At 37.4% G+C, this 1,055,987-nt stretch overlaps 1 protein-coding gene and 5 long non-coding RNA genes across 38 annotated transcripts; 3 read left to right on the top strand and 3 right to left on the bottom strand.

The window, feature by feature from the left end:
- Nucleotides 1-110,101: 110,101 nt before the first annotated feature.
- Nucleotides 110,102-128,220, bottom strand: LOC310894600. 3 transcript variants are annotated; one of them, XR_014580038.1, is made up of 4 exons: nucleotides 128,085-128,220; nucleotides 121,926-122,019; nucleotides 111,665-111,696; nucleotides 110,102-111,138 (listed from the first exon to the last, which is right to left on the bottom strand). It is a non-coding gene; the product is annotated as an uncharacterized lncRNA (long non-coding RNA). The 3 variants fall into 3 exon arrangements; XR_014580039.1 differs by having other exon boundaries at nucleotides 111,665-111,699; XR_014580040.1 differs by lacking the exons at nucleotides 110,102-111,138; nucleotides 111,665-111,696 and adding an exon at nucleotides 120,179-121,161.
- Nucleotides 128,221-128,327: 107 nt separating this feature from the next.
- LOC310894599 lies at nucleotides 128,328-132,698 on the top strand. 2 transcript variants are annotated; one of them, XR_014580036.1, is made up of 5 exons: nucleotides 128,328-128,409; nucleotides 131,002-131,047; nucleotides 131,129-131,429; nucleotides 131,620-131,711; nucleotides 132,572-132,698. It is a non-coding gene; the product is annotated as an uncharacterized lncRNA (long non-coding RNA). The 2 variants fall into 2 exon arrangements; XR_014580037.1 differs by lacking the exon at nucleotides 131,002-131,047 and having other exon boundaries at nucleotides 128,335-128,409.
- An 85,718-nt stretch (nucleotides 132,699-218,416) lies between these two features.
- LOC310894598 lies at nucleotides 218,417-222,477 on the top strand. The gene is made up of 3 exons (XR_014580035.1): nucleotides 218,417-219,837; nucleotides 220,340-220,407; nucleotides 222,353-222,477. It is a non-coding gene; the product is annotated as an uncharacterized lncRNA (long non-coding RNA).
- Nucleotides 222,478-235,175: 12,698 nt separating this feature from the next.
- Nucleotides 235,176-803,273, top strand: CDH12 (cadherin 12). Of its 25 annotated transcripts, XM_083824874.1 has the most exons (19): nucleotides 409,412-409,557; nucleotides 411,132-411,233; nucleotides 413,718-413,869; nucleotides 417,531-417,656; nucleotides 420,391-420,488; nucleotides 420,807-420,919; nucleotides 424,185-424,250; nucleotides 575,656-575,799; nucleotides 642,238-642,653; nucleotides 676,367-676,661; nucleotides 727,661-727,780; nucleotides 734,965-735,132; nucleotides 755,080-755,267; nucleotides 765,651-765,904; nucleotides 782,937-783,073; nucleotides 790,580-790,701; nucleotides 792,319-792,436; nucleotides 796,251-796,502; nucleotides 798,476-803,273. In XM_083824874.1, the coding sequence occupies exons 9-19, from the start codon at nucleotides 642,423-642,425 to the stop codon at nucleotides 798,973-798,975; spliced, it is 2,385 nt and encodes a 794-aa protein (XP_083681000.1). In that variant the 5' UTR covers nucleotides 409,412-409,557; nucleotides 411,132-411,233; nucleotides 413,718-413,869; nucleotides 417,531-417,656; nucleotides 420,391-420,488; nucleotides 420,807-420,919; nucleotides 424,185-424,250; nucleotides 575,656-575,799; nucleotides 642,238-642,422; the 3' UTR covers nucleotides 798,976-803,273. The 25 variants fall into 25 exon arrangements, with proteins under 25 accessions (XP_083680982.1, XP_083680978.1, XP_083680988.1 ...); XM_083824856.1 differs by lacking the exons at nucleotides 409,412-409,557; nucleotides 413,718-413,869; nucleotides 417,531-417,656; nucleotides 420,391-420,488; nucleotides 420,807-420,919 and adding an exon at nucleotides 235,176-235,769; XM_083824853.1 differs by lacking the exons at nucleotides 409,412-409,557; nucleotides 413,718-413,869; nucleotides 417,531-417,656; ... (1 more) ...; nucleotides 420,807-420,919; nucleotides 424,185-424,250 and adding exons at nucleotides 391,123-391,204; nucleotides 391,611-391,684.
- LOC310894594 lies at nucleotides 735,141-967,603 on the bottom strand. 6 transcript variants are annotated; one of them, XR_014580027.1, is made up of 11 exons: nucleotides 967,381-967,603; nucleotides 928,442-928,547; nucleotides 826,901-827,009; nucleotides 822,550-822,693; nucleotides 821,671-821,796; nucleotides 815,924-816,056; nucleotides 811,742-811,939; nucleotides 793,907-793,952; nucleotides 758,756-758,859; nucleotides 755,729-755,842; nucleotides 735,141-739,299 (listed from the first exon to the last, which is right to left on the bottom strand). It is a non-coding gene; the product is annotated as an uncharacterized lncRNA (long non-coding RNA). The 6 variants fall into 6 exon arrangements; XR_014580028.1 differs by having other exon boundaries at nucleotides 821,671-822,693; XR_014580026.1 differs by lacking the exons at nucleotides 821,671-821,796; nucleotides 822,550-822,693.
- LOC310894596 lies at nucleotides 916,280-921,512 on the bottom strand. The gene is made up of 5 exons (XR_014580033.1): nucleotides 921,426-921,512; nucleotides 921,117-921,258; nucleotides 920,656-920,774; nucleotides 919,108-919,197; nucleotides 916,280-917,794 (listed from the first exon to the last, which is right to left on the bottom strand). It is a non-coding gene; the product is annotated as an uncharacterized lncRNA (long non-coding RNA).
- Nucleotides 967,604-1,055,987: the final 88,384 nt, after the last annotated feature.

Below are 1,055,987 nucleotides of genomic sequence, written 5' to 3' on the forward strand. Positions count from 1 at the left end.
ACACTGATGTATTTCACAAGTAAACATTGTGGAATTTGGAATATTAACCCTTCTAAAAACCTAAGAATTGACGGGAAAAGCTAATAAGTGATTATCGATAAATTTTCTTAAAAGTGGTATTTTGGGGGCTTAGAAGTTTGCAGGTTTGAGCAGACAAAGATGCGCAGTCAGAAGCTGGTGCATCACACCGGAGTCTGAAAGTGTTTTATAGGGCAACTGTGGAAGCTTCTGATAAACCTGGTAAAGTCACTGGCCCATGTTTCTTCATCTGGAGGGATTTTATGGAGAAGCGGTGACCTGACAGGTGAAGTATTCCAGCTTATCTCTTCTAGATCATATGCTTGAATTCTCCATTGATTTGTTTTATTATTCCTTTTTGAATGCACTTTAAGTTATCACATAAAAATGACAGGCTTCATTCAGCATATTCTCTCTTCATAAGTGGTCACAGAAGTTAACATTTTCCTATTAAATATTATACCAAAAGCATTTAATTTTGTCAGATCCTACTGTACAGCTAATACTAGGTATTTTAAACTTTTCATATCAATCTTTCCCATCCCCCAACTCTCTTATTCTTGTATCAGAGAAATTGTAAAATACTGTGGACAGCTATGTGAAAACACAAGTATATGACAGTAGACGTGAAGAACTGCAGCCACTGTTAAAAGTGTCAGTGCTGTGATGTGCAGTTCTGTTGTGTCTTCCAGTCTGTTTGGGCTTGTGATATGCTCATACCAAGAGTAAACACTTCCTCCCTAAAATGTTTCTGTCACTCTTGAAACCCCTGGTGGCATAACTCATACTGATTAAGAGCTCCCTTCTAATCTGAGAAATACTTAGTAGGGGATATTTTTAAAGAAACTTAGAATATGTGAATGATATGGAAGAAGGGTCATCCTAGCATCTGGCCTCGGCTGGTCAGACAGCTAGGTCTATGCCACAGGAGGGGGGCAGTTGCTTTTTTTTCTGTTGATGGGAAGGAGAATGAAGGCAGAAAGCTGGCTTACTCCCCCACTCCTTTCCAAGCTTCTCAAGGTGCTGCAGGGGTGACCAAGGTGCTGCCATTGCCCCTCTTGAAAAACCTTTCCACAGATCAGTGAATCTTATGGTCTTTCCATTTTGTGGGCCAGAAAGCTATTTTTTTCTGTTGAAACTGAACTCGTAGTTGCAGGAATGTTCATATTTTGTAGCAAAGAAATGTTCTTCCTGTTGATTTCAGTGCTCTGTTCCCTTCAAGGAGATGATAAATAGGCCAGTCCCAGAGGTACTGGAGACCAAGCTGCAAAACTGTTTGCCAGGGGAAAAGAGGGAGACTTGGGAGTTTTTTTTTCCACATGGTACTTTCTTTACAAAAAAAGGTTGAACTGATCTGAGCCCTGTGGAGTAAGCCAGAGAAAGCCTGCCCCACAGCATTGATTATATTACAAGAGCTCTATAGTGCTTTTCTGAGTTCAGTAAAATGCCTGGTATCTGATAAGTCAAAAAGTGTGTGGCCAGTACTTCTCCCATTGCTGAGTTAAGAAAACTGGCCTGCTGCCTAAATCCGTCCATCCCTATGTTCACTTTTTCCTTCTGGGTATCTGATCAATAGAAGCAGGACTGTGACATGAGAAAATCCATTTCTCATGGGTTTTCTCCAGAGCTGCATGTGAACTAGTACTGATTTTGTAATAGCTGTCTGTCGTGCTACATATGCAGCCCCAGCCATTATCAAGTCAACAGCTTTCAAAGCACCCCATGACCGTCACAGGAAGAACAGAATCTGGTTTTGTAATCTTCAGCTCATTTAAAAAACACCATGCCTTTTTTGTTGAAACTGAGACCCTTAGTACATAAAATTGTTAAAGATCCCCTGTTATTTAATGTTGGATAAGAGATTGGTTATAGGATCTAGCCGAACTCCGGATCGATATAAACAACCAAAAAGTCTAAAACTGATCTGTAATATTGCGGCACTAAGTTAAACAGTGCATATTCATATGATTTTTTTTAGTGGAAAATAACACGACAGTTTAAGTATACCTGATTTTAAAAAGCTTCAAGGAGTTTCAAGGCAAAAGTGACCATATGTGCCCAAAATGCGATATAAAGGAAGGCAAGTACAAATTAAAAAAAAAAAAAAAAAGTTTGACACAATCATGAGTCTAACTAAAACCATTTCCTGTTTCTGATATACTACTGTGTTAGAATATCTTAAGTTGCTTTTCATTTTTTGTTTGTTCTGACTTTTAGTATAAATTGCAAAATCAGTCTCTCTGATTTGTAAATTTCCTCTTAACTCTCATTTTAAACATCGATATTTGCATTTCTAAGAGTATTCATTATTATAAAGAAAACTATACTGCTTAAAGTAATGATTTATTCCTGTTTTCCAAATTGTTTTTCCTACGACAAAATCATCATTTCTCTTTTCACTGTTGAATTGGTAATGTTGCGTTCTGTATAGCAACAAATCTTACTCGTGTGTCAGGAATATACATCAGTGGCTTTTTCTCTTTGTATACAAAATGAGTAGTTTTCTCATTTTCTATTTATCATCTCTAAAAGCAAAACTACTTTCATGTTAGTGCCTTGATGCAGCCAGATAACCAGCAGTGAACCTTACAAACAGGATTTTCTAAGTACCTTCCTGACTCAGGGCCTTTAGGCCTGCAAAAAATTTTCCAAGCAGAGATAAAAGTAATCCTGTGGTTTCTACTGTCTTGCTGATGCTAAGGTTTAATGTTTTTGTTTAGTCCCTACTCTGAGAAAAAGAAATTGAAATTAAGTAGTAAAACCACAATGTAAATCAATGTTAGATACCTGACTTTTATTTATACCTTTCAGAAATTGTACCCCAGTCCTGCTCCTCCCGAATTAGAATTTGCATTTGTCACGTTCCATAGAAACTTCATCTGAACTTTGATTTGACATAGTTACACAATTCATGTTTTCAGTGATTTTTGGTGTGAAACTAAAGGCGACCTTAAAATCTGAGTAATAGTTCAGAGGAGCTGAATTATTTAAATCATATTTCCATATTTCCTTTGAAAACTGGAGTAAATAAATTTCCACATAGACCACAGGAATAGCTTAAGCCATGGTCAGCAATAATTGTCTGACCTGTATTTCTTCAAGGGTGATGATAACGTAACTGATTTCAGTAAATGTCAAGTTTTTGATGGCTGCTTGGTAGCTTCCCAGTGAAGCAGGCTGGGAGATCTGAGTGGCAAACAGTTTGCGAAGATCAGTGATGTTTGGGGTGGCTCCTGGTGGAGGTTAAGGGTCTTTCTGTCTAAAGAAATTTAAACTTGATAGGCCCTGAGATGTCTGCTGGGAGTTCCTGACTGGCTTATCTTGACATGGAGATCAAGAAATAGTTGTTCGCTCAGAGCTTCATCCTTCACTTGAGGCAGATATGAGAATTCCCTATGCTTACTAGAATCTACAAAGCAGGACCATATTAGGGTGCAGAAGTCAGGATCACTGTTGCACTTGTGAACCACGCTGTCAGGAGGAGCTGGAGGAAGGGAGGTTGAGGAAAAGGGTGGCTTAAGGAGTAAGTTGAGGGGAAGCTGAGACATGACACCACACTGTGCTACTCTCATCTCTGTGAGGGCTCTCAAGAGGGTGAACCCACTGAGCAGCCTTCTTTCTTTCTTGCCTATGCTGAACACCAGCTCTGACGAGGCCTTTATTAGAGGGTGGTATTTTCTGTGTTACTGAAATTCTTGACTAAAAGTCAGATATTCATACCTGAACCTCCACTGTAGTCACACAGTGAAAAGTTGGGACAGTATGTTAACCACATATTTTCAGCCATGCTTTCTTTGAAATCCTGTGGTGTTAAACTGCAAATTTATTATCTAGCTGCTATGCATGAAGTATACAATTACTTTTGATATGGGAACAGTAATAGAAGATAAGATTTATTGCTACTCTGAGAGACTGATTGCATAGCTGTGAAGTGACTTCTGATCCTGGGAAGTAAAGGTTAAATGCAAAGCTACTGGACCAAACGTTGTCAGAAAGTTGGAGAGAAAGATATTGCTGCTGGGTTTAGTGGAAAGAAAATCATTATTTTTTTAATTTGCTATAAGTAATGAACAATAAATTTTACTTCTGAAATACTAGCTGTGTTTCGTGAATGAGGAAAAGAGAGGCTATAAAAATAAGAGCAGCTGAATGGAAAAAAAAAAAGATTAGAAGCAGTATTTTTTCCCATTATGATGTCAGGATCTCACTTCATGCAGAAAGCATCGTCCAGTTGTGACCTCATGGCCTGTAAGACTTAACTTGAAAGTACTGACCAAGCAGTCAGTGTTGTCACCTGAAGCGGCAGTACGACACTACTCTTATCTGCTAAGGTATCGCTGCTATCTGAAATGAATGCATCTAGCTTATTTCCACACTACTCTGCGCTGGTGTGGCCATACCTTGAGAATGGTGTGCAGCACAGGCACCACAGTATAAGGACAGAAAAATATTAGCATCCAAAGAAGGACTACAAAGACGGCTAAAGGTCTGGAGGGGAAGGTGTATGAGGAGCTGCTGAGGTCCAGCCCAGAGCAGGCTGAGGGGAGGCCTCATGGCGGCCTGCAGCTCCCTCACGAGGGGAGCGGAGGGGCAGGCGCTGAGCTCTGCTCTCTGGGGACAGCGACAGGACCCGAGGGAACGGCATGGAGCTGGGACAGGGGAGGGTCAGGCTGGGTGTTAGGAAAGGGTTCTTCACCCAGAGGGTGGTTGGGCACTGGGACAGGCTCCACAGGGAAGTGGTTGTGGCACTGAGCCTGACACAGTTCAAGAAGCGTTTGGACAGTGCTCTCAGATGCATGGTCTGATTTTTGTGTGGTCTTGTGTGGAGCCAGGAGTTGGACCAGATGATCCTTGTGGGTCCTTTCCAACTCAGTATATACCATGGTTCTATTCAGTGCTGTATTGTAAAGTTTAAAAACCTCACAGTAGAGGGCTTTCTGGTTATGTGATGCCTTGTCACAATTTAAATACCAAAACCATTTTTTCAAATTCAGTTTTCCTCAAAGAGTAATTTTGTACAAACTCGTTGCTTTCTGGTTTAAAAAAAAAAAAAAGTTACTTCTGCCGGAAAAAAATCCGAGCCTGAAAACAGATTTTTTTTCTTTTACATCTACAAATCTATAAATACCTGTGGCAGAAAGACTTTGCAGCTTAGTAATGCCAACATGTGATGCTATTTCATTCCTTGTTTTCCATAATCCAGCTTCCCTAGTCACTGTGAAACCTACATCTCCTTGCATTGCAACAGTCAGAACACTGTTGGAATGTCTGTCTGCATGCACAAACACAGAAACCCATCATCTGTTATCGCCTTGGAAGCACTACTACTGGGAAGGGGGGGGGGGAGAAGGTCCAATAATCCCCGTTTAAAAATTTTTTTTAGCCTTATTGATAAGGAAAATGTGAGAGGATATGGAAGAAGAAACTTTGTACAAATGTTCAGTGAACATGAAGTCTCTTGAAATTTAAAGAAATGGTTGGGTTTATTTTCCTGGTGAAGGGTATCTTTTTGCTTTTGGAATTACTTACATCTCATTGGTAAACCTGAGAGCGAATGAGTTTGACTTGGTTTGCTGTCAGTTCAGTGACTTCAGTCATACTTTCAAGGCTTTACTATCACTGCACTGAACTGTACAGACTTTAATAGCAGCTTTCAAAAGTTGCGATAGGTTTGGGCTCAAGCTGTCACTTAGGACTGGAGTTCTTGTAAACAAGTTCAGCAGATGTCTGTGTCATCACTTCATTTATGTAATCCATTCTGCAGAAGCATTTGTTTCTGTTCAGGAAGGCTGAAAACATGGACCATTTTATTTATGTGTAGGCATGCAATTATGTAGTTCTTGCCCATGGAAGACCACTACATTTGACACAGCATTTGGAACAAAACAGTATAGCCTTGACAATAACATGAAGTTTAATATATAAATCATTTTACTGAAGTTAGTGATGTACTGACTTCCACATGCTTCAGTAAGGACACTTGTCAATTCATGGTATAAGTATTCATTTAATTACTTACATATAACTTCACTAGCCATGTTTTGATCAGCTGAAATCAGAGTGAAGTAAGGTTTTATAACAAGTATCTTCTGATTAGTTTTGTATTTCTAGCAAAAGTACTTTTAACTGTGACAAAGTCAGTGAACCGGAGAAAAGAGAAGGGAAATAATTAAAAGATATAAGAACTTAATGCTGCTGTGATTTTAGGGTTACAGTGTGCCAGACATTCATATTCCTTGGTACTACCAGTCCCTCTGAAGGAGAAAGTATTAGAGTAATATAATAAACCACGACATTAGAGAATTTAGCTTTTCTGCTTGACACTGGTGTATTAGTGTAGCCGCCTTTTTGCTTCTCTCTGCCTGCTTTTGAAATGCATGCGCAGTGGGCTCATACACTGTTATGCCCAAGTGCACATGTTGGAACTGTTTCTGGCTATGAAATGGGAATTGTCTAAGAAAGAAGCTCCTTGAATTTTCATTGTCCATCCAAAATCTACAATGAAGACATAATTCACTATTTAACATTTTGCCTCTCTCTCTCTCTATTTTTTTTTTTTTAATCCATGCATGCTGCCCCACCAAGGTAGCAGGCTCTGGCCCAATAAGGGTAATTGGCATCAGATACAGTCCAGAGATCCCTAAGCAAGTCCTTAGTGGTGGGGCAGGGCTGAGGCTGGGCTAGGATGTCAGCATGGCATAATTGTTGCCATTGTTCTGTTCTTCGGAATGATGAAAGCCCATCATCTGAGTTTATCACTTTCTTCTATTCGTTGTGAACATTAGCACAAGGGAACAGACTGATAGCACTGATATAAAGTACATATGAACAAAAATTATCAGTATTAGGAGAATTCCTCCCAGCAACAGTTAATTATTCAGACACTGTTCAGCCTCTGAATACGTGGTTCTAAGAGGGATTTATCCATGATAGTTTGAGACCTTATCCTCAGTCTGCATCTGTAAGTCTAGTTCTGACTTCAGCAAAACTGTAATGAAGTAGAGTGAAATTATTCAGAGTTACTGCAGGAGGTGGTCTGCTGAATTTAAATTGCATCTTGCCCTGCACCAAGTAAGGCTTTGTGGTATTCTGCTCAGCTATGGCTTTCCAAACAGTGGTAAGTCTAACTGCGCAAGTCCCTTTATGATGTAGGGACAACTCTTCTGTCTGTGCTCAGTGCTTGGGCAGACTGCTGTGGTGCTCTGTGAGACAATAAAAGGAAAAAAAAGTTGCTGGGATTATGAAAACTGTATAGAGAAACGGGATTTGGGCATTCAAGCATCCAGAGACCAGGCAATGTGTTTGAAGAGAGAATGAGTAGAAGCAAGAGGTAGTACAGCAGCAGGCTGAATGCTGCCGACTGGGAACAGCAGTGTGGATCATGGTTCTTTGAAAAGGTTGCATCTTTTGATAATTAAATAGATTAAAAGTAAAAAACAATAAATATTAGATAGAATCAGCTTAAGTCTGTGGAAGTTGTGACGTAGTGAAATGGGAAGTACATTGATAAAAATGTGTTCTATCAGCAGTCTTTCACTCAAGGCATCAGAGCCTCCCATTATTTTTCCACTGGAAACAAAGATGATAAAGGCTCTGATTCTGCTGTTACAATGCTAATTAAATATCAAAGAAATCAACAGACTTGAAGAGGTGTGATCAGCCAAACCTAGAATCTGACAAATAACTTAGACAAACTGCTCAGTTCAAAATAACTTGGACAAACTGCTCAGTTCATTGGTAGTTCTAATTTTCATTGACTGTTGCTTATAAATATAAAGTGTGGATTTTTAATACTTCTTATTTTCTAAGGAAGGTTATTTATGTGCTAGCCTAAACTGTCAGCTTGCTTTGCATAAAAATAGCCTAGGTCTTTGTAAAACTGTCTTGAAAAATTTGTCTTCATGCCACTTTCCAGCATTGTGAATGCCAGGTTTTGACACTCTTCCTGCCTGTTTTCTAACCGCCTTACTTCTCTTTGATTCCTACATGCACTGGCCTGTTACCAGCACCAGGGCTGAAGTTCACGCAGCAGGAGGCGGTTACCCCAAGGTGCACAGGAGAAAGAATCATCCCAGCAGTTACCTTGGTTGCGCGGTATTTGGGAACAAACTGTGCCCTTGTGAGGAGGTAGGCAGCTAACAAAAGCCTCTAGAAATGATCTAGTTCTGCTGCCTTGACTGCAGGAGGTGGCTATTTCCCCTTCAGGAATAGCACCAGCTTGATTCAGAGATGGTATCGAAAGGATATTGCTTCTGTGGCTGGACTGACTGGAATCAAAGTGTACTTTTGCCAAGGAAGCAGGAGGAGACCCACGTGCGGGACCAGTGCATTGGCTGTGTTTGTGGCATGCTGTTACTCAGGCAGGTCACCTCTAAATGAAAATCACAAATTTGCTGTTTTGCTAAAGGAGAGTGAGGATAGCCAGTGAATGTTGTTAACATGCCTCTGCTTCAGGTTGTATGCAATCTTAGCTGCCTGATTACAGCTGTTGTTGTCGTGTTGTTGTGCTTGGGGCAATGGTATCATAATTGTTTGGAGGTGAGCTGGAAAGGCAGCCGTTTAGTATGATGATAGGTGAGATGAAGTTCTGTGATAAAGACTTTTTCACCTGATAAAGGGCTTCCAAGAGATCTGAAATGACAGACATGTTCTGCCAATGAAATGCCCCATGTATCACTGGAGATTCACTCTGGCTGATCCCATCCTATCCCAGGTGTCTGACACCATTTACAATTCCTTCTGGAGCTCTCCTCCTCACTTCACAGAAGTTATGCATTTAACAGTGGCTAAGGAAGAACTCATCAATAGATTATGGCTTGGAAATAAGGTGGAATGTTTGGTGATGGGGCAGGGGGAGGACTGTATGAAAACAATCTATGTTGTTAAAATGCAGCTATGGATCCTGCTAATACGTGGTTGTGAATTGTGTATGTGAATCTGCTTCAACAAGATTTTAGGGATTTCATACTGTTTTGGCAGCCTGATAGCTGTTTAACAGTGGATGTTGAAGCAGATTCAGATGCTCAGCAATGTATTAGCAGGGCCCATAGCTGACACCATATGTTGTCATGGTATGAAAATTAGTTTTAGAGGGGAAAAAAAAAAGACTGAGAAAACAGTAAGGAAAACCATCCTCACTTGCTAGATAGGAACAACAATGATGGGTTCCTTCAGATGAGTGTCTTCTGTGTGGGTAGGGTGGTCTCCAGTGCAGCTGCTGTTGGTGATGAAGACAAGGATGATGATTTCTCAATGCTTTTTCCCTAGTACTTTATACTTTTCATTGGGACCTACTTATATTCCCTGTTGTTTGTTTGTGTTTGTGATGCTCTTAGCATTGTTTGGAGCATGTTAATCAGGTATAAGTGTTGCATATTAATTGACTTTTTAATTCCTATGCATGTCTAATATCGGGTAATGTTTATTAAGTATTTAAGAGACTTATCTCTGTTGTTGTGCACTACATTTAGTTTTCTCTAGCAAAAGCTAAAATCTTTGAAATGATGCAAAGGAAAGAGAGGGGATAAAGAGGGGCAAGTCGCATGCCAGTGGTAGTTGCTTCCCTGGGAAGGTGCTGCAGCAGCACCGCTGGCTTTGCAGATGTCAGGCACGAGACCCACAGTCCTGCAACAGCTGTGGTAAAGGGGAACTCTGCCATGGAGGCTCTGGGGGCACTGCCAGTGTGGTGTGGGCTGAAGGGCGAAGTGGTCCAAACAGCAGGCCCCCAAGGCGCTGCCCAACACAGCCCTGTAATGTCTTTTCAGACATACAGACCTTACTGGATTGTAGAGTTTGGGGCAGGATGGTATGTGGCCACAATGCTATTTGACCTCTCCTGACACTTATGGCCAGGGGCCTTAAATAAATGGAATATAGGAGGAGATGATTCCTCGGAAAAGCTTTGAGATATAGGTGGTTTCATGCTGCTTCCTTCAGTACTTTATAAGGGTCATGTGGTATCTGATTTTGAGATGGCATTGTTATCTTGCCAACATCAAGATAAACAATGAACTATTTTTTGTGAAAAACAGTTACTTAAGAAGAACATGATAATTGGTTGGATAAATCAGCTAGTCTCCCTCTGACTTTTGCTAAATTCTGGAAGCAACAGGATACAAACTGACTGGCATGCCTCTGCAATAGTTTCTTGTTTGTCCTATTACCATATGCACTGCAGTTGAATCAGTCTGATCTGTGCCCCACAGAAGTACTTGATGACAGGGCTCTGGGAAAGAGGGTCTTCTCTGAGGTACAGAACAAGAAAAAAGAAACTTATTCACAAATATCAGTGATGAGATGGTATTATTGCCTCTGCTGTGACTTGGAAAAGTGAGGTTTTCACTGAAGGTGGTTGTATGCTTCAGGTAGTGTCAGTGATACAAATGTAGATAAGAAATTAGTATCTGTAATAGTTGGAATAGACAATCCTGTTTATTTCCCATGTTTATAGCCAAATTTTTCACTCTTTTAGACTACAGTTAAACTTACTGAAGAAAAGCGAATCATATACACACAAAGCACAATTCAAGTACTGTTGCTCTTTTTTTTCAAGTTGGGTGTTTGGGGGGATTTTTATCTTCTGTAGTTTCACACTCATAACAGTCAACTAAACTAAAAATGAAAAAAGACTTCTACAAGGAAAACAAGCACTCTAAAATTGGTGTTTTTTGTTGCTGTTCTCAGAATATCTTCCCACAATGTTTTTTTTGGGTATTTTTATTCTTATGCCTAGAAGAAAAAGTTTCTTGACAGCACTCTTTTGGGGCTTAACTCCTTTCTTCTGCTGCTTCCTGTCACTTGCTCTTGTGAACTAGTCTTGAATTTTTCCTTAAAGCAAAGGAGAAATTTTCATTACAGAAAGTATAAAAGGGATACAGTGATTTGATTATGAAGGTTTTGTCACTTTTTACTCTTACTGCAATGTTTTTATTATTACTTTTAATTCAGTCAAGTCTAGTGCTTTGAGTCAGATTTTTCAAGGTATGTTGTGACTGGGAGACTGAAAGTTTTTGACTGGTGCTGAGGTTACTCTGCTCTTAAGAAGACAAGGACTCATTAATTCCCTGTGAAGAGCACAACTTTTTCAGCTCTTGGAAAATGTCATCGTTTTCACCTTTTAATGAGAACAGTGTGGCAGTGGCAGAGAAGCTAGTGCACCTGTGTTTCTCTCTGACCAGCAGGAACTACTGCAGTATTCAGGAGTCTGTGTATCTCATCTTCTCAGTCTTGCTTAATTCTTTTGCGTGATCACCTGCCCTTCTTCCATGAACTATAAAGATTACTAGCTGATACCAGCTTTTACTCACTGAATCCAGTCCCCATACATACTGTCAATGTGAAGGTGAAAACTGTTTCCTACAATCAGTGGTCTTGAGCCTTAGAGTCCCTTGAGCTTCTCTTAGTGTTGACTGGTATGGGAAGAGTATCATAATTAAAACTGTGGGAATGATCTATCATGAATGATTTATCAAACAAATTCCTCAATTTTGTCTCCTAGGAATACGTCTAAGTAAATTGACTTGTGTTTGTTTTTTGAAAGTAGCTCATTGTCCAAGGAAGTGTTTATCTTCCATGATTAATAGTCAATGCTGCCTTTCATCTGCTACTGTTCTGGCTGTTGCTTAGCCTTGATTGGTCTAAGTCACCCTGGGGTTTACCTTTCTGTTAGAATAAACAAACAATTCTTTTTTTACGTAATTGTTTTACAATGCTGTTACAAAATCTGTTTAAAAAAAAAAAACACAAAGAACTTGCTGTTAGTGACTGAAGCAAACCTCAATCTCATCTTTTTCATAAAAAAAACAAAAACAAAAACAAAAAAAAAAAAAAAACTTAAACCACTAATGGGAAATGATGTAGTTGGTAGGATGGCTTCATTTACCAGAATGCATCTAAATCCCTAGATTGTGATTTTAGCTATCCTGCTTGTTTAAAGGGTCTCTCACGCAACATGCACAAATATCAATGAAAATTTTAAATTTACAGTTAGTGCAATAAGAAATGGGTAGAAGTACTGCAATTTTCATTTTTGGTTAAGCTTAAAGTAATATTTCAGTTTTTAAAGAAGCATTATTACAATATTTCAATATTTTATTACTATTTTTAAAAGATTATTCTATAGTTTGGATCATATTAACTTTTTGTGGTCACTTTGAGATAAAAATGGTCACTTGGTAGTTAGTCTAGCTCTACATTAGTTACCTGGTAAATTTGTTTCCCATGCAACGATCTTATCCTGCTTCTGTTTGAAATGAGATTCTCAGATGATAAAACTGGTATGCGTCTACTCTCTACAGTGAAAGTATATGAGTTAATACAGTGTGCTGACAGAGGCAGGCAGTTTATATGACCAACCTTGTTACATTAGAAAATTATTACCCTTGGGAGGATTCATGGTGAACAAGTGTAGTAATGTTGGCTTTTTGACTCAAAAACCACCATCAAATCTGTTATCTGAGTAATATCACAGTACATATAGTATTAGGGCTACCTGTCTCTTACCATGCCTAGAATAATATAGCTGTCCGAAATTCCTGATTCTCCATTGTACATTAGGGCATAATTAGATCCACAGCTTTAACAACACTTTTATAAAATAGCATAGTTCAGTTGCAATCAAAGCATTTTCCAAGCTCGCTATTCTGTTCATAGCACTGCCTGTAATTGGTGGGATGCCTTTATTTTGTCACATTTTCTGCTTTGGATTATAGTGTATAAAGTAGCTCAAGTATCATCATATCATCACAGTTGAAGAATCCGATCATCTACCTATCAGACAAAACAATTATCTATTGTTTATTACTGTCTATTGATTATTATTATCTATTAATTTTCTACCAAGAAATAATCCCCAAATAAGCAAATAAATATTTTACAAATTCCGTTAAAGAACAGATGTCTTCCTTGCCCCTATCAGAGCTGGAGAGTCTTATGTTATTATATCAGTTTAATATATTCTGTGATGGAAAAACTGCTTCAAAAACACAATGGCAACATTTGAGCATCTGAACGTGTGCTTTTTGTTTTACTTTTTTTTTCCCTATTCCTGTTATTTAAGTCTTAAATACTCTATTAAATACTCTACTTAGAGGGAGCAGAAAGTCAGAGATGGTTTTGAGTTGAGAGCAGAGACAGTATAAAGAAACCAATTAAGTGGTAAACACTGTTACCTGTAGCATGCTTTAATTTCTAGGGATGGATGCAGAGATATGCATGCATTTATCCCCTCCTTCCTATTGCCTTAAATTTAGAAAACCTGTTTTTATATTGTTTTGAATCATATGTGATAAGATGCAAGGAAATGATGAGAACACAGGAGAACTATAAATGCAGACTGGAACAGATGTTTCAAGTATGGCAAATGTTATTTTAGGATCATTATATCTTCCTTTTGTGCTTTTTCAGATGACTAGATGTGAAATGTCAAAGAAGTCTTTTCCTGACCCTTATGCAGGATCTTTATTGCTACAATTAAATTGATGAATTTTATCATCTTCCATATCTGTCTTATATTTCCAAACATTACAAAGATGTTTAAAATCATACTTCAGAAAAAGGTTCTATGGCATGCTTTCTATATTTTAAAGAAGATGTATCACTTGTGACCTCTTGCTGTTCCTTATACATCAATCAGTTCATTTTCCACATACAAAGAACTTGATTTTCATGGAGCATTATGTATATGGACCAGTCACTTGCTCAAAGCCAACATTGCTAGATCCAAGGCAGTGGTGAAGGATGTTTGCTAGGAGCATCCTGAAAATCATGAAGACCATATGTAAATTGTTCCTGGAGGTTGTTCCCACAGTCATCGCGGGGAATTTCTTATGATCAGGATTAGTGAATTATCCTGTCCCTATGCTAGTGTACAGGTAATATAGATTTGTAGTTTATATGTAAGTTCTCAGAAAAGTGTATGTTATACAGACCATGCTGATTAATATTATTTCAAGTACATATGGATGCAAACTTAACATAGTATTTATGTCAGTCAGCAGTTGGATTTTATTATTTTACAGTAATGTGCCACCAGTCTGTGTGATACAGTTTGACTACATCAATATATGCCATAGTGAGGGGAAAAAATTGCTATATTACTGAAAACGAGGAGAAAAAGATTGTGGAAGGAACATTGATACATGTTTTAGCAAGTCAGTACAGTAGACGAACAAGAAGACAAGTAGACAAACTAGAAGATTTTGACTGAGAGAACACTACAGGAAATGGATTATGGATTGCCCATAAGCTAAAGTAATTATGGGTAATCACTTAGATGATATTAGCTATACACACAAAATACATACAAAATGCTGTACCTGTTTTTTCATCACTAACCTCTTACTGAGTACAGATTCAAACTTCCAAGTCAAGATGGAGAGAGAATAAACTGTGCGGGCTTCGGTGGGTATAATCAGACACCTACTCTCCGACAGGGACACAGAGTCATTCTAAAGCAAGTTTGGGAGCTTTCCCCTGTTGGGTGCATTTGAACATCACCCCAGTCAGTCATCTATAAGCTATTTGAATGCAGTTTAGTGAATAGAGAAAGGAGCCAAGAACATTTCTTAAGACAGAAAACCTTCCTGCTACCTTGAATTGCGTATTTGGAAAACACAAGTTAGTGATGCGTAGACAGAAGTGTGTCTGTCAGTGTTCCCTGTAAACAGTTGTCCCAGTGTAACATGTTGAATCTGAGATGGGTTGTTGAGAATCTTGAAAAGCATTCTGAGATGGGGAGTTTGAGGTAGTGGTTCAGAAACAGTGACTTTAACTTTTTAGGGATCTGAGCTTCCTTGCATTGTGAAAGCCAAAACAGTACCAGAATTTGCCCTAGAGATGTCAGATTTGTTTGTAGTACGCACTCTGGGAGACAAGCACCCTACTATTATCCTTATACAGAAAAACTTTCCCTTCTGGAAAGGACACAGATGTAGAATTGTCTGCAGTATTTCACCAACCTCAGAAGGGGAGGCTGCTTTGTAGAAGCAGGCAATCCATGCAGTGATATAAGCAGTGTTTACCAATCACTATGTGGGATTCAGCAAAGCATTTTTACTTCAACCATGTACTGCAGAATGGATGGAGTTTCAGAGGCAAATGTTGGAAGGTAAGGCTTACCAACTGTATACGGTGTAGCTGGTGCTAAGATCTCTGCTCTTCTGGAGCAACAGTGCCATCCCATAACCTGCTAGAATGAAAATCCAGAAACATTCTTGTTTAATTGAGTCTTCTAGCCCAGCGTCTTCTCACCAAGATTAGCCAAAAACAGGTACCAATGGATAAATAAAAAAGTAAAATATGTTACTATTTCCTCTGCTCGCTTTCTCAATTTCCCAACTTTCTACATCTGAGGGTGTCTTAAGGAAGGAAAAAAAAAAAAGCCTTATCTTTTTCTTTTTAATTTTCAAAGTCCTTCTCTTTCAAACACTTGTCTGGTTTCCCTTTGAAATTGTATCTTCAACATTATTTGACAAAGAGTTTACAGGTCCACTATTGGGGTTGAAAAAATTTGTTTTCGTGTTGGAAGAACTGATGAATTGTTGAACTCTGTCTTTATAAGATCTTTCCCTTAATCATGATTTTGTAGACCTCTTAGACTCTTTTCATGTTAGAGTCCTAACCCATACCATCAGTCTTTCAAGCAGAGCCTTTTGAGGTAATTATTTGTTCCCCTTCTCCAAATATTTTTCCTGTTTTCCTTTTTTTTTTAATAAAGGGATCAGAGTTCAGTTAGTATTGATATGTATGTAAACCAAGGATTTATATGGTAGTATAGTTCCCAGTAATCTCTGGCACTGGATTGATTATTTTTTTTAACCTATGTTGAGCATTGAGCTCCTGTTTTCACAGAGTAAGCTGCCATAACCTAAAGTCTCGTTCATGAATGGTTTCGGTCACCTCAAAACCGACTGTATTGGGCCAAGAGCACTGATGGTACACGTTGGTAAGGCCTGCACCAGGTGCCTCAGGCTCTGGGCTGCCTTTCCCTTTGGAGAAGGGAGGTGAAGATCAGACTGTGGATGCACGGGGAATGCTGTGCACAGTTAACCAGGCACATTCATTCAGCTTTTCTTTTAGACTGCCTAGGAGTTTTTGTGTTGCTGCCTGATGAAAACCGCCCTGCTACCTGGACAGGCAGTGAGGGAACACAGGAAGGCCCTGGCTCTGCCCAGGCATGGTGACTGTAAAATGGCCGCCGGTGCCGCCATGCTCCATCTTAGCAGCTGTGGTGGGGTGCTGCCAGGGCAGGCTTGGCTGTGACTGGTTTCTTGGCAGATATGGGCCTCCGAGCCCAGGTGCAGACGTGCAGGAGCGGGCACTGGGTAGGCAAGAACTCATGTGGAGGCAAATAGGGCACCCGTGTGCTGTGGGCAGACATCCTGCTGCTGTTTCAGGTTGCGGACCTGCGGATTTTGCTGTGAAGACAAACAGTGAGTGAGATGCAGACAGTGGTTTAGCTTCAAAACATGAGCTGTGTTTACAAGGAGTTTCACTTGCTTGTGTCAGCTAATACATGGCCTAGTATAGACACGTAGGAAGCAGATGAAGAACTCAAGGATACCTACGGCCCTGAAAACTTTTTTTTTTTTTCTTTTGAAAGGCAGGCCTGGCTGAGTTTTTCTGCTTTTTCCAAAGCCAATTTATTTCTGTTCTCTCATGGCAGTGGAAGGGAGGTTGGGCCCCATCTGCAGGAGGTAGCACAGCCCCCATAGTGACTCTGGCACGAAGGAGCCAGCATGCTTCTAATGCCCCTCATGCCCTTTTGGGTTTGTAAGGAGCACCTGGGCAGTAAAGTGATGCCACAGTCTTGTGTCATAAAGAGCTGACTGGAGCCAGTGGTGTAAATATGTTTCCCATAGTAAAGCCATGGCAGCACGGCATTGCCCCTTGAAGCATTTGCCATTCCCAAATTCCAGTAGAGAATCTGGAAAACTTCCGGGAGGTTCAGTGGCAGTTTTGCAGGTGGGTTGTGGCTCATTGCTGTGTTGCTGCTGGCCAGCTCAAAGCACCAGCAGGGCACACACACTTCCACCTGGAATGTGCCATTTAAATGAGTGCTGTACTATGCTTCACTTAGTGTTTTTTGTTTTGTTTTTTTGCCAGTCTGGTTTACATCATCTCAGTTATATATTCTCTGGACTGCTGATTATACACAAGATGCATTGGATAATTCTTTAGGAAGACCATTTTGTTAATTTATTTTATTATGCTTTTTATCTAGAAATTCAGTCTTTAGTAACTGCAGACTTGTATCAGTTCGAAGCAGGCTTACTTTCACTATTTTTAAGGGAACAAGTTCATTTTTTATAGAGGTTTTATTTTTCTTGGGGGTATTATTGGTATTACTGTTAGCTTGGTGCAGGAAGATAGATTTCTCCTTGCATGTGCTTTGCTGAATCCAGATGGAGAAAGTGATAGAGCAGACTAGAGATGCTTTACCTTGATGCTTCAGCTGTGTGCTCAGCTTACCTGTGTACCTGTATCCTTCAGGCTTGGTGTAAAGGGGTGTTAACAGCTACGACTGTGCTGCACAGCTCCTTTGTACTTGTTAGTACTGTGCTGTTTCATTGGGGTGTTATCTTCAAATGGGAAATAACATCCATAGCTAGCAAAATGAGGGAAATCTGGGAGACTAGCAGAACTATAAGAAATACAGATGCATCCAGAGGAATAGGGGAGAGGTATTGGCAACCTTTACCCAATCTAGGTTGGGAAGTGAGCCTGCACTACTATATGGGGCGCTCTATTCCATTTATTTCTTTAAAACCTTTATGAATGTTTTGTTTTCAGTTCACTAGAAACAGACTAGTAAAAACAGTCTGTAAAACAATATATTCTGCAATGGAGAGATGTTTGAATCTGGAAACAGGAAAAAATAGCATTTCATTTTGCTTTACATGTATCAACTGTAGAAAAATGTGATGAAATGTTTCCAGGTCTCTGATATTGGAGGGAAAAAAAAAAAAAGGAAAAGAAACATGGATTTTACTTTACCTGATACAGGCCATCAACTAGCTTGCCTTCAATACTTCGGAAAATATCCTCAAGACTTTCAAATTGTCTGGTTTTCCCTTAAAGACATAGAACTAGGTATTTCTGAAGAGTTATGTCACTGTGGCTGTTTCTTTTTGTTATACACAGACACACACACACCCCTACCCTCCTCTCAGATGTCCCTTCTAAAAGGAACACAATATAGAGCCAAAGGCTTTATATTTGCTAGTTTCCCCTGATACTGGAAGAATAGTTAGGTAGCTGGAAGAAGTTACTGCTTTTTCTTTTTGTTGTCATTCTCATCACAAGAAAACCTTTGCAGTTTATTGAACAGTTTTTGAGGTAGGTAAATAACAGTAGCTAGCTAATGATATACACAACTACTTTGAAATTTTTTCTTATAACATTCAGGTCTTTTAACATTTATTCAACCTAGTATATGCACAGAATAGAAGAAAAACAACAGGTAACTCGAGATCAAAAATTTGCTGAGGTTAAATTTTTAACCCTCCCCCTTTTAAATTTTTTTTAGATCTTTTGTTGTTTGTTTTGCTTTTTTTTTTCCTTTGACATTATTGCAGAAATTATGTATACAAATGATTTTGGAATGTATGAGTTTTATATTGCTCCAGCAATTATGCCATATTGTAGAGCAGTTATGCTAATGCTGTGTTACTTTTGCATGCAAATGGTTGAAACGAGAACACAGAAATGCAAGCTGCTTTAAAACATAGATTTCCACTACTAGTTTTCCACTGTTCAATGGATATGCATCTTCCCATGTAAATGATTTAGCTTCTCTTGTGTGTAACCACCTCTGTTTCACTTGTATGTTTTGCTGTAATTACGGTGTGAGCTGGCTAGTGTGTATATATTTGCTTTTCTGGGCTTCTGGTTTTTTTTGTTGTTTGTTTTTTCCTCTACAAGATTGTAAGGATTAAAAGAAGCAGAAGAAACCAAAATGTCCTATAGGCATAGTTTTTCTTCTGTGTGCGTGTAAATTCCACAAACTCTGAAAAATCTAGCATTCACGTTAAATGTACAAAGCTGAAGGAATTACTTGATATATGCTCAATATTAAAAAAAAAAAGTAACCAAATACACAGAACCTTCCTTGAAAATACATTGTAGCTATGGCGTAAAAGTAAATAAATTCTAAAAATAACTCATTTCAGCTTCTACAAAGTCCTAGTAGAAGTCCTATCAAAAAGTCATATTAATATTTTTATGTTACTGATTAAATATGTTATTACCTTATCACACTCTTATGCATTATATTAGCAATTATAATATTGTAGTATCCTTACATTATATAATGTATCTACTAATGCCTTTACCACTGGCTTAACACCTGCTATTGGAGAGGGTGCATGACCTTTCTGATGACAATTAAGTATTATTTGGCCACAAAAAGGAATGGTGGTGATTTTTTTTTTTTTTTTTTTGCTGACTAGGACACTTGCCTGGCATGGGAAGTCATACGCGTTAGATTATGATATGACAAGTTCTTAAGGCAGGTAAAACGGTGTTTCAGATCTTCTCTGGTAAACCGCATACAGGGTGATGACAAGCGTGCCGTTAGATGAAACTGCCAGCATCGCCTCCTATGGCTGTTCTCTGATAGGAGAGAAGCATCTGTTCATGTTTCTTAAAACGTGCCTTTCTCTGGGTGATGATTATTGAGAGATGGGGCTCACAGGTGAAGAGCAAACAGCACCATGTGCCTGATCCTTCCTGAAAGGCAGAAGGCTTAAAAGCCCTGTTAGGGATGCTCTGAGTTACTTGGGGTATCTCTTTTTCTGCACCGCAGCTTTTGAAGATTGTATTCCTGCTTCTCTACATTTTGTAAAAGGAGATAATGGAGAAGTTGTAAATTGTCTCTGAAACCATATCAACTGCGGATATAAACTGAGATTTTGTAAAATTTATTTCTACAAATTTTACCATCTATAAATGTGGGTGATTCCAATACTGGTAGGAAGAATACATTAAAGTTGTTGTATGCTTCACTGCTAGGTTTAAGATGTATCATAGATTGAATTCATGGCAAGTGAATTTATAAATTTTGAAATTTAATTTTTCTTCTGGCTATGGCAGTCTTTGCTGACTCTCATCCTAAGTCATAATCTTACAAATGTTTTTGTGATAATGTAAGGAGATAATGGTAGTGTTTCAAAGAATAGAAAATATTGCTATAACAGAAATGTCAATTTGTAATAACCTGACGCAGTGATATCTGACTATTCCACAGTGATCTTGGATCACTGTGCATGTAGATACAATAAGTAATGAAAACTACTTTATTTGTAAATGCAGCTTTACTGCTATTATGTAGCCACAGTCTATCTTTTTTCTCTTTTCCTCATAGTATTGTTTTTCAGATGTTAAAGCAGTTAAAGCATTGGATTTAGCATTTAAGCCTGAGCAGTACAACCCCCTAGTTTTCTTCATTGACTTGCACTGGAGATGAGAGGTCTCGTGTCAAACATAAATATAAAAGGAAACTATGTAATTAGTAATTGGAGTAAGGCACAGTTCATGAGTAAAAAGCATCCTAGGGAACACATGTTTGCAATGCCAGCTATTACTGGAGCCAGACTGCTGATTTCGCTGTATTTTCACTGCTAGATTCATGGACGTGATTTGTCTATGTTAAGATTTGTTTAGGAGGCTGAATTTACAAGTACAGACTGTAATAGAATACTGTAAAAGAAAAACATAAGTGTGGTCATCGGTAGGAATTGGAGGCTGTTCAAAGAAATGCTCAGCCTTGTGAGAAACTTGAAATCAGAAGGGTAGATGTAAGAGAATTATCCAGCCCATTGACTGCTGACAACCTGAAAGCAGTTCGAGCTCAGTTCCCCTGCCACAGCTATTCATTTGATCCAAGCAGTGGATGTGCATCTGCAAAGGCTGCCGAGGGTTCTTAATCCATGTTCGTAGGAGGAGACAAGACTGTAGATGCTGCCAAGTCTGACCTTGATGGGAGGCCTGGATGCACAACCAGCCTCAGTGTCTAATAGAGCAGTGAGATTTGTAATTTATGGGGAGGAAATGAGCAGTTTGAGTTCTGCCTGGACCTGGTATTCAGTCCTCTATACATTACAAATAGGGGATTTTGAGGGTGTCCCCAGTACGAAGGTCTGACTGTACAGCTCCGTGCAGGAATGACTGACTGTAGCTATCTTTGTGTTCTAGCCATGCATTTAACTGTCCACGTTTGTGTTTACGCACTGATAATGATTTACTTTCAATCCATAGAAATTCTTCCTAACTACTCCTCAGGATGTAAACATCTATCATATGCTTCAAAACAGTAGAAAGTCAGTTTTAATGTGTAAATTGAGTAGGAATAGGTACTTTCATCACTAAACTTTTGATCGATAGTTGTATGAAATCCATGGACTGTTTGTGGAGAACTGGCAAGAAAATGCCTACAGTCACAATTAAATTTTGTTACTTTGCATGCAGCAAAGTACTTTGAATGAAGTGCGTTTGGGATGGTGGTATTAAAGTGCTGTCAGATAAATCCTCTGTATAATCCTTCTTTTTAGTAAGCTAAGTTCTGCTGAGCCTTCCTGTAATACTAAAACTAAAGTATTTCTCACGACTATCAGTTTAGTATCAGACATAGTAGAAGGTCTGCCTTGTGACAACTACTACCTCTTATATATAGCAAAGGTAATTTACTAAATGGGTCTTTGGTGAAGTTTGCATTTAGCCACTGTTTTTTTCCTGTAGGGGAGTCCCTGGGCTTAGCTTCCGTCATCTCACGATTGTAATTTCCTTGGTTGGGAAAGAATTATCAAGGGTTATCTTTCAGAAGTCAGGTTCCAACTAGTAGTATCAGCTCCTCACTGCGCCTCTTTTCATCCTGCCAAGAGGAGACCGTTTCCCTGCTGTAAGCCAGCAGCAGCTAGTTCTGAGGCAGATCTGTTCAACACCTTCCCCCATGTGTTCTTTTCTTCTTTACTGCACCCTGTCTCCTTTGGTCAGAACCTGTCTTAAACTCAAGTGGTTCAGCTTTGAGAGTTACAAGCTGCTTGTGTTCTGTAAATAGATGCGTCACCTAGACAGGTAGCTGTCTTTCCTCTTGCCTTAAGCTCCCTGCACGGAAGTAGTTTTCTGTTGATACTCAGTCTACATAGGGAATTAATGTTTTTATACTTTGAATTCTTATATGCAACATTTTTTAGAAGAAGCTTCTTTTTAAAAAATGTTGTATTTTTCCTCCCTTCTTAATAACTTTATTTTCCATTTAATTCAAGATTTCTGGTATACTTTCTTCATTTCCCAGTAACGTCAAATTTCATGGCTTACAAGCCTGTTCCTTCCCGCCTTCTCCCTCCCCACAAGTTTTAGAAAGACTTATCTTTGGATCCTGCTATATACACAGAACTGAAAATATAGTGAATTGTGGAGAGGGGTATTTGTATCTGAAAAGCATTCACTCTGATTCACCAAAGCCTATTTTAACCCTGTATATTGCTTCCTAACCTGTTGGAGTAAGAGGAATCATTGAGTTAACCCACTGATACGTATATTGCTAAGATTGTAAATTGGACTTTACATTAGACTTGATTTCATTCTTATATCTCAGATAGAGCCCCCCTAAGTTAGAAGCCCAGATTCATGCTCTTCACTGTTTGAATTTCCATGTTTCCTGCAACTGAGAGACTGGGTTTGAGTAATAATCCAAATGTTTCGTGAACTCTGAACATGATGGTACAAGCAAACTTGGGGATTTTTGGTTGTCTGAACACTGTCACAGGCAGATCTGACAAACACTATGCACAGAAAGGTCACAAGGCACAAAATAATACTTGTACCATTTTCTTTCATGAACACAGGGCAGTTAGATTTGCAGTGTCACAGGAGGACAACATACTTGACCTAATCATCCAAGATTGACAGAAGTACACATACAAAGTGTGTTTTGGATACAATCCTCCCCTTATTACACTTTCACTGAGCCTTGCAAGTACATAGATGTTCCCTTCAGCCATTCTCTCTTGTATTTCTAGCTAACAGAAGCAGAAGGTCTTGCTTACAGCGTGGTCCTGCTCACGGTCTGGGCTCTGCATTTCCTGCAGGCAGTGGTAGGCACTAGTAAATCTTGCCCATGCTCAGAGCAAATACCAGCTGTCCTTGCTTGCTCTCTGGACCAGCTGGATGCAAGCCAGCTCCAAAGTGGAAGCCATGTAGCTGTGTTAGCACGGCACTGAGCCTGAGTGCCATATGAGCCTAAAAGCCTTGTCTCTCAGCAAGGATTATTAGCTCAAACTCAGTGCCATGTTAATTGTACCTCAGCATCTTCTGGTCTGCTGCTGGCTTACATCCAGGGGGGCTGGAGAGCAGACAAAGCCAGTTGGAGCTGCATGTAAAATACCGTGAAGATGCATACCATGTTTCTTTTTACAGTAGTCAGCCTTCCTGTGCTTAAACCTTCTTTAAAATTGCAGTATATGGTAGTAGCCTTTTGCTTAGAGGCTTAACCCTCTAAGGAATAGGAAGGTGGCTCTTAAAATGTCTGGAGACAGCTAGGGGAATATTCTTCTATATTTTTAATAAATAACCCCAATCGTTTCTTGAGAAATTCATATTTGTCATTGTCTTTCTTGTTTGGTGCTGAAACTTCCTCCAGTCATTTAAATTTGGGTGAAAAAACATAGCCTTAGTGTATGTAACTTGAAAAATGCATAGTACAAACTCAAAACTCCACTCCGTATTTAAGCTTCTTTCCCTTCCACAGGTATATTTTAAACTGACTGCTGAGGTGCTTCAAAACATACTATGTCTTTCTACATTTTACTGGTTTAACATTTCTTAATTAATTGCTGTGTTGAAGAAGATCTCATAACAGCAATTTTCAGGTATTGTGTATTTTATTGTAGCTATAATATTTATTACTGGTGTATTAAAAGAAGGCAGGAGGCTTAACTAATAGCTGCTTTAAGGGGATCTTTTAACTGTGATATTACAAAAATTGTTCAAATAAAAAGTCTGTTCTGAACTTGAACTTCAATTTGCTTTGAAAACTCCTCTGCATGCTGAGTGAATTCATAATTCTAAATGTTTGCTTCTGCATTTCAAACAGCATATCTTACTATACTGATGAAGTAGCCACAAGGTAATTTTTACATTTCAGCAATGGATATCTTATCATAATATCCAAAAGGCACATACTGTGTTGCCATCTGCTTATTTTTTTCATGTTAAACTGAGTGAGAAACCAAACTTTTAAAACCATATTATTAAAAAATATTTGTCAACACTGAGTGTGTGTGCATGGTAAATACGTATTTATTTTTAGCTTAAAAACATTTTTGTGAAAAACATTTTTATGATAATTACTTTGTACCCATACTCTTAACCCTTAAACAAGACATGCTTTGCTTTTTGATTTAAACTGATCTATTTACTGGAAATGAGGAGTGCATATTTGAAAGTGGGGAAAAAACAAACAAACCTTATAACCAAAATCAAATGTCAAGCTGAAAATAAATTAAGGCTCATAAGACAGGAAGAGAAAAAGATAAAAGTTGTACAACCTAGGATAGAGTAACACCTTCATTCATCATGAGACTAGTAGAAAAGGAAGGGTTGAATATTTATAAATATGACTATAGAGCAAGACAAACCTGTCTGGTTTCAAATCATGTCTGTGGAGATCAGTGCTTCAGAACTTAAAACTAGCATTTTATCTTCCAAACCTTCCAGCAATATCACTGGATTTTCTTGAGGCTGTGTTATTTTTATTTGTTATTTAATGAATACCTCCAAAACTATATCTTCTCCCTCACCCTCCAAATGGATATTTTCTACTTCACCTCCCTTTCTCTTACAAGGTTATTTTAATCCTTATGAAAAAGCAAACTTTTGATTTAGTGTCTTGTCAACTCCTTGAACAAGAAACAGATCTCTTTTATTGGATAGCTAGTGACTCAGTACAGAAGTGTAGCTGTTCCCAAGAGTTGATTTTGTGACTTACTACTGGGAACTATAGTTTGGACTCATTACAGCTTTGACGTTTGTTCTGCCTTTGGTACAGATCCCCCACATTAAAAAAAAAAAAAAGTTACTTGAACATTGATAAGCCAAGCATCTGGCTGCACTTTGAAGTGAGACCAAGACTATCCATTTCTCAAAGAAGTCTAGTTATGATGTGTATCCAAAAAAAAAAATCCATAATGGCATGGTGCAATATGGGCACTTCATAAGACATACAAAGCATTCATAGATACACTTGATATTGTCTCTTTTGTTCATGTAAACCAATAGAATTCTATTCCTAAACCTATAACATAGAGGCATAGAGAATAAAGGACACTTCTGTTAAAAACAAAGAAACAAAAGAACAATACAAACAACACTTAGGGGTTTTCAAAAGCATCCAGTTCTGGCCAATCCCCCCCCCCCCCCCATAACTTTTGATAAGCGTTTAAGGGGTGTTTTTTTTTCCAAGGTAGCTGTGTCTGTTTATTTCCAATGTCAGTAGTAAAGCTTTCCTGTAGTTTCTTATTATATGTATCTTGAAATGAAAAAGCAAACAAGTTCAGGGTGACACTTTGAAGTACTAGCCAATTGAGTAGTCTACTTATGCACAGTGGAAACCAGGAGTGTAGTAAGTGCATACTTCTATGTTCCATTCTTCTGTGGTGGCTCTTCAGACAGCTAAAATGGTCTGTCTTCTGCTCTTTCCAGGTCTTCAATTTCCAAGTCTGAGCTTGGAGCCACAAACTGTCATTACAAATTGTGGTAGCTCAAATGGATGCACCTGTTTTAAAACTACTCTCTCGATGAGTTAAAATACTGAAAAACTGATGTGATGTCCTTCATCACTGTCCTAATAAAGCAGCTGGATTTTTTGTGCAGAAACATGTTTCTGCATTACATACCCCCCCCCCCCCGAAAAAAAGGTCTACTACTAATTTTAGTAGATATCAGACAATTTTAAAGCCAGGAAAAAGACCATTCCTCCTAGTTTCTTCCCTTGCTCAATGATACAACTCTGTTTCTTCCCTCTCAGTTCATCTCTTTTACTACTTCTACTCTTAGCAAGTCTGGACTTGTTTTTCTTCTGTAGTTTGATCTGCTTCCAATTAACAGTGACTATGATAGTTGCTCTGCACCTTACACTTGCAGAATTTTTATCACTACTTGTTTCTTTTTTTTTTTTTTTGTGACAAGCTAATACAGCATATGCTGGGGGGAATTACTAAGGTTCTTCACTCATTCCAGCCTCCCCATCGTGGAGACTGGATGATTTCTTGTTTATGAGCCAGCTCTTTGACAATCTGTGCTAGGGATCTTCAGCCACAGAAGATCACCGATGTGGCTACTCAGACGGAGGGCTCGGGGAAACACACCGCTGTCCAGGTCTTGGGCTGCAGGGTGTGCCCGAGTCTTCTGTCGGTATCCAACAGCAGCAGCGAGGGGTATGCCTGTGGGAGGTGTGTGCCCAGATTGAAGAGCTGCTCAGCCAGGTAGCAGAGCTTTGGGAGGAGGTCAGCAGGCTCAGGAGCATCAGGGAGTCAGAGAGGGAAACTGACTGGTGGAGGTGTACTCTACCCTCTCTGAGACAGACTCACGAGCCTGCCACAGCACAAGTGTCTCCTGCTATGCAGGAGACAAAAGCTCCCTCGTCCCGCCAGGCAGTAGGAGGAGACCTAGGCCAAGGGGGGGGGTATGGAGGCAGGTTCCTGTTGGGGGTGGTAGGCGAGCCCTCTCCCCGCCCACCTCACCTTCCCAGCTACCCTTATATAGCAGATATAAGGCTCTAGAACACGACAGTCAAAACAACAATGTAGACAAAAGCCCATTCCAGTTGGAAGGGGTGCCTAAGGCAAGGCAACCTACCCCCCACATCACTACATCTTCTGTCAAGAAAGAAAGAAGGGTTATCGTCATGGGGGACTCCCTTCTGAAAGGGACAGAGGGACCAATATGCCATCCAGACCCAACCCACAGGGAAGTCTGCTGCCTCCCTGGGGCTCGGGTGAGAGACATTGCCAAGAAAGGCACTCGCCTGGTACAGCCCACCAACTACTACCCACTACTGGTTTTTCAGGCTGGTAATGACGAAGTAGCAAGGAGAAGTCTGAGAGCGATCAAAAGGGACTTTAGGGCTTTGGGGTGGATGGTTAAAGGATCAGGGACACAGGTTGTGTTCGCCTGTGCCCTTCTGATAGGGGGGATCGATGGTGACAAGCAGACTTGTCTTATCAATACGTGGCTTTGAGACTGGTGCAACTGGCTGGACTTTGGGTTTGTTGATCATGGGAAGGTCTACACGACATGGGGGCTGCTGGCACCAGATGGGATGCGCCTCTCTCAGAGAGGGGTAAGGATTTTTGCTCAGGAGTTGATAGGGCTTTAAACTACAGTCGAAGGGGGAAGGATAAAACCAGGCATGCCAGTGATCAGCTAAGGGATGGTGCACTAGAATCAGAGGGACTGTGGGCTAGTGAGGTCCTTTGGTCGGCTCCACAAGGTGCTGCGTGTAGGGAGGCGCATTTGAAGTGTTTCTACACAAATGCACACAGTATGAGGAATAAAATGGATGAGCTAGAAGTCTTGGCCCAGTCCCACAGCTACGACATCATTGGCATAAGCGAAACCTGGTGGGGTGAGTCCTGTGGCTGATGTGTTGCAATAGATGGTTACAGGCTCCTCAGGAGGGACAGGCAGGGCAGGCGAGGTGGGGGGGTGATGATGTACGTGAAGGAGAGGCTGAACTGTGTGGAACTTCAAGTTGGTGATGGCAAAGTTGAGAGCCTCTGGGTAAGGATTAAGGGACAAACAAATGAAGGGGATGTCGTTGTGGGAGTCTATTACAGACCACCTGGCCAGGACGACGATACTGATGAATTATTCTTTGCGGAACTAAGAGATGCCTCGAGATCAACTCCCCTTGTCCTAATGGGGGACTTCAACTTGCCAGACATCAACTGGGATTACCACATGGACGACACGAGCAGGTCCGGGAGGTTCCTAAAGCACCTCGATGATAACTTCTTGGTGAAGGTGCTAAGAGAGCCAACTAGGGAAGGTGCCCTCCTAGATCTGTTGCTGGAGAACAGAGAGGATCTTGTGGGGGACATGGCAATTGGCGGCCATCTTGGCCATAGTGACTATGAAGTGGTTGAGTTTAAAATTTATGGCGACAGGAGGAAAACTGCCACCAAAACTTCATCCCTGGATATGGGGAAAGCAGACTTCAGGCTGCTCAGGGAACTAGTCAGCAAGGTCCCCTGGGAAACTGCTTTTGAAGGCATTGGCGTCCATCAGTCAGTGCTGGTCAATCTTTAAGCACTGCCTCCTAAAAGCACAAGATCAGGTGATTCCAAAATATCAGAAATCAGGCAGGCGGGGCAGAAGGCCAGCCTGGCTGACCAGGGATCTTCTACTGGAGCTTAGGCGAAAAAAGAAAACGTATGGCTGCTGGAAGGAGGGTCAGGCAACGTGGAAGGAATACGGGGATGCTGTTTGTGTTTGTAGGGAGAAAGTTCGTGTGGCCAAAGCCCAACTAGAGTTGAAGCTGGCCAAGTCTGTGGGAGACAATAAAAAAGGTTTTTTTTAGATATGTCACCGGAAAAAGGAGGACCAAAGAAAACATAGGTCTGCTACTTGATGGGGAAGGTCTCCTCACAGACAAAGACGTAAGCAAAGCAGAGATGTTTAATGCCTTCTTCGCCTCCGTCTTTAACACTGATGATGGGCTTCAGGACCCAGGGTACCCTGAGCTGGAGGATCATGATGGTGGGAAGGACAAAATCCCAACCGACCCTGAACGTGTGCGGGATTTGCTGCTCCATCTGGATCCATACAAGTCCATGGGTCCAGATGGGATTCATCCCAGGGTGCTTAGAGAACTGGCTGACGTCATCGTGGGACCTCTCTCAATTATTTTTCAACGATCTTGGGAATCTGGAGAGGTCCCAATAGACTGGAAGCTGGCAAATGTTGTACCGATTTTCAAGAAGGGTAAGAAAGAAGACTCTAGCAATTACAGGCCTGTCAGTCTCACGTCAGAGCCTGGTAAAATTATGGAGAGGATGATCCTTGAAGTTATTGAAGCGCACCTGGGGGACAATGCAGTCATTGGTCCCAGCCAACATGGGTTCATGAGGGGTAGGTCCTGCCTAACAACTTTGATTTCCTTTTATGATAAGATCACCCATCTAGTTGATCAAGGGAAACCAGCTGATGTGATCTTTTTGGACTTCAGCAAAGCTTTTGACACGGTTTCCCATAGGATCCTACTGGACAAAATGTCCAGCATACAGCTAAACAAAAACATCATACGATGGGTGAGCAATTGGCTGACGGGCAGGGCTCAAAGGTTGTGGTAAATGGGGCCATGTTAGGCTGGCAGATGGTCACTAGTGGGGTCCCCTAAGGCTCCATTTAGGGCCAGTCCTCTTCAATGTTTTTATAAACGATTTGGATGTAGGACTAGAAGGTGTTTTGAGCAAATTTGCCAGCGACACCAAACTTGGAGGAGTTGTGGATTCTGCTGAGGGTGGACAGGCCTTGCAGGGAGATCTGGACAGATTGGAGAGCTGGGCGATCACCAACTGCGTGAAGTTTAACAAGAGCAAGTGCCGGGTCCTGCACCTGGGACGGGGCAGCCCTGGCTATATGTACAGATTGGGCAATGAGATGCTGGAGAGCAGTCCTGCAGAGAGGGATCTGGGGGTTGTGGTTGACAGCAAGTTGAATATGAGCCAGCAGTGTGCCCTGGCAGCCAGGAGGACCTACCGTATCTTGGGATGCATCAAGCACGGCATCGCTAGTCGGTCAAGGGAAGTGATTGTCCCGCTCTGCTCTGCGCTGGTGCAGCCTCACCTCGAGTACTGTGTGCAGTTCTGGGCACCACAGTACAAAAAGGATGTAAAACTGTTGGAGAGTGTCCAGAGGAGAGCGACAAAGATGGTGAAGGGCCTAGAGGGGAACTCGTATGAGGACTGGCTGAGGTCACTTGGCCTGTTCAGCCTGGAGAAGAGGAGGCTGAGAGGAGACCTCATCGCAGTCTACAACCTCCTCGCTAGGGGGAGTGGAGGGGCAGGTGACCTATTCTCCTTAATCACCAGTGATAGGACCCTTGGGAATGGTGTCAAGCTGAGGCAGAGGAGGTTTAGGGTGGACATCAGGAAGAGGTTCTTCACCAAGAGGGTTGTCGCACACTGGAACAGGCTCCCCAGTGAAGTAGTCACTGCACCAAGCCTGTCTGAATTTAAGAAGCGATTGGACTGTGCACGTAGTCACATGGTCTAAAATTTTGGGCAGACCTGTGTGGTGCCAGGAGTTGGACTTGATGATCCTTATGGGTCCCTTCTAACTCGGGATATTCTATGATTCTGTCTCATGAGTTCTTCAGACCCCATTACATTCCCTTGGACAGATATTTGAGAGGAAATAATATCCTAATTCTGTGGGAGATAAAGTGATAGACTAATCTTTTAGGGACCTAATACTTGCAAAACTATTAAAAAGGCAAGAAATGTGGCTTCCTTAGGCAGCCTTGAAGGTGTCAACCTTAATACCTTCTTCTCCAGTTAGCAGTCATTTCATCCTAATTGTTTCTAATCAGTTCTTCCTCTGAATTCCCAAACTGACTCCACGGTTCTAAATCTACACCAGTAATGAAGCGCTCGGTAGCACCCAGTAAGTAACAAAGCACTTAGTAAAAGCTCACAAAACATTTAACTTCCTTCCTTCTTTGGTTTTAACATTTTTCTTTTTAAAGTGTGATGACGATAAAAATGTTTCTTAAGACTTCATGCTCAGCTCTTTAACTCCCATCTTGGGCTTAGGTGTCTGAAATAATAAAGCTACCAAGTGTTGCTTCCATTCTTATTTCTTGAGTACTCTACAATTATGGCACAGTAGAAACAATATCCTTGACTTCTTAGTAAGTCGGTCAGCACCGGGGGAAGGTTGTATGGTATGTGAGTGAATTGTTGATAATATATTTTTACATTTATTGTAGAACGATTTGGGCTGGAAGAGACCTTAAAGATCACCTAGTTCCAACCTCCCTGCCCTGGTCAGGGATGCCTTCCACTGGTCTGGGTGTGGTGGTTTTACCTTGCTGGGCAGCTGAGCTCCACCATGGTCCTCTCCACACTGGAGCAGGGGCACAGAGTGACCGTGACGGAGTGGCAGAGATGAAGTGTTGGGGACTGACCGCAGCCCCCATTCTCCTGCACTACTTTGGGCGGGGGGGGAGGAGGTGGAAGTAAGTGGATGCCAGGAAGGTGTTTTTGCTTTCTTTCCTTCGTTAAGGGTGGATTTCAGTTTGCTGTGATGTGTTCTTGATAAATCTAATGGTGCTTCATAAAATTTGGAGGGAGTCTAAAGCTGTATCAAACGCTTCAAAGTGGGAAGTAAAATGCAAGAAAATGGTGCTGTAAGAGAAAGATATTAAATGTAGCATTAGGTAGGTTGAGAGAAAAAAATGGAATGCTGCTGTGATGAAATGTTCAGCATAATGATTGCTGTGTAGCTAATTAGCAGTCACCAGACAGCTGGGAGCTCTGGAGATTGCCTTGTCTACCCCCCTCATACTACAAGGTTAAAGTTATCTGAGACCTGAAAATGAAAAATTGTCATCTTGTTGGTTTGTATCATTTAGAACATGAAAAGTTACTGTTTATTACAGTTTATTTTATTTTGCTTTTTATTCTGAGCGTTATGAATTTAGTTAATGTTACCAGATATCTCATGCCCTTCAAGTATATCAACTTCAGCAAAACCCAAGCCTCTGAAACAAGTGCGGAATTAAAGCACAGGGCAATACAATCTGCTGTTGTTGGCAAAAAGATAGAAACTGATCTCTGTAATTACCTGCATGCAGTTTGGTAACAGTTTTTATGTTAGACATAGCTATATTGATCTGGGGGGATTAGCAAGAAAGATTTAGCTGAGGGGAGACTGAAAATAGGTGATCCAGGCATTAACTGAATGAATGTTGGCTGATTTTTTGTGGCATGAAGAATACTAAGAGTCTTTTGCCCCTTTCGGAATATCAAAACATCCCCATTTTTGTTTTGATAAAAGCGAAGAAAAGTATTTGTTGTGAAGCTGTACCGAATTTCAGTTGCTGTGTACAGGACGAAGGGAAAGGGGAAGTTCTTTCTGCAGAGATGAGGAAGGGGGACGTGAGCTGGTTTACTAGGTAAATGAACATACCGTGCTTAACAGCATTGTGCAAATAGGAGGAAATGAGTTGGGGAAATGATGCAGGGAATTATAAAATGAGGCAACTCGTTTTAGGAGTTCTCCAACTTCTCTGCCAAACTCTTCCCACCATATTTTATTTAACCATTACTTGTTTAGAAGCCGCTAGCACGCTAATAGTCTTTCTGAAGTAATAGGGATTTTGGATAAGTCGGTTTGGATTGGTGGTGTTCCATTATTTTGGGGGTAGGGATGGGGCTGGGAACAGGCTGTATAGATGCATCATATTTCACTTGGTTTTGTGCTCTTCCTTGGTTATGTAATCTAAGCTGTGGTTTTAGCTAGAAGCGGTGCTCTTATTTGTGCCTTCATCTTAACTTCAGCAACCTCCTTTCCTCACACAAGCTTTCAGGGGCTAACAACATAGACGTTAATTTGTTGTTTTTCTTGGTTCTCAGGATTTTTTAAAAATCCCGATTCAACTCATTTTGGAGTTCATATCTTTGAAGGGCCAAAAAATGGCAGGGAGAAGTAGTTCAAATCTGCTGTTAGACTCTCCCTCCAAGAAGTCTGTTTTGTGTCCCTCCAGATCCCATTAGTTTGGATCAACAGTCCCACATGCAGTCTTCTCCTTGCTACTACAACTGGTTCCTGTTTTCTTGCATTATCTGCCTGCTTTTATTCTTGAATGTTAGCCTTCAATATGAAACCATTTTTAAAAAGTCTAATCATTGTGTCAAATCATGATGCATCCTCTTCTGCTGTACTTCTAAAATAAAGAAGGCAAACACTTCAGTCATTTGTGGTATTGTAGTGTGCTTATCATTCATAAGGACACTAAGACAACAGGCTGAATATCAGCCATACCCATACCAGCAAGTCAGATCATACGGAAATTGAATGTTCTTAGTGTGGGTTTGCACTTTAGAAACTGAGCAAGTTTTAGCATGAGTTAGTTTACTGAAACTAATGGTTCTGGGAAGTATGATGAAACACCCAGCTATATCTACATATGAGGGAAGCATATTTACATTTTATAATGTGATTTTAAGTGGAGGTTCTATTATAGGAATCCTTTGTTCAAAAGATTCATATTTACATCTCCAACCCACACAGCTAACTTCAGAACTACTAATTCCAAATTTCTAACTACTTGAAGTTATCAATGGAATGTAGATATCAGCAGTTTGGCCCAGGAGTGCTGGGCTTCTGCTGTTCTTTTAGTTTTATTAACTGCAAGTGGTTTACCCTGGTCAGATTAATGGAAGAATGACCTGTGAAGGCCTGTGAGTTCTGAAATCGCCATCTCTGATTCAGAACTTTCCTGAGTCAGATCTTTAGAACTGGGGAAGCTTTAGTAGGAAGGTATCACTATATGACTTTTTAACTTTTCTTATACCATTTCCTAGACATTCACTTTTGTTCCATCTTAAAGATGGGACACGAGGCTAAATGGGCATTTTTTTCTATCTAGTACAGCAGGTTTTCCTAAACATGTGGACTTTTAAGACTAACTGACCTTTAAATACTAAGGACTTCTCAATCTTAATTCTGCCCCAATGGGCATTTTGTCATAACATTGTTTTCATTCTGCTGAAATCCATGGGAAAGAAATTGCTTCACTGCTGTATACCACTTGGAATCCTCATAAATAAATGATAAGTTTGGTAGTGAGCGCTTCCTTAATCTGTCACTGGCACTAAAATAAGAGTTGGCCTGCAATCATGAAGATATTTTTAGTTAAAAGAATTGCTGCATGAATTGTGGTGTTCAGCACTATAGTGTCAGAAGCAAGTCCTTATTGATTCTGACCTCTTCCCATTATACATCTTGCTGATTAACTCTCCTCTACAGTGCTGCTCTGTCAGGCTGTGAAGCATGCCAGAGCAGGTTTCCACCATGACTGGATCAAAGGCCTGGGAGTCATTCTAAATTTTTTTTCACTAAAAAGAATCCTCTTAGTGTCTGTTCAGTTTTGCAAAAGTAAGTTAAACATCCTGTTGTGCAGCAGTATTTCACTTTTACTTTTTGCATAATGTTTTCACTGATGCATCCTTGATGCATCCTTCATCATTCTCTGGAAACATCCATTTTAGTCCTTTAAAACATCTGTTAAATTGACATACTACTTTAGAAAAAAATGCTTTCTATGTTAGTTTTATAGTGTCCGTAGTGACCAATCTGAGAGCCCTATCAATTAAAATTTGTGAATTTTGAATAACTGGGTTCTTATGATTCTGTAGACATAAAATAATGATTCTGTTCTTAAAACAAATGTGGCCTCACGTTTTCTTTTACCTCTGAAGAGAGATTTGGGATTCAAGCCTCTTCAGGACCATCTTGCATTTAAGACGTGTGGAAGTTATTCATAATGTCATCCCTTTTCAGAACAGTCTGGATTAATTCATTTGGTGTCTGAGACAATAGGGCTTTCTTAAGCCAAGCACGGCTTTTAATTAATGTCATCTATGTCTCTGCAGGCTGCGTTGCTGGTTTGTAGTCTTTAGTGTCTGATCTAGCTGAAAAATGTTGTGCTCTAAACAAAGGAAAGACATATGCATAGTGTGAAAGTAAGTGAAGAGATGAAAATGAGAATAATTATAGAATTAAAACAAAAGTGGTGACAGTTTTCTTTTGTTTTCTTCATACTCCCATTGATAAAGTGGAAACTGGTCCTTTGCACGCATGTCTATCATTTGCTGTTCTTCTGTGTAGTGCTGAGAGAGACGATTATGCTTTGTCTTTTAAGAGTTTTCCTTAAGGTTTTGAGGGTCCCTCTGTTCCCTTGCTTAACTTGTTCTGAAAGAGATTGTGTCAGCATCTGGTGTGCATACCCAGAATATTTCCATTTTTTGCTTCATTGTGTGCAGCAGGCAAATTGGATTTTTTTTTCTTTGATTGCCTTGTCAGTCTTCATAGAGAGTGCCTAGAGGGTTGTTTCTGTGGTTCTTAATTTATATTTAGCATGTTTTGATCATGCAAAAATTTCCTTTAAATGTATTGATTTCCCATCTTATCAAGATGGGCAAAGAAGTGCGATGGTCACTTTTACCTGATTTTTTTTTTTTTATTTTCGCTATCAGTAGTTATTCTGTATGCTGTAGTTTGGTTCACTGTAGAAAAAGTTATTTTCTCTGGTATGACATTATGATATGATGTCTTGGGATGGTGAAGGCATTCAAGAAGTAGATAGTTTAGTGGAGTGTGCTAAGGGGGGCATGCAGCACTACTCCAGTTTACAGCCTTAAGGACTGTTAGTCACTCTAGGTCATAGCAGTCTAAATTGAGAGTACTGTTTCGATCTCCCCTGAGTTATGTTTTCTGTGCTGTGCTTCCCAGCACCACTATTGTAAAGACACATTTAGAGTACTCTGGAAGATAGATATTAATCAGGCCCCAAATGCTCAGCTTATTTTGAAAACTTATCTCTGAATGGAGTAGGGGAGAAACTGCCCATGGATGTCAGCAGCTCTGGTCTTGGAGTAGAGGAAGGAATCTGAGCTATTTCTAAATAAAGCGAATAATCCCTCCCTAAACATAAAATTTGAAGAGTACTTCCAAGCATAGTGATAATCATGATCCTGGATGCCACAAAATCCATGGCGGTTGGGGAGATGAAAGATGTAGTGTAGCTTGGAATATGATGGTAATGTGGCACAGCTGAGGGCCTCCTAAGCCACAGGGAGGGGTGTAAGCTTTTGCTTTTACTCACTTATCTAGTAGAATACAGTAAACAGGCAGCTGAGAATAATACCCAGTACAGCACATACTAAATATGTCTTTACTCCTGTGTTCCTGTGAATTTATATGAGCACAGCATTCTGTTTAATTAAAAAAAAAAAAAAAAAAAAAGAAAATCCTAGGGAGAATTTCTGTCTTTGATAGGTCCCTGTTCTGTCTGTGCTTGCTTACTTTCTTTCTTTGGAAAAAATAGCGGATTCTATTAGTTGAAGCTTTTAACTGCACTCCACTCACCCTGCTCCAGTGAAGCCATGCATTTCCATACAGGAGGGGCTTTCCCTCTTTATTACTTGCTCAGATGTGGGCAGCAGCCCAAGGAAAGGACTAGCATGAACCATATAACATCATTACTATTAATGGGCTCAGAAAGCACAGTCCATGAAAATACACTAGTTGAGCTTAAAAAAAAAAAGTAGAAGTTTTACCACACCTCATTCAAATGATGAATGAAAATGCTGAACCATTTCTACAAGACAGATGAACACTCTGAGCTGAAGAAGGTTGTTCAAGCACACTGCAGCTGTGAAACCTCTGGTTATGAAAGATGACTGCGGTATCTTTCTGTATCAGTATTAATGATGCTTAAAATGCATTCCTGAATATACACATCTGCTTACAGATATAGATAGATTTGCAGGCATGTCATGCATTGTGGCTTTTTTCTTTAACTAATAGATTAGTGCAAGTGGCTGCCATAGTTCAGCTTCATAACTTCGCTAATGTAAATTGAAAAAGTTTGGTTATAGTTTGACAAATGTTCCTGTCTACATCAAATCCTCTGAACCGTAATAATTTTTATCCAGAGATGTGCCTAAGTACTTGAGAATAATTTGGGCAGCTGGCGAACTGTTACCCACTAGTTTACAGACAGAACTTTCACCTCTTCCCTTCTTTCCAATTCGGTGAACTTGCCTAGGAAATTGTGAGTATATTGATGGCGACTTTGCTTCCCTAAAAGATTTTATTTACCTTTTAACGTGGTGTTTTATTGTAGCCGTGTGTGTGCTGCCTTATCATACAGTATGCTGTTGAACTGCTGAGATGATGAATACCGCAAAATAAACAAGATTACTTCTGATTAAACTGGTGATGAAGTGATCTATGTGAACTTTTTGTTAGTAGATCACTTGGAATCAGATAATCATTTAAGGTGAAAGAAACTTTCAAGATCACCAAGTCCAGCCATCAGCCTGACCTGCTGGCTTCTGGGTGACTTTTTGAATGGTAGAGATTATTGACTAATAAGTAGCAGAAATACTATGAAAAACTGACAGCTTGGGAAGCAAACGAGATGCAATAAAACATTTCCCATTCCATGTCCTACTGGTGCTCCCAAACTGACACAAAATAATTACTGCTGTTACTAATTCACGGTAATTCAGTCTCAATTTAAAGTATCTTTCTAGTTTCTGAAATTGTCTTCTAGTGACTTGCTGCTTATTGCAGTTTGTAGAAAATGTGTTGCAGCACCTATTCAGTTTTATAAGAGTAATAAGGCATTATTAACCTGTGCAGGAAATACTTTAGCTTGTCAGAATAGTTTAAAGAAGAGTTGGGTATGGGTACCTATATTAAAGTGTTGAGAGCATATATAATTTTGTCATACATGAAAGAACACTTCCGCTTTGCTTTAAAAACAGACAAATTGTAAGGACTATTATTAATGCAATTAAGAAATTTAGCATTTATGTAGAAATGAGTCTAGTACAAGAATGCTTGGCTGTACTGTGCCCTATGCAATGTGTAGGCTAAAGAACACTTCATATTTGAGTCTAATCAGTGCCTCACCAGCCTAATCATGGTACTGCAAACAATTATCACTATTATGAATAAAATGATACTAACATGTAATACTACAGCTAATTCCCAATAATGATTCAGTTTAAACTGCTCTAAACAGGATTTCCTGTATCTACTACATTGAGTGCTATGCTCACCCTTCTGTGGTGTTCTTGAGGCAAGTTGTGAGCATTCCAGTTCTGTTTTTTGGGGAGGAGAATATTGATGGTGGGGAGTTTTCTTCCTCCTCAAACCTGCTCCACTGGAGGTAGCTTTTGTATGATTACTGTTCATTGCTAACACTTTTTTTCTTACCTGTCCACAGGTTTAATTATGCAATGGTTGCTTAGTTTTATTATACCTTTATCATATGCAGTTTAATTTCTTTTAGAGGTAAATCCATGTGATTTCAGAAAGCTAAGCTAAAGCAAGTTATGTTTGCTGCAGCATCGGGCAATGTGCTGTTACAGCTAAAACGGGCTCAGATGAAGACAATTCTGAATATATGGGAATGTAATACTCGGTAAGTCATTCTGTGGCTCTTTTATCCAAAAATAACTTCTGGTTTGCACTGCTGTAGTGGGTCGACTGTTCTAAAACAGCAGAATGTCCTCTTCTTAAAGCTTCTCGTTCCCCATCTACTCTCTCTTCCAGGCTGGGGTGAAAGAAATTAGGAGGTTCTGGGTATTTCCTCCCATCCTTCTGCTGTAAAAAGCTGCAGTTATCAATCCAAAAATTTTAAGTAACAACAAAAGTTCGTGTGGTTCTCTGTGACTTGAGAAGATGTTATTTGGAAGGAAAGTGAGGGCTCTTTCTTCCTTGCTTTACTACAATGAAAGAGTGCCATTCATATCCTTTCTGATGGCGTTGGGGCCTCCGAACAGCAAGATTTGCATAGCAAACCATAAATTCTTACTGTTCTCAGCTGGGAGTCTTAATCTCTTTACTTCATAGTGCTGTAACTTCCAGCATAGCTTGTGGTGGAGTACTGTGTTTATTAGGTACAGCTATGCATGCAAGTTCATATATGCACCCTCCATGCATGTTTCCTCACCACATGTAATCTCCTAATAGTACCTATTATCAGGTTGCTTTTAATACAGAAAGAAAAAAATAGCTACATGTTAAAGAAAAATATGAAATAGTAAGTTCTATGAACAAAAATCCAAAGAACTTCTTAACTTCATGAGTGCAAAAATGCTAAGTAAAGAATATATTCCTTTTTCAGTTGGCATGAGATATAATGGCAAGCATTTTCCTTCACTCTGTAAGAGTTTGACATCTGGAAAAGTCAGAAGAAGGACATCCCAGCACAATTCAAGAGTGGTGGTTCCTGCTGCTTTGGAAGTAGCTTTCCAGGCTTGAAAGACCAAAACTGTGTATATATATATATTTTTTTTGTGTCCTCGTATAGAGAAAACAGACACAGACATTGACCTGAAAACATAATTGTGATAGCATAGAATGACTTCTATATGGGTATGTGTGAAGAAGGATCTTAGCTGAATTTACTCTTTCAGTTGAAATGTGGTTATTGCAGTTAACTAGAGATATTTATATTGTCAATATGAAATAAGTAAGTTTATCTTCAGCTACCTTAATGCTAAGCTTTATTTTAAATAGTTTTTTTAAGTCTGACTCTTTGATTTCACTGTAATAGAACAAGAGTTTGAATATGGTAAGGGATCACCCAAGATCTAGTAACTTAGTACATTAGTAGAAGGCAAAAAGAATAAACAAATAAATAAATGGAAAGCTTGGGGAGTAAAATTTAATTGACATGACCTGAGAAATGTATAGGGCTCCCAAAAGCCTTGAAAGTTGAAGTTGCTTGACAATATTTTAATGATATATTACTTTGATTAAATATTTCCTTGATTAAATTAGTGTATTAAGTCCTCCCATGAAAGGGGATGGGAGGAGAGAGTTGGCCACAGAACCTGACAAACTGAGTTAAAAACAAAGAAAAAATCTGGAAGGGTAAAATCTCAAGCTTTGGGGGACTTCTAATGAAAACTGTAGCCTCCTAGTAAACTGTGAGATGGTAGCTGCCTTCCAGAGAAGCATTTCCTGGTGAGCTTTGTTGAACATGTTCAACAAGACTCACTCAACATTGAACACTTGTAGGGCTCTGATATCCTAGCATGGTTAGGAAAGAGAAGCTACCCTAATGATAGAAAAAGTATTCAAAAGTTATGTGGAGGGTACTATAAAATTACACTGCATTGGATACCATCTGGTGATATCTTAGTTAAAAATATTAATAGTCAATGGATCAATGAAAATTCTTCTCCTGTCCTGTATTATCAGGCTAGAGTAGTTGTGTTGTGATTGAGATTTCCAGCTGAGTAACAATACATTTAAATGTAGAAAATAGCAAGAAAGTATGTTCTAGTTGTCAGTGATTTCACAAACCATTTGGGGTTGAAATCTTTTGAGGTAAATTCTGATAGACTTATGTTGTGGAAACAATTGTTGAAATGTCCTATCAGCTTTGCAAAATCATCATAATTTTGAAGAATATTTATTAAATGAAGTTTGTTTCTGAAGTAACCAAAAAATTAGCCAAGGAGTTGCATGAAGAAGTCTGTAGAGTAAATGATGCTGGTACTGTCCACCCCTTGAGCAAAATATGTCAGGCTCAAGCAGATAAAATGATCTAACCTTAGAACAGATTGAGAGTAATTCTTCATGGATGGTGAACAGAACCAGCACAGATTCTTCCAAGTATAAAATTTTATTGTGACTACACAGATGAAATTGCAGCATATGATGGGATTCTTTACAAGGACACTACTTCAAAGTATCATACAACACAAATTGCTTTGCTGAAAAACGCTAAGTGCAAGCAGCAGTGACTATAAATTGAGAGCAATTTGAAATTTTTTATGATGTCCAGGCACAATGTTAGATCTCAAAGTAGAATCTGTTGTACCCAGGAAGTAAAATGCAAACCCAGAGAAGACCATGAGATTTCCTATTGAACTGGGACCAAATCCGCCACAGAGTTTGTTAAACAGGAAATGTTACACAGACAATTGAAACAGCTGCAATTTTTAAATATGTAAGACTTAATAGTTGTCACTAAAAGGGAGCAATACTAAACACAGTGTAAAAAATTTGTATACTATGAAATTCCAGATGAATTATATAGCACATAACAGCTCACTGTTTAGCAAGGATTCATTTCAAAAGGTATCTTTGGTATGTCATTCAGGTATTCCTGGTTAGCCACTTACTCTGTATGGACAAATGAACTAAAAACAGACTAAATACAACACTTGAAAATAACTTAAATTAGTGAAGTCAACTGGCAGCTTTTATGCAGTAGAATTTCTTAGATGGTTTTATCTAATTTGGCAGGCTTCACTGCAGTTGCCCATTCATAAGAGCATGCATTTTAGAGCTACAGTGAACAAATACCAGTCTAGTCCAAATTCTATACTCGGAACATTTTATTTCATCCAGCCATTTGTAGTGATAATATGTCTCAGTTGAAAAATGTAAAATGGTGGTGAAGCCACGACATTCCATGATTTTTTTTCATTAGTCAACTAATCTTAAAAATGTGTTTTTATCTATTTTTGCAATTATGTTCTGGCTAAACAGATGGTGTCACTTTAAAATAGGTGATTATCTTCTTTTATCAGTGTGACCGACCAGTACTTCTGTTAACTTTACATGTCTTTGAAAATAGATAGATGGATCTCCTTGTATCCCGTGTTCTATGATAACCAAGTTAGACAATAAAACATAATTGGTAGTTAAACTATTGTTGATGAGTCTCTGTCTCAACACTTCTCTGCCTGAAATTTCCCAGAGCTTTATTCCTGTAGGAAATGAGAACAAGCTCATTGAACCCTTTATTCTTTGACTGAAGAAGTCTTAATGCCATATTTTCTGTGGTGCATATATACTTCCTTCACTGTTTGTCTTCAGTAAAAACAGAATAAATTGCTTATAGTTCGTATGTATCGTGTGTAAATTCATCCTATTATAAGGGATTTCTTCGTGTTTTATTTTTCAACTAGAAAAAATGGTTTCCCATTATAAAGAGACATATTTTTCCAGGATTACACCCTCCAGCCACTTCATGATTAACATCAACATGAGATCTGTGTGTGGAACAGCTTCAGGCCACAGCCTGAATTATATCTTAATTTTTCTTCCCAGATCTCTTGTGTACAGAATGCTTATATTATTTCTGTGTGTTAAGTTATCCTATCCCTGTCACTGCTACACAGATTCACAAAAAGAATCAAAGCTCATTTTTAGGTTGTGTAATAAGTTTACTGGACTATTGGAGTACTATGCATTGTTTTTTTTGAAGTATTCGAAGACTGTGGTGGGTTGACCTGGGCCCAGAGGCCCACCCAGCTGCTCTACCACAGCTCCTCCTCAGCAGGAACAAGGGGAGAAAATAAGATGGAATAGCTCATGGGCTGAGATAAGGACAGGGACAGTATTTGTCAATTACTGTAAGAAACAAAACAGACTTTAATTGGAGCAAGTTAATTTATTGCCAATTAAAAAGTGGTACAAACTAAAACCCCTTATTACAAACTAAAACCTGTCCTTTTTCTCATGCCCAGCCTCACCCTTCCGTCCCCCACCCTTCCACTTCTTGCCCCTGAGTGGGCACAGGGCTGGGGTCGGTCCCTGAGAGCCCCTCTCTGCTGCCCCTTCCTCCTCACACCGTGCCCTGCTCCAGTGTGGGGCCTGCCCAGGGGCTGAGGGAGGGAAATCCCTGCTCCAGCGCTGCTTCCTGCCGCAGGGGGATCTCTGCTCCGGTGCCTGGAGCCCCTCCTGCCCTCCTCGTCCTCTCCCACAGGTGCCAGCAGGGCTGTTTCTCCCCTTTTCTTCCTTTCTTTCTGCCAGGTGCCGGGCAGCGCTGTGCCCTCCTTTCTTCCCCAGGCTGTCTCTGAGGTGAGGCGCCGCCAGCTTGGCTGCTGGGCCCAGCCGTGCCCTGCCGTGGGGCTTTTGGGGCCAGCATGGGGCCAGCACGGGGCAGCCCTGGCATTGCCACATGCAGCAACAATGCAGACACACGCCTGCACCCGCGGGTGCCCACACCCCCTACAGAGGCATGAAATCAGGAAAGAATCATAGAATCATTAAGGTTGGAAAAGACCTCCAAGGTCATTTGGTCCAACCATTCCCCTACCACCAATGTCACCCACTAAACCATGTCCCTAAGCACCACGTCCAACCTTTCCTTAAACACCTCCATGGACGGTGAGTCCACCACCTCCCTGGGCAACCCATTCCAATGCCTGACTACTCTTTTTGAGAAGAAATGTCTTCTAATTTCCAACTGAAACCTCACCTTCCACCAACTATTCCCTTTTCTTCAAGTTTGTGTTGTGTTACCTCTCCATTGTAGTGCATGTGTAGATACAGATTGGAAAGTAGAATGGATGTGCCTTAGATAAATTTATTTTTTTATGGCAAGAAAAGGAGGAACTATTAATACATTTAAGTTTGCTCTAAAGGAGTCTAATATGAACTGGAATAAAAATAAGATTGAGGTATAATGAGCTGTATATTGAACTGTTGAGAAGTGTATCGGCTGAGGATTTTTTTGTGTGAATTTATGCTTCTATTTCACCTTGATTGCAGGCTATTAATTTCATGGATTCAAATGTTAAGGAGTCGACAGCTGAAGAAACAGAATTGTACTATTTGGCATTGTTGTTGTTTATGCTGATTAAATATTTAAGTTGCCTAAAGACAAAATAAAAAAAAGAACTGGAGGTGGAAAGCAAAGCAAAAACAAAGAATATTAGTTCCTGGAAAGCCCGAGTTATAATTCATTTCACGAAGAGACTACATATTGCTCTTAGAAACTTCAAGTGGACAATCTCACCTGCTATCATGCCCAAGCGTGACAGAGTGCTGGCAAGTTCAGTATTAAATTACTTGTGCTTGCCTTTGCTAATTAATGGTCCAAGGGAAGTTTTGCAAATAAAAGCACATACCTATAAAATGCTGTTATGATACCGAAGGCTGAAGCATGGATAAGAGCGTATGATTTCTCAAATATTATTTGGGTAGTAGTATGTAACCCTTGAATAAAAAGTAAGAGATACACAAATAAGTACTTTGATCTGTAAGATGATTTCTCCTGTTCTAAACATAAGTCACCATTTTGGAAATGCTGCTGTGCAACTAAGACTGTAGTCAGGTTACCTAGATGCTTACCTCTCTGCCTCTCTGTATCAGGCTTTTGCATGTATGTGATGATATCTATTAAAAAGCTGTTAAGATGGGCATCACTTATAGCTGAAAATGTCTGTGGTTTGCTCTGGAAATGTCTCCATTTATTTTAAAAAGTACACTTGCTGTATTTCATTATGCTTTCTTTATTGTTTTTTGGGGGTAATTTTTTAAATTTTTTTTTGTTTATTGAATGGTACCTCTCCAGTGGACTGTCTCCAGAACCATGCCCAGAAACTGTGTGGGTGAGGTTCAGAACACAGCTAAGGAGCAAGCTGTCAGTTAAGCAATGGGTGATCAGGAGTCCTGTGTGTGGTCTGAAGTCTTTGGACTTCTTTTATTCGGAGGTACAGATGTATACAGTGGATCTCTGAACTGCTTTACTTCATCATGAATATCTCTGAAGTCTTTTGTGGATTAAATTCCATATCGTTTGGCACGCATTTTCCACTGATTAGCTCAGCTTTTTCATTTTTCTCAATTTTGAGTTTGGGCCCATTATTCTGATTCTTTTTCTTCATAATAAGCTGAAGAGTGAAGGCTTGCCACTTTGGTATCAGGTCATAACATCCTTAGAGAAAATACCTATCTTGGGTATCTATTTTGTGGTTATATGTGCTTTACAGTTAACATTGCATCACAGAATATTCCAAGTTGGACCATCAAGAATCATGGAATCCAACTCCTGGCTCCCCACAGGACCATGCAAAAGCCAGACCCTATGTCTGAGAGCATTGTCCAAATGATTCTTGGACTCTGGCAGCTTGGGGCCATGACCACTGCCCTGGGAAGCCTGTCCAAGTGCCTGACCGCTCTCTTGGTGAAGAACCTTTTCCAAAAACCCAGCCTGAATGTCCCATCGCAGCTCCATGCCATTCCCTCAGGTCCTGTGGCTGTCCCCAGAGAGCAGAGCTCAGTGCCTGCCCTTCTACTGCCCTTGAGAGGAAGCTGCAGGCTGCTATGAGGCCTCCCCTCAGCCTGCTCTGCTCTGGGCTGAACAAACCACATGACTTCAGCCACTTCTCATTCCTCTTGTCCTCTAGACCTTTCACCATCTTTGTTACCTCTTTTGGACATTTGCTAATAGTTTTCATAGAATCACAGAACGCTTTGTGTTGGAAAGGATCTTAATGATCATCTAGTTCCACCCTTCTGCCATGGGCTTGGGTGCCACCCCCTAGATCAGATTGCCCAGGGTCCCATCCAACCTGAACTTGAACGCTTACAGGGATGGAGCATCCACAACTTCTCCTGGCGACCTGCTTCAGTGCCTCACTACCCTTATAGTAAAGAATTTCTTCCTAATATCTAATCTAAATCTCCCCTCTTTGAGTTGAGAACCATTCCCCATGTCCTATCACTATCTGCCCATGTAAAAAGTCACATTCCATCTTTTTATACGTCTCCTTTAGGTACTGAAAGGCCACAACAAGGTCTCCACAGAGCCTTCTCTTCTGTAGGCTGAACATCCCCAGCTCTCGCATGTGCTCCAGTCTTCTTGCCATCTTCATGGCCCTCCTCTGGATCTGCTCTAACAGGTCCATGTCTTTCATGTGCTGGGGCCCCAGAGCTGAATGCAGTGCTCCAGGTGGGGTCTCACAAGGGCAGAGCAGAGGGGGACAATCAGCTCTCTCAGTCAGCTGGCCTCACCTCTGTTGATGCAGCCCAGGATGCAGTTGGCCATCTGGGCTGCAAGTGCATACTGCTGGTTCATGTTGAGCTTTTTGTTCACCAGAAACCCCAAGTCATCCTCTGCAGGGCTGCTCTCAAGTTCTTCTTCTCCCAGTCTCTCCTCATGTCTGGGATTGTGCCCAGGTGCAGCACCTTGCACTTGGATTTGTTGAACCTCATTATGTTCACATGGGGCCACTTTTCTAGCTTGTCCCAGGTCTCTTTGGATGTCATCCCTTCCTTCTGTTGTATTGACCGCACCACTCAACTTGGTGTCATCTGAAGACTTGCTGAGAGTGCCCTTTGATTTCCCTGTCTATGTCATTAATAATGATATTAAACAGCACCAGTGGCAAGACAGACCCTGGTCTCCACTTCTCCATTCACCACAGCTCTCTGGCTGTGGCCATCCAGCCAATTCCTTATCTACAAAATAGTCCACCCTTCAAATCCATGTCTATACCATTTAGAGATCAGGATATCATGTGGGACCATGTCAAAGGTCTTACAGGAGTCCTGGTAGATGACCTCAGTCATCACCGCCGTGCTTCCTTCCCTGCCTCTCTCTTCTGAAAAGTTTATAGCCCTTGATTCCGGTGTTTCAGCTGTGTGATTTGTCCCACCACGATTCTATGATGGCAATTAATCATATTTTTCTGATTGCTCTGTGGTTTCCAGCTCTCTTGATATTTTGACCCTTGTTGAACTTCATGCAGTTGGTGGTTGCCCAGCCCTCTGAATTGTCAATATCTTGGCAAGATCATCTCTAACCTCAAGGGAGTCGACAGCTATGCGTTCAAGTCTTCTGTCCAGATCATTTCTAAAAACATCAAAGAGAACTGGTGTAGTGGGTTTACGTGGCAAGGTTTTGGTAGCAGGGGGCCATAGGGGTGGCTTCTGCGAGAAGAATCTAGAAGCTGCCCCATGTTACGTAAGGGCCCTGCTGCTGGCCAGAGTCGAGCCAATAAGCGATGTTGTTTGCATCTCTGTCAGAGCATATTTAAGAAAAGGAGGAAAAAACAAAACAACAACAACAACAAAAAAATGCTGCCACACAGCAGCTGGGAGAGTGAGAGGAGTGAGAAACAGCCTTGCAGGTGCCAAGGTCAGTGAAGAAGGAAGAGGAGAGGTGCTCCAGGCACTGGAGCAGAAGCCCCCTGCGGCCTGTGGTGAGGACCATGGTGAAGCAGGCTGTCCCCCTGCAGCCCATGGAGTACCACGGTGGAGCAGGGTTCCACGCTGCAGCCCGTGGAGGAGACCACAGTGGAGCAGGTGGGCCTGCACTGGCGGAGGCTGCAGCCTGTGGAGGACCCCTGCCGGAGCAGATTCCGGGCCGGAGCTGTAGCCCGTGGAGAGGAGCCACACAGGAGTAGGTGACCTGGCAGGAGCTGCTGCCCGTGGGGGACCTGTGCCGGAGCAGTTTGCTCCTGAGGGATAGACCCCGTGGTACGGACCCATATCTGGAGCAGTTCTTGAAGAGCTGCTGCCTGTGGGAAGCCCACGCCGGATCAGTTCAGCAAGGACTGCATCCTGTGGGATGGACCCCACAGCACAGGGGACGAGAGTGACCGAGAAGTGGTGGAGATGAAGCGCTATAGACTGACCATAACCCCCATTCCCCTGCGCCGCTCGGGGGGAGGAGGTGGAAGAGGGTGGACGGAGGGAAGGCATTTTTGTTTTTTTTTCCTTTGTTTCTCACTTCTCTAGCTTGTTAGTAATAAGCAATAAATCTTACTATCTCCCTATGCTGAGTCTGTTTTCCCTGTCACAATAATTGTTGAGCGATCTCCCCATCCTTATCTCAACCCTTGAGCTCCTTGTGTGATATTTTCTCCCCATTTCCCTTTGAGGAGAGGGAGTGAGAGAGTGGTTGCGGTGGAACTCAGCCGCCCACCTGAGTAAAACCACCATAACTGGCCCTAAAATGGAGCCCTGTGAAACCCCACCAGTGACTGGCTGCTAGACTGATGTAACCCCATTTGCTATAACACTTTGAGTCTGACCCATCAGACAATAGTTTGCTCATCACATTATGTACTTGTCTAGTTGTACGTTGGACGCTTTGTCTGGAAGGATACTGTGAGGATGGTGAGGGATATTGTCTTATGTCTACAAATGCTTTGTCTTTTGAAAATCATGGTTTATTTTTATTGGTATATAAAAGGGATTTACAGTAGCCCTGTTTTACATGTTGCTTTTACTTAATCAAGTACAGTCATTCCTGTATGCCTACAGAACTATGTAGCAGAAAGTAACATCTTATTAAGAAAACTGACCTGAAATTTTATTGTGACAACAAAGCAAGGAAATATGTTTTCAGGTTTTGAATGAATACTCAGAATAGTGTTTTTCTGAGGTAATTGGCACAGGGTGGATTCACAGTTGTGTTTAAAATCATACTTTTTGCAAAACATTTTGGGTTATGATCTAATTATGATCCACTGTCTCTCAGTACTGCAGCTCCTGTACTCTTGCAGTTCTATTTCTGGATAGCAGGTGTAGTAATTATAGGAAAATATACATTAGTTCTTAACCAGTTGATCCAGGGATCCAAAGTTGCTGCAAATACTAGAGCAAGCTGTATCTCAATTTTGATACTTTATGTTTCCTGGTCTTCTTCCTATTGTAAGCTTCTATGTAAAGTAACTATAATGCACTTGTTGGCATAATAAGTGCTCTAATGTATCTGATTCACTATCCCTTGTTTTAAAGTTTTAGGAAGGGCCAGTTGGAATGCCTTGAATCACAGAATCCTATAGTGGTTTGAGTTGGAAGGGACCTCAAAGATCACCTAGTTCCATTGTCCTTCCCCACCCCACATAACATATCCTCCCAGTCTACCTCGGCTGCGTCTGGTGGGTATGCAAAAGTGTTTTCATATATATTTTTTAGCATACCAGGAACTGTATGAGACATTCCTCTTCTGAAATTACTGCAGTCATATCATTTCTGCAGTTTCTTCCATCTTTTAAATCAATTTGTCTTTGAGGCTTTCCATTGCCAGCATTTTCTAGATGCCTCTGTGACAGGACAATAGAATTCTGTCAACTTTATATTCTGTTGATGGCTTCCTTGTACTAATAAAGACATCTCAGAATCAATCTTTAACGTATCACTGTCTTTCTACATGAATGCTCCCTGAATCACAATTAGTATTTGACATGTTTTTGATTCACTCTAAGCAGTCCATTTCCTGCAAAAATTACGCACTTCAGCATGTTAAGCTTTGACTTCACCTTTGCATCACTCACATACCCTGTAGTAGTACCCATAGTGTGAGCTAAAGCTTTTCCTGTGTACTTTGGGGCACATACTGTAATGGAACTTCATCTGTCATATTGATTTGTAGTGCCTGGTTTTGTAATCTTCAGTTACCCAGAGTTCAATTCTGTTGAATGTATTAAGAATGTACTTTTCTCTGAAAGATTTCTTGTGATGTTTTTCTGATTCTCCACTGTGTGCTGTTTCTATGCTATGTTTTTTTTAAGCTCTTTTAGTGCTTTTCTGTGTGCTTAGTCAAAATTGTTTTAACCCTTGAAAAACATCGTCCTATCTCCAAGGCCAAACACCACTCATCTGTTAAATTTCATATGTGCATTGTTTCCTGAAAATGTAGTCTGTCTGCATTTTGAAGAACCTATGGAAGCGATCACCTGTTTCCTTTGCCCCTGTGTATCACTGTGGACCTTTGTATTTCTATCCAATTCCAGTTTGTTTGCTTGTCTTCCAAATGTGTAGTACAATGCAGTAGTGCTCTGTAGCTTGTAAAATTGTAACTTGTTCAAATTACGTAAGATCTTCCAGCAGTTGTTGTCTCAGTCTCTGATCCCATTTATGATCTGATCATAAGTTAGGGATTTCAGAAACTCTGTACATAAATCTTTGATTAGATGATCCAGATGCTGATATGAATAGCTGTGAAGTTTGTTGTCCCTTTCAAAATGACATACAAAATGGTATATACCAAAAGTTTGATTTGTTCTTCAAATCTCAGCCTGGGACAGCCTGAAAGTTGTAGTCTTTTTAACTGGGCTTTGAATTTCTTATTCAGGAAGAAGTGAGGAGGAGACAATAAGGTACTGTGTTTCCAGACAAGGCAGCCTGACAGTTGCCTTAGATAATCTCAATTCCTTGTGTTTGAGACATTTAACTGTAGCATGCTAAAGCTATGCCAGAAAACCAGTAATGTGCTTTTCCCCTGGTAACGGCTTTTTGCTGAGTTTAGTTTTTACTGGCTCCAAACATCTGCAGGAGAAGATTCAATTCTTAAATCTTTTCTAGTCATTTCCAGTGGCAACTAAGTTTTGCTCTTCTGTTTGGTTGCCTGCAGTTTTGTTTCTTTTATTTCATGAAAAACTGTTCTTTTTCCACATGAACTTAACGTGACTTGCAGATACATCCTGAGACGGATTTAATAGGGAGTTTGTGTTGGACCTCATAACTACTGTGAGTACTTTATCTCAAAACCAGCAGTTTGAGAAACAGAAAGGGATCAAGAACTACATGTTTCTCTTTAGGTGCTGACAGAATTTTCTTAAGTGAAATGACTATATCCAAAGTTTTCCGTGACTTGCATTTTACCTTAATGCATGCAGGACTCAGCCTTGCTGACTCAGGAGTAACTGCCACTGTGATTCAGTGCAGACACAATGAAGTCTAAGAATGTATAATTGCAGTCTGTTGTTGTAGGTATTTCAGTGAAAAGTAGTGTTTAGCTCTTGCTAAAAGCTGATGTGATTATACAAAAACCAGTAACAGCAAGGCGTGTTTTCATGAATCAGCCATTTATGTTAAAAAGGTGTTCTGGTAGAATGGTGTTGACAAGATCCTTTCAGCTGGGTGAAGATAAAAGGTTGCTTTTACTGGCTGAACAATGGCATATCATGATACAATAAATCCACGAGCAGCAGGATGCTAGCAACTAACCCTACTTTGGCTTTTTCTCAGTCATTAAGTGGTTTTGCATAAGCTTTATTTTCAACACTTTGACTTTGATTTGGAAAGAGCATAAGACATGATGCCAGCTGGGTCAGAAGTCTCAGCATTTGTCTGAAAGTATAACTGGCTGGAGTTGCTTGTGATAGGAGAGAGCAGGGAATAGCGATGCATGAATTTCAGGAAACAGGATCATAAGCTGTCAGCAAATGATATCAGCGTGCAATATTAATATATGCATCTCACATGGGAAGGTGATAAATCGGACAGCCCTGTGACAGATTGCATAGGCATGTAATAAATAAGTTCACCACATAACTTTGCAATTTATCCGGATGCCTTTTGCCATTACCTGCCCACTAATCCATCTCTCAGGGCTGTATTTTTGCAATCCAAATCCTCAGCAGCTTGAAACATCCTGCTTCCTTTAAAGTTCAGTGTGCCAAAAAAAAATACTTCACCTGTTCTCTCTACAGTCAGTCTGCTAGGAACACCTAATGAGCGAACCTGGACTGTTGAGCATCATCAGCTCTGTTGTATGTGAAGATGGCCTCGTGCTTATAACATACATTAATTCTCAGCACAAGAAATGGGTGACTGCAAACCATAGTTCCCCTGCTTTATAATGGACCATATAATGCTTTCTTCTGTTAAAATCTGTTATGTGTATTATTTGAAACTGTTTTGCTTTTCTGTTTTTTCTTTCCTAGTGCAGTTAGCCATGTGCTGCTTCAGGTGTCACTTTGTAGTTGTAAGAATAAGCACAATAATCCACTTGTTGAGAAATGGGACCAATTAGTTTTGCCTGTTATATCAATCTCCCTAAGTTTATTAACACACCCACCCCAATAAGTCTGAAACAGCAACTGTTTCTAAAAATAAAGCATGCTCTCATCTTTCACTGTGCTTCTTCTTCACTGAAGAATTGCTTCTGGAAAATTGCAAGTGCCGTCGGCCAAAAGTCACAGGTCTGAATGGATTACTGATTTCAGATGTCTTACCTCACAATTATTACAAGTGAACATTGTTTCACGAGGAGGGAAGCATTTGAACAAGAGCTGATTTAAAAACACTTAGGCAAATTATCCTTTTTTTTCCTAAGTGATGTGATTTTGTGGATATAGCCTCTATCACAAAATTGTAGGTCTTTTTAAAACATTTTTTTCAATCATTTATGAGATCTCTCAAAATCTGGATGTATTTTGTTTTCCATTTTGAATCTCTCTATTACTGGGACAGGAGGTTACTCTAGCTCTTGTTTGGCAGTGTTTACAATACATAGGCATTTAGCAGCACAGTATTAAAAGGTCATGAAGTGCATGAAGTTAGTATGGGATAGGGAGGGAATTAATAACTTTTATCTGAGGATGGATTATTCCTGATTTCTTTGCTATATGCAGGCTAAAGTTTGGAATGATCACCCATACTGTTCTTGTCTGCCATTCAGCTATGGTACTGTGCTGTAGGCATTTTTTTTTTTTTTTTTTTTGCTCATACTGGTAGCAAAATAGCTTCTTCTGGCAAGATACAAAATAAATAGAACCAGGTGTGATCTAAAGTAACTCTTCCAGAGGTTTTCTTGGGATGCTTGCACATTTCCATTTGATTTGTAACATCTAGAATTGGTATGCTCATTCCAGTTCACTTGAATGAGTAATGGGCTCCAACTAGCAGTTGAGGTTTAGGCTAAATGGGGTTCCAGGTGTGTAGAATTCATAATCCATGAGATTAAGCTGTTGTAATAGCACTCTTCATAAAGATTTGTGAACATTCATATAGGTGTGTGCTGTGTATGATCTGCAGGCCTACCCCCTTTGTGAACTCTGGGACTCCTGGCTTCTCTCCTACCTCACACATGGACTTCCTCCTTTGAAATCAATGTGTGGGAGGGAGGAGATGGATTTTGTTCATATGTAATATAGGAAACAGGTGAGTCGTGCTCAGGGAACACAGAAGCGCTGTTGTGTCCTTGATTCAGTTTAGCCAAAAGACCAAGTGAGTTGCCTAACAGTTTGTTAGAGGGAGGAGTAGTATGGGGAGGATCAGAAAACCAAATGTAATCTCCTTGTGTCCTAGGCTGTAATAACTGGTATACCATCCTCTGTCTGTGTATCGTCAGTTGTGGATTCTGAAAGCTTTGTGACCCTGGGTACAGCTTGGGTTTCTCTCTGTTTCTTAAGTTTTGTACATACCAGGGTAGGTTTATATGTTGAGGGAAAATTTAAATAATAACAAACATGATCTTGAAAGCAGCTTATAGATTTCCTTTAGAGCAACTTGTGAGAGAGGAAAGTAATGTCTTTTTCTTAGTGTGCCATTTATCAGCAAGCACAGTGGCTCAGAGCAATTTTGTTCTCTTCCCATGTCCCAGGTGTCCTCATATAGATTTTCACTTCTGCCAGCAGGATAGAACCCTGAAATGCAACCTGATGCTTTCTCCTGATGAGCGCTATTTATTGACTGCATAGTTATTTTTTTTACACTACAGGGCTGAAGAGACAGCCATGTCCTACACAGAAATCCTTAATTTTTCTCATTTCTTTCAATATCCCATAAGCAGAAGTTAAAACTTTGTGTTTAAGAGCATTTTATTGTTTGTTGAGAGTCAACTTCAACAGTCCAGGCCTTAGCAGTTTAGAGTGTGCTGAGCCCTTTTGATTCCTGAGGACCCTCAACGGTAGCAGAGAGAAGTTTCTTGCACACTCTGAAAGCATTAGCCAAATTAGAAAGAGGTGAGCTTCAGCAGATAGCTTCTAGATTAAATAAAATAATTTGTATGGAGAAGAATAGTTTGTGGCCAGCAGAGGAAAATATGAAGGACATTTATATTCAGACCCATCAGGACCCATCAGGTTGTAATATCTGTGGTATTCTGTAAAATCTTATTAGTGGTATTTCAAAACATGTCAGATGTCAGAGGCATCAGAACCTATTGCTTTGTATTTATCAAGGATGGCACCAGTATACTCTGTTTGTTTGCCTTTTTTTTTTTTTTTTGTGAGATTTCAGAAGTCAGTAATTTATCATGCACTTATATTAGTTTATCTGTTATTTGGAGATATTGGAAGGGGCACGAACTGGGTGGGATTGAAATATGTTTAGTTCATTTAGCTGCTGTAAGCATGAGAGATCAGTAGACCAACAAAGCAATGACCTCTTATATTTTGATCTTCACTTTAAGCTACCATTATATGGAGTAGAACACAAAAAGTTCTAAATACTAGATATGTAATTCTTATTTTCTTGTTATTCCTGTTGAGTTGTCCAAGATTCACTAATAGCAATATACTTATAATAAGGGAAAAACTCAAAATTATTTTAAATGAGATTTTCCACTTTGCACTAAAATGTTAAAATACTTTGTATATAACATATAATAGCAGAAAATGTTTTACAGTTATACAAGCTCAAACTTTGAGCATTTTCATTCAAATTTTGTCACTATCTTTGTAACAGATCTTGTTCTTGCAGTTTTCTCTGAAAAAGTAGTGCACCTGATTCACCGAATAATATATGAACATCTGCAGTCTACGACTCATCATTTTTTCTGATTTGGATTTTGGAGCATAAATTATTTATTTCCAAGCTTCTGAATTAATTTAGATTCACAGAGGATTTGGATTTTTATGAGAAAATATTTGAATCCTATTTTTTTTCCTGTCGCCATATTTACATTTGTTCAAACATAAAACTGTTAACAACATATTTCACGTTTTCTTGTTTTGTTAGTAGTATTGTAATAACGATACAAAGAGAATAATTTTGATGTCTTCTGAAAGTAACTAAAAGGTAACGAAGAGTTCTGGAAAATGGAAATCAGTGTCTGAGTCTTTACCCATTTAAGTGCTGTTTGTATGCTTTACATGTTACTAATACTGCATTTGTAATATAAAAAATCTTATTTTGCTGCCAGGTAGCATGGAATCAGATGCAGGATTTATTTAAGCTACACTTCACTCTTATGACTTTGGGGAAAAATAATGCTTATGGGCATGAAAACTTTTTTTTCTTTTGAGGGGTGAGACTGCAGATTGTTCAGCTCGCTTATGAACATGAATCATCTCTTTAGCTCTATAAAATTATTATTTTTCCTATCCAGCAGAAAAGAAGATTCTGAGGATAACTTATAGCGGTCTTACAGTAACTAAAGGGGGCCTTACAAGAAACCAGGGGAGGGATTTTTATCAGGGAGTATAGTGATAAGATAAGGGGGAATGGCTTTAAAATGAAAGAGCGGAGATTTAGATTAGCTATTCAGAAGAAATTCTTTACTCAGAGGGTGATGAGGCACTGGAAAAGGTTGCCCAGAGAAGCTGTGGATGCCCCATGCCTGGAAGTGTTAAAGATCAGGTTGGATGGGGCTTTGGGCAACCTGGTGTGATGGGAGGTGTCCCTGCCCATGGCTGGGGGTTGGAACTAGGTCACCTTTAAGGTCCCTTCCAAGTCAACCCAATCTGTTCTGTGATTCTGTGTGTAGAAGTTTCATTTGTAGTGGAGAACAGAAAAAGATGATAGCTTGTGAAGGAACGCAGTGACTCACCGACATGTCCTTTCTTCTCCTACTAGTAAAATGGCTTTTTGTAGTTGAGATTAGTGTGGTGTTGAAGGCCTTCTTTGGGTGATAACAGGAGATACAACCACTGTAGTATCCCTATTTAACTGTTCATGGGGTAAAGTAATGGTTCAGTCACTGTCACTCTACATACATAACTAGAAAGAATTATTTTCACAAAAGAAGAGATTGATGGCAGCATGTGCTGCTGTAAAGTTGTGAAGATGATGTTGGCAGTGAGTTAAAATGATTGTACTGCTTTGAAACTGATCTGTATAGGTATTGGCACATCCATTTCAATCTGGAAAGCAGGAACTACAAACTATTCACATGTTTCCCTGTGAAGGATTTGCAGCTGATTGCCGCATTCTCCCACAAGGAAAAAAAAAAAAATCCAAAGAGGCATTATGGTGGCTCTGTAGTAAAATGACATTAAGAATCATGTAGGTAAGAAGGTAAGTGAATTTAAAGCAAGATATTTGTGAAAATGAGTTAACTGGAAGAAGAAAGTACATGACAAGGTTTGTGTAAATCTTCATCTTGCTAATTGGTGATGGAGAAAATACCTCAGCACACTATAGCAATCTTTTTTATATTTTTGTCTATAAAAGCAAAGTACAATCTCTTCTCCTATAGGAGTACATCTTTCACTTTTGACTGAGACATCATTTAAATTCTATAGCTTTAATTATTACAGGAACTTGGCATATGATCTCTTCGGCAGCTATTCAGGAGATCATATGGCTATATAGTTCAGAATATCCCTTTGGTGAGTTCAGGTCATCTGCCTGGCTGTGTCCCTTCCCAACTTCTTGCAGATTCTCAGTCTGTTCACTGTAGGGCCCAGAGTGACAAACAGAGGTGGCCTTGACACTGTGCAAGGACTTTTCAACCACAGCTAACAAGTTTGTGTGTTGTCAGCATTGTTGTGCTCACAAACCTAAGATGCAGCACCATGCAAGCTGATATGAAGAAAATTATTTCCATCTCAGCCAAAAACAGCACAAGGACTTGCATAGTATTTTCCTTATGCAGCATTGTCATATTGCCAGGAAATACGTCTTCAAAAATATCTTTGATTTACAAAATTTGTTTTTCTGTTGAAATGTTGACAAGCTAAATAAATTAATCCTTGACTATAGAGATCATAGTCTGAAAAAAATTGAGCATGATGAGTGAGTGGATTGTGGTGTTAATTCTGAGAGCAAGCTTCAGTACATACTGTAACAAAACATCCAAAGTTCCTCATAATTAGTACAGAGAGGTCATTCCAGATGTGTCCAAAAAATCTGCCACTTGGTCCTTTTCGTTAGTCTATTCCTTAAGGTTGCTATGTTGATGGTGGGGAGGGAGGAAGAGAAAACATGGAAAACATAAAGAATCCCTGCATGGCAAATAAGAGAGACATTATCATCTTTATTTCACTGAAGGACTGCTTTTCTTTTTTTACTCCAAAAAGTGAGAAGAGAATTTTTAAGTTGCCCTAGTTTCCAGTTATCTTCCACTTGCAAAGAAATGCAGTTGTATTTATAGACACTCAGATCTGTTCAAGAAATGCACAATTTTCACATAAGGGTTTACTCATAGTTTGCATTATTTACTTAAGACATGCAAATATTTTACAGGTATCTGATCTCCAGAATTAAAGGCTTTGAACACAACTAGCTCCTTTAAGCATTATTATATTATATGCTAGTTTTCCATAATATGAAATGTGAATTAATATCTTTGCCAATCTCATATATTGACTTATTGTTCTATCTACCTTATAATATTTAGTTCATCATATAATTACTGACTTAGTGGATTTTAAAAACTTGGTAGTCTCATGATCAGCAGTCACAACAAGTAGCTGATTTTGTGAGGCCTTTGCTTAATATTTCTCTGTACAGTTGTCAATGTGTAAAACATTTTAGATGTTGCATCTACTAATTTTTGCAAGTTTGAATTTTATAAGCAGACCCTTGTGGTAAGATTCATAAACTTTTATGAATAGGGAATAGGGATAAAAGTAGCTGGTATTTGAAATCAGGAGAGGTAAAAAGGTGGCATAAATTGTAGGGTAGAATCAAAGACTTCTGGGTGTTCATTGTATGGGCTGTATTTGGTTACTAAAGCAGAAGAGTGTGCAACATCCTAATGCGACGTTTTACATATGATAAGTTGTTCTCCCTTGTTAGGGTACAAAGAATATTATGCTGGGAAATGTGCTGGCTCCTGGTTCTAAAGCTGTAGAGAAATGTCAGCATGGTATGCAGTCCTGGCTAATTAGAAATGGATGATAACAGTACAGCTTTCTTCAGAAGGAACAGAGAAAATAGTTTGGAATGTACTTCATTAGGTGATAACAAAGGGTTATTGAATTTGTATGCTTATACTTTCTCAAACTTTAGATTTGGTTAAAATAGCTCAAGCTGGTACTTCTGTTGTTTTTGGAAGGTCTCCCCTTCTCTCAATTATTTCTGAAAGATGTTTTTATATTCCTTAATATTTATTTTTCTTCATTTTTGTTCTTGTTGTTAGTGGATTGTCATGAATATTATTTGTATCATTTACTTAGTAAACTGCAGATGTGTTTTATTTTGGTTACAGACATTTGGATGATGCTTTGAACTGAGGGCTTTGGATAATAATGAGCAGGAACTCCAGCCATGTCTTAAGGAACAGTGCAATGAGGATACAGCCTTCTGTATCGTTAACATGAATGATGTTTTATTTTGGTACTTTTAGACTAGTCATAATACTGCTGCAAACCTAGTCAGGCATGGAAAGAAAACATAACTGTACTAAGTTGCATTTCCACTCTGGGCAGAGTGGCCCTTCATAGGACCATTTTCCATTGCTTCAGAATATTGTTTTGTTGCATAGAGATTGAGTTTGGAACTGAATAAAGAAAAGCTCAGATTTAGACTTCTGCCTCCATTTCTTGAAGTCTTTGGTGTGATTTCCTTGTTGAATTTCTCCTTAGGTTGTGTCCTAAGCAAATCACAGCTCTCCAGCTTCCTACAGAATTTGGCTGTTAGGATTATTCTTTGTAGAGACTGCTTTGTCCATATATTTTGTTAGCTTTTCTTTGGCCCCAGTTTGACAAATATCCCATGCCTTAAAAGTTTAAAAATCAGATTAGATTCCTGCAGCATATTGTAATGCTGTGCTCTTTTTAACATCGTGAAAACAACTTAAACTGACCTAAATACTCATGTAAGGTATGTGTTTGTTATGACCTGAAAAGAACCATATTCTAACCATTAGAGAGGTCGTTTAGTCCATTTCCCTTCCCCAGAGTTTGAACAGCTGTACATAAGCTGTTTGACAGGCGGTGGTTTAATCTATTTCAAAGGTTCTTCATTTAATTGCTTTACACTATGTGTGGGTTTCTTCAGAGCAGTTTTCATTTCTGACAGCACATCTGGAAGGGTATGTTTTCCTTTTTCATTTGATTACTTCTTTTTTTATTGTTAAAGGCAAATTTGAATGTCCCTTAAAAAAAACAGCCAGTAGAGGAAGTATTAATTGTTTAATTTCTTTAGAAAACATCCACTGAACAAAATCATAGTTCAGTCACGTAGTTCAAATTCTCTGAGTAAGAAGAAATGGTATATAAACGTGAGGGAACCTTTCCTTGGACCACTATCAATATACTATTACCTGTATTTCAAAATGATTCATGTAATTCTTAGCTTTAAACTTAGACCATTCAGTCAACCATGCTTTTCTTTGAAAAGTTGTTTCAGATGTTATAGTTCTTTGTGTTTAAACCAAGGGAACTCATGCTTTTTTCCACTTTGTGTCTTACTAGCTTGGCAAAAACAGTTTAAATCTTTTCTCTATTTAAGCACATCCTTCTGTCTTAGTCTTTTCCTTTTCAGTGTGGGGGCGAAAAAAGGAGGAAAAGTCCTTTATGCTGTGCCATCTCTCTCAGCTTTGAAGCACTGCCAAGCTTCTTCTACTTCAAAGATGATTCAAGACTTCATCTTTGACACAAAACCACCATGTACAAAGCTTTTAGCAACCCACAGAACAGTTTGATTTTTAAAGTATGCCTTTGTTACTGAAAAAGGTTAACTTTGATGATTCCATAAATTATCTCTGCAAGTATAAACTTCTCTCCAATATATGGGAAAATAACTTCAGACAATACTGTTGATTGGAAAATGTTTTATCATTAAATTACAAGAAAGTCATGACAGCATATCCTGAAAACACTTTTTGTTTTCAGTTTAGTTGTTCACTTGATTAGAATTCTGTTTCTAAGAATCTGAAAGTGATTTTGAAGAAAAAGTTCTAAACAGATACCATAAAAGTTTTATGATCCAAATGTTGTTGATCCAAAATCCTAAGAAAATTCAGTGGGATTTTTGAAGTCCTAACTATTCTTTTATATTTAGGTGCCTGCATAATGAAAGAGATCAAATGTATCAGTTTTTAAAATTTCAAATTAAATGTAATAAGCATATTAATCAGGTTAATACAAAGAACAAAGAATATATTGCTTCTACTGCAGGTATTTGTATGTCGATAACACAGAATGTGATCAGTTTCTCCTTATTGCCATGAGTAGTCACATTGGAGTTGGAATACTTCACGAAGAAAAATTTTATGTTTACATAACTAAACTCTACGTGCAACAATAAGCTGAACAGGGTCTCACTTAGTGGTCTTGAATGATGTATGCTGTATACCCTGGTGTCGTAATCCCTAGTGTGATTCCTGCTTGGTTTTGTGAAGCCTTTCCCATTAAAGAAGCCCAACATGGTTTTAAACACGGATGTATCCTCAACACTTAAAACAAATGTTGTGATATGATATGTAAGATAGTTTGTGGTCTGAATTGATCAGAAAAAGAGCTGAGAATTGAGAAGATATTCTTGATCATGAGCTTTATGCTTTTTTATTGTGTTGCTTTGTTATCTTTTAGAAGTAGATTTTATTATATTTTTATTTCTATTTTCTAAAATGAAAGTGATCTGTCTTGTGGCTTTTTAAGGGACACAATGAAAACCAGAAAATAAAGAATTGATGAAAACTCCATCTTCTAGAATAATATAGCATCAGATGCAAAAGTTTTACTCTTGGTTGTGATACCTGGAATAAACTGTTGTGGATAGGTCCATAAAGGTGTCTTCTCTACCACTGACTTAAGATTATTTCTGTGGGTCTGCTAACACCAACTGAATGAATGCTACACCAAAGCTGACAAACTCTAGCTCTGTCTGTTTACTGCTGAGTAACCTTCTGTGGCTGATTAATTGGACGGATTATTTGGAAGTTAAACGGATATTTTTCACTTTGTGATTGCACCTAAGTGAGCTTTAGTATGTGAGAGATATGCGCAGGTTAAAATACACATTAACAAGTCATTGTTCATTTCATGGCAGGGGTTGGAAATAGATGATCTTTAAGGTCCATTCCAACTCAAACCATTCTATGATTCTGTGATCATGCTTAGCTACTTTGATCCACTAAGTGAAGTGAACTTAAGGATCAAGTGAAATCTTTCATAAAATGGAAAACCAATGCATAGTGTCACTTTTCAATCTTCTTTTTTTTTTTTTTTCCTCTTGTGCATTAGGGGTCTAAAATATTACTTATTTTCATGTGCTTTAGAAGTTTATTAGGGCAAAAACTTTAACCTAGTTTCTGAATTTTTACTTGTAAATGCAAGTGTAAAAGCAAGCACTGTAGGAAGCTTTGTGACCAAATAAACTTAGTACAAACTCTGCCAAAGGAACATTAAATACTGTTGCAGATTCAGTGGAGATTAGTAACTATCTCAATTGGATGGTAAAGAAAATAGCAAGGAATGCTTTTAGTTCTACTAGCAGCTAATGGAAAAAAAATCACAAAACAGCTTCAGTCTATGTGCCTGATGTCATGGGAATCAGTAAAATATGCTGACTACTTGATCAGCACAAAATAGAAAGGACTGCCTAGTGGAATGCAGTAATATCTGGGAAATACTCTAAATCAGTTGCCAACTGTTCCCATGCAACAGGGTTAACCGAACACTCAGGACAGAGACATGCTGAATTGTTATCCAGAGAAATGCCTGCCTTCCACAAGTCAGTCAGTATTTCCAAAAGTAGAGCGATTCTACCTGATTGAGAGCCTCAGGAATACTGTCTAGATCTAATATCCATTTATCCAGACTATTGTTAAATTGGAAGAGGACAAATTACATTCAAAGGTCACTTTTGAATGGAGGCTGAATGCAGTGAAGTACTAGCTGTTATGGTCCTTTGAGATAATGGAAATAATGGTCAATGGTAATAGCAAATCATTAAATGTAGGTTGAAATAATTTCTGCCTTTTCATTTTCATTTTTAACTTTTTATTTGCTGCAATTATCTTTAAAACATTTCTATTAAAAAATAAAAAAGTTGGTGTGAGCCAAAAAGAAAAGAGAACTGCCTGTATTTTCAGATTTATTTCTGAACTGATAAATTTGTCGAGTAGATCATATGTATGAAACAATCCATTTCAATTGTCATATTTTTAATTAAAAAAGTCAAAAGCAACTATCACCATTTATAGCTCGTTCCAAGGAAACAATGAATTCAAAGTACAGTTCAAGATGTAAACACAACCATAAACCTGTGAAACTACTTTGACTTTTCACCCTAAGTAGAGAACAACAAATTTTGAAATACTGTCATTTCCTTCAAGACGTAAATTTTTGTTCGACTGTAATAAAACATGGGATGGAGTCATCCTCACTTGTCTGATTGTGGAGGTTGTTTGAATGGGTTGTTCGTAGTTCAGCCCTATGCTGTTTTCGTGGACCAGGTCTTAGAATAATCGTGTTCTGATAGTGAACAGGACATCTATCTATATAAACCCCACCCTGGTGCATCTGTGGATCCAGCTATCTTCCTTTCTCTTCCTTTTGCTTTTTTTTTTTTTTTTGTTGTTGTTGTTAATGTGAAGCTCTGAGAAGTGTAACACTTCATATATGATTCATGACAACTTTAAAGTTAATGCTGACACTTAAGTCCTTGTTGCCCAAGAGCTACTAACTTAATTAGAGAGTGCTGTGCTGGAATTAGTATAGAAATAAAATACCTCTTCAGAGAAATTTCAGTGACTAAAATTACAGAACAAGAGGAAAATGGAAAATAACATCTACAGGCCTGTTTCTCTCCACCGACTCCAAAGGAGTGTAGGATGACTAGTAGGGTCGTACATGTCCAATTGAAGACATCTAAAGTTATCTGATATGATCTCCCCTTTGTAATTTGAAAATTAACCTTTGGTATCCCTAGTGAATAGTCATTGAATTTCAAAACAGATGATTTCAAATTTTCTTTTGTTTGAGCTTGTTTGCTTGTTGGTTTTTGTTTCTTTTTCTTTTTTCTCTTCTCTTCTCTTCTCTTCTCTTCTCTTCTCTTCTCTTCTCTTCTCTTCTCTTCTCTTTCTCTTCTCTTCTCTTCTCTTCTCTTCTCTTCTCTTCTCTTCTCTTCTCTTCTCTTCTCTTCTCTTCTCTTCTCTTCTCTTCTCTTCTCTTCTCTTCTCTTTTTTTCCTGCGAAACATTAAAAAGTGCAAGGAATGTGGGAAATACTTGAGTTCATTGGAGCACCTATTTTATTTTTAGGTGATGATTCTTTTTAATCAATTCAGTTTTATGGTTAGCAGCTCTTGTATTTAATTAACTTTTCATGAGATTCTGTTGTCATGAATTCTATCTCAATTTTCATAACTCCAAAAGATTGCAACTATTAAAAAGCATCACTGGACCTTCTTGAAAAATGCAGTCATATATTTTCAGTGATCTTTACCCTTCAGTTTCAGGTCAGTGAAGAATAAAATGGAAGAAAAAAAAAACACACCACAAACAACAAAACCATAACCAAATAGTGGCTTTGTATTTTAAATATATACATTTCATCCATCTGTACCTGCTTTTTTGTGTCAGCAGTAAAATTTACCTGCATGATATTTAATTGAAAATGACTTTCAAAATCAAATATACAGGAGTTAGCAGAACTCTGGCTTTATGCTTTAAAGTCAAGAAATTCACACAAACTGCCATGCCCTTATGCAGTTTTAGAACTAAATACCATATACTGCAGGTAACCATTAGTTCCTGTTCTTTATTCTGGATGTCAGTAATTTATATTTAAGTTACAAAAATAAAAATATTACCCTGCTGTAAGGAACCTGCTTTGGCAGGGGGGTTGGACCTGATGATCTCTCAAGGTCCCTTCCAACCCCTACAATTCTGTGATTCTGTAATGGTGAATAATACTGCATGATTAGCATGAACAAATTTTATTATGTTGCTTGTTAATTCTTAATCAAGAGCTAGGTTACTTACTAAAAATAAAGAGCATCTCTCTGGTACATCTGATAACCTGATTTTGCTCTCATTTTCATTTTATTTAAAATACTGTGAATTTGGAGTATTGTACCACTGGAGTGTTGTACTAGGGTAGAAGGACAAGGATGAGTACCGTAGTTTTCATATTCCATCAGAACTGTTTCAGATGGGGTGAGACTTAGGCCACTTCTTTTGAAAGATAATCTGAACTCTGAAATAGTACTATCTTTCCTGTTTACGAAGAAGAAATTTCTTCAACCTGAAAACCAGATTTAGATAACCTGGTTTATGTTATCAGCTTTTTTCATAGGAAGTAAATATCTACAATCTCTCTATCAAAGATGAAAGCAAAACCACTTTATATAGCTGAAGCAGGTAACTCCATGCTTCTCTGGCCCTCACCAGGTCCTTTATAATTATCTTGATGAAATTAGGATACCATAATTAAACCTATCATGTATCAAAGAATAAAACATAGGTAGGCTACGCAGTAGCTAAATACTTGTAAATACATTTAATGCACTAACCTTTTATTTCTCTAAATCTGCAAATAAGATGTGATAGCTGGATGGTCACAGCCTCGGTTCTCTATCTGCAGATGGTTTAATGTTGTCAGAGCAGTAGGTCAGGAGCTGCACCCCACCAGTGATTTACAACCGACCTGCACTCAGCTCTAGATAAACCTGAACTTGGCTGCAGATTCACTGGAGGTCCCTATCCTTAGGCAACACCTTTGCACAGTGTAGATGGGCTCTGGGTCCCTCTTCCTTCTTGTCTCTGAAGTGGCTGTAGGAGGTTATGAGTTGGCTGAAGTGAAGCCTGTCTGCGCCCCCTTCAAACTGCTAACATCTTGGGCATGGTAGCACGAAGGTCCAGGTGGTGTTGCTAGTTAAGTGCTGCAGTCCTTGCTGAACCCTCTGTTGCTGCAGCCACACTGGCAGCAGCATCTTCTCTAGGTTTAGCTGAGATACACGTGCATGAGCTGCACGCAGAGCACCACCTGCACTGTAGCTGTGCGTGAGGCGAGACAGGCCAACTGGTGGCAGCCCACCTGCGGGACAAGGGTGTACGTCCTGTGCCAGAGCTTTGGAAGAAATGATGCTGGCAACACTGATGCGGTGCTTAAAGGTGAAGGTGGAGGCGCAGTGCCCACTGTGTCCTCACAGAGCGTGGTGTCTGAGGCAGCAGCTGTCCGGCTGGTGGCAGAGGTCAGGGGAGAGTTGGCCTTTGGCACCTGCCAAAAAATAAGAAAACTAGAAGTTTTGTCCTTGGTCGGTCCCTGAAATAATCTGTGGACGCACACACAAAAAAAACGTCTTTACTTGTTCCCTGTAATTCTTACTTTAATCTATTTTTTTTTCCAGCTTAGTTTTAGGGCTGTCCATTGTCTCTTGGGTAGAATAACTTTACGTTATCAAATACGGCTTCATCAGCACCATGCAGCTCTGTGGTCGTATACTGAGACTGGAAGTTTGGATGTTGTGATTATTCTGCCGAGACACCTTTGCAGATGGAGGGGAATGGCAGTGGTATCTTCACGTATGCCGTGATGAGTCGCTACTGTGTTTGACTGTGAACACACCAATGCCCATGTATGTGGGCCCCCTTGGGCATGAAACTGTAAACCAACAGTAGTATATCATTCCTTGTGCTAGAGGGAAGGCAGGTTGTCAGCAGGATGGGACGAAGTGATGTTATTAAGCTTTGACATTAAATACAGATGCTTGTTTCTTGTAGGCTGTAAATGGTCGCAGGTCACCACGCATTCACCAGGCCCTGATCTGGGTGGGTGTCACTTTCCAAAGAGAGGCACCCCATAGTGAAGCTAGGGACTCACTTACCAACAGTTATCACTAGTTTGGTTGCATTGTAACGCTTGGTAGATACTAGCATTCACAGTCTAAATCATCTAGTTAATACAAAACAGACCTCATTAGCAATATTAAAGCCAGGGTGTCCATACAAAAACACCCCTTCTGGTGTAGCCTCCCTTTCCTCTGGTGTCACGCTCGCCGCTTCACTGCTCCTCTTGCCTCAGTGTGGGGGTGGGATGCAGTGCTAATGTGAGCACTGAGCATCTGCAGATACTCATTCAGGATGGGAGAGTTCATCTTCCTCTGCTGGGAAATGCATGTTCCCCATCGCGAAGTTTGCAATACTGTCAGTGACCAGATTCTGCTGGGGCCTCCCTCTGGTATCACTCCCTCCTCTCACCTGCAAGGTCCTTGCTATCCATCAGCCTCGTGCCTGTACCACCTTATGCTGCGTCATTACTCTGTGGTTGTAGATGGTTCATTGTACACTGTGTATCTACTTGTTGCTCATGTCTATGTCAAAATTAACATCATAATTATTAAAACTCAGACAGTCTAGGTAATAGCTACTTGGTCATTAGGTGGTTGTTGCTACAGCTGCACATGTTCAAGTTCCAGGCAAGCCAAAACAAGACATTTTGCTAGCAATCACAGTACTATATTTACTGGTTTGCAGGATTCACATGGCAGTGTGTCTGAGCTGATGTCCCCTGGCTTCTTTAGGGAAGTTCATTCACAGTTGGCCAGTATTGAATATTGACAGTATAAAAGCTTGACCATGCATATGTCTGTTTTGCTATGTGTAGCTCTGAGTCCAGCAGTGATTTATGCCCTATACAGAACTAGTTCGTGATATATTAGCTTGGATGTATAGAAGTAACAGGCTGGTGTATGCTAATGGATAATTCTGAAAGTTACCAAAACTTATATCTTTTAAAGAACTAGTTTATGATACTTTAACCTGTGTGTGTATCAGTAAGAAGGTGGTGTACTAAAATATCATCAGAGATATGTACTTTGCCTCTGATTTTTCCAGTTTCCTTAAATTTATAGGTTTTGACTTCCCTCCCTAGTTCTGCAGAGAGCAGGACTTTACCTGCATCAGACTGTTTGCTGGATTAGAGCTTGTATTTGGTTAGCACTTTTAGAATCAATTTAAAGATTATATTTAGTCAGGATTAAGAATTGACAATAATATTGGCATTAGTAGAGTCAGAGGCCACCTCTACAGTTGCAGGTAGTTTTATCATGCTAGCATGGAGGTTTATACAGATTTATGGATTTCTTCAAGAGATGTACATCAAACATGGGGAGGTTGACACAAAAAGCAATTGTGAGCTTGATGGGTCCAGAGCAAGGTATGGCTCAGATACAGGTGTGGTGATTTGTATTTTACTTTAGGACAGTCTGCTTTACAGAGGATTGAAGGTCCTAGCACTCCCTGAAGCTTTTAGGTAGATATGTAGATTGGGAGAAGGTCCAAGCTCTCTCTGAACTTCTTACACTGCTCTGCATATGTGTATAGACTGGTTCCAACAAGGACCAAAGTGTAAAAATATCTTTAAAATAGTTGACTGTGTTGTCTTGGTAGACCGCACAAAGTAGTACTGTGTAAAAAATTGCCTTTTCCTGGCAAATTTAAGGCCACTGCATAAAAAATTGAAGAAGTGGAACACGTGGCACCTGAAGGGCACAGCTATTTGTTTTACTTGTAACAAAAACGTTAGCTAATTAATCATAACAAATTGTTCTTTTATCAGCAAACAATTTCAATATTGAATTCAGAGAGGATAATTTTCTCCTGTTTGAAGCTATACAGTATATATTGTAAGATTGAAATGGAATAAATCAGATCACGGTGCAGCAGAGGAAAAAGGAGGAAAGGTGGTATGCCTACAAAAGGTGTCGAGGAGTGAGAAAACAGAGAAGCAATTTATTGAGGAATAAGACAAGGGTTTTGCAATGGTGAAATGTAGTCCATGAAGATTTAGGACTTTTATACTTCTGTCTCCTGTCTGCATGCTGAATTTTCATAATTCTGAGGCTGAACTGTAGCGAGGAGCCTGAACGAAAACCTTTTTTTCCCTAAAATGTTTCTAAGAAGACTGGCTAGGGTTGTATACTGACTGTTTCCCTCCACTGTAAATTTGACATGGACTATGCTGGTAACTAAGAAATCTCTGGGGATTCAAACAGAAAATCTCTTTGGTGAACTGCAATTCAATTTATGTGGAATAGATTGGTTGGCAACAGCTACTAAAAACTGAGTTTAAGCACATTGTGAGAGACAAATTCTCTTCCAAAATTTTGTCTTTTGAAGCAAGGCCAGCACTTATTATTGGAACTGTTATCATTCATGAAATGATCTCAAGCAGTTTTTTCTACATGGGAGAGATTTCAGAAAGACGTCTGAGAATTGATGTTCTTTCCAAGTCACTGGTGAGAAAAGCAGAATTAAATCCAAAGACCACTGCCACCAGTGGGACTCCCTATTATCTTCACTGGACGCTATAACAAGCTCTCAGTCTTGTGTAGTCTCTTGCAAAGAAATGAAAAATAGGTTGCTGAATTACTGATGCTGTGTAGTGATGGTAGTCTTCTTAAGTATATAAGAAATAGAGAATTCATCTTAAAAAAAAAGTTTGTGTTTTGTGTTGAGAAAATACCATGAGAAACTATCTGAACTATCTTGTATAAACTACCGTTAACATATAGCATTAACCTAATTCAAGATTTAAAAAAAAAAAAAAAAAGTTTTGAAAAGAAACTAGGATGTTGCCATACTATTTTTTTAAAATTTGATTTAAAATCACAAAGTTGCAATATTTTGACATTTTATTCCCATTTAAGATGAAAAGAAAACCATGAATATTTCACATTCCAAAGGAATATAAATCTCAAAATTATTGTTCTTCTCTACCCTCAATAAATACAGTCAGTTTAACTAAAAATTATGTACGTGGAAAAAACATCATATATAAACTGTTAAAATTGTTGAAGATATAATCTAAGTAGAATAATAATAATTAACATATGTTAACTGCATTTTCATCAAGAGCAATTTGTTCCATGTACAGAAGAATTTAATATGATACAGATTTTCTTGTAAATTTGTTTTTTCTTTTTTCCTTGAAGTCCATTGATGCCAATGGAAAGCTCCTTTTGCTATAAAAAGCTATTGGATTGAGCACTTCCCCTTAAATTACTGTATATAAAATGAGTTGTGAAAAATAGCAAGGTGTTCAAGTTGCAGAATATCTCAAAATACACGTTTCCTGCTGAAATCCATGCTGATTGCTTGATGCAATACTTGTGCCCTTCTGTTCTATCCTCAAGTGTGTAAATGTACTCAGCTGTCAAACCTTTCTTGGCTGCAAAGCTTTACTAGGCTTTTAGCTGAGTTCTATTCACTTATGAAAAATCTCATCTAAATTTATTATTGCCTTCATACAGGGCTAGTAGGCTTATCTTGGACTAAAGGCAAACATACAAGTTCAGCTTATTCTCTGCCTGATAAAGACGTGCTTTGCAGGGAAATTGCAGTTTAAACTGTTGTGATGCCAGTGGCAGTCCTTTAGTCCACCCCTACAAAGTTCCTCAAGCAAATCCTCTACAAATCCAATAGAAAGGAATTGAGGAGTGACTCAACAGTCCAAATAATCATAGGGCACGTTCCTGTGAGGCTTGAGAAAAAGAGCAAGTGCAACGTAAGAAAGGATGTAGAATGGGATTTGCCCTTTTCTGCATTTGACATAAGAATGTGTGTTGCTGACATAGTTTGTAGGATCATTTTATCCGTATCGTGCCATGTAGGCTGATTATCATTGGAAGTCACTCACACCATGGTCTGCAAACTAAAAGTCAGTCCTTTAAATATCTGGAGTGGTACATGACAATGAAAATAGAAAGAGCATGAAAAGATTGTGCAAAATGTGATTTCCCTCTCATGTTGTTTATCAATAGTGTAAATGCATGGTAGACCAGAGGGTGTTCATCCCATAGAAAGAGAGAGTGAAAACTAGTAAGTTCTCCTTCATCTTTAGTGACAGTGAAGAGAAGCAGCAGTAATGTGTCTGGAACATTTCCTCATATATCCACTCAGTTTAGGCCATCTAATCCTTATGTAAGTCCAGGATGAAAAAGTATAAAACAAGATTGGGTCTCAGTAAAGAATGCAACTTCCTGATCAGGTCTGGCTATGATCTGATAAAATGTAGTCCTGGAGGATACTGGGTTAATGTGAAACTCATAGTTATTCTGTCTGACTTTACAGTCTGATGAAAAATCTGATGAAGGGTATGACAGTAAGGAACTGATGTGGAAATACTCTTCAGTAAGAACAAAAGTCTGTATATTGATACTGTATTTTCTGTGTTTGCTTTTGTTTCATTTTTGTTTCTCTGTTTAAAAAAAAAAAAAAAAAGAGTCAAGAGTAAGAAAAAAGCTATTTATATATCCGAAACAGTTCTTGAATGTTGCTGGTATACTCCTGCTTTCTTCTGAGAACATGCACTTTACATGCCCTTGGCATGGAACTGAGTAGTGCTATTGAAGATGGTTGTTTTGATATTTCTGAAGATGGATTTTGATACACCATAACAATCAGATTACTAAGAGAGGGCAAAGTTGGATACCCTTGTATTACAGTGCTGTTTGAAGAGATGTGTACAGGGTACAAATTTGAAAGCAGCTAAGTGCTGCATTAGTTTGAACAGTCCAACACCTGAGCTGATGCATGCGTTGTGCCTACCAATGACCCTAATCCATAATCAGTTTTGGTTGTGCATAAGTTCAGATGCTGCTTATTTCAGTTATTGGTTTTTGGATAAGCTTTTTAGCCTGCATGGCTAATTATTCAGAAATCTATTGTGCCCTCTCAGATTGTGAAGGAGTTAGTAGGCATTTGCTAATTCTACGTCCAGAAATAGATTTAAGAGATCATCAAAGCATAAAGCACGCAATATTCTGATTTTCAGAAGAGGGCAGGCAACTAGAACTAATGAGTCTCATCTTGAAACAGCAAGAGAACTTCTTCAAAGCAGAAAACGTGCAGAAATACCACTTCTTGGATGGTCTATAAAGGACATGATTTGTTTAATACAAGGATAACAAAATTATTGCTAGACCTGGGAATGGTGAGGGGACTCAGCAGGGAGAAACGAGGAGCACACAAAAGGAGTCTGAGAGGGCCTTGTTCTGTGAAGTCTGACTCTTTCCTCTCTGCCTGCTCCTCACAACCAGTACAGGCTCTTTCTAAATAATCCTTTACTTAGCTCACACAGCTCTGCATTATAAATGTCAGGAACCACTGCCACTTTGCACTGACATGGTTGACTTTGGAGCTTTGTGTTTAGATGGGAGGAAATTTTTTTTTTTTTTAATTTTATTTTATTTATTTTTTTAAACAAGAGAAGCTTGTGCTATAAGTTTCTCTCTTGCAGAATACTCAGATTTGTTTATTTTGTTTAACTTGAGTGTTGACTTTTCCTTCTTTTAATTTGTTTTACACTTCCTGAACTAGGTGTCCCATGGCACGCTGGGATCTTGATCACGTGTATGTCTCCATGCCTTCAGCACATGCCATTCTTATAGATCTTACCTGTTTGCTCCTACTGTTTTTTCCACATGCAGACATTCTTATTTGCTTTCCACTGATACTAATTTGAACCCTTCTATTGCAGTTCTCTGCAATAGTCCTTCAGAATATTTTGTTGTTGGGTGCTGTTAGGATATTGCACTTCTAAGTCAAATGACTGTCATATGCATTTGACATTATGACCCCCAGGAAGTGGAAAATGAGATAAGAGGATCAGCTTTAGGGATTATGATTATCCCACATCTGAATACATGTGCTCTAGCACAAGCCAGTTACTATGCTGGCCAAAATCTGCACAGCTAAAAATTTAGAAAATTTGAAATTTCCTATCCTTGTTACACTACATATCATCTAACTCTCAAAAACATTTTACCACAGATTATTTCTCTGTTAGCCTCTCAGAGGCTAAACCAGAGATAGCATATGAGGAATAAAGTAACATTCAGCATGAATAAAGATACCAGAATTGAGACCTCACTGAAAAAATATAATTAATTTTAAAAGTTTAGGTAATATCTTTGATTCTCAAATGTAGTAGGATTGTAAATGTAAGAAGGTATGACTTTGTCATTATAAAAGACAGCAGTGGCTGAGGCCACATCTGAAATACAGTGAGCAGTTCTAATCAGCTCGTTTTAATAAAGGTATGAAGGGAATGAAGCAGCAATGGAAAGGGTAGGAAAGGGCACTCAGAATTGAGACTCAATGATTTGAGTTATTCAGAAGGTTCAAAATCAAGGTTCAAATTCTTTAGAAAAAGAAGATTAGGAAGTGACCTTAACCAGCTATGCTGTGCAGAGACTGGGGAGAACAATTGATAGAAGATTATTCAAGCTGGTGTCAAAATGAAAACCAAGGGGCAAAAGCTTAAGTCAAGCAATGCAAATTCCTTGAAGAATCTAAAATGAGCTCTTTTTTAGCTTGAGGAATCCAAAATGAGCTCTCTTTCAGCTGGAATAATACATAAACCTGCAGTAGGAGTCACTTCTAAACAATGTATATAGGCAGATACTCAGCTTAGCAGATTCACTGACATCACTTTGTTAAAAAAAAAATAGAATCCAAACAAACAAAATGCTTTCCAGAAAAAGGATAGGAGTTCTTAGGAAACAGAGAGAGGAGGAGAATATAAAAGATAATGTTACTTCTTAAAGTTACAGCATCACATACACGAGTATCACTGGACTCTGTTTTCTCACTCCGACACTTGTGCTGCTCACAGGTTATTAACCAGGAAAAATATTTTTATCTTTCAGTTTTATCATAGAACTTGTTATATATAACTTTAAAAGTCATTCCAGCACCAAGGTATCTGGCAAAGGCTTGCCTGCTTTGGTTCTGGGTTCCTACCGGATGAACGAGTAAAGCTTCTGAACTTGAAGATCTTGCACTGAGCTATCAGACACAAATGTTTACACGTGCAGATGATTCTCTTAACTAGCTATAGGTGCAGATGATAGAACTAATAAGGTGAAAAAACATTTCCTTCTCTGTTATCTATGTAAGTTTTCCTTCTTGTCTAGTGTATGTGCAAAAGGGCCCCAAAAGGGCCTTCTGCTTACATAGTATACGATATTTCTGTCAGGACTTTCATGTGAACTACATGGGCAGTGAGTTTGTGGCATCTGGAACAATGCTTTGGAAATCTTATTCATAGATGTACTTCAAGGATGTGTTTGAGTTCAGCCTAATTCCAGAAGCTGTTTTCCACCAAGCTCTGTGTCACCTATGCACTTAACATATCTGAAGTCCCTTTTTTTCTCACTTCCAAACAAGATAGGGTCCTGTGGTACTTCTAGCTGAGTGTACTTCTTTCAAAGTTCTGATAGATGGAACGATGATTTTGTAAATGGTTACAGATTTTTTAATCTGCTTTCAGATGAAGAATTGAATATCTTCAGTAATTGAAAACAAATACCTAGCAGGAAATCTGCCAGAGAGATACATTAGCAGGATTCCTTGATTCAAGCACTGATACTGATTCCTGAAAATAGATTTTGTCTTTTTTAGTATCATAATTCTGTATGTTAGTCACTTATTAATATTAGATTTTACTACTGACAGTTTTTGAGCATTGGATAATGTTTTTGTATGTACGGTATTGTTAATCTATTTAAAATACTTAGTACTTAATGCTTGGAATTGATGAATCAAATAATCAGGCAGAATGACGAATCATAACATGAACTCTGTACAATGTACACAGAAGCAGCTATTCTAAGAACAAATGTAGTGTTACTGTGATTGTGGATGTGAGAGAGAGCCTATTGGTCCTTGCAAAGCAAATCTTTCCCAGAACATCTCTGCCAGTGGGGACCTTCAAAAGTATTGGATCACCACATCTGCCAGCAAAGGCAACATGAGCTCTAAGCATGTGTGTATTGGGATGGAGTTAATTTTTTTCATAGTAGCTTGTATGGTCCTGTGTCAGTGTGTTACTGACACATGTAAGAGTGTGTTACTTGCTTAAATTAAGACCTAAATGTTGTTTCCATGGATTTCTGAATTTTTCTGATTTCTTAAAATGATTCTTTTGACTTCATTGCAAAAATACCAGTTAAAATACTGGAACATCTTTCTCCTATAAATGCAGTCCTTTTGGGCCAGTGGTACTTCATTAAGCAGACTGAGACAAAACCTGCTTAATTTCTTAGTGTTCTTCTCATTCAAATTTCAGTCCTGAGGAAAAACTGTCCCAGTAACGTAATACAGAACCAGAGCAGTCATTTATAAAATTCTGTATATTTCATACAGTCATAGAACCACAGAGTGGTTTGTATTGGAAGGGATTTTAAAGACCATCTCGTCCCAACCCCCTGCCATGGGCAGGGAACACCTTCCAAAATTTTTCGTGCAGGCTCTAACTTCGCTTTGATTAGTTAGAGCCTCAAATTTAGGTGGCTTGGTCCAGCTGCCAAATGGTATCTTGAAAAGGAGAAAGAAATCTATTTTCTGTGGTCAGAAAAAAAAAAAAAATGGCCAAAGGTAGACTGTTGAAATATTTGAAAACTCAGTAAGAAAATAAATGATAGTTAAACTACAGATCATGTAAGATCAGAAAACCAGCATTATCTGTTTACATGTCTGATTTCTTGTTATTTACACTTGTTATGAAGTGCTGATTCATAAGAATCATTGACTAAAATTCATGATAGGAAAAAAAAAGTTGGCCAAGTATCCCAGCCAATGTGGCTATCCCAGCCACTGAGAATGTCATTAAATGTTTTAAGAATCATCTCTGTTTCTGACTGAATAAAGTGATGTAAAACTCCAGCTGAAAGCTTTCAAGGAGAATCTGTTCCCTCATGAATCATTTTCCTCCATTGCCATATTGCAAGGATTTTTACTATAGAACTATTTCTGAGGACTAGGCTTCTGTCGTTAGAGTTGATCACCTACCATATTTTTAACAGGAATGCCAACATAAAGAAGAATGTTCTGAAGAAAAAAAAAAAGTAGAAGAGGACAATTCTGGGAGTTGTCCTTGACTGCACACTGTGTTTATGAATATAGATGTTGTTCTGGTGGATGAAAAGCTCAACATGAGTTAGCAGTGTGTGCTTGCAGCTGTGAAGGCCAGCTGCATTCAAGGCTGCATCAAAAGCAGTGTGGCCATCAGGGTGAGGGAGGTGATTCTTCCCCTCTGCTCTGTTCTTGTGAGACCTCACCAGGAGCCCTGCGTTCAACTCTGCAGCCCCCAGCACAGGAAGGACATGGATGTATTAGAATGAGTCTAGAGAAGTTGATGAGAGGACTGGAGGACCTCTCCTATGAAGAAGACAGCTGGGGATGTTCAGCCTGGAGAAGAAAAGGCTCTGAGGAGACCCTATTGCAGCTTTTCAATATTAAAATGAAGGGGGCTTATAAAAAAGATGGAGAGTGACTTTTTACTTGGGCGGACAAGTGGAATGGTTTTAAACTAAAAAGGGTAGATTTAGATTAGGTGTTAGAAGGAAATTCTTTACTCAGAGTGTTGAGGCAACTGCCCAGAGAATCTGTGGACTCCCCATTCCTTGCTGTTAAAGACCAGGCTGGATGAGGCCCTTGGCAACCTGATCTAGTGGGCGGCATCCCTGCACATGGTAGGGGGTTGGAACTGGGTGATCTTTAAGGTCCCTTCCAACCCAAAGGGTTTTATGATGAGAGCTCATCTTAGTGGCCAAGTCATACCTAATGTGTATGTCAGACCAAGGTACTCATAAAGTAAGCTCTCAGAGGCAGAAACTGGAATGATTGAAAACTGTGTAGCAATAGACACCTAGGTCCCTCTTTGTTTCCTATGTACATGTGTGTATACGTATGTTAGGAGCCCAGTGATATGTGTCTTGGAACTGCAGTTATATCTTGTTCTAAGGCATACCACAGGTCTCCTAGAAAGCTAACAACGTGCAATGAAGTATCAGGGTTATTGCTGGAATCCTCTGAAGGTATTTCTGAACTTGTTACAGCAGAATAGATAAGTACCCACTGTAGTGCTGTCTGATCTTTTCTTTAATAAAAAAGAGGAATGTGATTTTTTTAGTGTGCAGTGAACAGACAATAGACATTCTGTATTCAGGGCTAACCTTGTAACCAAGTAAAAGGAATCTTCTCTTTTGCAGGGACTAAGTTTCCTCACCTTAAAATAAAATTCAGATACATTTCACCTGTTAGGTTGGATGTATTCTAGACCAAACACAAGGATGTCCAATTTGTCCAAATAATTGTTAAAGCAAAAGAGTCAAAATAATCCCTCTACGAGTGTGATTACCTGGCTGCTGGCATTCATTAGCAAGAACACTCATTTTAGCTTTGTGTATCTAGTATACGCTCTGAGCTGTTCTCTTTTTTCACCAAGCAGTTCAAAACTGAACATGACAAAATGAAGAATGACCACAGATCTCTACAGGGAAACCTCTGCCCACTTACAATATTGCAGCTACTCCACCCAGATAGAACGAGATAGAATATCCTTATCTCTTTTCCTGTGGTGCAGATCTGTAGAACAATTTCTCCTGCTGTTTCTTTTGATTCCAAGAGACATTAAACAACCCATTCAGTTTCTCTGTGAAATCTTATAGTAAACATAGTAACTACAAACACACTGCAACTCTTTTCACCCAGTTGCATTTTCGTATGTTAGGAGAAAGAACAGCCTGATAATATCTGGTTATTTTTCTAAGTTCTTAAAAGGCAGCTGGATGAAAAGCAGTTCAGTGAAGCGGTAGAAAAGTTTTGAAAGAAAGAGACTTCAGTGTTTCCTGGAAAATAAGATAATCTTGCTATCTTTTAAATATAATTAGTATTATTTTTTTTACCGACTATGATGCTCAAAACTGATGAGTATCATACTATAGCTGCTGTGACATAGGAGTGCCTAAACAAAAATGTGAATTCCCAAACTGAAAATCAGCTGTGAGTGACAATGGTAGGTGGTTGCATTCAGATCAAGCATGAGATTAAAATTCTATCTGTTTGGTTCTAGAGGTTGCAAAGGATGGTAAAACACTCACAGAAATGTTCAAAAAGTGTAGGACTGTATGGGTGGTGCTCTGAGTGACATTTCTTTTTTTTCTGTCTTAGAACTGGAATTACAGATTAATAGGCACTTAACACAAATGCTTGCTTCAGAACGCAAAATATTGCTGAGTTCACAAAGGCATTTGCAATTGCCTTTCAGAAACATAATGCATTCCTGCAGAAAATGCTGTTTTAATGTAGCATAAAAATACAATTTAATCTCTAAGCAGGTGTGACTGTAAATGAGGAGAAAGTGTAGTTACTGTTCTTTCTTATCATCAACAATTCCTCTAATTATTTTTCTTCATTGTAAGAATTATAGTCTGTATAGCAGCAGAGCTATTTTATATGCCTAAAATGGATGATGATATTTATCTTTTTATGCAGGAGTAATAATTACACATTTTACATTAACGAGAAACGTTGCATCTCTACCAGTTAGAATTTTCATTTCTGAAGTTAAATAGCTAAAATGTTAGATGTAGAATAGGACAGATGGTTAAGTGAGTAGAGCATTAAGTTGCTGGGCCGTGACGGTGATGCAATGCTTAAACAGGAAATGTTCCCCAATCTGGTCACCTATTAGTATACATAATCCTGCTTTTGCCTTTTTTTTTTTTTTTTTTTTAAACAAAGACTAGTATTTGCAATGATATTCTTACAAACCATTTAACTTTTCTATGTCTGCAATACCATTAAATAAATTAAGGTTGGAAAATCAAATCCTGAAACTTGGGAGATATGAAAATTGAAATTTAATTATTAACCTTTATTTACCTTTTGTAAGTTTCTGAATTAAATTAATGCATAGTGCGTTGTTTTCTTATGGATTAGATATCCATTGTATTTCCTCATCTTTTCCTTACATGTTGTTGTTATTATTATTACTTTTATTATTGTTAAGGCTTGTTTCAGTTGATCACCGCCAGCCTTACAGTGATAACAAAATTACTGTGGTGGTGAATATACAATACAAAACATCAACAAAGACTTTTCTTTCCTTTGCACCTGATAATTTGTGGATTTTCCTGGGCATTTGAGAAATCATTTATTAGTAGTAGTATTCCAGGTAACTGTTGGAGAACAAACCAATATGATTTAAAAAAAAAAAAAAAAGTCAGAAATATTTACAAGCTTGAGATAACAATTTGATAAATCAGTATCTAATTTTTCAAAATTCTATCTATCATTTTATAACATTTATATGTTAGATCAGATTGATAGCACTCTTTATATTGCCCACAGTTGCAGTTACAGTATTCTCCATGATAGGCAAATTAAGGACTTCCTGAAAATGTCTGGTTCACTAGTTAGATCCTTGTAGTTTAGATGTTTAATTACCACTGATGAGAAAGCAATGAGAATTGGGTTTCCTGACTAAACTCATCTTTTTTAATACTTCTGAGTACCTAGTTTAAGTACAAAATCTTGTATTACTCTGTACATTTTGAAAGGGAGAAAACTAAAATCTGTTTATCAAGAATCATATTCAACCTAACGTGCTTTGTCTGAAATGTTCTGCATCATTAATTATAAATTTTCCAGTATATATGGTGTACCAAGTACAAATCTGACTGTAAACAGCCACTTTTCATGAAGTTTTTTTGAATAAAACCAGTTAAATGAAGTAGCAGATAGCACAGGAAAACAGACACAGTGAAATCTGGAAATATAATACAACATATTACAGTCAAAAAGTGATGGAAGCACCTGGCACAAACCTACGGACACCACTGGGACCTGGCCACCGCCAGGAAAGGGGCCCTCAGCCCCTCTGGCCCTCCTCCTCCTTCCACACGAGGGCCTCTTTCAGGCCGCACAAGCCCCTTCCCAACACGGCCACATTGGGCCTGGTGCGTGGTGCGCCATCACAGGGGCATCACAGAGGCTTCCTGATGTCACTGTGACATCTGCCCCCCGCTGTGTCCTGGGGCCTATAAAAGCCCCTGTGCCTGGCCCACCACTTGCTGATCTCCCAGGCCCTCTACCGTCATCGCAGAACCGCCCGGTCTGCTCCATATGCCTGGCCCTGCCTCTGCCTCCACAACTAGGGGGGAGAGGCCATCCATTTACCATCTGGCAGGACTGCCTGCACAATGGCCTCTTCCCCCACTCCCCATCCCCCATCCCCTCCTCTCGTGTGGAGGTGTCATCTCTTCTGCATGGAGTCCCAAGCAGTGGACAAGAGCGCACTTGGCTTCCTTTGGGCTGCTGCACCAGGGCGACAGGAGAAGCCCTCCGAAGGCCATGCTGAGCACAGGGTGTCTCGGTCTGAGGACGAGAAGGCTGCTTAAGAGGTGCTTGAAGACGAAGCTGCACCCTGCATGGCAGTGCACAGAAAAGAGCAGCAGATCCCTCAAAACGGTGACGCAGACAGCTGTTCCTCTGCAGAAGAACAAGTCTTCAGCTCTGCCAGGAAGAAGCACAAGAGTGCAGCGTAAAGCCCATTCAAGATGCTTGGTTACCAGTTATTCCCAAGACTGGGCAACAAACTGGTAGAATGATCCTAATAAAAATAAGAAAGAAAGACATTGCAACAACAATAATAAAAAACAACTAGCGAAAGCACTTTCCTCTCTTCTTTGGTGTCATTTTTGCAACTGCACCTCAACTCCAGCATCCTGTTCTGGTCTCCCCAGTACAGTAAAGATCCTGATGGGTGTGGAGTGGGCCCAGCTGATGGCACTGGAGGGAGTGAGGGGCCAGGGCACGCAGCATACAAGGGCAGGCTGAGGGAACTCCTGTGGTCAGCATGAAGGAGAGAAGGCTCAGGGGTGGAGCTGACAGCTGCCTCCAGCTGCCTGCTGGGTGGAGGGAGTAGAGAAGATGATGCCTGTGCCTTCTCTGAGGGACTCTGTGGCAGAAAGGTGAGCGGCACCAGGCCCACGCTTGCAGGTGGAGACAGCCCAGCTAGCAAAAAGGCAAGGATTGTCCCCACAAGGGTGCTCAGACAGAACCGGTGTCCAGAAAGGCTACGGAGTCTCTGTCCTGGTGTTGTCCATACGTTCATGCCCAGTGCACCACGCCAATAAGCACACAGCATCGGAATCCACACCAATGTTTTTAATTAAATTATTAATTGTATAACTCTGCAGAGTCAGGTGCTTGGCAATCTTTCACAAAGCAAGCACACCTCTGACTCAAATCACCATCATTTATGCACAGCAAACTTGTGAAAACTATCTCTTTGGCTACTTTTGATTGGCTATTACAGCTCTCCTAACTTATCTCTACTGAGTTTGCGCATTACAGAGTGACAGCCGGGGAGGGAGAGGGCAGGGGGGAGGGGGATTGTGTGGGATTGTGCTAATCCTACATTATCATACATTAGCATTTTGATGGTTGTGGTTCTTAATATGTTAATGAACCTTAATGAGAAAAAAGTTACTATAGGTCAGTCGGGAGCTGTTTTTCTCCTTGTTTTTTGCCTTTTATCCTTTATCTTCTTTGCTTCTGCTAGCTCAAGGCTACCTGTCTCTTTCTTTCCTTATTTTCTTATCTAAAAGACTACACAACTCCAGGCCTCTTTATTTTCTTCAAGGTTTTCTTGTGTTTTTTTTTTTTTTTTGTTGTTGTTTGTTTGTTTTTCCCAGTTTTGGGACTACAGTAGGTTATTCAGAGAATTTTGTGTTCAACAGGGGATGAACCACAGAACAGGAATAAGAGCAACTGACTCACTGTGGAAATTATTCAGAATGCACTTCTTTGGTCACTTGATCATATGAACAACCCAGTTAACTTTAATAACTTTAATATCTTTAATAATACTATCAGTTGAAATAAAATACCTGTGTGCTTAAGTATTTGTATGTTTTTGTTCTGGAATAATAATCTCATATGAAAAGACAGAGAAAAGGGCTGCAATGGTTGAAGTTATTTATGCGTGATTATGCAAAATGTGAGAAATAGTGGGATTAGTAAATTTTTTGACGTATAAGCTCTTTGTATGTAGCAGTAAGATAAATCTTTCTTAACACGTACCTGTGGAGTTGCCCCACTGAAGTGAATGAATTTGCACTGCAGTGAAATTACTGAAGGCATAAAGAGAATAAAGCCCTATCCATGTCATTGATATACCTGATAAGTATGCTATTCAGCATACTTGTTGTTTGATTTGCCCAACCCTAATAAAAAGTCCCATCTGTTTTGTAAGGCCTATGAGTCATAATGTCTCCTGCATAAGTCATCTTTCTGAATGTCTGATGATTTTTATTTTTAACTATAAAAGAAGCTGCAGCAGTAAAATATAATAAATGTGTTTTGTGCTTCTTGTTTATTATAATTGCCTAAAAATACTCTTTATATCCTAACAGTGCAATAATTTCTCATACTATTTTATAATACTGCAAGAGTAATCAGATAAAGTGCACAAATTACCACTACATTTCCAGAGTTCCCCATCCCTTTCTTTTCTATATAAACCAGACCAGATGAATATCTCCTTAGCCTCTGCCATTTTTCAGTCACCAATACAACCAAGAAACAAAATCTGTGTTGCAGTCCTGCTGCTTCTCCGGGACGATTGGAGTGTATTTTCCAGCCATATCCTCATTTCCAGGCAGGTTATTATTTATCAGAGGTTTGGTTTTCTGTGGGAACAAAAGAGGGTGGCTCACCCAATATAGAAACTTTCAAGTTGTTCCCAAACTCTTTGGCTGAAATGGAAAAGCCAGTTAATTTAACGCATTTAAAATCCCCGTATGGGATCCTGGTACTTGCTTACCCCTGCCATTGCCCTTGAAATGATAGCAGTACACCTATCTAAAGGCCGTTGACAGCAGCATAACAAGGAGAGACAGAAAGAGGCTGATGATGTACATTAAAGCCACTTAGAATAGGGACAATTTCAACCCTAATGTCAGTAGAGTAGAGAGAGAAAGTTTGCACTCAGAAACAGCAAGACAGCTTGCCAAAGCACCAAAAGAAGTGACATGATCGGGGGTGGGAGGTGGTGCTGGCAATGCACAAGAATTTTCCAAGTGCATCTTGTAACTGGATTTTTTCACTACAGTGATTTTTTACTTGTGGACAGATTATTACGTAGCTTAGGGAAGACAATGCATGTTTGCAGTATTAATGTGAGCTTGTACGTATGGTTTATATTTGCTCTTGTATTTCCTACTGTACACAGCTATAGTATGCAGAATACATGTAAAAAAAAAATCCTATTTATATGAATACTAGGATGAATTTACATTTTTCATCAAGAATTCTGTTTTCAATAATTTCTGTTAAGGGCAAAATTTGTATTTTCCATGTGCGTGCTTTGGAAGAAACTGCATTAGGAGATCCTATAGGTAAGGTTTTCTGAGTGCTTTCTTGCAGCCTCCAAAGCCTTTCATCTTTTGAAGTAAAATTCCTGAAGTTTGAATTCTGCCAAAATTCAGGGCTTGCTTTGCTTTTTGGCTATTTAAGACCAAAAAAAAAATATATATATATATATACGTATTTACTTATCTTCTCATCACTCTATAGAGAGTTAAATATGGAAAATTATGCCGAAGCCAATTTTATTGTCCAGAGCTGAAAAGCACATTGAAGTCTTTGGTTCTGAACAAACAGAAACTTTTCCAGTCTCGTCAATTGAATGTGTAACTGTGCTATGTCTCTGGCCAAAAATAAAAAGGGAAGGACAAAATAACTTTCCTGGACACTTTCACACTATGTTTACTATTCTCTGAATGCTGGCTGATAGAGGTCCCATTATATAGCCATTGCAAAATTTATGGTTTTAAATAATCAGAGGAATAAATTCTTCCGATTTAGTACGCACTCATGTCTGTTGATGAAATATATTTTCTTGTCTCTTTAGCTTCAAAATTACTCGTCATTTTGAGATAGGAGTAATCCAGTGAAGTTTTTAAGTGAAACAAACAAGGCCATTTTTCATTAACTAGTGATTTACAGTATTTGTTTAGATTCCTGCAATAATTACTAAGTGATGAAACTGTCAAGCAGAGGCAAATCAAATGCATTGTTTACAATAAAAAACTTTTGAAAATGTATTTGTACACTGTGACATTGAATGCAACAAATAACAAAGATCATTAGAGACAAAATTAACATCTATTTGAGATTAATTATGTTTTGCTGACATTCAGTTTGCCAGTGCCCCCTCTACTTGAGTTTTGTTATACACTAACATTTCATACATTTTAAGGAAAGTAAATATAGCTTGAGACAATTTTTGTTATTGCTTATTGCAGAGCATGGAAATGATTTAAGCCAAAAGATTTGCATTTTAGATTTGCCTTTCAAACATTCCTAATAGTCTGAATGCGATTAGTTGGAGAACCATTACTTTGAATTCATTTCTGCTTACCTTCAGTGCCAAAGTATGGCTATATATTCAATAATAAAAATAATAGCTACAGACATTGAGGTATACGTGACTCCCATTTTTGCACTCCCTGCCTGCCCAGTCAACCAAGTTTCCCTAAAAACAGACTCTTTGTTCCCTGTATCTTGTATCTTCTTCTGCCAGCCTTCAAGGCTGGACCAGAAGGTCTGCATTTATATTGTTCCTGGCTTTGAAGAAAAAGCCAGCTTAAGCAGCTCCTGCTCCTCCTCTGGCCACTTGTCTCTGTCATGACAAGTGGCACATTACTGTTTATAATGCTGCATTACCATATTACAGAAATGGTTCATCTTAAATACAACCCTGGAGGAGGGTTATTTTAATTGTTACAAGTTCAATTTTTATTTTTACAGTGTGGCCTCGATAATGACTGTACGGGCACAAAGGAGGGTGCAGCTGAGGTGTAGAAATGATGGATTAGGTACAGGAAACTTTTAACTGGCTTTGAAGAAATCATCACAAGACTGAGCTGTTCAGTCCATTATCATGTTATGTAAAGCTGTGTAGAGACTGTACCAACACAAGGCACACTACTCCTTAAAATGCACATTTCTACCTTCATTCAGATTTTTGGTATTCAGTTTTTTGGATAAGAGTAAGGAATGGTACTGGAAAACATGGTATTAGAAGTGGCAAGTTTTTGTCTTTTCTTTTTGTTTTTACCTTTTTCTCCTTTGAATACTTGCATAGTTATTAGTCAGAGGTTGTGTTTCGGTGTTCATCTGTGAAAGTCCAAGTCCAAACAACTTTCTGGCAGCACTTGGTAAAGGATCAGATCATGGTAGGTTAGGTTTTGTTTTCAGGTAGAGGAGGGAAAAGAGAAAGAAAGGTGTTGGATCACTAGAGATAGTACTGGACTGTCCTTTCCACTCAGGTTCACTAATGCAAACCTAAAACCTAAAACTCTGAAACTCAATATAAACCAGTAAAAAAACTCTAAAAGTATTTTAAAGATTCACAATAAAGATCATTTCCAAGGCAATGTGGTAAGTATAGATTTATTAATTGGGAAGAATGCAGTTTAAACAGTAATCCTTGACAGAACAGTGCTGTGACATTTCAGGGCATCGAGGTATTTTCTGGGTAGTTACAATTTAAAAACAGATTGGTTTCCTATGAGTAATTCCCTCTTTGTTGGCAACCGTGCATTCAGTGGGTAGCGCTTTTGATCTGCCTGTTGGCTGACCAGCAGTGTGTTACAGCAGAGGTTTTTCAAGCAGGGTAAAAATCACTAACCACTGAATTGTAACAGCTGACTGCTGAGAAAAAAAGAGCATTGAAAACTGCCACTACTGAGATTCAAGAGGCATAAAAAGTCTAAGGGACAGGAAGACTTCCATATAAAACCCAGAAATATGATCATTTTTAGGGATAAAAAGGATCATAGTAAGTGCAGTAAATATTAATTACTTTTATGAATATATTGTCACTTCATACATTCAGTCCAGCCAAGTATTTGTAATTTTAGATTTGTAGTTGTGGAAATATGCATTTAGACACAGCTCAGATGGTAACTATGTTTCCTGAGTACATGCTCACATCTTATATGACTCTTAATACTAAAACTAATAAATTTAAAAAGAAACTCAGAAATGAATACATGTAAACATAAGAAGTTTGGAAGAATTGAATACTTTTATAAGAAACCCAACAAACAGAAATTCCACCTGTTGGAAAAAATTAACAAAGTCACTCTCTGAAAACATGATCTAGTACCCTGTTTTAAATCATCTCCACGAAAGTAGACCCAAGTATCCTTTCAATGCATATGTCAGGAAAAAAAAAAATATATATATATGTATATATATTCAGTTTAAACAGTTATATTTTTCCTTTGACAAATGACCTCTGAAGTAAGGAGTTTAGGCACAGGGAGAGGTCCTATCCCAAGTAATTTTACCTTAATGAGAAAATTTAAGATGTTGCCAACTATGTTCTTGTGTCACTCATCGACTGCTGTTTAACATAGCTTCTGTGGTACATGTGCCTACACAACCACGTGATCCATTCCTGTGAAGGTTAGTTTTTGAACAAGTCAGATAGGTTGCACACAAGTTTGAATTTACTTTGCTATTCCACACGACAATATTAGCCTTATGGTATATTTTTCTTACTTGCGTAACTAGGTTTAGTAGAGAGCTGTGGTGGGTCACTGAACAATTTTACTAGGCCCCTCTCCCAGACAATACAAGTTTTCATTTCTTTTCAAGCTGTTGATACACTGCTCTGTTTCCTTAAAATCTGGGAACATGAAAATTTATAACTTGAACATGCTTTTTGCAACAGTGTGGTGTCTTCCAGCTGCCTCCGCTTGTTTGGCTCAATTTGTGAACAATGCTTCTGAATACCTGCTCCTATTTAGCAGGTGTTGTATATAGTATATAGATATATGAGAGGGTGGGATTGGCCCCTTAATGCACTCTTCATTTCTTTTCTTTCTTTGAAAAATAAACGATAAACAGTTGTGATTTGGGCTCAAATCATCCGCAAACATGTAGTCAGTTCTAGCAATGGATGAATTTAAGGAAGGTGGCACAGCTATGTCATTGACATCTGGAGGTTTTGTTTGCTTATATCATGTATTTATCCATGTTAGAAGAGCTTTTTGAAATGTGCTGCCTACTGCTTTGCTGTCAGCGTGCTCATGAGTAGCAAGCACTAGGATTTGTGGATCTCTGTAGCTCAGAAATCAGCAATGGAAATATCCCAATGACTTTTTTGATTCTGTCAATCAGAATGAAAAGATCTGCTTTCTACTGTGTAGTGTAACCTCTGTGACTGAATAGTATCGATTGATAAGGGTTGTCACTTGAAGCCATCAGGACAGATTTTTTTTTTGGTGTGATTTATTTTGATTCTAAGCCTTGCAACTTGCAGAGTAGATGTACCCTGTGGTTCCTGAGAATACTGTCATTGTTGTCCTCATCTGTTCTGCTGCTTTATGTTCACTGAAACTGTTCACTTGAAACAAAGAAAAACAGTCTGATGTAGCTGTAATCATTATGGTTATTAAGGAATATATTGATTAAAGAGACAGTGCGAGTTAAATAACATCACAGGTTTGACCTATCTGTTTCCTGCCCCGAAGTACAATGTAGCAATAATAAGATCTTTATTACAAACCACCTCATTCCATGATCCAGTTCAGCAACCATTTTATTATATAGGTAGTTATTCAGTAAAGGTCACATACTGTAGTTAATAAATGTTACACACATTAATCATTGTTAGATTCAATTAAGTTTCTAGATGTGTACTTATTAGTTAATAAGAACCAATATTTCTGTCAGTTTTAGATCTCCGGGATTTATCAAACCATCTGCAACAGCCACAATTTTAATGTATTTTTTGCCCATGTAAACCTCAAGATGGTTTATCTCAGTTACAATACTGTGGAAGTGACAAAAGTTTTGCTGCTATTCTTGTCAGAGGAAAAGACGTTACAAATGCCTTGGTCTTCTCTTCAGCCTGTACCTTGTAAACCTTACTTTAAGTTTGTGGACGTATCTCCTTAATATCTGTACTCCAGAGGAGATTTAAAAATACCATTTAAGGAAAAGGCAACATTTAGACTGAGCAGATTTGTGTTATGGATATTAGGTTATCTGAAAATTTTGTGATAATGGTGTTAACCTGAATATTTCTGTTTGCAGCTATGTCTATATAGAGGAAGAGCTGCTGGTTAAAATAATTGGGATCTAAGAAACCATAATTTGGTTCCCTGCTGTATGACTTTGAGCAAGTACTTTAAACAGTTTTGTGAAAGTATTCAAGGAAGCTAGGGGAGTATTCACAAATGCAAAGGTATCCAAATTTTAATACTTTAAGATAGTGCACTGTAACACTGGCTGCTTTATTAGCACATAGCACTTCAGTAAGAGTGCCTCTTTAAAATATTAATATAGGTATTCTTACATTGTACCTTGGTGTATTAGCTGCTTCAAGGGTTCAAAGGATTCTAATATATACGCACACAATATTGAAAAATCACAGAATCATAAAATGTCCCAAGTTGGAAGGGACCCACAAGCATCATTGAGTCCACTCCTGACCCCACGTAGGACCACCCAAAAATCAGACCATGTGTCTGGGAATGTTGTCCAAAAGCTTCTTGAACTCTGTCAGCCTCAGTGCCGAGACCGCTGCCCCAGGGAGCCTGTCCCAGTGCCCAGCCATGGTTGGCAGCTATTGCTCTCAGCAGATGGACTGATGGACTCTCCTCAGACCTTTTCTGTTTAGAATTTCTTTACTGATTCTGAAGTCAATAGGTGCTTATTTTGGGCTCTTCACAAAATGTATATTAAAGCTATGAAAATAATAAATGATCACTTTGGTTCGAAAGTGATCAAATAACCCACTGACTCCCAATGAGGGCCATCAAAAACTGAGACACCACCTTTGTAGCAAAGTCTTTGACTTATAAGTTGCTGCAGGCCAAAAATCTATTGGGAAACCAACAACTAAGCCTTTCCTTAGTCTCTTCCCAAGGCAACCAGCCTGCATGTTAGGCAGAGCTAGCTCCAGGCCATGCAGTAGTGACATGTGTGAATAGTATGTTCAGCTCCTCATTATTTCAAGCAGCCAACTGCAAGTTCTGCAGGTTACCCCAATCGTGTTATTTGCTGTGGATGGCAGACATGATTGCTGGTCAGCTCGGGGATTTCAGTCATCAGGTCCATCCCTGCAGCCAGATAGACTGGACTCCAACTCCAGCTCATCCAGTCTAATTCCTTTGCAGACCATGGGGCTGCATGAAATTTCATCCCTGTGTGGGTTGACTGAAAGTTTCCTTTTCTGTGGACTGTGGCTCCTTTCTTTCTACAATGAAGCATAACACATTTTTTTTTCCAAATGTTACCTATATGGATTAAAACCAAAAAAAAAAAACAAAAACAAACAAACAAAAAAAAAGGGAGATGGTCTAGATGGCCCTCTGGTTTGTCTCAGTATTCTTGCTTTTATGTTCTTACATTCAGCCCGACTACATCTAGGACAGTATTGAAATGTTGGCAGCCATTTAAGCATGGTTGTAGTATTGATATCTGTGGCTGTCCACAGTCCTGGATTGCCTCCTCTTTGATATTTTTTTTCTATTACAGGATAAGATCATCAGCTGTAATCTTGACTGGCTGAGATCCTTGTGATTTCTTAGAATAACTTTGCAGGTGGATTCACATCCTGTGGTACATGCTACAAAGACATGACAAAAACTGGCACACTGTGCCAGAAAACATTGTCAGAAAACATTTTGCATCACAAGCAGCGTGAATGTTTTTGCCACAGATAAATCAGGAAGTATATCTCAGGGTAGATCCTCAGTTTACTTAAAGGTCAACTTGCTGTTACAAGTCTGCTGATGGGTTCTGTGCTAGTCTCAAGGGATGTAACATGCTTTTTCCTTACAGGCTTACTCACTTTTCTTCACTGGCTTTATCTTTGAATTTTGAGGATCTGCATGATGCAGCTTGCCCTCTGTGTGAATTTACTGAGAGAATATATTCTCTCTGTATTCTGTTGAAAGCTGAACAGAAATTACCAGTGATATTCTCTCTCTTCCAGCACCTATGTGTGCCAACTGTTACAAACTCTATGCAGTAGCATGTCTTGTTCTGTGAGTTTTTTACTGACAGCCTGAAATTGTCCACCTCAGAAAGATTTTACTGTACGTTATTGTACATCCCTAACCTTTGGTCAAAATCTTCCGGGCTGTTATGGCTTTGTGTTGCTTGAATTACATTGCTGCTGGCTTTACAATGCGGCTGAAGAGAAATGGGTCATTGATCCAAAGCGTGACTGTAAATATGGCAGCTGGATGGTTGGCAGCTTTCTTATTGCAGAGTCTGCATATTGTAGATCTCTGTATCTGCTGTAGTCCAGTTGCAGATGGTCTCATCTGCTGCAGGTCTGTAGTCTATATTTACTGTATATGTTGCTGTTTTTCCATCTTCAGTATCTTTTGCTGTCTTGCTCAGTTGCTGGGGATTCTTCCTTTTATGCTTTGTATTTCTTTCTAAGTTCTTGACTGGGCTATCCATCCTGCCTCCCCTATTCTTTATCTTTGACCGTAACTTTATACTAGTAGGTACAAGTACTTATGCAGCAATGTAGTGCAGATATATTTGAACTATCTATAAACTTGCCAGCAATGAAGCTGAATAGAATAGAGGTCATACAGGCCCGAGCAGTTGCCCAGATTTTCATGTCATTTTTCAGGAGTACACTGAGCTTTGTGTGGTGTTGTCTTTACTGCTATGTCTTTCACTTAAAAGTAACTTTGTCTATTATTTTGATGTTGGACAATTCAGTTGCACTTGGCTTTTGGGAGAGTTTGCTTGTTGTGTCTAACTGCTCTGTTAGATCTCTTTGTCTGAGCTGTCACTCATGTTTGGTCATATTACGATTCTGTCTCTAATTAAGGCAGTTGTACCATTGTGGAAGTTCTCTATGAAGGTCAGCTTTAACTAGTCTATTTCATCTTTTCCTTCTTAATTTCAAATGAAAAACAAAACTGTGCATCTCATTCTCTCAAGGGTTATAGCACTGATTAAACATCTTTACCAGCTGTAAGCATGTTTTTCGGGCTTATTTCTGGCATCAGTCTCACTCAATTCGCCTTGCTTCTTCAGAGAAAGAGAAAAGACTCTACTTTTATTAGCTTATCTTTAACTTTCATGCTTAAATCTGTATGCAGGCTTATTTCTTGGTCTCTATTACAATGTTTCCTTTTTCTTTTTTATTTTTTTTATTTTTTTTTTTACTGCTTGAAATCTGGTTTATACACTAAGTTCTGTTCTCTAGTCAGAGTTTCTAGATGCCGTGTAGTTTATTTTTACTTTTAGTCGGTCTCATTATTCATGGATGTCAGTACCATGTTCAATGCATTGTGTACTGGTTAATAACTAAATCAACTTTTTTTCTTTCTTTTTTAGTCTTTCCTTCCCCTTCCTTTCCCTTTCTTCCCCCCCTCCTCCCCTCCCCTTTCTCTTTTCACCAAACTGTAGCTGTTAGGAGCAGAACTGCATGTTCATTCAGTCTAATTCTCTATCAGTCCCTGCTCTTCCTTGCAAATTCTGTGTCATTAGCCAACATTGATAAGAAAGGAATGATTCTGTGGAGTAAGGGTGTATGGATCTTTACCTATTCTTTTGAAATCCTGGTTTCAAAGTTTCAGGAAATGGGAAAATGGGAATAGCAAACATCCTTTTGCCTTAAGGAAATGAGTGAAGTACTTATACAGGTTGCAATGCTTTATATAAGCCACCAAAGCTGGACAAACTAAGAATTTAATTCATTAGAATCTATTTAGTTTACATTTACACATTAAGACAACATTCAGAAATGTGGTATTTTTTCATAAGTTTCTAGCTCAGAATGTTTCTGTTTAAAGCTACTAGAAGTAGCCACTGTCTATACTTTTTTTTTTTTTTTTCTTAAGTTTAAATCAGAGAAATGTTAAACAGAAATTTGGGAGAGATAAAGGGAGAAACAAATGAAGTTAATGTACCTCAGAGCCATACCGGTTTAGGCTTTAATTCAGGACTAAGCCTCAGTATCTATATTTGGGTTTCATTCTACTTTATCCCACTTTATCTTTCTGTTGGCAGGGGCATTGATCTACTTTGCTGCAGAGACAAGATGTCTCTAGCACCCCACTTAAAAAAATATTCTATTATATAAAGAGAGAAAAATAATTTTGAACAAAAACTGAAACTGAAAGACAGGCAACATGTCTGGTCCCATAGTTTACTGAATGAAGAGTATGATGTATATCTATCTTATTCTTTTTTTTTTTTCCTTTTTTTTTCCATGTCATTGCTTTTGATTCTTTCAGGTTCAGTGCAGACATGGGTTCTGTAAATCTCCCCAAAGACTTGTTTTATCCAGTGTAAAAAGAAGTAAATAGTTTAATTTTTTTCTCTCTAAACAGGAACTCAATGCAATTTATCCAACATTCATATTGAATCTTCTACATATTGAATTCTTTTCACTTAGAATTTATATTGAATTGATTCTTTTTGTACTCAAAGGTATCTGCAAAGTATTAAATTCAAGGGAAAACTTATCACCATCTGCAGTGGACCCTGTTGTGCAAGGTATTGCAGTGCATGTTTCTTTTCACCAGGTTTTTCTGATGGCACCAGCTGTATTTGGCACAACAGACAACAAAGAGGAAAGAGAATATGCATTTTGATTGTCTTTCCTTTTGCAGGTATAATAACTGTCTTTAAACAGCATTTATAAGGTGCTGTTTTGCTTTCATTTCATTTTGTAAGATTTTTGGGTGAATCAGTCCACAAAGAATGTAAGAATAGACCTTTAAAATTGTGTTCATGTTTAGAGTCCAACTTTGTTAACCTCTTTTTAGGCTCTGAAAGTGTTTCATTCCTAATTTAACATTCAGCAGTTCCAGTTGGAAATGCTGAAATACCATAAAATAGGTTTGGACAAATTTGATAGGATCTAATCCAGACTTAGAGCTTCAGTATGCTCTTGGCTGTAAACATGCCTCTCACTCTCCCAGATTGCTTACTGCCCTTCTGTTTATGTCCTGAAGAGAAGGAGAATTCCTATTCTACATCTCATAAAGGACTTCATGCTTCACACTTACCCATGTTCCCTTTATTTTGCATTTTCATATTGTTTGATATCTGTCTTGGACTACCATACTGCTGTTCCAGCACTGATAGATTCAACGCTGTCTTACTAGGTCTCCTTTGAATCCTTGCAAACACAGCGGTTGCTCTGTCATGACATGACACAGCGTGCTCTGGCCAGGTGTCTCTTATAAGAAAAGCTCTCTCAGCACATCATACACTGCTGCATGAAAGGGATTGTATTTTTTTTAATATATATATTGTATACACTACAAAATATTATAATGATGGAATGGTATTGAGAGTGCCAGAGTTACCAGTGCCAGATTTTTAATTGAAATAAAGTTGGTAATGTTAAATGTAGAGTAAAAAGTTTAATGCAAATAGATCTATAATTTGTGTTTTCCTTCGTAGTATGAATTATTTTTTTCCCTTATTCTGAATTCCTTAGGTTACCTGTTCAGAGCTTTGTCAGAATTAGTATATTACTATCAAACGTGTCATTTTAAATGAAATGACATTTTTGATAAATTTTCACTAAATAAATAAAACTTCCTCTAATTGTGACTGAATAGAAAACCCTCGTAAGTCTAGTTTATGTGCTAGCATTAATACCAATGGGTCAAGAGCATAGGCTCAGCAACAAGCAAAAACATCAGGGTGTTATCACCACTATTTTCATAAAAAAAATCGAAAACACAGCATTGTGTGAGCCCCTGTGAAGATAATAAATTCTGTTCCAGCCAAACTATGACAGATGAAGTTTACTTTGTCCAAATGAAGAACTTCCTATACTATCTTTGTATAGTCCTTTGGGGATCACATAAACACTGGATACTATCCTAAATAATTATTGATGTCTAATCAAACTGTGAGTTGTTGAAATTGAAAGTTCTAAAGAGATTTTGTTGTTGTTGTTGTTTGACCTGGACCATTTCTAAACATTCAGGAAAAGTGATTAAGAAAAAAAAAAAAAGCATATTTAGTTATACATCAATTCACTCATATAACTTTTAAAAACTCTTTTGAGAAATGCTTAGAAAGCTATAAACAGGAAAAGATGAAAGACTGCACTCTAGACTTCTGTATTAGTACCATACCTGTGGCTCTTGCTTGTTGAGCTCACTACTATGTAGTTAAATTTTAGTTAGTATAAATTTTAAACTAAATATTATTTAGTTAGTATAAATTTTGAGAACCTGAAGATTGCCTCTGAGAATATCACAGATCTGTACAACGTCTTAAAATTCCCTCCTCATGTGTACACACTGTGGAGAGTTAGCCTAGATTTTAGTATGAGAATCCAGAAAAAAATAATAATTTCACGCCCGACATTATGATGCAGGGGACTGTGAAAACAGTTGGATTGATGATAGATGATGAAGCAGAGGTAAGCAATAGCCAGAAGATGTTGAGAGGTTTCACGTATGACCCAGACATCTAATTATTGTACTTTGCCAACTCTAAGTTGCTGGTAGCACAGCTGGGAGAACCCCAAAAAATGTTGCTGTTTGCCCATGTTGTAAAGGATAATTGGTTCTAGAAAAGTTTACAGCTAGTGTTCTTAAAATTTGTCTCTTTATTCTCTACCTGTCAGTCTTATAACACATGCTTAAAACGGTCACCACTGCCATAAAGTACCAATATCTGTACTTTTGGCTATGGTAAAATGCTATTAAATTGCTGTATATTGAACACTGTGCTTACTCAAGTATTTACCCTGCCTCTTTGCCTTCTTATCTTCCCTTCTTGTGATATGCTCAGCCCCTAACCATGTGGAGGAAGAGGGAGAAAAGGAGAGGAATGGTGTCTTAGAAGATAAATTTATTCGTTGTAAACTGAAAATTCAGTAGTCACACTCCAAAGGGCACATTGTGGCTTACTAATATGAAGAATTAATATGTGAAGTCAGTGAATTGTTCTTTTTACAACCACATCAATAAAATAACATTATGGTCTTTCTTTGCAGTAAAATATTTGTAAAGCTTTTTATATAAACACATTCCGGAAAGGCTTTTATGTCAATATTAATCATAGAAAGGTTTTAATATCAGCATAATTTTAAAGGCTGCTAAAACCTGTATATCCACTATCAATGTAGTTTCTAAATTTACTGTGAGCTGTAGAGCAGTGCTATAAAAGCAAAATTAGACTGCACATCAGAACGGGCAAATTGCAAAACAGAAAAGAAGTTACCATTCAAAATGTCTGATAGTTGACCTGATCAGCAATAAATGACACATTAAAAACAGGTAGTGTGCTAGTGCAACTCACCCATTTCAAGTTGGTCTGATTTCAGTTTGGTTCCCAAATTGGTAGTTTTACTCTTCCACTGAAGCTCATCCTAAGGAAACACCGCTGGCTCAGCAGCAGTGTGTATCTTTCATGATCCCCCTCTATTTTTGCAGTAATGTTCTTTCCTTTTCTCTTTTGTTTCCCTTTTTCTTTTTCCCCTCCTTCCCTCCCACTGTAGAATGTTTTATACATTCTTCCAGTAAAGGGTGCTTGCAAAAGCACAAATGCTTTGCAAGCTTGTACTAAGTGATATTCCTTCTCCTTCATTGCCACATCCCCAACTCCTGTTACACATGAAGTGATACACGGAATGCATCTCTTACTCACTTCTCTCCAGTGTTTCCAGTGACAAAATTAACACAGTAATAAACCGAAACAGTGTGACATCTATAATGACCAATTATTGCTTGTTGTTTTCCTGCCTTATGGGATCTGGGAATATGAATGCCTAGATTTTCACTCTCCTACTCTGAAGTCAGCTCAGCATCTGGTGTACCTGAAGGGTAGATAAAGTGCCAGATCAGGAGGAGACGGTGAGACTGCTTAAGTATAGAAAAAAGGCTCAGACACTAGTACAAGAAGAGGAGAAGCAGTAAGAAAGGATGGAGAGACTATGAAGGTGCCACGCAGTAAAAGGGTGGAAAAAAGTTTTTTGTGATGACTGAGCAGAATGCAATTCGTGGATATAAGAACAGGCAAGTTTTATTGTTAGATGGCAAGTTTCAAAGCTGATGTTCACCTTACACCTCTCATACATCCTAAAACCCTTCTGCAAATACAGTTGCCACAAGGTTTTGTCAATCTCAGTGCTACAGATGTTTAACAAATACCTTTCAGATAATTATTCATAGAGTGCCTTTTGGAGGCTCAGTGTGTATTGGACCTCCTGTGGCAGCATGGCTCCTTTGAACTCAAGCACAGTGTTGCCATGACATCCTCATTCCAAAGAGAAAAGGTTGTTCAATAAAGCTTCATCTAAATTGTCAAGCTAAATTTGAATAATACCTTTCAGTAGTAAAATGAAGTGTTTATTGATAAACTTTATAAGTGTTTGATAAAGCTAGAAAAGAGCTTAATGTAGCCAGAGAGCATATTAGAGCTAAACTAGAAAAGCACTGTTCATTTCAGCACATCCAGAGGCAAAGAATTCATATTTCCAGCAATGTCCTTCAGTCACCATCTGTTGAAAATACTCGTGTCATTTAAAAACTAGTTGAATTTCAGACTTCAGGTACAAGTAGAACAGTGTGTACTCATCCCTAGCTTTGATTTGAATTGCATTTGATGATGTTTTGTTTTGCCTTTGGCTAATAAACTCCAGAGGCTTACAGTGTCCAGCATGTCTATCTCTGTGAGGATAGTAGGAATTTTGTGTCTAGTAATTTTTTGTTTAATAATAAGCCAGGTGTACAGTTTTCCCAATTTTTTTCCCAATATTTTTCCCCATTTTTTTCCCAATTTTTTTTTTTTGCTAACCCTTAAAATGTTTTAAACTTTTATCTGCTGCCTTCCTAGTTTGCTGACCTTTCAGTTGAAAACGTAAGCAGTAAAACATAGTCAGAATTATGTTTACTGGTATTGCATAAGGTAAAAATGCCTCCTTAATGTCTAATTTGGCTTTCATGTGTCGAATTGTGGCTTTCAGTGATAGACTTGGACATTTAATTGGGATGTCTATCTTCATCCCTTTGGTTGTCTTAACTGGGTGAGCTGGTACTAGTTTAGCAAACAAGTTGGAAACATTCCCTTCTCCTTTTAATTCACTTGACCACAAGCTTTTGCAAATTTTATCTGTGATGTTTGGTATTTATCCACTAATTACTGAAAAATTTGTATAGCATGAGATTCAATACTGATCTGTATAGAGGAGGAAGGGGCGACAGAGAGGGGCTCTCAGGTACTGGCCCCAGCCCCTGCGCCACTTGCTCGGGAGCAGGAGGTGGAGGGGTCGGGGAGGGACGCTTGGGGCTGGGCATAGGAAGAAGGGCAGGTGGCGAGAAAGGGGGTTAGTTTGTACCACTCTATTTTTAATTGACAATAAATTAATTTTACCCAAGTCAAGTCTGCTTTACCAATGGTGATAGTTGGTAAGAGATCTTCCTGTCTCTGTCTGGACCCGTGCATTTATTTTCTCCTGTACTGCTGAGGAGGGGCAGTGAGAGAGTGCCTGGGTGGGCCTCTGGCAGCCAGTCAAGGTCAACCTACCACACCTGTGCACACAAATAAGTTGCATGTCCAAACTTTTAAAGGGATCATTTTTTCCTTACGTTTTTTCTTTCCCCTGATCAACCTACTTGCCCATATTTTTTTCTCTTTGGATAGAACATGCATCTGAAAATTGTGTTCCTTTAAATATAACTCCGTAGTCTAGTTTGCTGTTGTTCAATTTGATTTCTTTTTAGGGACAGACATTTGGTTGCTTTCATATATATATTGTAAACATAGATGAAAGAAATATTGTTAGGAAATTTAAAATTAATAATTTCCATCTATACTACAATAATGATATTTACAGAAGGAATGCAGTACAGATGTGAATATCATGGAACATCAGGTTTATTTAAGCATAATTTATGTTCATAGTATTTTAAAAAATAACATATTTGATATTCTGCTCAGTGCTTATGTAAACACACCAGAGATGGGTCCTTATAATACTTAAAATGCTTTTAATTTTTTTACCAAACCCAAAATGAATTTGAAAAAAAAAATTGAGCAATATTTACCCGTCCCTTAAGCATTACCTAACCACTTAAGTTCCTACCAATAAACTTCCAGGATGAAAAGCTTTTTTTTTTTTTTTTCTTTTTTTCTTTTTTTCTTTTTTCTCTCAGCCTTTTACAGCATACCAAATGTTTGCCCAGACATGGATAACATACAGATACACTTCAGCACATTTTGTGGGAGTGTCCCCCCTGGGAGTCCTGCTGATGTTACAAAGACACTTACAATTGCAAGGATCTTGCAGAATTACTTCTGCAAGTATGGGGCTAAGCTTGTAGGTTTTATAGATAATATCTTGGTAAAATATATCTTAGTTATTTCATTGTTATTTCTTGTAAGCAAATGGTAAAATCGGGAGTTATAAAATAATGAAACATTTGTATTTAAGTTAATATTAAAGATCACAAAGAAGAGGTGCTTGAAAACCCCTATCAGTTATCGTAATTTCCTGTTGTGCCTTAAAGCAGCATACTTGCTGATGAGAAGGACTTTTGCTTCATATGATTTTGGGTAATGCAAACATGTAAACAGTATGAACATGTTACTATCTTTCCAGAGTTTCTCTTAAAACAAAACAAAACAAAATAAATGCAATTATTTGCTTTTTAGTCAAGGCTCATAGCCATTTCCAAAATTCAGTATGATTTCGAGGTTAGCTGTCATTAATGCTGCCACATCCCTGACATTTAGTGAGTATATGCTTACTACTTATTACTTATATTACTTATATACTTATATACTTATATTACTTATTGTATACTTATGAGACTAAATGAAGAAAGCAAGTGTAATGACATGACAAAGCTTTCCATTAATAATCTAAGCATGAATAATGACTTCACTGGCTGTTTCCTTTGAATTTGAATTTAGTACTGTTCCTGTGAAGAGTCGGTGGGCAGCAGCTGTTAGGAATGCTGGGAACTGCAAAGATTTGACACTGGAGATAAAGAAAGGTTTTTTCCTGGTGTGACTGCAAGGGAGCTGTGCAAACCTTCTTAGAGGTAAGCTGTATTATTTTTGCTCAGCACAGCACTCTGGAAGTTTATAAGATGCAAGGCATCTCACACCATATATAAACTGAGAATTGCATTTGAAAATAGCTTCATTTTCCTCTGCAAAATACAGTATTTTTAAACATTTTCTTGGTAGCTACCACTGTAGCATTTTATTGAGCTGAGATTTTTGACAGCTTTCCTGTGAGTGAGTGTCTAAATAGTGGCACATGCAAAGGAGGAAAGAGAACATGCAGGCTGGAAAATGCCACAGTAGTGCAGGTTGAAATCTACTGCCTCAAAGAGCGTAAGAGCTATCGTATTATTTACAGTGACCAACATTCACACTAACGGAGACTTGGAGACTACTATCCCAATTTTGCAATTTGTAATTCCTCCTGTGTCTTTAGCAGATCTCTCCAGCCTTTTGCTGACCAATCTAAATGGAGTAATATAACTGGTATTTTATCTCTACCTCTCCCCGTCACCACAAGTCCTGAGTTACGGTCTATGAAGTCTTCCCTCTTCAAATAAGAAGATGTCTTATAGAAGTAATGCCTATGGATAAATCAGAAAAAAAAAAATCAGAGATGAAGAGTTACAGACTAGGAATTTTATGAGACCCAGCATTTTATTTTATGGATTTCATAATTAGAATAATAGAATCATGGAATCATTTAGGTTGGAAAAGACGTCTAAGATCATCTCATCCAACCATTAACCTAGCACTGCCAAGTCCACCACTAAACTGTGTCCCTAAGCACCACATCTACATGTCTTTTGAATGCCTCTGGGGATGGTGACTCAACTAATTCCCTGGGCAGCCTGTTGCAATACTTCACAACCCTTTCGGTGAAGAAGTTTTTCCTAATAGCTGACCTAAATCTCCCCTGGCACAAATTAAGGTCGTTTCCTCTTGTTTTATCACTTACTGCTTGGGAGAAGATGCCATTAGGTCTTATTAGGTCTGAGAATGGGAGGGAAAACCTTAGAGGAGAAATTAGTTCAAGACAGGGAGAAAGTTAAGAACATTCAAGGTAAATATTCAGGTCTGGGAAGGGATCCAAGAGTGTTTTGCTCAGCATAAGATCAAAGGAGTAAGGCAGGGTTAGCGTTCTGGGGAGGGACAGGAATCTGACCTATGAATGTGAATTTCACCACAGATAAGTTACGGGCCTGTGATGAGATGTTTGTGCTGAGTTGCAGAGGCATGGTGTTCAGTGTGTTTTAAAAAGTAATGAGGTGGGAATGATGTTCTAAGAAATTCTGTAGGATTTCAGTATTGTCTAGTAAATAGCATTCACTTAATGGATAGCAGACTTATTTGTCCTAAAGAAAGGATGTGACAGATAAGTACAGGTAAATATATTTTCTATAGAAAAAGTAGAATGTCCAGCAGGCAGAGGGTCTGCAATAAAGGCTGCCTGTTATTCAAAAAAAGTGTGATGTCCTATGACCAGGATAGAATATCCAGAATATGAATCTCTCTCTCTCTCTCTGGATTCACAGTATATTTACTGAAAATATAAAGCTGTGGAAAACACATTTAGAAAGAAAGATGTTGGGGAAGAAGAGAGAATAGTTAAACAAGTGAACAAGCGGAAGAAATAATGCTAATGGTCTTTATAATGAAGGTAGTATTTTAATGGTACAGAGAAAATAAGCAGACTGAAACAATGAGATCTGAATAGAAAGCCATGGGAAGGAGGCACTGCATCAAAGCTACAGTCTCCAGAAGAAACTCTTTCTATTTTGAGATATGAACTTTACCTTTTTCTACCCGAATATTCTCAGCTGACAGTCTGGTACATTTCTTCAAGATTCATTTCTTCATGAGTGGAGTCACTAATGGCTCAGAATGCCCAGAAAGGTAAGATGGCCTAGTTCCTTTAGCATGAAAGGGCTTGTGATAGTACTTTTTTGTCTGTGCATATGTTGTGGTTTAACCCCAGTAGGCAGCTAGGCACTTAACATGCACTCGCTCTTCCCCCAGCAGGACAGGGAAGAGAATTGGAAAGGTAAACGTGAGAAGACTTGGGGGTTGAGATAAAGACAGTGTACTAGGTAAAGGAAAAGCTGCACATGCAAGAAAAGCAAAATAAGGAATTAAATCACTAATTCCTGTTGCCAGGCATATGTTCAGCCATTTCTGGGAAAGCAGTGCTTCATTACGTTTAACAGTTATTTGGGAAGTCAAACAACATCACTCTGAACTCTCACCCCTCCTCCTTTCCCCAGCATCTATTGCTGAGCATGGTGTCATATGGTATGGGATAATCCTTTGTTCAGTTGGGGTCAGCTGTCCCCAGCTGTGTCCCCTCCCAGTTTCCCGTGCATCCCCATCCTACTTAATGGCAAGGCAGCATGAGAAGCAGAAAAGATCTTGACTCTTTGTAAGCCTTATTCATCAATAACTAAAACATTCATGTGTTATCAACATAGTTTTCATCACAATTCCAAAACATACCCATGTAAAAGGTACCATGAAGAAAATAACTCTATCACAGTCAAAATCAGCATGATGTATCTTACTGGGGAATAAATTCCTTATAGGACCATCATCTGCACAGTGTTCTAGATATCCATGAACTCTTGAGACGCTTTGGGATGTTAGCAAGATAGTATCCCTGGCAGCACCTCATTTACCAGCAGCATGTCCCCAACAATACATCATCTAAATACTGAAACACATCTCTGGGTTGGAAATCTGCAAAGCTCCAGTGAACCTCCTTACAGTCTTCCTCTGTGATGATAATATAATTTACATGATAATATGTGAAAGGCTTGACTGCACTCACCAGAAGGATAGTCACAGATGAGATACGCTGGGTTGATTTGTGATCATGATGCATGAACATGTGTCAATGCCTGATTTAATGACGTTCTAGAAACCTAAGCGAAGTTATAACTAAGATAGTTTCAAGAATGCACTTAGTAAAGTTCTAGGTAATTCTTGATTGAAAAGATAGCAAAGGGCCCCATACAGATTAATATCTCATAGAGATGACAGCCTGACACACCCAAATAATGATGATCAAGAAGGATAGTGTGTACAATCCACCTGCATGTTCCTAACTCTGTAACCTTAAACCATACTACTTTAATTTCTTTAATTTCTTGCTGGAATTCACTCCTTGTTATAGTCACTCGACTCCCTTTTAAACTTTTTTTTTTTTTTTTTAGGACTTGGTTTAAGTTTGATTTAATTCTACTGAAGCAATCTTTTTTTTTGTTTTCTTTTTCTTATTTTTTCCCTCATGCCATTTGGCCTACCACGCTTGAACTTCTTTCTAGAGTCATTGCTTTTTAACCTATTGCATTTGTCTGCCAGATTACTTGGAAGGATAGGATGCCTCTTCATTACACCACAGGAAAAAAACATTAATTTTATAGAATACTATTCATACCAGAGACTTACAGATAAAGGATCTCTAAACCTGTAGCCCCAAAGCTGGGAAAAAACAAGGAAACCTTCAAGAAAATAGGGAGGCCTGTAGCTTGTGTAGTCTTTCTATAGCTTGTGTAGTCTTTTAGCTGAGAAAATAAGGAAAGAGGAGACAGGTAGCCTTGAGCTAGCAGAAGCAAGGAAGATAAAGGATAAAAGGCAAAAACAAAAAGGAGAAAAACAGCTCCCGACTGACCTATAGTAACTTTTTTCTCATTAAGGGTCATTAACATATTAAGAACCACACCCATCAAAATGCTAATGTATGATAATGTAGGATTTGGTACACCACCACCACCCCATCCCCATTCTTCTGTAATGCGCAAACTCAGTAAGTTAGGTGAACTGTAATAGCCAATCAAAAGTAGCCAAAGAGATAGTTTTCACAAGTTTGCTGTGCATAAATGATGGTGATTTGAGTCAGAGGTGTGCTTGCTTTGTGAAAGATTGCCAAGCACCTGACTCTGCAGAGTTATACAATTAATAATTTAATTAAAAACATTGGTGTAGATTCCAATGCTGTGTGCTTATTGGCGTGGTGCACCAGGCATAAATCTACAGACAAGAAACCTTACTGAAGAGTTCACCATGCAACATATGTTAATGTCAGTAGAAATAAAGTAACAAATACTTCATCGGCTTTGAAATTTGCAAGCTTTCTTATGGGTTCATTCAAGCTTATTTTACTGGATTTTTGAGAAGCCAAATTCTGTACAGAAAAATAACAGTTAAGGGTCTTTACTGGAGCCTACTCAGGAAAACTTTGTTTATCCCCAAAGTTCTAGAGCCACTCATTGAATGATAATGATTAAATAATGCCCAGGACTTTAGCAGAAGGAAGTCATTTATTTTTTTATCAACTATAACATGACTGTGATTATGTGAAGAGTTAAAGATTTTCAGCCTTTACTGGAAGTTTTGTTTACTCACTGGGCATTTTGAGTTGTTCAACTCCAGATTATTTCTTAAGTCACCGATTTGGAATTTGTTCCACATGCTTGTAAACATTTTTGATGCTTCTGATTTCCCTTTGTGTAAGCCTTCTTAAGTTGCATTTATTCTTATGTTCTTCCAGCTTAATGAATGATTTTGAAGGTCTCTAGGTGCTGTGCAAATATATATAACATTTCCATTGGATAAATAAATATCCCTAGGGACTTCTCAAAAAGGACAAATAAAGATTTCTACTTAAACTAGGTCTGTATCTACAAACCATGTCTGTTTGATGCATATATTAACCATTTCAAGTCATAAATAGCCTCTTCCTGTATAAGTCTTAGAAAGTGTAACAACCTTTTCAGAGACACCTATTACATAAAACTTCTGCTTACTGTTTATTGTTTACATTGTAACTATTCTATGATAATACCAAAGAATTTAATACCTATGGTATTGATGCAAATATGAACAGGAGTATAGTAATTTCTACTGTATAATTTGGTTCTTGCCATAAAGAGTGGCATCAGTGAGAACAATGTTTTTTGTTTTTTTTTTTTTGTGGCACCTATTACTTTTCATAAACATAAAACACTGCACATGCTGCAAGATGTGCATGATAACCCAAAATGGCGTTCAGATAAACTTGCTTATCTAAATATTTTGCTCTATCGTGAAAACAAAATGGAGGGAAGGATCCAGTTATTTAATATTCATATATACATATATATTGTTTATAATTATTTCATTTTTAATGTGTACATATATATATATATATACACCTCTTAATTTTATTTTACTCTACTGGTTCCATTGCATGTTACAAAGCATAGGATTATAGCACAAATACTTCAAAAATTTGGGTCAACAACTGTGTTAGAGTTCAAAGAAGATACGCTTAAAACTTAGTCCAAGTTTTCCAGATGCTCAGTAGAACATTTCCAAGTAGCAACTGTTTCTCTACAGATCTTTTAAATGATTTTGGAGAAAACAAAACAAAACAAAACAAAAAAGACCACCACTACCACCACAAAAGCCTTTCTGAAAGTTAAGAAGCAAACACCTGCTTATCTAAAGAGAATGCAAATTTCAGGGTTCTTTGCAACTACTTTTTTTGTGTTATCACTGAGGTCAGCATGTTAGTTCTGCAGTGCTCTCAATGTGCAAGGCAATTTACAAGAAATTGTAAGAAAAGAGCATGGTTATGGTCTCCAGTGTTCTTCAAGGCAATGAGAAAAGAGAGAGCACAGTTTTGTCCTTTTTTTGTGGAGGTTGCCCAGATGTTGTCATGCTTAGTAATCTCTCAAACAAACAAACAAAAAAAAAACCCACCACCCAACCTGGGGATGACGGCATATCATTTCCATGATTCAGTTGCATGTTGGCATTTGTAAATATTTCATAATTCATTTAGACTTACCTTTACTCCTGAGGACCAGCATGAGGCCTGTGCACAATTAATACTGTATTTGGAAATCAAAATAAAATTTAAGTGGAAAATCCACCAGTACTGGAGTCACTGTACTATCTCCGACTTTATTTACAGTTTGTCCTAAATGATAATACTAAATGGGGGTGATGATAGTTAGAGTGACTGTAGGTTTGCTGCAAGTTAAACTGGCTGGTAAGCCTGTCTGGCAACATAACAGGAAAGAGGGAGTTAGGAAATTTTACACCAGGCAAAGTAATATTCGTTTTTTAAAAATGACTAAACTTGCTGCTAGCTATTGTGTTGTAGCCGTCAAACATGCAGAAATAAACCTGTATATTGCTATTCTGTATTCCTTAATAATTTTTAGTGAATCTGTCCTTGGTGATGAATAATATTGGCCATTACATTGTACATTTCCATTTGTTAATGTCTGTTGTCAGTTGTCTTTATGCTTGAATATAAAATATGCTTTAACATAAAGATACCTTTGAACTATGTAACAGTTTAGTTTATAGATAGGCCTTAGGTGGTAATTCTAAAATGCTAACAGTTGTAATCATTTTAAGGAAAGGAAAGCACCTGAAATCTGGCCCCTGCCACTATTCAAATACTCTTATTTGGCATATACTGTGTTGCCAAACTTGCTTTGTCTCTTGGGAGCTCATCTTTCTGTCTTACTGAAATAATTGCAGCACATAAATTAGCCTAGGTTAAATTAAATTCAAAACCCTGCGCTGTGATAATTTGTTGACTGTCCTTTTTTTCATTTCTCAGGTACATCATTTATAATTTTTTTTTTAAATAATACCCAGTTTAGAAAATATTCATTATGGCATACATATATAAAGAAAAATATTAATGTAGAAATTCAGTATTTTTTTTCTCCATACTTGAAATTTCTGAGCAGAAGGATCATTAAATGATGAATTAGAAACACCAAATTAACTTGTTCACACACATATGCACACACGCGTACACACAAAAGGAGAGCTGAAGTAGTAGACATGGATAAGTTGCTTTTATCTTTTGTCATGCTGGAATTATTAAATCATTGCAGAACAAAAAGACTTAATTTGAAGAGGTAAGGAGTGAGCTAACAATTGATTTTATACTTGTCAGTACAATTGTTCTTTCAGCAGCACAGTTTTTATTTGAGTATTTTTACTGTATTAGGCTCATAATATCTATAAAAGACTTTTTTGGAACAAACAATAAGTTTTTGTTTCTGCTATTTTTATTGAGTATTAGGCCTTCTAAGTCTTTTTTTCTTTCTCCCATATGTACCTGAGTGTCACTAGTCTGACTCTCTAATTCTCAAACCTCCCTTCTTGCTATGTATCTGATACATGACAAACCTTTGAAGTCTTCTATAATTTCAAACTTTCAATAGAGTTTCTTTTCTTCCCTGCATGCATAAACACTGGAAAAGTTTTATTAAGTGAAAACAGCTATGAAAAATGGCTAGAAAGATTAGTTCTTCTTCCTTCAAAGTAGATGGAGTTGCACTATAAAAACAGCTTCCAAGTCTAGAAAATCCTGGGCTTTGTGTAGGGGGGGATTCACTGATAACAATGAATTATTTTGTCTTCTATTTCTTAGTTTCAAGTGGTAGGGAAAGAACAATGTTAGTGAATGAAGTAAATAAAACATTCAGATTAGAAAAACAAAGTTAGTGATTCACATTCAGACCTAGCTCACAGCATTAGTGCTTCAAAAAGATGCCCTCCATAGTAAGTTCTTTACATATTCAAAGTAGTGTAAATACAAACATTTCCTGAAGTACAGTTATATTCTTTGGATTAATTCCTTCTAGCAGCAGTTGAGGATGCTTGCAGGCCCTGAGATGTAGCTGATTCTGGATATGGAGTGCCTTCCTGGAAGCTACATACCTGTGGCTTCAAAATGAAAATCTATTTCTGTGAATAAATTCTGCTTCCTCTCCCTTTATTTACCCATAGTTAATAGACATTTCAGTATTTTTTACTAAGCATCTATTTATCAGTGAAATGAATGGGTCAGCTAATACAAACTTTATTCAAAACATTTTGAACCATTTGCAGAGGCATTTCTCCATCAGTTTTGTTCAGAACCCTAGTTAATATGAAGTAATTTAACAAAAATAAAATCTTAGATTCTCAAGAAAGGATAGCAGTCCCTGGAAGACGCAGATATATTGTATTGTTGTATGTGCTAATATAAATCTTAAATCTTACCATTTATGCCAAATGGTCTCTAAGACTGGAGAAGGAATCCCGTATTTAACATTAACTATATATTATTGAGGTCCTTCCCTATTTTTACCCTTAGAACAGAACACTAAAATAGAGAAATTATGTGGATTATTTTACAACAAAATGTCAGCAGTTTGCAACTGAAAGTATGTTGGATTTAACCTCATGTTAAACTTTGATGTGGCAAACCAGCTCAAGAATTTGAAGAAAATTCTGAAATAGACTGAAGGCTGTCAGTGGTTGAAATCTTTGCGTATGGACACAGAGAAAACACACTATATTAATCCAATAATCTACTGTTAATAGAATAGAAACTTTGACATTCTAATTTAATACTCATTATTAGTCCAGGTCTAATTATTTCAGACAAATACTTGTATGTAGAAAAATATTTGATAATAATTCAGAAGAAATTGTTATACTTCCTTGTTTGTATCCCATTCAATGGTTGTATGCTCACCCTTCTGTGACACTTCAGGGTTGTAAGTTTGATGGCTTCATTCTGGTGCTGGTGGTGGACCGTTACAGCAAGTCATTACCATCTCCGGGCCTCATGGGGAGGAATCTAAAGTTGATAGTTTCTTATACTTCTTCTTTTTCCTTTCTTTCTTTCTTCCAAACCTTAGATCCACTAAGTGATGGGTCAGGAAATCCTAATGCAGACTGCTGTGTTCACCTGGTTTTCAGGGTTGGCAACTCTAAGAGCTGGTTTGATTTCCATTCCTGTTCCTAAGTTTTCTTTAGCAGCTTGGTTAAGGGCTTACAGATTTATGATGACACTTACATAAAATCTCCTGAAAGCCTAAACAGTTCCAAAAGAAATCTTAACCCATGTACATTTGTAGGGACAGGAAATTTTCCTGTTTGTTTTGTTTGCTGCTGGTTGGGAGGCTGCTCATCCTATCCTAAGTCTGTTCCTTGTTCTTTTTTTTTTTTTTTTTTCTTTGTTCTGTACCCCTTGTACTTTTTCCTGATTTATTTTGAGTTTTTGTTTTTGAACTTACAACTAGAACTCAACAAGTCGTTTACCTCTATTTGAGAGGCCATGGATAAAGGCATCATCTAAAATATGAAATTAGATGGACTTGGTCAGCTTCTGAAAATTTTTCCTACATTCAAATAACATGAACATGACTTAGAGTTGGAGCATTGTGAAATCCCTAGGGAAGTAAAGCAGCACTTCTGTTCTTTGAACGTAAAGGCATACTTACACCTGCAGTTCTCTGCTGGTGGCATGAGAAATAGTGTATTCGCTAAATCTGTTACACGCTGGACCATTTTGCCCTGGCTGCTGTGGCTGTTTTTCTGGCATTTTTGCTGCAACAGATGCTGTTTGTAACAGTATTTAATGCTCAAAAATCCACTGTTACCTGGTATTTTTTGCCATTTTAATTCTGGCCAGGACAGACTGGAGAGTGACAGAAATTTTGGCCTTTGTATAATTTCTCTTTGCTCATATAAGCTTTGGATGGTTGTCTTTAGGATTTTGTTTTGTTTTTCTGAAGCCTGAGACTGTAAGTACTGTTTTGTGGTGGATGATCAGGATTGACTCTTCAGTCCAATATGCACATATTGTAACTTATTTTGGTACCATAACAGGTTGAAAGTTTCTATCCCTTTGTCATCTTTGGATAGTTTAAGAACTTCAGGGACCTTTTAAGACTGCACAGTCATGTACTGCTGGGATAGTTTCGGTGTGCCGTCCTGCTAACCTTCCCCAGTTCCACAGGTATGGGTTTGCTAAATCCACAGATACGGATGTGCTAAACCCAATGTTAATACATTTTCCCGTAAAAAGAGTACAACCAGAATTCCTTGCTCTTTCTCATTATGTAGACTATTAGCTTTAGGCTCGACACAAAATGTTCCATTTCCTCTTGATGAACCACTATACGCTTCACTTGGGTTAATTTCTTTTGCATTTATGGTGTGTCCACTAAAAGACTCTAGCATAACAATTCTTCTTGTATCCCCATTAACGATTTTGGCAGCCAGGGATGCTGGATTATGGTAATGGCTGTGTCAGTATTCAACTGTATCCTAGGACTGTGTTATTTTGTCACTTTGTAAATTTATTTCATCAGTAGGCCTTCTCCCCTGATTCAGTTCCAATTTGACCACAAGCCCTGGGATGACGGGTGTTGGGCCTTCCTGCTCCATAACTGATAGGATGGGGGCACTCAGTAGTTAATTAGTGATGGTCTCTAGTTAATTAATGTTAATTAATCAACTAATTAACTAACCAATTAATGATGGTCTATTTCAAATGATCCACTAGGACACATGCTGGAGTTTTGTCTCACTGTCTCCTCTCCTCCTCAGGTTTCCATAGGTGTAGCTGTTTTTGATGTCGGTTCATCTGCCTTGCTGCAGCATTTTTCTTGCTGTTAGAGGGGTTCTGTTATTTCTGCCTCTCCTTTTCACCCTGTAGCCCCAGTTCCTTCTCCTTTTCCCCAGAAAGGTACTAGGGAATTACAGTAGCAAAAGTAACAGTTTGTAGAGGCTCAAAGTAATTTCTTCTCCAACGGCTTCCTTCTTTTTACTTTTGTTCATTCTCCTCGAAACCTCCCTTGCTTCCCTTTTTGGCTCTCTCCCTTGCATCACCTGTTCTTCCCATTTCTGCAGGCCCTACAGCTAGACACATGCCTGGGCTCAGGCCATCTGCTACAGATGTTTGGGATATAGCCTGGATATAAGGTGCTTGTCCACCTCTGCTATTTACAATATCACAAACGGAAGGAAATAACCTTCTACACTCCAAATATATTTCTACACATCTACATTTCTATATTCCATTTCTATATTCCTCCAGGTGACATCATTTGCCACTTTCTGATTGTCCTGCTAAAGCCCATGTAACCTGCTCAGATGGGTCTCCTGCTGGAGCTGGAGCATCTCCATGCTGCTGCTGGCCAGCCCATGCAGGCATTGCCCTTCCTGATGCTCACAGCTCAGCTGGGCTTCTTGCCTTATTTAAGCAGCCATTCAATAAATATATTTTGAATGATTCTGAGATCAGTTCAGCAGGAACCGCTGTGGTAGTAAGAAGTGTCAGTTGCACCAGCCCCTTTGTCCTTTCCCCTTCTTGTTTTTACAGAGGAATAGGTAATAATTGATGCTACAAAATTTGTTTTTTACCTTTCCAGTTCCTCAGCCCCAGGAGCCCAAGGGCTCTTAGCCTCATATTCTACTAGGACAGTGTTAGTTCCTTTACTGAGCCAGCTAGTTGTGGAAAGGGGTCTCGATGAGCAGCAGGGCTGGACTTTGCCTCTGGCTCTGCCACTTCTAGCTTCTCCAGCCTAATTTTGTGGGCTCAGATCTGTACCCTGCTCTTTCAGGATCGTGGGGTACCCCATGATTGCCCAGACTGCTACACAGGTTTCCTCAACAACCCCAGTATTAGCAGTTAGTTTGTTTTTTAATTCTTGATTTTGTCATAAATGCCCCATTTCATTCATGTGCTTCTTGATATTGTATAACCCTTCTAACTTGGTGTAGAGCTTACAGGTCTTCCTGGAATTATTCACTCCCCTCTCCTGCTCTCCTAGTCTAGTTTGATTAGCATCATTTCAGTTTCTAGTTTTTCATTTTCTGCCTGTGGATTCTGATTCCTCTCCTCGTCTATTTGTTGCTAACCACCCTGCCTACATTCCCCACATGGTTTAGGGCATTTTGGAAACAAACAAACAAACGAACGAACAAAAAACCTTGGTGGTTTTCTTAAATCTTGCAAGCTTTTACTCAGCCTGCTTAATATTTATGAAAGAATCCAGATCTCTAGGGTTTGGTCCCCATTGAAAAAATCCGTTTTGTCATTTTTTCTGAAAAGGTGTGTGTGTGTTTTTAGAGAAAGTTTATTCTGGGGTTAGTATGATACAATTTTACTCTTAATTGCAGTGTTTTTTGCTTTCTGTATAGTTTTTTGGCTGGCTTATAAGCGTGTCTGGATTTTTGTTCTTTATAAAAAAAAAATAAATAAAAATCCCCAAATCAGGATACAAGTAACACCGGGAAAAAAAAAAAAGGCAGAAAGAATTTTCCAGAGGTCTTATAAAAGTTTGGCCACAGAGATGGATCTATTTGGATTTTATCTCCTTTTATAAAAAGAGAAAGTTTTTTTTTTAGCCCCTCTGAGCCACACTGGCCCTTCTATAAATTCATCTCTGGCAGGGATTTCCTCCCTTCTCTAAAAGTGAAATGCTTCTTTTCCTAGGACAAAGGCAGAGAACACAATACCTCTGGGTTACTCTGTCCCAAAGCTTTTTCTTTATTTTTTTCCTCACATTTTTAGCAAGTCCTTAGAAAGGTTGGCTTAGAATCCATATAAATCAATTGTTTAATTAACATACTTCCAAGGACCATAGGAGCACATATTAATTACATTTCTGGTCTTCTGTGATTATTGTACACTTTCATCCACTGAGGTCTGTATACAGGGAATGTCCCCAGAATAGCATAAGGGATTACAGAAGGGCTTTCTCTATTCTCCACTAAGTAGTTACAGTGAAAATCTTGTTTATGGCCAAAGAGATGACATGCTTTCACATAAAGCCAATAATTCCTTATAAATGTAGTTGAACTCTCAACAGTCTAATCCAAGACTCATTATTAGTAAATCATCTATTTACTATTTATTTTATTTTTAAATTTAAAAATCTATTTTATAATCTAATAATAATATTATAATTATTATAAATATATATATTTATTATATATAATATAAATATTTATAATTATATTATAAAATTATAATATTTATTTATATAATATTAAATGATATTTAATATATTTTTAAAATATTTTTTTAAATAGACTATTTTATTTTATAAAACTCATCTATTACAGTAAATATATATAGATATATATATATAGTGGGTGGAAGAATTGTCACCAAGAATTCAGTAAAAATAGTAATATGCATAGTTCTTAGTTTATACCCTTTCCTCTGTTGCTATGCTTACCTTTCTACTGCCCTTCTTGATCCTAATTATAGGTGGTTTCATTATAATGGTGGTGGTGGGATGTTACAGTGAGCCATCAGCATCTGGAGTCCTTTGCAGGGAAAAATCTGAATGTAGAATGTATGGCTCCTTTATGGATGTTAGATACTATTTCTGTTTTCTCTTTGTTACTCCTAAAGACAGCTTTGTCTTGCTGTGGTCTGGACTTATTTAACTGACCACTGGAGAGTTGTTCATAGCTGTGTGATCACCTGTGTCCAGCCTGTGTCCCATCTCTTCTAATCCTATACTGGTACTCGACTGCACCCCATCCTGTGTTTCCTGTTACGAGGACACTCCTGGTATGAGCTTTCATACCAGGCCTCCATTTCTCTGCATGGTGGCATTATGCTGCAGATTTCACCCTAGAAAAACTGCTTGTTAGTGTCATCTGTATGAAACTATGATCACACCATACAAAGATAAACCGAAATTGTCTGTAGCTGCTTGGTCAATTAGAAAGACACTGGTTACAGCTGAACCAAGGAAACTGTCACCTGTTATTACCCATGCCAATACTGCCTGCTATGAGGGCTATGGAGTAACAAAACTCAAGTGGAAAATACTCTAGAAATTCTGTTTTTTTTTAATAGATTATAATTGTGTTATAGAATATAATAAGTTTATGGAATTGTCATCTGGTAGAGCATACTTTAAACTATACTGGCCTTGGTTTTTAGGAATCAATGACAATGCCTATAGGATTATACTTTAAAATAGAAAAAAAATACATCTGTTTATGTTTTATTCCTCTCTGAAGATACTCATGTGACTTGCTTCATGACGAGGTATCTGTGGTCTGATGAATTCCACACTGAAAAGAAGACAAGCGATATATGGTATTTTTAAAATTTTTTGAAACTCTAACTTCAATACTTGTACTAGTGTGTTTTTCATCCTGGTATATTCTGTGGAAATATTCTGAAGGAGGATGCTTCTTGAAATTTATATTACATTTATTGAACAGCTGTACAACATACTAATGACACCTTTTCAGGATCTTTTTTGTTCTTCTTTGTCTTCTGATAGCAAAGACAAGGGAACCCTTCCAACCCACCCCATCCTATGGCTCTGTAACAAATAGTCTCAGCATGCTGTAGTACCCAGTGGGTCACAGTCCCGGGGCCGATGGCCCCCTGCGGGGCTTCCTCAGGCTCTTGCAGTGAGGGCGTTGGGGGTGTGGGCCAGGTCTGGGTGGGCATCCTGCCTTTCTGGGTAAACCAAGAGGCCACACGCCTATGGGACACAGGTGGGTTTGCGAGGTGCACCCACATCTCCTGGGGAGGTCCCCAGGGGATGCCAAAGCATGGTCCCCAGTCCCCCATGGGCGCTGAGCTTACCTGGCTCCATGGTGCTGTGAGGGCTCTGGCATCTGCTGGGAGAAGATAAACAACGAGCAGTTGGTAGACCAGAATTGCTTACAGTCAATTCACATAACAGAAGTGTTTGTAGAGATCCTGATTTTGATGTAAGATGTTTACCTTGGCGGCAGGCAATTCTGAACTTGACGCTGTGCAAATTTTCTGTCTCCCAACAATAATTAACTTTTTCATTTTTTTTTTCATAGCACTCCCTTTTCCATGTTCATTTCAAACCTGAAAAATGTTTGCTTCCAGAACAACTCTATTGAGTATGTTGTGTGAGCCTTATGATATTCGAAATGATACAGTACTATAGTGACTGTATTTCTTTTAGTGTCGTTATTAAAAAGCAAACCATCTTCCAGTGTTAGTCTTACATTTCTAAACCAAGAGCACAAGCAACTTCTGCCATTAACCTAAAGGACTTTGAATAGATAGATGGGTGTCTGGAGTGACTGCTGTAATGAAACAGAGGAGTTCAAAAAGTGATCATGTCTTATGTCTTCAGCTGGACATTTTCACCAGTTTCATTTCCTGCTTTTCACATTTTATTTCCCCTTGAGTGACATCTGAATCCAAGACAACTTACCATGTTAAAACAGACTCTGAATTGAGAAAAATGAATTCAAGTTATAGGCTTTATTCAAGCTTTTTAATTTTTTAAAGGATTTAGATATATCCTTTCATATTATGTATTTTGTGAAGCCTTCACATTGCAAGTCCTCAATCAAACCATTTAAGAATGTACTTAATGTTTAGACCCCATTAAATTCTATGTATTTCTTTAAGTACTTAAGGAATAATAGCTAAACGTGCTGAATGTTTTCAATGAAGCAAGATTTTGAAGTTTTCTAATGATCAATTTCTAACTGAAGACACAAAAGCTGTAAACTGAAGTATTTTTAACCATCTTCCAAAGCTTTTGTGAAAAGTGTGGCATGTTGTATTATTTAAATTTTGGTGTCATTTTTGTGGGTTATTAGTAGGGAAAAAAATTGCACCTAAATATTACTTGAAAAAAGTACGATCTTTTTACTTTTTTTTTTTTTTATCACTACTAGTACATTTTTCTCCCTTTGGTCGTAATACTGCAATATTGCATTATATATTTTAAATATGTTCCTTTCCTAGTTTACTGAACATTGACAATTTTATTTCCAATTTTTAAGGCTGCACATACATTTTTCATTATTGGAATCAGGAAATAGGATCTCACAGGGTTTGTATCTCACATGAGACACAATGTCAGATCCTGTGCACTGATGTACGGTCTCAGAGTGTTTTGTTGTTTCAGGGAAACATATATGTCCTATCCATCTGTACCCATCACCTTGCAATTTTTCTACTGCTAATAAAACTAGTTCAGATAAAACTAGTTCATATTACTCAATAATCTCAGTGGATTTACCAGTAAAATTCCTGATGTTAACTGTTCAGTGATCTAATGGTTTAAAGGGCTTTCAGCATCAACTCTGGCTCCAACTAGAAAATGCATTTTGTTTCATCTTCACTGTTACGTGGAATGCAAGCTAATATAAAGCATTTACATTTTTTTCTCCATGACCCTTCCTTGTATAGAAGAAACTGGGAGAAAATATCACCCATATAATTAGTTTTTGCAGCAGTTTATCTGGCTGTTATTTGGCTTCCACAGTAGGGTTGTTCCTCCCCCCTTCCCACGTCTCCCCCCCCCCCCCCAGCCTTGCATATTCATTCTTGTTCTCCATGAAATGGCATTGCTCTTAATTTGCATTGGCAAATCAGAAGATTTTTGCAGTTTTGACTACCATGCATAATACAGCAGGCAAGATACTTGCCATATCTCTACTAAAAAGCCTGTACCATGAGTTTAATCATGCTATATAATTGCTAGGCTTAATTTGAAAATAATTGTTCACAGCAATTAAGTAAATGCCCAATTTCATTAACAGACTTTGTAATTAGAAAGTACAACATAAAAGTGCTAATGTTGCTTCATTAGGCTTGAATTACTGTTTCTAATACTACTTTTTTACTATCTATACAATTTCTTCCTGCAGCAGAATATCAATGTAATGACTGGTACTAGATTAGTAACAAATTTCCTGGTGTAACGCATTCATGTCCCAGTCAACTGTGCAATGATTTAGTAGAAGAGGCATATCAATGTTGTTTTTTTTTTAATTATTATTATTTTATTTTAAATATAGTCTGCATCTTAAAGAAATATGAAATATAGCAGTTTTTAAACAGGGATGTAGGAGTTCATGGCTTTGAATAATAATAAAATCGTTTTCCAAAATTTAATGTGTCTTAAGATGTGTTGGCTAATTCCTATATAAGAATCTTGAATGAGAAGTAAAACGATAGTAGACACAGCTATGAATAAGATACAGTGATGACAAATGTAATTATGTCAGTGTCATGAGCTAATGAGATGTCATTAATAGTCTATAACTGTCAGAGCTATTGTTTCCGTTGGGACATTGAGGGATCATTTCACTTTTTTACCACATAAATATGATTGTATTCTAGAAGAAAGAAGTATGTCTGCATTTCAGTCAAGATGTTCCAGACTTTGGTGTTAACAAAATTGATGAAAAGCTGGTGATAAATAGTGGTCACATTAAGATGATTATGAATAATAATAATAATGCAATAAGATTCAAGATAATGTATAAGATTTAAGTGATGTATGAACCCTTATGCTTTTTTTTTTTTTGTAGAAATTATTAAACACTGCCTTCCTGCCCAGACTATCATCCCTCACTAGAGGTCATTGCATTCCTTTCTGCTTATAAAATTTTTGGTATTCAGCAGCTTCATCATGCCCTGTAGTGGATAAAGGAAAATATAGGAGATAAAGCTGCACATAAAAACAATAAGGAGAAAATTAAAAGGATGTAGCAGTACATAAAAACAAGAAATAAAATAGTCCTTGCTTGTCTCTGCGTTAGCTGCAAGCTTTTTCTCAATTTCATTTATTTTTTTTCTCATGCTGTCTCTTGCTTTAAATACAAGTGATAAAAATAGATTAGCAAGAAAAACAGGTCAGTTTCTTTCTTGTGAAAAACCAGCCAGTCATCTCATGTTCTGATCATTAGTAGCTATTTGTAGGTCTAGCAACTTTTATGTAATTATAGATTTTAATGTCAGTAAAAATATGCATATTAGGATTTATTTATTTATTTATTTATTAAAATTTCACAGCATATTGTCTTATTCATGCATACATATGTATGTAGAAATAGTCAAAGCTCATAAGTGATCAAAGAATAATTTTGATGTACTATTCTCTATCCAAAGATACTAAATCCAGACTGTATGTATGGACTATGGCCCACTGTAGAGAAAAAGATAAAAGTAGAATCCATCAAGAGGAGTTGGAGACAATTTTCAATACTGAATGACAGAGCCAGACTCTCCTTGGTACTGAATGGTTATACATCAGAAAATAAATGTTTCAAATTGCAACTTGGCTGGCTTGTCTGGACATTAGAATAATTATTTTCAGTAACAGTGTAGGGCAAGTTACCCATGGAGGGTAAGGCTCATCCTTGATGAGCTGGATGAGCTTCAGTGCTCATCTAGACAAAAGTATAACTGTCTCTGTCTAATGTTGGCAGTAGTTCTTCTAAGAAGTTAGACTAGATTGCCTCAAGAGATCCTCCCAACCTCCATTTCTAGATCCTGTGATATGGTAATGTACACAGTGCTTCAGAAGGGATTTCACTGACCCTTCATGCAGATACAATATCATCTTTAACATCCGACTTGTTATGCTTCTTAAAAATGACAAGATACCACAACAGCAGGACATGTTTATCTGATTGTATAACAGGACCCTGAAGTTCTCTACAACCCTACTGTATTTCAGCATGCAGCTTTAGAAGGCCAGTGCTACATTTTTGGGTGTTCCTATCCACATGACTTTGAATTTAACTCTATTAAAACAGTAGATTGCCCAAATAAGCCCAACTTGGTAAGATGTGTACTAATCTGCAGACTGCATTCTCCCCATCAGTTCACACAGCTATACCGATTTGGGGGAATAATAAAAACTAATCATAATGGCATTAAACTGTTTTCTCAAGCACAGATTATTATTATTATTATTATTATTATTATTATTATTAATTAATTAATACTATTATATAATAATAATAATCACAGGATCACAGAATCGTCTAGGTTGGAAGAGACCTCCAAGATCACCTAGTCCAATCTCTGACCTAACACTAACAAGTCCTCCACTAAACCAAATCACTAAGGGCTACATCTAAACGTCTTTTAAAGACCTCCAGGGATGGCAACTCAACCACTTCCCTGGGCAGCCCATTCCAATGCCTAACAACCCTTTCAGTAAAGAAGTTCTTCCTAATATCCAACCTAAAGCTCCCCTGGCGCAACTTTAGCCCATTCCCCCTTGTCCTGTCACCAGGCACGTAGGAGAACAGACCAACCCCCACCTCTCTACAGCCTCCTTTAATGTACCTGTAGAGAGCGATGAGGTCTCCCCTGAGCCTCCTCTTCTCCAGGCTAAACAAGCCCAGCTCCCTCAGCCGCTCCTCGTAAGACTTGTTCTCCAGACCCCTCACCAGCTTCGTTGCCCTTCTCTGGACTCTCTCAAGCACGTCCATGTCCTTCTTGTAGCGAGGGGCCCAAAACTGAACACAGTACTCAAGGTGCGGCCTCACCAGAGCCGAGTACAGGGGGACAATCGCTTCCCTAGACCTGCTGGCCACACTGCTTCTTATACAAGCCAGGACGCTGTTGGCCTTCTTGGCCACCTGAGCACACTGCTGGCTCATATTCAGCTGCCTATCAACCAATACTCCCAGGTCCTTCTCTGCCAGGCAGGAGAGATATGAGGCAGGAGAATAATGTGATTGAATAGAAAGCTCTCCTGAAAGGCCTCAGTAAACTGGATAATGATTCTCCACTTAAAGTAAGTTTTTGAGAGCTATCAGTTAAACACCTTTTAAACTGTAAGTTACAGTTATTTTTGTAGTGCTGTTTGTTGTTGTTGTTGTTGCTCTTTTCCTTTCACCCTCAGAAGTCTTACAATTTATTTTTACATGTCTAGGTTTATTGTTTTAACATAATTGTCTTTATCCATGGTTTGACATTTTCATGTGAACATGCTGATCCCTCTTATTCACATCAGGTTATGTGATACTCATATACCCACCTCAGGAGACATAACAATCTCTAAATGCAGGACTCTGGAAACATTCCTTATCTTCGACTCTGCTGCAGCAGACCTACAACTTTTTTTTTTCTTTTTTTTTTTTTTTTCCTGAATCTGTGTAAGTGGATGGGACCTTCCGAGATGCTAGAAGGGAGTTATGGCACTGCTGTGGGAATATATGAACTCCCAGTTGCGTGATGCAGGTTATGTGTGTGTAGGGAGATCCTGAAATGGGATCAAAGTTTCACTAAACACAAATCCGTTGCTTTTTCAATTAAACCTCTAGGTACAGTTTATAACACCTATTTTGTTCTAAAAGGCTTATTTTCCATAAAACTGTAAAGTTTGTTGTTGCTATTTTGCACTTATTTCCTGAAAATATCCTGTACCAGTCTTTCTGTGTTTTTGCCTAGAATTTGTGTAAGACTTAACACAATTATGAGAGCAATGAAGTCTGTATTCATTTTTAAAAATACTAACACAGTTGGTTCTGTATGTGCATACACGTAACTCAGCAAAGTACTTTACAACTCAGCACTTTACAACCCACATAAGTAATTCAGAATTTACTCTCATATTCTATCGGTCCAATATATTTAGCCTTTTTTAAAATCATTGCAAGAAAACGTGTACCACTCTGAACAATGCCCTGCCTATACAGGAGCTAAATTTATACATTAACTGTTTATAGCCGTAGTTCAGTCAAATGTGGTTGCACTTCCAGAAAGATCTGGATTTGAATTAATTACCAGAACGTAAAAAGATTCCTTTCTTCACTGCATTTGTGCAGTTGGTCCTTCCTCCGTCATGAAATATAAATGTTCTTCTGCTACCTCATCTACATTTGTCACTGTCTTCCTTAAGATGCTTCATACTCCCTGTTGTTCAGTACCTGGGGCTTTTGCAGTTTTTTTTTTTTTTTTTTTTTTTTTTTAGATTCATTCTTTATTTATAGGCTTGTACAATGAAGAAAAATTAAAAGCTGTTGCTGTACAGAACTTATAGCTTAGGTCTGCAGTGGGACCTGTAGACGAGTTCCTTTGCCTCTGGCTTTGAATTTCTAAGAACCATGTAATAACTTAGGGATGTGTCAAAAAAAAAAAAAAAAAAAAGAAAAAAGAGAGAGAGAAATAATTGTCTGTCCATTTTTATAGTAGTTCTTCTAGTCATGCTACTTCAACTCTAGGTATAATCAATGCTAAACAGTAGGTATATCACCTTTTTGACAAGAAGAATTATCATTTTGAGAGATGTGGAAATGGGAAGCATTTTGAGGTTCACACTGACTAATATGAAGCATGCTGAGAATTCAGCTAAGAGAAACGTATTCTGAATTTCATTAGGATACTGTCTCTGCTTCATAATACTTTAAGACTGTCTGAATTAGGATTGACCAAATTTATCTCAAACTTCCTAATGAGTTTGACAGTTTTTTCCTTGGTTATTATTTCAGGTGATTGTCTTGACTGAGTTGTCTCCTGATCATACATTATTTTATTCTGAAATTTGTATGCCATTTTAGTAACTAAGAGGTTAGTAACTTATAAACCATAGAGTTTGTTCACGGTATGTTCTATGAAGCAAAATAAAGTCAGGATTTGCACCGCTGTTGCTATTTTACAACTCATCCTTTCATCCTCAGAGAATCTTAGCTTTTTGGTAGGTCTGATATTGTAGATATGAATCCTACACGTATTTTCAGAGGTGTCATCCTGTCTGGTGCACATCTGGTCCACCTAAATTAAGAAAGATCTAAGAAGCTGTAACGTTAGTTGCTGAGTTTAAAGGCCCATTTACCACTGGGCTTCTAACGGGCAGCTGCAACTGGCTTGAGAGGTATGATGAATCGTGTCTGGTTTGTGTGTTTGTTCTCACCTTGTATATCAGTTTTTCTTTTTAATATTATTATTATTATTAAAAAAAAAAAGACCAGGTCAACAAGAGAGAGAAGATTTTGTCTTTCCTTGCATGTACTTGACATGTTCAGGAGACAAAAGATTAGGTGATTGAGACAGAAGAAAAGAGCATGCAGGATAACAGGAAAGCAAGAAATTGCAGAGAAGAGTAGGCAGCAACTGCGTGTTCAGGACTGTGTAATAATGTAAAGAGAAAATGTCTAATGACCAGTGGGAACTTCATAACGAGTTTTTCGCAAAACAAAACCATTATCTTCAGTCAACCCCGGAAGCAAAAAACTAAGGAGGGGAAATTTGTTCATAAGCACCCCCCCCCACTCCCCCCCCCCCATTTCCATTCATCCTATCTATGGCTATTCTGTGCTACCCAGTCATTTTTTTAATAAATCATTTGAGTTTACATTCAAGTAAAAGAAGGTTTCTGCATTTGAAAATCCTTTTGGTGTTCTTGAGGAGGTCAGAACAGAAGCACTCAAACTTCTGGCTAGGGTAGCTCCAACAACAAGAGATGTATCTTGCTCTGTGTCATAGCATACACAATTTTTGTAGGCTTCCCTGAGCAATAGGTGAACACCATACACTCTGAAAAATTAGGCCTCGAGAATCTTCATTTTACACATATGCTCTCTGATGGTCTTCCAGAGAAAGAAAAAGAACATCATTCTGGCTCAGATTTTGTTCAGTTCCTGTGACATCCCCCTTTGGAAGTTCCTGTTTGAAATGAGCTGATGTTTCACTGGCCTTAAGCCTATAAACTTTACTTATTAGCTAAATGTGTCATTTATATATTACATTATTCTAGCCTCTATTGAGCTTTAGAGGAATGAGTAATACAAATTATTTTTAATTCCCTTTAACTACTTTTAATTAATACTGTACTATGCATGACCAAATATCAGCCAGGGTACACACACCATTGTGCGCATGTGAGAAAGGAAATTTATTTTTATCTTTTATTTCCAGTGAAAAGCTGCCTGCTCATCAGCAACTTGTTTTGATAGGTTTTGTAGCTACACATTGACACTAATGAAAACATAAAACACGAAGAGTTATTCAACTCTTCCTAGCTAGGCTAAGAAAACGTTTATATGATAAAGTTTTCGATGCTACAGTTCATCTTTTGTAATGTCTTGTAAGAGGAAAACAGAAAGCTGCACAACTTATTCTTTATGTTACTGAGTTTAAACAGCCTTCAGGGTCTGATCTTTCTAGAGCTCTTAGACTGTTGCTATTCTTTTGTCTCTGCTGTTTTTCATAACAGGCAAGGCTTTTCTTTTAGAAGTCCATCAGCCTCTTGCAGAGCTTATTTTTATCCATATATTTGTTGAAATCTTTATGTCCTGACACAAAACTTAGGATAATTATCATATCCTAAAGTGTTTATCTTTCAATCTCCCTTTTTGTGCATTTTCATTTACTTATTCATTATTTTCTCATTTTGAAACTTTAAAATATAGGTCTTACTGTGTCTCTGTAGTCGGTCTGTGATTGCAGCTGAGATTCAATGTCAATGTCAGTGACCCTACAGAACTAAAATTGCAGCTTTTATCTTTCCTTTAGACAGTTTGCAGTGGTTTTTTTTCTTTTTTTTTTTTTCCTTTCTTCTCTTAGGCCTCAGCCTATAGATTCTGTCTTACATGATTAACAATTAGTTGAGTAAAAGGGGAGTTGCAGATTCAGGCAGTGGGTATGTATAAATGCTCTCACACATCGAGTTTAAATTGCTTTGTTCTCTGTATTTTTTGACAATTCAGTCAAGGTGAACAGCATTACAAGAAAAAGAAAGGGAAAAAACCAGAAATAGTCCAGATGTTGCTTCAATGTTGAATGAAAAATGTAGAGTTTAATGTTTTCTTCTGTTCATGAATAAAAATAGAAAGAAAAGGAAAGAACCGTTCTTAGAAAAAAGATGCAAGAAGAATATTGCTTAGTATTTAAACATACATTCATAGAAGATGGATCTGAACGTAATTTACTTCTCTTATTTGCATGAAATTTCAGTTTGGGCGCCAGGAAGATATTTTATGATTCCTTTTTTTTTTTTGGATGTGTCATTCGTCATCTATGTTACAGAGAGCTATTTATTTATTTATTTGTTTTCCTGAAATCCAGTACTGTTAAATGATAAATTTTAGAGGGGGAGGAGAATGTTCTAATTTTGGCAGTTAACAAAGTTTTTCATTTTAAGGTTTATTTTGGAACAGGAAGGAAAACTGAATTAAAAATAATTTCTCTTCTCAGGGCATCAGTGTAAAGCCATTGAACATGAATGTTTTGTCCGGCAGAGAGGACTTTCTGAAGTTGCATGTGGTTATATATGAAATTGGTCAAGTTGTGATACATAAATCTGTCATCCGCTAGTTCGCCCAGTTTCCTTGAGGACATAGTGCCTGTTGAAACAGAGTATTTATTTTGTGCAGGGTTCTGACACATTTTTTTTTATCACTTCATTCACATTGTTTTTTATGATTATTGTAGAAAGGATTAATTCTACATCCTGAGAACTTTTTCTATATGTTTCTGGTGGGTATGGGCCCCCAGAATTGTTTAGATTTAAAGGGATCTCTGGATATTATTCAAACAAAAATATAAGTGCATCTTAAAAGGAAAAATGACAATGGCTTGAAATACTGTATTTTTAAAATAACTTGGTGACAAACAGGTTACAGCATAAACTAAACAAATTTGCCTTGAAACTTGTCCTTCCTATAAAAGTTTTGTTTTTATGCTTACATAAATATGTAAATGTGGCTTTCTGCCTGGTTATTTTTGTAGTGTGTAGATTGAAATGGTAGTTTAGAAAGACACCATTTGGGAGTTTGATGATGGACTTCTAGAAGTAGTTGTTGTCACAGATTATTGTCCTGGTTTGTGGGGAGAATAACATTGTCTGTTCTGGGATATGGTGTTATGTCACTTCCTGTATGCTTTCTTATCTGCAGGTAATTCTACATGAGTTGGCTGTATTGGCTTTTTTTTTGTGCAGTAAAGTCTCACTGAGTTGGGTTTTTAAACCGTTTTCCTACCAAGTCATATCAAGATTCTGTTCTGTCATAAGCTGCAGATCGTGTCATTTCTCTGTCCTTCACATTTTCAGATGGAAGAAACCCCTTCCAAACCTAACTACCCTCAATTTTAATTCTCCAGACATCACCTCTTTTGTCTTTTCCATTTCCTCTTCAGATGTGGCAGGTGTTGGAAGACCGATAATGATTCTATTCTTAATCACCCTGCCAAATATGCTGGGCCTGTGAGAAATACAGGGGAAAAAAAAAAAAAAAGAGAAAGTTATTGTTTTTTTCTTTGGTTTCCATGGTAGCAAAGAGAAAAGTTCTCAGCTTCCAGTTCCCTTCCCTCTGGCTTCTTCCCACTACCAGGGAAACTGTATGTGGGTTACTCCTTTTCCAACTTAGCACTTCTGAATTTTGGTGCCCTATTTGTTTGTATAATGGCTGAGTTAACTTGGCTTCGTTAAGACAGCCTGGCTGCAGAGAGACTTTGAATGGTACAGAAGTGCACTTAGGGAGCTTAGATGACTCAGGACAGGGACAGCACTTCTATAGGAATGTCTTTTCTCAGACCACTTAAATCTGACCTGTGAACATAGAAAACAGAAAATATACCCTAAAAGAATGAGAATACATTAGCAGGATATACAGCAATACTGTTATATGCAAGTACAACTGGACTGGAAAGGCACCTGTAAAAGGGCAGCTCTACTATGTCAGAACCAAAGCAGAAGACCTCTGTGCCTGAAATCCCATGTTAGAGTTCTATGAATGAAAAATTTGCTGAGCAGTAAGTTGAATTTTATAATTATTTTCTTCAGAATAATAAGGGTTAACATTGTTCGTCATCTCTTGTATCTGTTTCTGTGCATTTATATTTGTATGCCATGAAATGCCCCCTAAAAGTTTACTGCTAAATTGCTATTCAGGCCATCTGGTAAAGTGGCTGCATCAAGTGCTATCAAACATCTCTTACAAAATGCTATGACAAAAAGCTGTGGAATATACCTCATACAGTGCTGACACAATACTATGAAATGTACCTCATAAAATGATATGAAACCTGTACCTTCTAGGGCACTGATCAAACTGTGAAGCAAATTAATTTAAATTGTACCTGGTTTTACAGTACTCTAATATATTTACTTAGAAAGTAGTGTAGAGCTCCCAGGTGGAAGGAAAAGAGGAAGGACAGCTCAAAGTCATCATTTTGATCACATTAATAAAAGAAGAGGCATGACAGGGTGGTTGTCTATGAGTAAGGTGGACCAGGAGTTAGGCTGAGTAAGAGAACATTGTAAAAAATATTGTTCCTGTGAGAATATAAACCAGTTCCTCAGGCTGACCTAAATGCTATTTATCCTCTTCAAGGTAGAGAAGAATAACCTTAAAAATACTTGTGTCTATCAGGATGCTTCATTTGACAAAAGTTAGCCAATTTGACTTTTATTTTTAATATTACACATAGAAAAATTATGGGTAACAGCACAAAAGATACTAGTTCAGAGTTTCTTCACAAAGCACAGTGCCTATGTAGCCTCCTTAGAGTCTGTTTTTAGATTCAAGAGTTGGGAAAAATGACTTTTAAGAGGGATCTCATTAGTGGAATGGTAATGGTATTAAGCATCTTTGGATTTGATTGTTCCCATGTGCACTGCTCACAATAAAATACAGCTTGATGGTTACATTCCAGGTCAAAATGCTCCTTTACTTCTCTTTATATGAGCATGTGGAATAAGCATTTCCATGAGGTTTAGACTTTATTATCGGCTTCTGAGGAGCTTTCTCTCCCTTATTCTTGGCTAGGTGTCCTAGGTGCCACTCCTCTGAACTATTCAATTGTAAATGGCATCATTATTCCTGCAGTTACTGTTAAAGGCTTCCTGGATATTTTTCTCTCTCCGGAAAGAAAAGTGACCCAGGACCTCTGCTGATCTCCAGGCAGTTGCGTGACATGTCATAAACATGAATATTATCTCTGTCACAGGAAAAAAGTATTGCTCAGTTCACATGATTTATACTAAATCAGGATTGAAGCATTTACTAAAAACACATAATTAATCAGCTGTGAGTGAACTGCGCCTTCAGGATGAGTGTCAGTCATACACCACATAGACCACAATATTAAACACTGAGGAGTTGTTTAAGAACACCTACAGATCTGTAAGCACACTTCTATACCTAATCCCCCAAAGCAGTCCTGCACATGCAGCGTTACAGGCCTGCCCCTGTGTGCTGTGGGTAATTAGCACCAATTGGCCTCCATGTTAGCTCACCCCATGAGCCTCTGTGCTCCCACAGGAGCGCCAAACACCAGTTGAGGCAGTGTTCATGTCAGTAGAGATCCCCACGTTAGTGTTTTATTATATGTTTGCTATGATCCCTGAAGGTTACGTGAGTTGTAGTAGGCCGTAAGCCTGTTAGCGTAGGTAATCAAATACCACTTAACTGTCTGTCTTTCTATATTAACCCACCAATATGGCCAAAAAAAAAAAAAAAAAAAAAAATTGCCTGAAAGCCTGTCCTGTGTAACTTAGTCAGATTCCCTGAGCTTTAAAGACGTGGGAGGAAGTATGCCTTTGCAGTGCTTTATACCGGGGACAAAAAGATTATATGATGTAGAGGCCCGGAAAGCTTGTAGGTGATATCATGGAATACATCAAGTCAAATACCCCAAATGCACTTGCATAATACTTAGATTTAATTTGATGATTGTCTGGGTTATCTTAGAAGGTCTTACATGTTTTTTTTTCTATTCATTTAATTTACTATTTCAAAAGGAGAAGCTTTGAGAAAGATGAAGAATGAAATCCCTTTATCTGTCCTCTGACTTAGTTCAACTCTGACAGCAGCTGTACTCATCTGTTGGGCTTTAACCAAGAGGAAAGAGCTATTGAAGGGAGAAGGTGGTTCTGTCTGCTGAGAGCGCTGACAAGAATGCCAACTGGGATGCAGCTTTCTGAGCCAGTAACTTCAAAGAGAACTGTGCTTTCATTTCAGTGCAAGTTAGGAATGCGTAGCTAGCAGTTCTGCAAAGGTCTGTGCCTTGGCAGTGCCCTAAGTTAGGTTGTGCCAAGTGTTGTCAGCATCAAAAAGGTTCAAATGTGTAAGGTGTTCTTTAAGTAATTAACAGACATTTCTGTCTCAAATTCCCTCCCAGAAATCTGGAAAGGCTATATACATCCCTTGAGGCCCTTATTAGGGTAGGGCTCTAGACTTGCATGTTCCGAATCCATACAGAACACAAAAAAAAAATCAAGTTGCTGTCAGAAAGGATACAGAGTAGATGTGTATAAGCTCATAAGATATTCTTCTTGAAATTGCCATCTGAAGATAGAAGAGGGAGCATATGAGCAAAGAAATCTACACTTGGTTTGTGGGAAAATGAAGTGGAATTACAGTCCTTCTTAAAGAAAAGACTACTTAGATTTAAGGCTGTCCAGCCTGAATGAAAGAGAGGATGATGCCAGGCAATAAAATAGATGTCTGTAGTTAATTTCCTTATAATGGATGAGGCTCTTTAAAATTCTGTTGACCCCAAACTCTTCCTGGTACTTATTTGTTGATGTGCTGAGGAGGGAATGCAGAAAGCCTTTTGTACTTCGAATCTTGTGGGGCTGTTTTCAACTCTGTCATTGTGTCTATCTAGAAGATACTTGTCTCCCAGACAGACTTGTCCTTTTTATCACAGTAATACTTAAAGAATCAATCAGGGATCAAGCGCCATTGTGTCAGACAAAGACAATCCATGCCCTGAGGAGCAATTGTCTGGATATCACAGTGGTCTTATTCTCTGTAAGGACACGAAGAACCATTATTCAGTATTGTAATTATTACAGAGAGCAGTAACTGAAAAATCTGCTTTAGCCATGGCAGAGCTTTTCAGCTTGTTGTCCTCTCTCTCCAAAGGACATGAGATTTAGATCAGACAATCTATACAGGCTCTTTGCCTGTGGCCTCAGGAGATGATCTATGGATGTGGAAAATTCAAGAGAAGAGATTCATAAGCAGGGGAGAAAAAATTTTGGTATATGTATAAATGACATGTTTTAAAAGTGCCGAATGAATGTCAGAAGATATGACAAATACTTGGGCTTTAAAACATTTTAAAGTTCTAAAAGTAGTGCTTCATATGAAAAATATATTTTGGAATATTATACTTGAAAAAAAATGATAGTGTGTTGAAAAAGAGGTCTAGTCACGCTATTAGTTCTTATGTGTTTCTACATGAGAATAGCTAGTTATACACCATAAATGTTAATGACTAACAAAATTATTGTATTGGTAAGTGGCAGAATGTATTTAACACAATGAAGGATAAGAACAAAAAAGAATATGACAATTAGCATTCCTTAATGTGTTACTAATCTTCCTCATTTATGCTTTTATTGTTAATAACCGCAGCTTCACAAATTGAATATCAAACAACTTTATATTAATTAAATGAAAAAAGAAACATTGTTAGATTAATTAGTCAATTCTTGTATAAATAGGGACTGGAAAAGTATAATTTTGTGGTATATTGTCTTAAGAAATTCTTTGAAGTCTGAAGGGCCTTCTCCTGAGGTGCTGTATCAAGAGTATATAAGTTTGTAGCTCTGACACATAAATTCATAAGTGTAATGGAAGCAAATTCAACAGTTGTAATATTGGCCAAAAATCTGTACTGTGGCAGACTAAATGTACAAGCATAAGTACACTGTCAATGTTTTCTATCACAGAAGTTGAAAATTATTAAAGAGATCATGAAATATGATATAATTTAAAGTTGCATGATGTGATGAAAGCAAATTTTGTCACTGTCAAAGACAGCATTCAGGTTCCTGTATTCTACTTATTACTTAGATTAATTGATTCCTATACAATCTAGTATTGAAGTGGAACATAACTGGTCCTCCCTGATTGTGGAGCATGTCCGGGCAGTGTTTGGTCTTAAGTCCTCAGAAGGCTACAAGGTAAATGCACAGTGTATGCACTTTGCGTTGACTCATTTCAGTGACCTTTACCAAAAGAGTTGTTAGGCATTGGAATGGGCTGCCCAGGGAAGTGGTTGAGTCACCATCCCTGCAGGTCTTTAAAAGACACTTATATGTAGAGCTTAGCAATGTGGTTTAGTGGAGGACTTGTTAGTGTTAGGTCATAGTTTGGACTAGGTGATCTTGGAGGTCTCTTCCAAACTAAATGATTCCGTGATTCTGTGAAAGTGCTTTAACACTTCAGTTTAACAGGACAAGTAAATGACTTTTTCAAGTTGCTGTGGGTCTCAAGGCTGTAATAAGTAATAAAAGGAATGGATGTAAAAAAATAAGCTTGTTGATTTCAAGAGAAATCCTGAAGTGTCATTTAGGAAACGTGGATCTTGTCTAAGGAGTTGTGGCAAATGGATTTTACTCAAATAGGGTTGCAGAATACAAACGTAAAAAGAACAGAAAAGCTATTGTGAGTGCTACACTGTTTAAAATTATACAGCACAAAACCTTTGTTATTACTAGAACAAATTCTCTTTCTGCTCCACGTGCCTTGGTAAATGGGATTCCCATGTTCTTCTTAAATGGATGTTGAAAACATAAGAGTGCTGACTTGATAAGAACTCTCCCCCACTTACCCGCGCTCATACCCACCCACCCACACAAGCTGGGAAGTGTCACATAGTGTGAGGCATTAGTTAACTGTGTGGCTACTCTGTTACACGTCTTGAGCTTCATAATCATGGACACTGATGCTTTTATGGCCTTGTATGCTCCTGATTAGTCTGGAGTGAAGCAAAAGGATAGCATCTGACCCATCATGAAGGGAAAGCTGATGGGTAGATCAAACCAGAACCAAGGCATTAACAAACTGCAGCAGCTTATGAGACAGTATATGTTGAAATAAGTATGAATGGTGTCACGTTAAGGGGTGTAGCCGATTAACCATTACGGGTCTGGTTGGATTCAGGATACTGAACTATCACAATCACAGATTCACCAATAACTCATTAACTGATATGGGTCTGGTCAGATTCAGAGCACTGAACTACCATGGTCACGGATTCACCAGTAATGTATAACCGCCCTTACTCTAGTCACATTCAATGGGAACTATCACGGCTAGGAACAATGCAGTTAGGTGCAATTTATTACAGCAACAGGTACACAGGTTCTTTGGATTGCTGGTGATAGTTACTGTCTGCAAAAGCAAGCTAGCATGCATGAAATACACAGGTGCACAGCCTGGACATTAACACGTTAAAAGGCACAAAGACTGTAAAGAGATTTCTAAGTTTCCGCGGAGACACACAATATAACCAAGTGTTCAAATCTCACCCAAAGGCGTCCCAATGGGGGGGAAGAGAGGCTCAGCCCGTCAACTGATCCCAGGAGTCAGGAGGTCCTTGGGATGGTATATTCCCTCGGGATGGTATCTCCCCTGACAGTGGTATCTTCCTGGACATCCCCTCTCTCTTAGGCCAATTTATACTATTTTCTATCTTTTAGGTGGAGCTTGAGTGACTCTAGTCAAGCATATCTTAGTTATGATTGGTGAAAAGTCTTCCCGTCTCTGTTTAAAGGTGTAGACTCCGAGAAATTCAGAGCGCATGCTCAGTGAGGGGTGGTCGCACCTTGGAGGTGGGTAGCTTTTGGGATGGAGGTGTGTTTTGGTATTATAATGATATTATAATGAGCAAAAGTACACTAGAGTACAGCATTTGTCAAAACATGACAGGTCATTGGCTCAGGGTAGCAAAAAGTGCGGCTTATCGGTCTCGGTGTGCACAAGAACAATCGAGTCCCCGCCTGGTCACAGAGCCTAGCCATGACGTCTCCACTCCACTCTACGCTCCGTACTGTTCCTTAGAGCCAGCACAACAGGTTCCCCCAGTGCGATAGCATCTAAGTTTGGAAGCCTAGGGAACGCTCAGGTAATGCAGCTACGCCCTACCCTGAAAGCCTCTTCAATGCTGTACATTTTCTTTAAAATGTGAATGGTAGTTTTATTTTCCTAGTTACTTTAGGCAATTGCACCACAAATGGTGGCTGGCATTGTCAGTAGTTATTAAGGAAATCAAAGCTGTCCTCAGTCCATTCCATTTAGTCACCCTTACATTAAATACACAGCCACCAGTATATTGTCAAAGCAATGGTCTGTGAATCCTAATTTTAAATGGTAGAGACCAACAACATTACTTTTGGTCAAGTAGCTGTGACGTGGTCCACCCCTAGCCCCCTGAGAGCAATTCATCCTGGAACCAATGAAAAGAGAATTAGGGCATGTCAGAGCCAGTCTACATGGTGCAGATCCACCTTGTATTTTTGCACCCACATTCCAAACATTATAGTCACCCAGAACTTCATCATTCTCTTCTCCCTAAAGCCATGACGAGAAATAGAAGGAAACATTCAGTCTCAGCTCCAAGAATGAAGAGATGTAATTGGAAAGGGAAAGTAAGTACACAAGGCACTGTCAGACAGAAAGATATCTCTGAATTGCAAAGGAAAGGAAATTTGAGACAAAAAAAAGACCATATACCTGAGATGTACTGGAAGCTGAATGTTTCTAAAGCCATATAGTTTTGCTTGAGGTAAATATAGCTCTCTCATTTCAAGCAAATGAAATCTGGTCATCTAATATTTGAGTAAGGACTCCTGTTTAAGGATCCAAACTTCCTTAAAAGTCCCTATAATTTAAAATTGGAGTCCCGAGTCAAAGAAACACAGAACATAAATATTTAGATACACCTTTTCTATATTAAAAGTAATAAAATTTATATAAGTTTTCATCAAAAAGGAACAGAGAGCTAGGTCAAAACATGCCATGGCCTCTGGGAAAGCTGAACATGCTCAGAGATGCACTAAAAGTGTTAGCATAGGCTACAAAGTTACAGGAAACAGTCCCTGCATAGAGTTGTTAACGGTATTATAATGATCCTGAATGATTTTTTACCTTAATACTGTTCACTCAAATAAATAACAAACTCATGGGCATGCTTCTAGAAACAGATGAATCTTGATCACAGAGTGGATCAGTACTTGCACATGTCAAAATTTGAGGCTACAGATACACCTAGAAGCCTAGATCTTCGTTGCACACTGTTTTTAAAGGCACACTTGTTTGCATAGGCAGTACAGGCAGGAAGCAGCATACCCAGAAGGACTATCTTGTTCCAACCCCCTGCAATGGGCAGGGACACCTCGTATGAAACCAGGTTGCCCAAAGGCCCATCAAACCTGGCCTCGAACACTTCCAGGGATGGGGCATCCACAGCTTCTCCGGGAAACCTGTGCCAGTGCCTTACCACCCTCATAGTAAAGAATTTCTTCCTAATGTCTAATCTAAATCTACCCTCCTTAAGTTTAAAATTGTTACCCTTGTCCTGTCCTTATACCCCCTGACACAGAGTCCCTCCCCAGCTTTTCTGTAGGCCCCCTTTAGATACTGGAAGGCCGCTCTAACGTCTCCCCAGAGCTTTCTCTTCTCCAGGCTGAACAACCCCAACTCCCTCAGCCTGTCTTCATCAGAGAGGTTCTCCAGCCCTCTGATCATCTTTGTGGCCCTCCTCTGAACTCGCTGCAAAAGGTCCATGTCCTTCCTGGGCTGGGGGCCCCAGAGCTGAACGCAGTGCTCCAGGTGGGGTTTCACAAGAGCAGAGCAGAAAGGAAGAATCACCTCCCTCCCCCTGCTGGCCATGTTTCTTTTGGTGCAGCCCTGGGTACAGCTGGCTTTCTGGGCTGCAAGTGCACATTGCCAGCTCATATTCAGCTTCTCATCAACCAACACCTCCAGGTCCTTCTCCTCAGGGCTGCTCTCAATACATTCTCTACCCAGCCTGTATTTGTGCTTGGGATTGCCCTGACCCGGGTGCAGGACCTTGCACTTGGCCTTGTTGAACCTCATCAAGTTCACACAGGCCCACCTCTCAAGCTTGTCCAGATCTCTCTGGATGGCATCTCTTCCCTCCAGCATTCACCACTACCCTTCTAAGTGTCACCATCCATCCAGTTCCTTACCTACTGAGTGGTCCATCCATCAAATCCATGTATCTCCAATTTAGAGACAAGCATATCACACAGGAGTGTCAAATCCTTTGCCCAAGTTCAGGTAGATGATGTCAGTTGCTCTTCCCCTATCCACCAGTGCTGTAACCCTGTTGTAGAAGTCCACCAGATCTGTGAGGCACAATATGCCCTTAGTGAAGCCATGCTGGCTGTCACCAGTCACCTCTTTATTTTCTATGTGCCTTAGCATACTTTCGAAGAGGACCTGCTCCAGGACGTTGCTGGGCACCGAGGTGAGACTGGCTGGCCCGTAGTTCCCCAGGTCTTCCTTTTTCCCTGTTTTTAAAATTGGGGTTATGTTTCCCCTCTCCTAGTCAGTGGGAACTTCACCAGACTGCCGGGACTTCTCAGATTTAATGGACAGCGGCTTAGCAACTTCATCCACCAGTTCGCACAGGACCTGCAGACGCAACTCATCCAGTCGCATGGGCTTGTGCACCTTCAGGTTGCTTAGATGGTCTCACCTCTGATCATCTTCTACAGCGGGCAGTTCTTCATTCTCCCAGTCCCTGCCATTGCCTTTAGGGACTTGAGCAGTATGGCTAGAGCTCTTGCTGGTTGGTGAAGACTGAGACAAAGAAGTCTTTGAATACCTCGGTCTTCTCCATATCCCAGGTAATGAGGTCTGCCCTCTCCTTCCAGAGAGGGCCCACAGTGTCCCTACTCTTCCTTTTACCATTGATCTACCTAGAGAGGCCCTTTTTGTTGCCCTCGCTGTCCCTGGCCAAATGTAACTCTAATAGGGCTCTACACTTTCCTAACCTGCTCCCTGGCAGCTCAGACAATTTCTCTGTATTCCTTCCAGATTTTCAAAGATGACTTTGAACACGTGCTCAGAGGCAGGTGTACTCTATCATTAGACTGCTGTGTGGATTTGCAGGACAACTGTGGCTCTAGGTGTGTACATGTTTTAATGTGCTGTGCCCTATCGGGTTGGGGTTGTTTTTCTGTCTTTTTGGTAAGCTGATGACTATTTTCTTTTCCTTCCTTCCTTCCTTCCTTCCTTCCTTCCTTCCTTCCTTCCTTCCTTCCTTCCTTCCTTCCTTTCTTGGAGGGCTTTAAATTCTTGTTTGGCAGTTGCATTGTGAGTTGTTTTTGTCTCATGATACTTACTGCCTGGCTGTCTCAATAAAGCAGTCTGTTTTTTTTTTTTTTTTTTCCCTATATTTGGCTCTATTGCAGAAAGCAATGGAGGACAATAACATTTGTAGTTCTTGTATTAAAGTTATACTTTCAATAAAGTGATCTTATATTGAATATTTAACTATAGGGGCCTCAACTTGTTTGCACTCTCTGTGAGTAGCTGAGTGTTATTATGTGGCCCAAATGGCTATCCTGATAAAGAAAGTATATCTCTTAATAAGAAGGCAATCTCTTTTTCTAGAGAGCTGTGTAAATTAAGGCTGTTGCTAGAAAATGAATGAAAAGAAGCTATCTATTTATATATATGTTTATAGCTAAAAGTACAGAAGATCTTGATTACATAATCTGGTGAAGTATAGAAGGCAGCTATATTTCTAAATGAAGTTGAATATCTGTGTTGGGTGTATCTGGTATCCTGAAAGACAAATAAGACCATGGATCTATGAATTTGCTTTTAAGATGTATCGACATAAACTTTTTGTGAAGTATAATATTGCCAGAAATTGTGTGAAATAGTGCTTTGTTTCTACTATCTTTAGTTACCATGTCTAAGAGTTGAAGTCCTTTTGACTGAAACTTGACTATATGACATCTATGAAAACTCATTTTGACAGCTATGAAAACACAATATTACTATGGATAATGAGACTGAAATACTGAACATGCAAGAGATGTCTTATGACCTATATAACCAAATTCATGAAGATTTAGATGAAATGAAGGTAGATTGGAGAAGTACTGTAGTAGGTGAGTTGTTTTCTTTCACTACTCTTCTCAGCAGTTTTTCAGATTAACTGATGTTCTCAGACCTGTATCGAATCTGACAAAAAGTATGTTAAGAGTTGGGCTTGATTATCCTTGTGGTCCTTTCCAACTCGGGATATTCTATGATTAGCCTTTCTAAGGAAAAGGATGATGGCTATTACACATGGGTCATACTGACCAGCATACTTATCTTTTTTTTTTTTTTTAAAGGTGATTAGATGCCTAAAAGCTAGCTTTATTGATATATCTGAGTATATACATTGAAATAAGATTTTTCGATGCTTTTTAGCACTTACAGAGGCTTTCATTGTATGTATAAGTGCTAAAATCTTTTCTTGTCTCTTCTTGTATAATGAGGAGATAACTTTGGTCAAGGAAGAAAATAAAGCGAGGCCTGAACAGTGGGATAGCTGATATGTAGCTGTAGCCATTTTCTTTAGTGAATACTTTTGCAATTAAGCCTTAGCTCTGTAGCATAATGTAAGAGCCATGTCTTTGTTTCATATTTGATCGTGTTCTGGAGATGCTCTGTTGTGCTCTGTTCTCATGCTGGTGTGGGCTTCTTGACTTGTGAGGCACTAACTAGCACCAGAGTTTCCTGGAAACCCAATTATATTCAGGTAACATTAGAAACCCTGGAGGATATCTGACACTAGTGCAATCATGTCTGTCCTATGCATAGTAGTGAACACTGAAAGATGATAGAGTTTTAAGTATGTAATGTATGTTGTGTTCATACTTTCAGCGTATGGTTGCTTGTGTGAGTTGATGTTAATCCGTGTATGCTGGAACTATTCTATTTACAGGGGTTTTGTATGAACACTTTTGCCCGTGATTTATATTATCTGTAACTGTAGTTTTCTTCCATTACACTTCCTAAAGAAAAAGCTTAATTGCTCACTTTCTTCCTACACTTCAAGATGCTCATGCTTTGTGCTTTTTTCTCATTAAGGCAGAAAAGGCATTAAGATGCAATAGTAGTTGTCTGGGGCAGAGGAAGGGCACGGAGGAAAATGCTGAGCCAGGAAGAATCCTTGCACTGCCAGTCATCAGTGGTGTAGCTTTTCTTTTTAAAGAAATAAACACTGTGTAGGCTGTTTGAAGTCTTACAACTGTTATGCTTCTATATGGAGGAAAAGGATTTTGGTCTTCCAGTTGACTTGAGTGATTTCTACTGAAGAGTGTTACTCTTCTATAACACCACCTAAAGACTTCATTGTAGCATGACAAGATTATTTTTTTAATGCTGTCAGCTTTTCTTTTTTGAACTGATGGCATTTTACTGCTTCACAGGGCCATGATGAAAAATATTTTGTATGTAATGCCTTATGTGCTCTTTAAACTGACTAGCATGCTCATTAAAATAAGCTATCGAAAATCTTTCTGCTTGTTAGTCAAGTTTCACTTTTGCATATTTATTTAGCACTTGCAGTAGCTTAACAAGTTGATAATATTGGTCAGCTTACTGTTTTCTGGGGCAGGCAACTGGTCATGTTAATGTCATGATGTTTCTTCACATTTAAGTGGCTGTCTGATATCATCAAGGAGGACTTTGCAGTGACTGTGCTGGCTGGTTGTTTCTGTATATAAGCAAGAACATTAATAAGTGTAGTAACTAGACACTTAGAAAACATTTGTCACTGAAAATTCATTTTGGAAGTGAACCCAAGTATTTTGTTGTAAGCATGGCCAGATTGAACAGCTTTAAGCATTATTTTTTTTGAAATACAGCCTTTATGATATTTTAGCAACTCCAAAATTATTACTGTCAAATCTGGAACACAGTCTGGACTAACTGGATTGCATTCCCTCTTGGTAGGTAAACACAAGGTTTGTTTTCTGAAAGCGTTGAAGCGGCTGCATTATGTGCTTCCTTCAGTTTTTTTTTTTTTTTTTTTTTTTTTCTATGCTCTGGGACTATTCAGAGTATAATTGGCTCTTGGGAAGACAGGCTTACAAAATAGCAGCCTACAAACTAAAGGCAAGGTCTTGAAACTTTGTTTTTAGCATTTGGCACTCTACAGCTGCTAGGACTTGGACTACAGTGTATTAGCATTTGGCATCCTATAACTGAAGTTCCACTCTTACCTCACTCATGACTGCTTACTGAAGGTGATTAGACATGCCATAGAATCTGACTGAAGTAATACACTGCAAGTGGAATTGAGTTAACATCAGTTTCTAGAGTAGTGTCTCTAGTATTTCTGAGTTAGTCTTAAATACATAGTCTTAAATCGTGAACATCCTTTAGATGCTGTTGTGTGAAACAGCTGTTGCAGAAGCTCTAATAAACCTTTTGTGTGGTAAATGCTAGAAAAGCTGAGATACTGTATTTCTTCTGAAAAATTTTGACTTACCTGTTAAAATTCCTTATGCAGACACTCTTTCAAGACAAGCTTTCATATGCTTTTTTAAGTAAATGCCAGTTTGTGTAAAGTGTTGTGATACTACTGGTTCTATTACTTTGCAGACTAATTATTAAGCTACAGAAACTGGTTATTTTTTAGTGTGAACTCTGAAAACATGCCTTGACAGTAACACTGAGCCTTTCACAAAATGTTGGCTTTAGCAATTTTATCAGTGACTTTGGCTGCCTTCATCACTACTTTAATTTGGTCTGGGTCAGAATCTTCTTTTCCTTCTAAAATACTGCATTAGTTTTTTTTTCTTGAGGTTTTTATCTATTTAAAATGGTTCTTGAAAGGGAAAAAATCACTCAAGGCAGTTGTATCAACACAAAATAGCAAGAAAAGGACTTCTAAGTTATTCCTTTATAAAAGTCCATATGGCTATTGGGATGTATTCAAAGATGATGTAATTTCTAAAAAGTGGTGTATGTGCTATCCTGTGGAAATTTTTTCTTGCTTAACTTTGACAATGCTTTAGAGCTGGGTTACATGCAAGAGCATGACTGTTCTCACACAGTTGTTAATAAACGACATGCTTTTTATTCAGGGGGAAGGAGGGGAAATAACTTCTTATTCCACACCCCTCCCCCCCCAAAAAAAAAAAAATGCTGCACATAGCAGTCTTAGCAGTACTACAGGGCGTATCTGCAGCACTGTAACATTTAACCGAAGCTGAAGTAGTGTTTCCCAGAGCCTCTGTGGCAGTATCTTTCTTTCATTTTTCTCATGTTGTTTTTCCTGGCCTGCTGGTCTCATTCTCTGCACCTGCAAGCCTTGATAGTACTTCTGTGGCAGCTTCATAAGGCAATTGGCTGCCACTGGCATGACAATTGCCTCTTTCTCACCTCTAGTCCTTTCTTGTTTTGTAGTTTTGCTTTTGTACTTCAGGAAGCTAAACCTTGTGTGCAATAAAATAGGTATTACACAATGATTGCTTATTGAAAGGACTATTTAAGTCCCTGTATGCACAGGTTAATATGTGTACTTGCACCTGAACAGCATGCTCCCATCAGGGCTGATGGCGTCACTAAACAGGATCAACTAATAGAAATTTTGCACAGTTCCTAATAAAAAAATATAAAAAATACACACAAAAATATATATTTACTTGGTTAAAATTTATGGGGATTTCTTTGGGAGGGTGACAGTGTGGGGGGATGGGGATGTAGCTGTTTCTTGTCTGAGCTTGCAATTTTCCACATGCATTTTTAAGTCAGATGCCTGAATTTGTCATAGAGTCTACTTCTCACTTTCTACTTGAAATACAAGTATGATGTTCAATCTGCTAGACTTAATCCGTCTCAAAGTGCACGCAGGGGTTTAACAACTAAGGTCTCTCTCTGCCACTGTGTACAAATGTTCTGAATATTTAATGGATGAGCAAAATTTTCTGTTCCAGGAAGGGGATGGGAGGGAAAAATTCACAAATGAAGTCTTTTATTGATACAGTAAGCCAACCAACTACTAGGATTGTTTGACTTGAAGATAAATGGAGGGGAGATGGAAGAAGGAAAAATTGATGTTGCTCTGCTTTCTGCAGGCCAACTCTCACAGGTTCTCAAGTGACTTTTTATTGAATTGACACTGCTACACTACTGTGCTGTTGCAATGAGACACCAAAAGTCATGTCCCCGCTGAATGCAGGGCTTGTTATTGCACAGATGTGGAGGAAACATTGTCTTGGCTGTGGTGCCTTACTTATCCTGCACAGCAGCTGCCTGAAATTCATGTTGTGGATCTCATGAGTGTGCTACAGGCTGCCTGTGGAGTTAGGCCATCTCATCAAGTGAAAGTCATGCTTCAAGTGACTGGATGAAACACTGTAGTCCAATCAGTGTTACAACTGAAGTGGAATATGATAAAGTATAACATAATCAGGTTTGAGACCTTGTCAACAAATAAATGTCAGTAAGTACTACTCTACTTCCTTAAAACATTACCGAAGTAAAAAACATCTTGGAAAAATTCAATACTAATCTAGTGATACTGCATGCTTATTAGTAACAGAAACTTCAGCGTAAATTCCTGTTACTTAGAACAAGACTTTTTTTTTTTTCCACTGAAGTTCATAATGATGTATCTAACAAATGACTCCTTTTCAATTGCACTTATTACTTATACAACCTGTGTCGTCATCACTGGTAGAGTCTTGACATTTTTCAAAGCTAGGCCTCTGGTCAAAATCAGTGATTACTGACCTATATATGGAAGACTTCAAGCACTCGGTTGCTGTATTAAAAGGCTTGTCTTCACACACACAGGCACAGTGTCAGGCAGGATAACCCCACTGGAGAAAAGGAGCCCACACCTGAATCCTCCAAGGACTGCCACAGGAGGGCTGTAAGGTACCTGGTGTGAGGGGTGAAATTCATCAAGATTAGTCAGTGGACTGGTTGTCCCCATCACCTTTCAGAGTGCGGGCTTCCGTTGTAGAGAAGTATGGGACTTACAATGGCCTGTGGAGATTTCGGGTTGCACAGAGCTTATATATGGAATACAGGACTCTTTACAGTCCTATAGGCCTCTTATTCCTCTATGTGCTGACCAGACAAGCAATGTGTCATGTATTCTTAAACTTTATTTCAACTGTTTCCCTGTGTGAAGGGACCCAGCATATGTTTCTGTCTGCAGGTCTGAATGCCAGCAACTGGAGTGAGTGAGAGTGTGTGCACCTGTGATTGCTCCTGAGCATTGTGCTGAGTGAGGCTGGGGGATCTGGGTGTCAATTGTCCAAACGGCTGCAAGACTGAGCTGGAAGTGTGTGTCCCTGAGACCTCTGTATGAGTTGCCTGCCAGAGGGACCAAGAGATGTGGGCCAACTGCTGAAGAGGTAGTAAGGCCTGGGCATGGATGTACCTTTGCACCCCTGCATGGGACAAAAGGAGATGAAAAATCCCCTCAGGGGAGGTAGTCAGCATCCCAGGCCAGCTACTGGAGAAGTCCACAGTGTGTGTTGGTGCATGTATATGGGGCAGGCTCTGTTCCAGCAGCTGGAGGGGTGCTAGGGCATCAGGGGCCTGAGTGTCTGGGCACCAGAGGGCAGGGTCCTGGGATTCAGAGACAGCTGCTGGATGGACTTCATGTCTACAGATAGCTGCTGGGAGGGGTCGGCACATCTGTGTCCATCCAGTGGTGAACCTTTATCCTGATCCTCTAGAGAAGGGAATAGGATGAGGCCATTGGTGTGGTATGTATTTCTGTGGCCAGCCATGTGTGTATGTTTGTGTGTGTGTGTGTTGTGCATGTGCCTTCACTACTGGTTGGACTGGGGGGCAGGGAGCTGCAGCAGCCTGTCCTCGACTGTGCTGCTGGATTGGGCAACCCCTAACATCAAAGCCAAGTGATTGTTGTACTGCTTGAAGGTCTAGGCCTTTGTCTCGTGTTTAGAAATGAGGCACAGATGAAGGCAGAAGTGCATCATTGTTTCAGTGGAAGAAAATTTAATGTGAATGCTGAAAGGCTCAAACCTGGAAGATGCATTCAAATTGAACTTGGTGCACAATATGGTTAAGTCCTGTAATTCCAGAGTCAATGTAAACTTTTTAAACTGCTTTCTTTCTATTCTGGCATTATATTTTTGAAAGCATGCAGTCTTCACTTGAGAAATCCAGCAGTTCTCATGTGTTTTGGGCAGCAGCTTTTTCTCTTAAGTGTGATTCTGCAGTGCAGTGGTCTTCTGGAAGCAATAGGGGTGGTAAGGCACGAGTAATAGGACTTAACTAGTATCCAGACAGGGAAAGGTAGTCAAATCCCAACCAAGTCTACAGCTGTTCTGGACTTTCACTAAGGATATGTTTTTTTATAAAACTTAATTTGATTTTTGGGCTTTCTGGCATTGTATTTACGTGCATTTCCTCAGGTTTATTTTAAATGTATGGTTTTCTTACAGTTAATTATGTTCCTTTAACATAGGCATGTTTGTACTATTATTTTTGATTAGTTCACAGCATTCTGTAGAGCACAAAGCTAATTATAATACTTATTATAACTGTATGAAAAAATTAACTATTGTGACCAAAAATGCTGGTGAGTTGTACAAATAAAAATGAAGCAGTAAAAAATCTTTATAAAGGCATCCTAGACATTACCCAATTTCACTGCAGTGTGTCTTCAGAGAAAGGAAGGTTCGGGGGAGTGTATTAGTAGAAAACGTTAACAGAAGAATGAAGCATAGAAGCTTCAATTATTAATTGGGCTCTTCAGCTGAACAAACAGCTGGCAAATCTATTGTTTAGATGCATCTGTAACTTTAGGTTTGAGCTTTAGAAAAAACATTACTCTTTAAAAATGAACACTGGAAAAAAGCCTCCACGATATGTAGTGTCATGTGTGTAATAGCTTAGTATGTAAGGTATCAAGGTTTGTTCCAAAGTACTAGTCCTTTCATGGAAAAAATTCTTAAGCTTTTAAAGCTGTTCAGAAACTAGTGCTACATGTAGAAGTTTGCATCTATATAGAGAAAAAAACCTACAGCAGAGGGAATGAAAACATCAGTGAAACAAATGAGTTTAACACTTATTTTGTATGTTTTCCATTAAATAAGGGGATTCGGTAACATTTTTTTCCCACAAGACACATCCAAATAACATATTTCAGTAACACCGAACTACAGGTACATATTAAATATGTAGTGTTTTCCTATTTCTACTGGAGGAAATAGGAAAACACTTTACTTTTCTACTTTGTAGATTACCTCTACTTACAGAGATTTTACTCCAAACTCTTAGTAAATACTAACCTGATGCTGTGGAGCAAAAAATGTCTGAAGAAAGGAGACCTTATGCTTTAAGCCATAATTTGTTACTCAGGGTTAGATGGAGGTCCTAAAACTAATTCTTCTAATGACTGTTGTGGCATTAAAATATTTTTTCTCTTTCCATCAGTCAGTGAGAAGAAAGGTTTCTTTAAAGGCTATTAACTGAAGTGTTAAAAACAAACAAACAAAAAAACAACAAAAAAAGCCTAAGCAAACATGGATGTGAATCTTTTTTTCTTTTTTAAGCTGGGTCATAAAGCACTGAAGTCTAGGAACAGTCATTTCCTAGCTCAACTTTCAGATGGCTTTTTTTCCAGAACTTCTCACCTATATAGTTACTCCAAAAAGGACAGTGACTTTCTTATTCAGCCTACCGTCACTTTTTTTAGGACTAATCGATATGTATCTTATACAGCTATGAGGGGACACGTCTTTGCTAGGTAGGATGAAATATGAATTTCCAAGGTATTTATAGATTCTTCCTGCGCTGCAGATGGAAAAATAAGAACAAATCTGAAATTCTCTTTATGCAGTAGAGCAGGTCTAAAATCCTGGCCTCTGCCCCTCGTTGCTTAATCTTTTCATGAATAACCTTACCAAACCTGCCAGAGTTCTGAAACGTGACTTAGATAAAGGATTTAGTCATCTGAGTGATTCCAAACTCTGCTGGCATCTGGGTTTGGTGGTGTTTGTGCTTTGAGGTGTGTGGCTTTGGCTGCGCCTTGGAAAGTTGTGCTTTATGATGGTAAATTAAATGTGTCAAAGATTACATCATGAACACAACCATACTCTGTCAGCTGGCCTTTGTGCCAGAATCTTAGCCTTTAAATATAAAATTGCTCTGTCAAAATTACCTTTCTGGACCTTGCCAACTCCTGAATCAGGCCCAAGAGCTGTTTGGAAGAGTAATAGTTGTTCTAGGCCAGTTTAGGCCAAAAATATGCCAGACAGGGCTGTTTGAACAATTAGAAGGACAAGTAATTGAATTCCAGTGCTGTGGAACATTTCCTAGCACTTTTTAATTAAATAGTATAGAGCTAGCCAATTTAATAACAAAACAAAAATACTTCCTAGCTTAACACTGTATTTCAACTTGTCAGTTAACTTAAAAATTGGCACCCAGGGCCACTCAAACTTTTTTTTTTTTTTAAAAAGGAAAGTGTAATGAACTTAAGCTGCAGAAAGCATAATTAATTGGCACAGCCTTGAACAGGTCAGCAAGTATTTTCTGTTTCAGATTAACTAATGATTTTATAAAATAGCACACTTCCTTATTTGTTTTAAGTTAACATTCTCTTTTACTGCCTTGATTGCTGGATAAGAAAAACAGACTTCAGAACTGGAAAAATAAATAAAAAATAAAGCAGCCATAGGCTTGAGATTAATTGATAGAGATGGTGTGTCAGATACAAGTAATTTCTATTCTTTTGTACAGAATACAGGTCTTTTGAGCATCTTTGTAGTTCCTGCTCCTACCAATCAAAACTTCTGGTTTTCAACTGCCTACATGCACATCCTTTGTAAACAGGTGATCAAATATGGTTTCCCTACTTCTCTACTAATATCAAGCTTGAATTCATGTTCTGTTTTTAATGTTCATCATTGTTTCTTGATGCATCAATTAATGTAAAAATTGTATAGCGAATAGTGTAGAATGAGTTGTAGTAAATAACTTCACTGTTCTATGAGATTATAGTCAAGGAGACCTGTGTGTAACTGATACTAACAGAATATATACTTCTGGGAAACCCAGAAAATATTCCGATTGTGGAACTTCACTGCCATCACAAATTTGCAACACAGAAGTTTGTTTTCTCATCTGCATATTATATAGGCAATCATATTTCTCTTTTAAAGGGGATAATGTGAAAATATTTTGTTGCAGTTTTCGGAACGCTCAGTAAACTCTTCATTTAAATTGATATTAAGGTATATAAGCAAGAAAGAATGGTCTAAAAACAATTTTGGCTGATAAGTATGTGATTTTTTTCATTTAGCTCTCCAGGTATCGTTAACTAAGAGAGCACGGTATTTTGAGGGAGGATAGGCTTACAATGTAAGGAGAATTTTAGCTACCAATATTGTTTTTAGTGAAGGTTTTCTGAAGTGATAAAGAACTGTGTTGGGAGAGCTATTAAAAACAAACAAACAAGCAAAAGGCAGGAGAGAAATACTTGGGTATGGTTTTATGAATGACTTAAATATGCTGTTATAAGAAGTGGTTAATTGCATCTCTTGTGATAGCACCAGCACCCCCTGATCAGATTGAAAGCCAGCCATATAAAATAACAAAAGAAGTCTTGGTCTGTTTCTCTTGACCAATAGCATCTGTACAAGGGGTAGTATTATAAACCCCCTTTGTACAAGCAAGGATATAAGAAAAATGAGGCCACCAGTGAACTCGAGGGGAAAGGTGGGGCCTCTGTGTCTGACAGAGGTCTTAACTGGTTTGTGAAACTACTTTTTTGACATTGCTTTGAAAAATATGGAATCTGCCAAAAACAGGCTGTTGCTGCAGATCTGTTTTCATAAAGCAAAGAAAACAAACAACCACCAAAACCCTCAGGCACTTTGGGGTGGGCGGGTGGAGAATTGCTATTTTGCATGTACAGATCCATCTGTACATCTGCAATAACTCTCTGTAATACTCATGTATGCACTTGTCATGTATCAGCACTTTCTGGTGCTGTTAAAATCTATTTAAACTTACCCTGGGTATCTTGACCCAAGATTTCTTGGCTTCTGTATGCAAAGTGTGCACAGGCAATGTGTAGAAATAGCCAAACTATAGCTGATCACCTCCCCAGAGGCTGATAGAAAGGTGAGGGAGGGGAGGGCATTCACAGATAACAAGCAGATCTGCCTGACACTAGGGATCTATAGCTTACTACTACATGAAATCTACATCAGGAACTGTCTGGACAGAGCATTCAATGAGGTATTGCTCCAGACCCCTTCTGTGAATAACTTTTTTAACCAGTCCCCTCAAAGGAATTTTAGTGCTAGCATTAACATCCTATGAAAAGGTATAGAAACTGCCAATAGATGGTACTTCAGGATTTCTGCATTTAAAGTAGCTTACATACAACTGCTACAACTGCAGGAGATAGATATCTGCTTATCTTACAAGCAGTTTTTTTGTTTGTTTGTTTGTTTTTTATTCAGCAGAATGTGACTGTCATTAGGGTGCTTCAAATTCAAAAAGTATGAAAGGGAAGACAGGAAATAGTAGTTTGCAGAATTGTATTGAAACTCTCAAATTCATTCAGTACTAAAATATAAAGTTGTTGCATATCGGCAAGTGTTATTGCGGTTTATTATTGTATATCACGTTTAAAACATGTTGGCAGTTCCCTAGTCAGACTTGTCAGCAAGAAATTAAACACTTTGTGTGAGGCCTTCATTTTATCAGAGTATAACATAATGATTTAAGCAGTAGTGACATTCAGCATCACTGATCTTAAGATCGCTTTAATAATTCTCTTTATGTCAGGCTAGGAAATCTGTTAACTTTTAATGCATTATCTTGCAGGTCCTTCCTGGGGATCTGATGTTTTGTGCAAAGTAATTCATTAGAACTGCCCTTTTTTCTACACTTCTAGATATAATAGGTATAAACTATAAATCATATTTTTAATGACAGAGGTTGGTTAAAGGAGAATTGTCTTTAAGACTCGGATCATTAGTGTCTTATTAGCATATTGTTTTTACAGTTATTGCTATTTCATATTCCAGCAGCTGGTGGATGGGAATAAATAGACTGAAAACCCAACAGAATAAAAGATGCTCAAATGATATAATCCTGTGTAAGAGGAATGAAGGATCACATCTTGAATTATAATGAGAACTCTTTCAGTGTATGAGTGTGACTTAATGGAAATGTGATATTTGATAAACCAAACTGTCTTTGTGATTTGTAATGGCTAGCTTTAGGGTGACTCAGCCTTATCCTCTGTATAGAAAGGTGTGATGCTTTTTTTGCCCTAGGGATGCATCATCTAATTGTGCCTATGTGGAATAAATCATAGGTTATATAGACTATTTTCTTGTCAATTGGAAATAATTGAGAAGTCTTTCACACTTACTTTTTGAGTAATGAAATGTAGTTTGGGCATTACTTCAATAAGCTACAAATTTGTAGGTGCCAACTTGTTTCTTTTACAGTCTGGGGCTATTTCAAGGAATGAAGAACAGTCTTCTGTATACATAGCCTTCTGTGTACAGCCAGCCTGTTAAAATGCATCAGCTCTCCTTTGGCCTCTTGCTCTGGACAATGCAAACGTGGGACATAAGGGTGAGTGGGGGAGCTGGAGGTGCTTTCATACAGGCTGGTGCTTGCCTGAAGCCAAACAACACAACACTTGATCCCAATTTAAGAGCCTTATCTGCTTGGCTTGCTGTGTGCTGTGCTGCCACACCTGCAGCAGTTGCTAGTTCTGCTGAGAGCAGAGGTCCTGTGCTCTTTTCTTGGGGATGGTACACAGAGAATGAGTCTCCCCAGCTGCAACAACGCATGGGGCGAGAAGTGTCTCATTGCTGAAGGCCCTGGTAGTAAAAATTTTTCTTGCATCTCAGTCTTGTCATTTTTTCCCTCTGTAGTAAGAAATGATCTTGCAGGAAATTGTTCTTTGGGTCTAAAGAATAGGGACATATACGGGTAGGGGTGAAGGAAGTGTAAGAGAAGAACAGGTTTCTCAGAATGTCTTGACCTTTCCCCCATGTTAAATAACTGCAAGTGCTACAAGTGGTGCTACCAGCATGGCAAGTAGTGTCACCCCACAGCTGATAAACATATCAATAATGAAGACACCTACAGTTGAAGGAATATGTGTTCTTAAAGAATGGAGATTATTCACAGTATTCATAAAATGTACAAAAATGATTCAAAGTCATGCTGGTTTCTCTTTCCTTTTTCATGTGTTTTCCCATGACAGATGCATATAGCTCTTGAATTTCCCCTTGCAGCAGGGAAGCTGTGTACTTTTAGTTCCTGTAACACGTCACTGCAATATTAGGAGAGCCAATTGCATTTTTCAATGTAATTAGTCCTATATTCTATACAGCCCTGTGGGAGTAAAATTCCTATTAGTATTAGTGAATGTCTCTAACTTGAGGGGGGATGTGGAGGATTTAAAAAACACAAACAATGAACTACATCCCCTACCAGGGGCTCGAGAGTGTACAGGCAGACTGCCTTTGAGAAGCCTTCACTACTTATTAGTTACCAGCCCATACATTTAATTGCCAACTCAACAGCAGGAGGAGGGGGCTGCAAAGCCAAAAATTGGCTTTTTCAAGCAGTATGCCTTGCTATAACAGCTGGTCGCTTTCTGCTTTGATATGGATGAAGGAGACAGTCTACAGCCCTAACAGCTTTGTAGCATAGTTGCATCATTTTCATTGTTTAAAACAATCATCAGGTTTGTCATGGTTTCATCTGGGATAGAGTTAATTTTCTTCCTAGTAGCTGGTATGGTGCTGTGTTTTGGATTTAGGCTGAGAATAATGCTGATAACATGCCAATGTTTTAGTTGTTGCAGAGCAGAGCTCACACAGAACCAAGACCTTTTCAGCTCCTTGCTCTGCCCTGCCAGGAGGAGACTGGGGGTGCACCAGGAGCTGGGAGGGGACACGGTCAGGACAGCTGGCCCACGCTGGCCAAAGGGGTGTCCCATACCCTATAGGCTCATGATGAACAATAAAACTGTGAGAGTTGGCTGGGGCTGGGGGGCTGCTGCCCAGGGTTTGGCTGGGTGTTGGTCAGTAGGTGGTGAGAAATTGCATTGTGCATCACCTACTTTGTATTTTCTTGTATTATTACTATTATTTTCCCTTCCTTTTCTGACCTGTTAAGCTGTCTTTATCTCAGCCCACAAGTTTTTACCCTTTTTTTTTTTTTTTTATTTTTCCAATTCTCTCCCCTATCCCCCCAATCCTACTTGGGGTAGTGGCGAGTGAATGAATGGTGCTTGGCTGCCTGTTGGGTTAAACCACAACAAGGGTTGAAGATTTGTCATGTATGTCAGTCTGACTACTGTTCAGACCACCCCTGTGGAACAGAAGTCACCTGTGTACAAGTGGTATGAAATGTAAAGCTGAGAAGCCAGCAGAAATAGAATTGGCTCAGTACTACTGAAGTTACATAGCACAGAATCATGTCCTTAGCCAGACTTGCTTCTCTGGTAATGTCTGTCAGGGGTCAGCTTAGCTCTTAAATGGTTGGAAAATTTCCTGAGGACATCATAAAGTTTGCACGTAAATACGTATGTTCTGTTGGGTCTTGTACACGTGCAATCTATCTCCGTAAAATTCTATATTTTAAGTAATCTGAAAGCTGTATCTGCGTATGAGGTTATGATATTTATATTGCCATTCCATGTGAGTAATAGCAGTACTGAGCATTATTCTTCTATGTTATTTGTATGTTCAGTGGTAGGTAGGTCATATGTGAAAGCAGGAAGACCCCTAGCAAATAGAGCTCCCACAACCTGTAATTCTCTAGTAGTTTTTTCTTTGGTCTTCTTGCATCTTCCATTTCTTTTATTTACTGTGAATAACAGATTTTGGTAATTAAGTCAGGAATGCAGTCTTTAAATTGAATAATGTTTAGGAGGCATTTATAAATAGCTTAATGTAAAATTAATCTTTTTACGGTAGGTTTTCAGTGGCATACAGTGAAAACATAGCTGAACTTCCTGTGCAAGTAGTCCATCTGGAAGTTATAACTGCTGAGCCAAGAGAATAAAAATTCCAGGTGTGTACTTCCCAGACACTCAAATTCCTGACTTGTTCAGTGCGTGTTCAGATCATGTTGAATGCTTAACCAAAATCATGGTGTTACATTGATGTTCTGGACTGTTTCTGGACTTGAACATTTTCTGTTATTCTTACTGAATTATGCTTTGAAGTAAACTAATCTTGTTTCTATCAAGTCTTGCATGCTTTTCCTGTCCACATAAAGCTGCTGTACAACAACAAGAAGAAACAGTCAACGTCAAAGCATTTGGTGGCACCAGTCTGATGAGGTGACACAAATAGATCTAGACAGGTTGAACAAATTAATAGAAAATAAAACATGCTTGCTGGCACTTGGGTCAAGCACTCAGGGCTCTGGGATACAAAGGCAATCATACATTTGATTTAAAATCATCATGGGAAGATGTGCAGTCATCTCTGTCTACTGGGATCAACTTGTAAAAGTTCTGAAATGGTTACAAAGCTGCTATTGTTTTTCTTCAGGTAGCTAAATTTGTGTATAATAAACACCATGTCTTTAAATGCTGGGAAGCTGTACTGTTGGCCAATTTTATGGGGCAGTTTCTGCCCCTCTAAACTGAACATAGATACAAATTTACCACAAAAAAAAAAAAAAAAAGGTAGTAGGAGAAACTGGAAGGAGTGAATTACCAACTTGAGTAAACTACTAAACCACCTCAATACTTTGTCAGCTTTTCCTGGTATGATGTCCTGTCCTGTTGCATGTGCATTTTGCACATCCCTCCCCCTACTCCCATTCATAGTGTATGGTTGAATTTCACTCTAGAATTGATGCTGGTTCTTCATGTTTTGTTTAAATGTAACCTTTGCAAGAAGGTACTGTTTCTAAATTGAAATTGCCTGATACTGACCTGTCTTTTAGATCTTCCTTTGGTAACTGTCTTATTTCATAGTAGGTAATGTAACTGAAACTCATGGGGAATTGAGGAAAATCAGACCTGTTCAAGAGATCTTTTGCAAAACATACCAAAGAGTCACTTATCTAGATATAATTTCTCAAGCAGATCTGACTGTTTCTGGCATCACAAAAGGGAGAAAGGAAAAAAGTCAAGGGTCAAGGCTATTAATTGGAACAAAAACAAACAACGAGGAAGAGTTATGCCGTTACACTTCAGCCACTTCAGCATTTTTTTTTTTTTCAGTGAGTGGTCTCCCTATCTAGCCATTCTTCTGCATATAAAATTTCTTCGTTCAAGTTGAATTTCTTGAAGGCCTTTGTAACAAGCTGTTCTTGTTTGAAAAATTAAGTGATGATATGGAAGGTATGTATCTGCCATCCATTTGGTCTTCCAAAGTATCTGCAAGGAACTTTTCTTGTACATGCTGGAAGAGGTGTTTGGTGAAGGTAGCTAAATTATGCCATGCTTCTGTTAACTAACTTCCTTGGTAATGTGAAGATCGATATGGTGCAGGTCAGCATCTTCCTACTTTTATTTCCTTGGGTGCTTGTCATAAGATCTTTGATTTTACATAGCTGGTCCAGCCTGTGATCTATGCCTTGTTGTACCTCACTGCTGGGGGAGTCCATGTTATAAAACTGTCACCTTGCTTTCTAGGACCTCAGGAATCCTAGAGAAGTCTTTTCCAGGCATTGTGAAATTTCTGTATCAGAGGACTAAACAGCTATTTAAGACAGAAATGATGCTTTCATGAAGCACGGCCACACTCAGCCAATGTGGACACAAGCAGGTCTGAGAGGTTATAGGGTGTTAATGTATTTGACTTTGGAAAAGAAGAGTGTTCAGATGCTCTTCTCACTAGTGAAGGTGATGCCTTTTATACCTCTTGCCGTTTCAGTCACTAAGGCAAAGAAACCCACAAAGATCATAGAATGGCCTGGGTTGAAAAGGACCTTAAAGATCATCTAGTTTCAACCCCCCTGCTCTGGGCAGCGTTGCCAAAAGAAAGAAATGTTCTGAATATTGCTTGCCTCATTTTGATACTGGAGCTTTAAGTCACAGAAGTTTAAGATCTTTCTTGAAAATAAGTTGTTACTGGTATCAATCAGAAAAGACTCCTTCAGTCATTTAAGTTAAAAATTGACTGTGTGGTGTAACATTCTGAATATGCTAACTCAAATTCCTTTGAACATAGGTGTGTCTAACACACGATATAACTTATCGTGCATTTGAACTTCTAGTTGTGTTGCCAAAAAGAAGAAACAAGACACATCCTTTGTAAGATGGACATTTGTGTGATCAAATATCTTTAAATGCAGAACACATACAAACAGATTAAAAAAAAATAAAAATCAAGATAGCAAAATGGGATAAGTATAAAAATTTTACTGGTGCTCGTCACTTCACAGTAAAACATCCTGTATTTATCTTGGGGATAAAGTGAAAAGAGGTTTTAATTTTAGTGTTTTACTCCAGGATTTATTTAATTTAGTTTGTATCTTCTAGTTTTAGCTTTCTTTTTTAGGACAGGTTTTATTTGGATGACTCTTAATACTAATGTAAAATGTTACTCAAAATACTGGAGGCATAATCTTTATACAACTGTGGAAGCTATATATTCTTATTAAGCATAGAGCTTGTTTAAGATACTGAACTTGTGTTCAAGTTCAACAGCATCTTTGCCACAAAATATGCAAAAAGGATTATCTCTGGTTGTGTTGTGTATACATATTAATATATGTATCCCACGTATGTTTATAAGGCATGGCTTGATAATGATCAAATGAATTATGGACAGTGTCTTCAGATTTGAATATGAAAGAAAAGCTTTGATTTTAGTCTATTCCTCAATTACTGAGCTCTTGAGCTATAGTGGTTAAAAAAAAAAAAAAAGTTCACAAGTGTTTTAATCTATAATACTCACCAAGAGTAAATTTTAAAGTAAGAGTGACAACTTTAAGTTATGACACAGGTACTTATTGCTTGTTCTGGATGGATCATTAACATAACTAGCAACATACGAATAAGTATTAAAAACTCTGCAACTAAATCCACAGGTTTTTTGATATTTATCCAATCAAAGAATATTCTTATGTCTTTTTAAGTAAAAATAAGCACAATAGACTAATCTTTCAATCTATGTAGTCATAATTAATTGGTCTTAAAAGTGATTACGTTTTAAATGTAAGCTCATGATTCCTATGATAATCTTATTTCCTGGGGTGACTAGTGGACTTGTCATTTTTTGACCTGTATAACTTCACTCCATTTTCTCCATAGTAATTCATGTTAATTTGCTAAAAGGTAAAAAGGAAGACTGGATGCTAGTGCTGTTGCTGAGACTGGAAGTGCAACTGGAGAGTACAGTGTCATGAGGCTGTGAACTGTCTCTCAAAAATAGTAACTGGATGTTATCAGCATGTAATGTCTTAGTCTGCCAGTCATCTCTGAAAGACCAAACATTTTCATGCATGGCAGGTTAATGCTTCCAAAAAAAAAAAAAAAGTGTTTGGGGAGATTTTTTGGTAACTGAAAAGTTTCATTGAACCTATTCAGAACTGTAGTCTGCAATAGTTGAGCATTAAGGCAAAACCACTTTTGCAATCTTTGATACTTTGCATCTAACTTGTGTTTTGCTGGTGATCTGGGTGTGAAAAACAAGAAAAAATTAATGTCATGGAAATTAGACTATGCATTTGAGAATTGGAAATGTTCTTGCTAGATTGTGGTTACAAAAAAAAAAAAAAAGGTGGGATGATAACTTTTTTGAGGGGAAATAGAATAAAGGAGGAATTAAAAAACAAAATTTCCCAAGTACAGTATGTGGAACAAATTTTTAGGTGGCAGCTATTCCAAAAAAAAAAAAACACAACTCAGTAGTGGATCCTTAGCTGAACCATAACCCAGTCAAATCCTGCTGTTTAGGGGGAGAAAAGGAAATATTATATTCTGCAAGTTTACAAGTCTTTAAGGCCTTTTGAAGTAATCCTTTTCTACTCAGTACTAGCAAGGTCTTGGCTTCTGTCCAGTTCTGAGCTTTGCACTGCACACTTGGAGAAAGCTCAGAGGGGATAATAAGAATGATCATAAGTCTACAGAATGTAGCTTACAAGAAAAATATGATTTTAATTCATGTTATCGTGTCTAAGAAGAATCTTAAATATGTAAAACTGTTGCAAAGAAGGCCAGAATAATCCTTTTCATCCATGATAAGCTGAAAGATAATGAATTCATGAAAAAGTAAGGAAGATTGAGGTTAAATGCTTTTGAAAATTTTCAAAATGCATAGATAGGGAAGCACTGGAATAAATTGCTAGGGGATGTAGCTTCCAACTGTGGAGAAACAAGGGGATAAGCAGGTCTAAGATGCTGCAGGTGGAATTATGCCTTAAGGCAGGGGAATAGCTAATTGATCATGCAAAGTATCTTTAAACTCTAATTCCCTGGTAAATGAGGAATAAGTATGTCAGACCTTAGCTTTAGATAGAAAAGAGTCTTCATTTGTTGTCTTCCTGTACTTCTGCCAAGGGTATCAAATGCTGCATCTTTCCTTCCTTTTCCCTAGTTAGTTATCTTCTCTGGCTGTTGCTTCAGCCTCAAGCTCCTATACTTGACTGGAAAGTAAAAAGGAAAAATATATAGGCCAAAGGCTTTTGGCAGAAATACCAAAAACTATACTAAAGCAGTATATGAAATACCTTTCTTTCCCTTTGTCTCTTAGCTAGCTATTGTAGCTTGTAGTTTCTCTTCAAGCAACGAGTTGTTCTGATGGGAAGGTAGGTGTAATTGTATCTGTATGGCACAGTATAGGGAACAATACACATGATGCTGTTGTGCCAAGCCAAGGGCCTGCCTTTATTTTGTGATGCATGAGAAAGCCAGGGCTAGTAGGTCTGCAGGTTTTTTAAAAAGGCCTGCAATTAATCTTGTGATTTTCTTGACTTACTCTATGAACACTACTGTGGTTCAACTGAGCAATGCAGCCACTTGTCAGAATGCCTTCCTGGATGAGATGGGCATGATCTCGATCCACATGTGGCAATATCAGCTGAGACATACAACTTGTCCATTGGACACAGTGGAAAGTATGTTGAGGTGCTAGGGTTCTTAGCAGTGTGCTTCGTGTGTCACAGCCTTGATTAGGGAAAGCTTTACAGATGGTGTCGCTACTCTAAGGTCACTTTTGGTCTGTAACAAGGTAGCATTCACAATTCTTCAGTCTTGCACGTGCTTTTTATCTTGGGATGCGTGCATTAGAAAGGCTTTCCTTTAGTAGCATGTTAGAAAATTTCCCTTTGAAATTAAATGCAAGTAAATTGAAGGTTTTTGTTTGCTTTCTTTCTTCCCTTTACTTTTATTTCCTCCTTGACCATGAAATTAGCATGAACATTCATACTGAATAGTAATTCATTTGGTTAACCCTGGTTTGACACACTAGCATCTCTCTACTTTACACAGTTAAATGTTTGTCAGTTCAGGAATTTTTATTCTGCCTTTAACTCAGGCCTTCAGTTTTCTTGTCTGGAAACTGTTCACTGTCAGCAATAGCCTCAGTCCTGCTGATTTGAGGAAAGTGACCTGGAATGTGCACAACATGAATAAGTTTCTGTAGCAGATGATGATTTGTCACAAGGTGTATTCTGTTACCAGCCCTTATTTATAAGTGGTAATCAGATTATCCAGTTCATTTCTTGCTCTTCGAGGAAACTGTTGCTCAGGATAATGTAAAGTCTTTTTGAGGAAAACCTTTTCACTTGAAATGGGTGTTGCTTCATTTGTTCTTTCTTTCTGAATTCAGCTTGCAGACAGTTTAGCGGAAAACGTATTTTCTTGTACTGAGTTTGTCCCAGGATAGGTTATATTTCTAGAGCTAACTATAAAGAGAAATTACTGTGTGCTTCATTAGCTTAAAAAACAAACAACTAACAACAGATTTATATTCCCATTTACCTGCTTTACTTGTGGGGAATAATGCTACTACAAGTTGAGTTCAGCTTGCAAGCCAACATTCTTATTTACACTGGTAAAATTTATATTCCAGGCAGTGTGTGGAACCTGTCATTATTTGGAAAAAGTTCTAATTAACTTATTCTCCAGCTCCAGGATCATACTAAGTAAACAGAAAATAATTATAAGCTTGTTGCAATAGAATTAATCTCCTTCATTTCATTGAGTCCTTCATTTTGAAGGAAGAGCACTTGTGCTTTGCAGGCAACAAAGATATTCCAGTAGAGATCAGTCCCGGTGATTTTTCTTAAGTAAAATATGATAAAACATGTTGGTAATTACATAATCCTTTGGAATAAGTCCTAAGCATTTCATAGAAGTGGGCTTGATTTGCTTCATCTTCCTTTATTCTAAGATTTGTGTAACATATCTAAATGTATGCAAAATGTACGTCATGTTAACACAATTGAGTTTTGATAGCTAGATTATTTATACTAACATTAATGACTCTGTGCATGTATGGTATTCTTTGTGGGCTCTTACTGACTTCTGTGTGTAACATGCCTACTCACAAAGGCTAAGCTTCAAAGACAAATGTACTGACTTTGCTCAAGAAAAAAGTAGAATGCTTCCTGCCTTTCCACAGACTCTGTGGATGGCCAAAAACCAACGTACGCAATCATAAGTGTATTTTTTTCTAGTATGCATTCTACTCCCCTTCTTAATTGATGAGTTTGGTTCTTGAAGACATGGTTTCAAAACATCAGGAATTCCAGAAACACAACCAGCGCTGAACAGGATAAATGATAAGCATGATTCAAAGTGCTGTCAGCTTCATTTATAAAATTGCCCATCCATAGTCAGTGTTTTCCAACACTTTGGGGATTACAAAGGAAGCTGCTCAGTTGTACCATTACTGTCACTATGAACCCCTTCCCTGTCACCCTTGTTGTGGTTGAAATGTCAAATTGTAAAAGCAGAACCACTATTTTGAAGCCCTACATAAGTAAGAAGAATATGAGTGTTAAACTATGATTTAATACATTCCCCTGAGAAGCTCTAGTTGTTAAATGCTCTTCAAGCACAGCTTTGAAGCTTGGTCCGAGAAAGGAGTTGCTTCATGTCAGTGATACCTACTGTCTAAGTTGATAAAACAACTTGAGTTCCTGAGAACTACTATTTTCCAATGTTCAGCTACAGTGTGTAAGGCTTGTGACTGAAAGTAATAAATCCAGAAAAGAAAGTATCCCTTCTATAAAGATGTACAAAACAACTGTCAGATGAGTATTTTCAACAAAGTTTGAAAAACTTGTGCAGCCTGAAAAAGAAACCAGAGATGGAAATATTTAAGTGGCAGTACTAAAATTTTTGATGCATGTTGCTTCATGAGCTGGCAAGATGCGCTTGCAGCTCAGAAAGCCAACAGTACCCCAGGCTGCATCAAGAGAAGCATGGCCAGCAGGGTGAGGGGGGTGATTCTCCCCCTCTGCTCTGCTCTCGTGAGACCCCACGTGGAGTCCTGTATTCAGCTTTGGAGTCCCAAGCACAAGGACATGGACCTGCTAGAGCAGGTCTAGAGGAGGGCCACAAAGGTGATCAGAGGGCTGTAGCATCTCTCCTATGAAAACAGGCTGAGGGAGTTGGGGTTGTTCAGCCTGGAGGAGAGAAGGCTCTGGGGAGACCTTATAGTGGCCTTCCAGTACCTAAAGGGGGCCTACAGGAAAGCTGGGGAGGGACTCTCCGTCAGGGAATGTACTGATAGCACAGGGAGTAATGACTTTAAACTAAAAGAGGGTGGATCCAGATTAGATATTCAGAAGAAGCTCTTCACTCAGAGGGTGGTGAGGCACTGGAATAGGTTGTCCAGAGAAGCCACATCCCTGGAAGTGTTCAGTGCCAGGTTGGATGGGGCTTTAAGCAACCTGATCTGGTGGGAGGTGTCCCTGTTTATGGCAAGGAGTTGTAAATGGTCTTTCAGGTCCCTTCCAGCCCAATCCATTCTATGATGATTTACCAGTTCAGCTCCCTGCTTGAGATTCATTGCCTGTGACAAAATTATCTGTCTGTGTTTACTGGAAGAAAATAACTTCCAGATATTTGTTGTCTTACTCACAAGTTGCATATCAATTACCTTAAATTAATTTGTGTACCACTTCCATCTTACTCATAATGAACTAAGATTTATCTAATAGGATAAATATTATTATGTCATATGTGTTTTTAATGCCCCGATTTATATGGAATGTAAGTTCCAATGGAACATATATCCCCCTAAAGTGTTCTGAGCAACCACCAAAAGAGGGAGGTTTTTACCCTTCTTTAAAGCTGTGTTAGTTTCCCTCAGGAAGGGTTACCACACCTACAAAATCTCAGAGTGAGTAAATATAAGTAAAAGACTTGAAGTGTACACTGTATTTGAAAATGATCAGTGCAATTCTGTCTCTTTTTGTAAGTGGAGCACTTTCCTTTTTGACAGTCATTTTCCCCCTGTTCTAGTGAAGTCTAGTAAAATCCTATCTAAAATGCATGAAAACATAAGAATTGCGTTTCTCAGTTCAGTATGGGGTTCACCTGTGGATGATTTCAACTCCAGCAGTGTTCAACAAAGGATTAAACAGCTTGTAATTGCAATTAACTAGAATGTGGCCAATGCTTTCTGGATCATCAGATATAACAGTTCTTCTAATATTCTTTGAATTAACAGAAGCATTTCGTTCCTTTTGATATTTATTCATTTTTGTTGGAGTTCTGTGAAAATGGTGACTTATTCTGGCATCCTGTGACAATGTGCCATAAGCTGGTGGTATGTTTTGCAGAGAAAGAAAATGTGTAAAGAGAAATGTAGTCACTGATTTTGAATTTGTCAGCTTTAGTCTAGAAGTTCAGAGGATACGGAAGTTCTTGTTTTAACAAAACTTCTATTATTACTATACTATTGAAGCATCCATCCTATTCTGTTTTTTAAATATAAAATCTTTGGGAAATATATCCTGTGGAAAAACTTATAATTCAAGATAGTCCACTAGTCATTTTTCTTATATATTTCTGAACTTTGTTAAAAGATAGCTTTTCTAAGTTGCTGGACAGTTGAACCATTTTTTCTTTCAGTTATCCTCTGTCACAGACTTATTAGCTTGTTTACTCTCCTCTCTAATGCCAGATTCACCTTTGTTTAGAACTACTTAAATGTAGAATTGTGATTCAGATGAGGGTAGGATAGTGTTCATAGAAATATGTTCATGTTGATGCAGACAGAAAGCAAGAGTATTCTTAGCAATCTTTTTTTTTTTTTTTTTCCCCTGAGAAACTGGGTCCTCACTGTGTGATTTAAGTAGTAAAATCTAGGTTTAAGAGGCTTCTATCTCTCTTTGGTTGGGCCAGGGAAGCTTCAGGAGCGTGTCACAGTTGCTGTTTGATGAGGTTTTGCTGATAATAGGGGCATAGGGGCTGACACTGTGAATACGCTGAAATCAATGAAAATGTTGCTGACTGCAGATGCTCTGCAGCTTGCATAGTGCAGGTAGTACGATACAGAATTATATGCTCCCGTGGAGGTTTATTTGCCTCCTGACATTAGAGAATGCTGTTATTATCGAACTGTAGCAAGGTGTGACTTTTGTAATGAGGCTGAAAGCTGAATCTCTATTGCTTAATTAATTGGAAGATTAATATAGGCTAAGGTCCAGATCATTTCTTGGGAGATTATTTAAGAAATGGTAGATGCTGATGCCTCCTGATTAACCTCAGATGGTTAATAATCCTTAGGCTAGATCTACTTTGAGATTTCATTTCTGCTGTTAATTACTTTTTAAAATTATTAACCACCTCATGTGAGTTTTTAAACACCTTCATTCATCCCATGCCGCATATCAGGCTATGCCTTTTAAAGGAAGTTGCTGCTTCCTGACTTATAAGGCAAATCTAAAAAATAATTTCATTGCTTTTTTTTTTTTTTTTTTTTTGAGGACAACACATTGCCAAACCTAGTAGCTAATGGCAGCTGGTATCTACCCAGATGCATGCTTTTTGAACACATTTGGCACACAATTTAATATCCCGCTTAGGCTTCACACAGGTGATATTGTGTTAAACTTTGTTTCTCCCCATTACTGAAGAACTTGGCAAGATCCACGTAAACACCATGCACCTATGGAATATGAGTGCCAGAAGCAGGGACTGAACTTGTTTCTTGATTTCTGTTGTGAGTTTTTTAATTGCTGCTTTGCATGGGGATTGTAAAGAGTATGCTCTCAAATTTGGTTTTGTTAAAAACTTCAATTATTTTCAGATGTATGTAATGACAGGACTGATTTCCAGTAAATATCCAACCCTTGCCAGGCCTTGGTGAGTTAAAACAATTTTAGGCATATGTAAAATGTGTGTGGTGACTGGGGGGACAGAGTGTTATTGGTGGGAAACTCTAAAACGCATTTTGGTATAGAGTATGGTGAGTATGGTACATCACACCAGTTTTCTGTTAGGTAAATAGTTACTGATAATAGCCTACCTATAATTTTAGACTTATACAGTAACAATGGAGGAACTTAATACTATTTTTCTAGCCCTTCTGATCTGAGCATGAATAAAAATTCAGGGAGTTCAGTTTCTACAATTGTGGTGGGGGTGGGAAAGGTAAGAAATAGTAATTATGTATGTAATTCTTCAAGACTTTTGGGTCTTCCCTCCAGGAATTTCCTCAAAGAACCTGAGGGAGAAATAGTTTAGATCTAACTTCTTGTATTCTCAGTTACAGCAGTCAAACAGCTGTCAGCAGTGAAGTGGCAAATGCGGAGCATTTAAATGTGGTACGAGGCTAAGCTGGTTAGTATTGTAGATCTCTGCATTTCTTTTTTAGTTTTCTTTTTCTTTTTTTTAGTCCTGAAAAAGGGCTGGTGGTATGGATAGGGATAAACACAATCTTTTACCCCATTTCTAGAAGCTGGAGAAACAACAAATGTGTTCTTGTAATAAGTAATTTCAATAATATTGTACTCCTTAGCAGTCAATTGTAGTTGCAAGTCATGACAGATTCTTTGAAACAGTTGCATAACCAGATTTCACTGAGGTACCATTTGAGTGATTTGATATTTCAAGAGCCTTTAAAAATCGTATGCTTAGAATTTGACAGCATTATGACTTTGTAGGGACAGGCAGTTCTGTCATCAATGCCGAGTGTTTGCTTGAGTGCAGATACCAGATACTTCAATAGTCAAACTTAGCTAACTGTAACAGCATTAGGAAATGATGAAACTAGTACATGACTTAATCTCATATTAATAAAAAAATAAAAATTCCCCAGTGTGTCAGCCTGATCATAATTTTTAAACTATTGCAATATTAATTACTTTTTCGATGTTCAGAAATGACTTGGCTGAATAAATGGCTTTCTTAACTGGCTAATTAAAGAGGTATGCATGAATCAAGTTCAAATATTGGAATTTACAGCTTTATTAGGCATAAGAGAAAAATATTATTTTTTAATACTATGTTTAATATTCCTTGCTAAAATACAACTGTTAAGTTTAGTTTCTGAAGTAAACAAGATCTCATCAAGAAACAACAAATGATACTGGAAACCTGGTGCAGCTAACAAGTTATTCCCTGTTGAATTAGAGTTAATGAACTATGGAAATGATGACATTTAATCTTAAATGAAAGCTGCTTCAGGGAATGCTTCTGCACTTTAAACTGTTATCTCATAATTTGATCTCATCTGGCTAAGCCAACATTACAGTAAAGATAACTTCTCAAACATTTCAAATAAGAAGGGTTTCTGGTACTGCTATTGGATTCGGAGGGAAAAAGATGATAGAATCTGTAACAACCTCTGTATAACAACTACAGACATTTCTAATCAGGCCATTTTTAAGAGCTGTAATACTTCTGTAGCTTAAAGCCGTTAATTTAAGTATATAGTAACGTAAATAATTTTTCAGTTAGAGAAATGAACCTAGTTATGCAGCTTTTCATTTTTCTAACATTCAAGACATACATGAGGGTGAAACCCTCAGGCTTTTGTAACTAGGTAGACTGTCTTTCCAATGGAAATTACATGGTGGAGATTGATAATTATTGGGGGGATGGGGGTGTCACTAAAACAATGAGAAAAAAATAAAGCAATGCTAAAATAATAAGAACAATAAAAAACTCCTATAATGTATCTCTAAAAGAAATAAATTTGTTGTGGAAAATGTCCAGTTAGTACCTGTTAGAATAAGAGTAATCTGCTCTCCAAACAATCATGTACAGATTCTTTTTGTTAACTTTTACAGTGACATATTACTTACTGAAAAATTCTTTGGTTCAGGTTTGTTTGGTATTTATGCATGGGCATAGTGTTACGAATATTTATGAATTAAAAATACTATTGCTTGGAAGCCTTTTTATGCTCACAGATGTGGACGGGGTAAGCAGGTGATCATGAGATCATAGAACTTGGATATTTTTGTATTTAAACTAACATGTTTTTGTAGTTTCCTTGAGAGTGGCAGGGTAACAGCATCAAATTTCACTGTAAAATGTGTAAGCTTTATCTTAAAATTAAAATAAAATAGTAAATGCATTTAAAAATACTTGTCTGATTGTTTGTCAATGCTAGGATGTCAAATGCTTCAAGAATGGATAGAAAGAGCTCTGACATATCAGTAAGAGAATAAGAGATGGTAACTTCATCTCTCAATCTGAATTTTCATAAGTGTACTCAGGGTACAGTTTAAGCTTAATTTGCACAAGTCTTAATACTGTGAACTAATGGACTTTATTTTTCTCAAGGAGCTAAGAGGTATAGGCCTGGCAATGGAGCATAGAAGTAAGCTTACATGGTGTTTGATTTTTCTCTTAATATTTACAGTATATCCTACTTCATTTTTGTGAACTGATATTTTACACTTCAGCTTTTTTTTGTTCCGTGTATCTAAGGCTTAATGCTGCTTTGCCACAAAAAATACCTAATCACATGACTCAAGTCTAGAAAAAAAAATTTAAACTTGGGTGACAAGAGTTGATATACCTAAAATCTATGCATTGTTGTAATAATCCGTAGATTTGGCACAAAGCAAGGTAGCTATTGGAGGTAACTCTGCCAAATCAACCTTTTTTTACCTCAATATATAATTTCAGACAGCAGTCCAATTCAGAACTTCCCAGGATTTGCTTCCTAAACAGGCTTTTACTGGCACTTCAAACATTCTTTTTCTGATACAAATAAGATTAACACACTTAACATCCATAAGTAAAACAAAGCCACGATGTACTGTAAGTGAGGCAGGTATAATGTGACTCAGATATGTTGACTATGTCCTGTCTGAGTGTGATCATGCTTTAAAGCTTTGAGTTTCTTTGCCTATTTCCTTAATGCGACATAGTTTGGATTAGCTTTAGATGATTTGTACAGTAATCGAAATTAGCTAAGCCTAGTATAAACGCTGTAGTTTTAAAAGCCTACTTATACCTAATTTACAGGCATAGAAATAGTGTAGGTGAGATCTGAAGCAGGGGGAGCATGGGCAGAAAGCATCTTGTATGCTCAGTTAAGTATCAGTGTAAAGCTGAGAGCTGGCGTGTGGCTGATCTGCCAATCAAGTTCTTGAGCTGGAATAAAGAGGGAAAAGGCAGTAGATTTAAAAATATTTGTTATGACACTGGCAATTAGTATGAACTCATTGATGCTTCAAGTGACAGTTTTGTTCTATACAAAGCTGCCTTTTTCAAATAAGTTTTACTGGAAATTTATTTCTGTCTAGCAGACTGTTATAGTGACCTTCTCATGTTAATGAATTGCATCTGCTTTGCCTTGAAAATGGGTTATTTCCAACAGTTAATATTCACTGTGTTGGTTTTACAGTTTTAGATCATATTGTTAATACAATTCTAAGAAGATTCAGAAGGATATATTAAAAAAAAAAAAAGTAACTATAAACTACCTTAAATAAGGAGAAACCATGATAAAGTACTAATTCCAGGATAGTTGAAGTAAGACTAGAAGTATTGACTTGCGGAAAACAGATTCCACAATCAGTAAGATTGTAAAGTAGGTATGTTTATTCAGCGCTGGGCAGCACGGGGGGTAGTCCCGCCAAAGTCGTGCGCACCTGACGCGGCAACTTGCCTTGGTTATATGCAGTAAAGAGTTACATATGCATGAAGTTTCACAATACGCCTATACATATTCATAACCTGTCCCCGCTTCGTATTAAAATTAGTTCCAAGGAGTCATTTCCATAAACTCCTCCCATCTGCACTTGCGCAGTGTATTCTGGTGGTGGTCGTCGGGGGTCTTGGGGATGAAGATTGATGACTCTTCCTCATCACCGCTAGTTGACCTCTTGTCTCTGCGCAGACTCAGTTGCTTCTTGGATCTTGTCCATCCACAGGACCAGTTTCTACCAGTTTCTTAAGATAGGCTCACACTCTTATTAAGAGACTGACCTTGGTAAAAGGGCCCAAGGCTTCTTGCTTTAATTAATTTGCACAAGCACCATAGTTAGTCCTAGTTTCATGCCGTCAGCACTCTATCTCTACTTGATAAGATTCCCCTAACTCCCTCTCTCAGTCCCCCCTTTTCTAAAAAGTTAGTAAATTCTCTAAAAGTTAGTAAATTATTATATTCTCCTAACTCCCTTTCTCAGTATGTTCCTTTGGTTTTCATGTAGGCAGAAACTAATACTCTCTGTGTTTCTTCTCCTCAACTGCTTGTTTGTTGGATATTGGTTAACTGGGACAAAAATTAGTGTGCATCCAAATCACAACAAACGGTAAGGAAAGATTTTGCTGTTTACTCTTGTAAGGAAATATTTTCAAATTTCTATTCCTACTTTATCTGAAGATTCAGGCAAAGGATTCACTGCTTTTTCCTTAGTTATAATCCAGAATTGCTGTAACGAAGCTAAATACAGTCAACTTCACAATTAATTTGTAGACATCTCTTGAAGGCTTATCACTTCATGAAAATTCCTGCAGTTTTTCTCTATTTGGTAGTGTTCAGAATTGACGTAGACTAATATGTGCTGACTGTGAAGCATAAGGAAACTAAAAGTTACATCCTGCTTCAAATATCTTACTGTTCAAATGGGTTAGACAGTTTTTGGAAGGAAAAAAGTATTTTGCAAGTAGGAAGTTCACCGACAGATAGCTTGACAGAGTGCTGAACAAGAGCTGAGAACAGGTTCCAGATGTGGACTTGCATTCCAGGCCTTCCTTAGAATGTACTTACTCAATTTATTGTCATAGTGATAGTCTTTAAAAACAATGCTTGCCTTACCTTGACAATCCATGCGATCAGGGGAGTAGAATTTGACAACACTTCATCACACTTCTTTGCTTTGTCAACTACATACCTATCTCTGAAATGTTACTATAAGTATATTAAGAAAGACCTTGTTTTAATTAACATCTAATAGGTGGGAAGTGCACACAAAGTACGTGCACAATTCAAGAGACACCTGACATCCCATGATAGCACAGCTAGTCAGTGTAAAAGCGGCTGAGAGAACACTGCTCTGGCACTGTAATAAACTGTCCTTTAAGTGTACAGATCCCCTCGCAAACAGTTGGATGCAAAATTTCTAGTTCTAATTAAAAATAAACACTGTGGCCCAATCATCTGCATCTCAAATATTGGCACTTCTCTCTTCAAGAAATTGTCTGTTTTGACACTCTTCTGAGTGATTCTTCTTGCAAGATTGGAAAAATCAATGTGTAACAGTAAAAACATAAAACATCCATTCTATTTTGAGATCTCTATATAAATAAACTTCTAAATGAAACAGTTTGCTCTTGCAATTATAAATTGGTATGCAGGTATAGATTTGTTTCCATCTAAGAAAACAGGACATAATAATTGGGCTTAATAATTCAGCTCAGCTTTTCTATATCAGTATTAAATTGATTTGTCAAGACAAACAATTTAAATTAAAAATATTCAGAATCCTTTGGGAGGAGGAGAACATGAATAAAGGCAAAAAAAAGCATAATATTATCAGTCTACTAGAAAAGCAAACTGTTTATGCCATGAGTAGATGTGTTTAACTTCTGCTATATTTCTGCTTTCAAGAACGTCATGTTTTCTTCAAACGCTTTTTGTGAAACTGAGCATACATTTAGTGTTGGTTCGATTCTTGTAGTCATAGCACTTTGTGTTTAACCAGGATCTGAACCAATGGAGATGTTTTGACAGAGGGTGAAATCTAAAGCAGCGTAAAATTTGGTTTTGAATATTCATGACCAGGCGGGAATTGCTTCTAAAATGAAAAAAAGGGGGTAGGGAGGAATACTCGAAAGATAGATTTTATGAGAAATTTATTACTTGTTCTTAGCTTTCAGCCTGCCCTCACATTCTCATAGTATTTATTCTAGCTGCATATATTTTCCTGGTCTAACTGATTTTGATTTTAAGTGGAGCTTTTAGATATCTTTTGGTTGCTGTATTTCTCAGTTATAAGTGCTTCATAGTGGGTTTAGGAGATCTAGATGAGACTTTCATATACTTCCTAATTGTATTGCAATTTTGTAGCAATGTTTGTTTTCAATAACTTATTCTGGGATAAAGACTTATTGTAAACTTTCTTTGTGTGAGCATTTACTGCTCCTCCTATAAATGACTACTCAAATCGGTCTATGTGCAGTTATGTCTGACAGGATTTGGATGCATCAGAGTAAACCTGGCCTGTGTGTTTAGATAGATAACGTAGACTTAGATTTGATCTAGGTAGATCCAGAGGTCAGTCAGCTAGGCAGCTCAATTACTTCATATGCTCCTTAGCAGAGCAAATGCAGAAACATAATATTACCACTTCAGAAGCAGCATGAACAAAGCCTGATTTATATGCTGGAGTGCTTCTCAATGTTTAGGCTGAATTATGGAGGTAAACCTAGGGCACCGTAACATTAGTTTACAAATACTCGGGAACAGAGATTATTAAGAAGTCAAATGTAATTTCCATTAAATTTCAGTAGTGCTTGGGTTCCAGAGGGCCATAATGTCTGGGGATTCCTAAAATCACTTACATCTGGAATTGTATTTTACAGGTGGCCATGCGTTCCTCTAATGTACAGAATTAACTGTTTAGATAAAATTCTAAACATTGCAGGACTGAACCAAAGCATGTCATCTTTATTCAGAAGAAAGTGGTGAGAGAGGAAAGTAAGCCACAGAACGTTCTTCCACTTGAATAGAGTTAATGGTGCTGAGTGAAGTTAATAAGGATTAATATCCTTAAACTTGAAAAGTTGACTTGGATATCAGAAACTGTGGGAGTGTTCGCTCATCAAATTCTAATGATCTAACTTCAGGAACCTAAAGCTAGCAGCCTGTGTCCGTTCTAAAATGGATGGTTAGCAAAAAGCCCTTCAAATAGGTAATTGAAAAAAGGAATCTCACACAGGCAGGACACCTGTGTAATGCTCTGCAGAAGCTTAACTTTCTCTCCCTTACTTCAAGGGTTTGAAGCTGACTATGCATATCCTTTCTTCCTAATGTATGCTAAATTATGAACTCATGTTCTATATGATGATCATATAACTTGAGCTGTGACTGTAATGAAATGATACCTCCCCTAGGGAAAACACAGAACTTCCATTCCTCCATAGACATTAATCTTCACTGCATTATGCATGACTGCACTTTCTTAAAAGTGTAGTCTGTTAATGTACTTCAATCAAAGCACTGTAAGGGAATAATGGTCCTCTTAATCAAAGTACATAAGTTCATGCATTTCATCTTGCAGTTGGAGTAGTCCACAAGAACATATATATTCAATTATAGCACTTATACCTGCTTGTATCTAGGGTACTAGGTACCTTGGGTACCTGGAATTCACTTTGCAGTTTAAAAATGTTTGCTGATGTTAAAGATCGTTGAAAAAAGATTAAATGTAGAATTCTAAGTCTGCTGAGTGCTTCAAGCATTAAATTAACTTTAACATGAGATTTTTTATGACAAAAGTAAAAAGCATTTCACAATTTTCGTCACATCTAAATATTGCATGGATCTGATACAATGAATGGTAACAAAGGTAATTAATAATAGTAGTTATTTTAATAGCACACACGATGGCTATTGTGGACAAGTCCAAGTACTCTAGAAAAATAGTATGAGAAGAAGTAAGATGCCTTAACATGAACAACAGGATGTGGAAATGGTTGTGTTGGTCATAGTCTCCATTAGGAAGCTTGATTTGCAAAACTGAACTCCTTTAAAACCTCATTTGGTACACACAAACTTCTTCATGTTATAGAATAGAATAGGTTAATTGTATTGAAAATATAAGGTAACTTTCCCCTTCCACATCTTATATACATTTGATTAGATGTATATCTCATCTCTTTCAGGTAGATACTTCTGGTTTTTTTGGTGTTGTCTTGGGTTTCTGAAAGTTACTGTTGTGTTTTCATACTACTACATAAAAAAAATCTCATATTGCTGAATTGATCTGCAATTGCACATGTATTTAGATGTGTTCAGTTAGCACAGCAATATTTTAAGAAATGCCTCAAAACACTTGAATAAGCATGTATATGAAAGTAAACAGGAAATGACTATGTAGCATAACAAACTAATATAAGCTCTGCTTGTATATGTTGCTATAAAACTTTTCCCCTTGCAAAGATGAAAAGCTCTTATGGACCTCTTTGCATTGTAGAATATCTAGAGAAAGGGAATTTTTGAAATAACAATTTGGAACTTACAAATGCTCTTTTGTGATAGTTTGTGTAGATAAAAATCTATGAAATGTTCCCGGTAGATGCATAAATAGAATGTGGTTTTTTTTTTTTTAGTGTTATGGTCTGTCTCTAATTTGCTTTTCCCAGACCTAATTGTCTAGCAAGTAAAAACTCTGTAGTTCATAAAATGCAGATAACAGAAGGTGTTCTTTTTTTTTTTTTTTTTTTTTTTTGGTACGTGTCGCAGGAAGACAGTAGTGGCGTATAAGGATTCTGGCTCAGGGATGAGTTTCAACAGATGTAGCCCACCTTTCATTATCTAATCCTACATGTCCTGCATGTGGTCTGACCTATGAGCTCATTCACAGAAAGGTGGAAGGTCTAGGCTGACTACTGCATTGTTGTGACTCTTTGTCTCTTAGCTTTATGGAGCTATGCTGCCATTCATGAAAATTACTTGCCTTTAGTAGAGTATTTTCCTTTCCAGAGTCCTGGTTTTTGATGACTTTTGTCACTTAAATACCAACCACTAATTAAAATATTGGTATGGTGCTTTTTGTTAGTCTGTCCCCAAGGCTTGTGCTTTCTACTACAATTGTCCATAGCCTTTCAGTGAGGTGGTTCTGCACTGTGCCACTTAAGAGTACTCTGGTAGTCCTTGAGGACAGTAAGGTGGTTGATTCCCTACAGACAGGCAGAGCCCAGCACAAGTGGTAGGAAGGGTTTATATGCCCGCCTTCTCTCTCTGTTAGCGGAGAAACAACTGTTGTTAGCTTCTGAATTCCAGTCAGACTAGCTTCTGTTCCAGCCTGTAGATAGGCTGTCCATACAGCCTACTGAGGACAGGCGTAGGCATCCCGTGTACTTTTGCAGCCAGGTAGAGGGGCACAACTGTTGGCTCAGATCAGCCACAGTAGGCGTTGCTCCCACTGCATTTTCCAGGACCTTGTGTTCAATCTCCTTTTCCTTTTGGTTTATAGAAGCTTTTGGAACAGGATACTCTGCTTGCTTATTTCTAATGTCATAAACTTCTCATGTTATGGGATGGGCTAGGTAGAAACTGGATGAGAGGATCAAAAATTACTCAAGTCAGTAGAAACAAGAAATGGTCTTTGGTGTCCATACTGTTTTGAAGTAGTCTTTAGTATAGGTGAGCTTTAGTCTTTGAATCCCTCAGGAAAGATAAGTGTATAGAATATGGATTTGCACTTTCACTTATTAGAATAAATGAGGTCTCGTGCAATTGTTTTTTTAAATGAAGAAACTCATGTCTGTTTGCTTATGATGATTATTCTTCAGGCATCAGATTAATTGTTGGAATCAATGCTGAGGAGGGTGAGGCTATCACCAACAGAAAATGTTTAATTAACACATCAGTCTACAGAATAATGTGAATCTTAAACATAAGTAAAAGTGAATGATTAATGTATAACACATTAACTGTATAATACAAAAGTAAACAGGTGAAGAAAGTATGCAATGGACAAAATGTTATCTTGTGTGGGAAGTATACTTGCTCCTACACTCACCTGAACAGTTGCTTCACCACCACCCCACCCCCCAAAAAATAAAAAAAAAAGCTAACTAACCAAAAATAAACCCACAAACAATCAAAAAAATACCTGGAAATATGGGATGTTTGCCCTTAAGTAAAGTTTTTCATCATTATGTGGGATCACTTTCCTTTTTAATGGAATCTCTTCCACTGAACTAAAACTTTGGATTGAATGTCTGACTAGGGAGTAACTTGGTATCCTTAGGAGGGGACTAAAGGTATTTTTCAGAAGCTACTCTTGTTGAAGAGCCAATGGGAATGAAAGCTACTGTTGCCTTTGCAATGTGGCCATGTAAAAAATGCTAATGCCATGAAATCTGACACACAGGTATATTATTAAGCAATCTGTTGACGCTTTTTAATTATTTTTTGATAATTTGAATGCATATTTTGCAGCTATTTATGGTGAGAGCTTATACCAGCATTGAGAGGTGTAAGATAAATGTTATCCACAGTTTTCCATGTTGTTGAAAATATTCTGATTCTAAAAATTCCAGTAAACACAAATTAACCTCTTTGTTAAAAGCAAACTAGAGCATGGTACGTTTAAAGACTTCAGCGTCTTTAAAATATAAAAAGTGATCTGATTATCATGCCTGTCATGTCATTCTTTTTCATGTTCTGCTAAGTAAGTTCCTTAAAACACTGAATAAAAAAATGCAAACAGTCTGGCCGTATTGCAAGCTGTTATATTGTTTGTTTCTATGGAAAGCTGCTGCTTCCCTTTAATATGGGTTGGTGGCTGTAATGTACAGAATGACTGCAGGAACAGATATGTCTTTGTATAAAAGGCAATGAAGACCAAATGCTGCTCCTTTACTCAGTTCTGGAACTATCCTACAAATTGCTTTAAAAATTTGGATGGCTTTGTCAACGGTTAATGAATTTTGGCCATCATAAATCTCAGATGCCCTCACTGAGTAAAAACAAAAATGATCACAGTTTCATAGCCTAAGCTGCCCTCGCCATATGGTGAGTGCAAATGTTTCTAAAGCAGCAAATGTTCTGTCAAGGGTTCTCAGTGATGTTTTGATTGGATTGCTCTATTATCTGAACAAGTCTGCCAAAAGAAAGCACCTGCACAATGAAAAGTGTGCCGAAGCTGCCAACCTGTAACAAGGGAAGGAAAGTGAAGCATGTAGTGACAAGTCAGCTGTCACCAGAAGATATGCTGAATAGGTTACAGTTGATTCTGCTGCATACCTGATACTGCACAATATCTTTAAAAAAAAAACAACAAAACAAAACAAACAAACAAAAAAAACGGGGTGGTGGTGGTGAAAGAACTAGCCTAACTCCAGTCATCTGCTCTTGAGGATGCCAAGCCATAGCATAATGTGCTGTAGCACAGCTTACAAAACAATGAGCTCTTCTGTGACTTCTTAGCTAGACAGATTCTGAGGTTATCAGAAACTAACTGGCCAAGAAGGTAGATGTGCTCCTTTTCCACATTTGGTCTTTGTTTTGCTTCAGTTTTAAGATGTCAGTGCTGTATGCAGATCTTCATGCTTTTGGATGATCTGGCCTGGAGCATATCATTCACTTACTATAATTGATAGCTGAATAGGCAAATGCATTAAAGGGCTGTCAGAAATAAAAATGATTTTTTTTTTCCTCTTCTGAGGAGGAATGCTTAATGAAATCCCCTTGCAACAATCCACTTTACTGGACTGTATATCATCTCTAAGTAGCTTAAAATTGTGATTTGCTTGGAGGGAGGGAACCTTGCATAAAATCAGGACCAAGTCTCAATTATCATCAGTTATGTATATATGTTTATGGATCGTTATCATATTTATCACTGAAAAGAACAGAGTTACACTTGTTCTTGGGAAGTGATGAAATTCAACCTTACTAGCAGTTAGAAGGGTGGGAAGTGTTACCAGGACATCTTCTCTGTGCACTCTCCTGAGGAGCCTGTGCCTGAAACGCTGGTGTCTTTTGACCCTGATATGAGGGATGGGAAGCAAGGGGTCCAGAAACGTCACTCTGTGCCATCTCAGGGCATCAATGGCACCCAGCAGGAGGGGGAAAGGATGGTGGGGTGGGAGGAGCCCCCTTCCTAATAAAGTGAAATAGACCTGAGTTGGGAATAAAAAAAATTAAATATATGGATCAAGGTATGGGCATTGGCATTAAGTTTCACAAGAGCTTTTTGGGATAGATACAAAAACTTTCTGCATTTGCCTTTATTCCTATTCTAGAGAAGAAGGATAAAATCTGTAATGGATTTTAAAAGCACTGATTAAGTTCAGTAAAATTTAACTGTTCTTCCAGACATACTTTTGCATAACTCAGCTCTGAATTTTTCCCATAGCCAATTGTCATTGACGGTAAAAGAGCTTGAATATAATTTAGTGTCTTAACTCAAACATTATCATAGTGTGTTGAACCTCCTACCTGTCACAGAGTACCTGTAGCTGTTACACACGTGCCGTATAAAAACATAGTGGCACAGTGTCCTAGTGTTAACTGCCTTTAGTGGTTCTAAAGACTGATATTGACCATGCTGATAGAAAACTTGTCATTGTGCAAAGGCTTCACCTGTCTCAGGATCTGGGCTGTTCTAACACTGTTAAATAAGCTAATACAAAATTCTTAAAGGATGTGCCCTATTCTTGAAAATGCTGATAGTAATAGTTCAATTCAGAACAAAACTGAAAGGGAGGAAATTGGGTTCTCTTCTTAGATATGTTCGATAGAGGTAGGGTGGTTTGTCCTACCAGAGTTTCTGCGGTTCATAAAGTGTAGAAGTAATATTATTTTCCCCTGCCCAAGGTATGCTTTAGGTGTTTAGAAATGATCCATTTTGTCTTCAGTCAGCTCTGTGCAGCCTTTTGTAATTTGCATGAGTCTAAAGTTGGCGATATAAGGGAGAAGGCATGATAGTGCTATTTGCAAAGCTCTGCTCTTGGACTCTCTGAACTCAGCCCCAGACCATGTGGCAGATATCTTCTTTTTGTCTGCTTTTCTCTCCTTCTGTTAGTGTCCAAACACAGTCATAGCCTAGTGTGGCACTAATATGGTTTTTCATTATTCTATAAATTATGTAGTATAGCGTACATTATATCATTTTTTTCTATTAACCTTTTCTGCACCTTTACAACTATAAGTTCATCTTCATGGATGATAAGTACTGTTTTGAGATTTATACACTGCTTAATGCAGTAGAATTGGATCTTGCTTGGGTCTTAACCCTGTTAAGCACTTAAATCGTTTCGTTTTTTGTTGCCTTAAAGATGTTGCATAAAAAGGAAGATCTTAAATGGTGGAAAAATGTTTTGAGACTACAGTGTCCCAAATGCTATGGATATGAAAGCAGCACACAAAAGACCACGCTATACATAGAGTGCATCTTGGTTATTGCTGCAAATTTTTTCACTAAGGAAATTAAAGATAAAGATAAAGATAAAGATAAAAATGAGTGATTGGAATTATGAAAAATGATTGATTGAAATATTGATCCAAACAAGCACTGACATTATCCTTTCTCCCAAAAGATCAATTTGAAAAGCAAGGTTTAAGCTGATTGAAGGAAATGCTTAGCTTCTGAAAATCCAGCTATTTAACCATTTTGCAAATTATCCAGAAGCCTGTCTTCTAGCTATATGTGGTTAGGAGGTGTGGGTATTGTCTGTGTACCATGATCTGGTGGGTGACCCGTTTACCTGCATAGCAAGTAAAAGGAAAGCACCTCTCTGGCAGGGTGAATTGTTTTCTTTAATGGATGCTCTTGACGCTTTCTGAAGCAATGGAAGTTAGCCACTGGATTGATGAAACATGGATTGTTTTTGTATGCATCCAGAGATGAAAATGTCTTATTTTGTTTACAGATGGATATTAATTTTAAGGATGCTGAGTTAATGCTGAAACCAGTTTATCTGTGTAAGACTGTAGCTCTTAGAGGGCACTGCAGCGTAGGCATATTCTGGTGTATGTTTTGAAGAGGAGCTTCTAGAGCTCCTATAATAAGAAGCAGAAGAAATATCTCTCAACAGTTGCTGGATGGCACAACTGGTATATCTGCGTGACAAGCATCATATTTTGGTGATGCCTGAATAATGAAGCAGTCTAGACACCTGGTGGCTGCCCATGTTGCTTCTATACATAGACACATTCATCAACCAACAGGTTTATGTTAAATCCATTAAGTAAAAAATTTAAAGATTGATTTTTTTTTTTTCCCCTAAAAATCTCAAACAACTTGCTATGGTTATTTTCATGAGAACAATATGCAGAACAAGAAAGTTTTTCATCCTCTGACTCTTTAATTCAATTATATCATAAAACTCATTGTGTACTTCAAAAATAAATTAACTCAAGATGTTATTCTGCTCTCCATCTGCTACATTTCTTTAAATATATTCCTTCTACTCCCAGATAAGTTTAAGTGATTTTTCCCCATCAGAAGCCATAGGCATTTTTCCTTTTTTATTTCTTTAATGCCCTCTTTCAGAAATTGCCTCGTAAACCATGTGACTCTTTTGCTTTCTCTCTTTTTCTTTTCTATGAAAAAACAGCCAGTAGAATGCAGTTAATGGCTGTCTCAAGTCTGTGTTGCTGTAGCCTGGGTTTCAGTGTGCTTTTCATTTTCTATTTGCAGTCTGCGTCTATCTTTCAGAAGACAGACGTGATTGTAGAGCAAATGATCAAAGTACAGTTGCATTGTTGTCCCTTGATATTGAGAGGCAGAAATGGCAGAAGAGGTTACTTGAAATCACCAAATCTTTGGTCTGAATTCCTGTTTCCCTCAGAGGTAGGCATTCCCTTCCAAAGTATTCCTCTTCTCAGTTAGATCAGCTGCTAGTGCTACCCAATATGTTGGCTATAATATTAGCCGTGCTAAATGCAAGATTTGTTTTTATTAGCACAATGCTTCCTATATGCTCTTCCTGATGTAAGTACAGCTTTAAGGTTGGAGAAGTGAGTAGAGTAATGGTGTGCAGTTTTTCCCAAAACTTAAGCAAATCCTGAATTAGTAGCATAGCTGAATATTTATGGTAAACAAATAAATCACAATTACACTTGGTTGATGGACCACACACACACAAAAAAATCTTAATTAATGTTACTAGTTATGAAATGTGAACTTGCTTAGCTGTTTAGAGAAACTGAAGCACTTTTGCTAAAGAATTTAAATACCCTAAGATATAATCACAGTGTCCAATTCTGAAATTATAAATAGACTTTTATATCCAAAGTAGGTATATGGAAGTCACCCATGCTTTCACCAAGTAAGGGCTGCTTGTTCAAGACTTTGTCTTTGACCCTGATGGTCCAAGAAGTGTGTGCAGTTTCTCTAAATACTGTAAACACTATTTTTATTTTGCCAGGCTTAGGTGATTCTTTCTAAGCAAGTCTAAGTTATGATTTGTGACCTGAATCTTTGTTAGGATCAAAATAATTCGAGAGCAGCAGTGATGAAAAATATTGCTAATGCCAATTCTAATTATTTTTAAGAAGCATATGCCTCATTTTGTAAGTAACAAGCTTAAATAAATTCCAACAGCTGGGGCAGTCTCCTACTTTACATCCAAAAATGCATGAAAAATATGGGCTTCTTATACCTGTGTTACCATTGATTTACTATCAGTCATTTAATTTTTTACATGTGCTGTGTAATATTCATTATTTCTCAAAAAATGACCATCTGGTCTGAAAACCAGGAGGCCCTGATTACAATGTCTATTTTTAATTACAGTGGTAAAGGTTAAGCTTATTGTTTAGTCAGCTGTTTTATTTCACTACACTGTGTGACTGGTATTTGTCATGAACAACTTATTCAGAGATTAATTGGTGATTATTTTTAGTGTAAAATTTGTATTAAAATCTGCATCTTTTTTTTTTTTTTAAGTGTGTTGTGGTTTAACCCGGCCGGCAGCTAAACACCACACAGCCGTTCGCTCACCCTCCCCCCTCCCTCTCTGGGATGGGGGAGAGAAACGGGAAAGTGAAGCCGGTGAGTTGAGATAAAGACAGTTTATTAAGACAGGAATATAATAATAACAATAATAATAATAATAGTGATAATGATAATAGTATTAATAATAATAATGTGTACGAAACAAGTGATGCACAATGCAATTGCTCACCACCCGCTGACCGATGCCCAGACTATCCCCCAGCAGCCGGCCCCCCACCCCGGCCAGCCACCCCTATATATTGTTCAGCATGACATCAGATGGTATGGAATACCCCTTTGGCCAGTTTGGGTCAGCTGTCCTGGGTCTGTCCCCTCCCAGCTCCTGCTGCACCCCCAGCCTGCTCGCTGGCAGGACAGAGCGAGAAGCCGAAAAGTCCTTGGCCTGGTGTAAACACTGCTCTGCAACAGTTAAAACATCAGCATGTTATCAGCGCTCTTCTCATCCTAATCCAATACATAGCACCCTACCAGCTACTAGGAGGAAAAATTAACTCTGTCCTAACTGGAACCAGGACAAAGTGTTTGTTATAAGGGAAACTATCTGCAAATCTCTACCTGTCTTGTTTGCATAATTCCACTTTTGAACTGATACTTTGTGTAATTTCTGTGCCAGCTACCCTAGTTTATCATGTTAGTGTCCAAAAAAGTGATGGATGATGGAATGTTTTTCCCCAAAGCCCCATTTTCCCTCAAAACTATATTGATGTATTTATATGAGTATATTAATATAAATTAGATAAATGTTATGCATTTCTAAAATGAAGGGTTTTAAGGAAGATTAGTTAACTTAGTGTCTTTCTGTTTACTTTCTTATAACGTGTTCTTCTATAGCAGCTGTACTTCAGTTACAGAAGAAGTTAGTTACAAAACAACATTAAGCTGTAGAGTGAGCAGGTGAAGGCACTGAGTTCTCTCATGGTTGGGAAAATTGTTTCTGAGTGAAGGTCATGGACTTGTCTGGGGCATCTTGGCTCAAGCAGGAGAATTATAAACCATTGATCTGGGCAGCAGCTCCTTGAGCCTGGGCTAATTCGTGTCTCTGATTTTCTCTGTGGAATTCATATAGTCCTTGTATACCTTGTAGAGGCTTTTGTTCAGTTTGCATTTGAAAAAGCATTTTGTCATCCTTAAATGAAGATTTATTTAGAAACAAAAATTAGCAAGTCTCCCAGATAAGTATATGTACAGCTGAACAGATGTCTGTCTTGATACCTTCACACTGCTTTAATACTGCCTTCATAGAGACAAAAATTGAACAGCTGTTTAGAATTCAAATGAATATGGTAATATCAAGTATTGATGTCAATCTGATAATCAGTCTAACAACAAAAAAGGGCCAGTTTCATGCCTTTTCTGTGATATTTAATACAATCAGTCTTAAGTACTACAGAATCTTTTGCTTATGTCTGATCTATGCTGGCTGATGTTTTGAGCTTTGACTGTAGTGTGTAATTGAACAAAATATTTCTTGCTCCTTTTTCTCAGAAGACTCTTGCTTATAAGTCTGATTCATACACTTAATTGCTAGCCAGTTTTTTATGTTGTATGGTTTGGCGAGACTCAAAGGCTTCTTAGTTGCAGCTGAGAAAAAAAAATAAAATACAAAAAGCCCTCATTTCTAAGTAAGTTTGCATACAAACATGCTTAATTCTAATTTTCTTCCTTGATGTAGGAAGGAAACTTTCATACTGATGAGAGAATGTAGAGCATTTATAGTTAAGTATTACTGCTGGCTTCTTAACATCAGTTAAGGTATCTGTTAATAGGTAAAAATCTTCAGTTATCTTACTTTGATAGCAGGCTAGTAAAAAGTCTTACTAGCACAGGCTGTATATCTTTAAAATTTTCAAGACAAAATTTCTCCACCTAGAGAGCTTTAGGATACAGTGATTCTATTCGGAACACAAACTGTCTAATTTTTGTTGAACCTCAGTCTGTTTTCCAAACAGTGAGACACATTCAATGAATGTGAAGGTCAAGAACCTATTCTGAAGCATTTTTCTTCCTGCACAGACCGTACAACCTGATGTGATTCACTATTTTTGCATCAACCAGACTAGTTTTCTGAGAGAGCCTGTTGCTACTGTAAGCCCCTACTCTGTTCTCACTTGAGATGCTCTATCTCACTGATGATAATTTAATGCATCCCAAGGTATCGTCTCAAAAAGATGAAGTATTGTGAATTTTTAACTTGGTCTCTTGAGGAAAGAAGGCTCCTTGTTCAAACAGCATGTGAACTTTTAGGTAGCAGGGGCATTTCTGAATTTATGCTACCAGCCCTTACCTCAAAAGGAATGCCTTTCAACAGAAGACGAATGCTGTAGGTAGTAATAAGCAGTGGAAGTATTAGAAAACTATTTTCTATCTCATTTCCAAGGAGCTGGATGTTTAGGTGTTTCTGTTAAATCTTTGTAAGCACTGTGCTATTGTGTTTAAGGTGAGATGTAAAAAAAACACTAAATCTTTAGTGATTAAATGATTCAGTCCACTGACCTATTAATTTTATAGTAATGGTAATCAATTTAATCATTCTAGAGTTTTATTTCATTTTAATCCATTTTAATTAAACTAGTTTTAGTGTACACTTGATGATAGTTTTCAAAGAAGCAGTAAAGTACATAGTAAATTAAGAAATGTTTTCTGTGTGGGCCAGTGACTCCAATAATTAATGCTACTTCACTCCATTTAGGTTAAAATCTTTCTTCCTCAAAGACTCTGTTTTTTCAAATAAAATCTAATGTAAGTTTTGTTGCAGGTAGTAACTGTAGGTATGTCCTCCTACCCATCTCTACCTAATAATTGTTTCTTAACTTGTCTAAAATGCAACCACAAAAAAGCAGAAAGTTTACTTTCTACACCTCTACTACCAACAACCTAATAATTCCCAGAACATGTAAGAGTAGATGTCTTTCTCAGATGGAAAGACATGAAAATTTCCTGCCCATCAAGCTGTTCTCTCCCCCTCCACAGCAAGGTGGGGGGAGAGGATGCAATGGAGTAACTCATGAAGAAAAAAGTTAAGAAAAGGAAGATTGCTCAACCAATTATCACAGGGAAAACAGACTTGACTTGGAAATTTATCACCAATTAAAAATAGAATAGCCACCTCTTCCTCCTCAGTGGCCCAGGAGAAGATGGGGAATAAAGGCTGGGGTCAGTCCCCAAGAGCTCCTCCCTGTCACTCCTTCCTCCTCACTCTGCCCTGCTCCAGTGTGGGCTGCACACAGGCAGCAGCTCTTCAAGAACTGCTCCCACATGGCTCCATACCACGGGGTCTGTTCGTCAGGAGCAAACTGCTCCAGCACAGGTCCTCCGCGGGCGGCAGCTCCCCCCAGACCCCCTGCTCCTGCGTGGGCTCCTCTCCACGGGCTGCAGCTCCGGCCCGGGGCCTGCTCCTGCGGGGGCTCTCCATGGGCCGCAGCCTCCTCCAGGCCACATCCACCTGCTCCACCGGGGGCTCCTCCACGGGCTGCAGTGTGGAGATCTGCTCCGTGTGGGACCCATGGGCTGCAGGGGGACAGCTACAGGGGAACTTCTGCTCTGGTACCTGGAGCACCTCCTGACACACGTCCTTCACTAGCCTTGTTGTCTACAGGTTTGTTTCTCATATTTTTCTCACTACTATTTCACAGCTGCTGTGCAGTGTATTTTTGCCCTTTTAAAAATGTTATCTGAGAGGCACCACCAGCTTCACTGATGGGCTCAGCTTTGGCCAGCAGTGGGTCTATTTTGGAGCCAGCTGGAACTGGCTTTATCTGACATGGGGCAGTGTTTTTTCTCTTCTCACAGAAGCCACCCCTGTAGTACTGCCCCACCCTTACCCTCCCAAAACCTAGCTGGGTAAACATGATATGCTAATTTGTTAATGCGCATAGAAAATATGATTTTATGCATTTACACTACTTAAAGCTTTTCATAGATTGCAACACTCATGATTAATTAAGAATAGTTATAGAGAAATACAAGTAATAAAACATTTTTGTATTGCTAGAAACAGAACTGAGGCCTGAAATACAATAAATGCATTTACTATAATTATTGACAAAACTCTGCAAGTCTACAGCTGAAATGGATGCTGTGGTATCACCAATGTGGATGAGAATTTTGAAACTACAACTTGATCGTGATTTTATCCATTCTGTTGGTTCTTTCTAGACAGTAGACATAGTATTTTGCCAAGAATTCAAAAGGATTTCTGTTTTACATGTTGGCAAACTGAGGCACAGAGGAGAAACTGGATGTGCTTGGTACCTTGTCAGGTCAGTAGTAGTGTGGAAATAGAATCTCCATCACCCAAGTACTCCCTCAATCCCATTAAAGGAAATAGTTCCAGTCCTACAGTTTAAGAAGTAGATTTGTGCTGTTAATTGAATTTAATGCTTGCTTTTACTACTATCCAGAAATACTTTGCAGTAGCTAAGGTTATGTTTTATGCAGTAAGCCATATTTTAGACACGAGTTACATTCTTTTCTCCAGTTATCCATGATTTTCACTGATCTGTTTATACATTTACAAAAAACAGTATGAGAGATTAACATTAGGTCATTAAGGCAAATATTTTCCATTTCCAGTTCAACTTGTGAAATCCAAGTTTAGGAATTTAATGACTCAATATAATATATTTTGATACTTATGAAAAGCTCTGGTATCTGTAATGAAAAATCATGCAGGACCTTATCAGCAGTTTTGTAAATGCTCTCCTGAACCTAGATATTTTGATATGAAAATAATTAGGAAACAGATGGAAAGCCAATTTTCGCTGCTTATGTCTTCAGACCAGGCAGAAAAACAATGAATCAAATCCTAATATAATATAATGGGGAAAAGTAAAATTCTGTGTAGTGGGGCTGATTCAGACTTTTCAAACTATTAAAGAATATTTTTTTTCTTTTCAATTTGCCTATCTCTAGTTGAGTAAAACAACAAATTGTTTGGTAACAAAGTACAAATAGTGGAGTCTTAAGTACTCAGCCAATTTCAAGTGTCCAGTTCTAAGTTTTCCCAAGAAAAACAACCTGAGAGGAAGAATGAAAAATATCTCATGTCCATATCATGATCTCCAAGATGTCGTGGGATGAAATCCAGATGTTGGAAGTAGACACCATCCCCCTGCAGTCAGACAACCCTGAAGGAAGCTGCAAAGATGGCAGAAAGGAAGGAAAAGGCGAATCTTTCCTAACTATTGAGATGCCTTCTAGCTGTCATCTTTTCTCATAGGCAGTTCCACTGGCTCAGTGGGGAAAAAATGCAGCATTTGAGGAGCAATGAAATGGCGATGGAGGCACTACCTCTACCATTAGTCACAGCAGTAAAATAGGAAGAATACAGAGTGGTAAGTTCCATCAACATGCCATCCATAGGTAGTTGGGATGGTCCACTTCATTCTCCATTTTTTCCTAAGACAAGATCTAGTACATCTTGTACACCTTTCTCCTATGTAAGCAAAACAATGTACCTTCTTTTATGTCCTGTGGGCAATCTTCGCCATTCCCCAGACAAGAGATATACAACCAGGACTGTAAAACAGGGCTACCTTTCTCTCAACTGCAAAGAGATGTGCAGTAGTAATGCAAAAGAGAATCTGTCATCCCGTGAATCAAATTCTTAATAGCAAAGTTAATCAGAAAATCCCATGTTTAAGAAACATTAAGCAGCTGAAGCTGATGGGATTAAAGCTTGATTTAACAGAAGGATGAGAAGACAGAGCATAAGCAAAGCACTTCTCAAATCCTGGCAAACAAAATAAGAACCAGCCACTAATTTAAAATTCCAAAGAGCATTTACTGAAAATAGTAATCAAAGGAAAGAAAATAGGTTCCTGTTCTATCCATGTTTAATGTGAAAGATTTTAACCTCTGGAAGATGTCAGCTAGGAAATACACAAACACTTTGTGCATCCTTGAGCATAACTGTTATACTTAAATCCATAACTACACTTGCATCATCTAAGTTTATTAACAAATCATGAAGGAGCTTTGCTTATGGTAACAAAACATAACAGCTGTTATGAAGGTGGTAAAGTTAGTGAAAACTGGAAAAAAAAAAAAAAAGCAAATAAGTAAAAACAAATACAAGTAAATAACAAAGGTTGTAGAAGAGGAAAAACTGTTTCCAGATATATATTGTAGTAGATGAAAGGGCTTGTGCTTGGTTTTGAAACATCTCACATAATAAACCTGGGCACTTCACATTTGCTGATGTAGCTTTCCTTTAAGTCTGACGTAGTCAGGACAGCTTTCTAATAAATCCACAGGTTGAGGAACTTCTACTGGGAAAAAGTAATTTAAAAAGTCATAAAAATGGTTGATCTCTGCTACAAAGTGTATCCCCTCCCCTTTCTACCAGTCTGTAAAGTGTTTAAATAGACTGTTTTTCATGAGTAGGACTTATGGTTGATTTAGCAGTGAAATAAACAGTAATTGTTGGGTGATACAGAACATGTAACAGTTAACACTCACCATCTATGATGTGAATTCCTTTTAGCACTTTCCCTAGATAGATATTTTCCCTTCTTTCCCTGAATAAAGGAAGTGAGAGCAAGTGATATCTATGCATCAACAATAATTTGGGGTTTCATTTGTATTCAGTGTCTCCATTTGAAGCTTTATTCTTCTATTAATCTCTTCTTTCATTGGCAAATGAATTTCTTTTGGTGTTCTATCAAAGAGTAAAACTCTAGTTGCCTTCTTTGTCATTTTGCATTTTATTGCAGCACTATAAATGAAATACAAAGATCATGCAATAATTCTGCATGAATTATTACCCTACGTCAGGCAATCATACCAATCATTATGACTGGAATCCCCATTTCATTAACAAAGGAAATTAAAGCAGATAACACCGCGCAACAGATTGACATTAAAGGAAAACCCCTTTAGTGTAGGAGCTACCAAAATATCTGACATACTTTCTAATGATCATGCTTGCAGGGGGTTGACCAAACAAAAAGGAAAAGCAGTGAAAATTCTGTTTAGATTCCTCAGTAAAATTATAATAAAAAGTTCATTTTTAACAAAAGGAAAACTCTTACCCAATAATATTTTAAAACAGATTTTCCTGTCAACGTATGTGGAGAGTAATGGGCAGCATTAGTGTTGTTTGTTTTCTTTTCAAAGGAAAAAGAAAACAATGCTTATTGCCTGTAGAAATGAACTTGTGATAAAGTAACCAGAGTTTGTGAAAAAGCAATGAATGGAGGAAATCCATTGTCTATTAGTAATTTTTTTTTTTTCCAGCTAGAAAAAAATATTATTGTAAGACCTTTTCCTGGAAGAGAATGACCACAAAGCAGAAAGATCTATATATGACAGTCTTGAGAAACAACTAGGGAGTAGTGCTGGACAGATAAATATAGCTCAGCTTCTATCACTAGAAACTTGTATTAAAATTATAATTTAATTTATTTCATATTCATTCTTATTTCAAACATCTGTTCTAATTTCAAGAGAACCTATGAATAAATAATGGGTAATATAAAATATTCCTATACATTTTCCAATATTATGCATTTTATGTGATTATATTTGCATTTGTTAAAATTAATGAAAGTTAATCATTATGGAAACAGGATGTTAAAGGGCATAAGCAGTGAAAAAGTATTTGTAATACATGAAATAATTTGATTTGTATTTTTTATATTTTATGCAATAAAGGTATAGCCTTGGGGACTCATTTCTTTTATATAATGAAACCAAAAATCCATTTCTGAGGGGAGCAATCTTATTTTTTGGTTAAGGCAGTATACTGGGAATCAGAAGATTTTGATTTCTATTTTACCTCTGTTTCCTGCTGTCACAGACTACTGTGTTAACTGGGAAAACCAGGCGTTTGGTGTCTGCTGGTGTCAACCAGTACTTGGTGTCTTTGCTCACTTTGCAAAATGGGAATAATACCACTTTTCTTCATTTTTTCTTGTTAGTTTAAATTAATAAATTTTCATTTTACTGGTTGCGTCTTGTTGTATGGTTATACATTGCTTAAAATTTAACTCCAGTCTAGGTAGGATCTTTTAGATGGCATAGGAATACATAAAATAGTTTTTTGTTGTTGTTGTTGTTGTTTTTTTGTTTGTTTGTTTGTTTTTCTCTTGAGATGTATTCCAACATTCTTAAGAAATTCATATGGAAGTAACTTTGGATTTTGAAAAAGTCTCTCACTAAAAAAGTAACTGTGGAGGTTTCTGCAGAAAGACAGAAGTGATACTATAGATGAATCTTGCTAATAGAAATAACCTGAATTGTTCAAGTGTTCGGTAATTCCATATCTCCCGTCCTCAGCAAACCTACTGAGCTACAGTGTAGCTTATTTGCAGTCAGCGGAAACCTAGTCCACTGATCCTAAATGATTAACTTATGTGTCAACTTTATGGACAGATCCACCATTAACTGTTTTTCTGTTTTACAACATGAAATAGCAGAGGTTGGACAGATTATAGTCATCACAGCTAACCTATTATTCACAGTTGTTTTGTTTTGCCACAGTAGCACTAGAGTAGCTGCAGTGTGTCCTCTACTATCTCTTTTCCTCTTTCATGCCAGTACCTCATTTTTCTTCTACATCCACATCATCTCTCATAAACACACTGCATATTCCTTTTCCTTATTGACATCATATATGTTAAACAAGTTATATGCATGCATACTTGGCTCTATTTCTAAGCGTTAGACTGTTCAGGGGGATAAAAGTATTCAGAAGAGTTGGGTCCAAAGGAGAATTACTGAAAACAACTATTCTGAATTATATTGTATTGGGCTGCTAGATGTTTGCAACCTTAAATTTATCTGTCTTTAGAGGAATAATCTGAATCTTTTATTTCAAGAAATGTGCAACAGTTCCTGTCCAAAATGGTTGCTGCATCTCATTGTTCTCAATGGCAATGAAATAAACTGACAGCTACTAAAAAAATCTCTGCCTCTTATTTCCACTGAGGGGAAAAAAAAAAAGATAGAAAAGACTCAGGTTTCTTATACTGCCAGCAGTCCAAATTAGAGTCATGTTGAGAAGATGTGAGGTAGCAGCCATTTTGAAACTGGATAATCCCTTGTGGAGTTCCCTCTTGGAAAACATTGGCTGTCAGTCTCAGCTGTTGAACCTTCAAAACACAGAGGACAAGACGTTGCTTGAAGAAGAATTAAGAAAAAACATTAATTAAAGTTGCCAAAAACAATTGAACAAAGCCTTGAAATATTTCAGAGTTTACATTACAGAGAATTTTGAAATGTATGAGATGCTTGTTTTTCACTTCAGTCTTTGGGGAGAAGAGTAAAGGGAATTGCACATAGCACTGATTTTCCTGTAGGCTGCGTGTTAAATTGAAATGATTTATTTGTAAATGGATCCACTTTCCTATCAGCACTATTTTGAATGAAAATAGGTGTATGATAAAATCTCCCAAGATTTCACCAAAAAGGGGGGAGAGATACAGCAATCCTTTCTCTTATTGCCTAATGAGTATATCTATGTATTCGTTATGTGGGATATATTCTGACTGCTTGGCAACAGGCACACACTGCAGAAACCTCCCCAAACAACTTGTGTTTTTTTGTTTACCTCCCAACACCTGTTTTGATAGGAAACTATGTTCACAGGCCTTGAGTTTGGACAGAGGTGGGAGTGTTCAAGAGAGGCTATGTGGTTAGATTGGCCAAGGCCTGTGGGGTTATTACAGACTCATGCATCTTCCCTCAGGGAAGCGTGCTGATTTCTTCAGTGTGCTTCTTCAAATGTTGCTTTTAGAGATCCTTCTGTTTTGCTGTTTTGTGTTGGAAAATTATGAAGAACCTAAGGACCTTTTTATTTATTTATTTATTTATTTATTTATTTATTTTAAGACTGAACAGCTTTCCAGCTTTCCATTTCCAAAATGGGAAAATGATTTCTTTTCCAATTCATCTGAGTATTGTCATTTATTTCAAATAACATTTTGCCCTGTGGGGTGACAAATGGCTTCTCATAACTCAGGAAACTGCAGTGTATTGGCAGCTGACTGAGTGGATGAAAAATAATAAAATATTCTTTCAATAGACAATACTGAAAGCTAACATTAGAGATAGTGGTAGTTGGTGAAAAAACAATGTTGATGTGTTGGTTTGTCATTTTGCATTATATGATCACTTTTGTATAGTTTCTATTTATTTCATGATCAGGATGAGGTATTCTGTAGATAAGTGTTCTGCTGTACTATGGCTGAATACTTCATAGAATTTTTTTGCTAGAAACTCTACATTTCTTTTTTAATTAAAAAAAATCTGGAGATATAAGTGAAAAATCTCATGATCAGTAATATATAAGGTATGTAATGTATGTAATATGAAGTTAAAGCATGACTTACTCCATACACATTCACAAATTCTGTGACTTCACTGTTTTCTTGTGCCCTTACTATTCTTGGCATTGCTGTCTATAACTTGACTATTTTCAGATGAAATGAAGCACCAGGGAAGTGTAATGTTGATATGAAAGTGCTATATCTAAATATGATATTGTAGCATTATGTCACTTCTGACTCAGATTTTTGTCAGAAAAACCAGTAGTTGCATCAGACTTGATTTGGCACTGAAGACCAGAAGAACAAAGCTAAGAACTCAGTACCTTAGACTGCTCTTGCTTCTTGTGCCAGAAGATCTGTGTACATTATGCAGCCCTAATGGGCCACTGCTTGTGAACTGCCCAGGGTGAGAGTGCTGTACTGAACAAAAAAAGCCTTTGTAAGCTAGAGGCCACCTTGGATTATGGCAGCTCTTTCAAAACTGCTTACATGATAAACACAGTGTTTCTGTTCTTTATCAGAGGGAACAACACAAAGCATTTTGTATTGCCAGTAGAAAGGAACAGCAGAGGAAAATTTTCCTGTAGATGGCCAAGGCACATGAAAGGCTTTTCCATTATGGAATTAGAGGTGGGAATAGCCTTGATGTGTGAGGACTCTTTTGTTATTTAACTTCATTTTGAATGTATGGCATCAGATATAAAACTATATATGTCAAAGCAAATTGTTTCTAATTTACTACTGTTAGCAGTCAAATTATGTAGTTTCCTTCTAAAAATTCTTTTTTTTTGGAAAGACTTTGTCTTTTCCAAATGTTATAAAAGGCAGTTAGACTATGCTGTTGCTCTGGCGGTCCTGTCTAATGAAGTGTTATGTTCCCCTGGCCTCTGCAGCTAGCATCCAGAGCTGGCTGTTCCTAAAGCAGACTGCCTGAATCCATGCTGAATAGCACTGTAGTGGGGCAATGCTGTCAGAGGAACGCATCTCAGACACTTCTGTACTTAGTCTCCCATAAACCTTTCTAGCATGTGCAAAATATAAACATTTCTCTAGTTTGTGAACACACCATGCATCAAAACAAAGCTGAGCCCTAGGCACACCAGTAATCTTTTTATCACTCATATGATAGTTGTGACAACATATTACCCTTTGCTGTTCTTGCTCCTGCTGTGACCTGTGCTGCAGCTGCTGTCATTACTCATGTTCCAGATGAAGACACATTCTCACTGTTTCAGGTTGAGGAACCTAATTTTTCAGGCTGATGCTTGACAAGCTGCTGTAAGTTGAATATAACCTGTAGGAACTGCTACCCCTGGGCCTACCACACATAGAGAGGACAAATGATAGATGCGTAGTGCCACATCGCTCACTGTATGTTAGCAGTGAAGCACTCTGAGGCCATCTCCAGCAGACATCTTTCTGCTGTTTGGAGATTGTTGGCCAGGGACACAATACACCCCACTGGTGACACTAAGGTGGTACCCTGCACCAGAAATGACATTTAACATTTAGAAGTTAAAAAGACATGCATGTTATAGAGGTCTCTCTAAAGGTGCCTTGCTCATGCTACAGAACACAGGCTTGTTTACTTGCAGCTGGTATGTCACAGAATGGTTTAGGCTGGAAAGGACCTTAAAGACCATCTCATTCCAACCCCCCTACCATGGGCAGGGACACCTTCCACCAGACCAGGTTCCCCAAAGCCCCATCCAGACTGGCCTTGAACACCTCCAGGGATGGGGCATCTACCGCTTCTCTGGGCAATGTGTTCTAGTGCCTCACCATCCTTATAGTGAAGAATTTCTTCTTTATATCTAATGTAAACCTACCCTCTTTTAGTTTAAAGCCATTCTCCTTTGTCCTGTCACTCCACTCCCTAACAAAGAGTCCCTCCCCAGCTTTCCTGTAGGCCCCCTTTAGATACTGTAAGGCTGCTATAAGGTCTCCCTGGAGCCTTTTCTTCTTCATGCTGATGAACACTCCCAACTCCCTCAGCCTGTCTTCATCAGAGAGGTTCTCCAGCCCTCTGATTATTTTTGTGGCCCTCCTCTGGACTCGCTCAAAAAGGTCCGTGTCCTTCTTGGGCTGGGGAGAGCTGAGCGCAGGTCTCCAGGTGGGGTCTCACAAGAGCAGAGCAGAGGTGGAGAATCACCTCCCTCACCCTGCTGGCCATGCTGCTTTTGGTGCAGCCCTGGGTACAGTTGGCTTTCTGGGCTGCAAGTGCACAGTGCTGGCTCATGTTGAGCTTCTCATCAACCACTACCCCAGGTCCTTCTCCTCAGGGCTGCTCTCAATCCATTCTCCACCCAGCCTGTGTGTGTGCTTGGAATTGCCCTGAGCCGGGTGCAGGACCTTGCACTTGGTCTTGTTGAACCTCATCAGGTTCACACAGACCCACCTCTCAAGCCTGTCCAAGTCTCTGCAGATGGCATCCCTTCCCTCCAGTGTGTTGACTGCACCACACAGCTCGGTGTCATCCACAGAATTGCTGAGGATGTCATCAGTTTCACTGTTCATGTTACCAACAAAGATGTTAAACAGCACTGGTCACAACAGCACCTTATTTTCCACGTGTCTTAGCATAGCTTCCAAGAGAACCTGCTCTAGGACATTGCTGGGCACAGAGGTGAGACTGGTTGGCCCGTAGTTCCCCAGGTCTTCCATTTTTCCCGTTTTAAAAAATGGGGTTGTATTTCCCCTCTCCCAGTCAGTGGGAACTTTACCAGACTGACGTGACTTCTCAGATTTAATGGACAGCGGCTTTGCAACTTCATCCACCAGTTCACTCAGGAATTGCAGATGCAACTCATCCAGTCGCATGGGCTTGTGCACCTTCAGGTTCCTTAGATGGTCTCACCTCTGATCATCTTCTACAGCGGGCAGTTCTTCATTCTCCCAGTCCTTGTCATTGCCTTTAGAGACTGGGCTGTGTGGCTAGAGCTCTTGCTGGTGAAGACTAAGGTAAAAAAGTCGATGAGCACCTCAGTCTTCTCCATATTGTGGGTAATGAGGTCTGCTGTTTTCTGCTAGAGAGGGCTCACAGTTTCCCTACTTTTCCTTTTATCATGGATCTACCTAGAGAAGCCTTTTTTGTTGCCCTTGCTGTCCCTGGACAAATGCAATTCTACCAGGGCTTTAGCTTTCCTAACCTGATCCCTGGCTTCTCAGATGGTTTCTCTCTCTGTCTCCCAGTCTACCTGTCCTTGTTTCCACCCTCTGTAGACTTCCTTTTTTCTGCTTGAATTTGTCCAGGAGCTCCTTATTCTTCCATGGAGGCCTCCTAATGTTATTGCCCAACTTCATCTTTGTTGGGATGCATCGCCCCGAGCTTGGAGAAGGTGATCCTTGAATATTAGCCATCTTTCTTGGGCCCCTCTTCCTCCCAGGGCTTTGTCCCATGATACTCTACAAGGCAGATCCCTGAAGAGGCCAAGGTCTGCTCTCCCAAATTTCAGGATAGCGAGCTTGCTGTGTGCCCTCCTCGCTGCCCTCAGGATCCTGAACTTCACCATTTCACGGTCACTGCAGCCAAGGCTGCCCTTGAGCTTTGCATTCCCCACCAGCCCCTCCTTGTTGTTGAGAATGAGGTCCAGCACAGCACCTCTCCTCATTGGCTCCTCTATCACTTGGAGAAGGAAGTTATCATCACTGCATTTCAGGGATCTCCTGGATTGCCTATGCCCTGCTGTGTTGTCCCTCCAGGTGATATTGGGGCGGTTAAAATTCCTCATGAGGACCAGGGTTTGTGAACATGAGGCTACTTCTGTGTTTCTCTACAGCGTCTCATCTGCTTGGTCTTTCTGGTCAGGTAGCCAGGAGCAGAGCTTCACTACAGCATCACCTGTCCCTCTCCTTCCTTTTCAGTGAAGCTGACTTACTGTCTGGAGTGCCTGTAATTCCTTTGTGTTGCTCTTCAGTTGCTTTCCCTCTGACTAATGACCTTTCTCTGGGCATCTGTTGCTGACACCAGCATCAAACTGGGAGGAGGGGGATGGATTAAAGTTCCACCCTTGCAGCAACTTTAGTTTAAAGAGGATGTTACCATCAGAAGCCTCTCAATATTTGTGCTCTTTTTTTTTTTCTTTTTTTTTTTTTAATAAAAAAGCCAAGCAATAGAACTGTCATAATTCTTATTTTCATATCACAGATGGCATCCACTTCCAATGTGAGCATTTCTCTAAACTATCTTTAATGCTGATATATCTGCTGCACACCAGAGGAGCACAGTCTTAGAACCCTCAGCATCTGATACAACAGGGTGGTTTGTTTAACCTCCGGAACTCATGGTTATCTCATTAAGGTTTGACTCAGCACAAGTCACATATATGCACATAAGGAAAGTTGTTTTTTGTTGTTGTTTTTCTTTTTTTTTTTTTTAAAGGAAAACAGCAAGGATTTACTGGACATCATTAGCAGGGGCTACCATATTAACGCGTGGTCTAATAGTTCATTAGTCCTAGCTGTGGTATCATGTGAATTAGCCAACAAATAATGTGTGAAAATCTGCTCAAGCAAAAGTGACCTCCTAAAGGGGATTACAGTGACATGTCTGCGCTATCGTTGGTACTCATAGGAAGCAACACATCTTGTGCACGCCTGTAGACATAGCTTAGGGATCTGTTTTTACATGTGTGATTTGTTCAGAACCCTTTTCTGGTTGTTTTCTTATTTATTTATTGCATATATTGTAGTTACTGTATCATTTTGTTCTGTGTTTGTACTAGAAGGAATATTACTCTGATTTTGTATGTCTGATCTAGAAAAGCTAGACCACCAGTTAATTTTGTATAGGCCAGAAACTGATCCTTTTTGGTAGCCATATTCATTTTTGGTAGCCATATTTGGTAGCCATATTGGCTTTATGCTCCCACTGATTTAAGAAGCCTTAGAGTCAAAATTTCTTTCTCTATTTTTCTACTTTCTCAGTCGTAAATTCTAACACATTTTGGTAGGATTCACCCTAACTATAAAATCTAATCTTTAAAACTTTCCTTTAGAAGCTGCCCTTTAAAGTATTTGGGGAAATCTTATAAAATCTAATTAATAAGTTAGCTGAATTGTAAAACAGTGTATTGAATAGACTGTTGCCAAAAAAAAAAAAGAAAAGAAAAAGAAACCTGCTGCCAAATTATACAAGACCAGCTTTTCAGTTCATCCTCTAAATCTACCAACAAAATATAAATATCCATTAAAAATGCAGCCTTCTGTAAATTATTATTATTATTTTTTTTAATAAGGGAAATGGTGTTGCTTAGAGGATAGCAGAGGATAAAGGGCAATGAAAGGAGCCAATATTTCACATTCAGTTTATGTCCATTATGGTAAATAAGCTATTACCTATAAACAGGTTGTAAGACTTCGGAGTTTACTTTTGAGAACTCATGTGAGAAGAGGTGTAATCAGAGACCATTCATTTCTTTATAAACAAACAAACAAAAAACTGTAGCTCTTCTTTCAGCAATTGATAGTAAAGGCACACAAACTCCAAATTCCTTTCTCCCAAGTATAGGGCTAGGTAATTCATTTTTCAAAAACTGCATAACAGTTATTGTACTATGAAGCATGTGTGTGGACATGTGTAAAACCTCTGAACTGTTTATACTGGAGATTAATTGATGATGATGTGCAGAGGTATTTTAATACTTTAGAGTAAATAGAAAAGTTCAAACAGAAATGGCTTACTGGAATATTAAAAATGATGTGTTTCAGATTCATTCCTTGTCTTTTGCTTAAAAATAGTCTTCAAGGTTTCTGAGAGCAGAATAGGCAAACATGAGCGGCACACAGAATGAATAAAGGAGTGTAACCTTCCATATAATGCAATGGTTTTATGGCAATGCAACTCTACTGAAGAGAAAAACTCACCCTGAAAAGAATATAAGTGAGTTGGTCATTAACTCTGCAGCACAAGTTAGCTTCCTTACTGCTACACATTCATCAGCTACAAAAATCTACTGTAATAGGAATTAGAGGATATTACGCAGGGGTTCTGTCTTCCTCAGAAGAAATAGTTGGCATTTCCAGGAGAAGATCAATCTCGGAGATTCAGGCACAAATTTTGTTTAGTGAATTACATGTAGTTAAATGATGGGAAAATAAGGTTAAGAAGATTTTTGGTGATTCAGATGTGTTTCTAAATAACTATTTATTTGTTCAGAGGGCTGGAACACCTCTCTTATGAAGAAAGGCTGAGAGAGCTGGGGCTGTTCAACCTACAGAAGAGAAGGCTCCAGTGTGACCTTATTGCAGCTTTTCAGTACTTAAAGTGGGCTTATGTAAAAGATGGAGAGCGACTTTTTGCTCAGTCAGATAGTGGCAGGACAATGGGGAATGGTTTTAAACTAAAAGATGGAAGATTTAGGTTAGAGATTAGGAGGAAATTCTTCACTCAGAGGGTGGTGAGGCACTGGCACAGGTTGCCCAGAGAAGCTGTGGATGCCCCATCCCTGGAGGTGTTCGAGGCCAGTCTGGATGGGGCTTAGGGCAACCTGGTCTGGTGGGAGGTGTCCCTGCCCATGGCAGGGGGTTGGGACTAGGTGGTCTTTAAGGTCCCTTCGAACCATTCTATGATTTATTGTTCCAGACAAACATATCCTTCATCTTTCAGCCTTTTTTTTTCTTTTTTCATGTCTCTGGTTTTAATTCCAGATCTTTGCTGAAGTTGACTGACTGAGCCATCTAACTAATTGCCTTCTCCCACTCAAAACGTGCTTTCTCCTTTTATACTCCTCACACAAACAGTCTTTAGTGTTAATACCTTTTTGTTGGTGTGGATTTTAAGCAGGCAGGTGCTCTTTGTTTAGAGACTGACCAAAATCATAGTGTTCAGAGTTGAGAAGAGAGAGCATTTTCAAAGGCTGGATCCATAACACTGGCAGCCCGCCCACTGGGCCTTCCCGTGACATGGTTCCCTCAAAAGCCCAGCTCTGTGTTTACTGGAACTTCATTTCAGTGCTACGTTACATAAATCAAAATAAATGCTTTTAATGGGTGAAAACTCTGTCACAGACCTGTTTTTCCCTGCCATTTGGACCCGCAGGGTGTGGAAGGGGTGGGATGGTTGCAGGACCCGAACGGCTGCCAGTGGCTCCACGGCTGCGTCCCAATGCTGGAGTGCATGGGAGGTACCGGGAGGGAGGCTCACCAAGTGTGGGATTGCAGCTGGGGATGACTGGCGGCATGAATTGCTTCCTAAATCCTCTCTCGTTCAGAACTGACTTGCTGCCTTCTTGTGCCTTCTGCTGTTGTTTACACCTGAGCTGGTATTGTGAGCATGCCCTGATGCACTGACATTTGATGCTCTTTCTGGACAGCCTCACATGATGATGCTACAAAGGAAGTGGTAAAGCCAGCTCTGAGTCTGCAAGCCTGACATGCTTCTTCCAGCCTGATTTTCTTCTAATCCTGTTGCAATTCAAGTGAGAGGGTTACAAAATAAAAAATAAGAAAAAAAAAATAGACTTTCTTGGTTTTTCCTTCAAAACCTTCCTTCAGAAGTTCTCCCTTTTTCACCAGATTATCACGTCAATCGCTGTGTTTGGCTTGCTTATTGTGCCAAGAACAACATTCTTACTAGACAATTCAATGCAGTAATCTTATAGAAGGAGCAAATTACATACTACACTTGAAATTTAAAACCCAAACCATTTTAGAATGGTTCTCAGTGTTCAGGGAGGGAAGATGAAGAGGCACTGTTCCATAGGAAGGGAAAGGAATAACCTTACTAAAGTATTTGGCTTTAAGCTTTAAAATATTGTTTCAGGAATGAAAAATACTGCATTTCACTGCATAAGTGTATATTTGGGGAAAATAAAAGTAGACCAAGACAAGGAACTTAAAAATGAAACCTTTTTGAAGGTCTGTTGCAGTTGTTGGTAGCATAAACACTTTTGCTTACACATGCATATTTATTTGTTTCTTTCTCCTGAAGCCCAGCATGAAACAAACAATTTTCTTTTCATCTGATATCAGTGAAAATGATAACACTTCCTGGTTTCACTGTGTTTTCTAAATGCAATATTTCCTCCCTGCCCTTGTCTTAGAAAACCGTAACTAATAGATGAACATAAAGTAAACATAGGAAATGCAAAAGAAAGTTAATTTTTAAAGCTTTTTTGACATTTGCAAATCACATAGCTATGTTAACTCTGCTAATGATCTCAGCAGATTCCCTGAAGAAATTCACACAATTTAAGTGATGTTTTGCATGCAAGAACTCTGTCAAATTATGTAAGCGTCTGTTCATGCAGATGCTTTTGGAGACATGTGTTCAGCACTCAGATTGAATGCAGTAGCAGTATGCGCATGCTAAAAGTTATGGATGTGTTAAATCTTTTCTGGATAAGAGCTAGAGATTGATGTTTTATTTGTTTTCTAAGACTAATAAATGTAGAGAACATAGAATCTATTAGAGACTGTCTAGTGACTGCTGGTGTTGATACTATAAACTGACATGATCCTTTCCATTGCTGTTACTAAGTATTGAGCTGTTGACTTTTCCTTCTTGCCTGAATGAAAATAGAATGTGCAAAGAAGTGCTCCAGAATTAAAACATCTGCTCCTGTGGCCAGCTGCAGGTAGCATCCAATACTAAGTATTTTTTAAGCAGCAGAGAACACACAATTCTGCTGCTTATTCAATTCCCACTCACATCAGGGTTTGTGTTCAGTCAGACGGGACAGACAAGATTTAACTCTCCTTTTTTTCAAACTCATGAATCTGGTTGACAATGCAATGAGAATTTTAAACTATTAATGAAACTACAATGGTTTTGGAGCATTTTAAGATATATGATTTGTAACATAACCCACCTGTAAAATCACAAGCCACTTCTGGACCAGATTAAAAACATGAAAAGTAAATCAGGAATTTAAAATATAGGCTTTGAATTAACATATGGAAATGTTCTGCAGCTGATAAAATAAATAAAAATAAAAAAGTCTGTAGGGTGAGAAGAAATGTAGAAAGAAATAATATCAAACCATAGGCCAGAGAGTTGAAAACAGGTAACATGTTGATAAGGGATTTTAATGATGCGCATGGAAAAAAAAAAACATCTGTAAATTACCTGATTTCGGTAATGCTGTGGCATAGATATGCAATACAGCTTTTTTAACCTCAAAAAGTCTTTTGCAACCAGGTTGTTACCTTTATTTTTGAGAGCATCCTACCAGAATATTATTGATAAAAATGGATTCAGGCTCCAAAAAAAACAATAAAACTTTTTGGGACAGGGAACAAATCATTTGGAAAGAAGGAAGGAAGGAAGGAAGGAAGGAAGGAAGGAAGGAAGGAAGGAAGGAAGGAAGGAAGGAAGGAAGGAAGGAAAGAAGGAAAGTCCAACACAAAGGTGTATCATTTACATAATGTAACAAGCTCATACATGCATAGGTTATCAAGTATTAGCATACATAATTCAAATATTCAGAAGTTTTAGTGTATCAGAAATTGTTTCAGGTAATGTGGTTTCTGTCATAGGAATACATGTGCAGAAGAATCTACAGTACTGTTTTTTCTACTGGAATCATGACTGACTCAGCAGAAAGAACAGAGCACGTTCTAAGAAGTATTTGGAACTCAATTTAGTTTTATGCCATCATTCATTCTCTACTGCCACGCCATATTTTACCTTATATCATCTCTATATTTAACTGCCTACGGAATTACAGGTTGGGCTTTTCTTCACAAACCTTTATTCATCTTGAAAATTCCTCTCCAGGAGAGGGAAGAGTTATTATCTTGATTTGACAGACGGTGAAATGAGGCACAAGACAAGGTGAAAATCATTCAAAACATCCTGTGATTTTGAGCTTTAATCTAAAATGCCAAAAGCATATCTCTCTCTCTCTCTCTTTTTTTTTTTTTTCAGGTAATTTATCATTTTGAATACCATTTAATAGCTTTGAGTCACCTCAGTGATAGCCATGGATACTTGGCAAGCTCTGTCAATAAATTCTTATTTTGGTTATTTAAAGAAATGCAAAATTTAAATGATGACCTACTACATAAAATATTGGCAGGGGAAAAAAAGGTTGCATACTGTCATGCAGAAATTTTGAAAGAACAGACAGCACCTATTTTTCCAGTACAAAGTGCAGTTGCCCATAGCTGTAGGGCATTTTCTGTTTTGTGTTTCATTCAGAGTCTTCTGACTGTTCATAAATACCTGTGTGTGCTGTTCCTTGTTGCTTTGTTCCTTGAAGGAAGCCCATTCTATGTATGGAGAGAGACATGAAAATGTCTGCTGAGAAATGACTGCTAAATCCTAAGAAAAGTAGCAAATCAACAGTTGACAAGGAATTTTAATTCCAGTCTTCTAAAATCTTATAATCCTTAATTTTGTGATTTTTTTTCTTATTATTCTAGAAATAGTCATTTTTGCTGTTCTATAGATAATTACGCATCTGAAAACTTAGTGTCAGAACTGAGGGGTTCTTAGGGGTTGACAGATACTGGTATAGAAGTGTGGTGAATGGTGATGCTCACAGATGTTTACTTTTAGTTTACAGTCTGGTCTTTTTGTGTTTAGTACTAATAATTACAGTCTGAGTTCATTAACTCTTAGGTCCTACCCTATTCATTTTTGCTTCCCTCTTCATCCTGCTCAGATTGGTTTTCAAATGGAGGAAACACAATAAACATGGGAAGAGAGAGTGTAATCCCGTGGCAGCTCTAAGTCAGAGACCCTCTTTTGGGCTCCCACTCTGTCTGAATAGGTTCGTACAGTTTTTGCTTATACAGACATTCCTGCATTTACTGTAAATACACACAGCTAAAAAAGCTTGTGTCTGGCTGAGTTGCCTCAGCCTGTGCAGCACCTGTGCTGGTATTAGAAAGGCAGGAACACACTGCAGAGAGAGGGAGGGATGGGGGAGGCTCGCGGCACGTGCCTCTGCTGCCTTACCTGCCTGCTGGCTGCTGCAGCAACAGCTTCTCAGAGGCATCTCTAACTTGTGTGCTGAGAAGGAAGGTGAAGCGAATCCTGCTCTACACAGGCAGGCTGCAGAGACAGAGCCTTGGCAAGGCTGTAATGCAGAAGTGCTCCGCTTGGGTGCTGTTTTCCAGAGGAATGGCAAAGGGTGCATCCCCGACAGACTGACAACTGTGCACTACATTTCAGGCTACTTGAGCTTCAGTGAATCACTTGAGAAAAGCAAAACAAAAACAACAAAAGAGTGTAAGCTGCATTTCATTCTTGTAATTAGGGCAATAGTTCCTTTAGTTGCTACTTTATTAATACTTCAGTATTTTACTAAGATGAGGTAAATATCTAGCATGGGAAGTTTCATCCTTTATGTATGAAGCTTAAAAAAATCGTAAGCAGCAGAAAATGGATTGAAATATTGGAGAAAGGCAGGGTCAAGTATAGGAGAGCTGATACAGTGTAAGTTGAACAGTGAGCTGGAGGATATGTGTATAAAAAAAAAGAAACTACAAATAAAGGTGCAATATGAGAGAATAAATTCATGTGTCCACTTTCATTCAAGTATTAGGATGATGTTTTTAATATCAAGGCATATGACACATTTTTACCTCACATGTGAATCTGTGATGCAATCCTTGTGCCTCTGGGACTTTTGAAGTAAAACTGTAATGTATAAGGCCTTACAAAGAGTACATAGAGAGGTTTAGCATTGTTCAGAGTTTTGCCTTTTGTGCACTTCTAATGCCACCCAGTATACTGTTATTGTAGGTGACATTGTGGTGTGATTTTATTGCTGCTTTTGGCACATGGTCTGTGTACTATGGTACCACTCTAGCACTGCATGCGCCTGGAACTAATTGGGTTGGGTATAGTTGTGTTATAATTGTATTCATGGCACATCAGAAAAGGTATTTAAAAGACAGATCTTGACATTAGCCAGAATTTCTCCCTAGGAGACCCTGAATGATTAAATAATTAGTTATCTGAAGCATTCACAACTCTCTTGGCTTCTGACTTCTAGAGCAGAAATGTGTTATTGTTGACAGAAGGCTCTAATGTTAGCCCACATTTATGGAAGTTGGACGAGAAGGCATTCAGGAAAGAATACGCAGAACTCTCTTCTGAGTTCCGTAAACACGAACATAAATTTCAGAAGTTCTAGCTAGGGTAGTTTAAAATTTTAAAAACTTTTTTAAAACAATGTCTTAGAATCTGTCACAGAAACGTTCAGCTGTGTATTTTGTATGCCCACATCTGAAATTATCTCAGTTCAATAGCATGAAGTTTTCTTAATGTAGAGTATCTCACACTGTCATGCACTGAACATCACTCAGTGAGACTGAGTTCCTGGAGAGGAACCTGAAGCCCTGAAGTTTGGTTGGCAATTTGGCAATTATTCACCCAAATATATGGTTCTGTTCATAGTGTGATGATTGACTATCAAGAGGATTTCTGTAAAAGCAAACTTTGCCTTCTTCAGGATGTTTTTTGAGCTAAAGAAAGGTCAACCCTGGCATATTCATAGCTCTAACTAAAAACCTCTTCAGCCATCACTGTCAAGATGTGTGTGGCCTGCCTAGAACGGTGTGAAAAAAGTGTAAAGAAAAAGAAGAAACGGGCCTACTGTAGACACAGTGACTGACATCAGCTGTTATTAACAAGAGGCCTCAGTGTACAGAGCCATGAGGTAATCTTCATTGTGCCTCTACTAAAAAATATTGACGTTGAACTGTGATGGCCCTCCTATTTAGGTATTAGTACTCAATTTATGGCTATCCTTTTGGCAAACAATGAAGAAAATTGTTGAAATTTTGCATCTGTAAGCATTCAGAGATTATTATTTGAAAAGGCTTACATTTTGAATTGGTAGGAATTTCAGACAGTTCATAAAAATATGTCATCTCTGCCCTACAGTCCACATGAGATATTGCATATCCACATCTGCCAGAGAGAATCTCACATTTTGCATGAAATGGGCAGTGATCACAAATTCTAAGACATGATTCTACAGCATGCCTATAGCATACAAAAGTAGTTGTGCAACGATACAATATTCACTGGTCTCTCAATGTTCTCCTGTTCTCAGTAGTGTCAATCCCTCTACTTTATCTGCAAATCATAATATTTGTCTTCCGAAATGTGGTGCAATTTGACAACGGTTAAAATCATGTGATGTTTTCCTTCCTCAGACTAGGTGAGTATGCTAGGTAAAGTGACTGATGAATTTTCTTTGCCAATTTAGCAGAGTGGAGGACATAATTTCTGAGTGACTTCAAGATGTATCTTTGGTTTTCAGCTGTTAATTTTCCACACAATTGAATTAAGACATTTCCAACAATTAGCAAAGCTGCACTCACGTTACTTAGGCTTTATATTGCTTAGAGGCAATATATGTAACAACAAACCCACTTTTTTATCACGTAAGTATCTTTTTGTGAAAGTTGTGTAAAAATCATCCCAAGGTCATAACCTACAAACTATGAAAATTACTGGTGTACTGGCCAGTGGCTGGCAGGATCAGGCCATGCACAAGTTAGGAATTTTTGCATTTCTTTAGGTTTGTTTTCCTTTTTACTGTCAAAGTGCAAGAAGATTCGGTTTCTGCAGAACCTGCTCTTCTAAAAACATGAATTGCCTTCTTGATCACAATAAAGACTATTTGTCAGGCATAATAGAGATGCAACTTGCAGTGTAATTTGTGATCATTTCAACAAGACAATTTAAAATTTAAATATACTGTGAATGCTTGTGAATATTCAGAGAAACAAAAATAACTAGCAGTGGTCATTCCGGAAACTTCAATAATAGCATATTCCTTTTAAATACCCTTTCTATTTTAAGCTTTGTAAGATTATTTAAAAAATTCTTCTTGATGTAGGATCTCTAAATAATCATGCAGATGTGCATGGAAAATCTTTCCTAACTACTCTCAGTCTCAGTGACTAGATTGTCAGGTGTCTTTTATGACATATGAATACTGCAAAATCCTAGAATAAGATTTTTTAAGGAATCAGTGGGGAATACTTAAATAGGTGTTCTGTAATCTTCGCAGATAGTGAATATGTCACTTCAGAATGGAAACCGTATTTCAGAGCAAGGGTGTATGGATCAAAGGATGCTGAGCTGTCACTTTAAGGCATACAAATTGACAAAAATAATATTTTATTTTTAAAGCTATAAACATAACAACTGATTTGTGCTTTCTGCTTACTTGGAAATACATACTTTCAAAACTACTGAGAAAAAAGCTATTAAAACAAAAGAATTTACTTTTTCTGGTTGAATTATAAGTACATAAACTATAGTAATTAATCAAATTCATCCCATAAACCATATATCATATAGCCAATTTTGCAAACAAAACATGCTTTTGTCCAGTGAATTAAAAAAAAAAAAATTAATCTACATGTAAGAATTAATCTACATGTAAGCATATCCATTTTCCAAAATAAAATTAAAATTCTAAAAGTATTCAACAAAAGATTTTTTTTTTTTTGCTAGATGGGGTCCCTTCCCTTCTAAAAGAAAAAAATAAACTTTAAATAGGTAAGGCAGATGTAAAGTGAGATAGCAGAGTGATAGCAGATACTGCAATTATTATATCACCATAGGTTTTTGTTTGTTTGTTTTTACATTTGTTTATCTTAGAAGCTAATAAGCAAATTGGGAGAAGTGAAGATGAAGGTGATTATGAAGGGAACGTGATAGAAGAGCAGGCAGGTGAAGCAGCACTGGAGAGTGTGAAGCAGATTTTGTGAGCAAACATCTACAGAATGGTGTTTTTGTAGTTCAGGTGCTATGAAAAAATTCTCCCTACATCTTAGAAAATCAAAGTTCCTTGCTTCGGTAGAGCTTTGTTTTTAGAGTATGGATCTTCTCTTCCGTTTTCCCTCAATAACATTTGGTAAAACAGTTATATACATCAGCTAGGTCCTTCCTTTAGCAACTCCCGGTGCAGCAGACTCTTTTCTGATTCTTTTTCAATACCATTAGCTTTTCTCTACCTGATCTTTCTCTGTAGACTGTTCTGTGATGTCCTGAGAGAAGCCCTTGGGTCATACTTTCTCATTCCTACTCCTGTGAATATGTCAATCATCACATGATCGCAACTTACCAGATGCTTTCCTATAGCAACCCAGACTAGTGACACAAGTACAGCCCAAAAATGTCTGTGTCATTCGCAACTCTCTCAGTTGATGGCTGTTGCAGTGGCTTTATGAGCCAAACCTATGCTTTCATTTGGATAAGTCATCAATGCCGATTGTGCACAGGCCATTTTACTAAGTGGATACCGTATGTATGTTCTGGGAGAAGTGCGTTACAGTGATGAGTAGCAGGGCAGAATCTCAGAGAACTTCATTTTTGCTGTTTTGTTGTAAATACCCCATGAAATTTGTGCACCATTTATTGTTGACCTCGTTCTGGTGCTTTCATAGCAAGTGTTACAAATGGTCTGAAACTAGACAGCATCAGAGTTTGAGCAGCATAGAACGGAAACGCTAACACTCCTGTGTGTTGGAGCAGGAGCTGCTCTGGGAGAGGAAGGTAGTTCTGCAGGAATTATACTACCGTAAGCATTATCATGTTTCATCTAAACAGATCACAGATTAGAGGTGATGCAGCTGTTTAGTTGGGCTTTCTCTACCACAAGCACACAACGTAGTTTAAGGGAAAAAAAAAAAAAGAAAAAAAAAGGCAGCGTGCCTTTGCAATGAAGAAATGCAGGTGCATCTTGGGCTATCTTACCATGAGAGTATTCAGAAAGTCAACAGAAGCAGCTCGTCCCTTCTGGCATTTATAAGACCAGAGCTGGAGTATTGTGCTCATCTTTAGGCTCCACGGTACGAGACGGTCAGTGACATCTCATGTCATAATTTGGTTATAATTACAAACATGATTGAATAATATTTGGATTACAAGGAGAAATATAAAGCTATTAAAATAAAAATATAATAGTAATTATGTTTACCGATATTTTTTGTTATTACAGAAGTAGCCAAGGAAATAATATATCATTACTTTTTGGTGCATTCTAGATGTTTTCATTGTAATTGTGCTTATCATTTCAGTGGATTTACATTGCAATTGATGTCCTCAGGTTAAGATGCTCTATGGCTGCTGTGCTGGCATAATGTTTTATCTTATTTGTCAGACATGGCATGTGATATGTCATGACAAGGCATAAAGCAGTGTAACATAAGAAAGTCAGCCACTCTGTCATAAGTAGTGCAAAACAATTGTTTACTTGTAATCCAAGCTTCAAAATCAAATACAATGTTATCTATCAGTTCTCAACCCTTACCTTCATATTTATGCAAACACATTATTTCCTTAAAAAAAAAAAAAGGAAAGGGTGGTGGTGGTGGTGGTGGTGGTGGTGTCTGTAAGTACTATTTACTTCATTATAAACACTTGTTACATTGCTTTTTTATGATGTAAAGATATTATGCTTCCTGTGTCAAATATATTAAAAGTACATTTCTGAAACTGTCTTCGTTTTCACAGAATAATTTTTGAATACTATCTGTGTGTTTTTTTTCTAACATGATGGTTGCTATGACACTAGTAGATAATGCTGTACATTAAATTCTAAAGCTAGCAGATCAAGTCAGGCTAATTTGAAACAAAGCAGAGCCTGAAAGAAACAATGGTAATGGAAGTAGCCTCTGTGAAAACAAATCACTTTTGAAGAAGCAATTTCAGTATGTTTCTTCTCATATAATTCCCATGATCTCAGACTACAAACATCTTGCTTGTCTGTCCTCACACAAATATTTTCAGAAAGAATATTAATGGATGCTGTGTGTTTACTTACTTCTAGACTGATTATCCCTAACCTACTGTACTTTTTAAGTTTGTAGTTACAATAGTTACCATTCTTGATTTTTTTTTGAAAGGTTCCAGGTTTATATTCACACACAAAGGTTATATACCACTTCTAGTTATTCCTTGAATGTGAATATACAATATCTGAAAGAATTTATTGACATAAAAACTTGACTGGCATAGTGAGTGCTGTGCTGAATGACTTCTAAAGCTTTCATAGAAATTAACTCTTACTTATGTTTAGAAGATAATACTGATGGTAATATAAATTTACAAAGAATTTTCCAAGGTCAGTAATTCATACTGAATAATATTCTTCATGTGAAAATATACATAGTGTCATGGAAGAGAAGTGATTGGCTCTGTAACTTTTCATCCAATTGAAGTTTTGTGAACAGTAGCCTGGCTTTCCACTTTCTGAAAGCTTGAAATGTGGGAACCTATGCAGATTTTTCTGTGAATAAGGTTATCAAGAATTATCAATATTATAAATTATTGCTATTGCCCTAAATACATATTGTGTACTATTAATTGTTGTTTTTCATACCTAACTTTACGTGTTTACATTTCTGTCCTTGGACATAACTGCAGCTGTAGCCTCCAGGAGAGACAAATACTGGTACATAGGCACAAATAATCTCCAACTAGAATGACCAGGTGTATCAGAGATAGGAAGAAGCTGTCAAATATCTTCTCTGGGTAACTAAATGCATGTAACCTAGGTTTAGATGTATGAAGGTTTAAATATTTGTTCTATACAAAAATCAGATGTGGCAATAGCAAAGGACTGGCATCATTGTATATAGGATTTTAAAAGTAAGATTTTTTTTTTTCTGAAATCAAAACACAAAACTAATTCTATCATATAAATCAGGTAGTTTACTAAGCACCAACAGATTATTATGCTGTGTTATTTTAAGATCTCACTTGGATAGATTTAAAGAATGATATTTTTGTATACAGTTCTACATACTGTCTCAGAGATCTTAGTCTCTGTAAAACTTTCATATATAGTTTTATAAGGAGTCAATGAGAAAACGCATCCTTTATGATGATTCACTGGTGTAATCTAATCTTTGCCAGTCATATGTTCCACAGCCAAATTATGTACTTTGCTTTTAAGTGTAGCTTCAACAAGATAATTTCTGGCATTATGACATGACAATTCATTGAGTGGCTCTGATATATTTGTAGTATGTATTCTACTCCTATTTAACATCCACCATATAAGATAAGCCAGGTTGTAAAAAGCCAGGTGTAACCAGCTGCTATTTTTATATTTTTTAAATTAATTAGAAGTCTTTTATAAAACAGGCTGGAAAATCTACCTTGTGTCTATATTCTAATGTGAATTAACTTTTCTATGGTGAATATATTTAATTACTATATGGCAAAATGACACCTAAAGAAAAGGCAGGAAAATCTGCCTCTCAGTTTTCAACTTCCAATATGTCTGTTAGCTAGCAGTCTTTCTCTCTCTTTTGAATGGTTCATAATGATAAAGTTTAAAAGACAATGAAGGACAGTTATGTATAAAATTTTACTCATGGAGGGTTTTCTCTTCTAATTTGTTCTGTTTACCACTTGAAGTTTTACTGCTTTTATTGATTAAGCTACTTCAGTTTAGTGAATCCTGTTTCCTGCAATCCTGCATCCCCTTACCTTGTGGAGCTTAGGAGATCTGGCTGATCCCTAGTTGTGTTGAGGTCTTCCCTAGTACCTGTTCACTGAGCAAATATTCCATTTTCCTAATTTTAGAATGTCTAGGCAGGTAAACCAGCCACTTACTTGGATAGGTTTTGGGGGAAGATCTCTGTGTTTTTCTGTTCACCTGCTACAGATCTTTCTAAGATCTGTTGCAGTGTCACAGCTACTGTAGCAGTTCCTCTTCTTCTAAAATCTAATCTTCAGGGAATGACCATTCTGGAATCATACTGTTGAGTGATCCAAGGAAGAGACTGCTGAAAAGCTTGTCAAGATATTAGAGCAGAAAACTGAGACATCTCTACAAAAAATGTCAGAGATGGCAGGAATTTAGAGGACTGATCCTTAAAGCTATTATTGTTTGAGACAGTTTTTTTTTTTTTTCTCCAAAAATGATAATTACAAAAGAAAACAGAAAAATGAAAACTTTGAGAACCTGACTGTAATTCATGTTTACGGAGAAAATAGGCTAAGCCTAACACACTAGGACATAAGTTTATACATCAGTCACTTCTATAAGTTTATCTTTAGCCTAGACAAAATGTTGCTTCATGTCTATCTATTGACAGTGCTGACACCATAGAATTTTATAAGCATTTAAAAGTCATAACGTTATTCTTCCCTGTTCATCCATTCACTGGCTCCCTTCTTTCATAAAGAAGAGCAAGCCTCTCACCTTCACCCTGAGGTCCATCATCCACCCTTCCTGTCATCTGTAATTCAGTATCAAGAAGCATATTGCTACAGACCACCAGCATATGCTGACAGCTTCTATGATGCTCCTCAAATAAGTGCAATCAGGCTTTTTTCTACTGCTGCCCATCAACCTCCATACAAAAATATGAGCAGGTTTTTTTTAATTGTTCCCAAACATCTTCTTAAGCTTTTCTGGTTGTGTGATGCCCACATAAAGTTGTTTACTTTATGTCTACAGATTTTTTTTAGAAGTTTATAAAATAATGTAAACTGATCTAAGTTAAAGCCATTGAATGTAATTCATCTGGGAGCCTCTTTTTTTCTTAACACTACTTAGTGTTTTTGTATGGGAAATCAGCAGACAGTTTTCAGTGGAAATCAGAAGTAAGGAAAACTTAAATATAAGGTCGTTCTGTCTGCAGTTCATTCCTCCTTAGTTGGTTAAGCTTGATTCTTCTGTCCTTCTGGGATGCTTATCAGCACCATATATTATTTCACAGTGTGGTGTCAGAGGAACTAAGAAAAGAAGTTTGAAGTAATTGTTCTTTGAAATGTCTGTTTTTGTTAGCCAAGTCCTGTAAATTGGCTTTGTGTCAGCATTCAAAAACTGCTATTACCAACTGTGTTGTTTTCATTGCTCATGTACTGAGGGAATGTATTTAGTTTGCATATTTTATAAACTGAAGAAAATCAAATAATGAAAAAAGGGAAATAGAATCAGGAAGCAGTCCGTGGTTCTAAGGCATTGCCAAAGGCTTTCCAGCCTGAAGACTTAAAAACTTTTGAGACATTTTAATCTCAGTATAACATGGCCATTATCAGCCTGAGGAATGCTGAGAGAGAGATTAAGTATGTTTATTAACTTGGGATCTAATTAAAAAGCTGTATGACGAAAGAGATGAAGGAGAACTGTTTCTTGTAGTACAAATTTCTAAACTAAATCTTATATGTTGACAGAACTTGGACTAAGAATAAAGCTGAGAATTTTCTCTGAATGCAACATTCCAGTTAAAGAAAAATCACTGTGGCAGACGCTTGAAAAAACATGATTTTATATGAAGGTATATATAGACATAGGTACCCCTGGTCAGGGTATCATACTGGGTCATGAGTAAGGCTGGCAAGGTCTAGTGTGACTATTTTCTGAAATGCTTACTTCAGTTTTGTTTTAATGCTCTCTATTGAGTTAACTTTTTAAACAACCCTCCCCCAACTCCTCCTCAGCAGTCTTTGAAAAATTAGCAAACATTTGTGTAAAGATCTTTGTAATCTGTTTCATGAACTATCCAATATTTGGAGTACTTTTCTTTTTCCATGAACATCTCTTTTATAAAAGTTCCTCTTTCTTTGTGATTTCTGCCTTCCCTTATTTCAAGTAGATGTACCCATGTATTTTTTTTCCCTCAGGTATGTTAGTTTTGATTTTCGTCAAATTGTGTCATCTCAGTCTTACTGAGACAAAGTTAACAATGTAACTCTATAATTGCTATATGAAAGAACTTTTTTTTCTTTGTTTAAAAGAAAAAGAAATTTTAAATGTTTGGCTCTTGATGTTTTCATGATATAGTTTTGTTAAATCAATATGTAGATACGATGTAAATATGTTCTGCTGAAAACAGTAGATTGATGGCAAAACTTAATATCAGTGTTGTTAGCTGAGGCACATGTTAGAACAACAATTTATGCTAAAATAGATTAAAATAAAACTGTGTTTAGGTTAATTTCAGAGCATAACAAAGAGGTGTTTGTGTTTCTCTTAAATATGTTTTGAAACAGCAGTAGTTGAGATTTTATACTCTGTACCTAGATGGTACTGGAATATGGCTGAAATACTAGTGAGAATATTGATTAACAAATGAGTTTGCCAGCATTATTGATTTCAAAGTGCAGTTGTAAATATTGCAGTATTAAATGATTTGAAGTTTATGTTTCACTTCATAACAGAGTTGGGGAAGAACCTGTGCACCTTGTATCTGGATGACAGCAATTTTAGCCTAATTATATAGAGCAATATCTCTTTATTATGCATGCAAAGCACCTATAGGTCTTGGAATATTTACCAGTGGAAAATAGAGTTGCAGTATACAAATTCCAGTGATTTAATATTCTGGAAAGAAATAAAAAGATGATAGCAAGAAGAAAAACAAGGCAGGTGTCTATAACATTTTTCAGAACTTCAGCCTATGGAATCATAGAATCATAGAATGGTTTGGGTTGGAAGAGACCTTAAAGACCATATCTTTCCAACCCCCTTCCATGGGCAGGAACACCTCCCACCAGACCAGATTGCTCAAAGCCCCATCCAGACTGGCCTTGAACACTTCAAGGAATGGGGCATCCACAGTTTCTCTGGGCAATGTGTTCTAGTGCCTTACCATCCTCATAGTGAAGAATTTCTTCCTTATATCTAATGCAAACCTACCCTCTTTTAGTTTAAAGCCATTCTCCCTTGTCCTGTCACTCCACTCCATAACAAAGAGTCCCTCCCCAGCTTTCCTGTAGGCCGGAAGGCTGCTATAAGGTCTCCCTGGAGCTTTCTCTTCTCCAGGCTGATCAACCCCAACTCCCTCAGCCTGTCTTCATCAGAGAGGTTCTCCAGCCCTCTGATTATCTTTGTGGCCCTCCTCTGGACACATTCTAATAGGTCCATGTCCTTGCACTGGGGACCCCTGAGCTGAGCGCAGGGCTCCAGGTGGGGCCTCACAAGAGCAGAGCAGAGGGGGGGAGAATCACCTCCCTCGACCTGTTGGCTATGCTTCTTTTGATTCAGCCCAGGATACAGTTGTCCAAAAAGAAAGTGGACTAATTAAATTATTAATGATATAACAGTTTATGTTAGTCAGAGAGAGTGTTCACTATTCTGGAGACTGGAAAGGTTGGTGTTGGATAGATTTTCTTAGTATTCATTGTGTCTTCCTCTACGAGCCTTACTTTGAGGTATGCAAACATTCTGATTGTATATACAGGTTCCTTCAATATTTTGTAAGAGAGGACAAAGCCCATCTAGAGTTATTTCATCCATCATATACTAAAGCTTAGGGAGGATTTTTAGTGGCTACCAGGAGTGTCAAGATTTTTTTTTTTAACTATATTTGTTTGACAAGTAGGTTCAATGGAAGTATTTCCTTACGGCTTACACTTTATTGGACATTATCTACTTTCAAAAACACCTCAACCCTCTATTGCTTTCTAAGAATCATTCAGTCTAAACAGATTGCATCATTTTATAGCTAGTTTTGAGGCTGACCTGATAAGAATAAACGGGTCTTTAATGCATAGGATAGTTTACAGATATACAAACCGGATCAGTGACACAGTGCTTCTAAATTTTCCACTGTCTTGGCATTCAGGTTTTTGAAAAGTAAGTTTAGTTTAGAAACCCTTCCATATGTAAAAAAAAAAAAAAAAAAGAAAGTGTTTATATACCATGGCAGAAATAAAACTTATTTTTGTTTCCTACTTATGTATTGGCGCTTAACATTTCATGAAATGTAATGGCCTACATGGCCCAGGTGGCTTTCTCCCTTGGTATCTCGATTAAATATTTAGTTTGTTTAAAAGTCAACAGAGGACAGAAAAACCTTTGAAAATACATCTTTAAACATTCTCTAAAGGTTCATATTAAAAAGGAATTTTAAACAGAACTCACTGAAATGCAATTTATTTGCATGAAAAAAATATTTCATGTTTCTTGAAAGTTATGATTTAGATGGTTGCACAACTTTAGGTTTTGAATTATTTATGTATAGATATTTGCTATGTAAAAATATGAAAAAAAAAAGACAAAAGACCCTGCTTCAAATAGCCTAAATTCCAAATAGAAATTGCAAACAAGTTACATAGAATATGGCTACTTGGGTTCACCAGCAATTTGTTAAACTAAAAAAAAAATATATATATATATATTTTTTTGAAAGAATTTGTGTGTGGGGTAGTCTACAAAACAAGAATATTGTTGCAACATTACAGCAGCATCTAGATTAATCTACAATAATTTAGGCTTCTTTTTGCTGAACTATACACAGAGATGATGTCTGAAAATTTTAAAGAATTTCAAAGAATAGAAAAAAAGTAAAAAAGAAAAAAAAAGGAAAGAAAAAGAAACAAGAGAATGAAAGTTAATTGTTGTATAGGAATGTTTGTTTCATGTATATTCCCCTTTCTCAGAATTTGAGTTGGATGGAACCAATAAGCAACCACCAAGAATGATTATTTTCAGAAGTTTGCTTGTCTAGCAAAAAGTGATTGATAAAGTGCAGTTGTTCTGAGCAGTTGTTAATGTTCAAAGACTGGTAGAATTGCTGAGTTAAACAGCAAAAACAAAAAAAGTAATATTGACAAGTTTACAAGAACTCTTGCAATCTAGTTGTATGTTTTGAAATTTGTTTGCCAAGAAGTCACCGTCACTTGTTCCTCTTGATGTTATGAAGGTCCTCTTTTTGAAGCTTCATTTGTAGTACAATTTATATTTATTCGTGGTGGGTGTATACATGCTCTGAATGATGAGGAAAGAATGTGTCTTTTGAAAAAGACCAGGAATCACATTTCCCAGAACACCAACAAAGATATGATTAGAGATAACAAATCTATCCAAAAATGTATGCAAGACTTTTAGCTATACCCCTGACATAATCAGGTTTCTGCTGCTTTTATTTCTTTCTAGATAATAACTCACAGACATTTGTTCCATGCTGTTGTCTCTTACAGTTATGGTGATAATGCTTCAGAAATTTGTACAATGAGATTCCTGACTACTGTGAATTGCTTGGGTATTTTAAAAAAATGTTTGCTTAAAAATTATCTTGCAATTTAGTTTTTCATTATTGTGTATGTTTCAGAAGATAGGCTTTCTTTTGCTTTTCAGTAATACTTGGATCTGAAGGATTTCTTGAGGAATACTTAGTATTTATTAAAATGTACAGTTTTCATAGGTTTCACAGTTCTGGAAGCATCTATTTTAATCCTCTGGCACTATTTCTCGTACATACTTCATAAACCAGTGCTTCAGATAATTTTCATGGAAGACTTGCCTTAGTTCTGGAGTGGCTTATACTTCTCAGAACCACAGAATCAATTACGTAAGAAGGAACCTCTTCAGAATATCTAGTCTAGCTGCCCTGCTCAAGCATGGTTGGATAGAGCAGGTTGCCCAGAATCTGGTCCAGTCGTGTTTTGAATATCTCCACAGAAGACTCTACAACTCTCTGGGCAACCTGTTCCAGTGTCTGACCACCTCCAAAATAATAAAAAATAAATAATAATAATAACAATAAAGTATTTTCTTGTGTTCAGATGGAATTTTGTGCTTTTTAGTTTGTACCCATCACTCCTTGTCCTGTCCCACAGCCTCACTGAGAAGAGCCTGGTTCCCTCTTACTCATTCCTTCCAGTCAGGTATTTATATGCATTGATAAGTTCTCCCCTGAGCCTTTTCTTCTCCAGAGTGAACAGTCCTCTCTCCCTCATCCTTTCCTGAGATGAAAGATGCTCCATTTCCTTTATCATCTTGTGCATGCTGGCTGGACTATCTCCCGTATTTTCATGTCCCTGTTCTGGGGCCCCCAGAACTGGACCCAGCACTCCAGGTCTGGTCTTACCAGTGCTGAGCAGAGAGGAAGCGTCACTTCCATCTCCCTTGGCAAGCTGGCAACACTTTTCCATATACAGCCTTACAATCCCAGATGCTGTTGGCTGGTAAAAAGCTGATGGTGACACATCTCTATATTCTGCTGCATTATCTTTATGACAGTTGTCTTTCTGTAGATGCAAATTTGTAGAAATCTAAAAAGGAGAAGAAATGATGGCAGACTGGCTGGAAGCCAGTCACTAGGGGGGATTCCCCAGGGATCCATTTTAGGGCCAGTTCTCTTCAGTGTTTTCATAAATGACTTGGATGTAGGGTTTGAAGGTGTACTAAGTCACTTTGCTGATGGCACTCAATTAGGAGGAGCTGTTGACTCCCCTGAGGGTACAGAGGCCTTGCAGAGAGCTCTTAACAAGTTAGAGGGCTGGGCAATCACCAACCATATGAAGGTTAACAAGAGCAAGTGCCAGATTCTGCACCCGGGGAGGGGCAACCCTGGCTATACATAGTACAGACTGGGGGATGAGAGGCTGAAGAGCAGCCCCGTATAAAGGGATCTGGGGGTTGTGGTTAACGGCAAGTTGGATGTGAGCCAGCAGTGTGCCCTGGCAGCCCAAAGGGCCAGCTGTGTCCTGGGGTGCATCAGGCACAGCACTGCCAGCCAGAAGAAGGAAGGGATTTTCCCAGTCTGCTCTGCACTGGTGAGGCCTCACCTTGAGCACTGTGTGCAGTTTGGGGCACCAATCTAAGAAGGTCATAAAACTGTTAGAGAGTGTCCAGAGGAGGGCTACAAAGATGGTGAAGAGTCTGGATGGGAAGATGTACAAGGAGTGGCTGAGGTCCCTTGGTTTGTTCAGCCCAGAGCAGAGCAGGCTGAGGGGAGGCCTCATGGCGGCCTGCAGCTCCCTCACGAGGGGAGCGGAGGGGCAGGCGCTGAGCTCTGCTCTCTGGGGACAGCGACAGGACCCGAGGGAACGGCATGGAGCTGGGACAGGGGAGGGTCAGGCTGGGTGTGAGGGAAAGGCTCTTCACCAAGAGGGTGGCTGGGCACTAGAACAGGTTCCCCAGGGTGGTGATCATAGCACTGAGCCTGCCGGAGTTCAAGAAGCATTTGGACAGTGTTCTCAGACAGAGAGTCTGATTTTGTGTGGTCCTGTGTGGAGCCAGGAGTGGGACTCTGTGATCCTCTTGGGTCCCTTCCAACTCAGGATATGTTATGATTCTATGAGATGTTTTAAGATCTTATAATCTAAAAGAAGTTCTATTGCTGTTGCCCTAGAGCACAAGCCTTTTCTTATAATCATTTTCCTTCATTGGGATGTAGATACTGAAATTGTCTCTAGCATGAAGGTGGCTACAGGGTTAATCTTCTGTGCTAAATAGAGTGTGTTTTTATATGAGGCAGAGCTGGTTATAAGAATCTGCAGTATTAAGTATAGAATGTGCAGATATTTTTTCTCTCTTCTATCAGATAGTAAAAGAAACAAAAGATCAAAACTGGGGAAACCTCCAGAGTTGGAACTGACAAATAAGCACAAAAAGAATCTGGTAAATGAAACCAGGTACACTAAGAATCCATGCTGAGGAGTTTGTTACTACTGAGATTTAATTAGCAACACAGTAGTGGGAGAAGAACCAATTATACAAGTAGAGGGAGTTAACCAGGGAGGCTGAATCCTGACCTATGTCTTTTAAAAAGGTTCTTGTTTATACAAAGAAAGTGGTTTGTTTTTCTTGTTTGTTTTCAAGTGAAAGTGAAAATTATTCCCGGAAAGTTTGGAGTTTCCTTTTGGATTGCCATCCAAGTTTTAGAGGGGCTTCCAAATCTTTTTAAATATAATTTTCACTGGAAAATAAGCCAAAAATCGTAGAAAATACGTTGCTGCTGCTCCCCCCCACCCCCCTCCAGTTTTTTGTCCATGTCATGGCTCTTTGATGCTTGAAAAATATAATTTGATTTGTTATCTGCACTATAGAAATTCCAGGAAAAAGTTACTTGGGGTTAACATTAGTATGAAATATGAATTTTGTGTCAATACAAAACCAAATGCTATGTTCCACTGTGAATTTATCTTTAAAAAAAAACACAAAACAAAACAAAAAAAAAACAAAAAACAAAACCTTTTTGAGTTGAAAAGCTGAAAGACTTCATTCTGAGCATCTGAAACAATATCTGATATTATTTAAATACACTTTCCATTATGTTATGTAGTCAAAAATATTCACTGAACTTTACCTGGATTCCCTCTGATTAATTCTGGTAGCTAATTGTTGTTATCAGTTTCGGTGCATATTTATGTGCAACTAATTCACAGTTACATTATTTCTAAGATATTCAAATATTTAGAGATTCAAATGTAAAAGTATTCTATGGCTTGTGAAAAACAGTGATCACTGCTGTAATACTCCAGGACTCAGTACTTTAAAAACCTTTGCTTTACACTTCCAAGCATATGGCTATTGGAATGTCTCATCTTTCCTTCTTTCAAGTGTCTTTTATAAAATTCCTACCAAACTGTTTTCATTGCTGTCACAAATTCTTGTGGGAGAACCAATTGCCTAAAAAGTCACATTTTCCTCCACTGCCTAGATAGCTGGTTTGCTTTATTTCTTTGTTAGAAGGGGGTTTTGTTTGTTTTTGTTGTTTTCCCCCTGTTAATTGTCAAAGGTGCATCAGTGCCATCACTTCACAGTGTCTCCACAGGTTGTGCAATTCCATTTGGGTGGCAAAGTTTGATAAGTTTGCTAGTGCAGCCCTCAATTCATGGGGAGGGCAACATCTGGATACTTAGTAAAGCAGGCAAGAAATATTAGCAGTTTCCTAACAATCAAATTTAAAGCTTGCATAGTAATAAATATAATTCCACAAGATATACTCTAGCAAAGCACTAGGTAATAAATTGCTGCTTTGAGATTTTTGCTCTTTAATCCCTGGAAGCCACTGTCTGTATTTAGAGCTAAAAATGGCCGTTCACCTTGTAAGGTTTTATAAAAGTCTCTACCACTTTTCTAAGTAAATTATTTTTCAGTAGCCTGAAGCTACCAACACTACCTGAAGAATTAATAATGGGGTTGGCACAGGTCAGCTCATATCCTGCCAATTCTCTCTCACAGTGAGCACACGCTAAGAAAACAGTTCTTGCAGCTCCAGTGGGGTTTTATTGTATTTCCTGATAGTCATGATGGTAGTAATCTTAAGTGACTAGGAAAATGGGGGGGCACTAAAAAAGGTTCAACTAAAATACATCAATAGTCAGTAAAATAAATATGCCTTTCAGTGGAAATTTTCAGGACTTGATTTGGTTTATCAGATACTCCATCATGGCTTCATTGAGTTTAATTCCTTCCTGTGAGAACCTGACAAAGAGAATGAACTGTTCTTAGCTATCTGGAGTTCTAGAAAGAAGCTTGAAGAACAAAAAATAATAAAATCTGATGTTAATCCAGAGAAGTTACTTGGCCAGCATCAGTTTATCAGTGCATAACCTGGCTGTTGGATTGTTTCTCTGACAGGTTGGAAAGCGAAGAGGTTTCTCAGTACACTTCATTATGGTAAGGGGAAGGTTGTGATTTCTTTAGATTTACTTGTCTGGGTTTATGAACTAACCTGGAGAATTGATTCAGAAGTTTTAGGGAAGTTGGGTTGCTAGGGCTGAATACTTTTTGACAATTATTGGTTTTACTTTTGTTTCCTGGCATGCAGCTGAGGCCAGGACAGGGTCCCATGACGGAAGTCACCAAGCAAACGTAATAAAAAGATGTTCCTGCTGTGTAGAGCTCACAACTCAAATAACAGCCCAACACTTCAAGAACACTAACTTAAAATGTATCAGTGAACTTTTATTCCCGTTACATAGTAGGTATTTAACATTAAAGAATGTTTATGAATATTAATTTAATTTGCATCAGAAAATAATATATTTTAAATGACAATTTTAATAAAGTGGTATAATTTGGAAGTGTCAGACATTGTGTTATAGTAAGATATCACGGGTGTTAACTGTAAGAAAAAATATTTACAAATATTATTTTTAAGAGAACGTTAGACAAATTTCACTAGAAATGCCCTGTTACTCTCTATAAAATTCATGTTGAAAAAACTCCTTTGAGTGAGTTCTCATCTAAGCTTGGGACTGTTTTCTCTTTTCTTTCATTTATTTATTTATTTATTTATTTTATCCATCAGGAAAACATCAGTATTTCTGATCATTTTCAAGATCAAATTAAATATTTCATAGACATATTACATGAGTTCATTCACTGCCTTCATTCCTATCCTGTCTAAATCAAAACAAATTTTGTTTGGCAAAAAATATTTTGGCTTCATTCAGATATATCATCCTAACCTTAGTGGTACTACCAGGGTATCTATAGACAAAACAAGCTTCCATGAAAGATCAGCTAAAAAAATGAAATGATATAGAATACATGAAAGCAGTACTCATGTATAAATGATACATGCTAACAGTAGGTGGTGCTGTACATTTAAATTAAAGACAACCTGCAGCTACCCCTCCCAACTCCCCAGTGTGCATGGATTACTATTGGTATAAAGGCAGATGGAACTTGAACCGTATTTGCATATATATATATATATTTTTGTAGCTCTGTTTGGATTCATGCTATTTCTGGTTTAAAAATTCTTGTGAAAGTTGTCTTCTTGTCTTGTAATGCTTTATAGTGCTAGCAGTTGAGGGGTAGAGCGTGTTACTTGCTGCAGCCAGAATGAGTCATTTCAGATGTGACATAACTCTTCTGGAGGAGAAACCTCCTGGTTCTTTTTGTTACGGTTTGAAGCCCGAGATAATTAAAGCATATAGAGCTAACTCCAGTAGAACACTCACAGCTGCAAAGTGTTTTGCCTTGACCAGTGCTCTGTGGTAATTTAGCGCCTTGAACATACATATCCTCTGTGCAAAACAGAGAAGTTTTGTAATTTTTTGATGAAGATTTTGGACTTCCCTCCTTAAATCAAATTCAACCCATGCTCTAGTTGTGCAGTATAATCCTGGGGTAGCCCTTCTCAGGTTTATCTACATCTCTGTAGATGATGGTGTGAACTTTTTGTGAAGCTGAAGCAGAATTTTAGTATCACTGTTGGGAGTAGGCTGATAAGTAGCAAATTACAGCACATGACCACATTCATAGAGGATCTTGTGAAGATATCCCAGTAAACAGTGAATTGTATAAATAAACAGTTCATTTAAACCACCCTAAGGAAGGGCTAACATTCATGCTAATCAAAGGCTTAGAATGCTATGAAGCTCTTAAGATTTCTCCCTCTGGAATCATTTCCATTATGAAGTTTACTTTCTGTGTAGCTCCACTGGCATACAAGAGGTTGAAATAGAACATCATATAGGTTAAAAAAAAAAAAAAAAAAGTAGTCTGCATGGAGTGTATCAAAAATGATGTGTGTGAAAAGTCTGTTTATGAAATTTGCTAGGCAAATTCCATGAGCTGCTGAGTCGAATCACACTGAGTAACTGAATCTATGAATTTCCTGGTTGTATGTTATTATGAATGATGAGTCAGATTGGTATCTCATTCAAAAATGTATCTGCTAATTCAAATCTGCCTGTAGTGATTATGTGTAAAGCTGAGCATTACAAAAATATCACTACTATTACATTGACTGCACATAGGAAGATTCCTTTTCATGAAAAAAAAAAGAAGTTGAAAAGTTATTCTTAGAAACCGGTGGTACCTAAAACAATTACCACAGTAACTCTTGGAATACCTCTTTAAATTCTTGCCCACTACAGCTAAAGGAAAACCACAATGTTTATTGGATTCAGTTTACAGTCAAATGGACATACATAAGGAAAAACTTTATTGACAATCTTCTTGTCACTGGGAGTTGGATGTGTGGTATACTTATTCAGAAAATTTAGAGGGCTTTCACTCTTGGTAACAGAGAAACAAAGAATGCCAAACCCTTTCAATAAAAATAAATAGGAGTTACATATCAGGCTTAAATTGTGTAACGGATGTTTGTTTGTTTGTTTGTTTGTTTTAGGTGGGGCAAAATAAATAATAAGAGACTGATCAAACAAAATACTTAAGATCAAGAAAGTAAATTACATTTCTTAACATTACTGTGGACTTCTCATATATGTTAATTACTAAAAATATTTTTATTTGTCTAAGTGTTTTCAGGACTGCTGCTAACAATTATTATTTTTTTTTTCTTCAGGTAGGGTTAAAAAGTCAGATAAACCAAAATAAAGACAATTTCTTTTTGCATAGCTGTGCATACCTGAGGTTTAATTTGGTATTTTTGTATGAATAGATTAAAACTGTGGTGTTTAACATCCTGTACCTCTATGGTAGGTGCCAATAGGGGTGAGCATGGGTTAGAATTTCATTGCTTTTACCTGACTTCTCATAAGTACACACAGATTTACATGTCTTCAAATTGTCACTTAAGCTTTGGATAAGAAATAGTTGGGTTTTTCTTTAAACAGTGGATGTTACCTGAATATGCATTATATTCGTTTCAAAGTGAGTGTTACGTAGAAAAATCTGTAGACCAGAAGGAAACATACTGGGTTTGCTGGTGTGAAATTCACAACTCAGCAAAACACTTTTTTTAAGCTTCATGCAAGCTTTATTTTGTCTCTTTTTCATAATGTTATTTTCATCATATGCTAGATCTTGCTTAAAGATAAATGTTTACCTAGCATTTTTTTAATCATCTTACAGATGATCAGTGATGTGTTTCATTAAAATTTCAGAAGATGTTTGGAATGGTGTTGTGCTTGTAATAAATGTCACTGAAGTTCACTGCAGTTCTTCTGGAACAAAGTTGATGCAGTCATTATCAGGGAAACCCAGCAACAGCTTGTACAGCTTTAAAAGTATGCCTGTCTAGACAGCAGATGAATGGAGAAGAATTTCTTTCTGCATTGGCCTTGAGCAAACTCTGTATGAAATAGTATGGCTTATATAAACCAAGACTGCAGTGACCAGACAGGAGAGTTTAACATCCTCATTTTAGATTATATTTTATGTAATCATTTGTTTATATATATATTATACATATATATATATGTATATATTTGTTTATATATATATTATATTTATATATAAATGAACATACATTTTATGTGTTATATCCTCTGCAATAATATAGTATGTCTCATGAAAGCCCAATAATAATAATAATAATATAAAGTGCATGCACAGAAAGAAATAATTCTTACATGGGAATAAAAATAATATTCTTCCATCACTCATCATGCCATTGTTGGCAGAAAAAATAAATTTCAGGATAGAGCCATAAATCTGAACTCCAGTACACTCAGCAACATTTGTGGTGGAGCTGCAGGCTGACGAGAAATGTGTCAGGACTCTTCTCTGATGCACTCCTTGTATTCGCTTCCCTATTGTACACAAAAAGGCTCAGTGCCTTTACAAGGAAGTCTCGCTCTCCCTCCAGGGATTTTCAGTCATCCAAAAGAGACTTGAAAGATGGTGAGCAGAGAGACGGGCAAGTGCTGCCCAGCAGTCCCCAAGAGTCTCATGTAGCAGAGTTGGCTGAGGGCTTTCTCTTTCTCAGAGCAAGGGAAGTCTTACTCAGGAGTTCCCTCCCCTTTCCATTCATTAACATGGTGGCAAATAATTATTCTGTTAGATGATCACACTTGCAATCGAAATACGGCATGAACAGAACTAAGGGTGTATATACACGCTATTCATTCAAAATGCAAAATACAGCTTAGCCCATAGTAAAAGAGTTCAGATAAACCATGTTACTTCACATCTGTTGCAAGCTGAGAGCATATAACAGATATGAAGGATAGCTCAGCTCATGTTTGGTGAGCCACAGTAATTGGGTTTGTTATCAATTCCCTAGGAGCTGGATCACAAATCATATAAAGTTGCATAGGTTAAAAGTTCTTTTAAATCTGATTCCTGGTATACTTACTATAAGGTTGGCAACGTATTGACATTTGTGAGTTGTGGTTGAACTCTGCTTAAAAGAGCTTCAAAAGAGAAATTCTGCTTAAGAGTTTTTATGAATGACAAATGGACATGGGATCTTGGGAGCATCAGAACATGGGGATGAACCTCAGGAATCAAGCAAGGAAGACGTAAGCTAAGTTATTCCGTTTTTTTTTTTAATTTTATTTTTAGTGGACTTGATAGAAACCTCAGGGGAAAGGAGTGACAGCAGTTGAAACAGCTGTTTCCACAATGTGCCAATATAACCTCAGTGGGAAGTGAAAGCTGGACAGAGCAGATCGTGTACAGCCAGCGCTGAAACTGGAAAGGTTCCCTTAGGTCAGCATGCACAAAGACTCTGGTGCCATGCCAAGCATCATTGCATATGGGCTATGAGGTCAAGCAAATAAGAATAATCATAAGGAGCTCAGAGCAACAGCTATCTCACCAGCCAGTCTCTGTCACTCAGTTCTAGAGGATTACAGTTTGAATAGTAACAGGCATCAAATTAAGGAGCAAGCTTGATACAAAGCGTACATGTGTTCAAGCACACTAATGAAGCTTCACAGTCTGAAGACAATGGCAAGAAAAAGGTATTTTAAATTATAATATAGTGCATGTTTTACTGGTGCTTAAATTCACTATCCATTTGCACAGCTAATATCAGAAGTCTGGTCTAGGGAATCTGCTCATGACCTGAAAAATCAAACAGGGGACAGCACACAGGGATGAGCCAGGTGGAACTGCTACTTTCCAGATTTCATCTGAGTGCTAAATGACTGGTTTCTTCATTCATCCCAGCAGTGACTTAAGCCTCTGACTACCACCACTTTCTTCCATCCAATCTCACTTGAAAAAACTACTAACCTTCCACATTTGCTGTGTCAGACTCTGTATTCTTTTGCCTAATCTGGTCTGCCTCTAGGAACTTTCCACATCTCATTTGTTGGAAATCAGAAGAGTAAGTAAGGCTTGATTAGCCACCAACCATTTCCTAAAGTTTCCATTTGTTTTTTGTACATTTGTTAAATTCATTAAGTCATTCAGAACAGCCACACAGAAATTACTTTGGGGAGTTGTATTGGCAAATGGGAAAACAAACCATATGTGAGGTAGCTATCTTTATTACTAGAATAAATAAAAGCTCAAACAAATAAATGTTCATAGCCCTGACATGATAGACAAAGCATGAGGAAGTATTAAGATATGACTTTAGTGAACAGTTCAAGAAAGCATTGTTCTTTTATTCTTCTCTCCAAATCAGAACATGTTGTTATTCATTGCTTCTCTGTGAAAAACATGGGACCTGGCAGTAAAGTCAGGATACTGATTTTTTAATTTATCATTTGAATTCATACCAAATTATTATTAGATGCCTTTTTATTTACCTTTGCAAGTATTTCCTCCTTTTTACTTAAGGAATGCATACTGTAGTCCCAAGACACCAACATTTCGGAGTATTTTTAACCTAAAGCACAGAAGGCAGATATTTTCTATACTGCAGGTAAATCTGCATGCTGTTTTTTGAAGTCATAGAAGAGCCTCAGACACTTTAAAAACAATTAGCTTTTATTCTGCCAGATCTTTTTTTCTCTTGCTAATTTTAATAAACTTTGTAATTTTTTTCTTAAGCTGGCAGGTAAAAGTGAGTGGGAGCTCCCAGTCCCAAATCTCCCCTAGCTTTCTGTATTCCCAGCCTCCTCAGAAAAGGCAGAGACAATCTGGCAGGCAGCCTGGAGGAGGAAGAAGAAGAACTGAGAGTCAGGGCAGTCAGGCTGCATCAACTTGCCAGAAAAGTGCTTGCCAATTTCCCTTTCTCCCTGCAGTGAGAAAATGAGTTGGATAAAAGCCTCTCAAGCAAGCAACAGGCAAGCTACCTTTTTTTTTTTTTTTTCCCCCATTGGTGTACTCAGTATAGGATTTTTCTAGAAACCCCTTCTCTCTCTCTTCCTTCTTTTCTCACTAATTTTTAAAAATTATGGTAATATGCACCAGCAAAAATATCTACAGAAAGCATGGAAGGAGAAACAGATGGAAGCAGATAGTGTTGGAGGCAAGATGGAAGGCTGAATAGCTTTGTATGGTTAATTGGTTGGTTAATAACTCATATCAGTTTATAGTATTACGCAGTAGCTTCATCAGATACGCTGAGAGGAGTCTCGCAGTAGAGGTGGTCAGAGGAAATGCAGCACAGAGTTTCAGTTGCTCTGTGAAAAGAAAAAAATTGCTGAGTAGTAAAAAAAAAACCACCAACATTTAGAAGGACAGCCAAATCATATAAATAACACTTAGACTCCTTGATCTAACCTGATTATTTCTTTTAACCTGTGAAAGGATTGTTAGATTTTTATTTGTAGGTAATGAATATAGTTCTGTGAATACAAAGAATGTCTTTGAAGAGAAACAAATACTGTGTAAGCCGAAAAACAAAACAACCAAACCAAACCAAACCAAACAAAACAAAAGCTATTCAGTAAGTGAGTACTAAACAGCGTGGAGGACAGCACTCCATTTTATCATCTGCAATTACTAGTTACAGAGTTTGTGGCACATATACACCACAGTGCTTTACCATTGTTTCTTTTAAAGCAAGGCCCTGAAGAGATTTTAAGTAAATGCTTAGAGTTCACCAAAAAGTCAGAACATGTGGTGTGGTTGCAGTTTGTTGCAGCAAGGCAACATTTTAAGTTCATGCTCCTTGAAGAACAGACTAAGGATTCTGAATCACTTCAGCAGGGTTGTACAAAACTAAGTATCCTTCCGTGATTCTTCTTGCTTGAGGAGCAGGAGATTTCTGTAACTTCTGTTATTGATTGTGAAAGGAAAGTCTAGACAATGAAGGTACAACAATTGAGAAAAAGAATAACAAAAAATATTGTCTATTTCTGGAGTATTGTTACTCTTGATATATTTTTTTACACCCACCATTCCCTCCCCCCTGGAATCATGATTCTAGGAAATATTCAGGTTTTCAGATTGGTTATTTCATGGGAAAATACATTGCTAGTTTTTAGATTACTTTTGGGCCCTGAAGTAGTCAGATGGTCAATTGAAATAATAACCGAAATGTATCCTGAGGTTTGTTTTTCATTCTAAAAAAGAAATCTGCAGAACCCCAAAGCCATACTTTTTTTTTTTTCATGACTTTTAAGATAATCTTGAGATTTTAGGAGAAAAGCTGATACCACATACTTCCAAATGCAATGGTAACAAATATGTGACCACATTAGTAAAGAGAAAAATTCAAGCAACTTGCCAGATTATGTTGTCTGATTGCAGGTGAGGGAATTTAAAATTTGATTCCTGTTTTTTTTACAGAAGTATGTTAGCCTCCATGCTAGTGGTAAGCAGGAAGCCCAGATGATAGGCAGAATATGTTTGTACCTACAAAATTATGGAAGAACAGGAGGGCACACCCAGCCCAGCAGTGGTTACTGGATCATCATCCCTTGCTGAGGACAGGTCTGCATGGGCGCTGGTCAATAAACTGCAGGTATACTGGCACCACAATGGGCTCTCAGACAATTAAACACCTGCCATATTGTAGCTGTGAAAAATGTTATGTTTCTAACTTGGGCTGAGAAGTAGACAAGATATATACCTCATGGGGAAAAGAAACTTGCTCCAGGAGTGTCAGGAGCAGGGCAGGCCGGCAGGGCTGTGCCCTCTCCTCCTTTTCCCTCAGCGATGTCCAGGCGAGGTGGTGGCAGCAATAAGGTGGGTACCGGCTGGTAAGGGGTCCCATGGCCCCCCCCCCGGCCGCCCCCAGCACCTCACACCGAGCAACTGCTGGCAGCTGCGGCCTGGTCCTGCCATGGTGCCTGGCCAGGATGGGCCACCAAATGCTGGAGAGGCCGCTGAGATGGATCTTCAAAGGGAAAGTCAACATGTGCCCCACATCATGTAGCCATTACCGACCTCCACAACTCATGGTAGGAGAAGCCGGCCTGCTTTGCTAGATTTTTACCTTACATTACCTCTTGTTAAAACACATCTGGTTTCACCCAGTCCAAGTCTTGAGGTATTGTGCAAGGGGCTAGAGGAGAGTGTTGCCATTAGCACCGGGCACACATTTTGTTGGCAGGTGCAGGAGAAAGTAGCCACAGGAGGAAGCCGATGCAGCTGTTGCATTTCCCTCCCTCAGGCCTCGGCCTTGGCTGTGTACTGCGCTTAGCCACGCACCTGATCACCGTTTGTGTGACTGAAGGCCCTGTGGCAGCTTGGGGATCTGCACAGCAACGGTGAGCTCTGCAATTAGGTGTTTAATTTGGATTGTAAGGCAGATCTCTGCCCTTTCGCTGATTTGTAGCCTTTGTTATGGTCCAAAACCAGTACAGACCTGTGAAATACTGTCACAGATGAGGATTATTTTTGGTGTTAGAGTTCTGAAATATCAATCTACTCCTGAATGTTTTACATAAAAGAATGGGCTCAATAGGCTTTTTGCCAGTGCAGGTGTTCACCTATTTAATCTGTAAGAGTTGTGTTTGCTGATGTACTCCAAAGACCTTGACTAAGAAATAGATAAAAACAAAATTTACTCTCTAAGTCACCTCATGAGATTTTTCTGTGTTGCTTTATCCATTTTTTTCCTAAAGTCTGTGGTTTATCACCAACATGGTGTTTCTGATTCTTAACTGAACAAGTGAGATTATTTAAAAAGAACAGCTGTTTATGAGGAAAAATTAAAGAATAACTGTTGATTTATGGACATAAAGTTAACCTTTCTTCCTGTTTTATCAGAGAGTAATATTTTGAATTCTCAAAGTAACAATTATCCACATCCATCAAGTCCACCAGACAGCCTGGAGGTAAGCTTGGGAACAGGTGTGTGGTTGTGTCTCCCATGTGAGTGGTCAGTGCTTACCAAACAGAGGGATTGAAACATGTTTGTGGGGAAGGAGTAGATCCATGAGGTTCATTGTTTCCTGAAGAACCCAAACTGGTCTTTATTAGCAGGTCGTCTTTACTCTCAGGTTGTTGAAGCAGTTGCAAACTTGCCAGTTCTAAAAAGCAGCAAAGCTTCTCCTAAAGGTGTGAGCTGAATTAGATAGCAGTGAACTTAGAAAGATTTTTTTTTTTTTTTCTCCATACTAAAAACCTATTAAGAAAACACTAAGGGTTCCTGTGAATGAAAGTGTGTGCACGCTAGGGCATGAGAAGCAGACCAGGGCTGATGTAGCAGGTGGAAGGTGTCACCTTGCATCCCGGCACTCTGCCCAGGTCTCCAGTGGCTAGGGGCTCCCACAAGGGTCACATGCCGGGAACAGGGGGCTGATTACAACAATTTGGTGAAAGAGCATTTACCCATGTTCTGTTGCATTGCAGACATAATCAGCAGCTGTTTATCTTCCTTGGCATATACTTTTCCAATTTTGCTCTTAGAATGCATGTTCCTCTAGGGGAACCAAACCAGATCTAGAATTTGGATGACTCATTAGGGGATGGTCCTGGGAATGTACTTGAATTGTAGTAGCAAGTTCTTTCAACAAAATGGAGATTTTAAATAAGGCCATTATAGAGGCTATGTGATATGTAATTTAATTTATCTTCAGAGTGTGGATGTTTAGAAAACAAAGATCTACATGTATCTTTCTTCTCTGTGTGAACTTACTACTCTTCTGTTTGACTGAGAAATTCACCTGATTTGGGTGCTGTAGCAATAAATCTATAGTATTGGCGGGTGCCTATTCATACAATGTGGAGATTTTGTGATAAGTTCTGGAGGAACGTCAATGTTGCAAAGTGAAGTGTAAAATTATTCCTGTCTCAATGTTATTTTTGAGTCATAGATCTCTGCCTTTTATGAACAGCAGGCATATTTGGAAGAATTATGTCTGAGTCATAAATCCCTATTTGCCTGGGACATGACTAATAGGTGTCTTTAACACAGAGAGATGATATTACTGTCTTAGCTTGCAATTTTTTTAACCTCTGAAGCACATAGAACAGATGAAGTTTAAACAGCACAATGACATTAATCTATGGTCTGTCAGAAAATTGTTACCTCCCTCCTTTTCTGGTCCATTGGTTCCAGCCAGCAGATACTGTAATTTATATGATTCTCCAAATTTATTATTTCAGTATTTAGCAAGCAGAGTCAGTGTGGTTGCTTTCTGAACCCGCAGGCTGTCGTGATCCGTGGGAGAAAGGGAGTGAGCAAGTCGTGAGGGAGGAGAAGTGCTTTTGGGCGTTCCCTCGCACCGCCTCCGCCAGGGCCACCTCTGAGGAAAGCAGAAGTCTATTTAAATGCAAAATGCTGCAAGATCTTTCCACTGGTGCTACCAGCAGGGCTTCTCAGCTGTCTGTAGGCAGTTACCGACCCCTCAAGTAGCCATATGTCTTGAGTGCAATAACAGAAAATTTATCAGCAGGTTTCTGTTATCCTTATTGTCATGTGGAAAAGACAGACCAACTTGAACAACAGATCCCTAATATTAATGTTTAATATTTGTGAATATCTGTGCTAGTCTAAAGGCTCCCAAGCATTGCTTATGAATACATTCTGAATTTTACAGAAAAGATTACAATTAACACCATCATCTCTACATACCCTCACTAGCTACGTACTTGTCATTATTACTGTTATTAGCCAATTATTCTTGTGTTGTAGGTCAGACTGTGCACCCCAGCACAGCATTGTGAACAGTTACAAAAAGCTTATGTCCCCAAAGCCAAGCCTCTTCATGTGCATTTCTCTGTATATATGCACAGTGCATGACATGATACATTGATAAATGTTATTATATGTTACAGGAATGAACGATAACTTGGAGTCTCCTGAACAGCCCCAATTGTTCCTGACAGAGTGTTATCTGCAACATTAATTTGCCTTGACAGTGCAATGTGAAAATATAATAAAGTCCAGACGTTTCTTTGTGACATTTTGTTGGGCTTTATGTCTTTAATTGTTTGCTCTTCGATACTGCTGCTATGTGAATCGTCCCTTCAATCACATGGCACTGTGTTTGCTCAGTCATTAGACAGTCAAAATTCTTATAAGAAAATAACTGTTGAGGAATAATGAATGAGGAATAATATATAATGCATCATTGATATGGAAATTAATCAAGTTATGTGGAAATTCACAAGCCCTTCGGCAGTCATCAACATTTTTATAAGTAAAATGGTAGCTGTCCAAGTATTTACAAACAAATAACATGCTCTACCACTATCATAGAGTTAACTGATAAGATATATTTGCTAAAGCGTCAACAAATTACAGTTTGTGCTGTTCGATCAGCTCTAATTAATTCTAGATGTTCCTCAGGGGGGATCCAGTTCAAATGAGCTGATTATTAGCAGTGATGAGAGCTGGATGGTTAAAATTGTATCCTTTTTTACAGCCTTCAGGAATATGAAAGCAATTGCTTGGACATGAAATAAGGAACTGATCTGTGTATTCAAATATGACAGATAAAAGAGATTTTCTGCTTCTGGCAGAACAGATAATCAGAGGCTTTATGTATTTTAAACATTTATTTTTCAATTTATTTTATTTTATTTTATTTTTATTTTATTTTATTTTATTTTAATTATATTATTGCTAGAAACAGACATTGCAAGATTACACTGTAGCAGTCTGAAACATAGAAAGTGACGTGTATGTAAAACTGACTGACACTGACTGCATTTTAGATTCGACACATTAGCATCTACCTCCAGATGAAACTAGCTGGAGGTTATTTAGTTTAGTATCAGTTAGGAATTTATATTCTTTACATTTGAGGCTGACTTTGTGAGCTTTGGGCTCCGCTTGAAGAAGAAATGGCGTCTTGAGGTACCAAAAAGTACATGTTTAAAGACAAACAGCTGAAATGACAGCAGCTGTTGCCCCCAGGCTTATCAAGCTGAGCACTGAAAAGGATGATTTTATCCCTATACTATGGAGACTGTCACTTTCTGATGTAAACAACATATAACATTTCTTCTAAGCACTAATAATGGTAGGCAGCGTTCCACAAATGGATGAGAAACTGTGATAATGCATCTGCCAGGCCTTGAAGGCTGCAAGTGGTGATGCAGAAGTTCAACAAATATTTAAAAATCTTTTTAATTTACTTGCATTAAATTATTTTAATGGAAGAATATGAAAAAATAGTGCTTGTGAGAAAACTGCAAGGGAGGAGTTGATTGGTTTTGGTTTGTCTCCAAAATAGATAAATCCGATTTGCAGTATTCAATTCTAAGTATATTTTAACAGTTTCTGAACAATATTACTTTAAAGTAAGGAATCAAGTATGTACTTGACATGTTTGCAGGGTGGATTTCTAGCTCCAGAGCTCTCACTTTGTCGGCTATCACTACTTAATGAGTGGTATCATCAATTATGTATCACAATTTCTTGGGATATTTAACTTCAGTACTATAATTTCAGAGAACTTTTCTATTATTAGTGATGTGTCTTTCGTAATCATTCTGCATTATTAATTCAATAATATATATATTATTTTTTTCGGGGAGGGAGAGGGGAGGGGGAGGGGCAAAGAATCACCCAGATTATGTGTTTTTCAGGTTTACATACAATGGATGGCCTATCACTATTTTATGTCACTTGTTGACAGACCTGTAGTCAGTCATGGGACTTGGCTAAGACAGGGACATAGAATTATTCAGTATTTGACACACACCTTTTGTGGAAAGCTAGTTCCCTGTTTTAAGAGAAATTAAACTCCTAGAGTAACTTCAGATGTTTCTTTATACTAGTTCTAATCAGAGATATTTCTGTAAAAATATCTTCAGGATAGATATTTTAATTTTTCATTAAAAAGATCAATTTTCCTTCACAAAACTAACATCTCTGATCTAATTTCTGAAAATTGCACTCTAGTTGCCAAAGGACTTTTGGGTTGTAACCTCCGCTCATTACCAAACTGCATTACGAGCAAACTGGGTTACTGATTGCCTAGATCAGAAAGCTCACTGTCAGGCTCCCAGGTTCCTGGGACTCTCATTTAGGAAGTTTCTTATTTTTATTGTATGTGTAATCACAGAGAAAAACAACAAACAAGCCTGCAGAAATTTAATCTGCAGACAGCTTTCAGATTCCTAATAGAACTGGACTTCAGGAGTGGTCTACAGCATTCTGATGAAAATTGAAATTATGTTTTTCAAAAGTTTAATATATGATATCATACTACTGAGGTAAAAGGGTCAAGTATTTAAATTTGAATTTTTGAGAGCAAGTGGAGAGAAACTAGATAGTTCTGCAGAAAATTTGAAGGCATTATGTCTTTGTTTTATCGTATGCTATGTTATATACTATAATCCCAGTGACCAATGAGGGAGAGAAAAAAGGAAAAAACTCCACATCAGTTAAAATATGGTTATATATATATGATGGAGTAGGTGAAATGTCATGGTCTTGGTCAATACAGTCGTGGTCTGTTGGCAATACTTGTTCAGTGTGCTTTTTTGACAAAAGTTTATATAGGACCAATATGGTATACAGAGTTTTCTGCTTTTTGTCATTAAAAATCCTCATAAGAGCAAGGTCATATAGTGGTAATTAAGAAGCAAAAGAGAAATGCAACTTTGTTGTCAAATTTTTACTTTGCCTGACATATAAAATCAACATCTTGAGACTCATAAATATCACATGAGACCAGTAAAGGTCTGATTTCTCATACGTTTATGTTACACCAATTTTACTGATTCTGCTTGATCTTTAAAGTAAAGCAAATGTAGAAAAATTTCCTTTAAAAAAAAATAAAAATCTGTGAAGTTACACAAGTATGCTAAACTCTATTCTTTTATGTCTTTCTTTCCGGATCTTCCCTAAAATGTGAGCATAGCTTTTCACAGTTTTAACTTTTGAGCTGGTTTTAGTATATGATAAAAGTTGAGTAGATAAATTTGCATATCACTTCCACTTGCCTGATCATCTTAAATTAACTCTAGTTTAGGAAGAACAGGAAATACCATCATTATTTATGGTACCAATAGAAGAAACCAACTGTATTGTTTTAGTGAGGATTCAATTCTAAAACTGGTTCCTGTGGAGGTTAATAGTCTGATGTAAGAGTGCACTTACTCTGTGATGATTTCAGTGGAATACCAGTAGGTGGGCATTTTTGCCAACTTAAGTTAGTGCTATTTTATTCATGACCAGGCCTACTATATCTGCTGTCATTTTCTTTCCATGGGTTTTCTTTATATCCACAAAATACTGTTGTAATGCATCTGCCTCACATCTCTAGCCAACAATGGCGGCATGATATTTCTTAAATATTTCTGCAATTTCCAGTGTAGAAAAGCTCCGTGATAGAGTACTCATTTTTCCCTGTCTGGGAAATAGGTATCTTTTCACATTCCTAAGAAAGTGGCAGTGAGTATAGAGGAAGACTTTTTTTAGGAATTGGGGATTTTTCTGGCAACAGATAGTTATGATAGTTGAAGAGGCACTGAAGCCTTTAGATGCTTACCCAGATAAAAAGCTTTTGAAATCCTTCTCCATTAGATTTATGTTTAATTTTACTGTTCGTATATCCATTTATGCCTGCCTGTTATATGTTTGCAGTGGTGTGGCTGGCTTATTTGTATCTTTAATAGCTTCTTTATGCTTCCATTTTCCAAAGTTAAATAAAAGTTTCTCTTGAGAGTAATAAAACAAAAGGAAGAAGCCACTCAAGAGCTACTGTATTTCCTCTGTCTTAGAAATAAAGGGTAGCTGATTGATATATAGTCCCTAGTGAGCCTTTATGCGCATCTTGGACAAGACGTTTAGCAGAAACTAACCTCTTTCTGTAGAGAGACGTAAGTCTTGATTCTTCAACTGCCTCTGTCAAGAAGGATATCCTCCATTATCATCAGTGTAGTCGTGAAAAGTGTTATTTACCTTTACGGAGATGGTGTTGGTCATACAAGCCTTAGTAGGCTTTTGTAATTTAAATATGCTTCTCCCAGGCTCACTGAAGTGCCAAGTGAACTCCCCAAATCATCCTGGTTTTGCTGATTAAACACAGATTTTACTAGAAGGATGTAGTTAAAAATTACTGTCAGCCATTTCCTCCAGATTTTTCTCAGCTTCAAACTTTCTTAAAACACAAAGAACAGCTTGACAGAGTTTTATCTCAGACATCTTCTTATTTCATCATTTTTTTTTTCTTGTGTGCTTAGAAGAATTAGAAAACATGAAAATTGCAAGGTAAGGCTTGAAGACAGGAAACTGTGATTTGGATGCAACAGCAATATTAAACAGTTTTAAGAAAAGTAGTTCATTATAAGGTGTAAATTTTGTGCTATGGTATACTGTAGTTGTTGGGCTCCTATGTATATTGCTATGATTCAAGGTAAATAGTCTTTTAACAATCACATCAGAACGTACCCTGTTCAGCTCTACACAACTTGACTTCATTGAATTATTCTTAATATTTTATGATTGAAGTGCGGTAGGAAGCAAAGCTTTCTAAATTAAACATAACTGATAAATAATCCTATATTTTAGATGGTATTGCTTTCCCTTTCTAATCTTTTGCTTTACTTGACCTGGTGTTTCATTATTTTATTTTATTTTATTTTATTTTATTTTATTTTATTTTATTTTATTTTATTTATTTATTTTTTTTTTTTCTGAATACAGCCTCCCCAATATATAATTGAATAGGTAAAATGATAAAATATATGAGACATTCCAAATGTGTCTTTTTCACCCAAACAAATTTCTATACTCTATCCATGCTTTTTAAGGACCTGCTGTTTTAAGTTTTTCAGGTATTGCTTACACAATATTGCCAATATCTGGCAGTAGTAAATTAATACTTTATAGTAGTTCCTGACTGTATCATGTGCTCTGTTGTTCTCATTGCTTAAAGGCAATGCTTTGAAGAAAGGTAGAATAAGACAAAAGGAGAAGGGAAGGGAACAGACGAACACTGAGATACAGTGTACCTGTCCAGATGGGAACAGGAGGAAAACAAATGGTTGAAGTAGTCACAAATCACATATTTTTGTGATTTTTTTTCTGCATAGCAACAACCTTCCCAGAAATAAACACGTGCAGCAGCAGTTCCGTATAAAAAGCAAATGTAGGTTGCCACCCACCAAGATACCATTCAGCCTAAACACTTTGGGGTCTCAGCTTTAACTCCAGAAGCCACAAGTCGATGTCCACATGTAAGCAGGATTAGAAAGTTGATTACAGGTACATTTTCCCTCTGCTTTGTAGCATCCATGTTTAGCCATTCCTGAGAGCAGGTACCAGGCTTTGAGCAGGTTTTTTTGTTTTGTTTTTTTTTTTTGCTACTACAGTTTTCAGAGGCTTATGCAATAATATCACTACATCCTTTACTGCCTTGTCTGTAAGTTCTTTTCATTTCTGTCATGATGAGTCTGCCACAATTTTATTATATAAGTTAAGTGTTCAGAAACAGAATGACAAACCAGTATTTCTAAAGAATTTGAAATCTTCTCTACTGTTTTTACATCATGCAACAATTTCACATCTCCTTGGAAGTGGGGCCATGCGTACCATCAGACTTCAGGAAAAAAAATCTAGTGAGGTTTTTTTTTTTCAGTGAAAAGAACACCTGTCAGCATCACAACGCTGTGTTGTTTTCTTGACTTACTCATTTAAAAGCAACATAAGGTTTTTTCCTGGGGTCTGTATTGTTTGTGCTCTAAACAGAAAGGAAGAAGTGGTGAGGGCCCACACTGTTCCAAGCAGAGACAACAGCTTTCAGCAGCAGCAGTGTTGCTGCCTCAAAGTTATATTAAAACTATACTGTTGGAATAAATTACAAGTATTTCAAGATTTTTGAAATATACAACTATAAACTGTTCGAATAAATTGCAAGTATTTCAAGATTTTTTAACCTAAATTTTAGACCTGTTTAAGTATTCTGCTGGAAAAATAAATTGTTCAAAATGCTTTCAATTAAAAAATTGAATGAGAAAATTAACCATTTCCTAATGTTTGACATAGATAGCAACTTGTTGCTTCTATAGTGTTTGTGGTGAAAGAAAGGGCAAAGAGGAGGGGAGAACATTTTGAAAACAAAAAATTCCACTTGATTCTTTGATCATGTAAAATTAGCAGAATGTGTAGCAATTTCCTTTGTGTAGCTACTAATAAACTTTTCAATAATCAATAGACAGCTTTCTTTTTTTATGCTGCAACACTAAACTAGATCATGTCTGTATAAACCAGTGGCAGAGTTTTTGTTCCACCCTACCTTCTAGTGCTCCTCCTTCCAATGCTCTTGGAAGCTGGAGAGAGCAGTTAGTGTCATATATATAATTTGTGTGGACGGTACCGAAAAGTTGTTGAAACAAATTCCATAAAAATTTTAAAATGGTAAATATGTCTAGCCATAACAATTTTTACATGCTAAGGTAATATAAGTGTACCGTTTAAGCTGAAAAAGAGATATTAATTTGAGTCTGTTCTATGCCTTAGGAATGTCCATTATTTATTTTTGGCAGGGGCTGTGAAGGATCGTTTGTGAATTTTCCTCTTGTTTCCAACTTTTTTTTTTTTTTTTTTTAAATCTAGCAGTGGTAGCCTATTTTCAGTGAGAGAGATGGATGCAGTACCCTATGTACATCAGCAGTAAACAAGGTACTGAATCGAAAAAATAATTCCCAACTAATAGATGTTTCGTGGACTGTGAACATATGTTTTGTGAACATAGGGGTCGGAGGTCCCTTGATGTTTCTCAGGCATCTTTGTGGAGAATACTGAATGAAATACTACTATACTATGTAGTGTATTTACTTATCCGGTAGCTGATAAATCTTGTCACCTCTGGAAGCCTTAGGAGGAGAGGGTAATGAATTTCAGGGTGATGTAGATACAGGTATACAAGAAAGAAAAAGGAAGGGCACTCTCCTGTTCAGGCTGACTGATGCTAGAGCAGAAACTGGATGTGAATAGACTAGAGGAAACAAGAACTCAGTTGAAATTGCTGCCCTTTGAAGAGGACGCCAGAATACCCACTGAGGCAGCACTTTATCCCAGCGTATGTATGCTTAGACTCAATGGGTTTTTACTAAGTTGATTGCCAGGAAAAAAAGCTTTTGCTGGACGGGAATTGTATGTCACTTTTCGGTGACCCACTATCTAATACTTAACTATGAAACTTATCTAATTTTCTCTCAGAATAGCTTCTATCTTGATGAAAGTTCCTGTATTCCCATTTCACAGGTTAGTGTACTGAGATACGCAAATGAGATGACTTGCCAAAAGTTGCAAGAAACTTGTGAAACAGTGTGTTGGTTTTTGAGGTCACAATAGTTGCATCCAGTTTCATCAGTAGATATTAGAACATTTTAAATGGGTGCATATGAAATGTATGCTGCTCTTTTTAAGGGGACTTACAAGCAAGTATGAGCTATGACATTTTTCAGAGAATCTAGACACTGACAAATCAGAGTTGCTTCTCTGCCTCTCTGTTCCAGTTCAGCACTTTAACTCTTACCTATATTTTGTTTATAGAACCTAAGTATTATTTCAAAATTATTTTTTCTCTGTTAGTCCCTTATGAAAATAGATCTGCTTACTGTTCTAAAAACTGATTTGAGATATACATGTATAAAATTGTTATTCAAGTGTAAAGTACTTGTATTAACCACATGATGGAGATGAGGGCTTTTGAGTACATATCTGTAATCTTAGCCTAGAAAGACTCATACTTCTAACAAATATAAAGAACTGCTGTTTATTTGGAAAAGTACATAAGGTTACTGTCTTCCTCAAGAGAAAACTAGTTGTCAGTACTCTTGCCTGTATATACTACGTAGAAAACTGTAACTTAAAATCCATGGCAAATAAAGAGAAGATCTTTCTAACAGATGCCTTATAAATTAAAGAAACAACAACAAAATATAGCATTGTTTCAAGGAGAGAGTATTTGTTGTTTAGAAAAGGTATTGTATGGGAATTTACAAATTGTTTCTGAGTTGCAGGAAAATAAATTTCCCTTTCATTGAAATAAATTCACTGTCTTATTAGAGAAGCAGTAAAATAAGAAATGACTAAAAACGGATGACATTAATATGTATGGATTTATAATTGCACTCATGTGAAAAAGATTGCAAGATTCTAAGTTTAGTGATAACGATTTACAGAGCTGTACTTATCCCCAGAAGAAAACAATGATAACTTGCTAGAGCACAACATTTTCAACAATGCTATCAAAATGCATAATGTGGAAAATTTAGCATGTAGGAAGAGTAGATCAACATAGTGCATTATTTAAAAGCAAAGTTTGTATAGATATTTAAAAATTAAATATTTTACAAAATCATGCCATATGTACCTTAAGGCTGATTTCCATTCAATGATAACTATACAGTTCTCATCTGTGTGACTGACATAACTTTTCTCAGTATTGGTATTTCGCATAAACTACAGTTCCTTTCACAGTTGCTCTCATGTTGGCAGTCCATTTGGTGCTGGTGATGCCAATTAAGTTCATACACAGGCAGCTTTAATGGGTGGATTTTAGTTGACATCAATTTGACAGGCATCATAACTGCATGATTTTAGCTGTATGACAGTGTCTGGCTTACTGCTTCCACAAACTCATCAAAACTTGACTTTTACTGGAAAGTAAGACAAGTGGAAGAGTGCATGTGCTGATGATGGTCATAGGGAGCAAGAATAACTGCATTGGTAGGCAGGTATTAAATGGAGATAAGCATCGATAAAAGGATTCAAGAAGAGTGTCCTGATGTTGCATTTTATGTTTTCAGCAGCAGGACAGGCAAAATTTGACTCAGTGCTGGAATCACCAGCAAAGAAATTATTCAGATGGTGAAGTGCACTCTCCTGTCCTACCAGTTCTTATGTCATTTTCTAAAATACAAGATACAGAAATCAACAAATGCACAGAACACACTCAAGAAATGGCATAGATTGTAGAGTGGGAAAAAATAGGTAAATAGATGGTTTACAAACCAACTGTCATACAAGTTATGGTTTGTGTCTTAAAGATTAGTTTTCCAGTGGGTAAATGGATAGAAAGCCCTAAAAGTTACACGCACAGTCATTATGGAAAGTAGGCAATTTGGATGAGACAAAGGTAGTGACAACGACATTAGCAAAATGAAAGCCGTGAGGAAGGGTGTAATGAGAAATACAAGAAATTCAAAATGACTTGTGCAAACACTATTGCATCCCATGTAGTCTCTCATTTCCCATGTTGCTGATGACTCTGCAACAGTCAGCCATGCCTGGACTGTTACGTTCATAGCGTGCTGCTGTGCTGATAGCATCTGTGAGTTCTCACTCATTTTTTATTTAAAATGCAGGTTCTATGGAGAAGGGACTGATTATTAGTATAACGGCACAACAGTGAGAAGAATAACATTGACCCTGCATAAAGACAGCACTCAAATTTGGAGGCATTACCTTTCTAATAATCTTCAGGATGTGCCTTACCAGCACTGAGCACAGCAGCGGTATTCTATTCAGTATTCAGCATTTAATTTTAGGAAAGAGGAAATCTGCTGAATAGAGAACAGAGGAGAGCAAAAAAGAATGATGAGAGTCTGGGAAGCAAAATGTCCTGTGAAGAGAGATGGAAGGAATGGGGATTGTTAGAGAAGATGTATCGGTATTTCATATAGGTATGATATGAAATATACCAAAAAGGAAAAGAATAATCCACATTATACTAAACCATACAATACATACAACAAAAAGCAAAGGACTTAAATTTCAACAAGACACGTTTAAGTTAGACATCTGGGAAACCTTTCACTTGATAACTTCACCAAGGAGTGGAGGGGGCTAGTTGAGGGACTGTGAATTCTCCATCCTTGGAGGAGTTTTGGGGCACATTTGAGATCAGCTGGGAGTGGTGCCACTGTTGCTGCCTTTGCCTACTGTCCTAGGGTGGGACTTCCAACACTGATCAGCTCCACCTATGTTGGTGCTGGATCTCCAGTTGGTTTTCTCTATGTGTCACCATAACTGTCTAATTGTTACTCCAGTCAAAGTAGAAGTCTTATGGTTATATGGGTAACTGATGAACATTGTAGTGCACCGCTTAAGAGGTAGGTTACTGCTTTACTAATGTAATGTACTGGTTTGTGTTTAAGCAGGTCTAACAGTAGAAGTTTCAGAAATTAGAAAAGTTATGATGGGTTGCTAGTAAATAAGCAAGATTGCTGTGTACCAATAAAAATAAGCTTTTTCTTTGAATCTTGTCTGGAATAGGTCTACCCAAAGGAAACTCACAGGCAGACTGCTTTACTTGGTTTTATACATACACACACATACATATATTTACTGATTTACAAGATCCACCAGTGAAATTGCTGATCTCTTTTACATTTGACATGCAGTACTTGGGTTTTTAATCCTAGTTTGACACTTTGGATGAGCTAATTCTCCATACAAATTACTATATCTACCTGCTACCCTGCCATACCTATATCTGTAACACGTACAGTCAGGTGAATAAGAATCTCCATAAATAAATACAGTTATTCACCTAAATGCGCTTCCATCAGGCTGCAGGTCTAAAAATCTCAGATTTTATCTCAGCTTGGATGAGAAGTTTTTCTTTTAGACTCCATTATGGGGATTTGTCCAGTCTGTCTTCTTGACATATATGTTAAGAAGATCTCAAGGAAATGCTGAGCATCTAGTCAAAGAAAGCAAGTGGCTTGAGTTATCTGGACAAGCACTTACATGATTAGCAAGGGAGTTAAGAGGTGAGATTTTCTCATGTTTAATTCTACTGGATAGCAAGGACATTTTCAGAAAGGACGAATCATCTAAGTTCCTCTGAATGCATCCTTCTCCATATTACACATTGTGGACTGTTTTCAAATTTAATAGGTATTCTCTCATAAGTAAGTAACCCTATCTCTATTTTACAGTAAGGCAAGGAAACAAGCTGTTTGTACTTCAAGGATTTATTTTTTAACAAATTACATTCTAAAACAAATACACTTCTTTGTGACAGATAAATAGAGCAAAATTGGAGACTGAAATTACCATGTTATTTTTTTGGCTTTGCAAAGACTTGGTGTTTCATTGTGAATGACACTGGTCCATTTTTTAGGATTTTTTCTTGGTCTTTCAATTGCCAAACTTTAAATACAACTGTAAAGCTACCAAAACAAACACACAATCAAACAAAAAAACTAAGCTTCTAAATGTTGCAGCGGTTTTACAGATAGTATAAGCTTTATTGTTGGTACTTTCAATTTTAAGGGAATAGCTAGGATTAATGAACTTTTTAAAGCCACCTCTATGTTATCATAAAAGGAAATGGTATAGCAAAGTTTTTCTTGCCACCAATTACTAGGAATGGCTACAATGAAAATTATACTTCCCAATGATCTCCTAGTTTTAAGTGTGGTATATCATAAACTCTTCCTCCGTCACTGCACTTCTACAGCACAGTGACCGTAGACACTTTCAGGTCTTATTCACATGATGGACAGGAAATGAAATTGTTGGATTTGTTGAGTCCCTCAGAGTTATTTGAATATGTCACGGCACTCTCAGCTTTCTCCACTCCAAAGACAGGACTCCATTACCTTTCTTCACGAAGAGCCACTCTTCTAAGACAGAGAAACTTTGCTTGTCCTAGCTTAGCCTAACCTCTGTGGTCCTTTGGCTGTTTTGACATCAACCCTACACTTTCCCCCAAGCTTCTTTTGGGAAAGACGGCTGCTGAGACGGAGGCTGCAGGTCCTGTGACCCATCCTAATAGGCTGAAAATCGCCCACTAGCTAGAAGCCAAACTTCTCTGCACCATGTCTTTGTGATGCTGAAGGACATGATTACTTTTTGCTTCAGCCACGGAAAGATGGGTGGGCTGAAAGGAAGGCCTCCCACGCTGCGTGAGAGCTGCTTTGTGTTTCACTGCACAGGTAGCCTGTTTTCTCTATTTGGCTAAAATTAATGAAGTTGCTGCCTGCCACTTTAAAATCTGTGCATGTATGCGTAATTCATCTGCCCGTCTCTGACAAGTGAGCACTATGTTATACGTAGCACTGCACTCCTATCAGCTAAGCAGAGGAAACCTCACTGTGTTTTTACTAGGCTGGTTGCCTAATTTCCAAGTACAAAGTTGAAGATACTGCAATGTTATGAAGACTGCATTGTCCATGTGAAAGGGGCCGGCTTAGGGTTGTGTGGCCAACATACCTCTGTGATTGTATATTTTATCCATCCTTTTCCTCAGAATTTAAGTCCTTTTAAAATGTTTTCTTTACAAGAATCCACATAGCTTTTTTGCTCTTGGTTTAGAAATACAGCCTGTCAGAGTTTACCTGCTTCACAACAGTTCTTGCCTACAAATAAACACCAAGAAAACAAACAAGAAAGCAGCAATGATTATGCTGAGGATGTAAGAGTAAAGTTATTCCTTAAAATGTAAAGCACTCAGCATTCTTGATGAAATGAGAAAACCTTATCCATAAAATAAATTGCAGCACTAGCCAAAGAAAAATCTCTCTCCTGACTCCATCTTTTGACTGCATATGCCACATTTTAAGTTATTTAATGTTTGATTGCAGTTCAGATGTGTTTCATGATTGGAAATACAGAAAGGCTGGTGGGGGGGAAACGATGATGATATCTGGATGATAGATTGTAACGTAATTTCTCAGGATTTTTTGTTCGGTTTTGTGATGCATTACACCTACTGGATGGCAAAGGCATCATCCTGTCAGCTGGCTGACCGCAGCTTGAGATCTTCTGGCTTTCCCACTGAAGCCTTAGAGAGACCAAGGGGGGACGTTTCAGCCAGTCCGCGCTTTTCCCCGTGCAGGAAGCATCCAAGAGCCTGGGTGGAGCTCCAGAAGGGCCGGGTGGTTTCGAAGCAAGGGGTTAAAACTACTTTTCCCAACTCATAACATTTCAAAGGGGAAAATTTTCCGTGGGAGGGGGTTGCGGGAGGGGAGCCTCGCCGGCAATTGGCTGCTCGCCGTCAGCCGCTGCGGAGCCGGGGCTGCTGCCGAGGAGCAGGCATCGATCAGCCGCCTGGGCGGCGGGGAGCCACGGCCGGCCCTTTCTGAGAAGGGAGCCGAGCCCTGCCAGGAAGCCGCCAGGGCTTTCCACCTGCCTCGGCTGCCCCGGGGTCTCGCTGAGCGCGGGGGGACCCGCCAAGGGCAGAGGTTCGCCCGGCGGAGGAAGAGGAGCTGCTGGTGCTGCTGTGCACACTGCTGCTGCCGTGCATGCCGCTGCTGCTGCTGCGGCTCCTTGCAGCAGGTAGGGCTCCGGCCGGGATGGATGGATGGATGGGGGGAGCCGGCTTTGCGCTGTGGGGCTGCCTGTGGGGCGCCCGCAGCATGGGGGAGCCGCCGGGGGTGGCGCGGGCAGGCGGCCTGGCCCCGCGAAACTTGGGCAAGTTCTGCAAACTTGGGCCGGGGGCTGCGCCTGCATCCCCGCTGGGTGGGCGCCCACACCATACAGAGCTATGGGGCCGGCCGACCCCTGTGGGGTGGGAGCGGGATCGGTGCCGGGGACGGCGGGCAGGCAGCGGGCACAGCCAGGGAGCCCTCCGCTTGGAGGGGAGAACCAGCGAGTGACGGTGGGAAACTTGAGGCAAACCTGTTTGACGTGGTTTCATGTCGGGTTTTGTTTTTTTTAAATGCTCCTTCATTTTTGTGCGTGTGAAGGAAGGTGTGGGGAGGATTTCTGCAGTGTTGACCTTTAAAGGGTTAAGGTGCAATTAAAAGAAAGAAGGTAAGAAGGGGGAATTTGACTTGAAGCAACTTTGAAAGCACCTGAGCAGCCTCCTCCCTTAAAAAAAGGCACTGCAGAAATGATTTGGCAGGGAGAAGTAAAATGCAGCCCTGACATACAAGATGTTCAAATGCAATCCATGCTTTATTATTGCAATGTTTCAAGTTTATCTTCTACAAATGAGTCATGTGATGAGCAGTAGGACATACATAATCCTACAAACGTTTTAACAGAGAGTTTAGCCCTGAATTATAAATCATGCTGTGAGTATGCCTGTAACAGAACTGTGTGAAGATACTTACCTTGATAAATATTTCACATACTCTTCGGATCTGGATGGCTTTGTGGCTTTGGAGTCTCAGTTCCAAACATTCAGTTTAGATTAAAGAAGGCTGCATGGTTCTTGTGTTTCCAAAGCATGCTGTGGTGGTGATGGACTTTGTGCTAATTTCTGCATGTATGGAGTGATGGTTAACAGCATTTGTTTCTGTACCTGCAAATATCCATACAGAGCTAAAAAGGAAGGCAGACTATTTTAGTGCTGGATGGCATCAATGAACACTTAGGGTTATTGGGAATTTTTCCCTATTTTCAAGTTCAGATATAGATCACAAAAAAAAAGCTAGCAATACAGGAATACTAAGTAGGTCTTCTGACAGTGTACCTTTTGCTGTGTATGTGGTTTCATTCCAGATACAAAATAGATCAGGATTGAGATGTTTCCCTGATTACAGGATTTTAGGAAATGCACAAATTGGTCAGGAGGTCTTTATTTCAGCTCTCTGAACATCTTACTAGAGCTTTCGTTGATCACAGCATGTTGTTGAGAGGTTTCAAGGCTTCTTACAAAATACTTCCCCAGATCTGAAAGCCAGATGGTTGCGGTGCAGAAGTCATAAGCAGTTAATTGCTGATCTGATCTGAGTGCTCTGGAACATCTCGGCACACGGAGCGAAGGCGTCCAGCTCAGCTAATCCAACTCGGTACCTGGCGCTGCGCTTCGCTGGGACTGGGTCCCTGTTAGAGGGGGCACAGAGAAAACAGGTTCTCTTTTGGGGAAGGTTTTGGAGACGCTTCTCTTTTTATGTTGAAATTATTTTTTTAAAAAGAAATGTATTTGGCTTTCTCAGAGACAATGTACATATAACATTTTGCCACAAGTTTACTTAGTTTAAATTAATTTGTGGCCCCTCACCCGACCCTTCTTACCCCCCCCCTCAAAAAAAAAAAAAAAAACAAAAACAAAGAACTGTTCTCAATGTCAAGTCTGGTATTTGTTTACTCTGTTGAATGGTGTACCAGACAGAGATAATATGATCTCCCACAGTTTCCTCTCTGTTCACAATATGTAGACAGAATTTTCTGCAAATACTCAATACTTTGTGGGTTTGTTTTTGCCTTTTTTTTTTTTTTTTATGTTTAACAGCTGTATATGAAGAAATACTGCTTCAGTTGCAGTGACATGCAATATAGAATAGATAACAGAAAGGCAAATATAAATGTTACGGTTGCCTTGCTATATGCAGTTTCTTATTTTGTATCCATCAGTTGGGGTGTTGTTCTTCTGAAGAAAAAGATGACTAGTAATGAGTATTCAGAAGGAAAGCAAATGCTTATTTTGCTTTCTTTCAACCTTAAATAACCCATTAGTTCAGTGGTAGCGCTAGAGTTGATTTTAAAATTTTATAGGCTGGCAAATTCCTAAATTGCTTTTCCTTAAATAATTTTTAGGCTGACAGCTTTTTCACTATTCAGAACATTTTAAATACTCTTCTGCACAAGAATGTTTTAGAAATTGTTGACACCTGTGTAATAGGAGAATTGCATGATGTTTCTGTCTTTATTGCTTTTATCTGCATACTTCTATCATGCTATCTTAAAGGTGTAGTTATAAATGCTTCATAAAAGGTTTAGAAAAGGTGTTTAAGTAAGTAAACAGTTATTGCAGAATGAATGAAGTGGGTAGGTTGCACAGAACTGTGCAAAGCATTGTCAAATTCTTCAAATATTCTTATAGTCATCCAGCACTCAGGTAAACTGTAGCATCCTCATAGGATTTTTCGGTCTGATATTAACCTTTCTAAGCTATTCAGACATGCACACATAAAATGAAAATGTTACAGTAAAACAGAGAGGATAAAGTCAGGGTATGAATTTGCATTGTCTTTATAGTGGAGGGGGTGGGTACCCAGACTCACGTCTGCTGTATGTACAGCCACGGAAATATGTGCAGCCATCTCATTTGGAGAGTGTGGGGTTTTCCTTCACGCATGTGTCGTACTAGAAAACTGATCCAATGCTCACGGTTTCTTATGCGCTCATTGACTCTTAAAATACAAAAACAAAAGAAAATACTTGGAACACTTTTTTCTCTTGTGAGGCATAGCTGATCATAATTATCAACTTTCTCAGGAAGGTGTATGAAAAGAATTTCTGTACATACATCATTCTGAAGATGACGGTGTCTGCCCAGGGAGATATACCTGTTGCTCTTGAATATATTGCTTTTTCTTATATTTATGCTTGTAAAGATACATCTGTGTTCTTAGTTTCTAGATGTTATATAGGTGTCTGAAACTGTTACAACCGAGAAGCAAAATATATTTTCATGGATATCTTTTCTTTAGAAGCTATATTTTTGACATACACTGATCTGAATTTTTTATTTTTTTATTTTTTGGGTGTGATTCTTTAGGAACCCAGCAGTTGGACTAGATGGTCCTTGTGGGTCCCTTCCAACTCAGATATTCTATGATTCTAGTTCTGATTCCAACAATGTACATCAATAAGTGCTTATTTAACAGTAATCAAATGTTGGTAAAAGTTCTGTCTTGTACTGCAGTACCACACAATAGAGTTAATAGTAGAGATGTGAGTATAGTATGAAATTGTTTTGTGATGATGACTTGCATTTTGATTAGGTTATGACAGTTGTCCAATTCACAGTCAAGAGGTTTTGGAAAAAAAATCATTTGTATTTCCATTAAACAATTCTGTTTCTTGCCTTTCAGAATACTATACTGTTTTCTGAATAATTTTCAGACAAAAAAAAAAAAGCAAAAATAAAGAAATTGTTGAATAACTCCAGTAGAAGTGTCATCCTATTCTGAAAATCTAGGTCAGTTACATTATAGTGTAAATACATTAAAAAACAAGTAAAACAAAACAAAACAAACAAAAACAAACAAACAAAACACATGCATGTATACAAGATCAAAATTATGACCTCATAATTCCACTTCATTTCCACATCAGCAATCCTTTCTGACAGCTGATGTGTTTGAACCTGCAAACTAATAGAACAATTAATGCAAACATTAATGGAGGCAGGTGAGAAACAGAACACGAAAAATGAACATTGATTCCATACTGTCTTGATTTTTCTTAATTTAACCATGGCTTTTCTATTTGTGTGTTAAGACAAGAAACTGTAATTCCTCTACATTTATCTGCACCACTTCAAATGATATGTATTTACCTACAGAATCACTATATTGGTTGGCTTCAAAGCTATTCATTTGCAAAGCACTTTTGAGAGATCTGGAACATGGTATTTGTTATATGAGGCCAAATACTATTCTGATTTTTAAAATAATTCAGAAAAATGCCTCCAGTTAAAGCATTTCTAGGTATACACAAGTCTGGGTGTGCTTATACAGACCTTTTAAACAGAGACATTTTTACGAGACATTTTTAAAGGAAAAGAGAATTTGAGTTAATATAGCACTTACTGTGTTTAAGGTATCACAAAGCAATGAGTTATGGAGCACAGCGTCAAGAGAGACTGGGTAGCCAAATGCTGCTAAGAAGAGATGTTGCCTGAAGTGTTAAATGTTATAACTGTGTTAAGAAAAATATCATGAGATACTTGCTTTTTCTTGGGCAACTTACTGTTCACTGAAGGGATTGAAATAAAACATCTTATGCAAGAGATGGCCCTTCTGTTTTCCCACTCTAGATTTCACTTTCCTAGAAGTCTTCTATGGGGAGAAAGAGCCTAGGCTCTGCTGTGGTATATTAATTGTTATATTCACTCATACTGGTCTAGAGTTAGGAGCTGTGTGGTCTTATAAGTGTCCTGCCATAGCAGTAATGTCCAGTAACTGGCGGAAGTGATATGTTGGGGTATATTTGCAAATGAGCATTATTTTGTACTGTGATAGTGCCAGATTCCACTGTATAAACCTGGCAGGGTTATTATTAAGGTATACATTATATAAGGTAAAAAACAGGGTGATGGAGTACAGATTCAGTCATCCCTCTTTAATGCAATTTGCTATTCAGAGGCCTCAATTCAAATAGATGGTTATGTCTGTCTCAGTTCAGGATGCCACTTAGGTGTCCACCTAATATTAAGAAATGATTTCCACGCGCTCCAGTGTGGTTTTCAGAATCTCCCTCTTAAAGAAGGTACTTGTTTTTCCTGACAAGTACAATGAAGTATTAATCATTTCTTATTACTGAAGAGTCTGCATTGTTATTGACTAAAACATGAGTAAAATATACTGTCTTGGGCACACTGGTTTTTTAGATCCTCTTTCCTAATTTCATTGCTCTTTATAGTTTTAACTTGACTGATTTGTTTCCTTTTATCCAGTGAAAGTTGTTGTGAAGAGACCCTGAAATAGGTGCTTTGCTAACACCAAAAAGGGATTGCTTTTCCTGACAGATCCAGTGAACTTTTTAGTTCACAGTTTATTATGTGAACAGTTTATTATGGTTATGGTTATATATTTTTTTGAACTTTTGTAGCAATTACATTCTTTATTTTTTTTTTGCTTTGCATTGTGTTTTTAATTTCTTTGTCTCGATACATAGATTCATACTACCTACAGCAAAATTTAGTTATAAACTGAGTTTTGAGATGCCCCAGCCAGAGCTTCAAAGTAGATGGTCTTATTGCACTTACTGTCTTTGAGTTCCCATTGTCATTTACCAGTAGAATGCTCCAAAGACATCCTTGTACTGAGAATGAGAGGCAGCAGGCTATGCAGCACCTTCACCCCAGAGGTAGTTTCTTTTCTATTTCAATAGAAATCTAGTTTCAATTCTGTTTTGTAGATTTTTTTTCTTATATAAACCACTGAAAACTTTGACAAAAGCACGAAATACAATGAGACTTATGTGAAATTAGAGATGCACCTTACAAATGACTTGAGCAGAAGCAAAACACTTCAAAATAACAAAGTGAGTCTCACAGAGAATGTGTTAATGACCTGATGGATTGAACTGCATATGAAAAGATAATGATGGTAGATAAGGAAATGATATTACTGAAATCCACTCTTGGTTTAAAACACTTAAAATACAGACTTCTCTTCTTCTAGCTAACTACAGTTGAATAAAACCTCTTTGCTTCAACTTTCCTGGCATTAATGGAAATAGCCCTGGTTCTGGTATCTGTCAGAGAAATAAAGCGATATGATTCACTGAAGAGACAGCTCAATGAACTAGCGTGACAGGCTTGATTTATCAGTGTCTTTCATGTTGTGTTCCAACAGTAATTATTTATTCCTCTAGAAACTGGCTTCAGTTTTGGTTGATCCTTCTCTCTATGGGAGCAGAGAGGAGAAATAAAGCTGGCTTAACCTTGCTTGGAGACTCCCTCTGTCAAAAAGATATTACTGTTCTGTTACTGGCAAATAATGGGCATTAGGCCAGGCAGAGCCTTGGCTACCATGTTGCTGCCCTGCTCATTACATACCTGCTGGTAAAGCTCCTCTTGGGAGCGACGATTAGTACAGTTAAGGAAAGCCGTGGAAGTGCACTGTGGATTTCCTTGGCAGTGGATCAGCAGTCAGCAGAATGGCCTGGATCTAACCCTCTTTCTTCAGATGGCAAGCCTTGTGCAAGCAGATTCTTCTATGAAATTGTTGCTGTCTAACATCCCCACTTGGTTGGGCTGATACATGAAAATGAATGATTAATTAAGTGCAAATTAACAGAAACATGCACATTTAATGAAGATTCACCTGACGTGTAAGACATACCCTTGAGTCATTTGTTTCATACCGGTCTGTCCCTTTCTTACCATCTGTCTTTGCCCTTTCTTAATTTATAAGCCCCATTTTAGGTCAAAGATTTGACCTTCCTGTTGTGTATTTTCTTTCTCTATCCATTCATAAGCATTAGGTATCCTACTTCAAACCTAAAGCCGTGCTTTTGGCCCACTGTCAGGAGAATTTTTACACACAAACATGCATGTGAATGAGAAATCAAGTCTGTGAGCGTGTGGAAGGAAGGCTGTGGTGTGACTTGAAGGACACAGCGCTTCATTTAAATTGCATGTTCACAGCAAGAGATATCCCCTCCAGTGCATAAGGACACACAAATGTAGGCAGCAAGAAGTAAGTAGGAGAGTACCTTTGTATTCCGGTGGCTGTTTTGGAAGATGTGTTGTTTTTTTCCTATGTTCCGAGGCAGACATATTCACCCACATATCACTCCATGAGGATGCATTTTACTGTGTGAACCTCTTGTATTGAAACCCAGATTTTTAACTACTTACCTAGTCAAACCCTGCTAACACATGGAAGACTTGGTACAGTCACCAGCTGCAACACTGGCTAAAGGCTGTACGTGAGTGGCACATAGAGATGGTTTCCTGGTGAACGTGAATGGGTACATATAAGCAGGAGTGAGGTCTACAGAAAATGTACTGTAACAAAAATATTGTTATTCATTCACTTTTTTTTTTTGAGGTACTATGGTATTATCTGTTCTTAGTGATGGGAGCAGAGACTTATTTCATCAACCTAAAAACTACTATCAGGTATAGCAAGAGAGGGAAATAATGCAAAACTTTGCTAATTTTGAGTTCTGAGAACTCACCCACATACGCTCCAGAAGACAAGGATGAACTTTTCAGGTTAATGTGACTATAATTTCTACAGAGTGTAACTCAAAAGAACTAATTTATATTGTCATTTGTGTGTCTGTGGTGGAGAGAGAAGGTGGTGACAGCACAGGTTGCAGCTGTTTTGTACTATATTCCTAATTTTTTTTCATAAAAAGTTGTGTTGTTTTCTGTATGCTCTTTTCTAACTTGTTGGTTGTCCCCTTATGCTGAGAAATTGTGCTTTTATTCTATTACTAGATCAAATGGAAGTCACAAAGAAGTGCTCCTCAGTTGCCTGTATACAGTCCTGAGGGGTCTAAGGGTAAAAAATTGTGCCTGTAGAAGTTGATATGCTACTTACATTTCATAGCAATTCATATTAGATCATCAGCTAGTTTCCAGAAATACAAGTGTAAGACAGGCTTTGAATTTAGAGAAGAGGCTAATGCAGTAGCTTCCTCTAGTGCCTAACGTTTGGCAAAATGTCTGTGTGGGTCATGGTGACTTCATTATTATGCAGAAGAATGGTATTTCACTGGGGTTGGTTCTCAAGGCCATAGAGTGAACCATGTTGTTTAAATATGAGTGTGAATGCCCTTCCTGAAGCTGTGACTGGAGAGTAAAGTTGACCACCCTTGTCAGAAGTAAAAACAGTGTGCCACAGTGAATTTCAATCCAGCAGGTGCAAATCTCAGAGGGTTTTGGGGAAGTGTGAAGGAAATTATTATATTAAGTCAGTGTATCAAAAGCAAAATGTGTCCCAACAAAAAGTTATCAAAACAGTATATGTAGTAATATTTAATAACTTATTCTGTTACTCCTTAGAAAGTGTTGTCAAAGCTATTCTGTGATGGGGCCCTGGAATTCACAAGAAGTGCAAGACGGATGCCCTTAAAATACCATAAGTATACTCAGAGCAGCTATAAAACAGCAGTCATAAGGGAGACAGTCGAAGATATTTTTGAACTTTTCAAGGTGAAAGTGAAGAAAGTAGAAGCAAATAATCTATCATCTAGAAAAAAAAAGAAAAAGAAAAAAAAAAGCTCTCAGGTGTTAGGACTACCTATTTCCCCACCGTTTAACGAGTTCTGCTGCACATGCCCCTCCCAAATTTCTCCCCACCCAATTCCCCAGGAAAATGCCTTCCTCTCAACTGCTAAGCCCTTTATCAGACAAAACTGCTTTGCTGTGGTATATAACAATTTGCTTAATAGACTCATATATTTACTCCCCTTTTTGAAGTCAATTGCTATGAGCTTTGTAGCTCTAAAGATAACAAATAAAACCTTTTTTTTTTTTTCTGAAGAAATAAATAATTCTTGACTTAAACTTTATTTCAGGAAAATTTAGGAGCAAAAGAATTCCCTCTTCATTTATGATTCAACAGTCTCAAAGGATGGTGCCCATAATTCTTTGTTGCATCCACAATTAAGTAAAATGTCCAGGATGCAGTAAAAAAATGGGGAAAATCTTTGAAAGGGTTGTCTTAATTGGTCCTGAAGCTCAGTCTTGTTATCTAAACCAAACAGTAAAGAATTGGTATTAACACCTAGACTCATGTCTGTGCAAAATCCAGAATTCCTGAATTAAATGGTTTAATGTTGAAAATCTCCAAAGTTGAATTCTGAAACTCTTTACTGAAGGGTAATGCTAATTTATCATGCAATGCTGATTCAGATTAACTGGAAGTACTTTAATTTTCGCGTAGTCCCAATGTTTTAACTCTTAGTGCCATAAAAGGTTGTGAGCAATAAAACCAAATTGAAATCATTGATGATTTCTTCTTCCTTCTTTAAGATGAAATGTAAACTGATACATATAAAAAACTTTCTATATATGTGTGTAAGTATGGTTGAATAAAACATTTTAATTTTTTCCTTGTATAAATCTTAGGTTTTCCATTCTTTCCCACCTATCCTTTAAGGACATACTTAAATTTCAGTTATACTCAGCCTCTGTTCTCTAATAGAATATAAGTCCTTGGAGCATTAACAAATCTCTCAGCTTTTAAATAGACTGTGACCTATTCATTTACGGGGCTACTTCAATAAGGCAATCGCTCACTTAGGTTAATGATGGATCATGGTGTGATTCGATTTGCAGAGTGCTGGCTTGCCCATTATCCCCTAATGTTTGTATGGGTCATGTTATCACATCCAAATAATGATTCATGCCACCCCTTGTTCCTGGAGATATCACAGTGATTACAGGAAAGCTCAGGATGCTAGTACACAAAGCCTTTAGGGTTCTGTTGGCTGCTGTTGAATTATTATTTTTGGCTAGAGTATGATAAAGCACGAAAGGTTTGGGTTTCTCTGTGACTGTGACACCTTCCTCCTGTGATTCAATTGGCCATCTGGCAGAGCAGACGGGCTGGACGTTTGCAGAAATCAGATCTGTGTGTCTGTCTTTTGCTTCTTGCTTTTTTCTTTTTTAGTGAGGAAAGTTAGCTGACCCTGACCTGCTGTGACAGATTATTTGCAAGTCGAGTGCCTCGCGATCTTTTTTTTTTTTTTTTTTCCCGCCTCTCAGTCTGAGTATCTCACATAAAGGTGGAGCAATTTCCATCAGGAACACAACAAACCTATACATCTGTACTGACTGCAGATACCACTCAGGAGAGACTTGGGCTGATAGCAACATGGAGAAGAAGGGAAAAGAATGATGTTTTCTAGCTGTACATACAATGCAAGTAACAATGTAACAATTGTTTTTCCAGTGCTGCCACTGTCATTTATTCTGAAGGATTGTCCTCACATAGGCACAGCAATTCAAACACTCTAAGTGATGTGACAGAACAAGTGAAATTTTGAGTGTGCTTGTAAATGCTTGTAAGATGCTCTTAAGGTTTATTTTTACTTCTCTCTCTCTCTTTTCCTGGATGATCAGTGTTTTTTTGCCTATCACTGCATTTATACTATGTGACCATCAGGCTGCTCATTGGTTCAGCTGTTCAAAAAGACCGAATCTTGTTAAAGGTTTCCGATAAAACTGTCATAAAACTCACTGGCACTAAACCTTCCTAAACATAAAACGCTTCAGTTAATATAGACTACAGCTAAAATATGAGTGGGCAGAGGAATAGTTTCCGTACCTTTTCTTATCCAAAGACATCAGACTTAAAGAAATAGAGAAAATGAACTTCTTTTTTGCCACCAGCTGCACATGCAGCCTAGGTAAAGGAGAAATCAGTTCTTATGCATAAAGAAATAATGATGTTCTTCATGTGAATTAGTTTTGTTTCAGCTGAATTTAAAGATCCTCCAACAGTTTCTGACACTAGGGAGAGAGAATAGTTATACACAGTTCAAGAACACTTTTCTAAGGAAAGCAAGATATTGAAAAATGCAAGTGGAAAGCAACTGTTAACATTGTTTTTTTTTCCCCACTTTCTCTGCTTCTAGATGATAATAAATATAACACAGTCAACAGTGTCAAGTAGTGGTGAAGTATTTTGAAATATGCTTTCTTAACCCTTTAACTCCTTTTATCACCCACCCATACCTAAAAACTACCTGTGTACGTGTAGCATAAAACCTATATATATATATATTTCCATAATAGTTCAAATAATGTGAAGTGGGTTGATTGCCTCTGTGAGACATTAGAAATATATTTCTTTGTGATTAAAATAATATTGCTGTGGTGACCTGCTAGGCAGGGAATAAGGGAAAAAGGTGGGCACTTATAATAAACGAGTAAAGCCATTTCATTACCTTACAATAGATTTGGCTCTAATAACATTTTTATTCTGCTCTAAAATCATTATGCAAGGACCTCCCCAGAAACACTGCCAAGGATCTCAAAACTGTAAGCAGATTTCAAACCTAAATTAGATTTCCCAGCTGCGTAGTGGTATATACACACACTGAAATAGTGAAAAATGGCTTTTGAAATGTTTACTACGTTAAAATTCTGAAAAGTTTTGCATATTTTAATTTGCTGAAAGTTGCGGCATATTGAGGGCTCAGAAGTCCCTTGTGATATTTGCCTGAAGCTTTACTAGAAAGAGTTTTTCTTCCTTTTCCCTCCCCCTGCATTAACAGAGTAATGATTTTTGAGGATCAATATTACATTTCTGTTTGGAAGCTTAAAGTCATGCAATCTTATTTCACTCAAGTGTTTTTGCTCCTAAAGCATGTAGGGCTTACTGAAATCTTACAGGATATTCACACACACCATTTGCAAAGACCAAAATCCAAGCTTTTGCTCCCTCTTCCCAGCTTCCATGTCTCAAAGAAATTAGAGTGTCTTGATCTGAGAAACATTAGGAGTAGTTCAGTTCATTAGTTGAGGATTAGTTCATATTCTGAATACAATGACCCATCTTTCAAACTCTGCAGACTAGTACTAGAGGACATGTGAACTATGGGCATTTTTTTTTTTTAAGCAAAGCAAAGATTGTCATTCAAACCATAACCATAGCTGTAACTATTACCTTGTAATTTTATAGCACAGTAATTTTTGTAATGAAACATAAAAGCTTAACATTTCAAGTTTTCAAATTTTGTCTTAGTGTTGATAATTATAGATGAAGTTGTTTGTAAGGAGTTATGTAAAAAAGATTAGCTTTATTTCAGTAGCAGAGGTGACTTTCTAATGACTGTTGTCACTGTATCTTTTCACTTAAACATATTTATATATTTATTTATGTAATATGCGAGGCTGGTCAGCCACTAATGTTGTACATACATATATACATACATACATACATATATAGCTGGATCAGCTTATTTTTGATAGTAGACATCCATAGCTAGTCCTGATGACTTATGCATTCATGTTGCTTCTATGTTTGAATGTTTTATCATTGCTATTTTTATCCGACTTTTAAAGTTGTCAGTCAACTGCAGCAATAGCTTTGGGCATGATGAGATACTAATGAAAAAGGGAAAAATAAATAAATAAATTTAAAAAATGTAAAAACAGAAGGGTTTGAATTTTAACTAATACTAAGCATATTAACTGTCCACCTTGCATAAGCAGGGAAATGAAAAGAGTTGTGAACTACCAAGAATGAGTTAGTTTTGTCAACTTCAGAATGGGTTGTAGAAGCACTGATCAAAACTTTCCTGATGGAAATGTTTCTTGTGATAATGTGATTTCAGCTGAAGAAAACATTTAGTGAATTTGGTTTCATGAAGGAATGTAAAAAGACAGATAAATAGGTCAAGCAAAATATTCCCGAGACAAATGCCTGAAAATGGAAAGTATTTAAGTCAGAAAGGTCGCATGATGTTGTAGTTTTTGCCTTCTTACTCTGAAAGGTACAAATGCCATTTGGATTTCCTCCCCCAGCATGATACTTCATGGCCGTGACAGTCTTCTGACATGCTCACCCACTATGGAAAGGGGCTGTGAAACAGCCTGGGGAGTACAGGACAGATGAGCAGATAGACGTCCTATTAGAACAAGAAGGGGATTCTGTAAGTCTTGAATTCCACTTATATGACATCGAGGAAATATTTGAAGTAAGCAATGATGCATTTTGGCTAAAATTAGATTTCTTTTATTTTGGTACTTTTTTTTTTCCTTGGAAAAGTAGAAATTTTTCAAAAGCAAATCCCTGTATTTGAACATTTCTAAGGAGTCTTATTTACTACTTCCTAATTCTTCCATAAGACGTAGGCCCCCAAAGTACATTATATCTGTTGCTTGTGAACTTAGGAATGTGGAATGTTGACTTTATCCATTTTTATTTATTTATTTATTTATTTATTTTGGTAGAGATTGTCACCTCTACTTTACTCAGCACACCATCTATTCTATCACTTTTTCAGTGCAGATCAAGACTAACGGAAGGACAAATAACACCACAGACAAAATTATAGAAGTTTAAGAGCTTGGGAGAGTCATTGGCCTTAGTCGTTGTCTGAGAATGTAAATAATTATCTGAACATCAAGCTCTGACCCTCTTCCACACTGAGTGAAAACCCTGCACATTGCTCTGGCATTCTTGTAACAGCTATGGCTGATTATTTTCGATCTTTCCTTGAGGATATTTATCAGATAGATAGCTTAATGTCTGTGCCTTATGATTTCTTGACAGCTGGCCATAAAACCTGATAAATGCTCCTACCAACAAAGCAACACGTGGGTTCCAAAAAAAAGTTTGCAAATTCTAATAATGTAGATTATTTGATTGATGCACAGTATGCAATTTAATTACAAAAATAAATGAGGAAGGGGAAATTTGTCACTTCCCCATTCATTATTCCTTAATTAGACTACAACTAATCAGGGTTCCTGATTGGCTAAAATAACCTCAGGTATAATTTACTGCACTGCCATTACAGTAGGATAGAAAGGAAAGCATGAATTATGTCTCACTGCCAAAACAACACAGAAGAACAAGGAAACAAGATGAACCTTAAAATATTGTAAACATTGCTCTGTCTGCAATCTGTCAGATTATGAATTTATTACAACAAATGAAATGCTTGCCTTGTAAAATTACAGAGTACAATTTTTTCAATATGCAATATTTACGTATATTCTATTTCGGACTACCAGTGTAGATCAATACTGCACCTGATACCAATGCATTCGTTTTGGTTTTGGCTCATGCGAATGCATTATCCAGATATAGCTTAACATCAAAACATATCAGATGGGCCAAATAGATGGTGATAATAACACAACACTGAGATCATTATGGCTTCATTGTAGAGGCTAAATGTGGAGTACAAAATTTAATTTAGGTTTTCTTTTTTCCTAAGTCAATTATATATTACCAGTCTAGTTGTGCCGTGATGTCTGCTGAGTGCTTCTGCTACTTGCATTGTTTCTGCTTTAATACACATATATTATGGAAGAAGTCAGGACAGAAACGGAAAGTAAACTTTCCTTGTTATGGGCTGTACTTGCACATGCTTTTCCTCGCAAGTGTCACAAAATGTTGGCTTATATCCTCATGATACATTCATGCATTGGTGTAAAGAGGATGTTTATTGTATGTGACAGCCTGATAACTATGCAGGCAAACAGGACACACACACTGATGGATGCGGTCCAGGACACTTAGGTGTAATGATGGGGCTGAGAGGCAGAAAATTCTGATTAATGAAAGCGAGTTCTTCTGTAGAGCTGCCATTGCTTCAAGACATTTTCTATGCCTAGAACAGAGGAAGAGAGAGATGGGAAGAAAGCTGTCAAAGTAGAGGTTAGCACAGTGGTTAAGGAGTATTTCTGGGATGTGAGAAAATAAAATGTGAATCCCTATTTGCCTTGGCTTTAACCCAGCTCTCATTTTAAGTAACTTTAACTCCGTACTATTACAGCCTAAGTCTCTCCAAGGAAGGTATTTAAATTTTTATAAAAATTTAAAAGGTCGTTGGTATAGAGAGGAATTGTAAATGGCTCAGTAGTGCAGCTGGTAGAATACTTACCCACACTTGCAAAGGCAGGTTGGGTTTCTGTGCCAAATTAGGCCAAGCAGGGACTTTAAACCCCTTGCTCTCCCTACATCTCGGATGAGTTACCTTCTGCAAGATTAGGTGGTCTAAAATTTATCTTTGGGCTCTTTACAGATGATTCAGTATTGTCTCTCAGAGGTGTGGGAACACTTTTGAACTCTGAAAAAGTGTAATGGACAAAAGTTACATTTTAACCATCTCCTCATACAACTTTTTAAATTCTAATCCAGGGGATGTTTTGGGCTGCATTTATTTCTCAATCTGTTAAGAGTAGACCTGAAATGGCTGAGTAAAAGGGCAGAAAGTGTGAAACAGGAATCTATGAAGAAAGATTTGTAATATTAAATGTCTCACAATGGGAAAACTCTTGAAGGGTACGTCTAAAATCAGAAGTAATTCATCAAAAAGTGCTTATTTCCTTGTAATACAGTGGCACACAAGAGCAGTTTATGCACCCAGTTGAGGGCTTGATCAACAAAGCACAGATTCGGTTTTTTTTTCCTTTATAATTAAGCAGGTACAATGTATAAGACTGAGCTATGTACAGCCACCTTTAGTCCTTAGTGCTTTAAGCGCTGCATAAAATATGGCCAACTCAGTAGTCTATCATCAGTAAGTTACCACTCAAAATGGCAGAAAATTGTGTGCTTGGCTCTGTTTGTATCTGCAGCCAGGCTGTTTCTTGTGCTGTTGCTTAGGCAGAGCTTGTCCGTGATGTGCAGGGCATCTTCTTGGTGTGCATGTTTGTGGTCCCACCATCCCGATGGTGTCCTTATTATCAGCTTTTATTCTTAGCATTTTGATTTCTGTGTGCTTTTTCCTTCTTTGCATATACTTTTGCATATAATCTGTATTTTTTTTCATCTTTCTGCATCTTCCACGCATTCAGAAGAGTTTATGTAGCTCAGTAATGCTACTGTATTAGGTTTTAGGAACCTTCTGCTTCATTCCAAGAAAGCTGGGTCACATCTGCAGCAAACAATAGTTCTCAAATGCATTAGATACTGAGGAAGAAGCCTGAGGATTTATGCTGTTAACACACAGTTCTAGTAGCACAAAAAGACCTAGAATATTTGCATAGCAATCTGCATTTTCAACCTATTTGTACCCTGGTAGATGTTTCCACCATTTGATTGTACCTCTATTTTTACCTCATCACTTTATAGCAATACACATTTGCAGTGTGGAAATGAGGACATGAAGACACATCCAATGTGTCTGTAACTTTGTCTGTAAATACAAGAAAATCTTTGTATACTATAGACTGACCTATGAGAAACTAGAAACTCATTTAAAGAAGGAGCAAGACAAGAACTCTTAGGTATATGTAACCAATATCATAATTGGATTACTGCAGACATTCTGCAGTAATTCTAGTTTTTTTTTTTTTTTTTTGTGCAAACCCACGTTTTAATTCAGATGGCTATTAAAACATTGCACGTTATGACATCTCCTGAATAAATGCTCAGCAAAGAATTTTTATCATTGTAGAGACACTAGAATAATTAGGTAGCCAAAATAAGTGAAGTAAGACGGCCTGTGATATAGACTCTTAATATAGTTTTTAAAAGGTACAGAATTATTTTTATTACATTTGTTCACTTCAGACACCTCCTATCTGACCTTGACAACGCTTGCAGGAAGTGCTTTTACAAAAACATTTTTAAGGAAAATTAGTGTTTGAAACTCCCACATGGATTCAGACATCTCAGCAATTTAAAAAACAAAACCAAAAAACAACACACTGTATTTTATTCGTTGAAGTATTTAAGTTATTTCTGTCAAACACGCAGGCTCTGTACTTAACCTGTTTGATGGTAACTTCAGAATGCTCTCCAGGTACAGCTCTGTCTCATGACAAACTAAAACAATAGCTTTGCAGGTGATGCCATCTGCCTGCATCCTTTGAAATATGATGTTGACAAAAAGCTGGTAGCATTAGAGAAGTATTAACTGTTTCTCTGCCGAGCATATTAGCAGCAAATGTACTCCTAATGCTGTGATAACCCAGGCTGTAACTGGGGCTACAAAGCTGCACAAGGTCTCCTGTGTCACCCCACCAAGACTGCCATAGCAGGTGGATTCCAGGGAAGTCTGCAGCCTTCTCAGACAAGTAGTTCTGGACCAAATAGAGCATAGCTAATTAATGTTTCCAGTAGGTTGACCATTTCATTTTTTCTTAGGTTAAGGAAGGCTTTCTATAGGTGAACAAATAAGTGCTGTTTCCTGTATTGCCACATAGGATAGGGCAAGAAGATTTTTACTGGGGAAGGTGGAGAAAGAGAATCTCATTCTGAACACTTAATATGTGTATGGAGGCTGCACAGAAGTAAGTTTGCAGATGTAAAATTGCTAATTGACTGCTTCATCAGATAACTGAATCAAAGTTTCTCTGCAAGGAAAACTCTTTTCTCTGTTTTTCCCCAAATCCTAGTTCTTAGAATGTGGCTTGGTTTTATATGGAGTATTTTTATATTTTGACCCGTATAATATTTTGTGCGCTTATATAGATACAACCTGTGGGTACTACCTTCAATTATAATGTGTTATTCAGAGAAATAAGCATCATACTTTTACTGGTGATGTCTTTAAAATATACTGGAAATATTTTCCAAAATATATTTGACTTACATTGAATTTAATATATTGAGTTAAATGAGATGTGTAAAACAGTGTCTAATAGTTCCATCTGGCAACTTAATTACTCTTACTATTCTTCCATATGTTGAAAAGCAGCTTTGGTCCAGCTTCAGTAAAATTAGAGGAGTTGAGCTGATTAACATCCTTGTACCTATGAGTTTTTCCATAGCAGAATCCCCATGAGACCAAACAAAAATACCTAGTTGAGCCAGCTGCCCCTTACCATGTCTTCATGTACACTGGATTGTTATGAAAATGCTGCTCCATAGCCTGAGGTGGAAGCCTGAGCCATGTAAGTCATTAGGGGTGACAAATCTGCAGAACAAGGTGGTGAGCCCATATAGATACGCACAGTGTCAGAGAAAGTACATGCCTCTACTCCTGTGGAGGTATGAGGCAGCTCTTGGCTACAGATGTATATACTCCTTGTATACAGATGTATATACTCCTTGTATCTAATTCCCTGTACGCCTGCGTGCAGGTGACAAAACAGTATTAATCCCTATCAAAATGGGAGGCCCGGGAGAAGAAAGAAAGATATGAAGAGAGTGAAGACATGTCACATATATCTCACTCTCCTGAAAACTAAAGAATGGGTTAATGATAAATTTGATATGCAGAGAAGTAGCCTCAAACAATTCCCCTCTTCTAATTTCTAAAATAATTTGCCTGTTAGCCTAAGCTTTTGATGCAACTTCAGTTCAGCCCACTATCTTTGAACACTTAAAACCAACCTTTGACATACCTCCCTGGTGGCTTTTTCTGGTCTTGATGGACTGAAAGAGCATTTTTTCCCTCTGAAACCCAAACACTGAGTTGTTAAAAGTATTCTTTCAGAAGTGAATGTCTTCCACTATCTTTAGGAAGACCCGACTTAGTGACTTCCTCAAATTTTCAAGAACATGCTGGCCTATGAAGCACAAGATTTGATCTGAAAGTAAAGGTTTGTAAAGGAAATATAAGGTGCTCCCTGCAGAACAAAGCTAGCCATCAAGTAATCTTTTCACCGTTGAAATAACTGTGACATTAATGATCTTAAGAATTTAAGCAACAATTACAATTTAAGCTCTCAATTACAGATACAATGTGATTTTATGTTTTTACTTTCTTCCCTAATGAATTCAAATTCCAGCCATGACATCAGTGTTTCTTTAAAAGCTTTGCTTACATTCCTTAGGAAATGAGATATATGCATCCATTTTTAATTTGTATATCTATCTCTGTATTCCTGTATTATATTTGAGCTCATCCAGTATCTTCAATATGATTTAACTGACAAGTAGAAATTAAAATAATAATAATAATAAAAAAAAGTTTATTTCTTACAACGGGGAAAAAATAAATTGATTTAGAGGTAGCATGCTGCCTCCAAATCCAGTCAGTGGGCCTTCCAGCAGCTAGGAGCTTGATGCTCAGCTTGTCCAAAAGCTGACGGCAGCTAGCGGATCCCTCAGTTTGCACTTGGTCTGAGGCAGCAAGAGTTTGTGTTGTTTCCTGGCTGTCTGGGTAAAAGGACAAGCAAGAGCGGGTGAGGCCACAGGGACAGCTCAGGAAGGTGCAGGGAATATGCAGCAGTGGCTGTTAGGTCTAGGAGTGAGAACTGATGCAACAGGCACAATGTCAAATTCAGCAGGAGCCAAATTTGATAAATTCCATAACTACAGGAACAGCACAGATGAGGTACTGTAGTAATTTCTTATATTTTTTGTGCCTATGATTACCATAGTTATTTCTACCTTCCCATGGTTACCAGAGTACTCAAGCACTTTTCCCATGCTAATAAATTTCTGTTAACATTTTACATCAACTTCATTCATTACATATTCAATTTAATACGATCATCCTAACTCCTAAAGGAGTATTATTAATTTCTTCAGTAAGGAATGCATTTAAGGTCACCTTTCCTGTTCTGTCTTACTTGACTTGCTTATTTTATGGATGGTAGAGTTGTCCTCTGTGCAATAGAGTAAGGCTTTTATAGATAATTCAGTATGTGTTGCCATGCAAATATACAGGCTGTTAAAATAACTTTGTCAGATTGCGTTTTATTAGCAATAGGCAAACTGAAATGCCATCTTTGGTATTTGTTCTTGTATTTGGTGTAATATCCTACTTTCTATGGGAAGCCAAGTGCCGAGAAGGAGAGAGGTTGCACTGAATTAGAGCAGATGGCACGGCAGCTAGAGACTAACTGGGAGGGTGCTTCTGCAGGCATAATATCTCAGTTCGCAAATACTGTTCCACAGCTGTCCTCAAAATGCATGCCCCTTGAAGCTTTCCACCTGAAAGGGCAGCAGTGGAATGCAGACAGGCAGAGATAATAATGAACCAACAGCAAAGTGCCACTTCTACAGAAGTTCCTGCACAATTAGCTCACTTGGGGTGTGAGCTTCAGTGAGCAGAATAAATGGCAAGTGGAGAAAATTGTCAGTATTTTATTGTCTTTCTCAGTCTTTGTCTTCAAGCCATCATAATGGTTAAATTAACTCACTAGACTTCTTGAACTGCAGTTTGGACTCTTTGGATTTTAATTACCAGCTATTATGTAACTAGTTACAGGAAGGAGTAAGATGCATTTTACTCCTGTTGTGAAGAGTAACCTCTGCCCACAGTCACTCAGTGGATTTGTGTAATATTGGTTCCAGTAAAAACAGTTTTAGCAAGAAATAACAATAAAACAATTAGAATAAAAACATCCTAAAGCAATTTACCACACAATTAATAACAATTCCTCCCACTTCCAAAAAGGATCAGGTCAGGAAGCAAAGCCACATAAAAAGAAATGAGTAGCTGCTGATCAACTACTGGGCATAAATGCATTAGATAAAATCCTTTTATTATACTGTTTAATTAGCTACTACACATCTTCGCAAGCAGATAAAATGTGTTTTATGGATTTACATATCTAGGATTTGCTTTTTCACCCATTTAGGACTGCCTAAAATGCAGTTAATTTCCAGGATAAATATCCAGTTGTCTGTCGGGCCCTTCAGTGATGATATGTGCTTACTCTGTTATTTAACATTTCACTGTTTAGAATTTGTGGATTGCTAAGCTCAACTAACAGAACTGATACTCAATTTGGTATATAGCTACCATGTACTTTATACTGTTACTAGGGAAGAGAAGAATCAAAATAAATCTGGCACTGCACTGGGCAGATAAATGTGACCATCAGCAGCATTACAAAATCAGGGAAAAAAATTGTTATCTGTAAAAGCCTTTTTTTGGTGTTACGTGGTGAATTTTGTTACTTATTTTGAAATCCATTAGATCATCCTACTTGTTTTTTTTTTTTTTTAATAACTCTGTTAATGATCACTTAAGTGTTGCATTGTTAGAACTCATGGCTTTGAAAGCTTTTGGATGCCTGAAAATGCAGAGTTTGAGTCCATTTATTTGCGTTAGTTTTTGAGTAGAGTGACCTGATGGTTTTAAGAGAGTAAGGTTTCAGTTTTGGTCAGTGCAAATGTCAGCAAAACCAATCTGAGATCATTCTTACTTTGTCCCAGGTTAAAGAAGCTCAAAAATCTTCCACAGACAAGCAAACAGGGCTGTTTTTTGCTGTGTATTCTGGTGCTTTTATAGCACAGTTCCCAGCAAAGGTTGTGTCTCTTGTTACGGCAGGTCACTAGCACTACAGGAAAGCCCATAACAAATAAGTGAGCACACAAAGCAGGGGAGTTGTCCTGGAAGAGGGCACATAAAGTGTTTTTTGAGATCAGATTAAGTCTGTCTTTCCTACAGAACAACAAAGCAAGCTACAATGCCGATGTACACTTTCATAACGATCTTAAGAAAACAAAATGTCCCTGGCCATCAGTTACACATCCCAGTTTCTCCTCAGAAAGATGGGGAAGAAGAGGGATAATTGCCCCATGAACCTGCTTGAAACAATTGGCACACAATTTGTCATACAGCAATACATGCCACTATAGTCACTGATTCTCATATACCTGTACCTAAGATGATAAAATGTCAAATGGCAGCTAGTGTGGGGTGCATCCACTGATCAGTCATCATCCTCTGGCCTTTGGTTTCTTAAATACATGCCATTGTGGGAATCAGCAGCGAAACTCTGCTGCTGGTTTTGCATCTGCATCTCTCAATCACACATTTTTTTTGTGTTCACATTGCTCATTTGTGACACCTAAACTGTGAGAGCTCACTTAATCTAAATACTAATTGTTCAGCAGTATGAGCCTGTTATTTCCAATTTCTTACCCTTTTTCTTTCTGACCTGTTCTGTAGAACTTTCCCACAGCTTTTTCGTGAACATAAGTATTCAAGAATTTTCTCAATCCATTCACACAGATTCTTATCAGTTTCTCTGCTGCATATAGCAGCGCTTCCTAAATTTTGACATGGTGTACATTGTTCAAGATGTCCTATATAGGACAGGGACCAAGTGACCTGTGAGGCCTCAGGGAAGAAGAAACTTAGGAGGACTTAGCCAGTGATGAATAAGAAAATGAACAAGGAAAGCAGAACAAATTGTTTCCTCAGCAGAAGAAATTATTAAAGACTGTTTTGGGGCAAGTACACTAAGTCTTCTCTGTCAAAGACTCTTGGCAGTAGCTGTCCTAGTTACAAGCTGCACAAAGTGTCTGAATTTATAGCTGGTGTGAAATTATGCAGTGGTATCAGCAAACAAAAATATTGAGTTCAGATAATTCCTAAGTGCTTTCAAATCTACAGCTCTGAAATAGAAGTTTAAGTACCTAATTTAAGACAGTCTGATTTGAAAGTGGATCTATGATTTGTATATATTTTGAAGACCAACTGACATTTTATCGTACCACTTTAAATATCCAACATTTCAGTTTTGCAGGACTTGAAGGTATGATATTTGAACGGCACTTTACTGTGTAAGAAAATCATTCCTATTTTGATGAAAGCTGCAATAAATTTGATAGAAGTAAACAGATTTGAAATGTAATAAACTGACAGTTCACTAGTTATGTCTGAAATACCTGACTGTGAGCAGTCTAAATTACAAAACAGACACAGTTTTTCAGTGTCAGAGAGTGTATTTGTGTCTTAGCTGAAGGGCAGCTGACGTATTCTGTTTCTGCTCAGATGAAACTGTATTCTTCTCTGATATAGAAAAGATCAGCGTAAAAGTCACTAATAACTTACTTTTCAGATAAATTCATGCAAGAAATGGCAATGACACTATTCAATGCTATAGAATGTTGTATTAAAAATTAATAAATCTTGCCTCCTCAACTACGACATTCATGAGCAGCAACAGTAAAAACTGGTGGGTTTGGCTTTTTTAAGTACGCAAACATTGAGTCTACCATATCAGGAATGACTGTGGAACATTTGGGGACACAGGAGAGCCTGCAGTATACAGTACCTCTCAGAAATTAAACGTAATGGCAAATGTTTGAATGGTTTAGCCAACATACAGTAATATTGAACAATGACTAATCTTTTTTCTTTTATGGCAAAGATACATTCAGCTTTAAAATCTAAAAATATAGTGAAATATTAGTAGTTTTTGATAATGAAAACATATTGAAAAAATGTATTTTAAAATTGCTTGGAAGAAGGGATCAAGTTGACAGATTTTTTTATGGCTTTTTTTTTCTTTCCAAAAAGGCTTCTCTTTCTTGTACATCTTTAAGAAGGTGAATATACGGTTCCTCAGAGTGTTGTGTGCGTACACGTTTGTGTAAAGACGCTATATTATAAGGGATCGCAATAACAGATCTTGAAGTGGACTTTCTGTCAGTCTTTGAACTCTCCATTCCTGCAGGCAACAGGTTGCTCAAATAAGTATTTAATTTCACTGGCTGTTCTAGTCTACTGTAGCAAAGGAGTCTCAGTCAGATGTCCTGTTGACTGTGTAACATCTTTGTACTTGCATTACTTCGTAATGAAGTTACTCAAGACAGAGGTGTGAATTTTGAAAGTGAAATGTCCCAAACACTTTGCTTTATCTTCACAGTGCATTGCTGAGTAGAGGTCTATGCAATAGTAAAAGAACACTCTATTGCAGGATGGTTTTGGCCTTATGTAGTAACTCTTTAATAGCCCATATAAATATTGATTGAATAAGAATCATCTTATTAAGGAAACACAGTGGCATTTAAAGTGAATCCTATAAATGTCAAGGCAGAGACAGTCTCAGGAAAACGTTCATCTTCAGTTAACAGTTACAATCACAAATTAAATATAATGGTTAGAATTAAAAGGAATTAAAATGAGCTGATTTGTTTTATGGGTGTTTAAAGTATGAATAGTATCAGAGCTTCCAGCAGAGTGGCTTGCATGAGAAGCTCCTTCTATTAGAACAGTGTAGTGGCATGGCTGTAAAGAGCTTCTTCTCTTCTTCAGAAACCCTTCTTCTCCATACTTGCATAGTAGAATCTTTCTTTGTCCAGAAGATGCTTTCAATAATAGAATATAGCCAGTCAGAAAACATTGTGTTTTAGTTTTAACTAAAAAAAAAAAAAAGTTTTTTTTTTTTTTTTTTTTTTTTTTTTCCCTCTCAGAGCTACTATATTTCAACAACGTATTTCTCAGGGAGCATTCTCAGCTATTGGACACCTTACAAATGTTACAGAATATTTTGTGTGTGGATGCCTGATATTCAGCAGCCAAAGTGTTTTGAAAGCACTGGGAACATTTGGGTGTTTTGGTATCAAGTATGAATAAAGTCAAACTTGACCTATGTTGTTACACAAAAGCAGAGTCACTTGAAAATTAGAAATATTTAATGAGAAATTGTATAGTTAAAACACCTATACCCCTGTGCTTCCTGGCTGCAGATAAAATTATGAGTTGCTACTCAGTTTCTCTTACTGTAGTTGGCATAAGTCTGGCTTACAGCATTGTGACTTGAATGAATGCAGAAAATTCTGCAAACTTCTTAGCAGTTTGTTTCTCAAGCCTTTTAAAGTAATTTCTCTAGTAAAGATTTTGTCAGTGATACTGTTTTGAGTTCTTATGCTCAGCCAGTCCAAACCAACTTTCCCATCAATATGTGCACTGATAGTAGCGTAAGTATTATTGGAGGTTTGAGAGTATCTGAATTTCAGAGGGATTCTTTCACGAAAACAAACTGTTTCATGCTCATGAGGATTACTACGAGAAGGATTTGAAAGTGTTTTACCTTGTTAGGTATGCTGCTTCTCTGTCTTCATGTCTACATTGACTATTTCTTCACTGTGCAGTATCATAAATGAACAGGAGTCATTTGTTTGAAGTAGCTTTATTGAGTTCTCCCAAACTTGAATAATGCATCAAAAATTTTACTTCTAGCACTGATGAGCTCCTGGTTAAACAGAATTGGAGATGGAATGTACTGAAATGCTTCAACGTGAATGAAGTTCAGAGTGTGCTATTTGTACAAAATCTGAAAAGTAATTTTTGGTTAGAATTTCTCAGATATATCCACTGATAATGATAGTGGGCTATGTTGATTGTACTTGTATGTCATCCTTAGTTATGCATTGTGCAATGTAAATTTACACTTTTTCAAATGCTGAAAATCTGTCCTATTAAAATAAAAATAATGTTGGCAACCCTAACAGCAGCCACTGAAGGTAACAAAAATGTACAACTGAAGAAAAAGAAAAAAAAAAACCAGACCTTCAGAACTCCTTTTTTTCTTCTATGATAATAAGGACTTTTTTACTTTTAAAACCCAGCAAAGGAATTTATAAAGTTAGTATTAACTTGTGCATGGCTGACTCCTTAGGTTTCCTTGACAATACAACAGAAAATCAGTTAACTTTCAAATACTTATTACTTTTATTTTGCCTGGTTCTTTGCTTACAAAAACATGCACGTCTACTCTTCCCTTCCCTTCCCTTCTAATGACATCTGAATCACTGGTATTCTACAGATAATGGCTGATGTGCATACAGTGTGCTGTAGTAGGCTTATAGGACTATTTTGAGCTAACAAAAACAACTATTCATAAGACGTACGTCTTTTAGTTCCAGCCACACATGAAGTATATATGTCCTGTTAAGGAAAACCCTGAAACCTGTATGAAAGAAACATTCATTTTGTAGCCTTTGTCTTCACTGTATTTGTTTTTAATCTAGTAGCGGTGTTTCTTACATTTTAACATTTACTCAGGGGGATACAACTCATGATCATTATACTGAAATTTGTATGGTCTTCATGGGAAGTGCAGTAGATTATACTGAAATACAACCTCAGACTTCACAAAGGGATTTTTTTTTCTGTGACTGTGCTGAACAAAAGATCAACAGAAATCTTATAGACATCTAGATGGGGCAAAACTGAACATTTTTTTTTAACTTTTTTGACATTATAATGAAAATAAAAATTAATTATTTTGCCTTAATGCTAGTTTACACACTAAAGCTTTTTAATAGTTTCAAAAGAAATGATGCACAGTGTAAACTTTCCAACCACTATAAAGACCAAAAAAATAAGTATATGATGAAATATTCACTTAAAACTGTACTGAGAAAGTGTTGCTAGAATATAACACGTTCTGCATATTTCTGCTGATATATCCATATACAAAAGTGATTACAGTTGTCTGTACAAATAAATGTCAGGGGTATCTGAAGTAATAAAGCATACTTTAAAGAAAGTCTGTTAAGAAGGATTTCTTTACAGCACGGTAAAGTGGATTTAATTTGCTCTTGATTAACAGGAGGAGATAAATCCCACTTTACCCTTATTTTCAAAGATAATAAATAACATGACTTCCTCCCAGACAAAGACCTATCTAAATTGTAGTCTTATTTTATAAAAAAGTCACTGTGTTATCTGATTTTTTTGTTTTATCTTTCTTCAATTTTCTGTATCACTTAAGTTATTAATACACTATTTACCTAATTTATCTCTTCTGTAATCTAAATTCTAGCTCCTTTTGCTTCTTCCTTAAAAGATGAAGCTTAACAGTAGATATTGTGATTAATGTGCTAGTTGTGCTTGGTCTTTTACAGCATGTAGTTGCACCAGGGCATATAGCATGAAAGGTTAGTGATACCTGAACTGTAACATTGATTAAAGTGCTGAAAATCATCTCTGGACAGAGATGTTTCCTTTTAAGATCCAGAGGACAGGCTGTCATTAAGCTGTCCTCTTTCATTCGTGTAACTGAACTATTTGTTAACTCCCTGACACTTCAAACTGGGTTATTTTGGACACAAATAATTTAGATTTAAAGAGACAAATATATAGAATGTTAATTCAGTGTGATCTTTTCTGGTTCATAATCCGTTTCATATATTGCAGTAAGCCAGAATTTTGTGAAGGTGGTCTCATCAGCCAACAGAACTATCTGGACTAATATTGTTACACTGTGCTGTATTGCATTTTGGCACATTTACATGCTGCAGAAATTGAATTTTTGTCCTTTACAATAGTCGTAAATATGATCACTTTCTTTTCCCCAGTGATTCTGGGAAAAGGCTCATAAGATCCCTGAGATTAATATTTGTTAGAGCTTCCAGAAGACAAGTTATTAGATTTAAATGTTTGTTAAAGATTAAGATATTATCAGAAAATTATAGTTATGTGGATATCAAGAGAACCAAAGAAGTACCTACTTTTTTTCTCTGGAATAAAAACAGTTGTGTAAAAGGATTATTTTACCGTCTTCCTCATTCTAAACAGCTGAACTGTAGAAAGTCAACACGTGGACAGTTCTTTCCTTCCTTAGACTTACACTGGCCAGTTTGATCTTTTTTAATATGAAATCTCTTGAGGAGCAGCCTATCTTTGTTATTCTTGGACACAGATATAATTTTAGTCAAGTTATAGAAATTCACCAATTTGTATTAACTTTTGTGGGTTTCTTAGGACTCCTTGATTAGAACTCTATTTTTTTCACTGATATTTCTTTTAGCTAGCATTTACTGTGGTTGTATGTTCATGTTATTGAGTCTGGAATACAGGCTGCAAATGAATATTCTTCCTATTTAATATGTAATCTTTTTTTTTTTTTTTACCTCTTCCTTTGCAGTAATTGTCTTTTCCAGTGACATTCTCCTCTTAATATATATTGTTTGTGTGTATCTTCACATGTAAAGTATGCTGTATCTTTTAATAGAAGCTTTAAACTATAGGTATATAATATTGATAATTTTATGCTAGTTTATTAAACCTTTTTTTTTCTTTTTGCGGGGGGGGGGGAGGAAGGAATCAGTGAATCAGTTAGTTTAGAAAAAATATCTGAGTCCATGATGGATCTGTGAGGATGACAGGTTCTCATATCTTTTACATGGCCACAAAGCTATAAAATCAACCTCTTTTGTTGCTTGGCCTACTAAATATATTCATTTTAAAATCAGAATAATTTGAAATTAATATGGCAATGAAGTGCAATAGAAAATTATTTTATTGTTCCTAAGAAAATGTTTGCAATTTTGACTCTTCTCTTATGATGCTTCAGTTGAGAGATGTTCAAAAAACTGGAGGGAGAGAGACCAAGTCTCTTGAAAAACTTGCAGCTTATGGGTTGTAATAGATACATGGAAAGTGAGCTGCTGGTAGAATAGCTGGTAGAATTTAGGAATCCTGACCTTTCCACTAATTGCTTTCATCACCAAAATATTTGTTTTTCAGTGGTTTACAAATTCTCAAACTTTTTTTTTTTTTTTAATTCTGAATGATGTTACTGTTGTTTATTTTTATCTAGTTATCTTTCTTGGTTTCTTCTAGTTACTTAAATGCTTTACAAATCCCCATGTTCTCCAGAAGTTCATCCAAATATCTTTTCAGTAATTATTCTGAGGCACTTATACCAAATCTACCAAATTCTTTTTCTTGTCATCACTTCTTGACTTTTCTCAAATGCTATTAATAAACAGTACTGCTGGTTTCACTAATACCTTTCACCAATATCTGCAAAGTTAATGCTCGTTCTCATACACTCACCTGTCTGTCTGATGAGGACATTCACATAGCGTATACAAGAGCTTTATAGTTAAATTCATGTTTATGTCACCTCAATTCCTCATCAGGAGGGAGCATTCCAGAAGAAATGATGCACCAAAGTGTGTCTTTAGCATATATAAAAAAAAAAGAAAGATGATGATTTTCTGTCCCAAGTGAGAGTTCCAGAAAGTCTTAGCCAAAACTTTAGACTAAGTAGAAACCCTGATGAGAAAGAAAATGTCACCCCAGATCAAAATCAACTTCTAGCTGATCAAAGTCTGGAGACAGTACACCAACAAACACAGTATCTTCCTGGTACTTGCCAATACACCAGCCCATACGCAGAAGTTCCCAGGAAGTAATGGGAGGGAGGGAGCCTGTTCCACAATGCTGCAACAGCTTTAGTCTGCCTCAAAAATACGAGGAGTCTTCCAATGTCCAGTGACACCAGTGCTGCTGTGGCATAACGCTAGGGGCACTGGGGAGGTGGCTGTGAAACGATTAGGGAAAACAGACTTTTAGATGGGAAGGTCAGAAGGAACCATTTCTGATCAGAAGTCACAGCTAACCTGGAGTGAAAGGCTTCCTTGGCTTAATTGCTGTTTCTAATCAAACACCATTCTTGATTTAGAAATTCCTCTTTTGGATAGTTCCAACAGCTGATTACTGCCATTACGGAAACAAGCATGTCCTTCATTTGTAGGCTACATTCAACTAGCTTCAGGCTCCTGGTGTTGATGCTTTTTCATTTGTTTGCTTTGTTTTGTACTTACTCTCTGCTAGAACAGATATTCCTGTGTTGTCACATGGAGAAAGGAAAATTGCAATAATATCAGAGACTCAAGTCAATGGTAAAATAAGCAGTAAATAAAATAATAAAATATGGTCCATTAGAAAAGGTATTAAATACCATGTGTAGTAACATTGATTTAAAATGATAATTTCCTCTCTGATTCCCCTCAATTCCTTGCACAGTCATCTTAACCTTGCAGCCGTAAATGTACCGGTATTAAGCTATATATTTAAAATATTTTAATGAGAAGGACCAAGAAGGGGTAAATCACTCTGTAAAATGACTAAAAATCAAATGGGAAATCAAAAACCAACAGATTTTATTTCCCATTTGTGTCACGTAATTTTTGTTGCATCTTATCTTTGTATGTTAATTTTGACAGGTGTAGTGTATGGCAGTTAAAGATAATGTTTTTAAAAGAGCTAAACCTACAGAGAAACTTCAGACATGTAGCATACCTTTCCCCTTCCCCTTCCCTCTTTAGAAACATACAGTCGAGTATCTTAATATTAGCTTTGATATTTATGGATATTAAAAACTTTCACATTACACAGTGAAACCACCATGTTATGAAGTTACATCTTACACAAAAATCTTCTCATAGCAGTTAAAAAATTAACAGTATTTTGTTCTCTTATATGATGTGACTTGTAGACATACATAAATCAAGGACATTATAAAATCAAACTCTTGAAATGTTATGCTGTTTTGAATCTCTTTTATGAATGTATTAGCTCTAAAAGGTCTTCTGCAATAGAAAACTAGGTAGTTTCAACAAAGATGTCTAATTTTAATTAGTTTTCATTTACCAAATATAAAAATCATGTTTTTTTTTCTGAAGCTGATCTTAACTGCACGAGTCATTTCCCATACATGTCACTAGTACTTTGTAATGACACTATTCCTTTACTCTTTCTCCACATTTTCCCCCGTTAGTTACAGAATCTTTTTTCTGACTATGAAGTCACATGTAAACTCTCTGTAGTACTATCCTTCTATCTAAGCTTTCTGTAATCTTAAATTCATAAAGTCCTCAGTTGCAGAGGTTTGCTTTGTAACTAGAGAGCATCTGGTGTATCCAAGTGGCCTCATGCACGAACCAGGGACAGAATGCACTCGCTCCAGTCTGTCTCTCAGGCTTTGCTATTCACATGGCTTTGGTTATTACAGTTTTATCTGTTTACACTCTCCAAAGAATTCATACAACATTTCTCGGAGCTACAGAGGAAGTATTGTTGTTCACATTTCACAGGTGGAAATTAAAGCATTTCAAAATAAGTGACATATGTGGAAAGATAATTTGTCCTTTTTTTTTTTTTTTTTTTTTCTTTTCTCTTTTATATTATGTGATTTTCAACATTTAGATCTCTGAAGTGAAGATTCAAATAAAACCTTCCTAATAGTCTGTGGCCATTGTTCCCTAATGACCAGCTGTGAAGTTGAGCAACATAAGATCTGATGTGGCTCTGGCCCCAGCTGGGTTGATGAAAGCTTGCAGTTCCCATTAGTTCAGCTCTCCTCCTCAGTCCCACACAGTCACTCCCTGCCTGGGAGGAATTGTGAGTCATCAGTAGACACAACTGCCTGTCAGCTCAGCAGCACTGGGGCTTGAGCTGCCTTGGCCTCAGGACTCTAAATAATGACTTTCCAGGCCCTGTATTTCATTATAGACTTCTCTTTTGTATTTAGACCTTTGTCATCTTGATGGACTGAGATCTTCTGTCTCTTTAATGGTGCACTGGACCTTAGATTCTCTTTTCCCTGTTTCCAAATATTTTATTGACATCTAGCTAATAACGTATGAGAATTGGAGTGAAATTCTGCTCGTTATTGTACAGGTCACTGTTAAGATGGTGGTCTGCTAAATTTCTTAGACCTTGCAAAGTTGGGCAAAATAATGTTTACCTGCTTTAAACAATCTGAAAGTAAGTATCTTGCCCAAGATCAAATACAAAGACAGTGGTGACATACTTCAGGATGGTCTTCTTTGGGACCTTGTCTTCCTTTCTTTTTATGCATCCACACCTGGAATGCCATGTATTTTTTCACAACTACCAATGAACTAATTTTCTATTGCAAGAAAAGGGCTGTTGCAAGATGAGATACTGAAGATAAGTTACTTCTTCCAGTAAATCCAGGCTTTTTTAATCTCAGATCAGTTTATATTTTCTCCTTTGTTTCATACTCTAGTTTTCATGGCTCTGTTTATTAAGATTGAATTAAAGTGAATTGTAAAGATTTTCATAAAAATAGAGTGGAAATGAAAAAATATGCACATAGGTATTTAAAATATCATTAAAATACTTGTGCTATGAGAATCTAGCATATTTTATGCATCCTCTCTGATGTAAAAAAAAAAAAAAAGATTAGAATGAGTGTTCAAATGTTTGATTATGTTGTTTCTGATGTGACTTGTTTTGAAGAAAACAAACGAAAATGTACACCCAGCAATTGTAATATAGAGCAATTATTGTCTTATTTTCTTTCAGTGCTTAGTTAATGCAATTACACTAGTTTTTCGTATCACTAAGTAAAGACATTACCTTTTGGAGAGAAATTTTCAGAAAGGAATTTTCATTATAGACATCTTTCTGTGTCTTTAGTTCACTCTTACATTGAACTAAGAACCCACTTCTTTATCTGCAACATCTGATTTTCATTGTGATTATAGTTAGTTAATTTTCTAATAAGAGTAAGAGAAGGGAGTATATTTGTTACCCTGAGACTCTCTTGTGCCTTAGCTAAATGTGGATGCCTGTCCAATACAGGCAGAACCCAGAGTGAAATGCTTGCATGGCTTAAATGGGTTACATTTATGTAATGTATGGTTACACAGATGTTATAGCTACTGGTAATGACACTGAATCTATGCAGACGAGTCTGTCCAAAAATAAGAAGAGAGGAAAGGGTGTGGAAATCCAGCACCGTAAACCTTAAATGAGTTACATGGCTTAAATGGGGAGAGGTGAGAGTCCTGTTTGCTGTAGGGAAAGTGTGCAATTTGCCATGACAGCTTTATGAGCTATAGCCCCCTTCCCTTGAGTGTGAGGATTACATTTTTGTTTTCAGTAATAACAAGGGTTTAGACATACTCAGTTTCCCCCTCATGACTCTTACTGCACTTAAGTATGAGAATTCTCAAAATATGATTTTGAATGTTCTAGCGTAATCCTTGCATTTAAGCCTGAACTCTTCTGAAATTATCAAATAGTGCAATAAAATGATAAGGTTCTACACAACTTACAGGGTATATTGTTAGTTTTACCAGACATGTATTTTTCCCCATAAAGGTTACTCTATCCTTTCTATTAATTAATTATTTTATATGAGGAATGTTTTTTGAGGCTACATAGGACCGTATTCATACATATAGTCAATATAAATTCAGTTATCAGCATTGCTGAAGGGAATGTCAAGGGCGTATTTGGTATATTTAATAAAAAGGGAACATTATCAATTTCAATGCCTTACGTTTGGGAGAGTTAATATAAATGGAGCAATGTGTTTAATCTTTCATAGTTAAAAGGTAACCCCTTCTACTTGTATTTTTAATGGTAAACCCTCTTTCAAGGCACAGTATGAGAACCCAAACTCTGCTGGAGGTCAGTCTGGTGTGTGAGATACTAGTGGATAAGGCTGTAGGATATACCTTCCCTGAAATAAGGCACTGAAATTCATATTTGCATGTGTTTTAATCTTCAAAGATGTTATAGCTACTGGTAATGACACTGAATCTATCAGACAAGTCTGTCCAAAAACAAAAAGGGAGGAAAGGGTGTGGAAATCCAGTACCTTGCAAGCCTAGCAATCTGTTTATGTAGTTCATGTCAGTGAAGCACTTCTATTTGGGTATTTAAGTATCTCCTAATTTAAATTAAGCACTTGGAAGAGGTACAATGATGTCTAAGGAGAAAAAAAGACACTGCAAAGAAAGAAATTAAAGTGAGTGGGGAAGAGCTTTAAAATGTAGATTTGAAAATAATGAGGGAACTCTAAATTTATGAAAGCAAATTAGTAAAATGTGATACTGTGGAGAGGAAACAGGAAGGGTGCGGGGTCCTGCACCTAGGGAGGAATAACCCTAAGCACCAGTACAGGCTGGGGGGTGTTCTGCTGGAGTGCAGCTCTGCAGAGAGGGACCTGGGAGTCTGGTAGACAGCAGTCTGACCATGAGTCGGCAATTGGCCCTTGGGGCCAAGAAAGCCAATGGTATCATGGACTGTATTCGGATGAGTATTGCCAGGAGGTCAAGGGAGATGATTCTCCCCTGCTACTCAGCCCTGGTGAGGCCACACCAGAGTGTATTGGAGTATTTTGTCCAGTTATGGGCTCCCCAGTACAAGAGGGGCACAGGAGTGAGTTCAGAGGAAGGCTACTAAGATGATTAGGGGAATGGAGCACCTGCCATACGAGGACAGGCTGAAAGAACTGGGCCTGATTAGCCTGGAAAAGAGAAGACTGAGGGGAGACCTCATTAATGTATATAAATACCTGAGGGGATGGTGTCGAGAGGATGGAGCTGGTCTCTTTTCGGTTGTGCCCAGTGAGAGGACGAGAGGCAATGGGCACAAACTGATGCACAGGAGGTTCCGGCTCAATATGAGGGGGCACTTCTTTGCTGTGAGGGTGACAGAGCACTGGAACAGGCTGCCCAGAGAGGTTGTGGAGTCTCCTTCTCTGGAGCTATTCAAAACCCACCTGGATGCCATCCTGCACAATGTGCTTGCTCTAGGTGATCCTGCTTGGCAGGGGGGTTGGAGTAGATGATCTTCAGAGGTCCCTTCCAACCCTACCCATTCTGTGATTCTGATTCTGTGAAGCTAAGAGTAAGATGCTAGACGGAGAGTCAGAATCACAGAAACAAAATCATAGAGTATCCTGAGTTGGAAGGGACCCACGAGGATCACGGAGTTCAACCCCTGGCTCCACACAGGTCTACCCACAAATCGGACCATGTGTCTGAGAGCATTGTCCAGATGCTTCTTGAACTCTGTCAGGCTCAGTGCTGTGACCATTTCCCTGGGGAGCCTGTCCCAGCGCCTGACCACCCTCTCGGTGAAGAACCTTTTCCAAACACCCAGCCTGACCCTCCCCTGTCCCAGCTCCATGCCGTTCCCTCGGGTCCTGTCGCTGTCCCCAGAGAGCAGAGCTCAGCGCCTGCCCCTCCGCTCCCCTCGTGAGGGAGCTGCAGGCCGCCATGAGGCCTCCCCTCCCCTCGTTTGGCTGGCAGTGCTATGCCTGATGCACCCCAGGATATGGTTGGTCTTCCTGTCTGCCAGGGCACACTGCTGGCTCACATCCAACTTGCCGTTAACCACAACCCCCAGATCCCTTTATACGGGGCTGCTCTTCAGCCTCTCATCCCCCAGTCTGTACTATGTATAGCCAGGGTTGCCCCTCCCCAGGTGCAGAATCTGGCACTTGCTCTTGTTAACCTTCATATGGTTGGTGATTGCCCAGCCCTCTAACTTGTTAAGAGCTCTCTGCAAGGCCTCTGTACCCTCGAGGGAATCAACAGCTCCTCCTAATTGAGTGCCATCAGCAAAGTGACTTAGTACACCTTCAAACCCTGCATCCAAGTCATTTATGAAAACATTGGAGAGAACTGGCCCTAAAATGGAGCCCTGGGGAACCCCACTGGCTGCCAGCCCAATGTAACCCTGTTTGTTATAACCCTTTAAGCCTGACCCATCAGCCAATAATTCATCCAATGTGTTATGAATTTGTTTAGCTCTATGCTGGACATTTTGTCCAGAAGGATACTATGAGAAACAGTATTGAAAGCAAAGCATGCAAAGGTTTAAAATGGGAAGGGAAAATAATAATAATAATAATAATAATAATAATTAATAATACCAGCAAAAACTCTATGATTACATGGAAAATATTATGACAAGCAAATAAAAAAGAGAAACTGAATTTCTCTGAGGATCACCATTGACAATACACTCAAAAGGTATAATTAGAAAGACATTAACATTGCCATTCCAGTTGGTTTGAAGAGACAAAACAGCAAGATAAGCAAATTCTGTCAAGATGAACATGCTGCACAAAGAAAAATTACAAGTGGACTGATGTTAAATTAGTAATAAATTTGCTGCAAATTACAGATTTCTTGATGATTTTGAAGTCAAGGCTTTCTAACATCAGCAAACTGTAAATGGAAAAGCCTTTAAAATATAAAATGGTCTGGGTACGATGAGTTCAGGATGGTAGCGTTGCTCTGTTCAACAGCAAATTGAGAGTTTCTCTCTCGAGATATCACCTATTAAGAGATATAACATGTTCTTTCTCAAGAATACTACAGTATTATCATTTCAGGGTCTCAGAGTGCTGATTGCTGGACTGGTGAAAATTAGGTTAGTCAGGACTGCATTGTACTTGTTTAGCCCCATTTGAAGAATCCATCAGGCTTTGATCCAGGAGGGTCTAAACTCAGTCCTGATGTGGTGTAGAACATTGATGCATTTATAATGAGCTCAGACTGCACCTGGCAAGCTGGTGCCATCTTTCAAACTCAAAGCTTGGGCCATAGGCTTGATAAGCCTCTTCCTAAATTACATTTAGGTTAATTCTGTCTCTATCCCTTTTAACTAAGTAGAAATATAAATTGACAGGAAAAAAAAGGGTTCACAGGTGAGCCTGAAGCAAAATTTTCTTATTTTTGCTGTATCTACAATGCTGCTGCATTGTAGAAGAGTGCCAGTAGTATTGTTTATATATATCTGACAGCTGTTTTTCTCTTCTACCTGAAGTGGAGAGAAAGTATAAGGAAGAAGGATCTGAATTCTATACTGATCTTTTAAAAATGTTGGAAGCCTTCTGCTTCTCAAACTTTAATAATTCAAAGGACAATTAAGAGTTTCTGACCCAAGACTTAATGAAAATCGTAGTTAAATCTGAATCAAGTTTTATCCAAGAAGTTTTGGCTTTTGCCTTATCAGGATGGAAGAGTTCTACTTAGTAGGATGAAACAGATTTTCACTTCTTTAAAATATAGGTTTTTAATACAGATAAAAATACTACATCAGTTCCTGTATAAACAAGTCCATCAGGCAATAATAGACACATTGAACAATGCAGGTGAAGTGCACTGGAAATCCTCACATAATGATTCATAGAAGAATTTCAAATCATTAAGTTTACTTTAGAGAATAACTATTCATTCTTTCAAAAGATGCTAAAACCTTCACATTATTTATATGGATAAAGTAGATGTACTGAGTGGATGCTAAAGAGTACTACAAACAAGAAATAGTAGCCAATAAAAATTGAACCAAGTATGAATTATTTCATTAATTACTGTGCTTGAGAGTTTTACATTTCTGGCATTTTGGAATTGTGTTGAAATGGATTTCAAGTTTTCAAGGTGGGAAGTGGGAGTAATATGCACTCCAAGTAATATTGCATGTCTTGTTTCTAAATGAGGTGAAAACCTTTATGCACACACACACACACACACTATATATATATATATATATATTTCTTTTAAAGTTCCAAAGATAACATAATCTTACATTGATTTTTCTTCTTTCTAACCAACAAATCTGAAAGAGTTTCACAGATTGCACTCTAATGAAATCTAATGAGTTCATTCAATCAAATAATATGAGCTCCTTCTGCACGGAAATTATATGATTTTCCAGCACTTTAGATGGCCTGTCAAAAATAATTTACCTATTGAAAACTTTAAAAAAGATTTGAGGTTTACCTGAAGATAAATAAAATTAACCCATGTGGAATTTTGCCTGGGGCATTCTGTTTTACATAAACAGGAAAAGTGAATGGGATTTTCTGTACTTCATTTTATGCATGTTGCTTCATGTCCTGTCACTGGATACCACTGCAAAGAGTCTGACTCTTCTTGACTCTCTCCCATCAGATAGGATTCCCCCGCACCTTCTCCAGAGTGAACAGTCCCGAATTTCCCCTTATCACTTTCTGCATCAGATGTTCAAGTCTTAATCTTATTTGTCGCCCTTTCCTGGACTTGCTTCACGAAAGTCCATCTGTCTTGTCCTGCAGAGCTCAGACCTGAACAGAGTACTCCAGATGTGTCTCACCAGGGCTGAGCAGAAGGAAAGGACCATCTCCCTTGACCTGCTGGCAATACTTTTCCGTGTGCTGCACAGGGCACTGTTCATGTTGTTTGCTTCAAGCTCACATTGTTGGCTCATGGTCAACTGGTTTTCTGCCGGGACCCTCAGATCTGCCAGGAAACACTGCTTTCCAGATGGTTGGCCCCGAGCATGTGCTGGTGCAGTGTTATTTCCCTCTGGTGCACAACTTGGCCATTTCCATTATTGCACTTCATGAGGTTCCTGTCTGCCTGTTTCTTCAGCCTGCCGACGTCCCCCTTGAATGGCAGCACAACCATCTGGTGTATCAGCCACTCCTCCTACTTCTGTATTTTCTCCAAACTTGCATCCATCACCTATGTCATTAATTAAGATGTTAGATGGTGTTGGTCCTAGTGTCAGCCCCTGGGACACTTGCTGCCCTGTCCTCATGGTTGAGCTCACTGGCTTCTTGAGGCACATGTGGTTTCTCTAAATGTAGTAATTCTTTTTGTCAGCAGGATGCTTTCAATATCCAATATTCACATTGTTTTTTCTAAGATGCACTTGGTTAGCACATTCTTGCATTTTATTTGGTGGTGGACATTATATAGTCATAGTAAATCTATTGCAATTTCTGTGTATAGGGAGAAAGTGTGGTAGCTTGGATACAGTGGTATAGCTCTTGAGAAATATTGTCATAAGTAACAAGTACTGCATTAGTTCATGGGAGTCCTGTTTAATTGCTGGCTTTTTTGAAATGATTGCACCAAATTTAAATAAGATTTTCATTTTTAATGTACCAGTTATGAAGAAAATTGTCTCTAGAAACAAGAAAAATTATAATCTTTCTCTATTTATAAAATAGCTTGTTCTGTGCTTCACTGGTGTTTGTTCCAAGAAACTGACAAAACAATAGAAATTAAAATGTTTGTTGGCTGAATAATCTTGAAGCTCAAATTTCAACTAAATGGTCTAAGTGGAACTAAGTTAATCAGGTTTTTGAAAATTGATTCAGTTGTCTCTTTGACTGTTACTTCCCTTTCTCTTGAGTTTGGGGAAGAAAAATACATTGCCGTAGTAGAGTACATGAACACTTTGCAATGGGGAGGAAACATATAATCATCTATGATAAATTCAGATGACTGTGATGGCTTGTGGGACTTCCTCAATGAAATTTGCCAATGACATCAAAGCCTAAGAAATTGTAAGAAATTATATCCCTAAGTATACAATTATAGAATAAAGTCTTCTAGTAATTAATATAAAAAAGAACCAAAAAGAAGTACTCTGCGTTTTAATCAGTTTTTTTTTTTAAATCAGTGAGCATTTTGCAGAAGCGCAGTAATACACATTTAATAGAAGTCCATCTCTCATTGATTCTTCTTTCAAAAATTGTTTATTTACTTTTTACTCTGTGGGCCTGATAGTGTTTTACTGAAATAATTGATTTGACTTCAGGGGTTTAAAATGGTACCTTATTAGAGAAAACATTCCCATTGAGACTTTGGATGGGTAGAGAGAGAGGCAAGCAACAGGGAGAGTCTAACTTATTAAGAGCCCTTTAAAGTATACTGTCAGAAAACCACAAGTATCCTAAATAATACTTTCACACATTTCCTGTATTTATCATGATATGATAGTGGTGATTTAAAATGCATTTCCTGTGGCAGTGATATATGGCACGCAGCGATGACATGAATCACAATTTGTTTGTGACTTCTCTTAAACTTCACCTTTTTTTGAGCTATGATAAATTTTATGAATAGGCATTCTGTGTCCTAGACCCCAAGGCCGATCCACTGAGTTCATCATAAAAATAAACAGTCTTTACCTTGAACCTTTAAAAAAAATTGCTGCAGTGAATTCAATGGCCAGTAATTTTTAGTAGTTATGATTAAATAGCAACCATTACAGAATTCATTAAATGTTTTTTTCTGTTCAGAGACTACTGTTAAGTGAGTAACCAGGAAGCACGTGATTTCTCCTTAAAAACAAAACAAAGTCTCTTGTAAAACACTTCTGGAATATATGTCTAGTTTGGGAAACAGTCAGTCCCTTTGTACGTATACATTATGACAGTGTCTTAATTTGCTATTTTTCCTAGGATTTCTATTGTGGATGCAGCTGCGTATAAGCAAATTATAATTGGTGTATCTTGCTGTAAGTTTATAAGTAATATCACACCTTTTAGGTGTGACATCTGCCATGCTGGCAGTATATGTAAGCTGTTGATGAGCTGATACAGGAGATAACTGTGGTTGTTCCAAGTTTTTGGAAATGAATGCTAAGGCTTACGGCTCATTTAATATTTTTGAAGGACTGTGTCGTAACCACATAAGTACTTGAGAGGTTTCTGCCCTGCCCAGCTTCCTGCCCCAGCTCTCTTGCTTCTCACTCCAGCCCCCCACCCACTCTGCACACACTGGCACTTGCAGGCCCCATCTCCAGGGCCGATGAGTTGCGGTTGCTTACTGGGTAGTTCATGGCACAGGGTGCTTGCTTACTCAGCAGCAGTTCCTGATCAGAGCAGCCTCTCACCCAGCTGTAGTCTTCTGGTCCACTAGTCGGGTGCAGTCATGCTGTCCTTTCCATCAAGTCTCTAGATCTTTCCATTTCTTATTTTAAGGAAATGCAACTCTTCTCAGGACCTCCCAAGTCCAGAAGCGTAACCATCATCTGTACTGTATACTAGGACCAAGAGTCTTTTTAGGAGCTTCCCTTACCCATGCCTTCGCAACCAACTTTGAAATGATTTTTCTGTCTTTATGAGAGCTCCTGAGAACCTGATTCAGATGAACAACTCTACATACCCTTATTTCTGGAAGAGGAAACATAGGCTTTTAGCTAATGTTTTTCCTTTTGGTCAGCAATATTGCTCTAGGGATGTATGGTGTTCAGAACTGTTTTGTAAATAAAATTGTGCTTGTTGTGCACTTAGCTCCATATACTTGTAACAGTAGTAATTTATGTATGATTAGGATACATTGTATGGCCATACAATGTGCTTTTACCACATGAAGTTCGTATTAATAGACCCATAAAACATACCCTGGATTGTCTTAATACTATTATCATATGACTCTTTAAGCATCAATTAATTTATTTAAATTATCTTTTAAAAACAATTTTCCATTTTACTCTTAAGATTATAACATATGAAATGAAAATCATTGTGGTGGTAAAAGGAGAGGATGGGAAATACTCTTTTTTACTACCACAGTATTTTTTTTTCATTCATTATACTTAAAAAAAAAAAAGTTCATTTGTATTCCCTTTCCTGTATTATATTTGAATTGTATTGTCGTTTTCCTTTCTTTGCAGCTGAGCTCTGCTTTATCCCTTCATTGCTTTTCCAGTTCTTTACAGAAGAAGTTCTTCACATTAAAGCAAAAAATTCTCTATTTGATGTGTAATTTTCCATGTTTTGAGTTTTACCAGCAAGTACAATTATCCATATTTTTAAAACTACTGGATTGCTTTGATGTCTGGGCTTACAATCTCTCTCTCTTTCTCTCTCTCTCTCTTTTTTTTTTTTCCCTTCCTAAACTCCATCCACCCTTGGAAGTATTTATAAGAAGCAATCTGAAGTCAGTGTATGCATCCTATGTACATACTGTCTTGTGCCAAGTACTGGTATATAAGATCACAATTGTGATCGTTTGAGGGATGGAAGTGTCATCTGGCAAGCTGAGATGTCCAAGTTCATTGAATTTCTGAACACTCCATGTAATTCTCAAGAGCTCTTCCCTTAAAGGTGTCCTTTAAGTGTTACCTTAAACTTTCTAGAACCTGTGGAGCTTATTTGAGAGACTCCTGGTTAAAATGCCCTAAATGAAAATGCTAGTTACTGAAAGAAAACTTAGTAACTCAGTGCTGAGTCCTACATAGACAACTTTTTACTTGTGGGTCACTGAACCCCTTATAGGTTGAAGAGATGTGCTGATTGTTTCAAGCCCCTGCAGATCATATGAGCTGTGCCCTTTAAATTCCATGAAAGTCAGTGGCAGAAATGTATAATGTGTCCAAGAAAACTATTCCACTTAGAAAATTGTTATGCAGCAGAATTCTAGCAAGTCTGACCTTTTCCTTAGTTATGTAGATGTCATCATACAGATAGAATGAAGTGCAAACTGTCAGCTACTTTAAACAAAATAATGACACTGGGCAAGTTATAATCCCTATATTCTTCCAAAGAAGTAGTGATTTTTTTTCGTCATCTCTATAGAGTCAGTGTTATCAGCATTAAGACACTCCTCTTTTTACAAATAGTTTCTCTTCACTTCTCTGATACAGTTACTGATGTTGTGATGTTGTCACTTGCACGTGGCAATCCAGGTATTGCAGAAATGCAAAAAATTGAGTGCCTGTACTGTGTGTGTCAAAAAACTTCTTGGTGCCATCTAAACATGTGAAAGCCTTTTTGAGTCCAGCTACAAGTTTAAGAGCTACACTGGGAACTTCCACTTAGCTTTCTACATAAAATCAAAATGGAAAATAAATTGTTTCACCATGTCTGAAATGCTAATGAGATGAAAAACCAAACATCAAAGCAAGTTGTCGCCTAATTCCAGACTCCACTAGCTACATCACTTCTTAGGCAGCTCGGCTGCTGAGAGGCCTGACTTTCACCAGGGAGGTAAATTAGTTCTCTCTCTGAAGTGCTACTGCCAGGTAGGAAGGGCAGTTTCTCTTTGAAGTTTGGCCACTAGCACTTTCTCAAGGACCTAAACTTCAAAGAGAAATACTGTTTCTCTTCCTTTTGGATGTTGTATTCAATAGCGTGAGGTGCAGCTGCTCTTTGTGTAGTGGGGGGAAAATATTTTAAACAATATTTCTGTATACATGTTAAATTGAAGTTTCCAATTAGTTTATCCATGATAGGATAAGCTGAATAGTGATTATGAAGAACTATTAGAAACTTTTAGCTATATACTTTACAAGATTCTTAGAAGGATGAAGAATGGGTAAGAAAAGAGAACATATCAAGACAGTGATTTACCTTACCAGCTTTCCATTTTGCTGATGTGTGGGACCAACCTCTTGTCGTTTGTTCTTAGATTGCCCCTTCACCTCTACTTCTCCAGATTAAACAAGCTTGGCTCCCTCAAACTCTCTTGGAAGTTGCAGGCTCTAGGCTGACCATCTTGGTAATCTTCTTCCATATACTTTTTCAACTGTGGGGCCCAAAACTGGTTACAGTATTCCAGGTGTGGGTTCATGAGCACTGAGTGGGATAAATGGTTTGCTGGCCATAGTCCTTATAATGTAATTTAGTGTTCTGGTTGCTTTATTTGTGATGAGAAAACACTTGGATTATATTTTGTCAACTATAATATCCATTTCCTTTCCAGCTGGTTTCCATCCAGTAATGTTAATTACATTCCTTGTTGAGCTTTGTGAGGTTTCTGGTGATTCAGTCCACATGTGTATTGAACTCCCCTGAAATGAAGCTTTGCCATTCAGTGTCTGAGCTTTTTCTCCTGATTTGTTGTCATTGACAGATTTGGTAAAGGGAGCCTCTATCTCCCATAAAGACAATTGTGAAGATGCATATAGAAAATTACCAATAACACCTTAGAAGCATATTAGAAAAATGTATGAATGAATCCAGGCAGTGAATAAGACAGGTCCATTAAAGGCATAGAGGAAAGACATGCAATAACAGTAGTGATAATAATAATAAGGATGTCACCAAGTGAAAGACTCGGTAGTAAACTTAAAAATGTTATAATTTTTCATCCTGGCTTCTTCTCCTAATAGGAAAAGGCTATAATCGGATAAAAAAATTCTGAGGAAAGAGATATTCTGTAAGCCTTTTATACACATCTTAAACTGAAGCTCCCTGGAATAGGACAAAACATGGCAATATCTGTCAGTCAGTGAACACATCTGGCATATCAACATTAGTAGTTCAGTGTGTTGGAGGGGTCCTTTTCGGTGTGAATTTCCATTGCATTTGTACTTGGAGCCTTGCAGTCTCCTGAGGGCACTACTGCTTCACTTGGAGCTGTTCATCCCTTGCTGTAAACAGACTGCTTTTACTCTCATGGGCACAGTTGAGAGCAGCCCTCTTTCCTTTTGGGCACAGAGGTCTCCTTTCTGTGCATGCCTAAGTTGTAGCCAGGCCTGGCATGTTACGCATCTCTCACTGCCAGTGAAGTTATGATGTTGACCAGCACCAAGATGTATCACAGCAAATCATTCTCTGATCATCCCTACTGCACTGCGCCAGTCACTGGTGTGGGCAGAACCCCAGAGCTGCTGGAGGACTCCTGCAGCAGAGTTTTACCGGCGTCGAGCCCTTTTTTTTTTTTTAACAAAAGATTGATCTCTCTCCAGATATTTTCATCTCTGATGATTTTGCTGTGAATTGCATGTCAAGAGGCTGGTATTATCAGTGATGATTGCTAGTTTCTAGTCCAACTACTGTTGTGGTGGCTACCCTCCCACCCAAACTCGTAAATGTAAAATGAATTTGCTTCAAAGACTCAAAAAATAGAAATGAAACAGAAAAAGAAAAACCCCAAAGAAAAACATTAAAAGAGAATAAAATCTAAATAATTATTTTTAAACCACTCTTGTGTTTACTTTTAGTCCGACTTCTGTGTTTTCAAATTATTTACATGACAGTAGTGCTTCTTTTAAGGCCCAAACTCTTATATTAATAATTGTCTGAAAATTCAGGAGTGCTTACTAACATTTTTTACCCTGGATCCTTTGGCTAACTTTTATATAGGAAGTGTAAGAACAGTGTGGAGTGTTATGTGGCTTGAAAAAAATGTCTTGTAAGTTCAACTGTTGCCTGTGGCATTTTTAAAGAAAAATTTAATTACTTGACAAATGCAGAAAGAATCATCGAATCATTCAGACCTCCATGATCCCCCAGTCCAACCTCCAAAAGGACTTATTGCAGTCTACAAAGTACTAAAACTATGATAACTTCTATTGACGATAAGAACTATCATAACATCAGCTGGTCTGAATCCTACCAAGCAACCCCAGTCCCATACACCACTGCAGTCAGAGAAAGAATTTGTCAGTAATACAGCCAGCTGGAACACGTCCCTTTAAGTAAAGCTTAAGTAGAGCTCATAAGCTTCATGCTTCTCCTTTGCATAAGGTGTTTCTTAGCCATTAATAATATCCTGAAATTCAGAAGAATGAATGCCAATTGTGATAATGGAGAGAGAGCACTGGTTTCTTCAAGACCTCATGAATTATCTTTAGAACATTTTTCTCTCATGATTAAGCAATTATAATCTACATTCACAAGAAATAGACCTACATCCTTGAAATATTTAAGGGTTTTGTATAGAGTAGATGAGCTGTAAAATTACATAAAATCTTTCAGTGGACCATTTTCAATTAACTTCATAGAGGAATATTAGGAGTAACTTGAAGTTTTAGTATTTGCTGTACCACTTAGGAATATCAATGGGAAAACTCATACTCAATTCAGTACATTTGGAGAGAAAGCAAAAATGCTGATATATACAACTGCAAGTGAAGATGAAGAATGGTGCAGCCCCAAGCCCTGCCTCTTCTTTCAAGTCTAATATGATATAAACTCGTAACAATAGCAGAACATGTCAAATACCAGAATAAAATAATTAATTTGGTTCCAAATAATATTTCGGTTTCTTTTTTGCTGTGCTATTTATTGTTTTGATTATGTTCTTCACTGATGAAGAGAGGCTTATAGCTGTGTTCTATTTCTGCAGTAAAATGTCTCTAATGTTAGTTGGAGTTAATTTAATCTCCTTTATTCTCATTTTTCTTTTCCTGCATGGTTTGTTCAGCTTGGTTTGATAGAACCCACTGTCATCAAGTGCTCTTCAAAGGCAGCAGAATGGGTGTTCTGGATTTGAGGCCATTTCAAGAAATTCCAACAGTAAAGCAGACTGCAGTCATGTTCATTGCAAATGTGAAGAAGATAACTGCAGTGTGTGCGTCTATGCTAGTTGTGTTAGGTACAAGAACTGTTAGGTTGATCCGATGTGAAACAGGCATTGTTGTAGGACTAGCAAGGCACAACTCTGACCTTGCAATGATACATATTGCTAGCTCAGCGACATGGTGCCAGGCTGCAAGTCATCCGGCATGAGACAATGCTGCCATCCACACAACACGTGCTGGCCATGTGGCTGTGCGTGATAGCAGCAGCCTATGAAGGACTGCCTACTGCTCCCCTGAGGCTGGGACCACCAATCTTGCAGGAGCATGCAGGGGCAAGACCTATAAACAGAGCAAGCTGCTTTGTGTCAGTGGGGGCAGGAACATCAACCGAGGTCAATGTTGCCTCTGTGGGGACGCCCGCAGGACGTTGATACCTACCGCACCAATGGGATGCTGACCATGATCTGGCTAAGTATTTCTGGGGACAGCACCATGCTTGTCAGCACCCTTGTTGTCACCCTGGGGTCGGTATGTATGTAAATAGATCATAATAAAGCTTGCTCGCTATATATAAATATATAGCTCTTGTATGATCCTTGCTGGGCAGAGTCAATCAGCTTCAGCCCCCAGAATCTAACTAGAACAGCTAGTAACATGAAAAAACTCAGGACTATTCTATTGTGTTGCCTGAAACAGCCCAGAATCGTGCTGTTAAGCTTTCATAGCCATCAAAATAGGGTGGCCACATTCAAACTGCTATGGTCTGTGGCACATGTTAATTTCTGATCCATGTGTAGGAATTGCTGTGAGAAAACTTGCATGAGATCAATTCTAATGCTTCAGTAGTATAGATAATTAAACACCTGGGAATGCTTCTTGGCATTGTTTAATTTAGCAGAATAGATCCACCTAATGTATTCTGAAATAAATAAAGGTTTTCTTTGTGTCCTGGTTTCAGCTAGGATAGAGTTAATTTTCCTCCTAGTAGCTGCTAGGGTGCCATATTTGGGATTTAGGATGAGAATAATGCTAATACCATGCTGATGTTTTAATTGTTGCAGAGCAGTGCTTACACTAAGACAAGGACTTTTCAGCTTCTCGCTCTGTCCTGGTGGCAGGCAGGCTGGGGGTGTATCAGGAGCTGGGAGGGAACAAGCCCAGGACAGCTGAGCCAAACTTGCCTAAGGGGTATTCCATACCATCTGACGTCATGCTAAACAATATCTAGGGGTGGCTGGCCGGGGTGGGGGGGCCGGCTGCTCGGGGGTAGGTTGGGCATCAGTCAGCAGGTGGTGAGCAATTGTATTGTGCACCACTTGTTTTGTACACACTATTATTAGTAGTACTATTATCATTATTATTGTTATTTTCATTTCTTTTCTATCCTAATAAACTGTCTTTATCTCAACCCACAGGCTTTCATTTTTTTCTGATTCTCTCCCCCATCCCAGAGAGGGAGGGGGGAGGGTGAGCGAATGGCTCTGTGGTGCTTAGCTGCCGGTTGGGTTAAATCAGAGCACTTTGTTTTTACTTAATTGTATTAATCCTAATTTACACAAGCATTTTGATTCTAGCCTAAGTGCTTTTGAGTCTTACTCTTTATGTGTAGAACAGGTAGAAAATGTTTGGCCTCAGAATTACTCTGAAATCTTGTATAGCAAAATAACTCAATTAGAGTTTCTAATAGGAATCCTCTCAGTTTTCTTGTTGTTGTTTGTTTGTTTCCTTGCACTTTATTTTATTTTTCTATTCTCAATGTGTTGGTGTGTTGAGTAAAGGAACCTAGACAACAGAAGAAAAGAAACAGTTCTGTAATCCTGACCATTTATCTACAACATGAGTCAAATATTGCACTCTGTTTTCTTCTAGTCCTTTGGTTTTGTATGCGGTGTTTCAAGACTGAGAATGTCTTGGCTGAATATTTATTTTATGGCTCTACACATGGTTGTCTGAAGTAATAGGTAATACAGGAGTAGTCTTTTGTGGTAGAATCTTGAAGCTCTTCTGAGCATTATCCCTGCATGCAGAAGTGTAGAATTTTCTGGGAGCAGGAAAAGATAACTACATTCCTATGTTCATCTAGTGTAGTTAAGAACTTAAATGGAAGAGATGAATGATCTAGCAACACAGTAGTTTGTTCAAAAAATAAGATTCATTACATCCAAATATTTTTGTCCCACTGGCATGTAAAAAAAAAAAAAAACAAATAAACAAGAAAACAGTAGTGCTGGGTTTTCTGTCAGATGCAGATCTAAAGATAAATGCACGGAGATGTATTTGAAGCTTATCCAGTTCTTGTAAAAGCATGGTGAGCTATCCTTGGCTAACAGCCAAATGGCCACCCACCTGCTCACTCACGTTCCCTCCTCAGTGGGACATGGGATGAAAGTAGGATGAGAAAGCTCACGGGTTAAGATAAAGACAGTGAGACTGTTTACCAGTTATTGTTGCAGGCAAAAAAGACTCAATTTGGGGAAAATTATTTTAATGTATATTTACATATATATATTCAGGTAATGAGAAGCAAAGACAAGCAACAAAACAACATCTTTCCTCCCTCCTTTCCCATGTCCAACATCATTCCTTCCCTTCCAATTCTTCCCTGAGCAGCACAGGGAAGGACAGAGGGAGAGGGGTGGTGCCCAGTGCCCCTCTTCTACTCCAACATGTGCCCTCTCTCTCCAATGGATGCAGTCCTTCGGGACAGACCTGCTCCAGGAGGCTGGAACCAGCTGAGTCTGGCATGGGACAACCAAAGCCTCTTCCAATAGAGGCCACCCCTGTAGACCCTGCTACCAAAACCTTTATGCCTGCACCCCATGCATAAAGAGGTCCTGACTTAGTGAAGTAAAACGTGTTGTCAGTTCTTCAATCTAAATGTCACTGCTTAGATATGAAAGCACTTGTAGCAATGTGTAAGAGATGTTGAATGAAACTGCTTGAAGTTAAATATAGTATTTTAGTGTTATTTAAGTGGAAATATTTGCCCGGTCCATGTTGCAAAGTGTTTGTGTTCTAACATGATGCTTGTATGACCAGTAGCTGTGCACTCAATGAATTGTAAGTGAAGATATGACCTGGATTATCCATGAACAGACAGTCACATTTTGTCTTGAATTAACCAGAATAAAAAAATCACGTTTAATTGATTTAGCACTGCATGTCAGCTTTAGAAGACAGATGATACCTTCTCTGACAAAGTGATATTTCAAAATTTTTAAACAGTAGATTGACTTTGTACCAGCTAAATGCCTTGTATGGTATAATTCACTTTTTTTTTTTTTTTTTTAATTCTAAATATAAATTATAACAATCTACAACACTGATTGTTCCAGAAGCTATATGCTGTTGATCCCTCAATTACCATGAAATGCTGCTGAAAAACCCAGACATTTTACATATGGTAGACCGGTCACCTGACTTTTAATGATAGTTTTAGACGTTTTTAAGTTGTTGTTCATCATTTTCCATTTGATTGCTTTACCATTGCTGGAGGACAGTACAGGTCAGACACTAGTATGAGATGTTTGCACTAAAAATGCTCAAAGTTAGATCAATTTACTATTAGTAACATCAATATTTTTTTATTGGTCTAGTGTGCCACTTCATCAAGTGCCTTAGTGGGAAATAAAGCAATGTGGTGTACCAGAGATACTGTTTCTGAAAAGTCAGTACTTTACAGTAGGTGGCTTGAAACGTGCCAAGTAGCATTAGAAACAAACCAGAACAATACAGTGCTTCATAAGCTCGTGCTTCCCAGGATGAACTTTATAACATTGACACACTGGGTTTTCATTGTCAATAGCCTTACACTGAAACAGTCCCTGCCTCATAACATTAAAGTTGTTTTTTAGAAGTTCTCTCTCATTAATTCTTGCTTGCAGTCATATAATTAAAACCTCACAAGGTGTTCCTTGGTAAAATATGAGTGTTTTGTACATGAAGATAGAACACAAATCCCCCTCCTAATACAATGGACCTTATAACCTGGCACTCTCATAAAACCAAGATGCTGCCAAGTAAATTGGCTGATAGCACTATCAGGGCCCTGCAGTGCTTTTGTTAATTATCTTGCCATAATGCCTGATGCAGATAGCAATCTTTCCAAAAGAGCAGGCAGATTTAAAGAGGCAGAATTAATTAAAATTGATTTGTGCAGTCTGTCATGTTGAGATCTGCTGGGATAATTTTCTTTCCCCTTCCCTCTCTAATTCCTGCTGCAGTAGTACATGAAACAGGTAGTCGCCTTACCTTGGAGTACTAATTATGGTGAATGAGTGGTATTTGTCTGCCATGATACGTAGTTCACTGGATGAGAAGACATCAAAATTTAGTTCATCTGAGTACCATCTAGAGGGAATACTTTTGTCTTCCAACTTTCTAGGTTCATAAGAAAGGGGACTAGAAAGCAAACTTCAAGGTCATAATTTTGCAAGTGAGGATGTACTTTGATTTAATACCTCTAAAGACAGAAGGTTGTAAACCTTCACTGCAGATAGGATGGAAAATTATGATGCAAAAGATTATTATCAGAATGAAAATACTCCAAGAATATCTAGAGAAATCCCAATGTGAACAGAGAATTTGTATTTCCTGTTTATGACCTTCATTAGTAAGGAGTACAACTTGTGAAATCCTGAGCAGATGAAATCCTGAGTGGGTGAAAGAAATTTTAGATATTTGGCAAAGTGACACAGATCTATAGGAAGGTATATCCAGTAGGGGCAAGTTTCTCTTTATACTTAACAACTTTATTTCCAAGGTTACATAAAAAATCTATATATTTAAAATAAGAAATGAAATAAGAAAAGAAATGTTAACTAAGGGGTTATCCAGCAGGACTTGGTACAATTCATAGGTATTTTTTAATCCTTTCCAGTCTTTTTTGACTTCAAAAAGTTTTTACTAGGTGGCTGGTACTGAAGTTGCTGCTCAGAAAGAGATCCTGATCTAACATTGAAGGAGAATTATAATTTTTATATAAGGTTAGAATTTGGAAAGAGTATTTTTAGGAGAAAAAAAAAAAAAAAAGGAAAGAAATTGCTTTCATGTAGCAATTCCATGCTTAATCAGAATTTGACAAAAAAATAATAATAATTAATATGCTCACAACAGTCAAAACCTGAAACAGAAACAGCTGAATTAATAAGTTGTAAAAGAAATCAGGCAAAATACTTACCTTGACAACTTTTTAGATATGTTTGCATAGTGAACTTAGTGTCCAGCTTCTTCTATCACTTACTGTCTCTTCTCCTTATTTTGCCCCTTTTTCCAGCCTAAGTTCTATAAATGTGATTCAACGTGAGGCAAATTCTACTTTTAAATATCTGTGATTTCTATGGAAATTGCATGTTTGTTAGACATAAATATGGACATAGATGTAATAATTGAGCCATAATGGTCCTGATTCTTACCAGTTTTTCATCCACTTGCAGGTCTAAAAGAATTCATGAAGTTATATCCATTTGTATGTTTCAAGTATGAATTTTTACACAAGGTGTAAAGCCATAAAAACTGTTCACTTGGATTAAGAAATGTATGCTTGTTTAAATTACATGTAACTAGTAAAAGAATATATGTAATAAATTTTATGAACATAGAATAATTAAGGTTGGATTGCATAATTGGAATAATAGAATCAAGGAATCATTTAGGTTGGAAAAGACCTCTGAGATCATCTGGTCCAACCTTTAAGCTAGTACTGAAGTCCACCGTTAAACTATGCTACTAAGTTCAAAATCTACGTGTTTCTTGAAAACCCCCAGGGATGGTGACTCAACTACTTCCTTGGGCAGCCTGTTCCAATGCTGCACAACCCTTTCAGTAAAGAAATTTCTCCTAATATCCAACCTAAACCTCCTCTGGTACAAGGCCATTTCCTTGCATCTTATCACTTGGTGCTTGGGAGAAGAGCCTGAGCCCCACCGCACTATAACGTCCTTTATGGTGATTGTACAGCACAATAAGGTCTCCCCTGAGCCTCCTTTTCTCAAGGCTAAACAACCCCAGCTCCCTCAGCTGCTCCTCATAAGACTTTTTCTCTAGACCCTTCACCAGATTCGTTGTCCTTCTTTTGGACATGCTCCAGCTTCTCAATGTCCTTCTTGTAGTGAAATTAGAGAGTGTAATTGTGCTATTCGAAGATTTTATTTCTATTTTCCAAGTATACTTAGTAAGGTTTTCTTGGGTATTTCACACCCAAGTTGATCCATCCATTTTAAAATTTCTCATTGGAAAAAACTCTGTAGTGCATAGAATCTGTGCAGTCAATGTGTGACTGTAATAATACTAAGGTGGGGCAGAACAAGAGTCAGACCTACCTAATAGTGTTCTACTATATACTATTATTGAAATTATATTGTAAGGACACTATGCATTGTTTGATAGTTGGCTCAAACTCAGTTTCTCCATCTCTGAGGTAGGAAACTAATTGAGTTCTGAAGAGAGAAAGAGTTTGAGAAGTATGGATCATTTTTACTGTGGGATATGTACTACGAATCTTACCCAGAGATATTTCAGTTGTAGCCAACAAATACATGATAAGCATTTCAACCTAGTAAACTTGTCTTTGTACCATTCTGTATCTCTGTCTTCATCATATAAAGGAAAGAGAATGCAATGAATTGTAGTAGTTGAAAAACAAAATTGTTTTCTTATAGTTAATCTCATATTTAGTTGTTTACATAATGTTTTCATCTTTTCCTTCTCTAAAATTTGCTGCTATTCTTGACAAAATAACACTTTGATTAAAAAAAAAAAAAGGAAATGCTTATCAGAATCTTCATGAGAAAAGATCTCACAGCTACTACAAAGACGTTCTATATTCATTTCATTTTTTCCTGTGTTATATAAGTTATTTGACAATTTCATTTTCCTTTTTTTTTTTTCTGCTTTAGCCACAAAGAGCTTGCAAATACAAAATCTCTTAGATGTCATGTTGAAAAAAAAAAATAGTTTAAGCATAATCTCCTGAGAGTACTTCTGACATGCCACTCTCATTTCAGACCTGGATTTACTTCCAGCTCACAGAATGCATGACAATATGCTTTACTACTTGTATCCATTCCCATAATAATAACTGCAATGATAACCAGCTTTTATGTGGTAGATTTCTTTAGACGATGTCTAAGCAATTTACAAGGATAGTCAGTAAAGAGCTACAGGAGTGATTTGCATTCAGAGAAACATATCTCAGATGGAAAAAAAATCATTTATTTTATTTTTTTCCCCAAGAAGAGGTCATATGCGACATTCACACACTATAATTGTCTAAATATAGGAAAAAGGTATTTGAGGTATTTTGAATACAGCGTTGTTTTGTTTGTATTGAGAATAGTCAAATTGTATATCAATAGCTGGAATAATTAAAAAAAATCTTAAATCAGCTTAAAATTAAGGTGTGAAGTTCTAAAGTCTACTTAATTTTGTATTGCAACTACTTGCTCAGAGTGATGGTGGTTTCTTTCTCACCACAGATGAGCCTAGATGTTTTGTTTTTAATAATATTAGAGCTCCAAAAGATATTATTGCCTTGCAGAAATTACTTTAGGAGGTTCTGTTCAGGAATGCTCCAATCTAATCTCAGAATCACAGAAAAATTGAGGCTGAAAAGGATCCCAGAATTTCATCTTATCTAATTTCCTGTTCAAAGCAGGACCAACCATGAAAGTAAACCAGGCTGGGTATCTCCAGCAGTGGAGGCTGATCAAGCTCTTCATACAAACTTATCCACTGTTAACAAACCAGATTACTACATACCTTCATGTTCCTTATTGCTTTTTTATTAAATGTCTGTGTGAATTTTCTTCCATGATAAAACACAGCTCAGCAGTCAAAGAAAGTAAAAATCATTGTCTCAGAAACACATCCTCAAAGAATAGAAAGTAATTTTCTTATAAATAATATGCTTTGATATGTAAAGAGAATTTCTAACTAGAGAAAACACAATTTCAAAATATATTTTTAGAAAGAAAACAAGCGTGTACTTTGGATTGTTTTTTTTTTTTTTAATGCTTGACTCAGAATAGAAGTATGGTGAAATACTGCTTTAAAATTTAAATTTTTATTTCATTTAAATATTTGTTTATATATATATATATATTTACCAGTCATTTACAGGATTTTGTATCTGTTTACTTTCAAGTTTTTGCATTTAAAAAAAAAAAAAAAAAGCAGTGATGACTGACAAAATGTTTTCAAGAGGTTCTTGATTCTTCTAATAAGCTATTGTTTTCTTTAGATGCTTAGTGTGACCAAAAGTTTATGAAATGAAAAATATAAAATATAATAAATGTAATTGTATGAATTTACAGAATTAAGTCGAAAGGGAACTCTGGACTTTATCTATTCTGATCTCCCTGCTCAGAGCAGGGTCAGCTAAAGCAGGTTGCCCAGGGCTTGGTCCAGTTGGGTTTTGAGTATCTCCAAGGACGGAGATTCCACAACCTCTCTGGGCAACCTGTTCCAATGGTGCTTAACCACCATTGCAGTAAAAATGTGTGTGTGTGTGTTTAATGTTTAAATGGGATTTTCTGTATTCCAATATGTGTCCATTGCATTTCGTCCCGTCACTGGATACACTGAGAAGAGTTCTCTTCCTTCATCTTGCCTCTCCCTCCCATCCCCACTTAGGTATTTATCACACATTGGTCTTCACTGAGCCTTCTCTTCTCCATGCTTAATAATCACATCCCTCTCAGCCTCTCTTCATATTAGAGATGCTCCAGTCCTTTAATCCTCTTTGTGGCCCTTTTCTGGATTGCCTCACCAAGTCCCCGCATGCCTTTTACTGCATGCCAGATGTATCTCACCAGGGCTGAGCAGAGGCGAAGACCACCTCCCTTGAACTGCTGGAAACACTCTTATGCAGCCAGTTCTTGTGCTGTTGGCCATCTTTGCTGCAAGGATCCTTCCAGAAAACTAGTTGTATAACAGCCCCACTGGCCCTTTTCTGCAAAGCTGCTTTACAGCTGCTTGGCCTCTAGCATGTACCTGCACCTAAGGTTATCCCTCCCCAGGTGCAGGGCTTGATAATTTCTGTTATTGTTCTTCATGACATTCCTGTCAGCCTATTTCTCCAGGCTGTCAAATTCTCTCTGGATGGCAGCACATGCTTCTGGTGTACCAGCCACTCCTCCCACTTTTGTACCACCTGCAAACCTGCTGAGGGTGCAGTCTGTTCCATCATCCAGACCATTAAGTTGTTGAATAGGATTGGACCCAGTATTGACCTGTGGTGTACTCCACTAGTGACTATCCTCTTGCTGGAGGCTGATCACACTTTGTGCCACTGATCATTGTCTTTCAAGCCTGGCCCTTCAGCCAGTCTTTAGTTACTAAACTGTCCATTTACCTATCTGAGCTTCATCAGTTTGTCTGTGGGGATGATATGGGAAACTGTGTTTATTATGGTAAAGATAAATGACATCCACTACTCCCTCCTGAGTTAGTTAACCTGAAATAGTAGTTTTCTGTTACTCCTTGTAAGTACATGCTGGGATACACAATGTATCAAGATTTTTTAAGGCAACTTTTAATCCGAAAAATCCATTACATTTATTGGTAATGCAAGAAAATACTTTTGTTTAATAAGAGATAACAATAAGATGATGATGATGATGATGATGATGATGATAATAATAAACAATAAGAGATAACAATAAGAGAATTAAGAGATTTAAGAAGTTACCTTAACTTGCCAAAGCAACTTTTTAACTGAACTTGGCAAATCTCAGATGATTGGTATTTAAAAAAAAAAATCCTCAAGATTTATAAATTTCCATCAAGAACTAAGTTTAAGAAGTCTTTTTTTGAAACTAAAGAAAGCCTTTCACTAGTGTAGATAAGGGTTTGAATCATATAATCATAGAATGGTTTGGGTTGGAAGGGACCTCAAAGACCATCTAATTCCAGCCCCCCTGCCATGGGCAGGGACACCTCCCACCAGACCAGGTTGCTCAAAGCCCCATCCAACGTGGCCTTGAGCACCTCCAGGGATGACGCATCCACTACTTCTCTGGACAACCTGTTCCAGTGCCTTACCACCCTCTGAGTAAAGAATTTCTTCCGAATATCTAATCTAAATCTCCCCTCTTTCAGTTTTAAAGCCATTCTTCCTTATCCTATCACTACACTCCCTGCAAAAAGTCCCTCTCCTGCTTTCCTGTAGTCCCCTGACTAGAAGGTTGCAATAAAGTTTCCCCAGAGCCTTCTCTTCTCCAGGCTGAACAGACCCAGTGCTCTCAGTCTTTCTTCATAGGAGAGGTGCTCCAGCCCTCTCATCATCTTAGTGGCTCTCTTCTTGACTCATCTAATAGGTCACAGAATCATGGAACGGTTGAGGTTGGAAGTGACCTCTGAAGATCATCTAGTACAACCCCCCTGCCAGGCACAATCACCTAGAGCACATTGTGCAGGGTGGCATCTAGGTGGGTATTGAATATCTCCAAGGAAGGAGACTCCACAACCTCTCTGGGTCTATGTCCTTCTTGTACTGGGGCCCCCAGAGCTGAACACTGTACTCCAGTCCAGGTGGGGTCTCACAAGAGCAGAGGAGAGGGGGAGAATTACTTCCCTCGCTCTGCTGGCCACACTGCTTTTGATGCAGCCCAGGGTATGGTTGGCTTTCTGGGCTGCAAGTGCACAGTGCTAGCTCATGTTGAGCTTCTCATCAACCACCACCCCCCAGGTCCTTCTCCTCAGGGCTGCTCTCAATCCATTCTCCAATTGTAACATCCTCCTAACTGAATAACTTAACTGATACTAAGATGGAACTCAGGAGATGATAGAAATATCTTGGTGTTGAATAGCTTTGAATTACAGAGCTATTTAAATTGACTGTACTGAACATCTTTATTTGCCTTAAATATTTCTATCCTGATGATTTAAAATCATTTTTAAGCAGAGGAGAATCTAATTGTTTGAATAGGGATGTGAAAAGGAGGCCTCACAACAAGCCTGCTGGTGAGTAGGCATTGCTGTGTTCTACTTGTATCTAATATATGTAGTGTTTTCAGGTGACGGTGATTTCCAGGTTTCTGAGTATTCCTTTAATTATTTCTCTGTTGAGTTATAGTAAGCAGAAGGAAAATAAGGAAATTTAAGGAAAATACCTTTATTAAATGTATGATAATGTTACCTGTAGTTTTTCAATGAACTTGGACAAAATTAGTTCTGGGAGACTAGTACCATATATCTTTGCTGGCACACAGGAAAAATATAAGAATCAAACAGAAAAGGATTGATGTCCTTGATGTCGTTGCTTTTCTAGGATGAGAAACTGTACTGGAGTTTTCTGATTACCTAGCAGTGCTAGAATCTGAATCCAAGTCTCCTGACTGGCTTTGGAGATAGCAATTCTACCATCTGGGCTTCAGTTTCCCTGTCTGTCTTTGCTTCTCTTGTTCATTAGCATTCTTTTTTTTTTTTTTTTTTTTTTGAACATGGGTTACCTCTGGCAAGAAATGACGATAGTTTATGTATAAGTAGGGATTTGCAGTTGGTCCAATATGAAATCTCTGATGGAGAACAGAGACCTTTAAAGTGATTCACAGGTGAGCACACCTGATGATCATGACAGACTGATCTCTAGACATGGGCCACCTGAGATGAGGAAAGAAGCCAGGTAGTCTTGGCAAAATTTACACATCTATTTTAAAACAAAACAACAACAACAAAAATTAATATGCACATGTTATAGACAAAGAAGAAAAGACAAACACAGTCACAGTGATTGTCATTTCTGATGACATTCCAGGGATTCAAATCCCTTCAATTTTAATCACTTACAGTTTTTCTTACTTAGCACTAATGTCATTAAAGTTAAAAAAAAAAAAAAAGTTTTTTATTTAAATAATAGTTTGATTAATAGAGAAATAAAGCAAAATAAGGTGCAACCAAGCAGTGAGAAATTGTTTCCATACTGAAATATCTTTCACATCACATCTTCTAACTCTGGTTAGAATTATGAGATATACATACGTAATATAAATATGAAGTATATTATTCCATATGTCAACAAGTAAATTAATGTATTATGCATATGTTTCTAGTGCATCGTATGGACAAGATGACCTCCAGAGGTCCCTTCCGACCTACACCATTCTGTGATTTTGTGGTTCTGAGAAATAGGGAAGAATATGTAAAAATGAGGAGACTTTCCTTTAAGAATTAGTGAATCCTATTTAGTACTCTTTAGATGGATACAGCTACATTGCCGTAACCACATTCTGTGAAAACTGATTCAAGAATCTATCGGTTCACATTAAAGATCTCTTTAACAAAAACAATAACAAAAACCAGGAAACAAAGAAAAATATAGCAAGTATTCTTACACTTTCTGCGTTCCAGAATAAATCTCATTATTTTAGTTAATCGAGTTTAAGTTGATAACATCTTCTTAGGAATATATAGTCGTAACATCCTGATGCTTAACAGAAGAAGCTGCTAAATGGTAAATAAAACAGAACTCAGAATTCTTCCAGGCAAAAATCAAGCTTAGTTTTTGGCAATGCTTTTACTTGCATCTTCTATTCATGGCAGTTTGTGCTCCCTCATGCGTAAAAGGTGCTGAAGTAGAAGGTTAATGATGCTTGAGTTACCAATAATCCTGCAGAATTTTAAATTATCAGCTTATTAATGTTGATGTCTGTATGTTTGCAACGTTTTCAGCTAGTGCAAGTACTGAGAGAATCACTAATGATAAAAATATCGACAGTAATATGGATCACTTGGCAAAATGACTGCAAGCAATATGCAAAACAAATATTTTTCCATAGAATTGAAAAACACATTGTTTTATTTTCCTGTGTCAGTCTTCTTTTTCTTTGAGAATATATTCCTGTTGCATTTTTTCTTTACAGTACCCAAAATTGCAAAGGTCAATGGTCTGAAGTGCAGTTCGCAATTATAATTCTAACAACTAACCTGTGCAACAAAACAAAACAAAAACAGAAACCTAATGTAACTTTTAGATAAGCTTTTATAAATGAAATAAAAATATATGAACCATTAAAGCAGTATAGAAATCAAAACCCTGAACTTTCAAGTCTATGCAATGGAGCTCAAGGTGATATGTGAAAGTTTATGACCCATCAAGGGGTATTTATCAGGAAGCTCTTCATGCCTATATTTATTGAAGGAGAACAAAGATTTACATTAAAGCAGAAGCTCATTTACATAGCCCAAACTATTTATTTAATAAAATGAGCAACAAAAGAAATAAACATGTGAATTATTATGTTCTTGCAGCATCATGCCTTTGGAGTAAGTCTTATCTGCAACAAGTCAGTAAACGCAAAGGCAATATTTTAATACCTAATATTACTTAATTATTTTATTTTATTTTATTTTATTTTATTTTATTTTATTTTATTTTATTTTATTTATTTTATTTTATTTTATTTATCTTATTTTTCTCTGTATCAAAGTTTATTAAACAGAATTGCACTTTTTTTTTTTTTTTTTAATTGTCCTTCTGCAGGCTTTGATGTAAGACCTGTTCTGATAAATGTCCTCTTCAGGGGATTTTGTTTGTTTGTTTTAATAATGCTTATACTTTTAGATTCAGGCTGTTTAAATTAAATTGATTTTGCTAAATATCTAGAAGTGTAATGATCTAAATAGTCATATGATGTAAACTTACACTCTGGACTCAGTTTACAAGCTTTTGCCTGAACTATATGGCCAGTCTTTTTTCACACCCTAAAGCAGATTCAAATTCCCACAATCAAATTATTTAATGAGAAATAAGATCCACAGAAATTGTACGTGTATTCTTCAGTTCCTGTTCAACTCCATCCAAGGAAGCTTGCCGTGAGCTTCTGAGAGTTTCCTGACTGATGGCTATCTAAAATATTTGTTTAGACTGTTGGTCATTTGCCTCAAGCTTTAAACATGGAACTGCTGAAGCCCTCAGGTAGCTGATGAATGCAGCGCTCTGCAAAGACATCCCAAAAGCATTACTTAAGTGGTGCTGTCTCAATGTGCATTAGCTACAGCTCTCATGGTTGTTAACATGCTTATTCTACTTCTTGCTCTGCATTTGATTCTTCACATTTTCTGCAGATTGCTTTGTTGTGTAATGTAGGCATACATTACGATATTTAATCAAAAGGGAAAGAAAAGTATCCTGAGCAGTGCATTTACATTAGTTGTCCGTCTTTCTGACCTCATCCATTTCACCAAATAAGTAAAATAGTTGGGCTGCCTAGTTAAATGTTCGGTAGCTCTGCTTTCCCTAGCAGCATTCAACTGAGGAATTATTACTTACAGTGTCATTGCACACTTTGCATGCTTAAGAGTTTGAACGATAGCACCCACACTATTCCCTGTACACTTGCATCAAGGAATAAAGTAGAAGGTTAGCTAAAAGAGAGAAATCTTCCATTAATTGTATTCCCTGAATATTCTTCCTGATAAAAAGTACCATTTGGTTCCTACAATAGCAGGGAAAATTTGTAAAAACATCCTGACTTTTAAGACAAAGCCAATTATTGGCTTAGATTCATAGATATGGATATTCAGTATCCTGGTTGTAAATACAAGGAAAACAGTACATGAGATTGTATTATGAATATTACGTTTGCTCTGGAGGGAAAATGAAAATCTTGTGTCCAAACACATTTAATTTTTTAAGAATTCTTATTGACTACATCTATGGGCCTTTGACCTTTTTTTTTTTTTTTCTTAAGTATTTATACTGTTATGATGGTATATGTTGTTGTTTTTAAAATGAAAATGTGTTACAGTGAGTGTGTATTTAAATGCTTTTTATGATTTAAGGAAAGATTTTTTGTTTAATGAATAGCTGATAGTTCAGAACAGTGATGTTTTAAAAGGTAGAGTATATTACTACATACTACAATGGTTTCCCATTCTTGTGTCTTACATTTTGATTGCTAAATGTTTTCATTTCCCTTTTCCAAGTTCAAATAATTTGCAACAGGAAAAAACAGCAACAACAACAAACAGCTGATTGCTTGTACTGAAAAATCTTTCTAATTAGCTCTTGAAGTCATCTTCTCTGAAGGGGGCTAGGTCTCTCTCACAGGTCACTTATTGCTTTATTTCTCTTATTCGTCCTTTCCAGGCAGTATGACATTTTACTGTGCATTCCTTTTTACACACCATAAACTGAGGCTCTTAACCTGATACAAGAAAAAAATATTTTTAACTGAAGGGAAAAAATACCTTTTGGTTTTGACCAGACAATCTCTAGGCAACCTGTGTTAGTGGTACATGAGCAACTGCTGTGCCATACTTCTGTTCACGTCTGTGTCCAAAGACAGCGCCACATAGACTTAGATTTTTATTTTTTTGTAACTAACATTTTTTTTAATTGATGTTCTTTAATGAAAAGACAAGGCAAGGTGACCTTATTATTTTCCCTCTTAAAAAAAAAAAAAAAAAAGTTGTTTTGGGACCGGGGCTGGAGATAATTGGCATACTTCTTAACAGTCTCTAAAGACCAATTAACGACAGGGAGCCATGTACGCTGCCAGTCTGAGTTTCAATTAAATGTCTGCTCCAGGAGGAGCTAAACTAACACATAGCTATTGAACAGCAGTTACACTATTGATATAGCTGAGTCCACTGCTGAGGACAAAGACTCTTGCTTCACGACAGATGGCCTAATACTTTGGCAATTAATATGTTTTTATGACTTTTAAATCTTTCTGACCTTTTGCTTTTCTCTGTGTGAATTAGTAGGGTACAGTTTTATTAGTGGAGGGAAAGTTTAAAGATATTTATGTGACATCTTTGGAAATTAATGGAAAGGAATGGAATGGAAAGGAATAGAATAGTATAATTCAGCTGGAAGGAACCTTAGAAGATCATCTAGTCCAATTCCTGACCTCTTCAGGGCTCGCCACAAGTTAAAGCACATTACTGAGGACGTTGTACAAACTTCTCTTGAATGCTGACTGGCACAGGGTGTCAACTACCTTACCAGGAAGCCTGTATTTGTATTCCAAGAACATAAATGATTAAAGTAAAGCCTTTTAAAATAAAAGCTACGTATTTTTTGTGGATGTTTTTCTAATGTCCAACTATTAAGATGGTCTGAAATGAGTTTCTCATGTTAATACATAAAATAGTTTTAATATTATCTTTACTAGGGATAACTTATGTGAGACACATTTATGAATAAAACCATTAACTGCCTCTCAGAATGTCTGTATTAATAATAATAAAAAGCTTTAAAATATAAAATAAAGGTTTAAAAATTACACAATCCTTAAAAAAACACATTAGAAATTAAGATATTTCTCCTCCAATTTATGAAAATCTAAAAAAAAAAAAAAAAAACAAGTAGCAACAGTGAAGTGTTAAATTAAACTTGTTATCCCTATGTTTGAAAAAAAAATCATGCATGGATGTATCATTGATATATCTATGGGTGAATATTATTTCACATATAATTTTATATATATATATATATACACACATATTCATGTTGAATTATCTGTGGTGACAGATATATCACATCAGCCAAATTCTTATTATTCTTCTAGAATAACTTCAATATTCTTCTAGATAACTAAATAACTCAGTCAAGCTCCTAGTTAACTTAAAGCAGCCAATAAACTTTGGGAGCTGTTCAGCTGACCAAAATTACATGTGTTCTCTGAATTCCATTGTCTGTATTGATTATGTCTTTATTGACTAATGAGAGTTTTTGACAAATTGCAGACAAAGATCTTAATGCCAATATTTGTATGCCCACATACAGATCTGCTTTCTTTCTGTAACGATATGTGAAAGTAAGATTCTGCTCCCATTCATAGCAAATTTCAAAATAGTCTGATTTTTAAATACTGAAATACTATATGTAATAGAATCATTCTTTTGCTGGTGGATCTAACTTGGGGTTTCATTTTATATTCATATTTGTTCATATTTGTTCTTGTAGTTACTATTTGTTATTATTTAACTTTAGAAATCAATAAAAAAATACACTAAATTAAAAGCAGTGGTGTATTAGATGCTTTATCATATCTAGGCAGGCAAGAATTCTGTTTTACCAAGTTTTAACAGAAAATCAATCTGAAAAATTGTCTATATATAACAACAAACCTACCGCTCTTCTAAAAAGTTGGAATATATCTTACATTAAAGTTTAGTAATGAATAAGTTGAGGTTACTGTAAACCAATTTTACAGTCCTGCAGTCTAACTGACCTTGCTTGGGAATTCTTCTCTCAGCTGTTTTCGAAAAGGAAATCTCCAGACTCTAGTTCAAAGAAAAAATAATCATTTTGATGCTTCCTAGGTATCTTACTGGATGTATGTTTCTTGCAAGCTCTTTCCTTTGAGAACTTCTCAGTGTGTGGGTAAGAATCTAGGGAGATTTTGGCAGAGAAAATAAATCATAAAAGAGAACAGGACCAGTCTCTCCATTTTCCATCTTTCTAAGATGGAAAAAGTGAGCTGAAAGTCTAGTGTTCTGTTTTTTGTTTGTTTGTTTGTTTGTTTTGTATTTAAGGGAAGACTGTTCAATGCCAAGGAATTGGTACTTCCCCATTGCCTGTGCTGAGAATGGAAAATGCTCATTATTCCTGGTGACCTTGAAAAAAAAAATTCTAAAATATTGGCTAAAGTGATTATGCCATTCTATTTGTATTCTATTGGCGATCCATTACATCCCTTAATTTCCAAGCAGGTTAATTCAAAAATTACAAGGTAAAGAGGGAATACTAGGTAAATGATATCAGAGCCCTTTTTCTGTATAGGAACAGATAAACTGCAGATGTATATTTGATGATCTAGAGACAAATGGAAAGCTCAAGTAGCAAACAGTACTTCAGCATTACATGTGCAGTTAGAAAAGTGGGCTGTATTTGGAATTGAATGAGGTTGGTTCATAGTCTTCAGAAACTTCAGGTACTTTGTAAAACCTGTAATTACTCTCTCCTTGACAAAATGGATGTTTTCAGCATACAGCTTTGCAAGTTAACCTAGCATTTTTAGTATCTCATCCCATGAGAAAAAATTTTTCACTCATTTGAAAAAGGTTACTTCACTCTTACACATTTATTCAGGAGGTGTGTGGATCTCGTGGTTGATTTACTTCTCTTTTGGCCTTCAGTTTGCTTGGGTAAAGAACATTTAAATAGGTAGTAACTTTTGTCTTTCAAATAATGTTCATCTATAGTTTTCATTAGTTTGTAGAGATAACTTTGTTCACACGTAAATCTGCCATCTGCTTTTTACAAAGTTACTTCTAATCTTGTATTCTATCTTTCATAGGCTTACGGTTTGGGGAATTTATGGCCAAGTGAGAAACCAAGAATACACATTTTACTTTCCATATGGGTCTTCACTCTTCATAGCAAATGCTTATTGAACTGAAGAAATCAGTTTTTATTAATAGCTTGGTTACAATTTTACTGCTTATGAAGCACACCAATCTGACAGCACTTTAGACTGATATCCTTTGTTTATCCAGGTATAAGTACTGGATCATTAAATCCATGCTTTTCATTATCCCTGTTCAAGGAAACTCCAGCTCCATTTAGCTGTATGATACCTTTGGGACAGAGTGTATAGCCATCCTTAAAGTTGGTTCAGGATGTGTGAAGTTCTAGCTTTATAGTGCATGGTTGGCATGGATTTATAGGACTTTTTTTTTTTTTTTTCATTTTCTTCTCCTTCTCCTCTTCCCCTTTTTTCTTTCTTTCTCCTCACTTCCTCATTTCCTCCCTTCCATTCTTTCACTCTTCCTGTCCCCCCTCCTTGACTTCTCCTTCCTCTCTCAACCTCCTTCACTTTGTCCCCTAAAACAAACTCCATACCACATGGAACTTAACTGCACCATTCCCTGCTACCTTAATGAAATAAGACCTGTCTCAATCAGGTCTTACATTTGTTGGGCATTTCATTTGCAATAAATTATTGGCAGGTAATAATAATGTATACAAACCTCTTTTCCCTTACAACAAAATGTAGTAGTGCAAATACATGTTTTTGTACAATTTTGAGTAAAATGTTGACTTCAGAGGAATCTGAATATCCTAGTCTTTGAATTTGTTCCTCCTCCTGTATCATTTTTCTAAAGCTTCACTTGTTTTGAGCTTTAAAAATGTTAAGACCAAGATAAGCTCAAGTATTCAAAGGCTACATCTGTTCGAAGCTTACAGATGGTCTTTTGTGTTATCTCTGGGCTCTCTATAATTATATGTGACATTGTGCTTCTCAGGGAGGTGTTGCAGTGTACAGATACATTATAATTGAAATGTTCCAAGGGGTTTTCTTTAATACTTGTTATTATTAATTCCTTAGTGTATGTGCCATAACCTCCAGAGCAAAGATTAAGTTCTTGGGCATTGATTTGGACTTGTTGCAGAATTCCTGCAGTTGAAAACATCTGTCTTAGTAGAAAAGAAATCTAAGAAATCTAAGTAATACTTAAAAGCTTTCCTTCTCTTCCTGCGTAATTTAATAGATGTAAAAAACAAAACAAAACAAAACAAACAAACAAACAAAAAAACTTTAAGTTTTCCAGACAACAGTACAGGAAATTATCATTTTTAATATTCGCATAAAATGCATAAGACAAATATTAAAGATGCATTTTCTAATAACATCAACATGAAACATTTGGTTTTCATTAGCTTCTCTAGTATTCTTTAACATTAGAGTTTCTCTCTTTGGTATGTGTCCCTTCCTCCTTTATCCAATAAGCTAGCACTCTTAGAAATCCTTACTCTGTTTGACTGCAGAATCTCTCCCATTTGCCTCATAGAATAAAGATGAAAGGGTTAAATACAGCAGTGTGAATGTGAAACTGGTTGCAGAAGCATGTGGAATTTCTTATGGATGAGACATGTACACCTGAGTATTGAAACAAAAAGGAAGAGAACTATTTTGAATTATTTATTTTCCTAGATTCCAGCAGCTCTTTTCTCAAAAAGCACTTTTCTGTTGAATAAATAACCAGTTCCCAAAGGTATCTCTGCTACAGTTGAATCTTATTAATCCTAATATGAAGGACAGGGAGACTTTCTTTTAAGCAAGCAAAACACCATGCAGTATATGGAGGAAGAGAAAAGCTGCAATATTGTAGACAGTATTTATAGAAAAAAAAAAAAAAAGATGTAGTGTCTTGCTTAAAATGTATTAGAATATTTTAAACTTTCAAATCTCTAGATGCATATGCTGAATAGTGCCATTTTTTTCTATTTTTGAATAAATCTTTGTCCTACAAAGTATATGAAACCACTGCTGTACACATGCAATTCCGCAGTAACTAGTAATCATTTGCCTGTATTGTTAATTACAAGAGTAAATAACAACAGGACAAGTAGATAACTGCTTCTGCTTTGTAACCTAGTCTTGCAAATAAATGTATGATCTGCAGGAGGTGCATTCTTTTCACCCTACACATTCTCAGTTCCTTTTAACACCAATAAGAGTTATCTGCTGTCACCAGGATGAGAATTAAGCAAGTTTTATGGTCATTATTTATAAAGCTTGCTGCAACTTCATCTGTAACTTCTAAACAGTTTAGTATGGAAAAAGAAGTATAGAAAAAGTAAATATTGGCCAAATCATAATGTTCTTGCTGTTTTCTGCTGAGTTTTTATTTAGTCCTTTCTAAGCACCACTCTTGTGAATTCTGATTTCATACTAATATTTTAGAGCAGTTCAGCTCCATTGGAGAGGTAGGTATGCCTACTATTCATTGAAGTAAAATTGGAACACCGAGCTCAGTGATTAAAACTAGATTTTTTTCAGAGAAATTGTCTTCTAATTATATTTTTAAGTGTAAAGCTTTGTTCAGTAGTCTGTATTCAGCAAAATCATCATTAGCATAGCTTTTCTTAATTCTGCCAACTTCAGTGACATCCTAGATATCCAAAACAACAAAATAATTGAGACTTAATCGGTGCTTTCTTTGAATTTTATCATTAGAACAGTTACTATTTATTTTTCTTTAAAAGAGAAAGAACTCTCTGTGATTTTTTAGTTGATCCTTAATTTCTTTTGCCTTTCAGAACATGAATCACTGTAAGTGCCTTTTACATTAAGCAACTGATGATATTAATGGATACACTTCCATATATATCCAGTAAGTGTGTTTTGGTGTAACTGCTCAAAAAGCAGATTGGTAAAAAACAGATCTATATAATTTTTAGGCAAAGTTACGTTCAGTTTTTTTAATATAGTTTAATATAGACATGGAACTGAGCAGTTAACAAGGGCAATGCTGACTTAAGTAAAGTGACTTGCAGAGAGTGAACTTCATTTTCATAAAGAGCCCAATTTTTCAAAGACTAAGTTTTTTAAAGGGTCACACAGCATTTTGTCTCAAAGTGCTTTAAGCATAGTGTGTTATCCTTTTCATTACTGTTGAACATGTGTTTCTGTAGACCTGCATGAATTTTTGCAGGATGGGACCTAAAAGTGGTACTGGCTTCTTAGAACTGAATTGTGTGAAGATTGGTGATATATATATATATATATGTATATATATGTATTATATATATATATATAACTTAAAACAAGCAAACTACCATAACAAAAAGCTGTGTTAATCAACTGACAAATTACTAGAGAGTGAAAATATACAAACGTAAAACAACATCCATGCAATAGCAAAATATGTTCCAAGAAGCAAAATAAAACAAAACAAATAAAAAGGAGACAAAAGCAAATAAGTAAAGCATGATATTCACAAACACTGACTTATGTAAATTATTTCTGAAATTTTATTGAATTATGGAAACTCAAAATTATCAGTAAAAGTCGAAGTAGCAAATGAGAATGTTTTACATTTTATCCCAATTCTTTTCAGTTTTTCTTTTTATGGAAAATGATAGAATCAAATCAGATTTTTAAGAGGACTGGTGGCTTGTGGACATAATTGTTTTTCTCTTCCTTGCCTATTTCCTATTCTATCCATTAAGGTAGAAGCTCAAAATTTTTCTCTATAGCAGACCCCATGACAGCTATTTGTGGAATTATCAAGTTTTAACCACTTACTATAATATGTTTAAAATGTTATTCTATGCTAAACAAAAATCTTAATAAACCCAAATGCTATGGTTTCATTACTACAGATACATTACGTCCATCCCCTAAGAATGTAGTTAGTTTTCAAAATATTGATTTTCAGATGAACGTCCCTAAGTGTATTGGCTTACCACCCCAAGAACCCTTGTCCTCCCATATGGTAGCTGAGATGAACAAAAAAATGTCATTTCCAGTCATAACTCAAGATGATCTTCAAGGTATGTGGGATAATCTTGTGTCCTCCTGAGCATCCTTGTAAACAAGTAAAGAATGAAGGGAAGTCTTACAACTGAGGAACTGTCAATTGTCATTATTTAGTTAAAATAGACTCTTTTCAGTATTTTGATGATCTGAGTGAATATCTTATGTTCCTATCTCATATGAGAATAATCTAAATTAGAGACTAGTCTAGTCCACATGTTTTACCAGAATACATTTTTACCAAATTCACAGTCATGTGGACACCCCCACCACCACCACCACCACACATTCTCTCTGCAGAAATACCTAAAAAAAAAACATATGAGATATGTGAGCAACACAGAAGTCCCATGTAATGCTCTGCAGAAATACCTCTTTAGAAGTATTTCATAACTTTATAGACTATCTGGAATAGCAAATAAACACTTTATCAATTAAATAAACTCCAATACATAAAGGGGGCATACAGGAAAGCTGGGGAGGGACTTTTTGCAGAGAGTGTAGTGATAGGATAAGGGGGAATGGCTTTAAAACTGAAAGAGGGGAAATTTAGATTAGATATTCGGAAGAAATTCTTTAAGCAGTGGGTGGTGAGGCACTGGCACTGGCTGCCCAGAGAAGCTGTGGATGCCCCATCCCTGGAAGTGTTAAAGGCCAGGTTGGATGGGTCTTTGAGCAACTTGGTCTGGTGGGAGGTGTCCCTGTCCATGGCTGTGGGTTGGAAATAGATGATCTTTAAGGTCCTTTCCAACCCAAACCATTCTATGATTCTGTGGAATTTGCATATTAAACTTAGTAGTTTAACTTAGTAGTTAAACTTAGTGGAATTGTCAGCACTAATCAAAAAAAAAAGGAATAGGAAACTAGAGGGTTTTCAAACATGGACAAAAAACAAGATGAAAGTCAGCCTGAGGAGAGAAGCAGTTAATACAACTGAGGAAAACAAACCAGCATGCTCATTGTCAGCTGGAAGGCAGTAATGCTGGAAAGACCAAGGCTCACTGGCATCACAGGAGACAGCCACATTTCTGTGAGCACATCAGGAAGAAGCAGCAGAAAGATTAATGCAATGCTGGGCTTTTCACACAGCAGGAACATTAGTAATGACAATAACAGACCCTTACAAATGTGGTCAGAGTGTAACCACATCCTGCTATGTTGCTTGGACTGGTTAGAATTATTTATGCAGTTGTTATAACTTGGTTTGATGAAATAAAAGGAAAAGGAATGGTTAGGAAAAGTAAAAGATAGGCATTTAATTGTGAACATAATTGTTAATCCTTTTAAATACAAGCCTTCTTTTACTGAGAAGTAGTGAAATATTTGCCTCTTTATAAACTAAAGCCTTAAAATACCTGTGGAGATTAATCTTTTTCAGCCTCCTTGACGGGGGGACTATTTAATGGAAGTTCCAAAATGTTTTCCATTTTGGATTTGAATGTTTCTAGAAAGAGGATGTAGTTGCTTCTGTAGTAAATTCTTAAAATGTGTCTTCATTCAGAGTGCCCATATGTGAGGACTAGCTATGTTTCCAAAACTGAAATAGTAGTTCTCCCATGTTATAATGCCACCGCATTTACCATACATATCATCTGGCCTGCCAAACAGGATGTCTTTCTAAAGACAAAGAGGAGAGACTGGCACAGTGATGTACAACCACAAGTAGGGGTTATCTGGTTATTCTATGATTCTTACTTCACATGAAGGTCAATTTATAAAACCTGGAACACTAAAAAGTTCTCCACTTCTGGGGGCAGTTGTTCTTTGTTTTGTGTTGCTATTTTTGTAAAAGCATTTGTCTGAACTATAGTATTATAAAGTCCTTTTAGTTATGAATATCGAATCTCTGACATTACTGTTTTGTTTCAAACAATTTTGTGTGCCTCATCCACCCATTCTAATTAAAGATTCATATCATACAAGCTGAGTTTAAATTCCCTCTCCAGAACTTGTCATATCCCAAAGGCATCTCCCACCTTCAGTTTGTGCACCTAGCCAGTTTGAACAACAGAGAAGCATTACTATTTGGAGGGCTGTGCTGCAAAACCACTGAATCACTGCACACCAATAGAGCAGCTTTAAAATAAACAATGAAAATAGCTTGTGGCACAAGTACCCTCTCTCTCAGATCCCATTCTTTACAAAACAAGACCTGAAGGTGGTTTTCCAGCACTTGCTTCTTTGCATAAAATTAAAGTTTAGAATCGCAGCTTTGCTCAGGACCTTCTGAAAGAGACACTTCTGGTGGTAGGCCCAAGTGATAACAACAACATCATTGCCTTCACAAAAATTAACCTATTAAGATTAAATGCAGATTATTTGTTATCAGTAGCTGAGGGAACAGAGGAACCAGAGAAACACTTCCAGGTTCTTGGTATTAATAAATGACATTAAAGGAGGTAAAAACATAAATCTAAAGTGACGTTGTCTAAGGTCTACTTTTTTTTTCACAGGTGTAGGGCAAAGAACCACACATTATAATTCTATAAATCTAACTATTTTGAAGTATGCTTAATGTATGTCCTGTGACATTAAGAAAATTTTCTAACCTTTTACAAGTATGTGGCTTTTGGATGTATTGGGTGCCTCTGGTGTATTCCTGTGTTGAAAGGAAAGGCAGTACAGGAATCTTTTTATTTACATGGCTTCGTGTCAGCTGACAAAACCTGAGATTTCCCCACACCACAACTGGGTCAGGAGAGCTGTGGTGCAGGAGGTGAAGGCAGGGACTAGCAGGTCCCTGTCTTGGAGCCAGTGGCTGATCTGTGCAGGTCAGCAGCCCCAGCATGAAATCTGCCCTTGGAACAAGCCAGAAGCAAGAGGTGAAGTTTCCACAGAGCTGGAGAAAAACTATGTTTGTGCAAGTCCTCTGGGTCAGTCCTCAGGTAGTACTTTTCTCCTTGTTTGGAGCAGTGCCTGAAGATGAACATTAGATCATAGTGATGTTATACAAAAGAGTCTTTATTACTGGCTGTGAATACCTTAATACAAAACAGTACAGTCATAACATTAAAGTATTAACCTGACTGATCTTTATAGAAATATCATGGAATCACAGAATATTAGAGATTGGAAGGGACCTTGAAAGATCCTCTAGCCCAATCGCCCTGCCAGAGCAGGAACACCTAAATCATGTCACACAGGAATGTGTCCAGGCGGGTTTGGAATGTCTCCAGAGAAGGAGACTCCACAACCCCCCTGGGCAGCCTGTTCCAGTGCTCTGTCACCCTCACCATAAGAAAGTTCTGTCTCATATTTAAGCAGAACCTCCTATGTTCCGCTTGCACCCATTGCCCCTTGTCCTATCATTGGATGTCACCGAGAAGAGCCTGGCTCCATCCTCCTGACACTCACCCTTTACATATTTATAAACATTCATAAGGTCACCCCTCAGTCTCCTCTTCTCCAAGCTAAGGAGCTCCCAGCTCCCTCAGCCTTTCCGTGTAAGGGAGATGCTCCACTCCCTTAATCTTCCTCATGGCTCTGCACTGGACTCTCTCAAGCAGTTCCCTGTCCTTCTTGAACTGAGGGGCCCAGAATGGGATGCAATATTCTAGAAGTGGTCTCACCAGGGCAGAGCAGAAGGGGAAGAGAAACCTCTCTCGACCTACCAAGCACACCTCTTCTCATACACCCCAGGATGCCATTGGCCTTCTTGGCCACAAGGGCACAGTGCTGGCTCATGGACATCCGGCTGTCCGCCAGGACCCCCAGGTCCCTCTCCCCTTCACTGCTCTCCAGCAGGGCAGTCCCCAACTTATACTGGTGTCTGGGGTTGTTCTTGCCCAGATGCTGGACTCTACACTTGCCCTCGTTATATTTCATTAAGTGTCTCCCTGCCCAATTCTCCAACCTCTCCAGGTCTCACTGGATAGCAGCACAGCCTTCAGGCATGTCAGCCACTCCTCCCAGTTTAGTGTCATCAGCAAACTTGCTGATGGTGCACTCCATTCCCTCATCCAAGTCATCGATGAATATATTGAACAACACTGGTCCCGGTACAATCCTTGAGGGACTCCACTAGATACAGGACTCTGTATATGTGGACACTGATGTTTATCTAAAGCTGAGTATTCTAATTTATAATTGATTGGTCAAGTTCCCTAAGAGTGTTGCTCCATTTATTATTTGTTTTTACAAATTTTAATTCATCTATCAAACCTGCTAACTAATTTTTTGAAACACAGCATACTTCTTCTCTGGCCAGCTCTAAGGAGTGCTAAACAGTTCTGATACTATAGGTGAAAAAATTAAAGATATATCCTTCTAGAGAAGTTAACCTATTTTCTCTTCCACTCCCATTTCAGTTAGAACAGCTTAAAAAAACCGAATCACATAAATTATTACATAGCTTGAATATTTTTGGTTTATATTTCTATATACATGAATAACTGCACTTGGACAAGGCACCACTTGAATAATACCATCCAAAGATATCAAAATTTTAATCACTGTAAGACTGAAAACACAAAATAGAATAGCAAAGTGTAAGCAACTTTGACCGTTGTGGCCTTTAGAGATCCTACTGCAGTACATTGTTTTTATTTTTTTTTTTTGTTAATGTTTACATTTTTTCCATGAAAAAGAGTCTTCTACCGGGAACGATCTTGTAGTGAAAGCATAAAATAGTTACAAGTGAGCCCAGGGGCTCTTACTTTAAGACCTGCTGATTGATTGCCTTAAGCAGTAGAAAATTAATATAGAAGGAAGTTCTTATTTGGATACTTTCAGTGTGCTTCTCTGCCTTTGAAATCATTTGAAGTCATTTTTATCAATTTTGTGCTGGGAACAATCAATCGTTAATGAATGGGTCTTGGTATGAGCAATTTAGAAAAACTCATTGTTCAGAAATCTTTTACTCTTAAATATAGAAGGTGGCACAGTGACTGCTACCTGTGACCATGAAGTGTTATCCAGTAGTAGAGGAAGGATAATGCCAGAGGCATTTTTAGTGGATTGGAGAACAACTGCATCCTATTTTGGTAAGTTAGTGGCATCTGCTTCCAAAGACTAGTTCAATGAAAAGCTCCTTGAAATAGCACAGCTTTATGGCTGTGCATTCTTTGACCTGGTCTTTTTCAAAATTTCATCTCTACTACTATTTAATATATTGCATGTATTTATGAAAAGATAATTAAAAATTAAAGGTGTAATTTAGATTTGCAGAATTATTATTTAAAATACATTAAAAACCCTGTAATCATTCCATTCCCAGAGTGGATTGTAATTATCAGCAGTACTACTTAAAACTAAGCAGAAAAGAGACTGCAGTGAATGCACATGATCTCCCAGCTTCAGCAATATAGGTTGCTAAAGACAGTAATTACTTCCTTTTTTTTTTTTTTTTTTTTTAATCTGTGTATCACACAACAGTTCATCAAGCGTGCAGAGGTTAGGTTTATGAGTAGAGTAGAACATAGTTTTCTGTTTAAACGTTAGAATTCAGAAGCCTCAAATGTGAATAATACAATCAAGAATGTTGTATGCATACCATGTTCCTTCCTCCCTTAGAGACCTCTGGCATATTTCTGAATGGGAAGGAAGTTACATTGCACTCAATGGTCATCTTATATTACTGGTAAAAACTCCTCCTCTGAACCCCACAGTTCCCAGTTAAGCACTGATGTTCGTTTTAAAGCTAGGTGAAACTAAAGCCGATGTGAGCATTCACCTACATTCAGTCTTTACATTCCTGAAGTTTCAGTTTGCGTGTGTTTTTTTTTTATGCTTTTTGGATACGAGGAAACCATTTGCTCAAAAAAAATGTAGAACAGCTTTATTATAAGGACAGTACAAGCTTTTGAGGAAAGCTTGTATGGCAGATGGTCATCCATGAAAAGAGAGATCTCATCATCTGGTGAAATACATCTTTACCAGTCTCCTCCTGTGCTCAAGCTTCCCTGTTAAGGGCTCCATGAATCTGTCAGCAAAAGCCACGCTAGAGCCACAGTCCAAAGCAACCTGCATCAGTGTGAAGCATGGGGTGAGTGAGGGTGAATTCAAGACCTAAATTAACATACAAAAGCATACCTTGGGATCACCAAGTTCCCTTGACTTTTAGTGGCACCCAAGCCCCAGACTACCCAAGCATGTCTGTAAGGCATGGTAGGAGTTTTTACCAATACTGGCTTGTAGAGTATGCTGAAACAGACTACATCAGAAAGTATATTCAATATATCAGAGCAAATAACTAAATCAAAATTAGCAGTCCAGCCTCAAAATGTTTATATATATATATATATTTCTGTCTAAATTGTCGTTTATCATATCTACCCTTTGCAGTAGGATGAGGTCTTGATCTTTAGGTTCTAGAATAGTGAAAGTGTTGTGTAGTTGTATTTACAATAAAGGTGAAAGTTTGTGTAAGCTTTTCACACTGTTGTTTTCTGTGCCTTCTGACAAACATAGAAGACTTTTCAAAACCCACAGGGATTTTCTAAAGCATAAATTCCAGTTATTCTTAAAAGGTTATTCTTAAAAATAATCCCAAATTATAAAAGGACTTTAAAAATATACCACATGAAATACCTGAGATATTTCATTCTAACAAGTACTCTAGAAGAGGACCACCTTGTCATTTTTTTCCTCCATCATTTTTTTTAGCACATCTCTAAGAACTTAAAGTTTAGCTATTTCAAAGGGCAAAACAGGTAATGTTTCCACCAAAGGCAATTGTTTCTTATATATGTATTAAATATTTTTCTGCAATTGAGAATTCGATGTCTTAATTTGTAGCGATATCTCCACAGAAACAAACTGGTATTTCTTCTTTAGATCTATTAAGCAATAAGAAAATAATACACTTTTGTGCCTTTCTATTAAATTTGTTATTTAATTCTTCATTTGCTTTTACATCGTGCCAAAATGAGGTAGAGTTTAAAGCAGTCATGAACTCAAGTAAAAGAAAACTTGCTGAAGTTAATGGTTACAAGTTCTTTGCATTTTACATTAGGTTGGTTTGGTTTGCTTCATGTAATTTTATTTGTAAATATAAATTAGCCTTGCTCTATTTATCTTGACTGTAAACTGGGAAAACTAAGAACCGATTTTCTTTCTGAATGCTTGGTTATCTAGAATTATTTTATCATCACCAGTACATTGCTCAGTTTGGGTAAAAATCCATATGTAGAACCATGCAAAGCATTTTGTTCATTGACCTATCTGACATTAAACCAATAGAATTATTTTGTCCATGCCAGAAACAGAACCATGGGCTTACAAAGCACAGCAGTGACTGTACTTGATGACTGATGATCACATGTACACAGAACCATATACACATGCACCCAGCAACACATCAATTCCTTTCTTGGAGCAGTTGAGAAGTAGTTGTAATACTGTCTCCTTCGAACATAGGTGATACCAGCCTGTGGGCTCATCAGAACCGGTTCTAGTTTTGAGTGCCTCTCACGCTTTTTCAGTTTGTCAAATGGATATGAGTTCTGGAGTTGAGTTATCATAAAACAAAGAGCCTAACTTAGATGTTTTTCTGAATATTTTATGAGTGTTGTTTTTTTTCCCCTCATGTTATAGCAAAACACTTTGCTATCTCAAATTTGCTGTTTTTCTTTATTTCCTGCCTTTTAGTGTCTTACATGCAAATCAGCCAAAAGGATTAACCTTAAAGTTAGATGAATTCAATTAAAAATGTAGTCTTTTCTATTGAGAGAATCAGTTTTGAACATCCACGTCTATTTTAACTTTTAAACTTTCCTTTAAAAATTGGAGAAAATTAATTTTGTCTTAAAGAAATATGCAAAATAATAAAAAAAAAGATTTCTGAAACTTGGTAATAAACTGAATCTTAATACCTGTGTACTTTTGCGCCCAGAGTAGATAAAAAGTGTGTCTACTTATAGTTAGTAAATCCTTAGGAGTAATTCCCAGGCAAGTCAATCATTCATTTATTCATAGTTGTAATGTTTTGTTTTTTGATAGAAGTGCAAAATTTTTTCAGCTCATAGCTTTAATCAAAAAATTCCTAGTCAGACATTACTCAGGAAAGGAACCTCTTACTGAAATATGTGGCATTCTGAATAAAGTTTAAGTACAGAAATTTGATTTGTTCGTGTAGAAAGCAGCATTAGCCGCACATATAAATATGTATTTATATTCAAGTTCTATAGATTTAATTGAAGGTAGAAATTCAGACTATGGTGGTTGTTCATGTTCCAGGAAAGAAAACATGTTCCTGTACTAATGGTGCTTTGCATTCTTCCTTACAAGAGCCAGTTCAGTTTTCTTTAACATGTTAGATGCACTTTATGTGTTTGTTTGTTTGACTGATTCACTGTTGATGTACTGATCTATTAGCAAGGACTTTTATTTGGAGACTGGAATCACTCTCTCCCCCAATGCTGTTTTTATATGTAATTATTTATGGTTTTAGATTCTAAATAAAGAGTTGTCCTAAGAATATTTTGCCAATGTCTAACAGCAGATATAGTAAAACAGGTAAGAAGGATAGATCAAATTTGAATACTTTGTATACTTATCACATATCCAGCTGTTACAACAAACAATTTTCTCAAAGAAGAGATTTAATGGAGAAACATTATTGCATGACATTTTTATATTGTTTTAGCTACAGCTTTTACAATGAAACAAACACCTTTAAAAACAAAAGCTGAAAACATGAGAGTGAATTAGTAACACAACTTGTGATATACCTGATCCAGATAAAAAATCCAGCTGTTGAATGCACTTTAGACATTTAAAGATTGGCCATTTTAGAGTAATATTAGACATCCAAATTCTCCCCATTTAAAATTTCCCCATAAAAGAATTTTTCTGTCTTTCAAAATTTTTTTAAAGAAAGTCTAAGCAAAAACATCAGGAACACTATATGAAAAATACCTAGCTTGGCAGAGACTGTATATCGTGAAACAATTTAGAAGTCCTCCAGAAATAAGCTTTCCCTAGAAAGTCAATGCTAAAACACAGTCTTTCTTTTATTGCAAGCATTATTTACTGATAATTTCATCTGGTAGAAACAGAATCGTATGTATAGTGAATAATTACAGGAAACTAATTTAAGAGGTAGAAAAGAGCCAAATGCAGAGCTATTTCTGAAAAGTGAGAATCATTACCTGCTGAAAAATAAAAAATGACAATTAGACACGGCCCAAGTGAGTGAAGATAATAATCTAGATTTTCCCTCTGATCTTTGTGTAAGCCTAGTAATAAATTAACTTGAGTGACAGGGTACAATGAGGCCAAAGTCAATACCCTAGATCCATCATTAAAATAAGAACTTGTTCTTATCTGCTAAATTGTCTTTTTGAACAATTAAACTTATCAAATCACCTTATTGAAAGATCTAGAAATTATTTCTTTATTTATGATGACCTTCCTACCCCCCAGCTATGTGGAAGATCTTGAATGATTTCAGTAAAATTTTTATATTTCCATAAATACTATAACATAATGACATAAAAAAGTGGAGGATAAAACAGCTGTTGAATGTTTTCCACATCACAAAAATAAGAGAACATACAATGACAGTTTTAGGCAGGCTTAAAGCAAGCAAACAGTTGATTTTTATAAAGGTGTGAGTTTAAAAGTACATCTGCTTTCCCAAGCATGTTACCAAGGCTAAAAGTAAATGTATGTTTAGTAGCTGTACAGCAGTGACCAGTAACAAATGTCACCCAGATACAATCTCATTTTCAGGTCTTAAATATTTAGTTATTTGTCTCAAATATGTCTTAAATATTTAGTTATTTGTCTCAAAGAAACAGCATTTTCTATGGTGTTCATTCCTGTAGTGTCGGTTACTCTTCTCAGGATTTCAGGCTACACATACTTTTCATGTGGGCCATTACAGCTGTTTTTCATGTGCACTTTATTCCAGCTCTGCTCTCTGCCTGATTTCATTCATCTCTTTTCCACTACTTTGGAAATTCATTAGACCCTGAACATCCGTAATGTCCTTTCCCCTGGTTAGATTCAGTGTGTTCCTTCCCAAGTTGAGAGTGCGGTTACATCCTTGCCTATTTTCATATTTACACGATATTATGTCCTATAAGTGACTTTACGTTCAACTTGTACTCATCTCTTTCAATCAGTATAGAGGTGTAGCATGTGGGAATTACAACAAGGGCTCGCAAAGATGCCAGCTTAATGTTTCTGAATTGGGGGAGCTGCTAAAATACTGCAGTGTTTTCAGGTTTGGTTAGACACAGTAGTCCTTTGATACCCCAGGGACTATCCTTGGGCAGAATGACGTCAGTCATTTCAGCCTGCTTGCTGAGCTGAGCATAGGTTCTGCAGTGGCACGGGGCTCTGTGGCAAATGGTAGCCACTAGCAGACCAGCAACCCAGTGGAAAATGCAGCTTCCAGACAACAGCAACTACAAGAAAAGGTTCTGAATAGCCAAGGCTCAGACTCTTTGTATGATCAGCAAAACCTGATACAAGATATCAAACAAATGCAAATGCCATGTGAAGTACAAAACTATTTTCCAATTTAACAGGTTGTTCTTGTCCTCAATAAATTATCCCAGTTCTTGTATGGTAGAAAATATGTAAACATGTAGAAATTAATTAGTAATCAGAAAAAAAAATAAATAAATAAAAGATATTGCTTTCTGAGTTTCTGTTTCTGAACCTTGAAAAAGTTCTGAAGGCCAGGGAGTGTCATCCTTTTTCTTCTTCAACAGACAGTAATTAAAACAATGGAATATAACAAGCTTCCGTATGTGAGTCATCTCTGAGGGGATTAGCAAGAATTTGAGTGCCCGGGGGTAGGACTTTTTGTTTTACACTATATTTCTGTACATGGTGCTTTCTTTATCCTTCTTCCCAAACCTAACAGTTCTTTGATTATTTTAGGTTGCCTGTTTTTAAAACAAAAACTTCTGCAGTATTCAAACTTCCATGACCAAAAGTTGTTTTTAATGAATTTTGTCCATGATTGATTGCTTTTATTTCCAAGATCTGGAGTATGTGTTGTGTTAACAAAGTAGGGAAATAGGCCAACACAGACACACACACAATTACTCATGTATATATTCTGTATGTAAAGCAGATAAGCCCTTGTGTAATGTCTTTTTATAGAATTTAATAAGGATTACATCAAATGCAAGCTCACTAGGATTATTTAGTGATATATTCAAAACCCGTGGGATTTAATGAAGGATTGTAATAATTTATTTTAAAATAATTTAAAATAATTTATTTATTTTAAGCCACCTTTAGATTACAACATGAAGTTAGAAAATGTTGTCAGTTGGTTTGAAAAACCCTATAGCAAGGCCATTCTCTATTAAGTTCCCAGCTTGTATTTTTTCCATGTGTGAACAGTTTGCCTTTCAAATGTGAGTGTTATTAGCTGATGTAACCCATGGTCTGGAGGTTCAGGTGCCTTTGATGTCTAATCTTGGAGTGGCACAGCTGCATGACCTTAGTTCAGTTTTGGGGAGAAAATTGCAGTTGAGCTGTGTGAAAGTATGTAAATTAAATCCATGCAAGATAGGAGTAGTAAAAAACAGACCAAAGTGAGATGGTTCAGAGATGAATAGCAGCTCAAGGATTCAGGAGGAAATAATACTAGCATGGGGAGACACAGAACTATAAGAAAAATGCAGGGAACTAGAAGTCAGCAATATAGCGAAATCACAGATTTTGCAGGTCCAAGGAGCAAGAGGGGGCAACACTTCCTCAACTGGTTGGTGACGACCTGACCAGCAGGCATTGAAGCAGCCACAATGAGCATCATGGTGCTTAGTTTATCACTTCCTTGGTCCTAGCCACTGCATGTGTTGACCAATATTATCAAAAGTATTTTTGTTATGTACTTTCAAGTTATGTATATCTTGCTGGCCAAGTCTTGTCACACAGTAAAAGATGTCCAAACAAAAGTGATGCAGTAAGATAAACTTACATTTACTTTACAGACAGGAGAGGGGAGAATGAGTGAAGTGACTCGATAAGCTTGGAATAAGTTCAGTTGCTGACAGATGAAGTTAAAGAAGAAAACAATTATTGTTATAATTTTATTTCTCTGTTTATTCCTCATCAATTTAAAGAGGAGTGTGTATATATATATATTTTTTTTTTGCTATATAACAGCTAAAATGTGTATGGGTATTTGGAATACATTGCCTTACAAAGCAAAGTGGTAGGATTTTATTTCTGTGGTGGACCTCAGAGAAAAGCTTTGATTATTTTGTATCTCTGTAAGCACAGGAAGAATCTTAATTTAAATAAGCTAGTGGTTTTCCATCATGTATAATGCTATACCAAATTTCTTGTTGATTATTTTTGACAAATGTTTTCTATGCTAGGATTGTGGGGGGAGATGGTATGTGCATAACTGCTGTCATCATGTTTACAGACAAGGAACTGAGGCAGTACATGGAAAATTTGAATAAACTTAAGTTCCCTTTTCAATGCCAGATTAATCCATGTAATAGCCGTTTGGGCTTTAAACAAGAATTAACTCACTAAATTCTCTACATCATTTCCACTCATCTACCTGAAAGTATTCAAGTACCTCTCATTTTGAATTCTCTGGAAAACAGGCACCTGAATAAAAGGGCCCTGAGAGTGTGAACATCAGTTATTCGAAATACGTTGTCCAGAACACATAGCATGGAATAAAACAGCATTAATTTTGAGATTAAGAAATTCTGTTTTCTACATGTTGAAGTATGCATGCCTGGTGGCTGTCTAAGCATTCTTTATCATCAGTGGAGATCTGCTCAATATCAGCAAAGGAAAACAAGAGTTACTGAGTTCACCCCAGCATGAAGGTCTCCTGGCTTGTCAGCTGAGTAGCTGTCTCATATCCAGAGACATCTGGCCCACATGCTTGCACACATGTAGAAATCCAAATATAGTATATTACTCTTTTATTTCATCATGCTAAAAAGTGTTAAAAAGATAGAAACGCTGAATGTTGTACAAAGGGTTACAATGTGCCTTTAAATTTTCTCTTTTTTGTCATCTGAATCCTCTGCAAATGGATTTTTGGAAAATGCAGATTGTGTCTAGGCCTTAGAAATTCCACCTAGAACAAAAATAAGAAGTCGTTCAATTGGATGAGTTTTGGCTGGAGGTGGAGATGGAAGAAAAGGTTAGGATAAAACAAAATGAAGAACTCTGGGATGGGAGTGGGGAGAAATGACTGGAGTGAAGGGATGCAGAATGCGAATCTCAGAGACCTTGGGGAAAGAGATATTAGTATTTTGTGGTTGGTAGTTGGGGGAAGAGAGTCATGGTCATTATCCCCTCCTCTTCCAGAGTCAGGATTCTTGTTAGGGCCTAGCAGCGAAGTGAACACCTGCATGGGACTGCTGTCCTCTGTTCTCCCTCTCTCCCACTGTCTCCTTTTAAAAATTAAAGAACTTAGTACCCTTATGTCTTGATTAAGGTGCTTTCTGTTTCTATTCCTTTTGTGCTTTCATCACTTACGTTGATTTAACCTGAAGGTGAATCCTTTTGTGTTTCTACTATCATTCTCCTCAATGTCATTTTTCTTACACATTTTATTTTACACTGACCCAGAGGACCTAGTTTAGCCAAGTAATCAGTTTCAGTTTGTAGCTACAAAGTTGGCTTTTTTTTTTTTTTTTTCCTCAGAAGTTGAAAATGAGTAGGATTATGATGCTGGTCTTCTAAACAACCGAATTTGTTCTGAGCCAAATAAAGTACTTTCTGAAATCAGCCTGCAGATCAATTGTCAGCCTGTCATTACTTTCACATCTGCTGCTGCTGATAGAATCTTCTGCATTGAAAATGTATGCTTGAAATGAGAGCTGCACACAAATGGCAGGACATAAAGAATTACAATGAATGTAAAGGAACAATAAAAAAACCACTTTCAAATGCCATTTATGGGCTCAATCCTGCAAGTTGCTTGGAGATTTCAGGGAGTAAAGGGCAACCTGTATCTCTTGAGTGTGACCTCTGGTTATCTTCTGCAAGGTTGAACTCTCTCTGGTCATTTGCTTCCCATGTTGTATCTTTGTTTATAAATTGTAATCTTAACTGTGACATCAAGCCACCAGCACAGCTTATTTATATGTTTTCTGCCATAGTACTAGCTGGTTCATAAATCATGGTAATATCAGTTAGGAATATCAACATTCAATTTTGCATTGTCTTTTCTATCATAAGTCTTTGTTTTCATTTGTGGTTAGTATCGCCAGAACTTAGCTGGGGATAATATAGTCCATGTTTGCTGTCTGCTAAGGCTTACTTTTTGTGTAACAAAATGCAAGACTTATTTATTTATGCATCTGAGCGCTAGCAAATGGTATTTTCAGCAGGCCAAATGCCAGTGTCTTTCATCATGAAGATCCATTGAGACCACCATCATTTTTATCCACAAGATAATACTTATCTCTGAAAATAATCATTTGAATATTGTTATTATTATCAACTTGATTATCATGAAATGCCAGAAATTAGATGCTCTTGAATGTTAACATTTCTACAGTCCTGTGCTAATTAGCGTGCAGGTTCCAGTTTTGTCCCATATACAGTTGAGCGCAGTTAGATTTCTGGCAGGAGGTAAGCGTTGAGTGGCCTAGTAGTTTGCCAACCTTTGTTAGTCTTACGAGGAGCTGCTGAGGGAGCTGGGGTTGTTCAGCCTGGAGAAGAGGAGGCTCACGGGTGACCTTATCGCACTCTACAAGTACCTTAAAGGAGGCTGTAGCGAGGTGGGGGTTGGTCTGTTCTCCCACGTGCCTGGTGACGGGAAAAGGGGGAATGGGCTAAAGTTGCGCGAGGGAAGGTTTAGGTTGGATATTAGGAAGAACTTCTTTACTGAAAGGGTTGTTAGGCATTGGAATGGGCTGCCCAGGGAAGTGGTTGAGTCACCATCCCTGGAGGTCTTTAAAAGAAGTTTAGATGTAGAGCTTAGTGATATGGTTTAGTGGAGGACTTGTTAGTGTTAGGTCAGAGGTTGGACTAGGTGATCTTGGAGGTCTCTTCCAACCTAGATGATTCTGTGATTCTGTGATTCTGTAGTCCAGCAGAAACTGTGTATGAAGAAATACAGTAATCAGACTGTATGTTTCAATGCAGACTCCTCCATTGACTGGCAGATGTAGAAGGGTCTGTGTGATTTAGGTGCTTTTGAGTTCTGACTTCAGGAAGCTCTGAGTGTCATTTCAGTTGATGATATTGATTATCATACCAATTTTTCCAATGCCAGAGCTCCACAGATAATTTTTTTGCAGAGATCTGTAATATCGCCCCCCCCCCCCCCGCCCCACCAAGTTTAATTCGCCTGACTGAAGTCTAATTTATTCAGTGAGAAAGTTTTTCACTGTGATGTGATAAGCCTATGAATATGTCTGCACTGTCAATAACTCTAGATTATGCTTTCAAAGGACAGGAAAATTGTCTGGAGGTTCTGAGGATCAGAAGTTCTCTGTGTGTGTTGCAAGCAGTTTTTTTATACTGAAGTAAATGGTCTGGAATGCTTCATCTCTTGGCTGGATGACAGAGCTCTTCCGTATGGTATTGCTACCATACAGTATTAATTCAAATGGTGGAGATCTGCGCAGGCTATATAAAAAGTCTGCTGAGTGCAATAAGCTGGATATCAGGAGAATGTTATGTTGAACCATGGAAATATATGAAGTGGTGATAAGGGACAAAAAGTGTTTTTCTGTGAATAGAACTCTGCTTTGGGCCAAATGCAGACTCCCATCTTTGGCTCTCTTGTTGAGCTACCAGCGTCAGACCAGGCAACACAGAATAACACATGTACAAAGGGACAAGGCTGCAGAAGCAACTTTGTCTGGTATTTCCATATTTCTGTAGTTTTGTTGTATCCTCTGCATTCTTTTAATATATCATTGAGTTTGTTTGGATGACTTCAAGTGAAAGACTAGGTTCCATTTTATTAATAATAAAAGGCCTTATTCAGGAGATGTGATACCTTGTTATTAAATTGTAAACATAACAACATGATTGAGCAGTATACGTTCTGTCCTTCTATCCTGTCCTTCTGTGTAACTGAAAATTTAGAGGTTCATTTAAAAGCAAAGTCAGCAGGAACCAGACTGAGTTTATGTGGGCTTTAAATTACAGCAAGCAAATAGGAAGAGAACAAAATGGAAAAAAAAAAAAAGAAAAAAATAAAAAAAAAGAAAGGGGGGGAAGCTTTGGAAAAAGGATGAAGTCTCTCCATAGGCAGTGACAGTATCTATAATTAGTAATATTGGTGATGGCACTTAGTCTCATGAAAAGGCTCAGGCTGGCACGTGCTGCTTCTATCCTCATCCAGCGTGATAAAGATAAGAAACTTGGGATTTTAGTCACTTGTTTGCAGTTGATCAAAATGATACATGGACACTATGAGTTTGATAAGTGGGGGAGTATCAGTGGAAGGAAAAGACATCAGCATGTAGCTGGCAGGGAACATCCTCCTCTTTATAAAGAACTATACATATGCATGAAAAATGTGTGCAAGCAGCAGAAAAATGCACTCAGAATTTTCCAACAGCAAAGGGTTAGGCAACTTCTATTATTGCTCCTCTATACTTTCTCCTTCATGCCTCAGAACTGCTGGAGATTTCCAATGCAAATTTGGCTCTGTACCCTAACCCAAAGGTAGGTACATTTGTTTCCCATGTATAAAATAATACATGATCATTCCCTAAATAACTTTTTGACTATGTTTAAGCTTAAGAAGGCTGAATTCAGGATACAGAGACCATCTTACTTCTGGAATTCCTGGCTTCTCTATGCCAAATTCAAAAACTTTGAAGTCCCAGTTTATCATTGTTCATTAGTTCCTATACAGGAAACAAACAACCAAAAGAACCCCGAGTAATCAGTAATTCTTTCAGGGAAAATTAAGCTGATTCACATTTAGAGTCACCAAAAGATTCAGGCCATCAGATGTATAAAATAAGCTTTCTTTCCTGCATGCGTCAGTCTTGGCTATTATGTAGACTGACCTCTGAACTTGTCAGCTATCAGATAGCCAAGAGGGAATTTAGGTAATAGTATTTGCAGTTTAGGATTGCAGGCTCTCAGTCTTTATGGATTTATGTGAGAAAATATGTGTTGTTAATTATATATGCTTTCTCTTGCCCATTCCCTCTGACTCTTTGCCTAATCTTTTGCTACCTAAACCTCTAATTCCCTCCCTTCTTCACCTTTAATCTGTACTATTGCATTTACAGTTCTTACTAGACTTTTGTGTCCGTGTCTGTTGCCTGCATCACAATATAAGGAGTACTGAGAAAAAAAAAATCCAGTGTTAGAGGCCAACATCTAGATGCTCTTGTTATTGTCAATACTTATTTAGCAGGTAGACTTAAATATAAACAGTGCCTGGAAAGCTTTCATTTATAGCTTCATAGCTAAAGACAGGAGGTGCTACTGCAGAAATATCACAAAGTTGACTTTTATTAGCTTTATTATCTTTATTGCTAGTCACATTTATGGAATGAACTCTGTTTCGCTAAATATTGCACAGTCACATAATAAAACAGATTTTCCACAGAAAGTTTATCTGTGATATGTCTTACTGAGCATTTCAGACTTAAGAGTTTTGGAGATAATTAATGAAGACTTTCCAAATCTAGAATATCTTAGTAAGGTACTGAATATTTTTCTTTGAACCTTGCAAATTTGCAAATAGATGACTTGCAACATCACGATGCCTTCCCATTTCAAGGTCCATCTGTTATTCAAGTTTCATCTTTCTACATACCTGTCCTCCTGCTAAAGCCATGGCAACACCATACTCTTTCCTGGTTCATTGACGGTAGGTGTGGGCTTTAATTTCTAAAACCAAAAATCGTAAGTGCTTTTGAGCTTATACCAGGCATTAGAAAATGGAACAAACCACCATATCACACAGGTTTGAGTCTGCTTACCTGAACTGCCTACATCTTTATTGCTTTTCCTGTTACATATTTTATAGAGGAAACTAACTTTCTTCATGCTTTCACATAGAACCTCAATTCACAGATACAGTATTTCTTGTTCCTTCTGCCATCTATTACAACAACAGCATTTTCATATATTTCTATTGAGAACAAAGTGAAAATATATATATATTTCAGAAAAGTAAGATGCAGAGGTTGATTTGTAACTCAGACCAGTTAAGAATAGATTTCAGTATACAGAGGTTTTACACTGACTAAAATAGCTGACTCTTTCCCAACTAATTCCAAACTGACAGCGCCCATTTAATCAGAAATGACCACAACAAACTGTAATATTTATTTGTAATTCTGTGTTTAGCTAATTTGCTAACAGATAACCTCCACAGATTTGAAAGTCTAGTGGGAGAAATAGTCATGTCTGTTACAGTTCTTAGCATTTGATAGTCTATTCAAGCTACTGAATACTGAATAACAAAGCCCTTTAAAAAAATATATAAACAATTAAAAATACATGAGTCTTTTGCTTGATATATTTTTCCTGCTCTTGTTAACAAGCAGATAACAATCCTGATGGCATAGTAACATGCACTGTGTAGATTTTGCAGTTGGAGGTACACCAGTGTATTTCAGCTAGGGGTCACATACAATATTGCTGTGGTTGTCATGCATACACTTTAAATTTATTTTCTTTAGTTTAGTTTATTATAATTCGGTTCAGTTTTGTTATGTTCAGTTTAGATTGGTTTGGATTTGATCTGGTCGGGTTTTGTTTCCTCTGGGGCATGCTTTCATTACAAGAGGAATAAACATACAGGCAACTTCAGATGAATAGTTCACTCCAAAGATATTAGGATTAAGCAGTTGATAGTGGGGAAAAAGGACAGATTAGTAAAGGGAAAATAGATATGAAATCTGTGTTTTAGAGCTCAGTTATGAATAAAGTAAGAACTGCTGAAAGTCAAGTTTGCAGAGGAATTAAAATGAAAAGCATGGTTTCACCAGTTATATGCAGAAAATAAGGAAAAAAATGAAAGAAGTAAAAAATGAGAGAAGCAGTGGGACTGCTATCTAGACAGAAATTAACGAAAATCTGTGTTTGCCTTCATTTTCAGTAATAAAGGAGAGCAGGGAACCAAAAAAAATGGTCTGTAAGGCTTAGAAAAGAAAGGCAAAAAAATGAGACGTACGACAAAAACGGACAAATGAGTTTAAGGTGTTAAGGGGGTGGATGGAACGGGGGGGTGGGGGTGGGGGCTGGGGATGGACAGTAGGCCCAGGAGCTCTATTTGAGCTCAGCCCTGGGTATTCAGTCCCTGCTGGAGCTCTGATCTCCAGCTTTTCCACCCTTGTGCCTTATGTTGCCACCTGATCCAGACCTCCGACAGTGGGCTGATAGACTGGCCTTCGCCATGCCTTGTCACTGTGGACCTGCCCTGTGATCACTGGACTTGATCTTAATTGTGACCTATGAATTGATTTCCCAGACTGATCACAGAATCATAGAATGATTTGGGTTGGAAAGGAACCTTAAAGATCACCCAGTTCCAACCCACATTCCACAGGCCAGGACACCACCCACTAGGTCAGGTTGGCCAGGGCCCTACCAAACCTGACATTGAACACCTCCAGCGATGGGGCATCCACAGCTTCTCTTGGCAACCTGTTCCAGTGCCTCATCACCCTCTGGATGAAGAATTCCCTCCTAACCTCTAATCTAAATCTACCCTCTTTTAATTTAAAACATTTCCCTCCTGTCCTATCTCTGCCTGTCTGTGTAAAAAGTCCCTCTCCATCTTTTTATAAGCCCCCTTAGGTATTGAAAGACTGTGATGAGTTTTTCCTGGAGCCTTTTCTTCTCCAGGCTGAACATTTCTCAGCCTTCATAGGAAGCTCATGTTGAGCTTTTTGTCCACCAGCACCCCCAAGTCCTTCTCTGCAGGGCTGCTCTCAATGAGTTCTTCTCCCAGTCTGTACTCATGTATGAGATTGCCCTGACCCAGGTGGAGCACCTTGCATTTGGACTTGTTGAACCTAATTAGGTTCATGTGGGCCTACTTTTAAAGCTTGTCCAGGTCTCTTTGGATGACATCCCTTTCTTCTGTTGCATCAACTGCACCACTCAGTTTGGTGTTGTCTGCAAAACTGCTGAGGGTGCACTCAATCCCACTGTCTTTGTCACTGATAAAGATATTAAACAGCACCGGTCCCAAGACTGATGCCTGCAGGGCACCACTCATCACTGGTCTCTACCTGGACATGGAGCCGTTGACCACTACTGTCTGGCTGCAGCCATCCAGCCAATTCCTTATCCACTGAGTTGATCCACTCTTCAAATCCATCTCTCTCCAGTTTGGAGATCTGGATGTCATGTGAGACCATGTCAAAGCCCCTTACAGAAGTCCAGGTAGATGACAACGGTCAGTCTTCCCTTGTCAACTGATGCAGTCACTCCATCACAGAAGGCAAGCAGATTGGCCAGGCATGATTTGCCCTTGGTGAAGCCATGATGGCTGTCTTAGATCACCTTGTCTTGCATGTGCTTTGACATTGCTTCCAGGAGGATATGTTCCATGATTTTGCCAGGCACAGAGGTGAGGCATACCAGTCTGTAGTTACCCAGGTCTTCCTTTCTACCTTTTCTAAAAATGGGAGTGATGTTTCCTTTATTCCAGTCACTGGGTACTTTGCCTAACTGTTATGACTTTTCAAATATGATAGAGAGGATCCATCTTGGACCAGCCTCATCACCATGATCTTGGACCTCACCATCATGATCTTGGACCCGCTTTCTCACTGTGATATTATGATTCAGACTCTTTTTTGGACCTGGCCACCATCTCTTGGGCTGTCCTGCTCCTTTGCTGGGCCCTGGCTGGTGAGGCCCCCGTCTTGCTGGCAGTGGGATCCCCCATCACCCCAGCTTGCCTCCACTTACGGAGCAGTCCTGCTTTTGCTGCTCTCTGCTATGAAAGGAATTAAGCAGGTACAGATCTGATAGTATGCAAAACCTTAAATTTTTAAGGAAACCATAATTAAAGATGTATATGAAAAATGCAGTAGAATTGAATAGCATTTTATTGAGATAAACAATACTTTGGCTAATGGATAACTTGATAGGGTTTATTTTTGTGGTTTTTTTTTGTTTTTGTTTTTGTTTTTTTTCCTAAGAATAGATCTCATCTGTTGGAACTTAGTAGAGCATTTAGTTCAGCATCGCATAGGAATCTACTAATTTAGCTGCACAGATGTAGAGAAAGTATTAATTGGGACTAAAATACTGGCTAAAGAAGAAGCAGCAATGGATGGTTTGGAAAAGCTGGGACCAGCCTGGCTGTGAGCAGCTGTGCAGAAAGGGAGCTGGGGGTCTGGGCACACATGAGCTGGTCATGAGCCAGCATCATGCCCTGGCTGCATAGAGCAACCTGGAACTTAGTACCTGAAGTGAAAGTAAGGACTGAGAGTAGTCATTGCCTCTGCTCATATCATGTGGTGGGAGTAAACAGAAGGACAAATGGTAGAAACCATTATTGGCCTAACAGCAAATAAACATATATATAGACTTTGAGTGAATTCAGTCTGGAATTACAAGATTTGTAGCAATTAGAGACACAAAGTTTTTGGAACAACCTTCCAAATGACAGTAGTGAGGCCCAAGACTCAACTAGTTTCGTCTTGGAACTTGATTACTTTATGGAAAGGATTATAGTGCCTGCCTGCTATAGCATATCAATTGAGTCCTGTGCCTGGACAGATCTTCGCAAGACACATTTTTTTTTTCCAAAGAAAATTCCTTTGTTGTGGCTTAATCTTTCCTTCCCAGGGTTTTCTGCAGTTCTCTGTAAAAATATAATGCAACAGGTTTGTACTGATTTCCCACCTTCTCTCCCTGTAGTTGGCCAATTGTGGATGTTATTAGGAGGTAGTTGATACATATATTTTCCAAGAAAGGTAAATATTGTTTCTGACAGTCATCCTCACTTCATTCTCCTCATAGTCAGTTCAGCAGTATTGTTGGGTACAGGTTGCAAAGCTGTTTTGGAGCTACTGTCCAAGGGTTCAATCCTATTTGGTTGATATCATTACTTAATGATCTCTTGAAGAATAAAAACTAAGATTGTTTTTGTTAAATAAAGATTGGTATTCATGTCCTTCCCTTTACCACTGAAAGTGAAGGTGGTGATTTGTTGCATTTTAAGAGTTCTTTCATAAAATTCAGATGTCTTTTCTTCTTGCTGAAAGAGGAAGACAGACCTGCTTTCTAGGCTCTCAAATTCAGTTCTACAAAAAAGTTGTTTAAACTTTTCTAAAGAATTAAGTTCTAGATCCTTTAAAGCATTTTTTTTTTTCTTTCAGAATTTGAGATATATGCAATGAAAAGATTAGTATATAGGGAAAGCGAATTTGAGATTTTCTGTAGAACTATTCTTTTCAGTACTCTGCTGTACTTATATGTGAAGTAATTTTTTAAAGAACAAACCTAAACCATCTGGTAGCATAATACTTGGTTTATGCCTCATGTCTGTGTACTCGGTATACAGAAAAGATTTGATTCGCACAATGTCTTTCTGAAGCAAATGAGGTACACAATGCATAATTCATGATGGTATGTCTTGGCAGTGGATGGCGGTCTCAAATCTGATGTTAGAACCATTTTATTTTTTCAAGAGTTTATGACTCTGTAGGAGCATGATTACAGTTAAGAGCACAGATGAACGTCAGATATGATGAGAGGTTGTATCTCTGTCTCATATCTCTGATCTGAATATGTTGTTTTAGATAGCTGGCCAGCCATAAGCTATAGGCCCTCATGCCAGGTAATGAACTGTGGATGACTGATATATCAGTGCAACTGCAAACAATGAAATTTGAGAGGAGTTTGTTCTGATACTTGGGACATATTACTGGGAAAAAAAAAAATCAGTTAAAAACAAAAACAACAACAAAAAAACACACATAGCTTTAGAAGCCTTAGAAGATCATAGCATTTGAATGTAAGCCATATTAATTCAGAAGGGTTTTCCTAGTGCACACCTGGTTCATGCCACTTATTAACCCTTATATTTCCTTTAGTCTGAGGAGCACATATAGGACTTGGAATGGTCAGAGAGGTCTTTTAGGGCTGGTATGCTTTGCACTGGCACTGCCTCTTGGCTGACAGATCAGTACAGGGAATGATTTTTCCCTTATAACTTGGGGTTGATGCTAGGCTAAGAAACATCAGTGACTGTCAACATAAGCACAGTAATGAAGGAGCACTTGTGAGGGTTGTCCCATCTGTTCCAAAAGTGTGGTGCCTTCCATTGTGAAGAGAAGAGAATGCTTTCTCCACTTTTTTTTTTTTTCCCCCCAGTGAATCTCACCATATTTCCACTCCTGATTCCTCTCCTTTCTAGATGCTTTTTTATATTGTCTGTTCACTCCAGTGATGGGAACATGTCCTATAATAACATGTGCTGTTCATGCCTTTTCTTGGATTATTAATGTAGTTGTTACATAAAATAAATCCAGCCTCTGCAAAATGCAGTATTCTAGCAGATTAATATCCTGACTCACTATCTTGCAATGCCCTTCAATATCTTTTGTCATCAGCTGCAATGACATGGTCTTCATTACTTCCTAATTGTCCATAACATTTCCCCTTATTTTCCTTATTAAAGATAGCTTTAAAAAGCAGCCCAATAGCTGAGATAGTTTAACTAAAGGATTTACAGGGTTGTCATTGCGTAACCTTTCATGAAGAAGAAGGTTACGTTACTGATGATTCTGAACTAAGCGAAGCATGGCACAGGCAGCACTGAACATGTTTTTTTCCCAGTCCCCCCACAACCTTGAGGGGCAATTCCCCAGGCTTATTTAGTCTTTGGCTTCCCTATGAAATTGCTTACAGGAGTGCAAATTAACTTGCTAATAGTAGTGAGGCAGACCACCTGTACATGAATTCATAAATAGCTTTCCTACTTCTTAATAGAAACTTTTGAAGTAATCAAAGTTAGCTAATAGAGTTAACCTTGTATTTCTACACTAACATTTTTGTATTAGCTGTCTCCCTCTTAACTCTACTCAAATACCATTGTGTATCCTGCTAATGTTCCCTTTTTATTTGGGAAAATTTTGGGGATCTGGTGGTTTACTATTTCCATAGCATCTAGAGAAATGATTCTCAGGACACTGACTGGAGTTTCTGGTATCTTTTCTGGTAGCATAAGAGATTTCACAGCATGCAACATGGCAAGTAATCACTTTCTTAAGATGCATCAAAGTAAAAAATAATCTTACATTATGTGTCAAATATGAAAGAATAAGCCCAAGAGAGACCATCTTTTTCATCCTCTTGCCCCAACTGTTACTGACAGAGTTAATCCAAATCCTGCTAAATACCTCCAGTGATGGAAATCTCACAGTCTCAATCTAATTTAGTGCTTAACTGCCTTTACAGTTAAAGATTTTCCTAATGTCTAATCAAACTTAAGGCTTTGATTTAAGTCTCTTACTCCATGTTCTATCCCCACTGGATGTGAAGAACAATTTATGCACTCCCTGTGTGCAACATCTATGTCAATGTACGAAGCTGTGCATCATCCTTTTGCTCTCACTGTGAGTCATTCAGTAACCTTTCTCTTCATTTATTGCTTGGTCTGTAATCAGTCTCTTCCCCTTCAAATGTAGATATATTTTGGACTCTGAAGACAGACTATCTTAAATTCTACATAAATTATTTTTCTATATTTGGCCACTGAATTAACTTCTTATTCCAAAACAAATACCTAAAAAGGAAGTTACTAACTTCCTTCTTACTCCTTGATTTTTATTTTATTTTTTATTTTATTAGTACAGATTTCTAAGTCTTGGATTTATAAATCATGGTTCATAAAGCTTAAATTCTCTTCCTTCTTTTACCATTCAGATTATGATTGTTCTAAGTGAGATTAAATAGTCTTGAAATGAGATTCTAGTTGTATAATTCTAGAAGTCAAGCATCGCTAAATGATTTGAATTAGCAAATTTCTCTATTAGCTATGCTTGTGTACATCCTGTCCCACTGGTATGTTTATCTGTGTTTAACTGAGATCAGAATCTGGAACAGAATTTTACAAAAACAACTTTTTTACTTCAATTAATGTAAGTCAGCCATTGTAATGTGAAGTATTTGTCAATAAATCTGAATTTAGTGGAGTATGCTACTAAACATTAATCTCTGTGTAAAACAACAGCTTAATCTTGGTAACCATACATGCCACTTACATTAAATTCACTTGTCGCTTGCCCAGGATAAACATTAACTGAACTCAGGGTACCGAGTACTAAACTCATTTAAAAATATGTATGTGTATAATGGGGCATTAATAGATCTGCTTATATCCCTGAAAATCTATAAATTTGAAATGTTTTCCTTGCATAGGACATTAATGAGGTACATGGAACAAATAGATCAATCTGACTGGTTTTGCTATGCAAAGAGTAGGCCAAATTATTTTCCTCACTCAAAGTTTAGAAAAATCAATATTAAATCAGTATGTACCAAGGGTAACGATTTACCAAGTTTACTACCTCGCCAACCTGAGTGTTCATATGATAAAACGACAGGTTTGTAGATGCTGCTTACCTTGACCTTCACTTTACAAATTCTTCTGTGTCTTCCTTGTATCCAAATTGGCATGTTATGGTCCAGATGGGTGGACAAGTAAAAACATTGCTGCATGGTGGGCCCAGAGACAGTGGTTAACTGTTTGCATCCTACCCAGAGGACTGTGGCAAGTAAAATACAACAGGAGTATGTCCAGGGACCTTTCCAAGTAGTAACATCTTTATCGTGATCTGGAGGAGGCGATGGAAGGCAGTCTTGTCAAGGTTGCAGATGATGCCAGACTGGAGGGAACAGTTCTGGAGGGCAGTGTTGCCATCCATTGGGATCTAGACAGGCTGAAAGAGGGGATCAACAGGAACCTCATGAAATGGAACAAGGATAATGCCGAGTGCTGGCCCTGGGCAGGAAGCACCCGAGCGAGGACAAAGGCTGGGGCCAGCCTGCCTGCAAGCAGCTTTGTGGGAAGGGAGCTGGGGGCCTGGGCAGACATGAGCTATGCATGAGCCAGCAGTGTTCCCTGGCTGCAGGGAGGGCCTGCAGTGCCCTGGGAGCTGTATTCACAGTGCATGGCCAGAACATTATCCCCAGGTGCTCAGTACTCATGAGATTACATCTGGATACTGGGTCCAGTTTTGGGCTCCCAGCATAGGGAAGATGCTGATAAATTGGAGTGAGTTCAGCAGGGGACCCCCTTTGTGGCAGGTGGCTGGAGTGCGTGCCTTGTGGGAAGAGGTTGAGTGACCAAGGCTTGTTTAGCCTGAAGGAGGAATGGCTTCAGTGGGACCTAAGAGCAGCCTGTCTGCACCTGTGAGGGGGTTACTGGGAGGGTGGAGTTGGGCTGTTGACAGTAGTGCCTGCTGGGAGGGCGAGTGTGGACACACAAAATCACCGAATTACAGAATGGTTTGTTTGGAAGGGATGTTAAAGATCATCTAATTCCAACCCCCTTGCCATGGGCAGGAACACCTCCCACCAGTCCACGTTGCTCAAAGCCCCATCCAACCTGGCCTTGAACACCTCCAGGGATGGGGCATCCACAGCTTCTCTGGGCAATCTGTTCCAGTGCCTTGTCACCCTTTGAGTAAATAATTTCTTCGGAATATCTAATCTAAATCTATCCTTTTTTAGTTTAAAAACATTATGCCTTGTCTTACCACTCCACTCCCTGACAAAGAGTCCCTCTTCTGCTTTCTTGTAGGCCCCTTTTAGGTACTGGAAGGCTGCTATAAGGTCCCCCTGGAGCCTTCTTTTCTCCAGGCTGAACAACCCCAACTCTCTCTGTCTGTCTTTGTAGGAGAGGTGCTCCAGCCCTCTCATCATCTTTGTAGCCCTCCTCTGGACTTGTTTTAATACTTCCATGCCCTTTTTGTGCGGGGGGCTCCAGAGTTGAATGCAGTGCTCCAGGTGGGATCTCATGAGAGCAGAGCAGAAGGGGAGAATCACCTCCCTCACCCTGCCAGCTGCACTTCTTTTGATGAAGCCCAGGACATGGTTGGCTTTCTGGGCTGCAAGCACATATTGCCAGCTCACGTTGAGCTTCTCATCAACCATCACCCCTAGATCCTCAGGGCTGCTCTCCGTTCATTCTCTGCCCAGCCTGTATTTGTGCTTGGGATTGCTCCGGCCCAGATGCAGAGCCTTGCACTTGGCCTTGTTGAACCTCATGCGGTTCACACAGGCCCACCTCTCAATCCTGTCCAGGCCCCTTTGGCAGACATCCCTTCCCTCCAGTGTATCAACTGCACCACACAGCTTGGTGTCATCAGCAAACTTGCTGAAGGTGCGCTCAATCCCACTGTCCGTGTCACCAACAAAGATGTTAAACAGTGCCAGTCCCAATACTGACCCTTGAGGAACACCACTCAGTACAGATCTCCACTTGGACTTCGAGCCATTGACTGCAACTCTTACAAGTGCAACCATCTAGCCAATTCCTTACCCACTGAGTGGTCCATCTGTCAAATCCATGTCTCTCCAATTTAGAGACATGGATATCGTGCGGGACAGTGTCAAATGCTTTGCACAATTCCAGGTAGATGATGTCAGTTGCTCTTTCCCTACCTGCCAATTCTGTAACCCTTTCACATAAAGTGGGGAAAAAAAAAAAAAGGTGGGGTGGAGAATCACCCTGAGGACACTCCAGCAGTGCAGTACATTTCCCAGACAGGTTTTTCAGCCTTCATCCTTTGAGGTTTTCAAGGCACAAGTAGATAAAGCCCTGACCAACCTCATCCAACCTCATATGTGCCCCTGCTAAGGGAAGGAGACTAGACTAGAGACCTCCTGACATCCCTTCCAACCTGAATGATTCTGAATACAAATGATGCAAAATTTAGTCACTGTCATTTCTGAACTTCCTGGAAAATGTAATGCAAATGCAGTTGCTTCTGTGTTTGCTTTGGGCATTTACTTCAGGCTCAGTTTAAGTATTTCTTACTATTCAGAAATCTTTTAATTGAATTTTCACTTATTTTGGAAAATGAAAATTTTCACTGATTTGGCACCTTTAAAAAAATCATTAAGATAATCTATAATAACACAATCACTTTTATTTTTCCATAGATCTGGATTCTTCTCCAGTGCACAGCATCAGCCATATTTAGAGATTAGTCAGATTTATGAAAGAAGTTAAGATGTTTATTGTGGCACCTCAGTATGTTTGCCTGAGATAGCAAATGATGAATTGTTAAGAACCTGAAGGCTATCACAAACAATTGTATAATCTCTCTGTCTCAGTCACTGATTTTCTGTGTAATTATGAAAAAAAACTTAGTTGAATGAGGCTTTGAACTGAGTGTCATTCATTTTTGGATACTTAAAAAGACTGATTTGCAGAAGCCTTGATACATAAAAACTGAAGTTAACCAAAACTGTCTTAAACCTTTAAGGCTATTATTATGAGAAGTGTTTTGAAAACTCATACGGCTGATGCTGCTTGCTATATACATCTGACAATTTCGGCTTTATTTTCACATCTGTAGAATGGAACTCTATTTCCATGTCACATTATGGAATTGTTTATAGCAATGTTTCATGATTTAGTGAAAGTTTGGAGAGTGTTTAGTAAATAAACTCTGAAGAAATGGTGCAAAAAAGACATATGGAGTAAGTGTCCTACTCATTAGACAAGGCAGGGACTGTGGAAAACAGATTTATGGGATAATGGTATACTCTGTGCAAAGTAGCAAATAATAAATGGAACAGTTGAGCTCTTAATATTTCTTAAATTTGGAGTCTTAGTAGTAGTAGTTAATAATAATACTATCTACTTAATGCTGAAGAATTATTATTTCTAAAAGAAATTATTGGAGGCTGTTACATAGTTTTGATTAAAAAGTCCATTCTTTGATCAAATAAGGGGAACACCTAATTCCAGTTTAAGAAACTTGTATCTGGGTTGTGCAGGAGAGGCTTGCTTTATTGTGTCAGCACTGAAGCAAAGCTTCTTAAAATATCCAAATCTTCATTTTCCTTTGCTTTCTATATTGGTCTCTTCTATGCAAGGCGGGATTCAGGTGCTCGCACCTTGTTCATATCTGCATCACTACTTCGCAAGTCAATTCACTGTATTATCTTTCACTTCAATGCACATTTCATATATTTCTCCAGCAGAATACACAGCTCTCTGTAAGGAGAAGAGCATATCAAAGGAAAAACAAACACAACCAAAAGAGGCCATAGCTAGCCAGACATTGCAGGTCATTAGTATTGCTGCTTTGCTATCATCTTGTTTTTCTCCCTGTCTTGTCTCTCCTCCTGGGTGGAGAAAGCACATCTGGCTATAAAAAACAAGAGGTTTTGTTTACAGAGAAAAACATTTCTATATTAGGAATTCTTGAGTCTTTTTTTCCCCACTATCATCAGCCACCTACCAACAATGCTGAAAGGAATTTTCGAAACAGTATTCTGGAGGGCACATAATTTACAGAAAGTTTTTTTCTAGAAATGACAAGCTAAAGAATAGATACTGAAGCACGAACATATAATCTGCCACCCCTCCATTCTATCATACCGAACTCAGAAAACAGTTGGTATAACTGAGCTATTCCTTGTTGCTTCATACCTCTGGTCAGATCACCCTTTAATACTGGAAAGAGGCTTTGAAATTCTGCAGCAAAACAATGGATTATTTTTTTTTTTACATTGTTTATATAAGCAAACAGAAGTTAAACACAGTGTCTCAGCCTAGAATTTCATGTTAATAAATGTGTGTTGAGACTGTGGTATTAGATAAGAAGGGTGATACTTTAATTTCAAAAGTGTTGCCACCTAATGCAGCAGTCAAAACTTGTTTTCTATCAAATATTTGTTTTTTGTACGTTTACAAAATCTCTCTTGCTATAAACCAACCAGAAACCGTACGCACAGTGTCCATTTACATTATGTCACCTTGAGTCTTTTCTTCCTGACAATTTAATGTAATCTGCTTTTCAGTTTCATGTGGAAAGGAGTGCCATACAAAAATTCATCACCCTGTGACAGGTTTCACTGTAATATTTACCCAGTATTAATATGCCCTCCAAAGTGCTATGCTAGTTTTACCTTTCTCCATTACTGAATTCACCAGTCGCCTAGAAAGCAATTCAGGGTTAACATAACATATTAATACTGATGTTAATTTGAGTTTATGTTGATATGAATTGTGGACCTGACTCTACATCTATGTTGAGAAAAAAACATGGAAGTGCCAGATAAATTGCAGTTCATTAGCTTTAGTGGGCTGTGAGTTTATCCCTTCTCAGTAGTTCTTTGGGCACAACCACTCTCAGGGAGGATGGGTAGAGGCGGAAAGGCTAGCCTTGTGCCTCTCTATGCTCGACTGACATAAAGGCTGATGCATGGCATGGAAACGGTCCTGTCCATCACCAGAAAACAAAAACAAAACCAAAAACAGATGGCAATCCTAAGGAAGAAATGGTCTTTCATTAAGGCATATGCATTTCATATGAGTCAAGAGAAGATGTCAACTCATGTCCTACCGGCCTAATGACATTCTTATGTTTTCAGGTCGTCTTTCTAATGCTGTGGCCATAAAAATTCTTTAAGAGTCGGCAGCATGCAGACGAATTGTAAGTCATTACAGAGATAGCATAAGAGGAAGTTATAAAGTGATTATAATACATTCTTCAACTGTTTTAGTTCAAGGTTGTCTTTTAATAGGGAAGCATATATTTCAACATATGTAACCCTGTGTGCTTCCTGTCAGTCTTTACTCGACAGTGTTAAGAAAAGATTTGAAGGACAGCAGACTCTGCTTGTTTGTTATATACACACATTGTTCTTCCCTTCGGGAGTTTTCCGTAGTTGTCTGAAACTACACCACTGACATAATTCTTATGCTTTCCCATCCAGTCAAAATACAGTTACAGAATTGCCTTCTTTGTTTCTGAAACATACTACAAACTGGTAAAAACTTTTTGCATTCATATCTTCCCCTAGTCATTCTTCTTCACCAGCTCACTCCCATTATTTGAAGATCTCTTATCATGAAAGATATTATTCCATAAGAATCGAATAGTCTATATTCTTAGAAATAATATTTTATTATTCATCAATTTTTATTTTCTTTCAAATGTTAATTTTATTTCAGCTATAGTTGCTCACCTATATGTGATCATATTTCTGCCTAACTAGCAATTATTTGTAAACCTTTATAACTTTGTATAAATGTTATCATCTATACTGAAGTCTTCATAATCACACTGAAGAGAAACCAGGTTAGTATTATGCATTGAAGTTTCACAGTTTGATCCAGTAATAAAGTCCTTATGGGAACACAATTTTTAATTTTCTGATGTTAAAACTGAATATATGTATATATTTATCAGCTAGGGAATCGGAATCACTGTGATGGCAATAATAAGACTGATATCACTGTCTAACTTTAAATTTTAAAATTAAAATTTACTAAGTTCTTTCATTAACAGCAGACTTCTTTCTAATGGTTAATTCATGCTTATTATTAGTCACCACTGCATATACAACGCTGTTAACACTTAAATGTTAAATTAGCTCTAAGTACAATAGTTTGAGCTGAAACAGTGTAGTGAGCACTGATGTTTATGGTCCTTGCTGGCTCTTTTAGCACCAAGGTCCAGGTAAATGAGCTTGAGAGTTCATCAGATGTTTTCATGCAATTGCCCCACTCCCAAAAACAGGGAAGTTTCCTCTTCTCCTGGTTCTGCTTACCTCATTTTCTTTTTTTTTGGCAAAATTCTTGTGTACTCAGGAGGATGATGCACCTATTTGTAGACCCATGTCCTTATCTTGTCCTCTGTCTGGCAACTTTATGTTACTTGAATGCCTCCTGTGAGCAGCTACACCTGTCTCTAACCCTTTGATGGTCACATTGCATCTGATTGCATCTGAAGTTAGTATGTTTGGTATGTTCTGCCTATGTCGTGTGCTCCTTCTTTACTCCCTCTGGTACCCCTTAAGTTGTTTTTGCCCATATGCCAATGTTGCGTTCTATTCATGGCCTGTAACGATCATTGATGAGTTGTTTATAATTTTTTTTTTTTTTTAATCCTGTGCTCACATTCACAAGGCTTCTGCCCCCATCCTATGCTTCCACTCCACCACACTGTTATTCTAATGGGACAGTTTGTTCTACACAGAACAAACTGTAACTACATACTATTTACTACCTACCAAAATATAGCAAGGTTATTACAACAATAGGCATAACATACAGTTGCACAAAGCTAAGAAAACCTGAAATAAATTGTGCAATAATCACCTGATTACTGTTGCTAATAGAGCAAAATATGCTAAAGCAAAGATCCTGGGAAACCTGAGGAAGGCCAGACAAAGTGACACAGACAGGCCATGGTCCTGAGGCCTTGCAGAGTTATTATAACATTAGTACATTATTACTAGTGATGGCAATATTTTATTTGCTGAGCTAAAGGGCGACACAGTTCTTAAAAGATGGATTTCACTTTTTGCTTATAGAAGCTGAACTGCATAACCAATAGGTAAAAGAACAATATATTTAAGGCTAAATACTCATTTATAACAGTATATTTTTTAGAAAGGAGAAAGAAAAGAGATGTCGAGTATTCAGAACATTGACTACTTTTATGCTCTTTTTATCTTAGTTTAAGATACAAAAACTGAAACTTGATTTCACCTTTGAGCAGAGGTTAGTTAAGAGGCTGGTCAAGCTCTGCATGTACACATGGCTCTGGGAAAGGAATTTGTTTGTCCCTGTTGTGGGATCCCACACCCATAAGGGACCCTAGTGCTGCAGAAGCTTATAGGGACAGTACCACAGAAGGTAACCAAGAAGGGAGGAAAGAAACATAGCTGGAAATGGTGCAAACTGAGCTTTTTCCTCATTGTATACATAACAGAAAGCCCCATACTAGCGTTCTTGTCAGGCAGTTCTTGAATCTTCCATCTCTTAGGCTCTGCCAAGGCACCACTTTAATTCTCCGCTTCTCAGTTAATTGCATTTTTGAATTTTCTTCCAAGTTCATCTGACTAAAAACTACTAAATTTAATTTATTCTACTATGTATTCACGTAATAATAGCTAAGGACTCAATGGTTAAGACATATATCTATCAAGTCTCTGTGCACATTTAAGATACTTTCATATTGTGGAAAGTGTCATTTGGCTGGCTTAGATGATTTATTATGGTAGAGAGTAGATTTATGTGTTATTGTAACAGTGTTCTGTGGTCTTAGAAGCTGATTGATTTGGTACACTATATTAAAATTTAAAAAGTGAAATTATTTAGGTTTCTAAGAAATGTTAACACGTTTGAAAAATTCTGAGGAAACAGCTTAAAGTTAAAAGCCAGAATTTCAGCCAAGAATTGTATCTATCTTTATATCTTTAAGAATAAAACTAAGTTACAGTGAATCTAAAGTAAAGGAGTCAAGCTTTAAGGTAAGAAGATTTGTCTCAGCAAAGAAAATCTAGCTGTTTGCTACCGCTGATTCTGTTTGTCTCTCAGTTCCCCTAAACTCTTCTTCCCAGCGAAGTATTTATATATTAAAATTTACTGACCGTGTGAAAACAAGTGATCCTCAAAGGCTACAAGGTCTGAGGCTGATCATTTTACAGGTGGATTGTTTAACAAATAGGACTTCTTATAAACAATTCACTGCCTTTGCATTGTTTCTGTGCTTTGGTGCAGCTGTGTAATTGATGATTTCATTTAAAACAATACTTGCCCTGAACACACACTGGAGTCTTCCGGCAGTACAGTGGCTCAGGTACTGACATGATCCAAATGAGTCTTTCATATGGAAGAAGTGCACAGAGTTGCTCCCAAGAACTGCCACTGTTCTTATGCTTGGGAGAACTGTTTGGGAAAATAGGAAAAGGCAATTTATAAAGTATTTTAAAATGGGCTCACTTGCAGAAGTGGAGAAACCTTCAGAAACACTGTATGGCAGCTGTGGCCCAGTTTGGAGGCTGAGGTGTAGGACAGGGAGTGAGGGGAGAAAAAGACAAAAAGGGAATCAGACAGTGGGGCAGGTGGCTCCCCACTTACCTGGGATCAGGCAGGGGCTTCCCTGCCACTTAGGAAGGGACAGAAAAAAAATAATAATAAAAAAAAAAGTGTGTATTTTTTCCTCAGAGCAGTCAACTAGAGCTTTCACCAGGCTAAGACTGAGATATTGTCTGTTGCAGTGGCTTCCACCCTAATGAACTGACACCTTATCTCCTGTTATTCATCTCACTATGGTAACATCAGTCTATAAGAAAAGTGCTTAGCTGGTGTTCAGAAAAGTTTCCTGCAGACTAAGAGTAAGAATAGAAAAAATATATGAAAGTATATTTAAAAAAGAATCTGAGAATTTCTTTCTCTTCAGACAGCTTTTCAATTTTCTTTAGCATATTCTGAAAATAGGAATATTTTTATACATCTATTGCCTTCCAATAGATAGAAGCTGGAGAACTGTGGAAAGGAGCGCCACTTCACCTCTTCTTCTAATTCTTCATCTGCTCTCTCAAGAGGGAAAAAAAAAAAAAAAAAAAGGACTGAAAATGAAGAGAGATGGTAATTAACTAATAGTCCAAAATTTTTCAAGAAGCTGCATTACAGTCAGACACATGGAACTACGAATTAGAGTGATCACTTCAATATCTGGTTGGAAGTGACTGTTGTTTTCTTCTCTTACATATATATAAACAAGATCCAAGTATAGTGAATTCACATCGTGGTATAGTATTATAAACATTTGCATTCTGACACATGGAGAATTTACAAGTAAAAAGGGTGATACAGTGGTTTCAAAATGACAGTTTTCTAGTTCCATTTCACTCAGGTTTTAACCCTGTCTTATTCTTCAGTTTCATGTTAATTCCATAAACGGAGAAGAAACATCAATTTATTTTATCCATAATGCTAAATTTCCTTTTTACATTGCTTAGGAAACAACAATTTAATGAGGTAGAACCAAGGACTTTGATTTTAGAGCAATGAACTTTGGACTGTTTTTGTTTTTTTCCATTTGTTTGTCTTTGTGATTTGTTCCATGTTCAAACGAAGTGCATGAATGGTGGAATTTCACTTTATTTGCTTCAGGTTATTGCCTCTCTCACACCTTACTAGATTACATTCACACTAACCAAAGTCACTGTTTACACTTCTTTAACTTCAGTATTGACTGAAGTAACACTGAATCTCTCCCAGTGAGGGCAGATTTAGCTACAAATCATTGTTCCAGAACCAAGATCATTAATCAGCCTCAGGCTAGCTCCATTATGTGTATGTTCAGCATAGAAGAGATATTAGCTGCTCCACAGAAGAAATGTTACCATAAGATTAGCTCTGACTCCCTGCTGGAGCAGCAAATTACTCTGAAGTAATAATTATAATACATTAGTAGAGGTTTAATTTCCAGTAAGTGCTGTCTGTTTAAGGGGTGGCAATCTCACCATGGCTCAGAGAACAACAGATCATATTATCAGCAAGAACAAACCTATATGGAATTAAGAGAAAAAAAAAAAAAAAAAAAAGAAAATTCATTACAGTCTCCATATTTAAACAAAAAGTCCCTAGAAATTTCCTAGCTAGAGTTTTTTGGACTAAACTATTTATGCTGTTTGCTAAACCCTTCCATTAATCTGTAGGCAAGGAAATATCTCTTACTTGTAAATAAGGCATGACTATGTAAACTCTAACCTTCTTTTCAACAGTCATTTCTGGAACATGCTAACCTCTCTGTTTGAGTATATATATAGAACAAGAAGAAATGAAGTTGTGCCGCACCCTGATTATTTAGGTTGAATGAGCATAGCACATTGTTTTTAATGGAGTTACACCAGTTTACGATGGCTGAGGGTTTGGACTTTTATGTATAAAAGGATATGAAAGGATTTGATTTGTCTATACAGAGCTGCTATGCATCACAACTTGGAGCTTATTTTGAGAATCAGCTACAGCTAAAACAATTATTGTGGATTTTTTTCTGCTATATCTCTGTGTTGATATTCATCAATTTAAAAATTTTAAAGTCAAAAGTCTGTGCTCAGAAATGTTTCAATCCTCATCGTGGCATTGTGGGGAAGTAATACAAACTTTTTGTAAAGCATGGTGTCTTTGAAATATTCAGTACAACTCAGATCCACAGTATTTTTTTTAAATGAGTTACAAGAAACTTTTGAAGAACTCAATATGTGATAGTTTCTGTTCCAGCAGTGACCCAGTGCATTGTATTAATTTTCTCCACTCTACATTGGTTTCTTTGTCAGGTGTGGGGAAGGGACTTTTTTATGTGAAGATGAAAACATTTAGCTACTAGCTATTTACTACTGTAACTTCAGTTGCAAGTGTTGTATTATGTCTTGCAAATTGGTCATCACTTCTGTCCCTTCACAGAGAAAAAAATGACAAAGTTCTTGGGACCTGGGGAGGTGGAAAGCTGGTCACTGGATGTTACTGTATTATGGAGTCAAGTTAAATAAACCCAACTGGCAGTCACAGGACCTGCCATCTTTCCTTCAGATGAGACCAGAAACAGTGACAGAGATAGCGTGTCTCCGCTTCCACTGAAGACAGCTTGGTAACTAGAGTCTGAGTTGCTGCTTCAGCAGAGGCAGCTCTCTGCTTCTCTGCACACAGGAACTGATGCCTGAAATGTGTTTCTAGACAGGGATACAAGGTGGACCAGCATGGAAAAAGCCATTGTAGGAGAGGTCCCACATGCTCATTCTAGAACAAGAATGACATGATTTATCTCACCCCACTGCAAAATGAGAAAACTCAAAAAAATCACTGTTTTTTCTGAAGCAAAAATGTAAGAATCCTTGTTCAGTAATACATAATCTACTTTAAATTTAAATCCTGTTTTACTCAGGCATAATTTTTCATGTAGATAAACTGATTTTGAAGGTCAATTTGATGCATTCAAGGTTAGTGAGTTCAAGAACATTTTCTTCTTTCTCGCTCTCATTTTTACATTTAAACTTTTTTTTTTAATTATTATTATTATTACCTATATCTCATCACGTATTTTGAGGATTGTTCTCCAGGTTCATTCAAACCTTGATTTGTGGAATTCTTTGTGGTTCTAGTATAGCAGTAAGGAGATTATTATCTTTTAATCCTGAAGATATCTCCTTTGATTTATATCTTTCAAGAATGTATACATTTGAAGGTTTTTCCCCTTTTTTTTTCATTTTGGAAAAAAAAAAGCCGTATTGTTAGATACAGATTAAATAAAAACTGTAATGTCTGGATTTGAGCTTTTATGGCATTCAGAGTTATAGATACTGTATTAAGAGCGGTTTGGGCACAGATCAGCTCTTCAGAGTCTGCATTACAGGACTGAATTCATTTATTTCAAAAAGGAATAGTCTTCTCAGTTCTGTTGAAACTGAACCTTCCGAGATACAAATAAAAATGCGCATTTTCTTTTCCTTTTAGTACTGATACACTTTCAGACTAGGCAATGAACTGAAAGAGACTATTACAACACTTTAAGAAATGCTGCTTTCTTCATGTGTGTGGTCAAATCAGAATTATTCTTTGGACAGTTTATGCTCAGATTAATTCTTATACAGATTAATAGCCCTGTTACGTTAAAAGAAATTCTTCTGCTTTAAATTTTTTATGTGAGACTCCAATCTGGAGATTTTGGCTTAAATCATCAAAACCACATTCACATTTCCATCTGTTATATATTCCCAAATGGAGTTTCTGTGAATAGCTAAAATATTAGAATAATCAGACTGTTCTATGATCTGAACAGAGATGAACAACCCTAAAAAAATATTCCTAAAATCCAGTATGTATGTAGTAATTTGACATATCACTGCACGTACTTCTTCCAGCATGAATTCATCACTTCTGATGTTGTATGTAGATATGAGTTTGACATTCCGATCAAAATATATAGTAATTATAGTTTCTTTTTCATTAGATTACAAAGAGATAGTAACAAATTAAAAAAGCTTCACTTCTTCTCCTGCAATAGTGGATACTGACCTATGGAAAACTAAAAAGTTCTGAGTAACATACTGTGCACTTCAAATACTTGTCCAGAGAAGCCTATTTAACTCTTCGTAAGTCTCACCCTATTTTAATAGAGGATTATAAACATGTTCAATTATAGAAATCCATACCATTACATGTGTGGTAATGGGTAACTATACTTCAGAAGTATGTAATGTATAATGTATGTCATACTTTTTTTTTTTTTTTTTTCAAAATCATAGTTACTGCAAAGAGTTAGACATGGAATTCATGCAAATGTATAAAATGCCAAGTATTTTACTGCCTAACCTACCTCAGGAAAACCATGTTTTATTTATTTTAATAGTATGCTTTTTCTACCTGAATTGTGTTTTCTGAACTTACATGCTGTTTACGCAAGTAGCTATTCTGTTGAATCCATGCAGGTAGTAATTTTCATGAACAGTGATCATAAATACTGAAGAACAGGTGGGTCATTGTATTTTCTTTGCTGAGTCAATGAAAATTTTTATTACTATGTTTTTACCTAAAAATAGTTAGGATGATTTTCAAATTTTCATTTTTTTTCTTTTTCACTTGAAATGTCCATTTTCTTAAGAAAAACTTCTTTCCTCTACAAACAAATAAACAAATAAATAGAGAACCTTTAGATAGCTCTAATGAAAACTATTTATGAAACAGGAATAGGCATGAATATAGACCAGAAAATAACAAAAGATTTGATTTCAGCTGACTACCTTCAGTTCCATGCTCAGGAGCTGTAATTTCATGCTTCAGAATTGTCCTATATTACTGTCACAAACACAGTGTTTCAAAAGACATTAAGAAAACACTTCAGAACAAAAGAAATGTTCAGAGAATTCAAAATTAGCATTCACAACATTCAGAAACATTCAGAACAAAAAACTTCAAGATACCTGGTATTATTAAAAATAAGAGCTCATACATGCATTGGTTTATTAAACTTTTTGATGGAGGAGCTGCAATCCATTCTGATGTTTACTAACTTAGGTTAGGACTGGTCTCTCTGTCCTCAGGTGAAAACCATCGTCTGAATCATCAGCATTTTTTATCTTTTTAATCCTTTAGAAATACACCAAAGACTGATTGCTTTTCAGGAGAATGATACAAAAATGTACTTGCTACCTGATCTGTTCCAGCCACTGGGAACTGTCATTCATTTCATTATTTTGGCCAGTGAACAGGAATAACAAGTGCTTGTGGGCCCCAAGGGAGACATAGGCGTGAATTTATCTCACCAAGACCTGAATGCTCCTCTAGAAGTGCCTTTTTCTGTCCACTGACTACAGACAAGACTTACAGTGATTACAGTCCTGTATAAGGCATCTTAATTAAGAACCCCAAATTGATCTCATTCATTCCCTTCTGCAATGCTGACCATGTCGTTCAAGCTTCTTAAATACCAAAAAAACAAAACAAACAAACAAACAAAAAAAAACAGAAGAGGAAGTAAACCCATCCGTAATTGGCATTACAGATGTATGTTCTAATGTCACAAGCCCCAAGCACATGGACAATCTTCCACATCGGGTCAAGGCAGTTAGGCTGCTGGCTGCAGCACTCCTGCCTTCACCCACTGCTGCACCTTCCAGCCCCAGCACCCATTGGACAACAAATTAAACCTTTTGGGGCAAATCAGTTGGCCTCTACATCCCCCTCCCCTCCCAAAAGCAAACAAAACCAACATAAAGAATTTAATGTTTTATACACTCAGCACACTGCAGCTGCAGCCTTTGATTTTACAAAAGGAGTCCTAAGTGTTTTGTGTACATATATTTTTTTTCTTTCTCTTTTTTCTTTCATTTACTGTAAGTGAGTAATGGATGTTTCCTTTAATTTACCAGTGATAACAAAAACCGAGCGATTCATGACCATTTGATGACTGTGTTTTGGGTCTCAGTCACTTTCCATACATATTTTAAATTTAGTTGGATTTAGCATACTAGCTTGACTATTGCCAGGAGCTAATCTGAATTACACTGTGTGGTCCCGTACCAAGGCTTAAGCTTCAAACCTCTGAATCTGGCAGAGTTATGAAATCCTCTCTTGATCTATCACTGTCGGTAACCAGCAGGGTTCCTTTTCAAGAAGGGTGAGTTATTCTGTCAATCAGTCTATAAAAATGTGCCTGTGAAGGTGAATATTCCTCTCTAAAGGTGCTGGCTGGTTTTGTTATGTGCTCTAAGGTCTAAGTACCTTTCTCTGAAGCTTGTGCTCCTTCTCTCAAAAGAAAGACTTGAAAGTCTTTTCTCTGTCCCACTGTTTAGCTAGTATCCCCTTGTGTTTTGGCAGATGTAGAGCATTTCTGTTAAGGCATACTCCAGTGGTGAATTTTAAATCCACTCCATGCCATGATCCATGCCCCAGCCCTCTCTGAATCTACCTTCAAGCAACACTTCCATTTCAGAGCTCTAGGAGAGGTGGGCTTGCTCCATGATCCCCCAGGCTGTCTGAAGATTATTTTTTTTTTTATCAATAAATAGAAGAGATTATAAGGTTGAAGTATCATTTTTAGCACTATTTTTAAATTGTGTTTTTCGATGTCTTTGTTACCTCCGGCACATTTTCTTGGAAAACACTACCAAAATCAAGTAAGATATAAAGTGTAAAATAAATAAAATAAGAATACATTCATCATAAAATAGTTATACAACCACTTCAAGGGCAGTGAAACAAAAACTACTCTATTTACAGTTTTTAGATTGCAGTCTAATTCCAAGCCTTTTGGGGGTTTGCTGTCTTTGAATACTACAATTACTTGATACATATTGATATGCTAAGAGAATGTGACAAGAAATTAGAAATATAACATCTTTATTCTTAAAGGAAAAGAAGAGGGAAATATATTGGAACTAAGGAGTTACCATACTACAATTTTTTTTGTCATTTTTTGTTTTGGTTCGGTTTTGTTTGTTTCTCCTTAAGGAAGGAACAGAAGATAAGATAGGGAAGGATAGATCACCAACATCAGAATAGAAAAAAAAAGTTCTTACACAAGGCAAAAAACGAAGAGGCATACTTTTTTGTGTGTGGAATTTCTTATGTGAATGGATATGAGAGAAGTTATTAACAAGCAGGTAGTTCTAATTACATAGGAAAAGAATACTGTATTTGTCTTTGGTTTGACTATGACTATTGCTCAACTGTCTGAAAAAAATATGTATATAAAAAAATTGAGACCCCTATCTGCTTTTTGAAATGACCATCATAACAATATTAGTTAATCAATCCCTAGTTCTACTTTTATCAGATTTGGTCTCTGAGAAAAATCATATGGAATTTTCTTTTAATGCAACCAACTGCTCATTATGGCATATTCTGATAACGGAATGTGTTTAAGTAAAACAAAAATATGTGGTCTTCACTGTAATATCTGATTGTATTTAAAATATAATACTTCATACATATATAAATACTGAGGTTATAAAAAGGTTACTATCCTTATTAGAAGAATCAAAGTCAGCTTTAACGGTGTAGGAATGATACCCACAGCTCAAGCACAACATGTATGTGGTGAATAATAGAGAAGATGCAAGGTGATCTTGAGTGATAGCCTTTCTTTCACAACCTTCTTACCTTGTTTTAATCTGCATGTTCACTAGATGTGTTGTGTAGCTATACCCCATAGAAAGCATGGAATATTATATTTTGTTAGGTATTAAATATTCATATGCACATAATAGTGACATTAGGTGTTGCTTATTTAAGCTTTCTCTGATTTTTTCTTTGCTTGAGAATTGAAAGATTTCTAAGATGTTGGCCTATCTAAGTTATGTTTTCACACTGTCTTGTCTAAACTGCATGATTATGATCACCACTTGCCTTTATTTAGTCAAAACAAATTCTGATTTGGACCTTATGCAAAGCCAGTTTTTCCATTGCTATAGTCTCCAGTCTAATGAGGTCAATTAATGTTTTCTCTTTTGACCAAGCTGTTGTTCCTCACGTTCCTTCACCCAAACACTTACTTTCACTTTCCAAATATCTCTTTCTTGTTTTGTTTTCCATTATAACTAGAATTCTTACAAACAGACAACATCACCGAGAACAAGGGCAAACAGTCATGCTCCCAGAGACAATTCCTTCCTGGATACCATCATTTTTCTTTCCATTTACTGAAAATCAGATGGAGAAGGCGTAACAAAAAGGTTTCACTGTGGAGACTAACAAATGAAAGTGGGCCACCTGATGTGCTGTGTCAGAGAGAAGTGATTACTTTTCATCTGCTGTTAACCAGCAGAGGGGGGAGCAGCCGTGGGCGGTAGAAGGGTTAACACAGGTGATTTTGAGGAGAGTTGGATCTGGGGGAGACTCTTCTGAGTCTTCCTTTGTGATGCTGAGTGCTTCCTGGGTGAGGCAGGGTGGATGTGAGCGCTCTGGCTGTTTTTAAGGCCCTTTGCTTTCTTATGCAGTGTTGGCATTGGGCTGTGAGGTGAAGGGGATGGGGTTATTTGGTGTCTGTGGTTTTGGTGTGAGGGCTTCTTCACAGAGAGCTATTTCAGAGCTGATGGAAGGGCTATTACTGAACAGCTTGAGTGGGGCTGGCTTTGTCTGGCAGGCTTTCTGGAGAGTTTAACAAGGATTTTTTTGAGAGATTGATTCTCAAAGCTTTTGGTTGAAAGCTGCAAGCAAGGGGGACTCAAAAACCTGTCTGTAGTTCATATGAGGTGGCTGTGAGTTGCGTTTATAGCTTAAACTCTTTTTAGACCTTTTTTCTGCTAAGCAACAGGTTTCTCTTCTGTGTTTTTACTGAGTTCTTTTAAGAAAGTAAGTAAAAGTTACGTGTGTGGGCCTTAGATAATCACTGTACCTTCCCTGAGTTGTGTTTAAGTATATTGTTCTAGTGGTTTTGGTTTCTCCTCTTTTTATTTTTTTTCATGTTCACATGATTGAACAATGCAGCTCTGGACTTTAGATCTGTTTAGCCTTATTCCTGTCATGGAGACTCTGTACCACATATAGTACCAATCCTAGAGGCTGATACTCTTTTAATGAAGTGCATAAACAATTGTTTGATGTTTGGCTTTTTTCTTGAAAACATTTTTTGTTTAAAAAACAAAACTTTCATTTTATGAAATACTAATGTAAAACCCCAGGTTTAATGCAAGAACTCTGGTTTCTCTGTTTCTAGAGTATATATAGGATTCTCATTATGAAAGGATAATAATTCCACCAAATATTCAAGTATGTGAATAAGTCCTATTGAGTTCAAAAGTAAACATGCCTAATTATCTCGATAATTAAAGGTTAAGAAAAAAACTACAACAAAAATTTACAGTGTTAGTAGTTTGACTTCATTAATAGGATGGTACTTTAAAAATTAAGGATGTTCCCATGTGGTTGATTGGATATCTAAGAAATAGCTTCTCGCATGTGTTAAGTTCTTATTCATTTTCTTGTGCTTTTTTGGTTTAATTTTGGGAAATGCTTTCATGTCAGCTTAGTGGATGTTCTGGAAAGCAACTTTAGTTCTTTCTGAAAATCCAGGCTTCTATTGTGTGTCTAGTTCTAGACTTTACTGTTTGATTCCTAAAAGGTGGTCCATCTTAGGGGGAGGGAATTAATCACTACAAGGGACCTCAAATTGTTGTGGTAACCTGTTGTTGTTGTTTCCTAACAATTGTTGAAGCAAATATTGTCAAGTATGAACAAGTTTCTTTTGATTGGTTTTATATATATATATATATATATACACACACGTATATATACTTGGTCTTCTAGAAGCAACATCTTTGGGTAATTATGGGTAACTGGCAGTATAAGAAATTCTTGTTTGGGCCCAATAAATGTTTTTTTTATACTCTTATGCGAGGATTTCATTTTATTTCTTAATTAGTTATCCTTGAAATGTCCGATCCTGTTATGTAGTCATCAGGGCTTTGATGCAGACAGCTAAATTAGTATGTGATTGGGACCAAGCTTTAGAGTTGTACATAAACAGGAATGGATAAGTGTTTCATTAAATCCTTACTATATTCCATCCCTGCTGACTAATACACGTAAAAGAAGAATAAAGAGGGAATTAGGAAGGATAGAAGACGTAATTTCACTAGATATCCTAAGTTTTCATCCTTTGAAAATGAAACAACAGGAGGGAAAAAAGAGAAGGAAAAAAAAAAAAGCTATTTGTACGCACAAGGAAAAACTCCAGACAGTAAGTACAAGGTTTTCTTGTTTTGTGGAACCTAGAAATGTAGCTTTAAATAGATATCTAGACACTCCCAAATGTTTCCCATACACTAGGGGAAGCAGAGACATGTATGTCGATTATTAATTAATCTGACCACCTAGCTGGCAAACCTACATCTGAGACATCATCTATCTGTCTTCATTATCTCTGAGTTTTGTGGTATTTCCTGCTGATTGACTTTTATATTCAAGACCTGGCTTTTTCAGGAGAGACATTAAGAGGTTCTCCTGAGTGTGTTGTAATGCAATTCCAGTACATGCTCCAGCATTAATCTGCTACATTTTACTATTACAGGAGGCTATAGATTCAAACAGTACAACTTTTCACAGGCTTGTCTGGGCTAAAATGCATATTAGTGGTTAGCTTATATTTCTAGGCAATTCAGTTATTTAATGTCAAATTTACTGTAATACCATAGTGTTAGAAGGGCATATGTGCTATTATCTGTTCTTCTTAAGGTTTTCAAAAAATATAATCTTTTTATTGAATATATTGTGGAGAAACACGAGGAAAAAAATCTGCCATTTCACCTGTAATCAAATTCCTCAGGATGGTTTTGACGCATAGTGTGCTATGATAGAATCATAACACTTCCAAAATAAGAAACATTAAATCCTGCTGATGCTTATAAATTTTCAGCGTCTCAGTGCCTAGTTAGATCAGCTGCACACTTAACTACTGTTTTTGTACTGTGTGATGTTGCATAATCAGAATGTGATGCTGCTACAGCTATAGGTCTGTCTTTATGGTTACTGCTGAATGACTGCATTCAGTGCTCTGTATTCTCCTCCAGTGAGTACTGCAGACGTGCTTTCTACAGACTCTGCAGCCCTGTTAAAAACACTTGAATTTTCCTTGCATTCAGTGTGGGCTTTATTGGGTTGCATATATGAAGTTAGAGGCACCAAACAAAGAAATTTTATAGAGGTTCTGTTGCTATGAATATGAACAGTTTTGAAGAGGGAACAGAATGTATCAAAAATAAGAAAGTATCACTGACTTTTTTTTTTTAATGTGCCTATTTACCTTGGTTGGGGTTAGAGGGAGGCTAAAAAGGAAATGAACATAAGAAAGCAGTCATGTCTTCATTTCTATATCATTGTTAGTTTAGGTGAAGCTGCTGACCATGAAGAAAGCTGTAGGATCAATCTGGCAATGGCTGTGTCGTGTGTTAACCTGACTGAGACCACAAATCCATTTCATATGCAGTTGGCTGACTAATATCCATCAGAGGCAAATGACAGGTATTGTCCTTGCAGCTGCAAAACTGGGATTCCTAGCCTAAGTGAAGGAAGGATCCTGTGTCCCCCCCCCCCCCTCTTAGTTTCTCTCAGGTTGATTCTGTGATGTGAGGGGTTAGATATGGGCTGTGGGGAACACAACTTAGTCTCCTTATCCTTTTTTTTTTTTTTTTCATAATCTAGTGATTGAAAAGTATCAGTAACATCATAATTTAGAAGGGGATGTGAAAGTAAACTGCATTCAGCTCCTTAGGCTGTGATTTTATTTTATTTTTTTTTCCCCCTGTCCTCACCCAGTACCTTATTGCTGAATATAAAGAGGAACTGAGAAATAGCACATTAGGAATGCAGAGTTAATAATATTCTATTAGGAAAAAAGTCAGCATTAAGTAAAGCAAAATTGTTTGCTGATGGTTAGCTGTGTATTGTGGCCTGATACCGTGGGTGTCTTGGTAATTAAATTGAAGTTAGCTCATGGGTTTATACACAAAATGGAAACATAGCTAAAAGGTACATCTTATTTCCTAGACAAATGAGTAGGGTTTTTATTAGAGAGAAGAATCTGGTCACATGCATAGAAGGGAAAAAATAAACACTGTTTAGCTATACAGTATTGAGGAAAATGAGAATGAATAATGAGGAAATTAATGAGAAATTGAGGAAATAATGAGAAATAAGGAGACTAACTACTGGTTTCAGCTCAGATGAAGTATGTTGTGGTATAGGTCAATTCAATTCATCTTTCATTTACCTCGTTCATAAGTCTTATTTATAGGAGATCCATTTTGAAGTTAACTAATCTACAGTGAACTGGAGACTGAAGTTATATCGCATGTATAAAGCATAATCATATAGTGGGTTTGCTCAGTGACACTTTAAAAAATAGCTTTTGGGAAACATGTTAATATTCACATCTCAGAAAAGCTATGATCCTTTAAAAGGGAAGTATTTAAGAGTTTTCAGAACAGAAGAACTTGCTCCCTAGAACGTGTCTGTACTGCAAAATAATATGCTGTTCACTTATGTTGGCTAATTTAAGATAGCTACTTGGTTGAGAACATCAGCTTTTAACTTTAGTTAGAGCTACTTTTCTTACAGCTGCAAGCAAAACAAATAAGTTGTTGTATTCGCTACTGATAGCAGCGAACAAGGATAATCATTTTTTTTCAATGACTTCAGTATAAGGAAAGATTAAATAACTAAATTTTCAACTTGGAAGAGACAAATGTGCTATTGGCCTATAAAATTATGAATGACAGTGTGTTAATCACTTTATATTCACTTTTCATATCTCATGATACAAAAATGAAGCATATCAAAAAATAATCACACAGTTGATATAGAACAAAGAAAGTACCTGTCATACAGAATACAATTAAAAATGTGGGATCTTTTTGCCAGTGATCATTTTGGAAGAGCAAAGTATAACTGCAGAATTGTTAGAGCAGTTAATAAAATAAGCCTCTCTTCATGATTCTGATCTTCATTGTACAGTGAGTCATTCTTTGGAGCTGGTTATTCCAGCTCCCTTCTTTCAGTTTTCCATCACTTGCTTGCCCTGTGCTTTCTTATTCCTGTGTATCTGTGTGTGGCTAGTGCTTTCTTGACTTTTTAGGCATTGTGAGCCTCCATCTACCTCAGAGACCTTTATACCTCAGATTATGTTAATGAAGAAGGATGGAGTAAGTAAGTAAACTGAAGGGATGCAAGCTGGGTGCAAGCTTTTTATTTACAATGTAGTCATATGTGCAATTTAAATGTTTATTTCTAGGGAACACTTTAAAACCTACCAATTATGTTCTTTCCTTTGTCCTCCTACAGTAATAGTAATGCTGTTTAGCCATATATGAGCTAGTTTAAAATTTAGTAAACTGATAGAGCTAGCAATGGTAAACCAGTCTGCTGTTGTCTTCAGTATGCTGAATTTCTAACTGTGAAATAAAATGATAAAATAACATGATGATAAAATCATCTATAAAATGATGTCAATACAGGAAGAAGAAAAGTTTAGTTTGTAAATCCTTGTCAGCAAGTGGAATAGATGAAATATCAATGTGGGGACTGCTAAGCTTTCTGTTCTTTGGATACTTAGTTTCCATATATTCAATGAGAATGGGTATCTTCAGTTTCGCTTACAACTCTGAAAATATTGAATAACTGTTTCTTTATAACATAATGTTTCTTTAGCTTGTATTTGCCTATTTCCTTTAGATTGAAAAGGTTAGTTGTAAGCCTAGTTAATGTATTCAAGTGTTCTGTTTTGCATTTCTTATATACAACACCTAACCTCATCAAGCTGTGATGAATGCCAAGTCTCTCAAGTAAAATAATTTTGAAGAATCAAGTGGGTCTGGATGTTTCTAATCTTCTATTTACTAGGCACATCTTTATATATAATAATAATAGATGAGTTATATTTTATCTGCCACTATCTTGCTTATCCCCACATATACGCACGATTTTCTACCTTGGGTTTCTCCCAGATCACCATGATGTTCTGTAACAGAAATATCATGGTGTCACTGGGAAATGTCATCTACTTGCTGGCTGCTTCCTCTTCAAAATGGTTAACTGGATAGATACATGTTGTTCGCTACTTAAAAATATGTGACAGTTTTGAGGGATCACTCCTAAACTTTATTTCCAGTTGCTTAATTAGTTTACAAATCAAGATATTTGCCCCTTTAAAAAAAAAGTATAGTACACAATTGGTGACAAAGCTGAATAATATATTTGTGTAATTAAAAATACTCCTTTATGAAATATCTAATTACACTATTTTGAAAACTGAAGTTAATTAAGCCCACCTTCATCTATTTCCCCCACCTTTGTTTGCATGTGTGTATTTGAAAAGAGTAACTCTATTGGGTGAGATAAGTGACATTTCTATCCCACCCTCCCTTACAGGAGCCTTTCTGGCTTTAGCCTAACAAGTTATATTTATCTAATTGTTCTGCTATTCTATCTTAAATAACTGATAGAAAATCTAATTACAGTAATGGGACAAATCTCACCAGGCTGTAAATTCTAGCTTTTTTTTCTTAGCAGCATTATTTAAGGATAGGTATTGCATTATTATTTTACATGCTATTCAACAGTTTGTTTGTAGGGACATTGTGCTCTCTCCTGGTGTTTGGTACTGCAATTTGTTCTCAGTCTTTTTCTGAGCATCACCAAGTACTTAACCCTCCCTTCCTGTAGAACAAAATTCTTTGATCATGTCACTGGCTTTAAACTAGTGATTGGAAGATGAGTATCATTTCTGGACATGCTTAGTCAAGTAGTCTTATTGGCTAGTCTGAAGTTCACATTGAAATGGACAGTTAGCATTGTATCGTAGGCACATTGTGGGTCTATACTCTGGAAAAATAGTTCAAAATAATTGTCGTCAGCAATTTCTCTCCTTTACTGGTCTTTGCACTTTATCGGTAATTGTGCACTTACAGTATACATTCATTTGGAAAACTAAATGCAATGTGAATACATTCAAATAAAGATGAAATGGTGGGTAATTAGGTGCAAGGCCAAAATATCAATGCTCTGGTACAAAAGGAGCAGGGTAAATGACCTGACTTAACTACTTTAGTCATATATAGCTTCATTTGTGTGTGTAGTAGGAAAAAATATTTTAGATTGCCTCAGAAGAGCTTCTACACTAGTTACTTATATATAAAAAACTATATATGTGAAGTACATATGTAGTGTGTGTGTGTATATAGATATATATGTAAAGCGAGTTTGGCAAATTAACTCTTAAAGAAAACTTCCTGTTTGGGTGGGCAAGAAGTCAAATGGAGTGATTTTGGGGAGTTAGTATTTACTTCATTGTGTTTTCAACTGAAGTAATTCACCTGTCTCTCCCTCAAGCATCTCTTCACCAGCACTTGCATGCAAAAAATTAAGACTAAAACACAATATCTTGCTGGAAATAAGTACACTTTCTAACTTAATGTTTTTGTAGGTTCTTAAACTCCGTCTCAATCATATTTGACTTTTGCATATAAAGACATTAACATGGTCTGAGAGTACCTGAGTACTTCGACAAAGGAAATTAACCGCAACTAAAGAGATAATCTGAGGAATTAGTTCTTATACCTATATATTGATGAGAACTATTGAATTTTAGGATTATTGGTCATCAGAATATCTCTCTTCTGTTCTACAGGTCTGGAGGAAAAAGGGTGTTTTTTGGCTTGTAACCATGACCTGCATCTGAATGTCCATTTGTGGGTCTGGCAGACAGCCCAGGTCAACCCACCACTCAGCAGCTCTTGCACTGCCCCTCCTCAGCATGGCAGGGGGAAGTAAGGTGGAAAAGCTTGTGGGCTGAGATAGAGACAGGGATGGCACTTATCAGTTACTGTTATAGGCAAAATAGACTTGACTTGGAACAAACTAATTTACTGCCAATTAAAAATAGAGTAGAATAGTGGGGGGGGGGGGGGGGGGGAAGGAAAGCTCAAACACCCCGCTGACTGTCCCTCTCCCCTCCATCACTGCCGTCTGCCCAGAGGCCACAGCGGGGTCTCTGTTCCAGCACCTGGAGCCACTCCTGCCCTCCTCCTCCGCTCCCCCAGGTGTCGACAGGGCTGTTTTTCCCCCTTCTTTCTGTCAGCTGCCAGGCAGCGCTGTGCCCTCCTTTCTTCCCCAGGCTGTCCCTGAGGCGAGGCACCGCCATCTTGGCTGCTGGGCCCAGCTGTGCCCTGTGGTGGGCCTGTAGGGGCCAGCATGCGGCAGCCCCAGCATCGCCACACGCAGCAGCAATGCAGACATGCACCCACACCAGCTACATACACCACTTGATTTTCTTCTTGTCCTGTGCACTCAGTGTGAGATGGGTCACATGTCTCATTTCCTTCCGAAGTTCGATTATCTCTGTATTATGCTGGAGACATCATACCTCAGTGAGGGAGAAAGCAGTTGAGCTCTTCACCTGCATTACCACATTTTGACACCAATTCTGCTGGTTGCAAGCAACTAAAGAATGGGATTTGGTTTGCTGTGTTTGACTTCTGCCCCTTCAGAGTTTATTTTGTTTAACTCGGTTTATTTATTTTGGTCAATTCTTTTGACCTGATCAGTTTTAAAAACAACTCACACTACAATTATGCAGCTTTAAATTCAAGGTCTCTTAAATGAAAACAATATTCTTACTCGGTAGGTGATAAAGCTCTTTTCCTTTCTTACAAAACAATTTCAGTGCTAAAGAGCTTATATCAAATTGCAATTACAGAAGTAAAAACCTAGATGTAGCCTAATGAGTAAATGAAGAGTTGGATAATGGTGATCCCTTGTAAGGGGTTTTAATGAGGAAAATGCTCTTTAATCATCTGGTGATTATGGAAGAAGAACAGTAATCTGTGCCACTTTGGTGTCCTGGCAAGGTAATTTACTGTATTTTATCTTCTTGCTCTGGAGCTGAATAGCCTCACTCTGTGCCCACGCAGCAATCTGCAACATCTGGAGTCTGCTGTATGCACTATGTTTTTAAGTGTTCAGCCCAAATTGAGAGTTGAATTGAACGGAGAGTCAGCTTTCTACTGCTGACGCACAGAAACGCGTGAGGAGCTGTGGAATTGGTTAGGGAAAGGATTACTTGCGAGGTAAGTTTTGTAAGCACTTTTCAGATTTTCAGAGAATCTTTATACTCATGTCTGAAAACTGCTTTTTCTAAGGAGCTATATAAAATCTGCAACGGGTTGTCACAAAAAAAAAAGCTGCTTATCTGCTGCAGAAGTGCATGAACATGCCTTGAAATAACTTCACATAGAGGAATGCCGGGGATTGTCAAGTTTGTAAGCTGTCCCTTCCTCATCTAGGTTATGTACCTGTAACTTAGTAACAAAACACTGTTGTCAAAACTTGCATAGTAATTCAAATGCTTTCAGTTGACTTGTAAGTACCTCGAAGTTTTTCCTGGGTTCATTTTTTGGAGCTGTTTTTCTTGCAGGATTCACTTTTGGTGTTGCCTAAGTGCTTGTCTTAAAGGGCTACATTCTTTCAGTGAAAAGGGACAAGTGTCACCCATTGGTAGCACATATTTTTGATGGTCTTTGTTGATATCCAGAGGCATACTGACCTCATGAGGGCAGGCAAAGCACTAGTCTAAATGTGCTTAACACTTTCCTTATGGAGAGAAGGAAAAAGAAATTTCTCCTTTGTTATTACTTACAGATTCTGTTCCACAGGGCTTGGGTAGAAGCAGCTTCCAGGACTGAACCTGAGAGCAGACTGCTGCTGAAGTTAATTTCCCAAACTTGTCTGGGACCACTTCTGTACTCTGGCATTTACATCCCTAAGAATTTACATTTTTGGGATGTAACGGGTATTATGGCAGTGAGTTAGGAACATCAAATCAATAGACTTCATTAATCTATGTAGTAAAATATTTTCATCAACTCTTATTTTTAAATTCTGATAGTATAAAACCTTCTTTTGAGTGTTTAGTGACTTGTATCAGAAAAACACTGAACATAAATGAATATGTACAGGTACTACTGCCATAAACAATTTAGTGTCTGTAGTACTAAATGCTCACATGCTAACTGTTATTGTAGAATCCTTGTAATCACAGTAGAAAAATACTTCACCTTTCAGACAGCCTGATATATTCTTAAAACCTGTGAAGGATAGCTTTATTTTGCAGTGATGAGATCAAGTTAAGTAAGACTTGGCCTTTCAGAGCTGGATCACTTTTTCTGTAATGAAAGTGGAAGTAGATGGTGATACATGAGCAGTTACTGTATATGTCAAGTCAAAAGAAGTAATTTGATGCATTAACTGTGGTCAGAGAGAGCATGGAAGATGCAATGGAAAAAAACAGAATTGAATACTTTAAGTTTTACTGTTATGACAACTGCTAGTGCAGGATTTAGATGATGGATTTGTTGCAGCACTCTTTTTTCTATTTTTATATTGTAAAAATGGGCATACACAAAGCTATGGATGCAAATACCTGGGATTCTTTTTCATTTTGCCTCGTGCTTTAAGGAAAAGGAAGACATTGGCCATGCAGAGTTTGGGTTGAAAAAGCAAAAGCTATGTAATGTGATTACTGCAGCATCACGGTGTGATTCCATTGTACTGCTATGTCCATGTCCCACTTTTCCAACAAATCATAACCAGCTGACAATGCAAATATCACAGCATGCTGTCTGGGAATTATTTTGATTAGTTTGTTACTTGCAAAGGCTCCCCTTGCTGTCGAGCAATGAGTCCTTCTCCTGTGGCTGTTACTTCTTCCAGACACTGTTGTGAGAGAGGCTGAGATTGCAGTGGCCATAATTCTGGTTCAAAGGTGCTTGTATGAGCTTGCATTTGTTACCTTTCAGGGCTCTGGGCAGTATGCTGTTAATGGAAGAATGTTTTTTCCAATGCTGTCTTGCCAAATACCTATAACAAAATTTAAAATCCCCAACATAAAGCTTTGGTTTTAAATCTTGCACAAAGATGAACCACATTTAAACCAGTTTAGAAGCACAGAGTCTGCATGTGTTGTCAATAACACATCTGGAATGTAATAGTCTTTGTAGAGGCAAAAACATTCTCGAGCTATAATCATTGTATTTTTTTCCCCTCACAGAAATAACAAACCTGTTCTCGAAATCAGGTATTTAACCTGTAGTAATATTTTCTTGTCTCTTAATGTTGGCTGTGTCATAAATCATGGCTTTCTTTACAAGCTATTAATTATTCTAGTATTTGCCAAAAGTCTATTCGTATTCTGTGGTGTGATAAAAGTGGGATACTAACTCCAAAATGAAACTTGACAATATTCTGAACTTGTGGAAAACTCAATTGAGATAAAAGCATGTAAATGTTTGACTTTATTTTCATATTGTCACTAGCTTAAAGTTTAACATGAATAAGTATATTTGAAGTCCTAAGTCCATCCTAAGGCTGTCTTACTGGGCTACCAAAATTAAGGACCTATTTCTAGCGTCCTTGCCTTTCGTGAAAAATAAGAGTTTTAAGATACAGTAGCTAGCTTTTGTTTATATAGTATTCATATTAAATTTCTGGCCTAATCCTACTTAAATATTTGCTATGACTATTGAAAGCACTGAAACACCAGAGTTTTCAAAACAGTTCATTCATTTAAGCTTATACTTTTGAGGGTCTTGAGTATTTAGTTTTCAGTACATACTTTAATAGCTGGTGATCCAGCTTAAAAACTTAAACTCAGTGCTGTGCTTTGCCGCAAACTTCCCAAGTGGCCATGGGTAAGTCACCTAGCTTTCCTGTATTTTGATTTGTAATCTACTTAATAGAGTGAATATTAGTCTTCCAACTGTGAGAATAGTGAGAGAATACTCGCCGTGATTGTGGAAATAAATTCATAATGGATTCTGAAATGCTCATGAAGTGTGAGAAGAATCTATATACCTAAAATGGATGTGGAAAGTAGTAGTTATTCCCCAGTGTGGTAAATGGAAACAACCTAACAGCATTGTCCTGGAGTTTTCTGGAAATGTACAGACCTATGCTAGTGTTGTGGTTTAACCCGGCCGGCAGCTAAACACCACACAGCCGTTCGCTCACCCTCCCCCCTCCCTCTCTGGGATGGGGGAGAGAAACGGGAAAGTGAAGCCGGTGAGTTGAGATAAAGACAGTTTATTAAGACAGGAATATAATAATAACAATAATAATAATAATAGTGATAATGATAATAGTATTAATAATGTGTAAGAAAACAAGTGATGCACAATGCAATTGCTCACCACCCGCTGACCCATTCCCAGCCTATCCCCCAGCAGCCAGCCCCCCCACCCCGGCCAGCCACCCCTATATATTGTTTAGCATGACGTCAGATGGTATGGAATACCCCTTTGGCCAGTTTGGGTCAGCTGTCCTGGGTCTGTCCCCTCCCAGCTCCTGCTGCACCCCCAGCCTGCTCGCTGGCAGGACAGAGCGAGAAGCTGAAAAGTCCTTGGCCTGGTGTAAACACTGCTCTGCAACAATTAAAACATCAGCATGTTATCAGCGCTCTTCTCACCCTAATCCAAAACATAGCACCCTACCAGCTACTATGAGGGAAAATTAACTCTGTCCTAACTGGAACCAGGACAGCTAGTTTACTAATGCTGCAAAGATCTTGCAGTTAATATGAAAGTTAGTTGTAGGGTTCAAGTAAAAAAAAAAAAAAAGCTAATTGGACTTTTCTCCAGTCAACTGTACTATCACCTGTTATTTGCAAATAGCAATTTTAGCTAAGAGCACGTGCTTTGGAGTAGAGGGCAAACAAAGTTCCTTAAGACTATGGAAATTAAATAATGGGAAGCTGTGTTGAACTCATCACTATATTGCAAGTCATCATGATGTGTTCTGCTGGAAATCTGTTTGGTTTGCTAATGTGGACAAGGGACAGTTACTGAGTGGTTTATTAAAGCAAAAGTAAATGACTGTTTACCAGACAACAGGATTTTTCCTTCTCCTACTTTTCTCAAGGTACATCCTGCCAATATGTAGATAAATTTGTTTGAAAAATCTACAAAGAGCAAATGCTTCTCTATCAAAATATACAAAGAGGCTCAAGCAATTTAAATGAGAGAAAACTAGGGGAAAAAGGACTGGTAAGAAACCCCCATGCTTCAAGCCATGTTTCTGAAGGGCTACATATAGAAAAACCCTATTTTATAGAAAGCGTTATGTGCATATCTGAAACCTTTAAGATAAATATTTTATTGGCTGAATTCCATTCCAGTGGTGCACGCTGGCAGCAGAGGTTATGATTGAACTACAGCAAATGCCAAGATTCAGTTAACAACATTTCAGAATCACTGGGCTGGACTGTAATTACCTACTGTAAAAATAGGAAATTGTCATGCTTTAGTAACACTGGAAGTAGCATCAGCAGGAATTTGTCCCCTGAATGCAGCAGAGAATCAGGCTTGTGTATAGGCAGCCTTTGCTGCTGCTCCTCTCTGATAACACAGCATGCAGCCTTGTTGAAGGGCAGGCTCTTGTTCTAAAATAGGCCACTAGGAGCAAGGAAATACATTGGTACTTCTGTGTAGATAGTTATCATTGACTATTAGAAGGCTTCCTGGGTGACGGATGTCTTCTGCACATCTGAATTTTGTGTTTAATTTTTTTCGTCTGTTATAGTGCTAGATTTGTTGAGGCTAATATTAGGGTAGACATTTTGTATCTTATTTCATTTCCAGAGCACCTTCATCTGTCAGTCTGTACATCAGTCCCTTGTTGGGTGCTGGGAATCCTGGTGGAAGGGTGAGGGGTAGGGACAGTACACACCATCTTCCAGGGTGTTGAAACCTCAGCACCCACCTGTGTCTTAGCTGGTAATCCACTGAGCTGGGCAGGAGCCATAGCTTTTTCTTCAGTGTAGCCTCTCCATCCTGAAGGCATGCATCTTTCATCTTAAGAGTCATCCTGAAGAAGTACCTGCTGTTGCTGCAGCTAAGAAATTAGTTCAAGACTGCTTGAATTGCCTATTAGTTGCTGTTTAGCTGAACTTGAAGATGTCTTGGAAATTTCCTGACTTCTTAAAGAAAGTTACCTCCGCTGCTGAATTGAGAGAAGGGAGGCCAGGGAGACTGCTAAGTTTTAAGCCTGTTCTCACTGCTCTGGAGAAGAGGAGGCTGAGAGGTGACCCCATGGCTCTCTGCAACTCCCTGAGGAGGGGAAACACAGAGGGAGGTGCTGGTCTCTGCTCCCTGGTCACCAATGGCAGGACAGGCAGGATCTGCAGAAAGCTGTGCTAAGGGAGGGTCAGACTGGACATAGAAAAATGTCTTTACTGTGAGGGTGGTCAAACACTGGAACAGGCTTCCTGGTGAGGTGGTTGATGCCCCGTGCCTGTCAGTGTTCAAGAGAAATTTGGACAGTGCCATCAATAATATGCTTTAACTTTTGGTTAGCCATGAAGAGGTCAGGTAGTCAGACTAGATGTTATTTGAACGTCCCTTCCAACTGAACCGTTCTATTTCTGATTACATAAGTCTATATATCAATAATAGTAAAGTATTCTTATGTCTGTAGTACATTATTCAATAGCTAATAAAGTATTTGCTCACAACTGTCTACGTGATGATGCATAGCAAACCTTAACACAGTATAGATTTGTCCTTAATTCATGGGTAGAAAGTTGTGTTTACTATTAACTTAACTTGAAAGTAGCAGAATGATCCCTGATAAAATGGAACTCCTTTCAGCTGGGATGAAATAACTTCAGAGCTTGAATTGGAAGATTTAGAAATAAAAATTGGCAGCTGAAAGTTCAGATTTTTGAGGCTTAATGTCTTTAGAAAGAAGTCCTCAAGCCACACCAGCATCTTGCTTCCATCATGCTGGATGGTGTTGTACATGAACACAGTAAAAGGTAGCTTTTGTGATGTATAACTTTTGGTTTTAATTAGCAAACAAACAAACAAAAAAAAAAACAAATTAAAGATAGAGGCTTGCTCTTCTAAACACTTTTCTGCTGAGCTACCCACTGTGTTATACTTTCTCAAATGAGAGCACATATGCAAAACCCAGGGAATCAAGTTGACATCGTGTATCACCTTACTAAGGGTGTTATGTATTCTTATGAAGCACAGCGTCTAGATGTCCTTAAAGCTAATTGGCTCTTCAAAGTAGAAGTGCATTGCCTTTTCACACTGGGCAAATATTAGAATAAATCTTAAGACTTGGGGATAGTTTCCTTCTTGCTCCTTGTCAGTCACGTTAGGATGGACTTCCTGTTGTAAATATTGCTGTACTCTAGGATGTTAGATAATATAAAAACTTCCCAAAGTGGCTTTTTCTTTCATATTTTTGAACTGATGAAAACTTATTTGTATTTATATAAGATAATAGAATATCCTGAGTTTGAAAAGATCCGCAAGGATCATTGAGTCCAACTCCTTGGTCTGTACAGGACCACCTGAAAATAACTGAGATTTGTGTTGTTATTTAATACATCTCTAATATATTTATCAGCTTTATTTTACTAACAGCTATTACTTTCAAATGGAACTTCAGGAGATCTTCAGACAGAAAACAGGTGTCAGCGTGCTCTAATGTTGCCAGTATTAGTGTGTGGGTGAGTCCATTTGTGGTTAAGCAATGACGACATCCGTGATCTACAGTAGCCAAAAACAATGAGTGAAACAAAAGTTTCACATGTTACCAGCCAAACCTACACCTTCAGTAAGGCACGTACTGAACAGCGCTGCTCTTTTAGGGAGGAATTGTTCTCCAAGGAACATTATGATTACGATGTGTTCTTCCTGGAGATCATGTCACTTAACCAACCTTGGACATTAACACAAGTGCTCTACAGTGGTGTTAAATAGTATTTTTCTTCCCACTTCTAGATGTGACAGTTTGGCAAAGTACCCCTATCTTTATCGTGAACTTCATGAGGTGCTTAGTAATTCCAAAGGGAGCATCTGAGAGAGAACTGGTAGAGGAAGATGTATCATGCTACATTCAACTGCCTGCACAAAGTAAGGCTGCTGCTGCTGCCCTACAAGGGCAAGGCTGGAGCTGTATTCCCAGCAGGCATGCACATCTGTGCACTGGTACAGCTGGACATGTGGGACACTCAGAGCACCCGCACAAAGAGGTGGTGCAAAGGGCCTCATCCCACTCCCCTTTCTGGCTGAGCAGGATGAAGTTCACTGGTGAGAAGATCTGTAGGCACATGCTCAAGGTGGATCCCTCCAGCAGCTGGGCTGAGGTACTCAGGCTGCTCAGTAGCTGCCTCTGGATCCCAGTCTCCCTGGATGCTGGACTGTGGACATCCAAGCCCCCAAGGCAGCAGCCTTGTTGCAGCTGTTGGTCAGGCAATGGCTTAGACATGTGCAGCTGGCCAGGAGACCCCTGGTCCCACAGCTGCCCCCTTTGCTCTCACAGTGGGAGCGGCCCCCAGGCCCTCACTCAACCACCAGCTGCTCCTGCTTGGCCTTGGATGGGGATCGTGCCCTCACTTGTGCACCCATGCCCAGGCAGGTGGGTTGTTCCTTGGGAGGTCTGCAACGGGAGTTCCCATGAGCCCCCATGGGTCCTGTGCTCCCCTGGGCTTGTGGAGATGGGATGCTGATGCTCCCTGGGGTGGAGCTGGGAGCAGCCAGGATGGGGATTATTTGGGCTCCCCCTGCTGCCATTGTCTCTCTGAGTTCCTTTGTGGGTGTGTGGATGGGCTTTGTCACGTAACCTGGCAGTAATAAATGCAGTATTCTGTCTCATGTATTCACAGGCTGCATTCACTGATTCTTAGTTGAAGCTGAAAATACTAATTCCCAATTATAAGTACAATTATAAGTACAAGTCTTCAGAGAGAAGGTGATCTGACTTGAAATAGTTGGAATAGTTGCTCTTGGATTGCATTGTTGAGAATATTACAGGTATACCACGTTCACCTTTGCTTTGTCCTTAAAATACTCTTCATAACTGATCTTTCTGACTCCTCTTTTCAATAGATCATTCTTCAGAAGGCTCAGACTGCAGCAGGCTCACGTGAAACAGCTGACAGTGTCATAGACAAGCATGGAAGAGAGGAATTAAATTTACTTTGTTAAACTTCTTTATTCCTCTCTCGCTATCTGTCGTGTTGGTTATTTACAAGGTTGTGCAGCGTTTCCTGACTTGTTGAGTTATTTTGACATGACGGTATTGTTTTATAGAGAAGTTTTGCCTGGGATAATGTCAGCAGGAAAATGCATTTAGACAGCCCTGTGATTCAGAGCTTGCGAGGGATCAGTCTCCAGTGCGCAAAACTGCCTGTCACTGTCTGAGTAGGATGAAGCTGAACAGGCCGTGAGGGAGGGATGGATAGATGTTCTTTATCAGGGAATTTAGACCTTTCAGGAAGGTGTCAGCCAGATGGGGGAACCTGGCAGGAAGCCATCTGCCCAGGAGGTGGTGGGGCTCTTCTCGCTTTGTTGTGCATGGTCTCTGAGGTCAAGGACAGGCCAACAGTCACTGGAAAAGGAGCTCATTAGCCAAACACCCTTCTGGCGATTGCAATTTTTTTTTTAATGGTGAGTCCAAATTCAGGAGAGCTCAAATAGCTGTTGTGCTAACACATTGTTTTAACTGTAATTTTTTATCTCTTTATATTCTCTCATCTCTTTGGGATGGGCTTAAGAATTTACCTGGTGGTTGAACATGTTACCCATGAGGCAGCACATGATTTATAAGTAAGCCAAAGTAAGCCCTTGAGAAGTACTTGCTAGAAACCCTTTATGTGTTGAGGTTGAGTAATGGGATTTAGCTACTGGAGGGAAGCAGAGGCATGAAGTTTTTCTGGTGGGTTCTGGGTCTCTGGGATGTACGTTTCGGTAGCTCTGGTGCCAGTACCGCTGCCTTTGTTTGAGCGGCATCCACACTGCACTGTTGGTGGGAGGAGTCATGGTGAGAATGCTGAGGAAAAACAGCCTGCGTGTGAATGAAATCCCCTTATAATTGTGTTTCCTGGGTTTGGCTGAGGTCTCCTAGGAGGCATTCTGGAGTTTTTACAGAAGGAGGAAGAAAGTTTTTAGACTAGCTCCTGTTTATCCTATTTAAATCCTCCCAGATGATAAAAGTTCATACCATTGTGATGTTATGAAGTCTCATGGAAACAACAACAAAACTGGAGTCTTGGTGTTAGTTTAAGCTGAGCAGCAAACAGAACATATGAAGTCTCCAGCTTAATAAGGAGCTACTTCTTAGCTGCCCTTTAACAGTTTGTCAACAAGCGGGGCTGAGAGTGCTGAGTGTTGCACAATGGGGATATGGGCAAAGACCGCAATGTTCAACTCAAAGGATTTTTATGGCCATGCTTTTTCTACAACTTTATGGAAACAAAATATATCTCTTTTAGGCTTAACTGACTGCAAATTAGCCATTATTCCAGCACCTTTATAGTTCGTCTTCGTAGTGTTTTAGCTCATAAATAGGCAATCAGTGCCTAACATACAGTATACAGGCCATCATTTTTCCTCAACTTGATGGCTGTTGTCTTCTTAAAAAGTTAGCAAACTGTGTTTAAGGTTGGTTTTAATTAACTGAGTTTAGCTGCACCAAAATGTCTTTCAAAGTTGGGTTGAAAGCTGTTTCTGCATGACTAGAGGAAATAATCCACCCAACAGAACACGCTTCCATATTCAAGTGTTAATGAACTTAAAACTGATCTGACAAATAATTCATTATATAATAGATATATATATCCAGAACCATTTATATAGGTACATCTGTTATATCTATTAGATAAGTTACAGTGTATCTATGGTTATAACTGCTATTAGTGGTTTTGTGTGCTGATGCTGGATTTTTGGGAATATAGCATATATACAGTGCTGCCGTCTTCAAGGCTTAAATGAGTAAGAAACTCTGTCATTCAACAACAGGGTTGAGAAAGGCTTAAAAACTTACATTCAGAATATATTCTAGCCACCAGAGGTTTTATTGAAATCAGGAGTTGTAAGACATGGCACTTAATTTTGCAGAGGATGTTATTATAATGTTTAAAAGATTTGTTAGAGTTTTCTGGAAATTATGGTTAAATCAGAACACATTATGCAATTTAGTACTGTATCCCCTAAAAATACCTTCTTTTTTGCTTCTTGCACTTCATTAATACTTTGAAAATGTTTTCAAAAAAATATTTTAAGAAGATATACATTTAATAATAAAAAGAGAAAGTGAACATTGTCAAAAGATGCCTTGAAGAGATCTCAGAAGGCCATACTTACAATCTCTGCTCAATCATTCAGCTCTGAGGCATATTACACTTAGATTTTCAAACAGCTGCTTGCAGCATATCTGTTTTGCAGTTAAAACCTTGGATTAGCTATGCGATATAGCACTCAAACTCCAATGATAACTGTTAATATTTGAAAGATAAGAGCATAGGCAAGTGTGTAGTACAAATGTAATTACAAGTTTTAGTGACAGGGCAAAAACATGTATGTGCTTTGTTGTTTTCTGCTTTTGATTTTTGTATGAGGGTTCTGATGAATTAAATGGTCTCCAGAGATTCCTGCCTGTCTTTGCTATTGGACCACACCTCATACCCAGTATGGGGTTTTCTGATTCTCCCAATATTTGCTGTCCCTTTGGTATGAGCTTTTCTCCTGTAAAAATGTATGCCTAACATCCTGAGAACAAACAGTTTTGGTTATTAACTGTTTTCCTGTGCATATTATGTGCTGTGCATAGCTTGTCTATCCAGCACTAGCACTTCTTTTCAGAAATAAGCCATGCTCTGGCTGTGAGGGATAGCTGCAGTTATGCCAGTGTTTGCTGCTTACAATGAGTGCTGGGGAAAAAGCATTTTTCCTGCCTTCCCAGAGGTAAACAGGCTGGCAAAGCGCTGTTGTGTTTGGATGCAAACTAGTCATGTGAGGCAGTCCTCTGCACACAGTAAGATTCACATTATCAGCCCATGAAAAGCTGTTGTATTAACTCTAGTTACTATACTGGCAAAAATGAAGTATACTTATCTGCTTCAGTGCTGGGGAATGTACAGAATTGGCCAGGATGATCTCTTAGGACTTGTCCAGCCTTTCATATCTGTAGTTATACGAACTTACCGCGACATCATTAGCAACAGAAACTCGTCTGCTGAGAAGGCTGGTGTCAAAGTCGCACAAAATACAAATATATATACTAAGTTCCTATGACATTGGCTTGAATTTAGAAACAAGGCAAGGGTATTAACGTAACACACAAGTAGTTAAAATGTGGATTTCTTATGCACAGTTTCTTTAGCAGCACTAATCCATTTCAAGGTTGTGGAGGATGCCAGACAAGAACTTATGCTTTCCTTAAAGGATTGGTCTAAAAAATGGAAGATCTTTCCACTGCAGTTCAGGAAACAATTGTTTTCCCAAGAACTCGTCAACAAAAACATAGTTTTTATCTTTTGTGTTCTCAGCCTTACTGAAGACTTGAGCAGCTACCTGTGGTGTACCTAGTTTTCCTCTAATGCTTTATAGAATTTCCAGTGAAAGACTAGCTTTTGGGAAGTGCATTGCTACTGTTGATTGCTTAGGTCATAAGTTACTACTTATTATAAGTTATTACTTTTATCCACAAGTACCAAAAAGAACAAGCGATTCTTGTAATGGGCTGCTAGAAATCTTCCAAAGCAAAGCTCAGGCAGCTTGTAAGTCGGATAAATCAGCTCACAAGGGTAGTTTTCAAAATGTATTGTCAACATGTCAGTATGTTGTAATGGGCTGTTTACTCTGTATTGCACTTAGGATACTTTTGGAAATAGTGGAGTAATCCAGAAAACTGATACCAAACTCTTGCAAACAAATACTTTGTCGACCAATTCTTCCAACAAACCAGTTGATACAGGGGGCAGCAGCAAACCATGATTTTTCAATTGCTTTTCTTTTGGGATTGCCTTTGTTTTGCAAGTTCTTATGACACTTTCATTAGAAATAATTCATGTAAGAATTGCTTTTCTGCTTTGCTGATATTATGTCTGCTTTCTGAAAGCTAGATACTAAACCTAAAAAGAAAAGCTTTTCTGGAGAATGTGGATTTTTTTATTTTTGCCTCTCACTTCCTTTCTGTGTTGCCATGCAACAGTCTATGGTCTGTAAACCTAATGAATGGCAAGCAAAGGAAACTAGTATGTGATAGGCTCTGAAATAACCCTAGCTGGCAAGATGAAATGAACAAACTAAAATATGATACGGGTCCATATTTTTTTTTTACTGTGTTTTCCGTTAGCATGGTCATATCTGTGCAGTAAGAAAACAGCCATAAGTTTCCAAGCTGAGGAAAGATCTGGAATAACAGCTGTATGCAGCTGAGAGAAAACTCTTGTGTAAAGAGATAAATATATGATAATGAAGAGTCTATGCCAAGCATATATGATAAATTATGTAAAGTAAGAATGGGAGCTCCATGGAAATGAGTGAGGACTATAAGTGGACATGTACCCAGAAAAGTACAGAAATAAATTTAAGATGGTACAAAGATGAGTTTATGCTAAATTAGAAAGAACCTCTTTTAAAGAAATTAGCAATTTTCTAGTGCTCACTTTGTACCTGATATAATATTGAGTTTTCTTTAATTTTTTTTACAGATATTATTTAGGACTTTTTTTTTTGCTATAGTGACTAGTGAGGCAAGATAGATGGGTCTGACTTCCTGACAAATCAGTGCTGCTTCTCACAAATCTGTTTTGTTGTTTCGTTGCTGAAATCTATGACATCTCTGTCTAGTTAGTGTCAGAATGAGGTGCTAGCAACAGCTTTAAGGAGATTTACTGTCAGCTGCTTTCTTGACTTATAACTTGCTCACAATACTTTATTCTGACTGTAAACGAGAATAAGGTAGCTCCTCAATTTCAACTCACACAATAGAAAATGGAAGAAATGAGATTTGGGGTTTCTTATATTTCTAGACTTAGATAAACCTGGCAATGATCCCTCATCATACAGCAGAGAAATCTTATGCTGTAAAAGAAAACAATGCAGTGTTGATGTCTTTCATCTGCCAGTAATAGTTTCTGTTATCACTTAAGTAGGCTTGATTGGACTACTTTATTCAGTGTCTTCTGTTGTCCTATAACAGGGACTTCTTTTGAACTGGCTAACTGAACTTCACAGAGCTCTTGTAGCATGTATCTTACCGTTTCACAATCAGGGTGGCAAATGGTCCAGTTTTTCTGCTGAGTGTCCCATCCTTGGTGTTGGTAAGGATGCTTACCAATGAAATAATAACTCAGTGCAAGTTAGTGTTCTTGCTCATAGTAGCATCCTTGTTGCTACTGTCCGCTGATGGCCCATTTCTATGGAGGATGAAATGTTGTATTTACCAGGACTTCAAAGGGAGTTAGATGACCTAAATAAGCTTGTATTTGTACTAAGGTATGCTTCCTATGAACTCCATTCTACATAAATGTCCAGTTTAACTACAGAATTTCCTATAACTTCTCATGAATCCAGAGCTGAAAGAACACCTGAACTAGTATTTATTCTATGGTATGAATATTATGTCTCGTGTACAAAAGTGTGTTTTTGTGAGTCTCGTGTTTGCAGCATAATCTGGAATTTGAGGCTGAAACAGATTGTATCAAAAGTATCCCAGGTCTCAGCTTTAGGGCTGAACGTCATCTCTTTAAAGCAAGCTGATGGGTTAAGCTTATATTAATGACAGTACTGCAAACAGACTGATGAAGTGACAGGTTCATCAATATGTTCATTCCTGTTAGTAAGGGAGAAATAGCACAGCTATGCTGCTCTGTCCCTGTTGTGGGTGATAATAGACTTGAACACATGCAATAGTGTGCATGTGCACGGGTATAAAGGAAACGGCCAAACTGAGAAACCCACAAAATCCACTGTAGTTCAGTAGTACTGCACAAGGAGTTGGTGGAGATTCCTGTCACACATGCTGCTTGCCCTGAAAAAGTTCTTCTGTTCTCTGTACTTCTTGAGTAGAGGGTGTACACGCGCTTCTTTGTCTGTTCAAGTGGATGTTCAGATTAGTTAAGATAACCACCAAAATACAAAAGGCACTATTTCTGTCAAAGTACATGCCTATAATTCTGTTACAATTGTAGAATAATTTAGGTTAGAAGGGCCTCAGGAGGTTGCCTAGTTGAACTTCCTGCTCAAAGCAGGGTCAACAGAGAATTCAGACCAGGTGTTGAAAACCTCCATGAATGGAAACTGTTCAGCTTCTCTGGGAAACCGGTTCCATTGCTTAATTATCCCCATAGTGATATTTTTTTCCTTATATCAAATCCCAATATTTTTTTTTCAGTTCATACTTATTGTCTCTCTGCTTCCAGCTGTGTACAGAAGCAGAGAGCTCCTTCCCACAGGGCAAGAGGTCAGCTTAATCTTCCCCAACTGAGCCTGACCCAGTTGTTGAGCATCGGTCTTATACTGAGGGTCCAAAAATGGACACGGTGTTGTAGAAGTTGTCCCAGTGGGGCTCAGCCTTCTGGCTCTGCTCTCACAAACACAGCCTTTGCTGCTTTTGGTGGTATTTGCTGCCTGGTCATGCTGCTAGCTAGGACCAGAGTTTAATCATGCTTCCTTGGTAGCCTTTTGGGAATATAAACCTTGCCATGCTGGGTAAGAATCCTTTCTTTGGAATTAATCAGCTTGCAGTATTTCAGATAAAAATGGGGAAGAAAAAACAAACAAACAAAAAAAAAACAGTGCTCTAAATTAGAGTACAGTAAGTTCTCTGATCAGCTTGCTGCCTGATGCATGGGTGTTCTGGCTACTCTGTACATTTTTCTTTAAAGAGAAAAGCCCTTTTTGGTTATGTTATCTTTATCGTTGACCTTCACAGCTACTTTATGAAGGACAAAATGATTCTGGTTTGCATAAACTGAATCTTTAATTTTTTTCATCACAACAACAACAAAAAATTGCACTTTTTACCTCAAATGTTAAATACAATAAGAATATGTCCTGAATTCTTTTTTCCTTTTAAAAAAAAACAAAAAAAAACTAGGACAAGTATCTATCTTTTTAGGTTGAATTATACCTTTAGGGAAATGACACATCTCCTTTTGAAGTTACATTCATACTTAAAAATATTTATTTGAAATCGCTTCATGGAAAAGTCCTTGAAGATTTAATCAGAGGTAAATTTGAAGTTCTTCGCTTTAGGAATATAACAGAAAATGAGATTATTCCTGTAGATTTTTTAATGACTTTGGTAAAGAATAGAGAACCATACTGTGCAGTAACAATCTGTAAAACATGCTAAAAACAAAATGTTATTTAAAGACTTTTTTTCCATAGACTGTGCTCAGAACAGAAAAGAATCCACGAGAATGATTTCTTTGCTGATGTTGAGGCTGCTTGGCCTCTTTCAGGTTTCTACTTTAAATATGTCTCATCTGTTACCATAAAAAAAAAAAAAAAAAAGTAATAAAATAATTGTTTCATCTGTTACCATACCTATTCAGGAAGAGTACTTATAAATAGGGTTTTACGGTGTCTTGTCAGCTCAGCCAACAAATGCTATGCCAACAGAATTTTTGTCAGAAACTTCTTGAGCCCAAAACAACCAGTGCAATTATAATGATGTGGAAATTAGAAGGAATTAGAGAAATTTAAAAGTTTATTACTCTAACTATTCACTAAAGTATAAAATTGTATATGTAAACCAGCTGTTCAATCTGGCTAGCATTTTCTAGTGGTTGTTGAGCCAGGTATGATGTTTTAATCAGTGATAAAAATCATCATTCCCTAAATCTATTTGTAAAAAACTGTTTTTACTTTGCTTTTAATTTCTCTTCATAAATCCATACATCCACATCTACTTTTCTTTCGACAGTTGCATTAATGCTAGTGTACCTCATTCTCCCTGTTCATTTATTTCATACTCAGCTTCTGATGGTTCTTCTTCCTATTAATAATAATCAAGTAGAGGAAAACCTACTTGCAAAACCGCTGTTCTTTATCAGGGAGCCAACTGGTTTTATATAACCATGGTTAAATGGCAGCTTGTAAACCTTGGACTTCTGAAAGGAATTAAAAACGTTCACAACTGATTCTAGTAATTTATTTTCCTTGAATCTGTAACTTCTGGGTTTCCTTCATTTTGTGCTAAATGGGAGGATGCTCTTTATAATTAGAGAGAGAAGTAAATAAAAGTCCCAAAGGATCTCCTGTAATACTTTGCCTTTCGTAGATACTAATTTTGAGATCCTGCTGTAATTGTACTGTAGTTTGTCTAAAACTTTGAATGTAGGTGACCTAAAATTAGGTTTCAAAGGGAAGGAAGAGAAGTAGCAATATTGTTTATACATACATTTTACTGTATCTATGCAGCATTTTATTTTGAGTATTTTTAGCCTTGTGATCTGCTTGCATTTCTTTCTGACTCATTCCGTCGATACTTATGCTGGAGGAAAGCAAGCCTGACCTGACTACCTTCCCGTTTTGAAGAGGCAAATAGATCACATTAATAACTTCTTCATTAAACATTAAAATAAATAGTAGAATTTCTGTGTGTATCATAGAATGTAATCATGCTCCTATGTAAAAGGAACTTAGTTTGTTGTATCATGTTCTCTTTCCTTACACCTTTGCTTGTTGTTGACATAGAACAGTATTGAAATACTCTTCAATTTGAAAAAAACAAACAAACAAAAAAACTAGTTTAGGAATATTGAAATTGAAATGCGTGATACAGCAATTTAGACCACTTTCTAGGTTTTATGTTTACAGTAACTATGTCAGGATTTTTTTCTTTTTGTCCCCTAATGGGAGATTTGGAAAACTGTGAGCTTATTTTTTTTATTTCTTATTTTTTGGGATCTTCTTGCCATTGGCACTAGTACTGGATCAATTTTCTTTGCAAAAAGCTAAGTTATATGTAACTCTTAAGGTTAGCGCCTGAGCTTAACTGTTCAAGCGCAATTTGTATTCTTTGCAGTGCCTAAAAATATAAACTTGATAAAAAAAAATAAAAAAATAACTAAAACAATAACTTGACTGAGAGAATGTGTTGGCAAAGCACATGTGTTGCAATGTGATTCCAAAAGACAGCCCATGGTGGCTTGAATAGAGACAGATTCTGATTCAGAAAGTTCCCTTATCTCCAGGTATTAGTGTTCCTGGGTGGCATCACATCCAAAAGTATTGGGCCAGTGCTAAACTGGGTGCTCCTAGTCTTAGAGTTTTAATGCTTATCTTTAGTATAACTAATGTCTTCTCACTTTTTCTGCAGCGGTGTAGTGGTATATGTTTTCTTCTCATAATCCTAGGCTGTAGAGGGTTTTGTTCTGTTTCTTTGTCACAAGCTGCTTTGTGTTCCTCCTGGTGGTGGTCAAATGTCACTGACAGCTGACTGATGTGACTGAGAAGACTAAATGCCACTTTGCTACTCATCTCAGTGGGAGGCAGTGATTTACTCTGTGAAGTAAAAAAGAAAAGTTTGGTTGACAAACCAGATGAGTAAATATTTTTTTTGGTTAAAAATTGCTCATTCATTCTCATAGTCTACGCACTAATTAATACAGTTGATGTCTGATTAAGGAAGCTTTATGCTATGGGTTTAAGTATCAGCATACTCAGTTGCATGTGTAGATTCAGTATTACATATTGAAGTGTGTAGGTCATAGTTCAAAATACAGAATTCTGTTCTCTACAAAAAAAAGCCAGAGGAAAAGTGGTTAAACTGACTTCTTTACTTTTCATTGGACTTACATAATTATTGTCAAACTGCTACTAATTGTACAGAGCCAAAAGCATTGCCTCACGAAGTGTAACTGCGAGAATAAGTAATACTTTGTCGTCATAATAATTGATATAAATGTGTTGAATTTCCTGTTTACTATGAAGTAATTTACTATGAAGTAATTGACTCACAGTAAACACGGGGTACACTGATAGCTGCTGGAATGAACACAAATAACTGGAAAACTAATATTTCTGTAGGCAGAATTTAAATATTCTTGTTCCTGCCTAATAATAGGATTTAATCTTATTGTAGAAAGGAGATTCTGTTAATTTACATGGTCATCACCGTGCCTGGCTTATCCACCTACAGGTGCTGCTAATATGCATAAGAGCATAAACATTCCTAAAAACATGTCCGTATACTCGTATCATAAAATGCACATGTATCAAAGAATACATATACGTGTTTCAAGATGTGCAGTAGGTAAAAAATTAAATGCCATATGTTTCATTTCAGAAGGGAAAATCACATCCTGTGATATTTTCAGGGTGTGCCTACGTGCTTCATGACAACCTTGTGAAATACACAGCCCAAGAACAAAATTTTATCGACAGCTCTCTACCACGGGTATAAATAAGAAGAAAACAAACTGCCCTGTTTTATCACTTTAAAAGATTGCTTTAGAGTGGGTGGAATTTTTCAGACCTATTAGCAAAGAAAAATTTCTTCAGATTTTAAGTTGTGTAAACGTGTTTGCAGATTTGGCAGAAATCAAGGTAGAAATAACTGCTGATCTTCAAGATCATGTGATCAGTGTTCAGCCAATACACGTAGGTGTTGTTTTTTTTAAATGCTATGGAGAGCAGACCCTTAAGATACATTTAGTGAAAATATCAGCTTTCTCCTGTGAATGGCTTCCTATGAACATATGTGCATTTATCCTCAAAACTGTCACTGAACACCAACTTAAAAGTATCACTTCAGATTCCTTTATTTCCCTTAAACTTACAGTAGAAATTAGCTTTGGTAAATCATTCTCTACTGTGCAGAAACCAGAAAGGAAACAAATTTTTTGGATAATCTTGGAATATTTCTCAAGAAAGACCTAGTGGATGGTTATGGAGTGCTGGAAGATGCTGTGGCTGAGTAGCCATATGCACCTCATAAGAGAAATAGCTCCTTGATGCTTGCTTCTGTATCCTGAACCTGGCCTACAGTTCATAGGCAGACTTGTAATATTAAAAAAAAAAAAAAAAAAGTGATTACATCACTTTCACTCACTTGAAATTTATCAAGGCCAATCCAAAGCCTGCTTTTGACATACCTTAATATTAACGCATACACCAAATATACCTAAGATATCTTAATATTAGTAGGGTATATATTAAGGTGTATGCCTATCATGTTTGTGTGCATGTTGCTCAGGATGACAGCCTTCATCACTTGATTATGCTTACATTTCCAATAAGTACTTCTGCATGTTGTCTTGTGCTTTTCAGTGGGGGAAAATAATACTTGAAAGATCACTTTTCTTGAAAAATCTCCCCTACAAGGCATGTGATTTTCTATAGGATCCAGCCCACTGCTTCCCTGATTTATCAAAGACTGGTTTTAGCATGAGAATATTATTAAATATATGAAACGTGCATAATACACAGCTGGTAGTTGTTCAGAGGGGGGTGGTTATACTGTGCCTATAGTACAGAACCATGCCATTTGAACAAGCTATCGTGTAGCGTGGGTGATTGTAACCTGCTCTGTTGTTCTTGTGTTTGGTGGTGGTAAAAAGATAAGAAAGGTGTGTTTACCCTGAGGATAACACAGAACTATGCTTACCGCAATACCCATGTAGCTTCATTTATAATAGTATCATTGGCATTTTTATGCTGAATAACTGCTGCAAAAAGGATTTGTTGCCTGTCAGGATTCCCAACCAGAATTACACCTGTGTATATACACTTATTTGCGCACACATTTTTATTTGAGAATATGTATCATTCATATATATATATTAAAAACCCTTCTCATATGTTGTAAATAAAACACCAGGCATTATTGTGCTAGTTGGTGTTGCAGACACCTAATTTCTGGAAGAGAATAACTTCATTTTTTGCTGAATTTGCAAGCTGATGAGGAAGGCAATGTCATATCCCTAGACAATGCATCTGTGCTGGTGCCCATAGGATTGTATATTTGGCCAGTTGTGAGGGAAGATTTGTTGAAGGCTGTGGAAGAGCTCTGAGCAAAAGGAAAAAAATCCTCTGCAGGAAAGTACATGGCAAAGTGGAAGGACTGAGTACTGAATCAATGATTGCTCGCTCTTGCTTGGCTTTCCTTCATAAGTACCCTCATCACTTTCTCAAGTAGTTCAGTGTGATTGTGTTCCCCCTCCCTCTTGGCCAGAGTGTATACACTGGTTCAGTAGGCTCTGATAATGTCTTCAGTGTCACATAAATCTAATCTTTCTGAAGCTGAGCTCGTGTGGCTGAGCAATGTGATGGTGCTGATCTCTGAATCTAACGGCACGATATTATAGCTGCTGGTTCTCCATGTCCTCACAAAAGCGTGGCAGAGAGTGCATCCTTATTTGGCTGTGGCATGTCAGGTTGTTGTCTTGTGCTATGCCCAAGCCATAAAGCAGGTGTCTGACTTGGAAGGACATGCTAGCAATTGTCATACACACATGCATACACTCTCCCTGTATCTCATGTTATGATGACTTGCGTCCTTTTGTTGTTCAGGTAAAACACAGGTTAAAACTCTTCCAGTTTTAGGTGTGATATCTCAAAGAGAAGAATCAATGATTTGACTTTACTTTATACTTTTACTCCTTATTATATTATTAAAAATAGGAGACAATGCATTACATAGTTTGGAGTATCATTAGGATTAATGAAGTTTAAAAAATGTAATTCAGGCTGTGCCCCCTGACTTTTGCATCTGTGGCCTTTCAGGACATGAAATCTCTGTGTACTAGATAGTATTATTGTCTCTCTGATCTGAGTGACAGCTTTAGAAAGTTGTTCAGAAATCTGCCGTGGATTTAGTGTGCTGTGTTAAAGTTCCCAGGGATAAGGATGAATGGCCTATACCCACAAAAAGTATCCAGAGTTGAAGGCTCTTTAAGGTTAGAAAAGACCTCCAAGGTCAGCTGGTCCAACCATCCTCCTACCACCAATATCACCCACTAAACCATGTCCTTAAATCACAAAATCACAGAATTGTAGGAGTTGGAATGGACCTCAAGAGATGATCGGGTCCAACCCCCCTGCCAAAGCAGGTTCCCTAGAGCAGGTTGCCCAGGTAGGTGTCCAGATGGGCCTTGAATATCTCCAGAGAAGGAGACTCCGCAACCTCCCTGGGCAGCCTGTTCCAGTGCTCTGTCACCCTCACCATGAGGAAGTTCTTTTGCATGTTGGTGCAGAACTTCCTGTGATCTGTTTTGTGGCCATTGCCCCTTGTCCTGTCCCCACAAACCACTGAAAAGGGGTTAGCCAAATCCCTCTGTCTGCCACACTTAAGGTATTTGTAAACTTTGATAAAATCCCCTCTCAGTCTTCTCATCTCAAGGCAGAACAGACCCAGGTCTCTCAGCCTTTCCTCACAGGGAAGATGCTCCAGGCCCTGTATCATCTTTGTGGCCTTCCACTGGACTCTTTCCAGGAGATCCCTGTCTTTGTTTGTACCGGGGAGCCCAGAACTGGACACAGTACTCCAGGTGAGGCCTGACCAGGGCAGGGTAGAGGGGGAGGATCACCTCCCTTGACCTGCTGGCCACGTTCCTTTTAATGCACGCCAGGATCCCATTGGCCCTCTTGGCCACCAGGGCACACTGCTGGCTCATGGCCAACCTGTCGTCCACCAGGACCCCCAGGTCCTTCTCTGCACAGCTCCTCTCCAGCAGGTCATCTCCCAGCCTGTACTGATACATGCAGTTCTTCCTTCCCAGGTGCAGGACTCTACACTTGCTTTTGTTAAACATCATCTGGTTTCTTCCTGCCCAGCTCTCCAGCCTGTCCAGGTCTCGCTGAATGGCAGCACAGCCTTCTGGCATGCCGGCCACTCCTCCCAGCTTTGTATCATTGGCGTACTTGCTGAGGGCAGACACTCTTCCTTCATCAAGGTCGTCGATGAAGATGTTGAGCAAGATCGGACCCAGCACCGACCCCTGGGGAACACCACTAGTCACAGTTCTCCAGCCAGACTCTGTGCCACTTATCACCACCCTCTGAGCTTGGCCAGTCAGCCAGTTCTCAACCCACCTTACTGTCCACTTGTCTATCCCACACTTTCTCAGCTTGGTTAGCAGGATGTCGTGAGAGACAGTATCAAAATACCACATCCAGCTAAGTACCACTTCCTTCCCTTCACCTTGCTCCTGTTTACTCAGCTTGAGATATAGCTGGCTGGCTGCTGGCCACATAGGGAGAAGTTGATGAGAAAACCCTAGACTTCCTAATGGAAGAAGACTTGTCTTGCTCTCTTTATTGTTATACACTGCATTTCCCTCTCACTTGACGCTGATAGCCTAAAGGTTCATGTGTAATATAAGTTCTATATCTAAGCTTTCTCTTAAGTTGAATGTGCTGCGATAAGGGCTGTCAGAAGCCCATCTGCCTTACAGTAGGAAGACTTGCCCTTTTGGAGATGTTTCTCTTCCTCCAGGTGTAAATGACCACCCTGGGGTCTGCTAGGTGCACAACCCAGCTCTCGCTGCCCTGCTGACTTCAGCTTGTTGTGCAGGTAGGGCCCAGATGCAACCTGGCTGGGGGTTTGTGTCAGATACCAGAGTTAACTGCTGCAAGGAGAAACTTGTGAGTTAACCCCCTGTAACTCTCCCACCAAACCAGGGAGAGCACCCTGCTGGACTCTTGCTTCCTTTACTTGTAGCACCTTCTGCCGATGCAATAGAACAAAATTCTGCCAGCAGACACTGCATAGGCATAAAGTGCAAGTAGCACTTTTAAAGCTGTAGCTTCTTAACCTTTTTCTTTTAAAATTGTAATTACCTGCTTTATCACCTGCAGTCAGGCCTAAAGGTACAAGCTACTGCTTTAGGATATCCAGATTGCACACTTCATGAGGGTGTGAACTTACCCAGGGTGCTGTGATCGGTTTGCATGGAACTTTGCGTGGAACAGCTGGTGAGACTGGGGTCCAAGGGGAGAAGGCTGAAAGTAAAAATCCTCAAGTGGGGCTATTGCTCTTGCACTCCACAAATTGCTTCCATTAGCACCAGAGGTTTCTTCTGAGGCTGTTATTTGTCTGTGCCTCATGGTGTTAGAGACAGAACTAGCAAAGAATTAATGATCAGTGTCATGATCTTTCCTGACTTCTGTTTCTTTTAACTTGTGCTGTCTCAGCCCAAACCAAAGTGGAGACTGTGTCCGTTGTGTTTCTTTGATTTCTCCTGCTGCAATTGGTTATTGACCCCGCTTAGCTGTAAGCCAGGAGTTTCTAATGAGTGATAAGATTTCAGAGAATCGTAGAATTATTTAGGTTGGAAACAACCTGTAAGAACATCTGGTCCAACCTTTGACCTGGCACTGCCAAGTCCACTATTAAACCACATCCCTAAGCACCACATGTACAATTCTTTTGAATACATCCAGGGATGGTGACTCAACTGTTTCTCTGGCCAGTCTGTTTTAATACTTCACAACACTTTCAGTCAAGAATTTTTTCCTAATATTCAACCTAATTTCATGAAATTAATACAGTTGACAAAAGAAATTCATAAAAAATTGAAATGACTAAATGGTTTTAATTTTCTGAGGTATTGCTGCCGAAATTTCCTGTATATGCAGCCTTTCAACATAGAAAATCAATAGTAATCCAAGTAATGACAAATTAGCTATATAAGACTAATTAAAACAGCTGAACCTGTAATAACCCAATCACAAAATGGAAATGTTGTATGTTTTATAATGCAATGCAGTACATACAGTTTCTCTGAGCCAGTAAATGTTAGTTGCTATCTTACTGAAAACTTACAGTAATATCAGCATTGGTGATTTCACTGGACACCTTTCCAAAATAAGCTTATTGTCATTAGATGAAAATTAGCCTATGATTAGATTCATGTAATTGGCTCTAGAGGCAGAATTAAGACAATGTAGAGAAATGTTTGTGTTTGAAAAACAGTTGGGAAACAATTGTGTTTTGAGAAATTATGAAGTTTGGAGGTTGCTTCTGATTATGTAGTAAGCTTTTACGCCACAGAGTCTTGTAAGTAGAACAGATGCAAGTTGGGGAGATCAATGTTAAAATATGAAGTCTCCTTAATTTGCATGAATCATCTCTATGTCAACTGTAGTGCTATAAAAAGAAGTCGGAGAAATACTCCGTGTACTTCTAAGCAGGAAAAAAGAAAAATGTTAGCGTAGTAGAGCATCAAATAGGAACCATCTCATTTGTAATTAGTTCATTCTAGTCTTTCTGAAGGTTTGTTCTCCATTTTGTCTGTCTACGTTTTAATACCATGCTTAAAATATTTCTCAAATTAATATTACATTAACTAAGGCTGCTAGATTTATTTTTAAATTGTGCTTATGTGAGTGTTGTGAGATTATTGCTTTTGGCAACTGGCTTGTTCTGTGTCTTCTGCTAGTAAATCTATGTCTACTCATTGAGAAGAAATTAAAATTCTGAAGAGAATGGCAAAAGACAAAATAAAGCTAGCACTTGTGTTTTTTTGTCACAATTACATCAGCACATCTTAATGTGTATTTTGAAGATGCATTGCCAACCAGTGAAATGACCCGTCACTGCGTTGTGACCTGAACAGCAGCTGGAACACGGTAGATGGACTTGAACAGTATGACAATAATGAACATATATTTTTTGTGGTTGCTTAGGCAAAACCTGAAGCCAAAGTGAGACAACTATTTCTGACATAACTGACTTTATTAAAATACTTTTAAGAAATCTCAGAGTGCACTCACTGCACTGAGGTTGAGAGAAAAGCAGCTGAGGCAGTCTTGGCTCAGGTGTTACCTTCCTGGTATACGTTAATTCCCTGAATCAGTCTCTGGCTTTCATGATAACATTTTGACTCTGGAATTAATTTAGTAATTGATCCACATAACCTTAATTACAGTATGAGCTAATGGAACTTGATAGTACGTAAACTAGGCTATAATCAGTGATGCATGTGCCCTAGGCAAAAAATCCTGTCTGAGGTGAATGACCTTTGTGGGCTGTGAATATTTAAAGTTGACAAAAACACAGGAATGAACAATCTTGCCACTTCTGTGAGTAACAGAAATCCCATTTAAGTGAATTTGGTTGTATGTGTACGTAAGGAAATTCTGTTTTGGTGTAATTTTATATGATGTACTGGCTTCCTGCTACAGTCTGCTGTCAGTCTGATAGTTGCCTGCAACAGTTTTTTCATGTGCTGGCCAATTTCTCCCAAATTTGCCAGGCAGCGGAAGCCAGAAGGCAATGGAGATGTTTCTGCACCCCCATGAAGCTCCCTCCATAGCAGGCCAGGGGTGTGCAGCATTGCTGGGGGCAGGCAGGTGAGTGCAGCTACCTGGGAATTCACAGGATGGATTGCATACTGAGATTTGCCTGCTTGCAAGCCCTCATGCCTGGTCTGGAGCTGTGTGCATCAGACGTCCCCCCTGTCTGGGGCAAACTCATGCAGGAGAATGTATTTCCAGGGTTCATTTGTGACAATTCGAATTGGTTGCCTGAGGGAGAGACATTTACAGAAGATGGATAACTGCTGAGAGTGGGGTACACACAAATGTTGTTTTTACCTGTGGTAGCTGTAGGAGATAAATGGGTATGGCGTTTAGACCTGGCCTGCTTCCGACCTCTTCGCCAACTTGTTTGAATATCCTACAGGGTAAAAAGTATCTGTCTCTGTCTGTCCTGTCTCTCAGCAGCTCTAGGAAGTATATGTGAAATGTGAACTGTGCAGGTGCTGGAGGCAATCTGAAAAAGTATCCGTGTATATTGAAGCACTGGCACCACTGGAGAGAATGAAAGTAGTGTTAACAATATGTTAATCTCAGTCCTGTAACAAATTCAGTTTTATTAAATACTGCTTAATGGAACTCATTAAAGATTTTAAACCTGTTTACTTCCCATAAAATTAATGCCCAAAGGAAAAAAAAAAAATTACATAGAAAAATAACTGTTTCCAGGAAGGTTATTTCTGCTGCCTGATTGCATAGCACGTATGAAATCTCTATGTGACTTGTGTATTCAAGGAAAAGATAATATGCTACTTTTTCTGAAAGATGGCACCAGTCACCTTGGCAGTAGAGGTTACAATGCCAGTTACTGTGTTATTAGCAACATCTGTGTTAAACACCTTTAATTCAGCTCCAGCTTTGAAGCTTATTGCTCTCAACAGTGCTTGCTGACATTTGGAGAAAACAGGCTGGATCTTCACTGCAGTTAGAAGGCAGCTAGTCATGGCCCTGCACCTGCTGCAAGGCCTGGCTTCGGGTGGGTCCATCCTCAAACACGCAAATGCATTCATGAATTACCTCCAATGTAATGACCTTCCATTAATGAACTGCTTTGAAAATGGAAGCCTGGTGAGCTTGTGCTGGTCTCTTTCTTCCTCCTGTGCTTACAAAGTTATATGCTTCTCATACTGTCCTCTTACCACAGAGTTCAGTCTAATTCATTGTTTGAGGCTGTCCTGGCTTCCAGAGGCTGAGAGCGAAAAAGGTTTTGGAAATCCTTAATGTTAGCAAATGGAAGTCCCATTTTAGCTGACATCTGCTATACTATTCACTTATACAGGTCGGTCAAAATACTTCATTACTACTAGAACCAAGATGTTAGATTAGGCTGTTTTATGGTGCCCTATTTCCAGGGAGAACCTGTTGATAAACTCAGGTAAAATGCTTTGGGGTCTTGTTTTTTTGTTTTTTTTTTTTTTTTTTTGTGGACTTGAACGTCTGTTTTTTTTTGTTTGTTTGTATGTGAGGTTTGAAGCTTGTGGGATTTACTCAGGTTTCAAAGAGAGCCTGTTTAGGCATGTGTGACTGTATTTATGTATTTTTTTCCAAGTTGGGAATTGCCTTTGTGCCTTTCATTGTCCTAAATTATCTGTTCACAAACTGTGTACAGATTTAAGCTTTTGCCTGATTTGTGTGCAGGTATCAGCAGTGCTGAATGAATGTTCAGTGAAATGCAAAATGGAAACTTTGGACGTTTCCTGTTCCATTCTCTGCACTAATATTTGTGCTGGGGCTGGGGAGGGAGTGGAGATAGCACTCTTGCCATAGGTCAACTGTAACATCTTCCAGTTTAAGGTGTATTTAGCCGAAGCCTGGAAATTACATTGTTTTACTGCAGTCCCTGAGGCTTGTGAATCAGATGCAAAGGCAAAACACCTGTTATAAGAGTCACAAACTAATGAAGTAAAAAATCCTGCAGCTTACACCCTGTGCATAGTCTGCATGTCATTTGTAAGCCTGTGTAATTCTCCTTTCTCATGGAAACCCAGGTGCTGGGGGCCTGGGCTTAGCAGTCTGACAGAGGTAGTAAGGCTGGTGCAGCTCCTGGCTCCCAGTCCAACCAGCAATGAGTACGGGCGTGCAGACACATGTGCATGCAGACCGTGTGCGTGCACATAAACGTCTGGCCATGTAGGTCGTCATGCACAAGCACGCTCACACTGGTTCAAAGAGTGTGTTGGTGGGTACAAGGGGACCACACGTGCCGCTGGTACTGAGGCTGAGCGGGATGGGGGGAGGTCCGTGATTGTAGTACATGTGCTGACATACAGCATGAACCCCTGCAGCAGCTGCCCCTGGGTCCCTGCCTCCCAAGTTGCTGTCACCAGCATGGACAAGCCCCTGAGGCTGCAGCCCTGGTACCAGTGGCATGTGTGGTCCCCTTGTACCCGCCAACACACACCCTTGTACGGGGGCATAGTACACATGTCCAGTAGCTGGTCCTGGTTCCTGGCTCCTTCCCAGCTGCCTCTCCTGAAAGGAGAGGAGAGGTGCACAAATGTATGTGCGCACCAAAAATAGTCTTCTTGCTGGCTCCATGAGTGCCTGGGTCTCTGACCCCAGGTGTCACCCCAGTGACTGCTTTCAGCCCCTCATGCATGCACGTGTAAGCAAGTTGGGTCCCCCAGCCAGGAGAAGAGTTAGAAATACAGTCTAAGAAGATTTAATTTAATTAAAATCAAAGGATTCTGAGTATCAGTTACCTTTGTGCTGGATGTCTTTAAGATATCTCAAGCTAGATATTAAAACTATCTTGACCACTTTGGAAAATTTTTGGTCATATGCTGTAGTCTTCCTTCCCCCTCCCAGTAGCATTCATGGGATCAAAATGACGAATTAAAAACTTTGGATTCTCTAGAAGGGATTTCTCTTAGGATTAGAAGTAATTATCATGTAAAATACTCATCTACTTTATCAAAATATATTTTAAAATAAACTGTCTTATGATTTTCTCATAAGGAAAGAAAAATGTAATGAAACACTTGTAAACAAGAGCACCATCTGTTGTGATTTCCACTATTAAACACTGATCAGTACTTCCTATATCTTGACTTTTACAGATGGGATTTATCAACTGAATCATTCTGTGATATTAACTTCTTAAAACAATATAATGTGTGAATATTATTAAATAATAAGTAACTCATGCTTATAATGCTTTAGGAAGATTGCTTCAGCAATAGATTTTGTCCTGGTGAATTTCCATCTGCAGCAGGTAGCTTTTGCTTTTCAGCAGTGAGTCTGCTTTTCACTTTCTACGTGGCAGATACATGCTGGATGTTTTAACTTTTTAATTATTTTTTTTTAGGTGCATGAGATAAGAATAAAATTAATATGATTCCCTTATAAAAGAAATGCAAAATAAATACTGGAAATTATAACTTTGGACTGGAGAAGTAAATTGATGTAGTGTGCGTAAGAGGCTTTCAATTTACTACTAAATTTGTGTAATGGAGATGTAGAGCACCCTGTCACTTTTCTACACAGCATAGTGCAGTTCACCAAAGGTAAAATGGGGAGGTTGCAGAACATTACTCCAGCTGTTATGTGGTTATTGGTAGTGAGGCTTGCAGTATAAGAATGAGGCTAACTCAGACCACCATGTGAGAAGTTCACAGCCATCTCTACAGTTTTATTTGCTCTTTTCTGATATGAGTTGAGTAAATGTGGTATGGAAAATATTGAGGAAGTATACTATAAGATCATATAGTTTGTAAATGTCAAAAGCTATTCTTAGGTATGCTTGCTAACTTTTTTTTACCTCAATATTGTTGCAGTTATCTGTTTGTTTTTGTTTCTACAACACTTGATCATTAAGTCAGATTTAAATCTTTTTTTTTTTCCACCCAATATGTAGCTGGTTAAGTCTCCCCTGTGACTACTCCAAAACCAAATGCATGTAGAGACAGAAATGGATCATGCTACAGTATTGTTCAGTAATAAAATGTTTTTAATGCCCGTCTCCATTATGCTCTAACAAATGCATTTTCCACACATGAAATGCAAGACCAATTCTTTTACTTTGTTCACTTGGATGTCTTGTAAAAATAATGGTTGTTAAAAAGCAGTCCAACTTTTTTTAAATTAAAACAATTACGTGGTATATATTTCTGTTCTTAGGGAAAAATAAAAGAACTTAATTTGCCTATTCATGTTTTTATTGCTGGATTACTGAAGGAAATGAGCAGAGATATAAAAGCCTGTGTGTAATTCTTGAAGGCAGAACCATGATGATCAAAAAAATATGTGTGAAATCCTAAATAAGATTCAAGTTCTCAGGAAAAAAAAAAAAAAGAACTCTATCACTTGAGGTAGGGGGGAGCAATATTTCTAAACATGGAATGAGCCATTTCATTACTGGAGTCCTGAAACATTAGATTTCCTTTAGTAGATATTGTGGACGTGGTCATTTGGAGAAGATCCATTTGAAACAGAATAGATGTACTTTGTTCTGAAGCTGCCAAGATTAGAGTAGGTACTAGCTCAAGTCATTAGTTTAATGGCTGAAACTCCAACTTCCAGGCGGTAAAACTTGTCATACACATGCCCAGTTGGTGCTGCAGCAGGATAAAACAGGCTTCTTTCAGATACCTGATTTTGGAGTGTTTGTGCAGGTGCTCTTGGAAGCGCTGTTTGTCGGCCAGGTCAGTAACTTGGTCTTTGAACATACCACGTTTCTGAGCAGCTGTAACTGCCAAGTGCTGTGCAGTCCCAAGGCACTCCTCATCCATTTGTTTACCTACAGGCAAGAGGCTGCAGGGCTTGCTGAGAGGTGTGTGTGATCAGCAGCTCTGTTACTGTGATGTATGGGAATGGGTTATCAATGAAATGGAAGTAAACCAGGTCAATAATCTATAAAAGGCAAATTTATTGTAATGACTTTAAGAGCTGGATAATCAGCTTAAAGAACAAGAAAACTTCTTGTTTTTATTAAGAGTCTTGATAACTGCTCTCTTTGGTGTGTTTACTGTCCATTTGATGAATACTAAATATTGACCAGGGTAAGTTATACATCCATGAAACATCCAAATGCGAAATGTCTTTAAGTGAAGCTAAATACTGTAGATTACAAAGTGCACATAAATTTCCAGCAGAAGATAGACACCACCGAGAGCTCAGAACTGCATTTCACTGCCTGTGCATGCCAAGGGCTGACCAGAGGACTTTGGCACTCCTGGGAGTTCTCCTTCCTCCTCAGCTGGAGCCAGGGGACCTCCCCTCCCACCAGAGGTGAGACCCTGTTCCCAGAAAGGTTTCCAGTGCTTGCCCTTCAGCTATTTGTGAAGCATGGTTGTTTCTCCCATAACTCTACTTTACGCTGTGAAATCCAGACCTTCTTCCTGGCAATGTTTGTAACTGTGTTTAAGTCCGTGCTTTAGTGTCATGTCCAGCAGTTTCTCACGTGATAGGAAGGACTTTCTCTTGCTCTGCTCAGGTAGCTTGAACGCATGCCAGGCTCCAGTTACCTGCCTGCATGCCTCAGTGTTGTATTACTTCTCTTCAATTCCAGAAAGGTTGAGCTGTAGCCTCCTTGGGCTCAGTTTCATGTTTTAATTGAAAGCACTTAAATGAGCTGGGCTAACCTGTCCTTAGGCTCAGGGAGACAATCAGTCTCTTATTCAACAGCGCCATTTTTATTTCCTCAAAGCTTTTATATTAAGTGGTCATAATAGCAAGTGTCTTCATATGAAATGAGACCTCGCTGTTCTGCTCAGCTGCTGAATGTGAGTGCAGATGAGGTGGTGGTGAGGTGAGGTGGGGTAGGACATCTGCCTGTCCAGGAAGGAAACAGCCACAGGTAGTGGTTTCTGTGAGTGCTTGGGAGACAGATTGCTTCTTGTTCACAGGCGTGAATGTGATGAACTTCCTCTGTAAGTCATTATCCTTGTCAGCTCTCATGAATTCCTCAGAAATAACAGGAAATCTATTAATGTTAGAGGAGACCAGCAATACCACTAAATGTTCCAGATATTTCTGGAATTCTAATTTTGCATGGAAAAAGAATATATCGGTTGACTTTGTTTGCCTGCTTCTTAATTTTGATAAATTCAAATAAAATGTTTAAGAAATAGCTACACATTTAGCCATTCAGCAGCTTTATAGTACATTGTCAATAAGCAGAGGAAAAACTGAGTATCTAGAAAGTTGTAACAGATTATCCCTATTATTTTCTTGAACCATCACCCAGAACTGCAGAATTTCTGAAGAAATATTCAAGACCAGCCTCTGTGACTTTTACATCATTCAGATCCTGCCAGATAATGTGACATTCTTAGGAAAGACTTGAACTCCTTCACTGTATCACAAAACAGTGTCACCAGTATAATCCAGATGGAAGAGCTCTTTCTATATCAAGGCAGTACCCGGCCTTTCTGGTATATGATAAATAGCACTGTCATACAGGCAGAAATGACTGAAAACTAAAACGAGAGTGACGAACTCTTTCACACAACACCCAGCTAATCCTCTCGGGTAACGATTGTCAGTTGCCACTTGCCTAGGCTGTGCTTGATTTGATGCTTTTAGGTAACATCTTTTCCCCTTGTTCCTCATGACTTCTACTCTCCCACGTGTTCTCATTCAGCTCTGCAGCCGTTCTTCCTCAGAAGGTGCAGCCTTGGTTCATTTTTAAATTAATCTAACTATTGAAAGAAGGGCACAGTTTTTTCCCTAGATGATTCTCGTGGGGTCTCAGATGTTTTCTTGATGTTTTATTCTAATTTGCACTGTTACATATTTTACTGTTGTTTCTTGTGCCTGTGTTTTATTCAGTCTGTGATATAATTTACCAATAAATAAAAACAGGAGTTATATGGTAGCTGAAGAATTTGAGTGACAATACAATATACTACTAATTTAGAGTATTTTGTGCACTTGTAGTTGGTAGAAAATCAGTGAGATAGAGTTCACAAAGCAGCGCAACCATGACATGCAAAACTTCTTACAAAGTTCATTCTTAGAACTACCATCCCATGAGAGATAACAGTATTTAGCAGTGTGATTTCCATTAGAACTGAAGCTAATAATTTGCCTAGTTCAGCATTAACCTCAGCAATGATCCACCAGCCAGGAAACCCCCAAGAGGAGTGACAATTGCCCTCTTCCACCCCCTTCCACACATGTAGTGTTTATCGCCTTTATTTTTATTTTTTTGAAAACTTTTTTTTGAAAACTTTTGCAAAAACTTAAAAATTTGGTAATACTGGTGACGGGTGATAGTGGGAAGGAAATAGGAATGTTAAAATCAGTCAATATGGAGATTGAGCTCAACTAGTGTTAGTGCCTGATGTTAGGAGCTACAGACTATATTAGCAAATAAAACATTGAAGCAAGTTGGCTATTGACAGTCTGTGTAGGCAGAAGAGTAGGAAGATTAGGCATCAAAACATGAGAGGTAAAAGGTATTTCACAGTTCTACTTTGGTCCTTGGAAGTGCAGTAATGGAGTTGGTGTTTTTGACTTGCTTAAAAGCTCACAGAACAACCAAAACATTGAGTGCCTCATTTACGTTCAAATAATTTTATGCACAAAAGAAATACACCATAGATACACATATAGACACACAAAGCTATGAATTTAGTATTAGTCTACTTATCTTAATCTAAATACAAAACCCACTTATTAGTCTATTTGCAATAATAATACTTGTAATCCAAAGTAAGACAGAAAAGTACCATTAATACTACCTCTGGAAAGGTTACTTGAGAACTTACTGGGACCTGCCCCGTTCTTGGTGTCATGCTTGCCCTTCCTGTGCTGCCATGCCTTGACACGATGGCTGCCTGCAGCAGTGTGGTGGAACAGCATGTCCTCAGCACCCGGCAGGCTTTTGGTGCTGGTAGTTAGGGTCACCTGCTCCTCCATCTTGGAGCCCTTGAGGGGCTGATCTGGTAACGGAGGAACGGCATTTGCATCTCCTGGACAGGGAGCTGAAAGATGCCTTTCGATGTTTCTGGGTGTCCACATCCCCACATCCATGTTAAAGGAGATCTGGATGGACAGTGAGATTTAAAAGCTCAGGTTCTTATTAAGCACTTGTTTCTGATTTACTTGCTGACAGGGAATATGGTAGTGAAACAGATTATCTGGGGTTATCTTCACAGCTCAAACCTTTGTATTTAGGACCATTGTTGTCTCTTCTTTATGAAATGAACTTCATATGTTTTACCACTGGTAGCAAAGTGAAAATGTACTCAAATCATTGTTAGAATCTTAATTAGGAATTTGAAGAGAGTCTTCATAGTTGCAGTCTTCAGGACTTTTTGCTTGATCCAGCTCCTTCTGTGTCTCGTCTGTGCAGTTTTAGCTAGTCTTAACACTTGAGTTATAAGTACTCTGAAAGGGGATTCAAAGAATTAAGTGACTGTCACTTCTTTTTCTCATGATTATTCTTCAAATTAAAACTTTTTTAAAAATTTTCTTTTGCACTGTTGGTGGTAGCCTGTTGAATCCAGACTTCATTTTAGTAAAGAGGACCTATTTACCTAACAATGGAAATCAACATTTTTTTTTGTGACTTACACTTCATCAAAATTGTCACGCTGTTGAAAATTTTAAAGTGTGGCACAAAGAAGGTTTTTTCACACTTTTATTCTTAAAAGCAGCTTCTTTGGGACTTTGGTATTGCAAAGGTCATCACATCTGATGATTTTAATTGTAAGTTTTGCTATATACTGTAAACTTTTTCTGAAACCCTGGCTCCTGAAATAAAAGAGCAAAAAGATCTTAGGTTTCATTAAAAAAGAGCATTCTTCTGATGTTTCTGGTTGAGGACAAAAGTTTTTAAACATGCTCTATACTGAAGAACTGTAAAGACCATGTGAGAAGAGTCTTCACTCTTCCACTCTTTTGAAAATATTGTCTCTGAACACACAGGCCCTACAACATTCCTGTTTTGGAAATTCCTTACTGTGATATCTGTACCTTAATGTGGTATTTGTGTTCGACTGTTGCTATCCTTTTCATATAATTATTGGTTGAAATGTGTTTTGTACTTGAAAGTGATTAGCTTTCTACTTCGTGTATTTTCTTTTTTTCTTAGGACTGTGATTGTATTAAAACATTGAAAACTATCCTCCTTTTCAAAATACCTGTCTTTTGAAATACACATGTATAATACTGCTTTATATATTCCTGTTTATAAGCAATTCTATGGCACCTTTAAAAGTCAGTTTTAATATTGGTAAAGATCCTTGGTAAAAGCCCTTGCAAGGCCTGCATTCATAGCAGTATCCATGGAGTTGGCTTGTGCGATGCTGGTTGTGGGAGACGAATGAAAAGTTCACTTTTCCATGCCCATGACTTTTATCAAATGTTAATTGCTATTCTACATATATATTGGTGACAAGGCTCAAGTCAGTCAGAATCTAGGAGTATGTCTGCCTGCACCTTTTAGTTAAAATAAATGCACTGGGAATAACAAAGGGCTTCTAACTGAGGCTTAATAAAATACCAACTAGAGCAAGATGTAGCTTTTCAAACAAATTAAAATTCCACTTGTGACAGCTGGAAATGAAAGAACTGGCCTCAGTTCCTTTCCTGCTCATTCTGCCCTTGTAGAGCAGTTTTTTTTCCCCATGGCCTTGCTCACCCAGTGATTTCAAGTGACATCCTCAGATGCAGCAAACTTCACACATCCAGCTCTAGATCCTTAGGAGAATCACTTTGTCTGCCACCTCTGAAAACTTGGCTGTACATCTGCTCCCTGCATCTTCTCAGGAGTCTCCCAGCCTGCACCACTTCTTCAAGTTCCTTCTGTGCTGTGTTGCTGTTTCTGCCTACCTTGCCTTGCACTCCAGAAAGCTCCCCAGCTGAGCAGCTTCACCTGCTCTCAGAGCAATCTCTGCCCAGCCTGAGGGTCCCTCCTGACACACTGCAAAAATATGGTAGTACTTGAAGAGCATGCACGCCCTTTCAAAACAAAATTTGACTGTGCGTTAGATTATGAACAACCAGAAAAGGATACTATTCTTCACAACATCTAAAACGGACAACAGACAACTACGTCTAAAGATTTATTGTTCACAATCACTTCCCAAGTTTTCTCAAGTGTGTGTTTATTTGTTTTTTTCTAAACCTTTACATCATTTGGCATAGCTTACCCTTTCTGGCAAAGTCTCTTATGTGGAAATGTGGAGTTGCATCCTGCATTTTAATATCTGTTTGGACAAAAGGAAATGCTGAGAGGAGAAACATTTCATAATACTATCTGTTACAGGAAAAAGTGTTTAAATTAGGTTTTTCATAAATGTTTACTGAGCTTACCACCTTTCTTAGAACTTTTTTTTTTTTTTTAACACTTGTGAAGGTAAGTGCTTTGGCCTCATATGACTGTATGCAATTTGTTCTACAAAACTAATTTTATTGTTGTAAGTATACTCTCCATTTTAAATATATATATTGAGTTTACTTGGAAATGTAGTCTAACTATGCCTGCTGGCAAGCATTGGCAAATACCTGGCAAATGTGTGAAAATGTGTGCATATTCTTGTGTTGTGCTCGATTTTAAAGGTAGGTACAGACTGTCTTCTGATGTTTTATGGCCTAACGGTATCCTTTGACCACAGATGGTGTCCTTGTCATAATTCACTAAAGCTGTGCTACACAGAAGGTAGATATTCAAGGCAGAATATTTCAACACTGCAAGTCCTGTGAAAATAAGGTTGTGATCTTAAGCTATGATTAGAATTCAGTCCTTTCCTTCAGAAAAGAACATGATAACAGGCAAGATTTTCTAGTCTGTCTGCACTGAAGTTTCTTATTTGTTTCTCTGTTTCCATATGTCATTGTCCCTCAGTCAGGATACTCACAGTATCCCTCTGGACAAGTTGTCCAATTGTGAGATGAACATGTACACATTACACTGGGTGATGACCTGTCTGTGAGTGGTAGGGCTCAAAGAGTGGTAGTGAATGTGGTTCATCTGGCTGGTGACCAGTTTATTTGTGGCATTCCCAAGGGCTCAGTGTTGGGGCCAGTTCCGTTCAATGCTTTTATCAATGATCTGGATGCAAAGGTTGAATGCATGCTCAGTAAATATGCTAATTATATGAAAGTGGGAGGTGCTCTGGACCCTGACAAGAGGCGTTGCAGAGGTATTTAGATAGTCTGGAACATTGGGCAATCAGCAACAGCATGACATTTAACAAGAACAAATGATGGATTCTGCACCTGGGACAGAGTAATGCCAGACACAGGTACAGCCTGGTAGAGGAGTGACTGGGAAGCCACTATGTAAAAAAGGATGTTAAGGACCTTGAAAGTGTCTAGAGGAGGGCAACAAAGCTGGTAAAAGGGCTGGAATGTCCTGTGAGGAGAGGCTGAGGACACTTGGGTTGACTCCTCTGGAGAAGAGGAGGCTGAGAGGTGACCCCATGGCTCTCTGCAACTCCCTGAGGAGGGGAAGCACAGAGGGAGGTGCCAGTCTCTGCTCCTGGTCACCAACGGTAGGATGGGAACGGCACAAAGCTGTGCCAGGGGAGGGTCAGGCTAGACATAGGAAAAATGTCTTTCCATGAGGGTCGTCAAACACTGGAACAGGCTTCCTGGTGAGGCAGTTGATGCCCCGTGTGTATCAGTGTTCAGGGAGCATTGGGATAGCATTCTTAATACGCTTTAACTTCGGGTCAGCCCCTAAGTAGTCTGCCAGTTGGACTCAACCTTTGTAGGACCCTCCTCACTGCAACTATTCTACATTTCCTGCCTGCATGTTGGAAGGGGACAATATCTTTAGAAGTTGTTAGGCCTTCAGCCTCAGGTGCATTAGCTGCTGTGTATCTGCTATGTATTTGAGTCAAACGCGGACCCTGTGACAGCTTATGTCATTGCATTAGTGTGGTTTAGGCTTTTCCTAGCTAGTTTGGATGGTAGTCAGGTTGGAAAGGCAGTGAGAGCCAAGTTGTGCAAGGTACCACCAGCTGCCCTAGTTGCAACACTGCTATTGAGCATTGGTACAGCCAAGCAATAGGAGATTCAACCTACTTCTCATCTAGGGGCCTTGCTATGAGCAAAGCTAGTTAATGTGGTCAAATAACATAAGTACTGCTGTGAACTACATGAACACTCTGATTTTGCTACTGCCAGTTACAACATCAGCAAAGCAAAAATGAGATGTTTATACAAGCAGGCTGACTCAGACAATGAGACAAAGTCCCAGGTACCATGTGCAAACTGATGGCTCTCCTGTGACAGCCACTAAAGTCAAACTTTATTTCTAATAGGTTTCCTATCCCTATGCTCACCATCCTAACTGCTGATTAAATGCAGAGGTCTGATGTGGTCAGAGGTCCAAAGTAAGAACAGGTATACTTTGCTCTTGTTATAATGGAAGAGTTTCTACCTGAAAGCAAAAAAAAAGAGAAAAAAATATTTAATATTTACAGGGATGCTAAAAATAATAATTCTGTTTTATGTTCTTAAGTTAATGAGACTTTCAGATGTAGTTTCTTAATGCTTAGTTCAGCTCCATATCCAGTGGAATGAATAAAACTTTAGTGAAATGTGATTGTATTAAATAAAATTTAAAATTCTGTTGCTGCTGCATATTGTTTGTTACTTTTAGAGATATTTGCAAATATGCATGCAGAGAAGATAAGAACTTGAAATCCAATCAGGCATGTGATTGCATGAGGAAAAAAAATGAGCAAATAATTATAGATTTAATTTGCAAATTTGCATTATGCACTAATATTTTGTTTCTACATTCTAGATGGTTATTTAGAGTTATACTGAAGTACTCCATGCTCACATGTCCTGACTCTGCAATTATTGTATGGAGATCATGTAAGTAAATTAGTTCTATAGATGTTTAACTCTCAAGCTATAGAGAGATTATTAAGACCTTAGGCCATGATAGAATGGGAGTTCCTTGAGCTTCAGAGACTTTAAACTAAATTTCTTTGCTAGGTAAAGTACTTCTCTTGCAAGTAATTATTTTTCCTTTATGAATATATAATGGTAACTGGAAAGTGAACTGTCTCACTAACATGGAAATCCCACCCTGAAGGATGCTCCTAAACAATTTACATAAAGAATTGCTGATAAGTACTCAACAGCAGAACTGAATAAGCACAGGAAAATGGCGTTAAAGTAGTACCAGCACTTGGGTGAACATGTGAGCAGTAAGATCTTGCAGAATAAAAAGATAAAAGCTTGGTGTTCTTAACAAATTTTGAGATGTTATCATTTTCTGCTCTGTCCGATTTTTCAATCTTAATTTGAAGTGTCAAGTACAGTTTAGGAAAGCAGAAATATTCCAAGACAATATTACTCTCTAATATTGTACACTACTCTACCAGGAAAGTGTACTAAGGCATGAAATATAAGCTGCATTCTGCAAGCCTCTGGCTGGTATATGTTATACAGCTGTCCACCCTTGGAGAATCCAGCCATGGATCATTCCTTATTTTAGGGTTCAGTGATAGAAAAACAATGAATTTTTATGTTAAATGATTCTTTTCTCATCATCATAACTTTGGGTTACTAAATGTAATTGATGCAGTATTTATTTTAAATGAACACTAAAAATACTTAAGATTATCTCTTTATTTAAAGCACTGTACAGCTCATATACAGCCCCATGTTTTGGTAACAGATGTACTTCAGTTTAACAAGGAGCTAATTTTATAAAAATGTCATTCAAATGCACAAAAGAACCTCAAAAACATTTACTTTGCTTCCTGAAAACATTATAGTACCCTGCTATTTTCCAGACTTTAAAAAAAAAAAGTCAGATTTTTTTTTCCACATTTTGTTTTGGGATAAATTAATTTCTAAGGAGAAAGAATTCCTGTAATGGTAGTATAAACATACATTGAGCTACCTTATTGTCGTAATCTTTCTAGTACTTCCACTTCTGTGACATTAGAACAGTATCTTAAAGACTACGGCAAAAGAGCACGGAGTTTTACATTTAAGTGTACTGGAATGCTTCTCTGTATTTGCTGGACCTGAAATTCTGTGTCATTTGGATTACATACATGTTTGTCATTGTTACTGGCAATAATACATATGGAGTCCTCAGCATTCCTGCCTTTTCTACTTTCATGGTTTTGCATAGAAGAATTTGTTTCTGATTTCTGTCTCACATAGTGTTAGTGTTGATCTCTCTTGGACCTGCCCCCTCCCCACCCCCCCCTCCGAGAGACCCACTCCTAAAAGTCTCTCCTCTTGATGGTTATGAACTGTAAAATGTTTTTGGCTGTAACTGGATGAAGTATTTTATAGCTGAGCATAGCATCGTATGGTATGGTATATCCTTTCAGAAAAATTAGGTCAGCTGAGCCTCAGTCTGTTATGCTGGTGGCTCAAGACAGAAGTGGTGTGTTGTATTATTGAGTTATTGAGTGCCAAAACCAGCTCAGACTGGGTCACTATGGCACTTGCCCTGTTTCCAGTGAGACATCCTCCCTTGTTTGCAAGGTCCTGTAACGTACAACTCAAATCACAGATTCTTTTTCCCCCAAGGTTAAATCTCCTTGAGGCGCACACTGGATTCCCTCATCCTTCTGCAGTACTCATGACTTCACCCATGTGCTTTCCTTGAGTGAAGGAAATCCCATGAATGTGTCTGCATTTTCCCGAGGCAAGGGGCAACCCATGCTGACTGTCCCAGTCAGATCCATATGCACGCTATCACGACCTTATCTTCTTCCACAAGAAGCCTGTTTGGCCAGGGCCAGGTCAGGTAGATCTTCCAGTGTTAACCAGAGAAGTGGATCCTACTAAATTTGCTAAACTTACTTAAAGATCTCAATGGCAGGCAAATTAGCTTGGATTAGCTTGGATCAGTTAGCTTGGATTTAATTCTGCTGTGTTCTTTTGAATCTGGAGACAGATCAGGTGATCATTTACAGTGCTTATCTTTGTCCATTTAACTACATATGCTTTGTGATTCCTTCTGGGTATTGCAATTATTTGCTTAATCTTGTGAAAGGAAGAATTCTGTGAAGAAAGATTTTTTTATTATTATTATTAAAAAAGCAGTTAATAGAGTTCTGTGTAGGCTGCTGGTGCAGATTTCAGGGCTGAATAAAGTGACTGAGAATGCGCACAGCCACGTGTCTTCTGCCTCGGTATGTGACACAGCACACTTGTTTGTCTGCACTCTTCTAGATCCCTCTGATAAACCCCAAAATTAGTTTAATAATTTTAAAATCTTTTTTTTTCCAAATTAAAGGTTTTTTTTTTTTGACAATGGGCTTTGATCACAGTAAGCTTTTTGTAACATTTCAAAAAACAAACAAAGAAAAAAAAAACACATCCAGGCACTCCTTTAACTGTAGGGCATTTCTCTAGATGGGGGGACTTGATGATGAACTTCCTTTCATGTATTTTTCACCGCAGAAAGAGACACTTGGCCTCTTAAATGAAATCTCACTACTGCTGGCATTCTTACTGTTTACCCAGTACAAGCTTGATTCTTCAGTTCACCAGTTTCAGTAAAACTCTTCTCAAGAAGTGTGACCTGAGTGGAATAGAGAAGTTGTTCAAGAGACCTTCTTGCAAGTCTTGAAGCAGAGGAGCAGCTATCAGCAGCTGCCATTTTGGATTTTGCAGTTTCTGGGGACTTTCTGAGTCTGACACCCAACCATATTATTACATCTCAGTTTTGAATTTATCAGGAATTATGGAAAAAAGAAAAAAAAAAAGATTGCCACCGGAATTCTGCCAGCAAACTGAATGCGCATATTTCTGGCTTTCAGCAATAGCCAGTAGGTGGCACAAGTGTAGAAGAAATTTGTAGAATTCTTTTCTTATCGGAGTTCTTTTATGTTTGATTAATCTCAAGGATAGTAATTCAAATTTAGTCCAGATTGTTAAAGTGTTCTCACTCCTTTATACGTGTCTGTCTCTAAACTGTATCTGTATTAGGTATGTGTGTGTTAGTTTTCTTTTTATGCTCCTCCAGTATTCCTTGTATACCAGTAGGATTCTGTGACAGACTGTCGAGAGAGAAACAAAATGTTTTCTCTGTCTGCGTTCATAAGAGATTTCTCAGTGCATCCCTGAGGAACAGTGGCAGGTAATTGTCTCACACGTTGCCTTATACTAGGATCATAAAGTAAACAAATGTTTTCTGTCTAAAGAGATAATTTTCTTTCATGAGAAAACAAATTTTATTTTAACTCTCTACTCTGCGTCTTTTTTGTAGATCACTTGGTTGTTTATATTAAAATGATTTACGTTCTCACTTTCTTCACTTTGCTATGAAACATACCACTATAATTTTCAGGTCACAGTTTCTGTTTTGTATGACAGCAGGAAGTTATTCCTGTTTAATGCACAACAAAGAGTTGTCCTTAGTCACAGGAGAACCCTAGAAGTTTCATACAGATTTAAAGCACAGGTGAGACTGATCTGAGACTTAAGAATGGTGAGAGGCTTCCTCTTCCACTTTTACTGTCATCTGATCTTTAGAAGTGGAATGTCCATGTATCGAATACATACTTTTTTCACTGTATTCCTTGTTAGCTTTCCTGAGAAAACTAAAATACTGGGAGTATAAAAAAGAAGCATTTGGATCATAATTTACTTTCTATGGAGCTGAGCACAGAGACAACATTTCTTAGTTATGAGTAACAGAGAAATATCTGTCAGGACTTATTGCCAATATACACTAATGACACGTTAACTGTGTACTGATTTCATAGTTATGCTATTTGCATAATTGTTTATATCTTTTCTGATTACCAAAATATAAAAAAAAAAAAGTTATTCTCTTACTGGAATTCAGCTGATAATGTTTGAAAGTCTATAACAAAACGGACTGGAATTAAACTGAAAACAAAAAAACAAAAACCCAAAAAATGTACTTTTAAATTAGAGTGTCTCTAATGTACCTGCATTTTAGTTGCATTGTATTTACACTATTCCTATCCAGGTCTACTTGCTTAAGAAGTTATTTATTTCACTGTATTAGCATTCTTCATGTCAAGACACATGGCATGTGAAATATGAAATATGGTAGCCGTATTTCCTTCTTTTACATAAGGAAAGACAGTTAATATAATTTTAAGGAAGCCAGTCATTAGGAGAGAATAAATGGGAGGTCACTGAGGAGCTATCCTTTAACTAACCTTTAAACCTCTCTGTAAAAACTTATGCTATGGCTAAACTTCACAGGCAATTGTAAACCTTCAGAAACTAAGCCACGGATGTGATTTGCGCTGCCTCCTTGGGTAGTATCAGGCTTGTAAAAACATGTTGCCAAAACAGACCCAATCTCAAGTATCATGTTGCTTGGCTTGTAAAAATGTGCAGACAGCTATCATACTGTTTTTAATTTACTCCCTTGGCCTGTAACTATGATAGTTGCTGTAGCATCATGTCAGAAATGCTTTCCTTCAGAATACCAATGCGAGATACCACGATGTCTGCTGCTGCATTTTTCCTTTCTTTTCTTTAACTTACGTCTTAATGTCAAGTGATGGTTCCTTGGACAAGTGCATCTAAAATCCTACTTATGGTTTAATTTACGTTATTATATAATGCTCTTCCATTAATAATTAGGTAACATATTTTCTTTGTGAAAATGAGGCATTGTAGAAATGAATGCAAATGAAGACAGTGCTATCTTCTTTTAATCTTTTTTTTGGAAGCAATATAGCTCCTTCAGTAAGTAGAAAGTTTATCCAGGTGATCAAGGAATCACATTAACAGATTTTTACCTTCAACTTTGGTTCCTTGCTACTTTTTCTTTTAAATAAGGAAAGTCACACAATTGATTATAATAGGTTTTCTGTATAATTTAATTGATTACAATAGGTTTTCTGTATAATTTGTGTTTTCCTTAAACTTGTAACAAAACCACAAGTAAAATAAAAACAAAAAGAGGCAGGTGATCTGTGCCTTAGGAATAATAAACACCAAAGTTTCAGCAAAGTAATACAACAGCATATAATCACTTTAATTTCTTTCATAATACTTGCAAGGCTAATGAAGTTAGGTCATAGCTTGTCTACTCAATATCAAAAATGAAGCACTTTTATAACAAGAAAAAAGGTTCTTTGTGTAATTTTTGGTCTAAAACACTTGAAGACAAAAATCTGAACATTAGCTACAGAACAACACAATGTTTCAATTTAATATTAGGATATTAAGTGTTCTTTGATATATCTTCTGTATGAAAAGCTTGTAATATGGGAAGATTTCTTACTACTATGAAGAACTTTAGTCCAAAGCTGTGTTTAAAATGGCAATTTTGTACTTTCAATGTTTCCTGTACTCAAAGATAAAAACACAACTAGAATAGAAGTTCAGTGAATTCAGCCTTGTTATATCGATCACTTTCATATCAAGTATGTGTAAAATTGCAAGGTCATTACTTAAATATGTTTCAAACCCCTTTTTTTCATGCACTTGTTGCAGCTGCTCCCAAAATTACATGATGTTTGCCAAGAGTATGTGAAAGAAAAACACGTCCATTATCCATCTTCGTCAGTCCTCCAGGAATTAGGTAGCTGCTGTTTTTTTTTTTTTACAGATTCTAAGAAAGGGTTTTCAGCAGTCACTAACAAAGCTTCCAGCTAAAGCTTTTCCTGGCACAAGGATTAATTACTGCTAACTTACCTACTAACCCTTCCAAAATTACACTTCGTGTGGTGCAAAAACAATGGTGTTAGGCATTAGGCTGACAGTTTTCTCTGTCATGCAACATAATGTCCCACCTGGCAGTGCACCTGGTACAAAGATTTGGCAGTTTTCCAAGAAATTGTATTTGCAGCCCCTTTACACACCTTTTTTTCCTCCCTTTTCCTGTTATTTTTTATGTATTTATCTATGCTGTGGATAAAAGCATTTCAAAAGTTCCTTGTTCAGCCATTCTTCTCCTGTGTGCATTCATGTTTTTATTCCTGTAACACATTGCTTTTGTGGATAGTGTCTGTCTGAAAGTATCAAGGCAGTCCTAGGGAAATTGTTCTTTTTAGGGTCTGTTGCATGTCATCTTAGATATATGGGCCAAAGCCAATTCCGATGGTAAGATGTAAATACTAAGACGTGACAATTAAACCTCTTACAGATAGTAGACCTTAATCTAATGTGTAGCTGAGCTGTATGTTGTGCATGAACAGAGGATTCTGAAGTTGAAATGTCAATAGGGCGTTCTGAATTACTAGCTTCATTTGTATTAGAGGAAATGTCTGTCAAATAGGTTATTTTGTAATAAGTATGCTTTTAACTGAGTTTTCTCTACTGCCATCTTAATGCAATATGAATAAAATGAGTGCTCTCCAGAAATGCCCTACCAGTGTGCTGAAGAAGACAATGTTAATGTTTCAGTTTTCATTAATTTACAGTGCCCTTGTCACCATCCAAACTAGCTGAGGTGAGTGTTAGCCCAGGAGAGCTGGGTGCAGGTAGTCTTTGCTCTTTCCTTTTGCTTGTGTCCAGCCATAGGAATTGCACCAGGAACTGCTAGGCTGGTTACCGAGAGCCCTCCTGTAGTGCCTGAATGCTTCTGGCCAGGTGTGTCCCAGGTGTGGTGGCAGCACCATCCTCTTGCATCAGCTGTGGCTCTCACCATCTATTCTGGTGTATCGCTTCCCTTCAGGTCAGTGGCAGAGGCTTCAAGCAGAGTCAGGTTTTAATTGGCGTTCTGGTGCTGAACTAAAATAAGAGAAGAAATTTTTTTAAAAATACAAAAGTTAAATGGAATATATTTATGGTTGTGGCCAAATTAAATCCTTGCTAATGTAAATTCATCTTCTAGCAGATGAAACAGTGGAAACAGTGAAACATTCTTCTTGAATGTGAACTTTATAAAATTCCAAGAAAAAATCTGTGTTTGATATAGAAATGCTGTAATGCACTTCTAAGATCCTGTCTACAAGTGACACAATACAAAAAGATCCAGGTGATTTCACAGAATTACAGAATGGTTTGGGTTGGAAGACACCTTAAAGACCATCTCATTCCAACTCCCCTGCCATGGGCAGGGACACATCCCACCAGGCCAGGTTGCTCAAAGCTCCATCCAGCCTGGCCTTGAACACTTCCAGTTTTGTGAGTTTTGAGTAGACTTTTGTTCAAGTGCTAATAAAGTAAAGATAGTTTTTTATTCCCAAAGCTCACTTAATATGACATGTATCATAGATAACAACGCCTGTCTTCACTCATCTCTCCTAATAGGATCACTCTTAATAGGAAATGATGATACAATAACAATATGGAGACAAAATTACTGTGTTCAGTTTGAAATCCAACGCACTAACCTTTCTTGTTGTGGAGTGGATGAAATTTCCATTTAACAGATTTGTAAAACTTCTACTTGGTTTAACAGGATGCTTTGTAAAATAAGCTGCCTTGATGGGCAACTGCTACAGGATGACATGACTATGTCAGCATGGTTACACAGGACCAAACCTCGGTCATACCAATGATTTTATCCTGTCTTTGAATCTCTGATGCTAAGGTTTGTAGTGAATCACATGTTAATAAAATGAGTAGGTTTTCCCTTTTTGTGTTCGCATGTTAAAGTTGTGTGTGTGTGTTCTCTGGTTAGATTACAACAAAATTTGCCTATAGGAACAAGATTACTAGACTGGTAAGTAGCTAACCAAAGAAAAACAGAGCTTGTACTCACTCTGCAACAAAAGCTGTTAGTAAGCAATACAAGCTGATGTCTTTGAAATCACCTGGATGCATCAAGGGGCAGAGGGAAGGTGCCTTAGGATTCCCAGTCACCAAAGATGAGCAGCTGCTAGTGCCCTGCTGGCCAGTCATGTGGTTACCTATAACTCGTGTAAGCATCGTGCATGCCTCCTATACATCCTTCTAACGTGAAAGTGAAGGTCACATTTAGCTCCAAACTGGGAGTAGCAGCTAGAAACCTTAATTGTGTTCCCAGATAATTAACAATTGCCTGCCCAGACTTGGCCAAAATGCACCAGTTCCTGGATCATGGTGTGTTCTCCATCATCAGGGAACAATGGAGTTGGTTACCAGTCTGAGTGGCAGAGGGGCAGCGCTGTTGCTCTCAGTCTGGGTGGGGGGTTTGGTTTGGCAGAAAAAAATATAGCGTTGTGGAGCTGGGAGAAGACAGGGCAATCAGAGATACACTTGTTCTCCAGTTCTTTGTTCTGTCTCAGATCCATTCTGCAGAAGATAAAACATTAAAGGCCCATCACCCCCTCCCCCTATCAAGGATGCTGTGAACATTACTAATGGGTGCATTGCTCAGAGCTGAGAGGAAACTTGGGTTGGTAGCTACATTTTTAATAGAACTGCAAGACTTGCCTAGTGTCTCATTAAATACTTCAGTTTGACTTCCTAGCCTCAGACTGTGCTATTACAGGCAGTGATGCTTGCTTCAGTGAACTAGGAAAATACAGAGATGAGCGTGATTTGCTTTGTTTGTTTGTTCGTTCTTCTATTCCAGCTGGATTAAGCTAAATTATTCTCATCTCAGTGACTTGCTACAGACATAAAAGAACTGTGGTTCTTACTCCAATGAGAAACAAGAACATTACCTCTGCTCCAGGCTCTCTCTTTTTTTCCCCTATGCATAGTGTGTTCCTCCAATGTTTGGTAGTTAAGCGAATCATAAAGTTTTCATGCTCTGCAGTGGGTATATTCATATGTAAAACTGCTACTATGCTTGTCATGAAATTGTAATAGGACACAGCATTTACTGCAGCTGTGGACTTTTTCCCAGCCATCTGAATCTCCAGGTGCGCCCTTGAGTTGACAATAACAAAGTGATGTGCTATTATGTCTTTTTACTGTATTTTATAATCTCACTGTCTGGGAAAATTGTTTTATAGGTAGGAATTAATATAGATAATTGTTCCTACCTTTTGTAAAATTTACGTGGTTTTACATGTTAGGAGTTTGATGTGAAAAGGTATAAAGTATAGGAATACAGATGATAGATAAAGCTCTATTAACTTTATGGATTAAAATGGTAAATTTACAGGCAAGTAATAAGATCTTTTATAGTTCAGGTTAATAATAATATTCAATAAAATTCTAAACAGAGCTTTTGTATCATTGAACTGAGTTTCTGGCTGCTTAGTTATGTCTATGTCAGTATAAATAATAATAGCCTGTAATTAGAACACTTAAATTCCACTTCATTTTCAAGAAGGAGAAGAGTGAAAAATGTCATAACTTTTGTGCCTTATGGAAAACTTGGATATGTTTTTTAACTGGAAAAAAAAAAAAAAAACCACAACCCTTGAAATTCCATTATCTTAGTTAATATTTTTCAGTGCAAAATAGTCATCAACAATGAATTTCACCTTACACAGAAGATGAGTAGAAAGCCCTTTATTGCCACTCTGTTTTAAATATAGTTGGAGGAGGAAGGCAGGTAAAAGGAATCTTGTGTTGTGTTTAGGACTGTAGCTATTCCCTCTTTGCTACATCTGTGGAGTTGTGGCTTTTGGCATCACAGTTGTATGGACTTCTGCTGCCACTTTTTGAGGTCCTCCAGAGTATATCTGGGCTATTCTATTTCATTCCATTGCTCAGTGGCTTCCAAATCCAGTCATCTTGTAGGAATAGCTGCATAGGATTTTTATCTTCACAGGTGGTTATTTAAGGGATGTTATATTTAATAAACTCTAGAATAGAAGAAAAGAAATTAATTTGAAAAAAAGTTAACGTATTTTGGAGTGTATTTTTTTTTTGCCTGATTCCTGTTGGTCTGTTTAGGTGCTGGATGTTTTTGGAGGGTTTGATAGTTTTTCTTCATATTGTCAACTCATATTGCAAACAATACAGTGAACCTGTTTTTTAATTGTACAGATGGCAATTTTTTTTTTTTTCTGTCTCCACAGTATAGTTGTACAAATCCTGTGGGATCTTTGTTGGTTTTTTTTGTTTTCAGTTTTTAAATAAAATTAATCCTAAGAGATTTATTGGTTTTCAATACAGATATCTTGAGGTGAATAAGCACTTTCTAGTGATGTTACCATTTTCTAATAAGAAAAAAAATTGGTTTTCTCTTCTTTTTTTTTTTTTCCTTCATGTGTACATATTCATCTACAGTCTGTTGAGAGTTGAGTGTGGAAATGTGTTGTTAATTAGTAAACTAATGTCCTTCCTGTAGTTGCCATTCCTGTCCTTTATGTTAAAAGCCTTCATTTGTGAGACCACGTTTAGCTACTGAGTCTGCATAATTTTGGTTCCTTCCTTATGTCCACTAGCTTCTTCAAACATCTAGGCTTCACCACAAGACTTCTGTGCACAGCCTTTTCAAAAAAAGTCTTCTCATACTTGTAAATGTTACTGTATACTAGTGATTTTTAATATTAAAATGTGTATTGCATGGATATCTTGGACTTAGCTTTTATTTGGAGATCATAACATTTTTACTTAAATTACTACAAAACTTATCTGTTAGAGCAACCAGTACCACAACCATATAAGAGCTGAATCTCATTGACGTTGTGAATCACCGATGCTCAATAAAGTGAATTTGTTTGTGAATGTGGGATTTCAAACTCTGAAAGTCAGTGACACTTTTTTTTTTTGCTTTTAAATGATGTAATTTTAAGACTATTGAACTGCCAATATTTCTTGTTAATTTGAGATACCCTTTTTTATATTTATGATTTCATAATTCCTTAGCAGCAAAGTTGTTCTTTTAAAACTCAAAAATCACAATCGCTAGCTACTTATTATGTCTGCAGTTGGCTTCCTGCTCTGCTTGGTGAGCACAGTGGTTTCTTCATATTTAACTTTTATGATGTTAAAAAAACTGTTGTTTCTGAGCTACTCCAACCAAGCAGTAAGCTGACTTCTTTGAGAATCTATAGCTCGTTTATTGCAAAATTTGAGCTTTAACTAGAGCATCGTTTTGAAAAATCACATGTAGTCCAGAAATTGTTACAATCATGTACTAATCATCTTTCAACCAGAAGCAACAGGACAGTATTATTACTAACAGCCACCGCAATCAATATCCAGATAATAACACCAGAAAGTCACCCACTGGTTTCTACTCTGCTACTGTGTATGAAATTCTACTTGCCCACAGCAACCACATAAAAAATTTAAGCTGGACTGCCTATTGGGAAAAGGCATACAAAACAAAAATGAGGCCTAGCACCCCCAGGATCAGTTGTAGCCAAAGAAACTGTGCGTATAATTGCAGAGTAAAGCACTATTAACACTGTCACTAGCTTTACATAGAAGTGCTAGAACAGTTCTCACCCCAGAGGTGACAGAAATTTTAACCTAGTTGCAAGATATTTCTGATAACTGAATATTTTTTTTTAATTATAAAATTAACTTTTTAGTGGGTTTGTGTCCCAATAATACCAAATTATTTTATGTATGTGTGTGTTATTGAGAAAGGAAGTTGTGAAGTTTGAAAAGTAAATTAATACATAATGTTATAAACAAATGAAAGCATCTGTTGTTATCTACAGTTGCACAAAGTCATTACATAGGAATCATAATGCTGTTAGATTTTTTTTATTTATTTGAACTTTTTTTTTTTTAGCACAGGTCGAAAATGTTAGGAAATCAATGAGCGATGGTTTTTCACTGATAAGCACTGTGTGAACATTGTATGGTACACTCCACCTCATTCCATCACTGGACGTATCGAGTGTTTATAGCCGTACTCAACAGTTGATATCTGATTCAGGGCAAGGGATTGTACTTGCATTATTTAACTTACTAGCCACGTATCTCATCTCAAGTGTCTGTTAGCACCATAGCAAGATTGACTTACTGTAGCTATGATAAACACCCAAAGGTTTTGTGAAAAAGATGTTCTTCACAGTTCTGGGTTGTTCTTTGGTACCCCTCCTACTCATGGCTCCAGCTCTGCAGCGTATTCCACAGCTGGGTTAGTTATCAGCGGTGTGGGCAACTCAGAGCCCTGTAAGTGGTCAGGCTGTTCATCTGCCTTGGACCTCCTGGAAGGATTCAGGTGCTTTGCTGGGGGAAACCCCTGGGCTACTGATGTCAGAGAAATCCCATTGCTAGCAAGATATGAAAGTGAAATGTAATGCACTGTAAAAACCCTACTCATGTTTCCCAAATGTTCTCAGAAGTAAGATAGCAATTTTGGTTCTTTCAGACTTCACTGTGATGATAAAAATTATCTCAGATCCCACGGAGTTCATAAAATACAACACAGAGTTGCCATTGAATAGGTGGTATTTAACTTCTGTTGTGAGAGCTTGTTCCTCTGCATGACCAGAAGTGGTATCGCAGCTTCGACCACCCAGCTGAAGCCGGCCCTGGCTGTTTGCTTAGTTGTTCCAATTTCTGCCGAATAGTTCTGAGGAAGATACAGAATTGCATTGTCATCTTGTTTTCAAAATGGCATTTGCTACTCTTAGTGAAAAAATAATTTTTGGGGTGGAAAGTATTTGTGTTAGATAATGGCTATCTTACGAATTCAGCTGGAATGCGTTATATTACAAATATAGGACTGTCAAAAGTGCAGTAATGTCTAATACTGAATGAGAACAGATGGCTCCAGTATATTACATTTATTTAATGCTATTCAATCTTTATTTAGCCCATGTGCTCAGTGGAAATACTGTTAGAGGGAAAGCAGAGACAACTTTCCTTTTTTTTGTTTCAGGCATTATATATATATATGTATATATATAAATCAAATATATCAATTATAATTACTAAAAGTCAAGAAAAGAAAATAACAATGATAAGTGTGCTAAATTAGAAAGAAACATTTAATAAAAATCTGTTCTTTTGTAGAAAAAAATAAATGTGTATGTGCACTTATGAGTGCGTATGAGTAGGTGTATACAGAGGGAATAGTGAGAGACTAGGGAAATACCCATTTGTTTTTCCACTTAGACAAATTATGTTCTTACAGCCATTAACCACGTAGACATATGGCATCATTTCAAAGAGGAATTTATGTATAGTAAATTCTTCATCAGTTCCCTGTTGTTCCTGAAAAATGCATTCAGTACAAGTGTTCTGTGAGCTATTCCAAAACTAAAATACTGAACAATATTTTGAGACCATGATGATTTATTTTGAGAAATAAGCTAGATATATTTAGAAGTCATCTTGAAATTCTTTTTTCTCTTTTTTTTTTTTTTCACTTGAGTAGAATGCTTAAATTAACTCATTTGTCATTAGGCATGCATGTGATATGAAGGGGGGTGAGGAACAGCAAAAACCATCCAAGTAAACCATGATATTCTGGATCTGGAGATAGCAAGAAACTGCTGGCTAGCATTGCAACTGGTCCAGAACCAGCTAGATAAGTCCGATCATCCTTACCCTTCTATTAGGTGTCATCTTTACGGGGAGAGAGATGAAGGGCAGACAGCCTGGAATCCAGACTATGATACACAGAAGGCCAGCTATGGATCCTGTACACATATGCCAGTGATTTTTTGGAAGTATTGAATGTCTGCACGTTAGGACAACACTCGTTATGTGCCATTTGGGGCTCTGGATCTTTGAAACCACATGCATTCCTTTCTGAAAATTCAGATGTAAGTGGTTCAGATGTTTAAGAGACCACTGACTGTACTCAACATAGTGACAAAGTTCTTTGTTTTAATTCCTAAATAAATCTTTACAGTCAATATTTAATTGTAAGCGATATTTATAGCAGTTATTTTATTATGGTTTTCTTGCCTCATCTCTGTGAAGAAGCATCTGTAGGATGGAAGTAAATGTCAGATCTAGAGGCTTATTTGATTAAACTATGGCAACAACATTAATCTTGCAAAGGAAATCAAGATAATAGAGGGGGCTGGATGGACCAGGAGATTGATAATTGGTTAGAAAGCTTTTGACCTTTGGGCCGGTAGTTCAGATTCAAGCCAAGTCAGTAGTGACTGAAAATCATTACTCTCTGATAGCAGTGCAATTGCCATGTGCAATGGGTGATTGGTTTCATTCCAGTTTCTACTGAACTGGGAGGTTCCTTGCAAAAATTACTACCCATCGGTCGGGTTTTAAGGCAGAGTATAAGGAAGGAGAGGAGAAGGGAACAACTTTACTTTGTCACCCTCAGAAGCATTTTGGGAGGTGAGGGAGAAGAGATGCTGCAGTTCTTTGGCTGCCAGTGCATGGGGAGCATCACAGCTACCATCAGGCTCCTGTTAAGACACTAAGACTTCTATTGATACTAATAAAAGTGGAAGTTTTATGTGCAATGCCACTCTAAATATCTTCATAATGACCTTTCTCATTTATAATAAATTGGATTGTTTTCACCCTTTTCAGCTGGAAAAAATATAAGACAATAGTGATTTCTTTATTTTTAATCAATTTGCAATTCATTGAAAGCTGTTCAGCATAGTGCTTTGTATGAATCTGTTTGACCTTGGAATTGTGTGTTGTCAATGGATGATTCATACCTGGGATGAGTAACTGAAGATTTACAACTGCCTGTCTGTGTGACATTGTGTTTTTCCCTCCTTAATTGGATGACCTGAGCTTAATAATTAATGCGGCCTGAAACCAATATAATTTAATCCTGTAAGAAAAAAATGGCCTGCTAGCAATCTCAGAACCACAAAGACTCTTATTAAAATGATTGAGCATTACATTTGTCCTCTTACTCTTTTGAATACAACTTGGTTACCATCTCCTTCACCATCAGTTTCCTTTCATTCTTTTCACTTACACCCATGAAGAATACAGCAACATTACTCACACAGACACATATCCTGAATTTTTTTTTTTTGAAGTTTTCCTGTTTCTTCAATCTGTTACCTAAGATTTCTGCAAACCAGGGGAAGGTTCAGCACACTCATTGTCATGTCTTTTATATGGTGTGTGGTTAAGTAAATGGTGCTTACTCTACTTTTGCCTATTTTACTATCTTCCTTTTCTTTAATCATTTTAAATTATTATTTTGATCGTCTTCCATGTGTCGTCACTGTAACAGATTAGGTTCCTTGTCTTTAGATAAATATAAAAAGTATTTAAAGTATAATCTCTGTGTCATTGAACTATGTAGCTAGTCCAGCTGTTTGCTAGTAGAGTTGCTTAAGTGTACTTTTTGGTTGTACACCAGACAAAACAGGAGAGAATAAAAGCAACATTGGACTGTTTAAAACTCAGGCAATGTTCATACTATTAAAAGTTTTCACGCTCTAAATAGACACAGATTTAGAGGTTGCTGCATTGTTTTTTCCATGAGGAGAAAGCTGCTTTAGACACCTACTGGATTTGTATTGGGTCTTTCTTGATACACATGTATCTTTTCAGTTATGTCTGTGCTCGTCAAGTGATAAAATGGTGAACAAATATGGGTATTTTATGATACGCGCTGTTTTAGTGTAACTGGTGCATCTCCCTTAGACTTCTGGCATTGACAGGAAACAGCCTCCATCTACTGCAGAGAGAAGAAATGGGAAAATGCAGGGATGGAGCCTGCCAGCAGTGCACGCAGAGACTTAACCCACATCCCTGCAGTCCGTGGAAGCGTTATTGCTGAATTCAATCAGAGGAATCTCGGGCTGCAGCAAAGGAGTTAGTACTGCTTGTTTCAATATTGATTTGTGAATGAGTAAACATGACAGCATTATTAGCTGTGGCTTGTTGCATATTTGTGTTCAAGAGCATATTTATCAAATAAGCCCTGATGGAAATGTTCTTTGCAAAATTGGCTATTACAATTTTGAAGAAAGGTTAAAAATTACAAGGCGTTCTTGTTTTTCCAGTGCATGTTTGACTGCCAAATGTCTGTGAACACTCTGTTGTAGTAAAATGTCAGAATGATAAGAGAGGAAAGTAAGAGAAGAAGCAAGGGATAAAAAAGACCTTCAATCTATGCTCAAGCTCTTTCTAAATGACCTTGCACGTGACAGGCACAAATTTGTATTTCGCGTGAAAACCTTTCATTTATGAAGAAGAGATGCTGGTGGGAAGGGAATGTGAAAAGAAAGGCAGGCCTGCATGCCAGATTTTCAAATGGCACACTAGGACTGAGTGCATCTACAAGGAAAGAGAAGTGAATTTCTCAATAAATAGCTACCCCAAACGGAATGCCAAATATTTATATGTATCTATAATAACAATGTGAGGTCCTTCTAAGCTGTTTGGTTTATATTTTGAGCAAATAATACTTTTATGCATTCCATTTGATTTTTTTTTTTCCTACAGTGATCCTATTTATTTTCTACTTCCATGGTAGATTGCGAGATCGTGCTTCCTAGTTGTACTTTTTGGCTTTCCCTTTCAGCTTAGCAAGGTTGTAAATAGTTGGTTGTTGTTGTTCCTTATTTAAGGAGAGAAACACAAGGAGGTTGAGATCATGTTCCCAAATGAAAGTGGCTGTGAGTAAGCTGTATGCAAGAGTTTGTAAATCTTGCAAGAAATTACTTTGCCCAATGGGGTGTGCAGGGAGGGCGCCTGCCCCTGGCTTGCTGCCTGCCAGCAGCAGTGGGCTTTGAGCTGGTGAGGCACACTCGGTGCCCACAGGGCTGGTAGTAACGGCAGAGTGGGAAATGCTTGGGGGCAACTCGGTGCCTTGTCCTTCTGCAAATGCACCCTTTGCCTCGTTGGTACACCACCGACAGCTGCTGTGAAATATGGGAGAAAGGCTGCAAGCACATGCAAGGGGGCACCGACAGAAAAGGGCGGTGACACTCACTCCAGATACAAACAGTCCAGATACAAAACCAGGAAGGAACAAGGAACCATAATTTCATGCAGTACAGGTTACATGACTGCTAGTTAATTGTACCACTTTGAAAAATATCTGTGTGTCAAACTGAATGATATTTTATCAAATAGTCAGGTTCGTTATCATTTGTTGCTTCCTGCAGCTGCATGGCTGAGAGCAAATCTGACAGCTTCAACTTTGGTTTGCGAATGTGTTGAAAAACTTTTGTGAACACTAGTACTTTCCAGTGTACCCAAATGGCCTGATAGTTCCCAGTAGTCTCCCCAGGCTACATGATTAATCCTAACCATATATTACAGCTCTTGTGCTGTAGTTTTCCTCCAGCTAAATAAGATGGGTATTTACAGAAAAGATTTTTCAAATGTAATCAATGCAACAAAGAAAAAATCGATCAGGTTTACAGAACTACTCCGGTCCTTATTTGCAATAAGAGTCATTGTAATCTCTTTCTTGTTGCCGATGCTTTCTGTAAGAGTTCCAACCAGAAAGCAGCTCGAGCTGTACGCTGCAGGTTAACATGATTTTCAAGGAAATGGGAATTCAAAGTATTAACACCAAAGCAGCTTGATTTTTTTCCTCAGCTTTCCTCATTTCTTCATTTTAAATTTCACTTAAAATGTCTTTTTTTTTTTCTCTCTTTTTTTTTTTTTTTTTTACATCAGTGAACTCCAGACTCCTGCAATGTGTTTAGTTCTAGATGCATGCTTCAGTTACTGTTCCTAACAGATATCAAGTGCTACTGAAGTTAATATTTTGCTAACAAATCCAGTTCAATAACATGAAGAATCAATATTGAAGAACAGTTTTTTGTTTGCTATTAGAAAGCTGTTTCTGAGACTCAGAAAGCTTGTGCAGTGTTGCAATGTGCAGTGTTCTCTCCTTAGCTCTTTCTTCTTTTTTTCTTTTTTTTTCCCCTCCTGTAGGTACATTCATATTTTAATGTAAAAGCCACAAGGAAAATCTTGAAAAGAAAATCAAAGGCAGTTGCTTTGGTAAACTTGGAGTGATGTGGGTGATTCAAATCCATCTCGCCTTACCAAAAAGTCAAAAAGATTGTCCTTTTTCATGGGTAGGTTTAGTTCTGGTGCTGCCTTCCTCTAGAATATGAGAAATTTAAAAGGTGAGAGTGCCACGTCCATCTGGTCTATTCGAATATTACCAGCTTTGGCACTGCAGTCAATTGTTCCTGCAGTAAACTCATTCTCAGTGAAGGAAATGGCTTAGGATAACAAATTTATGGTTGAATGATAGTAATAGTCTCAGAATTAAATACAAATATTTTTTAAGAAATACTGCTTCCACTGAAGTTAAAGGAAATTTAATGATTTTTTTAATGAGATGTAGCTTTCTAAGTTGCTGAAAGTGGCTGTGTGTTAACCCAGTGTGTGGGTATGGGGGGAGCAGAGGTACTGCAAAACAAAAGTTACGTGGCTATAAACGTACTGTTCACATTGCACGATGCTTTTAGCTTTTATGCCAGTGCCTACCTGAAGCATGGAAGCTTGGGTTATTAATATCTGTATAAATGGCTTACTCCTCTTTGCACACAATTCACCTGTAATTTCTGTGGTTTTAAATTTCTAAAAGCATGCATTTAATATAATCTGATGTTTTGGTGCAGATTGGGTATTATATGTCAAAATAAATAAATAAATGCAAACAGTTACTTTCCAGTTCTGCTGTTTGTCTTCCCTTGGATTTTTCTGCTTATTTAGTTTTTACTATATCTGGATGCCATCTCTACTTCAGTATTCTTTCAGCCTCGGGTTTGGACTCACTTGTTTTTTAATTTCCTTTTTCTCCTTTGTCCTATTCATTTCTCTTGATGTTCATCTGTATTCAGAAATTCCAATATACAAACTGCTGATTAAAAAGTAAAACAAAGAACCCCCCTAGTTTTAGTTCTATTGAAGTAATAGAAAACATTTATGTCCTTTTTGGGCCTTTTTTTTAATTTATTTTTTTCCTGTAAGTGCAAAGCTAACATTAGATCAAGGTTCAAACAAAAATGTATCACAGAGTTGGAATAGGAGCCATTTCAGGATGGAGTTGTTGTGGAAGTTGCTCCTGTGAGTTAAAGACCTGGCTCTTAAAAGAAAAGTAACCATCCCACCATATATGATACTGATTTACAAAATTGGCTGCAAAACCACTGTGAAAAGAACAAAACATTATATGCAATGTCACTAGCTCATGTTATCACTCCTCCATTCTTTTCAAAGAAATCTTTGTGTGTTTATTTTCCCACTGTGATGAATGATAGCTGACACAAAGGGAACCCAGTCATGGCAATGCATACAAATCACACCCATAATAGGATGTTCTGCAGTAATGCCTACCATCAGTAAAAATCTCACAAGTTTTAGGCAGCTATAAGGAATGTGAGCAGTTTCGTTCTGCTGAATGTTTGCTTGGCAGGAGCCGTCCATTCAAAGGGTGTTTGTCCTGCTCCTTGCCTTGCCATGTTCACTTAAACGGTGCAGAAAAAGTGATGTTTGGTGACTTGCTCATTTTTTTATGCTAGATTGGGTTCCTTAATAATGCATTCTCTGTTTTTTGTTTGGTTGGTTGGTTTGGTTTGGTTTTGATGCTCTTGAGAAACAGCTGTTGACAATGACAATTTAATTTTTATATGTTTTGCAGACTGTAGTGACCCAGTAAGTTGAGGATTGTGGTGAAGGAGGCCAGCGAAGGTCTGAACTTCACTTCTGTAAGATCTTGAAAGATGTGGCATCTTATTCACAGGTAGACTTTTTAAGCGCTCTGTTTTTCTTCATTATCTTCAAGAAATTTCTCATAACTGCAGTCAGCTCATCCTGTAAAACGTAACGGATTCAGTTCTCAGTTTTTAGTTGTTTGGTTTTTTATTTTGCTATTTATATATTAAACATAAATTAGTTTTAGGCCCAAGAAAGTGGGGTGGAGAAATCCAAGAATCTAGTGTCTTTACTGAATATCTCAACAAAAATACTTGATGCAATCCAGGGCTTGCAGTAATATTGACCAACAATTTACAAATGCCTATTCTGTATGTTACCTTTTTCAGGCTTTTTCAATTTACATGCAGATTGGAGAAAATAAAAGTACGTTTATAGTTTGTATTGCACCTCTTAAAGGACAGAAATCCATTTTCTCTTTGAGCTTTATTTTTACAATGCTTTTTTCTTGTAATTGCAGGGTGCTATTTTTGTCAAATGGTATTTGTCTTATTTCAAAGGCATACCTTAACAGAACCTCTTACACAGGGGAAAAAAGACAATGTCACAGGCTTCCTCATGTTTATTAATGCGCCATTGTCTACTTCAGTTGTTGCTTATGGAATCTACTGTAAACTGGTTTTACTATACTCTTGGCAAGAATCTAATGCTGGGGACAATGCAACACTGGCTGTATTTTGTCCATACCAAAACTAAAATAAAAATAAATAAATAAGAAGAGGTAGATATTAAATTTCTAATTTCGTGAAGTTAATTGTGTTTTATTTTGAGCTGAGAGCCTAAATAATTTGAAACAGTCTCCAGAAGGTGACAGGTTTTCTGTTTGTTTTAGTTTAACATTTTTGGTCTGTGAAGCTTTGTATGCTGGGGAAGAGAGTAGAGGTGACGTGGAATGATTAAATTCAGTAAAAGCTTGTATATTACAACTTTGTTGAATGCTTGCTTATGAACACTCATGTGCAGACAGACGTAGAGAGAAGAAGATCTGGATGTTGATTGTCCTGTGATGAAGTTATACAGAAAAGGCAAACAGCTATAGAGAGTAGTTTGGGGCTCACCAATGTTTAATTTCAGTGGAATAGAAAATAAAATTCTGAATATATTGTGCTTGTTAAAAAATGTATTGATATTTTCTTATAGTAAGAAATTGTCCTGCCTGAATTCCATTTTATGTAATCCTTGATTTCAATGGATAGCGCACATTTAACCTGCCCAATGAAGTTGTGTTGCTGATGCTAAAGACAGGTTCGGTTTTACGCGTGGCTTGATTTGGGTAATTGAGTGACGTATGTTATGTAAATACTTAAAAGTTAGAGATGTATTCTGCCATGAAATTCTAATGAAAACTTTAGATACAATGTTGTAACTGTTTGGCTCCTAGTTTTTGAGTCGGGCAGGTCTGTCTTTACTGGTTGCTTTTTAGGGTAAATAATACAATTTTCAGTTATGAATCTCCTCTTTCCAAGCTGTGTGCATCTGACATAGTTGAAAGGAGTTAGGAAACAGATTTTATCTCTGCCAAATATGTAAAAAAAGCTTCTGGGATGTCAACACTATCAGCACTTGTTATCTTGACTAGGCTCACTGGAATTTAGCCAAAGGAGTATTGGATGCTAATGTCACACAAACGTACACCTTCTGCTTTCTTAAATGGTTTTTAAATGATACCTTGCCGTGCATTTTACCTTTATTTATTTATTTATTGACACATGGATTTTAGTCAAAACTGTATATTTTTTCCTGGGCATTCAGGTAAACAGGTAATGAGACAGGTATTAGAGAGCAAGTAGTGTGGAATTATTTCATTAAATTTAATCTGAAACTTGATAAGACCAGCACTTAGTAGAACACCTGCTAAGAACACCAGTGTGCAGACAGAGGGGGAGCTTGGCATGCTTTGTTTTTAAAATGCAAGATTGTAAAATTAGGTGCACAGTTAAAAATCTGGCTTAAAATTCTGAACAGGTTAAGTGATCTAATTCTCACTGTTATGATGTAAACTCCAAAAATTCCACTGCTATCTTAGATGCTGTTATGTACTTCTATACCACACAATAGCTCAGCTTCTCTTATGGGTTAGGTAAGCTTATATGGGTGGGATATGTTTATATCAGTATGTACGCATATAAGTAGAGATGCAGAAATCAGTGTATTAATGAACTTGTAATAGGATGGTATTAGAGAAATAGAAAGTTATATACTCACCCCATTCACAATGGGTTTAAGTGTTCAAGTATTTTTTTTTTAGCTACGTAGATTTCTGTTAAGATGAGGAAAATCAGCCTTAGATCTGTGAACCTTGAAGAGCTCAGTGCACAAAATGAGCATTATTCAGCTCTGTCCTTCACAAGTCTATACCCTCCCTTCCTTTTCACTGTGGGTTTTTGCAGCTGAACATGTTGTTTGAAAGCATGCATGGCAGGCAGTAATCCAGGTCATCATAGTATCACCCAGTCTGGCAAAACAAAAGTGATAAACAAGGAAAAAAAAATACCTTTTCTTGTTTTCAAAGAAATACTACAGAGAGATGAAGAGGCAGCTCGGTTGTGGGACAACAATCCATACTTTACTTTGCAGATGTCTCTGTAATTTAAGCAGCAGGCAGAACAACCGTTCAGTTGTAGATGCTCTGGGGAAAGGATACACAGAGCCTCGTGAATCATGGTAAGGATTAAAAGCAATGAACATTCATCTTCTTAACCTCGTAAAATGATATTGCAAAGGCAAGGATTACAACTTACTGTGCATGTAATCTTTGCTCAGGGATAAAGGGTGTCAACTTCTTAAAAAACTTCTCTCAATTAACAGTGGCACCTACCTTTTGGGGAGGGAGAAAAGCCAATCTTAAAACTGACTTTGAAAGAATTCCTACTATTAAATGAATACTTGACATTTCCCACAAAAGAAGAAAAGGAAAATTCTTGGCTGAGCTTTTTGTTCATTTCTAAGAAAGGTGATAGTTTGCTTCTAGGCCCTGATTTGGTATTAACATTAATATTAATGATTATATTTCAAAACTTTGCTTAATAGACACAACTCGAAAAAGCCCTTTACTTTTCCCATTATAAATACGTGGAGTCTTGAACAATGCTTTGTCTTGTTTTACTTCATCTTCTTTTTAAAATATGATGAGTTTTTGAATCAATTGCTCATTGCCATTAAAGAATATTGTCATGAACATGGACCTGTCGGAGCAAGTCCAGAGGAGAGATGCAAAGATGACAGGGCTGGAGCACCTCTCTTACGTGGAAAGGCTGAGAGAGATGGGGCTGGAGAAGAGAAGGCTCCAGGGAGACCTTATAGCAGCCTGCCAGTACCTAAAGGGGTCCTACAGGAAAGCTGGGGAGGGACACTTTTTCAGGGAGGGTAGAGATAGGACAAGAGGGATTGGCCTTAAACTAGAAGAAGGTAGGTTTAGATTAGATATTTGGAAGAAGTTCTTGACTCAGGGGGTGGTGAGGCACTGGCACAGGTTGCCCAGAGAAGCTGTGGATTCCCCATCCCTGGAAATGTTCATGTCTGGGTTGGATGGGGCTTTGGGAAGCCTGGTCTGGTGGGAGGTATCCCTGCCCATGGCAAGGGGTTGGAATTCAGTGGTCTTTAAGGTCTCTTTCAACCCAAACCATTCTGTGATTCTGTGATTATGAAGAAAAGACTGCATTCAGTCTGTTAAATAAGCACTGTAAAACTTGAATTTATCTATATGCTTTGGAAATATTTGGCTCAAGAGTGTGATTTTTCCCTTTTACACAAGAAGAAAACGTAGAATCCTTGTAATCTAAATTATGACGTGTAAATTGGAAGTATCCCTGTGAATAGAATCATGGAATATCCTGAATTGGAAAGGACCCACAAGGATCATCTGGTCCAACTCCTGGCTTCACACAGGACCACCCAAAAATCAGACCACATGTCTGAGAGCAGTTTCCAAATGCTTCCTGAACTCTGTCAGGCTCGCTGCTGTGACCACTTCCCTGGGGAGCCTGTCCCAGTGCCCAACCACCCTCTGGGTGCAGAGCCTTTTCCTAACACCCAGCCTGACCCTACCCTGTCCCAGCTCCATGCCGTTCCCTCGGGTCCTGTCGCTGTCCCCAGAGAGCAGAGCTCAGCGCCTGCCCCTCCGCTCCCCTCGTGAGGGAGCTGCAGGCCGCCATGAGGCCTCCCCTCAGCCTGCTCTGCTCTGGGCTGAACAAACCAAGGGACCTCAGCTACTCCTCATAAATCATAGTCCTCGTTTGGACACTCTCTAGTAGTTTTATGTCCTTTTTATACTGTAAATTCTAACTTCTAATAACTTCCAACTTACCCACTAAGGTATTCAAAATAGCTTAAATACTGAATACTTCCGCATTCAGAATCCCTGATTTTAGAGGGACTCAAGGAATCTAAAAGTCTTTGAAAGGGAGAAGAGAGTGGGCAATGCCATGATGTGGAGGTTCCTTCATAGACCAGCAAACCAGGAAAATCAGGGAATCAGGACTTTCTGCAAGCAACTCATGGTATTATCTAAAGTACTCTTTTTGTGATATACGACTACAGATCCTTCACATTTCTGGGGAATGCAATACAGGAAAACGCTGTTCAGTAGAGTAGAATACTGTGTCAGTGACAATGATAATGCTCAGCTTTTGATATGGATGGCAAAGCAAAAGGTAGTTTCTTGTAGGTTTGATCCAAACTATTGGAGAGGATCTGAGATGCATGCAAATGGAGGGCAACTTGGGTGAGGCTGTTTATGAAACCATAGTATTCAGGAGAAGGAAAACAGCAACGGTAAAACAATCTACTTTTTGGAAGCAGATTTCACTGACCTCAGATCATTGATAAGATCCTAAGGAAGGTAAATGTAAGGAGTCAGAAGAATCGGTAGTGCTTTGGGTAAGTATTTTAATAGTAAGAATAAAGTGAGGAGAAGAAAACCTGTCATCAGAAGTGTTTACGGTTTTTATTTCTTTCAGCTTTTTTCTTCATCTGTAATTAGGTGAGCATCAGTTAATACCAGTGACAATGGTATGAGATCTCAGATTATATAGCTCACTTATCTAAACAATTTATTTTCATGTAGTTAGAATGTGATGAAACTTATCCCAGGTTACTTACCAAACCAACTGAATCTTTCTTAAACACAATATCTCAAATATATCTCAGGGCTGTTTCATAGAACACGAGCAAGATGGATGAAGTACCAGAAATTTTAGAACGGCAAATATAGCAAGAACAGGGTGCAAAAAGAGGAAATGAAGAATTATAAATTAATCGCCTTAGCAGTAATTCCAGGGAAAAAATAAACAATCTAGGAGGCATAAAAGAAAGAGTAATGTTAAATGTGGATTTTTCAATAACAAACTGTATTCTTTTACAACAGGATAATTGCACTGTTGGTTAGTAAAAGAGTAGATATAATCTGCCATACAGTTAGTAAGATTTCTCATAAGTTAGCACATAATATAGCCTAGACAAAACTATACAGCGTATATGCAAATATGGTGGGAGAACAATGCATGGAGAGAAGTTATCAATTCTGAGCAGTCTGAAAGGATTTGGGGGACACCAATTTTCATTAACTTGCTTGTGAGTTGAATAGAAAGTATGATTATTGAATTTGTATATGACATTTGGCTAGTAGGCTTAAGAGGTAATGTAACATTATCTGCTGGTATCTTTACATACCTCAGCCCAAATCATGCTGTTGTTATCCTTAACACAACTGTCTTCTCAATTCCAATTAATTGATATATTTTGGAACCGTTGCTGCTTCTTGTTCTCTTTTGGACTTTTTTTTTTTTTTTTTTTTTTTTTTCAGAAAGCCTATAATAAACCTGTGGCTTTTGGAGTTTCTTGTATTCCCTTGATTACAAATATTTACTCTGTCATTTATTTCAGGCTCTCACATGTTTTTAGGGAAGGTCAGGCATGTAGTGTATGCAATATAAATTTGCTTTAGAAAACTATTTTTTTTATTTTCAAGTCCATCCCTTTATTACTCCAAAATACAACTGCTTAAAGACCTTAGCTTTCAGATTTTCAGATCTTGCAGTCACAGTACAGACTTTAGGAGTCATCTATTTTTTAATGATGGAATTGGAAAGGGGTGTCTGAGCAGCCTAAGCATCACTGCTTTGGGACCTATGAGTCATAGCTTTAAAGAAAGCGACGCTAAAAGCAGGCATGCTAAGTCTTTGAGAACAGTTATGGAAAACCTTATGTCTATTTTCTTCTGTCTTAAAAAAGAAAGATAACTTTAAAACCTCCAAATATTTGAGTCCATTGTATAGGTCTGCACTGTAAACCAAATTAATCTTTGGTTTAACTTCATGTTTTCCAGTGCTGTTCTTATGGTTCAGTGCTTTGAACATCTGACTTCAGCCCCTCAGAGTAATCTAATTTTTGAACGTCAGTAGAATTTATCAACTTTCTAAACAAGCAACAATAGTTATCTATGTCAGAACAGGTAGGTCCGAAGACTACTATGAGAGTTGGAATATAAATACTGACTTTACTTTGGTAGCTAGCATGATTAATTATATGGGAATGTTATGGGAATTTAATGCTGTATTTATTTCACTCATTTGCTTTGTTGCCTGTCCCTTTGTAATTCAGCAAAACATTTCTAATGACATCAGGTAAGTGGATGAAAAGGCTGCTGTCCTGAGAAGGACTGTGCTGCTGAAACAGCTATTCTGTTATGATGAGGTGGGAGACACTACTCTTCCAGCCCTCTATTTACTGTTAAATACTCATTCACAAAATAACTTAATATTTATTAATCAGCTTAAAATTGAAGGGGTCTTTCTATAGAAATGCTCTAATGTTGAGGAATGATATTCCAGAGACATGTCCTTCAAAAACATATATTTTCACTTTGTTCTTTAGGCGTGTCATTACCACTATTATACAGCATCTTTAAATGAAAGAGTTGATCTACATTGTGATCACCATACTTTTCTCCTAGATTTTTTTTTTTTAATAAAAGGTGTGACACTAAAAATAAAAGGTAATTCATATCTTGGGATTGTCTACAGACTCAAATAGGCATGATGGACATGATGTTGTAATCTTTATATTCAGTCATTCTTTACAGGGAGTCTTTTACAGAGAGGCCTTCCTAAGTACTGACAGGAGAGCGTAATTGTGAGAATATATATATATTTTTTTTCCAGCTGCTACAGGCCAGACCATTTGATAGCTGCTTAAAACAATACTGTACAGTTTTACAGGCCTCAGGCAAGACTTTCTGTTATCTTTTCAGGATAGCTGTATCCTCTGATTATCTCATGATGATTTTACTTGAAATGTCTTGCTGGATATTTTTTTTCTGTAGTGATTTCACTTCTAATTTGACCATTTTGCTTTCTCTGCTTATTTTGAATATACGAAAGTTCATTTAATTTCTAGTATTCCATTGGGACATTGGTCTCTGTAGAAATCTAGCCGATACAACAGAGGATGCACGGAGAAAATGTTCTTGTACACCTGCTATGATTCAGTTGCTACAAAACTAAATACTGGGCTTGGATACTATTTGTACACAGACCTTTTTTTTCCTATAATTTCATGTAAACTTGAAGATGATTTCTTTCCCTTCAGTGTTTTTTTTTCATACCATAAATGTGAGCCAAACGCACAGTTTTTCATCCTCATAAAACACATTACTGCATTTGTGAATTCTGGAATGAATCACTGGCTAAAGATCCATGATTCATGAAAACCATTAAAGTAAAAGAGGGAAGAAAACAGCTGGCTATTCAGTGAAGGGGCAAAAAGTGTTTTATTTATTTAGGAATGTTAATTTTGCTAATGTGAATGTCTTTTCAATATTTTTAATATAGTCTTCTATAAATTATAAGAAGTATGATGTACATATGTCACGGATTAAATTTTTACATGCTATTTTAATTAAGTAAACAAGGTGATCAGGTGCTGGTTACAGCTGCACAGCTAAGTGAGATTTTTGTAATTAGCTCATGCAAAAACACATACACCTTTCAGAACTAGGCACTAATTTGGGACTCTTCAGATTTTAGCGCCAATTTAAGATAATTTTAAAAGACAATAATAATCTGAGCACGCGTGAGTTTTTACCCTTTATAACAAGCTGATTGAACAAGAGTTCAAGTTTCAAAGCCTGCATCTGATTGGATTATGACTGCTATCAACTCTAAAACTAATCCAAGAAAATCAAGTTCTTAAAAAAGTTCCAGATTTGCTTTACTGGTTTGAAATGGAAGAATTAAATTAAACTATACCCATGCAACATATTTATTCAACTCAAACAAATAATAGTAGAAAATGGCAAATTAATTGTGCAATACCACCTTAAATGGAATAGCTTGTTAAAGAAATTGCTTATAAAAACTTGCAAGGAAAATAGTATGTTCTGGAGCTGTTTTTTTTTTTTTTTTTTTTTCAGAGGGAAGGCTCAAGTCACAAAACAGAGGTTTAGTTTTTTTTTTTCTTTTTGTTTGTTTTTAGTAATAAATAATTGCTTAAATGTGTTCATGCTACTAGTGATTCTTGATATTTTGAGTATGTTTGAAATGTGCTTGTGTCTTTAAATACAAGGATGAGTGGGTAGAGCAAAGCAAAAGAATCTATCAGCTTAGATGAAAGTAGGGCTAGAAAATTAAAATCTTTGTAAGGATGTAACTATTTCAGAAAGTGGTTTATGTTACTGGAGAGTCATGAGCTGTTGCACTTGGAAGCAGTTTATGCTATCTTACCAATACAGCACTGTGCCAAAACTAGTTAGTTTTGATGAGAGGATTTATTTGCAATGGGGCAACTGGGCTGTCACAATTCCTCTTCAAATTCTTACTTAGTGTCCTTCCACGGTACTGTACTGCATTAGGTGAGTATCACCTTTCATCCTGCTCATTGCAGCAAGCATACCTTAAGAATAAGGAAATGGGGAAGAGAAACCTACAAACCAGTGAGATTTAGAGGATAAAAATATGGGATCCATAATAAGAGCCAAAATATCAAGCCCAGCATCTTGCGAAGGTGTTAAAAGAACCAGTGGAATTGACTTAGAAATTTTTCAATTTGTAACGCTTTACTCAACACTTGGTGCAGTCAAAATTAGCACAGGTTCTCCTCAGTCTTATTCCTAAATGTAAACAAATGCAATCAGGAATAAAATGGTATTTCTATATATGTTTCACCCATACAATTTTTGTCTCTCCAAGGGGACTGTCATCAATCAGGAGCTGTACTGATGCAGTTTTCTTCATCCTTGCTACTGAAATGTCCTTGTTTGCCAGGTGGCAAAGGAATAATGTGTCTGGTAAAATTGCTTTGCTATGCTGGTTGCATATGCTGTGAACATGGAACTTGTTCAGAGTGGATAGTAAATCACAAAAATAAGCCAAGATCAGTTTATGTATCTCTGCCTACTCTTCTGTGCTGTCAACTCTTAGGTTCACATCCTCTGTGACCATGGAGGGCCACAGAGTGTTCTATATTTCTGTATAACCCTTTCAGGGCTTATAAGGGTAATGTGAGTATGTCAATACCCTGTTATTTTGTGTGTCTGAGAATCTATAAAGGTTGCTTTAAAGGTGTTTCTAGATTATTAATATTATTATTATTGTTTTTACTGCAGACTATTTCTTACCTAGGGAGTATGCTTGATTATGTAGGCCAACGCTGTGTTTATTTATCGGATATGGACATCGGTAATACACATATGGGTTCTACGAAGCTTTATTTGTGTTGGTAAGCCTGACGTTGATCTCACAGTTCTTAGTGGTATTACTCACAAAAATATGAGCTTTGGAAGGAATGGAGCTGAGGTTTTCAATTATAACACGTTATATCCTTTTTAAGAATTACTTAAATATGCATTTCCAGGATGGGCTATTAAAGAAAATCAGATTGTTACAGAATATTGGGTCCATAAAACGTGATATAAAAATTTCAGTCAAGCTTCATGGAGGAAAAAATAGATGTGTACAAAATGCTATAAAATAATAAAATGCATATTGTACAAAATCAGGTATATAAGTCTCCTGAAATATATTTCTAAGTAAAATCTATTAAAAAAATATTTCACTAGAAGGAGAAATAAGCCCATAGAGCCCATTTCATACACTGTGCATTACTTGTATTCCTAAAATCAAGGAATTTTAATCAATGTAGATTAAAAATCAATGGCAACAGTTTAGGATTTTTCACTTTCACTACACCTGGAGGAAACAGATATTTTTCTAATGTCAATGTGAGTTTTAGGTGAAGTAAAACAGAGGATAAGGCATTTGAATGTGAAAGTCCAATGAAAATGTGGTTGAGTTGCGTTAGTTTGGTGGTTTTTAGATCAAAATATGTAATCGTATAATGCAGTGACACAAAATGTTATTCTTCTGAATATCAAATATATTTTGTTGAAAATACTGAAAAATAGCAATGCAAAATTGAAGTGCTATGGACAGTTTACATACAAGTGAATAATTATTCTGTCTCTATGTTTGGCTTTCCATCTTGGGATGTTGTACTGCCACCCTCTTTCAAAAAGATAGTTCAGTTACCTGCTATTGCAATATAGGCCTATTGAACATGTTTCACAACGAGCATTTAAAAATCCAGGCAATCTAAATTCACTGATGTGTAAAAGCAATAATAACAACAACAAAATCCCTCAATTCCTTGTATATTGCAGGCCATCACCTAAACAGCCCCAAAAATCTGTGTGTTAAGGCTGCTGTTGTAAAAGAGACAGATGGAATCAATGTGATCTGTTACATGCTGTAATAACGATAGACAATGGCTCCAGTTCGTTGATGAGTAACTTGTAGCATTTTGAGTTCTAAAAATTAAAAATGAGAGCTAAAAAATAAATTATGGTAGAAATGCACAGATCATGAATAAATTATGTAAAAGCTCTCTAATAATCAGTAGTCTTACAGATAGAGCAGAAACAGTAGGTGTCATAAATCCTGATTAAATAAGGATTTGGGTACTGTTTCATATGCTATTTTAATCTGCATTTGATCTAGATGGATCAACAAAGAGTGAGCACAGAACTGATTGCAGAACTGTTCTGCATAATGACAAAATGGCTCACATTCAGAGTGGAAGTGTGTGTCATAAGGACTTTGCTCTGGCCTTAGACCCAGCTCTACTCGATATTGTCATTAACCCTATGGGCGATCAAATAGAAATACATAGCACTCATGGGGTTTATAGATAAATTTGCTATCTACACAACAGATGAGAATTAAGAGTGTTTAAAAGACTAGCATCGTCATTCAAAATAACAATGAAAACCAGAAAAATAATCACTAAATGGAGTGGTGAAACTGAGGCAAATGAAATCACTTTGTGCAGAAATCAAGTACTAAACAGACCAGGGAACAACTGGCTAGATAACTACTCAGGGAGGAATGGGGAAAGAGAAGGTGGGATTGCAAACTGGTCATGACTGTAAAATCACGTTGGGATAGAAGGTGTACAGTTTGGGTTATGATTTGAAGAATGGAGAAAAGCAAAGCTTTCACACATTGTCAAAAATGCCAAAAAGATGATACAGGGAACTACGGTATGGATGTGGCTCTTTAGATTCTGGGGAAAATCATAAAGTCATGGAGGCCAGTTCTGGGCACATGAAGGAGATGGTAGTGATGGGGAACAAGCAGCATGGATTTATCAAGAGGAATAAATGCCTGACCAACCTGATTACTCTCTGTGATGAAATGAATGGATTGGTGAACAACGAAAAAGCAATGGCTGGAAGAGATTTCCCCTCACTCTCAGAGATATTCAAGACAGAACTGGCAAAAGCCCTGAGCAGCCTGGCCTGACCTCACAGCTTACCCTTCTTTGAGCACTATGTTGGAGAAGAGACCTGATGGTGTCTTTTCAGCCTCAATTATTCTGTGAGTCTATATAGAGCTAGTGAGACAATTTTTCATCCCTGTTCAGCTTCAGTAATCCTTTTGTAATGTTTTGGAAATTACACTGCAAGAAAAACAGGAGGAGTTTCCCTACAAGAATAACATGTCTAATTGGTTAAAAAAAAAACAAGCAACTAGCCAAAAAGCAACAACAAAAATAAACAAACAAAAAACACATCTTACAAGAGAAACTTTGAATAAGTATGGCTTTAAATTCAAAAGAAGAGAAGATGAGGAGACTCATCTGAAGACTGAGGAATCTTCCTTTGAAGTTAAAGTTCCTGAAAATGGGGGAGAATAACATATTGTCCATATTCAGGACAAGCAGGGCAAGAATTAAGTGCTTTCTTTATAGCGAGAAAAAGTTGGGTTACATATAGTTAAAAACCTTATAATGGAAAGATACCAGTGAAATAGTCTGTGTAGAGAAGCGTGAAGTCTTCATGATTAGAGACATTTAAGAACAGAAGCATTTGACAGAAGGTGATTTCTGAGAGCAGAAAAAGAACATTTGAATATATTTCATGTTGTGCATGCATAGACTATGTGAAAACGATTTAAAGCTTTCCTGACTTCAAGCCCCTATTGTTTGTGGTATAACTGGGAAGTAATTTTTTAAAAAACCTTCAGACAGTGAGTGTGTCAGGATTTGTTCAAAGACTGTCTTAGCTGTCGGTTTCACTACTTTTTTCTGTAAGATTTATGTCAAAGCATGTTAAAATTTAACAATACATTTTTACACACGTCTTCGTACAAAACACAATCTTCTTTGAATTACATCAACCTAAATTCTAACATTCACAGTCTATACCTTTAGAGGCTTCCAAGAAAGCAGTGATATGATGCCATTTTTTTCAGCAGTTCATTAAAAGAGCAAAAAGCAAGCCTTTATCAATTTTCTCAGTTCTGTTATCTGAAATAAAAATAAAAGCTGTACTTGTAAGGGAGTTCATCCTCTGCTTTCTTTCACAAAGAGCAAATCTTTCTGTTACCTATGTGTGAAGGTGGCGACAATGTTTTACTCTGATGCATATGGACTTGCAGCCTGAGGAGTGAGGAATGCGGTTTCATCTCTCCACCTTCTATTTCAGGCTCAAGAAGCTCCAGACATTGCTCTGATACAGTGTCCTCCCTTGTCTCCTCTGCTGCATTGGCTGGTACGTTGAGAGCAAAGTCGTTTAAGACAATATCGTACCTTGCATTTTGTTTGTACTTTAGGAAAGGCAGTACTTCGCCATTAATTGTTCTTTCTTCATGACAAGGTGTGTTTTACACTGAGAACTTAATGCAGAACTCATGGCTGGCCCAGGAATAAGTGGCCCTTCTAATTTTGTGTGTTTCACTCAAACTGCTCTTTTCCACCGTGCAGGCTGGGGAATGCAGCATTGCCTGAACTGGGGGTTTCTGATGCTTGCTTTTCAGGACCTTTTGACTCTCTTTTTGTTTGTTTGTTTGTTTCCTGGAATGCAGACAAGCTAGAGATGAGATTTAGGGTAGACTGAAAGTCAGCCTATATGGAGATGAGGTAGAAGTCTGATTCTTGCAAGATTAAAGGCTTTAAATAAAGGGAATTATAAAGGGAATAATCTATCTCCTTTCTTGTCAAGGATGATAACTACTCTACAGGTCAAGCCTCAGTTTTAGTCAGAATGGACCTTGATATATCATCTTAAGTATGAACTGAATCATTTGAACCAAGTAATTTTGGAGCAGGGAACAAAAGAAAGAAACTGAATTTTGTCACATTATGCCCTCTATACTCTGTTTTTCAGTGTGCTGTTTTACACCTTAGTCCTGTGGTATCTTTTGCTTTCAGTTGTGCTTCACAGACCCCATTGCAAACAACAGAAACTCTCTTTAAATGTAGACTATGCAAGTTACAGTTGATCAGGAGGCAAAAGAATAACAGGAAAAAAGGTTACAATTTTAGTTTGTTTTAATCTTCCATTAGATAACTGTCATCAAACATAATGGATGTGTGTCTGAAACCTGATCCCTCAAAGATGATTTTTTTGTGAAAATACAAGTCTGTACTGGGAAAAGACCTGAATATTTCTGTGCCACCAGACAGCTGCCACTTCTCTCACAACCAGGTATGGGAATGCAGCCCATGGGGTGGCTCCTTGTGCTTAATGTCTGGTGACATCAGAAGAGAATTGTTTTGATTGACTTGCTTTTATCCAAAGTGTCAATAATTGTACTTAAAGCTGTAACTCATATGACATCCTACTATCTGAGGTATTGCCTTCACCTCTGACAGTATTATGTGCATCCAGTCATCAGGGAGCTTCACACCTCAAAACTCAATCATTAAAAAAAACAACCAGTTTTCACCTGCTAGACCCTTTCTATTCTAATTGCCATGAAGGATGTTCTTTTAGCACCTTTGAAAAACGTGTTTTATCTGTTATGGGCTTTTCCATTTTATTTAAGTCTTTTGTATTAATTCTCTCTTCCAGCATGTATTGTTGGACACTGGGCTTGAGCCATGAATCATTTAGACTTTTTATCACTTGTTTGATTTAAGTGGTGTTTTACATTGGTTTACTTCCATTAATGAATAAGTGGCTCTATAAATTTAATTGTATTATATATTATTGTATAAAACATTATCATATTATGCAGTTTGTAAGTTTTGCAACTGAGGTCACTGATAGTAAGGTAACAAATATGTTACAAAGAACTGATACGATTAATTAGCCAGAAAGGATGATGCTAGTTTCCATGAATTCTGGTTATAATCCCATCTAGCAAGAACTTTGAAATCTGCAACTCATTTTGTATTTCATAACTTACCATATCAAGATCAGATGGGCCTGTTGACTTTGAGCTATACAAGTGGAGTATGATGGAATATTAACTGAAGCTCACGTAGCTTCTCCTGACATACACTGATTTGAGTAAATTCTTCTATGCTGAACTGGGCACTTACTTTTGTAGTAAATGTTTCATCGTACTGTTTGCTGTTTTTCCTGTTACTGAAATTTGTTGTTTCTTTCTGAAAGCTGAAATATCTGTGCCATGCTGAGCAAACCATGGGCTTGCAACTGCTACAGATCTTTGAGAGAATTGAAGAATAGTGTCTCAGTGAGGTTTTGGGGTATTGCTAGTGAGAAGAATTCTCTGATGCTTCCCCATGGCTCTGCCTCTCCTAAAGCTTTTTATACCTTCCTCAAAAATAAATAATAAAAACTCTGTAAGACCTTAGTTGGAAATATCTTGTACAAAATGTCAGTGTATAATAATATAAAGTGCCTTGAATTTGGGGGAGGAGTAAAATGTTACTTAGATTCAGAGGTTGTATACAATTTCAGGATTGCAGATCAGACTGGGAGGGGAAAATCTTGAATAAATCAAAATTATCACAGTAGGAAAATTCATCTTTATGGAGTCTGTGTTGAGTCTAATACACCCCCATGGTGCTGTCATCTTTCAGTGGTACTCAGACAATAATGCAATGACAGATACCAAAATTACGGAAAGATGATGAAGTTGGACAGTAGAATGTAGAAGTGCTAAGTGCTATAATAGTGTTCTATTAACCCAGGGCTTTCCCTTAGCTGGTGACAAGGAATATAGTGGTGAGGCACTATGAACAAGCAATAAGATATAATGTATCTTCCTGCCACAGAGTTTTCTATGAGGCATTAAAGTTCTTCTGTTGACTGAGGCAAGGAGTGGGCTAAAAAAGGTAAATACAGAACTATGTGAAGTCACTAATAATCTGAGGTGGAAGCACTATGTGGAAATCTGAATGGGGGGAAAAATAACATTACATAAGCAATATGATAAATGCCAGTTCTGAATCTATTTCTGGGTCCTACCAAGTGGATCATTACGAAGCTTAAAAAGTTTTGGGAAGAAACATGTTCTTAAGCTTTAGGAAAAGTTGTGCCTACTTTTAGTTCAACTGTCAGTATGATAAGAATAATAAAACTCTTTGGATGGAAATGGGATATTACACACATGAAAATTAGGCCATATGATAGCCTGCAATAGCAGTGCTTTATTCTCTGTTTTACGGAAGCAACACTCCTCTTACAGTATTATGTATTTTTCTCTCAAATGTACATTGCTGTTGTCCTACCTCTTACCTATACCGATCAATTATAAGAAGCTTCAAGCTTACAGTTGAGCTTTTGATGTATTTCAATATAGTTTTTAGTAAATTTATTACATTTCATATATTATTTGTAGGGTGTCAGCTGTTTATGTTGCATGTTGCAGGCGATCGGCTCCGGGGCAGACGTGTTCTGCAGCGGAGTGGGGGATTGAGGCGGGCAGGGCTTTTTGTCCGGCATCGAGGCCACTTGAGGGAGCCGCCGGCAGCCCTCAGGAGGGAGGCTGACGAGGCCTGGGCAGAGCCAGCAGCGCTCTGCACCCCCCCCCGACGTTCAAAGGCAGCCCCTAGGGAGCGTGGCGACCAGGACGGGCGAACAGGGCGAGGCAAGGCACTTTGCGCGGCAGTTCGCGCAGGCAAGGCGAGCAGGGGGGGCCCCTCCCCGCTCTTTTGCAGCGGTCTTTTCCCAACGGTGCTTTGGAACGTGCTTGCGAGGACCCGGCCATGGTATCCACCAGGCGGAAAACCATGGCCTCCACATCTCTTGTGGCCTCTCCAGCCACAGTCACCGATGTGGCTACTCAGACCAAGGGCTCAGGGAAACACGCAGCCATCCAGGTCTTGGGCTGCAGGGTGTGCCCGAGTCTTCTGTTGGTATCTGACAGCAGCAGCGAGGGGTATGCCTGTGGGAGGTGTACCCAGGTTGAAGAGCTGCTCAGCCTGGTGGTGGAGCTTCGGGAGGAGGAGAGCAGGCTCAGGAGCATCAGGGAATCAGAGAGGGAAAGTGACTGGTGGAAATGTACTCTATCCTCTCTGAGACAGACTCACGAGCCTGCAACAGCACAAGTGTCTCCTGCTATGCAGAAGACAAAAGTTCCCTCATCCTGCAAGGCAGTAGGAGGGGACCTAGGCTAAGGGGATAATGGAGGCAGGTTCCTGCTCGGCGTGATAGGTGCGCCCTGTCCCTGCCCACCTCACCTTCCCATCTACCCTTACATAACAGGCATGAAGCTCTAGAACATGACATCCAAAACAACGATGTAGACAAAAGCCCGTCCCAGTTGGAAAGGGTGCCAAAGGCAAGGCAATCTACCCCCCCACATCACTACATCTTCTGTGAAGAAAGAAAGAAGGGTTATCGTCATGGGGGACTCCCTTCTGAAAGGGACAGAGGGACCAATATGCCATCCAGACCCAACCCACAGGGAAGTCTGCTGCCTCCCTGGGGCTCGGGTGAGAGACTTAGCTAAGAAAGTCACTCGCCTGGTGCGGCCCACCAACTACTACCCACTACTGGTCTTTCAGGCTGGTAATGATGAAGTAGCAAGGAGAAGTCCGAGACCGATCAAAAGGGACTTCAGGGCTTTAGGGCGACTCCTTAAAGGTTCAGGGACACAGTTTGTGTTTGCCTCCGTCTTTCCCATAGGGGGGATCGATGTTGACAAGTAGACTCGTCACATTAATACGTGGCTTTGGGACTGGTGCAACCGGCAGAACTTTGGGTTTGTTGATCATGGGAAGGTCTACACGACACCGGGCCTGCTGGCACCAGATGGGATGCGCCTCTCTCAGAGAGGGGTAAGGATTTTTGCTCAGGAGTTGGCGGGGCTGATAGATAGGGCTTTAAACTAGAGTTGAAGGGGGAAAGGGATAAAACCAGGCATGCCGGTGATAAGCTAAGGGATAGTGCAGTAGAATCGGAGGGACTGTGTGCTAGTAAGGTCCTTCAGTCTGCTCCACAAGGTGCTGTGTGCATGGAGGCGCATTTGAAGTGCTTCTACACAAACGCACGCAGTATGAGGAATAAAATGGACTAGCTAGAAGTCTTGGCCCAGTCCCACAGCTACAACATCATTGGCATAAGCGAAACCTGGTGGGATGAGTCCTGTGACTGGTGTGTCGCAATAGATGGTTACAGGTTCCTCAGGAGGGACAAGCAGGGCAGGCGAGGTGGGGGGGTGATGGTGTACATGAAGGAGAGGCTGAACTGTGTGGAACTTCAAGTTGGTGATGGCAAAGTTGAGAGCCTCTGGGTAAGGATTAAGAGATGAACAAATGAAGGGGATGTCGTTGTGGGAGTCTATTACAGACCACCTGGCCAGGACAAAAATGCCGATGAATTATTCTTTGCGGAACTAAGGGATGCCTCGATATCAACTCCCCTTGTCCTTATGGGGGATTTCAACTTGCCAGACGTCAACTGGGATCACCGCACAGCCAACAAGAGCAAGTCCAGGAGGTTCATAAAGCACCTAGATGATAACTTGGTGCAGGTGCTAATGGAGCCAGCTAGGAAAGATGCCCTCCTAGATCTGTTGCTGGAGAACAGAGAGGGTCTTGTGGGGGATGTGGCACTTGGTGGCCATCTCGGTCATAGTGACCATGAAGTGGTTGAGTTTAAAATTTATGGTGACAGAAGGAAAACTGTCACCAAAACTTCAGCCCTGGATATGGGGAAAGCAGACTTCAGGCTGCTCAGGGAGCTAGTCAGCAAGGTCCCCTGGGAAACTGCTTTTGAAGGCATTGGCGTCCATCAGTGCTGGTCAATCTTTAAGCACTGCCTCCTAAAAGCACAGGATCTGGCGATTCCAAAACATCGGAAGTCAGGCAGGCGGGGCAGAAGGCCGGCCTGGCTGACCAGGGATCTTCTACTGGAGCTTAGGCGAAAAAAGAAAACGTACGGCTGCTGGAAGGAGGGTCGGGCGACGTGGAAGGAATACGGGGATGCTGTTCATGTTTGTAGGGAGAAAATTTGTGTGGCCAAAGCCCAGCTAGAGTTGAAGCTGGCCAAGTCTGTGGGAGACAATAAAAAAGGTTTTTTTTAGATATGTCACCGGAAAAAGGAGGACCGAAGAAAACATAGGTCTGCTACTTGATGGGGAAGGTCACCTCACAGACAAGGGCATAGGCAAAGCAGAGACATTTAATGCCTTCTTTGCCTCCGTCTTCAACGCTGATGATGGGCTTTGGGACCCCTGGTGCCCTGAGCTGGAGGACCATGACGGTGGGAAGGACAAACTCCCAACCGACCCTGAACGTGTGCGGGATTTGCTGCTCCACCTGGATCCATACAAGTCTGTGGGTCCGGATGGGATTCATCCCAGGGTGCTTAAAGAGCTGGCTGACGTCATCGCGGGACCTCTCTCAATTATTTTTCAATGATTTTGGGAATCTGGAGAGGTCCCAGTAGACTGGAAGCTGGCAAATGTTGTGCCAATTTTCAGGAAGAGTAAGAAAGAAGACCCTAGCAATTACAGGCCTGTCAGTCTCACATCAGAGCCTGGTAAAATTATGGAGAAGATAATCCTTGAAGTTATTGAAGCGCACCTGGGGGACAATGCAGTCATTGGTCCCAGCCAACATGGGTTCACGAGGGGTAGGTCCTGCCTAACAAATTTGATTTCTTTTTATGATAAGATCACCCATCTAGCCGATCAAGGGAAACCAACTGGTGTGATCTTTTTGGACTTCAGCAAAGCTTTTGACATGGTTTCCCATAGGATCCTACTGGACAAAATGTCCAGCACACAGCTAAACAAAAACATCATACGACGGGTGAGCAATTGGCTGATGGGCAGGGCTCAAAGGGTTGTGGTAAATGGGGCCACATTAGGCTGGCGGATGGTCACTAGTGGGGTCCCTCACGGCTCCATTTTAGGGCCAGTCCTCTTCAATGTTTTTATAAATGATTTGGATGTAGGTCTAGAAGGTGTTTCGAGCAAATTTGCTAGCGACACCAAAGTTGGAGGAGTTGTAGACTCTGCTGAGAGTGGACAGGCCTTGCAGAGAGATCTGGACAGATTGGAGAGCTGGGCAATCACCAACCGCATGAAGTTTAACAAGAGCAAGTGCCGGGTCCTGCACCTGGGACAGGGCAACCCTGGCTATACATACAGACTGGGTGATGAGTCGCTGGGGAGCAGCCCTGCAGAGAGGGATCTGGGGGTTGTGGTTGACAGCAAGTGGAATATCAGCCAGCAGTGTGCCCTGGCAGCCAGGAGGGCCAACCGTATCCTGGGATGCATCAAGCACGGCATTGCTAGTCGGTCGAGGGAAGGGATTGTCCCGCTCTGCTCTGTGCTGGCGCGGCCTCGCCTCAAGTACTGTGGGCAGTTCTGGGCACCACAGTACAAAAATGATGTTGGAGAGTGTCTAGAGGAGGGCAACGAAGATGGTGAAGGGCCTAGAGGGGAACTCGTATGAGGACTGGCTGAGGTCACTGGGCCTGTTCAGCCTGGAGAAGAGGAGGCTGAGGGGAGACCTCATCAGTCTACAACTTCCTCACAAGGGGGAGTGGAGGGGCAGGCACTGACCTATTCTCCTTAATCACCAGTGATAGGACCCTTGGGAATGGTGTCAAGCTGAGGCAGGTGAGGTTTAGGCTAGACATCAGGAAGAGGTTCTTCACCGAGAGGGTTGTTGTACATTGGAACAGGCTCCCCAAGGAAGTAGTCACTGCACCAAGCCTGTCTGAATTTAAGAAGCAATTAGATTGTGCACTTAGTCACATGGTCTAAAATTTTGGGTAGACCTGTGCGGTGCCAGGAGTTGGACTTGATGATCCTTATGGGTCCCTTCCAACTCAGGATATTCTATGATTCTATGTTTATGGTTGGACCAGATGATCTTGTAGGTCTTTTCCAACCTTAATAATTCTAGGATTCTGTGATTTTTGTTGCAGATCTATTTGTGGTAGTAATGGAGATAATAATTTTGAACAAGTTTTTAGAAATTGAAATGACTTGGATTTTAAGATAGGTATCAAAGGTCTAGGTTATACTGGGCTTCTGGAGCATGTGTGTGCATCTTGCTTAATCTCTGGACACTTTTACAAATGATCTCTGAAAGCTTTCTGTGAATTTTCAAGCCGGTTGTATTTGAAAACTTGATTGTTTTTATTTATAACAAGCCACATTTGTGATCAGTTTATCAATTCATTGTTATAATCGGTCCTCCATAGAACATTTTGTGACAAATTTTCCCACATATTTTACAGTGTTTTGCATTTAAGACTGTGATAGATAATTCATTGATGCTTGTTGGGGTGCCGTGGGGTCTAGCAGCTCCCCCGGGCCTGGAGCACGGGGTGTCCCCAGGTGGGCCAGGCAGGGCACGGCAGGCAAGGCCCATCCCAGTGACCCACCAGGAGCGGGGCACCAGGAGCACCTCCATGGGGCCAGGACCAGGCCAAGGCTGGACAGGGTCATGGGCCTACAGGTGGGCCCAGTTGGGCAGGGGCCATGACCGGGCAGGGCAGGGATGTGGGGGGCTGCGGCCCCAGTGAGGCAGGGGCTGGTGGCCCTGGGGCCTGGGCGTGGTCTGGCTCTATGCTGTCCTATCACTGTCACTTCTGTGGTATCTTTAAAAGGGCTTAAATGCTGCAGCAGGGCAATCTGTAGCTAGTCTTATATAAACAACTCCTTTCAGCTACAGGCTACAGAGATAACAACAAGCCAATGTTTTAATACATATTCAAAACTGACAAATAGAAATATGTCCTCTAAATAAGAGAGAGGTGTCTTTTGTCAGTTTGTTATGAAAGGGGTTAAACAGTTGTCTTGTACGAGTTTCAAGATCACATGGTCATTTACCTGTGTTGTTCTTTGCTATCTTACCTAGTAAGTGAACTGGAGAATTGGCTAGAAGCAGGTATTTATTCTCATTTTCTATTAATTTTGCAGGCAAAGTGATGTCTCTACAAATTAACACTTGCATTAACAGTTGTAAATGATTATATGTTGTCAAAATTCAAGCAAGATGCATATAGTACTCATTTTGAAATACAATTCCAGTGTCATCTTGAAAATAATCATGTAGACAATAACAAATTGTCTTTTATCTGTAGAGTAGTGAGCAACCACCAGAAACTATTCAATTTCCCCACGCTTTAAGGAAGCAGAGGCTACAGTAAAAAATGGCTCTTCCAACCAAGGTTTTAATTATTGTCTTGATTGAAGGGTAGCAATATATTGGCTATGTATGGGAGCTTTTGGCCAACAGTGAAGCATTATTTGGTGATAGTTAATTGTCTATATCGTTAACTGTGGATATTATTATGCTGCATTTTCACTGTTTTTGTAGTAGCAAGCTTGTTATCTGTAGTTGCACATTTTTAATAATATTTTTTCAAGCATTTCTTAAAGCTGGTGGAAGTTTTTGTGTCTGTTTTGTTAATACGACTTTTTATACCTGTCAGTTTACCATGAGGAGCTGAAAAGCTACTGCTACACAAAGTATATGTTTTGTTGCAATTAATGCTACATAATGCAAAATCATTTCTCTAAAAAACCTGCAAAGTGCCAAGCTATTTTTCTTTCCAATGGCTTTGTTACTGTCATTGTCATGATCCATATAAAGAAAGAAACTGATATATTAAATTTGCATAAGTAATACTTAGATTATGATCACTGTATTTTTTTTTTTTTCTCAGTATGTGATGACATTAAGTTCCAGAATAGACAGGTTGCGGTCAGTATTTAGCATCAGCTAAAATAAGATAAAGTCATCTTGACACGTAGATGGAATTAAATACCATCTGACTGTATCTGGATGACTGTAGAAAATGTCTTTAATAAGGAATCTTGTAAGTACAGTTCAGGTATATTTTTCTATTTTAGTAGCAGCTGAAAGGGCTTGTGGAAGTCACTTAGACCAGACTCCTGCTCAAAACCAGAGATAACTTCAAAGGATGCTATGATAGTCTTTGTTGAAACCCTTGTTAAAGTTGAGGAAAATGACATCACAGTTTTCCTGTTCCTCCACAAAGCTAGTCATTTCATTGCGAAAGGCAGTCACCTTCGTAAAGCACAGTTCACTTGGAGACAAGCCAGCATAGATTCATATTTCTGGAAGTAGTTTTCTTCAGTATTTGCTCCTTAATTTTCCGAGACTGAGAAAAGCCCATGAAGCCTGAATATCCTGAATATTCCTTATGCTTTTTCTGCATAAGTTGGTCATAACCCTTTTCAGTCACTGGGGAGCACCTTCCATTATTTTCAAAGATGATAAAGTGCAGCCTTGCTGTGATGTAGGCTTCCCCTTTCAACACTCTTGAAAGCCCAGTCCCAGGAACTTATCTATGTTTAGCTTATCTAAGTGGTCTCTAACTTGATCCTTCTCTGCTGAGGACCATAATTCTCTCCTCCAAGACTCTACCATTGGACACAGGGTTCTACAAGACATAAGATTTGCCAGTGAAGTTTGAGGTGAAGAAGTCATTGAATACCTCACCCTTTTCCAAGTTCTTCCTTACAGGGTCATCTGGTCTATTCAGCAGAATGTCTTCAATTTCCTTGTCTTTTTCTGCTGACACGCTTGTAGAAGTCAATCTCATTGCTTTTTCCATTCCTTGTCAATTTCAACTCCAGCAAGCTTTAACCTAATATGCACTGTATATGACCAGGCAGTGTTTTGGTATTCCTACTCAGTTCTCTTTCTCTGCTTCAAATTTATATATGCTTCCTTTTGTGTTTAAGCTTAGTCAGGAATTCAGGCAAGCTAACTTATTGTCATGCCTGCTCATATTCTTGTATGTTCTTATGCTTTGAGAAGGATATCCCTGAAAAATAGTCATCTCTTCTGTGTTCCTCCAACTCTCATGATGGTCTCCGTTTGTGAACTTGATTATCAGTTTCCTAATCAGGCTGAAGTTTTCTCTTCTAAAGTTCAGGGCTGTGTTTCTGTGTTTACATTGCACACTTCTCTCAGAACCTTAAACTCCATCATCTCATGGTTGCTGCTGTCAAGTCTTCTGTGACTTTCATATCCCTGAGAAGTTCTTTATTTGTGAGTATCAGGTCCTCTGATAATCCTGGGTATCCTCCAGCTCTTCTGGCTGTCCCATCCACCAGCTCTATTAAAAACAATCAAACAAAGTCTTCAACTCTCTCCAGAAATCTGACTGTGTGGGGCCTTCCTGTCACATTGCGCTCCCAGCAGATATCAGTAATCAAAATCCCTTAGTATCTGAAATTGTGAAGTTTCTTCCAGTTGTCTGAGGAAGCGTTTGGCTACCTGCTCCTATTAATCATGCAGTCTGCAGCATTTGCCAACCATGATGTCATCTTTGTTGGCCCATTTTTCTGATCCTGGCACACTAGGTCTCCCTGGGCCTGCCACCTCTCTCATAGCTGGCCTCTGTGCATTTTTTTTCAGCTGCCTCCCTCTACATGCAAACACATCCCCGAGCAGACAGAGAGCAGCCCCCTCCTCTTCCATCCTGCCTGTCTTTGCTAAGAGTTTTTCTCCATTCATGTAGCTGTGCAGTTGTGTGGGCTGTCCCACAATGTGACATGTAACTTCGGTAAGGGCATAATTCTGCAACTACTTTTAGTTCCTGTGTTTGCATGGGTAATGTGAGAGCTACCTTCACTGCCACATATGCTTTTACCTCTGTGCCTGCATTTACCTGCGGGCTTTGGTCTGCATCCCCTGATCAATGTAGGTTGAAGACTTCATGATTGCTGGTAGCTTGCTGGCAAAGACGCTGTTGCCTCTTTCCAATATGTGGCTTCCATTTCTCCCTAGAAGTCTGTGCTGTGTCGTGAAGATTCTGTGTTTGTGTAAGTTGAAATTGTAACAGCAGCACTGGCCATTCAGCCAAGCATTGATCTGTAGAATATGTCCCGTTCTACCCGGGTTGTAGGTGCACGGGGTGTAAACTCTGATACTAGAGGTGTCTGAGATAAATGAAAAAAGTGTTCAGCAAAACTGACTTAAATTCAGTCAGTGATTTCTGTGTTGTCTTTTTCTCATGTTCTGACTATATTCTTTCTTTAGATTACATGTAGCATTTTTTCTGATGTCCAAATGAGACCCCCATATAAATTTTTTTGGATGAGCTGATTTTCTCTGAAACCCTCATTCTATAATAAATTCCAAAGAAAGCCTTTTTTCTCCTCTTCCATTGCTTGACTTTGAAAATACCCTCTACAGTTTCCTCAGTAGCTTAAAAAACATCAACACAACATGGAAAGCAAGAGTTGAAATCCTGTTTTATTCACTGTGCCTGGATGAAAATTTCAAGGTTGGTCTGGTAAGGCCTCCATGCATGAACTTCTAGAATTATATCGGAACAAACTGGACTGATATATATTTCAAAGCCATGATCTCCACATAATGCTCCTAGAATCTTTTCATTAGAATAAGCTGTTGCATTTTCTACATGCATTTTCTGTCCATGCAGTTGATGATGGAACTACTTAAAAATTGTTTTTCTTATGCTGCTTTCTGTATGTGGGTTACAATTATAAAACAGACAGCCAGAGTGCACAGGAAGAATCAAATCATAAATATGATTTCTTATTTTGTATGCATTTTATTTAGTGAAGACTTGGCTAAATCTGTTCTCCACCCTTCTGTTTATTTCTTTTTTAATGTCTAAATTTTTTCATATGTTCTGTAGCAAATAAAAGTTCAACTAGTAGTAATACTGCTTTGTGGTGTTCAGCAATAGTTGACTTTTTTCCATACTTCTGTGTAAAAGAATTGAGATTTTTTTTTTCTTAACTGAAGAGTTTTGGCATCCTCCCACGACACTCTTTTCTGATGAAGCTGTTTATTGTATGCAGAAGAAAGAGAGGAATAGATTTAAAAATTGAGATTCTCAAGCCATAATTTGACAATCATTTCATTAAGTTATCATTGCAGTATAAGTATCTTTCACCCTTCTGGGGAGAGGGGGATTCTTTTTTCATTGATTTTAATGTGGGCATAGAGGAAGTGTGCTGGAGGATGTTTTGGAGGGAAGAGAACTAAGTCCATGTATACTACTTCCATACTGGAAGAAATATGTGTTTGCTATCATAGTATTTCTTTCTTAGTTCAGTATCACCTGAATAGGTGTTCTGGAATGAAGTAGAAGTCAACCCACTTAAAGATTAAAGACTTCTTAAATTCTAAGTGCACATATACTGGAGAGAACAAAAGCTAAGGAAGGAAAAGAGAAGTATAGAAGTCTCTCTCTTTATGTGAAATCTGTATGTCATGTTGTACACTAATAATAAAAAATAGTTGGTTAAAGGTCAATGCCTTTTATCAAAACCTTTTGTGGGTGATATGGGGTGGTTGTTAGATGTGGGGGTATGTATGCTGTCTGTATATTGCTAACTTTTCTGATAATAGCTCCTTGGTTGTCAAAATCTGGTATCAAAGAAAATTATTATGCAGCTCACTGAGCTAGCATAGGCTTAGGGAGACAACACCGAGTTATGAAAATCTGGAAATAAAATTATATGCAAGTAATTGGTAATACAATTTTAAATTGAACTTTTATTTGGTAGTCTTTGCATGAAAGTATTTTCAGAAAATATATTTTAAAAGTTGACAACTGTTACTATTGGCTATCTGCAACAGTACTGGCAAACTGAATATTTTGTCTGAGATTTTTTTCCCCACTAATTCCTAAGGAAGACTCAAGAAATACAGGGTAGGTATAAACAGCGCTCTATGCCCAAGCCCAGTAATTTTACCAAATATTGTATATTACTCAGCACATAAACAGCCCTGAGAAGGCAGGTCTCCATTATTGTAAGTGCTTCTCTAAGTCTTACTTTTTCTATATGCCTCTCTTAATGGATAAATAAATTTACATTATTTTGTGGAATATAAAATCCAAGAACGCTTGAAAGCTTTTCTTATAGTGTATCTTATAGCGTGAATATGAGACTTTCTGTTGGACTGAAACCTCTCAGGCAAAAGCTATTAAAGCCATCCTTCCCCTCTCATGCAAATTCTTTGTCCATTAGCCTGGTATATAGAAGGGTAGCACTACTTCGGTTCTTGTAACAATAACTCTGAATGAAAGCTGGCATCATTGCTACATTTGTGTAGAACTCATTTTCTAAGTGTGAGTAAATCTAATCTTCTCAAGGAGTTTTTGGATGAAGATAGACACTAAGTGGCTTAGAGCAATGGAGGAAATTCTGTATGAGTGCAGAGGAACTTGGGAGACTTTACTGTGAAAAATGCACATGCTTTCTCACTTTGTGTATTTATGGGCTTACGGTTGGATTTGAGGACAAGACTGCTTGCCTTGAGAATTCTTTCTAACTGCTGTCTTGCTGCTTTTTTTTTTTTTTTTTTTTGGCTAATCTTGATATCCAGTTCTCTGTTTCTAAAAGGGAGATGGTAGCGTTATTCACCTCACTGTCACGAGTCTATGCAGTTAAGGTTCATAGGAGTGATGTTTGTGAAGGGAAATCAAAACTGAGTATGTAGCTGCAAGAAGCTATGACTCTAAGCACCCTTATTAACTTTGTCAGTCACTTCATGTGAGGTTTAGTTTCGCAATTGCTACTGACATCCTGTGATTTACGTATTTTTTTCTTATTCAGAATTTCAAGTTTCTTATTGCAGTACTTGTTCTCAGCTGCTCATTTGGCTGGTATGCTGTACTCAGTCAAGTATAATTTTTAGCTGTTCTTGGAGCCCACTTTCTGTCATGCTGTAAGGACATGTATTTGCATGCCACCTATCTGTTCTGCCCGTTGTATCTGACTTTTGTTATTGCCTCAAAGGAAGTTACACTTAAGATGTGTTAGACAAAGAAGGAAAGAGAAGGAAAGGTAAAAGGGAAGCAAGAGAAGTGCCGGGAGCAAAAGGGAAAGTAAAGAAAAGGATTGGATGAACCATAAAAGCACCAGATTTTGACAGGTGAGAAGGCACATCACAGAAGAAGGAAGGAACACCCAGCACTTAACAGAGCGTTAGCTTTGTCTTTTATACTTGGAAATGTTCTGTTTGAGTAACCTCAAGCATGAAGTCACAGCTCAAGGAGTGCTGTAAATGGAATTTCCAGGCTGTAATCATCATCCTGTTGCAATCTGTGACTCACAGGGACTCTCTTAATTATTGGTAAAGAGAATTTTCTTTTTTCTTTGACTTGGTACCATGAAACTGTCATCCTGGTTAAACCCTAAACATTATAGGATAAGTAAAAAGATGTTTTCAATCTCTTTCCTTTATTTATAGGTGCTTGAATGATGCAATCCTTTCTCCGTGGTTGGGAATATGGAGGGAAGGATAAGGGTGTTCCGTATATATGCATGCCTTCAAAAGCAAGTAGGATTTTTAAGATTTCTATGTCAGGGCTCTCTTCTAATGTAGTAAATGCTTTATTTTAGAAAAGATCACAGAGTGAAAGTGTTAAAAAGATTAACTGATCTGCAATTGCTGATGATGGCATTTTTAGTTTTAAAACTGGAAAAAAAAAAACCACATTAAAACAGTTAAATTTAGTATATGTGTTCAGATATTTTTCTGCTGCTTTTGCAATTATTGAAGCTCTGTTTGCTTCCCAGCCCACTGCCTTCTCCTAGAAAATGTTAAACTTCATATTATTGCAATTTGCTGCGAAAACAGTTGTCAAGTCACAATGCCCATATTAAGACATCAGAGCAGGAAACAAACCTATTCAATAACAACTGATAAACATATACACTAAAACTGCATATCAGACATTGAATGGTCTCCTCATTCCACTTTTTCTGGTCCATAAAGAAACAAATTTTCTCTTGTCTCTCATTATTTCACTATTTATGAGCATACACCCATACTGTTTTTCTAGTAAACGTAAAAGTTTTCTTATGTCTGTCATTGTAGCTAATCTATTGGCTAGAGGTCTGTGTGTCCTACCAGATGCTATATTTAGCTAGCAATATGGGAAAGGCAAAGACTACCTGGAGCTGAATCTGGGAAACAATGAAATAAGAACAGATTCTACAAGTACTTAAGCTACAAAAGGAAGACTAGAGAAAATATGGGCCCTGCTGAGTGCAGAAGACTGCTGGTGACAATGGACATGGATAAGGCTAAAATATTTAATGCTTCTTTGCCTCAGTCTTTGCTGATAAGATCAGCATTCAGGAACCCCAGGCCACAGGAACCAGAGGGAAAATTCTGGAGCAAGGAAGACAATCAGGGTGGAAGAGGTCCAGGCTAGGGAGCATATAAACAAACTGGACATACCTAAGTCAAGGGGGCCTGATGGTTGCACCAATGAGTGTTGAGGGAGATAGATGTCATTGCAAGGCCACTCTCAATTAGACCTTCTCTTTGGAAGCTCATGGCAATCAGGAGAGATCTCTGAAGACTGGAAGAAAATAGCTTTCATTGCTATATTCTGAAAGGCCATGAAGGAAGATCTGGGGAACTACAGGCCAGTCAGCCTTATCTCAGTCCGTGGGAAAGTAATGCAGCAACTAATTGTGGAAACCACATATAAACACATGAAAGACAAGCAGGTGATCAGGAGTAGTCAACACTGGCTTATGAAATAGTAACAATGATTAACCAACCTTTGCTTAATCTAGAGAAAAGGAGGCTGAGGGGAGATCTTATTGCTCTCTACAACCACCTGAAAGGAGGTTGCAGCCAGAAGGGTGTTGATCTCTTTTCTTATGTGACAAATGATTGGGATGTGAGGCAGTGGCCTCAAGTTGTGCCAGAGGAGGTTTAGATTGGATATTAGGAAGAATTTCTTCATGGAAAGGGTGGAGAGGCAGTGGGACAGGCTGCCCAGGGAGGTGGTGGAGTCGCCATCCCTAGCGGTGCTTCAGAGACGTGATAATGTGGTGTTTAGAGACATGGTTTGGTGGTGGACTTAGAGTGTTATGTGGGTAGTTGGACTTGATGATCTCAAAGGTCTGAGATGACTAGCTTAGTGGATGAAGGGAGAGTAGTGAGTGTTGTTTACCTCAGCTTTAGTAAAGCTTTTGACACTCTCTCCCATAACATCATCATAGAAAAACTGACTGACTGGTTAGATAAGTGGACATCAAGGTGGATCAAAAACTTGCAGAACGGCCAGGTCCAGAGGGTGATGATCGGTGGCAGAGAGTCTCGTTGAAGGCACATTGCTAGTGGAGAAATCCATGGTTCAACAATGGGGCTAATATTGTTAAATGTTTTCATTAATGATCTGGATGATGGGGCACACCACATGACTGGCAAGTTCACAGGTGTTAAAAAAAAGTGGGAGGAGTGTCTGATATACCAGATGGTTATGCTGCCATTCAGAGGGACCTCAACAGACTGGAGAAACTGTCAGACAGGAAACTCATTCAGTTCCCTCAGCAGATGGAAATAGCAGGTCCTACATCAGGGAAGGAATAACCCCAAGCACCAGTACACACTAGGACTGTCCAGCTGGAAAGCGGCTCTGCAGAGAAGAACCTGGGGACTGTGTTAGACAAGTTGACTATGAGTCTTTTTGGAAAAGAAGGCAACAGCATTCCAGACTGCATGTGAAAGATTGTTGCCAGCAGGTTGAGGGAAATAATCCTTCCCCTATGCTTAGCACTGGTCGGACCACAATGGGAGTGATGGGTCCAGTTCTGGGCTCTCAAGTGCAAGAAAGATACAGACTTACTGGAACAAGTCCATTGAAGGGCAAAAAAGATGTATAAGGGACAGACCATCTGGCATACAAGGAGAGGCTGAGAGAAGGGGCTGTTCAGGCCGAAGCATAGAGGCTCAGGGCGGATCTTATTAATGTGTAGAAATACCTGATGGGAGAGAATGAAGAAGACTGAGCCAGAGTCAGAGCCTCAGTGGTAACAACTAACAGGACAAGAGACTGTGGATGCAATCTGACAAACATGAAAATCCATCTCAACACAAATCCTTCCTTTTTACTGTGCAGGTGGTCAAACACTGGAAGGGGTTGCCCAGAGAGGTTCCACGGTCTCTATTTGTGAAGACGACGGAAAGCTGTCTGGACATGGTCCTAGGCAACCTGCTGTAGCTGACCCTACTTAAGCAGGGAGGTTGGACGAGATGACCTCCAGTGGTCCCTTCCAACCTAAAAGATTTTCTGATTCTATAAAAACAGACATAGAGCCACAGAAGAGGAATAGAAAATCTCTCCTATGCATCCAGGTGCTTCCCCATTTGACCATTATTATTTCAGTTTGAACCAAAAGGGAGTTCTATGCTGTGTGGTTGTAGCACATGGTAAGAACTGCTTTGATACAGTACAAGACTGAAAGTCGTTGACAAGAAGAAGCACCATAATCTATGTTTTTTCTTTTATTAGTAGAATAAATTGATGCTTTATTACTATAATAAAATATGTAGCTATTGTTCCATCTATACATTGTAGAAAGGGGGAAAGCTGAGCTGTGAATTACCCAATTTATGGACTGCAGTGTTGTTGCCACAGAAACCCTGCTAAAACTTCAATCAGTCCTGTACTTAAGAACAAATCAATGAAATGGTTATACCTTTCTAGTACTGTTAGTGTAAAGATTCTGTTGTGAGCAGCAGTCTAAAATGAAGAATAACAAGAGCAGTTCATGAGTGTCCAGCTGAACTATAAATGATGTAGCACATAGATATTAAACTCTTTGTAGGCCTCTTCTGTCTAGTGCTTCTTCACTGCATACAAATCTAAAAAGTACAGTGTTATTTAGGGAATATGGGATTTGTATTTTTCCTTGTCTTTTTCCTAAGAAGTATATCCAATAAGTACATGGTCATGAAACAGATTAAGCTGCTTACATGGCAAGTTACAACCTGGTATTCCTTTACAAGATTGTTCTTACCACAGCCTGAACTGAAAACTGTAGCTCATTGGTTCAGCAAAAGAAAAGAACTTTACACTTCTACAATGTTCCGTGTGTAGGATCCACACATTTTCCAAAGGATCTCAAAACCTATTGTAATCTTCAGCAAGTTAAAAGCCAAAATTAAAAACAATAGAATGTCAAGGAGAGAGCTTTAAAATAAATCAGAATTAATTAAGTGAACAAATGAATGCATGGACTAAATTTAAAGACACAATTATCTGACAAATTATGCTGAAAATGAATTTGTTCACTGAAACAGAATTAGCTCCCTTGAGGCTGCCTATGTTGTGCAACACTGTTGTGAAAAGGACCAATGTAAAGATGGCTTTGTCTTACTCAATAGATTTATGTATACGGGGAACCAGTTTGATTACTTTGCTGACTGAACTTTTTGTAATTTTTATGGCTTGCCTCTTAGCACTGAAGTGCCAACACACAACTTTGGGAAAGTACGTTGAATCATTAGCAGGATTCTTTACTAAATTCAGATTCATTTTGTTGAAACTTGCTGTTAAAAGTGATTAATGTAGATGCCCATGATACCATTATGGATTCTACTTTCCAGAGCTCAGTTAAACATACACTTCATATTGCCTTTAAGAAACCAAAAACCTACCAGTGCAGCTGGAAAATATTCTGCTCATCTTGGGGGGAACAGGGCTGAAAAATATAAAATATGGATAAAATATGATTTCATTTTCACAGAATCACAGAATCATCTAGGTTGGAAGAGACCTCCAAGATCACCTAGTCCAACCTCTGACCTAACACACTAACAAGTCCTCCACTAAACCGTATCACTTAGCTCTAAATCTAAACGTCTTTTACAGACCTCCAGGGATGGTGACTCATCCACTTCCCTGGACAACCTATTCCAATGCCTAACAACCCTTTCAGTAAAGAAGTTCTTCCTAATATCCAACCTAAACCTCCCCTGGTGCAACTTTAGCCCATTCCCCCTCGTCCTGTCACCAGGCACGTGGGAGAACAGACCAACCCCCACCTCTCTACAGCCTCCTTTAAGGTACCTGTAGAGTGCGATAAGGTCTCCCCTGAGCCTCCTCTTCTCCAGGCTGAACAACCCCAGCTCCCTCAGCCGCTCCTCATAAGACTTGTTCTCGAGACCCCTCACCAGCTTCGTTGCCCTTCTCTGGACTCTCTCGAGCACCTCGATGTCCGTCTTGTAGCGAGGGGCCCAAAACTGAACACAGTACTCGAGGTGCGGCCTCACCAGAGCCGAGTACAGGGGGACAATCACTTCCCTCGTCCTACTGGCCACACTGTTTCTTATGCAAGCCAGGATGCTGTTGGCCTTCTTGGCCACCTGAGCACGCTGCTGGCTCATATTCAGCCAACTATCAACCAATACTCCCAGGTCCTTCTCTGCCAGGCAGCTTTCCAACCACTCATCTCCCAGCCTGTAGCGTTGCTTGGGGTTGTTGCGTCCCAGGCGCAGGATGCGGCTCTTGGCGTTTTTGAACTTCATACAGTTGGCCTTAGCCCATCGGTCCAGCCTATCCAGATCCTCCTGCAGAGCCTTCCTACCCTCGAGCAGATCGACACACGCACCTAACTTGGTGTCATCTGCCAACTTACTGAGGGTACACTCGATCCCCTCATCCAGATCATCGATAAAGATATTAAAGAGAACTGGCCCTAGTACTGAGCCCTGGGGGACTCCACTAGTGACTGGCCTCCAACTGGATTTAACTCCATTCACCACGACTCTTTGGGCCCAGCTATCTAGCCAGTTTCTACTCTGTAATTTTACTCTGTAATATGTAATAATGTAGTCCTAATACTGCCAATTCTGCTTAAAATAGATATTTGTATTTTAAGTGGATCTTTTGGAGTAGCTTTGCATGTTTGCATTTGTAGTGAGTCCCAGAAACTTTCTGATGAAATATATTTATAGGTGAACTGAAAAAGCAGTTGAAGAACAAAGGAGTCATAAGCTGATTGTCTATTTCTGTCTATTCTGATTTTTTTTCCTTCTTAGTATCTGTTAGTACACATAAATATGTAATCTATCTACATATGTGTATGTGGATTTTTGCTGCATAAAATTGTAAATCTGTCTAAAGACCACAAGATATTGTTGGTCTGTTGGTAAAACATATAAATTAACTGTATGTATTTAGTGACCTTGAAGGAATAATAAGAATTGAAGTGAAGCAAAGTCTTGTTGACTTTTTCTATAAGAAACATGAGAAGAAAAATCTATAACGGTAAATTAATATGAAGATGAAAACACTTGGAAAACGAAAACTGTTTTTGAGCTCTGAGGGTGTATATTGTGAATAAGTTATGAACAAAATTTAAAGCTATAAGGCAGTAGCTGAATTTTCCACTACCCTTAGGTACCTGGTTATTTTTAGGTATATTATATCTCATGATAATGCTGTCTCTCAGAGATTGAGCAACAGCAGAATAAAGGGAAGAAGGGTTCACATTCTCAAAGACAGAGTTCAGGTTTCTACAGAATAGGAGTCTTCCCTTTAGCGTGTCCTGAATTGTTTTCCTCTTCCAGCCTAACATTTCTTTTGCTCTAGATATCAGATTCCAGCTGTCCTTTCAGAACAGATAATAGAAAAGAAAGAAAGCATGAGAAGGACAGACAGAAAGAAGACCTTCAGGAGGAAGGTCTGCTGTTGTTATAAGGAGTGTCTGATGCTATAAAGAAGGATTGAAGGAGGGGATGGCAAACTGTCTTTTGGTTCTTTTGGGAGATGAGGTTAGGCAAAAGAGACCAGAAAATAAAGCTCTTCGAGCCTCATACAACAATTCTCTTTTTCTCGAGGCACTGGAGGAACAAATTTCATGAGAGATAAGTAAGAATGGTCAAAAGACTCAAATCATGCAGAAATGTAGATATTGTTAGAGGAGAGAATTGTAATGTTTGGGGAAGTGTTGTTTGTTTTTTAATTAACAGTGACTTTGGGCACAGCTCAGTAATAGATATTTCCTTAATAACTTGTCTTTTGCTTGAAGACAAATAGAATTATAACTGTAACAGGCAGAAGTTTCACTTTTCTTCAATCCACGTATGCAGAAACCTACTTAGCAAAGTAGCTTTGTTTCAAGTGTAATGTAATTGGCAAAAGGAAGCAGATGTGATCTCTAATGTCCTTTAAACAATCTTGTGACCAAACTACCTCTACCAGAGGTATTGCATTAGGCATTATTAGTAAGAATGTTGTATATTCCTGCTGATTGAAGCATGATCCTTGGCAGTTTCTCTGCTCATCTCAGGTTCTTCTCAGCCTAGCTCAGCCTTCTCATGTCGGTTATAAGTCACTTTGAGGAATGATTCAGAATTCAAATTCAAAATACATGGGCTCCCTTGCAGGGATGAGTAAGAAATTTCTATCTGAAAATTCACAGTAAGGACTCATTATGACATCTAGGTAGGAGAATTATTTGACCTTATTCAGAAGCTGAAGTTTGATGCATCTAATTATACCTAAGGAGGAATAAATTAAGAAAAGAATGGTGAGGAAGAAAAGCACTGAATCCCAATTAAAATAGTGCATTCTTTAGTAATTCAATAGCTTGAAAGATGCCAGATTTACAGGTTTCAGTGCACTGGTATATGAGTAAGAAAAACTCTTGTTATTCCTGGCTGATGAGCTCTCATAGCCCCATAACTTTGATAACAGCTTCCATTTCTTTCAGACCAACATGGATTTGTAGCAAAACTTGGCCGAGCCAAAAGCTTAAATTCTATGAAGAAACTTTTCTTCCTTTGTCTTTGAGTAGTTTTAGATGACACTGGAAGCAAGGTTTGTATCTGTCATAGGAAAACTGTATACATTCTTTACAATCAATTGTATGACCTAAATGAGTTAAAATACTGTCTAGTAATATAAATAATCACATGGATTTACAACAAATCAGATGTTTTATAATGGTATTTCTGTGTGGGTTTAATGGTTTATTGTTCTGAAAAAAATATGCTAATGCAAGCAAACACATGAGCTCCCTGGGTCATAATCCAAGTAATCATAAATAAGAGAAGCACATAATACAAGTTACAGCTGAGCAAGGGACCCGTCTTGGTTCCTTCTTATTCATATGGAACCTGTAAAAAGGGAAGCGTAGCAAAGACAATTGTCTTACTCAATTTTTACTTTGAACAACACATAGCTGAGCAGTTGTAGTTGTGAAAACAATGTACGACACTTGTAATGATAATGTAGTGAACATAGGATGTTATCTTTACACAAAGTACCATGTGATGAAAGATTCTGTTGTTTGGAAATTGATTCCATCTCAGATTCTCCCTCAGATGTTTCAGTGTGCTTTAATGTCACAGTTTGGGTTTACATTCAAAATTCTCACCTTTAAATTTGTGCTCTGGTAAAATGGTTAGTTGTTTCCGTAGTTTGAATGCCCATATTGACATTTCACTGAATGCTTACTTCACTATGTTGAATGTTAGAGAGAATACTAAGTGGTATTTTCTATACCTGAAATTGTTCTGCAAATAAAGTCATGTAATGGAAATGAGCTTATACACATGCCAGGCATTTTTGCATTGAACGAATGTGTAAGGCATGACCTCTAAGAGTGCAGAGTTGTATAGACCTTTTTCTAGTCACATATCAAAAAACTCATGAAATTATTCAAATCTTTCTGCAGCAGTTTTATTCATGGATATAGAGGCAGAAGGAGCCTTGAAGGTCATGTATTTTCACACATGAACAGAAACAAGCATGTATTTCTGGAAAGTTTTAATTATGTGTGTTTTTACCTATATCAATATTTCTCAGGATAAGTAGTGTCCAGAAGAGCCATATGAGGTGCTGATGTGCCCCATCATAGATCTGCACATCATCATGAAGCGCTCGAATTATCGTATTGCAATGTATTTATTCTGATTCTTGCCTGATAATGAACCCAAATCAAACTGTTCACTTCACTATCAATATGGGATTTGCGAACAGACTCGCAGACTCTTTTCAGGCAGACTCATTTTGAAGTGTGCTAAACTTGTGAGCCTTATGCCTGAGTAGCTAAAATCCTGTTTGGTAACACTAGACAACTTTTATATGACTGCTTGTCATACTGCAGGTAAGAATACTCTTGAGGGGAGTCTTCTACAACAAATAGGATAGGCGAACATCAGTTCTCCTACATACCTTTGCTATTACTGTATCCTGAATGAAGGGTTATGAAATGTTACAGGAAATTGAATGTGCTCCCTCTATTAAAACATAAATATTGATTACCTAGTTGCGAACTTTTTCAGTCCACTGCAGGTACTTTGTAATGAACACTGATGTATTAGAAAAAGATTTGGGATGTCATCTTCATGCAACTCAAGTATGTGTCCTAACGTAGAAGTTGAGTAGCACTTTTATGAATAGTCTATGCCTCAGAACCAATCTTAAAAAAAAATGCTGAGAGCCTAATTTTCACTGCAGCTGAAGTAGTTTCTATATGAACAAGTCACTGGTCATAACATAAGTAACAGATTTTTTTGAAAAGTAAAGGAAAATGTTTTGTCTTTTGATAATACATCAAAAGATGGAAGCTAGATAGCTTAATAAGCAGTGCTAAACTTAAATATTTTGGGAAGGAAAGCAGATATGTATCTTTGAAGAGTCCTGTTAGTGTGTAGGCTTTGTAAGATTAAAACATTCTTAAGTATTTCATACCTAATACTCTAATGATGTAAGAACCCTGATCAGAGAAATTTGTTATTCTATGCTTCATACCTTCAGAACTAGCTTTAACTTGTTAGTTTGGGGGAATTAGTAGATTCCTTTTTATTTTTTTAGTTAGTGAATAAGGCATTTAATATAAATGAATCTGGCATCTTATCTCTGAAGGTAATCAAAATTGGATAATAAAAAGCAGATTTCCTTATACACCATCTTTGAATTATAGCATACCTTCTTTTGCTGGTCAAAGCTATGTATATTTTAAGGCTTCAAAACAAAAATATTTGTGGCTGTATTGTACTTTGTAATTTTGTCTGTGCTTAGTAAACAAAATCAGGAGTGAAGTCAGAACTACCTTTTTTTGTGGCTAGTGCATTTTCTTCTAGGACAAAATGTCATTTTTCCTACCTGCTCTAACAAATTATGTATAAATCCAGCAGCCAGCAGTACTACTTTTTTTTCACTGAATTGTCTACAGATATATTTCATGATTTCTGCATAACTCATACAAATGTTATTTACCATAGGTTCACCTATTGAAGTATACATTATAATCAATGTCCCCCTGCTCTCTAAAAAATTGGAAATAACAAGAGATCTTTAGAACAGTGGTCCATTAACCACTTTCAACTAGCATAGCTCTTCTGACTTCACATATACACTGCCCATGGTTTGAGTTTTGCATCCACATTGCCTTCTGTGGAAAAAAAAAAAAAAAAGAAAAGAAATACAGGCTTGTCCTCAGCAAAGGGGTGGGTTCTGTTGAAGTTATATGAGACGAATGGTTCTGATTCAGAAAGTTTCGGTGTTCTTATTAGCAGAATACTCTGAATGTAATACCCCCAGGGATATACCAGCAAGCTGAGTAGAGGTTGTTTTTTGTTGTTGTTGTGGTTTTTTTTAAAGAAAAAAATTAGAAAATGTTCTTTCTTTTTTTTTAATTATTTTTTTTCTCCCCTCCCTTTTATTTCATTGTATCAGTCTTGACATGTCTTTTTCTGAAAAAAAAAAAAGGGGGGGGGGAGGGGGAGAGGGGACCTAGTGCGTTATGTTTTGATAGTTATATAGAGCAAAAAATAATAAGCAACCCAAATAGAAGAAGTTTATGTTCACAGAATCATACAGAATATTTGAGGTTGGAAGGGACCTCTGGAGGTCATTTTGTCAAACATCCCCGCTGCTCAACTTACATTACATAAAGCAGGCTGCACAGTCCAGACGGCTTTTGAATTTCTCCAGGTGTTGAGTCTCCACCACCACTCTGTGCAGCCTCTTTCAGTGCTCAGTCACCCTCACAGTAAAGTTGTTTTTCCTTATGTTCAGGCAGAACCTTCTGTGTTTGTGGCTAGACATCACAGAAAAGAGCTTGGCTCCATCTTCTTTACACCTTCCCTTCAGGTATTCGTACACATTGATGAGATCCCCCTGAGCATTTTTTTTGCCTGTTTTCCAGGCTGAACAGTCCCAGTTCCCTCAGCCTCTCCTATGGAAGATGCTCCAGTCCCTTCATCATCTTACTTGCACCTCCTGTATATAGAGGAAAAGAATTGTGTTAAATGGGCTTTTTATTAGTTTAGAGACAAATTTACAGAGCCAATATTCATTATCGATTTGAAAGAGAAATAAAACTTTTCAATAGACAAAGATTAGAGATGGTCAAAGATTAAGTAAAGAGCAGAAAGATAAACGGAGTAAAGGGAAAAAATTGAGGCTTTGAGACAACTGTACCATCAGTGGCTTCTGGGCACTGCTGGGAGAAACCTTAGCCAAGTTGAGCCACCAGACTATTACCCATTTCTTTGCTTTATGCGTAGCAAATCTTCAAAAAAACCTAAATACAGCAAGGGTCATCATGGTATTGTCTCTTGTTTCAGTCTCCCATCTCAAATTTTTATAGAATCATAGAATGGTTTGGGTTGAAAGGGACCTTTAAACGTCATCTAGTCCAACCCCTCTGCCATGGGCAAGGGCATCTCTCATAGATCAGGCTGCCCCAAATCCTTTGGGCTGACCTTGAAGATTTCTAGGGCTGGGGTACCAACAACTTCTCTGGGCAACCAGTTCCAGTGCCTTGCCACCCTTTAAGTGACAAATTTCTTCCTAATATCCAACCTGATTCTACGCTCTTTTAGTTTAAAAGCATTACCTCTTGTCCTGTCACTAAATGCCCTTGTAAAAAGTCTCTCTGCCTTTCTTATAAGCCCAGTTATACGGGGGCTTATGGTCTGCAAGAAAGTCTACCAAGAGCTGCTTTCTCTTCTCCAGGCTGAATATCCCCAGCTCTCCCTCTCAGCCTTTCTTCATAGGAGAGGTGTTCCAGCCCTCTGAAATTTTATGGAATCACTTCTGTACAATATCAAGGGACATTCTCTTACAGTTACCTGGTAAAATTCTGCCTAGTGCAGTCTTAGATAATGTATACAGAGTTTCCACTGCCTTTGCAGTGTGGCATGGTCTCATTGCTAAAAAGCTATTTTATACTATTGACAAGATAAGGCAGCAAAAGGAAGTAAATTACAGGGAACACTTCAGCCTTTAGTGACAGAACTATTTTCCATTGGGGACCTTCAACATTCTAAGATACAGTACCTGGAACAGATAAGAATTTAATTCTATTGCTAAGGGTGCAGTTAATAATACAGGTAATAATTACAGCAGTGAAGTTAATGATCTCATTTTATTCAGGCCTAGATATTGTAAAATGCTGCTGACTGTTACCTGGATACATCAGATACTCAATAATGGAATTTCCTTAAGCTTGTCTCTGGTAGGGAGAAAGAGGAAACACTGAAAATAAACTTAGATTTTCAGTACAAGAATTGTATTTTGACCATAAAACCAAAGTCGTGCATAATAATGTTTTTTCTTTATATCTATCATTTCAGACTAATCATCTTCACAAATACCTGTCTCGGTCCTATTTGGGAAAATAATAATAATTATTATATATATATATAGATATAATATATGTATATTAGAAGTTGAGATGAGTATGACAGTTTTTCAAAAATAATTTCTTCATTTGACTATCTTCAATTTTGAACTTGCTATCTGTTAAAAATTGTGGTTTATCCAGAAATGGAGGATAGTTCTGGCCATATTCATCCCACTTCATTTATTTAATTATTTATTTTCCACCTCTCAGAGAACTCCCAGAGGTACTGAAGCTATTGTAAAATCATTAAGGTTGGAAAAGACCTCCAAGTTCATCTGGTCCAACCATCCCCCTACCACTTAAACCATGTCCTTAAGTACCACATCCAACCTTTCATTAAACACCTATGTTAAAGGATTATCAATGCTGATATATGGAAGCATGTGAAATAATGCACTGTTGAGTTGTCTTTAATATTGAAAGACAGATGTTGAGGTCCATGAGAAATGTCTCTCCTAACAAGCACATAAAACCTCTGATTCTTTTAAATAATAGTAATTTGGATAACTGCAATTTCTGAATGTATAAACAAGATCAGAACCACGTATTCCTCAATATGCTACTGCCAAAATCAAACTCTCAGAACTGTTAATCTGGCTTAAAAATGCATGAGATGGAATTAAAAATCACAAGACAGAAAATAGAAGCAATTGCAATAGACATTGTGTATGTATGCTTATTTTAGAGGTATACATTATTAAACTTTTCACATGCTGTAAAATACATTTTAGAAATTGCTATAGTTAGCTTTCAGGTTTGGAAATAGAATGTAGATTTCTCAACCTTTTTTTTTTTTTTTCCATTAATGGTTCAGAGACTGCTCAAAAAACATAACTAAAGTTTGTTGGAAAATTACATCAAATATATCTTAATACTCTTTTTCCAGTGATATTCTTATGCAACAATTTAATTGTAGTAATTAGAAAAATATTCTGTATTTCAAGAGGTTGAAAATAAAACTAAAGAATTTCTATTGCTACCTCATACATTCATGTTATGTTTACTAAGAAAATTGCTGGTAAAGAAGTTTATGGTGTAAACTCTCAGTTCAGTAAAGCATCTTTGTGCTGGTAAACTATCATCATTCTTTGTCATTTTTGTAAAATAATCATTCACCCTGTCTCTTCAACTGCTCTTCTGAATTGACCCTACATAAAGAGAGGCAACAGGCACGAGGAGAAGAAGCAGAAAGTTGAAATGATCTGGTCAAGGGCAAAATGCTAGGTAGAAGGGGAACACACCTCCCCCCCCCCCCCCCCCCCCCCCGCCCCCCAATAATCTTAAGATTTTATCCTGTGCTCTGTGTTTTGAACCATTTGCCTACTCCCACTAAAGGGAAAGAACAAAGAGCAAATCAGCATCTTACCTGAAAATAACACAATGAAAAAAAAGGGGAAAAAGAGGGGGGGGGGGAAGACATTTTGTTTTAGGAATTGATGAAAGAATTCTAGATTTCTCTTGAAAGTTTATTTTTTACTTAATGTTTATTTTTATTATGTTCTCCACTATATTAAGACAAGAATTAACACTATAACCGTAAGTGCCCATACAGGCATACATGGTGCTATGTGGTTAAATTGTCTGAAAAATTATTGTAGCACAGGCATGATAATTTCTGGAGACTTTCATATTGGAAATGTCTTTCCTAGACACACAGTGCCAGCCCAACAAGCAAAGTGCACTGGACCTTCTTGCTTCTCTTGTTAAAGACAAGTTGCTCTCGTTACAGATGTAAACATAACAAAGCATTCAACAGATTTGTTTACCAAAGATTCAGTTGGACTACAGGGTAGGGCTGCGCCCAGCAGCCAAGATGGCGGCGCCTCGCCTCAGGGACAGCCTGGGGAAGAAAGGAGGGCACAGCACTGTTTGGCAGCCTGCAGAAAGCAAGAAAGAAAGAAAGAAAGAGAGAGAGAGAGAGAGAGAGAGAGATTGAGATAAACAGAAACAGCTCTGCCGGCACCCGAGGAGAGGAGGAGGATGGCAGCAGGGGCTCCAGGTGCCGGAGCAGAGATCCCCCTGCGGCCCCTGGGCAGGAGGCAGTGCTGGAGCAGGGATTTCCCTCCCTCAGCCCCTAGGCAGGCCCCACACTGGAGCAGGGCATGGTGTGAGGAGGAAGGGGCGGCAGAGAGGGGCTCTCACGGACTGGCCCCAGCCCTTGTGCCACTTTGTCAGGGAGTGTAGAGATAGGACAAGGAGTAATGGCTTTAAACTAAACAGGGTAGATTTAGATTAGATATTTGGAAGACATTCTTTGCTCAGAGGGTGCTGAGGCACTGGAGCAGGTTGCCCAGAGAAGCTGTGGATGCCCCATCCTTGGAGGTGTTCAAGGCCAGGTTGGATGGGGCTTTGAGCAACCTGCTCTGGTGGGAGGTGTCCCTGCCCATGGCAGGGCGATTGGAACTAGGTGATCTTTAAGGTTCCTTCCAACCCAAACCATTTTGTGATCTATGATCTGTTTGCTGGCCTGGATCTTCTGTTTCAACCCTGAAACTGGTATGGTAATGTAATTCACAGTTACCATATAGGCGTGCTGTGTTCTGAAATTTAAAATAAAGAGTCAACAAAGTGAAACTACAAATTAATAAAATTACTGTATACAATGCACTAGTACCTTCTAGTTGTTTCTCTGTGCAAGGAAGTAGAACAGAACTTCCCCTTTTGAAGAAAGCTAGAGATGTCACAGCAGAATTAAGACCCATCTAGAGTGGTTATTATACAGACTTATAACTTTGGATGGTGCTTTTTCATGGTGATACTGTAATTACTTGGCATCTGAGGGCAATCTTGTGGAGAAAAGCTCTGTTGTAGTTGAGGCACCTTCAAGTTAAATAGTCATTTTGTCTTTCACCAGTTCTGTTGTTGAATACATTGTTGATTGAATAAGCAGTTGGAAGGTTGCATATACAGTATAGCTCTCAATATAGGCTGTAGGTGATGGTGGAATATAAACCACAAAATTACAGATAGAACAGATAAATCCAATATGCACTTGTTCAGACTTGGTACCTTTATGCTGTTTCTTGTAGTATAGCACCAAAAGCTCAGCTAAGAATCTTCCAGGTTATTGATGTGCTCTTAAATATTTAAATGTTATGCATCTATATGAGCCCATAACTGTTCTCTTTCTGAAGAAGACTGAGCTTCTCAAATATTTACAGGATAACCAGTACATTATTCAGTGAAATATTATATGCTTTTTACAATTATTAAGAAGTTCATTCTTAATGACCTTAAAAAATTAATTCTCCATTGATTATATGGTATTTTTGTTATACTTAGTACTGAATAGAATGATAGTTAAGTGCACATGCATTTTAACAAAAAAAAAAAAAAAAAAAAAAAAAAAAGACCCTGGGAGTAAAGCCGAAACTTCAGTAGCTTCCTTGACCTGCTGATCTCTTGAAAATTACTGTTTATGAAACATCTCATTTGTACAAATCAAGAGCCTACTCTTTAAACCTGCACATTACAGACAAGACTTTTTTTTTTTTTATTTTTTTTTTTTGGTCATTTTAATTTATGGTTATACGTGCCAGTAGACATCCAAAGCCCACTGTTGCTCTTAGATAAAGCCTCACACCTAGAAATAGTTACTGAAAATACAGTATGTGGTTGTAGCTCAGTCTTGCCAGCAGTGACTTGCAACCAGAACAAAGAGCACATTCAATGCTCAGAAGGAGAGCATGTTAAATGATGATATAACGGTTTTCTGTGTTTGTTCAGCATCTAATTAACACAATGATGCTGATACATAACTATCCCACTTAAGTGATACAGAAATAATAATAATGATGGTGGTGGCCAGCATACCAAGTGAAAGAACATCATAAACAGTAAGTTTGTGAGTGCATAACATACTAGAAAATTTGTATGGAGGAAAAAGTAATTCAACATTTTCATTTAAAAAAAATGAATCTTCATAGACACATACATCACATTCATTTTTCACTTGCAGACTCTTAGCATGGTGCTATACTTTACATCATGCACATACTTTATTTTTTTATAGATAAGGTCACTATACTGAATACTTAGTTTGGCTTACCAAGTACTGCCCCATCAGTCTGCTAACTCTCTGAAAACTACTGGTGTCAATGAAAGTAATCAGGAAATGTTTTTACACACACACACACACAAAAAGTCTTTGTTGGAAAAAAAAATATTTCCTTTGATTCTAAAGAAAACCAAGTAATATCCCACAAATACTGCTGTTCTAAGAGCTCTGTCAGGAAAAAATCCATCTACAAACCATTTAACAGAAACATTTTCACAGTCACTAGATACAAGCTAGAAGGTAACTTACATGATCTCTAAATCAAAACGAATTGAGCAAAGCAATTGAATATCTTATTAACGTGCAGAGGTAATGTTTGGCATTCACAAGTCTGCAATATATTAAGGTATAATATAAAAGGTTGTTGTTCTGTGTTTTAAAGAATTAAAATTTCCTGCCATAACTCTAGCACAAATCTGTCAGTGTACTTTTATAGCAGGTGGTATTGTTACAGGATTTGCAATACAGTGATGCAAAGACATTCATGCTTTGAAACAGTTTGTAGCCAAGGCTGGAAGTATAATCAATACAATACCAGATATAGAGACAAAAGGGGATTATTCAGTATGTATTTTACAGAGATCATATGAATACTAAATATATGCTTACTGTTGGGGTGTTTTTTTTTTCCTTCCCAGTGTGTTAAAAATCTTCAGAACTAATTAACTGCAGTGCACTAAATGTCAAATGCATGCTTTCTTTTGTTTGAAGAGTCCTGACATTAGAATAAAGACCCCAGACAGGAGAAATTATTGTCTGTGCATTATATTAAAGCTTATGCACCACCTGGTGGTTTTAAGAAGCCATTATGTTGCCATATCAGTTGATGATGGTTCATCAGATCAGAGAGAGCCCAGCCTCTAAACAGCAACAGCAGCAGTGTATGATGGAGCTGTTTGTGTGGCATTCCTTGACAGAGGAGAAAGATGATGGAAAAAAGTATCTGTGGCCCCTATCTTCCCTCTAACTTCAAATGAGCTCTGAATTCACTCAGGGGTCTTATGTCTAGCACTCTGGGGAATAATTTGGCTTGTTTCTGCAGTTGCTATTATTTACAAAGGCATGCTCATTCACCAGTGTTTTTTCATCCTAACTCCCTGTTCCACAATTCCATATGTCCAAAATAGATTAAGTTCGTAGTCTCAGAGTTATTCCACTAATTTCTTAATCTGAGAACCATTTCATGGAGTTGTATATTCTCCCAAAAGCTACTATTTGTTCTCATTGTGTATTCTCTCTACTTTTAAATTCAGTATCTGGTTATATATATTTAAACAAACAAAAAACCTACCAAAGTACTATTTCCTTTCTTACTTGTATAGTAAGTAGGAGGACATGGGGGCATGGACAGATGGACAGTTCCCTTACCATGGAACGTGATCACTTAGAGCCATGAACTTCTATGGGTGCTAAATAGTCAGTAAAAAGCAACATCTTCCATTTTCTAAGATTACATCAGCGATCTCCTTGTGTGCTGGTGACATCAATCTGTTACTTCTTACAGAAAAGCTCATTTTTCTGTCTCCCCTTATCTTCTATTCCTGCTTTCATTTTTCTCTGCTAGGTTTTTCTTACCCAGTTTCTCTTCCACAACTACAGACATTTGAATTTTTTCAAATCCTGATTATTTTTCATTTTTGTTGAAACTGAAAGGAGACATTTTTAAAAAAGAACGCACCAAAATGGCTATTTTTCTTCCCTAAACATGCATAAAATCTAAATTAAAAAATGGAAAAATAATAGGATGAAATCTTCATTAAAAATATTTCACCTGCTCTTGTCTGAATCAGCATGCCAAACTAGAAGAGCAAAAGCAAAGGGGGAGAGCATGTGTTTAAAATATGTTTGTATAAATCAGGCATTATCAGAATATATTTGCTGGCTAGCTGTGTGGATAATGCAAAAGCAAGAAACAAACTCAGAATATCCTGCAACTACTCTTCAGTAAAATTCATTGAAAGTTAATTCAGAGAAGCATAGAACCCAATCAATAATGGCTCAGTAACTTCAAAGACTTGCTTTCTTTTATTCTCTTGTTCTGGATTCCAGTGTTTTTAAGTGCTCTTCATCCGTAGACCTATGTTTCACTTTACCTGTGATTTGCATTCAGATTTCAAATGCTATTTATTTTGCTTTTAGGTATGAGTTTTGTTTGTTTGTTTGTTTGAGAAAGGAAAAAAGGGAATTCAGAACTACTTTCACTGCAAATCATTCATGGTTATGGCATTCATATGCTCTACACAAAATTTTCTGACTATTAAAATCTCTGGAAACATTGAAATACGTGAAAGACTGTCTTCTAAGTCAAATTATAATACCACATTATAACCTTATCCTAAAAGTTTCTTCTTGGTGCGTCAAATAAGGTTATTAAATTGTTTTATAACTTCCTTGCCTTTTTTTTTTTTAATGGAAAGAAGATACATCATAAATTGTGTATCATGCTGGTTGTTTATATCACGTTATAGTAAAAAGAGTTTAAATAATCTGGCATACAACAAATCTCCCATGCTCTAACTTAAAACAAACAAACAAAATTTAACATGAATGTTTTTTAGAGACAAACTTCACCCATTTCTTCTCATGCCTGCATTTGCAATGTTAATGTAATTTTTACTCTCCTGTGTCTGTGTCCTAAATTGCAGAGACCACATTCTCAACAAATGGGAAGAAGTCAGAGGGTATATAGAGTAGTGGTGCTAAAATGATGCAGTTTGTATAAACCATAGTGGCTTAGTCAAGGGTATGTCTAACTCAGTACTATGTTTTAAACAGGGGGCATAGTGAGATAACAGTGAGAACAAGGAAAGTAGGTACTTTTCAAGTCTCCAAATATTTCTGGACACCAGATGTCTGATTAGTAAATCTTGGATATATACCTTTTTCTATTCACGATTACCTTAAGTGAGGAGTGCCACTGGAAGAATGACTTTTTATTATTTGTTTTGAGTCTGTCTCCCACCACCTTTACTGATGAAGGCTACTTTTTGTGAGTGAACGCTTGATCCCTATCCATCCTCTCCATTTCACTCATGTTTAAATAGACCTCATTGTATGTAGACTCTTAAGTCCTTGCAGGCTCAAGAGTCCAAATCTACTCAGTTGCTATGAGTGTGATACTCAGTACGACAGCCTTGTTGCACTTCAGTTGTTCTTATTGTCTTCAAAACATCCAGAAGATTTGGAAGAACTTAAATTTATGCCGTAGCATGTTGATAGTATCTTTTTTTTTTTCCCCCTCAATTATTATGTTTCTAGTACTGACTTTTTTTTGTCTTTTCTTTTTTTTTTTTCTTTTTTCTCCTGTCCTTCCTCTTGGTCAACTCAGAGTTTATTGTTTTGTTTGTAGAAGTAGGTTTATTTTTCCCCATGCATAGCTTTGTATGAATCTATAAAGAATTTCATGTGTCATTTTGTTGTTCAGTCATTTGTACCCCTAAGATCCTTCAACAGTTCTTTGCAATTGTACTATATCAAATAACTTCTTCAGCAAACCAGCTCACCTCACTGTATGCCTCTTGGACAGATTATTTATGAATATATCAAACAACCAGTCCCAGAACTGGTTCTAGCACAAACTCTGGAGGAATTCTATTGGTGACCTCACTCCATTGTGAGAAATAGCTACTTTCTCCTACACTCTTAATTCATATCTTTAGGTTATCTTAGTTATCTTAAAAGCCTGAGGTAAGGAACTATCAAAAGCTTTTTAAAAATCTAAGGAAGATGTAAGAACCTGGTCACTCTGAATAACAGGATGTGCTGAATAACAATCTGAATAACAGAAGTGCTGAAAACTCAGATGACTACAAAAGTCTTGCAATGTTAGCTTCTATGAAAGGAAGGACTGTTGTCCCTTTCCAAGTAGACAATATTCACTTAGATCTCCAAGAATAATTCTTATTTATTTATTTATCCCTTATAGTACCTGTCAACAAGTCTGAAGTTCCTTAAATCCTCTTGGAATGCTTTTATGCATCTAACATTGCCATTTCCCTACCCTCAGTCCACTGGTATTGAACAATTTTTATTGAGAGGTTATATATCATCATTAGCATTTATTTACTCCTTCCCTGAGTTCTTGTCAAACTCTTACGTGAACATCATCTGATTCTGCCAGTTTGGTGAAGTTAGCATTGTATTTCTTTAGAAGACCAGCATGTATATGTTATGGCCATTTTCTGTGGGCCAAGAACAAAGATCTATCTTAATTTATATTGCAGTGTATGGGATTCCAGGACTAAGTTACACCCTTGCAGAGAAGTAGAGAATGGTGTGTAAAAAAGAAAAAAAAAAAAAAGTTAAAACACTCCCCAATTCCCAAAACCTAGAGAGAGAAAAAAATATGTTGCAAAGTTATATAATGCTACTTATTAATGCAATTTTCCCAGCCCTTTAATATGTGCACTAGATACTGTTAGTTATTTTTAGTGACATACAACTTGGTACAGTAAAAAACAGTTTAAGGGTCTAGCAATACCTAAGAGAGCCTATGTGGGTAGAAGTTCGCCAACTTTCTGTGCATTTGTCCTTTCTTTGATGGAGTCATTTAGTGTATTCTGGTGTCATTTTCTGCCTTCAGGTGTAGTTTAGGCAGTGAACATATTTCTTTATAAACACACCCACACATGAGCACACAGAGAAAGAAATATGAATTATTTTTAGATAAAGGGATGAGAAGTAAAGAATTAGGTGAAAAGGTAGTATTAGACATAGCACAATATGTATTTTAATGTTAAAGGGAAATGAAATTTCTGTATCTTATTACACAGTCTCATAAAGATGAATTCACATTTTATTTACTTGTAATTTCAGCAACAAAACATGGAAAGTTTCTAGTGAAATCCAGGTCACAAAGAAAAAAAAAAAGTGTGTGTATATGTAAAAGTCTAGTTAACTTACTAATTGACTAAAACCTTGATTTGCATTTCATACTGGTTTTGTTTCCAGAAATAATGGGGGGGGGGGGGGGGGGGTTTGATTCATTGTAACTAAAAGAAAGTTTGCAAAACTGGGTAGCCAACAACAAGCTTGCTACTCTTCCTTATGAGCGTGTTAGAAAATGAATTTTCTTACCCATCAGGTTTTTCTAAAAAAGCCCTGTTTAGAAATCTACATAATTCATAGAAAATACTGGATGATTTATGATCACATGTATTTGTTCTGAATTACAGCTTTGTGATTATATTCCATAACTTTTAGAATTATTCTGTTAGGGTTCAGTTCAGAGGTAGGCTTTTGCTCATTAAGTACAGAATGTTTAAATCTGTTAGCTGATTTCAGGTTCAAAGTACTGCATTTTGTAAAATAAGTAGAGAATGAATAGGTAAATCTCAGTAGTCCTGAAGAGCAACTTTGACACATTAATTGTGTAACAATTGATATAAAAGCATTGCAGGTGGCAGCTCTGAAAGAAACAGCATACTGGGTGTAACTAACATAAAGGCAAAATTAGAGTTGTAGATCCTTTGAAGTAATGTTTTTTTTATTTTTTTTGTTATTATTATTATGAGAAACCCATTCGCAGCAAAAAAACTACAATGAGTTTTACCCTGTATATACATGCTTGGATTTATAAGATAGGATACGGGTACTGAACCCAAAGTTAAAGAATAATGTTGGCAAGTAGAAAAAAAATATACAGACATTACTGAATCTTGTTCACATTCTATTATGTACATATTTATATGCTTCTGTATTTATACCAGTTGTGCATCATATCTAAAGAAGTATGTTAATGATTCTTTATTTTAATGTTTTTAATGTAAATACACAGCAGTTGTCAATGAGCTGTAAACAGAATGAGTTTACTAACCTTTACTGCATGAACATATCACCACTTTCAAGACTAGCTTATGTTTCTAATAAGAAAAATAGGTAAAGCTAACCAAGTTAACCATGTTCCATAGCAATCCGAAGACATCTAGCAAGAATATTGAATAACGTAAAAACCTTATTCTATAATACTGTGTTTTTGCATATTAAATTTTTGTTTTGCAAGCTGTCATGTTCTCCATATTTGTAAAGTGCCAAACACAATGAAATTTGACTAGAAGATCAATATTGAGAAATGGCATTAACACCATCGATATCCTTCTTGATCAATTTTTTAAGGTGTGCATCTACTAGTTTCCTGTAACTATACTTGAGATAGATATTGTTTATTCTTTGGTAAAGATTTTGTATAATAAAATGATTTCTATTTCAAATACATTTATAAACATTCAAAAGAGAGTATTTGTACCTTTAGCTGTATTTTCAGCATAATAGTTTATACTTTTATATGTTTATCATTGTTTAATTACAGGAAAAAAATATTTTTTATTTACAAATTTCACAAGGAAAAATCTTAAATTTGGCTAAGTATTACTGAAGGAATAAAATAGATAGTCAAGATCTACTACAGTGCTTTGGACTTGCCAAAACTTTATGTAAAATTAAGTTTTGAGGATCAGTTCATGGGGAGGGTTATTATAGTAATAGTGCTCTAAATTCAGAAATGCTTTCTATAGGTACCTCTGGATTTTAATTTAGGGCATTTGTGCCTATCTACATTTGCTAAAAGTCTAGCCCAGAGTTTTATACATAAAGAAAATACAAGAAAACACAGTTCTCTTATGCTTGGCAGCTGATGAAGAGAAAGACAAAAATAGCTGACCATTCATACTTTGGTCTGAAACATTCTCTAATTTGTGTAAGTGTGACAAAGATCAATATGAAGTATTTTAAACAGATGATTAATATTTTGTCTCCATTTTCTGAAAGAACTTTTATGCCTCTATGTGCTGTATTTATCTTCAAAGCTATGAGGTTATTTTTGCATGCACAAGAGAACAGATGTATTTAAATTATCCAGGTACCCCTTGTTCCTCCTGAAGTGTTCCATTCCTGGTCCTCCATCTATTAGGACACTCAGAAAACAAATTGGATTTTAGGATTAAAAAGAAATGAAGGGTCAGAAATAATGCTGTGTGCATAATCTGACTGTTTATGGTAGCCCAAGCTGTGTAAACAAATTAGCAAATTCCAAGTCTTTGAAGAAAAGAACACAACAAACACTGCCAACATATACTCTGTATGTATTTGTCCAACTCAACTATATATATATATAAAAAAAAACAACACACTATGGTCTGTCCACCAAACACCTCAAAGCAAAAAGGAAACTGAAATGCAGTGCTTTCTGGGTTGGCTTGTTTGTTTGTTTATGAACAGACAAGGTACCTCGGCGTTAAACTATCCTTAAAGATAGACCACTGACTTGGGAGTCAGTGACTGAGGTAAGTCTTGCTAGCAATGATAGGGTGTAGGAGAGCAAACTGATAGTAAGGTAAGCAGCATGCTTGAGTTGGCAGGACGAGGTTTTTTCCCTCCCCAGACCTAGGAGGGAAGTGGGGAGTCGCCATGAAACAGCAGACCTAAGCAGGGGTGCAGGGAGGAGATGAAGGAGGCAACAGTGAATTAATTAAAAGGCAATCTTGGGAAAACAGTCATCAAAGCAGCACTTTATCTCAGATGAAGAGATTTGTCTCAGAAGTAGTAGCATAGCACAAAAATTAAACAATTAGTCTGGAGAATTATGTGGGAGTAGCTACAATCCAGATGTAGTACTTTCTCCATACAAACACAAATAAGCTAGAGCCTTTGCCAAATTAGTGTGACAGATATGTCATTAGAGCTTTACAAAAAAAATGTCACTTTGTTCCTAGAAAAAGATGACTCTCTTCAGACAGTTGATGATCTTGTTTGGCTAGCATGTGAGTAGCAAAATCTCATGTGCTAGAGCTATTTCAACACAAGGCAGAGAAATTAACATTTGTTTCTTTTTAAAAAAATGTGATTGGACTTTTTCTTGTTCTCACCTTGTATCACATCTGTTTCCTTTATCTGTTTTATTAATTCCTGCTATCAGTGTTGTGTTGTTTTCACAAAAGATATCAAGTGGTTATTCTTCATGATCAGTGATATCATCCTGTAATTTGTTTCTAGCTGTGTTCTCAGTTAGTGAGCTGTTTTTATTCTTCTGTTTGAAATTCAGAGGAGACTGAAACCTAACCAAAATGTCGACCAACCCAGTCAACCAGTTTATGTATTCATACTGTCTTTCTTTAAAGATAAATTCTTCAAGCACCATGTACAACTTATCTACTGGGTATTCAGGTTTTCTGCATGCTGTGTAAAATGAGATGGTTTCATAGGACAAACCTTTCTGTCTTTGTAGATCCACAGTGTTTCTATGGAAACTGTTACAACCTCTCACATGGAAAAATAATATTTATAATATTATTTGTTGTAGGAGTTTTTTGTTGTTGTTATTTTGTCTGTGTGATACGACAGAGATATGGAAAAGGAACTACCTTACTTTCCCATTTCCCCTGCATTGGTTTTTTTTGGTTGTTTTTTGTTTTGCAGGGGGAAATCACTTAGCAAAAAATATTCATGGAGAGTACTTTTTTGCTAATTTAAATATTGTTAAACATAGCATTCTCTATTTGCAATTCTTATGGATCACACAGAAAATCTTACTAGGAAAGCCACTGTCAAATTTTCATGTTGATATACTGCACAGTAAACTGTTCATGTTGTGCTCTTCATACTAAAAATATAATAGTAAAGCGCATCCTGCTGTCATTAGCGTATGGTGAGACATCATTTTGTTCAACAGGTCACATCAAAAGCCAGTTCTGATTATCAAGGAAGAAAGTCAAACCTGGCCATCACTTCTTTTGTCATAAGTAGTTCCATTTAAAGACACCATAAAATATTCTTTATCGTTGTTTGCATGGGAGTAAAACTCTTTGCTTGTGATTGTTGCCAATCTATGAAGTTCCACAAAACGATCAGATATTTAAAATTTTTTAAGTTTTACTTGTTAGAAATCAATGTTTAAGTGTATGTTACATGCTTGACAGACACCACCAGAGAGTATTTAATATCAACTGTTTCATAAATGATCCATTAGGGTCAGACTTCACGATGACTCCTGGGAGAAATATGCTTTTATTTCTTTGCCATTTACTCACTCAGCTTTCTGTTCTGCTGGGAATTAAGAGCTGTAAATTCTCCAGGTAACTGTTTGTAGTCAATGAAAACCTGAGCTGACTGTGGTAGGATGTTGGCTGCTGTGCTCTCCAACCTGTCTGCTGTAGAAAGAGGTTACTGTCTTTCAGAATATTATACCGGTTTTGATCTTTGGTCACTTTGATCGGTCACTTTGGTGAGAAATGGAGGAACTGTACTAAACCATGTTCATCCTTGTTTTGAGCCCAGACCCTTTCCAAAATTTGTATTGTTTTATGTAAATAGCATTTTGCCCCTTTCAGAATCTCCCATACTACAGCCATCTTCCTTCGTCTCTACTGATAAGTTGCTAGCTCCACAGTGTTCTTTTTTCTTAATGATGAATCCAGAGACATCTTTTTCCAAACATTTCTGAGCTGCAGAAAAGTTCATACTGAGATCCAAATTTCATGTGTGACATTCGTGGCCCTTCCTTGAAGGGCCTGGCATTTTCTGCAGAACCAGCTGTTCTCTATAGCCTAGGTGATAAATGTGATATCAGTCAATTAAGGAAAACGTAAGAGAGAGGTGGGTAATCACAGAAATTGCAATCTAATGATGCCTAACTCATCCCAAGTATGCTAGATGTGAAAAATATTAACTATTAAAATCTAAATTACATTCTGTGACAGAAACAATCCAGTATAATATCTCATTCAATGCATTACTGTAAGTCATCATATATTATTATTATTATTTTTAACTAACTAGTAACAGATAATGAATAGGAGAGAAAGGAGATGAGAAACTTGTTAATACTTTTCAGAGACTTAGGAAGAAATCAATCAAATGGAGCTCAAAGCTTCAGCACTGATGCTGAATTCCAATAAGGCTGTAATTATCTATGATAAGATAAGACTTGCCTCATTTGTAGCTCCAGTTTTTCTGGTTTCAGCTTGTTCCCATTTTTCCTTATGAACTTATCACCTGATTTAAAGAATCTTTTTTCTTAGTAATATTTGTCCCAAATCATGTATCTGTAGAGCAACATCTCCCAGACTCTGAAGAAGTAGGAGGAGTTTTCTAAGTCTTTCACCGTGTAACATATTTCCCACACCTCAGATCATCTCTATAAGCCTTCGCTGGGCTATTTCAAGTGCTTCAATGCCTCAGAAGGTGTAACTCCAGAAATAATCATGCTGATGAACCAGTGGTCTTGTGAGTAGTTTTGTTCGGGTCATATTCCCTCTGAAATTTTTGTAGATTTTTCCATTTATTTAGATACACCTGAGATCAAGTTAGTTTTTCAATTGCTTCATTGCACTGTAAGTAAGTTAGCTGGTTATTCACCCTTAAATCCTTCCCAGAGTCAGTTTTCAACAGCCACTGTTTTTCTCCACATATATGGCATGTACTACTGATTTATACTTATGGGATATACCAAATGGGTATATGGATAAAATGTACCCAGTTTACCGAACAATCTTAATTTCTTTGTAAAATGTCCTCCTTTTGGAATTAACATACCACTGACTTTGCGTTATCTGCAGTTACAAATGATTCTTTTTCTTCTATCTGTCTTTCACATATACACACACACTAAGTATTATTTGGGGGGTTGATTTTTTTTTTTCTGCAGGACCATATTAGAAATAATTCAAGTCAATTACTCCTCCTTTACAAATACATTTTGAGGTCTGTCATTGAAAACATATTAATCTTGTCAGACGTTAAAATAATGCAGACAGTAAACGCAGCAATGATAATATTCTGATTTGGATATATAACTACCAGGAAAATTATGCTGAATACTTCAGAGAAGGTGAAAAGAGGAAAAATTGGTTTATATTTTCCTGTCCATTAAAGAATGAAGACATCAGCAATCTAGATATCCTGCAACCAGGAAATCTAGGAGACAAAGATGCTACAGACAGGCTGTTGTTGCTTTTACCATAACTGTACTAATATTCATGAGAACTATCTCTCAATAATTAAAATAAAGTAAGTAAGCCTGCCTTTTCCCATCAGGGAATTGAAAGAAGAGTCATCAAGACTTTTTATTTTAAACATAAAATAGTTCTTGATGAAGATCAGCAAAGAAAAGTGGATAGAGAGATTTTAATTGATTCAGATCTATAGGTCAGCTGTTATGGAATTTATTTTCAGACTAGAGACATGACAATGTCTCTGTTTTAAAGATCTTATAATCTGCATTAGTGTGCAAAATTCTAGCCTGGCATAGACTCAGTCTGAGCAATTTCATTGATTGTTGGTTGCCATTTAAAATGCAGTTCTAAGATTAAAAAAAAAAATAAAAAATTCTTTTGTCCTTAAAAAGACTCATAAAACCAGAATAAAAAAAAATCTGTAATATGTTTATGTAATTTTGCTCCTCTCTTCCGGTACTAGAACTGTAAAAGACTGTTTTGGTTTGCTATACATTTATCTGTTGATAGATGCAGGTAAAACAAACTGGTTAATTATTGATCTCCATGACTACTTTCCATTACATATCTATATCTAAAGTAGATTATAAAATTGACTAATCTCAGCAAGGTTTTTTGCCTATGTGATCCAATAACTGGGTTGCATAGTAAGAAAGAATAGAGCTCTTCTATTATTAACTTACTGAGAGAAAAATAAGTGCTAAACTGAACGAATTTATGGCAGAACAGAAAACTGTTTTATTTACCAGGGTTTCTAATCAACCATGGTTGATTACATGAGGAAAGAATTCCCAACTCATCTAAAAAAAAAATGGAATAGAAGTGAAGTGCAGAGTCTGTAAGTTGATCTCCTTCTGTGGCATGAGGTTTCTTGGTCAACTGTGTAGATGTTACAACACCAAAATGTCAAATGTATCTCACTGTCAGCAAGATGTTTTTCCAGTCAACATAGGGAAATGTAGGGAAGATGTAAATGTTTGACCATTTTCCTAAATAAGAAAATACTCATTTTCAATTGAAATGTCTTTATATTTATATTCTATTAAATATGAACTTAAAAATTACATATTCCAATGTGGTAAACTGTTGGCTCCATCCAGAAATAAATGTCATGCCCTCCCACTCCACCCCTTGCTTTGCCAGAATTATAGTGTTTTCCTGAATTGTTTTTACTTTACTAAAACTTCTGGCATATCCAAAATATAATAAGCAGCACAATGTTTAAGCTGACAGTTGATAACAAAGGTGCTGTGCTAAAACAGTGATGTTGAAAAGAAATACATTTTGTGGGGAGGGTTGCCAGGATAGGTAAGAGTTTGCGTTTTGCAATGTGATATTGCATAACACTTTCCACTTACTTTGCTAGACGCTGATTTAATTAATTCAGTTTACCTGAGCTGCAGTTTGATATGGTGACTTTGCTTAGCCTGAAACCATTACACAAAACTTTTATTTTAATAATTTTACTATACCTATTGTTTCATAGATGTCTCGAGAAGATATCTTTTTCACTGTACTAATAGCCTTCAGTGAGCTGGACTAGCTAACATTGCAAATGAGAACACCTTAAATGGCTTCATTTACTATTATGTTTACAGAATATGCACAAAAGATACATTAAGGTGGTACTGGCAGTTTTCTTCCAGAAATGAGCGTAGTAAAAATTGATCACTGCTATTAGTCTGCAACATATTTAATTAAAAAAAAAAAAAAAAAAAAGATATAAAGAAGAAGAAGAAAACAAGGTAGAGTCACCAAGACATAATGGAATATGCAAACCCAGGAGGTGTTATTGATCATAACATTCCTTGCATCAAATTGTTTTGGCTCAGCCTGTCTCTAAAAGTAGTTGTCACACTGAGTTCTCATCTGTCTCTGTCAGTTCATTTCATTAAGGTACTGTCTGCAAACTTGGGATGGGGGAAGAATGCTGCACTGCAGTTTGATTCCTTTACAAGCAGCATTGGTAGCTATTTTATAGTGTGCACTTGCTGGATTATCATGTGCTGATATTAGCAGTGAACCTTCCCTGAAGGAGGTAAATGGATCACAGAAAGAATCAAAATATACTGTGAATATGGCAAGTTCAACTGATGGAAGCAGGTGAAAAAGCAAATTACACTTAGCCATCTTCTGTTTGCAGCAGCTATTACTTGAAAATATATTTAACCTCAAAGACAATTTTTATATTATTGGAATAGACAATTATTTAGAAGTAGCTGGCTTTAAATAAGTCAGATATTTCTTCACAAGTAATGTCTATACCAAGAAAGACTTTTCAATTAATACTTAATCGTCATTCACAGTTTCACAAATTTTGGCCTTTTGCCCTCAAATCTATTACAAAATGCAGCTTTTTATTCCTTTGTAAGCCTTGTGAGGCATACAGCTGTGCAATTAAGGCAAAGTGTTGAATGTAAAATATAGCAGTCATTTCCTAACAAAGTATCTTGAATGCATGGATTAGCAAATTAGAGACTTCTGGAGTACTGCTGTATTACTGCCTGGCCATCACATGCTTCCAGACTGCAGGTTTATTATTCAAACCAGACTGCCCATTTTGGTCCACTGCTTTACATATGGAATTCACTTTTACTATTATTATGCAAATAAGACATTCATTACATTAGAGGTTAGGCGTATATAAAGAACTTCAGATAAGTATGATACATGTCAATAAATATGTTGAAACATTGCATCTATAAAAACGGAAAGCATTGTCTGTGTCTGATACATGTCAAGTAACAGAAATATACATGATTTTTTTCTGTTTCCACATTGAATAATGCTATAAAGTCCAATCATCTGCAAAGTGTCGTATGTCTCGTGGCAAAATGCAAAACTAATTTGCTGCCAGCAGTACTATTTTTATTCTCTTGGTCTGACCTTTCTTGTACTCCTGTTTTAAAATCCTAAGTGAATATTTTCTCCACCACTTAAACATTGAGTGATACATCTACACTGTTATAATAAGCACAGTAAAAATGACATCCAAAGGTATTATGATATCTGATTCAGGAAGGAGGAAAAAAGAGGAGGACTTGGTGAAGTCGCTGCCTGCTTGTATCTCTGAAAGGCTCATCCCTGGAATGGGGGACTATATCATACATATACATATATATATATATGTGCGTGTATATATATATATATATAAAAATAACTTAAAGGCAGTCTGTCTGGCTATACTTGAGCACTGAGTAGAAGTCATCTCTTTGTGTGACCTTGCAGATATGGTCCTGTGGGCAGATTCAGAGCTGAGCTCAGCATGGACTGTAGGCATCTTCCTATCAGCCTGGTCCCACGTTATTTACGGCCGCAACTCCATTCTGTTCATCTCGCCGAGTGGAGCGCCTGGATCGAGAAGCTCTCACTGTTGTTGAAACCTCTTGTTTTAGCAAGAGAGGAAAGCTACACTTTTTGGAGGGTGGTTCTTGGCTGTGGAACAAATAGCTAGTGTATAAACAGAAAATGTAGTGTAAAACATATATTTCAACAAGGAAGTTTTTGTTGTTGTTTTTTTTGTTTTGTTTTGTTTTGTAAAGAAGTAGAATTGATTTTCAAATGAGTTATCTTCTGATTTACTAATGGAAAAAAAAAAAGCTCTGTTATAGTCTTCTAACTACCTTGTCTAATACTTACAGTATTTTATTATTTGCCTAATCAGTAAAATCACGTATCCATTTTAGTTAAACACAGAAAAAAATGCTGATAGCCCTGGCTTGTAAATGAGGTTAAATTTTAAAGAGAATGTCAAACAGATCTTAATTCTCCCCTTAGAGGGAAGGGGTTCCACTGGTCCCTGTGATATTTAAAGTTTGCTAACATAACTTTTAATAATACATTATTCATATTTTAATGTCATTAAAATGCACACATCTCATAAATGGTATTTCTAAGTCTGGTGTATTTCTAAGAACTTAACACTTATTTACTAAATTATTCAAATATTTGGTACCTGACTATGCATTTCCACTGTATTTTAACAAAGACAAGCTAAGAACAAAGTTATGTTTCTCCCAGAGCATCAGCCTTCTAAATTATGTTGTAAATCCTGGTGGCATTAGAAACTGAAAATATATATCTATATATATATATATATAGGGGAAAAGTTTTGGTGTCAGCATTTTGTTTATCCATCTGCTTAGCCCCCAACACTTTTGCTTTCCAGCAACTCACAGTTAAAAGAATATGTAATTTCCTTCAAATTATGACATTTTAAACATTTTCTGCCTTACCGATTACCACAAGTAGCAAATCTCTGTTCATCATGGAGACTATTCTGAAAGTAATCGAAACCCTGTCATTGTCAAGGTCCGTGACTAGAGGACAGAGACTGTGGTATGGAAATATGTAATGCAGCATCTTCCAGTGTAAACAGGAATTAATCTTTGATGTATTGAGCATGTTAATCACTATCCAAATAGCAATTCCACAGTAATGCAGCTGGAAGAGGCCTGAAGAAAGGAGTCCATCTACCATTAAAGTGGTTATTGATTGAAGGTTAATGTTGTGTGTCTGGGAGATCACTCTGCATCCTTCTGGTAATCAAATAAGCACAGAATTGAATGACTGAATAAAGTGCTTGGCTAGCTGTCCATTTTACTCAATATGGGATATCGGCATTGATTGTTTAAAGTAATCCAGGACCCCAAAAAGATTTTATGCCTAAACTGTCACAGCTCAATGTTGACTGGTAATTGTCATATATTCACTCTACTCTACTAGAAGAAAATTGATATTTCCTTTTTTCACTTTGAAGCAGTAAACCATTATTGAGTATTGTATTTTAAAGAAGGTGTCACCCCTGGGTCTTTTTTCCTGTGAACAGAATGATTTATATAAGATTATATGGTACTGTACATTTCTGTGTGCTATTCATGCTAAATGGAATGACAAGGCTGGATAAATCCTCCCGAGGGATGGGGAGGTGGAGGTAGCCCAGGGAGCATGCTTGAAGGAAGGACAAGGCAGGTGTTGTGGGGATGCAGGCAGCAGCTATGGAGAGCACTGGTGTATGTCCCAAGCTAAGTCGCGAGCACACCACACAGGAGGCACTGGGAGACTGCTAAAATAAATAAATAAATAAATAAATAAATAAGGCAGTAAACATGGAGCCACGTTCCTAGTGTGACAAAATGAGAAAATTTCCTTAGGAGCACAGACTGTGCAGAGATGTCCACAGCCCAGAAAAAACACCGAGTTGCTGAAATGAAGGTGAGACGGGCAACAGCTTACCCAACTATGGCACAGGGAAAGGTTTCCCTTTTATTTCTCTTCTGTCCTTCTAGTAAGTCTGAGTTTTTTCTGCCTTAAAGTTAGGGTTTACAATATGAGCACATAAGTTATAAGATTGTGCTCCCTAAATGCTCAGGGAAAATATGGGAGTTAAGACAGCATTTCAAAACACATAAAGGAAAAGTCCAATTAAAGTCCGCATGAAGTAGGTTGTGTAAATATCATAGCAGTCTAAGCGTTGACTATGTCAACTTGTCAGCTGATATTTCCTCTGCTCTGGTACATTCTCAGTGGATTGATGATTCCTTTCTCTGTTTTTCTAGCTTAGGCCTGACCTTTATTCCTCAAGGGCCAAAATGAGCTATGGTCCGGTCTTTTGGAAACATCAGTAGTTAATGCCTTCTGTATTTCTGTTACTGTGAAATGAATTCTCCCCAAGAAAGAAAACTTGCAGACAAGTGATTCCAAATGAATAGTTTTGTGTCATCATTTTGTCGTGTGGTCTGAAGTTGGGCTTTTTGCTGTTTCACTAAAAATTGTGATGACAAAAAATGACAGCAAACATATTTTTTTCATTTTTCTCTTCATGGCAACAAGAACTAGTCTGTTCAATGTGAATTTCATTTGCTTTGTACTTTCTGATGAGTTTAATTGTTGCATGGCACAATTCGTAGAACACTAAATATTAGTCTGTCTGAATAAGAAAGCTATTTCTGTTTGCATGGTAATGAAACCTTCTCTCAAAAACGCTGAGGATAATCAACAAACTAATGAGACTTTCTGAATGACCTAAGCCTAATGGCTGGTTCTTCTTGTAATTTAGATCAAACACTGCTGATAAATGTAAGGGAAAATCCTTAATTGAATGTAAACATTCCAACAAGAAATAAAAGGAGAAATTAGTGTAAACCAGAAATGAAAGGAAAGGGAGAAAGTTCTGAATGGCAGCTACTCCAGCCAAGACGATTGCATAAGAGGCAGAAAAGCACTGCGTTAATGTTTATTGATTAAGGCACAATAATGTTTCTACCTGAGCTCTATAAAGACTTTCCAGTGAACAAAGTAGCCAGATTTATCCCTAAAAAATGTGTCATCATTAAACATTTCTTTTTTGTGTGTGTGTTTTCTTGGCCAAATATCTGGTGCCAGATACCAATTTATAGAAACAATCTCAGAGATTTCTTTGCTTTCACATCTCCCAAAAAACAAGCTGTTAAGTTTCCTTCATAAGGGATCAGAATAGAATCCAGGGAACGTTTCTGATTTCTGAGCATGCCCTCTAAGGGTAAAGTTATTTGTTTATATTCTGCTTATCTGTTATTTATGTACATCATTAATGGATCATGAGTAAATTTTTTTTTTTAAAGCAACCTTAATCATCTCTTTAAAGTAACTTTAGTTTCTAAGTTTCTAACTTCTGGCTTCTCAGACAAATAGAATATTTATGCAACAACAAAAAAGATAGAAAATTTGTTCTAAAAATGTTGACAGTACCCCTAACTTGGCTAGTCCCATATACTTGCTGCCTTATAGTGACTGACTACCAGGGCTTCAAGCTTCCCCTTTCATCATTGCCAGTTGTCCTCTCTTCTCTTCCCCCCCCTACTCAGTGTAATTATCTATCATGCTGTTTCTCCTTTTTTTGTGTGTGAGCACACTCACACAGTTTACCCTGCAACTGTTTGGTTGGCTCTGCAGCTGAACACATGCAAGAACAGCAAACAAAAGAAACACTTCATTAGAAAGTGTTTGTGATGATAATTAGAAACTCCAAAAAAAAGAACATTCTCTTATAGGTAATACTAAAATAGAAAATAAATTATCCTTATTTAGAAGAATTTATAATTTTGTTAGCAATATGGCTGCATTTGATAATATATGAATGTTTCTGTCATGCACAAGTCTTCACAAAATGATATAGTAAATTATAAAAGAAATAGGAAAAAAAGTCTGATCACTGATTTTTTTTTTTTACTTTTTTTTAAGGCTGAAATAGCTAGTTATTAACAAAAATTTGTCAACATTCTGTTTTCTGGAGAAAATTTTCCACATGTACAGCTTTAAAAGTAAGTTTATTGTGTTTTAAGCATGTAAGCCTCTGCCTGCTACATGTGCATTTTTTTGCACAATGTGTTACTCATTTCTCAAGATGCTGTAGCATATTATATATCGTCCCAAGGGCCTGGTCATTACCTTGATGCATGAGATTCATTTTGCTGGTTGTGAATGGTGTGGTTGCTACAGCAGTGTGAATCGAGAGCAGATTTTAAACGAGAACATAAAAGTTCATTTTTTAATACAGTAATGTTACCCTGTAGCAATTTGTCTGTGTTCTTGAGCAGCCTCTTTAAACGTGCAGTGCATGATAGTCAGTTGAACAAAAATGTAATTAGTTTTCCTAAGAAAATGACCAGAAGAACATCTTTTCAGCTGATGTATTTTTTTTTTCCTCTGGATTGCACTTCTTCTTGCACATAGCTTTTGTGCTCTGAGTAGGGACGGAACTCTGGGCTGAACACAGTGCAATTTCCAGACATGGGATGGGTGGAGAACAAACAACCTGAGACCCCTGAGTCAACACAAGAGAGAGTCTTTGGCCTGTAAACTGTCTTGCTAAATTTGACATATTTAAACTTCTCTTACTGTGAGAATAAACTCATCCTGCTTCAAAGACAGTTCTGTGAATGATCTGTTGTTAAGTAAAAAGACCTTTCTGATCCTTGGCACCCCTTCTGCATCTTCTGTATGAGACAAAGGATGTGATTCTGTATATGACCATAGGCATTGGTCACAATCTCAGTAGCTGAGAGACTGTTGCCACAGGGGAAATTATGAGTAGTTAATGAGTCAGTGTATCCATAGCTCACATACTGCCTGTATTGTCTTAGGAGAAAGTAGCTATGAGAAGACTGAACAAGGAAAGAGACTTAACATGTGAATAAAACTGTGTGTTCTGGTTATTCTTAGTCAGTGAAAGATGTCATGAGTAAGATCAAAATCATTACAGAAATATCCACAGAATTCACTTATTTATTTATTTAGTGCATAGAAGTCATTAGGCCAGAGAATGGAAGGGGAGCACAATAGATGGAAAGCTAAATACAACTTTTTTTTTTTCTTTTTTTTTTTTCATATATTTCATGTTTCTTTCCTCCTTCTTTTGAATTTTCAGCGTTAAAAGATACATTACTTCCTCTTCCACTTTCTCTCTTTCCTACATTAGCATTGATTTTATTGTGCCTAGGGTCTTCTTTGTATTTTGTTTTTACAAAAAATAGTTTTCATAGCTCACACACCAAGACCATGGACTACATTATTAAAGAATTTCATCTGAGGTGAAAAAAAAAAAGATGTTATAATGAGTGTCCCACTACAGAGATGTTTATTAAGAAAATTGGTAGAATGTACAATGACCTGAGCAACCAATCTTATTTGTCTTTTGAAGTTAGCTATGCTTTAGTGGGAGGTTGGACTAATTGTTTCCCTTCCAACTTATATTTTTCTGTGGAAAAGCCTAAATAAATTTATAGTGGTCATATTTGTATAATTATTATGGTTTACACCATCAGATAAAAAATCTTCTACTACATCTGCCTTTTCCTCTATATGTTCTGTCCTTAATCACTACTAATAAATTCCCTACTATAAATTCCATAATGGGTATAGAGAGATCTAGCTCTCAGAGCCCTCAAGTGATTATTCTCTTCTGAGACCTAAATCTACAAGACTTTTGAAGGTATAGGTGAGTGACCGTGTAAGTCATGCTTGGATTCCTGACTTTGCTTAAAGTAAGAGGATATTTAGAGACCACATTTAAAATCCATTAATGTTTGTGGGAGTCAGCTACTTTGGTCTTTTCAGTCAGTAAATATTTTGCTGGAGTTTTAATACGTTGTCTACTTCTGTATAAATTCATTCAAGAGTCTTATGGTTCATACTGCTTTTGCTCTTTTCAGCTGGTTAGAAAGGAAAAGGAAACCTGGAATCTTGTGGAGGGTCCTCATTTTCCTGAAACAGTACCTGTTCTGTTGACTAATTGTCTCTGTCCCACAAATGAATCCTCTCTAAATGACTTTATGGCAATGAGAGACGTATTGCAACAGGGTTAGAAATGTGCTGAGAAATGAGAGTCAAAATTGCCTGTATTTCAGAGAAGGGAAATGAACTATATTTTGAAAATGTAAAAAGAAAAGAGAAGAAGCATTTAAAATGTAACCGTAGGATACAGAGAATAAGAGTACTGAATGAATGTGAATAGCTGGTAAGCCACCTATAAATGTTAACAGTAGACTTGTTCATGCCTTAGTTAGATTCTTCTTCTTTAGTAGTGTACTTGGAATTGCCTCACTGCTCAACATTAGTTTGCCTGTAGTATATTGTTTTCTATTAAGAATACCACAGAATTAATGGCACAGAGACCATGGTAGTGAAACTAGCTACCTCTTAGAATCCCAAAATGAGAGTAACATCTCACAGCCCATCACTTATAATTTCTGTCTTGCCACGTTAATGAGTTTCAGACAACATTAATGCACCTGGAGGACATGGGTCTCAAAAGCCCAAGTGCAGCATAAAAGAAATGGACATTTGTTTGAGTCTTAGAGCCTCATGGGGCCTTTACAGATATAAACTTGGCTATAAGTTGACAAGCAACCTTGTTTGCCCTCAGGCTGTCTGAAATCTATGAGAAGAGAAGTTTGTCATGCTTTGGGAAAAAAAGTGCCGTAATAGATTGCCATTTGTTTAAAATCCAGATGTAATTCCATGTTCTGTGTACATACTCTCTTTGATTATGGAATGCAGGATGAATTTAAGCCCCCCAAATATAGATTTTCACAGCACATCACCTATACTTCTGTATTGCTCAATATTGACCAATTTACATGAAAGAGTTACTGGTGCATTTTGTTTAAAAGGAGCCTAGTAACTAACTACGCAAAGCTGTTGCCAAAAGTAACAAAACTTAAAATGCTGGTCTCTTTCTCTAAAGTGAATTTCTGCCAGTCTGTCCTTCACAATCTGAGACAGGTTTCTGAAGTAACTTGGACGTGAACAATAAGCTTGAAATATTTTAACTGCATGTCTATATTGCAGAATGTAAGGAACCTCAAACAGCAGTCCATCATCATAGTGACTTACGGAAAACAGGAAAAACATACTGTAGAAAGCACACTGAGGGGTTTTCCTTGCGTACACAGATTAATATAGCTCTCAAGTAGCCTGCAAATGTTGATAAGATTTCTCCTTAAGACATAACTGTAGAATTAATGAGGACCATCCAAAGAGAAAGCAGCCTTATCAATGCTGGTTCTTTCATGTGCTTGCTTCCTTTCTTTTCTGACAACTTCCTGAGTATATGTCCTCTGCCAGAAACAAATCGGCAGTGATTTTAACTGACAGTAAGGCTGATGGCATATGAGTGAAAAAGGGAGCAAAAGCACTAGAGGTTTCAGGTAGAAGTAAATTGTTCCCATTCAGATAATTATCACTTGTGCATCAGAACATATCTTTTTACAGAGACGTGCCTTTGTTCACTAAATAGGGCATTGAAGTTGGACACTCTTCCATTGGCTCTCCTGAGCTTCGGACAAGTCAGTTATTGTAAATTACAAATATATATATATATTTTTTTGAGATCAGTAAATATAAAGTGTGATGTAATAGTTTAGTGTTATTTGTAGATTTTAATTTTAAACTTCCTTGAAAATAATGTTATGTTGGATGCACTGCATTGCAAAGTTTGGGTGTTTTTTGAAACTGTCGTATCATTTTATCAAGTTTTTTAATAAGGCGGGTAGATAGAATAATTGCAAATGTAAGCAAATTTTTGTTTTGATTTTTTTCTGTCTTTCTTTTCCCTGACAAACTATAGTTGAATTTGGAAGTCAAGTAAGAAAGCAATGATGATCAGTCTTTATACAGCATTATGGCTGGAACACTAATGAGAATTTTTAAATTTCTTTTTCATATTATATTTAAGGCACTGGTTTGTAGTTTTGTTGTCATGGTTTTGGCTCTACCAGAGACATTCTGTAAGAGTTTTTATAAATTGGTTAATCTTTACCTGCATGACATCTTATATGTCTGTAAAATCAAGGGGTTTACAAGCCTTTTAGTGCAGCATGAAGTGCTTGTAAAGAATGGACATGCCTGTGAAGGGCACTCTTCTGAACTACAATAACGCAGATAAAAATAATTATGAGATTTGAGGAATCTGGTTACCACCAGATAACAACGCTAGGGTGATTTTAAAGGAATTGTCTCTGAAAACAGCACTCATACTAGCAATAAGCTGTATAAAATAAAGTTTATGTGTTTCATAAAGCTTTTCCTGTTTAGAAAGATTTTTGTGGAAAATTTCTTGTACTTTATTTCATCTATACAGTTTATCATTAATTGAAATGTCTTCGAAATGTAGAAAATGATGTGGCCCTATTCCTAATTGCAGGTTTCAGTGCATTCTGCTCAAGGAAATTTTCTCCATAATCATGAATTCCTGAACAAATTATATGGAAGAACAAGAATTTTTTATAGAACAAGTATAAACAATTCCCATTTTGAATGTCCCTGAGGCTACTATTAAATAAGTTTCAAAAACAATTGTCCCTGAGTTTTGCTGCGGCCCCTAATGTAGTCTTAAAAGATCAGTATAAAAGAGCACTATGAGTATTTTCTAGGCCATGATACAGAAAATCAATATGAAATTCATCCAATCAGTTGTCCTTTCCCTCAAAGCACTCTAATGGCTAGAAAAAGCAGAATCATTCATTCCTATGTGTTGCAATCCTTGGAAAGATGTACAGAAAATTAACAACAAAGAAAAGATATACAGGCAGGATAATCTCCATATGTCCCCATTAACTCAAAAATATGATTGACTAAGTAATGACTAGTGGGGTTTCACTGGCAATAGCTAACACAATGTTTATACAAATGAGCATATGCAATGTTTGGAATGCACCCTATATTTAATATAAGAGATTTGTATATTGCTCTGTTTGTGTCCTTCATCATATTCACAGTTTCTTTGGCCCTAATACACAAATTTCATTTAAATGACTGTAATTTGTTATCTTACACAGTATCACAGTATCACAGATTTCTAGGTTGGAAGAGACCTCAAGATCATCGAGTCCAACCTCCGACCTAACACTAAGTACTCCACTAAACCATATCGCTAAGCTCTACATCTAAACGTCTTTTAAAGACCTCCAGGGATGGTGACTCCACCACCTCCCTGGGCAGCCCGTTCCAATGCTTAATAACCCTTTCGGTAAAGAAGTACTTCCTAACATCCAACCTAAAACTCCCCTGTCGCAACTTTCGCCCATTCCCCCTCGTCCTGTCACCAGGCACGTATGAGAACAGACCAACCCCCACCTCTTTACAGCCTCCTTTAAGGTACCTATAGAGAGCGATAAGGTCGCCCCTGAGCCTCCTCTTCTCCAGGCTGAACAAGCCCAGCTCCCTCAGCCGCTCCTCGTAAGACTTGTTCTCCAGACCCCTCACCAGCTTGGTCGCCCTTCTCTGGACTCGCTCGAGCACGTCCATGTCCTTCCTGTAGCGAGGGGCCCAAAACTGAACACAGTACTCGAGGTGCGGCCTCACCAGAGCCGAGTACAGGGCACAATCACTTCCCTCGACCTGCTGGCCACACTGCTTCTTATGCAAGCTAGGATGCTGTTGGCCTTCTTGGCCACCTGGGCACACTGCTGGCTCATATTCAGCCGACTATCAACCAATACTCCCAGGTCCTTCTCGGCCAGGCAGCTTTCCAGCCACTCATCTCCCAGCCTGTAGCTCTGCTTGGGGTTGTTGCGTCCCAGGTGCAGGACCCGGCACTTGGCCTTGTTGAACTTCATACAGTTGACCTCAGCCCATCGCTCCAGCCTATCCAGATCCTCCTGCAGAGCCTTCCTGCCCTCGAGCAGATCGACACACACACTTAGCTTGGTGTCATCTGCAAACTTACTGAGGGTGCACTGGACGCCCTCATCCAGATCATCGATAAAGATATTAAAGAGGACCGGCCCCAGTACCGAGCCCTGGGGGACACCACTAGTGACCGGCCTCCAACCAGATTTGACTCCATTCACCACAACTCTCTGGGCCCGCTATCCAGCCAGTTTCTAACCCAGCGAAGCGTACGCCAGTCCAAGCCCCGAGCAGCCAGTTTATTGAGGAGAATGTTGTGGGGAACTGTGTCAAAAGCCTTACTGAGGTCAAGGTAAACCACATCCACAGCCTTTCCCTCATCCACCAAGCGCGTCACTTGGTCATAGAAGGAGATCAGGTTCGTCAAGCAGGACCTGCCTTTCATAAACCCATGCTGACTGGGCGTGATCACCTGCTTGCCCTGCAAGTGCCGCGTGATGACACTCAAGATAATCTGCTCCATGAGCTTTCCTGGCACTGAGGTCAAACTGACAGGCCTATAGTTCCCCGGGTCTGCCCTGCGGCCCTTCTTATAGATGGGCGTCACATTGGCTAGCCGCCAGTCAACTGGGACCTCCCCCGATAGCCAGGACTGCCGATAAATGATGGAAAGCGGCTCGGCCAGCTCCTCCGCCAGTTCTTTCAGTACCCTCGGGTGCATCCCATCCGGCCCCATCGACTTGTGCACATCCAAGCTCCGTAGCAGGTCGCCAACCATTTCCTCATGGATAGCGAAGGCCACATCCTGCTCCCCATCCCCTCCCACCAGCTCAAGGCACTGGGTATCCAGAGAACAACCGGTATTGCCGCTAAAGACTGAGGCAAAGGCGGCATTAAGCACCTCAGCCTTTTCCTCATCCTTAGTAACTAGGTTTCCCCTCGCATCCAGTAAAGGATGGAGATTCTCCTTAGTCCTCCGTTTCGCGTTGATATATTTGTAAAAGGATTTTTTGTTGTCTTTAACGGCAGTAGCCAGGTTGAGCTCCAGATGAGCTTTGGCCTTTCTAATTTTCTCCCTGCACAGCCTCGCTACATCCTTGTAGTCCTCCTCAGTGGCCCGCCCTTTTTTCCAAAGATTATAAACCCTCTTTTTTCTGCTAAGCACAAGCCGCAACTCTCTGTTGAGCCAGGCCGGTCTTCTTCCACGCCGGCTTGTCTTTGGACACGTGGGGACGGACCGCTCCTGTGCCATCACGATTTCCTTCTTGAGGAGTGCCCAGCCTTCCTGGACTCCTCTGCCCTTCAGAACCGCCTCCCAAGGGACTCGGCCAACCAGCGTCCTGAGCAGCTCAAATACACATTAAAGTTTTGACTTCACATTGCATTAGTCAATTTTATGTAGCTGTAACACTGTTGAAACCAATGGTGTTATTGCCTCTGAGAGAGTGGAAGAACTCAGCAGTAACTCAGATTCCTAGTTTTAGCAGTTTTACTCCAAACTTTTGTCCAGCGTGAACTGTGTGTGGTAGGAGTATAAATGAAGAACAGTCCACCGATGTACAGCAAGGATAGATGTGGTTGGAGCCACCTCCCTCATTTTGCATTCTAATAATAAGATTGATGGCTTTTTTCCAATTTAAATGAGCACAGTCACAATTAGTCTTTATTATCCAGAGAAAAAAACAAATGGTGAATCATAGCTTCATATCCTAGAGTGTTTGTTATATAATACCTATTGAATTTCATTTGCATGCTTTATGCATATATTTATTATGCTGAAAGCTGATTACCCAATTTCTTCTAAAGTCTTTCAAGGCACTGTGCCAGCCCTTCCTAAAGTTTGCAAGCATATTGTTTTTGACAGTCAAGAGAGTTTGAGATTTTTGTATTAATTACTCTGTTTACATAAAAATGAGGTTTATGTCATTTGTGTATTCCTATTATACGTATTTTAGAAATTACAGAGTAATTACAGCAATTGCTTAAGCTGCATGTGGTGTCTAATTTAATTTAATAAGATGCAGCTACATCATTTCTCACATATCATAAAACTGGATGTGTGAGACAGTGAAGTCATAATGAACTGTTACAACAGTATACATAGAGTTCTAAAAATAATGTTCATTCACTTAATTATTTCTATAGTTAAGAAATATAGTTATGTTTTCCTCCATACATGATGTGTGAAGTATGTAAATGTTTGCTGCTTCTTTCTTGCTTACTTTATACAGAGAAACGCATGTCTCTTTTTCCTTCTGTGTAGGTCATAGCTCCTACCAGTTTTAGTCCGATAATATTAGCTGTAGTCTGTGGTCACACATTTTAGTAAGCTAGAAGGGATGGTCATTTATCAGACTTGACAAGTGGTGGCTGAATAATAACTTTCCTGTAAGGCAGACGCTTTCCTGAATGTTTAAGTGCTGATGGTTTGAACATTACAGCTCACCAAATTTTAATTGATTTGAGGTTCACTGATTCACTGACCTCAAAGTAAATGCCAGTACACAGTGTGTTTTTATATTCTTTTAGTTATCTATCCAAATAGATATATGTCCAGTCAACTATTTGATTCTCTAATGTCCTACAGGTACCCCAGAAATGTACATCCTGCTTAAGCATGTAAAATCATTCTCTGACTTGAGAAAGAGATACATGATCTGTACATCCAAGAGTACAGTTTTTAGCTGCGTGTGACATACATGAAGTGTAAATATTAATAGGGAGTAAAGTACTTTAAAAAGAAGTAACTCTTCTCAAAGCTTGATTACATGGGTTGGGAGTATAGGTTTTACACCTAAACAGCTGCAGAATAAGGATGAGATTATAGACTCAGGAGCCTGGTTGATCTAAGGCAGCCTGACTCTGTCTAATTATTGCCAGAATTTTGACCGACTGTCTGAGCAGTGCTGCCATTTTCCACTCATTCTTTATAGCCCTAGTTCAGGAGTTTGTGAAGAGGTCACTGCAAATGGCAGCAATGTCCTTCAGTCCCTGCACCAAGAGGTTTTGTTTCTGATTCTTCTTTTCAAAGTTTTCTGGTTTTGTTCTTTTTTAACACACAAAAGTCCCCCAGATATTTTATTTTATCAGCTCCCTGGGTTTCATCTCATATTATCTTCAGGACACGTACACATTCCTTCCTTTTCCTTCATTTCAAGAAAAAAATGAGCGTAAGAGCTGCTCTGTGCTTTGTGGCCAATGGGAAGCATTGTAGTGACAACAACTTCCAGGTAACAAAGAGTGTGAGCAAAAAAGACAGCTTGTTTCATGTTTGGGTGCAATCAGTAAAAATGCTGTAGTTTCTTTAACACCATCAATGAAGGATGAAAAAATGTACAAAATTAATTACTGACTTTTAGGTAAAATTTCAACAGTTTCCTTGTATGCCATCACATATGACTGGAAAAGGCATTTACTGAAGAATTTTCTATTTCGATAGGAGTCATCTGTAATGGGTTTTCTGGAGATTTCTAGACTTTTTTCCCTGTGAGACACCTCAGAGATTAACCAAACAGGACAAAATCAGTATGGTCTTTTGGCCAATAAATTACGGGACTATATATAGACTGTCATTTATTTTATCTGAGCTGTCAGGAGACTGAGTTGTTAAGAATAAACCAGATAATGGAAGCATGAAGAAATAGTTTCACTTTTGCTTTGTATCTATATAGAGTAGAAGCTAGAATTTGGTAGAAGAGACAGATTCAAAAAAAAAAAAAAGATAATTATGCATTATATATAATATATGCATTATTATTATAATTATGCATTATAAAGTTTTTCATAGCTACTTTCTAAGAAACACTGCAATCTTTTTATGCTCTCCAGATATTCAAAAGATAGGATATGTGTAAAGGTCAATAAGTTATGCCGAGCATTCTAAAATTGTTAAGTAAAAAAGGGTGAGAAGCAAACATTTTTCCAGCTACATAAAAACATTGCTTTACTTAGCAAAATTGCTTTAAGTATTTCTGTCTTCTCATGTTAATCACTCTGCTTAATATGTTGATGTTGGCATTCAAGACATTTATCATTAATGGAACGGAAAAAGAAAACACAACTATAGAAAAAAGAATAAGCAAGCTGCAATAAGAAGTTTGATACATCTCTGCAAGTTGAAATATATGCATTTAAATACCAGAAAAGGCCCCTCATATTTTTCCTTTCATGTATTTTGTCTTAAATTTTCGTGTTCAAAAGCAGAATACTGAATGTGAGCGTGCTGATTTAAACATAGTGTGCTAAAATACACACAGCCCAGGAGTGATCCTCATGATATACTAGAGAAGGGCTTAGAACAAGAGCAATTTCAGCAGCCCCTGTCTTCCAGCAAGTTGCTCAGGGTTGAGTTGAATCTTTGTAAAGTGGAGATGGCTCACAACTGGAAACTGAGGTACTATAGTTTTTGCTGCAGTTTTTACCACAGTTTCTGGTAAATTCTTCTTTACCTTTAAATTCACTTTTTGCTTCAGACTCTAAAATGACATGGAGGCTGGATGTGCTACACAATTGTTTCATATATCTGTTCTGTACTATTGCATACTGTATTTTAAGCTTATGTAAGGCATTTTCCACAATAACACAGATGTGGGTTAGTGATGAGTTTATGCATGCATATTACTAACCTAGCCAGGATCTTCTATTAATATATTAATATATTAACTTGTAGGTATTTAATTCTTCTTAGAACTTGTATATGTCTGTCTGTGCGCATATATATATATATATACACTCACAACATGTTCATGTTTTTCATATATATACAAACATACAATATACATAGATAATACCTATTTTTCATTAGTGTGGAGATGCATTGTTATTCTTAAGTGGGACAGATCATAATTTCCTCACTCAGGCAAAGTTTTACTGAGTGAGGTCTGACTTACTGAGCCGTTATTCTGAAGATTGTCATATGTATTTAGATGATTATTACAGTACTTTCTTCAGTTTCTTTAAAAAAAATAAAGAGCCAGTGACCCAGTGATGGAATGAGACAAATGCTAAGTTGCTGTCCAAGTTTTATTCCTTTTTATATATTTGAAATTACTGTCTTTAGTCCTAGAGAAAACAGATTGTCTAAGTTAGTTTCATATGCTAGAAGTTCATAAAAGGAATCATTAACACTTTATTTTGAGAAAGATGATGACACCAAATTCAGATTTTTTTCAACAGTTATCCTGCTATATTATTCAAGTTGATTTAATGAGCTGCAACGCTATGTTTCTTGCCAAGACTTGAGTTCAGATTCTGTTTTATCTTTGAGAGTTGGTAATTTGTATAAGAAATAAAGCACTGTAAATAAATTTTATACTCCTGCTTTTCTTTTTGTTGATAATGATATCAAATATGGCACTGAGAGGAATGCAAGGTCAAGTCTTAGCAGCGTGGGTGAAACACAAACCAACTAGCTTCCCTTTTCGTGACTTTTCAAAAGCTGCTGGATTTCCTTCAGTTTTCGTGTGCTTATATTCTATAAATCAAATATTGAGTTGTATGGAAAAAAGAAAAGAGAGAGAGATAAATTAGTCTTCTCTCCTAAAACGAAGTTTGAAGGTTAAGCTTTCTTTTCTTCTAAACTACAACTAGTCCAAAAATCTGTCCTTCAGGAATTCAGAAAAAATATATATATGTATATATATATATAAATGTATATATATATATATATAATCATTACAATTTAATGCAGATAAAACTTACCAAAGTTTTATCATAGAACCATAGTATCATTTAGGTTGGAAAAGACCACTAAGATCATCTAGTCCAACCTTTATGTGTTATGATGACTCCTAGCATTTCTTCCTCCATAACTAAATCTTATTCCTTCGACTAACCATATGTCATATGGGATTTATAAGGAAGCATTGAGGACTCCTCTCTTCAGGCTGTGAAATGCCTCAGAAAGTCTATGCACATTCTTACATGCACTTCTGTTCTACCCCGACTTTCTAGACCCAGTAGGATAAGGAGATCCTTACTGCACAACTGTTTAATTCACTATTTAATTCTGAACCCTTCTGAGGGTGTCTTTATTCATTTGCAGACCTCACATACATAGCCTGAGTCCTTCTTCTGCTCTATTCCTCTCACAGTGTGTCTTTTAGCAGAAAGGGGCTACACCGTTCTGTTCCTTGACAATGCTAAGATTTTTCACGAGAAAACTGGCTGCATTAGCTCTTCAGTGTTTTCAAAGACTAGGAGATCAGTGCAATAAGGGCATGATTTATTGTGTCTGATGGTTTTAGCTTTATCCTAAGATCTCACTAAACTGGTTAGACTGTTCAGTTAGGCTGAAATGCCTTTTTTGACTCTCTGTTTGGAGACCAGATATTACTATGGAACCATGCATGGTCTAGAAACAGTTGTGCTGCTTATCAAGTAAACTGCATGATAATATAGGCAGAAAAAAAAAAAAAAAAACATGCTGTATGTTTAACATATTTGAACACAGGATCAAAGTGATGTTCTAAAACTATGATTTTTGACACAAAGCCTCTATGATTAGATAATTAGGTTCCCTCTTGTAACCTAATTTACCCTGTGCTGTTTGATAGTGAAAAGAGGAAGGCCTCAGGGAGCCTTGAGAAGTTCCCCTAGGAGTTCTTTTATTTGCATCCAGCCTAATTCCCTGCTACAAATCAGAAATTGCCTGCAGATCCAGCAATAGAAAGCTGGAGAAAGGGATCAATATCCAGTCACACCACCAACTGGCAAGAGATCCTTCCTGGGCTACCCATGAGGGAGATCATTTGGTCTTCACAAGAAAAGAATTCTAGTGATATTACAAAAGTACAGGAGGGAGAGCAGGAGCTGAATTTGCTAGATGTATAACATATCCCAGAACAATTAGGTTCCCAAATTCGATTGCTACTCCCTCCATGTCAAGCGAGTAGTGTAAATAAGCCAATACAGGGACAAACCAACCCTTTGATTTATGTTAAGTACTGGAATTATGTCCTCCATTACACAGATATAATTTCCATTGATTCCACTCTGAACTAGAAGTTAGCATCAAACTTGCTGTCTTTGATATAGAAAGTGGCCCTACATCATGCTACCAAGAAAAGGTACAATTTTTACTTTTTAATTAGCTACTGAGTTTTGTTAGATGTTCCAACTTGTTAGACTTTGCACTGCGGGGGGAACTTAGCTTGTGGTAGGCCTAACCTCGTGTTAAGAAAATATTAGCTGAACTTCACTCAGGTAGAATTCTTTGCTGTCCACCTTTTTAAAGTTGAACCCCCAGTTACTCTAAACCTTGAACAGAGCCATCCTAATCCTTAATTATATAAATAGACTTGCAGTTTTAGAATTTAAAATCCCACTTAGCAAGGTGGGAATTAATGCTGACAAAATGAAGAAGCAGCTGCAAATAACCAAGGTATAATAGGTAAATGTAATAGATTAAAAATAAAAATCAAGAAGTGACTAAGAAAGTCACTTCTTATTCAGGCAAAAGTCTGGAAAGAGTGAAAATCCTATTTTGAAAAGAAGAATAGAAGTAGCCTCCAGGTCTAGGATGAAATAGTTACACTGATGATACTCCTTTTAGGCAGCAACTTGCTTATTATCTAGTTAGCTGAATACTACATTGAGTGTCAGCATCTCCAGCTGAGATGACAGCTTGACTTTTGGTGGGTAGACATTTTATATTTCTACCACAAAATTTTTTCTCACTGTTAAGCTACACCCCCAGAGAGAAATATTTGAGAAGCAAGAAACAATACAAAAAGATTTTTTGACTGTAGAGGTTAGTTTTTTGTTTTCTTTGTTTTGTTTTGTTTTATATTCTCAAGAAGATGCTAGACAGATGCCTATGCTTGCAAAAATAATTACTGATTGGTAGAAAACATATTTTTCTCATCTCTTTGTGTGCAGTCTTTTTTTTTTTTTTTTTTTTTGAGGTGCTCTGTATCTCAGAGAAACATGACACTTATGAAGGGTATGGCAAGGTCAAGCATGGGCATTAAAGTCCACAGTTGTCACAAGTTAGTAGATCAGAAGAGCTAAAATTAATACCATACAACATTGATTGTAAAAAATTCACTCCCTATTCCAAAATTAAGAATCAGTCTTGCTTATTCCACTGTGTTTCTATGGATTGGCAGGGGCAGTAAAAGCTTGGAGCTTAGCTTGTCAATTTGTCAATTTTCTATTGTGGATATACAGGAAAAATTGAACTGTAACTACCATGAAAAATCTGTATTAATTGTCCTTAGTTTCCAGAGAACATATACAGGGTTGGTTCTCTGGTGTGTACTAGATATTTACATTGATTAATCCCGTGGCGTTTTTCTTTTTATTTCATACATTTGCATTATTCTTTCTGTTTATAAATCTATTATTTTTTTAATGTTTTCTTTTCTATATCCTCTTTATTTTTATGGTAGAAGAGCTGGTAGCATTTTAATGTATCAAAATAAATAATTACAAGAAATGTAATTGTAAATAATTTTCTTTTTGTTTTATTATTACTGTTTATCTGGAGAGACTAGAAGAAATAGCATTATTCCACATAAATATAAAGGAGCTAATAAATATACACCATTTAATGCAGCACTTGGTGGTTCAGGACAAGCAGCTAAAAAGCAACAGGCACATGACTGCAACAGGCACATGACTGCAACTTCATGTCAGAATTAGGTCAGGAGATTGGAAAGCAGAGTTTCCAGCTTCTGATTCTTGTCTTTCTAAGAGACACTAGACAAATCTCTTTAACCTGCAGATTTAAGCAAGTTTACAGACTCTGTTAATGTATGTTATCAAAGTGATACATGGTAGATTGCTGACTACTGCAAGCTCAAAATCATTATTTGAGATCTTAACATGAAAAGTCTTTCCCTGCCCCCCCCAAGTTCAGGAAGAGAATCATTCCTGCTCACAGAAATGGTTAGTGATTATTGTGCTGTTTCTTCTGTGCCTTAAAGAGATCCGGTTATCATGAAAACTTACCCTTTCTACAAGTCTAACTTTGTATGAGTTTAGCACACAGCCCTGGCTCAATGAGGGTACGTTGGTCTAATGGGCAGCTACAGCACTTTTTGTCCTCTATGCTTCTTCCTTTCACACAGTGTAAAACTAAGGGTATTCTGTTTGCATGTTGATGGATGGGTCATCTGCCCTGGTTTGGATTAGGCCTGTAGGTTGGCAGGCACAATTTTGGAGGCCAAACCAGCTTTGTCATAACAAATCGGCTATTAAAAGCATGAAAGCTGGCCTGAAAGTAAATGTCTTTGTTGGAAGACAGCAGTGAAAACACATGCATATTGCAGTGTGTTTCTTTTGCCTAAATTGTAATTCACGAAGTACTCTTTGACCTCTTCTGTTAGTTCAGTTGGGTGTAATGGCCACTTTCTTTTCTTTACTACATTCAACAATAAGGTAATCTGCAAAGAGCGGGAAGGAGAGTATTGTAATTCCCATTCCTAGCACTGGACTCAGATGAATGAAAAGGGACACAGATTTTACAGGTTCTGACAAGGAAGGAACTTTGCTCTGTCCTTGCCAGTAGTTAGGTATAAGTCTGCTCTTACCTTCACTGCCTTTCATTGCTATGTGATGATAATGATAATAGCTAAAAAATAATAAAAATATTTACAGTGATAGTTTACATGCTTAATCTCCTCTCCTCTCCTCTCCTCTCCTCTCCTCTCCTCTCCTCTCCTCTCCTCTCCTCTCCTCTCCTCTCCTCTCCTCTCCTCTCCTCTCCGCTCCTCTCTTCTCCTCTCCTCTCCTCTCCCCTCCCCTCCCCTCCCCTCCCCTCCCCTCCCCTCCCCTCCCCTCCCCTCCTCTCCTCTCCTCTCCTCTCCTCTCCTCTCCTCTCCTCTCCTCTCCTCTCCTCTCCTCTCCTCTCCTCTCCTCTCCTCTCCTCTCCTCTCCTCTCCTCTCCTCTCCTCTCCTCTCCTCTCCTCTCCTCTCCTCTCCTCTCCTCTCCTCTCCTCTCCTCTCCTCTCCTCTCCTCTCCTCTCCTCTCCTCTCCTCTTGTGGGAATCGTGAAAAGCTGTAGCTCTTGCAGGAATAAATGGAACTCCAGAAATCTGTCTGCAGGATGTAGCCTTTTGGAGTTAATGTGGATGGTCAGGTTGCATCAGATGAGCTATCGTCATGTTGTATGTATTCAAAACAGTGAAGGCAACTTTTACTGTATCTGGTAGTTAAGCTTTGGAGGAAAAAAAAAAAAAAGAAACATAACAGAGCATTTAACAAAATGGTATTAGCTTTAATTCTGAAGTCTTTGTTTAGCAACTTGGAATTTACTGAAAGTTTACTTGGAATTTTTCCCAAGTAAAAAATAGAGGCCAGAAACTCACCTGGTATAAACTGGCATAGCTCTACTAAAGTCAAACATTCAGTGTTTGAAGCAGTTGAGGAGACGATTCTTTCTTTCATAATGAAGGCTGGTTGTTATTCTTACCCCTTCTCTTTATTTTTATTTTTTAGTCTTCAAAGCATTGTGAAACATTAATTAAAGATTCTCCTCTAGGTTAGGAGAAGTATGCAGATACATCACCCTGTGTATCAGAACCGGAATGCCTAACTCATTACCTAAAGTATTTGGCTGTCAAAGGGGAGAGAGGGCTGCAATTTTCTGTGCAGATGGCAGAAGTATGTACAGAGCAGTGTAGTGTATCTATTAATCTCATCTAAAGAAACAGACAGTGAAGAGGTTCTGTTCAGTGACAGCCTAACCATTAACAGCATCCCAAACATGATTTTATTTCTTCACTTTTTCGGGTTGAAAACACTGTAGCTAAGATTTATTATGTCATTGTCGTCTCTGCCTTTCCTCTGTCTCATCTGTATTCTTTACAGAGCCTATAAACATGGGCTGTCAGCAAGCTAAACCTGTCAGATTTCCACTTCCCCCCCCCTCCGTCTGCTACTATGCTGCCCGAGAAAGAACCCTGCACGCTGCACCCTCACTATGATTCTCATCATCACATCTCATTCATCACTCTGACTCCAAACTCTGCTCAACACATTAGAAAAAAGGTCAGGGATATGAAAGGAAAAGAGAAATAAACAACTACCCAGCGGAAGCGGTTGAGCTACAGGAGACGTGGGAGGTAAGATCGGAGCCAATTTCTCTGCCAGCAGCTGTACTGGGCATAAAGTACTTGCTATACAAGTTCTAAGTGTTTTAAGCTGGAGGGTTGTGTAGGGGTTTCCTGGTTTATTTCCCAGCACAGAAGCAGAGTGAAAGGGTAGAAAACCTTAGTTAAAGACAGAAAGGTTATAAAACTTTTTATAACTAGAGTAAAGACGACAGACTGGTTGCTGAGTGACTAGCAACCTGATAGCATGTAAGATTAGGACTCGAGAGTTCAATAAACATCTTTGCAGTGATGAAGGAACAAGTCCTATGTTTACTTTATGAGCCAAACTTTAAGAGGCTTTTGATTGGAGATGGGGGGGAGGGGGAATTTTGTATGGAGAAAAAAGAAGTGGTTTTATATAAAGCAGTAATATTCCTTTAAGTGTGATCTGTTTTTTCCTACGTGCTGCTGCACTGTCAGTGTAGTTAGGTAGAATTTATCTAAAAAATGATTCTGGCTTAGTTATATCCCTTCTCTTCATTTTCCTCACTAATGTTTTGGCTATTTATCACTGAGCAGGTTTGTTTTCTTGATCAAGAATTATGGTTTTTGCTTTTATGTCATTTTCTTCAAGCTCTTGGCACTTTTCACCATAAATAGAAAATAACTGTTAACTCTTTCCTTATTTGGATTTTGAAAATCTACATTTAAAATACTGATGCATTAGCATGCCAGTAATTTTCTTGTCTCAGCAAATAAGGGAAACAAGGGGGAAACTGCTGAGCTTAAAGTAGATAACTTGCAAAACTCCATTCAGAAGACTATGATACAAAGAAATTAGCTTGTGCAACCATAATGTGTGTAATATGTTGTTTGTTTGTTTGTTTGTTTTCCACAAATGGTACTCAGTTTATGAGGATTTTAGTTTACATTTTTATTTGTGTGCAGTAACTGGTTAAGAATTGGATATGACCTCTGATTATAACATTTAGCTCAGAAAGCATGATGACTTTGGTCAAATAGTTGAGAATATAAATATCTTTATTGACTAGTAATTTTGTTTTTTAAAAAATAATTCTGGTTGTGCTTTATGTGAGCACAGATAATTCATGTCCTAACATTTTCAAATACGTGTTGTGTCCAGCTCATGCTAAAAGCTAGTTTTTTCTGCTTTATGAGCTATTTAAGCTAAATAGAGAAGGCAAGTAAACTGATTGATACTTTTCATTACACAAAAATGTAAGAGGCCTCTTATGAGATTACCAGGCAAAGGATAAAATCAAAAGCATAGAGGGATTTAGGAAGAAAAAGGTAAATTCATGGAGAATTGTTCCCATGATGTCCATTAAATGCAAGACTTTGGATGGAGCCTCCACGTCTGATAATGCCTGTACTATTGAAAGGTGAGAAGCAATACTATTGAAAATAGTATGATCTATTGAAATAGATCAACATTACTGATCTACATTGTTGATCTATTTCCCATTCTTTACTAAGTATATGTTATCTTGCCTAAGTTGAAGAGAAGATTCTAGAGTTCTTGGTCCAAAACTCTCTAGAACATCTTACAGAAGCCAGTTGTGGGAAGAATATAACACAGTTTGGGGAGAAGCTTGTTACAACTTGGGAAAGGAACTTTTGCATATAAAAACAAAACAGAGGACTGCTATATCCATCTACTTCTGTGCAAGTGTTTGTGTTTTCCTCAGTAAATGGCACTGCTCTCAGTGCCATTAAGGAGCTCTACCCTTCCCTGTTCATCATACTCATGGAATGATAATATGGGAATGCATCACTTTTGAACATACTGAATATCCTAGCCTTAGGAGGTAGGGAAAGTTAGCACCGCTGCACCAGGCAGCCATAATAATGCATTAAGTGCATTTATCTGTATGATAAACCAGTGGGGAGTAAAGAGACAAGCTGAAGAAAGTGAAAAGCTGAGCCCATGGAGTTAGGATATTCAGACAACAGACAGTTCAAAGTCAAGCTGAGACTAGATAAATTCTAGATTAATGTGAGCCATGGGGAGTAAAATAAATAGTGAAGAGTAAGAACCAGGAATGAAAGCACATTAGAAAAGAGAAACACATTTCAGTTCCTACAACCTACTGTATGCTGTCAAGAATAAATGCAGCATTGTGATACAGCAGAGCTCAGTACTGACATGACTCTTCTGGCCGTAATTTAAAATGACTCATACTTCAAAATAAGGAAACAAAGCATGCTAGAAATTTCAAACTTGTGAAGAAGGAGGTTTGAAAGACATATTGCATTGTACCTATAAAGAGAAATGCAGCTGCAAAACAATTAGGAAATAAATGTGAGTGACTCTTCGTGAAGTACATTTCACTGTAGCAATAGCAATGACAGTAGGAAAAGGACACTACTACTAGTCAAGGAAAAAAAAAATTAGGGGAAGATCCGAATCGTAAAGTAAAGCATGAAAAGACAATGGGATTGTTTTAGAAAATAAGAAAGAAATTGAAATCTTTAAAGGGTTTAATTTTAAAAACAATATAAATAGTGTTGTTATCAACCATATCACTGCAAATATATAGTAGTTTTGGTTGAGAAAAAGAGGAAGAAGAAAAGTCCAGAACCCAGTACTTTCCTCTTTACTGATATACTAGGAAGAAGAAAACTTGTAGCCAGTTTATCTGCTGGCATCAAATGAGATTCCCTCAGTTATCTTGATCGGTACCAGATGAGAATGTGGTACAAAGGGAAGATTACTTTGCACTGAGATATGAAGGGTTCTTTTATGTTTCTGTAACAGAGTAAACTAGTGTATTGAAGCTGACAGACTGAATCTGATAAATACTTCAAATTTAAAGTATTCCAAATTCATGTCTTGGAAAAGTAAATGTCTATGGAGCTTCTTCCTCTTGAATATGTAGTAGAGTCTACATTACAAAATACACTTCTGTCCACATAGCTACTGGCTGTTCATGAGTAAATGTTGTTTAGAGGGCCGCATTAACCTGTGAAAAAATCATCTTTAACTGAAATATGAAAGGCAGCCATTTTAAAGTTACTCAGATGAACAAAGAAAAGATATTTGAAAGGTGTTCTCTTTCAAATGACTGACTCTTCTCATCAAGCAAAAATTTGTGAGCATTTGCCATCTAATAGATATCAATGTTATGTGACCTAATCTGCTTACTTTTAGTTTCTCACAACACCAAAACTAGACTTGAGTTTCTACATTTTAAATCAGATTCCTGTAGTGCAGATATATAGTATTCTTTTAATTCCTATACATTCTTTAAAAGGATTATTTTCAGTGCACAGACTTCACTATCCATGTTTGGCAGCTCAGCTGACTGAAATCAATAGAGTAAGATAAATTTGCAAAATGAACAAAATCATCCCTTTGTTACAGATCATTAAAATAAAAATCCACTGTTAAGATAGCTGAATACGGAATTTATGATAGACAGCTCTTGCATCTGTGCAAAAAGAGTCACAATTGCTTCATTCCACTAGTAGAGTTTAGGTTTGCATATTGGTTATGACTTTTTTAGCGTCTGGAGCACTCAGGTTAGTGTTGGCAACATAAAACCACTTTAACATGGTACCACTTTAACAATGACCCCTTTTCATCTTCTGGCAACAATTACCTCCCATTTGACATAATTTTCAAAACATGTTACTTGCTATACATAATTAGGAAAAATATTGAAATAGATTCAGATTTCTCTTCAGGAACAGTTAGTACTCTTATTTTTCATACAGGAACCTTCTGGGAGTTCTTGCTATTCTGCTCTTCTAAACTCTGTCGGTTTTATTAAGATCTCTTCAAAATTTGAATGAAAGGGGATCCAAACATTTGCATATATTGACAAAGCATTTATTTGAATCTTGATTAATTGTGCAGAGCCAGTCAAGTAGAGTCTTATATTTACCACTATTAGTTTATTCAATGCTATTTATAACATCATTTATTTGATAGCTATGGTGCTATTCCAACCACTAAGTATATCTGGATATTGAATTTTTTTTTGCTTTCACTTTTCCCTACAAGATTGCCATGATTCAAAAAAGACTTCTGAGTTCCCTTGTATGTCTCTGCACACATTATCAGTGTGTGCATCCTTTGATTTTGCTGCTTCCCTAATTTTGTTTCTCCAGCTAAAAGCAAACCCAAACATTCCAACATTACCCCGTTTCCAAGATTACCCCGTTTCAAACTTGTTGCATGAATATGAAAGAAGGTATAATTTAGGAAAGAATGCATTCTTTTTTACACTTGTATTATTTTGATTTTAAAATGTAAATATTTGAAATTGTTTAGAGTCATTCATGGGTGTACTTTGTACAGGGCAGTATTTTGTTTCTACTTTCTTTCAAATGCTGTCATTTGAAGTTGTACAACAGTGCTGGTCATTTTATATTCTTGAAGTCGTAACCTGTAATATTTTTAAAGAAACCCAGTGCTAGTTGTAGGTAAAGTCTTTAAAGTCACTCCAAAACTTACTACTTTTTAAAAACCTATAACATTACATCATATAAAATTCAGGAATTAATTGGAATTGCAAAATTTTACAGGGGAAAAAAAAAAAGAAAAGTTGAACATTTTTTCAAAAGTCCAGCCAGATCCTTTATGGTTAGTCTTACAAGAATGTTGTGAAGCAGTTGAAATGCAAACTACTCACTACATTATGCATTATATTCATTATTGGTACAGTAGTTAATATGTTCTTGGCATTCGTTTGCCCATTACAATAATGGGTTATAATGAAATCTTTTTTTAATGCACCAGGTGTAAAAAGTGTATTATTCAGGATTTCTCGGGCAACCACTGGAATCCAGTCAACACATTTGCTAACAACTGGAAATACTTGTCACCCTGCTGTGTAATTTGCAATAGTCTTATGCCAGATGGGAGACCTTCTATCAAGTGCGGTGGAGAAAATATATAATTAAGATGAACTTTTTAGTCCCCCAAGGAGAACATCCCACCTACTGTATGTCTTGGCTTGAAAATTTTAGCAGCAGATATCCTTAAGACAGAATGGTCATGATCTCCAGAGGCAATTAGTGTCCCTCTCTTTTCCTTCATAAGGGCTTAAAACGTGCAGATGGTCACGTGTGTATGCCTAAGAATGGACAAAATATTCTTGTTAAGCTCACTCTGTTCAAATACAGCTAAATGTATCTCCTCCTGTATTCCATAGGCAAGATGAGGAGGTGAAATAGATCTAATTTAGTCTGGTGGTCTACTGTAAATTAAGATTTCAAGAAGGAAGATTATCATTTAAAAGAAAAAAAAAAAGGCTCAAAGTAATACAACTTCTGTTTTAATTGGGCAGAAAAGGCATCTATTCCTGTTTTATTATGTTGATATGGCACTCATTAGCATGTCACATTTCATGAAATATTACACCAGTATTACCACTTCCATCTCCAATGCACATGTAGTGACAAAACTGTGTGACTGGGTGTAACACATTCTTCATGTTCCACAAATTTTCCAGATAGTAAATTCTTTGTTAAGCAACTTTTTGTTTAAGATACCCTCATTCCCTCAAGATTTAGCAGACATATAGTTACTGTGTATGACATAGGGACTTTAAAATGCAACAATTTTGAACATCGGCTTATTTAAAATATCTTTATTCCAACCTTTTAGTTTAAGAACTGTACCTCTTTTCTAAGTCTTGCTTTAATATTACTAACTGGTGCATTTTTCCTTTTTCTTTTGTGATACTGTTTCAGTCCTAGGTTAGCACACTAAATATACTGGGAATAATAATAAAAATAGTTTTAAAATTATCTTGGAGTATTGCTTGTCCAGATAGATCCTGAAAAAAAAAAAAACAGATAAAAATGCAATCCATGTATGTCCAAAGTATGTTTCTTTGGTTTTATTCAGAGTGTTTCAGTAATGATAATTTCTCTCTGAAATTGCTTTTTACTGTCTTTTTACCTGGATATCTGAGGTAACTGGAATAAAAATGAGGTATGGTCAAATATTGCAATATCGGAGTAATTTCTGGTTCATTTTACTTAGTTTGTGAATTGACATTGATATAAAAACATCCCTCTTAAATGTGTTGGGCTTAAAATGTATAATATTTAAAACTTAAGCTTCTGTAACATATTAGAACTACTTAAAGGACAGTGGTATAAGAGGCTAAAAGAAAATGAAAACATTGGACAAACAGATTCATTTTAGCTTGTTCTAGAGACATTGGGGGGGATAGAAATAGGTGACATTACTTTGAAATATTTAGGTAGAATTAAATATGCTGCATTTTTAAAGGAAAGAACTGCCACCATTGTTTTATTTTAAACTGTTTCTTTGGATGCAATAGGTGTTGGTAGTGGTTTGTACATGTCTATTTGAGGTGCTGACATGACTTGCAGAATCTTCTACCTGTGAATATATGAATGGTAAAAAGCCAGTTTGATTCCAGAGTCTAGATTAAGCTCCCACACATAGAAAAATTAATAAACAAAACCACTATTTCTTAATGTGAAAAAATTCTTACAAATATTAAAACAATAATAGGGTGGATTGTTTATAATTTCACTCTCAGAGAACTAACCATAACAAAAACTCCAGCAGTAAAATTTTTAAAGGAGTTAACTATTTGCTAAAATCTGCTTGAAAGACAAAAAGATCCTACCTATTATCATAAAACCTGCCATTTTGGTATGCATTTGTTATGCATTTTAATTGGTTTCTATTGCTACAGAATAGTATTAATGTAAATACCCACTTTCCCTGTGTTTTTCCTAATCTCTAAGGTCAAAAATGTTTCATTTCTTACAACACCATACTAATTAATATTTCTGCATTGAAGAGCATTATCCTTTACTCAAGAATTTCCCTTATCTCTTTCCCTTTTTGTTTTCTGTCTAGCATTCTTTAATACCCCTTTTCAGCTGGATTCTGATTTTTTCCATCTCTAAACCATGATAAAGCCATATGAAAGTGTTAGCTCTAGTCATATTTAATTGCTGTGCATGTCCAAACTCCAGATCTGACTATGAGGTTCAGCCATAAATTCCTGCTGCCAAGCAGATGAATTTTATGTTTCTCTTTATTTTAAAGCTCACGCTTTATTATTTTATTCTTTTGTCTTTTGCCATCCTATATGAATTAACCCCAACACAAATACCAGGGTATGGTTATTTGCATATTATTCACACTGCAATCAGAAGCACGTTTTCTCTGTTTACATTTTCACAGTATATATATATATATATATATATGTATTTTTAATCCTGCAGGATAGGTTTTCATTAAATTATTATGTGGTTACTGTACTGGGTTCAGGTGAAAGCACCTATCCACTTTGCAACTATTTTAGTATTTATTTAACCAGAGACAAGGTTTGGTCTGAGATTAAAAGTGTGTGGGTTCAACTTTCCAATCTGCCAGAAACATAGTTATTCTGTATCCTGTTTGTAAAAGGGGAATCTTATTTGTTGCTTCACAAAGACACTGAGATCACGAATTCCTTGCAGATTACACAAGGCTTTTGAATGCTTTGAGAAAAGGAAGAATGCACAGATGAATAAATACCTATTACTAGAATTAGATGGTAAGCCTACGATTCTGAAAAGCACCAAGACAATGAAATAACACATTTTTGTTCAAAAGGATATCTAAAGCTTTCGTCTCATGCTCTACTGTAATGTAGTGGAAGAATAGCAATGTTAAAAACCAATGGCATATGTAAAGTGCCATAAGTGGTTGATGTGAAGAGGAACGCATTGAAAAGGCATTGTGTAAGGAGACAAAAAAATACACCTACCAAACAGTTCTCCTATTTTTCTACTGTCCTTCTGCGCTTAAACCACACATACAGCAACTTCAGCATCTGCATTGATTTGCTGAAGTAGTAATGCAGACCTTGAAAATCAGTGGTTGGTTTATTTCTGCCCCTGTCTGCAATACCAGAAAATAACTTGCTTAGCTGACTTCAGTGCCTTTACATAAAAGAGCATATGGGACTTGCACCTTTGTCATACTCTTGAAGGCCTCAGGTCCTCTACTGCCGCTACAGCCCACAGCTTTCTAATTATGCCATGGAGAACACGGGCTGATTATGGATGAGCAACAGAGTAGTTGCTAAGAGACATCGTGTGCAAGGAGCTGGGAAGGAACTGCTGAGTAGCACTGCTCAACAGGCATCGCTCAGGTGTTCAGAGAACTAATAGGCAGAATTCTGAATTCTGGGTTAAAACGTTGCTGATGTTAAATGTTTTTGAAAAGAGAGTATATTTGATTTCTTTCTTTCAGTGAGGTCAAAACAAGAAATAAACAAGAAAAAAAAATTTGGGGACTTCTGTCTTCATGACTTTTTTTACTTGGTTTATTAGCAGTCTGTTTAACTCAAAAATTTAAACATATATTTTGCAAAATACTTAAGTTATTAATGCTAATCAAAAGTGTTCTTGTTTGTTTGTTTGTTTTTGAAAAGGCCAGAGTTTTAATTAAGTTAGGTATTAATATTACTAATCTTTCTACCAGAAGCACCATGTAATGAAGTGTGTCTTACAGAAGTGTTTTCTATTTAACAATCTAGTTGGCAAAATGCATACCTAACAGCATACTCTAATACTTCTTGATAAAGCCGAGTATATTTATTTACATGAAACTGTATGGACAAGGTATTGAGAATTTTGACTTTGATCCAGGAAGTCAGTTTTACAAATGGCTAGCTTTTCAACTTCGGAGAAAATTTTGTGAGTCCTCAAATTTACTAGAACTTTTGCTTAATCGAACAGATGATACTCTGTCTATAAAGGACTGACTCCTAAAACAGTATTGACAGAAAACAAAAGCCATTCTCCTCTTTAGCAGGGATAATGTGTTCACAAAGGCCTCAATATCACCTGAACTTTAACAATACAACCATGCCAAATGAGGAATCTGTAAATATGTCAGCCTAATCAGCTATATCAGCATTGGTATCGTCAAAATTATAATTATAAAGGAAGTAATGACTCATATTTCAGACTCTCCCCACCTTTCCACACTTCTTAACTCTGTTGAAAGACTCCTAATGACTTCATGGCACTTTCAGTCCCATTCTGACCTAATGGATAAGTAATCATACAGACGCTGTTATAAAATGGTTCTTATCTCTTTCTCTGAAGGTCTCTTTCTTCCCATTTTTTTGCCCAGACTCTCTCTGAGATAATCATGCATGGCTTGCCAAAATACAGAGCTATTTACAATTTGAGATTTCTATAATTTTGAAATTTAATCCTTCTCCATATATTCATAGCTTTCTAGTGTGGTAAGCATATCAGGAATGTAATGAATCATTATGCCATTGCCGATCCATTCTAAATGCACACTGCATTGCCACAAACATTGTCGGCTGCACAGAACTGATGATTTACACAGCCTGACAAGTTGTTACAATTTTTGGAGAGAGTAGAGTAACGAATACGTAAAGTGGGTTGTGCTCATACTCTTGAAATGATTGATAAGTTTTTAATTATAAATCAAATTTTAATTCAGTCACTCTGCTCACCCAACTATATCTTATGAAATTTAATTTATGAAATATTAATTCGTGGTATAATTGAGTTTCCAGTGCTGGTAGATTTGGTTGCTTGAGAACACACAGTATATCCCTTCATAATAACTAGTTTTATAATCAGGAACTTAGTCTTTCAAAAAGGTATGCAGGAAACTTCTCTTAATGGTATTACTCATGCTGAAATGGTGACATGGAAAAAAAAGTTACTGTGTTTGGGGCCTTGCTATATAGAATCCTTCCAGCTGTGTCTCAGCTTTGATAGCACTGAAATGTGGCGTTAATTTATAGACATTGTGATTCTGTTTATCCTCTCAAGCACTACAAATCATAAGTAACTAGAAGAAAAGACGAGCAAAGGCAGTTTATATCAGCTAGTCTAGGCAACCTGCATATTATTTACTTTTCCTTGCTAAAAATAAATAGTACATCATGTTCTCACCGATAGAGCTTGTAGCTCCAACTTGCATAATACTTTGCCTGGGTTCAACTTGACTGTTTTGATTGGTCATCCCTAGTTTTAAGAACATACCTGTCTTTGCATAGTCAATAAATAAGTTAACAGCCCTCTAATGACATTTATTCCTGACTTTCTCTGGAAAAATGGAAAATAGGCAGCCCCTAACTGGCATAGATTGTTTTAAACTTTAATCCCCCTCTCTTTTTCTGAAATTTCTCTAGTATTTTGCTTCAAAAATCCACAGTAAGTTCACGAGTCTGCTGGATCTTCATGTCTTTGGTAGTTTAGCCTATGGTATAAATACATTTTTAATTGAGTACATACCCCGTTGGCCAAAGTAACTGTAGGCAAGTTATTTTACTAAACATAAAATGTTGAATGGTATATGCTTCATAAAAGAAAATAAAAAGCCTTCTTGGAATGATTCCCATGTATCACAAAATATTGCAAAATATACATGATTTTCATCAGTGGAATTTACTGTCTGGAGTTATTGATGTTTAATTAAAAGTTATATTTTAAAGAAAAGTGAGTATACAAACAGCACTGTGTCATTTGTTATTTTTCAATCAATTCATTAGCTCATTTCCTGTAAACTTGGGGAATTTAGGGCCAAACTTTGTTGATCATAAGTGGACATCCAGTATTCCATATTTTACTACAAGAGATAAATTCACGGTTCAGGAGAGAATGGCAGTTCGTAATCAAGCTTAATTAAACATTGTTACCTTTGGAGTAAAACAGGCACCGAAAGGAATCTTGTATTCGTTCACATCTGTTTTTGTATTGAAGGGTAAGGTAACGTTCAGCAGACTGGGATATGTTGTGCTGGCCTTTTAATGTAGTTTGGCTGAAAATTTACTTCTGGTCTTCTATCAGCTAGAGAAAGTTTATTATTTTCTTATGGATTTTTCTTATTGCAGGCTAACAGTATCGGAATGGTTTTGCAGATTTAATATTTTTCCTCATTATATTAAATAACTTCATGAATTATTACTTGGGTTCTCTATACTTGGTGTTGTTTTTTTTTTATATATATATAATTTATGCATTTTAGATGAATATTAATGAATCTCTTTACAACACAATGAACTCATTTTTTCTAGTTTGCGAACTAAAGATGTGGGTTTTCTACTTAAATTTGTTTGCAGTCATTCAAGGTACTTATTGTTACAGAGTCAGCCTTCCAGTCATCAGTTCCAGTAATACTGGAAAAATTCCACATACATATTTGGCATAGGAAACTGTATAGTCAAACATGGCATATACATGTGTTTGGGCTGTATGAAAATCTGGTTCTCAGTGTTGCTTGGAGGAATGCAGGTTCTCCATATGTGAATAAGAGAACATTTATAAGAGAAATATTTATAACTTTTATATATAAATATATATGTTATGTTAGTTACATGGGTGAATAATACCTCTTCTAGCATTCACAATAAATGAATTTTACATCAAATTAAATTAACACCATAGAATCTTAATTATCTTAGATAGTTCTTAGGACACTATTGTTGGAGAAAATGTACAACGCATAATTAATATAGTTAATGTAGCAGTGATGATAAAGATGTAGCAGTAGCTGTAATTGGGAAGAAAAAAAAAATCATTCAGCTATCTTTCCTCACACTATCATCCACCCCTTTATTCCCTGATGTTTACTGTTTACAGTGGTATTTATATACATATATATATATATATAAATGTTATCAGCATGCCTCTGTAAAGTTCCTATTTTTCAAGTAAATGTTCAGAGAGTCAAATCCCAAATGTCTAAAACATTACATTACCTTTAGTTCTCTTATTATGGGAGTCATAGCAGACATAAATTTATAGTGGAAATTTTAGAAAATATAGATTCATATCCTGATGACTTTGGGGTAGCATTTGAGGCGAAAATATACACCTCTGCTTTTTAAGGAAAACAAAAATACGAAACTTCTGCAAGTTTCATCTGTTCCTATTTCTACTTACGTTTTAGGTCCTATTTCTACTTACTTTATCATCCATGCTCAATGCTGAACTCTATGACAGGCAGGCTGGGAAAGTGTACCACTGAAACATAACAGGATATTGGTTGCTTCCAGGCAGATAAGGAGTTTCTCATCTTTCCAGAAGATTTATTTTGTCCCAGATTTTTGTTAAACTTTTGTGCCTCTTATGGAGCTAACTGATAAAATGTACAGAGAGCAGGAAAGCTGTTTCCTAGCAGGTGGAAAACAAGCTACAGGGTGGATTCTCTGTGGATGCATTCATGCCTGTGTATATGTGTGTGTGTTTAATGGGTGGTCCCTCCTTTTAAAGACTCACATCTCTCCTTTTTTCTTTATTTTTTGGGGAGTGGGGTGGGGTGGGGTGAGGTGAGGGCAGATTCAGTAAGTATTACCTGAAGGACTCAAAAGTGAAAAAGTACAACTTAAACCAAGACTTTTTTCTTTCAACAAAGCAAATCCAAACAGGTCTCAGCAATATCTTCTGTAAAAATGTCCTCTTTATGAGGTTCCCATTGCAGTGCCTGTCTCAATCCTAACTGATTCTCACAGTGTACCATTGCTCACAGGATTCCCAGACTGTACTCAGTCTGGAAATTACCATCCCCTAAGCACTGAATGCATTTTGAATGTCTAATGCTGATTTTATTACAACAGAGAATATAGTCATTAACTTTTTAAAACAGAGGGATCAGAACAAGACAGAAGACTAAGAGTGTTTGCAAAGAGAGATTTCTCTTGCCTTCTTTTTGTCTGGAGAGTTCTCCTGTACTCAAGGCTTGCTATTAGTCCCAGCTCGAGACTGGATTACTGCAAGCATATCTTGTTGATCCCTGGAAAGATATCAACTCCCATTTTGGAGGCACAAATGTTTGGCACTCCCCTTTTCCCCAGTGTGTCTCTACCTTTGAGGCTGCACCTCTGCTGTCCTATGAGTCCCTTGTTCACTTGCACAGCCAAGGACTTCTCTGGCCCCTGGCACCTTTGCTGCTTGCACAAAGCGGTACTCTCCCCTTCGTCCTTCCTCCCAAGGCACCAGGATGCAGCAGCAACCCTCCTCCTACTGCCCAGGCTTGGGCTGTTAAAGGAAAGGAGGACTGTAAAGGAAAGGAGGACTGTTGTTCTCCATGACCAAAGTAAGAAGATACCACTCTCTATACCTTCTGAAATCAAAGGTCAGAAGCGCTCAGAAACAGGTTTACACAGGTATTTTGACACAAATGTATATAGAAAGGGGTATAAGCTGAATGTTTTTCAAGTGTTGGTTGGTCATTTTGCTTAGTGTCTTACTTTATGTTGCTACTTATTTCTTCAGGTAGGAAACACTGGTCTCTGTGATTTCTAAATGGCATTTGACTGATGATGTTTGGCCAATAAATTATATTTGGCTGATGCCACTCATGATATAAATGTTCCCAGTGCTACACATGTCAAAGCACAGAGCAATAAGCACGTCTCATAAAGAGGGCTAGCAGCAGATAACTACCAGTTGTCCTGCTATCTGATGGGTATTCACTGGTCTCTGGAAAGCCAGACTGAACATAGTTTTTTAGGCAGCTCTTCCTAGAATGCAACCAACTGTGTGGATAGAAAGCAATATTCACACAGCCTGTGCTTTCCACCTTTCAGACTACTTGTTTGGTTCTTCTGGACCCCTGCCATGACGTAGCCATGGTTATTAATTCCAAATGCAAGTGCTTGGTCTGACTTTCTTAGCATTTTCCAGAAGAACTGCTAATTACATTGGATGTGGGCTGCTATGGCTCTGCTGCTGCTATGTTCCAGTTTCTGTCTCTTGTGCTCTCATTTGCTCCCCTTCTCATTTGCCTAAAATGAAAGGTTCATTTAGTGGAATGTATTTACCTGAAGAATTATGGTTTGATCCCTTGGCCATAAGGATGGTTGGAAGCATTTGGCACAGAATCAGGTTCAGTGGATTGTGGCTGCCTGTTCTTGGTGTCTAAGGTTGCCAGTTGTAGTTTATAGTCTGTGTGGTCTGTGTGGACCAACTAATCTCTCTTTGGTGGAAAGGACAGAGCTGGGTGGCTGTATACTGTACATTATGTCTCATGCTAGCTGGAAATATTGCTAGGCACTCTGGTGTCTTTTTTTTTTTTTTTTTTTTTTTTCCCCCCCATAGTAAGGACTTTTACTTAGTTTCTATATGTAGTTTTTGTTTTGTTTTGTTTTTCCCCTTTGGATTACCTCTTAGCAACAGCCTCAAAAAGCTTTATGATTAAATGAATAAATGAAAACGGAGACCAGTGGTTTGTTGTTGTTGTTGTTGTTGTTGTTTTTTAATTCACTCCAGAATAAGACAGAACAAATGGAAAGAGGTGCAGCACTGATCTACATTGGAGCTTCATTCCATTCCACAACTAACCCATGAAGGATGGAACAATTGCAGACATTAATTGTTGACATTTATCACAACAGTGTGGCTGTAGACTAGTTTAGAAAGACATGAGGGGAAGAAATGCCTCTCTGGGTCTTTTTCTTAGATAACTATTTATGAATGCAAAAGAAAAAACAGAGCTGTATTAAAGGTTGTGAGCAGTAAGTGTGCTGTAGATTTAATCTTTTTGTTCTACTTGAAGTCTACCATGAAAATGAGGCAGTTAGTGTAATACTTCTCTTCAGGTAGCTTTGAAATTACCTCATAACAAAAACTAAAAACAATTGATGAAATACAGTGAAACTTAGCACTTTTTCTTGCTTCTTCTTGCTGTGTGATATTTGGAATAGACTAACAGTAGTGAATTGCTAGCTTAGGTTTTATGAACACTTTTCATCAAAGCATAGGGATGGCTGTATTGAGCCAGACCTCACATTCCTATAACACGGTACTCTGTCTCAGACTGTGAAGACTTAGGAAAGAGTATAGGAACATTAAGGATATTCTTATATTATGCCTTTCCAGCGTTCAGTTAGTTTCAGGTCAAGGACTCTTGGTCTGTGTATTTAGAAACAATCTGTGGATTCCTTTTCCATCTTCTTAAGTCTCCCCTAGACCCCCTATAAAACTTTGGCATTCAAATATCTTTTGGTAAGAAATTCCCATTTCAACTATCTGTTTTGAGCCTGGTTTTCCAAGGGTAGTTTATTACTCCCAGGTCTTGTTTTGAAAGAGAGTGCTTAATCAATCCCTATCCACCCCTTCCTTTTTACTTAATCTTACAACATTTTGCCACAACTCTCAGCCTTTTATTCTCCAGGCTGCAGAGTTTCAACTCACTCAGGCATTCAGGGTAGGAAAGATGCTCCATCTTTTTCCTCATCTCCAAGCACTTCCTATTTTGAGATGTAGAAGGAGAGGACCAGAACTGCACACAGTATTGAAGATGTAGATGGACCATTATACAATGGCATGGTGAAATCCAGGCAGTGTGCATTTTCTGGGCTACCTGTATGTTTTAGAGAACTTCCAATAGGTTTGTGAGCTGATGCAGGCACAATTTTTCCTTAAGAGAGAAATTCAGAGCGCATCCTGTTTTACTGATCTGAATTGCCATCTAGGAGATTCTGCTACATGTCCTGGATTGTAGGAGTGGTTGAAGAAAACTAGCCTTGGTATACCAAAGATGAGCCCCAAATCAAACAAGTGACTTTGCATGCATGCATGCATGTGTATATGTATTTCTGGCTTTATTAGGATTTAAATTCCCCTGTAGAATTTAAAATCCCCCTGGAGAGGAACCAGGTCTATATACAAATGAAATAATACATGAAATGTATTATCATTCCTTCATTTTAAAGATCTCATTCTCATCACGCTCAGAGAAAATGAAAAAAGGGCAGCCTGCCCCTATGACAGAGAAGTCATTTGATAGCAAAAATGTATAAGTAAAAAAACAAGCATTTCGTTTAGAGACTGCCACATCTCAATTAATTTTGCTGGGGTTTAGGGTTGTTTGGATTCGTTAAAGACTTTTGTCAATACATTCATGTTAGGTTGAATTTTCAACAGTAAAATTGTCATTAAAATAGTTGTTAATGGTTGTGCAAGTACTTTTGCTGACTGTATAGAACATGGAATAAGTTGAGCCTAGAATGTATTTGGTAGGTATATGTATAATTTCATCCAAGAGTAAAGCAATTTAAAATTCTTGAAACAACATCAATGAGTTAAGTTTTCCTTTGTCAGATTGATTTTCTTTTTCAGAGTGTGAGCTAATTGTACAACTGAAAAAATTATGGCAAAACCAAACAACAAGTTGTTCTTTTTAAGGAAGCTTTTCCAGTGCAGCCAGTAAAGGACTCACTCTTTAATACAGTAGAAGATCATCTTGCTAGATAGGTAAAACAAAAGCTGAATTAAAATCGTAATGTTCCTGTCTTAAACAGTTGACTATAGATTAGGTTGTTTTTATTCCACAAAAAACACCTTTTAAGCTTAGCTCAGGCTACCTACCACCCAGGATCTAGATACACTTGTATCCTTAAGCAGACATGAGGTCTTCTGCCTCTGTTTTTTGTTCCTTTTCCTTTGGCTTTATTCATTTTCCTAAGCTTGCCTGATAAATCTTATACTTAGCAAGCAGAGTGATCTACCATTGAGATATCTAGATACCTGTCTACAGACAGCTGTACATGTGATTCAAACTAATGACAGAGCTTCCATTTAATCACTTTCAGTGTGTATATATATATATATATATATATTATATCAAGGTATTTTTTAGTTTTAATAATAAGAAACCTAACTCGAGACTTCCCGTTTTGTAGAAATAGTTTGTTGCTATTGTTGTTGTTTTTTTTCCTTCTCTAGGATTTGATTCATCTACATGTGGTTGAATCTTATAGACCAAGGGATTTACACTAAGGGGTTTATAGACTAAAGGGTTTACATGCATTTCTAACTTGTGTGTTCTTTCCCTTTGTCTGTATTTCAAAACGTTTTAATGGGAGAAGTTTTGTTCCAGTCATGGAAGAGGAGATGAGTCCTTCATGAATCCAACGGATTCACAAGTTCGCTGTAACTTCGGTAACATTGCTGTCCCTTTTGATATCACACATTGTTTCCGTTTTAAAGTGAGCTCATTCATTGGATGTTGTTTTCAATGGCTCTCTTTTAGACAAACACCAAACTCTGGTCAGCAACTAACTTCTCAAATAGGTAGGAATGCGTAAATGAGTGGAAAGCAAAAGGACAGTTGTTCAGAAGAAACCAAAGTGATTTCCATGAATTTGGTTTTAACCTGATTTTCATGACTGAATTTTTTTTAAAGCCAGAGTCCATAACTGAGAAGTATAGTGAAATATGTTTATGGAAGTCTTTCCTTTACACATTAAAAATGAACACACTAGCTTGACTTCAAGCATGTATATAAGATGCTTCTAAATCCGGTAGTATATTTTGAGCTGATCTCAGAAGGACTAAGCATGGCCTTAAACGTTTTCCTTCATTGCTTGAAACAACAGAAGATGAAAATAAAAGTAGCATAGAAAAATAATTATGATGATGATAATTAAGCAAAGAACCTTTACAGGCTAAATGTTATGCTCTAACTTGTGAAGAGATAACTTAGCAGAGATGAATATGCTTCAAGCACATCTTTAATAGTACAGTCTGTTGAAAACTTTAAATTCCTTAAAACAGATTCTATTTCTAGACAAAGATTAGTAAGACCATAATTTTATTTGTATTGTTACACTTATTAACTTAAGGAGCACACAATGAGTTTACACAGACACTAAACAATCTCTTCTTAAAAAGGTTTATGAAACCACTTGTAAACACCCACAGCAAAGTAAAGCTCAGTGGATCCGTCAGCATAATATTAGCTCTATTTGCATGTCATTAAAACACAGGTGTTTGTTTAGTGGGACCTGAGAACTTTCCCAAAAAGAGAACAGGGGTAGTGTAGTTAGTATACTAAGAAGAAACAGACCATTGGAGATTTGTCAGCACTGTAAAGTGAGTATGACTGGTACGTATAAGAAGTTTTAGTTAACCACTGATCTTACTGAATATTTTAACAAACATATTGTGATGTGCAACCTGCAGAACTGCTTGAGGTGGCACAAAAAAAAAGCATAAGAAATGAGAAATTCAAATGTCCTATTAGTTATAATAACTGCCCTTCGACTACATTTATTATTTAGTGTGGTGATATGAAATTTATGAAGCCAACTCAGTTAAAGCATTAAGTATTTTGCAGGTTATGTAAATACTACAGTGACTTTAAACCTTCAGCCTAAAATGACAGCAGTCAGTACTGGAGAACTCACAAGAAAAAAATGGGAAACAAAACACTAATGCTCTTTGGTGTTCCAAATAATCTTACTGTTACTTCTCCTTGCCTGAAAGAAGGTGACATTCACAAACGATCTTTGGTAGGAAGGTACTGTCCTTAAAGAAGGCATTGACTTGTTCCGTCTTCATGTAACACAGAACTTACTGTCTTGGAGTGTCTTATCTTGAAATGAAGGTAATTATGTTTCTCTGTTAGCTTAACATTCTAGATGACCTATAATTATAAGTCATTTCTGCCACTAATTCAATATTTTACCTGTAGGAAGACTTGAGATGCTAATACAGGTCAATGGTGCAACATGTATGTATAGTACCTAGATCTGAAGATCTATTTTAGGAAGCTTAGTAGACTCGTAAGACCAATGGACAGAGAAAGGGAAGTACTTTGAATCACTCTCTGAAGAAGTGTTTGTTTTGTTTTGTTTTTCCCCAATAAATACCAAAGGCTTTTACATCTCTCTAACTTCACTAGAAGATTAGGTAGTTAAATTTAGCCAGCTAACCTACGTGTCTGAAATGCAATGGAATGAATAGTTGTTTATGTAGCCTTCTCATGTTTGTGCTGCCATAATGTAATCTGACCATAACAAAATTGGTTCTTCATACTTTCGGTTTTCTTAGAACATTTCAAGCCTTTGGCTATGGCATGTTAGTGAGTATACATATTCTGGTAATTTTGTACTCCTTATCTGCAAAGGTGTAAATGACACCAAGTTCTTAATTACCATTTGCAACCAGTGTGAAAGGAGACCATAAAATACCTAAAATATTTATAATACATCAGATGCCCTACATTCTTGGTGTTTCAGTGATAATTCTAGTAATGTACTGTATTATTCTGTGTTCTTCATTCTTATGATTACACAAATGTGATTTGAGACAGTATAACCCTACACAATTCAGTCACCTGCTTCAGTAGTGTTTTGATAACAGATGATTAGGCTGCTACTGATCTGCTATCAACCATGCTTTTAGATAATCTGGTGCTATCTATATTGTGAGATGGTAATCTTAGATAAAATACTACTGCTCAGTGACCCATCTATAAAATAAAGATGATTGAAATATAATATACTATGGTAGACTTTTTGCTAATGTTACATGTAAAATAAACCTATATTTAGGCCTTCTAAATTCCTATTTCTATCTTTTAAAGTACAACTACACATAAGACAGCTCCGAATTTTTCCTGCCACGCTGGAGTGAAAAATCCCCCAGAGATAAGCTTTCTCTTACGAGTGATATACAGTGTTTACCCTGTCTGCAACTGAAGTGATTTTCCAGACTTGTATGTCTTACCTTGATTTAGAAAAGCAGGTGACACTGTACGAAACTGTATGCATTTCAGATATTGCTGAAGTTGAAGACATGACAAGATATGAATTTCACCCCTGTGCTCTAAAGGACTTGGCATGGCCATCCTTACATTGTAACTTAGAACTTACAAACTCGTTCTTAAATCACAATTAATATATTAAAATGCCACAGTTTAATTCACAGGATTCTGCAGAAGGAATCTAGGATCCTTGTTTATTTTTATACTTACCATCATTCTGGGGCATAGGGTTTCACTGTGTACATTTTTGTCATTCTAAATGTGTTTCATCTAAATATATTTATCTTGACAACAAACTAAACAGATGGCTTGCCTAGCAAAATAGGTATTCATTTCTGCCCCATTGAAAGTCTGGCTTATTAGACAGGGGAAAACTTTTTTAAAAAATTACCATGCTTATTAAGTGTAATTTGTGTCCCAGTACCCTAGGAATTTGATATTCAGTGGCAACAGATTATGATATTTACAAGTGTGACATCATTCTCTAAATCTAAGAACACTGGAGCATTGATATTTTGAAAAGTGGTGAAGGTGTATGGTGAGATTAAGCGGATGGGTTGCAAGAGAGAAATAGAAGAGTCAGTATGTGACATGGACAGACACATTGATGAAGTGGTGAAGAATTTAAAAATGGCATGATCAGACTCTTTCATATCAAAGAGCAAAGAAAGCATGATTTGGGCTTTTTTTGTCTTTTCATTTTCTGTATCAGTTTGATTCTTGGAAACAAAATAGTAAGAATTCAGTATTATCCAAGAAGACAATAGCCGCTCATTTTTGTTGTTCAAACAAGTGCTACTGAGCTAGGGTTAGAGAAGGGGTCAGAGGATGCAGAAATGGCTGTGTCATCTTAAGGTTACACTTCCCTAGGAAATTCTCAGTTGGTATCATAGGTCATCCATAAATTACTCATAAATGTTATATATGGCTTCTTGAATTTTTTTAGATAGTTATAAGTATTAGGGTCCCATATTAAACAGACTACAGTACATCTGTCATTCAGATTAAGTAGCATTATTTGCCAGTTTTATTTGCTGAAGTAAGAAAAGAATTCCTAACTCACACACACTACAAAGCTGCCTTGTCTTCACAGCATTTCGCTTTGGATATTTGCCAAGCATGCAACACCTTTTCTGCTTAGAGGGAAGATAAGGCCACTAAAAAGGAGTGCTGCATATCCCTCCTCCTCTATATTGGTACTTTGTGATTATTTCAGTGACCTTGCCTGCTCCACAAAGCATCCAGGTGTTGTATGTCATACTTTTCAGTGTAACTCAATTTCCTCATGGATAATAGGTGTGAATCTATGAATGGTTCTTAACTTGTGGATGTGTGGTTATTGTTAGAATTGAGGATCTTTCAAATACTCTAAAGAATTAAAAGACTTCCTGTAACTATTCAACTCATACAGTAGAATAGTTACTCATTGCAGATCATACTTTTTTGTTGTTGTTGTTGTTGTTAGATCTGTTTTTATGGATTATATTATGCCTTTTCTGAAATATGTACAGTTTGCTGGGTGAGGGGACTACCTGAGGCAACTGGCCTAGTAGCAGTGGCAGTGGCCATGATACCGACTCTGGCCATCTGTTCCCTAAAGGAACGTGTTTTTCAAGTGATGTGGCAGTTGAGATTGTTGTTGCTGCTGGAGGATGGGTTGGGAATGGAAAAGGTGGAGGGCGGTTACTGCTGAGGGAAGAAGGAGGAGGAGTAAGGTTTTCTGCTACCGCTTTGCCAAAGATCAGCAGCAGTTACTGCTTTCATCACCAAGAAGCAGCATACTCCCTCCTGCTTAGCTTTCCATCACAGGTCTTCCAGGACAGCTTTATCCTTTTCATCCTTGTGAGAAGAGTGGCTTCAGACCCTCCCTTGTCTGTGCACAAGTGTAGATTGTGTGGGAGAATGAGAGCTAGCTCCCGAAAAGAACATCCAGTACACCTCAGTATGAAAACAGTTAGAGAAGGAGATACCCACCTTTACTTTGGTCTCCAGAAAACCTGACTGTATCATCTTCATGGACAGACTTTGTCATCTAATGTGTTAGAGACTGAGGGTAAGCCCTTCTTTATTCTTGCTGCTGGTGGTTGAGCAGTCAAGTTTCCCGTGGAGAGATGAATCTCCAGGAACACTAGACTTGCACATAACCCAAGTCAGACTGTAGCACTACTATATCACCACCTTCTTCCTAATTCTTTTCCGTGAGTCATATAGCTGTCAGAACGATACCTTTGTTTTGGATGGGAGGTGACTGAAGGACACAGAGTGCAAGTGTCTTTGTCTTTCAGAGTGTAACTTCCCAAACTGATGTATATTGAAATTAAAATTTTAAGTCTGAATTCTTATTAGGAACTTGTACTTGGACATGACTTGCAGCTGGTTTTTTTTTGTTTTTTTTTTTTGTTTTTTTTTTTTGTAAGACAAACATTTGTAAGGCAAACAGTTACTTATATAGCATTTACTAACTAAATATTCCCATAAATCACAGCAAGAAATTTTTTACAGCATGCAGGACAGAGTAAATTGGAACTTGCAATTGAATATTGATCTATGGCCAAATAAAAATCTTTTAAATGTAAAGCCTTCACTTAATTTAGACAGAATCAAAAATAGCATCGATGGTCCTGCTACAATTCTCCCAAGACCTTGTCGGGAAACATAATGCAATTTTCATGTTGTCCGGTGATGGATTCAGTTAATGGAATAACCCTATAACCTTTAGTGTTATTATTCATATTCAGGGGTAATATAAATATCATCTGTCCTTCCCTTGGGCTCTGGAACATTAGGATAAACTCCTTCTTAAAGGCCCAACATGCTGTGGCTGCTCCATCTGTCTGCTGCATTGATTGTTTTAAAATAACTAGTGTTATTTTAGGCATAGAAGACTTCTTAACTAGACTAACAATGTATTAGGGACCGAAAACTGCACTGAAACTTGGGAAGCTGAATCTGTACCAGGGATGTATCAGACCCAGAGAAAAAAAAAATATTATTTATTTATTCAAAGAATTCTCCCTACCAAATGTCTCACTTCTAGTGCTTCCTCATGTGAAAATTTCTGAATTATCATTGTTAGTTTTATTTTGATTTAATAAGCACTCTAGCTTTTCCAAAAAGCTTCTTTATATTGTAACTCTGTGTTAGAGTGTAATTTGTAAAATCTATGAAGAATGAATATAAAGTATAACCTGCATATCTTTTGATTTACATGTTTCAGCTTTCATGTTTCACGTTTTTCACATATTTAACAGCAGGTTACACTCTAAATGAGATTATCCTCTGGTTGGAGATCTGGGTATACTTGGGTTTTCAGGAAGACTAGAGGGTTCAGCATTTGTGTGCTATAGCTCCTAGCTGCAGTCTATGATCAGGAGGGCTACTGGATATGCTACCTGGAGAATATTTAGCAACAGGAGTGTCCAGCTAGGGCTTCTAACAAAAGGCTGTGATAAACATCTGAGGAAACGAAGGAAATGAACCACATACTTTTATATATATATGAAATAGTCCACCAGCATTACATTATCCTTCCAACCCAACTCCACTTCAGTGGAGGTAAACAAATCTGCCCTTCCTTATGCACAGCTGCCAGACTGGCTTACGTGTATTCATGCAGCTATAGTGGAGCAGAAAGAGAAATGCAGGTGAATTAGGCAAAAAGATGAGCTTGTGCTAAGCCAAGGGAAAGCTCTTAGCCATCATACCCTATTTTGGAAGAAAGGTACATCAGTCAGAAAAGCCATTAACATCAAGGAGGAATTTTAAAATAAGAAGACATAACATGGGAAAGAAAGACAGTGGACAACAAAATGTAGGATACGGAGAAGAAATAGATACCTAGCACACTTGTATGTTGATTGAGATAAAGCAAGTAGCAGACTTACAATGATGTCTTCCTGAGAATGTTCTGTTTTATACCTGCTTAAATGAATGGTTTGATGCTGGGTGAAAAGATATCTGTGTGTTTTTTTCTTTAACACAGGCTTTTCATGCTGCCTGGCAGATAGCTCAAACCAGAAAATTCTAAACATCCTAAGTAAGTTGTTGCCTGTTGGGGGGGGGGGGAGGGGGAATAAGAGAAAAGGGGAAGAGGATGATGTGGTGCTTGTTGGTGAAAGGAGGGTGTTTTGGATGAGAGGATGGATACACAGTCATTTAATTTCCTAAGAGCTGTGAAGTTTACGTGAAACCTCTATCTTCCCTGTTGTGGTTTAACCCGGCTGGCAGCTAAACACCACACAGCCGTTCGCTCACCCTCCCCCCTCCCTCTCTGGGATGGGGGAGAGAAACAGGAAAGTGAAGCCTGTGAGTTGAGATAAAGACAGTTTATTAAGACAGGAAAATAATAATAACAATAATAGTAATAGTAATAATGATAATAGTATTATTAACAATAACGTGTACAAAACAAGTGATGCACAATGCAATTGCTCACCACCCGTTGACCGATGCCCAGCCTATCCCCGAGCAGCCGGCCCCTCCACCCCGGCCAGCCACCCCTATATATTGTTTAGCATGACGTCAGATGGTATGGAATACCCCTTTGGCCAGTTTGGGTCAGCTGTCCTGGGTCTGTCCCCTCCCAGCTCCTGCTGCACCCCCAGCCTGCTCGCTGGCAGGACAGAGCAAGAAGCTGAAAAGTCCTTGGCCTGGTGTAAGCACTGCTCTGCAACAATTAAAACATCAGCATGTTATCATCGCTCTTCTCATCCTAATCCGAAACATAGCACCCTACCAGCTACTAGGAGGAAAATTAACTCTGTCCTAACTGGAACCAGGACACCCCCCAGATAAAATATTTACTTATATGGATCTGTGAAGGTCATTGTATATCAGTGTATAATTTTTTTCCAATCTCATTCAAAGAAGCTTTCTAAGAAGCACTCTAGGAAAAGATTGGCTTACATATTGATTCACTGGGCTGATTCATTGTTCTCGTTCACATATAAAAACAGCAGGTTTGAAGCAGGACTCCTCTATGTTTCTTCTGGACCCAGTGAGTATACAGTTGCCAAGCAGTCAGCGCTGCAGTGATGAATGCATTGCTGGATATATAATAGTCACAGCCTTTCAGCACCATCAGGTTTCAATAGCTGCTGGTGCATGTAGTGTATAAAATAAAGTATATGGCTATGGTTCTGTGCACATCTCAATACATGCCTGCTGCCTTTTATGCACAGTAAAACAGAAAGGATAAAGGGAAGGTAATGAACTGGCAAGCTGTCTTTTGGGTAGCTAACAGAGAGCATGATCTAAATGAACAAGTTTAGAAGTAGATGCCAGAATAATCTTCTTCTTCATCCTTAGCTGTGTATTCACAATTGACCTCATCCTGAAAGTGCTTGTTATTGCATTCCAAGACCTGTAAAGCATCTGTGGTTGTGTTTAAGCTTCTAAGCTGAAGTCAGTAGGATCACTCTTAGACTTGAAGAATTAGACTGCTTTTGAGATTTACTTGATTGAAAACCAAGGGTTCATTGCTCTGCAAGATTTAACCATCCCTTGTTTTTCAGATGTGACATATCCAGTGCCAGGATTGTAAGGAAATGGGCTTCACACCTCTTACTGAAACTTTAAAAAACATATCAGTGGTACAGTATCAAGCAAAATTCTGTAAAGGAAGTGATGGACACAGTGCACCTCTGTCTTGGAGTACTCTTATTACCATTTTACAGAGATAGTAGTAGGAGAATGAAAGAAAAGAAAAAGAAATCATGATGAATACAAAGGAGTGCTAGGACACAATTTAAAGTGGTTCTTCAGTCCTTATATGACTAGAAGAACAGAGATTGCCTTTGTCATATTCTGACAAGAGCCAGAATTCACACTTACATATAATTCCCCATCCATTCTTCATTCTACCTATCTGAGAGTAAGTAGGGAGTGGAAAGAGATTCCACTCCTTTTTAAATAATAATTTAAAGTTATTTAAAGTGAAAAAGGGTGTGTTTTTTTGTCCTCTTCTAATGTTATGCATCTGTACAAATGCAGCTGAGCTTCACCACACTGGTCTCTCACTCACACTCCTCAAAGGAAGAGGGTGAGAAAATATGATAAAAAGACTTGGGGGTTGAGATAAGGACAGGGAGATCAACTCACCAATTACCATCATGGGCAAAACAGAATCAGTGTAGGGAGATTAATGGAATTTATTGCCTATCACTAGCAGACTAGAAGAGTGAGAAACTAAATTCAGATTATTTTGGGGCCAAGTAGCATCTCCTTTACTGTGACTCTACTGCTTACTTTTTTTCCAGTAGATGCAGTAAAAATCAATTTTGATTAAACTGTTGAAAATTCTTGAATGAGGTCTGAAAGCACCTATTTTTTTTCCCTGTTGCTTTTGTAATAAAAGAAAAATGCAAAGCCAAGACTGGTAATGTCCATGGTTTTATTTCCAAACAATATTTGCTGGTTTTATGTTTGTGTATCAGACTTTAATCCCAATGGAATTAAGGTTTAGAAAAATCTGCTATTACAGTGTGTTTAGCTAAAGCACGTAATTGTTGGTTAAATGTTACCTTCATGTCTGCAATGACTCTGTGGTTGTCTTACTCTCTACTGTGGCAACGGTTTGACTTTCAAAAAACAGGTGGAGCAAATGAAGCATTATTAGAAAATAATGTTCTGATAAAATGTATTTGCTTGGTCTTGTAACATTTTAAATATATCATGGATCAGTTTTATGTGTTTATTAACTGTGTAATGAACAAACAACCACCCAACCCAATAAAAAGTGTTGTTTCAATAGAGCATAAAATCCTTTTTGAAATTAGTTTGTCAGTACATTCATAATTCTTGTTCATGTATTTAGTTTGTGTAATTTTCAAGGTTCTGAAATTTAGAATCCATGAAAGAAAGAGTGTTCTTAAGAAATCTACTCTTTTAATGTTTTCCGATGTTTTATATATTGTTCCTCTTCGATGGGTTTGGGCAGAGATTAGAACAAGTTCACCTGTTCATCCAAAATCAGATTAATGGCCATTTTGTAAAGATTTATCAATCTATATATATATAATCTATAATCTATAATCTATATAGAGAATCTATAATCTCCTAGCTGTGTCAATTAAAGAAATTCTATCAAAACCCCACCAATAAATAGGCCTGAAACTGATTTCACATGTGAAGTTGAAATAAATAATTTGTATTGTTTGCATGACTGAATTTTGTAAGGAATGCTTCTGAAATACAATTCAAAGTTGGGATCAAGTGTGCAATTTAGTTTCAGGTTGCTTTCTGTTCAAGTGCTAGGCAGGTCTTGTATTTTCTGTTTTATTATTATGTTGAAAGACTGAATTGTTTCTGTTCTTAAGTGTACACAGTGTTGCTTTTTTAATGGTTAAGTCTTAACTGTTATAGAGAAAACCACTAAAAGATACTATTCAATTTTCCTGTAACTGCAAGCACTATAGTATGCATTTGTGTCCTGCAGTCACAGTTGTGGCTATGCTATTGTATAAAATTAGATTGAGTAGGTATATTTTCAGTAATTAGCTTGTGTACTAGCTGCAAAGGCAGACAGTGGGATAAACAAAATAATATTTATTGTTTCAGGTAGATTTGGTTCTCCATTTTGTCTTCTGTTGCCTACCTGGCTTAGAGTATTTTGGCTAGCTAATTTAATGCTAGCTTAGATATGTTGTTCTATCATAGGTAGTAACCAAGGGCAGCCTAGTTTTTCATTATGATCCTTTTCCATAAGAAGTGTAAGGTCAGAAGTTCCTTGAAAGTTCTGTTTATATCCTGAAAAAGAATGTAGAACACCTGCACTACACAGAGAAAGCCTTATAACAATCTCAAATATTACATGAAATTATGACAGGATATGAGTTCTTGTGCCACTTCAGGTACAACAAGGCTCATGCCTATGCTGAAGAACAGTAAGCCTTCTTTGCCACTCAGTGCATTTCCCTTCGTAGATAACCTTTTAATGAAAATGACTTTGCAGTTATATGACTATGGGGCTGTAATGTCAAAGCTTTCTTTCATACCTGATATAATGTGTTTAGACCACTGTGACTGGTCATATTATGCTATAGATCTGTCACTACCAGTGTATCAGGGTATGAGATAAATGTCCAAATATGTTTATCAAAGTATTTTCCACTGTCCCATTTCTGCCATCTTTGTATTTTTTATCACATTTAATGTGTGCGTGTACGTGTTTGAGGTATTCTCCAATTCCCTCTCAAGCCCATTTTAGCTGCCTTGTCTCTACTGCAAAGCTACGATGTCACCATGGAAAGTTTTTGTTATACAGGTAGGAGTGTAAATGTCAAATTTGTTGTGATCCATGGTTTAAGGCAAGGGACACAGTGACAGGACAGGAGTCAACGGGCACAAGCTGAAACAGAGGAGGTTCAATTTGAGCATCAGGAAACACGTTTTTTTTTTTTTACTGTGAGGATGTCAGAGCCTGGGCACAGGCTGCCCAGAGAGGTTGTGGAGTCTCCCTCCTTAGAGATATGTCTGGTTCTGGACAACAGACTGTACGTGACTCTGACTGAGCAGGGGGCTTGGACCAAATGGCCTCCAGAGGTCCCTGCCGACCTCAGCCCTTCTGTGGTTCTGTAACTCTGTGATACAGTGATGAGAAGATTCTGATTAAAATATAAAAATCACATCCTAATGTAGCATGAGTGAAAACAGTCAAATGTGCAAACCTTTAGGCTGCTGTAGATTCATTGCAATTGATTTTTGCACCTTTTCAGTCACTGCTCTACAGACAATTGATATAATTGCTTTTGATCTCTTGTATTCGCTGTTCACATAAGGGAAGAAAGGAGGAAGTTCACCAATAATACATTGTTTTTGAGAGCTAAGGAGGAAGAAAATGGAAAAGAATACAATTCTGTAGTAACACGATTTCAAGGATTTCAGTCACCTTGTCTAGAAAATGGGTTTGATTATGTTTTAGAAAAGCAGATACTTATACCATAGTGTGTATCAAGAAAATGTCCACATCTCTAGGGGTAGCTTCAGGCATAGTATGGAAAGAGGCACCGCTCAGCTGCATGGGCACTGCTTCTCAGGCCTGGGAAGGAGTTGGTACAGCATGAAATGTTATAGAGGTACGATGTGCAGAAAGAGTTATTCTCTCCTTTAGCCAAATAAGTATATTTTCCCTAGTAAAGGTTACTGAAAAAAAAAATCTATAATAGAAAGTTGCTGGCATGTGGATAAAGTGTTCTTTTGGAGAAGTTATTCACTGTTGGTAACATGATCAGTAAAAATGTACACTAAATGCTTTACCAAAATAGAATTGGGGATGTAATAAACACTGCAGAATTGAAAATGTAGCACAAAAGCATGGCTATACAGCTATTTTCAGCCATTTGCCAGTCTGTGGAAGGTTAGTTTAGTCATTTTATTACATAGGTTAAGAGTCTGAATATCTGTCGTCTTATTTTGTCCAAAATGAAAGCACATCATGTATGATTTTCAGTCTTTTCATCTCCATTCTGTGAATTAAGTTCATCATCTCTGTAGTATGGGAGAAAGATTATTAGTATTATTATTTACATTATAAGAGGATATCCCCAGCACAGCAAGCAAGAAGGCTCCATATGTCTTCAGAAATTTGGCAGTTTTGAAAATAAATAAAAACTGAAAGCTCTACACATTAATTTACATATTACTGATCATAAACAATAGCTATTTTATGTGTTGTCTTATGTATGCAGGTAACTCTATTTCTAAGCATGAATTACCTTGCATCCAGAATCCAAATCTGAGGACAAACATCACCTCTCCATCAGTTCATGTTTAGCCTTAAGAGGTATGTTGGTAAGGTAATACTGAGGGAACATGATTGCATGTTTGCTGAATTACAGTTTGGTTTTGGTTATGAACAGATAAGCAAAGTAAAGAAGTAAAGCCTAACAAGATCTGCCAGACATGGTATTTTATATCAACAGAAGTGGTATGTCATAAGAAACATTCATAAAGAAGATATGCAAAATATATTGATTCTATCCTGGATGCTTATCTAAATACCGCCAGTGAGAGCAATACAAATAACCAATCTTAAGATTTTTATTGTTTTTACAACACTAGGAAAATATAAAGAAAGCCAGGTAGCATATAGAAGTCAAGATGTTTCAAAAATTGAAATGTCAAACAATTATATGTCACACAGAATATCTTTTTACTCAAATCCAGATATTTTATATTGAGTACAACTATTTGTTTTAGAACATATAAGGATTTTTTTTATTATTATTCCCCCTCCCCCCCAAAAAACATGGTGTTATTTAGAAAAAGCTTTTTATTACTATCTGAGTTGACTTTTTTTCTGGGGAAAATATACTGGGAAAAGTCTACTCGGATTTTGACAATCCTGAGCAAGTTTCTGAGCTGTTTGGTTCCAAGGCAGAACAGGTATGGAAATAGTAAGCTGTAAGAGCTCGTGCAGTGCTCTATTAATTCAGGACTTATATTACCAGGACTTTGTTATTTCATACCAAAATGCTAAAGGCATGAAGAATGCAGTTTTTGTTGCTTTGTGTAGGCATAGCATTTGTAGCTTTAGTATATGTTTTAGGTGAATAATATGCTATTGCTTTAACTGTGCTTAATTTTACTACATATCATTGTAATCAAAATACATTTGGAGAAGCAACTATTTGTGTTTCACCTTGTTGGTGACATTAGCTCTGCTTCTTGAATTTATGTTCTACGTACCTACAACCACGGTGTTGTCTAAAACCTACAGTGTTGTCTCTTTGCAAATGGTTAGACCCTTGCAGGTCTGTCTCTGGGAATATTTCTGGTCACACACACTGTTTGTTCACTTTGCTTGTGTCAAAGAATGCACCAAAAGTGTTTGCTTATTTGTGGATAGTCTTCACTGGTTGGAATTTGGGTACTAAGACATCTAAGTGGTTCCTAAAACTTGTAGGTTTATTTGAAATGAATACCAGTGAGAAGAGCTGATGAACAGTTCTATTACAGCTGATTTTCTCTAGGCAGTCATTGTTTTCACTAAAGCCTACACTAGTTTTTCTTTTTCTTTTCCTTTTTTTTTTTTTTTTAATACAGAAACAAGTACCTGTCCAAGACCTCCAGGCTTTTCAAAAGACTTCCAACACTTTTCAAAAACTGTATTCCTTTACACTTTCTGATGTAAAAATGTTCACTTCAAAGACTTCGAATATCTGTCATTCCCATAAAGGTCCATTGTACCAGAGCACTCTTAAGTGTAGTAAGACTGAGTAAAAGCTGGAAACGAAGCAATCATATGATTCATTTCAATAGTACTTCACAACAATTGTGAGTATCAGCAGTTTGAAACCTTAGGTAGTCAGGGAGACAAACAAGGAACAGAATCTCATAAAAGCCTTTTTGACATTTTTTCATCTCAAACCCTTTATATAACTCCACAGGTAGCTGGGGGGGGGGGGGGAGGGGGAGCGAGGGGGGGGGTGGAAGAAGGGCTAATCAAACATGGCTTCCCAAGAAATAATGTCATTAGTGCCAACTTTTTATTTTCAAGAGCCACTTCTGTATCTTCTTGATGTTGGTCTTTAATCCAGATACAAAGCAGAGGGATTTTTATTTTTAAAATTCTTCGAAGTTTTAAGACATGACTTCATTCTGATATATTTCTTAATATATAGCAGTAGTTTATTGTGTTTAACATTGTGATTAATATTAAGAGTTCAAGAAGTAGTATAAAGTCTTAATAATGCATGCATTTGCATAATGCTGTGGTATATGTACTGACCTCAGCTGATGACACATTTGAACATGGGAGGACTAACAATGCAGCTTCCTCTGCTCCATTGACATCTCTGCTTTGAATCTCAAGGGAGGCTTTTTCTGTAATAAGCAGGATTATTCATAACCTAGTTATATTGAGCAGTCATATATTTTCACCCTGAACTGTAGCTTATTAACCAACTGGTTCAGGAATTTTAACTAAAATGTTAATATAGTATACTGTTCGGTCAGGACAAATCATGTCACCACAATTGAACAGCTTCAACTGCTGCATCATAGAAGCTGATTTTGAATAGATTATTGCATACCACATCAAATTGACTGTTGTCATGCAAGATGTTGTCATCTCGTCAGTGATTTTTTTTTCCTGGTTAAGAAGCACAAACTTTCAAAGTATGATATTTTAGATATTAGCTTCCTTTTACACCTTTACATCATATAGTACACTACCACCTATTCCTCACTGAAAATGTCCCAAGAATGAACAGATTATTATAGTGTAGGTTATATATAATAAATATATAATATGCATTCACAGTGAAATTTCATATTATTATTTAAAGCACAGCTTTAAATATAAACATATGAAAATAATACTGATGTCATGGATAGTACTGCTGAACAATAGTCTCTGGAGTGTGAAAAGGGCTGTTTCTTTAATGACGTTTATTGTCATATTGCAGAGTTGGAAGAATCTAGAGGATAAGTAGAAAACACAAAGACTCAGGAGATGAGAAATTAAGTAAACCGTTAGTTCACGTGAGACTATGAACACTTCCTCCTCTTCCTATGGAGAAGCACAAGAAAAATATTGTAATAATACTATGTCTTGACTTGTAGATTTATTGTATTGATGTTTCCCCAGTCACAGACCGAGCAGCTACAGTGTATGATCCAGGTACTGTTGCCCATGCAATGTTATAAATAGGGATAAATCTTGCAGGCATAAAATCCTAAGGGTGAATTAATGAAGGGAAGTATCAGTATAAATAATCTAGTACATCAGATGATTTTATTTTCACACACAGCTTGCTTATTTTCAAGAATGATTATCCTGTATTCTTCAGAATTCATTTCTCCTTTCAATGATTATACTGTCTATGATCTGCATAACAATATGCTTCAGCCTTGCTGAGGTGTTGTTGTTGTTGTTGTTGGTTTTTGTGTGTTTTTTTTTTTTTTTTCCCTAGCTCCACTGTGAGATGTAAAATTAGGTCTTAAGCACTTGTGGTCAGAAAGGATTCCTAGGTATGTCTTCTAAGAGAGGAGAGGGGTAAACTGCAAAAAAGCAGTCACTGTGCTAGCCATGGACCACTCTGGGCAATTCAGTGCAGCTTTGTTATCTAAAAAGAAAAATGAATGGTGAGATTGTCTGTCCTGATACTGCCATAAAATTAGGCATCTTCTCTGTAGCAAACACATTTTCCCCAAGTATAACTAACTCAATGATTAGTGAGAAATTCTCTCTCCCTATAAGCTATTCATAAAAACCTGACATGTTGCAGTGACATTGCAATTTAAGTTATAAAATAACACATTTATTTTAACTGATTCAAACAGATTGAGGTGGGCTTTTTTGGAACATCCTCGTAAATCTGATTTAAGAATCTAGACCAAAAATTGAGACTGTTACTTGTAGGTAAGGTTAAGTGTTACTGTAGGATTTGATGTATTGGGGATGGAGGGGAGAGTTGATATTCAGTTAGTTGTACTGAAACATGCTGAAAGTACTTCAGAGTTTGAGTTTTTCCAAAGATTAACCCCCCAGTTTTAATAAATGCGTGCTTTCTTCTGTTGTTTGTTTTTTTTTTAATTTTGTATGAATGTTCAGTTACGAACATACTGCAAAGAACTCTACAGCCTCCAATTTATGCAAAGATACTGCAATGACAAAAGACAGCTATGACAAAATAGGGATTTCCCCAGCGTAATTTGGTGTTAAGAGGCTGGACAAATTAGGATTTTTTAATTATCTGTTGGAAAAAGCAGTGACGTCTTCAGATCTGCATGCTGGCTGACTCTTACAAATATTTTATTTTCCTTTGTATGTAAATTTTGCTTCAAGGTCAAGAGCAAGTCAGTGCGGGCATCAGTATGGTTTGGGCTGTCTTAAAACAATCAAGAAGTTGCTCCCAAAGAGAAACAGTGTTATGAACTCCCAATCACTTTTGCAGGAAGGCTCTGTTCCTTTGTGTATCCCTTCCCTTGGGGTCTGCCAGTTCGTGGGGGCAGGAGTTCCTCACTACCTGCTAAGGAGTCCCTCTGCTGCTCTTTGCTCTCTAATTCATGTACTTTAAAATCTTTTTATTGTGTCAGGGACTCTAGATCAAGAACCTTGCTATGAGTTCCCTTCAGGGAAATATTGTTTGAAGGTTTTATTATTATTATTATGTTTTAATCTATTTTACTTGCAAAAGGACCTAAAAAGTATTAGAAGAGTGAAAGAGCTAGAAAGTGGTATAGCTAGATCATCAGTTCAGCTTTTGTTCACCACTGTAATTCCACAGGGACATAATGAAACTCCAGTTATTATCTTTGAAGCTGCAACATCCTTTGTTTCCAGACACGTGCTCCCTTTTTTTGCTCCCTTTTTTTTTTTTCTTAGTTTAAAAAGTGCCCATTTAAACAGTAGCAGCCTTTTCATGTATTAATTTTGCCCTGTGCAGACTGGCCTGCCCTCAGGGATATGCTGCCAGTGGACGTCTACTCCCTGGGCAAAATTCCCAGGAGTAAAGCTAGCATTTGGCCTGCAGGAGTAGATTGCTACGGATTGTTTCCCTCCTGGGAAAAGCTTTATGAATTATGTCATTTGGCATCTGAAGTATATCTTTGGGAACACCCTCTTCATGACTTTCAGAATTCGGTCTGGATATTCACTCTGGACTTATCTTTCAGCAGAGTGCTTATAATTCACCCCAAATCATTCCATGTCAGAGCCATTTACTATAGTTGCAAACTCATGCAAAACTATCAGCCCATGAAGGAAGAGTTGGGACCTAGTGATTAAGTGTTTTGGCCTTGGAGTTGAGGAAGCAAGCACACTAGTTAACACTTAAAGGATTCTTGCTTATTGCCCTCATTGTTCATCTGAAATGAGTCTCTGCCTACACTATATTATGATACCAATTACACATCTGTGCTTGGCATTTGTAATTAAAGTATTTTTCTTTATGTATTTATTTATTTGTTTCTGTTAGGACCTGTGTTATGAATTGGTTGAACGTCTGTAAGGAAATGAATCATTATGTTTTCCGTTATGGGATTATTCTGTGAGGCTTTTGCTGTGATTTTTCAGAGTGTTTGAGCTCATGATTCAGCCAAACCTTTAAGCGCTTGTCTAAATTAATTAATTTAAGAACATGTTAAGGTTAAGAATTTGTTCAAGTGCTTTAGTGAATTAACATCTTCATTTATAAAGAACAGGGTTGGCTTTTGGTAGGGGGTTTCATTTATTAATAATAATAGTATAATATTTTGAAAACTCAAAGAGATTGTGTTTTGTTTGGGCTAATTCTTATCAAAAAAAAAAAGAGTTTCTGCCCCACTTTGAGCATCTTTACTAAATAGGACAAAAAAAAAAAAAACGCAGGAGGAAAATAGTAATATCTGTACTGCATTATTGGGAAACTGACATTCACATTATGTTAGCAACCTATAAAAATCACAAAGGAAGTATGCATAGCAATAGAAATGACCCTTTGACTTCACAGTCTCCAGCCCTCAACCATCCATTCATTTTCCCCAAATGCTATCATGTCCCTAAAAATGTGTGCTCCTTTTCCTTCAATTAACAGTCTTCTAAAAGATTAAAGTCATTTTTAGAAAGAAGAGACCCGTCTTTGACATCCTTTGTCAGATTTTCTGTAATTGGGAAATCTGGAATGGCTCTACTCATAGGAGCTAAATGTTAAAATCCAAATTCACTCTTTAGCCTATTAAAATACATCTCATTTTCTGTTACCTCAAGCAGCATTGTCAAAATTCCCTCCCCAGGTGTCTGGGTAGAAGGAAGTTACAGCTGGTGTCTGTCCTGCTCTTTACATTGATGTTTGTATTTGTCCATCTGACTGCATGCCACCTGCTGCAAGGGCGAAAGGGTGGGATCCTCTGCTTCTGAACAATGACTTGCTGCCAATAGAAGGTTATTCAATTAGGCAATCACCCTGCTTAATGCTGGATGAGATGATGTAAAACACCTGCACTCGCTCTCCCTCCCTTTCCATTTGCTGGGGAGAGCAGCCCTTTCCCTCCCTGGAGAGGTGGGGAAGGTTTTCAATCTGTTCTCTTTTCACATTAGCTTCTCACTACAGTTATTAGAGTTTGACATTTGATTTGCTTCCTGACTGGGGTTATATTTAGTGCAGACACTTTGTTGCAATATCTGATAAGCATTTAATAATACCTTAACTTTTTACCACCCGTACCCATAGTAGGCTGAATTTTTCTCCTCCTTCCTGCAAATGAAACCTTTAAGAAATTTCACATGGATTAAGGCACTAAACTAGGTCAGTAAGGAAAGAGTCAGGATTCTTAAGTTCAATAGCACTATGAGACTCTCCATAGAATTCTGAATTTTGGAATTACAGTTTTGTATTTGTAGCCTTTTTTTTTCCCCCCCAGAAATGTTTCTTTGTATGGCTGGTTTTACCACATTTTCTCCAATTTATGGAAAGAGAAGTAGCGTTCATTGCTGTGGTTACTCTGGCTTCACCAGCAGGTGATTCTTTCTGTTTGTTTTTTAATTAACTGGATGTGTGAACTTGTGGCTTTTCAGAGTTTTTCCTGCACCTTCCATGATAAATCTTATTCTGTGGGACAAAAACAGAAAAGGAAAAAAAAAAAAAAGATGCAGAACATCATCTGCTTCTTACAAGCAAGTATATATGCTCCTTTGTATTGTTTCTTAAAACTTTGCAAATTCATCAATTCCTACAAAAAAAATGTAGTGTGTCAAGCAACCGTCTTCTCCAGTGTTTATTTTAACAAAGTATAATGACAACTGTTATATCTCAGATTGGATATTTTCCTGAAATTATATATTTATAGTATCTTGAAATCTTTACATTAATCTGGAAAATTGTCCTCTAAGCATGGTTATTGGAACAAATCAAATTCTATTCAGCTCTCTTACATCCCTGAGACACTACCGAACCCAAGTGCCATAGTGTTGAATTTGAAGTAATCCCATTCTGGTTTTAAGTGCAAGACTGAGTCTGTCAGAACTTATTTTAGGTGAAGTGCACAACTCAAATAATTTTCCTACTCCAGTAACACTAATCTTTCATGTGTGTGTATATATATATATATAAATTTGACATAGTTTTCTACTCTTTCAATTATTTCATTTATTTAGGCCCTGTTGTGACTGGAAAAGTCTCCAGTCTTTCTGTTAGGTAAACTTTATTAATGGTGTGTTAGTGTTAAAAAGGTAGTTTTTCCATTTTAACAGGAAGTAGAAACAAACATTCTGCCAACCTGGATTAGAACCACATTCGTTGCTTTCTGATATATTTGCTGTCTTTTTTATCTCCAAAGTATTTAACAGTCTTACACCTGAATGGGACCGTTTAAAGAGTTTGACAAATGATACACATTTTTCTGAAATAATTAAAGGTGTATTTCCAGAAAGAAAGAGGTCATTTATTTTTTTTCCTCTCCTCTTGCAAAGGAGGGAGAGTCCACAAGATTTCAGTTTCTTAATTGTCTTTATTTTTATATATACATGTATTCTTATATATTTAATTGTAAAATTCAATAATTTTTCAGGCCTTTCAATATTCACTAAAATTGCACGAGACTGTACTTTCTGCATAGAATACAGTAGCAATAGAGAGATTGCATGGGTTTGTTATTTGTGGATGTGTGATGACAAACTTGCAGACCTGTATCCCCATTAGCAGAGTATGTTGCCTCTTACTGAGGACCATACTACAGCTCAGGGCTTTAGAATAAAATAGCCTGATGAACAATTAATGTGCAATTGCTGCAACATTTGAGATCCTTATGTTAAAGTAGATGTACCAGGTTAGAAGGCAAATTCTACTAATGCAATGCTAAATCCTTCTTGTCCTGTCACTTGCAATGGCCTATACCACAATTTATTTATTTAACTATCAGTCTATCTTTCTTTCTGTCTATTTATTTATTTAGGGTTGCAGAAGGATAATTTCAAAATATTAACATCAAATCAATTTAATGACACCAAAGTGTCCTTACTGCCAGTTAAAGCAACTGTAGGACCTCGTGATAATTAAACATGCAAATATTTGCATTTTCTCTTCAGTTAGAACTAATTCTTGATGTTATGAATGACTTGTTGAATAATTATGGGATTACTCCGAACGTTATGCAAAAGATGTCTGTACCCCTAATATCACTCTAACTGGTGCCCGCTTTGAATCTGTAATCATCAGATATTTTTTGAAAAGAGCTTCAATTAATTTTAATTTTTGATCTACTCAAGAACTAGTTCCAAATAAAAAGATGGTCAGTATCACAGTGTGTGTGATACTGTGTGATAATGTATGATATGTGTAATTACAGTTAGTGTAGAAAACACTGTATGAAATGATTTCCAGGTGTGTCACTCATTTGTTTCCAGTTTAAGAGGAGTATTATGAAGAATTACACAAATACAGAAGTAGGGACTAAACTGAGTAAAACCAAAACAAAAGAGCCCCTTCCTACACAATCAAGCTTACACTGGGCACCCTACTAAATGTGCCTGGTAATAGCCACTTCTTCGGAAGAGGAATAGAATAAAAAGGCAAATGTCTTTGTGAAAAAAAAATGTTCAATACTGTATATGAAAGCTCTATAAGAATGACCGAGTATAACAACTTTCAGATGATTATAACATGTTAGAGGACAAATACATTCTGTTACTTTGTAGAGCTGTCTCATTGAGCTGAAATGCAGTGTATCTTCATGACCAATCTTTACTAATAAGAACAGAAAAAGTAACTGTCTCGGAAGTCATTAATCTCCCGATATTTTATGAGTAACTTCTGGGTTAAAAGCGCTTCTTGTCTTACACAAGGAGCACTTGCAGATAGCATTTTGACAGGTTGAAAATTTTACTATATTCCCAAGTATAGGTGCACACAGGAAAATGTAGTTAAATAAACAGTCTGAATTTTATCTTCTTGTTGCAGATTGTTTAAATAATCAGGGCAACAATGAAAAAACATCTGTCGGGTTATCTAATGTGTCCATAATGAGTTATATATCATGACATATATATGATTTATATATATATATAATTTATACTTGAATAGCTGTATACTTCACAAGCCAAAGCAGAGTCCATGCTGTATTAGGTCTTCTGTAGAAGGATTTTCTTCCTTTACGTCTTTAGCGAAGTTCAAAATTGAGAGAAATGAATAAGATCTGGTGTGTAAAAATAGGACATGAATGTGGAATTTTCCCCATAGGAAAATATGACATCTTCTCAGGAATACTTTTGAGAAAATAGAATTTTAGAAATTAAAACCAAAAGTTAAAAAAAAAAAAAGTTTCTGAATTCAAGGGGAAGTTTCTAGTATGTTTCTCTGTAGTTTTACGTTTTTGTTTTGTTTTGTTTTGTTTTTTTAAAGTATGTAAGATTTTGTAAATAATTACCCAGTGGTAATATTTAAAGATATGTAAACAGGCTGTTCAGTAAGCCAATTGCAGATTATAGGAATAAAATTAATATCTCTACAACAGAGAAAAAGAGGACGGACCAGGACATTAGAAAGTGTTCTGATCTAGATTTAAAACTTCCTGTGGCTCTCTGGGAACCAAACTTAAATATTTTTCTTATCAGTACTCTTATCAGTACTTAAAGTGGTAGTAAATGCTACATAAATGTATACATAAAGCAAAGTGCAGCCATTTCTTCAGGTAAAGAATGATTACTTAGAGAGGGAAGCTTGTACAAATGAAAAGACAGATGATAAGAGGAATGAATGTAAAGACTCTAAAGCTGAAAATCACTGAATTCCTGTGAGCACAAATACATTCATACACATCTCAACTTGTCGTTCAAGACCATCACACACACATCTTTCCACTGTTGACTTTTCATTGGTTGTTCTGACAGTCTTCCAGAATATCATGAAATCAGCAGTGCTGCTAAATTTCTTCAGTAGTTGTTGAAATGCTTTAGCACTCTGCTGCATAAGAGAAAAGAAAATACAAATAACTGTCTGAGGAGCAGGAGAGAGAAAAATGAAATGAGGAGAACAAGAGGAAAGTATTGTTAAGGTAGTGCTAATCAGAAAGACCTAGAAGCTAACAGCCAGAATCAAGGTAATCTGTAATATAGTGTAAAGGTTTGTGTATTTTTTTACCTCTCTTGGTCATGGTTTTCATCACAGTATACTAGCCTAACAATTTGCCCAAGTGACAGATGCCAAGAGAAGTGATAATTCAGCCCCCTTATCAATCAGTATCATTCAGGTTTTTTAAGTTGTGATAAGGGGAAATGTGCTGTTTCTTCTGGATTAAGTCCACCAATCTCAGTTTAACCCAGCAAGATTTATTTCCAAGCAAGTTTAAAGCTACGAAGTGAAATTAAGTTTCAAAAAATAGAAAAAGGGAGGAAATAAAATTTCTTGGTTTTAAGACAACATGGCTCGAAAAAGGACTGTTTTCAGATCACTCCTTAGTACACATCGCATTTTCAGCTGGACTGGTGAAGCTGGTGTATGATGACATGACACCATACTTACATCTCTGAGGTAACACTGAGGTAATTTTTACTTCCTAAATAGTATTGTCCAAGAAGGCTGCACTGCCTTAAATAACTTAAGATTCCAATTCATTCTCAGTCTGGTGTATGAACTCCTGTGAAGGTGTACAGTTACTGGCAAACCATCCTCTGCAAATTTCCACTTGAAGGAAATACGACCTCTTGAAACACTCTTGACAAATTTTCCTTCAATACTAGAAATTAATAACACTGGTCAACTTGAAAGTACTTTCAAGACAAGAATTGCCCAGTTGAAATAAGGACAAGAAACAGAGTTAACCTTGATGTCATTGGCAATTGCTGAATTAGGTCAAGGATATTATTAAATCCATGGCAGTAGTACAATGGTTCATCTTCCCAGCACTAATGGAATATTAATATAGACCAGTTTAGAAAATGATAAAATTATATTTGGAGCAAGCTTTTATTTGGCATTTATGTCTGTACAACCTAATGCTGTATGTTTACAGAAGTAAACTAGATTAATTATAGTGCTTTTAGATTTTTAAATGTGTTCAAGATAAGTAGGAGTCCTCATGGAGATCCTAATGGGCCTGCTGTGCGCTCAGAGCCTGCAAGTGCAGTTTGAAGTATGAGTCCTTATGTATTTTCCAGAGCATACAGCAAGCCCAGGGATTTCTGGCCTGGGAGTACATGGATACTCAGGGCAGGCTGGCCGCTGCTGTGAGATTGGTTCAAAGGTGATGGATCATTTTGTGCTTAAGCTTCCTTTGAAAACTACTCCTTTGCGGCAGGACAGAAATAAAATATGGGTCATGTCTGTAACTCACATAAGCCAGTGTGCATCAGTGGAAATGTGCTTTACTGGAATTAGCCTTCAAAGGGAGATGTCAGCTGTTCAGATCACAAAGACCTCTCGTATGTATGTGAATTTATGTTTTTATTTCTATTTATTTTTATTATTATTTTTCTGTAAAATCAGTAATCTGCAATTTAGACTGAAGCGTAAGTTTGTTGCTAATGAGAGGCCACAGATATCTATGACACTGCAGCAGAGAAGTATATAGTCAACAGTGTTTAGATTTAAACTGGTAAATCTCAGTTTTGATTTACACTTGCACCACTCAAAATGGCAGAATCAATTTGCCTGAAAATTGGTAAAACAAATTTGCTGTGGGCTCTGACCTTATATGCCAGGATTCGTCCCAGAATATTTGTTTTATGTTTGCATTATAAATCTCTAAAAACCAGTTTTTATTACAAAAGTACTGACATAGCCTTAACTGTAGTGGTGTGGCTATAATTTTGTTAAACAGTAGGTATATCTATTGCCAGCTGATAAGTAATTTTTCTCAAACAGTAAATGTTGAACAGAGAAGCTGAAGAGAAAAACTATCATGACAAAAAATCAGTAATTGAAGTGAAGAAATAATAAAAGGGCAAAATGCTGCTATAGAAATGACACAGCATGAAAAATATTTGGTCAGCTGATATTATTCACTTAATAAAGTGTGTATGTGAAGATAATCATACATGGACATTTATGGGGTATATGTTGTGTTTACTGTGTATTTCAACACTCAGTTTTGTTAAGAGAATACAACACTACTTTTGTAATACATAACACAAGATTACACTTTTATAGAAGGCAATAGAAGCAATCATTGTGGCTAACTACCACATGATGTAAAACAGAATTTAAGTGAAATGAAATTATTTACTACACTGTATCTGCACTTGAAATATTTATTTATTTATTTATTTATTCATGGATGAAGCATAGGAAGTTCTGGTTATCCCACGTAGCAGAAAGAATCAAAAATATCTGATCCATTTTTAGGCTAAATACTTTCACCTATAGAACATTCTTGTAAGATTCATAGTTTTTACTGGATGTCATTCAGTTCAGACTTAAACAGACTGAGTACAGCTTCAACTTGTTTTCCACACGTTTTCATTCAATAATTTTCTTCTCTTTTAACCTTAGTTAATTAAAAAGTCTTGCATAATTAAAAACTAATTTTGACTAAAGTTCCCAGCAAGCGCACATAATTATTTAATAAAGATGTACCTTTATGATAATCAGATAAATTCTCCACAAATATTCCTAAGAGCTGATGCCAGTAAGATGTTATGTTGACATAAAAAAAAAAACAGTTAAATTATATTTTACTTCAGTGGGACTACACTTGAAGTGAAATATAAAAGAATGAGATTCTTTAAAAGTCTAGGAAATAAGTTAGTGACATTGTTCTCTTTATTGGCTTTAATTGAAGCCGTAAGCTGGTAAGCATTCCAAGGTCATGATTTATTCAGTGGCATTTGTTACCAGAAGATAGAGAAGAGCAGTGCTTCATTTTGATGCAAGGAGGGACAACATTTTAGGGGCAAACTTTCCATCACTGGAGATCTAAGACCAAATAAATTAACATATTTTGTGATTTGTCATCTCTTCAAAAATACTGGAAGATGATGAAGGATGAGAGGCTGCAGCTGTGGTTATGGTGACAGCTTTTTGTATTAACCACACTCCTATTTAGCATGTAGTGTAACAGAAGCACAAGCTTATCTTGAGAAAGTTCCATGTATAGAGATATTTATTTGTATTTTATTGTATTTCCTAGATATACAATAATTAATATGAAAATTTCATAAAAATAGTTTGCATTTCAACCTGAGTCCAGGTTCTTTTCTAAACTATCATTATCCAAATTGAGTTAGCTTTTATTTCTTAAATATAATGGTCTGGGATCTCTGTACATATAAAGAACTTGGACATCTTGAGGGAGAGGGTAAACACAAAGCGTACTGGAGGAATAACAGTCTGGCTATTAACAGCAAGCTAACATTTATTTACAAGACACTCTCATAGTTGCTGGATTTCTTCCCTTTCCATATCTGCACTTTCTTGATATTTGTCAGGAGTGGAATTGGAGGGTTTCTCATGGTGAGTTTCTGTCTGTGTTTGTATTTCTGCATGTGCTTCAGCAAATTCCAGCATATCTAGCCTTTAGACCATATCAAATTTTGCTCTTTACATCTTGCCCTTCTTTTTGTGATGTCTTACAGCAACTCAGCAAAATTGTTTTCATAGTCTCCATGACACCTTTCATCAGCCTTCTTTCTTTCTCTTTAATCATTTCCTATATTTTCTTTTGTTTCCATGGTCTTCTGTCCTTGCTATTGACTTTGTACAGCAGAACACCAGGGGAATTCTTGAGCTTTTCCTGTCCTTAGTAACCACTAAATGTTAAAAAGAGAACTGTTCTTACTTCTTAGCACCCCATGTCAATAATGCAGTAAGCTAACAAATCTTTTAAATCGCGGCTTTAAAGTTCCATTGGTCTGGGAAGTGAGCATCCTAAAACATTTAAGTACAATCTTATAGTATCATCAGCTCCACTGAATTCTCTGCATGAGGCAGTTTGATATGTTGTGTCAGCTCAGCAGCATGTTGTTTGACTTGCTCTTCAGTGCAAATCTAATGGGGATTAATGGTAGCAAACTCGAGAGCACTCAGGGGCTTGTTCACCCTACTTGGACTCGGAGCAGCTCCCTGGAAGGCCAAAGTAAGCACTCCAGCTTAGGTTTGTCATAAGTTTGTCATAAGTCAGTTAACTAAGAAGTGCCTGCTTTACGGAACCTAATATTAAAGGACTTGCTAGGCATGAAGATACTTTTTAAGTCTTTCTAGTACCCAGTGCACTTAGAAATTCTGTCACAGTTTTGTCCCTGTGATATCACAGTGCAATTGTTCATTCCACTTAGAAGACTATCCCTCTTTTCTGTGAGTCTGCAAGTTCTACGCGTACAATCGGTTAGAAAACTTGGGAGTTTTATTTCTTACCAAATTCATAGGAGTATAAAGTCAAGGTATAGATTTTACTGAAAAATGGCTTGATTTACAGTTTCATTGGGAAAAAAAAATGAATTAAAGACATTTTGTTTCCATTTGAGTCAAAAGAAAATCTTACTCTTCCAATTTGGAATGTATCAAGGTGCCTTCTTTCATTACCATATATCTTAAAAGGAATGTACTTCCAGAGTACTTATTTTTATCTCAGTATCCCAGGTGGACAGCAAATGCTACATCCCAGAACAGTGTTCTCCTCCTTTTCTTCCTTCTCCATTGTATATATGTCTTTAACTTAAAAATACAGAATTACGTTTTGACCCTCAAGTTCAATTGTCACTACTTCACAGATTTGTGTAGATGCTCTGTACTAATTGTGTTGGTGCGGAAGAATCTCCCAAAAGTAATTGAAATTGCCCACAACACAGTGTCTAAAATAATCCATTGTGTATCTGAGTGTAATAGCTGAATATCTTTATGTATTTTAATAAAGCAAGGTTTAAATGTTTAAGTAAAACAGAGCCAACCTTCTCTAAAAGTTAATTCTAATCTGATAATCTAATCTAAAAATAGATTGGATTGCAATCACTTCTTTCACTGCAAAACAATACTTCTAATGTAGACATTTAGTATGGTACTACTTCTCAGTTAGAGAATTTTAATTAATGCATGTTCTTTTGTCTCTCTGATGTTTCAGAAATTATCCCCAAACTTCCCCACAGATCATAGATATGAGAAGCCTGTTGAAAGTCAATTTTTTTCAATGCAGAGGACATGTCTGTATTTTATCTAGTTTAATGCTTGCTCAAGTGAGCTTTATCTTATGAAGAAATTAAAAGTATTTCTTTTTGCTGTACATATGATAAATTATTTTAAAAGTGTCTAGTCTGGAAATCATGAAGAAGGAGATGAATATATACACATTAGTTCAGAGCTGATACTTTTTAGCCAAGTTACGTTGGAATACTACTCTGTTTATCCATCACATTTGATAGTGTAATCGGAAGTATTGCCAATTTTTAAGACATTATCAAACACTGTAATTCTGTTTCTGAAGTCCAGATTCCCAGTTTTATATGCTGAAAAATACTACAGCAGTTTATAAATATTCATTGAATCAATTAAACATTTAGTCTCCCTCCACCCCACCCCACCCCCACATATGTTTGTGAGTTTTGCGTACTTTTTCTTCTTGGAAAATGTGCTTTTCACCAAAGCAAAATCCTTTTCATGGAAACATATCTCTTGTGAGGTTTTTCTGAAATCTAGGTGGTAGTGTTTTGATCAAAAATGAACAGTTTTATTCCCCTATCATTTGGGAATAGATAAGATTCTCTTGTAAATTGGTATTAAATATAATTACTAGTGTTTTGTTTTGTTTTGTTTTTTAAAGTCATTTCTATAATGATTCATCAAATTTTAAATGACACAAAAAATAATATAATGAGCTGAACAGCTTCAGTGAGGGCAAATCACAGATAATGAAACTAAAATATTCCAGAGTGGTTGTAGGGGAGCTCTCACTTAGAATGCGGAAGACCAATACAATAGATTAAGGGGCCTGAAGCTGACATTTGACATTTGGTAAATGTCTCCTGGTATTCTTCCCTTGTCTGAGGGGCAAATCTCTCTGTCTCTCTGTTTCATTCTTCTCCCTCTCTCTTTTCTTCTTCTTTCAGTTTCCAGAAAGGCATCTAAAAGGCTTTTGTTTCATTTGAGCAAATATTTCCTGTTCTTGGTACCTCAAGAAGAGTTGTGCTGCAAAGAAAGATTTCAGGCATTTTAAAATGAAGCATCACTTTTAAATGTAATTTAAAGTACTAATATTAGCTGGTAATAAATGAATTATACAGAATGCATTTGGCAATTGGGTACATCTTTCTTTTTTTCATCTGTTCAATCTACAAAGTTATACGCAAATATGTGGAATTGAATTCTGGTCTAACTTCTTGCAAGGGAAGCTGCTGCTGAATCAAAGACAGAGACTAAAATTTAATGGAAAAGGAAATTAAACAGTTGTCTGAATTACATTGTAGTTCTTCACTTGATGGGTGGTAATTCATGGCAGATCATATTTAGATAGGAGACCAAGATAATCTATAACAGGCTGATTTTGTTTCTCTGCTGTATGACACAGCTTAGCTAGATCATTATGAGTTGAGGTGTCATTTTGGTTGTTCAGAGATAAATTATGTTTAGAGACATTTTGGAGAATACTTAAAGCATGTGAAGAATATGAATCTACCTTCTAATCTCAGTCCAGGTGATCTGAGAGAAGACTGTGGATGGTACAAATTGTTCTGAGTGCTTTTACAATTCACCCTCGTCACTTTTCTCTGAGAAGTTCCATTTTAGTGAATTGCTTGCCATGATTTACATATTTTGTTTTAGATTAAGGAAGCAAGGAGATGGGTCCACGTTTACAAGCAATGGAAAAGAGATGTAAGAATATTGTCTACAGCTTCTGCTTATATTATCTGATTAGTGCTCCTAGTTTTCAAGTGGCTCTTCAGTTGCCAAGAAAGGTTAAGCCTTGAAGGATTTTTATGAGTAAAGTTTTATGGACATGATTTGATCTGTATGGAAAGACAGAAAACAGTTCAGCCCTTTTATTGATTCTTGAAGTTTCTTAGAACCAGACTTTGATTAGGAAATACTCAAAATTAAAACACCTGATAATTTGGTTTTATGTGTATCTGGACCTAATAACTATCCAACCTAATTTCTCACTGGTAATTTAGTCTTGCTTGAACAGATATGGTGTAGAAGCCTGTGCTGAATGTCTTGGTAAGAGTCTCCAGTGAAAACCACATGGAAGAGATACCAGGATTTTGTGGAAATCAGGGTGATCTGAGGTTCTGCGAGGAATATAGGTTGGTTTTGTTTGTGAATGCATGGATAATTCCTTACTTTTTGACTGTGCTAACCAGAAATACAGAACTTACTTGCATACAATTCTCAGAGAACGGAGAAAGCAAAAGTCACACCTATAGGCAAACAACAGTATGAAATTAGCACAGGTAAAACACTGGTAAAAATTCTAGTAGTTAATAGAAAATGATTAAAATTAAGCCTGTCTAAAACAAGGAAATGAACTGAATATGATATTGTGATTTAATTAAAAAAAAAAAATTATCAGAAAAAAATAAAAGAAGCTGATTTTGCTACATCATTCAAAGCTTTCGTCTTAACATATTTCAAAAAAAGCCTGGTTTAGAAACAGCTTCATGTGAGACATTTTCTGTCAGTTGCCATAGTAGATGATAGGATGTTTACATGTTATTACAAAAGAATTCATGGTTCTTAAGTACTTTAAATTTGATATTTCTGGTTGAAGAAGCCTGACTGGCTATAGAATGAATTACATCTTATATCCATCTGGTTGGTGTATGGTGCTGAAATGAAACATGAAGAATTAAAAAAAAAAAAAAGAACAGTTAAACTAGGCTTTTAAAATATAGTAGTAAGGAGATAAATCTTGTTTGAAGTGTACAAAGAGTGTAATTTATCTTGAAAGAATGATGTGAATAATTGCAGCTACCCATTTCCCTGGTGAAATGAATTCCACTTACATATCATGCTGTTGTGCTCTGCAACTCAGCTTTTTTCTACCCTTTCACCATCTCATGCTAACCAATCCACATCAATGTGCAGATAAAAATTCCCTTCAAAGCAAGTCATCCACACAAACAGCCTTATTTGAAAGGCTTAGAGGACTATTAGTTCCTCAGGCTATATTCCTATTTAGAAAGGTACAGAGAAGAATATATTATAGTCAGCAGCATGTATGAAATTATGAAATAGTGAATTTGATTTAATATTGAAACACAGATTAGACATAGTAATTAGACAAGTAAAAATATATTAGCTATATTAATGTATAAGCCTAAATTTCCTGTTTAAATTGCTTTTACTTTTTTTTAAAAATATATATTTCCATTTAAGCCAGAAGCCATGTGCAAACATCTCAAAGATGCATTTTTGTCTCAATAATAATATATCTTTACTGATTAACCCCCCCCCCCAAAAAAAAAAAAAACTTTCAAACACTCTTTGGACCCTAAGGGGCAGTTATGTATAGAAAATTGATTGACTGTAAAAGGTTTTTTTTTAAATAGTAGTTTTGAATAGTCTGTTTTCCTTTTTAGCAACCATGGATTTGAACTATTATTTGCACTTATTCATATTGTACTTAGCACAAAGGGTGCTTCGGTTTTTGCTTTGATTTTTATATTTCTAGAATCATATGTGCTAAATGCAATATGAATAAGTGCATATGTTTATAGTTTACGTTTATATATATAGTATAGTATATATATATAGTATATATAGTACAGTATATAGTATATGTTTATAGTATATATATAGTTTGTAGAAATATAAACATGAAGTCCAACCATCAATCTGACCTACTGAGTCCTATCACTAAACTGTGTCCCTTAGTGCTATGTCTACTTGTTTCTTAAATAACTCCAGATATTGGGACTCTACCCCTTTCCTGGGCATCCCATTCAATGCTTGACCACCTCTTCCGTGAAGAAATTCTTCCTAATATACAATCTAAACCTCCCCTCATGCGAGTTGAGACTGTTTCCTTGCATCCTGTCACTTTTCAGCTGAGAACAGAGACTGACTCCATCCTCAATGTAATCTCATTTAAGGTAGTTCTAGACAGTGATGAAGTCCCTCCTCAGCCTCCTCCAGACTAAACAACCCCAGTTCCCTCAGTCACTATAAATTCATGAAGCAAGATGGAGAGTAGTCAGGTAAAAGAACCAGCAGAACTGAAACAGTAGTAGCAAGCAGTGAGATCAAACACTAACCAGGTTCAAAAGCATCTGACTTTGATCATGTTCTTGTACAACGCGTTCTCCATGTGCCAGTCACTGAGGCTTCATAAAGTACTACAGCAGACTGCTGTAATTAGTGGCAATACTATTTCCTATAAAAAATAAACTAAATCAATGATGTTGCTTGTCCTATTTCACGACCCTTGAGGATATAGAAACCTTGAAGAGAAATCTTGACAAATTAGAGGGCTGGGTAATCATCAACCACATGAACTTCAACAAGAGCAAGTGCCGGATTCTGCAGCTGAGACACAGCAACTTTCGATATACCTACTGACAGGGAAATGAGAGAGGCTGGAGAGCAGCCCTGTGGAAGGGGATCTGGGGGTTCTGTTTGACAATAAGTTGAATGTGAGTCAACAGAGTGCCCTGGCTGTGCCCCTAGCTGTGCCCTAAGGTGCATCAGGCATGGCATTGCTAGCTGGTTGAGTGAGGGAAGGGATTGTCCTGCTCTGCTTTGCACTGGTGAGGCCTGACCTTGAGCACTGTGTGCAGTTCTGGGCACCACAGTATAAGAAGGACATAAGAGAAGACATAAGAGAACATCCAAAGGAGGGCTATGAAGATGGTGAAGAGTCTGGAGGGGAAGATGTATGAGGAGTGGTTGAGGTCCCTTGGATTGTTCAGCCCAGAGCAGAGGAGGCTGAGGGGAGGCCTCATGGTGGCCTGCAGCTTCCTCACGAGGTGAGCAGAGGGGCAGGCGCTGAGCTCTGCTCTCTGGGGACGGCGACAGGACCCGAGGGGATGGCGTGGAGGTAGGACAGGGGAGGGTCAGGCTGGCTGTTAGGAAAAGGTTCTTCACCCAGAGGGTGGTCGGGCACTGAGACAGGCTCCCCAGGGCAGTGGTCACAGCACCAATCCCAACAAAGTTGAAGAAACATTATTACAATGCTCTTAGACATAGGGTCTGGTTTTTGTTGGTGCTGTGTGGAACCAGGAGTTGGATTTGATGATCCTTGTGGGTCCCTTCCAACTTGGGTTATACTATCATTCTAAGGTTTTATGAGCCTGAGACAGGCACAATTGATGTTCTGATTTTAAATAAATTTCATATATTTTAAAGAAAATAATTTCATTTTTTTTAATAATTTTAATAATTCATAATTTTTAGGAAAGACTTACATTAACTTGAAGTATTTGAACATCTTCTCTTGCCTAAGTCCAGAAACAAACAAACAAACAAAAAGTTAACTCATTAAAAAAAATCTAAAATAGAAAACATACAGTACCATGTAATAATATAATTTGCTACACAAGTAGTAGCCTTTCCACTTTAAACTGGTCTAAGCTGGTCTGGTTTAAGCAGGTCTATTTGATCTCATAAGAAAGAGATGATTGTATTTTTGTATACTCTTGAGTAAGGTTAGCTTAGTTTATACCTTAAAAAAAAAAAAGTTGTTTTTTAAATTTGGGTTCAATTCAACAAAAGCTTTAAATCCTCTATTGAAGTTTTTCCTTCCTATTTGCAACTGATAGGTTTTTCTTCTTTAGTGCTGTTATTTGCCTTAAGCTCCATTTAAAGAACAAGGCTTCTACAAAGGTAGATTTTCAGCTCAGTTTCCATCATTAATCTGTTAAACTGGTTTTGTATGTGTGAAATGATATTTCTGTGATATGTCTGAAGGAGTTCTGCCTTTATTAACTGAGAAAACTTAGACTGCTCTTACATAGCCTATCAAAATATTCAGAATTCATTAATCAAATCTGAGCTGTTACTGTGGTTTAACCCTGGTAGGTGGCCAATGCAAAACAAGAAATTCATTCACTACTTCCCATTGTCAGGCAGGTGTTCAGCCATTTCCAGGAAAGCAGGGCTCCTCATGCGTAATGGTTACTTGGGAAGACAAAGTCCATCACTCTGAATGCCCTCCTTTCTCCTTCTTTCCCCCAGCTTTTATTGCTGAGCACAAGGTCAATGGTATGGGATATCCCTTTGGTCAGTTGGGGTCAGCTGTCCTGGCTGTTTCCCCTTCCTACCTCTTGTGCACCCCCAGCCTACTCACTGGTGTTAGAAGCAGAAAAGACCTTGGTCGTGTAAGCACTGCTCAGCAATCGTTGACACTTGGGCATGTTAGCAACACTGTTGTAGTCAGAAATCCAAAACACAGCATGATATGAAGAAAATTATCCCAACCAAAACCAGTACAGTTATCTAACAGCAACAGAACTTTAGAATGTGAATACACATATATTGGCCTGTTCCTAAACTAAAAGTGGATTCTGATCCTCTTGTTGAGCTTCTGGCAGCCCTTGAAGAAAGTTGATAAGAGGTGGGGCTTGGGTATAAAGCCCAGGGTTGCTGAAATTCAGTTTCAGTCTCTGGTCACAATCTGAAGAGACCAAAGGTCTCCATGTTTTTCTCTTATGACATGATTTAGCTCAGCCGTTTGCCCTTTTTGGCAGGCTTGAAGTGAAGGAAAGGACAGAAAGCCAGGCACACCTATAGGAGAGATAAGGAAGGAGATAGCAGATGTTCCCCCTATTTCTGACCCCACAGTAGATGTCTGCTCCGTTGCTACATGAACTCTCAAGGCTGAGCTGAGTAAACAGGCTGTATGCAGGGAACCAAAACCCTGGGGCTTCGCTTCTGACACAGGGGTCCCTGTAGTGTAACGCTACAGAGCTTTCTCTGGGAAAAGTGACATACAGAAGGGAGAGGAGTGTGGCACAGTTAAACAGGGGAACAAAAATGTAAGGAGGAAAAAAGCTTGAAAACAGAGGATCACTGACTAAGCACTCTCTGTCCTTAAGTGGTTCTCAGTGAAGTGGGTTAGAGCTAACTGCATAAACCAGAATGCAACCCTATATGAGATTATTGTAATTGATGCATTCAAATAATCATTTGTTTTGAAAGGAAAGAAGAAACAGGGAGAAGTAAAAGTTTAGGTGCAAATGTCTGATTATTATTTTTCCGGTTAAAATATCAAGTTTATGTGTTCTAAACAAGAGGTGAAACCCAAGGGTAAGAAACAGGGCTATTAGATCACTGAACAGTTCCTTAAGCATACTGAGTACAGTATTCTTAAGTAGTGGAAGAGCTATAAAATACCATAAAATGTACTGTAAAAGCAATGGTGCTGCTATTTAGCCAGAGTATCACTAGAAGCTCCTTTGGAAGGAAATGCTTTGTTTGGGGTAAAAAAGATAGCTATTCATAGTCCTTTTTGTGCCTTTTTTTTTTTTTTTTCCCCCCTCTGGATGGATTTTGGTTTCGCTTGTTTTTCACTACCATATCTCAATATGTGAAAAACAAAGCTAGGATACTTGTCTCTTGAGATCAATTGCCATGGCTGAAGATAAAAACGTAAGAAAAATATGCACTTACGCAGTGAGAGAACATGGGGCCCAGTTTATTGTCTGCCAGTTCAAACAAGTGAAACGCTCTTTACCTGGGGAAAGGAGGGACAGGACACCTCTTCTTAGTCATGATCTTCTTAGTCTACACTACTAAGTCTCCAGTAAACATACTTAGAACATAAAATTATGCATGTATCTAGAAATGACACTTGGTATGTTAAATATCATATGGTATTTTGAGTATTCTAAGAGACAGTAAAAATGAATTAAATCAAGTAGAAGAATATTTTTGAGGTAAGCTCTCATTTAAATGATTGCATCCCATAAGGCAAGCTCTCCCACACTGGGATGGAAAAGAAAGCACTTTTGCCAAGTATTTTATTAGGGAGCTATTTAGAAAAGCTAGAATAGAAACTCAGAGAGGTTGGAAACTATGGGCACGTTAGCAAGGGAGATATCAATGTCCTAACTTCAGCTCCACACTTGTGTATAACTGCAGATCAATGCAATCAGAAATGGCTTATCTGTGTGAAGTACTCATTTTCAAACTTTGGACAATCACTTCAATCTAAATGGGACTAGATGTGATTGCGAGCTTGTTCCTTTGTTTCCAGTTGCTGTGCAGTGGTCTCTTTGGGATCTGGCTATGTTTGTACTTGTGCCCACACTCACAGAATCATAGAGTGTCTGATAGCAAATGCCTAAGCTGATCCCTAATCCCTGCTGAAGTATGTGCTTTTATTCACACACTTCCTTTAAAAGGAGAATGTGATCTTGTGCAAGTCCAGAAATTGGAACTAAATCCCACTCCTGTAGTTGGCCTTTTAATAATCCTGATGTGATTCTACAGATGGTGTTGGCTCTACAAGTCATGTACTTAGCAAGTCAAGTAATGGGCATCCATTGCAATGAAGAACTTAGGCCATCCTCAGATTTATCCCAGGTATCCTGAAGCAAAAGTAGAATCAGAAGTGAGTATGCCCAAGATTTGCTACTCTGTGATGACTAGGAGCCCTGAGTTGTAGGATGGGTTGCAATATCTTTGCAGGGTTAATGGAACAGTAGCCTTGGGTGTCCCTGTGGCTGGGGGTGACCAGCGAGTGCCTGCCATACTGCCCTGGATGCCTGGAGAGGGATCTGCCCATGCTGAGGGCTTTTAAAAAAGGACCAATAGCCCCAAGTGGACCCCAACACCAACACCAGCATTAAATGCCTTCCAGTCATTAAGCCTGCCATCTCAGGCACCGACAACATAATTCCCCTTTTCTACCCTGCTTGACAAGGGCCTTAGGACTGGAGGGACTTTGAAGACATCAGCACTGTTACTGCTGGACAGTGCAAATCAGTCTGAAAGTAAACTAGAGGATAGTTTCACTTTGCCTAAATTCAGCTGAAAACCTAACCCATGTCTAAGTTAGTTATATGCAGAAATTTGGTGTGTCAGTTTGTGAACCGAACGAGTTCAATTCATTTACCTGTCTCCTGGACAGTATTTTCTGGGCATTCCAGGTTGAAGTGCTGCATACTTTGGGACTAGCAGGAAATGCCTCCCTTCCATCCTTGCTTCTTCACAATCAATTGCACAGAGGAAAATACAATGACTCTTTTTCTAAGACTCCGGATTCGATTGTTAAAACCAGTAAATAATATCTCTGTTCTCATTTGAACCTATACCTCTGAGTTCTAAGAAATTTTAATGCTGCGAAGAAGCCTCTTTAACTACTGGACACATGTTTAATACATCACATTACCTACAGAACTCTGAGATGTATGCACTGAAAATTGTTCTCTTACAGTCAGTTAGACTCGCTCAGTCTCACTGAGATTTTCAGAACTGATTGTCTACCAGAAGTTACGGTGTCAAGGTTGGTTCATATAAACTAAGGAGGTAAAATTGAATGCAATAAAATACATGAAACACAATAATTTATGATAATCCTTTGTATCTTTCAGTTAGTTGTTCTTCATATGACTTCCTAGAGGAATGCACAGACTGATGATGCTGTGGTGGTTTTACCGTGCTAGGCAGCTGAACACCACAACTGCTCTCTCCCTCCCCCTCCTTAGATGAGGAGGGGAAGAAGTAAAGGAAAGAACAACTCACGGGTTGAGATAAGGATGATTTAATTAAAGGAAAAAAAATAATAATTATTAAGGAAAGATTATTATTAATTAAACAATTTAACTAAACAATTTAACTAAACAATTAACAATTTAACTAAAGGGGAAAAAGGAAAGGGGAAAAGGGAGGGGGAAAGGGAAAACTAAGCGAAACAAGCAAAGGCTATGTGGAAGTGCAGAGGAAAGAAATTACTCTCTACTTCCCACAAATGAGCGATGCTTGACCACGTCCTTGAAGCAGGGCCTCAACGCACGTAGCCGGTGTTCGGGAGGAGGACAGACGTTTTCACAACGAGAGCCCACCCCTCCCCTCTTCCTCCTTTTTCCACCTTTTATTGCTGAGTGTGACATTATATGGTATGGAATATCCCTTTGGTTGGTTTAGGTCAGCTGCCCTGGTGATGTTTCTTTTCTCACATCTTTGCCCACCCCCAGGGGAATTAAGGAGAGTCCTGATGCTGTGCCAGCACTGCTCAGCAGCAGACACAACACTGGTGTGATACCATTGCTGTTTTAGCTATGAGTGCAGAGCACAGCACTGTATGGGCTGCTGCAGGGAAAGTTAACATCCCAGCCCGACCCAGTACAACCTCCACCCCTTATTCCATAACATCTGTGTCACTCTCAGGTCCCCCATACTTTAGCATATAAATATTCTCATCACCGTTGTCCCTTGTCCTTTAACAGATTGATGGGTAAGTATGTCTTTTCATTCTATAGGTCTTTCTCAAGAAATGTTCATAATAACTGTTGACAATTTGGTCTTCATCTGCCAAAATGGTCACTCACAGCAGGCGGAGTTGGATGGCTGGACGCCAGCACCAGCTTAGCTCAAGTCCTTGTTGCACTTGCCCAGTTCCTTGCGAAGTTGACCTGTTGTTGATCCTGCAGCGTCTTCCTACAACATATAACTTAGATTACAGATTAGTTTTCTCTCAAGGTTAAATCTCCTTGAGGCACGCACTTGATATCCCCATTCTTTTGCATGACCCACCAGGTATACCCTGGTCCTTGGGCGAAGACAATCCCACAAGTGGGTTTGCCTTTTCCCAAGGCAGGAGCAACCCACACCGCCTTCCCCATCCACTTTCCTACATGCACTATGGGGACTTTAGCTCCTTTCACCTTGTGTAGGGGTTTTGTTTTGGCAGGACCAGCACGGCTGTCAGACCCCCTGTTGTTAACTAGCCAAGTGGCTTCTGGTAGGTTTATGTCCCATTGTTTCCATGTCCCAGCACCCAACGCTTGTAACATAGTCTTTAACAGTCCATTGTACCTCTCAACCTTCCCAGAGGCTTGTGGGTGATAAGGGATGTGATACACCCACTCAATACCACGCCTCTTGGCCCAGGAGGTGACCGAATTGCTTTGAAAATGACTCCCATTGTCAGACTCAATTCTCTCTGGTGTACCATGACGCCACAGTACTTGCCTTTCTAAGCCCAAGATTGTGTTTCGGGCCGTGGCATGGTTTACGGGGTATGTTTCCAGCCACCCAGTAGTTGCTTCTACCATGGTGAGTATGTACCGTTTGCCTTGGCGGGTTTGTGGGAGTGGTCTGATATAGTCAATTTGCCAGGCCTCACCATATTGAAACCCTAGCCACCTCCCCCTGTTCCAGGGAGATTTTACCTTCATGGCTCTCTTAATTGCAGCACAGGTCTCACACTCATGGGTAACCTGTGTGATGGCCTCAGTGGTGAGGTCCACCCCTCGATCACAAGCCCATCTGTATGTGGCATCCTCCCCAGATGTCCTGATGTTTCATGGGCCCATCGAGCTACAAACAGCTCATCCTTAAGTTCCCAGTCCAGATCCACCTGAGCCACATCAATTTTTGAAGCTCGATCCACTTCTTCGTTGTTCTGATGTTCTCCAGTTGCGCAGCTCTTGGGCATGTGGGCATCTACATGACGTACCTTTACATCCAGGTTTTCTACCCGAGCAGCAATATCTGGCCACAGGGTGGCAGCCCAGATAGGTTTACCTCTGCGCTGCCAGTTGCTCTGTTTCCATTGCTGCAGCCACCCCCACAGAGCATTTGCCACCATCCAAGAGTCAGTGTAGAGATACAGTACTGGCCATTTTTCTCTTTCGGCAATTTCTAGGGCCAATTGTATGGCTTTTACTTCTGCATATTGACTTGACTCGCCTTCCGCTTCCATGGCCTCCACGACTCGTCGTGTGGGACTCCACACGGCAGCTTTCCATTTCCGATGGCTCCCTACCACACGGCAGGATCCGTCAGTGAACAACACATACTGCTTTCTGTCTTCAGGCAACTCATTATATGCTGGTGCCTCTTCAGCACGGGTTACCTCTTCTGTCGGCACTCCGAAATCTCTGCTTTCCGGCCAGTCCATGATCTCTTCCAGGATTCCCGGGCGATTAGGTTTTCCGATTCGAGCCCACTGTGTAATTAACACTATCCACTTACTCCACATAGCATCAGTTGCATGGTGTGTAGTGGGAATTTTCCCTTTGAACATCAGTGTAACACAGGTAGCCGTGGTGCCAAGAGGAGCTGTGCTTCTGTACCCACAACTTCTGAAGCAGCTCAAACACCCTCATATGCTGTGAGTATCACTTTTTCAGTTGGGGTGTAATTGGCTTCTGATCCTCGATAGCCCCGGCTCCAGAAACCCAGAGGTCGACCTCAAGTTTCTTCTGGGGTTTTCTGCCAGAGGCTCCAGGTGAGGCCATGCTCCCCGGCCGCAGTGTAAAGTACGTTTTGCACAGCTGGTCCGGTACGGACAGGCCCAAGGGCTACTGCACGAGCTATTTCTTGTTTGATTTGTTCAAAAGCCTGTTGTTGCGTGGGGCCCCACTCGAAATAGTTTCTCTTTCAAGTAACTCGATACAGAGGACTCACAAGCTGACTATAGCCTGGAACATGCATTCTCCAGAATCCCACAAGGCCTAGGAAAGCTTGCGTTTCTTTTTTGCTAGTTGGCGGAGACATTGCTATTATTTTATTGATCACATCCATCAGAATATGGCGACGTCCATCCTGCCATTTTACCCCCAAGAACTGGATTTCCTGTGCAGGTCCCTTGACCTTACTCTGTTTAATGGCAAAACCAGCTTTCAGGAGAATTTGGATTACTTTCTTCCCTTTCTCAAAAACTTCTTCTGCTGTGTTGCCCCACACGAGGATGTCATCAATGTACTGCAGGTGTTCAGGAGCTCCCCCTTGTTCCAGTGCAGACTGGATCAGTCCATGGCAAATAGTAGGACTGTGTTTCCACCCCTGGGGCAGTCGATTCCAGGTATATTGGATGCCACTCCAAGTGAATGCAAACTGCGGCCTGCATGCTGCTGCCAGAATGATGGAGAAAAATGCATTAGCAATATCGATTGTGGCATACCACTTGGCTGCCTTTGACTCTAGTTCGTACTGAAGTTCTAGCATGTCCGGCACTGCAGCACTCAGCGGTGGTGTGACTTCGTTCAGGCCGCAATAGTCCACCGTTAGCCTCCACTCGCCATTAGACTTTCGCACTGGCCATATATGACTATTAAAGGGTGAGCGAGTCTTGCTGATCACTCCTTGACTCTCCAGCCGATGAACCAGCTCATGGATGGGAATCAGGGAGTCTCAGTTGTTGCGATATTGCCTTCGGTGCACTGTTGTGGTAGCGATTGGTACCTGCTGTTCTTCAACCTTCAGCAATCCTACAACGGAAGTCTTCTGAAAGGCCCAGCAGGGTAGACAGCTGCCTAATCTTCTCTGTGCTCAAAGCAGCTATGCCAAAAGCCCACCGGTACCCTTTTGGATCCTTGACGTACCCTCTCTTGAGGTAGTCTATGCCAAGGATGCATGGAGCCTCGGGGCCAGTCACAATGGGATGCTTTTGCCACTCATTCCCAGTTAGACTCACCTCAGCTTCCAATACAGCTAATTGCTGGGATCCCCCTGTCACTCCAGAGATACAGATGGGTTCTGTCCCTTGGTAGCCTGATGGCATTAAGGTACATTGTGCGCCAGTGTCCACTAAAGCTTTGTATTCTTGTGGTTCCAATATGCCAGGCCATTGGATCCACACAGTCCAATAAATTTGGTTATCCCTCTCCTCTACCTGGCCAGAGGCAGGGCCCCTCTAGTCCTGGTTGGAGTATCTGCCATTTAATTTTTGTAAATGAGAAGCAGAGGTCCCTTCATCGGGGTCAAGAATAACATCAGCCCTTCTACTGCCTCTGGGGAACTGCCCAACAGAAACTGGAGCAGCATTTTTCTTAGGAGCCTCTCTTCTTTCTGCTGTATTTCCTTTCAGTTCATGTACACGAGCAGCTAGGGTTGAAGTAGGTACACCATCCCCTTTCCTCATATCTTCCCCGTGGTCACGCAGATAAAACCACAAGGTGCCCCATGGTGTGCGTCTTGGATATTCTCTCTCTTGAGCAGGAAAACACTAATTCTTAATGGCTGAAATATCACTCCGTCTGGATGAGGAGGGATATGCTCTTTCTACAAGGTGGTCAAGTCTTTCGGACAGTTTCTCCACAGCTGAGACACAGGCCTGTAGCGGAGCAGAGAGGTTGTCCTCATATTTTTGAAGCATGCGGGATACAGTATACACTGTTGGTGCCATCCCCTCATCCCACTGAATTCCTGCCAGTGTACTGGTACTGTACAGGTATGTATACACACCTATTTGTCTTTTTTTTTTTTTTTTGGGGGGGGGGTGAAGTTGTTTTTATTTATTTTTATTTATTTTTTAGAGCAAGTATCCAAGACTGGATGCTTCTTAGGACTTCACACCCTTAACCTAGTATTTAAAGCTGATATTACTTAAGGGCTGGTATCCTTAGCACTCACACTTCAGACTTCCACATTATCTTCTTGTCAGTGCTCGAGTACATTGACAATGCACTTCATGCTCCAAACTTTGCAAATGCCTTTAGGATAAAAGCCTATAAAAGCAAAAGGATCTGCTGTATTTATTTAGGGTTTTGCTTTTATCCTCTGCTTTTCCATAGCTGTGTTAGCCTAGTATGTCTTTTCTATTGAATCCTTTTAAGATGGTCTGAACTATCAAAGATAATCCTACATCCTGTTTTTTGTCAAATCTGCTTGGTCACCGATTGTTCTTGTAATGCTTTCTTTGCACCGTACTAGGTTTGCTTCAAAGGCACGATGGGTAAGATTTTGAATGATTACTTTGAAATTTTTATGAGTTTACAAAAGCAGTTAAAATAAAACACTACTTCACTGAGGTTAACATGATCCCATAATTTTTATAATACTAATATTCAAACTGACTGACATCTGGGGTAAAATGCAATAAGCCACTTCCTTTTATTGGACAAATTTTGTTTTCAGTGTGACACTTGGACTTGTAGTCACATTCCAAAGGGGAAGTGTAGATTTACATGGACATTTTTAAGTCTTTACTGTTTATGGTTTTCTACTTTTTCTAATTTTCTGTGCTTTGAGGAGCACTAAATTCCAGATCAGAATTCTGTCCCTGAAGGGAAATTCTGATCACTGTAAAGTCTCTGGTTGGTCACCCAAAATCATTACTTTTATTTTTTTTATTTTTTTTTTCAAGGTATTAATATATCTGTGTTTTTGTTTTTGTTTTAATTAAGATTTTTTAAAGGCAAATATTCAATTTTGATTGTCAAATATTTCATTCAAAAATGCTTTATGGCTCAGTGCCCCCAGGAGAAGAGAAGACATAAGCATGTTACTCAATTCTTCCCTGAATCATAGGTCTGTAAGTCTCTGAGACAGAACAGAAATGTCTTCCTTCTATCTGGAGTACTGAATGTGCAAATTATGAGCAATTGTCAGGATTTTTCATGTATTCCAAAACTAAGTTTTGCCAAAAGCAGGAGGATAGGAAACATCCATGAGAAAAAAATCTTCAATGTTCCTTTTATGTTCCTTGTTTAGTTTATAAATTTTGTTTTTACCTTTCCTGTCAGAGCAGAAAGTGTTTGAGCAATCCATAGCAGGCAGCGTTCAGAATTATCACAGAATCATCTAGGTTGGAAGAGACCTCCAAGATCACCTAGTCCAACCTCTGACCTAACACTAACAAGTCCTCCACTAAACCATATCACTAAGCTTTACATCTAAAGGTCTTTTAAAGACCCCCAGGGATGGTGACTCAACCACTTCCCTGGGCAGCCCATTCGAATGCCTAACAACCCTTTCATAAAGAAGTTCTTCCTAATATCCATCCTAAACCTCCCCTGGTGCAACTTTAGCCCATTCCCCCTCGTCCTGTCACCACATGAGTTCTAGAACTCTCCATGTCTTGCTTCAAGCCAGACACTTTACACAGGAATTTATGAGACTTCTGGAACACTTTTTGATTAGGAGTCTTTCCCTGAATACCGTACCCCTCTGTTTAGACTGGAAACATGCTTCATTTAGCCTTTTCCTAGATCTCCTCCATTTTTGACAACTTAATTCAAGAAATACACAGCTAAATTGTTTTATACTTATATATATATATTTTGTAATTGTATAATTTTCTGTTCTGTGTAATAATTGATTCTGTAGAGTTGCACAGTTGAAAATGATGTTGCAAGAAAATTTGTGACATTGGCCTTTGAGATTTAGCTAGCATAAAGTAGAATAAAGTTGCAGTCTGAGAGGAACACATTTTTAAAGTTCACATTTTAAGTAATTATAATATTTCTTTTACACTGGAAATGTTTCTTTTTGTCTGATAAATATGTTATGTTATATTATTACAGCATCAGTTGGCAGGGGAATATCATCAAAGAAAGGGATTTCATAATGTTTAGTGGACCAATTTGCCTGGCATTATGGTGATGTTTTGGTTTGAAATAAAACTGTTGTGAGACTATTACACTGTAGAATATCCCCAAGAGCATACAAGGAGGTGTTTTTGTTGTTGTTGCTGTTTTTCTTTTTTTTTTCCTTTTTTTTTTTCTTTTTTCTGTAAACTGTTAGGGTGATGCCCTCGTGAATTTCCAGAAAATAATCAATAGGCTGTTGATAGTGTTTCCAACACAAGACTGGCTATTTTAGCAGGCAGTGACCCTGAAAAGGGAGTCAGCTGTTCAAAGCACAGCCTGACTCCAAAGAAGCAGATTGCAGTTAGAGATGCTACTTGTAGACTGATAGGGCAGATTCTGTTGTGAGTATAAAATCCAAAGGCTGATAGCAGTCATTTATACTAGTATTCATTTTTTCTTTTTTAACAATCTTTTCAGTTAGCTGGAAGAGTCTTGTCAAATGTTAAGCAAAACTGCTTGAAGCAAATGCATATTTTTAATGTTCTCAGTAGCGACAATCTATTATTAATAAGATTTTAAAATTAATGAAGTCCATCATAGAAATCAATATGTATATGTCACATAGACCTAGGCCTACCTAGATAACAACACTTCAATTTTAACACATTTATTTAAAAAATTGTAGGTAATTATAAAAAGTATTTCACTGCAATGGAGAAACTTAGTCAAAAAGAAAAATAGATCATCTAAAATATCCGAGAAGCCAGTGGGATATCCAGGAATACAATATGAATTTCCAGTGTCTCATTCTAGAAATCTATTTCACACACACACACAAAATAAAAACATAAATAAATAAATAAATAAAATCTTGCAGATAACAATTAGGATTGCAAGTAATTTTCACTTTCTGCAGACCAAAATTTCTATTGCAATAAATTTGTCACTAAAGGTTTTCCACACACATATTGCTTTTCATTTTAACACAAGCATATATATATTAAAAAAAAAAAAAAAAGCTTTTCATTCTAACAAATTTAAGCAAGATCATATAAATCTGTTCTCTCTTTCTCTATGTGTGCTTATGGGCATTTGATCTTGGTTACATTTTATAAAGGTAAAGGTGTTAACTCCCAAACTGTATTTCCTGGGGGGTGGGGGGTGGGGGTGGGGGGGTGGGAGGGTGAGGAGTACCAAAAGAGACTAGCTTCATTAATGAACAGATTCAAAATGAAGTATTTTGGGTTTGAATCAAAATGAAATTTTAGGTACTTCAGAATACTGTAGTTTGTTAAATATTGATTTTCCTAAAATGCTTCACAAAGTGGAACATTCAATTTCTTTCTCTGCCTTGAGCAAAAAGATAAGTGTTGAAATGCCATATTTCCTAAGCAACAGAAATTGAGTTTTTCATAGTACTAATTCTAGGGTTTCTAGTACCCTAACAGTTAAAAAGTCTATTGTGAAAGAAATCAATATTTATCCCACCTTGAAAGCCCAAATAATTTCCAGAGTGAGGCAAAAGTGTATATTAAATAACACTTTCATCATGAAATGTGGAATTGTTTGGCATTGAAATGTTTTCACCATACAGTGGAAAATGCTAGTTCTACCAGCAGAATTTTATAGCATTAATTTAATACTTAGTTAATTTCTTACCAATGTCAAGAACATGACTGTAATCAAGAAACTGAAATTAATGTCTTTTTTTTTTGCCTTTTTTTTTTTTCCAGAAAGTGATGTCTTTCTGTAAAGAAAGATGTGCAAATAGCACTGGAACTCTTCTTAGTTCAAACCCATATGTTAATCTAATGTTCTGTGGTAGGTATTGTTTCAAGAATTCACCTAGTTATTTTCCATCTTAAAATAGTTAGAAAATAACAGTGAATACAGATCGGCTGTTGACACTCCTCTATATTCTTAACTTGTTTTGGGTCTGATCCAAAATCAATTGATATCACTGGGAGTTTTCTGACGTATGTTAAGAAAAGTTGGATCTGGCATTTAGTCATCTGAAAATGTTTTAACATTTTGCATAATATTGTCTGCCACACTAAAACACCAAACAGTTGCAGGGGTTTGTGCTTTTGTTTCATTATGAGACGTGGCATCTCCCTTGACTAATGGGATGGAAATCAGTAATAATAGCAGTTAGCAAGAACGAAACATTCTTTGAAGATTTCAAAACAAACGGCATCAACAAAACAAACAACAAAGAGAGAATTGATCTTTTTAGTCATTTTCCCCTTAATGACTTACAGACACGGGGTTTGCCATCTATAAAATAGATTTTTGGACAATGTGGGGGAAAAAGAACACCCAAACCTCATTCCATTATGGAAATGAGTTATTCTGGGAACTGAATTTAAGACTGAACGGCATATCTGCACTTGTCTATATGGAGGAGAAATGCAGGATTTGGCAGCCCCAAACCATCATATTTTGAGGTAGTCTACTTTCAGAAAGACCAGTCAGAGCTGGAGATCATTAATGCAAAAAGTGCCTTGAACAATATAAAGAGCTTTTCAGCAGCTTGAGAATACATGCAAGACATATGGTGTGAATGGTACAAACTCTTTGCTTCTCCTTTGTGTTGTAAATGTCAGTCTTCCATAGTTTGGTGGATTTCTTATATTAAACAACATGCAAATTTGCTACTTACTACAAGGTAATTTCCAAACGTGATGTCACGGCATCTGTGTCTAGTGGTGATTGCTCACTTGTTTGGGATTACTAAGAATTTTCCATGTGTCTGTCTGTCTTCATAAGTGATACTGGGGCTTTAGGTATGTTCCTGGCAACAACCATGTAGGACAGAAGTTTTTTTATGTTCTCCAAAGTTTATATAACATGGATAAGTTACATGATAGCTTGATGGGACATCATTAGAAGTCTTCATTACAGTTCTTACTCACTTTGGCTATGTTTGTATCAAGAAATGAAACACAGCAGGATCATTCTTTGGCACTGAGGCTAATCAGCAGAGAACAGCTTACATCATTGCAAGTATACCCTCTTAGCTTCCAAAAAAAGATGGTCTCCTGCAAACTGCCTGTTGGTCTTTGCCACCTCCTAAGCCATGCATGGGAATGCTCGCAAGAAGACACTGAGGCCACAAGCATGCCAGAAACCGTTCTAATGATTTAACAGTATGAATGTATGTGCATAGTGTTCACTGGACACTGCTTAATTTAGTACCCCAGGTATAGTACCAGCAGCCTTTAAGGCTGCTGATCCACTTAAGTTAAGTTCAAGTCATTACTATATTTTCAGATTATAGGATTACATTTAGCACACATGTTGGAAGTGTCAGAACATTTCTCTGTCTGGATCATCAGTGGACCCCAATTTAAGGTGTAAGATGATAGAGTGTTCATCTGTCCCCTCATACAGAAGTAGCTTAAAGATGCCAGATTAAAACCAACTGCAATGCTAATTTTAGGAGCAGCATCAAGTCAGCTGAATCCAACAAAGTTGAAACGTAAGACAATTAAAATGATGCCTAGTAAAGAAAAGCTTCTGCTTGCTCCTGAGGCCACCTAGATGGAATATAGAAAGTGATGCATGTCTTCATATGCAAAAGTTGAGCAGCTTTTTTTTCAGCTTAAAATGCAAACACGCCTCTTGACAAATAAATCAAAGCTAGCTTTACAAATAAACCAAAGCTAACTTTGAGCTTGCTGGCTGGGCCACTGATAGTAATCTAAGTGCAGAACTACAGAGCCAAGCAGAACTACTTAGCTTGGCTACATCCTCCCTGTGCCGGTCCCATGAATTTCTTTTAAGTCAAAAAAAGCAAAAGAATGGCTTAATACAGCTTACTTCACAGATTATTGAGTATTGTAGCAAATGAAGACTATCAAATCAAATATCTTTGTGTTATACATGGATAGAGTTTGTAGGGTGAATACACATTATTTAGGTTTCAGTCACTGCCCAACGATTTTTGAAACATCAAATAACAACAAAAAACTACACAGTAAAACTGCAGGAGACTGGCACAGACATCCTATTTACTTTAAGGAATAATAGTTTTGGAGTACATTGAACATGTTCAAACGGTGTTTTGTCCTTGCTTTACTTATGCTGCTGCCTCAAGACCTAAAACCTTCCTGTATTTGAAAGCCTCATGCTTGCCACTTCTGCAACGTTATTAAAAATGTCATGTTGTCATTTCTTGCTGCTGCAGATAGCTACAGTACTGAATGATGTAATTCAGGTCCTTTTCCTGGGCCACAGCTGAAAGGATCTTCAAATTTAAATTAATCTTCTTCATCCAGCTGCTAGTATTTTAACCCTGCATTATTTTAACCCTGTAAGATATCCCTGCTTTATGGATACATAAATACCAAATTCTTTGGTCCTATAAAAATTACACATGGCAGCGTACAATTTCTGTGTGCTTTTGTCAATCTTCCTTGTGTTATTTTTGGTAATTGCTTTATCTCTTTGTTGAAACTGACTATCTAGGTATGAAAAGCTCTTGTTAAATCTCAATCTATATAGGAACTGAGGTCCTTCCTTCTGCCAAAGTCAATGTTAAATGAAGCAAACAATGTGATATTTTTGTGCGTCAGCGCAATGGAAGCATTTTAACACTCTGATCCTCCATTTTCTTGAGTCACATTTATGGAGAGATTTTCATCAATACATAAAATTCAAAGAATCATAGGATGGTGTATGTTAGAAGGGAGCTCTGAAAGTCATCTGGTCTAAACCCCTGCTATAGCAAGGACACCTAGAACAGGTTGCCCAGGACCATGTCCAAGCAGCTTTTGAAGATCTCCAAGAAGGGTGACTCCACAATCTCTGTGAGCAACATGTGCCAGGACTGGGTCACCTGCACAGCAAAGTACTTCCTGATGTTCGGAGGGAACCTCTTGTGTTCCAGTTCGTTCCTCTTGTCCTGTCACTGGGCACCACTGAAAAGAGCCTGGCTCTTTCTTCTTTACACGCTCCTTTCAGGTATTTATGTACATTGATGAGATTCTGCCCTGAACCTTCTCTTCTCTGGGCTAAACGGTCCCAACTCTCTCAGCCTTTCCTTACAGCAGATTTGCTCCAGTTCCTTAACCATCTTCATTGGACTCTGTCCAGTAACACCATTTCCCTCTTGTACTGGAGAGCCCAGAACTGGACACAGTATTCCAGATTTGGCCTCACCAGGGCTGAAAAAAGAAAGGGATCACTACCTTTGACCCTCTGGCAGTGGGTCAAATACTCTGGCAATACTCTGTCAAATGCAGCCCAGGATACCATCACTGCTCTTGGCTGCAAGGACACAGTGCTGGCTTGTGTTTCACTTGTTGTCCACCAGGACCCCTAGGTCCTTTTTTTTTTTTTTTTTTTTCTTTTTTTCAAAATTGCTTTCCCCAGCTATCCATTCTGCAAAGCTGGTTGGTCCCCAGCATGTACTAGTGTGCGGGAGATTGTTCCACTCCAGGTGCAGGACTTTGCACTTCAGTTTGTTGAACTTTGCAAGGTTCCTGCCTGCCCACTTCTTCAGCCTGTACAGGTGCCTCTGGATAGCAGCACAACCCTCTGGTCTACCGGCCACTCCTCCCAGCTTTGTGTCATCTGCAAACTTGCTGAGAGAACACTCTGCCCCATTATCCAGCTCATGATTGAAGATGGTGAGCAGGTTTGGATCCAGTGTTGACCACTGGGGTACGATGCTAGTTACTGGCCACCAACTAGACTTCATGCCCCTGATCACCACCCTGTGGGTCTAACCATTCAGCCAGTGTTGAATTCACCTCACACATCCAGCCACACTTCATCAGTTTCTCCGTGAGGATCCCATAGATCCTTAAGTGAAGTGAAGTCAAGGAAGACAAAATGCACTGCGCTTCTCTCATCTGCCAAGCCAGTCCTTCCATTGTAGAAGTTTATCACGTTGGTCAAGCATACTTCCCATTGATCAATCCGTGCTGACTATTCCTGATTTTCTTCTTCTTCACGTACCTGGCAAAACAACATCAGGAACTGGAAATGGAATACCAGTACTGAGATGATTTTATATACAGAGGTTTTATTATGTATCTACTAGTTCATACATTACACAGTGACAGATGGGGAGATCAGAAATTGTAATCAGTATGAGGTGTACTGTCTTCTTTTTAGATTTGCATATAATGCATGAATTAATTAATACAGTAAGAAGAAAAATAAATTGCATCTGGGAATGGACATACTATTAAATTCCTTAAATTGCAATGGGATGGGTTGTGTTTGCAAAGTGACCCATTAACATTATTACAATCACCATTATGAGAATGAACTCATGTTGTTCCACAGTCTGCTCTCATTATAACCTTCTTATTTCCACATAGCCATACTGTATTGTTGGGGTAAACAACAGCAAACCATGTTAATGCTAATTCCATCTATGTTTAATTCCACTGACTTCATTTGCTCTGTGCCTAGTGCTTACAGAGAAGGACATACAAAGATAAAATAGCATAAGCATAAAAATCTGAAAATCTGACTTTATTTAAGTAAATGGGAATTTAGCCATGAGTGTCTTTGTAGTCAAAATTGCTTCTTTTATTTCAAGACAATCACTTAAGAAAAATCTTAATTGAAATCAGCCAAAATTTGTCATCTTTTTTTTTTTTGTAAAGAAACTAAACTAACTAAATAAAGCTAAGCCCACTGTATTTCAATTACTGTTTTTTAAATTGTTTATAATTGTGACAAAAAATGCAATACATAAAAAAAATCAAATATAAAAAATACATTAACATAGTAAAATGCGAACATTGGAGATTCAGATACTCTTAACTTGTCAGAAGAAAATATGAGAAAATCATTTTTCCAAGCATTTTAATTTAGAAGTATATTTTTGACAGAAGAACTCTTATTAATGTATTTATTTAAAGTTTGCATGCAAGCCTGAATTCCCTGGGATGACAGTATTTACTTTATGAAATGGCACAAAAAAATAAAATCATGTTAGTTTCAGTAAAGGTAACAGCTGTAGTAATAACAAGCCAGGCATACCACTTATTTTCTGTTGCTGCTTTGTCACATAGCTGGCATGGATAATTTGCTCAGAAAATAAGATATTGACAAGATATTGTTTTAACATCTCTCCCCATCTTTGCTACCTTGCCTTGCCCATCTTTCTCAACTGTTGATTAATGAAGAAGCATGACTTGTGCCTCAGTTATTTCACAGAGAGTCTCTGCATTGTTTCTTTGCTGAGTGTTCATTGAAATATTCAAGAGAAATTACTTGCTTTTAAAAAACAAAAACAATATCAAAACTGTGGTATTTCTTACCTATATTTAAATACCCTGTATTATTAACAAAATAACAATTTTGAATTGTTAGTAGGGCTATTTATTTATTTATTTATTTAAACTGGCTGTACATTGGCATACAAGACAAATTGAGTTTTATTTCAAGGTTTCAAAATTTCAAAATTAGGTTCTGTTTGAACCAGAAAAGGTCTTATCTTTGCATAAGTTTGTGATCTATCAGGAAAAAATGTTTTAAAATACCTTATTTCAGAATTTTCAAGGTACTTTTTCAGTTTTGTCTGAAGATAAAAATCATTACATTTCAACTACTTATAATTTTAGTTTTCAGCAGAATTATACCTTTGCATGCAAGGTGCAATATTACAGGTTCATATCATACTGCATGGCTTCCTTCATTGTTCTCAGAGGGAACTGTTCCTGTCAAAGATTCCTCCATAATATCTTTAAGAAGAGATCTTTTGCATTGATTGGTAAGCACGGCACAAAGTCAAAGCTAGTTGTAGAGAGTGTATTTGTTATGGAAAATATCCGCTGTATGAATGTGGACGTGTGTCTGTGTTCAGTATAGTGAAGATACCTTTAATTTTTTAATTGACTGAATCACTGGCATTTGGAACATTTCCAAGTCCCAGGTGCAAGGGTGGTGTAGTTAATGAAGTATTTGCTTTCTAGTTGGCCTCTGATGTCTGTTATAGTGATAGGGAGTAGATCTCAAATTTTTCAGCAGGAAAGATACTGCATTCAGTGGAAAGGTCAGGTTTCTTTGTTTTGTTGGTAAGAGAATATGTATCTGACAACACTCAGCTATTGTTTCCTTGAAAGTGGAATATGCAACCACTGTGATAGTGGAATGAAATTGCTTGTTGCGTTGCTTGTTGCTGTATGAAAAATTACAGGAGTTGCACTGTATACCGAATTGAGGGTAAGGCATTTACAGTGTGATTTCAAAAATGAGTGTGGAATATCCATATTGTTTACAGGAACAGCTGTCATACATCTACATCTGACTGACATGAACTTTTTGCTGTGAAATTACGATAGCTATCTCTCCCAGTTTTTCCCTCCCTTCTGCCATTTATGAAATGAACAGATTTATCCTGTGGTGGTATTGTAGCATAAGCCTCCTTTTTTAAAGGAGCACAGCAACTCACACAGGCTGTGTTCTCTTCCCATGGAACCTCTCTTTCAGTTTGCCTTAGAGGTAGCAGGACTTTATGGCTAGTTAGAGGTGGAAATAGTAGGGGCAGAGTGGCTGATATCTTATATTCAAAGTGCATCCTGTAATGAAAGCATACCTGTGAGAAAAGACTTAGTGACTAGTAAAATAACAGATATTAGATATGAAAGTAAATCTATGTAGATTCATTCCTCATGTTCTATTCCTTCCCCCAGCCTGTGTTACAGAAAAACATTTACAAACAGATCAAATCTGGCTAAGGCTGCTTTGATAAAAGCAAACAAAATTTTAAAAAAGTAATATAAGGAGACCATTTATGTAAAAGTTTTACTACAAACTTACAAAAATACTATTAACTAAGTTAAGAAACTTAATGCTGAGGTTTCTATCTGTAAAAGACATATCTACATAACTAAATGACACACTTTCAGTATGTCAGTATTTTATAAGATGCGTTTGGGATCTTAAAGGAGAATACCTATGCTTGCACTTTTAAATTTATTTACCAGGTATTCTTTTGGTTAGTTGAAATCAGTTAGTACTGCAGATGTACTGCCTCATTATTGTAGTAAAGTGACATGGCATAACATTAGCTCAAAAAACTCTACAGAAATGTCTGCCCGATGAGCTAGGAAATCTAGCTGTAAAAGTTTGACAGGCAAAAACAAAATGCTTGACCAGAATGTTTCTTTTCAGAAAATAAGTGTTTTTTTTCTGTACACTGACACTAAAGGAAGCTTATAGCAAGCAATGGTGGGATTTTGCTCATCTAATAATAACTGCCTAAAATTTTTGCATCTGATCTTAGCAAATGTTCTATGATCTTTTCATATTCAAAGGGGGGAGAGATACACACCAGCCAAGAATGATAAATCTCATTTTTAGAAAGGTGTCTGTGTTCATGTGGACAAAACCTTCCTGATATTCTTAATTAATAATGGATCATTAGTAGCCTAAATGACTAGCTTAATTACTTATGATTGGTGGTTAATTACGATGGTGCAAACTCAATGAAATAAATCACTCATGAGAGTCTTGTGCAGTTTAATGATACTTTAGGGTATCCAGAAGTGTTGCAACATTCTTTACTAGGGTACTCTCAAGTTGTGAAAATCTATAGACTTGCACCAAAGCAGACCTTCTGAAAACTTCTGAATACTTTGGTTTTCTTTACAATATTGTATGCTATCTTTTCTTATAAATAAATCCATGTACATATACATATGTATATATATAATCACATAAATATTTTAGCAATGAGTTATTAATAAGTTTCTAATTTTAATTACATGTATATATGTATTATCCATGTATTTTTCACTTTTTCAAGAGTTTTGATTCATAAGTAATTTCAGTAAACTATGGTTATAAACATGACTACGATTTAGAAGTCAGTCTTGGAAATGTTAAGATGAGATTTAATGACTTCATTGAATTTTTTTTGACTCATCTGAACAAATAAAAATATTCTTTTAAATAAATATATGCAAGGTCTGTCCCTCAATCTGTTGGCCTACAAATTTCATGTAAATAATCTCCCCTGTAATCTTCACTGGAACAGCTTTATTTGTGACTGTAGTGAAATGAATCGTAGCATTTTTTTATTTTTTTTTGTGGGATATGAAGGGCATGTCTTGCACCGTTCCTTTGGTCTTAGAGCTATTGTTTGCTGGGTGTGCTATTGTAAAGAATGTATTTGGGCAGCTAGCTTGGAGTTAGCTCATTGTGCCCTGCTATGCTGTTACCAGTATTTGAGCTAATTAGGACCGACTCAGATATGTCTGTGTGAGTTGTAGTCATTCCCAGTCTGCTTTCTATTGAGGATAAAACAATTTGCATGAATATTTGCATCTGATGTTTTACGAAACATGATACTCTTGAGCTTTGTGGTATGGGATCAGCATTAAAAGATTACTAACGTATATAGTGCCAAGTGGAAGTGACTGGAAATATGCCACTAGTATTGAGAATGAGGCATAGAAAGAGATAGCATTATCGCTTCAAAAAGCAGTTCAGAAAAAGATGGGGGATTTTTTTTGTGCACACAGAAAGGAAGATAACTTACCAACTGAGAAAGTTTAAAAAATGAAGAGTTGAGGTGAATGTAGGCATAAACAATGGGAAAGCCAAAACACTTGAAAAGCTACACAACTATTTAGAACGGTCACTTGTATAAGCGTTTCACTTATTTAGAGACTCACAGAAAGGACTGTAAAAACCTGGTGGAAGAACAATAGCATATACTTTTAGAGATTGTCAGTTGCTGATGACATTGCATGTGAATCTCTGATACGAGAGATCCATAGTTACACTCAGATACAGGATTTTTTCTGACCCATCCTAGCCATTATTTCATTATTATTTTTTCTCTGATTTGAAGAGGATTCTTACAGTAATGTGTGTGGATTTATCATTAACCTCACACATATTTTTGCCTAAATTAGAAAATTAATGACAAATGCAGAGACTTTCTTCTATTCTTGTTTTCAGGTTTTGGTTTGGACTTCTACATTCACATCTATTTTATTAAAATAGAACTCTCTCTGAAGAAATAGCACTTTCAGAATTCACCTCAGTTCAACGATATTCAGCGAAATTAATTTGTTGTTACAACACACTTCTTCTGCAGGTGCTTGCTTAGAGGCTGTTCTGAGATGTGTATTTTACCACTGTTTACAAGGCAGTAGAGTTTTTCTGTGAGTGTAAGTCTGTATTTAATTATTTTTGAAATCAAATTAGAGCAATATCATCCTAGTATCATATTCATAGAGATAGGGATTATTTATTATTAATACTGTGTTTTCTTCAACAAATTAATATTTCATTATTAATATTCCTCATAAATATATAATTTGTATCTTTTATATCATTAATGACATTGAACAAATATGTTTTCAGTTGATGGCAAATGTGCTGCTGTGCAAATGTCAGTGTGATAGAGAGAGTTTACTTTATTCCATTTTGTATAGCTTTAATTAAGCAATAAAAGACGACATCCAAAACATGTACATACCATTTCCTTCTTGAAGAATACAAAGGTAAAGCCTATGCTAACATAAAGAAGGCTAGAAAAATAAAACTGACACTTTACTGCCTAGCCTAGAATATCCTTTAATACTTGAAAATATTAGCATCAGCAACATTCAGATTACATTAACAAATTTTAATTAAAGATAAGCTGATATTTAAAGCTATTTTACTAGGTCTCAATATTTAAATACCAGTATGTGCCATACCTCGATAACCACTTTTATCTTACAATTTAACTTACAGCACTGCACTGCATAGCGCTGTCTAGTTTTTAAATGAAATAAATAAATAATAATCACCTTTTAAAAGAATTCAGTTCCTAAAACAGTAATTAAGTTTCTATAACCAGTACTTCTGAGCTCTTTCCTTGCTCAGAAGACTCCAAATATAATTCTGGACACATGTAAATAAACTCTGTCTCATCCTTTTTGAGCTGAAATTTGTTGTGGACTGTAAGTTCCTCAGTGGCCACATGGCCACAGTGCCCCAGCCTGAGCCATGAGGCATGAACCTTCTTTCAGGCTGTGAGGCTCAAGGAACAAAATGAGACCATGCTTTAGGCAAGCACAAGGTCCTGCACCTGGGTAGCAGTAACCCCACACACCAGTATGTACTGAGGGAGGACCAGCTGGAAAGCAGCGTTGCAGAAAAGGAGCTGAGTGTCCTTTTCTGCAACAAATTGAACCCAGACAACAATGTGCCCAGGGGGCAACTGTCATCCCCAGTCTGCATTAGGAAAAGCAATACCAGCAGGTCAAGGGAATTGATCCTTCCCCTTTGTTTGGCACTGGTGGGACTCCATCTGGCGTGCTGTGTCCATTTCTGGGCTCCCAGTGCCACGCAGATGTGAATATACTGGTTGGAGTCCAGTGAAGGGCCACCAAGGTAGTAAGAAAGTGGAAGAACGTAACGTAGGAGGAAAGACTGAGAGAATTAGGGTTGATTGGAATGGGTTCCAATGGGAGAGGGGGTTCCTCACAGAGAGGGTGGTTGCACACTGGAACAGGCTCCCCAGGGAAGTGGTCACTGCACCGAGCCTGTCTGAATTTAAGAAGAGATTGGACTGTGCACTTAGTCACATGGTCTGAACTTTTGGGTAGACCTGTGCGGTATCAAGAGTTGGACTTAATGATCCTTAAGGGTCCCTTCCAACTCAGGATATTCTATGATTCTATGATTCTATGGTTGCCCAGGGTGGTGGTGGAGTCACCATCCCTGGGGGTGTTTAAGAAAAGGTTGGATGTGGTACTTAGGGACATGGTTTAGTGGGTGATATTGGTGGTAGGGGGACAGCTGGATGAGATGATCTTCAAGGTCTTTTCCAACATTAACGATTCTATCATTCTAAGGAGAGAGGGCTAAGGGGAGATGATCTTGCTGCCCACCAAAAGGTTGGGCATAGAGATGAACCAGACTCATCTCAAAACTGGACCAAAAGACAAGAGACAATGGACACAAAGCAGAACAAGAAAAAAACTGACTATACATTAGGAAAGATGTATTCACAGGGAAGATAAGCAAATAGTGTTTTCCAGAGTTTTCATGTGGACAAGGCCCTGGGCCCAGCCTGCTCAACCTGCTCCATTTTGACCTTGTATCATGGCCCCAAAGGGTGCTTCCAGCCTCACCCCCCCACCCCCCAATCCCCCATCCCCACCGCTGCCCAAGCCCAGGCCCCACAGCAGCCCTGGGGCCACCATGCCCTGCTCCATAGAGGCCGCAGCAGGGCTGGGCTCCACCTCCCACAGCCCTGCCCAGCCCAAACAAAGCCCCTGCCCAGCCAGGCCCGCCCATGGCCCAGCCCAGCCTCAGCCCCTCCTGGCCCCATGGAGATGCCCAGTGCCTGGGGCTGGGCCTGTCCCGGTGCCCTGCTCCTGATGGGGTTCTGGGATGGGCCCTGCCTGGCCCATCCAGGGACACCCTGCACTCCTGGTGATTCCGGGTTTTCTGAAAGGTCAGCTTTGGAAAGTATGTACATAATATTCACTAACATGGGTGGGAGTCTGAAAACATCATACTCTTTTTAAGATGCTGTTAAATTACAGGCAGGAATAACAAAGACAAAGGAGAAGGGGACACGCTCTCTGATTTTCAGAGGGTGTAGAACTAAGGGAACTATGATCTTTCAAAATCTTGTAGGAGTGAAGGAAGATATATATATAATATTATTTTTTTATTTTTCTGAATAATCACTTGCTTTCATGGTTTTAGGGCTTGGGAAGTGGATAATTTTCCAAGATACAGAATAGGTGTATTTATTCTGTAAATACATATTTTTCATTCTTAGGCCATGTCCAGACAAGGGGGAAACTTGAGGGAGGCAAGGAGAGGGTACAAGCGTGGCAGCACCCCACTCTTGCAAGCAGTTATAGCACGTATGTTTCGTTTGTGGTTGAAATTTAACAGGTCGGGTTTTTTGCGTTGTTAATCTCTCTTTATTCTTACCAGAGATTTGTGTATTCTTGTATACTACTGTAGTGTGGAAGTTTTGAATATATGAGTATATTTGAGACTCTTCACCGTTTATATTTGTGACTGTTCACCATTTTGATTCTGTTGTCCCTCATCAACACAATACAGTATTATACAAATAATGTCAGTCATAATAATATCATAGAGTGAAACTGGAACAAATATTTACCTTATCAATTTTTGTAGTGGAGCTATTTGTGGAGCAGAAAGCAAAACTTCTTGAAGAGGTACAAATTGGTCCCTATTTGAACCAATTGTTTGTCTGTATGATAAAATTCATGCAGGTCTTGGTACTTTTTTAGGTTGTTTTCAGTCTTCAAGAAACATAAAGTACTTTGCATATATATATATTTTTTTAATTATTTAGAGCTTTTTAATTTGGGTAGACATGGGTAGTACACTTGTTGGGATTCTGCTCTAATCTAGGACCAATCCTCAAGTTCCTGTCAGCTGCATCACAGAGCACAGTTTTTGCACTCAGATCACTAATTCAGTTCATGGCCTTAGCCTGGATAGCTCACATCCCCAGTCACTGTCCTAAATTCCAGGCAATGATGCATCTCTTACAACCTTAAGAAAAAAAGTCTTCCTCCAAGCATTGCTATACAACAATATTAACTCATGCTCCCCTGTACGCCTAGTGCAGAAATGTCTTTCTGCAATCACATGGGAGATCTGGTTAAAAGGAATTTTTTATTGTAAAACTTGGAAAAAAAAAATGTGGGGTACTTACAGGATTAAGGAGAGGTTATTTTGAAAGCAGGAAAGCAAAGCAAGGTTTAAGAAGTAAATCTGTTTTGTTCCGTATAGTTTTATCTGAGATCTAGTCTTACAGATAGCATGCTTTCAATGAGCCTCCCAGGATGCAAAATTAACCAGGCATAAAAATCCTAACTGAATTTATACCACTAGCATTGGGCAGCCTTTGCATTTAGTTGATCCAATTTTGAGAACGGATAGCCCTACAACAAACAAGATGGCCAATAAATTCAAATTTTCTAGTTTCCTGACCTTAGTTTTGGGCTTATGGTTACTTTTATGATTTTGCCAGTATCTAAGAAATGACAGCATGTTTTTTTGTTTGTTTGTTTGTTGGTTTGTTTGTTTGTTTAAGTGCACATTATGTTTTATTTGTCAGTTCCATTGTATGATTTGTGGATCTTTTGGAATATTGAGTGACTGCATAATGCACCATAGGGCTGCCCTCCTCTGGAATGTTAAATTCTTTAGTGGGGTTTTAGGATTATTTGCTGAACCGTCATCTTATTTGTCCCATTTGCCTTCATTTCTTTCTAGTTATAAGCCTCTTTCCCCTCAGTCTTCTCCCCTTTCTCTACTCTCCATGTCCTCAGGCAGGTCACTTGCCCTCTCTGTTAATGCTTCTCCATCTGTAAAATGGGAGTAATCAGAGTTGTTGGAAAGATTAATTAGTGAATTAATATTTGTGAAGCACTTGAAAGATGATATGCACTAGGTAAAGGCTAAGTAGTGTAATTATTATTCTCAGAAGTGCCCTCATGAATAGAAAAAAAAAAAAAAGATACAGGGTTTCTGCAAGCTGATTAATAATCAGTATAGATGGTTCTCGAGATAGCTGACCATGGGCTAGTTGGCTATGCTTGTAAAGAGACAAATTAAACATGAATGAATACGTATTATTTATTTAGGTAACGATACACTTAAGAGTTTACATTTTTAATATGCCATTTTTAACAGACTGTTAATACTACACATGCTCACATTGATCATGAATCACAAATTGCAGTGATTAGAGAAAACGCAACTCTGTGAACTTCAGATGTGAAGCCTGTACCTTCTAGCTTCCAAATTCTTTTACTGTGATTCTGTATATGTGAATGTCTTTTAAACATGGTACTTATTACAAATGGAAATGGAACTGAGAAAGTAACTGAGAATAAATATTTTAAGGTAATATCCTACAGTCTCAGCATTGTATTGTGATTATAACACCATCTTCTCCCCTCCTCCCCCACGAAAAGGGAGGTAATTTCCTTGTGCTATAATTAAACCATCTTTCATTCCTCACTATTCAAAAAAAGGGGAAAGAGAAGCTAATGGCCCCAAATGAGCATGATCACATAATGATAATTCCTGTCCAGAGAAGATATAATTATTAACCTGAACATTTTTTTAATGTATTTTTTATAAATCATGTCTTCTGTGGCTAGAGAATTCTATTAAGTCTAACCACTAGAGGCCAAGTTGTATTACTTAACCAACTGTCTTAAACTATGTCATCTTAAAAAGAGATAAAGGGTGGTTGTGCTTTGTGGAAGCATGTTCTCATCCAACATATTAATGTGGAAGCATGTTCTCATCCAAGCCCATAATAAAGAAACTCTGTTCCAGCATGCTCTGCACTGGCTTTTGGTAGCAAGCTGCAGTGAAGTAGAGTTTAAGATGGTATGTCCCTACTTTATTCCTTCTGTGGGAGATGGGACCCAAAGTTGTGTTGCCAAACCATTGCCTCTGTTTCCTGAGTGAAGGGGCTGCAGCTGAGACATGCATTAGCTTGGGCTACCTGAGGAAAGGAAGCTCCTTGTTTTCTCGGTTCTCCTGCCCCCTTCAGTTTCCTGATGCCTAGAAGTCAGTTTCACATTTCATGTCATGATCTGATTCTATGTCTTCTGAGCCTTTAAGATGCTAATATTGATAGATCCCATTGGAAATAATGATTACAGGATGAAACAATTATGAAGACAGTTTGTTATTATTGCCTTTTCATTTTTACATCTCTGCTGAGCATCTAAGGGAAAATTTAGGAAACTTAACAATCATCAAGGCCCAAGAGACCAATGTTTTTGAAGTGCGGGATAGGATCAAAAAACAAGCTGATGAGGATTAACATGCAGCTACAGAAGGAAGTGATGATTTTGTTCAGAACTCTTGCAAACTATAGTTAAGCAGACTTCATGGGGTTCTAGTATGTGCTGTACGTAATTGGAGGGGATAAGAAAGGTTTATGATGTGAGTGGTAGAAACAAGAAGCAAATTATGCAGAGTTAGGCCCTACTAATCAGTGTCAGTGTCTGTGCACTGGATTGAAATCTTTGTGTTCCTTGGTATCCAAAAAATAAGATCGATATATATTACACGTTTCAGTTTCTTTACATTAGGAAAGCCATTTATTACACACTTTGATGTGGTAAAATGCTTTCAGGGTAATGGCTTTGCCATTAGGCCCATTGAAGGGACTACATTACTTGCATCATGCTTACATTTCGTGAGAGGCTCTACAAGTTCTGTTCTTCCGAGAAGACTGGGATGATGGACTTCTTTACCCTTACACCAACTTGGCGTGGTGTAGCTTGGGTATTCTCTCAGCAGAGTGCAGCCTAAATGTTAACTAGCATTGTCACACGTGAAGGGAGAGTGCTGACCCCAGGTGAGAGCTGGTCTTGCTGGTCCCTGTTCCCATCAGCCTACTTTTTTAGGGCTTGGCATCAAAATGATATTGCAAGTATTATCCCTATAGCCTAGCCCATCCTTATTCCCAATTTGCTACTCAGAAGGGAGTTGTCCTTCACAGGCAAGAGGTTGATGTCTGTTATCTAAGAGAAGACTTGCTTCAGAGCATTAAAAACAAGAGAGAACCAGGAATAAATAACACTTCTGAGTCAGGTTCCTTTGGAGTGTTTCTAGCTCCTCCTGAACAGTAGTTGAGGGAATTTGATTCTAACAGCAATTATGTCAGAACTTCATTTCCTTTCCTACCTAAGAAGTTTTTACATGGATATGGAAAAATGCAACTTCTCCTTCTAACACTGCCAGAAAAGAGACATAGAAGGAGGAATGCTAAGAGAGATGAGGAAAATAATTCTTGGAGAAAAATGTAGATGGAGTTTGTAGTGCTGGAACTGTGTAAGGAGAAGCATTAATAAGGAATGAGTAAGTGGAAAGAGAGCATATTAAAGTAAGAAGCAATGTTTCATATACCTAGCGAACAAGTAAATTAAAATGGAGAGAAAACACAGATTTCTGAAGAATTAAAAACAAACAAACAAACAAAAACACAATCAACCAACCAACAAAAATATATATATATATATATATTAAAAGATTACATACTATGACTCTGACATGGACAGACTGAAAAAGAGAAGAGGAGCATCACCGAATGAAAAACTGTCGATGATAAAATTAAAAGTAAACAATAAAACAAAACATAACAACGAGAACAAGAAGAAAGAAAATAAAGCCGTAAAGTTAGAAAATTAAAACTACTTAGGGTCATCCAAGTTAGGTTTGCTGGAAATTTTGATTTAATTGAAGTTTGTATTTACTACTAAACATTTCTGTGCTTTTCCAGAAACCAACAATGTCTGAACAACCGCAGGCACCTCTTACAATCTGATTTTCTCTAGGTATTCTAAAAGATCTGTGGTTCCCCTGAAAAAAATGGACTGATATGATGCTTTATGACTCTGAAAATGTGGTCCTTAAAGTGTGTTAGATTTATAGTATTAGTCTGAGTAAGTAGCAGAGCAGGCTTCAGCCATAAAAATGCCAGGGAGAATCCCAAGACTAAATTGCAGTTCAGTTTTGTCCCCTTCAAGGGGACAAGCAAACCCTCCTTATTCAGACAGATGGGAACATGGAGGCTAATGGTTAGGTATAAGATATTTATGTGGTTACAGGCAGTATATTGCATCCCTGCACACTTCCTGCACTATCCTCTCTCCACTGTCCTCGCATGCTAACGCAAGTGGATAGCAAAAGGCAGTCAGCAGACAGAGATTTTACTGGGAAGTTGTTGTAAATTGCTGCTGAGACAGGTCATACCACAAATCATTGTTCCCTTCACCTGAGCAAGAAGGATGTGAGGGAGGAATTGTACTTTAGAAAGGATGTCCCTGAGTCATTCTATCTCCCACACTCTCCTGTGGTGCAACTTGCAGGACACTCCTGTTTTTGCTTTTATGCCAAAAGGAACTATATAGCCCCTAGCAAAAGAAAGACCCAGACCAGAAATTACATGTCACACTTTGCTACAAAACCATGCCCTTGGCTACTCCTGTGTAACTTGTTTTCAGTTGAACCATATAGGTGTACTGCTGACAGGAGAGGTAAACTAACTTCAGCTATAAAACTTCCCGTCCTGTAGAGAACATTTTAGTATTCCTGAGGATCTCAGTACATAGAGAAAGATAATACAGTACAAAATTGGGATTCCGTGTTTTAAAAAAACAGCCTTTATAGTTCTTATGGGTTTATGTGGCTAGTTTTGGTAGCCAGGGGGCTGCAGGGGTGGCCCCTGGGAGAAGAGTACCCAAAATGCCCCATGTTAGATAAGGGTCAGTCGTTATACAGTCATTACACTTTTGGAACGATTCTGTTGTTTTAGGAACCTCCAAAACTTGCATTTATTTCTTTATACATTTTTTAGGAGGCGTACTTTTGCCTCCTAAATGTCTCCGACATTGTGGGGATGCCTCCAAGGAAATAGCACCAATGTTGAAATGTGTCAGTCTACCACCCTCACTTAATAAAAGTGTACAATGAAGCTCAAAGTGCACATTGCATAACATAATTGGAAATGTCTTACAGCAATATGTTGTACTACTTTTCTTATCTTTGGAAGTTTGGCCTAAGCAAAAAGAATGGTACTGATTACTATTCCTAAACTGGGATTGAGAACAGCGGTCAGATAAGGACAAGAGTGCTTTGGAGTTGTCTGAGTCCCTAGAACTATCAGAAGAAAAAGCCTGATGAAGTGAACAGTTTTCCAGTGAGTATGGATAGGATTCAGCCACTTCCTTCTGTCCAGATAACAAGATAACATCTTTAACTTAACATCCACACTCTGTTTAACAAGGCACTGAACTAAAGTGCTGAATATTCAAGATTGTACTCTTTGCTAGATGCAATCAACTTTGCTGTGTTTTCTGTACTCACTATGGCCAGAAAGTCTGGAAAAGAAAATGAGTCATATATATATTAAAAAAAAAAAAAAAAAAGTTGGATAAAATTGCAGGAATCTTTGGAATCTAATATAATATTAATTGATGACAAGTTGTATTGCTTTTGCATGAGATCTCACTAATTCATAAATTTGCTGTACAGTTCCACTTAAATAAATGCAACTATGCTGATGTAAGCCAGATGAGAATTTGGAGTTGAATCTGCCCAGCATCTGCTTTTGAAATTAATGAGGATGACAGTAAAATTCCAGTGCTAAAATGCATGGCAATTGTCAGATACTATTGAGAGTTATCTCGTTTGGTTGTCCCTGGCCACCATGGAGAAAAAATGTGGAAATTGCCCAAATGTGGAAAATATGTTGGTTATGAAAGTTCAAATGGTTCACTTCAAAGTATTTTTAATGTCTTTAGGTGGTTTATTATTGATACGCATATCTCTGGACAGGTGAAGAATAAGGGTGATTTCACTCTCTCTCTCTTATTATAAAGTCTTTTATTCTGCAGCTTTTGCTGTTATCCTAGAGTATTCCCACACCTGATTTCTGGTTACTCTCTTTCCAGCCAAAATGAAGCAGATGACACCTCTTTTTGTTAATTACTTATTAACAAGGAAGAAATTACTGGGCAAATTGAATCTCTTAGTACATTTTGTGGAGTATGTTATCTTTTTTTATACCAAAGAATCTTTTCAATTGTAGAATAAATAATAATTCAGCACGTTGAAGCTATTGGTACATGATTGACTTCTAGTTTATTCAGCTCCTGAGCATAACAGAACTAAGGCAACTACTGTATGAGTGATTTGGTCCAGCTGAAAATTTATGAATGTAGTGGTTTATTGTTGATTCCTTCACTGTTCAGATAGAGTAAAAGGCCATAGAAGAATATTATTGAGTTTACAATTGATGCATGGTGATGTATTGTGCTGCACTGGTTTGTGTTTCTGAACTGAAGATGTTTACATGAGAGTAAGAAAATTACGCTGGAATAATTTACTGCTTCTGTATTTGTTTTGGCATTCAGTTTATTCAAATGATGAATTTGGGAAATACAGCTTTTTTTTTCTTTCTTTTTTTTTTTTAAATGCTATTCATCTATTAAAATAAAATTCCAAACATCTAAGTTATTCTTTGATGAAACACAAGTATCTAATGACCTTGACAGTAAAAATATCATGGCTTATGCAATGATACTGTAAAGGTCTCATAAATTTTACTACTAAACTATATTATTTGGTAGAAGATTTTTTGCCATGATTAGTATCTTCTCATGTCTGTGAGGTAATAGTTTTAGTTGTTAATGAGGAACAGTCTTGAAAAAATGAGATTTTTGTTTTGTATACATTCTAAAACCTGTTGTGACTTTAAAATTTTCTCATATATAAATATATATATATATTAGTTCTTTGCCGCAGTCATGGCTTGTGGTAATAAATTCAAAAGGTTAATTACAGATTGCATAGAAAATTATTCCCCCCCCCCCTTTCTTTTGTCCACTGGTTTAATGTACTGTCCCCTCTGTATAAGAATGATGAGTCAAGAGGGATGTCTAATTTTTACTATCTATATGATTATATTAGCCCCTTTTAAAGACGTACTTCTTTTCTGATAATTTTCTCTCCTTTCTCTGAACAATCTTGGTCCATTTATGTAGATGATTGATAAGAACGGAATTCAAAATCTTGAATTATATTTAGGATGGGGAATAAGACCCAGGACAACTGACGTCCATTCTGTTGTTTAGACTGCAGCAAGACTTAAAAGTGATTCAAATATTGTTTCCTTTTGTCAACACTGAATTTAAAATGCTCATTTCTTGCCCAGTTGTCCAAGTCAACAGTAAGTCACAGTAGTTTCTGCACAAACTTAAATCATGTTGTCTCTTCAAATTTTGTCACTTCATACTTCAGTCCCTTTTCTGGACCCTGTTTTCTCTTTCAGACCTTTACTTGCAGTAGTAAAAAATTAAGATAATTCACTTACGTCCTATGAACTTCTAATGAATGCTGACTTCTATACCTTAAAAGGACAATCAGAATAGTAGGTTAGAAACAAAACAGTATTATAAGACTGGAATTTTTAGTTTACAACTACCAAAGGAGATTTGAGAAGTGGTTAATAAAAGGAAAAGTATTCCTGACACTGAGATCTACTAGGTTGTTTAAGAAAAATGTGAAAGATTCCAGGGCTGGTGAGAATAGGGACTCAACTAGACATAACAGTAAGAAACCTGTAACTGGAAGCTTTCACGAATGGCAAAGAAGTTGTCTAGATGCCATTTTCATATTCAATTTATTTGATTGTATTTGAAATCATAAATAACACAGTGTGTGTCTGTGGCTTAATTATTTTGTAAAGGATGCCATGTCATAACAAATAAGATTGTAAATGTTGGGATGACTTGCTGTCCATTCTGCAGTACAAATTTATGGGTAAAGCAACCTCTTTTTCCGTGAGGGCTTGTAGTAGCAAATCACCTTAGTCTTGACACATGAAATCCATTTAGTCAAGCTCAAGAATATGTTTACATTTCTTATTAATACGTGTAAAAACCTTCTCAGTTGAATAATAGTTATTTTTTATTATTAGTCCCACGTGAAATGGCAATCTCTGTATGATAGGCATTCTGTAAGTCATATTAAAAGATATTCTATGTTCTAAAAAATTACTGTCTGAATAAGAAATATTGCCAAATACAGTCTTATTACCCAGATTTTGCAAATGAGAAGCTTTTGTTCAGTGGAAACAGAGAGGCACTTCTAGAGGAGCATCTCTAAAATCGTTAGCTACCACTGTTAGGGCAGAAAAGTCAAGTCTCCTACTGACCATAGGGGGAACACTTAGCTTAGATTTATTGCCTGTTTCTCAGGCATTATAGTTAGGGTGACAGCAGTTAGGGTGACAAATGTCTTCTGTCTTGTCTGTGTTATGCTAAATACATTTGAGGTTCAAACTTTTATGGTTACTTCTGAGTGATCTAAGTCACGTGACAGTGTTTTCTCTGTAATAATTAGATTTCTGATGTGAATGCCTGCAGAATGTATGTAATCTAGTTCCTCTGTCATTGGGTTAACAACTTAAAAATTGCTTTCTTGACCACTCATTCTACTAAAATAAAATTACACCAATTTACTCAAATAATGAATAAAAACAGATCCTAAGTAAATTTGGTTAAGAATCTCAGTAGATGTTTATGATTATTGTTCTTTCAGCATTTACAGAGTAACGTATGATAGAGCTTGTATTGCAAATGTAGGTTCCAAATCTAAAATGTTATCCATCTCCACTGGTGTGTCAGACCACTATTACTAAATATGATATCCTGTGAACTCCTCTCTTAGCCACAAACTGGTATTTCCATGAACAAACCTGAATGGAAAATTGAGTCAACAGGCTAACACTGTAACTGTCGTCCAAGAAGCGAGAAAAAGCAGATGAAGATGGTCATAAAAGCTGGCATACTTTGGCTGGACTAATTTGAGCACGTTGGCCTGAAAACTTAGTATTACAAAAGTCCAGTTTCTGTATTGTCCTAGAAGCAAAAATAGGTAACAAATACACCTCATTCTTCTCTTGCTCTGTTTTTTTTTCCCATCTAAATTTAAGCTGTCATCTTTAACAGATTTATTTGTATCAGTATAAATGAAAGGCAAATTAGGTCCTTTAAATGCATTCCCTGTGGGTTTTTTTTCTTCTTCTACCACAAGCGTAGAAGAGAACGTGCATTTTTGTGCTTTGCTACTGATTTTATCTCTGTCTTTAAGAGTTCTTTCTGTCATAATTTGGCATTCTTTCTCTTCATTTTATTTAAATTGCCACATACACATGTTAAATAATCCTAGCCTGTTTGGGTTTTGTTGTTCCTTTCTTTTCCTTTCCATGGTGATTGATTGCCATCTGGGGGCTAACATGAGCCCACCATGCTAATTTCACTTACTCTGCCCATTAACTGCTATTGTCCCCAGGGTCAGAGGCAAATGTATGAAACCACTTTATCACTCAGCTTACAGAACATCTCATACAGTGAGCCTTGTATTACGAAACGGCTACATCAGCCTCTAATTACTCAGCTCTACCCTGTGTTGCATGCTGGTGCACCTTGAGAAACAGCATGCAAAAGCACATTTGTTTAAGTCCTCAGATGGTTAACATTGTGCATAACCTCACAAATTACTGCCTCAGCTGCAGCACATCCATTAGTCTGGAAGAATGAAGATTCCCAAGTGGCCCTGGTGCCTTTCCCAATTCCCTTGCGACCCACCAATCCTCTCAGTGCTTTCTCTGCATGTAGGGAGTGTTCAGAGCTAATCAGGTCAATGATCATCTCACGGCTCAGGGGACATGACAGGAGCCTATCACAGCAGTTACACGATCTTCCAGACCTGAGCACGCTTGCTGAGAATCTCATGTTAAGAAACATAGCTTTGGTGCTTCTTCTCTCACTCCCTAGGAACCTCTGAGGATTTCAGCTCATCTTTCTCTCTCTCTCCTTTAGACAGTGAAGAGTTCAACATAAATGAAAAACAGGCAGAGCAGTATGCAGCAACCCGGAGGGTGTTGATTGAAACTTAGATTACCCCCAAATCACTGTTGATTTGACCGATGCGCCAGCTTTACCAGAGAAAAGATTTCAATTAAGGTAAGTGCTGCTTTATCTGGCTGACTGCATCATGCTGAATTTCTGCATTGAAAGTTCAAACTGAGTAAACTGACAGTCTGCACTGCAGCAAGGGAGTCCGTGCCGTGTGTCAGGAAAGGGCTCAGGGCAGAGGCAAGTGTCCCAGCATGGAACCCGTGTCTGGAGAGATGCAGATTTTAAGCAGCTGCTTGTGAATGGCTGCAGTTATGTCTGATTCGGTGGCACTCTGAAGCTTGAAAAAAAATGTTAGAAATGTGCAGGGGTGTGAGAGGGGAGGAGGAAAGGCATGCACACCTTCCCCCTTTGTGCTTACTACATTTATTTTGGGAAGCACTACAACTGGAAAGCAAAAGTACATTATGGTAAAACTTGGGTCTGAGCAAGGAGCTTTGTTCATTCGCAGGCAGAAACTCGTAGACAAAAGGCTTCAAAGTTCCGTGGCATTTAAATGAGACAGAAAGGGATTTTCGAAATGAGAGTCGAGAATATGCATGCAGCTTTCCATGTTACAGCCAGACTGAGGGCTGTGACTCATGTGTGGACTGTTATACTCAGCAGCTGATGGGTTTTAGAACAGTTCGTTTTGCAGAATTAGCAGTTCTGTCAGGGGAGAAGTGTGAGCAGGGGTGCTGCTTCAATATGAGTGGTCAGAAAATGAAATTGGTAGTTGCTGGGGGGAAAAAAAAAAGTAGTGTTTGAAGAGGAACAGGACACATTTTTCATGGGGTAATAGAAAGAGTGTGGCATATCAAAAGAAGTATACTGATGATTGAAGATCTTTACTTGAAAAAAAAAAAAAAAGAGTAGATGAGAAGAGGCTATCTTGAAAGATTAAATGACTAATAAGAAAAAGTCAAGGATGCTTATGCAGCCCGGAGTTGGTTAAGCAACCCAGTGTATCTATGGCAAATCCACACCAACATGTCTAAAGTGAATTGAATTTGATAGTCTGAGTCAAGTGTACATTTAATATCTATGCTGTCAGGGATAACTGAGGAGCTAGTAAACAGCCCAAACTTTTTAATGTTGTAAGGGACCAAATTAAGATCTGTTGTATTAAACATGTCAGTGTTCTTCCTGTCACCCACAAAAAATTACACATTGTCTTTAAAAACCTGTCATAATAGGGAGAAAAGATCAGTGAAAAGTTAACTGATTCCAAATCTTGCTGTCTTAAACAGATGTTTAACTCCTAGGCAGTTTACAAAAGTATGAATTAATTGCACTGCTTTTTCAGCCAATGCTGTTTACTGACATTAAATATCTGTATCTTTGATTATCATCCAGTGTTGGTAATATAATTCATAACGCTATATCTTGCATTAAAAGCTCAGCTACTCAATTTAATTAAAATAAAAAATAAAAAATAAAAATCAAAAATACCTCCCAAGCACCTGCTCCACCCCATCTCTTCCTCCACCCATCCCCCTGAAAAAGAAAAATTCAGGGAAATGTTGGTTACCTGCAGGTTTGTTATTTATTCCATTAGCTTTTTCAGTGAGAAATACCAAGCTGTCTTTCTTACAAAAATATAAGCATATTGAAAAATGACCTGAGGTTTTGGGGAAATGTACTTAGAATACTGATGGTTTTAACAATGTATCAGTATTTTCTCTAAGTTCTGCATTTTATAATGGTAATTCAGTATGTCCACTGTTTTCTTGGAAAGGAAGTTCCTTTGGGAAGTAGTTACAGGCACTGATTCTCATCTTGGCGTAGCCTGTGGCTCACTTCTTTTTCCACGTTACATTAATAATGGCATTTACTAAGTTTTGTGCTGCTTGAGATGCAAGCCTTGACCAGGCTAGAAATACTTGAATGCATAAATCAGCTGCCATTATACTTGTCTTCAATGATTTTTCTTTCATGAATAATCAATGGTTTCCCAGCATAATTAGTATTCATTAATACACATCAGAATATTCATTAAAAAAATCAAAAGACAATAACTTGATGCATTGCAAGGGAAAAAATCTGGTGTAAACAATTCCTATGCAGTTGCAGACTTCCAGGTAACGTACAAATAGCAGCAACTTCCATTCCAGTCTCTCACAGGCACTGACTATAAACGCTGTTTGACACGATGGCTTTGTTCCCCTTTTGTCTCACAAAGCTGTTGCTGTAAGTAAAAAATAAATAAATCACGCTTTCATGGTATTGTGTCTGTGGGTTTCTAAACAAGTCTTACAAATGCACTTACATCCCTATTATTGTTTTAGAAGATCAGATGTTCTATCTGCTTCTAAGTGAAGAACACTTACATTCCAGTATTCCTCAGAGATTGTATGAGATGACAATTCACCAGACACTGGGAAATGCTGCTTTTCCTTGTGTTTTGATAAAACAGACAGTAATGTTACAGTTATTTTCTGGTCTCTTCCATTAGTGGACTGTGGACTTCTTCATACGGATTGACCATCCAAAATGACCTCAGCAATATGGGGAATTTAATTCCTCATTAAACGTAATTGGGAGCATCTGACTCACTGAAGCTTTTCTGACTTGGTGAGCATAGGAATACAGGTTACACAGGAAAGCAGCGGCAGAGACATCTATATAGCCTAGTTTCCCTCTCGCAGACTTTTTTTTTTACTCTAAAGCCATATCAAATAGTATTAAATATACATCTGTATGCAGAGTTCAGCGTTATTTCAGATATTTCTGCCTCTTTGAATGAGGCCAGCGTTAAATTTTGTGCCTCAAGCTGAATCTCCTTATTATCAACAGAAGAGTAAGACTGCTATCTGGCCCAACACTATTAAAAATTAGTGTTTCATACTAATGCTTTAATACTTTAAGAGTTTTCTTTCTTTTTTTTCTTTTTTTTTTTTTTAAGGAAGGTTTTTAAATTGAGGTTCAGAATGGGTTAAAGCAAAGGGAGCTCTCTGCAAGATGATACAGAACCAACCACAGAGAAGCAAGCAACGGTTCTGCTAAAACTGTGATAGTGATACGTGAAAAAGAAAGTATGTTAATTACTACAGTTAATAATCCAGAAAATGTAAGGTAAAGAGATATATTTTGTCATTTCAGGAGGAATGGGTGAAAGCAGTGTAGAATAAACTTCAGGGACTACTGAGTTCCCCCAGTTTCTTTTCTCACAGCTCTATGAAAAACTCCCAGAAAGGGAGGCTTTTCAAGCTCTGTGTTATTAACATGCCTTTGCAAATTAACATCTGCTTTCCCAGCAAGACCCTTGTGTCCCACCAGACTCTTCTTATCGCTGCAACTCTTGTTACTTTCATAGTTTGGTTCTCAAGCTCTTATTCTTGGACCTCTTCTGGTAAAGCTTCTGTTTCTTCCTAATGATATTTTTTCTCTTTTCATTCTGTTCTTCATAGCATTCTTCCTCTTTCTTTTCTTTTTCTTCATCTACCATAAGGTAGTGCTTCATCACTTTTGTATGCATTCTCTTCTTTCCTTGGGTGCTGTTAGGACATCATTGTTTTTCATTTGATCCACGTGTGTAAATTCTTCTCTTTTATTGCAACAAACAAACAAAAAACTGAAAACACTCTAGTACTCGAATGACATATACGCATTCAAACACTCTACCATCTCAGCCATCCTTTTTTTCTGTTTTGTTCTATTTAATTGTTCTAGTTTTACACTCTTCATGTCAGAGGCTATTATCTCAGTGTCAAGTCAGTAGCAAACACAAGAAGAGCCAGTTCTATTTCCAGCTTTGGGGTCTATGTGTATATTGACACTAGAAATTGAGTGCTCTTAACTGGTTCATGAAGACAAAGCTCTGCAAGGTTTAACTCATATTTCTGAGGATGTCACTGTTCTTGCACAAGCATACGTTGGAGTTAATAAGAAACATACATTGCAGAGTATATACATAGATGCTTGCAAATACTTAAGATTATAGGGGTTGTTATTTTCAAGCCATTGTGAGACTTGCACCTTCTGAATGACTTCTCAGACTCATAATTAGTTGATTTAGAGGAAATTGTTTGTTACTAGTTTTTCTTCTCTTTATATGACTCTTTGTCATAGATGCGCCATATTAAAGGATGAGTTTCAAACCTCTGTCTTCTTTTGTATTAACACTTTCACTAGGGTCCACTTCTTTTGCAGAGATGTAGCTCATTGAAGGCATTGGGTTTTGTACGTGTCACTGGAAGAATATTTGCTGAGACAATCATTTTGTAGTAAGCCAGCAAAGGTTTGAAGCTTCAGAGGCATTTTCAGAGGGAGAAAGCTTCAGTCTGCTTTCTTGTTGAACTTTCAATCCTGGCAGTTTGGGGGGAAAAAAAATCTAAAAAAAAATATCTTCCATGTAGATGATTTCTATATCAAAGTAAAATACAAACCTACACTGCCATATTTATTACTAGACTTGGTATTTAGCAAAAGTCAAAGACATATGTTTTACAATTCCAGTACTGAAATGGATTGTTTAAAGAGGCTTCTTTTCTTCCAAACATATGGGAGCTAAGATACTGCATCGTGAGAGTAGGTCAGGTTACAGGCGCACCTGTGCTTCAATTTCTGTCAAACATATCATTTCCTCTTTTTGAGGGTGAAGAGAGTCTTCCTGTATAGATCAGACTCGCTGATGTGCACCATACTGTTCTGTTGCTGGAAGGGCATCTTTCTCCTATAGGTGTCTTATCTGTCAGTATTTTTTAAGGCAATGACTGCATTGTTTTTGACCTGTGTATGACGCTAGCTATGTTTACTGTCCTGTGTCCTAGCAGATTGTGATTTGGGGTCTGTTGGAGATGGAGTCTCTGTGCTGAATGGCCCCGACCTGGACTTTGAGATCAGATTGGAAAGGTTTTTTGGAGATATGTATATGAAACATAGAGCTGAGATTCAAAACAAGGAAGTATCTAGGCACCTTAACTCACAATAAAATGCTGTCTCACACTTAAATTTAAAAGTTAAATTTAAAAGTTGCATGTCTGGGTACTAGAATTATTTTGTCCTTCAACTTTCAGAGTACAGTATTTTCAGACCAGTCTCCAAAGCAGATGATGAGAAGTACTTAAATGTCTTTGGTAAGGAGTTTTTGTTTCCAGATTTAGATCAGATTTATAATTCTTTTCATGCATGCATTTACTCACTGAGCACATTAATACTATGTCCAGCACATCAACTATACTTACAAAATACCGTTATGGCTGACTTGCTTAGAGAAATGTTTGAAATTCTTTTTTCCCCAGTGAAAGTAAAGAAGAATGCAAACCCACTCATTTTCCAGAAAACAGACGAGACACTTGACCTTTCTTGATCAACAGTGTGTGCTTCAGCACTGATCCCCAAACCCAGCTTTTTGACCTAGGTCATTTAGAGTCTATAAGCATTAGTTTCTTGGCTGCTGTTCTCTTAAGGCTGCCAGCAAGTGCTAAACGTAATTGTAAATGCATACACACATTTGCCAAACAGTTCTCTGTGGCCGCTTACTCATTTCACAAAGATTTTGGTTTGTTTATGCACTTGAACCACTACCCACAGGAGCTGATGACCAGGCTCTGAGCTCCCTAACCATTCCTTTATGTTCTTCAGTCCCCTTCAACCGTTTGTACATACACAGTGCAGTGTTTATGTATATGTAGCTGAGATAGCATTTTAATTAACTCTCTGAGAAGCCTATATGAAGATCACAAAGTATATTTACTAAGAATAACTTCGGCATTCTGTCTTCAGGCATATGTGTTCTGTGTGTGCATGTTGTAAACTTTCATATATATGTTTTATACGCAGTTCTATACCTATAATCAAATATATAATTTAACAACACAATAATAAATATCTACATCCCATAGTTCATTTTTCCTATTTAAGAAAATGCAGCAACTAAACACAATATTGGTAAATGGTACAAGTATATCAGAGTACAATTTAAATAAGTTTTTTAAGAATACTTGTAGCTTGACAAACAGCTAAAAATAATACTTCTTGACAAGATTTCCATTGTCATGAATAGTTTGAGTAGAGAATTACTCAAAAATTTTGATATTTTATGAGTAAGTGATTCTGCAGAATCTGACTTCATTCAGATTTAGTCGCAAGAAGCTTTCTGTAAAAATTTTTCAAGTTCAAGTAATATTTATGTCATTAAACTGGAGTATTAATTATACAACAAAATGAAAAGCCATTTCATTTCCCTTTAGGAAGCATGTATCTTTGCCTGTTAACAGTCTTTCATTTATCCCTAAAATATTAATAGGAATCTTGGTATTTGGTTGCCATAATTTTAAATATTTAACTCTCTGTCTTTAAATTGGTAAATGGAATATAAATACATTTCATTCTCTGTTACAACTGACACTTCCTATTCTTTTTTCTGGGTAAAATAGTAGCAATTTAGGGGATGGAGTAAACCCATCTAGTATAGATCTGCGTCACTGTAACTCTAAATGAAAGAAATTATGATTTACGCTGGTAATTGAAAAAAAGGAAAAAAAAAAGGCAAAAAAAAAAGCAAGCCCCGTGCCTTTCAATAAAGAGACCCCTTTTTATATCACTATGCAATGTGCAGTTCTCTCAAGTTACAGATGTAGCTCATGTTCTCATCTTTACATACCTTTCTTAATCAGACCTCCTGGACAACAAGACTCAGAAAGGTTTTTTATTAAAAAGAAAAGACAAACAAACGAACACCATCCAGCTACCACTCTTTCAGTAATTTGGCCCTTCTACCTTTGGGCTGGTTACTTGAAGAAGCACAGACATTAAAATAAGAGATAAAATATGATAGTTCAAGCTTCTGCCTGAAAGAGTACATATGTCAGAATAAATACAGAGGTAAGAGGTGATATTGAGAAAGTAAGTGGTGATAAGGAAAACACTGAAATGAACTTGCTAATTAAAATGCTGTATAAGTAATATCTCTCACATGTCACCCAGCATTTCTGACTGTAACATGTTACAAATCCTATGAGTTTTTTCAGCTTTCAAACCTTCTTACAGATTCAATGTAAAGACCTATGTCCCCTTCCCCCCCCCCCCCCCTTTTTTTTTTTGGGTGAGGTGGGGGGGGTCCTCACTGCACATAAATCTAGATTTAAATTTTCAGGCACCACTGTTTTCTCCTGCCTTTGTCCTTATGTCTCATCATCCCCTTCCCCCTTCCCTCAACCCCCCTTTTATTATTATTTGGGATGGTAATGTCCTTAGTCCAATGCACAGAATGTGTAAGCAGCTAAATTCCAGTCCGTCAATGGACTTCAATGCCACTCTGAATTACCCATCGGATGTAGCACATAGCAATTACCTGTCACTCTTTCTCACCCTGAGAGCTGAAATGTATCAGTCAAGGACACTTTGAGTTCCAGTAGCCAAGAAGGGGAGTAATCCTAAAATGGGTGTAGATTAGATACTCTGTAGGGCAGAACACAGCATAGCCATGAGGACAACCTTCTGGATTGTTTTAATAGGTAGAGTTTAAAAAAAAATACAATTAATATCAGAAATTACAGGTTTTCCTGTAGAAGTGTTTTTCTCTAAGCTTATTATTTACACTGGGTGGGGAAGTTTGTTTGTTTGGCTAGTTTTTTTTGACTCTGCCTGGAACTCCCTTGGGCATTATCTTCCAACAAACAATGGGCATTTTTTGCAAATGCTTTCTAAAGGTCACCTTTTTTTAATCAACTCACTTTTTCTGTAATAACTGTATGACATTTTTTGCCCTATTTGTGATCAATGAGCATGAATATTTTAAATGGAAAACACACACACTTAACTATATCTTCTAAATGTTGCTGTTATGGTTTGAGCAGGGGGGAGGGAGGGTCAGGAGGACAATGCTGAACATCCAGAATTACCATTCTTCTCACACTGCCTAGTGGCTGTACAGCCCTTTCTGTTATTAGATGCCTAGGGTTGCATTTTCAGGAAAAAATGACAGGATGATACCTTTTAATTTTCTTTTGAATGCACTTGATATAAATCTTCCTTACTGATGAAGAACAGGTGGAACTGGTTACCATGCAGCTTACCTCAGTTTTGATCAGTGCAGGTTGTACCAGGAAAAACACACTGATCTACCAAACATTTCTGAATGCAGCGTTTAGGTGCACCAGGCATTCAGCTTTCTACCGGCTGTTCTTTAGGTTTCCTTTGGACAGATACCATGGTGGAGAAATAGTTCATTACAACTTAAAGCATCCTTTAGCTTATGTCATTCTCTGACACTCTCCCTCTGACTTTGTGTCTATGTGTCTGTATGTCTTGTGCAAAAATGGTTAATTGATGGAACAGAGCTAGAACTATCCTATCTAAAACTATAAATCATATAAGTACTGAAGGTTGTATCTGTTTAGTGCTACATGGTTTTTCTGCCTTTCTTGTTTTTAAATTGCACTTTTGACAAATACTGGTCTGGCATTATTGATGTCCATAGTAAAACTGTCCATTTTTGGTGTAATTCTTCTGAATTTTCTGATAGGATATTTTCCCTTTTCCCAGTAAAAATAAGCAATAGTGCGTGTATTGGAAAATTTCTCCTTCAGAGCCCTTCAGCAATAATGTCCCCAGCTAGAAATTGCTTTTCTTGCAAAGAAACAAACTTGGGTCATATGGGTCTAGGTTTCATGGGATATATAGATATATTTTTTAAGTGCAATTCATAAGGCATAAATGTGATGTTTTAAATAGCTTGTCAGGAAAAAGAAGTGATTTTTAATGCAGATCTACCAAATATAATGTCCTTTAGTAGCATCAGTACCCCTGAAGGCAGGCATTTGAAAAGGCAGAGAGAGCCATAACACCAAGATAAATGTTGTGACTAGCATATAAGGAAAAACATAATACAAGGAAGTAGAGAAATATGTCCTGTCAGAAAGCAAAGAAGTAGTAATCAAAATTATTGTTCTAGTTTTCAGTTTCTTTTCAACTATCCAATGAGGCACTGGCCTTTATCAATATTAAGACTTTTTTTTTTTTCCCCTGTAATTACTTTTAAAACATCGTTAAATCTTATTTTTTATTCTGACCAATAGTTAGGAATACAAATAAAAATCTCACTATTTATTTGGCAACAATCCATAGCTCCAATACTGAACTGAAACATGGACAAAGAAAGGGAAATTAATTCCCTTTCTAGGACCTATTTGAAGTATGACTTTATAATTCTGTGTAAGAATATAATCACATGTATGTTGGAATTTGAAATTCCAAAACTGTTAAAATTCTCAAGCTCTCCGTGAAACCAAATGTTATTTTATCAAATTTTATCAACACTCTAAAGAGACTTATAATCAGATAATCTTATTCATTTTTGAGACAATATACTTTGTTTTATGGATCGTATCATGAAAACAGCCCTCCTGTAGTAAGGTTGGTGTACAAAGCTATAAGCTAGCCTTAATTTTATTAAAATTGATTTAATGTTTACCAACCACAGAATGGAAAGAAGTTACGGAGTCTGCTCAGTATATTGCCTCCAAGTTAAATAGCCAACAACAACAGAACCTGGGTGAAGATTTAACTTTTCTGACATGAACAGGAGCTGGATCAAGGTATCGCTGTGAGGTACACTGAATATGAATGATAGCATTAGAAAATCCAGCTGAGCAGGTAGGATTGAAAACTCCCCCCAACTCCCTGCCATGGCTTTGAAGTTTCACAGACCATGTAAACAAAGTCTCAGAGCTACTGGCATCCTGATTTCTTCTCTGCTGTGTCCAGGGTGAGGCGTCGTTCTGTGGCCATGCGTAACGGACAGGCTCCTTCTTTGAGTGGTTGTTAAGCCACAAGCAGTGCCACATGCTGGACGGTACTGTAGCTGTGACCATTTGAGCCTAGGCAACGCTGTGATTGCTTGTGTGAGGCCATCAGCACTTGCTGAGCTTTTTCTCTCAGACAAATAAAAGTGTGTAGTATAAGTACTGAAATTAATTTTATCCTCTTCTAATATTCTTTTGCCATTTAATACTTAATTTGGCTTGTCTCCTTTCCTCTCACATTGCCTACAGAAAGGCTTCACTTTCCAACATTTGGAAACTGCTACATCCACCCCGCATAAAGTTAAGAGATTGTTTCCTTCTAACTTTATTTTAGCAGACCAAGGGTTACCCTCTGCAGCTTCTTATCATCATGTTCCCTTTTATGTGCCTAAGGAAATAATGAGGCACTGGCTTGACAACACCTAATTCAAACTTTTATATGAGATTGGTTTGTGATCACAAAGTGTTCTAATGTCAGATATTAACCTGGGGATTATCGTAGCCATAAACAGAAGCACTTGTAGTTTGGATTAAGAAGTTGGTGGGGGAAGACAGACTGAGGCTATATTTCTTACTGAATACGGAAGCAGTATATTTATTTTCACTAACAATGGCAGCCAGTAATTACAGCCTTTTCTCATTCTTCTGCCTCAGGGGAACTGAACTGCTGCTGTCTCAGGGGAGGCTGAGCTGCTACTGGCTGCTGCCATTTAACGCTTCCTATTCTCCTTTGAACCTGTCTGTGAGCCACTTCTCCTTTCCTTTTCCTGCTTCTTTGCTTTCCCTGATAAGTATGTTCCTGAAATGCCCTTTAAAGTAAGTTTAGATATCTGTGCAAATAATATGGTTTAAACACCTGGTGGAGGCTAGCAACCATAAATCTTGAGTTCCAGGGAGTCTTTATCTGCAACAAACTCCCCCTCCTCCCAGTAGCTGAATGTACTTTCTTAAGATTGCAGATAATATGTATTTACTTTTCCTTGTTGTTGTTTTTTTTTTAACACACAATTGAGATTACAGCTGTTTATTTCTCAACTGTATCGTATAAAACAATATTCTTGCCTTTATGAGTGATCTCTTTGACGCAAACATACCAGACTTCCTGCACTGTGTCAAGAACTGTGTAGATTATCTGGAGTGCCAAAGGGGGGGGGGGGGAAAAAGGGGGGGGGTTACCTTTTACTTTCTATAAACAGAGTATAGATTTTCTAAATTATGCTTCTTATTAATATTCCTGTACAGCTATGTTTCTTTTCTCTTGTTCTCCTTCTTTCTATCTAATGCCAAATAATTAAAATTTAACTAGTGGTGATTTTTACTGGCAGATAAGTGAGTTCTTTCTGTGAATATGTTAGTAAATGTATTGGAAAAATAAAAAGGTATTTCTCTGAGTATACACATACGTGAACACATTAATTTTGCATATAATGAGCAGATAAATCTTTAGCGTTGTGTAAAGTAAGTTTTATTACCCAAGGCATGAGATGTGTATGTAGTCATTCAGACCTTACATACTTTGGATGAGGAAAGTGATATACCCTCATGCTTTGAGTGGAAATTTCCTAAACACATTCCATTTTCCAATTGTTTATTTACTACTATTTCTTTTTCTTAATTATCTTCAGTCTAAAATCAGACTATCTGCTATTCTTTGCAAGTACTACAATTGCCATTTCAGCAGGACAGACTCCCCACCTAGAAGAAATTCTCCCTTTCCCCTCACCTGGATTCTTTGCTTGATAACCCAGCATCCACCGTTTTTAAGCAGGCACCAAGTCAAAGGAATAAAACAGAATGTGTCAGATCAGCTCATGTTAAAGAGCTTTTACATTACACCAGATCCACATATATTTGCACACTGTTTTTTAAAATCTTTTTTCATCCTCGTGTATGATTTTTCTTCCTGCATGATTCTGAGGGAATCCACACAATGGTTAAATAGAATGAAATATCTGTCCAATCATACTCTTTAAAATCAGAGTGCATTGGGCTCTTTAAAATGTTATTAATTTAAATCTGCAAACTATGTTTTTATTCGGCTATTTGGAAGGGTGATGCATTTGCAGGACCCAAACAAATGTGAGCTACATGGGACAGTCCAAAAGAGAATACAATGTTATGGTATAAGGATTAATTGTGAAAGTAATCATGTTCGTTTTCTAATTATTCAAATCTTAATTACAACTGTGTTGGCCCAATTAGTTCAGAACACAAGGCTAATGTTAGGGTTGGGTGGATACTCAGCATCTGTGCATAAGTAAGAGGCATCTGTTGACAAGTGGTGGAGTGATGGAAAGTGTCAAGTCACCAGCTGTGAAGTCAACAAAGCTCTTAAAAAACAAGTTTGAGCCAACACAATGATTTAGCACACTTGGGGGAATGTAAAGCTTATTGCACATGTATACTTAGCTAGCTGTTGTCACCTAGTGGGACTGAAATCTAGAGCAACTGTGCATATTTAAGTCTTTTTGTGCTCTTTCAGCAATGCCCTGCCTAAGAAGGATTTTTTTGTGGTGGGGAATCTGGCAGTGACACTTCTGCCCATCAGTGCTATAGGGTTGAATTTGTTGTTTGTTTGTTTTTAACTTGAGCAAACTAGAGAACAAAATACTGAAATATTAAGAGGAATATCTTCTCTAAAGAACGCTGGCTTTTCTTTCCTAACACCGGTTTCCCCATTCCCTATAGTTCTGTAAGGAGAGACGGTTGTATTGACAGTCGATTGTACCTTGCCCATTGTTTATTGCTATCAATTCCAAAAAGACAGGATTTTTATGTTTCTGACTATTGATACTGATCTTAGTAATTTCTAATATTGCCTGCAAAGATTGAGGATATTAATAGTCTCACTAACGTTACAATGGTGTGTTTAATATTAATGTGTTATTAACATTTAATGGCAACGTGTAAACTTTACTGAAAGATAATCAATTGTTCAAGAACAAAAGAAGAAGGTGAACATTAAAGCCTTGGATGGAATTATATTGAGCACTAATGCATTCACTTTTGACCTAGTTCTGAATTTTACAGATCTTTTGTCGGTGACTTCATTTGCATTACTTTCAAGTTTTTATTTATTCACATATCAGAAAGTACAGATGGAGTAGTGTTTAGATTCATTGTAGTCTGATAATGTTGTTAATTTACATGAAATGCATAGAGTGTTTGGTACTACACTGCAGTGTGATGGAAAATGAGCTCAACTTTCAACATTGCCTTCACAAGATTTTTCAATTACATTGAAATAAAATTAAACAGAGTTACAGGGCAGTTCTAGCATTCTGGATTGGGCTTTTCTTTTTGTAAATTACAACAAGAAAGCGTCTAATTTCCCTGCTGTTGGAACAAATAGCCCTTTTTAGATATGGTTTGTACTTTAATACAAAACCTTTTGCTTTAAAAATATGTCTATGCCACTATGGCAATACTTGAGCTATATTATTAAAGCAGCACCCTGACTGGACAAGGGAAGCTAAGCAACTCAACTCACCTCTATTAAGAAATGTATAAATAAATACAGCTGCTTCTGAGCAGGTGTAATGAGGCGTAAACTTTGTGGTTGAAAAGGGAGGACTTTGAACTTAGGAAGCACGTTTTTTATAGTAACAAATTATTTACATGTTCAACACCTGCCCATGTCATACTCACAAGGAAAATTCAGAATTACTCCACATTGTATTGCACTTCGTGTATAAATGTATATGTAGTGGTGTAACGACAGAGACAGTAGTTTGTTAGGTTTAACTAATATTACTTTACCAGTTGTACCAAGGGTGTTACAAAATCATGGAAGATCTAAAGCTGACACCTCGACCACTGAGCCACCAGTGTCATGAGTCTGACTGTAGTATTTCTGTAAATGGGGAATAGAAGGAGCGGAGTGAGACACATGGCAATTAGTTATATGTGCTGTAGTGTTTTGGATTTCATCTTCCTGTCACAGTTGTGGCTGTATTTCACCTGCAAAATAACCTTTCCTTTTAAATCATACTGACAATGCGAATAGCACGTGTATACTTTAACTAAACAACTTACCAATTCAAGTGGGCTGCCTCAGCTGTAAGACATGAACTCAGAAGTGATAAAGCATGGCACTGCCTCAGTAAAATGGAATAAGAAATCATTCTGACAGAGCCTAGATCTTGGTCTCGGCTGTTGAATGGGCATGGTTGCGGGATATTTTTTTTTTCCTTCCCTTTCGAGGTTGATGTCCCTTTTTTTTTCTGTAGAGTACATCTTACATGACACTACAGGAAGAAATGCAAGGCGGCTGGGCTAATGCTTGTAGTGTCAGAATGGACTTGGGAATGCAGGCAAGTGGTACCTGAGAAAGTGTTGCTAGTCACCCTATAAAGGCAAAGAGTGACTGAATGCCAGATGATCAGAGTACAAGCCTTTACTAGGGGTTCATTATGAATTATTTTGAAAGTAAATATCTCAGTCTGTCAGTAGGTAAAGAAGCTATTTCCGCTTTCTTTTGTTTAATTCTCTTGACTACATGGAATTAGAGAGTGGAAGCTGTCACTGTGATGTTAGAATAATGATAATAAGTTATGTCTGGGAACTGATTCTCATGTATCGGATTTGTAGAAGCCTTTAAAATTGCAGAAGTATTCAGGCAATTAGCACTAGAAATAATACATTTTTCTGTCAATTCCCAACCTATCAATTGCTAAGGCAGGAAACATGATTAAGCTGAGTAGCAATGATTTTTCGAAGACGACTTGACATTTGTGTGTGATAAGAACATATTTTTAAAATACCTATTCCATAGTCACACAGATGACTTGTTGCAGAGTGTCTGTAAGACTAGCTCATCTTTTGTGAAGCTCTTTCTGGGGCCTGAAAGCAGCAAACTTGTGCTCCTCTGATCACAAAGGAAGATAATGTTTCCTTTTTGTAGTTCCAGCCTATATGCTAGAACAACGGTAAAGCCTCAGTTGCGTGTAAACTAGGCTAGAATAGCTCTGTTTTTACCTAATCCCCATCCTTGTACAACTTCCTGTGATATATACATGTACATAAATATCACTACCACATTTGTGAGTAAAAACTGTGCAAAGTTAGACCTTGTCTCAAAATGAAACACCTTATATTCAGTGTTTATCAACCTTTTTAAATTTTCTTTTGCAATAAGACTGTGGTTCACCTAAAACTACTGAGGGAAAATAACGTAGACAGAATATTTAATTTGACTACTCATGTAAATAAGATGGCATTTCTTCAAATCATTTGTTCTAAACTTGAAGGATTGCTGTCTCATCATTTTTTTTCATATGGTCAAGTTGTCGTTTTCTTCCAAGACATTCTTTGTGAAGACCACCTAGGTCACATTAGCAGTTGAAGTTTGAAAGTGCACCTTGAAACTGCATACAGCATGTAAACACTTCTCTCAATTAAATACAGTATATCGTGTCTCAAACATACTGTCGAGTGACTTCAGTGAGATTATTCCAGAGTATTATTAGTTTTCTTAAGATCTGATACTGGCAGTATCTCTCTGATAGAATCACATCTGCATTTTCTTCTATTTCAGAGTGAATTGTTATTGTCATGTAAATGAAAGAAATTATAAAAGGTCATATGCCTAGATAGCAAGACATTGTGTATATCTCATCACTAAAAGCAATTCACACTGAGATCAACAACACATTTGCTTTGCCAGTTCCTCAACTGAGTTTTATCAACTGTACTGACTTCATAGCAGCTGTTCATTTTTACATTATACTGGGAAAAAAAGAATGTTGGATCTTGATCCAGTGGAAGATCTGTCATATTAATTTTAGTGTTACTGGATCAAGATCTGATATTCTCTTTTTCAAAAGGGAAAGAAAATAGAACCATGTCTTTAAAACACGGGAGGAGCTGTCCTTGTAATATGTTTTTACAGCATCTCACACAATACTGTGTTCATCCATGTCATGATCAATCCTTTGAAGAAAAAAACAACATTAAGAAAATTACGTACAACTATGGATTCCTGGTGTAATGGTTTCTGGATTCTGTGTGCGTTCTTTATGACAATTATTTGTCTTCCTGTATTGCTCTGTAGCTGAATTTTGCCACTAATAACCTTGACTCATCAGCACACTGGTGCAGAAAGCATAGAGTATTAAAGACATCATGAAGTTTTTTATGTAAAATATCAATTTCCAGGGAAAAAATAAAATGATGCTAACCATGGCAGAGCACTATGCTCCTTTGTTAATCATTGTAGATTCATTTATGTCAATTAACTTGCAGTTCTATGGCATGTGATCACTAAGAAGGAACTGTTTTTATAGTGTCCTGTACTAAACTCTAGTAGTGATGTAGTTCTTATGTACATTCACAGAATCATCTAGGTTGGAAGAGACCTCCAAGATCACCTACTCCAACCTCTGACCTAACACTAACAAGTCCTCCACTAAACCATATCACTAAGCTCTACATCTAAACGTCTTTTAAAGACCTCCAGGGATGGTGCCTGAACCACTTCCCTGGGCAGCCTATTCCAATGCCTAACAACCCTTTCCATAAAGAAGTTCTTCCTAATACCCAACCTAAACCTCCCCTGGTGCAACTTTAGCCCATTCCCCCTCGTCCTGTCACCAGGCAAGTGGGAGAACAACCCCCACCCCGCTACAGCCTCCTTTAAGGTACCTGTGGAGTGCGATAAGGTCTCCCCTGAGCCTCCTCTTCTCCAGGCTGAACAACCCCAGCTCCCTCAGCCGCTCCTCGTTAAGAGTTGTTCTCCAGACCCCTCACCAGCTTCGTTGCCCTTCTCTGGACTCTCTCGACCACCTCCATGTCCTTCTTGTAGCGAGGGGCCCAAAACTGAACACAGTACTCGAGGTGCGGCCTCACCAGAGCCGAGTACAGGGGGACAATCACTTCCCTAGCCCTGCTGGCCACACTGTTTCTTATGCAAGCCAGGATGCTGTTGGCCTTCCTGGCCACCTGAGCATACTGCTGGCTCATATTCAGCCAACTATCAACCAATACTCCCAGGTCCTTCTCTGCCAGGCAGCTTTCTAACCACTCATCTCCCAGCCTGTAGCGCTGCTCGGGGTTGTTGCATCCCAGGTGCAGGACCCGGCACTTGGCCTTGTTGAACTTCATGCAGTTGACCTCAGCCCATCGGTCCAGCCTATCCAGATCCTCCTGCAGAACCTTCCTACCCTCGAGCAGATCGACACACGCACCTAACTTGGTGTCATCTGCCAACTTACTGAGGGTGCACTCGATCCCCTCATCTAGATCATCGATAAAGATATTAAAGAGGACTGGCCCCAGTACTGAGCCCTGGGGGACTCCACTAGTGACCGGCCTCCAACTGGGTTTAACTCCATTCACCACAACTCTTTGGGCCCGGCTACCCAGCCAGTTTCTAACCCAATGAAGTGTACGCCAGTCCAAGCCAAGAGCAGCCAGTTTCTTGAGGAGAATGCTGTAGGAAACGGTGTCAAAAGCCTTACTGAAATCAACGTAGACCACATCCACAGCCTTCCCCTCATCCACCAAGCGCGTCACTTGGTCATAGAAGGAGATCAGGTTCGTCAAGCAGGACCTGCCTTTCATAAACCCATGCTGACTGGGCCTGATTGCCTGATTGCCCTTCAGGTGCCGCATGATGGCACTCAAGATAATCTGCTCCATGAGCTTCCCTGGCACTGAGGTCAAACTAACAGGCCTATAGTTTTCCAGGTCTACCTTCTGGCCCTTCTTGTAGATGGGCGTCACACATTTGCTAGCTTCCAGTCGACTGGGACCTCCCCTGATAGCCAGGACTGCTGATAAACGATGGAAAGCGGCTTGGCCAGCTCCTCCGCCAGTTCTCTCAGCACCTTTGGGTGGATCCCATCCGGCCCCATCGACTTGCATACATCTAAGTGCTGTAGCAGGTCGCCAACCATTTCCTCATGGATAGCGAGGGCCACATCCTGCTCCCCATCCCCTTCCACCAGCTCAGGGTACTGGGTATCTAGAGAACAACTGGTCTTGCCACTAAAGACTGAGGCAAAGGAGGCACTAAGCACCTCAGCCTTTTCCTCATCTCTTGTCACTGAGTTTCCCCCCTCATCCAGTAAAGGATGGAGATTCTCCTTAGTCCTCCTTTTCATGTTGATGTATGTATAAAAACATTTTCTGTTGTCTTTAACAGCAGTAGCCAGAATGAGTTCCAGATAAGCTTTGGCCTTTCTAATTTTGTCCCTACACATCCTTACAACATCCTTATAATCCTTCTGAGCGGCCTGCCCTCTTTTCCAAAGATTATAAACCCTCTTTCTTTTCCTAAGCTCTAGCCACAACTCTCTGTTCAGCCAGGCCGGTCTTCTTCCATGCTGGCTCATCTTTGGGCACGTGGGGACAGACTGCTCCTGAGCCATTAAGATTTCCTTCTTGAGGAGTGCCCAGCCTTCCTGGACTCCTCTGCCCTTCAGAACTGCCTCCCAAGGGACTCTGCCAACCAGTGTCCTGAACAGCTTAAAGTCTGCCCTCCAGAAGTCCAAGACAGAGGTTTTACTGGTCCCCCTCCTGACTTCGCCAAGAATAGAGAACTCTACCATTTCGTGGTCACTCTGCCCAAGACAGTTCCTGACCACCACATCTCCCACCAGTCCTTCTCTGTTTGTGAACAGAAGGTCCAGCGGGGCACCTCCCCTGGAAGGCTAACTAACCAGCTGTGTCAAGAAACTATCTTCCATGCTCTCCAGAAACCTCCTAGACTGCTTCCTCTGAGCTGTATTGCATTTCCAGGATATGTCTGGGAAGTTGAAGTCCCCCACAAGGACAAGAGCTGACGATTTCACAGCTTTTGTCAGCTGCCTGTAGAATTCCTCATCCATCTCCTCATCCTGGTTTGGCGGTCTGTAACAGACCCCCACCAGGATGCTTGCCTTTTTGGCCTTCCCACCGATCCTAACCCATAGGGACTCAACCTTACCATTCCCAGACTCAGTCTCGAGTTCCACAACATCAAAACACTCTCTAATATAGAGAGCCACACCACCACCCCTTCTGTGCTGCCTGTCCCTTCTGAAGAACCTATAGCCAGTCTTTGCAGCACTCCAGTCATGAGAGTGGTCCCACCACGTTTCTGTGATGGCAACCGAGTCATAGCCTGCCTGCTGCACAATAGCTTCCAGCTCCTCTTGTTTGTTTCCCATGCTGCGTGCATTAGTGTAGATGCACTTCAGCTGGGCCATTGCCTGCTCCCCAGACCCTGACATTGTTCTCCCTGGCACACCTCTAACGAGCCTTATTCCCTCCCCATCCCCCTTCTTTCCTAGTTTAAAGCCCTCTCAGTGAGCCCTGCCAGCTCCTGCACTAGTGTCTGTTTTCCCCTTGTATTCAAATACAGAAAGTGAACATAAAACAGACTAGGGGTCATGAAGTGATGTGTCCAGTAGGTTATGAAGGCAATACAGACCAGTCATCCTGTCAAACCCCAGCAAAATTCTTTTTGGAATTTTGTTTTGGTGTGTTGAATTTTTTCTCCAGTTTTCTGTCTGGACAGGAACAAATCAGACATGAGATGGCATCAATTCAGTTTCAAAGAGGAGAAAAATAACAGTGCTTATTTTCTGTAATATATATTATACTTCAGAAGACATGAGGAAACAGGCACTATTCTTGCCTGTTAAAAAGTCAAGAACAGTTGTTCTGAACACTATATGAAGGACACTGATGGTTCTTTTTATACCCCTACAACTTTCTATATGTGAAGTCAAGACTATCTCTCCTACCTACTTCCTATATCTGCAGGAACTTTAATAGCTTGGTTTGATTTCATTATGTGAAGTTATTGCACAAAACCTTCTTCTTACCTTTTTTCAGGGAGTCTTATCATAAAAGTAGCATACCAGACACAAATCTGTTTTTCCCACTCTTTTTAAAAACCTTCATTTTTATAACTTCATTTAAAGAAATAACTTACTGTAATCAAATGTTATATATATATATATATATATTAAATATCTGGACATAACTTCCTCTCAGTAGTTACTAATAAAACTCCTCATTATTCATAGTATCTCTTTAGTTTCTAGCTTCTCCTTCTTCTTGCTTTGAGTAACTTTCACTTCAAAATAAATTAGAATATTCTTAGATTATTCCTATTGCAGTTGCTAACTTGTCCCATATTCGTAAGAATTCTGTTTGAATTATAAACTGAACATGAGAACTATACTACCAGCTGGATTCTGTGCTGTGTGTTTAGGACTAATTCAAGTCCCAGTGATGTGAACAGAGTTTTCTTATCGACTTCCCTGTGAGATGGATTAAGCCCTTAGGCAGTACTTCTAACTCAGGTTTTCTAATAACTAATGCAGCAAGTAGGAAGAACTGAAGCATACCTCAGTTATTAAACACTTTAACAATACAGTGTGGGAGTAAATGCAAATATACCATTGAAGAGGGAGAATATAGTAATTATAGCTCATGGCTCCCCTTTTCATAATAAAAAATAAACAAATTCTGTATGAATGAAACCAGAAAATAATCTAGTATTATTCCTCCATTAATTTTATATGAAATTCTGTAAATGAATTAAGCAGTCATCAGAATAATTAATTAAATTGAAGTAATTAAGTTACAAATCCATGCCGATTTATGCCCATACTCCTTTATGCTACCCACCTTTAAGTCTTTTTTTTTTTTTTCCCTGCATTTTATACATGCTAAACTTGAAATTCCATAATGTTCCCTTATTTTGATGCAACAGAAGCTCTCTGTCATCCTGGTATTTCTTGTCAGTGATAATTTTCTTTCTTCTGACTACATTGAGAAAGAAAGAGATGACTAAGGTTCTTAATAAAACAACTGTGTATGTCACTTCTATGCACACTGCACAAACTCTGTCTTGCAAATAGCCAGAAAATGATTCCCACTTAACCACAAGAGCAGAATTCTGTGAGACGTACATAGTTGAAAGTAAAAACAATGGGAAATGTAGGATAATATGCTGGTTTTGATGTTACTAGCATTAAGTTGATGTGAATTGCCTTAGTGTATTCTAACTTTCAAAATTCAAGTCAAACATTGTCATCACCTTGGATCACCCATCCTTAAGGAATATAAAATAAAAGACTGTATGAAACAACTGTTTCAGTTGCTGCCTATTTCAGACAATAGCAATGGAGCTGAAGTGATCTTTGTATACCTTGGAAAGCTGTATTTTAAGTACAGTATGACGATATTTTCAGGGGAAGCCTGAATCTCTTAATCTGATAATTAAAATCACTACTTACATTGTAATAACATTTGCAATACCACTACCAAAAAAGAGAATACCAAAAGCTGAAGCTTATCCTATGAAAGTGGTGACAGTTGAGTTCAGAGTTGGAAAGACAAGCAGAAAAGTTCTATGAAATCACCCTCAATGCCTCTTCGACTTGACTCAAGTCATATGCTGTATTCCCATATCTTCCATCTTAAAGGAATACACAAAGAATACCAAAACTCATTCTTTTTATTTTATTCACCAGCTAAGCTTTATGCTAAGCCTGCTTAATGCCTTATGCTTCATCAGCTTCCCACATGATCTCAATGGAGCATGAGCAGGATCAGACCCATATCCAAAAATTTGTTCAGAGAACTGTAGGATTTCATAAGCAAAAGTTAAGAGAACAAATTAGGACTTTCTCCTTCTGAATTTAAAACCATTCCAGTTGCCCATGTAGTTTTGGAATACTTCATCTGAAAAAGAGAAAGAAAAAAATAAGTTTTCCCTATGTGAGAAATGCCATATCATTCCTTCCAGCTGCCTTTTGGATTGATAATTCAGGACCTATCAGTTTTTCAGAGTTTAACAGAGAGTTTTTGTTAGAGGTGTCACAAAATGGGAAAGGCTAGATAGCTAAGAGAAATGTGAAGAGAGGAAGTACTGCTGTGAAAAGTATGGACTGCACTGCTTCCTCTTTCTGAAGATAATGTTGAACATTTGGAGTCCAAGCAGGGTCTCTGAAACCAACCCTGAATAGAGGACACATTTTCAGGCTAGCTAGCCAAATGTCTCAGAGTTTTCTGTTTGATTTTTCTGATTCTTGAATTTGGATTTAGTTTTGTTGTTGTTGTTTTTTGTCTACATGTGGACCTGAATGACACCTAGCAAAGTAGCAATAAATCAACACAACTAACCAATAAAAAGATTGCTGCTATTATAATTAGTTTTGTGCACATTTGAATATCTACAGATTGCCTGGAGATGGTCAAATCTATAATAGAATTCGAAAATTTTGATTTGTCCAAGCTATTGTGTTCAAACAAGAACTTACGTCAAGGGACAAAATACAATCAGGTAGATAAATATTGATTGAAGTTATTCTATCATTAAAGAAACATTGTCAACAACAACAAAACAACAAAAAACAGTTCTTTGATTTCTGGTTACCAGAAGTGTTTCCTCTTGAGTTTCATCTTGTATTTCATTTGCATTTCAGGCTTTAAAAGACATTGAACTATCATGGTGAAAGCTATAGATGATAGAGTTTAAAACTTGCTCTAGTCAATTTTTTTGGTAGATTTGAGATTCCTTTTTTTTTTTTTCAAAACTTTGGTGAAAGTAGGTAGAAGAACTCTTATGATATCCATCCATCTTCTAGGCCACAGGAACTGAAGCCACTGGAAATAACAGAACCCCAGAAATTAATTCTATGCATTCATGCACAATTAAGTGAGAGCCATGGAAAGCAGTTACCTGGGAAGCAGCAGGTTCTGTCAGAGGTATGAAAGCTATAGGTAGCATTTAAGTTTTAGTTCACCATCTATCCTTATTATATTCTGATGGAAGATTCTGAAAATTTTCAGTTAGTATCAACAGAGCTTTGTATTTGTGTGGTGTGCTTGTGTGTGTGAAACTATGCTTGAATAGCAAATGCAATTCAGAAGAGTTAGTGGTATATAGTTTTGGAAGTAGTAATACATGAGAATTGAGAACTCGTAGATCCCACAAATGAAGCTGTGTTCAGATGCCAATTTAGAAAGTTTCTAGCATCAGAAATAACTTTATTTCCATATTTTATCCATAATTGCCTTAAATGAAATTGGTTCTGATTCTTTCATATAAAAATTAGGGTTTTCAGTTATCATGATTCATAGCTATATAATTGTTCATAAACTAATATTTATGCTGTTGTATGTATGGCATGAGAATGTTAAGTAATTCACAGGTGAAGAAATACAAGAGGAGTTGTAATACTCAAAACTTCTTATCTAAAAAAGTTTCCAAACCAATTTAAGCATGTGACTAGTGGTATTGAGTACAGTAAGACTACTGACATGCTTAATTTAAAGACACACAAAGTGATTTGCTAGTAAGAAGTCACAGGCGGGCATGGAATTGGCTAGTTTTTCAGTTCACTGTTTTGAATTGGAGCAGCTCTCAAAAAAAAAAACAGGTTCTCTGTTGAAAGAGAAAGAAAGGGTTTCAACAGATTTCTGTCTTGTGCCATCACAGCATGAATCTAGTGGGTGGTGAGCAGCTGCACCTTTCTCTGAAGTGGGTTTACAATTGTGAGCACTAAATACTTCTTTTCATCAGTGTTTTGTTTTGTTTTGTTTTGTTTTCCTTTGGTGTTTTAGTCTTTTTCTTCACAAAATTTATAATAAAATTAACCCATGTGAAATAGTTGTAAAATTCAAGACAAAAATAGTCAAAGCCATAAAATTAATTTTTGATATCTTACAATGTTTGCTGTAGAAAGGAGCAGCTTGAAAAGGCAATGACTATGCAGAACATCAACACGAATTTTGGCTAAGAATTTAGACAGTTATTTTTTATCAATCTAACTGAATTTAACTCAATTTGCTTAAGACCATTGTAAATACATTTATGGAATTGTATTTCTAGACTGTGTGAGCTGCTATGATTTTCACTATATGTGCATTCATATTTTTTCACTTTTGTTTTGGGATATTAGCTAATCAGTAAGAGGTTTCTGGAGAGAGTGAAGAAAAATCCAGGATTCAGAAGGATGCAACCTCTCTTTTCTTTTTTTTTTCCCCATTAGCCCTGTTTGGTGCTCTTACAGTTCTCTGCCAGTTGACAGCAGTTCTGTGGCAAAGTTCTTCCTAGGCCCTCATTCCCTCCTTTAAACTTCACAAAAATGATTTTATAGAAGTGTTCCCAGCTTCTAGAACTTGAAGTCCTTAATTTTAGCTCACAAATACGTATAAAATTTAACTTAGTTTACAAATACATACAAATTTTTTCAAATGCTGATGGTTAGATGGAAGGAAGGAAGGAAGAAAGGAAGGAAGGAAGGAAAAATTGGTTCTGTGCGACGTATTTCCTTTGCATCAAGTATGAGATCTGTTCAATCAATTCTTTCCATGAGTGAGAATATTTAATTGATCTACCTAAGCCTGGTGATTAAGGCATTTATAGAAATTGATGGGAAAGGAGTAAGACTCTTCTCAGAACTTACAAAAATATAATCACTAGTTTTGCCCTGTTTGTGATATCTCTGTGGAGAGGCGGCAATGCTTATGATTTTTTTTTGGTGTTTTTGCTCAGTGGATTGCTTATTAATTATAAGATACATCTATACACTTTGATTGTAAGCAAAATAATTTTTTTAAACCTTTCGAGCTGATTTTTTTTTCTTTCTTATTTTCATTGGGGAACTGTACTACCTTTATTATCTTAATAAGTTCTTTGCAATTATGGTTAAACTAAGATACAGAGCAATGGGCCCAGCCCTAAATAATTTAGAGTAGTGTGAATAAAACAGATGAAAACTAAGCTCTAAGTAAAATTCCATGGGTTATTAACTTTGTATATTTTTGTAAAAATACATTTTTAAAATTTCACACAAAAGTGAATGCACTCTGTACAGGTTCTTAAAGATTTAGAAAAAAAATATGTACTAATCAGCTGAAGACCTTTTTAACTTTCCAAAGGTATAAAAATGAAAAATACTTTGTTTGAAGCAACAGAGCACAACTGAAACCAAGTTGTTCAGAAAAGGACTTTTTTTTTTCTTTTTTTAAGGTGTGTATATAAGAAAATGTACCCTTCTTTAAAACTCATGTGATAACTCATTTATAAACTCATTTATAACATGCCTTTTGCCACATGCTCATGATTCCTTTCTTAAATTCTCCTAAGCCTGCATCTTAAATTTCAAATCTTCAAGTACAGGGAATTTTATACATACAAAGCATAGTGTGTATGCCTACCCGTGTGCTTACTACATTTTGCACTCTACCCTTTCCTGCTGAGATACTGTGAGTGCTGCAACATAGTGGGGTGGAATAATTCACCTTTCCAGGTGGATTGCTCACTTTTCCGTCACTTGATGTGCTAAAAATACCACCTCTTGAAACTGAAGCATTGTGTGGCTCTGTCAGTTACTGGGTTGTTCCTGCTGGCCTTGTACAGCATTCAGTAGCAAAAGCTCTTAGTTCCTTTTGGGAGCTAGAGAGAAAAACCCTAACACAAAGATATTTTTAGAATTATTTAACTTCTTATACACTTTTAAATCTTCTGTGTACTTTTCAGACTGGCTAATTGTGGGATGTGATACACTGTCCTTTAGTTAAGGTGATCTGCACAAGTTACTCTTGGCTTCATCCAGAACCTTGGAAGGCACAAGCGAATGCTTAAAAACTATTTTTAAAACTACAAATGACATTTGTCAAAGAGCTCATTTGAACATCCAGTAATGTGAAATGTCAAAGGGAAGATTAAGAGAAAGGCCTAATCATGTCTGTAGATCATCATCTTCAAAATGGGTCTATACTGTTGGTCTCTTTCATGGATACATTTTTACAGGTGCAAATTATTGTCCTTTACCCACAGAAATACGCCTTCAATTTGAGGAGATCGTGTGAATACTCCTTCCAAAAATATTTCTGTATCTGTCTTTCTTCTTATCTACACATTCTTTTTATCTACAGAAACAGGATATGCCTTCATAGTTACACATCCCACCAAAAAGTCTGATCTCTATTGAACAGGATCGATGGAAGTGAGTTAGAAAACATGATTACCAGTAAAAAATGAAAGAGTGGTAAGATAGTGCATCTGACATGAAAAATGGAGTTGTTTTTTTCAGATTGAAGCTGATTTTAGAACAGAGGTCAGAGTATCGTAAGATTCTCCCTGAGCAGGTCTTTGATCTCACCTTGTGTGATGTGTTTTGGTGTTATTTGTGTAATGCATTTAAATATTTTTTCTTGATGCTTGTTCTGTTTGAATAAACATGTTTACCAAGTTTAGTATAAGGTTGCTGTGAGGTTAGGAGGTAATGCAAATTTTGAAGCTTCACTAGAAATAGAAGTTTACTGACCTGTGTTTAATAGACAAGAGTAATGTCTTTTATTATAACAGAACCCAGTGATGGCTGTAGGAGTTTTTATTTTTTATTTTTTAATGATAGGGATTCAATGTGAAATCATGCTTCTGGCATTTTACACTCGCTCTCTGCCCTGGTTTGCTTTTACAAGGTCATTCAATGTCACTTTGGCTCCCCTTCTTTATGTCAGGGAACAAGAACCATGAGAATAATATTCTTGACTAATATTTTGATGTTTTTCTGTTTCAAAATTCTTAGCCTACACAGGAGCTTCTGGAATGTAAAATGAAAACCTCAAACATGTTCACTCACCAGCCACACAAGCATGTTACAAAATTATGCATTAGCTCACACTGATTAAAATTGGTCTCATCTAAACAAATTAAGGGGTCTGATCTCTCATCCATATGCATGGATAATTCTCATTAATGCTAATAGAGGGTATGTGCATACATGGATGGGAGAAGAGACCTCTAAAGCTAAATGTTCAGGTTCAGTTTGGTTTGTTTTCTGCAACAGCAACAAAACATTATGTTAAGTGTTTCAATAATTTAGAGAAAGACCAAAGGGGAAAAAGGTTAATAACGTAACTTTTCTTGTACCTTACAGTGGTAAATAGATAAAACAGTATATCCTCTTTCTTGTAAGCTGGGAGGCAGGTAGTATTTTTTAGCTGCTATTGGCTTTTTACTGTATCTACGTACAAATTCAGATTTATAAGCCTGTGTTTTGAGGCATAAGAAGGCATTTGAGAAGTAGGGAAAACACCAAAATCAAGAATGCTGTGAAGTTTCAACCTCCCAGAACATTGAAACATTGGTTTATATTGAATTGCTTAATGTCATTTTCACAATTTTGCAAACTATAAATATCCATTTACTGTATCTGAGCATGTGCCTGTGCTACAGCATATCAGCTGTACTGTCATCAAAAGAACTCCTGTGATTTAGTCATTTGATATTCAGTTAAGTGTTCTCAGAACACAGTCTGTCAAAACATTTTAAATATTTGTATAATACTGTAAAAATAGTGCCATGCATATGTTATCAGACAGTAGGAGCTTAATTAGCATTCCTAACAGCCTGAGCTACACTGGGATAGGGAAGGAGGTGCACAGTACAAAGGCTGGTGCCTTGAGGGAGTTTGTTCTCCAGGTCTGGGGTCTTTACAAAGAGGACCACTGGGAGAGGCTGGCCTGGACTGTCTGAATTGTAAAAGCTGGTAAGTAAGGATTGATTCATAAGTAATGAAACACACCAGTAGCAGATTTTTGGTGATGCTAGTACCTGAATGGCTGCAGTAGGTACAGTGGAAAGCTTAGAAAGCTTGGGATTTGTTCTGGGTTAGACACTCCTTGGTGGAAGGCTGCAAAAAATGACTATATGCCTCTCTGTTCTCCTAAGCATAAGGTGGAGAGACTCTAGGTAAGCTACTGACTGCCTAAGCCTAGTATCCCAGTGGAAAACCGAACCATGATGGGGAATTAAAGAACTGGATATTTTAGATTAGCTGTCATGGGTGAGGTTCTTGCAAGGACAGAACTAAACCACTCAGTGGCATATAATGTAAAATGAATTTATTAAGTAAAATGGGATCTCTGTGCATAGATGTTGTCCATGAGGGATTGTTGTTTTCACTGTTTATTGCTTTCCAACCCGGTTGGTGTAAGTCACCAATGGCTGCTTTGGTCACATCACGCCAGGCCAGTTTCTTTTACTTTCTCTATAAAAGGCATCTGGCTTTTATTACCTGTGTTATTATCACCTTCTGATTTCCTATTGCCCGTGTGTTAACTCAGCGCTAAGTTGGTAAGAATTCGTCTGTGCTTCTCTGTTTCTCTTCTGTGTCTACCTAATCATTAGAGCAGGGCAGAGAGCAGGGCACAGTAGTGTAGACCAGAGCTTTGGGGTAAGCCCTTCCATTACAATTATCAGCACTTGGTTTGTTTTTGTAGCACATAGCACAGTCCCATAATTAGTTCAGGTTGGGCAGGTATAGTCAAGGTCTCGTTTCCTTTAGTGGTGCCTTCAGGTAGGCTTTACTGTTTGGCAATTACCATACCCTGGAAACATAACTCTGAACTTGACAATGAGGGAATGAGGCCTTTCATGAGTCTCTGATGAGAAAATATGTATCATAAAGTGATACCTCTTCACTTCCCTGCTTCCTTTAACTTAGCCTAGCTTGTAAGTTGAAAAGATCTAATTTGTTATACAGCTTCACCAAGTCATCCAGACAGTTTTTGAAAGGTTTGAGATCTTGAGTTCTTCAATAGAATTAAGCTTAAGAACAGAGTTATTTTGTTTGCCTTGTATTACTATACAAAGGGGACAAACTCCAATGAATGAACAGAAGTAATAACATTGTGTTTGCATAAAAACAGAGCCTTTAAAACATAGTTTTGTTCTGTGTCATACTTTATGGTCACTGGAGGAGGTCAATGTCTACCTTGATCACTTAAAAAAAATGAAGTTAACACCTTTGTATGGTAACAGGTGAAGATTATGGACTTGAAGCATAGTCAGTAATTGCCTTGATAGTACATGAGCCAAAAAGGAATAGCAGTTACTTTTCTACAGCAGTTTAAAATGTTTTCTGCCAATGAAAAGACAAAAAATGAATTCGTGTATGAAATAGCCTTAAATAAGAAAAGACTATTTTTTTTTTGCTTAATGTCTGTGAAAGTACAAGCAGAACAGATGTGTGGCATAAACAGGTGCTTATTTTTAAAAAATCAAACTTATGTAGTAAAGCATGACAAATGTTAACATGGTATCACACTATGAAAATTACACACAACAGTACAGATTGATGAAAAAGTCCAATATAAAAATTCCTTTGCATTTGGGTAATTTTTATTTAAACACACACCTAATAGAAAATATTTTTCTTGCTAACTAAAATGAATAAATAAACTTTTAGCCAGTTACTCCTAGAAGTGTATTAGAAGACAACTCCATATGCACAAACATAAGAGAAGTGGAGCTCCTTAAATATTTCAGTGTCATGGAAAGTGCTCAGATGAGCACCAATTAAAATTGCATTTTTTGTAGTATGTATTCACTGCACATGTGTCATGGTTGTGGGTTACAGCACAGATCTTTAAAGTAGTTCAAGTTTACCAGGAGCTAGAATGAGACAGAGAACAAGAAGTGACAGGGTATTGTTGTATGAATACAAGCTCAGCTAGTCACTGGTTTTTGAGGCAGAGGAAAAAGACTGACAAAGTAATTAAAGCCTAAGAATTAAAAAGAAGATGAATTATTTAAGACAAAGAAGAGACTTGAGATAGTTCAATTTGCTTTGTGAGTAAGGGATTGTCTGTGCTGCAGAACCCCCAGGCATGGGACATGGCTCCTCCTGCCCTGGGGACATCTCAGGAGCATTTCTTCTGATTAAACGTATGTGCTGGGCTGATGGGATGTCAGCATCTTCCTACACTTCCTACTTTAGGGATGGTTTTAGCTAGTTCCCAGTCTGTGCTAGTGTATTTCGGAAGGCTGCCTGTAGCCAGCTTCTGCAGATTTCCATTTATGCTTACAGAAAGTCTATGGTGGAGCTAGCTTTGCCTGTGAATTAGAAGGCAGATGAGAGTTAAAGCTAAGTTAAACTATTAAGACACAGATAAGTCCTTTCTCTGCTACCTTGTTTGGAAAAAAAAAAAAAAAGGATATGAAAATAAATACTACTCTCCATGTTTTTGGAGGATAACGTTTTTTCCTTTCTATTATATAGTCTCTTTCTTGTATTCTAATTCTGTTCATGAAAAATTGACTATATACATACATAGAAACCTGTCTTCTATTAGGAATTTAAGTCAGGCAAAACTGAATGTGCTGTAGGTTCTGAAGAAATATGATTCACATCCAATTACTCATATAATTTATTAAAATTACATCCCTTAACCTTATCTCTGAAAACAAATAAAACAAATATGCATGCTTCATTAATTGACCAAAAAAAATCAGTGACAAAAATGTGGCTTTTGCAATTTTCCTTTAATAAGGAGAAAACAAGGACAAACAAAAGCAGAATAAGAGAGGTTCATGTGGGAGATTGTAAATTGATTTTTTGAGATAGAACAGGACTGTTGCATTGTTGTTCAGTGCTGGCTCATCTAAGCATTTGTGCAGGTACAAGAAGAACATGCTGCTAACAAGATGAGTTGCAGAATGTTTTGTAGTCGTTCCTATGCATCCATAGTAATGCTATTTTTCTGTCATCTGAAGGGTATAAAGAGGAGAACAGTAAGAGAAAACAACTGAGGGGTGGCAATTGTTGAAGCTGACGCCATTGAAAACGAAAAATTCAAGAATGTAACATTTATGGTTGGTTGTGTTAAAATGGAGGTGGATTATTTAGATAGATTTAAAGACATGTGACAGGCTTAATAATTTGTTATACTTTTAAATGAGACCCTTAGGAAGACAGGAGAGAGGGGTTTAGAGTTTTTGTTTGTTTGTTTGTTTGTTTTTATGGACTGTATAGTGTATATTGTTTTAGAGTCACTGAAAGTTATATCACTTCCTAATCTTATACTAATGCTTAAATTGCCATTCTGCAATCAGATTCATCAACCCCTTCTGCTCACACAAAAGCAGATAAGCTTCAGTCTTCCTATAGGTAGTACAAAAAATATGTTCATATAAACTCCATTTGTGGAATTATATCTTTTGGTTGCAATATTTTTGAAGATGTCATCTTTTTTTACTGTTAGTTTGCATTTTTTCTCAAAGTAATATTTAGTCAGGCAAAGCAATTTTTTTCATAGATACAGTTAAGGTTATAGGTGTTCATTAGCAGCTGAATTTCCTGCTACTTCATAGAGCTTTTTAAATGATAGGGTTATTCTTCTTTGGACATTACTCCTTTCGCACTTTTTATTAAAAAGAAATACCACAAAAATAACAATGAACAGGATAACTTAGCTTGTGATTGGCATATGGTGTAGGAGCCAAGATATCTTTCTTTTCATCAGTCTAAAAGGGACTTCATTGTGAGGATGTCATTTTTAATACCCAGTTTTCCGTAAGAGATATAATTTGGACTGCCTACACTTAGATACTTAAACATCTACAAGTTACATAGTTGATCTTTTTATTCTTTAGTATCTCATATGAAAAAGGTGGACAAGACAACTTCTGTATACCAGAATGTTATACAAAGTTTGAAAGTTCAAAGCTATATTATGATATGAGGAACATGAATTAAGGAAAGAGTAGTTATCACAAAACCTTCACAATAACATTATGGGTCATTGCTCAACTTGAAATTAGGTTTGTAATTGACTCTATGGTTCAGATGGCTGAATTCTTGCACTGATTTCACCTCCTTAGAAGGGTGATCAGTAAAAAGGAGCAACTGGTGCACGTCTGAAAATTTCTACCTACATAGGAATTTTCTTGAGTGTTTTCCCTACTTTCAGAAAGAGAGAGAGAAGAAGAAAATGTTTTTTAGTTCTTACTAACTGTTGGATTGTATTCGTTCCTGAGAAAGTGCAATAACTTCTACTGTAGCTTTTTTATTTTGTTGGGGTTGTTTTGATTTGATAGATTTTCTGACTAATTTGAAGTACTGTGATGCTTGAAGGACATTTTTAATAATTCTTTATGGGCTAACCTAAACTGTATGACAAGCCAGGACTCCACCAGCAGTATGGTGAGTTATGGTCTCACATATATCAGACAGGAATGGAGACCAGGCATTTGAAAAGTAAAGCAGGATGTTCAATTCCAGAATGGTATTGTGGTGGAACCAGTGGAAATCTAGTCATTTTGGTGAAGATATTTTTTTTTTTTTTTGAAGGACTAGGAATGCACGAAGCTCTCTCAAAGTCTCGCTGCAGGCCTCATTTGAGGCTGATAGTAGGCATTTGCTTGAAGTGATTTTATTGGACTTCCACCCCTTGGCCTGGAGTCAGCACAAGCCCTGTGTTGTCACGGCACTGGCTCCAAAACCAGGCCTGTAGTCAGGGCACTGGAAACTCGGGGTCCTGTCTTCCTTGTGGGCACGCTCTCCCCAGGCATGAGGCAGAATGGCCTTTCCTGTTCTGCTGGGAGCTTCACAGTCTGGTGCTCCAGGAGGGGGATTTTCCTTCCCTCCCTTCTTTTGCTCCCTATTTGCTCTCTCCGTTTTTTTTTGTTTGTTTGTTTGTCCCCCCTCCCCCCCCCCCCTTTTTTTTTCAACATGATCCCCAGGTCCTCACTCCTTTATATGTATGCTGGGGCTTAATTTGCTTCACCTTTACTAGTTTTTTTTATCTAAAATACAGAAACCTTGTTTTCAGTGCTACAGAATTGAATATTGCCACATTAAACTTTTGTTTCTTTGCTTTAACTGCAGCTACCTTAGTGCCTAGGCAGAGAAATTTCATAGTTTTTGTAGATTTTAATACGTGAGCAACTATGTGCAGAGCATCGGATCTCTTGGCTGTGCATGTGATGGATTCATCTGTCTACCTGTGCATTTCTAAAGCTGCCTTTTACAGGTACAGCAAAAAAACAAACAAACAGAGATTTAGACAGGGAAGAGTGGTGAGAGAGAGCAGCCCTTCTGCCTGGCAGGATGTTCATAGGGAAAGGACTCTGGGCCCGCAAGCCTCAGGGTGACTGATGTCAGCCCTCCATCCCGCTCTCCAGGCCCACTGTGCCCTGATCATCTGCGGCTGCCACCACCACACAGGTCTTGGCTTGTCCCTAATGGGAACAAAGCCGTGGCAAGCCTGTGCTTTTGGAGCAGCACTCTGTTGCCCCGCTGCGCCCCACTGTGCCAGCCTGCTGCGAAAGGCTGGCGCACATCCATGGAGCTGCTCACCTGCTTGAGGCTGGGCCTGGGACATGAGCACTTGGCTGAACCAGAGGTGTAGCATGTTGGTTGATACCTGTTTGTCATACCTGCATTCTTCAAAGCACTCTGTCACTTTCAGTTTATTAATTAATCATTGCAAGCCTGTACCAGAGATCCAAATATCCCTTGTACCTTTTTCAGTGAAGGAAGCATGTGTCTGAAGCACAGTTACATTAAGAAGGGCCAGTTTGTTCTGACGTAGATGCCATAGCTCAAAGCTGAGGTTTCACTGCAAATCTAGGGGAAATTAAATTTTGAATGACTTATAGCTCTATTTTCAGCTCCAAATACTCCATCAGGCTTTCAAGTAAGACTGTTACAACATTCATACAGCCAAATAGTTGTATAATACAAAAGCACAAATCTAATCCATTTTCTGTTTTTTTGTTTTGTTTTGTTTTTAATGTCATTTAAATTTCAGATGTTTACTGAAAACTGAGAGGTTTTGTTTGTTTGTTTGTTTTGTAATAAAACAATAGAAAAAGACACAAAAACATTTGGTTAAAAGCAAAGGCTGTTGCACCAACAAAGCTTGGTACTGAGAGGAGGTAAATTATTTGAATGGTACATTCTGTTACAGAAAAAATAAATGCTAGTTTACTGAAACTTTGTAAAATGAGCATTGGTAATTAATTAGCTTTAGATAATATTGCTGGACTACTCCAATGTACACAGTATAATTCATCAAAAGAGTTAGATACTATGGAAAAGCCAAGTTAAAAATAGTTATGAAGCATAATTATAGAAGAGATGAAGATTTGTTTGATAGTGATGTACAAAGAAAATCTGTTATAAAGGAGAAAAAACATAGAGCGGAAAAAATAAGAAAACTATCAAAATGTTTTTGTGCTTAACTTTTTCAGGGAGGGACTATTGTAATATTATATATTATTTGAAGGTGTGTAGGCAGCCTCATGAGTTTAAACCAATTTTTAGTGATGCTAAGGTGATAAATTTGAATTCTTAATAGTGATTTCCACATTTCTCCATTGGTTAGTGCTGTCTGAATTGTTTTGTTTGTTGAGTCTTTTTCTGTGCATTACTGAAGTTTTATCTCTTTCTCAGAAAGTTCTTTCAGGATACATTGAAGAGTAGGTGTTCCACCAAGGCAGCATTTTCTGATGAAAGAACTTCACTAGTTATGAGCACTTTTCTTATCAGTAATGACAATATTGATACAGAAATATGTGTCAGGTACAGAGATCCGTGGCTCAGGGAAGAATGAATGATGGTTGACTTTAGTTTTTCAGACTAGCTAGACAGTTATCTGTTGTTTTTATGAGTGAGCTGTATACCACCAGAAAGAGCAGTCACAATTAGTCTGCTCCTTATGGCCTTTTCTACTATGTCTTCTTTCATCATCTTGCCTCTCACATGACTAAAAGTATGTCTGACGTGGAAGTTTCACATTCAGTTCTGTGATGGCATCCCATGTGTGTAATTACATCATTTCATATTGTGCCTTTTTTTTTGCATTCAGTCATGTAAGTACATAAGTCATCTCTAGTATGCTCTAGCTACATCATGTGAGGAACTGGGCAACTTAGTTTTGGTCTTACGATGTTAGTCTACTGGTCAAGTAAAAGATCAGGAAATATGTTCTTGAGTATTAGCATAAGAGGCAGTGTGGCTTCCTTAGCCATATGAAGGTCTGCGTAGAATTTTGCACAGGAATCTAATATCAATGATGGGGAAACATCACAAGACATGAAAAAAATGTCTGAAAGAATAATCCAGCCAGGGACTGCATAGTTAAGTAGCGTACATCAAGTAAATCTTACACCTTCAATTGAAATTTGAATGTCCTTATTTTATCTACGTATAGTTAAATCCAGAGCTCCTTCTTTTTTTTTTAATTTTTTTTTTCAATGTTACCTTTGTACTAATGTACACTCATAAACATTTTCAAGTGTAGTCTAGCTGGTTATAAATAATCTGATTTATGATCTGTAACTTTACAGACTAATAAGAAGCTAGGTCACTTTTCAATATGTATAGCACTGTGTGCAAAACTGAAAAAACGGATTTAGAGAGATGCTGTCTTATGATACTGCTCAAAAAACACAATGTAAATTCTTACCACAGGGACATGAGATAAAAAAGGAGCCATGTGGAAATCTGTGTTCTCTTCCATCTCTACCTGTCTTGAGACTAGTAGTCTTCACTAGAAATTTAAAGCAGAATGAAAATTATAATCTACTAACAATAAATTATTTGAATTTGTGTAACTTCTGCGTCATAGTATACTAAAGGTAGCATTAGCCTAGGCTATCTTGCTACAGCCTTCTGAGGTAGAAAAGCAATCTCAACTGAAGTTGCTTTTAGTGTCCATGCATCAGTCTGATGTACTACATCTACTGAATAACCTGAAAAATGTCATGTTTAGTTCCATCCTGAGATAAATGACTACAAGGCTGAGGGGACTGAGGACTGTAGCCAATTAAAATGTATCAATAAATATATGGAAGAGATACAAAAGAATAAGCAAGACACTTTGAGACAGTACCTAGACTTATTAAATATATGACCAGAGTGACCAGCTTGGATTTCAAAATTTCCTACCTCTTGTTCCTTGCTCCAGGTCACAATGGTGTTATTTTTGTGATGGTACCATGCTTGCTCACATTGGAAACACTCTGCACCAAAATAAAACCTCAAGATTGCTATTTGGGCTAATGAACAAACAGAATGGAGTAGCAGAGGTACTTCCTTCCTGTTGTGGGGAATGCAGAACACTGATCAGCGAGTTGCTTTTACATTCTGAGTATAGAAATCTCACATATAGAAATTTGGCCTCAAATGACATTGAGTCTTTATTTAGTCTTCATTTGACTAACATGCATTAGATTTAAATTTTAGAGACAACAGGGTATCTATTTTGTGCATAATCATGTTATACACACCTAGCCATGAGATTTGTTATATATTTCTCAGAAGATGAAGATGCTGGCTACGAAACCAGCAGCTGAATTCAGAACGCCAACAACAACCCCAGACCAAATGCCTGAAGAAGTGCATGCGCAGTTCAAAATTGGAAATATAAAAACTAGTGTTAAGTCTACAGACATGAGTAAATAAAAGCCTATCTGGAAAAAAAGATGGAAGCACTGTAAAAACTGTAAAGACTACTGCTTTGTGAGAGAAAGTGTTGTTCAGAGGTTGAAAAAGGGGAACAATTTGAAAAAAGAAAAATTTCTGTTGAGCAGCACCAGATCAATATTACAACTAAAGAGGACACTTACTAATTTCAGATTAGGGACATCCACATCAGAAATAGTTAAATAGTCACGAAGCAGGTGACAAGGGAGTAAGAAGAAAATTTCATCATATATAGTGGCAGTTTTTCCCATGTTAATAAAAAATCTGAACTACATGTATAAGTTAATAAACTGGAGAAAGACTGACAGCTTGTAATAGTGTCTTGGCAAAACACCTGGATTTGTCAAGAGACTGTTTTTACTACATTTTAGGGGACACAAAATTCTTAAGAGTTCAAAGATAAAAGCAAGACTCCAACCCTCCCCACAATTCATGTAACTGAGGGTTCTTCTTTCCCTGAAGAAGAGGCTGAAAAGAGAAATTATATTTCTCTTATTTAAGAATTAAGAATTTTGAATAATGAGCAAATACTATATATACACTTTTTGATAGGGAAGGGAAGGGAAGGGAAGGGAAGGGAAGGGAAGGGAAGGGAAGGGAAGGGAAGGGAAGGGAAGGGAAGGGAAGGGAAGGGAAGGGAAGGGAAGGGAAGGGAAGGGAAGATGTGAGATTTTGCATAAATCCTAGAGACCACTCTTAATAACATTTTAGGTGCTCTTGGAGCAAGGACAGGAGCTTGATTACAGACCTGTTGTTCAGCACAGTGCAGTCCAGAAGCAACTGACATAAGACACTGCAGAATATAGTCAAAGACTGGGACTTTATATTCATACCCCATACATTGCTGTTACCACAGATTGTTTTGTACAAAGATAGCAGACTTCTGTCTGTTGCTGCAGAAAAACGTTATCACAGAAGTACATAAGGATTATTTGAATTAGGAAAAAAAAAAAAATTTGACTAATTTATATCAACCTCAGATGTATAAGGAAATTGAATAAGCTGTGAAAAATTTTTGCATACGCACTGAAAAAGCTATGGATTACAGAGCCTAAACTGGTGGTTAGTAAACCAAACAATACCTCTTACTCAGCAATTGTAACATTCCTTGCTTCCAAAGGAATTGTATCTTAAATTTGTAAACGAACAAACAACAACAACAACAACAAAAAATGCACTTCCTGACAACATTTTGGAGACCTTTTCACTTACATTCAGAATATGAAAGAATCACTCTGAAATATGGTATCATAAAAGACAAGTTTTTTCTTTACCCCATTCATGAGCAGACTAGCAAAGGTTTAAAAAGAAAATCAGCAACCTGCAAGGAAGGAGGCATGCATATTTTTCAACTACTGTCCTGTACTGTCAGATACAGAATTAGCAAAGATGACAGATTGCCAATAAAACTGAAATAATCACATTCTAGGACAGCATGAGCAATATGAGGAAAGATGTAATCCATTTGTTGGGCTGTGTCGCCTGTTGGTAATGGAAAGAGCATAGCTAGCTGACTCCTAATTTAAAAAATGAAAATAATAATAAAAAAAAAGTCTAGTTAGTTACATTTTATGATAATGTGACCTTAATTTATTGTCTGTGCTGGGCATGCCCAGTTAGCTAAGAATACATTAAGCAAATCTGCCTTTGAAAGGCAGACAAGAAAAGTAATGCTCAAAATGTAGGATTTTAATCACCATCTTATCCAAAAAAACACTCTCTCACTCCTATGTGTTGCAATGGTCTTTTCTATTTAGTAATACAGGAATGCCAAGATGATTTTGACACTTCAATTCAAGATTTTATATAGCAAAGTTCTGAAGGTCTTGTGTAAAAAAATAAAAATTGACAGTAGGCTTACATGGGAGTCAGTAATCCACATAATTCACACAAGAAATGAAGTGACAGTGATCTTCAGTGTGCACTAATGAAGGTGAAAGATCCAGCTCTGCTTATTATCATACAGGTAAAAGCTAGGTTGAGTCATGAGAAGAAGTTGACAGTGGCTTAGAAAAAGAAGTTAAAGATCAGTCACCTAAGAATTACTACCATATTTTATCTTAAAAAAAATATTAATGACAAAGTTATGCATAGCTGTATAACTTAAAACATTTGTCAGATACACTTGTTAATACAGAATAGAGAAGGTATAAAATTAGTAGTGTTTATTGATCGTATATCACAGTGAAATATATCAGTGGTCTGCCAAAGGAAGAGAGAGGATGAAATTTCTCTCTGGTTGAATAAGGAGTTGTTAACTGGTCAGTCAAGCATAGGATATAAGACATGCATATCCAAGGAAGCAGAAAAATGCTTTATTCAAAAAGCACAGTCAACTGATTTCCTGCATAGGTAGAAAATATAGCAATTTTGCAGGAGAGAGACGGAATCTTCCTGGATGCTTTGGGAGGCTTGATGGGGGAACGTAGCTATAGGAATGTAACATTTCACCAAGAATGATGATTTTTGATGGAGGCAGTAAAGAAGAGGTTGTTCTCTCCAAGAGAGCTGTCTGGGGTATAAAGTAAGGAAATGATTATGAATCTCTTACTGCCATCTTCCCTGCAAGAGCATAGCAGCTCTATCTGCATTTGAGAGGGAGAGGAAGAACATTCTGATTTAACCTTAGCTGAAGAGATTAAGTCTGTCTTTTTTTACACAGAGAAAAAGAGAAAGAAAACAAACAAACAACAACAACAACAACAAAAAACAACACAAGATTGTTTTGAAAGCTGGGGGGGAAATGGGCTGTCAGTTGCATTTTATTTGGATTTGGTTAAGGCATATTTGAAATGTGTTGTCTTATCACTAAGAAATTATGAACAAAAGACAGGATGAACCTAAACCTTCTCTCTGCAACACAATGTTTGGAGAATCCAGAAGATAGTACAGCAAATCCCATTCTCATTTGCATAGATCGGGTGATTAACTGGCATAATAAAGATCAGAAGAGCCAGAAAGGTTTTCCAGTTACTTAGGGTAGCTTGTAACACACTGTCATGTAATGGTCTATTGGGAAATACATGTGAATGCTGAGGATTCTCAGGAAGCATGTCCTTTTTGCAAGGTAAATAGGGTTTGTGTCTGTTCTTCTACAAACTACATGGTTTATCCATCACGCCAGTTACACACTGGTTCGGGGTTTGTTCTGTTTGTTCTAAAATTTAAGTTAAGGAATGTGAAAATACAAGTATTAAAGCAGAAGTGATTTTTGGAGAGTTTATATCACCTGGGTAAAAAGAGGCAGAATCATCTGGAAGTAATGGAGAGTCTCCCTGGTAATCACCTATGCTTTAGAGTAAGTACATGAGCTGCAGTGGTCCCTGTGAAGTGTGATGCAACTAAGTTTAAGTGATTGATGGCGCAGATAGACATAGTCAGTGGAGGTCCTTCTCTGAATTGTGAACATTACATGTATTGTGAAAAAAGAAATCCTTATTTTAGTAACAGTGCAATTCTTACAAAATAGCAATTCATTAAACTGCTATAATATTATATTCTGGTTACCAAAAACAATCAGTGAGTTAATTTAATAAATGTGTCAGTAGTGCTTGTAGAAATTACTGTCCTACAGGGAAGAGACATATATTTTATAAGACATTGGGTGAAATCAGTTTCACGACAGTTTCAATGTTTCAGTCCTCTAACACGTGCCATACAGAAAGCTTCATTAACACATTTTTGTTTCTTCTTGATCAGTTGTCAAAAGCAGACATTTGTATCTTGTTGAAGACCACTTATGATTCCTCTAGGATGAAACAGGCTTTAAATGCATTAGTTGTGATTTGAATTGTGAAGTATAATGTAGTATTTTACATATTTATATTTTATAAATGATACAACCACATCATGCTAAAATACTTGAAAGCAGAAAACTTGACAAATATACATTTATCATCTTAAGTGAAATCATTAACACATAATTTTGGGGGGGTTGGTGTGGATGAATAGATTTTATATGAACACGTGAGAGTTTTCTGATCTTCTACAAACCCAGTGTGGGTTTTAAAAATGAGAAATATCTAAAGAATTGGTTTTCTTTTTCAGAGTTCCAGAAGGTAATTCATGCAGTGGTTTAAGTTATAGGTCAGGAGAGTTGAAATCAAATTCTGGCCGTTTGTTCCCATCCCATCTAAGCCTTTGATCTCAGATGTGAGCACAAGAGTTACTCTGCTAAGATTAATACAATCTCCTCTTTGGTTATATGGACAATTGAAAACTGGGAGGGTAGAGAAAGGTACAGATGGACTAAATTTTAAAACAAGTGTCTGTGATCACTTCTTAAATGATCTTTGATCATATAAAAAGAGAACCTGTAACTACAGAGGAGGAAAAACAGAAATATCATAGGGTTTGGAATGAGAAAGACGTAATACGTTCCTGCTCATCAGTGAGCTTTGGTTCCTATGCAATGTTACTGTCTAATCATGTGCCTTAGGGAAACTGAGATTCTCTCAATCAATTTGTTTTTCTTCAAAGATGTTTGAAGAAGTAAAATAGTTGATGAAGATATGTGATGCTTTTAAAGTTTAGTGGAATTTTGGAGTTGAAAAAAATAAAAATTCCCATCTAAGTTACTCAGAGTCCTACTATGGTCTTTTGTAATGTGTGTTACTACCTCTATGAGAAAATGGGTACTTATTATCTACAGATCAGAAAAATAAATTGCCTATATTTAAGGTAACCACTGGTTTCAGTCTTTCTGCAGTGGCATGACATAAGCAACTTTGGTCATTGGGAAAACAGTTTTGTTTGGATTATTTTATTAAAGCAGAAAGAGATATTTTGCTCCATGGATTGGGAGGGAAGGTGGGAAGTGATGAAGGGTCAGACATAATCTGAGTTTCCTAAGCAGGAAGCTGGGGTGGGAACGAACAGAAATTGGAAGGGAACATTCACTTTCATCAGGGTTAAAAATGTCCAGTATGGTCTGTTCAATAAGGATAGATTATTGTGTAACAGAACCATGGAACAAGCTAGATCATGTTTCACCTTAAGTCAGTTTTTTTTGGTCTTTCTGAAGTTTTCGTCAGTTGTGAACTTCTGGTATGAGAAGTTTACATTGATGCCTATAAACCATTCATTTGTTCTTTCACCGTGTACTCTTGCTAGTAACTCATTTTATCAGTAGTTAAAATAGACAGATCACCTTACACACCTTAAATGTGTAGGTAGTTTGTGATTTGAATAGGAGAACCAATTTTTGATCCAAGGATAGAAATCTAGTTCATAATAATTGCATATAATCATGATTAAGTACTTCTAAACAAATATAACCTATTCATCTTGAAAATAGCAGTGCATTTCAGCAAGGTTTTCTAGGATAAAAAGGAGTAGTGTACATTAAACAAAAGCAGTGATATCGGAGAATTACACACAATGCTATTAAATTGTAGTTGTTGCAAACAGAGGTTTTATAGAAGATAGTCATCCACTTACTGTATGTGGGAGAAAAGTTCAATAATATTTATAACATACTGCACCTGAATAATCAAGTAGCTTACTTTTCTCTAAGCAGAGTAACCTGGCTTTGAACATGATGCATAATTTAGAATAGCCACTATTTACAAATCTACAAATTCTACAGTTCTCAAATTCTACAATTCTACAAATAAGTCTGTGTATTTTCCACTGATTGTAGTAAGTCTGAAAAACTGAAATGAAGTCTAGCTTTTTTTTCCTCTTCTTTTCCTCCTGAATGGGTTTTCTTTGCCAAAATCTTAATTTCATTGGTTTGTGCACTGAGCTATTAAATATATTGGCAGTGTTTTGGGTGGTTTCTTTTTGATAAAGTGTGGATATTTCAAGGTTACATGCATGGTAGATCATAAAACAAATCGCACATTGCATGCGCTGTGCGTTTGACTTGCTGCTATATGAAGGCGTCAAAACGATGATCTTAGAAATGAAATCTCAGAGGCTGAGGAAAACACTTACTGCTCCAGGTCACGTAGTTTTTAAGTAGCACTGTCAACTGTGAATCTCATTTTGTATTCTCAGGATGCAGTTTTAAAAAATGCTAAAAATGCTATAACCTTTTATATATGAACTTTTTTTTTAATTATTATTATTTTATTTTTTAAAATCTATCATTTAAAATTGAGAAAAAACAAGTAAATGTTGAAGATACAGGGTTGGCCTTAGGTCTGATCCTGGCTCTGGTGTATTCTGTTGCTTGCAGTGACAGATCTTTTCAGATCACTTCTCTCTGTCTTAGATTCTCTCTTTATGAAGCATACCTGCTGCTATTCACATTCTTCGAGGATCTGTCAAGATATTTTATTCATTAGTGCATAGAAAGTGATATATTTTACTCTCTGAAACATTTATTTATGTGGTATATTTATAGACATATAAATGAACAGTCCTTCATAGTGTTAACCACTATCAAACTAATCTGTAAATGATCATACCAGTATGGTCATTAATGGTCATTAAATCTCTTTCATTTGTCTTTTCTTTATATTAGTTATTTGTTCAAAAAAAAAAAGTTTTTGTTTTGTTTGTGTCTTTACAAACAGGGAAGAAAAATCGACTTTGAAACAATTTTTGTTTTCATGTATATTTTCTTGATTTGCCTGCATTACAGTTATCATGTTGTGCCAGATTCTTTTTCCTGTGAAGTTCCCTGATGAAAACATACTAAGGTACCTATTAACATTGTAGCTGTAAAGCTTACTGTAGAATTTCACTACTGTCAGTGTTTTCAGAAGGTGCATAGTAATTGTGTTGTGGTAGACACAGACTCTCTGTGTCCCTTATAATGGAACCCCTGCCAAAAACATAGACAGTAATATTATGAACCTGCTTTTGAGGAAAGCCATAAAAGGGCATTATACCACAAAGAAAGGAAAGTTTGATTACTTACATACGTGGAAAATGAAAAAATGCTACCTACATAATCAACCAATGCAAAACAGAATGAAGTCTTAGCCATTCTTCTTTCTTCGATTGAAAAGCTAGCAGAAAGATTTTGTTATGTATTATTATTTGTCATACATGCAAAAGATGGCAGAATGGACAAATGAATTTTTAGTTGCCTTCTGATTTACAGATTTTGAAAAATGAATAATTTAACATTTTTTCTCTCCTCCCATTTATACTTTTCTTTACCCTAGTTGACCCTAATGCTTAGAAAAGGTGGTTTCCAGTGTTTCAGTATCTGAACTGAGAAATGATTTAGTGGAATCTTCTAGAGCTTCATCTAGAGAATCTTCTAGAGCTTAGGCAGAAAGTGTATGGCCACTGGAAATGAGGTTGGGTGACATGGAAAGATTACAGAAATGTTCACCATTGTAGGGAGAAAATTCTTGCAGACAAAGCTCAGTTAGAGTTGAAGCTGGTCAGTGCTTTGGGGGACAGTAAAAAGGGCTTTTTAAAGCATATTATCAGCAAAAGGAGGACCAGAGATAACATTGGCCTGCTACTTGATGAGGATGGTCATCTCACAAGTAGGGACATAGACAAAGCACAGCATTTAATGCCTTCTGCACCTTTGTCTTCAATACTGATGATGGGCCTTGGGACTCCTGGAGCCCCGAGTTGGAGGACCATGAGTGCTGGAATGATAAATTCCCAGCCAACCTTGAACTTGTGAGGGATTTGCTGCTCCAGCTGGGTGCACATAAGTCTATGGGGCTGAATGGGATTCATCCCAGGATACTCAGAGAGCTGGCTCACATCATCGTGAGAACTCTCTCAATTATTTTTTAACCATCTTAGGAATCTGGAGAGGTCCCAGAGGACTACAAGCTGGTATACGTCCCAAAGTTCAAGAAGAGCAAGGAAGATGACCCTAGTAATTACAGGCCTGTCAGTCTCAATTCAGTGCTTGGCAAAATTTTGGAGATTATTCTCTGAGTTATTCAAAAACATACAAAAGACAATGCAGTCACTGCAATTGGTCATGGCCAACATGGGCTCACAAGTCCTGTTTAACAAACTTAATTTCCATTTATGACAAGGTTACGCATGTAGTTGACCAAGGGAAGCCAGTTGATGTAATCTTTTTGCATTTCAGCAAAGCTTTTGATTCTGTTTCTCACCAAATGTCCAGCATATAGCCAAACAAGTACATAATAAAACGGGTGAACTATTGGCTGATGGGTCAGGCTCAAAGGGTTATAGCAAATGGGGTTACATCAGGCTGGCAGCCGGTCACTGGTGGGGTTCCTCAGGGCTCCATTTTAGGGCCAGTTCTTTTTGATGTTTTCGTAAACGGCTTGGATGCAAGACTTGAAGGTATACTAAGTAAGTTTACAAATGACTAAATTGGGAGGAGCTCAGGGGTAGAAAGGCTTTGCAGAGAGATCTTGACAAATTAGAGAGCTGGGCAATCAACAACCATATGAAGTTTAACAAGAACAAGTACCGGCTTCTGCACCTGGGAAGGGTCAACGCTGGCAGTACAGACTGGGGGATGAGAGGCTGGAGGGCAGCCTTGCAGAAAGGGATCTGGGGGTTTTGGTTGACAGCAAGCTGAATGTGAAAGAGCAGTGTGCCCTGGCAGCACCAAGGGCCAGCCATGTCCTGGGGTGTGTCAGGCACAGCGTAGCTAGCCAGTTGAGGGAAGCGATTGTCCCGCTCTGCTCTGCCTGGTGCGGCCTCACCTCGAGGTGAGGTGCAGTTTGGGGCACCACAATATAAGAAGGACAAAACTATGAGAGAGTGTCCAGAGGAGGGCTACAAAGATGGTCTAGAGGACAAGATGTATGAGGAGCGGCTGAAGCCACTTGGTTTATTCAGGGGAGTGGAGGGGCAGGTGCTGATCTCTGCTCTCTGGTGACAGCGATTGGACCTGAGGGAATGACATGAAGCTGCGACAGAAGAGGTTCAAGCTGGGTGTTAGGAAAAGGTTCTTCACTGAGAGGGTGATTGGACACTGGAACAGGCTCCTTTGGGAAATGGTCATGGCAGCAAGATTGCTGGAGTTCAGAAGCATTTGGACATCGCTCTCGGATGCAGGTTTTAGTTTGTGGGTAACCTGTGTGATGCCAGGAGGTGGACTTGATGATCCTTGTGGTTCCCTTCCAACATGGGATATTCAGTCATTCTGTGACTCTATAATTTTGTAAATGAATGAGCAGAGAAAAGGGGAAAAAAAAAAAAAGCACCATCAGGAAAAATGGTCCTTAACCACTGAAGGAACTAAATGCTGTTTATCCAGGGCATTGTATAATCCAATCCCATCATGTTTTACAGCTGTTCTGGGTAGAAGATGTACTGGATGTCCTAGAATATGTTATTGGCAGTGACCATATGCAGAAGAAAGAGCTGTAGGAGATTTTTAAACTTCACAGATAATGCACTTGCGCATCAGATAATGCACATCCTTGAAGCAAATTTGTCCCAAATTCTTGATTAAATGGTGGAAATTTAAAGTGGTAGGTGTGTATAATATTTTTCAGTCTTTCCTGGTACAAGAATAAGAATCTCAAATTTTTCATTTTTCAGATGCTTAGTTGACTTCAGGTCACTTCAGGTTAGTCACTTCAGGTGAAATTGTTATATACTGATACTTTTTTTTTTCCATGCTTTTTCTTCTTCTGAAATGCAATTTTAAAATGTCTCCAGATACTATGATCACAAAGATTTGTTTTGTCATTCATATCATTGCTATAAAATGTGTTTGACAAGAGTAGAAAGAAAAGTGGAAAATTATCTGTTAGGCTTTTTTGAGTGTCATTTTCACATTTTTTCCCCTCTTCTCCTTTTTCTTTTTCCTGATTGACTTCAGCAAAATAGAGGGGAGCTAATAAACTCAGAGAGATGAATTAGAAACAACTGACTTAATGATTTATATGGATGCAAAAGAAATTAAGATTTTTTTACTGGTACCCAGTCCTTCCTATACTTTTTTTTTTTCCCGATTTTTGTCTATCCTCCTTCTCTGCTCCACATAAGAAAAAATGAGGGGGGAAGGTAGGGTTGCAGTTCAGACCACGACTCTTCTTTCTTTCTGTTGTTGTTGCTGTTGTTTCTGTGTGAATGCTACACTTTCCAACGGCATATTTTTAGCTACTTTATCAGGCCTATACAGATTTTTTTTTTTTTTTTTGTCAGTTACATGAATAAAAATCTGTAACAACACCTTCTTTTTCCTTGAAACTTATTTGGAAGTCTGTCTGTGCACCTGAAATCCAGGATCTTTAGTCTTTTAATGTCTGATCAGTGATTGCTCAGGAGAAATCCCTTTTGGATTTCTGTGGGCAAGTTTACCAGATCCTAAAGGCAGTCTGCTTAGTGTCCACTTAACAATCACGTTGGATTTGTTTGCTGTTTATTGAGTTAAATGCCGTTACAAAACAAAGCAAAGCAAAACAAAACAAAAAGACCTACATCATTGCCTTTTAAGTGGCTACAAATTTAATAACAACTGCAAAATCTCAGAGAAAAAAAATCTGTAATACATATACAGAGTAGTTTACTGAAATAAATTTACTGAACAAAGTGGGACACTGTGAAAGTGATCTGAACTCAGAAACAGTATCTATTAGTTTGTCCCATTACCAATACTGTTTTTTTTTTTTTTGTTTGTTTGTTTGTTTTCTGATCTCCAGAATACCTGTGGAAAGATAAAAGGCACATCTGCCTCCTTACAAGGATTCTGTTTCAAGCAGTGCCATAACCCACTTAAGCTCTCAGAGTGACATACAAGACTTTCCCTACCCTTCTCCCTCCTCTGTGAAATATTTCATGATGGAAGAGAAGTCTTAGGCTCTTCTGAGTGTTTTCTGCTCAGCCAAACTAATTCCATTATCCATTAGTCGTGTTTACATCAGGCTAACTTGCTAATAACTCATATGGAACTCTGTAACCATCTCTCGTCTTGTTCTTCATCCAAGTCAGTGCTCCAACAGCCCATCTTTTTACAGCTTCAGCTCATGGAATCAGAAGGAGGCATAAGGTCAGCCCTCTCAGACCAGCTCTCTCTGGAGTGAAATATGGTAACTGCAGGCACCCCTCCTCATAAGGGAAAGAACTGTCAATTTCTTACAGAGCCCCAAAATATTAATACACAGCTTGTTCTTGCACAACCCATTAAATACTCAAATTTTCACTTCTAAGAAAGCTGGAGATAGAGGTGGAGAGAATTGTGACTGATGAAAAGTCTGCTGTCAGCTCAGTGGCAGGCTGTTTATATCTAAGTGAGTCTTTTTTTTTGTAGCTAAGTGATCTTATAGAAGATTTCTGAATCCCAGTAGGCATAGAGATGCCAGAGGATGTGCTTAGAATGAGATAAAGCATGGATGACACATTCTGAAAAAATTACTTTTTAGTACTTTTCTGACTGACTTAAATGATCCAGAGTATCAACAGTATTACAAATCAATAATTATTTTATATTAAATTGGTAAAATGTTTATATATGAGTACTTGAAGATATGAGTAAGTACTCGTGCATGTCTATGTAGGCAGCAAAAAAAGGAGTCGTCTCAATATAATAATGTCAAATTACAGTTTACAAATTACAATTTAACTTTAGATACAATTGGATAAGAGAAACTGAAGTAGGGGAAGAACATATTTAAGTGGTTTCTATTCAACAAGTTAAATCTGCTCTATTGTTACAATGAGAATAAGTGGACTGTAAGCAACTGCAGTGTGTAAGCAAGCATGCTCTTCATCCCAGACGGTGCCGAGGAATCCTGTCTTTCTCTGTTGAACGAAGATAACATGCAAGTATCCTGCCAAGCTTCAGTTCCTGGAATCTGAAAAAGGCTAAGAGCAGAACTTGCTAAGGGATCTCTGATTTATACAACTCTGAACTGCTAAACCTTCTCACAGGGATGTTATTATTTATGTGGTTTATTTATTTTTCATTTTAAAAATAAAAGCAAGACTCAACCACCACAATTATTTGGTCATCTATTTGGGTCCATAAATAACAAAAAAAAATGAAGTTTAGGATCAAAATCATCCTTATGCTATGCTAATTAGTCTGTTCTACAATAGTCTGTTTTATCCATCCCCATGTAAAATATATGAATCTAAAACCAGAAGCCATATCCTTATTTTAAGAGACACCATCTCTACAAATAGATAACGGTTAACTGAATAAAGTTAAGGGCTATAATGGGATCTGCTAAACTGTAGGTTTTCTTTTGACAGAAGTGGCAGTCAGTCTGTTAACTCAGTTAATGTTTGAAACTTGACTGCATCACCTCATTGTAAGGAACAACTACAAAATTATAACAGTAGGCATACTGGCCTTTAAAGTGTCTGCAATTTGAGTAGGTCATTTAAATACATATTTTTTTTCTTCTAATTAAATCAGAAGTGCCAGATTTTGAGTGGCAGTGATGCTGTTAGAATTTTTAATTGACTCAGCGGCCTTTGACTCAAAGCAAGGAGTTTCTATTACTGTATGTAATGGGTAAACATGAGAGGAGGACACATTACAAAAGTGGATAGAGAAAGCAAAGCTAAGCTTACAGGCCTGGAAAGGTTGGTCAGCCAGCCTCCATAGCTACAGCAGGTGCAAGTATATGTCTTTGCCAAGAAACTTTGTGTTGACAGCATGATGGAAATTCATGCAAATAAGTGTTTCGTGTCACAACTCAGCATTTGGTACATGAAAATTATGCTGATTTTGTAAAATTAAACTGTCATTTTATGGAGAGAAAATATTTAGAGTTGCTGTGTTACAGTATTCAATCATGTGAACATAAGTATGGGCAGACTCCAAAATCTTTCCCTCCGAATCCTTGCTCTGCCTGCTACCTTCCAGCAATGCTGTAGCCTGCATAACTCTCACATAACTCTTTCTGCTGCTGAATCTTTTATGCATGTAGGGGCTGAAATCCTGGCATCTCCAACTCTTAAGTCTGTTGCCCACCATGGGGACACAGATTTTACCTCTCTGCTAATATGACATGTTAAACCATCTGGGCAAACTTCTGCTTTATGTTCTATATTGAAATTGACTTTAATCTACTTTCTGCATTCATTTTGTTGGATAGCACCTTGCAATCTTCTCTCTTCCTCTTTTGCTTTTATCTCACAAAACTGATAACTACAATTGGACTGTACTCACTTTAATTAATGATAGCAGTGACCCCAGGATACAAGGCTGCTGGTGCATTTTGTTTTATTATGTTTTACAAAAGTCATGATGTGTTATTAGTTTTGGTGGTACTTTGTTCATAAAGGTTTGCTATTAAGTTTCTACTACTAAAAGAGAATGGAAGAAAATTCTTGCATAACATAGCATTATACTGTTTTTGCAAAATACCTTACCCCATAAGGCTTTATTGCAGTACACTTTTTTTTTTTTTCCCTCATCTCTCTTTAAAAATCCCTTTGGAAACAAATGTTGCTTTATACAAGTTCCTGATAACAACTTAGAGTAGCTCTAAAAAGCTGATAGTCCTGAAAAGGAGTAATCCCCTTTGAAAATTTAAAGGTTTTATAAGATATTTTAAGTTTGAAAAACAACTTTTATTTGGAAAATTAAGAAGTAGAAGAGTGTTTTTAAAATAGTTCCTAATCTTGTTTCTGAAATTATTTTTCATTAATTTTATGTGGTTTGTCTTGGTTTAACAAAAAAAAATACTATTTCTGATAGGAAACTTTTCATATAAATTGTCAGTCTTATTTACTTCTCAACAACAACAATAAACAAATAAATTTTTGATATTTCAGATCTAGCAAGTCAAAAAGAGAGAGCTTTCTACCTTATGATGCTTCTTAATTTGATAATCCTAGTATATTTTACATAAAATGCAGTTCCAATATTTTTCCTCTTTTCTTTGCTTCTATTTTCTACAAACTAAAAGGAAATAATTTCTTTTGTTAGACTTCAGAGAAGAAAGATAGTTTATGTAGTTCCATATATACCTTATAAAGCTTGGATTAATTATGCATCCTTAGAAGTTAAATGACCATTTTCTCCATTGTTGCTGCGTGTTTGTTTGTTTTCTGGTGAGTACTTTGTCTAGTTAGAGTAATGTATAAGCTTCAAATAATGCCAATTGTTTAGAAAAAAATAATTGTTTCTAGAAAAATATAGCAATAAACATTACCAACACTAGGGTTCCATATCATTTTGTTTATAGCTATGACTTTTTTCAGTTACCTGGGTTCTTCTGGGATATATAGAAATTCAACTAGAGTTTTCAGAATGAAAATTAATTCCAGGGAGAATTGAATCTTTAGATTTAGTTGATAAGATGAAGAAAAATCTAATGTATGTGGAGGAGATACGAATTATGTGAAGCAGAAGATTGCTGAATTTGATGCTGTTATGCATAATATAATGCCAGGTTGTCAAACTATTACAGTATTTAATGTAAGAAAAGTGATAAATAGCTCTTGGGATTTGTGACTAGAGGGAGCTGTGCATGGTTCCCCAGGCTGACTTACAGATTTACTTTTTGCAAATTGTCTTTGATCATGTTGCTTGAAATATCTCTAAGTTGTTTTCATTCATATCACTTAGTTCAGGTCTGGTTGTATTACAATATTTTCTACCATCCAAAAAAAGGTGAAAATAACCAGCTGAACTATTTCTAAGCCATTTTTCCAGCAGGTACAACTGATATGCTCTAACCTGTAGCGAAGTATAAATTAATCAGATACATTATTGTAGATCATAAGGTCTTTGTAGTAAGAATAAGATAAATTTTCTTTCTAATTTCATTTTCATCTTCAATACTTTCAGTTTCCCCGTCTAACCATGTTGTGGGTTGACCCTGGTAGGCAGCTAAGCACCACAAAGCCACTCGCTCATTCCCCTGCAGCAAGAGAGAGGACAGAATCAGAAGGGGAAAAGTGAGAAAACTCATGGGCTCAGATAAAGAAAGGTTAACTGGTGAAGCAATGAGCTTTAAAGTTGTCTGGCCTTCTTAGTTATGCTACACTTTTTGAGTACTGTCTAAGAATTCAGTAAGCAGAGACTATTTCTTCCACTGATACCTTCCGTTGGAGGAAGGAGTGCAAAATCTGTATTAGCATCAACTGTGTTTAAAATGTATCCAATCTTAAATCCTCATCACATTGCTTCCCTTGTGCCACTCTCGTGTGCTACCACCTATAACCTTAAGAAGATTTTGGGCCACCTTAGGATTCATGTATTTTTCTCCAAGCCCAAATTAAATCTATAGTTCCAGTTTTGACAAGGGAAAATTTAGAAATGAAACATGGAACAGGGAAGTGCTACAGGCAATGCTTTACATTTCAAAATAAATGATAGTGGCACAGAGTCAAAAAAATAGAAAGTGAGTGTGAGTTTTATACGGGGGTATTATACTTTGGGGAATAATGCTTTATATTTGATTGTTTTTTCAGTGGAATAATAAACTTCATTATCTTGTTTCCACATCTAAGCACTGGACCACTGCTGTTTCTAGAACATGGAAGATACTCCAAGTGAGTACTTCATTTTTATTTTTTTCTCCACTGTAGAACAGCAACTCTATTGTTAAGAGGTTTTTTTGAAGTGAATCTGGTGGTACAGGAAAGGAAACCTGTTCAGGGAAGTAAACCTGAGGAAGCTGTATCTCTAGTCCTGTTCTGCAGAAATGGTTAATCTTGATATAAATTTGGAATAGAAAAGGATTTTTACACTGTATTGCATAGGTTCATTTATGTTAGACTTAACAGTCAATATTTTTCATGTCCTTTCTGCCAATCCACTCTTTGACATGCCTCTAAGGAATACACTTTCATTTTTCTTATGAGGCATACATACAAATACATGTATATGTATACAAACACACACAATGAAATGACAAAAAATAAATGAAAATCTACTGTCCTGAGATTTTTGGTCTACAGACCAAAGCAAATATAGTTGTAATAAAAGCTTTGTCCCACTTAATAGACATATGGTATCATATGAATGACTGATAATTATTTGATTTTTGAAATAAGTTGAAGAAAATTAGAGACCTGAGGGTTTTGCCTTGATTTCCTAGGAGTATTAAAAAAATCTGAAAGCTTGATAGGAGAATTTGTAATAATTGGCTTTGGCATTGCTTTAAGAAAAATAACCTCTGCTTTGTGGGATGGAGTGCTTAATCTTTGAAGAACAAAACTGGGAGGTTAAACTTGCTACCTCCCTTAAGCTGAAAGGGACATAAACTCTAAAAGAAAAGAAAAAAAAAAGAAAAAAAAAAGAAAAATAAATTAAAAAAAATGGTTTTGTAGTTTGGTTGTGAATACTTTAAAAGACTCTGCAGTGTTCTTCAAAATCAGATTGGTCATTGTTCTCTCTACTTTTAATGTTCCTTCAGACAGCAAGGATCTGAGCTTAAAGCATTGCTGAATATGCTGTAATTTTTTTTCAGTACTTGCACACGTAAACAACCCTAAATTTTAACATGGTGTCTAGTCCAGCCTCCTATTCGCACTGATCATGAAAGGATGTATGTGCCCTGTGCTAATATGCATCTAAAAACTTGTCCTGATTTTCCAAAGTCTTCTGCATACACAACTTCTGACTAAAAGCATCTTTGAGAACCAGAACTGTTTAATTCAGGTGTCTAACTATAAACTTAATGTCTTGCAATAGCTATTGCATTTTAATAAGGAAGAAAGGTTCTTTCCTTCTCTTCGTCCTTCTTGAAAAATAAGTCCTAAAAATTGCTGCAAAAGATAAGAGACAGAGATAGGGAAGGCAATTAGCAAGTCAACAATAAAGGGGTGAGTTGATCAGTGTGTTGACAAGCTGGAACTCTGGCACAGTATTTTATTATTAATTTAAGTTACTTGAGCCAGCTAGGCAACTGGGATGCTGCACAGCTGCTGACACTCATCTGTGTATTTATGGGGCAATTAGCAATTCCCTCCACCTTTCTCTGCAGGTTCACTTACATAATTGTGGCATGGTTATTTCTCACTAACAGTAAAATATGAAAGTCTCTGTAATTTGTCTGAAAGCTCTTACTTGCATAACTATTTTTCAGTTGTTTCTGAACAAGGGGCTAGTAAGTAGGTCTTTTTCATTGATTAGCTGAGAGCCATTTTAACCACCTTATTAAGAAATAATCACAATAGTTCTTTCTGCTCTGATTGTCTGCTGCTCACAGGAGCTACTGTCCAACCAGGCTGCCAACTATTGCCCCAGATGCTAACTAGCTAAATATTTAATTATAATTAGTGATGCTTGAATACCATGATGATGGATAACACAGGTAACAAAGAGAAGTAGAGCCTCTCTTATTGAGCTGGGAAGGGCCTTCAGAAGGTATAATCCTTTTTGTGTTTGGGGGTATATATCCAAGAGGATGAATTTCTTATTCAGTGCTAATAGAAAACCTAAATCTTGGAACTTTGCTTTTTGTTGTGGTTTAACCCAACAGGCCACTAAGCACCACATAGTTGTTTGCTCATTCCCACCACCCCAACAGGGGGATGGGGGAGAGAATCAGGAAAAGAAAAGGAAAAGAAAAAAAAAAAAAAAAGAAGGCAAAAGCCCATGGTTTGAGATAAAGGCAGTTTAATTAGGACAGACATGAAGTGAAAATACTACTACTAATGATGATGATAAAAAGATATACAAAGAAAGTGATGCACAATTGCTTACCACCTGCTGACCGATGGCCCCCTGGCCAATTCCCCACAGTTTTATTTTTCAACATGACGCCACATGGTGTGGGACATCCCTTGGGTCAGCTGTTCTGGCTGTGTCCCCTCCCAGCTCCTGTTGCACCCCCAGCCTCCTCCTGGCAGGGCAGCATGAGGAGCTGAAGAGTAAGCACTGCTCTGCAGCAACTATAACATTATTGTGTTATTAGCATTATTCTCATCCTAAATTCCAAACACAGCACCATACCAGCTACTAGGATGAAAATTAAGTCTATCCCAGCCGAAACAAGTATATATTTTTCTTTTTGTTTCCTTTTGAGAAAACAGATTTTTTTTTTCCTTGACTGTCCATCATTAGGTAAACATGTATAGCAGAAACATCATAACAGGTAGTTTATAAATAAACATTTGAGATTTTGGCCGTTGTTTCATTCTGAAGTGGAAGGAAGGACTTTCCAAATGCTTGGCAAAACAGAGGGGAAAAATACAGGGATAGCCCTCTTCCCCACTATTATCAGAGGATGGTTATAGCTCCCTAGTGTGTGACCTTAATGCCACTGCTCAAGAAGGATTCTTGTTTTCATATGGAAGGTGAGAAGTGTGTTTGCCAGGCTCTTGTCTGGTCTCTCTTGCTTTGGTCCTTACCAGAAATTATTTTCTGTCCATGTGTCTGAATAAAGCTAGTAAATATCATATTACATCTGATAGTTGAGTAGATGCAAGTTGTGAATCAATGAGAAATTCTCATTGGTCACGTAAGTTTGTTGCATTGTGTTTTGTCTGCAAAACCAAAGGAATAGCAAAACCAATAATGGTTGATGTAGTCTCAAAAGTGCAATTTTATTCTGTTTCTAAGTTGCAAGATTTGGCTTTTAATGCTCTTTAATGCCACAAACCATACAAAAATGTGTATATGCATCAAAAGGGGTAAAAACAAAGAATTGGTTTAGTTCTTTTTGAAATGGAAAATAAGGCTCTTCCTGGGGATAAAACCCTCCCAGGAATTTCAAAAGCTCTAACATCACAGAAATTTTTAGCTAAAGTGAAGCAAAGTAATAAAAGCAGTTCAGCTGAAATTTCTCTAAGCGATAAGCTTTTACTGTCTTTCATATCATCAATTGCTTTTAACACCTTACTAACCACTAAGTAAAGCATTTTATGGTGAATTAATTGTTCACTTTATATTTCTGAATAATCTGTCAAAAATGATGAGAAACAATTTTATGACCTCTGTTAGAGAAAGGTAGGAAGCTTAGTAACTTTTTAAAGAATATTAGAGATATAAATGAATTAATTTACATATATGTTTTGGAAAGCTGTCTGTGCAAACTGAACTTTCTTTACTCATGTATAAAAATTATCCAGATAAAATATGTCACCAACCATCTTTTGATTATTACATTTTTGACAAAATAAATATGATCCCAAAGCATTACAATGTACAGCAGAAAATTATTTTTTTTCATATAAATATTATAGGTGTGATAAGTGAGCTAATTTTTATGTTCACTAGATAAAAAAAAGATTTTCCAAGTAACGTTTATTTGGTATATTTAATATTTTTTAAAGTGCCTGACTCTTTATTGTCATTGATCTGTATCTATTTAGAGATAGATCATATTTGACCCCTCAAAGCATTCTAAGAAGTTTATTAGGCACTTGAAATCTGTAGTTGTTCAGAAAAATCAAACAACTTTTATTTAGAAGTTCACAACATACACCTATATTTTGGTCTCCCATGTCAACAAATGCAATTGTTATTAATAATAAATGTAGCCTAGTGTATTTGTAAAAAAGAAATTAGGAAAATAATTGAAAACTGAACTATAACCATTTCTAGAATTCCCTGCGACTTGGAGGAAGAGAATGGAAAGGATCCATGGAGAGATGATGTTTGACAAATGAGAGTTTGTTTTGGCTCATGTACCACCTTGGTGTGAAGAACCAGTCCAGTTCTGGGCTTTCCTTTGCAAGATACAGACTTATTGGAGTGAATCCAGTGCAGGGCCACAGTGTTGTATAAGAAACTGGATTGTCTTTCATATGAGGCAAAGCTGAGAGAACTGGAACTGTTCTGCCTGGAGAAGAGAAGGCTCAGGGGATCTCATCAGTGGGTGTAAATACCTAACAGGAGGGAGAAGGTCCAGGGTCTTCTCACTGGTGCCCAATAATGAGACAAGAGGAACTGAGAACAAATTCAAGCACATGAAATCCCATTTCAACACAAGAAGACACTTTTTCCCTGTGCAAGGGTCAAACACTGGAACAGGGTGCTCAGAGAGTTTGTGGAGTCTCCATCTGTGGAGGAATTGAAAACCCAACTGGACATGGGCCTGGGCAACCTGCCATAGTTGACTTTTTTTTTTTAGCAAAGGAGCTGGACTAGATGGTACTACCCAATCTCAATCATTCTGTTTCTGTGATTCTGTGGAGAACCACACAGTGGATCACACTTGACCACACCCCAGAATATATGTAGAGAAAAGTATGTGTTTATTTCCACCAAAGCAATAGCTCCCTCTGTGCTTTTTTAGTGCAGAGTGTTAGCCCTCCTCCTGGCTTACTCTTTTGCGCAGTACTCCATTTCTACCTGGAGTATGTGTGTGTGTCCTTTTGGGCTGTGTCTTCTAGTAAGACACATGAGCCTTTCACTCATTTTAGGAAAGAATTTGACTTAGGTAACTCAAACTAAATGTGTCAATCCTTCTACCTTTGGGCCTGAAGGTATTTTTTTTAGTACAATAGAAGGACTGTGCCCTTAGCGATTACAGTATATCTGATTGATTGACTGCAATCTATAATACTGCAGGTATGACATTATCCTCTCTTCATAATGCTGTTCTTTCTGAGTTCAGCTGAGGTGCAATTTCATCAGGGACTATTTCAGCACTTTGTATCACTGAGCTTAACCTTAAAAAGGCATTATTGATTTCCTTTCTAAACCACAGTTTTACAAACTGCAATAACTAGACAAATGTATGCTAATTATAAAAATAAAAGAAATATATGCAATAAACAAGCTGCTTATTACATGTCTTGAACTAAATTATATAAATCATAAGTCACCTGTCCACTCTACACTTGCATTTTTACTGTGGCATGGAGGGATCTCAGACAAAAGTAAGTGGAAAACTTTACTTAAATTGCAAGCACAAAAGAAAAACAAAACTGCCTTTTATGAAAACTGAGGATATTGGCTGTGATACTTTTTGAAAATATGTGCTTTATTTTAATTAATGCTGCTGTATCTGACTATTAAAACAATGCAAAGTAGTAAGTTAATGGAAAAGCATAATATGATGATATAATTTCTACTCTAAGTTAAATCAGTGCTAACTGAAAATGTCCTATGACTCTTTATGGACATTTTTCTTTTTGGAAAAAGTACTCTGAAATTGTAAATAAGCTTTCAAATATTTATGAAATTTTGTATTTCACATTTTAAGTTGCCTGTTCCTTGTACTTTTTGTAATGCTGGGAGATGGGGCATGTATGCACGAATGACAAAACAGAGGCAAAAGAATACTTACCCTTAATTGAATAACTTAAACATATATTTGCATGACTGAAATTATGGAAATATATTAACACAACCTAATAGAGGTTCACTTGTCTACTATATGGGGAAATAAAAGGGTCAGTGAGAGTAAGCTCCAATAATTTCCATTTCTAACTGTGAGTACTATACAGATGGCAAACCCTGTCTTTCTTCTAATAAATTGTTTTCTTCTCCTTTTAATTTAAAATTTAGAAGGGCAGGAAAGAAACTGAAGGGAAAATTATTTTCATAAGTAAAAATCACATTTATTTCTGTGGTCAAGGCATAGATTAAGGCTGCTGTAGTAATCTGCATGACCTCATCTGTTGTCTACATTGGGCCATAATTGCTGAAATTCACAGCAAGTATGTGTTATAAAATTACTTAATTCATTAGTCTGGTGTTTGGGAACTGAACAGTCACACATGAGAGACATGAGAATTTATAATGATGAAAGTCAGGCAAGAATGCTGTTATCTTCTTTGAGACTGTAAAATGTCTTGTGGTTGGGAACACTTTCATGTGGACTGGAGAGTGGAATGTTTTGCTAGAGTGAAAGGTTTCTTGAGGAGAAATTAGCTATTCACAGACAGCTCTGATACGTGGTAAGCTTTAATGAAACACGTCTGTTTCTGAACGTCAAAAAACATTTGAGGATTACTTTGGCTGACGTTATTTGTAGATGACTGAGCTCTCTACTTAGAGCTTCTGTCAGTCTAACCAGAACCTGCTTTGGTTGTTGTGATGACCTGTTTATCACATATCTGGTCCTTGTATTCTGATGCTGTAATGGGAATACATTAACAAAGAAACAAAGAAACCTGTCAGTTTTAAAGAACAGAAAAAAAGAAAGCCCTAAAATAACTCTTGCTCACGTTCTATAACTCATGAAGGATTTTTTTTTTTTTTTCGCAGTTCATCAATCACCACAAAAGAGTCATAGGCTCATTACAGCTGCTGGGCCTAACATAACATATATAGGTTGGTAAAAACAAGTCAAAAGCAGTTGTGAAAAGAGATACATTACTAAGTATAAGAGCTATATATTATTAAGCATGCTATTGAGCATTGGTATATGCCTAGTGTAAGATAGGTAATTCCAGAATATTGAGAGGCCTGAGCTGACCATTCACACGGTTAAGATAGTTGATGGGTTATCTGTTGGTCCTATTGTCTCTGGGTCTATCTGTTAATATTCATGAGATTAACAGCTTGAAACTTGTTGGGCAAACCTACTGTGTGTTATTTTTCCCTGAGAATGCTGACATCCTCTGAAATTACGAAAGTCAGTACTGATAGAACAAACCTGTTAACTCTTCAGAAGACCAAAAATGTAAGATTGTGGTTGAAAATACAAGCTAAGCTGTAGATTTCCATAGTCTGTTAAGGAAAGACATATTAAAAATTAAATTCTTACTAATATTATAACATACAGAGACATTTAAATTTATTTTATCCTAATTGCAATAATTGGCATTGTAAGACCCTTATTTTCAACTTTAAGTGTCTGAGGTTATGCACCAAGTTTATATTAATGTTATATGGAGCAACTTTGTTGTTATTATATTATAATAATATATTATTATGTAATAATTGTGCCATTGTATACACAATGCACAAACTTGAAAAAACAAATGCCTGCAAGAGCTCTTACTTTAAAATATATATCAACAAACAGGTTATGTAATTTAGTATATACATGTAATCCCATAACATAAGAATCTATAATGGGTAATATCAAATCTATTATAGTCAGAGTCTGACCAATAATAGAAAGTATTTTAATAATGGGATCTTACCGTAAGTATGTTTGTAGTTTCAAGTAATTGCTGGAATTCTTGACATTTTGGGAGAAAAAACAAACAAACAAACAAACAAAAAAAACAGAAAGACCCTAGGGAATAACAAAATTGTACATTACAGAGCACATAAAAAATGTGGTTGCTTTCATTTCAGTCTCCCATATTACTTACAAAATTATAAATATATCTGAGTTGCCTGAGATCTATAAATTCTTTCCTTAATTATATTGTCAATGCGTTGAAAGGCTTTGTTTTCTTTGCCTTTCTCTCATTTCCCACATCTCATGTATTCATTCAAAAACAAAACAGAAAAGGGCAGCAGAATGAAGGATGGTTTCCTTATTGTCCGTGCTTTAGCACTGACATTGACAGATTCCTACCAGAAATGAAAATGTTTGTAATTTATCAAAAATAAAGATTCTAGATCATTGGTAAACTAAGTATAGATTCACCGTAGTACTTTCCTGAGACAAGACCAACATAGCATGATACAAGACAGAGCAAAAATAAAATAGATGATGTTAGTTCATCATCTGATCATCATCTTAGAGGAAAGGAAACTTTGTCCTATTCTGAGGCATTTTGTTTCTTAATTTTAACTGATGATTAAGCTGCAGAATTGCATTATATATTTACTGGGTAATACTGGCCTTGGTTTTAATCTCACTGAAAGAAGCATTCATTTTTAACCTGTAGTGAAAATTTCATTTTACCTGAGTGGATATTCAAGGGTTCAATGAACCGTGGAGTCCAGTGCATCGGCTGACGTGTTTTCATTTTTATAATGAAAGTTTCAGGGTTTTTTTCCTTTTTTTTTTTTTTTTGACATTCTTGTCTCTGATATTCTTATGCATGTCTGTGAGTTGGACATAGTGTCATTCATGGTGACATTCCCACAGAGGATGATGGCTCAGTGGCTTATATTTAAGTCATAAATGATCTGCTGTAAGTATTGCTAGTGATGACAAAAGTGACACGTTAAGTATAACTGTGTGTATATGGAACTAGTTAATTTTCTATTCACAAAGAAGATTTTTATATATTTTTTCATCATTTAATTTTTCTATAACTCAACATTATACAGTTACATTTTTTTTGGAAGTATGTATTATTTATTTTTGATACGCTACTGAGTAATCTTAAGTAATCACTTTTTTTGTATGTTAACAAGCCCATTGTTAAAGCATGCATGTGCGTCTATAATACTTTATTAGTGTAGTCCTCAGAAATGCCAGAGATAATTAGACTGCTCTCCACTTCTAGGCACTTCATAAATATGTCTATTGGATACCCATATAGTATATCACAATTTTTTTACTGTAATATATCTTTGTGTGTCTACCTTCCCATGAATGTGCTACAAGGACAGTCATACTCAAAGACCAGGTACATCATCTCACGTTGGTTTTATGCCAGTAAGAAATTCAGCAGAGCATTCCATATTCATGTTAGTATTACTCCTGATGTCTATAGGAAAAAAAAAGGAGAGCTAAAGTCACCTTATTGCAGGAGGAAGACCAGCATCTGCTTGTTCTCCTACAGTGGATGACAGCTATCTCCCGGAAATACCAAGATCTGTGAGATATGTACCCATATTTCTCATATTTTATGGTAGTGCTCTAATCACTACACTGCAGAGTATTCAGGGTTGGTAATTGTATTGGTTCTCGGTTCCTCCTGTTCATCATCAACTTCATATAAACTGAAGGAGGGACTGAGATTCAGGTATTCAACTTAATGAGTACTCAAACTATATAGCTGGAAAGCCATTCTAGCTTTCTTTGACTTACTGTGTCCCATCCAAGGGGAGACACAACAGTAACTATTTTATGTTATGGACCATGTTAAGACTCCAGTAAGTCAGATGCTTTCTTAGCATCTGGGACCTAGTGAGATGAAGCGTTTTTTTTTTTTTTTTTTTTCACCTCTTGAGAGTCGCCTGGCATGGATTCCAGATGACACACTTGCCAAATGGGTTTTGTGGCCACAGAGGTGCGACTTGCTCAATCATTCTGTTGAAACTTTTCCAATTTGGAGGATGGACAGACTGAAAATTACTCTCCTTAGCAGTTCAAGGTTTCTAATCTGTTCACTTGTAATCTCCTTCCTAACCCCCATTTTGATGCTTTGAAGTAGTTCCAACTTAAGCTAAAAAAACACAAGGTGTAAAAAAAGAAGAATTACAGCTATTTCCAAGGTGTCTAGATAGATTTTGAAGGGCAAGAAGGTCAAATTCACAAAGATATATAGACATCTAGAGTCTAATCAAATGGGAATTGTTTAACTAAGTACCTTTGAGAATATCAGTGGAACTAATTTGCCTAAGGTCAGAGAAAGAAAATATATCAAGGTGAGAGATGAACTGAGATTTTCCATATCCTGCTACCATTCGTTTAGCCACAGGATATATCATTTCAGGTGCTTTTGCAGTTAATTTTAATAGATACTGACAGTATAGATATTTTCTTTTCCTGTTGTTGCATTTTCTTATTTCAAGATATTGCAGAGAAGTGAAGTTAGATGGTCAGCTGTTACAGCATATCCACTTTTATAGATCTTAGCTGGCTTTCCATCTGGCATGGATCAACCATTTTACAGTACTGCCAATTTTTTTCAAAACTCTTTACGAGTAGGAAGATGGTTGTTCTACATTAGCTGTTGTTTCACATAAGCAAAAGCATTCTCTAGGCTGATGGATTTATGATTAAGGTGGCTGCAGAAATGTTCCCACCGTCAGTGCATAATGGATACTTTGTCAGTAAGCAATTTGCCTCCATTCACAGAGGTGCAATTACTGTCTTTGCTGGACTGAAGACAGTTTTGAGTGCTTCATGGAGCTTTAGTGTTTCTAGCTTGTCTGCATACGACAGTAGTTAATCCACTGTCTGATCCAAGTAGATACCTCATACAGATCAAAGATCATTTATAATTTCCTTTCAGAGACTTCTCTAAATCAGGCCTTGTGTGCATAGTAGTGACTGTAGAGGATGTATGGCTGTCCTCTCTAGAAGGGACGACCTTTACTGAGCTTGGTGAAGTGACTTGTGTCAGGTGTGCTGTGACTCTCTTTGACTGAAGATTATTGCAGTAGCGATGGCATACATCAGCTTTGCTATTCCTATAGTGTTGCTTTGCTCAGGCTGTTTAGATTAATGGCCATACAATCCAGGTCAGTATCAAAATGCTTGCAGGAGCACCATTTGTACTGTATTTTGTTATTCTCAGTAAATGCTCTTGGTAATGATATTTAATTCATCATTTGCATTTCATGAGGTCCTTACCCTGGCAGGTTTGGGGACAGAGTAAATAGGATCGAGATTACTTAGGTACCATGTTTTAACAGATTGTCCATGTTTGTTGTTGCATCACTTCACGTTTTCAAACTGCGAAAGTGAAAAAAATGAAATCTCAGTGTATAAAAGCATGTGTGTAGGTAAATTCATTTGGGGGATCTTGCCTCTGTAGCTCTCTTTATGAATTAAGTTAGTCACACAAACTGGTACTTAAATGCATATAACATAATCTGCAGAAATGACTAGCAAAGGCTAATCTTGAAAAAAGCAAGATGCAAGAAAAAATCTGGCATTCTGTACTTTCATATTGAATGGGAAAGAGATGCATTGCAAATGCAAGTGTGTGCACAACTCTCTTACTAGATCTCCTCCTCTCTAAGCATTAAAGGAAATAATTCTTTAGGAATTTTAGGAGATGTAGTACCATACCTTTCTTATCACTGAATATTCTTATTGGATTTCTGAACAGTTACCTCCTTTTCCTCATAACAGTTTTCTAGGTAAATGTATAGAAGGGCTTTTTGATTTAAACATTTAATGAGTGTATGACAACATAAAAGCACCAAAACAGATTTAGGCATCATGGCGGGAAGACTAACGCCTAGCTTAAAAAAAAAAAAAAAAAAAAAAAACAGAAAACCAGAAAACACAGACTAAAAGAAACACTAGTCTTAGCCTTTGAATCGCTGCACAAATGCCAACTGTGTTATTAAATATATTCTGTCAAGCCGCTTCCACCAGGCTTCCTCCAAAGCCAGCAGTGAAGTGTTGGGGAAGGAGAGGAGGAAGGGAGAAACTGTCTGCCTGAGTCTGCTGCTGCTCAGGTGTTTGCAGCAGCAAACTGGCATGGTTTTCTTGAGTGCTGAAGTGCTGGATTCTCTTATAACAGCTGAGTTTTAAAAGTGAAAATTATTCCTGGTGAACTCTTTTGCAGCTGATGAGGGTGTCTGTGCTGCAATCCTATACAGCAACACCTATTAGCCTCCCATTTTTTTCTCTGACCGTCACATTCACCCATGTTTTGAAGCTGCAGGGAATGAGGCAAGTGCTGGCATTGCTCTTTGCTCTGTAGCATTCTCTCTCGAAGGCAGTCCAAGCAACCGACAGAGAAGGGGTTAAAGTGCTCTGTGTTTTGCACGTGGTTACTAACCTTCCAGCCAAGGGGGAATTGTTCTCCTTTCACTGAAGTCCTTCAATCTCTTTGCATTACTTTTGGTGCTGTATAACATTTTAAAAGCTCCCTGACTGACAGACATGGCCGGAGGCAGAGCTCTGCTGGGAGAACCGCAGTGCACAGAACCTCCTCAGCAAAGAGCTGTGGTATAGCAGTTAAATTGAATACAGCATGATTTGGGGGTTTGTGAAGCAGTGCAGACTACCCCACCACTTTTTTATGTTGTTTATTTCCGTCTCCCATCCACGCCTGAGCAATTCAAAAGGATACTTTGAGTTCTTTATATATATATATATATATTTTTTTTTTCTTTCTGTGTTGCATAGTTACTCTGATTTTACCATAAATACTAGGCATGTATCCTGCAGTCATGGATCAGGAGAGGCACAGGAGTTTGGCTTTTTTTTTAACTGAATTATGGATGAACACAATCTGAACCTGATGTTATATGCTGTTGAGTGTATTGAAGAGAGAGAAGCACAAAAAGTAATGTGAATTTGTAAATAAGGATGATAATAGAAATAAATTCCAAATATTCATTTGGACACCCCACCCTCTAGTATGGTATGGTCCAGTCTTAAAGGTTTATTGATGGAATAAAATTCATAGAATAGAAACAGTAACGCAAATGAGAACTTTGAAGTATGCATGGTACCTGGAAATATTTTGCTGTAGATAAAAAAATTTGAAATGTCTTGAGCGAAATTTAGAAAAAAATGTGTTTTTTTTGGTGTTAGAAAAGGATCATGAGCAGATAGGACTTCTCTCACTTTTAATCCTTTCTGAAGGAATTAAAACACCCAAAATATAGCCTTTCTCATTAGAACAGGAAATCTTTTTCTGTATTTAGAATAGGAACTGCAGTTATTCCTCTAGGGTTTTATTTGTTAGTTTGTTTTTCTTCAAAACTCATTATTTGGTGTTCCAGTTATAAATCCTTTCTATTTAGATACTTTACCATGTAGCTAACAAATAAAGAATTTAAATGTTATTTATTGCTATGGATAGTAATGGTATTATTTATAAGGGAAATATAAGCTATGGCAGTGCTTGAAAATGAGAAAATATATATGATTAGGTACATTACCATGTCTTCTCTTCTGAGGTCCATATCATGCCATTGATTTCTAAGCAGAACTCTTTATTGATCTGGGAGAAACTTCTACTTAAAAATCAATGGCACAATATGGCCCTAACCAAGTGGTGAATTCCATATTGATATAAATCCTATTTTTGTTCTTAAAATGTAAAATGCATCCATCTTAAATCCCAGAAGTAGAATTTGTTGTACCTGACAAACAGCAGACCTATGGAGTAGGCTGGCATTTCATTCCTAGGTTGCATGTCTTAATGAGACAGGATTATTAATTCATTTTAAAGACTTCAATACACATTGGGATTTAAAATTGGTTAGCATAGAACAGTGGTTTATAAAACTTTTAGTTGTCAGAAAACAACTTCAATCCCCCCTGCCTGTTCAAATGAGTGCAACATGCAGGCTGCCAGTCATCCATCCTTAATGAATAAGAGCCATGGAAGGGAAAGGATTCATCAAACAGTTGTCCTGAGCATTATGAAAATGTGAGAGTTCAGAATTAACACCTGCACTGGGGCCAGCATAGTCATGGATAGCTTCATAAAAGCCATTCTGTCTATTAAAGGAAGCATTAATAGCTTAGAAAAGTGGGAAAAGTAAACATGATATTTACTCTTCTTTTTTCTTTTTCTTTACTTTTTTTTTTATTTTACTCCATGTTCCCTCAGTACTTACTGAGACCCACCTTAATATCAATGTATAGATGTTTTGCTATTGTTTATTGTCTAGTTCTAAATTCTAGAATAGCTTCTTTTGTTTCAACATGAACTCCATCAATTTATCAGTCTTCACAGTGACTTTATTGTGGGCTGCATCACAACATTGTTAGATGGTGTGAGTGCTCATTTTCACCATTTTTTGTTGGTGCTGAACTTAGTGCAAAGTTGGAAATGAAGCTAGAGGGACATTTTATTGAACTCGTTTCACACTCCATGATATTTAAATATTTACATTCATTGTATTTAAATATTTACATCCTTTAGCACTGTCATTTTATTAACTGTAGACAGTGAATCAGAGATTTTCATAAATACTAAAAGAAAGCACCTCTGTTAATTACACTGTGGCTAGAAAAACACAGCATTCTTTCTTATCTGCCTTTCTGTTCAAATGGTCCATGCTGGTATAAACAGAGCAGCGTGATAGCATAACAATTCCTTCAGGGTTTTTTTTCTTCTTTGCTGATGGCATTTGGCTGCTACAAGGATCACCACCGTTTTAATTGTCACCTTGATGTGATAGTTCTGTCTCAGCCCTGTAGTTAGTTAGCACTGATTTATTTTTAATCTGTGTACCTGGCATTTGTCAGTATAAATGAGTATCACTGTCTTACCTTACTGGCTTCTGTGTTGTTTCATTTTCTACACTGACTGCAGTTCTATCATTTTCTCCATAGATCAGGACTGTGGTTTTTTTGTTTTGTTTTGTTTTGTTTTATGTATTTTATTTTACAGTAGTGCTGATGAGCAACACAACTACTGTTTTGATACAAGGCTTGTCAAGAGAAGAGAATGCCAGTCCTGGATGGCATATTGTGTGTTGGCAGCACTGTGGGGTTTAGCTGTATGTGCACTCTTTCTCGTTTATTAATTCCTGTGGAATCCATACAAATCTGTCCTCCAGAGTCCAAGGTTCAGTATAAGCCTTGTCCATGTCCATCCGTAGTAAGAAAAAGAGGATGCATCCAAAGCACTTTTCTGGCAGAGACAAAAAGTGAAGCGTCCTGGCTCTTGGCAGTGGGATGGAAGGGTGGGTCCTCTCTTTCCTGACATTTTATGTGTGAATCCAGAGCAAATACTTTTGACATCACTGATGGGCAATGGGTTTGTTGGTTAACAGGGTCATAAAGCAGAGGGTGTGGGCCTGCCCTAAACCAGAAACACAGATGATGGTAAGCAGGCCAAGAATGGGCTATTCCTATGCTAACAACACCATATTCTAGAGCAGCTCAGTGCTACAGTCAAAATGGTAATCGCTTTTAAAACTGTGATTCCTAATCTTTTCTTTCTGTCTCTAGAAACTAACTAGGTGTGAGAATTTTGATGAATGCTTCAATGTAATTTTATGTAATTTGATGTTGCCATGTAAATCTCTTTTATAGGTCCCTTTAGATGGAATTTAATGCGGCAAAAACCTTGTCATCAGAAGGATTAATGCCTGCATTAGCATTTCCGCAATAAAATCAGAAGCTAAGTGGTGGAGGCCACAGACACCTCAAACCTGGATTCCTCTGCTCTGCATTAAGTGCTGGAGTTTTTATTACTTGCTGTAGGGAAGCCGTTGCCAATGCTTACAAGGAACTGCTTCTCCCTGCTTCTCTGGGTCCTGTTTGATGGAGGTCTCCTAACGCCACTGCATCCAGAGCCACAACAGACTTTAGAAGCAGAGCCAAGAGACAATGTTGTGCCAGTGCCAGGGAGGAGGTCATCTGTCCAGCGAGTCAAACGAGGCTGGGTGTGGAACCAGTTTTTTGTGCTGGAGGAGTACATGGGCTCCGAACCTCAGTATGTGGGAAAGGTAATTTTTTACTCTTTCTTTAAAAGTTCAAATGACAAGGACAAATAGTGCAATGTGCTATAAATATGTACCTGTTTCTGATGAGGCAAATCTTCTTCAGCTGGTAGTAGTTCCCTCTGTCCATCCCCTTCACCATTCAGCCTCTCATATAGCTGCTATAGACTTGATTTTTATTTTTGGTGTCAAGTTTAGAACATTTACTTCCTGCCTTTGTATGTCTGTCTTATTTCCTTATCCTTGGTTTTGGCATAAAACAAAAAAATTGGGAAGTTCTGAGATAACTTTGTGGTGCACCACAACTAACATTAACAGTCTACTGTAACAGCATACTTGATTTTTAGCAATGAAAGTCAGACTGATATCAGGGATAAGGTTTAAACCCAGAAGTCTCTAGCCCAGAATGCACACAGTTATTTCTCTGGTTAGTATGGTTACTGCAAATCTGTTTTCAGACAACACAGGTATCTGCTTTTGCTGTGCTATATTGTGACTCAGTATCTTTTGCTGCATTTCTTTCTGATTATTCTGATCATTTTCTTATATTTCTAACGTGATATATTGCTTCGTAATTCAAAGTCTTGCATTATAGCTTTTATACTTTCCACAGGCATGCAAACTCACACATGCAGAGAATTTATGCAATTCTCTCTCTCATTTTGTGAAAACTGTGTCTATAATAGAGCATAAGTAATTTGATAGCCTGTTCCTTGAGGGGTGTCAGCATGAATTTAGAAAACAGAGCTTTCAGAAAAAATATAGTAGCACAGCATATAATTGAATGCTATGTATAATTTTCAATATAAGTAAAGGCCCTTACTCAATGAAAATAAGAGGTTAAGGATGCATTTCTTAGGTCCCTAAATGCCACTTCCCTAGACACTGAGGTTCAGATTCACCTTCCAAAAAAACACGAGGTGTCATGTTTCGGTTTTTTACTTTAATACTTTGTTTTTATATTTTTCTTTCTCTCTTTTTTTTTTTTTTAATGTAAAGGCTGTGAATGGGTGGTTTGTTTGTTAGTTTGTTTTTAATATAAATAAAATTCACAAAAAGTTAATTTTCCTTCCTACCCTTCCAGAAATTTGTTACGAGTAGAGAGTGTATAAATAGAACAGCATAAGAGTACACGTGGTTCACTAGGTGTTTGGACAAACCAGACAAAAATATACTTTAATATTACAGATATAAACATTAGTGTTAAACACTAAAATATATCAGCCAATAATATTTGCAAAACAGTATGCTTATATCACAAAGATAATATGATGAGTTTCATTTACAAGCTGAAGTCAGGGCAATCACATAATGAAAAACTGCATCTTTGTGATGTCTGGTTGCTACTAATTATCCTTTCTTTAACATGTATCACTGTTCTAGCCACTAGCTAAAGATGCAAACAGGGATTCTAATTGCGTTCAATGTTGTAGCACAGGCAACATGATTGCTGAGCTTTTTATCTCCAAAGACAGAGATGCTATCGATGCACCACTGTAATACATTAGCTTTTATGCCTTTATATAAGATAGTCTCGATAGTCATTTAGGGTCAGTTCTAAGCTGCCAAAATAATATTATTTTTCCATAAAATTGACTATTATCAATACATTTGAATTTGAGCTCATAAGCAGCTTTAGAATTAGTGGATTTTTCTATTAAAAGTAACGCTTATGACATCACAGATATAATGGGCATGTTTTTAACTCGTAAAACTTTTTGAACTGTATCAAGTTGCTGAAAAGATGCTTCTCAAACATGTTGAAAGATAGAACGGTAGTGTAGTATACATAATAGTGATGCTTCTTGAAAGGTTATCATATACCAGAAGTAAATGTTATGCTGTTACCTGATAAAATTCACGAGGATCTTGGTGGTGAAACACAAAATGCATTAGGATGTTTAATTTAATACATCAGCACTATTGTCAGAAAATCTGTTTTTATATGTAATCCATTCCAAATGGTTATTTTTTGAAATAATGTTTATTATCTGCCAAGCATCCATTTGATGTTTATTCTGGTATATTTTGTGTCTCAAAAAATAACTTGCATCTTCTTCACCTAAACTCTTCGAGTTAAAAAAAGAAAAAAAAGAAAAAAGAAAATGAGACGATGGAGGTGTTACTATTTTCTTATTCTTTTCCATAAAGCTCTCAAAGAGGCAGAACACTGAATTGGAAAAGTTATTTAGAGAAGTTGTGCTGTTAAATCCAGATAGTGAAAGTCAGGCATAATACAAATATAAGCTGTTCTCAACATACTGAAATACACTCAGCAGCGGCTAATCAATATATTTATATCATACTTCATTTTTTTAAATCATGGAAAAAAAATAAGATATGAAATGACATTGAGTTCTTGACTGCAGAAATAAATGTTTGATGTGTATTATAATTTAGCAGTATTCCACAACCATATATTTTTGAAAAAATAATTATTTTTGTAATACTTTTTTGGTTTACTTTAAAGTGATATTAAGTATATTATAGAGTTTGAGATATTTCACATGTCCTGGAATTGCTGTTTTTTTTATCTTCTTCTTCCAGCTATGATAGCCAGGCACAATATAGTGGCAGATGCATAGGTGTTCATATTACTTATTATGGAACTGCTGCACTAATATTGTCACAGTAATTTATAAATAGGAGTTTCATGTGTCTATTAAATCAGCTGACAATTTCACTGAACAGTTAGGGGTGACTAGTTAATTTTGGAAGGCACCTGAAAGAGCACACAGATTTACAACAGTAATGTCAGCTGTTATCGGCCAACACACTCAATTCATTTTATGTCTGTTTTTAGAAGACTATCTCAAGAAGTGTCATGTTGCAAATCAAAATATGGTTTAGAAACTGATGGGGATTAGTCTAGCTCACAGTTAGAGATCTTGAAATAGTGCTTCATGTTGACACATTGAAAGCTGACAGTAAAAAAAAAAAAAAAAAGTTTTAATATACTTTGCCATTTAACCTGAATATTAAATCAAAGGTCTGGAAATCCTATGCTTGCGTAGTACAGAAGTGCCATAAAGATCCAACAGGTTGCCAAGCAAAAGAGAACCCCCTTTACTAGAGATCCATCTAGCAGACCTTGTCTAAAATGGGAAATTGGAATATTGTGGTGCCATGTGACCCATCCAAATTGGAGGGATGTTGGAAAGCTTGCTGTAAAATAAACCTACGTGTACTTTGTTTTTTTCTTGTACTGCGAAGCTCCAGAAGGCCACACAAAATAGAATATGTGGAGTAAGATAAAAAAAAGTTCTTGATTCTTTCCTTGTGATGATGCTTAGTCCTCACTGAAGGGTGATAGATAACATGAAAATACCTGATCCTCAAGCACAGCCCTGTCCCAGGACAGTTCTAAACCACTAAAAAGGTAGCAGTTTTAATTGCCCTTATGCAAGGGTAACTTAAGGGGGTCTAGCCCCGCTGGAACATTATAAATCTCACTGAAATCTTTCTTCATTTTTCTGTGATATGCAGGGGCAGCATAATAAAAATGGAGGTTCAAGAGAACAAAATAGGTGAGAGCAGTATAGGTTCTTCATTATCAATATAATACCAACAAAACATCAGTTTTAGTCGTTAAGCATGTAGCATGCTTCCATTTACATAAGCATTGCCAATGTGTTAAGACATCACATCACATCCTTCTCACATGTTGTGTGCCTGCACCGTAGCTCTTGGCAAGGGTTTTTCCTGGCTGTCCTCAAGGTTGCAGAGACAGGCACGTGGCAACTTGTACTGAGCACAACCTGGGTGCATTGTGAAATATTTTTCCAGATAATAGTCATTTTTTTCTGTTTTCAAACATGCAACAACTGAATATTCTCAGCTTGCCAAGTATTAGCTTGCTAATGAAAAACCTGTATGTTTTGCATCATTTTGTTCTTTTAAACCTCTGCTATGTTATACATGCTCACGTACAAACCGATCCAGACTTCTTTGTTGTGATCCCCACCACTTGGAAAAAGTTGTAGTTACAACTGCTCTATGGCTGTGTGGGGTGCACACAGCAGTATGGCAGTTTTTATCTGATTCAGTCCTCAGAAATGTTCATCATCTTCAGAGGTTACCCCATATATCAAGGCAGACACTGTGCTGATTGGGTGGAAGCAGGGCTCTATATCTGTGACCAGAAGAGAATGCTTTTCTGATGTCTAATAATTTATCCTCTGCATCTGAAATATGAACACAGAGCTCATTTATGCATTTTATAGTGGATTGGTTTTAATTTAATAAAATTAATGTTGACCATTTTCCATCAGGCTTAAATCAACACCTCTTTTTGGATATGCACTCAAATGTTACAGTTATTTTTATATTATTATTTTTATAGTTATTTTTATATTATTATTACATCCTCTTGGGTGTCTGGATGGTAGGGCAGTCTGTGAAGGAAATTTTACACTGCTTGTGCAGAATCTGTTCTCAGACAAAGAAATCTACAATGCTGTGGCTATCATTTAGGTGTTATCCACAAGCACTGAGTTAACTTGAAAGAAAAATAGAAATAAAGGAAAATAGATTCATGCACTGAATTTGAAAGCTACTGCCCTTTGAAGTAGAAAAAAAAAAAAAAGACTAAATCTCAGTTAATGGTTGTATGCTACTTAGTTTGATTTATGCATGTATGTATTTCTACTAGATTCCTGTTAAGATGGTCATGATAATATTTCATTTAAAGCTGTCAACAGAGTTTTTCCTAGCTTATCAGATTCTATGCCCACAAAGAACAGCAAGAAGTAACAGTACTAGAGAGAGAGCTGTATATCATCTTCAATAGACGTTTGCTCAGTACCATCTTTCAAGGAGGTGAGAGTTGTTGTTGCAGGGATTGCTACTAGTAATGTGTTAATACCCTCCAGTTACTAATTTCTGGATGATTTTAATTTGAAAGATCTTTGGAATAGTAGTTATGGGAGCAGTTTTGTTCCCAACATCTTTAACCCACAGGAATTCATATACGGTCCCCTGTCTGCAAGCGTCATGGGGAAATTCTTGTCCTTAGATGATTTGAAGCGTGATCAGGGAATCACACATAATTGGATTAGCCTGGCTTACTAAATGAACTGACTGAATTTATACCATGCACTTTTTCAACTAAAAACGTTGTCACAATTTCTCACAGGTAATGAAAGAGATGGAGAAATATGAAATAGCAAAAAGGTGTAAGAGAAATCAGAACTGGGACCAGAGCTCTGGACTTTGCATCTCACTGAGTCGAGCTGAGACCTTTGTCTCCCTTACTTATTGCTGCTTGGTGAAAAAAGTGATGACTTTGAAAGCTTTGCAAACTGTATATTACATGAAGTATGTGAGACACAAAGCAGTTTCGACAGCTGCACGTGAAACTGTGAGATGGAAATAGAAATGCAAAGCTCCCATGAGCAAGTCATGTATAAAGAGTCAGTTTTACTGTCACGTGTGGTAGAGATGAGCAACTTGCATACAACAGAATGTTTCTTATTGATCTAGTGACTTCACATATTGATTTACTTACGTAGCTTATAGTGGGAAAATTAGAAGCAAAATACTGATAATGGCAACACCTTCTGCCTGTGGTTCTTGCATTCATGAAAATTATATGAGGCATTTGGAGATCAAACAGATGAAAACTATGTCTTCATTGATTGCATGAGAGAATGAGTGAATTTGGGTTGAAGAGAGATCAAAATAAAAAGGAATGTTCAACTTCGTGAGTTGTAACCCACATTTTAGGAGTTCTGAAAGACTGTGATGATTGTTCAGGGCTGCTAAGGAAGTCACAAATAGAAACACTTAAAACTCTAAAACCCAGCATACTGTATTGGCCTTGAATTTAGTGATCAGCATAGGAGACTGAAAGCCTGCAGAGGTTTTCTGTCACCAGCTCTCAAAGACTTCTGAACACAACTGAGTGGATGGTGCCAGCATGCATCTGAAGTTTATATTGTTGACACAGATGGAGAAATACAAATGAGGTTGTTGGAATTAAACTGCTAAGGAAAAGCCTTATATCTATGGTAGCTCTTTTTTTGAGTGTTTTTGTACAAATGGCTTCATCTGGACAGAAAGCTCATTGGCATCAGAAATTTATGAAAGGACAATTTTAGAAAAAAAAGATTTATAAGTATATTTGGAGGTCCTGGCACACAGACAATCCAAAATATAGTCTGCTCTTTAAATCCAAGTGAATTTGAAGATTTGAAATTTGCTTAATCTAAATCTGGAGTTTGTCTAAGGACTGCTGACTCATGTGGCAGCCAGATAGTGTTTCCAATACGCAGCTCAGACACAGACAGACATGTTGTATACATCAGTAACTCAAAACTGAGTTTATAACTAATGAAACATTATAACATCAATTGCAATTGAACTGAAGGAGAAACCAGCTGAGATCACAAGATCTCCTTTCTGGAAGAGCATCAGAATGCCAGTTAGGAAATTAAATAGAATTAGCCAGACAGCAAAATGTGGAAAACTATTAAATACCTGTAGTCATTCCTGTATCTGGAGAAGAATATGTAAACCAAAGTAATTAGGAGGTTCAGAAATGGAATAAAATTTATGATCACTGCAAGACATGAGGGGTTAAATAACAAGGGGATAGCATAATACTTTATTCAAACATACTACAAAAATGTAAATTCTTCATAGGAAAATTGAATTGAAATACTAATGAAAGAATTGCTAGATGATAGGGGTTCTAGTTTAAAAGTCATGATTTCATAATGAGAGGTTCATTTTTCAAAGTGTAGACATTTTTGCTTCTTTTGCTTGTTTTGTGAGGGGGGGTGCCGATTTGGTATAGAAACAATATTTAAAAAGAAAATGTGAACAAGTTTCAGAAATATAGATTTATAAAATTTATTTTGTAATTCCACTTAAGATATAAAAATAGGTGTTAAAATGTGAAGGTGAATATTTCCATAATTAAAATTCTTTGCTTTAATATAATACACAGAATAATTTACAATTCATGAAAACACCATGAAAAATCACCATTGAAATTCAAAAATAATGTATGAGTATAAATATATTTTATTAACACAATTCAAACCTAAATTCATTTTTTTCTAATAAAATGCTGAAACCAAAATATTTCCTAGCAAATGTTTTCAATTAAATATTAACTAGGCATAATTTTAAAGAAAAAGAAAGAAAATTTTTCTAAAGAGGTGTTCAGCACCAGCCTATAGGAGAAGCAAATGAGCAAGATTACACATTTTTCAGCCACAAAAGTTAATATCCATATGTACAAGTTAGAAATTAAAATGACTGGGATTGACAGTCTTGTCAGGTGCTGCAGTCATGTCTAGCACAGTTTGTGAGTCAGGGCCCCAAAACTCTTTTCACAGCAGAAGTCCTAAGGTACAAAACCCCCTGTGCTTCTGAAGTACATATATCAAACCACAATTTGTAACTCTTATCTGATATAAAAATCAGTGGACTGGGAACAGGTCTTATGGCATGTACAGTTTCCCACTCCCTCACCCACCTGCACGTTGCAGAAGCTGTAAACAACCTGTCTCTCTTCTCCCTCTAGAGACAACCACCCCCTAATCCTTCTTGCTGTCTCCCTGAGCCTGACATCCACTCTGCTGCAAAATACACAATTGCTTTGTGCCTTACAGAGGGTCTGTTGCATATCCAATTAAACTCTGAGTAGGAACCCAACTTTTAGGTAACTGTGAACTCTGCAGCTTCTGTTCTGATTTGAAGTAAGCCTTTTGTACCCAAAAGCTTGCTTACTGTTTCCATATACGTTGGCAGAAGTCTAACAAAAGGGACTACTTCCATAAATGTTCCTTGTCTTTGCTCTACATTAATTTATAAGTAAAACAGTTCAGATTACATTTTTTCCACCTGGAAAATCAACTGCAAATAAAACAATATGAATGAAAAGTCAAAAAAAAAAAAAAAGGGAATGTGACAAGACAAAATCTGGAGAAAGACTAATACATAAAAATATGGTTTGCGTGTCCTAGTAGTAGGACACAAAATATTTTTATAGGAACACCATTGCATAGGTCTCTCTCTAATGTCCCTTGTTTCTGAACATATACTTATTCTAAATATAGAATATAAAGCACCAAATAACCCAATAATGTTGTAGAGTCATTTGCAAAACGGGGATTATGCTGTTTCTAGGGGTACAAGATTGTTGTGGTTTAACCTGGCTGTCAGCTAAGCACCACACAGCCATTCACTCACCTTCCCCCTCACATAGGACTGGGGAGAGAGTTGGAAAAAAAAAAAAAAGTAAAAGCTTGTGGGTTGAGATAAAGACAGTTTATTAGGATATAATAATATTAATAACAATAATAATAATAATATGTACAAAACAAGTGATGCACAATGCAATTGCTCACCACTCGCTGATCGATGCCCACCCCATCCTTAAGCAGAGGTCCCTCCCTCCACCCCGGCCAGCCCCCCCTATATTAATTGTTCAGCATGACGTCAGATGGTATGGAATGCCCCTTTGGCCAGTTTGGGTCAGCTGTCCTGGGTCTGTCTCCTCCCAGCTCCTGATGCTGGGACATAAGCATATTAAGACATAATAATAAGTGAAGAAAATGTCTACCAGCATTTACACAGGCTGAAAGTAAACATAATAGGGTTTTATTTATTAGTCACCAGTTTGAAATTCATTTTCTTCTGGAGAAGATTTCATTTCAAAAGTGCATGGAAGAAAAAAACAAACCTGTTGATTCTTGCTGTATTGACAAAATTTTAACAGGAGAAAACCAGGTTTAACTAGAATAGATGGAATAATATGTAAAGAAATATTCCTGAAGTAAGATGGCAAAAAAGAATTTATACAAAATCAGAAATTGTAACCATAAAGCTTTAGATAGACAGTAATGGAGGCCATCAAGATCTTGGTCCTTTTAGGACTGGTGGGACTCCTGCCCCTACAGCAGGAAAGCAGGATTGCAAAGGACACCCAGTACATAACATTGCAGGATGCATGGTAGTCTCTTGCTGCACTAATATTTTCCTTCAGCTTGTTAAAACATACAATTTTTCTTCCTCTGGGTTTCTTCTAGGTTCCTATGCCAGTACATTGCACTTTTTTAGCTGTCAGTCCCTGAACATACAAGCTGGAGTTAAAAACAGATTTTCAGTGACAGATGTATTATTCACCTATATTGTCATGAAAATATTTAACTGGTCACTGAAAAAAAATATAACTGCTTTTCATCTTGGGCAGTATTAGGGTTATATTAATTATCAGTAAGGATCTAAGCTGGGACCAAACTGGTTGTTTAACATGTTGGTAAATGATCTGAAAAAAGGTGTAAGTATCCAGGTGACAATGTTCGCTGGTGATGCTAAATTGTTTGAGATAGAAATGACAAAGGCTAAATAGTAAGAATGAGAAAAAATACCTTATTAAGCTGAGGATTAAAATAATAGATGAAATCTGATATAAAGTGATACATACTGGGGGAAGGTAATAATCCAACTTAATTAACAAAATGTTGTGCTCTGAGGCAACAATAATCTCACTCAAATGAGATCTTGTTTTATAATACTTGTATGCTTGTTTGCTCAGTGTGCAGTGACTGCCAAAAAGCAAACAGGATGTTAAGAATTCTTAGCAGCAGCAGAAGAAAATAACTGTCATTAGACAGCTTTGCATCTGGATCTCTGGTGAACCCTTAACTACAGCGTTGGGCAAATTGTTTATCTGTGGTCTCAAAGAGAATATGTGTCCCAAAGAACTGGGAAAGGAACAGAGAAGGATACAAAGAGGATCAGTACATTTGGACTGAGTCCTTAGCGAGGAATGACTAAGATGGGATACCTTTGCCTGGAAGAAGAGACAAAGAGAGGAGATACAATAGGTCTCCATAATATCTAGAACAAAGCAGTGAGGCTGACAGGGAGGAAACCCCCTTCACCAGTGCGAGATGGGGGCCATCAGATGAAGCACATTAACAGCAATGAAAAGGCAGTCATTCTTCACACAATGTGTAAATCCAAAACTGGGAGCTCCTTGCCAAAGGGTGTAGTGCGTATAAGAATCGTTCATGTCTGTAAGATGAGTGAAGGAGTTCATGAACAGCCTGATGAAGACTAGTAACTACAGAGTCACCAACAGTATCTCCACAAACAATTGGAGAGTTGAAGGTATTGATGTGAACTGTTCTTGCTGCAGTCTTGTACTTTTCTGCAGGTACCCACTTTTCACCTTTGCCAGAGGCACAATTCTGGGTTGAAGACACACAGTGCAGCATTGCAGAAAATACTGGTGTGATAACTGATCACGACAGAAGCTCTTCATCACCTGGGAAAGAACTCAGTTATATTGGTCTTGTCCACAAAAGTGACTCCTTTAACTTTGTTGAAAGTCCTTTGGACGGTTTGTTGAGCAGGGATATGATCAAGGAATGATTAAGTTCTAAACAGAAAAATATATTTACTCATTATTATTTTTTTGTGAAAAATATAAACTACATATACATATAAAACAAACATCTGCAGTACTTCACATGGTAATGTACTGGCTGTTTTGTAAATGTGGATCTATTAGCAGTAATATTAGATTGGGAGGTTTAAAATGATAGTGCAGGTCAACATCTAATGGGATGTTGAGAAAAATGTCCAACTAGCAAGTGTTTTGTGAAAGTGTTGCAAATATTCATTCTTGGCGTGAATATCTGTAGGTAGTAGCTCTCATTCTACCTACTGTTTCACTCTAACTGTTTCTGTAGTTTTCTGGTCCATGAAGTTGGGTGAGGATCTTCCTTAAAAAGCTCGCTGAGTCTCCTGAAGGCACCCTGCAAGCCCCTCAGAGGATCCATTAGTGATAAACTTGGCCTACGGGCTGGACACCGATACTATGCATGACTGCAGCCGTACTTACTGTTAGCTCAGGGACTGAGCTTGTGCTGCATCTGCACACCCTGTTTTCCACATTGCCCCTATGGTTCTTTCTCTGCCTCTAGGTGAGAGGGGACCAGCACAATCTTTGGTCAGGCCAGCTTGGGCCTGGGAGGGGACCCGCCCGATCAGGTGCAATGAAACATCCCAAGCAAGCTCATCTACATGCAGCACAAATGTGAGAGTCCTTGAACTGCAGAAGTACCTGCACTCAAGCCCAAACTCAAACATAGTTGCAGAAGACAGATAGATACAAAGCACATATGTTCCCATGTCTTCTCACTGTGATGGTTTTACCTTTTTATGCAAATCGTATGCTATTTTTAGAAAATGAAGTAGGTCATTTAAAATATTTTGCTATCTGTTTCATGAAACTGAAATGACCTTCTAAAGTGGATAAGAATTGAAATCATTATACGTTAATCCGGCAGCCTGAAACGCTGAAAAGCCAAAAGTAAATTAAAGTGAGCTTTTGTTATACCTTCTGCTTCTCTTATGTGGATGAAGTCCTTGTTTACCTTGCAAATTTAAAAACCTTCAGAGTTCTGTGTATGTTTGGATACAGTCTTTATATACAGAATGAATAACCACATAAGTTTAAGCAGAGCAGATATTTATGTACACGTTGAATAGGAATTTAGGCCTGTCAGGAAAGTGCACACAAGGCTTTTGGTTTTTCTGTACTTCTCAGAGTCTTCAGAAGTGTTTTTCTAGTCATCAGTTCTACTTGTCCTTTAAAGAAGCTTAAGGTGAGGCAAGATGAGAGAGAATTTTCTGTTCCAGTATTTCAGAGGATAATGTCAATAAATGTGTTGTAATTAGTAAAACCTTTTCTCCCTGTGACCATGTGAGTAAACAATATTCCCTGGGGATGACACTGTGCTGTTCAGCAGAGGTTGCTCTGTTCCTGTTTTTCTGGTGTCTTCACATTTCAGCAGTGCTGTCCAAGTAAGTTGTTAATCACTAAGCTTATTAAGTATTTCCTTACTTTGTTTCTTGGTGTTGATGTAGAATTACTCTGTTGAAGACAGTATAGTTTTTCAGTATTTTGTAATACAGAAACCAATGTCATTTTCTTTGGGGTGTCAAAATACAGATTTGGAGAGTTAACTTGAGTTATTTTGTTGACAAAAAAAAAAAAAATCCTATAGATATTTAGCCATTGTAACTTATTTGAATTAAGGATTACTATAAAAAAATGCGGTACAGAGCAGTCTAATCGCTCTATGTTTTTCTTGTTGTGAGAACTGAAGCATAAACTGGCAAAGTGCAAGCCAAGAAAAAATTCTCATTTAAGTTATTAGTGCAATGTTTATCTCCTACAATCTTAAAGTACTTCTTCAGCACTATAATATAGGCCATTTAATAGCTCCTGCTTGTCAAATCCAGCTGTATCATCCCACCAGCAGGTAACTGCTTCTAGTTTAACCCTAATTGATGCCAGTAGTAGAGTCCAAGAAGAAAATCGATGAGTGTTTGCGGAATCGGAATATTCACACATAAGCCTAATGAATTCTGGCAGAAAGCATTTGTGAACTTTAAGAACTGTAATAAAGATGCTGAAACCTTGAAACACAGACCAGTTTTGCAGAGAACGTCTTTTCAGTAAAGGTATGTGTTACTGTGGCATTTTTTAAAAAGTACAGTATTTACTTCTTTTGAGTAATTTCTATGCTGATAGAGTAATTCTGTATCATCTGAAAGTTAAAGGGCAATGACACAGATGTTACCTATGTTAAAAGCAATAATTCTGGCTTTTCTGTATAGCAAAACACAGAACCAAAAGTAAGTTCTTCTTTTATATGAGATACAAAGAAGATTGGCTTACTTTATTTACCCTTTTGACATGTTCATTGCAACACTTCATTTGCCATGTCTGGAAGTTACGTAGGCCTAGGCCTGGGTCTGAATTGCCCTTACAACATCACACCTCCTTTGGCACACTGAGTGCAAAATTTTCATGAGCCTGGTAGCAACTATAGCATACTTTTGTTACCCAATGTAGAAAGATTAGATATATCAACTAGAAAATAAGTAAATGTGTAACTTATTCTTTTGTTTTGGAGGAACTTTTTTTTTTTTTTCCTTTTCTTAAGAATCTGTAATTGATCCTATTCAAAACGGGTTGTTCTGTCCTCTATACTTATTCCCATCTCTATAAAATACTGTAATTCAGAGTGGTGTTTTTATGGGCCTCATCACTAAGGCATCTGAACATTGCAATGATTATCCTTGCAGCAGCTCTGTGAGGCAAGAAAGTATTAGTTCCCTTCCATAAGTAGGGGATTGAAGCAAAGACTGAACTACCAGAGTAATTATCAAAATAATATTGAAACCTTAGACACAATAAGGGTAAAATCCTTCTGATTTTATTTTATTTTTCCTTTTTTTTTTTTTTTAATAAATAACAGTCTACAGTCTGATACTGTCTGAATTGATAAGTATGGAGTTCTGTCTACACTGAACAACACAGTAACCGAGCGCCAGGCAGATCTGCCTACCTGGAAATGAAATAAAGGATTACTGATTAAATTTCTCTACATCCAGCCACCGCAGTGCTCTTTAGATTAAATACTTAGCTTCCAAGTCCATTCCTAGTCTTGACATTAATAATGTCAAATTTGTAACTGCAAGGTGAAGTAAGCTCAAGGGAAAAAGGGAAGGGGAGAAAAGGGCAATGCTGTCAATTCCTTGCTAGCTTACCGCATTCATGGATCATCAGAATAGATGACAAAATTATTTGAATAACAGAGAAAACAGGCAACAAAAAGTATTGTGCTGTTAAACTCGTAATACTCCATTTGCTTTTCTGCTTTATGCTTCTTTACTTCTGTTCTTGGAATAGATTTTTAACTTGTTTCTTTGGGGAGCCCAGCTCCAGAAAATGATTCAGAAGGAATGATTTCCTCAGTGTATTAAATAATTCTGACAAGCTGCTCATTTTCTTAATTATCTCCAAGTATCAGTAGTTAAAAATTTGTAAAAAATAATGGTGTAAGTAAATAGCCTTTACTTTTGACTAAGTAAATAGGCATTACTTTTCCTATAGACAAAATAAGATAACAAGAAATATGTACTGAATCTGAACACATTTGGTGTACCTCAGAGATTAAATTTGTTTACACTAAAGGGAAAAAAAATCCTGCTAGCACTCTCCCCAATATCTACAAGATAGAATGCAAGGATTCTTTCATTCTGTGCATTTGTATGGGCTCTATTGTTATGCTTGTTACTGATGGATAGCTGGCATGCTATGAGTTAGATGAATATGCAGAAGTTACTTGCTTCAGTAGTTTATCTCCAGTGTTACTGTCTAGCAACATAGCTCAAACTTCAGGAAAAAAAAAGTAAGTAAAATGGATAAATACAAGTAAAATTACAGAAGGACTTTGCAAAGACATTGAGGTTATAACATGGTCATGTGTTTAAATAGCTGCAGGTCACTTACAGTCTTAATATTCAGGGGTGTTATAAACTATAGGACAGGCTGAACAAGAGCCTAAGACTGTCTACAAAGAAAGATAACAATGGCATTTGTCTAAATGTTGCTAATATCCTACACATTTTGACTTTATTAATGTTAACGCTTTTCAGAAAAATGATCTTCAGAGTCAGGGGTTTAAAAGTAAAATTTCATTTTTTCATGTTAAATTCCATGTTACTTCATGTTATGCCACCACTAATTTTATAACCAGACGGGAAGAGTTGTAAATCTCTACACAAAGAGAATTTTCTTAGTTTACAATACAAACATAAACTAAAGCCCACTTTCATTTTGATCTTTGTCCAAAAATAAATAGGACCTTTCTTTAAAAAAAATACTTCTGAGTCTCTCAAAATAAAAAGATGAATATTATCTTTCTTACCTACTGAAGCCCTGATCATGTTTCAGAATTCTGGCATTTGTGCATTAGCTGATGGCTGGTGAATTTCCATGAGCATTTTTGCTCCAAACTAAAGTAAACCTTTGAAATAAATCTCTTGATCATTCAGACTTACTGCACTTTTGTTCAAATTAAGACACATCTTGGTACAAACTAGATAACTTCTGGATAAAAATAAGCTGAGGATGAACTACATGAATTGCCACTTAGTCCATCCAACCAGACAAGATCTTGTGTGAAGCAAAAATATTTGAGATACATTTTGTGTGGGCGCTGGTTCCTCAGTATCAGCTGGTGCATTCTACAGATCCACTCTTACAGATTCAATTTACTTGGTAACATAGATTTAACTCGTGTCCCCAAGCTAATCAATACAAGATATGGAGAAACTACCCAAGACTGAGTGAGTGCCGCCATGTTTAGTCAGCCTTCTTTCCCTAAACTTTAATTAATTTTTCCAGTTCTTATAGGAAGAGCAGAAGTGACTTATGCAGTCAGGTGTCCAAAACCAAGGAAGAAATTATGCAGAATGGTAGTGTGAAGTATGAGAGGATGATCTCACTTTTGGAGTAGCTCTTTGTGATACTTATATCAAGATTTATATTTATACTACTTACATGGCATAAATATGCCACATTGTTATGCTTGTTATGCATACCTCTCATAGTCTACAACCATTGAAAAGTCTAAGTGCTAGAAAATAAGTCTTTACATAGTTAGCACAAAAGCAGGGCAGAGAGATTATAGAAATAGAAGAAATGAGCTACCAAGGAGTGGAAGCAAAAGAGAGAAATGTCTGAGCAAAAATTTCAATTGCGTATGGCCTGCTGTGTTGTTAATCATCTTTTAAACAAATAACCTCCAAATTATATTCATAGAGTGTAGCGTATCACTATGTGTATATATGTATACGCACAAAAAAACATGTGAGGCCTACAGGAGCATTACAATTACAAAATAATGCCTGAATAAAAGTTGCGTTCTCCCATACAACTTTTTTGTTGTTGTTTTTAACTGTCTTCACTGAAACACATTCAGCCATCACTTGCTCCAGTGTGAAAAAATAAATAAATTATAAAGAACAAGCAGAATGATGACAAATTGAATTTCAGTTGAAGTCACTGAGAGATTTCCATTTACATTAATAGATTTTGAGGTGATCCTAACCTAAGTGATTGATAAGGCAAGGCATGAGATAGGCAATGTAAAGTTAAAAGACTCATGATAGAAATTAAAAACTATTTGTTAATGCATTTGGTTTATGAAATATGGTCTATTTAAATAGATTTTTCACTATCCAGTTAAAATTTTTTAAAGAGGAAAGAAATTGAGAAAATTGTAACTCAAGAATGAATTATTCAAGAGAAAAATTTTGGTATGAAAGAAGGGTTAAAGGAGTGAACAAGAAGTAATTTTCTAAACATTGGTTTAAACTCTTAACAGTGTATTTATTCCTGTAAAGGCCAGTACTTTCTCCTGAATACATGATCATGAAAATATTCACTATAATTTTGTCTAAACTAAAAAAAAATTAATATTTCAAAACATTTTATATATGAAAGAGATGAGAAAGGGTGCGTACATTATTCAATACCTGTTATAGATAAATCTTGTATGTAGAATGCCACCTGAAATTCCATCTGTTTTTTTCCTTCAAGATTCTCATAAAATGCATTTTTTTTTTTAAATACTTGGCTATGTAAAATTCATTTGCCCTTTCTTTTGGAAACATTTGCTAGCTGTTTTGCAACATCCATTAGTAATGTATATGATTTACATGTTTAATTTTTTTTTTTTAATCCTCCCTGTCTCACCAAGAAAAGAATGATTCTAAAATGGGCATATGGAAAACAAGTGGATGTATGCTTGTGTTTAAAACCAGCAGCTGGGGGAGCTTCATTTGATTATTTACTTTTGCACTGATAAATAATCCAGATTTTCTTCTCATACGTGCTCTGATTCCTATGTCTTGACCTTTAGTGTTTTCATCCTTAAACCTTCATTGAACTGACCCAGTTTCATATGGAGGGAGGTCAGCTTTGCTTTAGTGGTGTTTTCTGTCGAGATCATCAGCTGCTCTTCTTCAGCATCAGCTGGAGTTACTGGGATCGACCATTTCTTAGGTGTTCCTAGTTTATAAAGTGAGATGATTCTGATTCACTTCCATGATCTGTGTTTGAGGTTCTGTGGCTTAAATGATAAACAAATGTAATGCTCATCTGCAGCTGCTGTTGTGCTGCAAGACAGCTAAAAGATAGAGTGTTGCCATTAAACTCACTACATTGACTGAATGCTGTTTACAAATTGTACTGTTGAGTTACTTTCTACCCTTTTATTTCTTTGTCTGGGTTTCCTTTCCTCTAAGTAGGTATGATAATGCCCTGAGTAAATTAATGTAGAGTTATCATCTGCAGCTCTTCTACGAACATGGTTTTGTAGAATCAGCGTATCATTAACTTTCCAGTTTCAAAGTCTGTAATACCTCCAGGACAGGCATAGAGTTGTTACTCAAATCCTATATACACCCCACAGCGCTGATATGTGTTGCTAATTTGCTATTGCCGTGACTAGATTATTGCTTTGCTTGTTCACAGGGAAAGTACTTTTTATTCTTTTCACAGCAGGCAGTACTGCTCAGCAAGGGAATGTAGGAGTTTTCATGGACCAAGTAGAGAAAGGGCTGGTATCTGCTGCCCTGGTGTGGCATGGCACGTTTCCTTCTCCTGTGGGAGAAAGGTAGCTGTAGCAGAAGTGTCAGTCCACAAAACTTAGTAATGCTGGGAGTACAAAGGTTTATTTGCACTTTTGGGAAGTCATCTGGCAGTACCTTACAACCTTCCCTCAGTGGTTCTGGTGTGTCTGTGTGGTTGTGCTGAGGAGGGGTGTGTGTTAGAGCATTGCATTGCAGTGACGGGGAGAAGTATCCTCCAGCTGAGATGGGTAACTGCGTCTTTGTAACCTGTCTGTAGATAGGCATGCATCTTTTTCTTATTTGTGCTTTGTACAGTCCAGCCTGGCTGGAACACCTACTCATCTGCTGATCAACATTTATCTTTAGTTTACTATCTCTGCTTTACCAGGTCAGAGTTTTTTCTAAAAAAGAAAAATCCCAAGGAATGCCATATTCCATGGTCAGATCCACAGGGCTGTTAATAATCGAGTCACATCAGTCCCAACATTTTCACCTGAGGTCCATAGTATTAGCACAGCTGACTACAAAATAGACGCTACAGGAAGTCAGAAGGGCTACACCACTACTAGCTGCAGCTGGTGTATCAAATTTAAAAGAAAGTAAATTACTGTTTCTCCAGGTACCAGCTGTTCCAGTAATGAAAACCTCAATATGTCGAAGTATTGGTTAAAACAAACTAATCTTATTTTTATCTTATGGGAGATCAGCGTCATAAAGCCTTATTAATTATGACGGCTAACATCAGTCTAAGTGGGTCATTAAGTTAATGAACAAATTAGCAAAGAAATCTTGATGCATTTATGAATTTCAAAATCTTTAGCAGGGGTGTGTCACTGTTTCTGTCCTTTTTAAAATATATATATATATTTATAGCAAATTTAGTATTCAATTGAATTCTTAAAAAAAAAAAAAAAGTCATCCTGAAAAGATTGTAAGTGTGCTGGGAAACATTCATGATTTCATTGCAAGAAATTTCATTCTGTGACAGGTGTTTAGCATCCCACAACACCAATTCATGCTTTGTGTAAATATATCATTAAAATGAAAAATATGCACTTTTAGGGCACACGTATAGTAAATCAAAAGCTTGTTTTTGCTTAAATATTTTCCTTTGTCTGTTCTGGATGATTTTTCAAGCATATTTTGCAGCACTCAAAACAATGCCAGCTGGATGCCAGCGAGGGATGAATCTATTCTGAAAGCTTAAAAAGGTCCACTATAAGTGAATGCCTTATTCTTTTCATACCCCTAAGCCAGTCTCTCAAAAGACCTAGTTTTAGAGTAAAAGATGTAGCTCTAAATTGGATCTCGTAGCAGCTCAACAAGGATAGCTGTTTCCCTGTGCAAGTGTGGAAGGTGAGAGTAGGAATGGGAAGCTCTGCACAAAGCCTTTTTCTTTTCCTGTTCTTATTGAGTCAAACTCCCCATTGTTCTTTTAATGGAACAAGCTCTATGGGACTGGTGGCTGGTACAAATAGACATGCCCTGCTGTGGATATGGGTTTTGGCAGTTACTTGTTATCCCCTATACATAAATAAAGTGCAACACTACAGAGCACAGCCTTGCATGTCTTCCCACAGGTGGCTTGCACACTGTGTTTGCAGAGGCTGTATATGCTATGTTCATATATTCACATGCTGTGTTCTTCATATTCACGTGCTCTGATCATTGTCCAGAAAGTAGAACTTGTCTTCTGAGTGAGACTGCAAAATATACCTTGTCCTAGTGCTCTGTTTGCATAACGCAATATCTGCATAGTGAGACCACTCTCATAAGGCAGTTTTCACTGCACTGAATCTATACAATACATGGCTGTGGAAGATAAATCACCTTCAGATATCCTTGAAAGAAATGAGATTTTGTAATAACTCATTTTACACTGAAAATAAGTATTTTAATAATAATTATTATTTTTCTAGAATTAGAAACACTATCTTTCTACAGATTCAGTAGTTTTTATATCTAAAGTAAAGTACTCTCTTTAAAAAGATGATTAACAAAAATAACTCCTGTTTTGTGGCTTGCTCATTTTTGACAAATTCATTAGTCAATAAGTGTAATTACCTGTTCATTCTTTGATTTGGTTTAAGCAAAAGCACTCTGTTTGTACCTTATGTTCCTGAATGAATTGGATTCCTGAAGTAATTGATTTATTGTCCTATGTAAATTAGACTGCATTATCCTTTATTGTTAAATCCAGTTCAATTTATGGTGCAAATATTGCTAGAATAAGAGCTTCATTAACAAACAGATGCTAATTAGTTTAGGATTAACTGATCTAATTCTGGATAGATAGCATTGTTCTGTGATCTTACTAATGAACTTGTAGTTTCCATAAGTATGCCTTTCATGTATAGTTAAAATTCATCGACTTTCGCTGGATTATGTTTCTTAAAGTGACTTATTCACAGCAGAGATTCTGTGTTATTCAGTGAATGAAAATATTTTTTGTCATAACAAAATAGAAATGTCGTCTTTATCATTAGTCATAAGTGTTTACACTGTCTTTTTAGAGAGGGACAAACATGTTTCTCTATCCTGGTTTCTAAATTTGGAGCAAGTGTCATAAGATGATGAACTTGACAATTATGTTGCAAATCCATGAAAACATACAGACAGACTGCAAAGGAAATAGATGATGTTTGATGCCTAGGAGGTCTACAGCCAATAAATTTATTATTATTTAAAATCCAAGCCTGTTCTTACATTCAAAAAGGGCATGTGCAAATTATCTGTCATGCCAAAAGAATATGTTTTAGGGAAATTGCTAAAAAATGCTTCCTTTTTTGAAAATTACTTCCTTGATTATGATCATCAGCTACTGTGAATCCAGGTGAATTTAGCTGTCAATAGCTGCAACATTTATCAGTGAATGGAGCCTTACTTCTGTGAACATTAATAAATAGATAAAACCCCTGTCACATAATAAGTAATGCCTGCACCAGTAGAAGGATTTCACAGTAATTTGTCTAATTGAAGGCTTATTTTTAAAACTGCAAAAAACATTATTTGGTTGAGTTTAGCCCACCTCTTGAATCTTGAAGTAATCAGAGTATTATTTGAGATTCTGGAAAATCATATATATATATATGTGTATATATGTATATATATACATATATACATACATATGTATGTGGTGAATGATTTCCATGCAAGAAAAAATTTTTCTTGTTTACATTTTGACATCTTTGCTTTGTTAAAACTTAAAAGTGGAAAGAAAACTTACCTAAGTATGTGAATTGAAATGAAAGAAATGTTTACTCTCACTCTGCAGGAGAGTACCCTGCTGGTACTGTGTGGGAGAGTACTCTGCTAGTACTCACAAGGCCCTAATTGTTATTGAATTATATTGGAGACAATGGGAGTTTTGCCATTGACTTCCTCAAGGCCCAGATTTAACCTTTATAGACACATTTATGTTTCTCTGGAGCCTGGAGAGATTTTGCTCTTGTAAATTATTTTCCCCAGGACTTCTGTGAGAACCATGTGCGGAAGGATTAGAAACAAATTAACACCTCTGTTATTTCACTGAGCAGCTCTATCAGAAAAGAGATGGAATGGAAACCCACCCAGACACAGCTCCTCTAACCTGCTGCCTCCTTTTTCCCTCTTCAAAGTCTCTGCAGCAATAATCTCGTTGCCCTCTCTCTCTGGGGTAAGATGACTCTGTGTGTGCTTCACCTCCTTCCCCACGCAGCAACAGCAGAGGTGGCTATTGTTTCATCTCATCAGTATAAAACATAAGTAGGGCCACAGTTACAGATAACTGATATGTTACCATAGCCATGCAATCATTTCTGTTCCAAACTACACAGCTCTTTAATTTCTTTAGTTCAGAATACTGGACTGTATACTCCACTGATTGATTCTTATGAATATTTTTCTTTATCCATTAAAAAATGAGTAAATCTTGCAAGTAAATGCTATATCTAGAAGACAACCACTTGTAAACTCAACACATTTTTTTATCTAATTGCAATGGGACAATCCAGTAGAAACAGTCCACATTCAGATTTATGATTAAATTGCTCCATTTGAGCAGAAATGATTTAGGCTTGAGCTGTAGAAGATATTTTTCTTTTGCTTGTTGGTACAGAGGTGTGAAATTTTTATTAAAAAGAAGGCATAGCAATATTACAATATTCTTACACAGTGCAGTTAATGATATGTGAAATACAAATGTACCAGTAGCTTACGACACATACAGGATTTCTGTGGTTTGATTAATTCTGCATAGAGCTGTATAAACACTGCTTGTTTTAAATAATCCAAGCTTGAAGAACAAATTCTGTCTGATACTTTACCTATGCCTTAAGAACCTACTTTTATCCGATCCAGAGATTGATTAATGAAAATACTAAGAGAGAAATTTTCTTATGTTTGCAAAACTTCCAACAATTTTTCAGTTAAGTCAAGCTAGATGAAAATGCAAACTATGCGGTATGTCACTTTTCTGTAATATACTGATTTACTTGTTCTATTTATTATACTCTCTAACTTACTATGCTTTAATATCATCAATACCACCTCATATACGTCTATTGAAATGACTGGTTCTTGGAGGACTAAATTTTATCCTATAAGTATAGTTAGGTAAAGAATAGCAGATTTGACCCCATTCTTATTATTTCTAATACTCCAAAACTGGAAATAAAACTCATATGTCTGACAGCTATAGCCATAATTTTTTTTCTGATTCTAAGGAAGCTTGAAGTTAATACGTTTTATTTTTATTTTTTTCCAAGGAGGCCTTCTCCCTCTTCTGGAATACCTCTACTTCCACCACTGATTTTAGTCATTGTTCTGCATAGGAAATGGTGTGAGGCTGAAGTGCTGACACCATGGTGCAGGAGATGGTGTGCACATAGGCCAGCAAAACACGTACTTCTTAAGCACTTTCATTCCTTCCTCCAGAATCACTACATCAAATCAGCTACTTCAAAACTGTGTTTCTGTTCCTCTTTCTGTAGCATCTCTTCATTAATTGCATTCTCTTTTATCTTTGTTGAACATACTTACTACATTCAGGCCACAAAATTTCATAAATTGCTACTCTGCTTTTCACTAATCTCTTCCAATACTGTATTTACTAGATTTTTTGTTGGTCCCAGAGACAAAGAATGCAAGTTGATTAGACTAGAAACCAGCTTCAGCCAGTAGTTCAAAAAAAAAAAAAAAAGTAGATTATTTATAAAAAGTATTTATAAAAAGTACATATTATTTAGATTAGATTGAATTATACCTAGACCTCAGAGTTGCAGGAAGTTTGATTCAAGCACTGTAGCAAATGCACACCATGATACAGTTTCATGCCCAAATAACATTCAACCTGAAACCATTTTGAATGTTTCAGCAACATAAAAGAACATGTTGAAAAAGTACAACACAACCTTCTCTTACGCTTCTGAAACCTAAGGAAATTCAACAGTCACTGTGTGAAAATGTGATTTCATTAATAGAGTTTTTTAATTTTTTTTTTTTTTTTTTTTTCCTGAGGAACTTTTGCAGCTAGAACTTGATTGTGCATTCTTAGAATTGAGACATCTGTGCACTGGGTACAGAGAAGTCTTACAGCTTCTCTGCTGTACCATCCATTGCTGTATCTCTTACACATTAAGCATTATTGATTCATGACTGCTAGATTACTTTGCACTTTATTTTATGTTATAGTGTGTTTGCTTGTCTGCATTTTTTGGGCCAAGGTAAAATTAAGACAAGGAGATTAAAAATTCAGAAGATATTCTGTTCCACTCATAAAATTCTATGCCTTTAAATGTCTGAAAATTATCCCTCTAATATATGTATATTTTTACCTCTATTATAAAATCTAAGATGATTTTTTTTTTCCTATTCAGAAAAAAGAAGTGGTCACATAGCTTATGATAGTGTGCCTTGTCACAGTGATAGACAGACTAAGGCAGATTCTTTTTACTCTGTCATTCCCCACCTGCTCTAAAGTGTCATTATCAAACAAAAAGAGACACCTTAACTGACAGTGCGTTACAACAAGTGTAATTTGCAGAACGCTTTTTTTTTATTTAACATAGCATTAAATTTAAATACATGAGGAAGAGAGTTTTTATATTCATTTGCAATACAGTCAGTGAAGAAAAAAAAAATAAATCAAAAAATGTTTTAAGATCAAAAAGAAGAAAGCTTAATCAGCACCAACAGAATTTAATAGGCCTTTTCTCTAGACCTCCCCCCACCCATGATCAGCTTGGAACTGAAGAGCATACTGAAATAAATAAAAAATGAAACAGCAGAAGATTTATTTGCTACTTAAAGTTCCAATCAATGTCAAATTAAGCATAAGCTTGTATAATCGGTTTAGAATCTTTGACCTCTCCAAATGCAATGGACTTAAACTGATACTCTTTTGGCATATGTTTCCAAGAATGTCTTTATCTGACAAGGAAGAGACCCTACAGCTCTAGTCTTTCTTTTTGTTTTCAAACTACAGGAACCATTTATTTTTGGTTGATGACAGAGCTTCTGTTGAGGACACTTGCAGTTTGTGTATTTTTCATCAGTGATTCTTATTAATTATTATTATTATCTTTTGGGTATGCACACAAGAAAGATTTCAGGATAGGTGGACCACTGGGTAGTGCAACAGGAGTCTATAGGGTGATCTGTGTCCTTCCATGTCTCCGTGTCTGCATGTCATAAAACTGTGGCTGCCTAAAGTAGTGTAAACCGAATTCAGGGAGTCTTATCGATGATGTGCTTCTGAGCACTAAGTTATGCCTTTGACTTTCAGGAGGAGCGGCGTCTGGACATTTTGCTGAGTCAGGGAGACAGAGTCAGGTTAGAGATTCTCTTTGTGCATGTCCAGGAGCACAATATCTTTGGAACAGCTATGGCTATGTAAGTCAGCTAACCTGTAACCTCAGTTTTCTGTTTTGGGGACTGCTTAACAGTAGGAGATAATTGGCTTCATGACTACTATGGTTATAAGTGTTTATGGGTACTTGGTTGAAGACAGATTTCTCCTCCAAGGTCCAGTTGTGGTATGGAAGTGAATATTACTCCCCAGCTCCTCTTCACTGTCCCTTGTACAGGTCACTGCCTTCTCAAAAGAGCAATTCCAGGAGGAAATTTGTTTTTCGCAATTAATTTCAGAAGAGCCAAGCTAACAAAGGCCAGCTGTTAAACTGCTTTACCTAGATGGGACATTACGATGGAGATAAGTTCAAAGGAATTGAGTTGCCTCCAGCCATTTGGGGCAGAGAAGTGAACGCTACCTCAGGAAGGAGCTGGAGGGTGCTCAGAGCCGTGATCCCCTCCTGCAGCAGTTGTCGTTCCCAGCCCGCCTCTTTGTGGTGGTGGCTGTCCACAGGCAGATGTTGTCCTGTCTGCCACTTCAGAAGCAGAGTGGCACATGACACGCTATCTTCCCTGTGACATATCCATAGCTAATCCTACAGCCTACACAAAGGTATTCCCACTGGCATCAGTAGGGCAGTTCCTGTGAGGGAAAAAATGGCCCTGGAATTGAGCAACTGTAGCTATAGCTTCCATGGGAAATTAAATCTCAAGAAAAACATTGTCCATAATGCCATGACCCATTATTAGATGGTATGAGAAATCTCATAGATCGATCCTCTTGGATTTGGTATTCAAGCATATGTCCCCTGTGGCTAATGGTATTTTCAGTGTAAAGCCTAGGTAGTTAACATATAAAAAATAAGGAAAATAAACCATATTATTTCGTACCCTGTAGCTTAAGACATCATATAGTACAATTCTACAGAACATGGTTTACCTTCACACAACCTTGGAAGAAGATAGATCTTGGCATTTCACTTCGCAAGCACAAACACCTTATTTTACACCAAAAATATCTAACCTTGCCAACAGCTTAATTTCAGTGGCACTTTGCAATAGAACATTCCTCTTTGTTCTTAACTTCAGCAGCAGTTATCTGGAGATCTTCACAGAAACAGTCCTGATAAATACAGTCAGGCAGTCCATAGAAATTATAAACTCTCTGCTAATAGGTGTCTTAGAAATTATATTGCAGATGTAGCATGTTTTATATGTTTTATCATAAGTCACTAGGATCTTTTTTATTATATTTATTCTTACAGCATAATTCATATTTTCCTGCACTGATCTTTTATATATGTTATGGAAGGGATACAGCAGGGAACATAATGCAAAATAATATATTCTGGTCAGTATGTGGCATCCAGAGAGATGCAGATCTTGCTATTCTTACAGTGATTTGTATTTCAAAAGGGAAATGCTACAATCATATATTCTACCTAAAAAGAGCACCACACCTTTGTACTTGCTGTTTTAATAAATTAATTACAGCAACACCATTGGGTGTTTTGCAGATATTGTACAATTAAATAGCAAGAATGTGGAATTTTATTGTAATATTTTCTTTCCTTCATTCAGTTTTCAGAATTAAAAAGTATTGCCTTGTAAAGGAATACTAGTACGTGCTGCTTAAAGCTGTGATGATTTTTCCTCAGTCCCTTGGTTATGGCAGCTTCCCTTTTCTCATTTCTCAGTTTCAGCCATCAACATTATTCTCCCACATAGCCACCAGGATTCCAGCCAGACACTGGTACAGAGGAGGCACCAGTGCTTTCACAGGTATAAAATCAAACCAGCTCCACTGGTGCCGGCTGAAATGCATTCATTTATGAAAAGCAGTGTCTTGCACAGATTCCTTTGAACCAGAAGGTAGTTTACCATGAATTTTAAGCACATGATAGTAAAAAGTAAGGAAAAAACACATCTGTACATAGGGGTACATGGCACAGCCTTGCCTTTCCAACCTGATGCGTTGAGGTCTTTTGACCTCAGGGTTTCAGAAACAATCCCCCTTCTCTTTTTCTGTTATTTAAAAAAATATATATTTAAAAATTAATTAAAAAGAAATTATAAAAATGTAATGAGATGGAGAAAGCATTTTCCACTGAGCTGCCACCACTAGCTGCATACTTCATTGTAGCTGGTATTACTTCAGCAAGATATATAAAAATGCATTTGAGAAATGAGAAGTTGAAATTTGTTATATTTCTGCAAGTGCTGTCTTTTGTTACTGTCTAATGGCCAATACTGGAATCTGTTATTTGAAACTGTGATTGTGTGGCTACTGTACTGTGGTAATATCTAGAGGCTTCAATGGATCTGTGGTCTCATCAGCTGTTCCCATGTTCAGCAGAACAGCAGGGCTTTGAAAAATATCCCACATTCCCAAGCAGGAGCAAAAGTGGGTGAGCACCACAGCAGAGTGCTGCAGAAAGCCTCTGGGTCCGCATCTCAACATGACTGTACCTGCACCCAAAAGCTGGCAGTCTGAAATTCACAAGGCAGGTGTGACAATATGGAAATTTCTGATGAGAACTGTTGCTAAAAATTTAGAAAAAAATATTGTATCTGATACCTAACACAGTTCTTATGACAAGATCTCTACTGAAGACGTCTAATTCATAAAATAATATTCTGTTGAGTTAGTTTACATAATTAAGTGAATAAGTGAAGTGATTCTGGCAGGAATACAAAGCAAAAAACAAACAAACAAAATCTTTTACTCTAGTGTGTACTGTGTCTCTATTAGCAGTCTGTACTTGTCCAAGTGAAGTCTCAGAAACTGAAGTTTAAAAGAGAGTGGGAAGCACAACTCTTGCTTATGAATTGTACCTGCACAGAGAGTAATGTACAATGCTGCTCTTAATAGACTTTGTAAAAGAACACCTGCTGATTAGTCTGGCAGTACTGAATAGTTCAAAAAGTATTTTCACATACTTTAGAAAATACTATTAAATAAATACTACTAAACTTCTAAAGCTTAAGAGAGATCAGGACACAATATTTCTGTGTGCATCAACTCTGGCTGAAGTGATAATGCAAAAATTAGAATTCATCAAAAATATATGAAACTTGTAACTCACCTGTATAATTACTTGTATAATCAAGTTATAAGGAAATGTTGTTGATAGATTCTTATTCTTTTAATATTCTACTAGTGGAAGTTTATTTTTACATTTAGCAACTTTTTTTTTAATTTTATTTTTTTGTCCTGTCTATGTGCAGTTATTTAGGAATTTATTTGGAAAGAAAAAAATAATTATTTTGGAATGTGCTTTTGCAAGTGTTATTTTTTAATTCAGGGTAATGCAACAAAAATATTTTTCTGGAGGAGAATAGAAAAATAAAAATACATAGCCCCTCAAGTCAGTTACGCTCAGATGAGGATTCATTGAACTGACCAGGTCAGGTACTGTTTTTATTCCTCACTAATGACTTATTTGCCATCAATATTACTAACTGGCAACCACTCTCATTATTGGAAAAGTCTGGTCTGACTTAGTATGTTTAAACTAAATCCCTGTGACAGAAGGAGATACTGTTTTTATTTAATTGGATAATCAGTGATTTAATTTAAATAAAACTCAGCTTTATTTGCCAAGCAAATCATTAAGGAAAAAAAAAAAGTAGAAAACCTTCTTATTTAGTTCTTCTTGAGCAAGAAAGTATTCTAATCTAAATTGAACAGTATACTGAAGGTACTTCCAAATGTAGAACTATGCTGTTTATTGTCATTTCTATAAAAAAGTTAGAAAGAAAAGAATGCCAATTCTTGGAAGTAGATACTTTGCAAACATAGGAAAAGAAGCTATGTATAGCTTGCTAGCTCAAATATATATATATTTATATTTATTTATTATATTTATATATCATAAATTTATATATATATATTACTTATTATATTTATATATATTTATATAATACATGTATATATATAGTTTTGGTTTATTATGTATCTATATATATATCCTTTAATTGAAGTATTTAATTATTGTTTTATATTGTCATAGGACTAAGGAAGCCTATTCATGAATGGGCATCTCTTCTAAAAGTCCTATACAAAACTACTACAGAGATACCCTTCTTATTGAAGATAGTATTCAGTCTTATAAGGAAATACAACCATCTTTTCCAAATGACTTCTATAAACCATTATTATTTTCCTTTTTTATTCATCTTTCTTTAACCCCATCATTTTAGTTGCTATTTCTTTCGATATACCTATTTTGTAGTAGTGTCCTAACTCCTCTTGACATGAGCTTTAGTCTGTGATCTTGCCTGATTAATGCACATAAACCGAGTATTCAGAAGGTGCCTTTAGTCATCCAAAATTTTGTATCAAGAAACACTTACATGGAGTATTTCATGAGCAGATTTTGCCTTGTCTCTAAATGTTCTCTGGAAGGTGTGTCGGTGTGTGCATGTGGTGGAGACAGGAGGAAAGAAAAAATATTTGATTTGATTAGCAGCAATTGCATTGTTGTTGTTTTCGTTAGTTGATTTCCTGAATTAAAGTTTATGACCCCACCACCTTGTATCTTGGGAAATTTTTTTTTAATGGGAACTAAAAATTGCATTTGTATAAAAGCCATAAATGAGAATCTAATGATCAGTTTTTAAATGAAACTATGCAGTCTGTGTGGATCATAGAATGCTTACCAATAGAAAATACGTGTTATATAAGTATATTACGAATCTTTATAAATAAGCGTCTCTGAAAAGAGGAATGTTTGAAATAGAATCTTCTTAGGTGGTTGGTATCAAAGGTTCCTCTAGGCTCGTTTACACCCTTCCTTCCCGTAGAGGCCATCGATGTTTCACCACACAGACTTTTGCAGTAAGGTATTGCCATAGTATCTCTGCTTGAATCTGCTTTTTCCATACATCAGTGATGGTTTTTCCTTTTCTCAGTTCAGGCTGTCATTCCTTGTTTGCAGTCTTAGGCAATACAGAGGCTGAGACTGTTTTTTTTGTTTGTTTTTTTACTTCTTGAATAGCTTTCACTGAACATGTTATACAATAAAGAGAGGGGAAGACCTGGTAGTTACAGAGCTACAGAGCAAATGGAAATACTTAGAAGTAGATACAGGCAAAGTAAATAATGTAAATAATGGAATAAGGTCCTAAAACATGCTGCGTAATGAAAACTACTGTATAGGTATAGGATTTTTCACTAGTACAATTGTGTGTGAAGAGAAGGGTTAATATCATGGAACATTCAGCAATGTTTTGTAGTCCAGCTATGGAATGCAATATAGCATTTAAATTGATCTACTAGCAATAAATAAAGTGAAGAATGATTTTTGTAAGCCTGTGAAATTGGCAATGGAATAAAACTTAGAATCTCAGAGTATATCACCATGTGAATATATCAATTCGGGGATGTTCAACATTTCTTGAATTTTAAAACTTTTTTATTTCCTCCTCTTTTCATTCTCTACCTTTTATTTTTTTTTATTTTATTGGTTGTTTACAGAGTGGAAATTCAGAAAGTGAATGAGACCATTTGTGATACAACTTTTAAATATCCGTATTGCTGTCAAATTAATATCACAGCAATTTCAAGTGAATGCCATAGCCTTTGTTCTTATATATCCTGTATAGTGGTTATTTAATTTTAAGTCTAGAATATTTTACAATTTAAATATTTGGTTGGGTTGGTTGGTTGTTGTGTTGTTTTTTCTTCTGCTTTCTTTAATGTCTTCAACGGTTTGATTTTGAAAATATCCTAATAAAACATTGTGAGTTTTTTTTTTAAATCCTACCTCTTTTTTTTTTTTTTCTTAGAATTTTAGAAGAATTAGACTTCCTGCAGAATTAATTCTAGATGTACCTTGTAAACACTTATAAGAGTTTACCAAATCAGATAAATGGGTTTTGTTTTTAAAAATGGAAGTAAGGAAGGAGAGGAAGTGCTATGGCCTGCCATAACATTTATTGCTAAAATACAAATAACCATACCACTTTCTGGGAATTAGACATAACTGCCTGAAGATTTACACAATGTTTTTCACACTAGTCTCCATCTTATTATTCATACTTGATTTTTTTTATCAGTCATTCCTTTGCCAAATGTGTTACTGTTTGCACACATTAGCAAGAATTATAGATCATGTATCTTTATCTGCCATCACAGAAAAATATCCATGATTTTCTGCATTAACAGTTCGCCGCAACAAATCATAAATTTTACACTTGAGGCAGATTTGCCCAAAGATCTGACACTAAAAATTGTCTCTGTGTTACTTAGGTAGAGAATATAACAGAACAGATCTGAGCAATGCTAGAAATGAATCCTTTGCATTTTCAAACCTTTGTGGCATTTTTAACGTCTAGGATTTACAGAAAAAAAAATACAATCATTTGTACCACAATGTTACAGTAAATTCAAGTAATTCTGAAAAGTAAATGGGGGGGGGGAGGGGGCACAGATAAAATTTGAGCACTTGTTTTCTTGTCCTGCAGTTTTACTTGAATAGCAAAGAGTGGGAATTAGAAAATACAACCAATATGCAAAAGTACAAGCAACAAGGAAAAATGGGGTACCAGAACAAAACTACTGCTGCACACAGTGTCAGAAAAAGTAGTCTCTTGCAAATCTTCTGTCTGATTTTCAACACACAAAAAAAGTACCTTTTCTTCCAGAGCTGCTTGTAGCACATAAATCCAAGACACACTAGCAGGCACTTATTCTTTAGCCTAAACTGTTTTCTTGAAAGTTTAAAGCATTCAAAGTCAAGACTACTTTCTAGTGCTGTGCAAGTCCAACCAATGCTAGTTCTTCTCTGTCCTTTCATCTGAATGTCAATATTGCATGCCTTTTTATTGCTGGAGAATTTAGTTCAATTTAAATTAAAGCAATCAGCGATTTAACTATACTAATTAGACACTTTGTAATGTTGAATTACCCCACAAATTGCATATCTCAATGTGGATTACAAATAAGTATGCATTTGCCCATTGTCCAGCAATGGCATCTGAGGAGCTTATAACAAAGTGAGTAGCTTAGGATGGTTTGATGAAATAAACACAATGTGACAGATTCCAGCTAATGCAAAACAATACAATTCTGGTTAAATCAATGAAATGGTTCCGAGGTTATACCAGCTGGGTGATGTTTCTGAAGTAAGCATAGTAAACGCATCTATAACTGTAGAATTGCTAATGCTGCCAATTACAGTTTTTTTACTCCAGTACATTTGAAAAAGATGCACTTGTGCTTCTCTTCTTATTTCCTTCTTCCTCTCTCTTAGGAGTCCTTGTTTTGCTTTATTCATTTTGTATTTTTTACTTTTTTCCACAACTAGGGGAAACGGCTAGAATTATTTCTCTGTAGTATAATCCAAGCATTCAGATAACACACACAATGCAGCCTGATTTGTTACTAGTTGAATGTAAACCCTTCAGCTGGCAATCAGAAAGACACTCAACCATCTCAGCTTTAGTGCCAAGTCTGATGAGAGGAGATGGGAGTAGAGACAATATTCTTGGCATGCTTCCCTATCGACAAATCCCTGCTTAGATACATTCTTTTGCTCTGTGATATTCCTACTTCCAGGAGTATGGAACAAGGTTGACTTCACAATAAAGCGCAGACTTTTTTTTTTTTTTTAATACAGTGACACAAATAAAAAAATGGTGAGATTCTCTTTCTAAAATTACATATTTCTTTGGTCTTTCTCAGCATATTTTTGATTTATTATTTTGTTTCACTATGTGTGTGTCTGTAAGCCTCTATCTGATAATGGAAGGAAAATACCAAATTTTAACTGAGCAAGGTATAATGGAACAGCAGGATGCTTGTGAGCCACTTAAATTAAAATGATGAGGAAGAAATAGATGTTAATTATCTCAGGCTGCATTATCTTTTTATTTCGCAAGGAAGGAATATTTAACTCCCCAGGAGGAAAAGAATTAACTTCCTTTGAATTTTTCCACAGTGAACCGATGCTCAAGAAGCAAAATGCTTTACTTCTGACTCAAAAGATAATTTGAAAACCTGTGTAGGGGGCAACCAGATGAAAGATCAGAATCCAGTATATTCACTGAGCAGGAATGATGAGATGAAAAAGTAGACAAAGAAGAGACTATGTTCATGTTCACTCTGTCCCACAAACCATGACCTCCTCCACAGTCACAAGGACCTATTTTCAATTTCAAGGCAGTAGCTATAAATGTTAATAATTGCCTTTACCTCTTTCTCTGTATCTTAGCTTCTTGCCCCATTACCAAAGCCATTTAGTTTCTCAGTAATTCATTTTCTACATAATCTAATTTCATGTCCCATGTTTCCTCTATTGTGTTTCACCTTGGGCAGTACATCATGTAAATAAAGCTTATATCCATAATCTCTTTACTATACTGCTTAAGGGAATTCACTCTTGAAAACTCCATTCCAACCTGCGTCCATTATAGCAGATCTCTTTAGTCCTCATTAGATGGGACAAGCAGGTAAGTATTTTAAAAGCTGTTTCAGCATTGGTGATGTAACCTTGAATATATATATTCAGAACTTCTAGTTGTATTTAAAGGATGAGCATGAAACAGATAAAGGCATATGAGAAAGAAGTTCATCAGACGGTATTTCTATTTCAAAAATTCCTACATTTAAATAGTGTTAAATGCTACATTATAGTAGAGAATGATTAAAAGGATAAAAATCTCCAATAACTTGAACACAAGTATTTTCTAAAAGAAGGAATAGAGATTTAACATTCAAATAGGCTGGAAAATATTTTTATTGGTATTGAAGGTGGAAATGATTGAATTAGAACTGATTTTTTTTTCTATATTTTTCCAATGAGGAGGAGAATGCCTAGCTTCACACTGTCCTCTGAGTACCTTAAGACAGAAACAAATTACCAAATATTTGTGGAAAGGAAGCAGTATTTTTAACTTCTGTTTAGCATAAACTATGATTGAGGAGGAGTATATTGTCCTTTTTAAACCACGTTTGACTTTGAGTTTGAGTTTAGGATTTCAACAAGCTCTTATGTGTGAAATGAAAATTAGCTGATTCTCTTCTACTTCTGTGAAAGGCAAATGCCTATGAAGGTTTTTGACACCCTCTCATGTCATCTCACATTTGTTTGATGTGGCTATTGGTGTTTTTCCATTATTTGGTCTTTAATTTCAGTTTCTAATGAATTGAAGCCCTGCTTCATTGCAGTGTTAATAGTGAGCAGTGTTCATGCGAGAAAACAGGTAGAATTTTGAAATGCTCTCTGTCCAAAATACCAGGTGGAAATAAAAACATTAATTAACATTCTACCCACATTTTTGTGTGCACTTAGAAGCAGTTAAGGTCTTAGGAAATTGATTCCTCCAACGCCTTTTATTTTACATCAGAGAAAAAAATAATAATAATAATTGCTTTCCAGCCTAGAGAAAGCCATTAATGTTCCTTTCCTACCTTTTCTCTTTTTGTTCTCAAGCTACATTCTGACTTGGACAAGGGAGTGGGCACTGTTAAATATACCCTTTCAGGAGATGGTGCCGGCACTGTTTTTACCATTGATGAGACCACAGGAGACATTCATGCCATAAGGAGCCTAGATCGAGAAGAAAAACCTTTCTACACACTCCGGGCTCAGGCTGTGGATGTTGACACCAAGAAACCACTAGAGCCTGAATCAGAGTTCATCATCAAAGTGCAGGACATTAATGATAATGAGCCAAAATTCCTGGATGGGCCTTACGTTGCCAGTGTCCCAGAAATGTCTCCAGTGGGTGAGTAAGAAGCTTTAAACACTTGGTAACTAATTGCATATTACTTAATTGTCTCAATATGCATTTCCTGCTGAGGAAGGACAGAGAAGGCTGATATGAAAATATAAGTTATTATTAGAAATGTCTCACTCCATGCTTAAAATATATATATTACAGTTTTATTTTAGCTTTTTCTTACTTAGAAACTCATTGTCTTGTATAAATGAGAGCCTTTAACTTTTAATCACTGTGGATGCGAGAAGGAAAAAAAAAAAAAAAAAAAGATGCTCAAAGCAGGGATTCTGTGTACTCCAAAACCTTGTATTCACATGAGGAAGAACATTCCCATCTCTTCCTAGATCATGTTCATTGTTTGCTATAGCAAATTAGATGGTACAACATCTTGCCATTTATTGCTCCTGACTGTGTTGCTGTTAAATTTACGGCATTTGCGTGATTCCATAGTTGTGATCTGGGGGAGAATTCTTTGTCCTGCTACATTATGGGTGCTGAATGTAATGATTGCCCTCACCTGGCTTGCCACAATGCAAGAACAGGCTCAGCAAGACTTGTCTGAGGTCTCAAAAACCTATTGTTCAAGAAAACATTGAGTGCACTGAATTCCTTAGTCAGGAAAAAAAAATAAAAAAAGGAGATTGACTGGAAACATAGTAAGTTTCCAAGTCCATAAAGGTTACTACCTGTATAGAGGAGAAAATCTTCTACTCTCCAGAGAAAGGTAGGCTGTAGTGGGGATAGTGAAGCACTGGAATAGGTTTTTGTTTGGGGAATTTTCACACATGATAGACAGTTATCAGGACAGACATAAACAGCATTGACCCTGCTGGAGAATAGAGTAAATGGTTCTTTGGGGTCTTTGCCTGCTGGCTGATTCTGCAGTGGTCCTGAGCAGTGCATTTGCAACACAAATTGTGTCTTGCTACCAGATGGCACTTCGGGCTTCCTTGCAGGAGGCAGAAACTAATTCCATGCTGGGCTGGGAAAACAAGTGCTAGTTTGTTTAGACTATTGCCATTTCCTCTCCTAAACTAAGCTGTCTTGTCCCAGTACTTCAGAAGCCATTGTGAGTCATTTAATGCTCCCTATAGTAGCTACCTGATTCAGAAGTTTTCTGACCATGAAATGTGCAGAGGGATTCAGCTATACAGTTCAGGTGGTGATGTTTTGAAAGATAATCCTGGAGGCAACTAGGTAGCTACACAAATTACTATAAGGAATTAAGGGGATAGTATTTTAAATTTTGTGATAAAGAGTTGTAGGATGTGATAAAATGTGACATGAGTAGACATAGAGAGATGTTCACGTTAATCTTATACGTGTGTAAAGACAAGTTCAGTATAGTCACCTACAGAGATGCATCTGTAGATTCACATTATAGGTGCACTATTGTTGTTGTCCCAATAAGAAATGCCTGATGATAATACTGTTATGTCGTTTTCAGATGGAAAACATTTGATATATTTTCAAGTCTATTTCTGTGGCAAGTTTAAAATAGAATTTTCTCTATAGTGGGTGTATGTTTGGCTGTTAAATTGTTTTTGAGACTTGATCAGAGAGAAACAAGCAAAATAATAATGAGTGATTCTCTTTACACAATGAAACCCAGTTTGTCTTCCATTAAAAAAAAAGAAAGAAAAAAGAAAGAAAAAATAAATATGTGTATGTAATATCAAGAAAAATGCTAACAGTGGTTTAATTTCATGGGGAATTCTTTTCAAGTTGTACCATGCACCGTGGCTTTTACATTGACTGGGATTTGCATGACTGAGATGCAACCAACTATTACGCATCATGCATACATCTGTTTAAAAGAAATACTTTTAGATGTATTCTCCCTTGTAAAAGCAACAGCAAATGCCATGGCAAAAATGCATACTTTTGATCTTCACATTATTCAGGCATATTCATCACTTCCAAAAGCAGTATTCATAACACTTCTTGTTTTCCTCTATAGCAAAAACTAAAGATGGGTAAAAATTGATCAGAAAAGTCAAGGCAAGGAAACAGTGCTCTAAATAGAGTCCTAAACTCCAATTAGTGGTAACTAAAGCAGATAAGAAATTTTGCTGTTGGGTTGCAGCAAAAATATTCCAAAAATGCCTTCTGCCATCTGTGATGTGCCAGGAGATGGTGTCTTCTCAGGTATCGTTCTCACCACATCCTTGCTTGCTCTTATCCCTGTTCTTCCTACCTTATGCAAGCACTGATTTCTCAGAGGATCTAATACTACTGCTCCTTATCATTAGTACGGTTTAATGGCACCTATAGCAATGCCTACACCTACCATTACCTAAGGATAACATAGAAAATCACTTTGATTTTTTAGCTGGTGCAGTATATGGTTGCCTTGGCTTAGGCAAAAACTTTAATAAACTCTTCCTCTCATCTATTTTTTTTTAAACTTTCATTTTTTAGTTGTCAGCTTTAAATTCCCAAATGTCCTTCTTCACTTGCTATATTTTTGCAACAGTAGTTATGAACTGCACTCATGTGCATTGTTTCACTTTTGCAGGAAAAGTAATACAAAATTATTATTTTTACCCCTTACAAGTCTTTCCTATGAGTCTGACAGGCTCTTGTGACCAGTGGCTTGTTGTCTTTTATTGTTGCATGACACTTACATGCAACGATTAACAGAGTTTTGTAGAAGCTTATCATAAGTTGATTGGTAATGATGAGCAGAATATAGAGATCAGAATTCATATTGAAAGGGGAACAGAGGGAAGAGAAGGAGCAAGTAATACCCCCAAGAGAACACCCAATGTAAATACACGGTATATATTCCATTTGGACACTGCAATTAAGTGAATTGTACAGAACACCTCTGAAGCACCACACTGCAGTTGTGGGAGAGGACTGTGCGGAGCTGGGAAGCCTTGGGAAGCAAGGTGTGCTTTAGACCACTTACACACAGTTTAGAAATTTTCATAGCTAACCATTCTCAGTTTTGTAGCAGCTCTGGTCTTCCTACTAATTGCTGTCCCTGAAGCCTTGGTGGCTGAAAATACACCTTAATGTTCATTCCCAGATTTGGAGCTCCAGTCCCAGGGCTGCAATAAAGTTGTGTGTCAACATTATCCTGGACCCTGGTGATAGCAAAAGATATAAATTCCTAGGATCCTCAATATCAGGTTTTCTCAACATATATAAGGTTTAGAGATATCTGTAGTATCCACATTTCTCATACTATATATTTTCTAAGAACTTTGTTGTGCTATTGTCCATGCATGTTTTAGGTGAAATTTATTTTTTTTTCCCTTTAAATTTGTTTTGAGGTTCTATTAAAGTTTCCCCTATAGTTTCTGTAGACTGGGGATTTTGTTAGTTTTATTGGGTGGTTTTTTGTTTGTTTGTTTGTTTTTTGGTTGGTTTTCCGTCTGATCAATACTACTCCTTAAAAAAGATTATGGTAATACTTTTAGCTTTTTCTGAAGATAATATGAGGACTGCCATTTTTACTCAATGGTGTATTTCTTACTGGGAGCCAAATTTCTTCATGTGCTTTTTACTCAGAAAAAAATAATAACATTAGCAGGATATTTACTATGCTCTAAAACTCTTAATTTAAGACCGGGATGCCTACCTATTTTATGTCAAAGGCTTGAATGGCTAATTAGCCTCACTCCTTTCACACGTGCACTCTAATCTGCTCATATATAGAGGAGATATATGCAGACCTGTCACAGATACAAACAAAAGAGATGTTGTCTTGAAAAGTCCATTTGTTACAGACTGGTGTAACATGCAGGCTAATGTACCCGTGTATCACCTCCATTATTTTGGATACTTTCTTAGTGTGCATAGTTTATATATTATAGTGGAAGGATATTGGTACCTCTGAAACTGGCAGTGTATTCCTCAGATAACCAGTGGCGTGGGGGTTACAGAATACTATATGGTGAAGAATTCGTTTTGGAAGGAACAATTATGTGAAATTCCCTACAGAGAAACTCAGCAGATGGAGTCAGATTACAAAGTAGAACTAATATTTTAAGAACACAAATTGCTATGCTGTTACCCTGTGCCCAATAAGAGACTTATAAAAGCTTAAGGACTGGATTTCTATATTGTTTTTCTGGTATAGGATTGGTTTAACCAATATCTTAATCTGAAAATATATTCTTGATTTAATATGAATTCCAGAATGTAGCACAAACTAGAAATGGAATCTCAATGTATGAGGACTGAGAAGGGGGGGGTGTAATTTCCCCATTTGTAAGTTAGTATTAGCAAAATATGTTGTCCTTCAGTATAGTTTAATCAACTGTGTTGTTGCTTCTGGTGGCTGTGCCAGCTTTTCTTGCAACAGAGCTCATGTAAGCATGCAAATACATCGTGAGTTTAAACCAAGGTTATCCCCTTACTGGAAGTATCAGTCCAGATGACTGAGAGTTGGGGCATACCAGCATTAAACACACATTCAAGAAAAGATCTCATTATGTATTTGATACATATTTACACATAAAAATGTGTACAGAACTACATCTGCATTTCTCATGCATTTCTTTCACTGAATATGCTGGTTTTAATTGAACATATTGTTAACAATGTATTGCATGTGACAAATTTATAACTTCTATTGCCACAATTTGCTAGTTGATTTCTAAGGTGTTGCCATATGCCTCTATGCTTATATGCAGGTGAGCTAGGACTGTACTAAACCCACCAATTCCCTAACATATAGATACCATATGTTCTTTCCTAGACAATTTCATTACCTTTCCACTAGATTAGCTCTTTATTGCTTTGGGGGGCTCTACAAACTACAGTTCACCATAGCAATTATTCTGCCTTTTTAGTTATTAATTAAATAGTAATGGAATATACTCACATTAAATAGTATTACTGATTATGGTTGAATTCTATTAGAAACAGCCTCAATTGTAACACTATACTGTAACACTAAAATGCTCTATGACACTAGCAAGTTGGTATCAGGTTATTTTTACTGGGTGTCCTCCATGGTGCAAGGCAGGTACTACAAGTGTGTTATGGATATCACAGAATCACAGAATCATAGAATATCCCAAGTTGGAAGAGATCCACAAGGATCATCGAGTCCAACTCCTGGGTCCCCAAAGGACCACCCGAAAAAATCAGAACATGTATATGAGAGTGTTGTCTAAACACCTTTTGAACTCCAGCAGGCTTAGTGCCATGACCACTTCCCTGGGGAGCCTGTTCCAGTGCCCAGCCACCGTGAGGTACTGTCTGTCTAGATTTTCTGGCAGTTTTCCTTTTGAAGTGAATACTTCATTATGGCTTGCTTTTACCGTTGAAAAAGGCTTATATTTAAACATTAGCAAGTTGTACATACATTAATGTATCCAGTAGTTTCATGTAAAAGGATAACGTTTTGTAGAAAGCTAACCTGACGAGCTGGTGTGCAGGCAGAAATTCAGGAACCTGCACACAGGCTGAGCATCACCTAGTGCCGCCTGCCCGTGTATAGCCAGGAGCTGGCACACTTCCATAGGGAGATACCTGGCGGTATATTCTGTGCAGCCTCTGTCTACAGTCCTTCCATCTACACCCTGATCTCATGCTTTTTCCTGGTGTTATCAAATCCTCAGAGACAGTGGTGGGAATTGGATGTAATACTCAAGATAGAAATGTACTATATTTGTATGGTAGGATAATAATGGCTCTTGTTTATTTTCTTTTCCATATCTAATACTTCCCATCAATCATTTTCCCTCCTTTGTCCATGGATGATAACTGAGATGATACTTCTGGAGGATTTTCCACAGTGATTCCATGATCAAGAGTTGATAGGTAATTGAGGTACCCATCTCTTTGAATGTACTGATCAAGTATTTTTTCCTAGCCATATGACTTTGTATTTGTTAGAGCAAGATCTCCTGTTCCCAGTTATTTGGTAGTCATGATTCCCCTGCAACATCTTGCAGTCAAGTGTTTCATTATGTCAAGCTGTCACCTGCTTATATATTCTCTTCTACTGGCAATCTATGAGTTCAAGTTCAAGTGAGATGCCGATGGCGATCTCCCTCTAGTACAAAAATTGTCCATTTATTCCTACCATTTGGGTGTTACAAGGCTGTTCTCTCTTATGATTTTTTTTCAATCATTTATTTTTTAATGAGCCTTTGGTTAGGAACCTTGCTGAAAGCTTTTTGGAAATTTAAATACAGTTTATCCATGTAGATAATCTAGAGTGATATAGCTGGCAATTCACCCAACAGTAGGTATTGCAAAGAGTGGCTTCCCTTTACAACACTGTACAGACTCCTCCCTTCTGGTGTTGTATACACATGTTCTTTGATGCCATACTTTATTACAGAGCCTACCAATATGTCCAGCACCTGAGCCAGGCCTGGTGACTTCATCGTGATGATCACTTTTCATAGAAATTCGTGTCATATAGCTGTGTTTCAGTTCTCCATTCTGGGACAACATCAGATGGCAGTTTACACACCACAGTTGATGTTTCAAGAATGTCTCAGTGTCTTGTTTAGAACTGATTTGTTAATTGCAGATCTTGTCTTTTTGATTCTCTCTTTTTTTTTTTTTTTTTCAGTTGTAGATAAAAACAGCTACTGCACTGACCATCAGACTAGGTTTTGTAGCCTTTATAGAAAAAGGCGAGTTTTAAGAGAGGATCATAAGGAAAGGCAGGTTATGGCTGCTTGCCCTTTTGTCAAAGAGTCTTTCCAATGTAGAAGGAGTATTGCACACACACACAAAACAACATTAAAAAAAAATCAAAAAAACCCTCACTGAGATGTTGAGAGAAAATTACAAGTAGGCAGTAAAAGCTTTTGAAAAAAAAGTGTTTCTTGACATTATGATAGATCACTAGGCAACCTAGGCAGCTTCAACTACTATGAAAAAACTTACAGACAAAACCATTTTAGATCAAAAGGGAGAAAGAAAACAATGCAGAGAATCAAGGCTTGCATGGTTAAAGGATTGGGGCTATTGTCATACTGGCTGTGAGTTTTATTTCACACACTTTGGCTGTTAGAAATAATCAGCAAAACAAGGAAATTTGCCAAATATTGTTAGCCAGGAGAATCTTTGTAAAATGAAAGCAATGATGGATGTAACCCTACAAACATGCACACAGCATAATGTCCGAGAAGCTTTTGCTGCTAAAAGGTTGAGACACTAAATAAATGTTTTCTGCAAGCTGGTTTCACAGTCCCAAAATGTCAGTGTCAGTGCTGAATTCATGCAAAACATTTAAGTCTTACTTCTTGTATATCCAGATATACTTTACTGTGTTTAACTGGATGTGGGCAAAGTTAAAAAATTATCTCCCAGCAGATAAAACTACTACATTGCTATCCACACTGACTTTACTCCAGTCCAGTAGCATAAGTAAGTAACATCTGATCACAAACAAGTCTTCTGATACAGACCTCTTTTAGCAGGTTAACAAGACAATACTTTATTATTAATATTATTATTTTATTGAGATTCGGATATTTGGTTTTGCTCTGAATGTGTATGTTGGTTATTTTTACGATGCTGAGTATTAGTTCCTTTAGTATATCCTGAGAAGCTTATTGGTACTGCATTGTGGTTTGCATAATCCTCTATAGGTTCAGTATATGTTGCATTAGAGTTGTTAGGATTATGAGTTAATTTTTGTCAATGATGCTATTGCTGAGGGAAAGGTGTTTTAGTGTAGTATTGAGAGATGCAGGAATTGTTTGTAGACAGTCACACAGCATGTCTCAACATAAAACATGTTGTATCGATAGTTGTTTTAGTAGCCACTGATCAGCTGTAAATGTTAAAAATTGATAATAAGTTGCTTTTTCCTTACCACAAAATGACTCTAAACATTAAATATCTTTTCAGCAAGAGTTGTTCTTTTGGCCACCAAGTGGTTTTAAACATTAAAGATATTTTAAAAGTATTACTTTTCTCAGCCTCTGAGTGACTGTAAACCTTAAATATGTTTTATAAAAGCTGCTTTTCAAGTTACTGCCTGCACAGCTACGAACATCATTTTTCTTTAAAGTTGCTTTCCAGACACTGAGCTATTTTTTTTGTTAGAAGCTCAGTTCTACTTGTAATTTTTCACAGAAGAAACACGTGCAAAACTTTACTGGCACAAGGTAGCTCTTCATTTATGACAAGCAATCATGTCCTAGCCATCATCTTAGAAAGACACTGCAGGTAACCAAAATGAGCCAAAATTTAAATGGATTTTTAAAATATTTTGCATGGACAGCATGTGCATATCCAGTGTTCTTCTCCCACATTTCAGTATATAAAACTACACTAAGACAAAAGAATAAAATCAGACATGAATGATATTTTATACTAAGATAACCAGTCCAAGAAATCAGTCACTGATGTATTGTGTGAATCAATCAAGTTATCATCAGCCCTGGAGGAGTACAAAACAGAAGGCAAAATAGTCTCAAGATTGCTAAGCAAATGGGAGTCACTAAACCAAATAAGATTAAGGACTTTAATTCTGTGTGCAGAAATAACTCCATGTGGCAAATTAGATCTAATCCTAGGAAGATCTGGAGTGATAAGAAAAGTGTTCATGAGAATCTGGCTTTACAAGAGCAAAGAGAAAAAAATCGCTGATCACAAATATTCTGTTAGGGACAAATTATCCTCTGTCTAGAGAACTCCATAAGGTTTAAAGTCTACAGCAAAGACGCTGCAGATACCTTAGAAAAAATGTCTATATAAAACAGGGGTATAAAAATATCTGCAGAACAAGGAACAGTACATACTGAAGTATCTTTAACTGACATGTCAGCAATTTAAATAAGTGTATCTGTCTGTCGACCTTAAAATTCAATGAATCCTAGACACCTACCATTTCGTCTCGGTTGTAGTAAAGAACAGCATAGGTTCATAGGTGGGCAATCCAACACAATGTCTACCCCATACACCTTAGGTTTTTCATGATTAAAGAACCATTAAAGGTCTTATGGGAGCATGAGCTTAATGTCCCTTCAGCCTCTGATCAACATAGGTCTCAACAGACCTGGTTGGAAGCCTTCTGGAGGAGCCATTTTTGCTAAGCTTTTGCAGAATCGAAAGATGCAGAACTGCAGTTCTGTCAAAACACTTTCTCAAAAGACAGATGGCTGGCTGGTGAGTCATTGCTCAGGTTAGCTGGTGTATCCCAAAACAGGTGGCTTCCAAATTAGTAGAGAAGCATTCTTTATACTAACTTGAGAAGCCAAGCATGGAGTAGACCCTTACCCCTAAACTGGCTGGTAAGCAACCTTTAGACCAAGCAGTCTTCTCTGGCTTGTTTGTCAGTCCCTTGATTTCTGTGCCACATAGTTGATAACAAGGCAGGTTGCCATGCTTCCCAGACAAGCTAGTCAGCTTGCAAGCTAAACAGGTCCTGATTAAGTAGGAAAAAGACCAATGGAAATGAAACAAACTGTCCTCATGAAAAGCTCAGCATTGTCAATATTATTTTCTGATATGTGCCAGATTTTTTTTTTTCTGTAATGAAACAGGAAAACTATCTGAAAAATTCCAATAAAGCAATATTACACTCTCCAGACAGCCTTACTTGCCAGTTATGTCTGGGGACCTTGTGTGCAGAAGCCAGCAGTAAAAGTGAAATCATTGGTGTCTAAAGAGGAAAAGCCTGAATACCTCTGAGGTGCTGATTTCAGACAGGTGTGAATGTAAAGAATGATAGCTGAGGAAGAGGAAAAACTTTACAGACTGTACACATTTCGTTTCACAGTAACACCCTTAATACTGTCTTGGACTTGATTCAGAATGGCACACCTAAAGAGACTACCATGGTTTCTGCTAACAATCCTCAGGACCATCCTGTTATTTTTATAAGATTTTTATATATTTCTACTTTATTTTCCTATATTTATTTTTATAATAAAATATATAAATAGAAAATAAATAAAATAATAATTAAATAAATAAATATTTTTATATATTTCCATTTTATTTTTATAAGAAGCTTAAAGGATATAATTAATAAATAAATGACAGTCACAGTATGAATGTTGCTATGGAGCAGTCCTGAGGGATCAGGGAAGCAGCATGAAGCAGACAAAGGGACCTCCAGCAAGGACTGCCGGACACACCAATCTGCACCCATCATTGAGTGAGAATGCTGTTGCAGATACCCTCAGAGGTGTAATTTTAACTGACCATTTTCATCTTAGCACACAGTTGTTCGCAACTGATTATTTTCCCTGGAAGTAGTTCATTGACTGATTGTCATCCCATTGAGGCCAGCATTTGGGACAGGGCTTCTAACTGAAAAGGATAATATAAATCCCAACAGTCAATCAAATAATAACCAGGTCAGGAAATCTACAGCTGAACAGTTACCTCCTCTATCGTACTGTACATCTTCCACCTGTGTTTATTCCTTTTGGTAAAGCAAACATCAATTTTACCATATATCTATACCGTAGGACCTTAGGACCATCAGATTAGAAGCCCACTACCATCCTATTTCTGTAAATGACAAGAATTAAAGGCTAGGAGAAAGTTAAACACACGTTTCGGCAGATTATCATGCCACAGTCTGTATGGGGGCAGGTTTTAACCAAACACACCTTACTTATTTTTTTTAATTCTGTTCAAAAAGGGTTGTTGTTAGGGATCCCATGCATTTAAGATACTTCTCTAATCCCCATTTTGTTAGGTTTGGTGATTGCACTCTCTATAAATCAACCATGTCATTCTACAAAGCATTTTCTTTTCCTATTTTTAACATTTCTGACTTTCAGTTTGGAAGACAAAAGATGAATAGGAATAGTTTATTTACTTTTGGTATAGCCCTGACTACTCTATACATCTCTATCACACCTTTTTTTTTTTTTTTCCCACTTCTAAGTAAAGGAGATGAAATCTTTAAAATTCTATGTGGGAAACCTTTCTTCATGTCTCAATTCCACTGCTTGCCTCTGAGCCCCCTTTATTTCAGCTTACTTTTTAGCGATAGGACAAAAGTAATCAATATTTTCAACAGTTTTGATAGAATTCAGATGAGAAAGATGCCTGAAGGGCAGGTTCAGATGCTCAAGATTGCAATTTATAGTCTTGCAAGAGACGATAGAGACACAGATGCTCAAATTATCAGCCCCACTTGGTACTTCTCTGGTTCAGTAACTCCAAATTCATCCACTTTTTCTTGCTGCTTCCACTCCATATCATCTCATGCCTGAACACAAACCAAACCCTGTCAGACAGTTTTCAGCAGACGTTTGATAGTCCTGGGGTTCTTTCATGGCTCTTGCATGTGATTCTGAATGTATCTATGAATCTTCTCTTCTCAGGTTTTAAGTCCTAACCCAATATTAATCATTGAGCATAATCCAGTGAGACATTGCAGCTCAGAGTTCAAACGGGATAATGTTTGCCTTCAAAAGTTCATCCAGTTGCAAACACAGCAGAAAAAAAATCTCCTCCTAATTGAGTAGAAAGAAATAGCTTTAGCGTAATATATTAAAGAATGGTGTTTAATAGTCTTATTTGCAATACTGGTAGGGGATTAAGGAGGGGAACTGTTTACATTTATGAAGGAGGGGGAAGTACGTAAATATGTAAATTAATGCTTTTATTTTATACAAACCAGATTCAGACACTGGTGTGTTGGAATTGCTGCAGCATAAAGTAAGACAAGATGAGTTTTTACATAGCTTTTTATTGTAACAAATAAATACACAAAATCAAATTCTATGTTTTCCTTCTGAAGAAAGTCTTTTATAAATGACCTAAGAGGTGCCAAGATGTTGGACTACCAGTCTGAATCAAAAGAGAGCAGTGAGGCATCAGCTCCTTAAATTCCTAAATCCATATGAAGCTTGTAATTGAACTGGCAAGTTGTAAAAAAAACGAGTCCTTCCTCTGGGCCACTGCACAGCAATAATAGATCTCTGAACTGCTGATTTAAAGGAAAGATACAGGATATCCACACCAGCACATCCTACTGATTTACTGCAGGGCTGAAGTTGTGGCAGTTCAGTAATACCTATACTGCAGTCTGGATACTTTATATTTTAGCCGCCTTTATCAAATTACTTTGGGCAGCACAAGGGGACAGTAACAGTGATGACACGGTAGGTTTTATGGCAGCATAGTGCAAGGAACTTCAGGATACTAACTCAACCGCTGCCTTGCATGGATGTCCTAATGGTTCATTTCCATTGTTACTCTTACCCAGACTGGCTACATTAAAGCCAACATGAGGCTCCCTGCACATATTGCAAATGTGTTTTATGGTTTGAGTGTTTACTGACTTATGGACACAGTGTGCATCATGTCTGTACTGCTCTCATCAGCAGTACAGTTCTTGGACTTGCTAGTAAGATCTCAGTAATGAATGTTTTTCACCAGCACATTCTCAGGCAAGATTTGTAAAGGTGTTTTGGCACTGAAAGAGGTTTTTGGACATCTTATATTCTTTTTATTGATTTCAATAAGTGCTGGCCATGTAAGTAATTCTGAAAACCCTAGTAAGACTCTCAAATAGCAATTAGAAACTTGAGCCTTACCACCAAGCCTAAAGCAATGCTTTGCATCCCTTACATGTAGGCACCTAAAATTTCTTGGCATACATTAGAGATGTGAATGAAAATGTTTTGGAAATTTGGCCAGGTGGTTGGAGCAATGTCTCTGGAGCCCAGCCAGATCAGACACAGATCAAATTCTGTATTACTCCAGTAGGTGATCTGGGGTATGCAATGCAGGGCATGTCCACGTGTGTTTATTTGTCTCATTCCAAACAGTTTCCTAGTACCTGCCTGAACCTGGGGGGGGGGGGGGGGGGGGGGGGGGGGGGGTAAATAAATAAATAAATAGATAGATAGATAGATAAATCTATGAAATAGTTCCATGCATTCTTAAAATATCACCTCAGCATTTCCACTATCTGCTTGTGCACAGAACCATCTGAACTTTACTCCACTGAGCAGCTAGATGCCAATTAATGCCTAAGTGCTGTCAGAATTCATAAAGTAGGTATACCTAATCCTTGTTTGGAAGCCAGTCAGTGACATTTTCAGAGTTCAGAGTTACATTCCATGCAAAATGTGGCTGGAGGAGAGGTTACCTGCTTTTGACTGCAGTGAGGTAGGGAGAAGTCTCACAGAGGATGCTGGAGATGGAGCTTTAATCCTTTTTTTTTTTTTTTTTAATTTTTACAGGAAGATTTGAATGCCACCTCCTAATGTTTTAGCCACTAGTACAGTGGGCCTTTCTTAATCTTTCTCACTTCTCCCTTTTTTTGGCCTGATGAATATTTAATGGTTCTATATAAAACAGATAGCTTCCTCCTTCAAGAGAGTGATGGTCTGAGCATTCACTTAAGGAGTTAAGCATTCAACCACCGTATAACAGAAGAGTAGCGTAAAATAATCTGCATCTCATGCTTCCTCTGGGCATTCAGGACAGAACATCACCTGCTTCTGCGTTTTGTCAGAATAAGGTTGTTTTAAGTCATTAACTCAGAATAAAGGTCAAAGGTGGTTTTGTTTTTTTTTTTTTTTCCCCAGTAAATAATTTCTGAGAAAGAAGGTAACTAGGATAGAACTTTTCTCATTGGTGTTTCTTACAGGCTACAGCAACTTTTCACCAATAAGCTCATTTATATGGATCAAATTGCTAGGCATCTAGACAACACCAGGTAGAAAACTACATCTGGGCTTACTCTTGCTATATCTCTTTTTACAGTTCATGTCCTCCCCTGTGCTGGTCTTAAATGCTGCAGCATAGATGATTACAGAATTTAATGTATGGAGGGAATATTCGTTGTAAAGCTTGCTTCTTCATGCACCTGTGTTCCCAAAACTGATGCAATGCAGGTGAGAGTACACGTGCAAGGGATCTGAGGGGAGTTCACCTTGGAAAAAACTACTTTTTTATGTTGTAGGGAAGGCTTCGGGAACCAATTACATTTAAAGAATAGAAAAATATAGAATAAAAAAACTGAGAAGCAGCTCACAGCTGAAAATAGGACAAGGATTTAATGGTCATTAAAAAACCCAAGTGTGATTAGTTCAGTGAGTTAAGACATTAACTGTGTTGGCTTTCTTTATGTATGTGGGAAGGATTATTATATGGATTATATGGATTATTAAAATCCACCTGATAACATTTTTAACAATCTTTTTCAGTTGTGTCTAGACCTAAATTACAACATCTGAAAAGTTTGACATTTTCACTTTCTTTCATGTAAATAAAGTGATCTGTATCTAGCCTCCCCCTGAAAGACCGGTAGTCTGCGAGAGTTGGAGAATCACCTCTTACTGTTAAATATATATGTCAAGAGAAGTGACAGCTGTCCGGGGTTTCATTATTATCAAATTTTTAATTATTATTTTCTTACTGACATTTTGTAAGAACAAAACGGCATACCTATTTTGTGTAGCTTTGTTCTGAACAAATGATCAAGTTAGAGAAAGTCAGCAACATAAAGTGTTCCAGTATTTTGTTTTATTTTTATTTCAGAACAGGTCTGAAAACAGAATTGTTTGAGCAACTAAAGGTAGAATTCTAGAGGTAGTATGTGTACAGATATTCCACATTCACCTTAACAAAATGGCCAGATTCAACTTCTAGCTATAAAAAGATGCCTGTTCATTTCAGTTATTAAAATGAATGCCCAGTTCTCTGATAATAAATTTCCAGCCAACTTTTTTGTTGCTGTTGTTATTTTTTTATTATTATTGTTTTACTCAGGATTAAGATGGAATTTTATTTTGTACATTTTGATAATCTGGATCTTTGGGCCAAATCAACATCTTGGATTGTCAAACTCTTTAGAAAGCCAGGGAGAAAACAGTAGTCCTTGAATATTGAATGCTTTCACATTTCATAAAGTTGGTATGTAGTACTGGATTTTGAACTTTGATAGACGTAGATTCATCTGGAAAATGATAACAAATGCTAAGCAAGTATTTTTCTAAAAAGTCAAAAACTCCTTTTTTGATTTAGGCAATAAGTTGCAAGATATCTAGGTCATATTTAGACATTTAATTTTAGATTCAGTATTTTACAAGTTCAGTATATCATGCATATCAAGGCTTGCTTATCTTATAAGTTTTAGAATTTATGAATGAGCAAATACGGGAGGGAGGGACTGGCATATAAAAGCAAATTTTCTAGAACAGATTCCTCACTGCAGTTGAAGACAGGTGGAAATGCACTTCAGACTGGACAGCAGTCAAATATCATAAGTAATGTATGGTCTGTCTTTACCACTTTTCCTTAATCTGTTTTTTATTATTTTTATTTATTTATTTATTTACTTATTTGGCCAGTGGTGTGAACTTAAGCATTGCTTTTTATGTGGTCTCCAGAGAAGAGTGATTTTGATCTTCAAAATAGAGAGAGAAATGCAAATGAGGGGGAAAAATCCCAGAGCAGGCTCAGAATAACAAGTAAATTATTCAAATTTCTAGCTGTTAAGAATGAGGAGTTTCTACCTTGATTCAACATTTCAACAGCATGAAGTACAGAGCTAAGCATTTTATATCATTCTTAGCTAGAGTTTTCTGGGTCATAGCTGTGCCATACCAATATTGAAATACCTGTATTTTTATTTTTGCATGTATGTATGGTCACAATTCATTTGCATGTTGTGCTGGTCTTTTTTTTTTTTGTCTTCTGTTTTTTGTTTGCTTGTTTTGTTTTGTTTCATTTTTTAAACAAAACATAATACACTGCAATAAAATTGAGGTATTAAAGAAACCCCAAAATAAGCTATAGAAGCTTAGAATTATCATGAAAAAGAATGTTGCAGCTTTGCTACAGAGCAAAAGAGCATGATGAGGCAGTAGAAATACTTTAGAGTTTGAAAACAACTGAATTTGGTCTCAGTGTCTGATTTTACTCTTTTTTTCTTTCTTTTTTTTTTTTTTCAAAGCTCAGGTATTTTAAATAGGGGATTTTTTTCAATGTGTTTCATTCTAAAATCAGTTTATACATGAAATATTTGGAAAGTATATATGGAGCCATGTGTGCCTTAACTGACATGAAGAAAAGGCTATATTGTAGTCATTGGTGTCAACGTTAACTTAATAAGTGAAGCAATGCCCCAGAGTTCTCAAATATGAGAAAGTCTTCTCAAGGAAGAATTGTTTTAAATGTTGTATAAAATATTTGCCTGTCTGTACTGCAGTGAGACCAGGGGAAGGCACATATTTTGTGCTTACATTTTACACCAGGGGAAATCAGCAGATAAGAAAAAAAATACTGTTAACGTTTAGATTTTTTTCCTCAGAACTTGCTCGTTGCCAGTTCTGCCCCTAAATTTTTGGCTATACATAAGGAGCAGAATAACAAGACAAATAAATGACTGTGCATAAAGGAAATGAAACTACCTACTGTATTACTATGTATCCTTCAGTCATACCAATCATAAATCTTAAGTTGTTTTTTTTACTGTATGTTTAATCTTTCAGTCTCATTGGGTTTAGTAGTTTTACAAGGATTCTTTAAATTATCTGTATGCCTAAGTGATTTGTTGAATGGTCATGTTCTTAAAGCTGTTGCCTGAAACAAGGTGTTCAGTCAGTTTGGATGGCTCCAGGGCTGTGTTTACCCAAAATATTTGGGCCATGGAGCAATGTAATACGATACATGAGGGGAAGTGCTGACCTGGACCGTTATTCATCATTTTACCTATGGATAACCCTCCACAAAGAGAGAATTACTTCTACTGCCACTTTTAGGTCAGCATAAGCTTTTTACACCGCTATAAGCGCGGGGAGAGCCCCGTCCGGGGGGCATGAGGAATTAAGGACAGAGAGGAGGAGGATGGAAGGAGGTTCCAGAAAGAGCTATCCTGAAGCCTTCATGCAGGCAAGACTGAGTTCAGAGCTCCTGCTGAAACTGGCCAAAAGTCGCCCGATAAAGCATCTCGGGGAGTGAGACGTTTGGGGTACTTACAGTCTCTTTACCAGAATTGTTGGAATCCTGCACTCATGATGATCATGTACTTGTGAAGTGAGAATATCATGCAGACTTTCTGAGAGGTGTGTTTGAATGTTACCTTTTCAGTGCTTTCAGCTGATGTGCCCCTAGGTTTCTGATAGTGCAGCCACAAGTGTCTCAGCACAGATATCTCCCCCAGGTGGTAAAAGGCAGACGTAAGTACAAGAGCGTGACAGACCTCCTTTGTGACCCGCACCAAGTTTCACAGGTCACTCACACTCCATACTTTCCCTCCACACATTATGCTAGCAAGTAATTAATCCCTGTCATAAAGTTTATCTGATAGAGAACAACGAATGCTATCTTCATTGTTAGAAATACTTTCATTTTTATTATCAAGAAGATAAAACGCTGGCATGCTTCTAAAATCTGATCTGTACTGTATGCTCATCTATACTGTGTTCTGTATCATCCAAGCTAGAGACATAAAACGTTGTATTGAATTATTACTGTTGGTACCGTTGTTTAATCTTAACTGTTTGATACCTCAATAAGCATTTGCTTTCTAACATTTGAAAAAAATGGGGCTCCAGGTAATTTGTGTTTTTCATAGGTACCTGAGCTACCTTTTGTTTTTACAGCTCAGCAGGTGAAGGGTCTGACACTGTGTTCAAGTTTGCAGAACATCAAATACTATCTACTGAAAGTCTGCTGTGGTGAATTAATATTTTTCCATGGCAATTTTAGTATTTTTTTTTTCATTCTAAACAGAACCTGACAGGATTTCAGTTTTAAGGTAAAACAACATCAGAGTTACAGAACTGCAGCTGTATTCCCACATGCAGAAATAGATAAACTCAAGCTCTTGGATAGATTTATGAATCCAGGCAACTCACAACCTCATTCTTCTCCATGGCTGTTTTTCTCCCTAATCTCTCGTGCACATTTAGGGACTCTCTTTTGACAATGAAGTAGTACTGCAATAGGAGAGACGGAGACAAGCCAGAACTTCCAGGCCCATATTAATTTTGTTTAGTTTGCTTGTTGTTTTGTATTTTGTTTCCCCAAATCCACGAGAAATATGACTTTACCTGTGTACATTAGTAAATATACTCTTTTTTTTTTTTTTTTTTTTTTTTGGTCTACCCATGGGAAACAAAAATAAATCTTATTTTCTAAAAAGCTCTCCATATTTTCAGGAGGAATAGGATTCTTCCACTCATGAGAGTTTTGCGAGTCTAGCTGTTGTAAAATCAAGAGGAGTACTTTGTGTTGTAGAACTTTGTGGAAGTACAAGTGGAAAAATTACCGAAAGCATGTATTTCACTAGGTTGATGAGTTCCCATGAACTTTTATTGTTACAGATGTTCACATCAATCCTGGACTTTTTTCAGCTGTCTTAGTAAATTAGTTGTATGTTTCAGCCAATTCCCAAGTATTCCTAAAAATCTTATATAGCAATTCTACAAAGTATGTTAGCATTTAATCATAGCATGAATTTCAAGCATATTGAAATACATCTTTAAAGTATGCATCTTTTAATTTTAAACTACCGTTTGCCTAAGTTATCCTTCCTACATGTAGAATAGAAGGTAACCCATACTGATTATATGCTCATTAAACTTGGAATGCCAAGGTGAATTCTGCTGGTAGTGTTTCAGATAAGAGGGAAATAATATAAGGATGTCAGACATTTGCTGTCAGAGCTTTTTGTCTTGAGGAATATTTTCTCACCTGTATTTAATATAATGTAATTTTAAATTACACATTATAGTGACATACAGTATTCAGTGTTGTTCTGTTTTTGCTTGTAGGCCATGTGAAAGGCTAATGACCTTCAAAGATGCTTTTTTTAAAAAATACTTTTTTTTTTTCCAGAAAACACTAACTATGCCTTTCTTTAACATTTGTACAATAAGGTACAATATATTCTGTTTTGCCATTAGTCCCTTTCCTAAAGCAGATCTTTAACTTGGTAGTAGAACTTTTATTTTTCTTTCTTGTCCATTTTCATCTGGGGACCACACTCTGATATTGGATTTTCTTGTTTCAAAAGATCTATGCTCATGTTGTAAAATACATATGCTGGTGCCCTGGAGAGTCATCCTAATCTAATCTTACTGGGGAGTCAGAGATCTATGTAAAAAATATTTCCCTTTCTGTTAGTATTTCTTTTAATTTGCCATGCAAATAAAAAGAGTTATGACATACAGGTAGGTCTGTACAAGTAACTGTTTTTTCTTAGTTCACTGACCTGGAAGATTAGGGTGACCTAAAAAAAATTACTCATTTTGGAATCAAAGCATGAAAGTTTCAGAACAAAATCCTTTTGCATTTCTAATTACTATTTATGAGAATTTTGCATTGAAGATATTAAACACAAATTTGAAAATTTAGGTGATAAATCGGAACTTCAGTTTTTCAGTGAGTTATCTACCCTTCAAACTTCAAATGTTATTTAGGATAGTTCACAAGGTCAAAAAGCCTTTTTCAGACTTTTTAACATTTGAAATGTTTATAATGGCAATCCTAGCTGAAGATCAATTCTCTTTTGTAACAAGGCTATTGCCAACTCTGTGCAGACTCAGTAGTGCTCTGAGAACTAGACATGAGAATGACTTGGAGACTGCATCATATGTGTTGTGTGTATCAAGATGATTTTAACAGTAGAGTTCCCAGCAGAAGTGTAAACAGCTGTTTATCCCAGGTGTCAGTGTGCAAGAGGTATGTCATTGAAGATCTGTAAACATAATTAAAATGTTCATAAATTTTAAATATTTCTAGGAATATGCATTTTTTGCATAGACATTCCCCAGTATTTTTAGCCCCTGACATGACAAATATCATCAGAGAAAGTGGCGTTTCTTAAAAGAACTACAGAATTACATCCCTTTTCCCAGTCACCTTGAGTGTTTTGAAAGTACAACAAAGTGGTTTGCAAGCCCCTCTCTCTTACACCTTTGTGCCTTAAATCCCAGACGATGTAATGTATTCCTATGCTTGTCATCAGACTGCTGAGCTCTGATCACCCTTCTGATGTTGGATGAATGCACCATACAGTCAAAGCTCAAGATACTGATCTCCAGCCATCTGAAGATTTACTCGCTACAGTGGCTTTCGCTAATTCACAATTTTATTAAGCTACCAGTAAGAACCTGACAAATCACCTTTCTATGCCTGAAAACCTCACTGAGGCTGTGAAAGGAGGTGATAATACTGAGAAGCCACATTGAATTCAAATTGAAATTAGCCTAAACTGGAGGAGGAATGTATTTTTCTTCCTAATAATATAGTTAATATTGCCATTGTTGTAGGTAAAAACATCATCATTTACGTTTCCAAAATGGATTATAGTACACTGTGCTCAGATGACCTCTTACACATGAAAATTGTAATGACTGAATGCAAAGGATTGAAGTAATATGAAGTGAGAGATTTTTAGCTAAGGGGAATGCAACTAGCCACAGCTCCTCCAGGTGTTTACAGAGGACCTGTTCAGCTGTCCACTTCTGGTGTCAGCCCAAAAGTTGAGTATCTGGAAGTGTCTGTTTAGAGCCAACTCCACACACTGGACTGGCTGTATGGAGACAGGCCATAGATGTCGTGTTAAATGGGGACTTACCAAACACTTGCCTATTTCAGAGCCTTGCTAAGGGCTTTCACTGAAACAGTTTCACAAATTTGAAAGTATTTGTAATCCAATGTTTGCCAGTCTTAGAGCCCTGCAAAGGGCTTTCACTGAGACAATTTCAATAAGTTGAACGTATTTAATAAGGCAACAGATATAACAGATTCAGAATTGCCATTGATTTATACACGTACTGCAATAGGGCTAATATACGATAATAGTTCCAGCAATATGCTATTGGGGGTATTCCTCGACAAAAGGTGAAGGCGCAGAGCTCACCACAAAGGCATCGCTGTCTTGGTGGAGGAAAAAGAAGCACAGCCCATTGACTGCCCATTCTAGGTCTCCAATTTCTTCTTTCTTCCCTTCCTGCTCTTCATTTTTCCTCACTTTAACTATTTTTTCCTAACTTCTTCCTCTTTATATATTTATTTATTTATTTTTTACACAAACTCCTAAAACTCTTTTATATCCTAACCTTATCTGTTCCCTCCCTGGGGTGATATTCAGCAAGATTTGGGTGAAGAGTTGAGTACTATAGTCATATATGTTATGTGTATATATATATATACATATGTGTACACATATATGTATATGTGTATATATACATATATAAACATATATGTAGCAGGTACTTCATTAGGCTCATTATCATATTCAGGGTGTGATCTTTAATATTCATTTTACACATAATGAAGCCAAAGGTTTTACTCGGGCACCATGGCCCTCAAGATTGTTCTGCCACCAAAATGGGGCCATCCTGCCAACACAAGGCTTCCTCCTTCAGCAACCTCTCATACCAAGCTTTTGGACCTCCATCCACAAAGTTTTTGTAAGAGATAAAAAAGAGCAAGCTGCTCAGTTCCCCTTTGCCCAAGGCTGGTGCTTATCAATGATGCTAACAAGTCTGACAGTGCAGCACAGGTGTTGGGATACAGACTGTGAAGCACCTCGCAGTCAGGTCCTTTTGGGCCTTGTTTCATCTGCTGCACAAGGTGGAGACAAGCGAGAGTGAGAAACCTGAGACACAAAACATAGTCTGAAAGACCCAGGCAAGGGCAGGTACTTCACTAGCAAAACATAACTGAAATAGCTCAGAGAGCAGATAAAAACCTTGTGACAAATATTATGTCTGCTGTGGTTTGTGTTTTTAAAGGCAGGGCCATGTTTTAACACAATGGCAGGGTGGGTGGTGGCTGTTCAGAGAGCAGCCATGGAGATGACCATGTGCATGAGCCATGAGCCAGTCCGTGCCATGTACGAGGCTGGCCCAAGTGGGGATCCACCAGACTCCAGCTCTTTCTTTGTTGTTGCAAACTCTACAAAGTGAAGAAGCTTTAGGGTCAGTGTTAATAAGTAAAAAAAAGGAATCTAGCTCTCTGACTACAGTGATTTTGCATCATTGCATCTCCAATAAAACTGAAGTTGCTTCTGGCTTTCACTAGCATGAGTTGCCTAAAGATGCTAAGTGTTGTGTTTCTGTCTGTGGAAAGCACTAAGGTATGCTAGTATCATGCTACGTAAGCATGATACTTGTGGGGGAAAGAAAAGCTAGCAAACAGGAAAAATAACATCTTTTCCCCTGATGCTGTACTATAATTTATTTAACCTCTGAAAAGAGGATTTTTTGGGGCAAGAATGTGGGAAACTAAGCAGATATGTTCTGTGTTAAGTTTCAGCTGAATATGATTTCAAATGGAGATGATATTAAAAACTGAAAATAATAGTTTAAAATGGGGGGGGGAAGCCCTCTTTAAAAATTAAATAAATATATATATGTATATATATATATATAAAAGAAAAGTGAAGAAGCAAGGAAAGCAAGGAAGGAAGGAAAGAAGGATAAGAAATAACAAGAAAAAAGAGGAGAGGGGAGGGGAGAGGAGGAGAGGAGAAGAATGAGTAAATAAAAGCCTATCTGGATAAAGATAGAAACACTGTAATAGACTACTGCTTTGTGAGAGAAAGTGTTGTTCGGAGGTTGAAAAAGGGGAACAATTTGAAAAAAGAAAAACTTCTGCTGAGCAGCACCAGATTAATGTTACAGCTAAACACTGTACACTTACTAATTTTAGATTAGGGACATCCACATCAGAAATAGTTAAATAGTCACGAAGCAGGTGACAAGGGAGTAAGAAGAAAATTTCATCATATACAGTGGCAGTTTTTCCCATGTTAATAAAAAATCTGAATTAAATGTGTAAGTTAATAAACTGGAGAAAGACTGACAGCTTGTAATAGTGTCTTGGCAAAACACCTGGATTTGTCAAGAGACTGTTTTTACTACATTTTAGGGGACACAAAATTCTTAAGAGTTCAGAGATAAAAGCAAGACTCCAACCCTCCCCACAATTCATGTAACTGAGGGTTCTTCTTTCCCTGAAGAAGAGGCTGAAAAGAGAAATTATATTTCTCTTATTTAAGAATTAAGAATTTTGAATAATGAGCAAATACTATATATACACTTTTTGATGGAAGGTAAGGGAAGGGAAGGGAAGGGAAGGGAAGGGAAGGGAAGGGAAGGGAAGGGAAGGGAAGGGAAGGGAAGGGAAGGGAAGGGAAGGGAAGGGAAGGGAAGGAAAGGAAAGGAAAGGAAAGGAAAGGAAAGGAAAGGAAAGGAAAGGAAAGGAAAGGAAAGGAAAGGAAAGGAAAGGAAAGGAAAGGAAAGGAAAGGAAAGGAAAGGAAAGGAAAGGAAAGGAAAGGAAAGGAAAGGAAAGGAAAGGAAAGGAAAGGAAAGGAAAGGAAAGGAAAGGAAAGGAAAGGAAAGGAAAGGAAAGGAAAGGAAAGGAAAGGAAAGGAAAGGAAAGGAATCTTAACACTCATCAGTCTACACTGTCATGCATCAGAAGTATCAGTATGGGACTGCATGTGTTTATTGCATCTCAGTGTGTTGTTTCACTGGCTTTGTACTAGCTAGTCTGTGCAATCATCACTCCCTGTTGGATTTCATGTAAATTCCAAGTACTTCACTCTTTTGGAAACATTTCGTCATACTGAAGCAGCCCAGAAGGTGATACAATACTCCCATTACTCAGTGGCCCCCTTGTCCTTGCAGCCTTATCTTTCAGCCCTTAGGGACGGAAGCTGCATCTGCTGAGGAGCTGTTTGTGTAATAGCTCTCTGAGAGCCTCTTGCAGGTAGTCTCTAATTAGGCACACCCAGATGGTGGGCACTGAGCAGATGTACTGCCAGCTTGGGGTATCTGTGGAAGAAAGTTTTCTTTTGGCTCCCCATTGTTTGTCTTTCTAATGTTTCTTCTTGATTTCTGTTCATAGTGAACATTTGAAATGTTTGTTCACAATTTCTGAATAATGGAACAAGCTCGGGCACTCTAATTTTTATTGCAGCTCTAATCTGCGGTGCTAAACATTCACTGTGCTCAGTGTAGTCTGAAACCTAGATGTATTGAACTCCTGTTACCCAAATGCTGCCATGAACAAAACTGCTCACTTGTGCTTTGATGCAGAATCTTTATCAACAATTAAGATTTTGTTCTTGGAAACTAATTAACAATTATGTTCATGCTGCCAGAGTCATAAGTAAGCACACTCAATCATGTCTATGTAGCCAGCCTTGCAGATCAAATTAATGTAACTAGCTGGAATACAGGTTGATGTTTTCACTCACATGAGTAAACACAAGAAGCAGATATCTAGAGTGAGAAACACTTATTTTCTGACAGATTCTTTCCACCACAAAACCATACTTTACATGTCTAGCTACATCTGACATTGAAAATCCTTAAAGACAGACTGCTTACCCAGCAACTGAACCATCATATTTTCAGTGCTGTGTTCCATGCTTCACGTCCCATATATGTTGCTGCATGTTTCACAACATTCCACACAATGACAGCTTTAATTTAAAAGTTCCCATAGTATTTCCTCCACCTTTCTAAGCCTCATCTCACACAGAATAAAGAAAAATAATCAAAGTTTTGCAGCACAGCATCCTGTAATCACTCATGTTTCAAATGTTTTAACAAATGTGATCTTCAGGTATCACTTTCCTACTGTATTGTCATTTTTTTGAATCCAAAGATTTAATTTATTTAAAAGCAAAGCTCAGAAAATAGCTATGCACCTGACTAAGTAATGTATGATGTAAGAATTTTTAAAATATGTAACTTGAGAATTGAAGAGATACTTAAAACCTTTAGGGCAACCTTTGTATCCTAGATCGCTATTCCTTGAGCAGGTTTTGAAGACATCTTTACTACCTAACCATCAAGAAATGTAACTAAAACATGATTAAGTCATTATTTGTGTCAGCTTGAATGATAATAGACTTTCACAATCAATGTGAAAGGCTTATTGTCTTCCTTCCTGTACATTTCTCTCCATCTTGGCATTCTTTGGAAGGAAGTCTTTCAGACTGTGTTCTCATTAAATATCTGGTATGAGAGAGAATTATATTAATTGTTAATTGGTGAATATGCAGGATGCCCACAAAGCTGCTGCTTAGTCATGCTGCACACAGCTGAAAAGCAAGGAAATAATGGAGTTCTGTGGCAGGGGAATGCTATTTGTATCTCATGCTTTAAAAAAGAACAAAACAAAATACAGTCATTTGTAAGTACTAGATTACAGAAGGTTACCAGCAAGAACCTTTTCCACATTTTCATCATTTGACCATTATAGAGTTGCTGAGACCATCTGACAAGATACATGCAGCCACTTTTAAAGTGGCTTATTTTTATCAGTAACTATGGTGTATTTAGATATACTTTAAAATAAGGTAAAGACAAACCTATTCAGTGAAGAATAAGCATACTTTTAAAACACTTCTAGAATCAATTCAACTTTGAAAATTTTGAGATACTCTGTAATTCATCTTTATTTCCCGTTATTTCATCCTTTTCATACTTATCTTCACCTATGACTTTCTAATGGAAAGTGGCATAAAAAATTCTGAGAAATCATAGGCAAAAGTGCTTTGCAGTTTTTCCTGGCCAATTGCAGGCAGAGTATTAGAAACCTACTCAAAAAAGTAGCTTCTCATGGGTCTTCAAATTTAATTTAACAGACTCAGCAGATTTAGACAAAAAAAAAAGAAAGAAAAAGATGAGCTTTCAGACTCTCAAGTCTTTATCTGATCAAAATTGGAATTCTGAAATCCGTGAAATCTACACATGCCTAGGGACAAATGTATTATTATACACAGTTCCAATGTGTATGGCAAAAAGCTTTTAAAGTTTGTAAACGTAATGTACAGTGAAGCCAGGCACATGATGCTAACTACTGAAAATAACAGCTTAGTTAACTTTGTATAAATTGGCAGTGTTTTAATATATTCTGGTCAGCCAATGTAGTTTTGCTTCTCAAAGCATTTTTTGAATGTTTGTTTTAAAGCCATAATCAGGCAACTGCTGCAAAAATAATAATGGTGATTTAAAATGTTACTATCCCTCAGGAGTGCCATCCCAGTATCTGAGCAAGCAGAAAGAATCACACAAACACTTCTCATCTGTTTTAGGGGCAAGTCATCTGTCTGTCTTGGCTTAAGCTGCTACTAAAGGTTGTTCAAGCCAGGCCGGAGCATATCATGCTAGGTTCAGGTGCAGAGAGCTCACATCTAGTATTTCGGCAACTCAGCTGTGCAAGATTTGACCTAGAGATACATAGAGGTATGGCAGTACATGGATGGGAGCGGCTAAAGGTGCTGCATCTCCTGATTACAGGGTTGCAACACAGCCGTGCCACCTGTCCCATTTGTGCTGTACCTGCTGTTAATCTGCTACCAAGGGGCTGCAGGGGAGTGAGGGAAGCTTCGTGTACACTCTGCCTGGCCACAGTACAAGACAACATGAAGAAGCTAGTATAGACATTAAAGATAGTTTAACCAAAGCTGCATGCTCTCCGCCTGGGATAGATTGTCTTGGTATTGTGGCTTTTTGGCTTTACCAAACCAACCATGCTCTCTTTCATCTCAGTGCAGCACAACATTAAGCTGCATGGACTTAACAAGTTCATTGTAGATGGCTTAGTTCAGGAAGAGAAATCCTAACAGAAGTGCTTTAAGAAGTCTGCATCACTACTTCTACTACTACCATTGGTGGTGATCATATTTCTAGGGTTTGGGCGTTTGGCCTGTTTTGAGTTTTTACTGACTTTTCATCCTGCTCTGAGATTATTTTGTATCTTCTGCAATTAACAATTGTGAAAACTTGAAAGCCAGCATTGTTTTCATAAGTGTAATTACAATTAAACTCAAATTTCCCTTTGTCTTTTAAATGTAACTGATGAAATATGTACGTGTCACTGATCTTAAATGAATGCTAACTCACAAAATCAGAGGAAGAAGATGAGAATATTCACATTCAGCCTCAGTTATGTCTTTATTATTTAATTATCTCTGTTAGTCTGCCTATTATTTAGTGCTCTGAGTCCATTCTTTTCCTGCTCTTGCTCTCATTCTTATCTTTGTTCCCTATGAATGGGTTATTTATCTGATTAAATGATAATTAGTAACTTTAGTGGGGCCACATTGTGTAACTGTGAACAGGATTTTGCTTAAAGAATTTTAAAAATCAAATGTGCAATAATAAAAGGAAACTGAAGTGGCATATGGCTTTTCATATACTGAACTAAAAATCCAAGGAATGGACAACAAGCTTTCTGGAACAAAAATCTTTCTTAGAACAGGAAGAAAACAGAGAAATGGGGCAAAACACATCATATTTGGTAGACTTATTTTCCTATTTACTTTTAATTTGATAAAATCCACATATAGATTAAAGAGAAACTAAACAATTAAGTCAAGTGCAGGAGTGAAGTACCTTCAAATCTAATATAAAATTGTACTCACACTCCTATAATTACTGTGTTATTTTTAAATGAAACCTTAAAGTACATGCATCATATAACCATTGTAATATACTCTTTAAGTTGTACAGTACTTATTTTATTGGTTAGTGAATGCATTGTCTTGGAAGGAAGTGAAGACCTTCCTGCTTAGTTTCTGGATAAAATCTGAGGATGCTGTATAGGCAGACAGCTGCTTATACGTCCTGCCAGTTGAATTCCTGGGCTTCCTGGGTTGCCAGTGCGGGTGTCACCCTCTAAAGCACACACAGGAAGAGGACAGGACGGGTACTGCAGACCAAATGTGTAGCAGGTGCAGGAGGTTGCAGGCCATGACTGTTTGTCACTCCTTGTTCTCTGTTGTGTCTCTGAGCAGCTTCTTACTTTTGTGTCCCTGAAGGGGCTCTGCAATAACTTTCTAATAGCTACCTGTCAGCTATCCCAAAGCCTCATCCCCTGGAAGTGAATGGGAGTAACTGGGAATTAGAGCTCTTTTTTTTTTTTTTTTTTTTTTTTTGGTCTCATGGTAGAAAAAGATCGAAGTGTGTTTCTAAATATACTAAGGTGTGATTTCGTAACTCTTTGTCATATCCCAAGAGTTATTATGTATGTCATGTGACATACCAGTAGCTTGTCAAAGAGAAAACAATATTTTTCTCTCCCATGCACCATGCAAAATAAAGCAACTGTGCCAGCAGTTGATCATGGAGATAACTCCGTGAGCTTTGGCTTTACCAAACCCTGTGTCCCAAGAAACCACAGTAAATTATCTAGAACAGAACGTCTGACTTCATGTCCAGTGAAGAAGGGTTGCTTCTGTAGGGGGGAAAAAAAAAGTATTAAAAGGAAGAAATCTTGATGTTGCTTGTTTTACTTACATGCAACTAAATTAGCGTGGAATGCACTGTAACAGTGGGCTTTACAGGATTTATGTCAGAGCAAGAACTTGTTTCCTTAGTGCTGCTGCCTCTCAGTGCTGCTATTTGTAATTTCTAATCTTGAATAAAAAAATAATTGTGATCATCCCTTTGTGGTTTAATAAATAACAGTGCAGTGTGTTAAATACATGTATTTCCTATTTAAGAAGCCAGGGGTTTTGAAATCTCATTACTTCATGCTTCTCTTCTCAAAATAAGGCTCAGTTCTGATTAGAAGTGTTTTTCCAGCTAGCGTATGACTTAAAGAGCAATAATGAGAACACACCTGTAATTTTAATTTCTTTCCTTTTGTGAGCTTGCACATAAGGAAGTCTGTCCTAGTGTTACATAGATTCTTGCTTGCTATACCAAAAAGGGATAATTTAACCTGTTCCACAGATTCTCATGCAGGAGGTTATACATTTCTTATTATAAGGGGATGAGCGGACAAAAAGGAGAAATTATTTTGTACTTGTTTCAGGATTTCCCTGTTAATGATGGGAATACAAATGCTTCTTTTAGTGTCTTATCATCAGAAAAGGAAAGGGATGAAAAATGAGACATCGTTAGAATGATGTTGTTCTTATGGCCACACATTGTTGAAGCCAAGTAAGAACATAAAGTATACAAATACTGGGAGGAAAAAAAAAAAAAAAAAGAGAGAGAGAGAGAGATTAAATAATCATGTAATCAGATATATACTTGTAATACTGTTGAAGGATGTATCCCTTTAAGTGAGTCCTGCCCCAGATCATCACTACTTCTGTATGGAGTCCTTAGCGTATGTGGCATGCTGTCAGAAGAATTCCTTGGTGGTTCATACCACATTCCCTATAAACATCACATATTAGTCATAGCCAATAACAGCCACACAGTTGAAAAAAGACAAAAATAGGTAACTTGAATAGCTTTATTTTAGTCTAAAACATGGGATTTTCTTTTTCTTATTTAAGGAACTCTGCAAAGAACTGATTATCAGGACACAAGAGCATTGGTATACATAAAACAAAGGATTTCCCACACATAAAGTATGGTTCAGTATATTATAAAGGACGCAGTTTCTAGATAACTGTCAAGATATACCTGACATCTTTCATTCCTCCTGTGTTGACAAAGGACTTACTTCAAGCGTGATCTTGCTTAACCTTTCTTGCACTGGCACTGTTCGTTAATTAAATGCATTCCCTCACTGAAAAGGAAGAATTTCAGCTTGTCAGCCTTTGCATTACAGTCTATGAGCAGCAACTAACTACATCAAAGGCCCATTTAAGCAAATGTTCTATTCTTTGAATGCATACGTACTTCCCTTGATCTCAGATATGGAAAAGAACCACAGTCAGTAAGAACAAACATGCTGGAGTCAGCATTCAGATTCTTCCAAATTTTGGATTAATGACATAATACCTATATCAGTTTTTCGACACTGTTTTGGCTACTGTCATTTTAGCTTGATTGCAGAAGGCAGGAGTTGTCTTAGAAATATATTAATAGAAACCATTGTAGAAACCACCTCTGACCTGATTAAAAATAAATAAATAAATAAATAAATTTAAAAACAGTAGATTTGGCCAATTGAAATTACTCCTTGCAAAAATGAGCTTCCGATTGTTACCAGCCCTTCTGATGAGATCTGCCCAGCTGGAGTTGTAGGTGGCTCTTCCTGTCCCCCTCCAGACACACCCAGAGGAAAAGTCCTTGCCCTCTCGTAGGTCTGTGCTTGGGGAACAAAGTTTTACTCAGTTTTTCAATGGATGCGGCCAAATGCTAGCATGTGAAATGTTGCAAAAGCAATTACTGGAGAGGTAAGGATATTAGTACAATTTCTGGTAAGCTCTTGCTCTTTTGTTCTTGTCACACCTTTACTCCTGAAGGCCTAGAATTTTCTTGATCCCTCTAGGAACTAGCGTGACTGATCATTCTTACTAGGTTTGCTTGTTTAAGATTTAACTTTGAAATGATTATCAATCTTTTTCTTACTAAGGAATCGTTAGCCTAAAAAAAAAGCTGAGAAACTGTTAATAAGTGCTTTTCTGTTAGTTATAGAATTCACCATATACAATCTTGTCAGTGTAGTTTACATGTGAAAGCCTATTACTATCCCGGTAAGTAGTTTTTGTTTGTTTTGTTTTGGTTTTGTTTTTGTTTTGTTTTTGTTTTTTAATACCCTACTTACAGTATAATATCCTGCAAAGTGTAAATGTGACAAGATTTAACTTTCTCAGATCAGTAATACAAAGCATACATATATACTGTATTCGTGCCACGATAATTATTTTTATATACATACATGCAGTAGTAGGATGTGTAAGTCTGGAAACAAGTTGGATTACATTTGACAGCTGAAAGTATATTTAGTTTAAGGAAAATTCTGTAGAATAACAAATAAACTGAGAACTAGTTATAAGAAAGTAAAAGTTGAGGTGTTCCGAGAATGCATCGGGCAGAGAAGATGCCTATAAAGATGCGAATCCTGCCAAAATGCATTAGTGTTGTCCTGAGTGAAGTGTGAGAGACTGCAAGTTTAAATGGGAAAGTCATTTTGAGAAAGGAGGCCCTTGGTTTCCTCAGAGGACTATGCTTAAAGGGCTTTCCAGAGCCGTGAAGAAACTGAAACCAGGCATTATATAAAGGTGTTTATTTTCTTGTCTCAATCTATAAATTGCATTAAGTACATACGCAAGCAACCAAGCACAGGTAGTTGCACAATGTCACCATCTCCCTCCTGCACAGCCAGCGTGGGAGACAGCTTTGTTCCCAAGGCTGTTAATCCTCATTAGCACTCATTTGTGCAGAGAATAGTCTGTCCCGTATATCAGGTGGGTAGATTAGTAATATTATGCCTTTGTGTCTTTCAGCCCTGCATTGGCTTGTAGCCATACAGGGGAGCATCCAGAATTAGCACCAAACTGTTTTATCTGTGTTTTCTCGGCAAGTGCAGTGTTTATACCTGCATGTGTGCCTCGTTCTTCAACACCTCAAATAATATGCTGTCAGCTCAAAGTGTGTTTGGTCTACTGAAACTTCTGGATACTACTTGATCTCACATTAAGTTATGGTGTGAATATAAAAAAGAAAGTATGGCTCAAAAATTAGAATCTGGCCTTATGTTTACTATTTCAGTCTTAAAGGGCTGATAATGATATGTGCAAAATGATACTTCTCTGAGGAGAATTACAACTAATCTGAAGTGTTCATTTAAAATAAATAATACGCATGTGAGTTTTTTATTTAATGGATAGATTGAGCTTGAGCTTGTGTCAAAATTAAGGATATATTTGTGTGTATATACATATATAATAGAAATATATCAGACAATGTTAAGACATGCCTAGTAAAAATTACAAATTTGAACAGTGATACTGAGGGAAAAAAGTAGAGGACAGGTATAGGGTTTTGCTTTCCTTTTTCCCATTTTTCTTACTTGACTGCACACAGGTTTTTACATCAAAATGTGATGATTTTTCCTCAACAAATAAGCAATAGGAAGTTATGCATAAATGATGGCAGTAGACAACTACTATTGAGCTACATGCTGGGTCATCTCTTTACATCTTCCCTTTCTTGAGAAACATATGCTCTGATAGGTTAAGGTCTTTGAATAAAAGTAAACATATCATTCATAAATGCATAGGACATAAATAAAATGGTGAACAAGCGGATATTGGTTATTAAACAAAATCTGTGAATAAGAATTTGAAAACTTTCATGAAGAAAATTCTGTATGCTGTTAGGAGAATGGCACCATCTGGTGGATCTTCTCTCCAGAAAATTTCTAATGGAAATTGTAATCATGATTTAGAGGCTGTTCATCTATTATAAAACTGAATATTTTGTGAGAAGTGCTAACAATTAGGAGAACAAAAATGGTAATGGCAACTGACAATGTAATTGTCTCAATTGTGGAATCCTATGGTTATTTCTTGCCATGTGAATATTTAAAAGGAGAAAGAAAATTACTCAAAAACTAAAATGCTTGTTACATGTTTACTAGTACTATCTGTTCAAAGCTATGAGCAACTAGTAAAGAAATAATGTGTTCTGAATACAATAATAGAGTTCAGTAGATCAAAATAATATTTTTTTTAATTTTTTTTTTTTTTGGGGGGGGTGGGGGGAGTTGGATACAAGTGTCCTTAATTATTGTTTCATTATAGAACAAATCTTTGATTTGGGGACTTCTGTAGTACTCATTTTTGGCTTTCAAATAGGATGACAGTCATTGTTAAATGCATTCAGTAGTATACCAGTGATGTGCAAGTCTTGGGTAATCAGTCAATAGCTCTCCTACAAATTACACAAGTCACAATATACACAGGGGTCTTTGAAGACAGTGACAGCATGTTCTGTCATCTTCTGCCCAACTTCTTATCTGCCCTGATACATTGCAGGTTGTCCAGTAACTGGATGAACTGGATGTACTACCAGAGCTCATTTCTGTCTAAACCGCATGCACTCCATATGATGCCCTCATCCATGAAAAGGAAAGTTTGGGAACCAGTACTTAACAAAGATTTTCATCCACAGCATCTTCATTATACTGTAGAGGAAAATATTCCAGAGGCCTTTTCCAAAAGCTTTGCTTATCCTATATAAATAAATATGATTCTAAGCAGTGTAGAAAATTAGTATAGTCAAGCAGGATTTTTATTTGCCTGACCGCGGTCAGGAACTGATGTGTGCTTTGGAGAATTCAGTTAGAAAATACTTAGAATTACTTACGGACAGTAATTTACAGCTTCAAAATTCTGTCACTGTTGGGAACACCAATAGTTCCAGGCAAGTAATAGAAACATATTGAAACCAACAAAGAAAAATTAATTAGACATTTTTACATAATGGTCAAAGAGTACACTCCTTCATTCAATGCAACATTCACAGGCCTGCTGAATTTAAAGGAAACCAGATTGTATTCTGCATTATAGTTAACTACCATAACAAAGAAGTGAAAGAGCCTGTTTTCTCCGCTGTCTTCCCAGGAATTTCTCCTAAGCTATCCCCAATTCATGAATTATTATTATTTTTTTTCTTTTGATTATAGAAAAGCACACCCATAGAGAAATTCAAATGAATAAATTAAAACTAGACAATGAGAAATGGCCTGACACCACTTAGATTTCTCATTAAAATTCTATATTTTTTAGATAGTTGTGACATACACTCATTTTTGCCAGCCTCTTGACATAAAGTTGGCACTGGGTGTGAAAGGGCCATAGAAAAGCCAACTGGAGCAATCATTTGATATGCAGTGTGTTTCCAGAAAATACAATCTCTTATTTATCCCATAATTGATTAAATGGTTGAAGTGTGTCAAAAGAGCTATTTCAAATATCGCCACAAAATAAAATTAAAAAAAGCTGAAAACAAGAGAGTTAGACTGGTTAGAGTTGAAGGAGGAACAATGGATGAGCACTTGATGTCAACATCCAGTAGCATTGCTCTCCGGGAAGGAGTCAGGAGGATTTATTTATTTGTTTGTTTGTTTGTTTGTTTATTCCTGTAGGGGTAAAGGCAGGGATAGCAACAGCTGCTTCTGTGACATTTTATCAAGCATGGCTTGGGTAAGGATGAGAGTGGAAGTCCCAGTGGGGAGTCAAGTGGACAGGAGGGATGGTTGCAGAACAGACACAGTAGGCCACGGGGCAGGATAAGCAAGCAGGGTAATCAAATGTGGTACGTAAGCATGGGAGATTAGATTGGCTGAATTAGAGGAAAACCACTTCACTTTCTGTGGCTCTCCAGTTGGAGCCAAGAGGAATGGGAATAGGTCACTGTAACATTTAGGCCTCTGGAAATAGCAAAAGGTACAAGCATAGCTCTGCAGCCAAGGAGACCTGCAATCACTCTAGGTAAAGTATAACTGTTCTCAAAAGAGGAGAGAATACTTTTAGCAGCTGGATGGGAGACTTGGCACTTTTAATCTTTTGGTTTTGGTTTTGCTCTTGGTAACATTTCCTATGTCCAGAAGCCTTAATAGGTTTGAGAGGGAAACTGAGAACTTACTGCACTCAGATGGCAGAGGTTTTAGCACCTCTTCCAGCAGCTGCTATGTAAACTTGCAAATGCATGTGCTTTATGTCATCTAAGGGATTCCAGAGCTGTAAAAACAAAAGAACAGTTAGGACTATTCAACTGAACTACAGTATCCTGCACATCCTGTGCAGTATTTGGAATCATACCATTATTAACTATAGGTCTTCAACAGTTAATAAAATGAAAATGAACGTTAAAAACAATATCTGCCTTCTGCCTGAGGCTTGTTACTAATTTTATCACACTGTTGAATAATTTGGATCTCATTTCAGGGATCAGTTTAGTTGACAAATGTGATTGTGGCTCATGGAAAAGAAATTGATGTTAAAAATATTTAGATTTAGGATATTCAAAAATAATTTATTAAAGAGGTTACTTTCTGTCTCCTACAACTGTGATAAACACGTTGGGGTACATTTCTAAAAACTTTTCACTGTTGTCTGAGTCAGTCAGGTTCAACAATTTCATAAAAAGAGTCCTGAGTAACATGTTTTTGAAAGTGCTAAAATCATCAGGCTGACCTAGTAAGTTAGATAAATGATTCCTGTAAAAAGAATACACATGTAAAATCTTCTTAATGCTTTGAATCAAAATAGATTTTTTTTAGGAGTAATGCTACTTCACATAGGCATACCACTTTGCAAAAGGAACCAAAATGTATTGGAATGAGATAATTTCTTGTATACATCCGTAATGAGAAGCATCTGTGACAGGTATCAGGAGTTCCTGTATTTGAAGAGTTCCAAGAGAGTTCATTTGTCCATTTTGGATGCAGAATGCATTGTGTATGTAGTTAATGATTTGAAGAAAATAATGTTTGGCGAATCATCCAAGCAAAGTTTCTCCACCAGAAAGGCTGTGCAAAATTATAACTCACAGTATCAAGTTTGAAAATTTAAGGTTTAATCCCATTTCTCTGGATAAGCATTAGCATGACAAGAAACATCTGGTTTTATCTGGAGTCATAGTTCTAGATGGGTTTGGATTATCTAAATGTGTATCTTCACTATCCAATGTAATGAGAGCTCTGCTGTTAATTTTAGGATGAACACCTTTCCCAAACAGGGCTTTACAATGGGAAGTGCAGAATATTCTCAATTGTGAAAAAGATAAGGAGTATAAATACATTTTGCTAGAAGATCCACACTATTATACTAGCTATGAATATAGTTTTGTTTGCCAGTCTTATCTAAAATAAGGAATTTGAGAGTGGAGGTCTAGGATCTTGGTTTGCTTCTAACACATTAGAAAGAGTGGCCCTTATGTGATTATAGCTTTTAGTATCACCTAGAATAACCCTAAGACTGCTGACTAACTCATCACCAGATCTGCTGTGATTCTGTTTTGAAGTTTTTCAACCACAGCCCACTTAGTCAATAACACAGACTATCCCTTGAGCATTCCAGCATTTATTTTTAGATGCAGGATGAATAAAGATTTAATTGATAAATGAACATTGCCTGCATTTTGGGGTGGGTGGGTACATTAACTTTTAGAGTGCTGAGATTGAAATCTTGAGTGCCTGAAGTTCAATCATAAAATTTCAGCACCTACAATTAAGACACACTGATGAAAACAATACTCTCTCTAAACCAGAGCTCTTAGAGTTATAGTCTTTATCAAGCAGAGGAATATGTTGGTTGGTTGGTTGGTTGGTTTTGTTTTTTGTTTTCTTTTTGCCTAGTACTTGAAATCCTAATCTCAGCCATATCCTTCATCACATTTCCTATTTGCCGCAGTAGTAGTTTATGCTGGAATAACAGCACTGGCTTGAATCTCTTCAGAGATTATAACTGCATCACAAAGGACTGTAATGTTACTACAGTGGGGTTTTTTGAAGAGTTTATTCACTTAAAAATTCAATTCCAGAATCTTGAAACTATTTGTCAGCTGATTATACACGTAGAAATGTCCTAGGATAGGTTTTAATGCAATAGTCCAAATTATGAGAGTCATCTTCTGTCTGTTTCCCTAAGAAATGGTTGTATTCTAACTATTTAGGGTATATGGCTATCTTTCAGTCTCACTTGTTAATATTGCTCCATGTTGCTGGGAACACGTAGAGCTTCACTGATAAGGAGTATTCACACAAAAGAAACTGAGAGGGAAAAAATGAATGAGTGACATCCCATGAGTCACACAGCTTTCTTTGAAAAACATATAACCCCTGCTCCTGCTAATTATTAAATATATGAAAAGTGAAAGTTTATAAACAGTCTGACTTATGAAATTTTCCTAAAAGAAGGTGGACAGTATAGTTTTGAATATTCCTAAGTCAAAAAAACAAACAAGCAAATAAACAAAAAAAAAACTCTGTGAATGTCTCTTCCACTTCTTCATGCAGTTCTGGAAATAGAGGCTTTCTTGTTCTGGCCTGTTTACAAGTGCTTAGAATGTATTGAGTGGATTAGAATGCTTGAGGTTAATTTAGCATCATATTTTTATTTTGTTTTGTTTTAAGAGCCACACTTTATCTTTCAGTTTTCAATAAGGCAGACAAACAAAAAGAAAATCATGTGCTTGCATAACCGTAACTTACAAGCTGCCTTTTAAAATGTTACCCAGAATATGCAATATTTTGTAGTTCTGTCAGCTCTTGTGATTGTCATTCGACTGCTTCTTGACTGTAGTCCATAATTGTCTCAGAGGTGTGCCTTTAAGGATTTTGAAGAATGTAATACACAGCTTCATATGGCTTAGATTGGTATAGTTTGGTATTCTGCCCAATGCTACTTTTCTAAGTTATGTATCTTTCTCTCTCATTATCAGTGATATAGTAGAAGACTTCCCTGTCATCACCATCATACAGAGCACCAAAAATCACTCCACGTTGACCTGTCTTAGAACAGCATCTACCACTTCATGTGAAGGCTCATGTTTCCTTTTTATCATGGCAAATCTAAGGAGCAGAAGAATTCTTTGTTGACCAGCTGTGTGGTACAGAAGTCAGAACAGGAGCAGATCTCCCTGTTCCAGCCTTCTGCTTCAGTCCTGTCTTTTCTGATGCTGAGAAAACCTCTGTCTTCAGAATCCTGAAACAGAAACATGCATAGTAAAGTAGAAAAGAGTGAAAAGCATGTTTCTGTGACCTTTTGGTGAAGAATGTCATTCTAGTTATGCCTGGCAAATGCATTCCTCCAGTGAAACACTGACATTTTCTTTGTCTCACTGGGCTTTTCTTAAGAAAACTGCTTGTCAATCCCTAGTCTGGCAGCACTATAAAGTGTCCAGAAATTTAGCTGTTGTGAAAGATGCTTGAGGTTTTGTTTAATGATATTGTATTGTCATAGCATTATACTGATCCAACTTAGAAAGTAAATACAAAATTGGATTTACTGTTAGATCAATAACAAATCAGACTCCTACACTGGAGAGCTTTAATTTGATTTTAGGAAAAAAAACAGAATGCAGTCATGAAAAGAAGGGAATAGTCATACTAACAGAAAATACTTGAGACAGGAATGTCAGGCACATGGCCAATTTTAAGTGGGTGTATTTAAAACTTCCATATGTTTAATATAACCTTGTGGTTTGAATTTCTTCTCTCACCTAATCAATAAATATTCTATTTTCAGTGCTATGAAATGGATTTAATATGTATGGCAGCATTACCATAACATCTTCTATCTTCAGTTAAGACTTTATGGATTTTTGCTAATTAATTTTCAGTTGTTCCTTATGTGAAATAATAAAGGTATGTATGTGTTATGACAGTATCTAAAGGCTCTGGGAAGGATTAGAGATCCATTACTCCTGTAATGTGAGTGCTGAGGACTTGGCATACAGACTGCATCTGCTCATAGTTTCAAATAAACTCTGATCTGGTCCCTTGGACTGAACACCTTCCTATTAACAGCTGCGTTGCATCAAGTGCATACCTAAAGCAAACCATCCAGCTTAGCTTCACCCCCAAAAGATCCAGCTTGCACACTTAAAGAATGATTCACATTAACCAGAGCATAGTAAGTGGGAACGGTTGAAGGATTTTCTTCAGAAATGCACTCCTGAGCCAAATTAAAATGCTAACACAGAGGCACTTCTATCTTACCTACAAAGACAAGTGTATAGCAATATTTCAAGGAGACAATGTCTGTTTATACGCTGTATAGAAACATAAGGCGAAGGTTAGAAGGAATCTCAGTTACTTAATGCATTTGCACTAGGAGCAGCCTGCTGCATGTATGTCATTCCTAATAAGCAGGTGTCTAAACCTTTCTCAAGGGCTTACAAAGATGGTGAGTCTAAGTCCCTCTAGTCATAACAATAATAATAATAATAACAACAACTTGCTTACCATTAGCATTAGGGCTCAGTATGAAGATTGAATGCTTAACCTGAATGCCTGCACTGTGTTCTGCTGCCAGCTGATTGTTCCACATCTCTCTCAGGAATTTCTGCTGCAGTGGTGATTCATCTGTCTGTGCAAAGTCCACTAAACTGCTGCAAATTACCAAGGAAACCTGAGGTTAACATCACTTTGTACTGTTATGTGGGGATGGGTCATTCCTACAACAGGGATGGGATTTCTGAGAGGTAATGGAAAGCCTGGCTAAGGGTCACCACAGGCAGCCCTATGAAAGCTGTCTCTGCTCATCCACCAAAAATCTCTGTGTCCCTTGCTGTATGTTCAGTTCATTACTCCTTATCCCATCCCTTGTAGAAAGGGAAATTAGTCCATTACCTGTGTTTTAGGAAGACCTATTATATTATAGTAAGTTATTATACTGAAGGATATATTTGGAAGGGGTCTAATTGTATTTCAGGATTTAAACCCATCCCTGCTAGGAATCAGATCAGGACGTTACATGGGGGCACGTTATCCTGAGTGTTTTCAAATACTGGATTTCTTCCACCTTTTCTCTGAAATACTGTTTGTGATGCAAGCTGACCATGCTGTCACTTATATTAGCAATTCCTCATTTATCTTGTTCTTACAAATGAGTTTGCACAAGGGGAACCCTCGGTGGGGCCCGACAACATCTGTGCCATTCCAAGGTCTGAAGCCCCTATAGGCAAACCTGTGTCCTTCAGTACCCTTGGTTTGTGGGTTACTTTCCCCATCACTGCTGAAAGTTAGTTGTCATTGTTGACGGTAGTTGAATGTTGATGTTGGATGCTATGTAGAATACTGTAGAAATTATAAGTTAAATTACCAAGTGGATCAGATGACTTTTTAAATTTTAATGCAAATAAATGTGTAGAGTAAAATTCTATGGATCCTTTGATCTTGTAGTAGCAGGAAAGCCTTCAAAGCATTGTTCAGATTAAATTAAGGAAAAATCAGTACCTTTTACAGAATATCACATTGCATACTAGATTGTGTACAAGTCAGTGTTGTATTCTGAGGTTATTTTTGCATGTATCTAATCCAAGTTTGCCTTTAGGAGATGTGTAGATTTTAACTAGGAAAAAAAATCTAAAGGTAAACTCATAAAAATCTGAAGGTAAAAGTCAACATATTTGACAGTTTATGAAAGACTGCTCTGCATCCTTCTTGAGAGATTTAGCCACAACACTATAAGTAGGTAGGAAGAGATGTGATATAGGCAAAACAAACTTTAAAAGTGCTGTCATCATCATCTCCAAATCTTTTTTCCTTGAAATGTCACCACATTAGCATGAATTTGGTTACAAATAATTGTTTCTAAGTGCATAACTATTAAGATAGATCCTGACAAATTTATTTCTGTCATTCAAAACCTAAAAGATTTTTCACGCAATTCTAGAATACAACTGAACTTTATTCATGCCTGGGTGAACACTGAATTAAATTATTTCTAACCATGTCCAACATCTTGTAAAAATAAATGAAACAAACCAGCCTCAATAACCACCTGAACATTTACTGAGAATCAAACTGAAGTTCTTTTAACTGACATTCAATATGAATGACATTTATTTCACACTAATTTTTCCTCTGTCTTGTATAAAGCTGAAATTATCCTATTACTACATTCTGAATAAATCATTTGACATTTGAACAATTGATGTGTGAAATTCCAGCTCGTGAAAAACTTCAAACAGTAAAATAATGGAAGTATGTTATGACAGACTTTCTCCTGAATTCTTTATGTGATGTCCATCATTTTTTATATAGATTTGTTGGGGCCATTTCAAGACCCTTGCCACACCTTAAGAATCTCCAAGGAGCTCTTCAATGAGAAAAATGAATGCCATTTTCTGGACTGCTTAAAAATGCTTCTTTTCCTGGTACTCTTTCAACTGGCACTGGAATGATAGTATGCTGTTGAAAGGCACGCAGCTGATAATAATAATGAGTGCTTTACAGCTAAACATCATGACAACCATAAAGTTTCATTAGCGTTAAAAAGCTAGGAATCAATTCCAGTATATCACTGTCCTCATTCAAAGTGAGCATAATAATTAGCCTTTTCTTTGAATATTTGCATCTGAAAAATATTTTGATCATGCTGAAACCACTTTACAGATTAATGAATGAATAACAACTCTTTGTACTGTTATTCTGGGGGTCTATTGACTCTTTTTCCTCAAGCCCTTAAGATTTCAATGCACCAGATACGTGTAACATCTCTTGTTTCATAATTCTGTTAAAGCAAATATTTACTTCCAAGGGCACACACCTAGACTCATACAGTGTTGGTGAAGGTTTCTGGATCAGACATAGTATTCTGATATCAGAAAGGTTCTTTCCCTAATAGAGCTAACAGCACCTCCCTGCAAAACATAAGCTAATCCAACCAAAGCATGTTTTTTCCAGCGAAGAGTCACCTACTGTAGGGGTTTTCCCAGCATAGCTATCATTATTAGAGGGTGTACTAGTTATTTTTATCTCCTACATCCAAGTCTGTCTTAATTCATGGCCTAGAAAGTTACCAAGTAGTCAAAAAAAAAAAAAAAAAAAGCAAAAAGTCAAAAAAAAAAGTCAAAAAAATTCAAAAGCAAAAGTCAAAACTAAGTTTTCTGTTTGCTGGATTTCATATGAAAGGAACTTCTGTCATGCTATTAAGAGAAAAGCAATTCACACACTAGAAAGTGGAAAGAAAAAATCACTCTCAAGAGATGTATTTCTCAAATGGATGTGTATTAAGCTTCCTATTTGCTAATTGGGTCTTGTGCATTTTTTCCAGCAGTTGCTTTACCAGGCTACTCCTTTATGTGCATAGTGGGTATAGCTATTTCAAGCTCCTCATTTGCTTCAGAAGTGCAACCTCTGTAAACATTATCACAGCCCTGGGACTCTGTAAACAGCTGGATGTCTTTATAAATAAATAAATAGACTAAATTAATAAAAATAAATTAATTAAATAAATATGCAATGATAACAAAGTCATTATTAGCTTAGCCAGATTGTCTGCCCTTCGTGGCTTAACTCTGGCCGACCCCAACAGATGAGGGTAGGAAAAGAAGGGGAAAAGAAAATAATTGCTTTGTTGATTTCCAAGCTAAATAATTATTAAATAATTATCTGGATGAGAAAAAAAAAAAAAACACACAGCTGTACGTTTCCCCTACAGCTCATCATCCATGAGGGAGACAGGGTTGGCCTGGAGATAGGGACCTTTTAATTAATTTGCAAGAAAGACTTTGAGAGACAAAACCATTGTGAGCAATAAAATGTGACAACTCTTTCTAAATCCTTATTTTTATTTATAAAGCATTTATTGCATAAGGAAGAAGAAACAAAAAAATCTTGCTTCACAAGACCATGTCTTCCAACTTGCCAGAAACAAACAAACAAACAAAAACAGCCCAACACTTAAAACACTGTTTTCCAGATGAAATCAGAGTGTGCATATAAGCCTAACAAAGACTATCCTGAAAACCAGCTTCCAAACTACCTGGACTGTTGGCACTGTGAATAAAATAATGGTATTCTAGAAATACTAGAAATAGGTTTGATTATGCTGAATTGCAACAACTTCTGGCTGTCAGCACAGCAAATGTATTAGCAAAAAGCTTCTTCTATTCATCAGTTACAACAGGAAACGGTAGTATTACTTTTGTCGACATGGCTACTTCAGGTAGCTGAGAGAAAAAAATACATATGTTCAGTGTGGTGTCTGGAGTACAAAACAGGAGAAAAGTGTGCTTTCCTGATTGTGTCTGGTATTCAAGATATTGATGGAGCCACCAAGCTTACGTTATTATCGGGGTTGCACAGCCATGAATACATAAACTAGAAAGTAGCGATTCCAAGTAAAATAAGTCTCCCTCACATTACTTTTGTGGGAGTTAGCTTCAGGAGTTTATCTTCAAAACATATTATTGGTAATTTTTTTCTATAAAAGATAAGCCCCCAAAGGGCAATGTCAGCATCCCTCTTTACAGATGCACATGTTCTCCCTGTGCTGGAGTTTTGCTAACACTGACAATGGCAGGTCAGCGGAACATTTATTGAGACGGGATCTGCTGATCTGAATTGCAATGTAGTGAGTTATAAATTGACTTTTCAGTTGTTTTTTTGTTGTTGTTTTGTTTTGTTTTTTTTACTGGTAAGAAGGAAACATAAGATAGATGTTGATTAGGTTTTTACTTGAATTGTCAAAAGAGCATGGGCATTGTTCAGGTTGCCATGGTGCTATTCTGGGAATTGTTTAGGAAGAATATTGTGCAAAATAGCGAGTTCCTATGCTGTCAGGAATGCTCCTCATTCTTCCTGCCCATTTATAAAATGTTTGCACAATCTTCTGATTTTGTTCAAAAGTACTAAACACCAACAACTCCCAGCAGAGTGACAAAACCACAGAATCATACACGTGTTAGGGAAGAGACTGTATAGCAATATTATGACAGGTCTTCTAACTCTACAAGAAAACAAGATTGAAAAGGAGCTAGATCCAAGAAAATGGGAACCATCATTTGTAATAAGAAATGTCCATTACAAAAAGTAAATTGTATGAAATTGAGTCTTTTCACTTAAGATGTCTCATACTCGCTTCTTCCTAACAACAGTAAAAACAGTGATTGAGACAAATCATGAAAATTTAATAGTGAAACCCGTACTTCAAAAAGAAGACTATCTCATTCAGAAATCTGCTTGACATGATCCTGTAGGAGCACCCAAAGAAGTTGTGAGACCTCTGTTGTTGGAGACACTCAAAATTTGTCTCGACAAGACCCTGAGCATCTTGCTCTGACTTCACCTACTCTAGGCAGGAGTTTATTCTGGGTGACTTGCAGGGGTCCCTTCCCACCTTCATGCCAGGATGGGTGAAGTGGAGCTGATCTGAAGTCCTACTCTAGCCTGCACTATTCCTTACCCTCTCAGTTATCCCTAAACTTTACGGCTCCTATCCAGACCCCTCGCCTTTTCAAAGCCTCAACACATGCCCCCTTCACTTTCTGTCGAAACTAATGCACTGCCACTACATAACTAATTTTTAGAAGGTATTACCAAACTTTATGGGATTTGCAGGCCTGGTTACAGTTGATCATAATGAGAAAAGACTTGACATATCACCAGCTCTTTTTTTCTTTATCTTTGCAGTTCTATTGCCTTTATAATATATATGTGTATATATACACATATATTTGCAAGAATCCTGTCTAAATTGCAGTCTGTTGGCTTCTTCTAACATTGAATCCCCTCATTCTTCCCTGCAGTGGATAGGATAGGATAGGATAGGATAGGATAGGACAGGACAGGACAGGACAGGACAGGATAGGATAGGATAGTTCAGTTGGAAGGGACCTTCAAAGATCACCTAGTCTAACTGCCTGAACTCTTCAGGGCTAACCAAAAGTTAAAGCATATATTACTGAGGGCATTATTCAAACTCCTCTTGAACACTGACACACACAGGGCATCAACCACCTTGCTAGTAAGCCTGTTCCAGTGTTTGACCACCCTTATGGTAAAGACATTTTCCTCATGTCCAGTCTGACCCTCCCCTGGCACAACTTTGTGCCGATCCTGCCTCTCCTGCCATCAGTGACCAAGAGCAGAGGCTGGCACCTCCCTCTGTGCTTCCCATCCTCAGGGAGTTCCAGAGAGCCATGGGATCCCCTCTCAGCCTCCTCTTCTCCAGAGGAGATAGCCCAAGTGTCCTCAGCCTCTCCTCACAGGGCATGCCTTCCAGCCCTTTCACCTGCTTTGTTGCCCTCCTCTGGATGCTTTTAAGTACCTTAACATCCTTTTTGTATTGTGGAGGACTGCACGCAATATTCAACATAAGGCCACACCAACACTAAATATAATGACCAATTTATCTATTCCCAGTTGAGTTTTGTGAATTCTTGGTCATGCTCATTAGTTCAACAAACTAAATATAGGAAAATTAAAGTTTCTGATGTTGTTTTTTTTTTTTTTTCTTTCTTTTTTTTTTGGAAGCCAACAATAACTCTACAGCCAACAAGTTGTTCCACTACATTTTTGTAATGGAAAAATATTTTTCCTTTTTGAAATAGAACAGAAGGTCAATATTTTATTCTTTTATAAGAAAAAAATGGGAAACATCAATAAATTATATGTTCCGTTTTGAAAATGGGGATGATCTGATCTTCTGAATAGAGCAATTGTTTTAAATGATTTTTGACCGGTCATTCATAAGCAATTTGAAAATGTCAAACTGTGATTTTTTTAAAAAATTTTAGTATTTTTTGATGGGTGGAGATTTAATCAATACTGTTTTTCTTTCAAAGATCATTTTGATTTTGGCAAAGTAGCATTTTTACTAACAAAAGACTATCAGAAAATTCAGTAGCAGTTCTAGAAGTCAAGTCCTTGTTACATAAAAATATGGTTTAGTCTTGTATATTGTCTACATCATTTTACAGAAAATAAAATCTTCATTACCATTCCATACCATTTCCTTGAGCCATGTGAACGCTTTAGCATTATTTTTCTTTCTAAAACAAAAATAAATTATTGCTTAAGCACATCGTTCCATTCTTCTACATTTAATAATCCATTACATCAAATATTTGTTGATTGCATATCAGATATTAGAAATATAAGTATTTTTATCATCTAAGGTATTTCAAAACAATAAAATACTATATTTTTTGTTCATATGATTGCTCCATATAGTAATATAGGTACACATTTTAATTAAAATGTCATGAGCTATAATAAACGTGATCCTCTGTCACTATGTTTGTGCATTAAAGATTTACAGCTGTAGTGTCCTATATTATTGCCTGGAAAAACTAATTAGATTTTAGAGTCAACTTTTAAAAGTATATTGGTTTTATGCTTTGCAATAAAATAGAAGGCTTGTTAGATACAATGGGCAACACTTGATAATACTGAAAGGATGAAAAAACAATTTCAGAAAACCTGTTCAGAAAATTAGATATGTATTTAAGTTAGTAAATGACTGTCAGCAGATTAAAATAAATAAATAAATAAATAAATAAATAAATAAAATACTTGACCTCATAAAAATATAAGCTTTACATATTATCTGTTTGTTGTAGAAGATCTGATAGATGATTTAATCCAGTTGAAAGTACTATCATTGTGAAACGGTTTATTTTTTATATTCAGTGCACACTGAATCAAGCTAAAATACGTATCAAGCTGAAATATGACTTGGAATGTTTACCTTAGTAAAACTTAGTTTATAAATTTCCATTTCTTCTTTCTTTTATATAGTAAGGTAGAATTACCTGGAACATAAATGTGAAAATATCTAAACTAATATTTTTAGACAGCTACGAACTGGTCTCTGCAGGGACCATCAGTCACCTGCCGAATTTTCAGGCAGGCTGATGGCTGCTGTTCACTTCCTTCACCTTGCAACATCAACCTTTTTGTATAAAAATAGATATAGATTCAGCTGTGGTGTTTCACATGCCTACCTTTGCATTACTGGTACATGCAGACCTGTGCTACCAGGCTCCACGTGCCCAACCCTTGGCTGCAAAGGTGCCTGGAATGAAAGTCACTGCCTACATTGTACCAGTCAAGTGAAAGGGAGCATGAACACCACCATCCATGGCTGGTACTGGCTCCTTCTGGCTCACACTCTTTCAATCATTTTTTATCTTTTTTGTTTTGTTTTGTTTTGTTTTGTTTGGAGGAAATTGCTGCTGGTGTAGCAGAAATAAGAAGTCACTTGTTTGTCATGGTGGTTTTGGAAAGAGGAGAAGCTGGTCACTGCTCTGTAAAATCACTATTGATTATACAATCAACAGGTGTTGTTGCTAGGGCTTAGGAAACAAATGTTGGGACAGAGGATGAGCTCCAAAATCCATTCCCAGCCACTGTGGCTTTGATTTGAATAGGCAAAAAGAGATATGCTTGTTTACTGCTGTATCTGTTGTTTCAGTCTCCAGACACCATCTGGATTAAATTTATGGAAAAATTACTGACTTTGCCTATCAGAAATCTTCCGACTAACACATTCCAGACCCCATATGTGAAAATCTTTAATTATATGTGAATGCTTCCATCATAACAAGAAAAATAAATGTTGCTTGAATATGTTATTTAGCATTTCTTACCTAAACCAGTTTGAATTTAAAAGATGCAGATGAACCTACTGAGTGAGGCATTCTTGTTTTGTGTTAATTTAGTATACTTTGTAATAGTTTTTCTTATTTTGAAGTGTTGTTGATACATGCAGTCAGTCTTAAATCAGTTACAGTTGTTGGATTTTTTTTTTCTTTTATGTCACCTGGAGGAAATACATTTATGAATTCAATTTATGCTAGCAGCTAGTGTCAAGCTGATGTATCATATATGACATTTTGTTGAGGGTTATCTTTTAGTACAGAGCTGAATAGAACTTAAATACTCTACCATGTGCATGATAAGGTAGGCATAATAAGATAGTATATATATATTTATCTGTTAAATAGAGATCTTGGTTGGAAAACCTTGGTTTCTTTCATAATGAAAATAATGAAATGACATTTAACTATAGAGAGTCAAAATCAGATTTATTCTAAATATTGATTTAATGGAGTAAAATAGTAAATAAATGAGTTGGTATTTTCTCTATAATTCTGGAAATAAATCAATAAATCACACAGCTCATATGAAAGCAGAAAGTTCTTATAAGTTTTGTATAAGAAATAGGCTGCAGCGATTTTCACACAAATTTTACCAGAGCTAAATCTGCATTCTGAATACAACCTAGCTTAGCAGACTAACATATCTGACAGTCCTCTTCAAAGTACACTGTAATTATCTTTCCATGAACTGAACTTCTAAGGATTAAAAGGAGAGTTCTTATACTGATAAATACAGGTGAATTTTTGTAACTGAAATTCATAGAAATTAAGCATTACTATTTAACTAAAAGCTTAAGTACTCACGAGGCACAGTGCTTTCTTCTTAAGTAACTTCTTTAAAACAGTATCACATTTACGATAAACTTTGCCTCACTGCAGCTTCGATGTATCAGATAATATTATTTTCCAGTCTCAAACTCTGTACAATATTAGGTTTAAAATTCTTCTTTTAAAAAAAGAAAAAAAAATCTCCATATAGATTAATATTCAATGTTGTTTTCAATATGCAAGTGAGCTGTTGTGAAGCAAAATTCATAAACGTGACATATCCTAAAGTGCAGAAGTATTGGTTATCTAAGATGAGATTTTCCTAACTGCCTGACTTCAGGAGCCTTTTAACTGCCTACATTAGTTGTCCAGACTTAAGTCGATATGAACAGTCAGCGGTAAAATATGTGATTAGCCCCCATGAGGTGGTGGCCAGCAGTCTGTGTGACAGGTCTGCTATTTCTATCAGACAGTTTTAAGTGTTTGAGAGAGCTTCGTTACAGTGAGTTCTCTGTTGATAACCTGCAAGAGGGCAGGAGTTGTGGCTAGTCTTCCAGAAACATTAGGTTTTTAAATCCTGACTGAATTTGGTAGGTTTCTCCATGCTCAGCACTTTGGAAAGTAAGTGCACTTACAACAAATCTTAACTTTCTGCTCTTGCTTTTGTGATTCTTAGTCTGTCCTGTTCTCTTATGAAGAATGGTGCCTTCTTTAAGGTGCAAAGCAAAGATCTTTGTTACATGGTGATAAAATTTTGTCAATTTGCATTCAGAAGACAAAATCAGCAGCTCCCTGAAGCAGCAACCAATGTGGTGTCAGAAACACAAGTCCTGGCCAAAGACAAGACTTAGGAATACGTGACAGTGCCACCTTTTTTTGGCAAAAGTGCCAAAGTCTTAAACCAGTCCCGAAGCAGCACACTTGCCAGCCAGGGCACTTGGTCACCCAGCTCTAATTCAGATCTCAGGACCTGGGAATATGATACCTTCCTCCACCACCTGAGAGGGGAGGAAAACTCACCAGCCTAAGGTGTGAATGCAGTCAATGGATGAACAATTTGGTAGGAATGGAGAAGGCTGCTGGTATGTTAAACGGTAGCATTTCTTTTTGGAGGAAAAAATTAGACTGAGGTTTTTAGGTTGGAAAGGTAGTGAGATATTGTAGCAATGAAGAAAGACAACTACATATGTACCCAGGTGAGATGCCATCCTGTGCAGTGAGAGAACTCTGCAGGACGTTTGGTCAGTGTAATTTCTCCAAAAGTCACAGGCCTTGCTTTTCCTTTACAACAGTTAGGGTTCACAGGTGGCACATACAGCGCACTGCTGTTTTTTGAGGGAAAAGGGGGAAAAAATGAAAGCTACCGTTTCCTTCTCCACCTTGGTTTTTGTAGTAGAACTCAGTTATTGCTGTGACTCCCTAAATTTCTGGATCAGAAGACAGCTGAGAGAGGATCCTATTACGTAGAATCCTCCTGCTGGACAGAACAGCTGAAAGCCAACAGATCAAAAGGAGTTGGACTTGATCCCTGTGGGTCCCTTCCAGTTCAGGATATTTTATGATTCTCTGATTCTGAATGCTCATAGATATTAAATAGCTGCTACCTGTCATTCCAGTAGGAAGAATGTGGTCAGCCTCTGGCTGGGCTTGTGCGTTGGGAACTATTTAGTGCATAGTCAATTATGGTCATGTGCTATTTAAAGAAATTTAGGTACAAGACTTTTGAGTAGACACTGCTTCCAGAGCTGTTATATGGAACCCGGACTGCAGTCTTCTCCAACCTGTATCATTCCTCAGCCTTCAGATCCAGAAAATCAAGAGTAACCTCAGGTACCTGGTTAACTGAATCCAACTGATTTCAGTGGCATTTTTTCATTCATTTATTCATTGTCAATCTTTCTCTCTTTTATAATTTGACTTTAATGAATCTTGCCTTCAGCTTAAAAACAGTCAATCTATTGGCTTTTAAAATGATTGTTAGTCAAAGAACACTTACATTTCTATGTCTTCTTGGGAGATAGAAAGAATACCTCTTGGAATACTTTTTGCTTCTCTGTTATTCAATAAAAAAAAATGTAACAGGAGCTTTCTTGTATGACTAGCCATCATGCAGCAAGTATTCTGGCAATGTTGGTTGCAAACCCTTCAGCACCAGTGTTGATCCTCACATGGAGAGATGTGGGGGAAAACAGAAGGAAAAGTCCTCCAAACATTTACCTTTGCTAGGAGTTACCTTTCTGCCCAAGTCGTAGGACCTTTCATATGGAGCATCTTTCAATAAAGCACTCCCTGAAATAAACTTGGAAAAGTCCCTTCGAATTAATTGTAGATTATGAACATCCTTTGAAACATGCAAGTTTCATTAGAGAGAAGTAACAGCATTCCATGTAGTATTCCATGGATATTCTTGAAATGATGTCAGATGGTCTCCAAAGGTAGAACTTTTCTTAAAACAAAAGTATGGAAAACCTTCCTCCCTATTTTGTTTCTTAGGTAGGCCATTTTACCTCTTACTCACAAAAAAAATCCAACTTTCATTTGCACAGTTGTTTATAAGAAAACATTCTTCAAAGCTGAATGGAAAGCATATATATACATATATTTATAGCCATTTATTTTGCTGAAGAATATCGTTGGAACACTATTTTCATTACGGGGCAGTGGGGAAACCCAGGGAAATTGCTTAGCAACCAGCAGGAGGGACAAGAAATTTCCGTAGGACAATTGCCACTTGCAGCGAGTTTTCTGTCTTCATGTGCATTTCTTTTTCTCTATGGCATGAGTCCCCTCTAAGTCGGAGTATAAAGCAAATTATTCCACTAGGCATGGTCTATAACCGTGACTGAACGTAATGCATCAATGCAATGCAGGGGAGGTTCTGCCTCCATGGTGCTTTTGTTTCTTACTGAGTTGTATTGGAAAGACAAGAAAACTGAACTCCAGATTTCAAAGACAACTGACTGAACCAAATACCTGTTTACATTCTGCAATGTGACTGTGAATTCTACCACTGCAGAGTTAACCTTTAGGAGACTGCATTACAGGTTTTTTATTTATTTATTTATTTATTCATTTATTCATTTTAAGGCTCTTAGAGATTTGTTCACTGGCAAATTCATTTGAACAAACGTTTGTTCCAAAGACAAATCACATATTTTACTTGCACAGCTGACTCTGCAGACATCTGAAGGTATGTTGATCATTTCAAAAAATTGTGGGGCATACTGCTTTTCAAAATCCAATATTCTGCTTTCCCAGGTCTCATCTTGTATGTGTTAGGTAAAAATATTTTGTAAATAATATATGCATCATAAATTGATTATAAATATCTTCTGATACTTGGCTTCTTCTCCTTTCAATTTTGCCTCATTTTTTTAACTAGATGGATATTAGCATGGAACTGAACAACTTCCTGTTTTATTCTTACTTTGTTTTCTGTGGAACAATAATTAGAACACAATCTGTCAGCAACAGGGCTAATGTGTCAGAAATATCCCCTCCCACTCTGCTATACTGAAAGTTTGATTACCTATATTTCGTTTTAGGTGCGTATGTGCTTCAAGTCAAGGCAACAGATGCTGATGATCCCACCTATGGAAACAGTGCTAGAGTGGTCTACAGCATTCTTCAGGGGCAACCCTACTTCTCCATTGATCCGAAGACAGGTAAATGGCTTATCGGCAACAATGGAAGATTTAAACTTTGGATTTCAATTCATGTGGGCAATATTAATGAATAAAATGTTCAGTGCCGATATGGCCAAAAGCCAGTGGAGTAATTTTGCACATAATTTCGTTTTCATTATTGACTGTTTTTGAACGGACTGCAATCTGTTGTAGAATCAAAAGAAACACCCTCCTCCAACTAATTCTGGAATATCTAAAATATGTATCACAGAATCACAGAATCACAGAATTGTCTAGGTTGGAAGAGACCTCCAAGATCACCTAGTCCAACCTCTGACCTAACACTAACAAGTCCTCCACTAAACCATATCACTAAGCTCTACATCTAAACGTCTCTTAAAGACCTCCAGGGATGGTGATTCAACCACTTCCCTGGGCAGCCCATTCCAATGCCTAACAACCCTTTCAGTAAAGAAGTTCTTCCTAATATCCAACCTAAACCTCCCCTGGCACAACTTTAGCCCGTTCCCCCTCGTCCTGTCACCAGGCACGTGGGAGAACAGACCAACCCCCACCTCGCTACAGCCTCCTTTAAGGTACCTATAGAGAGCGATAAGGTCTCCCCTGAGCCTCCTCTTCTCCAGGCTGAACAATCCCAGCTCCCTCAGCCACTCCTCGTAAGAGTTGTTCTCCAGACCCCTCACCAGCTTCGTTGCCCTTCTCTGGACTCTCTCGACCACCTCGATGTCCCTCTTGTAGCGAGGGGCCCAAAACTGAACACAGTACTCGAGGTGCGGTCTCAGCAGAGCCGAGTACAGGGGCACAATCACTTCCCTAGACCTGCTGGCCACACTGCTTCTTATGCAAGCCAGGATGCTGTTGGCCTTCTTGGCCACCTGAGCACGCTGCTGGCTCATATTCAGCCAACTATCAACCAATACTCCCAGGTCCTTCTCGGCCAGGCAGCTTTCTAACCACTCATCTCCCAGCCTGTAGCGCTGCTTGGGGTTGTTATGCCCCAGGTGCAGGATGCGGCACTTGGCCTTGTTGAACTTCATACAGTTGGCCTCAGCCCATCGGTCCAGCCTATCCAGATCCTCCTGCAGAGCCTTCCTGCCCTCGAGCAGATCGACACACGCACCTAACTTGGTGTCATCTGCAAACTTACTGAGGGTGCACTCAATCCCCTCATCCAGGTCATCGATAAAGATATTAAAGAGGACCGTCCCCAGCACTGAGCCCTGGGGGACTCCACTAGTGACCAGCCTCCAACTGGATTTGACTCCATTCACCACAACTCTTTGGGCCCGGCTACCCAGCCAGTTTTTAACCCAACAAAGCGTACGCCAGTCCAAGCCAAGAGCAGCCAGTTTCTTGAGGAGAATGTTGTGGGAAATGGTGTCAAAAGCCTTACTGAAGTCAAGGTAGACCACATCCACAGCCTTTCCCTTATCCACTAAGCGTGTCACTTTGTCATAGAAGATCAGGCTCGTCAAGCAGGACCTGCCTTTCATAAACCCATGCTGACTGGGCCTGATCGCCTGGTTACCCTTCAAGTGCCGCGTGATGACACTCAAGATAATCTGCTCCATGAGCTTCCCTGGTACTGAGGTCAAAATGATGTATACATCAAACATTTTTTTTTCTGATGCTTTAACATTTCTTTATAGCTAAAGCTTTATCTGCTGCATGCGTTCTAATTTATTTATTTTTTCCTGATGATTCAGTTTTGTATCTCAGGTCTTCATTCCTTTTTTTTATCACCATTTTTACTTGCTAAAGTTACAGCCAGGAATTCTCTAGAAATTATTGTTTTACTGTATAGAACTAATTTGAGGCTGTGGAAAAGCTAAATCATCTCCTGCATGCCTTTTTCCTGGGGCATAGTATGTTTGTCTGGGATTACTGGATGTGTGAGCAGAAAAGGATAATACTTTTAAATAGACCAAAATATTTGAGAGCTTGGTAGACCTGTTAATTAGATATCTTGTCTTATATTTTTAAATGCCATTCTTGTTTCTACATTTAGCAGTTAAGGAACCAATAACCTACATGGTGAATGCTGCACCTGTGTCATCCTGAATGTGTTACAGGGGTAGTTGTCCATATGCCGCTTTCAGCAAATACAGTTTCTCCTTCCAGTGAAGTTGTACTCAAATGTCAGATTGTGTGTTAAAGAGCCTTTCTCCCTGATCAATCAATAGCTTGGAGGTGAGAGCCACATCAGACCATTAGTGCATCTCAACAGGCACATTCCTTTGTCACATGCTCCATTTAGCAGGAGATTGTGTTGCAATTTGCAGTCAGCAACTTTACTTTTAAAACTGAAATGTGACTTGGTCAAGTGTCTTGGGGGAGGGAAAAGTATTTACCTTTATACTTATCTTTTTTTTTCATTTCTGTCTTGTAAAGAATGAAAACATATTCACTGGTGAGAAAGACCTTCACTGAAAGCCACAATTGGAGTTCTAGTAGAAGTCTCCCAAGAAAAAAAGTAATGCTTATTAAGAAATAACTTTTTCTACCCCCGTGGCACTTTAAATGGCTTTATCATGTGCTCTCATCTATTACTCAGCAGTGAACAGTGAGTGGACCAGAGGTTATAGTCTGCAGCCAACTAGCCCAAGATCATTATACAAACACAGTGTTTCTGCGGCTATTAATACCCATCTTATTAGAAATGTTATGATATGAGAATTACCTCTGGCTCTAATAATTACTGTAGAGGTAAACAGTAAGTGGATAATAATGCACAGGATACTGCTTAATAACTTGCTCTAAAATCCAGAAGTCTTGGGCAGCTATATGGATTCTCAGACATTTTGAACTCTTTATTTTATAACTGGGGAGACAATACAGTAGTTCTTATTACAAAATCTTACCACCAGAAACCTGCCTTAAGTGTTTTTGACAGGATAGGGGAAGAAAGCCATTTGGTACAAAACGTCAGACCAAACTCAGAACTGCTGGCAAATGGATAAACAATTTTTTGATTGCTGTTGGCTTTTCTTTGCCATCTGTCACATTCTAGTGACAATTTTCAGACAATCCCTTGTAATTATTTAAAGAACATAAGAACATGCATACTTGGCCAGATCAAAGGTCGATCCTGCCCTGTATCATGTTAACATAAGCGATGGGCTGCTTAGCTCATGGGAGGCAAGAATTTAGTAGGGCATCCTCTGACTACTCTTGTAGTCGCCATCAATTTCTCCTTCAAGAAATCCTGGGTGATTAGCAGTGTCCATGTAACTGAAAATTCTGAAAGGAATCCTCCTCCATAACTTGTTTACTTTCCAGTAGAGTTAACTTGTCCAAGTGCATCATATCTGCACACCCAGCATCTAGAAAATCCACAGAAAATGTTTTTTTGAATGAAAAAAACCAGCTCCTCATGTGTCTTTGAAACCAGACACCTCTTAACTGGTTTCATACATTCTCCTTATGTTGTAATGCACTTCTTACATTGCAAGAAACAGTGAACAGTTAATTCTTATTTATTATTTTGAAGTTCCCCGTGACTCCATAACCCATACTGTATTCTCCCCTAGGTGTCTCTTTTCCAGAATGAAGAATTCTTTAAACAGAATCCATTCCGTAACATTGATTCTCCACTTACTCTGGGCTTTCCCCAGTTCTTCTCTATCCTTTTCAAAATCAAAGGACGAGAATGTGTACACGGTGTTCAAAAAGGCAACTCATATTGATGTCTAAAATGGTTTAATGATTTCTCTTTTGTTCTTTATTCCTTTCCAAACAGTTCCAAACATTGTTTACTTTTTAGCTAGTACCACACAAAAACTGATAAATTTGTAGAAATTTGTACTACTTCAAGATCTCATTGCACAGTGGTAATGGTCAAAATGCTGACCAATTTTTTAAATGTGAAATTAAGATTGTGTTTGGCATGCACATGACTTTACATGTACTCCAGTCTCAAGTCATTCTTGATAGATAATTTATTCTGATATTAATCTAGAAATAGTCTCTAACCTTTATGGGACTGAATGTCACAGCTGCCTTTTTACTCATTTGTTTTATTGACCTCATTTTCTGCAGTGCTCTGCTGAAGGTAAGCACAACTATGTGAAAGTGGGAGAGGTAGTTTTTATTGCTCTTGCAGGAAGGTTAAATGCATTACAGTCCCTGCTGGAGAGGAGCTGTTGGAGTGGCATATTTTGAGGCCTCAAATCTTATACGTGGGGGTTACTTTCCAATGCTATGAGATTGCTCACCTGATATTTAAAGAAACTGTGAGGTTTCTTTAACATAAAACACTTCTCTTCAGGCAATCTTTCTTCTGTACTTTCTGTTCTGTTACTCAAACATCTTTTTCCCAACCTTCCTTCCATGCAATTTTCCGATGTGTTTATAAGGTCAATATTCTTATGGATGTCTGCAATTCTGTCTTAGGCTTGTTCATTCTGGTCCATATTCTGACCTCAGTTACATTCCTGAAATCCAAACTGGTTTCAGTAGGACTATTATCATTAATAGTTATTCAAGAGGTTATTCACAAAACCTGTTTTTTTTTTTTTTCCACATAAGTGGATCATCTTTTGTTGAATTATGGCTCAGTAACTTTGCAGAGTATTATCTTCTGGCTGAGGTAACATGCTTATTATTTTTAGTCTTCAGCAGCTACATTGAGAAGCAGTTTTTCTGTGGATTTGATAATGATTTTTCCAAGAAAGAAAGTAAAAGTCAGTTCTGTAGCTGAATGGTCTTTACTGTAAAATCTTAAGATGGAAGGATTTAAAAACATTTAAAACACTGTCATGTGTTCTTCACGTGTCACTTATACATTAGAATAACCCTTTAGTTTAATGTTTAGTTATTCTTTGTGAAGCTGAAGTTGGAATACCAAAGTCTGTGGTCTTTTCTTTCCTATGGATTTCATTTCCATTTTATTTTTCTCTTTTGTTGTGGTTACATAACTTTAAATCATCTTTATCCAATCTATATTAGCTGATGATTTTGGTAGAAATAGCGTCTTTTTTTTTTTTTTTTTTTTACTATGATTTTGAAATAGAGTAGGTAGAGAAGGGAAAATTGCCTATGAACTGTTAGACATAACAATTATTCTCATTGTTGTTTTTTTTTCTGGAGATAAAGACTTCTTACAGAAAAAATATTGAATACCTTTATACTGCCAGACAGGAATAAATAGTGAGTGACTGGGAACTTTACTGCAAGAATGATAGTCAATTCTTCATTTTCTGAAGATCCTCAGGAATATTTCAGACTGAGAAAACCACTCATCTGCATCTAAAACTTGTATAAAAGTCAGGCAACCTTCATCTCCTGCTCACAACACACTATCTGCCCATTTTCAATGTTTTCCATTTGCTGTTTTTCTGTTTTGCTAGTATAACAAGGAAAGTCTAATTCTCACAGTTCTAGGCTCCTTAGCAGAGCATACCAGGGATGTTGTAAAATACTGTGGAATGTACACTCTCCACAATACAAAAAATATTAATAAAGAGATTCAAGAGGATACATAACAAGGAAAGTCTAATTCTCACAGTTCTAGGCTCCTTAGCAGAGCATACCAGGGATGTTGTAAAATACTGTGGAATGTACACTCTCCACAATACAAAAAATATTAATAAAGAGATTCAAGAGGATACATAATAATGTTCATCTTATCTACAAAAAGATTTTTTATTAATAGCACTTTCCACATGAATTCTTAATGGTTCTGCTATATTCATGATGCCTATTATGATACCACTAAGTTTTTCAGTATGCTGCTCAAATTTTACAAATACGTATATGAACAAGTTTTTAGTTTGGAGTTTTACAACTCAAGATTTCTTTCTCAAACAAAACAATGAAAACTACTGATTGTTTTCTAAAGCTCAAAAGTATAGAGTTGTTGTATCTAATTATTAAGTATTTGCTAGTCATATTCTAGATGTATGCAGTACAGTAAATGCCATGCTGAGGTGGAAAATAGTAGTTATTATTAACTGTTGTTATTAACATAATCAGAGTTACAAGTGAAGAGAATGGAAATTGTTATACAATTCAATTTAATAGGAGTTTGTAACAAGTTCTATAAAGAGTAGATTTGGGTCAAAGTTATTTTTAGGCTCTGAATAAATATTATAAGATGGCATTTCCTATTCTTACTTGTTAACATAGCAGCAGTCAGTTGACAGAAAAATAAGAATGAGGTGTCAAGTTTGTTTCTTAGCATTCAAGATCCATTATAACACCGGGGGGAAAAATGCTTTTAAAATGAAACAAGATAATACTAGAAAATAGTGTTTTCTAAAATAATAATAATTTAGAGGAGGAGAATGCTTCCAATTAATATGTTTTTAATTGCACATGCTACCTGTACCAATCTGAACCTAGACATTTTCTGAAGACTATTGCTAAATTTATAGTATTTTGCAATGTAATATGCACTTAAAAATTTTTGACAAAAGATACAAAATACTGGTACACATTTGGTTTTAAGAGGAAGACTCAAGTGCCCCAGAATTTTCACAACCTCATAAGGTAATCATATGATCAGTATTACCTTTTTCTCTATATAATTCTTCCTTTTCTTTTATACTTTCTTAACATATCAGGAGGGATACGATGGCATATGTATTGAGCCACCAGCTGTCCAAAGTCACGAAAGATTAAGAGTCATCTAAGTAGTTCCTTCCTATGATATTTTGATTAAATTTCTTTAAGGAAAGTCTGAAAGTTTTCACTGCATCTATGTGCTGTATCAAGAAGGCTTCCTCAAGAAAAAGGAGAATCTTCTAATGAAGATGTCTTTTTGTACAGAAGGAATATTTTCTTGGCCTAGAGTAGCTTGACTGTGATGGCAGGTGACTGGTTTGAAACAATGGAAGATGTAGGCTCTGAAATACATTGGCATCTCTTCCTACACAACCCTACGCTGCACAATACAGCGTTCTTTGGTCCTGTTGTGGCGAATCTACACTCACACCATTCACAACCCTAGCAAAAATGCACTATGCTCTGTCAGCCATTTATGTCCTGCTCAAAATGGCACAGCAGTCATTTTGAATGGTTTGAATAGGTTAGGAGTACACCTTTGAAATGCCCAAGTGATTTGCGTGTTTCGTTGTGAACTGTTCTCCTATCAACCCTTTATGAAGAGAGACATTCCTGGTCTAAGAGATCCAATATTAAAATCTAATAGGTTACAATCACAGTCATTTGTTTACTTGTTCTTTCTCTTTCCCATTTCTTAGGTGTAATAAGAACAGCTTTGCCAAATATGGACAGAGAAGTGAAAGAACAATATCAAGTTCTCATCCAAGCCAAGGACATGGGAGGACAGCTGGGAGGACTAGCGGGTACCACCACTGTAAACATAACTCTCACGGATGTCAATGACAACCCACCCCGATTTCCTAAGAGTATGTTGTATTCCAAATGCATTAATTTTCAAAATAAGCATGAGTGAAAGTATTAATGTGAAAAATCCTTTAGATAGGGACTCGAGATCCAGGAAGAAGAAAAGTATGTGATGAAAAAAATCAGAATATACTGTTGTTTTTTTAAAAATAATACAAAGTTACACTTGAGAGTATCAGTTTTTAATGTTTAAAAGGAAATATATCATCGTTCCGTAGGATCAGAGTCAGTCTGAGAGTTCATTTCATTTACACTTTAAAAGAGATTTGGGAAGTAATATTTTGTTAAGGGAAACTGGATGATCCCCTTCAAATGACAGAAGGTTATAACCTGACACCTCCAGGTGCAAAAGACAGAGCAGAACTGCCTCATGCTAAGCATTATGATAAACAAGTACAGATTTTTCATATGTCTTGGCCCAGAAGATTATGTCTGTCCTTGAAAATACTTATACCCTCAAAACAGCAATCTTCCATAGCAATTTATAGCATTTCATATCAATTACTTTAAATGAGGCTTTTCAGAAATATGCTAATTTAAAGTTTCGTAGTCTGTGTGTAATTAGCAAAAGGATTGTCACTTACTGCTCTCCTTCAATTCACTGAAGTTTTGTATGTTCTGTATCTTTGAAATGCAGACACTAATCAAGCATAAACTTTGATAACTATACCAAAACAATTAGCTCCAAAAAGTTGTTGCAATAATGTTAGAACATTAGCATGAATTTACAGTAAGATCAAGGATGCTTTTTAATTTGTAGCTTTTTTCTTGCACATGAATTGTTATCCCATTTCATGTATTACAGATGCTTCCTAGGTACCAAACCATATTCAAAACTTCAGTTTTCTTTCATATAAAATAAAGTTCTTCTCCTTCCTTCCATCGTTATGAAAATATACTGCATTTCTGCAGGAATGGAAGAATGACCATGCTAAGACTAAGGTCCATATGTCCCTGTCTTCAGTCTCTTACGATGACATCTGGAGGATATACATAAGAACAGACCAAACACGTAATAATAATCCAGAAAATTTCCTCAGTTACTAACGGTTTTAGTCTAGATGATGTCTTAGAATCACAAAACCATAGAATGCCGCAAGTTGGAAGGGACCACACAGATCATTGAGTCCAACCCCTGGCTCCATGCAGGACCACCCAAAAATCAGACTCTGTGTCTGAGACCATTGTCCAAACACTTCTTGAACCCTGTCAGGTTCAGTGCTGTGACCACATCCCTGGGGGAGCCTGTCCCAGTGCCCAACCACCCTCTGGGTGAAGAACCCTTTCCTAACACCCAGCCTGACCCTCCCCTGTCCCAGCTCCATGCCGTTCCCTCGGGTCCTGTCGCTGTCCCCAGAGAGCAGAGCTCAGCGCCTGCCCCTCCGCTCCCCTCGTGAGGGAGCTGCAGGCCGCCATGAGGCCTCCCCTCAGCCTGCTCTGCTCGGGGCTGAACAAACCAAGGGATTTCAGCAGCTCTTCGTACGTCTTCCCCTCCAGACCCTTCAACATCTTTGTGGCCCTCATCTGGATACTCTCTAATAGTTTTATGTCCTTTTCATACTGTGTGCCCCAAACTGCACACAGTTCTCAAGGTATTTATTGTATTTAACAACCCTCAATGGATTTTTTTTTTACATCAAGTTGCCCAGTTGCTTTGTAACTCATGTAAAATTTCACAGTCCACAACATTCTATGCTAGTGAGTTCCACAGATTAAACATATATTCCACAACAGCTTTCTCTCATTTCCTTTGAATCCATCCCCACCTGCATCCCCACCTGCATCTAGCTGCATGTTGACCTCTTCAAATAATTCAGAATGTTGCAAAACATGACCTTTATTTAGAACAGCTGTGTTGAGTTTTCTTCAGTAGGGGTTATTATCCATGAGTCCATTAATTCTGGTCATACTGTATTGCCCTGCGCATGTCAGGCATATCCATCTTTCATTCTCTAGCACTCCCTGAAAATCCTTGAATAAAAAAGACTTCTGAACACTGAAAAGTCAGTGTTATGTTAGCACCTCCAAGTCTTCATGTGCCACAGTGGTTTGAAGCAAGATATTACCCATCATAATAGTTCACTTATTTCATCCTTCAGGCTCTTGGGCATATAGCAGCGAATCCCAATGATTTGTCCGTTGTGTGCATCTGTAGCTAATCTAACCTTCTCTCATGAACCTCCCCTAAAGAAGATTTCCAGGATAGAAAAATTCCCCAGCTTTTCTACACTAAACACAAACACACAACAAACACACACACACACACAAAGTGTAGTAAGTTTTACACTCATGATCTTATCTTCTCTGAGTGCTTCTTCTGTATCTTGACTTTAGGCTGGCTGTACACAGTTCCTCTCAGGCTTTTGCTTTCAGTTGTCTTTAAAAGACAATTATTATTAGCTTGTTTTCCAGAGATTTATTCAAACTCGTTTATGGTCTTCTTTGTTCTGTTTTTATAGATGAAGAAGATTTTATGGCTCTTTCTATTGTCCTCCCTGAGACACAACTTCATTTCTTTGAAAGATGTGTTCTTCATTTTATTAGCTATGTTATTTATCCTTACTGACATGCTTTTTAATAGGCGTTGTGCATTTGCTGTAGGTCTTCAAAATGTTGTCCCTAAATAGCATCCACACCACCTGCAGTGATTTAACTCTCTCAGCTCTCCCATTCAGATTTTTTGCAGCAATATCCCTCAGTTTTATTTATCACCCCCCTTTATTTTATTTAACTGGGGACAACTATCATGTAATTTTGGCTCTTATTGCTCCTGCACAGATATTGAATTTAAACTCATTGTGTTTGCTGCAAAATTTAGATGAACTACAGAAATTCTGCTGACTAGCTAGTGGTAATAATGTTATCTTCTTTAAGTCTTATTTGATGTAGAACTTCCTTTAACAGCTACCATTCCTCCACTGATAAGGTCTATTTTGCCTTTCCTGCATAGTTTGCTCCTTGCTACTACACTGCCTGACTGATCTCCCTCTTTCCTTCAGATTTCTAGCATGCATATTATGCTGATACTTTTGTTTAGCATTAGGCATTAAAGCTACACGTACTAGTTCCCATTCTAAGCCTATGTCTTTATATTGTATTTTTTTTTCTCCTCTTTACTGTACCCTAAATTGGATTTTGTTTGATCTACTGTTTCTGCATTTTCTGCTTGACTACTATAATCTTCTGTAGCATTCTTTAGTGCAGAATGCAGAATTCGGGTGACTTCACCCTTTATCTGAACAACGTGCTTTAGCTTTTTTTTTTTTTTTCAACTGTGTGTTTTTCTGCACCTGTAAATTTCTTAAATGTTTAAGCTAGAATCACAATGGCCATAGGAAAGTTTTTAAACTTTATGAAGCCTGTTTTTCCTGTGGATGAAATGATCTTACAACCTTTACAGGCACCCATTCTTTAGCAAGTGTCTTTACTTTCTGATAATATGAATCCTTGCTCCTTCCACCTTTGTCGCAGCTAGGCATTAAAGCTTTGCCTTTCCACTTTTCTTTCCCTGACTGTATATAATGAGACAGTTTCACACTATGTTACTCTGGATACCCTTAACTTTAGCTTTTTGCCTCCCAGCCTAAATTTCGCCCCAAAACCTCAGTCCAGACTTACCTTATTTTGCCATAACTCATATGGACTACAGCCACTGTTGACTTCTTGTGTATTCTCACATCCTGTCATAACACTTGTGAGGTGCTCCAGCTCTGGTCCACAAGCAGATCATCAGAGGGTCTCTTTGAAATAATGTTCCCACTGTCCTTATCCTCAGTGGTTGGTAGACCACCTACCGCTGCAATCTGTCTCCTCCTTTCAGCTCAACCCCCAGCCGCTGGAAAGGTATCACAGGCACAAGAGGAAATAATACATCTTCCTGGAAGTGGAAAAAAATCAGCACATTGGCAGGTTCCTTGGGCCCAATGTTCTTTCCTGTGTCTGATTTGCAGTTGTATATTTGACTTCCTTTGCTATCAGGGGCTTTAGTCATTTTCTACTTCATTGTATGTCTTCATCTAGTACCATGTTTTGAAAAACCACACAAGCCTCACATATGTCAGTTTTCATGAAACAGGAATTGTGGAATACATCTTCCTCTTTGAAGAAGGTAGGCTTGAGATCTCATTTCATGCGTGCACTGTAGCTGTGATGTCTTTGTCCAATTGTTGCTATGAAGGAGCCAAAAAAAACACACAGGAGACCAAGCTTGTCCTCTGCTTTGCACACTAATAAGGTTTAAAATCTTTTCTTTCTATTATATTAAGTATCGCAGAAGCTGAATTATAGCAGTGACTCTCAACAAAACAGAAGAGAATAATAAAGGAGGTTCATGTTGATATTGAAGGTAATAAATGTTTAGCATGGCTTACAGGCTGAAATGTCAGTGTGGGGACTCCATTGTACTGGAACAACTTTGATTAAGGCAGACAGTTACCTGAAACATTTTCTTTTTTTTCAGACGTGTTATCGACATTTATATTCTCATATAAACTAAGGACTGCTTCTTAATCAGAGCAGTGAAAGCAAAAATCCTGATCAATGGTGATTTACTTAGCCCGTCCCACTTGGTACGTTAGATTGTGTATAGTGTGCCTGAAATTTACAAAGACTCATGGCTAATTGCAGCTAGACAAAAACAATAATTAAAAAAAAAAAAGCTGTCTATAAATTTTATTTCTAATATAGTAAACGTGATTTTTAGTTTTGCTTTTTGAAAACATTGCAGTGATTAAAAGTAACTACCTGCCAGGAAATTTAGTTTGTTATTTGCTTGAGCTAAAAGGATACTGATGCAGAATTTTAATTTATGTGAAAAATATGACTTTACTGTCAGGTCCATGTAGATTGCAAGTTCTCAAGTTCAAGCCTAACCAGACCTACAGATCTCACTGTTCATAGTGGGAATTGAGACCTCCAGTATCACATTTTTCATCACTGGTCAACAAAGCCAGAAAGTCCAAGTGCAGGCTTAGAAAGGGGGCAGAAGGTCCATTAACACTGATTGCTACTGGCTAAATTTTTTTGCATCTCATCAGGACTGCTTCACTGTTTCACAAAGTGCTTATACCATATAGGTAATGCCATAGAATACCTTATCGAATAAGAAGATATTCATTATCACAGAATGAAGTTTGCATTTATTTTCTGAACTCAGGTAAGCTGAAAAGATTTCACATCAGAAGTGGGAGAACATATATTATTAATACTTTGAAGTAGCTGCACTGATAAGTAATATATTACAATCTTGGAAAAAAAAAAAGCATCATGGAACACCTTCATCTCATCGAGGGTCCTTTAAGAAGACAGGCAGGCTCGGATAGGATATCAGCTTCCAGTGATGAAACACCTCTCACTAACTATCCTGCTGAACATGGAATTTTTTATTTAGAACCTGTGCTTTTGAACATATTCAGTGGGGAGCTCCCACCTTGCATGTCTCACAGTAATGAGATGCCTGTGTAACAAAGGGGAAACCTCTACATACTATATCTTTCTGTCAGAGTTGTTTGACCTGCAGGTATCTATTGGCCCACATTTCAGAAAGCTGAAAGACTTCAAAAATTGATATTTTCTTGGTAACTACAAGAAAAAATGTATTTCAATGATTTTATTCATAGAAATTTGTTTCAAGAAGTATTTTATATATGTCTTGCCTGACTCCTCATTAGGCACACTGACTTTTCTGTATTACTGTGCATGTTTCATTAATGACGGTAAAATCATGTCATAGAGGTACAGAATCATAGAATCACAGAATCATTTGAGTTGGAAAGGGCCTTAAAGATCAACTAGTTCCAACCCCTGTGGCACTAGTTCAAGGTCTTACCTGACCTGGCCTTGAACACTTCCAGGGATGGGGCATCCACAGTCTCTCTGGGCAACCTGTTCCAATTCCTCACCACCCTCAAAATGAAGAATTTTTTCCTTATATCAAATCTGAATCTATCCTCTTTCAGTTTAAAACCATCACTACACTCCCTGCTAAAGAGTCTCTCCCCGTCTTTCCTGTAGGCCTCCTTTACGTATTGGAAGGATGGGATAAGGTCTTCTCAGAGCCTTCTTTTATCTCAGCTAAACAACCCCAACTCTCTCAGTGCCTCTTCATAGAAGAGATGCTCCAGGCCTCTAATGATCTTCGTGGTCCCACTCTGGACCTGCTCCAATAGGTCCATGTCTCTCTTGTGCTGGGGTCTCACCTGGGCAGAGTAGATGGGGAAAATCATTCCTTGACATGCTATTTACACGTGTTTTTATGCAGCTCAGGATATAGCTTGCCTTCTGGCCTGCAACTGCACATTTTTGGCTCATATTGAGCTTTTCATCCACCAACACCCCCAAGTTCTTCTCTGCAGGGATGCTCCCAATCCATTCATCACCCAGATGTACTGGTGTACTGATGAACTGACAGAATTTGTTTGTACATATTGAAATACCTGTTTAATTGCAAAACTTGATTCATGCCAAAGCCAGAAAAAATAAAGCAAAGAATAAAGCAGAATGCACTTTTCATATCATAGTAACAATGTTTAAGTAATTAAATAAAAAATTGATATAACAAAACATTGCCTTTGAACAGAGAAGAGTGGATAAAAGCTGTTTATCTGTAGGCATGCATCTTGATTCAGAAGGGAACTGGCGGTTCAGAAGGCAACTGGTGGCCTTTCTCAGCTACGTTTGATAAGTAAAAAGACAACTCAGTACATTCATCCTTGAAGCTAATGGGCTAAGCCTTAATGCATCAAGTATCAGACCATTTTGAGCTAGCCAAAAGGACAGTTGTGGCATGTTTCCAATTCTTAAAATAAGCTTCAAGAACGGATGGATGGCTTATAGTTACTTCAACATTTAAGTACAAAAGCTGTATAATTAGTTGGTATAAATTATACTTTATGGAATCAAAGCAGTTAGGTGAAGTGGTGGATTCATATTTTGTAAGGTTATTGTGCTTCAGTTTTCCTGTCTCTTTCTTTTGTTTACTACTGATGACAAAGTGACTGTGAAAGCAGTTTAGGGAAATAAACCTCTGTATGCTAAGCAATAAAAACACATGGGAATGGTCTTAGTCAAAGGAATAGTACATGTTTTAAATTTTAATATGACATAAATATCCTTACAGAGGATAAAGCCCTAATACAAAAGAAATACAGATAAATTTTAGAATGTGTACAGTTTTTATTCTGATATTGGAAAATAAAAGATCATTCTCAAGTGTCTTATGAAGTCAGTGGTAAGTTGGTTTTATTTTTAAGGTGTTGATACTCCCTTAATTTACTTTTCTTGTTGTTTAGAAGAACTGACTAAAGATATATTTTATCATATCATTTCCTACTCACAGTAGGAGTCACTACTGTTGGGGAATGATTGAAAAGTATTTTTAATGGAAGTTAAATGAATTAAGGTTTGGACATGATACTTGAATTTTGTCTGCCTGTGCACATCTTGACCTTTTTTGGAAAGGAAATGAAGGGAAGGGAAGGGAAGGGAAGGGAAGGGAAGGGAAGGGAAGGGAAGGGAAGGGAAGGGAAGGGAAGGGAAGGGAAGGGAAGGGAAGGGAAGGGAAGGGAAGGGAAGGGAAGGGAAGGGAAGGGAAGGGAAGGGAAGGGAAGGGAAGGGAAGGGAAGGGAAGGGAAGGGAAGGGAAGGGAAGGGAAGGGAAGGGAAGGGAAGGGAAGGGAAGGGAAGGGAAGGGAAGGGAAGGGAAGGGAAGGGAAGGGAAGGGAAGGGAAGGGAAGGGAAGGGAAGGGAAGGGAAGGGAAGGGAAGGGAAGGGAAGGGAAGGGAAGGGAAGGAAAGGAAAGGAAAGGAAAGGAAAGGAAAGGAAAGGAAAGGAAAGGAAAGGAAAGGAAAGGAAAGGAAAGGAAAGGAAAGGAAAGGAAAGGAAAGGAAAGGAAAGGAAAGGAAAAAGCACCTCTCTGATTCTCAGAAGACATCGTCTTCTCAAGGCTGTTTGGAAATCCCATTCAAAATGTTTCAAAAGCCGCAGAGCAATGACTAGGCATCACATGGGCCATTTTTTTGCTATCGTTGGTCTTTCCAAAAGCATCCTGAAGAAATCCATCTAGTTTGCATAAAAGAGTATGGCAGATTTCCAGAAATGCTAACATGCTTGAAAATAGAAATTCAACAAATTCATCTTTCTGGTAAGGACATCTTAAATAAGGCAAGGTTGCAGGATCAGTCGTAGGACCTTGCACATCATCTGCCTGTCAATACTGTAGAAAGTTTGTAGCTAGTTGGATTTGGATTTCAAGAATGGCCAGTACAATGCATTTCACATAATCAATTAAATTCTCCAATGGAGACATCAAAGGAAAAAAAATCTTAAATACAAAAGTCAGCAAAAAAGACAATTCATGGACCAGGAAAAAAATATCCTTTATTGATACAATTTCAGGAATTGCACTGCAAGAAAAAAACATCTTTATAAAAATGAACTTTTTTTTTTTTGCTTAGTTATGTAACCTTTGTGTGCTACTTGAATGTTCTATTATCTAGATGAAATGTTATCTTGTTCTATTTTCTCTTTAAAAAAAAAAATGTGGAATATTTTAATACATTTACTTCCACGTATTAAACACTACAGAAATATTCTGGAAGAAAAGAAATTCAAGTGCTGAACTTGGAATAGCCTGCCTGTGCATAGTTAAGCATGCATTTGGATTGAAAACTCTTATCATAGTCATTTATATATATATATATATATTCAATTATCTCTAGGAAACCTAGTGCACCGCAGAAATTGCACACACACTACTTAGCACTGGTTTTATTGTATAAAAGCATGTCATTTTTTTTCTCTCAGTAAACTAAATGTGGCAGATTGCATTCATGTGGCTTTGTACCAATCTTGCCTCAGATTTTGCTATAAAATTGGGCTCAGGTGCAGACTGCAAGTAAAAGGTCACAGGCAGAAAAAAAAAAATCTTATAACCCACTGTTTTGGATGAGTGGCCTATAAGACAGAAGTTGCTCAGACGATATGTTTTTAAAGATTTCAAAACAATACAATGCAGATCACTCCCAGTAATAAATCAGACATTTTAGATAGGGAAATATGGCTTTCTCTGACAGTCCTGTTAAAAGCTGAGCTTAGTATACAACACTTGTACCTTCATTGGCTCTAAAAATGAAAATGAGTCTATCTTACATTGATTAAGGAATTTGCAAAGCAGACAAGATGCTCTAATTCAGTTCTGGCAACTGATGACTTATTTTATATCAAATGGTAACTATTTACACATTACAGGTAGACTCATTGCAGACTAGCCTCTAGGCAGCGATTACGTAGTAGACCAAGTGAGACCTTGTTTTGAATCAGAAAGGGAGTGAAGATTGAATCCTGGTCTACTCAATCTGCTGTTAATTTTTTAACCCCTATGCCATAAGGCATAAATGGGTTAGCAACAGCTTGGTTTTGTAAACCAAGCTTAAATCTTTAATGTCTGGTCAGAAAATATTAAACAAGTCTGATTTCCATTTACCAGTGAATGAACTAACACTGCATGAACATATCTTTTACTCAACCATTTCAAGATGTGATGGAAGACAGCAGTGCGGCAATGCAAAGGATCCAGAAACAGGCCTGTGCAATCATAAACTGATCATGAAAACAGCAGCCATGCAGTGGTCATTATGATTTTGGATTGTAATACCAGCAAGTCACTTGACTACAGCCCTAACATCAGCAAAGCAATAGTCAAATAGCATGACTGAGTGCATGAATAAATGCCGGCAGACCAGGATTTGCACAGTGCTCTTAGACGAATCAGAGGAGGACTTAGGGTAATTCCTCTTTGATCCAGCTTCCTTCCACATCACATACCTCTGTACTATTGGGTTCTCCATCTCCCCCTCCTCTGTCTTTCTCTTTCCTCCTTGCCTTATTTATCCTAATATTCAGCATGCACTCTTGTCTGCCTTATCCTAAGGCACAAATTAATACTTCATCACATTTTCATCTTACAACTACAGCATGGCCACCTCCTTCTCCTCCCCAAGTGTTTTTTGTTTTTGTTTTAACTCCCTAATAATGCAGCTGACATAATTATCCTTTGTTAAAGAATAAATTCCTTTATCCTAGAAGCTGCCACTTCCAGCTTTGAGTCTTTCCGCATTTTGCTGTACTGAGATCATGGGTTATAACCATCCCTCTTTATATCTCCATTGTGCTTGGTATGTCCACTGCACTGTTATCACAGTGATGCTTTCATCCTCTTTCTATTTGACCCACCTGTGTTAACCACGCTTGCCGGCTAATCATACAAATGACTACACTACCACATAATCAGTACGAATAGACATTTTTACTTAGACTAAGAGAATAAGGTACACAACAGATCATTTTGTTTCACACTGAAGACTTAAAGAGATGTGAGGGTGTCAGGGAGGGCTCCTGAACATATAAATCGTCCATACTGATAAGGACATTAGGACAGTCCCTGGCACAGTTTTGGCCAACATCACATAAAGCTTTCTCAGAAAAGCTTTCTCAGGGCTTTTAGGGGCATTAGCATAGATGAGGAACTCTTCTCTGAAATCCCTTTCCACGAAACTGACCTATTTTGGTGTGGGTAAGAGAATTTAATAGCATAGAAATAGGCCATTCTATACCAGCTAGCTTCTGGGCCACAGAATATAGCTAGGTAAATGAAATTTCTTTGTGCAGTTGTAGCTTTTTTGAGGTTGTGATTTGCAATCAAGTCCATGCAGCTTCCCTTTAGACATAGCACCTGACAGTTTGCAGGCATCTGTTGCTATTTGTGTGTGTGCAACATAAGGAATGAGTTAACACAAAGTTCAATTTCTGTTTATATTTTTGCCAACTTTCTCTTATTTTTTTTTCTTATTCCTTTCCACATCAGAATTCTTCAAGCACTTTCACTAAGAGTAGATTTGCCCCAGAAAGTGGATGCATCCTTAGTAAAAGCTCCCTAGAAAGCTCTTTTGTTTTGGTAGCTGTCACTGTTGCATGATCTTGATCATAAAGTATCTTCACGAGAGAAGCATTTGTTTGAGACTGAATGATGACAGAAAACAAACAAACCAAAGAAAAACCCAAACAAAACAAAACAACTAAGGCATAATATTAAAAAAATAATAATATAATAAAACTGAGAATTAAATATTGAGTTACCATAGAATCTCAAAACATTAAATTTTTAATTATGTCTTCTACACTTATACTGTCGCTGATTTTTTTAACTTTCTGAAGAATGCATAACTTGTAAAGGCTAGTGGACTGTTTGGAGTACTGACTGAATGAAATAAAACCTCTTCAAAGCTCTAAATGAGAATGATTGAACCCTCAGCTGCAAAGCAGAGCAAGTAAACAAATATAGCTATGTCTTGGTATTATTCCATAACCAATTAAATATATATATATATATATATATATATATATATAAAATTCGTCAATGGGTAAAATGTAATGCTCTGACGGCACAGTAAGAAATAGTCCAAGAAAAACAAATGAGCACAACAGTGATTAGAAGTTAAATATTATATACCGCTTATAAAATTCTCCTGTTAGTCTGCATTTATCCAATTTATTTTCTCCTTATCATTAGGATTAAGTGGTAATTGATCATTAACAGCAAGATTTATGGGTTAATTATTTTTAAACACATCATTATCATCATAGTAGATTATTATCATTAATAATTGAATTTTACATCTGCTGCTTTCTGTATAGAAGGTGTAAACAAATATGGTTCATAGAAATTCAACAATGTTTGGCAGGAATCACAATATTTATTCCACCCCTGTGTGTTTTCTGTGGGGAGTAGGGAAGAAATTATTCATTCAAAACACAGAAAGTATTTAGATGCAACGAATGAAATTATCTATGGTAAACTTGGGACTGCTCAAAAACATTATGCATCTCCACTTGCTCTTTGATACTGAAGAGTAGCCAGGGCTACAGATGTAACAGTGTGGGGTCGCCTTGCAATGCATGAAGAATTGGTTGCAAAGTGACTTGCAGATGACAGTGTCACTTGCTCCGTCACTATCTTTTCTAGCAGCATCTGTCTGTTTCCCTGAGGCCTTATGTCCAAGTAAGAAATCAACACTGCCTTTCTGCTTCTAACTATGGTGAGGTTTTTTTTTTTTTCCTGAAAATTTAGAGGCTACAGTGCAATGTGAAGTGAAACGTAATTATCTAATTATCATCACAGTAGCTTAGGCTCATGATTTTCAGGAATACCTAACAACCATACTTGTCATCAGATTTTCAGGAGTGTTTACTCCTTGTAAAAGCATGAAATGAGATGCCCCTAAAGCACTTGCAACAGTTCAGAGGTTCCTATTGACAGCAGCAGGAGCTGTAGATACCAAGCTGTTCTGAAACTCTCTTTTCTATATAAAAATGAAAGCCAATGAGTATCTGAGACCAAAATACATGTTTAGTTTAATTTTTGCATAACTAAATCTATAAAAATAAAAAGAAAATAACAGAAATACTCTAGATAAACCCTTCTAAAAGTTTTCATTCAAATTCAAGACCATTATTTTTTTCTCAGTAGTTTCCACAGCAAATTTGTTGATGTTATGAACATAATTGCTAAAACTCCCAAGAGTGTTATCTATAAATTAACACTGACCATCCACAGAGTTCCTTGCAAATGGAACCGTATTTATGTAGAGGTCACACCTTCAAGCACTTAAATTGAAAGCTTTAAATATCAGTTTTACTAAATTGAGTATATGTGCTGTAGGAAAGACATAGACTTCATGGAATAGGTCCACAGGAGGTCCAAAAGGATGATGAGAAGGCTGGAGCACCTGTCCTATGAAGACAGGCTGAGGGAGTTGGGGTTGTTCAGCCTGGAGAAGACTCCAGGGAGATCTTATAGCAGCCTTCCAATACCTAAAGGGTTCTACAGGAAAGCTGGTGAGGGACTCTGTCAGGGAGGGTAGGGATAAGACAAGGGGGAATGGCTTTAAAATCAAAAAGATTTAAACTAAATACAAGGAAGAAATTATTTACTCTGAAGGTGGTGAGGCACTGGCACAGGCTGCCCAGAGAAGATGTGGATGCCCCATCCCTGGAGGTGTTCAAGGCCAGGCTGGATGGGGCTTTGGGCAACCTGGTCTGTTGGGAGGTGTCCCTGCCCATGGCAGGGGATTGGAACTGGATGATCCTTAAGGTCCCTTCCAACTCAAACCATTCTGGGATTCTACGATTCTGTGATTATAAAGTATAAGAGACATCAAGCATGATACCAATTGCCACCCCATTGTATCATTACTTTTTGGTCTATATCACACATTAAATCACAAATATTTCAAGGAAACTGCACATAGTAAACCAAAACCTAAAACAAAGAATGATAATCTATTTTGTACTTGTATTACAAGATTTCTCATTTTTATCTTTAAAAATAAACATTTTCTGCTTTAGCCTCTGCCAACTTGGTGAAGAAAAATAATGTATTTTTTAGGGAAAACTATTTGCAGAAGATGCACCCAATGATTTTGTGCAAATAAAAGCTTCACAAACAGTCTTCTGAGTAATACAGATGTGGAACATATTTTGTTTAGATGAATTTATTCATGTAACTTAGGCATGACTCAGAGGACAAAAGATAGGGGCCTAATTTCCTTACTTGATGGAGAGAAAAATGATTCTTCCAGTACCAATGATTTAGAGCACTTGGCTTAGATCTTAAAGTAAATGGTTGGATGAATGAATTATAGTAAAATTGTGTTATTATGTTATTATATTTTGTGCCAGAGTAGTACCAAAAAGCTCTTGCAAAATGTTAAGGAAGCAGAGATGTTAAGCAGAGCATTACAAACTCTGTCCCATCTTCAACAATATACTTTTTATCATGTTAACATTTCACATTTACCATGCAATTAAAATTTTTATAGGGGAAATAAGTGTATTGATTTATTTCATGGTGACAGTGTGATCAGTGGAATATTACCAATAGACCTAAATGATAAATGCCAATTACATGCTGGCTGGGATTCTGAAAAAGGGAAAATATTTTCTCCTGAAAACTTTTCCTATCTGTAAATCATTCTACACCTTGATAGTTCTTTATAACCACTATATAACTTAGTTAAAAAAACCCTTTGATTCAAGCTTCTAGAATAAACTGAAAAAAATAAATTATTGTTCTCCTCCTATTTTGACCTTTTTTACTGACTTTTCTTGTTTGGTAATAATTTCTCAATCACAGTAGACTGGATATTAGCAGAACATTTCTTTGTTGGTGGTGATACACAATGAAACTGGTCATCTAAAAGTACTTTTCTCTATATGTCCTATGAGATCCCGGAAGCACATCTTCTAGCATATAAATGCACTGAGAAAGTCAGACCTGCACAAATAAACATGTAGCTGTTGCTCATGTTTAGAGCAAAAGGAGCAGAAGGGGAAGTAATAATGGTGGTATCTTTCTTCCATAGCAATAACAAAATTATAAAAATAGTTACTCAGGATCTTCATTTGGTCTCTTCAGTGTGTCAGAGTTCACTTCCATGTTATTCAGGAGAAACCCTTAGTTACAACCATAAGGAAGTTCTAGAAATGAACATTTTCTTTCCCTCCCATTAAAACTGTGCCATCATGCAGAAGATAATTTAAGATTTGTGAAACAAAACTAAGCATTATTAATGCCTGGGTGTTACAGCAGTCACACCACAGGCTCTTTGGCTCCAGAAAAAAACTTTTTCAAGAATTATTTCTACCTTTTTCTTTTAAATAGAACTTTCTTTTGTCTTTGCTGCATCCAGCACTATTTTGAAGAAGAAGCTGTGGGTCTGAAGGTCCTCAGCTCAGAAAATAACTGGCATTTCCTATTTCCTGAATGCTTGCTCCATCTTGGCGGATATTATGTATGCCCTGTGGAATTATGAAGCGTGGAGGATTGTTTTTAGATTGCTTTCTGTCCACAGATTTTCAGTGAAAAAAAAAAAAAAAAGCAAATGGTTAAACTGATTTTTTTTTTTCAGTACACAAAACAGCAATACCAGGTACAGTGGATTTTTCTTTTCCTTTAGGGAGGAAAGAGGACAGCCTCAGGAAGTCAGTCTGCTAGCCCACCTGAGGGGTTGGCAGGGTCCTGGCTCAGGAGCTGCCAGCTGTGGGGAAGCTCCATTATGTAGATCACCCACACCTTAGGCAAGATAAGACTCCAAAGGGCTGTTGTTTCTATTCATTTTATCTTGAAGTACTGGGGAGCCTTAAATATCCAAGACCTCAGCAGGTTTTAAAAGTGTACAGTCTAGAGAGATGTAGATCATGTTAATTGTGGACTTGGGGACCCACAGCAGAGAAGGAGGTATTTTTAAGAATGGCTATGCTGTATCTGATGAAGCCATAAGCCTAGTTCAGAGCACTGTTTTCAGCAATGGGAGAAACCTTGCCCTAACCAACGTTCTACCTGCCTATGCCAGGTCATGCATGATGTGTACCAGAGCACAAGGTGACAAAGCCCGACCTTTCTCTTCCCAGCCTTCTGCAGGGCATGTGAGGAGGGGCACTGGTACGTCTCACTGCTGTGCTATCACATCTTCCCTGTGTTAGAAGCATGCACATTGGATGCCACAATAGGTTGATTAGCAGTAGCTGGTGTAACAGGTTAAGTATACTAAGTATGCCTGTATACTGCCTGCATGTAGAGTAGCCTTTGTTTTGGCTATTACACTATTGCTGAAACACTGGCAGGTAAACATGAACTACTGGTTTTGGATTATTCCTAAAACAGACAGAAATCAGTGCCTTTATGACCTGCCTATGATAAAAACTGAAGTGCCTTGGTAATTTAAGCTAACAATTGCTCTAGTATTCATGTGAGTTTTCTTGCTAAAGGAAAAATTTGGCTTAATTTTGATCTTAAGCTTTGCAAAATTTTTAATGTTATACATTATTGAATTTTTTTTTCCTGAGAAAAGATGAAGGGTTTTGATCAAAGAGAAAGAAATGATTGGATTTCAATGCTGTAGGCTATAACTATAAAGTGTTATCATGATTAATTGCAATGCAGTATTTTAAAGAAGAACTAAAAAATATATAGACAAAGAAACGGGAGAATAATCTTATGTGCACTCAGTATGTATACAGTGACAGATTAGAAAAAAGTTCAGGTAAGATTTACAGCAGTTTGCTTGAAGGCCATTATGCATTTAGCTGACATCCTTAGATGCTAACCTGGATTACTTCCTAATGGTTGTTCTACTGATGAGATGTAATGATGGTTTTCATTTCTTATTCTCATCGGAATTGAAAACCTTTCTGGTAAGTGATGGTATACCCATAAACTGCAGGTGTGGAGAAACAAAAAAACACCTTTGTAAGTGAAAATCAAGCCCCAGAACAGCTTTTGAGTCTTAAGAACTAGAACTAATCTAGTTGTGTCAAAAGAACTGTAAATGTGTGCTGAATTTCAGTCAATATGACTGATTACCTGTCACTTACCTTTGATTTCTTCCCACTAAGCTCTTTGGAACTGTCTGCATTTTAGAAACTGTGCAGCGGCGTGTATTAGTTGTTAGTTCACCTCCACTTCAGCTTCCTGAATGCTTCTGGGGCTCAGTAATAATCCCAATCAGTCATTTCAGCCTAAAAGCTTCAACAGCATCATCACTCATTTATTTTTATCATCCTCGTTGATGCTGCTCAACCTAAAACTCCATGCAAGTTTCACAGCTTGAGTCACATAGGGCACTACACGGGATTTGTAAGGGAATGTCTAAATGCTGGTCTTAAGCTATGTAATCACTGGGTTTCTCTAGTTTTGGATTCTTGGTAGTGTATTGGTGAAATTTAATTGTGCTATGTTGCATAAGTTAAGCATGTCAACTGGCACGTGAGCTTTGGCCCTAAAAATAATATTTAAAATTTGTTATTTTTTCTTAAGATTTCTTTGGTAACAAAGTGAAAAATCTTGACCAGGTAATATGCATTGCCAGTTTTTTGCCTATATGTAAAAATATTTGGACATTCATGCAATGAAATTCGCTGAAATTGCAGAAGTGTAACTACTTGCAGAGTCCAGTTTCTTAGTGCAGTCTGAGGGAAGTAAGGGCTTGTTCCTTTGGTACATCCCATATCAATCATCCTTTAAAAAGCCAGCACCAAACTTAAAAAACAAGTTAAAAAGAGATTTATGGAACTAGAAGAAAAGATCTTGTAAGTAGAGAAGTCACATGGGAGAATCTGCAAAATTTGACAGAAATGTTTGAGCAGTGTAATCACTTGCTGTATATATTTGTCCAAGCTTCTTGTCCCATCATTCCTAGAAGTTGCAGATAACAAGTTTTTCAGGACCTTTGGGAACAAAAGACTGTCACTCAGGTTTGTTTCAATGCACCTGCATAGCAAAATGACCTAGTAGTCTATATAGGCAAAATGGACAATAAAAATTGAATAATGCTAAACTAGCACAGCAAATCCACAGCAATAAGTACCGTCTTCTGGAAACAGAAAAATAAATATCTACAAAACTGTCTTTCTTGTACGTTTCATATATGGCCTCTTTTCTTTACAAAGACTATTTTCTGAAGAAAAAAATAAAAAAAAGTTTTCATGCTATACATTATATCCTGTTGAAGTTTTTCCCTGAGCAGGCAACAATATGCATTATTTGTTTTCATTTATTTTATTCCAAAAGTATGTTGTTAAAGTAGCACCATTAGCAGTTCCCGTATGCTGTGAAGGTGCTATTACAGGAGGAGGCCGGCACTGTAATTACATACTACATCTTCAGAGATCTGACTCTGGCAGAGTTGAAGATTACTTCAGAGTTTCAAATTGATCTGAATGACCCCGTCTTTATTGCTGTTGAATTTCTGGAAGTGATGAAATGCCAAGCCATTGAAAATAACTGATACAGGCCTAAACAATCTGAAATAAGTAATGTAGTGTTTCTTTGACTTATCTAAGTCCCATATGCTCTACAGCCAGGTACAATAGTTTATAGAGAAATGTTTGTTTTAATGAGCCTGAGTGCTCTTCAGATCACTAGGAATATATCAGCTAGGCAATGAAGAAAAAATCTTATGCTCTTACGTTTTATGTTCACCAAAATTGTGGCTGTAAAGAGTAAACACTGCAGCAATGATTTCTGTGATCCTGTGTAAGTGTCTGTAAAAGACGTGAGCACCAGGGCTGGAACTGTTGTGGAAATGTAAAGAGATTCAAGTGTAGGCAAAGCCCTCATGTATCCTTTTTCTTCCATCTCTTTGGAAAAACCTGCATAGCAGAGACCCAGTAATAAACATATGTGCAAATGACATTATATATCAGAAGTATTTGTGATTGTGTCCTGCATACCTTGTTAAAATTATATTATTTCCTCAGAGTCATCGAAGTACTACTAAGAAATAACTGAGGATACTCACAGTCTTGATAATATTGTACATTGTGGTGCTCCTTTCCAGTGGTTAAAACAAAAAGAAGAAGATGAAAAGGTTCATGTATTATATTCTCTTGGAATAAAATGGTAAAATGATAATTACACGATCTTTAGTCACTCCATCAATGAATGCTACAAAGCCATACATGATATTGTCCAAATGCGGATCTGACACAAGCAGACTTTACTTACAGGGATTTTCTCAAACAAATAAAGCAAGCTTTGCCTTCAGATATGCTTTGCACACTGATGGGCAGGGAGAGGAGGCAGATAAAGTTCATTTTGTTCAGGGTAATCAAAGAGATAATTATATAGGTAACACAGTCCAAACTACCAGCTCACAAAAAAGCAGGTTTCCTCCTAATCCAGCATTGTGAATGTCATTTTTTTCGTCACCTGGAAATACTGGGAAGCTGAAAATGCTTATGCTGCTCGCATTGTAAGGAGGAAACAACAGGGAGCAGAGTCTGCTGTTTAATTCAGCAGCGGGACGTGACAGTCATCCGCTTCTCAAAGCCGTGTTCTGGGACCTGGGACTGAATTGCTACAGGGGGAAATCTCCAAAACGTTACCCCAGCATGACCCCACTAGTCACAGGTGCCCGTCCTGCTGGACTACTGAAAAAGAGCAGCAAATGTCCTCCTGCCTGCTCGCAGGTAGGGTGCAGAGAAGGCCTTTGCTGATGCTTTGCTGATGGGAGGGAGCTGGAGGAAGCCCGGGACAAGGAAACGTGCAGCTGGCGGGGCAAGGAAGGGCAAGATGTAATACACTGAGGCCGGCTCAGGATGGCACTGAACTCAACGCTGGCTCAAAGTACTCGAGGCCTTTTCGTCTAGCTGTTTCAATTAGTATGTCCAGCACTTTTGCAATATTGCAGTTTTCCTGGATGAAACGATTTTGTCCTCACGCATTAGTGGTGATTCTTCTTAATAAAGCGTGTGCTTTTCAGAGTGTTTTTAACTTTTATTACTATTGTTAGTATATAAGCCGAAAATAAAAGTGTGCAGAGCTGGAAATTTGTTTGTCCCTGAAATTTTACTACGAGCACCCTCTGGTGGCTGATGCCTAAACAACGCTCTTTGTATCTCCCCCTTCACAAGGAGTTGCACGTGTAATTGCAATACTGAGCATTACCGTAATGGATGGAAACCCTTTTTCCTTTGATTTTTTTTTCCTTTCAACTGCTGTGAGATGCATAGGCATATTTTCCCAAACAAAATAAAAATTCAGATACTAAAAATTGTGTTAGACATAGAAGAAAGAAAATGCATATAAACATGCTGCCTACAGGTAGAATTTAAATCAAACTAGTCAACCATATGTGTAATATATGGAAAGACAGACAGATATCGAGAGAGAATTGCTAAGACCCTTACAGCTGCATTGGTCTGGATCTAGCATGTAGAAGAAATTAACACGTTAGGTGGATAAAGCATGCGCATCTTCTAATCTGTTGTTTAGATCTCATCGTTTAATTGGATTATTTAAGTCTGTTGATTTTGCACAGGCTCCATGTTTTTAATCAGATATGCTACATTCCTTATCAAAAATTCTAAAGAATTACATTTATCACTTTCTCACAGGTATCTTCCATTTGAAAGTGCCCGAGTCCTCCCATGTTGGTTCTGCTATTGGAAGGATCAGAGCCGTGGATCCTGATTTTGGGAAAAATGCAGAAATTGAGTACAACATAGTTCCAGGGGATGGAGGAAACTTGTTCGACATCACAACAGATGAGAACACCCAGGAAGGAGTCATCAAACTGAAAAAGGTATGTGGCACAGACAGGGTGCATGTACCCATGGCTTAAGCGAGAAACTAGGTAAGATAATTAAATATTGTGCAACTGTACATAGTGAGTAACACACACTAGTTTGTAACTTTATTGGAATGCTTGTTGATGATCTAAGTCTTAAAAGAAATTGGAATTTAGCGCTTCATTTCATATGAAGTCAAATATGACTGTTCACAAATAGTATCTGTATTAATGGTGGAAGAGTAATTCTTATCTCTGTCTAGAAAGTATAATTTGTCTTTTATGGAAATTTTTCCTCCTAAAACCATGAAAGAAATCACCCAGTTTAGAACATGATATCAAAGAACAATATTTTATGTTTGGGATCATATATTTCATTTTAAATTTTAAGCATTTTATTTTGAATATTTTAATGTTATGCTTATTACTTTAATAATAAAATTGCTGTTCAGTATTTTAGTGAACAGAGTTCTTACTTGGGGTGGATGAGTCCCAAATGATCGCAAACCCACATCCTACTTCCAGTCCCCTACTAGTGTCTGAAATGGATGCTTTTCAGATGCACACTGCATCTCAGCTGCTTTAGTGTACTAAAAAAAAAAAAAATTTAGTCAGGATTACTGAGTTTATTGATTTTGAAGATGGAAAGAATAAACATTATTTGGAATGTGGTGATTAAAGTACTCAGCAGGAGAGGTCCAAAGAAAGTAGGGGCAGTCCCATTTTAACCAATGGCTAGCTTCTGAGCCCAGGCATGCACATCTACACCAATGATCAACAAGGCTGAACCACCAGCTCACTTTGAAAGGCCAGGCTATGCATTATAGACAGCTCATGTTTGTGGGTGTGGTTTTTGTAAAATAAGCACATCTGGGAAACAACACTTACAAGGGAGTAAGGACTATGGATGTGTGTATTAAGATAAGCTTTAGAAAATGAGAAGCTTTAGTTGCAATGACAGTTAGAATTTAGGTGCTGAAATTTCCCCCAGCTCTGGCCGTGGATCTGTATTTGCCTTATATTCTATCTAATGGTGGAAATCCTGGCCCCAGCCTCTTGACCTGGAAAATAGTAAATTATCCATGGGTGCATTAAAGGAGCAGATGATGCCATATCACTTACTGTTTTGCTAGTTTTAGTAACATAAAATGGATACTGGGATACCCATGTAAAGTTATTCACCAGTGAGACGTAAACTCTACTCTTCACTCCAGCCCCTCCGCACCACACCCTTTCTGTTTTGACCAAAAGCTTAAATGTACTACTTCCTTTCTGTGTGCATTTGCAAACTTTGTTTCATTTAAAAAAAAAAAAAATCATTCTAATGACCTTTTCCCCTCTGTGAAGATGACTCAAAAATAGCTCCATTTGGAGCAGTCAGGCTTAGCAGCTGTGTGCCCCCCAGGATGCACTGCCAGGCGGAAATGGCAATTAGTGGGAGCCATTGAGAAATAAATATTTGAGCATCAAGTGTAGATTTTTGATAGGATTTAGCTCTGCCTGAGTCGGGCCTAAGCCTCAGCTGTGCTCCTTGTTTTTATCCACTGCAATGGAGTTTTTCAATACTGATGATTAGTGTATATACATATCAGGCTGTATAGGCAAAAATACTCAAATTAGCAATACATACTCAAACAGCATGTATATAACATGTGTTACCAGTGAAGAGCATCCACATATGAATTACCCTGATACAGTTATTTTAGGACCAGCGCAGGCAAAATGCCTGGTCACTTTTGAGGCTGCTTAATGGGGAACTATATATCTAATTGACCTAGAATTTGAGTAGGGGGAAGGGATAAATGACACAACAAATGCTATATGCAGATACTTCAGAGTTGTTCATTGTATTTTGTTAATTTTTTTTAGTCTCTTCAGTAATAATATACACCATCTTGGAAACTTTAGGGCACTTCTGCAATATCAGAAGGCTCCTGTAATTAATGTCAGTTGATGTTGCCTTATGTAAATGTTAGAACTTTGTCACTGAACAGGAGGAAAAATTAAAAAAAATAAATCCTAATCCCTCCTTAATCTTCTTCATCGCAATGAGCCTGGAGGCCAGTGACAGGCTGTGCAGGTCAGGGAACTCCAGCTTTGTTCTATGCAGGAGCATAGAAAGAAGATAAACCCATCACGTGGCTCCTCCAGAAAAGAATGCCTTTATACAGCCCCTGCATATTGCCCTTTATGTTTTTTTTTTTTTTTTTTCCCAAGGAAAAAGTCCCATTCACTAATCTTTAAATGGTTAAGTGTTTTAAGAAATTTTGGAATTATCCAAAATCCATCCACCTGAGTTCCATGCTAGATCCCAAGTTAATCAAAAGCAGTGCAGAACCTTAAACTATTGTTAATTCATCTTGTAATTCTCTACACTTGTAATAATAGCACAGATGTATTTTTGTGGGTTGCAGTTCTCAGATTTTCAGAAGTGCTGGACATTCACAAGTCTGTAGAAACCTACTAAAGTGCGTGTGACCTGTACCATACAAGCCTGCAACAGAGTTATTCACTTGCCTGCACAGAAGTGATTTCACATTACAAGGTGTTCAAAACACTGATTTGACTTTGTGGGATTATGTAAATATTTACATTAGGTATGTACTTAAGTACTTATTTAAATCAGAGTCAGTGAATGAATAGGACCAACACTATGAATTATAAATAATATGTAATATTCAGTCAAAACCATTAATAAAAAGTGCCACATGCTTTAAAAGCAAATTTGCACTTCTTTCTGTATCACACGTACTCTAACATTGTACGTAGTGCAGTAATTCGGCATTGAGCCATTTCAAGTGCATCTTTGTCCTTTATAAAGTTTGCTTTTATTTTTCCTGAAAATTTTGTTGCAGACAGAAACTGTCAGTCACTGCATAGATTTTTTTTATTCTGTTGTTATGCAAGAAAATATGGAGATGTTTCTATATCAAAATTGAGAAAACTGAATCCTTCCTGGACTATGTTTATATTTGGTAGAAGGAATATTTGCTGACAAAAATTGCACAAGCCAAATGGTTCTTTTCAACACTCTAAGTGAACTGTGGGTTGCAAAAGCTTGTTTACTGTATCTCAGACATTAAACAGGCACAACCAGCCAAAGCTATATAAGGTACATATCTTAAATAATTCATTTGGGTTGCTAATTTATTTTCATGCTATGATCCAATATAAGCCTGATTACTACTACTCTTGTGCTATTTACATATTTTCAAATTGGAATAGATTTCATTATATTCTGCTAAACAAATGATCCAAATGCCATTTAGCACCACTGTGTGGTTAGTACTGTAATAGCTTTCTCTCCATCTCAAAATAAAAAGGGAAAATATTTTGAGCAGAAGGAGGGGGAAATGTCTGGCTTTGATATAGTGCTGCACATGGTTTTCTGTGAGAGTAAAAATAGTAGGCATAGAATGACCAGTCTCCCCTTGTGCAGATCTGTCCAATACTATGTTTGTCACATTTTATGCTTACATAGTCATGCTTATCTGTTATCCTACCTGGGTACTCCAGAAAACAACAGCAAGTGTAAGCTGCAAGTAGTGGGGTGCCAGATGAGACCACTTCCTCTGGACTGGTGTGTGGTGGGCACAGGGTAGCACTCCTAGGAATGGGAGGAAAATTCATCAGTCCCAGACAAGCTCCTGGTTTTATCCAAACTGATAAGAAATCTTTGATGACTGCATCCAACAGAAAACATAAATAAATAAATAAATAAATAAAGTAAACAGCAGGATCTAAGCTTCACTGAACAGTTGGCACTAGGTTTATTAAACCAAGGATGAGTTTACAGGATTAGCCCACAGCCTCTTGTTTGGCTCAGCATGAGTTAATCCAGAAATTGAGCAGGGTTCAAACACCGAGCATGGCTCAGACATTACTTCACTAACTTGTGCAGAGTGTCTCGAAAAGCCAGGAGAAAGCTGTTTTGGGGCTTCATCTGGTATAGTCCTGTAGCGCTGCACCATGCTGGGTGGGTTCCTGGTGTGGGTCAGTGGATGCTCAAGGGACTTCTGGAGCCATTTTTGTAAGCCTTGTAACACTGCTATCTGGCCAGGTGACAAAGCTGTATCCCTGAAATCACAGTATGTCAAGGCGGGCATAAGTACTTAATGACGAGGAAAAGTAGCTTGAGTGATGAGAAAATAACAGAAACTGGGGGAGCTGACAAACAAACCCAGTAGCTGCATGGAGGTATTTGGACTATATACTTTTTCATATTCTCAGGGGCTTCTTTCACTTTTAAAAAGATTTTAAAGCGAGTAGAAGTTTGCTGAGTAAGCTGAGTTTTCTTGCCCATGGGAGAGCAAGTGTATGTGGTACCAAGACATCACGTAAGGGCAGCCTGACAGCACCTACACAGCGCAGTGGTGAGCACAGGGCAGGCTCCTGACATGCCTCAGCCAGAACGTCATTGCTGCTGCTGCTTGCTTTGCTCACCCACCCCTTAATTCTCCAAAAACACGGAACACCCCCTGTAGTTATGTGCAACTGTCTGTCTATCATCATAACTCACAGCTTTGTGTGAATGAGGAACGTGGCAGATAGTTCTACATTTTGAGGAGGAAAAGCAGGCTATGTTATGTTCCTCAGTACAGGTAGAAAGGCATTACTTGGGTACAGATGCAATCATAAAGATCATAGTAGGCACATAAAAGAATGACAAAACTGGTATAGAAGGGACATCTTCAGCCTGTGTAGTTTGCAGGTAGAGTGAATGGGTTCGGCTTTTCCTGGAACAGTGAAAGGCAGCTACAGAAATGGGTAAGATATGGTGATGTATGGGGAAATCTACCTTTTGGACAGATGCTTGTATCCACTTGTTCACTTCAAGTACTCCACCTGTTATTTTCTTTCTTTAACCTTGCAGTCAACTCTTGATTATCCATGGACGGATTAGCTAGACTGAGAGACTAATCAGACCTCCCCTCCCTTTAATGCTTCTAGACGGATGCCGAAAGCAGGGAGAGCGTAACACACCCTGCTGTGTGCAGTAGGCCATGATCTGCTTGTTGTGGTTCAAAAGCTGTCCCTGCTCTCCAACAAAATCTATTTACAAGTTTTGCAGTAAATTTAATACTGTCTTTACTATAAAATGTATACAGTTTACATTATCATGTTCTTGCTTTATCATACCTTCCTCTTCCTCCATCCTCTTCCATACTTGAAAAACAAACTGATCCCTCTCTTGAAAAAGAGACACAGGACATTGGCAAAAGGCTCTATGTTTTCTTATCTGGAAATACGGATATTTCCTCAGATCTCTCCAGTAAAGAAAAAAAAAAAAATGAAATGAAACAATACATAATATCAAAATTATTTTCCACTGTCTTTGTCTGAGCTACAGATATCCAAGGCAAGCTGTGCACACCTCTCACCTTGATGATAAGAAGTACCTCCTACTCACAGTGTGCTTCTTTTACTCACAAATTAAAAAATATATAATGAGAACATTCATTATAGACTCTTACTCAAGGAAAACACCTTTGTCCCTCTCCATGCTACTCATTTTCAGAAAAAATTGTTTGCCAGATTGTCATGAATAACTGGAAGCATCTTCTTTGCCTATGTGCTATACTCTAAATATGTCACTTCAACTCCTCCTCAAGCAGAAAACAGGAGAGACCCTGACATTGGTTGACTTCTCCCCTTCTCCAGTTAAATAATATATTTTCCCCACTTCCTGTCTAATCTTGAAGCACTCACTTCAGATTTGGTCAAAGCTGCAGCACTTGCTGCACATCAGATTTGGTCTACAGAACTCATTTTTTTTTATTCTGTATTCTCAACTCTGAAATTAATGAAAGTTCCTGTTTTATCTGGAGCTTCCTTTAATTGACCATGCTGTATAGTATCAACTATTTACTATTTAATGCTAATACTAAAACCCATTACAGAAATACAATTACTGAAATATGTCAATGCACAGTGAACAATCTGGTTGCCGGCATTTCAAAAATATGTACGAGCTCAGCCCATCTTCAAGGGGAAAGCATTGCCAGACTTTTTGACAAACACGAGACAGAGTTGTCGCTGGTATGAAAACAAGCCTAAGTTAACATGCACTTGCTCTCAGCACAGAACACCGTCCTGCTGCCCGTAACTATCCGTAGGTCCTGGGGCTTACAGTCTTACCCCAAATTATGGCTTTTCCATTGGTGTAGGTATGGGTCATGAATGTCTGTATCGCAAACAGCATTGTTGTCTCTTACGTGTGGATAAAAAACAGAAATTTCTGGAGTTTCCAGTCCTGTCTTTTTGTGAAGACTAAACTGTCAGGATAGTTCTTTTTTTGCCCTAGCTGTGCTTCTCAACAGAACTTATTTTATCTTTCAGCCCATTTTTCTGCTTCAGTTCTTTAATTATAACTGTATCTATATCTATATCTATATCTATATCTATATCTATATCTATATCTATATCTATATCTATATCTATATCTATATCTATATCTATCTGTATCTATATCTACATCCATATTTAATCTATCTAATCGATATCTATATCTATATCTACATCTACATCTATATCTACATCTACATCTACATCTACATCTACATCTACATCTACATCTATATCTATATCTATCTATATCTAATCTATCTATGGATATAAAATACAAAATATATATAAAAACCACAAATGAAATACAAAATACGGTTACATCTCTACATATCAGCATTTCTTCATTTCTGTCTGGAGTATGGACAACAGTAATATTTCAAAATAAACTTATTTCTAAACCAGAGCTCTATATGTGATTTCCTAGTCATACTAAATAAACCTGTTCATGGTACTTCCTGAGTTGCAAGAGAAAGTGATTTGTCTTTATGTATTATTTGATTTGGGGATTTGGGGATTTCCTTTGCCACACACAGCTGTGTATACACTGATAGCACTTTGCAGCTGTATAGCGCAGCTAATAAACACAGCATAGAAAAGGAAGATAAGAGCTAGCAGAGGGGCCAATGACATCTATTCTGACACTGGCACTTAGGATATCAATTAGAAGGACACATATAATTGTTGAGTGGCACATAGCTAATAAAAAGCTCCCTTACTTTTAACCATACTACTGCTTACTGCAGAAAAAATAATACATTTTCTAAAATGAAAGCCTTATCAAACTTTAGTTTCTGAATATAATCATTTTTATAGAAGAAATAAGTATTTTTATTGTTTTGTGGGTTTTGTGTTAAATTTTTATTTAAAAACAAGCAAACAAAAAAAATTATATGAGCTTTTTCCATTGAAATCTGACTGGCTGAAAGAAGTTTCAGTAACCTTGGAGATTTTTTTATTTTTTTTTTTAAGAACAGGATATTCTTACTAACATTATGCTGGGTTTGTACCCTTAACAGCATTCCAAATTTTAAATTAAAATAGGACTGGGCACTATCAGATAAAATGTTGTGTCAACCGCTCATTTCCTTCATAAATCTCAGTGGTATCTATTAAAAAAAGAAATAAAAGTAATGGTATTCTAACATCTTTAAAACTAAAAAAAATAAAAAATAAAAAATGTGGGGTTTTATTGTTTGTTTATTTTGTTTTGTTTTCTGAGAGCTAGGCAGACTTTCCTTTTTTGTTGTTGTTGTTGTTGTTGTTTTCAGGCAAACTTCAAGCATATCATACAAATGCCAAAATTTGAAACTGTCAGTAGCTGTCCGTATGGCTCAACTATGCAAAAACGGGAACAGAACTGATCAGGATATGGTCTCCCCACAGATGCAATCCTTTTAAACCATACTCCTTTACTGCATGACATATGTTGTACAAACATTTTCATTTTGAAATTACATCCTAGGTTTACTGTTTGTAATCTTCCCACCTTTCCACAAACACTTGAGCTGCAGTTTAGTCTCACGTATGTTAAAAGGCTACATCCTGCTATTTTGTGGGAGTCTGTCACTGATTCCTTGCTCTGATGATGGCTCAGCACTTTCAGCCTGTCTCTTCTTATTCTGAGTGCCGTCTGTGCTTTGCATACTGTTTAACCTCTAGCTATATTGATCTGTCCATAGAAGGACAGAAAGAGAGAATTGGTTGCTCTGAGACTACAGTGGAAAACATTTTCCCTTCTTGGGGTCAATCTGGCTTTTCAAAAATATACCATTGCAGTGCCCCATAGTGCCGGGGAGAGAGAAGTAACGCGGACACTTTATCGGTTTTCTGGGTTTCTGTGCTGTAAAATATTCCAGCTTGAGCACACCGATGCCCAGACTTGCCTGAAATCTGACTCCTTTCTGTCCATCCCCAGATAAGGACCTTGTTCCCCTTACATCATGAAAGTTGTGTGCTGGGCACTGCCAAGGACCATGATCTAGTACTTCTGCCTCTAAGAGTAACTCTGCCTGCAAGGACCACATGTATTATGGCTCTTGCTGCTTGCACATCTATCTGCAAATACACTCATAGATCAGAGGAGTCATTTTCTTAATGCAATTTGGGAGTATATGGACAAAACATACAAGGCATCAGATAGAATTAATACTTAATTGGGAGCTTAGATTTCTTGCTTTTTGTGTTAATCTTTATCTCTAGCTTAGCCCTCATAATTACTTAGACTTTTTCCACTCCAAACTGGTTCTGTAAGCTCCAGGATTTCTCCCCCTCCCTCAAGTATTTTTTGAAAAGTTGTTAGCACTTTATGTAATCTGCTGGAGAAGGGTTTGGCTTGGTTTGGTTTGTCACTCTGGCGGAATTTTTTTGGCAAAGCATAACAATGAACATGAGTAGTATGGAAACTCAAAGGACAGTATGACAACAATTTGGATAGTGAAGCAGCATGCCTTTTTGTAGCAAAGGCAATGGCTTAGAGTTTCATCACTGGGGCACAAGATCTTCCACATTTTATTTTGTCTGTATCTTCTTAGCCTTAGCTGCTTCTTGTTGTCAGTCCAGGCATGAAGCTGCAACTCATATTGACTTTTACTCGGAATTTAGTCTGTAGAAGGATGGCTCTATGTGGTAGTGGATTGGTTAGTAGCACTTGCCTTTCAAGCCTGATTATTTCTAGGGCTTCGATGGCTATTAGATGACTATCATTAGACTTCGATGGCTAATTTTAAATCCCCAGCTCTGAAAAGACTGGCCATGTAGTCTATTAAAATTATAATGTTTTTCATAAGGATTTTAAACCATTATGCTAGCTGCTCAGCTAACGTAAATCAAGGTAACTCCATTGATTTTAATGGAGCTACTTCAACTTAGACTAGCCAGGCATCTGGCCAATATGTCCTGCTGTGATAAGGACAGAAAATAGCATAACTTAAATCTGTACTAGCTGTGACAAATGACTGGAAACACTGTGGTAATGATGGCTGGGGGAGAAAAAACTGACAGACATTAACGTATTCTTGTTCCTACACTGGTGATCCTGCTCTCTTTTCCAGATAGCATATCCTTCCCGTCTGAAAATGTCTAACTCGACAATTGTAGGGAGGAGCCGCTAGGTGGCAGTATTGCCCAGACATCAGGAAAAGATTCCTCACTAAAATTAAAAACATGAAAGCCACAACGCAGCAAAACCCTTTTTGATAGAAAATAAAGCTTCTTTGTCTTTTCAACTAAATATGACTTCATTATGGCTTAGAGATGATTACTTTTCTAAAACCAAAGTTACTAAATTGATGTACATTGACACAAACCCATGTGAAAACAATCTGATTGCAGAAATTTCCATCAGAAATCAGAAAGGTACAAATGCTGTTATGATGCTTTCAAGATGTTACAAGTTACACCTAGGATCAGAAGGCAGAGTCAAAGTTGGCATTTTCAACATATGTGCTGCTCAAATATATCTTGTGGATAGCAGTTCACTCAAGATAACTATTTAATAGGAAAACCAGATCAGGTTTGAATTCACGTTGCAAGCCATACCTAAGTTTGGTTTGACCCACCAGTATATATCAGAGTTTTCATTTGGGCTCCTTTCTATCATTGTCATAGTTCTCTGAAATCTTTCTGTGCTAAAAGCAGTGCAAACCTTCTGTTTAATGACCTAGACCAGCTGGAGATGGCTGATTGCCTGTGCATGGGAGTTGTGAATGCCAGTCTCTGGCTAACCTGCACAGAGCTAATTTGCAAGAGGTGAACCGTAGTCAGTTAGTTTCAGACATCTACAGTGTAACTGTTTACATCCATGTCAGTCATCCTGATTTTTTTAATGCAGAGAAACAGTTGTTTCCTGGACATGATTCATCTGGCCTATTTCAGAAACCACCTTAGCTTGAGGTTTATTAAAATTGTCCATTCCTCTTCAGTGACTGCAAAACCAGGTTAGATGATTAGCTCAGGAGCTGAAGTTTACACTGAAGACATCTTAAGTTATGTCAAATTCTACCAAAGTGATTTTTAGTCAGATCTTATATTTAGCTTTTGTTCTTTCCACAGCCATTAGACTTCGAAACAAAAAAAGCATACACCTTCAAAGTCGAGGCCTCCAATCTCCATCTTGACCATCGATTTCACTCAGTGGGTCCATTCAAAGACACCGCTACTGTGAAAATAAATGTGTTGGACATGGATGAACCTCCAGTTTTCAGCAAGCCTATGTACACGATGGAGGTTTATGAGGATACTCCTGTGGGGACCATTATCGGTGCAGTGACAGCACAAGACCTCGATGCTGGCAGCAGTTCGGTTAGGTAAGAAAGCTTTTTCTCCTTCAATAACTTTCAGGCAACCCAAACTGCTGCTGACACAGACTAGGTGGCAAAGAGCTTAGTAAGAAGATGCAAATTGTTCCAAGTCTGTTGCTGTAAGAGGTAACTGCTGCTGAAAAATACTGAAAAGAAATGCTAGTTTAGGGGGTTTATCTGGAAAAAATGCATTATATGCTGGCAGCTTGTCATCATACAGAAGATCATACACATTACCGTGCAGTGACATGGCTTCAGAGATTGTGTCCTGTGACTAAGGAAGTAAAAGATTGTTTTGTCTGATGTCTGGGACTTCCAAAAAAGCAGCTCTGACATACAGTAGTGAAAAAGGAGGTTGTCTGTACTACGTCTATGTTGCCTCGACAAGTGACAGTGAGTGCTTCCCCTTTCACAAGAACCACTCAGTCTTCACTTCTGGCAAAGAACAAATGCTTTAATAAATAAGTGCTATATCCTTCCTGGCTAAGGTGCTGAGGAGGTGACTACTGATGAACATGGCTGTGTTCAGCAGATTTCAGCACAAGTAAACTCCTGCCAGCAAAACCCCCCATTTACTGATATAGCTTATTTTCTGAAATAAAAGTTAGAGGGGAGCTGTTATGCATATGTAATGTATTGACTTTGCTGACATATTTCCAGCCACATTAGAAATCGTAAAGTGAACCAGAGTTATGTACCAATAAAGAAGCTCCTGTGCAAATATGGTGTAAGATGTAGGGAGTCATTACACATATTTCCAGTACCAATCCATGCTGAATTTACCTGACTTCAGGAAATATTTTTAGTCCCAGACTGTAACGAGCAATATTACAGACATAATGGAAGTAATCAATCTTTAAATGTTAATGTTTATCAAACGGGACTATGATAAAACGATGAAATGTCACTCATGGCTACCAAGTGCATGTACATTCATACATATAACCATTCAAAGTATGTATTCCAAATAAATTGATTACGAACATAATTTTGACTTTTTAACATAATCCATGTTTATTAACTATGCATATGTTGACTCAGTATTTACATTCTCAAAATGTACAGTAAGTATGTTAGATGACATGTTGTATTCACATGCAAGAATTTAACACATGAGAGTGGGTGTCTATCTCCTAGTTAATTGTTGCCTAAATCTTACTAATGTTGTTTGCTTCACTTTTTAAAAAAAATACATCCTTCATTATTTTCTAATACAGAAGAGTATTTGGTCATGGAGCTGTGACACACTCCTGCCTTGACAAAGGATTAAAACATTCACCAACAAAGACTTCAGTGGGAGCCTTTTTCCCTGGTGTTAAACTATGAAAATAGTCTCCCTGAAGACATTATTCTGATGAAAACTATATTGTCTTTTGCAATCAAATAGCAAGCCTTTTAATCATATTGTATTTTTTTCATATGACAGCAGAATCATTTAAATATATAACCACTCCTCAGTGGAAGTTTTTTATCTTACAAGTCCTGCTAGGAGCATCAAGCACTTTAGCTACTGAGTCTACATCTGCAACTACAAGGTGGTTTCTCCATACACAGATCTCATTAATACTAAATCCTAAGCCATTTGGAGGTGTCCATGACTAATTTTTTTAACCATGAAATCATTCAAATTCTCATCTACAGTTAAAAGACCGGGAATATTATAAAATACTCATGCATTTCAGGCTCACTGCTCTACTTGCTGACCATGAGCACTGACAAACTACAGAAGTGCTCCCAGGGTTACTTTTTAAGAATTGATTCTGCTGGTTCATGAGTGAAAAACATGAACTGTGTTAGATATTAGAGACTTCTTAGAGGTACCCATTCTTACCCAGAAGTAAGCCATACATTGAATTCAATGGACTTTGAAGGTGCTTTGCTTTAAGGGCACGGATTTGCTCCAGTAAGCCAGCTGACATGCTGCTAAGATTAATCTGCAAACCTCTCAATGCAGCTCTCTTGTCCAGCTTTGTAAGATCACTTATTTCTATAAATTTTCATAGTTCACTCATGAAATCTCTTCCTTAGCTCTCATTTATCTGAGGATAGATTTTATTCTCCATACTCAGCTTGATCTCCTGCTGTTTGAATTCACTGATAATCCTTTTGCTAATTTAACACATTAAATCATGCCCTGGAAGAACCTACCCGTATTTAAATGCTGACCGAAAAAAAAAAAAAAGTAGTTATATGCAATTATTAGTTACTGATGTATTAGTGATCAATATTCCATGAGCTTTATATCCTCTAACTGGAGTCAGTGACCAGAAGTTAGAAAAGCATAAATTTCTTCAAAAGCCTTGCATGTGATTACAACTGTTAAATGTATCTTGAGCAATTATGCTTTCAGCTGTTTAAAATGTAGATTGCCTCATAGATGTAAAGAATGGCTCTATCATTTTTATCATGTTTTAAAGTAGGAGTCTGAACATCTTCTAAGTAAATATGCCCTCTCAGCAGACATGAAAAATCAAGTAATGTTCTCTGAGGCAACAGCACATACCATTTTCTGTGTGGAACAATTTCTCTACTAATTAATTCATTTTCTCTGAAATGTTTTCCTACAGCAGTTTTGACATTAAAATGCCCATTAAAATAAAAACAACAAAACCAACAACCTGCCAGACAATAGAGACTGGGAGAAAAGACCAATCTGCACTGTATGCAATAGAAGGCAAAATTCTGGGCAACAAAGCAGGCTAGAACAGCTCACGTGAAAGCACTAGTCACAGCAACTTAATCCATGTCACCAGACAAAAACTTTAGCTCTATTATGCTAAACATAGAATTAGTTTGGACATATGGTTTAGACATATGAGGAAGGGGGAGATAACAGCTAAGAGTGAAGGCTGGGTTCAGCTGTTAGTAAAAGGAAAGTATTTAGCTGGAAGCCATTAAAAACATTGAGGTTTATATTCTTTTTCTCTTTCCTCCTGTAAGTGGAATCCAGTTATAAGGAGAGGTCAGGAATTTTAAAAAGTTTGTTTCGTGGAATGGTTTTTGTTAGAGATGTTGAAATGAAAGGGCACAGAGTGCACATTCATTAAAAAACAGGAAATTAAACACGGAGAAAAGGGGCTGCAGGTATTCAACACCTGCAAGGGTGACTGGCTTTGAAGCTGTTTTGGAACATTACCTCACTGCACGTGATTTTCAAATGGTGTTAAATTTGGAGTTTATGTATCTCAGGAGAGCTATTTTGTCCATTCCTATTTTTTCCATAGTGCTGCAAGAAATGCTCTGCACAAATGTTAAGATGAAGTCCCATGCACTTTGTAGCCATCATCAATCCCAATGTACTTCTGAAAGTACATGAACGATCTCATGTTCCTCTCAGACTCCTCTTGTTTATGATGGTTGCAAGCTGTCTAGAAGTAAAATAAAATAAATAAATAAATAAATAAAACAAAAATGGTGCTGAAGTACTCATGGCAACGTACGTTATTTATAAATATACAAATGTTTTAAAATTCATTACTTCTGGTGCAAGGGATTTTAAGGCTTTCTAAAAATCACTTCTACATGCACCTATACTTTACTAATGTTAGAAATAGCTATCTAAATAACAAGTACAAATGGATGGCAAAAATGGAGTTATATGCAGTGTTGTCTAGAATAGTGAACTTTATCTAACATTGTGTGTGAAGTTCAGCAACTTCACACCAACACCTTTGAAGTTGTCAGGTTTCCTAGGAGCTGATCTTCTGCCATAAAGCATGAAAGGATTTTTGCCCCTTATGTGAGCCCCAGATATGACTCCAATTACAATGAGTTTCACATTCCGTGCCACAACACTGCCCTTCAGATCTCTGCTTGACTCAGGAGCTTTGCTTTATAAATAACAAGAACCACTGAAAGCAGAAAAGCTGTGGGGACTGTGCATTATCCTGTCCAAGTCTAGAGTCATGAAGCTGTGATATTAAAAAATAAATAAATTGTGTACTAGCCACAGGTCAGTCTTGCCCTCAGTATCATGGGGACAACACTATATTCCCAGCATGAGCTTCCAAAGGAAAAACCTTATTTATTTTCTGAACTAGGTCACTGTGGTCCAGAAATTTTTATGGTTAGAGTCTGATTTCCCAGTGCAATACTTTGTGAAGTAAAGACTAAGAAAATACATTAACAGGTTTCTTCCTGAATCTTAAACTCTTATCATAATGTACAAACACAAGCAAGATGAACTAGTTACATATGTCACAGGATACTTGACCTTCTAATCCCATAATTATTCTGACTCTGTGTGTGTGTGTGTGTGTGTACACTTTTTTACTCTGCTGTTTCTTCAAAAAGAAAAATCCCATCCCATGACATCAAAATGTCTCTTATAGTTACATACATACATAGATAGAAAGATTGGAAAGTCTAGTTCCAGCACCCCCAGCCTCTTCATTTAATAACAGATTAAGAGAGAACTATTTCTGTCTGTATGGTATGAAGTATGGTATGCTATAAAGGGACTTTGTCAGTTGGTATTGCACACAAACGATGACGGGACTTGGGAATTTTGGTTCATTTTTAGTGTCTCTGTTGAGTTCTGCACTTTCTGTGCTCTGTCCCCTCCCCATGTGTTTCTGTCACCACTCTAGCTCTACTCCATCCTTTTCCTTTGTTTGAAGTCCCAGGCTCCTCAACTACTTTTAAGAGCTCTCTATTCCAAGTTTTAATTTATCCAGTCTAACCAATTCAAATTCCTGCAGCAATGCTTCTCAGCTCCTGCTCCAGATCCCTCACTATCATTTTCAATCCTCCTACTGTTTTCCTGTATCTCCTGTGCTCTGCCAGTCTTATACCAGTCTCCTATTTCACAGTCCATCTTTATCTCTCCCACAGTTAGTTTCTGCCTTTTTCCTCCTGTACCAAATCCTATTAGCTTCATTAGCATCCCACTCTACTCTCTTCGTTTCCTGTGCCAATGACAGACATCCTTTTTGATCTCAGTGGCTTGATGTATTCTTTCTCTTTGTTCCTGTTACTTTGATCTTGTTTCTACATCTCTAGAGACAGGGTTTCTGTCCCAACATTTTCCCTGAATCTCAAGGGAAGGCTGACATATTTGCTCTTTCCTCACCAGCCTCCCTAATTCCCAGTGTCATTTGGCTCAGGGAGCACTCAGGGTACTAAACACGTTGTCGCTTACTTGACCCCGTGTGATGTTACAGCATGTTCACTGGGAACAGCCAGAGATTTTTGCTGAAAAACACTATCTTGTCATTTTAGAGCACATACAGACTAATTCTGCAGTCTGTGTGGGTTTTCACAAAACTGGTGGGAACACAGAGCAAAGGTGAATGTTTTCTGTCATAAGTCATAAAATTTGTGCTAGAGGGAAGTTGGACGTTTCCAAACAGAATATTGCTAGGATTCTTTTGACATGAATATTTTTTCCTAGATCTACTTCTGGAAGTAGTTGCAGCTTGAAATTTTATTTCCGAGGTCCAGCAAGTCAAAAGCAACTCAAAACAAGGTTTAAAACTGAGAAAGGCCAGTAACCTTTACTTATAGTTAGTAATTTCCTAATTTACTGATGCCTGCAAAGAACAGTAAGTGATCTTCAGTTGCAATTATATTAAGTTACTGAATGTCAGTCAGGAGTTTGGAACTAAAAGTATGTGTAGCTCCAAGAAGTTTAAGCACTACTGCTTTCAGTGATTAACCTGTTTGAGAAGGAATTGAATGCCGAAAATAAAGTGCATTCATCTTCAAGGCAGAAAAAAAAGAACTTGGCAGGAAAATTTTTTAAATAAATTGAGAATAGCTAATAAGCCAGAGGGAGAGAAAAGGAGCAATATGACCATAATAACTCTGATTTTCTTCACAGCACTTGTACCACCTGGTGATGTGATTTTACAAAGCCAGTTCACATCCCAGAGGCACACACTGTCATTTTACTTCAGCTCAAATAACAGTCTTCATAATTTTGATCCACAGCTCTTACTCCAAATTTCCCCAGCAATGGATTTATCAAGCATTCTAAAAAGCAACTGTGAGATTAAAACAGAGGTTTAATGGTTGCAGCCATGTCACCTCAAGCTATGAACCTCTCATGGCTTGACACTGAGAAAATTATGAAGAGTCAGGCCTCACACCACGACCTAAAAAAACTTAAATGCTCCAGGGAAGAGCGTTGGCTGGTTACCCTGAACAGTTTTACACAAAGTCAAACCTTAAACCTTATTCCTAATACAAAATGAAGATTGCCAGCATTTTTAATTACTGATCTGACACCTTTTTCCAAAACAATAGCTATTTTAACTACTGAAATGTAGGCAGGTTCCAAGACCTTTCAATCTGAATTTCTCCTTTAGCTCTGTTTGTAAATATTAGCTCTATTTTCCTGTCCTATAATGCTCAAGATTATTGCTATGATTAAATACGTATTGCATTTGAGCATGAGTTTCTTATGTATTTGGTCATTTATTTCCTTTCAGGCTCATTAAGTTTAAACCACAGTTTTCTTTCTGAGATGCTCATTTTGGGATCTATGTGTGTGGAAAGTTCAGTCACATCCTGACTGTAGATGCAGAAAGATCTCAGATGCTTCCATCTTTTCTAAGCTGGAAAAGACAGTGTGGCAAATAATGGCATAGGATCATCTCAGATAGCTGGATGTGAAAAGAGCAAATATAATTTAAATACAATACGGAAGTTCAATATGGCCAAACAGAAAAGAACTGCTGTCAGCATTTATGTAAATACTAAATCTTCAGATTTATCATAATGGATCAATTTAGGCAGTAAAACTCAAAAACATATGCTGTGGAGGAAACACAGTGCAAAAAATCCAGCTCACGCAGGAGGAGAGCAGAACTAATTCTAGATCCAATTGATGGGACCTGATGTGGCTCATGTAAAGGCCATCAGTCCACAGGGGAGTACGGAGGTGCTTGCCTTACCCAGCACCATCTGCCTGGGACCCTCATGAAATTCATAAAACCTTTGAAAAAGTGACACCATAATGATACTGTTCTCTCTGGATTGTGGGTTCCTTTACATGTGCAGAGGACTGAGCAGGAGAAAGAATAAAGGAAGGTGTGGCGGAATAATCCTGAGTAATCCCTTACTTTATTAGTGCTTCACCAAACCAGGCTCGAAGCAACAAGGCAGCCTCCATCCAGTTCCTGACTGCACTGCGTGCTGTCTCTTGCAGATCAGCTGACAGCCCCGGTCAGTCCCAGCTATCCTCCACTGTGTGCTGCAGTTTCCTCTGGAGTCAGCATGACTCTGTTTTGTGCTTTTCCTTCGACTGTCTCAGCATCAGCATTTCGCTTCTGCTTTATATATATAAATGTATATATATAACGGAAAGATTTATTCAGATTTTGATATCCAAAAGATATAGAGCAGAGCTAATATTTACATGATGCAAAAGCAAAGCAATCAAAGATCATTCCTGTTGAATTTATGCCGCTAGGCTTGCATTTCTCTACAGTGGCAGTGCCACTTCTTGCCTTTGTACTTTACCAAAAGACAAATGTTTCAGGTGAGGCAAGGGACCCAGGCAACATAACACAGCTTTGCTTCTCAGTCTTACCCCCTGGTGTTTGGGTCGCATGCACCCAAGTGCAAAATGAAGCATTAACTTCTGAACATCTGAGGGACTAATCCACATCCCTCTGCCCCTTCTCAGCTTTTTTAGGGTTTGGGGGCAGGGGGGTTCTTTTAGCCTCGTTTGCTCCCCATCTTTCTATATTCCCTCTGCCCATCGATAGAGGTTCAGAGATGCATCCAGATGCCCACCCCAGCATGCCCTTTCCCCACCAAACACAGCACCAGGTGTGAGAAGCCCCTTCCAGCCCTTGGGTGGTAGAGCAGCAGAGCACAGACCAGGGGCAGCACCACAGGGAACAAACGTGCACCTCTCAAAATCAGGGTGAAATGGTGCTCGGAACCTATAATTTGTGGTGCCAGTAGAGAAAGTGCTGTCCTGCTTTCCCACCTCAGCAGTATTAACCATTCAGCCTGGAGTAAAGAGGTTAAACCCAACATGCCTCCTGCTGCTCCATGTTCCTGCCATGTCCCTCCTCCTCCAAACAGCTGAGGCTTAAGTAAATTGCAGGACAAAGCTCCCCCTCCGCTGGGCTGTCCTGCAGTTCTGCCTGCTCAATGAGGCAGCAAAAATGATGTTAAAACTGAATAAAAACAATGCATTTTCTGAACTGACAATGGCTTTTGATAAGATACTCAGCTCATAATGAGAAATGCAAAGCAGAAGATGGAGCTGACTGCAGGGTTTGATAAGCATATGAACAAAATCTTTAAATAGAGAAGGGGCAGGAAGCACTGGAATTTGTCAACAGGCAGAACTGACAGTTTGGAAGGGCTGATAATTCAGCTGCAGCACATTTTATTTCCTGTATTGTCTAGCGTGTTTTACGAAAATCCTTATGCAAGATTTATAAGACTCATGAAAAGTTTAAGAGCTTCTCTTGCTAGATTCTGGCCCGTTGTTAGAGTACGTGTGTATGCAGCCACTGCTTCCCTGTCAATTAATTCTGCACAATGGTCCGTTTTCTCCAAAGGAGCAAAATATAATTTGTTTGCACAGATATTACTCATTCCATACAAGGTAAACTTGTGACTGCTAAAATCACTAATCCCTCATCCTGATTTAAAAACACAGAGATATATGCACCTACATATGAAGGACTGTGAACCCAACCATGCAGTATGCAGAAGACCCAAACCATGTTATTTTTCATCTAGAAGATCTCCTGCAATGTAAAAGACATAAGGATGATGGGCATGGGACGATCTGAGAAGAAGGGTTTGCTCCTTCTCCCAGGCTGTACAAGTTCCTGATGGTCTGATGTGGGGTATCTGCATGGCTGTGGTTCTTTCTTCTGGGATCTGGCTGGTACCTGGGAGATTGCCCAAAGGGTAAGACCTGATAGTACAGCAGTCAGCGCTTCCTTTGGATTAACCTCTAATGCCTTAGCAGCATTCTGAAGAATTCTAATGCCTGAAGCAGTGTTCAGCAAAGGTAGACAGAGCTTCTGCTCCCATTAATGGAGATGGCTTAATAAATTATTTAAACAAATAAACAAAAAAAGGCAACCTTGCATAACAGCATCTACCACTTTGGAACATTATCACATCCTCTACATTTTTTGGTTAATGACAGGAAAAATTTACAGCAAGATTTCAGATGTTATTTTGCTGTTATTAACATTAGGCTTTTCTAATAACGCTTACAGACTATGAATATATCAGATTATGTTTTGCTTTGTTTTGTTTTGTTTTTTGTCACAGTAAATAAGTTTGACTGGATTTACTTCCTCTAAACAAAATAACAAAATTAAAACCAGACTATTAAGACTGCAGTTTCTGCACCAAAGGTCCTATATCTTTTCATTATATTAAGCTATTTATTTTTTTTTAAATCTTGTTAAAATTAACAGAGTTTAAGCTAATAACAAGTATTTTTATTTTATTAAATATATACAATCTTTATGTATATAGTACTTTGTACGCATAAAGCACCACAGTTGATGGGTTGTACCTTGTAAAGGACACTTGAAAATATATCAGAACAACCTTGTGGTTGTATTAACACAGGACAACATGAATGATATGCAAAGACTGTTGTCCACTACTGTTAGGCAAGTAGTGGCATTACATCTTATTTTATATTATCATGTTGCAGAGAAGAGAAAAAGAGGATATTTACCATTACGGCACTTGTAAAACTTTGTGAGACAGCATTTTTAAGTTAATAGAAAACCACAAGGCTCAGAATCAAGGGTAAGCTTTAAATCAAATGACAGCATGAAAAAGAATATAAAGTAACTTAGTATTGATTGATTCAGTGCTGCTGCCCTGAGAAACAGCTGGGAAATCTAACTCTCCTATTCAGCCCTAAAAACAGATAACTCAGATGACTATCATTTAGCACAAGAGAATTAAATGTTTTGTTACATCTAAATATTTTTTAACTTTATGGCTTCTCTAAGTATGCATAGTCTAGAGAGGACTTGCTTTAAAAATGCTTGATTGTACCTTTAGCAAAATTATGGCAATCACTCCTCAGTCTTGACTGTAAAGACAGATGCTTCCAGTGATCAGCTGTCAGGAGCTGAAGAGATCAGCATTTACATTTGAGAAGAGCAGAGGTCAGCAGGGCAATAAAGAACTGACTTAGTGTTTCAAATGTGTATGTACATATGGTGATGTGATGTTTTTATATTTACACAATGATAACTCATTTTAGGAGTTGCAGCAAGGAAGTTTCAGTGACAGGACAGGAGTTTGGAGGACACAAACTTGTTTGTACACTTCAACATATTACATGCTCTAATATTTTAATTTCTTTCAGGCTTGACTTGAGCTCCGAATGTCTTGTTTCTTTCTCATTGTCGTAGTGATTTTCTGTTTCTATACTTTTTAATAGCTGCAATCTTAAAAATATTTTATGTTTATATTTTAAATATTTGGAACTGCGCCTTAGAGTGGATTTGTAACTGAGTATGTTTAGCGTGAAGATAGTTTTCCTTGTTACGTGTCACAGACTTCACTATTACAGGGACTAATGGGATTATACAGTCATACAGTCCACCTTTCTAGAAATTTCCCTTAATATACAGTCTCCATTACTTTACCCAGCTTAGCTTTGTGGTGCCAAGTAACAGAACTCGTACCATATCTTTTTCGTATAGCATAATATACATCACCGCCAGAAAGATTTTGCTGCATAACATACATTTTTCCTTTCTTAATTTCACCCTTCCACTCCTCTGTGCCGAACAGAATAATACCTTTCATTTCTTGGTGTTTAAGCCCTTCAGCTATCTGTAGACCATTATCATTTCTTCCTTTTGTCATCTCTTATCCAAGCTAAACATATTTTAGTTCTTTTAATCTTTCCTTATAATTCAGGTTGCCTAGACCCAAGACAGTTTTTCTTCATCTTCTATAAGCTCCCTCTGATTTGTTGTTATCTATCTGGTGATGTGATGCCCAAAATCTGTTGTAGAGCTGCCATTTCCCTGACAGCTAGTTATATGCAGAGATCTATTAATTTCCAGCCACAGTACATGAATCTGCTATGGATGAAAATTCCTTTGGACTTTCTGGTAATCAAATCACACCTCAAGTCTCATTTGCATTCTTCTGGTTCCTCACTCCTTTTTGCCTTTTTTTTACATGTTCCTTTCATCTATTTAATTGAAATTAAAATAATAATAATAAAAAATCCTAACTGCTCTCAATTCTTACTGGCTTCTGTTTATGTTTCTAATGTTTTTAGGTTCCCATATATTATTTCCAATATGATGGGTGTTATTTAAGTGTCCCAAGTTGGCATGAAATCTGAATTCATTTACCCACAGTTAAATATTTTAAGAAAAATTACAGGTAGCTCTGTTTAAACAATCTAAGGTCACATGCACAAATAGAGATCTATCACATTACAGCCGATTGTCATCCCTTAACTTTCTTTGCAACATGACTCTCCCAAAAATCAGTGTTCTAACTCTTTAGGTACCAGAGTAAGGAATGTGCTTTACACCAGCAAAATGTGAGATGAACTCTGTTACAAGTTAAGATATTGTTATAAAGCCTCTCTATCACCTAGGTTATTTGTCTGTCACAAAATAAATCAGGAATTTTCCAGGAAATACCCATTACACATGAAGTTACATTATTAGTTACATCCGAGGATCTAGGCCTATGTTGTACATGACAAAATGTAGCCTTCAGTTACTGGAGAGAAATTACCAGGACGGTTATCCTTCTCTCCTTTGAAAATCAGCATTAACTTTGTCTTTTTGTTGTCATTGTTTATTCCCATGATCTTCCTCCACTAAACAAAAAAGGCCTGTGTTTCTGTAAATTCTTTCATTCCTTTATTCCTTAAGATTCATAGTCTAGAGTAGCTTATTTGTTTATATTAACATTTAATACATATTGCTGATTTGCTCCACAGCAACAGAACTTTCAGCAGCAATTCTCTCGAAGTGGTCAAAACAAAAACCTCTCAAGTTGGCAATACTACACAAACCAGTTTAAGGCTAACGAAAAAGTCTGGAATGAGAAAGTCATCTTTCCCTTACTCGGATGTTTTCCCTAAATCAAGACCTGCTGCCTCAGGTGCCTGCAGGGAGCCACAGGAAATCTCAGAGCTGCCTTAGCCCATCTGAGATCTGCAAACACCTCTTCTTTCTTCCACTGGCTATAAGGGTTTTCCAGCGTGGCTGGGCAATGATGCAGTGGCTGGAGGAGAAACAGAAAGGACTGGTGACCCAAGAGAAGAGAAACCTCATTGAAATTATTATTAAAAAGAGCCCAACCAGTCAGAAAGTGAAAGAAAAGATCTTTGTTCCTTCCAATATGATTCAGTTACAAGGAAAGGCATTAAGTGTATACTTGAAGTTGGAAAAAAATACAGTTTGGAAAAAGCATAATTGAAAACATAGTTTCTCTTAGAAGTGATACTTCACATCAGGAATTTTCTAACATCTAAAATGCTTCATTCCAATGCTTGGGTTTGGCATGCTGTAGCTGTAGTAATAAGATGCTTTTGAAACTGGGGTTAGCATCCAAACCATTTGGAGTATACACAGAAAATTCATGGTTTGGGTTTTCTTAGATCCACTATCTTGGGTACTCTTAAGCAACAGTTTCACAACAGAAATGGAAATACAGACAAGACAATTCATACTGATGAACAGCATGGATGACATAGGACAACCAAGAGACAAATATAAAAGTTATTGGAATGTCTCCCTCCTTTTTTTTTTTTTCTTTTTTCTTTTCTTCTTTTAGAAGGCTGGTTGAAATTACTGTTCCTTATTTGTTGAACAGTAAACTAAAAGGAAAAGCCAGTAATTAAATGTTAAATGTGTCATTGTTCACTGAGTTGGATGATTCCTTTCCTTTTTCATGCCAGTTCCAGTTGAATACTCTTTCAGATGTTTTCATCTCAAGGGTCATGATCCATGCTTCCCTTCCCTGCTTACTATATAATCAGTGACAAAGGGTGTAGACTGCATCTTTGCAAGTGCTCTTCTCACACTCACTATTCTGGTGAGACTGGACCCCACAGTTCCCAAGGCCATCTCTGCTGAGCAGGGAAGTCTTCCCTTCTTCATTTTTAGGACCAGAGAACATGCCCCAGGTCTTGGTTCCCACAGATCCCTTAGCATACTGCCACCTCCCATCCCTCCTGGGTGTGACCTGTTGTCACACATTTCTGTAGCAGCAGCAGGACAGCTGTCCAGATCTTTTATTCATGGTATAACAGCCTGAAGCAGCTGAGGTTGTCTGCTTGGTGGCTAAGAGTTCCTATTACCCTCGCAGGGGTGAACTGCTGTCACTCGTGTTCAACAGCCCTCCATCAAGCACTCTGTTGTCTGCTGTGCTGCAGCTAGCATAGACACAGCCTTCCCCATTGTCCTCTCCCCTTTAAAAGGAGGTAAGCCCTCTTTTTTGGAGAGTGTTCCTTTAGACCTCATGAAGCACGCACCACCTCACCATTTAACCAGGATGAATGCAAGTTGTTATTGGAGCTCCTCAGAGGGCAGTGTGTGTCTTTGTGAATACTCTGGGTGAGAGTCCTCCAGACTTGTTTTTTATATTTTTATATTGTTTTATAAAGCAGATATTTCTATTCTGTCTCCTCTCTCCTATTTGATGTACAAATATAGCTATTGTTGGGAAGGCTGAAACAATGTTAGCAAAGACATGTCCTTCCACACTTAATCACGATTCAATAATATAATCTCAAACACAGTCTTCTGTTGAGAAGTATATTCTGGGGGTTATGTAGTTCAAAGTTTCTGCTCTTACAACAAATATGAACTATCTTTCAATGTCTCATACTCAGATCTGCCAGGCAGGCCAATTCAGGTGCTTCTGAAAAGATACTACTGCTGTGTCCTATGTCAACAAGTGAGGCTGTACCATATCGCCCTAACTTTTCAAGGAGGGTGCTGCCTCTCGGGATTAGTGCAGTGACCATGACCTGTCTCACAAGGACTCCGAGCAGTCAAACAAACCAGCGTCAGTTCCTTCAAACTGCTAGACCATGACTAGAAGATCTAGACAGCTGTCCTAATAGCAATGTTTCAACAGTGGTACTCTTTGTCTCAGTCTAACAAGAAATGTCAGACTTTATGTCCTAATGTCCCAGATACTTGGGTCTGTCTCTGGAAAGTTACAGATTTTTCTGACTGGAGACTCTTTCCTCCTTTCTTTTTTTTTTTTTTTTCTTGATTTTGTTTTGTTTTTGTTCTTGTTTTTGTTTTCTTCCTCAAGAAGACAGAGTTTGGGCCTCCGAAAGAGACAAAGTGTTGCTGTGCTCCTTACAGAAAAATCTCACAGAGTGTCAGACTGTATGAAAGAATGCTTTTGGGCTGTAAAAGGAAACTACATTTCTTTTAAGGCCTTCCCTCAGACTGACCTCCCTTTGGGATCCCCAAATTCCCATTTGAAAAGCAGCCTGTCAAGCTCCATTCACACTCTTGCTACGCCTTACAGATTTACTAAAGTATTTGGGAGCAATTCTATGTCCAGAAGAGCTGTTTATGAGAGGATCTTCTCTGAATTTTTTTCATGGGTACTGCACATGGACAATAAATAAAAGAAGGAAGAAGGGATGCTTTTTTGCAGTTTTTCTTCAAAGAATATGTATTTTAGGCAATACATCTCCAATACTTCCTCCTATCTCCTTCCTTCCCTCCCTAGTCTGATTTTATATATATCTTCTTAGGATTAGAGAGTCTGAAATGTCTGGCTGTTCCACCCCTATTTTTACAATATGTGCCTTCTTTACCATAAAAAGAAAGAAGGTAGGTATGTCTTTAAACATATTGCCAAAGTGGAGGAAAAAAAAATAATAACAATTCTGGCACAATAATATCCACAATGTGAATGCATATGAAGACAGTGAATTTTGAAGAAAAGACCAAAAGTCTTTCTATTACACTGTTCTATTCCCACTGATCCCACTTCAATTGAAGCCAAGAGGTACTCTACCATTAGAGTAGTGCTAGTCTTTCAATGCTTATTTTGGACTTTGATCCCGTTTAGAAGTAGGCGTGTTGGGAGGTTAGACTTATGCATGAAGTTAACCACCTGTGTGAATGTTTGCAGATAGGTTATGAGATTCTGAAACTACAAATCTTTGTGCCTGAACTCAACTTTAAAAACAATGGTGTTCAAACTGATTATGCTTTCTGTAGTTTTAAAGCCTTTTGATAAAAGCTGTTATCACCTACACTGCACTTTGAATTTGGTCCTGTACTTTCTTTACTGACTCATACTGTTGTGTGTGGGGTATTTAGATAAAGCTCATCTTCCATAGGGGGAAGATAAGCCAAGTTACTTTCTGATACTTTGATCCCACTTATTTGTGCATGGTTGCATATTTAATTTCAAAAGAAATTATAATCTATTAAACATGAAAAGCATGAAGTAGTGATTTTACTGTTCCTGAAAGAGCATCTCAGTCTAATGATGATTCTAATAAATGGCTTATTTATTTTTCATAATTTTTATGTCAACTAAATTTTGAACAACGAAATTGAAATTACAAACATGGGTAGGCAATATTATCATATTCAAGAAAATGTGCCGTCTCAGTTATGTAAAAGGATACATTTCTGAGGCTTTTCAGATAAAGCAATGAACTGGTAATGACGACTGTCAACTGAAGTAAACTATTTTATCTATGGATAGCATTTTATGATTTTGTTTAAACAAAATGTCTCCAAAGGAGCATGGTACCTTACCTGTGATTATTTTTTTTTTTTTTTTAACTATTTAAGTCTTCTTGAACTGTTAGCATTTATGAGGCCCAATCTAAGGGAATATGCCATATATACCTTTCTAACATTGCTTCCTTCTACAGCAGTGAACATAGTGTTTATCATTACATTCCCTATACTTTCTTTCCATAAATCATACTAATCAGAGAAGGAAATACTATATTTTACCCTTGTTCTCACTGGTCTACATGCAACAAGGTGTCATAGACATGGTCCTCTGGCCTTTATGATCTTCTAAATGTAGCTACTGTTGAGTGTCACTTTTTTCTTGTTGCCTACTGCTCATAAATGTGTTTGTCTCTTTCATCCTGCCTAGTTTTTATGAAACATCATCTAGGTATGAAGAGGCTAGCAATGAAAAGGAAATTAGTTGCTGGCAGCACTGCATCAGAAAAATTATTCTGTTATGACTATAAACAGTGGCATCAAATGTGAAAATAGACTTTCAAATTAATTAGCATTTAATGGAAATGGTTTTGGAATAATTATCAGATTGCTTTTAAGTGGCTACATTTACAAGCACATCTCTTCTTTCTATTAAGTCCTTGCTAGGGAAAAATTACAAATCTGTGCACATTTTGAGTTTTGAATCTGTTCTATGTTTGTACTTAGTTGACAAAGAGTCATAAGGAGAATAAGGAAGCAATAATACTGCCCTGTTCCTCACAGCCCCAGTGAAAGTGAGATCTCTTTCTTCTTCCAAAAGGCAAAGAGCCTTTTCAATGTACCTTTATATGTGGGGGGAATAAGCATAGTGTTCTCTACCTTCCATACTGCAATTCTTCCAGCATCCCTTAGGTAAGGGACCTCTGAGTAGACTGTACTAACAGCCTGCACACATCCACTAAGACACCTCTTTGCAAGCCCATCGAGGCTATTGCAGCGACAAATGGATGTAAAGAGATCAGATCTGACTCACTATTCATCACTAAGCACGCACTGTTTCACATCTTTTCTCTTTTTCCCTGTGAGCCTCTCTAGTATTTTCCAAAGTGACAGACATAAGTGATGAAGTCAACTTCTCAGGAGCCTGTTTTCAAATAATCTGAACATAAGAAGTACTAAATCTTTTATTATATCCCATTTTTCCCTTGAGCATTCTAACTCTGCAAAAAATAAATAAACAAATAATTGTTTATTGTCTTCTTCCTGCAAGAATGGTAATAGCTGGGAAGAGAAAAATAACAAAACTTCAGCCAGCTAGACTGCTGTTATGATAAATGTGTAATCATTGCACATTTGCATCTACTTTATTTAATATTTTTCACATACAGATACTTCGTTGATTGGAAGAATGATGTGGACAGCTACTTTACAATAGATGCTACTGAAGGAACCATTGCTACTAATGAATTACTGGACAGAGAAAGCACAGCACAGTACAATTTCTCTATAATTGCAAGTAAAGTTAGTAAGTATGACACGAATTGAATTAATATGCTAATGTGGCATTTTTTTCAGAATGTAGTGCTCAAACATAAATATGCTGTGAAGAGTGCATGTATTACTAAGAAATTATTTAGAAAGGCCCAATAAATATCATCTTCCCGGACTCACTGTAAGGCTGTGTGATGTTCAAGCAGGTCTGTACAGTGGGAGTTTTCTCGTAGTCCTCATTCAGGGACAGTTTCTTCAGCAGCTGAAAAAGGTTTTGTCAGCATGAAGAGTCCGAGACCAGAGGAGATTGTACGAGGACCTTCCTGTTCTCATTTCTGCTTTTATAATGTGAAATATGGTCAGTCAAGTAACAGGTCCCTCTATGTGCTTTCTGAGGATGTAAAAATATAAACACTCATTCAATTCTCAGACAAGTAGTACACTAAAATTAAGTCAAGATAGCATGCTAATAATTTAAGGCACTAAATGAATCAGACTGCTTGCTCTCTGCTTTTGATTTTTCTCTTTGTCCAAGACTCTTTCTGCTTAACCACTTGTTTTCTTTTCCTATACGATCTGTGGTAGTTTAGTTTGTTTTGTGTCTTCTCTCACAAAGCTTTTATTTTCGGATAAGAACTCCCTTCCTTTGTTGTATTGAGTAACTTCAGCTTTCTTCATTGCTATCCTTGTGTGTAGCATTCCTCCTTCATGATCCTGTCAAACTGAAAGAGTTGTAGGCTTATACCATCTTTTGATAAAGTTTTTTGATCATCCAGAAGCTGCGTAAAGGCCAAGAAAGTATCTCTTTGGACATCAACAGGCTGTAGAAGAAGACCCCTGATGTGTTTCTTATTCGTTCTGTATTGTTTGTGTGTCCAGAAATGCAAGTTTCTAAAGCAAAGAACATGTTTTCCTCAATGTATTGCTTGGCACTGAGACTTCAGTAATACATTCTACTAACTGAAAGAGGGAGATTTTGGAAGTAGAAAAGGCATATATTATTTAAAATAAAGAAATTCTCAGTTGTAATTATCTCCCAGAGAACTACAGGTTCATTCCCTGGTGTCTGAAAATATAACAAGGACACCGGTCAGATAAACACTTGAATTCTATTAGCTTGAAGTAGGAATACACTGACAGAGGAAACTAAACTATCATAAGTGATTGAGTACCTGGAGATACGTGTGCATGTGTATACTGACAGGAAGTCCAGCACAACTGCACTTCGTTTCCAGAGAAACTGAAAGGCAGGTAGATGCAGTAAGGAGGTCTTTTAATGGTCTGCATTTCAGTAGAGCTTAACTATTTATTGGTGGATAAGGAACACCTGAGAAGTGTAAAATTTTTCTGCAATAAGGCAGCAGCTTTAATAAGCTTAGTATGAATCTGTTTATTTTATTACCTAGAGTAATTAAAGTCAACTAAAACCTCTATGAGCACTTTCTCAACACATATACAGTAATAAAATGTTTATGTAAAGCTGAAGCAGGTAGCCTGTATTACGGAATTTCCAATTTTAACAATTACCTAGTTAAAACTCTACATGTGAGACATAGTTGTGACTCATTTCACCGTATGTCAATATGTATATACATCAACCATTATACATAGCAATAAAAAAATTGCTGTACCTGTTTCCAATACAAATGTTGGAAAATTATGGAAGATTTGAGGTATATAAACTTTCAAAACATTATATGCAGTTGTCTGACTAGAACTAGCACAGAAATAAACATGGGGGGTTGAGAAATGGCACACTGCACACAGCCAAGAAGGCGTAAGAAAAGAAGAGGGAACACCTGAATTAAAAGAAGAAAAAAATACATTATTATGGAAGGTTTTCTGCTACAAAAGGTGATGCTACCTATTCAGTGCTGATGCAGAAACACTGAAATTACCATCTCTTATAACAGTAACAGTATACTGAACAGTACCTTGGCATATACCCAGGGAGATTGGCCCAGTATTGCATAAACTTGTCCCAGGAATGGACTTCATTCTTATCTAGGTATTTTCAACTCTTGTTGATCTCAGCTATTTAAAAGAAACAGACTCCAAAATATTAATATGCCTATTGCTTATTTTGCTTTCTCACATCATTTTTTCCTCTGAAAGAACACCAGAAAACCTTTTAGGTATCTTCCAGTGGTCATTTTGCAAATTATCTTTTCTTGGCCAGGCCAACTATAAACAAAACCCACCAGCTTTGTCCCCATCAAGTTGGAGAAAAATTTAAATTAGATTGGCTTTGCCATCATTCCCCTGTATATGGAAAATGATGCCAAGGTCATGAGTGGGCTTGTGTAGACTCACTGCCTGTCTCTTAGCACTGGGGCTTTCTAGAGATTGTTCCCATTGTGCTTCTGTAGCTTCAGAATGAGACCCTCTAGGAATCACAGATGATGCTTGTTACAATTTTTTTTTCTTCTCACAGCAAGTAGAGTCTCAAAGTAATATTACAATTTCTGAACAATCAAATTACCTTTCAAACAATGGCACAAATGACGTGCAGTTCATATAGCTAAACATAGCAGCAGACAATACGTAAATATAAATGTAGAATTGGATGTACCATTTGGACTTCTCTTATAAGGTGTTAAGTCTGACTTTTATTAGCAGAAAAGCACCAGACACTGTATTTTTAAAAGGAAAGTATTTCAAAAATGAGGCAAAGGAGAATTGCCTTATGTATATTAGAGTATCCTTTGATGACCTCGCCTATTATGGAGGAAATATATATATATATATGCATATATATATATATTTTTAAAATCATTGTTCTTTGGGAATTTGTAAATGATTTTACATCCGTTGTCCTCATTCTGCATTTTTATTTGACAAAGATATACTGAAAGTATTCTTCTCTAAACTCCAGGTCCTGACACTTCATTCCTGCCTACACCAGATGTGGTGCAGATTGGCAGCTTGAACAGAGGCAAAACTTAGAGCCTTAGCAACAAGTTAATTATTAAATCTGCTTGTTCTAGGCTTGCTTGTGTCAACTTGCATGCTCAGAGACAAAGGAAGTTCTGATTACCCAGAAGTAACACCATATATCTTCTTTATGGACAGTAGCAGCTTGTTCCATGTGGGGAACTCAGATAAGGAAAGTGATGCTAGCCATGTTATGCAATGACCAGCACCAACTGTGTATCATTATACTGTTATTTTTATTTCTAACCCTGAAAAAAAAAACAAACGCCTGATCTAAACATGATCTGTGAATCTGTCTCTAAATAGCAGCACAATGGACTCTTGAGAACATCTCAGAGGTTTACCCAGTACAGAGTGATGGATGCCTACTGTCCTGTGTAACACAACACACTATAACTTTATTCTTGCCCTTGTTTAAGAAGCTCATCCCAAAGTAGAAAGCTTCTTTCTTGGGAGGCGTATGACTGTTCTGCTAACACACGGATGATGACACAGATGTGAAGGCAGTTGAATGCAGAAGGTCCCTTACCCATGTATAGAAATAAAAATTAAAAGAATAACAACAACAACAACAAACAGCCTTCATATCAAAAAAGTGCTTAAAAAGGAAAGGGATGTTTCCGACTCCTATTTTTCCCCATTTCATTTCCCATACTTGAAATTCTTTCCTCTCCCAAAGTGTATTTCATTGTGGTTTTTGTTTTCCTTTTAGAGTAAATCAGTACCCTAGTAGCTTTCATGCTTCTTGTTTCTGAACATTTTTGATCCCATCAACTCTGTCCAAACTAATAAATTAAACATGCCTCACATTTATTCCAGGCACTAAGGCCAGCTGGCACTGAGCAGCCTATTTCTATGCCATTAAATACTCTTACCTTCCAAACAGGGTGTCCACATGTAAATCGATCCTCTGAGAGTGGTCCCACATCCAAACTAACTCTCAGCACATGAATGTGAATTGCCTGCAAGACCACTAGTTGCCCCAGGCCAAAACTGTGCCAAGGGCTGCTGTAAGAATTTACCAGTAGAAATAATCACAGTCCAGTGCTCAGTAAGTTCCCTGGTGTCCTGCTCTTCCTCACGAGGGGGAGTGGAGAGGCAGGTGACCTATTCTCCATTATCACCAGTAACAGGACCCGCGGGAACGGTGTTAAGCTGAGGCAGGGGAAGTTTAGGCTGGACATCAGGAAGAGGTTCTTCACCGGAAGGGTGGTTGCACACTGGAACAAGCTCCCCAGTGAAGTAGTCACTGCACCAAGCCTGTCTGAATTTAAGAAGAGATTGGACTGTGCACTTAGTCACATGGTCTAAACTTTTGGGCAGACCTGTGTGGTGTCAGGAGTTGGACTTGATGATCCTTATGGGTCCCTTCCAGCTCGGGATATTCTATGATTCTATGATTAATTACCAAAGAAGGAAATAGTTTTGGAAATAGTTTTTGCACCTTACAAAAGAGGTAAAAAAGAGGTAAAAGAGGTTAGCTGCATAAGATCTTACTTCTGGTTTCCCATCCTCAAGGCTATGGTTAGGGTTGAAAATAAATGTAAAGTACCCATAATCCTTTCTGTCCAAACCATCTTCCCAACTCCTATAACCCTAGGTCCAAGTTTTGTGAGTGCTTAAGAAACATGAGCTTAAATCTCAAGATGGAGTTAATCCTTTCCTGCATACTATAGGTGGGACTAAAGTATCACCAGTTCTCCTCAATGGTCAGCATCTGTTTTCTCAGATATCTTAGATTTGCACAAGCTTATTTGTCAAAGTATTTTCTATTGCTGTAAAGATGTTAGGGTAGTCAAGCAAAAGAAGGAAACAAGGTTGTCAGCGGATAGGACAGATAGGAAAACTGAGGAAGAGAGAAGCTAATTAATTTGCCGAATTGAAACCTGAAATCTGCCTTTTAATTACTATGCTAATGATTTAACCACTTGCCTTCTCTTCTGTGTAATATGGGTTTAAAAGGCATAAGCAGATGTTTTCAGTGACTCACTCACTGACACCAGCATGCACATCACTACTGTGCTCACTGGGCTCAGAATGATTTGATTTTCAGAATAAAACAGCAAACAAAAGAAAAACAGAGGAAATCGAGGTCACCTCTGTGAAGTGGTATTTGAAATGCAATTCTCCGTCCTTGTTCACATCAAGTATTACAAGTCTTTGTAATCATGTGAATTCAAAGCTGTATACAATATTCTGGCAGTCTTCCTTTGTACACATGACTAGTTACACTGATATCACTGCAAACCAGAAAGAAAATGAATCAAACCATAATGTGAAACCCAGAATTAGCTCCATCTTATGCTGTAGTAATTCTGTTTATTTCCATGTTTGATTTTTGCTGACCATTTATGCAAGAAAAAAATCTATCTTGTAAAAATAGTTGGCAGAAAGATATATAAACTTTTTTCAAAGAATCACAGAAAATAATTAGACCATCAGTGAGAAATAGATGCAAAAAGTATACACATATTCATGTATATTTGCAAAGCTTGCTGCAGTGATTATGAGAGAAGTCAAAATGTTAATTCTTTGTACATTTTGTACATGCATGAATTTTGAATACATTCATTCTTCTGCTGGAAGGGCATTTTTAATGTATTCCTATAAAGAAGTGAAAAAAAAAAGTATCTACACCTGTACTTTCACAGCAATGTATTAACCTCTAATGTGTCTTCAGAATATATACTGAACTTCTGCTGCTCAGCTTTATACCTTAGAATGAACGTGCAAAACCTGAAGGAAAGCCCACGTTACTCTGTGGGAGTTGCTGGGTTCTGCAGGGGGCACTGCAAGCAGGGAAGTTTCAAGATTTTAGGCTCGGTTTCTGCCAGTATCTCTTTGAAGTTGACCTACTCAGGACTTAGCTGATCTCTGTGTATATTCAGAGTTGGAGTCCTGCCCTCTGCTGACAAAAAATAGCATCTTAGTACTTTTTTGTTTCCTGTCATTTCAAAGGAACCAGTTCAACTGTGGCAAGTGATCTAAATTTCTTCTGGCACCTAAAGAATCCCTGCCCTGTTCCCGGCTGCTAGAACAAGTCCTGTCCACATTCATACTGCACAAAGCCTTTTTCCAGAGACATTCTGAATGTAGTGCTGGTGGTGACTTGGAAACAACTGTGGGCTCAAAGACCACAGAAAACAATGGTCAGATTTCTATACTAATTAGACAGGTTCATAGGAAGGAACTACAAATACTGTGGGATTTTGGTAGCGGTATCTTTAAGATTCCAAGCTGAATATGTAAGATGGTCAGTTTGTCCACTACTTGTAAACAAGTAAAGCATGCTTTTACTTGCAGCCAGTGCTACTTAACTAGGAAATCACTTAGAAAAGCCTTTTGGCTTTGGCTGAGGCTTCTTGAAAACATTTCCTTTAGTAGTTCCTAAGAACAAGAACGAAATCGTGTACGATTTTGACAAGTGCTACAATGAATTTCTGGATGCTGAGTTGTAAGGTATTGTTGGCCTGAGAAGAGACTTTGCCTCCTGCTGTGTTAGTTATAAACAATAGATGTGCACAGGTTTATACAAATTACAAAGTTAGCAGCTACTGCAAACAATTTAAACAGTCCATTTAAGTCTGAAGGTTCAAGAAAACTGTTCTTGTTCTTAACCATGAGCCCATGCTGTCATTTCTACACCACCTAGCTTCACAGCATAGATTTCTTGAATAACTAACTGTGTCTGTGTAGTCACTGCCACTCTTTAAATTCAAAAGGATAATTATATTATCCTTTTTTATGTATCTGCTATCATCCAAGGTGTCTCAGCATAACGTAAAAGAGAATTTTATCTGCTTGGTATTGAATTTGTATCTCCTTTCTATTGGACACTGAATTTGCAGGTAATCTTTTTTATAAAATGCATCTAGTAACTAAATTCTATCAGCTTAATAAATGATACTTATCTGTGTTAGTAAGACAATGAACAGAAGCTTAATGTAGACTATTTTTTAGCATTTATTTTGCACAAGACTATTTGGTCCTTGCAAATATTTATGCAGCTAAACAAATATGTTTTGACATAGCATGATAATCTGAGTTTAATCCTAGTTCTATATGTTTCACTGCTAAATTTACCACTGGCTTTCAGCAAGTTTTTTCTTTTTTTTTTTTTTTCTTTTTAATCTTTCTCACTTTTCTCCATCTAATAAATGAATATGCTCCACTTACCTCCTTAATATCTTGGAGATGCAAACAGTGGCTAGATAATATTGATTTTCTGCATTCCATTGTGGAAAACAGAGTTCAGTTTTAATCATTGGAAGTATTTTCCAAAGACCCCATGAAAAGTGATCTGAGAAAAGTTTGCACCTATAATTACACATGAAGCTTCAAATTCTGTAAATCATGCTCTGATAAACATAATCATGTTGATTGATTCCTTACTCCATGAACATTAATGGATCAGAGTCTGGTAAAAAATGATACGAAGCTTGCTTCTGATTTCTGCTTAGTGCAAATCAGAAATAAATGGAAGTCAAGGATTTTTAGAAGTCACCATACTGTGATCAAAACATATTATGACAGCTCATGGGCACTGGTGATGACAACAAACATAAATAGCATTCCTTAATGCTTTTCTCCTAAAAATTATTTATAGGTAACCCACTATTAACCAGCAAAGTCAACGTTATAATAAACGTCCTGGATGTCAACGAGTTTCCTCCTGAAATTTCAGTTCCGTATGAGACATCTGTATGTGAAAATGCCAAACCAGGACAGGTATTTCAAATTTGTAATGCTTGCTATTTTTCTTTTTATTTTCTTACTATTTATAGCTACGCAAAACTCTGGGTTTGAAAAATGGCATCGTGTTTACATGATTCTTTTACAAATGAAATGCCTGCGATGTAAATATCCACCTTTTGGAATTCTGTTTGTTGACCTTTATGGTCTAGTTACTTTTGTGAACCCTGATTATACAGGCTACAGCCACCCTCGGCTGTGAAGGGAATAGTAGTGTCAGGAGAAAGAAGCCCTTCATTTAAGATATTTAAAGACATGGATAAAACTGCAGTCAAGCGAGTAAACAGAACAGGATGGATTACATACATCTCTGTGTCCTATCCTCAGGAAAGAAACCCACAATACCAAAGACAGTCCTCCTGAAAGCTTGTTTTTCACAAGCAGTTTCAAACATATATATAGAATGCAAACCCTTTTTCAGATTCAGAATAGCACCTTATACCATGAACAGTGCCTATATCAATAGAGCTGGCCCAGGGGCTGTTGGCAAGTGCGCTTCCTACACAAAATTTGCACAACTAAACAACGTTGTGCTGCAAAACGCCAAGGCTTTGCACCTTGCTGCAAGGCATGATGGCTACCATCACACATACTAACAGCTAGGATGGTTTCCAAGACTTGTAACTGTTCAACTACGGGTGTTACTGCCAGCAGTGGAAGGAACATATGCAGCCTGCTGTGTCATCAGTGACTTCTCTTTATATGCATGTAATATTTATTCAGCCCGTATGATTTTCATTGCTTTTATTACAGATGTAATAGTAATGATATAGTATTCCTCTTATCTTCTCTTTATTTTTATTTTTTATTTATTTATTTATTTTATTTTACATGCTTCAACTACCTCCCAGAAAATTTAAATTAGATTCTAGTTCATCAGATCAAAACCTTTAGTTTTTTATTCAGGCACTGATAATGGGAAGGACAGTCTTTTACAGGGAAGGCTGCAATAAGCAATGAACTGACAAAAGTTATAAATATTTTGTTATATGAATAATTGCCAAAACTTTTTGGCACAAAAATCTAGATCAATGGTAATCCTACCATGAAACATTTTAACTGCACTGTCCTCAACTAATATCTAATAGATCCTCATCTACTCTTGAGACTCAAAATTTCCTGTCCTAATACTCCATTCATGCCTGGATGGCGTAGACCTTTCAACCCTCTCCACTTCCTCCCAACCTGAAAAAAAAAAAGGTGCAGCTTTGTGAAGTACTACACCATGTGGTATTCCTAATAATGGTAGTAGCAGTAAAAAGTGAGCTGTCTTTAGTTAATATTATCACTCACCTGCAAACAATGTCATATTTTGATACATAGAATGAATATTAAATACTTTCCCTGTCATAATAGGGAAAATGCTTCTGATTTCCTTCATATATGCCAAAGGGAGACCTTCTGGGACATCACGAGACTTCCGGAGGCTAGAGCATTCAGACTCCTCACCTCCACCATCCCATTAGAGGAATGAGAGTAATCCAGAAGGATTTCCCTTTCATTGTTTCACCTGAGGTTCACTTTCCACTTCTACAAAACTGTTTCTTTTAGAAGAGTGAACTGACTTCAGAATTAACCTTAATCTGGTTTCAGGTAATACAGACTGTCACTGCAGCAGACAAAGATTTGTCACCAGCTGGGCAAAGGTTTTCCTTCAGACTGTCACCTGAGGCTTCCAACAAACCAAATTTCACAGTCCATGACTACAGAAGTAAGTTGCTTACCCATATCTCTCTTTCAGAGCAGCAGGCTGTGATTATAATGACCATTATGATTACTTTGTATTACAGTCATGCCTACAGACTTTTTTACATGGCACGTTAGTAGTTGTTAAACTATTTAGGACATACATAGATATAAATTTAAGTCTTACATTTTTTTCTCATCTGTAGGGGCCAGAAATTGTCTGAACATCAAAGTCTGGAATTTCCTTATAGGCCTGCAAAAACACTACTACATGTTTCATTACTCTTTCTGCCAATGCAGGTCTACCATTAAATAAGGCATTAATGCTGCATTGTTTAAATAGTACTGCTTTTCTAACTCATTTCAAAGTATGCAGCTATTGTGCTTTCTGAAGAACACATAGTCCTATAGGAGAATTAGTTCTAAATATGAACACTGCTGCTGCAGTATAACAACATCCTACAACACTCTCAAAAACTGATAGATTTATATGATTAACATCTCTGATTTTTCTCCCAGTTTTTTATTACTGTTGATCTGTTCTTTATTTTTCAGTTGAATGCTTCCCATAAATGGCAAAGAAGATGACTTTTTTTTTTTACTGCCATAGAATTCTTTAAGCATGTACGCTTCTGAACAGAAACAGCAAAAGAAAATCTCAGAATATTTTGTTACTTACTTTTTCCTGATTTTCCTTTCAGTAGAAAAAATCATTTTTTTTTTCCAATTGATAGTCTATATTTTTATACAGAATCCAATACCTAGCATCAACGTTGCCATATTAATCATGCTATACTATGTCTGTTGACTAAGTGGTACTTTATCTTATCATGTAACAACTGATGGTAACAGCTGTCAAAATTACAATGAAAGCATAATGACTAATCATGTCCTTTAAGTGATAAAGTGCCTTGTTTTACTTTACAGGTAGAGGGGGTGTAGGTAACTGTGGTTATGCCTGCATTGGGGCAGGTCTGCTTAAGCTCATGGCAGAAGTGTAGGATGCTACAGAGTTTAAGAAATTCAAAGTCTGACCAAACACTGAATTGGATTCATTTATTTATGTGTTTACTTATTTACATAAAGGGTGCACAAGTGGCCAAATCTCTTAAGTCCTTTTTCAGGTACCTATGTAAGTACTTTATATACTGATAGTGTTCTTGATGCTTACGTTATTATTGTTATAAAGATAAATATCTATAATACATCATAATAAACAGCAGCAAATTTTCATTACCAATTAATTTAAACAAATTTGGAAAGAAATTTTAACACTGAGTCTATCAGTGATTAGGTGATCTTTGAAGAACTATGATATAAGCTTTTCATTAAAAAAGTTTTACCTTACTTTGCAAAGAAAGAATATGTAAGGCCTCCAATAAAATTCAGTAACATTCCTTTTCTTATTTAACTATATGTTCTAATTATTATTTTAAGAAAAAGTATTTGATTCTTATTATTTAATTTAATTTGAGAAGAAGTTAAGTATGCTTACCATTGAGTATTCCTTTCTTGAGAATTGTTATCTCATCTAAGAAGAGCTAGAAATGAAAAAAAAATGCATAGGCTACTTATTAAGTCATTTTTTCTTACATTTAATATATGATTCAGTATTTCTGAAGATGTTAACTTTTGCCAAGGTTAGGAGATATCAAATGAAAACCAACAAAATAAGCACAGCTATTAATTATGAATACCTTAATGATTAAGAAAGTTCAGGAAAAAAAATAAATTTGAAACAGTGGAAAAAATAACTGCTTATTTTCTTTGTTTTTCATAACTCCTCTGTGTGAATGACAAGTCAAAAATGTTTTCTTTCCAATCTTAGTAGTGACTACAGTCTAAGGACATCATAGATAGCTATGTTTATAGTTTATTAATGAACAAAGAATTTCACTTAATGATTTGTAAATACAGTATGTAATGAAACCAAAATCTTCACATCACAGATATGAATAGTATTAACTTATTAAACCAGAAATATGTAGATCAGAATTTTTTCAGAGACCAATCAACTAGTTTTCTTGAGACTGTTCAATGAATATAAAGCCTTATAATAGAATTAAGTCCTCTTACTTTTTTTTCTTGTAAGATTAGGTCATTATTCTTCTCCTGAAGTGCTTAGTCTAAAAAGTTTGGTTTTAACATCTACTACTTTCTCAAACTGCTGTGGTATTGCAACATCTAACTTTATTTAGTCCAAGCAAGATTAAAATGTTGCTCATCATTGAGTCCCACTGGACTTAAGTGTTTGATAGTGGTGAAGTTTGCTTCCTCTTAATGCTGCACTGCAGTTTCTGTTATTTTCCATTCTCTGATTTGCTGTCCATAGTGTTTTCTTGGAAAACTCAACATGATGCACTGTCTTCTGCCTTTTGTTTACCAAAAAGGTGGAAAGTCTGCTCTGTACACAGTTTAGAAGTGTAATAACAAAACCTCATTTTTGCTACAGGTACGACACCTCTTAAAAACACAAATACGATAATTTTTAAGTTAGAGATTGTGTACTTGTGTACCTTGTGTACCTTGTACTAGCAAGGTAGGTACTTTGTAAGAGGAATTTGGGGAAACAATCTTGCTTGTCACATTATAGTTAATACTTTTACAAGTAAAGATGTCTTAACATTTTTAAACACATCAAGATGCTCAATATCCAGTGCTATTTGATATTGTTACAATCACGGGTGATGTGAAATTAGAGCAGGTGTAATGTGTTTGTAGTGCACCTGGTGTAATGTATTTGTAGTTTTTATATAGTGTAGATGATTAAACAGAGAAAGAACAAGCTGAAGATAGAAGTTGGTTTGTTTCAATTTTGAAAAAATTTTATCTTTCAAAATTAAAATTCACTGAATATGTCATGTCCATGTGCCATGTTTGTTTGACAAAATGGTGACTTCTGAAATGATCATTCTGTCAGTCAAGTGCTTTCTGAATGGTGTCTGATCATAATGCATCTGATCTTGGATATTTAGGATTCCTTCTTATTGTCCTGTTGAATTCAGCGGCCTTAATTTTTCTACCTAGTGACGACAAAACTCCAAGTGGGAATGAGAGTCATAGCATAGACAACAAATAACCTTTTCTGAAGATACAGTAAAGCACAGGGGTGAGATGACAAAATAGTTACTGCTGCAGGCTACCTTCATTCAGATCTGACAGATTATTGATTCCTTGCTAATTTTCTTTTATTTTTGTTTTGAATATAATTATTTTGATCTGCACATCATTTTCATGCTGCTCTGTTTGAATCAAGAAAAGCAGTGATAACTGAATAGCTACTGAGAAGAAATGACAAAACCTAGGAGCTCTGAACATATTTGTGACTAACTGATGGAAAATGTAATGATTATAAATTGCTCAGTTCATTTCTGTACTTATTTTTAATGAGGCAAGAAAGTTGAAGGGGTTTTGTATTTTGTCCAAGTATCTTACTTTCATTTTTTATGGGAAATGAATTGCTTAATAGAGATTAATACATTTGCAATCGAGTCCTTTTGAGCACAGTCCTGGACTCTAAGGAGATAAGGAGAAAAGAAAAACTGAAAAGCCTTCCTAATTTAATACCTGTAGTGTTTTTATTTATTTATTTATTTGTCTTCTTTCAAATGTTAGCTGTCAAGCTAACAAGCTTACAAGAAATGAAATATTAGTTGATGCTCTGCACCGATCAGAATACAGTACCATCTGTAATGATAAAATCAGGTAATTACATAAGATCTTGGCATCCACTGAGTTTCAAAAATAAAACAGCTTCCTTCGACTAAAGGTGATAGAAACTACAAGGGTGAATTCAGTGCACAGTAAAAATCCTGTAATGTCTGTCTCATGTTTTACAGACAACACAGCTGGGATTGAAACCAGGAGAAATGGCTACAGTAGGAGGCAGCAAGAGCTGTACTTTCTTCCAGTGGTAATAGAAGATAGCAGTTACCCTGTCCAGAGCAGCACAAACACAATGACTATCCGAGTTTGCAGATGTGATTCCGATGGTACCATCCTGTCCTGCAATGTGGAAGCAATCTTCTTGCCAGTAGGCCTCAGCACAGGAGCACTGATTGCCATCCTGCTGTGTATTGTTATACTTCTAGGTTAGTTCTCATGACACAATTTGAAGTGTGTTATTATGACTCACCTGTGAATTAATTTGTGTTGTCATTAGCTTAATCTGGTGTTTAAAAAAGCCACTGAAAATTGCATGGATGTTTAGGAGAACTTGTGTGCTTCTACCTTTCTAGGAAAGCATCCCAAAACACTGACCATGAATGTGAATCTGCTAACCCTTACATGTTTCTTAGCGCATGAAATGAACCAGCTTTCAGTGGAACCTGAACTGTATTTTTTTCTCTGAAACAGTTTCACTTAATACTTTTCTTGAAAAGCTGATATTTTTTAAATTACAAAGGTAGAGAAGTCTTACTGACAGTAACAGCAGTAAAGGACTTAGTAAAGGCCTTTATTTAATTCTTAATACCAACTTGAGAAAAAGAAAAGTGTTGAAATGAAAGAGAAGAAAATAATTGTAATGCAGACTGTGACTGGCTAGGTCGCTGTAAAACTTGACACAAAGATTTTAATTTCAGGTGGGCTTGCCTTCCATAACATGGCATCATCATCTAGATCTACATTATATTTAAATCTCATCTTATTTACAGCACACCCAAGGCAGTCCATACTAGTGTGCATCCTACCTACAGTATAGCTTTAATGACCTGGTAATAAATTCAAGCCAACTTTGTGACATACACAGGCTCACTGCGGGATGACCTGGTAATAAATTCAAGCCAACTTTGTGACATACACAGGCTCACTGCGGGCTACATAATGCAGATTGATTCTTACAGAGGCCTCTTTTTGATACTAATGGGCTTCCTAGATCTCATGCTAATCCTTGTGTAGGTTTATTGGATAAGAAAAAGAGCACAGACACTGAATATAATGTAGGGATACATCTTTCCATTTGGATAAATATAGTAATTTACCACTTAAGTAAGTACTACAGGATGGAGGTTACATTAGTAGCTTCTAAGTAGCAGTGGGTAAAATTCAGAATTTCTGTTCTGTACAAATTTTATGTTGTGAAAAAAATGTTGTTTGAAATCAGAATGAGAATGGCCAATGTTCATACTTCATGGAATGAGAATTAATAAGTACACCCATTCCGAAGAATTCAAAAAAAAAAAAATAAAATAAAATAAAATAAAAGCCCTTAGGTCAGTTTTTCTGAAGAAAGGAAACTATCTTGTCTACCACAAGTCCTTGGGACTACTTTTTTTTTTTTTAATTTTTAATTTTATTTTATATTATTTTTAGGGGGTTGCTGGATAAAAACAGCTAAGAGTGAGCTTCATAATAATAATAATAATAATAATAATAAAGCCATTATGAAAAAAGTTTGGCTTATTTCAAAGTGAAGAGTTAAGTCAGTTATAACTCCATCTTAAAGCAGGATTCTCAGGATATCTAAACTCTCTGTTACAGACTCAAGTGTCTAGAAGATCTAAACACAGGTGTAGGAAACCATTTTATGTTGCCATTCTTATGCCCAGTAATGCCCTAAAAATAAATAAACAAATAAAAAGCTGAAGTAGGACTTTTTTTTTCCTCCATCTCAAAGATTCTTTTTTTTTTTCCTTTAATACTGCTTTATTTTTATTTTTTATTTTTTTATTTCATTTGTTCTCTCTTTGATGCATGGAAATTTGAGGATTTTTCTCTGTTATGTTATGGAAGACATTTAAAAAAAAATCCTCTCTGTCTCTCTGAACTGCAATTCCTGTCCAACCCTATTTTTTACATAAAGCAGGTCAGCAGGAAGATTATTTGTTACTTCCTTCAGCAGCACAGCAAGCACTAAGGAAAGTTAGATTCATACATCAAACCGCAAATCACTTTTTATTGGCTAGAGCACTGCTATTTTTATAAGAATATAGGAGTCTAACTTTTAAGGAAAAAAAAAATCCTTTTGATTCCTCACAGCTTTCAAGGGAAGATATAATGATATATCATCAGAGTACCAAATTATTTCTGTGCATGTCTTAACTTCTGTTTTCTCTCATTACAGTCATTGTGGTACTATATGTAGCACTACGGAGGCAGAAGAAAAAGGACACCCTGATGACTTCTAAAGAAGACATCAGAGATAATGTTATCCATTATGATGATGAAGGAGGTGGAGAAGAGGACACCCAGGCTTTCGACATTGGTGCCCTGAGGAATCCCAAAGTGATTGAAGATAACAAAATGCGCAGGGACATAAAACCAGACACCTTTTGTTTTCCACGTCAGAGACCACCAGTGGAAGATAACACAGACATAAGAGATTTCATTAATCAAAGGCTGCAGGAAAATGATGTGGATCCAACTGCACCCCCTTATGACTCCTTGGCAACCTATGCTTATGAAGGAAATGGATCTGTTGCAGAGTCTCTCAGCTCCATAGAGTCCCTTACTACAGAGGCAGACCAGGATTATGACTATCTGAGTGACTGGGGACCTCGCTTTAAGATCTTGGCAGACATGTTTGGAGAAGAAGAAAGTTATAACCCTGACAAAGTCACTTAAGAACAAGTACAACAGTGAAATAAAAAGAAAAGTAAACCAACAACAAATTAAAAAGATAAACCCAAGCTTTATAATAGGACAGAATTCCTTTGATTATAAAAGACAGCAAATATTTCCAGCAAGTTACTACATTTATCATACAGTCAGTTTTTGTTTGATCTACAACAGAGGGATAAATCCTGTAATATACAGTTTTTTGTTGTTGTTATTTTGTTACTCTGGAATTACACTGAGACAAGCTCAGGCCTACAAGGTACAGTTTACTGATTGACTTAGAAAGAAGATAGCTTTCTGGCATCATGGTGGAAGAGTGGTAGCTTTTTCGTAATTCCACTAAAGTGCCTATTGAAACTTTTATCATTTAAGTGGTAAAGAGTCTGCTGTTATTGTGTTACAAAACTGAATGGTAAATTGGACATGAACTTTAAGACAAGAAGCAATAGCAACACGCTGACTTCTTTTAGAACAAAAATGGAGACAACTTCCTGGAGTATATCTAATGACTAAAACTAAGGGGGGGAGGAGGAGACGGGGGTGTTCATTGTGTTTGGGGTTTATGTGTTTTTTTTGTTGTTTTTTTAAAGAAGAAAATAGTATGTTGAGGCATCATATTTCTTCCAAAATTTCACAGAAAATTTAAATTTAAAATGCTATTGCTCACTCTGAAGTTGTAAAGCCAAAATTAAAAAGGAAAAGATCGTACCATACATCAATGAATATTTAAATGTTCATGAAAATATTACTTTTTTTTTTTCCAGAATAATAAAAGATGAAAGCAGCTACTCCTTTACGTGAAGGAAATTTCCCTTGGCTTTCCCTCTTCTTTTAAAATGAGACTATTATTAGAACATAAAATGAGGAGTTTTATTTCTTTAATAGTATTGTTGTATTTTTAGTACCAAGTCGTTTTTTTCCTTGTAATTATCACTAAAGAAGTATTTGTAAAGAACTCCACTTTACTTTTCTTTGCAATTAGATTGTTCTGTAGGTACTATAGGCATACATACTTTATACATATTATAGAGGTAGTTATTTTTTAACTGACCATCCACAACAGTTCACCATATCATCGTCTTTTGGCATCAGACCCTCATCAAATATTTTAGAAAGCATTCTGAGCATGGAAAACATATTAATTTTGTTCTTCATAGAATCACAGAATGGTTTGGGTTGGAAGAGACCTTAAACATCACCCAGTTCCAACCCCCCTACCATGCAGGGCCATCTCCCACTAGACCAGGTTGCCCAAGGCCCCATCCAACCTGGTCTTGAAGACCTCCAGAGATGGGGCATCCAGAACTTCCCTGGGCAACCTGTTCCAGTGCCTCCAGCAAAGAATTTCCTCCTAACATCTAATCTGAATCTCCTGGTTTACTTTAAAGCCATTACACCTTGTCCTAATTAAATCTACCCCTTGCTAAAATATTAACAGAAGCAAAATAAAATTAAGACAGTATGCTTGTCCACGCTTCATGTACATATCCATGCAAAAGAAAATATCAGAAGCACAGACATTTGCAAGGCATTATGCATGGAAGAGCTCTTATAAAACTATTTCATGTGGCTTTTTCTGATGATCTAAAGCATACACATTTTGTAAGGCAGTAGTGTATGGTTCCTGAAGTGCAAATATACTTAATTCTCCTTCTAAAATCTACACAGTGCTATACAATCTGCTGAGCTCTATTCCTGATTAACAGCACTGGCAAGGTCAATCTAAGTCTTTCATGAATAAGATGTCTTCCATTCACTTCAGGTCTGCAGCTTATTTTTTGTACCACTGAAGAATTAAGAGCTACCATATATCGTTCTCTCACAAGCCTGATTAATACACCCAAAGTTCCCTATACTCTCGTGGAAATGTAAGGGTATTTCAAACATGTGTAAATGACTCTCCCAATAAGATTTTAAAAGACATATAGCTTAAATAAGATTAGGATCATTTGGTACAATTGGACAAGGCTCCACTAAAACCAGTTGACATAGCTCATACTAGCAGAGTGCTGAGGAAGAAACACTGTATGTGGTAACGAGAAATGTTTTTTGTTGGTGTTTTTGTTTGTTTGTTTGTTTGTTTATTTCATTATCTGCAAAGGTATTCTATATTTCTTGAAAGACAAACTAAGGCAACAAAAGCACTCTCTCACATGACAGGGAAGAAAATGGATTAGAAAGGGCCGTTGACCAGCATAACAATTTTGACATTGAAGGTGGTGTTTTTAAATTTTGTGCTTCTTACAGCATAGCAAAGGCAACTTGATACTGCAGAGTAGGCCTAAAACAGAGCTCTGGGAAAAAAAATATATATATATATTTTATATAATATTTTAAATAATATATATATTTTTTTGCTACAAGTTACAACACAGGTTTGATTCATGCAAAAGTCACTCTTTTGGAGGTACTTTGCAATGCTTCCTCATGTAGCATATGTATAGCAATACGTCCTCCCCTGTTGCCACAGCTAAAACAAGCATCTGACACCGCTCATTTACGGACGTGCAATCCTGGGGTCAACGTCTGCTTTTTGTAACTGTATTGGTCCTTTACAATTATTTACACTAGTAAAGTCAACATAAGCAAGAACAGAGTTTGGCTTTCTGACATCACATAGCAGGCTTGCTCCTGAGAAAGTTGCAATTCTAGCAGCTACTGGGTGAACATTAAGACTCAAACAGGCTGGCATTTGCTCTGAGCAGGACAGTCAGTATGGAAACCTGACACCCAATATGAGCACACAGAAAACATGATCTTAATTATGCCATCACACACGATTCAGATACAACAGTGAGTTATATGCTAAATAAATAATAAATTGAATATCAGATGCATATTTATTGACATTTATGAGCTTTGTAATTGAGATGTTCCTATCACATGATTAATAAACCTCCAGGAAGATTAAAAAAAAATGAGTATGTAATACAATTATCCTATAAAATCTTAATTAAAATCTAAGACCTTTTTTTAAGGAGTAATCAAACAATTTTGACTTAATGGGGGTATTTTTTGTAAACGGCTCTATAGAACTAAGGAAAGTAAGTGCTTTACATTTACACATAATCTGAGATCCAAGTAATTTGCGTTTAATTCCACATTCTGTCACTGTCTTTCTAAAGATGCCTGTCAGGTTTTAAGACCTTATTTTTTTAAACAGGAATTGGACAAATACGAAGTTTACAAGATTTAAAATATGTCAAGGCATCTGAGATGACATGAAGTCAATGGGATTAAGGAACCCCAGTACATTTATAAATTCTATCAAGTAAGTACTTGTGTTTGTAAGCACTATATCTTTGAAAAATCCCAACAAAGATCTGCATAATCCAGATCTTACAGTGGATGTCTGTCTTTGTCTGGACTGTGGAAAAAGCCATAAACCTCCACATTGTATGAGTGACAGGAAGCTACTTATGATACTGCTTAAAAGGCACTGAAGTGGTAGAATCAAGAGAAATACTTTTCATTTAAATTTCCAAAGTTAAGATACTGGTGCACAAACATCTGACATCATCTTAAATGTCTCAACAGTGCCCCTCCAAAACACAAAACATTCTGTAAAATGCCTTTACCCTGTGAAGGCTTTAAGACACTGCACTGGTAGAGACAAATCCGTGATTTAAATTAAACCATTATGATATGATTAGAACTGCTGAAATACAAGTCTAATTGGAAAACATTCAGCTAAGAAGAGAAGTATTTAGAGAAATCTAGCTGATAAGTTTACATTGCAGACACACAGAACTGCAGAAAAATGTATAACTGAACCTCTGAAAGGAATTTCAGGGAAGAAAGACAATATCTTCTATGCCCTTCCAAGAGACACCTGAAAATGCTGCTACTTAGAAAAGTTCAGAAAATTTCACTGTGTGATCAGAACATAAAAGCATTCAAAAAATTGGATTTAAGAGTGCTACATCTCAAAGCTGAAGATGCTGTTATTCTTGAAATGCAGATTTGCAATATTGTCAGTGAATCAGATAGCAAAGACTTGGAAAGCAATGTGGCACAAAGATCCGTTTGAATATTTTATAATTCTCTGATTTTTACTTTTATTTTATAAATTTGCTTTAAATTTTGCTGTTCAGAAATAAAATCATAGTTACTGAAGATCTACTCTGAGTTATGAAAGCAGAGTTCATTATGGAGCAAAGGGCAATAAACAACTCAATGGATTACGGAAAATACTGTTCTAGACACCACCTTGTAAATGTTTTTACCTTAAGCATAAGATGTTCGTATACTGATAAGCACAACTGATCTTTCACAGTAGTGAAAAATAAAGTTCGTAAAACTGCATTGCTATGAAAAACCTCTATTAAGTGAATACAAAAAGAAAATATATTACTACTCTGGGTTGCTGGCATTTTGCATGACACTAGTGTCCAGGAATACTGGTGGGCAGCAAGTTGACCATGAGCCAAAAATGTGCCCCTGTGGCAGTGAAGGCTAACAGCAGCCTGGGCTGTATTAGGAAGAGTGTTGCCAGCAGGCCAAGGGAGGCGATCCTTGCCCTCTGCTCAGCCCTGGTGAGGCAACATCTGGAGTGCTGGGCCCATGCCTGGGCTTCTTCGTACAAAACAGACATGGACTTTCTGGAGCAAATCCAGCAAAGGGCCACAAAGATGACTAAGGGATTGGAGCATCTGACATACAAGGAGGTACTGAGAGCTGCGACTGTTGAGCCTGGGGAAGAGAAGGCTCAAGGGGATCTTGTATTAATGTGAATAAATACCTGATGGATGGAAGTAAAGAAGGGGGAGCCTGAGTCTTCCCAGTAGTGCCCAGTGACAGGACAAGAGGCAATGCGTATAGCTTGTAACACAGGAAATTCCATTAAAACATGAGTAAAAGAAGTCTTTTTTTTTTTTTTTTTTTTTTTTTTTTTTTACTGTCATGATCGCCAGCACTGGATTGTGTTTCCCATCGAAGTTCTGTTGCATCCATCTTTGGAGATATTCAAAACCCAGCTGAATACAGCCCTTCTTTAAATGGTCCTGATCCAAGCAGGGAGGTTGAACTAGTTAACCTCAGCATTTCTGTGGTTCTGTGACTTGTGCTAAAAACTCTCCTGTGTACTTAGGCTCTAAACCTCGAGTCAGGTCAATGGGATCCTAACTATGGATGCATAGTAACTATGATTTGTTTTAGAGAGACAGTTGAAGTAGGATTAGGGGAATACTGTAGCAATCTTTTAAACTGTTTGAACTGTGGACAGACTGGAAAGGGATAAATTGTTTACTGTCCCTTCCAGTAGAAGAACTAAGGGGCACTGCATGAAACTAGAAGTCAGTACAAAAATAAACTATGGTGGTTCTTTATACAATAAGTAGGTAAGGTAGTCATGGATGCTCAGAATTTACCTAGGTTGAAAAAGAGACTGGACAAATTCCCGAAAAACAAATCATTTGTATGTTGCTTAATACAGAGCAATCACATTTAGCTCAGGAAATTCCTGAATAGCAACTGATTAGCATTTGGGGGAGTCATATAACTTGGTCTGTTCCTACACGTTTTGCTAGGTTATCAGCTTATAGCCACTGCTAGCTAAAGATACTAACCCAGTTTGATCGATATTACTTTCTTATTACTACTTAGACTGTAAATTTAATTGATCCTCAAATCACCATGCCATCAGTTCTAATTTACTGAATTGCATAGATAAAGCCAGTTCCCTTTTCATTACATATTATACATGCAAATTTTATGATTCCCATCAGATTTTACCTGTTGTAATTGCTTTATTTACTTCAGTTCTGCCTACTTTTATATTGTACTGATGCACTTTTTGCTTTAACGTGGACACTATACTAACAGTGACAATGAGTCAGCTTGGCTCAGTTTATATATTTAAAATATACATATTATTTCATTACTGGGTAAAGATGATACCCTGTACAACACGTCATCTTTGGCATACCTTTCACTTCCTTAGCTGTCCTGGTTACCTTCCTGTGTCCTCTGAACATATGAAGGAGAAGGGGAATGTAATGACTGCCTGGCTAGATGAGTGGCTGTGTTAGTCCAGTATTCAGGAGTGCAGCTTACTACTCTCCTGTGTTGTGCTCTTAGAGATGATTTATTGTTCTCACATGTTGAATATTGTGCATTTACTAGTCAAAAGCGTGCTTTTCTATTATATGCCTCTGTCAGAAAGCATAATTCAAGAAGCATAAACTAAGCCCTTTCTTTCTTCGAAGCTATAAAGATGTGGGGAGGAAATGGAATCATAGTAGGGGAGAACAAAAATAAATATGCCTTAATAAAATGTCTTACATTATTTTGGCAACATTTCTGCACTAAATAACTAAGTTTTTTATTTGTACTTGGAGTTTATTTTTTCCCAGTAGTTAATGAACTCAGGGCAATACACTCAATATTATTCAGAATGCTCCTGTTGCCTTCAACCCCTGCTGCTTTAGCCGCTTCAGGTTACTTTGAAGTTTGATCTTTATGCCCCTATGCGTTTATTACTCTTCTAGTTCTGGTCTAGCTGTGTATCTGATTACTGCTGAGCTTTCATGGTAGAAACATCTGACCAAGAAATACAAGACTCAACTGTACAGGCACAGAATTCTAGGTTTGGTTGATAGGAGATTTTTCAGAATGAACAAACATCAGCTCAATGTTCTGCAAACTGACATCAGCAGAAATCATACTATAAAATTCGTATGTAAGTTATGCTAAGTATTAATCACAATATCAAAACCTTTAGCGTATTTTCTGCAATTATTCTACAGTATGTAACATACACCAGCTTTCTGCTAAGGGAACGAGATGCAGAAAGAGACCATGGAGCTGTTCTCCTCTTTTTTTTTTTTTTTTTTTTTCCTATTTGTATTTTCCTATTTGTGTATTCTTTTGCACATATATAAAAAAGAAGGTAATATTTTGTAGCTTGATTTTATTTTTTAGTCTTAAAATATGACAAATATATTCCATGAAACTAGGGGAGATTTGGCAATGACAAATGGAATAAATAGAAATGCTTCAAATGGAGTACAGCAAGATGTTATGTTTCAGTTCTTAAAAGTAGAAATTTGAGGATGGAAATTCAGTTAGTCTTTTTTCAAGTTCGATGAATTTACCTTAGAAATGAATGATCTTAGTAATCCTGTGCCACAATTGGTAAATGCTTTATTTTACTTTCTAGGACTAATTTTTATTATTGTAATTACAATGACTTGAATTAAGTTATTCCAGATCACATACTGTAGTTGTCATGCTTGTCCTAGATGACGTGACTGAAAGCACCTAACGTCATATGCAGTCCAGAGAGCATGGTAAGTAAATTCAAAAAGTGATTTAATGGAACTATCTTCTGACCAGGGATATTCAATGACAGATATTGAGGACAGGGATTTGTGTGAATTGTTGCCTATGCTGGAAGACAGTGCTTTGCAGCCCAAGCTGACAAGAGTTGTCAGCTCTCCATAGCTCTAACCATACTCTCTTGATGGTTATGGAGAAAAGAAAGTCCTGGCAGGGTTAGGATTTGATGAAGTAACACATTAATTTGACATCTCCTTGAGGTAATTGCTTTAGAAAACTATTGTCGTAAACAGAATTAAAGCCCCATTTTGAACACTAAGCAGTAGAGGAAGTTTAAGTATCCACAAAAAGCTAAATGGGACCATTCTTCCCATTGAAATGGTCTATAAAGGAATGTAGGGCAGAACAGTCTCCCTAGAAATAGCACACCACTTCTGATCTGTAATTTAGAGACTGTTCATGCATTTACACTAAAGCATTGCAGGATTAAATCCTTAACAGAATAACATGAAACAGATAACTAAAAAAAAAAAAAAAAAGAAGAAAAAAAATATTGTGAACCATGACTGGTTTCTCTGTATTGTTAAAAGTTTCTGAGCTGAACCAGTCTCTACCATGCTTATTAGTTTCTCTGGATTCAGGAATTCAGAAATCTGCCTTCTTTTCTGCATATGACAGAGCCTCCATGGTGGGTTGGCCCCAGTGAGCGGCTAAGCACCACACAGCCACTCACTCAGTCTCCAGCTACATGGTTACTGGGGACAGAATAGGAAGAGCAAAAGTCAAAAAAAGATAAAACAGTTTAATAAGTGAAGGAAAAAGGAAGAAAAAAAAAACACCACCACCACCACCAAACGATGCATTCGTCACCTCCTACAAGTAGACTAATGCCCAGCCAGTCTCCAAGTAATGGCTAGCTACCCAAAAAAACCCTTCCCCCCAGTTCTATTTCTGAACACAATGTCATATGGCATGGAATATCTCTTTCGTCAGCTGGGGTCAGCTGTCCTGGCTGTGTCCCCACTCAGACTACTGGGTGGCACTCCCAGACTACTCACTGCAAGGGCAGAGCAGGAAACAGATAAAGTTTTGATGCAGTGCAAGCCCTGTTCAGCATTATGCAGAACACTGTTGTATAATCAACACTGATTTGGTCACAGATCCAAAACACAGCACCATCACAGCCAGACACAATATAGCCTTCCCAGGGTGCAATGAAGAAGTAATCTCAAACCTTCCCACAGGTTGCCCACAGCTAATTTATGCGTAGTTCAGGCTGCACTCTGAAGAGTACTCTTCTTCCTAAGACACTGTGACAGGCTCTTGGTGGAGACGTTGTCCATATGTTTTCTTTACTTAACCAAGAGATTTTTCCTATGGAAAATTTTCTGATAAAATAGAAAGGCAGCAGCAGAACAAAGCAGGATTTAGTGTAATCCTGAAAATCCTCTCTTACTCCATGGCTCTTCCAGTTTACCTTTGCCCAACTTTCTCAGCCTGGACAGTGCTCAGTAACACACTCACATCCTGCTACAATTTAGACAGAAATCCTCCCTTTCCTAAATTGACAATGGTAATCTCATGTTTAATAGGCCTACAGTATCACACAAGCTGCTAAAGTCACTTGCTGGAATCAACCAAAACAAACGAAAAAAATAACCTTACTAAATGACAAGAAATTCTCTTCCTCCCTATGCAATAGCACAGCAGTTAAAGCATGCACAAAAATTTTAAGAGCCCCACTTTACTACCCTCCAAAGGTTAAAGCAAAGCAAATAAGCACCTTGTCTCTCCCAAGAGCATATTGAGACCACTAAAGTGCTCTTCACACCACCTGCTGAAGCTATTAAAAAAAAAAAAAGTGTAAAAGAGCAATCATTTTTAAAAATACGCAAAGTAAGCAGTTCCCTCCTGCAATGCTCAGACACTAAGAGACAGAGAAGGAAATTTCAGAAAAATAATATATATATCTTTATGAAAAATCCATGGCAAAAGAGTGAGCATTTTTTTATTTAGATATCAGAACACATTCCACAAATCTGACAGGGCATATGGATGTGCTAGCTTACTACTTAATATTACAAAGATACAAATATTTTTAAACAATAGAGCATAGTATTTTTTTTCCAATTACATAATTTTATCACATTATAAAACTCTCTCTTTTATCACATGATAAAATGCACAGGAACCGGAAATACACTTTCAACAGGAAACATATTTAAAAAAAAAAAAAATCTACTCAAACATGGCTTTAAAGAATTTCAGTAAGTTTTAGTGTGACTCACAGGACAAACAAAAGTGAAGAGAAGCCACTGAAATCAGTGCAGTACAGCATCTGAAAAACTTTTTTTTTTTTTTTAATCAGTCAACATCTTTCAAGTTAAATTCCATGAAAAACAGAAAAAGGTAAGAAATTTTTTTAAGATACTGCCTAACTAGACAATAGATTCTCTTTTTCTAATGCCAGTTTTCTTTAATAAAACCTAGTTTTTCTTCTTTTTGAAATCAGGCTGGTACATTTAGGAATACATGGGAAATAACTTTACTCATCTAGATCTGGTGGTGTCTAATTTCCCTTACAATTTTTGTATTTATATTGTTTTGTTGATTTTTCCCCCAGTCAGTCATCATAAAGTTATAAAAAAACAACAGTGTATTCAATCAAATTATGTAAAATTTTAATTCTAAGTTATTAAGTTTTAAAATCAAATGTTGAGCATTTTTAGCTAATAATGAAAACTGGCTGAAGTATTTTTTTTGTTTTTTATTTTTTACTGAGCAATACCTTTCAATACACTGATTTCTAAACATCTCAAGGAACGTAAAGAAATTATTTCATCATTACTCTGCTATTTTGTTTAGGATTAATCATTCCAGTATAAAGACTTGGAATGAGATTGCTTTGTTTGCTAAGAGGGTGCAAAATCAACCATTCAGTGGTGGAGACGGACTCTGTCCAAAGCATAACTATGCTGCTCTGTGAAAATGTGGTGAAAGGGAATAAGAAGAAATTTGGCAAGGCTCCAAAGCCCTTGCTGGTTTAAAGCCTCAAAAACCACAAAGAAATCTGTCACCATATATTTTCACACAAGCCAGGCACAACACCTCTTATGGCCTACAACATGTGGCTGTCTGAGCCAACATAACTGACTGAAAAATGGTCATACAGCTAAGAAATTATGCTAATACCATACAAATGGGTTGGAAAATAAACACAAATATCAGACTAAGGGATAGCTAGTTTCACTTTCAAGACCTCCTCTCTAAAATAATTTGCACTTCTACAGAAAATCTGCCAATGTATAATTTAGGTACCAAAGGTTTTTTTTCGATTTTTCAGAAGTGATATGTCATCATTCCTGAAGGAAATGTCCACTAATATACTGAATTGCTATTATGTTATTCCATTCTGAAGTATACATGAGATTACTCATGTGCTGGTACTCTTGATCTCTTCAGGGATCTGTCTTGGATATAGACTCTACAACTAATTTCTTGTCTGTCCTCTAACTCACATTTTTGCAACAGTCTGTTAAATCACCCAGAATAGACCTGCAATCATTACAAATCTTGATGCATGTTCAATATGCATTAATCTTTATGATTATATATAATAACAATTTTGTAGTGTAGGATGCACATGCTAGCACCTAGATCCACTGAGATTTTCTTTTGCTATACATGTATCCGGCTTCCCCCTCTTGCTTGATATATGCTCGACATGAGGGAAAGAATATTTGCAGCTATTTCAATTGTTCTGAGAAATAAATGAAGATGACTTTGTTAGAGGGAAGAAAGGCAAGCAGAACATAAATACACGCACAGACTATAAATCTCAAAAACACCATCTACTGATCAGCAATCTATCTTTTGTCTTTGATAGAGGTCACATTTTAAAGATGAAATATACAAGATATTATGTAGCAGAGGATAATGAATTGATGATTGTGCTGGGTCTGTTTAGGATGGAGTTAACTTTCCCCATGGCAGCCTCTATACTGCTGTGCTCTGCACTTGTAGCTAGAACAGCATTGGTATCACACCAGTGTTGTGTCTATTGCTGAGCAATGCTGGCACAGCACCAACTAGTATAGGACAAAAAAAAAAAAAATACACTGATAACTGCTTGGAAGACTGAGAATTCTGATTATTATTCCGATTAATGTGGGTTGGGAGTTAGTGGGTAGGGCAAGTGGGCTATGGAAGAGAGATGTCTACCATTTATGTCTACATGTCCTACTTGAGCATCAGTCACTTGGTAAAAAGTTTATATTAGTATTAATAAGAAAAATATAAGGAATGACGCACAACTTCTCATCTCTACCAGGATAACAACGTAAGACTGAGAAGACGACCACCATGATCAGCTTCTTGCTTTTAGTGGTATATGGCCAAATTACATTCCTGGAAAAGCTCACATTCTGCTGATACAAATATTTTATGGCTCAGGCAATGTTCATATTTGTCAGCAATCTGGTTTCAGAAAATGGCATTATACTGGCTGATGACTACCAAGTGAAGAAGTACAAAGCATAGGAATTTCATCAGCTTTCTCAAAATGGCTGCAGAATGCATGATAGACATATCAATCTATACAGCTTCCAAATTCCAGTATTTAAAACAAAAATAATATTTTGTTTTTAAACAACAAAACCTTTAGGTTTCAGAGGAACTTAAATTTTGACGCATTTTTTGGCTCACTTCACTGTGTTTTGTTGTGAAATTCTCCATTCTAGTAAAAGACAAGAGGCCTGCTGGTCATTCATATATATTTCTCTAAATTTTATTCATTTACGTTTCTTTTTAAGTTTATCCCCTGACAAGTGTGAATACTACGAAGTAATTATATAGAAACCCGAAATATATATTCTTTTCATTTCAGACAAATTTGTACTGAAAAGACATTGAACAGCTGGGGGGGGGGGGTTCTCTGATATCACTTTGCATAAAATCCCATTTGTGGTATGTACAGAGAATTGAAACGTAATAATGATGACTACAGTGTCTGGATGCTTTGTAATCAACGTAACAGAAAAAAAACAAACATGAGAATGTAAACAGCACAGCATACTACTCAAAAGAAGAAATACTACTAAGCAGCGGTGCTGTTCTCCATGCTCTGCACACACCTTAGGACCACAGGATAAAAGTGTTGTTTTTTTTTTTTTTCCTATGCCATGATTCAGTTCCTCTCAGCCACAGTGTGAAGAAAGTAAGAATCTAAAGGATCTACCGATCTGTTTGGGGATCAGAAGATAATGTTGGAAATACCTACTGAAAACCAATTAACTTTACTCATTGTGAGAGAGTGCAATCAGGTATGTACTGTCATTGCTTTGTCTGGTCATTTCTAAAAGACTGCAGTGGTAGGCCTTCCACCATCCTGACATGGCATTCCTAAAATATAGCTGGGAAAGGAAGAAACAAAGTGGAATAACTATAATAATAATAATAATAAAAACAAAACAAAACAAAACAAAACACCACTGACCTGTTTAGTTGTTGCAATGTCTCATGCAGCCCTCTTAGAGCTTGGTTCTTTGCTGCCCTCACGTGGCTGGTAGATTCAGGAGTCCTCTCGAGCAGGTAGGAAAAGGGCCTTGGTTTGTTCAAGCAACGAACCAGTACACTTTTGCTACAGTACATTCACATTTGGAGTATCTCGTGGGGTTCAGTTACAACAGGTACTCTTTAATAAGAAGACAATAGCAGGTAATATTAGGGATTGCTATTTGACCTACTAGTTCATTCTATTTTTTTAAGGTGAATATTTACCTGACGTAATATACATGCCTGCTCATTTTTCATGCATTTTCATCATAAAAATAATCTTAGGTGTTGCCAGTTAATCCTAAAGTAGCAGCTTAATTGCTACCAGCAGATTTCCTTATGTATATTAAGAAATGAGATCCCAAAATGGCAATTTAACTACAACTATTTTTAAAAATCTGTTAATAGATTGCAGACACAAAGGCTGAAATCCATGTTACCTTACTTTCAACAGTGAAATTCTCATGAACTCCAGAAGGGTCAAGATACCATTTTAATTCAGACTGAAATTTAAAAAGAACAAATACAACCAATGCTAAACTCCATATAAGTACAATTTTTAAAACTGTTCACTCTGCAACCCACTCATATTTCCTATTAAGTACTTGCTATATAGTCTGCAACAACAATCCACTGACTCACACCATCTATTGCCTCCATTTCTCTCAACAAACCAAAGGTTTGCCAGCATTTGTTCTTGCTGTAGGCAGTCAGGTACTTACTTGTCTTGGGCTTTTAAAATACTGTTATGAAAAAGGACAATTATTCAAAAAATATGCATATATTTAAGAAAGCTTTATGGGGTTTATTCTAGTTGCATAATCAATAGTCATATACTAGCATCAGAGATAATGGTGCTTTTCATAATGAAGTCACTTCAGCCTGCTCAAAACTCGACAGAAACAAGAATATAATGGCCTAGCAATCAAATACCAGCTAATGAGAAATCAACAGGCTCTGAACCTTTTCAGAATTATGAGAGACTGTAAAGTGAGACTAGAATCCCACCAAAGCAGCACAGTATGATGCATATTAACACCGTGGAGGGCTCTGTGCCCTTCTCAAACATAAATTACTAGCAAGTACCTGACAATGGCTCTCCATAGTTCCTGTACTTAGTATGATGCTTCTCTTGCTAAGTGCTCACGACTATATTAAGAGCAATGCCCTGAATTCAACTATGACAAAAGTGCTGATCGTTCCAAATCAGTAAGAGTTATGACTGCTTATTTATGAGCTGAATTTAAATGCATGATTGTCAGGGAGGTCTTGACAAGGAAGAAATTTCTTCATGATAGCAAAAGAATTCCCTTAACCACTGCAGGAAACATAGTGGGAGTACTGCAAGACTGCTGTACGTCACGGAACAGAGTTACACATCATCTTACAGAACTGCGGGGTTTCATAACTTGTCTGTAGCTCTGATTTCTTGTTAGGGTAAAGCTTATTGCTCACAGTGGGACCAGTCTCTTCGAAGAGTCCTATGCAGTTGCACACAAAAATGAAGCAGACAAGAAGCACATCAACTTTCAACAGCAGTCCTGCTCAACAACCTTGCTGCACTTGCATCTCAATAGGGCAGGAATTAGGCAGCCAGAGGGATCCAGAAGTTTCTGGTATCCCTAGGTACATATTCATTTTTGGAAATACCGTACACCATAAGGTTTTCAGAATAGTTGCATTTTTATTTTATTTTTTTCATAAAATGAAATCACACATTCAAATATAAACATTCCTTACAGAACAGAAACTGTAAGCTTTAGCTAGCACTTCTTTATGCCAAACCTGCTTTTAAAAATGTTGAGAGAACCACCTCTGACATCAGTTTAATCTAATAACAATGCACAGAAATATTTTTAGGTTCACAAAGTTTTCATGAAACATGATTCATTATTACTTAATGATAGAAAATACAACTGTTCATGTTGTATTTTGTCTCATGTATCTGATTTTTTTTTTTTGCTTTTATTAGTCATGGCACATGATCCAACACAGAGTTTTAATGTCAAGAGCACTTTGAGTTAGAACAGATTTTCTTTTCAGACACAGAGAACACAGACTTTCAGTTATATACCATAATGTGATGGATGAATTTCCTCTATAATATTTTAATCTGAGTAGAATTAGGTTTCCAGTGTTATGTTAGGAGTCCTAAGAGAAAATTTTAATAATTTGGAAAAGAGTAAAATATTTTCTTATATAGGAAAAAAAAAAAAAAAACGAGGAATAGAGTACTTCTAAGAGAGTTCCTCTATACAGCAAATCCGCAAATCCAAGGCAGCACCCATCTCCCCACACTTTTTTTTTTGCCACAGTTTTGTCACGTGAATTAAGTGAAATTAAGTGAATCAACATGTGAAAACATTTTAAATGTCTTTAATCGTTATTTTGACATACTGAAATAATTACATTTATTGAGTGCTATAAAATGGATATAGACTCTTAAAAATGTTTGTTCTTTAGTATGCTTATGCACGGAAACTGAATTCCATTGTAATATTCATATTTCTTCTGTGGGAATTAACAAATTACAAGAGAAATAATCAGAATATTTCTATTATTAATATTGCTAATATATAATATTTTTAATAATAAGCAAATTTATATAATTTAGCTTGCACCTTATACTTTGTATTTTATAAAAACGAATCTCAAACAGCAATGCGCCCCTGCAGAATAGTTTATCACTGTTGCTTTACAAGCAACAAGGAAAATATATCCTGTGATTTTGAATAAAAGCAAGAAGTTTAATACAGATAATGCTGACGACTATTTTCTAAATTAATGACAAAGACAGTGAAACTATTTCACTTATCTTTTCCACAAACACATGGGTGAAATGAGAGGGACTGAGGCTTCCTGTAGTTTTGGTGCATACAGAGGTTTTGCTTGGAGTCTTGTGAATCAGAAAAATGGACACAGGATTTGGATCCCACTGTCAGGAGGATGTTTAGATATATGATTTGTGTTCCTATCTGAGGAGTTACAAAAATCAGGATTTTGAGATGATTTACCACAGCTGGCAGGTGAATGTTCAATGAATTATGGAATAAAATATAAATCCTTTCTCATATTGATGAGCAATTACATGACAGGTACTGTCAAAGCAGAGCAAATATATTTTTTGCCTTTAAAGGCTGATTTTGTAGACCTATCCGTTTCTAAAGACATTTTGTGACAAAGTTTCAATGATTTTCATCATACAGATGCAATTTAAATGTTACCTGTGGTCTTCCAAAGATCCTTAGAACTATACTTTGTCTTCACTATCTTTAATTCTCAGAGATAGCTGCTTGTTTGTTTGCTTGATTGTAATAACTCAAAATACATTTTTGTCCAGATTTTCGTTGATCTCAATTATTTGGGTGGTTTTCTTAACTTACTTAATTCTCATTCAAATTATATAATTGTCAAGTAAGCAAAAGGCTTAACTAGTTCCATTCCTGTCTTTTTAAGATGTTCCTTTTTCAGTTCTGTGCTATTCACCAGGAACACAGGTAAATAAACAACTGCAAAAACATATCAATAGAACCTATTTCCATAAAACTTCCTGAAAAACCTTACCAAGTGCAAACACACTTGTTCCACATTTGCTGAGTTCAGTCACACAGTCCTAAAGGTTACTTGCTGTGTTACACAATTTCTATACTAGATATTTAAACAAAATTTATTCTCTGGATCCCTCACTTGGCAAAAGTAACTGTAAAATACTTTGATCATGAAAACTGGAGTGGTAACTCCTGTAACTTGCCCTGGGGTTTTTACTGCCGTGAAAGAAAGAAGGATCTACATTAAGTTTCTATGCATTTTAGAAGGATCTAAACTAACTAAGTTTCTATGCATTTTAAAATCATCTAAAAATCCACAATTGTTATCAAATGGTTGTTGTAAACATAACAAATCACACTGAGATGGCATCAGCTGTCTGTATGGGATTTTGTGCATGTATGTGAACTTGGTGCCTCTGTGCTGGCCAGAGGCCTTGAGAATTTGATTTGTTTTGACTCATTTACGGATTTAAGCTTTAAAATGTTGTCTAAAAATTTAACTGGAAACCAATGGAAAATCAATACAAGTAACAGTGCACAAGTTTTATGTGCTTTCTAAAAGGAACTAAACTTACCAAGCTGGTTTATTATTCTTCAGCTCTGATTTCCAGCTGGGTTGTCTTATGTAGTTTTTAATAGTATGTATCAATAGCCTGCAGTGACAAAGGCATGGATGGCTGTTCCTGGTCCCCAGCACTGTAATAGTATCTGTAAATAATGATTTGTAAGAACAAAGAAGAAGAAAAAGCTTTTGCAAAACGTTCATTTTTACTTCATTTTGTAAAGTGTTTTCAGACATGAATTTGGGGCAAATCAATAATCAGTTCAACTCTCCAAGCTAAAATCATGTCGTTAAAGGCAGGAATTCATCCATCCTGAACTGAGTCCTGTTATTAATGGATGACAGACACCAGACCAAAATGAGCTTTCTCACACTCACAAAACTAAACTGCTTTCTATTTCCCCTATGATAATATGTTGGGCCATGAAGCAACATGCACTACTGCATTTTAGAAGTCTCACTGGCTGCTGTAAGACTATGTACGATGAACTGACATTGACTGGTTATGTACAGGGAAGACAGACTTTTGACACATTTTATCATGTTAGAAAATATCTTCTGCTGCCTGCTTTATCATGAAGGACAGGGAACTACAAAGATTAACAGCCTGAATTTGAATAGAGATTTTTTTTTGAGCTCTCAAGGCAGAAAGTTATATAAACCAGCTGGAGTTATCACCAGTGTACATGCAATTATAAATGAATCTATATCTTCTGCATCAGAAATGAGTGTGTATGAAGAACAAAGAATATTTTATCTGCTGCACCACGGCAGAGACTTAAAAGTGATAATAGAACTGTTATGGATATGTTATAACACTATATTCGTATACATATTTCTACTTTTTCCCCTCTTCTTTAACAAGAACAGTTTTATTCCCTACCTCAGAAATTAATGAATCCCTGAGAAAACTGTTTCTCAGTGAAAAACAAGCTCAAGCATATGCCAGAATGAGTTTCTAAGAGAGTAATGACACAGAGACCTTAAAAGCATACAAGAGAAACCAGTTTATAAAACAAAAAACAAAACAACACACAAAATCATCACTTAATTACATGTATCACCTTCACTTTTGGCTCTATGTTCTGAGGATGACTTAGTTTCCTCTACTCTCTGAAACAAGACAGTGGGTAATGCAGCCTTATCTCAGGTCAGCTCTCTTCATTAACTCTCAAAGGAATCTGGAGCAAGTTGGCAACTGGCTTAGTTATCACAGTTCAGCGTTTAAAGTTAAGCGGAGTAAGTCTAGGTTTCTGGGGCTATTTTTGAAGTTTCAGTTAGGGGGTAAAATGCACCACCCAAAAGAAATGCCCAAGTGTCTTCATCTCTTAAAATTCTCTATCTAGTTCCCTCAGCAGCATAACAGAAATAAATCCATTATTTTGCCTCTCAATTCTGTTTGAATTATTTTGTATTTCCTATGAGTCCATACTGCCCACTACCATACGTGTTGATCTGCCAGACTTGGTTCTACAGCAGTATCCATGAAAAGCATTTTTCTGATAGTTGTTCAATATCACAAATCTCTCTGAGACTGCTTCCCATTTCAAACTGAGAAAATAATACCTCCCTACCTAAGAGGAAGAAGAAAAATGTGTCAATTTTAAGGTAACAAAACTTTTGATGTGAGTGAGGATATAAAAGAACATAAACACGGGGATAACTGTGCTACTCCTCAGTCCTAGTATACTTTTTAAAACAATTTTTCTTTATTTTTTCTGGACCAGCAATCCCTATATTTCACTGTGAATTATAGATTCAATTCTGCAAACACAGAATTAAATTGAACTGAAAACAAGCCTTGCCCAATTTCAGAGGAATGTTATGGCTGTTTGAATTATCTGTTAGGAATTGTTTAATTACAAATGTAATTTTTCTCTGCTCTTACCACCTGCTCCCATAATTCATATAAACAAGCTCTGCTTTATTAAAGAACTTCCAGATAAATTTTTTTAGACAAAAAAGCAAAAAATTCCGTTTTAAGCCACAGTAATGCTGCTATTTTTAAAAGTAAATTTTCCCACAACATACACAGACTATACATCTCTGGGAATGAAAGCAAAATGTACATATGTATATACACACACATACTACTTGCTTTGATGAATCAAGAAAAGAGTATTACACAAACCTTATGGGCTTAATTCGGGCTGGTATAAATTAGTATATAGCTATACCAAAATACATTGTTCTAAAACAAATTTCACAATCTCAGATTTCATCCTACTGCCAAAATCTTAAACACCTTTGAAAAAAAAAATACATATATATATATTATCCTGAAGAAAGATACAAGGGCACAACTACAAAATGTTCTTGTTACACTGCAGTTTCTCTGAGAAGGAGCACTTCAGCTTTTATTATTTCTACAAGAATGAAAAAGAGGGTATGACCCTGCTTACGGTTTGCATTTCGATTCTCTAAGCTCTTTAATTAGACAATCTGGTCTTCTCTAAGTGTTATCTGAGTCATGTTTGTTTCACTTAAATGCTTAAATCTTTAATTGAAAAATGTTACCAATAGACAAACAGATAGCAAAATCATGCCTCTGCATTACTGTCATCTCCTTCAACATGCTTTCAATATGGTTTATGAATTTAGATGTGAAGGCCAATGGAGTCATAGAATATAAAGTGAAAATGTCTCAAATTTCAAAAACCATTCAGAAGCAGGTCCTCATCTTGGGAAGTAGGTCCCACAGTATTGGGAAGGAAAAAAAATTAATGCCTATGTGCAAGGTATACAGTTCTTTCAACTGTGCTGAATGATTATTTGTTAAATATGGATTTTTTCCTGTGTATTTTAGATATAAAGCCATTTATTTGGTTATATGGGGGGGAAGGAGAAGGAAGGGGACACTCAAAATAAACTACAATAATGCACTCTGTGAGTCTGAGAAAAAGGGGGATGGATGTTTAATATTTTCCCTTTCTTATCACAAAATTTTCCTTTGTTGATGGGATTTATTCACTGGAAAATAATCAACCTCTGACAAAATTGGTCAGTCCCTTATCTTTGGTATCTTAATCACCCAAGCTTTCATGGTACTCTTTTCACATATCTTTCTTTATCTTCGTATTTATTTCAGTCTTCCTTCTCCATTCTCATTATTTTACTGTAGTATATTATTGCTATATACTTTATTATATATTATCTTAACATTATACTCTTATCTATAAAAGTGATAAGCGTAAAATACTGTACCTCATTTCTTCTATACCTCTTTAGGTGACTTGGTCTAGTTTCTGTGCCAACTCCCACAACAATATTCACATCCTATACACCAATTATTTCCTCTTCCTCAATCTCATACCTATACTCTCTTTCTTTGACTGTCATGCTACAGTTTATTATATCAGTTCTATGCTGCCAAAAGACATAGTCCTTTTTTGATTTATGTTCAATACCAATAGAAATTTACTAAGAAACTGCCATATACTTTCCAAGAGGTATTGTCTCAATCTTCATCATCCAGCCTTGTACTTGAAAACTTGCTGACATGACATATAGTATTTATGGACAAGTATATTTATAGTGGTTTTAATTATTATTTGCAGACAAAGTGAATATGAGTGTTGGCACAACTTTAGATGGATTTTCATCACTATGAATATTAAGAAGAAATTCCACAATTAAGCTGTTATAAAACTAAACAGACAGTTCAGTAAATATCAAAAACTTTTTGCTTTTTAAAAACTTTTAGCAAAACTAACTCCAGCAATCTTCAGAAGGTGCCATGTTCTGTGGAATCAGAGCTCAATCACCATAGTGAGTTCTTTCAGACATAAAAAGAATATTCGGGCAAAAGGATTTATAAAAATTTATAAAAATGTCCAGAGGTGCAGAAGCATCTATTACAGCAATGACTCTTTTTTTCTTTTTTTTTTTTTTTAAATTAGAGGAAGTGATCACATTTAGAATTGTGGGTTGTGTTCTGTTCTTGCACATGCATACGAATTACGTTCATTTAAAGAACGGTTTGACAGGATTTATTTTATTTTAACACCATAACCTGCATTAACATTCAGAACATTAGAACTGCATAAATTTTTAAGGAGTTATGACTTTTCATTGGTTTCTGAGGTTCATTTCCTTTTTTATTTTGCTAACTGAAAAAGAATGGTTCTATTTTGGGTGCTGTTAATTAAATCAGTTCTTATGAACTGTAGTAATCATGTCAAAAATGCAATACTACTTCCAAACATCGCAATTCATGTGTGCCTCAACAGGTAGGCATTGAGAACTGTGCTTTCAGAAAATATTGCCATTTCAGGTCCCTAACCTCTTATAGTCTGCTTCTAAATCCCATCTTGAATTTCAGTTTCTGATTTCAGTGACAGCAGGTCTTAAATAAAGCATCATGTGCTGTAACTTTTTAACACTGCATTGTCATAAGGCAGGATTGTAAATACTAATTTCATTCAGGAAATTCCATCAACGTACCTACCAGTTTGTAATGTCATGCGTACATTTATTAGCCCCCTTCTTCCCCATTTAGATTTATTATATGCATGTTGTAGATGCAGTAGCAGTCTTCTGAGAGTAAAACCTTCTTACCCACAGTATAAATAGATTCTATCCTGTCTGTGTTTCTTTTGGTTTGTTGGTTGGTTGCATCTTAGTGATATGGTTTAGTGTAGGACTTGTTAGTGTTAGGACAGAGGTTGGACTAGATGATCTTGGAGGTCTCTTCCAACCTAGACGATTCTGTGATTCTGTGATTCTGTGATCAGGAGGGGGGTATTTGTTTTGATCTTAAGTAGTGCTTTCCTGAGAAGCAAACTGAAGAAGCTGGCTAGATAACATGTCCAGTAGGAGATTCTGTATACATCCCTATGTTAAACTGTTGGTCAGTGTCAAATCTCCATGAGGGGACTGATGTGGCTTATGAACTCAACACAAATAATGCAGTTGCATGCACAAAATAGTTTTCTGGAACCTTTTGTTGTATTTTAAATAGTTCCTCTTACTCCTGGAATGTTAAGACTTAAAAGTAACAGATAAATGTCTCTTTACTTGTGGCCACTAATCACTATGAAATCTTTATTTGGAAATTACAATGCTTAACACTTGTGCTCAGAATTAATATGTTTCTAGCACATAGCAAGCTGATTGCTCTCATTCAACAAGACACTAGGTGGAAACATGATTATATTCTTAGCTAAAGCATAGTTATAAAAAATCAGAAGGGGTCAATTCTCTGCCAGGTATCATTGCCATATAAACAGTATTAGAGATGTTAACTGTCTGCTGACACCATGAAATAAGCATCATAAAATAAACAAAACCCAGAAATCTTGGAATCTTTGGGTTTAGAGGAATCATCTTGTGGTTTGCTTTCTCTGTCCCTCAGCAGCTTGGAAAAGTCTTCTGAAGATCTTACTGTAGTTTTCACAAAACAATAGAACAGTTAAGGTTGGAAAGAATCTCTGGAGGTCACCTGGAGCAACACCCCCTGTTCAGAGGGGACTGCCTGTGTTCCAGTTTGCACCCAGTGCCTCTTTTCCTGGCACCGGGCACCAATGAAAAGAGCCCGGCTCCGTCTTTTTTGCACCCTCCCTTCAGGGATATACACACATCATGAGATCGCTCCTGAGCCTTATCTTCTCCAGGTTGAATTAGTTTTATTGCCAAACTAAGTAACTGAAGAAAGCAATATGGATTTGGAGTTTTCCTACCATGATTAATATATGCTTTACCATTAGCATATATGTTAATTAAAGACAAATTAAACCAACACATTTTTAACTGTTTTTCTACCTTCATTCTTCATACCAACTGTGTCTTTAATTTAACTGCCAGACAAGAATCAGGGCAATCCAAAGATGGTCTCCCATTCTTCATGACATTCTTCTTAGTTTTACAAAGTAATGTCCTATCTTCTCCCTGTGTAAGAGTTTGGGAACTATAACCAAATTAAATAATATGTTAGTATTTCTCTCCCATATTTCACCGATCTGTTTGAATAGCATTTGGAGGTATCTTGCAGCTGATAAAGCTTACCTTTGGGTTTGTTCTAACTTAAAATAGGGATTTACCACTTAAAGAAAAGACTGAAGAATTATTATTATTTTTTTTTTATTATTATTTTTTCCCCTCCTTTGACCCCTTATTTCTATTAGTGTTTCTCAAACATAGCATTAAGGACATCATAATATCATACAAGGGTATAAGGTTCCAAGAGAATGTATTATCCTGCATCTAACAAAGATCTATGAGAGGTGGTAGTTCCAAGTAAACTTCCATATTTCAAAAAATTGACATTTAAGCACGAACTGTAGTTATATGAAAAAGTAGAAGATGAAAATTCTGCTATTTGCCCTGTGTAGATGGAGGCCTGTAACCACAAAGAAAGTTTTCATTCAGTTCTGCTCAACATTTAAGCCAGTCATTATTCATTTTATTATTAACACTTTAGATTATGATAATTAACTGTTTACTTAACTAATATTCCCAGGGTCATGTACTTAAGCTGAAGAATGTAGCACTCAACTATTCTTGATAGAAGAGGAAAGATTCATTCACCTCTGCTAGAACAAATAAGGTTTCTAAGTGAAAGATACTGAGAACACTAACATCTTAGAGGTGTGTAGATCTACAACCCCATAACAGAAGGTCCAATTCCATTTAACAGCTAACCTTCAGTCTGTGGTTATTGATTTGACTGCTGAGATGCACTGTTGCTTCAAGGATTAATCAGCCTTGTCCCAGCAATAACCTGGTCAACTCCACTTGAAATGGTGCTGAATAATGAAGAAAATCACAGCAAGGCATTCAGCAAAACTGGAAAGTGAAAAATGTAAAATCTACATGACTTTCACACTTACAGAATGCTTATCTAAACAAAAAAATTACACTTTTACTGGTGCATTAAGACATGAATTTAAAAAGGGAAGAATTTGTGTTACAAAGTAGTAATGTTAACATTTACTGCTTGTTCTATTTTTCATCAACTCACGTGATTTATTCCAAAGATAGAGCTTGGCATTGATTTTGAACTGAGTGTGAAAAGAAAAGAGGAAAGAAAACTTCCCCATACTGTCACAGTTCTGAAAAATCATTCTCATCTTAAATTGATAGGAGTGCTTCTTGACATCAACCTTAATTAATTCAAGAAATAAAACCTGAAAAGTTTCCTACGCCTTCTTTAGATTACTGGCTTTGGAATTTATTTTTAGCAAGTTATTATAGATAAATTGCATTTTATAAACATGAACTTGTTTTGAAAAAAAAAATATATAAATTTATAGTGTCAAAAGGCAACATTTATGACCATATGAGAACATTGGTTTCCAATAAAAAATGGAATTGGCAGTCTTCCACAACAATTTGGATGCAGCAAATAATTTTCCAAATAAAGTAAAAACAGATAACTGGCATGCTGTGGGTGGGTGAGGGAGGCACACACTCCCACAATATCTCAAATTGATCCAGCTGGGAGTTAGTAAACAGATAAATGTGCCAAAGTTATCTAAACAGCTGTGGAACAGGAATTTAGCTGCACAGCAAATGTTTTCCTCAAGACATTGTGGGAGTCATGGATGAGACAAAGTATACTGGCAGCAGACACATGCTGAGCACTGAGACTCACACCAGCTGCCCTGGGAAATGACTCCCTGCAACCATGTCCTTTTGTAAACCAGGGAAACAAAAAAGACTGTGCAATCATTGAGTGGGATGAAACATTGCATACATCACCACATATGAGATGAAGAATCATCTTAATGCAACTGGCCTACCTTTCAGGAGAAAATTAAATTTCATGTTGCATAGAAACAGTCTTCTGAATTTCATTCTTCCCCAAACTTGGGTGTGTTTGGGTGGGACAGAAGGGAGGCTGTTTATTATTAACCACATCGTAATCTTTGCTGTTCATCTGAGGATCCACTTCTCACAGAAAGTTGGGATTAAAATGGTGGTGATTTTAAGCATGCTAAAATATTGTATGTTATGAACAGAGTGGTATACATAGTCCTCTTTTTTTTCTGGTAACAACTAAGATTTAACTTTCTAGCATAAGCAAGTTAGTAAAATTTCACAGACCTTGAACTGGTCCATTTCCAATGTATTTTCAGACTTATCCCCACTTTACAGCCTTTGTCAAATCAAATCTTTCAGCAGGTTGACTGATTTATTATCTTATTTTCACATAATGGACATACTTTATTTTCATGAGATATGAAGCAGCATTGGTGAGGCTGCAGTGGAGTACAGTGGTGGAGTGGTGGAATACAGTGTCCAGGTCTGGGTCCCCCAGTACAAGAGAGACATGGACATATTGGAATGAGTCCAAAAGAGTGCTACCATCAAGAGATTGGAGCATCTCTCCTATGAAGAAAGACTGAAGGACCTGGGACCCTTCAGTGTGGAGAAGAGGAGGCTCAGGGGCGATCTCATCAATGAGTGTAAATCCCTGAAGGGAGGGTGCAAAGAAGATGGAGCCAGGCTCTTTTCAGTGGTGCCCGATGCCAGGACAAGAGGCACTGGGTGCAAACTGGAACATAGGCAGTTCCCTCTAAACTTCAGGAAATCCTTTTTACTGTGAGGGTAACGGAGCACTGGCACAGGTTGCCCTGAGAGGTTGTGGACTCTTCCTCAATGGAGATCTTCAAAGGCCATCTGGACATGGTCCTTTGCAGCCTGCTGTAGGCATCCCTGCTTGAGTGGCGGGATCGGAATAGATGACCTCCAGAGGTCCCTTCCAGCCTTAACTGTTCTATGATACTATGAGTCTGTGATATGGCATTTTTATTAGTTTAATTCATATCACGTATTTAAAATACATGGCTTAATTTTCTCCCCATCTTTGATTTCCATTTTTCTACATTGAATTTAGACAATATGCAACGCGGACTTTGTGTTAATTTGTGTTCGAATTTATGTATTTTTTTGTTTATCATTTATGATTAAGAATATCACTTAAAGTATACAGGCTATTATAAATTTGTTAATAAAATTAAATTCCACTTTTTACTCGAGTAAAATGGGAAATGTTTGTGGGTTTTGATTTTTTTATATTATTTTTCCCATAAAATATTTAAGTTATTTACTTAGGCCCACATTCTGACTATAGAATTAGTTCAGGCACAGGAAGGTATTTTGACTTCTATGGGAGGTGTAAACCACGCAGGAAAATTGCAATCATATTCTTTTACTGTGATTCATAGAGCAAGGCAAAGAACCATAGAATTATAAAGCCACTTCTTAAAGATTGCTGAAAGCACTAAAAAGAAGTTCATATGAAAAATGTATGAAGTATAAATCCTAAAACTATTCTATTTTCTAATCTCCTTTAGAGGAAATTTTGTCCTTTACAACAATATTCATGAGGCACCTAGAGACAACTAATCACAACACCTGTTTTAATGCCATTAAAAAACACCAAAGAAAATCTCAATTTTGAGAATATTTCAGTGCAGCATGTGTTATCTCTGGACTTCAATCATCATTTTGTTGTGAAGACAGATGTTGCCTGGAAAGATGTATTTAGAACTAGAAAAGTGCAAGAAAGAAACCTGGTTCTTCCCTATTCTCTCAGGACACAACTACTACAGGATAAAGGGAAGGGCTGCGTCACTGCCTCACTCCTTTCTCTTCCATCTACCAGCCAGCAATGCTGGGGCATCACTCAAAAGGCACTGTAATAGACAACATGAAAGTGGAGGTAGCAGCTGGCAGGTTGCATCTTGGAAGATGGACAAATCCAGAGTCAGCAAGATGGGGAAAAACAGAACCAGTGATTCCTCACTGCTTTGAGTTCAGCACTAAGCTGGACTAGCAATGGTCCAGCCGATTAACTGTGCAGTCACACTGACTACCAACAGTATAAATCATTTTCTTCATTCCCTCTGTTTTGACTTTTTTTTTTTATCCCCATCCTAAATCATCCAAAATCAGAATTAGCATGCTGAGGTGACTCTTTGTGGAAATTTTCTTAGGGCACCAATCTTCAATAGCATCTCTCTGGTGCACAAAACTGCCAGCTTGAAATTCCTAAGGTTTTTGTCTGTATGAATTTATGATGTTTCATAGAAATCTGTAGTTTCAACAATTACAGAGATGACAGCCTGAAGCCAAGCAAGGCTTTCCCTCATGCCTCAAACTTCAAGCTGAACATTTTATTCATGCAGACATAACTTGTTCTGAAAACTATTGTTCTGGTGCCACAAACAAAACCACATTTAATAGTGTTTTATAGATAATTTAGCAGGAAAGAGTTTATGGCACACATTCATTCTGAATTATTATTATTTTTTGCCAGAATAATGATGAATCTAGTTAGCTAGCTACCTTTGTGCTGTACTTTATAGCTGAGCAAAAGGATACCCCATATCCTTATTCATATAAAGGCCTTGATCAAGCTAAGTTTCAGGCGCCACCTTTTATTTTTAACATTGCTGCCCACGCCAGTTTTGTATTTTCCTGTCTTATTAAGGATAATGTAATAAAATGCTACTTTTGTACCTCACATTTTGCACCTCGTCTGAAGGCCACAATACACCAGATGACACCTTTAGTTGCAGTAAACTTCTGCAACATTTAGTGATGTATTTACATTAATTTACATCTACAGTAAATGATACAATTTACTAAGAATAACTAAACTGCCATTTAGGTAAGGAAGAGGCATTTAGCATTAGGATTTGCATAGTTCTGCCTGTAAAATCACTTCTGAAGGCAGAACTGTGCAAATAACTGGTTGTATTGAGCTGGCTACTGCACTGAGAAACACTGAAAAACAAAAAACAAAACAAAACAAAATAAAAAAAAACAGCATTGAGGGCAAACACATAAATAAAAAAAAAAATATATTTCCTTACAAAAAAGACATCCTCCCTATTCCATCAAAACATAATTCTCAGTCAGAGTAAACATTCTGTACCAGAGCTAATGAATTGAAGGTTTTTGTTTGGGTTGGAGGCTTTGTTTTGAAACAGCAAGTTGAAACATCAAAATGAAGCACTCCAGGTTTTCCCCCCAACATACGCACCTCCTGATCTGTGTCTTCCTCCCCCACTCCTCATCACACACTGTTCAATGGAGCTGGCCAGAATTCACTCTGTGCATGTGTGCACTTTGTTCCAGACGAAATTCTCAGGCTGCAAAGGTAAGTGAAATGAATCAAGGTCAAACAATACAAAGGGAAAAACAAAAGAAAAGAGACTTTTCTTCCCCAATATGCCCATTTGTTATTACCCTATTGTTTTGTAGCTGTGACATTAAAGCCATTGCTGCTTTGAGTCCTTAAAGGTTATGGTCCTTTCCTTCCCTTTTCTTTTTCCTTCCCTTTCCTTTTTCCTTCTCTTCCCTTTCCTTTCCAGTGTTCTCTATTTCAAGCCTTCTGGGCCCACAACATATTTATTTTCTCCATTTAGGTTAACCAAATAAGTCTTCAGTCATCTTTCCTTTTCTTCACTACTGAAAATTGCAATGAGACCTTATTGCTTTGTGAATCTTTTCCATAAATCACTGAAAAGAGAATTTCACATTTTTGAGGACATTTATAGGTTCTTTGCAAGTTAAATTTCTAAATTTCAAGCAAAACCAAAATAACTTATTTTGCTTTGCTATGAACTTTTCTACCTCATCAGCTTTTCACAAAGCGCATCTGATAAAAGGATCAAATTACTTCAGGAGGAAAAATGAATAAAGACATTAAAATAAATTTACATGTTAACTCATTAGAAACTCACCCAGAGAGAAGTGAAGGAATTCTGAGAATGACAAAAGTAGAAAGTCCACATAGTTGACTTCTGTCTGATATACAATTTGTCTATGTTCAAAATTGTCACTGACTTACTTGATACCCCATACTATCATCTAATGTTACTTATGCTTGCCATCCTGTATCTCCAAGTAAAGGTGTTTTAGCATTGTCACATAGCACAGTACTCTGTTTGACATATCAGGTGAAAATTGCAGTCAGCATTTTTTCAGAACTAGAGGATCTACACATGTATTTTCTCCCTATCATGGTATGAAAGCAGTCCAAAAAGGCCCCCAGATCAAAACTTTAAAAACTTCCGTGTTTTCTACAGAAGTTGTTTTGAAAAACAATGGTACATTCTGATTTAGAGAATGGATGTAGTGAGTTTCACAAAGAATTTTAGGTGAATACTTCTGTTATTCATTCAATGCCCCTTTGTAAAACATCTGAACCACAGGGGAAAACAAAACAGAAGCAAAGTAAAACAAAACCCACAGCTCACATTAGCCAAACTATATACTCATTCCTCGTGCAAATATTTTAAAGACATATGACATTTTCTCTTTGCAACTGATAACTGAGAAATCTAATTTCATCACTTTCCATTGTGTCAGGATTTGAAACAATCAATTTGATCAAATCAATCTGATCTGATCCTCAGATTTCAATGGATAGACAGGGTCCTTAGCTTAGCCCTTCCAAGAATGAGATGGCTGAATTGCATGGCTAGTTAGACTCTGAGAGCACACTTTAATATTGACCTGATCACCTGGACCATTTTTCTGTTCAGAGTAATTTTTTCCTTCTTCAGGTCATCAAAAAACCCTTCTGTAGGCTAAATTTTGCTTAACCTCCAAATTGGCTGGAAAATAATCTCTCACAGCCTTATTTTCAACAGATGACACCATTGCACAAATAATCCTTTTCTCAGGTTGCTCAGTAACTTCAAAATTAGGAACCAGCAGGATACCGGACCCAGGCTCTGTCTTTTCTTTGTGAACTGACTAATGACACTGGCTAGACACTGAGCGAATCTCTACAGTATAGTAGATGTTTGCAGCCATAAAGTCTTTTCTGCTCCATAAGGGTTGATGTGAATCCACACAGCCCTTAGTACACACTGTCCTGAAATGACACTGCTGAGCCATTTGTGCACAGCAAGAAGTATGAATGTCTAAATGACAGTTTTTAAAAGTACAATGTCGTTTCATGACAATAGTCATTTCACTCCATACAAAAACAGCTCTCTCCAGTAGAAATACAAATAAAAGAAATGGATGGGAACTATTCAGAGGGGGAGGGGGGCTGCGAAATACTCACCTCCTTTTCCTCTTAGCTATGCAAAGCCACATTATTCCATCACAATAAAAATATGACGCTATTTACAATAACCATACATTCCTTATTTACAAAGCATTACATTTACAAGCATTTGTGTTTACAAACAACACTTCCCAATCTTTACTTTTTTTTTTTTTCTCAAACAACATGCAGTTATTGATTATACTAGTAATAAATCCTGTAATTTAGTCTTTCCAAGAGGACAATTGTTTTGCCTGGTGCTATACAGGATTTATATAGGCAAGAATTCACTTCTGTGCATCCTCTTCACTATGATCATTGAAAATGATGCCATATTAAACATTTGCAACCTACATTTCCTTCTTGTCAGACATGCAATTCCTATCTTTCTCTTGTCAGTCATCAGATCAATATAATCTTGTCAGTACCCAGGCCTCCAAAATTTGTTGTTCTAGAATGAAGTTTCCTTAAATTAACTTTATACAACTACACCTGGAATTTATTCTTTGCAAGAAATTTATTGTTTGTATTCGCCTGGAAGAAAATACAAACTATATAAAGGAAATTTCTCTTAGCTGTGTTCTGCTTGCTGGTACAAACAGAGACTTTTAAAAGATTTATCTTAATAACGATGAATTTATAAAATGAAAAAAAAGTGGTTCCTGTTTTCAAAGTATAATACGATAAAGCTAAAGTATAAAACATATATGTTCTTGTTCAGCAACGTACACTGTGTTTGTGATTCAGCTTATTTTCTGTGGTAGTGGAGTCAGAATGTATTGAGTAATATCTATGGCTTCATCTTTCCCCAGTACGCATTTCCCTTTATTTGTTCTAGTAGGAGAACAAGTACTGGAAAAAAAAAAAAAAAAGAAAAAAAAACCTAAAAAGTGTTCCGTTCCAAGGGTATAGTTGTCAACAAAGGTTCTTACTAAATGATATGTATTGGGTCTTCAAGAATGCCACAAAAAGCAAGGTTTTTGAAGGAAAACTACAGGTGTTTTGGTAGTGAATTGACTTTTCATTTTTGTAGACAGTAGCAACATGTCCAACTATGCAATGAGCATGCAAGTAAGTAACTATCAAGAGAAAAAAGGTCAATGTTAACTAAACTGTGTAACACCAGAGCATAAAATGCTGCAGAAAAAATGCAGAAGTTGAACTGCTGATGGAAAATAACACAGCCTTATAGATCATGAGTGACTGTGGCCAAAAGTGGTTGGTAACATCACAGAAAGGCCTTGCTCCACAGAAGAGACTGAAGTAGACTGAGCAAATGACAATGAAAGATTATATGGTTACAGATTTCTAATAATAAAAATGTAGTGGAACACTGCTAGACAGAGCTGGAAGATAATTTTATTTTTGAATACTTTTGCTGCAGGCACCTGTGGCAAATGATCTAATATCTTTCAGTTATTCCTGTCAGGGAATAATTTTCTATTTTTTTATCTTATTTTTGATATCCAGCTACTTATACCTGGTTTCATTCCTGCCTTTCCAGACTCAACATAACTAACAACCTTTACTGAACTTTGTTCCACTAGAAATATCATGCTTGTACTACTAGTGAATATCATTGACAGGATTGTAGTCTACATTGTTTAATATATGCTATAAAAATATATGCTAAAAAAAAAATTCTCACACTTTGAAAGAATCTAGCCACACCACAAAGACATTATGGCTGAATTGTATGAATGCATTTTTAAAGTATTTCTTACTGCATCATTGTAACATAATGGGGAAAAAACACTCATGCCATTTTCTATTTTTATTTTTTTTGTAAGTCAGAATCAGCTATGTCCATCACTGAAATTCCTCACATACTTACTTCCTGAGGAGAAGGAATTCCTGAAGGCATGAAGCTTGTGAAAGCTATCCCTATCCCTAAGCAGCAAATTCCCTCTCTATTTAATTCTCTCTAAAATGTATTTATTCTCTTCCAACTCTTTGTTTCTTCCATTAAAGAGAACCTTTTTTTTACTTCTTATGATTTATTATTATTCATTATTATTATTGCTGGAGATTCTCCGGCAGAAGTGAAAAATGAAATCAAAAGAGGCTGACGCACAAGTTGCATTCTGTAGCACAGACAGATATATAATTGTTATCTTTAAACAGCTGTAAGAGCTTCAGACGTCTAAGCTACTCATTCTGAACGTTATGGCTGTTGTTCCATCAGCATGATATAAAGACACTCAGTGGTTTCTCAGCAAGGTACTATATGTGATTTTCCATTAACTCTGTGCTTCCTTTTGTTTAAGTTAGAATTCTTGCCTACTGAAAGCACAAGAGTAAATGGAAACGATATCACACAGCTTTGCCGACCTTCCATAAGGAAGAAAGAAAAAAGGAAAAGAGACAGGGAATTGGAAAATATGCTGACATGCAAACTAGGTTTCATGATTCTTTTCTGCCTTCTGAAGAAAGCAAAAGCAAGATTAAGAGGCAATGCTCCCAGTATGAAGAAAAGTCATTAAGAACTTTATATTTATATATAAATATGAAGTATATAGTAAAGGATATTTATATATCTTTACATATATATTTTACTATACCTGTAAAGTATATTTATACATCCTTTATATGTCACAGGAGGAGGAAGGGGTGCAAGCAAATTTTTCAATAATTTATCATTAAAGGGATGACTTCCAGGGCAATTGTGGCCAGTGATGTTCTTTTTCATATAGATAGCCTTTTTCAACACAAGAGAATATGCTTATCTTGTGTAATTTGAGAGTTTCAAACAAAGGTTTAAACTGCTGTAATGGATATAATCTTTGATGAGATACTTAGAAAAAAGCACTATTGTTGCAGAACGTTACTCTAACAGCTGAGCTTTCTTCCATGCAGCCATTTTTTCACACCATTTTGTCATATCTAATATAGCAAGAACACTTGAATGCTTTTAACTACAGCACTAAGCTCACACTTGTCCTCTCATCCATATACATTAATTTGTTTCTGGGTTTATGCTTTCTCTCTTCTAAGTCTAGAAAGAAGACTGGTGAGAAGGATGCTGTGTCTCTGATGACTTTTGGTTATTTTTTGGCTGAAGCCTCTGATTCTGGCTGAGATTTTTTTATGAGCATAGTCGTGTGAGTTGAAGAGGGAAAGGAAGACAGCTTTTTAAGATTTTACTAGCAGGTTGCTAGTATTGTTAATATATTAAAAAAAAAAAAAAAGATGGTGCAAAAATTATGAGGTTATGATGGATGAGATCGGGAGCACAACAAAGATATGTGTATCTCCAAGGGGATTCAAGGGGATTCTAGGAAGTGTGAGGACATGTTTCTGCTGGATATCACTTGGAAATTGTGATAGACCATGAGCAGAAAGGCTTTGAACTAGCTAATTCTCATTGAACTATTTAAGCACCAGGATTATGACAATGTTGATCATTTTAAAAACAGTCTACATTTATGTATAGTATGTATGTTAATCCAGTACAGAATTCAGTTATCACCAGTCATATCTCAGCTGTGATTTTCTCTATTTCATTTTTGCCAGAAAGCTGCCAGGTGAAATTCACTAAAGAAACAAACTTCACAGTACTGAATTGTGAGGATTCCATTTTTAGAAATATAATTGTAGGTTCCTTAAATATGCACAGAGCATGCTGAGCCAAAGGCTCTTATCAGAGTGTTTTAGAAAATCACATCACCAAGGACACATAATAATGAAGGAACCCAGAGTCAGAACCAGCTGACAGTACTGGCAGAGTAAATCCAGAATTTACCTATTTAATTAACTGGAGTTTTTGTGCATTTACACCTTCTCATTCCAGCAGAATCTGGTACTGTAATAAACCCTAAAGTTGGGTTCTGTTTGTTTTAAACCTCATTGTACTTTTCTACCTGTGAAGAGCTAACTCATATCATTCATCCTGCATTTAAATTAGAACTGGCCTTGACTTCTCAAAGTTAAGCAGAATATTTGCCTAACTATCACAAAGCTGCCCTTTCTGACTGCACATAGAAATTATTGTTGGTGTTGATTTGCTTGGGAAGATAATAAATCCTAATGGAAGGTACTGCTTTGAAAATTTCAAAAAATGTAATTAACCTTTCATGCTCAATAACATGAAATAAAGTGTAAAAAGGTGCTATGAAGAAGGAATATAAAATACAGATACTTTTGTGGATGAGGAGGTCGTTGCTTGTCTCAGTCATTGTATATGAAAGCACACAGAGCACTGCTAATTAACACCTTGAGACTTCAAAAACAAAAGAGCAGAACAAGCTGGTTGTAAAATTGAATTTGTCTTCACCTTTTAAATGATAAAAAAGAGAGTTTCCAGATGAAAGCAGCATGGTATTGTCAATACAGCAGGTTTTTGGTATTTACAGAAGATTATAATTTTAAAATTCAATCTTGAATTGATACTGTTTTGCAAAACCACATTTTAAAGTCTGGCCACAGCTCAGAGAAGGTTCTACTAGAAAACCTTTCTGTGGACTTGACAGCTACAATATTAATATATTTCCTCTTGTGTCAGAAGCACCAAGACACCAAGACTGAAAGCAAGAAATATCTTGTATGTGGTAGATATGTGTACTGCAAAGCTTCCACTCCTGACAGATGCAAAGTACATACAGAATCACATCTGCAAACACAGGTAAAATATTGCTAGCCAGAAATGCAGCATGAAAAGGAAAGTATTCCTCCTACATGCACACACACATGCACATACACATAAACACATATGCTTCCCTCCACTAAACACTGTTCCGTTCATACAATGTACTTGATTTTTTTCCTCCATGTTTTCATAGCATCTGAAAAAAAGATTCTCTTGATAATCCTTCAGTGTCTTCCAAAACTACTTCTTTTTCTTGTGTTAGGAAATGGAAAAAAGCAACAAATTTCCAACCTTCAGTTTTCTACTTTTCTCAGTAGAATCTCTGATTTTTCTTCTGTCATGTCTCATGAACAAAAGCACTGGGAGCAAGGACACCAGTGTTTTTGAGGGTGGCATAGGAAAGAGACCTTGAGCCCTTAAAGTCTTACTTACACCATGCCTGTCAACTAGAAAAGGTGGCCTTATAGCTGACTGGTTAAACAGAGGCATATGGTCTATATGTGCAGTTAAGCAAAGGGACACACAGGCCTTGCACTCATTAAAGGGATGACTTTCTTGGGGGGAAAAAAAAAAAAAGTGTTTAGGAAGTGTTTAGGAATGAATCTTGTAAGAGAAAAACATTGTGCATCTCCCTGGATAAACGACAGTAAAACAGGAAATGAAGGTAGGATGTATTTTTTTAAGGGCCAGAAGTCCCCCATGCCTCTCTTCATATTATTTATCCAAAAGACCTTAAAAAAAAAAACACTCATTAATTCAGCCAAACATAACATTTCTCTAAATATTAATGCATCATAATAATCATAGAATCATCTAGACTGGAAAAGACCTTCAAGATTATCAAGTTCAACCATCAACCTGATATACCGAGTCCCAACACTAAACCACATCCCTTAGTGCCACAAATGGATGATGGCATAGTTCATTGTGTGTATAGTTCATGTGAAATACTCCAGCACATGAGAGGATGTGCACAATCATGAATTTTCAAGCATTCATGAAAAAAAAAACAACACTGCATTTGAAATGGCATCACCATATTATCACAAAACGCATACTGCCATTTCAGGATTAAAAACTTTTACATTTATGGGAAGAACTGTAAGGATAAAATCTGTAAGAAAATGAGCAAAGAATTGAGATAACACATTATTTGATACAGCTATATCTCTGAAAATTAAATTCCCTTCTTGTAAAAAGAAATTCTGGATAAATCTCAGATGAAACGCATAACAGAGCCCATTTTTTTTCCCCGTGGATATCTAACAGGAGCTAGTTTTCAAGTACCATATAATATTTTTTTATAAGTTTACAGAAATGTGTAGCATGTACTTTTAAAATTAAGAACAAATTACTTGAAGGCATACAGCACTCTTGAATCCAGCTTAAAATATCAGGGTCAATATTTTTTTTTCCTGTTTGATCCACTTAAAACCTCAAGAAATTCACAAAAATAAATGGAATGATTCCTAATTTACAAGATACAACTACAAAACAGAACTTTCACATAAATGATTTCAAATTACTTAAGCTTTCTGGAAAGCGGAACAGCTTTATACAAATGCAACTACAGCATAAAATTATGTAATTTGGTACTTTCCTGAGCATTTATTTCTGTATTACTTTATTTTAATTTGTAGAGATGCAGTTCCTCTGAATAAAGTCATAGTAATTCACTCTCGCTAGATATGTGGCTCATGAGCGACTTTCAGAAGAAACATTTGTTATAATGATTGATCACAAGATTATCGGTTTTCTCTTAGTAGCAAGAGCACTAAGATAGAACGTGCCAAGAAAACAAACTTCTTACAAAGAGCATGGATCCAAAACCCTCCTAACCAGTAAAGATGCATTAACTGCATTATGTCAATTTACAGCAAGACTAAGGAAGTTGAAGCACCCTCCACTAAGGGGTTGCTCCTGATCAAATGATAGTACAGAACAAAGCTGTGCCTACCTCACCATTGTGTACCCCATTTTAGAAATAAAAACAATCTAGCTTGTAGTTAACCACAGTCATGGTTAATGGAGTTAAATCCAGTTGAGGCCAGTCACTAATGGAGTCCCCCAGGGCTCAGTACTGGGGCCAGTTCTCTTTAATATCTTTATCAATGATCTGGATGAGGGGATCGAGTGCACCCTCAGTAAGTTTGCAGATGACACCAAGTTAGGTGCGTGTGTCGATCTGCTCGAGGGTAGGAAGGCTCTGCAGGAGGATCTGGATGGGCTGGACCGATGGGCTGAGGCCAGCTGTATGAAGTTCAACAAGGCCAAGTGCCGGGTCCTGCACCTGGGGCACAACAACCCCAAGCAACACTACAGGCTGGGAGAAGAGTGGTTGGAAAGCTGCCTGGCAGAGAAGGACCTGGGAGTATTGGTTGATAGTCGGCTGAATATGAGCCAGCAGCGTGCTCAGGTGGCCAAGAAGGCCAACAGCATCCTGGCTTGTGTAAGAAGCAGTGTGGCCAGCAGGTCTAGGGAAGTGATTGTCCCCCTGTACTCGGCTCTGGTGAGGCCGCACCTCGAGTACTGTGTTCAGTTTTGGGCCCCTCGCTACAAGAAGGACATGGAGGTGCTTGAGAGAGTCCAGAGAAGGGCAACGAAGCTGGTGAGGGGTCTGGAGAACAAGTCTTACGAGGAGCGGCTGAGGGAGCTGGGATTGTTCAGCCTGGAGAAGAGGAGGCTCAGGCGCGACCTTATCACTCTGTACAGGTACCTTAAAGGAGGCTGTAGCGAGGTGAGGGTTGGTCTATTCTCCCACGTGCCTGGTGACAGGATGAGGGGGAATGGGCTAAAGTTGCGCCAGGGGAGGTTTAGGTTGGATGTTAGGAAGAGCTTCTTTACTGAAAGGGTTGTTAGGCATTGGAATGGGCTGCCCAGGGAGGTGGTTGAGTCACCATCCCTGGAGGTCTTTAAGAGACGTTTAGATGTAGAGCTTAGTGATATGGTTTAGTGGAGGACTTGTTAGTGTTAGGTCAGAGGTTGGACTAGGTGATCTTGGAGGTCTCTTCCAACCTAGACGATTCTGTGATTCTGTAAGCTTGCTCTGGGACTCAAATCAGTGCCGTCATACAATTTGCAGCTGTGTGACAGGTCCAGTGAACTAAAGAGGCACTATTACGTCTTTGGTCTACTGGGATTCTGGTGCCCAAAATAACAGATCTGCGAAGAACTGCACTGCACTGCTTTGTGCACACGCAACAGTTTGTCTGATGCTAGGTTGTCTCTGGCTGCACAGTACCTAGGACTCAATTTCTGTACCAAGGATATCAGTTTATCAATTCTCTAGGATACACTTACCTAGATGCCAAAAGTATACTCAAGCTCCTTATGGAAAACCAAATAGGTTTCCCACAAAGGTATATATTTAGGCTGTGTTTAATTAGTATCTTTTTTTTTTTTTTAAAATCTTCATAACTTAGCCACAGTCATGACAAAAGCAATGTGAGCTCCTAACGGAATCAATTTAGACACATGCATTTGCTGAGAATTGCTGGCTCTGCAATAAGGAGTTATTAATTTGGAGGTCTCTGAATTTATTTCAGAACTTATTGGTTTCTAACCACTAATAATTCAAGACTGTAATTGACTTTTCTCTGCCACACAAAGCTGCAGGACCACTTCAATGTACTTCAGCCAGACGATAAAGCTCAAGAATGAGCAAGCTATGCCCATCAAATAACTTTTCAAAGGCTCGTAAGGTTTATCTAAAGGTTCCTAGAAAATACAAGTTCAATTTATGTGGAAACAAATTTTCACTTGCATTTCCCAAGGTCAGTAAAACTATCTTTTCAGAATGTGATTGCAGAGAATAAATTCAATACTTTGAGCAACTTTCCATTATGCTTATTTGTATTTCAAAATTTGCATTCCACATTCCCAGCAAAAGAAGTGACAGGAAATATCAGAGGTTAAGGATGAAGTTAACTTCAAAATGGCAATTATGGTTATGAAAAGGAAGGTGTGAATCTGATTTGTAAGGGTCAAGTCATGATTTGTGTGGGCATTTCAAGTGACAGCTAAGGCTTTACACTGCTCCCACAGGAACACGCCATGTCACCTCATATTTAGGGCTTCTGGTAAGTCTGCAACCTAATATGAATTTTTTTCATACATTTAAAGCTGCTGTCTCCAATTTAATTTTGAAGAATATTAATATTTACAAACTGATTTCAAAAATCTTCAGAGGATGAAAATGTCAGCATTAATGAGCCTTCTTCAAGCACTGAGCGGAACAACTCATTTAAAAATTCTAAGGATCACAAACTTTGATGAGAAAGCAAGTTTATTTTCCAAGTTATTGCCTTATTAGCAGTTCACCGATACACAAGTTTGGCTTTTATTGTTTAATTCATATAAGTTGTAATGAAGTTGATACATGGTGCAATAACAGAACATGTTAAACCCCAAACCAGCCTCAGCAAATTCCTCCCACTAGAGGCAAGAAAATTCTTCTATGTCCAAGAGAAGTTGCAAATTCGTATCAGTTAGGCAGGGTTGTGCCTGGTCCATTAACATAATGCAAATAGGTAAGAATTTGGATATGTATCTTTCAACAACCTATGAATCGTCACCAAGGATTTTAGGAAGCATTTAAATCTTATGTCCCTAACTACACTGATTTTGACTGTTCTATCAGAGACTTCTGCTACTTGTCAGCACTAATTTGTTAATGTGCATGCAATGGTATTGAAAAGAATGATGCGATTTATACAGAAAATCTGTAAGTCATGGAAGATACCATTGCCATGCTAATCTGTACCCACCAATTTAAAGCATAAAATAGAAAATGTGAAATAAAACCTACTAGTTAATCAAGTAGTTCAGACTCATAGAAAATGAAGCATAGATTTTTACTTTTGGACTTTAGGCGTTTTCAGTTATTCTGTCCACTACTCCATGAACCTTTCCCACCAAGTCTTCACAATCTTGGGGATTTTTTTATTCTGTCAGACTGTAGTTTTCCCATGACTGCATTATCAAACTGTTAATAGTTTAAATAGCATACTAGAGTAACCTCTAGGGCAATGAACTTAATAAAAAATCATTGTAATTAAAATCGGAAAAAAAAAAAAGCATACTTGGAGAAAAAAAATGCAAAACTGCTATACAGTTCAGGACCAAACTGATTATCCTTTTGGAAACTCCTTTTCTCTGAGCAAGGTTAATCTAATTCTGAAAATCTTAATCTTAACATTAAAAAAAAAAAAAAAGTAACATTGCCATAGGCGTGTCATCACACTGGTTTCCCTAAGGAGATGCAATGAATTGCTAAATAGTTACTTTTCAGTCACTTGGAAATCTTCACACTTCATCAAGTTATAGTTATTTGCCCACTGAACAGAGAGTAAAGAGAAATCAATAATATGATCCTGCAACTATGACACCCAAAAAGACTTTGAAAGTTGAATAGTTTCAAATCAAATTAAAGGATTAGAGGTGTTAGAGGAACTAAAATGTCTTTATTGTTGTATCCCAAATTATCACTCAGGGGAGGGAGGGGGTGCTCCTTAAGAATCACTTTAGTGTAAACGCCTATGCTTTAGCAATAGTTGAAATATATGACATTTCAATACCATAGAAATAGTTTCTTATTTTTAACTACCTTTATCAAAGCAGACATTAGACCTTGCCCATATTTTATTTCCTTTCCATCACCTCTTAACAATGTTTTACACAGAACAAAGTCTTAGCCAGTTATTAGACTCAATATTTTCTTTTTGAGAATAATGCATTTATCCATATATCCTTATCTGATTTGCTTTTAGCAATGTAAAAGTGTTTCAATTTAAAGAAAAAGGACATTCTCCTTTGACACCTTTTTTTTTTTTTTTTTTTTACTTTTTGGTTGAAATGGAAAAGCATGCTTAAAACTACCAAATGGGCAACAGGGTGTTTTGGTTTATATATATATATGTTTTTTTGAATACTTTGGTGTTAGGAACTGTAAAAGACTTTGCTTTGCATGGATAGCTTGCATGTGCAAAAACAGGCAAACACCTATGCACTGTTAACTCTTTGAGTAATGCTCAGCTTGCATAATACTTATAAGCTTAGATTCTATGATAGAAGAACAGATTACAAAGTATTATACAAATGCTTTAGAAGGGCCTCCTGGTAATAGCTGGATGCTAAAATACCTCATATATATTTGTTTCTGTCTCTTCAAATAACATCCACACAGTACAAATGTCAGGAAAAAAGACTAGGGCAATGGATTGCTGGCAAAGGCCAACAGCAAACAGCTAATACCTTGGAAGAAGAAGAATGATGCTAATCCCTATCCTACACAACATATCAGAGCTCTTAAATGTAATTTCTTTCTTAACTACACCAGCATCTCAATTTAATGTGGAAACTTCCTTTTTAAAATATAGGAGAATGCAGAGATAATGGAAAGAGGAATAAGAGAGGAATGCTCAATATGGCTTTGAAAAGCAGCGGAGAGTTGGTAAATTGCTGAAAAAGAAGAGAGGAAAATGACCATAATATTGTGTCTCCCACAAGCATTACTGATGTTATGAATACATTGGCTTCTGGTAATCGCCCTCCAGGACGAATTTTTTTTTTTTTTTTTTTTTTTGTAACTGTTGGATAGGGATGAAGATCAACTCTTAGTTCCTTGTACTGGAACAAATTCCCTTTGTGACCATGAGTTAATGACAGATTGGTCGTGTCGTCATATGACTTCCGTAGAGAAAGAATTATACTCACAGCTTTTAGATCAAGTTTTTAATTTCTGCAAAGTTCACTTCCTACTTTTAAGGTCTCTGGCATTTCACTTTTCTCACATTTTATACAGTCTTTTCTCTTTACAATGCATCTACAGTAGGAATTGGTTCCTACTATAATGCAGAAGGACAAAGTAATGCAAAAAGAGAGCAATAATTGTTCAGACTCTCTACTGTAAGGTAGAGAGTAAGGTAAGCAAAAGATCTAACTTCCTAATAATTCTGTCCCTAAATCCTTGCATAAAGTCTGAAAGGGCCTTAATCCTATCACTTGTGTTCACAGAACAAGAGAGTTAAGAACAGGAAAAAAAAAAAAAAGTCCCTAATCTTTCCCTCAGATTTTGCATGTACTGCACTAAAGCAGAAATAAAACAGTGTTTATTCCAATAAATTGATTATACCCAGGAAAGCTGGCAGAAAAATGGGAAAAAAGAAATCTGTTATGAGAATTCAGTGTCATCTTTTTGATCTCCTGTTCTGATTCTCTCAAAATCAACTTGTGGATTTTCACTTTTTGCTCTTCTCTTCATACTAATCTCCCCATATTTTCAGGAGAAAGTAATGAAACTATTATTTCCCTGTGCTCCTATTTTTCTACCCTGCACAAAAACTTCTCTAATGCTAAAAAGAAGTAAATTTTGAAGTCTAATCATGATAATAGACTAAATAGTATTGCCTCTTTTACAGGAAAAAAAAATAAAAAAATCTCAGTATCTCAGTATTAGAGCTCTCATTTGCTCCATGATAAAGGAAACAATTAGATTGGTTTCCATTGGTTTCCCAATAATTAGATTTTGTTAAATGATTGAAAGACAATATAAGGTAGGTAATTTAGCAGTTATTCAAGGCTAGGAGAGTTATTCAAATAATTCAACAAATTCTATTTAAACTGCTATAGAGTTGTTAGAACACTGTACTGAACTGATTAGAAGGCATATGTCTGATGAACCTTGACTATCTAATATGGGATGGATTGACATTCCACTTCATCTTTTTTTTTTTTTTTTTTTGTTCAGTATGTTTGGTTTATGAGGAAAAAATTAAGGAACATTTTCTATTATTATGCTGCTTGCTTAAGGCTATCTCTGCTCAGAGAATAAACATGCAAGATCTCCCAAATCTGTTTTTGTTTGTTTGTTTTTCCTTTCAGGGTGATGTGAGTGTGTCTGTAAGGAAATAATAAATAGTAATAATAATAATAATAAAATGTACCTATTAATGAATGAATTTACCAAGATGTAAAGTGCAATTCATCCACTTTCCAATTTACTGCACCAGCAATTACTTAGAAATAACCATCCAAATTTTCTTCCGAATACTGCTCTGTGGAATAAGTCTAGAAGTCAATGAACTTACCCCACAGATCTGCCTGATACATAATTTTGGAATTAAAAACAAACATAAAACAACAGTTGAAAACAAAAAGAAAAACAAAAATGAAGAAAGGAAACAAAAATCTCCATCAAAACATGAGCTTGAACAGGAGTTTTTGATCATCAGGTAATGAAAACCAAAAATATAAATAAATATGTGTTTTTTAATGTGATTTTTTGCCACTGATAGTTTCTTCTCTGTCTTTTCTGATCTGGTTTGGCTCTTGAGCAAAATGCCTTTTTTACAGAAAAATAAAATAAAATACAGACAACCTGATATCAATGACATGAAATTTATCCTGTAAAACTGACAATAAAGGAGCATGATCTAACATAAATTGATGCAGATTTCATGAGAGGAAAATAATCTGAAAACCTCTCAAAAACATTGATTTTACCACATTACTGTTTTATTTTACTTGAATTTAATCTCAGAGTATTCACAAATGTACCATTCCTAGAAATGTGAGGACATGGCTTCACTTCTCTTACAGTAAGTAAGTGAGAATACATATTTGAAGAGTGTTTAATAACCACAATTATTTCCGTATTTATTTCCAAATAACATCTCCTCAAGACTGACTATGGATATGTGTCTATATGGATCCCTGAAGCATACTGCAAGAAGTCCTAAGTTACCTCCAAGTGGGCTCAGTATATTCATGTAACACAAAAGAGCACGACGCTACTTTGAGCCCCAAACTGAGAACAAACAGCCTAGCCTGGCACAGAGCGTTTGCTAGTAAGTCTGTCTCTCAAGATTAATTTATTCAGGCTCAGCACTGTGGAGACATGGCATTTTTGTAATGCTGTGTAAACACTAGATTTTCTATTTTCAGCACAGAGAAAGTAACTGTGATACCAGAAGGACCAAAGACAACCATTCATACACCAGCAGCTGGTATGATCTGTTAGCAGACTGGGTTTACATGAAAGAATGCCTTACTTTACTTTACCAGTAAAACAAAGGCCCAAATATCCTGATGCCTGAATAAGACTGCATAAAGTTGTGAAGCATCACGAGTGCAGAAAAGGACTGGAACACTGAAAACCACTGGTAGAGTGGGATATCTCAGAAATGATTTGTTTAGGAGAAGTACATTAAGGACTAATGTGAATCCTGTCTTTTCACTGGGATCTTGAGTAGTTAGAAATACTGAGGGAAAGGACACCAGGTGTTAGACAATTGCCAGTGAAGTGGACCTGTGGAAAAAACAAACAAACAAACAAACAGAAAAAAAAACCTAGATCCTTCAAATGTGTAAATCAATACTAATACAGTACAGACAGATAGGTGATAGTACTACCTTTAAAAGGCACTAGTGAGACCTCATCTGAAATGCTTGGGCACTCATGGTCAGAATAAAAGAATCTGAACTGGAAGAGTGAAGAGCCATTTAGAGAATCCAAGTGCAGAGCCCTTACTGACACAACAGCACAAAAGCAAAATGAAGACCATTTGGGATACGAATCTTCACCATATAGAGAGAAATACTGAAAGGCCCTAGACTGCTACCATTTTTTATGTTCACTATAACTCTGTACTGGGTCTGGCTGAGATAGACTTAATTTTCTTTACCGCAGTCTGTATGGTGCTGTTTTTTGGATTTGCTGCTAAAACAGTGTTGTTAAAACAGTCCCCAGTGTTTTGGGGACTGCTGAGCAGTGCTTGTACAACATCAAGATTTTACCTTCTTCCCTCTAGTGACTAGGCTGGGGGTGCACAAGAAACAGAGGGGATGCAACCCGGCAGCTGAACCAAGGTGATCAAAGGTACATTCCATGCTGTATAATGGTGTGCTCAGCAATAAAACTGGAAAGAAGGAGGTTTTGTGGAATGTCACCATTTCCCAGAGAGTGACTGGGTATTGGTCTACTTGTGGGAGGTAGTACATCACTCTTTTTGTTGGTGGTGGGCTTTGTGCGTTTGTGTGTGTATGTGCATGTATGTGTTTCTTTCTTCTTCCTCATTCCTTCATTTACTAAACCATTGTTATCTTCACCCACCAGTTTTCTTGCTTTTGCTCTTTTGCTTGACTGTGCCAGTGGGGAAAGAGGGGACAGTGGGCAAGTGGCTGAGTGGTGCGTGACTGCCTACAGAACTTAACGACACCAACAACCTCCCAGCTCCATCCTTCCAACCCGCCCCAATCTGCAAATCATACCTTGGCACATACCACTCTGTCTCTTTCTGCTCTGATTTTTTGAAGAAGAAAGAAAGCACATGGTCAGAAGAGTGCTACAATATATTTGAGCCATATCCTAGCTATGGATGACTAAAGGTACAGAGCTGCCAAGTACTTATCTACAGAGTAAAATACTCCTCTGAAAACCTGAAGAATGATTGTGTATACAGACTTTTCCTATGCTTTGTTTCAATACCTCAGCTAGTTTAGTAAAAGACATTCCTTCTATCTGGAAGCTTTGTACAGCTCTTGGTAATACATAAATGAGGGGAAAAGACAATGAAGACAAAGGGAGGTAGGGGTGGCACAGGCACAAGATACAAAATATCAGTTAATGCATTTAGGTCAGAAACCCAAAGTGAACCTCCCCATGGAATATGGGACGAAGACTGGGAGGGGAATTTGAAGATGGAGTTTGATAAACTTGTGAACTGGTGTATAACTGCTTTCTACAAAAGCAGCAGTCTGCATTTTATATCCCAGAGACTGAAGAAATCTCCTATATAACACCTATATATCAGCATCTTTTCCAGGGTTAAACTCATGGGTAAACTTATATGCCACAGAAAGACCACTCAACTCACACACTTCTGTGTCATGAGGAAAAGTCAATGGATGTAAACTTCCAATGGATGTAAACTTCCACTACAAAAGATGGCAGAAAAAACAACCTGCCCCCATCTTTTTATAGGTAACAGCCAACTTACAGACAAAACCCTTTGTAAAAGCACTTTGAACCGGTTACAGAGAAAGTAATTTTACTTTTGCCAAAGGAAATATGAAAATATTACATTATCATCACTATGAAAAGATAACATCTTTTTTATGAATTCACAGTATTATGTTCTTTTTACTGGATTGCAGGTAAAGAGTTTCATGCCTCAGTCATATCTGTTTCAAAGAGGAGAATGCAATTTCTATTTTGTTCTATTTTACTGACTGCAGTGAGCCACATATTGCTTGCTGGAAGACTGTAGTCTAGTTCATCTTCCTCCTAATAGCTTAGAAGAGGGAGAAATGAACCCAAGGAACCTTCTTCCCTTCCAAATGTAGCATAAATGGCAGCAAGAAATTATTTTTGCCCTTACATAGCAGCACAGGACCAGCAACAATTTTAGGCCCAAATAATACAGAAGTAGATGCAGCAATCTTGTTGTCTGGAAAGAAAAAATATATATATTTCTAAGAGTTGTGCCTTATAGCATCCACCTAGATAAAACTCCTGTTATACCAGCACTTTGCAAATACTTCCTCTAAGGGCTGGTAGTTCTTGTGTTGTTGTAATATAGCATGCACTTTAATTTGAACTTAGCTCTGTTTTTATATGACTGTGATTACACAGTAAATCTACTGTCCAGACTTCACTAGGTTACTAATACATTTCAGTAAATTGTCAGTGATCTGTTAATACTGATTGTAAGAATCTGTAGTCCTATTATAAAAGCAATAAAAACAATGCATTTTATTATAGCAGATAACCCATATAAACTTCTCTGCATTGCATCACATGAGAGAGCCAAAGGCTAAGCCTTTATATGCCGGAGAAATAAAGGAACTGGTGCAAAAGACCTTTTTGAGTGTTATTACTTTCAGAGTGTTTCCTATTGCTCAGGAAACACTGAATCAGATTCTACATTTTATTCAGAATAACTATTTATTGAAAGGCTGTTTTATATATACAATATATTGAACTAGCATCCTTCTCAACTATATAGGGCCAAATTCAAGCACAAGAATTATGGAAAAACCTTGGAGAGTCTTCTCAGATGACACAGAATAGTATATGGCAGGAAAAAGCACAGATGTGAAGAACAGTATGCCATGCATCTCGCTGCATTGGTGCTGTCTTTGTATCTTTCTGTGAGTCATCAGTCTGCTGTAGGTTATTATAGAAAGATTTCTGCATGCTAATTCCTCCTCAATGCTTAAAGACATTACTGATATACATAAAATGTTTGTACATTGCTTATTACTAAATACAGGCCTGGGATTTTAGAGGTAAGACTTCTGACTGTGGAATTACAGAAATCAATAGCAGAATTTATGTGGATTTATAGAAATGTACATGCACAGCACACAGAGATTTAAGTTTAATTTCCAGCTCTGCCACGGGCTTGCTCATATGATTCTCGGCAAATTATGTACCTTCACTGTCTCCCTGATAAAGTGCAGTATATGAGAATTAACACAGTGATGTTCATGTCTCTCATACTTGCATGAAAAGTACTAAGTATTACTCATGCTAAATAACATATTGGTTTCTAGAATTTTGAGGCAGACAATAGGTCAAAGCATGCTCTTTCAAAATAGGCATCTATCAAAAAAGTCTTTCTGACAGCGGTTTTAGATCAAAAGACTTTTTTTTCCCCCCTGGGACTCTGTGATTTGTTCTAGGAACAACAAAAATATTTCAATACTCCAGTATGTTACATTATATTTACTGTAATTTTTCACAAAAAAAGGTCATAAATATATGACAAGGATTTGAGCGTGCCATATTTTAATAAAACATTTTCCTGTGTGTGAATGCTTCCTCCTTTAATCTACTGAAGAATGGGCAAAAAATAAATGTATAGTTTAATTTTTCTATGATCAAAAATGGTGAAACATTTATTTATTTATTTATTTATTTTTTTACCACCCTTCAGGTCATGTCATGGTTCAATTATCCCTTATACTGCCCCTATACAGTGGCTGTAATTATGAATGTGAATATGATGTAAAGACCGGCTGGAAGAACAGAAAACAGAGCTTTCAACTTAGAAAACACAATTAATAAATTAAAATTATCATGACCCTGAAAAATATTAGGAATATTTTGACTTTAGATTTGTCAACCAAAATATTTCTGTACTCTTCGTAATACACAGATATAATGCTAATTTCAAGGAGTTGCATAAAACTTACATAAGCTTTTCAAAAATTAATAAAGCATGATGAAAATAAATACTTGTTTTGTTATGTTTTCCAAACTACAATGGTGACAAGCTAAAACAAACCTCCTGTAATCTCTGAGAGATTCTTTATCATAAATTAGTATTAGGGTATAAAGCAGCCACTACCCTTGTTGCACTGCATACCCTGAGTAACTTGGAGTCAACTTCAGTATGTTTATTTAAGAACTGGTACGGCTAAGAGCTAAATTTTAAAACTATCACAGGAGAAAATTCCCAGATGCCACTCACTTTTAATACATCAAAAAATACTTTATCACTTCAGTCAGAAATTTCATCAAATTTCCTGGATAACAAACACACACATGTATGCATAAGTACATGTACATGTACTCAAAGAAAACTTATCCTTTTCCTAGTTCTTAAGTGCATGACTTCTCTCCTCCTAATCTTCTCATGGTTCTTCATCACTCAAAGAAGAAGGCAGGCAAACAGGTGTGCCTGTATGACAAATGATTAGCCCGAAATCAAACCTGATGCATGAGCACAGAAAGTAATTTCATCTTAAGAGCTTGTAACAGATTGCACATGATGCCATAAGTTAGTAAATATTACTACTGCTTATGAATTACTGGAATATCACAAGCAACAAACATTAAGGTAGGTGCTGAGTCTTTATTCACAATAGACTTTGTACCCTGACTCTTTCCAGAAAACACTGGGGTATGTTGAGCATATAGAGTGAAATATGAAAAGCTCACAGTAAATACAAAAATACGTCAGAACTTTAATATATAATGTTCTGGAAACAGAAGAGAAAAAGTCCTGAGTTGGTTCATTTTCTTTATTTTTATCTAGGCCTTCATCTTCTACATAAATCAGATTATCTTTTTTACCTACAACAAAAGAATGACAGAGGTCATTGACACCCAAACAGTTGACATTCATGTAGGTATAACCTCTTATAGTACAGAACACACTTTACAGAATATCGATAACTTACACTGTTCATTCTTTCTATAATTGATGATAACACACTTTTCAGGACTTTTAAAAATATGACATGAAAACCTTGAATAGAACTTATGAAGTAGAGATATATTGCTATATTGATCCCTTTACAGAAGAGGCGCAATAGTGATTTGCAATCAGGTTAACCAACACTGCAGTTAGAAATCTGAACAACTCAATCAGTTTAGTTCAGCCACGTGAAAGTTAAGAAACAAGCTAATACCTAGCCAAGGATGACTCTTCAGGAAGATAATAAGCATTTTAAGGACAAACAAACTAAATACAAAACCCACTCCAAAATTTCAAAGTAGCTACTTTCCAGTCTAGAAATAGTGGCAAGAACACACCATTACTGAAATATTTTGATAGTCTCTGTATCAATTTAAATTATTTCCAAAGTGAAACAATGCTTTTCAGAAGTTATGGATGTGATGCAAACATATTTTAACAGTGACTATCTCCTATGGACTATCAAATTAGACACACATATTGTTTCTTCTGATCTTAAAAACTATGCAATGAAATGTCATAGGCAACAAAACCCAAACAAACAATCAAATAACCTGACATAAATCAAATATAATCTTTTCTTTGTTACTTGAACCACTTTTTTAAATTATATATATATATATATATATTATTTTGCAGAAAGAAACATACTGAAAAAGGACTCAATTGCTCAGGCTCAAAATAGCTTATATCAAAAATATCAAATAAATACTATTTATCTTCTACAATGTTTATAGTTTAAACTCACTGGTCTGACAGTTATAATAAGCATTCATTCAGCTGAAATCTTTCATGTCCTGCTAAGATTTTAGAATGATTCATAATAAACTGAAATGAATGAATAATTAAACAGCTATCATTATTTCCTTTACATAGGACATTAATTTTGGTCGAAGATCATTTAGAGTGTAGCTACTAGATTATGTATAGATTAAACAGAAAGAACAGAAAAAATGTGCTTTGATAGCCTAATAGACATGTAATAGCTGCAAGGAGATAATTTTGGGAAACCTAAATGATTCTTTTAAAAGCCTTTTGAAGCTGATTGTGTCATTCATGAGACACAGAGCCGGAATGTTCAGACAAAGCTTCAATCTTCCTGATATTGGCTGGAAGGACAATAGGGTTGGACACTTACACCTAGGAGATATGTGGAGTGTCCTGAAGACACTTTCTTGACATATATGATGCTCTTGTGGACCAGCTATTTCCTGAAAGGGAAGAACTGGTCAAAGATGTGAAAGACAATGACAAAAGTCAAAAGATGTGAGGAAGCCCTGAAAGGAGTGAGAAAAACAAATAGTTGAATCCTATCACCGTTCAGGATGATGCAGCTGCAGAACTGAAGCTTTGCAGAAAATTACACTCTCAAAATTGGTTAGAACTTGTTGGCATTTCAGGGGTTTTCTCCTCCCAGGATTTTCTTATTTATGTTTTAAGGTTGCATAAAAAAAACCTTGCACCTTCTATAAAAGTACACTTGGACAAAGGTTTTACAACTTCTAGAAGAGGAAAAAAAAAGTCATTTACCATTTATATACTTTCTCATACTCCAAAATTTGAATGTTAAGAATGTTCACCTAAACGTCTCTGAACTTATGTAGCTGTTGCACAGAAAGCCAGGGTTTAGATCATAAACTCTTCTGCCTTCTTCAGTGTCCAACTGGAATTTCTAAATGACTAGCTTAGTCTCTCCCAAATACATTTCCACCTGATACTAAAATTATTCGCTGAATCCAACAGAGATGACAGAGATGGCTGTAGAAAGTAATAGAATAGAATAGGTAGAATACGAGAACAAGGACATAAGTGTAAAGTACCTTAAGTAAAAACTTAAGGACTTAGGTATGCCCTGACTATTCTACAAAAGGGATTTTTGTCTTTTGTGGTTCTGATTAAATTCTTTCTAATCATCTTCAGAAGTCTTTTCCAGGTTAAATTTTGTTCAAAGCAGTTCTACCATGTGAAAAAACTTCCTTTACTAAATTGACTTCATTTGTTTTCTAACTTTACTCAAGAATGGAGTTCACAGCACAGTTAAAAAGAACTAGGACTTGATTTTTGTTTCTTTCTTTCTTTTTAATTAAAATATTGAGAGAGCACCAGTTGAATCCCACAAAGTAATCTCCCTAATCTTGACCCAGAATATATTAGAACACTGGGTTCACTTTATGCCTAAAGAGGTTTCATGATAATATTTATATACTTAAAGTTAAGAGGATGCTTTTTTGGGTGATCAAAGTCAAAGTAGTTTAATTTCAAACTTTCAAAAGGATGTAATGCAGCAGCTATAAATACTAACTGCCATACTGTAAATGTGATATAGAAGGTCCAGCACAAGTGAAGTTTCTCAGAACACAGAGAAAAATAACATGAACTGCCAAGTGAAATACGGAAGAAAAAGTAGTTGTGAAAGATTCATGAAACAAAACTTATTAATATTTTCAATAAAATTATTGAATAAAAATATAAACCCTATGTACAGCTTCAGTGTAAAAACCACAATTGTTTTCAGAACTTATTATGAATATTTGAGCAGTTTTCAGCTCAGAATTTCCATTTGCAACTTGTTAAGATGAACACGTTGGGACTGGAAATAAATATCAAGGAGAACTTTACCAACAAAATAATATCTCATTTCAACACAATAAAAACTTTAAGTTATGTAAGTTGGCTCACTTAGTCATTATAATGATTTGAGTTTTTACAGCGCAAAGACTTTAGGATGTATGGCATTTCATGTTCAACTCATTTTTATGCACAGCCATAAGCTGTATTTCCTGTTGGCCTAATGATAAAATACTTCTAAAGAATGCTGAAATTTGTAAAGATACATTAGACTTTAAAATTTCCTGTAAGAAAGACATATGTTGTTGTGTTCTTTTTTTTTTTTTTCATTGATCTACAGAAGCTTTAGAAGTCTGCAATGTCTTGTGATTGTTCCAGAAAAAGTATAAATCAGTATTTATGTTAGATGTTTGAGGCCCAATGCTGTTTTGGCAAAACTCCTCTAGTTTATTGTCTCGAATTTCAATTTCTGTAAGAAACTTAAAAAAGAAAGAAGAAGCAGAAATGAAAACGACCGAATATTCCCAATAACAAATTATCCCCAGGAAAATAAGAGAAGAAATAATTCTGTCAAACATCCTTCCCCTTTTTAGTGGGTCTCCCCCTGGAATCATGCTGCTTATCTGAAAGCACTTGACTTCTCAGAAACATTTGTATGTTCCCCATCATTAAAGACAGTTAACATAATATGTTTTAGATGCTATTACAAGGAAATGGTCTTCAGACTGAGAAATTCATATGCTGCCTCATGTTTTGATATGGAAAATGGATCATTCAAATTATTTCCGAAGACTGTTAAGTGTTATAGAGGTTAATGTAATCACTATCTACATTTTTAACAACTACATAAATATTAATTATTTGTCTACAGCTTTCATTATCTTCTGAGTATAAATTAATGCAGCTTTCAATTTGTTGTTATTTTTATAAAATGGATGGTTCAAATCATGTATAATATTTTCCTTTCCTAGAACTCAAGATTATTAATTATTATTAATTATTATTCTACAGAATCTGTTTTACAGCATGTCTGCAAATCACACAGGTGAATAAGAAGGCCTGCAGAGAAAGACAGAGTAGAAATACACATAAAAATTTAGAATTTCTTAAAGTTAAAAAAAAAAAAAAAAGTAATCATTGGCATAGCGCGTCTTTAAGTAAGTGCACATCATAGTTAGAACTATTTTTTTATTTTTACTTTTTTAAACTTTGGCACCAATCAAGAAGTGTTAACCAGCTGCTGGAATATAAACCAGTCATTGGATCTTTATATATTTTTTGAAAAACAACACAGAAATCTCACAGAAGCATACGCAAGCTTTGCCATTTCAGTCCAGATTCTGTTGATTATCTTAATGCTTATTTGGAATCTTTCCTATTACGAAATTCATTCTGCTAATAGAAAATAAATGGGATTCTGTATTCCAGAAGAAATACATCTATTCAATCATAAAGTCTAAAATATAGAATAATTACAATAGAAAGAACAGTCTACATTTAAATATGCAGAAATATTAAATCTTTGTATCCCAATTTATCTTTAAAAGAGGAGAAAATGCTTTCTTTTCTTTATGGCCTCAGCTATGAAAAAAATATAACTAAGGGCATACTATATTTGTTTTCAGTTAAGCCACCAACAGCTCATCAAAATGACAACACAAGTTTCTTCAGAGATTTAACGTTACCAATTTTGTGTCGTCCCTGAACCTTAATCTAAGATGTTTACAAGAAGGTTCCATCTTGTACATAACTTACTCATGCACAATGCAGTGTCAGCTAACTAATAAAATGAGTGATTTTAGGAGTTTACTGTATAGTTACAAATACTCCCTTTGTACTCCCTTTGCTTTTTTTTTTTTGATTCTCTAGAAGACAGAGTAGCATACTTTGATTTAGTGAGAGCCAGCAAAATTAAGCCTTTTTTTCCCCCCCATGAATCACTGCCCTGCAAGAAACCAAGTATCTTTATTTTATCAATGTAAGAAGATGTTTTCTGTGAGCTTTAATTAGTGAAAACACTACCAAAAATCTTCTTTCTCCTTTCAAATTCAAGACATGTTTAAAAACAAAACAATAACAACAACAAAACCACAACACACTACTGGACACAACTAAAATCCTAATAACGACACAATATTTAAAAAATAGTTTATTGATGTGTATATCACTGGGAGAAATAACATGCAGTGTATAGATTGATTTAGGTTGCATACCATTAGACACCTTTCACATCTTTTCACCTGTTCTGGGTTCCTTATGCCTCTTTAAATAATACTGTGTTAACCAAGACAGTAAATGCAGGAGCATGATTTCAGCTATAACGACCAACATTATGTCTTACACCAAGCTATTTTTATTCTCCATTCTATTCCTAATACTCTAAAGGCAAAAGGCAAACTCCATTACCACTTCTTTGACTGATAAATAGTTCACAGCCCTCAAAATTCATTTGAGGGGATAAATAAACAAATAAATATTTTACATGCCCTTTTCTCCTAGTTTCTCCAACCTACCCTTGTAGGAAATAAAACTAATTGCATTTATCTCTTTAAAGTCAAAAGTGAAGCAAAGAGATGGTTGTTGGTGTCACTGAATTGAGCTGTACAGATACAGCTGCAGAAGATATGACCAGAAGTATCATTCTGAATAATACTTCATTATTTTGATATACTTCTAGATACAAGAGATTACAAGAAAGTTATAAAATATATCAGCATGTATGTTTTCATAGTCCATTATAGTTCAGGAAGGAAAATATAGACCGATAAACATGAAGTAGATATGGCAAAACCTACTAAGTAATTATTTTTTGCTCCCTTTTGTTTTCCTTTTTTTTTTTTTTTTTAAATGTGGCAGCACATATCTAGAAACTGTAGGACTGCTCTGCAGAGCAGTTTACAATCTAGACACTGTAAACTGTTCAGCATCTACTTTCCCTTCTATATATGAAAAACATTTAGAAACAATTCAAATAAACATTTACATTTTTTATTTTCAACAGACTTTTCCTACAAATGTTAGTCTGTTTGTAAGCATTTTTCAAATCATTGTATTTTCAAGAATCTATTCCTCTTTTTCCAGTTGTACATGAAGCTCAAGGTAGCTATTTTTCAATTTTGTTGCATTTAATTGGGCGATGAAACATAAATTTAGCTTTGCTTGCCTCCCAGATATTTCCTTTCAGTGAGGTTACTTCTGAGAAGCACAGCTGAGTCTTTGAGTACAATACAGTTGAGCCAGATTCAGCACTTCAATCTCCCTAAGCTTCCTGCAAGCTGAGATCGTATTCAGCGTGACCTTTGTGTTCAAATTCTCTGTTATGAAACTTCATGTGTGTTAGGAACTGTGTTCCGATGCACCCACCACAGCTCTGCAGCTGAGTTCAACTCCTCTTAAGCAAAGGATGAAATACTCAGTGTGCGGTCAAATGTGATCAAGATAAATGGGAAAGGCCCACCTGCTTTGTTTCATATCATTGCAAGGACACAGAGCATGACAGATAGTTGAAATATACTTTTGGCTTGGACATTTGCTTTAACTGTTCCCCACTTTTGCAAATTCTAGGACTAGATGCCTAAAGAGACAGGCAGTGCCAAGTCCCAACCCAACATGCAACATCTTCAATATTGATACCAAGATTTCAATGTCATGGCTCTCTCCCACAAATGTCAATTGGATAGCCACAATACCCGGACCTTAAAATGAGCTGCAGAGCACAAATATCAGTCTGACATGTGCAGTACAAAAATAAGAAGCATGAGCTTGACAGGAAAACCATTCAAGAAGCAGACAACAAATAAAAGATGATGAGGTGACCATTTTCTTCTGACAGGAGACATGAACTAACAGCTTATAATAAGCAAAATAAGCTAGCTAGCTAGAAAATACATTCAAATAAAATATAATGCAGGAGATTGCATTTTTATGCTAAATTTACATGTATAAGAAAACTTTTATACATTTTTTTCAAAAATTATCAGTGGCTATATAACTTATTCACACTGACCCAACTGCTATTGACAAGCAGACATTTCAATCCCATTCTACATACTCTATTCACTATACTACACAAAACCAAGTTAACTGTTTATGTCTTACAGCCTTTTTCTCTCTCTCTGTTGGACAATTCCTAAATTTTCCTAGTGCTATTGACATCAAATTCTTCCAATTCATCACTGAGTCTGAAGCTTTGTATTGCAACACTGTGCAAAGTGATATGGGAATCAGTAACAAAAAAAATCTATACATGCAGAAATTGCATCAGAGGTAAACAGGTAAGCTATGAGGAAAGGAATTGGATTTAAAAATTTAACAATGAGCTAAGCTGTGCATATTTTAATTTTGGTTGTGCTTATTCAGAGCTGTTGGCACGTTCAGAAAATTAAAATCCTGTATTTTGGAACAGAAAAGACTTTTCATTACAGTGACCTAGTTTACAGAATTTCTAGCTACAAATTTCTATCAAACAGACTCTGTTGCAGAAACATGTTGCAGAAACAAATTCATTTATATTAAATTAATATTTAATTAATTTATATTAAATATAAATTCATGCAGAATCAAATTCAGATCATGTAAGTACCAGCAACTATTTGTGACTTCGTTAAGACATATTTAACTTTTCCTAGAATAAATATACAAGTCCATATTTCATTCTCATCAACAATTCCTCTGTTACATTTAAAAGACTCATACAAGCCAGAAAGCATTATGGCAACATTTTGTAAGCAAAGTGTTGCTACTGTACTACACAACATAATGCTACTGCTAGTACACTTAGAAAAATACTCCAGCACAGCCTTTGTCTATAAGACACAGCTGATGGAGTTTCAGGCGACTAGTGCAAGAACTCATAACCACTATCCTGAAAGCTCCATGTACAGAATAGATTACACTGTAGCAGCAGTTCCAGTTTTTAGCAGTTCCAGATTACAGTGCAGCAGTTCCACAGCTGCAGTTGTGATGAGGTGTTTTTTCCCAGTTGCTACAGGTATTTAATCAAATAAAGTAAATTCTCACAAGTGCTTGTTAAAAGCCAAGAATGCTTTTGAAATGCGGCTGCAATAAAAAGTACGTAACTCTGAGGAGAACCTAAAGAACAGCAAGAATCACTCACTAGGAAAGTGAATAAAAGAATAAGAGGATTCAGGTTCTAAATACTTCAATGATTAAAATAGCTATCCTTGACTATTGCTAAAATATGACCTACTGCATTTAATTCCAGGGATTGAATGACCCCTTTTTTTCCTGCACACATTCCACCAATGTGCACGTGCTCCCCATCCCTACCTCCTATTTGATCACTCCTATCAGATCATGCAGTTAGCTGAACAGAACATGTTTTATCTGAAGAAACTATTAGATCAAATGAAAACATTCAGTTAAATAGCCATCACATTGTATTGCCAACATATTTCACAGTCTCAAACTTACACTAAAAAAGATCAACAATTTCCACACAGTGCAGATGAAATTCTCGAGCTGCCCAGTTATGTGTTTCTCCATAGAATTTTAACAGATGGGAATCTCAGTGGAGAATGTCTCAGTTTTAGAAGAAAGTTTCCCAAGTGCTGACTGAGCAAACGGCAACTTGATTCTTGCCAGAACTTCACATTGAAGAAAATATGTTTAAAATACTGAAAAATAAAAGTAGAAGAAGGTGTTTCCAATGTGGATGAAAATTTTTAGAAAGTTGATTTTACTCAATATTTTGATATAAATTTGGCATAAAAAACTGTTCACATAATTTCATAAGAATTGAAAGTACAGGCTTCTCATATAATCAGACAGGTCTTTCAGCAAAACATCTCTCTGTTGCACTACGATTGCACTGGTAAGATGATGAAAACAAATGTCTATAGTAGATCTTGAGACAAATTTGGGAGAGTGGAAATATTTGAAACTTCGGGGTCTCCATGCTGCAGCTCAAATCAAGCGTCTATTCCCAGAGTCACCATCCACGCAGTCTTTATGTAAAAAAGACAATTTATTAAGACAGGAAAAAGAGACAGCATTGAGTATTTATTTCCAAGTTTTTTGTTTGTTTGTTTGTTTTTTCAGATAGCTCTAATTGTTTTGAGTATTTTGAAGACAGGAATGTGTTAATTAATGTCTACTATAAATATGGTAATTCAAGAACCTTGGGTAGGAAGGGTAACGTAAAACACTTGCTCACAGCTAGAAAGTTCCACTTTCCAAAGCCTAAATAAAACTGATTAGGAAAGGCAGCTTTGGTTTGCAAAGAAGGAATAATAAAAAAATACTTTCTCTTTAAATCTTCATTAGTGGTACAAACAATTCCTGCTAAGTTCACTCACCTAGACTGTGGGAGAATCCTAAATACTGAATATTAAAAAGCTTCAATAAGCATAGATATTACCCATCATATTACTTAGAGAGTATGCCACCTTAAACGATATACGTGAGCTGGATTAACAGTTGATACCACAGGGAACAAAAGGGGTGAAAAAAAATAAACTTTTGATAGCAGAAAACATTTTTCCATGCATTGAGTTGATGTGGAGCTCACCTAGGGTTTTGGGAAGTACTCCAGTCCTATATCAGTGAATGACAGTAAAAATTTCTCTATAAGTATTACATCAATAATCCACACTCCGTGGATCAGTAATAAACAGCAATTTCACAAATACAGTTGTTAGTTATACCTCTTCCTCTGAGAAAGTATTGTTTTTATTAACACTAACATTCCTAATAATCGCTTCTGCCATAGCCCAGTACTCTTCTGTCCATATCTAGACACTAGCTAATAAATCTGCAAGCTAAGAGTGCTTGGCTTGTTTGTCTCCATCCTCCAACATATCCAAAAAAAAAAAAAAAAAAAGACTGGATAAAACATCCGAAATTATGAGAGTCACTAGAATCACTGAAAAAAGTTGTTTTGTTTTTCCAATGACATACTACAGTATGTAGAGTTTCTAGTACCACTTAAGGATACTTTTAGGAATTAGTACAAAGACTTGCACAGGCACACAATAAGCACAACAAAGTGGAATATGAAAAGTAATGACAGAACAAACAACTCACTTTTAATTTATGGAAACAAAATTATAGTGGTATTTTTCTTTTATTATTTATAATGTTTCTTAGCACCCCAGAAACCAGAATGTTGAATAATATTCTGTAGAAGCATCAGCAGTCAGCAATAAAACCTAAGCCTCCTGAATCCTGACATAATACATTATCAATAGGACCACACTGCTTCTCATTATGTGTCAAAATGGTGCATAGCAGTTTAACGTTCAGAAAAAGAAAAGAAACAACTGCTTTTCTAATGCAGTATCAATTAGACAGTGACATGGTGACATTGTCCATGCACTCTGAAAAAAAAAAAAACCAGCAATAATAACTCAGTGGCAGACAGGTTCTCAAGCACTGCATTATGTTATCAACTTCAGACCAAGCTGCATCTCTAACAATGTAGTTCCACAGTGTGTGTTCCATTTCTATCCAGAACTACAAGCCCAGCCCTTTCCTCAAAGCCTAATCCATATTAAACTATACAAACCAAGAAAAAGGGACATTAACAAAAAAAAAGGACTAGATGGTCAGAAATTACACTGAGCAACCCTGATTAGACAGTGACTACGTTCTCACATATATAGGTCCTCATCCTCTAAAACACTGAAACGAGGTAACTTCATATGGTCAGTTAGACCTAATGCTGATTTTTATCAGTTGAATCTTAGACATTTGCATGATTTGCTTCTCATTTCCTCACGTATTTTGTGAACTCCACATGCATTCAATGATGTATATCAGAAGTCTACTAATTAGTATTTAAATTGTTTACCTTTAAGACAGTAAAGTACTAACTAGTTCTGAAACTAATGGTAATAAGATTGATTTGTTGTATGTTACCCTTTTGATCAACAAGTCAAAGACAGGCTTACTATGCATGCAGCTCTAAATGGTATATTTAAATATCTTTTCTGTTGTAGAGTATTTGTCATGTCACGTCTTTGCCATTGAATGTGGCTTTATTTTGCTTTATATTGTCTCACCATATTTTTCCTTCCTTCTCTGATTTTGCCTTCGGTATGCCAAGATATCTAATTTTTTATACAATATATTCAATTTCCACATAATAGTGATTTGAAATAGTTTACCTGTATTTCTATGAGATCTAGATGTTTTTCACCCTTGGTCACATAAAGGGGGTTATTCAACTCTATGCCACTCGAGTGCAAAAGGTTACTGTGCAAGGGAAAAAATGCCTACTGAGTCTTTTATTCAGATGCTAAAGAATATGCCTACTCCTTTGAAATGTGTGGCCATGCTCTTCCCTCTAATCCTTGTAGACCAGGACTAAGGAACTAAAAGGAAGCTCTACAAAGAGCAAAAGGGCTGCACTTGCTCTTGGTTTAAGTTGGAAGCTGGAATGTTTAATTCTTCTTTCCATCTATTTCTTTATTAAAAAAAAATACAGTTTTTTAAATAATTCCCACTTCTCCTTTATACAGAACATAATTTTATGTTCAGCTAAACTCTTGTAGAAGTCCTTCTATTGAAAAGAAGATGTTATAACCTTTCATATGAGAATTTTATAGGGCTTATATTCTAATGGTAATCATTTAAAAATAAAAATAACTAACAATTGTATATCTGCATAATTAGAATTTTAACTGTAGTAAACTTTCCTCACCTTTCCTTACAGTGAGCTCACAGACAGGAGGTCTGAGTATTGACTGATTTACAGTTTTCTTGTTAAGTCACTTGACTGACTCTCTCTTGATCCACAGGTCTACCACAGAGTTAGCTTCTAAGAAGACTTCCTAACTTACTCCAGGTAAAAGCCATCAGGTGTAACTCAGATTTGTTTTATTATTATTTTTTAAGTGCTTTCAGCTGATTTTTGCTTGAAGCAAATAGAAAGTGTTCAGACAGAGAAAGGCAAGGACAGCTCACTACCCCCTGTTATTCTAGAAGCAGAGCTAAATACAAAAGTTGTCTGCTCTTGACCTTCTGAAATATTAGATAATGAGGTGCTTATCTCCATTCACTGTGTGAAACACTATATTTTCAATCATTCCTTTGAAAACTTCTCCCTGAAACCTGACTCCATTTCTCCCCATAATAATTTCATGGTAATAGGCTTTCCTCTTTGTACTTTTTGTTAGCATAAAATTATATGATAAGCATGAAGTGGTCAGATGCAGTGATGATGAAGGTAGTTTTAATACGTAAGTAATGGGGATGGATTGTACAGCCTGTATTTGGGATAATGCATATGTGCGAGCACAAGCCATTCACATTTTCATAAATCCTCATGTAAACGAGACCTTTCAGCCATTGCCGTTATACCTACCACAGCAGTAAAATCCCTTAGTCTAGGCCTGCTGTGCTACAGAAACCACAACATACAGTTAAGAAGCTTAGGCAGAGACCTTAAAAAGCAAAGGAAAAACAGTAATTTGAAATTCTGTATCATTTTTCACTCTAAATTCAGACTACAGAGAAAATCTAGAAAACCACCTTACCAAAACAGTCTCAAGAAAGGATTGTGCCTCAGAGTGACAAAGGACTGGGCTACATTATTCATCATTGAATCTTGTTTAGACTGTCGGACAAGCACAGAAATAAAAGAGTTTTATTAGCTAAGTCAACTGATCTCAATTAAATTTTCTTGCATGCAAAATACATGAGAGATGATATCTAAGCTGACTCATTTAAAAATATTTTACCTTCTCAAAACAATGGAGAATACTTCTAGTAAAGCAGCAAAATTTTAGTAAGACATTTTATGCTGCATAATTTAAATTGCTGTATTGAAGTGGCAGCTGTCACTAAATAAGATATGGAAATCAAATGCAATGTGCTGAATGAGGACTCATAAGTTGTACTTAAAAGTTATACATTTTTTACACTTGTAAGATGCTGTAAGACTATTATTCAATTTTGTAAAAGACACTGAGCACAACCTCTGATATGCTGAACCTTCAGAATCCAGACTAGAGGAGGCAAGCACCCGACAGCCCCTTCAGCTTGTAACAGGAGCCAATTACAAGAGGAAATCAAAGAGTTATGTAAAATAATCCTGACAGAATGAAAGAAGATTTCTGTTTCAATGCAATGACAGATCAGGATTAATAAATAAATAAATGAATAAGTCATTTCTAGATACCGCGAAGGCCTGTAACTGAAGGTTGATATTAGAAACTGTAAATACTTCATGCTTCCCCCCTGAAATCTGACAAACAGTATCCCACTAGGTAAGATGGCACTCATGGAAGCAGTGTAGAATCAAGAGGTGAAAATAAGCAATTGTATACACTTGGCACTTGAGATGCCTCACCATAAAGGGAAAGTGATGGGCCTGGCGAGGATTAAGTTATGAAGTTAAATTTCTTCATATCAGCCTGTATGGTACCTTGTTTTGTATTTGTGGCTAGGGCAGAGTTGATAACACACCAGCATTTTGGGTATGCCTGAGCAGTGCTTACACAGCACCAAGGCTGTCTTTCTTCCCCACATGCTCAAAGCAAGTGGGCTGGGGATGCACAAGAAGCTAAGAGGGGACATCACCTGGATGGCTGACCCAAACTGACAAAAGGCATCTTCCATGCCATATGACGTCCTCTGCCCCGTGCCGGACACGGCAGGTTCCAGCCAGCTCCAATGGCCCCAGCAGGGCATAGCTGGGCCTAGCAGCCATAGGGGAAACCATGGAGACCCCACACTAGCTCAGGGCACAGTGTAATGAGGAAGGAGGGGCAGAGAGTGGCTCTTAGGGACTGACCCCAGCCCGCTGTGCTGCTCGGCAGTAGCGGGTGGAGGGGTGGGAAATGAAGGGGTGAGGTTGGGCCTGGGAAGAAGGCAGGGTAGCAGGGAAGCTGTTTTACTTTTGATGTTGTTTCTTGCTACCTGAAACTACTTAATTGTCAGTAAGTGAAATTAATTTTCCTAAGGTTGAGCCTGTTTAGCCTATTATGGCAACTGGTGTATGATCTCCCTGTTTTTATCTTGACCCATGAGCTTTTCCATCCTGTTTTCTTGCCCGTCCTGTTGAGGAGGGGCAGCAAGAGAGAGGCTGCATGGGCCTCAGGCAGCCTGCCATGGATCTGGCAGCTGGCTGAGATCAACCCAACAACAAACAGATGTCTGCAGATTATGAAATTTGAGAATAAAATAGTCCTGAATATTGTTAAATGCTTAACTGCTATATAACAAGAGAGTGTAATGGGTGACCAGCACTCCACAGAGAATAAAACACAGCAACATATAGCATATAGCAAATAGCAGAGGTCCTGTACAGAAAATAAAAAATAAAATAACATAATTAAAGATCCACATTCTTTTTCTTTATGGATGCTATTCAGGTGCTTTCCTTTAATTCCTCTTTGTGTAACTTAACTAACTCATGTCCTACTGCAGTAGTGTAACTTGCAATCTGATCTATAGTATGCTCTTTGCATAGTATATTTGTTGATATTCTCCCTAAATCTGTTCCGTAAAGTATGTTATTTAGTTGCATGTATCACTCCAATCAAGTGACTCATGCTCTCTCTGGGTATCAGGAGCACATTGTTCATAGGCAGAATGGTATAAAGTTATCTATTGTGTATATAGATGTTTGTCTTCAATTCAGTAATCAAGACAGACAGGCAGTTACCTTCATTCAGGCTGCGTCCAAGTATCATTTCAAGTACGCCATCTCACTGCACTGCACTTGTAGAATACAACATTGCTGCAATAAACTACTCCAAAATCTCAACAGAATAATATTTAGAAGTTGGTAATTCATTTCAACCAGAGTAAATCTATAACTTTAACCATATAAGACTCAGCTAAATGCTTTTAATATTTCTTCCTGTGCAAAATAGTGGTGCAGATTAAAAAACGATTTCATGCTTAGCTTTTTTCCTCATTTAGCTTAACTGAAATATCTTGTTTCTTACCAAGGATTTTCTCTTATGTCATTATTCCTATGGTAATTTAACCCTAATGCAAACATATTAGCTTCTTTCTTTCATCAGCTGAAAATACCATCTGTGAAATAAACATTTTTTTTTTTTGACCATTAGTTCGTTTACTACATTTGATCTTGGCTTTTCTTTTAAATACAAAATCCTCATCTCTTAATGACTCTTCAACAGCAGGGGGAGCTTTCAGCATGCTTAGAACTCCACTGTGATTTTAGTTTATCATTCAGGGAAATGTAACTGAGCTGTATTGCATTATAGCCCGTACAGAATAGATTTTAGAAAGATGAAACGATTTCTGATTGTATTCCCAGGGCAACGCTATACCTAAACTATTACTAAACAAGAAAATAAAAAGCCAACAATAAAAAATAAAACAAACAAAACCCACAACTGCTTACTATCATCTTTTTATCTTTTATCAATGGCAGTTTGTCCTGGCACAGAGGTAAGAGTTTATGTCCATTGAATGACACTATATTATGGCACTTGTCTCATAGCTGCATGCATTCTGCATGTCACAAAGACATTTCAATGCTCAAAAGACATTCCAACATCAGACTTAAACACATAGAACTGAATCTATTTAGGTGTTTATCAACGTGACATAGAAAGGCCAGGACTACATTAATGACTGAAAAACTCTGTTGTTGTTGTGTTTTCTTTGTTTTGTTTTTAAATGCTCACATTCTGATTCTGAATACAGTAAAGATGATTTTCCAAGGCATTTTCCATGGAAATCCACAAATGGAAACATACTTTTTCTTTGTGAAATAAAGTATTTATATATTCATTAATTATTCTCAACTGGACTCTTCCAGCATCAGTACTCAAAGATGTACTTTTTATTACTGAACTTCTTTTTTCCTTGTCTCATTAGCATTAGGACATGATATCTTATACAGAAAAGCATAAAGAAGAAAAATCTGAAAGATCAACTTTCATTGATTGTTTGTAATTTGCACTTAGTTGCAGTACAGCAACCATCACACAAGCTAGTAGACTCAAACCCACAGAAGTTGCACCTTTTCTATGTCATTTTTTTGTTTATTTGTGTTAACTAGACTCGTAAGTAAAGTTGGGCACATGCAGCCACAGTATTAGCTCCTGACCTTAGAAACTTTCAGACAAGCTATCTTCTTATTTATTTATTTTTATTTTTATTTTTTCTGCTTGTATTTACTTGGGTGTTTTAGTTACATCTCTGAGGTAATTTCTACTCATTTAATGCAGACTTTAGAAAATATATTGGCTTTATCAGCTTTCTATTTACTTGCATTTCCTTTTGTCTTTAAACAGTAATATTTTCATCTAGCTGCAGGCAGCTTTTTCATAGTATCTTATAATTTTAGGCTCTTGATTTTATTCCTTTTTAGGATGTTGAACAATAACATCTGAGTCCATTCTGAAGTGTTTCAGAAATGACACTTAACATTAGCCAATTCAGAAAATGCAGTCCTTTTCTTTATATCCTCAGCTGACACAACTACTCACAGCTTCATGACTACAGAACAGCTACACAACGTTTATAAGAAGTGAACCTCAAAGGATCACTTCATCATCACTTCAATGAGAAAAGCAAAGACAGAAACTCAGTATTTCTAAAATTCTCAAATTTTACATCGTATTACACTTTCATACCTGTCTTATATAGCCACATCACAAAATTTCAGGTCCTCAGCATAGCCTACTCAAGTTCTTTCCTTTTATGTAAGAATTTACATGTAGTCATGTAACTGCAACCTTCTCACCTCTTTTAGAGACATTTTCTTCCAGATACATCTAAGATACTCTAAACCATCTGACTCTATCACCTCCCTTTGCACGCTATACTGCCTAACCTGTTAAAATACTTGTCTTACCTGCGCTCTGACCTCAACTTTGTCACTAAATTGCATTTCTCCTTCAATTCTAGCTTTCAATTTCAGTATTTCATCTTCTTCATCCAGCCCTTCTTCCACCTTTATTTCTGACTGTAAGTTTTAATTAAGTGTATATCAGTATTAACCATGGAGAAAACACTGTGATTTCTATAGTATGTACATCTCTTTTTCTTATTATTGTAGTGGAATGCATCAACGTCTATTAATAGCTCATATATTCTCTAAGACTGGTGAAGTGATCCTGACTAAGTGCTATGATCTAAATATTAAGTACTTTTTACTCACTACATGGTATTCCTTTCCGTGGTCATTAATACCTGAAGAATTGTAGATTCCTATACCCTAACTACATAGCCAACCTTCTAGTCAATCTTTTTTTTTCTTATCAAATAATATTAAAATAGCTGGCATAGGTTGAACAGTCATATGGAAATACAGAATTGAGATTAACTTTGTTAACAGCTTTTAATGGAACTGAAAGCTGTTTTGCTCTGGCATGCTTCTAAGTTATGTCAAGATCTATATCCCCAAACTACCTTGTCCTGTTTATTCTTTTATTCTGTCTGTTACCTATTCTGTCAGTAACCCCTGCTGACATCACTAGTAATAATTTTTAAAATCCATGTGAAAGCCAAGCCTTTTAATTTTCACTGGAAGCATTCACAGTGATTAGAGAATGAGAATAAATCAAGGAAGTACTCAAAAATAGATCTTCATTACACTTTGTATTTATGAGCAAATTATTTAAATTCTTTGATCTCCCAGTGACTCATCTATAGCAAATGTAATTTTTTTTTTTCTTTTAAGGATTTATGGTTGTCTAAATGAAAAATCTGCAGGAGAAGGAAAGTGTACAGAAGAACATTATTAAACATAATGCAGGCAAAGATCTTCTGTACATGCAAATCTGCAATTCCACTGGATAAAATGAAATTGAAGTATTTATATAGTTATAATGATCAATGACTTAGACTTCCTGACTTCTGCCAGGTCTTTTGAAGTAACTCACCTAAATAAAGATTTTCATTAAGCAACAAACATAAATCAGTTTGTTAAGCTGCTCTTCTAAGATCAGAGAAAGCACAGAATAAATAAAAACAAAATTTTGAAAAAATTAAATGACATCATTTTTTTCTTCTACATGATGCTTAGCACATGAGAATGTATGAGGGTAAAGATCTGTCAATTCATATTATAAAGCACAGGGAACTATAGCAGGGAACACTTTTACCATGCTGACATGACATATATGTTCACTATTTAGGAAGCCATGTACCTAAATTAGATACAACCAGACTAAGACACACATACCATACCTTTATTCAAGGTCAGCGGAAAAGTATATCAAAATTCATTCACCAACTAATAAGTGTAACAAACACAAAAATGGAGGAGGGACTTTAATGTAGCCAAATGGATACAAATGCATAAGCATAAGCTTCAGAAACACCTATCAAGGTCTCCAAGCACAACAGAGTATAGAACTAATACACAGAAAGCTTACTTAACCACCAAGCATATAAGTAGACTAAGCTAAACTTTGATGCAATTTAAGCAAACCAAGGACATGACATTGGCCTTTCATATCTTCTGTGAACGTTCAAGTGACTAAGTTATTACTGTACCTCAAAGAATCTCATAGTGAAGATTAGAAAAGCTCCTTGTATTTTATCTAGGATTTAGGAAATTAATTTAAGAGCTGCAGAGAAAAATATCATTTCCTACTCTAGTAACAGTCTGGTAGAATCACTTTTGAAAAAAAAGCATTCATAAAGCCAACAATCTCTGCTTTACTTGTCTCCTTTTCATGCCTATGAAATATATAGACTGAAAAGAACTCGCTTTACAAAAAGAAAGCAATTGCTTTTGCACTTAAAGAGAAGGGCTTGTTCTGGGACTTGTAATAGAATTTAAGAGAATGCATTTTTACCTTTACAGAAAAGGCAAGTACTTAACAACAAATGCATTTGGTTGGACCTAAGAGATTTCCTGAATTAATTAACCTCCCATTCTTTAAATTGAGAAATAGAAAATGCAGGATATGACCAAGAGCACAGATGTGTACTAAACTTAGCGAATGAAATGTTCCATATCGAACCGCCTTTCCTTTTAATACTGAAGGTATAGTCATGTAAGTTAAGTTGCCCGGTCAAGTTTTTTCTATTTGTAATCCTTTGGAGACTGTGCTGTAGTAGGGACCAGATAAGCAGAAGATTACCATCTTTTTTTTTGTGACCAGAACTTCAGTGGTTAAGGCTACAGATTGCATTCTTACAGTCAGAATGAACAGAAACCACTTAGAATTAATAAGAAAATTGTAATACAAACCCAGTTAATGCAGAAGTAAAATCAGGCAAATGGGCTGTTTTCATTCACACACACACACACACACAAAAAAACATTCTTTCTGAATAAAACATACATAGCTTGTACATTTCCAGCAGACTGGGCCATTATTATAAATTTAAACAGCCCAACAGCACCTAGTACCTCTCCAAGTTTTGTTTTTTTTTTTCTGTTGGGTTTCCAAATACCCTGAGTTTGGAGGTACTCCACATTTTTGAAACAGTCTACCTTAGCACTAATCTAGATTAAAAAGAAGATCCCTTACAACTGCATAATCCAATAGAACCCTTGGGATCCTCTTGACATAAAATGTAGTTTATTGAACAAATTTCATAGCCGCTTGGAAGGTTATATTCCACCCTCACATGTGGTTGATAAAACAAACAAACACCATATCTTATCTTTATTGGAGTGATCACTGTGATTTTACTCAAGGGCATATATAATTTGACAAAATCTACTGCAGAGTGCCAGGCACTTCTGCATGAAGACTTACATTATTTATTCTACTCTTAGATTAAGACAAGGCACAGTATATTATAATAATTAATGGTTACACACTAATTTGGGAAAGGTAAGTAGGGGAGTATAGATTTTCTTTATTGAAAAGCCATGGAAAAACGGTATTTTCTTAGCTTACCACTTAGTACAATGTCATTTGCATAAATGGCAATGTCCTGCAGTTTGATAAACATGCTACTAGTCTAGTTTCTCTATGGAAAGAATCTTTTGTTTTGTTTTGTTCTGGCACTTGAAATTGCTGTTGCGGTACTTCTCAGCAGTTTTCAAGGGAGTTGGAATGAAAAAGAAGGAAATGTTACAATGCATACTGACTGAAATTATTCTCTCTAGGCCCATACACCAAGCAACATTATCACATGAAAAAAATAAACACAGAGAACACATTTGATTTCAGTTACTGAACCTAGTAATCAAACATTTTCCCTAAGACAATAAACCTAATCACAAGGCAATATTAGCGTGCACAAAGAATTCCAAAAGTATAAAAAAAAGTATTTACTAGAGGTATGCAATTGTAGATGAGAAAAAAATCTAACAGCTTAAGAGTTTTCATAGGTTCTACACTATTCTAACATATAATTTAAAAATGTATTTTTTAAAAAGTCCCTGTGATTAAATAAATTCATTCACAAATTTTGAATGTTACTATTCTCACATTAAAAATCAAATAATCATTCAATTTGGAAAGTGTACTTTAGAATTAGCAATACATGATTTGATTACAGTATGTAATCAAAACTGATATGTTTTCAAAGTGTTTTCACCTCAGTGGGAACAGGACTTTTTGACAGAATGGCACTTTAACAGTACAGTTTTCACCAAATCTGTAACATATGTAAGTGAATTCTGACATGTATGAAAGAAAGTCTGCTAAATGAGTCTATTTAAGTTTTCCTGGTTATATATTCTAACTGCATGTGTGTGCACTTTAGCGTTTATCCAACCAGACAAACATTTTGACACCAAGTTTAGAGATTAAAGAACTGGAGCTTAGATGGAGTATACCAAATGCAGGTGATGATCTTCTTGGAGCATTTCTCTCGAAGGGTTGCCAAAATATAGACAGAGAGATCATTTAGAAATGTGTAAAAAAGTAACTGAATATGTTTTCTATATTATTAGTATGTTGAGTAATCTTCAGAAAACACACACTTAGTGAAATGTTTCCACAGCACATGTAATTTGTGTGCTGGAACAGTCTTTAACATGTTGTGACCAACATGAAAACCACACATGATAAAAGTAACCTTTTCATTAAACTGTAAGATTTAATCTGAGGGTAGTATCATGTAATCCAGCCAGCTCCTGTTAGCACCGAAGTGGCAGTAGACATGCTTCTTGGGACATCTTGGGACATGCAAACTTGGCACAGGGGATCTAAGTGGAATTTGTCCATCTGAACATGGACATGCCCAGTAGTTAATTTCCATTCACACACAAACCAGCTGCATAAACCTGAAATAGTATTACATTCATACAATAGACAGCAAGAATCACTAATTTCTAAATTCCCAGTAACTAGCAGTGTACACCAGGAGTCAATACTTGGTCCAGTTCTATTCAACATCATTAATGATCTGGATGATGGGGCAGGGTACCCTCAGCAAGTTTGCAGGTGATGCAAAACTGTGAGGAGTGGCTGATATGCCAGAGAGTTGTCCTGCCATCTGGAGGGACATCAGCAGTCTGGAGGAATGGGCTGACAGAAACCTCTTGAAACTCAGCAAAATCAAGTGGAAAGTCCTGCACCTGGGGATGAATAACCTCGTGCACCAGTACATGCTGGGAGCTGACCGATTGGAAAGCAGCTGTGAGAAAAAGGACCTGGTGGATACCAAGTCAAATATGAACCAGCAACACACCCCCATGGCAAAAAAGGCGCAAAGTATCCTTCACTTCCTTAGGAAGGACATTGCTTACAGGTCAAGAGAGGTGATCCTCTCTGCTCAGCACTGGTGTGGCCACACCTGGAACTTTGTGTGCAGTTTTGGAGCATGTTTCCTAATAAAAAAAAGGCTGAGACAGACGGGATTGTTTAGTCTAGAGAAGAGAAAGCTTGAGTGGATTTTACCAATGTGTGTAAATATTTAATAGGATGAAATGAAGATAATGGAGCCCAACTCTTCTGAGTAGCACTCGCTGACAGGACACAAAGCAACAGGCACAAACTGAAACACAGGAGGTTCTGCCTGAACATCAGGAAACATTTTTTTACTGTGAGCACTGGGACAGGTTTCCCACAGTGGTTGTAGACTCTCCATTCTTGGCAATATTCAAAAACTACCTGGACATGGTATGGGGCAACTGGCTCTGGTGATCCTTTTTGAGCAGTGGGGAAGGACTGAATGACCTCTAGAAGTCCATTCCAACCTCAAACCTCCTGTGATTCTGTGACTCGGTTTTTAATGAACTCACAGATAGAGCTTGAGACTTACGTTTGACAAAGATAAGCTAGTCAGAGGTACAAGAAAGATGGGAGAAAATTACATATGGATGGAAATAAAGGCATATAAGAAAAAAATACCCAAAAGATGCCATGTGGGAGCTCCCTGGCATAATGGGACATAATCAGAACAAACAAAAATTTCCTCCATTGCTCATAGAATCCAGATGTTGCAATGACTCAATCAACCTCCAAGTTAGACAGAAAATTGGCATAAATGCATCATCCATTTAACAATAATCATAAAAGTCAATTATGCATCACTTAGTGAATCAAAGTTCCTTGAGCATTATGATTTAGTCTAAATTAATCTTATGGGCTTAACACTAGCAGATCTTGTTCATTAAAATCCTAACAAGTCCAGCTTAGTTGAGAACACCAGAGTATCATTCCTGTTCATGCGGTGAAATATTTCACAGAGAAGTAATACATAGTTTCTCTCACCAGTGTAAGCTACCAAAGGAAAATATATCATCTTGATTTTGTGATCTCGGATCTCTTTTGGCACCCCTACTCACTCTGTTTTTGAAGTACACCTACATCAATGAGACTTTGAAGGTGAAATTGTCCACAACTTTTCCTTGAAGTAGGCAAACCGGAAGGGTTTCCAGCTGCTAGATCAGCACAGCCTTAAAATTATATTAGAACAATATTACTTTCTCAGAGGGAAAACTCCAATCTGTTACAAATAACTCCACAGGTTACAAATAGAGGATGTGGAAACACTCTCACTTGCCTCTTGTTTCCTTCCAAGACAGTGCAGGAAGCTAACAGAAAGATCATTGCACTTAATGAGCCTCCTAAGATAGCTGCATCTCCCCTTTCCTCCAAAGGGTTCTACGTGACATTGGACACTGCAGAAAACAAGAAAACTTCTGCCTTTTGCCAAATAACAGCTTAAAAACAAAACAAAACAAGCCAACACATTGATAGCTAGGGTGGGGGGGAACACACACAAAAAGACATAACATTGGCCAGAATGCTCATTTAACATTTGTTTCATTTCATACAACCCATCCCACATGCAATAGCAACCCCTAACCACTTTTAAGTAGACTACCTTTGCTGCTATTAAAGTCACAGAATTACAGAATAGTTGAGATTGGAAGGGACCTCTTGAGCTCACCTAGCCCAACTGTCTTGTTAAAGCATGGTCGGCTAGAGGAGGTTGCACAGCACAATGTCCGGTCAGGTTTTGATACCTCCAAGGATGAAGATTCCACAATTCTGCGTAACTTATGCCAGCATTCAGCCACCTTCACTCTCAGAATATTAGATAAGGAGGACAGATTTAGCAAGTGAATATGGATAACACCATCCCACTAGGGTGTCTGACTAGAACTCCCTACTCTAAAAAAATACCTAAACCAGTGAAAGAAATAAGTGGACTGAGTTCTCAGCTATGGCATTCAAATATACCTATCTCATTTCCTTCTTGCTTTATCTTCTCTCCAGAATTAGCTCACTGCCTGTCCTTACCCCTATGATTAATACAGATTAAGATAAGATTAATACAAATAGAAATGTATTTAAAATGGTTCCCCCTCAAAAAAAAATCATTATTTAAATCATTTATGGTTATTTTCTTGCACCTGGATTACTTGTAAAGATAATGACTTAATTTTGTTCAGAACTCTATTCATCAAACTTGTTTGTCTCCTCTCCACTGCAATTTACATTGCAGCAAATATTCTCCTATCAAAGGGATAGGAATGTAAACCATAGGAGACAGAGACATATACCAATAACACATATAGAAGAACAAGTTTGTCTTATTATAAGAACACTTCAATAAGATCCACCCGAGCCATATACCCCCAGAGGTCTATTTAATGACGAATAAGAGAGATATTGCCTGTTTTGATTTTCTTCAGTTGGAGAACGTAAACCTACTTCCAGGTAGTGATTGCTGGCACATCTGTGCCTTGCAATCCCTAGCTTCAAGAAGCCATCTCATTATCTGTTTGAGGATGCAAATGCTTGAAAAACAGAAACTTTCATTCTTCCAGCAGCTGATGTGACAAATAATTCAATCAATCATCTTAGACTTTTAATCACTCCAGCATAATTTTAAGGAAGTGCTATTACTGGTAATCCAGGTGAGAGATGCAGAGTTTATCCCACAATTAATTCAGATTTATTGGACAAAAGGTAAGTGACATAGCTTAAGAGTTGAAATTTAAGTAATGTTTTTAACTTCTGAGTATAAAAGCCCAAGGGCATATCATAAAGGGAATAATAAAACATATTCACTGCAACACATACAATTATATTTCCTAATATATTGCATTATTAGTTCACTGTAGCTGAAACATTGCAACAAATTTAGTTGAGGAGTGTTCCTTGATGTATTTTATTTGCTGTTTGTGTGATACACAAAAGCCATCATTACCTTTGACCTGCCATTGTATAACCCAGGCTTTCTGTTGATCTGAAATATTTCTAAAGTGCAAATTTTTTCTGCCTCCAGTTGGTACTGAGGATGTTGTTACCAGACTACAGGCATTTCACAGATACCATATTTGTTGTCTCCCAAATGCACCATCGACAGTAAAAACTAGCAGACTTTGAAAACTTCGATGGCAAATTATTTCTTTGCAAAGATCTGGCACTATTAAAGGCATAAGAAACAAGGCATAAGAAACTAACTGCCGGGCCCATCCTAATGTCTCCTGAGGTTAGCGAACATCTTTTTGGTGACCTCAATAGTCTCTGAAAATGAGGTTCCTGATTTCTACAACATTTTCTTTGGAGAGCTATTAACTGTACTGAACACACCAAAAATGTAGAGGATGGAGAACAGACATTTAATATGCTTTCCACTGTAAGGGTGGGCCACAACTGTCAGAGGCGATGTGTGGGGCCTGTGCCCCTGCTGCCCCAGCCTAGCCAGGTACAGTGGCAGGACCCACACTGAGGCTGCTGGAAGGCACTGGGCGTGAGGGAGGCGGGAGAGGCCTGGGCAGGGGCCTCCCTCTGTGGTCAGGAGCAGGCACCCATGGCCCATAAGAAGAATGGTATTTCAGGTGGGATAATCATCTCCCTGACAGACACACCTGCATTAGCATTTTTGTTCAAATACAGTGTGTTCTTTATGTAAACCTCTGATCATCACCACTTCCCCTGCATTGCTCCACATCACGGAGCCAATTTCAGAGTGCACACGCTGGACTCCTCCCAGATGACACAAGACTCGTTGTTAAGGGGTGTTCAGCCCTTGTGTATGAAAGCCAAAGCTCCAAAACATACACAGTGACAACACCCAACCGTCAGCACCAGGTCTGCTCTTGGCTGCTCTCCTTGTTGATCCAAAGGCAGCCAAAGAGGCCACTACATACAGCTGGTATGTATAAAACTGATGCTGTGCAGTAGACACCTGGCTCTCTGACAAGAACAACTTTTTCTTTACTTTTTTTTTCTTTTTTTTTTTTTTTTTCCCAAAGATATTTCATGAGGGAGGCTGAAATTGAATGTTTCATGTGTTGATATTTGGTAGGGTTATATAAATATAAACTTGTCCTGATACTGCAGTTCAGGATTATCCGGTTCATGGTTTTAAGCGAAAATACAGTCAGAAAATGCAGAATGCTTCCTATTGCAAAACTGTGTTACACATCTGCTACTGAACTTCTACCTTCTTGATCTCCCCTTTAAGTGTCATTTACTCTCGGAGGCCACACACTTGCCAAGCATTCAGCCTACAGTCAATGATGTACCTGAGCATCAGGATGTCACAGCGTGACAGGATGGCAGATCAAAGCTGCTGTATGAGTAGTTTCCACTGAAATAAAAATGGCTGGATTGGTTTATGGTGAATAGAGATCTGGTAAAGTTGTTGAAACATGAACGAAAAGTACTGAAGATACATGCTAAAGACAAGCTATCAGTAATTACGCTGTAAGCTGCTTCTGTCACCCTTGGGGGTAACTCTAAGCATGATTTACAATTTCATGCAATGGCAGGTCATATTACACAGAGTTTGCCAGATCTTAAAACTCATTATGCTAGTAAAAATGTACTGAATGGGACAAAATAAGCAGGGCGAATTTGCTCTTTTCCTGGCACTTCCACTCAGAAACATTTTAAAACACAGTTAATAATTCATCCATGCAGGTTACAATGTTTTTTTTTCAAACGTAAAGTCTTTGCCAGAAATGGCACATACATTTACACAAAACAGAACCTTCGTAGCTTATTATACAACAACAAGTAAAAATACCCACCAAAACCTGCATGACAGGATAAAAGAACCATAGCTACCAGGCTACTTACAGCACTGTTCTTCCTCAAGGTGTCTGAACACCCATTACTGTTGTATTCAGGCTTTGACTTCTTATGGAGGCAAATTGTATACTTCCCCCACTCTCAGGCAAGGACCAGGATAGGACCTTCGTCATATCAGCCCAAGCTAACTCAGAAGGTCCAAAAACAACCTAAGTGGAGAACAGGTCTCTGTAATGAGACCTTTAAGAACTACTGATATGTTTTGTTTGTTTGTTTGTTTTGCTTGTTGGTTTGGTTCCCTCCAAGAAAACACAAGACAAAATATAGACTATACCTCCAGAAGATACACAGAATTTACAAGAGTAGGATTAGGGTCTTCTATGTATATTTCCTAAGTATATTTCCTTATCTTCAGTTCAGACACATCTGCCTCTGAGATGGAGAAGAAAGACTCTACTACTTGTAATATATTCCTCTAAAATATATCCACATAATCTGTCAGCTTTTTTTTTTTTTTTTTTTTCCTCCAGTGGAAGCATTCGCTTACTCAGCCATACATCACCATACATCATCCTTTTTTTTTTTTTTTTACTTCTGACCCATTAAATCTTTTCTGACACCCAGACAGAAAGGTAACTCCTCCAACCAATTCCTGGCCTATCTATTTCTACCTGAAGCTCTTCTTAAGCTTTCCGGTATCCTTTAATTTAATTCAACCCATTGTTGTTTACTTTAATGCAGTATTGAAGGCAGGAACTGCACATTACTAGAATTATTCCCAGATATTTTCCAACCTTGCCCAATCAGATTTAAGTATGCTTTGAAGATTGTTTTCACTCATCAGGAGTAGACACGGGTAGCATTTCATTAAGTGCCCCTTATAAAGAATCCTTATTGCTTCCATCCATGCTATTTGCATATGGCATGGAAAAATATCCATGGTACTGCAATGAGTACTTATGACACAGAAGGAGAGGAAAGACAACTTATCAGCTGACTACTCACAAAATCACAAAAACAAAGAGGCAAGACAAAATTTGAAACCGAGAAAAGCCTGTAGAATGCAATCAGAATGAATTTAAGTGAACCAGAGCTGTGCAAAGCTCGGCTTTTTGACAATTTTTTTAATTTTTTTATTTTTTTAAGAAATACAACTTAGGACAGCCTGAATATCTAAAGGTATCCATGAGGAAACAGAATAGAAATGGTCCATATGAAAAATACTATATGTATTAGAGCTTTACAGAGGACCATTTAACTATAACACTATTATAAATGTAACAGAAACCCTTATTTCTCTTGAAGCACAACTTAACGTAATGTCTGAACATACAATGAAAGGAATGAAGATAAAAATCCAGTCATGGTGAACACAGCTATGCCCACATCATACACAGCAGGAAAGAAAAAAATGTAAATGGAAAACATAAACATAAAACTCCATAGTTGGTGAAGAAAAATTAGCCTATTACATAACAAGAAAAATTAGTTACATGTATAGTTTGACATCAATTTCATTGAAAATGTTTTATTGTTAAATTTAAGTCTATAAAGACAGAAGATAAGTGTCAAGAAATAAAAACATAATGAAGATATATAAACAAGTAAAAGCTCATCTTTTCCTTTGTGAGTAGGGAAATTTCATAAAGAACATATAAAGTTAGTACTCCTTGAAACATAAAGCATCAGTAGAACAAGGACAACAGTTTTGTATTATGACTCTGCAAATGCTTAAAGATATTCTAAATCAATAATCTAAAATTAGGACAGAACTATGTAGGGAAAAAGTTACACACTGGCTCTTAATTATTGTTCTGCTTTTACAGAAATACCATTGTTAGCGAATACAAATGTGGAGGACAGAGGGAAAATGATAGGGCTCATGAGTCACAGTAATTACAGATAATGAGCTAACTCAGAACTACTCCAAATTGGAATGTTTTCAGAATATTGAACTTATTTGTACAGTCACATAGATCTGTGGAAAGACACTAAAAGTGTCCGATGAATATTCTGAAAGGGAGAAGAAAGGAACAAACTTGAATCCTTTTTGGGATATACTACATTATAAGACAGGACTCTTAAAATGTCAGCTGGAAAACTAACATGAAACTTGAAGCAACTTTTAAAGTAAGACCGTGTAATCACTATAGCTAATAATTATAGCTATCCTACTTTTCTAAGCACTGTGGGGAAAAAATCAAATAGAGACCCATTGTACAGGGATACTTCTGTCACACAAGCTGGAACTCAGCCACAAGGAAGCCACATACATGAATACAACGATGTAACATGGGAACAAGGCAATTCTTTACCATAACGATGCTCCTTGTTACTTCTTATTATACATAAAAAAGGGTCAGACCCACTGAAAACACCCAGCTTCTTCAAAGGAGAATAAAAGTACTTCAGTCTATGTAAGGCAAAGCAGAACTCATTGGAACACCAGAGTTCAGATAGCCCAAGTCAAGAAAGCTGAGCATTGTTCCTCAGAAGAAACTAACATTAATGCTGCTTTCAATAGTTATAGTTGTCATAACATTGGAAGAGGAGAGACAACACCTTGAAAAGTCCAGAAAGCTTAACATATACACTTAAGCATAAGGAAGTCCTAGGAATCTACGCAGTGGGACCCCTTGTGAAGAGCTTTACCTCTCCTAGTCTCTAGTCATTGACACCTCAGTGTCTGCTCACTCTTGATCCTTCACTAACAAAATTTCACTCTAAATAATTTTATAATTTATGTTTTCAAACTTCCCTAGAGTAGGGGCATGGGTTCCAGAACTCCGATGTCTCACCTCACTCAAGTGAACAGCCTGTTAGCACATCCAGTGTTCCTCAGACAGAAAAAAACTCCGAACCTGATGCTTCTCAAGTCCCTCTCCAATACAGCGATGGTAAAACAGGTTGTGATGCAGTAAACCGGACTAACAAAGCTATTGCCATTGTGACCTCCCAGAAATGAATTCACACAACTAGTTCTGCAGTTGTCCAACCAGTGTTGAGATTCAAATTGTGGGATGGATCCAGTCTCCTGCATCAGTCAGCTCCACAACTAAGTAGGATATACTTGGTTTATGTCCTTATCAGGATGCTCAAAACTCTAGTTCCTAAATGGTAAAAATTAGGGGACAAACTCCCCCAAACCCTTGAGAAATCACTAGGTCAGTGACACAGTGATTCTTACACCCCAAAAAGACCCCTTTCAGCAAAAGTGATTTTTTTTTTTTAAATCAGGTACTGTAGAGAGAAGAAAGGGTATTCAATGGTATATCCAACAGTAAGTTCACAACAGAGCTAGAATTTATAAACTGAAGCTGAAATGGATACCCTTGAAACTTTATGTTCAGTACCTTGACTTTCTTTCAGAAAACCAAAGCAGTTCTTCTTCCTTCGCTGATCATTTTCATATATGGGATTTAATCTCTGCAGCAGTCACAAGCCTCTTAGGACATAATGCATGAGCTCACAGCACTGTTGAAACAGCTTTTGCAATGAATTATCCAAAAAGGCTCATTGTATTGCTTCACCCATCCTCTCCAGGCTCATTCTATTTATTTCCTCCAAATAGTCCACATTTATGCTCATACACAAAAACTCTACTAAACAAAACAACAAAAAAATCCAAATCAAAATAAAACAACTTTGTTACTACCATGCAAAACCAAGAATTTATTGCTAATCTAATTAAATTATTGAGTATAACAAAAGAAGAAATTTCAATTCATCTACAGTGGTAATGTCTTCAATTCATATATATGTATAGTAACAACAACATACACACAGCTTCCCACCATCCACTCTTCTCTTCTCTCATCATCTTCTCTGTGATGGTATGCTCATCCTTCCATTATTCCCCTGGATCTCAAGGTTGAAGGTTTCATGTGGGGAAAGACAGAGTTGGCACAGTGAGTCATCTGCATCTCAAGTCCCCATATAGGAGGTCTGTAATGCTGATGGATCCCCTACACCCTAGCAGCTATTTGTGGGTTTGGGGTCACTTTTATATGTTCACCAGTGTGCTCCACCTTGGTGTTCCCCCCCTTTCACTAACCTACAACTCCACATTGCATCCAAACCTACTGAAGTGTGTGTCATTTAGGCTGGATGCCTGCTCTTTGTTCCATCTGTTATCCCCAAAACTGAGTTTGGCCAGCCTGCAAGGCTACATTCCCCTTCTGAACAATGTTTGGCTGTTATAAAGTTATTTACAGTTCTGGGGCTGTCACCCTTACCTGTACATGATCATACCCCCTATCAGCCTCTGCTGTCATCCTATTGCTTAACTGTATTCCTCTGCTCTGCATCCTATGCTAAGGCTACTATCAGCGTGGCTCATTTTACACAGAATCACCACTTTTTATTGTCTATTGGTTACAAATATATAATAATAATTTCAGGTATTCCACACAATTGGACGAAGCTAAACAAAAACTAAAACAAGGTACTTAATAATTATCTGGCCAACAATTGCTGTTACAGCTAAACAAGCTGAAATGTATTTGGAAGCAGACATGACAGGTCCCAAGGCCTGTGTGGTTAGCACTGCTAGCACAGAGCCTGTGACCTATTACAAGCAAAGGCAACAACAGTAATTCCTAGGCTAGAAGGGGCTACAACACTGCACTATAAATAAATACATAAATAAATAACTTTTGGGGATGGGGAGAATTTAAGTTTATGGAACGCAGTTTTTTCCACATACAAAGAACTACCCAGCTGTTCTTGCAGATGCAAGATATTTTTCTTTGACTTGCTGTCTCTATTAGAAAGAAGGCAATGTACTGGTACCTATATGTAAATATGTCAATGCAGTCACTCTGACTGGAAAGCGTTTTGGTAAGACACAGCATGCTCTATGCTGATGACCTGAAATCTATCAAGGTATCTGTACGTGGTCAGTGGAATACTGCTAAAAAGTGATCAGAATGCCCAATAAGATAATTAGGATTTTTTTTTCTTTTGTCCTCTGAGTGATGTTTCAGAAACATTAGGTTTTCTGTACTGCAATAGTGAAGAATAGAATGACATAGTAAGTGTAAGGCTAAGAAATGTGCATAGAATAGACCTAGTACTTGCTAAAGTACACAAATCAAGTTATTGTTTTATTTAAGATTTGAGTACATACGACTGTCCATGCGTTTTAGCCACAGTATGGAATGAAAGATCTAGTGACTTTATCTCTCTCCCTCAAACACAGGAGAATAGCATTTAAGAGGCTACTCTGTATTCATATCGAGACAAAGTATGAAAAGAAAGTTTTCTGATGTATTAATGGCTATTATAAAGTTGTCAAGCCCTCACATTTAGTGAAATTACATATCAGCACCCAAAACTCAAAGACGCTTCATGGCTGCTTAGTATCTTTGTTCTTAATAAGGTAGCTTTTCCTGTTAATTTCCTCAGTGCATTTATCTGTTTGACTAATTTCTGTGGAAACTGGCATTGCTTTTTCTAACTTCCAGTCTTCTGGAAGTGAACTATTTTCAAGGGAGAGGTTACATGTACCAGAGACAACAGTTTAACTGTTTTGTTCCTGGCTTTTTAAAAAATACTTGTGCTTTCCCTAACTGGGTGTTCCATGAAGCAATGGCTGCTCATGACCAAGCAGTTAGATGCACCTGACAGTGTGGCAAGCATTTCCAAGCATTCTACACACACAACTACGGAGTTTGCTCTACAGACCAATGGTCTTAGTCAAATCTTTTCCACTGATTTTGATGTGCTTTTTCTATTAGTTCCTGTTCTCTTAACATAATACCTTCTTCAGGACAAGCCACAAATTTGGGGATTTTTGCCTCTGGAACCATATATTTAGAGAGAGGTGCACAAATCATGTAAACACAAATGCTCAAATTACTAGCATTTTTTCTGCATTATTACTTCACAGAATGTTCTTTTGATTGAAATATTTTTTCTTCATCTTTTAACCTTTCAAATTATTATTTTTTTCATTTCTACTCATTTTTTTTAATGATTTCAGGTCGAAAAATATTATGTCTTTTAGCTGAGTTCACTTCAGTTTCGTCTGGTATAGTAACATGAAGATTTCATTACCATTTTTACTTCTTCTTTTCATGCTATTTGAATCATTAATAATTTAACATTTTCAAAATATGACCTATTTTCGTAGTGTAGACAAGCCTATAACATTAGTTATCTATGAAGAAAAATAAGTCAATTCAGTTATGCAAATAGCAAAAGAAAAAGAGGACTGAGTTTCTATGCAGTACGACTTACATTTCTAGTAAGTTGCAAGAAGATAAAGCATAATGGAAATATAAGAGAGAATAATCAGAGGAACCTTTATAAATAGATGGTCTGTCTGAGATATCTACCAACATTATTTGGAGAAGTCAGCAAGCACTTGGATAAGCAAAACTACAATCAATCTAAAGGGTACCTCTTCTTACAAAATCTCTGCAATGGAAGTTTCTGTACCAAGGTCTAGCATCTTCAGGGCATTTTAAACAAACTGTAAGTCATTCCCCCCTCTACAGGTTATGCACATTATACATTTAAAATTGACCCTTAAAATTAAGATCTTCTTAGTCATCTTTCCTTCCTTCCACAAGTACATGTAATGACACTATTTTATTTTGACTATTCCCACCAACCTTTCCAGGACACAGCTATCTGTATTTTGTTTAAATTCTGTTAGTTGTCATTGCTGAAGAGGTGGAGATGTAAATCAGTGCAAGTAACATCAAAAGATCATCAGACAGTTAGTGACCAAAACGCCAGAGGATGATACTAAAGACTGAGAAGAATGGTAGGGGGAGAAGGAAAGCGATTCATCTAAAATTTCTTGAATCTTTTCTCTCTCTCACACCTAAGATAAGAAACAACCAATTCAAGAGACAGTATTTCAGTATTTTTGTATATTAGGAATTAAATTCATCAAATACAGTTTAGCTGTAGTCAAGAAAAGCAATTAGGAATTACTAGAAAATGAAAATAAAGCAAAACTGGAAAAGGCATAGATACATATCTATTATGTGCCTGTATTTTGAATATTGCAGTTCTCAAAAGAAGATAGAAGAAGGGTTGTTTTGGCTGTAGAATACCCGTGTATAAAGAAAATAGATGACTGAAGGGACATCTGGCCACTGATCCCAAAATCTTTGTTAGCCTAGTGATACCACCTGATGTTGGGAAGTTGTATGTTCCATGACCTACCCTAAGTTAAGGAAAAACACCACACTCACTGAAATAACTTTTTTGAAATGGTGTCTTGAATATGGCCAACTTCTGGTGTTATGATACAATGATTATCATAGAAATTCGGCAATACAAAAATGCAGCACAGGTTGATGAGACAAAGCTCATCCACCAGTGACTGCTGGAAGCTGGGAATTTATAACTAAAAACGGGAAACTAACCTTCCACTAGCTATACTTCTCTCTCAGATCCCCTTAGTTTTATGGAGTTATTAAAGTCAGTGAGCTTAAATAGATCTTATATGAGATTATTAAAGTCTTAATTAGGAACAATTTTATTATATAGAACATTTAAAGATTCTAGAAACACACCTTAGGAGAATGTAAACAACTGGATAATGCTACAAAGAGCCAGATTAATATAAGTTCTTCTTTATGAATAAAGATCAAAAACAGCTGACAAAGACTTTGTTGACCTGTGTAATGCTGATGTGCTAAACAGGGGTTACTAATACCACGTGACAACAAATTAGCTTGGAAATTAGGGGCGGGGGGGCAGAGTAAATGTCTCAACACCACTTCTCAAGCAGATCAACAGAAATTATAGGGCAAAGAATGGTAAGCAGAATTTTAAGGAGGAGTATAATTATTTTCATGGCTGCTGGCCCCATATCTTTGAAGTTCAGAATGGAAACACTGCAGTGAAATAGTAAATAGGACATGGAGGGTATACAAAAAAAAAAAAAAAAAAAAAGACGTAAATTACCTCTTTACAGGAAACCAGTAAAAACTCATATACTTGTCTGGAAGTATTTAAAAGTCTTTTTCTTTTCTTTCTTTTTTTTTTTTTTTGGTTTGTTTGTTTTTGTTACTAAAACTCTAAGGACCAAGAAGGATCATGGTGAGACTTAAGAAAGAGGACAAATAACCTACCTCATGTTAGAATTCATATCTTTAAGATGCAGATAATTATAATCAGATGATGGATTTTAAAGCTGACTATGCTAAGTTTTTTCTTGTAGGTTTAAATGTGTTGAATGATTGGTCTAAGGCTCTCTGCACTGGAATACAGCCACAGAAATAAAGATAGAATGAGTGCATCAGTTATGCCAGAGGTATCCCCTAATCTTTTCCATAGTTTCCTGTTTGTTCAAAATTGGCTATTAAAATGAAGGATTGGCCTACATTATCCCCCCCACCTCACTTAAAAGACTGCATTAGAACACTGATGTGCAAAATAGAGCAGAGATGCAAATCAGTTTCCTTTGCAAGAAAGTCACATTGTTTTCCCTTTTCAGTGCTGAAACTACAGTCCCAGGATGCTCAGCCATCCATGCCTTGTATGTGATTCAAGAATGGCACAAAATGTCTACCCCCTTCCCCCCCCAATACACACACACTTATCTTCCTTTCCTTTCTCTCACTTTTAGTAAGGCTCTGTCAGAGGAAGATGTGAAAGTACCACACTCTTTGCTGTACCTATTTATGTTCATTTTCAAAGCAGGGGGAAATCAGTCAAGATGTCCACAATGATTAAAAAAACAACCCCTGTCATATGGATAAAATTCTTATCACCAAAACAGTTGCCTTATTTCCAAGACTTGTGTTGTCCTTGGGGATTTCACTTTTTAAAGAATTTCTTAACAAAGACTATGATAAACTGGAAAGATTTTTAGAGTATGCGATAAGCTCTTGCCCTGCCTTATGTTACTCCTTTGGAGTGTTTTTTAGAGCCACAGGTGTCATACCTCAACATCTTGGCAATAAAAAACAGATTTCTAGTATTTTCTTTTCCTTGCGCACAGCTCAGTGAATCTAAATGTTGCATAGAGGTTTCACTTTTCCTGACCCATCACCAACTTCTACTACTACTGCTGTTGACGTTACTTTGGCTGGGAAGAAAACAGAAAAACTCCAGAAGCCAGTTTTTTTATCCATTTCTGGTGAAATGTCATCTTTGGAACTTCTGGCCCTGCCTGTCTTGAATCTTATAATGGTCTGACTATATTGCTTAACCATTTAATTTGCTACCAGCACAGAAATGACAGTAGCACCCATACTGCAGCTGACATTTGTATTTATATAAAAGGGCTTTAAACTGACAGAGCTGTTTTACGAGGCAGCTGCTATAGCAAATGCTGCCACAGAGCGGGGGCTTGGTGGATAGAGACAAATAGGAAGAAAGTGGCCAAGGAAGACCTTACTTCCTGGGGCCTAGTTCTCTTATGAATAGGTTATTTTGCTTAATATGTTACATTACTTTGAACTCCCTAAAATAAGGACACTTTTACCAAAAAAGGAGCTGGGGATGTTGGTCAACAGCCAGCTGAACATGAGCCGGCAGTGTGCTCAGGTGGCCAAGAAGGCCAATGGCACCCTGGCCTGCATCAGAAACAATGTGGCCAGCAGGACGCGGGAAGTGACTGTCCCCTTCTACACAGCACTAGTGAGCCCACACCTCACTACAGAATATTGTGTTTTGGGCACGTCACTACGAGAAGGACATTGAGTTGCTCGAGTGTGTGTGGAGAAGAACAACAAAGCTAATGAAGGGACCAGAAAACAAGACGTATGAGGAGTGGCTGAGGGAATTGTGTCTATTTAGTCGGGAGAAACAGAGGCTGAGGGGAGACCTGATCATTCTCTACACCTGAGAGGAGGCTGCAGTGAGGAGGGTGCTGGTCTCTTTTCTCAGGTGAAAAGTGATAAGACACGGGAAATGGCCTCAAGTTGCACCAAGGGAAGGTTTAGATTGGATAGCAGGAAGAATTTCTCCACAGAGAGATTGGTGAAGCATTGGAACGGGCTGCCCAGGGAAGTGGTGGAGTCCCCATCACTGGAAGTACTTAAGGGAAGTGTGGATGTGGCACTAAGGGACACAGTGTAGTGATGGGACTTGGTAGGTCTGGCTGATGGTTGGACTTGATGATCTTGAAGGTCTTTTCTAACCTAGATGATTCTATAATTTTAACTGTATTCATATGTTAAAGAAATTCATTCTTACAATACTGAACTGTTGTTGCGCCTCTTTTCTGCTGTTTCTTGCTACTTATGATAACAATAAATAAGAGTTGTCAACATATTTAAAGTAATCGTGTTCGGATCCAATATACTAGAGAGAACAAGAGAGAAAAAAATAGCAGTGGCAGTTCAGCATGTACATAACTCCATTCTGATTCAGCTAAGTACTGAATCCTTTTCTTAAATCCTCCTCTAAACTGGGGCTTATCACACAGCTAAATATCATCAGTGTTTTTTATGACTATTTAATTGCATCTCATAATGAATAATGTACTTTCATTTGGGGGAGGGTTAATTCACTTTAATTTGAAAATTTGAGAATATTAATAAACAAAATGGACAAATAAAAGTTTTGGAATAGCCATCAAGGAAGTGACAGAAGTATGATAGAGGAAATAAAATGTAGTGTCAGACTCTGCAATTTTTACCAGCTAGTATCACACTTTTGTTTCACCTGTATTCCAAGACCTAGACACATAACTGACATTACTTGTTATCAAAGAAAAGCTATATTCTATTACAAAACTGTTCAACATTATATGGAATCAAGCCCTGTATTTATAATAAATGTCTCTAGTTATACACTCCTAATGTAACCATAATCCAAAATTCTCTTGAAGCATGTTCTCAATAATGCATTTTCTCCTGGAAACACTGATGAATCAAATCTGAGGCTACAAACCAAAATTACATTAATCCATCTTGTAGCATACAGTAATGTAAGTCTCCTAACCTCCTCATTTATATTGCTACAAATGTCTCATTAATCTATTATGCCATGAAATTTTGTTCTCTATCCTACACAAGAGCAGTGTAGTAGATAACCCATGTGCAGTGTATTAAGAGAAAGGAACAAATTACAGTTTTGACACTAAGTGATTTTCACATTTTCCTTCTATGTACTTCTGCTGCAAGTTATCACTTAGGCACTAACACTTCCATTAAACTTTCAAAGAGACTTTCTCTCCTATAGAACTTGTCAAAATGAAGCAAATCATCTGTTACTTTGTTCAGTTTGATTGCATCTAAGTGCTGTCTCCTGTTTTGTTACTGGTATTGTACATTTTGGAAGAAGGAACTTCTCCATCACACTTGTGTTCTCTGTAGTAAAGTGCTTATGGGACTGCTGCAAATAGTAAAAAAGTATGTACTTACAGACATTTATCTGGATAATATCAAAAATTATAAGAGATCTTGGTATCAAAAGCACTAGAAAGGTTATTAAACTTTTCACTGCATTTCATCTCAGATTAGCAAATATTAAAATAACGTGTCCTGTGCCTGGAAAGCTATTATTGCACACCTGTCTGCTTTGCAGTCTTCACAGTTTATTTTGAACTGGTGCTGGCCAGTGTCTGATACAGGACATGGACTAGCTAGCTACAAACGGGTCTGGCAGTGACTTATGCTCACATGAAGAGACCACTAAAGGCACGAAGTTCTGCAGCAGCCTCCTAAGGGAATGCATAATGTTCCTCCACTACAAAGTTTTGAAAGACAGGTTGGAAAAATGTTGGAATATTTTATAGTGATGGGATAACATGTCTTATTCTGTTGCACTACAAAGGTTGAGAACAGATAATCCCGTAATAGGCTGTTACGCTACCCATTATTCTGATGTTATTTATTAGTTATCAGTAAAATATCACTTAATTTAGACAAACAGTTTTTGTAGTGGCTTCTTTGTAGTGCTTCCATTAAAAGCTCTTTTAGTATATTTTACTAAAAGCTTCCACTGTTGTACTTCAATTTGACAAGCCTCAGAACATTCACAAATTTGTATTCATTGCAGTACAGAATCTGGCATAATTTAAAGTTCTCATGTTTCCAGTGCATATCTTTGATTCTCTGAGACAAATCTCTGAGACAAATTTAATAATAATAATAATGATAATAATAATAATAATAATAATAATAAATCTATTCTCCCTGTATACCTGGAAGCAGGAAATCAAAACACAGCATGAAAGTCTCTTGCTAATGCTAGAAAAATAAAAGCACTTAAAAGCACCGTATGAATTCAAACTCCTTGGAGAAAGTTGCAAATAAAAGCACACAAAACACTGTCATCATGACTGAGAAGCTGTGTGCAGAGCAAGAAAAGTCTGTACCTATCAGAGAAAGGCTGCATAAGACAGGACAGGAAATTTCATCAAAATATATAATTTATTTATAATTGTGAAATGTTGACATTTTACCTAAGTCTGATCAAAACACTCCCATCAAAAACCAACAGATCATTGGATTCTGTCACCTGAATCTAGAAGAATGACTGCAAAACAACAACAAAGAAATGCAAATAATATAGAATAAAGACAAATGGAAAATTCTGAAAAACTCTTTTTTTCCTTGTTTTCGTAAAAAACGAGGCCTGGCATGGGAAAACCTGTCTTCTGTAAAGTCTTCTGTGAAGTATCTTTGGTTGAAGAAAATAGTATGATACTGTTCAAATTAAGAATTTCTAGAACTTTTATAAATGCATTTAAGTCTTTTCAAATGATTCTGCAATTAATATTACAAAATTATTAGACAATAAAAGTTCCTATATTTACAGACTATATCTAATGCTAGCTGCCTGTACTGTACTAGCTACATTATGATGTTTGTGACTAAAGAAGCTTATGTTCATTTATAGAAAAATTAGTTCCTTCTGTATCTTTGTATAACAACTCTGTTTCCATAAAATTACGCCTAAGACTTAAAGGCATAACCTGTCTTTTTATTCACAGTCTGCCATTTGCTAGTTTTCTTTTCCATCTGCTTTAGGTACACACCAACTAAGTTTACTATTATTTCTCACCATTAACAAAATAAATATATTTTAACCAATAAATTATTTTCCCAATATTTTTATTTCTCCTGGAATTCTATTTCCTCAAAAAGAAAAGACAAGCAAAACAAACAAAACAAAAATAAATAAATAAAAACAACAAAAGAGGAAAAGTAAGGATTTTTTTTTTTCCATTTATCTCTTCAGACTTCCCAGAATTTCATCTCTTCAATAGGCAAGATCAAGAAAAAATACCTTTCACATGGCCCCTTAAGAAGGCTGAAAGAACACAAACACTTTTTATGGAATTAAAAAATACTTTAAAATTACTTATCATGCAGAAAATTAATGAAAGAATAAGATCATTTGGCCTTAATGAAATTTATTTTTCTATGTCATCATGCACTGGAATAACTTTACATTTTTACAACTGGCCAGAATTTTTAAAACAGAGCTAATCAGATACTTTTTTCCTCAAATGTTATCTATCTATCCAAACCTATTTTATTTCATTTCAAATTTCTTTCAGATATTTTCAGAGAAGTGAGGATTAAAAAATAATCGATTTGCCAATCAAAATAATTAAATATTAATAACAACAACCAATTTAATTAATTTGGCGTGGAAAAAAAATCAAATCAATCTTATGAGTAATGTTGTTTTCAGATGTTTCTGGTTTGGTCAAAACAAGGAACTTTGCCAGGAGACTAGTAAATGAATTTTTTCACATGCAGTTTTCTGAGTGATTCATAATTAAGGTTGCTTATTGTCATTCCACAGCCACAGATCTTTAAAGTAGTTCTTGAAGTTCAAACTATTTTTACTTGCCTCCATAAAAAGTATAATCCCACTTAATAAAATATACAGTCCCTTGTAATTCCCCACTGATATCTGAGCTAATAATTGGAACTATTATTTCTTCGTACAAGGTGAAAATTTTATGGTGTCTGATAGTGGTAAGTAGTGTTTTAATATTTCCAATGCACTTCCAGTATAACACTACTATCAATTCAACACACACTTAACAGTAGAATCAAGTGATCTCCAATCTTATACCTAAATTATACCCAGTATTAGCTCCACAGTAAACTTTTTATAGGAGGCTTTCATTTTGTTCCATAGTTGAACAAATGACATGGATTCTAGAATTTAGGTTTAGAATGCAAGTGAATAGTTGCAAATACTCTTGCCTGGAAACTGACTCCTGTCAAAACAATGAATTTTATAATATACTGAAGGAACTGTATCTGTGGTAATAAGCATAAGTCACCAACTCTTTGGCAAGAAATAATCAAATTCCAATATAATATGTGCTAAAGAGCTGTGTTGAAACAGAGTGATGAACCTATAGTCAGCACCTCGATACATAGCCTATAAAAGCTACATCTGCTGGATTAATTGCACTGTGGACATTCTAAATATTCATTATGTCTGCACATAAACTGATCTTCTCATAAGAATGCCAATCTAGATAAGAAATATGAAGAAAATAGAAAATGCAAATAAGTGTTAAGTGTTCATTTCTCTTTGAAAATTGCTACCTCGACTGACGTGACACTACATTTAAGCTATTTGATCATGGAACTAGAGAGTATTCCCCAACTGTTTGATACAGATGGATTCCTGGACACATCATAACCTAGTATGAGGCTGAGACCTGGCTAGTTATCTTCATCTCGCAGACCCTAGACAGTTTTCTCTGGAGAATAAATCTGAGCATGTGACCCAAATAGAACAGAACAGAATAGTTTGTTTGTAATTGATCTTCAAAGATCATCTAGTCCATCTGCAGATGTGAACTGCAGCTCTGTACTCTTTCTGTGAAGCCAGACCTTGCTTCCAAAGGTCATGTATTTTCTTTTTCTGCCATAGTTCCAAGAGGAATTCCCTGTGAATTCAGGCCAGTCTGCCCTGCTTGCTTTATATGCAGCACAGCGATATTGCCTGCTTCTGGGCTTTTAAAAAGTGGTTCTTGAAAAGTGACCAGCTCTCACAGACACTGAATCCCTCTGTTGCCAGTTCCCAGGCAACACTGCTGACTAGCTCCCTGAGAAGCTTGAAGTCTGCTCTCTTAAAGTCCAGGGTGGCAACTCTGCTCACATTTTTTCTCCTTCCACCGAAAATTTGGAACTCAACTAATCCATGGTCACTGTGGCCAAGACAGTCTCCTACCATCACCTCTCCCCCAAGGCCTCTCTTATTCTCAAACAACAGGTCTGGGAGGAATCCTCTCCTAGTTGGCTCACTCAGCACTTGTGACAGGAAGTTATCTTCAGCATGCTTTAGGTATTTCCCAGCCTTATTTGTTGCATCGGTGTGATATTCCTAGTTTGTGTCTGGGAAGTTGAAGTCCCCCATAAGAATGAGGGCAGCTGATCCTGAGAATTCTCCTACTTGCCTATAGAATAGCTCACCCATGCCATCATTCTGGGTGGGCAATTGAGAGTAGACACATATGACAAAGTTTGTTTTGTTATCCACACCCTTAACCCTCACCCACAGGCCCTCTACCATGTCATCCCTAATGGCAAGGGCCATGCGGTCTCATCTCTCTCTTATGTACAGCACAACACCTCCACCTTGCCTGCCCTGCTTGTCTCTCCTGAACAGCCGACAGCCCTCCATCCCAGCACTCCAGCTGTGGGACTTGTCCCACCGAGTCTCAGTAGTACTGATGATGTCATGGCTCTGGGAAAGGACCAAAGCTTCCCAGAAGAGGACCACTTCATCCCGTTAGTTCCTCGTACTGCATGCGTTGGTATACAGGCATTTCAGATATGCTCCTGAACCCGCAGCACTCCCTGGAGGGGCACAGAGGCTCCCATTAGCCTTGCCACCTTCAGACGGTGACGCACCATCCCTTGGCATAACCTTGGTGTTCCTAATGGTACCCTCCTCCCCGGCTGATATTCTCGATTCGTCTCTTAAAGCCCTCTCAATCAGTCTCAGCAGGTTACGAGCCAAGAAATATTTCCTCCATGGAGACAGGTGAGTGGCTGCAGCCCGCACCTGCCAGGGAGCCAAGCAGGCTGGCAGAGCAGGCTGCCTGCTGGCAGTGGGACGGAGCCCGCCCTGCTTGTGCCGAAGGCCCTGGGCCTGGCCAGGCACCATGCAGCTCCCTGACCATGGGGGGAACCGGCCGCGTGCACAGCCGGCTGCGCCCAGCTCTTGGAGGGACCTCTTGTAACACCGCTCACCCGCTGGCTGGCACCTCCATGCACAACAGCATAAGACTGTTGGGACCCAGAAGCCCCATCGGACACCCCCAGAACCTCACAAGCCACGCACTCTGCTTAAAACACAGGGACTGCTACCTCCACCACTGCCACTGCAAGCAAGAGCGGTGAAAGATTGAGAGGGACTCATGAGTGGACTAACGTGGCCCCCATGAGTGGACCCCCAGTTGGGATAACTGAAGTATCAAGATCTCAAAGCATACCAAATGTTACAGTGTTCTGAATATTAAACCCAGTTTTCCAGACTAAGCATTTTTCTGTCAATCAACCCAGCACATACAAGATTGATGGAGTCAGGCTGCATCAGTCTTAAGGTAGAGGCATTCTCATCCCCCCGTTGGCTAACAGCATGCTGCACATTACCTCAGTTCTCACAGCCTGCTCACTTCTGCAGAGATTCCTGTATGTAAAACTTACTCACTGAATAGCTTCTCTGCTCCAAATTACATCACTCTCAATGAAATCACTGTGTTGTTTTGCTCAGTTGTTCCTCCACCAAATTTCAGTTGTGTATATTTTTATTTGTCAAGTGAGGTTTAGAATTTGAAATATGGCTCTGATAATCTATTGTTCTCCAACATTTATGGTTCACACACAGAAAACAAGAGAGAATAACAGAAATGGATTAAAACCATCCTACTGAATTGAAGGAATCTAATAGAGCATTAATTGGAGAAACAGGACTTTTCTATTGTCAAATCTGATCAGTTAACCTTTATTTTAAATGTATAACTCCTGAAATTTAAACTGAAGCTCCCCATGACACTAGATTTGAACTATAAGGGAATCTTTCAGGATTTGGATTCTCCATGCACTTTAAAATGCTTTTCCATCCAAATTAACTGTTCAAGGATCCAAAATTACGCTTCATTTTTTTCAGTTATTCTGCATTTTATCATGAGCAATAAGAGCTATTAACGGAAGTAGTAGCCATTCCTCCTTCACAAGCTCAAGATAATATATGGTGTCCATATGAGTGGGTTTTAGAGTTATCTTCTCAGTATGAAATCCGCACAGGAAATGGTCTAGTTGTTGGCCCCAGAAGCTTGAATCTTCAGCTACAGCAGTAGGAGCTCGTGTGTAAATACTCACAGCCAAACTAGTACTGTACTGACCCATCTGACAGCTGTCGCACAGATCTGTATCAAATGAAAATGTGCCAAGAGATAATCCATAAAGTAGGTCTTAATTAATTCTACCACCACCAATTAGGATTGCCTGATAAGAGCTGTAATTAGATATTAGGTTTCTAGAATTTAATCCCTACTGTTCTTTATCAAATTTCTGCATTAAGCTGAAGTTTTGCAATCGTTCTACTTTAGCTTTCTTTTTTTTTTTTGAGAATAGAATCAAGAGAAATAAACTAGTTGCATATATTAAATATTTCTATTCATTTTTTTCCAAATCCCTCTCTACCCATTAGCCCACCAGTTCAGCTGTTTGTGATCCAACACCTACATGTGATACATTACAGCTGCATGACCTTGGATTGGGTTTACCGATATAACTGCTACGTTTTGAAGAAATAAGGGAGAAGAAAGTACATAAGCTAGAGTCACACATGGTAACAAAAATAAAGACAGATGTGAGATAGTTGGGATAGTAACAGATCAAGGAGTCAAGAGGAAAACTACAGCTATGAGAGAGCAGGCAATGGTAAGAAAAAAAAAAAAAAGGCAAAACTGATAGAAGAAGTGACACTGAGCATTGACCAACTTTGAGCATTGGCGCATTCCACGGAGCAATACAGGCCAGTGACTCCTAATCTAAGACTGACTGGCCAGCAAAGAGTCGTTATTCCACTGAGTACATTATGCAGCATGTTAACTAGGCTAAAGTCCAGCAACTTATTAGTTCTATCTATTTTGTGGGTATTAGCTTGTACAAGCAATGTATACATTCAAGCAATAATAATTGTTTGTATTCTTTAGTTGTATATATCCTGCTTACGGCGTCTCTTTTACATGGTAAAAGTTGAGAGAGCAAATATAACCAAAAGACTGAAGGTTACACTGCATTAGACTCATGCTTTGGAACAAGCTCACAGAATAGGAAAAGATGACATTTTTCCCATCACGGATAGGATATCCCTATCTTTTCCTACTTCCAGTTAATAGTAATTGGGCATATTTTAAACACATTTAAGAAATTAATGACAGAAAAAAAGAATTACAGAAACAGAAAATTTGACTGAAAAAAATTAACAGAAAATTTGACAGCAGTTTGGCTAGACCCTGATCGATTTCGTTTTTAGCGTTTATAGTATTATAACACTATATATTTTTGCAAAACCTTCCAACACTGTTCAGATTTCTCTTAATGAATATAGGAATGTACTCTTTATGCATCCAAGTTTCAGAAAGGTTTGGATGAAGAGGAGAATAAGGAGTACAGAAAAAATGAAAAAAAATCTTTATTGTTCTGACGGTCCTGTGCTACTCTGAATCACTGAAGAGTGCATTGCAATGTTAACAGTTTTTAAAGGAGCTCGATAATCTTGTGTGCTTCTCTGTTGTATTATTACAATCTGCATTCTGTTTAAAGTTTAATTTTAAAAATAATTGTCCCTGATTAAAATCTCCCACATTATGTTACTGCTGGTCATGCAGAAAATTACATTGCTGCAGGAAACAAAACCATCCAATATAATAATTTCTGTCCAATAGAAGAAAGAAAGTTGGTTTAATCACACTGAAAAATCTTGGAAGGGAAGTGCTTTGTTTACTAAGCTGAGCTATGTCTGTCAGTGACAATAAAGAAGACCCAGTGTTTGTGACCGTCATGTACCTTTCACATTTAGTTTATTGAAAATAGAAAGTGATCTCCTAGGTCCCTTTGACATGGTTCATTTAGCGTGATTTCAGCTTTAACAGTGTGTCTTCCTACCTTGCAGCCACATTAAATGGTAAATAAACATTTATAAGGAAAAGAACTATGAAAACTGTTGAAAAAGTGAATACATTAACCCCATTCACAACATGTATTTTTAATATTTCCATGTATGCATTTTTTCAGTATTAAGGTTGTTGACAGAACAGAGAAAGCTGGGCAAAACTGTTTGTTTCTTTTCTTTTTCTCAGTACAGAGTTGATCAAAGGAGGAAAGAGCATGAAACAGACCTAAAGGCATACAATGAAAATTTTAAACTACATTTCTGCATTTTTGAATATTCTATCAAACTGAAAGATAATTGTACTTTCATCAGTAGGTGCCACAGGAAGCAATAAGGCCACTACAAGAAATATAAAATTACAATAACTATATAAGAGATGTACAGTCTATTCAAGAGCAAGTCAGTTTGTGACCTAACGACTGAATTTTCCATCTAGCCTTATCTTACTGCACCCTGTCAGGGGAGCAGCCTGCAAGACTCAAGAGGGCTGGACTGGGGATGGCAATCCATCAACAGTCCCAAGCAAGGTGCTGTGATGAGTCAGGGCTGGGGCCCATCCAGGAATTTCACTCAGGAACAGCAGGAGACAACATTGGGCACAGGGACATCCACAGCACAGCTCAGGTCAGGTCTTGATACCCAAACAGAGTCCCTCAAAAAACACACACAATGCATCTGGGCGCAGTCTCCAGGTGAGGCTGGCCAGGGCAATTAAAGTCTGTCAGTGCTACCAAGACTGTGACACTACCACTGTGAGCTGACCATTACAGATGTGATGGAATAGAGACATCACATGCACAGCTCTCAGAGTATATTTTCCCAGCTTATCTTGGTTTATAAGGGACCTCTCCAATTTAACATCTTTATGAATGGCGTAGAGGAAGGTACAGAGTTCACTCTCTTCAAGTTTATGGATGACACCAAGTCTGGGGGACCCAGACAGTATGCTTCAGTGAAGGGCTACCTTTCACTTTGGCCTAGTCAAGCTGGAAGAATGGGCAAACAGGAAATTCCTGAAATTCAGCAAGGACAAATGCCAAGTGCTGCTGCTGGGCAGGAAGCACTGGTGCAAGTACAGCCTGGGGCCTGCCTGGCTGGGAGCAGCTCTGCATTATGGACCCTGCAGGCTGTGGCAGACACCAGCTAAATGTGAGCCAGTAGCGCCCTGGCAGCAAGGAATGCCAATAACACCTTGTGGTGTTTCAACACAAGCACTGACAGTAGATTAAAGGATCATTCACTTCTATTCAGCATTTCTAAGACCCCATCTAGATACTGCATCAAATTTTGGGTCCTGCAATAAAAGAAAGAGTTAAGAACAGTAGAGTGCCCCCAGCCTGGCAGAACACTTGCTCTGTGAGGAAAAGCTGAGGGACCAGTGATTGTTAATCCTGGAAAAGGACAGGAGACCTAACAGCAGACTGTTTGCACCTGCAAGGAGATCATTAAGAAGACAAATCCAGGCTCTTTATGCAGGTGCCTGTTGGGAGGACAGGTAGCTTAAGCTGAAATGGGAGGTTTAGACTGAGCATTAGGAAGCACTTTTTTATTCTGAGGGCAATTAAGCAGCGGCAGAGGTTGCCCAGAGAGGCTGTGTAGTGTCTATCTTTAGAGCTTTTTAAGGGAAGAAAAAAAAAAAAAAAAAAAAGGATGAAGTCCTGGGTATCCTGCTCTGCTCTCACAGCTGACCCTGCTTCAAGCAGGAGGTCTTATTCTCAAAGACTTCTTTTGCTTTCTATAGAAAGTTGATAGTTTATAAGTCAACACAAAACACCTGCTAAATCTTCTGGCTTTTTCTTGTTTGTTCTTTTTTATCCAGATAGCTTGGTTTTAAGGTTACTTAATTGAAAGTATTAACTCCATCAGTCGTCTACTGACAGGTGAAAAATCCACAATGTATAGTAAGTGGATTAATGAATACACAGTACTGTCTTAGCCAGTAAAAGTCTATTGGATTCAGTGAAAATTCAACACAAGAATTTCTCACCACCGAGCATACAGTGGATTTCTCAACTCTTGCGATAAATTTCAACAAAGAAAATATAAATATTCTCTCAGGAAGGATTTGGAAGGAATTGCAGATTTCATAGATTCTGTATGTTTAACTTTCCCTTGTCTCAGCACTTGCAGTCCTTCTGTGTCCATTGTTGTTAGATGATGACAAACCACTGGTGGATGACGGCTTGAGTGCATAGAGGTAATATATGAGGAAATAAGTATCTATGTAATTTGTTCTACTGGCAAAGGTAATTTGCATCAAACTGCCTTTTACCACTGCTACATCTTAAAAATACATACTGAAAGAGTGAGACCATTAAATAGATTATTATGTAAAGGTAAGTTATACTAAGCCTTAGACATTTAAATATCAGGTTGGTAATAAAATCTAATACTAAAGTGTACTTCTAAAAGGTTTTGAAGAATATTCTTTCAATAAAATTTTAGGGGTTCGATAAAATGTGACAGCTACCCCTCGATAAAATGTTGCTAGAATTTATGTGTTAGTGCATAATGGTTGAGATGTTTGTAGTAATTTCAAGGCAATTTAATATTTGATATGAATATTTTAATGTTAAACCTGCTCCATTATTAGAGAGAGAGAGAGACCAAATTCTCTCTTACTACTAAATGATTGCTTACTTGATTCCAGCACAATTGTAATCACTCACACTGGCTGTACAAGTCACTGACATTTTAGCCTATGCTAGAGGACTTAGTTGTCTGTAAACCAATCTTTAAATAATCTATTTCATAATTTCATACTATGTGTATTTCATCATCTATTTAATGTTTGTATTTAGGGAGGACGATTATTTACTGAAGGCTGAGTTCTGTTCTGACCTGGATGTTAAATATTTTTCTTTCTTGTGATGATCAGCAAATGATAACTCACACAATGTACAGTTCACTTCTAGTATGAATATTAAGGTACATTAATTTTCCATACTAAAAATCATGTTCAGAATCACAAAAGTTATAAAAATATGCTAATAAGATTATATTCCTCACAGACAGCAAGCATTGTTTACATTGACAAAAAAAATAGTATTTGATATATATTAAGAATTTACAATAACCAAATGAATATAAACTGATACAAAGCCCCCTCTTAGGTAACTACTTCTCACAGACTATGATTTCCAAAGTTGCTATTCACATTGCATGATTTTGTGATGAATGTTATAAATCAGTATTATTCTCCATAGAACAAATATTGATTGTATTTGGATATATTAGTGCACTTCTGTAATTACAACCACTGCACATAGAGTACAGACAATTGGTCTGTAGACTACAACTAGCAAGTCTGTCAAAAGGCATCTTAGCAACAAAAAAAAACCTACATTTTTATCTAAAACCCAGAGTGCACGAAGTTGAGATAAGAAGAAATAGCTGTTGTCAGCAGCCATAGGAAACACTATTTCCATCTTTTCATAGCTCAGACTTTTTGAAACTTTTACATGCCAATAAGATCAAGGAGTAAAATTTTCATGTTTTCTCAGAATGGAAATCCTTTCCCTGGAGAAAATGGAAAGAAAAATTTTCCAAAGAGAAATATATTCCTTCTAAGATCAGAGAGGTGCTGTCCAAAATTGTCCTTGCTCCTGTCAGTTCATGACTGGGCAGCAGTGGGCAGTAGCAAGGTAGCTAGTATGAATCATCTTAGTTTTAGACAGGGAGGAATGTAGCTCTGGGTAAATCCCTCTGTGGAGCCTACTAGACTCCTAGGTGAGAAGGCTTTTCCTGAGTAGTCTTAAATGCAAGTTTTCCTAGCACTGTGTGAATGGTGAGATCTTTTCAACAGCAGCATGACCTCAGAAAGCTGAACCTAGATTTTCAGAACTAGCTAGCCAAACTCTGTGGCAAACAGTTCGGTTAAAAGATTACTCGACACCATTATTTTATTATGGCATGCTCCATTTTTTAAAAGCTGCTGTCTAGTTGGAAAAAAAAGTAAGTATCTATTTGCTCTACTAATTAGAATGACTTACAGTTTTGAAAACAAATACATGGTATTGACTTTATAATAATGGAATCTGAGCTGACCCAAATCCTTGGACATCTTTAAAACATTACATATGTAGAAAAGAAAGGGTGAAAAATAAAAATAATAATAATAAAATAATAATTCTGATTTACATCTGATACCAAACTATCTAAGAATGGGTAACTCTGGTACGTATTTTTCCTGGATCACTTACCTAGTAAACTAGCAACAAGGGTTTGGAAAGCAGCTAGTCCATTACTGGGACACTTTAACATTATTTTTCTAACTACTGTTTAGGAGGCTTTGCAGAATATATTAAAAATTAATAAATCTGCGACTCTTCTGAACTATTAGTATTCTGAGTGATCAATATGCTTCCTTAGTTATTCATGTAGAACAGAAAGTCACTGTACATGAAGAGCTTGTATTTAAAACTTCAAAAAGCATGTTTCAGAATTTATGGTGAAAGAATAAAACTGTCACACTGAAGCAGTTAATTCTACACTTAAGTGTACTCATCAAAACGACCTTGTATGGCATGTTATCTATTTTCCCATTTAAAATTAAGTGCTTCAAGCTGTAGATTATCAGAACTCACTTTTCAGAAAACTAACAAAACATGCTTTTTCTTGTTAACAATGAAAAGGTGTTCCACAGAATCACCTAGGTTGGAAGAGACCTCCAAGATCACCTAGTCCAACCTCTGACCTAACACTAACAAGTCCTCCACTAAACCATATCACTAAGGGCTACATCTAAACGTCTCTTAAAGACCTCCAGGGATGGCGACTCAACCACTTCCCTGGGCAGCCCATTCCAATGCCTAACAACCCTTTCAGTAAAGAAGTTCTTCCTAACATCCAACCTAAACCTCCCCTGGCGCAACTTTAGCCCATTCCCCCTCGTCCTGTCACCAGGCATGTGGGAGAACAGACCAACCCCCACCTTGCTACAGCCTCCTTTAAGGTACCTGTACAGTGTGATAAGGTTGCCCCTGAGCCTCCTCTTCTCCAGGCTGAACAACCCCAGCTCCCTCAGCCGCTCCTCGTAAGACTTGTTCTCCAGACCCCTCACCAGCTTCATTGCCCTACACACTTGAACTAATTTTTGTTTGCTTTTTCTTATTTTAAGAAATAGATCACTTTTTATCTCCTGATTTAATGATATCAGGAGATAAATGCAGTTTGACAATGCCAAAAATTTTAGTTAGCATAATGTAGCACTTCTGGTTCAACCAAAACTTGATATAGTAAAGATTTCAATAATGAGAAACAAGGAAAATTATCAAGAGATGCAAACAACTTAGAGAGGGAAAAAAACATGTGGCTATTATCAATAATCATCAATAATTTTCTTCACTATACAGCTCAGACCACATTTTGGATTCCTTCCCCCGCCCCCCCCCCCCCCCCCAAGGGGAAGGAGCAGTGTACTGGTTTAAAAACAAATTATACTTTTTGGGGTGTGGTTCTTTTCCAAAATATGTTATTACTAAATGTTTATATAATTAATTCTCATAGGTTCAAGATCAGGAAGGCAATTGTCATTCCTTACTTGGGAATAAGGGTCCTCCCATGCAAAAACAAGAATTCCCCTGAAGTCATGAAAAACTAAGTCTGAAATCAATTTTTTTCCAGAAAGATCAGAGCCACAACTTTTCTCAGTGTGACAGAGACACCAATGAAGCTGAATCTTATAGGTTGTAAAGCATGTAGAACAAAGATGTACACGTCTTGCAAGTGTATGGTGTGCTGATAAAATATAGATAAAAAATGTAATTCTTGATCACCATCTCTCCTTGAAGAGAAAAAAAAAAAAAGATTCAAATGAATCCTTTAATGATGAACCTTGATGACAAGGAAACTCAAAAGTCATTACTGAACTTAAAATGGCTTTATTTGCATAACTACGGTACACCAGCTATCACTACTGCCCTATCTGTGGTCCTTCACAGCTAACTACCTTCCAGTTTTATTCTCATCTCTGCCAGTAACTGCAAAAACAAACTGAAATAACATATTGACCAACTGTACCTCACTGAAAATGATCAGTATTAAACTGCTACTGCGGTTCCTCTTTCTCTCAATAAACACTGCAAAGCAGGGATCGAGAGGACCAGGTACTTGACTTGAGAAGGGTGCACTGGAGATGAATGAAGAATTGAATACATTTCCCCAGCTACACTTTATCCTGAGGCAAAGCACTGGACAAATCATTCTGTATAACATCACCACCAAATGTCAGATGCTTCTTATTATATGACATTAATGATACAGGTATGCTGCAAACATACATGTTAAAGTCTGCTATCTGTAGCATGCATGAACAGTCTTGAGTCCAAACTAGAAGCCTGATTCTAGATACTGAAGCATAATATTTGATGGAAATGATTAAGAAAAAAAAAATATTCCAAGAAACTACTAAGATTCAGTTTATTACCACCATGAAAACATTCCCTGAAGACAATACGTATAGTCAGCACAGGAAGATGGTTTCTTAAGAGACATTAATTGTTTATGTAGAATTTGATGGTCAGGTGCTACCTTACAGACATGAAGGTATATTATTCAGTTCTTCAGATTTTAAAGTCAATTTAAATTCAGTTAAAACTTTGTGTAGGTGCTTAAGTATAAAATAAAAGTACTTGGTCTGGATTTATGTTTACTGTCAAAGTCAGTTAGGCAAATTTGGATAGAACTTCATAAACGTATGTGTTTAACTCAATTTAACTAATTTGGGTTAATTAAATTCAGATTCCTTTCCATGAATGGTCTCATTTATAAAATTGCTGAAGGAATGACTGGCAATCTTAAGTAATGATGTGGAAGTTATTGTGCAAGATTCTAGCATTTAGTGAGTAAACGTCCTGTAGGTGAATGTACTACTTCTAGAAATAGAGACTTAATTTTAAGGTATCTTGTCTGATATACAACAGTCAGCTTCTAAAAATAGAACAACTTTACAGTAAGCAATGTTTCCCAAAATTTAAGTAGCATTAATTCAGCTAAATAGAACGTGCACAATTACCGAATGCTATTTAATACCTGGAGATCTTCTTACTCATGAGAAATGGCAATGATAAATATTAAGCTGCTATACTGGCCGACATAAGAAATAAGCCTCTACTAGTAATATCCATTTACTATTAATTTTTAAAAAGACAGAAAGAGAAGGTTGCTATAACCCTATTAAAAGTTGCAATCCAACCACAACCTCCATTGTCAATATTCTAGTTATATTCAATGAGCAACTAAAGGGAACCATTTTGCAAAAGGATCTTACTGCTCTCCACTGGGACAAGACAGGATTTCTGTTGTAGAAGTACCACAGACCTAGCTTTACACTAGGGATGCATCACACACCTTGGTCACAACCCTACCTCATCAACTCCATAAGCCATGTGTGGGCACACTAATAGCAGAGTTTCTGATATGACCCGCCTCTCAGAAAATGACTTCAGTGTTTTGAACACTGGTTTATGTCTGAGAGAATGCCTCAGTTATTTAGGAATAGAGGAATGAAAAAAGAAACAACAATAACAACACGGCAGTCAAAGGTAACTATCCAACTGAATTTTAGTTATGGAAACTCTGTGAAATACCTATTTTACATCTGCTCCACCTACCTGACTTCTGCACATATGAGAATATCTTCAGATCAAATAAAGTGCCAAAAGTCTCAAGTATAATAAGAATCAAAGACTGCAGGAAAGCCCAGGGATATTGTCAACATCCAAAGTTACTTCAATTAGCAAGAAATGTGTTAAATAAAAGCCTCTGGTATCTAAAAAGCAGTACATGGCTTCTGATGCAGTGACAAAACAATCCTGCTAAACTACAAAAGTCCATGATACCGGATGGAGGGAGGGAGGACACCTCTAAAACTTCTACTTTTTGTGATTCTAAAATGGACATGCCAACAAACTATATGAGAAATTTCAGTGCTAAGAATGAAGATTTATGCTCTTGGAATCTCAGGTTGAGATTCAAGAGAAACTTCCTCTTTGCTCACCACAGAATTCAAATTCTGTGACTGTTGTGGTTTAACCCGGCTGGCAGCTAAACACCACCCTCCCGCTCACCTTTCCCCCTCCCTCTCTGGGATGTGGGAGAGAAATGGGAAAGTGAAGCCTGTGAGTTGAGATAGAGACAGTTTATTAAGACAGGAAAATAACAATAATAATAATAATAATAATAATAGTATTAATAATAATAATGTGTATGAAACAAGTGATGCACAATGCAATTGCTCACCACCCGCTGACCGATGCCCAGCCTATCCCCGAGCAGCTGGCCCCCCACCCCGGCCAGCCACCCCTATATATTGTTTAGCATGACGTCAGATGGTATGGAATACCCCTTTGGCCAGTTTGGGTCAGCTGTCCTGGGTCTGTCCCCTCCCAGCTCCTGCTGCACCCCCAGCCTGCTCGCTGGCAGGACAGAGCAAGAAGCCGAAAAGTCCTTGGCCTGGTGTAAACACTGCTCTGCAACAATTAAAACATCAGCATGTTATCAGCGCTCTTCTCATCCTAATCCAAAACATAGCACCCTACCAGCTACTAGGAGGAAAGTTAACTCTGTCCTAACTGAAACCAGGACAGTGACAAGAAAGAAAATGCAAGAAGCAGACAAAACCAGAGGAATTAAGACCCTGAAGATATCCCTCTAGCAAGCCTAGCAAAAAGCAAAGGCTCTCAAATGATTCCTCAAGCAGCACAATACAAGTGATTGTTGGCAGAGAAAAGTCTGCAAAGGCATAAGAGATTAAACGGAACATTACTTTCATACTTCCAGTAGGTTTAGTCGTCGGTCACTAGGCACAGGTTCTTGTAAATAAAATTAATGGGATGTCAGCAACAATATCAACACCACTCCCTTACTAGCATTGTCAGCAGCAAGTTCGCTTGGGGAAAAAAACATTATCATGTGTATACTAAAAGACCTCACTGCACCAGTGAAGAAAAAGGATAAACTCTACACAAACTGGGTCAAGCACTCATTTTTAAATACTTCTCTGAGCACATGCACTCACTTGGACTTATGTAAAATTCAGTACAGTTGTCAGGGCAATTAGCTAGAGTTTGCATAGGCTACTGAAAACATAAATTTGACATTCAGTTTTATACAGAAAAAAAGTTAGCAAAGGTATTTTTGGTTTTGTTTTGTTTCATTTTCTTCTTTTTGTTTTGTTTTTCATAAAAAGGAGAAATTAAATAAGCAGAGATGCACTGGCTAATTTCAAGACTCTAACTTAGATTCTTCTTACAGTAAGACACTTCCAAAACATCTCTCAGAATTGTTATTAAAAAGAATTAGTGCTCGTAACTTTGGAGATATACATACAGGCACACACATTCTCATATTCATATATATATTCATGTAAACTTTCCCAAAGTTATATACATGTATATAATTTATGTGTAGATATATATATTATAATTTAAAAAGAAAACCAAAGAGTACCAAAACTACATGCTATTAAATGAATAAGGCTGTACAATACTAATTCTTAGAAAATTCCCAGGAAGCTATTAGAGAATAGTAAAATGCAGAATCTTAATCCTAGTAACACAAGTCTTTTCAGCTTCCTGCACCTGACAGGCCATAACAGCAACTTTTTTCTCTTGCCACTTCTGTTATAGTTCTTAGTGAAATCTAGAAATCTGGAGTTTTAATCTTTAGGGCCTTTTCAGAAGCTTTCTAGATACACTCTGTTTCTAGGTAAATGAAAGGCATCTGTTTTTATCTCATTCCATGTGTTGAGTTTATCTCATGAGTTTATCTTATAAGTTTTATCTCATTCCATGTGATAAAAACAATAAATGACACAGTTCCCAATAAAGCATTCAAAATTGCTAAACAAAAAAATATTTTTCTGCAAGTTTAGATAGCAAACCTCTTTGAAGGCCAAGAATTTTGCAAAGTTCAGAGAAAATGGAAGACCACTGACACAAACATCAAACATGGAAGACCACTGACAAAAATGTCAAAAAGAAAAAGTTATGTTTAAATATTAAAGAAAAATCTTCTAGGGGTTACAACGTCTTTCACAGAAGCTTATTGCTCATTGTGCTTTCCACAGAAGCTATACAGCATCTGTAAGTGTTGTTCCTTTTTTCATCTTAAAGAAAAAAAAAAAGTTAGTTTTGCAATAGGCAGTTGAAAACCCTTGAAAAATGGTTGAAATCTTGGATTTTAAAAAATAAATACATTCTAGACCTTCAAATGCACTGTTACACAAAAACTGACATTTCCCATGGAAATCAATGCAGCTATAGCAAGGTGGGCTAGCTTTCCAGAACTTTAAGTCCAGAACTACCAAGAAAGTGATGTTTATCAACATTAGAGCCACATCGAAACACATACTAAAACGTTTATAACGCAAGAATCAGGAGCTGACATTCCATTAATGAAAAGGGAAAGCCAAGGCCAGCAAACACTCTCCTATACAGGCAAGCAGATATTGCCTCTTGCCCCCACACCATGCACTCCCAACTGATCCTAATTCTTTCTAAATCAGAGGTGGTTGTGACTGGATCATCTGGGACAGTCCCATCAGAACACAATACAAAGGAGAAGCAAAGATGATTATTTTTTTTCCCCGAGTAAGACAGAGACTATTTGTTCCCAGAATTTATGAACCTTAGTTGAGCCTACCACAAATCACTTGACATAGTGGACCTATTAGTAACAGGTAGCAGCTGTTGCTGCTACTGGTTCCATACCGGTATCTGATATAAAACCCTGCTGCTTTTAGAGCAGTGCTAAATTCTGTGCTTTTACAGTCTTAGTGGAATGATTAATGTCACTGTTTGTTATCTGGAGTAATCCCCTTCCAAAGCACCTAACTTTCCAACACAATGAAATACTATGTTGCAGATACCTAATAAACTAGACCCCAGGGGCTTTTTCTGCAGAAAAGGCAATCATCCAGATACCAAAAACTTCAGGAAAAAAACAAATAACAACAACAAAGAAAAAAACAACTAGATGTGTTTTGTACATTTCTGTACAAACTGAGGAACAGGCTAAAGACAAAACCAAAAGTATCCAGCTTTAATCAAATTAACTGCAATCTTACTATTGCTTCTCATTTAGATGTGAAAGTAGATAACTCCATACAGCATTTAGATTATTTTGGTAACAATAGAAAGGACATAAAAATGTTAGAAAGCAATTTGATTTCAAAAAACAGTTGAGCTTAGGAACTAAACTCAGGATTTTAATAAAAAACATCCCCTTTCTAAACACTTTAAAAATAATATTCAAGTAATGGTACCACATATTTCCAGATTTTTTATTTTATTTTGTCTATAACTCATATCTGTTATTTTAAGGCTGCCGTACTATTAACAGCTTATTGTGAAGTTCTGAAGCATAATTGCTCTGTGAATAGAAAATACCTTTCTTAACCTCTACTTATCTTTTGCCTTACACAGAGGGTGATGTCAACTGCTGTGCACTGGAGAGGATCATGAGGAAAATTAAGGGAAAAAAATGCATACCAGGCGCTGCTCAGAACTGAACAAACACTGTAGTGGTAATGAAAATTGGAAAACAAGGTGGAGCCTAGCCACATTAGAAGAAGGAGCAGTTAAGATCTGTATTTCCTGTTTTGAGAGATTTTATCCTGGGACATGGCAAGATGACATTTCTTGAAACTGTTTTATTTTATTATTTATATTATATTTATTATTATTTATATTATATTTGTATTTATATATATTTATATTTATTATTATTTATATTATATTTATTTTATTATTTATAAACTGTTTTATTTTATTATTATTTTTTTTTGTACAGTTTTCTATTGGCAGCAATCTGAATGGAGACATAACACAAAGATGCAGGTAATGGATACCAAAAGGCAGCAAACTCTCCGGCACAGAAGTCCCTCCCAGTTCTATAGAGTTAATAGCCAGGGCTGTGGCTCAGTCCCTTCCCTTTGTCACAGACATCTGGTTTCACTGGCAGGTACATGGTTAATTCCTTCTGGGAATTTCATCAGGTTCAGTACTATGGCTGGACTTCAAAAGATGATAAGTTCATCATTGTTCATATTATTAACACGTTAATCATATTTTCAAATAATGATATGGATGGTCTCTGAGTTGAGACTGAAAGCAATGCATCTATCTATACCTGTTTCCTTCTGGAAGAGATTTTGTTATCTGCCAAGACACAGATATGGGGATACCTCAGAACAGCTGGAACGCACAGCTCATCTTTCCCTAAACCATCAGGCTTCTGATGGAAGCCATGCTAACGAGAAAAACAAATTCTTTCTTTCAGTGTACAGCAATGTCTTTGTGCCTAATATATGAAGGGAATTATTATTAATGAGATTGCTATGCTTAGCAGTTCTCGCCACAATGTGCTGATCCTTTAACTTAAGGCACTCTGAAAAGAGAAAGAGTGAGCTATAGAACTGTCAAAATATGTGGTATGCTAGCCTGGTTGATGAAGTACCAAATAAAGAAGGAACCTGCCCTAAGAACCTTTATCATGTTACATTTTATAATAAACTGTGACACCTTATACAAGATGTCAGGCTCTTCTCTGTGCTTCTCCTCAGAGAAGAGTCAGCTCCAGCACTACAAAAGGACTGCAAACACAGTAGCTGCTGTTCGTGAGCAGTAACAGAGTCGTCTCAGAGCAGGGATCCACGGTGAGACGTGTCATGTGGCAAAGGAGAGCAGTCAGAGGTTTTATAACTGTGATTCACGTGCCCTGGATGTTTTCATCTCTTCCCAGACATGAAAATGTCAACGGAGCACCCTAAAGGGAATATGCCAACAGGAAAGCCTACCATGATTTTATGAGGCAGAGCAGCAACCTGACCGGGGGTTAGGAGGTCTCTCTGCAAGGGAGCCTAGCAGAAGAAGTTGAACTCTTTCCAGAAGACTGAAGACAAAAACGGGATGAGGAAGCCAGGCATGTGGAGGGCTGCTGAAATGACCCAGGCAGGCACAGCACAGGGGCAGCACCGGAGCGGCTACCTGTGGGCAGGTGCTGCCAAGCCAGCTGGTTCAGGCTCACCAGCCTCTGACAGTCAGCTAGAGGCCACGGCAAATGTAAGCCCAGTGTTTTGGTTCATTTTACATGGACATAAAGATCTGTAAAACTAATGCAGCAATGCAAATTGTTATGACACTTAATTAACCTTTAGTGCCTCAGCAAACTGCAGACTAGATTTGCTTGACTTAAAGGGAAGGCATCAAAGAGTGCCAGAGCCTTGAACAGAAGAGGAATACAAGAAGCAAGGTAGTAATAGGAAGGTAAAGGGACTATGAGAAACAACAAATCTACCAGTGGCAACCCAGTCTGATTTCTGTATAACACCACGGCAGAATCTACATAAACTTTCACTGAAGTTCAGTAAAGCTGTGTGAGAGCATAAGGAAATGCTGACATCATTGAGACATCACGATATTCAAAACATTATTTTTTTATATCGTAGCCTACATGGTAGATAAGGTGCACTACATGTAACTTTTACTTTGTAGACATGAAATTTTGAAACATTTAAACTCAAGAAGAAATAAAAAAAAAAAGATGATGATGATGTAAAATGTTCCCATTCTTCCATGCCAAGTTCAAACTTCTTTTGGTTCTGTTTAAATTCTGTATATAGGCCATTTATAAATGTTGTAAAACAAAGTTTTGCTATACATATATATGTATATTTCATTTTATGTTTATTGTATCTTTAACAACTCCTGATTGTAGCTTTAACAACTCCTATGCAAGTCTGTAACATTATGCTCACTCTTCTCTATTTATACAGGTATTCTTCTTTCTAATATCTGCAGTGCATGCTTGTATATGACATATTCAGCCATAAAACTTGCTTAGTTTAATATCTTATGTTCTTGTACACTTTACTAACCTTAATGTATCCTAGATTTAGTGTTGTTTTTTCTCAGTGCATTTTATAATTTTTAGAAAAAGATAAAACTTTTAAGTAGGTTGTAAAATATTGTATGTATCGATGGACATAATTTAACACATTTTTCCAAGTATTCAATTTTTTCAAGACCTTCAAAATCACGGCCAAATTTTTGCCAGGCAGTGTTCTTCGAGAACATACATTATTCTGTCTTCTAAGCAGCACCACACAGAACAAGGTAGTCTAGACCCAATGCTAAGTGGTTTGACAGAGGTAACGGTGGAAAGTAACAGAGTCTGTTGAGAAAGGACAGCAGAAACCAAACCCACTGCACCAGGACAGTCTATAGACAAATCTTGCTTTTAAAAGACATTGCAAATTTGCCTTTATCATGTCATCCATTTCTTTAACAAGGATGCAGAATTTTTATTAGTTTCAAATCACAAAGCTCAGCTCTGAGCTAGTCAAAGGAAACTGAAGTAATATGATGATTGACACCTTTTAAATCCCCTGAACTGCTAATAGCAATAGAACCCTTCAAGCATGTCAGTCAAAAGATCCTCAGACATATCTCATCCATTCAAACTAAGGACAGTATATTACTTTCTTTCACATCACACAATATGTATATTTATTGTTACCTCTTTTTTGTTTGTTTGTTTGTTAACACTTCACTTACCACTGATGTCCTAAATACCATATTCTGTCTGAACTTGATGTTGGACTGTGTTGCACTACTATAAATGTTTAGTTTAACTATCCTTAATCCTAAAATTCCTTTTAGCTTATTACCTGAAAATGGATACTAAGTTCTCTGAATCCATAAGGCAGAAAACTGTGTACGTAAGTGTTCATGTAATTTCTCTTTTCACACAGAATCCTAACCAAAAGTGTGATCTAAGGTGGAAACTCCAGACTGCTGACTTCAGTTGCTTACCATATACACCAATAATCCAAGTTGATCTGTGTGGCTACTTGCAGATAAAACAAAATCAAGAGATTGGAGCAGATGAAGACATGCTCAATGTAAGATTTCAGGAAAATTTATTGGTACTTCTATTATACTTAACATTATATTTAAGACTCTGCAGTATCTGAATTTGCCCTTGTTGCCAAGATCCTATGGAAGACTTACATTGTTTTCAGGTGTTGGCAGCTCACTGCAGTCCCTGAAATCTCCAAGCAGCTAAGTAAACATCAGTGCACTGAAAATTGACATGTAAATCAATGTATCTATCTGGGCCATGATGTATTTTAAACTATATTTTTCAAGTGAATGGATCCCTCAAAGAGGAAAACTCTGACAACATAACTTATTAAGGCTACAAAAATCTACCTTACAACTCTGAAGTAAATTTAACTGAACAAACCCTATCACCACTACCTTCATTAAGCAGATTTACTTTCCAAAGCTCTCCTCTAGCTGCTAAACTGACAGGGCCATTTCATTGCTGACCTATTCTGATCTTATTAGTTGTAAGCAATGAAAGGACTAATTAAGAATCAGGCTGCCATGCCAATTTTCTCATCTCTCATTTAAAGAGGTCATTTACCAAAACTGTACACTAGTCTGACTAATGGGTAGTGCATAGTGCAGTAGTGTAAAATAAAGAACTATTTAAACATGAGCTATTAAGTTATATCTAGCATCTATAGTGCATTAAGCTAACAGGACTGCACTGAGGCATGGAGAAAAGACGGAGCAATAAACATCCCTCTTACCATCCCAATCCAGTATGGCTTTCATGTTGGATGCAACAGCATGGAAGAATGGGACAGTGGATGAAAGGAGTAAGGGGGCAATTATGGGGTTCTGTGGGGGGGGCAGGATCTGGGCATGGGATCTTACAGGCAGAGCAACTGTGCTAAGGGGATCCAAAAACATGCAGGTGCTCGTGAACGTAGAGCATGTCCTCTGTGTGTCCAAGTCCTGTGTCTCTGTCCGCGTGTCTCTGGGACAAGTGCTCAGCTTTGCATTTACTGCACATTCAGCAACTGTGAAAGCAGCAGCCATGTCCTTTGGCCTTGGCAGAGACCCCAGGTCCCAAGGGCATTGGGCTGGGCTCCAGGGCAGGAACAGTGCTGGCTGAGGCTGCGGAAGGAGGCAGACACACTCCTCATATCCTTTAACATAGAATATGTCTAATACATTACAGATAGGTTATAAAATACTACACATTAAAATTCTACACATTACGTATAATGTAATTTATACTGTATGTGTATAAACACGGATTATGTATGCATTGTCTAAGGCCAACTATGGGAGGGATTCATATTACGTATGATATGGATTACATATAAATGTATGTATATAGATTACATGTGTACATTTACACACATACATGTGTGTATATTTATATGCATATATAATCCATATTCACACAAAATATGGAACCCTCCCTTACCTGGTCTTGGGCAATCTAGTATCTGCGGGCCCTGAATCCTCAGTCTCCTCAGCTCCTGAAACAATCTTTAACAGAGTCACTTTGAAGAGTGATGCTGTCCTGGACTAATATATAGGAGACCTGATACTCTGAGTTAAATTTTTCCCCCAAGAAGTTTCTTCTCCTCTCAGGTAGCACACAGACAGTAGTTACCATGATTGCAAACTAGGCACCTCTAATATTCTACTTTAAAAGGGTCAAAGAAAAGTACTGTAATTTTTTCCTTTATTAGAATCTATGTGGACTTCATGCCTGAATTCTACATTTTCCTTTATCTCCAATTCCTAATGTTAGAAATTCAATTTTATGATGACCAGATGAGATGGTCCATATCTTGAAAGCAAGGTAGAAATGGCCTCATTGATAATGATCAATGATTGCATGAATTTCTTTAAGCTCATTCCAGTTACACTGACAGAATCATAACATGAACGCAGCACCAGAATCTGAATAGCTGCTGCACAACTGAATTCTGATGTTTGTGAGAAAACAAAAAATATGCATATGTGTGTGCATACATGTGCACATACAAAAGAGTCTGGACAGCAGTACAAGCAAACAAACTGGCATTAAGACCCAGTGGTAATTATTTTTTAATTTTACTGCAGTAATCTGTCACTGTTATCAGTGTGCTACCTTGCTTTACAATATAGTCATTTGCCATTACATTCTCCTTCAATGAGAGTTTCTAAAATCTACAGTTTTAAAAATAAACCAAGCTATCAAGAAGTTATGTTGATAGTTGAAGGCTACTTATCTTTAATATCTTTCCTTTTGCAATTCTTAAATGTAAAAAACCTTTGTATTTTGCAGTCATGAAAAGTCTACTATTGACCTAACACTATGCATCAACAGGAAAGCAGTAGGTTGCTATTAACCGCAACAATCTTATAATAGGAAGTTTTTAAAAAATCAGTTTGCAAGAGGAAAAAAAAATGCTGATAATCCTTGTCAAGAATTTGAATGATATGCTGAAGTTAGGCAACGGAAAAGTATGCTTTGTCAGTACCAACAGCATATGCTTACAAACAGCATTAGATTATTTCCGAAGTAATATCTTCCAGCTGCAACACCTCAGGTGTTAGTTGAAGTAATATCTTTAATACCTCTGATGGCTTAAATTACTATTTGTAGCATGTGTTGCATTTACACATAATTTCTAGAAGAAAAAATACCTATTTAAAAGGCAGTTAAAATGCATACCTGATTAATAGATGGCAAGATCTCTCATATTATGTAGATCAAATGATTTATTTCATATGCACAGAAGTAACTACTTTGTAAGAACCTGAATGACCAACCTAATCTGTGTGTATATAAACAGCCCTTAATGAAATTGTTACTTAAAATAATAAATGAAGAATCACAGCTCACATGCCAAGAAGTGTGCAGAACTCATTTCTTTCTGTTCTTGTATTCTGCAAATAAAATTTCAACTGTCTGGCATTTCCATTAACTACTTTGTCACAACTGCAGTGGGAGTTTTTGTTTTTGTCAGTTCCAGGAAAATGAAATTTGTCTTCTACTGTTTCTTATCTGAAGTAAATATTTCTTTTAACTTAGACTGGTCATAGAATAAAATAGAATTTCAACTGAAGTACTTTCAATATTAAAGCAAGACATCTTGTTCTGAAATTATGAAAAAAACAATCAGCAAGCTTGGTGTGATTTTGTTTCCACTGATTTTCAGATAGCCATGAAAATAAAAACTATCATCAAAGCCAGACAGAACCTTTAAATTCTTTATTTTCTTCACAGGATATCATTTGATATGTTAATTCTGTCAACTTTTCTTCCAGCTATCTACTGTTTATGAGCACAGATTCTTGCACATCTTTAATTCCATGGATGAATCATTTTATTACCATTGTTAATGTTTAGTGCATAAGCCTAAATTCCCATTGCCTTCTGTATTGATCATTGTTGATGAGTTTGTGTCACTGATATTTCCTTAACAGAAATTCAACTAATTCTTGATAGTTGTTTTCACACTACATGCATTATTTCTATGTCCATTGTTCCTCATACAGTACTTCATGTTCCTCAAAGTTTTCTAAGCTGGAATTATCTTCCAAAGCTTAAAATATTTCTAGTGCTTTGTATCATTAAACTTAGACAGAAAGATTTGAGATTTAAATGTTGAAATTAACAGAGACAACTAAACGCTGCTACAATTGTCCAAAAGAACCATTTAGGAGGTTTACTTTATATATATAAATATATATTAATACTCTAGGAAATATTTATTACTTCAGAAATGTATTATTTCATGTATAGAAATAATATATCATGAAATAAATGTATATTATTCTATATTACTTTATACATATGAATATATATATTTCTTTATATATAGGAATTTTCCTATGTCTATATATGCCCATATATACAGGTACAGATGGGATACACATAGGTCATTCATACATACAGGTACAGATAAATATACAAAAGGGAAGAACCATATTATTCAGGTTACAAGGTCCATTTTCAAGCTGATGATCAGCAGAAGAAATATCCCTAGACATCTTCACCCATGAACAGTACTTTTAGAATCCCTTTCCACAAAGGAAGAGCATCAAGAGTTGCTCTCTGCATGGGATGCAATGTATAGGGACAAGGAGCCCTAAGTTCTACCTTAGTACACTAAACTAAGAATGCTATTTTCTTATGACAGCTACTAGCTCTACGCAGTCCCTTTAGTGCTTAGCATCCCCCTTTGCTTTGTGGTGAGGAAAGCTGTCAGAGAAATATTATAAAACTAGAGAGTGGTAGTGATCTCACTGCAGCATGTATTTCACTGCTGTTTTTTTGTTTGTTTGTTTGTTTTTTCCAATTAAGAAGGGATACTGGGATTCAGGGGTGGGGTCAGACCACCATAAGTAAGCGTATTTCTAAAACAAAAGAACAAATACTGATTTACAAACTACATTCAACTCCAACATTAGCTAAATCACGTAATTTATAATTAAGGGGGGAAAAATACTCTTCTCCATTTCACAACAACAATGTAAGCAGTTGCTGCCACTCCATGGCTAAATGACTGCAGATTTTCTTTTTTCTTATAAACTACACAACAGCCCAGTTATTACTTTACCCTGAAGTAATGTTAGGGGAATATTATTACAATACTTACGTAAGTCTTTACTAGACAGAACAGCTCCCTTTGGATATTTCTTTCCCTTTTGAATTAGCAATCATCTGAGCAACAAAATTTTACTTGCCATGTGAAATTCAAGTTTGTGCAGCTTGTACAGGATGTCCATGGAATGGCAACAATGCTTCACCGCAACCAGTTGATGCTTGTGTTACGTGCAACCAGCTTTTGGTGGAAAGAAGAATTTCAAGCTGTTGAATGCTTTGACTCTTAACATTTATCTGAATTATCAGTTTTTAAGAAGAGTGGATGTAATCTTAAGATTCCCTCACAGAGTAACTGATGGGCATGTTTCCCAGGTTTTAAATCATATCATTTTTGGCCATGCCTTAAAAGCGTGATTCCCAACCAAACAGCAATACTAAGGCTGTGGTCATACCCTGTACCTTTACAATCTCTCCAGCTGCAGGTTGTTACTGATGCTGGCTGGGAGCTGTCCTTCGGGACTTTCCATAATCCTGCTTCTCCCCAGAGCACAGTTTCTTCCACTGGGGACCCTCTGGCAGGATCTCCCCAGCAAAGGCCCCCCCCCAGACACCCAGTATTGCACAGACCTCAGTGCCCTGAGCTTGGTGATGTTGGTCCATGGCTCACCCTGCCCAGCTGCAGCCTGTTACAGCAGCACAGGGCAGGCTGCAGTGTGCCCTAAATAAACAATAAAGTCAATGAAACAGGTGTCACCCATCACGGGGACCAGATCTAAAGAGCTGTCTGTAGCTTGCTGCGCAAGCACCAGCAGGAGGAGAGATACTGGGCGGATCAAGGAGCTTCTGCTGTATCTGCTCATCCTTTCTCATTAATGGTGTTGTGGTACCAACATGATTTATAAGTAATAACGCTCGTAGAAAGGAAATTACTGTTGTTGTTTCTGGCCATGCATAACTCGTCAAAATTAAAAACACGGCTCTGCACTGGGGATGCTGTCACCTCTATTGCGCCTCATTAGGCAGATTGAATTCATAAAATCTTAAATACTGTTGGGCCTGGGATTTTCTCAGAAAAAAAAATAATCAAGTCACAAGAACTATACACAAGAACTCAAGAACTATTCTAATTATCCTCTTACAGTTATTTTCTTTTTGCTGGGGGTACGTTTGAGATCTCTCCCAGCATTACCACATGGAGCCTCCTCATGAATGCCATGCCATGGGCGCCAGGGCGCAGTGCTGCCTCTGCTCCCACCCCAGGACAGCAGCACGCCTGGCCTGGCTTTGATCATGCCATGCAGCTGCCGTGCCCATGCACGGCCTGAACTTTGGAGGTGCCAGTCCTGGTGAATGCCAGCTGAAGGCACACTGTGTCCCTGCACCTTGCTCTGCATTGTCTATCTTGTAGCACCAATACATCAAGTGCCAGACTTGAACTATGTACTGGTCCCATGAAGTGAGGGTGACGATGCCAATGGCAAATAAATACTCCATGGTTACGGAAAAAATTCTCTGTGCTGTGCATATTTATTTATTTATTTTAATACTTAGTCTATCTTAAATTGAAATTCTACTTTTAAAAAAAATAATAAGAAAAAACTGTCTTTCACTGGAGTGGGCACTCCAACCCAAAACTGTCAGCACAAACTCCACTGAACAAAGAATATGGTTATAAAATCAGGGTAACGTAGGTAACGTAGAATAAGTCAGCATGTAAGCATACACACATAAAATACAGTTAGTGTGAATTCTCAATAAATGTATTAAAGACATCAGTAAAAAAAGCTGGTCTGTGCAGATAATAATCCAGATATTTCTCATGATCACCTTTTTCTTCCAGGAAGTAGTTACGGTAGAAAATAAAGGCAGGGTAAAAGCAGTTATAGATAATACTGAAGGAAGAATACTTCTTTTCCAAAAAGTCTAGCGTCTCCATAAAAACTTCAGTCTTATCATCCCATAATAACTTTTGCACACACAAAAAATACCGTATGATAGTATTCTCTGTCACTTCACAAAGCATAAATCAACTCTTATCTGAAAAATCCCCCCTACAGTGCTTACTGATAGTCTTAGAAGCAAACACTCAGAGACAACAATTACCTCAACCTTAATTCAAATAAATATACAATTAAAATGGTATTTTACATAGAAGAGGTGCTCAAGGGTATCTTACTGAGGTGTATTAAAAACTGATGGTAGGAGCAAAGACAGAGACAGACTCTTCCCAGTGGTGCCCAGTGGGCAAGAGGCAATGGCACAAAGGCACAAACTGAAATATAGGAAATTCCATCAAAACAAAAGCAAAAAACAAACAAACAAACAAACAAAACATTTTACTGTGAGTTAAACAGGCTGCCCACACAGGTTGTGGAGTCTTCCTCCCTAGAGATACTCAATATTTGATTAGACGTGCTCCTGGGCAACCTGTTCTGGCTGACCCTGTTTGAAGAGTGGAATTGGACTAGATGACCTCCAGAAGTCCCTCCCAATCCCAGTAATTCTGTAATTATGACTGATTGAATAGACAAGCTGGACGTTTCAGAAGCCTCCAAACGAGTTGCCAAGATACTATGTTTATGTTTTATAAAGGATTGTGCTGTTTCACCTAAGATTTGTCTCCTTTCCCTCTGTTCTTCTATTCTCACTTTCTCCACTTGAAACTTGCAAGTACCTAAGAGGATCTTCCCATGGAAATTAGTTTTCTTACAAGAAAAATCTCCTAAACTACCAGTATCACAGTCTGAACATTTTTTTTTTCCTCAAATGATAAAAACATAGCTGTAAGACCTGGGTCAAAACACTTCAACATCATTTGTATTAAGAACATGGGATTTCAATTCCCAAGTACAATGCTAAGGGCACCAAGTAGACAAATTAGTATTGTAGAATAAATTTCCTGTCTTGCCTTTGAGAAATTTTAATAACGAGAAATGTTAATAATTAATAATTACCAATAAAAGTCAGCCAGCTAGTCTTTACTCATTTCCCATGATTATTTTCACATTCAGTATCTAATTAACGTGAATTCATCGACCTTAAAGTAATTACCCAATCATTATCAGACAACAAAACAAACTTCAGTAATAACTACCAATCAATATGACCACTAATGCAGTACGTTTCGCATTAAGGATCCAACATTCAAACTTCAGTTTGCTTAATACTGCAATATCCAGGGTGAATAGTCCTTATCTGCATGTTTCAGGATACCATATTCATAAGAGGATGCTCAGATTAAATATGCATTCCTTTAAATGTCAGTCCTTTCTATATGACATATTAGATTCCCCACCCCCCCACCCCACCCCCCACACTTTCACATTTACATCTCAAAATGTGTATTTATAAATGTCCAACAATGAAAATTAACCAAGTAGAAGGTGATTTAAATTTCAGAATACATCCACATTGACCCTCAGGTTCTCTTGTGAAATGATTCTTTGGCTAGAGAATATACTTAATGATATTTCAGACTTCATCAAATCAATAGAACTACTGACTTATGGATAAAGACAACTAACCATTTCATACAAGATTCATTGAACACCCTGTTTATATACATTGCAATATAAACTCTCATGCAAAAAAAATTTGCTCCATTATCACTAAGATACATACAGCTAGATATTACTGAATGAAGTTGACCTTTCTTCCACAATTAAACCTCTTCAAACTGAGAGACAGTTAAGACCTTGACTCTTTGACTTGATTTCTCTGAGAACTGCAAACTATACCCCTCTTTGCACTAGAAAAACTTAAGGAATTTTGGTTACATGGGATCGTGTTTTTTTTTTTACATGTACACGGTTGAAGTATTGTGACTAATGGAATTTTGCTTAATAAGTCTGGGTGTAGTTGTTAATAAAATTCAAGATCTTTGTTACCTAAAATATTGTTAACACCATCTTTTAACTTAGATTAAAGCTTCATACCATCCTTTGTATACATTTAAAACAAATAAATAAATTTTTGTTGTTATATTACTTACTTATGTATACACCTTTTTTAGTCTCTTTATATTCAGTACTCTCTAGCTTAAATTTTAGTCTTTTTAGTGTCCTCCTTATGATATTATTCACAACTTTTTGCAAGTAATCATAACTTTTTAAAGCTCTTTTTCACCTCATATTTAAAGTAACTTTATGCAATTAAAAATTAGTGGTCATCATATATTTAAAATACTCATATACAGTAATCAGCCATTACTTGAAATTGAATATGTTTATCATACATTCCAATTAAGTTTATTTGAAATTATGACTCCTAAAACAAACATATCTCATATAAATACTATTTTAAAGAATTCTCAATTTATGTAAATAAAAGCTGTGTTCTTTAGACTTAATAAAATCTATGTCTTACAAATTAACACTATACTTAAAAGCACCAAGAAGCATTTCCTTATTTGCCCCACAATGTACAGTCTTAATATTACTATCCCAGGATGCTCCAAGGTTTCAGAATAAGCACGCCCATAAATGCTTTCACAATAAGTTGTTTGTTTTTTTTTTATTATTATTCCATGATACATCTTTAACATTTAAGTATTTTAAAATTGAAAAAGTAGAAAAGTATCTATTTTAATTATGTTTGACAGGAAATAACAAAAACAAACAAACAAAAACAGTTCATTTAGCCAGCTGTAGAAAAGAAAATTTGCAGCTTTTAAAAATGTTAGGTTTAAGAAAAAATCTATTATTTTATTTTAAATGGGAAAACGAGTCTTCTGCTTTTTAGAAGCTCTACTCACTTGCTTCCAAACTATCAGTGTTAATTAAAATTATGAATCAACTTTCATTCTTTGTTTCAAAATGTTCTCTCAAATTACATTATGAATCATAGTTCAGATATCCTCAGAAAATGTATTTCAACATATGCTAATGCAACAACAACTTTAAAACATTTTATATATTCTTAGAGAACTTTGCATTTTATACCATGTATTTATATTTTATCTCTCAGGCTTACCTTAAGTGATAATTGTCTTCCAGAGGTATAAAAACTGTCATTTGGGGAAAATGATTTCTAAAAATAATGATTGTCCTTTAAACTGAAGAATCACAATTTAGTGTCTAAGAGACAATCGCTTCACAAGGTCTTTCTAACCTCGTAACTTCACATGCCTAAATCTGGCAGTACTTACTCCGCATGTTAGTGATGAACAGTTTTTAATGGTATCACCAATCACACTGATAATATACCACTACAGGTTGTTCTGATTGCCAGGGGAGCATGGAAATCTCCTAGATTTTGCCAGTAAAGAAAGGCCAACCAAACCTAAACAAACAAGAGAGGACTTTACATGTTCCTTCATACAGGGACAACACTGTGTTATTCACAAACCCAGGAACTCATGCCCCACAAGAGGCAAGTCCTGTAGAGCCTCATCTGGGTGCAGAATAGCTCACCACCCTGAAAAGCAACCTCTGCACCATAGCATGTCTGCAGGTGCTGGGCTACTAACATCAGCTCACTGGGAAGTGCTCTGATACCACAGCCAGGGCTGTGTTGGGAAACTATCACTCTTCTCAACAGGAGGCATGAATTAGCGGATCCCACAGCTCAGAAGAAGTAAGATCTCAAGACTCAGCAAGGAGAGCAAGAAAGTGGTCCAGCAATAACTTGCAGCCAATGGAGACAGGCACAGGGGACACGGCACCTGGCTAGATTCCTGTGGGCATTATGAAGGAAATGTTTTCTCCCCTGACTTAATTGTATGCATGTCTTAATATGATAATAAAGTTTAGAGAAACAGAATTTCTATATAAGATATAAGATTTTCTATAATTTATAAGAATTTCTATATAAGTTGCTGAGACTTTGAGTAAGACCAATTATTTTTGTTTTGTTTTGTATTTGCAACAGAAATGTTCTATTAAGAACTGAGATATTTGTGAAATATAAAAGATATGTCCTTGAACAAGACGTTTTTCATGGGACTATGTCTTCATTTATCATCATTACCTTTTCAGACATAAAACAATGAAGAGTCTATTTTGTCGGTATGCATCGGTGAAGCCACGAAAAGAATGCTTAGGATGAGCTTATTTTTAATTGGGAAGGATATTACAGACATTCCCAGCATTTCTAAACAGAGTTTTGTTTTTAATCCTTTCTATTCAGAAGAAAGAATTAATGTTTTATATCATCAAAATCTATTAAGCACTATGAAAATAGAGGTGAAAGCATCTTACAATGTGCTACACAAATATTTTCAAGAAGTAATTTGAAGTCTGAAACAGAAGTTCTACTCTGAATTTCTAATATACTTCTACTCATATCTCATTGTAAACAACAGGATATTGTAAGGAACATTCTCGCCCAAAACAAGTCAGGTGGTAATGTAAAAAGTACCCTTTTGCATTTGGAAAGATGTGCTGTTCAGGTGTGGTCCTTACGTAGCCAGACGAAGTAAAACAAGCATTCAGGAGGTAGAAAATCACTTGTCCAGATGAGTGTTTGTTAAAAGGTTAACTTGTATTACATGCACCTCGTTCTCCTTCCCTCATTAGCATGAAATGAGTACTTCATGGCTCATCTGAATCATGCTTACTAAGAGCAATAGTGTGTCTCGTGCTACAGGAGATGAGTTCCTTTTAATTCATCTCCAACCTCTCATTGCTGTGTCATAACACATCAAAAAACCCCAAAACTAACACAGTAAATGCAGTTTCAGTTATCAAACCTTCAATGAAAAAAAAAATAGCATCATTAAGATATTCACATACATCCAGATCAACTAAAATACAACTCAACATGCAGCATCTCAACATTCACTAGTATATCGGACTATTTCTTAATAAAGCATCTTACAGCTTCTTTGTTCATGTTTTGTCTCAATAGGCTAAAAAGAGGGTACATTCATTATGTTTACTTTGGGTCTGCTGTAACTGATTAGTCCAATCACTTGCTCAGTCAGAAACAGAAAATAAACTGACTAGTATAAAAGCTGAAGGACATCACATTCAAAAAATAAAAACACACCTGTGTGCTGTAATCTATAATCCTGCTATGTCTGTAGAACTGAGAAGCCAGAGTGCAAGTAAAAAGGCCAAGATTTTGTCATCCAAATGCCTATGAAAAAAGTGAATTTAAGGTCACAATACTGGATTCATAATAAGGGGGTAGTAATTCACTTCCTAAAGCTGCAACAGACTTCCTGTGAGACTGTGACAAAGTCATAAATTTCATAGATTTGGGAATGTGTTCCTAGTTTCAGGCACCAAATAATTCCTAATAATTACAAACAAGAAAGCAATTGTAAATTGCTTAAAGATAGGCCTGTAGTAAAATACTTTGCTGAATCAGAGTTTTTGTGATGCAGTTTCCCAGACGCAGACACCACTCTTTTATCCCCTCAAGTCTCAACATACCCGATACCTATCATGCATCCAGATTTACTTCCATGAACCATCTTCATTAATACAGATATATCACTTAGCACAGTTAATCCTGAGCTTTTTGGGGTTGTCCCAGTCTTTCAGTGAGAATAATAACAGTTCATCTTTTCTATTCTTTATGGTACAATGAACTTGAGATCGTAAAAAATGTCAAATATCATTTAATTTTGTTAGAAGGCTCTCTCCCAAAGTCTTCTGAATTATATGAAATGGGAGGAGTAGGTTAGAGGATAGACAAGTAAAAGTATAATTTTCCCTGACAGAAGAGAGCCTGAATTCAATGTGGGAATAGACACAAGGCAAAAATCTATTTTATAGCCTTCTCTGCGGTAATAAAAAATGTTATTGGAGGCCATCTTCTGAGATATTGCTAAAATAATTTCCTGTGATCTCTGAAGCTTCCTTCTGTGTGTGTGTGTGTGTGTGTGCGTATATATACACAAAATAGTTTGTTATTGGAAGACAAAGGGAAAAAAGAACAACAATGAAAAAGGACTTTGAAGTTAATCTTATATCTAGAATTGAAAAGCACTGTTCATTTTTCCAGCAAAGACTTGTCCTGAAAAAATATCTACCAAAGTCCCATCTTCCTCCAGAAAAAAAAACCAAAAGCAATAGAGAATTGCACAGCTTTTCTGTACTCACTACATAGGTTAGGTGAATAAGAAACGACATAAAGTTTAAAAATAATTTAAGCCATTAAGATGGAAATCATCATCACATTGAAATGTATTGTACTGTCATCCAAGAAACTGTGGGCATAAACTTTTTTTTTTTTTGAAATATTCTACAAAGAAAATCATTTTTATGTTGCTTTTTTTTTTTTTTTTTTGACTTGTGGTTAAAATACCTCATGCTTGCCTTTAGCACTTAAGAAAGTGTGAAGATGAGACTATAAAAGGAACGCGGGGGTTTACACTGTAGGGTGTGTGTATATATACACTTTTTGTGTGTGTATATATACACTTTTTGTTTGTATTATTATCTTAAAATAGCCACAGGTCTTTTCTGACTGGGAAGGTCAGAAAGAGCAGACAGTGCCTGCCCACGACAGCGAGTTTTCCTTCTGTTCTGTCAGCAGTCTCCAGACCAGCCAGACCATCCCATGTGGAAGAGAAATTTCAATACTTACGTCAGTTATTATTGTGCCAGGCAAATCCAGGCAGGCTGCCTGTGGGTTGGTTGTACAGATGGGTGGTAGTCAGAGACATAAAATGTTGGTTACCAGTGTTCTCAGCTAATCCTAAATTACTGTTTAGGAAATAGAGCAAAAATACAGAAAAAAAATCACATCTCTAAACACCAAGATAGGCGCTATAGTAGAGCAAACAATGTTATAACAAAAGCATGGTAAAGAAACCAACTCTGCACTTAAATAACGACTACTGCAGTGAGCCTGCTAGGTGCTGACAGCCATCCCCAACAGAACTTAGGGGAGATTTTGCCACTTAAATCATGCCAAACATGATCTCTGAATGGGCCCTCCAAATGTGAAATCAACTCAACCTTGACGTTTTTGGCAGCACATGCAACAGAACTGCTACTACATCCGTAAAGCTGAGCAGCTCAGTGCTTGAACCCCAAGAGACGCACCTTCTACCCTTTCTTCAGCCAAGTTCAGTGTCTCCTACAGCTGCCAAGAGCAGTACAAGAGCTTCTCCTGTGGAGGAGAAGCCAGGAGCAAAGGGATGACCCAGCACAAAGCAGTGGCCCTGCCAACACAGTCGCACAATACCTGACCACAGCAGGCAGAGCCAGGTGTTAGTACTGGGGGCACTGAAGGCACAGCAAGCAGCAAACCAGGGGTAGGGTCTGCCCAGGGGACCCAGTCAGGAGCAAGCGGAGATAGGATCAGAGATGAGACTAGACTTAAGGTTACAGCACAGGGCTGAGAAACTTAACCAGAAGACAGGGCTGGAGTCAGGCTACTTGCAGCACAGGTCCAAGAGGCATGGTCACAGACAAGGCTGAGAAAAGAACTGAAAGCCCAAACCTGAACTGGAATGAGGCTCCTGGGCACACAGGCGGAGGGTGTGGGGGGAGGCCCCAGGTGCGGCTGTGTGGGGCCATTAAGGTCTACTAATTAGGCCTCAGGGCCCTGGCAACAATACAGGAGTAACTAGAAAAATCACCCAAGAGTATGAAGGACTCTTGAACAACTGGGGTGCTACATTAAGCATCAAGTTACATATTTGGTTTTTGCTATTCCTGTTTAATGATGTGCTCTTTCCAAAAATAGGAAGTCTTACAGAGATTTGCTAGGGAGAGAGGGAGATGAATTTTGCTTCCCAAACCAGTTGCTGTTTTTATTAGCGTAAAACACAGATGTTTCATTCTGAACAAAGACACTTCCTGGACCTGGGCTACCCACAAACCATTCCATCTTAATCTGGTACACTCTGCATTCATGCTCCAGTCAAGGATATTTTCCGTGAAGTGGCTCTTCCATCTGTATAAATTCACGTTCATCTGCATGAGTCTTTAGTCCATGTAGACCAGTCCGTGCAAGCTGCAGAGCTGAAGTAACCCCACACCTTACCCCCACCATATCCTGGACTCAGGGCTCTGCATAGCAGTGCTCGGCGTGGGTCCAAGGTGCTCCTCTTGCCCCACAGTGTAACTCACACTGGGAGAGAGGTGTAAAGAAGAGGAGGAACTTCAACTCTTCCTTCATATCATGCTTTACTCCACTGTGAGTCCTCACTATTTATTAACATTAAGGAAAATCCATTTAGGGAAATTTAAGAAAATCCAGAATTCTATGATAGGCTTTGCAAATTAATGCAAGCACCACAGTAAAGGATTTGTTTTACATCCACAACTCTTAAAAACTTACATTCCTATGCTATTAAATGTTCTTAATTTCCACTTTGCTTATACTTTTCGTACATCTTTGTGTGTTTCAAAATCATGTGCAAACTGTTAAACTGACCCCTTGTCTGCTGTTAAGCTACTGGTTTCTCCATCTAGACATCAGCCCGTAGTAAATTTGTCTGCATCTAGGAACATGAGAGTACACTAGGGTCTGAGTTAGTAGCTTTATGTTGTAATCCAAACTGCATAAGTTTATAGTGAAATGTTTATAGTTTTCTTGATTATATCTTTCCATTTCACTAACACTACAGCACTTCCATAAAGACAACATGCTGCACCTTCCAGAGCTCCTGTTTCAGGCTATTTGGGGAGTTTAGAGAACACTGTATTGGTTTACATGCTGATGGCATTTGGATGAGACTTTTCAGCCATAGAAAAGCATATCTCTTGCTATGTGTATATGTATTGCCCAAGAGAAAGAAGACTAATGCAGATGAAGTCTCTAGGTTTCTAGGTATCCAAGTGTAATAAACACAAACATTTCTTATTTAAATGAAAGATTAGATTCTGGCAAACAACTCCATAGAAACAGGTGGTTTCCACGACAAAACTGCAATCATAAAACATACCAAACCTTGAATGTTGAGTAGCATTTTAGCAAACATTAAAAAGGCAATATAAGATTTTGTCTCTGAAATGCAAACTTCTGTGTATGTGCATAACATAAGAGGATTAACAGCTTGCTTTGATGTCTGATGGTACCCTGCCTTGGCTTACTACAGTCCTGCATGATTGATCAAGAATAGCTTCTGGACCCCGACGGGATGACTCAAGCTTTTGAAGCAGTAATATAATAAAGTATGAATGCTGAATATTGGTAAAGGCATTTACAAAGTAAGTGCTCAGATTAATAATTATTTTTGACAGCATTCAGGCAAATATGGAGATTTAGAGACATTTTGCAGGTTGCTTGAAAACTTGTAAGCCACAAAAACTTATGTGGTAAAAACTTTTGTGTAAAGGTGCTCTTGAATTAGAAACCTGAAATAGACATGTGGGGAAAAAAAGATAAAAAAAATGCCCAGGTTCCCTACTCTCTTTCAATGTTCCTCATTATTTCGTATGTCATCCTTTTGTGTGTTGGTGTGGATGTGTGTTTGCATGGGTGGTAGATGCAGATAAAAAACAAAAACGACACTTATATGTTTGTAGCTCTACTATAAATAGTTTTGTATAAAGCTGACTTGAAACTTCGAGGCCTGAGAAACATCATGTTTACATACAACACAAAAGAGTAACGACTGATTTTTCGTTGTAGTGCAGCTTCATTTTGACCCTTCAGCCCCTTCCATGTGATGTTTCAGTGAAGATAAACTTCAAAACTTGATCCTTAACCATTTCAGCAATAGACAAGCTCTTCACTACATCTTCCAGAAATACAGCTGAGGAAGAACTTTTAAAAGATGAATCATGAAGTTTTGCAAATGCAACAACAGTATTTCCTATACTGGACACATACAAAGATGTGGGAATATCATGAAAATATTCTGGATTACACTGATGTATATTCATTTTACAACAGGGGAAAAAAAAAGTAAAAAGGTTTTATCTTTTAAAACTGGATGTGTAAAGAAGGAAAAATATTGAGCTGCAAGGTATTACTAATATAGTTTATGTAAACTTTAAGGTAAGATCAAAACAGATTAGCAGACAATAGGCTTTATGTGTGTTAAGTAAGTAACCTCATTTTTCACATTTACATCCAATCTCTGAATTGTGCAAACTGTTTAGCTCCTACTGAGATCAGCAAAAAATAGAGCTGTGATGTCTTTTAACTGTTCTAAATCTCATGTCTACCAAATCAGACTGTGAGGACTCAAACTTCCTCTCAGAAAAGCACCCACTGTGTGCAGTTGCACTGAATTCACTGCAATTACGTGGGTATACCATCAGTATGAGATGACAATCAGCCCCTTAAAAGATGCAACTCAAACTTTGTTTCAAGCTTTCAGATTCACTTTTTTCCTAAGGTCAAATCTATATTAAGTCCTGTAAGAGAAGACTAAATCAGAGCAAAATTTTCCTCTTGATATAACTGTGTTGCATATGCTAAACACGCTTCACGCTTGACATTTCCACTGACATCGATAAGAGACTTGCACATGGTGTAAGTTACTAATACAAGCACAGTTACTAATATAGATCTTTGCTTTTGAGATGAAAAAAACAGCCAAAGCAAAGACTGCTGTAGTAGAAGTGAAGGGTAAGATTCTAGGTCTGCCAGGAACTTCTGATCTTCTTTTTACAGAACTTAAGTTTTACACAATTTTCTCTAACATGACAGGATGAACAAACTTGCTGTTTCATCCTTTCTCTCCTTGTATTACATAGTTTCATCCTTTATTTACAATCCTCTTCTTGCTCTAACTTCCCCTTTCTTACTATTTATGTGCTTACCTACCAATTAAAGTCAGACCAAGAGTATAGCAATCCATTTTCTGCTGCAACAGTGGTCACTCTGACTTTACCTGTCACTTGCTTGGATTAAAAGTCCATTGATGCAGAGACCACCATCTTCTGTTTGAACAGTCCCTTTAATTATCAGAGTCCTGATTCATTCATTCTTTTTTTTTTATGATGTTCTGTCATTGTATATGGTAGCAATATATTTAAGTGTAGATTTGACAGATTATTATTCTATTTTTCCTGATTGAAACTGGAATATTTCTAGTAATTTTAAATCTTCCAGTCTACTGAAATAGTCCCCGCACAGATTGTGTGCTTGGGCATACATACTGTGCATGCTTCGCAAATTTCAGTACAAAATTTCATGCTTGGCTGAAGTAAGGTTACAATACAATACCTAGATGAAAAATAATGTATCCAACTCTTATTTTAGACTGAGAAAACTCATTTGCAAGCACAGTACAAACAAAGTCTTAAATTTACATGGTAAGCATATTTGTTCAGTAAATCATAAGCATTCACAATCTATTAAACGAAAAAAGCCTGTGGAAACTTGTGCCTTCAATACATTTTGCATGATGTTTTTCAGGCTTTCATGTTTCCTCAGCCATAAATCTGCTCAAGCTATTAAAACCTATTAAAACTGTAATCAAATAAATACCATGAATCTACTTACAGGTGACTCAGAATAACAGTGGCAAAAAGGAGTATAGTAATACAATTCTTCTAGTATAATATCTGCTTGCAGTTCAAATCAATGTATTCTACTGGCCAATCAATACCACCTTACTCTGCTTATCACTACTTGTAAGCCTTTTCAATAATTCTAATTTTCAAGAGTCATTACTGAAATTGTATAGCCATTGATTGCTTAAAGGTTACAGATAGTATGAACAAATTGAATTTTAGATTCAATTAAACCTGTTGAAAAATTGCAAATCACATTTTCTCAAGAAAGTTTCATGTCAGTCTTTCAGATGAAATAAATTAGCATAGATCCACTACAACCACAGTATCTATGCTACTTTAGATCAGTGGAGGATTTAATTTTTAGGCTAAAGTACCTACAAACTAGAGGGGGGTTATGCACTGACCCAGAGCATCTTTTCATCTTCCCTTGACCTGAGCAGGGACCATAACAGATAAACACAGATGCTACTGCATATTCTCTGTCTCTGATACAGGATATCTCATCCAGGAGGGCCACACTTCTGCTGTCCCCTTTCTCCAGTCTGATTAGATGCAGGACAGCTTGCATCCGTAAGCTCCATAGTTATATTAAATTAATTTTGAGGGAATTTAAAGGTTCACAAAAGACTAAGTTTTCAACAGAACAGCTTCTGCATTTATTGTTAGATGTAATCATATCTCAGCCACTCTTAGTAAAATGCTTATGGTCAGTTATTTTTCAAAGACAACTAGCCACTTTATATGGTAGTCTCAAAAACAGAGAAACATTTTAAGGTGCTCACCTTTTACTAAAATTCTGGCTTGTACATCATAAGCTGTAATAGATAGCACAGTTCAAACTCATGGCATCACAGTAACTGAGAATTAGATGGGAAATTGTCACTGTGTCTTCTCCTAGGCCATCTAAAAGTTGTGGCTTAGCTTATCATTGTCTTTTTTTTTTTCTTTATTTTTCTTTTCCTGGAGCAGATAGATGAACATCATGTGTACTGAAGAGAAAACTATGTTCTTAAAAACCTATGTTCTTAAAATGTCAGCTGTTTGGTCCCTGCAGTGTTACTATAATTCTCTCTATAGTAACACTAGCTCTGTGACTGCATTTGTGTTCAGGACTTTGATGCAGTCTTTCTCCAGCCAAATGATAGAAATGCTTCCAGAATGCTTGTAGTTTGCTTGCATCTCTTAGGATTAGTTACTCAGAATAATTTCACACCTTTCTCTCTTTTCTTCCTTTGTTCCCTTCTCTTTTGAGAACTATAGATATCCCCTGCAGCTGATTTTTATTTATTCTCAGCCACTCTTCTGCATTGCAGATAAATTTAAGTGGAAGAGTCACCTGGTTTGTTCACTGATGGTGCATGCAGCTGAAGATAGATTGCAATCAATAGGAAAACTTTTGTTAGCTTTCCCATATGGAAAGAATTAGCCCAGGTTTTATGTACATACTTATTCGTAGGTAAATCCATGCACTTAAGTTTTGTTGATTTTGGATGCATTTGCAATTCAGACACATTTTTTACGAAGCTATCTTAACCTGTAAGCAATATTCATGTTCAGGAACTTGAATACCATGGGAGTCATGCCCAAGATACACAGACATTTAAGCCTTGTGAATTTTATTGATAAGCACTTTACCTGTTTGCAGCTAAAATTAATAAAAACTGAATGTCACATAATGCCTACCTGATTTGCAGGAACAATTTACATTTCTCTATGACCACCAGTACTAGGAAGTGGTTACATAACTGTCAAATTAGAAATGGGCCAGTCTTACGTGCAAGTGGAAATTTGTTCTATCCTGTTTGCGACCATCTAGGTTATACCATTTGTAAACTAATGATGTTTTTGAATGTCTTTATTCATTTTACAGACAGTGATAGAGTTAGAAAAATCATTTTTATCACCATTCCTTTCATGGTAAAAGCTGATGATGAGGTGTGAAAGAAAAACATGAGCCCCTTCTGTGAGCCATTAATTGTTGATAAGTATAGATAAGAAGGACTCTACAACTCCACTTGTCTGCAGCAAAGTTAAATGGCTCTTACTGTAGTTACTCATTCTATTTGTAAAAACTGCATAGGAGGTATCACATAATCTTCTCTGCTCTATCAACAAGTTGTGCTATCTTGCACACAGTTATTTCACATCACTTCACAGGGGCTTCACTCTACCTATAAGAAAAGAGTAACCTCCCATGCAAGCAAGGGGGAAAGGAGTTATACAGTTGTGTTGCCAGACATCAGAAGGCTTTCTTTTTAAGAAGAATTTCTTTTGAATTGAAACCCAGAGACACTCCCTCCTTAGAAAGCTCTCAATATTCACAGATGTTATGTCTCTTACAAGGATCTTAATAACAAAAACAATGCATTTTTATTGTCATAACCTGGTAGAAATAGGACCAATATCAAAACAAAAGCTTCTGATCTGAGCATCCCCTAATCTGTGCTTTCCAGCATCTGAATTTTCAATGTGTTGTTGCTGTGTAAAATGTACCAGAATTTTGGTACAGGAATATCTCACAATATTACATGTCTGAAACTAAAATAAGACTATACTGCTATGTCATCTGTATATTCATTAGCTTATGGAAAGCTTCATTATACATTCATTAAACTTTTATTACTTTATAAAAGGGTTTATACAAAAGAACTTGCAGCATTGTCAGATGTAGTAGGAAGAGCAGATTTAGTGAGGAAAAATAGAAAAAATTATAGTAATTCAATCATATTTAAGTGTCTAGATATCAATTTCATTTATACTGAATTAAGAAGTCTGAGTTTTTGCATGTTTATAACAAGTCTTTAACTGCACATTTCCTAGAACAAATACAAATACTACCTTTCATTATACTCAGTAAGTTCAGAAAGCATGTTATTCCTGTGACTTGAAAATACTTTCTAGTCTGTCAATTCAACAAAGCTGCAAACATGACTTAAGCTGAGTAATACCTGGTTGCATGTCATTCTCTGTCCTCTGAGGCTTCTCATATGAGCATGTCACCATCTGCATGCAGTTGTAGACCTAGGTACCATAACTCCATGATGTATTTAGTCACTAAGAAAGCAAAAAAAGAAAAAGAGAAACAAACATTAACAATAAAACTCCCATAAAAAGCGTTCAACCCTCTGAATACTTATCTAACCATTGATGGCAGAGATCCATGCTTATCTGTATTTCTGAAGGAACACATCTTTCTTTACCTGCTCTCTCTGATATTATTCATAGATACTCCAATTTATATTTTATCCAGCTGTATATTTTATGTACCTACACAGTAGGAGACTCTATTAACATTTTCTTTTTGAATAAAAAAAAATATATATATATATTAAATAAAACCTCATTTAAGTCTGTAACCTTGCCATGGAAGAAAGATTTTCTAAGTTCGTTCAACTCCACATTTTGCTGTTTGGACATAGGAGTGAACAATTGTATTTAGTCTACAGTATTTTCATACTCCTGAACTTCTTCACAGAAGGCTTAGAACCTTATATTGTTTTCAATTTAAGATAAACATGAAAAGGAAATTACTTAAATAGCACACAGCAGCTAGTGATCAATGAACAGAACACAAGGTTATAAAGCTCTGCGGTCAAATTCCAGAATGCAAATTTAGATGCCATCCCTAGTGAGAAATGTTTACACAAATATACATTTCATCAAGTGAAACGCCTCAAATTGAATTTGAAGATAGGGAGACATTAACTCTCTTCCCTTTTTGTGTGTGTAGTGAAGAAAATGAAATGGAAGAAATTAGAATGATTTAGAAAGCATTTTTTTCACAAGGGATCGAAAGTTCCCATTAACTACAAGTAATGCACAGAGTGAACATGCATGAGAAATGTTTAAAGACTCAGCACAACTAAGTGTTGTTTTTTATTTCCTTAAAAGTAAAAAATAAAAATAAAAATAAAATCACCTAATCAAACACATCCTTGGCCAGCGGGAGGGGAAGAGCATTTGGGTAATAACCAAGGAGGAGTAAGATCACGGGCAGAGGGAGCTGCCTTTTGTTAATGACTTTTTTTCAAAATGAAGTTCTTCTAAAGTGTTTATGTACATACTTAACTACAGATATCTGAAACACTTGAGTGCATTTGGAATACAAGAAAACAAGGAAATAATTAATATAAGATTCTCAAATTTATTGTGATAGTGCTTTCATATGTATCAGCTGCCATGGAGTTGTATATTTTAGGAAAAAAAAAAAAAAACCTGCCTGATGCTAACTGCTACTTGACCACCAGGAGACACTGTTGCTCCACAGAGATGAAAGGCGAGGTTGTGCCAATAACTTATCGGAGGTAATACATGTAACAGGCACCGTTATCATCCAGGTTATTCTCCACTCTTTCCTCTTTCTAAAACTTATACAGACTCAGATGAACTTTGGATTTGTTCTGGTTATGCACCAAATGAATCACCTAGCATTCTTCCTTGTCAGAACTTAAAAAAAAAAAAAAAAAAAAAAAAAAAGGAAAATATGGAACCTGGCTTTCTTGGTCAAAGAGTACTGGAGAAATGCTGTTGTTTTGCAATACTTAAGAGACAAGAGACATGCAGAGATACAATTAAAATGGAACAAAATGGAACAAAAATTTGAAATTTCAAAATATATTAACATTAGTATCCCTTGTTTCATCTTTAAATCATATACAATTTGGAAAATGGTTTTGAATTAATACTTCAATTAGCAAGCAGTATTAGATTTTTCTCAGATAAAGCAGGTAATTTTCATAACCAAAAACTTGGTTTATTAATTGGCAATGTCATATTTTGAGTGCTATCCTTTAATTAATAAGTAAAATATGAATATATACTAAAGTGTGACTTTTTAAAATTGTTGTTGCATTAAAATGCAATACATCTGTATCATCCATATATTTGAAGTATATAATGATGGATGATACAATGATACATAACACACAACATACAGCATAACTTACAGTATAATATGAAATACAAAATATATATAGTATATAAAGTATAACTATATTGTAGTATATGATGTCTAATAATATGATGTCTAATGTATATAAGTGTATCATATATTTTAATGAAATACATTTACATCATATATATGATAAAAAATATAACATGCACACACATATACATGTATATACATACATACACATATACATACTTTTATACATACAGTATATATGCATACATATTCTGTCATAAGATAATCCATACGATTGTAACATGATGTAGTCAATCATAATGTAAAACTCTGAATAAAAAATAAATAAATCCAAGACCTGATGCCTGAAATTAAATATATTAGCTCTTAAGAAAGTAACCTATTTCAATATACAGAAAATATGATTTTCCAGCCATAGCAAATACAGGTATTTTGATGCACTTGCTTTTAAAATTTTGATCAAATTTATGTTACATAGACTATAACATGCATGGAAGTTTTATGCAATATTTTCATAAGGTATACACGATATTTGTAAAAGCATACATGCATTTATACCTAAAAGTTACACCTTAACCGGCATTTTTGGACAATTTTTGTTCAGTATCTGTAAAACAAGGTCTGGCTTTCATTTGGCCAATGCGTGTTATGCTAGGAGTGTAAAACATTCAGAATACCTACATAAATTCTGTTTATATACATATGAAGATCCAGTTGTAATGCTACAGAGCTGTGAAAAGACCTAGCTTCATTTGACCAGAAGGATTCTGGAGCCAATTTAAGCCAATTTCATCTCAGTGCAATACTCAAAACTCACAATGAAGTCTCACCTAGTACCTCTGATATCAACTGCAAAACATTCCCAGGCAACCATGTTTCTGCTTCTGTGCAGGTCCAGAACTGCCTCTGTTTGATCATCATTGGTCACCTTGCTATCAACTCCATGTCTTACCCTAGCCCAAGGCACAGACCTTCAGGATGAAACTGCAAAGACTGCAGTTCAGAAAGGATGAGGATAGTCTCCTTTGTGCAATTACCTCATTCAAGAATCCACCCCACATTGAGGAGTGGTAAATTTAATCCCTCTTTTTTCGTTATGAACATTATGTGTGTGTGCACATGCATAAAATATGTGTGTGTGTTATGTGTACACGGACACACTTTATATAAAACAATAAAATACTTGTTAGAGTTTCTTTGCGGTAAAAAAGTGGAAGTCTTAGACACATTTTTCACAGCTGTCAGAGTCCTCAGCTGGAGAAGCCTTTCTGCATGCATGTAGCTATAAGCTGTCCTGCTGAATTCACAACCACTCTGAGAACAAGAAAAAGCCTTTAGCAGAACATAACAAAGAGATTTCTCAAGCTAGCTAAAGAAAATAACTGATCCTTGATCTATTTTATTATTCTCTACTCCACCTTACTGTTCAAAGTTCTATAATAATATATGTGTATATATACATGGTCGCTTTCTTGTGGAAATATTCACGCATTTTGCTATTTAATTTACTGTCAGTGTTCAGGGTTGCTTTTGGTTATATTTTATTCATTGCTGTTTTCAGATGAATTACGTAACTATCACCAGCTGATATGCATTTTATAATCTCCAATACAGAGAATGATCTTGATTTTAAAACTGAGAACATCGAAAGTATGTAATAGTTTAGAGATCTATAAAACAGATCAGCTCTTATTTTAAATTAAAATTATATTTTAAATGGTAAGATTCCTACTATTCAGTAAATGTAGGATAATTTAAAATCTTAAAAAAAAAGAAAAAAAGAGAGAGTTTGAATAAAACTACCTTATGACTAAGAAGAAAGGCTCTGTGTCATACCACGGGCTGATGTAAATCAACATAGTTTGATGGAATTCCTTAGAGTTAGACTTCATTGTAATAGCTAACTGCTTATTCCTTCTAATCTTGGTAATCAGAACTTGATTATTAAAAAAATATTCTCTTTGATATTGTTTAAGACAGATTTAAAATAAGTGAACTATTACTGGTATTTTCAATAACACAAATGAAAAGTGTAAGATCCTTATCTTGGCTTTCTACGCCAGGTAACAAGAAAAAACAGACAGCAATTATTTTTTTTTCTTTCTTAGAACTGAGTATACAGAAATGTCACAAGTATTTTTCTGAGACATCTATGATAAAATTTTGATAAAACATCCAGCCTTCTTTGGGGAATGATTTATAGCCAGTGGCTTGAATGCTATTCAAAATCAGGCTGTTTCCTAGAATATTGTAGAAAAAAATCCCAAGAGGTAGATTTGATTGCCTGATATATTTGCTTTACCTAAGCTACCTACTTTATCCAACAAATGTTTAAGAGTAGCTTTCCCAACACCTATAAGAACGTACAAGGTTAAGGTAAGAAAAGGTTTGAAACTTTAGTAGGGAAATACTGGAAGCGACTCTAGACAAGATGAAATGAGAAATAAGCCACAGAAAAGTGAATGACTAACAGCTAGAGTGATTTAGCAAGACTGCGAGGGCCTTTCTATAATTTGAAATGTTTAAATTAAGACCAAGTGTCTTTCTGAATGGCATCTACTCCTGCTTAGGCAGGAATTATGGATTGGAGGCAGTAATTCCGCAAAAAAATTCTTCATCCCACTGGGTGAGATGACCATGAAAGTCCTCTCCAGTTTCAAAATTCTGTGAAAGGAATGGTAATAATACAAGTATAGAACAAAACAGAAAGATTTATCAATTCTCCCTTTTTGTTATTTTCAACCACTCACTTGAATTAGTTGTGTCTGGTATGGAGCTGTTCCATAGCAATCTGGAGCTGCCGTTTTGTAATTACTTTTTATGTAAGTCATGTAGGAAAGAATGCCAAATACTTTGTGATTCAGTCCACCTGACCTTTTTTTTAGAAATGTGCTTCCTGAGAAAATGCCATTCTGAATTGGTAGTGTCTCATTCAGAGTCTTGGTTTTATATAAAATTGATCCAAATAATAAATAAGATAAATAGTAGTAATACATGCCCAAATTGCATGACATCTTATGGTCTGGAAGCTGAAGTGCTGATGTCTATTGATCTTTGCTAGTGATTGCAGACCATTTTCTTAGGTACTTTGTCATAGGCAAATTATGCAATTTTGGAGGACAGGATAACCTTCTGCAGTCTTTGGCTAGGGTGCAGAAATTGAACAAACAATTATCATTAAGGCTGGAGCACATCCTTCAAACGTTGTATTCACTTTCATAGAGCTTCAGTGTAGCCCCTGTGCAGTAATGGAAATTTTGAAGCCAGGAAAAGCATAAGCTTTGATAGGTGCAACAGTCATTCTTCAGACTGCTGTTAAAACAACGTAGGGCCACCTGTTTTCTGTTTTGGCTGCTCCTTTTCTGGCAGCTGCATTGACTGTGCTTGGAATTGCAGAAGGATCTGTCTGATTCTTCTCCATCTGTAAAAGTTTGGATCCAAATGGTCTGAGCTCCTGAGTGACTGCAGAACATCCCTGTATTTGCTTACTTTGTTCAAGCCCTTCCAACCATATCTTTTCCATTCCATATTTCCTGGAACCAGTTGATACTCAAAACACCATAAGATTTGTACTTGTCTTGCCTTTTCACGAAATTTAAGATTTTAAGAATATAAATTTCCTTTATATGCTACTGACACTTCTCAGTTAAAAGCATATCTTGCATTTTATTTCTCATCCATATGCTGAAGAAACTGGTAGTTCTCAAACGCTCTCCCTTCCTTTTTTCCCCCCGTCATTACTACTACATATATTGATGCATATAGTATAGAGCCAATAAAAAAATATTTTGCTGAAGGAAGAACTTCTACAAAAGAAAAATGCATTTTTCCTGCTTTGTTGACGTCTTCTCAAAGAGCAGTTATGGACAGTGGGGAAACTAAAACTATAGGATACATAAGCGACATGATGGATCATATGAAAAAAAATGAAGAGCTTGGAGAACGTCTTACCCAAAGACAGCCAAAGACAAACCAAGACTGCTCATGTTAGAAAAATGAAGAGAGGCTATTAAGTTTGTACTTACAGAAACTGGACTGGGAATTATCTGTTAGCTGATAAATGAACTGCTGTATCTCTAATTGAATTGGGAAGGTGACCATAAAACTTGACAAGTCTTTAATGGCATTTGATATTCACAGGGACCTCAGGAATACTCGGTCATTAATGAGAATTTCTGGATTTCATACGTTTGGGCTATAACAGAGCTCCAGTTATTTGAGAATAGGCCTAGAAGTTTGTGTGAACAGACTAACAAACAGCTATTAATTTCAGCCCTATTACAACTTCTTTTATGCCCATTGCTTGGCGGTGACCTAGTGGTCTCTCACAGCAACACAACGCTGGCATTAACAGCTCTGAGACTTGTTACCTTAGGATGGCAACATCTATGACCTGAATACCGGCCTTTTTTACATTTTTTTGATAAAAAAAAATAATCAGTGGAAAATAGGAATATTTTGTAACAATACCAATTTACTTTAAAAGTTCACTGGTTTCCAAGAAAGTAGTTTTGACAGAATACTTTCAAGCAAACCTTATACATGTGTATTCTTGCATGAACGTGCACATGCTGTATGTGGCACAAAACGCTGCGTTCACACATCAGCTGTCTCACATTTCTGCATTGCTCACTTATCTAACTGTACAATAACTTGGAGCAATAAAATATCTGTATCATTTTCCTGATTTCACTGCAGGGCTGTTGCTAAGGTTTTCCTGAGATCTGTAACTTCCATTACTTCTTCACTGTCATGACACACATTTGTGGCACATCAATATTCACCATGCTAATAGGACTTACTAGCAAGAGTAAACACTACTCACACAAAAATGGGTCTTGATCTTATTGGATCTCAGCTGTGTATTTTAAGCAACTTCAACAACATCTGCAACGTGAAGCAGGGACACTCATTTTCTGTGTCTATCTCAAAGCATATATCTTGCTTCTAGAATTTGAATATGAAGGTAATAAAGTAAATGCAATGCAAAGTTACCTTATTGTTTAGGAAAGGCTAATCAATCAATTAAGCAGCTGCAATTTCTCCATTCCCTTCTTGATATTGTTCAAGGATCACACTATCCAATACAAAATTAATATATATTCCCACTAGCTTAGAAGAAGATGTCATATTCTAGAAACTGTATTTATTTCCTACTTAGCAACTTGCTTCTTTCAGATCCCCTCAGAATTTAAAATGTATTTTCCTTCCAACTTGACTCTGAGGTGGAGATGGGCTGTTATCTCCACTTTAGAGAAGTGTTTTTCATGCGAAAGAGAGGCTAATTTCAAAGCTAGAAAGAAATCTGTTCTGGAGACAAACCTCCCTCACCTTAGTTTACAGTTTTTACTTTCTGAGTTGATTTTCGTACAGGTTAAGCTTGAATTATCTGGTACTTCTGGAAATCCTATCAACTCCTATATTCATCTTTAGGTATGAAACATCCAAAGTGTCCCTGACATAGGAAGTCTATGGCAAATTAAGGAAACCACACTTGGACTTCTGATTTCTAAGTCAGTACTCCATACACTGTTTCTCAAATGATGTAGCTCTAAGATGAGGAACCATGAATTTCATCAGAGTATTTCACCTATATACATTTAATTAAGTTGCTTCAGCAAACTTGCATATTATCAGACCAAGGCAGAAGAATCCTTAGAAGACACTCAAGAAAATGTTTGGGCAGGTATCCCAATGATCACAAATGATAAAGACAGTAGTTAGCACCCTCAGTGTCACTACATTATATAAATATAAATACATATATAAAGATATAAATACAGGAAATAGAGATATAAATACAGGAAACCAGAAAACTTACCTGAAGAGTTACCATTGTAAAAATATTTTTACTACTAAAAAAAAAATATTGCAGTAGATATTCTAGTATTTTCACATATATAATAAAAGCTGAGAGAATTTAGCTTTGTGACTATCCTACAAGATAAGAAGTCTGAAAACATTCCTGGCATATGTCTATGTAATTCCACACCCCTCAAAATATTTGTATGCAAACATGCAAGAGAAAGCCTTATGCAAAAGTAAGTGCTTAACGCTAGACTCTAGTGACTGTCTCCTGAGCTCTATGGTGAATTTCACCAGCTATCAATACACATTACATATGATTTGTGGTGATGATAAAATTTGACCTCCATCACAAATAAATTTTAGGAAGCTGACATTATGTGAAGAATTTACTCATCGTTCATCAAAAAGACAGATTATTTCCATTGTAAATACAGGGAATTTCCAAAAGCTCCCTCTCCCATGACTTGCCTGCAGGACTGTGTGCCTCACACACAAAAAAGTCGGCATTAAAAACATTTCAGTGATCCAACTCATCTAGTACAGCATCTGTAAACCTGTGTGCAATTCTTTTGCTATGAGGACAGACTGTCAATACTCGCCTGAAAAATTTTTGTACTAAAGAAAACAGAAGCAGTAGATTGTATTATTGAGAACACAGTGCATCGACAAGCTTCTGTGTGTTAATTTCCTGTTTTGCTTTGCTTGGGTTTCCCAATCCCATTGGAAGCCATTGTTAGATCTTCTGTGCACTTTTCCCTGCTCTCCTCGTATCTCCAGGAAAAGCATGTCACAACGTGTTGTTAAATTTGCCATCTGCAATTTCAGAACCTCAGGTATATCTGAGCCAGCTCTCTGCAATTCACAATAATTGTTTAATATGTCATAATTTTCAGCATTCAAGCATTCGTTTTCACTTGGAAATGCAGAGGGGAAGATTCATAATGGCATTGAGATTTCCTGCTAAATTTCCCATCTGGTAATCTTCTCTCATTGGCACTACAAAAATCTGGATTTCCATACATTTGCAGCTGTGGCTCCTGCCTCTGTGAGATCAGAGTTGCACCTGCCTAAGCAGCCTTTTAGAAAATGATACAAATAGCGTAATATGTCATTTTAAATGGCGGCGACTCCTTTTGGATTAGGAGGTGACAGCAAGCAGCCTGGAACTTGCTGGCACACCCTTCGCAAATCAGAATATTTCCATTCTATTTAAGTAGATTTATTGACTTGCTGAAGGCCACAGAACAGATCCATTGGGCAGGGGGGGACGGGGGGGGGGGGAGCATCTTTAGAGGCACCCGCAGGCCAGTAACGCAACTTAAAGCAGTTGTTCTTAAGCTGCATTAAGGCCAGGACAAACCCTCCTAATTAGGCTGCTCTGTTGCCTAATGCCTGTGCTGCACAGATATGCGCTGCAGGAATGAAAAGAGTTGCTGCTCTTCATGCTTGGTGTTTTGAGGGATGACTGTGAATCAATGGCTCAACAACTGCTGGAAGCATTTGAATACATCTTTCTTATTGCTTTATGATGAAGGCATTTTCCTGGCCCTGCTTTTTGTGATTGTTACTTACGAAAAGCCATGGAGGCCACTGGACAGAACAGCAGGCACAGCCTCAGGAGACCAGGATCCTATTTCTTGTCCTGCCAGCAGCTTGCCGGAAACCCTCGAAAAATCAATCTCTTCCCTTACCAGAATCCCCCCCTTCTCTAAAGCATGAATCTTCTAAAAATACACTGGTGAAAACCCTTCCTTCATTCAAACCACATTTTGCCTAAATCCATTAGTCTCAGAGTCAAAACACAGAACAGTGCTGAAAATGACAAAGCAGAATTAAATCATGGTTGATGATAAAATTGCCAAAAGGAAGCCGTAACTCTTGTTTACTGTTACTCAGAATTGTCCCGTATCACCCTGGGACCACTTGCACTTTTGATGCCAGATGGAGAGACGTTTATTTTGTTGTGAATATTTAGTTACCAGTTTACTTCTAAAGCCTCAAGAAAAAACATGCTTGAAACAATTTCATCTCTGGAAAAGACTCATGGGCAACTCAGCTGTTTCAAGACAACACAATTTGCAATTAATGAATGCATTCAGCACATCCAGGTTTCACCGGTCAGTTACAGGTGAAAACTGGGGAAACCTGCTGCCATATTGCAATGCAGTGATGATTAAATCAGGAACAGATCAAGAACAGCTAGACAATCTGTTCCATTTCAGGTGGCAGCACTTGAACGTAAGATGATGACAGGCTGCTGGCTAGACTACTCTACTCTCTAACATAAAATCTGCCAAAGGCTAACATCCTAACATCCTAACATCTAGCTGATTTTTGTTTGGTTTTGTTGGTGTTTTATTTCTTGAAGGCCCAATACAAATAGCAGGAGTTGGCATTCTGACTGATTTTAGTCTTTGCTGAAAATATTTTGTGTTTCTGCAATGTAAAATTGGCCCGACCTAAGAGACACTCTGCATCTTCTTACAAGACATGAAAGAGGCATTGAAGTTTGGTCTACACTGTAACTGCTACAGTTATTAAGAAAATTGGGGCACAGTGGGACTGTGGGCACCTGGCCTGCCCTGTCCATGGCACTTCCCAGCACCCCTAAGGCTGATGCATTTCATACAGCAAATGCAAAACAACCCCACAGAGTTAAAACCCAGTTTTGGACAAGGGACATGTGCTGTGTCTGTGTTTCCTGGGTCTGCTGGCTAGCTCTGTGCAAGCTCCTTGAGTTAGATGTGTAACACCACTTATCTTTGTCGCTGGCCAGCCAGAAAGTATGCATGATGCTTTGTGTCCCTGAAGTAGCAAAGGAGGCAAGAGGATTAGCAAATCTGGTTCTCACTGCAACAAATTTGAGTTTGCGTAAGAGAAATACTTACTAAAGCTATCTACAGCTGAGACAAGGGAAGACAAATATATTTGATTTTGTTCTCAGAACATCTATTGGAAAGCACTGTGTGAAAACCAGGTACTTGGAAATGATTTATTTACATAACATCTCATTGGAAGAAGAAAAAGAACTGTGACACCTTATGTTTTAAGTTCAGCCCAAAATTAAACCGTTACAGAGTATATGTAAGACTTCAAAATAGCTGCAGCTCAACTTTTCCATGGCCTGCGCACTATGTTAAAATTCATCGTTTCTGTTTCAGGGGCACTCGTACTTATATAACAATTAATTTTCATTTCTGAAATTTAAATATGAAATGACGTGAAAAAGACTTGGATTCTCTAAAACATGATGTATCCAGTCAATCTGAGCCATCCCACAGCCGTCTGAAATTTCTGAGGGGCACAGATCAGCATTTTCTGAAAACAAGTTCCACGATGGCATCTGAGGGCACAGCCAGTGTTAACTTATGAAAGTGCTGTTTAGTAAGATTAAATTATGTGGCCATAATATAAACAATCACAGAACAGGCATTATATGTGCTTGTACTTTTCTTACTCTTTCTTGGGTGTTTATGTATAGCCACTGATGTAGGGAAATTTCTAGGCTACGCTGACCCTTTGGCAGAGCAAATAGTACTGGTTATTAGCTTTTATTGCAGATTTTAACAACTACAGAGGCTTTACTAGGATATTTAATACAGTCTTAGTAGTAGCTTCTCTTAGAAGAGTTGGTTCACTGCCAAAAACATTTGAACAGCTGAAAAAAATAATGTACATGAAATAGGCTAAGGTTACACGCTTTTTTCCATCAGTTTATACTCTGACTAGAACTGAAAATTTCATTTCAGATATGAAGGTTTTCCAAAGATTTTGAACAAACTGCCAGTAGTATGAAAAGACCTGGTTTGTAAAAAGCTTTTTTTCCCCATCCTAGAGGAGAAAAAAAAAAAAAAAACCTACTTTGTACTCAGGCAGAATACTTGGAAACACTGAAACATTTGTTAACACATGCTAGGACTTGTGCACTTGTGCTCTGAAAGGAGAGAAAAATCAATTAGCAATAGAATGTGTACCTTTTCTGTCACTTTCACATATAAAAGTTTAAAGAGAACATAAACTCTGACATTGAAGTGCACTGCAAAGGCAGAAATTGTAGATTCTGTAAGATATGGCTGAAAGGACAGGAAAGACCACTGAGTGATTTACTGGCTGTCTGCTGTTCTTTCTATAGCTGCCTGTCAATGCCACATGTGGCATCTTTCAAATAGCATACTTTTTCCAGAAAGTCTGTAAAAGTGGCAGATATCGAGAGAGTGTAAAAGAGTGCTTGTGTTAATGCTTGAGAGCTTTTATATTAAGTTAAAAAGGCATTGCTTCTGTAGGTAGCAACACAAAATGATCACACTCACTCCATTCCCCTTCAAGCAGCCATGATTTGTGTTTCAAAACCAGAAAATCTACAAACTTACATCACTTAGTGTTTGAAAGAATTTTAGTTTTCTAGCATGCAAACTGACTTATGGGGTTGCAATTATGGGATTGCAAACTGATTTATGAGGCTCCTTCCCATGAAACAATTTATAATTCTAATTCTCTATTTCTGTCTGTGGACGTGGTTAAGTTACCAACCCTTTCCACCAAAGACCTGCAAGCTCTATAATTAATTTAGGGTCCAGGAAGGAAATGGGGGTAGCTATAGTTCTGAAAAAATAGGTACTGTCTGAAATACAACAATATGCCTACAATTCCTCTCTCCATCTTCCCTCCTTCTCAAGGATCGTCACCCTTGCAACACTGTTAAGTAGCAACTTGTGGCTAATAAAGTCAACATAGAAGATGAATGAGAATTTAAGTGTTGTTTTTATAAGCAAAGATTTATATTAATGGACATGCTCAGTGTCTCTCTTCCTCCTGTTGACTGACGTATGTCAGCCATTTTTACTGCAACTTGCATCATGTATGTTTGCTTCACACCCACATGTTAGCACATGGATGCTAACGCATTATCCCACACAGATGGCATTGAAGGGCAGCCTCTTCTGGGTGTTTTGCTTAAAAGAGAATCTAATGTCTGTAAAGGAGTGGTAGGTGCAGAGCCTATGGAGGCTAGTCTAGAAGATACAGCTGAAAAGTAGAAGACCACAGTACAGCCTTCCATTCTTTGTCACTCTTCATCTATTTAGGCTTTAACTGCTTCAGAATACTATTTCTTATCACTTAACGTAATAGGAGCCTGTATCTCCATTACAGTTCAATTTACCAGACTTCAAGTGAGAAACCTAACTATGGATATCTCGACTAAGGATAAATCATTGTACCATTGGTCATAACAGTATTGTTACTGCATCTCTCATATTAGACAACAGTAAGAATTTACACATATTTATATAAATTGAAAAAAGCACAAGCAAGGACTTAGAAGGTTTAAGAAGAGATCTGCCTCTTCCTCTGATTATTTTTATTCTTAGGTTTCAGTACAGGCTGATTTTCCTCCTGTAATTGTTTTTAATGTTTTTATTTGCTATGTTTTTTTCTAAGTGTATCAGTAAACAGTGCTACATGCATCCTCTCCAGTCGCTTTCACATCCACTGCAGTGTTAGGCATCAGTTCTACACCCAGGCACAGGCAGAGACCTTTGCAGGAGTGAAGGAGTGGATTCTTGAATCATTCAAGGCTGATGCCCTCCTGTGCACAGTGGGTAACGTAGCTCACTCCTGACTGAAAACACTGGAAATACCAACACACAAGCATCTAGCTCAAATGAAAATACTTAATGCATTACTGCTGATAAGAAGCCAGGTGGTTCTTGAAGTGCATGCGTAAAGCCTTTTTCAGCTAACACTGCTAAGTCAGCTAGCAGGTGGCTACAGCTTATGAATTGTCATCTGTGAACTGTAATACCAGAAGAGCAAAATCCAGTGCAGAGGCAACCGTATGGAGTTCATATCTGGAAGAAATATTTACAAATGTCCAGGGCAGACAGGGCTGGAAGGCCACCAATATCCATCTGTGATACCTGGAGTGCCTGGGGACTTAGAAGCATGCCCAAGCCACAAACCTCTTGCAATATGACCTACCCTCAATTAAACTTCCTTTGTTTTCATTTCAAAGGCTGTCAGTGCTTCTCTTTCACATCTTTCATGAAATGTTGAACTTATTGTTCATGCCCACAATATAAATTCAGACGTGTTTCCCACCTCTTCAGTTACTAAGTAAATTGGCTTTTCTTTTGGTTCTTCTACATCTAATTATCATTTCTATTTTTCCTTCCTGCTTTTTTTTTTTTTTTTATGCTACCAATACACTTGTAACTCCACAGGGATCAAGAGGATTTTATAAACAGGGTCATCTGCCTTCCAGCTTGCCAGTTATTCCTTCAGAGAATAGAGTATTGGTTTCTCGGCACCACCTGTTCCATCTGTGTATTTTCATTGTCAGTGCTTGAACTTTGTCTACAGGATAGTTTTGATGATCTATGTGAAAACATACTCGAACAACAGAAAAGAAAAACTAAAATAAAATGGTGGAATAAGGACAAGGATCAGTCCCCCACAATACAGAGATATATGTTGATTTAGTTGATCAATAGAATAAGCTGCTCTAACTATCCACAACCAATGCAGCCTTAAATAGTTAAAAAAAAAAAAAAAAGGTAGTGTCTACAGAAGAAAGCATTTTCAAAATTTTAAACAGGCTTCTGGTTTGGCCTTGACCATTCTCACCCCTCTACATCAGTATGATTAACGTAGGGACATGCTGAGGAGTGTAATAAAGGTGAGTTGCAGCCCACAGCTGTCAGTACACATCCCCTGTGCCAGGATGAGAACATGTGGCGTTAGTCCAAGAACTGGCTGTGAAAGTCACTGATGGCCAGCAAGGCCACCCGGACTTGCTTAGTAGCACAAGTTCGGAGCCCTGGTTCTGCTCAGTCCCTAGATAAGGTATTCAGAGGCCTACCAAATCCAGTGTGTGTGAAGATTTCAGCTTCATAAGCCAAGTGCTTTAGCTACAAAATTACCTTTTCCTCTGCTCTCTAGAAATTTCATTTGTGACTAACAGTCAGTGGTATTTTGCCTATGCAATTTGTTATAAAAATATTTGGAAATTAAACCATGTAGCATTCCTTAAAACCTTTCGAGGAAAGTAAAAAGGTGCTTGGTGTGTAGTGTTTATATTCAGAAGAATACTCATTTTTTGGGGGGTACTAGTCTAAAGAAGATAATTCAGCCCTGTCAGCATGGATGAATTATTGACAACTTCATAAACCAGTTCTGGAAATCCCAGAGATGGGAACAGCAAAAATGTAATTGATACATATGGAATGTGTGCAACACTCTGCACATCTTAAAGCTAACTCTGTTACTCACAAGTATTAGATTTGTGTGAGTTCCTTAGCCCTTGAGACAGATAAAAATAATGATGTAATATCATTTAATAACATATTGTCTAGTACTAACAGAAAAAAACACTTGTTGATGAAACCCTGAGGCATCCTTAAACAATTTTCACTGTTCTCAGTAAAAATTAGAGTCAAATGTACAGGTGTACATGGGACTTAGCTGAGGTAAAAACTGAATGATTAAAGGATTGCAGAATTAGTGAAGGTCACTGAGGAGGTAAAAGACACTACTGAAAATAAGCAGATTATTATCCTTACTGTTTATTTAAAGAAAATGGTGGACTGAATAATTAAGTCTAATTATTCTCCCCTATTACTAGGGGAGAGCCAAATTTAGAAAGACCTTTGTTTTGCAATATTCTGTTTGAAAACCTTATTAATTTACTACTGGGCTAAACTGTATCCTTTGACTGAGATACCATGTGTTCTGTCAAGCAGAAGGCCATAGTACATAGACCAGTTCTGTCCTGTTTCCACAGTTAGGTTGTATATGAATAAGCAGTGATCCCGTGCTTTTTTGTAACAATAGTACAATGTCTTTCTTGAATCTGTTATTTTTGTGTAATCTTTTTTTTAATACATTGTACAGAAAACACAGCCAATGAAGGCAAAAAAAAAAAAAAAAAAGAACTTCACATCAACAGATGAGTGTTTATGTAAACAGTTATTGTGATTTAAAATATTTTCCTGTGCTCACACTTGATATATCTGGGAATATTTATAATACATTCCATTTTGCTACTTTTTCATACTCTGCCATAAAGAGGAACTTCATTTGGTCTTTATGTAATACTTTCATGGAAAGTAATGTGTCTTGGGTATACCCCAGTTAAGAAACTTTCCATTTAACTCACAGCTGTGGTGTCACAGATTGGATTCAGTGATTGCTCTTTAAAAAGCAGAAGTCTACATACCTATCCTAAAGTTAGCTACTAAATTCTATATTTCAATACATATAAAAACTAACAGGGATTTCAAAGCTGTTGCTTACATTTATTTCTAATGCCTTTCATTTATTTCTAAAGAAGCTGCAGGTTCCCTGAATTCGGACTAATCATATATGTGGTTAAATGTGATTATAAATGTAAACAGAAAACTCTTAAAGTCTGAAAACTAGGCCTGAAGAATGAAAAGTTAGGGTTATAAATAAACAAAGCTAGAAATTTATGTCTAGAAATTTAAAACTATGTAATGAATTATGCATAAAAAGCCTGAAGAACCGTAACGCTGAAATGGATTTTGATTTACATGGCAAAAAGCTTTAATCTCTGCTTTACCGGTTGCTGAGAATCTATCAGCTGATTCTTTTATACAGAAATACTGTGACATACAATTGTGATCTTAAATGACTATCTTAGCTTGCAATTTGAAGCAGTTATCTTCAAGAACAATTCTCCACCAGATGTCATTTCTATACAATCTTCAGAGTACATAAGAGTAAAAATAAACTTTTTTTTTTTTAGATTTAGCAAAGCATTGTGTCTGTTAAAGTAAACACTATAAAATTGGAGCTGTCAGCTAAACTAAAGTAATACACACATTTATATGTATATATTAACTTAATAACAAAAAGTCTGACTAAGCTATGTGAGTGGTCGCCTCTCTGTTGTGTTTTCCCCTAGGGAAAGGGGAACCGATTTAAAAATAACAATTTTTTTCCACAGTGCTGACACTGAGTTATTCAAGCTCCATTTGTGGCATGTCTAGTTTTCTCCTCAGCTACTAATTCAGGGTTTAACTTACAAGTTTAAATTTGTCTTGGATCTTCACACTTACACATACCACAATAGAATACAACTCAGCTTCAGAGCTGTCATTTACAAGAAAATCCCCCAGAAATTTGATGCTGTAATGCAATACAAATGCAGCAAACACACTCAGAACTTCTACATGTTTGTTCAGCTACACACCTGAACTTTAATTTTTTATCCTTTTTTTTTTAATATTTCTGTATAAAGGTTAGATTAATTATTTTGTTGCTTGCATATGAAAATAAACAGCCCACAAAATACCCTTATCAGTTCCTCCAGTATCACAATAAGAACATCTCATACTATGTCATATCCAACATGGACAGTTCAATTAAATTTCTTATTTTTGCACATGGGCAGTAAGGGCACTGACACACTGAATATGGGTAGACCCAGAATTAAGATGAAGATGGAAAATTAGTGCTGCATCCAGCTGTTAGATCTGTATCAGAGAAAGGATATGGAACTGCCTTCATCATGCACTAATATGGGTAAAAGAGCTAAGTAATACATGGCAAGGAGCAGTAATGGTAGAATTATTTGGCCAACATATTATTTGGCACACTTACTTAAAAGATTTAAAAGTAACTATTTACAAGCTATGAATAGAGTGCAACATCTTAAAAACTATTGTTGTGAGTATTTTATCTCTCGAAAAGTCAGAACTTATTCTGACTACAGTTGCTTCTTGTATTTGATCTGACTAGTTATTCTCTACCACGTTAGGTTCAATTGTTTAAGCATTTTCTTGTAACAGCAGTGGCGGCAGCAGCAGCAGCTGCTGTGAGTACCGTGTGCTGTGTGTGCCATGAGCATGGAGGCACCAGCCAGTGGGCGAGGGTGTCACGAGAGGTCCCTCCAAGAGCTGGGCGCAGCTGGTTGTGCACGCAGACGGTTCCCCCATGGTCAGGGAGCTGCATGGTGCCTGGCCAGGCCCAGGGCCTTTGGCACAAGCAGGGCGGGCTCCGTCCCACTGCCAGCAGGCAGCCTGCTCTGCCAGCCTGCTTGGCTCCCCGGCAGGTGCGGGCTGCAGCCACCCACCTGTCTCCATGGAGGAAATATTTCTTGGCTCGTAACCTGCTGAGACTGATTGAGAGGGCTTTAAGAGATGAATCGAGAATATCAGTCCAGGAGGAGGGTACCATTAGGAACACCAAGGTTATGCCAAGGGATGGTGCGTGTGGGTAAGGATTAAAGGGATGGGTAGCAAAGCAGATGTTGTTGTGGGAGTCTACTATCAACTGCCCACCCAGGATGATGGCATGGATGAGATGTTCTATAGCCAACTGAGAGAAATCCCTGGTTAGGTTACCCTCATCCTTATGGGGGACTTCAAATTCCCGGACATACACTGGGAATATCATACCACCACAATAAGAAAGTCTGGGAAATTCTTGAAGCATAATGAAGATAACTTTCTGTCATGAGTCCTGCCTTAGTAATTCCATCTCCTTCTATGATTAGGTCACCTGTTTGGCAGATGAATGGAAGGAAGCGGACATATTCTTTCTGGATTTTAGTAAGGCCTTTGACACCATTCCTCAATAGCATTCTTCTGGACAAAATTTTCCAACTACAAGATAAACAGCTTCACACTATGCTGGGCAATGAACTGACGCAACAGTAGAACTCAAAAAGCTGTAGTAAATGAAGCTACACCTGGCTGGCAGACAGTCACCAGTAATGTTCCCCAGGGTTCAATCTATTTAGTTCAGTCCCATACAACATTTTTATCAATGATCTGGATGCAGGAATGAAGTGCGTCCTCTGCAAATTTGCTGATGACACTAAACTGCGAGGTGCTGTTGTTTCTCTGGAGGGACGAGAGGCCTTGCAGAGGGACCTAGATAGACTGGAGCACTGGGCAATCTTCATTAGCATGAAGTTCAACAAAGGAAAGTGCTGGTTCTGCACTTGGGTTGAGGTACTGCCGGACACAGGCACAGACAAGTGGCTGGGGAGCAGCTCAGCAGAAAGGGCCCTTGGGGTGCTGGCTGACAGCCAGCTCAATGTGAACCAGCAGCGTGCCCTGGCAGCCAAGGGGCAAACTGAGTTTTGGGGTGTGTTAAACACAGCACAGCCAGCTGGTCAAAAGAGGTGATTCTCCTGCTGTATTTAGAGTTGGCCTCACCTTGAATGTTGCATGCAGTTCTGGGCTCCACAATATCAAAAAGAATGTTAAGGTCCTTGAAAGCGTCCAGAGGAGGGCAGCACAGCTGGTAAAAGGGCCAGAGGGCATGTCCCGTGAGGACAGGCTGAGGACACTTGGGCTGTTGAAGAGGAGGTTGAGAGGTGACCCCATGGCTCTCTGCAACCTCCTGAAGAGGGAAGCACAGAGGGAGGCATTGGTCTCTGCTCTTGGTCACCAATGACAGGATGGATGGGATCAGCACAAAGCTGCACAAGGGGACGGTCAGGCTGGACATGCGGAAAAATTTGTTTACCATGAGGGTGGTCAAATGCCAGAGCAGACTTCTCAGACAGGTGGTTGATGCCCCGTGCCTATCAGTGTTCAAGATGCCTTTAGACAATGCCCTCAATAATGTGCTTTAACTTTTGGCTAGCCTTGAAGAGGTCAGGCAGTGACAAGATGATCTTTGAAGGTTCTTTCCAACTGAACTATTCTATTCTGTTCTATTTTGAATTGAAAGACTGGATTATGTTCCATTTAAAAACTTAACATAGTAATGAAAGGCTTCAAGACTTTTCAGAAAACATCAATTTAGTAGATTTGTCAAAACTTAAGTATTCATACCAACAATTAGTTAAGAGTGAATTAGCATTTCTGAATTCTCCAGAAGAAGCAAATTCTCTGAAAACATCCCACCCAACAATTCTTAGGAGCACAACCAGCAGGTTGTATTTGCTCTAGTGTGCAGTGGGGCTAATTACAATGAAAAGTAATCTATAGTATTCTATTTTAATGTTGCCTAAGAAACGCATTACAGAAAAGTCCTAAAAAGTCTGTATTGCCACTTAATCTACTTGTTGTCCCATGATTAAAATAAATAAATATATAAAGGGTCAGAGAACATCAGTAACTGCATGTACATCTCCAAAAATATTATTGGAATCAATTCTTTTGTCCTTGCTGGTTGTTTCAATCTATCCAGTATTGAAAAAAACTACTAAAGCAGTACAAGTAGCCAGCTGTTTCTTTGCACCATAGGGAGCAAAGACTGTGATATATTTTTTCTTCTCTTTTCTCCCAAATTAAAAAAAAAAAAAAAAAAAAAAAGAGAGAGAGAAAGAGAGAGGGGAAGAAGAATGAAAATAAACTAAAAAGATCACCAAATAACTTAATGAAAATGTTCTTTGATGACTGAATATGTCAGCTCATTTTATATCTTCTCTTTGTAGCAAGATGGGAAAAGAAATTGTATCTTCCCAAGCTGGTGAAATTAGTGGCACAGGGTACAAAGCTAAAGCTAACAGTAGGAACATGGAAGTCTTTCTATTAAACCTCTGTTGCCAAACCTCTGTTGCTCCTTTTCTTCTTTTCCAGTATCATGGAAATGAGAACAGTCCTTATCGACTCATTCCATGTTTGTAGACTTCTCGCACAAACAGGAACAGTACATGCCCCCTGCATTTCCATATGTTCTTACGTTGCATAAAACAAAACAAAACTAATAAAATAAAATATAAAATAAAATAAAATAAAATAACAACAACAAAAAAAACACATAGTAAGATGTAGTAAATCAAATGGGTGACTCCCTCATGAGGGGAACAGAGGGCCCAATATGCTGATAAAACCCAACCCATAGGGAAGTCTGCTGCCTCCCTGGGGCCTGGGTAAAAGACATTACTAGAAAAGTCCAAAGGCAATCAAAAGGGACTTCAGGATCTTGTGGTAATTGGTTTAAGGATCAGGCACACAGGTAGTGTTTTCATCTATCCTTCCAGTAGCAGGGAACACTATTGAAAGGAACAGTGCCTGACAAAATTATGGAGAAAATTATTCTGGGCGGTAACTCAAAGTTACATGAAGGACAGTATGGTCACTGGTCACAGCCAACATGGATTCACAGGGGGAAGGTCCTGCTTAACAAGCTTAGTTTCCTTTTATGACAGTCACCCATCTAGCTGAGGAAAGGAAGCCAGCTGCTGTAATCTTTTTGGATTTCAGCAAAGATTTTGATTACGTTTCTCACAATATCCTTCTGGAAAAAATGTCCAGCATACAGCTAAAGAAATACATAATATGATGGGCGAACTATTGGCTGATGGGTAGGGCTCGAAGAGTTATAGCAAATGGGGTTACATTGGGCTGGCAGCCAGTCACTAGCAGGGTTCCCCAGGGCTTCATTTTAGGGCCAGTTCTCTTTCATGTTTTCATAAATGACTTGGAGTTGAAGATATACTAAGTAAGTTTGTGGATGACACTAAATTGGGAGAAGCGGATGACTGCATCGAGGGTAGAGAGGTCTTGCAGAAAGATCTTGACAGGTTAGAGGGCTAGGAAAACACTAACCATAAGAAGTTTAAAAAGAGGAAGTACTGGATTTTGCACCTGGAAGGGTACCCTGGCTATACGTACAGACTGGGAGACAAGAGGCTGCAGAGCAGCCCTGTGGAAAAGGATCTGGACATTTTGGTTTCCAGCAAGTTGAATACGAGCCAGCACTGTGCCCTGGCAGCCCAAAGGGCCATCTGTGTCCTGGGGTGCATCAACCACAGCATGGCTAGCTGGTCAAGAGAAGGGATTGTCCTGCTCTGCTCTGGTCCAGCTTCACCTCGAGTACTGTGTGCAGTTTGGGACACCACAGTACAAAAAGGACATAACACTATGAGACAGTGTCCAAAGGAGGGCTACAGAGATGGTGAAAGCTCTAGAGGGCAAGACGTGAGGAGCGGCTGAGGTCCCTTGGTTTGTTCAGACCAGAGCAGAGCAGGCTGAGGGGAGGCCTCATGGCGGCCTGCAGCTCCCTCACGAGGGGAGCGGAGGGGCAGGCGCTGAGCTCTGCTCTCTGGGGACAGCGACAGGACCCGAGGGAACGGCATGGGGCTGGGACAGGGGAGCTGGGTCAGGCTGGGGGTTAGGGAAAGGTTCAGCACCCAGAGAGTGGTTGGGCACTGGTACAGGCTCCCCAGGGCAGTGGTCAGGGCACCGAGCCTGACAGGGTTCAAGAAGCATTTGGACGGTGTTCTCAGACAGAGAGTCTGATTTTGTGTGGTCCTGTATGGAGCCAGGAGTTAGACTCCGTGATACTTGTGGATTCCTTCCAACACAGGATATTCTGTCATTCTATAACTCATTAGTGCCTTTGTCCTGAGACTGTTCAATGCTTACATAAGCACTTAATTCCCAACCAATTCAATTAAAGTTAACTGCATACTCCAGTGCTTTGAGGAATCAGTTTATAAGATCTTTTTTTTTTCCTTAGGATGATTTTTTAATGAATAGCTTCAGTAATTTTATGTCCATAAATTTGGAGGTGTATAAAACCAGTGATTTTTTAAAAGCTTTCTAAAAAATTCTGAAGGATCATTTATAATTGGAAATCAAAGTAAGAAGAAATTAATCTAAGTGCTTTGAACTATTCGTGCAATGCACATTATATAGAAGTTTTGACTGCTCAGCTACCATCAGCGATGTAACTCCCTTCATGAAATTTAACTTCTTAATCTTCACGACCTAATCTCATTGGTTCGTTCCAAATATTACAGTGATCATAAGGGCTACAGCTGTCTGAAATATTAAATCCCTTATTTATAAAAGCTGGAAGAGCAACATAATAGTTTTATAACACATCGAGGCATAGTATTTTTGCTTTATCACAGTGAATAAAACAAATCAAATGGCCACTGTCCCATACCCACTGTCGTGGTTTAACCCATGAGGCAGCTAAGCACCACCCAGCTGTTTGCTCACTCCCCCATCAACATACACCCTAAGGGGAATGGGGGAGAGAATTGGAAAAATGTAAAACTTGTGGGTTGAGATAAAGATGATATAATAGGACAGCTTAATAGGACAGAAAAGGAATGGACAATAATAATGATAATAATAATAGTATAAATATATATGTATATAAAACAAGTGATGCACAACGCAAATGCTCACCACATTCTAAAAAATGACATAGCCAGCTAAGCTCCCTGTTTACATCTTCACTAGTATGTGAAAGAGGCAGACAACACTTCATTATCCACCTCCAAGATTTCCATAGCTTTGAAATATGAAGCACAAAATATTACTGCTGATTTTGTTGTCTATGGAGGCATTAAAAGTCAAGTACTGTGCTTTCAAACTACTTTCATAAGGGACAATATTTTAGCAGAATGTCTGATAAATGTTTCTTAGGTAATATAATGCATGTGTACGTTTTTTCTCATAAATATGCAAAGAATCATAAATAGATTCTCCCCATTTCACAAGAATGTCAACTCTTCAAAAACATTCTTAGTCCATTTGATAACAAAATGCAGTATCTTGAAAATTGTAATGTAATGTAAAACATCTTGGTGGAATGAGACAACAGTTTCTGTTCATATTTGCAGCTCTAGGTAAGCTTCAAATCTGAGTGCATTTTATTGGCAGTGACTAGTCAGTTATGCAGAAGCAAAAACTACACATGCCTTTCTATATAGTAGAGCGGTGATCTCTACTTTCCACCTTGATATAACAGCACACAACTCTTTGCAGTGAAGTTACAGCTTAAGAAAACAATATAAAATACTTTTTATGCCATAAAAGCTGATGTTTCAGTCCTCTATTTGGAGTCTTTAACCATAGTTCTACGGTCAAACAATTAACTTGTGTTGATCTAGAAAAGACATAGAAATATATATATATACATGTATGTATGAATAATTACTGCGAATGTGTAGATTTGCACATGTAAGTATATTCAAAAGTTTATTTTTAACCCAAATCATCCCACAGCTTTTTTCATTGCCAAGACAGCATGAAGTACGCCTCTACAGCGCAGAAGTGAAAATGAGCAGCAGGAACCTCAGAGGAGGGCAGTAAAAGTATTGACTTTTAAGTCACTGAAAATTGTAGATGAAAATATACGAAACACAGTTTAAAGAGACTGTAAAATACACATGAACAAGCAGCAACTCATCTTCTACTCTAATAGTCTAACAGTCTTTATGTTGTATATCTTAACATGCACAAAATAATAATAAAAAAGACCGCAGATGTCTACAATAAATAGTAAACACTTATCATAAATATTTTAAATTTAATTTAAACTGATATTAAGCAAAGTAGTGAGTGGATTAAATTTATTGTTCTTGGTCCAAACTACGTGTATGATTTTCAGACTAATGGATTTTATTACCTCACTTCTATATAGCGATCAAAAATAATAAATAAAGAAAAGCTTTGCCACTTTTTTTTTATTTCAACTGTGAATGACCTAGTAATCTAATTTAATTAACAGAATCAGTTGAGATCAAGAAAATATTGCTGTTGTGCATACAGAAGAGGCTACTGTTTCTAAAAGCAATCTGCAGTGAATGCGCTTCGTTAGTGACTTTTACTGAGGGGTTTGATTGCCTTCCAAATTTCAGAAGCATATGTGGAAAAATAAAAGATAATTGATTTTGATCCATTTTGGTTAGAACCATAATTGGTTAACGACTTCTTTCTAAGCCTCTATAACATAAATTATCACAGCAACATGAGCAAAAAGGTATTTCTTTTTGTGGTGTGATTGTAAACATAAAGCCAAAGCAGTTGTTTTGTCTACCTAATGAATAGTGAAAATTACTCTGGTTTACAGTTTAGACCAACTTAGACTTTACGTGTTGTTTTTAGTGCCACTTAAGTCAGGCATTAATTTGTTCCTGAGAAATTAGCTCAAATGCAAACTGCATTTGTTCACATCAGTTTTACATTCAGTCCACTGGCTCAAGACTGTCTTTGTTTCAGAACACCATTTGGGCATGTATCTAAGTGTTACTATAATCAGACACGCCTAAAGTTTTGTTAAAATGCAATGGTGCATTGGCATGCTTTTCAAAATAAGGTCAAAAACAAACAAACAAACAAACAAAACAAACAAACAAAAAAACACCTGAAGACTCATCATTTCCACTTTTTTGGTTTGACTTTCTGCAGAATTTGGGAACTTTGCAGGTTTTGGAAGCAAGGACTTTTTGCTTTCACAGAGTACATTGGTGTCCTGATTTGTATCATTACAGAACGCTATGTTCGAAAGAGACAACTACTACATCATTCATTTTTCTTCTGCTTTGCATTATGTTTACTTATTAAATAATCTTGTTTGCTCTTGATATGGTAGAGAAATAATAGTGTCAGCTTTTCCCTGCACTGCCACCATTAATGAACATTTCTATAACGATAAACTCTGAGGACATGACAGCTTTGCCTGATGTCTTTTCCTTCAGGTCCACTGAGAGAGCTGACTTTGGAAACAGCTTCGGGGACTATTAAAAGCCATTTTGACTCTCTTCAGAAAGCAAATGAGAAAAAGCTGGCGACTCTTGGGATGAATGCTTAAAGCATTAATTGGAAGGTATCAGTAAAGAAGGTCAGTCCTGACAGGAACAATATACTCATCAACAGATATTTTCAAAGAAAAGTTGGGAAAAAAAAATCCACGTGGATCAATGACTTAAAATACCTGCATTTCAGTCATGTCACCATTTCAGACATTTCAGTCGTCCTCAAAGATGGAGACTTGGATGGTGTTACAATGAAACAGTTGCGAAAAGCAGTGGGCATACAAAATAATACTAAACTCAGCAACACCCTTTACTGTGAAGAATTCAGAGAAAATACGTGAAAGTGTACGAGTGCCTTTCACTGAGTGGAGGATTGTTCCACATGCTCTAACATTGCAACAGTGCAAAAAGTTTCAACCCATTTTCTATCATCACCTACATCCTGAGCTTACCTCACAAATATGTTGAGTCATCCACAGAGCATGGGGGAGCTCTGCCAAAACTAGAATCAGAGATCCTAGATCCACATTAAAGGACTCACCTCGCACCTCTGTACTGGGCACCCGTGGATCAGCAGTGTTGCCGCAGCGCAGGGCGATGGCAGGGCTGCCCCATGCTGGCCCCACCACAGGGCACAGCTGGGCCCAGCAGTTTTGGTCTTTGTCACCTTAAAACTGTATTTTCAATTGTCAATAGATGAAACTAATTTTCCCCAGGTTAAGTCTGTTTTGTCCGAGATGGTAGCTGGTAAGTGATCTCCCTCTCTTTGCCTCAACCCATGAGCTTTTCCATCCTCTTTTGTCCCTGTCCTGCTGAGGAGGGGCAGTGAGAGAGCAGCTGTGTGGGGCTCTGGGAGCCAGTCCAGGTCAGCATCTTTTTTACCTAATAAAAAATACCTAATAAAAGATAATTAATAACTATTTATCATATATAACACTTTGTGAATTGCATTTCTACATTTGGTAAAAGATTTCTCGAGATTTTAGACTGTTTCTCATCTCTTATGTTGGCACCAGGGCTTATACTTTAACATCAGAGTATTAACAAATAGAAGGGGAAACGATACCAGGATTAATTCATATGACTGTGAAAATAGTATTTCTATAGTGTAGGTCAAAGTAGATATGCTTGTCTGTATCTGCATTCTTCTTCTGACCTATGAATAATCATGCAGCACTGAAGACTGAGAAGGCAATGACCTTACTCTGAACTGTGCAACTACTAATTAACTTAGCCAAAATAAATAACTGCTAAGAATCAGCAAAGAAATTTTTAATATTATCATATATATTTTGTAGAGGTGTTCAAAGAGAAAAGAGAGCAACTGCATGATTATACAAATTGTGCTTCCTTCGCTTTTTTAAAATTTTGCAGGGCTTCAGAATGTATTGAGAACGAGATGTTATAAAAAATAAAATATATTACAACAATTGTTTATCATGCTCTAGCAATTGCATCTGATTGGACAGAAAACTGTGACTAACAATGATATTTAAAATTATAAATTTAATTTCTAATGCTAAAAAGAAAACCTTAGTGTATAAAATCAGAACACAGACGGAAAACACTTCAGAGAGGCAATCATCTGTTATCTGAAGTTAAAAGAAAAACAGAAAACAATAACAGCTTAATTTTCATTTCTTCTCAGAAAGGGTAGTCAGGCATTGGAATGAGTTGCCCAGGGAAGTGGTGGTGTCACCATCCCTGGGAGTGTTCAAGGAAAGGTTGGACATGGTGCTTAGGGACAAGGTTTAGTGGGTGACATTGGTAGTAGGGGGATGGTTGGATCAGATGACCTTGGAGGTCTTTTCCAACCTTAATGATTCTATGATTCTATGATTCATGCAGGAGCACAGATAAATTTTAAAATAAGGTAGAAGTTGGAGTACATATCCAACACAAATAGTTTCCATCTGTTGTGTTTTAGCCCTGGCAGACAGCTTAGCACCACACAGCCACTTGCTCACTCTCCTCAGGTGGAATGCGGGAGAGAATTGGAAAGGTAAACATGTGAGAAGTCCTGGGTTGAGATAAAGACAGCTTACTAGGTAAAGCAAAAGCCATGTGCGCAAGCAAAGCAAAACAGGGAATTAATTTGCTACTTCCCATTTGCAGGCAGGTGTTCAGACACTTCCAGGAAAGTAGGGCTCATCACATTGGGAAGACAAATGCCATCACCGTGAACATCCCCTCCTTCCTTCTTCTTTACCCAAGTTTTTATTGCTGAGCATGACACCATATGGCATGGAATATCTCTTTGGTCAGTTTGCATTACCTGTCCTGTCTGTGTCCCCCCTCAGCCTCTAGCACACCCCCATCCTCCTTGCCTGCCGGGCAGCATCAGGTGTAGAAGAGTCCCTGGTTCTAAGCAAACAACAAAAGAGTCCCTGGCTCTGCAACAACCAAAACCACAAGTGTGCTATCACCACTATCCTCATATCCAAAAATCCAAAGTGCAGCATTGTGTGAGCCTCTACAAAGAAAATTAACTCTGTCCCAGCCAAAATCATGACACCATCTGAAATAATCATAAAAGGCAAATAACTGTTTTTATCACAAATCTGTCTTTATGAAGCATATCTGTTTTCTGATGGAATCATAGAATCACAGAATGGTTTGGGTTGGAAGAGACCTTAAAGATCACCTGGTTGCAACCCCCTGCCATGGCCAGGGACACCTCCCACCAGACCAGGTTCCCCAAAGCCCCATCCAAACTGGCCTTAAACACCTCCAGGGACTGGACATCCTCAGCTTCTCTGGGCAACCTGTTCCAGTGCCTCACCACCCCCTGAGTAAAGAATTTCTTCCTTATATCTAATCAAATCTACCCTCGTTTCATTTAAAGCCATTAACCCTTGCCCCACCACTGCACTCCCCTGACAAAGACAGCATGTTGGTGCTTAATAACAGAAATCCTCTTTCTTAAAATACCCATTAGAATAGAATTTCAAATAAAGTTTTTGAACAAACTTCTCCAGAAGTAGCAGTACATGAGAGTCTATGCTTTCAAAGAATGAAAAAGGACAAAAAGGGTGGGGGGGAAGGGAGGAGCGAGTCAGTTTTCTAGTGTAAATGACTGATGAAAAAATGAAAAAAAGTGGAAAGGATAAATCCATATCTATGTAATTTCCTTGAGTCTTCAGAACACCTAATACCATAACTGTATTTCAGTTCACTAAAAAGTTAATGTCATCGACACAGCAACTACTAATTCTGAAATGTAAATGGCTTCAGAATTGTTCATCTGTTGCAATGAGATGCAGCACAATGTGAAAGCCATTCTCACAGTCTTGACCTTAACTGAAACCTTTAGAATGAGTTAAAAAGGTGTAACAATTATGCCTCAGATGTTGATATCAAAGAAGTATAACTTAAAGATTGTTTAGTACATACAAAAAGACTGTAAGTCTTTTGATCGTTCCCACCTATTTATATGCATACCTTCATATCAAGCTGGAAAAGCTGGCTGGATTGTTTTATGCTAGTTTCTTTCTTTTCTTTTTTTGGTTGGTATTCTTGAATTTTGTACTCTGTATATTTCTGTTTCAGCTCTTGCATCAGATGACTATCATACGAGCACAAAATATATGAACTTCCCATGAAACAAATTATTATTGCCAGCTATGCAGTATTTTGACATCATTTCTGTATAGTTCTTTTATTGTTTACAGAGCAAATGAGTACCAGCCACTTGCAAATTAAAGTGTAGGAAAAACATTTGGCACAATTCTGTATGGGTAGAATCTCCTTATAAAGACACAGGACCTAATTTTCTACATATTTACAAGCAGAAATGGATGTCTTGCTGACTGTTATTAAAGAAAAAAAAAAAGCGGAATATGTTAGAATCTTTTTTTATAGAGGAATCATTGCAATGCATCAAGTAAATAGAATCATAAACTCTATTTCCCTACCATTCTGAATGCTTGTATACTTTACTAAAAAAAAAATAACATCAATAATCTTCCTATCTTAAAAGAAGTAGGGGCTTGAGGGCTGGAATTTGGGAGCATTCTTGATTATTTCTATTGTATTTGTCAGTTTATAAACCTGGCTGTCCTCTGACATGTGGCCTGTGAATTGAAGGGCATTTATCATTTATCATAAAAATGAACTCACAGATATAATACATTTCTTCTTAAAGATGACATGAATGTGAGGGGATAAATATGCTGAGGGACAGTTAGGGTCTTGAGGTTATTAGTAGGGGGGTGTTAAAACTGTTACTGGTATCTGCCTCCTGCTGCCAAGAGGAGGACAGATTCAAAGGACACTGGTCTTTTCCCCTGCCGTCCTGCCTTGTTTTCACAAGTATGGAAGAACTGGACATCCTTGTATTGAACTTTACCTTCAGCAAGTGGAGTTATCAAGTAGTTTATAGTTCATAACATCATAACATAACATAACATAGTTCATAACATCATAATTTGACAAGCAAAATCCTTTCCATCTGCAAGTAAATACAGTAACATAGAAAGGAAAAAAAAATCCTTAGTCTTTAAATGTTGGGGATGGGATGATTGGGGCAGGGCAGTATTTTTCCAGTCAAAATCCTTCCCTCTCCACACTTAGAATTTCATATCTTCAGTGCAAAACAAACTTTAGTTTGCATTGAAGATATGCTATTTCATAACTTTTGAAAGTTCAAAACATTAAAATACTCATTACACAGGAAGGTATTTGGAGACTGTTAATCTAAACATTCAACAAGCATAAATTCTTTGTTGTCATGTGTATTTGTACTGACAGTATGCATAGGACACTGAGTTTTTCCCTGGACCAGCTTGTGAGACTTAACACAGCAGGTCACACATGGAGAGAGGAAACCACTGGCCTCATGGCAGAGGAAATGCTCACACCTGCTATAGGGAAATGTAGCACCTTGCTGCATTCCTCTGAACATGCAGCACAGGACACAGACCTTCCTACCGCTCTGTTATCCCCCAGAAGTAGATGAAGCAGCTCAGCAGATTTGCAGGACAGGCTATGAAACTGCTATGAAACTGCCTATGTGATCACAGATACCACTGTGCATCACACTCCTTGTCTTCGGAAGGCAGAGGCACTGTGGCTGAGGAATGAGGAAGAAGCGTTGCAAGCACAGCATGCAAGAGTGACCAGGTCAATGTCCACCTGGCTCTGCCAATTTTGTGTATCTGGCTGGCTTGTTTGGAGAGCTTGCTGCTGTTTGCACCCCCAGCTTTGTAAAATGAGAACGACAGCAGCTTTCTCCATGCTTTTTCTTGGGGAGTGTGAACAAAAGCTTAAAGTGGCACTATTGGTTCATGAAACTTTGATTCACATGAGTGCACATTTCCAAGTAGTTTTCTTGTCTTAACTACATTAGGATGCCATCCCACAACTTTGCCAGCCAGCTGATGAGACACCCCATGTATGGCAGCCAGTCCACTTGCCTGTTTTCATGAAGAGCCCTCTTGAGTATTTCCAGCAGGTGAGGCTCACTCCAGTTCACACAACAAAGAAGCACCTGCAGGTCTGGGCAGCTGCTGGGGAATGTGATGTCCATCATTCCCCATCCTCCCTCACTTCCTGCAATAAAATCACGGCTGCAAAGGCCATGGTACAAGTACAGGTTCTTCCCACTTAATTCTAAGCACTTAATGGAGCTGTCTAAAGCTCTCTCTTTAAGTCAGAAGAGAAAATTGATACTTCGAAAGATTGATTTCAGTTCACTTAAGATCTGTATTATTTTGCAAAGGGGCTTGTCCTCCTCATTTGGTGGTCTGAACTACGGTACAAAGTCTGGGCCTTTTCTGAATTCTTCTCATGAGTACGCAAGGCAGAAAAACTTGTATTTGTCCAGAGACAGAAAAATTGTATTACATTGCTACAGGAAGATTTTACTAATCCAGTGGTAAAATGATTCTAAACTGCTTTAACACCAAAATATTTTCATATATATACAAGAAATCTTTTTTTTTTTCTCAAATGTGAGCATAAATCATAAAGGAAGTTATGCAAAACGGAAAAAACATGCAAATAGCATTCTTTGAATTTTTAAATTAAGTGTTATGCTCTGGCGCACACAGCACACACACTGAATGCTTGATGATGCAAAGAGAATTTATATTTAGGTTATATTCCTACAATGACCGTTCGTGTTGCTGATTTCTGTCCATCAGAAAATGACTTGCTGAACTTAAATACCCTGTTACCTGTGTTCTGGTTTGAAAACTTAGTCACATGGGATCAAGTGAAGGATCTCATAATTAGGACTTGACACTAGTTTGACAGCTGGAACATCAAGTGTGAGCACAGCCTAGTTGCTCTGACACTCTAAAATATAAAAATGCTGAGCCACCTGAGAAACCACATGAAAGAAACTCCACTACCCTAAACTGAGTATATTACAAGACTTTGAAGCTCCCAACATAAGCTGATTTGAAATCTCTCCTTGTCTATGATGAAAAAGTACCACTATCAGGCTTTTCATTGGGAAGGTGAAAGTTTCAAGTAAGATCCCTGTTTTACTCTGGGATTACCTCTCTCATATTGTAGCATATCACTTGAACTAAGGTCACAGTTACTATATGTCACAGTTATGACAATCTCCAATCATAAGAAAAAAGAAGGAAGGGAAGTAATGTTTGCCTTGCTTACTTCATTAAAGTAGGGTATTCTAATTAAGCAAATACACAAAGTAGAGAAGCTTAACTCATTCCTTGAGACCATAAACACTCTAAGATGTGTCCTTAAAAATTCAAATCCCCGTTTTGACTAATTGGGTTGATTTTACATTATTATATATTTATTGTTAAGAAAAAAGACCTTTACGTTAAACTAATAATTTCTGATTGCATTAAATTGGCAAGCCAAAGAACTCTATACTATTTCAACAATAAGCAATTTTTCCCCACATTTCCCATTGTTTATGATGGACAGTCATAGAGTGATAGCATAGTTCAGTCTGCAAGGCACCTGTGGAGGTCATGTTGCCCAACACCCCACTTGAAGCAAGGCCAGTTTCAGCAGGCTGGCTCAGGACTTTGTCAAGTAGAGTCTTGAAGATCTTCAAAGACAGAGATTTTACAATCTCTCCAAACAACCTCTTCTAAAGTTCAACCTAAGTTATCAAGTGAAGTAAATACATTGAAAAGTATTCCTTAGAGTCAGAACTACCAGTACACACCAAGCACATCATTACCCCAGCATGACTTCTTTTCTTCCTGTTGTCTCAGTCAAAAATGAGAAATCAACTATATCTACAAATTTCATTTATGTACATTCAAAGAATAGTGTTCAAATTATACCTTTGTATATAAATACACATATCAATTTACAGAGTGTTTTCTGGAATGCAAGCTAAAAAGTTTACAATGGAAAGAGAGATGGAGGGAAAGGGAAAGTATGTGGAGTCTGAATAATTGTTCTTCCCTCTTTTCCCACCATCATCCCAATCTTAAGAGGATCGTGGAGTGCAAGGGGATACAAGATGTCCCCGAGCCTAAACTTGGTTCTGTGAAGAAAATCTGATGACTAATGGCTGCAGAAGAACCATTCCTCTTTAGAGATGACTGTAAAGGACCTAGTGATTTTCTAGCCAGTTCTTACATGCAAAAAGAAATTTTTATAGCTAACTGAACTGAAACTCTGATAAACAGGATCCTTGTCTTTTTAGTTCTCATCATTAGTGTCTTTATGAACCTTTTGTAGAGGTTTCTATCTCTACAAAACTATGCTGGGTATTCTGAGTCTTGGAAACAATTGCCTGTAACTGTTGGAGTGAGAAGAGGAAGATGGCAATTCACAAAAAATGGATTCTAAGATGGACTAGAAATGTTTAGTTTCCCACAGCATCATTCCAGTGTGAAGAAGAGTCTTCTGGTGAGCACCAAGAGCCAGGAAAGTGCTGGCACAAGCCATGTGGAATGTAGCAAGGAGCACACTCATATCCTAATGCTGTACCAAAAAGCTCAAAATGGCCTGACGATGAGCTGTCCACAACTGCAGTATTGTTTTATTGTCAGTATGTTTTCTAGGACAGTTATAGCTTGTACCATTTATCACTCTCCCAGACTGGCCTACTACCTGTTAATACTCTGCTACTGCAGACCTCTTGGTCTCTTGGGACCCCCATCCCTGTTTCTTTCTTCACTCATAATTCTTGTGTTTCTTTCTATTTTTCCTGAGAACTTACCATCGTCTGTGTTTATCCCATCAGCCCTCTCCTGTTGCTAGAGGTGAGGCAATGATGGACAAAATATTCTCTTCGTATGCTGGGAAATGGCAGATGTGACAGAAATAACTAGAAATAGCCTACTGGCTGCTTTCCTAGTGGATGCTACAATTATCCTTCATGTCACATTGTATCCAACAAAAGCTCATGAACTTCCACTTTTTGGAGCCCAAAGGGAAGCTTTACATAGAGGTAGACCAGTGTGAACTCATAAGAGAAAATAAAATATTGATGGGTGTAATGCATGGTGCACAAAGCTAAGCAAGTCCCTATAAGCCTGTAAGAGCACCAGCTAAGTCAGCATCCAGCTAGCGTTCAGCATTTCCCACTTGCTGGATGAAAAAATCAGATGTGACAAATGTGCTTTGTTCACTGTACTGAGCATCATTTAGAGAAGTCCATCCTTCTGAACAAAAATTACCTCTCTCCTGCCATACCTGAATACGGCTCCTATAGAAATGGTTTCTTGCTCTGCACAACTGGTTCCCCTGAGCAGATATTGAACTGTGCAGTCTGTTATGGTAACTTATTCTAAGCTGGTCTCTGCATGAAGCAACTGATGTTTCCTCTATTTTTTATTCTGAAACTGCTTTTATTTGCATTTGTATTACTTTTCCAGGACCGGACTGTTTACTATTGCTGCTTTAATTCTGAATTGGAAATCACAAGATTTCAGTGATGTTTTTTACTATACAACAGAGGAAACCTTCCCGTTTGATTCCAGGTAGTATTGCAATAGCACAAAATGCCAACAAGATAAGACGGAGAATTGAGCTACTTAACTACAGGCAGGATATTCTCTTTATCTGATTTTGGTCTTTATATTAGCTCAACAGAAGTCTAGAAAAATCAGTTTAACCTATGACATTTTACTTAATACTTGCCATTTCATAAATTTGTGCAAAGAATTCAGAATAAAGTTCATATACTTCCTCTGCTAGGTGGCTTTGTGACCAATGAATAGAAAGGCCAATAGGAACTTCTATTAAAATGTTGATAATTACGTCTTCTAATAGCGCTGGCTTCTCTCCAAAGCTTGCATTTAGTCTAGATGAGAAAAGAACACATAAAATCAGAGAGATTTTAGATCAGTAATATTTTGCAGAATTTGATCTCTGTTCTGAAAGACTCGTGTAAAACCAAGCTGTAAGTGGGAATCTGCTATAATCTTCTCAGCTATAACGACAGGGGTAATTATAGTTAAATACCAATGAAAGAATGTTTATAAAACATTATTCTCTTGACGGAGGAAACGTGATAGAGTAACAGAAAAGGTATTATGAACTTGGCTTGCCAGCTGTTAGGAAGTACCACTATCAATCTTCCACTACGAATCTGTTGTATGCTTTGAGAGGCAGGAATTATCCCCCAAAATAAAGCAAGGAGAATGTGTAATAATCACACTAATAAAGGCCACTGAGGGGGCAAGTCTGCATGAGATACTTAGTATGGTAACATGCTGGCTAATATAAATTACTCTATACTGCAGTAGAGTTGAAAAAAAAAAAAGATCATGTACTTTTAAATATGGGGGGACCTTAAAGTTTTTTGAGATAATCTGTGGGGGACAATACTTTTCTGGCAATGTGTGGAAAGGAAATAGTCTACAGCAGGCATAACTAATTTTTTCAAAGATGTCTGAATTTCCTCTTTCATCACGATCTAAGTATCCAGGTGTAAAGTTAGAACTTTATATATTCTTTTGTCCAAACCCACAAGCTCAGACACATTTAGCCTCGTTGATTTAACATTATAAATGCTACCACCTACACTCCCTCTCCATCAGAAATTTACTGCAGCATAGTTGGTGGAGTCAAATCGTGCTAGCTCGTCAGCTGCTGCAGCTTACACTCAATGCATTCACCTAAACCACTCTCTTTGTCAGCTTTCACTAGCACAGTGGAGAGTGAGCTGTAACAGAAGTGAACGTGTTGCAGTACAAGCAAATGTGAGCCTTAAAACTCGTTCCTCAGCAGTTCCTGCTATTTTACTGCCGTATGAGCTGAGGCATTAGCTCCTTAGCTTTTCCCGCTGCAACTACGGGGCACAGTAGCAGGTCAGGGCAACATCATAAAGTCTGCAACATTTCAAAGCACCGTGGCTAAATCCCTCACATGAAGTGAGTCTTGGAGGCCAAGCTTTCTTATGGACCAGCTGCGTCTACTTCATACCAGTGTTTTGAACTGCCCTCGTTTTTAACTCTTTATTCCTTTCCTTCCTCCAGTTTTTGGCATTTAAAATCTAACAACCAGAAAAAGTAAGTTATTTATTATCTTGGTCAGTTTGGGAATAAAGGAAAGATACTTTATTCTTTCTATCTGATACTCATTTAAATTTATGAACCTATCTCAATTTCATTCTGCTAGAGCAACTCATCAGTACAAAGATTTTAGAATCCAATCTTTTATTGATTGTTGATAATAAATGAGCTAGAACCGAATTCAGCATGATCTGCCTATGTTCGTATTAACTCAAAAAAAATCAGTGCTATACTTATTTTTGTAGAGGTGAATTGAAAGAATTAGTGTTCAAACATTATATATAATCTTCCCTTTGGTTTCTTAAAAATAAAAAATAAAAAAAGAGATCCACTTTTCTAGCTACAAAGCAGTTGCCTTTTAACAGCCTAAGCCTTAACTATTCTAGCTGTTGGTTTAATTTATTGTTGCGCTTTCTCATTTTGTCTGCTTTTTCAGTTTTACTACTCAATAACTGTAATTATATGACCCTCATTATATTTAATTGCTTATAATGTCTATGAATTTTATTTATTACTGATTCTTTTTTTAAAGGCTATTATATGTTTCAAATCAGTGTCTGAAGGGGTGCAAGACACGGACTCCTGATGGCTCTTGAACAGGAGATGTTTATTGCCCTTTTTCACTACTACATATACTTTCCCCGTAGCCCCACGCGCTGTCCACGCGCCCGAATCTGTCTTACAATTGGTGAGAGACCCTCAGACACGCGCCTCGAGCCAGCCAGCAATTGGCCACTCCCCAAAGTTCATCTTTAGCACTGTAGCCAATTTACTTTATCTCGACCTTGCTCAAGTTTTTGGTTCTACCGCTGTTTTCCTCATTATCTCTAATTCAGGGACATGTGAAACAGTGCAAAGCTCCCTGCGAATTCCTTTCCCACAAGTGTCTGGACTTAAGTAATAAAACTCCTTTTAATTTGAAGTTTCTACTTCCTTTCTGTTCCTTTTTTTTTTTTTCTTTTTAACTATATGTATGTAGAAAACCCATTCCTATTCCCCTATATCCTTATAGTTACGATATTTTTGCCCTGGTCACATTATTCTCTATTTTCTTGGGTGCTGGATTTTCTTTATTTTCTGGCCTGGCTCTTTTTGTCTTCCACAAACCTTATGGCAAAATAAGTGAAATGGCTCAGAACTTGACGATTTTCTCTATGTTAACATTTGGTCCAGGAATTATATACTTTTGAAAGCCTTCTCAAGATACAGAATTTGCCTTGTAATCTGAATAGAGAGAGGCATAATTGTGAGTTAAAAAGGCATGAAGCCCATTGCTGTAAATTACTTTATTGAAATCCTAACCAAACCTAACTTGACATTTTTTTCAACTCTGCCAAGTGTTCCTCTGTATAGACTGTGGATGGGAAAGAGGGAAAGAATAGGAATACATGACATTCATAGTTACAGACTGCTTGTCTAATCTACTGAAATTTAAAACCATTTCTGAAACAACAGCCAGATCCCCAGTTGGATTTGTCATTGTTGCTTTGACAGGAAGCAATACCTGTTCCCACAGTCACAGGGAAATAACAAAGCCTACTGCTGGAAGAAGGGCCACATCTCAACATAAAATTGAAATTTAGAGCTGAGAACAATACATTAAACAATGATACTGCAGGTGACTGGTCACATGTAAAAGCCCATTAATTAAAAACTGATAGCAAATAACATTTAAATTTTGCTATACATTTTCCATATGGTTCAATGACTCTTAGATAAATTTATTTAGTAACTAGTTTTTGATTATCTTACATTTCTCTCTCAGAGAAAATAGAAAAGATCTTTCTGAAGGACTGGCAACACTTTAACATCCTGGAATTTTATATGGGTAATTGTAAACATGGTTTTAATTCACATGATAAGGTTTTCTCCAAGAATCTAAATGTCAATGGACCTCAATGACTTACTCATGCAGCAGTAATGTACATTGCATGCTAAGACAAATGGCATGATAAAGTAAATAGTTGAATCTCATTGTAATGAAAAGACTCAAATTCTGTTGTCTGATAAATCAATGCCAACTCAAAGTCAGTTGAATGATCCAGAATTTGTCCCTGAATAAAGCAGAACCTGATTTTATCTTCTGAAATTGTGACTGAAGCATAGGGAACTTCCAGAAGTTTAACAACAGACTAGATTTAACATCCTTTGACTGCAGTTCATACCTTCAACTTCTCCCATGGCTATTAATTCCCAGGAAATTGTCCGTGCTTCAATCACAGTTGTTTGTGTAATCAAGTTCTTTAAATGGCTTGAGACAATTTTAAACTCAAAAGATGATGTCTTAATCAAAAGTATTTGAGGCTAAAAATGTTTTTCATCACCTGTATGTGCAGTGAAGGAGTGTTAAGGTTTTTTTGCCCAAAGTGGCACCAAAAATTCTACAACACACTCACACTCCAAACAAACTGGCACAGGGCTCTAACTATTTGCCCTCCTACTTTGTTCATAATTTCTACTTGTCTGAGGTAGCTCTCCTCATCACTGGAATATGTAGCCCTGCTTCTGTAACAGACTGAATCAAATTGTGGGGCTTAAACAATGACCCCACAGGTCCCTCACTTAGTTTAATATTATAAACCAGAGAACTTAACTTTCTAAATGGAAAACTTCTACTTTGCTGCCTTTACATGTGTTCTTTATTGTAGAACCATCTCTCAGCTTTCACATTGAGATGTCAAAGCTTCATACCAAAGGAACAATGAGAATTTGTTCTGATATCAAATTACACCATGAAGAGCACATAGGAAAACTACCCTGTTCAAATAATATTGCACTGACTTACAAAAGATTCTGATCTGCTGCAATTCTAATGACATGTGAATTTCTCCAGAAAACAAACAAACAAACAAACAAACAAAAAGTGAATCAGCACTGAATCCCATCAGAATATAAAAACATAATGGGAAGAGACAAAAAGTTCCAATTAAATTCTGATTTTTACTTGCCTTTCTGTTTTTACTATAGTCCCTTATGACACAAGCTCTTTGGGTCATCAGGTTGTTATTCTTCATACATAAAGCACATTTAAATCAGACTGACATAAAAAACAGGAAACTCAAATAAAATGCCTGGTGTTCATCAAAGAAACCAACTACCCTTCTTCCATTGTGCCTTTGGATTCCAAAATTAGCTTTACAAAAACAAGAAGAACGTGCTTACTACTTTCTGCAACTATAACACTATCAAAAGGGTGAGAAACAAAACTTCTCTGTTATCTACCTGATACCAGTAGTTTCCTTCCACTGTAGAGGAACATCTGTCAGGAGGTGTACAAGCGACAGTAGAAACTGTAGAGAAAGTCACCAGGAATCTCTGAAAGGAAAGATATAAAGGTTATGAGATCTCAAATCCTAGTGACAAATATAATTTTGGGAACAGTCTGCAGAGACAGAAACAACTCTAAAAGGCAAGAAAGACCAATCTAAAAGGTTGTGACTGTTCTTCATCCCTTATCTGGTGATCCAGTGACTCACTAATTGAGATCTCCTACTGTTTTAACTAAAACAGTGGTAATAGTAGAGATAAATTAATGGAGAGACCTTCTGGGGTCAATGATAGACACTTCTCTCTTTATGCTGGTACAAATGGGCTGAAAACCATACTTGAAACCCAAGAAAAGCGAAGTATGTTTCCCCAATTCTTTTGACAGGACCTGTTTCTCCATTTGCACACTCCAGTATCAAGGGATTAAAACCAGGAAAACATGTTTACATTTCCCCAATAGATAGATATCAAAGGTCACTTTGTCTTTCTTCAGTTTTCCTCTCAGTGCGAACAGTGTTTAAAGACCCAAAGCCCTTTGAATGAGCCCTGCTGCTTCATGCCCACTTGTCCAGGGCTGGCACAGTCCAAAACACAAAGAATTTTGTTTCCAGCCTTTCAGTCAAGTACTGCTTACGGCAGGGCTTCTAGCATCTACACATGACTACATGCTCATAAACTCAAAGCCATATAATAGCCCCTGATACGAGCCTCTTGCTAGGTCACTGATCCCTGTAGATTCATACCAAGATGACTTGTCACTGCATTAAATCTTCAGATATATTTCCACTGAATGAACACCCTTCTCATTTCCCCTTAACTTCGCTTTGCTATCAAACCATGCTAGATTGTCACTGTGGCCAAGGTGACCTTTTATTGAAAGTACACTTGGGAAAGTTTTCTCTCTTCATTTTTTTTTCCCATGGATTTACTATCCTGAAACTCTAAACTCCATTGTTTTTTATTATGTACCCTTATTATAATTGAGGCCCTGGTCATTTTTTTCTGTTTGTACCAGCAGAGATTTTCCACCTCTGTGAAAGTTAGTAGCTCCAGAAATTTTCAGGTAGGATTTTCTGGGGCATTTTCACTCTTCACTATGAGTAGACACTGCTAATTCAGCTCCCCACTTTAACAATTTAAGTTTTAGGACACAGTGATTTTAGTTGTGGTATCTCTGGGCTCATGTTTCAGCTTTTTTGATCAAAGTGTTCTTTCTGCATATCAGATACACTTCATGCACATTTCATCCTTTTATTTATTTTTTATTTTTTTAGAGTAAGAAAATGTATGACCTTTTCACATGAAAATGTAAATTCCTTCAAAACTCAACAGGCTTAGGACACAGCATAAATAAGAAAAAAAATATATCCTTTTTTAATCTTTATATGACATTTTCACTTTCTTGTTTAGGCAAGTGAGAATTGTTGGATCTTCTGACCATATGGGGCTTATACATAGTAAATAATATTTTTATACAAAATAGCCCCAATAAATTCTGAATAACAAACAAGTATGCAAAAATTCAGTTTGCTTTCGAACATCACAAATGTAACTTGACCTTATTTCCGTCAGTGGTATTTTTGCCATCCATTTATAAGTTGTTCTTTCTTCACAGTCAAGGAATAAGAAAAAGGTTCATGTTCACCAGACAGACTCAATAATCAGGAATAGACTTTAAATAACAAATATGCTAATAACACAGTGGAGATATACGCGATCAGCATTATGGAGTCTAAAGAGTAAAAGCTAGAAAGACGTTGGGAAGCAAAGAAAAATTGAATGTTATTAGTTTTTGTTTTGTTTTGTTTTGTTTCAAAAAGAGGACCAACTAGGGAGAAAAAAATAGATGAGCCATGAAGAAAATTCACCAACTTTTTTTTTTTTTTTTTTTTTTTAAGAGAGAGAGGAGGAATTTTCTGGCAGCATCGGTTTTATAAGCCAGTTATGAGTGTTCAGGCAACATAACAAATTAATATTAGCAGGGCAGTGTAGGAGTTGTTTACACTTATCCAGAAAGCATGCTGATTGTTTTCATTTTGCTTCTGCCATACAAGTATCATTTGAAGGAACAAGAAAGAATAGTCAGCAGAGAGCATCAGTATTAAAAAACACTTTAAAATAACATTATCTTAATTAAGAGAAGAATGGAAACATCAGAAACAAATCTGATCTAGTCAGAAAGATCTTTCTAGCTAAGAAGTGTCTGCTCCATCGAGCACAGTCTGCAGTATTGCATTGCTTTCATTTAGGGATATATTGTGGCTAGTGCAAAACCTTCTGGTCCTGATCCAGAAGAGTTGTTCACGTACAAATGTTCACATGTTTAAGCATGTGGATAGTTGCAATGGGATTATTAGCCATTTACTTTTAAGCTTAGATGTAAATGTTTTCCTTGACTGGAGTCTAGCTCTGTGCAAACAGCAAGCTTTTATTGCCTTTGAAAGCAGCACACACACCAATATACAGGCTGCTGGACTGGACCTTAGGAGACCAAAACCTCCGCTGTGCTGTGCAGTCTTATGACCCTCAACTTGGAGCATCTGTTTTCCCACCTATTTTACTTGAACTGCAAACCTTTGGGGCAAGGTGCATTTCACAACATGCACTTATCCATTAGATTGTAGAAGGGGACTCTGAGCTTAGTGTGGGTCTCTGTAGAAGTAAATTAACACAAGAATATGAGCCTTACGTAGACACTAATTATTAAAAAATTAGGATTTTGAAACTTGAGGGAAAAATTAAGTGACTGGGCTTTATTTTCAGATATGCCAAGCATACATAACTCGGCTAAAGATGATGGAATTCATAAACGCCTTCTGCAAACCAGTCTCATTTTTGCCTCAGAGTCATGCAAATTTCCTTTCTGTTCTGCCTGAAGTCAGTATCTGCTTCATTTATAATAAAGTTTCTAACTTATAAATAAAATATAAAAACCTGTCAAGGTAATACTTACATAGCAGCAAAATGTAATTTTTTAGCAGATCTACTCTTTAAACAGGTATTAATTTCTGAGGGCCCTGGGGTTTTTATGAATTATATTCAGGTGTAATGCATGGAAAGTATATTCATTTGTCATAGCAGTATTCTGTTTCTTTTCTTCTTTAAGGCATTAGACGTACTCATTTAACAAGTTTCTTTCATAATTATTCATTTACTGATACTAGTGAAATTTTATAACCACGTCATCGACAGAAATACACTCTTTTTAAATGGTTATTTTCTGTAAAACATGTTCATCTCAGGGGGTCCATGCTGGAAAAATACCTTACAGATGGTATGTGACTAATGATACTCCCAGAGAACCAGCCTTGGACTCCTATTTCACTACACAGACAAAGATGAGCAAAACAAATTACATGGTAACAGAAGGACATGTAGCTCTTGTCAGACTACAGACCCGCGGACAGCAAGGCTGCAGTGGTTATCTCCAAGTGTCACCTGCTGGCTTTTAGCTGACCTCTCCACAGAGCAGCTGAGCAACGGCATGCACAGGGCATGGTTGCTCTGTCCACTGCTCTGAAGCTTGACAGATCACAGCCCAGCTGCAAGCAGACAGCAACCTGCCGGGTGTTATCACACTGAGAGATGTGCACCTCTTGTTAGGATCTGAGGTACTGCAACCATCAGAAATGTTCTAACAAACGGTTTGTTATTTTATTAGCCAGAACATGATCAACAACGGTAACAGACACTTTGAATTTACATCCCTTATTCAATGAGTTAAGTGTTGCACAGCTCTAAGGGAACCAGAACTGCCACTTCTCCATGACAAACTTTTACCACTGAGAATGCAGTGCAGAGTGAAGGATCAGCACATTCTGCAACAGAGCTAGTAAACAGAAAGATTTTAATACAGAAGATTCAGAGTAAGTGAAAGATTCCAGGGATGAAGGCAAAACTTTGTTCAACTTTCAAGGCTGAACTAGATCTTCTGCAATGTGAACACATTGGTCAATGATAACCTAAGAGAATCAATTACAGAATGAGGACAGATCACACTATAAAATCATAGAATATCCCGAGTTGGAAAGGACCCATAAGGATCATCAAGTCCAACTCCTGGCACCACACAGGTCTACCCAAAAGTTTAGACCATGTGACTAAGTGCACAGTCCAATCGCTTCTTAAATTCAGACAGGCTTGGTGCAGTGACTACTTCACTGGGGAGCCTGTTCCAGTGTGCGACCACCCTCTCGGTGAAGAACCTCTTCCTGGTGTCCAGCCCAAACTTCTCCTGCCTCAGCTTAACACCGTTCCCACGGGTCCTATCACTGGTGTTTACGGAGAATAGGTCACCTGCCCCTCCACTTCCCCTCGCGAGGAAATTGTAGACTGCGATGAGGTCCCCTTTCAGCCTCCTCTTCTCCAGGCTGAACAGGCCCAGTGACCTCAGCCGTGCTTTCAGCACCTTCTGTCTGAAGGTGCTTCAGATAGAGATGCTTTCTCACTAAAATACTTAACATTGACTTTGGTTTTACTGCTGCCCTGAAGAACTTCAACTTCAAGCATGTACTTACATCTGTTAAGGCCTTTGGATACTAACAACTGTATCTGTTCCTGTTTTCTTCAGATAAGAAAAAATCAAAGAATTTTGACCCAATTCCAAACTGAGATATACAAATAAAAAGTAGCTATTGGCGAGGTAAAGTGAATGATTAGGAATCTGACATTATAGACCTTCCTCATTAAAACAGTATTTATCAAGAAAATTAATGTTTTAGTCTTTTGTGTGTGTGTTCATGACAGCAGATTGCTTTCAGAGATGCATATCAAAAAGCATATATAAATTTGATCATTTCTTTGAATTTTTTGATGTTGAATGTTGTGGTTTAACCCGGTCAGCAGCTAAACACCACCCTCCCGCTCACCCTCCCCCCTCCCTCTCTGGGATGGGGGAGAGAAACGAGAAAGTGAAGCCTGTGAGTTGAGATAGAGACAGTTTATTAGGACAGAAAATAAAATAATAATAATAATAATAAATAATAATAATAATAATAATAAATGTGTACAAAACAAGTGATGCACAATGCAATTGCTCACCACCCGCTGACCGATGCCCAGCCTATCCCCGAGCAGCCGGCCCCCCACCCCGGCCAGCCACCCCTATATATTGTTTAGCATGACGTCAGATGGTATGGAATACCCCTTAGGCAAGTTTGGCTCAGCTGTCCTGGGTCTGTCCCCTCCCAGCTCCTGCTGCACCCCTAGCCTGCTCGCTGGCAGGACAGAGCAAGAAGCTGAAAAGTCCTTGGCCTGGTGTAAACACTGCTCTGCAACAATTAAAATGTCAGTGTGTTATCAACATTATTCTCATCCTAAATCCAAAACATAGCACCCTACCAGCTACTAGGAGGAAAATTAGCTCTATACTCGCTAAAACCAGGACATTGAATTACCTACATATCACATTTTTCCAACCTATTTCTAATTTTTAAGTATGCTACGTTAAATGTGTGGTGGTGGCTGTGGTGGTGGTGTTTAAATTCGGCTGTACTTAATATCAATGAAAAAGCTATCTTCTTTATTAGAAATCTCCAAACACGGGTGCATAAAAGGTCATCCACAACTTTTTCACTCATTTAGCTGGGACAGTGCTGCAGCAATCACTGGTGCAGCAGGCAACTATGTTCACCTTTTCCACACTGATCTGATCTCTCATGCATATATCCATTAAGGTCTTCTGCAATAACATATATTGACATCCAGATGACAGAGTTATCAAGGCTGATGCTGCCAAATCCAGTGCACACCAATCATGCATCAGCCCACAAAGAGATTCGGAGTGCTTACAAGGGTGAGGAGTATATCTTCAAAGCTGAACACTGCTACTGCCAATTGCTTGTTTTTGGAGCTTAAGTTTTCTCTGTAAACTGTCTGCTGGCCCACAATACTGGCCTGTCTATACATGGAAATAACTGCTGCTGTTAACATGAGAAAGGTAGATGGGACAGTGAAGAGGCCTGGATAAAATTATTCTAAAACTGAGGAATTGACCCCCTGGAAGAAAAGTGGGAATTATAATAATTTAGACTTTAGTAAAATATTTCACAAAATATTTAAAAATAAAATTTACTACACAGATGAGCTGCAGAAAACACTTGGGAGAAAACTGTAATACTATGGAATTTTGAAATTATACAGAATGAAGACAAAATGATATTCACCTTGGCGTTAGGGAACCAAATACTCTTTGGGAAATATAATATACTCAAATAATGGAAATAGACACATTTGCATTTTTGAGAATGGGTTTTAGCCAAAAATAAATTGAGGTAAGTAGTTTACTTAGTTCTAGTTGGGACAGTATTTACTTACCACTGTCTACATTTAGCTTTCTAAATTTATGGGGGACAAAAGGCAGATGGATAAAGAGGTGATAGTTAACTATACATTTATTTGAATATGATAGAGCAGGAAAAGTAGTCGGATAGAAGTATGGCTACTGAATACAAAGACAACATTATCATTGAGCTCAGAGATAATATTTCCATATTGGTCTTCTTACCACACTGGAGATACTTTATTGTATTATAAGTATCTGTTAAAGATACAGACATTTTGCAAATTCAGAAGAAAACAACAGGTTTTAGAGAGCTCAAATGACTAAATTATAAAAAATGAAAGCTTTAAGCACTGAGCCCTAACCTGAAATGTGTGCAACCAGTAGTGCCAGCAATTTCTGTGAAGCCTTGCTTCACTTGTTGTTGCTCTGCCAGCTATATGTTTCTCAGCTAACAGAAAGATACAGACACAGAAAAAAAAAAAAAAAAGTTATGAACAAAGGAATGGCATTCAAATTAATTCATCTTAATTTCAAGTGCTCCTACTAATTTCATGTTTTACTTATACAAATTACATAATCCCCCTGTAATCCTGTACTGTATTTATAATGGCATTTTCCTTCTTCCTTTATTTACACTGTAAATTCTTTGTAACATAAAATCTCTCTTAATATGTTTATATATACTATACTATGCTATATTCACGTGTACTATATTCATGGCATGACTACAATGGAATTAATGCTTAGTGGCAGAGAAATTATTTATGGTCTAGCAATTAGTACACACAGGAAAAGTGGACTAAATTAAGATGGCAAAATGTGAACGGAGTATCAGAACTAGATTGCTGCTAATGAAAATGACAAAAGTGGATAAAACCTCCTTGTGCACCGAGAGCTTAATTGTGGCAATTTTCTGAATGCACAGTGGATACACTTGGGCTGAGGATGGCGCTGATGACCAACAGGTCTATTCCATATTTTAGGTACAAGATGAATCAGTACAGTAATTACAACCCATAAATAAAAGAGAAAGGTTTCTCATACTATCCAGTTAGGAAGGTAACCATAGTCATTAAAATAGTTTTTTGTTTGTTTGTTTGTTTGTTTGTTTTCTTTCAAAGACATGGAAAGTAAATTACAATTGTCTGAGAACAGAATTTAGATAGGTCAATCTTTTCATTTAAATCTGTGAATTGCAAGAGACAGGATTGGAAAGCATAAAAACACAAGCAAACACTGTTTTTATTTTTAACTCTTATTCCTGTTGTGTACTTACAGCCTTTTTGCAGCTTCTATTCATCCCCAGCAGATCAAAGGATTCCTTCTCATCTCATCTACTCCTTTGGCTGTACCTCAGTAACTTTTCTATGCTTTCCTTGAAAGTGAAAATCTGCTTTTAGTGGGGCTTACTACAAACAAATTTTATGTTATGGCCAGCTATTCCATTCAAAATATGTGTTCTTTGAGGTTTCTGTAATTTAGAGATGTCCATAACATATTGTTCTTTGTTTTAATTACTATTCAAAACCTGCAAGATTGGAATACAGGAAATGTAATAACCATCTGTGACCAAGACCTGCGAAGGTAGAAGGATGAACAAAAGAGGGAGAACAATGGTCTCAGTCATGCTGATATTCCAAGACATTTACTAAAGTTTGGTTTATGAAGCTTACTCGCAACAGGAAGCCTGGATTTTTACTTTTTTTTTGTCATAGGTCTACGTATCCCTTAATCTAAAATACTTGAACATGAATTCAAAGCACTTAAGGCAAGAATACTGAAAGCTCCTTAAAAGACAACAAACAGAAATTGATATAAAACATTTGTGCATAACATGAGAGTTTTGCACAAAAGTGCTATAGAGTCTCCAGTCAGTTACTCCAAAAAGTTAACAGATGTTATACAGTGGTCTGTGGCTACAGAAAGTCATTGTATTATACACCGTGGGGATTCTACAAAGTGAGAAAAGGTTGAAAAAATCATTAAAACAGAAGATGAACCTGTGGAATTTGCTTCTTGCAATGCACAATACTCCTTTGCTCTATGAAGTTTCAGGGAAAGTTCAGCACAGAATATAAAATCCTGAAGTGCTGATAATGTCTTCCTCCCCATTTTTAACATATTTTCTGAAATTAATCAGGAGATTTTTTTTTTCAAGAGACACAAATTAAACTAGATAAAAAGAAAATTATGAGTAATATAATCACCCATAAAACATCATGTCTGTTAGTAATAAGTTTCATCAACCAGGTCCTGTGGTAACATATAGCCACTCTGCACTCCATACAAATTGTGAAAAGATGTTTATTTGATGCTAAGGTCTATTAGCCTTTGAAGGACTTTCCTTGTTTGAGCAAGGTGAAAACGGTTTGGCATCTATTTACGATGCATATTCAGCTATCAGGAAGACAATTGTTTTGGCTGAATTTTTTCCAGAGCCACCTGAGAGATTTCGATGCCCAGTTCCTATTAAAATTAAAACTACTAGGCAGCTTTGAAAGTCACATCTTAGCAACAAAACAAAGAGCTATTGATGCACAAAAGAACTTGTAAGTATGAGCTGCCTGTTGTCTCTGTAGGAAACCCTAAAATTCACAAGGATTCTTGGTTTCTATTGTACTATATTACACAAACAAAAGTTAGAATTGGTGATTGTTTCTTAAAATGAAGTTTCATTGAATTCAGGTATCTCTATCCAGAGATCATTACAATCACTGTGGTTATCCAACCTGAAATCATATTTATGCAGTAGTTTCTTTGGCTCCTGAGCTCCCTCTCTCTAACACATCTTGAACAGAATACTCAAGGACAATAGACTTAAACATATCTTTGTACAGAGTGTGAGTGCAGAGAAACACATATGCCCATGTACATTCCATTAAGTCACCTACTTTACTCTTTCATATATGGATGCCATCTTGTTCTGTGTATTTATTCAACATGAGTGGAGTCAGGAAAAACTATTCTTTCCTGAATTCAGTCCCAAAAGCTAGTCTGAAATGCTCATTCTCATTCAATCAAAGTGTATGTGAGATGAATTAAAGCATTAGGTTTGGTTATGTGAGGCCACTCACCTCATGTGGGAAGGAAAAAGCCCCTGCCCCAAGCAAAATTCTGATCTTGAGAACATTAAATTCCTAGAACCAAATAAAACCAAAAACAAACTGTGCATATAACCATTCTTGTGATTTTAAGGACCATTTTTAAGATGAAGATAGATATTGCAAAGGTAATATATACATATTTTTGTTTATAATTATTAATATGAAAGTTGTTATAAAATGTACTATGATTTATGTTAAAGATGTATATTTTACTGATTCGATATTGCCATAAAATCACACCTCCCTGCCAATCCACTACTCTTCCATCTCTCTCTCTCTCTCTCTTTCTCTATATGTTAAGCTTCACAATTAGTGATTCACACACACAGGTACGTAAGATTAGGAAGATAATTTGCCTCTGGGCAGGTTATTGCATAATTGTTTATTATGTGTTCTCTTTCCCTGAAGCAGCTGGCATTGACTACTGACAGAAATAGCACAGTGGATTAGCAGATCAGTGGTTTGACCTGTGATGGCAATTCCAATTGTCCTTTGCTGCCATGAGCATAAACATTTAATCAAAATGGATGGAAATTAGCTGAGCTGTTATAAAATTGAGACACACTATACAAATTGCACAGAGTAAGAAAATTCTTCTAATGTAATTTTAGCAGATGTTAGCTCAAGAGTAAATGTATGAACATTTGAAATTCAACACTATCTCAGTCATCTCTCACTGGGAAAACTCCTGTCCTGCTGCCAATCCAACTCTACCAGGACTATCATCACTTCTGGCCCCAATACTACCCTCTTCCAGACCTCCCTCATTAATTACTTGTAGTGGCCTGGAAAAATCACAGAAGTTATGCTCCCGCAGGAGGACAACTGGACTGGAAACAGCACAGAAATGGTCATGTCAGGGTACAGCAAATGGTACTTCTTAAGATCTGGAGCGTATTTTTTGCTCTTCTGAGGAGGTTCATTAACACTGAAATATTAGCTTTGGAAAAACAATCAAGGTGCAACAGGGATCCTTGTTAACAGTGCAAAAATAAAAGGCATTAGGAAATGTTATGATGACTAAATACAAGTACCCTCAGCAGATTCAAATCAACCGAAATATGTTCAACATTTTTTTGAAGAATAAATTTTATTTAAATGGATGCAATGAATGTGAATGATGTTTCTATTCTACCATTTATCACATTTTTAAAATTATTGTTTGTAGGATATTAGTAGAGACATATTAAAGCTACAAAACAAAAATAAAAAACACATCACATATGGAAGACATTAAGACAAAAAAAAAAACTTGTATATTTTATCCAAACTAAGATTTTTTTATTATTATTATTATTTTAAATATATATCCTCTTAATTGTATTCACTTCCATGAAGGAATCCAACAGAGAATTCAGACCACAAAAAGCCTCTAAGTTACACTTTATAAATAACTTTAGAATAGACTTTTTGTATAGGTACTCCATCAGGGCATTAGTAAGACTGTGGTCATAATTTAATTGAATTTGTGATTACCAGTAGAAGTGCTATGTAAGCGATGAAATTCTTGCAGCTTTTTTTCTTGGTTTCTGTTTCTTATTTAACTACCGTGATGTACAGCTGGCACACTAAATTCTAGTACTTTCCTCCTTTTTTTCCTGTGGGCTTGACCACTGTTCTTCCCAACAATGATATTTCAAGTGCTGAATTTTACAGTTCCTGTCTTTATAAAGTTATACTAAAGAGACAGAGCAACAGAAGAAACATAGGTGTTGTACTTGCTAGATCCCTTGTGTCTCATTAACTAGAATTATATGTTTCATTCTGATGACCTTACAGCTTAATCATGTTTTCATTATTTTCAGGCAGCTTGTTTCTGTGATATACATGAGGTGAAAAGGATGTTCTTGTCTTTATACCACTACATCCTTTTCTTCATGCTTCTTCCAGAAAATGAAATTGCATACTTAATAATACTGGTAGGGGTTGGGCATTTTAGCTGACAGGAAATAAAAGGTTTACATTTGCAATTAAAACATCTGAATCTGGCTAATGAAAAAAATATATAATTTAGTTTTATGCTGTAAACATGTGCAAAGCAGGCATATAAGTTGTATTATGAAAGCAACCTATCCCCCAACTACTCCAGAACTGATGGGAGCCTAAAACCAGGTGTGCTCAGAAGGTATCCAAGCATGCAAATAGGAGATAAATAACAAAGACCAATTGCTAGTCTGGAAACAGTTTTGTTTTGCACATGCTGTTTTATTATGTTTGAGTGAGATTTCACTTACAAATTGAGAAAACTATTTTGTAGTAGTGTACAGAAGTGTAAGCCAACCATGTCTAAATATGCCTAGAGAGAGATGTCACGCTAAGTTGAAGTGATAATTTCACATGAAATGATGACAGTTTGATTTAGACTGGAGGAAGACGAACTATCAACAATGAGAGATGTCTCAAAACATAAAGGGTGATCAAAGAAAGCTGTTGAAGAACCTCCTGTGCTTTAGAAGTCAATCTTTTGTTCTCAATGCCACATGCAGTTTTCCAACTCTTAGAAAATGAGAAGTGCTAGTTAACCTGCTGGAGACAGCAGAAAGGAGCGGCATAAAGTGCAGATTGTTGAACAATTCAAGGTTAGTGGAAGCAACTACTGTAGCAAAGGGCAGTAGAAGGTACTTTCCAGGAAGACCAACAAGAAGGAAAGCATGCCTGAAGTTTGGCAAGGGAGGACATCTGGTAGATTGTAGGAGCGGTATAGGTAGGAAAGCAAGAATCATGGAACCTCAGAATGACAGAACGGTTTGGGTTGGAAGGGACCTTAAAGACCATCTCGTTCCAACCCCCTGCCATGGGCAGGGACACCTCCCACTAGACCAGGTTGCCCAAAGCCCCATCCAGCCTGGCCTTGAACAACTCCAGGGATGGGGCATCCACAGTTTCTCTGGGCAGCCTGTGCCAGTGCCTCACCACCCTCATAGTGAAGAATTTCTTCCTTCTATCTAATCTAATTCTTTTAGTTTTAAACCATTATTCCTTGTCCTATTAGTACACTTCCTGATAAAGAGTCCATCTCCTGCTTTCCTGTAGGCCCCCATTAGGCACTCTAAGGCCGTTATAAGGTCTCCATGCAGCCTTCTTTTCTCCAGGCTGAACCCCAACTCCCTCAGCCTGTCTTCAAAGGAGTGGTGAGTGGTGCTCCAGCCCTCTCATCATCCTTGTGGCTCTTCTCTGGACATGATCTAACAGGTTCACAACTTTCTTGTGCTGGGGGCCCCAGAGCTGCATGCAGGGCTCCAGGTGGGGTCTCACGAGAGCAGAGCAGAAGGGGGGACCTCCCTCACCCTGCTGGCCACGCTTCTCTTGGTGCAGCCCAGGATATGGTTGGCTTTCCGAGCTGCAAGAGCACATTGCCAGTTCATGTTGAGCTTCTCATCAGCCACAACCCTGAGGTCCTTCTCTTCAGGGCTGCTCTCAATCCATTCTCTGCCCGGCCTGTATTTGTGCTTGGGATTTCCCCAACCCAGGTGTAGGACCTGGCACTTGGCCTTGTTGAACCTCATGAGGTTTACACACACTCACCTCTCAAGCCTGTTCAGGTCCCTCTGGAAGGCATCCCTTCCCTCCAACGTGTCAACAGCACCACTCAGATTGGTGTCATCAGCAAACTTGCTGAGGGTGCACTCAATCCCACTGCCCATGTCACTGACAAAGATGTTAAAGAGAAGGTACCTGACCAAACCAGGTCACACCAACCTGAGCATGGCTTAAACCAGTCCTATTGATACAAGGACTACACTACTGACAAGACTAATCGTTCATTGAATTTACTGCAGGACTGCAGTAAACCTAGCTGGCCTCGTGTCTGGTGCCTCACCAAAGGAAAAGCCTGCAAAATATGTAGACTTACATTTCCACAATTATTGTTATTATTCTGTTTGTCTTCTTACAGTTCTGTTTGTCTTCTTACAGTTTTGCTCCTTAAATAAAAATAGTTTAAGTCATAAAAATAACTTTTATACGCAGAGAAAAACTCATTTATTAACCTCCAGAGAGCTTGAGTTAATTTTCCCAGCCTACCAGGTGTCTTATTGACAAGTGTCAACTTGATCAACTTTAACTTCAGCTCTTGTTCTGCCCATGTAGACTCCGTGGAAGGATTACACAGAAGAGTTCTGCTAAGAGCTAATACGGAGTACAAGTAGCCAAAGTAAAAATGTTATGGCTATTGTATTTTCTTCAAAAAGCCAGTGTTCCCGGTGAAGTTCTGAATCGTCAGAGAACAGACTCGGAGATTTTTTATTTTTTTCCCCAAACCTCTTAGCTTTTGTTGTTGTTTTTCTTTTGTTTGTTTGTGGGTGTTTTTGTTTGTTTTGTAGATGCTTTACCTGAAACAAAACCAGTTTTGGAGTCTGAGGAAGTATGAAGCCACATCTGTGTAACATTCAGAAGTGGTACCAATTAGCTAGGATGCAGCATCCCATTGAGGCCACTATTCATTTTTCCAGATAAAATTTGGTTTCTCTGCTTGACACTGCGCTATTCTGGGTAAGTGCACCTGGTTTTCTATGCTAGCTTAGGTAATTTTAACACTACATTGTGCTGTAGATAATGTTTTCTTGCATTTAAGTAATTGTATCTTATGCTGACAATAACAAATAGTGCAGAACAGCATGAGCAGAGCTGTGAAGTCAGACAGCTGGTGCTGAGGCCACAGTGTTTGCACCATCTGAATTGCAGGCAGTTTTGCTCTGCAGCCCTAGTTAGGTCGTGTGGGCTCAATGTTCGTTAGCAGCTGATGATCTATGCTCCTTGAGTACATCTTCTGCTTCAGCTTCATCTGAAAGAGATGCAGTTCAGCTGCTCCAGGGTTTCTCCATGATGTGAGCCAAAACATGGCAAGTAGGGACAATGATGAGATTCGCTTCCAAGTCACCCTTACAACAAGGCTTAACTTTCCAACATAGCATATCTTTTAATATCAGAGCACTGCTGGGTTGCTCTCCCAAGTTAGGCATGTGTTTGCAAATATCTTTCTAGTACCATGAGCGGTACTACTTCTTTCAAAAATAAGATAATGTTATTGGGAAAACGTGTCTGAAATTGTCAGAAATCAAGGACACCTTTTAAAATCATTTCAAACACTAAACCTTTCCACAGTTTTGAATTTTAACATAAAAAATGTGATAAGTTCTGTTATTAAATACTGGTTCATTAATACAGCAACAAGGTTTCTGTGGTAAGAGATGTTAGACTTGTGTAATATCATTGTAACACCCCTGACCTTAATTTCATTTTGAAAGCCAGTAAAACAAGGCTGACTGGGTCTATTACAGGAATTTGTCACATACTATATGAAGCGAATAAGACCCTCAAAACCATAATGAAGAACAAAAGCTCTGAGTGATCTCTTTTTTTCAGTTGTTCCTTTGCTTTTCCATATTTATTGAAAAAAACCTTGAGTCCACAATATTTTCATCTTCTTCTACATTCTTATTGCCTGCCTTCCTGCCAAATAAATCCTGTTTGTCTCAAGATGAGATTGTCAAAAAAAAGGCTTACCTAATGCATCATCTGCTGTGCAATGCATTGTATTCTTAAGGTGGATTTAATTTTGCAATTTGTCTCTTTTACCATACTTGGCTCAACCAGATATATTTATATTTTGCTAATAAACATTTTATCACAGCTCAAATTAACAAAAGAGGGCAAAGTGGATTTAAGATGTCTTCTCTTAAAAAACAAAAACAAAAACAAAAAACCAAACAAACTTAGATTTCTGAGACTTTAATTAAAAATAAATATAACCACACATTTTTGGGAATAATGTCAGTATCATTCATCCCATGTTGTGTCACAGACAAGGTGAACTCTGATGTAAGTTTCCTTATGATATGCCAAAAACTGTGAGAACCAAAGGGGAACATACTGCCTTGGGCTGGGATAGAGTGAATTTTCTTCACAGTAGCTCACAGGGCGCTGTGTTTTGGATTTGTGTCTGAAACAGAGTTGATAACACACTGGTGCTTTGGTGATTGCTGAACAGTGTGTGCAAAGAGTCCAGGTTCTTTTTTTCCCACTCTGCCCCGCCAGTGAGAAAGCTGGGGTCGGCAAGAGGCTGGGCCCACCAAAGGGATGTCCCATAGCCCATGACCTTGTGCAGAGCAATAAATCTGGGGAAAGGAGGAGAAGGGGGAATGTTCACGGCTATGGCTTGTCTTCAGCAGCTGGTGTGTGTGCTGAGGCCCCACTGCCCAGGATGTGGGTGGACATCTGCCTGCTGATAGGAAGCAGTGAATGAACCCCTTTACTTTGCTTACGTGCACAGCTCCTTCACCTCTTAAACCATCTTGACCCATGAGCTTTTGGGTTTAGCTCTTCTGAGTCTCCCACTCATGCTGCTGTGGGGGAGTGAGTAGATGACTCAGTGGGTGCTTAGCTGTTAGCTGGGATCAACCCGCCACAGGGAGAGAAAAATGTATTTTGCTGAAAACCATAGGCTTCCAAACTGTCTTGCATTCAAATTAATTCCTGCGTAAAATCTTTGTATTACTTAACACTAGAGAAGCAGTGTTGTGGTTTAACCCAGCCAGCAGCTAAACACCACACAGCCATTCGCTCACCCACCCCCCTCCCTCTCTGGGATGGGGGAGAGAAACGGGAAAGTGAAGCCTGTGAGTTGAGATAAAGACAGTTTATTAAGAAAGGGAAATAACAACAACAACAACAACAATAATAATAATAGTGGTAATAATAATAGTATTAATAATAATAATGTGTAAGAAACAAGTGATGCACAATGCAATTGCTCACCACCCGCTGACCGATGCCCAGCCTATCCCCGAGCAGCCGCCCCCCACCCCGGCCAGCCACCCCTATATATTGTTTAGCATGACGCCAGATGGTATGGAATACCCCTTTGGCCAGTTTGGGTCAGCTGTCCTGGGTCTGTCCCCTCCCAGCTCCTGCTGCACTCCTAGCCTGCTCGCTGGCAGGACAGAGCGAGAAGCTGAAAAGTCCTTGGCCTGGTGTAAGCACTGCTCTGCAACAATTAAAACATCAGCATGTTATCAGCGCTCTTCTCATCCTAATCCAAAACATAGCACCCTACCAGCTACTAGGAGGAAAATTAACTCTGTCCTAACTGAAACCAGGACAAGCAGATACTTAAACATGATGCAGGAGGTTGATTGATCTCATACTAGAACTTGGGCTGAGGGAAAATTACACATACAGCCACAGTAACTGTTTTAGGGCCAGGAAATAAAAGGGAGCTTTAAATGCAATGTTAAGGAACCCAGAAGAGAAGATGTCATGCTGTTTGAGACATTTACTGAAACAGGATGTTATTTTAAACAGAACTAAAATGCAATACGTGGAAGTGGCACCCCTTCTCAAAGCACATGGTCATCCAGCATATGGAGGAGCCCTTTGGGAGCAATCGCTCCTGCACTCATAAGTGCAAACTCCAGCAGAAGGCTTCAAGGACAGGATCAACACCAGCTCTACCTGAACACTGTGGCAAACAGAAGAGACTGACGGATACTCTTGTTTTGAATTAAAATAGCAAGTATATCTCTACAAAGAAAATGTAGCTATGCATACAAAATGTGAAGAAAAGCATTACTTCTTGGTACACTGCTTTCAGAAGAAAAAAAAAAAAAGGCCCCTACAGTAAACAAACAGGCAAGACTGAAAGCTAAGAACAGAAACGTATTAGATAGCTGCTTAAAACACTGTGAAATAGAGTCAGAATGTGAAATATTTTGAAAATATGATTTGACTATAGAGTTCCTCAACAGTTATTCTTTTGAGTATATTTTAAAGTCATCTCATTGCTACAGATAGAAATTGATTGCTCCCATGACCCTCCTTGTAGACTTAGCTGCAGAATCACTTGACAATGAAAATCCATAATATATTGATGAGTTCAGAAGCTGCACAGAATAATGCCAGCAGAATTTGTTTTATAGATTATGCAATACACATAATTACAAAAAATCCTTGATATATTGGGTTAGAGAATAATTTATAAAGTTGCCTGCTCCTTCCAGTCTTCCCAGTCTAGAAATTGCTTCCCACCATCCTCACAAGCCCATACCATACATAAGCAATGTAAATATACAATGTAAATTAAGTGATCAGAAAAGATGTGAATTTCCCTTTTTGACCTCAAACCTTCAATAACTCAGCATGGCAAATCTCTCCAGCCCCACATAATACTCAGAGACCACGAAGTTTGTTCGGTATGAGCTCATCTGCCTATCTAAAGGCAACTGGAACTGGAACCACAGTATGTTAAATAAAACTCCTATTTTGCACAGGAATTCCCTGATCCTCAGGTTATTTCTACAAGTTTATATAAACCCCCCCCTTTTTTTAGGGTATAGATTTTGGGAGGTCTAGTACTATAGACTTCAAGACCCCCATCACATTAACAGATTTGAGCAGCTTAATGCTTTCCCTAGATCCCTTTATTCTATACCCTGCATTATCTACATCCCTTAGTTCATCACTCTTTCCCTTTTGAAATTCAGTGCATTATTTACAGACTTACTTTTACTACTGCACCCATTTAATTTAATTTAAACTGAAATCAACCTAATACAGATTGATCTAAGGATATTATTAGTATCAGTTGTTTTCTAACCATTGCCTATAGACTCTGTATCACCTGTAAATTTCAGTAGGATTTATATTTCTAGCAAGTTTAAAGATAGCTTTATCCAGTGGCAGCCAGAGTAAGAACTGCAAAATATATTTCAACAGTAAGTTTAAAGATCACAGACAGATCTTTGTGATTAACACTGTGATAGCTCATACCATGACCAATATCCTTGATATGAAGCGTGAGTCAAGTTGGAATTCTTATCCATTTCTCTATATTCTTCTCTCTAGGAAGATCCTACTTCTCAAATTTATGTTATTCATACACAGTCTGAACTGAAGAAAAGACTAAAGCAATTTATCTTAAAAAGCACTGTTAGCAGCAGTCATATTCTATAATGAAATTTTAGTCCTAGAAGAATGAATGAATGACCTTGTATAGTTTCAAGATTTCTTTTTTTTTTTTTTTTTAGTAGCTTTACATGGCAGGCAGTTTAATGCTAAAATCATACACATTTTAATATAAAATGGAATTTGAAAACAAAAGCGTAACTTCAAAGAATGAATCTACATGAGTTTTAGGACAAGGTTGACCCCAATCAATACAGGTAAAAAGTGGAAAAGTTGATAGAGGCAAATTTCATTGTAATACGGTTTCCAGCTCCCTCTTCCCCCCACCCCCTGCTTTACACTAATGAAATGTGGACAAAAAGAAAGTAACATACTTGACAATGCTGTACATTTCTCCTTCAATCTATCTAGTTTCAATCCCCCTGCCATGGGCAGGGACACCTCCCATCAGACCAGGTTGCCCAAAGCCCCATCCAGCCTGGCCTTGAACACTTCCAGGGATGGGGAATACACAACCTCTCTGGGCAACCTGTGCCAGTGCCTCACCACCCTCTAAGGGAAGAATTTCCTACTAACGTCTAAACTAAATCTCCCCTCTTTTAGTTTAAAACTGTTCCCCTTTGTCCTACCAACACCTGCCCATGTAAAAAGTCTGCCTTCAGAGGAGAGGTGCTCCAGCCCTCTGATCATCCTCATGGCCCTCCTCTGGACTCACTCCAACAGGTCCATGTCCTTCTTGTGCAGGGGCCTCAGAGCTGAACGCAATACTCCAAGTGGGCTCTCATGAGAGCAGAGCAGAGGGGAAGAATCACCTCCCTCACCCTGCTGGCCATGCTTTGCTTGATGCAGCCCAGGATACGGTTGGCTTTCTGGGCTTGAGTGCACATTCAGCTTTTCGTTCACCAATAGTCCCAAGTCCTTCTCTACAGGGCTGTTCTCAATTCACTCAGAGCTCAGCCTATATTCATGTACGGGACTGCCCCGACCCAGGTGCAGCACCTTGCACTTAGTTTTGCACATGACTCCTTCGAATGAACTTGAATCCACTGACATCATTGGCAAACTTTACTCAAAGTATTAAGACTCACCAGTGGCATTTTCTTTGGTCAGCAATACATGATTTGGAACATCTGCAATCATTTGTTTGCATAATTAAAAAGCAGTTCCACAAAAGATGCTTCTATGTGAGCAGCACAACAATAACTGCTACAGTTTATGAAATGCAATTCCATGTTTAGCTTTTAAAGGGTAAACAGGTCTTTAAATATGCTTAATTCATTACAGTATTGAAAACAGTGTTTATAAGTCGTGTAGTAACAAATGTTGCAATCAAAGAATTTTCATAATCTATGTCTAGAAAACACCGATTATAAATCCTTTATAAATATGATAACAATAATGCAAAATGTGACTATTGGATTGTTCCTGAAGAACAATGTGTTCCTGTTCTTCAGGATGTAATGAGGTTGTAACCTATGCAGTGCAACAGGAAAAGGAAGAATATCCTCTGTAGAACTCCTATGGCTGATACCCTGGAAACTTTTTTAAGGATTTGAAAGAAGTTGGTGCAAGATCAACAGCACGAATTTCATCTAAACAGATGCAAATAACTGTCCTCTCTGATAATAGCTAAAGCCAGGGTGTTGTGGTTTTTTTTTTTGTTGTTGTTTTGTTTTGTTTTTGTCTGAGAAAAGAATATATTTTTCTCCTAAATTCAAGGGACAAATGTTGATATTGAGTATAAAGAGCTGGAGGACACATCTCATGCATGCTGAAGTCAGTACAAATCTATGCAGGTAGAGCAAAGTACCAAAGCCAGATAAATTTTGCTGTGCTAGACAATAAGAACAAAATCTGCCCTCTAAGCAAAGTTCCCACATGTAAATGCATTTTTCAGCAAGTGTTATGCATGATTGGGATCCATATGGCTTTCAAATTTCTTACACAGACATCTGTATTTTTACACAGATGGGAACATCTTGTAAAAATAATTCACAGTCTGTTTTTTTGTTAGACAGTTTTGTTTTATGCAATCACTTCTTTCCTGATTCAAAACAATTTTTGTAAAATATAAGTCTTTTGAAAATAAGCCACACTGTAGCCAATTTCTAAAGAATCCAACTAAATATTGAAAAGAAAAAAGAAAAAAAAAAAAAAAAAGGACGTGAGGGATTTCATCATTGAAAAGATACCAGGTAATCATTCCAAGACAAAAGACATACCTATATTTCTAAGATGACTGTGCTTAGTTGTCTACTTTTCCCAACAGTCTCATATTGAAAGAAGAAAACAGGAAGCTCTTTAGATCTAAAGGGTAATACATATTACTTAACAGAATTCATACTGACTTCATAGCAACCTGAAAATTATTAGGAAAACAATTCTGTAACTAAATTATAGCTAAACAATGTATCAAAAGAAGCCAAAAGTTGACAATATAGAAGCTTGATCTTTGGCTAAGAATAGATCACAAATCAACAACAATAACATGGTTTGAGCTGATCTCTTATGGAGAATAATCTTTGTAATATCCCACCCTTCCCAGTAGTGTCCACTGGAAACAATTCTGACAGTCTCAAATAATAGTGTGGTTCATCTGGCACTTCACTAACATTTGTGTCATGAGCTATTAAGTGTAATAGGGAAAAAAAGTGGTAAAGAGATGTCTCCAAATCACACACACACACATATACACATATGTACGTAAACAAACATGCATGTAAAATTCAAACACTTTCTTCTGGACGTATTGACAAATCTTCACCAACACAGGACATTCACTCATCACCTTACTGTAATGAACCACGTGGAACAAAAAACAGAACTTTGTATTAATTGACTGAAACACGGTAAGTCAGAAATGAATTCAAAATACAAAATAGAAAATGACTGATTTCATGTGAACCTGAATATACTGCCTCATCAAACACTTGTGACATTTCCAGGTGAGTGCTACAACAGAATAGAAGACTTCTATGGTATCAAAAACATTATTTACAGCACCATCAGGCATATTCAGCATGTGATTTTTAACCTGATATTTCAAACTTCATTGCTTTTTACTTTTTAATTTTCACACAAAATATGTTGTGTGGAAGAATATGTTGTGTGTTCTGGAAGGAAGCCACAGAAAGTTGTACTTAGGAGCCAATGAACTGACAGCAAAGGATAAATTATGTTTACGGATTCCCACTAGGCTATGAATAAAATGGTTCATCACCCACACAGATTTCTTCTACTTACACATCTAAAAAACATCAGTTTCAAAGGGCATACAGATATAGACAATCACTAAATCCCATGGGAATAAATGCAAATTAAGACTGGAGTGTATGGCTGTCAAGGACCATTGAAGACAGCATTTCAATTACCTTGACAGTTTACAGTACCTTGAATCAATACAGCACATGGGATTATTAGTCAGGCATGTCTATTACTACTCAGTAAAACAATAAAATAACTAGAAAAGATACTAGATGGTAGCAGTAGCTCTAGGGATTGCAGACTTAAATTCCAGATTATTTGAAAATCAGCAGAGGTACAAAATTTGCCAGTTTGAAGACTGATGTGTTGTATTGTAGAAATTACTAGTTTCATTTTTTTTCCTTTTAGGGGCTTATTACATTTACAAAAAATAACTGCAGAATTAGTTCCCAATGTTCTTAAGCAGCTACCAAAAATATGCGGTATAGATGAAAGTTTTCTTCCTGGAATACTAACCTGAGACAAAGTGCTATAATTCACAGAAATATAAATAAGAGCTCATAAGCAATGTAAAACAACTTAGAAACATGGCTATATTGTTAGGAGATATTTAACCACCCTGGGGAAAATAAACAAACAATATAAAAAAGGAACTTGTATAAAGCTGTTTATCATGTAAAGACTGTGTTTTAGATCCACTGTGTTTTAGATCCGGCTAAACATGGGTGCATAGACCTGACAAGTTTTTAGCATGAATTTGTTATGAAATACTTGGAGCATGCCTGCAACTTCTTCAATACATTTGTGCTGGTGAATCCTGTTTACAAACTCACATACATAAAGAGACTCTACACAAGTTATATTTGCTTCTCTGTCGGTTAAATTCTTTCAGTATGATAACAGACTTCCTTTTTTTTAATCCATACTGTTGGTCCAAAATTAATTATTGAATTTTATCAATATGTTTAATTATACAGGGTAGCGTATCTATTGGCAAAGGCTCTGATTGCAATCAGAGGGAGAGATGAGAACACTGATAAACGTGTTGTACCTCATTTTAGCTATTTGATGTGCTGCAAGACCTCTGTCTTTACATGAAGTTTCAGATGATACTCAGTGGGCTACCAATATGATTCAGTGTGATTCCTCTGTACATTTTCACTACAGCTAACAGAGTCACAACTCTGCCTAAGTGATAGTGCTGCTTACATTCATAAAATTACATGTGCTCTTCAGAGCTTTAATGACTTGAATCCCAGAAGACCCATTTCCTTTGAGGCAAAAGAAATATAGGTGTTACCAGTCTTTAACTTAAAAAAAAAAAAAAAAAAAAAAAAGCTCATCAAGGCAACATGTTGTAGAAAACAATTACTAGAAACTACTAGAAAAATTGCAAGTGGTAGCGATAATTGATTCAAATTAAGTAGATTTATTCAAATTTTGGTCCACTCTTGAATTAGTAAAATTAGTAGCATTACCAGAGCACAACCTTTGGCATGCAGGCAGCTTCAACTAGAAACTTGACCTAAAGCTTGCTGAGAGCTGCCCTAACTTTCAGTTACCCTCATCAGTTTTATAGTCGTAAAATCAGCAAAATAATACACAACCTGTCTCTATGCATGGCTCCCTTCCTCTCATGTCCCTCTTGCTTACAAATCTGAAGACACAGTAGTGCAGTAATTATCAAGTTGAGCTGCTTCCTATTTCAGATGTCTTTTTGCATCAGTAGAATGGCAGAAAGGTGCTATCATTGATTACGATTTAACTGGCAAAGCTATGGGCTGGCAGCAACACATGAGAAATACAGTTTATTTAAAGATATTTTTAAGTTTATAGTGTTTTCTTTCCATGTTTTATCCCTATTTGGGGGAATTCCCCTCACTTCTGTTAGCAATACAATGTTTTAAATGGTAAAATATAACCCTTATGTAGCTGAACCTGCAAGAAATACAGCAAAAATATATTTTTGAGATGGATAAATGTCTATATAATTATTATAAGGATATACACTGTACATGTAAGAATGTCATCCTGAAACCTAGTTCACCCCGATAACTAACAGGTGAATACAGAATTAAATAATTGGGAAATGTTATGTTAAATTATCAAACTCCATTGCCTAACTTTCTTCCCCCTGTCTTTCAGTTATAGATATATATTTACAGCTTTAATTGGATTGCACGTCTGAAAACAGTTTTCAAAGTGATTTGCAAGCCCTAATTATATCTCACAAAACCCTTGTGAGATAGAAGGAGAGTTAGGTTTCAGAATCATGTCTTCTGAGGCCCAGGCCCAAACTTAATACATTAGACCAGACTGCTGCCTGGGCAAATCAATTAACCTACCTGCTTCTGCATCTTCCCTTGGCAATTTTGTAAACAAGCACCATAATGGCCTTTTTTTGAAGCTAAAATACCCCCAGCAGCTGGTCGGTCATTCACCTATCGTTTCACTCAATCTGTGCAACAGATTAGTCAGTCTGCACCACTGCAGTTGTAGGTCTGATCTCCTATTTCCCTTGGCTGGAAAACTTCTCATAAGTCTGCTGGGAAACAAGGTCACTTCAACGATGCTCTCAGATAACAGATAGGAATGGCACTACACTTGTAAAAAAATAATGAAGTATCCAACAGTGTAGTTAACATTACTTCTTTTTTGTTGTTGTTGACAAAAGACACTTAAAGAAGTGTTTTGAATATTTAGAGAAAAGCATTGGTTCTGTCTACAGTAGGGGTTTAGTGTGCATCATAGTTTCCTTTACAGTAGAAATAAACCTTGCATCTATGGAGCATGGCAGCACATTTAATGCAAGTCACCTGTGCCCATAAAAAGGCTTTTGTAACCCTACCTCTAGTTGAACCACAACTGAAGTATTCCTGGACAAACTGGCATGAAAAAATTTTCCTGCATGCAGGGGAACACAAGTAAAAATGAGATTGTCTGGCTTGCAGGAAAGAGCCTCTCTCATGGGGAAAAAAAATAAATAAATAAACACGCTTTCAACCATACTTTGTAACCTTGTAGGCCTTACTTGAATATTTATGACAGATTAATCTCCAGCTAAGAGGCAGCTACTCCTACTTACTCTAAGTCATCTTTTGTTGTACTTTTCATATGTTTGGTTATTTGTACTAATGTCTAGAAGTACACTGTGACACCTTTGTCAGTGTTAAGTGGTTTGCCTTATCTATAGCGAGCACAATGAACCTCGTTGAAGCTGTTTTTAGAGTTAAGACAAGTTTTGTCCTTGACAACACGCGCAATTCTCATCCTCTAAAGGCACCAGTGGATTCTTCAACTGTACATGGCACAAGAATGATTGAAAGCTCATAACATTTTCAAGAAACACTTGTAATCCTGTTGTCAAAAATCTCTGTGCGTCCTTATACATATTCCCATCTTACATCTTGTCACCACAGCTTGTCTGGTCACACATAGAACTATATATACCGTGGGGTATTTTGGTAAGCAAACTTGTTTGTTAATATATTGAAGGATATTTGTTTATTGTATCCCTTTAAATTCAAAATTATTCTGTTTAATCAATATTTTTTTCTGTTTGAAAATGTAGCCTATTAATTTTTCCTATTAATTTTACATGCAGTATTATACATATATTTAAAATATTTTGGGGCTATATTTTAAAACTTACCTTTCTTGAAACCCTAAGTCTCACAATTAGCTTGTACTAGAAAAAATACAATTTAAAAAAAGTTGGTGATATAAATATTTCAAACAAAGATTTTTACAACACAAAACACCACAAAATTATTCTGCACTTAAATATTACAACAAAAACAATACAGAAAATGACAGGTCTTTCGAAAAGTTCATGTCATTTTAATCAATTCTACTGACCTGGATATTACAAATAATAAGCAATTTACAGAAAGAAGTTTAGTGATGTATATGTTTACAACATAAAGACAGATGATTTGAAAATAAAGCTTCCCGTCAATAAGCCAGATATGAAAAGATATTTATTGAATTCAACAGTTTGAATAGCCATGTAAATGGCATAAAAACAATGAGAAGGATTAAAGATACTGCTCTAGAAGGTAAGAAGTTATTTACATACAGTGCTTGGCAGTATAAGTAAAGCTAAGAACAAGGGCAAGCCATTCAGCATGCCTCCACCTTCCAGCACAACTTGAAAAACATGACACAGCTGCAGAGCAGAAAGGTGGTTCTGTGCATATCGCAGTGAATCAGCCTGCCGACGATGCAAGCTGAATTTCCTGCTCTCTGGTTGCCTTTCGGTGTGACCTTGCTCAGGTGTCTTATATATTAAAAGCCCTTTGAGGTGCTCAGAGCTGTAATTCATGTACACTGTGGTGGGGAAATCTCTTTAGACATCAATCCATGGTAAAGTGAACACACAGATATGCAACTTGGGAAGAAAGGACTCTCAAAGGGGTCTTTGATAAGCAAGAAAATCTGTGAAAAGCTGTGTGTATATTAAAGTGAACATAACCACTAGGCACAAAAAAAAAAAATAAATTAAGCTTTTCTTCCCTGCTTTGTAGTAATTTAAATGTAACACATAACAGCGTAAGTAAAGCTGCTTTTCATAAGGGTAAGCTCAACAGAGATTTCCTTTAACAAAACACTCTTTCTTCCTACCTTCAGTAGGAAGAAGAGTAGATATTCATACCTCCAGAAGAGAAATTATCAAAACCTGAAGGATATGCTTTATAGCTAGGAAATGGAAGAACACTAGGAAACCTCTAGCTGAGAGCTGACTTTCTTAGCCATTGTAAAATGATGTCACCATGCTGACTTCAACAAAGCCAGGCTAATTTACAGCTTCTAAATATCTACCCCACAGTTGCTTTGTTTTTTGCTGTTCTGTCTGTAAATACGTTTAGATTATATTATGAAAATTATGAAGATATTTTTCCTTTATTTTTTCTTTTGTTTCACTTCCTTCTAGCTGTTACCAGGCTCCTTTCAGATATGTTTGTTATGGAAGTCCCTCCTACCACAAAAACAGAACAGCCTTAGTATTTGAAAAGGAAAAACAAAACAAAGAAACAAAAGCACAGAATGAAAGAAGAATATAGAAGGATAGATGGATGTTTTGAAGAAATATCATTTAAAACTCTAACTTTGGGACCTAGGACCTAATGATAAGCAGATAGATATCAGTGCCTGCTCAAACTTTCACTGAGGCTGGAATGGACAAGATGCCTACACAAGATGCTTCTTACCCCTCCTCTTCCCTCTTCTTTTTCAGATGAGCTAGACACTTGCACTAAGACCCATAAAAGAACTTAAGTCTGACTTAGGTCTCCAGCTTCATTTTTTATTTTATTTTTATTACCCTGTGAAGAAGGCCCAGACCCTGGCTCATTTGATACCTATCTGGACCTACAAGCTCTAAAAGCCACAAGGCATCTGAATTTCTAACATCACAATTTAAATGCATTTTGAAGTCTGTTTCAAACATGCATTTTATTTCTAGATTGATTGCTGGGTCCATGAAAGGGAGCCAGAAAGCACTGAATTCTGGATTATTCATGTCAGAGCTTCTTGTCATAAGACTGACAGGCCTGAAGCACAGGTAACCTTATTTCAAGGGAAAGTTCATTAATGGCTTCATCAATATACAATATGAGAACATGAGAGTTTCTGACCTGATTTACACTGGGGAAGCAGGCAGAAAACAGATACTAAAAGCTACCTGGACTTTTGAAATATTTAAGTCCTGTCTAAGAAGCGTTTTATGCTGAAATCTTGCTTTATCAAAATTTTCTAACCAGGTGTATCTTCAACCATGTTTTAATGTTTTCCAAAGGTTCAGAAATGTTCATTTTTTTATATATCAGTAGTTAAATTCATTTCAAGGTTACAGCAAATACAGCACATAAATGCAATAAATTTTGTTCCTCATAAAACATAGTACTCAGTTTCATACAATTTTTTTTATTTTTTTTCCTCTCTCCATGTTTCTTTTTCTACCATTTGCAGCAACAGGAAGGTGAAAAGAAGCCAAGTAAGACTGACAATGCTAGAGAACATGTGTCAGGGTTTTTGAAGGTGCACAGATGGTGATCAGAATGATGAGAATCTATATAATACAGACTGAGCATCTCAGTTCATTGACAGTAACTCTACCATCACAAATGGATCTTTAGAACTCTCCCAGAAAAGTATGATTCATAAGATAAGATTGGCACAGGCTGTAAATTTTTACTAGTGACTGTTCTATCTGCTTTCCTTTAAAACTGTGAATCACAGAAGCCTGGAAGATTTGGGATGAAAGAAGTCAGCTCATCTAGTCAGTACGCTTCTTCTGCTCCAATGCAGAATCAACTATATTTGTCTAACATCTCTATAACAACCTCTAAAAGAAAGGGATTCCCAACTCCCTAGCCAATCTGTTACAGAGCTTGTCTACCCTTACCCAAAAAAAAGCTATTATTAACATGAATCTCTTTGGCTGCAGCTTAAGCCCATCAGTAGTTTTCCCAGAGGATAAGAAGAGCAGTTTATTCCCTTCCTTTTCAGTATCTCTTTATTACTGAAAGATCTTAGTTGGTCCAGCCCTTCATCTCCTTTCCTCTCACCTAAGCAAACAACCATGACAGGATTCTGTAATGTATGCTGTACAGCCATTACTATTGTGCATGCTAAAGAGACAACCTCCTCAATCTTGGACCGCTGTTCTCTTACAAACCATGAGGTTTTTGGAGTTTTGATGAAGTTGGTTTAGTTTTTAACAGTAAAATAAACTGCTAACAGTAAAATAAACTGCTAAAACCACATACTATTTGATGATGTCAGCCTACAATATCACTGCAGCTACAAAACTATGTAGAACTCATCTGTGAGGCAGCGTCTAGGTGGACAGCTGCAAGTGTTTGTACACTTTGGAAGCTGTTCAGCCATACTGCTACGGCTCATGATCTGGGGCTCAGCACAGCACACACCTTTGTTGCACCACATCAGACTAAAACCAGCTTGCATCAGCTTGTCTCAGAGCAGGAACAAAATGGCTGCATAACCATCACTGCCTGCACATAAAGATATTTCCCACCTCCTTCCCTCACTCCCAGACTAGAAAACTTTAGAGGCGGTATCTGCATCTTTATAGTCTGCAGCCAATGGAATGAACTCTGGGGACACAGGATGATATTTAAATACAAATAGTCATGTATGAACAAGGTATTATAACAAACAGCAACACATACACTCTTAGGTAACCTATGCACAAGTACATACTCTTAGATAGGTTCTGCTTACACTTTGTACATGATACGGTGGTATGTTCAGTAATGTACCAGGAAGGAAATAAAGGTGGGAGAGACGGGTAAATCATTATATTGAGTCAGATGTAGAAGCATTTTACTTTCAAGCTATGCATTTTCAGAGTGTGTCATAGGAATGACTCATTAATGTAAATTAAAAGGGAATTAGGGCCCCAACACTGATGAAAGAAAAAAGCTGCATTAAAAAGAAAACCAACTATTAAACCCTTGTCCTTTATATTGCTGTTAGTGAGCATCGCTGCAAAAGAAAACCTATTTTTACTTAAAAAAAAAAAGCTTTTGAAATGTCAACATACTCTTTATTGCACAAGGTATAATAACTTGTGGTTTTCAATCTCTAGTGTTCCAAGAACTGTTGAGTCACATTATATGATGGTAGGATCTCTACTAATTTCTGAGTTGTACAGTATCCTGAAATCCATTACAAATTTTGGCAGAACAGTGCAACATATCTAAATATAATATAGATAAAGAGCATGTCCAATTTTGGAAATATTCTTAAGTCCCATAATATCTTATGTAGTTAGAAAGGCTCACGATCTGCAAATATCATGCTGTCTCATGTTGAGAAGCATCTTCAGAACACACTAATTTTCCTGTTTTTCAGTCTTCTGACACCAGATGGCAGTGTGATCTACAGCCATTCCATTCACCCCAATTAATTCTGATTTAAGTGGAAGAAAATCTTCATTAATCAGTTGGGTTACTATAGCTGTGTGATTAAAAGGCATACTAACCCTCTTGCTCACTTTCAGTCTTCCAAGCAAGCAGCTGTCTTAGCACCAAAGACTCCCTCAGTCTTTTTGCTGTCAATATTCAAAGCATAGTTCAGCATTAGCATCAATTTTGTTCAGCCCTTTTAGTCTTGCTAACCTTTACCTAAAAACACTTGCACACTGATCAGGAAGGGGAGAGATGGCAGGCTCAGGACCTGCAGATCTAGTTTATTTACCATGGGACCATCATCCACAGCTGTAAATGAGAGAGTACCTTGAAATGATCAGTCATTCTCACTGCTTTCCAGCTTCTGTGCTATTTTGTTCATAGTTTTAAAGCCCTGCAGAAGCATCTGAGCTGGTCATCAACTGAAGTAATAAATACAGGCCTCTATCTCAGAGCAAAGGTAGTACTAATATTTTCTTTTCCACTGTCTGATTTTTGAATCCCTATGGTTACACCTAATCAAAACAACAGAGCCTTCTTCAGCACATCTTAGATTCTTCCCTGCCCCCTTTCTTCCCATGTTTGCTAAACCAGCCATTCAGTGTTATGTAAGAGGAGGAGGAGCATGAAAAAGAATTTCTGAATGTTTAAGCAGCATTTAAATTACATGTTTTTTTAAGGCTCTAGGGAACTACATCAGGAACTGCTGCTTATTAGACCATGCCCCTCCATAACACACATAAGAGCTAAGTTCCTTTAAAACAACAATGTAGTAACCCTGAGAGACAGGAATCAGGTTGGCCTATTTACAGTGAAGTCGGTTGAAATACAGCCCAGATGAAATGGGGCTGTCCAAGAATGCTGCCAATCAAAGAATGGGTTTAAGAATGGCAACAGCAATTTTCAATCATAAATTATGCTTTTTAGCTACAAGAGAAGAATCTCATCATTTGACCGCAGAAGGACATGAGGTTGCTCAGGCATGATTTACCCTTCAGTAAATCCAGGATGTTTGTTTCCACGCATCTTCTCACGCCTATGTACAGAAATGGGCTCAAGGAGCACCATGATTTTCGTAGGGACTGAAGTGAGGCAACCAGCCTGCAGCTGCATGGGATGATCATTTTGCCTTTTTTTGCAAATAGGTGTGACATTTACCCTTCTCTCCAGTTCAAACGTGATAGAGCAGCCTTGCAAGGATGTTGGCCAACTCTCAGTACCACGGATGGAGCCCATTGGGTCCCAAGGACATTTGTGGGTCAAATTTGCAAGTAATCCCTGACTTGATCCTCACCTATCACTTGTGGTTCCTCTTCTCTCTGAGCCCAGCCTCTAAGCAGGCACAGAGGCTTGGGAGACCTTGTTGCTGAAGACACAAGGAAGACATCTGGTATATCAGCCTTATCTGTGTCCAAGTCACCTGCAACATTCAGCAACACATCTGCATTTTCCTTGTTCACCCTTTCTTCCACATATGTGTACAGTACATAAAATATATGAGGTGATTTTTAATTTATTTTTTTTTTTAAGCAGGTGCTTATTAATACTGCGGGTCCTATGTCCTGCGGTATTAATAAGGGCCACCTGTTCCTTACATTTGAAGTGCAAGGGGAATGGAAAAGCAAAAACTACATAAAATTAGAACCCTCAAAAAGCAGTAAAAGAGACAAGACAAAAGCCTGCAGACTCCAGAACAAAATGAAAAAGAAATGGCAGAAGAGTGAACATGTCAAGCTATTTTGCAAGAGCATAGTGGGAGAAGATCGCAGAGTTGCAATCATCTACCAGCCTTTGATAAAACAAGAGAAGAAATAAAATGGAGAGGTCAAGAAATGACTGATGGTGAGGCACAATCACTTCAGTTGAGCTGATTCTAATAATGTCATCCTGCCGTGCTGTTTGAAAATGGCAGACAACAACAGCAGTGCCTGTCAATCTGTTCATTTCTCAGGGTTTGGGATTTTTTTTTTTCTTCTATCAAAATTTAGGGATAAAGAGCCACAGGACAGACATAAAATAAAATGAGCAGCCACCAGGCCTGGGTACCATCAAGTAATAAAAATACAAACTTTTCTAAAAAGGAAACAACAGTGATCATCCAGTGCAGCATTAAGAACAAATTGTGGGACAAAGAAATACAGACTAAAAAATAACACAGATGAACATTCCTCTCAATATATGCAAACATCTCAATTTTAGGATCAACACCAGGCCAAATCTCAAGTTTTCTTACTCAACATTTAACATACAACAGAGTTGTATAAAATTGCCTTGCACTACCCCAATTCCAGACTTGCGTGTTTAAAGGGCACTTCCCAGGGACTGTGTCACCACAACACCAACTCATAAACCAAATGTAGAGTAGGTGCTGCTCTGGGAGATCACTGCTATATACCCTTTCTTCTACGGATATCTCTTGCAAATCTGAAGGATGTGGAATCTCTGCCAGGTCTTTGAAGAAATATGTAACTATATGACAGAGCAGTCCCAGTAACAAGCTTAGGAAAATGCACAAATTTTGACATGAACATAGGTGTTCTGATGAATTGAGAAATGTGAATCTGTGCCCACACTAGCCAGAATTTATTGACAATAAAGCTGAAAACTGATGTATTATCTCTGAGAATACGGTTAACTATGTGCTATGAAAAAGGGAAAAATACCTAAAACTATGGTATAATGACTCTTGCAGATGACTTTCTAAACAGAGTAAAAAAGAGAACAACCAATATATGAGAAAAAGTAAGGAGGTAAGATTGTTCAAAAACAAAAACAAAAAACTTAATAGGCAATGTCTAAATGATACATCCTACTTCTCCTTCTGGGTAAAAATATGGATGTAATTTTAACTAAACTGTCCACTTTAGAACAGAAATTTTAATCAGGATCACTTGCTTTTAGCTGTTAATAACTTATCTCCTTTTACTTTCTCCTTATAATCCTCCTTTATAAAATCCTCCTGCTGTACACTTAGTCAAGAGGAGCAATTTCCCTTTGTGTTTCTAATGACCTGCCTTAATACCAAAGTTGATTCGAACATAAAACTCCAATAGTTCCAGCTGCTGAAAATATTAATATTACACTGAGGATATGAAATCCAGTAAGCGTAACCAATTAACTAGGTGATTTATTTTAAAACTTTTTGTTATACTTTGTAATAACATATATGAAAAGAAACACATCATCTTTTAAAATAAGAGCTTAAGAGTTTGTGGAGATTTCTTAGTCAGTACTGCCTAATAGAAGTTTTTGTTCGTTTGTTTTTTCAAGAAATAGGGTTGACAAACTATTAGAATTAATGAAAGCTTCAACTGCTTGGCATGCTATCAAAATGGTTGTTCTTGCAGCATTGCACTGTATAATATATTAGTCAGAACTTGGTTTAAGTCAAGCAGTTAAATTTTCTTTGAAATTTCATTCAAAGAAAAAATACTTTATAAGCTAACAGTATTAAAAGTCCAACTGAGAACAATTATCCCTTTGTTGTCCTTTTTCATACTGCTCATTTTGTGAGGAGTCCAGGTATTGAAGAAGTTATTAAACTAAATTTCAAATTTATTCAACTGAGGCATTGGACTATTGCATTTTCCACTCTTACGTTTGTGTATCTCTGACAAAAATCAGTGCTACTAGCCTAGTCATCTCAGCAATGACTCAAACCTGACATGGTGCAGAATACTACACCCACAGCTCACTGCAACTCACACTTTATTTTACCTTTGAAGGGTAGCTCCTGTACAAGCGATTGAATTTTGATCAGGTATTATCTATGCTGAAAGGTACAGTTGATGCTGTTAATCCCAGTTGGTGAGCTTCTTGGGTGCATCTGCAACAGGGCAGGTGATTTTTCAAAGAAGGAGACATCTCGATTACGAACACAGTTTATTATCAAGTGTTTTCAAATAAACCAACCTGATCAGAAACTCTCTACATTTGTTAAAAACATACCCTGTGAAACCTGTTTGATTTTGACTTACCTCCTGACATCACATATTCATTTTATTTGATGCTTGAAAGCTTAAAGCAACCTTGATGTTCATTTCAAGTCAAATTAATCTTTAATTTTAAAACTAAAACCACCTATGACTAGAAGAAAGTCAAATCAAATCAAGTACTTTGAAATTATGAAAGGAAAACAATTAATTATCCCCAAAATTATCTTGTATCTGTTGGATGCTGAACATGCACTTAACTTTTGTTTCTATTCAGCTATAATTTGAAAAAAACAACAACACTGGAATCTCAGAAACTATCATGGGACCTGTTTATTACTTGTATAATGGAAACACACAGACACTGCTTCTAATTCGCTAAATAAATAAGAGAGGATAAACTTACAGATCACATACTTTTCTATGTAAAGTGACAGACACTTTGTGCATGCTCTGAAGGTGTAGTGCCATATTTGGAACACACATTAATTATACATTCCTTTTAAATATATTATGCTAGATGTATTCATGTGTGATTGGCAACAAAATCTTTATAAACTTCTACTTTAAAAATGTATTTTCTTCTGTCATCAGTTTTGGCACAAATTGTGCATCCTTCACTCAGAGGTAAAGGCACAGGGACTTTGGACTGAGGATGACAAAGTGCTATGGTATGGACTCCAGGTATTTTTCTCATGACTGTATTATATAATAATGTGAGTCAAGCTTATAATCATGTAGCCCTGTTATATAGTGCTGCCATTGGCAGTAACAGGTTACAAGCTTTGCACTACATTTGGGAGGCCGGTGGTTTGTCAGACTTGCTCTGTCTGAACTTGTCTTGACCTACTGCAAGTTGACTTGGTTTTAGCTGACAGCAATTCCTCTAATAGATCGGCTGTCTAAAGCTAATGTGTTTTGCCTTTTTTTTTTCTTTGCGTGGTACAACCATATTTTTATAGCGATAGTAGGAACAAGCAGTTATTCTATGTGGAAAGAGATACTAGTGACTCTACTGTAATGATGTACTGCAGAGAAATACAGATATGACAGCAAAGGCCCTGAGAAGAGGAAGCAAAGGATGTGACCCAGAGGAGTACAGGCGGGGGGTGAAAAGAGATGGGGCATGGGCTTGGTGCTGGAGACCCCATGGCTATAAACAACTTGCTCGCGATCAGTTAAAGAAACACAGACCTGGAGCAAGGCAAAACTGAGAACAAAGAAACAGTATTCAGTGTAATAAAAGCCATAGGTTATATATAGCAAATCTGGGTGTAACATGGGACTGCAGAGTGATTAAGGAGAAAAGTGAAAAGCATGTTAGCAAATGTAAACATGATTTCACGTGGATCTCATGGCTGGAAGAAGACACCAACTACCTAAAATTCATACTCCTACCCATGAGGGATTCCAGATGCTGATGACTGTGTTGTTAGCCTCTCCAGCTATGTGTTCCCAGAGAAGGAATGGGAGGATGAGCAAAACCCAAAGGAAAGAGATAGAAACTAAGAACGGGTGTGTGCATTACTATTCTAATTGTATTATTACTATTGTTAAGAATTTTCTGTATGGAAGCAATGTGACCTTGCCTGTAAACAGGATTTTAAGCCTAACAAGCTCTGGGCTGAGCCTGGAACATTGGAGAGCTCCGGGGCTCAAGCCTCAGCTGACAGTGCTGCCAACATGTAATGCCACAGAGGTTTCTATCATCACAGTAAGGCTCACATCACAGGATGACCACCTAGGCCAGGCTGGATGGGCCTCTGAGCAACCTGGTCTGGTGGAAAGTGTTCCTGCCCGTGGCAAGGTGGTGGAATTTGGTGATCTTTATGGTCCCTTCCAACTCAAACCACTCTGTGATTCTATACAAAACTGCTGAATGTATCTGCCCCCAAGCAGTAAAAACTGCCACGCAGCTGTGATGATTACTGAAAAGCTCTCTTACGTTCAATGCCCGTTTCACCTGCCTTCTTCAAACCAGAGCAACATGTTTTATACATAAAAAATAGAGGCAAATCATCCAAATCCTACCAAAGGAAGAGACTTCTTTTGTCCCTAATTCTGTGTTTGAGAAGTAGGTGAGAAAAGACATAAACTACATGAAAATTATGTCAGGCACTGAGCACTACAAGTGATATAGTGCAGTCACAAAAGTGGTAAAGGAGCAATAGAAAAGAGTATTTCAGCCACTTCTGCTGGTGATGAGACAAGCTAAAACAGGATTAGTTCTTAAAAGCTCCAAATCTGAGTTGGCATTGTATTAGCTTTGGCACCTATGCCGGAAAACTGTAAGAGTATTTCCCATTACTTAGTCCTTTGTGCTGGAAACTTAAATTTAAGAGTTCAGGTGAAAGACACCTACTTAGGCAGTACAGAATTACAGACAGACAATGCCTTATGGCTTTAATCCAGATTTAAATGTCTCTATGTATGGCATACACTTAGTTTGCCTTGTTTTGCTATAATCCCTGATTCTGTGCACCTCTCTGATGAGATTATTCATTTCTCCAAGTTAAGGGGGCAATTAAGTGTTTCATGGGATGGGAGCCCAAGTTTGTAATCAGCCTGGATCCAGTCCTGGACTTCAGAAATGAAGGGCATATGGATGAAAGACTTTCATTCACAGAGAATCTAAGTGGTCACTTAAAGATAGATGCTCTGTAACTACACGGAAGAAACTTGGATAGTTATTATGGAAGGCTAGGTACTATTTCATCCAAACTATTACATCATCTAACTATTATATCATCTTTATTTTATGTCTTAAAATAAATCTGGTTACGAAAGGAACTGATAACCTTGCAATCTGTGAAGTAACTGGTTTATTGTACGCTGTCATTACAAGAGACTAAGGCACATGTGACTATTCCATTAAAAAGTAAAATTCCCAGGATAAGTGAGTGAAGCAGAAAGCAAAAAAGGATCCTAAGATGGGCTGCCTAGTAAGTCTACCTATCAGCCTGACTGTTCTCATAGTAACTCCAAATTTGGGTAACATAATGCTAGCAATTTTCTGGCTTTTTGCTTGTTTTCATATACCTCAAACTGTTCCTTTGATTCACTTTCATCACCAAGGCAAGTTGAGCAAATGCTTTTTGAGCCCCCTATACCCTATGCCATCTATCAAACTAGGTATCTTTTCTGTGAGTGCCTAATGGAGAGAAAAAAAAATCCAATTAGCCAAAGAATATTAAAAAAAAAAAATAGAACCCACCTTTGTTCATTTCTTAATAGCAGCTGGCTCTCTGTGCCCTCCTGGAGTCACCTCAGCTCAGAGCTGGCTCTCTTCCTGTCTCACATACTCATGAGCCAAACAAAGTTAGTTGCCAGCTTGCACTCAGAAGGCAAGCGTGACTCTTTGTTATCTTTGTTTCTCACAGTGACAGTTGCACACTGCTGCAATTGCAGGGTCCTGGCACAAACGGAAAGCAAGACTTTGGCTGCTAGAGGCCAAAATGCTTTCTACAAAGTAGCATTGGCACCAGCTGCCAAAAGGAAAGGGCTTGCCCTGAGTTCAGGTAGAAGCTACAAAATCTTTTTTTCTTTTTTTCAATCAGTCAGTCTTTCCTAATCCATGAAACTCACGTCCTTATACAATTCAAATACTATAATTTCATTTCTGGATTATGCCAGGCACTTATTGAATTAGTATTAAAGCTGATATAAAATATTAATAGTAATAATGGCAATAAAAGTTAAAAGGGTACTGTCAGGGATCCGAATTGCCACCTAGACAAGCTAGTAGTGACTCCTTAGTGGGACATACACCAGTCATGGGGAAATGCTGAGCCATAGTTCAGAGCAATTAAGTAGTGTGTCTGCAAGGATGTGCTCCTTTTGTATCCACCCTATTGTATGTAATTCAGTGAAATTTTGTTACTGGTTTCACAGGTATTAAAGTGGGAGACAAACCAGCTGTCACTGATGTTAGCAGCAAATTTTGCATGTTCTCATTTTAGGGTTTTTTATCCTGTTTTGAGCACCTTGGAATGAGTCCATTCAGAAAAAAAAATCCTCAGTCTTGAAGTCCAGCCTAGTACCCTTTACTCCAGCATTTAGGTACTTTGGGAAGACCCATTTTTAGAGTCACACTTGGAACTCCACCACTGCCTAACTCTGAGGACACCCACAGCCTGTGGGCACTTAACCATTGACCTTAATTCTCACTTCAGCTCCAGGGCGTCAACATCCCCACCCCAGCCCCAGCCCTGACTTTCCTGTGAAGTGGTAGACTCCAGAATTTAGGCTGTTGTGTGGGTTAATGACTCTCCACACGATAAATCTGTGGCCTGCCAAAAAAGAAATTCAAGAGGCATTAAAACAAAAGCTGCACTCAGACCATACCCTGTGATGGGAGGCAGAAACCTAAAGCTACTTGACTTTGCAGAGAACAATTAATGATTCAATGGACTGAGAGGGGCAGAGACATGAGTGATCTTGACTACCTAGTCTTCTGATAGGATATTCACCGGGGAGCTGAGTTGCAGTCCTTGCTCCAATAAATTTTAAGTTATTATACATTAAACAGCCCTTGGCTGATATACTAACTAGTCAGTCAAGCAAGATTTGAACACTTTCTCACGAGTGCTGTAATCACTAGGCTTCAAAGTCATGATTCTTTTCACATTTTTTTCATCCAGGCCGATGACCTAAAAAACCTTTGAATACGTCACACACTGATGATGACATGCTAGCAACTTCTAGAGAATCAAAGTTTTGGTCCCTTTTCACATTATTCTTCTGCTAGCCAACAAGACTTGCTAATGACAAGAGTGTCACGCTCACTCATGACAAGGCTTCTGCAGCAGAACAGTGAGCTGCCCTACAGCCCTTTTAGGAGCATACAACTCTGCACTGTAAACATTCAATACAGACTGACATAATGGATTTAGCTTTTTCCAAAGAGTATGTGTGATTACTTAGAATTAGCTTTACCATGAGACAAGAACAAAGGACTGATGAAAATGTGTTTATAAATCCGTTATAATAATGGAATGAAAGTTAAAAACATATGATTGCACTTTAAATGTAAATTTTAAAGCTTTTCAGTTTCCTGTTCTAACATCCTGGTCTGTTTGTAAGACTGTACCTTCAGATGTTATACCAAGTTAGAAAGTCCAGCACAGTTCCAAGTATTTCTTGCTCTCAGTTGCATATGACTACCTCAGAGAGCCACCAGTGTGCTATGCCTCCATTTATCCCAGAAATAAATTATATACCCTAACTAATTTGCCCTTTACAAGAGATAAGGAAAAGCAGTTGGGCAGTGATGCAACAAATGGAAGTGCAGGACATCCTGTTATTTCCCTTTTCCTGCCCTTTACTCCTCGAGATCTCTTCATTAACATTTTGTTTTATATCTTCATTAGACTAATCACGGCATAAGGCCTGAGGCTGTTTTCCTCTACTTACAGGCCACATAAAACAGAGCAGTATAACCTTTCAAATTATATGTCACGAGAAATACTGATTTACAAGCTTCTTTCAACATTTGTTACATTTAGCTTCTTGGGAGCTTTACATGAAGAATGAAAAAAGACTGATTTGAGCAAGGTTCAGCCAAGCCTGACCACTCTGCTAGACCTAGGGGAATCTCCTCGGGCCCTCCAGATGATGATTTCCGCAGAAAGAAGTGAAGGTGTTCTCACCTGTTCTTTGAGGTTAAATGAATTGTAGGAGTAACAATAATAGATTTATTCCATTCTTAGGCAGGGGAGGATAATAAGCAGGTATGCATTCCTCATAATCAAGATGACTAAGGCTCAAAATATTTCATAAAAACAGCCCAAGTGGCAGCATTACCAAGTGAGTAGGTACATCCTTCTGAAAACATGAAGACAAGCAAACTTCAAGTGCCAATTCCAGGACAAGATTTAGGCTCTGATTCCCAAGGGAATAGCAGCACTACCTTAAGGCTAGGAAAGAGCACTACGTTACAAAAGGAAGTAGAATTTAAGATGTATTTGTTTCCACAAGATTTGTTATTGATTGTCCTCCAACCTGAGTGTTTGCACTCATTCATCCCATTCTGATCCAAAATATTACACAGGGTGTGCAGTACCTCACTTACAACTATGGTAAATGTAATCCACAATATAGAAGCTACTGTAAAATTGTTTAGTTCCCAAGTTCTTTTGTGAATTTATCCTCGAGTACTTGGTGTCATGAGAAGGCAAAGCAGGGGACATGAGCTGTTCCTTGGATTTTTAAGAAGTAGCCTCTAGGACCTCTTTCTTCTCTATTAAGTGAAAAAATAAAATAAAGAAGCTCAGCTCAACCAGCAGAGGAAAAAAATTACTCTATCACAAGATACTGCAAAATTTCTTTCATGATTACTTCATCTCTCAATGTCATCAAAGGTTTATTTTCCAAAAATACTCAACCAACTCAAAAGTGACTGCACAGAAAGACTGAGATCTGTCTTATATCCAAAACCTTTTAAGTTTTAATGCATTCAATTCTCCATCTTTGCAGTGATTTGGATAAAATGGTGACTGCTTCTGACACCAACACATCCAAATTGTAGTCAGTGATCTAAATCAGTGATTCTCAACCCTGCTGAGTTGAAGAGCTCTAATCAGTAAATTGACAAAATATGGGGCTTTCACTCACGACACCGCTCTCTTTTCCTGTGCACTACTGTTAGAATTGAGGAGGGTTAGGTTGAAAGTTGTTATTCGAACTTGTTGGCATGCCTAGGTTAGAAATCCATATTGTAAAAATGCAAGTGTATTGATATTACTGTAATTTTCTATAACATAAGCAGGACAGAGTGGTTTCTGATCAGTAACAATAAGCAACCAGTTTTGAGAGTTCATTGCTTCCTGCCTGCGATGGCTTGTATCAGCAAAGCATTGTAGGGAGAATAGAGGAGGTGCGTTTGAGGGATTGAATCTTCTTCAATGATCAGGAAGAACTATTTTATTTCATATCTCATATCTGAAACTCAAAATACTTCATTTGTATGCTTCATACTGCTACATTTATGATCTGATCATCACTTGCAAGACAGATTTTGAGTTGCTTGTAAAAAAAATAAAAATCAGTTAATATGACTACAAAACAGGTGGTACATCCCAGACAGGCAATAAGGATAAACTGTCCTCTCTCTTATGGTATGTCAAAAGATAGCAAGTATTTGAAATATATCTTTTAATAGAACACTGAAGTAATACATACTTCAGCTTTCCAGAGGAGATGCATCACTGCTGAGTGGATAGGGCAAACAATAGAAGACTTGAAAACAGATTTCCTTTTGTATTCTTTCAAGACCAGTGCTTTCTGCCTGACCTTCTTTACACTTTCTGTATTTATAACCATTTCGTAGCGCATACTATGATGCAGGGATGCATTTTTTTCTAACACCTCTGACTTGGCGTGGGATTAGCCATCTACAGCAAGCACCATACAGAAGTAAATAAACCAACATGCTTTACCATTTTGTGCAGTATGAAATGGTAAACTCATGTATTTAAAAAATATGGCCCTTGTGATTTCTGAAAACTGCAACATCTGTGATATGAAAAAGCCATTTGCATAGCAACTCTACAGGAAAAGATGTAGCTGAAAGTATTACATAATGTCTGAAACATGACCATGATAAACCTCCTCTTGTTAAGAATGGCTGTACAGGGCTAAAAATATTTATTGCACTACCATGGATTCAAAACTTAAAAAATTATTTCAAACATTTTATATTTAAATAATACAATGAATTAGAGGTTTTAACTGTTTGACACTTTAACTTGTAAAGTTAATAGTTCATTCTTTTCCTTTAAGTCACCAAAACCACCTTTATGTTTTTAAATAAGTGAAGAGACTCCTATGATTTGCAGAGTTAAGTTCCTAAATATAACACAAAACATAAATCCGGTAGAAGAAACCCTGCACCTTTTTCCAGAGCTTGTTCTCTTTCTACTTTAGCATTATCAGCAATTTTGAAATAGCATTAGTAGCAAAGTGTTTTAGTCCAAAGCTTTGGAGATACTTATCCAAGTTACTTTTACCTACTACAGGCTGATTTGACTGGTGTATCTCAGGGCAAGAAGTACAGTAAAGCAATGACAGGTAAATTATTAATGTTATTGTTTTAAATATACAGTTTCTCTCATGTATATCCTATTTCCTGTGCATTTACACTGTTTTAAAAAAGTCAGAATTTGCCGTTTTAGGAACCTTGACCTAATCTCTAAAAAAAGGATGCTAAAGCTGCTTTTTTTCTGCTCAATTAGATTTAAAAAGTAAATAAATAACTTTCTGCAATCCTTGTTGATGTCACTACTTGAGAGGAAATTATGTGTGCAAAGGATATTGACCTGTTGAAGGCAAAAATTTAAAACATTGCCACAGAAACTTAATATAAACAGAGCTTATTTGCCTCAAGACTATGAAACTAGAACTTTGAAAAAACATGGAATTAGGTCTTACAGCTAAGTTTAACTAATAAAACTGTGATTGAATAACTGAAATAAGACATGACAGGAATCAAAGAAAAACCTACAGAAGCAAGAGCTAGCAGAAGTCATTGGACTCTATGATCATGGATTTAAGTTATTTAGAAAGGACAATAGTTTTAATATTTTTATGCATTTTTCCTTTCTGGTTAGAAAACTTCAAAAACTTTTTCAAATAGCTTATCAATAGGGAATTCACCAGTTTGGGGTACAAATCATCACTAATGATCAGCTTACAAATGTAAAAATATCTAAAAAAACTCCAGGACATTTGGTGTGTTTCAAGATGCACCCAAAAAAAAAAAAAAGAAAAAAAAAACTACTCCAAAACCTTTATGCTTTATCATAACTCCTCTTCAAGTCAAAGAAGTAATTGAGACTTGACATTCTGAAGGGAAGAAAATTGAATTTAGCAGAAAGTTGGGTTGTTCTAATCCTCTGAAAAAAACAAGTCTTTTCTAATCATGATAAGGACTATTTCTGACGGTGATATTTTACTCTTTCCTCCCACTCAATTGTTCACAAACTTCTGAATCTGCCAAACTCCCTCTATCCCCTAAATGTCAAGGGGACACATTGCCTTAGTGCTAAGATACAGACCATCTCTAGCTATTGTTTTTTGAACTACGAATACCTGTGCCCAAACTAACCTGGACAACATCTTTGAGCCCTTGTGAAGTGGTCACTTGGAATTGATTTCCCTGCAGGCTTTCTCTGCAGTGAACATAGAGTTGTTCTGCCTTTATTCATTGTAGAGGGATATATGAGTGGGTAGGGCTTAACATATTAAGAGTAATGCAACAATCATTACTAGGGATGCATTATGGGAAAATTCTTGTGTTTTCTGGCTTGGTTGACTTAAACATTATTTAGAAGAACAGTCAACAACAAAGAACCTATTTTGTATGCATGGCAGTACATGCATCCTTAAAAAGTACAGCTATTCTTACAAATGCTTCTAAACAGCAGATATAAAGGATAAATAAAGCAAAAGCCTATGTTTATTTCAAAAAAGGCCTGACCAAACCCATAGCAACAAAGTCAGCTGCTTGAAATTTGAGGAAACATTCATAAAAAAATCTTCCATCGGCACTCAACTAGCTAGCTTCAGCATCTTTAAGAAACCAGATCTAGCCTTATAGCTGTGTATTCCAATTTGAATAACACCAGGAGACAAAAATCTATCACCACCGTCTTCAAGGACACCATCTTTTAACACAGTTCTCTACCAAACAAATTGTCTAGATCTACCGTTCTAAATGTAATTTAATTAGAATTCTGCTGCACAATGAAAAGGAAAAGGAAGGAGGGGCAAATCATTGGGAACATGAACTGATAAAAGGAATTGCTGAACAGAACCCTCCTCTCTCCCAAATGTATGCAACTGCACAGCAAACCAACCCACTTGGTAATGCTGGAAAGAAGATGATGATAATGACATGCCCTGCAGCTTTTTGTTAATGAGAACATCTATCAACTGATCTACATTAGAAACATTCCAGTTACCCATGCAGTGAGTTATTGATAAATATGTTTAAACAGCAGACAAAGCATGAAACAGAATAGCTGCATAGCATCTGGTGCTCCCCTGTAGCTCACTCTGATGTTAAAAGCACAAAAACCTTTAGTCTGACCACAGGATGTCTTCACTATTCTCTTATTATTATAATAAACACCTCTGAGTAAATTTGCTGAGTGGATCCAAGTTACCTTTTTGACAAGGACTTTTCAGAACAGAACTACATTCATGCTAAACTTTTTTTTTTTTTCCCCCTATTCTACTACTTCAGTAAAGCATCAATGTACCAAATAAAAAGCTAACCAGACCACTTGTTTTAAAAATCAAACAAACATGTAGTTCAGTTTATGTCACAGAAGACTGCTTTGGACATAACCTACTTAACACTTTTACAGTAACCCCAGGGCTTTCTAAAGCATAGATCTGTTTGCATGTATCCAGTGACTGAGCTACAGAGGAACTGTCCAACTTACCAAGAGTACCTTGCACAGCTAGATGGTGATTATGCCTGGAATTTCCAAACTACAGCAAATGTTGATGAAAGCATCACAGCTGCTACGTGCTCACACAAACACAGCTGTGAAAGGGAACCAGCACATTGCACATCATGATATCCCTGGAAGGTGGAGCAATTTTGCAAGTTCTGCACAGAGAAGGTTGTTGAGTTCCAAAGATACAATAAATAAATAAATAAATAAATAAAACAATGGTAAAGCACTTCTAACTTAAGCAGAGTCAACCCTAGGAGCTTACAGATTTGGCAGAGGAAACTTAGACATCTACTGCAGAGGTCTTAGCCTCTATATCCAAGGCTCTCAGAAGTTTAAGCCTGTTTCTACCTAAAAGTAGAGGTGTTCAAAATGAAATTTGGCAGAGACAGTTCCTAGAAAGCCAGGATGTATCTGCAGACGACAATACATGCAGGAAGTCAGTGGACAACTTCATATAACACTTGGTCTTCAGATTCAAATAGCGAAGTGATAGCTATCCAGATGCATGGATAATTAGAGGGCATAACATTCAATTTGCTTAGAAGTGGTTTCAGCAAGAGCATTACATAGTTGTGAGCCTACATAGAGACACCAAGACAAACAAGAAAGAAGGCATTTCAAAAGTGTTTTGAGCAGTCATGACCTCTCATGGTCAAGCAGAGGGAGTACTATGGCTACCTAGTGAAAAACAGTCACATCTGGTATTTTGAGTATTACACACCTTGTACACAAACTGGTACTCAGAAAGATGAACTGATGTAAGAGTATGTATTAACATCTACTAAAATTTTGGTGAAGAGCTGCCGTAACATTTGTCAGTTGACCCAATCACCACTCCTCCACTACTGAGGAATTTCATAGAATAAAATGATTGTTTCATCTGTAAAATAGCGTTCCAAGACTCCACTCATCTGAGGTTGAATAGGGTATTCCTCATAACGGACTGCAGAAAAGTGGGGAATGGAGGTTTAACTTCAGTATTTCCATGATGGGTCTTTATAGCATGTTACCATTTCACAATAACTACTCAAGTCCATTCAGGTGTTTTTTTGTGAAGTATATCAGTTTAAGATTGCCAAGTATATTGACTGATGATTTGGAAATAAAAGAAGAATTTACAGGCTATGTAATCAGTGCTTACTCTCAGTCTTGCATACAAACATGGCAAAACAACTGCATGCATTTTTTTGTTAGAAGCGTGGTACTGCACTGACTTTACCTTCACTGCATAATCCTGCCACTAATAATTTTAACTTCTTAGGCATGAGAGCTCCCTTTCCTGTCAGCATTGACAATGCTGTTTGAAAGACATTAAAGTTAAATGGATTCAGGAACTCCTGGCACCTTGTTTATATCTCGAAGCAGCAAGCAAAGATAGCAAATATTTCTCTAAATGCCATGTGTCTGCATAGTGCACAATACAGTCAGCAACACAATTTCTGTCAGGTAACTTCCCAGAATAAAAAGGGGCTAAACAGCCCTGCACAATATGGAAGGGAATACCAAGTCCTTAATTCCATATTTAGGAAAAAAAAAAAAAAGCCTGAAACCTATTCTATTTAAACATCTTTAAAGAGGAAGAGACTAGTTGACATTTACTTTAATAACTATTGTTTTGTTCTGTTGACATCCTCAAAAGCAACAGACACCTCTCAGAAAGCCAGCCTTTCCATTAGGCTCCAAACTTCAGGCTGGTTCACCAGAATGGAAGATTCTAACGAAAGCTGTGTGTAGTTGTGATTTTCCCCTTAAGCTTTTAACTGTGTTTTTAGAGTAATTAAGAGAAAATATAAAGGATTTCACAGTTTGCTCAGAATCCACTTTGCACTCTTTAAAAGCTTCTTCCCACAGGATGCAAAAATTAATTGACAAGTCCAGAAAAAAATAAAAATTATCTTGCCAGATGTGGTCAACGGAAAAATGTATAAAAAGAAAATAAATATGAAACATTCTGTCAACTCTAATAGATTTTTATTTTTTTAATTTTTTTTTTTACTCCGCTTTCCTAAGGGATAAGATTTCATATGCCAACACAATCAACTTTTATCTATTTCCTTCCAAAAATAGCACAACACTAAGGCTCAGAAAATTCTTACTGAAACCTCCTTTCTGAATATAGCACTTACTTACCTTTGCAAGCCTCGGTGTTCTTTAACTCACATGTCACTAGGCTGTTCCTCTGTTTTTCATCTCCTAATTTTCCCCCCAAATCTTTCACTCTTTCGACTAACTTGTTTTAATACCTCTACCTTCAATGATAGCTAAAAATTATTTCTCCTCTTTCCTCCCCTCTTTCTTCCCCACTCACAGCTATGGCACAACTTCTTTTTCTTTTTTTCATAAACCTTTTTTTTTTTCATAAAACGTCTGCGTTTACTCCATGTTTTCTTTTAAACTGTTATTACTCCTGTGTACTAGCACGAAATGCAGGATGGAAGTACTATGACCACTTTACAGTCATCTCTGTATGTCTAGGAGATGGCAAATGTGATATTCAATTTTTTTCCTGAAGTACTAGTAAATAAAACTGCAGATCAAGTTTCACACACAGGGAAAAAAAAAAAAAAAAAAAAAGAGGTATCAGATTATTTTAAAGGATGGGACCTTATCCAGCATGAGTGCTTCCTAAATGGATCATCATCATGCTTGTTCTTTAACACAGCAGAATCCCCCACACAGAGCACAAGCAGATCATTCGCTCCCACATCCATTTTAAGAGGACTTTGAACACAAAGAGGAATTGCCTCATAAAGAAGACACTGTAAATGCCATTCTTCACTTGGGCTTAATGTTGCCCAAGTTAGAGGCAATGAAGAATTTAATTCCACCACCTTATATTTTACTCTTAAGTTACCTTTTAAATCTTTCTTTAAAGTGCCCATCTAGATCGAGTCAGACCTTCCCAGTTTAGACAAGACACACATACAGAGTAGAATTTAATTCAGCCCTGTTCTTATTATGTAAACATGAAGACTACAAGCAATTTTTCACAAAGCAATGCTATTACCACTTCCATGTACACATCTAATTTTAAGGATGTCAGCCAGGTAGGAAATTCAAAGCCTACCCTTGTCCAGGCTCCTCCTCCTTGTTCATTCTGGCAGACATTAAATTTGAACCTGTTTGTTCTTACAGAGCTCTCATTTTTCCAAGACTTCATAGGGTTTAATAATACTTTTAACTTTCGTGTCAATCTGTTGACTTTATTGTAACAGAGCTTAGCTGAATGCTCATTTAGACTTAAAGGTTTTCACCTCATTGTCTCTTCGAAAGAACTCCGTTTCTTCCTATTGTCCAGTATTTTTTCCAGTGCACTTGAATATAGAAACACTCAAAGACTCTGCGACACACATTGAAACAGTGTAACACAAGATTTGGACAGCTTCACCCAACTCACACAACTTCCACTCTTGAGTTTGTAGTAGTTATTAAATTCCATAAAACAAAGCAACACAAGGATCTATACCAAAATACCTTTAAAGGTGGTACAGAGGTAAAAAAAAAAAAAAAGCGTGGTGGCTTGTTCCCTCTTAAATATTCAAAAAGTAAATAAACTCTCAAAAAGAGACAATGATTACTTTCAAGACTGCAGAGAGAACAAAGAAAGTGGGATGAAGATAGCCTCTGAATACTATACCCAGTCATATTGAAGCTCTGACATGGATTACACCGTATTAACAGTTACCGACTGAGATGATTTCCATATTGAAGACCATGCATCACTTTTATGAAAATACAAATTCTGGTGTTACAGTGACAACATAAAGTTGGTATCTTAACATCCAAGGTTGTTTTCTATCATCCTACAATTTCAAATTCCAAATTCTGTCTGAAAAATATAGGCTGCTCTTGTCCATTTTTGGTTCAACATCTGAAAAATCAATTTAATACTTCTATAACTGATACAGAGGTCATGGGAAAAGTCTGTCACAAAATTGAATCAGCTCATACAGGCTTCAGATTCAAGTCTGCCTTCACACAGTTCTTAAGGCAGCTCAGGAGTGTGAAACAACCAACCTGCCTGACAGAAGATTATTTTTCCACAGACTGTCAGTGGGTATGAAAATGATATGGTGTCCTTTGATTTTTTAAATCACAATAGTTTATCAGGAGGAAAGCATACAGTCAAACTCTCAGAACTCTGTCACATACAATAGTCTTTTCTTCCTACAATGTTCATCTATTCTTCATCTGTACGACACAGCTTTCAGAGAGGGATTTAACTGTATGAAACAAAATGAGGAATCACAAAGCACAATGTGTACTCAGAAGGAAATGCAAAACATTTAAAACAGCTGTAACTGAGAATCAGTTTAAAGGCACTGTATCTACTCTTCTGGAAAGGCAGTCAGATAGCTGACTTGAGAGTACAGCAATCCACTGGTTAAACATTGCTGCTCCCCACTCTTTACTCTGCAAAGTAACAACCTCCTTTACTACTCCTGCTATTCCAACAGATTACTTTGATCTGTTGAGCCATTTTGCAGCATCTCAAAGTCAAAGAACTACCAGGACAGCAACAGATGTGACAGGGAATTTGCAGTAAGTATGATGCTGTTAATGATAACCACAAAAATCAAAGACAGGAAAACTGTTTCTGACATAAAAAGCTTCATTTTTAGAAAAACTGGAAAATGTTAAGACATTTTCTGTGCATATTATTATAACATTCCTCTCTTGTACTGGTGTTAAAAGTGATGGAAAAACATCCCAAACTTTCCACTCTACTCTAATTCTGTATATTGTGGGAGGTAGATTTAGGGATACTGGAGCAAGAAATTGAACTATACAAGGGATGCCAAATCCTTTACAAAACAAAGATAAACTTCTTGCCAACCCTTGCAAATTTGATTGAATATAGACCTTTGAAATATGCAGTATGATCTTCTCAGCAGGATGTCACAGATGTTAGGTGCTAAGCTTTGAAGATCTCAGGAGGTGCCACCTGCACAGACCAGGCTCTGTCCCTCTGCAGCCCCTATCTGCAGCTGAACAGCATTCAGATCACCTCTTGGATTGAAATGAGTATTCTTTCCCCAGCACAACATGACAGCTTTGAATTTACCTGGAAGGCTATTCCAGATGCATTCAGTCCAGGCCCATAACCACACCATGAGAGGCAGCCTAAATGAAACCATTCAGATCAACCAGTAAAGAGAAAAATGCTAAAATAACAGAGATTGGGACCTTTTATGTGAGAGAAAGGAGCCAGGAATGGGGAAGAAAGGACCACTGGGGAGACCAGTAGTCAGTGTAGTGGGCAGAAGTTACGTCCACAACAGAACTTATGCTCATCCAGAAGCTGAGCCCAGAACATCAACACTTAGAAACCCCTGATGACTGCAGAAGCATGCTAGTATTTGTGAAACCTATTGGAGAAGTGTGACCTGTAGTATGTCACCACTGCTTTTGTGATCCTGTTTGGACATTAATTCTCTGATCTGCTACAATGTGTGACAAAGGAATCCAGTCCACAATTACACATTCTATACTTCAATTACAAAAATTGGTCTTTACAATGCATCTGTAAAGCAAAATCATTGCAAATATTGTTAATCAATAACAAGTACCTGACAAACGCCTTCAGCATAATGCTATGAAATAACTGCACTGTGCCAGCACAAACAGGCAGGCCTCTACTCTTAATTTTTGTGTACTGGATATAAAACTCTACAGATACTTCGGGGTTTTTGGTACTTGAGGGGTCCTTCAATAACTGTTGAAATGACTGGTATGTGCTACCATGACTGAAAGCTAGTTGCCTTCTGGAGAAAAATTGGCAAAGGTGAAGTAAATAGAAAAAAAAAAAAAAAAGCAGAGGAAATTCATAACAAAAGCAACCTGTACCAACTCTAGACAGAAAGTACAAAGTACTTAAAAGAAATTAGCCATAGGATGTGATACCGCAACCGAGCAAAGAGCTGAGCACCAGAGTACCCTCAGTGCTAAAATGGTGGTGATCAAGGGGACAGCAAGTTTTGATAGCTGGTGCTGTATTGCATTTTCATGCTGCCATTGGCAATCCATTCTTGGAAATTTTATGTCTAAGTAAGTGGATGAATACTGAGACACTAAATACTCAAAGCTCAGGATACACTTACGCTTGCCCGAGGAAACTTAATTCAGCTCCATACTGCTTATTCATGTTATAAAAAAAAAAATAATATTTGAAGCACTGCACAATAACTTCTACCACAGGCAGATTTCTTTGGCAATTCTGATTGCCTGACATGGTAATTTTGATACAGGTTTTTGTTGGTGGTATTAGTGTAGATATGGAACTACTTTGCCTTTAAGCTTAAAAAAAAGAGTCCTGAAGAATACTTTTATAAAAAGTATGCCTTTACTTCCGTTCCCAATTTACACAAAGCAATATGAAAATTTTGGTAAAATATCTATTCTGAATGAATTACAGTATTTTGTAAGGCATACAGAAGGTTTTCCCTTGCACTTTCTCTTACTGCATTCAAAAAGGTGAAATCTTCAATCCATCTGAATTCTGCACTCAAAGAGACAGCTTGTTAAATCTTGTCCCCATGCCAATGGCATTCTGTAAACTCTGAAGCTGCTATTTGAAGGACACTCTCTTCTACTGGATTGAAGATCAAGCACAAAGAAGAAAGGTGTAGACCAATGTAGCAGAAAACAAAACATAAAACTACTACTAGTGTTGACTTTAAAGTGTAAAGAAAATCTGGCAGTGGTTAAACCTACTTATAGATACTACAGTTATTGTTAAGTTTGCTAAGAGAGCGCACAAATCCATAAAATGCTATGACCAAAGCTTGCATTCTGAAGTTATGAAATCAAAATGAAGGTCTTTGAATTAAAAACACTTGGGGTGGAATTCCCTTATAAAATAATACTGAGCAATCCCATATGACTAACATTTACATATTAGAAGTACTGAAACATCAAAGCAACATACACTCAAGTGCGCTCAAGCTTTTATCCCCCATATACTTTCTTTAAACTTCCAAAACCTCTGACCTACTCAGTTCCCTTTTCAGCGTGCACAATTTTAATCTGCAGTTGTGTATCCTCAAAGTTTCTAGTGCTAGTTAGAAAAGCATAGCTAACTTATTCTTTTTATTTTAGAAAGACAAAGGAAATGGAGGTCAGGAGGAAAGATTTATCAGGGCTAGAGCAGTATCTGAAACTCAAAGAAATCTGCGATTGATTCTCTTCCTTGGCACAAACTTCAAGTGTAAATCCTGGCCAACTGAGTATATTTATGGTTCTTTTCCACTGTTTCCTTCCCTCCTGTTATGCAGGCATAACACTGAAATAACTTTCACTGCTACAGTAATATGAGGTGTGTATTTACTTTGGACAGATAATCAGACCTCACCTTACAGCCAGATACACAAAACTCTCCTTCTGGCTTCTACCTGTACAGCCATATTACCCAAATTCTTCTGTCTGTATGACTTTGCTAAGTGGCATCGTCAGGGAGACAACAGCTTTAAAAAAATAAAAAGAGGTAACTTCATAATAAAGAACAAATCTGATGTCTTCTCTGGGATTATCTATGGAAATTGCTTATGCCTTGATTGCTTGTGGCACTTCGACAGAATTCTGTCTTAAACTGACATAGAACATGTGGGGTAATGAATTGCTTGGCATCTTCAATAAAGGTGTATGGGGAAGAAGGAAAGCAGATCCATGGGTTCAATTAATTTTCATTTGCTCACTCAACTGAAGGAAAAGCTGATATCATCATCTTGGTCCCCAAAGCAAAAAGTTAGACTGAGTACAACTTAAAATTGAGCAGAAGATCCCATTTCTTTCCAACATGACCAGCTAAGTGACACTATCTGTCTTGATCAAGGCCTAGAAGTATGTTATGACTGCTTGCTTACACTTTTTGTAATTATAACTAACTTGTGACTGGAGCAGATTTTCTCAATAACACAAAAATCGAACTGTAAAAGCATAAAGCCTTACTTTGATTGCAGCTTATCATCAAGACAATTGTAGTTTGACTGTAAACCATATTCCTCCAGTCTAGCTTTTCTAAAAATTAAGAGAATTAACCTCAGATGGAAGACATCTACGCACAGTGGATCAACAAACGCTGTGCAGAAAGGAACATAAAATTTTCACTGGAAAACCCTGTGAATCTGTAATTAAACAATGTGAAATGCCAAAAAGGAATAAGAAGTGACATAGTGGGGAATATGTTTCCTAAGGTAATAGTGATGTTCTACGCTGAGAGTATTGAACATACAAATATAACATCCTTGGTGTTTTAATTTTGCATAGCATAGCAATTTGCATAGCATAGCAATTCACTTATTGAGAATAAATATTGAATTATTTATTTTTGAAATAAAACGTAATGCTCTTAATAATGTACTGATGTAGTTCAATTAAATAATCCCTTAACCGTACTGTTTCTTATTACAACATCTCAAAAGTTGCATTAATCCTGCATAAATCAAAACAACATATGCATGCCTTTTTTATGTAATTACATTAATATATTGATTAATTTGTTTTCCTTCTTGATTATTAATGAATGATCACTCATAGAAAGCAATGGATTATACAAAGGACTATAAATTGAATGTGATTTGAGATCTAGCTCTTAGCCTTTATTTTTAATCATATTTGTCCAAAAGCACGTGAACTCCTGCCCCTTTCTATAATGGGACAAACAATTTACCTGATGTGTGCAAATTCAATGAATTTTAGCATTCTGAGTTTCCAGTACTCATTTATTTAAGAAAATATAATTTCAAGTGCCTTAGACTCTTACTGACTACTTGTTAAACACTTCCCCATTAACTTTAGCATTTAGGTTTATAGGACAGTAATTACCAGGAGTGCACTTTTTCCCTTTGGCATAATATTGACCTAATATTGAAAGTTAATAAAGTGCTCTATAAAATAAAAATGTATTATTTAGAGTAGAGAGCATTACACAGTCTTGATCTCTCCACCTGCTCCACTAGATCAAGAGGGATTTTTCCTTTTCTAATGAGAAGCTATTATTACTTTCTTCTAGCTTTGGCTAGTCAGGTGTCAACCCACGTTAACAGAAGTTGTGTTCCTTTACTCCTCGCAGCTCACCTCATCCAATGACACTGTCAACTTCATGTGCTACAGTATGAGCACACGCACTCCACCACAATGCCCTTGGGACATCACCAACCTCACTGCCACAGCACAAGACTCTGCCAGCCTATGTATTCCACCTCTTCCCATTGCTACCGTGCATTTAGCAACTATTTTGTGGCCACCCTCAGCATCTCTCCCACTGAATAGCTCTACATGGTTCCTACTCCAGTGAGCACTGAATGGATTATTCAGAAGTCTCAGATTACTCATGATTAGACATGATTAGATAATAATACATATTAGTGTATTTCTGGATGGGAATCTATTTTTAGTAAAGGATGGATATTACAGAAAGCAATTGCCTCAGGTCCTAATGAGCCAGCAAGGAAACCAGTTGAAGCTTCTGAGAGCATTTTACATTTCCAGAGCTCTTCCTCAAACTGAGTGGGGGAGGTTCTCAGTCCTACAAGGGCAATGCAAACAATTGGATGAAAGCCAATTATCAAACCAGCTGAGTCTTAGATTTTATTAATCTACTTGCACATATAAATAGCCTATACTCTTTTAGCCTGTTTTGCAAGAGCTGTTTGAGTAGAGCTATTTCCCACAATGAACTACAATTGCTTCTATTATTAAACATTACTAACTTCTATTACTAAGATTGATGGCAGTTTGGCCTCCTAGCATTGTATTAGAATTAAAGCTCCATCCTGGACACAGCTAGATATTTTCCTTGCAATGAATAGTTGTGTTCATGACACGGTTGACTTCTACGGTCCAAGATGAACAAAGAGGTACATCATTTATTTTATTGCTTTAGTTTATTTGATCTTGTAGCCAATATGGCTTATCAAACACACAGATGGCCTCTGCACAACACATCACCAACACTGAGTTGTGTGCAATTTGCAGCAATTTAACAAGAATATGGATAGAAGACAGAAACGGGTGTGACTGTATTCGCTTTTACCACAGAAGCCATTAGCTAGGAGTAGCTGAAACACTGAAAGTAGGCTGATAAACTTTGGGAATTCACCTTTTTATAACCTTTCAGTTCACCATTTTCTCATAACCCAGAGAAAAATAAACAAACCCCAAAACCTCTTCACTGAAGATAACCACAACTTGGAGGCAGTAAAATTTAGTTGAAAGCCACTTAATTGATCCAGCCATTGGATCCCAGCCAAGATCACTGAGAACAGATATCCCGTTGCAGGACGAGACAATTATTATCTAACGTTTCAACTCTGAGATTGATTATTCAGTTCATACACATAGAAGCAGTATCAATGGAATGTTAACCACTAAGATTAACACATGCTGAAAAGTATTAAGAGATGTTGCAATGGGACACATCATTTGAAGATAGCTGGGACTACTTGGTCATAATGATGCTCAGTTGAATTAATTATTTCTACAGTATAGTGAACATGAGTGCTTCACTCTTGTATTTCTTCCCCACACTTATTATAAAGCATATGGCAATGCAACCTCCAAGTATTTCTATGTCCAGAAAGAATAAGCTTCGGTAACCATGCATTTATCTATTGCTGAAACTTAAAAGTATGTGGTGGAGATGTGTTCAGTGCAATTAATCCTGCCAAATACAATATAGGAGAGTTTTATTTTAGAGTTTGGGAGTTTAGTAGTTTGGGTGTTTAGTATAGAGAATTTAGTATTTTTAATTCTCCTCTACTAGGAGTTAAAACAACATTAAAAAAACTTAATGATAATTAGTAGACAGAAGAACAAGAATGGAATGAAGATCAAAGATACACTTTCAGATTAAATTCAAGTAATGATGTGAAATCACTGAGGCTCTCAGATAAAGGAAGGTTCACCATGTCTCAGTGACTCATGTAACCTTTGTGGTGTGTAATAAGATTATAATTTTCAGTACTTCAAAAACTCAAGAGATCTGAGTCTTTGTTGCCTTTCCAGCAGTTTCAATAAATGACCAATCTGAAGGACAGCACTTTAAGCGTAGAATGTACTCACTTAACCTCAGTTAAAACAGAAAAAAAAAAAAAAAAAAGATAAAAAACACTATGCTGTGAATAGACAACTACTTCTTGTTTATTTACTGTAAACAGACCATCTCTAGGGCTGTGAATAGACACATTAACAGTTAATCACCTGTTAGGAACTTTATAAACACCAAGGATTTTCTGCATTGCACCCAGGGGTTCCAGTTATTAAATTTACCCTAATTTATTCTGGAAGTGATATTCTGATAAATTCCTAGAGGATTGCATTAGTCAAGACCTCATGTTTACACTATCAGTGAAATTGAATTTGCAGGAAAATGAACAGTAATATTCTGGGCACACGGGAGTCTGTAAATTATGAAGTGAATAGATAACGGGAAAATGGATGCACTGATAAAACTAGCTGAAAGGCTGGGTGAAGACTGCGGCAAAGATGAAAAGTTAGTGGTGGTGTTTGGCTGAGGGATGACAGCAGCTTCTGCTTTACAACCTTACACTAGTTTTTCAAAAGCTGGAATAGCCTCTTTGTTACCAGTATCACACTCGATATAAATTGTTATATTCATATTACCAGGAAGGTTGACAGAGCACAAGGTATGTGAGAAGTGTTTTAGTACTTCATCTTCCTAAGAACCTGACTTTGAAAAAATTAAAAAGATAAAATTAAAAAAAATTTTGAAAGTTCATAGTTTTTGGAATGCCTTTTTTCCCCTCAGTAGTAGAATACTTAATAGCTATGCATAGGGAAATCAATGTCCTTCTGGTTCCTAAAGAAACAAAGTGGGGAATAATTTAGGTGTGTCACTTTTTCTCCCAGACCGATTACGTTAGTCAAGATGATGAAAGAATCTCCAACCAAAGCATAAACAACTCAAGTCTTTCCTTACAGGATTACTTTCATTCACTGGTTGATACAAAGTACCAAGTTGGAGTTTTGAAGATTGAATTCAGTTTATCTATGGAATAGCAACGGGCAGCAAGGCTTTTTCTAAGGTGCTCTGCTGATGTTCCACAGAGCTGAAAGAAACCGACTGCCTCTAAGAGACAAATTTAGCAAGCAGCCCACTTAACACCTGTCTGCTTTGCTGAGACACAAACCGCAGTGCCACGTTCCCTAATGACAGCTTTGTGTTACCCAGATACTTGTTACTGAGCTCAATGCTCTGTAGAAAGGATAGGCACAACAGTGGCATTTCCAAACCATTCTGAAACAGGGGCTAGTCAGTGCAAGGCAGAATGGAAATAAATGCCAGCCTGACTACAGACATCATATAAAGGCTGAATCTATATGTAATTTAATTCGACTATAAAACGACTATATTTAATTCAATGTAGACAAATAGGAAGAGATGCAGAAGCTTTCAGCTAGATGCAACAAAAACAGGAAATTCCCTACATAGCCACCGGCAGACAAGCAGATTAGTTAGAATATTAGTAAGCAAAAATTGTAAAATCTTCCAAACTAAATTGCTGAAAATAACCAAGACACAAAGATTGATGCTCTCTAAGTTGAGGGAATAATATTGTGGATAATTAAATCTTTCTAAATATATAGGAATTGGAAAACTCATTTTATGGTAAGAAGCAACATTTCAGGAATATCAAAAAGAAAAGGGTAGTATATAACTGCATCAATTGTAATGTGTTAGAGCATAGTCAGAAACGTTAATATTTAGCACAGTAAGATTTTTTTTCCTGCCTTACCCTTGTGGTTTGCTATACAGTTGTAGACTTTCCCTAGCACTCAATCACAGACTAAGCAGAGGGAAAGTGGAGTGAGTGCAAACCGAGTTTTATCTCATCCTTTTAAGACAATAAAAGACAAATATTCATCTGATCTCCCACACAAGAGAGTCTCACAGCCAAATACCCTTTCACCAAAACGTCCCACCTTTCTCTGTAGCAATCTTGCCTCCTCATATAGAAAAAAATGTCTGCTGGAAGTCTCCTGGCCAAACACTAAACACAGTCTAGGAAGTGTATCATTGAGAATTTGTGCAGAAAGTCTTCTGAGAATTAGAAGTTCGGCTCTCATTCCTGAAGCAGGTTTCTAGTAAGCCTCAGAAGAAAATGTATTCTTTGAGCTACTTGTCATTTTCTGCAGAACTTGCAAATGTGCCAGAAAGCTTTCAGCCAACTTTTCCCATACTTCTATCATTTTTTCAAGAAAATGAAACATTAGTTTCTCACGCCAGAAACAAATGAAATGTAACACGATATTAAGAAACATTCTTGCTGTCCACCACATCGAAATCAAAAGCTATTTTTTCCTCCAGGTATTTGTCCCATTCTGCAGGGTACTTTCAGGAAACAGACATTCATGCCCCACCCTTTCATTTTGTTTCTGACTACACATGGCAAGCATTTCCACTTTTGTCTTGTAAAACTCACTCTGCATTTCTCTGGTCACCTTAATAATTCTTCTTTGTATCCCTTTTCAGTTTGAATTGTTCTTTTTCTTGGATATGTTTTAACACAGTAACAGGGGAGACTTCATTATCAACTTTTCTAAAGGAAGAGCTGTGCTAATCTTCTGTAGAGCTAATCCGCATTGATAGTCATTACATACCAGCTACTACATCCTAGCTACTAAAACCTCAGAGCCTTAATCCATTATCCATTTGTCAACAATTCACCATTTGTCAACAATTCAGCAATTCATAGCTTTATTATCAGGCTTTTTTTTTGTTTTGTTTTGTTTTGTACCCCCTCATTCAGCTAGGTCAGCAATGAAAGTGAGTGATAATGAAATAATTAATATTGACATTTTCCAGCATTGTCATTGGACTGTAAGGTCTCTGACTAGGTTAACGGAGACAGAGGAGGAATATATCTCTGAACTAATGATGCACCAATCCGCAAACTCAAGCAGACGTAATGTCTGTGGTTTTCTCTAAATTCTGAAGCAGAATAACATGACCCAACTCTGTTGCTTAACGAGGGTGGAGGAGGACATAAGCAGTCAGATCTCCAAGGGGTCTCTGTAAAAAGCAGGATATAAACCTACTTCTGAAGGCAGTATCCATGATAATGTGTACACAAAATAATTCTTCAGAAGCAAGGTTATGCTGCTCACCCGTCTGCACTACAGACAGACTTCCAAAGTACATGAGGAGGTAAGACCCCAGCAATAACAAATGTGATAGTAAATATTGAGAATTACAAAAAGGCAAAGGTTAATAGCACTTCTAAGCAAGTATGTCGGCCATTGGTAATGATTAATTGCTAATGATAGAAGAGTAGTAGTTACACTTAATAAAAACATTAAGCTTTTAAGTGGAAACATTCTACATTTCTGTATTTCAATCTGTATTCTGAACCCTGTATTAAAACATTAAAAGTCAGGTATTGCCTGTGCATTGCAAACACTCTTAGAAACTATTGGTAAAACACACCCCTAAGTTTGCACTGTCTGTGTGATGACTGGAATTGCAGAAGTGCTGACATGGTTACTATTAGACCAATTGCCTCTACTTAAGAAGCTGTTGTTTGCTACTCTATGGCAGTGATCACGAAAATAAATGTTTCTCTAAGAAATCCTATCTGTTTTGATTCAGAACTTTCTGGTATGATGAAGAACAATAGTCTGAAGTAGAAACTGGGACTGGACCTGTACATGGGTGACAAAACCATTCTTCCCAGCTGTCCATTTTAATAAAAGCATCGGCACACGTTTGATTTTAGTCCCATTATAGAATAAATCCACAATTTGGAAGCCTCAAAGCACCGTGAAATGAATCTGTCACATTCTCAAGCTCTCTCTGGTTTATAGTGCTTTTGGAAATCTGGTCCTTAAGTCTTGTCTTAAAGAGACAGCTCATTAAAATGGAAAGCTGTGACTCATGATAACCAACAGCACTCCAGAGAGAATTTTGCATGCATTTGCATAACTTTGTTTCCTTTAAAGGAAATAATGCAAACACCAACAAGACCTCTTGTTATTTACATACTTAAAAAAAAAAAATAAATCAGTATACATTTGTTTTTTTTTCTTCTGCTCAATTAGCCTTATCTCCCATAAAACCTTTTGTAATAATCAGTATTTACTGTCGTGACACATACGGGCACGAGTGGAACTAATCATCTGCAGGCTGTCCCTGCTGCTGATCTGAACAAACAAGCTGTTCAATACTTCTTTCTGCAAACGTTTCTGCTTCGTAAATCAATGAGAACCTAATGGAACATTTTCTCTTTGCTTTTACAGGGACACAACTGAGATCCACAAACTCATTTCTGAATGTCACAAACAAAAAGCTGGCTCAACTGGGTAAAACGTGTTCAGAGACATGGGCCCAAAACCACAGTAATAAACCAGCATGCCAGTCCAACTGAAGTCTTAATCTATAGAATTAATAATATGTGTTCTGGTTCCAGCACCTGTGACAGATGGTCAACAGAGAAGAAAGCAATCCCTATCAGCACTGCCGAGGTTTGAAATCCCAATGCACAAACCACAGATGGCATTGGCAGATCTGTTCAAAGCATTAGAGATCCAAAAATAGACTTTTCCTCTTCTCCACTGTACTACTAAAAATGTGTTTGCACTGTTTGTGAAATATTTAAAAGCGAACACATCATTGGGTTAAAGCAACCTGTCAATTTTCATTTTTATAAACGTTGCATGGTAGGTCAGAGACATGCCGATCCTATATATTGATCTTTTTTATTATTTTTTTTTTGTTTTGTTTACACTTCAGCTCTCAGAAATTCCATTGACCATGGGGAACGATTGCAGCTTACAGAGCCTGAACACTTTTATGCAGCTCACAATTAATCAAGGTACTGCTTTCAACTCCCAGCCAATGATCAGGCTTAGAAATATGTTAATTACTGGAAAATGTCACCATGTGTGAGCTGATAGAGGTTCTCTGATCAAATTCTGAAGCTATGAATGTCAGAGAAATATTTGGAATGCCTAAATTGTTTTTTTTTTCCCCATCTGTGTGTCCAAGTATGAGTCTCTCAGTCCCTACACACACCTGCAGAAGACCAGGATCTACGTCTGTGTGGTTAGGCAAGAAGGCATTAGCCTGTTCTCTCACCCAATGGCAAGCAGCAGGCGCACTGGCATAAACATGATTAAACTCTTCCCCTCTTCAAAGCAGTCTTCTTCGTACTGCTTCCTTAAAGCAATCCTAGGCTAATGCTGTCTAGAAAACTGTGCCCAAACACTGTTTGTGAGAGCACTAGTTGGACAAAAATCGTGCCCATTAACATGCTACAAATTATGCAATGCAGATAATTACGTGCCACTGCTTCAACCTTAATTAACAACCATAGATGTGAGATGTAGGCGTATAGTTCCTGTAGCCCATAAAGCAACACTAACCTCCCTGCAAGTGCATTTCACTCTGCTTGGCTCTCATACTAGCTGGAGCACCAGCCCCAACAGAGTGCTTTCCCTGGGATTTTGGAAGAAGACAAAAGGAAACCAACTCCTGCCCCACAAGTGCAAATCCAGAATTTCTGTCCTTCACTGAATTGTGCCTCTGTGGCGCCCAGCTTCCCCCTCAGCCAGGCACCCAGGCTGGCTGAGCTCCTGCATTGCCTCTTCCAGCCCCTCCTCATCCCTCTGCCTTGGGACAAAGGACCAGGCACCCAAGTGTCTGCAGAGTAGGTCACCCTTTGTTGGCTGCACAGAGGCTGCTCATGTCCCCCAGAAACAGCGGGCTATAAGGTACACCGTGCATTATCACCTGGGCCTGGCTCCCCTATCATTTTACCCAAGTTTTCACCTGGCCTACTTATCTGCTATTCAAACACAACATGTAAGCAATCAGATGCTGCCATTGCAACCCACCTCTGCACAAAGACAGAAGAAAAACAGCTCCTCTTACCTACCCACATTTAGACCAGACTGGTAGTAACAATTTGCAATGAGTATCTTTAGCATTTGTTGGTCCATTGTGTCCCATTCTCACTGGGATTTAAAATTAGTGAGGAAAAAGCACTATTGTTATCTCTATCACTTTCACCTGTTCTGCCACCTGAAAATAAAGCCAAGAGATAAGAGGACAGAAAAAGTGAAATACATTCTAGGGATGCTTACTCAAAGGCAAGTTTGAATATCACTGAGTGACTATCACTGGCAACATAACCGTCAGAGTGCTGTGACACTCAGTGCAATACTTAGCAACCTGGTTTCCCTGTCATTTAGAGCACAAAAATCTATGGCACCATTGGGGACCTCTATTATTTTCACCATTGTTACAACAAAGTGCTTCGTATTGTAATATGTGTTTTCTAATGTCTCTGAAAGGCTACATCAGAAAGCACACACAGAGAAAAAACAGAGTTTCTGTAGCTTTTGTGCTCATCCTTATTTGTTAGACTTGATCGTTGCAGAGAAACCTAGCAGGTATACAGCTCCAACAGTTTGTTTTTACAGGTCTCTGGATGAAGTTGCACTGGGGTAAAACCTTCCCATAATTTAAATCCTAGTCTAAATCTCAGATTATACTGCTGAACATGGGGTGAAAGGGAATCACTGGGTGCTCTTGTGAGTTCTTTTTAGAACTGGTGGGGAGATGAGAGCAAAAAAAACCAAACAAACAAAAAAACCACACCTGTAGGGCTGAGTCCAATGGTTCTCTTCAGCTGTATGTGTGTGAGCAACTGGTGGCAGTGCTAACTGGATCTGGGAGACCTGTTCATTCCCATTCACAATCAACATGAGAATTGGACCATGATACCTTATTTTTCTTTTAAGTCACAGCTCCCAAATCATGTTAGAGGAGAAGCCCAGCTCAAAGTAAGTATAAAGAATTTAAATCCTGTGGTACAAATTAAAACACTCAATAGTTATTGATTTTTTTTTTTTTTTGGGGGGGGTGGATCTCTTGCCTTCCAATCGAATCATATACTTAACTGAGTGGAGCACAATGCCAAAGACAGGGATAAACACAAGCTACTTTTGGCATAACAGTTCTCACTGTACTATTGAATAGGTTTTTCTGAATTACTTAGGTAATTTGGACTAACAACACATTCCCAGCTCCACATCTGTGGTGTGCTCTTTTTCATGCAGAAGGATTGCTCCAGAGTAGGAGGGGAGAAGATCCAGATAAAAGATGCTGGCAGGAGTACCCCACAGAAAGTGCTGAGTTTGGAAGATCAAACACAGCCGAGTACCTGCGAATTTCAGGGAAGCAGCCAGAGATGTAAGCCTGAGTCAGCAGGGAGATAGGTACTTAATGGCCCCTTCACTGTAGAAATTGCATTTCTCCCAAGCAATTAAAAACAGATTTATTAAGTGTTTTGAGCCTCCTTCGGATACAGAAGAAGAAAGGTGGGGGTGGTGGGGAAGAGCTTACAGGGCAGACAGCAAATGCAGGTGTAGGAAATGCTGAATTAAGAGGTCGGGTGTTGGATTTAGCTTTTAGGCCCTGAGTGGAGCGATCCAGGCCTACAGGAGGTCAGCCTCTGGTCAGCTTTTGCCACAGCTCATGGAGGCGCTCCAGGCCTCTGAACAGCCTGAGGCAGCTGTAAATGTGACTCAGAGCAGGGAACTCATTCAGGTGATATCCTGAAGTAAGAGAAGGAGTGGGGATGGAGAGAGAGAGCCCAGGCTTTGGGAATGTTGGGGTGTGCCTGTGCCTCCTTCCTCCGTCAGCTGCAAAGGAAGCCTCCAGAGAACAATCTGAGGTCAGTCTCTGCTAATACTTTCTCTCACCCTCGCAATCTCAGCCTAGGTACCAGCTCATATGAATTCATTTTTCTGTACATCCAAATCTTTCACTATGAGCAGCAGTTTACTGTCCCAGTGGCACATAATCAATACAGAAAGGCAAGGTCACTGAGAAATAAATTCCTGAGGATAGCAAGGACCAATTGTATGTGATGCTTTGAACAATGCAAAAATGAAAGTAGACTTAGTAACACGTGATTGTGATGGATTATAGAAGCAATAAAAGAAAAAAGGTCAAACTAAAAAGTCTAATTTTAAACCCATTTACACACAAATATAAAATGCCTTTTAATATGTGAGCTAACAGATATTGTTCCCTTTAAAAGGAGAACAAAGCAGAAAAAGGCTAATGCCTACTTGTATGATGTCCATCACACACAAATAAAACAAAATGTACTCTATTAAGTGGCAGTCTGTGACTGTAACCAACGAAGGCTTGATCATCAAAATGTTAAAAAGGCATCATCTGGTAAGGACAACCTCTGCTGAAACGGGCAGCACTGCAATTGCAAAACTCCTTGCAAAACAAATCAGTGCATGTGAAGTTTTTCAACTAGAAAAGAGGCTGGATTACAAAAAAAAAAAAAAGTCATTAACTGCTGTTTTCTTTCACGAGGCCTAGATACATACTCTCCCACAAAATGCTAAGAAACATGCACAGCATCATCCTGACAGTCACCCACATATTAGGTGGTAGGCTTACTGTAGACAATTACAGGAAATTGTTTACCTTTTCTGGGACATTTAATGAAAGAGAAGAGGGGAGAAAAAGAAGGGGAACTTTCTTGGAGCTAATATCACAAATAGGCAGTATACAAAAAATCAGAATACAGAAGTAACAGAAAATATCTGAATGTCTACTCACTTCAAAAATCCAGATTAAAAACAGCAATAAATTGCCATCTGAGAGAGCAGGGGGTTGTGTTTTGTAACTGACAATTAATTTATAGTGCTTCTGTCTAACGGTTGGGTTTACACACTGAAATTCAACACAGCACCTTTGTATAACCTGACTGACACAGTGTCACGACATACCAGTAAGCCTCTCCTAAATCTTATCTTCATCATTATATTAAATAAATCATTTTTTCTCCTTAGTCCATATTAAGTTGTGTGTGTAAATCAACCTGTGTCATTTGGTTATTCATAGAACAAATGGAAGACTTTAGAAGGGCAGGGTGGTGGACAGAGAAAAATCTATGTTAGATTACTTTAAGGAAAGATTTAACAAAATATCTTAGGTTTTTGAACAGATTTCTTTTAAGCAGTAATTCCAAGATATTTTTGTATGTTTTTCTCTGGCAGCTAAGTAGTTTACTTTGTTTTTGTTATTTAAAAGTTGTCTGACATCTTCAAACTCCAAGACTGACAATAAAACCTTGTTTTAACACATTGATTTAATTCACTGATTCAAAACACACCAGTCATCAGGAAATGATGGCTTTGCTCAAAAAACTATAAAAAATGAAACTGGAAAATTAATATTAATCTTCAAATGAGACTTCACTATAAAATGCACATAATTAAATTAAAAAAAAAATGATTTCAAAGTAACTTTCACACAAACTCTATTTCAGCAAAGACCTCAACATTTGACCACAAAGTATTGTTAGTATGTGAAAACACACTTGGAAGGTGTTTTTGAAGATTTTTCTGTACTTTCTTCAGTTTCAATATTTCATTAAGTAGTGTTGTTTTCATATAGAAATATAGTCAGAATTATTTACTGGTGCTTTTATATACATACTATCTGTGATTTGTTTAGATTACCAGCTGTAACAACAAAAGCAATCCTGTGTTTGGACTGTGTATTATGTCAGATGTATGCCATTTTCTCATTAATCCTGATTGAACAATGATTTACCCTGTTGAGAAGATGAAACAAACTAGTATGAAGGTTATGAGGGATAAATAGTAATGCACTTACAATTTTGTCTACTACCTCCAATCGTCAAACAGCCTTTCTAAATGACAGGAACACCTCTGAGGTAGGAATATCTGAAATGACTGTTAATAGGTCCCCAAACCACCAGTTTTCAGCCATATTCATGCAGCTGAACGATACATTAATGTAAGCCAGCGTTGGTTCACCTGAATACCAGGGCACAGTACCACCAGCAGCTCAAGACCGGACCCCCAGGTCCCAGCACCAGCGACATATTCGGAGGGCAAGCTGTCCAACGGGAGTGACAATCCCTGACATGGGTGTTGGGAAGCATCAGGGAACCAGCAGTGGCTCATGCACGTTACCAAGACTGCATTTCCCACTACCACTGCTGGAGACCAAGCACTGCAGTAGGCACCACTGCTCCAGCTTGGCTGGCATTTCTAGAATTTTCCTAACATTAATTTGCAGAGCCTTCTGTAACAGCCCACTTCCCATGCTGGCATATGCCCACAAAGATCTAAGCGCTTATTTGTAAATTTGATTTTTAAAAGGACTGTATGATTTGAATCCCTGGTTAGTGCGTTAGACCATTTCTGTTGTGGTAGTAGGAAGGTTGACAATTTTTTTTTCTTTCTCTGAAAGACGAGGTAGTCTTTCAGGGAAAGAAAATTTTGGCAGTCTTTCCCTGAAAGACGAGGCAGTCTTTCAGGGATGGCTAGGTGGCCTTCCAAGTGTTTCACTCCTAGATGAACCTGCAGAGGTCTGCACTAAAGGGCAGAACTACTTTCAGGTCACCTATCTCACTTCACATATTCCCATCCAGTGTGCTAGAGCTTACTCAAAGCTCATGGCTGAGTGTCCAAGAGCATTCAAAATATTGTGGAAGTTTGGGCTGGACTCAAAAGGACTAAACAGTACAGACAAACAGAGTTATTTCAATTCTCCAAGAGCCAACAGAACAGTATAATGTTAACTTCTCCAAAAAGCTATATGGGATAAGTAGAGCAAAAGATTAAGTGCTACTTAGCTATTTCAATAAATGACAACCCTGAAAGTAGCACTAATGTTTCAACCCTAGCTATACAAAAATATTCATCTACAGTTGTAAATACACATTGGCATCCTCTTAAAATTAAAAATTCCCTAGCATGTCATTTTCTTTGTCTAGATAAACATATATATTTTTTAATGTTCATGGCTGAAAACACAGAGGATTAATATGTAACATAAATGCAATTCTGAACAACAAATCTTCATTCCTGGTTCACAGATACTGTACATATTTCATGAGAAAGTCAAGATGGCGAAAATACTACGCTTTTCTATTAAAACAATGATTTTCATAGCTGTTAAAATTAATTCCAGTTGCTGGATGAGCTTTGAACAAAAGACTGAAAAATGTGGTCAGATAATTACTATAATTATGTGGTTCTCAGATAATTCAAAATGAGTACCTCTTTTATCCTCCCAGAAAACCAAACCAGACAAAAATATGGTCAAAGAGAGTGTATCATAGCATTTTTGAAAGACCATGAGTCTTTATTTGCTTGAATTAGTCTGTCAGAAAAGCAGAAGCAATGTTGTAGAGGGAGGGATATGCACAAGATACACACTTCAGTTGTTAGAAGAACACAGCCTTCCAAAAGCTTGTAACGTATTTACAGCAGACAGATGCCTAACATAATTTAGTAATTCACATAAAGCCCTCAAGGTGTTATGTCACCATAGAATTTTCTCACTTTTCTAGGTGTATAACTGCCACATCTACCTCTCTCCTACTAGCTTTTTAGAGCAGGAACAGATTTTTTTTTTTTTTGAATTTGTTCAATGCTTAGGACTAGGAGGTCAATATATGACAGGATTTCTAGCTTATACTAGCTAATCTTATATAATTTGAGGTTTATCCACTTTCCAGGATCTCTAAATGTCAGTCACTATTTAAGCAAAATCCCCTGTAATATAATGCCATAAATACTGCTTACATTAGTAAAGCTGATGGCCCTGCTTTATTTCATCAAGGAAATAGAAAGTGCAGGACTTTTCTCACCAAAGATGCTGCGATATAAGACAAGAATAATGAATGATTTAACTGTTCAGTATTTGTCTTAATGCTATATGAAAATTGGACATGACAAGTAAAATATATATATATTTATACTGTGTTGATGGTTTTAATAAAGAAAAAGTGTTTATGATATTCTCTTATCTCAGTGTTCTACTTCCAATGAAAGTTTACACTTTTCTATGAATAAACAAGAATTCTATTAAACTTATGCTAATATTTCTAGTATATCTTTTCAACAAGTTTACTGTTCTATGCTTCTAGAAATTCACCAAAAAAAAAAAAGTGGAAGCAATTATCCTAATTTGATAATACCGGCCAGTACATATTAATGGTTTATTTCTTGCTAAGAGTTGATGGGGAAAGGGGAGAGCTTTATTTTTACATCTGAAATATATATTAGCGTCGTCTTTTTTTTTTTAATATATACTGTGAAAACAGAAAAATGTTTCCTACTACACTTATGCTTTTCCTTTGCAATGAAAGCAATTGCTTCCTATCTGTTACACTTCAGTTTCTTCCAATTTAACTACACAAGGAGGTCATACCAGCCATTTTTTTCTCCCAGAAAGGCTAAAGTATTTTAATTTTCATTTCAGAGAGATGTTTGTTTGCTTTGTCATATCCTAAAATTTGTCTAAGGCACAATGCATTCTTGCTACACAATACTCCAATTTTAAGTTTGTAGCAGAAAATGTTACATGTGACTCCTTTTCTGTACAAAAATGTTCAACAATGATATAACTCATATGAAAATATGGTCCAGTTTTTGTGGGTTACAGACTCACAAAAATCTTGCGCTTGTGAATCAGAAAGAGGTCCATCTGTCTATCCTCAAAAGAAGGATGACAGAAGAAGTGTCGAAACTCAGCCTCTGATTTCCTATGCTTCTACAGGTTGAGTTTACCTTAGATTTCATTAAAATCGGGTCATTTACTTCATACATACAGAATGGAAGTCTACAGTAAAAAGACTAGTCATGGCATTATTTGAAGTAACCTTGCCACTGTTTTCTAACTTGGTAATATTCAAATATGGCATAGGCAAAGAGATGTTATGCTTGCGAAGTCCTAGCTGAGCCAGCTTTGTGCTCTGAGAAGGAAGACGAGTTCCTTTCTGCATGCCTGCTTTCTACGTTTCCCTTCTCCTAGCTGGACTATCATATCAGCACTGCAGCTCAGAGCTCCTAGGTGAAAACTGCAGGCTCCAGCAAAAATTCAGTGCCCTATTAGGGCTTCATACTGCAGGGAAAAGGCATATCAGAAGAAAAAATGCTCAAGATATTTGAAGACTGACAGAATTGAAAATATGCACATTTTCTGTTCTGTAACACGATAAAATGATACAGATTCATCAATCTGTATCATTTTAAGCACAGCAACAGCACTATAGGATGAAGGAAACTTACTGCAGCGATGTAGGAAATAAAGTAAAAATCCACCGCTATAGCTGAAGTAGATTAGAGACTGTAACCTCAGTTTTCCAGTCTGGATGAGTGCCTTTGCAAGTCATTCTTGGCTATTTCAGGTGGCATGGCTCAAATTTCTGGTCAAAACCAAAAACACTCACGAAAAACCTTTTCCAAATATAACATGCAGATGAAAAAAAAGTATCGTAAGCATTCTTCAGCTTTCAAACAAAGAAATTCTTTGATGAAAAAGTACCTGTCAGTATTAGGAAGAAAATCTAATCAGAATGAATGGGAGGTGTTGTCAAGGTTTACAAGAAATGTATCCTGACTTGATACTTCTAAGACATACTAGCATTTTTGTGTATCAAAGGAAATACAAACAGAGGGTTAGGAATAAAGACTGAAACAGACAACTACAGGATATAGAAGACAGCTGTGTTACTCTGTGCAGTTCTGGGAAATGTCCAGACATTCTTACACCCTCATGTTCATATTATATTAACACAAGAAGGGTTTCACTGAATTCAATGGTCCCAGAAATTTCAATTTACCAGATCAGCTTTGAGGAACAAACTAATAAACCAGGAGTTGAGAAGATAAAGACAGACACATTGAAATAAACAGGAGAAAAAAAAAAAAAACAAACAACCAAAACAAAAAACAAAAAACACATCAACAGCAGTAAGAACTTTTAGAGAAAGGCATAAAAATTAGCTGCTATATTCTCCCTCAAGAAACCTGGGGTCCAGTTATGCTCATCAATAAAATTCTAGATACTACAAAAATACACTACCCACAAAGAAACAAAGAGGCATCTTCCATTCAGGCTCTTTCTTAAACAGCTCTTAAGTCAACCTTGCAGTCAGATTGACTCTGGCTGTCATACATCCACCCCCCTGCTCTACCAATGCCCTTTCTCAGCAGGACAGGGGGACAAAATAAGGTGGAAAAGCTCGTGGGTTGAGATAAACACAGGGAGATCACTTAACAGTAGCCGTCATGGGCAAAACAGACTTGACATGGGGAAAATTAATGTAACTCCTTGCCAATTAAGATAGGTTTGGGTAGTGAGAAACAAAAACAAATGTAAAAAAACACCTTCCCACTACCTGCCCTTCATCCCATGCCCAGCCTCTCTCCTCCACCTCAGACCCATCCACCTCCTACCCCCGAGCAAGTGGTGCAGGGGCTGGGGCCTGGGGCTGGGGTCAGTCCCTGAGAGCCCCTCTCTGCCGCCCCTTCCTCCTCACACCGTGCCCTGCTCCAGTGTGGGGCCTGCCCAGGGGCTGAGGGAGGGAAATCCCTGCTCCAGCGCAGCCTCCTGCCCAGGGGCCGCAGGGGGATCTCTGCTCTTCTGAAAATTATGAAAAATAATTACTTTTAGTAAAAAAAAATAAAAATAAATCAAGCAAAGCAGTTGCATAAGTTAGAGAAACAAATAGCAGAAGTCAATGAAAGTACACACATTTCTATTACTTTTATTAGCACCAAAGGATTTTCTTTCCACCTTGCCATATGCTTACAAGTTGTTTGATGCGTCTTGACCAACAACTTATTTATGTATCATGGAGTAAACTCCACACTCTCAGGTACTCTTCATGGAACAAAACTTGGATTCAGGAACAATTCTTCCTTTTATAAGCTCATTTAGGGGCTATGTAGACATAATCACAGAACCACATAATGGCTGAGGTTGGAAGGGCCCTCTGGAGGCCATCCGGTCCAACCCCCCCTGCTCAAGCAGGGCCACCTAGAGCAGGTTGCTCAGGACCATACGGTGGTGACTTCTGAAGATCTCCAAGTAAGGAGACTCCACCACTTCTCTGATCCACCTGTGCCAGTGCTTCATCACCTGGACAGATTTGATGCCTGATGTCCAGGGAACATCCTGTGTTCCAGTATGTCCTGCCATTGGGTATGACTAAAAAAAAAGCCTGTCTCTGTCCTCTTTGCAGTCTCCTTTCAGTCCTTTATACACATTGATGTGATTCTTTTAGTCCCTTTCTACTCCCTTTAGAGTTTAAAGATCTTAAGATAATAAGGTTAAGCTTTCTCATTTAGCCATTACAATCAGTTTAGTCATATAACTTGGATTAATGCACACAGTTCACTACTGACTCTCACTGGAGATTAAACAGAAAGGTAAATTGCTTGTTTTGTGCTACTAATGGCTCTGGAGGCAATCTTGTCTTCAGGAATATCATTACTAGCTACTAGAAATTTCATTTTCTACCAGTCTTATACCAAGCTATGTTATTGCCAATGCCAAACCACCAAACTACCAAAGTATCTAAAAGAGTAAGTTTAATCCAATTGATCACTTATTGATGAAATATAATTAATAAATTAATAAAATGGCATTCACAAATTTCTGCTTATAAAAGTATTGTGCCCTTTTTAGTGAGTCAGCTCTGATTATGATATCGGAGAGAATTAAGGATCTAAAAATTGTTTAACAGAACTATTACCTTGGTTATAAAGAACCTTTTAGTTGGTTAGTCATTAAATTGAAAAAATGTATTAACAAAACTGCTAAAATATAATATCACCTTAATCAAAAAGCTAGGTAAAAGCACAAAAAGTGTCAGATGACCACATTCATTTATCTTTGGAAACATTCATATGTAACAGTGAAAATTACAAATGCTCAGTCTGAAAGCATGTGTTGTCTTTCTAGAAATTTTATGCCATTAGTTTTCTCCCAGAAATCAAAAATTGCAATTAAACAGTTTGTAGATGTAGCGTGGTTATTGTAACTGGGAGAAAAACATTACCTCTCCTGACAAACATAATTTAGCTTATACTTTTTAACAAAAACAATTGACCAAGTTGGAAGAAGGAACGGAAGGTCACAGCTCTTTCTGCATGCAAGGAATAGCCACTGGACCTCAGAGTTTTATTTTAATTTTTGCTGTAAATTTGCCCAATGAATATATTAACTTATCCTTAAAACTCTTACTTATAAAATTAAAACAAACAAACAAAACAAACAAACTGCTTATACACACATTTTAAAATATGGCCAATACACAGACTTCTTTGGAACTATACTCCTTCAGGTGTTTTTGTACTGTTATTGCATTTGGTACTGTTATTGCAGTTCTCTCCTCCTTTCATTTGCAAAAGATATACTGGGTATTATACAACAAAATAAAATGTCCTGTGCTCTTACACTTTGTATTTCAGCTGCATTTATTTCCCAAAATTACAGCTTAGCTATGAAAGTTAGTTAAACAAAGAACTTTATTCAATGTACTTGAAAACAGGAAGCTTTACTGTAACTATGTGATTTAATTTTAAGTGGGACCTGACTTCACTTTCTGGTAATGTACGCAATTAATTACAGAAAGACATATAATAGTGGAGCCAATCAACTAGCAACATGTGTAAGTAATTGATAATATGCAGAAAAAAATGGAGACTACTTAAGAAAAAAAAAAACAAAAAACAATTGATAAACAGCCCAAGGTTGCTACATGGCATTCAAAATAAGTAATTTTTAAATATGCCCTTGTCCAAAAGAAGACAAATACAAGAAACAAGAAGGGGCTTGCCTATTTTAAAAATCTCAGATTCCACAGGCACTAAGTCAGATTGGCTGTGAAAAAAGTATTTATTTGTTTCCATGTAGAGACGTGCTGTAATTTCATAGTGTTTAATGTTAGTGTATGTCTTTTTTTCCATTCTGAATAGCAAGTGCATTTGTTAGAATAATAAATGTTGTAAATGTTCCATTAATTTATTTCCATCACTTCCACACAGTGTGCAATGCCTTGGCATATTTGTGCAATATCCATAGAGAAAGTCACCTCCCAGATTTATGCGACATGCAGCATAAGCAGTCATTGCATTTACATGCATGGCCATACTACTCACATTCAGCCCTTAAACTATCTATTAGCTTCTCAAATGAAGAGAAGCCAAGTGAAAGACACTTCCCCTTCATCTTGTCTGCACAAAGGTAAACATGTATAAACAATCAATATGAATTCCACTGCAGTATGTTATAACCTTTTTCCAGCTACATAGAGCAAATGATTATACAGGATACCTGACTGAGGAGTCTCAAGACCCTTTATTTAGCATTGACTGAAAGGGTTAAGAAGGGCAATGAGATGTTTTTACAAGAGATTGATAGAACATGATCAGGAATTCATTCTTATTAGAACGAGCTGGAGTCAGGGAAATAGTGGGAGCTAAAGGAATTGTAAAAATAACTGCTACTCTTTACACAGATACATAAACACAAGGTTTTCAGTTAGTGGGACTTACACGTGATAAGATATGTAGTATCTCTGTATTTTGAAAACATACAGACAGTTGAAAATCAGCTAGAAATCAAACAGCTTCACTTCACACCTTTCCACAAGGGTTTGTGAGCCTATTTTCATGCATTCAAGTTCTATTTCAGACAGACTAAAGTCTCTGTTAGTAATGTTTCTTGCTGGCTAGCTATGGACTTCCAGAGCTACTTCGCTAACAGAAAACAATATGCTGAGCTAACAGGACTGGTCTTTGGCCATGTGTCTTTGAGGTTGAGGTTTCCAAGAAAAAGAAAAAAAAAGATGGAAAAAAAAAAAAAAAGCACTAACAGCATTTTTAAGTTATAGTCTCAAAAGACTAGGGACTTGGTTGCATTATGTATCTAATCCACATACAGATAAGGTGTTCTGATTACTTCCACAAATTTTTCTCTGTCCAACGTGAAGGTTCCCATCTCCATGACACCAGATCTTCAGATTACTAGATGTACTTTTTCCACTTATGTCACATTATGGCAAAAAGGATATCACACTATGCAGAAAAAGAAACCATTATTTGATTCTGGCAATTTTCACGTATCAGCAAACTCTACAACCATCCAAGCCATGAGAAGCCAGTTTCTCCCCAAGAATGTTGTGGGAAAGTGTCAAACCCTTTACTAAAATCCAGGTAGACAATATCAACAGCCCTTCCCCCTACTACTAATCAAGTTACCTAGTCATAGAAGACAAGGCTAGTCAGGCAGGAACCTGCCTTTCATAAAACTACACTGGTTGCACATGATGACATTCCAGGTGGTCTGCTTGATAAACTTCCCTGGTACCAAGGTCAGACTGATGGATCCTCCTTCCTGCTCTTCTTGTACACTGGAGTCACATTTGCTAACGTCCAGTCAGCTGGGACCTCCTTGGTAACCCATGACTGCTGGTAAATTATTGAAAGTAGCTTGGTGAGCACTTCTGCCAGCCTCTTCAGTGCCCTTGGATGAATCTTGTCCAGCCCCATAGACTTATGAACACACAAATGATGTAGTAGAACCACAGAACCAGAGAATAGAGGTCGCTTACAGTTTCCAAATGGATTATAGGATCTTCATTTCGCTCCTTGTCACCATCTTCCAGCTCAGCGGGCTAGGTACCCTGAGAATAACTGGCATTACTAATACAGACCAAGGCAAAAAAAGCATTAAGTACCTCAGCCACCTCACTTTCCATCACTGTTTTCCTCAATTCAATTTATTTTGCTTTGTATAGAGTATCTGCTTCTGCTGGTCAGGTGAATGCTAGTCTCTGAATACTTTGTTTGCTACAGCATCCACCATTCTAGCCTTGTTTGGGGTGACACAATCAGCAGATGTGGCACAGACCAGCCTCTCCTAATGCTGATTGCAAAAAGCTGTGGCAACTGATTGAGAGTAAAATACAAGGCGATGAGTTGTCAGTGAGAAATATGCATCCACATGTTTTATCCAAGTACAAAGATCAGTTATGCATGATGCTGTTCCTAGGGACAGCAAGGTATAGCTTTGATTCCCTTTTCCACCCATTAATAATTCCTAGTAAATTCCTAGTAAAAATTCCTAGTAAACAGTAAAAAAAATGGGATTGTGTAAGTTAACTAAATCAACTGCTGTCTATCTGTTATTCAAATAATTTCTTTGTTTTATAGCCATTAAACCAGTTAAAGCCTCATGTATGAACCGTTTAGTGATGATCAGAAGAAATGATGATTTTTAAATTTCATACACCGTTTTTGCAGAAAATTGCCTTTTTTATTTTTTTTTGTTTTTAAATAGATGATTTCAAAAACCATAGAAGATCATTCTCCATCACATTTTAAACATACAGTTCTCCAACTTAGGGTGAAATGAATGTCCTTGTTGTCCAAAAAAACATTCAGATTCATTATCCAGTGTGCAAATAAGCCAAATACACACACTAGGTTGAGATACTGTTTTATTTCAGAGTAGCGCAAATTCTTTATACCAGGTGGTTTTCCATAAAGCTGTCCTGATTTTGGACTTTCCCTGTTGATTTTTATACAATTCTACACAGTCATTATCATATTAATACATCCCACCAAATTCTAACTGGTTAATGATCGACATATAGTTGCATAATCTTATCTAGAAAATCTATGGAAGCTCAAGGAAATGGTCTTCACCTTGGCCAGGGTCAGTCCAACCTGTGGGTGTGGTTTTTATCATTAAAATGACAGTATAATGAGCAGAGTTTACCTTCAGACATTACTGTTCCTCTACTTTTGCCAACTTGCCCCAGTTCCCCTTGGCAGGTCGATTACCACATCCAAGTTCCTTATACTACAGGATATTTTACATGGTAGATAATGCTAGTTCTGCATTCTTACAATCCAGGTTATGGAACAGTGATTGGAGCTGATAATAGCTGCCCTGGTAATAGCATGATACCTTGGAAGGACAAAATCTTTAAAACACTCTGGTAGTTTAAGGACACATATTATGACTCTCTGTCTCCTACATTTAGCCTAAGGTTACCCTTCCACAGATCCTTCCTTGCTTACGAGTTATTAGTTCTGGGAAATCTTAAGCCACTGGAGTACTATAGTCCTCCTCAAGCATAAATATGCCACAAATTGAGTAATGTCATCTCTGTTATGATACAGGTACCCACATGTGTTTGAAGAGAGATTGTAAACATTCGGATACAATGAAGCAGGATTACTTTCCTGAGAGATAAAGGAATCAATCGTTATTCACAGAACTTCAACAATAATTCATAATGAAAACCATTAATCCAAGCATATAATTACTGAAGTGATGCAAATGAAAAATATTAAACTATATGAAGAATAAAGATTCTAACAGTGAAAAATTATACCCAATGCTTTCAAAATAAGTTAGCTTCTTAATAAGTACTTGGCTTTTCCTTCTTTTTTAAAAAGTCCATATTGAAAAGGGGTAGAGACAGCAGGAACCAACTATAATAACATTTCCTAGTCATAAAAGGATTTCAAATAAAAAGAGCAACAACATCAGGAAATATTTGAGTAAACATGAAGGAGAAGATTTCAATGGACATTTGCATTACATCAGCTGGATATACTGATGGGAGGTTTTTGTGAAATCCTGTCCTGCACTAGTCATGTACATTAAAAACAGACTACTGAGTCATGAATGGACACTGCATGACAATCCTTGCCTTTCAGGCATTCCTTAGTAAGGGATACCCTGAGGCATACTGTGGTTATCTGGATGTCTGGGTTTCATCTGAGAGGAAAGATGATCATCTCATCTAACAGTGAACAGCCTAGACTCCTTCCCATCTGGAAATGGCCTGGAGCCCCTGAAAGACTATTATTTCTGTCCCATCAAGTAGCCTTATCCCAAAGCATCCATTTCTCAATATGTCCCTTGGTACATATGATTTTTTTTTTCTTAATAAAATCTGGATAGTTAGTAATTTAATTTGTTTGGAACTTACAGTGTATAAAGCTTGGGCGATACTAAACATTTATTTATTTATTTATTTATTTATTTATAGGAATTTTTCCATTGAGAAGTTGCGTGAAAAATAAGTGGAGAGTGAAACAAGTACAATTGGTCAACCAGGAAAGTAAGCGGTCAATCTTCCTAGCAGCTGGAGATGGAGAAGTTTTGTTTCTTTCTTTTCTGCCAAGAAAGAGAAAGTGCAATACTCATCATGTACCTTCAGGCATACTTTTGTCTCCTTGGAAATACTTTACTGTGAAAGCTCTTGAATTTGATGTTCCATCCTGATGACAGAAAATATAATTCCCAAGCTTTCATGGAATAGCTGCCACTTGTAAAGAAATTTTAAAGGACATAATAGCAATAATTCAAATTCTAACAAAGCTTTCCATGACATGAATTTTATTCACACCCCTATTACACATGTAACTCATTTGATTTTTATAAATCATGTAATTAATGATCTAGACAGCTAAATGGGAGAAGAAAATGAAGCATTCTAAGCTCTTCCTCATTTTATTTTTGTTTTATATGTATATATATATTTTTTCTGATTTAGAGCTCTATACAGACTTCATTTGCTTGGAAAATACTCCTTTTTTCATAAAAAATGATTTTATACATAAGTGTCCTTTGTTAGCCATCTGTCTTTAATGTCTTCCAGTTTTCAAAATCTGAAACAAGGTTCCACTGACACACCTGGGCAACAAATGAAGATTTCCTTACTGGGTTACATAAAAATTTCTGTTGGCAAACAGAAATGCAACTGATATTGAAGTCAAGTAAATCAAAGACAACTGGGGCTTAATAACTTGCACATATTGGTGCTAAATAATTATCTAAGAAAGAACTTTTTTTTTTCTTTCTTTTTAATGCTAGGATGCAATAATTGAAGGGATTAATGATACTGAGTATGCAGGCATTGAATCAGTTCTGAAAGCACTTGCGTTATTAAATACAATATAGACTACAGACTGAAGTATTCTTTTAAGACAATTAGTTTAGCTTCTAAACAATCCAATATGATTTTGCTCAACTGCTACTGTATGAAAATAAGCATGTACTATATTTGGTTTTATGTTTTAAGGTGCATTTTCTGTGTTTCTGTCACTTTTAGTTTACATCAGCAGGAAACGATGCTAAATCTGGCTAAAATATCTGCTCTTTTGGTGTAAATGATGGATATGATATGATTACTTCACTCAAGGCTTGAATCATGAAAGGACCTTTGTCTGATACAGCTTCACATAAGTGAGTCAAGGTGCATATTATATGCATGATCAAAAAGCAGTAAGTCTGACATTTGAAGGTCAGATCAGAGAGGGCAATAACAGAGGGGAAATTATTATGCATTATTTTACCATAGGAAAAAAGAGAGTAATAAAGGTTATATGAGAACAAAACTTTTAACAAGATTCATGATAAACTCCTGTAATAATAAAAACCAGCAAGCTGATGCATTTCATATATTGCCTTATATTTAAAATGAATGTCATACAATGTTCACAGAAGACCTGTTTTGTATATAATACTAGAATGTAAAGCACAGGGCAATGTGAAAATCTGCATGGGACGTGTTTCTGTACTTGTACAGAATTTAGTTTACTTTAGTCCTGAATACAATACAGCATGTAGACTTTGCTGTTGTCTGACAAAAATAGCATAACCAAATGATCTGAAAAAAATGAGCTTTTAAAGTAATCTCAGGAAGGGGACTCATAAAATATGTAGCTTTACTCTGGGAATACTCTGTGTGAATTATTTAACGGTGCAATGAACTGGATAAGCCATAAGTCAAGAGAGGGCACTGCAATTAATCTCCTCCTCTTTCCCCATTTTTGTGATGACAAATGGCAGACTGGAAAGGAACTGTGTTGAGGATCCAATCAGAAAACAGCTGCTGGTGTGAAAACCACGGAAAAAGGACACTTAACTTGTCCTGGCAGAGCAATAGCTGTTGGAGAAAAAAAAAAAAAAAAAAAAGTAGGCAGCTCTCTGACAGATTACTCTACACTCCCCATAACTGAAGCACATGAACCACCTCCCCCCCAGATTTATGTATCTGCCATATTACAGAGAGCTGTATCAGAAGTCGCACAGGTAAAGAACAAAACAAAATTGTTCAGATACACAATAACTGACAGGTAACTGTGAACAGATAACTGCATCCTAAAATTTCCATCAACAGAAGGTCAGTATGCTGCACTTGGACCTGGTCAAAATATTTACACTGAAAACTTGACAGATTTTTTTTTCCCAATTGGTTTTGGATTTGATTTAAAAAATGGAATGTTGGGGCATTTTTGGGAAATATCAAAAATTCTAATTTTGGGTGGGAGAGAAGTAGAAAGCTTTTTCAGAATGGATAATACCTCTCCCTCTTTATTTTATTGATAAATTCTAATTTCAGTCCCCTGCTGGCATGGTCCTAATTGTATTATCAGGAGCATTCTAGAGCCTGAATTCAACTTTGAGTCACAAGTCATCACACCTTACAAACACACTGTATTGTGATATTAAACCAGATAAGGATATACACAGAAGCAAGAGACATTATAGCAACTTCATCTCACAATCTGCTTGGCGAATGCCACTTCATTGAAACTTTGAATTGTGATATGCAACCTTTTTACCTTTTTTTATTTTATTTCTTTTTTCTCTTAAAAGAAAGGGGTAGAATCTCCACTGACCATTCTTACTTCTTCTCTGTTTTACTCCTCCCCACAGCAACACAGAAAAAATAATTAAGATAGTGGTTTATATATTAGGACACCACAGAGACTTACCTAAACAAATAACTCCTGGCAAAATGCATAACAAGGAAGTGAGGTTCTTTCCTCCTTGTGTATGTTTTTTAAGGTCTGTGTTTGAAGATTTATATAAGCTTTCTTCAGTAATCAAGACCTTGACTTTCTTAAGCACTCAACAATACTCTTATGTAATTTATGGTGGCAATATATTCAGTAAGCACTTTCCTTTCTGATGAACATGACAGTTAATGAACACAAGCTTTTACAGACTTTCTTACAGTGTGCTGTGGTTCTAAGTGAAAGTCAAGTAGGCTTTCAGAGGGTGAGCTAACACTTGTTAAAAAATTAAATTTAAGATGATGATATTTATTTCATTAGTGAGAACAGATTTTTCTAAACTGAAGCTAACTTCTTACACATGCTTTCTGAGTGATGTGCCAACACAGTATTACTACCAGAAGAAATAACACACAACATTGAAGACATTTGGTGTGTTTGATAGCTTTAAAATGCTTCTACTTAGATTTAAGTTTTAAAAGCATTACTGTATGCTACAAAAACGTATTTTTGGAGTCAAGAATCTTCCTATCAATAAGACATTAAATCCAAAGTACAATTATGAAAATAGAAATGACATTATTAAAATAAGCTAAGTAGAAACCTCCCACTAGTAGACACACTAAGACAAGCAGAAAGTTCTTTTAAGAAAAAAATATCTTCAGATTTTAAACAGAGATTGAACTGGTGAATATCTGGACACTTAAAAATACATTGTGACCATTACTGCCAGAAATAGTTTGAGAAAATCTGTGGTTTTAGGTAAGCTGACTCATCAGCCCCATAAATAGTAATTTTCTTTTCTCTTACAACTTTCTCTTTACCACTTCTAGCATCACTCCTGCTCCTGCCACCAGGAGCTAAACACACATAATAACGTGCTTTGGACTTTTGCCAGGCTCAGCAGGCTTTCGTAAGCAATTCCCTTGAGCCTGTTAGTAGATTACTGTGACCAGATGGTGGATTTGATTCTTCAAATTTTGTTGGGTCTGTACTTTCAGAGAAGGTGATTCCAAGGTAGAAAGCCAGAAGTGAGATACATCCTGATTTCCCCATGGTCTTACATCATACTATAAAACTGTAATTTTGGGTAAGGCAGCTTTTGTGCCTGTTCATGCAAAAGTGGATTATGACCCATAAATATCACATTAGCATTTTAGACTGAAGATGGTGGGGAAGAGTTTTAAAAGCCAGTACATCCTGACCATAATTAAGTTCAGCTTAAGTCCTGTTGTCCCTGACAGTTCCATTCAGGATACAATATTTGGATAAAATTCTAAAAAAACACCTTTTCAGTACCAATACTAAGGATAAACTGAAGAGAAACAAAGATGTCACACAGCAACCTATATACAAACACTGAGTGCTGTAATTAACATGCTGTGACATATGTACAGATGAAAACAAAAAGCCTCAATGATTTGCAGTGGTGACTCAAAACATAGTATAAACCCCACAGTCATTTCTGTAGCATGGAATATAGCTTTCAGAATGTTTATTCCCAGTTTTATTCACATACAACTGGAAACTCAACTTCTCAGGGTTTTTGATAGACCTGACCACACTGGCTTTAAAGCAAGACCCAAATATAATATAACCCAGTGATAAAGGGCAATATGCTCCAAACCAGATTATAGTATCTTTTTATGGGGCAGAATTGTCTCATAAAAAAGCTGTAAAAAAAAAAAAAAAAAGCTGTAAAACTTCCTCGGGCATTCACCCCAAGGGGGTGTAGAGAGTTACTGAAGTTGCTTTTGAAGTTTATGTTTATGAGAGTCAAAATTGCTGCTTAAACTTGGAAAACTCTTAAGGTTTTATCTCAGTAAATATATATATATATATATTTTTTTTTTAAGAGAATTTTCTAAAACTGCAGCCCCTGAAAAATCCCAGAAAATAGTAATCCAAGGAGAGTGGGTACTATGTCTGTGCTTTACACACATCAACTGCTGGATTTGTTCAGCTATAAAGAGGCTTTCAAGGAACAAACAGCAACAACATATCAGCTCTATGTTCTTGAGCGTTCCTAAAGATATTTTAATCCAGTGTGAAATAAACTTGATGATCCTTCCTCAGTAACTGGGTAGTTGCTTTAAGGCACCCAAGGCTGATAATAACCGAAGTTCAAATCTACTGCTAGCTTTATAAATGTATACAGCAAACACTGGGCTACCTGGTAAAGAGGCATCCCATCGCTGCTGACTCTCTTCACCAACAGTATTCTGAAACAGCTGCCAGAATACAGAACATTGTCACCAGTTTCTCACACCAACCCTAGATCATACCTCTGCGTTATCTCGCATTATCACCATTATTTTCCTCTGGGTGCTATCTCATTCAGCAAAAAGACCTAAGAGCTAAGTAAAGGTGAAAGACTCCAACCCTTTGGGAGACTGGCACGAAAACATCTGCTTTCCTATCTATGAATATGTATGAAAATGTTGCATATCTTCCTTTCCTTTGTCACTATAAATCAAGTCAATTAAGAGGAAACAGGATGAGTCAGACAGCTGCAAAGGGAGAAACTTGGGAGAGTAGAAGGTTACTTAGCACTTTTGCAGAGAGATCTGCAAACAGACCGGGCTGAATCCTGAAGTCTTCTGTCTTCAGATCAAATTCTTTTTGCCTTCAGGATTTACCCTGAACAGGGAGTTTCGAATTTTGACCAGAATTATTTTAAAGAGGGTTAAAAGGTCATCTGTGAAAGAACAGCACATTGTGAAGTGAAATATATTCAGAAGTCCATGGAAATCAGATGGACTTCAGCGCCAGGCAAAGTCAAAGTGGTTTATAACTGTAGGACCTCATGAAAGTTACTTTTATGGAACACAGAATATATTTTCTGCTTTTAGTTTGTTTTAGCAGCAACACAAATACTCGAATACCACATGCTAACTCATAACATAAATCAACTTTCTTCACTGCCTATCATCAATTCAGGAAGCTATATTTGAAACATCTTCACTAACTGCTCGCTTCGAGACAGCATGCTGTAAAAATATCAGGCAAATATTTTATCCACCTGCTGCAGTGCTTACCTTCCTACCATACAGTCTTTTAGCTCTCATGATTGAACTATTCAGTTTTTAATGGCAATGATTTGGAACACAGCATTTTTAACATGCAAAAGGCAATTGCTTTTTATTCTGATATGTTTGCCAAGTTTCAAGAATGGCTGGGATATAATCCATGTACTTTGTTTACTTCACAGAGAATGTTATCTGTGAATGGCAACATAATTATCAAATACACAGGAACAGTCCCAACTATTCCTAGCTCTGTTTGTGACTTATATGACCCTAGCAACTTGTGTATGTGTTGCCTCTATATCTTGTTTAGTGTTGTAATGAGAATTCCTTGACTGGTCCTAACAACAGGCTCTGAACAAAGCTGTGGCTTTATGCTTTACTCATGAAGAAAACAAATACACTTTTGCCTCCCTTGTAATTTTATTTTTCACTCTAACCAAAGATGTATGATAACAAGCACATAAACACATTTATATTTTCCTTTCTTTGCAGCAAAAGGATTCTTTGGTTACACAACATTTAATTACACAGAGCTCACTGATTAAAAGAAACCCTACTGTCTTATTTCTGTCACTTTGATATATTACCCCAATTTCACTAGAAGATTTCTCCTGGCTTACACTTTTGGTTACTGTTTTCATAAATACCTTCCTTAGGCAATTCATTCTGTTAGGAACGTGTATGACACTAGATTTTTGTTTTCCCTTCAGACCAGAGTTGCTATGATTTATGGACCTGATTCTGCCCTATAAAGTAGATAAAAAAGTCCTCTTTGGACTAGATTCACTGTAGTTTTATTCCAATTTTTTGCAGAAGTAACTCCATTACATGGAAACTGCTTGTGAAAACGCTGCTAAAGTGAAGTAGGTGAAGTAAACAAAGGTCAAGCCTTTTCACAGCATTATTGCTGCTTTCTGTGGCCCTCTGCTTTCCTTTTTGATGGATGTTCCTAAATTTTATTTTTCATCTAGAGCAAATGACATTGTGTATGGTGTGGACATGTACTTTAAAAAGGAATAAACCAATTCTTTCATTCTAGTGATAAAAAAGAAGTCTTGCATACCATATTCTAGATACTAGTCCATTTTGGCTACAACAGCTAATCAACAGAGATATTTGCTCCTCCCTCCCCCTTTTTTTTTCTTAAAACAAAACAAAACAAAAAACCACTTATAAACACTTATATAACTTAAATAATTATTTAAGTTGGTGTAGCTGGGTGTCGGGCTATGCTTGTGTGTACAGACACTGCATTTAGTTCCAGGAACTCCACAGCTTCTTTCTGCACAGATATATAATGGACTGACTTAAGACAGGAGGATTAACTGAATTCCTCCCACCTTCACATAAAAACGTTTGACTAACTACCACAGTCTTGGAGCTTCCCCAGGTAGCTCCTGCTGTGCCTAGACAAATTGCTAGGCACTATCTGCAGGTTTCAGTTATTGATTAGCATCCTGAGAGGAGAATCTGGCCATCCTTAAGGCTCCCTAGGTGGTTTCTGATGCAACATGGGAAAAACTGTAGATAGATGGGACATTTTCAATAGTCTGTACAAACTGTTCCTGCAAATGCGGAAAATGTAACACAGGGCACTCCTTTGTACGTAATTATGATAGGAGATTTTTTGTAATTTTTAAGATAACCTACAGCAATACTTCATATATACTGGACTGGCTAGAGGGTATGCATTGCTCTGTGCAAAGATATATACATACATACACACATATATATATTTACCAAATATGTATATTTACCAAAATACATCTATGAGTGTTTGTGCAACACTCAGTACCCAAAGCTTGCACTTCAGTTCATCACTGAAAGGTCACAGTCTTGCCCAATGTGCCAGGAACTTCAGAAACTATTACCTTGATGGCTTCTGCTATGCAGGAAAGGGGAAAAAGGAGGACTGATCTTGGATCAGTGTGCTGATATCAGATCGCTGCAGTCCTATCTCTTTCTCCAAAATCAAAGAGGTGAAGTCTGTACCCAAGATGGAGGTGGTCATAGATCTAAGAGTTCTTAGCAACAAAATCACCAAGAGGAAAGTCTGGCTGCAACTAGGCTACTATCTACTGTCCTAGGCAACAACTTACTTTGCATATGGCTGTGCTTAGAGTCTGTTGCTATAGTACAATAATAAAATTCAAAGAGAAGCACTGATATTCTTATAAATTTCCCCTCTATTCAGGTCACTGTTTTTGTGAATTCTCAAAAATCCCATTTGTCCAGAGAGCTACGTCAGCTCTTTACTGGTAACAGAAACATTCATCTCAATCTCATCTTGTTCAGGTTCCTTGAAATATCTGCTTCACCATAGATACTCACAAAAGCTGGGATTTACTAAACATAAATAAATGTATTGTCAGTGACATATCATAGCTAACCTACCAGATGGTATCCCAATTAGAGGGATTTTATTTACAAACACAAATTGCTTCCAGGAGAATTGAGAGGCAGGAGATACAATATGGAAAGAAGCCATCATTCTATACAGTTGATAGGAAGATTGTCTTTTTGTAGTTTCTGAATGGGAACTTTGAAAAGCAAAGATGATTCATACCATGTATTCTGACATGCTCAAAACAGTTAGCATAGAGGCAATCTATCATATATTTGAACCAATTACTGAAATGCAGATACAGATTTTTAGAAACATCTATGGTAAAGAACATTAAGTTATATTGGTATGTTGTATTCCATTATTAAGCAAAGAGCTCTTTAAAATATTAGAAGGAATGACATTACATGCAAAATTATGTATTAGGATAAATATTTTTACATATTAGTTACAAAGTTTTCTGACGCATTATGCAGAAAATGCAGCACATTATTACAGAAAAGTAAGTAACAAAACCTGAATATTAAAGGAAAGTTTACTTGCTATTGGCAGGAACATAGCTTATAAGTTAAGTTGACAATACTGCATAGTGAAACACAGCATTTACACATTTTGGGAAGACTGCTTTGAGGATTTATTTTTCTCTGTCATTTATAAAGGATATTCCATTTCATCTGCCTTTATATATATATATATATTTTTTTTTTTTCTAATGCATGGCTATTGAAATTTAGAAGAGATCCTGAAAGCCCTTGACATCTTTAATACAATTTTCATCTGAATTGACTCAACTAAAAGTAAAGAGGTTCAGAATTAAATCAGTAGCAAAACCTTACCTGATGGTAGCAAGAACTGAAACACTACTGGCAAAATTTTGGCAATTTGATATAATCCAAGTTGCTTAAGATAGGAAAGAAATATCATGTATTACTCAATCTAAACTGAGAATGCAACCATGGATATTTAAAACATATCTTTTAAGATAAGGCATTTAGCTATATCAAGGGACTGCCAAGAGAACCCTGAATTATGACATTTCCTAATTTTCAGCAGTTAATCTGTATTTGTAAATAATACTACACAAGTTTAATTGTTGGCTTTTTTTTTTTTTTTAATTTCATTGTACAATTTCTTTGGTTTTTAGAAAGAAAATATCTTTTTTTCTTCTCATGGGCATCCACTAGACACTGACATGATTCATGTCTCTCCCGTACTGGGGGGCCCGGAACTGGACACCACAGTCCAGGTGCAGCCTCACCAACACTGAGTAGAGGGAAAGGATCACCTCCTCTTGACCTGCTGGCGACACTTTGCCTAATGCAGCTGAGAATACTGTCAGCCTTTTTAAGGGCACATTGCTGACTCATGTTCAACTTGTTGTCCACCAGGACTCCCAGGTCCTTTTCTGCAAAACTGCTTTTTGCCTGGGTGACCCCTAGCATGTACTGGGGCCTGGGGTTCCTCCCCAGGTGCTTTTTTTTTTTTCCTACTTCTTTTTGTTGAACTTCATGGGGTTCTTGTATTAATCAGAAATACTTTGCATAAGCAAATCTCATAAAGGTTAAATTAAATAACCCTTTTGGCAGAGGATATGAGAATTGACTAGACCTCATTAACCAAGCGTTTAACTATCTAGCAAGCTATTTTCATAAACTAACTGAAGAAATTTTCATAAACATCAAAAGTCAAACAGACACCTAAAAATCTCATGCTGATTACCATAAGACAGACAAATGATTTGATATATATGCATCCTTTGTTAACCCAAGCATATCAGGACCACTCCAGCAGTCATTGATTTACAGCCATTCTTCTCAAGCTCGACTTACTTTCCTGTCATCCCCTCCAAACAGCTAGCATCTAAGTCCATCTGTTTCGTACCCTGGCTCTATATGACAACCTTCTGTTCAACCCTTTGCAAATTACTTCATTTCATGCATATTGTTTGTATTTTTGTCATAAAACACCAAAAATTCATAGTGTAGAGAAGGCATAAAATGTTACAACTTTGGGGCATCAATATCCAAACAAACAAGAAGGGTTTGTACCTCACTTTCAGCTTTCTACCCAAAGTCTGTTGGCTGACGTGCACAATTCCTTCTTTGTTTCAGAGTCCTACTCTGTTTAGCTCCTTTCCTGAAGTAAACACAAAGGTTTCTACAGAAGCCAGCACAGGAGCGTTTCTTGGCCTTTACTAGCACCACCTATTCTTCTTGCAGTCTTCTAGCCTTAGATGTCAAGTAGCAGCTGAACAGTCACATTCCCTAAGAATAACTCTAACTTTCCCACACAGTTTATGGCAAGACTATTAATTTTACAGTTCCACACTCTAAATCATTCAAGCAAATTTTTATTTTGCCCATGGATGGCTCTGACACCTACATGATTAATATCTCACTCTAACAGCATAAAAAACTGAGGGCATTTGGTATGTCAGTGTGTGACATATCTCTACAAATCCTTACATTTGCACTATGACAAAGTTCCTGACTTGAGACCAGATGCTTCATAATGGAGTAATAAAATGGCATTTATTGCAAATACTAACAAGTTCATGCTATGGGAGTTTATTGCGTAATGGGGCATTAACTTTTGCAATATTATGAAATCAAACAGGTTGACTGATGAGTCATATTTACACAGTGACTGGAATACACAAATGATAAACTATCATGCACTGTGGTCAAATAAATAAGTTTGTTAGAGATTAACAGTAATATTGCATCAAATATTTGCGTTTGGAGGACAAAAACCTGGAAGCATAGTCTGAAATCACATTCTTCAGCACTCAGCCTTGGTTGGTATTAGGCAGACTACCAGCATCTTGCTAGACTGTTCTCCGCAGAAATCAGTCTTGGGATGGGAAAGGGATAGGAAATAATATTATATTATTTCTTTTTTGGTGCTCTCTCAGTTGTTATTAAAAAACAGCATGAAATCCTGCTTCCTTGAAGAGGATGAATAAACATGTAACCGTTTCCAAGGCTACTTTCCCAGACAGTCCTGTGACTTAAAGGAATCTTGTCTTTTAACCCTCTCAGCACAAATGACTAGTCTCAACACAGCAATAAACTAAAACTACACTTTTCTGTCATTCCTCAGAAATCATTCTCTCTCATTCAAGCTTTTTGATCTTGCTTCTTTTTTCACCTTTTTTTAGTCCACATGGAGCTTCACTGCTTCTTTCATTTAACCTATACATAAGATATTTAGCATACCTATCACCTTTAACAAGATCTGTGATTATGTGCAGGTTAAAAAGAGGTCCCCCCTTCAGCCAGCTGGCTGTTTTGAGTTCGGGTCAGAGTTGCACAAATCTCCCCAGATTCATTCTACATGACCTAGGGCATGTAGCTTCAACCATGGATTCTGTTAGGAATCTAAAACTAATGCTTCAATGACCAAGTCCCTCTGGTTATGTCTAAGCTATACGACCTGGAAGACCTCTGTAACTAGCATTAATTTAATTGTCTGATCCAATGGCATGCTGGCTCAAGTTCTCCAAAGATGCATGCATGTACTACTACATGCCTCACCTTCTAACATGATTTCCATCAGAAGAAAGCCAGGCAAGCAAGCTGAAAAGGAGCTGTAGTGCCTCGCATTGTCACGTTCTTGCTAAAGGTGATTCATGGAACAGGACAATTAAGTGTGCCACTAAATACACTTGCCACAGTCCCATCACAGCCACTATGAATTTAGCAGTTATTTCTTAAAAAAAAAATCAATTTAAAATCATGTAGCCATATAAGGTTGTTTTTCTACTATCTCATTTAATTACACATGACAAAAGCCTGAGCATTGATTAGTGAATGTGCCCTGCAGACTTTGTCCTGAAGAGCTCAATTTCCCTGCCCCTGCTATCTTCTTTCCAACAACATACCACCTGCAGTCATTTTATATTAGTTGTGATAGATTTGGTTTAGATGTATGTAAGTGTCTGCTTTTAGTATACGACTTATGAAAAAGTACCAGGGTAACCTTCAGTTTACATGCTACAGTGAACTGTGAATAATATTCCTTGAAAAAGTGAAAAGAGAAAGACTAAACCAACAGCAATTTAATTGAAATTTCAAGTCTTATTTATAACTTACAAAAGTAAGCATGGCTATAAAAATGAAAATGAATTGTACTGAAACTGAAGCCTTCTCAAATTACCATCTGTACTCTCAATAAAAACCACTGTCTGTGAAAGCAAAAACCTTTTCTACATAGTGTCTGCTATTGCTTAATGAGATGTGCATACGACTGCATGAGTGACACCTTGTAAATAGGTTGTGGATTTAAATTAAAAGGAAAATAAATGCATGTATAGACTTTTTAAAGCTATATCCAAAGCTGAAACATGCCTTTCCTATATTCTGATGCAGGAAAGAACAGTTGTATAGAGTACAATACTGCATACTGTATAGTGCATACAGTAATGTAAGTGTACTGTACATATAGTACAAGGAAATCCTTATATAACATGCTGTTTACAATATTCTATATCTTCACCTCTGTAAGACCAAAAGAGAACAGTAAAACCTACCTGGCATTTCACCTCTCAGTGAACAAAAGCCACCTCAGAGGACTGAAGAAGAGACACTTCCTTCCACTTGAATCCTTCCAAACTGAATGATATATGAGGGTTTTCAATGTTTACATTAGAGCCTTCTTAGACTGCTTATCAGACAAGATGTCTTTGATTCAGTACTTATACACTAGTTGTGGTATTTCAGCTGAAAAAC

Source organism: Anser anser, assembly GCF_964211835.1.
Source record: "Anser anser genome assembly, chromosome: 2".
Classification (NCBI taxonomy): Eukaryota; Metazoa; Chordata; class Aves; order Anseriformes; family Anatidae; genus Anser; species Anser anser.

Bases quoted from the DNA above. Each gene is read 5' to 3' on its own strand.
- CDH12 (XM_083824856.1), top strand. From the start codon at position 642,423: ATGCTTACAAGGAACTGCTTCTCCCTGCTTCTCTGGGTCCTGTTTGAT. The intron at 642,654-676,366 runs GTAATTTTTTAC...TTTGTTCTCAAG, and splicing joins AACCTCAGTATGTGGGAAAG to CTACATTCTGACTTGGACAA. The intron at 735,133-755,079 runs GTATGTTGTATT...ACTTTCTCACAG, and splicing joins CCCACCCCGATTTCCTAAGA to GTATCTTCCATTTGAAAGTG.